The sequence below is a fragment of the Copadichromis virginalis genome, linkage group LG2 (genome assembly GCF_057382275.1).
Source record: "Copadichromis virginalis isolate Kocher_CV1m ecotype Utaka linkage group LG2, C_Virginalis_male_GT1.1, whole genome shotgun sequence".
Lineage (NCBI taxonomy): Eukaryota > Metazoa > Chordata > Actinopteri > Cichliformes > Cichlidae > Copadichromis > Copadichromis virginalis.
In genome coordinates this window covers 20,393,680-21,338,738 of record NC_140619.1, presented here as the reverse complement: position 1 = coordinate 21,338,738, position 945,059 = coordinate 20,393,680, and the positions used below count along the sequence as shown (strand labels likewise).

The following is a 945,059-nucleotide window of genomic DNA, read 5'->3' as shown; positions in this document are numbered from 1 at the left end:
ATTTGTGATGTTGTTTGAAGCCACAGTCAGTGCCAGTAATTTATATTTAAATGATGGCACGGGAGTTAGTCTTTCACACACACACACACACACACACACACACACACACACACACACACACACACACACACACACACACTGAGCTGGAAAAGAAATACAAACTGATAAAATAGTCAGGAAGAACCAAGTTCTGTGCTTTGAGCTCATTATACTTGCTGTGTATCTTGCAGAAGTTGAGAAGTGCATGTCATGAATTTTCAATATGAGCCCAGGCTCTTTTTTTTTTTTTTTAATCCTTTTGCCATGCGCCTCTCTCTCTTGCTCTCTGGTAGCAGGGAGGCAACACAGTGCTACAGCTCCCCCATGTGGCTCAAAGTAAGAATTGCAGAAGGAGGAAGCCGATAAAACACTGTTCATTCTCTCATAGCTCACACACAAGCTTTAAAGGCTTTGGAAAAAAACAAATTTTTAGAGACGATACAAATCAATATCATAATCAAGAGGTAGCTTTTCTCAATCAAGGAACCAGCTGGATCTAGCCTGCTGTGCACAGGTGGACAAATTAGATGAGAAAACAACTGGAGGTTTGAGCAGCTGACGAGTAACCTGCAGGTTGCTGAGATGATTGATTTGCACAAGAAAGTGCACCTTTTAAGGTGTCAGGACATAATAAAACAAGTCGCCTGGCCCATTTAAATGAGGTAAGTACATCTTCAGAACAGCGGAGGAGGAAAACCATCAGCAGTGATCTTAAAGAAACAATTGTCACTGCCCAACAATCTGGGAAAGGTTATAAGGTCGTTTCCAGACAATCTGAAGTCCATCAATCTTTTGTGAGAAAGATTATTCAGAAGTGGAAAATATTCACAACCACCAATCTTCACAGGAGTGGATGTTCCAGGAAATTCACCCCAATGTCAGGCTGTGCAAAAAACACTTTCTCTCTGAAAAGAAAACAGCAGCAAAACTTACTTGGAAAGCTGCATCGCAACAAACCACAGGACTGCTGGAATTTCCAAAGTGGAAATGTCTGACCATAATGGACAGCACCTGTTCTGTTTTCAATATGTTCATATGCTAATGACACAAATAAGTGTAAAGTGTATTTCTATTGTTATACATCGGAAAATTGTGAATCTTTTATTTTGACATCTGGATAGACAGGAAGGCTTTTATTTTGACATGTGTATAGACAGGAAGCAGGAAATGCAGAGAACAGTGGGAAAAGCATGGCTACAACTTTGTAATCATTCATGTGGAATCCAAAGCAATCCTTCAAAGGAGTCCTTCAGAAAGCAATAGTCTTTCACTCCAGTTCAATGATGTCAGTGCAAGATGATTGCTATGTTTGGAGTCATTAAAGGAGCAAGTACGCTCACCTTCCTGGCTCTTGAAAAGGAGTTTGGCTGGCTGTTTATCTATGTTCACACTCAGGGAGTTTAACACATAGAGAGAACAGTACAGCACCGAACCACACCCAAACGCCTCATGTCTACAAACCAAAGCATGGTGGTGGACGGGTCATAACTCAGGCTTGTTTTGCAGCCTCAGGCACCAGTGACCTGCTTTTAAGACAATAGTATTATATTTTGTATATATTCATTCTGTGTGTGAAAAGTGTTTTTGTTATTTGCCCCACTGAAACCCATTTTAATCTACTTTAGATCAGTTTGAGTACAATTATTTTAATTGTTTATTTTTGTGGACGTAATACATGTATGGATTTGTTTCATTGTTTATTTTATTAAATAATAAATACGTTTATCTTAATTTCCAAAAAGCAAACAAATATGTATGTATTTAAATACTTATAATTCAATTTGGCAAAGTTAATGAAATAATAACGCAAATTCCTTTTAACGTCTAGTAGTTCAGTATGTCGGTATTTACCTGAAGCTCAATGAACTGATTCAACAAAGTCAACAAACACAGACTCGATTCAAAGTTTCAGAACAAAAGGTAACATCGTGTCCAGATGCTTTTTAATAAATACTGCTGTGATTATTACTTTTACAGTGCGAGTGAAGTTAACATTCACTGAAACTAAAAGCAATCTCATCACTAATTTACATGTAAATATAATCTTTTTATAATCTTTTCAAATCTAAGGACACATCCAATAAGGAGTCTTTTCTAATGTTTGGCTGCTCTTCAGTGCAGTTCAGTTCTTTTATAAACAGGAATATTAGAAAAGTTCTAAAGCCTGAGAAGAAACAAGCAGTAACTCTCACACAGTCGACGCTCTCGGGATAAGTAAAACATAATCACCTTGTTAATAAGCAGTTATAAATGCTTAATCTGATTTTCTTTTATTTGCTTTCAGTGGATTTTCATGAGAAAGCTTCAGAGGACTATGGTGAGTGCTGATTGTAAGTATTTAGTCGTTTAGGACACTTATTCTAATTTCCACTTGAATTGTGTCTAAATGATTTTCGAGAGTTTGTCGTTGTCCAATTTTAGAGCCAGCAGCAGAGTAGAGCGGTTTGGCCTTGACTCTTGATTCACTTTCGTAACAGCCTCTTTTCATTCAGGCTGCATTTAAGTGGTCATTTCACCGAAGGCCTCAAAATGCTGATGATGTCTATACTCAACCTAATGCAATTTATGTTTAATATAGTACCAATTCACAACAACAGTCACCAACAGCTAAAGGTGCATTACGTTTTAAGGTAACGGCCCCACACTATTAGAGAGAAAACCCCAATAATCAGATGATCCCTATGGGCAGCACTTGACCACAGTGGGAAGGAAGGACGCACTTCTAACAGGAAGAAGCCTGTTGGAGAAGTAGGCTGAGTAGGGGACAGAGAATGCTTTGAAGCATTCAGGTATGTTTTAACACCACAATCTTCCAGGAGTGAATGTCCCAGCAAATCTGTCCAAAGATCAGACCACAAAAGTCCAAAGACATGTGTTTGTCAAGAGCCTGCCGATGGTCAAGGTGAGCAGCAATGGCTCTCCAGTTCAGGAAGTTCTGTTAAAAATTAATTTTCCCATTGATAAAGCTAAATTATCATCGTTATGGGATTCAGAATAAATTGAATCTGCTGTGCTATAGTTTCACGTTGGATCTCCACATACAACCGGTGAACACACACAGGTTCATGGCCCAACTTCTGTGTTGTTTTGAAATTAATGTGTGTATGGGGCAGTGAAAACAGGAGGGTATTTCTGACTGCTGTTGTTGCTTTTAAAATTTTTTTTAAATGCTACAGTTGAATGGGATTGTGTGTCCTTTTACATTGCATCCACAATTTTTTCCCACCTACCACCTACACTAGAGAAATGGTAGTAAGGCTTAGGTTTGCACGGTGGTGGAAGGATGATGATTTGGGCTTGTTTTGGAGGACACCTTGCAATAATGGAGTAAAGACTAACTCCTCTGCAAAACAAGGGACCAACAATCAAATGATCTTGGTTCTGTTATCAAACTGCCCGCATGCTAAGGTAAAATAAAAAAAACAGCCAGCACTAATTGAGGAAGATCGACCTTTATTTATTGAAACTGCTTGCATACAAAATATATTGCACTATAACCAGACATGTCAACCCAAACATCTTAAATGCTAGTAGTAGTATGTACAAAAGAAAAGAAAAATGCCCAAAAAGTGCACACAAGGTTTTACAGCGGGTTTTTTTTCTCTACCCTGGTTGAAGTATCTACAGATTCTCTGTGTGTCTTCACTTCCTGGCATAATATAGTTGAACAGCCAACAATGTGCCTAGATAGTATTTGCTTATGTATATACATTCTGCAAATAAATGTCTGCTGACATGTGCTGTGGAATAGCAACCAACAACAATGACAATTTTAGGTCTCATCTCTTTAGATGGTTCCCCGTAAACCATGCTGCAACCCCAACGTGACGGGTCCATACTTTGGTCACGTCATTGCCTTTGTACGTTAAACTGTTGCTGTAAGAGTAAGAATCCACACCAAATGCACATCAAATCATCCAGATCCCCTCTCTATCAAGAAAAAAAACAAGGTACCACCAGACAATCTGCCAGAAAACATCCTCAACACAGCAACGTTTCACAAGAAAAACTGTCCAATACTTGTATTGTTGTATTTATGTCAACTGACAGTAAACTTTCAATCATGCCGTTTCTTTGTTGTCCTGTAAGGCAGAAACCTCCAGTGAAAGTTATTTCTGCACTCAGTTATTAACAGTCTATTTGCAATGACAATGCTAAAAAGATTGAAAATGTCACAAGCAGACAAACCTCCATCCCAAACCCACTAGGCTCACATTTTGAAACTTCATGTGGGTTAACAGCTTTTTAGGGAGGCATTTTAAACCCCACCACTGAAATTTAAACTGGGGTGTCAAACAATGTACAGCGCATCTTTACAACCTATACGGTTCTTTTGATTAATCTCTAGGAATCAGTGCCACTGAGGTGGACACAGTGAAGAGTTTCTAGTCTTAAACGTTCTTTAGGGACTTCACATATCACGCAAATCTGTTTCTAGGGAAACATTTCTGATGCCTCATCCCTTGTGACCACATGTGCAGTGTTTCCCATGGCTAGATACCACGTATCAGGATACTCACAGTGAGTTGTTTCCAATGCAAGTCACTCAAAAACCACAGAACTGAATAACAAGGCCACAACCAGTAAGTTGTGGAAACTTGAACGTAAAGGCTTCCTTAGTACCATTTTTCCAATGACCCAAACTGGTCAGCATGCAACTGTCCTTTACTGCTTTTTTTTTTTTTTTTTTAAATGTACATTTTCCACAGTATATAAGCCTTGGTTTCAAACTATAGTTTGTTAGTAATGCCCCTAAAAAGGCAACCAAAGCATGAAAAAAAAAAAACTTCAGCTCTCCCAAATGTAGTTTTCGGTCTGGAAATTAAAAACTTCTACTCTGAACTTTGTGTTAGGAGGCACAATAAAATACACCAACAAGCAGGTTGTAGCTCACACAAAAATGCAAAGAATTTCATTGTCACTGGTGCGACGGTGTGAAAGTAGGACATTTGTAGACTCAATACAATTTTTTTTTTTTGTCATTTCAAAGAGAATCAGCTCTTGCAAGAAAAGTCTTACCTGTAAATTTATGAAAACATTACAGTATTTTAAAAGAAAAAGAGGTTAAGGGAATCCTAACAAAACTCTCATTAGTCATTTGGGTCTCTGTACATAAAAAGATGACAAGTCCAGGGTATAAGACACATTTACTGGCTTTAAATTAAAGGGAAAATCCACATTAAACATGAGTTACTTCAGTTACAGAAGGAGGCAAGCTTTTACCAAAGCTGGTACATGCTTGTAGGTAGACCAATGCATCCTTTATGGGAGAAAAATAAACAAAGAGGTGATTAGCTTAGCATGGCATTATGCTATGGGGTAAACAGCTAAGCAGACTTATGGTCACCCAATAACAAGCTGTACCTAATAAGTTAAATGAATGCTTTTTAATTACCAATTACAAGCTTAATTCACCACATTTTAACATTTCAGTGCATCTTCAGCAACCCTAAAGGCGCCTTTAAACTTTGGATAGAACCTGTGCTTAGCTAGGCTAACCACCTCTTAGCTGCATCTGTTAGCACATAGACATGAGCCTAATGTTGATGGTCTCATCATATTTGAGGACTAACTGTTGATATTGGTCAAGTTCTAGCTAGTTTAACCTCAACCCTTTAAAAAACTGGTGGCTCTTTGGAACACCCAAATAAAAGAAATCAATGGATTAACGCTGAAAATGTACGTATGGCTAAGACAAAACTCAGCCCTAACCTTACATGGTCCGTTGGTGGACTAGTGCAGTGGTCCCCAACCTTTTTTGCGCCACGGACCGGTTTGTGCCCGACAATACTTTCACGGACCGGCCTTTAAGGTGTCGCGGATAAATACAACAAAATAAAACTAGTACCGATACCAATAAAAATAAGATTTATTCATAACACAAGTGAAAAGACCCAGGAAAACCGAATTAACGAAAAAAAACGATAACAAAATAACGCTAAAAACCGATAAAAAACCCTGAAAACCATACATTTCACACCAGAGTCTCACTCTCCCGGCCCGGTACCAAATGACTCACGGACCGGTACCGGTCCGTGGCCTGGGGACCGCTGGACTAGTGGATAGTGGTAGCTAGTGGTAAACATGGCCAATCATTACCAAAGACCTGAGTTGAAAAATGTCACTGGACATTTTTTAAATTAAATTATGCCCAACCAGACAGGTATACTAAATAATATATTTTGGATGGAGTATCACTATGAACTTTGGTGCATTATTTGGATGGACTTAATTGCTGTTTCAGAAAATTAGTGGACGCATTATAAAAGTAACACAGTGCCACTGAATCAACTAAACACTGTACAGACTAGTCAAAATCAGTCTTAGCAAACCTTCTGTATGTGATTTCAACCATTCATTGTGGATTTTCCCCGTCTGGCAAAAACAAAAGAAAAAACAAAAAACTCTCTTTCAGTAAAGTTGTGCAAAATTATGGACATCTCATTATTAATGAAAGCTGAATGTGACTCAATCCTGCTTGGAGAACACTATTTTTTCCACACGTTAAGTTTATTATCAAGAGTTCTAGCAAACTAAAAAGAAAACAAAGAATATATCAGGATAAGTGCACATTTGAAACATCTTTTCTTAGACAAATAATGACATCATTATATACAGTATGCCATCCTCCCTTCTTTTTCTAACCGTTTTCTTTAAATACAGAAACTCCATAATATTGAAGCTCTACTGACAATAAATGGGTTACTTTCACTCGAGCAATCTGTCGATGCACTGCTGAGAACGCTTACAGAGGAAAAAAAAATGCAACATGGCTGCAGTAAAAGCAAAGGTCCTAACAGATTAATGATAAGTAAAGCCGACAGCCATAATACTTTTTTGTAAAAGGAAAAAATGAAATTCAAAGAAAGCCTGTTTCACGATTGGTTACTTCCTGTGACATTTCCTAAAAAAGGTGAAAGTGGTATCACTGTCTATTCACATACGATGTTATTCATCGCTGGCTTTGCTAGCCGAACTCAGGTCAAGAAGAACTGAGACAAAGCAACACTGATCCAAAAAAAAGAAAACAAACTTAAACTTATCTTTTGAATGTGTCCAAATCTACTGAATGTCTTTAAGATCCAAAATAAATAAATGCATGCACCGCAAGACTGAAAAAGTACACCGATGTCTGTTAAAGAGAAGACCTGGCTCAACCTCTGAAATCTCTTCAGCTGCTTTCTCGGTTCGGTGAGAGCAGCAGTGACGCTGCACTGGGTCGTCTTTACTGAAAACCCTTTAAAAGGTGTGAGTACAGAGAACATGCCTCTCTTTGGCATGAAAGTAGCCGCTCAGAGTTGATCTCTGCATGTTCCCACAGAAGTAACCGAATCCATTTCAGAAACAAGTCGAACCAGGTCCCGAGCTACAGGCTTACGTTTGTCAACTGCACAAGGTTACAACACCTTCAGTGTGTCCAGACCAGGTGGTTAAACAAGGCAGTTTCCTGAAGTGCCAAAAATCACCCATCTCATAAACGGCCCTTAGACTTTTAGAGGAAGCTCGAGATGCTCAGCATTGTCAGTGACGACCAAAGAGGATTTGCGCTACAGGAGCTGCCGTCTTTATTCATCTGGTCCGTTAGTAACATCTCATCATCCCTGATTTACAAGTCTACGCTGTGATGCTAGCCACAATTAAAGGCACATGTTACACAAAATATAGTTAAGGTTTCCCTGAGCATTCACAGCATTCACATGGATTTGCTCGCCATGACTTTTAACCTCTGGTCATCCCCCAGGTTATTGGTGACAAATGTAGGGTTAGGAACAGGATTCAAAATGTAACCGAGAACGGGTTACCAGTGAGCTGGTGATTACCAAGAGGAGAGAGCTCTTGTTTCTGACAGTCTGGAATTTAATTGAACATACTGTAAATTTATTTTCTGCAGTGCTTATTGATGGTGCTCTTAATAAAAGCAGTCTGTTGGGCAATACCATTACTGCTTTTCTCACCAATAAATCCAGGTCAGTACACCTTAATTCACAGTAAAGTTTCAATCGAAACAAGGCAAAAATGAGTTTAACAAAATCAGAAAAAGAAAGCCTAAATGAATGTGACTGGTTTGCTGGTCCTCCGACCGGCATTCGGAGGTGCTGGTCACCAGGTTTGGTTAGCTTTGGCTAACTGTTTAGAGCCCCTGCTAATCTAAATACGCAATGGCTCAAACGTCATTGTTTAGTAGAGATTGGCACCAATTTTCTTACTGAAATTTTCTCAGACCTTGGACAATTTGATTGCCAATACTTGTGGAACAATTTTTTAAAGGAACAAAAAAAGATTAGGGTATCGTGATCACCCATGATGACGTGGTTTCTTTTAACGCTGTGTGATCTAACTTTATATCCAGTGGATTCTTCCTGGGAAAGTCCTATGCTACTGTAACAACCAGTGGAATAATGTAACCTGGATAACCCACAGCGAACCTGCTACTCCAGATTCAGTGCTAGAAACTAGTGGCGAGATGTTCCAGTGAAATGTGCCTACAAATGCACAGAGAAACCTTAAGAACAGCTTTTTGTTGCTTGTCTTTTACACTGACCGTCACTTTATTCGAACTAATGAGTATTATTTTCATCATAATCACCCACAGGTCCACAGGTACTCTCTACACTAGCCTGTATACAGCACAGCAGTCGCTTTGACTTTAGGACAACTTGACGATGTCAATGACCAACAGCCTCGCTGCAGCCTACATTTGACTCTCGCTATTTAGATGTTTACGGTGAACCTAAGGATCCTTCTATTCAACATATTTACGAAGTCAGTGATCAACTGGGGTGTCAACCGAACAGCAGGTTGGAACACCTCAAGAGCTTGAAGCGATGTCCTGCTTAGTCTTGCTCCTTTGTTGTCTGAAAGCCTGCACTGGTAACACAAAGTTACTGAGCTGTTTGAAGACGAACCGTCTGCTGCTCCGGTTGTTTACGTCAGCGCCTCGAAGAGCTCTGACTCAAAGCAGAAAAGTATCGAGCAAGGTCAGAAAACTGGTCTCACCCTAGAATAAAATACCTCAGCAGGCTACACCGCTGTGCCTCCTCAAAACAATGGAAACCAATGTAAACAGGGTCACACAACCACTCACTCTACAAAACATCCATCTGCAGTATGTTTTAAATGAGGGGTGTAGCGCTGGGTTTGAACAGGCAGGATGAAAAGTTCTAATCTGTTCAGGCCAAATTCAGAGAAATGGAGGAGCATAAATCAAAGGCACAGAGATAAAGACTTTTCACACACTTCAGTGGGTGTGGATGGAAAAGGCTCTGTGATGGACCTCTGCCTCTCAAAGTCAGCTGGGATCAGCCCTAGTCCCCAAGACCCTGAATCAGAAAATCGATGGATCGAAAAATCGATGGATGGAAAATCAATGGATGGAGCATGACTGCTATCACACTGCTCTACTGTTCAAAAACAAGAAGAAAAAAAAACTAAAAGAAAACATATGTGAACTGAACGGGTCAGGAATAAGATCACCAAAAAGAATAAAACTTAGGCCAAATTTTTATTTTGTCAAGGAAAAACTCAACAGTCTGTCATGTCCTCTACAGTTACACTTCAAATAAGTTTGTCATGGCAAAGTTAAATACAAAGAGTTTCATAAATTAAGAAAAACAAAGTGGTGCGACAGGAGTTAGCTGCTCTAAACGCATCCTGCTTGTCTGAAAGCAAAAGAAATGACTTTAACGGGCATCAAGCCAGGTTTACGTGGACCTAACCAAAATACGCCTAGCTTCAGTCTGCACCCTTCACTGAAGAGGATGAAGAGTCTGGTATAGGATGGTGATTCCTGCTGACAGCTCTTTACAGATGAGATGAATGAGTTCAGGGAGCGTAGTCCCTCACTGTGGACTAACACCACTGCACACATGTGGAGTGTTTATGGTAGACTAATTGTAAACACGCAGGAATAATGCATTTCTGGTCATTGTACAGGAGTGTAACCTTCCTTTGGAAAGGAGAACAGTTCATAACAATATGTACCCTGACACAAACTCATGGGAGTCGCTGTGTTTAAGCAGTTTATGTGCATCAGTGTGCCTCAGATTTATGTCTCTCCATTTGTACATTTCGATAAGTTTTACTGAATCTGAATATCAAGGCAACGGGAAACAAAACACAGGTGACTTCAGAGCTCATGCCTCCCCGTTTGCATTTCATTCTGAAACATGGATGCTTTTAAATGTTGAAAAAAAAAGAAAAAGAAGAAAGAAACAATAACTACGTTAGAAAGAAAGAGAGAAAGAAAGAAAGTCCATAAAGTGCCCTCTACAAACATCATCTTCCAGTCTGAATCCCCATAGGATTGCATGTCATTTAGGTGACACCGAAACGTTTCTGCCCCTTATTGAAAAGATGTGTTTAAATTGATAGTTAACCTCAAAAGTCTCTGTGGAATAATAGAGCTGATTTCCCACAGAGACTCGCTTCTCTGGACAAAACAGTTCCATTATAAAGGATGTGTTGGAGATTTCACAAAACCAAAAATAAAATTTAGACCTGCTGAAAAAACTGAAGCCACCTCCTAAAAGTGTGCTTTTCAGGGAGCGAGGGCACATATTCCATCCTGCTTTCTCCAGTGGCTGCAAATCTTTGATTCCCAACGGCCAATGATTTCTTTTGCCTCATTTTTCTCTCTCACATTAGCAAGTCCAAATGGAGCATCAGTAAACAAACTATGTTGGTTTAGTGGGGCACGAGTATGTTTGGTGTTAATGGTTGTTTGTGAGATGAGCTTTAGTCTAATTCCTCCTCTTCTTTCATCCAGAGAATGCGCAGGAGATACAACACCAGTCAAGAACAGACCAGACCAGCAGATACAAGATCACCTCCAGCCTAAGACTTCACTACTGTAAACACTTCCATGCTGATGGAAATATGTGTATTCTTGTGTTAGACAGAGACAGAAAAGAAAAAGCAGAGACTGAGACTCTACGATGTTCTGTGATGAGTTGCCTGTGTGTGTGTGTCTAAGTGAGAAGGTCCTCCAGTGGGGTATCTACGACACTCCGTTCACCAGCGCGGGAGCGTCCTGTTTCTCCTTCTTCATCCCTCTGTCTCTAGTAGGTCTCTGATGATGATGGCGGGGCTGTCCCTCGCCGCTGCCACTGAGACTGCCCTGGGACGAGGACGGACCGCCTCGGCCACCTGAGGAGTGCTGCACGCTACGCTCGTTGTTCCCGTCCACACGAATCTGCGGGTAGAAAAATAAAGAAATCCATAAGAGTCTGGCCCCACACTACACAGCTAACTTTCCCTTTACCCTCGGTGCAGCCTGCTGCGTGCTTTTCATATGGCACCAAATAGCAACAGCAGTCACCTCAAGGTGCTTTATATTGTAACAGTATTATGAGAGAGAACCCCAACAATCCTATGAGCAAGCAGTAGAAACAGTGGGAAAGAAAAACTCCCTTTTAACAGGAAAAACCCATCAGCAGGACCAGACTTAGGGAGGGGCAGCACCTGCACCTGCCTCAGTCCTCCCTGCACCAGGTTATTTATCCGTTTGGTTTCAGCCTGGTTATTTTAGGTTTTTGTATGGCAATTCTGTTTTTTGTTTTATTTGGTTAATAAACTGTAGAAATGCATCGTTCACAAAAAGGTTATTATAAAATAAAAGTAATAGAAATTATATTTTGCCTGTCCTGTAAAATATTTTGCATCTCAGTAAATCCACTACTAGAAGCAGAGGAGGAGCATTCAGGAGGGTCAGACTAAAGAAAACGAGTTCTTCTCTGAGACAAAGCTGAGAAACGAACAGTGGTTTATACTCTGTTACTGTGTATGAGTCAATGCTAGCTGACCAGCTGTCAACACGAACTGTGTGATAGATAGAGGGCGGACTTCCACCTGTCTCTGCATACACTGATCATTCACACAGATGTCAGTGCTTATCTGAAGCATTTGGTACAGTCCGTTCACAGCTGTACTGAAAATCTGACTTTAATTAGCAGGAACAATGCTATACGCCACAATTTCAGCTGACGTGAAAAACAATGATCACCTTGTTATGATGCACAAATCTGCTAAAAGAGCTTTGGTCCTTGTGTTCATGCAGCTGTTATTTAACATGCACCACCAACCTAAAAACTGCTGCAGAACGGGCAAACCCTTATATAGCAGTAGCACCTGAAGGGCTGTAGTGTCCCAAACAGCACAGTATGGTGATGTCCACCATAGTGCAAAAACACTTGATGTAAACAACACAGCCTTCAAGTGTTTCATATCACAATTCATTATAGAACAAGTTTCCTCCAAAAAAAGACCACAAGTGTCCACTGCCAATGTTCCTTAGATCACCTCAGAGGTCCTGTGGGGCAAAAGGGACCACCAACGGCCACCTTAAAATCCCCAGTTAAGCTAACCCACATGTATTTGGACTTTGGGAAGAAGCTGGTGTTTCCGGAGAGAACCCACACAGACATGAGCAAGACATGCAAACACAGAAAGGCCCCAGGTGGATCAAATCCAGGAGATTCTTGCTGTAAGGCAGTGGTACTAACCATCACCCCACCGTGCTGTGCACCTTTACATATGTCAAACCTGCTGCAATCACGAATCAAGCAGAAAGTTAAGTTAGGACTAAATATAGCCCCATCTTAGAAAGTGTCCTACAGTGATGTTCAGTGAGAACAGGCAGGACTTTGAGTGTGTGACAACACAGAGAGTGTCTTGTTGACAGTTGAGGTTTGGAGTGTTAAACAGAGGGAACATTTGATATGCAGAAAATAGCACTGTTGACTGTGACAGTGGTGTAAGGATATTTGCAGAAGAAATGATTCAAAAATTAGTAGCAGTCTCATAATATTTGCCAGTATGCTGAAGTAGCTGGATTGTTTTTGCAAAGCACTGAGAATTCATTAAATAAGCATGGCTTAAAATAGAAACGTAAATAGTTACAGTCAGCCTCAAATATTATTCAGCTGTATTATCTTATCATCGTAAGTGATCTACATCATCTCACTGTAAACAATCATCACCTCCTTTAAATGTCTTGCTTGAAACAGAATTTCCAAACTTTGTAGCTGCAAAATAAAATTAGTGGTCAAAAACTGCAGTTCCTGTAATGGCCACTTGAGGGTGGCTCTAAAAGGGAGCCATGAAGAGTAGAAGGGTGTTTGCACACCTGCGGCGTGTTGTCAGTTCTAACTCTGTTCGTTTCCCCACATTTTGTGTGGTTTGTTTGTGCAGGTATGAACACAACATGAATCAGCTAACAGGAGTACGTTACAAGTTTGAGCTACAAAACATCCCATAACTATGTACGCTGATCTCGGGAAGGCACTATAGATGCGCAAAGGTCTGTTCAGCAGCTAGCTGTGAAATGAACGTAAACGCTCTGCGTTCTCCAGTAGTCCAGAGCAAAGCACCTTCTTCCTGTATTTACATTTTTTTATGCACCCGCTCCAGACACATCTGACCAATGAGACGACTGAATGGTCACATGGTTTGTAGTGACGCATTTTATTTCACTTTTTTCTGTGTGAAAACAAACCAAACATCTGATTTGAACCGGAGTAAACAAACTATAGGTGTAAAACTATAAAGACAGATGTAGTTTTTTTCCTTTTAATGACCACCAGGGGTGACAGATGTGCCTACAAAAAACCCTGGTCCTACAGATGTCTGAAAAATATCCTTGAACACTTTCCTGATGCTTTAATGGATTTAGTCACTCATTTCAGGTCATACTGAATTTAGAATACTTGAATTTTTTCTGCATTTTGGCCATTTTTTTAATGCCAGAAAGAAGGATCAATCAGGGCATGCTCACTGAAAAGCATGTTTACAGAATTTTGAGGAGCGTTTCAAAGATATTAGACTTTAAACAATGACATGAAAATAACTTGGCAGCAGCTGTTTGTGACTGTTACCTGCAGAGTGTCTTCTTGGCCTCTTGTCTTTGAGTCTCTGATGTGACGAGTTCTCGGCTCGTTCCACTGCATGTCTTCACCTAAACCAACATTAAAAACAACAAGTTAGCAATCAAAGTTAGCCACAGTCATGTAAACAATCTTCGCATGGCTCAGTAGACTCAGTCTTAGGTGACCTACCTTTTGCCAGGTAAAAATAGGGTGAAATTTGTGTACATCCTAATTAGATTAAAGTTGGGAGAAATAGTTTCTTTCAATATAAATATGGATCGTTTTGAAAAGAAAACTCATAATGAGAATTTATTTGCACAGGAGGTCTGCAGAGATCTCATGATGTGATTTATTTCCGTTCTTTAGGCCATAATTTGATGAAAAGCATCTCAAAATGTTATTTCTTTTGAGTCATTACACACCAACTTTTTTCTCTTTAATCGTTTTCATATTTTCATTTTTTCAAATGAAAATAAATTCCATTCATTATTATCTGATTAATAGAAACATTTAGCAAGCTTTTGCATTGATCATTTTTTAGACAAAGTGTAAATGCTCCAAAAATGGGCTGAGAAAAATCATGGAATGAGATAAGAGTCCTGTGAAAAGATCAAAGACCGCCAATGATAATTAACACTCACCTTTATATCCTCCCCCTCCTCTTCCTCTCCCTCCTCGTCCCCTCAGCCCACCGCCGCCTCCTCTCTTCCTCCCATCTGTCCGTCTGGGCAGGGTCCCACCTCCTGTCATTAGCTCCTCCGTGGGGGCCAGCGACCAATCGCTGAGCTCGTCTCTGTGGTCTGACTCTGTCTCTGAAGCGTTGGATGCCTCAGAGTTGGTGCCTGGGGGACCGAGGACAAAGTCCAACCTCATTTCGGCTGCCTCGGAAAGACAACACAGACTCAACCTTTGATTAATTGCCGTTTCATAATCAGATCATCGCCTGGGGAAACGTTTTTACTGAAATATCAGATGTCCAAACACTTTACTTCAATATGAAATGAAATCACAAGAACATAAATCTATGGCCGAGAATCTGCTCGTTTGCTTTGTCATTGTGCCTTTTACATCTAAACCAAACAATCACAGGAGACTTTCTCCTATACGTACTTCTGTTAAAAAAAAAAATCTGGTAAAAGGTGAAAAACTGATTACAATTTTTTATTTTAAAAAAGTAGAAGCTCTGACACTTTTATAAAAGTAAGTAGCTCTTTGGAGGATACTGTTACCAGCTGATGGGTGACTTTACCTCCATACCTAAACAGAAGAATTAGTGTAGTCAGCGGCTCAAGTGGGATTTGTCTGGTGAGGAAACCTAAGGTTGGTTGTAGTGGTGCAGCGTAGGGAGAAGAATCACTTAGAAATAAGTAACAATAGTCTTTGTTCAGAGCTCCAGTACATTTTCTTTGTGTGCAGGCTGCTCAGAGTCGATTTAAACAACTGAATTCATCAAGATATAAGCTGATGCTTGATTTAAATGTCCTGTCTATCAAATGGCAATGAGAAGTCCTCACCTTTAAATATAACCTCTGTTCATCTTCCTCTCCTGTCTTTCTCATCTTTCTCTGAGTGAAGTTAACTGTAATTCTTTTATCTACCTGTGAAATACAGCAGCTGGACCTGTAGCTAGCAACACACTGTGTGACAAACTGCATATAAACAGTTTATGCATTAGCTGATTGAAACGTTGCATCTGAAATCAGCTGCCACTTAAAAAAACATTACTCCTTTTAATGCAGACTATGTTTTATTGTTCCCTCCATTTAGGTTCAGATTGGTTGAATGTTTAAAGGTGCTCAGCAACATAAAGTAATTACTTCCCTCAAATGTGTTAGACCTAAAGTAATGAGCCAGTTTTCCAAATTCAAGGAGCAGAAAGTACAGATATTTATGCTAACATGTAGGGAGTAAAAAGTTGTGATAAAAATAAATACCCAAGTACAGATACCTGAAAATACTAAGTGCAGTAACAACGTAACAAATTTTACATGAAACATCTGCAGCTGACTGACTTGAGAGTACATCAGCTCTTGTAGTTTACCCGCAGTAATATAGATGCAGTAACTATCAAACCTGAGGCAAAAGCAGCTCCTCCTCCTCTCCGCCCTCGTCCACCTCTTCCCCCTCCTCCATAGGGCTTTCCTCCTCCCCCTCCTCGGCCCATCCCGAGCCCCATTCCATTATCGAACACGTAGGTTTTGTCTTTAGGGTTTCGGGGCCCTGTCCCCCCCCCTCCGCCTCCACCGCCTATCTGTCTCAGCTGCTCATCGATCTGTAGACGCTCCAGTCGCAACTGGTCCACCTCCTGTGGACATGAACGAAAACGTCACAGAAGGTCAACAATGAAAAGAAAGAAAGTATACTTTATTGATCCCTGTGGGGAAATTCCTCTCTGCATTTAACCCATTCACTCAGTGAAGCAGTGGGCAGCCATTGGGCACCCGGGGAGCAGCGTGTAGGGACGGTACCTTGCTCAGGGGTACCCCAGGGTAGCCGTTCAGTGGATTCGAACCACTCTACCTACTGGGGCCACCACTCTACCTACTGGGGCCACCACTCTACCTACTGGGGCCACCACTCTACCTACTGGGGCCACCACTCTACCTACTGGGGCCACCACTCTACCTACTGGGGCCACCACTCTACCTACTGGGGCCACCACTCTACCTACTGGGGCCACCACTCTATCCCTGCCTGACCACATCCTTTAGCTCCGTTTTGATGTTTGGTTGGTAGAAGATGACATCACTGAGGACACAAACCTTAAGGTAGTTGAGGTGATAGTCTAGTAGTACTGTTGCATTGGAGATGCTTTCCTTGGTTCCCACAAACACAAATGGCACCATTCCCTGTGACAGAGGAGGACCAGGAGAGTTTGAATCCTCTTAGTGATTGAGCTCTAACACTGCTGTATTTACTGTGATGATTTTTAATGCAGCAACACGACGCAACTTTCTCTCCCTACTGACCTCATCAGCAGCTGCTGCTGCTGCCGCTGATGGTTTTTTGTCGTTCTCAGGCTCAATACGAACCCGAACCACACCGGACTTGTCAACCACCTCCTGAATCAGCTTGCCGTTCTTGCCAATCACCTTCCCTGCATAAGAAAAAACATCAGTCTCACTCTGGCTGAACTTGAAACTGGATTAAATCAAGTAAAATAAAGGTACCCGATGATTCATTTCTTTGTCTCGGTTGAGCGACTTTCTCACCTACTAAGTTCCGGGGAACTTTGATGATATCTTCAGAAAACTCCAGGAAACTTCTGGCTATACGGACAGCATCCTGGTCCTTCCATGAAATACAAAACAGGCATACTTACTTTTGTTTGTGTTTTTTTACCCCATGCTGGTCTGTTAAATTTGTACCCACTTAACATTAATGAGGGCAAGCTCTACATATCTATGTCTCAGCTCATTTGTGTACAAGTAAAGCCCTCCTACCTCTCCGTATATGTGGAAGGTGCAGGTCTCTTCGTCCAGGTCTATGTTAGTGACTCCAGGAACTTTACGCGCCTGCTGAATGTTGGCCCCGTGAGTCCCAATGGCGAGACCCATTAAATCGTCCCGAACAGCAAACTGTTCATGAAACCGAGACGCCAGCTGTCTGGAGCTCTGAAGAAATGCACATCAAAAAAATTCATTAATTAACATTTAATAAATTCCACAAAAGAGCAAAGAGGGTGTGTAAGTTTACTGAAAAGAAACCCTTTAAAAACTCTCCATCCCAGGCTGCAAAATGATCCAAACAGTCACATACAGGCTGGAGCTGTGCGTAACCTACCTCCAGCTGTCGGCTGGCCTCTTCGTTCCTCAGCATTAGAGACAGCTTGGTGCGGAGGCTCCTGAAGTGCATGTCGCTCATCATATTGGCCCGCTTTGTTGTGACCTCATTCACCGACTGTAACAATCAAACATTACGCTCATTAATATCATACACGAGTGAGGTTCTGATGTTTTAAGTCACCTATGGATGCACTTCACTTCAAGGTGATGCTATGCAAGGGTCAATAGAGGATATGATTGTGTGAAAATGTAGCACATTAAGAAGAAAAACAACAGTTTGACCAACCAAAATGACCAGCTGCTTTTTCTCTGAGTCGTAGGTGACACTGAACCCTCCCACAGCCTTTTTGAAGTCTTTGTGTGCTGATTCCTTGGAGCACCTGGGAACACAAGAACACGTATACTTTATCATAGTGAAACCAGCAAACAAGTTGCTTAATAAATGAATTTGTCCTCAGTGATAACAGCTTATGGATACATGTACACATACAAACTCTTCTGGGAGTACAGGCTCATATACAAGCTGGAGTAAGTCAAGTTTTGACCGTACAGTTGTGGTCAAGAATGTAACAGTAATCTTAAGCTTTTAATTATTTCTTTGAACGATTAATATTCTAGAATGAAAAGATTGTGCAGCATACAACTTTAATGGCAAATGTGAAATTATTTTGGATTTTCTCTCATGCACACAGGGTCAAAAATATGTATATAGGATTAAATATACAGATGCACCCAGACGAATAGTCGGTTAATTGTCTCAATTCAAGTTGCAACTAAATGTTCGTTTGTCTTATCCATCCCAGAACTAGTTTTGATGTGTTTGGGGTCATTATCCTGTAGGAACACCCAACTATGTCTTTTGAAGTTGAAGAATTTCAGGTATTCCAGCTCTGTAAAACCACCCTACAGCATGATGACACCACCATGTCTGACAGCTGGTACAGGTCTTAGCCCTGAAAGCCTGATCTTTACTTCTCCAAATATACCTTGTCATTATGACCAAATAGCTCAGTCTTTGTCTCTTCTGACAATAAAACTTTAAAACAAAAGTTTAAAGAAGGCATCTGACTTGTCTACCTGCACAGGTGCAAATTTCCATCATGCTTGAAGGCGTCAATTATAGAGTAGGGGCTTCTTTCTTGGTGATGTAAAACTAGTTTCTCTGCTGATGTTCCAGCAGTCTCAATCTCAGGGCACAGCTGAGCCTTGGCTGTTTCTGAACAATGTAACCAAATTCCTCTCATCTGAGGGTGACGGTTGGGGTCTTCTCCTAGACCTCGTCAAAGTGGTAACATTAAATTGATGCTTCTGGAATTTTTAGTTATTTAGAAATGGCTCTGGAATGGACTTCCTAAACTTTACCAACAAATCAACCAATTTAAATGAACTTGACCAATTCTGCCAAGATGAGCAGTCCAGCTATAATTATGCTAGGAGCTTGGTGATGGCTACCAAAAGCTTCTGGTTGAGGCGCACCTTGCTAAGGGACATTTAAGCACAAGTTAGTGGGTAGCGTATGCATGCTTTTGGCCCCATGTGGATTACAGAAAATCCAAATAATTTCAAACTTGTGCACCAGTCTTTATTCATGCAAGTCAAACTCACATTTGCCGTAGATCTTCGGGTACATCCAGTCGGATCTTAATGAAGGTGTTTTTGGTGGCTGGTTTATTCGGGTTGACCGGTCGTAACCTCTCCAGCGTCACTATCTCATTTAATGTGGCTTCACATGCGGCGTACTCTATTACATAAAACTGGAAACAAAGACAGATCAAGTATGAGCGATCCAATAGAAAAACATCACTTTTTTTCAAAAGTTTAAATAAGTCCCATACAGGCTGGAGCTGTGCGTAAATATTATTAAAAATTTATTTTGAAGAAAGTACATCTGATGGTGGTAAGACAACAGGAGGACAAACAGAGGAAGAGCTTACGTGCACAAAAAATCCAGAGGAAAATGGAAATACAAGGATATAAAGAACATCTGGGGCATATAGTCTGAATTCAATCAGTCATTGAGTTAATGTGTTGTTCAGGATTGTAAAACTCAACCACACACTGACATCTGTCACCAGAGAAATGATGTTACACTGAAGTTAAATATCTGCAGTGAGCTTGATAAAAAGGATTTTTATGAGTACATAACATTTCATGAGTGTAAAATGTTGTTAGTAAACATGGCTGTATTTAGTATTAATAAAGGAAGTTGTGATATTAAAGCATTTAGGATGGAGCAAGTGTCTGGGCTGCGTTTTAGGCAAATTTATCAGAGCCATGTTGTTTCAGTGCTGCTTGGTGAGCCTTACAGATGAACTGGAGCATCTCTTACCTCCCCTTTGACCATGCGAACCTTGGCTAGCCACCATCCACATGGCTCTTTGTCATTCGCCCTAGAATACACCTGGCAGACACACACACACAGTTCATTTCAGAAATAATTCCCACCTTTAAACAAAGCTGATAAGAGTAAACTGGCACAGAAACAACTGGACACACTGATACAGGAAATCATTGTGAATAATATTATTAATAAAAATAACAAGTCAGACTAATTTACCAATGATAGAACAGAAAATCTAAGACTATCTAAGGAGCATCACCCTCTTTTTTTAAAATCTTATTTTACACTGAAAATTCAACTCTACTCACTCCGCTCCATGCTATTCCAAACTGCTCCCCAGCTATACCAACTTTGCTTTCCAAACCCACCATGTCTGATGGCAACAATCACTTTCTCACCTCGACCTCATCGCTCTCACTGATCTCCTTGCAGAACCCTGTTGGAGGAGGAAAGCGCACATCCTGGAATGGGATCTGCCGCTCCGGCTGCCAGCTGGGACAGAGGAACAAACACAAAAAGTTCATTTTATTGTTTGGCAAAGAAATGACATATTACACAATGTTATATTTTACTTTACTCACTTGTTTTCAAATGCTACCATGACAGATCCTTCGTGAACATCCTTTACAAAGCCCTGCAAGAGTCACAGAAGTAAATTCAGTTTTGAAATATCTTTGAAATAGTCAGTGTGCAAGTCAAACTGGCATCGACCATGTAAACAGGAACCAGTTCTACTGCTTAAGCCGGACCTTATCCTAATGCTCCTAGCAATGAAACAACCTAAATAATTTCCTTTTCTGGAGTTTGAGCTTTGGGCTCGAGCCAGGTTTGGCTCAGTCTCTCTCTCTCTCGCTGCTTCTACACACAGCTGATGTGTGTGTCATGTGTGTCAAACACTGCAAGTAGGCCATGCGATGCCTAGAAGGAAAAGAGAGCGCTAGAGAGCCTTGCCAATGGGTTGCATTAACCTGGCAAGCTAGCAGTCAGTGGTGGATGAAATGAAGCAAGAAGGAGAGATTCTCAAAACTCCCAAGGTTAAAAAAAAACCAAATAAACCAATTTTGACAGGACCTCACTGACCTGTGAGCATGTTTAGGATTGTGACTGACTGAACTGTCTCGCTCAGAAACGAAGTTCAGACTTTAGCAAGAACATTAATCTTGTTAAAACTGGAAAAATACCAAAACACAAAATATGAGGGCAACACAGAGGGTGCATTAGGAGATAATGTAGTTTAGTCTACTGGCAGTAAACTGCAATTGTTGTACTGCTGTTGAGATTACAATAAAAAAGAGGAATGACTTCTATGCTGAATAAGGTGCAATTTAAAAACCGCAAAATTAAGTTTCTCACTCAAGTGATTTATGGCAGAACCATTTTCTACAATTATTTCTTTAGTATTATTCTTACTTGGCAGATGAATGCACTCATTATTTCTCTTGGCTGTTCATTTCAGCCAAGAGCATATTTTAAGTTTTGCTATAATACCAGAGACAAGGGTGTCATTTTTCAGTTCAACTATCACCAAAAACATTATAAAAATTATTTGCCAACTACACATTTAGTTAATCAACATCCTCACAACAACTAACTAAAATGATTACGTTCAAAACTCTTGATTCATTAACCAAAATTTGAATGCTTATTAACATTGAAATCATGCAAGTGATCTGCAGTAAGATGCAACTCCCTGTGTTGGAGTTATGCTGCCATCTAGCAAAGGTAACTGCTCCGTAAATAAGTCTCCTTTAAAGTGGACCTATTACACTATTCCTTTTACTCGATTACAGTCTACTACACTAGCTTTGCATGATTCACAATTGAAAATAATCCACATTTATCTCTTGCTGGTGCAGCTCAATTCATCTTTAAACCATTTTAGCTCTACTCCTATTAGGCCAACTGTCTGCCAGTCAACCCCTGGCAAACAGAAGGTGTGAACAGCAGGTGGGTGGGGTTTCAGTCAGAACTGTGTACCTAAGATGACAATATTAGGGATATTTGCTCTCAGTGACATCATACTGGGCCAAGAGAAGAACAAACTGCCTAAGTTTTAAGCACTATGAATAAGCCTCTGTGAACACACTGGGCATTTTCTGATGAACAGAAAGACATTTGCCAAAGTCACCCTCTTGTTGTGTATCTGCTTATACTTGTAAGCAGTCACACCTACATCATCTTATTAGATTGATCTACATAAGGTAAAATACATTAAATATAATGGTGGTATACATGTAGGTTATGATAGATATACGGCTAATGAAAGTATTCTTAAGAGTTACCTGGTGGGACTGGATTTTTTCAAACCAGACTACTATCTAACAAAAATTAGCCTAACTTTTCTCATAGCTGTTTGACAGTAAAACTTATCATTCAAGCTATGGCACCAGTCAAATGTTCGGACACACCCACCCATTCATATGGTTCTGTACTTGCTAACAATATGATTGCAACTATTAAAAGAAAGGCTTCTGTTTAGTGCCACACCTAGCTAAAAGCCAAAGTACAGCTGACAGTGCCAACTTCAACTTTCCTACATTCAAAGGAAAAGCCTCTTGATTTGGGAAAGCATACAAGTTTTGAGCACAGCATGAAAGTCTATGGTTTACATGGCAACTGCTGAGCTTAATGAGAGTATGTGACCTGAATCAAGATTAATTCCAATTACTATTTACCCTGATTATACAGCATACTCACAGCATTCATGTACCTCGCATTAATGTGGCCACAACAAAACTATTAGCTTTAAAAAGACATCTGTCAGAACTTTACTTGAGATATATGTCATCCTATATTTACACTACAACAAACCTGACAGCTAAAATAAATAAATAATAAATGTATCATTTTATTTAGATTCTTCACCATTCATTGTATTCTTGTGTCCTTGAATTAAACAATATTCAAATGTAAGTAATTATTGCTAATTAGCGTGTTATCCCATTGTACTGCTTATGTTATCTCCCCCACCCCACCCCAGTGATACACGCAGGTCACGGGATCGGATTTATGATCTACTTGTTGCCTGACTGACCCCAAAATCTCTGCAGTCTTGACAAAACAAGAAAACACCTGGCAGCTACGGGCACAATAAAGGTTAGCCAAACCATCGCCCCTGTGTGCTGCTCTGAATTAACTTATTTGACAAAAGCAAAAAACAGCCAACCCATGATTGATTCTGATGTTTGTGAGTCTGCAACCAACCCTTGCACATCACTTTAGGGGTACCATCGTACAGCAGTCACATCAGCGTTACCGATACCGCTAAAACAGCTACCCTGGTTAAGCGTCATTATCACCAATAGTTCACCAATTTATCCACTACCGCTGATGTTAGAGCCCCACCGCAGCGTTAGCTTTGTTTACAGGTTTCAGGTCCCGGTAGACGTTGAGCAGAAGCACCGAGGCCCACATATAACACTGAGCTAGCCCCGTGACACAATTTCATGTTAGTTAGGCTTACTTGGTACATAGTGTGTGAACGGTGGTCACTAAACTCGACAAAAGTCAATAACTTACCTTATAAAAAGCCCCACTTGTCCCTCTTACTTCCACGACTAGTTCCTCCATGACGTAAGTTACTACAGCTCGCTAGCTAGCTAACTACCGATAGCGATGTTAGTAGCTAGCTAGCTAGCTGGCTAGCCTGACGCTAGCCAAGGCAGAGTCGCTAGCTAGCCTAAATACCCTGCCTACTGGATGCAAGAAGAGGCCACGGTAGCTGTGTGTGACCGTAATATTGTTTTCCGTTTTGCACCGTCTATGAATTTTGTTTCTTGCAAATTTGCAAATCCGACTGCATGAAGAAGACGAAACAATTAGCTAGCCAGGTTAGCTTTTAGTAGCTAGTTATGTTAATGTTGTGTGATTAGTGGTGTAGCAGCTACTGCTGTTGTATCTCCCCATGTGACGTCTCCGCTTTCTTCCTCTACTGAAAACTGAGGCTGCTTACTGTCATCCGAGCCTGTTGCTGCTCTCCACGGGTAATAAATAGGAATGCACTTTGATATAACAGGAAATATATCAAAATAAAAATGACCGCTGTGTTTATCCTATGGTGTACCATATTTGAGCTCTAAGAAAAAATGAAAAAATATATTATCCCAACAGCACGGCCCGCCAGTCCCTCCGGGAAAACAGCAAATTTATCCCTCTCCATATTTATCAAGCCACATTTCAACTATTCCACCTTGCTCTTTTTCCTCACTTGGTTTTACAATGTGCATTCACAAACATAATACTGACTATCTTTAACTAACTACTGGAATCTGTTGCAAAGAAGATAAGATAAGAGATAGGATAAGACTTTATTGATCCCACAACGGGGAAATTTTTGCGTCACCTCAGCTCAGGTACAGATATCAGAAGGAAATACAAAAATACAATAAGTACAATCAATGAAAAAAAGTAAGATAATACACCATATACAATGGTAGCATACACAGTATGTGATTATGGATATGGCTGGAAATATGGAAGACATAAACTATATAGCTTGATATAGCTATTGTACCACTACTATTCCTGTTTATAGACATGTACACACACACACGTACACACTAAATATACATATGTATACATATACATACATATATACCTGCACATGTCTATACACATGGAAGGTCCATTATGCATGAAGTGGTGACAGTGGATGTTCACAGTGTCCAGTGACTTATGACATTGTGATTGAGGAGTTATAGAGTCTAACTGCTGTTGGGATGAATGATCTGAGAAAGCGCTCCTTCCTGTAGCGAGGGTGTTTCAGTCTCTGACTAAAGGAGCTGCTCAGCCCACTCACATACTCATGCAGTGGGTGATGTGGGTTGTTCATGATGGATGTCACCTTTACTAACATCCTTCCCTCACCAACCACCTCCACAGACTCCAGGGGACATCCCAGCACGGAGCTAGACCTCCGCACCAGTTTGTCAATCCTGCTCCTGTCCCTGTCCATGCATCCACTCCCCCAGCAGGCCACTGCATAGAAAAGGGCAGATGCTACCACAGTGTCATAGAATGTCCTTAACAGAGTCCTGCAGACTCCGAAGGACCTCAGTCTCCTCAGCAGGTGGAGTCGGCTCTGGCCCTTCTTATACAGGACGTCTGTATTTGTAGTCCAGTCCAGTTTATTGTTGAGGTGAACACCCAGGTACTTATAAGAGTCCACTATCTCGATGTCTTTCCCTTGGATGTTCACCGGTGTTGCAGGGGGTGACTTCCTCCTGAAGTCTATGATCATCTCCTTTGTCTTGCCGGCGTTGATTTGGAGTACGTTGGTCCCACACCAGCCAGCAAAGTCACTGATGACCCCCCTGTATTCCTGATCATTCCCGTCTGATATGCATCCAATGATGGCTGTATCATCTGAGAACTTCTGTATATGGCAATCGTCCGAATTATAACAGAAGTCTGAAGTGTAAAGGCTGAACAGGAAAGGTGAGAGAACCGTGCCCTGTGGTGCCCCCGTGCTGCAGATTACCACCTCGGACACACAGTCATGGAGCCTCACATACTGTGGTCTGTTGGTAAGGTAGTTGATGGTCCATGCAGTCAGCTGTTTGCCTACTCCGGCTCCCTCCAGCTTCCCTCTCAGTAGTGCAGGTTGGATGGTGTTGAAAGCACTGGAGAAGTCAAAAAACATGATCCTCACAGTGCTCCCCGCCGGCTCTAAGTGAGAGAGGGATCGGTGTACCAGGTAGATGACAGCGTCATCCACCCCAATTCCAGAACGTAGGCAAAGAACTTTGGCTTCTCATGTGTTGTTTATTTGATGTTTATTGTACACTGTACTATTTTTATTCTTTATCACACTGTTGTAACAATAATTTCCCCCATGAGGTCAATAAAGTATCTATATATCTATCTAATATAATAAGAAATTAAAATGAGAGATTTCAAAACCTAGGACAGCAACCAAGGCGTTCTCATTAAATGTTCCATTAATATCCAATGAATCTAATCTAATGTAATATACAATATATATTTAGACTCAGACTTACTCATTACTGCTGGTTGTTTCTGAGGACTGTCTCTTGAAAGCTGACATGCCAAACCACATCATCCACTCCAAAATAGTTTTGCCTGGAAACCGAAAACATAACTATAATAACTATGTTATAAAGTCAGGGCACATGCCTTTTTATGCTTAAATACGTTTGTTACATTTAACTGCAAGGCATGGCATGAATAAATGTACAGATTTAGCCTCTTAAATATTTTAATGTTCCTTCAAACAGAGGCCTGCAGATTCAGTATTAAGGATCAGTGAAAACCTCATGTTTTTCCTCTATAAACCTCTCATTCTCTCAACACTCAGCAGCACTCATCTGCTACATCTATTTATGGACATGTGACCTTCTTGAGAATTATACTTTGTAGGCAAAAACAAGGAACTGCAACAGGCCACATGTTAAGAGAGGGAGAGAAAAAGAAGGGAAAGATGCAGACAGACTACACACAGAGGTAAATGAAGAAGTGCTGACAGTGACATATGAGAGGACCATAGAGTGACTTACAGGGATAATCTATAGCGAGATTAAGACAGAAATAGAATGAGAGTGCAGCAGAAACAGGGTCACACATGAAGGGTGAAATAGGATACAGGACAGAGAGCAAGAGAACGGATAAACAGATGTGAAATTCTGAGTTCTGCGTGTGAGGGAAACACTGAAAACTGAAGACACCATGCTGTTGGCACGGGCACATAAGTTCAAATCTACAAAGTAATAGGACGACAGCTTCCTTGCAAAGGAAACAGACTGGCAGCACTTTGCAATCAGTCGGAGTCAGTTTGGACTGATGAGTGTAAACTGTCTGCGATGCAGCTCAGCTAACGTAGTTGTATTCTGGTTATATCTGTGTGCAAAAGCATGGTTGCCAAGCACTCCTGTCATTTTGCATTTAAATATCTGTTTTGCAGCAACTACCTCACTTTTTGCAGATTAATTTTTGAAATTAGGTCTCAAAAATGAAGGTCTGACTGGACTCTGAATGTAAGTAATTAATGTGAATTAATGCCTAATGTGAATTTTTGCTGAGAGTTCATCAACATATTAGCAAAAATAGACTGATAAGAGACTGACTGTATCTTATTGCCTTTTCATCATGGTCTTGATGCATCAAAGTCACCAAAGGTTGCAGCTGACTGCGAGTGTTTGCATATCTGATCACTGTTTTTAAAGCAACCAATTCAAGGGCAGTGATACGAAAAAGGTTCAGAGTCAAGCGATGCTTCTTCAGCAGTTTTATCGTAAGTTTCTTGGTGAGATTGTAACAATACAGTGTTACATATGAAACATATGAACAGAAGAGGAGAATCACACACAGTCCAAAAAGCAGAGTTAACTGACAGGCAAAAACAAAAGTCACCACAGATTTACAGGATCTAACAAAATTACAATACCATAAAATCAGCCAACATGACTCTTCAGGCTTTTTCAAAAAGAGCGATTCATTATTCTCGGTTTTAGTCTGACGTTTTTGTAGTATTGATTAAATGGGGTGCATTGCATTCGAATCCCTGTCAGCAACATCCATCTGAAGAGTCATCAAACAAGGAACGCTGACTTCTATTAACTTACACTGAGCTCCAGTGGGTGTAAAGAAATTGAATTAGCCCTGTCCAGGGTGTACCTCTCCTCTTGCCCTGTTGCAACTGGGATAGGCTTTAGCCTCCACACTATGTAGAATGACAGAAGAACAGATGGAAGAAACATGGATTTGAGTCCCCAGGTCTGATTTGACCTTGTGTCAGTCAAAGATGCTGTAGATCAGCAGTTCCCATCCCCCGGGTCACGGACCGGAGTTGTTTGTTACCCGGCAGCAGGAGTTGAGGCTCAGGTGTGAAATTTATGGTTTTCAGGGTTTTTATCGTTTATTATTGTTAACTCAGTTTCCCTGGGCCTTTTTGCGTGTGTTTTTGGTACCGGTGTTGTGCCAAAAAGTGATTGTCTGTTAAAAACTGATTTCTGGTATTTGCCAAAAACTGATTGCTTGTATTTAAACTGCTATAAATAACTTGTTGGTCTATAATATGTGAAACATATGTCAAATGTATCCCTCATAAATGATATCACATCATCTTGAGCAACAAACAACATTCCTGTAGCAAGGTAGAAGCCGCAATCAGTTTTTGGCAGTGGCCTTTATGTATGCTTTATTTATGCAGTTAAAAAAATTATTGTTGACTTTAAAATATTCTCTTTTTTTTTTTTTTTTTAACTCTTTATTTTGTACTTTTTCCTTTGTATTACATACGGACAAGACAATAATAATAATAATAACACAACAACAAACACACAAAAAAAAAAAAAAAAAAAAAAAAAAAAAAAAAAAAACCCACGAGAGGTCCCGCCCTATAAGGCTGACTGAGACTTATAAATTATCCATTTTGTCCACTGTTTTCGGTGTTTGTCAGATTTCAGTCTCAGAGTGTAAGTCATTTTTTCCATTGTATATATGTCCTCGATTACGTCCATCCAGTCTTCCAGTTTTAAAGGATCGCTTTTCAGCCAATTCTTTGTTATCACCTTTTTGCTTGACAACAACATAATCTTAAACAAATACCAGTCCTCCTTTTTTACATTTTCCCATATTCCAAAATACATTACTCGTGCTTCACACAGTACTTCATACCCCAGCACCTTCGTCATTGTTGCCGCGATTCTTTCCCAATATGATTTAATATATTTACACTTCCAAAACACATGTGAGTGATTGGCGTTCCAGTCTCCACATAATCTCCAGCATTGTTGGGGTGTTTTCAACTGCTTGCTTTTGATATACGGAGTAATAAAAAACCTAATCACATTTTTCCAGCCATATTCTCTCCATCGTCTAGAGCTAGTGGAGTTATGCTGTGTGAGACATAAGGATCGCCAATCATAGTTCTGTAAAGATATTTTAAGTGGACAAAAGGGAGCTGATTGATTATAATGTAAGTACAATAACACAGTTACAAAGATACTTGAGAAACAGGTAATTTTTAAATTTTATATACAACCCATTTGTAATACCCATTCACCAAAGTCTATTTAGCAACATACATAACGATATTACACATAAAAAACACACGGAAACATTGGAAATCAGTTTTTGGCAGGCAATCACTTTTTGGCACAACACCGGCACTGGTTTTATTTTGTTGTATTTATCCGTGACACCTTAAAGACCAGTCCGTGAAAATATTGTCGGACACAAACCGTCCATGGCCCAAAAAAGGTTGGGGACCACTGCTGTAGATAGTAGATAGTACCAAAGACAAATGCTGTTTTAGATAATAAAGCGAAATAACAATTTGTATTATTGTATAAAACCAGAGAAATCCTAAATATTAAAAAATCATTAAAATATTCTTTAAATTAGTGAGAGTTTAGCTAATAATGAGCTGGCTAGCTAGCAAATAAGCTAGCGCTTTGATTTAAGCTACCACAGGCTAAGTTGTGTTAGCACTGCAAGTAGGTAATGTATAAAACCAATATCCTGATACTCTGTAGGACTGCAGCTAACTTTACTTTAGTTCTTAAGCGAAGAAAGACCACATTCATTTGACCATGATGCTAAAGCTAATACAGCTTCTTAAGGATTTAAAAGATAACAAAAACATGTTTTCTAAAAAAAAAAGAAAAAAAAAGAACCTAATTCACTTAAAACAGTAAATCAAATAATGAACTGTGATGATAAACTAACTTGTTTAATTTTGGCTTGTTCAAGCTGTCCATCGATGTTTGTGTGTTCTTATGGATATATATGAATGATATATGCTTCAAAGTGAATTCGATATTTATTATTTTCCACATACAGACGTTTTGCAGATAAACAATAATACCAGACTAAATATCAAAATGCAAAGGCAACCCTTCAAGAGCAAACATGGGTTATTACAAATGACACAAATCAACTGCAAAAAAGTACAAATATATTAGAAAACACACTGGAGATATAGAGAAAAGGGAACGCAAGCATATATTTGCAACTCTTCGACCTGGAAAAATGCACATTTTGCAGTTTTAAATGGTTAAATCTGCACGTTTGTTAAGCGATGTTACATTTTCTAGTAAATGACATAAACTGCTGAATAATTTCATAAACAGTGATATATATGTTTGGTTGATGACAGTGAAAACAACCTAACTATAGCTTCATTTCCTTTTCTATTCATATGAAACCATGTTAGTAAATCTGCTAACAGAAATGCAGACACATTTTTCTTTTTTCCACAATGTGTTTTTCTGCTCATTAGTCTAGTTCAGTCAATCCAATTGACAGTCAAACCCACTGATGGACAAAGCTGTCGATGTTAATGTATTAAAATTTAAAGGGTGAACAATTCCTTTTACATTTTATGTCCTGGGATACCGCTCCATCAATCCTGAACGTAGTGGTTTCCCCAGCTGTGGCTGAGGCGCACCTGTGGATGCCATTTATGGAGATTAAAAACAAATAAACAAACAAACAAAAGAAGTCACAGATTAGCCCATATAAGGAGAATGAACAGAGCTCTTCCTGATGTTTTACAGTAATGTCATTTGATTCACTTGTGACAGCTGTTCGATCCTGCTGTTAGAACTGTGCAAAAGTCTTGAGCCGGCCCTCATTTTTTTATATTTTGGTAGGAATATGGGTGTAGCAATTTCTTGAAAGGTGCACACATACACGGAAATACATTAACTAAGATGATCCCACACTGCTTCAGGAATGTTGAAGTCTGGGCTCTGGGGAGGCCAATCCACGACTGTGTGTTTTTCTAATCATTTCTAATTTTATGGCATTGACAGTGTGTTTGGATCATTGTCATGCTCAAACATGAAAAGGTCAGTTGCCAAGCAGCGTTTTCCAGATGGTCTTGCACGGTGGGCCCATTTCTCCTGGCCTCCGCTGTGCCTGCTGACAGAAATGTTACATTTGGATTCATTGGTCAATAAGACCTGTCTCTACTGATTTTTATTACAGCTTTTGTGTAATTTGGCACAGTTTAGTCCCTGTTTCCTTTCTTTAGGAAGCTTCTTGACAGCTGCCTTTCCACTGAAACCATTTCTGATGAGGCTTTGGCAAACAGTCAGTGGATCAACTGAAAATCCTGTGTTGGGTCTTTGGTCGATTTTGCCTATTTCTTAAGCAAATGACTTTCAGATATCTGCTGTAGAGCTTTTAAGGCCTGCCACTTCTCCTGTCCTCTATTCATCCATTTGCCTCATATTTTTTAAGGGCAGACTGCACACCATGCTGAAATAGCACTTTATTTTATTGCTATGAAATGACTAGGACTATTTTATAACTATTTGTGGCTGAAGACTTTTGCACCGTTCGTAAAATCTGTATGAAAGATCACCAAAACATGGCACACCTCAGGCAGAAGCTCTCTGGATTTGCACAGTGTTCAGATTCAGTCTGTGAATAATTTAATCAGGACATCAGACTGGCAGCTTGGAGGGAACGCCGCTCTTAAATGCTCGCTGATCTGATTTTTCTACATATGGCATCCAGATACATTAATAGAATCACACAAGAGTAGGCTACAGTGGTAAAATATGCTAAGTGTGCTACTATATCAAACTGACATACATCACAGTTGGGATGTTGGATGGTTTCTTGTGACACAGAGGCTTCATTGCTTAAACACTGATTTATGTACAGTGTGTTCCTTCACCCACAGCCTACATGGGAGCTTCCTCGGTGCAAAGCAAGCTGCCTCTCTGTGTGCAGGAAATATTAAATATGGCTTTCTACAGTGTCTCACGCTGCCAGTTTCACCAGTGACTCGAATAATCCAGGCTTAAGGGTTCAGCAGCACAAAGGCCTTTCCATCACCTACACAGGGTTCACAGTTTTCTCTCCTGCATTTTCAGAGACTGGAGGCAGTGAAGCTTCATCTAAGGCAGCTAGAAGGCCTCTAGCTTGAAAAATACCTATTAGAGCATTGATGCTGCATAACAGGAGAGAGCCGGGCAGCTATTTTAAAGACTTGATGTTTTTGAATTTACATCCAGTGGCAAAGCTGGCTTAGGCCACTGGGACAACATGGAGAAGATACATTTACATGAGGAGTGGATGAGAAACAAGAGCCTTGCCTCCCCTTTGTAGGAGAGTGCCTTTCACCTGCATAAGGGTAAAAGGATCTCACAGCTTCTAAATCAATAGCTGACATGCTCTCTGGCAACCTATAAATGGCCCATTTGCAGGAAACCTTCTCGTCAGGTCTTCCTCTGTAGATCCTGCAATCTGTCATCTTCTCCATTCATTTAAATCTCACAATGATTTTAAGTCCTTCATTTGAGGGCTTTTGATATCAGGCAACATAAATGTAAGGAGGGGGGAGACGATAAAAGTCTAATATTTCTCAACAAAAGAAGAATCTGTTGAATGCTTTTTCAAATCCTTGAAACATCTTTGCTGTTTTTGCCTCGGGTCATTAAAACTAATTTAGAGCCAGCTGTTTAGCTTTTAAGGCGGTAGAAATGGTGCAATCACAACAAGGGTGAAATGTGACAAATATGAAGCTCTGACAGCAAAAAACCGCCAGTAAAATAAGCTGCTGCGGTTAATAATGACCTTGGAAAACACCGAGCTAGGGCTGGTTTCAGATTACTCAGATTGTGTATATATGTGCAAATAAGTGGAAGAATTTCTAAACTATACTGTAGTTGAAAAGGCAGCTTCATCTTATTTCTGAATTGTTAACAGATGCATCACTCCCAGGATGTTGGTGATTTTTCAGTCCTTTGCACAAGCTTTAAGCCCCTCTACCGTCCACCTCGTAGTGTCAGCTTTAACACCCCCATCCTTCTCCTAAACTACAAATTTAAACGACTCTTGTCTTTCGCCCTATCATCCCTTTTCCTCTTCCTTCTTCAAATGTAGAGAAACTCTTCTCTCCTCCCTTCCATTATTCCTCCCGCTCCTCCTTTTCCTCAACAAGGACAAGTACTCTTTGTCTCAGTCTCTTGTGTGAGTCGCACTCGCCCATCCTCTCTCTCCACGTCTCTGTAGAGCAGAGACTTCTGAGCCTTCAGACGGCAGGCCAAGGACATAAAGATCGAGTTGACGTTCTGACTTTCTCTCGGGTCCTTTGCCGACGTCTCGAATAGCAGCATGTTGTGGGCGTCGGCGAACTTCAGCGCCATGTTGGAGGGCACCTGGGAAAGCACAAGTGATCGGTTGTTAAGTGGATGATGAATAAACCCTGAAGTCACGCTGCGATCCTCGGCGGTGCACACAAACCTGTATTTGGTCCACAAGGTCGCACTTGTTCCCCACCAGGACTCGAGGTACTGATGCCGACACCCGATGACCATTGCACTCCTGGAAAGTGAAAAGCATATCGCTTTATAAACTTTGGCTGTGTGTCTGTAAAACCATGTAGAGTACAACATAGACATTTGGTCTCTTGGCTGTGAAAACAAAAGAAGGACTTTTTCACATTTAAAATACATCCATGTCATCGCACTGGTGCCAGGATGTGCGAGAAGTCCCCGTTCCCACCATTCAGTGTAAATAAATGACACTATAGAATAATATATAAATAATCACGTGTAATTAAAAAACCTTATATATTAAATTATATTGAATAAGATATTACATTATATATAATTTACAAATTATTTTACTGCTGCTAAAAATTACCCACAGTATATCTACTGATAATACTTAGAATATCAGGACTTCACAGTGAGCTGTACTGAAGGGATAACAACAAGCTGGAAAGCATCTGTCATGCAAAACCACTGATATAAATATCGTGTATAAAAAAAAAAAACCACAATTTTTTTTCTAGCAAATGCTGACAGAACTACACTAAATTAAAAAGGGAGTGTTGGCTATAAATTATTTCCATTTTAGACATTCCAACAAATTGCTGTGGCAGGAAAACAGGTTACTGCACATTAACCATGACTCACTTTCACTGAGAGGAGACCCTGGAAGCTGTGCCAGTGAGACACAGAGCTAAACAGAGCTTGTATTAACACTTAGAAATGTCTTTGTCTTTACAACATCCCACAAAATTACTCTACTTGTGTGAATTTTACACTTGCAGTGCCGCCATGCCACTGCCACATTAGTCTTTAAAGGGCTGCAAATGCTAGTCAAAATGAGCTTAAACAGGAGCTTAGGTTCATTTTACTGTCCTTGTTCGGGGGTAGTAGGGGCCACATTGTCAGTAGTGCAAATAATGAACATTATTATAGCAGTGTCAGTTTGCTGTTACACATTGAAATGATTTTGGCCAGTGTGTATAACAACAGCAGTTGTAACATTGTCACACATGTAAACATAGATCTGTATTGTCACTGTTACTACTGTTTCAGATCTCCCCAGACTATAAGGCAAAAAGAAAGTGCAGCTTTATGGTTTCACACAGCAAAATCTCCAGTGTTAAATTAACACTGGAGAGTGTCTATATGAGTCCACACCTCTGAGTATTAAATACAACACTGTTGAGTGTTAAATTAACACTTTTGACAGTGTTATATGTTTAAAAGTAACCTAGTCAGTTTTGAAGATTAACAATGGCTAACACTGAGCAGTGCTGATTTTCTAACACTGGAATATTTCTAACATTTTGAGTTATTTTCCAGTGTTAGAAAATCAGCACTGCTCAGTGTTAGCCATTGTTAATCTTCAAAACTGACTAGGTTACTTTTAAACATATAACACTGTCAAAAGTGTTAATTTAACACTCAACAGTGTTGTATTTAACACTCAGAGGTGTGGACCCATATATACCCTCTCCAGTGTTAATTTAACACTGGAGATTTTGCTGTGTAGATTTTTACATTAAAATTACTAATAATAAAGAGAAAAGATACAAACATATATAAGCTGTAAGGTGCAATTTAAGGTGCAGTGTAATCAGTGGTAGTGCACATTGAGTAAGCACTGTTTATAATGGGTAATTAAGGGAAACCTGAAAAAAGAAGAGAAGGGAGAAACACCCTTCCACCATGTTGAGTGTTGACATTGTATATAGTTTGTCCACTAGAGGGCGCTCTGCAACTTATTGTCAAGAGGGAAAAATATTGGCCGACATATGGAATACTGGCTTTTGAAATCATCAAATATTGGTCTTAAAAATGCGATATTGGTTGGATGACCATCTCTAGTGACGTTATCACTGATTCTTGTGTTTACTTTCAGATGACTGTAGTTGCATTTCAGTTTTACAACTTATGTCTTGGTTCAAGTCTTGATTGTTATTAATAGTTGAGACTTAGACTCAGAGAAAGAGAACTGCTGTGTAGAAAATCTGACTGCACATGATTTGACTTTCCCATTTGTTTTTTTCCTTCTTCCCTTTTCAGATTTGGTGAATGGCTGGTAAAAGTACGCATTTTTGGATTCATCTGCCTCCTGTGTCGTCAAACTCCAGAGTCCAAACAGCACCAGACTCTGACAGCACCAAACCACATCTGGTGATGGAAACAGCACAGTGTCAAACGGTGACTAATAAACAGTCTTGGGGGTAGGAGGGAACACTGAACAATGCTCAGAGTCCTTATGGTACCAAAGGGGGATCATTACATAGCGGCTGTAAGTCAGCCTCCTCTGTTGTTCACTGACAAGTGATTTTTACAATGTAATGCCAACCTCTATCCAAGTCTGTAGGTTGCGGAAGGAAGCCATCTTGGTAACATCATATACAAAGACCACAGCATGAACATTGCGGTAGTAGTGCTCCACCATGGATTTACGAAAGCGCTCCTGGCCTGCTGTGTCCCATACCTGCACCTGTAGAGACAGACGACTTAGGTTTATATACAAATTACAGAGACAACCGATCATTACACATAGAGACAGCACTGACAGAAGTGGAAAATATAAATGGTATTCTCTTAGAATATCCAGCAGATCATGAAATATAAGACAATTTTAATATCAGAAGTAACAGCAACAGCTTTTTTGTTGCATACAATTACTTGAGATAAAATTGTACAAATGAAATAACAATGAATATGAATTAGGCTGCAATGAGTTGTCTAAGCTTGCAACTTTGCAAATCAGAACATTGCCACGTGAGCAGGAAACAGTGCAAATATATTCCTAGCTACAGGGTCTCAGGAGAGCATGGTTCTACAGTACAGTGCGTTTTTCTGCTTGATCATTAACAGCAGGTTCAGCCAATATCTACAGTATGTATCCTAAAATAATGTAATGTGGGTTAGAAGCAAGTGTCAATCTCTGGGCCTTGAAAAACAAAACTCGAAAAGCCCAGAATCTGCATTTCATCAAAACAAACACTTCCTGCTGGCTCCACAGGTGTGTCAAGACTAGATTTAAATGTCCAGCTTTACAGCAGACATAAGCATAATTACATAATTAAGTACAAAATATGGTTTTATTCTCTTTAGCGCAATTACTTTTCCATAATAAGTGTATATATGTTAAAATGCAAGACTTCACCCACTATTACCTAGACCTATAGACGTCTACAGAAAACAGCTTTCTGTAAACACTATCTTGAAGACTTTATGGGCTCAGTGACTTGTTTGAGTCATATTGAATAAAAAATTAAGTCTGTTTTGTAAATCCTGTTCATACTATCCTTCAAAGTGGAGTATTACCTGAGGTATGCAGGAATAAATGAGCACGCATTTTCGTAGTAAGACCCACCTTGGTTTTGTTTGAAAATGCTCAAGGCTTTAAAATGAGACTGCAAACAATGAGACAGCAAACAACAACATGAAGTCACAGTAGCTATGTCTAACTTTTGTACTACGTTTGTACTTAAAGACACTCCAATGAGTCAGCTCTTTATTTTTCCAGTTTGTTTATTTCTTTATTTCTTCTATTCATTTTAAACTTTTACCAAAATTAGCATCCTTTACCTTTCTAACCATGTGAGCTAGCTAGACTAGCTAGAATGCTATGTTAGTGCTAGCATTAGCTGAAAACTATTCTAGTTCCAGCTAGAACTAGAATATCATAAACAAAATGATTATGATAGATTTCAAAAATATAAAATATCTGCTGCCAATATACCAAATTTGAGGCTTCAAAAGAGAATTGATCAAATCATTAAGTGTTCTTTAACATATTATGTTTTCAAACAAAATTAGGGTATTCAAGCTAGTTAGCCAAGTTCATCAAATGTTTAGAATGTTGTTCCCAGTCAACAGGGGAGCAAAAGAGAAGTATTTAGCCCCAGCACTGTACCATACCACTGCTTAATGAAGTAATTTTTAATAATTACTGATTTCAGATTTAGCCTTACTAAGGCCATTAGGATGAATCGGAGGTCAGAATTTATTTTCACTAATGCACAAAAACGGTTTTGTTTTTTTTCTGTCTGATCAGTAGCACTTTGTATATCAGCAGGGAGTTCTCCCAACACTTAGCACAGGCCTGCAGTGTAAAAAGGGCCAGAGAATTATCTGCTATTACCATTTGAAAGGACTAGCGCAGCTATTTATCATTAGAGGCAGAACACTGCATCAGAGCCAACCATAACATCAAAGCTCAGCGTTTCGAACGCGTGGCCCTCTTGATTTGATAAGTTGAGAAAATTGCATCCTATTTAAACTGATTACAAATGGACATTATGAAAGTGAATATAAGAGATACGGCATTATGTATGCACTCAGAGGGAACGTCAGTTTAAAAAGAAACGTTGAATATGTAAATAGCATTGTTTTCATCAATTTGAAATGAGCGTCAAAAGCTACGAAACATATTTTTTCAGGTTATCTCATGCCCTCGTGAGAATCAATGACATTATTTTGACACATCAGTCTGCTTTTCTTTTTATAGTCCTACGCAGGTTTATGCCGTTTGAAGTTGTAAATTTGTATTTTACTTATATTTACCAGCCAGAGGAATAGAAAGCATGGGAGCTGCACAGTTTAATCCCTCTGTACTTAATCCTCTGAATTTTAATGATATATTAGTCTCTTATATCAAAGGTACAAGTGAAATTTTGACTTGTATGACAACATTTTTTCCCCACTTCTACAGAATGGCCTAGTTTTTACTTCAGAGTGGAAGAGTTCACTTTTACATAAAAAGGCAGGATTTTACATTGACATCTTGGCTCTGGTGCTGAAGGCAAACTTGTGGGGGGCTCACTGAAGGGCAAATTCTCTTTACAGCATCTTCTTTAAGATAAATGTTGGCAGCTTCCTGTCTTTGAATTATCCAATCAGAAACTGCTGCCATCTTGACAAGGTCTCTGTTGAAATAGAGCTCGTCAATATCAGTGGGATTACCAGTTGAACAGAAAAATGAATGTAAAAACAAAACAATAGATGGGCCTGTTTTGATCACTCTTTAAGTATTTTAAAGACATATAGATCCATCTTTAGGGGGAGTCATAGCTGTCTCCTCTTACAGCTGCTTATGCAAATGGAGTTAATTACCAATGAGGATTAATCTTAATTTAATGTCCCATTTCCATGTACTCCACCAGCAGTAACCAGCTCAGAGAGCAGCAACAAGAAAGCAGATATTTTCACAGTCTCACAACAATGACTGTACAGTGTGGCAGGTGTGTCTGGGGAGCATTTGGATGATTCAGATACAATGACCTAATACTACGTAATGCGACTGTGCAACTGTGTTTGTGAGTCAGCACTGGGGGAACCTGGAGTATGCACACAGAATAATCCACTGAGAGAAAGCAGGGAGGGGAGCACACAAAGGTAAGCTTCACTGACATCACAGCGTCTGGTCTGAGTGACCAGCCAAGGTGTGAGTCAGGAATCACAGTTAAAGAAACGACGAACCAGATGAGTAAGCAAATTATTAACCTTTCATATTCATGCTAAAATCTTGAACCTGTTTTTACACTGTGGTCTGATGTTGGTTTTGTTATGTCTGCCAGTACGCATTGCTCCAGAAATGATCTTCAAAGTCATTACATTTTAATTTCACAATCAGGGCACATGACAGTGTGGCCTACATTTACGATGCTGCTGTCTTTACTTTGTGACTACAATAACAGCCCAGCTAAGGGGCTTGCCTCACACGTGCAAACACGGGAATGTGGTTATTTTTGTTGATTGAACAGCTTAATTGTTGCAATCACCTTGTAGACCTGCTTTATATTATACATGTAAATGAATGGCTTGCACGTGCTGAAGGTGGACAAGCGCATATTTATAGATTCTGCAGCACCACAGTCAGATTTTGATGTTTTGTTTTTCATTTAGAGTTTTAATATTCTCTTAAGAAATGTTGCATTCATAGTCAGATTTGTAAAAATATATTCATTTCTGTTTATGTTTCAAACTCGAAATCCACAAAAAGCCTACTGAGCCATACAATAGAATTCATTAGAGGCTACCTTTATCTTCCTGTGGCCTGTTACTGACTACAGAGCATGTGGCGGCAAAGAAAAAAGGGAGTTGTAGTTCTTTAGAATGTACTAAAAATATGTTTTTTTAAATGTTACATTTCTCCAGAGATATTCTAAAATGTTGCCCATCCTTTGAGAGTGTGAGGATAAAATGAAAGAAACGGCCCCCTTTGTGTCCACTGGCAGCTGATCAGCTCAGCCGAGAGGAGGAGGAAGGGTGTAGGAGTGAGGGAACACCACTGATCAGCATCCAGCTCCTCTGCTGCCTGTTACCTTGATAGTCTCCCCTTCGATCTCCACCACCTTCTCCCTGAAATCCACGCCGATGGTGGCCTCGGTCTTATCGGGGAAGCTGCCCCCCGTGAAGCGGAAGGTGAGGCAGGTCTTCCCCACGTTGGAGTCCCCGATGACGATGATCTTAAAGATCCGCGTCTGGATGCTCAGCTCCAGGGAGGAGGTGCTCAGATCCACGGAGGACGTGATGCTCGGGGCGGCATCGTTGCTGCTGCTGCTGGCTCGGCTCCGGCTGGCTCTGTGTAAATCCATGGATGATGTTAGGATCGTCACATTGTCATCCGCTCGGTGTTTTCTACCGATTGCTCTTCCACAACCACCTCCTCCGCCGCCCGGAGCTCGGGTCTCCTCCTCCGGGCTATCGTTGGTCATTATACCGGAGGAGGCGATGCGGAAATCGGGGTGCGTGTGTCGAGAAGAGGATTGATAGACGGGAGAAGGGAGGGGAAAGGAGAAAAGAAGGAGGAGACGAGGGAGGCAACAATACCAACGATGCTCCTTTCAGCAGCTGACTGTGGCCTTAAAGGGAGAAGAATACAATAAAAAAAAAATCAATTGACTAATAATAATAATAATAATAATAATAATAATAATAATTTATGAATAATAAAAATAATTGACAATTCAATGAAATGCAGTTTAAAAAGTTGTAAATGAGCACTTGCCTCATGGTGCTTTATATTGCAATGTAAGACCCTACAGTAATACAGAGAAAACCCCAACAATCAGATGACCCCCTGTGAACAAGCGCTTTGGTGACAGTGGGAGGGAAAACTCCTTTAAAAGGAAGAAACCTCAGAACCAGGCTTGGGGAGCGGCAGCCCTGAGTGGTAATGACTAATGCACCATATTATAGAAACATAGGATATTTAAATTTAAATTTACTGAACTGCATCATTATAACCACAAAACATTGTAACATTGATGCCACAAAGGCCATTAAATATAATCAGCTGATAGCCTAAATTCAGCCAGCTCATGTTACCAGACCCAAAGAGCAATCTCACCTCCAGACTTCTAATTTTATCTCTTCTTTCTGAAATCTGTCGAGTACCTAAAAAATACCCAAACTGTTATAAAGACATGTGAAAAAAGACTCATGCCAAGCAGGGCACCTACACATCACTAGAAACACTATTTAGTCATAGTCAAACCTAATTATTGTGATATTATTTATTTATAACGTAATCATATTGTAATACTAGGATTGGAAGTTAATATAAATTACACCAGGGCCACAGGGCTTTGTCATGGTCAACAGTTCATCTCTTTACGTTCACCTTGTGTTTACAGTTCATGAGCAGAACTCTCTATTAGCTTGTTTTTCATCCACTGTCATTAGTCATAATTACTTCCTTCTAGATTCAAGATAGTATAAAGATTACAGTTTAAAATGTGATGCACTTAAAGTACTGAAGTAAACAGAAGGTTTTTCTATAATTCAAGCATTTCCTTTCAGGGTGTAACAGAGAAAGAAAGTGAAAGATTTTCTCACACTGTCTGTCGTCACATGAGCTGATCGGCTTGTCACACTGTCACATTCCATAAACCAAGAAGTTCATAATGCAAAGGATTGCAGTGTTCCCAGATTCCTCGCTCGATTTAAGTGAACAAAAAGAAAGAGCAATACAGAGAACAACCGTTTTAAGATAACATAAAGTTTTCTGTCTGCGAGTGAAACAGCTTAATGCTAATGAAGGCTGTCACAACATGAGATTGTCATGAGGCGATTCTCTAAGGCACTCCAATTCATGTTAACACAGCCACAGATGGTGACAGTCAGTACACTCCATGAGGAGTTAGCCACAGAAGGTAACTGCTGACAGGACTGGCTGTTCACAGAGTGCTAAATTGAAGAATATGAACTGAAAGTTGGCAGGAAGGGAAAATCAGGGTTGGAAAAGATGCAAAAGAAACAAAGATGACCGCAGCACAGGATTGTCGAGTCAAGGTGTTTCAAGAACTTTGGAGAGCTTCACAGGGAGTGGACAGAGGCTGGTGTCAGTGCATCAAGAGCCACCGTGCACAGATTTCTTCAGCAAATTCCTAAAACAAAGCCCTCTTGAAACAGCGACATCAGTAACATCTTACAGGGAATAAGCTGAACTGTTGTTCAGTGGTCCAGGGTCCTCTTTTCACATGAAAAGTAACTTTGCATTTCATTTAGAAATTTAGAAGGTGTTTGAAACCTGTCGTCACGTGTCTGCAGTCTCTGATAATTTGAGGTGCCACACCAGCCGCTGTCATCCACTGTGTTTTATCGAGTCCAAAGTCAATGCAACGATCATCCTGGAGATTTTACAGCATTTCATGGACCAAAGTTGTAGACCAACCAGTCATGCCACAGTACACAGCACAAGTTTTCCTCAGCTCCCAGTCTCCTGGATTATTATTATTATTATTTTAAAGTTTAGTTATTTTTGTTGCAGTTGAGATAAAAAAAAAGTATGATGCATAACAGCTGATGCTTTGAAACGAAGAAACAGAAGGAAGAGACAGAGTCTGTTTCACTCACCGTCTGAAACGATGCTGTACAAGAAGCTGCAGCACGTTTGAGCTGCTGTGTTTCCATCTTGACTCAACGCAGCAGAAGTGACAGCTGAGAAACACGCAGCCTTGTTCACGTGTATGCACACTCACTGTTTGCTGATATCAGACTGAAATGCAGACAGAATTACCAAACACTTGTTTTTCTTGCACAGACAAACAGGCGTGCCACTCTCTGTTTGAACAAATCCGTTAAGACACAGACGCAGTCTCTTCCTCACAGACGTGCACATTTTCTCTCTCTCAAAGAGACAAACATAATCCTTTTCTTACACGCACACGCACACACGCAAAAAAAAAAAAAAGTCACTCCCAGTGTCAAACAATCCCAACGTTTCTGTCTGACAAAGCTCCCCTTCATCCTCAGAAAAAGGCCTGTTTGTCTGAAAGCGATGCTCAGTGGGACATTCACATTCTAGTGAGCCCAGTGAAATATAGCACACATTTGGATACACGTATACAAACAAAATAATACCCCAGTGTTACAAAAATAACATGTAGTTATCCATAGATGACTTTTTATGATTACTCAGTCTAAGTTGTTTTCCTCTCTCACTAAAACTTCAGGAGGAAAAAAAAGAAGGAAAATAACAGTTAATACATGTGAAATTCTGTCCTCTGCAGCTTTGAAATTTCAGCCTCAGTTTCCACATCTATGGCATCAAATTAAGTTCAAACTTGAAGCTTTGTTACACATACCATTATTGTCCTATATGTGTCTTTAGGTGGCACAACCAGCCTTTAGCCGGACTCCAGTCCTCCATGTCCTCAAGTTTTGTCGTGTCACTCATGAGCAGCGCAGTTAGTGAGGGTGAGTGTGAATGCAGTGCTTACTCTGAGCTGTGACAGTTACATGTGATTTTATAATTCTCTGTCAGATCAATGACACCATAACACTAATCCCATTTTAACCCTACGCTGCATCCTTTGACTTAACCTGATGCACCTCGAGAAATGTAACTACACGTCTGGTCGACGGTTACCACGATGACTTGAATGTTGTGGAAGGTTGCAGTGTAGAAATTAAAGGAGTTTCTGGTTACAATGTCAGTTAGGACATAGATTTCTTTCCACAGAAGTCTAAATCAAGCTTTATTTTCAGAAGCGGAGGCCACTGGTTTGTTCGTCCACAGGTAAAGAGATCATTGGAGAGTGTGGGATTATAATATTATTCTATGCCATGTTAGACCCCTAATTAAAGATTGTAAATTATTATGTAGTTTTAGTTTGCATTATTCTCCTGAATTAGAAGAAGGTGATAACTATTACATTTGTTAAACTGATTTGCATTACATTAGACTGCTGATTTATTGTGAATGAATGATATTGTTTTATGATGCATTATACTGCTGAGTTATAAGAAATACTGTTCGTAGAAAGTCATCGCCTTATTTGTCTGACTAGAAGAGAGCAGAACATACCGGAGAGGTTTTCTGCCCCATCTCAGCAGGAGCAGATAAACAGGGAGCCAAGGTCGTAGCCTAGGCGCCGTGTGAGAGAAAGAATGTGAATGTTTAGGCTTTTATGATTAGGTGGGGGCCACTAGAGGCTATAAGAGTTTGATCAATGCTCCACCATTTTGAGATCTCATGCTGTCTGCGTACGGTGTCCATCTCCCACGCGTTTACATTAAAATCATCGTTTGACTCAACCCGGCCGGACCAGTGTTGTTATTTTGGTTTTCCTCTTGTATCCATCCCCAATATTTGAATCCATAACAAGAGTGACCCAGCAGGTCAGTAAGTGAGGGGAGTGTTCCAGAACGGGCCTTCAGACAAACTGGTGAAGACACTGGTAAACAGGAGACACAGACGTTAACAGAGAGAGTGATAACTTTCATAGGACTAACATAAAGGAACCTGAGGAGGCAGACAACCTGCTGTGTGCTTGCTGTGATGCACTGATTGTTTCTTCTTCAGTCACCTTTTTTCACTCATTATATGTTTATACACCTCCCTGCATTTAATCAATGGTTATTATTAGTCTCTGGCTCTTTTTGTGCTGGTTTCCTCCTCTCACCCCCAAACTGGTCATGGCAGATGACCGTCCCTCCCTGAGCCTGGTTCTGCTGGAGTTTCCTTTCTTCCCACCATCGCCCACACTTGCTGATTGTTCTGATTGTTCCGATTGTTGGGGTTTTCTCTGTGTTCTTTGTATTATTGTTGTATCTTTACTTTATAATATAAAGCACCTTTCAGCAGCTGTTGTTGTGATTTGGTGCTTCATAAATAAAATTGAATTGAATTGAATTTAAATTGAATGTGCTGTATGAAGTGCAAGGGATGAACATGACTGATGGTCAGAATGAGGCGGGGAAGGTCTGGGCTCAAACCCAAGGATGACATAAACATCTACTCTGCTCATCCTGGACTCAGAGAGTTTCACAGACTCCAAAAATAACAACCAACCAGTGCTGGACTATGGCATGTGTGGAGGTTGCCCACTAACTGCAAGTAGTAATGGTGGTCAGATGGTCATAAAGAGGATCAGCGTGCAACACCTGCAACCTCTGTGTGACCACTTTTGACTGCAAGGTAATTGCACAGGTTTTCTGGTGGGATGAAACCTGTCTCCAAACAACTAAGTCCCACTTGAACTGACTATAATCAATCTCACACAGATTGGCGACTCCCATAACTCCCACAACGCATGTCTTTGATAGAGGAGTAAATTGCTTGCAAACTGGCAATATTGTTATATAGAAGAAGGGCTCTGTCATTCTGCATTTAAATCACCATCTGCAGCAAGTTCAACGCACAATGCAAACCCACAAAAAACAAACAGAGAAGAAAAGAACAATAAAAACAACAAAAAACAATAAAAACCTGGATATTTTATTACTAACTTATAAATTATGTACTTACATATTTTGTTAATAGTTCACAACCAGCTATGAACTACTCCTTCCCACCATTATGAACATGAATAAATGATATTGATACATACACTAAATTATTTGCTCAAACACACTGTAGTAATAAGAGGTAATTGAATCCTCATAGAAAAGAGACATTGAAAGCTTATCATGTATGGTACTTAGCAAACAAGCAGTTTAAGATCGCTCCACAGCTACGACTTACAGATGTCTGCAGTAAGCTCTACTCTTCTGTACCATGAACTGTTGAATCTTTATAAAAACACTTTAATCTGCCAAAAACAAAAAACTGCAATACTGTATGCAGATGGTGGGTACAGAAAGTAAAGCATGAAGGTGTGTCAGCTGACAGAACTTGCTGTTAAGTGGCAACAATTTTTTTAGGGAAGTAAAATTTAATAAACTATAATGTTATAAGGGTAACGTGAGATCACATCTATGGGAGTAATGTCGAGAAGATGTGCTTGCAACAGGACAAAAGACCTGTAGGGTCAGTAGGTATACTGAACAAAACGTCTGCAAAAAACAAACAAACAATCAGAAAACGTGATTTACGCTTCACAAATAATAAATGTTCATTTTCAAACTGCAGTGCGTGAAATCTCAAGCGAAGCCATTAGTCAACCAGCTTTAAATCTGCCTCGTCACTGACGATATATTCAAATCCTAATGGAAAAAAATCCTATCCAGACCACTGCTGTGAGATATTCTGAGTACAAATGATTGTTAAAGTAATTCAAACAACTTGTAAGTACGTCGATTTGAAATCTGTTCCGAGGGCATTTTTTGCGTTGCATTTGTAAATACCAGAGTTCATGAGCACAGGGTTCTGTATGACCAGACTGCCCTCCTCTGTCATATGAATTCCTCCCTGTACTGTGTACCGGCTGTGGGGAGCCAGTGTGGTGCGCCCAGGTAATGTCCATGAAATGTCTGGCTTGGGAATACCAGTTGCGACACACTTTAACATGACGGGCGATCCCCTGTACGCTCTGGTGATGGAAGTCATTGTACTTGTGATTTGTGGAGGGAACACCATCACAGTGACTGGGTAGGATAGTGCTGACGACCCGAAAGAGTTGGAAGCTTTACAAATGTATGTTCCTTTGTCAAAGGTAGCCATCTGCCTGAGCTGGAGCGTACCATTGGGAAAGAAAGATATTCGGCCAATAGTTTGAGGTTTGTCCAAAACAACACCATTGGGCAGGATCCATGTGATTGATGCCTGCGGCCAGCCATCCACAGTGCAAGGCAAGTTCAGATTGAGGCCATAAGTGATCTTCATCCCACCTGGAAAAAGTCAAATTGTAACAGTAAGATAATCTCTTGCTAAAATGATAGACAATAAATACAATGATACGGTAGAACTGAGATAACACAAACATGCGTTGACTCTTTGGCAGAACCTCTGAACACAAAAATTATACTTGGGTGCAGACCAAAACAACTAAAACCTTTAAGACCTGCGGTCCCCAACCTTTTTTGCGCCACGGACCGGTTTAATGTCAGAAAATATTTTCATGGACCGGACTTTAAGATGCCGTGGATAAATAAAACAAAATAAATGATACGACCAAGACAAAAACTGTGGGATTTTGTAAATATAATAACTCTGCCCCTTAATACTCTCTGGTTGCTATGGTAACACGTAAATATTTCTTTCAAAATAAGACACAACTACAACACGAGAAAAGACCCAGGGAAACCGAGTTAACGATAAAAACCCTGAAAACCATAAATTGCACACCCGAGACTCTCGTGGCCCGGTACCAAACGACTCACGGTACCGGTCCATGGCCCGGGGGTTGGGGACCGCTGGGGTCCCAGGTTCACCCAAGGGTTAAGAGGAAGTGCTCTTGGTCAAACAGACACATTTTGCAGTCGCTATTAAAAAGTGGGAAAATAATTAAAACTGGTCTTGGTCCAAAGACAGCGGGCATTACACAAATATATTTCTTTCTTTTTCACATATGAATGACACATAACAAAAGACATTTCTGTTTCATTAATTTTGGATAAAAAAAGACAAACATACCTGTAGATCCTCTGATCACTGGCTTCCTCCCAGCTTCCAGGGCATAACGTTTCTCTGCTTGTCCTGCAACATTTTTTGCTAGGCACCGATACACTCCTTTATCAGCTGGAACTGGTCGAGAGATCCGCAGAGTTCCATTGCCTAAATAATGGGTGAACCGCTGGAGTCTAGCACCAGGCATCAACAATGTGCCATTGGGTAGTATCCATGAAAACTCTGGGTTTGGCTTGCCACGGGCAGAGCACTCAAGAATCAGTTCCCCTCCATCTGGCTTTATTGGTAAGATCTCAATATTGGGAACAGAAAAAGTGGGTTTCTCTGCTAATGATGCTACATCAAATTCAACCAAAAGTGAGGCTTCACCCATGTTGTTTTTTGCTAGACACATATACCTCCCTTCATCTGTTTTCCTTATCCCCCTCAGCTCCAAGGTACCATTTTGATGGACTTGAAAGCGACCTCCGAGGTAGGGTGCTGGGAGTGAGAGGCCATAAGGAGTAACCCACCAGACTCTTGGTTCGGGTTTTCCTTCCACTCTACAATGCAGATGTGCTGTTTGGTACGATACACCCAAAACCTTGGTGGTACTCCTCCCTTTCACACCATTGATAAAGGGTTCCTGGGGCTCAGCTTCAACTTTTATGTTCTTTACATCATCACCAGCTGAATTTCGTGCCAAACATGTGTATATTCCTTCACTAGACAGTGTCACTTTCTTTACGAGTAACATTCCACCATCCATAATCTGAAATTTGTCGGATGATGCTGGTATGACATCCTTTTGTGGTGAGATCCATGTGATTCTAGGTGTAGGTTCACCAGTTGCCTCACAACTCAGTTTGGCTGATTCTCCCAGTTTTATCGTCACTAGTGATTGTGACTTGAATCTAATTTTCGGAGCATTTGGTCCCACTTTGACGCTCACTTTTCTTTCATCTTTTCCCAGTTTGTTCTTGGCATAACAAGTGTAGTCACCCTCATCTTTTTTGCCCATCTGCTGGAGAAGTAAAGTTCCATTGCCAAACATAACATGTCGGCGGTTACGAAGGCCGCTATCATCTGACTGAAGGGCGTTGTTGATTATTGTTCCATCTGGAAGACTCCAGAAAACTTCTGGATCGGGTAGGCCAGTTGCCACACAGTCCACCTAGAATGAAGGTAGGGGAGAGGCAAGTATACCGATGAATCCAAACAGCTGATCTATACAACTGGGTATGAAGAATTATGTATTATGGAAGAATCATGGTTAAAAGAAACATGAAGTCTGCTGTTTGAGTCATCAACCCATCCTGACCCTGCTCAATAACAGCTTGATAATCTTTCCATTGGTTTTATAAGTAGAACTAAATCATATAAAGGAAAAACTAGCACATAGTAAAGTGAACTGTTAGGTCACATTGTGCCTCAAAAAACCAAAAATACCTCATGACATCGATTGATTGGTTGCTCTGCTATACAAAGATGTTTTAAGACCAACATGAAAGTTGGTCTTAATATACTTATTAGTATAGATTCTGCTATGAGAGAAATAATACATATAAATAATTATTCATAATTATGAATATAATCATGAATAATTATTAATAATTAAATATAAAATAGGGCTGCCCACACAGGAAGCAACTAGCAATGATAGGGTGAGCCCATAGAAAGTCAATGATGTTCACAAAGTTCACTAGCAACTTGAAGTTGTCAGTCCTGAGTTAAACATTTCTCAACCTTAAGGTGAGGATACTGGTGATTGGCATATTACAATGTGGAAAATATTTCAGGTATTATCTAGGTGTTTGCTAGTGACTAACAATTAGCTACAAAGCAATTTGCAATGCATCCTGTGTGAATGTCTCCTTAGACTTTTCCACCATAGAATTAATGTAACATTAGCTGATATTCATCTATATGTTGCTAACAATGATTTAGATGTAGATTTGCGGCGACTCTTCACACTTATGGGAGAAGAGGACTCAAAGCATAACAGAGCACCAGATGCCTTAACTTTAGGAATCAAGTGTTCAGGGTTCTTTCCAGGGCAAACGTCCTGAAATTACTGTTTTGTTTTGGGGTTTTTTTTTTTGGGGGGGGGGGGGTTGTTTGTCTTTTTGCCTGTCCCGTTTGGCTCTTTTGCCATCAGAATTATTGTCTAAAGGCGAAGAAAGATACCCAATGGATTTACTTTTTGTTTGTTTTTGTTTTTTGCCCTTTATCCCCGTCCCTCTTCCCCACTGTTTTTCTTTCCCTCTTTCTTTCTCCCCTTTCTTTCCCCCAGTCAAATCTGTCCCGTATTTAGCAAGTGAAAATGAAATAAAATAAACAATAAAAAAAGTGAATCAAATAGACCATTACGGCAAGGCTGGGATGGTCCATTTGGTAAAGTAAATTACTGTTTTTCTTGAGACAATGGACTCAATGACTTGGCATATACTAGAGTTATCACACACAGATACATACCTGGAAGTTTTCCCCAAAAGTGACCCTGGTCTGTGCCATCCTCACATGTTCGATTTTCGGAGGGGTCATTAACACCTCAACCTAATAAAACAAATGCATAAAGTATGTTATTGTAAATAACAGCAAACCTTGGTTCATATTTCTTATCAGTCAGCTACATATTGGTGAAAGTTATGAAAATCCACTTTTAGTATTCATCACTGACACAACAGCTGCTTTAGCTTTACTCAGCCCACATTAAAAAAACAAAACAGTGAGGACAGACCTCACCTTTAATGGAAGGCACAGTGTTTTCGAACATTAATAGTTATCAACAAGGAAGCGATACTAATGAGCTTCCAAGGAGTTGGCAACAAAATGAACTGGCCCCATATTGCTCTGACTTGTTATTACCTGGAAAAGCTCCATGTCCTCTCCATTGGGTCGCTGGAAGACACACAGATAACTTCCACCATCCAGCTCAGTTAACTGAAGAATCCTTAGGGTCCCATTACGGAAAACTTTAATTGGTCTCTCTGGACTGGAGGCAGATGGGGGAGAGAAAAGGCACTGAGATTAAAGCAGTCTGGTTTAAAGGCAACCCAAACATTTTGAGTAATCTCTTTGTTAGTGTTGTACTGGTTCACAAAATGGGACATTTCAGTTACCTGTATCGATGATCCAGGATCGTTTTGGATGGTAGTTGCCAGATGGTCCCTCTCGTGGAGTCAGTAGACTCCGGACAATGGAGGTAAACAGCAGAACCATACATAGCTGAGACGGTGTGTTGACGGGATGGGGTAGCATGCCGGTGTGTTGGAGGAATGGGAAGAGGAGGAGGAGGTTGGCGAGAGAAGGTAGATGAATCTGCTCTCACATCCAGCTGGATCGTTCTTTTGGCAATTCCCACAGTGTTACTGGCCAAACACTCATACCTGTGAGAGACTGATCACAGCTTAGTGACATCTTTTAAACAACTCAGCTGTCACAGAAGAACATAAGAACAACCATATTGGAATTTACTCATAAATCTGTGTTATTTTAAACAATCCTGTATGGAACATAAATAAGAAAACTGCATGCCAATCCCTATGTCACGGGAATTTAAAACAATTTATATGACTTATGAAAATAGGTAGAGCCAAGATAGCTGCATTCATACATACAATTATTTAATTATTTTGAAACTGTCTAAAAGAAATGGCCATCTCTTACCTCCCACCATCAGATGGCAGAACATTCTTGATGAACAGTGTCCCATTTGGGAAGACAAACAGCCTGCGTCCCAGAAACTGTGAGGGTTTGACTTGGACACCTGCTGAGAGCGTCCACTTGAGAGCAGGTGGTGGTTCACCCTTCACAGAGCAGTGAAGATAGACACTTCTGCCTGGTTGGATAGAGATTTATTGGTTTAGAAGGGTTGTGATTCTATGAACGTTTCAGCCATGTCTTTAAAAACACTTTCAATGTAGATGACAATATTTTTTTGTTGTGTGAATTCAAATTACTGGAAAATCTCTGCTTCTGTATCATACCTGGAGCAATGATCACATTATCCAGTGCTTCTTCGCTTATGCTTGGAGGCAGAGCTGCTACGTGCAGATGATAAGTAATTGTATCTGCACCTGCTGCATTGCTTGCGATACATTTATAGTTCCCTTTGCTGGAGAAATTAGCAGAATGAATGTGAAGGGTCCCATTCTGAAGCAGAGACATTGGAGAGAGGATAGTGGAAAGAGTCCCGGCATCACGAACAAATGTTTTGTCTGGGAGAATCCAGGAAATCTGGGCTGGTGGTTTGCCAGAGGCCAGGCAGTCCAGAAACACATTTTTTCCTAAGTAGACTGATATCTCTGTGGACTTGGGTGGTTGAATCTTGGGTGCTTCCGTTTGGACAGCTAAGGTGATGACCATCCGATCTGATCCAAACCTGTTCTGGGCTGTGCAAAGGTACTGTCCTCGATCCTGAAGCTGGATGTTTTTAATAACAAAAGTTCCATTTTTGAAGACTTCAAAGCGGGTACCGTGCTTGGTGTTAGCTGGGATAGTGGCACCTGAGGAGAAACCAAACCATAAAGACTTCAAAGAATTTCTGCTAGTAGAAAAAAAATAAATGGCAGACCTATTTAATACCAGACCAGAGCTGAAAGTCGAGCATATGGTAAATTGTGCCTTACCTGTTGAGACTTTCGTCCAAGCAACATTGGGTTCAGGATTCCCGGTTGCTTTGCACGGCAGGAGGACATCACTCTCTGCCAGCACTGACACGCTTGCTGTGGTAACTGTGGTAATGCGAGGTTTAGCCCCACCACCACCTTCAAACATCCATCGGAAAGGAGGTGCAGCTGTAGGACGGTGGGAGCTAATTCGTCCTGCTATTAAATTAATCAAAGCATCAGTATTATCAGAATTAATTTCTAAACAACATATAATATAATATAATATAATATAATATAATATAATATAATATAGCTCTTTCAAATGACCATACCTCCAACAGGCCACCAACCTTCATGCAAAGCCCCAGCAGTGGTGTGATGGTAGGGAAGAGGAGTCGGCATGAAACCAGAAAATGATGATGATGATGAAGGCTTAGCGGAGTTTGCAGGCTGAAGGTTGCTTGTGTAAGAAGCAGTAGGCACTGCTGGTTTGGGGGTGTAAGGTCTATGTTGGGATGGAAGGTTGGGTTTAGGCAGTAAGGGGGGTGGAGTATTGTAGTAACTAGGGAGGGGTTTGGGTGTAACCATTCTCCCCAGCTGAGCAATGCGATCAAGCTGTGCCTGGAAAAAACCAAGCATGATCCTTTGTTTTAATGTCAACATTTTTCAAATAAACATAATTTCTATTACAAGAAAGAAGCCAAACTGAGCTCAGATACTGAAAAAGTTTTTCATGAAACTTTATCATCCCACATGTGTGCTATTGGACTCAATACGCATTCAACTTCTAAATTAAATTTCCATTTAGCTTTGTTTTCAGTTTAAAAAAGTCAAATCTCGGATTTCAGTAGTTAATGCTTTATTTAAGAGCTAGTGCTAACTGTCTGTGTCTGTGGTGAATTTATTCACACAGATTTTATTTCCAACGGCCTGTTTGCTGCAGAAGACATTAGATTAAGCAATAGGAAGCATGAACCATACTCCCAGCCTACAAGCCTACGAGCCATATGATCATTACCCTGGGCTTAAAGAAGCAAAAAGCTCTTCAGCTTTGGAGTTTGGATGATCAAAGAAAAACCTCCTTAGACTGGTCAACAAAGGTAATCTCTGTAGGGAACGAACATTTTTCTTGATGGTAGATTATTTTATCTTGTGTAATACAACATAATGATGTGAAAAAAGACAATAGACCTGCAATACCTCACAACTTTGCAACAGATAGAGCATGGTACCATTTTTTGGTCTTCTAAGACAGTTATGCTATTTTTGTGAGGTTGTCCAATATGAGCATGTCTCTGCCAGACATTTTCTTATGAGTATTTACGTACAAAATTAGACAAAACAAACCATGTGAACTCTATACCAGCCCCAAGCCCCCCATTATACCTGTCTGTATCTGTTCCTCAGCCTGGTTAGAAACAGTTGGTCTTTTGTTTGGGTCGTGCCATCCACATGATGATTCTGACGATGATGCTGGGATAGGTGGGTGTTTGAGTAAGTCAGTCTGATATTCCCTGCTCCTGAAACAGTGGGTGTGGGTTTGACTGTTTCAGCTGTAATTTCTGGTCTGTTGGTGACAAATGCGCCATGAGCCCATGGGTGCGGGAGAGCTGCAAGGTGTGACCCTAGGATGAGAACCATGAATTGCAATAAGGCTTAAAATTACAGAAAATAACAGAAAACTAATATTGTTGTGTGTTCAACCCACACTTTTTAGAAAGGAAATTATAGCATGCTACTTTATTTACCTTGATTTTGATGAGGTAAAGATCTTTGTCCTGGCCAGGAAGGGTACAGGGGATAATGATGATGACGATGATGGTGTAAAGACCAGCTAGAGGTTGGAGGGACTCTGGGAGGCTGGAAATGCCTGCCTGGATTCACATTAGTGTGCCTTCCTGTGTTTCTGTCTTGGTTTCCATATGTAACCCTCTGGGTGGTAGTTTGTCTTCTTCCCTGGTTGGTTTGATGAAGCCAGGGGTGAAGGGGCTCCATTATGGGGAAATTGCTCATTTGAGGCTTTACAGTTGGTTTGTGTATCCATTTGTCTTCTCTCTGTGTGCCCTCATCTCTGGTTCCACCTTTTGCTGAATGTGATGTAAAGATGTTGGAGGATGAAGACTTTGCGTACATTAGTGTTTTCTTCTCTGGTGAAGGTCGAGTGTAAAATCTCGGTTGTGTTGTTGACCTCAAGATATCTCGTGTATTGTAGCTCTCTGTAACCAACTTTTCTGTGTCTTTCTTTCTCCCTTCTGTTTCTATTTGATATTTCTCTTGCTCCTCCAATGCTTTTAGAAGCAGGTTTTTATTGTTGATGCCATTTCCTTGAGTTTGTTTTGTCATCTCTACTTTATTTATCTCGGGTTTCTTTAAGTGTACAACATCCTTCGTCTTTTCTTCAACAGGCTGTAAAGCTGAATTATTTATTTTAGGAGTGACGATTGTCTTTGGATTAGGTAAATGGTTTCTACCTGGCAAATGACCTACGTGGGGATTAGTCTCCTTAACTGATGGAAAGGGGGTAATGCTAATTGCAAGCTGCTGAGCTGTAATAAGGATTTCACTATTTAAATCTTCCTTAGCATCCAAACTGTCACCAGTTTTGTAATTATATTCATCATAGTACTCATCTTCCTCTGTCTGATACTCAGCAGATAAGGTTTCATAGCTTTCCACTGTGGTTGGAACAGTTGTTGCAGTTGTAGTAGTTGTAGTAGTGGTAGTTGTAATGGGCGTTGTTGTCATTGGAGTGGTGGTTGTTGTTGGGGGAAGAGTTGTTTGGGGTTTGTTTGATGAATGGTAGAGGGGGTTAAGATGTGGGTGGATTCTTCTCACTGGGGGTTTTCTACGTCTGTAAGGGCGCCTTCTTCTGTTTGAACCAGCAGAAACAAAGTCAACGTTTCTTCCTCCCTCTCCTAAGTGCTTATTTTCTGACTGTTCGACTGGGTGACGAACTCCAGAAGGAACTGTAGTCCTGGGAGAAGCAGTCTGAAGAATCTGACTTTCTAATGTTTCAGAGTGTTTTTTCACATCCTCCTTCTGGCCTGTGTTTGAATGTACCTCAGGATTAAGTTTCGCATTGATAGGAAAATCTGTCTGAGGTGTAGTGGTGTGATGTAAGTTGTAAGCAGCAGTATTAACCATAGTGGCAACTGCAGTTGTAGGCTTGGCTGTACTTGGCTGGATGATTACTGTGCTTGGCTCCTCAAGTGTCTGCTCAGTGGGCAGAGCAGCACCTGGTTTCGCATTAGCTTTTGCCAGTATCTCTGCCCAACGATTTGGATCCAACTCCTTAATGGATTTATTAGGTTTTCTCTTTGAATCTTTCATTCGTATCCTTTTCGAAAAACCGTTAGGATTCCTTTGCCTCGATCCTACCTTCTCAGGGAGTTGTGTAGAAAAAGGACGCACAATTTCTTGAAAATCTCCCCCTGAGCCTTCTCGTTCTTCCAAAGCAACTGTCAAGATAGGATGCTCTTTCTCAGTTTGTACTTTAGTCTTTTCAGAAGCCTTTTCTCCCCTGACTTCCACTATGTGAGTCAGCATGTCAGCTCCATACAGATTGGAGGCCAAGCAGCTATATTCCCCTGCATCTTCTAGCGTCAGTCTTCTTACAACCAACGTCCCATTCTCCATCACTTCTGCTCTTCTTGTCTGTTGTGTGGGGAGAAGAACTTGATTTCTGGGTAGATACCATATAGTGTGACTGGGATGAGCCGAGGTCACCTCACAAGGAAGAGAGAAAGTGTTCCCTCTCTCAACTGTAATTTTCTCACCATTGAAAGCTGTTGGACTCAGTGAGCGCTCTTTGATGGTTAGTCTCAAGGGCATCAAGTCCACACCGGCTTTAGTTCTGACAATACAGTGGTAGACACCGGAGTCAGACAGTGTGGCATTCAAAATCACAAGCTGCCCATTTTCAGAAATGTGTATTTTATCAGTTACATCCTCCACAACGGACAAATCTGGAAGCATCCACTCCATTTTCACCTGTGGATCAGATGCAATGACACTGCACTCTAAGTTAACCTTTGATCCTTCAAGAGCAGTCTGAACGCGTCCTGCTGTCCCTCTGCGAATTAGTGCCCAGGAAGACGCAAAGTCACTGTCATCTTCAGCCCTGTGGATGTTGATGTCCTTTGTAATTAAAGTAGTGAAATCCATCACCAGTTTCTTGGTCGTTGTCTGCTTTCTATTAAGCCTCAAAGTGACTCTGGGTTGAAGCAGCCATGAGGGTTCTGCTACCAAATACCCTTTTAGTTCTGTGAAATATGGAGAGTTCTCATTCACAGCTTGTGTGTACTGATAGGTTACTCCACTTGCATTTCCCCTCTGATGACCTCTCTCCAAAATTGCAGGGCTTTCGTAGTAATACGCAACCAGTTGCCACAGATTTTGCAATTTCTCTCGATCAATCTCGCATTCAATAGCAGTCACCAGTGATACATTGACAGATAAGTCCCTAGGTGAACGTGGATTTGCCGCCCACGTCATAGGTGAACTGTCTCCAGGATGGCGAACATCACATGCCACATGAGCACTGTTTCCATGGCTATCTGAGAGAACAATGGTCAAATGACCTAAAGGTTTTTCAAAGTCCCGAGTGTATGGAGTGTCAGGCTCTGCTTCTGATTCAGCCCACACTGGATTGTCCCACTTTTTGAGAGGGGAACGAAGAGCCGGTCGTTCACATGTAAGCTTGTCTGGAGTTAACCCGAGAAAAAGGGTCCCATTCAGGTGCTGAGGTGAGGAACACTGTGGGCATATGTCTTTGGATCCACGTTCCTTCTTACACTTTATTACTCCTGGAAGGATGTGAGGGGAAAAAGTTTGGAGGGAAAAGTAAGGCATTGAGGTAAAATAAGGGAAAATATAAGAGATGATAGGAAAACAAGGTGAAATAGTGAAATTACAATGAATTAGAGAAAGTGCATGTACCATAAAAAATATTTAATGATAATATGTTTCCAGGCTTTCAAAGTGCTCATGTGATGAAATAGGGCTAGGGTTATGCTTTCATACCTTCATGTGTGGAGCTCCATTCCATCAACCAGTGGAGCTGACAGTTGCAGGTCCAAGGATTACCATGTAACGAGAGGAGCTCAAGTCTGGGAGCTGTCTGCAGAGCTCCGGCAGGTAACTGCTCCAACAGATTGTCTGATAGATGTAAGTGTCTGAGACAAAAACATTTACACGGTGTCTTTGTTAAAGGGTCTTCAGAGTGATGGGGACTGGAAAGATTGTTGAGTACATTGCACATATTGAAAGGAAACACATGTATTACATTACCTGTGTATCCAATCCTATCCTAGATCCACAATGCAAGAATTTTTGGAACTATCGAAACTCTTTAAACACTGTTTTCGGGGTCCTGTTTAGCTTCTGTTTGAAGGTTGCTACACTAAGAGAAATTTCTGAGCAACACATATGTGATTGGTCTGAGAGTAAGCATACATTAACTGAAACAATCATTTTGGGGGCTATTATCAGTTGCACTGGGAGCTAAAGGCCTCTAAAAAGTGTCTTCTTATATTCAACACATAAAAACACAGAAAATGTCACTTGTAATCAGACATTATGTTGCTTAAACTAAAACAGTACATCTCTCTGCCTACTTCAGGATTACGCAATCCAAAACACACGACAAAAACACAGCTCCAGTTTGTTAAGGCATGAGTCTGGGTTTGCTCTTACAACCATCAGCTGGCTAATATGGGACATTAACATTTCTATTGGCGGCACCATGCAAACCAAAAAAGAAATAAATAAAAAAATAGGATGGCAGTCTCCTTACAATCAGGTGAAATCTGCTGTTGCCTGGTGATTTCATTGGATTTTTTGATATTTAGCAGCCAGTTTTCAGTAGCTGTGGTGACCAACATGTCTGACCGACCACTTTTAATGGAAGGTGACTGCACGGGTCATCTGTTAGAAGCGACCTAACTCAAGATTTCTGAACACCTAAATCCTTTTACAGTTAAATGAAAGCAGCTATGTCACTACTTCTGGAAGAATTTCAGTTTTAGATCAATATGGTTCCAGTTCCAGCCTTTGAATTCAAGTTGATGTAAATTTCTGCAAATGCAGATGGTCATTTGTTTTTATTTATTTATTTTAAAATTATATTTACATCTAATCACTATATTATCAGAAACAGACTGCATGGAATTACAAACTCAAGTCCATTACAGTACAAACTGATAGCAGACCGACTCCATTAATTTTCATTTCATTGCCATCTTGAGGCATCATGATGACAGCAGCCGACTTAAACTGGTTACAGACCCGGTCTTCATGGCAACCATTTAATAGGCAACAAGATAGCAAATTCATTACACATGGTTGTAATAATTTCCTTTGTGCTGTGGTGCCTTGTAGCATAAGTATGCAGTGCTCAAAGGAGAACCGCACAGAGTTTACGTTTGTTTGTCAGGTTCTTTGAGCCATTCTAGTTTCTAAATGAATGCCAGGGCATAGTATAGAGCTACACTGTGAACCATATTTTGAACGGCTTGGCTTACTTGCGTATATTTACTTCCAATCAAAATAATGTAAATAGATAATTAGGTACAAACTCAATAACCTCAAGTTAGTTTCAGATAAATTTCTCGATGTCTTACTTGAGTCCTGAGGTCCAAAAGTGTCCTAGTACTGACACTGTTATGAAGGTATGCGGGTGGACCTCTTTGAGAAGGTTCCCCTCCAGCTGCAGGAGTTTTAGGGAGGTCAGGCCAGAAAAGGAGTATGGCTCTATAAAGTCTATAAGGTTGTGGTCCAAATGGAGACGAATCAAACCGACAAGACCCTCGAACAAACCAGGATTTATTGACGTTAGCTTGTTGTAACTCAGCTTCAAGATCTGTAAAATAGTGAATGACAGAACTATGAAAAGACAGAAAGAAGATAGCTGCAGTCTTTAGTTGGCCTGTGATGTTGCTACGGCACAAGAGTAATCAGGCAGTTGCAGTTGAGCCTCATTCCACCTGTCTAATGTGCAGTAATAAAGTCCAGAGTCTCTCATTTTTAATTCTGATGTAATTGCATGGATCACTGGTGTGTTTAAAAAGCTAATTTAGGCGTTGATCAGATCCATCTGGACCCAACAGGACTCATTGCAACTTTAGTCAAGCAATCAAAGAACAGCTAATTACTGGCTTATATGTGGTTTACACAGGAGAAGATTGAACTCTGTGCATACACTGTATGCCATTAGAGTTCGTTTCTTTTACACTTATCATTTCTTCATTGTAATCTGTGTTTCCATAAAAAACATTTAATGTCACTGGTAGAAAGAGAAAAACCATCTGATCTACAGAGTGTGATGCAGAAGTAAACTTGGCTGTTGAATGAAATTTCCACTTATGACCTAATCAAGTTTGAGTCCAGTGAGTTTTGACTTTTTATTTTGATAAAAGCAGCAGTTCCTTCTGTTTATACCAACTGTAATAAACAGGGTCAAGATATGAATGTGATGTATACAAAGAGACAAACTGTACCTGTAGTGATCTCAGGCTGTAAAAAGCTCCAGGATGAACCATGTTAATGTCGTTGCCATGCAACATGAGCATTTCTAGCTGCCGCAGTGACCTGAATTCAGACCCCTCCACCTCCGTCAGGCTGTTATATCTGTTAGAGAAAACAAACAGGACCAGGTACTGTTATGGCATAAGGCGAAGAAGGCAACAATATTCAGCAATCTATGTGTGTAAATGTGACCTTTCAGATAAAAGGAAAATGCTTGAAGGACTGACAAGTGGAAAGAATGAAGGGTGACAGAGAGTGTTCAGACAGACTTTGACCCACAATGGTTTTTTCCTCCTTAAAGCTTTCCTATTTTTAAATCAGAGGAAACGCATGTGCAGATTCAAGTGATTTATCTTCTTTACAAAGAAGATCTAAAACAGCACCAATGTGGAACAGGAAGTAGCCTAACATGTTCAGAAAGTAGGCGCAGTTTTCTAAGATATTATTTCTATTATTTCTAACAGTTCCAGAGTAAAAAAAAAAAAAAAGACAAAATGATCATGATATGTCAGCATTTCCAGTAACTGGTTATGAACTTTTCATATAGCTTTGCCATGCAAAACCACTCTGCAAACCTCCTCAAAACCTCTTCTGGCATCAACATCAACACAAAAACTGAGCTGGTGCTTCATGGCTCCTTTAAGTGTAGCGTGTATGTGGCCATGCACTTTTGTCCATACATTCATTCATGTCAACATTTATCAGAAACAGCTACATCCTCAGCCCCACATCGACTATACGAGTCTCAAGTATGTTAGACTACTTGGTGTTTAGAAGTCAGCCTCCATCTCCTTACAGCTTTAAATCCCCATGTGCTACAGCAGTCCCCTGTGCTGTAGGCGGTCCATTTACTGAACAGTTCCTTTGAAAGACAGTGGAAACCCGCAGTTTTCTTTTGAATTCAAACTGCATGTCTCTAAACCTACACTAAAGGAAACAGGCCCAAGAGTCTAAATAAAACACCCAAACATGTCTGGTGTGAACATTTAGAGTTAAAATCCCTCCACCCTATTTTCAGGGTGGTCCCGTCATCGGAAGTTTTAAATCTGTTTGTTCCCTAAAGGCTCATGGTCCCCTTCCAAATGTATTGTCTGTGCAGTGTCCTGCCGAAATTCCCTTTGTTCCTAATACTATAGACGCCGCCGCCACACACAAAGTCATCAGGAGTCAATATGGAATCGTAAGCCTTCGCTCTCGCATCGTAGCCCTGAGTGTTTCTTGGCTTCACTTTGGAGAGCTGTAGCTGTAGGAACACTCATGTCCGATTTAGTCTGAGTGAACGTTAAACAAACGCTGCCATGCAAGCGTCCGAGTACATCTTATAATGTCTGACTGAGCCCGTGTAAGAAAAGCACAAGTCATTTGTCCTCTGAACTTTTACAATCAACAAGTGAAAGACATGTGGCCTCTATGCTCTACCCAGGCAGCTCCCAAAATGGTCTCTTAAACTAAATGGAGTTTATTTTCCAATGGGACAGTTTGCATCTTTGTCCGATGGTGACAACAGTTCAGACAAATGACTGTAGACATTATTGTCAAGAGTTCAGGTGTAAGCATGGCTGCTGGTCGTACTAAGCTTCCTAGTGAAACATCAAACACGTAGTGGTTAAAGCCTTGATTAAACTACGAGTCCCCTAGGGTCCACTTTACTCTATGGAACATATATTTCATCATCAGACAGTAAACACCTGTGATGTAATCCAACGTGCACCGCCGTAGAAATGTAAGTACACATCAGTGCAGTCCAGAGCTGTTGAGATCAAGTCCACCTGGGCACAGGGACCTCGGGAGGAAAGGACTGTTGCAGAAACAACACACTCTTCACTAGCAGAGACAGTGCCAACGCTTTCAGGCAGAACGCACAACAATTTTTGGTCCGTTCGCTCCAGCTAGCGGTCAGCGCAGTGCATGCCGTTCCCTATGTGAAAGGGTCTTAAATCAGGCCTTCACATATGCATCAAGTATGCATATCCCACCCAGTGGCAGACTTCAAAGAAGTATAAGAGGAATGACTGAATGAATTAATCAACAGAGGAGAATAATTGAGGCATGACTAATAAAATAATCACCATTTAAAGAAGATAAACAGGATTTTTGGGAACTTCAGAAATGCTGGGTTCATTTCAGATGGACATACAGCAGATGAAAAAAGCCTTTTTAATTTTAGTTGTTGACTAGCAGCTTATAAAACTAAGCTAACATGAGCCTCAGAAGGTCCGATACTCTGTAGAAAACTGTTTTTATTCTTTCCAGCGTTTTTTTTCTTTTTAATGGCTTGATGGCTACGTACATGATGTAACCTTTGCTTTAAATTATAGGCAAACACAGGTGTTACCAATCACATTAACAAGGTTAAGTCCATTTCTAAGCCTTAATTAATGTGATTTATAATACCTGTGTTTACCTACGATTCTCTGTCAAAACAGAAAACATGGAAACCTACAAACTGCCTTGGTGTACATACAGCTCTTACACCCAGGAGTAGGGATGGGTACCGGTATGCGGTGCCATCATGGCACCGGTTCTGACATAAACGGTAGTAACCAGACCGAAAAACAGCGCACATTTCGGTGCTTTATTTCGGTGCTTTTTTTTTCCTGAGCTGTGATACACTTTAGATTCTAGCCAATCATTTTACATTTCCGAGGATAGTAGGCGGGTCCAGGTACGTACGTTCTTTTAGAGCAGAGCTACAGATTAAAAATGACCAAGGCAAATCAAAAGTCTGGCTGTACTTCACAGCAAAAGATGCAAACTCAGCAGCAACAAGTGCTTTAAGCTGATACTGTGATACTGTCAAAGGAGGTAACACCTCAAATCCGATGAAACACCTGGCGACGCATAGACCGTGCACATCTACTGTGGGTGTGGTGCCTGTTATCGGACCCGGAGTTAGCAACATCCCCCAAAAACCCGAAGACGAGAGTCCTGGCCCCTAGCCCTGCCAGTGTAGCAGAAATGATGACGGATGATGATGCAGCAGCAGCCGTTGCTTAATGTTGTTCGTGTGTAATTTATGCTGAGTAGGCTAACCACGTTATTACATTAATGCATGTAAGGTGAACTAGCAAACACCGTCATAGCTACATGCAGCTGTCTTCTTGTTTGATGGCAGATACTCCCTTCACCCTGGCCAAAAAGGCTAAAATGACCAAAGAAAAAGTGGAAAACAGCTAAACATGAGAGGTTTTTGGACAAAGTTTGTGTTTTTTTCCATTGTTTAAGCACTGCTTCCAGCCAAGAGTGATACCACATATGCCCCATAGCTGCAGAAAAGGCTAACATTGTTATCTTTTTACAAAAAAAGAGCTGAACATGAGAGGTTTTTGGACCAATTTTGTGTTCTCCATTCTTTAAGCACCGGTTTGAGCACCGTTTCAAAAGTACCGGTTTGGTACTGGTATCGGATAAAACCTAAATGATACCCATCCCTACCCAGGAGTGATTCACAGGAGCTGAAGTTTGCTCTCTGCTTGTTTAATTTCAGAGCAGATAAAGTACAGATGGTTCCAGCATCTCTGCTGTGCTACAGTTGAATCAGGTAAGATTTTCCTGGACACTTTTGATTGCACTTTGTACAACATTATATTATGTGCAATATTGTTGCAGATGTGAAAATGTTTTTGCTGAAGGGTGTAACTTCATGTTAATTTTTTATTTGTCTTGCTCTAATTCATTCAGTAACTGTCCCTGCAGAGTAAAACCTGCATTATGCTTTGATTCAGCTGCAGCGGCGTGATAGCTTTTCACACAGAACAGGAGCCCATATGGAAACTGTTTGCCTCCTGTGAACTGCAGGTTGGCACTGCATGGTGCTTAGTGGACCACATACCCCCTGAAGTACTTATATTAGGATGCATATAATGAGTTAAAGTATCATAAATAGAATAATCTATGAAAAAGTAAGTAAACTACACTCGTGAAATGCAGTGAAAGGTTTTTCCCAAAACAGAGCCTCACACCCAAACCCCTCCTGTGGACAGTAGTGTTGTTTGCCAAGCAGTTTGATAGATGGATATGTATTGTTTGGAGCCAAGATAATTAGACAAGGCTGTGTGTTACATACAAAACAGTGGCTGGTGATTTTTTTTCCTACTGTGCTGGAGGGCAGTGAAAGCTCTATCCATAATTCCCACATGGAAGCTATTAGGAGATTTACTCTAGTACCACATGCTGGTGCTAAGCCCTTATCTTCTGGGCTTAAGGCAAATGTTGTCATATTAAATGCACCAGGGCCACTTGCTGCCTGGGGTTTCTTTAGTTGATATGGCAGGTTGATAAGATGCATGGCAAGCAATAATCCTTCTTCTTGATTGTAATCTCTCTTTAAATTCAAATTCAAATTCAAATTCAAATTTTATTTGTCACACACACACAACCATACACAGTATGACATGGGGGTGAAATGCTTGTAGCTGTACAATGCCCGACCATTAAATGACAGAAGAAAAGTTTTACAATATTTACAATTTACTACAAAAATTTACAAATTAACTTAGGAATTTACAGTAAAGAATGTGAAAATAGCAGAAGAGATTATAAAGATAAGGATTATAAATTATAGGAATTATAGGATTATAGGAAATGTGTGGTGGTGCGTGTGGTGACGTGTGTGAGAGTTCAGTCTTATAGTGACGTGTTTGGGAGAGTCCAGTCCTACACCTGGTTCACGCCCCGAATAGCCTGGGGGAAGAAGCTCCTCTTCATTCTCTCTGTTTTGGCCTTAAGGGAGTGGAAGCGCTTCCCAGACCTCAACAGTGAGAAGAGTCCATTGTTGGGATGGGAGAGGTCCATCATAATCTTCCTAGCTTTGGACTTGCACCGCTTGGTGTAGATGGACAGCAGGTCAGGGAGCTCTGATTGAATGATGCGTTCTGCCGAGCGCACCACCCTTTGCAGATCTCGTCTGTCCTGCTTGGTGCTGTTCCCAAACCAGGTGCAGATGTTTGCCATCAGGATGCTCTCGATGGTGCAGGAGTAGAAGTTCTTGAGCACCTTCAGTGGTAGATGGAAGTCTCTAAGTCTTCTGAGGAAGAAGAGACGCTGACGGGCTTTCTTAACCAGGGTGTTGATGTGGCAGGACCATGACAGGTCCTGAGTGATGTGGACACCCAGGTATCGGAAACTGTCCACTCTCTCCACTGGCGTGCCACTGATGATGAGGGGTTTGTAATTCCTCGCCTGCTTTGTAGTGAAGTCTACGATCAGCTCCTTAGTCTTGCTGATGTTTAGGAGGAGGTTATTCTCCTGGCACCAGGTCTCCAGGTTCCTAATCTCCTCCAGGTAGGCCGTCTCGATGTTGTCGGAGATCAGGCCCACAACAGCAGTGTCGTCAGCAAACTTGACAATGGAGGTGGTGTCGGATGTGGCTACACAGTCATAAGTGTACAGTGAGTACAGCAGGGGGCTTAAAACACAGCCCTGAGGCACTCCAGTGCTGAGTGAGATGGAGGGGGAGACTTGTTTTCCCACCCTCACTGATTGGGGTCTGTCTGTGAGGAAGTTGAGGATCCACTGACACAGTGATGAGCTGAGTCCTAGATCCGTCAACTTGGTGAAAAGCTTAGAGGGAATTATTGTGTTGAATGCTGAACTGTAGTCCACGAACAGCATCCTAACATAATTCCCTCTGCCAGTGTCCAGGTGACTCAGGGATGTCTGGAGCAGGTGAGATATGGCATCGTCTGTGAAATGATTAGTCCGGTAAGCAAACTGAAGTGAGTCGATGGTGGGAGGAAGTGAAGAAGTGATGTGATCTCTCATCAGTCTTTCAAAACACTTCATCACAATTGAAGTCAGTGCTACTGGACGGTAGTCATTGTGGCAAGCGGGCTGTTGTTTCTTTGGAACAGGGACAATAATGGACCGTTTGAAGCACGTGGGAACCACAGCTTGGGCCAGGGAGAGGTTGAAGATCTCCGTGAACACCGGCGCTAGTTGATCAGCGCAGGCTCTAAGGACCCGGCCAGGGATTGCATCTGGTCCTGCTGCCTTCCTGGTGTTCACCCTCCTGAAGGTGTTCCTCACGGCATGCTCTGTGATGACGAATGCATTTTCTTCACTGGTGCACTCCGAGCGCGCGCAGCCGTTTGTTGTTTTAATTGCTGCGGCGTCGAAGTGAGCATAAAACGTGTTCAGCTCATCAGCCAGTGAAGCATCTGCATTCATCATTGAAGAAGCTGGTCGTTTATAGTCCGTTATAGTCCGCAGTCCTTTCCACAGGCTCCTAGAGTCGCACTGTCGTAGCTGTGACTCTAGTTTTTCCCCGTAGCTCCGCTTTGCCTTTCGGACCATATTACCGGAGACAAGCCCTTCATTGTAGGCAGCGGTGCGTGATCTCAGAGCGTCGCGGATGTTTTTATCCACCCACGGCTTCTGGTTGGGAAACGTTCGGATGATAGTTCTTTCTGCTGTGTCGTCCGCTAGTTTCCCGATAAATCCCACAACCGCTTCCGTAAACATGTTGATGTCATCAGAGCTGCGCCGAAACATGTCCCAGTCTGCGTCATCCAGTGCGTCCTGCAGCGCGGCCACCGATTGGTCCGTCCAGCGAGCGACCTCCCTCCTGATTGGTGGATGCTGCTTTATCCTTTGTTTGTAAGCAGGTATGAGGAAGATGGCGGAATGGTCCGATTTTCCAAATGCCGGCAGGGGCTGAGCCTTGTAACAGTTCTTGAACGGGGTGTAGCAGTGGTCTAATGTCCTCGTGCCCCGGGTGGGGCAGTTGATGTGCTGGTGAAGGTTGTGAAATGTCCGTTTGAGATTCACTCTGTTAAAATCTCCCATAACAATGAGTGCGGCATCTTGGTGAAGTGTTTGCTGATGTGTGAGAGCCTCATGTAGCTCACATAAGGCAGTGTCCGAGTCCGCGTGAGGCGGAATGTAAACAGCGCAGGCAATGACCGCAGTGAAAGGGCGACACTTAACGATCAATAGCTCCAGATTGGGCGAGCAAGAGCGTGTGAGTGGGGAGATGTTTGTGCTGTCGCACCATCTGTTGTTCACCATCAAACATACTCCACCACCTCTTTTCTTCCCCGACTCCATTGTCCTGTCCATGCGGTAAACCGAAAAGAACCCCGTCGGCTGCACGGCGTGGTCTGGTATCGCTGGGTTCAGCCAAGTCTCGGTAAAGCAGAGGAGGTTGCAGTCCCGAATGTCTCTCTGGAACTTGATTCTGGCTCTGAGGTCATCAAGCTTGTTCTCGATGGATTGAACATTGGCTAGCAGGATACTGGGCATGGGTGCGCGGTGTGCGCGAGCCCGTAGCCTGTTCCTGATGCCGGCTCTTTTACCTCGAGGCCGTCGCTTAGGGTCGCGTCCTTTGTTCTCTCTCAGGATCTCCTTTGGCCAGGTTGGGTCCGGAGTTAAACATGGTGAAATGTTCGTGTATTGCAAACCAATAGAAACCAAAGTGTCTCTACTGTAGCGGATTTGTGTGTTTTGCATGATGCCCATGCAAGATTATCGCAGATATAGCAAAAAGTGACGAAAAACTGCAAAAAGTGGAGAAGTTAGGACAGAGCATCCAGCACGGCAGCCGACCTCACTGGCGCCATTACACAAGAGAGGTTAAGATTTAAGATTAATGTCATTAAAACAATTGTAAATATTTATCATGACTTGGTTTGCGAGGCAGCTCGATCATTAGTTACAGAAAGAAAACAAGACCATGGCATTCCACACGGCTTCATGTGTTTAGTTTTCTTCCCCTTGGACTGACATTTGGTAATTGTGTCTTAGTGTGTGTGGGATCTTACCCCAGGTTCAGCCGCTCTGTGTCCTTAGGAAGAGTTTTTGGTATACTGGTGAGGTGTCTGAACGTACAGTGGACCTCTCTGACACCTGGACAGCTGCAGCTCCGGGGGCAGGATGGGACGGTGTGGACAGGAATGATCTAGAGGAAGTTTAAAGGAAGAAATCTATGGAGTGATATCAGGCAAATGTAGAAATTCAGAAGACAAATGGGCCTCTATACATTTTTTTACCATTTGCCACAGCAGTGATGAAAGGAGCAGGGAAAACCACGCTGTAGCCAGGCTGCGGGCGACCTTGGCGCACCACCACAGTGCCATGACTGGATGGCTGTTTGACTGATCACGTCATGAACACACCTGTTGGTGCAGATTTGTGTTAACAAAAAGATCTCTCGCAGTGCCGTGTACCTTACGAACATGATCACATAACACACTCTTTTCTTTATATTGATCCGTGTGCGGAGTAGATGATATTGTAGCGGAAACCATCAGACTACCACACTCTTGCTTAGCGCATGCTGGAATGGACTGCTGATAGAATAAGCTGTCAAACTATTAGGAAAGATGTAATGATAAAAACTTTTTTATTTCGTAGGTGTGTTCAGCTGCAGAGCAAAAATCCTTAAATAATGAAGGATGCAATACAGCAGATTCTTTTCTTTATATTGATCCGTGTGCGGAGTAGATGATATTGTAGCGGAAACCATCAGACTACCACACTCACCTGAAGGTCTGAGAAGTGCTCAGAGAAACTACAACAACTTCACCTCAGACTCTGCAGGCCTCTGCTAGCATGTTAAATGTTAAAGTTAATGACAGTGCCGTTTGAAGTTTTTAGTGCCTTCTAAGTTTTTGAATCCTTTCTCACCCTTTCTCGTTTTACATTTAGATTTCATTTGAGATTTAAGGAGCTATGATGAAAGTAAAAATGTAAATGACCATAATGTCTCTCAAATTAAATCGCATCAGTAACCGTTTCCACAAGCCCAAGGTGATGGAAGAGACAAAGCATGAGAAGCAGTGAGAAAGGAAATGAGAGTCGTGAGAAAAAGTCAACAGTAGTTCTTGTCGTGCCAAACTATTCAGCCTCAAGGTGGACGAAACATCCTGGAGAGGTTAGTGCACTTGGTTTAATCCTGTCCGTCACCACAGTAGCCTGTAAATCCTCTCATAACCAACATAGTCGTGTAAAAACAATGGCTGCACTTGGTTTTAATATTTTAATAAGTCACCTCAAATAAATAGAACAGGATAGAATGAAATACAATAAACAGTGGAATGGAAAATAACTACTTAACACTGGAAACTTGTCAGCCGTAGCTCGCTGCAGTGCCAGGGCGCTTGGCAGCCATTAGCCTAGTTTAAACATGCTCCTTTGAGAACAATACATGCCAATTACATACAACCAGGCACAATAAAAACACACACACACTGAATCCCACGTGCACGTGATATTGCTACATAGTTAGCCAAGATACAAATAAAGGAAGAGAACAGATAGAACCAAACATCACGAGCATATTTTAAGTCATTTGAGGCCATTTAAGGGTTTCTAGTTTCCTTGTGTGTCTCTGTGCTCTCGTCCCTCGAAGGCAGGCTGATTCATCTAACAGCTGGTTGTGTGTGCGTGTGTGTTTGACAGGAGGTCCTACAACGTGAAATTTGATTTTTTATTATCATTGCAACACAAATCTACAATCGTGCACTTCTCATTTTTCTTGCTACTACAGAGGTCAGGTCATCATCACCTGGATTTAGTCATGACAGTTTTAATCAAAATAAAGAATCTGTTCACACACAAGCGGGAAAAAGACCTAAATGGACCGTTCTGTGTCAAAAACAATATTTTTCCCCTTTTGTAGTTAAAATAAAACATTCTGCATGATTTTGACGTTCCAGGAATAGTTAAAATTTCATAATAACAAGACTAAACGACCCAGCAAAGTATATCACTCGTAGTGGGAAGAAGCTGTAGAGACCTACGTCTACATGTTGTAGCTGTGATGGGGCAGTCTCGCCTGATCATGGGGGCTACTCCTGTTTATGTCTGCGTAGCTGCTGGTCTCTCGGTTTAGCCCACGTGTCTAAGAATGCACAAGTCACTTTTTTATGACAAATTATTCTATGCCCTCCCTCTCATTTTTCAAATCTGTCCAGTGGGCCAGATTGGAGTCTTTGCTGAGCCAATTCTGGCCCCCAGACCTTATGTTTGACACCCCTGGTCTACAACCTTGCCATGAGGCTTTTGAGCCCTGAAATATCCTGCTCAGTCTTAGTATGATAGCAGCAGTTTGGGTTACAGGGAAAAATGTGTCCTCCACGAAGAGTTCAGGGGCTAAGGAAAATAATCTCTGGAGCTTTGGGGTCAAGGATGATATCACAGTATTCACAATAAATGTCCACGTAGCTTCAAACATCCATTCTGTGCTTTCAATGACATGTTAAAAGCAGTTTTGTTACAGTTTATTGGGTGTTACACATACCTGAGCAGCAACTTCACGTCATAAAACTTAAAAACTAGGAGCCAGTTTCATCGACAGCTCCTGCATAGATTTTATAGTCCAGTAAAGGTGTCCGTTTGGTCTCAGTCTCCAATGTGAATGGATATGCTGATCACAGAGGAAAAGAAGAAAGGGTAAAGAAGTGTTTTACCCTTTCTTTAACACCTTTAACATTTCTCTGCCAGAAAACGCTGGAAACAAAAAGTAAAAGCTGGAAATTAAAGTGTAAAGTGAGAGAGGGCAAGAGGTCGATGAAAGGAAAAAAATACAAAAGAGAAGAAGATTAAAAAACAGAGGCATGAGAAAACACACGAGGAGATGAGAAAAGGGTTTCCCTGAACTATGCAACCATAAAGCACCTGTTTCAGGCTTCCTCCCGACAGAGATTAAATGCATATACCTCCTGAAAGGGGCAGAGCACAAAACTCTGTTTCTTATCAATTTCACGTGTTTCCTGGAAAAAGGTTTTTTTCTTTATATCACTGCCAAAATACATCAATCTTTCCTTTATGTCTTTGTATATGGTCATGCTGTCTTATAGCCATTCAGTTCTTTTCATCTCCACTGCACTTTTAAACACCTTGAGTGAATGAAGCAAAGAAAACTATACTGTAACCTGTAAAGTTGGTTTTCTATTTAGGTCAATAGAAAACCAACTTTGCTAACACTTTACACTTCGGCACATGGATTATCCTTGTGTGGAGTGTGCAAAGAAACTCTATATAATACGCCACTTGGCTTCTTTTATGAGATGTTACTTTTCCCGAATCACAAAGTAGATCCTTGAAGGACAATTCTACCACATATTTTTATGCCAATCTAACTGAACCTTGTGCTACATTAATGCAATAATAAATAATATTAGTAGATGGGAATACAACTTTTATTTCAATCTAAATTTTATTCTAATAAAAGAATCACGTACAGGCTGTGATCAGCTGACCTGCTGCTCTTTGTGGGTGTACACGTCTGAATTCAACCAGATGTTAGCAGATGTTTTATGAGTCGTCCTGGCTGATTTCCATCCTCTACACTGACAGTCCTTGTTTATGCTGTCTTTATACTTTACACTATACAACCAACTTAACTTCAAGTTCATCTCTGCCCTTTATGTAACCTAACTCTGACCATGAACACCACAGCCACTCTGCACTCTCACACACACTTTAAACCCAGCACAGCACAGCAAACTAACCTATTTATCCTGCAGTAAGCTATAGAGTATTTTCATGAAACCTTTAAAAAAAACACAGTTACTCTGACACAGTTTGTTTTGTTTTGTAAATACTAAAACAAAACAAATGACTGTTTCTATTTTGTTAGACTTTAGATATTAACTGAACAGAATTCACATTCTTGTGTACAAACATCTTCTTCCCAGTAAGTACAGGATAGAGGTCCAGACAATATTCATAAAGAGCAGATGGTGAGCTAAGAAAGGGGACAATAGAATATTTCCTTATGGAGCAGAAAGGATGGTAAGCCAGCGGTCATTCAACATCAAAATATTTGCTAGCGACTTCTCCTGTGTACTGGTGGAATGTATCGAATCAAGGTATCAGCAACTCTCGACATCAACACTAAGCTTTAGTCAGTATTCAAAGTCAACACATTCCAAGGTAGTTACTATATATCCAAGATGTGCAATTGCAAAAGTACTTTGAGGTGCTTTTCTTATGGCGTGATAGGCTAGAGTTTTAGTTGAACAGATGTGGCGACAACAGTAACAGAGTCGGGTAGGCTCATTGCTTTTCAGTGCAAGTAAGCTACTGAATGTAGTTTACAGTTTCCTACTACAAGCAAGTCTTTAGAGCTTGTCATACTATATCTCCCAGCCTTAATTGTGTTGTTAGGGTAAAAGTACTGTTAGCCAATGATCCGCCACTGAAGACTGATCAAAAGTCAGATCCCTCTCACTTTGATTATTCTTTTAAGAATGCCGGAGTAGGGAAAAATACATCATGTGACGGAAGCTGCGGTGGAACAGTGGGACCATTTTTGCACCTACAAGTCTCCATGACTTGGACATTTGATCTTAATACAACATATGTTAAAACCTCACTGTTTTGTTTTTGTTTTGTTTTGTTGTTGTTTTTTGTTTTTTTTGTTTGTTTTTGTTTGTTTGCTTCTTGCTTTTGGTTGCTGCATCTTTGTATTTGCTGTTATAAAATGCAAAATCTAACAAATACTTGAATTATAAAAAAAAAAAAGAAGAATGTCGGAGTAAAGCCAATACATCTTTATGTCAAAAGCATTATGCTGACAGTCAGCCAAGTCACAGCTGCTTTATTCAAGATAACACATGTCAGGAGAGGACTACAATATGATTCCCACATGTTTTCCATGCACGTCTGTAGGCCTGCGATCATGTGCTGCCCATATATCCTCATTCAGAAATCTCTTTCAACATTATGTACCGAGTGTTGCCATTAGATACTAACCCTGTCTACATAAGGTCATCTAGCAATTACAATGGTTACATTTACTGATTGATGTTGCGGTTATGATTCTTTATTAACGCCTAATCAGCTCATAAGGGAAGAAATGGTAAATGGACTAGAACGTACGCAGCACTTTTCTGTTCTACCTGAGCGCTCAAAGAACTTTATGCAACTTGCCTCATTCACACAGGCACTGTTTGCTATGCTTTTTCTGTCTAACATTCACACAAGTTCACACCACGATGGATGCTTTGCCTCTTGAGCTACAGCAAAATGATAATTGAATGTGTGTATTGCACAAAAAGGCTCTATGTTGGTTTTGCTACTATGAAGGTTGAGAAGAAAGTTTTTGTTTTGGTTTCCCTCCAAGTACTAGGTGTAAATCTCTTATAGTTTTAGCTTAGCATGTGGATGAAGGGAAGCTTAGCTGACTTTACAGCTAATCTAAATGCTGTTGTTGCGTCTTTGTAGAGTGTAGAAGTCTTATTTCTGAAAGCTGGTCCTCATTAGTCATTAAAACAGAGCCGTTTCTAACAAATACTAAACTGTGTATTCATGTTGACCGTCTGTTTGCCTGAAGTGCTCATTTGTACCAGTATGATTAAAATGCATGTTGCCAAAGGACCCGGTTATAGTAAACAAAGATTTGGTCTCACATAAGTCTGTCTCGCACATAGTAAATCATGTATAAACGTTTGCTCTTTGGACACCTTGGTGGGCTGTGGGCATGCATGTCACATTATTTATGTGAGAGCTAATTCACAGCTTTATTAAGACTTGTGGACAAAAGAATGGCAAATTTAATTCTATACAAGCCAACAAACAGATGAATTACTGTGACACTGGTGGCCAAAGCGGCTCTAAAACGATCATGTTTACTGTCTTTGGACTCTTATTAGACAACGTCCAATTGTTAAACATAGAAATTAAGAGTCAACAGTCACATTTCAAACCTCTTAATTGGAGAAAATTACAGTCAGTGTTCTACGTAGAAAACGGCATCCTGAAACTTCAACTCAAACAACTGCATCTGGGAGCATTTAACAAGTTCTCATTAGGAAAAACCACCAGAGACTCACCTGAAAATTCCTCTAGAAGGTGGAAAACATAAACAGCTTTAGTACAAAATAGACAAAGTCCTTTGTTTTGGCTGCAGGATACAAAGCTTTACAAGAAAACCAGGTGTAGACAAGAAAAAAAGGATCCAGTTGATGTTCTAGTCCTGATGATGTTTGCTGATTTGTAAAGCCACCAATGTCCCGAGGTCTGAGAAGGAGGCAGTAAAAGAGGGGATGGAGCGCTCTGTCTGTGTGTGTGTGTGGATTAGTTTGACCCTCTGCTGGTCTCTGAGGCATCTGGATTTCAGTTTAACTGCTTTTCCATTTTCCCGTGCCTTTCTGTAACTGTGCAGTCAGGAATGCTGCTTCTCCATCCCCTTCTACACCTACGCTCCCTCCTTCACCTCCTTTATTCATCTCCTATTCCACTCTGTCTTTAACCATTCCTCGCTATTCCCTCTTTGAGGCTCGACTTCCACTTCATGCAGACTGTCCTGGTAGAAACAGATCACTTTCTTTTCCTTTTTGCTGTTTTCTGTCACTCCTCCATCTGTCTTAGTTTTTACTCGTCTCTCTATCGCAACATTCTTTCTCTGTTGTCTCTGCCTGTTTTTCTCGTTACACCCTTTCACCTTTCCAACGCTCCCTCTCTAGCTTCCTCCCCCGTCCTGAGGTATATTACAGTGTGTGAATGCATATTAGCCAATTATCATAACCTGTCCACAGATATCGAGCCTGCGGCTACACACGCCGACTCTCTCTTTGCAGAACTTGGCAGGTATTCAGTGTTATTCATTTGATCTGCCTACATAAGATTTACAATGAATTAAACAAGATGGGGACATTTGAGCTGTTCAATTGTGCCTTAAGCCCTGATGCTGTATGAAATACCTGCTGTTCTAACACTGTGGCACCGTACCTGCGCTCTGTTGACACAGCCGTTTTTACAGGCCTGAAGACAGAATTTTCTTTTTACCTCATAGAAACATGAAGTCTGGACTGCGGTACACCTTGGCTAAACATGAATATTAGATGTGTTATGTAAACTGTAATAGATTTGATCTTATTGTTACTATTTGGAAAGATCTAAGCAACTAACTAAACACGTCAATATGAATAGGCCTTTTGTTGCAGAGCTCTTTTGTTCTCCAGCCCCTCCTATCATTTCACTTTTATGTAGTTTACTTCACCTAGCTTAGGCCAATAATGTGAGGTTTAAAAGTGCAAGCTAAAGCTTGTAAAACACTCAGAGAAATATTTTGCTTTCTGTTCTCTCCACCCCACCTCCCTGCATTCCTCCATTGGGGAATATTATTCTTATTATACTCAAAATTTCTCCTGTCCATGAACTTAGAATCCAAAACTGAAGCCACACAGTACAAATAATTACATTTACGAGGGGGCTGGGTCTTGACTTTATATTTTGTGCAGTTTTTTCATCAGTTTTTTCTTCTTGGAAAAACTGAAAAACATTTCAAGAAGCAAACAAACAGGAACGCTGCTGGAACGATGAGCTTCTGAGGACATTAGTTTTATAATAGCAAAGACTTCTTCATCTCCGATGTACAACTTGTTTGTTTCATAGTATTAAGTTATTGTATGGGTACAGCCCGTTTGGGTACAAAGTTTTTTGGCAAGTTTGCAGCTTCGGGCTGGTAATTGACACCTAAGCCAAATCTAGTTACTAAGCTAGGCCTCCTTGGTTTTCTCTTAGTTTTAGTGCATTCTTATTATGTTTATGGCATTCTGTGCAATTAACTGTACTAACATGTTTCAGTGAGTAAAATTCTATAATTTATTTGCTTCTTTTATTGCATGCATTGCAGCGTGAATTAGCGGGTATTGAGTGCTAATGCTAGCAAGTTTGGTTAGCCGATGCACTCTGTTGTCTCATCTAATCAAGCTTATTTCTATTGCTAGAAATCCAAGATGGTGACAGCCAGTACATAATTTGGGCAATAAAGTTATTCTCAGAAATTTAATGTTGTCCTTGAAGCGTGTGTTGTTGCCAGGTAATGTTAACATTTAGCTGTGCACACGCAGACATACAACTGTAGGTCTACATATGTGTAGCTCTGCTCAGAGAGAAAAGTACAGGGACTTCCAGTATCAAGAGAACACAGTGAAAAAATGCTACATAAAATGGCCTTGAATGATTCAACCTACCTTAATTAGTTAACACGAGTGGATGGATATCAGCTACAGTAAACGGGTAAAATGTAAAATGTTAAGCTGTAATGTTTCCCCATTTCTTCTATAATTTTTTTAACCTTAGGTATTGTAACATATGTTAAAAAAAAACTAACAGGAAAATACTATATGTTAGCACATATTTATTCTCAGTCCCAGTTTCCATATTATATTATTTTAGCCATATTTGACAAACTATAGAGCATACCAAAATATGAAGTGAACTTTTTGTCTCTATTTGCAGTATTTTTAAATTATTACTATTAAATTAGTTGTTTGGGTTTTTTTCTATGCATCCCAGTGTAAGTACATTCATTTCTACTTTGCCAATCCTCGAGTATCTCTAATCAAGAAATAGCTATAATTTTGCATCACTCTTTAATTTCTTCATTTTTCTATCAACTGCACATGTGCGCACACATGCAAACACATATTTCACTCGTTAGCTTATCATACTAATGATAGTCTCTGGTGCCAGTTCCATTCCGCCAAGTCTCCCCATTATTGTTCTGTCACTTTCTTTAAAAGTAAAAAAACATAAAAAAACGTTTTTGACGTTCTATTTTTTCCCTCTTTCTTAATAATTTTTAGATGTGTGTGAGATTTTATTTTTTCCAGCTCATCTTCAGCCATTTAAAATCTTTTTTTTTCTTATTTACCAGTTGCGGGAATGTCCTAGGAGACACTTGTCTGACCATGTCTGAATGTGATGCGTCTCACACCCACACATAAAACGCTATGGAAAAAGACCTTCAGCAAAATGCTGTTTTCCCATCACTGGGAGCATTCTCTGCCTCGGTGTAGGATTTCACTTGTTTTCTTTGTCTATTGAGACTCTCGGCCAAAGACTTCAGATTAAAGCTTTGTTATTCTGTCTTAACTTTTGTATGATGTTCTGGTGATCTTCCTCTCTGTTCCTGGAGCAGTAATCCCGTAAGCTCTCAAGTTCTCTTTCTTTGTGCTTCACCTAAACACCTCTTATATGTCTATAAGCCATTTTCCCTTTCTCTTTGTCTCTTTGCCCTATAATACACTCCTGTAGACTAAGAAAGTGATTACACACATTTGAAAAGAAGTCTCTAGTGTATTTGTAATAGGTTTAGTGGAGGGGAGGCTCTGTTCTACATATTATCAGGTAGATTATTCACTTGTTGACTGTGGTTTAGCTGATGCTGTGATTCAGCTGCTGGGCTCCATACCAGTTTTTAAAAAATTTTTTTTTATTATCATTATTTTAATTTTACAGCTCCAGAGAAGGTGGAATTGTCCAATGACAGTGTCAGTAGGTGCTCTCAGATGCAATCTGGCTCTATAAGCATATATGGTGAGGCAAAGTGATATCAGTGTCATGGTCCGCGGCCCGGCGTCCGAGGTGCTGATGGGATGCCCACTCCCGTGGGCGTGGCTGCTAACTCCACACCTGCATCCCATCCCGGGCGATCACCAGGTGGACTATTTAATCCTGCCCAGCCTGCTGCTCCACGCCAGTCCGTAGTCGTCCTTCAGCGGTAACGTACACCTGCGGGAAAGCCCTTATGTAAACCTATCCGTGTGAACTAACACTAACTCTGCCTTGTATACTCAGATCACAGCTCGGCGTGTTTGAGCCACCAGTCTGTCCACCTGCCTGTCCGGAATTTGGATCACAATCAGGCCCAGCCGCCTCGACCTTTCTGAAGCTTCTCCCCACGGACCCTCACCCCTCCCTCCGGTTCCCTCGGCCCCGCTATCATCGTAAGACGCGTACTCTACTTCCCCTCGTATGCTGCCGTTTTCCCGCACCCCAATAATCCTTTTTTCCTTTTTTTGTTTCAGCCTCCCACAGTCCCGCTCTCGGCGTTCCTGCGCGATTCACCTCCCGGTCCCTCGGTTTTTCTGGTTCCGTGCGGTTTTTTTCCCTTCTACCCTCCCGGGACACCCTCAGTTATAATAAAGTTTATTTTTTGTTCTCTCGTACCGCTGTGTGTGTGTGTTCTGCTCCTGGGTCCAGCTTGTGCGTGGAACTTCGGTTCATGACAATCAGGTGTACAATAAAGTAGGTGAATGAGAATATTCAATTTTTAAACAAAAATATAAAACATAAACATAGTTTAGTAAGGCTGTAAAGTTGGAGCACACTCTGCGGTCCCCCTTCTTAAAGATTGGCAGATCGGGATGGTGGTTCCCATCCAGAGGTAACGCCCCTGATCTCCACGTAACATTGTAGAGGTGTGTCAACCAAGACAGCCCTACAATATCCAGAGCCTTCAGGAAGTCAGAGCGACCCAGGAGCCCTACCACCAGCGAGTTGTTCAGTGACCTCATTGCTGGAGATAGATGAGTCGTCCCCAGACTCTGCTTCCTCTATGGAAGACGACCCAGTGGGATTAAGGAGATCCCAATGGCAGTGGCCTGATGAAGTTCTCAGTCGAAGTCAGCAGGTAGAGCCATCATCTGGTTTGGGGGTTACCACCACCACAGGCCCCAACCACCTTGTGGTCACAGCTCAGCAGCTTCAGCACTGGAGATGCTGAACATGGTCCATTCAGACTCGATGTCCCCAGTCTCCTTTGGAATGCTGTTGAGGCTCTGCTGGTGGTGGTAGTGATGAAGCGCCTTGAGGCGACTTTTGTTGTGATTTGGCGCTATATAAATAAAATTGAATTGAATTAAATTGAATCGGTGGGAGTTGGAGATCTTGCGCACAGGGCCTCTGCCAGGCCTTCCCAGGGCACCCTCACTATACGTTTAGGTGCCCCACGTCTGTCCAGCATCCTCCTCTGCACCTGATTCAACTCATCAGCTAGTGATGATCAGATGACATATCAGCAGCACTCTTTGTCATGGTCCTGGGCCGTGTTGGCCCAGTATTCTTAGTTTCCATGTATTTTTGTATTTCGTTCCTTATTTAGACCATGTTTTCTGAGTTGCCCTGTTGTGGTGTTCCCTAAGTGTTTTCCCTTCATGGCTTTTACCCCCTGTGTGCCCCTCTGTGTATCTGTGAGCCCTCGTCTCTCCTTATGTTTTATTCCATGTTTCCCCTGCCCTTTATGTCTAAGTTCTCCCCGTGCTCTCTCTCCCCCCTGTGTGCCCTCTATGTATTTATGAGCCCTCGTCTCCCTTTGTGGTTTCATGTTTCCCCAGCCTGTTATGTCTGTGTTTTCCCCGTGCTCTCTCTCCTCCTGTCTGAACCTCTGTGCCTGTACCCGTCAGTGTTATGTTCACCCCGCCCTGTCTCGTTATGGTTATCTGTGTCACCTGTGTTCCCCGTGTGTTCCCACTTTCCTCGTTAACCCTCTGTGTATTTCTGTCTGCGTCTTCCTCTGTTCAGCGTCGCGTTCTCCCTCATGCCGTGTGTGGTTCTCCCCGTGTCTTCCAGTATATGTTACTTTAGCTTTTCCCAGTATAGCGTAGTTTTGTATTGCTTTTTGTATCATCGTTATTGTTTATCACTTATCAGCAATAAAGCTGCATTTTGAGTTTATCCCCCGTGTGTGTGAGTTTGCAATTTGGGTCCTCATCCTGCCTGCCACACGGCCGAAACATGACAGAAGAACGCGACCGCAACATGGACCCAGCAGTTCACAACCCCTCCGCGGACCTCCAGGACGACGCGAACATGTCGGACCCAGCGACACGGAGGAGGGGGATCGTCCGGACAGTGGAGTCTCTCTGCGACAAGTGGCTGCACTGTTCCAGTGAGGAGGAACGAGAGGAGTTCGCCCGCCAAGTAGGGGTGTGCGTATCTGTGTTCCCCTGGTTATGGGAGACGCTGCACCCCCTCGTCAGCGACTTTCTCGTCTCCACCCTCCAACTCCGTCCGCAGGAGCAGCGGCCCGGTGGGCGTGCACCTTCACCAGAGCCGTGCCGTTGCGCCGTTTCCCCGCTGTCTCATGAGCCAGTAGCGGTCAGAGTTGGAACGGTGAGGCTCGCCACAGACACACCTTCCGCCCGCACCCCGCCGGCTTCCGCGTCTTCACCGCGGTCTGGCCGCACGGCGTGGCGCACGGAGACAACGGAAGCCATAGACTTTGGCGAGGAAGAGCGGCAGCAGGTGTTACGGGCTTATCGGGAGGACGAGCTCCGGCGGAAACCCTGGCTCATCCCGGAGGAGGACCTCTCACCTGCTGCACAGCCTACCAGCCGCTCGCCGTCTCCGATCCGCTTAGGCTATTTTTCGCCTGCCTCATTTCTGGCAAGGATGGGGGCGGACGACGGGGAACTCACCACTACGTCACCCTCTGTGTTGGCGCCATCAGCGCCCATCGCGCCAGCTTCCTCTGCTCGAAGGAGGCGGCGCGCCCGCCGCCATAAACCGGACAATGCTAAGACTACAAAACATGAAGTGGACGGCGGGTTCATCTTTGATAGAGCTATTTTTGTCGACCCTGAGCCTGCCATTTCTCGGACAGTTTTTTCTGAGCCTGCTCCTTTTCCTGCTCGTGTTTCTCCTCCCAGGTCAGTTCAGTTAGCTCCCTCGCAGCCCCTCACAACTCAGTTAGCACCCTCGCAGCCACGCTCAGTTCAGTCAGCTCCCTCGCAGCCACGCTCAGTTCAGTCAGCTCCCTCGCAGCCACGCTCAGTTCAGTCAGCTCCCTCGCAGCCACGCTCAGTTCAGTCAGCTACCCTCCTGGAAGCCCCTGCTGCCTGCTATTTTCAGCATCGGCATCTTTTCCCGTCTAGGTTTATCGTTAAATCATTCGATCCTCCCTTAAGAGAGAGACTGCGTCCTCGCTGCCTTCACCCCAGTACACCAGTGTCACCTGGGTCTCCAGTAGCTCAGCTCCCAGTGTCACCTACCCCGCAGCCACTTTCAGCTCAGTTTCCAGAGCCACCTGTTTCAGTTCAGGCCCCAGTAGCTCTAGTGCCGCCTGTAGCAGTTCAGGCCCCAGTAGCTCCAGTGCCGCCTGTAGCAGTTCAGGCCCCAGTAGCTCCAGTGCCGCCTGTAGCAGTTCAGGCCCCAGTAGCTCCAGTGCCGCCTGTAGCAGTTCAGGCCTCAGTAGCTCCAGTGCCGCCTGTAGCAGTTCAGGCCCCAGTAGCTCCAGTGCCGCCTGTAGCAGTTCAGGCCCCAGTAGCTCCAGTGCCGCCTGTAGCAGTTCAGGCCCCAGTAGCTCCAGTGCCGCCTGTAGCAGTTCAGGCCCCAGTAGCTCCAGTGCCGCCTGTAGCAGTTCAGGCCCCAGTAGCTCCAGTGCCGCCTGTAGCGCAGGCCCCAGTAGCAGTATGGTCCGCTGGTCAGCTTCACATTCAGCCAGGGGTCTTAAATCTCTCTGGCTCTGCATCAACTCCTGCTGGGAGCTCGGATGAGCTCATCCAGGACTCCGCGGCTCCCACGCCGCCTTCTACCTCGTCAGCTGGAGGGTCCGAGGGGCCCGTTCAGCCTCCTGTCTCCGCTGGAGGGTCCGAGGGGCCCGTTCAGCCTCCTGTCTCCGCTGGAGGGTCCGAGGGGCCCGTTCAGCCTCCTGTCTCCGCTGGAGGGTCCGAGGGGCCCGTTCAGCAACCTTCCTCGTCAGCTGGGGGTTCGGGAGAACCGCACCAGCCTCATGCCACGTCAGCTGGAGGGTCCGAGGGGCCCGTTCAGCCTCCTGTCTCCGCTGGAGGGCCCGAGGGGCCCGTCCAGCACCATGCCACATCAGCTGGAGGGCCCGAGGAGCCCATCCAGCCACCTTCTGCTACGCCTGGTCCAGCCTGTGCTTCGCCAGCTGCAGCAGCCTCAGAGCCTTCGCCAGCTGCAGCAGCCTCAGAGCCTTCGCCAGCTGCAGCAGCCTCAGAGCCTTCGCCAGCTGCAGCAGCCTCAGAGCCTTCGCCAGCTGCAGCAGCCTCAGAGCCTTCGCCAGCTGCAGCAGCCTCAGAGCCTTCGTCAGCTGCAGCAGCCTCAGAGCCTTCGTCAGCTGCAGCAGCCTCAGAGCCTTCGTCAGCTGCAGCAGCCTCAGAGCCTTCGTCAGCTGCAGCAGCCTCAGAGCCTTCAGCCTGTGCTTCGTCTGGTCCTGTGCCCACCGGGCCATGGCCAGCACGCCTGACACTGGAGAGCCGCCGCTGCCTTCCGCGCGGCCGGCCCCCTGAACTGCTCCGTCGTCTCCTTCGCCGCCGCCGCTGCCTTCCGCGCGGCCGGCCCCCTGAACTGTTTCCACGTCGTCGCCGTTGCCTTCCGCGCGGCCGGCCCCCTGAACTGTTTCCACGTCTCCGCCGTTCCCGTCCGCACGGTCGGCCCCCTGAACTGCACTATGTTTTGGGTTGTTTTTCTTGGGCTCCGGTGTTTGCTGTGCTCCTTTGTTTTCTGTTCCGTGCCCTCCGTCCTGGGCCCCCGCCGCCCGCCCTGGGTCGTTTTCTGTTTGGTTTTTTGTTTTCCTGTGTTTGGGCTGTCTGGAGCCAGCCCTTAAGGGGGGGGTGATGTCATGGTCCTGGGCCGTGTTGGCCCAGTATTCTTAGTTTCCATGTATTTTTGTATTTCGTTCCTTATTTAGACCATGTTTTCTGAGTTGCCCTGTTGTGGTGTTCCCTAAGTGTTTTCCCTTCATGGCTTTTACCCCCTGTGTGCCCCTCTGTGTATCTGTGAGCCCTCGTCTCTCCTTATGTTTTATTCCATGTTTCCCCTGCCCTTTATGTCTAAGTTCTCCCCGTGCTCTCTCTCCCCCCTGTGTGCCCTCTATGTATTTATGAGCCCTCGTCTCCCTTTGTGGTTTCATGTTTCCCCAGCCTGTTATGTCTGTGTTTTCCCCGTGCTCTCTCTCCTCCTGTCTGAACCTCTGTGCCTGTACCCGTCAGTGTTATGTTCACCCCGCCCTGTCTCGTTATGGTTATCTGTGTCACCTGTGTTCCCCGTGTGTTCCCACTTTCCTCGTTAACCCTCTGTGTATTTCTGTCTGCGTCTTCCTCTGTTCAGCGTCGCGTTCTCCCTCATGCCGTGTGTGGTTCTCCCCGTGTCTTCCAGTATATGTTACTTTAGCTTTTCCCAGTATAGCGTAGTTTTGTATTGCTTTTTGTATCATCGTTATTGTTTATCACTTATCAGCAATAAAGCTGCATTTTGAGTTTATCCCCCGTGTGTGTGAGTTTGCAATTTGGGTCCTCATCCTGCCTGCCACACGGCCGAAACATGACACTCTTCACCTGAGTATCTAGAATATAAGACTGAAGATCTGATAATAAGATTACGAAATCAATCATCGACCTGCGGCCTGGAGTGTCCTGGTGCCACGTGCACTCATGGACACCCTTATTTTCGAACATGGTGTTTGTCATGGACAAACTGTGGTCAGAAGTCCAGTAACAGAACACCGCTCGGGTTCCTCCCAATCACACCCCTCCACGTCTCACTGCCATTGCCCACATGAGCGTTGAAGTCTCTCAGCGGATGACACAGTACTCTGAACTGTTGTTCAGTGCACAAGCGCAGAGGACAATCAGGACCTGTACCTGAAGGTGCAGGGAACAAACCCTCTGATCCACTGGGAAAAACCCCAATATAAAGGCAGCAAGCCGAGGGGATACTAAGATACCCACGCAAGGCCATCACCTCGACCAAGGGCAACTTCAGGCTGAGACGGAGTCCAGTCCCTCCCAGGAGACTGGTTTCTGAGTCCAAGCCGTGCGTTGAGGTGAGCACGACTGTATCGAGCCGGTATCTCTCAGCCTCACGCATTAACTCAGGCTCCTTCCCCACCAGAGACGTGACATTCCATGTCCCAGTTGCTATTCTCAGTAGCCGAGGATCAGTTAACTCGCTCTTTGTCTACTTCCTCACCCAGGTCCAATTTGCCATGGGAGACCCTAGCAGGAGACAAAAAGCCCCCAACAATAACCCCTGGGATTCCTGGGACACATTATTCTAACTATGTTTACCTTGTTCACACTGATATATTAGCAACTTAGTATGTTAGAATTTAAGCTTAACTGTGGGCTATCAGAAAAAACCTAAAGTGAACTGAGACCATGTAAAATATGTTACCTCATTACCATGGTCAGTTTAAAAAGTAAGTTATTTTACGTGTTTTTAGGGTTAAGGTAAAATTATCCAGCATAATTATTTTTACCCTAAACAAGTAGTGATACCTGATACTATAAACGCCGTAAATGAAAACAGTTTAAGCTGTCTCCTGCTTGTGACACCTCCACACCACTGACCATTTAACAGACGCTATTACAGTGAAAGCGCTGCAATATGTTACTTAAGAGTCAAACAGGTCTCAGACAGGTCAGTAACAATAAGTCTTGTTGAATTTAATCTAAAAGCAGACGAAGTTGCTTGTTCAAGGTTCAAGGTTCTTTATTTGTCACATGCATAGTTATACAAGTATAACACACAGTGAAATGTAGCCTGACACGCTCCTCGACATGTGCAAAAATTGGGGGGGGGGGGTGTAGAGGAAGAACTTTATGCGTGAATGTGCAGTAGTAGCAGCAAGCAGGTGAATTCTGTACATTAATATGAATAGACATCTGACTATTTTACAGGATAGACAATATAAACATATTTAAAATTAAAGGAATTTGAAATGTACATTGTTCCTTGGTTTAGAGTGTTTGGAAGAGAGTCCTGTCTCAGTCAATTATAGATGATGTGAGAGGGCGGGTGTGTGTGTTTAGGGCACGGATGGCTTGGGGATAGAAGCTCCTCTTGAGTCTCTCTGTCCTTGCCTGGAAGATGCGGAACCTTCTACCAGATTTCAGAAGTTGGAACAGTTTGTTGCCAGGATGGGACGGGTCCTTCAGTATCTGCGCTGCTCTAGTCCGGCATCTCCTGGTGTAGGTGTCCTGAAGCGGGGGGAGAGCAATCCTGCAGCAGCGTTCTGCTGTACGGATCACTCTCTGGAGAGCTTTTTGGTCCTTCACACAGCTGTTCCCAAACCACGATGTCTGGCATGTCTGGCATTTTCTAACATGCATTGCTTTTTTTTTTTTTTGCACTAGTCAGAGCTAAAGGGTTGTGATCAGCCTCAGCTCCACAAAGGTCAACCGTACAAAGGTGACAGTGACACAAAGAAGAACAGTAACAATTCTCTCAGACTTTGTTTGAAAGCTGCAAATACCTCGTCGTGCCTGTCAGGTGTCGATCTGTTTGTGAACATGTTTGTGTCTCATGGGTCTGGTTTCCTTCCTTCATTTCTCTTTATCATTCTGTATTTTTGGTACCAGTCCTGTCCACTCTCTTCTTTCAACTCTGCGCATTATTATCCAGCCCAGCTGTGTTGATGTATCTGCAGGAAGTGAAGCACCTGTATGTCTCCCATCTTTTCTCTCTTGTCACGCACTTTCTCTCTTCTCTTCATCGCCAGCTTTTTCACGGAGCCAAGATTCCATCAGCCAATGGGCTATAAAGCATTTACAGTGTGTTGCAAATGTCTTTTATTTTCAGCAGCTCAAGTTTCTGCTTTTTGAGAAAAATAATGATAATAATCATTTTTAGGAGGAATTTTGTAAGTTAAAATATTCTGCATTGTCAAATATTTGTATACCTTGTGATGGCTAACTCATTATTGATGACAAGTATCTTGCCCTAACCCTGAGCCATCAGCATATGTGATTGCTGCCCTTTAAAAATCCCAACCCTCTCCAAAGCTCATGATTCCAGGGCAGCAAGTGTATTTACACCTTAGAAAAATTAGAAAAAGTGTGGAGGTAAACACAGACGACACGAGAGCTCTCGATTAACACTCCTCGTTTATTCCTCATCACCACACAACTGAATACTTTTCCCTCCAAAACACAGCAACACTTCCTGAGAACTGGGTGTGAGTGGAGCCCTCCAGTGGTCCACCACAAAAGGACAAAAAAAAAGAAAAAAACTGCTCAGTGACAAGTCACCAACTTGAAGATGGATATGGTCTGCTGCACATCTAACCACATCCAGAAGTTGAAAACGTGTTGTAGGGTCTAATATATATAAAGCACCTTGAGGTGACTGTTGTTGTGATTTGGGGCTGTATAAATAAAACTGAATTGAATTGAAACACTGGAAGTCGACAGAAAGCATGAAATTGATCTTCAAACAAAATTACATGAACACGCTATCACGTAGCTTCCATTACATGAGGACAAAATGAAGTAAACATTACAAAACGCATTCACATCATTTCCTAATTGTTATTAGGAAACATGCTCCTGCCTCTGTTAGGTTTTATGAGCTGTGTTGAATTTACATAATTTCCAGGTGCATCAAAGGAATTATTATGAGTATTAAAGTTGTATCAATTACATAAAAGTAAAGGTCATGAGAAGAATTCATTTTCATAAAAATCTCCTGAGGGAAGTGGAGCTTCTCAACATTTGTGAACACTTGCGAACTGTAATTCAGCCGTGCCTGCTTCAACAGGTTTCTGTTTGTTTCATGAAGCTTGATGTTACTCAGTCTTGTGGTATTCCTAAAATTATTAGCAATTTAATGATCAGGAGAATTTTTTGGTGTGCCTCATAGAATATTTTCATAAGTCACATAAAGTGGGTTTTACTGCTCAGAGGTCACGTTTTCAGTGTTCTGGGAACTGCTGTTTACTTTTCACTTCCCTTTTTGGTTTACCAGACAAACCTGCAGCCTCCACAGCTACAACACAATTTTTTTTCTTTCTAATGTTTGTGATCTCTGCTGATTTTAATTAAAATATTTTATTGTTGCACAGCCAAACTTTAATTTAAGAGCATATTAACAAAGTTCTAAATCCCTTTTGTCAAAGCCACACAGCTGTAAAACACCATGTGCACATCTGTAATTGATTTTTTGGCTTTTGTTTGCACGGTGACTGTTGTCAGCATTTCACAGCTCATTTATCAGTCAGTAAAAATACACATATATGTGTGTTGTACTGTTACAGTGATTCAAGTTTTTATTGCTTGTATGCAGTGAGTGATTTACTGTCACTGGGATAGCCAGGTATTCATCATGTTGTGTCATAAGGAAATGGTTTATGTTTCTTGGAAAGGAAAATCTGATTGTTACAATTGAATCTTATTTATGTCGCATACTTGGCAATATTATTTCTGTAGTACAAGGAATATCCATGAGAGGCGGACTAGTATCCCCTCAGTTTGCTGCTTTTACATTGGGGTTTTTCCTGCTGGACAAGAGGGTTTGTTCCCTCTGGGTCAGGGAATAGATCCCGACTGTCATCTGTGCTTATGCGCCGCACGACGGTTCAGGGGCGGTACCTCTGGATTGGTAGACTGGGATGGTGCTTCCCATCTTTAAGAAGGGAGACCTGAGGGTGTGTTAAAACTACAGGGGATCATACTCCTCAGTCAATGTCCCTACTCTCACATATGGTCACGAGCTGTGGGCAGTGATCGAAAGAACGAGACTGTGGATACAAGCGGCATAAATGGGCTTCTTTCAAAGCATGGCTGGCCTGTCTCTTAGAGATAGGGTGAGCGGTTCAGCCATCCAGGAGGGGTTCAGAGTAGAGCCGCTGCTCCTCCACATTGAAAAGAGCCAGTTGAGGTGGTTCGGGCATCTGACAAGCATGCCTCCTGGGTGGCTCCTGGGTGAGGTGTTCTGGGCATGCCCCACTGGGAGGTTAGCCGGATAACTCGAAGCCAGTCAGTTAAATTAAACAACAGACCTTTATTCATTGTCAGCAACATAAGACCGCACAAGCCAGGTCTCCACAGCTCTGCTCTGTCCGTACATACATGTGCGGGGATCGGTAGTCGCCGGCGCCAGGCCGTTACAATGGTGAGCTCTATCCTGAGAACAGAACACGAGCAGCATGTAATGGCTGCCACGCTATACTCACACACCCACTAGGAGACTCCCCCAACTACTACAATAGTAGGGCAACCCCCCTAGTGGTGCTATAACACAATAAGGGTTGTTACAATATGCATCCGTAGATGAATCAGACTCAGGGGTGGAGGCAATACTTGCTCAGCGCTCTGGCCCACAAGGTAAGCTGCAGCCTTGGCCCTTCTTTTCACACTGACAAACACCACCCAAGAAAAACTATGATGTGGGAGACTGCGAGTTACTCGCAGTGAAACTGGCTCTAGAGGAGAGACAACATTAGTTGGAGGGGGCCGAACAGCCTTTTGTCATCTGGAGAGATCATAAAACTTTTAAGTTAGGATTCCTCAGAGACTCAATGATTGAGTGATGAGACTCAAGTTTCCTGCTGTCCAGGCTCCAGGAAGATCAAACCCGACCTTGTCAGCATTTTGCTTTGCTTTGTATTTTAAACATATCCTGTGTATATGTAGAAATAGTTATATCAGAGACATTAGAGTCACATTACTCAGTCTGCTTAATCCTTTGGTGAAGATATTAAATGAATGTCTCATAATTAATTCCAGTTTAATGTTCCTCATGGGCAACATTTTAATAAGCCCTTGATGACTAAGACTGTCTGAGGACTGTTTACTGCCAAAACTTGTTGACTCTTCTTAAGGCATTATTTGCCTTTCTCCGTGTAGCTTTGGTGATGGGCCTGTTCAAAGATGCTAACATATTTGCAGGAATACACACCCATCATTTCAAGCTTCAAAGCCAAACTTTGGTGAGACTGAAGTGTAATTGACACTGGGGGAGTTGGAGTTCTTCTTTCTCTTGTCCTGAGAAACAGAATGAGGATGCTCTGCGCAGTCCAGTGACTCAGCCTCCATGACAAAGTCAATCATCACCCTCTGAAAGCAGCACCGCTGACAAGTTTAAGGCAAAGCGTTGCACACTAAGCTGTCCTGGAGGCATTTGGTAACTGTCCTGGTGCAACTGATGAATGTTGTATGAGAATTAAAGAACAATAACACCTGATGCACAAGTTCAGGATGATGGCTACACCTGCAGGCATACACCCTTTCTAAGCCTCTCTCACTATGCATTCGCAGTTATATATAAAAGATATAAGACGATTTTGGGCACAAGACAAGATACACTAGACATGCAAACTGGAAGATCCACAGCCCACCAAACCACCAAATAGGCTATTATTATGTGCAAACTAAAAGGTTTTAAATATCAGGCTCTCAGATCGAACCCCCACGCAAGCGAAAGAGAGGCCGCCCAAGAAACACCCGGTGATGAGAACTTGAGGCAGAAGCAAAAATGATGGGCTACACCTGGTCCCATCTAGAAAGAATGGCCTAGGACAGAAATCTCTGGAGATCCATCTTTGGCGGCCCGGAGGGGAGATGGGCAGTAGTAGTAGTAATGAGATGACAATATGACATGGAAAATGCAGACATGAAACACAGAACAGACTGGGAAGATGGAATAATACACAAGGAGAGGAACAGGAAAACAGATAAGGGGAACGAGGCACAGTCATAATTACAAATCTTACATAGAGGACAAGAGACTCACACAGGAGAAAGAATATGACACATAAACAAGGAAGCATGGATGAAACTTTAACTAAACAAAACCTAACAAAGACACGCTAATAATAACACTAGAACTTACCATTACTCTAATACATCATAAAAAAATCAGACTTACAAAATGAACTCAAAATGCTGGCTCATAGACCCGGCGCCCTGACCCAACCATTTAGCAAGTAAATCCATTCAAACTACAGTCAACTGCAGCAATGCACGAGTGACCAAAACAATTGCAAAGAGGCTTTTAGTGCAGCATCATTCGACTCTTTGCAATCAGTTTCAAAGTCCTCACCGGTCAGGGTATTCATTTTTCATTAGTGATCACTGGTTGCAGGTAGTTGCCAGCCCGCCTCGGCCCGCATGACTGGGGCCTAAATAAGATACTTAAGCAACAGCATCATTCTTCAAATTTAACCTCAAAGTTTCTTTCTGGATTATGAAGAATCAAAAGCAAATGTGTGTGCATGTAGTGCATTAAATTTGTCCAGGCAATATGCACAACATTAGCGCATGTAACAGGAAGGTGCTGACAGCTGAGAATTACACAGCGCTTCTTCCATTCCAGCTTTTCAGTTCTGCTGGCAACCTTGAAACATGCTGGAGTTTGAAACACCTCCCCTGACATCCTTTGCGCACTAGAGGAAAACCAAAGGAAGAAAAAAACATTATGTACAAGCTGAAAGAAAAATCGTGGAAGAGAGATTTTCCTCCTGATTCGAAAAAAACATCTGGGATTTATTCATATTGACCTTAATATAATCCTGTCATTGTTGGATAAAATACAAGCAAACTTTTTATTGTTAGCTCACTTGCCATTTTTTTTCTGGCCTCAACTTTGACATAGATACTTTGATAGTAGGTAACTGCAAATATCAGTGTCAGTTTTTGTGGATTTCTGTCTCTTTGCAGTTAAACTCTGATGCACTTTAAAATGATACTTACTACTCATATATGTCACAGACAACACCTCTGTGTGTTGTCTATATTGCCATGGCGATAACACACAGGCATGAGTTGGAGAGGTCGCTTGTGTGAAGTGTGTGTGTGTGTGTGTGTGTGTGTGTGTGTGTGTGTGTGTGTGTGTGTGTGTGTGTGTGTGTGTGTGTGTGTGTGTGTCTTAACAAGCCGGCAGAGACAGATGCTTGACAGAACAGATTTGGACCCTGGGGCCAAAACAAGCCAGCTAAGGAGGAAGCCCACACACACACACACACACACACACACACACACACACACTTCATAGCTATACAAATAAAAATCTTGACAAGCCTCGAACTCTGACAAGTGTGATGCAGTTATTAAAGTTTAAAAGGTCCAAGGTTGACTGTTTTACAGGCTGCAGGATCAACAGTGTGTTATAACTGTGTTATAACTGAGTGTTATTTATATATTCAGCACTGGATATATCCAGAGAAGGCTGCTGTCACCAGTTGGTAATATTAGTAAAATGTATTTTAATTCAATTCCCGTGTGCCTCTTCCACCACACACTCAGGCCTTCCTTCAGTGATTTTGGTCTGTCTGCGATTGTGAGTCACATTTGTGTATTTATTTCTTAAGGCAAACCTCCCGTCCACTTCCTGTACTGTAGTAGTCACCACCACATCACATGTGACACAGCTACTGGAGGGACTGGGCTCTCCCACCTAAGGCCACAGATGAAAATATCTGTTGACCCTTTGCAGTTTGCATACAGACCTAATGTGGAAGTGGATGATCAAATCTGCAGAGAGCTTACTCCTTTCTAGAGCGTGACAACTGTACAGTGAGGATCTGTCAGTATCCACCGTGTGCATCATGGATTACTGACTACCAAACAGACAGGCTGCAGTGCGAGCAGTACTTGTTTTGATTTGCAGATGTGCAGTACAGGAGCTTCACAGGTGACTCTGCTGTTTCCATTCCAGTTCAATTGTACACCTTAAACTTTCAGTACAACTTTGGGTCATTCCACCTACAGAGAGACAATTCTGCAGTGGCTGGATGTGTCAGCAAGAGAAGAATAAAGAGCACTAACAGATGATTTATGGGACACCATCTGGACCCCCTGCAGTTTGATTATTGGGCAAACAAGTCGGTGGATGATGCAGTGAACATGGGACATCCTGCAACATCTCAACTGTCCGGGAACTTATGCCAGGATCCTATTTGTGGACTTTAGTTTGCCTTTAAATAGTATTGTGCAGATGACACCACTGTCATTGGCCTTATTTAGGATGGTGATGAGTCTGCGTACCAGCATGAAGTTGAGCAGCTGGTGCTCTGGTACAGTCAGCGCAATCTGGAGCTGAACATGCTTGAGACTGTAGAGATGACAGTGGACTTCAGGAGACAGCCCTCAACCATATCAGACAGCCCTGTGTCTACTGTGGAGATCTTCAAACTCCTGGGTACCACCACCTCCCAGGACCTGAAGTAGGAGACCAACAGCTCCTCCATCCGCAAAAAGACCCAGCAGAGGATGTACTTCCTAAGACAACCGGGGAAGTACAGGTTTCCACAGGAGCTGCTGATCCAGTTCTACACTGTAGTCATTGAGTCTGTCCTGTGGTCCTCCATCACAGCCACTAAACAGGACAAGTGCAGACAGCAGCGGACTGTACGGGCAGCAGAAAAGATCATCGCCACCCCCATGCCCTCCATCCAGGACCTGCACCTCTCAAGAACCAGGAAACGGGCAGGGAAAATCATCATAGACCCCTCACACCCTGGACACAGACTTTTTGACCTGCTGCCTTCTGGTAGACGGAAGAGCCTGCAGAACAGTTTCATTCCCCTCACCATCTCCCTTCTAAACAGTTGAACTGTCACATTGCTTCACACTGCCAGACTGCAGCTGCACTTTATGTACATTCTGTGGTATTAATTTTTGTAATCCTGTATTTTTTATATAAGGATTTAGACTGTTTATACTGTGGTTTATTTATAGTGTTCATTGTGTCGCTCATAAATTGTGTGTTTTACATTGCTGTGCTTGAGAGACACCAAGCACAGCAGGTCTGTGAGGAATTGTCTGAAAGATGGGGATCGACTTGAGAAGGACGAGGAAGGTTGTGTGACCAGCATCTATCCTGGGACAGGATATTGATGTGGAGGAGTACGAGTACCTGGGTGTCTGCATCGGCTGAACTGGGAGACCAAGACAGAGGCTACAGAAAAGAGATGAGCAGACTCCTGTTGCAGAACGATGCAGATTTTCTATTAGTCATTAGTCCATCGTGGGAAGTGCTGTCTGATGGGAGAACCTGTGACAGCAACAGACGGAACAAACTGATTAAAGTTGGCTCTGTGATTGAATGCAAACTGAACAAAAGGTTGTCCAACATGAATAGTGGTAATGACTGTGCACCTGTCATTAATATTTTATTATTAGTAGTATTAGTATTACTATGCATCTTGGTATTGGCTTCAGTCCTTTATACACATTAAATTATTATTGCAAATAAAAAGTTACATTTATACATTAATACATTTAAATCTATACATTGTGCTCTGCTGGGGGAGGGGGGCAGCAGCATCTCTGCCGGGGACAGGAAGACTCTGAACAGGCTGATCCGAAGGGCCAGCTCTGTTCTAGGATGCCCTCTGGACCCAGTGGAGGTGGTGAGTGACAGGAGAATGGTGGCTAAGCTGTCATCCCTGTCGGACAACATCTCCCAGCCCATGCAGGAGACTCTGACAGCACTGAGCAGCTCCTTCAGTGGCTGCAGCACCCACGATGTGGGACGGAGAGATTTCGCAGGTCTTTTCTCCCCACTGCTGTCAGACTCCACAACAAAGACTTCAACTGATCAAACACACACATCCACACATGTGCAATAACACTAAGTGCAATACTTTTCTGGCATCATTGTATTATACTCAATTGTATATTGCATTTGTATTCTATTTTATCCTATTGTACATAGTATTATATTTTATTCTATTCTATACAGTTGTGTTCAGTATCTTATTCTTATCTTATTCCAGTGTTTTTCTAATTTTTCTATGTAAATTTGCACTGTCCACTTTCTGCTGTAACAAAACTAATTTCCCACGTGTGGGACTAATAAAGGTTATCTTATCTTATTTTAAGTTTTCAAAATAGTTTTATTAATGATTTCTGTGTTAGTCGAGCTCTGGTAAGGACAGCTTGTTTACTGTAAATGTGATCTTCTAGCAAACATTTGTTTCCCCCACAAGACATGAAACCCCAGTACAAACAATTTGTGTTCAATATTATTTTGGGGAAATAAAAGGAGCTTTAAATAGTGCCTAAAGGTAAATTCTTATAATTCTTAATGATGGAGACAGATAGACATATAAATTATACACCTGTGCTAACCTGTGTTGAACTCTCTGTAACTTGCAACTTCAGCAATGAATAATACATAAACGATTCAATTCCAGAGCAGCACTGCCTTTTAGCTCCAGGCAGAAAAACACGGAGCAGGGAGGGAAACAGAGACAGGGTGAGAGGAAGCAAACAGGCGCAGATAGAAAAATCAAACATACCTCCAGAAATTCCAGCGCAAAACGACTGACAAGCCAACACACATACTGCAGAGTGAAGGCTTTAGTTGTGCCAGCCTCTCCAGCACACTCCTTAAAATTCATGGATGACCACCTGTCCTTCCCCTCCTGTACACCAGCCCAACATAGTGTGTTACTATAAACTTAACCACAATACTGCACAATAACCCATTTACCCTGCACTAAACTGTATCAACTCCCCTGGGATTTTCATATAACCTTTCATGCAGCAACACAGGCATAGATCCAGTCTCTCATTTAAAGTGATTGAATTTTACTCGTTGAACAGTCCTTGTCTTTTAATAATATCTCCCATCCTCCCCTCCTGCCCTCCCTTTTTCACACCTTTCTCCAAAATCCTTAGGGACCAAACTGTTTTTAGAACAGGTTGTAATGATGCTGTAAAGTTGCCTCTTTTATAATGACTGACTGGGATTTGGAGCCAGGTTTTTAAGCTTCCAGTGCCAGAAGTTGTTGCTTGGTCCTTACCAGTGTTTGTGGTGTGGTGTGGCATATTGCTGGGGCATAGCCCCTTAGCCCTAAACCTAACCATGAAAAAGGATTGCCTAACCTTAACCCTAACCATAACCCAATTGTAACCCTGACACTAAAACCACATTTTTAGTCTCTATAATGCCTTCAAACTCGTGGGGACCAGAAATTTGGTCATTTAGCCATCTAATTCAGCTGTGATGGATCAAGGACACATCTAAAACCTGCAGGACACTGACCTTTGAGGCCTGGAGTTCCCCATCCCTGCCATAAGGGCTGTTGGTCCCCACAAGTATAGTAAACTTCCAATTTTTTAGTCCTCACAAGGATATGAATACACACACACAGAGATTTTTTATTTTTTACTGCAGAAAAAAAGGAGGACACACGTGGACAAGACAAGAAGAATACAGACGGGCACGAAGAGGTGAAGGAAATGATGAAGAGGAAATTTCAGTGGGAGCATCTTTGAAAGACATTAAACTTTTAAAGCTTCACAGTGCGACCACATGTTTACTGACTTTTACTGATGCTGGATACAGTGGATAGACAGTAACATGGTTGCTTTGTTTCCTACCTCTGTTAGCGTCCTTTCATTGCCACGTGTATACAGTCTGCCCTTTTTTTCTTTAAAAAAAAAGCATTTTATGATGCAGAGAAGCTCCAGCAAGTTCCGCTTCATCATTTTTAAATGAGCAGGTGTTCAAGAATGAAACTGGTGCCACTGTTAGTGCTTTGGTGCTGTTCTGAATTCGTCCTCATCTAATTTGTCAGTAAGCTTGCAGAGACATGCTGTCTTGGATGAATAATAGATGCTGTCAAAATCACCTGAATAGCAAAATAATCCTCTAAAAATAGCTCAAAGGTAAACATGAACTACATTTAAACCTGACACTGCCAAGTGATAGCATGCAACAGATTTTAACCAGAAAAGTATTCTAACAGTGTCAGATCAGATTTATTGAACTGTTTGTCCAAGTTGTGGCTATTGGGGAGCAAAGAAAAATAATAATTGCATATGACATACATCAAAAAGAGGGTTAAAACTGATTAAAATTGGTTTGCAAATGGTTAGGATAAGCTTTGTTTTCTTTTCTTTTTCTCAGGTTTGTGTAACATTGGGTATACATAGGATTTATACAGGTAAACAGAAAGGAAAATAAATCCTTAGCAGGTCTTAGCAGGCAGTAAAGATGTGATGTGAACTATATGCTCAAAGCACTTCATAACGATGGAGGTGAATGCTACTGGGGGATAGTCATTGAGGCAGCTCAGATTCTTTGGGACAGGTATGATGGTGGTCCTCTTAAAGCATGAGGGCACTACAAGTTGAAGATTTCTGAGAAGACATCGTGAAGGCATGCTTTGAGAGCACGACCTGGGATGTTATCCGGTCCCGGAGCTTTCTGTGTGTGGTAGTTACACACGTCTGCTTGAGGGATCTAAAACAGACCGGATTATTCTACAATGTTTCTCACTGCAGAATAATGCACTTCAAATTCTTTTAAATGCCCTTTTAGCCAACTGCTAAAACTTTTTACACTCACACCAATCAAGTGTGTTACTCTCTCAATCACAGTTGAAACATTAAAAGTGCATTGGCTTTTCACACACTGCTTCTGTATTTTCTATTTAAAAATAAATAAATAAATAACACAGTGTATATCATATGCCGTGTTATGCTGTTCAGTCTGAGATTTTATTTTCCTAATTTTAAGACCCGACCAGGGGATTTGTATTTGCACTGATTTGTAAAAAATATAAGTTTTAATTATGTGTGGATGAGTTTATTAAAGTAAACTGTATATTATATGTACTGTATAACTTAAGCACATTGCTCAAGGTATCTTTCCACTCTTTTTTAATTGCACTTCTTTACCTTCATGTAATGAAAAATACAGAAAGCTAGTGTAACTTTCTCTCCATCTGTCGCGGCTGTTTTGTTGTTTTTCTTTCCGGCTCCGTGGCCCCACCCATCCCCTCCCCGTCGCTGCTGTCTCCGTGTGATGACGCAGACGCCTCGGTGTTTACTATGGCGGCTATCTGCTAATTGAAAGAAAAATGCGGGTTTTGTAGCTGCAAAGACGACAACAGTTTTTCGTAGAAAGTCGGGAGACATTGCTTTCAGAATGACCAATAGAACATCTTACTTTTACGACCCAGACGTGGGCAATTTCCACTACGGTAAGTTTAATTATTATAGTGAACCGCCCTACTCAGGGAGCTGATGCTAAGGAAAGCTAGCTACATGCTAATGTGTACGAGACTGTGCTTTATTCTTATTTTCTCAGTTCTTTTCTTTCTTTTTAACATTTAGTTTTGCGTCACTGCTACGCTTTAATATTTAATTTGATTTGTTTATATATTACAGTTGGGCTTTGCTTGCGCCTTTAACCTTAAGATGTAACGTTATTGACGCGTATTGTAGCCCTGTGTTCAGTATTTGCCTGTAAAGCTTTTATTAGGATGTCTCGGTGCTTCCTACGGTGTCCTGAATGGATAACGTGGCGGTTGTGTAACAGTAACGATAAATAAAGTAATATGTCTGTCTACGCTAATGCTGCTTTTACGAAATGATACACTGTACAAATTCAAACTTTAGTGCTGCAATACGCATGCTCACAGGATATACTTACCGTGCTTATTTTTTTTATTTTATTTTGCGAATTACCTCAAGTATTTTCGCTTTTGTAACAGCGCATGGATGGCTGTTTCAGTGTTCCAAATCTCTTTCGTCATAAATTGTACCAATTTCAACCGTGTTTCTCTTTTAGGTGATTAGCCATAATGTGTACACTTAATTCTTTTTTTTTTTTGACCTGATTAATGTCTGTGAGATGCAGATATAAGCCCTGTAATGCATGAACTGTGTGTTTCTGTTAGGTGCTGGCCACCCGATGAAGCCTCACCGGTTGTCTCTCACTCACAGTCTGGTGTTGCACTATGGACTTTACAAGAAAATGATGGTGAGCGAGCAGTAGTGACAGATACTGTCACGTGTTCACACCTGTTGATGCTTTTCACACTGAAAAAACATTTGATAAATCTTGTGTTTGTTTGTTTTTTATTAGAAACAACAAGTTCATGCTGCACTCTATCAAATGTTCTTATTCCCACCAGGTGTTTAAGCCCTACAAAGCGTCTCAGCATGACATGTGTCGCTTCCACTCTGAAGACTACATTGACTTCCTACAGAAGGTCAGCCCCAATAACATGCAGGGCTTCACAAAAAGTCTCAACGCGTTTAATGTGGGAGATGACTGGTGAGTGTCTCTTTCTCGTTAAATACGTTTTTATCGAGAAAAAGAATCTGAAGGATTTAATGAAGTTTTCACAAGACCTGTGAAAAACTAAGTACACCTTTACTGCTTCCATAGGAACTAAGGACTGTAGTTTTCAAGCAGCTAACTTCCTTTTCTTACATCTCATCTGTCAGGATTGTAAATGTTTCAGCATAAAAGCCTCTCTGATCATCATGGCTGACAAACCCATAACTTAAATATTTCATGTCTGTGTGTTTTAGTCCGGTGTTTCCAGGACTGTTTGAGTTCTGCTCAAGATACACGGGAGCATCCTTACAGGGGGCTACTCAGCTCAACCACAAGGTACCACGCACACATAAACCCAGCTGATGGTTTTGGTGCTACAGAGAAAAAACAAAACAAAACAAGACTGAGGTAGCCTAGGGTGGCATCTGTTGGTTTCATTTTGAATTACAACTTAAAGTGTCGTCAGAGACACTCATTTATGTGATATCCTTGAGGAGTAGGTTGAGTCATTGATTGTTCTATGTGGCCAAGGCTCTCTAGCTGAAGTAAGAAAGAAGAAGAAAGGCCTCTCTTCATGTTTGCTGGAGGGAACGTATCTCTCTCTCTCCCAGCAGCAGTAGACCTGCTGTTCAGTCTTTGGTCGTGACCAAATTCATGGGCTGTATCCTCACGTAGACCGTGAAGGCCGGGTCCTCAGAAGGATGCAGCCCATGAATTTGGACACCCCCTTTCTGTTTGTAAAGGGCAGCTAATCAGAAAAAAGTGAACTTAAAGGGAGGATAGGAGAAGCATTGAGGAGTTTTGTGAGAAAATTTTAGTTTGTGTTTAAAAACTAAAATCGTTACTCATCAAAGACATTTCTGATTTCTTGTTTTGCTTTCCATCCTTTAAAACTGTCATGGTCTTCAGCTTCGTGGTCAGTTAAAGGTGTGAGCTCTAACTGATGCTGACTCTGCTTTATTTTCCAGATTTGTGACATTGCTATAAACTGGGCCGGAGGTTTGCATCATGCCAAAAAGTTTGAGGTTAGAACAAAGCCACATGTATTGATGTGTGTCTTCTCTGTTCAGCTCATTTGAGTTAAATGTCTTTTTTGGTTCTTGTGTTGGTGTAGGCCTCTGGGTTTTGCTATGTCAATGACATCGTCATCAGTATACTGGAGCTCCTCAAGTAAGACGGCGCTCCGGAGTAACTCTCCTCGAATCTTTACCGTGTCTGTTTGTGACATAAATCTCCTGCTCTGTGCTTGTTCAAGGTACCACCCCAGGGTTCTTTACATTGACATAGACATTCACCATGGCGATGGCGTCCAGGAAGCCTTTTACCTCACAGACCGAGTTATGACCGTGTCCTTTCACAAATATGGAAACTACTTTTTCCCAGGGACAGGTAAATGCAGCTTTAATTATCTAACAAATGTTTGCTGTCCACATAGTGGTGTTTATATCATTTATTATTTTACTTGCGTGCATATTCAGCCCCAAAAGTCCAATTTAAAGACATAGAAATACTGAAGTAGTCCTCTGTCAGCTGTATAAGCAGATAAATGATAAGTGTATTCCAGGCGGGTTTCTATCCGTAGACTCGGGATGTATCTGACCCTGTTGTTATGAGCCGTTTGGTCCCTATTAAGTTTGTCTTGGACTCTGTCCGGGCTGCCCTTTGTCACTGAGTCAGCTGTTTAGCAGTGTTATTTATTTTATTTTTAAATAAGACTCTAAAGTAGTGTTTGTTTTTCTGACTGTGGAAACATTGAATGGAATTGAAAGTCCAGCAACAACAGAAGTTCGTCATCTGTTCTTCGCTCTGCTTCCTGTAGGTGACATGTACGAGGTCGGGGCAGAGAGCGGCCGGTACTACTGCCTCAATGTTCCTCTCAGAGACGGCATCGATGACCAGAGTGAGAGCAACAACACATGAGGTCACACTTTCTTATTGTTCTGCGACTATCACATGAGATTCGACCAACGTGTTTGCATGTTTTGTTTTCAGGCTACAGGCAGCTGTTCCAGCCTGTTATTAGACAGGTGGTGGATTATTACCAGCCGACCTGCATCGTCCTGCAGGTCAGTCAGTAGCTCCTATCATTTGCTTCTGTATGATTTAATCTGCGTGTGTGCGATTGCCTCACCTGGTGTGTGTCTGTCTGCAGTGTGGAGCGGACTCGCTGGGCTGTGACAGGCTGGGCTGCTTCAACCTCAGTATCCGAGGACACGGGTGAGACATAAAGTTTTTTCCAGCTGAACTCAAATATTTTTAAACAGCCAGCACATGAGTACTGATAGTTGCAACATAATCTGTGTGTGTGTGGTTTTCAGTGAGTGTGTGGAGTTTGTGAAGAGCTTTAAGATCCCTCTGCTGGTTCTGGGAGGAGGAGGATACACAGTGAGGAACGTGGCTCGCTGTTGGTCAGTCTGATGTGCACTTTCCATGAATACAGCTTTAAGATGATGATGATGATGATAATAATCTGTGCTGTGTTGTAGGACCTATGAGACGTCTCTGTTGTTGGATGAATCCATCAGTGATGAGCTGCCTTACAGCGGTGAGCTATGTTTCATGTTTCAGTGAGATTTTAATATCTTTGTTGGATTGTTTTTGTGCGTTCTTGTTGTCCAGGATGTCACAATGAGCCTGAAAAATGATTTATGCATAAACAACAAATTAAAAGCCAGTTAGTAGTTACTCTTAGAGTCGCTACACGTGACATTACAGAGGACTGCGGGTGAAACAAGAAGGAAAGTGAACAGAAATACTTGGAACATCCTGTTTGTCTGATTTGGTTTGTCTGCAGAGTATTTTGAGTACTTTGCTCCAGACTTCACGTTGCACCCTGATGTCAGCACCAGGATAGAAAACCAGAACTCCCGACAGGTAAAAGCATCATTCCTCTTTTCATTGGTGTAAAGTGCACAGTAGAGATCCTGACATGCAGTCGGCCGACCCTCTCGCTGTGTTCACGTGTTTGCAGTATTTGGAGCAAATCCGTCAGACGGTGTTTGAGAACTTGAAAATGCTGAACCACGCGCCCAGCGTTCAGATCCACGACGTCCCGTCCGACATGCTGAGCTACGAGCGCAACGACGAGCCCGACCCCGATGAGAGGGGAGCTGAGGAGAACTACACCAGGTCAGCACGAGTCAGCAACACGCGTGTATTTATAAAAGATTGGTGTGCACAATCCTCACTGTTCATGACGTGACTCCCACAGGCCGGAGGCAGCAAACGAGTTCTACGATGGTGACCACGACAACGACAAAGAGAGCGACGTAGAAATTTGACGGTATTTTCAAATCCCCTGTGGTGCAACAAAGAAAACATTTCTTGAAGGACTCGAAAGACTGAGAACAGACTCCTGTGCGTTCTGGTCTTTGTATACACACAGAAACGTGACATATATCAGACGTGCTGCTCTTTTTCTCGTTTGTGCTCCAGATGTTTTGTTTCATTTTTTTTCTGCTCATGATCTTCATGTTATCTTAATGAAATGTTTGGCTTCTGAAAGACTTCTGCTGCACACAGCCTACGATTTAGATTCACCAGTCAGTCCACAGGAGTTGTGAGCAGCTGGTTGGAGGGCAGAGCGCATTAGGCGAAAAAACTGCAACACCAAGTTAGCACCAGGTGGGAAGGAAAAGGCATAACAAGAAACAAACGTGGGAGTGCCTGCTCGGTGGCATTAGTCACACACAGGCCTGCTCAGATGGTTGCTGAAGTTTTCAAAGACACAATCTCAAATATACTCATTATTCATGTGCCTTACAGCTCTGAGAAGTCCAGCACTAGCACAGAGCAGGGCACTATTTCAACTCTCACTGATCTGGCAGCTTCTGTATGCAAGGCCACCGAGCAGAAGCTGATCCAAGAACTGCCCGTGCTCCAGTTTCTTCTGGTACCCGTTGCTGTTCTGCACAAAACTGAGGATAACTGCTGATGAAGCCTGTAAATTATCTGATCATGCTTTTGCAGATGAACAGTTGTCTGTGGTCTTGGCAGCCACAGTAGAAACACTTTGCCCTCTTTTAGTCATAAACAGCTTTGTCAATTTTGATATCGTCTTCAACTTGTTTTTAATAAACTGACTCACCCGTGTGTGTGTGTCACATTATCTGTACGTTTTCTCTGCTGCCACCTGAGGGCGACATCGTGACATTGAACTGAAGCTGATCAAAAAAAGAAAAATGCAGGAGGTCAAGGTCGTGTAGACTTTATTCCTCATTCATCCAGTGATATTTAGAAGTTCTTGTCACAACAAACAGTACAGGAGAGTACACACTGCAGTTTAAAATCTCTGAATTATGACTTAGTCCTGTGCTTTATAAAAGTTTAACCCCATTTGAGCCGCATGTCTTAGTGACCAACTGAAGATCAACTAGCTAAACCAGTGGATTAGACCAGTACAGGACACTGGTTAGTCCAACTACTTATTGTAACACCTGGGACTACATTAAGGCAGAAAATGTAGTTTATCCAGACCTCAGCAAACAACCGTCACTGCGAGGCCGTGGCCACACAGGGGTCAACACCAGATTTTCATGGCCACAGAACACACGTTTCCATCTTGGTTTTTGTGACGTGAGCTCCAGGCTGGTAATAGCAAGCAGTTTCAATGTAAGCACGCAAATTAAGCATATCTGATGAATCCATTTGGATAAAGTCACCAAAAGACAGACTGAGGCTGACATGCTGATACCTGCCTGTACGCTTAACAGGAAAAAACATTTTCTGTCTGGAGTTCAAACGTATCTGCACTGCAGATGTGACCAAGTGTAAACGTTTAAAGTTCAGAGCACGTTTTGGGTTCAGGTATCAGGATGGCAGCCTGTGTTTAGCAGCAAAAGGCTGCACACATGAAAAGTCTCAACACTGATAAAAAGCTTCAGTCACATAAACTGTATCAGAACATTTCAACCCGATTAAATTCATACAACAGCAGAGAATCTGATCATTTAAAAAGCGTTACAGACACACCACAGGCAGCATTAATGCAAGGACACACAAAATGATCCTTAGCAGTAATTCACAAGTACAGAACTCTTTCTCCTCACTGGCAACCTGTCCACGGCGTCCCCACCTCTCACCCTGTGACAGCACAGAAAAGATGGACGTAACTTTAAGCAGGTCTAAAAAGTGGAGCCGATGCTTTGCTTTGAAGCTGCATTGTTGTTAAATGGACAACAGGGGGCAACGTTGGTTGCAAAAAGACTTGATTGTATAGAAGCTATGGGGGAAAATAGCCCTAGGCTTTCTTCTTGTGTGACCTCTGTAAACACTTTCCTGATGACTCCGTGACTAGTTTCGGGTTACACTGAATAATGGAATTACGGTTATTATTAGAGCCAGAAAGGAGGAATGTCCAGGATATTCTCATTGGCTAACGACGCGTCAATCACAAGCATGCGGTGTTCTCAGTTTCACAGTCCGAGTCGCCCCTCCCCTATCACATCCTGTTTCAAAACACCAAAGACGGAAACGGCTCGAGGCTTCAGAGGGGACTTCACTAATCAGTGACGTCACAGTGGCTACGTCCATCTTTTTTTTTTTTTTTACTGTCTGTTCCCGTGACAGGTGGGATAGGTTCCAGCCCCCCCCCCCCGCAACCCCAAGTTGGATAAGTGGTTAAGAACATGGATGGATGGACAGAGGAGTGATAAGCAGACAGCTGTCAGGATTAAAGTGGAGTGAGTGTGATGTGTAGAGACAGTGTGGGATTGTGGGAAGACTTGGTTCTGTTTTCTACTCTCTACCATAGAAGAGTTTATCTGAAGGGTGCACTGCAACACATGCACTGCTGTGCAGAGGATGTTTGTCCTCCCCTGTGCAGCAGCATCCAGTTTGTCTGACTTGGCCTGCTCCAATCACAGATTTTACAATAAGACATGGGAAAAAAATTAAAATGTGCAAATGTTAAAGAACCTTTTAAATATTCAGTACATGTAGTAACATATGGCCGGTGTCCTGTCATCATTGCTTGAAATGTGCGTTTTGAAAATGGTTTCTGGACTGGAGGAGATTATGTTGCAGTAATGTGGCTGCCCACTGGGACCAAACCTGACAGCAGCGCAGCCTGTGCCACAACATACCCAGCTCTATTAATACATCCATGACCGAGGAGCCGCATTCTGCTGAGAGCAGCCAGGACGGGCACATGAAGAGACGGAGAGGAAAAAGCAGAGCAGACAGATGGGCAGAAACAGTGTGACAAACAGCAGCACATGGACGAGAACAAGTCCTAAACTCTCCCACAGTAAAAAGTCTCCAATGCTGCATCATAATCATTTTACCCAAGTGTTGTAAAGATGGCAGATGTGCTTTGCTGTTGCATGAAGCTTAGTGAATGTGTTACTACTGTGAGTTGTGCGCGCTGCGATGATTATTAGTCTGCACTCATGTTTCGGCCCTGACGCGACAGTCAGAGGCTCCTCTCTTTACAGTTCTGACATGGTGGTTAGTGGAGGGTGGGAGCATGTGGGTCTACAGCTCTTCGCTCTCGTACAACGGCGCCGTGTGCTGGGCGGGGCTCTCCACCGTCAGAGCAGGGACGTGGCTCAGAGAGGACAGCAGCTTCAGAGTCTTGGAGCCAGCAGGAGCAGTCTTCATGGCCGGAGTTGTGCGGGCTGGTAGGGGCGGAGAGACGATGGGTTAATATATTGTTTTGGGTTTTCAGATTGATTTATAATCAAAGTTTAAATAAATAAAGTTTTTAAAGAAAGCAGAGCAACACCTTTCCTGTCCCTGAGAGCAGCATCAAATCTTACTAACACTCAGGGGAGAAAAATTCCTCTCATGCCAGGTGTCTGAAAATAACTCTTCTACCCTGCATGCCACAGTACAGCATAGCTCAGAGGCAGATATGTGACCAGCACATATATGCAGGAACAGTGGATGCACAGTGTTCACCTCCACAAGCCTGAATGAGACAAACCCACAACACCAACTCATCATATCCACATACAATAATGTCACCATTAAAATTTGATAATTTAAAAAAAAAAAAAACAAAACAAACATCTTTAGTAAACATAGAAATTCACCACTTAATGTAATTTACCTTTTTATATTTTCAAAGCAAACGTTCTACTCTTTAATGACGAGGCTGCAGACTCTTGTCTGGTACAGAATTAGTTCAGCTAAACTTCACTGATATATGTTGTTATTAACCTTCTAGGACCTGCCGTCCACATATGTGGACGTCACATTTTGGGTTGTCTAGACCAAAATTTTGCTCTACGAGGGCCTGATATCCACTTACGAGGACGTTTTACTGCCACTGTTCCATTGAAATTTAAAGCAAATGTCATATGTGGATCTAATTTTTCTCAGAAAAAAAAAAATCAGGTAAAAACAAAAAGTAATTCTTTGTTTTTACATTAATCAGGTCCCAATCATCTCTGCTTTTCGCAAATGATGTGGTTCTGTTGGCTTCATCAGGTGAAGGCCTCCAGCTCGCACTAGAACAGTTCACAGCCGAGTGTGAAGCAGCGGGAATGAGGATCAGCACCTCCAAATCTGAGGCCATGGTTCTCAGCCGCAAAAGGGTGGAGTGCCCACTCCGGGTCGGGGATGAGTTCCTGCCCCAAGTGGAGGAGTTCAAGTATCTCGGGGTCTTGTTCGCGAGTGATGGGTGAAGGGAGCCGGAGATCGACAGACAGATTGGTGCAGCGGCCGCAGCGATGCGGATGCTGCATCGGTCCTTCCTCTGAAGGGTGGCTGGCCTCTCCCTTAGAGATAGGGTGAGAAATTCAGCCATCCAGGAGGGGCTTAGAGTAGAGCTGCTGCTCCTCCACATTGAAAAGAGCCAGTTGAGGTGGTTCGGGTATCTGACAAGGATGCCTCCTGGGTGAGGTTTTCCAGGCATGTCCCACCAGGAGGAGGCCCCGGGGCGGACCCAGGACACGCCGGAGACATATCTCTCAGCTGGCCTGGGAACACCTTTGTGTTCCCCCGGATAATCTAGAGGAGGTGGCTGGGGAGAGGGAGGTCTGGGCTTCTCTGCTTAGGCTGCTGCCCCCGCGACCCGGCCCCGGCTAAAGCGGAAGAAGATGGATGCTTGGATGGAGGTCCCAATCAGCCCAAATAGCAAAGAGAAATTAAAAATGCATGCCACGAAAGAGTTCGGGTCTTAGGAGGTTAAGCTAAAGTGCATTTAGCATTCCTTTCAGTTCACCATCAGCCTTCCCTGCTGCTGAGCCCTAACTGAATACTGTTTTAGTAAAGTTCTTGTAATAATGCATTGTATGAAGACACAACTATGGTATCTATTACTATTCCCTCCTTTTTAAAAACATTTTCAACACTGAAAGGCTATGATGTAAAAAACAAAAAAACAAAAAAAACCAAACAGGAACAATTTAAAAATGATTAAGCATAAAGGCCTAAAGTTAAGATCAGATAACCTCTACTCTTCTGGTCTAAGTCTGAAATGTTATCAACTGACTAAGGTGTCAGATTAAAAACGTTTGGACTAAACTCTGCACCATCAAATGTTTTTCATTTTAATTAAGATGAATAAACATGGAAAGAGTTAGGAGACGTATCCAGACGCTGTGCTTTTCAACTGCATTTTCACACACTGAACTCTGTCATCACTGAGTAACATCCTAACCCAGTGCAATCCACACTATTCAGTCACATAACCGACTTAACACCTCGGTGGGCAAAACATTACTCTATTGTGACAATCCGATAGAACGTTAGAGCACTTTTGCGAATATGTGATGTCTTGATAAATCGAGCAGGTATTTGAAGTTTACACAGCACCATTCTCGCATGAAAATATCTTAAAAGTTTATTTTGTGACCCAGAAAGAGTAATATTTCAAACTCCGCCCCTCTGTGTTCCTCCACCACTGCCTCGTTTGAGTTTTGGACGAAATGGATTCTGGGATATTGCATTTCGTCATTTCGAGCTGATTGGAGACCAAAACAGCCAATCACATTTTTTTTGCATCCAAGTCTGTGATTGGCGGGTTTTGTGGAACAAATATAACGGTGTACAGAAAGAGTTGAGCGCGCACGGGCAGAAATGTTGAGAGCACGTGCAACACATTGCGAGCGAGCGCAAATGCAAAAACTGAGCGAGAGGGGCTGCTGTTGTGTGTGTGGATAATAGCAAACACTGAAATACAGCAATTAATTTTGTTCACTCAAATTCAGTTTTTCTTTGCTCAAAATAAATTTCTCCTCAAAATGCAACACATGCACAATGTTTTTTTTAACGTGCGCTCAGAATAGTGGCACAAAAATAACGCCATAGTCTTCACTTCTAAAAACCTCCTGATGAGTTCCCGTTTCTGAGCTCTGGTTCAGACAAAGTGCTTTAAACTCACTTTCATGTTTGCTGTGTATGGAGGACCTCTCCACGGAGCAGATGGTGTTATGTGAGAAAGCAGAAACCTAATAGCCGTGTTGTATTTGCCTCACAGTTATCGCTCGGCGATTATACCGTATTCCTCGGCAGCTCGGAGCCTCGTGCGTTCATCGAGTTTCCGCTCGATCACATAACGCGCCATTTGTTTGATGAGCTCCCAGAGACAGAGCGGGATTCATGGAGACACCGGGCACACAGCGTTTTCCATCTGGTGTTTGATTTTACAGCCTGGGCTTCTATGGTAACGAGCAGCGTGTCGTATCTCATGCAGCAGATAGCTGAGGCGGCCTCTCAGAGCTTATTTGCATATAAAAATGAACAGACTTACTTCCTACATCCAGCCTGGCGTTGCATGTGGACATGCCAGCTTCGTTGATGGCAGACAGAGTGTACCAGCCAGCATCTGACTTCATCACCCTCTCTATCAACAAGCACTGGCGGCCTGACCCGTCCTGGTACAGACTGCAGTGAAACAGTGAGAGAGACTGCAAAGTTACACATACGGGCTAAAGTGTCACAATCACAGAGTCGATGCCAGGTATCATCACCTGAACAGTGGAGTCTGAACTTAAGCTGACGCACCTCATTCTGTTGGGGTCAATGCGCAGCATGTCTTTATCCTTCTTCCAGAAAAGCTGCGGTGGAGGGGAAGCATCCACTTTGCACTCTAACCTGATCGTGTCGCCCTCTAGAGCTCTGGAGTTCACCATCTTCTGGACAAAGGTAGGAGGACGGAGCGCTTCCTGAGCTGCAGAGACGAACGAGGATACATGTGATTAGGTCCTCTCCCACGGTGAAAGGCGGTATCGTTAAATCAGTCGCCATGACGAAGAGCACAGTATGCTAATATTTACCGATTACATTGAGCCTCATGGTAAATCTGCTCTCCCCGGCTCGGTTCCTGGCCACACACTCGTACACACCAGCATGATGCACCGTCACAATCTCTATGATGAATGAGTGCATCCCTTTCTCACACACCAGCATCTTATGGTAGTCATCTGGACGAATGGCTTTACCGTCCAGATACCAGGAGACATCGGGCGTTGGGAGGCCTCCCACCTGAAATTAACACATTTTTCATGATTCATCACTAGTGAAAAACAGCTTATTGAACCTAAGCTTGTTAGGCTTCTGGTAAAGTATTCAGTCTTAAGAGAGCCACCTTGAAGTCAAGCCTACAGAAGCGCCCCTCCTCCACTGTGAGGTCTGGGGGGACCTGCAGGAAGCGAGGCGCGTAACATTTCTCCTGGATAGCCAATCCTTCGTTACCCCTCTCATCTGTGCGTGAGTGGTGCCTCCCCCTGCAGAGGACATTATTTATTTATAACCTCACTTTCAATGACTGAACTTTACAGGAAACTAGTGACCACACACAGACGCACGCAAGCAAATGCACTAACACCGACTGCTTTTCCTTTTCTGTCCACTGACATCACAAATATGCTATGAAGAACTTAAGCCTCCTTACCAGCAGACAGCTGGGGTTGGTTTGCACAACGATTAATTGCTTGGCTTTTGTTTTAAATTGAGGCTTTAACTGAGGTAAAGTGTATAATTTCACAACTTTGTTTTCATTTTTCTCTTGCTTCAGTGATCTGCTATTAGAATGGTATACATTTGCATTTCATGCAGCACAGACTCTGCAGATATAAAGTCAGTTTTAGCCAATTCAAAAAAATAAACTAAGACAAAAAAAGGATGCTGAACAGGTTGAATGGTCAGCTACTGTTTGAGCCAGGAAGTCAGGACGTACTCTAAACTGTCTAAACTGAACCCTTGATGCCCCAACATCCTTCACTGTGCCTAAATGCATCACCTCTATGGAAGCATATGATATTATTAAAGGAGCAGGTCTTTGTGGAAAACTATAAGATTTAAACAGAAGTAATAGGAATTTAGCTTGGGCAACCAGGGTTTCTTTCCAGCAGGTTAATAACAACAGTGATAATGACACGGTGATCAGGGATGTTACACACCTACAGCAGCCGCAGAGAGGTGGAAATGCAGACAGTGAGCTCAGGTAAAGTGAAAGATAACTGCCAACTATAACAAGCATTAGCTACATTGCCTTCAAACTTGGGGGGGGGGGGGGGGGGGGGCAAAAATCTTGCACCAAACCTGCTGTTGAACAAGATTAAGCCTAAATAAAGCTGCATTTTCAGCTGCTCCCAGCACCAGAGGCATGTTTACAAAGTCATTTTAAAACAAGCTCAAACACAAGCTCCTTGTACTCAAACTGCTAGCTTAGATTAAATTACTACAACCTGCCAGCCTTCTCTGTTCTAGCAGTGCTACCTGCAGCATCAGACAGATTAAAAATATCAAATCTACTTATAAATAATTGCCATTTTGTTTTTTAGCCTGCAGATGAAGTGCACAAGTGCACAGATGCTGGATAAACATTAAATGAAACCTGGATTAATCATTCTGTGCAAATGTAGAAGTTGTATTTACCATAGTCCACCCGTGTGTCTTCCTTCTGGTGAATCTGGCTGTAACAGAAAGACTGAGATAAACTGACACAATCACACTGTAGGTTTCAGCTTTGAAAACTAGCTCATACAGGTCAACAGGAATGACAGCAACTGTGTGTGTGTGTGTGCTGACACAATGGTGCTGTTGTCACGACTGAGAGGTTCATTCCCAGAAACAAGCTAGAAAAAGCTGCTGACAACCTCGTTGGCTTGAGAGGATGATGTGTGTGTGAGAGAAATTAGATGGTGCAAAGCCCTGTGAGCAACAGGCTTTTTGACAGAACAATCCCGCGCGCGCACACACACACACACAGTGACGTGGTCAAAATGACAGTGTGAAGCCGCTCGCTGTGGCTGCTGATTATACTGCTGCACTTTCTCATCTTCAAGCTTGGGAGCCCATCAGGAGGCCCCGAGAGGGAAACTGGCTCCCTGCTCTGCTATTCAAACCCAAATGACTGTATTAATGCGAGGTCTTCACTTAACGACTAAATGAAAGCTAATGGGTTTTGGAACAGGGCCAGCATGAACGTCAGCCCTGCAGCACACTCTGAAACGCTCTCTTGAGATTGGAAATTTTTTCATAATAACGGAGAAAGTCAAAGCTGTACCTGGTCGAGTTGTGAGTCTGAAAGATTGTCTTGGTCAAACATGTAGGTAGTGTTGTCTGGACCCAACAGCCTACGAGCCATGCGCTCCTCGTAAGACAGCTTCTGTAAAAATGAAGCTTCATGTTGGTAAGTTTTAATTGATTACATCATTTTTAACCAACACACAGAATGGGTCACTGATATTTCTGGTAAACTACTGCACTGCATTCTCTTCAAACAGACATTGTGTGTGTGTGTGTGTGTGTGTGTGTGGTGGAGGAGGGGGGCACACCTGGCTGTTTCTCCTCCTGGCTTCCTTTGAGCGAAGCTTCTTTTCCAGATCCTGAATCAAAGCGTCTTTGGAACCTTGAATGTCTTCATCTGTGGAGCGGGCGGAGGACGGTCGAGGAGCTATAGCCTTCTTCAGTATGGGTTTGGGAAGGCTGTGAAGTAGAAAGGAAGGAGGGAGAGAACTGAACCCTTCTCCTTACTTCCTGTGTCCTACTTTATTTAGACGTTTCTTTTTTCTTATATATAAAAGAAAGCACAAATGTATGCACTGAAAGGATTATATGCATACTTACTACAACAAATATTACAATAATAAAGTACTGGTGGATGCTCATACTAAACATGACTAAAGCTAAAAGCTTAGGCTTCAGACTGCTGGGTTGTTTTTTCTTGAATCTCAACGTCGCGTAAGGGCGGATATTCTTCTTATGGTCGTCTTATGCACACAGCTCGGGCCGTGAGCAGCTCCAGCCTCCTGTTAGTAAAATCTTTTATTTGTACAGGCAGCCAATAACAGGAAAGCTGGATTATAGTTTGGGGAGAGAGAGAGCTAAATAGCTTTGAGACAATGGTTGGACTGAGTGCCTATTATAAAATAAAGATTACTTTGAGTTCAACACTTAAAAACACGGAGAAATAAGTAGAATCTCCTTTAACTCATTTCACAGGACTGTACAGAGTCCTGTCAAAGCTCCATGGCTGGTTAAAAGTTATTCTAAACTCTGAAGAACCTGACATCTGTTCAAAGTGTGTACACTCAGGCAGCCATCTATTAGGTACAGCTATCCATCCATCTTCTTCCGCTTGTCCAGGGCCGGGTTGCAGGGGCAGCAGCCTAAGCAGAGAAGCCCAGACCTCCCTCTCCCCGGCCACCTCCTCCAGCTTGTCCGGGGAAACAGCCAGGCGTTCCCAGGCCAGCTGAAAGATATTATTTCTCCAGCGTGTCCTGGGTCTGCCCCGGGGCCTCCTCCCGGTCGGACACCTCTCCCAGCAGGCATCCTTATCAGATGCCCGAACCACCTCAACTGGCACCTTTCGATGTGGAGGGGCAACGGCTCTACTCTGAGCCCCTCCTGGATGGCTGAATTTCTCACCCCATCTCTAAGGAAGCCCACAGCTTCAATGCGCGATCTCGTTCTTTTGGTCACTACCCACAGGAACGTAGATCGACCGGTACAGCCTGGGATAAATTCTTCCTTCATGAAGTTTTTGTTTAAACTTTCTGACAGAAATGTTTCAATTTTATCATCAGTTTGGAGGCTGCATGGAGTTATGCTGTGTTTTGGTTTATTTTCAATGTCAAAATATCAGAAACTGAATTTGTACCGACTGTAATAATGTGCATGCCAAATTGTAAACTGAGGTATCGAGCAACTCACGTGCTTGGCGTCCCCTTATAGCTGGCAGGTAAGGAGACCACAGCAGGCTGTACACTGTTCTGGGTGCTGGGAGTGAAAGGCTGCTGTGGGACACAGGAGGGTGAGGAAGAAGAAGAGAGAGGGGAGCATGGGAGGGAAGGAGACACTGGCGGAGGTTGTTGAGGGAGAGCAGATGAAGAAAAGGAGGTTCTCAGAGGGAGGAGAGGGCTTGAGGGTGCGAGTGGGGAGCGGGAGGGGGAGGTGGAGGAGAGGGGACGGTTGGTGTTAGGAGACAGTTTGGACGAGGACTGGGAGGGTAACACTGAGCAGAGGTAAGCAGCAGAGGCCGACATGCTGTCCTGGTTAGCAGGTAAGGTGGCGCTGCCAAGGCCAGTAGCACTGGGGACGCTAGGGGTGAGGGTGATGGTGGAGCGCATGGTGGTGCGGGGGAGAGATGAGGATGGGAGAGATGAGAAGGAGGTGGGAGAGTGACTGAGTATAGGGCCGGCGGAGGAAAGAGCAGGTACAGCAGAGGAGGCCGGGGTGGAGACAGGGGAGCTGAGGCTGGATGAAGACGGAGAACTCTTGGCTGTTCCGTTGGCCTGGATGTGGATCTGTGGCGGTGCGGCGGACTGGTATTGGTTGTGACTGAGGCTCAGTGACTGAAGCTGTGACTGGGTCTCTGACAAGGACTTTGACGCGGACTGAGAAAATGACTGACTTTGTGTGGACATGGCTTTAGTTTGAATCTGCGTCTCCAGGACATTTGGACTTTTCTGGGCACTGTTGAGGTTCTGCTGGGAGTTGTTTTGGTTTTCCTGGGCTTCCTTCAGCACGCTGTCGTAGCTGGGTGCCTGGAAGGCCGGCTGAGACTGAATAAAATGCCTCGGTCGCTCATAGTTGAAGGCGCTGGGAGGGAACGTGCTGGGAGTGAACGTAGGCAGGTCGGACAGGTTCATGTTGTTGCCTCCTGACTGGGAGGACTGGAATGAAGAGGAAAACCAAATTTGCACCATGGAATAAGACTGGATCATGCAACATCTCAGTGCAATGATTAAATAAAAAATTCTGAGCTTTTTACATTTGACAACAGAAATACTCTTACTGTGAAACTGAGCTTGCTTGGGGTGAACAGCTTGGGCGCCTGGGCTTTCTCCTTGACTTCTGGCGGTGGTGAGGGTGAGGGTGGTGGGGTTGGGCTAGACGTACAAGTTTGGGCAGTAACCTCTGGGGACCTCTGGCCCTCTGAGCTCAGGGCGATCTCGTCCTCGCTCCGCCCAAAGATTTCGTCAGAATACTGGTTGGCCAGCTGAGGTTCAGGGAAACTGCCATAAAGACAAGTGTGTTAGCTGTAGATTTAAAATATATTACTACAAGTCCCTCAAAGGTAAAGGATTTTTCTCTCAATAACCCCCAATGTGTCCACGTTCTTCGTTTACCAACTTCTGGTTCCAAAATGTGGAGTCTGGTGTTGTACACATTTTACGGGATACACAAGTTTCCCACAGCTATACAGTCATTTGAGGTGGGAGGGATGTCTTTGAAGTAGTGACTGAAATACTCATGTGTGCGATCCATATGATAAAAAGTGTATTTGTATTGTTTAAAATAAAAAAAAAAAAAAGATTACAGTATGTTTCAAAATAACTGAAACGGTACCAGTGAGGCTGTTTAATGAAAGTAACAGATATCTACTCCCATTTCAGCCCACTCGCTGGTTTTCCTCCTGTAATACCAAGCCTGGCTCGACCTCTATTTTTCTACTAGGAAAGAATGTTGTTCCCATGGCTACCACGAAGTCTGGGCTACGCAGGAGCAGTAATGACAATAGCAGTCTCCCTCTCTTTACGCGCTCTCACACACTTCCTTGCATCCACACACTTGTTCTGCACTTCTCCTGGGGGCACAAGATGACTAGCCAGCATCAGCTGACCCAGAGCCTAAAACCTTGGATCTGAATCAACGCCGTCTGATAGATGCTTATTGGGAGATTCTGAAGCATGTTAGACTTAGTGGTGTAAGCACAAAAGACAAGTGTAAAGTGTTCTGTAAGTGGAGGTGTGTGTAATCTCTGGCCTATTTTATATCTCCTTTTATATCCTCATTACAAAGAGTTTGTAATAAGGATATAAAACTGTCTTTGGAGAATGGTAAAGCTGGGAGTCTAATGAAAACAAACAAAAAGAGCTGCATGGCTTTCATTTTATTTATTTATTTTAAAGAAATGGGCCCCTAGATATATGTAATCAGGACTTTTTACAGGTGAAAACTTAATGTGTCGATGATCTTTGCTAGACATGCTAAGCAGGAGAAATGTTCTTGGTACTATATCTGTGATGTGTACATATTAGCAGAGAACTCTGAATACGCACATTTCAGTCATTTAACGGTTTCAGGTTAGCATGATTGGATTGAGGATTTAAAGATCAGTGATGTTCCTTCTACCCAAGCGGTTGGTTTATAGCTTTGGACAGTACTGTGTTATCTGAGGGGGTTTCAAAATTCTGACAGCATGAGTTTTAATCTATAAGTAAGAACCAAATTAACTACAGTTTGGGAATATTTGGCATGTTTTAACAGACATGAATGCATCTGTGTGGACTTTCTGCTTCTTGAAAGTAGAGTCCGACTGATCCAGGATTTTTAAGACAAGTACTGATATTTGGGGATTTAAAAATCTGATACAGACCAATCAGACATTTGTTATGTGTAGTTACTCTGCTCAGATCAGCTGGTTGTTTGTCTCATCACCAACTCTTACAAAGTGCCTTCTAATGAACAAACTCATAACACAGTTGAAGGTCGCTTCTCCCATTTCTTCCCATTTCCATTTATTGGCAGTTATAAATGCAAACACCAGCAGATCAGTAAATAGCGCACACTGGCTGCCTGAAAACTTCTGTCTGAAGAGTGTAACACTTTAAATTGCCAGTTTGCCAACATCTCTGCTCAGTACACTTATCGGTTTGTTTCCCTCGCTCTGTTTAACCTTTCTCAGTTTAATACACATACAGTTAAACAGAATTTTAAGTATAGACTGCTGTAAAAGCTTTAGTGTGTCTATCGTCCATGTAACATGCATATGAAATCCAGTCATGTAAAAAAAAAAAAAAAAAAAAAAAAAAAAGCAGTGTTAGGAGCTGTCAGGCCTTAAATGTGCAACAGTGTAGCTTACTGCTGCAAAAAACAAACAACTTCTATAATAAACTTCATAATAAACATTGTGAACTACCGGTACATTCATGAGTATTCCATCGAGCTCAGAAGAACTGAAATAGTCAGAACTCTGTTGAACAAAGTCATGATCCAGTCTTTAAATTATAGAATAGAATAGAATAGAATAGAATAATCCTTTAATTGTCCCACAAGGGGGAATTTGGTTGTAACAGCAGCCAAAAAGACAGATATACAAACAAACAGTGCACAGGACATGGAACAGAAACATACACAATTTTTACATATTTACATCAAGGACAGTGGTTACTATATACAGAGAGTATTGTACAGTTATTAAATTAAATAATATGGGGTGGCTGTAGCTCAGGTGGCAGAGCAGGTCAGCCACTAATCAGAAGGTCGGTGGTTCGATCCTAAGCTGCCTCCTGGCTGCATGCCAAATATCCTTGGGCAAGATACTAATCCCATGTTTGCCTACTGGTGGTGGTCAGAGGGCCCGGTGGCGCCAGTGTCCGGCAGCCTCACCTCTGTGAGTGTGCCCCAGGGCAGCTGTGGCTACAATGTAGCTTACCAACTCCAGTGTGTGAATGTGTGTGTGAATGGGTGGATGACTGAATGTAGTGTGAAGCGCTTTGGGGTCCTTAGGGACTAGAAAAGCGCTATACAAATGCAGGCCATTTAAATAAAAATAGCTACAGATAAGAGGCAAAGCAGGTTGTAGTGTGAATCGGTTGATTAACTTATTGCAGTTACAGCGCAGATGTAAACATCTATGTTTGTTGGGAGCAGTTCTGATTGTACAGTCTGACAGCTGCAGGGAGGAAGGACCTGTGGAAACGCTCCTTCATGCATCTAGGATGCAGCAGTCTGTCACTGAAGGAGCTCTGCAGTTCAGCAACATTTACATGCATGGGGTGGGAGACTGTCCATCAGAGATGTTATTTTGGCCAGGGTCCTTCTGTCTCCCACCACCTGCACTGGGTCCAGAGTGCATCCCAGAACAGAGCTGGCCTTCCTGATGAGTTTATCCAACCTCTTCCTCTCAGCTGCCGATAAACCGCTGCTCCAACATACAACACTGTAAAAAATGACAGATGCCACCACAGAGTCATAGAAGGTCTTTAAAAGCGCTCCCTGGACTCCAAATGACCTCAGCCGCCTCAGCAGGGAGAGTCTGCTCTGACCCTTCCTGTAAAGAGCATCAGTGTTGTGGCTCCAGTCCAGTTTATTATTCAGGTGAACACCCACCTATAAGAGTCCACTATCTCAATGTCCACTCCCTGGATGTTCACCGGTGTCAGTGTGGTGGGTCTGCGTCTCCGGAAGTCCACCACCAACTCCTTGGTTTTCCCGGCGTTGATCAGCAGGTGGTTCTGCTGACACCAGTCAACAAAGTCCAGAGTCCACTGTCTGTACTCTGAGTCTGTACCTGTGATGAGGCCGACTATGACAGAGTCGTCAGAGAACTTCTGTAGGTGGCAGCGTGGGGAGTTGATGGAGAAGTCTGCAGTGTAGAGGGTGAAGAGGAACGGTGCCAGCACAGTCCCTGTGGGGCCCCCGTACTGCAGACCAGCGTGTCAGAGACACAGCCCTGTGACCTCACATACTGTGGACGTTCTGTGAGGTAGTCCAGTATCCACTGGGACATGTGTTGGTCCACTCCCGATAGCTCCAGCTTGTCTCTCAGAAGTCGTGGCTGGATGGTGTTAAAAGCACTGGAAAAATCAAAGAACATGATCCTCACAGTGCTTCCAGGCTTCTCCAGGTGAGTCAGAGCTTGGTGCAGGAGGTAGATGATGGCGTCCTCCACCCCAATGCCAGTCTGGTAAGCAAACTGCAGCGGATCCAATGAAGACCTCACCAGGGGGCGCAGATGGTTTAGAACCAACCTCTCAAGGGTCTTCATCAGATGTGATGTCAGGGCTACCGGCCTGTAGCTGCTGAGGTCCTTGGGATGGGAGGTCTTTGGTACCAGTACCACGCTGTGGTACTTTCCCCAGTGACAGGCTCAGGTTGAACAGATATCCTAGGATGCCACACAGTTCATCTGCGCAGCATCTCAGGAGCCTGGAGCTGACGCCATCTGGACCTGCAGCCTTCCGTAACTTGATCTTGCGAAGCTCATTCCTCACTTGAAGTGCTGAGATAGAAAGAGTGGATTTTGGGGGAGGGGTGTGTATGTTGGAGTCCACAGAAGCCGGGGGTGGGTGTAATGACTGGGAGCTGGGAGGTGTGAAGCTGAGAGGTGTGAAGTCCTGAGATGAAGGACAGGCAGATTGCAGCAGGGGGGACGATGCTGTGGGAGGGGTGGGTGTTTGATCAAACCTATTAAAATATTTATTTAGGTCATTCACCCACCCCAAGTCTCCTGCAGCCTGTGGGGTTGGTTTTTGTCCTGAGATTGTCTTCAGGCTGTTCCAAACCCCTCTGATGTTGTCCTGTTGCAGCTGCTCTTCCATCTTCCTCCTGTAGTTTTCCTTTCCTTGCCTTATCTTCCATTTCAGCTTCTTCTGAACAACTCTCAGCTCCTGTTTGTCTCCAGATCTAAAGACTCTCTTCTTCTCCTTGAGGAGAGCCTTAATTTCAGGATTTATCCATGGCGTGTTGTTAGAAAAACACCGTACCTTTTAGATGGGTACGGTGTTGTCCACACAGAAGTTCATGTAATCCGTAATGCAGTCTTTGATGCTGTTAACGTCATCCTCCAGGGGGCTGCAGAGGTTGTCCCACACAGTAGAACGGAAACAGTCCCTCAGAGCCTCTTCAGTCTCTGCTGACCATTTCCTTACGGTGCGTTTCACTACTGGTTCTCTGTGTACTAGAGGTTTATACATAGACTGGAGATGGACAGGGAGATGTGATTAAAGTCCCCAGAGATCAGGAAAAGGGCCTGAGTTTGCTGTGTTTGGAGTCTGCTGGTTACAGTGTGCAGGACCTCACAGGCAGCTGCAGCGTTAGCAGAGGGCGGGACATACACAGCTATCATAATCACGTGTGTAAACTCTCGTGGTAGATAGTACGGTCTCATGCTAACCGCTAGCAGCTCAATGTCCTTACAGCATAGCGTCTCTTTGATAGATAAATGCCCAGAGTTACACCATCTATGGTTCACATACACAGCCAGACCCCCTCCTCTCTTCTTACCACTCTCCGTTGTTCTGTCGGCCCGGATCAGATGAAAACCATCCATGTTTACGTGTGAGTCCGGAGTTAGCGCAGTTAGCCACGACTCTGTGAAGCACATCAGGCTGCACTCCCTGTAGCTCCTCTGATGTCGAGTAAGGGCTGCCAGTTCGTCTACTTTATTGGGGAGAGATCTCACATTCCCCATAATAATAGATGGAATCGCTGGCCGGTACCTCCTAACTTTACTGCGACGCCCGATCCCGGCTCGAGTACCGCGTCTCTTCCTCCTCACCTCACGGGGGATGTTAGCTTGCTTGGCGGTAGGCAGGGCAGCGGAGGCTCCGAGGGCTAACAGCTGATCCCTGCTGTAAACAATGGGAGGTCGGACCTCCACGCGCTCTCCGGACAAAGACGCCGTAAAAAATGTAATAAAGAACACCATTGTCCATAGAATTCTGAGCTCCATTGTGGGGGACAGCAGTCCACAATAGAAAAACAAAAACAATAAACACAAAACAACAGAGGAACATATATTAAAGAGAAAAAAGGACTGTCAGGTTGGAGCTGCTGATACTGGCTGCCAGCTCGGAGTGGCGCCGGAAGTAGGGACTCGGGCATAAAGATGATTTCTTTGCAGCTTTTAACAGAGATTATATGTGTTTTTCAGCACCGACTGTCCCCCTATACACTTTTGTACACAGCTGAAATTTTCTGGGGGAAAAAAACAACACAATTTTTTTAAAAAGCTAATGCCTTTCAGCAAACGCCCATGTACTGCATTGCATGGTTTTGTTAAATATCCTAAAGTCACTGTACAAAGAAATCAGCTGATTCTGATTAATTTTTCTCAGATCTGATTGGTTAATTCCTCATATCCACACAAATAGTGTCATATACCTACAAGCCTGGTGAAATATGAGGAAGGCCTGAAAAAACAGACCCTGCTCAGGCCTACTGGTTAAACGCTCCTGCTTTGTGTAAGTGGATATTAACCTGCCAGAGGCTCAGTTAATTAATGACAGTGCATTCAATGTGTTGATCCATGTGTGGGATTTTTTTTGTGTGTGTTTTAAATGCTACTGTCTGAATACATGATATATGTGCCCGTGTGCGTCTGTGATCTAATCCTGTGAAAGTGTGTGTGTTTGTGTGATTAAGTGGGCAAAGCTATATTAATCTTGGTATTCGGACATCGGCTGGCAGGTGCAGACACTTTACTGGTGACCCAACCCGTTTAGCGCGCGCACGCACACACACACACACACACACACACACACACACACACAAAAAGACTTCCATGGAAGTTCACTGACTGCAACACAGTAACGATATAATATGAATCTATTCTTTGATTCTATCATTTCCCTTTATATCTTGGTAACAGCCATGGAACTTGGGGTGGGGGTGAGTGGTTGTGGGTACTTAATAAAAGAAAAAAGGAAGAAAATGGAAAACAAAGTCACTCCTATATGTGCCAGCTGGGTCACACAAAGTGCCTCAAAGAAAACGAACCCATTCATTTTCAGATTTTAAAGTGCTCTTTAACAGGTGTTCTGGGAATCAATCCTACCTAAAAAAAAAAAAACAAATAAATTAAAAAAAAAAACATCCTACCCAATGTTTCTGAGCAGACGCGGCGCAGGCGCACAACACCAACGCCGAATTAACTTCTTTTTCTCTCACCCATCCAGAATACTTCTTAAGGTTATGTTTAGGGTTAAGGTTATGGTTAGGTTTAGTCGCAAGTCACCGTCAAATTATAATACGGGTAGGACGTTTTGTCAGAGTAGGATGGTTTCTCAGAACACCGGCCATAATAGGTACACTGCACCATCATTTATCTGGGCTGTTATTTTTACTGTAGAAAAAACCAACAGATGCCTTGCCAGCCTCAGATAATTTCCTCTTCCTGATCAAATAATTTAATCGATAATCAGATAAACTTGATGGCGGCCAAAGAACCTCAACTTGACCTTAATTGCCAGACTGCTGCCAACAGTTTCTGAACAACTGTTGTTGTGTGTAACACAGAGGAAGACCGGGGAGAGGGGGGGTTTCTGAAGGACACCAACGCCATGTCTGCTCTTCACATTACAGATGAGATCATAGCTCTGAACGCTCATATAGGCTGGACAGCCAAACATACTTCACACCGCCAAACACTCGCTCTAGCTGAATGTGAACCGAAGAATGAGGACAATCACAGCATTTTGTTTCACCGCCGGTGGCTTGAAGGTAGAGTTGCCACTGTACTGATGAGCTCATAGCCCATTCTGAGGTACCACTTGGCCCGAGCGGGGACTGTGCTCACCAAACACAGCTAAACAGCTAAATAAAGCCACATATTTATGGTATACACAGAAAGGACAGCCTGAAAGCTACTCCAGAAAAGCGATGGATGACCGTTTCGCACCTGACGGCGTCGTAAATGTCTTAATTGGCTTAATTTCAGTTATGACGTCTACCCCACAGCCTGGGTCAAACAGCACCAACCAAATGACACCGACCCCCTAAATAGACCAAAGTTCACTTTCCAAGCGCTCTAAACATAGTTTGACCTTTTAAGGAGGACATAGCATATCAGGTTTCCACGATATAAACAAGGAAGGAAAATTATCCTGTTGGAAGATTAAAAAGCGGCGATAGTACGGAGTTAAACGAGCTGGAGTCCAAACAGCCAAAGTTAACAGCAGGTAGTAAAAACATGCGTATTGCCGCTACCGGTGCAGACACATGCGGGGGCTTTCTTACCTCGGTAAACGTTTCCACACCACTGTCCTTAAACCTGAGAGAGGACTCACTGAAGCGGGAAGAGCGCGACCCCCGAAACTCCACTGAGGAGAAGAAGCGCGAGGCAAGACTGCAACAGGTGACACCGCGCGCTCACGAGCAGCACGCGGAGTGACGTGACCGCGCACGTCTGGCAGATTGGTTTAGTTTTTCCGAAAGCTCAGCATCGTTACACGTAGTACACACATGTTATTTCTATTTACTGCGTAAATTTAAATATGTTTCCCCCGAAAGTAGAAATTGTTTTCTGATCAATTATCAAACATACTTCTGGCTCGTTCTTAGAAGTATGGAGTATCGACTGTACGGTGTCAGGTGAGAGAGATAATGCAATAATATAACAGCGACCTCATCTGGATAAAAGTAGAACTACAAATGCGTAAAGGAAATATCCAATACCATACAGTATAAAACAAACTAAAGTTCGTAAATAAAAAAGGGTATTTTTTATACAAAACAGGGATGTAGAGTCATACACATTGAATAGTGCCATAAAACCACAAATACATATCAGTGTGCATAAACAGTGACATCAGAGTTATGTAATATTTGTACTGTGCTGTGAAAAGTGTTTTTCCCCACTTCCTGATTTCTTAGGTTTTTGAATATTTGCCTGGAAATGGTTAAAAGGCCATTTCTAAGATTTTGGGACTGCAGCAGTAGAATGACATTTTGCAACAGTGTGAGTTCTGTTACATCTGGAATAAATCTAACAGAGCGTTTCATAAAATGATGATCCAACAGTCAAACATGGTGAGATGGTCTGGGGCTGCTCTGCTGCTTTTGAGACTTGCTGTAATCCTTCAGGATGTCAGTTTGTACCTTGAACTTCAAGATGAGCTTAAATAGTCCATTCATCATCAAACACCCTCCCATGAAGCCAAATGAAAACAACTCTGCATAGAAGAGTGGGCCAAAATGTATCCTCGGTGAGACTCATTGTGAGTTATCACAAAAGCTTGGTTGCAGTTTTTACTGTCAGTGGTGGCACAAGCTGTTATTAGCTTCAGGAGGCAATTATTTGTTCACACAGAAAAAGTAAGTGCATTTTGTATTTACTCAGGTCATCCTTGCCTAATATTTAAAATTCTTTGATGATCTGAAACATGTAAGTGTGATAAACATGCAAAAGCACTGCACTGCACTGTAGATACTGTTGGATGTTCATGAGACCATCATGCACTCACTCTGCAACAGGGATGTCATCTTCTACAGCGCTGTCAGGCCACTCAGGAGGAGGGAGGTTGATACTGTCTGACAGCCCTGGAGGAAAGTCTCTGCTGCTTGCTCTGCAGGACAAAGTCTCTTGTTGGGACATGGCCTCTTTATCTTGCCTGATAGAAACAGCTTCCTGATGAATGGCCTCGGCCTCCAACTGCTCGTCCAGGTCTGCGTGTGGGGTGTAAAGTAACAGAGTCACTATGTGAACTTTTAACTGGAAAACATTGTGGTATGTACAACTGGACTTCCCACCGTCATAAACTTCCAGCATGGCTGAGCAGGAGACAGTGCCGAAAGCGTTGTGGACCACACACTTAAACAGGCCAGAGTCTTCGGGAAAGGCCTCAGTGATCACCAGCGTACACAGCTCCTCTGCAGGGGTTAACACAGCATTGGTAATCAAGACGCCAGGGCTGCAGTTTCACACATGATCAAAGACGCACTGCTCCTGGTTGTTATAGAAACACACCCCTATTATCAAATCAAACGGACCATATCAATTAAAGATGGAGGCCTTTTACGGTCTTAGACCAGTAGCACTGTTGTATAACAACATGTAAAATTGTCAGTGTTTCACTTTCTTTTAGTGGAAAGAACTTTCCCCTCTCATCACAGAGAGCTACTGCGATCGCAAGACGCCTCTTTGGTTTAACTACCTCACTTCGATCAGTACAGGAAGCCCTGACTTTACCATTAAAGAGACTTAAAAACTGATGATTCAGACATGAGGCTCAAATTAATAGTTCAGTGACTCTGGTCATGTGATCCATGCTCCATCCTCTACAAGCTCGATACCATAAACCATCCAGGGCACATGTTTCTTCTCTGATCTTACAGGCTTTGGAAAGTTATTCACCTGCAGAGGGGAACATGGATTCTCTCAAAAACAAAACAAAACAAAGAAAATTTAAATAACAACACAGAAACATCACTTTTAGTAATTTCAGAGACTTTGTTTTTTTGTTTTTTGTATCTTACAATGTCGAGTAGGTTTGACACTTTGGGGAAATGGCTTCTCTTTGAGTTTGAATGTAATTAACATCAGGTACTCACCCGGCACTGATGCAGAACTGGCCTCTGGAAGAATAAGCAAAGAGATGAGATCATTTCTGGAGAATTTACACGGTAATAATATTTTCAGAGTTGTATATATTGAATTCTGTTTCTGGATAGAAAACATCTAAGCGCCTCTAATCTGACCCGTGTGAGCTCTTAACCGTGGGATAAAAAGATGTTTGAGTGCAGGGTGTGGATCTTTACACACTCTTCAGAGGTGAGATCGAGGAGTGTATTTCTGCTTAATCCTTCATCCAAACCAGCTATTATAGTTTAGTATTTTCTAATTAGCTTTGATTTTGATTTTTTTGTATCCAGTTTAGTTGCAGTTAGTTTCCAGAGTAGCTTTTCCTACGTCAGTTTAGTTTTTATTGTTTGAAAATGTTTAATTTTGTTTCTACTAGTTTCAGTCTTTTTTTTTTTTTTAATGATTATTAAGGTCGCCTATGCAGTAGCACACTTCTTATTATTTGTCGGATTTATTCTTCCCAGCCCCAGTCTGAAATTTCTTCTGCTGCGAAACATCTGATCATGTGAAATCTTGCTGCGAAACTCACCCCGCAGCTTTGAGACAACCCCAACATGTTATATCATTTTGTGCGGCTCGATTGGGAATGGTGAGCTATGACTTTGGGTACCGATTTGTCACACGGTTTCTGCAAAATTCCCAAAAAACTTCAGAATTTTTCCCCATTCATTTGAATGGGAAAGCACCCGAAAAAAAAGGCACCAACCCAGGTCACTGTGGGACCCTATCGCTTGGCCGTACTTCATTTAAACTTTATACGAGTTACAAGACTTTGGACTGAAATTCATTCAGGATCAGGAGGACTCATGATCTTCAGCAGCACCTCATCTTCAGAGCTCCACCGTAGGCCCGCCCCAGAAGATGGAGAAGCCCAGCATTTCATGAACAGTCACGGACATCCCCACAAAAGTTCATCTCACAGACAGACAGGGCCGTGGAGGAAGAGGATCAGGGGCGATGGATAACATTGCTCCGAGGTGCTGCCTTGCATTTTGCTCTTTCTCACTACAACTATGCCTATTACTGAAAGGCAGTTCACAGTAAGGCTCAGGCTGCTTGGGAACTGAGCATTTCTTCTCCACTCACATCTTTCGACTTCCCATTTGTATACACCACTGCAACTCTGTCCCCTCAACCCCCATAGACAGTATAGAATATAGACTGTATAAAACATTGATATAGCTACAGTAACATCATCCATTGGTCTCTGAAGTCCCATTTTGTAGCATCAAGATGAGCATTATTACCGTTGCCATCTTGATTGCAAAAACCAGCTAAGGTGGGAAGAAAGAAAGAAAGAAAGAAAGAAAGAAAGAAAGAAAGAAAGAAAGAAAGAAAGAAAGAAAGAAAGAAAGAAAGAAAGAAAGAAAGCTGTTTTCCTATAGATTTCTATAGGTTTCAATTAGGCTAGCTGTTGCCATCTGGTAGACTTCAGACCGAATGTACATTTAGGGTTCTTCTGTATTGGCTTCATGTTTCCAACAAACAATGCTGTCTATGCCCCAACCGGTCGCGGAAGATGACTGCCCCTTTTTGAGCCTGGTTCTTCTGAAGGTTTCTTCCTGTTAAAAGGGAGTTTTTCCTTCCCACTGTCGCCAAGTGCTTGCTCATAGGGGATCGTTAGATTGTTGGGGTTTTCTTTTACAGTGTAGGGTCTTTGCCATGCAATATAAAGTCCCTTGAGGCGACTGGCTATGAATTGGCCTTAATTAGCCAGTGGTCATATTCCATACCCAGCTATTTATCAACCATCATTTGCATTCTATATTCCAAAAGGTTGAATCTGTTCATCTGGACGTAGTGTTTTCAGTGGGACTCAAATAACTCAAAATGTTAGAAATATTCCAGTGTTAGAAAATCAGCACTGCTCAGTGTTAGTCTTTGTTAATCTTCAAAACTGACTAGGTTACTTTTAAACATATAACACTGTCAAAAGTGTTAATTTAACACTCAACAGTGTTGTATTTAACACTCAGAGGTGTGGACCCATATAGACCCTCTCTAGTGTTAATTTAACACTGGAGATTTTGCTGTGTGAAACCATAAAGCTGCACTTTCTTTTTGCCTTATAGTCTCATTTGTCATAACTTTTCCGTTTTGTGGTAAGCTTTTCTTTGGCTGTCACTTCTGCACCCTGACCTGTCTTATTTGGCTCAGCAGAACTAAAATATATATCCTGCTGCTTTTACACATGCACTCACATAACGCTCAGCGATTCTCTGTGCAAGCTTGCTGCGGGAGATTTCACTTGTCATGTTTGCATAGTAAGCTAACGATTGATAAGACGATGTCAGAGGAATTGGTGCGCAAATTATCATCACTCACCAATCAGTACTGTCGCTCTCTATACACAGTTCACGTGATTGCAAAGTGAAAGCAAAAAACAAGCGCAAATTCAAACGCGATTTCAATATGTCACATATTGACAGTGGCTCACCGATGCCAATAACTATTCAATTCAATTCAATTCAATTTTATTTATATAGCGCCAAATCACAACATAAGTCGCCTCAAGGCGCTTCATAGATACAGAGAAAAACCCAACAATCATATGACCCCCTATGAGCAAGCACTTTGGCAACAGTGGGAAGGAAAAACTCCCTTTTAACTACACTGACACACTGGTTTTGTCTTTGTTTTGTAACTTCCTTTCCCTCTTCCTCATATACATATATACATACATATACATATTGAACCTCCCCCACCCTCATTCAGATCTGGCGTTTGGAACTATTTTGGTTTTCATGTGACGTATGACCCTGAAGGTAAGCGAGTCATGGACTAAAGTAAAACAGTATGTTGGATGTGCCACGCAATGCTCAATTACATGGGTGGGAGCTAGTGTGTTAGCGCAGTTAGCTCGTTAACGTGTTGGCCATCCAGCCCCATGCACGGGGCGATCGGCGGTAGCTCGTTAACGGAGATTTGCCGTGTTGTGGCGTTAACGTCATTTCAACGAGATTAACCTGACAGCACTAGTGGGAACACAACGAATATGACTGAACATTTACACCGACATCATCCTAGTGCAAAGACAAGTGGAAGCAGACAAAAACAACAAGCACGCATGCTACAAACTTTACCCGAGTAATTTAGACAGCCGTTAGCACAGGATTCTCCTTATGGGGACCTGATATGTTTAATATGCTGCTGAGAATATAGCCCAGAAGAAGCGTATAGTATAGCTTTTATTTTGGAAAGAGCCATTTCTCTGTAATAAACTCTCTTTTCCAAAGATGAGTGATTCCTCAATCAGATACAGGGCTCGCAATATCGCTAGCCCGACGTCCCGGGGCTAGCGAGTTTTCCAGTCGGGCTACCAAAATCTATCTCTGCCCTGCCCATCGGGCTATCGTAGGAAGGACAAATATATGTCAATGCTTTTGCATTCTTTCGGAAATGTAGCTGGGTAATTATGTCATTGGCATCGGTGAGCCACTGTCAATATGTGACATATTGCAATCGCGTTTGAATTTGCGCTTGTTTTTTGCTTTCACTTTGCAATCGTGAGAACTGTGTATAGAGAGCGACAGCACTGATCTGTGAGTGATGATAATTTGCGCACCAATTCCTCTGACATCGTCTTATCAATCGTTAGCTTACTATGCAAACATGACAAGTGAAATCTCCCGCAGCTTAAACATGTGAGAGGTTGATCGCGCAGAGAATCGCTGAGCATTATGTGAGTGCGTGTGTAAAAGCAGCAGAATATATATTTTAGTTCTGCTGAGCCAAATAAGACAGGTCAGGGTGAAGAAGTGACAGCCAAAGAAAAGCTTACCACAAAACGGAGAAGTTATGACAAATCAGACTATAAGGCAAAAAGAAAGTGCAGCTTTATGGTTTCATGGACAAAAGAATTTCTGTGGCTGCAATATGACGAGCTAAATAACCAGGGCTGCACATAAGTGGTCCGCAGGTGCGCTTTCGCTGTCAAAATAAAAAACACGCACAAGATAAGAAGTTGCAACGCGTGTTTGCGTACATAAGATTTTCAGGAGGAGGACAGATATTTGTTTAGAACTCTGTCGAAGAAGCTCCTTTAAGCAATTACTTTGGTCTTCCTCCACCTCCAAACAAATATCAGAAGGAGTCCAAACCACAAAAGAAGCACGTATTCTCGGAAAAGTGGTTGCAGGAGGTGAGCTGGCTTCAAACAAATGATGAACGCACAGAGATGTGGTGCGGAATGTGCTGTGAAAATGTAATATATGACAAATTAAAAAGGCATGAACATTTTTTTTGTATCGAAAAAATATCGAACCGAACCAAACCGTGAATTTTGTGTATTGTTGCACCCCTAATATATATATATATATATATATATATATATATATATATATATATATATATATATATATATATATATATATATATATATATATATACATATACACGTAACTATCCTTGCCCTCTTTCATTCAGTGTCATCCTCAGTGACATAGGAGTAACGGTTTCCTCGCAAATGCCATCAAAGTGCAGCCTCCTCCCTGTTTGTTCCCCATAGAGGTCCATTTAAATCGGCTCCCAAATTTCAGCTCACTGAAATTCTTTACACTGTCACCACATCAATATAATAAACTCTACAGATATGAAAATTTAATATTTTGTAGACTGGAAGTGGCTTTCAGTCACGGTGAAGAAATCTTTGCGATACAAATTATAGTTTTCTCTAGGAAAACATTTTTTTCAGAGCTTAAATCCTGTTTGCCCTGTGTGTCTGACCCTAAGGTGCAGAAGGGTGTGTATTCCATCACCCCCTTCCGCTGTCTAGTTTTAATTACTGTCTCTTATAATGGTATGGAGGGCACATGTTAGAACCAAGATTTAGGAAAATCAGAGCAAGTATGAAAACACTCACTCTTGCGGAGTATCCTAAAATCATCGGAGTCCAGTATTTGCTCATCCTCTCTGTACCACATAACCTGCAGGGGCGGAGTCCCCCTCAGTCTGCACTCCAGGACCACCAGCTGACCCTTCACCGTAGACACGTCGTGGAGACACTGGCAGAGGGAGCAATGATGACCATGATCAAGAGAAGGTATGACAACAGGTTCATATGAGTATGGTTTCTGATTTTCTTTGTGCACTTTCATGAACAAATACAAGAGTGCACATTTATTTCACCTTAACAAATGTGGGAGCCACTGCGCTGCTTGAATGCTGCTGGTTGTAGATGGGACTCTGAGTCTGGGGAAATGGAATAATCACCTAATTTGTTTGAAAATCATTTGCCATGTCCATTTCTTTATTTACAAAAAGGTTGCTTTCAACATTACAGGACATTAAAATGACATTTAGCTATTTAACCAGTTTATCCCCTTAATGAAACATACTCGTGTGTTTTATCGAATGAGGTGAAATGACTCATTTTAAATGGCTGTAATTACCCTCTGAGGGCTGACACACAGCGGCTGCACCAGGCTGGAGTGTCTCTGACCGAGAAGAGTGGAGGAGGAGGAGGAGGAGGAGATGGTGGAGGAGCAGGAGGAGAGCTCACGAGTGGAGGATGCAGCAGCAGAGGAGGAGGAGATGGTCAGAGACATGGTGCTTGTCTTCTTCTGCACCTTCTGGACTCTAATCGCCAATAATGAAATGAATAAATCTGTGTTTGGATGCTTCCTCGGGTTGTGAGGACATAAGTCTGTATACAGAGTCACACTGTGGGGATTCTTTCCTTATTGTTAAGGACAAAAAGTAAGTCTCCATCTTACAATCATTAGAAATTTAAAGTAAAGATTTATGATAAAATTAGGTTAAATTGAGTCAAGTATTACTTATGGTTCATGAAAAGGAAACGTGTGTTTGTGTGCAGGTCTAACTTACTGTTCCATGTTCCAGGCTGCAGTGACAGAGGTCCTGCAAAGACAAAGGGACACTCTCAAACATGCTGTGCTACAGTGTTGTAGAAATGAGTGTCTGCAGGTATGACTGAACACATACATTTCATTTTACAAAGCACCAGCACAGACTTTTAGCAACTAATAAGATGTTAATCAAGAATTAGATTCCAACCCATTAAATCATATTAATTCAATGTTTTTTCCAACAGTTCGAAACACGGTTCAGTTTTTGTTTGCTTCTGCACACGAGTCACATGTGCAGTGGGGAAGTAATTATGTGATCTCCCGCTGAATTTGTGAGTTTACTCACAAAGATGTGAACAGTCTCTAATTTGAAGGTAGTTTCATTTCATTTAATAAACATGACTTAATACTTGGCTTAGAAACCCTTGCTGGCGAGCACAGTGGTGAGGCGTTTCATGTAGTTGTTTAGCAGGTTTGCACATGTCTCAGGACGGACTTTGGTCCACTCCTCTTTACAGAAACTCTCTAAATCCTTTAGATTTCTTGGCTGCTGCTCAGCAACTCAAAGCTTCACGTTCCTCCATAGATTTTCTGTCAGACTGAGCTCTGGAGACGGGCTCAGCCACTCCATGACATGGCGGTATGTTTTGGGTCAGTATCAGGCTGGAAGACCCATCCATGACCCATCTTCAATGTTCTGGCTGTTGGTTTTATGGTTCATTGCTCCATCCATTGGCCTCTTAATGGGGCTTAATGTTAGTCAAGCTGTCCTGTACCCCTAGCAGAAAAACAGGTTCAAACAGGTGTGCTGGAGTGTTGGGATGGTGTTCTTTGGGTCACACACATTCTCACATTTTTGATTTCTGCCAACCCTTCACTGAATCATTTATATGTTCACTGGCAAACTTAAAACGGGCCTGTATATGTGCCTTCTTGAGCAGGGTGACTTTGCATCGCAAGATTTCAATCCATTATAGCGCACTGATGGTCTTTTAGTCCAGTCCATCCTTGTGCAGGTCTACAGCCTTGTCCCTGACGTCCTTTGGCAGCTCTCTGGTGTTGCCCGTGGTGATGGAGAGGTTGGAATGGAAGAAACTGATCATGTGGACGGGTGTGCTTTATACATACGAGTTGAGATCAAGCGAATCTGTAACTGATCGACTGGTAGGTTGATTGAGCCAATCTGTGGGAGCTTGTTCTGACTGCATTTTAGGGGATGAAATACTTCTTTCTGTCTTTGGTCGATAACCTGTCTCTTTCCATTAAATTGCAACAAGCATAAAATTTAAAAACTATTCATTTCCTTGTACGTGAGCAGACTTAAAAATTCAGCCAGAGATCAAATAATTATTTCCTGGATTGTAAGCCTCCTTTCTGCTGTCTTTCTGTTTTGTGTAAACCATCAAATAAGTAACACATTTTTGGATTAATGCTGAACATGTGTAGGCCTATAAACAAAACTGATGTCGGCACTGGTATCAGTAAAATCTTCTGAGAGCATCCCTGGCCAGAAAACGCCTCAGACAAATGCTTGAGATTAAAGCTGGATGAGCCCCTGTTTAAAAAAGACACACAGTCGGGTGTTGATTAAAACAACATCTTGGCAGGACTGTACGTCACGTTTGGATCAATGAACGTGCACAAAGCCTATGTAATTATGAGATTTCACGTCTAGTGAAACTTTAGACAGGTTTAATTTATAGACTGTATAAAAAAAGATGTGCCTTAAATCTGCATTCTTCCAAATGGCCAGAATGGAGAGAACTATCTTACTGCAACAAGAAGAAGTTTTGTCCAAATGATAGTAAAACAGATAATAAGGCAGGACGGAGCTACTTTGTAACTGACAAGCTGTTCGTTTCACAGTCACTTCCACCCCTCATTTATAATACTGAACTCAAAGCTTCAAAACAGGATTTCACAACTAATTAACACACAACACTTTGTTTGCCTTGAATTAAATTTTACAGCCACATTTGCCTCAATGCAAATTATATTGTAAAGACCTTAGAGAGAAAACCCAACAATCAGACAATCCCCTCTGAGGAAGACCTTGGCAACAGTGGGAAGAAAAAACTCCCTTTTAACAGGAAGAAACCTCCAGCAGTTATATTTAATACAGCTAAATTCAAGCTTGATTACATGCATTTCTATTGATCTGTTGTTTCTTTCAGGTGGTGATATACAAACACAGTAATGTTTTGTATTACTATTTATCATCCCCAAACAAATGAATGGTCACGCACGCTTACGCAGACTCAAAGTTAGACGTGGAAACATATAAGCTTAAACGCTTGAGCTCACACACTGGATTCCTCAAACAGGGCACCAAATCACTCTTGTAACAGGTCACTGTTTCTCCATGACTTTGTTTGGCAACAGCATGGCCATATCTGAGCTAACTGAAGGCATAAGGAGACTCATACACCCAAAAGACTCCCTCAGATCTCAGCCTTCCGGCCTTGGGAGGTCTGTCTTGGTTTCAGAGAAGGAGCTGCCTGAGGTTCAGGTTTCTGGGCTAAATTAAACTTTGTCACCTCCTAAGCACTGCACAGACTGTCTGAGCTGTGATAAATCAACGCATCTACATGTCGAAGTCGCAGAGGTAAAGAAAAGTCTTTACTCTAGAATTATATACATTTAATCTACAACAGTACATCTTAGCTGGGTTACTATTTGTACTAGTTGTGCTACATGGGGTCACAGCAGTCAAATAAACACAGCCTAAACATTGTCTAAATGAGAGGATCACAGCTTAAGAAAGAAGAAACAACTAAGGCATGTATGACATCCGTGTGTAAATCCAGTTTTCCCCTCACATAATCACTCCAAACAGCTGTGTGTGCGCGTACTAAAGCCCACTGCTGATACAACAGCAACTGTTGCTAAACCCTTTGTATCAATTGTCTCTCTTATATAACTGCAGAATTTGTGGCAGCGACAACAGGACAGGACAAGTTCATGCAGTGCAACAAATCCACTACCTGGCAAGCAACAGATGGACAGAGGCACACAAGCAGTGACAGCCAAGTTCAGTGACGTCCCAAACAAGGATGTAACATTGATATTATCTGACGGCAGGCAAATCAAAGACACGGGTGACAGTGGCATCCTTTTTGCTTTAGTGTAGGTGAAGACTGAGCAGTATTAGACCCTACATTTCCCATAATGCAACTTGCTGGAGGCTTCTCAGTATGACCTCCCTCCCTGGGTGTCCGATGTAGACTGTCATGCCTTCAGATTATTAAGTTTTTCTAAGTGCCTAAAGTTTAAAGTGAGACGAAAGGACGTCCAGACTGACAGAAGATGTTAAAACATGAATCCAAAGGAGAACAAACATCATCACTAGATCGTCCAGAAGCTTATTGCCAGTTGGCCTTTAGCAGCCCTCAAAGAGGAAAGATGCTACCCATCTCAGACCTCCTGTTTCCCTGAAGCCATACCCAGTCAAACATGGCCAGGAGTTCGGTGGGCTCCTGCACCAGAGCTCTGAATACAGTGACTGGTCTGTGTGGTGAGAAGCATTAATACAGTATAATGCATATGTAAAATCACATAACTTTAGACCAATCGTAGGTCCCTATTACGGCAGACTGCTACTCTGAACATTTGCATGTAATTTGTCAATATGGCTTGCTAATGCGTATGGCACACGACTCCGTGTTGCTCACTGATGTGTCAATGAAGAATCATGGCTGGTATTTTTAACAGCATGTTGAGCCCACTGATTCTGTAACACGGGGAAAGAGGAAGATGGCTGCACTCTGTCTGAGTTCAGTATTCCAGTAAGTGCATTTCCAGTGCACCTGTTCTCACCTGACAGGAGAAAGCCAGCCTTTGGAGATGAGTCATGGTGATGACTGTTTGTCATTTGGTTTGCTATTACAAACGGTGAATGGTGATAGTTAACAGGTGCCACAAACGTATCCTCCAACCTGTGTTATTAGCATAAATGATCTATTTTATACACTAACAGCATGTATAGATGTGTCATTTACAGTTATCAAAGAAAACTGAGCTGTCCTGCAGTCGACGAGGAGATTCTGACAAACAGGAAGAAACAGCCAGCCTTGCTCATTTAAACAGATCCCTCTTTGGTGTACACAACACCATGAAGCTTTCAGCCACTAGCAGCTCTCAGCTGTGGACAGGAATGGCACATTAGAGCAGAAATCCAGAATGAAGTGGACCGTGTTAAAATTAGCTAACAAAGCAACCTTTATATAAACCTGTGGGCTTTGAAAAGTACCCTCCAAAAATCTAGAGTAATGTATTAACCACTGAATGTAGGAGGTTTATAACAGGCTAAGCAAAATGCACAAACACAAACATCATGTTAAACTTTTTCCATACATCTCTGTGACCAGACCAAGAGCACACCAGCAAAGAGAAAAGATACAAAAAGGCACACACTGTTGCTTTACTCAGTTGTAATAGTTGTGATAAAAGTAGCATTACATGATGCATACTGCACACAGCTATTATTAGTTATTTATGAAAAACTGAAACTATAAATCTAGTACTATTCATTGTTGTACATTAAGAAATATATTTAATACATGGGTCTTTCCAGGAAATATCTTTGTAATTAATAGAAGACTCTTAAGTAAGTGAATGTAGCATTAGTGTCAGTTTATACTGTATATGGTATGATGTTTTGTGATAGCAGCAGGATATGATAAGGAATTAAATTGTATCTTCTCTAACAGCATGAATCTTGGTTCACTCCAGCGTTTCTCTGAGACTGTTCAGATACAGTAGTAATTTAAGCTAAATGCTAATATTGGTAACAATGGTTGTTTTGGTGCGTTCCAAAATAAGTCAGAATTCGGAAATTTGACATTCCCAGTTGGAAATTTTTTGCGGAATTCAGAGCACAATGTCAGAGCAGACCAACATACCCAACATAGTTGTTGGGTATGTTGGTCTGTAATGTTGTGGGGATGGAGTTGGACTCCCTTAAAGTGGTGTTGGAGAGGCGGATGTTGTCCAAGATAAAGACAATGTTGGATAACACCAAATAATTACCAAAAATCACCACTGAACCACACAGGAAATCATTCCTGCCTGTTGCTCCCTGTACAACTCATCGACTTAACACACTGTATACTGCAATAGCTACACCCTTTTTGCACATGCTCTTCTTTCTTATTCAGCCATTTATCAATAAGTGACTTAATTTTTTAGTGAAGAGGTGATTTCAAAGGCCAACTCTTTGTAAAGGGACTACTGATAACAAAGAGAAATTACGTTTTGAATTTTCTCAGTTGCATCACTCCAGAAACCGTCCTAGTCCTCAACCTATGACTCTCCAATTCTCCTACCTCCTCAGCTTGGCTGTGCACAGGACCAATTTAGCGCAGACTGGGTCACCTGATCTCTCTTTTGGCCAACCAGAACCCAGTGGCTGAACACAGTGTCACACAGGCATGCCAGGCTTGTACACACACACAGCTCAAATTTGGCTGGTATGTCTTATGTTGCCTCACACTGCAGGACATGTAACTGACACAGTTCCTTTTTTTATTTATACCCTTTAAATTCCCCTCTTCATTTGCTGCACTCGATATCCTATGTGGATAGTTTGCACCAATGTCTTTGAGTGTGCCTATATATTTTTCAAAGACTATCATTGTGCTAATTTAAAGATGTGCATTGGGATGTTCTCTTTTGATATATGCCGTTTTGTAACAGTAACTACAAAGAATCTTTAGTGGTGTCACTAGAAGCTGAAGGCAGCCAGGGGAAAGTAAGTAGGTAGATCAACAGATGGATAGGCGAGTAGAAAGGTAGGTTATTAGATAAGCATGTAGGTAGGAAGTTACATAGCTACAAAGGTTGGTAGTTAAAATAATAGCGTGTCGAGGTAACTATTGTCAATGAAATATAGCTAGATAGCACATGACGCAGCATATAAATTATAAATAACTTTAGACAGATCATTCCAGCTGTCCTCTTCCTTCTGGCTGCAAACTCAGTCACTCCAGTACTGCCTGCAGTATCAGGATCTCATTGGCCATGGACCAAATGAATTACACCATTTGATAATCTGATTAACTTGACTTTTGCTTTCTCTTTTCTTTGAATCCTGACAAGGAGCAGGGCTTGAAGCATGCCACACATGCTGGACTTACACTTTTGCGAAACTTTCTGGATGTCTCTACCGAAAAGCTAATGATTTGAAATGCAAGCTGGGTTGCACAAGTTCCTCCATGCTGTAATTGTGTGTCATATGCTCCTAGCTTAATTTAGACAAGCAACAGGCAGCTCTGCATCCTCAACACAATCTTTAACCCATCTGAAGTGAACTTCCGCAAAAATATCCCCATCCTTACCTGTCTGCTTTATCCCCAGCAGGCCACAAAACCAAGAATAACAACAAATATATTGATCCAACAAGCAGAAAATCCAAATGTTAAAACCAAAACTGCTATATGACTGTGTGGCTGCCAGTCATGGCTTGGTTACTGGACGCTCCACAAGCAGGAGCTTGTGTGTGTGTTGAAGAGGTTGGGGTGTGGGACGGGGTTAGGGGGGAATCTGAGGCTGAGGAGGGGGGGTGAGAGGAAGCCACGTGGGGTTTGGTTAGAGGGGTACGGAAGGAGCAAATTTAGAGCAGAGTGAAGTGTTAATTAATGGTCAAAGAGAATAGGGAAGCTCAAGTCTGCCCCAGCCGGTGCCTCATGCCTTTGTGCTAATGTGCACAGCTAATGCCAAATCCAAATGACCATGGATAGCTGACACAGAGCTAGCTTGTTGCACGTTGCTGCACAAACTATAAAGATATATTGTTCCATCTGAAATTACAAAAAGTGGCGGAGGCGTCATGACCGGACCAAACTTCATCCAAGTGTGAGAGACAGGGGCCAGAAAACCTGCAACTGGTGCCAGTGAGTCTTTGGGTAGAAACCTGAGAACCAGAGAGAGTCGGACAGACGGAGGGAGACGTGAATACACAACCTTGGAAAACAGATCACACTCAAGCTCAGCTCATCAGGGCTTTATTCATCATATTTCACATAGATCTAACTGATGCAATATACTGAGTACATCAAACAGAATCATCTCATTCCAAAAGGCTTCACTTATTAAAGTAATGGACATAGAAGCTTCTGGGATAGTTTAAAATACATGCCTGAATATGCAAAACCTACATTGATCCATACAGGATCCCTACAGGTCCTCTGCGAGGGGTCTGGGAGCTCGCACGCCTTGTACAGCATCTTTGCTGTTTCTACGACTGCGCTCTTGCTCTTCTGGACAGAGATTTTCAATGTTGTTCCCTATCACTATCGCCCCCTGTCACTATAAGTTATCTGCACTGTTACCTTCACCCTCCACATCTTCTCGAGCTCTTCTCTGAGCCCTTGGTACTTCTCCAGCGTCTTGTGTTCCTTCTTCCTGATGTTGCTGTCATTCGGTATCACGCTCTTCCTTTGCTTGTCCACCACTACTATGTCCTGTTGGTTAGCCATGACCACTTTGCCCGTCTGAATTACGAAGTCCCACAGGATCGTAGCTCGGTTATTCTCCACCACCCTAGGTGGCGTCTTCCATTTTGACTTCAAGACTTCCAGGTTATACTTGGCACAGATGTTCCTGTACACTATGCTGGCCACTTGGTTATGGTGTTCCATGTATGCCCTGCCTGCTATCATCTTGCACCCTGCTGTTATGTGCTGGATTGTCTCAGGGGCATCTTTACACAGCCTGCACCTGGGGTCTTGCCTGCTGTGATAGACCCCAGCCTCTATGGATCTTGTGCTTAGAGCTTGTTCCTGTGCTGCCATGATTAGTGCCTCTGTGCTGTCAGTCCAGCTTTGTCCAGCCACTGGTAGGACTTCTGGATGTCAGCAACTTCCTCTATCTGCCAGTGGTACATACCGTGCAGGGGCCTGTCCTTCCACGATGGTTCTTCTCCTTGGTCCTCTTCTTTCTCAGGTTTCTGCTGCTTGAGATAAGCTCCAAGCACAAGGTCAGTTGTGGCCTGATGAAATCATGGATGTCTCAATGTTAGTGGCTTCTATCCCCACTTCAGTTTTGGCCAACAGGAATCTGAGTCTAATAAAATGATCCTTTCTAAATGGGAAATGCATTAAAAACATATATGTGATATTCTTTTTCTTTTCAGTATATTAGAGTCATCATTAGAAAATGAGTGACAGAATGTTTCTGTTGATGCCAACAAGGACAAACACAACATATTTTGTCACTTTGACAGATGCAGTGTGATCAGAAATATCAGCGTGCAAATCAACCCATCAGTGGATTAAATAAAGTCATCCTATCAGTGAAAACTAGAAAGAAACAGACGATACTTGATTCAACATATTTATTGTGGCCTCACCGTTTTACATGGAAACACGAGTTAGTGTGCGTTCGTATCAAAGCATGAGGGGTACAGTGTACAATGCATAAAACAAAGGTCCAGTGCAAAAATATACCAAAGTATCAAAAGAATTATCTTATAAATGACACAGGAGCAGACAGATATATTTTCAGATATTTAGCCATATAATATTTGGTCTTATATAATCTCAAAACAACGGTTCTGTGGGTCAAATAACACCAAAAACTTCCAACTAAAGAATAAAGTCAGACTACCATGTATGTAACATGTAATTAGTTGGATTTTGGAAAATATCACCACCCCCCCCCCCCAAAATTCACCAGGAAAATCATTTTGCTTATTGATGAATGACGCAATAAATGTCAATATTTAATCTTAAAAGGCCAATGTATGCAGTCAGCACCCCTTTCACATCCTCTTCCTCCTTCTCTTCATCACAACCAAAGCTATATAGATATCTAAACATATGTTCTAGGTATTATTTAAAGAAATTAAGCCTCTTGAAGCCTCTTCCTCGCTCCTCCTATTGACACTTGACTAAAACCTCCTAACTACCTCCTCCAACTTTGTCCTTCCTTTCCTTGAAGACTGAATTCTGCCTTTTTAAACACCAGTTTTCATCACACTCTCCCACACATCACATCCACAGGGTGGAAAACAACAGCTGACACTTAAGTGAATACTGCAAAAACGCAAGCTGCTTTGTATTCATTTTTTTTCCGTCCTGTATCACGCTTCATCCTACTTTGCAACACAATCCGGAGAAATAACGAGGTTGGGCTAAATGTTTGGGTCCATCTCCATCAATTAAACCTTACTTTTAATCTGAAAAGCTGTGCAAATCTACTTGGTGCAATAAAGATGTGCAATCTGATGCGACAGGTCTCCGTGAACCGAACTGAAATAAAAGGAAGCGGACGTGGGAAGCTAAAGAGACAGCCAGGGGTGGGAGCATGAAGCTGAAGATGGGGAAAAGATGCCGAGGGGATGAAAAGTGGCAGCAAGAGGAAACGAGTTGTGAAAAGTGAGAGAAAAAGAGTTTGTGGGAGAGTTAAGGATGTGAGTCACCACAGGCCTGATACAGAATCTATCACGTTTTTAACCAGTGGAAGGTGTAGGAGGAAGTGCGCTGTTCCCTCGCGCTCTCATTAGTGATACAGCGATCGTCCAGTGCTAAGCAACAGGGAGCAAAGAGTGGCAGCAGCAGGCACTTTGCTTCAAATAAACCAGAAAAATATCCTCATTCTCTAAAAGAGTAGCTTAAGATCATAAATGGATAAACCCTGATAAAAAGGAAACTGTTATTAGGTGTCAAACTGGTCAGCTTGCAGATGAGCTGATTTCATATGCTGTTACTTAAAGCAGTCCAGAGAGAAAGACAGATACTCTCAATCATTCCAATGTTAGACCATGTAAAAGAAAAGTGGTTATTGTAACAGAATTTCATAATGAACTCTGCAATTTAATCAGTTTTGAAGACAAATGAGAATTATGGAGTCAGAACTCATTTTAGAGCTGGTTTATTTCCCAGCATATACCCTAAAGGTGTATGACAGAGTGTGGAAGCAGGATGAGCAGATACAGGCTGTTCGATAACTGAAAGTTAGAGCTGAACAAAAACTATAAGAACTGTGGAGCACTAGGTTTTGGTCTGCTCTCCTGTCTAGTCTGGCCACGGTCCTGCTCAGGAACCTGACCAAAGCTGTCGGTTCTACACTGTCACCTTTCCCTGTAGGCCTGACAACAAGCTAGCACAGCAACAGTCTCTATGTACTTGTCCTATTCCATACTTAAAACAAAAACCCACATATACAGTAGCCTACAGGTTTTAAAAAATGTTAACATTATTGGTAAAAAAGTTAATTTAAAAAAAGCAAGCTAGGTAAGGTGTATTTACTCGTGACATGCTCGCCAGAATTTAATCTAACCAAATTTAATTTCAGTTGTTATCCACTTCAAACAAGGATAATCTATGTAAATATTAGCGCAAAGTATGCTACGTGTGTACAAGTCCTTTTGTTTATGAGACAAGTGACTCATTTCGGTACTGCTAGCCAAGCTTTGCTTTCATATAACAGCTAACAGCATTAGCTAGGAGCTGCAAGTTAGCTAATAGTTACGGCATATTTTGGCCCTGTTAGCGAGCACCTCTTAGCCTGGTAATATTAGGTCACAATCCACTATGTTAATGCACAATAGCCACGTTAAGCTATTTGTTAAGTACGTCAGACAATCAAACACCTTCTGTCCCCGAAAGAATCGTTGTAAGACGTGATTAAAACTTAGCAATAAGACAAAAATTTCATTTTCCAGTTCAAAATATTCTCACAGAACCAGCTGTAATATTTCTCACAAGTCATAAGTCTATAATAAAAGTAAAATTAAAGTATCAATGTATATAAAAACATTTGGCACAATTATGATAACGACAAAATTCAAGAGTGTGCAGGATAATGTAAAAAACATAAAGTTAGCCGTTTAAGCAAAATCTCGCAGAGGAGAAACAGAATAATAAAATGGATAAATACTCAGATTCACATTTGAAGGTAAGAAAACCGCAATGATTTCTTTACCTTTACCAAAGCAAATAATACTTAATGCATACATCTGTGATATTTAATACATAAACACTCGTAACATTGACTTGTGTGTATTTTGTTGCAACACTTTGGGCCTGGGTGAGTTTCCAAGGTGATCTAAGAGTTTATCAAATTAATAACTTGATTCATAAATGAGATCAGTTGTCACTTGTGAATAATCTGTTAGAATCAAGGAAGCAAATACATCAAAGCTTTCATCTTTGGTTTCTTGCTTTGAAGCTCATTGAATAAAAGACAAAGAGGCCCAACTCACTACATATCCTATATTTTATATTTTCAACATGTTGCCCCATCAAAAACTGGTCCGACAGTGGGTAGTGTAACAAATACTGATCCAAAGGTTAGCAGTGATCTCTTCAATACTGACGACAGGATGGCTTTTGATGTAACGCGTATAAGAGGGCAACTGTGCAAAACACCTTTCTTACACACGCAACAAGAAAATCAAACAAACAGAATTCACATTTGATTTTAGACGATTCAGCCAAGTTTGTGAGTCCTGTGAGCAGCTCACATTCACAATCAAAGACCGTGGGGGGCATGCACGACTCGGTTTTAAGATTGAATTTCACATTCGTAAGCCTGCAATTCTGTACATATATGTAAAGATGGCGTGTAATAAAATATTTAGAAAACAGTGCATCTTACAGGATTATATACAAGCTATACAAAAAAAGAGCGAGTTATACTTGCTTTATATCTCTATTTATCTACACTATTTATGCTGCACATTTAAATTGCTCCTTTTATGGTAAATGGCTTTTAAGGTCCTTTGCAAAAAGAAATGCGATTTAAATGACGTGGTCCAGTTCTGTGGTAGACTGACCTCTCACACTTAGAGCCGAGGGGAGGGGCTGTGCTAGCAACATATATTCAAACTAATTCAAACTATGCAACGCAGCAAATATACCCATCAGTATTTTTTTTTTCCTCACTTCATAACGAATTTGCAGACTAGTTGCGTGAGAAAATAATTCCTATCTAACATTTGATAGTGCTATATATTAAATAAAATAGTGATATGTATTTAATAAACTAGAACATGAGTCAGTACAGTAATATGATAGTTTGTTTGGGTTCTACCACTCTGATAAAAGCAATTCTATCAATTCAAGGACTTCATAAATACCGGAACAGTTTTGAGGTATTGCAGACAGGCAGCGAACACTGTGGATCTAAAACTGCTCCAAGGACGTAATCATGGCACGAGCAACAAAGATGGAATGATATGAAGCAGCCCACATTTCATTAAATGCCCAGGTGATGTACAGAGTGAACAAAGCTACTGACAGACAAACACAAATTAAGTGATGATTACTCTCTGGTGTGTGCAGCAACAACTGTGATCCAGGTGTGAGGATGCCGATGATCCAGAAAAGCATCAGAGCTGGGCATTTTAAAACGCACACAATCAAATACTTGTTAAGCACATAATTAAGTCATAATTGATTCTTGAAAAAAAGAAAAAAAAATCCAGGCGCTGAACAAACAGCCAGGTGTTCATGTGAAATCCCAGAACAACCGTCCACGTGAAGCCCTCTGTTTTGGTGAAGCGTCACGTAAAATAAAGGAAAAAAGACGCTGGCACAGCTGCTTGTACCTTTGAACATTTCTGTGGATGTGTGTTTGTGCTGCAAATCATGTCCAGGCGTCAGTGCTGTGATCCACGCGTCAGTAGTCGATGATGGAGCGATGAATTCAAGCTTTTTTCCTGCAGGCGGATTTTTGACCAGCTCAATCGTTGATCATAATGGTTTAACATGGCGACTGCACAAGGCTGAGGGACGGATGGAGGAATCGAGCAGACTCTTGCAATGGTATCCACCACTTCACGGAGGTCAACGCAGGTCAGCACAAAGCCAAAAAACACACAACAAAGCATCACCAGGATAACCCAGAACAATGAAGGCAGACGCCCACCAGTCGATCCCAGAGGTAACTGGTCTCAGTGTTACCAGTTGAACAGAGAGTTCTGTCCGAGAGTCATGAAGTAAATCTGACTGCTGCCGCCCGACTGCACCGACGCAAAGAAAACCTGCAACAAGACGGTGCTTTTAGGAACTGAAATCAAACAAACGGTGCATAAATAAAGCGAGTGAGGCTGTTTTTTGTCGTAGGTTCCTCCTACCTTGTCATTCCTTTCACACAGGAACTTCAGCTTTTGAGCCTTTTTATGCATGAACACTCCCTCCAGGTTCCCCGTGTTCGCTGACCTCAGCTCTATGGCCTTTTCTCCCCAACCCATCACCTGGTTAGACTGCAGGTAGGCTGGATTGGAGAGAAACAGACGAATATGAGAAAACAGTCTAAATATGTCTCCTACATTTTTACTCCTTATACTTGAATACTGCCTCATCTCCATGCCCCAAAAACACACACACACAGATTGACTACCATCTTATTTTTAGCCCACCATGTCCCTGATCTGTCTCCACTGAATGTGGTTCAGGTTAAGTTCTCAGTGGCAGGACAGCTGCTCATCCAGATCTAGTGAGTCGAACTGGAAAAAATCTACAGTGATGTTAAGCAGTGCCTGACTAATCATCGCAATTGGGTTGTTGTTAGTGGTACCTGCACAAAGATGCACTGTGTACAAAAATAGACCTTTATGGGTGTATATAGCATTTGCATAAAGATGTGTGCTCCAACATTACCGACAGATGTAGGCATTTCCCCCCACTGCAGCACTGTATCCTTGGTGATACGGCCATAGGTGTCAATGTAGACGCCCTCGTCTTCATAGCAAACCAGGACCTCTGTTCCAGCTTTGTTTGGCAAAATGATGATTGCATGGGGACGGATGGGACCCGGGATCTGCAGAGTAACGCACACACAAACACAACATGAACACTCGTTTTTTTTTTTTTTAATTATTGTTTGGAAAGAAAAACCCAAATTAAAAACCCCAGAAAATACTATCATCTATACGGATTGCAGAAAACATGAAGGCTGTTCCTTCATGCTATTTAAATGTTATCTTACAGTCACTGGTGATCCAAAGACTAAGGTTCAGGTCTAAATGCACAACCATTGCAACAATCAAACGTAACAAATCCATAGTCACAACTTTATTTCAAAGACTAGATTTCATGATGAAACTAAAGTCCTTGACTAAATATGGCGGCATTGTATCAGAACTGACCAGATACTCAGATTCTTAATTTAATAAAACATTTTAACAGAGATTGAACACAGCAGCCTGTATTTAAGATAAAATTCCAGGAGGAAGTAAAAAAACAAGTTAGAGATTCGATTTTATTCGAAGACGCATTTCACTGCTCAGTTAAGTTTATCTAACTTTAACTTTATTTAAATCCATTCAGAAAAGTGTTATTACATTATTTCACTGAGAACATCTTCAAAGTAGTGACCTAGGAATATATTTAACAGTTCAGACACATGTTCACAACAGCTCAGGATGTTTATCTAACCAGATAAGATCCATTTACTTATCCAGCTGAAGGATGAACCCAACGCTTCAGAAACAGGTTTCTAATAAATCAAAGGGTCCATCGGTGATTGGACAAATACATCGACTATCGACGATAGGCGGAGCCTTTCGCTGATCGTTTTTATTTTTTTTGCCCGTGAGTACATTTGTTAATAATGTTGGTTGAAGCTAAGAGAAGCAGTCAAAAATAACAGCGCCGTTTTAACAAACAACAAATTAAAAAAACCACAATGTTGGAAACAAAGAGGAACGAGCTTTTCCCCCACTGTAACGTGTTTACAGGCTGTTCCAGTGTTTATCTGTCTGACACACTCGACCGAACAACAAATACAAATTAAACAAGAAGTAAGTTAAAAATCAAAATGTCTCTTCCAGTGAACATAAAACCCTCTGATGTAAAGTTAAGTCTTTTGTTGGATTTGGCGCATCTCAAATAAATAAATGAATAATCCAAAAAGTATCTATAATAATACTGAAACAAACAAGAAAAGAAGCTAAAATATTCCCTCCAAACAAAACTTAGAAATTTAAAATGCGCAAATCAGTCCGTGCATGATTGCATTGCTCCGCCCATCAAAAAGTCTGCAGCTGCACGACTTTTCCTCCTATCATCGGTTATTGGACTGTCGATTGGAACATTTTTATATATCGCACAACCTTAAAGTCCATAAACGTGAAGGAGAGGTGTTTGTTTGTTGCAAGCCTCATTTAATCGCGAAACTCTGAAATATCTGTTCAGACACTTTTAGCAAACTAGTTATGAAATATTCCAACCAACCAAGCGTTCACTGCAGCAGGTCTGACAAGATTTAACTATGAAAATAAATCATTGCAACTTTCTAAACATGAATATCAGACAAACTACAGATATTAGGACAAACACTGCAACGTCAATGAATCCTTTAACAGATTCCACCGAAGCAAAAGTCCTACAATAAAAGAAGAAAATGTTGGGCTGAGCTCTGTGCCCGACACAAACACTGCGCTTCACACCGAACACCTTACCAGAGTGTGAGCCACCACAATCCTGAGCATGAGAACAGGCATCCACAGCCGCAACGCAATCTTAATCCTCTGCCTTGGAATCAGCATTGTTACATAGTTTGCAGGCAACAACAGGAGATGGCTGTACGCGTGTGTGTGCGCGTGTGTATACTTCTTTAAGTGGGTGGGCACATTGTGTGTGTGTGTGTGTGTGTGAGAGAGAAAACGTTTGAGGGTTAGGCTTTGCTTACAGGTGAACTGATTTTAACAGTAACAGAAATCACTGTTTTGACGTCTTTAACTGATTGTGTGTATGTGTGTGTGGGTATGCACCTAAGACAAGAATGAGTGTGTATCAGATAACAGCTACTGGGAAAAGCCCCAGCAGTGTGAAGGTTCCTCCAGCGTGCGTGAAGAAAGAGAAAGTGAGTGGGTTTAAAGGAGTGCTGCAGCTGAGTGTGTCTGGCAGAAAGCTCCAGTGTGTATGTAAGAGAGACAAGAAAAGAGGAAAACACGGGAAGGAGAGCAGAAATGATATCGAAGCAGCAGCAGCATAAGGCACCGGTGTAGTAGACAGCTGTGAGCAGGCTCGCTTAATATACACAGGAGGGAGGGGGGGGGGGAGCAGGTCAGGACACACACTCACTTTCTCTCTCTCTCTCTCTCTCTCTCTCTCTCTCTATCTCACACACACACACACACACACACACACACACACACACACACACACACACACAGTTAATGATGGTAAGAGAAGGAGGACAGAAGGGGTGTATTTTTAGAGCTAATTTCTCTCTTCATGTGTCTCCAACTCCTCCTTGCTTACAGAAAGTAGCACGTTTAGCGGTGGCAGGGGTGCTGTGTGTGTTTGGGTGTATAAAAAAAAAACAAAACAAAAAAACAACCTCACAGAAAGAAAGTTTATAATCGCTTTAACTCCACGCAGCAATTTGTGACCGAAAAATCGAATTGTGACACGAGTCCTTTCAGAATGACTCACAAAATGATTAAACGTTCCTCGTATGGATGCTAGGCGGACAAATATAAAGAACATCTTTAAATAAACCATTAAACTGGAACAACCAGCCACCCACTCACACTCCACACCACATGTAGTGCTGTATAGTTTGCACAGTAAATCAACTGATGGAATCAGATTACCTTCAGACTCTGGAAAGACTGATTAAATAAAGGCTCAAGCCAAAATGTTTCCAGCGTAAAGTTGAACCACTTTAATATAAACTGAGCCTCGGGCCTCTCCAGTTGTTGCTAAGAACATATTTAACAGGATGTGTCAGAATGTGAATATGACTCACTCAAGCTACAGCGAGCTTTACATGCCCACATACAGCAGAGGAAGAATAATAACTGCTCCAATTGTACCAGCAGTGGGCGATTGGTCACAGTTAAAGACACAAATACATTTACAGCGTAACCTTTCTAAATATTAAACACTAAACAAATCAGATTTACATGTTCCCAACAAGGACCAAACAAAGAAATACTGGCTGTGCTGACTCCAGCCACCAAATGCAGTCGTTTACTTTCACCAAAGAGATCATGCAGAGTTGTAGCCACAGGTGTTGAAAACACACCTAAGATGCTCCAGTTCATCAGTGCTGTGACTGTGTCGTTAACCGTGAATGTTTTCAGAGTGTACTTTAAGGTGAAAGTGAGGTTATTATGCAAAGTTTAACTGGGACAACCCACTTGAGATTAAATCGCTTTGTATGTGACCTATAAACTGAAATGAATCTGATGCAGATACTGAGGCTATAGCATATACAGTCACGGTTCCTCATTCAATTCTAAAGGTTTTACATATCAGGAAATAATGAAGACATCATTAGAAAAAATTAAGCCTGAATGCAGCAGTAGTGTGTAGTAAGGGTGTGCTTAGTTTGACATGGTGTACAATGTGTTATTGCCTAATTTAAAGGCCCTCTAAGGAGGGTGGTGACTTGACTGGACTGTGAGTCTCAGTTTATTAGGTTTATGTGGCAGGGTGTGGCTTGCGATGCCACTGCAGGTGAGATGGATGCGCCTGAGTGGCATCTACAATCACGCCTCGCCAGCTTATACCGGATCCTGTATTGGTTGTTGCTGTGCAGGTGTAAATAAAGCTGAAAAGCTTGAAAATGTCACCGGGTCTGCTGTGGTTCGTTACAGTTTGAGAACAGCACCTTCTACATGTAAATGGTAAACAGACGGCTTCAACATGGGCTTAGTATCTCGCCCAAGGATATTTGGCATGCAGACTGGAGCAGACTGGGATCGAACCACCAGCCACTGTTAGTAGTAGAGATGGCACGATACCACTTTTTTATGTCCGATACCGATACCGATATCATAAATTTGGATATCTGCCGATACCGATATGAATCCGATATAGTGTTTTTTAATCAACAAAACTGTTTTTTAAATATCTTGCTGCATTTTGTATAAGTTCATACTCAAGTTTAAAACAACAACTACACTAAAGCTATTCTGTTATACCTGTATGCAAAAAAAAATATTTCATAGTTCAGCAATACTGATCAATCTAATAAACTTAAACCTACACCATCCTCCCTATTCTGGTATTTTAAAGAGTATTTAGCATAAATATTAAGCAACCTAACTAATAGGGTTCCAACTCCCAGCAACAACAAAAATAAATAAATAAAAAATAGGGAACCACCCCTCACGCTCCACCTCATGATGCTTAATCCACGTAATCAACCTTAATTTGATGCAGTGTGAAAAAAAATGCACAGAAATCAATTATTTTTCAAGAAATATTAAATAGATTCAACATCTTTCTTCAACAAAATTGCAGACTGCACAGATGGTACCTTCCCAAAGGAAAAAGTACTATAGCTTACTAGGGTATATATATTAGACTTAATAGTTACTATATACAGTAATTGACTTCTATTCATTTTACATCAAATTAAAAGTTTGGGTGTCAGATAATTATTTATTAAAAGCTAGACATTTTAAATGAGAATAAGAAAGAAAAGTATGTCTTTGTGCCCCCTTTTCCCTGTTAATGCCCTATCGGCCCCCCTGGCTAAACTTTGCTAGATCCGCCCCTGCACAGTTACCAGCGTCAGCTACGTAGAAAAAGATCCTCGAGTAGAAACTAATATTAAATAAATTCTAACAATAGCTGATCAAGCTTAAACATGCTGCTGTTGTTCAGCCGCTGGTTTCCTCTTTCTGGTGCAAAGTGGGCCAAAAGCAAACTAGAGACACGGACTTGCAACAGAAAAGCCGATCAGCTGATCGTTAAGCAGTTTCATGATTGAAGTAGCAGCAGGAGAGGCAGTCGCTTGTTAAGCTTAACGCAGGAATGCTTTACAAACATTCAGAGATGGACTTACACACTTGCTTTACTTCTCTCGGGATAACTTTGTCGGAGATGAAATGCGGGTTGCTAGCGAAGCTCCAAATGCTATCCAGACCACTGACAGGTCCTGCATGCCACAGCCGCTCTATCACGTGATGCATACTGCTCCGACGTGCTAACGTTCTGAGGTGAGTTACGGCGTGTTGCAAGTTTTGTGAGGTGCTTTCGTGATATTTAATGGATCGGATTACATTTTTTATTTTTCTCCGATATCCGATCCAGTAATTTAGGTCAGTATCGGACCGATACCGATACGTAATATCGGATCGGTCCATCTCTAGTTAGTAGGTGACCTACTCTCCCACCTGAGCTACAGCCACCTGCATCAATGACACTAAAGCATGTGACTCCTTTAGTGTCATTGCTCGTGTCGGTCTCATTTTCAGGAGGCGGTGTCGAGTCTGTGATGAATCTGTTGGGTCAAGCTGTGCTAATTCTAGAGAACATCACAAATCAAACTCCTCCGCAGCCACACAGGAAATGATAAAACGCTCCAGTGCCTCGTCAAAACATCCACATTTCAACATCAGCTGAAAAATCAGCGTACACGCATAAAAGATCTGTGACAGCAGCTTCACTCAAGTCAGTGTCTGCAGATTTAATGAAAGTTCAAACACCACCTATGAACGTGAGTCACAACAGTTTGATATTAGTTCCCACAGACGGAGTGAGGGCGAGCAATGATATTTTGGTAAATGCAGAAAGAGAGACGATGAAATTAAGAGAAAATGAACAGTGGTACCTTGAATGATAGAGTGACAGTGGGAGGGAGAAAAGGAAGCGGATGGAAGAATAGTTTCTGACAGCCATCGACTGTGTTGGAGGAGAGTGGAGGGAACACAGCAGAAATGCAGGAAAGTAATGACTGACATGACTGTGAGTGGGAGGAGGGCTATACTGAGATGTATACTAAGAGATGAAGAGTGAGGTGATATGGTCGACTGGAGAGCTGATAAATGAAAGAAAATGACTTAATAAGCTGCTTTAACAGAAAGCTGCAGGTACAGAGATCAGACATCGGTTTAGTCTTTAAAGATGTAAAACTCTCACGATGACAACTACAGGTTGAGCCACAGTGATGGAGCAGAGCAGGGAAACCCTCAAACTATCCCACATCACAGACTCGACACACACCTTTATGGCAAAAACAGTGCCAACAAAACATGCAAACAGACACGCACAACCTCCTGAGTCGAAGTGATGACACAATCCTCAAAGAGTACGAAGAACGGAGCAGATGCTTACATGTGTCGGCAAGTAGAGGTCATATGGTGTCCCAGAGTCTACGTCAATGGCGTGGAAACCAGACACGGAGCCGTAGATGACCTTTAACCTTTGACCTTCCTCCACTGTCAGGTCAACAGAAAGGGGCTTTTGAGGCAGAGTTCTGAAGGACTGGGCAGACACACAGACACGATGATTAAGTTACATAAGTTTGCACATTAGCCTAATTACATAATCTAAAGTGAAACTGCTCCATTAATAATAATGCAGTGTCACAAAAGCTGCCATCCTAAGATAGTCCACCTAATTCTTCCATTTTTGGCCTGTGACACGGTATGGAAGAGAAAGTAGTTCAGGCCTCAGAGGACAAACAGAAATGGGACACATCTCTGCTGAGAGTCTGTGGTTATGAGACCCAGAACCTGATGTGTCCTGTCTGTGTACATGCAAGTGTTCGACTGTGGAAATAACACAGCAATAACCCACTTAATCAATGAATCGATCAATGGAAAGGAAAGCTGAGCAGGCTGATGTTCTTAGGTGTTACACCGCGATGTTAAACTTAGCTTCACCTTGTCTGTAGTGCTGTTAGTTAGCATGCTAAAACCAGCATGTCAGCCTGTTTACATGACTACACACACTGGTTAGTAAAAAGGAAGGTGCTTCAAGTTTTCAACTAGAAGAAAAGTCTGAGATAAACTACTGTGTGACTTTACGATTACTACAAACATCTAAAAAACCTTCTAATAAGTAGAATAAGTAGTACTTTCCATGATATTAGTATTTCACAGCTCCACAGACTGATGAACTTATATCTTCAGTATCTCTTATTTTTATTGCATTTCATTAATTTGTTACCAACCTTAAAGGCCATGAATTTGTGGTAGGGTTTTGGGGCCCAAGCGTACACCTCCACAGCATTCTTCAAGGCAATCACCAAGAACTTTATCTTCTCATAACGCACTAGAAAACAGAAAAACAGAAACAAAACAAGCGGTAAGGAGCGTGAAAAATCTGAGACCACATATTCTACACGTAGCTCCTAAAGATCACTACATACACAACATCTGTAACCTGCATTAGTTTGAAGCTCTGTAAAATATCATTCTGTTTTTATTTAGTGTACCTACCCACTTTATAGTGGACACAGCCCTCTAAATCACCCACTGACGTCCAGCCCTGTCTTTTCTCCACCTCCGGGTCATTACGCAGGATTTTATTCCTTAACCAGGACAAGTAGTAGAGACGCAGCTTGTTCTTTTTTCCTACAGACAGAGAGGGAAGGATGCAAACGACTCCTGCTTCAGTGTGACAAAGTTTCAATCAGTTTCTTTGAGGTGACGGAGCAAACCAGAACAGAGCACGAATATCGAGCAGTCATCCACACACAAGTGTCAGTTTTACCTGAAGAAACCTGTTAAACAGTTACAGTAATGTGGTCTCTTTGAACTACTGTGCAAAACTTATAAGCAGAGTTTAATCATTATGCAGGGCAGAGTGCTGCACTCTGTGTCACTGTTTCTGTAGCTCTGAACATTTGAACATGCAGCACATATACCTGATACAGTAATCAACACATTGAGTCCTTCAAGTACATCCATTTGTTGAAACCGTCGCCTGCTGATGAGCGGGTACACCTTTCCCTGACCACTTCGATCCAGCAGCCACAGACCGTTTTCTGTGCCCACCAGCAGATTCACACCTGCACGTCAAAACAGAAAATATCAACACTGACACAGTTTGTATCATTTTCTGAAAGAATCTACTTCATTTAAAAACACAAACAACATAAAACACATAAAAACTACATACCCCATAATCCAGCACACAGAACCTCCGCGTTGAACTTCTTTTTGTACTTTCGGATCTCTGGCGTGTCGCTCTGTGGTCGAATGTTGGTTGGGTTCACGTTAACCACGGAGCCCTTCCTGTGGTTCTCTCTCTTCAGTGGCTCGCCCTTAATGCCCGCTGAATGCAAAAATGATTCAAGATAAAAGTTTAAAAAATAAAACTAAACTGTGCTCACAAAGCAAACTGTAGCTCGGCTCTCTGGTAGAAAACTCACTCGGGCTCTGTGGTGGTGATGAGATGGGGATCAATCGTGGATCAATGAAGGGCAGGAAGGAGGAAGATGATGATGTCGGGCTTTTACCAGTAGGACTGCCGATATCCTGATGAGCACAATGACAAGGGAAGAGATTTTATACTTTAATAAAACACGAACAAAAAAAACAACACAACAGGCAGTTACAGTTATGAAACCATAAACCATTTATATAATCATTTACCAGTTACAAATTATGGTTTTCATACATCAGTAACAACAGTTCCGTTAACTCGAAATCCAAACTGAAACCCAGGAAGACTGAGCTCCCAGCCTGTGCCACTACCTCCCTCTGGTGGACATTTATAACTAATGCAGTCTGTCGCTTTATTTAAACCTTGGCTATGATAATGAGCCCAAAGGTTTATATCAAGTAGTCTGTTGACATTTATTAACACAAGGACATTAATACTGATACAACTGTAAGTCCATCTGAACTTAATCAGCACTTTGTCTTAAAAACAAACAAAAAACAAACAACTATTATTCTCATTTACAATCTAATTCTTTTGTTCTTGGATGCTACTAGAGTAGCTTTCATTCATAGTTCAAAATAATCCATATTTATGTTATACTGGGTTTTGATGCTGCCGATCAATTCATCCTCTGTCTTTCTTTAAGGCCCTCATCATATAAGATAACTTTTGAGTGATTGGTTGCCCCTCAAAAGCAATGCAATTTGATCTCAAGAGTAAAAAGACATCGAGTGTTTAGAGCTTTTGGCTCACAGCAGTTACTTTGACAGTGTTCAACGTGAACATCCACCACTGAAACAAACTGACAGTATGACAGCAACATAATAAAGAGCATGATATACTGTTTTCATTATAAACAACACTGCTGAACGTCGCTGTAGTGTACACTGAATGATAAACAGGGATGCTGATGATGACAATGACCAGAAGAAGTAAAGCTCTGAGAAATCTGTGCTGATTTTCTACTTACATGTAGATCCTGGTGTGTGGGGGATCCGGGAGATGTGGGCGATCTCAAATAGCCAAGTTCCCGTGCTCGCTGCTGCTGGATGAATGCATTGTGGGTAGGACTAGAGGAAGAAATTTTTTGCAGAAGGTCTGGTAGCAAGTAGGTGTCATCTGAACCCAACTGCGAAATCTATAGAGCAATACCAGGACAGGATGTAACTTGAGTAACTGTGAGGCGTCACATGAATGAATGTTAAAGCTTTAGGAAGTCAGCTTTTTTACACAACCGACCACAGAGCAGACAGTCACGTGTGCTCTGTGGTTGTGTTTGCTCAGTACCTGGTTGAGATTGTGGTGAGGCTGCAGGACGATGCCGTCGGGTATTCCTCTGAAGTATTTCCCTTTTCCATTGGACATGCCAGACCTTGAAACATACCGCTCGAGATTTTAGACTAGAGACCGACTGCAGATGTCATATTTCATAGTTAGAAACAAGACTGATGCATCCTTCAGCAATAAAAGCAACACACTGGATCCTAATGACACCTGCTGTTTCAGACTGTGACTAACTCACAAACAACACTATAGTAACACTAATTTGCTTTCAGGTCTGTTAAACCAAATGAGATACTTGGCTTCTCCCAGGTTTACTGCCACAGGAATTGAAATCACAATAAACAGACTTGGATTTCATTTCCTCTTCATACTTAGCAGAAATATTTCAGTGCTCATTTCTCCCAGTAGATGCAGCAGAATTACTAATTTTGTGACTTTTTACTAGATTCTAAATATCAGTTTATCAGTGCAACACATCATGTTTCGTCACAGTGCTGTTTGGAAACTAAAAGAGTTGCTTCACTCCTTCATGTGCAGCAGGACACTTAGTTTTTTTTGCTAAAAGAAACTGTCGAGCAGGTCAAACACATGATGAGCTTGATGGGAACATTTCTTAAACAATAACCTCTAACAATAAGAATACAGCATCATAAATACACTGAGGATGTGTTTGGTTACCCGCTTCGCTCCTCGTCATCACTGCTGCCGACTTCATCGCTAGAAGAAGAGTATTCTGCGGCCTTGTTAAGCCGACCCAGAGCGGGTTTTATTCCCTGCGAGAGGAAAAGGAAGTAGCCGGAAAAATGAGTTGGACAGAGAGAAAAATCATTGATGTTAATGTGATGAAGCAAGTTTCAAATCAATGAGGAAGAGGGATCTAGATGACATGTGCAAGCATGCTTTGTACTGATACTATGATATACTGAAACAATTTAACTCTATAAACCAGTGAGACTGCACACATGCTCCAACAACACTTACCTGTGTGTGTCCACTGCTTATGTTATCCAGCTTCCTGTGTGGGTGGTGCTGCAGGAGGGGACTTTCCAGCTTGAAGTAACCTAAGACACACACATATGTTAGCAGCAGTAATCAGTGTGAGAGTTACATGTGGAATCTCATGTGTAAATATACCTGTTTCTTGCCAGACTGCTTTAAAGACAGTAAATGGACCCAAGGCTGTGAGCTAGTTCAGGCAGGTTACTCGAGCTGTACTGTCCTCATTGTCTACAGCAACACTTCTGAATCTAAAAAATGCTCCCTTATTCACAAAGGGTCACCACAGCTCGGTATGTTTGATTTGACAGATTTTTTTAAATGTTGGATGCCCTCTCTGGGAAAAGACTGAAATGACTTGGATCTCCTCCCGGGATCGAACGGACAATCTTTAGCTCGTTAGGCAAATGTGTGAACCACAATCTCAGCTTCATGTCACTGCATTACTGTGTGCTGTTTAAACTCCAGCATCCACCTGCAGCTTCCAGGGGAATGTTTAATAATGACTCCCTAAACTGCCCAGGTGATTTAAAATAAAAATATATTTAAGTTTCCATAAGACAGAGGCATGTTGTTCATAGTGTATTTGAAGAAAAGTGATTTACAATCCACCTTTTAAAAGTCCAGCCCACAGTTTACTTAAACTTATACACTAGCATTTCAGCTGCGCTCTGTCCAAATGGGCTCTATTTTCTTTCTATTTTCTTTTATCTCCACATGACAGAAGTATCTGGCTCACCACTTGGTGTCTAACTGCTCTTGGTGCTGGTTGGTAGTTTACTGTTGGGTTTTAGAGCCATTTCCCTGAAAACTGCACAATACTGCAGCTCAAACTTTAACAATAGAAACTAAATCAATACAGTAAAGATTTAGCCTGTAAAACAAAAACAATGGACTAAAAATAAAGCCTTTGTCATGCTGTCACTTCAAACACTCCCTTTATATTTTCCACAGATTCATGTGATGCATTGTAATCATGAAGTAGAGACTTACAGGACAGTTACATTAGGGTTGGTTATCAAGTCGTTCAAGAAGGTAATTAAATACCCAAAGAACGACTGTTTATAAAGAGTTTGTTTTATGGAACAAAACAGGAAACAACTCCTGTTTGTTGTGTTTCCATCAAGCGTGAGAGAGAAGAAAGTCTTTCTGTGCTGCTGGAATCAAAAGTGTTCGTGGAAATAACATCATCGGGGCACCTAAGTAAGCCTAAGTATCACACATTCAATAAATCGAGACATCAAACGCTCCTTTTACTATTTACAAAGCAGTAAGCGGCTTTCTCTCAGTTGTAGCATGAGTAGATAAAGGTTTCGTCTAACCACAGAGGAGCTACACGACTGTCAAGAACAATGTCTGATCTGTGACTTCGAACAAAGGAGGCTGAGGCCAGCAGCCAAACTGAGTGGGAGGCATCAAACGGTGTTTCCTTTCAACTACACGCAGAGGGCAACTTTGAAATCCTAAACATATTCTCCCCTCTGTCTATCCCAGCAGAAGTGCAGCTTCCTTGCTGCCGACCACAGAGGACACACCAAGCAGAACTTTGAAAAAGATGACTTGGTTGTTTCTTTCTCGCCGGAGACGCGGGTGGAGAGGGCAGGCTTTGAATACATCGCTCTGTTGTTGTGCTTTCTGTTGTAGTGTACTCTGCATGCGTACACCCCTCCCCCAACCCACGCCAGGCACCCATGAGATCACACCCACATACGCTGTTCACACTAGTGTCACACACATGGGCAAGTAAGGTGTAAGTTTGAAGCGCTGCTGAGAACAGCAGTCAAAAACAAACACACTGCAAACACATGTCATTACTAAAATAACACGAGTGCTTTTAGCTGTTCAAAGATGGCAGAACCAAGATTATTAGTGCACAATATAAACTGAACCCTAAGGCAAGGACACTGTGCTCTGTTACTCCAACAGCACAGGACTGAGGTTAGTGAGGTGAGCTGTGTTTAGGCATCACACACCTGGATGGTTGCTGCTTAAAGAGGAGCCTCCATGGGACGCACACCTCCCACTCTTATCTGCTGCAGACACTGGACTGCCACTAGATGGCGAGAGAGACACACAGACAGCATTACAGACGCAGAGTTAAAGACAGTTAAAGACAGGAAGTGAGCTGAATTGTGATCAACACTATACATCTCTCCGTCCTGATCTGAGAACGTCCTTCACGCCGTCACTGCAGTGACAGTTTTTCCACCATTATTTTCATCTCATCAAAAATAATCATCCAGGCTAAATGAATCTGATCTGCTGTTCTCCCGAGTTGGATGCCGACATGCTGACTTAGAGCGCCACACAAACACCAACAATAAATCAGGCCCAACAACACTGTGGTAAAGAGACATTTTATTCTAATGAGGCATTAAAAGAAAAATGACTCGCCAGCTTAAAAGACAGTTTACTAGAGTTTACTACAACTAAAATAAAATGTTTAACTTCATATCAATTAATATTTTATACTAAATATGATATATACACCAGTAAAATAATGTGATAATGTGAAGCGCTGGTAGACAAATGAGGTGCTGAACAACGCTTTGCATCTGAAGCTAATTATTCTCACTGTGATTCTGGAAACTGCATTAAAACTCATTAATTATCGAGTTTGATTCCCGTGCATTGGCGTGTGCATTTTAAAAAACAAACACTGTGTCTGTGCTGACTGCTCCAAGAGTTCATTTCTCAACAGAAGAAGAACCCAGGTGAGGTTTATGGCTGCTTGCACCACAAACAATGAGTAACATGGTTGTTAAACCAACAGTCATCATGTAAGAGTCTCAAGTTTCCCTCTTTGTTTTTGTATTTGATCTTTTTTTGCTCTCTTCTGGGGTAAAGTTTAGTCATTTAGATGCTGCATGCTCCCATTCAGTCACTAGCTAGTTGCTATTGTCTAATACTTCAGATGTGGTGTGCAGTGGGTTTCTGTAAAACAAAAAACTGCACTTAAGACCGCTTCAAGAAAGAGGAAACTGAAGTGCTGCTAAAAGTTATTAGTGGGTTTGTCACTGCAAGTGACACTTGCTGAGTTTTTGATATTGTTATGTGTGAAAAATGAGCAACCTGTAACATTTAAACACACTTCTGCTCTGTCACAAACCCATGTGATGGTCTCTACTAATGGCAATCACATTACACACTTTAATACAAAAATTGATCCAAAAAAATGCCTCAGACAAATCAAATTTTGCACACACACCAGACTCGTTGTGTTGGTACAGACTGAACTGTAATGACAACCTGCTAACATTATGAACAGGACCTAGCTTAGTGTAGCCTACGCGTGTTAGCCCTCTAGCATTAGCAGCCACGTTTGGCACCGACTTGGTGAACCAAGTGCTGGTTCTTGTATGGACATCATGTATTAGTGCTCTACCTTGAGGCGGCCCTCTTGTGTCCCATCATCGGTTCCCTGCAGTAATACTTTGAGGTGGTGCGCTCTGGGACCTGAAAGATCAAAGCAAAATAGATTTAATAAAACCACGTGGACACAAAGCTCCCGCCTGATTATTTCATTTTTTGTTTTCAAACTAAATATTCTGTCGAGTCAAAGTATGTTAGAGCTAATTCTAAAAAAGGTTTATGTGGTTATGAAACCTTTACATTTACAATGCCTGAAAGGCTGCAGAGCAGAGTGCAATAAAATCTTTAATAACCCTCGAGGAGACATTTATTACTGAGAAACTAATGAGACCATTTGGCTTTGCTATTTCATAACATTTCAATGTTGCCCCTCTTAACACATCAAAGCCACATCCAAATCATAGAGTGTGGAAATATTATCTGACTCGGAGCAATTTCTCTTTTCAGATCTGTGTGTGTGTGTGTGTGTGTATTTTTCGGTCAAGCAGTTGGCAGCCTTTTAACCTCTCATCTCTTGGGTCAAGTGACAAAGTCACAGAGAGGAAGACACACCCAGGAATGCAGGAAGAGAGCTGTGGAAATACCTATCGTCCTTCTCACGAGTTGCCCACATCCTGCATCTGCACAAGCGCAGACACCCACAGAGACACTGAGCTGCACCAGTGTCTATCGCTTCCCGTCAACTGTGCTAGACACGTCAAATATAAGGCTTTTAAAACATTTTTTTAAGAGCATTTCAAAACCTTTATAAATTTAGGGATTTATAAAAATGCCCTCTAAGTTTCATCATAATACTATTCAGAGGGTAAGTTATGTGAATTCAGGCAACAGGAAAAGTCATTAATGTCTGCCTCATAACTCACACTGTAGTGTTGTTTAACCCAGTGTTTTCACAGCCACTCCTTTGTTTAAGTCACCACACTGCAAGAAAGTGTACTGACTTATTAGCTGCTCTCTCTATAAGCACCATATGGCCTCCTGTTAGATCAACAACATAACACAGCAAATAGACAGCTTTACTGCACCCCCCTGCTGTCTCTGTAGTACTTATAAGTTGTTTCATCAACCCCATATGGTGTTCTGTTGGTAAATACACCGACTCTGTACATCACTTAGCAGGGAGAGCCGCGATATTAGCAGGTGAGATGAGGTAAATGTGAGAAAGATGATTTTAGTTGGGGGCATTTCACAACAAACCTCGAGGTAAAACACAGTCCCTTCCTCCCCTCCTATCTGCTGCACACACAAAAGACTGACGACAAACACGCCAGCCGCATAACAACCTCGTGCTCAATGCACCACTTCCTTAGCTGGGCAACTGATCAGAATACAAGATGCCAAATACACACACACACACACACACACACACGCACACACTCTCTATCCTGTGCTCATGTGATGCAGGACACAACAAAGACTTCCTCTTTTGGTGGGAGCCAGAAGAACAAAATGCATCACTTGAACTTATGTCTCGTTCACGCCAATCATCAAATCTGCACCGTGACCCAGTAAGGAGCTGGAAACTAAAAACAGATGATACTCACTTTGGGTGGAGTCTCCACAGAGTCCCAGAAGACACTGTCAGTTGGGGACACGGGAGAAAATAGGGACAAAGGGGAGATGGCCATGTCTGACATAGAGCTGCTGTGTGGGGCATCCCGACTTGAACGAAGATTTTCATTCTGGGAAAAAAAAAAATGTAAAAAGTTATTAAATAGTACCTCGTGACAGCACTTAGCATTTATCCGAAATGAGCATATTAGGCTTCAGTCACACTGGAGTAAAAGCAGGACGGCAACCTCCGAGGGACCAAGAAACACCAGAGGTTTGTGAGTAAATAGGCCCTGTGACATTCTGGGGACCTGTTCGGGGTGTACCCCACATCTCGCCCCCTGGAAGCTGGGATAGGCTCCAACATCCCCCCAAGGAGAATGAATAGTTGGATGGTGATTTTGTTTTTGTTGTCTGGGGCTAATTGCAAGTAGTTGTGGCACGAGCGTGCAGCAGCCTCAACCTCTGGTTGACCACTTTTCAACATAAGGCAACAAATCTTGGTCTGACTTGGACTGAGGGTAGTCACTTTCTAGTAGGTTGGCAAAGGGTTGTGATTAATTGCTATGTCATTTATAAATGTAGACAGATTGTCAACATGTTGCAACTAGTGCAACTTATCTGCACCATCAAAACCCAAGTTACAAAGGTTTGTGGCAGGTTATTTACTGAACACTGCTGAAATTTAACAGTGAAAAGCATATCTTCATCCAACATGCACGATAGTTGCTGCTAGGAATGCTCATTTATTTGGAATTAGAGTTGCGATCAGAAAGAGTGCGTAATTGTCACGGCTGGATGTGTCAAAACTGTGTGCAGTGCCAAAACTTTGGCTTTGTCCTGTTGCTCCACATATTCCTCCTCTGCAATAAGACACATTTTATTGAAACGGAGCAGAACTGAAGTGTCAAAGTGAGGAGATGGAGAATCCAGATCCAGTCCATGTCGTTTCCTTCTTTCCAGCGAGCAGAGCAGCTTCCAATGTTTCAGGCATTTATTCACGTTACTAAATCGGTACACAATCTCCCTGTTGTTTCTCAGCAGTGCGCACACACAGAGGAGCGGCAACATTTATTTCTTAGCTTCTTCTTTCTTAAAATCCAGCTATTAATTGGACTTTGATATTTGACCGGCTATGCTATTATTAATAAGAAATAATGTCCAAATGCAACGGGACAAAACGCTGTTTTTAAAACTTCCATCTGTAAGTTATTATACACGTTAAATCCTTTGGCTCTGTATCATGTTTTACAGCATCATGATCCGCAGGTTCTGTGAATGACGCAATGAATGACAGTCAAGTTAGGGTTGATCTTATCACTCAGGAGTGTTCCTGTTCCTCTCTATCAGCTCATCACAGCTGCACCATCAGTAGCAAAGCCAACAAACTACGCACATAACATTTCTTCAGAGAGCAAGGCCCTGGTGCAAAGCTCAGTTTCACATACTGCAGAAAAACATAAATGCAAGCATTTATGCACACAGCACAATAACAGCATCTTCATTAAGCTGCTGGACACAGATTCGAGGTTTCATGGAGGAATAGTTTGTAACTTCGCTCCACCCGAGTCTCTCTTCTCAGGACCACGCACACATTCTGTTACAGCAACGTGTAACAGAAGAGTTCACCCTTATAAACATTTATTCTAAATGCCACGTTTCAGAGAGAAAAACAGAAACCCTGCACGCATTATTCATGCCCTCATTTTTGATGAGCAAACTTGCTCTTAATAAAATGCAGGTGATTAAAGAAATGAACAAGCTATGTCTGCTTGTTGGTACATTTGCCACGTTTAGATCTGGCCCAGTCTAAGACGGTCATGTTTGATCTGCAGATTGTGCATTGTTGGCTGTGTGAGTCCACCCTGGTTCAGATACAACAATACAAGTCTGATGGGAACAGACTTAATTAACTGCACTAATGCCCTTTCCTACTCAAAACTGAAAGCTGCCTTGTTGCCATTTCATCACTAACTTAATGCGCCAAAGTTTGAAGACAGCAACTGCCTGAGTGGTCCCCAGACTTGGTCCCCATCGTTGAAGTGATCCTTTCAAAGTTAACTGCAATAATTTTGGTCACACAGCGGTCTCCATTCATCGTTTTCTCTAGTGGGACTGTAGCCTTACCCAAAGTGTTAGAATTGCACAATTGCATGCATGAGCTATGTGACACATCTGTTGTATACCTGGATGAAGTGAGCTCTCTGCATGGCTGGGGTACAAGGACTAGAGCTGCTTCCGGAGCCCAGCCTCGAGTGCATCTGGCCAGGAAGACCAGCAGCTAAAAGCAATTTGGCTAAGTTTGATTCGTGGAAGTCCATCTAAAATATAAAACAAACCATTAAGTTTGTTTATGTCTGTTGTTAAATAGACATAAACAAACGGACACAGTCGTCTGGTTAGGAGCGAATCTAAATGAGGTTAGAATGAAGGTTGGAATGAGTTTTGAATTTTATCATCGAGGTGTATGACATTTTGAAAGATGCCATTTCTGAGACTGTGAAAATGTTTCTAATGAGAAGTGACTAAAGAGACAAAAATAGCCTGTGCAGGAAGAAGAAGGGCAAATTAAACCGATTCTGAAGTGTCGTGGGTGAAAAAAAAAGTCTTGATTTACTTCAAAGTTTATTTTCTTTAACAGTTTATACACTGAAATTGTCCACATAACTATCGGGGGGTCTAGTTTATGTAATAATGTGCCTTTAATCTCTCAACAAGCATGTAACAACATATGAAAATATAAAACCTCAAAGGGAACTTTTTATGCTGATCTTTGCACCATCTTTTCATTCTTGGACTCTAGAGTCGTCTTGTCAGGTTCTTGGTTCAAAATAATCCTCATCTATCTTATACCGGCGTCTTTGTTTAACATATACAGCTTTCCCTTTAAGCCAACCCTATTTTAATAAAACTTTCCTGTGATTCGCTGCCCCTCACAAGCAAAACATTTAAAGAGGAGATGGCAGGCGAGATGTGTTTCTGAGAAGAGCATATTATGAATAGTCTCTTATTACACGGAACCAAAGGCTAAAATAAAGGAAATCTAAACAGAGCTGCCATGAAACTGTGCATTTAGACTAGTCTGAAGACTGAGCTGAGCTGCCCTAATGTTTAATATAAACTATTGTACAGTATAGCTTTGAAAAATAACGAAAAGCATATTATATTTGTGACACAGCTCTGCTTCCCTGACATTAAAGTCCTAAAGGCAGACTCTGTGAAGCCCTGACTGTGTTTCAACCTGTTCTCCTTTCGAGGCGCTCAGGCTTAAATATTTTCAACATGTTCAGAAATTTGTGGTTTGGAGAGTGTCTAATATAACATCAGGAGCAGAAACAAATGTTTTTCAATCACCACGATCATGTGACTGTCTCAACATATTTCTGTAAATAACACCAGTGGGTCATGTTCATGTTCCTTGTGTGGTTTAGCTTCGATGATATGAATAGAGGCCAGAAACCACATGCATCCTCAGCCTCCACCCCCCACAGACAGTCTTTCATCTGTCATCATGCATTTACATGAAAAGCAACAAAGCCAAAGCTGATTAAATCATCACAGCGTTGCAAAAATGAAATGTTTGCACTTTGACAACAAATAAAAAAAGTGCATGATATTCGCACCGGTGAGCAAGAAGAGAAAGTACAAAAAGACCAGGTAGGGTGTAGAAGAAATGAAGATGTTAGCAGGCTGAGGGGGGCAGGGTTTACCGCTGAGCTCTGACTGACTGGAGAGCGCCTGGGAGAGGCGGCGGCGGCAGCAGCAGTGTTCCCGCTATTAGCTGTTAGCTTGTGGGGTGATGCCACAGGCATTTCTCTTTTCCTCTGCTGCTCTTTCTCCCTGTGTCTGTGGTCGTGTTGCAGGGACAGGAGTTGGGTTTGGTCCTTGGGCAGGGTGCGGTGGGATCTCCTGCCCGCTGAGGGCTGCTGATGCTGGGCCAGGGGCTGGGACTTGGCTTGCGACTGAAGCCGAGACTGCGAATGCTGGGCCTTACGCTGAAGCAGCTGGTTTGGAGCCACTGCTCTCTATGTAGCAAACATGAAGAGCAGAAATACAAACTGACAAAGCCTGGAAGTGTCCTTCTTAAACGGCGTGTATACTGTGTTACAAAGTAACACCCAAACAGTTTACAAAGCTACTCACAAGATTCAAATGTAACACAATCACATGAACAAAGACAAACTGAAACGTTTCCCACCATCTTTGCTCATTTAACTACTAGTAGTAGTGTCAAAGTGATTTAAGTGGCAGATGCCCCATGAACATGAAAATGTGATTTTACTCAAATGTCAATTATAGCGGGACAAATGGACTTCAGCTAAATGTACGTATAGTTTATGTGGAATAACCCTTTTTTTGATAGAGTGGTTTTTTAAATGGCCTAATGGCTTAATATGCACACTTAAAATAAGTGTTTTAACTGTACAACGGTCACTTTTAAGTCGTCAATTTAAATGGTCATGCTTAGCAATCAATTGTAGTAGAAAAAACTAAAGACGTGGCTATTGATTTTCTTTGCTAACAAAATTTCGTTTTAAGCTTTATTTTAGCAATCTAGTGCTGACACCCCATTTTATATGGCACCAAATTTGTCCTAACCAGTGCTACATGGTTTGGTCCACTCCAACTCATGTACAACTAACTCTGTACATCTGTATCAAATACAGTATATAACTATATGCCGACTATGAGGGTAACAAAGGTCATTTGTGTTAAATGTTAGCTGTACATCCCCAATGAAAAGGACACTCCCAGGCTCAGCCCACAGATATAGCACAGAAATATAACACACACTGGCCTATTAAGCTAGTTTCAACAACACAAACTGGTAAAGCAACAAACAGGGGAAACATTCATTAAACAGCAAACACTGACAGGAATGAAGCAGTAAATAAATCAGCCAATGGTGTCGTCTGCACATCAGTATTTAACTATAAATGTATTCATTTCTTAAACACATCCAACAGGAATTTTATATTGTCCGGAACATGATTTAAAATTATATTTTTTTTTACAAAAACATGGATGAATTTATGTATCCTGGCAATATTTAAAGCAGATCAGCCTTCAGCACACAGTATCAGATCTGTTAAAACTGCACGCTCTGCTTTATGGTCTGATTTGGCCAGAGTCACATTAGTCACATGACAATAAATATGACATATTAAAGCATGAACTGTTATAGTGGTTTATTAGAGAACAGAAACACGGGGAAAGTAAGTAGGTTAAAAAAAAATCGCTTCAGGATTTGTGAGAACAATTTAACAACGACGTCCAGTCTGTGCTTAAGACAACAACTACAGCAGCTCAGGTATTTGCTGCCATCGAGGGAAAACTGCTTTAAATCACTTTAATGCAGTTTTCTTGAGAATGAGGAAACAACATGGAAGCCGCAGTCAGAATGCACAGCATAGTTTCCTAATCCTGTTTAACTAAACTGCGCCTGAACACAAGGCCTACACACAGAAACATTACAAACACACCGTCTGCTGTCCAACACTGTGAGACGGAGACAAAATAGAGAATCACTATCACTAATTTCAGATCTATATATAATCTCAAACCAGAGCTTGTTTTTCTTCCAGCTAAAACATAAACCTCAATCAAGATAAACATCTGGGGCCTGTTCTTCGTACCGCGCTAAGTAAGTTAGCTGGATGAGATTGTTGACGATTTCGCGTGATCCTGGATCGTTCGGTTCCCCGAAGCTCATCCGGGACTTGCTGCCATAGCAACAGAGCCGTAAGCGTAAACCTGCTCGGGAGCAGGTTCACTTTATGTAAACAGGATTAGATCGCGGCCACGCAGGTATGTCCGCGTCATTCATACGAAAGCAACAGCGATATTCCACCACTGTTTCACCATAAATAAATAACATCAATGTAACTAAAGATAATGCAGCACTTGATCCTTTTATTGATTTCACACAGATACATACAGGTCATTTCCTAAAAAAGGGAAATGTACTATTAACATTCTATTACATGTATGTGATTATTACAGATGTAATTCATATTTCAGAGTAGTAATTGCAAATTACTTTGTGTAATCAAGATGAGAGACCACGGCTATAAAAGCGAAGGTGGATTTGGGAAGTCTGTCGCAGCCATGTCCTGTCCGTATACGCGAGCAGCCCATTGCGGAAGGTGCAAGATTGATAAGGAGAGTTTTCAGAATTCAGCGTATATTGCGGGACAGACAGGATCCTTTAGCTCAGCGCGACAGTGTGCTCATAGAGAGATATCGATTTTCCCGTGAGGGTATTATTTACTTAACCAACTTGTTGACGAGGGGGTGCAGGACCACCACCTGTCTTTTTTTTGCTCTGCCCTTTTCTTGGTTGCTGTTATGAACAAACAAACAGATTATTTCAGGGTCTCTTTCCAAGAGACGACAAGCAATATAAGTGATAAATATTACCATTCTGTAGCATATTCTTATATTCCACTTTTACTTGTTCCCATGTTCTAGTGGGTCCTGTTGTGGCTCTAATGTGTAAGGGGATATAATATAACATAATATAATGTAATATAATATTGGATAATATAGTGTAATACAATAAATTTACCCTACCGCCTACTGGTGTTGGCCAGAGGGGCCGATGGCGCGATATGGCAGCCTGGCTTCTGTCAGTCTGCCCCAGGGCAGCTGTGGCTACAACCGTAGCTGCCTCCACCAGTGTGTGAATGTGAGAGTGATTGAATAGTGGCATTGTAAAGCGCTTTGGGTGCCTTGAAAAGCGCTATATAAATCCACTCCATTATTATTGTTATTAATAAATTACTTACGAGTTTGATTTGTCAGCAACTTTCTGCCAGCCCTCTCTCCTTGCTTTTGCAGCCTTTGCAGTGTTCCCTTGCGTTCTGATTAAACTCTGAAACTCCTGAAATCCCTCAATCAAGAGTTCTTGCTCTGCTGCCGAAAAATACCGAGCACGCTCCTTCGACATTTTCGCCGACCAATCAGAGGGTTGCCGATCAATGTTTCTACTATCGATGCGTAGCCCCTGTTGGGCCACCCAGTGATCTCACATTACTTCATCCAGCTATACTAATCGTCAACAACAGGTGTGTTCGGGGAACCGGAATAGCGAGCTCAGAGTTAGCGCGATGATTTGATCTTGGATGTGTCATTTGATCTTGGATGTAGTAAGCGACGTACGAAGAACGGGCCCCTGAACAGAGAAAATAGAACCAAAACAGACAACAGAGGAAATCCATGTGTTCTGTTACAGTGATGGAAATGAGTAAAACTCAGACTGCCATACTCTGCTGCTGCCCTGTGCATATCGACATAATGGGAAAACCTTTGACTAATGTTCACCTGTAGTTTGAATGCTGAACATTTCCCAGTTTCAATCATAAGAACTGTCACTATACAGAGATGTGGACGAGGTGTCTTCTGCATGCAGTAATGCAGTTCTGCTCGTGTTGAGTGATGTAAACAACCAATCGATCTGCACTCTTCAAACGTCAAAATTGATCATTTGATTTTTTTATGACACAGCAGTGGTGAGTGTTCCCACCTCTGCTCTTTGTAACTTTACGCAATTTTGGGCATAATTTAGGAATCCATCTTCACAGTAGCGATTGACCTCAAAGTAAAGCTACCGGAAATGTACAACCCTACGTCCGGTCTTAAAACAGGAAGTTTTAACAGGAACAGGAAGCATTTTCTCGTGCACAGGGTCTGTATCAGGACAGTCAGCGCATGTGCAATACTGCCCCAGGGCAGCTGTGGCTACAACTGTAGCTGCCTCCACCAGTGTATGAATGTGAGAGTGAATGAATAGTGGTATTGTAAAGCGCTTTGGGTGCCTTGAAAAGCGCTATATAAATCCAATCCATTATTATTATTATTATTACTGGGGTTTGTGCAATATAATTGATGTGTTTCCGTTATCGAAATCTATACTGTCCTCTGTTGTCCACTCTTCTTGTCATTGTTTGTTCTAGTATAATGTGATCACTGTTTTTGTCCTTGTCACATGATCTGTAAATATTGTCTCTGTATGTTTTTACTAACTTGTGTTTAACACCAACCTGTCAGAGGGTCTGCAGATGGAAATTAGCCCAAGGCTATAATCTGGCATATTTACATTTGTTAAAATGTTCATTAATATGTATTGCCCCTCTTTCTAAATAAAATAAAATAATAAATAAATAATCAGATTTCTTCACTCAGATGAACATTTGGGGCTCAAAACTGCAATTAACTTAACTTAGTAGCTGCCCACTTTAGTCACCTTAGTGCTTCTAGTCTCTTATACTCAGTTGACTGCCAGCTCTTCACTTCTCTCGTGTGCCCAGCTCAGCCTCCACCCTCCTGCAGCACAAAAGCAGCCTTCACCTGCCTGCTCTCACTCTGCCTCCACCACCAGTCTGCGTTTCTATCTGCCTGCCCACAAGCACAGTTTGTCCACTCTTGCCTCGCCAACCTAACCATCTCACCCACACCCGACTCCACGATCACTCGAAACGCAGTCTTTCCTGACTCAGTGTCATGGTAAGGTCTGATATTCTGTTTGTAGTCTAAAAAGTCAGCGAACACCAAACCAGACTGAACTGTTGAAGAAGGAAAAATGATCGACTCAAACACACAATACATGTGTACTTCTCACATCAGAAAAGATCATGTATAATGTAATTATTCTGTCAGTCTGCCCCAGGGCAGCTGTGGCTACAACTGTAGCTTGCCTCCACCAGTGTGTGAATGTGTGTGTGAATGGGTGGATGACTGGGTGTGTAAAGCGCTTTGGGGTCCCTAGGGGGGACTAGTAAAAGCGCTATACAAATACAGGCCATTTACCATTTAACAGTCAGTGCAGGCGGTGGAGTACAAATTAAGAAGTCTAATCACACCACAAAATCATAACAATACAGAGATGTGCGTCTTTAGAACTAAAGAAGGAGATGAAGAGTATGAGCATTAGAAATATAACCATGTTTTGCAAATTTTTATGTTGAAACATCTACTGAGGTTATATAGTATCATCCCAAGACAAGTTAAAAGAGAGCTGCTGGAAGCGAAAGAGATCCCATGCTGCGAGCAGAGGGATGGATGGAAGGAGGACCCAACTGAGGATAGGAGGCGTGCTGGGATCAGTGGAGAGAGAGATGGAGAGGAAAGCCTTTTAAAACAAAAAGAGATGCCAAGCTGTGATAAGGTTTGGCTTTAAACTGAGAACTGATGCTATCGGTACAGTAAAGTGTAAGTCAGTGATTCCTCAGAGACTTCTCTGCATTCCTGCAGTAGTCTCACACTGAAAATTACAAACCTCTAATGTCTGACTGAGAACTTTAAATAATAAACTTCACCAGAACAAACAGGTCTGTCACCCTCCGTAAACTTCACTTCAAACATGAAACGCAGACGATCAATTACCACCACCTGCTTCACCTCTGACTCTTCATCTGCCTTCACTCGCACATCTTTTCATCTTCCATCCACCCGAGACGCAAACAACAGCCAGCTGCTGTCTCTCTGTCTGCATTTCAGTCTTTGGGTTAAACCTTATTCTCTTGTCAGCAACACATTTTTTTCTCACCTCACATGTCAGAAAATTTCTACTTAAGAAAGATTTAAACAAATACAAGTCTTTGAATAGTTTCAATTTTACTGTCAGGCTACAAGAAAAAAAAAAAAGCTGTAACTATAAGAAATAAGAGAAGTTAACAGTTTACACTGATGCTGTTCATGAAGTGTTAAAAATAAAAGAGAATCCAGGTTTATAACACATCTAACAACATGCAACACATTCATAAGAACATACAGAGATGGTGAAAGAAAGCAAGAGAAAAAGAGACACGAGGTGCAGTCTGGACACTCCCACGCTGTTTGCTTTCATCGACCACATGAAGGATCGGCTCACATTTGGAATATTTCAAGAGAAAATTCACCTGCTGTCACTCGTATATGAGTGACAGGTAAACAAGCAAATATATGAACAAATATGAAGTGAAGGATTGTTACCTGCTCCGCCACAGAGTCCAGAGGCCTCACTGACACATCGGCACTCCACTGTCTGCCTGCCTGATCCTGTTCAGGACACACACACACACTTTAATTAAGATGTTCTGAGGTTTTGAGGAGGTGGGAACTAAAATATTCAGAGTGTGCAAGATGGCACAAAGCTTTTAGCCGCCACACTCAACTTTAAATATTTCATTATAACCTCATTTGAATTTCTCTGAAAAAAGAGAAAAAACTAAGTAGCACAAACTGAATTTTTTTTGCATTTACACTGGTTAATCAAATCTAATCTATGTAAATATTTTCAGTGATTGCACCATTGGCTTCAAATTGTGTTCACTGGGCTTTGATGTGAAGGGTCACACTAAACAGGGTTTAAGCTGAAACGGCAGCTTAACCTGATTACAAATCAAATGTCTGCAGGACAAACGTAAGCGCCCTCTGAGCAGTGATCCAAGGTGAAGCTCACCTCATCTGCGAGCAATCGATGGTGCCACTGTGAGGACGCGCAAGGACAAAACTGTTGCAGGGTGAGAACCGAGGCCTTGAGTCTACAAACTAATTACAGCTTTGTTAACAAGGAAGCACTAACAATTACACCTGAGACAGGAATCATGCTACACTGAACTCTACAGTGATACACGTGACAACAGGAAAACAAGAACAAAGCCACAGTGACATTACATATGAGTTTGTATTTAGATTGAAAGGATGTGTTAAAAGTCCTCCAAAGCAACTAAAACCACAAACACGAGGTTCAGTTCTGAGGTGAACCCTCAGAGACAGCTCGCAGCTGTCACTCAAACTGGTCACAACCACAGTCACGCACATTTTAAACCTTAATCTGATTTAAACTGGTAAGTTACTGGTAATTTGCACAATAAAATCCTCTCCTGTTCAACTGATAGAAAGATAATTTTAGTTTTAGGCACCAACACAGTTTTGTAGCAGCCTACAGACAAGCTTACTGCTGTAAAAGTGATAGAAGATAAAACTGCGTGTGCACCGAATCACTTTTATAACCAGCTTCAAGTGACCGACTCGATGTATTGTTCACATGTGTCATCTGGACCGTGTGGTTTATGACCTTCTGGTGGTATTAGATGAAAGTCACCAATCAATAGAAATAAAGGATATTGTGCTGATTTGTTCTGCATTTTGCCAGAAAACCATTTTATACTCAGGTTTAAGCCATGAAAATGTGTGCCAGTCAGAACGATGATTTAAAATCCAGTCAAACACACTGGCCCAGTTTAGCTCAGTGTGTTGAGCAGGCGACCACATGGCATATGCGTCCGGCCCACAGCCCTTTGCCGTATGCCTTCTCCTGTCTCTCTCTCCCTCTGCTTTCCAGTCATTTCTTCACTGTATCTGTCAATAAAAGTTAAAAAAGGCCAAAAACAACTATGCCAAGTTTTTGTGACGATACAGGAGGATTCAAAGCATGACATCACGATTAAAGCAGAGCCATGCTGCAGCTGTAGCTCCTTTTAAGTGACCGTCACCACTAATCCAGTGAGAACTGGAACCCATCCTGACCACTACTGTAAGAAATGTCACATTGCAACTCTTTAAAGGGAAATCAGACCTTACTTGCTACAAATCATTTAGATTTGTAAAAAGTAAGGTTGTGTAATGAGTATTCCCTTTCCAGTTGGAGAGGCGACCTCTACAGTCTGAAGCCGCTGACAGTGAACTGAACTACATCACGCAATACTTGCTAAATCAATCGATGTGTGCGATGATTGGGAGCAGCAGACGTGTTATTCATCTGACATAATACAAGATCACATCATGTGCTCACTGAACCTGTCGCATAATTAAACACACATACAGTGAAAGTTAATGAAGCATCAGATAGATCCATTACACATGCTGACCTTAATGACTTTGAGGTAATCAGACTAACATGTACAGATACCTCCCTGACACACACACACACACACACACACACACACACACACACACACACACACACACACACACACACACACACAGTAAAATAAGACAGATATTAATAGCATTTAAATACAGCATCTTCAACAAGAAGAATCCCCAGTCACTAACCTGCTCTGCAGTGTTAATATAAACCTATTGAAACCCACTGGTGTATGGAATAGATTCATTAAGCATGTGTCAAAATTAATGAGTAAAAAATGAATTTCTAAAACAGTAAAAAGAGTGTCTTTGTGTCTTTGCTCAAAATGATTGAAACTGATACAGACAGTTCACCATCTCAGCATACTTTGTTAAATGTGTGCATACAGACACACACATAGCTACAGTTACTTTGTAACACTGCCTCACAGAAAAGGTCATTCTCATGGTCTCAGGTTTCTGTGATGCAATAAACGGAGTTTTAATGAAGTAAAACATATTCATGTTGTAGCTTTGTGGGGGGGGAAACAGTCTTGATGGGGGAAAAAAACTTATTCAAACTCCAAATAATTCAGAAAACTTTCAGCGGTACAGTGAAATGTGAAAAAATGTCCAAATACAGACCTCCTCTTTTACTTTATTCTTAACCTGCACCAGTTAAGTCCTCAAAAACTGAGAAGACTACACCAGGTCCTTCATCACTCTGTTACATTGAAGGTGTGTTTTTATCACCCAAGTGACAAAGCCTGACAGGTGCACCCGCTATCAGTGCCGTGCACATCATCATCATCACAGCTTTATTTTCTGAAGCTTGAACCAAATGTAGATAGCACATGCGCGCGCGCGCACACACGCACACACACACAGTGTTTCAGTCACCTGTCACAAAGTAACTCCTCTGACAGCTACTTCACAGACATTATATAACTTTGCTCAAACTATAATCTAAAGACATGAGATGTTTTAGGGATTAGCTGTTGGAGGTCAGAGCAGTTTTGGTACCCAGGTCAGACTCTCAGGGGCCTATCACTCCTATCACTCACATATACACGTTCAGCTGTTGTGTTGGCTTTTATGTCTCAAACACAGGGGTTAGTAAGGACATGCAGCAGTCAGCCTACTGGGAAGACATTTCAGCAAGAAGTAACTTATCACTATGCACGTCTTCACTTTTGTTCCATCCCGACAGTCCTCATCAGCATCAGTAGGCAGCTGTTTTTGGCAAAAAAGGCTCTGTTTAATGCACTGTAGACTACTTATCCAGCACCAGGCAGCAGACAAAGTTAGCAGCCAGGTGACGAACACAGTGGAGCATTAAGCAGCTATGGAGCCTGATCTTCCCCTCGGGAGCTTTTTTAAAATTAATTAAACAACCGAGCACGTGAATATGATAGAAACAAAGTGACAAAGTTGCTGTGTGTCTGCTTGATGCTTCTGATCATTTTTTTTAAAACTCATCTGAAACCCTGGGAAACCATCACAGGTGGAAAACTTGTCAGGTGAAGAAGGTGGTAAAGACATGAACACGGTGGGAGAGCCTGGGACACATGTTACAGCTCATCCAACAGCTGTTTGGTCAGCTAAGAATCAGTGCTTACATCTGATGTTTTTAAACCAATCACTGTCCACCTTCACGCAGTTCAGCTTTTGTCCTCTCCTCAAGCGACATCATATTAACAAACCAAACAAGCTTTTTTGGAAAGCACCAACAACAATGGTAACTGTTTAAGATAAATATATTAAGCAGTTTCATTAAGTTGTGGTTATCTACCATATTAGCTTTGCTAATATTATCTGCGCATAGAGAGAACTGAACCATCTTGAGCTCAGGACGTGACAAAAAGGGCTCGCTTCAGATAAAGTTGCAAATAAACGTAACAGGTCTCCTGTAAGGTTATCATAACACTGCTGTAAAACCTAAGCTTTGGAAATTCACCACTACACCTACAGTGGACTCAGTATGCATGTATAAAAAGATCCTCCAACTGCTACCAAGTCAAAAGTTCATCTGCACCTGTCTCCTGTCGCTCCTCTTGTTTCCCTCATCCACTAAGATCCTGCTGTCGTGGAGCTCAGACTCCTCCCCAAGGAAGACCTCCTGCAGCTCTCCCCACTGAAAGGCACAGTCTGTCAGCTGTCGCCTCTGCTGCAGGCAACAACAAAGGGAACTGTTTTAATCAACCTAACAAATGTAAGTATTAAACAAACATTAAGGCTTTATGCTGACATTGTTCCCTGCAGTAAAACTACATAAAGTCACAACGGTCGCAGTTTAAAGACTCGATATGAGGAAGGTGAAAGAGGAAGTTAAGCACACACAATAAAATATTATATTCGCTCTTAATATTTTATTATTAATGTGTCAATGCGGAGTGAATCCTATGGAAACCACTGTAAATAACAGCACTTACATCCTCTAACTTTTGCCGTTGCTCTTGCTGCTGCTGGATCCTCCTCTGTCTGTCAGCCAGGATCTGCTGCTTGTATCGCTCCTGTTCTTCCAGCTGCTGCCTGTGCTGCTGCAACGCCTGGATGTCAAATACAACATGACCACACTTAAAATGCAACTAAGAAAACCGATTCATGTTTGACTTCATCCACCGTTGAGCGGAGTGCTGTCTAACCCTGACACGATACTGAAAGCTAACTGCTAAATGTGAAATAGTTCAGTAAAATAACCTGCTGCTCATAATAAATGTATCACATGTAATTCTCTGCATCTTACTAAAATTTATATGCATGTAGACAAAACTGCACAGAACAAAACAAACTACCTGTTGTCCCCGCTGACCTCCACCACCTCCTCCGCGCCCTACGTCTCTGCCGCCTTCGTGATCTTCTGTCTGCAGTCGAAGAAACTCCCGCCTCAGCGTCCATTCGCCGGGAACATTGACTATGGAGCTGATGGAGAGAGACACGTGAGCGGCATTAAGTCAAGTGCGAGTGACGTGCTCGAGTTAACGTGAGGACGAAGGGAAAGTGGTCACAGCAACAAAAACACACACATTAATCTCACTCTAGGAGTGAGTGAGCTCTGTGCACGGCACCATCTGCTATTTGACATCCAGGGACAGCAACATCTGTCTGTGGACTTATAATAAAACATAACCTGTAGTGATTCAGTAGCAATGATCACTTAAGACCTAATAACAATTAAAAAAATCATTTATATGTTTATATGGCAGACGCATGATGTGTGCTTGACAGCTTGTTGCTTAGTGTGATTATTACTTCACAAAGGATCATGTAGTAACTGAGTCCTGCTTTAATTTCTGGTGAATAATATTTTGCCTGGCGTGACAAAGCTTTACCTGGGTTCTCCTTCCTCTTCTGTGACCTCATCATCCTCTTCCTCACTGCCACTGTATTCATACTCTGGGCCCTCTGAGAGAGTAAAAAGGAGAGAGAAGAGAAAGCGAGGAGGAGTGGATACAGTAAAAAGTTACTATGCAGCACCCAACATGGTGATATTTAAATACACGTACTCCTTTTCCCACATGGACACTGGTCCTGATACTTCACACTTTTTCAGAGTCAAACCCAAAATGATGCCGATGAAAAATAAGCTGAGACACAATCTCACCTTTAGGCAAACAGCTGATATCACAGAACATTTTGTCCTGTTTACAGAAGCGCACAGACGCACATCTGTATGAATATCTCCAGTTTAAGTCATCTGGCACATAATTTAATGGGTACTGAACCTCGTGAAACTTTTTCTTCTCTTTGGTAATTGTAGGTGCTTAAATAAATTGCTGTAGTAATAATCTGCCCTTTTGTGCTGTGAGTGGTTACACCATTTCTCCTTTTTGCCTTGCAGCACCAATGCTCTCGTTCTCTTTTTCTACAGATTATTCTTTTTATTATTCCAGAACTGAAACTCCAAAATAAAACAGTTTCTTTTCTCTACTTCGAGCGAGTGCATTTCTTTCACTTTTGCTTCTTCTTTGTCTTTCCTTTCACTGACATTTCAAATAACTTGATGCACAAACAGCCACTGTATGACGTCAGTCACCAGGCCTTCATGCATCTGGCCCCAGATGCAGAGAAAGTGAAGACTCTCTGACGAGTCGCACCATCCACACGCTGCACTGCACGCTCTACTGTAAATTGATGCGTTAGAAATGCGATGCGCTCACGGGTGGTGTCTTGGGTGAACGATTCTGATGTGTCAGCACCGCGGTGGGAATTCTCATCTGTGTTTCTGGCTTTGTGAGCAAGCCGCTATTTCATTAAAATTTCCTCCATGCCCTACCCTCTTCCCCCTTCATCGTCTGCTGCCAGTAGCAATTTTGTCATTATCAAAGCCACACAAAAGTCTAGTGTGGGCAAAGTTATTCAGCAAAAAATGAAAGAGGCTTCCTTTATGGAAGCCTAAAGGAGCAGAGTTTTATGCTGTAGTAGATTTCAGGACAGCAGTGCTTCCCCATCTAAAAGGTGTCTCTCGTTTCCACATACACCTTTTATCAAGGGACACACGGCAACACAATGCATGCAAGCATGTGTTAGCACAGGTAGGAAATGTTTAAAAATGCTACTATCCCAGTGTCATTTTTAACCAGGACCGCCTTCATGAACACTGCACTAAAATCAATCACTCTTCCAAGGGGGTACATGAAGATGGGTCCAGTCAGCTTCCTATAACAACATTTGGCCACCATATGGTGTGATAGGAGCTTGGGGTGAGTTGAACATCAACTTGACACACCATATGTTGCCATTAAGAAGCCAAAAAGGCAACGCAACACAGGTGGATTTGTTCGAAGCAGAAAAGAAGACTTTCGTTAACAAACAGGGCAAAAGCATATTTTATATGGTGGTGATGTCATGCTTGAAGGGCTCCAAAGGAGCTGAAAGACACGGGAAGGACTGGAGGGGACGGCCTAGTTTTTCCTGACTGAAAAGTGGGACTTTAATCATTTCTTTTTGGAGTGACTCATCTTCCAAAACACAGACATCTTTGTCCAAACTACACTCTTGGGTATGATGAATGACACATCCGTTTTTGCATCACATCCGGACGCACTGATTTTCTTTTTTTTCCCCCTTTCTTGCAGAACTTGCAAAGTTTTTTCTCTTCACAGTAACACTACCAACATTTCATTACTGTGGAGGGGCACAGGGGAACAGAAACACACACTAAATCACAAATATGGCCTTATACACACTGCATACACACAGCGCATACAGCAGAAAGCCTACCAGTCATTAGAGTGTTGTTATAAGCCAACAGAAGATTAGAACCAGATGGTGATTCGTTTCCTCCTTACTTCCCCTCAGCGTCTCTCTCTCTCACTTTTGCAAATGAAGAAAAATAAAGCTAATAGACATTATGAGGATTACTTACACTGTCTGAATACTGGCATGAGAATAAAGCAAAGAGAGTCATAAATATCTCCGTCCTGACTGTTTTTCTCACTGTCTGACTGCACATTTTGGCATCAGTGATTCAGCACATGCAGCTCATCCAGAGTAAGCGGAGGATAAATTACGTTCACACTATACGTCTCACAGCTTGCTTCCTCGTGTTACACATTCCTAATTTGTTGTTCTTTTGTCTGTTTCTATGCCTTTTGTTCCCTTCGTCCTCGCTTCGTTCGTCCATCTTTGTGAGCAAGACATTGTTATAAAAGAATGCAGCAGAAAAAGGAAAGCAAAGGTCAGCCCGAGACTTCCCTTCGGCCTGACCTAACATTCTCCCGCTGCTGCGCTCTCCTCGTCTGCCTCGCCGGCGCTGTTAGCATCAGAATATGTTTTCATAAGCTTTGACAAAATGAATGAAGATACAACAAAGCAGAATATATGCAAAAGTACCAAATGGCAACCAAATGAATCATTTCCATAAACAGCAGGCAAGAAATGAGGCAAAATGCTGTGTTTGTCTGAGCAGCCTGAGCGAAACAGCTGCTGCTGCCGTGAGAGCAGCTGGTCCACTCTCAGCTCAAGTGTGCGGCGTTATCCACCACGGCTGGGCTCAAAGCCAGAAGATACCGTCAATTTTTAAAACATGGTGATAAATTCAACCCTGACACTTAGACACACCTGAAAGGATTTTCAGATTCTAACAGCGTAGTGCAGATATGACAGCCTTTGTTTTACGTGGAATTAAACTGTGAACCCTGCAGAGAAGTGGTGTCAAACCCAAGGCCCAGGGGACACAAGTGGTCCAGCAAAGACTCTGATCTGGCTCGCTGGATGACTTTGGAAAATGTGAAGCAGCCTATGAGCAGAAAAATAGCCCTAGCTTCTGTCACTGTAAACCACCCTGTATACAGACAGCAGGAAAACAGCCAATAGCTTGTTTATGGTTTAAATTTACTGCCTTTATTTGCCCTGACCTTTCTCTCGCTTCTTCCTGGTTCGGTCCAGATGATCTTTAAGCATGATGCGAACTTGTCTCTCGTTAGCCAGGTCTTTGATGAAGGCGTGTCTCAGTAGGACATCTGTGGTGGGTCGATGTAGATGGTTCTTGATCAGGCAACTATCAACGAACGACAAGAACCGCTTCGACCTGCAGACAAAATACAGACAAATGTGAAAGCATTACAAGCAGGTTTAACAACAGACACACTAACGTAACAAAGTATCACTTAACCTCCTCCACATTTCTGTGAATACACTAAATTCTCTAAACTGAATCACTAATTTAAAGACTCATTTTTTAAAATCCACTTTTTTTTTTTGCTATATCATGTTGTTGATGATATATTTTTTGTATCACATTTGATCCATTCGGCGCTTTTGGCAACTTTTTGTTAGCAACAATGTTAATTTTAGACAAAAAACAAACAAGACTTTAAGGTTTTTTAGGCAAGTATTGATTATGTTGAGGAGATGGAGGTCTCAGAAACTCATGTAGCAAATATGATAAAAATGCTTTTGTAGGGTTAAAACCAGCAACAAATTGTAGTTCCAACCATAAAACTCAACAAATCAGAAGAGAAGACAACATTAAATAAATATTCAATTCACTGAACTGCATAACACTCCACATAATTCTTAAATAAGTATTTCCACTCACCCACAGTATAAAAGCTAGAATCGCCTCTCCCAGCGCTACTCTACCGAGGAAAAGCAAATCCAAAATAACGAGTCCAACTTTTACGATGATATCTACCTACAGAAGCACTCTACAATCAGTGACATGCGCCGTGTGTAAAGTCATAGAAAACTGGGAAGGAAAATGTGGGGCTGCTTTATTTTTCTGCCTCAAGGGGGCCTGGAGTGAAATGGGAAAGCAGTTCACCCCAAATCATTGACGCTATTAAAAGCACCAATAGAAAGCGTTTTTCAGATGACATTAATACTGAATGAAAGACAGCATGACAGTTCCACCATGAGTTCAACAAGTGCCTATCAATTATCCACAGAAAATATGGAGAGAGAAAGGAAAGAGGCTGATAATCAAACCCTAAATAGGATTCAATCCAGAACACACACACACCAGTGGGTTTTTAATCTGGATGACTGGACTTCTTTAAAAAAACAAAACAAAAAAAAAAAACAAGAAAAAAACTTTATCTTGATATATCTAGACATGCCCGTTACTTTCAACCTTTTCTTCTCAAGACGAGAGTGCTGGAAGATCTTTTATCAGATGCATGAAACCCACAACATAGACCCCTCAGAGGCCCTGTTTTTAGAAGAGAAATCCCAAACACTGCTGTTTGCATCCTGCTGCGTGTGTGTGTGTGTGTGTGTGTGTGTGTGTGTGTGTGTGTGTGTGTGTGTGTGTGTGTGTGTGTGTGTTTAGGGCTTACCATTTCTTTGACTTAAGTTTTGGTGGAGGGTTTCGAGGAATCAGAAACAGCGCTCTCATTGGATGCATGTCACACAGAGCTATGGAGGGCACAGGCCGAGAGCAGCAGAGTCACAGATGTGGAAAAAATAAAAATAAAAATAAATGAACAAATGAGAAGGGAAATACATACGATGTAGTGTAAAACACTTCAGCATATCAGTTAGTCATGTGCATGTGTGTAGATGCGTTTTTAACTTACGGGGGGCTCCTTCTGCCATCTCTAGGGCTGTGATGCCTAAAGACCAGAGGTCACTCTAAAAACAAGACAGGCGGGTTAAAGGTTATATTGTAGCTAATAACCTTGGATACCATTTTAAAATGACTGTATGTAATTAGTAAAAGCGGTGTAGTGCATCGAGGTCTGGGAATCACAGAAACAGTCTCCAGAGTTCACAGATCGTGGGTGTGAGATCTGATTAATATAAAATTTCTTCAAAAACAGTCTCAGGTTGTTTCTGCGAAATACGATAAAATGAATCAGTCACTCAGTAAACTCGAACTTTATCGTGAAGATTTTGGATGAGGTTTGCATCATAAAAAAAAGAACACAGCAAAAAGATTTTGGACTGTGTTTGAAAGATGTTGTCACTCTGGTGAATTTCTTATATTTATGGAAGCTGTCTGTTGAATATATGTTTATGCAGACTTATTTCTGAGTGCTGCTATGAGACCGGGGCTGTTTCTCAGCCCACATCTGACAGGCAGGAGAAGCGAGCGCTACACGACTTTACGTCACAGAAGTTGGCGTCGCTGGAATTAAATCATGGTCGACGCGATTTGCAAGCCATCTCACAGACAATGAACTTCTTGCGTGTGGTGATATGTGTTGAACTGGCTCAATATTGCGAATCGACACGTGTTGGTTAGTGACAGACATTACAGATGAAAACACAAGATAAAGTCTGACTAAGAATGATTTTTTCTGTGTTTCAGAACAATAATTAAAAGTGTCAGGCTGTCAGGACCAAACACAGCCATGGCAGACTAACATGGTTCAACAGTGTCAGCTGGAAAACATGAGGAAGGCAGCGAAGTAGCAATAACATCCAGAACCACGTGTTCCTCAGCAGCCAGTCAAACTGAAGGCGACGACTGGACTTTTTATCCCCTCAACGATGTTGAAGAAGAAACTGATCCTGGCTGTCAACACAACGTTGTTTCAGCTAAAAGGACTAAAGCAAACCTGTGACCTCCAAGTGAGTTTTGCCTTACACAGCAACAAACAGCTTAAAGTGCTTTACTGACACCCTCACGTAAAAGGTAATAGAGTTGATGAAACATAAACTCACATCTAAAACTTCTAAACAAGAAGAAAAAATAATATTGCGCACTTTCAAAAATAACTAAAACAGACAACACACAGGAAACGTCTGCAGACTTGCTCTTCGTCACGCTGGTCAAATTTGTCAACTCAGGAGGGTTTTCATGGCTGCAGTGTCTACATAACAGGAAGCTTTGTGTTTATTTTGTATTACCTATTTTGAACTTCCTCAATCATAAATGGATAAATCCAAAAACATTTTAGTAACTAAGACTGAAACTAATAAAAACTAGAGTGAAACACTGCAATGAGTTCTGGAAACCAAGTGAAACTAAACTGAGCTCGAAGCAAAAGCAATAATAAGAGCAGATGTTTGAATCTTGGTTGTGTGTCTCACATGCGTGTGGCACAACAGATATGACTTGTGGTTGGTGACCCACACTCAGCATAATGCCTCAGCATTACAGTACAAAACAACCACAGTTACACAAATGCTGCTTTCCCTGCATCTGGATTTCATGAGCTGTGAGATGACTGAAACTGTAAAAGTGTAAAGTAGTTCATCTTTATCAGTCATTTCCATGTATGTGTGGTTGAATAACTTCAATATTAAAATATAGCCACTTCCACTTTGTCCACAGCATAGTCTGCACCATGTTAGATAACAAATAAACCACCTTAAGCAGCTGGGAACTGCCTTAATTCTCACTTAAAAAAACAAAAATGAAACAAGGCTGTGTCTTTGAAATTAGGTACCCTGTAGTCATATGTAGCCTCAGGGTTCTCATCACAGGCAATGACCTCCGGGGCCATCCAATAAGGAGTACCGATGAAGGTGTTCCTCCGACCGATCGTCTTATCGAGCTGGGCTGACACGCCAAAGTCAACTGCAAAAAAAATAAAATCAAAAAAAATAAAAGGTTTCATGTGTGAAAAACAGCCACAACTGTTGCTACTTTCAGAAGCGTCTTTGTGGTCGTGAGATTTATGTGTTTGAATATGACTGTGTGATTGTTCCGTTGTTCTCCCAGGGGTTACGTCTGCTTGAGGAACCACAGCGCATGTGTCAGTGTGTCATACCCAGTTTGACTTCGGCATTCTCTGTGAGCAAAACATTTTGTCCCTTAATGTCTCGGTGAATCACATGGTGGGAGTGAAGATGGGAAAGGCCCTGGAAGACAAATATGAATACATATAAACACTCCCGTGCACACACGGTCAGATGACCGCCGCTATAAATACGAAGGGGCAAACGCTGCCCTCGGAGAGCATTTAGATCACGTGTCTGAAGGATTACTGAATGGAGAGCAGGATTTAGCTTTTAGCTTCAAGTCCATCAGTAGACATCCTTACTTTAGGCAGTTACTGAGTGGCCGAGTAACTCAAGCACAGTTTTAGTGTGTGTATTTGCATTCTCGCTTCTTCAAAGTGGGTTAAATAAACAGGAAGTAAGTCTTATTTCAGACAATGACTTCACCATGGTTTCTGTGTGTATTTGTGCGTGCGTGTGTTGTGATGTTAAAACAATGGGGAGACAGCATGGCTGACAGCAGTGGAGAAAACTCTGGCGACAGTCCAGAGCCCTTTGTCTCTCAAGTTTTTTTACAACTACAAAAACAACAAAATAAAAAAAATGAGCTCCGTTTCATTTTTGTTGCAGATAACGGCAACATCAAGGACACCGGGGGCTGATATAAGCTGATATGTTACTGTGTATGTCTCTGAGCCACAAACACCAGCACAGAAAGCGAAGCAAACATCCCGGAGCCTTTCTCAGGACCTCGTGATCTCTCATAATGATAACCATAACATTTTACAGAGATATATACTTAAAAGGCCAGTTTAAAGCACATAACTAAAAGAAGAAATCCCCCCGAGTCACAGTGGGAAACATACGAGAGAATAAATCCCTGAACATGAGGAAGTATCAGTGTCAGTTTGGCTGCTCTTTGATGTTTTGGCAAAGAATCACTAAAAGCAGCCATCGTGTTTCTTTACAACACCAGACACTGAACCACGCTTACATCCACAAACAAGTTACTACCTGCGTTTTTTTAACCAACACTAAAACAGCACCGCAGGCAGAGAGAGGTCCCTGCTGAGTGTTTGTTTGTGTTATTAGATCACACAGAGTTAGCTGACGATGGAGGGTTTGACACAAACAGCATCGTTGCATTACCCAGAAAGCTCACATCTTCTATACTTATTTAAAATGGTCACTTATAAAGGTAAAAAAAACTGTGTGCTTGATCTTACCCTGAGCACCTCCCGGCAGATGTAAGCAATCCAGTCTTCTTTCAAACAGTTTCCTTTGGTTTTCTTCACCAAGTCTGTCACAGAGCCAGCGCCACAGTACTCCATCACTAACTATATGGGAAATAAATAGCAGAAACATGTGGTGTTTGACACAGGTAACCCAAAAGAACAGCAGTTGTTTAATAAAAACTAAGATAATCCACAGTTTGTGCTGAAGAACAAACAAATGTGACGAGTTAACAAACCCAGAGTTGGTGGTCCTGTCCAGCAGGGCCTTTCTTAATGAAGGCACCGTAATAAGTAGCAATGTTTCTATGGTGGGAATAACTTTTTAACATGTTGATCTCCAGCTTTATCTCCTCTTCTTCCTCCTAAACACAAGAACAAAAACATAAGGAATCAAACAAGTGACAAAAATATTACTGCCATGTGGAATTTCATTATTAGTCATGGTCATCTGACCGTTCACAGGTGATTGAAAATGGCGCTGCCTGGTGTTTGTCTGAAGAGCAGGTGTTACGGCGCTGTGATGCTTCTGTGTTGGGTTCAAAAAGGTTTCAAGGCTTTTATAAAAGTGGCCCTTCTGCCTTGGACATGTGACCTGTTTATTTAAAGTTTTAAAGTGTCGCTCCAAATGTAAAATCACAAACACATCCAGGTAAATAGCCTCTTGAATCTGTTTTATAACCCTTAGATGATCTCTCACCCAGCTACTGGACCTTAACTCAACTACTCCCATCCCACAACAAAACCACTGGGGTTGGTCGACTTTACGTGACAGAGGACAAAAAGAAAGCAGAGGAAACTGTGTGCGGCACTTTTTGTTTTCCTAGTATAAATCCTGGAAATGACTTGTGACTTCTCCAATTCACTGGACTCCTAAATCTACTCAGGATCTGGAAACGAGAGCAGAAGAAAAGAGGAGAGCTGGAGAAGCTGGCTGTGGTTGTTAATCAGGAAAGTGGAAACAACAGAGAGCTTCTCACAGTCGCTGCCCTCCCTTAAATCTTCACAGGAGGGGAGAAAAATGACAAGGCAGAGTTTGAACTTTCACTTCCGTTTGAAACACACAGGCTTCTGCCTACGACGAGGTTGTGTGTGTGTGTGTGTGTGTGTGTGTGTGTGTGTGTGTGTGTGTGTGTGTGTGTGTCTGCAAGAAGGCAGATAATAGCCAAGCATTTCCTGCTGTCACATCCACACAAAGAAACTACGACGTTTAGATGTCAGAACAATCTGTAATATAATTTATTCAGGCACTCTATAATTTGTATTTGACTTCTTTTTCTGGGGGAGGCTCTAACGAGTTCTTAACACGTCATCTAGTTGTCTGATTATTCTCTCCATTAATCACGTAATTATCTGCTACATAAAATGTAAGAAACAGAGAAAAATGACAAAGTCTGTGCTAAACTCTCCAGTTTGGCTGCATTACTGAACAAGAAACCAAAACCCAAAGATATTCCCTCTTGATAAGATTTTATCAAGACAGAAGACTGAGCGTGTTGGATTTTGTGATCTTTTAACATTTTATTTTACTTCACACCGATATAAATCCAAAGCCGTGCAAGCCTGTCTGTGGAGCAGTACCTTGCTAAATGCTAAGATTGGAACTCACTCATTCTAACAGCAAACATAAGCTGTTTACAAAAAAAGCTCTAGCTGCTCGCTAGGCTTCACCTCTTGACTGCATTTGTTATATTGGTGCCCTTTTGAAGCATTTTCACAGCTCTGGTTAGTGAAATTCTGATCATTAGTCTGGTACTTTGCCTCCCCAAGTAGGTAACTGTGTGTTATACCCACACAGTTTAGAAATGCAGCTGGCTAACCTACACTCCTATTGTTACCTGACACCTTAAGATCAAGATGGCCACGAAGTTAAAGAGCAAACTCCAAAGCGAGGAATCTAGAAGCCAGTGGTTGACATCATAAACCATAAAAACAGTGTGTGGAGGTTATTACAGAGCCATACGTTCACACAACGCGTACTGCTATGGGTACTTAGGACTAGGATGTAGGCCGAGAGCAGGGTCTCTGGAGAGAAATACACCACCACAAACTGTCTCGTCTTTTCTTTCAATCCTGCATATTACATGTCTACCGGACATCATGCTTTAATAGTACAAGGGATTGTTTTTCTTTAGAGGGCACAACCATAGCGGTTAAAGTAAATATCGAACACATGGATTGGATGGGTTGTTGCCAACATCTGGTGATAATCTGGAACTATATTGGTCACGTGTTCAATGCTTATTTTATCAGCTGTATATTCAGCGATTCCTAGTACCGAGAAAACTCAACTGTATGTGTAATAAGTTGCAAGAAACTCTTGCACTACAGTATGTGTAAATTTAATCCAGGAGCTGAAGAAAAACAGGTCATCTCGATGCAAAACCCTCAAACAGGAGTCACGTATTAAAGGCTGTCATGTATGATTTATGTTAACAGGATGATTATCACGGTGGTGTTGAATTTAATTACACTAACGTTCCACTTTGGTCGTTACGCATCTTATGATGTTCTGTCAGTTATATACTGTGTAACGCAGTCTGCCATCCATCGCTTCAGCCTGCTCTCAATGGCTCATTAGCAGAGTTACCCTCATTTCTCCATCAAACTGTCGTCAGGTAGTTCATGCGATGGCACAAATAGTGTTTAGTGTTTATGGTGTTGCTCAGGCTGTTTGAACATGAAAGGATGCATTTGAGAAGTTGACATTCTAGGTAAAGAACAGGTGGAGCATAAAAAGGATGTCGAAATAAAATAGAGATAAATAAGGATTATTTTTGAGCAGGAGACAGCGTTGCCTCAAACACGACACATGATGACACAGGTACACTCTGAGAGTAGTGAGGTAATGAACCCTTACCTCTGTGACCTCCATGACTTTGATAGCTGCCAGCTGACCTGTCTTGACATGACGGCCCTGTTGGAAAACACACACAATGAGATACGATCACTGTAGAGATTCTGTTAAATATTCTGCACCAGTTCAAATTTCTTAAATCACAAGTGCAGCTGTGCATCTTGGAAAGACAGGCAGCAACTGGATCGTAATATAAAAGATTAGCCTCTAAATGTTTGACGAGGACTACAACAACTGTCCCACGCTGGAGTCTGTAAACAGATGAACGCTCACAAAGTGTTCCCGCTCTCCCTGTAACTCTTCTGAGTGAATACTTGGACTGTGATATAATTCTCAATATTCATGGACTCGGGCAAGTCCACCTAATTTCATTTTCTCTTGAAAGACGCAGACAGAAAGAACAGGACATGACACGAGAGAGAGAGCGCGAGAGACTAAGTCAGGATGGAGGAGCAGAGCTGTAAAGTGCAGTCAGGTGAAAAAGGGAAAATTGAAAACCATGTCATGACTCAGAAAGCTGACAAGATACTAGAGTAGCTACTCTATAAGCCTTTAAGCTGTGATGTATGACAGTTCTGTGGGAGTGTATAGTGTATGTGTCTGAAACAGACCACCAGACATGACAAACTCGCCATTATTCAATCAGTCAGCAGTCAGGATTCATACAGAGAGACAAAGTCAGACAAACACAGACACTGAAATGAGGGGCAAGTTTAAAAGTAACAAATATCTGCCTATTCATCTGTTTCCCCCTCAGCAGCCAATTCTTAGAAACGCTCGCGGCCATTTCCAAAGAAATATTGTTGATATGAACAATTGGTCCCGTAGCTATACAGGGAGTGCAGAATTATTAGGCAAATGAGTATTTTGTCCACATCATCCTCTTCATGCATGTTGTCTTACTCCAAGCTGTATAGGCTCGAAAGCCTACTACCAATTAAGCATATTAGGTGATGTGCATCTCTGTAATGAGAAGGGGTGTGGTCTAATGACATCAACACCCTATATCAGGTGTGCATAATTATTAGGCAACGTCCTTTCCTTTGGCAAAATGGGTCAAAAGAAGGACTTGACAGGCTCAGAAAAGTCAAAAATAGTGAGATATCTTGCAGAGGGATGCAGCAGTCTCAAAATTGCAAAGCTTCTGAAGCGTGATCATCGAACAATCAAGCGTTTCATTCAAAATAGTCAACAGGGTCGCAAGAAGCGTGTGGAAAAACCAAGGCGCAAAATAACTGCCCATGAACTGAGAAAAGTCAAGCGTGCAGCTGCCAAGGTGCCACTTGCCACCAGTTTGGCCATATTTCAGAGCTGCAACATCACTGGAGCGCCCAAAAGCACAAGGTGTGCAATACTCAGAGACATGGCCAAGGTAAGAAAGGCTGAAAGACGACCACCACTGAACAAGACACACAAGCTGAAACGCCAAGACTGGGCCAAGAAATATCTCAAGACTGGTTTTTCTAAGGTTTTATGGACTGATGAAATGAGAGTGAGTCTTGATGGGCCAGATGGATGGGCCCGTGGCTGGATTGGTAAAGGGCAGAGAGCTCCAGTCCGACTCAGACGCCAGCAAGGTGGAGGTGGAGTACTGGTTTGGGCTGGTATCATCAAAGATGAGCTTGTGGGGCCTTTTCGGGTTGAGGATGGAGTCAAGCTCAACTCCCAGTCCTACTGCCAGTTTCTGGAAGACACCTTCTTCAAGCAGTGGTACAGGAAGAAGTCTGCATCCTTCAAGAAAAACATGATTTTCATGCAGGACAATGCTCCATCACACGCGTCCAAGTACTCCACAGCGTGGCTGGCAAGAAAGGGTATAAAAGAGGAAAAACTAATGACATGGCCACCTTGTTCACCTGATCTGAACCCCATTGAGAACCTGTGGTCCATCATCAAATGTGAGATTTACAAGGAGGGAAAACAGTACACCTCTCTGAACAGTGTCTGGGAGGCTGTGGTTGCTGCTGCACGCAATGTTGATGGTGAACAGATCAAACACTGACAGAATCCATGGATGGCAGGCTTTTGAGTGTCCTTGCAAAGAAAGGTGGCTATATTGGTCGCTGATTTGTTTTGGTTTTGTTTTTGAATGTCAGAAATGTATATTTGTGAATGTGGAGATGTTATATTGGTGTCACTGGTAAAAATAAATAATTGAAATGGGTAAATATTTGTTTTTTGTTAAGTTGCCTAATAATTCTGCACAGTAATAGTCACCTGCACACACAGATATCCCCCTAAAATAGCTAAAACTAAAAACTACTTCCAAAAACATTCAGCTTTGATATTAATGAGTTTTTTGGGTTCATTGAGAACATGGTTGTTGTTCAATAATAAAATTATTCCTCAAAAATACAACTTGCCTAATAATTCTGCACTCCCTGTACAGCTTGGACTTGGAGGACAGCAGGGTGTCAAAACATGTGTGTCTACATCGACCATTTCCACATCTGAGGAGTTTTCAGGAGTTTGCAACAAGCTTGACGGCATAAACACGTCTGTCATAATCCAGCTGAATGGTGGGTGGCATATTTTGTAGCTCCGTGTCCTGTTATAGTTAGCCTGTTCCTCTTTATGAATAGAAGACAAGTCATTCAACTTCAGTGGCATGAATGGAAAGTCACCAAGTTAAACTGAACTAAAGATTTACAAAATGTGCAGTTTTTATGTGAAAGAGTGTTTTGTTTGTTTTTTTTTTACAACGAGCACCGAGGTTACTTTTACTGGCTAACAAAACCAGCATCCATCCTTTTGCGTCAACATGTTTTTTGATTATGTCTCAAGAAAACAGAATTCAATCATGGTACGAGGCGGGAGTTCTTGGCTGATCGTGGGAAATAACAAATGGGAAGTTTGGAGAATATTTATTATCACAGCAAATAGACTGTACTGTTCAAGAACAGAAAGATGGTGAGAAACAACTAACAATGTGCTGGCAAACCTGCTGTAGGCTTCAGGGATACTCAGCACAGACAATTTATTTTAGAAATAGATCCATGAAGATGTGACATCTTTAAAGAAAGTGTTGTCAAGAGAAAGAAGAGGAGCTGCCTGGTTAGTTAGAAATATACTGCAGTAGAATATTATCCAATGAGCTCAAGTTATTCATGTAAACATCATTCAACAAAACATCAAAGTAAACATCTGTCATGTAGCTCTGGTCTGATATTGATGGCACTTCAAACTCTTAAAAAGAAGAAACAAATCAAAAGATATTAAAAATAAAATAATCTTCCCTGAAAAGTGAACAGTGCCCAGAGAGTGAGCTGCAGCTGGAGCCTGAATCCTTGAAAAGTTTTATTTATCACGCCATGTGTTCTTTGATATAAAGCATGTCAGTGTTTTGGTCACTACAGTGAAACTAAACATCTTGACCAGTAGCATGCAGACTTGGTTCACAGTCGGTTGAAGTGTTCCTCGGCCAGTCCAAACCCTTTTCAGCTGGAATTCTTCACACACATTTCACTGAGCATGAGCTGTGATGTGAAGCCGTCTCTTCATCCTGGCCTTGATTGTGTCCTAAAGTAGAGGACAGTGTCTCCATAATTGCAAAGAATTGTGGCATGGAGTCATCCACTAGCCTGGCTATAATAAATAAGGAAATGGCCTTCCTGTCCCATCACACTTGATGGTGTGTGCTTGCTGCCACCACAGCAAACCAGTGTGAAATGTTCTCCACTCAGCTGATCTAGTTACTCATTAAAAATACGCCGCACTGACGCGCATGCACACACTAACAGGGGTCTGGTCTCTCCATCAGAATTAATTGGAGAAAAATGTTGCTCTTATTTTGCATCCTGAAGTCCATGAATATCTCTCACACACACACACACACACACACACACACACACACACACACACACACACACACACAATAAGGGAAGACTACAAATATCGTTTCAGTGAAAAGGTTACTATAATATATTCATGCATATGCTAATCAGATACAAGCGAGACATTTATAACACAGACAGCACGGAGACAAACGAGAGAAACAGTCTCACTGCATCTCTCTTTCTGTCCTGCTCTTGCTTCAGTGTCAGTCTCGCCACCCGCTGTATCTGTCCCCTTCAAGATCAATATGTTGGTTACATACGTGGATATGTGAAAGATTAATTCTCCTGAAGAAACTGAGTGTGGAAACTGTGCCACTTAAAGCCTATACGGTTGTAACCTTAGTCAGTATAAAAGATGGATGTAGCTTCCAGTTCACATAAAAGTGAAGCCGTTGCTGAAGTGCCTTTAACCTGCATTCTTTCACATGGCCAGCAGGGGGCGACTCCCGTGGTTAGCTTCAGGTGTCTCAGCTTCCTTGCTCTGAAACTTCAGCAGCTACTTTTCTAATTGTTATATCGGCTGAGCCATGAAAGGAGGTGTGACGAGGCAATTGGGGAAAAAAATGCTCAAGGCTCCATAACAGGACTTCACTAACAAAGGGGTGACATCATGGTGGTTACGTCTATCTGCTATACGGTCTGTGGCAGTAACTGCATGTGTTTGTGTTCATGTAGCTTTGTGAGAACAGATTGGGGACTGTGCGATATGACCAAAATCTCATATCCATATAAGACATTTCTGTAAATTCTGTGACTTTCGGGCAACTTGACTTTACCATTTACCATTTATGTTTTCAGCTGGGCGTGGTGCACCTGGAGTCGAGTGTTTTGACGGATGCATGAAACTATGTATTTTTAGACAGGAGGTGTAGCCCCGCCATTTTCTTTGTGAGTATTTATTACACGGCGTGCTGCGGGGGAGAGCCTGTTCTAACGTTTGAGTCTACGGTTTATTTTGAGCACTTGACGGCTGTTTTTGCTTCTCATCTGTAAACTCTCTCCACACGCTTTCAGGTGATTCTTGCGTCGGTGGTAGAGGTTTGTCAGGTTTGAGTCTGTGGTGGAGACCTGTTTCCTGCATAATTTGCATAGTACAGTTTTCTGGCCAGTATCAGACTTTTCAGAACCAAACCATGTCCATGCTGGTCCTCGATTTGTTTGGAGCTACCTGGTCCTGCCTCATCTTCACTGGCCATGCTGGGACTTATCTGTGCCTGCATCCATGTGCTGACCATCCAAACGATGAAAAAAAAAAATATTGCTGCAAACTGTTTATTTTGCGACACCACAAAACAAACAATATCATCCGATATGAAACGACAGATGTTTTAATTTCATCATCCGATACATGTCCTCATATCGCACAGCCCTAATGAGGACATTTTTCACTTCACCTTCAGTTTTGAAGACTTTGGGTCACGGTTGAAGTTAGGATGGGAGTAATATCTATTGACAGATATCTCCACATGAATATGCAGAATAGATTTTCGATACTGGCTCTGTGGGGTCTTTTGTTTGGAGTCTTTTGTGACGACACTGCAGTGCAGACCAGTCGTGTTTGAGGCGACTTTGACTTTTAGCAGTTGAAAACTCTGGGCGGAGAGAATAAGAACAAACTTGCTGAAAAGGTTTCTAGAAACCATCAGTTATCATCTGAAGTTCATTTAGCTTTTAGTTTGTTTGTTAACATGTCTCAGCATTAATAGTTAGTCTGTAATCAGTAACCACCGCTCAGAACCACAAGGAACCAGAACACTTGGCCTGCGATTTTCACTTGTCTGGAGCACTGCTGGCACACACTGATCATTTTCCACACCGATAGTCCAAGTCTTTTTCCCCTCATATGAGTCAATTTTAAGTTGCCACAGTTAAGTAACACTATTATTAACATGAACCTCCAGTGATAATATTACATGAATGGTTATTTCTTATTCAGTGATGTTGATAAGGTGCATGATAAAAAGTGTACACCCAAACAAAAGATTCACTTTATTTCAGCTTAGCTGTGCTTGCACATGTGGAGGCTGCATTACTAAAGTTCACCACATGAAATTCAGAGAGGCAGTTTCAATCCCGGGACACGTGAGCGTTCACTGAGAAATGAGAAACAGCAGCAGCAGAGAACAATTACTAAAATGATTAAATATGACAGCTCAGATCTGAAGGCTTTGGTTGGCCTACGAGTGAAAATGGTTTTGGTATCTCATACGAGGAAATCAGTCCCACATCCACTGGGCTTTAGCTGGGGTGGGACCTTCAGATGCATTTCACATGTTTGATCACAATGGGATGTGGGGAGTTTTTGACCAAAGTCAAAAAGTCAATCAAATGTCACAGTTTCAATAATGAGCTGTGTTGGTGGGAATGTTTGTGGTAGGAGCTGGGCTATGTCTATTACCAGGCCAGGTAATATCCTGTGAAGTGATGAGGGCTGAATTAGCATAATTATCTTTATTTTGCACATTAAAGCTTTTTTAAAACTTTTTTTCTACTTTTCCATTCACATGTAACCTTCATTAGCTGGAACTACAGTTTCAAAGCTGCAGTGTTTTCATTACATGGGTGTAAACTCCACAAAGGTAAACTCACCACACCGTCATCAGAGGAGAACTGGGAAAAATCAAGCAGCTCCTTTTTTGCTTTCTATGCATGTTACATGTACAAGCAGTCAGATGAATAGCAGCTTGGCCAATCTGTGGGCTCTCACCACATACTCTCTTATTTTATTACCACAAAAGAAATAAAAGGAATGCACAATAAAAACAAAGAGCTAATGAAAAAGAATCCTAATAATTTTTTACAGTCTGGGAAAACAGCCCTAACTGACAGCAATAGTCATTACACACTCAGAGCCTGCATCACAAACTTAGGAGGTGGGTGAAAGGTAATGACCAGGCAAGCCAAATGCATTATGGGAATTCTAAGATTGAGAAACTGTGAGGTTGGCTTCATACTGTCTGACTCTATCAGAGTGTCAAATACTGATTTCTCTGGTTTTTAAACAAGCTCTACTATTGTACCGAGTTCAGCGCTGAATCACTCGAGTACTTTTAATTATAGTTCTGGCATTTAGAAAGTAAAGTAAGGAGGCCAGATACTTTTATGAATGTTCTAACAATTGGACTCACAGCTCTGGGACACATGGGTAATCAGCACAAGCTGCAGCTCTAACCCTCATGGGGGGCCGCTTTCCTCTTCTCTCTCTTTAATAGGTCTCTCTCCCTCTTCCTTCCTCCACTCTGTCTCTCTGGCTTTCACCTCTGCCTTCCTTCCGTTGCCCTCACTCACTTTCCTCTCCATTTTTACCCTTTGTCTCGCTCTCTCTCTCTGCTCTCTCTGTTTCACTGTTAACAAACAGTATTTCTAATACTACCCATTCTGCTCCAGCTCACACCTTCCCCCACAAACACTTACCTAAGAAACTAAAACTTTAACTTTGAAAGCTATTACTCATTTCAGTTACATCTAATAAAGAAGCATTAGGTGACTACATTTTTAATGTAAGGAAGCTCTTAGTTGTGTGGCAGCAGAAAGTGTTGAGCTGGGGGAAGGAGTCAGTCTGTGCTGTCAACGCAGACTGACAGTTGATCAGTCTGTGATGTCAACGCAGACTGACAGTTGATCAGTCTGTGAATGTCCAAGTCCACATTTGGACATGATTTTGGTCAGCAGATCTCCTCATGAGCAACACAGGAATGATGATATGTGAATAACAGAAAGGGAAGCAATGCAACTGAAACTTGAAAGAGGAAGTGCAAGTGATTCAGTCAGAGTGGTACTACAGCCAGCTGTTGTATGGTTTCAACACCGAGTCAAAGTTTGCACAGATGCTCGAGTGAAACTTTCTTTGACCCATCACAAATGTAATTCACATTCATTTACGGATCAATTTACATTGATATTCTTGATTTTTGTTATTCATGTGATTACCACAACTCAGCCACACAGGTCAGTGACACACAAATAGTTAAAAAAAAAAATTCCAACTGCTGTAAATTAGTCACACTAATTATCATAGTGGCATCATTGTAAATTATAAAGCTACAATATTGTGCTTAAGATACTGCAGTCACTTTAGTCAGTGTTACTAAGGAAAATTGTGTTGCGTCAGCAGTGCTCAGAGGTCTGTGCTTTAGTAGAGTTTGGCTTTTTCACAGTGTGACACACACACATACCCACACACACACAGATGACTCTATAGCAGTGGCTCGCAGAAGGGAAGTTCCTTTTGCAAACAGGGAAACGCCCTGTGCGTGTGTGTGTGTGTGAATGATGTGTATATGGTGAATAAGACAAGCACGCACCATGCACTACGAATGTCCAACACAGCATTTTAATATATTTATGTGCATGTGTCACCCATTTCTTCTGTCGAGCACCTCCTTGCTTCTAAGCAATAAAACTTCTGCAGTCTCTTTACATTTTCTTTCGTTTTTTTATATTTTAAGACGGGGCAAATTATCAAAGATGTACAGTAAAATGTTTAAATCTGTATCTGCATTTATACTGTGGGAACTTGGGTCGCTGCAAGGTATTGTTCTTTGATGTGCCAAAAACTGTCAGGGTGCACTGTGCAGCACGGTGTCAGATTTAATTATATGGAATAACCACTCTTACTATTATTTGTATCGTGCAAATGGGTTTCATCTTTTAATTTTCAAACATCTCGAAATCTACACTTATAAGTGAACACACTGGACTTTTTATATTGGTGTACTGGTTTATTGAATCTGTTATCACTAAGTTCTCTAATTGTCACGTCCTTAGATGAGGTTGAACACAAAAGCACTAAAGCTTCTTTGATTCCCTGAGTAGTTCCTGGCGTCTGTTTCTGGGGTAATTTTGAAGAAAAGCCCTGATTGTCACCAGGCCTCTCTGCTCTCCATGCCGTCTAATTGTGTCTGTCTTTGCATGTCAGAAAATCCCATCTGCTGACCAGGAGGCTCTTCCACTCAATTAAGATGAAAATGAGGATAATTTGGGCACACTTTGCTCCGGTGTCTGTTCCAGTGGACACTGGGGTTTGATTGACACGGGATCAGATGTCTAACTGACAATTGCTGGATCAAAAATCAAATGTGTACATGAGTCATGGGAAAATTTCATAATCACTACAATCAATTCCTGATGCACATCAACTCTGAGGCCTCAATTTAGAGCAGAACTGATTGGGAACATAACCTAAGTTGGAATACAAACATTTTCACCAAGCAGAGGATCACTGTGACTGACAGCAACAGCAACCTGCACATAAAAAAAAACAAAAAACAAAACACCATCCTGGTGGATCCTGTTCCACCTTCATCTTCTGCCTCTCCCTTTTGGCAGTACTTATTGTAGGATTCTTCACATCCTATCACAGCTAACATGCCCTCATTTAGTTTTCCTTCTATACAGATCAACTGCTTCACTAGTTACATTTGTTCCAACACTGATTGCATTTCTGTCTCCAAAAACATTTCCTTTCAGGTAGACAGGAATGGTCTCTCAGATCACGTGAATACACGTAAATCAGTGAGTGTAAGTATGAGATTTCTTGACTTGAATCCACATGAGGATTGAGGAGGTATATTCACACTGGGTGAGGTGATGCAATATGCCTCCTGCATGCTCAGGTAGCACCTCGAATGGGGAATCTGCAGTTGCAAGCAGGCACCATCTCTTGCTGTGTGCTACGTGTAACAAAGGGCAACTTCAGGCAATGCTTGCACCAGATTCTCCTGCCACTGCTCAGTGTTCACGTGTGAAATTAGTAATGCACGACATTTGTCTTTTAAAAGTAAGAATCGCTGTATTGCAATAGCAGTTTCACTGTGGGTAACGGTAATTGCTGTATGATTATTGTACTCACAGATTTTCTTCCTATTAAATAGAAGAGACCTTCAGCACAACCATGTGCAGCTCATACGGCATTGTGTGATTGTTAGTTTTATACCTCTAATACTACCTTAAATGATCTGAATTAAAATTACCGGTATAATGGTGGCATTTTAATCCGTGGTGCTCACCTTTAGGTAATCAAAGTTTCTTATTCATCCAACAATACTACACACCTATCATTCAATGCAGAGGCATGAAGAAATAAACAAAGGAAGAGCCCAGATGCAATGTCAGCACTCACATCAATCCACAAGTGTTTTTGTACGGGGTGAGGAGAGCGTGTGTGCAGTGCCAGTTATTGTTCTCCAGGCCATGCTGCATTCATGGTTTCCCAGGTTGAGGCTCACTCTCATTATAAGACCGTGTACATGGGAAACCAGATTTGCTCAGCCTCATTAAGGTCTGATTGATTGCCTGTTAGAGCTACACACCATCATTATTACTTTACCTATAGCGAGGCTTTTAAACCACAGCAGAGTGCTGGCAGACTGCGGCTCCATTATTTGTACTGATGCAGGCAGAAAAATGCCCCAAATAACATTTCTTTAAGAAAGTTAAAAACACATAGAGGGCCAGCCAATTAACTTTTTAAACTATTCTACACAAGTAATTTTTCAAGCAGGGTCAAGCATCATTAGAGAATACAGTACACAGAAAGAAAAAGGTATCAGACATGGTACCGCCTTCAGTCATTAGAATCACTGCTGTGATTCAGCTCACAGTTTATCAGTTTTTGTTTTTCTTCCCTTGTTAATGCTCTACTAAATGTTACTCACATTTGTTAATGCTTTAGCCCTGAAAAAAAAAATCTTTACCAAGCATGAAATTTGTGATTTTCCTCCCCGGTTTGAAAGAACCCTGTAAGGCCTGACTGTCCTGTGCATCGCTTGCAACATATCCTCTTTCAGGAAATCAAATGGCACACACACCCTACTTTCTGTGTCACCTAATCCCACGAAGACATGGACAACTCTGAGAACGCATCATTGGCTATGTGCATCCTTCAGCCCTTAACTTTTAACCTCTTCCTTAAATAAACCTGTTACTTTAAAACTTTTGGGAGAACCTAAAGCCTGCTTCTTCCAAAACAGTTACACTTGTTGTACATGTATCCTGCCCTTCATGTACAACATTGTTCCTTTTCCATAATTCACAGTGGAATAAAAAAAAAAAAATGTTGTTTCAAACATCTGTCCACACAGTCTCTCGTCCCATATCCACACACCAACCCAGTGGTTCTGGATCACACCTGCTAGTTCTTGGCGAGCTCTGTGTAGTAGTCTCCGCCTGCTACAGGTTTTCTAACTCACAGTGGATCTTTAAAACTGGCAACTGCAGTTATTATTCTAGAGCAAGTAAGTGGAGCTGGAGTTCATCTTACCACTCTGGAGAAGCATCAGAATGATGCTGAGAACAGCCTCCACAATAATCTGTCAGCTAAGCTCACTGGTGAGGAAACAAGACATAGGACTGAAGTTGGAGCGAGCTGACTGGTGTTATTCTCCTAGATTGATGACAACAAAACAATAAAAATCTACCCAGCTCCTACCACACAAGGTCTAAGTAGTGGAAACACTGCTTATGTCTAATCTGAAATCATGCAAACATTTCTGTTTGTTATAGGGCAGGTAGATAGGCATTCATGACTTGACCCCTCCTAAACGGCCTCAACCACAATAATTTTTCACCCAGGAAGCTCTCAGTTGCTCAAAGATGAAACTAACCCACAAAGGTGTAGCAAACAGTGCAGCTGGTAAAGCATCAGCTTTAGTGGTTTAGCAAACTCGTGTGAAAATAGGGCACAACCAGCTGCAGGAGCCTAAATAACACTAAACACCTTCTACAACCACAAACCACTCACTCACACATATATAAACAGATACTGCGATAAGGAAGTGAGCCCCACCCAGGGCCTTTAAAAGATGCTCTAGTTGCACGTGTGTGTGTGTGTGTGTGTGTGTGTGCGCTAAAGGATATTTCAGTAAACAAAAGTATCTTTTTTCCCCTCCTAATTAACTGGAAGTAGCTGTTGCAACTTTTACCAGAAATGACGTTTTACAACCGTAACACCATGAGTCTGCATATGCCAACAGCTGCTACATGTTTAGCTTCGCATTAGCTTGTAAGGTAAAGACGACAACAGGAAGCTACTATTGCTGCCATTTAAACAATGTTTAGATTTAAAGCACTACATATGATACTTTCATGTGTCTGTTGATGTTACAATGTGCAGCAACGCATCACGGCAGTACTCACCTTGTACACCTGACCGTAGGTCCCATTGCCAACTACTTCAACTAGCTCAAAGATCCCAGCTGGATCCTAAAAAAATACAAATAAATAAATTGTTATTAAAAATAACAGCAACATGCTGAGAAATCCAAGCATGTTTGTTCTCGAGTGAAGCAACATAGTGTATAGGAAATGCGACATTGCAGCAAAGTCAAAATGCAACAGGCTAGTGCCAAGAAAAACTATGACAAACAGTTTCATTGCTCAGAGCTGAGGGTACAACTCAAAGTTATGCTTGGATGGGGACTGAAGAAGTGGGACTGCAAATGTAGATGAGAGTTTGAGCTGAAGATGAGACTGCACCAATTTGTATCAGAACAAAATCAGTTTGGCTGTTAGTGGAGGATGGTGCGTTAATTTTACAGTTTGATGAAAGCTGTAAAACACTTAAGTTACATTTCTTTGTTTCCCTACGCAAAAATGAGGAATAAATACAGAACAAAAACAGAACAGTGACACTGGCTAAATACGGCTTATGTTTAGGTCACGGCCTGAGTGGCTACAGAAACATCATCACACCTAATGTCATATCAAATATTTGTAGTCACACAGGCAAACGACTAAGCAGCATGAGGCCACAATAAAGTAGCAACTAAACATTACAGTTGGGGAAAAAAACACGCTGTGCGCTACTTGGACTGCATCTTAAACATTAAACAAACTCTGTTTATTTCAGTGGTCACTTGTTGCATTGTTGCACACTAACTTTTCGGCAAGTCTACACCGGGAGAAACCTTGTGTAAACAGTGCAGCTTGTAAAGTTGACACCAAACAGGACACAGAGCAGACAGGAGGCACCGTGGCACACGACACGCTATATTTACACGCCAAGTTAAAGCACACTGAGTTTGTGTAACAGTGAAGAATAGTAGCGAGTACCGACCGTTAGACGAGGCACAAAAACCAATCACTGTTTGATTACTCAGATGCAGCTTGAAAGCACCGTTAAATTTTCAAGCAACACCCACCACATCCCACACTGTTTAACATTACCTTTTATATGTATATACAGAAAAAAGAAGCAAGGTTTCTTTACTTACTCTCAAAGCAGCGAGGTCTATGCTGTCCAAACTTCGCGTGGTGTTTTCTCTCGACATTGCTGTCAGAAACTTTGTCAGTATGTTGATATGTGTAAACAAGACATGGACGGTCAGAGTTTGTCTCCCAACGCTACGCACTAACGGGCTTTTCTCTAGTCGGGTCCATTCTGAAGTTTAGCTTCACCAAGCTAGTCGCCGAAAAAACGCAACATCCGGCTGCACCTTTCAGAATAAGTGTCTTTCTTATTCTGTCTTTCCAGACTGCGATTTTTCTTTGTGTAAAGTCTTTATTGTTACTTTTTGAGACAGATAAAACATATCATAGATATGTTATGAATATATCTTATTTACAATATACTAAATTTATAGCAATTTATATTTCAGTATATGGCATAAATCTTACTCTGACAACCATGACGTTTTTGTGGTTATACACTGTCGCAATGTTGCCAGCACCATTTAGTTTTTCTACCGAGGAGGGTTTTTGTTTTTTGTGTGTTTTTTTGTTTTAATCTAAAGAACGGCAGAGTAAAAAAGTCACTCAACAAGACCTTGTCTGTGAGAAGGAACTTTTGCTTACACTCACAGTTTTTAAATAAATACATACATACCTACTCTATACTACTCTACTCTTTACTCTAAGGGACACGGTGAGTTTGCTGCATATTATTATTCATTTTGCTATACAGATTAGAATGTAATGCATTAGTAGGTTAACTCACACTTGAACCTTGAAAGTTTGATACAACTAGCAGTAGCTCTGTTGCTAGTAGCAACAGACCATTTCCATAGCACGTACTTTAAGATGTAATTATGAGAGTAGCACATTTGTAAGTAATAATTCTAATTAATACCAAGTAATTTGATTTCTTAATGCTGCTACAGAAATGGGAAAACTGGTAAGGAATGTGTCTTTAAAGTATATGCAGCAGGTTTTCCATGGATGAGGGTGGTGATCCTTATACACCTGAATGGCTGATTTACCACACAGTGTCATGACTAAAGACTCAACCTGTGATTAACAAATGCCGTTATAATAAAGCCTAAATTAACATGTAGTGTAATGTAATGTATCCACATTTCTATGTCAAGACCTACTGTCCAATTTAAGGTTCTAGTGAAAAAACCTAGGTTCATAATTGGTATAGGTAAAATAGGATTAAATAATATATCATAAAATATTCTTTTTAGTTCATTGCTATTCATACATAAGTGTATGAAATGCAAAAATCAAATTTGGGCTTTTGATTCAATTTCCCTTTAATAATACTAATGACAAACTAAAAAAAAAAAGGTAAATATGTGATGGGTGCATTTGCCTTAAAAGAAAATGATGAAAACAATTCGTCTGCTGTTGTTACACAATAAAAAATATTGTACAGTATCGCACAAACCTTTTGACCCAAACCTCATTTCTTTATATTTTTGTTTGGAAAATGAGCCATAAATGTAGTGTTTTATTAAAACGTGTGCAAAAAATGCACAAACAGGATATAAGTAACTCTAACAAGTAACTACAATTACTCTCTTAAGCTACTTCAGCACTGGCAGTGAATAAAAACCTCTAGCGTCTTCAAGGAATTACGTGCAACTGCTGCTAGGCAATGTGGGTAAACCTTCACCATGTGCAGGTAAGCAGCTGTCAGCTTCAAAGCCGCGGGTGAGGAGCGAATCGCTTCCAGTGTGGATTCAGCTTCATGCAAACTTGTCATTTCTTTAAAAAGTACAAATGAAGCTGTTGCAAATCAGACACTTTCCAGATGGAGTTGCACGGTGGATCAAAACGACATTTTTTGTAGTTTTCATCGGTTTTGACAAGATGCCCAACAACCACTGACTGAAATGCCACCCCAAACCATGAGAGCCAACACTGTGGTTTACAGATGGCTCCTGATCTCCTTCCATACATAAGAACAACAGTTTTACATAAATATTTCAAATTAGGAACCACCACTTAGTTAGCTGTTGATACATATTTTCAGTCATTACTTGTGTCATTTGGCATACCTTACTTTTCTGATGAGGCTTTGGTGAAGGTAGTGAGTTTCTTAGAGTTTGTGACACATCACGATGCTAAGCTCTCAGCTATCAGCAGTTCTTTGGAATCGCCTTGCTGCTACGTTACTACTATAACTGCTGCTATCAAACTGTGTCATCTTTGGTACTTTTCATAGTTTTAGCTAAAGAAATGGCTGTTGCACTTTTTATTACAGCTTAGTAACAATGTGACAATAGTGGCATAACAAAGAGGAAAAAGAGGCAAGAAAACAGTAACAATATAAAACAGCATTAGCTTCAAATATAAAGAAATTAAGGGTGGCTCAAGACTTGTGCACAGTTCTATATGCTTAAATATGAGTGCTGAGGATGATTCATCACAAAAAATGTATCCCTGAACTCTATTTAGTTAATTAACACACATAATTGTTTTTTAAGTGTAAAGTGTATTGGAGGAATTGTGCTTTACATTTTAGTCTCTTGACCGAAGCAGCGATTGAGTCAGGATGGTGAAATAAGGGTCATTACTTGGTGGGACACAGTCACTGTGTATGTGTATGTGCTGGGGAGAAACAGAAAGACTACGCTAGACTTCTGTGTAAAAGAATGAGAGATGGCAAGTGACTCTCTTGCTCCCTCTGTGCTGTGCGCTTGTGTGTTTCGGTGAATGTGACAAATTAAGGAGTTAGAGAAGGGGGAGGGAGTGGATGGCTGCGAGTGTGTAATGTGTGTGTCGCAGTGAAGAATGGTTTCTCTGTGGTTTCACACAGTGGCCCTCTTCATGCCAGGGTCAGCTGCCTGCACGGGCACACACACACACACACACACACACACACACACACACACACACGCACACACACACACACACACACACACAGATTTCTGGACGTGCATCCAACTTAAACAAGACATTCTGTGAAACAACTGAATAAGAAAATTCCTGAGTGATAGAGGCTGATTGTCTGTCTCTCTCTTCTGTGTGTGTCTGTGTTGCTGCATATTTGAAAACAGTTAACATATTTGCTATAATATGTCAACATACTGTGATCAGCGGCTATTTCTATCTATTTCTTATCTGCTCATGCAAGAACACATTCCAAGAAGGCAGAGTAAAGGCTTATTAAAGGTTTATTTTATGCCTTAGTTTGGGCTGTATCTATGACTTCTTTTTATTTGAGATTATTCTACTTGTGATAATTTATTTATTTTTGCATGTAAGAAAATGTTTTCTTTAAAAAAGTAAGATTTTTTTTAATGGCATGTAATTACAATGATATTTTATGCAGTTAATGATTAACAGCATTTCATTTTCAACCAAACGACAGTTCAGCTCAGGCTGTACACTGTGCACGTGGATAATCAATGACTGTCGGGATGGGAGCTACTGGCACACCACTGTGTCCTTTCTGTTTAGAACCAGTGAACATATTTTCATTGCTTTTTTCTTCTTTAGTTTCTGTTGCACGTTTGGATGAGCAATGGCAAAGGAATCAATCATATGAACTTATGGGCTTTATAAGACCTGGTCATTGGGAGCAAAAGTCTGCAATATATGATCAACTTTGTATCAATGCTTGTGTTCTCTCTTACATTACATTCTGATCTGAAGCTGTGGAGAATGATATAAAACCTTGCATGTATTCAGATAAATTAGTGCGATACACATCATTTCATTTTTTACCTTTTTCTTTAATACAATACCAGCTGTAAGATTTAAATGCACTTCCTGAAGCATGTAATATGTTACATTGCTTGTTACTTTACTTTATGTGTTACTGCTGAACACGACATGAGATTTCTGTTGCCTGGTCCTTTGAGGCAGAGCAGTTTGTCTCTCGAGAGACAAGAGTGTTATTAAAATATAAAGAAAAACTTTAAACAAATGTTTTCAAAGAAAAACAGAAATTTGAGTTTAAGTGACGCTTACATTTGTTACAGTGTTCCTGATTGAAATTCAGATTTCGGTGCCTCAGTTGCGACATCTGCAGGCAAAAGCAGGCAGAGCAGTCGTTGTGAGTGTGGGTGACAGAAACGTGTGTTGAGAGGACAGCAGCAAGTCGGCCCAATATCCTTAATGTTATTTTAATGCATCTCAGCTTTTTTCTACTTGTCTGATATTGCCCAGGACACGTACGATGATTCTTTAACCCTTATGCCCACCTCAGGCATGTGTGATAGCCTGAGGTGTGGATTTTTGCAGGAAATCTTTTTTTTTTTAAATTTTGAGATTTTTTAAATTTTGAGATATTTGAAAGAACGGCTGAGTAAAAACGATTTTTGAACAATTTTTGAAATTGTTTTCAGGATTTTAACCCTTTAAATGCCAGATTAAACATCTGAAGCATTTATTGAAATAAATCACAAAAAACTCAATATTTTCCCAATAAAATGATACGAATGATTCATAATGTTAAATATAGAGAACATACAAATAAATTATTTATAAAATCGAAATTATTAAAATTAGGAGATTTAGTGAAATTCCGGACACTATTAATTATGTTTAAGGCTAAAAATAATATTTTGCCCTTTAAGTTACAAAGAGTATTTTTATTGTGCTCAAGGGGAGAAGATAGCAGAAGGAAATTTTATTTTAAGCATCAGTTAGCTAGGACTACACAAAGATTAATGAGTCCAACGGTTAGGGGTATACGACTGTGGAACTCACTTCATTATAATTTAAAGAATTGTATAAATTTACATTGTTTTAAAAAGTGTTACATGCTTAAAACGATAACTCAATATGAAGAATGTGAATGAAATTGGAGTTCATTGAAAAAGGATCCATTATAATTTTTTGTTTTATTTATTTTAATTTTACTTTTCTCCTCGTTACTATGTGGAGCATTCTGATTGTACATTTGTCGTTTGGTTGGGTTAGGACCGGAGATAAATGTTAATGTTAGTTTGTTCCCTGATTTTTGGTGCCCACTTGTAATATAAATTGGATTGCAGATAGGGGGCAGGGTTTAATAAGAATATTTTCTTCTTCCTGCTCCTTTTCACACATGGTTGTAGTGCTTTTTGATAGAAAGTGTGGTTGGTTTGTTTGAATAGTTGTACCAAGTGTGAAATTAATAAACAAATGAAATGAAATAACAATAAATGCTGTGGGAGTGGGACATTGGTAGAGTCTTGGACAACAAAATTGATTTGATTGCATTATTATTTTTTGTGTAGTGCCTCTCGACAAATATTTTTATTGAAAAAAGAAAAGAACACAGTACTTGCATTTACTGAAATACAATTAACCTTTCTTCATTTTCCTAAGTAAATATACTTATGTATAAAAGAAACAACTAAACAAAAACACACTCTGAAACAAAGAACAACTCCATTACAAGTGGAAAACATGAAGACATTCCCCAGTCTTCCCTGGAGTGGATGTCTCGGCAAAGGTCAGACTGTTAGGAGCCGGGTTATGGCTGCCCGGTGTTTTTGTTTGTGTGTTTCCTTTTTTGGCATAGGTAGGCGGGGCGGTTGTTCAATGAACCTGGCACACCTGTTACCTGTCAAACGCTTTCTTCTGAAGCGTTCTTCAGGAGCTGCCTGACAGAGGACTACTGTCGGAGTATTGACTTTTCTGGAGTGCCTGAAGATCTGCCAGCCTGCCTACTGGAACCTGTAGATTATTTTCGCTGGTGACTGTACGGAGTTTTGTTTCCTCCCCTGGACTCTCATCTCTCGGTTTCTCCGGGTCGCCTTGTTTGGTTTGTTTCCCTTCTGGAGGTTTTTGGCAAACAGTACCAAGTAACCTCTCCAACTCTCGGTAAAGTCTCTTTTATGCTTTTCTCGGTTTTGGGCAAGACCCTCCTAATTCTCCTGCTCCTTCTCCCTTAGATCGAGTGCCCTACCAGTTTGCGTCTCCTTACCTGCACGTCCCAGGCTTGGCGTCTCCATTCACATTTTATTGTATATACACTGTCCTTGAAAATTCATCTCCTTCACTGTAAATAAATTGTTTCACCGCAACTCTGTGCCTCTGTGAGTTCTGCTTCCTGAGTCCACCGGTATTTTTCATAACACAGACGGTGCAATGCTCAGAGAAACTGCAGAAAACTCAAATGTGACATCTCAAACACCTCAGTTAGCATGTTACACGTTAACGTTCACGACTGTACAATTAGACAAAGAATGAACAAGTATGACATGTTTGGAAGGTTTCCCAGGCAGCACAGCTTAGCTTTGCAAAGTTGAATCTGAACAAAACACAAGGTATCTGGAACAATGTCCTGTGGACAGATGAAACCAAAGTGAAGGTGTTTGACCATAATGCACAACGCCACCTGACAACAACTAAACACAGAATATCAGCACTAACACCTCATATCAACTGTCAAACATGATGGTGGAGCTTGTACGGCAGCTGCAGGCCTTGCGGTCGACCCTGAACGTCTCTGTATACAAAAATATTCTAGAGTCAACTAAGAGGCTGTCTGTCCAGAACCTGGAGCTTGGTTGAAATTGGGTCAGGACAATTAACCCAAGCATACCACCAACAGAATGGCAGAAAAATTATATAATCAATGTGTTCCAATGAACCAGTCAAAGCTAATTATTAAAATACTGTGGAGGGACAATAAAAGAGCTGTGCATAATCAAATGCACACCAACCTCCAATAACCTGAAGCAATAACCTGACCTCTTCACTAAAGTCAAAAATAGGTGGATTAAGCTTCATTCAGACAGTAGTCTTTGTGCAGTGTAGTATCATTACTGTAGCATGGATGAGGAAGATTAAGAGTGCAAACTTTTCACAAAAGTGTCATTTTACAGAAGCAGCATTTCTGTCAAATATAACTTACACAGCGTTATCTCTACATCTGTGCTGTTTCAAAGGCACTTCCTTCATTTACCAATTATATACCGAGTATATGCTTTAGGCTCATTCCCTAAAACATACCCTACTTTAAAGCATGCCTAAAGCTTATGCTTAATTAAACCAGTCCATGACAGTTAAAATATAATGTGATTACAGTTGTCTGTTAGATACAAATGCAATACAATTACAGTAATGCCTTACTTTCCATTTGCCAGCCCTTAGATATATGTTAAGCAGCAGGCAAACAGAGGATGATTTGGTGAGGAAAAAAATGAAACCCGGTTTGTTTACCATCTATGGCGCAACCAAGCCACCGGGTCATCTCGGATTTTTTTACCAGGGACATGCAGTGTCTCAGATTTAGGGACTTGTGTATTAGTATAAATAGGAAGATAAAGGTCTAAATAACAGTAACACCCATGGAAACATGCATTTTTGATTGACACATCAGGTTTTAGCAGTTGAATCAGGACCAGGAGAGGAACTTTAGAAAGGCTCAGTCTTATTATATACCACTAAGGGCATCCTTTCATTGTTTATGTGCACTATTTGAGATGATTGGATGGTGAGAATTTCATGGAAATATGACTTTAACATGTGGAAAATTGGCAACGTGTTCAATACTTATTTTAAAAAGTGTTTTAAATAACAAATTTCCTGGTAACTGAAATCATTTTTATGTTTTTTATTTTGTTTTACTCATTATCCATTTTCCCTTTGGATGAAGAAAATATATTTTCATGGTAAAAAAAAAAAAAAGAACTAACCTGTAAAGTCCTGAGCTTTTCATATCAGCCAGCACAAAATTAATGTCAACAGTTGTTACTGTGTCAAAAGATGAGAGAAGTGAGGGAACTCCAGCCAGAGTGTGAGGACGTGGACATGTGGAGACATGCAGCCCTGGAAAGTGAGGATAAGTAACTCTGAGACCTGCAAGTCAGGTTGGCTTGCCTCTGTATTAACTTGGAATAATGCTTATTTTCCCTGCTGGATCTTCCTGATTGCAGCTACCTGTGCTGGTTTTTAGTCTATATATCGTTCTACCACCACAGCCTTATAATAATATACAAGCACACACAGATACACAAGTTATTTGCATTTTTCAAAGACAGGAGTCTTAAGCCTTTGTGTATAGGATAATTTACTTTTTTTTTTTGCCTGTCCTCTTTGGCTCTTTTGCCATCAGAATTGTTGTCTAAAGGCGAAGAAAGATGCCCAACGGATTTACTTTACCAAACTGACCATCCCAGCCTTGCCGTAATGGTCCATTTGATTCACCTTTTATTGTTTATTTTATTTTCACTTGCTGAATACGGGACAGACTTGACTGGGGGAAAGAAGGGGAGAAAGAAAGAGGGAAAGAGAAACAGCTGAGAAGAGGGACGGGGGAGAAGGGCAAAAGACAAAAACCAACAGAATGAGCAGAGAAATAAAATGCATCTATCGATCACCTGGATCACCTGTTGAGAAAGAAAAAAGAAAACAAGCAGAAGAAAACGAGAGCAATACAATAAACAACATCACGATGATATATGGGAATATGACAGTAAATACTAAATATTAAACATTATTGTGCAGCACATAAGATCAACAGAACACAGTGTGCTTTGAGGTAGGAGCCAAAAAGGGTGTAGTTTGTGGGTGTGAGCAGCCGTGTGTACACCTGTGAGCATGGACGCGCTTGTTTTTTGTTTTTTAAAAGGTTCCTTCATGTAATGATGTGCTAGAGGGTGTGGGGGGGCCACAGCCCCGTCCACCAGGGCATGAAGCAGGTATGGAGGAGATCAAGACTCCAGACATCCAGAGGCCCTCAGAACACAAGAGACCAAGGAAGACCAACAGAGGGGCAGCCGCGCCACTGTCCCAGAAAGAGCTGAGGAGAGTCCCAGATGAGGGGTCACTCAGTAGCCGCGGAGCAGAAGCCAGGGGGAGTTGCAGTGACGTGCCCGTGAGCTCCGCCGGCAGCCAGCTGCGCCAGAGTGACCGAGCCCCAGGCCGAGAGGCCGGGGGCACCCCACCTCCGAAGTGGCCCGAGCGAGCCCCAGGCTCCAGGCCCCGATAAGGAGCCACCAAGGAGTGAGCCGGTGTGTACCTGGACGCCCATCCCTGGACACAAAGAACCGCCAACGCACCGATGTCTGAGGGCGTTTGCCACCGGCAGGGGAAGTGGTGGTGGGGGGAGATAGGCCTCCAAACCTTGGAGGGCCTGAGATGTCTCCAGAGAGGTGGCGTCTGATACCCAACCTGACATATAGATACAGACATACAGGCACACACAGATACAAACATCCATTCCCACCCTCATGCTCTCATATGCACTTACTCCACACTCAACCAACGTGGAGACAGACATAAAGAGACGCTGTACACACAATCACACTCCCCAAGTGTACTCTACGAACCGGGTCTAGGTACCTTTGCCCTTGGAGGGGGGAACTGCACCCAGACCCAGGTGGTGTTACCCTTTTCCCTGCGGTGGGGGGAGGCAGACCGCCCCGACTCCGCAGCAGCAGGGAGGCCCCACACTCCAGACCGCAGTCCTCCTCCCAGCCCCCCCCGCTCCAGCAGGCCACAGAGAACGGGGGTGAGAGAAGACTCCAAACCTCCCTCCGCCAGGCTCATATGTAGTGTTGATGCATATGTGTTCTAAGGTGCAATTAAAACCCAGGAGGGCATGGAGCTACCTGCCAGAGAGCAGCAGGTAAGCGCATGGTCCCTCCTGCTAGCCCTCAATGTCTACGTGTATTTAAAATTGAGAGGTGGGCAACGACGCCAGGGGTGAGGTGTACACCCTGATGGTACTTTGGATTCCGTGTATCGTGCCCACCCCCAAGATCCTATATGTATGTGTTATGAGAGTGTGAGTAATGTGAATGTCTAAGTTGTGGGATAAAATTGTGGCAGAGGCAGCCAGAAGGGGACAGGGGGGGGGGGGGGGGTTGCCTCCTCTGCACCCTGGTGACCCTACTCCAAGGCCCTGCATGTGTGGGTGGTTGTGGTGGAGCGGGAAGAGGGAGGCAACTGGAGATGGGGAGGGAAGGAGGGGAGGGGCAAGTGACCCCTCCCTGGGGCCAGCTCCCCCGCTGACCCCAGTAGGCACCCCCATACTCCGCGACCCGCACTGGGCCAGCAGCGCCGCCTGGCCCCACAGAGCCCGGGACAGTCCACCCAACCCCACCACAAAGAAAACTGCACCCACCCCACCATCCACTCATCTTCCAGACTACATAAGACAATAGATAATTTACATTTTTAACCCTTCAAAATGTATGTTTTCATGTGTTTATTAAAAGTGAATCAATCAGTTAAACCAATCAAATACATTTTTTACTCCAAACTACATTTTGTTCACTCAATTACCACAAGAGAGCGCCGTTTCTTCAAGAAGCATGGCTAACCAAGAAAACAACCCTACCGAGTACTCTGTACTGAGTACACAATATACAGGACACATATTTTCAGTTCATTACAAAGTAATTTGTTTCTATACTTTATAATAATTACATAAATATAAATTTATGGATTCCCATTCATTTCAAATGGCCCTTTTGACAGGAACACCACAGATGTAACAAGGTTGATTAAAACACTCAAAATTCAATTCAGTTCAATTCAATTCAATTCAATTCAAAGTGTTTATTGTCATATGCACAAAGGAAAAAACGTAATTTCTTTGTGCAATGAAATTCTTTCTTTGCTGCTACACACCAATGCCCAGTTAGGGAAGTCGGCATTGAGCCGAGCAAGCAAACACGTTTGCCTCGAGGGCACCATGATGAATGAGAGAGGTGATCATCACTTTTATATGTTTGAGTGCATAGTGTGGAGGATGCCATAAGGCCTTGAGGCATATAGATGTAAAACACAATATTTATCAGCGTTTTAAATTGTAAATCAGTCAGATTTGACCTGAACATGACAGGAAGGTTGGAAAGAAGGAACTGACGGTCAGTCAGAAAATTGCTAAAACTTTAAATGTGTCCACCAATGCAGTCGCAAAAACCATCAAGTGCTATGAGGAAACTGGCTCACATGAGGACGACCCAGGAAAGGAAGACCAAGAGTCACCAAGAGGAAAAATTCATCTGAGTCACCAGCCTCAGAAATCTCAAGTTAACAGCAGCTCAGATTAGAGCCCAGATAAACAATGAGTCCGAATTTTGAGATCTTTGGTTCCACCTGCTGTGCCTTTGTGCAACACAGAAAAGGTGAAGATGGTCTCTACATGCATGGTTGCCACCATGAAGCACGGAGGAGGAGGTGTGATGCTGTGGGTGTGCTTCGCTGGTGACACTGTTGGAGATTTACTCCAAATTGAAAGCATCGTCATTCATTTTGGTCTTCATTTTGGGTGTCATGGTGTTATTAATAGGGGCAATCGTGGCTCAAGAGTTGGGAGGTTGCCTTGTAATCGAAAGGTTGCCGGTTCGAGCCCCGGCTCGGACAGTCTCGGTCGTTGTGTCCTTGGGCGAGACACACCTCACCCGTTGCCTGCTGGTGGTGGTCAGAGGGCCCGGTGGCGCCAGAGTCCGGCAGCCTCGCCTCTGTCAGTGCACCCCAGGGTGGCTGTGGCTACAATGTAGCTGCCATCACCAGTGTGTGAATGTGTGGGTGGATGACTGGATGTGTAAAGCGCTTTGGGGTCCTTATGGACAAATATAAAGTGCTATACAAATACAGACCATTTACCATTTATTTGCGTACAGACATACATACACACGTTCTCTCTCTCTCTCTCTCACACACACACCAGACAGAATGTGGTTGTGGTTTCCTGTACAGACATATGTCTAGTTGAAGAAGTCAGCAGATTGCCAAGCATATGAGGGGAAGTTGAAACTAACTCAAGTATTGTAATGATTAAGGAAAAAATAAAATTAATGTATTAGAACGGCAACATCAAAGTCTTGATTTCAATCCTGTAGTGAGGAAACTCACCACTCACACCAGCGTAACCATAGCTTGGCTCCTTGTAATAATCAACCAGACACACCCTTTTCTCCATGTTGTCAATTGGGATAAAGACTCTTTACCCCACCCGACAACAACTTTTTTGGCACTACTTTACATATTCTTAGAATTGAGATCTTTATGTCACTCCAAAGAACTAAACACTCCTACTGGTAAGTATTCATCGGTTGCACAATGAGGCTTTTTTTCTGCAGGAAACCTTACTAAATCATGAGTCAGTGATTCATTTAAATACTGTCCTCCTGAAATGTTGTACTCTAAAATGTAAACTGCTACAAATACACATGTTATAAGGCCCCCTGTAAAAAATATCTGCTAATTAAATTATTTTAGTATTTCAGTAGTCTGTCGATTATTCTATGAGATCTTTGAATCATCAGATATTTTTTAAATGCTCTTATTCATGAGCAACAGTAAATGTTCAACAGAAGGCAAAAGAGAAGTCTTTTAAAATGAACTGCTCGTCGTTTATTATTTTAGAGACTGCAGTATTTGTAATTGTTTAACTGCATACATTAGTCTAAGAGAAATAAGCGGTTTTAGTGAATTTATTAAATAGATGTAATGTCGAAAACATAACTTTAAAAAGAGCTGCGTACACGCTGGTCGCGGCAGTGAGCCCAGAGAAAGACTACAGGCGAATTAACGTCGGAGCAAGTGGGCAGGACCCGAGTCAAACTTTTTTCAGCTTCCAGGTGAGCGACTACTGCGAGGAATAACGGTGATTGACATGTGACCTGGCGGTAAATATGTTAGAGGATTACCTAGGTAACCAGACCTCGGAACGCCCGCGAGCGGCCAGTCGTCGGTCAGAGTAGTCACTTACTTTCCTATTTCGTCTGGTTTCTTATTCAACCTTTTCAAGACGTTGTTGCGCTAATGTTGTCTCCCAACGAGAGATTGTAATATGTGCATAAATTTAATTAAATTATGAAAAAAAAAAAAAGAGTAGTCACTTACAGCCGCTTACTCTGCGACACTGACGTGCAACGAGCAGTCGCTTTCAGTGCGCAGCTTAAGGCTTTAGTTGATATTAGTAGGAGGTTAAACAAATTCCGACAGCGTTATATCTACCGGATGAGTTCGATTTGGTGTGACAGTGGTCTGAGTGTGGGTGGGTGTGCGTGTGTTTAGAGGAGGATGTGGTAAATGCAAGAATCCTGAATTAATCAACTTTCTCAGATTTTAAGCTTTGACGCGATGTTTCCTGCTGCAGAAAACAGTCACTCTGATGGTGTAGATGTTAGTAATGAATGAATAATAATAAACAAATTCACTCTCCAACCCAAAGGCCCCAGGACAGCAGCTCGGGGGTTTGCCCCATGGATATATTTCAAATTTGCCGCAGCTGGCTTGAACACATTCTATTAGAATCTCTTATCAGGTTACCCCAACTTGACAGCCCTCGCAGCAAAACTGTTGTGCATGTTCGGAACCACGTATCTTTGTGAGCAAGTTTTCTCTGTAATGAGCATAAATAAAACAAAACTGCGCTCAAGGCTCACGCACAGGCACTCGAATCACATCCTGAATTTAGCTGCTGCTCAGGATGTGAAGCCTGATATTGATGAGCTGGTGAAAGCTAAAAGATGCCAGGTATCAGGAATCAAATAAACTATGCAACCCCACTGAAAGTGCTGCATGAGACACCCTGATGTAGTTCTGTGATCTGTGATATACTGCTGTGAATCACTAAAGCACTGTGTGTTTGTGTGTTCTTTGTCCTCAGAATTTTCAAATAACTTGAGATGTTTTATGATCAATAGCTATGTTGTGCCTGTACTATTTTGAACATACTGTCCACAGGCTCTAGATTTATTTTTATGTTGATCATATTAAAACAAAGAAAACAATCTGAAGTTGTTGTTTTTAAGTTATATATACAATGATTTTACCAGTCCGGCCCACTTGAGAATAGACTTTTCTCCATGTGGCCCCTGAACTAAAATGAATTTGACACCCCTGGTCGAGCACAATAGTGATGGGATTTCCGGCTCTTTTTAGAGAACCGGCTCTTTCGGCTCCGAACCGGCTCTTCAGGTTGTTTTGTTGCTTTAATTAATTTATTATTAACAAAAATATAAAATTATGCACAAAAGGAATTACTAATGCAAAAAAAAGTGGTTTCATTTATATATGTCTCTATATAAATATTTATGGTGGCCCTTAGAGACAAAACAAGTACAAACTCCAAAACACATTTCTAGCCTGAACTGAACTTCCAAAACAGAGCTACCTAGATCAGCGGTCCCCAACCCCCGGGCCTCGGACCGGTACCGGGCCGCAAGAGTAGAGGCTCAGGTGTGAAATGTATGGTTTTCAGGGTTTTTCATCGGTTTTCAGCGTCATTTTGTTATCGTTTTTATTGTTAACTCTGTTTTCCTGGGTCTTTTCATGTGTGTTATGAATAAATCTTCTTTTTTTCGGTACCGGTACTAGTTTTATTTTGTTGTATTTATCCGCGACACCTTAAAGGCCGGTCTGTGAAAATATTGTCGGGCATAAACCGGTTCATCGCGCAAAAACGGTCGGGGACCGCTGACCTAGATCACTTAAATTACACAATTGAAAGCATATGTGTGTTGTTTGTGTATTTATGCACAAGCACTCATATATATTCAAATAATAAAAAAAAAAAAGTTCATTTACCTGTTACGACACACCAAATCCGGTCGTTGGTACTTCCTGGCTTGTGTAGGCACTACGTAACAAAAGCTCAACACTGTCCCTAGCATCCTGGAGCACTTCTGTTGTCTTTTGTACGTGTTTTGGAGTTTTTACGTGCTTCTGAGTTTTTACGTGTTTTGAAATTTGTACGTGCTTTGTCTGTAGGGGCCATCGTAAATATACTTTTATTTATTCACTCCACATAAAATAATAAATAAATTATATAATACAAAAAACAACTATTCACATTTCAACTTTTAACTATTTAAATTTTCAGCTTTTTCCTTTTAAACAAATTTAAAGTGAAACAACACAAAACACTGCAAATCACAACACAATTAAATATAAATTAAAATATGAAAACAAAAAGAAGATGCACATTCTCTGTCATATGGGTCTGCATGAATAAACTTTCTGAATCTTTTATAATCCACAACTGATAATAGTTGTAGATGATTACTATACCTTTCTAATGTGACGTTGTTGTCTCTCTCTCCCTCCCGCTCTGTTCCTGTGCTACTGCCAGTGTAACTACCGCCCCTCCCCCCTCTTCACAGCGCAATGGCGTGCAGAGTGAAGCAGAAAAAACGTGCAACAGAGAGGGTGAGCGAAAGAAAAAAAAAACCCACAGCTTGCGATAAGGAGCTGGCTCACGTCATTCACGGCTCTAAGAGCCGTTTCGTTTGCGACCGACACATCACTATAGCACAACACCTGGAGCTAAGGGGGCAAAACAATCGCATGAGTGCTGCTGTTTGACTGAGGAAGAATAAAGTAGTCGTGGTAAGCCAATCACATGACCACTTAAAGACAAAGACACTGAAGGAAACGGTTTCCAAGGCCTAATCCGTGGATCGACTTCCTCCGAGGCGTGGACGTCTATCAGCAGAGATTGTCCCTTAGTCTGTAACACAGTCAAATATATTCTCAAGTAATATTCAAGCATGCCATTCAGCGTGTTAGTACGAGCTCGGGAGCAGCTTGGGAGAACAAGAAAACAGAGACTGCTTCAGATTGTCTTCCCAAATTGACTCAACTTTATTCACAAGTATAACAGTTTATATAGAGGGTAAAATTCATGAGACAGCAGATTATCAGTTTAAACCAGTACAGACCAAGATAAGGCAGCGTCTTCCTGCCCATGGGTGAAGAAGCATCCTTTGTGTAGTGTATCAGTTCAGCTACAATTGTGATTATCTCAGCGACATATTTTCAAGGCACAAAACAAAGAGTTCTTACATTAGTAAAGGGCAAGAGGGGTGAGGGGTGGATTCCCATTCATTTTCTATGGCAGTCACTTTTGACCGGGAACGCCACAGATGTAACAAAGCTGATTAAAACACTCAAAATTCAACGAAAGCGGTGCTCATCGCTTTTATATGTTCAAGTGCATAGTGTGGAGGATGTTGTAAGGCCTTGAGGCAACCAGATGTAAAACACAATATTTATCAGTCTTTAGTAAATCAATCAGATTTGACCTGAACACGACAATAAAACAAATACAAATGCAACAAACTGTGACAGCATCATCGTCACTGCCGCTTTATATAAATAAGACTTTATTTACAGATGTGCGCCTAAATAGGTTTCTATCCTTAGTTGGCGACAACTGAGTACTACGTAGTCATGGAACAAATGACACGTCAATGTAAAAAATTTGCCTTTTTTATAATGTGAGGTTAGCGTGTGTGACCTGAGTAAAAATCAATCAAATATTACGGGAGTGGCTTCGGTACCAGGACGGTCCTGCCTATACCAGGTTTAGTACCAATCGGACTGACTGTAATTTTGACCCATAAAGTGCCCATTCCAGAAACACAGATACAGTTTGTAATTCTGCGTCTGTACAGCACCACAGTGCATTTTAAATAAATCAGTCGAGGTGTGATTGAAGCACAAACTTTCAGCTTTAACTTAAGTTGAAGTGGGTACTTCAATCATATCAGGTTTCTCAGATTTAGAGTCTGCCGTGGTTGTGTGCACAGGCCAAATTGGAAAAATTTAATATGGTGTTTAGCGCTGCTGCCTGACAGCAACATTATCATTATTAATACTGTGTGAGTTGCCCTGCATATGACAAATTGTCTCAGGGTGTTTAATCCACTGAAACACAAACAGCATTGTTCTAATAATGTATATCCTACTACAGTAAACGTTTTTGGAAAAAGAATTATGAGGTGAATAAAACCTCAGCATGTATCAAAATGTGCAGAGTAATTGAATGGGGACAGTGTAAACATCTTAATCCCTCCCTGCGCTTTTGTAAAATTTACATTCTTCATTGTGGACCAGTAAGCTAACAGCGGACATAAAGATCATATTGAATCATTAAAATGATTAAAATAGAAAAACTCTTCATCGCACTGTAGTAAGAAGCAGGTGTTTAACATCCACTTTGTGCTTGAATTTGATAAGATTTCCATACGTCCAAAAGCTGGTTAGAGCTGTGCAGCAATGTTGTTATGACAGAAGTCCAGTAACAGTTGTCCGTGTCTGATGGCTTCCAAATCATAAACATATCATTACGAGGAGGATCTGTCAGTGGAATACCCAGATGTTTCATGCACAGTCCCACATACACATCTTCAATGTAAAGAGCTCTGACATGCTGAGCAGCCTCCAGTATCTTCCTGGTTAAATCCAGAGAGAACACATAGCCCAGTCCAATGGCATAAGTTGGATAGACTGACTCGGGGAAGGTGGAAAACGGCAAAAACCATTTAGAGTTTTGGTCTCGAAGAACAGGAGCAAACCTTACCACGTTTCCTGTCATGTAGAGATGTTGAGGGGCCTTTAAAAGCATCCCGACAAGGTTGTGCACATTGAGGAACGTGTCGCTATCAACCTTCATGGCATAGGAGGTCTGGGGGCAATGGGTGCTGAGCCATTCAAACATAAGCATTGTTTTGATGGTGAGGTTATGGTAGCTGTCCAAGAAGTCACTCTGGAGAATGTCACGATGGTCCCGGCTTTCACGTAACAGCTGAGAAAGTGAAATTGAAAGCATCATTTAATAAATTAATAATTAGTAATGATTCTTCAGTTAACTCACTCATTGATACAGCAAACATGATACATGTTTGGTAGAGTGGTCTGAAAAGACTAAATCAGATCAAGCCACATCGAAATCTTATAAGTAAAGGAAGTTGTGTTTGTACTGGATTTTCTTTGGCTGCTTGGAATCTGATCCTTCTTTCCTTCCTCTGCTTCGACTCTCTTGTGACTTTTCTAAATCATCTGGTGTAGCTCATTCACCCTGTACTATGTATTCCTGATAATAACAAGAAGGGAAATGTGTGGAAAGTTTACTACAATGGACTGAAGCCACTCACTTGTTCTTCAATGGTCTCTGCTCCATTTTCCTCTCTGGACTGTCCCAGTATGAAGTAGTGGCTGACCACTTTGCCCTGCACCGTTGTTACATTCCCCCACGTGCTGCGGATCATGTGACGAGCCTCTCTGTTGTGGGGTGCAACCGGGATCATTAGAACCAGGAATGGGCTTTCCTCCCGACATCTGTTCAGTTCATCCAATATGAAATGGTACTCGTGTGGGTACGCCACAGTGTACTGCAAGGAATAATGAGACTGAGATCTGTGCAAGCAGAGAAGGCTGGTGATTTTTGTGCATTGTACTTGATAACACTAGATTCATATTTTCTATTTGAATTTTGCATCTTTTCTAAAATGAGCTTCAGAATGAGAGATAAAATATGTATGTTTTTAAAAAAGAAAGAAAAAAATTAAAGTTAATCTTCTCTTGTCCAGATCTGACTTGGCTGTTTGTGCTGTCTGTGAAAACTAGTATAGCAAATGTACATAACACAGTCAGCGTTATTTAAGTTTTCTGTATTAGATGGGAGGAGCTGTTAAAATAGGTCATGTAAAGCAGGAAATCAAACCAAACCAGGGCCACAAACCAATACTGACAAAACCCACTCTATGTTGAAAATACAGAAACCAAGTCTCTGATGTTACAGCTGAATAAAATGACAACCCTTCATTACAAACTTCCCATATTTCTTCTCTGTTCTCTTGTTCAGCTTCAATTTTGTCACCTCAGTTCTTCTGAAGTGACGAGGAAACTAAGAAGTTGTGACTGAGGCGAGGCCGACCTCAGCATAGAGCTTGTACTTCTCAAACTCTAGTGCAGGATCCTTTCCTAGCAGACAGGTGCTCTTCCATCTTCCATGCTATAAATTTTGTTTGACCACCCCATTTCAGAAAATTAGAGAACCCTGAGCTGCCACTAATAAAACATATACTATGTGTTTAATTAGCTAAAAGAAATCGTTGATACGTCACAGTCATAATAATTATGAACATGTATTTCTTCAAATATTTTAAATATAAATGGATAAAATGAGATGAAGAACATCACGGTAACACGACTACATCATGATGACTTTAACTTAACTAGTTAACTAGTTTCAGTTCAGAAAAACATCGAACAACCAACTGATCACTTTTGTGACTAATTTGTGGAGATAATATTGTTAGTGTTGCCTTTGCACAGATTATATGGAGGCCAGTGAATATACTTACCTCGTCAACTAGAGGAGGTACACTGTCGTGAGAGGTACTTGAGTTTGGGGTGGATGTCCTTGGGTTTAAAGACCATGATTCTTGGAAAACGGAGCTGTAGATCACTAAAGTCCCGACCATGATCAAAGCCGCCACATACCACAAGCATCTTCTAAATTTTATCCACGGAGTCCTTTCACTGCAAAGAAGTTAAAGTGATTAGTATTTATCAGCACTGCAGAAGCACTTAAGAGTATCCAGGGCAGTTCATTTGTTCTGCATTTTGTCATGTTACAGCTGATTCCAAAATGAATTACATTCATTTATGTTTTTGATTTTTTAATAAATTTGCATGTACTTGGGGTACTGTGTGTACAATTTTGAGGTGAAACATGATTTCCATCCATTTTGGAATAAGGCTGACACAATGTGGAACAAGTGAAGGGCTGCGGTGAAGCTCACTGTTGCTGGGCTGAAATGAGAAAGCACTTTGACTTTTGCTTTCACATCAGACACATGCCACCACTCTAAGAGTCACAATGTTTTTCCACCCTGTGGCACTGCTGTGTGCGCTTTATTGTGGACTTAACACAAGTTAACTAAGAATTTCTGCTAAACTCTATCAAATTCTACAAATTACAATAATTGAACTGAATTGAGAAAAAAGCTTAAACATACCTTAAGTTTTTTTTTTCAGGTTATTTAACAGAGTGTGTGGTACTTAAAAAAAACCTCACTTCCTGTTCTCAAGTCAGGGCTCTAACACATGGAAATATGCATATGCATGTTTATCTATTCCCAATATTGTTACAACGACACAATTGTACACAATTCACATGTGACCCACCCGTCACCACACAGCTGACAACAAGCCACATAAACTAATTACACTATTTTGTTTTTTACTTGAATTTTATAGTTTCAGATTTAGAGATAAAATATTGATATATATATATTGTTAGGGATTTTTTTTAAAAAAAAATAAAGAAACAAACAAAAAAACAACAAAAAAAGAAAAGTTAATCCTTTCTCATGCAGATTTGACTTGGGTATTTATGCAGTTTGTGAAAATCGGTATACCAAATGTACATAATGCATAGTCATTTCACTTAATTAGGACCTGTAAAGGAAGAACCAAAACCAGACACAACAATAAATACTGACAAAACAGAGGTTTCTACATTGCTAAAGGCAGAACAGAAAAGAAACCCAACTTCTTAAGGCAGGAACCAAAACTTTCTCTGATGTTATAGCCTATAAAACGGCAACCCCAGAATCATAACTCCATTTTCATTCTCACAATTACTTTTTGTCAGCAGATTAGACATGTGACCAACCCATCTCCAGACTGGTGACAACAAGCCACCTAAATAATATCTGGTCGTAAGCTAACATTAATGCAGCTAATTTCAGTATTGAATGTCCTAAAAATGAGACTTCCCCTTCGACAAACATTTTAATTGTATTCTCATTTCATGAGAGTTTATTCACAAAGCGTCCAAGTCAGTTTAACAGACTCATTGACTTTGATGTTGTTTTACATCCTCCTCTAGAGTAGATAGACTTGGACACCCTGCATATTGACAGCTGAGGTAAACAGGTGATTGACAGCCTACACTCACAACAGGTCATAGGGCGATTTTGAGGTAAAAATATCAAAATATTATTTAACTGACACATATCCTGCTTTTACTCCTGATTTATTTCCAAATGTTGAAATCATTCAAATATGTTTAAATTTAGATGGCACCCCATAACAGTCAACGTGTATAAAGACAGTGTGTCTTGCAAACATCACATTTTATTTGTTTGATATCTGTTGGCTGACTAAACTGTGTTTCTCTTACAGTGGTCACCAAAGCTAAGATTATGCAATGCAGTTGGGAAGGCTAAGAAAACAGATCTGACTGCAATCTGTAATCCACTGACATCTGACAGTGAGATTTTACACACTGTAGCTTCAAGCACAATCAAATTGTGTCTAGATTCAGATGAATTTCTTTTGTGCAAATTAAAAAATATTGTAATTACATTTAAAAAAAACAAAAAAACTGTCTTATTTATTGGGACATCAATTTTAGGATGCTTCCTTTAATTGCATGATATAACTAAAAGTTATCCTTTAAGCACTGAGTGAAGTCCTTGTCATTTGTTAGTCTTTTCTGTGTATGGCAGTCAGACAACCACAACACTTGCAACTTCCTTGTAGACTTGCGTTTTGTGACCACAACTATTTTAAAGTTTCCTGTTTGTAATGTAGAACCAGATGACGCATCAACACATTTTCATTTGAAAGTTATCTATACATTTCTGAATATAATTCTTTAATGTTATATGAAGCCCCAGTGTGTCTCAAGAATAACTTATATTATTTGGGAGTTTGCAAGAAGTCATCAACAGCAGCTCAAACAGTCTTATGAGTCTTAGGCTATAAAATCTTGATAACTACCAGGTTTAGTGTACTAAATGGGGAACATCAACAAGCTTGCAATAGCAGAGTTACAACAACCAAAAATTGAGGAAGTTACTGTAAGTGCACAAAATATATAGGTATGTGCCACCTGCTAATGTCCCTAAAGGCATTTATTCAGTAGTTAATCAGCAGAATGAAAGCAATGTAAAAAGACTAATGTGACACCCTGACTACTCCTCACATTTAGCTCTGAAGTGGATAGAAACAAAAAGTCATCTGCAGATGTATTTTGGACTTTTCAGGCTAGTCATTTTTAGTTTATAACTGAAACTAAGGTTATGTGGTTTAGCAGTGTCTCACTGTCACACCTCATTGCTGACAAGTACTGGACGAGTACATATTTATGAAAACAAGAATTCATTCCTACATAGAACCACTGCTCAGTTAAAGAAAACGTATTTGCTAAAATCCAGAAAAGGTTAACAACTGTATATCGTTTATCATCTTTATCACTTATGTCTTTTCATATAACTAGCAACAAAAACAAACAAGTACACAGCAACAGACAATACAGCATTTCCGTTACATGTCGTGTGGCTCCTTCAAATGAGAAATTATAACAGCTAAACACAATTTGAAGGGATCGTTTTTAAACGCGTTCTAGCCTTTCCATTCGAATCATTAATCTGCATTTTATAAAGACAACCAGAGACATGGTACAGTGTTCTTTTACAATATTTGGTTTACAGTGTTTGTATTACAGTCTTTGGACAGCTTGTGCATGACAAAATTAACTGGGGAGCAAATGTTTAAAAACATGTTTAAATATATCACTTACAAAACAGGTAAAAAACATATTTTATATTTTTTTTATAAAAATAAAAAAGGTAACAAAATGAAAAAAAGACAAATTCGATAAATGTTAAAAGTAAATAAACATAATGCAGTAGTTTTAAATAACATTATTACTAGAATATTATTATAAAAAGAGTTTCAAGGCATTGAAGCAACAGCAGCTACAGAATGACTTTTGCCTTTGCTGCTGTTTGCTATCAAAGCCTCAGCAAAGATTACAGTCAGTAATTAAAAATGATATATTTATACATTGCTACTCAAGATGTAATAAGTCTAACTAATCCATGTCATAGCTGGACATAATTTCCTATAAGTAAAACATTTTCCATTTTAGGACCACAGTGTGCCTACAGTCTGTTTCACATTTTTATGTCAATATATTTGAAGTAAAACAAAGAATTAGACTTACCCTTTGGAAATGGGGAGCTCTGACATTTTCGGGAGGTGAAGAATGGATTATTTGATCAACTTCAGTAACTTATGTAAATGCAGAAGTTGGCAAATGAGCTCTTCGTGTTGATCTGCCTGTGTGGTTTGTGTTGCACAAATGGGTCATGACACGCTGTGAGCACCCTTAGACAGATTCTGCTCTGATGTCATGTCCTGACAACTCTTGATTATCTGTGGATATGCTTTTAGTGTTTGTGCGTGTTTAGGCACAACATGACTTAACATGCTGTGCATTCCTACCAGTTTGAGTACATATTGCCCCACTGCAAAAGCAAAACAAATGAGATCTCATATTTTTAAATAGGTTTCTCAAGCAAATGAAAGTTGATTTAAAAACAAAAATTATTCACAGGGACAGTGCCAGTCTACTTTAAACATACAATAGTAAGACAGATCCTTCAAAGCTCTGACTAATCTCTACCCTTCAATTTCTATCTAAAGGACTGGAGAAAGTGGTTTTCAGCATAGAAGTGTCATGATTGTTTGTATGAAACTGTTTGGCAAAACTAAATGCTAGACACTAAACACTAGGAGCATGGAACGCGAAAGCCGAAACATGAAACCTGAAACATCAGGCGGGAGAAGAACTGGTTAAAAAAGCTGCAGCACCTCTGTTAACAACAGAGGAACAAACAGCTCCTCCCCCATTGCATCTATTTCTCAGTTGACACAGCCACACACACGCCATCTGCTCTGTCAAGCCAACATTTTCACCTCCCCCGTCCATTTTTTTAGATGTCAAACAGAAAAATCAGAGACAGAGGCAGGTCAGGACAAAGCAAGGATAGCGGTGGAAACTGATACAACTGCAGCAGGGTTGCACACTGAGCGTGAGACTGCACTGAAAGGAAAAAAAAAAAACCCCAATAAAAACAAGGTGGTGTGTTTGCAGTTGTGCGCCATAAACCTCCTCAGGCAGGACTAAATGGCAAAATTGCAAATTGCTCCTGTACCTACAGAGACAGGAATGCATGCACCATGTATTATAAAACTCACTGGGGCCTGACACAATGTATGAAAGGCAAATTTTGACAAAAAAATCCACAACATTGCTGCTCAAACATTTTTATTGGGTTGAAACAGGTCATGCGGTCTCAACCTACAAACTTGGCGAACCTGATAAACCATTTTACAAAGGACTGGTCACCCCACATATGTCAGTGGCTAAACCACACACAGGGAAATGGGGGCCTTTGGGCAATTTGCAGTTAAGTGTGACACAGACTGGGAGCCATTCCCAGGCTGCACTGGTATACAGTGTTTACCATTGCTGGGGTCATATGTGTCTTTGCTAAACTGTACAACCCTGGCAACAAAAGCAGCACACTTAACGGGGCAAAACCAAAACTGACAACCTTTTAAAGTTACGCTAACCGGGGCAGAGGGTACTTGCTGAAATCCCAGAAATCCTCAGTAAATAAGGTGGTTCTTCCCTGAGCGTGTGTCAAACCAACACACCTTTATAAATGATTTGTCACCAAAAGTATTTTTCTGTAAATCTCTGTTATCTAACCCTGATAACAGTTCTGTTGCTCGCAATAAATCAATTTATGAAATAAAACATACTGAGAAAATATTGCTATGTTTATTGGAATAAGCAAACAGGTTTCCAGCTACTTCGGGCTCAGCTAGCTTTGGTTTTGCTCACTGCCCTAAAAATCGTTCGGTTAATTAAGTTCTCTAGGAGCTTGTGCCATCAGGTTTATTCTACACACTGTCAAGCAAAACTAGAAGCTAGTATAGAAGAAATTCCCCTCTCGCCCCTGGGAGCGGTCTTTAAGTTCAGATCCTCTTGTGACAACAATACTTTCAGAGGAAAACACAATGAGATGGATAACAACAAAATAATATCTATAAAATAACATCCGCACTCTTGGTCTTTATCCTTCAAGTTCAGGTCCTCTACCAGAGGCCTGGGAGCTCTGGTAGATGGTCCTGCGCAATATATTTGCTGTTCCTAGGACTGCACTCTTCTGGACAGAGATCTCGAGTGTTATTCCTGGGATCTGCTGGAGCCACTCGCCTAGCTTGGGGGTCACTGCACCGAGGGCTCCGATTACCACTGGGACCACTGTTACCTTCACCCTCCACATCTTCTCGAGCTCTTCTCTGAGCCCTTGGTACTTCTCTAGCTTCCCGTGTTCCTTCTTTCTGATATTGCTGTCATTCAGTATCGCTACATCTCTCACCACAACCGTCTTCCTCTGCTTGTCCACCACTACAATGTCTGGCTGGTTAGCCATCATCAGTTTGTCCGTCTGTATATGGAAGTCCCACAGTCCCACATTGAAAAACCCAGACAGATAAGAGATAAGCCTGATGTATTAGCAGAAAAATAAAGCATTTTGTAAACTACAATGTGGTAGTGTAGCATAAACAGGAGGGAAATTATAGAAAGGATCAATAAACACATTCTGAAATGTAAGCTATTCAGCACTTTTCAGTAATCTGAAGAAATCTCTCTCTCGCTCTAACCTGTCCTCATCTGTCCTCAGACCTTGTTGTGGCTCCTCTGCTATCCCATATGGAAAAGAAATAGAAAAAACTTATAAAAGACTTGCATCAGATGTGGCCTACTTCATATAGTGAATCATATAAGGCTCATATGATTTACTCATGGAAGTGGCCACTTTCATATATTGTTTTAGTATCCAAAACATACAAGTTTCATTTATATAATTTTTCTAGGGATCTTATATCTGTTTTCACTCTTGTATGCTTTTCACACAAGACAGATACAAACTTTATATCTTTATATAAGATTTATATAAGATTTATATATATCTTTTCCATATGGGATCAGTTATCCAAAGCACAGTTAAAATCATGTACTAACTAGTACATCATGTAGTTAACTGTTTCTCAGTAAGAGTATCACACACATATCTGTTTCAAGGATAACATTGGAAAAAGCGAAACTGGCAGTGTTGCCTCGGAAAGCACTCGCGCAGACGTTCAGTGTTTATGCCATTGCTTCCCTGAAAGTAAAATAAATGTTTATTAAGGCTGTTGTGTTTTTAACATGTTTTAATACTTTGTATCTTGTTCTATTTAATCTGAACAAGCCCCTAAAAACAGTCAGTGATCACTGTCGGCCTCTCTCGGTTTTTATCACCATTGTTCATTTTAAAGCTCAGTTTTTAAACCCTTACAAGGTGGAGATGAGCAGGGGAGAGTAGTGGTGGTGGAGGCAAATAGAGAACACGAGAAAGGAAAAAATGTGAAAGAGAAAATAAAAATATAACTGATAGCTGATACTACTGCTTATCTTTTCCCCCACTTTCTTCTATCCAAATCAGCAGAGAAGTGATAAAAAGAAAGATGATCTTTCAGTCTTGATGATTGCAGCACCCAGCAGCACAGCATAGGTGTTGTGGGGGAAAAAAGCAGTGATCATTTCGATGTAAACTATGTATCATTTATTGGATGTGACTGTTACTGATTATCTTGTTCAATATAGCGAACGGCTCTTGGGGGATTTGCACATGGCGTCACATGCAAAATCTTAACTGACTGTCAGACACTCAGACTGAGTGTCTTTTTATTTATTTATTTATTTTTTACTGCAAATGAGTTAAAGTGTTATTGATCTTCTAAATAGCACTTAGCTGTCCACTGCTGGATCAACTGAGAAACATTTTGCCTCTTCCTATCTCAGGATAATGTGGGCGTACTTGTAATAATGGAGTCATAAGATTACCAAGAAAATAAGCTTCTGTTAGGAATGTTACCACAAACTGAATAAGTATTACTGTAATGAGACAGAATATGTAGCCTTATTCAATAAAGTGAAACCCAAACTACTCTTCACATGTAACCCAGAATGGAAACGGATGCATATTATTTGTACCCTTAGGTCCATAAGTTGTTGTCACTTAATGTCAGATACTTACACAGTATTACATACATTTACATACAAACATTACATTAAAATACATTTAAAAAAATGTTATTACACAAATAGTTCACAACAAGAAAAAAAACATGAAGTAGATCTATTTGAAGTCAAAAATAAAGGCACATAAGTCAGTAGTTTTACTAATATTATTACTTTGTTGTAAAATGAAGGGTTTGTAGGCATCATAGCATATCCGAGTAAATATTACGGTCACTATATAAGGGGGTATTATATTTGTGCACTGCTACTCAACCCATTAACTGGCTGTAATATGCCCTGCTATGGAGTGAATCATCCAGACAAGCTTTCCATTTAAAAACCACAGTGAGCCTTCAGCCTGTGCTATACTTTCACATTAGCATGTTTGAAATTAAAGGAAAAATTAGACCTACCCTTTGGAAACTGTGTTCTCCGGCATTTTCAGCAGGTGAAGAATGATTTCTGGTATAAGCTTTGGTACAAGACAAGATCGGAATAATTCCTTTTTATTCTGTAGCATTGCGCTTGTAGAGGCTCAGACCAGACATACTTCCTCATTGAGACCAGAGGCTCAGACCAGCCACAGACCACTGTGAAGAAATATCAGTGGCATTGTAATGAGCTGTAAAGATCAACTTTACCAGATATGTCTGGATACGAGCTGGAGCATTTCTTTTTACATAGATTTACAGACACCTTGTCTTTTTTTAAATTTTGACTGATTGCTATCTAAAGCAAATATGGAAGATACATCATGAAGAAAAATACAAGAATAATAAAACCTTTAAAACTGCTTCATAAACAGTCACAAATAAAAGCTCTTAATTAAATAAACAGTGGAATCGATGGAATACCTACCTCCCAACCCTCCGACTTTTTTTTGTTCTGCAATTGCTGAATTGATGTAAGTTCAATCAGATAAATCCAAGGAAGGAAATCCCAGAAAGCTGATTCTGTTCATCTGGCTGTTGCATTTCAGTAGTAGTGACTTCTTCTGTTTTCTGGTGAGACGGAACAAATGAACAGAATCATCTTTCTGTGAGTTGAGCAGTGTTTCACAATAAGAGTTTGTCCCACTGATTAGACTCGACGAGACTTTTAATGTGAAAAAACTTTATTGCAAACAAAAGAAAAAGCTAGCTAGCTCATAAGATTAAGTGCACCCCCCACCCCCCATTTAAATCAACAATTAAACTAAAAGATAAAAAAACTTATAGTGCTTCACCATAGAATCCATATTTAGCTATACTTTCATGCAGCACTGTATTCTATGCACATACAATTGGCTCGTGCTCATGACTGATTTAGAACAACATTTTAATCTAACGTGCCATTCTGTGCATCTGGGGAGGAAGCTGAATACCTGAAGAAAGCCGCACAGGCACAACGATTAGTGTAAAGTACACACAGAAAGGCCACAGCTGGGTTTCAGCTTCAGTACATGAAAGGAACTAATGCGTGAGAAAAACTGATGCTCACATTTCTATTACAGTTTTTGCTCGTTGCTTGAACACTATAAACCCATGCTTATACTAAAGTAACACAACTTGAAGCTTTTGTTACCATACCTCAAACACATGTACCCATACCTTAAACAAAAGTGCTGCTTTGCACTCTGGTTGCACTTACTCCTTTATGCAACACACATGGTCCTGCATACTACACTCTATTTCATACATAAGACACTTCGTTCAAAAATGAAATTTCAGGGTGCCATTTGGAAAACCCATGTATCAAAAATACAAAACACATCGGGTAATTGCAACCACTCAAATACACACCTGAAGGCACTTACTTGCAAAACTGAACACCAATTAGCCAACTACAAAAAGCCCTCAGTTCAGCCAATTCAAGAACTCTGCAAGCATGGATGGAGGGAGAACAAGAGGAAGAGGAGGTCGTCATCGAGGCCATGCACGGACCCATATTTCTGATGATATAAGAGCAACTTTGGTGGACCTTGTCATCAACCATGGCCTGACTATGAGGGAAGCTGGGCAGAGAGTCCACCCACATCTAAGCCGCTTCACAGTGGCATCTGTAATACAGTTTTTTCTGAATGCTTAAACCCTAACTGTGATTCCTGTAGCACAATCTCTAAAACTATTCAGACTTATAGCAAAACCACTCACTGAGTTTGCAAAACTAAAAGCACAAAAACTGCTTTGCACTCGGTTTGCAATTTTGTAACACACACTTTGCAAAACTGTAGGCACAATTCACTGCACAACACTCAATTACCAAATTTCCAACACACTCCTAGCAAAGGTATACACATGTATGGCTATCATTAACACTAATTTGCCAACTGTCTGGCACACTTTCACATGTCAAAACTTTCTTAGATAATTAGTTCACTTTGCAATCAGCCTAAGCACTATAATACAGGGAAGCTCTGTGTGCGGAGTACAATGGAGGGAGCAGAAAGAGTGAGAAGTAGAGGAGGCCGAGGAAGAGGACGTGGAGGTGAAGAAGTAGGATGAAGAGGACGACAAGGACAAGGAGGAGCAAGAGGAAGACGAGGAGGGGGGAGAGGAAGATGAGGAGGGGGGAGAGGAAGGGTAGGAAGAGTAAGAAATAGAATTGCTGATGACATCAGAGCTACAATAGTGGACCATGTAATCAACTATGGAATGACCCTGAGGGTAGCTGGCCAACGGGTCCAGCCTAACTCGAGCCGCTACACTGTAGCAAGTACCATAGGGACATCTTGAAATGAGAATCGGTTAGTACAGTCACTTCGCACAAAGATTTGTAGCACTGCCATATGCCAATGAGAAACACACCAATACCACTGATGTAAAAATACTGAAATTGTTACTTTACAGAATTGCTAGATGACCGGATGCTGGGGGCAGAGGAAGCATGTTCACTGCAGACCAAGTAACCCATATAGTCATTATGGCGATTGCAAATAATCCTATACTTGGAAATAAACACTTGTGTTTGTTTTGATGTGTTTGAATAAACACCAGTACTTGAAGTTTGGATCCCTCTATGCTTATGGATCTATGACAGAAGTATGAGCTCAAACTGACATAGCCTACCTTGTGCACAGAGAAAGCAAAAGCCAGATGTGTTTTGTATTCATACCATCAGTGTGCAGTTGGTGCATTGTGTGCTTAGGAGATGATGGCTTGTGGGTACTGTTTGATACGGAAACACCATTTTTACGAAGGTGTGAAGAGTTAATCTAGCTGTGTTTGCTTTTGCAAGAGAACTACAATGTTTTGATGATTGGGTGACAGGTTTTCTTATTTGTGTGAAGAGTTTTGCAAAATTAGCCAATGGTTACAAAAAATGTGCTTAAGCAATCAGAAAAAACTGTAAGAAAATTCCGACTAGAAAACAGGTCTGTCTTCATCTCACTGCCTTCTACTCTACTCAGATGGTTTTTATAGTACTGTTCTACAGTTACCATATCAAGTGTACAGGGTATTGCAGGGTGCTAATGCTCCTTTTGCAGCCAAAGTGGTAGTTTCTGTGAAACATACCATGATTACTTATATTGAAGTACAGTGTTGTACAGTGGATGATACAGTATATACAGTAAAGTACTGTAAGAAAAATAAGCAAACCAATGACAATATGTGGTTGTATTTCTCTAGAATGACTCGAAGACCTTCTGGGGGAGGACGCCAACGCCTGTTCACACAACGGCAGGAACTTGCCGTTGTGGACCTAGTGAGGGCAGACAATGCTATCCGTCTCCACCAGCTACGAAAGCAAATACTTGCAGACAGGCAAGTGTTCAACAACATAAACCATGTGAGCATCACCACCATCAGACGCATCTTGGGAAAACACAGCATCACCATGAAGCAACTCTACAGAGTCCCATTTGAGAGGAACAGTGACAGGGTCAAAGGACTTCGAGCTGAATATGTACCATATCAGTACCACATGAATACATTCTGAGAGCTACACAGGTACCCGTGTGATGGGGTGAGGGTTCTGTATGTGTAGCACTGTAGTACAGTAATATGTTCTCTCTTTTTTTTTTTTTTTTTTTTTTTTACAGAGAATCTTGGCCATGGATGGAGCTGCACAGCCTCATGAATTCATTTTCATTGATGAAGCTGGATTCGACCTGTGCAAAACAAGACGACGGGGTCGTAATGTAATTGGCCAAAGGGCAATTGTGCACGTTCCAGGGCAGCGCGGGGGAAATATCACATTGTGTGCCGCCATAAGCCTTCGACGGCTTCTGCATCATCATGCAAAACTAGGTCCATACAATAGCCAACATATACTCACATTTCTAGATCTCCATGATATAGTTGTACAGAATAGACCAGATCAGCCCAGGTTTGTGGTGATATGGGATAATGTCAGTTTCCATCGGGCTGCTCTGGTCCAGGCCTGGTTCTCCAACCACAGTCAACTTGAAGTGGTATGCTTGCCCCCTTACTCACCATTTTTAAACCCTATAGAGGAATTTTTTTCGGCTTGGAGATGGCGTGTATATGACCGCCAACTACATGCCTGCATGCCTCTTCTGCAGGCAATGGAACAGGCCTGCGGCGACATTCAGGTGACAGCAATCCATGGATGGTTTTGACATGGAAGAGGATATTTTCCCCGGTGCCTAGCGGGAGAAGACATTGCTTGCGATGTTGATGAGGTCCTGTGGCCAGACCCCAACAGACGGCGGGATCCATGAGCCCACGTATGCACAATTGTCATGATTTTTTGTTTACAGTATAGTGTTTTTTCTATTACTGTATTATGGGTTGTTTTTTTTTTGCTTTATCTGAATTCTTGGTACTGCAATGTACAATATTGAGTAGGCCTATTTGCTTTTTTGGTTGTTTGCAAATGTGTCTCCTGAAAATATGCCTTCTGAATGAACAATGGAAATCAAAGACTGCAGTGCTTTATATAAAGTAGACTAGTGTGTTCCCCCTGCTCTGTAGGTGTTTGCATATGATGCAAGTATGTGTCATTTTGTCAACAGAGTTACATTTTGACAAAGGAATGTTAGGTTTTGATAGCAGAGTTTAGGTTTTGAGAGTAGAGTTTCAATTTGGTGCAGATGTGAATGGTATATTTCCCAGTGTTGTGTCATGTTTACTTGTGTTTAGGGTTTTGGCACAATGAGCAAAGTTTTGCAAAATGTGTTCAGGCAACGGGCAAAAACTGTAATTAGAAGCTGATAGCAGCTTCAAGTTTTAGACTGTAATTCTTTTTAAGTACGAGTATGAAGGAGGGTCACATATTTAATACTGCCTGGGATTTTAGCGGCATTATTAAAAGAGAATTGTCATGCTTTCTAATTCTGCAATCACACTGTCCGTTACAGTTTCAGTGATGTGTGCAGTCATGATAAAAAAAGTGCAACCTCTTTCAGTTCTAAGTTTTTATGTATCAGGACAAATAAATAGTAATGTCGTCTGTTTCTTGGCAATTACTAAAAACGGAACCTTAGCTGAACAACAACATAGAGTTTATACGCTGTGTCATTTATCAGACAGAAATGAAGCCAAAATTCAGAAGCAGTTTTACTGATATGCTAAAGCGTGGCCAAAATGCATTTCCTTTAACAGTGATGATAATGTCTGAGGTTGTCTGCCATGTGGGATGCTTGAGAAATAGATTTGTAACGCAGTCAGCTTGAAAAATAAGGAAGTATGTAAATTTGTCAGACAAGTTCTTGCCTATACTAAATAAAGCTGATACATTACTGCTCTTATGTACATTGAATTCCAGCAGTTCACGGTGCTGATTTCTGACTTACATAAGTAAGTTAGCTTTAGGTAGAAATTAAGAATATATACTTTTTACTAGCTTCGTTTGCTAGCATTTGCTAGCTTTTACTGTTGGTTACTACATGGAGAAAATAAAAGCTTAGTTATTGTCAGAGTGAAAGCAGGTGAATAACAACAAAGGAAACAATGGAATGTCACCAGTATGAAGAACAGTGCACCAAATTGTGCTGAGTCTGCTGAAAGAAGTAGCCACTTGTGTGTGAGCGTGCACTGTAGCCCACTTCAAACTTGAATCAAATTCGAATGCTCACCTAGATCAATGTTTTGAGTCTGGCTTGACAGTAAAGACTAGCTATCCTTACAGATACTCAGAGAGAGCTGTGAAACATATTGTTTGTGCCATTTTGAGTGAAAAGTCAATACATTTGAATCCTGTTTACAAGAGGTAAACTCCATGCATATAACTCCTCTGCACTCCAGCCGAAACTGTAAATAAAGTATCTAAATAAAGTAAAGTATGATAAATAAAGTATCATATTTGAAACTAAGGTTTGAATCCTGACTTAAATCTGACTTCTGAAACAATTTCTGTGTTGAACTTTATTGCTGTTGATAATAAATAATAACTGTGACTTCTTACTGTTAGCTGTCATGTCAAACAAGGTAGTATTTTTATTGTCTTTGTCTCTTAATATTGCATTTTATTTTGTTTGCATTGTTCCAGATGTGACAGGAATGTGCATCATTGTTCTGGGAGGCCTCCTTGTTCTTCGGAGTGATGACCTCCATAATGTCTCCAACACTGGTACGTTTTTACTGTTGCATTTCAAAGGGGAACAGAGTTGTGGTGAAATTTCCTTTTGATTTGCGGGTTTTATTCACTTCCAATTATGATACCTCTTAGCCCCCAAGTGATTATATGTATGCTAGACAACTTCAGGGCATGCTCCTAATGAGATGAAGGATGGTGTCCTGGGGGATTTCCTACCAGATCTGAAACAGTGCATCACTGAGCTTCTGGACAGTCTGAGGTGCTACCTGGTCGCACTGATGGAGCAAAACATAGCACCTCAGAGGTGTTGAAAATTGATCTTTCAGGCAAGAGGAACAGAGGAAGACCACAGAGAAGGTTCATGTTCATGTAGCGAAGGGGAATATGCTGGAGGTGGGTGTGAGAGGCAGTGATGACCTCTAAAGGGAAGAGCCAACTTGGCAGACTAAAATTGTTTTGTAGTATTTGGGCTTTATCTAATGATCTAATGATGTTACCAGAAAATGTCATGTGGAACTGTCATACTGATCTCACTGTGACTGCTACTGGTTTCAGTTGCATTTTGAGATGAGTAGTGTCAGCTGTTTGGAGAGAAACTGTACTTTGAACTGTGCTTTTACCTTTATTTTTATTTTTGCAGAAACTTGAGTGCAAGTAAACTACATAAAACAAAATGCTCTGTTATTACAACATCCGTTAGCATGCACTAGATTAATGTTACTGACTAAGGTCGATTGATTTTAACATAATTTTTAACGGCATCACATACTTTGTTTTTGGTTTTTTTTAAGTTGTTGTTTTTTTGTCTACCCTGTAACCACAGTCTTTAGCGGAAGTGTTTAATCTACCTTTTGAGTGTGTGAACATTGCAAAGATTCAAAAGTTCTTGCATTTTTAAACTCAGCTCGATTTGATAACACAGGAAGTGGAAACTTGTCAGCCGCAGTCGAGACGGACGACTGCCTGAGAAAACTATCATTTGTTTTGTCTCGTGGGATCTATTTCTGCTGTGGTAATTGACTGTAGTGTAGAAGTCATCAGTTTTTATGAAACTGTCTTTACAGATTTCCCAAGCTGCTTAAAAACTGGGAATGTATTCAGTATATTTGAAGTGTTTTTATTTTCTAACACACGGGCTCAGCTGATGACTCAGTCTTGCTGTATATGGTTTTGCAATAAGTGTTCACATTCAAGCTCAAGTAAAACCTGTAACATGCTGTTAATGCTGTTTGTATAAAAAAAAACAATGTATAAATGTCACATGTAACTGATGTAACTATTTAATAAGTGCTATAATGTTGTTTATCTATCCATTTTCTTCCTTATCCGGGGCCGAGTCGCGGGGGCAGCATCCCAAGCAGAGAAGCCCAGACCTCCCTCTCCCCAGCCACCCCCTCCAGCTTATCCGGGTGAACACCAAGGCGTTCCCAGGCCAGCCGAGACATATAATCTCTCCAGCGTGTCCTGGGTCTGCCCCGGGGCCTCCTCCCGGTGGGGCATGTCCGGAAAACCTCACCCAGGAGGCGCCCGGGGGGCATCCTTGTCAGATGCCCGAACCACCTCAGCTGGCTCCTTTTGATGTGGAGGAGCAGCGGCTCTACTCTGAGCCCCTCCCGGATGGCTGAACTTCTCACCCTATCACTAAGGGAGAGGCCAGTCACCCTTCGGAGGAAGCCCATTTCTGCCACTTGTATTCGCAATCTTGTTCCTTCGGTCACTACCCACAGCTCGTGGCCATAGGTGAGGATAGGGGATTGACCGGTAAATTGAGAGCTTCTGCATCACTGCAGCCGCTGCACCAATCCGTCTGTCAATCTCCCACTCCCTTCTCCAATCTCTCATGAACAAGACCCCAAGATACTTAAACTCCTCCACTTGGGGCAGGGTCTTGTCCCTGACCCGGAGTGGGCACTCCACCCTTTTCCGGCTGAGAACCATAAAAATTATGAACAGAATCAGTGACAAAGGGCAGCCCTGGCAGAGCCCATCACCCACCAGGAACGAGTCTGACTTATTGCCAGCTATGTGGACCGTAGCAATGGGCCAGACACCCCATACTCCCAGAGCACCCCCCACAGGATCCCCCTGAAGGACACGGACGAATGCCTTCTCCAAGTCCACAAAGCACATGTAGACTGGTTGGGCAAACTCCCATGCACCCTCAAGTATCCTTGGGGGGATAAAGAGCTGGTCAAGTGTTCCACGATCAGGATGAAAACCGCATTGTTCCTCCTGTATCCAGGGCTCTAGACTAACTTTTTGCCATGGGCGTACCGGTACGCCTAACTTTTTAAAGTTAGGCGTACCGGCACAAAAGTTAGGCGTACACAAATTTTATAATAATTTAAATAATATAATGTGTTTTTCTGGATACACTGTGCTTTTTCAGCATTCAAAGACTGATGACACCATGTCCGAGCACTGGCTATGAATTTCAGAAGGATCAGGCCTTAACTTAACAGAAAAGTTAGCAATGGTTCTTTTCCTATTACAGCTACATCCACTTCTGTGGTGCCTAGGCTGCTCACTAGGGCTGGGTATCATCACTGATTTCTATAATCCATTCGATTCCGGTTTTCAAAGTCCCGATTCGATTCAACTTAGCCTCAGACAGTCAGAAATATTATAATTCTGATCATTTATCAGTACTGACTTCTTCAGAATTGTGAACATCACAGCAGATGCCTTTGTGTGAAAGTAACTGAGAATAAAACACAGAAAAACATGAAGGAGATTTTCCCTGGTCTGGCTTTTTATAGCAGATAACCTTAAAAATATTCTACAATGTTCTGCATATAAAGTTTAAATTTCTTCAGTATTGAACAACAGAAAAAATAGGCTTTCTTGTCCGAGGTCATTTAAGTGAAAAAAAGAAAAGAAAAAGACAGCAGCCACAGCGCTGTAAACAACGGTAGACTGGTGGGTAATAAGCGAATTAATAATACAGAAAACAGAGATTGGAAACAGGAAACTGTTCTTGAAGTACAGAGAGAGATAGAGAGAGAGAGCTAGCTGTGCATGAAGTGTGATTTTAATAGTCGTGGAAGCAAAACAGCAAAATTCATGACGACATTGATCAAATGTGAAGCGCAGTTTGCTGCTTCTTTTGCTGCTGGCTCGGTGAATTTTGGTTGGAGAGAGACAAAACCTGCAGCTCAGAATCAGCGCAAAAAGATGTAAACACAGCGCGGACCGCACGCATCAGAATCGCTAAGCTCCGACAGCGTGTCCGTCTACGGGTCGTCGGGTGAGAAAGCCGAGAAAGACAAAGCTGATTCTGATGCGTCGGGTCCGTTCTGTGTTTACGTCTTTGTGTGGAATCCGTGTACCTGCTCTCATTTGCTGTTTGGTTGTTGTTGAAATGGTTTTGTGAGCTTTAATCTGAGAATCTGGCGTTTCTGGCAAAACACAGTTATATTTAAAAGTCGATTCAGGATTTAATGAATTGATATCGCTTTATTCAAGCTACTCACCTCCCACTTCCACCTGCACTTTCAACTGGATCACGGCCAATCAGAGAGGTCCCGCCCCTGACTATCTCTGATTGGTTTAGTCCACGATAGGGGCAAAATGTGTGTCTGTTGTTGACCACAGGGAAGGTTGCAGATTTTATTTTATTTTTTTTGCTACCTGAACAGTTGGTCGCACAGGTGCAACCAAATATTTTCTTTTAGTCGCACCACTGAAAAATTTGGTCGCATTTGCGACCAAATTGGTCGCACTCTAGAGCCCTGTCCTGTATCCGAGGTTCGACTAACGGACGGACTCTCCTCTCCAGCACCCTGGCATAGACTTTCCCAGGGAGGCTGAGGAGTGTGATTCCCCTGTAGTTGGAACACACCCTCCGGTCCCCTTTTTTAAAGATGGGGACCACCACCTCGGTCTACCAGTCCAGGGGTACCGCCCCTGATCTCCACGCAACATTGTAGAGGCGTGTCAACCAGGACAGCCTTACAACCTCCAGAGCCTTCAGGAACTCAGGGCGGACCTCATCAACACCAGGGGCTCTGCCACCAAGGAATTATTTAACTGCCTCAGTGACCTCGCCTCCGGAAATTGGCGGGTCATTCCCCTCATACCCAGACTCTGCTTCCTCCTCGGAAGATGTGTCAGTGGGATTAAGGAGGTCCTCGAAGTATTCCTTCCACCGCCTGACAATTTTCTCAGTCAACAGCACTCCACCCACACTACACACAGTGCAGGTTGAACACCGCTTTCCCCTCCTTAGTTGCCTGACCGTTTGCCAGAATCTCTTCGAGGTAGTCTGAAAGTCTTTTTCCATGGCCTCTCCGAACTCCTCCCACACCCGAGTTTTTGCTTCCGCCACCGCCTGCTTGGCCTATCTATCTACCTATCAGCTGCCGGAGTCCCACAGGCTAACCAAGCCCAGTAGGACTCCTTCTTCAGCTTGGTGGCTTGGTTACCACCACGACAGGCACCAACTACCTTGTGGCTGCAGCTCAGTGCTGCGGCTTCTGCAATGGAGGAGCTGAACAGGACTCAATGTCCCCAGTCTCCCTGGGAATGCTGTTGAAGCTCTGCTGGAGGTGTGAGTTGAAGATCTTGCGGACCGGGGCCTCTGCTAGATGTTCCCAGCACACCCTCACTGTACGTTTTGGTGCGCCAAATATGTGGTGTAGCCGTGGGTCCTTTGCAATACTCACTTGGTCCCTTGAAAAGGTGGGGAGCTACTGTTGATAGTGTTGATCCCGGTGAAGTGCCGCAATTGCAGCCTGAGGCTACGTCCACACTAGCCCGGATAGATTTGAAAACTGCGTTTCCGTCTGAAAACACTCCACATCCACACTAGTGTTTTCAGTCGTTTTCACAGAGTTGTGTGTCCACATTGAAATGGATGAAAACGCCTATGTCCCAGTACTGCGCATGTGTGAAACGCAAGAAGATTCGACCTGCCTCATTTCTGTCTGTCGTTTATTTACTTTCTGGCTCTTTGAACCGTTGCGGCAAAAGGTCGAGGAAAAGCACCGAGTTTTTTAAATGGACTAACAATGAGGTGGAGTTGTTGCTGCGAGTAACACAAAAGTACAAAGTTGCAAAAGCAAGTGAGAATTAAGGAATTTGAAGAAATGCTATCTGGAGCATGTACAGACTGATATTAATCTTTAACAGGGCTGTCAAAATTGAGAGCAAACAAAACAACTGCTGCCCTCCACTATCTTAGTATAATTGGTCACATGACGGCACCCAAATGTATGTGTTTTCGAGAGCGTTTTGAAAACGCTGCGTTTTCCTTCCGCGAAAACGCCATCTCAGTGCGTCTCAGGCGCTCTAAAAACCTGCTTGCTCCAGGCCTGTTGGACAGCTTCACTCCTTGTGGTCAACTCCATGCAGCGCATCTTGAAAATTTGGATAAGGCAAATGTTTTAGTTCATGCCTTTCGACACTGGGCAAAGAACTATGTGTCACTGAGTAAGCTAACAGCTTACAAGGAAATTTAAGTGACCATTGGAGAAGAGGATAAAGCCATGAGAAGTGCAATTCGAAGAAAAGGATTCGTGATAGGGGTGAAGCAAAGTAAGCTGACAGTTGGAGGAAATGCCAGACCGCTTGCGAAATCACATCTGGTTAAGCAATAAAAACAAAATGAGAAAAAAATAGTTGTCCGGGAAAAAAAAAAGAGAGGAAAAAAGTTGACCATGTCAGACAACAGTGAATCCAAAATCTATAAAACAACTCATATAAGTTTTATTTGCTCGCAGTTAAATTATTCAACCAATATATCCAAAGAATAGTCAAAGAAATAGTCAGAAATTAAAGGACAACCACTATACTGTATATTGCCATTGAATATAACAACTGAAATAATTAATTATTGTATCAAACAATCTCAAATATCCAGAATTCATTGGTTCTAATAAGACAATGACAGTAGCTCTGTGTAAATTCAAAACATTACCCACTTTGCTTAAATATTATCTTAATAATCTTGTTTTTCTTTTTTAAAGCTCACAAAGAAGAATGTGGTCTGATTCAGCTCGGAGTACAGCTTTTTATACAGTGAAGCCCCCTTTTGGCTGACTGGTAGTGGTAAGGTTCAAAATATCAGTCCGTTAGCAGGGTCGTACTGCCGTAAGACATCCATCCATCGATGAAAAGAGAAACACAACAAAGGCAACAAAAAAAGTGGCTGTGGAGCCATCAGAGAACACTTAATGTGAGTGTTAACAAAAACTGTAGGGAACAAATCACTGTCATGTATAGGTCTATACAGAGGTTATGGAAGCTGTACAAAGATTATTGTAACAAACAGACAGTAAAAACAAAGCCTGGTAAAAATTCTCAACAACCTTCTAAAAGGATAAAACCCTTAAATAAAACGTGACAAAATAAATAACCCAAATGTTTTTGGAGGGACACCTCCTTTTTTTCCTTTATCAGTTTTTATCATTGAATCATGGCCAGACAGAAAACAAATATACTGTATCAACATAGGATGTTTATACCCTCCATATTAAAAGAGGCTTCGACAAATGATTGTGTCATTTACTCTTTTATCTATGTTTGTTTGATTATTATTCTTTTTTTTAATCTAAATGGGTGGTCATGCAAATAGAAAAAAGCCAAGTCCTTTATGCTTTTAGCTTGGTGTTAAATCTGACAGTTCATCTGTTGGTGATGGACTGGCTGGTTTCCAGTCTTGCTGTGCCCTTAAACACACTTACCTCAAGTACTAGCTATTCTTTCAGCCAACTAGTCTATGCAACTAGCTAGTTTCTACCTAACTGTGCTTTCTCAGTCATTAAGCAGCTTCAGCCTTCGCTTTATGTGTCACCCCCTCTTGTTTTTCTTGCTGAAAAACATTTCTCAAGTCTAGTTCAGCTCCTGAGAGCCAAACCAGGTAGCTATATAGCTTGCTGTAGAGCAATATTTCAAGAGGTTGACTAGTTGATTTAAGGTGGTCTGGTATTCCAAAATCATTGCTTGATGTCTGCTTTGTCTGCCCGACAAGCCACCTAGTCAACAGGTAGATGAGAACTCGCATAAGTAGATCAATTGGCATTCTTAGATTACGCTACGTCTTGTTTGTCTGAGCTGACAAGTCAACTGGTTTTCACAGCAGCTGGTTTGTGAGCAGACTTAAAAGGTGCTGTTTTAGTGCTCCAAGATCCAACCTGCCTGCCTGTTGAACAAATAGAGTACTATAGACGGTGGATACCCACGATTGAAGTACTCAGGATGCCTTCGTTAACTTCTCTAGTTCTTAAGTTTCCTAATTCCTTTCCACAAACTCAGCATGACCAGTCAGGAACTTTTTGCCAGTGTGTCAAGGACACATGGTCATGCCAGCAGTGTACATTCCAGCTGGCATCAGCCTGTTACCAGGTAATAGGTCCAAAATCAGAGTGCAATCCTTTGTATAATCCCAGTCTTTCTGTAAACAGTTTACAACCACTCTCCTAATAAGTGTGACACCAAGCCTTCTGCGGTCTTTCGGTAGTCTTTTATTCACAGCTGGGAAGGAGTAGCCCAAAAGCAGTCGATGGGCAGTCCAACGCCAAGTCTGCACACAGTCCAAAAACCTGATGAAAACCAGACGACCCGCCAGTCTACACGAATCCAGTGAAAAGCAGTCTGTATTCCAGTATCAGCTGAGAAGTCCAACTACCAGATGTCAGAGCTTAGTTCTCTGCTGGTGAGGGGTACAAAGGTGCTGTTCAGGTGGAGTTCTGGCTTCTTCCCAAGGGTATTGCTCTGTTGCACCTGGGAAACACACAGCACCACCATGATTAGCACTAACCTTGCCATATAATGGTGCTTCATTTTATGGTATGACAAAATATTGCATGCCAATACTGTGCCTTGACTTAAACATAAGAACTGTACTGCATTTCGTTTCCCAGTCTGTTAGAATAAGCATGTTTTCAGGCTAGATGATATGAAGATATTGTTTTCTTTCTATATTCTCTTTTATTCAAACAGACCTCTTGTTCCCCAGTGAACTGCTCTGAACCCCTGGGGAGAAGAGAGGATTTATTTTTATTGTGTTTAAGCTCTGAGTACATGCAAACAGATAACAGCAAGCAAACTTTAGAAAAGGATACACTGTGCTGATGTTGGGTGCTGGGGACTAACTAAGAACATCATACGTATAAGTGGCTTAGTCTTTTCTCCCACCTGTCCATTCAGCAGTGTCATAGGGATATTGCAATAGACATGGCGCCCCCCGGGGCCCAGAGTGGAGAACTGCACTGTGGAGGGAGGTGGAAGTGGGGGTGAGGGCTGTGGGGGAAGTTGAAACTCATAGCTGCGGCAGAAATGCCGCATTTGAGCTGCTGTAGCACTGTGACCCCCTCCTAATGGCAAGGTCATCTGGTTGTAGTCAGGGATCTCTGTTGCCAAGGCGACCTGTGTGTAAAAGACATGACTTTCTAGTAACTTTCATTAGCTTCAGCATTATTGCAAGAGGCAACTAAATATGAAGCATTCATCATGAAAATGCTGTTTGTAGACTTCTGTTAGCTTCTGGGTGAACTATGAAAACAAGATAATTGTAAATTAATGAAATAAATGTAAATGAACTTAAGTGTAATGTGTTAAAATAATTCAAGCTCGAGTTTCACTTATTTTTCAAAATAGAGCTAAACACAGGAAAACGTGAAATCCCCGAATTCCGTCTGATGTGAATTCAAAGGCACGTTTTAAACAACTGAAACAAACTTTCTAGTCCAAACTGTACATTTGAAAACACAGCAGTGGAAACATAAGAAGTACAGAAACAGTTAGAACATAGTCACAAACATTAAAGAGAGATCCATGGCAGTCAAAGAATTCTGAACTGAACTGGTGGTAGAAAAACTTGTAAAACTTTATCATGGGACAAAGTCAGAAAACTTTTTATTCAGTTTTTATTAGAGTTGACCGGTGGTTATATACATGCAGTTTTAATGTCCTGGTGACCAAAGCCAAAGCCTCATCAGAAATGGTCTTAGTGGAAGAATGGCTCTAAGAAAGTCATTGGGGTAAGGGATGGAGACAGGGAGAAAAATTGAGGTATGGCAAATTACCCAAAATTGGACTACAAATCATTGGCAAGAGGACTTGAATTCAAATGTGAAATGGTTCGAATTGTAATCAGTATGTACAAAAGTGAGTGGCTACAGTCACCGGTAAACCTGGTGGAGGCTCCGTCATGGTTTGAGGCTGCATATCAGCCAGTGATGTTGGAGAGCTTTTTTAAAATTGATGGAATTACAAATGCAGAAAAGTACAGTCAGATTTTGATCCACCATGTAAAAACCATCTTGAAAGCATTTGACTGGCACTGGCTTTTTCAGTATGACACTGATCCCAAACACACTGTAAAAGTCCAGTAAAAGTGTACCTGGATAGAAAAATGCACAATGAAGCACTATCAGTCATTGCATGGCCTCCCCCAGATGCTGGAGCTCAACATTCCTTCTTTCCTGTCCTATCAAACAGGTAACAATGCATTGTTCCTGATCATCTGCTCTCACAAGGTAGCCCAAAGTTCAGGAAAAAATTAATTTACAGGTGTAACAACGATCAACTAAGTCTGTGTTTTTAAGATTAATGTTGTCATAGTGCAGTGCCAAGGTCACTGATTTGAGAAAAACCATCTACTAATTAATAAAAGTTCGAACTAAAAGACATGTGCTGACCTGATGGTGTCCATGCCGACTCTCATTAGGGGGCACCAGGGAGGCAGAAGTGGTTGTCATGGCAATAGTGGAGACTGTGGTCTGTAGGTCACCAAAGAGGCCCTGTTCACCAGAATCCATTACCTGTTAACACAGAGATTCCTCCAACAGTGAGTCAAAATTCGATCCATCGATTCCATCCATCCATCCTCCCTCCCTCTGTTGGAGGTTATGGGGTGCTGGAGTCTTTCTTTGCTAACAGTCTTTTGCAAGGTCAACGCAGAGAGACATACAATCATTCAACAACTTTATTCAGAGTTTCCACCTATGGGTGAGTAGCATAATCTAAGCCCTGGTGCATAAAATAATTTGACACACCTTTACACACTTAAACACCATCTAGATTCCATGACATCAATTATTAGAGTAGAAGAAGACATTAGAATGATATCACCACGCTGTTGCGGTTGTTGTTAATATTCTCTGTGTAGCATCATTCTTCAGGAAAGAAAGCAGCAGGAAACATTTATTTGCTAATCAGGGCATACACAACCTGAGGCATGGTAAACATCTACACATTTTGCTTTGCTGTGATTCCAATTTTAATACATTACCTGTGTTTTGCAGACATTTTAAAGGCCATCTGCCTGTTTGAATGCGCCCAAGGAAAGAGTACATCTCAGTAGAATTTTTTGGCTCCCATGCATGAAATGGACATTATTAATATAGGTATAGATCAAGATGTCTGAGTTTAAGGGTTTCTATAATGACACATGAACAAATTCACATGCTATCCAAAATGTTTTTATCACTTATAGTCGCACATGTATTGTAGACTTGCTTTTTTTATGAAATTTCTTTTCAGAGGTCATAAATCAGTCCCAGAGTGGAGGCTATACCACTGTAGAAAGATAAAGTATATCGAGAATACATGAAAAAAGACGCAGTGTACCTGACGTCTGGACAGTGTCTCTCTGCGTTTAGCGGGCATATCGTAGACCACCTGTTTCCAAAACTTAGATGACAGCTCATTGCTCTTAGGACCCCTCCACTTGATGATGGATAAAACCTGAAGAGAAGGAGACAAATTACAAAAAAAAAGATTTTGCCATTCTGGCCGGTGATAACTCTTCAGGTCACCCCATAAACTCTCCATCCTTTCATTCATCCGCTCTTTCTGTATACCTTGATGGTATGTTTAAGTGCCTCCACCTCTTGGTAGTTGATGACATTCTTCAGGTCTGCACACTCTATCATGATCACCTAGAACACGGAGAGATTTCTAAGCAGAAGACCTTCGCCAACAAAACTCTCCATATGTAATAATGCAATGTCCGGGTAGGTTCTCAGTAATCCAGGTTATGGTAGTAGTAAGAGCTTGAACACAGAAGGTGAATGAACTTCTTTAAATTTGTAAAGATATTTCACCTCTTATTCAAGCAGCTTCTTTAGTTCTAAAAACAAAAGGTGGGCAGCTCCAAGTATTTAACCCCTAGTAGAGGTCGTCTCTCAGTTATCAGCCACCTGCAATGAAGTTTTGAGATCCAGATGCTTAAACACCCAAATCATACTCAGACGACCTCAATAGGTCACATGATGGGGTGGGACAGTCCCACAGTGGTTTTATCCTTATTTTTGGCTTTAATTCATCTGATGACTCACATGATCAATAGTGGGCCAACAACCACAGCTAGCGTTTAAATACCTGGGACTCTCCACCTTAACTAAAGAAACCTCTTGTGAGGTCAAAGGTCTTCACAAACCTAAAGAAGTCTTCTTGCCTTCTTTTTTCAAACTGTTAAGAATAATAATGCAATCAAGTTGGAAAAATGTCTGTCCTCTAGATTTTTACCGTTGACCTCTGAATTCATACCTTGATCTCCCCAGTAACAAGCATGGAGTGGAGGCGTGTCTCTATCTGGAAGATGCTCCAGCCTCTTTTGGCGACAAACTCTGGCGTTAAAACGATGATCAGACGTCTGCTCTGCTCCACGCTACGAGCCAAGTCCTCAATGTAGGCTGGGAGAGACACATGGAGAGTAAGAATAATGAATAGAGAAGGGACAACTCGGCAGATGGCCCCACCCCCTCCTGAGCCTGGTTCTGCCCGAGGTTTCTTCCTGTTAAAAGGGAGTTTTTCCTTTCCACTGTCGCCAAAGTGCTTGCTCACAGGGGGTCATATGATTGTTGGGTTTTTCTCTGTATGCATTATTGTAGGGTCTACCTTACAATATAAAGGGCCTTGAGGCGACTGTTGCTGTGATTTGGCGCTGTACAAATAAAATTGAATTGAAATTGAAAAAGAAAACTTTTCCTTTCATTCTGTTATTACTAAAAAGTTTCCATGAATATCCACATGATGGTGTAATACCAAGTTTCCTGTGTCTCCAGATTTTGTTGTGAGCCAAAACAGAAGTGACAAAAAAGCAGGTTAATAAGCTTTTGCTCTTAATATTGTCAGTGCTGAACTAATCCTGTAACAGTCGTGCATTTCTTTCTCCAGAATTACTGAGAGGTTTTAATTCTTGTTGGATTACACGGAAAGCTCCAGCAGCTTTGACGAAGACAAAGCAGGAGGCAAGAAGTGAATTACCATCACAGTATGTAAGGGAAACATCTCGCACAGCAACACTTGCCCCCGCTTCCTGCATGTGTCAAGTTCATTCGTCCATACATGCCTGAGGTGAGTGACGGGCGGATATAACGGAGTGACAGAAATGCTTGTGCAAGAACTTTGGCTCTGACACAGCACGATGCAGTCAGCTCTTAAATGGGGATCAGAGTTGTGCTGAGCCACCATCGCCGGTTGTTACTTATAACTAAGTGAGGAATATGTGAAGTTGACGAGGAGAAGTGGCAGGTGATGGGATGTGGACGGTGAGTTAATATGAGGTGAAGCTACTATGCTTCAGCATTAGAGTAGCCTCCATGCCAAACCCAGTGAAAACCTGTCTTAACAAACAACCCAATTACTTTTTTGCAACAGTGTGTGTGTGTGTGTTTTCTTGGAACACATTGCTCATTATTTCTAAAATTTGTAGTTACAGAAAAAGTATGAAAACTTTGTGTTCATTGAACCACGGCTCCCCCCACCCCGTCTAAATACCTCTCTCTTTCTCCATCTCTGCTAACTAAATTAATGACAGACTCTCCAACAACACATTGCAATTTCACGCTCAATTTGAGGGGCACAAATAGTACAGTACATCCCCAAATTCATTCTCTTTCTTTTCTGTTTCTCTTGGTTTGCCTTTCTGCCTCTCTTTTTTTACATTTTCCCTCTCACATTAACACCTCCTTGCCTCTCTCTTGCCCTTGACTGCTTCCTGCTCCCCCATTTGTGAGGATTATGTAAATCAATTAATAAAATAACCAGTGACCCTGTACCCACTGCTTTCTGTTCCTTGTTATTTATTTCTCGCTCTCCTGTTCATTTCAGAGGGTTAAGTGGAGTGAATAATTGAATGGTGTGTTTTGGGTCGCATTGCTATGCTGCTCTTTCAGCAGCTTTGGTTACCAAAGAAAAGACTCTTGTTCAGTGTAGGCATATTTAAACCTGGAAAAAGTTACATGTTATATGCACAGGGGATATTTGTTTTTCGGATGTTTTCAGGGCAAACACAGGAAATATGACTTTTTCGTCTGCCGGGTGCGTCGGGAAGGGGCATAATTTTAGCTAAGGTCACGTAAAGTGTGGCTTTTCATTATGAACCATACTTAAGTAAACATATTTATGTATTTTAGGAGAAAATGTTAAATAATTCAAAGAGCACATATTAGCATGTGTCTTTTGTGCCACATTATACGGTTATTTCAGTCGGTGTATATTTTTTGGTTTGATGTTTTGAGGACAAGGAGACGTGGGATTTTGGTACCAAAATGCTAATACACAGGAAATGATAGCTGTATTACTTTATTTCACGCATTAGACCTCAGAGACCTCAGACATTACTAATTAGAATTAATATCCTATTTATTTAGATTTATTTATTTTTATACTACCTTTAATTGGACTGTCCAGTTTGCTTCCATACTGGTCTAGAGAGGCCTTTGCAGGATGTGCTCTTTTAGGTTTTTCTTTGAAAGCTACATATTCATTATATAAGACAAAGCAGTCAGTTTGAGGCAGTGTTAGGGACACTGCTTAATAAATACTTATTTAAAAACGTATTATTAAAATAATTAGAATGACACATTCCTCAAAGTACCACAGCAATAAAAATTATTTAGCATTAACAAACCACAGTGTACATGTTTAATGTTGATCAAAGGAGCTTGTAAAGAAAAGCGTCTGGACTTCTTTAAGTTGCTTGAAGACGTTTCACCTCTCGTCCGAGAAGCTTCTTCAGTTCTAAGGTCAAATGGTGGAGAGTCTCAGATATAAACCTAGTGGGAGTTTCCCCCCAAAGAGGGACAAAAGGACCCCCTGATGATCCTCTAATCGCCTGAGCCAAGATGTGAAACTGGGTGTGGGTCCCAATCAGCCAGAGTTTCGGGTGAGTTCATTGTGAAACCTGGCCCCACCTTATCATGCGAATTCATATCTGGGACTCTCCACCATTTGACCTTAGAACTGAAGAAGCTTCTCGGATGAGAGGTGAAACGTCTTCAAGCAACTTAAAGAAGTCCAGACGCTTTTCTTTACAAGCTTCTTTGACTACGATGACCTGGATGACTGAGAACCTTCACAGACATACGTTTAATGTTGATGTTTTTTTGAGATATCATTTGTATGAATTTGAGTGTTATATTGTTATATGTAACATTCTATGCATAAAAAAAATGTTGATAATATATTTTTAATTATCCAGATTACTTTAGGAGTCTAGGCGGAGATATAGAAGAGACATACGAACACAGACTATGATCGTAATATTTGTAACCATGTTTTTGGCCACTTGGTGAAGTCAATACTTACTCTGCTCTCCTTCTGACTTAGTACTCAGTTTCCTTGAATGACTGAGTGAACTTTCTGGGCTGAAAATGTCTAAGGACACATATTGAACACTTCTGGTTCATATGACCCACCCAGCACTACACATTGTTCATTTTTTGTTTTCGTGCCCCACTCGCCCTCTTCCTTTGAATGTATTCACTCTCCAAACCGCAGCCTCATTTCATGCTCAACCATCTACCATTATCTAATAAAAATGCTGTCAAACCTAAAATAAGGATGTTGTCCCAGCTAGTGAACTAGTGATTAAGTGCAGAGGGGTGTATAAACACAGAGGGGAAGCCCCCAGCAGCTTAGGCCTATTCCAACGTATCTAAGGGTCGATTCGGGGTCAGCTGATGCAGCCCTAACTACAAGCTAATATAAACATATTGGACAACTTCATGCTCTCAACTTTGATGAAACGGTTTGGTGATGCCCCCTTCCTGTTCCAACAAGACTGCACAACTCTGCACAAAGGAAGGTCCATAAAGACATGGATGAGTGAGTTTGGTGTGGAAGCCTTGACTAGCCTGCACAGAGTCCCAACCTCTGTGGTCAACCAGAAAAAACACCTTTGGGATGAGACTGCGAGCCAGGCCTTCTCGTCCAACACCAGTCTGACCTCCCAAATACAATTCTGGGAGAACAATCAGATAATCCCATAAACACACTCCTAAACCTTGTGGAAAGACTTCCCAGAGGAGGTGAAGCTGTTATATCTGCAAAGGCGGGCTGACATCTAGATTAACAATGGGATATCCCTCAAGTTCATAAGAGAGGTCAGAGTGTTGGAAGTGCAAGATTGGTTTCACACATGCTACCCAAAACGACACAAATGTTTTTATGGGCTTTGCACCAGATATTATTAACAATACCTGTGTGAGCACCACATCCTGGTTTGATGACAGTCACATCTTTGCTACAAAAGACGTCAGTTGTATTTAGTGCCATGTTACCACATTGTTTGAGGTGTCTATATCTATATCTCTATATATCTATCTCTATAAATATAGAGAGATATATATATTGTTGTGGAAATTTTCCACTTAAATAAAGCCTGCAAATGAGCGGTGAGCGGTATCTAACATTCTTTAATCCAAACACACAAAGACAGCAGACAATCAAGCCTGATGGAGCCCCTGCATGTCCGCGGGACAGACGGTCAGCAGAGTTCTCTGAGTCTAGCATGGCTCTCAGTTAAATACCTTCTTCAGGAACAAAAGGCAGTACACAGCTGTTTCACACCTTAAGGTTCACACTCCCTTGCTACTTCCCAGAGTCCTCGAAGAGACAAAAGACTCTGGTCTGCTTCCCCCAACTTCCTTACTACACCCCCACCATTTGTCTTACTGTATGGGTGTCAGACATGTTAAAATCCAGTGGCACCAAGGCATTATACAATAAAATAATGTGATTAATACATAAGTAAAAGAAATTCCTATACATATCTCTCTCTCTCTCTCTCTCTCTCTCTATGTGTATATATATATATATAAAAAAAACACCCAGCACGCCCCTGCGGGCGGTTTATCCTTCAAGCTCGGGTCCTCTACCAGAGGCCTGGGAGCTTGAGGGTCCTGCGCAGTATCTTAGCTGTTCCCAGGACTGCGCTCTTCTGGACAGAGATCTCCGATGTTATTCCCGGGATCTGCTGGAGCCACTCGCCTAGCTTGGGAGTCACCGCACCTAGTGCTCCGATTACCACGGGGACCACCGTTACCTTCACCCTCCACATCCTCTCGAGCTCTTCTCTGAGCCCTTGGTATTTCTCCAGCTTCTCGTGTTCCTTCTTCCTGATATTGCTGTCATTCGGAACCGCTACACATATATATATATATATATATATATATATATATATATATATATATATATATATATATATATATATATATATACACACACATACACAGAGATGGGCAGTAACGCGTTACTTGTAATCTGATTACTTTTTTCAAGTAACGAGTAAAGTAAGGGATTACTATTGCAAAAACGGTAATTGGTTTACCGTTACTTTCCCGTAGGAACGCTGCGTTACTGCGTTACTAAAACCGTGATTTTTTTGCGAGAATGTCTCACGACAGTGACGTAAGCGAGTGCGCCGTTAGTGACAACAGCTGTGTGCAGATCAACAATGGATCACATATCGATTGTGGGAGAGAGTATGAGCGTGCAGCGTTTAAAGCGTGGAAGTACTGACCTTACTTTGAGTTTGATTCCATAAAAAGTGACAAAAACATTAGCGTCCATTGTGCGTGGGAAGAAAACTTCTTTTTACAGCGAAAAAAACCCCTAAACTTCCAAACAAGCACCGAGTGCGCAACGACGTAATGGGAAACTCACAGAGAAACTCGCGGATTCTTCAACTGACCGCAGCACACCTGCACCAGGGTAAACCTCCGCCTACGCCAGTCCTGCTTTACAGGTGAAAACAGAGCAAAAGGACCGCTAGTCTTTGACTTTATTTATTTTCTGCTGTGTTTTACTTGCATCTATTTGAAAGAGTGAGTGTAAACACAAAAAATATTTTATTTTATGTGCTGGAATGTGCAGAAAATAGCTTTAAATGTTAAACTAATTCATTCAAGTCAGAGAATGTTGCATATAATTAAATTTTTGCTTGATGCATAAAGTTAAAAGATTAAAACTGACAAAACAAGTTAAAAAAAGAGACTTTTCCATTTGATTACATTTTGTATGATGGATTATGCAGAAAAAGTAGAATTGGGCTGAAAGATCTATCCTTTATCACCTATTCAGGTTGTAAATTGTGTTTTTAAAAAGTAACTAAGTAACTAAGTAATTACTTTTGAAAATAAGTAATCAGTAAAGTAACGGGATTACTTTTTTGGGGAAGTAATCAGTAATCAGTTACTGATTACTTTTTTCAAGTAACTTGACCAACACTGTGTGTATGTATATATATATATATATTAGGGGTGCAACGATATTCGTATCGATATTGAACCGTTCGATACAGTGCTTTCGGTTCGGTACGCATATGTATCGAACAATACAACATTTGTAATTTATTTTATCAATTTTCCTTCTGACGATGCTGTCTGTGTTGAGCGCTCAGTGAATCTGTGTTCGACTACTCCGCCTAGGCTGCACTGTCGAGCGCAGATCCACTGAGCGCTCAACACAGACAGCATAGTCAGAAGGAAGAGCGCAGGGCAAGCTAGCGAGACAGAAGTTAAGCTCTCCTTGCAACAGGCAAATTGAACCTCATTCAGATCTGGCGTTTGGAATTATTTTGGTTTTCATGTGACGTATGACCCTGAAGGTAAGCGAGTCATGGACTAAAGTAAAACAGTATGTTGGATGTGCCACGCAATGCTCAATTACATGGGTGTGAACTAGTGTGTTAGCGCAGTTAGCTCGTTAACGTGTTGGCCGTCTAGCCCCATGCACGGAGCGATCGGCGGTAGCTCGTTAACGGAGATTTGCCGTGTTGTGGCGTTAAGGTCATTTCAACGAGATTAACCTGAAAGCACTAGTGGGAACACAACGAATATGACTGCACATTTACACCGACATCATCCTAGTGCAAAGACAAGTGGAAGCAGACAAAAAAAAGCAAGCATGCTACTAACTTTAGCCGAGTCATTTAGACAGCTGTTAGCACATGATTCTCCTTATGCTGCTGAGAATATAGCCCAGAAGAAGCGGATAGTATAGCTTTTATTTTGGAAAGAGGCATTTCTCTGTAATAAACTCTCTTTTCCAAAGATGAGTGATTCCTCAATCAGATACAGGGCTTGCAATATCGCTAGCCCGACGATTTTTTTCAGTCGGGCTACCAAAATCTATCTCTTCCCTGCCCGTCGGGCTATTGTAGGAAAAATATATGTCAATGCTTTTGCATTCTTTCAGAAATGTAGCTGGGTAATTATGTCATTGGCATCGGTGAGCCACTGTCAATATGTGACATATTGAAGTCGCGTTTGAATTTGCGCTTGTTTTTTTGCTTTCACTTTGCAATCGTGCGAACTGTGTATAGAGAGCGACAGCACTGATCTGTGAGTGATGATAATTTGTGCACCAATTCCTCTGACATTGTCTTATTAATCGTTAGCTTACTATGCAAACATGACAAGTGAAATCTCCCGCAGCAAGCTTAAACATGTGAGAGGTTGATCGCGCAGAGAATCGCTGAGCTTATGTGAGTCCGTGTGTAAAAGCAGCAGGATATATATTTTAGTTCTGCTGAGCCAAATAAGACGGGTCAGGGTGAAGAAGTGACAGCCAAAGAAAAGCTTACCACAAAACGGAGAAGTTATGACAAATCAGACTATAAGGCAAAAAGAAAGTGCAGCTTTATGGTTTCATGGACAAAAGAATTTTTGTGGCTGCAATATGATGAGCTAAATAACCAGGGCTGCACATAAGTGGTCCGCAGGTGCACATTCGCTGTCAAAATAAAAAACACGCACAAGGGTTAGGGTTAAATTTAAAAACTGTACTTTTGAGTTAAAATATATATTTATAATTTTAATAAATGACAAATTAAAAAGGCATGAACATTTTTTTGTATCGAAAAAATATCAAACCGTGACACCAAAGTATCGAACCGAACCGTGAATTTTGTGTATCGTTGCACCCCTAATATATATATATATATATATATATATATATATATATATATATATATATATATATATATATATATATATATACTGTATATATAAATACAGTATATGTGTGTTTGTGAATGTGCCAGGTTTGACCAGCATATTTTCCCCTCCAGTTGGACAGAGTGACACAGGAGCCAAGAAATGATGACAAATTGTGAGAGGGTACAAGCATGCATGCACGTGTGTGCGTACGTGTGTGTTTGTGAACAAATAAATGAAATTGTGGTAAGGCATGTGGTACATGTGGCGTACATCTGAGAGCTGACATAGATACGTGTGTGGCTGTAAGTGTGTTATGATGAAGATCCACATATGTTCTTATTTATTCTGACAGAGAGATGAATTCTGGGTAGCGGGGATTGGAGTTACACAGAGAGAGAGTGTGTGTGTGCATGTGTGTAGGTAGATACACAGATTTATACTTACTACTGCTGGGTATTAAATCTCTGTCTGGTATAAACAGCTTGTATCCATAATGTTTCTCCAAAACATCCGGCAAGATCTCCAAAGCAAATGTTTCCTCGTCGCTGCTCGTCCTGCTGGGAGAGGGAATAACAAACATGGCTCCAAATTCAAAATCAGATAACAGACAAATCAATCAGCGAATGCACTTAACTACAAACGCCTGCACACAGGTGGAAAATTAGAGGGGAACCCATCGTAAAGATGTGGGCTGCCCTGCTCTGTTAAACTCCACAGGAGAGATGGAGCACTACATTCCAGAAGATATTCCCTCATTTGATGTGCAGACGAGCACGTGTTGCATCTTCGTAGCTGATCTTGTGAGTACAAAGACTGTAGCACGTGATTACATCATTTTCTTCTCAGCATGCAGATCACTGCATTGTCATCCAGGAAGGAGCCACTTCCATCAGGACAGAGATGTTTAATCAGAGTGTAAAGGTGAACGCTTTGAGCAAATTTGTATTGATTCACGGTGAGCCTTCCTTCTGAGGTGACAAGTAAACTGAAGCTATGCCAACAGAATGCTTTCCTCAAAGTAACAGAGCCTCTCAATCCCCTCACTGTAGGGCTGTCAGGTTTAGTTTTTTGCATTTAATTTGGTCAATATCAAACATCTGCACATTTTATGAATTTATTTATTCATTTTTTGATTTTTAACATGACCAGGCTTACTGCTAACAATACAACAAGTAGTATTTTAATAAACATGTCTGTAGCCCAGACAAAATTTTGGCTAGCAAGTCCTTTTCATGTGGCTGCCACGCTTCGATATAAAAGGGAGGTTTGTCTAAACCGTTTCAACCACAGAAGCAAAGAACTATGCTCACAGGAAGTGTGTGTGTATGTATATATATATATATATATATATATATGAAAGCTAGTTTGAGCCACCATGGCATCATCTAGGGGTTACTGAAGCCTTACCTGTGGCTTTTTCTTAGCTTTTTGAAACCAGAGAGGAAAGATTAGACTGAGAAATTGAGGACAGCTTATATGACAACAGTTCATCATCATCTTTGACTCCAAAAGAGAACATAATTTATGAAATGAATGTAATGTTTTAAATATGACTTATACAAAGGCACTGAGCCCATGAACTCCTCAGCAAAGGTAATCCCTTTGTTATGCGTCTTTTCACAGATCCCCCTGCAGGATAAAGGCGCTATTGCATCAGCTTCGCTTTCTCTATGTATCTCTACATCAGAGACAATCAGAGCTTTTCTGCAGGTCAAAGGGGGCAATGCTGATTTGATTTCAAGTATTTTGTGTTTGCTGCTATTTGAAGGAACTGAACATGATATTTGTTTCATTTGTATCAATCCTCACTTTAAGTTTAGCGCCTAATCTGTTTACACAGCACTGCACAAAAACATCCAAGAAACCTGACCTGCCCAATGAGTCGAGGTCCACTTTAGTATAGGACAGATAGGCATCATACTCCTTATTATCTGTGGAGAGAGACAGAGAGAGCATGGGACAGTAAATAAGAGTATTTGGAAGATTTGACAAATCAATCAACAAGGCTTCCCCGTCTTTCTGTGAGTACAGTGCTTCATACAGTATATATATGTTAGCAGTTTCTGTGTAATTATTGCACTAAAAGACAGCAGACAGCTCCTGATCATCAATACATGTAGACTTGATGAGAAAACCGTAATTCATGTTTTGGACTTGTGAATGCACGGCTAAGAAAATCCAGCTGCTTTAGGACCTAAACTTGAAATCAATACTTTAAATCAATACTACAAACTCACATCTTTATAATTTTCCTTTTGGCCGTTTCGCTGTTTTGTTCGGGGAGTGATCTTGCATTGCTTTGTCAGTGTAACTTTTTAAAAGTGCTGCACAAGTAGCTCCTTATTCCATCAATAGATGAAAAAAAGAAAAACACATTTTCATTTACTCTGCTGTTGTTTCTATTAATTGCCTTCTTTGACTTCACTACAGGCTTGTGCATCTTATGTGCTGTACAGTGTTGTACTGTGAGACTCATCCTGCAGTCTGTGTTATGCTATGTGTAGAAGCCCTACAGCAAAATCCTACTTCAATAGCATAATTCCTTTGCTTTACTTTGTTTCATTCGCAGCAACAGTCTAACTCTCATTTTGCTCCATGTTTGTAGTTCTCTGATCTTCCTATCAATGCTGATACCGCTCAGCGCTCTGATACCTGTCTGACCCCTTCTGCAGTGTGCTGAAGAAAAAGGGAGCACTCAAAATAGCTTACCATCTTCAGTTTCATCACTCCCAAAGTGTCTCCTGTAGCAGAGCATGATCTCCAGGTTGTAACATTTATAAAGTGCGGTTAGGACTCCCAGCAGCAGCAATATGACCCCGAGGCCTCCAGCTAACTCCAGACGGTACATATCTGCCAGAGATACACAGCAACAAATTTATATCAGTGATCAGTCTGCTTGGAGGAATACTAACTGATGTAAGAACAAAATTCCCCCCCAATAACTCAGAGCTTTTCAAAACATATTTAGATAATGCTTTTTTTTAAATAAACTGCTCACATCTGACTGCTTTGACAACAATCTTACTTCAATTATCTTCAGATTGGCACATTTTTCCAAATCGGCAGTGAAGCTGGAAACTCATTCACTCACACAAAATACACAAACACACACAAACATGCAGAATGCTGATATCAGCTTTTCATTTGAATGTGTTTTTTGATAACTCGCAGCTGCATTTAGAGGCGTTATTAACGGCCTGCAAAAAAAAAAGCGCAGAAAACCACACCAATGAAGCCCAGAAAAAGACAAATGCACACAGAAACACACTGGACCAGATGCGCTAACATGAGAGTCACAAAATCATCTGGCGGTCTATTTAATTAGAAGCTAATAAATTAACAAAGACCCTACAATAGAGAGAAAACTCCAACAATCAGATGACCCCTCGACGAGCAAGCACTTGGCCACAGTGGGAAGGAAAAACTCCCTTTTAACAGGAAGTAACCTCTAGCAGAACCAGGTACAGGGAGGGGCGGGGCCATCTGCTGCCACTGGTTGGTGTTGAAGGTAGGGCAAGGTTGTTGATATCTCTGGCTTTACATTTCTCAAAACAGAGTCGTCTACAGCACTTCAGTAGCTCATTCAATGCATTCATGCAGCTGTAGTAGGGACGAGGTAGACACATGCAGATGTTAACACTTATGTTAGCAGACAGACGTCAGCCTTTGAGTTTTATTTAATGCAGAAGTCCTTGCATTGGGTCAAAGTTAAGACTTTCACAACAATGACTTCCCCAGTTGAGTGGCACATTCTCTAAGCACTCAGTCTTTGACTTTTGGCAGGTTCATAGTGAATTATCATGTAACCACTTTACATCCACCCAGTGTTCCCAGCAACAGATGAAAAGTTGTGAAGCATTTTGCTCTTTGGAAATGGTATAAAAGCTGTGTGCAGCATGTAGTGATTCAAATATGGCTACTTTCAGGTGATGGAGATGTTAGCTACTACAATCCACTGTGTATAAACTTACACAGAAGTAGGAACTACTGCTGCTGCTTTCGTAGTTGTAGCTTAAAATAGTTTTTTTTTCACAACATGCATCGACTAGAGAAGCTTTTTTTCAGAAGGTCTTTTTCCTTTTTAGCTTTTATTTGCAGTTTGCTTACTTAAACCTGCTTGGTTATGTTTAAGAAAAGGTCGAGCTTTCCAAACACATGAACCACATTTGACAGTCTGACAGTGAAGGAAAAATATTGAATTTGTGAACGGCAAACTAAAAACACGTTTTCAGATAAAGATTTTCCCTTGTTTAAGAGTAAAGGCTCACAAGGCTAGAGAGACAATAATTCCACCTTCGGTACACACGAGAGAACACTCGCACTGCCACACTTTTGCAGGTTTGATAGTTGTAAGTAGTCATCAGTGCACGTTTTACAGTTTGCGTGCATGTTTTCACTGGTTGCAGTTAGTTAATTTTTTAGGGTCACCATATTGAACATGCAGTAATGCTGTGTTTCACCAAACTGCAGACTACAAAGTAAGTCCACCACTCAGATAAAGAGAAACAGGTGAAATTACAGCAGCGCGTCGGGCACACACCTGTGTGAGCTGAGACTGTGTTGTGTGAATGGATGTTAGTACTATCAAGGCAATATGAGTGCATGGAAGATTAATGGAACACGGCTGGTGAATGACACCATGGGAAATATGATCCATTAGTGTACCCGCCACACACACACACACACACACACACACACACACACACACACACACACACACACACACACACACACACACACACACACACACACACACACAGTTATTTGGATGGATTTATCAAGTCATGGTGAGGAATAGCACACACTATAGTAGAGGGTAAGTGAGTCCATTGTTAAAATTCAACATAAAGTACATTAACAATTGCACCCAATAATAACTGCAGTACACGTAGTTTTGTCTGAACTAAACTAAAGTCCCTAATTAATATTTTCTGGTGTCTCTCAGTAAGCGGCTCTCGGTTTTGACGATACAGTATTAGTCTGTCATTATAACTATTAAGCTAACATATCAGACACTGCCTGGCGACACAACACTACCTGTTTTTCCAAACTGTCAGATATAATTGGCTAAATGAAGAACAACACGACCCTGTGATCATATCTGTGATGCACATGCTCGACGTTTTATTCTTAACAACTCTACAACAAGAATATTTAAACAGAACATTTAACAGTTAATATGTTGTCGTCTTTGTCTTCTTCTCTGACCTTTTTGTGTTTGGGTTAATACAGTAATCAGGATATTAAACACAAACACAAACTAGGGACAAACTAGGGATAAACTAGCGTCGGTTGTTTCTGCACATAATATAAAACTTATCAAAAGAACCAATTTTAAATAGTATCTTTAGGCTGTTGCAAAAACCCAACTTTTGTTCAGCTGAATCTATAAAAAATATTGATGGTTTGACAAACCAGAGAGTTAAGTTAACAGATATAAAACAAAATCTTTTCACAAGCAACACGATTCCCAAAGAGCTCTCAGCTCTGGCACATCTCGACATGATGTGCAGTCAAAAAAATGAGGAAACTGGACAAGAGGAGGACAAAAGAAGATGTGGCAGGTCTGAAAAGCTATCCACAGCAGACAGACAGCATGCGAATGTCATGTTCTTAAAAAACAGGAAGAAATCCAGCAAAAACCTGACACAGGACCTGAGAGATGCATCTGACCCTTTAGCTGATCCATCTACTGTTCACTGAAGCTTCATCAGCAATGGTCTCAGTGGATGGGTGGCTGTCAAGGAGCGCTTCTTCAGGAAGGGAAACAGGGAGGAAACTCTGAGGCTGACTTACACAAGAACTGGACTGAAAATCAGACAGTAGGTATAATGTAGTGATGACTCCAAATGGGGAAATTTTTGATTAAAATGATTATGAGTACCGTATTTCCCGGACTACAAAGCGCACCTGAATATTAGCCGCACAAGCTAAAATCAGGGGAAAACCCTGTTTTGTACATACATTAGCCGCACCTGACTAAAAGCCGCAGGTGTTTCAATGTTGACTTATCATATGTAAGAGAATATGCACAAAGGGAATTGTCAGGAAAGAGATGGCTGTTTGGAGACACACCCCTTTTATTAATATTTTGAAAAACAAGTTATGGGTACATATTTGCACATGTGCTGTGCTTCATAAATGAGTAAAAAAAGTAGTACATAACAGTAACCTATAGCACACCAGAAAAATAGATTCAGACTACCTTTTAGGCTCAGGTGCAGTGACACGGCTTTAACAAGAAGAAAAGTCAGTCATTCACCACCATCTTTCTCATCTTCCTGCGCACTAAAACCACCAAAGTCCTCTTCTCCAATGTCGGAAACGAACAGGTTCAGGATGGCTTCGTCATCCACTCTCCGCTTCTCTCCTTCGTTGTCACTTTCAAAACCAAACAAATCCTCATTGTCAGTGTCAGAGTCGAACACCCTCTGAAGGGCCGTGGCGGTGTCCTCCTCTCCATCATGCAGCAGTCCAGCCCTTCAAAATCCGTTGGTGATCGTGGATGTTTTCACACTTTTCCACGCTGTCAGATTCCACCGGTGGAGTTGAGCATAACTTGCTTTTCGCAAGTTTATCGCCGCTCGTCATCCACGCCTCCCACTGAACGCGTAGCGCTACTTTGAAGTTTGTTTTTCGCGCTACTTCGTACGGCACTACGTTGCCTGGCGGACAACAGGCGTAGTGCCGTACAACAGCGGAACAAACAAAACAAATCGTCTTACGATATCACAAAAATCATGGACAATCTATAGAAAAGCCGCACCTGACTAAAAGCCGCAGGGTTCAAAGCTGGTGCAAAAAGTAGCGGCTTATAGCCCGACAATTACGGTATGTATGGAGATCAGGAAAGATGTACACCAGTGAATGCCTACAGCCATGGTGGAGACTGCCTTTGTCTTTCGGGCTGTATCTCAGTAAGTGGTGTTGGGGAGCTTCTTAAAACTGATGCAATTATGAATGCAGAAAAATACTGTCAGATTTTGATCCACCATGCAATGACACCAGCTTCATTTTTTCAACATGACAGTGATCCATAACACTGCCAATACAGTAAAAGCATAACTGGACAGAGAAACAGACCATGGAGCACTGTCACTCATGGATCGGCCTCCACAGAGCCCGGATCTCAACATGATTGAAGCAGTGTGGGATCCTTTGGACAGGGAACAGAGCAAAAAGCAGAAACATCCAAAGAAGAGCTTTGAATGTCCTTCAAGAAGCCTGGAGAACGATTCCTGAAGACTATCTAAGACTTAAGCTTGTTAGAACTGTCTCTGTGTTTGCACATGTTTTAATAACCTTAGTAAGACCTTTACAGGGTACTGTACTATTGTGCCTTTTGTAAACAATAGAGTAGTACATTTTTCTTAGTTATGTGATCAGAAATTGAGAACTTGATAAAAATCCTTGACTGTAATAAAAACACACTGAGGTCATTTATAATAGAAATGGAAGCAATGTGGGATCATGATAATGCAAAGATAAAGTGCCACGAGCAAAATGTACTTCATCAGTAAGTCGTCTAAACTTTCTACTTAATGTTCAATAAGATCTGTGTGACCCTGCAGGATGCATTCCTGTGCTGAACATCTGGGATACTGTATAATACTGACATGATTAAAATGTCAAGAAATAGCAGCGCTTGAGAATTTTCAAGAAGAAATAATAATTGTATAAAAAAAATACAACGTTCAAGATCTGTTGATTTCAGTTGTAAGCAGTGTCTTTGCAGGAAACCCTGGAAGCTTAATATAACCACACAATATCACATTTAACCCTTTCATGCATGAATTATGACAACCTCAATCAGGATGTTTTTCTTAAACATAAGAGGTTTTTTTACATGTCCACTGGCTGACCAGTGGGTGGCAGGTATGGAGTGACGCATCAGTGTCCAAGGTAGTGTTTTATGAGCAAGTATCCCATCAACACTGACCCCAATACAAGAAAACAGCCTTTGAATAGCTGTCCACTGTAGTGACCACTATGCTGAAAGGGTTAAAACTCTTATTAAGAGCATAAAATGAGAGCGCCTGTTTGTAGATGCTTTCTACACTGATTTGTAAGATGCATTAATCTTTAATGAATTTAATGTTATTTTGCATATAATTGTGATGCCTTTTTAGTCAAATTTACTAAACATGTCATCCTAGATGTGTTAATAATTTGCATAATTTCCCAGATTTCGAATAACTCTTTGCAAATGTTCGTTTGGATTCAGACGTTAAATTCCAGCTTTGGCAGTTCTGTATTTTCCTCACTAGCTGTAACTCGAATGTATTTATCGCACGATTTTCAGTTCTTTTTTCAATTTGAGTTCTTTTGCTTTCTTGATTTTATGGCCATGTCATGCTTTTTTGCAATTGCATGACAAAATAAAGGCTATTTTTAAGGATAAATTTATAAAACACAAGATCTGCTCTGAAATATTGTTGACATACTGGTGCAGTTCATCTCTAAAGTCTTCCACCATGCAGCTTTGTTTTTATTCACCACTACAGTTAATAAACCAGCTGAAGTTACCACATTTCACCAGTAGACGTCTCTCTAACCCTTCTGCTCCCATCAGCCAAACACTACCTTCACTAGATACGCCTAACAGCAGACAGAGCAGGGACAGCAGTGAGTGGGGGACGGAGTAGAGGGGTGGTGGTCTAAGAGCGGGAAGAAAAATAGTGAAATTCCAGTAATTGCCAAATATTTGCTCTACAGTAAAGTTAACTCACATTGCTTCATTGTAATGAGTCACATTTAGAAATCTCTGCTTCTGTCTCCTGCCTTCATCCATATCTATCCCTATCTCCTCGCTCTGTATTCCTCTCTCAGTTTGCACCCCCCACACCCACTCTGTCACCACTGGCTCCCCTTCATCTATCTTTCTCAGATATTTTCCATTAGTAATGAGTCACTTGCTGCCGTCTCCTGATATCAGCACACAGGAAAATGGGTGCAGAATTTTGAAGTTGGATTTTTAAGCATGCTTTTTACTTATTAGGCATAAAAAGAATTGGGAATTGTAATGGTGACAGTGTCTGCATGTAAAGGAAAGAATATGATAAAAGATTTTCTTTTTTTAACATAAGTTTTCAGACTCTCGTTCTCTTCTTCGGGCTTTACAGCCCAATGCTATTGCACTGAAAGCTCATTCATATCCACCGCCTTTGCTTTCTTTCTCCCCGTTTGTTTTTTATCTCATTCATCTGGCTTTGACAGGAATGCTTTTTGCATTTGCTGCTAAAGTATTATGTCTAAAACAACAATTATTAATAGCAAAAAATAATCTGAATGTTGGACTCCAAACACACCATCTGTCACACCATTGTTCAGTTTGGACCCATGAAGTGTTTAAAGACTCAAACCTTGTGTTGCCTCTGGAATTAGTACAGCCTATAGTAATATTCTATCTAGTAGGCAGGTTTTTAAAGGCTCTCTGTGCAGACAGGTCAGATACTGTATTCTGCCTCAGAAACAGTGGTCTATATACAGTCTATATACAGTGGTTCCAATGTATAAAGACTGCACAGACTGTATATAAAAGATAACAAAAAATAAGAAAAAAGGGGCTAACCAAATCAACAAAGGGCACATAGACAGAGATCAGCTACACCCCCATGTGCTACAATCGGTCTTTAAGTCTGACGTCGTTAGCCGTTTCCGGGTCCAAACTCCGCTTCAGGTCTTTAAGTCAAATGAACACTGCGGCATCACTGAGAGTTAAAACCTAAAATTCTTTCATCTTTAATAAAATGATCAGTGTTGCTGCTTTACCAGGTGTAACAATTAAGTTTAACGTCCAGGCATCCATGAAAACAGGATTATTACAGAATTAAATTAACAGAGTTAGAAGTTAGCTCACTAGCTTCCACCTAAACATGATATAGCATGTTCTGACAGAGATTTCTGAAAGAATTCAAACGTACAGCTCTGCTATCACTTCCAACATAAATGAAGACAGAAAACTAAACAGCAGTGACGTTTGTAGGGTTACTGAAGTTGGACTAGCTGGTATATAATGATGTGCTACGTGCTCTCTAGCGACACAGCTATGGTTAGCATAAACACAGTGAAGCTGGAGGATGAACACTAACTTTTTCCACTCGATAAAAGTTAACATGAGTGTTCTTGGTGGTCAGGGACAAATGCGATCGCATGGCAGGATGCTGTAAACGGACGAGACGGACGGAGTTACATCATAAGGTTTTAAAAACTGAGCTTTAAAATGAACAGCAGCAATAAAAACCAACAGAGGCTGACAGTGATCACTGACTGTTTTTAGGGGCTTGTTGAGATTAAATAGAACAAGATACAAAATATTAAAAACATGTTAAAAACCCAACAGCCTTAATAAACACAGTAGTTTGGACCCGGAAGCAGAATCCATCACATCATCACTTAAAGATCAGATAGAAATGCATGATCCAAACTCAAGTGGCCACTTCAGGAACTGCAATTTGTGTTTGTTCACTTTGGCTTCATTTTTTAAACCTGAGCGTTGCTGCTTTGACTGTTAGATTAAGACAACTTCAATTCTTGCTCATTAGTCATATTCATGGAGTTTGGCTACCATCCCAATGCAGCGTCAGTCTCATTCTGAGTTGAAATATCCTGACAATAGCCGTAAATAGCTAGAGCAGCTAGTGCACAGAACAAATAAAGATGTATAATGGCATGAAGGTGGAGTGGAAAGTATCTGATGAACACGTAAACAAGCTTCAGGATAAATGGGCCTACTGTAAAGAAAAAAGTGTGTTCTACAAAAGGAAAGGGACACAGTATGATATCAAATTTGGAAAGGCGATTGAAGGGAAAGTCTGGAGTTTGTTGCCCTTCCTCATCCATAAATCCATGTTCAATCCTGTCAAACCGGAGCCTGTGGTGAGCCCAAACTCAAAGCCTTACAACCCCCGAACAAACCCTTGAGTGACATTTGAGAAACTAAGTCCATGTCTTTCCCCATCTATCCTCCAGTTTGTCATTTCTCTCAATCCTCCTCCCGATCTTTCCGGCCATCTCCCTCCTTGCCTCCATTTTTTTCTTTCTAGTAAGACTCTCGTCACGGTGCTGAAGGCAGCTCTTTATGCTCTGTCAGTTGCAATAAGCAGATGTGGATGGTGTGTGTACTGTAGGTGCACGTGTCCATGTGAGTGCATGCGTGCAACATAGATGCATCAACCCATTACCTTGGGTCACTGCAGAGTGAGAGCACACCCTAATTCAATCACACACACTCAGTGCAGGAAATCAAGCTTTGATAACTTGCGCTAACTTAAGATAACTTGTGCTTTGTTTAGGCTGTCATGTCGAGTTCTGGCACCCAAATGTGACCTTATGAGCTCCGAGGCTTCGGGCAGGAGGCTTTGGAACAGTCAGCTCTGTTAGCGAACTTTTAAATAGCCCTGACTTGAAGTGGGAATTATAAATAAGTCTGCTTAGTCGGACTAAGGATGATAGTTACTGACTGTATAAACAGTTCTGTTTTTGTGGCTGTTTTTCTTCTTTTAACTGTAGTTCAGCTGAGCACATACGAATTGAATTTGTCAGGTCGCTCACTTACAATGGACTGAACAGTCTCTAATTTTTATGCTGGTTTTATTTTAATGGTGAGAGATGGAACATCATCATACTCCCCAAAAAACACATTACATAAAAGTTATAAACTGACAAAATAAGAATTTCCTACACTGTATCTAGTGCATCACTACACCTGTTTACTGCATTTGGTTAAACGTTTAGGGAAAAATATGACATCTTGATTGTGTCTGTGACCTTTGTAGTCTTTTAATAGGCTTTTAAGGCCCAGCAATGAGAGGTGTACCAATTCTAAAAGCAACTGAATCAATTTGTGACTCTGCTTCGAATTCTGTGTGCAACCTCTGTTCAGTCAGAGCCTGGCACCTTAGCCTCCTGTGTGCCTTTAAAAATGAGCATCCAAAGAAATTTTGTGCAAGCCAACAAAAATAAAAAAATTAAGCTGATGCAGTGCATGAATTTGTAAAACCAAACCAGGGAGTCTAAAGATGCTTCAGTGTTGCAGCAGATACAGTCCACAAAGATGTCTGCAAAAACATCCATGTCCAGCTAATCAGCAGGTTTCCTGATTATAATGGCTCAGTGTAATATAAGTGTTTTATGCATAAACACATATTATATATTCTTTGGGCAAACTGAAGTGATATTCGTGTTTTGTGCTGAACTTGGCATCTGATGTGCAGAGATGACCTCATCCAGTGTGACATGTTTCTTAAAAGACTGAGCGCTGTGATTTATTGCTAAAAGGCTTAAATATTCCCTTAGAGACCTTAATTTCATTTTAGTTATGATTAACCTTTGGTCAGCAGTTTCTCTATCTCTTATTATAATCAGAAAGTATAGTGCCTTTAGATGTAAAATCCAAAAACGGAATCAAGCAATTTATTATGTTATAACTTCCCCAAGTTAAATAAAATAATGACACTACAGATGGAGCTGTCTTTGAACTGGCACCAGTGAGTGAGTAAGTCACAGTGTGTGCAAAAGGAATATAGTTAATGTCAACAAATTTTCAGTACAAGAAAATCCCTAAGAGCTACTACTTATTTCATGCCTTTCATATGAGAAATGTCAAGTGCTTTACAGCAGAGGACAGTGTATGTAACAATGTAACATAGACCTGAAAACCTTTATTATAATAATTAAAATTAAGTCTGTGCCAGATGAAAATATTTAGTTCAATTCAATTTTATTCATACAGCACAAATCACAAACAAGCTTTTTACTGAGAGGTTAAGACCCTACAATACAGTCCCAATCAAAAGTTTAAGACCACTTGAAAAATGGCAAAAAAAAATTCCTGTTTTGAATGATTGGATCTTAACAAGGTTCCAAGTAGAGCTTCAACATGTAACAAGGAGAAATGGGAGCGAGACAAAACATTTTACTGAAAACAAACTAAAACAGGCTGTTTTACAGCTGATCCAAAGTTTAGGACCATATGCCTTAAAAAGGCCAAATCTGTGCAAAAATGTGGATTCATTGTCATTTTCTGTCAGTAGTCACACTGTCATGACGTTCTGATGGCAACGGGAAAAAAATGTTCCCTTTTTGAACGTGGTCGGGTTGCTGAACTACATGAGCAGGGTCTCTCACAGCACGTGATCACTGCTGAGGTCGGACGCAGTAAGACAGTCATTTGGAGTTTCTTAAATGATCCTGAGGGTTATGGAACAACAAACGTCAAGTGGAAGACCCCAAAAAAATTCACCAGCACTGAGCCGGAGGATCCAATTGGCTGTCCATCAAGACACTGGACGATCCTCGACCCAGATTAAGGCAGTTACTGGTGCCGACTGCAGCCCTATAACCATCAGATGGCATCGGAGACTGAAAGGTGTCAGGGTTTCTGGGTCTTTGACCCAGTATTCTTAGTTCATGTTCACTGTTTATATTCTGTCTGCTTCACCTCCTGTTTTATTGTGTTAGCCTTGGTCCATGTGCATTATGTTCCGTCCTCTTCCCGTTTATCATTAGGTCATTATGTTCAGCTGTGTACTCACCAGGTTCTAATCTCTCATCACTCAGCCTGTGTATTTATGTCCCTCAGTTCAACCAGTCCAATGTCGTGTCATTGATGTTATTGTGATGTTGTTCTCGCCGCTGTTAGGTTGTCCTCTGTTCAGTTCCGTCAGGTCAGCCGGTCAGTTGTCAGTCAGTCTTTCATTCATCCATTCAGTCAGTCGTCCAGCCGGCCAGCCGTTTCCTACTTCTGTTCTGTTTGTTCACTCCGTTGACAATAAAACACCAATCTTCACCTACCTGTGAGTCCAGCGTTTGGGTCCTCCTTCTTTCGTCCACGACCTCATCCTGACAAAAGGCTTCAAAAACAAACATCTTCAAAGGCCTCGTCTCCTTGGACACCACAGAATCAACCATTTGCACCAAACATGCAACACTGAAAGGTGGCAGAGAGTTTTCTTCTCTTATGTGACCCTCGTCTGTGTGGTAACGCCTGGGTTTTTCAACAGGACAACGCTACAGTACACAATGTTCTTTCAGGAGAGTAACATCACTCTTTTGGACCATCCTGTGTGTTCCTCTGATCTAAATCCAACTGAGAACCTTTGGGGATGGATGGCAAGTTTACAGAAACAGACGACAGTTCCAGACAGCAGACGCCCTTCATGCGGCCGTCTTCAACACTTGGAGAAACTTCGCTCACCTCATGGAAACGCTTACATCAAGCATGCCGCAACGAATTATTGAAGTGATCAACAATAACAGTGGAGCTCCTCATCACTGAGTTCATGTCTGAACTTTGATTTCTGTTTTGGGGGGTTTACGAAATTTTTTGGAGGTGTGGTCCTAAACTTTGGATCAGCTGTAAAACAGCCTGTTTCAGTTTAAGTGTTATTTTCAATAAAAAGTTTTGTCTCACTCCCAGTTCTTCTTGTTACAAGTTGAAGCTCGACTTGGAATCTTTTTAAGATCCAACCATGAAAATATGATTTTTTTTGCCATTTTCCAAGCTGTCTTAAACTTTTGATTGGGGATGTAATACAGCAAAAACCCCAACAATCAGAGGATACCCCCATGAGCAAGCACTTGGCGAAAGTGAGAAAGAATAACTCACTTTTACCAGGAAGAAAAAAAAGAATAAAGAGCAAACACAATTAATTTAGGTTAAAGCTATATTTGCTTAGAACTGAAACCAAATTCATTTTCACACAAACATCCAGCTGGTTACAACGTTCCAGTTCATAGTTTGTTACAATAAATGCTGAGGATACAGGACTGGTTCAGCACTAACCATTTATTGGCAAATCTCTGGTGGTTCTGGCTCAAACTAGTAACTATTTACTTATGCGCAGTTCGTCTTTATGACTCCAACAGGGGAATAAACGCAGGACTAGGGATGGGTATCGAAACCCGGTTCTTGTTGAGAACCGGTTCCCACTGTTTCAATTCCTTGGAATTGTTTGCCATTTTTGCAAACGATTCCCTTATCAATTCCAGTCGCCCCGAATGACGTCACCACGTTGCGGAGCGTCATTTACCTGGCAGGAAACACGGCGCCTAAGCGGCTCAAACGCTCAAAAGTTTGGTTATACTTTACGAGAACGGATGACAACAGGGCAACTTGGAATACTTGCAAAGTAGATATTTCATTTAAGGGAGGAAACGCTACGAATATGCAAAAGCATTTGCTCACAAAACACGCGATGACCTTAAATGAATGTCGTGTTTTTAATTCCGCTCCGGACTCGTGAATCTCAACCCAGCAGCAGCGGTAATGTTTGCACGTCCTCTCCCGTTAATGCGGCAGGTAAATAATCAACTAACAGTGCATATTATGTTAGCGCGAGCTGCCTTATTACAAAACCTGCCATTACTGTGCATTTAGGTGACCACGATGAGAGACACAGACAGAGTCTGGCTCAGATGCTGGCAGTTCTCGCTGCAGTCTACCGGTAGCGTCTCCTTTCAGGCCAGGATAGACGAATGTCACCGAGCAGTGACTAAGTTCTTGGTCAAAGGCTTGCACCCATTTGCCACAGCAGATGCCCTCGATTTCACTTTGGTAAGTGAATGTGTTTAATTGTAGGCAGGACATTACTGGATATTCTTGTGTAATTGCTACAGAATAATTTATGTTACACTTTGTTATTGCTACAGGAGAATATTTATTTTATTATTTTACATTTACAATTTTTTTCCTGGGGACCCTGTGACACCCCATCGAAGAGCCGTAGGCTGTGGATCTCTTAAGATCTCACTGTTGGGTTTGTAAGGCCATGTTACTCCTAAATTTCTATCTTGTTCAAAGAGAAGATATAAAACAAAGTTCTAAGCTAATCGACTTTAGTGTTCTCCTTTTTAAAAAATAAGAATCGATAAAGAATCGATAAAGAATCGAATCGTTAAACAGAATCGAAAATGGAATCGGAATCGTTAAAATCTTATCAATACCCATCCCTACGCAGGACGTTACCAAAGAATAGAAACCTCAACATTAATACTGATAAAAGTGGGCTAAAAACTAATTCGACCTCAAAGACCTCTGAGAGAGGATGTAATCAAACAGAGTTCTCATATTTAAATTCTTTTTTTAAAAGGTGGAATGAACCCAATAAATAATAACATTTTTTTAAAGTGCAACAGAGCGTACAAGAAGTTAAAAAAAGCTTTACTGTGGTTTCCTAAAAGATGGAAGTGTAAACAAGGGATGCTGTTGCTTTGCTGTAGGGGGTTTTGCATATAGGAGAAAATCCTCAAAATAAACCCAAAACCATACAGGAAGCCAACACAGAGCAGCAGAAAATAGACTAATGTTCTCTGTTTCTGGTTGTGGTTAATAGCTGAGCCGCAGAGTTTTAAATAAACTCAAATCTATAGTTGTTGTTGTTTTCGAGAGACCGAGAAAAAGAGCGCTGCAGTGATCTGTCTGCTCAAAGAAAGGCACTGGTCATTTTTAAACACTCTTTTTACTCAGAAGTGGTTATTAGTTTAATTGCTATACAAGTCAACCCCGAGACTCGGACTTAATTTCCGCATATTGTTAAACAGCAAGTCTCAGCTACTTTTGAGGCCAGCTGCTCGGGTTTCAGTGCTGTCCTCGTTTATCATGGAGCGGCACACGGACACGCAGTTTCATTTAAACAGTTATAACCTTCATAACCATTCTGCAATTAAATATGGAGAACTATCATGACAGAGGAGATGATGGAGGTCAGGAACTGAGACCTTATTTTAGCTGTTTGGGACATTGTCTAAAGCAGGGGAGTCAAACATAAGGCCCGGGGAACAGAAGTGGCCCAATAAAGACAATCCGGTCCACTTGATATCTTCGGAAAATGTGAAGGAGGACATAAATTTAGGACTTTTAACTGTATTTTCATACATTTCATAACTTGCCCTAGTTATAACAACCTCCCCAACAATAATTCATATTGTATGAACCAATGAAGTAATAGATAAAAAAATTTACGACAGAAAAAGTCCATTTTTTTCCCTCTGCTATAGAAATGTCTTTTTGCATATATAGTTTCCACTGTAAAATAAATAAAACAGGATATTTTCTGTGTATTCACAAAGACATTCTGGTCATTAAGTTCTTACAATTTAAGCCCAAAGAATTGTGCTGACAGATTTCTTTCATTACCTGCAGCTTTTCTTTATAATGCAGAGAAAAGCAAGAAGTGCTGTTTAAATTTCACTTCTTTTTCTTATATTAGGATATCCCAGGAATTAAATGTGCAAGTAAACTACTTCAGTAAAAGGTAAGTTTCTCTGGTCCAGCCCACTTCAGATCAAACTACATGTGGCCTGAGATGTAAAATGACTTTGACAAACCTGGTTTAAAGCCCGAGTTAAAAACTTCCCAACAGGTGATGAGCTATAAGGAAAAGCTTCTTTCTTGAAGTACGTAGTGAGCTAAATCCAGGTTAAACCTGTTATCTTTTGTTCATTTTCTTTCAGTCTAGATGATTACAGAGCGGGAGTTCTGAACGAGGAGAAGCTGAGAAAGAAAGAGTTTTGAGCTCTGGGACAACTAAGATGTGGAAAGTGCAAAAAATGGCTGCATACCATTTTTTGTGCCATACTGTTTGGAGCCAGGGGTTAAAGAGGAAATAAAGAAAACAAACAGACAAGACGGTGTGAGCGTGCTGTGGAACAGAGCACGCCAACATATCGAATACCTCGACTTCATTTGCAGCTGCTTGTGCGGTTGCTCCTGTAGGCAGAGCTGATAAGAACGCTTTCAACATGTACATACACCTACTTCAGGTTTCATGCTGTGCTGATGCACACGCCCGTGTGTGTGTGTGTTGGGAGAACACACACTGACAAAACAATCCCATTCAACTTAATGCCTCCCATGAGGGGAAAGTATATGTGTATACGTTTTTTGTATATGCACACACACACACACACACACACACACACACACACACACACACACACACACACACACACACACACACACACACACACACAGAGCTTCCTGTAGGTAATTACAGTGTTAAGTGATGAGGGCCCTACAGTTCTCATTCTGACCTCCTCTGGAGGTGTGTGTCTGTGTGATCCTGTGTGTGTGTGTGTGTGTGTGTGTGTGTGTGTGTGTCCGTCCCTGGGGTGCTAGTTAAGTATAGTAAGATAGATTTAACACCCAAGGCATCCAGCAGGAGTCAGACGGGGAGAGAGAAAGGCCTGTTTTTAGTCCACCCCCTCTCTGTGTGTCTCTCCTCTCTTCATCTCTCCCAATCCTCTCAGTCACCCCTCACCTTCCTAATCTTTATCTCTCTGTCTGCATCTATTACCTCGGCCCTATTCTCTATTTCCTTGCCCCGTTCGGCCTCCCGCTGCGTTTCCCTGCCTGTTTATCTCTTTTCACATTTCTCCAATTCTGCCTGTCCTTGCTTTCTTGCATTACATACATTGGTTTCATATAGTGGGCATTCAGGGAAACTAGTTTCTGCTGATAGCTGGGGTAAGACAGACAATTCATCTGCTCCTTCAGGGGTGCTTTACTATTCTGTCTTAATGTCTCTTTAGGTTCTTCCTTTTTTTTTCTCTGGGCTTTGGCCTCTGTCGCCAGAAAGAGGCGGGATGTTTCTCCTGTATTGGCTTCCCTTCATTGGCTTCCTGTTAAATCCAGAATTGAATTCAAAATCCTGCTCCTCACATACAAGGTCTTAAAAAAATCAGGCCCCATCTTATCTTAATGACCTTGTAGTACCATATCACCCTATTAGAGCACTTCGCTCTCACACTGCAGGCTTACTCATATGATTGTTGGGTTTTTCTCTGTGTATATTATTGTTAGGGATGGGTATCGAAAACCGGTTCTTGTTGAGAACCGGTTCCCACTGTTTCAATTCCTTGGAATCGTTTGCCACTTTTAAAAACGATTCCCTTATCGATTCCAGTCGCCCCGAATGACGTCATCACGTTGAGTAGCGTCTTTTACCCAGTAGGAAACACGGCGCCTGAGCGGCACAAACGCTCAAAAGTTTGGTTACACTTTATGAGAAAGGATGACAACAGGGCAACGTGCAATACTTGCAAAGTAGAGATTTCATCAAAGGGAGGAAACACTACGAATATGCAAAAGCATTTGCTCAAAAAACACGCGATTGCTTTCAACGAATGTCGTGTTTTTGATCCGCTCCGGACTAGCGAAGCTCAACCCAGCAGCAGCGGTAGCGTTTCCACGTCCTCTCCCGTTAATACTGCAGGTAACTAATCAATTAGCATTGCATATTATGTTAGCGCGATTTACCTTATTACAAAACCTGCTATTACTGTGCGTTGCATTTAGATAACCATGATGAGAGAGACAGAGTCTGGCTGGCTCAGATGCTGGCAGTTCTCGCTGCAGTCTACCGGTAGCGTCTCCTTTCAGGCCAGGATAGACGAATGTCACCGAGCAGTGACTAAGTTTGTGGTCAAAGGCTTGCACCCATTTGCCACAGCAGATGCCCCCGATTTCACTTTGGTAAGTGAATGTGTTTAATTGTAGGCAGGACATTACTGGATATTCTTGTGTAATTGCTACAGAATAATTTATGTTAAACTTTGTTATTGCTACAGGAGAATATTTATTTTATTATTTTACATATACATTTTTTTCCTGGGGACCCTGTGACACCCCATTGAAGAGCCGTAGGCTGTGGATCTCTTAAGATCTCACTGTTGGGTTTGTAAGGCCATGTTACTCCTAAATTTCTATCTTGTTCAAAGAGAAGATATAAAACACAGTTCTAAGCTAATCGACTTTAGTGTTCTCCTTTTTAAAAAAAAAGAATCGATAAGAGAATCGATAAGGAATCGAATCGTTAAACAGAATCGAAAATGGAATCGGAATCGTTAAAATCTTATCAATACCCATCCCTAATTATTGTAGGGTAGTCTAAGGAGCTTGGAAAGAAAAGCGTCTGGACTTCTTTGAGTTGCTTGAAGACGTTTCACCTCTCATCCGAGAAGCTTCTTCAGTTCTAAGGTCAAATGGTGGAGAGTCCCAGATTTAAACCCAGTGGGAGTTTCCCCCCCAAAGAGGGACAAAAGGACCCCCTGATGATCCTCTACCTAATCACATGAGCCAAGGTGTGAAAGCGGGTGTGGGTCACAATCAGCCAGGGTTTCGGGTGAGCTCATTGTGAAACCTGGCCCCACCCTATCATGTGATTTCCTGAGGTCAGATGGCCCAGGATGTGAGTGGGTGTTAAGGCGTCTGGGAAGGGATCTCAAAACTGACTTTATAAACGCCCAATTAGGATAACCGCATGTTTTGAATGCTTCCTTTACATGTGTGTGTTCCTTCTTTTTCCCTTCAGGCTTAGAGGGAACATGTTCTGCCCGGTGGTGTAGGGTCCTGATTACTCCAAGTTTGTGTTCTAGAGGGTGATGGGAGTCAAAGAGGAGGTACTGGTCCGTGTGTTTGGGCTTCTGGTAAACTTCAATGTTGAGGTTGCCGTTCTCTTCAATGTGCACAGCGCAGTCCAGGAAAGGCAAACAGTTGTCCTTTGTGTCTTCCCTGGTGAACTTGATGTTTTTATCCACAGAGTTAATGTGCGCAGTGAAAGATTCCACTTCATGTGTCTTGATTTTGACCCAGGTGTCGCCTACATATCTGTACCAGTGGCTGGGTACTCTTCCTTTGAAAGAGCCAAGAGCCTTCCTTTCCACTTCCTCCATGTAAAGGTTGGCTACAATAGGTGACACGGGGGAGCCCATGGACATATTTCAAATATGTCTCACCACAACGAGGGTTTCTACAGACAAAAACATGGCTGCGCCATGGGCTTAAATCTTAATTATCTCAGAAGCTGTTCACATCCACAAATATTTATTACCCAATGAAAACACTGAGCAGGATGGGTTTTCCTTGTTAACAGAATCATAACAAGAGACTGGAATAGTCCCAGGTAACTGGAGCAGACATGGTCTTATATTTAGCAAGCCAGAGTACAAAAAACAACGTAAAACTAACGTGGAAGCAAAAAATTATGCTTCTTTGAATGAATGCACCTCAGAAACCTGTCATTTAAAACAAACATTGCTTAAGGATTAAATGCACTTAATGAAATCTTCTGATCTTTAGAGAATCTGACATGTTTGTTTTCTTACTGACAGTTAAGGCCAATGTCATCCCATTCCTGTAATTATGGAAAATATTACCAACAGCTTGAAAATTTATTTCAATCAATTTAATTCATTTCGGTCGACCTCCTATGAGCAAGCACTCAGTGATGGTGGGAAGAAAAAACTCCCTTTTTAACAGGAAGAAGACTGGCAGAACCAGGCTCAGGGAGGGGTGACCATGTTTACTAATGTCACATGTAACATCCCAGAGAAGGAAATGTCAGATTTTAGCACTGACTGAAATGTTAAAGGTTTTTGCATTTCTGTTAACTAACAAACAATGAGTTGATGGGTATGTATGAGACGACAGAACTCGATTACCTCGCTCATTGTTGCACTCTGCTTCAATGCTGCTTCACTAACCTGACTTCATATTAAAATACATTTAAAATCCACAACCTTACTCTGGGTAAACTTGTTCTATTCAATAGAATCTATGTTTCCTCAGCATGTTTTGTAATCGAAAACATATTTTTGGGTGCCTCAAGGTTCCATCCTAAGCACCATCTAAGATGTCTGTGTCCTCCTTTGTGAAGCATTAATGTTACTTCAGAAATCTTGGTGTTACCAACAAAATCATCTGCATCGTAACGTGTTTTGTGACAGAAAGCTGGTTTCTGGTGGCTCAGCGCTCGGTCCGTGTCACCATCAAACATCCTATGTCCTCTTTCATATAACAAAAACTGTGTTGTTTTATAATGCAAGGTAATTATTTGTGTTACTTTTTAATAGTTTGATAGAAGGAAGCAGATTGTATAGATAACACATTTTTGCTTTGATAGTGAATGGACCAGCATGCACATGTGATCATTTGTCATTCTTAAAGACACTGGAGGCCAATATTTGTCGATTTCTTTTTTGCCTAACAAGTTTAACAGAAACCAGTAAATCAGGAGCGAAGAAAAGGGAAAGCTCTACCTTTCTTTTGCAGTATAGCGCTACCGCTGCGCCTCCCTATGTGGTTCTCCACGTAACAGGTATAGTTGGCCAAATCTCCGTCCTCCACGGCATCAAATGTTAGGGACAGCTGCACTTCCTTCTCTCCTAAATGCTCCCTCACCACCCTGGAAAAGAAACATGCGAGAAGTGGATTCACAAAGCAGTGATATTAAATCTTTTATTGTGATTTACTCTAATACACTCAAGACTTTAACTTGGAATTTCTACTTATGCAAATTGCATCAGGAGGGAAGTAAACACATGTAAATTTTAAAGATGAGAGAATCTCCTTGCCTCTTAATCTGTTCCATTAAAGATGAAGAAGCACAAGGAACATGGCGCTATAGAGCACAGTATATAGGGCAGATTTTAAAAGAAAGAGAGAGCGAAAAGAAAAGAAATGAGGGCAGAAGAAGCAAGGAGCCATGTCTGGAAAACACTGGCGACAGCTGGAAAAAGCTCTCTCCTTATGGTGAGGTCATACTCCTTTTAAGCCTGTGAGGCTGTGAGGAAGAGGGGCTGGAGGAGGAGACTGAACTGATGTCAGGGTCACAGAGTGCACCTTTAAACCTGGTGAGGTTCAGCCATAACCAGTGAGATCTTAGCTCAGGTGGCAGATTCAGAGCAGTGGCACAGATGGTTCAGCCACATAGGCTGGGTACATTTGAACATTTATTTAATAAAAGCTAGTTTCATGTAATTGACACCGTTATGCATTTGTTGCATTTATTTATTCTGTTCATTTCTGTTCACAGCTGTTGTATGTTATTGTGGGTATGCCTGTCTTTTGATTCCAAGACATTATGACGTTTACAGTCACAATTGTGGTAGAGTTAGCTCATTAAGAAGAACTGGCTGGCTGATATCTGTTTAATGTTTCTGCTGGAGTCGTTGGAAAAGACGGGAAAGAGGGTGAAAGGAGAAGGTGCAAATCAAAAAGTCAGCATCCTCAAAAATTTGAAGCAGAAGCTTTTATTCGAGTCACCACTAAATTCAGAGTGAGGAATCTAGCGATTCATTAGCTAGCTAATGTTGTTATGTGGAAAACCCCCAAAACAACATGTAGCTAACGACTGCTTATTCTTGGACTTGAAAGCAGAAAACTAATTATCCTGGCTTACTCACATTAATGGCTGACATCAAATAAACATGTTGTGCATAAATAGCTTATCATATTTTGGAAAGTCAATACAAGAAAACAAAGCAAAAACAAACAAACAAACAAACAAAGACCCTTCCAGATGCTTTGGCGTCCATGTGCACTTCTTCACCTCTTGATGTAGAAAAACCCAAAGCTTGATTGTCCAGTTGTTAAATCATAGACCCTAGAAAACTGTGGAAGCTGTGATTGAACAATTACTGTATGAATGAGGATTTTATCAAACTGACATTTTTACGTGCCCCAGCAGATCTATTAACGAAATCTTTCAGCGGTTCAGGAGGAAGATAATTATGTAACAAACATGCTGTGAACTGAACCCTCAGTCAGCTTTTAATACTTGAGTAATTGAACCTCAGAGCAAATTATCTGGGACTGGGACAGCACCAGAAGTGTTAAGTCGCACCTAAACAAGCTTTCAAAGTTTCACATGGGTAATGACACCAGAAGTCTTTAAAAAGTCATTATTTTTACATTAAGCTGTGATCACAGTCCAGGAACATCTTCACTATGTGGCGAGTTATACTTCATGAGTGTTATGAGCTCTTTTATATGAAAAATAAAGACAATACAACGTTAAGTGTAGAAAACAAATTTTACCGCAATGAAGCATCAGATTACTTAAAAAAATGAAAAATAAATTAAAAGTAATATTGTTGATGTTTAGCCTGTCTTGGTTTAGTTGCAGGTTGGGGTGGGTTGGTTTGGATCTCTAGTAATTGGTTCAACCACACAAGCAGGCAGCAGGATTTTGGAAATAATGAGCGTTTTCAGTGCAGAATCAGCACTCTTGTCAGAAACAGGCGAGATGGTCCACAGGATTTTGTTATCCTTCTTCTGTACAGTATGTGCTGCATTGACTCAGCGTACAGTACAGTAATCCAGACTGGCCACATTGTAATACACACAGGGGTTGAACCACATGGGAGTTGGCACAGTCCAACCATGACAAGCAGCGATGAGACACTGTGTAGTCATTTTCCTGCAGCTCTGTTTGTAATTCACCACAGAAATGCGCTGTATCTGTCACTTGAGGCTTGTATCCAAGTGGCTGCATGCAAAGAAAATTGACATGCAAACTTTCAGCACAGGCATTCCCATTGGGAATTGAACTTCTAACCTCCTAAATATTCATGCTTTCCTCTTCCCTCGTGGCACCAGAGGCACAGAAAGAGCAGTGAAGTCTCAATGCAGGTTAATAATGATGGATAACATTACAGAAAGGGTTATGAGACTCAAAATGTCAAATGTGCCGGAAGACATACAGCAAAATGACTACCACCATCTCTGCATGTACGTCTTTTTTTTCCTTGCTCCGTGTCAGAGATTTTCAGTGTGTGCATCACTTTGAAGTCTCCTAGGACAGTGCATCAGGGGTTGCTGTCAAAAGATGAGACTTGCTAAAATGCTTAGTTTAAAACACATCACTCCTCTCCCTTTTTCTCACCTTCTAGCCATTAGCTATCTATATCCTACATCTCCTTTCCTTCTCCTCTTTCTGTCCTCCGGTGATTAAATGGGTACATTTCAAAATAAAAGTCACTGTTAAAAGCACAAGTTTTTCTCCTCATAATCTGTACATCTTGGTGAACGTGACACCATCAGCCAAAGTATCCTTCCTCTCTGAGTTCAGCTACATGTATGTGCCAAGCTGTATCTCAAAGGTCAGCACTGTGTGCATGCTCATCATTTGTATCATCTTTGCCTCCACTTGTGTTGCTGTTCTGATGATATCAAGGCCTGCATCTCTTGTTGTGGCTTTCCAATCACCCACAGCCAGTCCCAGCAGATGGCTTCCCCTCCCCAGGTCTCTTCTTGCTGAAAGGGAGTTGTTCCTCCCTGCCAATGTGAAGTGCTTGCTCATGGGGCTGGTTGTCTGATCAGCTGGGTTCCCTCTCAAATATAAAGTGCCTTGCGATGACTGCTGTTGTGGATGTGACCACACAGCTCACTTCAACCAAATGAACTGACTCACCAAATGGAATCAGGCCAAGTTTGCTTAACTGAACTTAGATCTAAGAAGGTCATCGTCGCTGGTCCCAAAAGTCGAACAAAAATCACACACTGTGCTCTTCTATCATATCTATCATCTCTGCTCTTCTCTTTCTCCGCTCATGTCTGAAGGCTTTGATGGATGTGCAACTTTGATTTGAAAATAAAACACAACAATTGCACTTTTCTTTAAACAATAAATCAGTCTTTGTTATTGAAACTGATACCTTAGATACACCCAGACCCAAGCTGTATCTCAAAGGTCAGCACTGTGTGCGTGCATATATATATATATGTATATATATATATATATATATATATATATATATATATATATATATATATATGTGTGTGTGTGTGTGTGTGTGTGTGTGTGTGTGTTTTTTAGTAGTTTTTTAGCATTTTCTTTGACACAGATACTGAGGACAGCCAGAAGGATAGATGGGTGGGATGACATGCAGCAAAGGGCCTAGGGCAGAATTGAATCCAGGTAGCTGCAAGAAGGAATAAGCCCAGAGTAGAAGGTCTCACAGCTTATAAATCAAGAAATCAAGTCAGCTATGGAATATTATTGATAGCAGATCCACCAGAGGAATGGGCTGGCAATATTTGACAGTCTGTTTGTGGCCTTATCCTATTTTTCCACTATCCCAAAAGTCTGGTACTACTCTCCTCCTCAAACAGATTCCCAGGTTTCCAATCCTACAACTCTTCACTTCATGTCAACAGTGCCCTTCTCCTCCTTCTGTACCTCCCTGAACTTCTCCACTGGAGTGTAGCGATAACACAGGTCAGACCTCTGAAGGTACCCTGTTGTACAGTATGTAGTAGCAAGATGTTTGCAGTACATCATTCAGTCTTCTAAGCTGCGAGCTGGACCCATCGTGGATCAAACAACTCGTTTCTGTATTATTGATGCTTTGTCTCCTCAGACCGTTGTACTTGTCACTGCCGACAGGAAGCATACAATAAACCTTTCTGTTTCAAGGTGTTCCCAATTGCAATGCAGACCTCAACTTTTTAACATAAAAACCCTGCTTCCCTCCTACTTTAGCACCTAGAACGGGCTAACTACCATGCTTCATGACAAAGAAAATATAAGGTAAAATAATGGTTGATGATGAGGTTGTGAACAGTGAAGCAGTGAGGCTTTGACAGCAGTTGGACTGGACAACAGATGTGAATTTCAAGCAGGTAAAAGAAGGCCTCTCTGCATCAGTAGACATATGGGCTGCCTTCAAGTGAAAATATGAAGCAAGCACTGGCCCAAGTGGAAATACTGTAATTACCAATTCATTGCACATGAACGAGCTGCGGACTGTGATAGCAGAGTTGCAGAAACGTGAAGAAGCTGGACAGCGGTGAAGCTGAGCTCAGCCAACAGCTGGAGTAAAACTGATGATACTGCTCATATATATTGTCTCGCCTGCTATTTTAACCCAACATACTTAAACTACTTAGACTATGGATTTACATTTTCCAGAAAAAGAAGTAAGGTTTCACAAAGAGAGGCACTTGTTGGCAGGAGTTTTTTCTCCACAAACTCGCAGCTTTATCACATCCTCTTGGGTGCTGCAGGGTGTGAGTGTATCAGTAAGAGAGCAAGCCTTGGTAATTACAGGTATTCCCATTATCACAGAGGCTACGAGACTGTGTTTGACACTATGCAAACAGACATAGACAAAGTTCTCGGGCCAGTGCTGCAGGACGTGGGGAAGGGAGCTTAAAGTGGACAGATTAATGGGCATCACAGCGGGAGTCGACCTGCTGGAGTGCGATTGTGGAACTTGGAATAGCAGTATGATTGGATCAGAGGTGGCCAGAGGACTGGACTGAAAGATTGAGAACTCATCAGGCAAAGGTTAATTTAATACTATGGGGCATGATTAGTTTCAAGTTTAAACACTCCTACTCATGTACCGTGCTGCTCTCTACAACATCATTTTCCCGGGAGAGAACATTTTCAGAGGGCAGGAGGTGGATTAGCAGTCACAAATACATTCTTGGATTGGTAAACAGCTCTGCTGCTGGAGTGTCCTCCAGCAAGACACTGAAGGTCACCTGGCTTCAGAGCCACTGTTGCTATGCTGACTCTGACCTGTGACCTCCCCCATGAAGGGAGGAGGGCAAGAGGATTTCCCTTTAGGGGAGATAAACATTCATATCAGTATTGCTGTGCTCGGCTGATAACATGACCTGTGAAGGCTCTTTGAGCAGAAGTGAGCATTTTACTTTCTAATATTAAAGCTTTGATTACAGCTCTTAGTGTGTCAGTTAACCACACTAATGCCCACGTGCTGCAGTTTGAACATTTAGATTACATTACTACGTTGCACTTTTTCTTTAACGTGATGGTGCAGAAGTATTGCTCAAAAGGGAGCAGCATTAACCTGAATAGGGGAAAAACAGTGACACACACAGTGTAGATGGTACATTAATTATTGCCAGAATCTTTCCAACCTGCTATTAACTGAGTTTAAGTAGTGCGCTTAAAGAAAACCAAACAGGCTTTTGCTTCTCATACGACTGCTTATTATGTCTAAAATTAATAAGCTGATGTGATAATCTAAAGAGGCCATGATTGGCCAGGTCACAGTGCAGGATGAAAACCAAACCAAATATTTGTCAGTTTAAATCATTTTAAAGATATAATGAAGGGAGAAGCAAAACTACAGACCACCACAGCCCCACCTGTGTGAACTGAATGAAACTTTTGTCCATCTCAAATCACCACATGCACTCTGCCTGATCATCAAGTATACTCCTGCAAAGGCTCGGGTTTGAGTCCAACCCGTCACCCTTTTCTGTGTGTCTCCCCGCTTCTCCTTGCTTTCCTGTCTCTCCTGACTTTCACTATCCAATAAAGCCAAAAAATATTATTAAACACAAAAATTAAAATTTCAGCAGATTGTCCTCTTCGAATAAAACGAAATTCCAGATGGTACCCAAAAATATAACTCTGAAAATAATTTTGTTAAATATTTTCATATTTTTCATTTCCAGGACCTGTGAGTTACAGTTACAGTACCATCGTGAAAATCCAGCTTTCTTTTTGTATTACTGTAAAATTCAACAACACACCATTCAGAAATTGTTACTGGTTGTCTTTTGCAATGTAAAGTTTCTTTGTTAGTGTGTGATTTTTTTTTAAATTTAAAATTTTCAGACCATTTGAAATATATCTGGTCCACATTAAAGATCCTGATTTATTTTGATGTTAAGAAAGACCGGTGCAAACTTCAGGCTTTTATCTTTAATAGTCTTTGACATATTCATGTTCAAATGTTGACTCATATTTCAGTGCGTGGTAGTGGGCCGATGGACTATTTTTCAAAAAAGTGTATCTTAAAAACTATTTGATATATGAAGCTAAAACTTCTCAGCACTCAATATATATGTTCAAACTTTGGACCTTCAGATTGGAGTTGGCACGATGTGCGGTTGGAATGACCCATGGACTAAATGTTTTGCTCAGTTAAAACACAGGTGCTGAATTTGCAACAGCAGTCAGTAGCATTTAGTGCTCATCTACTAAACATTGAACCCCATCGGACCTAAACTTTGCAGTTACGTCTCCAACATGAACTCAGGTAGTAGCACATTATTTAGCTTGACTACTGTTGCTTAGAGGAGATGATGCAGCTGTAGCTATAACTGAAGTAGCTAAATCCATACACAAATTAAATATTATGATTCATGAGTCTGCAGCACTCATGCACATGAGTATTAACAGGTGAGTTAAGAGTCAGGCTGGATTTGTCTGGTCTAATCCTGCCTACCTTATCCCATCTTACTTTCAAAGACCACTTCCAGAGCCTTTCACGGGCTCATTTATTTACAGAAAAGATGACCACCATGCTGCAGGCTGTTTGAAATACTTTGCTGTCTTAGATGCGCTGGGAAAGTCTGTCTGAACTTCTTGGGATCTCCACTAAGATTTGAAATAACTTTCTAGCTTCTTCGCTTTGCAGAGTGAAAAAGGGCAAATGCTTTGAAATGAGGCGAGTTATACGAGATCACCCACTGAAAAAGAAAAAACACAGAAAAGCAGTGTGGTGTTTTATAGCACTCTAAATTTCAGGTATACTCAATAGATATCTGTGGTTGTCCTGGTCCCGCCCCTAAAGATCTAATCAGTAGCTGTAACTGTAACAGATTAACAAATCAAGTATTCGCACTGATGCGTGTGCATACTTCAGGTCCTGACGTCAGGCGTATTGCTCTACTTGTTATCTCAGTAAGTATAAAAACCAAAAATCTATGTCGGATAACTGTGATCATTTGTTCTCTGTGCTCTGGTGGGATATACTTGAAATATGAAGCCATATTAATGTATACAAATACAACATACAGGGAAAAAAGATTTTAAGCAAAGTCAGCAAACTTTACCTGAATTAAGCTAAAACATTTTCCCCCTGTACTGTGCACATGCACTGCAACGTGATTGGCTAATATGTCTCCGGTTTCAGTTGTTGATTGGTTCTTTTGGGACAGGTTTAGGACTCACAGACTTTCAGTGCAACACGCAGGGGTGTAGCAAGTCAAGTCTCTACCTCATTTTACACCTTTTGCATTGACCCACTGGAGAAAGCAACAAGACCGCCATCATTCCCGCCTCCCGACTGAACAACGGAGATTAATTAAATAAAATGTTTTGCTTTCAACTTCATCTTTTATAGATTTTGATGATAAACTGTTTTATGTGTAATTAATGGATGTTAGACATAATTCTCTTAACTCACATCGACTGTGTGTGTGTGTGTGTGCACATGTGTGAGACAATGTAAATTCTCTGATGGTTACCATAGCGATCCAGCAGGTTGTTCTAATGATATTTGATGCCCCGCAGACAATCAGGCTTTTCCCAATAGACTCCAATGTAATTGGTCCCAATAGGGGAGAAAATGAATTCAATTTAACTTTATTATTAGAATTCATAATTTTTTTTTTTTTAGAAAAGTTGAGAAGAAAGCTGTCAGAAAACCCTCAATGAGTCATAAATCACGAGAGACCAAATTAGATCCTGACAGTGTGAGGAGAGCAGCTGGAGTCGAGCCTATTCAGAAATTAATTAACAATAGAAACCTGTAAACTTGAGAGAATGTAATTGATACTGTCTTGCAGTAGATGTACTTAGAATTTACTTGCCCCCCACCCTCAGGACACTGATTTCAGGATCATTTTGAGTATGTTACTGAATCAGTGGTTCTCTAGAAAATAGTTTACTTACTTCATTTCAGTTTCCTTAATATGCCCTGCAAGTTCTTCAACAAATTTTTCTCCTTTCATCCAGTAGATGATGGGCTTTCTGTTTTCTCCACTGTAGCCAAAAAATGCCTTGCAGTCCAGACTGAGAGGCATACCTGCAACACACAGCACAGCAATGTTAGACGCCACACGGTGCCACACGGAGGATGAATTTGCACTGTTTTGCAGCTGAATCTTTAAACCAGCTGCAGTCCAGGCTGAAGGTAAAACACACATTAAAGATGACACCACACTGAAAGTTGAGCACAGATGGAGTCATTAAACAAATCTGGCACATTTTGGTTTATATCCTTTCTCATTTCTCCAAAGAGGTGTCCGGATGATAGGGAGCCACAGGGAGCCAGTGCAGAAAACTACTCGAGGTGTGTAGCTGGGTGCCTGCAGGGTCCCTTTGAAATGAGAACCTGAAATAATTGCTGCCTCCTCCTGGTGACAGTAATATCACTTTAAAGAGAAGTGTGCAAACACATTTCTGAAATCATGAGAGGAAACAAAATCACACTAGGTAAAATACTGCTGTGTATCATAAGCTGCAGCACTGCCAACCTTTCACCTGAGCAAATGAGTCTGTGGCAACAGGTGGCATACACAGGAAATGTAGTGTTAGTGAGGCAAACACGTGTCAGCACCAGTGGATTTCTTTTTATCTTACATGGTAAATATATGATTTTCCTAAGGATCTACAAATCTACTTCATAAGATCCTCCTGTACGGTCCCCTTGATTTTGCTAGCCCCAAAATATGAATGCAGGGTCCAAGACCTGGACCTTCAAGTGCTTATTTCCTGAAGTCAAAGGAAAAGCTGTGTGCTTAGTTTGTGGAGAGCAGATTGGTATGTTTAAGGGTTAAAATTTGAATCATCATTATGAAACTAAACAGAGAGAGAAATACGAGAAACTGACTGATGCAAAGTGGGATTGGACATCAGAACCTTTGCTAGCAAAGCTGCAAAAGCAATGAGGACTGTTTTCAAGCTTTACAAATTCAGGGATGATTTTCCTCCAAATCACAAAAACTGTGAAATTTTCTGTGATAGTGAGTAAGAAAGAATGTCGATGGACTCCTAATATGACCTGAGAAAAAAGAAGAATGTGCTTGAACTGTAAAACAGTCACTTTTCAAATGAATCTGGAGCTTTTGTTGAAAAGCAAAGTGAACAGTTTTCTTTTTCTCAGCAGCTCTGGAGGAGAGCGATGTGACACAGACCACTACATACCTGGCAGCTCTGTACTCAATGAAAGGGGCTATTACAAGAAGTTATTTGTTTATAGAGCTAACTGCATGCTTGGACAAGTTTTCTGACAAACTTGAACAGTTCACTGGATTTCAAGTGACTCAATTTGACTCTCAGACACAATTGTGTTTGTTTATGTAATTACTGTAAAAAACAACAACTATTGTTTATATTCACATTATGTGGCAGCACACCTCTTAACCGGCACTAGAAGGCATGAGCACATCACCCCTGTCCTCGCTAACTTATCCCATCAAATATCGCATTGATTGATCGCATTGATAACTTCATCATTTCAGGTTTATAGCGCCATGATATTAAAGTTTAAATTAGCCGCACATTTACTGACAGAACAGAAAATATTTCGAGCCGATTCATATTCACTAATATGCCGCTTGTGGCAGATGGCCCCCCCTCCCTGAGCCTCTGGTTTTCCTGTTAAAAGCGTGTTTTTCCGTCCCACTTTCACAGAGGGCTTGCTCAGAGGAGGCTGTCTGATTGTTGGGGTTTTCTCTGTATTGTATGATTTTTACATTCCAGTGTAAAGTGCCTTGAGGTGATGGTGATTTGGAGCTATATAAATAAAACCGAATTGTGACTGAAGTGCAAATTTTCAGCTTTAATTCAAGGGGTTTAACAAAAGTATTTCATTAAATTCAGTTGCATAGTGTACTTGCAGCTTAATTAGTTTGAGCCATGAAGCTTTGATTCTGCAGAGCTCCATATTCAACAGATGTGTACCTTTAATGTATTACTGCTGGAAGAATCAATCAGCAATACTGTGAAATCACATGTAAATACACATCTATGGCCAGACAGTATCCACACACACTCATGTAAGACCTTGAAACCCCAATCACTCTATGATTACAGCTATCAGTGGTGATGATGGAGTATTAATGAGCATTCTAATGAGCGCTACCTCGTTAGGCAGTCAATTAGCAGATAATTATGATAGACCTTGGTATTATCATAATGATAGCTCTGTCAGCACAGTCATGAACCAACAGTGAATGTTAACATTCGGTGTATGTCTGTGTGTTTGTTGTCAGTTTTGACTTAAAGTTAACACTTAAGGTGTTGTTTTTTCATGCGTGGGAAAAGCAGCTTCTTCCTTTCAAGCTTTGGGGGGTAATTATCTTTTTCAGAAGAAATTCAAAACATTTAGAGCAGCAAAAGTAAAAATCTTCACAAACTGGTTACAGGTTGAATAAACATGAGGTTTCCTTCAGTTGGTCAATGCCAAAACGCAACTGTTTTCATATGGAAATGTCTTTATGTTTGGTGTCACTGCGCTGCTTATTTTGATTGATGGAAAAGGACGAGGAGGCTTTGACTTCTGCCAGTCTCGAAATTAGAATTTCTAACAAACTCAGAGAAAAAGTGCCCACTGAAGCCTCACATGTCTTGTGTGTGTGTGTGTGTGTTGGTGGGCTTGCGTGGGATTTTTCTTTTTTTTACCTTTGAGCCTAGTCAGACATCATCCTGCAGTACAGGCGTATAAATACACACACACTTTAGAAATCACTTAAAAAAGAAAAAAAAAATCTGGCTTGGAGTGAAATTAGTTTAGCTTGATTGTGTGTGTGTGTGTGTGTGTGTGTTTGTGCGAGTAAGTAGGTGTGTGTATTTGAGCTCTGCAGTAATTGATTAGCACCCCGAGGGTGTGTTTGTGTTCTCAGCATGCTATGGTGATTAAAATCATCAACTTTGTTTGCACTTGTGTGGCGTGAGGGTGTGTGTCAGTGTGGGCGAGTGACTTTGTGTGTGTGTATCTCTCCAGTAAATAGAAACGCAGCCTGCATTTAATACAGCTGAGTCGAGTCATCGTTCCTATTTGTGGCTGTAGCGGCAGGATATTTGTGAGAAGCTGAGGAAAAATGAGGGCTGGTGCTGTATTGTTGTCATTAATAAGAAAGACTGACAGGAATTTTCTCAAGTTGGTGCATCACTGTTTCACACTGCTCCTCTGTGTGATCACAACTATGTTCTGTTTTCTTTGGTGTGACAAACAGAGGAAGGACTCACTCTCCCCGATCACAAGTGAGTTTGCAAACAGAAGTCATGTGACCACAAAGTCAAATTCAATCTGATTCCACCTCTTTGTATCGTTATTGTAGCCCGACAGCCTTGTCTGTACTCCTCAGTGTAGCATCGCTGGCATTTAGAGATGCACATAAAGAAGCAGCTGAATATGAGAATCGGTCCAGACTTTGCTTTGTCCTTGGTTTAGTTTTTTAAATTCATTTTTTATCCAAGCAAAAGGAGCTGCTGGTATCAGACATTGACATCTGTTTCCTTCGGCCCGTCTTGTGCGTTTTGAGGTCCTTTCCTGTCAAAGGCTCGTGCTGCATTCTAACAGTGAAAAGTTCTCATTGCTGTTCATTTATTACACTGGGTTTATTCATTTCAGATACATCTAAAGAAATGAACAAATCAATTTAATCTTGAACTGAAGGAAACCACTCTGAATTTGAAGGTTGTGGGAATGCACTTAGCATCCTCATCAGGATAGCGTCTGTGTGTGAAGTAAGCAGCACTGTAAACTGCTATCGAAGTGCAGGTTAATGAGTGTCCACAGTAAACTGTAGGCAACACAGAGAACTTTCACAAACTCAGAGGTGTTAATGCAAAACCTGGATTTTGTCCTGGGGGTTCACGCAGTGAGCAGTGCCGTTGTCCTTTGCAGTTTAGAGCACTTTGTTGCCTTTCACAGTTTCAGTTTCAGCTCCACATAATTTTGTTTTAGATCACTAAAACTACCAAAGCAGACAAATGTTTCTAGCAACACAAGCCATTAAAAATTTGCAAACAAGATGTGTAACTGTTGAACCTTAGTGTACAACCTGTGTGGACAAATTTGTATCCCAACCTCCTTGCAACTAGTAAACATCAACGGTTCCTCCATGATTGCATTGATTTATTTTTCTGTCCGAGACCCATTGCAAGTAGTTGACCAATCGCTGACCTCTTTCAAAGGCAGATGCACAAGTTGCTTGGTGGGAGGCAATCTGCCTGCAAACACTTGCACTGTGACTCAGACTGATTGCAGTTACTCTCAGCCAGATTGGTGAGAGTTTGCAAATAATTACCAACTAATTTATGAATGCTGACAGATTGCTAACACATTGTAATCAATGAAAGTCAGGTTGCACCAATCAGGACAACTCATCTGCTTTGTGTCAATATGCAACAAACGGCTCGACTCAGGTGGTTGTCAACTGGTTGTATTCTAGTTACATCGAGTGGACGAACTTTCAGTTTCAAATCTATGAGATTCTCGCTGAACTCTGAAAGTAAGAAGTTAATGTGAATCTCTGTGCATGTAAATGGCAACAGATTTGTTAATCACTAACCGACAAAAGACTGAATCTGTTTTGTTGCCGTTTTATTGCCTCCTCGATGCACCAAAGCTGTTCCGAAGACGGCAAGTGACTGCAGATTGGCTTTGCCAAAACATTAAACAGGCCGTCCACACTTAAACCCCTCAGTGTGGATGATGACAATCTGTCTTTAAAAAGAAAGAATTTTGCATTTACTCAGGATATCTTTGTCTAAAACCAGGTAGCAGTGGTGATATAGTGATATAACCCCAAAGGAGGTTTGCATCTCCTGCGGGAATTGAACTAGCGGGCTTTGGCTTGTCAAGTAAATGAGCTACACATAGGCACATAGTGGCATGCAATATTACATTTAATATGAATCTTACTGTTACCGAAATATTTGGTGGATGTACAAATCAGCTCTTGTTTGTTTTAAGTTGACATTTAAAATCGGTCTCAAATGAACAGCAGAGTCACTGAACACCCGCCGGTTCTGAATTATGTCATTTGTTTTGACAGCAATATCCCAAATTCCAGGATGAACTGAACTGCGATGCCAGCAATATTTCATATAGATGAAAAGTGAGGAAAAGGGACACGATAAGATGGGAAATTCATATAAATCTGGTGTCTGTCTTACTCACTTCCTGTAAATCTTATAGCTGGTATTCACATCATTAGTCTGTTTTACTTGTCACTCTTTGGGGTTCCCTGTTCTTTGCTTTTCACATTTTATCACTAAAATAGATCCTCGCTCAAATCTCCTCGCCTCCCAGCCTTTTCCCTCTGTGCGTCAAGATGTTTTTGTCGTCATGCTGTCCCTCGTCTGTCTTTTCATTTGCTTGCTCTCCCTCTTTCCTTTTATAGAAATCTTTCACCTGCAGTGTGCTTTCTATGTGCGGACAAATGCATATTTTATTATGCAAATCCAGGTGATTTTATGCACCTTACACGAGAACTGTTGTAAAGAGTACGACAGGCAGAATAATCAAAGTACTTCTGAAACAGTATATGTCAATGAGATTATTTTTCTGGACAGCATACCAAACGTGTGTGTGTGTGTGTGTGTGTGTGTGTGTGTGTGTGTGTGTGTGTGTGTGTGTGTGTGTGTGTGTGTGTGTGTGTGTGTGTGTGTGTGTGTCTAAAGGAAATGACAAAAGAGCAGAAAACATTCAGGTAAAGGATTGTAGGAGAGAAGTAGGACAACTCTTAACGAGGGAAATGAATCATTGAAAACTACCTTCACACACACACACACACACACACACACACACACACACACACACACACACACACTGAGAGAACCCTCCATCACTTGACTTGACAAGTATGGTTAAAAAAAGAAAAAAAAAAATCACTTAACAGACCCAGAATTACTTTGACTGTCATATATTTTTATATTCCCCCATCATCTGCGATTCACCCTTTTTATTAAACCTTGGCCTACTTAACACCGAGATTAATGTTAAATACATATTATTGGATTGAATTGTCCCTTCTCCCCTGGATATTTATGGTTGTCAGGGGAAACCTGGCTGTGTTTCAGAGCAGATACTTAAGTTTCAATTAAGTCATTCCACTGAATTACTGGATGGTTTTTATCCAATGATTGATTCAACTGTTTCTACTCTGGCAGGTTTCTAAGAGTGAAGACAGACCGAATGATTCAATAAAATTATATTGGACCAATACGAGTTCTGGTGGATATGAAGGACCGAACAGAACTCTGTGGGAGAACTGTGAAGCTCCTGTGAGCCAGTAAATAAAACCAACTTAGAACAGCAACTGTTCATATCTGTTTAAAAACCCTATTGCTATTGCTCTCTCCCTATTGAGGCTTTCAAAAAACTGCCTGGATTTGATCTGTTGTACCCTTGTGTCATCCTGTGTCACATAGCTAGCTTATTTGACCTCTGGGCTGTAAGGGGGTGCAATAATCTTCCCTTAGTTTCCTCAGTAGGTTAGAACAATCTTAAGGTGGCACATTTATTTGAGGAGTAAATACGCACAGTCCAGTTTGGCTTTTAGTTATTTTGACTGTGTTTAGACAGGTTGCGGTCATAGACTGTATCTAAAAGATGGAGGTGGCCTCTCAGTTTGTAAAGTGAAGTGCACACACAGGTGTCTTTGATATCATTGACTTTACTGTGTGATTACAGCCTCAGTCACTAATTTTCATGTCATATTGAATACGACATGACGATATTGACGATATTGTACTATTTATATGTCAGCTTGAAATATGGAGAGCCATTATATCTTATTCCAGGTAGACAGTAAACATATTCCTCTGCTTCTCTGTGCGCCCTCTGCATGCTGCAGAGCAAAGACCCTATCCACTTCTGACAGCTAGCCACAGTTAGACAAGGCTTGCATAAGCACATTGTTTAATTCTGGCAGCAGCATGCTTCAGTGACACTGATTTAACCAACGCACTGATCCTTTCCACATAAATCTTGCCTCTGTGCTAGAGAGTTAAAAAAAAAATCTGCAAGAACTGCACACGGCTGGAAAAACACTCATACTCTTAACAAGTCCAGACAGCTCCTCTGGAGCCAGATTGTACTCTGGCCTTAATTTAGGAGCACCAATTGTCAAATATTGCTAAAAACTCTTGTCACATACCACTGGTTCTCATCGTAGAGGTCTGGACCTTCAGGGGCTTGCTAAATAGCCTGGATTTGTGAAGCAGTGAAAAGACTCCAGTGACAGGAAGAACATAAATACTGGATTTACAAATAGTGTACTTGTATATTTGATGGGCACGTTGCATAATCTATAGGGATTATGCACTGTGGCTAAGAGGTTAATTATCATGTCTATTCCCAGGTTAGGGGCCCTGATAACACGCAGCATAAAATTAAATTATCTGTCTAAAGGAAAGAAGGGAAGTGCTGAAGGGAATGCAGTTAGGTGCATGGATGAATCGCGGCAGCTGAACCTTGGTGATAATATGTTCCAGAGCACAAGTCATTATTATAAGTTTATATATACTTTATGTTTCTCTTAACAGTTTATGGTACACTTAATGGTCTTGACATTACATGGGTACATCCGTGACTTTATATTCCAAGACACTTGCTCAGATTTTATGCACTTTGTTCAGAAAGGGGAGCTCTTTGTGCACACAGCCCTGCCGATGACTCAATATTCTCAAAGCAAAAGCTAATACGGGAACTTTCTAAATGCTCCGAGCAGAATAGACCTAACAAGCAGAAAAAGATGAACATGATGAAATTCTTTCCAAAACAAAAGTCTTGTATATATGTATTTTAGCGCAGACTAAGATCAGCCTCACATCACACATGTCGCACGTTCTCGAGTAAAAGAGAAAGTCATCCAGAACTGAAACATAGACTTCCCATCTGCTTGTCACTGCGTGTTTCTGTCTCCCTCTTAGACACGCGCACACACACTTTCTGAGGAATGATCCATCTCAGTCCATCTGTTCATTTAAAAGCACACACAGTGTAAGACCTTAAGGTGATTTTGAAATGCTGTGGGTGTGTGTACGTGTGTCTGTGTGTAGACCAGGTATGGGGTGTGTGGGGGTTGTCTTGGTAACAGCTGAGTTTCGGGTCTTGGGCTCCAAGGGAACGCAGCTGCACATGGCAACACAGATGGTACCTCAGACACAGGCGCGCACACACACACACACACACACACAAGCTGAATGCTCACATACAGAAATGCATGTTCACACACTTAGGCCAAGCGCACATACACACACAAACACACGCAAACACACACACACAGCCACGTGTAAGTAAGTGGGCAGCTCAGCTGTAACCTGGGAGGCTGTTCATGCTTTCATTTCTTCTATTTCCAGACATCCTGCCTCTAACAAATTATTCCATTTTAATTTTCAATCCTTTCTATTTTTAGGGAGGCTCTACACCGCACCGACTCTCCTCAGAAACGCCATCCTTTGTACCAGATACATTTTTAGGGGAAAGTCACTGTTGTTTGTTGCCAAGTGGTCAATGCTGTAATTTCTCTATTTCTTTTATTATATGCTGCATTTCCTTCTCCCTAACTTGAATTTCTATAAGTGTTTTCAGCTGTGTTTTGTGATGGCTAGTGTTTTGACCAATGCATTAAACCATATATTTTAGATATAAGTTTTAACAGCCCCCATTTTCTGAAATTTGATGTTTGAGAATAATGTATTTTGTCATAAATTCAGTTTATTTTGAAAACCTCAACAGGATCTTCAGCTTTATTGTGAAAGGAATATGTGGAAAATAAACAAGTGGATGGCGGAGCCACACGCTGGGTTTACTGTCGTTGTTGCTAACGACAAAAAACAGTTGCTTGTCCGACTGTAGTGTGGTTATATTAAATATATTAGATAAAGAGAGAACTAAGAAATTAATATAGCCACTACGGTGACCATCAACACGATGAAAAAAATATTGCCATAAACAGTTTATTTTACGACACCACGAAACAAACGACAGCGTAATATGACCCAATAGACGTTTTAATATCGTCATCCGATATAAATCGTTGTATCAAACAGCCCTATGTCTGTGCACTGGAGCAGGAGCTCTGTTTCGATTAGCTTAACAGTGGGAGCAGCTATGGTTGCTACAGCTATTGCTCGTCCAAAGTTAAAATACATTTCTGTCCATATCTTTAAACTCTGCACAAAATAGAATTTAAAATGAGTGTTTGTTGTTTTAGAATAGTTTGAGCTATCTGTATTTCCCAGTGCTTCCAGTCTTTTTGCTAAGCTAATTCACACTAAGCTAATCAACTCAACTCTTTCAGCAATCTGGTCCTTCTCCTTTGACTTCTGGGATCAAAAAGACATTTTTTACCCAGAGAGCTAGCTTACTGGATATGTTCTCTTTTTCAGAACATTCTCTCTAAACCCCAGAGAAGGTTGTGTGGGAAAAGTTTCTGAATACTCAAGACAGACCGGCCTAGCACCAACAACCATGCAGCATACAAAGCCACTAAAATCACCTTTCTTGACAGTTCTGGCTCACTCTTTGAACTTCAGACTGTCGTCAAGACCATGTCTACATGGCTAAATGCACTTAGTTGCTGCCAATGTGACTGGCTAATTAGACATTTGCATTAATGAGCTGACCACTTGAACTCTACAAGTTCTACAGTAACATTTTTCTAGCATCCCTGAACTTGAATAGTTACAATTTTATTGATTCTAAATTACAATAAAAGAAAAGAGACAGGAGTAAAATGCTATAATATGCAACGGTGTCGTTTTTAGATGTAAAATTTATGTTTAATTAACACATTAACATAGTATCTTCAACAGATGGTGTTAGAGTGCAGAAGCCAAGCTAATTTAGTTTTGATCAACCATACAGTTTTAGAACCCATAAACGAGGTTCCATCACTAACCATGATGAGGTGGTTCTGATGGAATTTGAGCCTATTAAACCCCTTTTATGTACTGAAATACTCATGCACATGTATACACACTCACACAGACAGTTCAATAAGGTAGCTGGCAATTCAATAACAAATGGTTTATTTTTAAATTATCATTGCAATTAAACATTTTTAATACTGATGGAAAATCAGAGAAAGTTGGATAAAAAAAAGAAAATGAATCGAAAAGTTCAAAAGTTAATGAAAGTATTGCCAGTAATTTCACAGAAGTCCATTTTTAACATGTTTCCAGTGATATGGAACTGTTTGAAAGCCTCCTGCAAATTTTCAATATAATTTGACATTACACTCCTTCGAGAGAAACTGCATATTATTTGATAAATATGAGATGGGGAATCATTCCTTGAAATGCAAAGGCCCAATTTCCTGTCTAACAGGAAATGAAGCTGCCACAAGTTGGAAAGAGTCATATTTGATTATTGTGAATAAACTAAATATTTCTTCATATCTGACTTTATCACTCTTCCTTCATCGTCCTCTTCGTCTCGATTCATCCCCACAAACAAACACTCCCAGTCACACAGTGACACCACGTGAGGTGATTCCCATGAAAATAATAACTCTCCCAGGAAAGTAATAAAGGGAAATCCAGCCTCCTTCTCTGTCCATATTTGGCCATTTTCTGACAGCTCTAATTAACTAAGTCCTTAATGCATCTATACCTGACACTTGATTAGCTGGGGGGCTGGCCTCGTTAAGAACGGTTTTAAATTAACAGATGAAATTAGATTGGAGATTACATCAGATATGCTTGACAAGGTTAATTAAATGACCAGCCACAAGGGGAGTGTGTTAAATCCAACATCTCCAACAGATTTAGAACTGATATAGTTTGGTTCCTGATTCTAAATTACAGCAAAATACAAAAAGTTAAGACACTGTCAAATATAAATAAAACAGCTATGCAGATTAATGATACCTTAGGACTGGAAAAGTTAATGCAAACAGCAAATGGTGGATAGTTTATAATATTGACAGACTCCAAGTATGTGGAAAGTGGTCCTAAAATGGACTGGGCTCAGTGGTATGGGCTGAGGAACACTTCTGAAAATTACTATCAGGAAACCGAAGTGGTCACTGTATCCAGCGTGAATTTCAAAGGGTAGCAACTTGATGGTATGAGTACACACAAGTGCACATGGGTGAAGGCATCATTGATGGTTAATGGTATGGTTTGTGAACTATATTAGTTGTAGTTTCAATAGGGCAAGACACGCCAAACTGGAATGGTAAATGGACTGGTTTGTATATAGTGTTTTTCTACTCTACTTTCTACTCAAAGAGATTTATACAACCCCATTTTCATATGTCTAAGTGTTTTCTATTCACATGAACGTACCAGGGGCATTGTGGGGTTCAGTGTCCTGCCTAAGGATACTTTGCCATGTAGACTGGAACAGCTAGCGATCGAACAGGCTAACTTTTGTTTAGCAGATGACCTTGTGACCTTGTCATTTTAAAGCTCAGTTTTTAAAACCTTACAATGTAACTACAGCCCAGCACATCCAGCAGTATATTAATGACTAACCTCGTATTGTGGATGGATGATCTCAGTTGTTCTCCTGACTGACCTTTGGTCTGTTTACAGCATCCTGCCATGCAATTGCATTTGTCCGTAACCATCGGCAACCCTCATGTTAACTTTTATTGAGTGGAAAAAAGTTAGCGTTCATCCTCCAGCTTCATTGTGTTTATGTTATGCTAACACAGCTATGTAGCTAGCCACCACGTAGCACATCATTATATACCAGCTAGTCCAACTTCAGTAACCCTACAAACATCACTGCTGTTTAGTTTTCTGTCTTCATTTATGTTGGAAGTGATAGCAGAGCTGTACGTTTGAATTTGTTCAGAAATCTCTCAGTCAGAACATGCTATATCATGTTTAGGTGGAAACTAGCGAGCTAACTTCCTGCTAACTTCTAACTCTGTTAATTGAATAAATTCTGTTTTCATGGATGCCTGGATGTTAAACTTAATTGTTACACCTGGTAAAGCAGCAACACTGACCATTTTATTAAAGATGAAAGAATTTAGACAGTTTTTAACTCTCAGTGAGGCCGCAGCGTTCGTTTGACTGAAGCGGAGTTTGGACCCGGAAACGGCTAATGACTTAAAGACTGAACTGCAACACTGTAACAAACATGTCCCATTTAAAATGATCAATTTTTTTTTTTTAAAAATCCCCCATGCTTTTCAGTTTCTTATCAATTGCTAACAAGGTTATGGAAGCAATAGCATTTTCTTGTAAGGCAGGAGGGATTTCTATACTGCTTCTGGGAGAGGTCTGTCTGGAAGTTGGGGGAGACACACTGAGGGGTTTTGAACAATTTGTGCATCTTAATAAATAAACATCAATGTCTAGAGTTTGGACAATTTTGCTTCACATTAAGCCAGAAGATGTGTGTAAGCCTGCAGTCCAACCCAGGTAGGTCCCAAGCCACCACTGGAAATAAGGACAGAAAAGATGAATAAAAATGATAATAGGAATGAACAGATGGTTTTAGCCTTTGGGGTGGTTGGCTGTGAGCTGAATAAAGAAACAGGAATCAGGAGGCGAAGTAAAATAAAGGATGAAGAAAAGAAAAATCAAGAAAACCCACATGAGGTTAGGAGTACTAATAGTTTTGGTCTCAGTGGTGAAACTGTGTGTGTGTTGAGGGGTTTTCATGACAGAACTGGGTGGGAGGTGATGGCTGACTGACAGCTGTTACCCGAGAGTCCCAAATCATCCAAGAGTGTTCTACTTCTCTAGCTTAGAGCCAATGGTGAACAAAGTAAACTAAAACAGGATAGCGCTGAAAATTAAATTTGGTCCCTGATTTGTGTGACTCATTTGTGGTTTGAACAGCTGTAGGCCTTCAAATGACTGGACAGATTTAATTTTGTAAATAGTTTTAGGCTGCAGCTATTGCAGCATTCCCAGTTGAGCAGATCCTCATAGACTAGAGAGAAAGTTTGGTTTGTCGTTTAAAGGAGACCTGTTCCTCCAGTCCAACTTTAATTCTCGAACTAAAGTAGATATACATGTAAAATATATATTACACATTATTTACTTCAAAATAATACACATTCATATCATACACAGCCTTGTTATGAATAATAACAAATAAACAAAAACTATTGAGTTCTTATCTCTTTTTGGCCAAACTTCAATTTCCTCGTATTACCTGGTTTCAAAAAGGTGTGAACAGCAGGGACTGCAGTGCAGGCAATACTATTACATTCAATGGTTTCAATATGTGAAATGTTCAATAAGGGCATGCTCAATATAAAAGTACATATATATATATATATATATATAGACACAGAGAGAGAGAGAGAGAGAGAGACAGAGAGAGACAGAGAGAGAGACAGAGAGAGACTGAGTAGTAGTAAACAAAGGTACTGAAGGTTCATTGTAATGGACTGGCAAAATGTCTATGGTATACCCTGCTTCTCACCCTATGATAGTCGGGTGGGGCTTCACCCTCCCTGAGGCCCCGAAATCCCAATTTAGACAAGGAGAAGAAGATGAACGGATGGATAACAGGTTCAGCTATCCTAGGTTAACTGGTGACTTTCAATTAGGTGCTGGTGTGTTTCTGTGAGTGTGTTGTTTTCTCTAAACACTCTAAAGCGTTCTTAGTTGACTTAATTTATCACTCATCAAGCCTCTAAAATGATTTATACATCTGTACTGAATATCCTCAGTTGAAACCTGAGCCACGGTTAAACATTTGTTAGTTTTAGCAAAAACAATCTTGGGTGATTTGGAAAAGGGCTGTTTGGATATTATTACCTACCACTAATTCTGGAATTATCTCTGCATCTCTAGATACACCTTGGCATCCTACAGCGAGGATGATGACACTACATAGTCTTAGGAACATGCTGTGCCGGTCTGAATGTCAATCAACCTGATTTGCTCCTGTTGAGAAGTAGGTTAGACACAAAGCAGTACAAAGAAAGCTAAACATTACACAAATAAATAAATGTTACATGAGTCAGATCAGACTCGTTAGCATTATCCCAACAAAGACAGTTTTATCATCAGCTCAGTGTCAAAGCAGTCTGCTGTGGCAGTGTCTGTACTGACCTAATGTTCACTCTTGTCACATTCTCTTATTGGCGGATGTTGGGCTCAAATGAACTGCCAGCACTATCTGAGAGCCAGATTCAGAGTACAAGCAGTGCAAAAAGAAAACAGTGTCATCTAAGCTCCAACTGTTGCCTTAGTCATTATTCAGCTGCAAACCAAATTATGAGAGTGCATGGTTGTCCGTTCACTTTTACTCCTCCCCCTTTGTGAGTGTGGACGCTTCATCTCTTTGCTCTCTAAATGCTTTGCTTCTTTTATTGATTTTTACCGATTTTTATGCTGATTTTTTCCCTTTTTTCCATATGAGCTTACCTGCGATAGCTTCTGGACACTTATAGATCATTAGGACTAAAGTGTTCTTAACAGAAACAGCAACATTTTTATAGTTACCTTATCCTCAGCGCTCCGTGTGTCTGTGGCCTAGACACAGCTGAAGCCTGATTACAGCGTCTGGGCACCGAGCAGCCTCGATAGCCTAGAAAGGTGCTAACCGCTAGGCTAACTAGCAACAAGATGCCTTCCCTCTCCACAGATGACTACCACAGCCTCCTGCAGAAGATTGCAGCACTGGAGACAAAAATTCATCGCTTAGAAGTAAACGTGGAGGTAAATGGACTGTGTGGAAATGAAACAACCTTGCCTTTGACTCAAAACAATGGCGATGAGCAAGCTAGCACACAGCTAAGGAGCACAGATAACATGACCAAGAAAGTAGACTCTGTGCACTATTATAAATCCTCAAGCGATAATCCCCCCTTGGACTGTCTTGGTGCAAAACCAAGACATAAATCATGTCTCCTGGAAGGGGGAGGACGTACCACAGGCAGGGCACAGCGAGCTGAAATCTCTGAAACCGACTGGCCTTCACTTCCTACGAGACAGAGAAGCTCTTCTACCCCTGTATACGAGAGGAAACAGGACTGGACAACCGTGAATAGGAAGGTTAACAACAAACCTTCAAAACAACTGAATGTGAAACTGCAGAACAGATTTGCTCCACTATCAAAGGACCCTGGATCTATATCGGATAACCATCCATCTAAAAGTAGCGAAGTAAGGCCTGAAAATCCACGGGGAAAGCTAAAGGCTAGGCCTGAAACGCTGATTGTGGGTGACTCTGCTGTAAAGGATGTACAAAGCATGTGCGGTAAGAACACTAAAGTCCTCTGCTTTCCTAACGATATGGTCAACAACCTGAAGGAGAGAATTCTTCAAATTGCAGATGAATATCCAACTGTGACAAACATTGTCCTGCATACAGGGTCAAACGATGTGTCCAAACAACAATCGGAGGTTCTGAAACGGGACTTTATTGGATTATTAAACACTGTAAACTCTCTGAATGCAGCTGTATTCATCAGTGGGCCTGTACCGCCGGTCAGAGGAGGAGACGAGAGATTCAGCAGGCTGTTTACACTGAATAAATGGCTTATATCAGCATGTGCTGACCACTCAGTGCATTTTATCAACAACTTTAATATTTTTTGGGAACGCACGCATCTGTTTAAAGCAAATGGATTTAATTTTAACAAGTCAGGGGTAAAACTGTTCACCTCCAACTTGTTTTATTCCATACGTCATCCATCTGTGCTTGGAGCCAAGGCTGAGATAAACGAGGAGTTATCTCATAAAGAGGAACAAACAGTACTCCAAGAACAGACAAAGCCCAGCAGAAACCTTGAGGAGGAGCTCCATCTGCCCCCACCCGGGAAGAGCCTCAGAAAGGAGAGACATCTGAGGCAAGAAGAGGCAAGAAGAGGGGTCCCTATTTGCCTCCAACTCTCTCAACAACACCAACGACCAGGACCAGGATCTTCCCCAGTCCCCCAAACCCCTGACAGGCCATCACCCCCATCACCCTCCTCCCCCTCCCTTTCTCCCTCCTCCCCACACCTGAAATTCACTGAAGAGATGATGGAGCGGGTCAATGCTGGGCTCAGATCTACCCCCCGGCCCAATCCCTCTTTGTCCCCCATAAACCCCCCACCAAAGCAGCCAAAGGTTCGCCACCGAGCCCCACCCTCAACAGAGCAATCGAAGTCACATTGCCCAGCCTCGCCCCCCTTAGTTCCTCCTTACCACCTTCATGCTTTGTCTCCGCAGTCTGATGTGTGATGTGTGGAGGGTCCGGGCTGCGAGGATTATGGCAGTGGTGACTTTTCCCAGGAGAAGCTGGGACCCTGTTTACTAGAAGGTTTTAAAATTTCTGTACTTTTAGGTGACAGAAGGAGACATGTGGCCTGGTCAAAACACAGAGAGCTGCATTCTAAAAGATCTTTAAATATAGTAAACATACCTTGTGTGCCACAGACTGCTCCCAAACACGAGGGGACAAGTAATGCCTCTAAAACACTTAAGTTGGCTTTATTAAACATTAGATCTCTAGCTGGGAAAACATTTTTAATTAATGATTTAATCACTGAGCACAGCCTTGATTTTATGTTTTTAACTGAAACTTGGTTGGACCAAAGTAACAGTGGAGCTGTTCTCATCGAGACGACCCCTCCTAACTACAGTTTTATCAGTGAGGTCAGGGCGAGCAGGAGAGGAGGAGGGGTTGCTGTCTTATTTAATGAATCATTTCAATGTAAGCAGCTATCTCCTGGAAGTTTTCAGTCTTTTGAATATGTGGCTTTACAGCTGAAGGCCCCATCCAAAGTTGTGTTTCTTAATGTTTACAGGCCTCCCAAATACTGCACAGACTTTTTTAATGACCTCAGTGAACTGCTGTCTGTGATCTGTGTTGATTTCGACTGTGTAATTATTGTTGGGGATTTTAACATCCATGTGGACAACCCTCAGGACAAAGGGACTAAAGACCTGAGTAACACTCTGGGCAACTTTGGGCTGACTCAGCATGTAACAGAGGCCACACATAATAGAGGACACACTCTTGACCTACTGATCTCCAAGAGCCTGAGCATTTCAAACATTACTGTGTCTGATGTGGGCTTATCTGATCATTACTGTGTTTTCTTTGAAAGTAAAATCTCAGCCCACACAAATATATCAACAGCAGTGATCACAAAACGGTGTATAACTGAAGACAGTAGTGAGATCTTTAACCAGGTCTTCCCATTAACACCTGACCTGTCCAAAGGTTCAGTCAATGAGCTCGTCAATAGCTTTAATGCAAAAATGTTAAATGTAATGGATACTATTGCCCCCATTAAGGTGAAGGTTATCTCTGGAAGGAAAAAGTCTCCATGGAGAAACTCCACACTAGTGAAAAATGAAAAAAGAGAGTGTAGGAAAGCTGAGCGCAGATGGAGAAAAACAAACCTCCAGGTTCATTATGACATCTATAAAGAGAAACTTCACAATTATAATTTACAACTGAGGAGTGCAAGAAGGTCCTACTTCTCTGACATCATCACTAAAAACAGCCATAATGCTCGGGTCTTATTTTCTACAGTTGACAGGCTAACAAACCCTCCTGTGCCAGTGGCAGCTGAACTTCATTCAACCATGGCCTGCAATGACTTTGCCAAATTCTTCACAGACAAAATCCAAAAGATTAGACAAGCAGTTGGTACATCAACAGCAGATCCAGGATATGTACTGTGTCCACCGAAAAACTGTTTAAACACCATCAAACAGTTTCACCCGATTAACAGCAAAGACCTGGAGGACATCTTAGGTCAACTGAACTCCTCCTCTTGCTGTTTAGATGTCCTGCCAACAAGTTTTTTCAAAAAGGTCTCAAAGACTTTGGAGTCAGACCTGTTAGAGATCGTCAACTTTTCCTTAATGTCAGGTGTGTTTCCAGAACCACTAAAAACTGCTGTAATCAAACCTATACTGAAAAAGGACAATCTTGACAAGACACAAATGAAAAACTACAGGCCGATCTCAAATCTCCCATTTTTAAGTAAGATCATTGAAAAAGCAGTTTCTCAACAGCTCAATTACTTCTTAAAACAGAATAACTGCTACGATGCCTTCCAGTCAGGTTTTAGACAGAACCACAGCACTGAAACCGCTCTGACAAAAGTGTTTAATGACATATGTCTGAACACAGACAGTGGAAAAATGTCAGTCCTAGTTTTACTGGATCTCAGTGCAGCATTTGATACAGTTGACCACAACATATTACTCAAACGACTGGAGAACTGGGCAGGTCTTTCAGGAACTGTACTAAACTGGTTCAAAACATACTTAGAAAACAGGAAATACTTTGTATCAATAGGTAACTTCACATCCAAATTCAAATTCAAATTTTATTTGTCACGTACACAGTCATACACAGTACGATATGTAGTGAAATGCTTGGACAACTGCTCGTGACCTAAAGAAAACAAAAAAGGAAAAGGCTATGAATAAGATAGGGGGTCTGGTAGTTCCTCTCCTGCTTAGTGCTGAAGTCCACTATCAGCTCCTTTGTCTTACTGACGTTTAGAAGGAGGTTGTTCCTCTGGCACCAGTTCTCCAGATTCCTAATCTCCTTCAGGTAGGCCGTCTCGTTGTTATCAGAGATCAGGCCCACCACGACGGTGTCGTCAGCAAACTTGATGATGGTGGTGGAGCTGGTAGTGGCCACACAGTCATATGTGTACAAAGAGTACAGCAGGGGGCTCAGGACACACCCCTGGGGGGCTCCAGTGCTGAGAGTGGTGGAGGCTGAGACATGTCCGCCCATCCTTACTGCCTGTGGTCTGCCAGTTAGGAAGTTGGAGATCCACTGACACATAGATGAGCTGAGTCCCAGATGCTCCAGCTTGGTGGTGAGTGTGGAGGGAATTATGGTGTTAAATGCAGAGCTGTAGTCTATGAAGAGCATTTTAACATAATTCCCCCTTCTAGTGTCCAAGTGAGTGAGTGATGTGTGGAGGAGATGAGAGATGGCATCGTCTGTGGAACGATTTGGACGGTAAGCGAACTGTAGTGGGTCCAGTGTGTCTGGTAGTGAAGAAATGATGAAGTCTCTGACCAGGCGTTCAAAGCACTTCATCACTACTGAGGTGAGGGCTACAGGGCGATAGTCATTGAGAGAAGCAGGGTGGGGTTTCTTCGGGACAGGAACAATGATGGACTCCTTGAAGCATGTGGGGATCACCGACTGAGATAAAGAGATGTTGAATATCTCAGTGAACACAGGAGCTAGCTGGTATGCGCAGTCTCTTAGGATACGACCTGGGATGCCGTCTGGCCCTGCTGCTTTCCTGGTGTTCACTCTCTTGAAGGCTCTCCTTACTTCATGCTCGGAGATGACGAGCACGTTTCCGGTGCTGGCAGTATCTTCTTGTCTGCAGCCGTTAGCGCCGCTAACACTAGCATCGTTGGAGTCCTTAGCTGCAGCCTCGAAGCGAGCATAGAAAGTGTTCAGCTCGTCTGCCAGAGTCACGGCCACGTTCGTCATACCGGTTGTTGGTGCTTTATAGTCCGTTATTGTCCTTAGTCCCCGCCACAGGCTCCTAGAGTCACTCTGTTGGAGTTGTGACTCTAGTTTCCTCCCGTAGCGCTGCTTCGCCTCTTTCACCGCCCTCTGCACGTTATATGACGCGGCTTTGTAGGGGTCCATGTCCCCCGTCGTGAGTCCCGTGTTGTAGGCAGCGGTGCGGGATCTCAGAGCGTCGCGGATGGTTTTATCCACCCACGGCTTCTGGTTGGGAAGCAACCAGAGCAGACAAGTATCACATGTGGAGTTCCCCAAGGTTCCATCTTGGGACCCCCTCTGTTTAACATTTACATGCTCCCACTGGCACAGATTATAAAGAACAACAAAATAAACTACCACAGCTATGCAGATGACACACAAATATAATAATAATAATAATGGATACTTTATTGATCCCCATGGGGAAATTACTTGTTTTTCTCTGCATTTGACCCATTCACTCAGTGAAGCAGTGGGCAGCCCACTAAGCAGGCGCCCGGGGAGCAGTGTGTAGGGACGGTACCTTGCTCAGGGGTACCTCAGGGTAGCCGTTAAGTGGATTCGAACCGCCGACCTTCCGATCATGGGGTGACCACTTTACCTACTGAGCTATTCCTGACATATATATCACAATGTCACCAGGAGACCGAGGCCCTGTACAGGCTCTTGGTAAATGCATTGAGGAAATTAATGACTGGTTGTGCCACAATTTTCTCCAACTAAACAAAAACAAAACTGAAGTAATAGTCTTTGGCGCCAAAGAAAAACGATTACAGGTCACCAGAGAACTTCAATCCATACATCTAAAAACCACAAACCAGGCGAGAAATTTGGGTGTAGTGATGGATGCAGACCTAAACTTAGAAAAACACATTAAGACAATAACAAAATCAGCTTACTATCACCTCAAGAATATTTCAAGGATAAAAGATCTGATGTCTCAACAGGACCTGGAAAAACTAGTCCATGCATTCATTTTTAGTAGGCTTGATTACTGTAACAGCATCTTTACAGGTCTACCTAAAAAATCAGTCAGACAACTACAGCTCATTCAGAACTCTGCTGCTCGAGTCCTCACTAAGACCAAAAAAGTGGACCACATCAGTCCAGCTCTGAGGTCTTTACACTGGCTGCCTGTCCGTCAGAGGATAGACTTTAAAGTTCTGATGCTGGCCTTTAAAGCTCTGAATGGTTTAGGACCAAAATACATCAGTGACCTCCTGACCCAGTATGAACCTTCCAGATCCCTCAGGTCATCTGGATCCGGTCTTTTATCAGTTCCCAGAGTCAGAACCAGACATGGAGAAGCTGCATTCAGCTTTTATGCTCCTTATATCTGGAGCAAACTCCCAGAAAGCCTCAGATCAGCTGAAACACTCAGTTTATTTAAATCCAGGCTGAAGACTCACCTATTCTCAGCTGCATTTGAATAAAGCACCAAATCCACACTTTTAAGCTTAAATTTCAAAACTTACACTAACTACTGATCTTATCTATTTCTGATTTTATCTGTTTTGATTTTATATACTGTTTTGTTTGTTTGTTTGTTTGTTAAGTGGGTTTAGAGCTCTGGGTAGCTCCCCAGCTGGGTCTAGACTGGGTCTAGAGAGTATTTTAAATTCAGGGAATTTAAAATAGAAAGTAGCTCGTCCACAGAAGGACTGGTAGCTCCCCTTACGATAAGGGTTCAGATCGCGCGAACAGGTGTGGGATTAGAGCTCTGGGTAGCTCCCCAACTGGGTCTAGACTGGGTCTAGAGAGTATTTTAAATTCAGGGAATTTAAAATAGAAAGTAGCTCGTCCACAGAAGGACTGGTAGCTCCCCTTACGATAAGGGTTCAGATCGCGCGAACAGGTGTGAAATGTGTGTGTTTAGTTAGTTAGTTTGTTTGCTTGTTTTAATCAATTTTAAATCATGCTTTTTATTTGTTTTTGTTTCTAATGTCTCTGTAAAGCACTTTGAATCACCTTGTTGTTGAATTGTGCTATACAAATAAATTTGCCTTGCCTTGCCTTGTGAGGCCAGCCCATTATTTGAATGAATAACAAAATTAAGACTCAAAGTAGCATGCAATAAATGTATGTATATGTACAGAACAATGTGACCATCTGCTTTTTGTTGCCAAAACCAAACAACTGTGATGCACCGTGTATTCTGACACCTCACATTCAGAATCGCCTGCAACCTCTGTTAAATTTTTGAGGACAATAACAAGCATGCAGTGGTTAAAAATGCTAAAACAGAATCTAAGCTATTTGTGAAACAATGTTTTCAGATTTGGCAGCCGCCATGAAAGTCAGTTGATGGTCTACCAGGAGAGCAGTCTTTACTGTATTCTCAAAGCAATTTTAACTCAATATCCAAGGGCATTTACACTCCTTGTAGGAGAAAATTGTAGGCATGTCATTTGGTTTTACTCATATTTATAACTAGCCACATTTGTGAGCTCTTTTATTCAACTTAATACATCAGCTACATCAGGAGAGGAGTGCAAAGAAAATAGTCGTAGGACTTTTGGAAATTACCTTCAAACTGCTTTCTCTTTTCTTATGGACAGAAATGCTGTGAATTCCCTCGGTCATTTTGACTAGAAATAAAAAGAAAAAACAAAAACAAAAGTAGAGTGCTCTGTATTTTTGTTTTTTTTAATTTGTTTAATGCTCTGGGCCAGTAGAAATTTGCAAGTTTTTAAATGACTGCTGTTGTAAGATTACAAATGGCAGAGAGAACCTCCAGAAGAGAGTCAGTCCTTATAGATTTACATGTTGAAAAGTTTTGTCATGTAAATAACACAGTTATTTACACAGATGGCCACACTGATTTGACAGTTATATATCAACACAGGTGGTTTTAGATGCTAGCGTTCTGGTATGTTGAGGCATAGCAGACAGCTAACGACAACGAGCCACTAGCCAACACAACCACTGTGGTAGTGGAAACAAGCTTGTTTTGGTGATTGAAAGATTGCAGTGTTATTTAGCAACAGTGTTGTTCAAATTACATGAAAAAAGTAATTAGTTACTTATTACTGATTACTTATTTTCAAAAGTAATTAGTTACTTATTATTTAGTTAAAAAAAACATGATACACACTTGAATACGTAATAAAGCAACAGACTTTTAGGCCCTATCTTATTTTTTATCCATAATCCATCATATAAAATTGAATCAAATGGAAAAGTCTCTTTTTAAAAATTGTTTTAATCGTTTTAATCTTTTAACTTTATGCACATTGTATCAAGCAAAAATTAAATTATATGCAAGATTCTCTGACATGAAGAAATTGTTTAACATTTAAATCTACTGTCTGCATATTCCAGCATATAAAATAATGTTTTGTGTTTACACTTTTTCAAATAGATGCAAGTAAAACACAGTGGAAAATAAATAAAATCAAAGACTCAGCAGCTCTTAAATCTATTGTCACCTGTTTATCAGGAGTGGGGCGGGTGGAGGTTTGCCCACAGCAGTCATGTCAGTGGGGGGATCCAGGGGGTTTCTCTGTGAATGTCACGTTCCCGTGGCAACGTGCTCGCTGCTCGCTCAGATTTGAAGTTTAATTTTTCGCTGTAGAAAGAAGTTTTCTTCCCACACAGAGTGAACAGCGGACGCTAATGTTTTTGTCACTTTTTACGGACTAAAAATTAAAGTAATGTGATTACTTCCACACTTTAAACGCTGCATGGTCGTGCTCTCTCTCACTCCATATTATCCACTTTTGATCTGCACACGTCTGTTGCTGCCACAGGCGTCGCACACGCTTACGTCATTGTCATAAGACACTCTCACAAACAAAATCACGACGGTTTAGTAATGCAGTTATGCAGCGTACATACGGGAAAGTAACAGTAATCTAATTACTTATTTTTCAATAGTAATCCCTTACATTACTCGTTACTTGAAAAAAGTAATCAGATTACGCGTTATTGCCCATCTCTGTTTAGCAATAAGTAGCAGGCATGTATGTTTTTATCGTTGCATCTATAGAGTTACAATGAATGTAGCTTGCTATCAAAGAATGTTATTGTTATAAAGTCTGGTACTATCCTCACCCATCTTTTTTCCACCCTCTTATCTTAATATTTTCATGTGTGGCTCCAAAAAAATGAAAAAGCACCACAGACAAAAATACTGAGGGTTTGAAATGCCTTGTTTTGAAATGCTATGAGCATTACTGTCCTTCAAAGTTGTCAAAAACATGCTGTGTATCACTATCTTGAGGTCATAAAAACCCATTTTACGGCTAGTGAGATGAGCAGCTGTGCCTATTGTGGCGGGAGAGTGAGCGTAAGAGACCCTTTGACCCCCATTACACATCTAAAAGTGATAGAACAAACTATTCCACTTAAGATTCCTCTATGATTTCTCTCCTCTTGCTCTTGCTCCCACAGCTGTTAAAGGTGTGAAAATGTTAAGAGGGATTAAAAAAAGGGAAAAAAGAGTGGTGCCCTGTGAGAGCATGCACACACACGGGCCAACAAAATGAAGCCACAGACATGCATGTAATGTAATAAATCAATGCACCAACATGGAGACTGAAGAATCCATGATTTTTTCTACAATAAAAGAGAAAACGCATATTTGTCATGTAAAACAAGCACTGCTGTCATCTTTCGTTCTACTCTCTGTGTCTAGCATACAATGATTTCTTTCCCTGTTGTAAAATTAGCTATAGGGAACACATCTTTCCCCCCCCCAGTAAGAACAACAACAAACCAAATTTAATTAGATAAGTGCGGGCTTTTGTTAGGGAATGAAAACTCATGTTGTAAACAAGTGCTTTTCCCTAAATTAACAAACAATTGTTTGAATGAATGGTCTTTCATGATCAGGACCTATGGGGTAAGAATTCACCCAGAACCAATGAAAGTCAATATATTTGAGAAACTCTCAAGGGGAAGTTGAAGATAATGCAAATAAGTAACAAATACACCACACGATATGTTTAAAGCTTTGTTTATACATTCATTGGACTGACTGACTTGCAATTGTTTTCTCTACAGCTGAATAAACATTGCAAAGAAATATCAGCTTTGGAGTCTACAGTCTAAAAACTGTAATCCAGAAGAGACCCACAGAAAGCCTGAAGCACATTTCAGGTCTGCAGAGCACTTTAGTTTAGTTTATGGCCGTCAGGCTACGTCTGTAAACACAATAAATTTGTAGAGGAATATGTAATGGTAACATGCATCAATTATTCTGTTAGGCAACATAAAGTGCACTGGTGGAATTTGTTATTTTAATACCTATATGTTGCAGTTTTAAAGATCCATTACTATCTTTGAGTAAAATAACCATCAAATGTTCAGCTCAGTAAATCAACAGCTTAAAAGTCTGTGGTAGAAATGGTAAGTACAGAGAGTATAGGTGCTGGTCCTTAGATTTGATTCTTCTGCTCATCATAGACCTGCTGCATCCTAAGAAAAGAGCTTGGGTGTCCGGTGGATAGAACAACATATATGACATAGAACATTAACATGTAATCTCAAAGACTATCTTTGATGTTGAGTGGACTGAAACTATGTAGACGAGATGTCACCCCTGAAACATTTGGGTTATAGTTTAAGTATCTCGGGGTCTTGTTCACGAGTGATGGGAGAAGGGAGTGGGAGATAGACAGACGGATTGGTGCTGCAGCTGTAGTGATGCCGACACTGTACCGGTCCGTCATTGTGAAGAGAGAGGTGAATGTAAAAGAGAAGCTCTCAATTTACCGGTCAATCCACGTCGCTACCCTCAACTATGGTTACGAGCTGTGGGCAGTGACCGAAAGAACGAGATCGCGGATACAAGTGTCGGAAATGGGATTCCTCCGAAGGGTGGCTGGCCTCTCCCTCAGAGATAGGGTGAGAAGTTCAGCCATCCAGGAGGGGCTCAGAGCAGAGCCGCTGCTCCTCCACATCGAAAGGAGCCAGTTGAGGTGGTTCGGGTATCTGACAAGGATGCCTCCTGGGCGCCTCCCGGGTGAGGTGTTCCAGGCATGTCCCAGAGGGAGGAGGCCCCGGGGCGGACCCAGGACATGCTGGAGAGATTATGTCTCTCGGCTGGCCTGGGAACGCCTTGGTGTTCCCTCGGACAAGCTGGAGGAGGTTATGGGGAGAGGGAGGTCTGGGCCTCTGCTTAGGCTGCTGCCCCTGCGACCCGGCCCAGGATAAGCGTAAGAAGATGGATGGATGGATATAATTATTATTTTCTATCAAATTAGACCAATAGAAGGAGGTCAGTTGTACTGATTGATTGTTGATTGATGCCAAAAAGAACCATTACCAAAAGAAATATAACCATCACTGCTAAACGTCCAAATTGTAGCTGTTTACTTCACAGCATCTGACAACCAGTACCAGCTATATAATGGTAAGTTCATTATGGGTGGACAGATCAGATACAGATAGAAGTTTATTGGTAATGTTTTTCAAATTGGCTAGCAAATAGAAATAACCTTTTACCCAGATTCTGTATGGTTTGTTACCATTAAATGTGGTAACATTTTGAACAATGACAGATATGAACCACAATTTGATACATTGGTTGCTTTAAGTTTAAAAAAAGAAACATCTTAAGTTCATGAAACCATATTATGTGTCAGCACACCTCTGATATTGTAAAGCAACAGACACTGTAGTTACTGCAGACACTGCATGGTGGAAATCCAGTCTCACTCCAGTCATTAATCCTTTCAGTTTCATTCACACATATCATGCACACACACTCAGTGGTGTACTTTATGTGGATTTTCAAAGGGGATTTGTTCTTAATAAAAATCCAATTCTGACTCCACAGGATCCTTATCCCGCTGAGAGAGTGGGGGTTTGAAGAAGACAGAGGAGGAGTGGGAATACTGCAGCAGAATTAAACGGACAGTGATGGAAACACAGAAAAGACTGTACAACAACAGCCAGGATCTCTCTCTCTCTCTCTCTTTTTTTTAAAGACAGCAGCTTCTTAACTATTGAGTTATAATTTAAGGCACTTTAATTAGCTTACTGTAAACTGTGTTGCATTAATCCATCCATCCCAGTTAAACATGTTTGAATCACCCGAAGTAGAAGGCACTCCGAGGACAACTGCACCTCCCGAACCTTGACTTAACCCACCCAGCTAATAAGATAAGGGTGGGCTTTTGTTACGGAATGAAAACTCATATTGTACCCAGCAGTGTAGCAAAGGTGGCTTAGACTTGTACCTAATCCGTTAAGGCTAACCTCAGACACCTTTAGGGGATGCTCATTTCTGCCTCTTGTTTTTTTTTTTTTTTTCTTTTCTTTTTTTTTTAAAATGACATCAGAAACAGCAGTATGCGACATTACGTGATGGCAGAGCTTCAGTTCATCCTTTGTCTTTTTTTTTTTCTTTTTTTTTAAATAAATAGGACAGGGGGAATGAATGAGAGAAAGAGGGGGAGAGAAAGAAAGAAAACCAAAGGGGAGAAGAGACGGTGAGAAGGGGGGGGAAGAGAGAGAGAAAAAAAAAAAAAAAAGAACTCCTGGGTCACCTGTATGGAGAAAAAAAACAAACAAACAAAAAAAACAAACAGAGGAGACAGCAAACAACAAAGAGCAACATAATAATAGAGAAAACAAAGCACCATCACAATAAACTAGCTAGTCATAGATATCAATATTTACTAAATAATAAACGATATTGTGCAGCACGCAAGATAGACAGCGCACAGTGTGCTTTGAGCGCATGCATGTCTTAAAGCCAAGAAAGCTTTAGTCCGCGTCTGTGAATACCCATGTGTGCATACCTGTGTGGATCAGCATGCTTGCATTCCAAAGGTTTCTCCATGTAATGACCTGCCTCTTGTATTGATGATACTACTCTTTCAGTCACTACACACAGCTTACCATAAATGAAAGTAGGAACACTGACCAATAAATCAATATTTTCAGCTCCATGCCCAAGTCTCTCCTCCCCACAACATCCCAGTACAATTTCTACATCTCTACAGACGCACCAATCAATCTGTCAAGCTCTCACTGCTTTCCTCCCTCACTCAGGAGCAATACCTCCAGATACTTAAACTCTTCCACTTGGGGAAGCAACGTAGCCCTAACCCAGAGTGGATGGCCCACCCTTTACTGAAATGGAAGGTTAATCTCAGACCTATGTGTGCGTTAATTCTCATATGTAGCCACCTAGCACCATCTTTCTCAGTGAGGGCTGAAGGTCACTGCCTGGTGAAACCAGAAAGGCAAAAATAGTCCATTTAACTAGAAAACTTCATCTTATTGGCTGTAAGAAACTCTGTACACAACCATTATACACATTATTCAGCAGATCAGCATGCATTGGATGATGGATAAAGTATAACACTGTGTGGTTATGGTAAAAATATGTCTGTGTGACAAAAAGTCAGACTTCAAGAAACAAAATTAACACTGGTGAAAATCTGGACTCACTAGAAAAAGGTACACACTCTCTACAAATCTAACTATGACAGAGGGAATCTGTATCTCCATAAACTTAGGCCCATCAGTATTTGGATACTGCCATCCATTCATCCGTTCTCTTCAACGTATCCACTTTAGAGTTGCAGGAATTTATCTCAGCTGTCACAGGGTGGGAGGCAGGATACGTCCCGGGCAGGTCGTCAAACTGTCACCAGATTAACACGTACACTGTAAAATGTAATTCTAGATGTTTGTTATTTCAACATATTATTCTATATCAGTTTGATGATAGATGACTGAAGTTGTTGTTATAACATAGAATTACAAGTTAAAAATGTCCCAATTACACCAAAAAAAGCTAACTTGAAAACTCATGTCCAGCTAAATCAGCAACTTATGTGAACTTGACAATGTAGGTAAGTTGAGCACAGCAGGATTCAAAACTGTCCCACGTGACTGCTATCGAGGGGAATTGGCGGTTAACGACATGCTCACTTTACTTGGACGTTTTCTAATCGTCTTCTTTGGAATATGCTTTCAAGGTGCGTAACATTGGTTATAACTATAAGGAAAGATAGCTACAAAAGTTGGAACATGTTTTGAATTTATGGCATGACGTGGGTTTTCTCTTTTACCGAAATGTTTGCTTTAGCTAATGTAACTTTAGCCGACAAGGTCCAACTTGTGTGTCAGGACCAAACTTGACCTAATAAACTGACATATGGCCTTTTTTTTATGGGTTTAATGTGGCACTGACCAAATCACAAGTATTGTGCCGCTAGCTTTAAAGGTTGTGCACTCAATCACTGTTGCGATATTAGCAAGCTAACTCAGCTAATTAATAAAGCTTATTTCATATTGTCTCTGTACTTGTAAATTTCTTTCAAGTTCACAGGCTGTTGTATTTTGGTGGAAGTTCATTTTGGCAATATTTCCAATAACTGACTGGGTTCAAAAAGAACTTTTTGGCATGCTTGTTGTCATCTGTTTACCCCTATGTAATCACTTAAGTTGTTATTAACTGCTGCATGCTAAGCTGCAAGAGTGCACTGAGGATTGAGACAAAATATGGTCTACAAACCAGCATTATATTAGATTTTATCAGATAGTCCTCCAGTTTTTGCTTTAATTATATTGTGCAGTTATTTGTTACCCTGAAATGCTTTATGCTTAACAACAGCTCACTATTTTAACTTATTTTTGAACTCTTGTGATCAGTATGACTAGATTGTGTGAGTTTCCATTCTAAAAGAGCTATAGTGATAAAATAATTGGCATAAGAGACACTGATTTTTGGCATGGTATACTGCAGAAGTTTTTTGGGTTTTTTTTTTTTTTGCATAATTTACCTTTTAATTGAACTGCATTACCTGTATTGTAACAAAACTAACATTGTTAATATATCAGAAAATTAGAAAACATGAATAAATGGCGAAAACAATATAATTATAACTTACATTTTTATTTTACTTATTTTAGGTCTGTGAAGCCAAACTTGATGCTGGGGATTTATTTTTGTCAGTGGAGTCAAATGGTAAGTTACAATTTGTGCATTTTGTCATATTGGAAACACCACAGATTATATTGTAACTTAATAGCTCTGTAGAACAAATGATATAAAGATTGTAGTGTCAGGGTACTTCTTAAGAAGTAATATTGCACTATTGATGATCGCATGCAGGTGGCATAAACTAAATATTCAGACGTGCTACCAACAAATGATTCATTAACAAAAGCAATGGAGCAGACCGTTTAGGTTCTTGTGGTTGTAATAACATCCATACCTGCTGTCATTAATTTATTTTCACAGGTCTAGATGATCACATCTGACTTTGTCATTTAAATGAGGTGGACTTGCAAACTTTGCACTCTTTTGGGTAAATTGCCGTCCACTACATATACGCAGAATGTGCACAGTATTTCAGATATAAAAAGGGAGTATATAATGGACTTGCTGGCTTTAATGTAAAAAGCCTGTTGTGTAACTTTAATGAGGCAGTTGGACTAAAACAGTATTGCTCATCAAGCTAAACATCTGAGGAATAAGGAAATTGTTACTTGTCCTTTTACTCAGTGTTCTTTTAATCGCACGTTTACTAAAGTTTTACATCACACAATCATTCTACTTTAAAAGATTTCAAGACAGAGCTTATTGTTCTCTGAACTTCCTTTCCTTTCAGGTAAAGTGCATCTTTTTGTTTGTTTGCTTTTGTGTGTTTGTGTTTTCTCTAATGGGCCTCAGATGACGGTTTGCTTACATTTGGGTCTCAAAGAATCTTTTTTATTCTGCCCTTTACTCTCCACCCCTCTTCTTCTGTTGCTCAGGTTGAAGCAGAATTTGCCCGTCTTACATCTGTTGACCTGAAAGGGTTTCTTTTTGCTGTTCTTGACCATTATGGAAAGGTTCGTGGAGCTGTACAAAATTAAGAGCGGCATAGGAAGGCTAACCAGCCTCATAAAATGCTTCGGTGATGATGTAAGTGTTCAACTGCGAAATCTAATCCTTTGTTTAAGTTTTAGGTTATCCAGTTCAACTGATGAACTCATTGAAAGAAAGCTGATAAGTAAAGTCTGTCATCATATTTCACAACTGGACATTTAGTGTGGTAACTTTTACTGTGTATATTGGTGGTAGGTTGGATATCATATTCTACTTGAATGTCCTGATAAGCCTGATTCAAAATCTCCAATGATAATCATTTATTGATGGAATTATGTATCAAAAAGCTGTGAATTTGGAGCTTCATAAACACTGTTTAAAAAGTGTTTTTGTTTTCTTTTTGACTTCTTTGACCAGATCCCTACACAAAGGAAGAGGACAGAGGACCTCATTTTCTAAAGGAAGATCCCTCACACACTTTCAAGACTGTGAAGGTTAGCATTGTTTCTTTTAGTAAATTTAATAATGACAGCACCACAGTGGATTTTAAATGAAACATGTGGCATATATGAAACAATAGATACCACATGATAACATGTGTACTTTTTCCTCACCAAATGTATTATTACAAAATCTTTGACACTGGATTTGGTCTAGGTTTCAGAGAAACTAACTGGCAAGCTAGCATTGATATTATTAGTGTCTTGTGTTTATTCATGTCTTCACCAGGGTCTTTGACATTTCGCTGCTGTACTGTTCACTTCAGCTTTACGTTTGATTTCTCACATTGTATATTGTAATGGCAGAGATATTAGGATATTTAAGGGCCTGCAGTGGCTGCTACAGCTGTGGGGGGCAATACTTTGGTGAAATGTCCTGGACCCTGGAAAAGAGACTGTGTAGACTGGGTAAGCAATTAAAGGTTACTGGCCCAGAGTCATTGGGCAGCTGGGTAAAGGTGGATGTTGATATTCAATGCCAATTATGCAACCTGTTCAGCCATGTCTATATGCTCTTTTTTTATGCTGTTAATATAGGGGGGGGGAATAAACTTTAATCAATAAACTGATTAAAGAAGCATTGTCGATCGAGCCACAATCTGATCCTGTAGTGTAGCTGCAGTTTGCACATTTCATGTATTCTCAGCCAGATTTGGTTCAGAGCACAGCCAATATTTGGCATAAGTAGATTTAAATTTACACACACTGATGATGGCAGCTACATTGTAACCACAGTCAACCTGGGGCGCACTGACAGAGGCGAGGTTGCCAGACACTGGCACCACCGGGCCCTCTGACCACCACCAGTAGGCAACAGGTGAAGTGTCTTTCCCAAGGACACAATGACTGAAACTGTCGGAGCCGAGGCTCAAACCGGCAACCTTCCGATTATAAGACGAACTGTCAACGCTTGAGCCACGATTCAGTCATCCACCCATGTGTGTGAATGACTGAATGTGTAAAGTGCTTTGGAGTCCTTAGGGTACTAATAAAGCGCTATACAAATACAGGCCATTTACCATTTAAATTGAAAATTTTGTTTGAATTCTGCAATTGAAGACATGCTCAGTTATTTATGAACATGGTCTTTGTTTAAAGCAAGAAATGGATTTGGGGGGGTGCATATCTCATTCTGAAAAAACTTTAACAACTAATAAGTGTTACTCAAAGCCAATCACCATCATCCAAGGTATCAGTATGGCTCTTCTTTGGAAAGACATGAATTCTTAAGCACGAGGGATATTGTGTAATTTTATTTTATTTTGTCTTTGAACCCTTTTATAGCTGACAGGTATTGAAGACACGTTTTCTAAGGGGATGAAAGTTGGCATTGTGATGGTGAAAGAAGAAGACATCATCGATGTGTTGGTTGTCCTTGAGGCGGCAGTAATCCTGTCTAATCTGAGGGATGTCTCAAGTGCCATTTCCATGCTGATGGGCCTTCTTTTTGCCCTCAGCATAGACTATCCAAAGGAAGTTAAGGGCATCTTTGAAGTTATTCAGAACGTCCTAATGAACATTGGTGGAAGGCAGTGCATCTCACTAGTGCATGGTCTAAGAAACAGACTCTTGCAGAACGCCAAGCAGAACTGTAATAGTATGCTCACAGCATACAATTGCCTTAGTGTTAAGGACAGTTTTTATTTTACTGTTTTTTTTTTTTATTCTTGCAAGTTCTCATTCTCACTTTTGTATGTCACTAAATGACTACACTTTACATTCCAGATTAGACAATTACTCATTTGTTCATGGTTTAAGAAACTTATGTGAACAACAATATAATGGTGGACTCTGCAGATGTTTATCTCATGCAAGTCAGTAGTTTTTCCTTTGTTTTGCAATTGAGCAGACTCAAACTAATGTTTCTGAAATATTCATATTATCAAATGTTTCAGAAGCATGCACTCATTTTCAGAGATATTGGTTCTGTGGAATTTGTTGCAATTGTAAACAAAGACAAATACAAGAGTTTGATGTCTTAGTTGTTATAAACTGATCTTTACTGTCACTTATCAAAGGTTTTGTACTATTTTAATATTTCAAGTTTTATGCTAACAGGTGTGACTGAGCACAGTGAAGTTTTAAAATTTTGCAAATGTAAAGAATAACTTTTCTAAAATAGCAAGTCTCCCGTTGATACATTACATTAATGCAGACTTTATGTAGTTACTTCACAAGAATCACTACTGCTCCTAGAGTATTGGTCAGAATTTAATCTTCACCCAAACTGGGCTCAAGACCAAGTTCAAATTTATTGTTTCACAGGGAGCAACTTTTGAGTTTTGATGGATTGTGAGCCTGATTTTTCTGTTTCTCAGATGACTAAGATGGCACAATAAATGGTGAATGTTGGGTGCTCATGAGTAATTGTCTTGTCATGTTCTTAAAACAAACCTTCTGCCTGAAATGATCAGATACACTTTAATGGAATCTGTGAGTTTTTATTTTTTTTTCTGTAAACAACAGAAAATTTATTTAAAGGAATGTAGATATTTAAACCTGAGATCTAAGATAAACCTAACAGGTAGTTTTGCTGAAATGGGTGTTAGAAAGCTTAAAAAAAACTTAAGATGTTCAATACACATTTTTCTTTACATCCAGTCAATCAACTCTGATAATTAAAATGAAACTGATTTAGTTCACTCAGCTACCGTAAGGAGCTCAGTTAATTAATAAACTTAAATCAATTTAGCTAACAGATTATGTTAGTTAAGCTAAAATAGATTCCTAAGTTAAAAGACCTACTAAAGTATTTGAATTAACTAAAAAACCCAAGTCAACTGAACTAGGACAAGAGTTTAATAAACAATAGATTGTTTTAATTTAGCTGAAAGGGTTTCCCCAAGTAAAAATGACAATTAAAGGAGTTGAACTGACTAACAAATCTCAGTCAACTAAACTAAGATGAAAGTTTAGACAACATGTGATTTTTCAACATAACATTTGGTTGTGTTACAAGAACAAACTTTATTTCTTGACTTAACTTAAAATTTTAAGGCAGCCCTTTACCTGATATTTTTAAGTTGAAACAACAAGTTATATTTTACAGTGTAGAGACAGAAAACCATTCACACCTACAGCCAATTTAGAATCACCAGTTAACCTAACCCCCATGTCTTTGGACTGTACCCAGAGAGAATCCACGAAGACACGAGCAGGACGCAGGACCAATTGCTGTGAGGAGACATTTCTAACCACTGCACCACCTGCTGCCCTTGGGCAACGACATAAGTTAAAAAAATAAAACATCCTCTGATTTACAATCCATTGTGGTTGTGTACAAAGAATCAAGACATAATTGAAGTGTCAACTTTATCAAATTAAAGCTGTGCTTCAATCACATCAAGATTGTTTTATTTAAAGTTCACTGTGATGCTGCACAGAGGCAAACTTACAAGGAAAACTGTGTCCCTCCAAATCCTCACTTGTATGCCTGCATGCTTGTTTTTGCATTGATTTTATTGACAACTTTTAGTCCATTTGATGGACAAACTACTGGACTACGTGTATTATTACCAGGTTGTTTGTCTTGACTCCAAAAACTAACTCACTGAGGTTTGAGTTTCAGTGGTAGGTTTTTGAAATCATAAAACCAAAGACATGTAAAATATGACTTTTTAACAAAAGCCAAATCTTTTCGGATTTTTCTGACACATCTGGCTTAAATAACAGAAGAAAAAAAAATAACCTACCAAATTCATGCTGTACATATGTTTTTCTATATAATCTTACCTCCTTGTAAAGTTATTTGCCTGCTAAAGGCATGAAGTGATATTTATGTAATTCACTAAACAGACAAACTAACTTGAAAGAATGAATGTTGTTGTGAATAATAAATATTTACAGCCTCCAGGCATCAAATTATGCAATAATTAATCGAGGTTAATGCCACACTGTTGCCTTTCTGTGTAATGATGTTAAATAACCAGTGCACTTGATTTTCAATCAATCAGAGTCTGTCTCACACCGGAGATCAAGGAACACACTTAAATGCTGAGCTACAGCTTCGGGGTCTGAGGCTTTAAGGTATTTGCTTTCTAAAATGCAGCTTTGAAGTCACATCAACTGACTCAAGTCAGTGTGCCAACCAAGAGGAAAAAAGGAAGATTCCGATGATGTCGTTTGGGTTTCAAATCCTCGTCCCTGAAGCTTGACAGGTGGTTCTTTAAAGTTGGAGGCTCTCCCCATTAGGGAAGACATGTGACTTCACAGCAATGTGATTTACCTTTCTGTCCTTAGAAATATTTTTAAACATCTCCGGCATGATCCACTTCTCAGCTGTATGTTGATGCTACATCAAACACACATAGTACTCACCCCAGCTTCAAAATTATGGAAGTACAACATCTGATGATTTGCAGATTTGGAGAACTACTTTAGCACCCAGTGTAATCTAGACTAATTAATAATTATACAAATGTCACCAGTTCAAAAACACTCCTCCCTCATATGTGCAAAATACAGCCTGCTTTTAACGTCCAAATCGTACTCTAAAGTTGCATTAAATACAATCCTAGTATTAACAGGTGTTCAAATGCCTATTTAAGGCCCCGACCACATAAGCCTAGAGACTGGTCAGTATCTGACAACCACAGGTGTTAGGGAAAACGTGTATTCTCCAGCTGGGTTTCAAGAGGTTGCTTGTAGGCACTGCATGAAATTAATCGAAAAGAGATATACAATGTTACACCAAAACACTTGTAATCGCCTTGATCGCAAAGAGGTTTGCATGTTTCCATGGTCAACCATAGTTTGTACAGATGATGTGCATACATGTGTGTGCATACAGTGACATGCAATCTGGAAAAGTTAGACAATTCACCTCCAAAGTATGAAGTGAGCCTTTTGATTGTTTGCAGTGGTAAAGCATAACCCTTTACTTTGAAGGTGTACAGTTTTCCTTACTGCCTGGATGAATGATTAAAAGTTAACTGTTTCCTAGAATGACTTCTACAACCACTTTAAAAGCTAATAATGTGGCATTATTGTGTGATAACTGATTCTTATACTGTCCAAATAAAAAAGAAAGAAAGAAATCTATTGTCAAACTGTGATGAAACATTCTGAGCATAGCCGGCATCGACTGGTGAAAAAACCTGTGAATGATATGTGGTTTCAATGTAAATTTCTTACCTCTTATATACAGTATCTAATGCTGTATTTTCATTGTCATTGCACTGAAAAACATCTAATTATTACCCAGTAATGGCCTCATTTCCTGCATCATATAATTATAATACTGCAGGCTTGCAGGTTGAAACCTGAGTCTTTCATTCATTTTTGAAACATGACATGGAAGATGATTTAATGCTTTTTTATCGTATTCTGTTCAAATGCAGTAATTTGCCTCGTACGCCCAACACAGTAAGCCTTACACACACACATAGACAGGCTTAACCACTATTTGACCTTGGGCTACAAATGGTTCACTTTTCTTCCTAACTATCCTCTCTCCCAGCGACATACACCTGTGACCTTGGAGCCCACTTCTTTCTTTTCTTGCCGTTATTTTTTTCCTGTAAAAACAGATGGATACAGGTGTTTTCACCATCTCAGCTCCACTGCAGACATTTCTCACCCTCTTTGTTTTCTATCTCTCTTTCTCTCTCTGCAAGTCCCTCCTTCTCTATCAAGGTAGCAAACAAAAGCAGATTACCATATTCATGAGCCCCCCGATGACAAATGAAAGCAGGAGTAAAAGAAAGAACAAAACCCATTCTTTATTGCACGTCCATCGCATATTGATCATCCTTTCAACTGCAATTATTTTCTCAATCCCTTTGATGCTCTTACTCCACCCTCACAACTTTGATTTTCACTCTATTTTCGCTCTCCTGTCTGTCAAAAGCCCGTTTAGATCGAGGGAGAGAACTGTCCGTGTGAACATTATGATGCTGATGGAAAGGCTAAACACCTTGTACTAGCTTATGTAATGCGATGTACCGTGTCTCCTACGTGTGATAGAGAGGGGGAAAAAAATCAATCAAACGTCCTTTTTTCCTCCTGCTTGCTAGCACTAACATTAGCTGTTTAGCTGCCAGAGGAGGACAATGGTGGAGCGGCGAGCAGTAGTGGAGATATTTTCATTAAAAAAACAATACAAGTACACTACAGTACAGAATAAAAACATTACTCCACATTATACTGCTTACAGAACTTTGGCTCTTTGGAAGCATCTGCACAGACAGCATGCTAACACAAAGCTAGCAAAAAACCCAGAGTGATGCTAAAGCCGACTGTATGCTGACCCCAGTCCAACAGTCAGAGCCTGAAGTGAGTGATGAGCAGTCAGGCTTGCACCCTTTGTTTCTATCTGTTCATGTTTCTAAAGTAGAATCGCTGTGACGATGGCTTTGAAGACTCTTAGAGCTGGTTTTCATTTTTGCTTCGTGTCCTCGGCTTTGTTTTCACACCTAAACAGTAAGAGATCACATTTGTCCTGATTAGGATTGGGATTTGTGTTGGTGTGTGGGACTGTAGCCTGTAGGTTTCTGTTGTTAACTGGTAATTATGAGACAGTGTGTTTCAGGTCATTTGTTGGAGTAATGAGAAAGTAATACAATGAGTAGTGTCCTGAATTACTTTCTCTGGTGAGTAATTAAGTAATGCACTGCATTACTTTAAGAAAAGCAATGCAGTGCATTACTTTAAGAAAAGTAATGGGTAATGTGTAACAACCCAAACACTGATTATCAAGCGAGTTCAACATATCCAGGAAATCCTTTTGATGCTCTGGCATTGCTTACAAGAACGTTGGCAATCAGGCAAGAGCAGCGCAGCTCCCTCAGTCGAGCCAGGGTTCTCCAAATTAGCTATGAGGCTTTCACATGACAAGAGTGGTGACCAATCAGAAACAGGAGGGGTTAACTGATATTACCAAAAAAAGAGGTCGAAATAACAGAGGTGTGGACTCGAGTCACATGACTTGGACTCGAGTCAGACTCGAGTCATTAATTTTATGACTTTAGACTTGACTTGAAAAAATGTTCTAAGACTTGTGACTTGACTTGGACTTTTACACCAATGACTTGGGACTTGAATTGGACTTGAACCGGTTTACTTGAAAAGACTTGATATTTTACCCCAAATATAAAATTTAACATGCATATTATATAGAGATTGAAAATGTGACGTCATTCACGGGTAGAACCGCAAAGGATTCTGGGAACTCGTGGCAAGCGGTACTAGCGCACCCAGGCTTTCAATTAAAATCAGTTATACAGCGATAAAAAGAAACACAAAAATGTCAAGAAGCCGTTGTATTATTAACTGCAATAGCCGGTCGCATGACAGCCACGGGAAGCCGACGGGTAAAGAGATCGGTTGTTATCGGATTACGTCGTTGAAGAGAAATTGTTCAAGCCATGTTTCCGAAGTAACAAAGACACGACGGATGGCCTGGGCCCTGTGCTTCGTACGTCGCTTACTACATCCAAGATCAAATGAAACATCCAAGACCAAATCATCGCGCTAACTCTGAGCTCGCTATTCCGGTTCCCCGAACACACCTGTTGTTGACGATTAGTATAGCTGGATGAAGTAATGTGAGATCACTGGGTGGCCCAACAGGGGCTACGCATCGATAGTAGAAACATTGATCGGCAACCCTTTGATTGGTCGGCGAAAATGTCGAAGGAGCGTGCTCGGTATTTTTCGGCAGCAGAGCAAGAACTCTTGAGTGAGGGATTTCAGGAGTTTCAGAGTTTAATTAAAACGCAAGGGAACACTGCAAAGGCTGCAAAAGCAAGGAGAGAGGGCTGGCAGAAAGTTGCTGACAAATCAAACTCGTAAGTAATTCAATAATAACAATAATAATGGAGTGGATTTATATAGCGCTTTTCAAGGCACCCAAAGCGCTTTACAATGCCACTATTCATTCACTCTCACATTCACACACTGGTGGAGGCAGCTACGGTTGTAGCCACAGCTGCCCTGGGGCAGACTGACAGAAGCCAGGCTGCCATATTGCGCCATCGGCCCCTCTGGCCAACACCAGTAGGCGGTAGGGTAGATTTATCATATCACACCATATTATCCAATATTATATTACATTATATTATATTATAATATGTTATATTATATCCCCTTTCACATTAGAGCCACAACAGGACCCACTAGAACATGGGAACAAGTAAAAGTGAAATATGAGAATATTCTACAGAATGGTAATATTTATCACTTATATTGCTTGTCGTCTCTTGGAAAGAGACCCTGGAATACTCTGTTTGTTTGTTCATAACAGCAACCAAGAAAAGGGCAGAGCAAAAAAAAAGACAGGTGGTGGTCCTGCACCCCCTCGTCAACAAGTTGGTTAAGTGAATAATACCCTCACGGGAAAATCGATATCTCTCTATGAGCACACTGTCGCGCTGAGCTAAAGGATCCTGTCTGTCCCGCAATATACACTGAATTCTGAGGACTCTCCTTATCAATCTTGCACCTTCCGCAATGGGTTGCTCGCGTAAACGGACAGGATATGACTGCGACAGGCTTCCCAAATCCACCTTCGCTTTTATAGCCGTGGTCTCTCATCTTGATTACACGAAGTAATTTACAATTACTACTCTGAAATATGAATTACATCTGTAATAATCACATACATGTAATAGAATGTTAATAGTACATTTCCCTTTTTTAGGGAATGACCTGTATGTATCTGTGTGTAATCAATAAAAGGATCAAGTGCTGCATTATCTTTAGTTACATTGATGTTATTTATTTATGGTGAAACAGTGGTGGAATATCGCTGTTGCTTTCGTATGAATGACGCGGACATACCTGCGTGGCCGCGATCTAATCCTGTTTACATAAAGTAAACCTGCTCCCCAGCAGGTTTACGCTTACGGCTCTGTTGCTATGACAGCAAGTCCCGGATGGGCTTCGGGGAACCGAACGATCCAGGATCACGCGAAATCGTCAACAATCTCATCCAGCTAACTCACTTAGCGCGGTACGAAGAACAGGCCCCTGGATTGCAGCCATTCAAAGATCAAATATAACGTCCCAGAACACTCCAGCTCACAGGTTAGTCTGCTCCAAGCATTTACACGAAGGTCAGTGTTTTTTAGTACTTAATACGTCATTTTCATAACATAATTGGTGATATAGGTTACAAGCAAGTCTGGCGCTGAACAGAAATTGTCGCGCTATGCTCCTTTATTTATTGTGCATAAATAGTGAATTGTCCTGACACAATATTGCGTTTCGCTTCTGTTATTATGGTACATTGACAAAAACATATACTTTTATTCACAGGATAAAACTGGTTTTTTGTATCACTAATTGCCCAGTACGATTACAGCATACAGTATTATTGTCACTGCTACATTTCTGTAACGCGTACCAGAAATTATTTCCACTACTAATTAATTACCGTTGAGCTCAAAGGTCCTATTAATAAACGGTTAAGGAATGTGTATTTATGACGACAATTTGTGAGACTGGTAAACTTATGATACGTACGATGGTCTTTCGTTCTACACGGTGCATTTCAAGGTCCTGTACCCATCCGTCGGTAAACTGTACCTGGGCTTGTTGCAGTGACCGGAAGTTACTAAACTTCATGAGTGTATGCACTCACTCCAAGAACCGTATGATTATAAATATGCATATAAATATGCTAAGATGAGATAGCTGACTTCATCTAACTAGCAAATGTTGTCCAGGCTACGTTGGTGATACAGTTTTTTTTAATGTGTATGATATTTTTGTCATGCGATTTTAAAGCGGGTCCTACAACCGCATCCAAGAATAACATGCAGCTTATCTCAGAACTGTCGGTGAAAATTATTCTTGGAGCTAGGTTTAATTGAGCTGCATTTTAAAGAGGTGCAATTTCACAATTTGTGTATATTTTCTAAGTTCACTATTTTGTCATGTGTTGAGAAAAACACAGATTTTAAAATTACATGGTCTAATATTTACATTTAGCATAACTGCAACATTATTTTTTCGTTTTTTTTTTTTTAAAGACTCGAAAGGACTTGAAATTCAAAGTTTCAGACTTGTGACTTGACTCGGACTTTTACACCAGTGACTTGAGACTCGACTCTGACTTGCCTGACATTACTTGAGACTTGACTTGAGACTTGAGGATAAAGACTTGAGACTTACTTGAGACTTGCAAAACAATGACTTGGTCCCACCTCTGCGAAATAATACAGAGAGATTAAAAACACAATGCAGTGCACAAGCACTTGCTATAGCTAAAGCGTGCGAGTGTGTGGAAAAGGATTAAAAAGATACATATATATGTGTGTGTGTACTGTTTATCAAAGTGGAAAAGTGCTTTGTAGGAAAGTGTAATTGACGCCAGGAGAGAAAGCCACTAAAAAATGCCAACTGTGTGTAATCAGCCTCAATCAGCATCGCAGTTAAATGGTGCGTGAGCAAATAACAAACAACAGAGTCTTTTGGAAATGGTGAGGCTCGTTTCTGAAGAATTGTGTGGTTATCAGTGGTTTTGTATAACTCCTCCTTAAGCACCGCCTCTGTGATACTGAAAACCCAGTTACCCCTAAATTATCTGCCAAATCCTGCTTTGGAGTACAGGCCACAAGTCTGACAAGTTCTGGATTTGTCCACATGTAGAGCCTGAATTCCTTCAACTAACTAGGCCACAGTATTCAGTTTGAGTGTGTTTTTTAATGTATTATTACCTTCTCCCATATTGGCCGTCAGCATCTTCCTCTCTGCATGAGCTTCTCTTGTTGTCCTCTTTTACTCTGGTTTTACAGTGGAACCCCGACTTACGCAATTAATTCGTTCCAGAGGGTCTTTTGTAAGTCAAAATTTTCGTAAGTCGAAGCACCTTTTTCCATCGTCTTTTGAGTGAGGCGATGCTGGCTGAAGATGAAGTTCTTGGTGGAGGAGGATGTGGCAGAGGTTGAAGAAAGCATGCGTATGCATACATACATACGTACGTGTACATGTGTATAACATTATGGAATTTAATTTTTTTAAATTTTCTATTTTATCTATTTACGTGGGCATTTTGCCGTACCACGGGCAGAAATATTGCCGTTAAGTGCCTTCGTAACTTGAAATTTTGGTTAAATGGGGACTTCGTAAGCCGGGTTTCCACTGTATTTCCTGCCTGCTTTTGTTCCTGCTCCCTCTCACCTTGTCTGCGTTCTGTCCCTCACTATAATTTACTGATTGTGTCCTCGTGCTCTCACTATTTTGTCATGTCTATACTAGAGATGGACCGATCCGATATTACGTATCGGTAAAAATAAAAAATGTAATCCGATCCATTAAATATCACGAAAGCACCTCACAAAACTTGCAACACGCCGTAACTCACCTCAGAACGTTAGCACGTCGGAGCAGTGTGCATCACGTGATAGAGCGGCTGTGGCATGCGGGACCTGTGGTGGTCTGGATAGCATGTGGAGCTTCGCTAGCAACCCGGCATTTCATCTCCGACAAAGTTATCCCGAGAGAAGTAAAGCAAGTGTGTAAGTCCATCTCTGAATGTTTGTAAAGCATTCCTGCGTTAAGCTTAACAAGCGACTGCCTCTTCTTGCTGCTACTTCAATCATGAAACTGCTTAACGATCAGCTGATCGGCTTTTCTGTCGTGAGTCCGTGTCTCTAGTTTGCTTTTGGCCCACTTTGCACCAGAAAGAGGAAACCAGCGACTGAACAACAGAAGCACGTTTAAGCTTGATCAGCTGTTGTTAGAATGTATTTATTATTACTTTCTACTCGAGGATCTTTTTCTACATAGCTGACGCTAGTAACTGTGCAGGGGCGGATCTAGCAAAGTTTAGCCAGGGGGGCCGATAGGGCATTAACTGGGAAAAGGGGGCACAAAGACATACTTTTCTTTCTTATTCTCATTTAAAATGTCTAGCTTTTAATAAATAATTATCTGACACCCAAAGTTTTAATTTGATGCAAAATGAATAGAAGTCCATTACTGTATATAGTAACTATTAAGTCTAATATACCCTAGTAAGCTATAGTACTTTTTCCTTTGGGAAGGTACCATCTGTGCAGTCTGCAATTTTGTTGAAGAAAGATGTTGAATCTATTTAATATTTCTTGAAAAATAATTGATTTCTGTGCATTTTTTTCACACTGCATCAAATTAAGGTTGATTACGTCGATTAAGCATCATGAGGTGGAGCGTGAGGGGTGGTTCCCTATTTTTTATTTATTTATTTTTGTTGTTGCTGGGAGTTGGAACCCTATTAGTTAGGTTGCTTAATATTTATGCTAAGTACTCTTTCAAATACCAGAATAGGGAGGATGGTGTAGGTTTAAGTTTATTAGATTGATCAGTATTGCTGAACTATGAAATAATTTTTTTTGCATACAGGTATAACAGAATAGCTTTAGTGTAGTTGTTGTTTTAAACTTGAGTATGAACTTATACAAAATGCGGCAAGATATTTAAAAAACAGTTTTGTTGATTAAAAAACGATTCATATCGGTATCGGCAGATATCCAAATTTATGATATCGGTATCTCTAGTCTATACAGAATTAAAAGCAATTCTTAGAATTGTTTAATTAAAATTGGGACTGTGTGTAAAGCTGTCTGTAATGTAACATTTATTGTTCATATTTTTTTTGTCATAACCTTTGAATTGAAGCTGAAACTTTGCACTTTAATCACATCTTAATTGTTTCATTTCAAATCCACTGTGATGCAGAAGAAATACAAAAACTGCATCTCCGTCCAAAAATCTTTGGACTCTATATTGTCGCATGTCTGCATTTTGAGTTTACTCTAGCAGCCTCCTGTTGTTCCTGTTTTTCTGTGTTTAAAGGACTTCTTTAGTATGTGTGTGTGTGTGTGTGTGTGTTTTGGACTTTAGTTCAACTCAGTCTACAAATTTCCTTCCGTTACTCTTCCACAGCTGTAACACCTTCTTTTTGGACCCTGCCTCTCAGCCTTGTTGTTATTGTACAGTTGTGTCCTCCCTTTGAACTGCCTGCAAAGACACTTTTATCTTTTTCTCAGCATCCATATGAAAAAGTCAGAACACGGCAAGGACACTTTGAGAAGGTCAGTCAAGCAAATACCTAATCAACAGGTCTAATCGATTAGCTTACATAATTGTTTTAATTTTAATGCAGTTCAACCTGAAGCACACTGATTATATTTAAGTAAACTGCACTGCACAAATAAACTTGACTCCCACTGATCTTACTGTGATCGGCTTCTTCTTCTTCTTCTGTAATGGAAACACGAGAGTCTTTTGAACATTCATAGAGTTACATTTCTCCTTTCCTTATTTCCTTTTCATCATTGTTTGCTCCTCACTTCTTCCCTTTGATTCTATCTACATACTGCACTTCTTATTTTATCACTTCCCATCTCCTCCGTTGTTGTTCCATTGTTTCTATCGCGTCCTCATTTTCTTTCCTTTTTTATATCTCGGCTGCCTTTTTTTTTCTTCTCTTGCCAATTTTTGCTTTACTTTTCTTTCATTTCTGAGCTGTTTTTATGCCCCTCTTTCCAACTTTTTTGTGCATCCATCCTGACAAGTTATCAACCCCCCATTTTTTCATAATTTGTTCAATCAACTATGCACTATTGCACATAAAACTGCTTTACGTATTGTTATTGTCAGTTGTCAGAAGCATTTACCCTCATTCCTATGTACTTTGTTTTTCCTTGCTTCCTTCTATCCTTCCTTTTCATGCATTTTTTCCTTCCTCACCTTCTGTCCTTTACTTTTTAGGTGGTACTACAGCAATAACATTCCTGTTTTGCCACTGTATGTTTCTGCTGCCGATCATTTGATGGAATTCGGTGCAGAATGATGCAGCACGGTGACTCCAGAGTCTCTCTGAAGGATGGATGTCGGAAACATTAAGACCTTTCTTGCATTCATTTTATCCCGCTCTTACCTCACATTATCTGTCTGTGACAGGTTGAAGGGGAATATTGATATAGCGCCTCACAGTTTTAAAGCATTTGAAGAAAAAATAAAAGGCTGAATGAGCCTTAAAGAGAAAGACAAAAGGACAGAGATATAGAGAGTGTGATGGAGGGAAGATATACAGATGGAAGGAAGGTGAGATAGAGGCAGACACGGCACAGAGGGAGACAGACGTAGAGAGATAAATACGAAAAAGACAGAGACAGACGGAGAAAGAGAAGAAAAGGGGGGAGGGGGGGGCAGTAAAGAGAAGAAAGCTTACCTCCTTATCTTCCCCTGCCTTTCACAGCAAACCTCACAGCAGCATCTCATACTGCTCTATGTGTGAAAGTATCAGAGAGCGTGACTTGTTTGTGTGGTGTCTAAACTCAGGCAGCAGCTAATGAAACTGAAATGAAAACATCAATCTGTGCAACGACTTCAAATGTTTATCAAAATCAAGAATAAATTTGGCGAATGTGCACCTGACGTCCACGTGGATAATTCATCTGCATAATTCTAAAAAGCACAGGTTGTGTGCCTGTGTGTGCTCAGGTGATTTCCATGAAGGCTATTTAATTTCCCAGAGTGCTTGGCGTGTCATTGGGAAATGAACATCAGCAGCTGAGGACTGGTTGAAGGATAATTTATGGAACAAAACACAGAGAGTGTCAGTAAAAAACACAAAAAACGCTGCCGGTCAGATCGGCCACCTTCGGGCTTGGACACGTTACTACTAAACACTGCTTTTTGGTCTCTGGGTCACAGCTGGAGACCCGACTCTCATCATCGGTGACGATCCCTGACATGAAGGTTGGGTGAGTCTAACACAAAGTGGGGATTTAAAAGCAGCAGCAGCACAGCTATGAAGGGGAGACGGACCAACTTTAAGCCAACTTTGGTTGTTTTATAATCTGGATGTTAGCAATATTTCTGTCTTAAAACAAAAAGTTTGGAAGCAAATTAATTTCGTTGTGTTATAAAATCTAAATATAAGGTCAGATGTACTTTATTTAGATATTATTTTGCCATTATGTTATTTATGTCTCACAGCAGCCAAAAACAAGAAAAACATCCATAAAACAGAGAATCACTTAAAAGAATCTCAATAAAGGAGAAAACTGAAAAAGAAGTGAAGCATTTAGATGCCTTAAAAAGCTTGCTCTGAATTTTATGAATGGCTGAGTTTGATTGTGTAGTAGACCTCTAGTGGTCGCGTGAATGAGTGCATGTTAAAAATCTCAGATGGGGCTGTTACTCAGGAAAAGTTCTAGAACTGCGACTACTTTCAAAATGACGTCCCAGTCACCAGCCCGCAGAGAGATTTTGAACTCTTTAGTTCTTCCTCTGCCCATTCAATGCAAATCAGGCAATAAATAACAGCCTTAAATCAATGAAATGGTTCCAAAGTATCCCAACAACAACTAATCCCAAACTGATGCCAAAGACATGAAGCACGACAGCGTTACAGCGGCACCCTCTGCACTGAATGAGTCACATGCGATAGATTTGAAATGAGCTGGCAGGTTGTGTTTGGATCATAGATCCAGCTTGGTCATCAGAATAGCAACACTTTGCTGTGAGGAGTTGACAGATAGATGGAAACAGAAATCAGAGTTGGAGGCCGTTAGGGTGGATGTCTGAGAAAGATGGATGGACAGACGTCAGAGGCGTGTGACAGTCCAACAATTAGCTGAGCTTCACCGGGTTTAAATATCGATCTGAGAACAATGATTATTGAATTAAATGATGAACCTTAATTTGTTGAGCCTGCGATGAGCAGAAAGCACATTTTACAGTGTTAAATTAAACTGCGAGTCATATCGCGGTGTTTCATAATTTCAGCAACACTGATCTTATACTCACATTGGTTCTCAATCTTTATGCTCCATTTGTCAGGCTGCGTTGTCACTTCCATTTCTCTGTTATGCTGGGAAAAATAATGGGAACTGATCGTTTCCTGAATACTCAGTTAAACATGCCCAGTTTTGGAAATGTTTGTTTTTGACTTCCAATTTGAATATATTTCTGACTGTGACAGTTTGGAAACAATCAAAGAGTTTAATTGGCAACAAAAATGTATTAAGAGATGGAAACTCTGAATGTGTTTAAAGAGGCAGAAAACATATTTTATTCTTTGGACTCCATCCAAAGTATTACTATTGATTAGATAAAAACACAGCAAGTCTTCCAATAACTCATTTATTCTCATCTCTTTCACATATTTAAGTTGCTCATCCTTAGCAGTAGTACTTAACATTTATTACAAAGCTGCACATTCAGAGTAAGGATGAATTTCCAGGATATCCGGGACGTGTGTAGAACTCCTCAAACACTGTTAGCTTTTCTGATTTTACTTTTGATTTCTTTTAACACAAATATCACAAATTTATGTTTAATAGTTATTTTTGTCTGTTTGTTGCCTCTAGACCATGTCGGCATAGTAACAGGAAATCGCATGTATAACCCAAGGCATTATGGAATAATGACAAAAGCGGTGGCGAGCAGGACGGCAGAGAGAAGGAAAAAGTAAATAAAACCGATATTAAAGGAAATAGAAAGTGAAGGTACCGAAGATGAAATGAGACAGAAAGAATAAAAGGATGGAAAGAAGAGAAAAAAATGAGTGAAAGTGTAAATATAAAGAAGAAGAGTGGAGCAGATGAGTGGAGGAGAGAGGGGGGTGGAGGAAAATGAAGAACATAACTGTGGTTGCTGATGTAAATCTCCCCCAGGTTAAAACAAGATGATAATTAAAAATGTACCACAGGGTCACACTGTGGCCGTGTGTGTGTGTGTTTGTGTGTTTGTGTTTGGTAGGGGTGAGAATGCAGTGCCCATTAAATGGTGTCCCTGCTGCAATCAGTGTACAGAGGCCTTAGGGCCTATTTGTTACTACATCAATCTGGAGTTAATGGAAACACACAAATGCGCAGACTTGTGCACACATCCAAACACATTTCTGCCTACAGTGCTAACATTGTCAGAAAGACCGCCAAACAGCAGGGCAGACACACACACACACACACACACGCGCATGCATGATGGGTTTATACACTTAAACACACACAACACACGTGCAGCTGGGAACGAAGGCAGCCAACTGGGCCATCCTCAGAGCACAGCGCACACTGATTGGTACACAAGCAAATCTTAATGAGATCCTTTCAGCGCTGAATTTTTCATGTTTCTCTCATAGATTCTTCACCTCACCTGTCTTGGTTTTTCATGAGCAGCTTATAGATTTTTTCTTCACCTTCCTGTTAGACGTCACGTTTCCTGTTGCTTTCGTTATATTGCTACGGCGACGGCACTTAAATGTCATTTTTTTGAGGCTGATATAAATTACCAATCCAAACAAACTTTTACTCTCATCTGAAAATCATCTACTGAAGATGAGTCGAAGTGAAAGGACGGGAATTTTTTAAATGTCACGGTTTTGACTCTCTGCCAGGTCGCATCAGTAGATAAGACAGCTCTGCGGCGAGTGCCGTGTGGGTGCTGCAAATATTTAAGCGCAGAGTAAATTGGTTTGAGAACATATCTGCACATAAGTCATTGTTAGTCGTTGACTGGGGGAAATAAAAGAACACAGACGCGACGGGACTGCAATGGATAAAGTGCACGGTGACAGGCTCAGCGAGCCACCGTCTCTGCATTATCTCACACGAGACTCTAAATCTCTGCCTCCTGTTCAGTGGTCAAAGCTGACCTCTAGCTTTCTAACCGAAGGAGCCAATGACCCTTCAGGGTTCAGTAAAGTATCCTTTTACAAAGCCCCAAGGAGCTATACCAGCTGATGTGATTATTTTTGGCCAATTGGCTTCAGTCTGATTCACAAACCAGGCTAAACTTAGAAGAAGTTTGCTCATATAAAAACACACTGACTGAAATGTATATGGGAAATTTCTCAAGTCATGATTTATGTCTTGAGTCTTTATGTCTTTAAGTCTTGAGCCACGGGGCGATCGTGGCTCAAGAGTTGGGAGTTCGCCTTGTAATCGGAAGGTTGCCGATTCGAGCCCCGGCTTGGACAGTCTCGGTCGTTGTGTCCTTGGGGAAGACACTTCACCCGTTGCCTACTGGTGGTGGTCAGAGGGCCCGGTGGCGCCAGTGTCCGGCAGCCTCGCCTCTGTCAGTGCGCCCCAGGGTGGCTGTGGCTACAATGTAGCTGCCATCACCAGTGTGTGAATGTGTGTGTGAATGGGTGAATGACTGGATATGTAAAGCGCTTTGGGGTCCTTAGGGACTAGTAAAGCGCTATATAAATACAGGCCATTTACGACAATGGAGAAATTCAAATGCTGAAGTAGTGTTCCCTTCACATACATGTACAGGAAGAAAGGGTAGAAGTCAAGGTCATGGATGTGGTTTTGGGCAGGATCCCATCACAGTACTGCCAATCATATCCAAATGCCAAATCACAACAACAGTCACCAGAAAGCACTTTGTATTGTAAGGTGAAGACCCCATAATAATACAGAGAAAACCCCAACGATAAATGGACCAACAATGGTGGCAGCTACTAAGTTTTAATATTCTTTCTGGGTCACAAAATAAAACTTTTAACATATTTTCAGGCGAGAATGTAGCTGTGTAAACTTCAAATATCTGCTCGGTTTATCAAGACACCACATATTTAAAAAAATGCTCCAACGTTTTCGGAGACGTCTGTTACCCACCAGAGTCACCAGAGCCGGCGAGAACACCGGACTCTCGCCACAAAATGTTTTCAGATCCCCGCGGTCTTTCACTAGTCAGGTTAATCAGTTAGATAACCTAAAAATCTTATTGTTTGGCTTTTTTCCGTATTTTATTTGTTTGTGAGTAAATCAGTTTGGCTGAGATTAAAATTATTAGATTAGATTCAATAAAACTTTATTAATCCATCGGGTGGGTTCCTCCGTTTTTTTCACACAGCTGAATAAACGTCAAACAAAAAACTGATTAAACAGAAGTGTGAGACATCGAGAATTTACACCGAGTTTATTAAAGTCCACTGAGACAGCAGTGACGCAAATCTGAAGGCTTCGGCCCACGTAGACCGCGAAGGCTGGGTCCTCAGAAGGATGCGGCCTAGGTTTTGGGACACAGCTAATAATCTCCACTAACTTAACTCCTGTGAGGCGACCCTAAATATTTTATTTGCAGTAGTTAAAAAAAGACAATGACTGCTAAATGTAAATGACAGATCTGCAGAATCGATCAATCAGCTGTTTGTACGCTTAGCTGCATCTTTCATCATCAAGATGCAGAACCGTTAACACATTCAAGTAGACTTCCATCGCTAAAGTTCACGCATGCCTGAAAGGCCACAGTAAAGTGAAACGGATCACATGCGCTGCCACATGCTGAAACCAAAGTGTTCGTGGAAACGCCCTGATGGAGCACGCCATTCCACGAAGAGACACCAAAGTGATGAGCACTTTGCACCCAGAATGGAGATGCCATTCTAAAAATAAGGACCTAGAGGATCATCACCCGAAACCAAGGATAAAGAAATAGAGAGGAATTGCTGTTCCTCACCAGGTGTGACTTCTATCACTGTGTCTTGTCTGTCTGGGGGGAAAAGGACCTTGGGAGGTTGTGTGGTCTGGAGAGCTGAAAGAGAGAAAAGAAAGGAAGGAGATCATCATTAAAAGTATGCTGGGCTTTGGACATAACATATATTATCACTTTACAGAGTTGCCATTTTTAGAAAGAAACATTCATTTTACAACATTACGCTGTTGATAGAAAAACAATGGAAAACCACAGCTGTACTGCAGGCATAGAGCCCGAAAGTGCAGTGTTTTGTCAGGAAGAGCCCCGAGGGAGAGCTGACCGTTGCCCCCATCAATTGATCAACGGCCTGCAGTATCACAAAGCCAAATATAAAGAGAATGGAGCTACCCAGCTGTCACACCAACTAGATGCTGCCTCAGTCACAGAGACAGCTCACAACACAACTTTTCTCACCTAATGATTCCTTCTTGTCCCTGTGCAGGTGAACCTGTTGATGAACTGCCTTTGTCCTCTGATGACCAGCAGCGCTCTCTGCTTCCACTCCTACCACCTTCCCATTTTACCTCACTGACTCTGAAAAGCCAGCGCGCCGTGCTGCCCGACACCTTCCCCCCCTCACCACCTCCCAGTGTCTAACAATCCTCAATACTGCTGTCCTCCCTTAAAAGCCTGTCCTATTCCACACGTAATTTGTGTCTGAGCACATGAAGGTGGTTTCCAGAGTTAACTAAGCACCAGCTGATTAACTCATATTGTGATCATTAAAAATGAGTTACTATTCAAAGTCTTGGCTTATACTGGAAACAATTCAGGGTTCAGTGTCTTGCATAAAATGCCCTGTCATACAGGAGGAGGTGAGAATTAACATCAACCATCAGTCAGCTGGGTTGTAGAGCTATTAAAGCTTCTTACATTTAAGAGCTGTTCAGCAGATTGTAATTCAAACAGCCTCAGAGGAGACCAGACTCCTGCACCACCTGTGAGCTCTGTTTTTAAGCTTTACAAAATCTAGGCCATGACAAGAGACTTTGGCCAATTACGTGTCTTTCAGACCAGATCTGGTGCTGCATAGGCGATTAGGCACAATGGTACAATATCACAAGCACATCACTGAACTTCTACCAGGAAGTGTGGGGTTACAATCCTGCATGAAGCCAAACAAACGTAGATTTTAATCCATATGATCATATGCACACGTGCATTACAGCAGAGCGATATATATTTTTTAGATTATAGTGGTTTGGTTCTTATCTAGCTTTATCCAACTTTATTTTATTGCCAAATGTTTGGTGGTGCGAGATTTGCTCGAGCATAAAAATAAAGATTGCAAGTGTTATGTGTGAAAATCAACACTTGGTTCATTTGATACATTTTTTTCAGCATCCATTAAACACAAACAAGCGCAAGAACAAAGCTGAGGCTTAATATCAGGAGTAAATATAGAGTCGAAAAGCACTCGCTCACCTACGACGCCTTAATTACTTTGACTTTTAGGAAACAGATAGTTTCCCACGTTGGATTAAATGCTCTTTATGTGACTTTTGCAGCATGGCAGAAGCACTCAACACAGGTTTCTCTTTCCATCTCTTTTTCTTCTTTCTTTTCTTTCTCTACTTCTTCCTTTCCCCTCAGTAACACTGTCAATCTCTCCATCGCTCCATCCTCGTGTTTCTGTGACAAGACTGATAGTTTCATTTGCATTCTGAAGGTGCCGCTGTGCCCTTTTAAGATTAATGAGACAACCCTTCACCTAGACCTACTCTTGTTCTCCTCTCTTCTGTGCTCCACTCCTCTTTTACTTTCCTCTCCTCTTTCACAATCTTCCCATAATTTCGCTATACACATCTATACGACCGCTGCACAGATCCTCCCCCATTTACAGTTGTAAGTCTTTCTGGCTTACTGTGTTTCAAATTTCATGGCTCACAATTTCATTTGGGAGCTCATGTGTCCCTTTGTGAAAAAACAATGGTGCTGTATCCATGTTTTAATCGTCTATATATCTTTATGTGCGGTAAACTGTCCTTTTGAATATAATATTTCCATAATCTCCCATTTTGAGTTTGGACTTTGCTTCCATGTGTCATGTGGTTAGAAAATCAACAGTACATGCATGTGTCAATTCTCTATGAAAAAGACTAAAAATTGTGTTTGTGAGTGTTCTGAGTCTGCGCTAACTTGAATTAAAATCAAAGGTCTGCTTCAAATAGATGTTAATGATGGGGTTGCTGTTTACGTGTATCAGCCAGGCTCATAGAAAGGCAGCAGCAGGAATTAGAGATCGCTGAACTTTTGAAAATGGTTGCTTGTGTCGAAAATTACAGGACACCAGTGATGCAGAGGGTGTGTTTTGTCGGTGCTTACGTGCGTGCTAGGACGGCGCCAACAGATGCGTCACATGATTAATTTCCACCCCGCAGCAGTGATTCACAATGGCTAATTTCAGTCTTTGTTTTTGTACTTCTTTACCATCTAAGAAGCGATGAACGCATAAAAAATTCATAGGACAGAACAACAACACTGTGTTTCCACAATTCATTGTAACTCGCTGCTTTTCGGTTGTGTTATTGTTTAAATCGATGATGAAATGGAGAGGTGTGAGGACACAAATGGAGACTGAAAATACCAGAAAATGAAAGCAAAGAGGACCTGCTGAATGAATATGCTTGGGATTTGTTTTTTTGGCTGTACTGTGTAGAAAATAAATGTAAATTTCAGTCATCAGCGAGAAGTAGTAGCAAACATTTGGTTTATCAAAACTAAAAACAGTTGCTGCTGGAAATGAGGTTGTTGAGAACAGGACTGGGGCTGAACTAAAACTAAACAACAATCAAAGATAGAAAATTGAATTCCAACACTTTTCAGTCTGAGTTTGACGATGGAGGACAGCAGCAATTTGATCTACTGGGTGAAAACTGATTGTGGAATAAGTGGCGTGAAATGGTTTGCCATCTACCTCACACTTACTGATAACTCAAAGAGCTTTTTAGCCACATTTGGTCTAATTTGACTCATGTATTCATAAAGCACTTTATTCTATACGCTTAATTGACCTTTTATTCACAACCATAACCAATTTAGACTCACCACTGAACCTGACACGCATCTGTTTGGGTTGTGGTAGGAAACAGAGGCAAGCCCTGCAGGCACTACCAATGGCCGGGGGGTTAGGAGGTTCAAACCCAGAGTCTGCATGCTGTGAGGTGACTCTGCTGATTGCACAAATTGCTGCCTGTTTTCATTAGGACTGCTCTAGAAGTTAGACACATGGTGTGGTTTAACTGCTGACATACCTACAACTAATTCTTCTTCTTTTTTCCTCCACCAAGGAGATTATGTTTGTGGTCATATTTGCATGTCCTTCTGTCTGTAAGCACGGGAAGTTGACAAGTTTTGACTGAACATCCTTTGAGGTTTTCAAGGCCGACTTAATGATTTATCAGTCAAAAACTGCCAAAAACCCTTAAACTTAGAAACCACGACTCTTACATGTGTGGTGTGTATTATCGACACGTTGAATGTACCATATAAAGATTCAAAATACCGCACTGCATCGCATTTGACCTCTGACCTCACTTTTACATCTGCCTTCCTTTCAACTTGACCCCAAAATGTGTTGTGACTTAAAGAAAGTAGGCAGCACGGTGGCATGGTGGTTAGCACTGTTGCCGCACAGCAAGAAGGTCCTGAGTTCAACTCCAACATCAGGCCGGGGTCTTTCTGTGTGGAGTTTGCTTGTTCTCCCCGTGTTTGTGTGGGTTCCCTCCGGGTACTCCGGCTTCCTCCCACCGTCCAAAGACATGCAGCTTGTGGGGATAGGTTAATTGGATAATCCAAATTGTCACTAGGTGCGAATGAATGTGAGCGCAAATGGTTGTCTGTCCCTGTGTGTTGGCCCTGCGACAGACTGGCGACCTGTCCAGGGTGTACCCTGCCTCTCGCCCTATGACAGCTGGGATGGGCTCCAGCACCCCCCGCGACCCTGAAAAGGATAAGCGGAAGCGAATGGATGGATGGATGGAAAATGTACTACTGACTGCTGGAGGTTTCTTCCTGTTAAAAGGGAGTTTTTCCTTCCCACTGTCACCAAAGAGCTTGCTCATAGGGGGTCATATGATTGTTGTTTTTCTCTGTATGTATTACTGTAGGGTCGACCTTACAATATGAAGCACCTCGAGGCGACTGTTGTTGTGATTTGGTGCTGTATAAATAAAATTGGACTGAATTGAAAATGATTCTTTACTTAGACCTTTTATAGTTACACAGTTCACTGCAGTGTGGCACATTCAGCAGGGCACAGTAATAATCACGTGCTAGACCCCACATAAAGTAGACAACGTTTATTTTAGTGCAGTTTTTACAGAGGATGCTGTATAAACTTTGGCATTTTTGTTCAATTCAAGGAAGCTGTAAATGCGTGCACATCCCTGTTGTCATATATTACTGTGCCTGAGGGTCAGAAACTTTAGAGCATTTCCAAGTAATTTGAGCAACATGTCTGTCAATAAGAATCACCCAGCTCTGATCATTTTAGCTCTGCAGGTGCTCACATAGATTAAACCATTGCTTTCCTTCAGCTTGAATCTTGGATGGAAGAAAAACTGTTTATGTCATCAAACCTAATGTGAACTTCTACTCGAATTTGAAATTTTTGAGACATAGCTCTCCTGTTAGCATTAAAAACAATATTACAAATCAGTGCCATTTTCTCAACATAATGATCATTATTCCTGCTGCCTCGCCCGTAATATTTGGGACTGCAAATGGAATGACTTCAGCATTTCAAGGGTTGCTTGATTTTTGACCTTTTGAATGTTCATGTCCACAGTAATGTTGTTTTTTTTCTTCTGCAAAGAAAAAGAATAAGAAAAAAACTGAAACCAACTGGTTGAAAAAAGGCACCCTGTTCTTGCATGCATACTAGGTTTACATTCGGTGATTCTCAAAACTAAAGATTTGAGATCCAATAAATGTGTGATTTTCATTCCTCATTAAATATTCTCTGGGCGGTAAATGCTCAGAAACATCAAATAATGAATTATCATATGTTCAGGCCAGAAGGTAGACAAAAGGAAGCTTTTGTCTACCTTTGGCCTGGTTGACTGTATATTAACTGGCTGTGAATGACTGTTAATGTAATCTCAGCCAAAGCGCTTGCTGTGGACCGATCCACTGTGTCATTCCTCCTCTTCTCAAAAGGCAACAGAAAAAAAGGCGCACATTTTGTGCTGTTAAGTGTGCATAATCAGATTCTACATTCTGTATATCAAATTGATTTGACCTTTTGGGAAATTGTAAAATGTCCAAGCAGGGAATGGGCAGAGACACGGGAGACATTTATGCTGGGTGTGGATACATCGAGGATGTATGTCATGCCCTATTCAAAGTAAAGTGAAACATTACTGGAATGTTTTTTAATCAAATGTTAGCAAAGCTTTACAAAGAGGGACACAGACATACTTCTTGTACTTCTCTTCCACTTCATTTCAAAAGCACGGTTGAGGATTAAATTATTAGCCCCTGTGAAATATAAAGCAGAAAAGGATTAAAGGCCAGTAGATGTTCTAAGGATGAGTTTTCTTTGGGGATCATCAATTATTTGTATACAAAGTTATCACAATGTTTCCAAATGCCAAGAAATGGAGTGAGAAGTATCATTAAGAAATTCAAAGAGAGACCCCCAGGACAGAACACGCCTGACTGAGGTAGGACGAGAAAGATTTCGAAGACCAATAGTTAGAGACGTTTCTAAAGAGCTTGGAACAACTGCTTAGACACAAGAGATTAACTTAGCCAAGTCAGGAAATGTAGTATCAAAGATAACAGTCACTAGAACTGTGCACAGGAATGACTGTGATGCTGCAGACCAAGAAAAATGTCTTAGAGCCAGACTGGAGTAGAGTACCATAAAAACAACAACAGGGATGAACAAGAGCTCTACAATCACAACAAACATGTGTGAAGTACACTAAGAACAACCTGGAGAAAGATTCTAATAATAATAATAATAATGGAGTGGATTTATATAGTGCTTTTCAAGGCACCCAAAGCGCTTTACAATACCACTATTCATTCACTCTCGCATTCACACACTGGTGGAGGCAGCTACAGTTGTAGCCACAGCTGCCCTGGGGCAGACTGACAGAAGCGAGGCTGCACAACGTCCTGACTTTAAAATCTGTCGGGTGAACCAAAGACCAGGGTCCTCGCTAGAAGGCAGTTAAATCTGGAGGATCTGGAGAGGTTTGCCAGAGAAGGACAGGCTGGGGTTGCTCCAGAGACGTGCGTGAAAATAATTATAAACCAAGTAAAAATAAAAGTGCCACCTGTGCACAACTGCAGCAAATGTATGCATGTTTATCTGTGAATTATCTGTGTTGTCTCAGTGGATGGAGTGAACACTTTCAGCGAGAAAGAGAGTGCGTGCACTTGTGTGTTCATATATGCGTGTAAGCTTTGCATTCAGCGTTACTGTTGTGAATGTAGGCCAGACACGAACGTACCCACTGATATGCAAATAAGCTTGTGTGGGTGTGTGAACATGTTAGTGAAAAATGAGTGTGAATTTCCATGCATGAGCATTTATTTATTTGCTAGTGTGTCTGTGTGTACATGAGTCACACATGCATATTCATTTTATGCTGGGATACTTTGAGAGCGACTTGTGAGTCAGCTGGTACCTTTCAGAAATGATGTCAATATACGTCAGCAATGTTTGCAAGTTTGTTCATTTGACAGAGATATTCAACACAAACAAAGACATCAGATTCATAATGACGTACTGACGCTGGTGTTTTCATTACGAGCTGCCAAAACTCGAGGTGACCGTACCAAAGAGAAAACGTACTTACTGGTGTTTAAAATCTTTAACTTTACAATCAGTTAGATTTGATAAAGAGTTGCCTTAGTCAGTCAGCAGAAACAGTTGATGTACAGTCACTGGACACTTCATTAGACAGACGTTGCTAGAAGTGGGTTGGACCCCTTTATCCTTTAGAACTCCCATAATACTTTGTTGCATAAATTAAACTACAAGTGTGGGTAACATTACTCAAAGATTTTGGTCTGAATTGACGTATCAGGATCACACAGTTGCTGTTGTTGTGTTATCCTGATAGAAAACACCTTAAAAATGGGCACACTGTCTCATAAAGGGATGGACATGATTAGCAACAATACCCGAGCAGGCTGTGCCATTAAAAAGATGTTCAGTTGGTACTAAGGAGCCAAGTGTACCAAGAAAATATCCCCCACACTATTACAAGCAGCAGCAGCGTGAACCATTGATACGAGGACGGATGGATCCAAGTCTGACCCTACCACAAGAATGTCTCAGTAGAAATTGAGACATCTGATGCGTGTCTGCATTCATTGGATGTAATCGGTGGTTATTTGAGTTAATGTCGCTTTCCTGTCAGTTCAAAGCAGTCTGGTTATTCTCTACTGACCTCTAAAATCATCAAGGCATTTTCTTTGCTGTTCACTTCTCTTTTCTATATCTGTTTCTCTCTTCCTCGAATCATTCTCTATAAACCCGAGAGATAGTTGTGTTGGAAAATCCCAGCAGATCAGCAGTTTGTGAAATACTCAGAGCAGCCTGACTGGTAGCATTCAGAGTTACTCAGATCAGTTTTTTTCGCGGCATCCGCAATCACGCCTCACCGGCTTAAAGGGTGAGCCAGCTCCTGAATGGTGGTTGTTGTTGGTGGTATGTGCCTGGCTGGGAGCTGCAAAGCTGCAGCCGAGTGTTTGTACAGCAACTGGAAAGAATAAAAGATCCTGGAAAGCATGGAAATGCCGCCGGGTCGGCCGTGGTTCTATGACAGGGTGTTCAGAAGCAGCAGGAATGAAGGAAAGCCAGGAAAGCAGAGGTGAGAGTAGGGACGTTAAATGTTAATGTAGGGCAATGACTGGTAAATTGAGAAAGCTGCAAGGATTAAATGGTGTTAGTTGAAGATGAAAGAATGCTGCACAGAGTTGAATCAGGCTCCTGGTGGTAGAGAAGAGATTCCAGATACCGGTAACTAGTTCATAGTTTGGTGAGGGACAGCGCCAAGAAGATGGGACTTGGTGGTGGAATGAGGAAGGATAGGCTTTTTTTCCAAATACAGAGGTTAGTAAAGAAAAATGAGATGAAGAAAGCAGACAGGAGTGCTGAGAGAGGTGGCTGAGACGAAGAGGACATATATCAATTGGTCAGTCAGAGGCTGGAGTTGGACAGCCCTGATCTAAAGCAACAGACTGACCAGGATGGACGGGATTTGAAATGACTACTGTAGTTTTCGGGTCATAAGCCGCTACTTCTTTCCCACACTGTGAACACTGCGGCTTATACTTGCGTGCGGCTAATGCATTTTTTTGTGCACGGTATATATTTTTACCGGTTGTTAAGAGTTGTAATGTTGTTTGTGCACTGTTACGTAAAAAAACCATAAGCAACGTAATTTGTGTGTTACTGATACGTACGTATACTTACAGGAAGCCGTGTTACAGCTGCTGTTCGAGGAAAAGAAGCATTTGCAGTATGTATTTTTGTATGTTACCATAACGTTTATGTTACCATGTTTATGTTACCTTACGGATTAAATTAAACGTTAAAAATCGTCACGTGTAATATTTCTGTGTAAATATCTCATATTACAAGTGAAACGCATACGGCTTAAAATCCGGTGCGGCCTTGTACAAGTACAAAATTGATTTTCTTTCTAAAATTAGAGCATGCGGCTTTTAATCAGGTGCGCTCTGTAGTCCGGGAATTACGGTATATCAGAGGGACGGATAAATAAAAAACATGTTTTTATAAACAAACTATCTGGTTTGCTTAAGTGTGTTGCACTGCTTTAAGTGTTGTTCCAAACATACACATTCTTAGACCTTTTTAAGATCTTCCAAGAAAATGTGAAGCGTGAATCATCATCAGGAGCAAGGGGGAAAAAAGCCTTGTAGTAACAGAAAACTGACTCTCAGGCAGTTTAGCTTTATTGTAATGTCAGTGTGATGATCTGCTGCTGTGTGAAATATGCCGAGGCCAATTTCTGACGCAACAAGCACTCTTTGGAACGGGCCCGAAGGTGGAGGACGCAGTGTAAAGCAAGTGTGTGTGTGAGATCGATGGGCTTTAATGTGACCCCGGTGCAAGTGCCGAGGTGAGGGATGCATATTCATTGTAGGTCCTTATCACAGATACCATCTGCTCAGGAGCAGTGCCACACTGGAGGGACACCCTGATGGAGGAAACAAACGCTCTCCCTTAACGCTGCACATTGAGCTGAATGATTAAAGGCATATATTAAAAATGAAGGGCTCTGGAGGGGAGAGAGAGGTTTGCAGATGAAAAGAAAAACACAGACGAGCTTGGATATGACAGGTACGAGGTGAACAGTTTTAACTGGCAGAAAGTGTAGAGAGTGTCACTTTACTTTTCTCCATCTTATAAAACCGACTGGTTAGGCGTTTTGTCTTTTGCATTTTGCAGAAAGGAAATTGAACATTTCATTTCAATTCCAGTTTATTCAAATAGTTTGTTTTGCAGTGTTAGAATTGCCACCCGACACAAAAACATACAGTGAACTGTAAAAACGACTTTTTACAAAACCTTTTCAGGGAACTTTAAAACTTATATTCACATTTTCACTAACACATCACAGAAATACCATGAAATACATCCTTTTATTTAAAATGTAATTGTAACAGGCGTTAATGCAGGAACTGTGACTGAAGCCTGCCGATGAGTCTCAGTCGAAGGTAAAATTCTCTTCTGAGGATCACAACGAAGACCCATTAGACTGTGACCCCCAGAGATTTTTGATCTCTTGTGGCTAGTTGCAAAAAATGATACCTAAGAACTGCGAGAGCAGGAAATATAAGACAATTATTGAAAGAGAAAGAATCGCGATGACTTAGAGCTGAACACTAAAACAGATAATAAGCGGCATATGAATAACGAGAAGCTATCGACGAGCACAGCTGGCTGCTGCAGCTCCAGTTTGAAACACAGACATGTGTATCTGTGTGTGATAGAGAGAGGGAGGGAGGAAGTGTAGTTAGTGATTCTAATTAGTTGATTCAAATCAGTTAAGGGACTGTTACCTAACTGCCGCTGGTCCCACCGACAGCATGGATGGGAACGCACACTATTTCCATCATAGTGGCTGAAGGGGACTCAGCCACCCATGGAGATTAAGCTAATTATCTTTCTGCTATCTGTACGCTAAAGTGCTTTCAATCTCTCACAATGGCTCGTATTAAACAGGTTGAATAACCGTCAAGATGCCGAAGTGGAAAGTAAAGCATCAGCTTTTTGAATTATTTTCACACAATAAAAGCAAGTCAAGTAGCAATCGATTAAGTAGAAGAAAATAAAAGAACATAATGACTGAACAGTTTATATAAGGAAATCAGAAATCGGTTGGTGGAAGGTAGCTCGATAAAATAAAGTTAAGGGAAGCATAAAAAGGGAGGATTTTACTATTTACTTTGCTATCAGTAACAAAGTTTTCCATTTCTTTAAAAACATGTGGCTGAACTCCTCAGCCTCTTTAAGGGAGGAGCAGCCACTGCCCAAAGCTCGTGATAGCAGGTGAGGGTGGGGATAAAGATTGAGCGGTAAGTCTAGTGCAGGCATCTCAAAGGGCCGGCGCCCTAAAGCTTTTCCATTTTCCATTATTATAAATTCTTACTTTTATATTCCTGTTTTCTGATTTCACTATAGAAATAGTTGTAGCATTAGCTAACAAAATGACAATCAGTAACATTACCATAGTTAAATAATGACACTAAAATGAACTTTAAGGATGTGCAAAATTGATCATCTGGTGTCTGGCTGGCAATATGTGTTTGCTGAAAACATTCAGGATGGTACAAATTAAAAAGAAAACTAATATATTATATTTTAGACATTTACATCGTACATCTTTGGTCCAATCTGGTTAATCGTGGTAAAAATTAAAAAAAAGGGAGGGGGGGGGGGGGAATAAATAGCACGATGAGCTAAAGTGACACCTTTGATGTATTTTCATTACTGTAACTGCTTCAAAATGTATTAAAAATGTAAAATTTTCTATTGCATTTTGGGTCAAGTCTAGCTTGGTCCCTCTGCTTGGTAAGAAAAAAAAAAAACAGACTAAGCTGCATTTGGATATATTTATTTATACTTTATGCGCATCATAATGAATGAGTCTGGCTAATACCATTACTGTTATGGAAGCAGTTCCCCCAGCTGTTATATATAATTACCAGTCAATACTGATTATTAATAATTGGAAAAACTATGTGAAGGTCTGAATTTAAATGGAGCAGAATTATTCTCATATCTGCTGCATTAGTGTTGTATCCATGCACCTTGTTAGACTGTGTCCATTTTCCTGGTAATTAGATAAATATCTAAATTGCCATTTTCTACATGACTCTGAGTTACCTACAGGTTATATAATCACAACATCATGAATGTTTAAGGGATATGAGGATGTAACCACCTTAAAAACAGATAAACAGCCTCTGACTATAAAGTTTGTCATGAAGGTTTGGTATGAGCTGGCAGATTCATCTTTCTGTAAACTGGGAAAGCATGATGGTGTTCGAAAATGTAACACCCTGAATGATGATTCTGATAATCGCAGATGAACGTATGATTGTTTGTTTGTTTGTATTACAGCTGATGAAAATACATCAAGCAGATTTATTTTTTCAACATTCAGTCATTAAGATGACTTCCTCGACTGTCTTTCCACGTCTTTTTCACTTAAACTAGCAGCGCCAACACTGCACCACTCGCACCATTATGTGTGTCTCTACGTGTTTACAGAGAAATCACATCTGAGCTTTTGTACTTTGGACAACACTGATCTACAAAAGGTCCTTTTAAAACTTTTCAAAAAGGTGATTTTAGGCCAAAGTGTTGATTATGATGACAAACGCATTCATGACATTGAACAACTGAGGTCTCTCTCTCACACTCTATGTGAGCGCATGTGTGTGTGTGCGCATGTGTGTAAGTGCATCTGCAGAGGGGTGATAAGACCTTTAATAATGAGCTTGTTCATTCCGTCATCAGTCAATGCACTGTCACTCTCTAGGCCGTATTCAGCCATTAATGCATTTTTCATTTTTATACACATAGACATTAACAGGAGGGGAGAGAGCCAATGAACAGTGAGAGTGGTGAGTGGGGTCCAGACAGTGACAAAATCTCCTTTTCTCTGTCTCTCACTCACATATTTTGTCAGCAGAGAGGTCATACCTAACCTTTAACTATACGTCTACGTACATCACGTGCACACATATGTCATCATTTACAAAAAATTATATAAATCTTCAGCTTGTGTCTTTCAAATGGAAAAATAAAAAACAAGCTTGATAAGCTCGTAAATGCAGAATCCTGATGACTCACAATGCATTTGTGATTTGAACACAAGTCATTTTAATCCAGCTCAGTTTAACGTCTTCCTCAGGTTTGGTACATAAGCTGCGAGCCCGAGAGGGCGACTGAGGCAGGAGGTGGACGAGCAGTTTGGGAGATAACATGTAGGTGCTGCCTAACAGAGACACATAGTCGCGGTTCTATCCCGTCAGAGGACTTTCTATGACTGGGAATCTGAACCCTGACATTTCTTGATTTATTCTAACTTATGTTTGTTCACCATCCAAAGTTATTACAGAGGGTTTTTTGTTCGCACCACACACAAGACTGGGTACCAAAGAACAATGTAAACACACTTAACACTTAGAATGTGTGTCCTACCCCAGTATCATGCCTCCCACATCCATACCAAGAAATGCTCATGTGTTGATCTGGTATAATCTTCTGTGTGTTCCACATGCACAGGGAAGAAATGGACAACAAACAGAAAGTGACAAGGGGCACATTTCACTGACATACATATTCAGCATGTAAAATCAATGTTGGGGATTAGGATGTATTGATCTGAATATAAAAGCTGAATATTGTTAAGTCACTATTGATGCCACCTGGGCAGACCAGGAGAATGAATACGATTATCTATGAAAATCAATGACACTAGTGTAGAGAGGATTTAAATAACTTTGTCTTTTAGTCTTTAGCTACAGCAACCAGGCAACTTTTATTGTGTATATAAATGTGTCTGTAGCATTTATTTTTATTCAAGCAGTGCTACACGTTATTCAGTTTTAATGAAAGTTGTGATGTATCAATATTGTATAGAGGGGTTAGTGCCACTGAAAAATGTTTTTAGGTCATGACTTTGTTTTTTCTTTCTACCAGAATTCTCTGGTGAGCCTGAGAGGTCAAACATGCTACAGCTTAAAAACATCACCAAATAGAAAAATGCAATATTTTAAACACAAAATCTAAGCAAATACATTAGCAATGACAACAGCTGCAGAAGTGATAGAAACCAAAGGATGTGAAGGATTGCACTGAGACAAGGATTCATCAGTGTTGTGACTTTTTTTCCCCCCACTCGATAAAAGTTAACGTGAGGGTTCCTGATGGTTAGGGACAAATGCAATTGCATGGCAGGATGCTGTAAACGGACCAAACTTCAGTCAGGAGAACAACTGAGATAATCCATCCACAATACGAGGTTAGTCATTAATATACTGCTGCAGGGGCTGGGCTGTAGTTAAAGACTGAGCTTTAAAATGAACAGTGATGATAAAAACTGAGAGAGGCCGACAGTGATCACTGACTGTTTTTAGGGGCTTGTTGAGATTAAATAGAACAAGATACAAAGCATTAAAACATGTTAAAAACACAACAGCCTTAATAAACACAGAGTAGTTCGGACCTGGAAGCAGGTTTCATACATCATCACTTAACAACTGGATAGTCAGACTACTGAGACAAATTCTGAGAACAAAAGTTAACACGTTTTCTCACTTTGACTGTTTGTTTTTAGTGACCACAGTTATCTGTAATACTGAGAAGGTCAAGTGGCGACTTGGGGGTTGTAGAGCAAGCTGTACACAAAATGTCAAACTTTTAGCAAGCCATGACGTGATAATGCTATTCATCTCAAGCTTTTCCCCCCCTTCCTTTGACTACATCCAGTCTTTCAGCCCTTTTTGTGCTCCACAAACTCCTACGAGGAACATGCTACATTTTAACAACTACGTTGCTCCAGTAAGTTCACTAACCTGAAGCTTGAAAAGTTTTTAGAAGAAGCTCAAAGGCTCTCAGGGGATGCTTGAATGGAAACTCCCCCACCCACACACGGATACCTTACAGGTCACAAAGGGCTTTTGCAGCGATGCGTTATGTCTGTTTAGAGAGCTCTTAGGCTGGCTAGGCTCCAAAATGTCAACACCCACAACTCCCGAGGTCATTTTATGAAGAGCACTGAGGAAGCACTGAGGACCTCCTACAACACACATATGTGGGCACAGCCGCACATACAACCTGCCGCTGTCCCCATCTGCTGATAGCACACACACATGCTCGGTACAGAGGGGGGTTTGAACTGTGTCCAAGTGGTTCTAGCTGTGTCTACTGCTGCTGATGTCTGAATACCTTTCATTAAAGGTTTGTGTGTTACCTTGTGCAAATTCATACCAGCACTGTGGCACCAACAGACCCTTTTTATTTAGCCTTGAGCTAACGCCAACAACAAATTGTTTAAATGAGTGGTTATGCCATCAAACGAGGAGATCCACGTGGGAGTCGCCACACTGACAAGCAAGGTTGAAGCCTGTGGCTTTGAAGGCTCGGGTAATCTAAAATGAGAAGTGTTACTAGCAGTGATCCTGTGCCATAAGGAAAAGATAAAAGAGCAGCCAAAAGACTCTCATGCAGTCAGATTTGCAGAGGGTGATATGAAATGCTAAATGAGCAGCAGAGATTTAACGGAAAACTGCCGGTTCATTCTTTTCATTGCGAGTTTGCCTTTCCTGGAAATTGTGTAAACACTGTTTGTGGATTGCTGTGTGTTTTTTGACACAACCATGCACTCATTGTGCTCGTCTCAGCCACTTAAGGGCCATGGAACACAGGGCATCACAGACCAACAACAATAACTGAGGCTACACCGTGTCTGCACAGTACAGATACTTCCTGAGTGGAGACCAGCTCCTCTTGGGTTTCATCTTCACATCATACAGCAGTTGAGTCACAGACACTCAAAGATACATCTCGAGGAGTGCTTACACAGGCATGAAATATTCAGGAAAGTGTCGTGTTCACACTCCAGAAGAACTGAGTGCCATGTAAGAGTCATACTTCTGCCTTATTTTCTCAGCACTATAAATGGTCTAATAAAACAAAGGCAACAACGTCTGTTGTTTCTCACAGGTGTGACAGTTGCGTTCATCTTGTATGGTAGCTGTTTCCACATGCACAAATTGGATAAGAGTTATAGGAGTGCCTTTCATTATGGTTGTCCGTGTATAAATTCTTTAAATTAATTGGTTCTGTCATTTCAGAGTCATTTAACCAGACCTGTAACCCATGAGAGGGACGTACAAAGAGAGACGTGTAGCCACAGTTTAACGTTTAGCAGCTCTTTGTAATATTGACCCAATTTATCCATGTCAAATAATATCAAATTAAATTACTTGTCACCATCATAACCTCTGCTTTAAAATCAAACCTTTTCCTGGGAATTATATTCATGCATCTCTTTTTTTCACTAAACTGTTTTTCCTGTTTTGCTGCTTCTAATTCTACTTAATCGTCTTCTTTTAACATTTATTTATGACTCATCTAAGAGAGACAAATTTAGAGAGGTTAAGAGATACAGGCGATAATATATACAAAATATTTTTTCACTATTGCAACACTACACCTTTTCAGGGTAAATAATAAAGCATGAGAAATTTCTTTGATTGTATTTATGGAACTCAAGCTTTTTTTTTGCCTGTCCAATTTGGTTCTTTAGCCATCAGAATTATTGTCTGAACTCGAGCTTTGCTTACTTTTTTAGTATTAAGTTTAGTCCTGCAATATTTATTAAGATTGAACTAAAACTACTGTAATGCTCCATACACTGCAAAAAATGCATTTGCACTCGTAAACATGAAGCAATAATTTGGAGTGAAATGTAAGTGAAATATATGAAAATTTATTTTATTTTCATTATTTCAAATAATTATTCATTAAGGAAATTTTGCTTGGTATAAACTGAATGTATATCAATCATGTATATGTTGTTCTGGCTCCTTAAGAGTCACCACTCATGTTATGTAGTGTTATACAAGTTCATGCAATCTTTATTCGTTTCTGGCACACTGTTCATTTTATTTTGACATTCTACCGGAAGTGCTACTTCTCATTACTTCCTGTCTAACGGGAGAAGGACAATTTGCTACTCCTGTGCCTGCCTATGCTACCTCTTAAGCCAGCACAGTCTGTAAGTTGGCAGTATTGTTGTGTTTTATGTTAGCACTAACTGCCGTGTGTTGTTTGTGATATTTTGAGAAAGCAAATTGACTCAATGATGTGCTTTATTAGTCATTAGCCTAAACGCTAATTAGCGCTAGCTAACCGCTAACGTTAGCTTGTTAGCTTGTTTCGTTCTGCTTTGCTTTGCATAGTAACAGGTCATAGCATCTTCTAATTGTAAGAATGTTTGCTTATATTAGCTCACATGGGATATTTTGTGTTTGTTTACAGTTTTACCATTCATCCATTCATGTATTTCGACAAAGCCATGCTATGCATCCAATCAAATAAATCCACCAGAAAGGAACAACGGTGTGGTTTTTCTACATGGGATGATGGTTGTCTGTCTGCCTAGTTAACACTTAGACCCCCGGAGAGCAGTCATTTTGGTTTTCTACCTTAGACCCCTGCGGAGTCATGATTTTGCGTTTCTACCTTTAAAAGCCGGAGAGCAGTCAGTCAAATGCTGGAGTCATTCATATGTATATTAGGTCGTTACCTAGGAATTCTGGAGGGAGGGGAGTGGGGGTGAGTGATTGAGGGGGTGGGGGAGTGGAGTGTTTCAGTTTGCCATCTTAGAGAGAAATCAACACATGTCCTTTGTTGCTGACATTTATTGATGAAAACAGTACAAAAAACCAACCATTTGTACACATATTTACAAATAATGATAAAAAGTGAGTGAGTACATTTCAACATTTTCAGCAATCACTCACAATCCTGGCACTGCCACGGTATCTGTCGTCTGCATTTACCACATGTGTACCTGTAGCAGTGAACACATCGCACAGTGGCCTGATTTTTTTTGCATCTGTGTACTTGGATTTTAGGTCGCAAGCCACCCAAAACTTGCTCCATGCACCACTCAGCAGGCCATTTGTAAATATGTGTACAAATGGTTGGTTTTTTGTACTGTTTTTATCAATAAATGTCAGCAACAAAGGACATACACCCATGTGTGTTGATTTCTCCCTAAGATGGCAAACTGAAACACTCCAAGTTGGTGACTTTTGGAGATTTGTTTCCCTGGATGATTGAGAATGCATCAAGATGAAACACAAAAGGAAGCTCACCGCTTTTAGCAGCTCCCCCACCCCCTCAATCACTCAGTGAGTGATTGAGGGGGTGGGGGAGTGGAGTGTTTCAGTGTTTCAGTTTGCCATCTTAGGGAGAAATCAACACATGTCCTTTGTATGTCCTTTGTTGCTGACATTTATTGATAAAAACAGTACAAAAAACCAACCATTTGTACACATATTTACAAATGGCCTGCTGAGTGGTGCATGGAGCATGTTCATTGGTTCATGGACCTCCCTGAACTAATGGCATTTACTGAAAATGTTGAAATGTACTCACTCACTTTTTATCATTATTTGTAAATATGTGTACAAATGGTTGGTTTTTTGTACTGTTTTCATCAATAAATGTCAGCAACAAAGGACATACACCCATGTGTGTTGATTTGATATGAATCTGGGACTTTGTGTGGCTCCAGTTCAGTTTAGCTAAGTCCATAATTTGCTATTGATGTATTATTACTGTATCTGCAGTTTGTTCGCTTGTATTCTAAACTAAGTAAAGTATCAGCACTGAAGTAACTTGCAGTATGTTTTTACTGTTTGGCTCTTATTTTCTCAGTTCTGTGAAACATGTTGTGAACACCCATTTGCTGATGATCAGTTAAAAAACCTTACCACACATACAGTGTGTGCTTATGCATGGTGCTCAATAGATGCGCGTCTACAAAAAGTCCTGCAGCATCAAAAGGATCAACACTGATGAAAACGACAGATACTTTACATGCATTTATTCACATGAGCACTGCTACGTAAGTGACAGTCCTTTTAACTTTGTTAAAAAAACAAGCAGTGTTTTTCTGTTCCAATGGCTCCAATGAATAGATTGTGAAAGTTGGCAGTTTGAGAATAGGCAGCTAAAACGTTCAGTCTTTCCTTCTTTCTTTCAGGTTACAGTTTGTCACAGGGCTGGAACAGAAAGACATCCAACCATTCGCACCTGTGGGCAATTTAGAATCACCAGCTTACCTAACCACACTAACTGCATGTGTTTGGACTGTGGAGTACCCAGAGGGAACCCACGCAAACACGGGGAGAACATGCAAACTCCACGTTGGAAGGCCGAGCGAGTTGATGGATTCAAACCCAGGATCTTGTTACTGTTACTGCTGTACTGCTGCCCATGTAATTATTGCTTCAGTATGCTCATGAAGTTTCACAAAGAACTCAGATCTCTCTGTTTAAAACCAGTAATTCTTCTCTTTTGGACCACGCAGGATCATGTTTCTTTGAATGGACAAGCATTAATTTGTGGGGGCAGGACCATGTGGTAATATTACTACCTGACATGCTGAGTGTTTATCTCCACGGCATACACTGGATTGAATGGCAGACTGGGGAAGCTCACCAGCAGAAATACTTCACAGATTATCACCTTAGCCCCTGGACATATGAATCAAATTTCAAGAAAGCTGATTAACTGGTTGAAATATTTAATAAAAAACATGTTTTGCCTTTAAAAAGAAATCTACTAGTTTGTCCAGTTTGTCAGTACTGACTGAAGAAAAATCCCTTGGAGAGTTTTGTGCAGCTCGGAAAAACAAACATGTTAAAGAGGAGGTCATGACTCAGAGTTGATTCACAGGAATTGCTAATAGAAATCTCTGGATAATTAGCATGTGTAGTCAGTAGCTAAGCCAGTGTGTGCTGACTACAGCACCTGTAATGTAAATGAGCTTGCACAGTACTTTCTACAAACTGTTTAACCTTAGAGTCATTACAGTACATCCCAGATCCTCCAGCATCTGCGTGGCAAAAAGTGCTAAACATGCTCCTAAAACAATATGAAGGAATCACTACTGCGAAAGTGAGAAACTGATGACAGTGCTCTTTGTAATGGAATTGAATAGTGCATGTGTGTGTGTGTGTGTGTGTGCGCGCGCGTAGATGTGTGTGTGTGTGTGCTCAAAAACAAGGAGTGTAAAACACAGAGAAAATATTCATTGCTTAGCCGAGGGGTGTAAGATTTGTGTTTGCAAAGGACTGGGAAATATAATGTCGTCTGTTTCATATTCACTTATCTGTATGCTCAGAGACAGAAAGAAATGGAGAAAGATGCTACAGGGAGAAAGAAAACAGTTATGTAAAAAAAAAAGAATAGACAGAGGCAAGACATGGGCAAATAATCTAACAATATTCATTACAAGCAGACAGAAATTATGAAAGAGTTTTATTAAAAGGCTCTAAGGTGGTGTAACATAGATTCTGGCAGCTTTATTGGATAGCTTTAACTCCATGAAAAGAGCACGAAGGACACAATGACAGGGGTCTTAGATCTGTCGTCACACTTTGCTAGTACCAGGTTGGACCTGCTTGTACCTCCAGAACTGGTTTCATTTTAATACTGTAGCTTCAACAAGCTGATAGAAACAGTCCTCAGAAGTTTTGGTTCATATTGAGATGATAGCACCACACAGGTTAGTCAGCTGCAAATCTACAATATGATGAAAATCTCCTGTCCCATCACATCCTCACGGTGTTCCATTGGATTGCACCAACACTTTGTTAGGCTGTAGCATAAAGATGATGCTAAGTTGGTACTAAGACCACCATTGCACCACCAACAGCAGTCTGAACCATTGATAGAAGCCACAATGAATGCAGTCTTTCATATTTACTTGCACCAAATTCAGACCCTACCATCTGAATGTAGCAGCAGAAAATCAGACCATGGGAATGTTTTTCCACTTATCTCATATTTTTCTGAGCACAAGTATCCTAAATTTCCTCCATTTAGGTCTCCTGCAGTTCTATCTCATCTGATCTTCTGCATACCTTGGGTATAATGAGTGGTTGTTTGAATAATTGGCTCCCTATCAGCTGGAAGCAGACGGGTCATTCTCCTCTGACCTCTGCATCAACATGTCATTTTCCCCCAGAGAAGTGCCGCTCACTCAGTGTTTTCTCAGTTTAAGACTGCTCTCTGTAAACTCTAAATATGGTTCTGCAGGAAAATCCCAGCAGATCAGCAGTTTCTGAAATACGCTGGTTCCAAAAACCAAATCATGTTCAAAATGGTCACCTTTCTTCCACATTCTGATGCTCACTTTGAACGTCAGCTGCTCATCCTGACATTTGTACATGCCTAACTGCATTGAGTCCATGTGATTGTTTAATTTGATAATTTATGTTAATTTGAAGCTGAACTTCTGACAGAAAACCCGATCACTGCAGTCGAGAACATGGTATCATAACCATCACCTGAACCTGAAGTTCCAACAGTGGGAGTTATTCCAGTTAAAAATATTCTAAGGGAGGCATATGACTGGTTAGCATATTATACTGGAAGTAATAGCGTCCCATCCTCACACTGTATCAGACACACATCTTTGCATACACATGTGTGACACTGTGAAAGCAGTTTTTGTAGTTTTTTGTAATTGTGATGCTGGAAGCAGCAGACACACAAAGAAGGAATCGCTGCACGGCACACACTTCAAAAAGATCTTCCACACGCTGTAACACAAAGGTTCTTGGACTCAGTACTGCTTTACTCTTTCTTTGTCCATTTGTTTGCGGGGCCCTGTTTCAGGAAGCCGGTTTAGAAAACTCAGAGTGAAAAACGATACGCAGGGTTGAGTAACCCCGAACTGTCCAACTCGGAATATTCGGTTTCAGAAAGGCTGATAACAATTAGTTCAGTCAACGCGGAGTTGCTTTAACCCCAAGTGAAGCGCGCGGACGAGGATACATAAAGCCCTGATAAGCGGAGCACAGATTAAGCGAGTCACCATGGAGACGGAGGGAAAGAAGGCGTGATCAATGTATTTTACAGCGCTTGAGGCCGAAATTCTGATGGCAGCATATGCCGATAACACGCAAATTCCGCGGAAAAAAGTAACACAGCCACAGCTGCGAAAGACAGGGAGCATGCATGGCAAAACATAGCCGACAGAGTCAATGCGTGAGTGTTAATATAAACATCGATCTAGGGATTTCCACCCATTTAACACGTTATTTTATCATATGTTATTTTATTTGTTATTTTATACATTTTATTTTGTGATGTGAGCGCAGGTGCAACCCAACAGGCCCCAAACGTTCCTGGCAGCAAGTAAAAATGAAATATAAAAATATAGTCCAAACAGGTAAGGTGTAATTGTATTATGAGCCATAGTGCTTGGTCTGTTTGTCCCATGTAAATCAATTGCAGTTAGAGGCTACATTAATTTTCCTTCTGTAAGCACTTATTGAAATTATCTGAGCACATTACAAGTACATATTTGCTTACTCTGTATGCTCAAATGTGGCCCGTTATAGCCAACAGAAAAAAAGCGGAGGCCCGAAAAACAGGTGGGGGTCCTCCACCACCACCACTCACAGAGGCTGAGCAGTTGGCCCTCAGCCAAAACAGTGGGCGCCCTGTGGCCGAAGGCATCTCTGCGGGGACATCCTCTGAGTCAATAACCCCGCAAGACACAAGTGCCTACATAAGGGGTAAATTCAAAATAATACATGATGTGCATACATCCTTTCTTCACAGTCACCTTTGCAGTGCGACACATTCATTTGATAAACTCTTTACCATAATGGATTATTTTGTAGTGAAGTTATTTTCCGACTGATCTTGCCTTCCCTCAGTCTTGGTTGTCTTTGAGAGCATAATGACAATGAAGTGTAAGGTGATTGGTATGTTTGTTAATTGCCATTTGGTCCCTTGTAAGTTATAAGTGACCTGTATAAACCTTATATTCTATCAGTTGATGGTGGTGGTGTACTGCATCTGGTGCAGCCTCCTGTTGAGCCAGACCAACATGCAGTTGTGAGTAATACTCCACAGATTATATGAGTTTACAGTAGAACAGCAATGTTGTTTATTTCTTTACTACAGGAAAATAATGAAGAAACATTGACAGCTGTTACAGAGGAGGAAGCAACAGAGACACTTTATGAGGTTTACATCTTTTAATACTTTGTGTACAGGAAATACAGGCGACCAATAAAGCCAGTTGAACAAAAAATCTGTTTATTCTTCTTTCAACATGTTGAGGTGATGGGTCAAAAGAAATGATTGTGACATATGGTGTCTCTGACTGCTCTTCCATCTTGTATGTCCGTGGGAGGGTCAGGATGTTCATGGTTTGGATCACTGCTGATGTTTGGTTCAGAAGGACAGTGTTCTCCTCTAATTGTGGCAATGTTGTGAAGAATCACACATGCCACAATAATGTCACATGCCCTTTCTGGGGTGACCCTGAGTCTTTGCAGGCACTGGAACCGGGCCTTAAGCATTCCGATAGTCATTTCAATTCTGGCTCTTGTCCTGCAATTAGCCAGATTATATCGCTGCTGTGGGCCCGGTTCAGGGTCAGGGTAAGGGGTAAGCAAATAGGGTAAACATGGATACCCCCTATCACCAAGCAAGTAGCCAGTGAACTCTCCTAAGACAGAAGGATACACTTCAGTTCAAATGTCCCTGAAGCAATTGGTCTTTATATATTTTAAAGTATTCTCAACTCACCATGTCCAAATTTTGTGCTCAGTGTACATTCACGGAATATTTGTGAGTCATGGACAGAGCCTGGCCACTTGGCTTCCACATTTGTGATAATGTTGGCAGCATCATATATGATCTTCACAGTGCAGAGAACACAAATTAGCATCCATTACTATAATGAAATAATTTGTTAGTTTGACATGCTACAGGGAACTATGTACCTGTACATTAATGCTGTGGAAAGACTTCCTGTTCACATAGTCTCCTTCATTTACTAAAGGAGCAATGACTGGAATGTGAGTGCCATCTATACAGCCAATCACGCCTGGGAACCCTGAAAATAAATGTGCAATTTAAGTAGTAGTTCAAGTATCACCACACCATAAATTACGTTTTGGTCATCCTGATACCTGCAATTTTGTGGCATCCCTCTTTGATGAATCTTGTGGGTCTATGACCGGGGAACACCACAAACGTGTACAGGAGACGTTTCAGTGCAACTGTAACATTCCTGACTGCCCGACAGACGGTAGCCTTGGAAACGTGCTCAGCGTCACCAATATTATACAGAAAGCTCCCGTTTGCAAAAAACCGAAGTGCAATACAAATAATATGTACAGAACTGAGAGCATGTCCGCGATGTGTCACATGCGTAATATATGGCCTGAGGATGTTATTCAAATAACTTATAGATTGTGCTGAGAAACGGTAACGTTCGCACAGGAAATCATCAGGAAATGATAAAATGTCCAAACGCGCTCTAATCACTCTCTCCCGGCGGAGAGCTCTGCGGAGAATTTGGGCTTCACGATCTACTGGCTCTTCAAGGAAGGGACACGCCATGTCTGACACTTCCTACTGTCAGGTTTCCGACAAAGGGGCGGAGACAGTCAGGGTTAGTTGTCGTAAACCTGCTAGGGGGCAGGTTAGCTTCACGGCGTGTGTCGTCATAGTGACTCACTCAGGCTGCAGCTGAACTCGCTTTGTGAAACCGAAAACCCAGAGTTTTCGTTAACTCAGCGTATACTTCCTCAGTTTTTCCACTAAACCGGCTTCCTGAAACAGGGCCCTGGTCAGTCCTAAACTGGCGAACCACAACGCCGTGATTGAAGTAAAACAAACAAACAACAAAAGCAAGATTGTCTGTTTAGGACTAATCTCAACTGCCTCTGAGGTAAAGACACTTGAGATTATGTTTTGCCCTTAAACAACACGAGAAGGACAAAAGATGGCTCTCTGTCAAGCTTTATATTCTGCCTTTAGGGTGCCAATTTTCACCATGCTCCAGTGAACACAGATGATGATTTTGCTGAGGAAATGAAGTGACAGGCAGCACGCTCATCATTCCAACATCCCATTAGCACCAGAGAAACCTCCCCACTGGATTTTGCCTCAGTGGATTAGCTCTAAAGTGAGCCTCTTCTCTAGGGCTCAGTCCCCGTATTGCTCCACAGCTCCAGGACAAGGAGGTCTGAAGACCACTGCGATGTCTGAGAGGGACGCTGGTACTTAGCAGGAGATGTAGGACTTGTTTGTTCAGGCTTTGTGTGGCTGCTGCCCTCAGGACTGCTGCAGTGTGTTTACTAGCTATGAAGACGTGAGCAAATAAACTTTTTGTAGGAGCCTAATGAAGCATCACTCTGACTGACACTCTGATTTCAGATATTTATGTGCAAAATAAATAATAATATTAAAATAATATCTCTCTCTCTCACGCTCCCTTTTCAGAGTGAAGATGCTTTCTCTCGGCATCCTTTCCCCCCAAAAAAACATATTTGTTCAATTTTTTTCAAATTTTACTGTCATGAACTTCAATATTAAGCATGCTAATTGAGGCAAAAGTTTTGCGAGATCTTGCAAATGTTTTGGCCGCATCCTTCAGAGGCCACCTGCTCGAAGCCAACTGGGAGGTCAAGGTACAATGTGCCGGGAGTGCGGTGTTCCCCCCGGGCTGTAGTGAGCCTGGACCTCCCGTGGCCAACTCCGTGACGCCCTCGGTTCCTTTAACAGTTTCCTCACCGACACCGTTAGTGACCTGGGTGTATTTTTGGATAGCTCTTTTAAATTCAACAAACAAGTGTCTTCTATTGTTAAATCTTGCTTCCATCAATTGCGTCTTATTAGCAAGGCCAGACATTATGTCCCGCATAGGCACCTTAAAAAGCTTATCAATGCCTTCGTGACATCTAGGTTGGATTATTGCAACTCCCTTTACTTCGGTCTTAACTCAACTCTTCTCCATAGACTCCAAATTGTTCAGAACGTGGCTGCTCGTCTCCTTACTGGTAGTGGGCGCCGTGTCTCTATTACCCCTGTCCTTGCTGATCTGCATTGGCTTCCCGTTAATTATCGCATTCAATTCAAAATCCTGCTGCTTACCTTCCGAATTATTAACAATATAGCGCCAAGCTACCTCATTGAGCTGCTTAGATCATACAGTCCTACTAGAGCATTAAGATCATCTTCCCAGTCACTCTTGGTACTGCCGAGATCTCGGCTGAAGACTAGAGGTGACCGCGCCTTTGCCTTGGCTGCACCGGATTTATGGAATAACCTCCCCATCGCTATACGCGAGTCCGACTCCATTCAATCCTTCAAATCGCAGTTAAAAACCCACTTATTTAGCCTCGCCTTTTCTAGCAGTTAACGCTTGCTTGTTAGTTAGCTTAATGCTTATTCTTATCTCGGATTAGTCCTAATTACTTTTAATCATTTTTTGGCTGTTTTATCCTTTACACTTAGTTTTATTTTATGCTTTTATATGCAATTCTTTTGCTTTTGTGTTTTAATGCCATTCAACCTGCTAGCATGTTTTGGTACCTTGCCATAGCCCTCATCCTTCCCTGTTACTTCATCCTACTCTCTTGCGTGTTAAGCACTTTGTTACACCACTGGTTTTTAAATCTGCTATATAAATAATGTTTGTTGTTGTTGTTGTTGTTGTTAGCTTCGAGATGGTGGGTAACAGACTTTTCAGAAAACGTCAGAGCACTTTTGCAAATATGTGATGTCTTGATAAACCAAGCAGATATTCGAAGTTTACACAGCTACATTCATGGCTGAAAATGTCTTAAAAGTTCATTTTGTGACCCAGAGAGAGTAATATTAAAATTAAGTCGCTGCCGCCATTGTTGGAAACGAATTGGCTGGGCTGCACTATGAATTCTGGGATAGGTTGCGTCACGAAGGATACACCGACTTGGCCTTCAAATTCGACCTGCGAAGGTTGCAGTCTATTTTGCGAGATCTCGCAAAAGTTCATCTTAATTTTTTTTTCTCCCATGTCCCTTGCGAGGCTCTGTACTCGGGCGCCCACTCCTGGAAATATTTTATCCACACACACTTCTTAATCTTCCGGAACAACAAGCCAGAAAAACTTCTATAAAATGCTTTCATAGAGGTCCTTACGCTCACTGATGATCAATTAATGAAGTGCATTTCAGCGGCCCTATGTGAAAAATAATTGCCCCCGAAACCTAATAACTGCTTGAGCCACCGTTGGCGGAAACTACTGCAATCAAGTGTTGGTGATTATTGCCAATGAGTCTTTCACATCACTGTGGAAGAACTTTGGATCACTCCTCTTTGCATGTAAGAGGGTTTCTGAGCATGGATGACTGGTTTAAGGTCATGCCAAAGCATTTGTTTTAGTTTTTTTAGCCTTTCAGTGGTGGACTTGCTGGTGTGTTTTTGATCATTGACTGATCATAACACAAGTGTGCTTGAGCTTCAGGGCATGAACTAATGAACTACTGTTGTCCTTCAGGATTTTCTCGTAGAGATCAGAATTAATGTTTACGTCAATTAAAGCTCATCCGGGTCACGAAGCGGCAAAGCAGCCCCAGACCATCGCACTACCACCATGTTGACTGCTGATATGATGTTCTTTATATGAAATCTAGTGTTAGTTTTACACCAGATGTAACGGGACAGAAACCATCCAAAAAGTTGTCAGTCCAGAGAACTTTTTCACAAAAGTCGTGGGGATCATCCAATCACTATTTTTGATTAGCTGGCCAATCCTGGGAAGGTTCACCACTGTTCCACTGCATACAATAAGGGAAAAACTTGCTTTTAAAAAAAGTCAGTGTATGGTTTTTTCACTACTTCAAGATAATCTATTTGAATAAGTTCTGCTGGGCTATTATATGAAAAAAATGCTATATTACTGTGCAGATTATATAAACAATTTTATGCAATGTAAGCGATAAAGGGCAAAGGAAGACACGGGGCTTAAATACACAAGGAAGTAATGAGGAAAAGGGAAACACAGCTGGAACTAATCAAGACATAATGAGATAAGGGAGGCAAAACTAGATACACTGGCACAGGGACCGTTGAAGTGAAACAGGAGACATTCACAAAGACGCAGACTTGACACTGAGACATGAGACACAACTGACTGGGGAGACAGAGGGAACATGGAGACAAGCGTGATTAGACGAGGAACACAGGGAAGGCAAAGTAACAGAAACCTAAACTAACTAAGAATAAACACGAGCAGAAACCCACGAATGACAACACTGCAAGAATATAAATTAACAAAGCAGGAACTCCAGCAACACTTGAGGGAAGATGAACAACTTTAATAATTGACCAACGCGTTTCGGCTTGTGGCCTTCATCAGGGCAATGAGAATTATTAAAGTTGTTCATCTTCCCTCAAGTGTTGCTGGAGTTCCTGCTTTGTGAATTCCTTCATCCCCTTCGTGCACCTTGGAAGCAGGTGAAGTTGTGACAGAATTTTTTTTTTGCTGAGAATATAAATTAACCAATAAACACAAAACACTGGGTCAAAGACTCAGAAGCATGACAATGGGAGGCAGTTTCTCTTTGTTGTTTAACTTTAAATGAATTAATTCATTTAAATAAAACATTGTGCAACATGTCAGATATCATATAGTTTGAATGATGATGTATTGCGAGACTAATCCAAATTACAGTGATTTGAATTTGAAACACCTTTGCTTATCTCAGCACGACTGAAAAGTCAAATCAGCGTTACAGGGTTTCTTTCTGCTTGTCTGTTCTTGTTGACCTCGTTTTGTTTTGGTTAACAAAAGCAGAGGAAGTGACATTTACAGCTACAGTGCAAAATACTTTTGCCTTATTCCACCACAGAGAGCGTGTCTACATCCTCATACTGAGGTTTGCCAGTTTCCAAAAGTTTGTGTGTTGTTGGTTTCAGGCGTCACATTGTGTCTCGCTTATCTGCCTTTTACAATGTTGACTTGTAATTGTGCCACACAAAGTTTGAGTTGACTTTACTGGCTGGAAAACAGGTAAAACTTTGCCATGGCCTAATATACAAGTGGCACTGAGACACAGTCTTTTGAGCTGCTGGCTTCCCACCAGTGTTTGTATTGTCTTTACACAGAGGCCAAACCTGGCTGAGTGTAACAGAGCCAAAGTCATGCACAGTCTGGTCAAAGCTAACCACAGCCTCATCAGATAATGAGGGGACCATTTCTCTCTTTAACAATTATGCAGGGCCCCATTCATGCCATGTCTGAATTCATATTTTCATCCTTATCAACTAAGCGCTGACAGTGTGGCTTTCACGTTCTATATATTCTGTGCCGTCTAGTATATTAAAACTAGTGCTGTGAGAAACTAAATACTGGAAAAATAATGTCACAGCGTTAGTGGTCTGGTTGACATCTTCTGCTTTTGCACAATATGGGCTCATTCTTTTCAGATCCTGCTGCTGGCTGGTTTGGATCGATGGGTATCCAAACCAAACCTGACCATCAAACAGCTAACCTGCCAGAGTGAACTCACCTAATGGGAGCCAAACACGTCCTGCCTGTTTTATTGCCTTCTCAAAAATATGAAAGTTACTTTGACAAAGGATATCGTGTAGCTGTGGATGCTTGTTGAATTCATTTAAAGATAATCAAAAAGAAAACCCGAGTTACACTGTTTTAATGTGTATGCGCTTGTGTGCATACTTGTCTACTCACCCAAAAGATGCAGCGTGTACTTATGTGTGTGTGTGTGTGTGTGTGTGTGTGTGTGTGTGTGCTGACTCAGCAGCAAAGTTGCACTTTACAGATCCTGTCAATGAGAAATACAACTCAGACTGCATCCCCGATGTTGCTTGCACGCTCTGTTTCCAGTCAGTCTTTCAGTGGTGATATGCAGCTAAACGCCTCCTGACACACATTGTGTTGATACAAATAATGTGTGTATTAATGTGTGTGAGAAACAGCAAGACTCTAAGAAAAATCTACCTGGATACTATAATGAGACCACAAGAGGGCTGCACTTTTAACCAAGTCAACATATGGCACATTACACCTGCCCGCCCGCCTGCCCGCCTGCCTGTGTCTCGCTCTGCCAAGCAGAAAGCCGGGGTGTTTGTGTCGATTGTGAGGGATCGCCTCTGTTCCCAAGATCAAATTTGAATGAAGCAAATTCTCATCAAAGCTCAGAAACGGAGTTTTGTTTTCCACCAATATAACGATCCTTACATGCTACTTCTTTTTTATGAATGAAATTCACAGCGTTCCTCATACACCTGTGTGTCTGCATTTGTTTGTGCGTACGAGCGACAAGTGCAAAAGGTACCAATTATGAGGCAATCTGCCAAATGGAGCATATTGCAGATCTGTGTGTACGTGTGTACGTGTGTGTGTCTTTGAGGTGCCCCAGAGGTATCAAATATTAGCAGACATGCCAAACTGAACATATTGCAGATTAGGGAGGTGGAGGGGGCCTAAGCGATCATTTGGCAACAATGTGCCTCCATCGCCACTGGGGGGACGGATAACAAAGACGTTCAGCTCACAAGAAAAGAAAGAAAAAGTAAAAGACTAACTCGTAGCTCAGAGTTTGACAGAGCAAGCATCTGAGTCTCGCTGTTCACCTTCAAATTCCTCATTCAGCGTTGTTGTGCTCATTATTTCAGATACGTTGTGTTTACATGTTGATTCTTGTGGATGTGTAATTTAGCTTCCAGTGTTTTTGGTCTAAGTAATAACACGCCTGAGATTCCTTTCACTATTATAATGACTATTGATCATAAATTTAGTGGAAATATTTAAGGTAATATGATAAATGAAAAAATGGCAGAACAGAAAAGAACTTCAGCAGTATCAGTAAAATATAAAGATCATATAAAGATTTTATTCTCAATTTTGATAATTAAAAACTGATATTGTGATTTATGATTAAAGATTAATCACTTATCTACATTCCTAATATATTACTTGGGGCAACGGCAATTCAGGCCATGCTTAGTCCACGCCAGAAGCAAGAAACATAATAAAATAAATAGAATATTGTGCAATTCAAACTTAACATTTCAATATGCAGATTCAAAGTTTGTGACACTGAATGAAATGTGACTTATTGACAGACAATATAAAAGTTGATATTCAAACATTAATTATATTAATAATCTGAGTAGGTGCCATTGTAGCTAATAATAAATAAATACCTAGGTAAAAATGTTACCGTGCCAACACACTATATATTGTCTATTTTTCATGTTTTTTGTGTCACTTTGACCTGGAGAGTGAAACACTGTTTCAGCACGCTGGCAAACAATGAAAACATGCTGGTAAATTATTACATGTACACGACACAAATACTGCACAATTTGTTGGGTTTCTGGTAATCTAAGAACAACCTCAATTTTTTGAATTAGGAGAAACCTAATAATTGCATTACTTTAAAAGCGAGATGGATTTTCCCAGATTGCAGGCATATTTTCACCCTGTAAAACTGGAAGGGTGACAAATGTATGCAACAAAATAAATAATAGGCATTTATTACTACTGTTATATATATAAAATGTATTGCCTAGTCAGTAAAGTGAGTCCCCATTAAGTATATTTAATGGCTGTAGCTGTAATTTTGTCTCTATGATAAACTGTAGTTTCTCTTTGTTTTCCTACAAAATGTGAAAAAGATTCAATTTAAAGGATTTATATTTTTACCTGGTTTGCAATAAAAATGTTATGCAAAAAAATCCCAAACCCTGCGGCTGCATGCTGCTCATCTACTGCACTGCTCAAAGTATAATGCTTCGAGAACACCTGCTCTTCATCAGACTATTAAACGCTGCATGTTCTGTGGTGCAATAAACACAGTATGTAATGCTGAAGTCTCATAGTCTGTGATCAATGACCTATTCCATGCCCCAGTTCTGGTTTGGATATAAATGTGTGTTTGTTGAATCTGCAGGTGTCGTATTTTGTATGTTCACTATCTTAACCTACTTTAGCATTCGCACCCGCCACATAATTAGGTACACGTGGCCAGTGCTGGGTTGATTCTTTTGCCTTTAGAACTGCCCCTCAATTATTCATGGTCCATACTGACATATATACATATACACATATACATATACACATATATATATATATATATATATATACACACACACACACACACACACACACACTCTAAAGGGTACTTTTTGTTCTTGTTCCGATCTTTGACAGCTTTGTAATAAGTTTCCACTGACATAATGAACCTGTCCAACCTGCAGAGGTGTTGGGTGTTTTGTAAAATGACATGTCTACTAGCTTCAGGTACAGGCTCAGTGTTTTTGCCTTTTTTCAAATAGAGGTAAAATAGCAGACCCTCTTCCATGGGTTAGCTGTGTATCAGTAAAAGCTGGTGATGTAAAACACGAGCAAATTTGTGTGATGCTTTATAATATACAGGAAACTTAAAGTAAAAACTTTCAAATGTTGGACCCAGAAGGTAACTCCATCTGCATAACAGCGTTACAGTGCAGGGTAATGAGAAAGAAAATGAATCACGAATTCTTGACAAGGAAATCTCCATTTCAGCCTGAAGCTAGCTCAGATAACCTTGCCTGTGCAAATGTGTACATATACACAAACATGCAGTCTTAATACAATATTATCTTGGCTATAAGTTCTTAGATTCTAATGCTGAACAGTTAGCTTGTCTATTAATACACTTTAATAGGGGTCAATGCTGCTGTGCCACAGGGAAGGTGCACACATAGATGCTCAGATTTTCGTGTCTTGGCTCTAATAGCTTGCAGGCACACACAAGCACACGCACTACTTCTTTAGGAGTGATTGATTTAGGTTAAGGAAAGTAATTAACTCATAATAGCCCTTATTGCACATGTGTGTTTCCATGCTCATATTGCTGTGTCTATGTGTATGTATAGAAGCGTTTATTCTCTGTTCATACACTGTTATGTTTGTGGGGGCGGGTCTTCCTCTGCGAGTTCTCTCTGTATGTGTGTTTGTGGGCAAATGAATTACCTTTTTTTTTAAGTCGGGGTGTTTGGGGAAATTAGTGTTACAATATTACGTGTGATAGCCCTAAAGGCCTTTTTCTACTATTACTTAACGCTGTTTGAGTATAGACAGCCTGGTTGTGTTTATGCAGGCCAGTAAGGCTAAATGTTGCTCAAAGAAAGAAAAAGAGAGCAAAGTAAAGAAAAGAAAGTTAAACGGTCACTCAGCCAATCTGTCAGCCAGTCAGTCAGTAAAGCTGTCACTCTCTGACAGTGTGAAACAGAGCACATTACAGCAGCAGAGGCAGAGTTTGTTGATCTCAGTGAATCAGATCTCAGCTGGTGTCTGGCTGTTTGCTGCCTGCTGTCACTCACTTTTCCCAAACACAACAGCTTATTTTTCTGTGCACTGCAGTGATGGCAGACATGGAGACAGGAAAAAGAGGCAGGCTTACACACTGTCCAGAGTTCATCAATCAAACAGCGGTGTTTTGCATTACCGGCAGAAACTCAAGGCTGTGTGAAGGCCATATAAAGATAGTGCTGGAATGAATTTCAAAAAGGTATTGATATTGCGGTGCATATTTTTGCAAGAAAATAGGCCTCTACCAGACTTTACTTCTAAAGAGGAGCTACTAGAAAATCACTAGAGAGAGCAAATTTAAAGTCGTTCTATCTCCAATTTTCTTTAACACAATCACATTTTATTATCAGGAAACAGGCGGAGGAAAAGAGATGTTTATAATTTCAGTACTGTCAAATCTAGCCATAAAATCATCATCATCTGCTTCATGAAGATGTGAAAACTAAACCTAATAAGAAGTAGACATGTTCAGCTTCTTACTCCTTCATGTAGTCATGCAGTGAGTCATATGCATCTTGCAATTCTGTGCAGTAACACCCAGTAATTTAACATGGTGATCAAAAACACCTGCAGAACTCAGAAGCCTCTGTCAGTGTGGGTAAAATCCCATGAAAATCCCAACAACATGCTTGTTCTTCTCCAAGTGTTGTCCCGATTTATTGGGGGGATGTGCTTAAACAGCTGAGAACCATGAGTAAACAATTAAACAGGGAACAACTGTGCATTTTCCGGGGACTGTTTTCACCCAGGGGTTAATGCAGACTGATGTGAAATGTATTCAAGAAAAGATACGATGTGAAGGAAATGATAAAACAGGCCAAAAGTGGGTGCATGAATAAGACCACCAGTCTAATATGGTGTTAGTCCCCCCTGACCCATCGAGGCTTGGACTCCACTAGACCCCTGCAGGTGTGCTGTGGTATCTGCCACTGAGATGTTAGCGACAGTCCTGTAAGTTCAGAGGTGGGGCCTCCATGGATTGGACTTGTTTATCCATCACATTTGACAGATGCTCCATTAGATTGAGATTTGGGGAATTCAGAGGCCAAGTCTGCACCTCAAATTTATTGTTACGCTCTTCAAAGCATTCCTGAAAGCGAGCACAGCTATCAGGGAATACTGTTTCCAAGAAAAGGTGTACATGGTCTGCAAAAAATGCTTAGGTAGGTGGTACGCATCAAAATAACATCCTTACACTTTCCAGTTCTTCTATCAGCCAATCATTTGCTTCAGTTCATAAATAATACAAAATAACAGCTCACTTATTCATTAAATACAATCAATCAACATAAAGCAAGACTGTCTCTCTGAATAGCAAACACAGAGGCTTCATCAACTAATTAGAAGGTGGGTCGACTTCATCGAGGTTCAAGGTAACTGGTAATTTAAATTTTTTTTAGTTTTAGAGTGATATGGATTTGGTGTGTTGTGTGTACATGTATTAATATTTTTGTATAGTAGTTCAGCGGTTGGTTTGTCGGTTTTTATCGTTTTTTTAAAATCATTTTTTATCGTTAACTCTGTTTCCCTGGGTCTTTTCCCGTGCGCTATGAATACATCTTCTTTTTTGGGGGGACCAGTACTGGTTTTGATTTGTTTTATTTATCTACGACACCTTAAAGGCCAGCCTGTGAAAATATCATCGGCCATAAACTGGTCCATGGCGCAAAAAAGGTTGGGGACTGCTGTAGTGGTTTACTATCCTTGCGGGGACCAACAGCCCTTATGCGGACCAAAATCCTGTTCCCCAGAAGTTTGAAGGCATTTCTGAGACTCAAAATGTGGTTTTAGTTATGGTTATGGTTAGGTTTAGGTTAGGCGTTCGTTTTTGATTAGGGTAAGCGGCTAGGGAAAGCATTATGTCGCTGAGATGTCCCCACAATAATATCAAGGCCAGTGTAACCCAAGCTTAAGTGTTCATTAAGGTGTTTGTCACATAGATATTAAATAAGCTCAGAGATTAAACGGGTGTTAAACACAGGGTGATTAGTTTATGTAAAAATGTAGTTTGTTGTTGTTTTGGTTTACGTGCTGAAAATGTTATTTATTAGTTTTCTTTGTGTATGTTCAGTGTGTTAAACCTGCACATAGTTAAACATATATGAAGCAAATAATGTTAAATTCTGGATATGGATTTGTAAGCAATGAAATTTGAAATAAGGTGGTAGGAACAGGAAAAATGTAAACTTCATCCTTTCGAGCACACACATGCTGTTGACATAGATATATACATGAAAACTTGATGATTTTTAAGTTTTGTTTTTTTCTCTTGTTATTTAAATTATATTTGCATGTTCGAAATAAAATTCTATATGAATAGTGTGTGTGTGTGTGTGTGTGTGTGTGTGTGTGTGTGTGTGTGTGTGTGTACAGAACTTCATATGTAATTAACTATTAGCTTTTTCAGAAAATAGAGCAAAAGGCTGAATGACAACTGCAGTGTAAAATTGATTGAAGTGCTCAGTAAGGTTAGAAAGGTGCTTGTGAATAACGATTTACTCTACTGTCAATAAGCGTGTGTCAATCCCAGACACTGAAATCTTCCCACGCTTCTTCAGCAGGCAGTGTTGGATGGAAGCTTAGTCAGTCTATCGGTTACTCAGCCTCTAAGTCAGTAAGTAAACAAACAGCTGGTCAGTGACTCAGTCATTTAGCAATTTACTCAATTAGTCAGTCTCTCATTTTCTCAGCTTGTCAGTCACTGACCGAGCCATTCAATCAGCCAGTCCACTTACCAAATCCATTTCCATTACTCTACACGGATGTTTGTCCTTAGCAATGCTAATCATACCAAAGTGGTAAATGTTGCTCTAACAGATAAAAAGAGAGCGTGAAAAGTTGACCACCAGCAGAGCTGGAGCAGGAAGGAAAACCCATCTTCCTCTTCATTCATTGTTTTTCTCTTTTTTTCTGTCCTGCTGTCCACGGGGGAAGAAACATAAAAAGTAAAAAGAAATCAAGTGAAGCAATCAAAGAAAGAAAAAACAAAACAAACCCCAAATGTTCCTGTTCCCAAATGTATGCAATGTCAGAAGAGCATCAGGAAATCTGTTGTGCACTCTGAAGGTAATGCTTTTTTTAAATCTGAGCATCACACCGCTAAAGACTAGAAAACAGCCTCTAAGTGTCACAGACACACAGCGCTGAGGCCGGCATGGGGCATGTACTGGAAACAACTTGAGGCATTTTTTTTCTCCTCTTATTTGGCTGAGGACAACCAAGGCGACACACACACACACACACACACACACACACACTCTCTTATTTAGTAAAGCCACCTAGGGCGAGACTTCTACATAACATCTGTCCAACATTTATCTGCCCTGACGCAGACTCTCAGCAAGAGACAGATGAGATGGAGGAGGAGGGGAGAGAGGAAGAGGAAGATGAGGCAGAATGAGAGAAAATGAGGATGGAGGAAAATACACAAAGGATGCGGGTGAGGAGAAAGGGTGAAGGAAATGATAGAAGAAGAGAGAGAAGGGTGGATGATAGGAAAAAAGAATAAAAAGAATGATAAGAGAGAAAAAGGAGGAAGTAAAAGTTCAGGACGTAAGATGGGAAACGGGAAAAAAGGCATAAAAATGAAAGAAATTGAGACTATTGTGAGATTTGGTTAAGAAACTATAAAACTGGCTGTACTCTTGGAGCCAATTTCTCCCTCAAATAATGAATTTCTTGCTCTGCTAGTTTGGAAACAAGCTTTTTATTTTTTATTTGAATTCCTGGATTCCTACATTTTCCGAGAGGTTTACTCCATTTTTTAACAAAAGAGTTTTTTTTCTTAGTTTTCCTCTGATTTGTCTCATTATTTGCAGTAGATTTTACAGTAACTTCACCTTGAAGGATTAAGGGAGGATGTTATAAAGTTATTTCTTTCAGGTCTGGTCTTTATAGAAAGGCTCAGTGAAAACAGTCAATCATCTGTGACACTTCGCACAGCTCGTTTGGACAGAAGGATTGTAGGATTGTTGGTAAACTGCCTCAAAACATGAAGGCCGCTGCGCTAGTGCCAAGGTTGGAAAAAGAAGTGAATATTATGACATTAACGTGATGAATTAATAATCTGCTTGTGGGGATGTTAAGCAGTCTGTGGGAAGGCTTGTTTGCTTATGGTCTTTAAAATCGAATGCTTCGGGAAAATCTTGGCTGTTAGTGAACTTCTTTGTGAGTTCATACACACATTCCTTAAACATGAACACAAGCATGTGATTGCTCAGATCTTCCAATTATGCTATATGAATGAATTAACATCTTTCCCTCTGGCTTCTAGGACAGGATGAGAGAAGAGTAGCCATGTGAAAGGAATAAAGCTAACACATACAACCCAAAGTCCAGACGTTGTCAGCTGAAACTGACAATTAAAAGAGACAAATCTATCCGTCCATTTTCTTTCTTGTGTCCGGGGCCGGGTCGCGGGGGCAGCAGCCCAAGCAGAGAAGCCCAGACCTCCCTTTCCCCAGCCACCTCCTCCAGCTTGTCTGGGGGAACCAATGCGTTCCCAGGCCAATCGAGAGATATAATCTCTCCAGCGTGTCCTGGGTCTGCCCCGGGGCCTCCTCCCGGGGGGGACATGCCTGGAACACCTCACCCAGGAGGCGCCCAGGGAGCATCCCTATCAGATGCCCAAACCACCTCAACTGGCTCCATTTGATGTGGAGGAGCAGCGGCTCTACTCTGAGCCCCTCCTGGATGGCTGAATTTCTCACCCTATCTCTAAGGGAGAGGCCAGCCACCCTTTGGAGGAAGCTCATTTCCGCTGCTTGTTTCCGCAGTTTCATTCTTTTGGTCAATACCCACATCTCGTGACCATAGGTGAGGGTAGGGACGTAGATCAACCAGTAAATTGAGAGCTTTACTTTTACACTCAGCTCTCTCTTCACCACAACAGACCGGTACAGCGTCTGCATCGCTGTGGCTGCAGCACCAATCTGTCTGTCAATCTCCTGCTCAAGACCCCGAGATACTTAAACTCCTCCACTTGAGGCAGGAACTCGTCCATGACCTAGAGTGGGGACAGTGCTGATTCTCATTCCCACTGCTTCACACTCCGCTGTGAACTGTTCCAGTGTAAACTGGAGGCCATCACCCAATGAAGCCAACAGAACCACATCATCCGTGAAAAGCAGAGATGAGATTCTGAGACCACCCAAGTGAAAGGCTTCTGCCACTTGGCTACGCATAGAAGTTTTGTCCATAAGTTCTGTGGCTGTGACTGATTAAAAGAGACAAACATAATCAATCTGCATCAATCTGACCCTATGAATATGACGTCACAGCATAAATCAAGATTCATCAGTTCAGGCAACTTTTTCTTAATCTTCCATTGCCCGATGTTGGTGAGTCTGTGTGAACTTTAGCCTCTGTTTCCTTTCTTATCTGACAGGATCAGCACTAGGTGTGCTCTTCTGCTGCTGTAGCCCATCTGCAGGATGTTTTGGATTCACAGAGGCTCACCTGCTCATCAAGTGGTTATTCGAGTTATTGCCTTCTGTCAGTGCCAAGCAGTATGGATATTCTTTGATCCATGATTAATATAAGCAGTTAAAGTGGTTGTGTAAATAAGTTTCTGTATGTGTTGAAGCATTCATGCACCTTTCCTCAAATAAAAACATGAGAAAGTTCTGTGCTGCCCACCCACATTCATAGAAATCCTCACAAATACAGCTGAAAATGCTGTAATAATGCTCATACGAGTTCAGCTGTCTGAGTGTAACCTTTGACGACTGTTTTCTCTTTCAGAACGAATAGTAAAACCAAGCCAGAGGCCCGACTAGCTCTTTATGCTGACACTTATTAATGCAATATGCTACCCTGGATTTAGCACACTCTTAAACACTCATGACACTTTGTATATCACACACGGTCAGAAAGGCCAGTCTCTGAAATGTCACAAGCTTGTGTGACTTTTTGTTTGCATTAGTGTGTGTATATCTGTAATGTGACACTATTTTCTCTCATCACTTACTCAATATGTCACGAGCGTTACTGTAATCCGATTACTTTTTTCAAGTAACGAGTAAAGTAAGGGATTACTATTGCGAAAACGGTAATTAGATCACCGTTACTTTCCCGTAGGAACGCTGCGTTACTGCGTTACTAAAACCGTGATTTTTTGCGAGAATGTCTCATGACAGTGACGTAAGCGAGTGCGACGTTCGTGACAACAGCTGTGTGCAGATCAACAATGGATCATATATTGAGTGCGGGAGAGAGTATGAGCGTGCAGCGTTTAAAGCGTGGAAGTACTGACCTTACTTTAAGTTTGTCTTTGACTTTATTTATTTTCTGCTCTGTTTTACTTGCATCTATTTGAAAGACTGAGTGTAAACACACACAAAAAATATATATATTTTATGTGCTGGAATGTGCAGAAAATAGGTTTAAATATTAAACAAATTTCTTCCAGTCAGAGAATGGTGCATATAATTACATTTTTGCTTGATGCATAAAGTTAAAAGATTAAAACTGATAAAACAAGTTTTAAAAAGGGACTTTTCCATTTGATTACATTTTGTATGATGGATTATGCAGAAAAAGTAGAATTGGGCTGAAAGATCTATCACTTTATCACCTATTCATGTTGTAAATCGTGTTTTTAAAAAGTAATTAAGTAACTAAGTAATTGATTACTTTTGAAAATAAGTAATCAGTAAAGTAACGGGATTACTTTTTGGGGGAAGTAATCAGTAATTAGTTACTTGACCAACACTGGCCACGAGCTTATTTTGTGTGTGGGATAGATTTATATAATTAACCAATAAATTGCCATATTTTCTTAATTATTTGTGTTACCAGCTGTTATTTAAAAGCCCGGACCTTCTGTGTAGCCACTCATTAAGTCCCTGACATATATTAAATGAACAAATCCTACCCATGCTTCTTAACATGAGTGAGAGATAGGTGAATCATACCGCTACTACACAGTGCCTATTACTGCTCAAACAACAATATGTGGCTGTGCAAGGATTTCCACACCTGGGAAGATTGTGGCATTGTGTGTACACACACCTGAACACTCCAGACCAGGAAACTGCCAAAACACAAGACTGCACATTTTCCTTTGAAACAAACTTTCTTTTTCACATGACTATAAGTCTGGTGGAGAGCAAGTCCTGTCCCATCTGCCTTTATCTTCACTTGTACATTTCAGGCTAATATACTGGGAAATACTTAGTGGTAGCTCATCCACTGAACCAAATCATGAAACACCTATCTATCACCTATGTCTAGATGCAGAGAAGCACAAGACAAATAAGATCTCAGTTTCAGCTTTTCGTTCGTTTTCTTTTTATTGTTTGAAGTGAAATGTAAGCTTTGGATCAGTCACAGACCATTGGATCCTCACTTCACACAGCAGGTTTGTACTTTATTCTTCCTGACTTCCAGATGGAAGAAAGATAGAATAAATGTGGTAAAACACTTCTGGTCATCCACAATTCATCAAACCACAGTTACAGACACAGGATTGGAATAAAGATGAAAAAAATATTTTTTACGAGAGAATCTGTGAAGGAGGCTGAGGTGCAGCTGCACTCAGTGAAAACTAGATGTGAAACTTATTCACGTTTAGAAGATGTTCATATGCAGGGGCGGAGCCAAGAGCTGGCCAGGGGTGGCCACAGCAACCACAGACAGAAGACTGAGCACTAATGGCAAAGTCTGTTAAAACTTTACTCGCTCTTCCACATTTTCTTTTTACATTTCACCTGAGAGTAAGTGAAAAGATCATTACACATGGGCCCTGAGGATGTGTTACAGCAATCCGTGATGTAGAAAAAAACCCTGAGACACCCAGGTATTAGCCATTGTCCAGGCCTGGTGATTGCAGTGAAAATGATCCAGCTCTGACGCTGATGGCAGAAGAGAAACAACAGTATGCAAAGCTACTGCCTCACTGTTTTTGTCAAGTTCACTGTTTTTGTATTTTTGATGTTTTCCTCATGTTTTTTCCTCAGCTCATGATTTTTTATTTTTATTTCATATTCCACTCAGTTTCTTTTATTCATATTCATATTTTTTTCCTTTAGTCTCAGTTTCACCATCTCTTGTCTGTTAGTTATAACTTGGTTTCTTGTTTCCTGTCACAATGCATTAATTGAAATTTATTCATCTTTAACTTTACTGATAAGGTTTATTTATAATTTATTTACCTTTGACTTGTGCATTTTTAATTTGATTGTTTTATTCTTATTATTATGTGTTTTATTCCTCTCCCGCTTGTTTTGTGTATTTTGTATCCTTGCATTGTTAAACTTTTTCCTTTACTGTTTAAAAACAAATAAATACCTTATTTACTAAAGATGCAACTTGATTTAGAAAGCCTGGCACTACTGAGCATAAGACATTCTGGAGACATGAACAAATATGCCAAATTTCTAAATGTGGACCCTTAACATTTTCACCACAGCTGAAATGATAACACAGGGAGGATGGATTTAGTCCCACATTAGTGTAGATTTAATTTGGTTTCCTTTCTCCTCTGTTCTCTAGTTTTTATAGATGCTGTCAACTCGAATTTAGTTATTTATAAGACTGATAAAGTCATGTTTGGGTTTATGCTGCAAGAGCATGGGACCAATTACACTCAATTACGTAGCTCATAGCAGTTACTTTGAATACACCTTGTGACTGCTCAATCTAAGCTTTAACGTTTATCCTCTGACCAAAAAAAGCATGCTGGGTAAGTAGAAAATGTACAGATTAATTGTATCTGACAAAGAAAAAGAGCACTGAGACTCCTAACTAATCTTTTTCCTTAATGTTAAATTACTAGAATAAAACAGAGTAAAGTTTGGTTCAGTATCAGATGATATGATTGATTAAAAAAAGAGAATAAGAAGAGGAGAAAAAAGAAACCTTGGAGAAATGAAACTGTCTGCAGGGAAAGCTGCAGCCAGTTCAGCGCTCTGTACACTGTAGTGGAATATTTCAGGGGTTGTGTCAGATAAACAGCTGCCTCTGTCTCTGCTTCTAACATCTGCTTCTAAAACTTCTAACATATCGATGCTGATTGTGCTGACAGTTTATTGAATAGATGTCAGAATTTCTCGCTGGCTGTGTCTGGGATAATGATGGGAAACAACACGTGGATGAGTGCAGGTGAAAAGACCGTCCACAGACACACACGTGGACTCGCTCTCTTTCAGTCTGTTTTTCAGTGTGGGCCTCTTGTTTTCTTCCACTCTTATTATTCTTTCTCTCTTGAATCTGAGCAGCACGGATCAATACATGCTGAGAAGTGACAAAGAGAAATAAGAAACACTGATAAGACACACACGCCCACATAAAACGTTTAAGTTGTATACATCAGTGGTGGGAGTCACAGTAAAATAACTAAAATAATAAATATTATCCTATAAATAGTTTACAGAGCAGCAGCAGATGTGACCACTAAAATCCTTTTAAAAATGCCGGGATGCAAGAAAGTTGTACTGTGGGCTGCTGCCAGCTGTTAAGCTGCAGGTGTTTCTCCGCAGACATGTTACATTGTTACCTTTTATGTAACAAAATGTTACCTTTTATGTAACCAGAGCACACCTTCAGAGGTGTGCTCTGGTATTTAGCACCAAGATGTTAACAACTGACTGGTAAGTTACAAGGTGGGGCCTCCATGGATCGGACTTGTTTGTCCAGTACATCCCACAGATGCTCAACTGGATTTAGATTTGGGGGACTTGAAGGCCAAGTCTACACATCAAACTTGTTGTGCTCCTCAAAGCATTCCTGAACCATTTCTGCTTTGTGGCAGGGCGCTTTATCCTTCTGGAATAGGCTACAGGCATCAGGGAATACTGTTTCTATGAAAGGGTGCACATGATCTGCAGCAATGGCAGGACCCAAGGTTTCTAAGCAGAACACTGCACAAAACAGACTGCTTCTACTGATTTGCCTTCTTCTCATAGTACCAAGTGTTCCCCAGGTAACCAAACCACATGCATCTGGTCACCCACGTGATCTAAAAGAAAAGGTGATTCATCAGACCAGGTAATCTTTTTCCATTGCTCCATGGTCCAGTTCTGATGCTCAAGTGCCCTTTGTTGGCAGTACAGAGGGGTCAGTATAGGCGACACAGTCCCACACAAAGCAAACTGTGATGCACTGTGTATTCTGACACCTTTCTCTCAGAAACTTTTTCAGCAGTTTACGCTGCAGCAACTCATCTGTTGGACTGAACCAAATTGGCCAACATTCGCTGTCCACGTGCATCAGTGAGTCTTCAGCAGTACTGCTGTTAAATGAAGACATTACCAGGCAAGCTTCATTTACATCAGTTTCATCAATTGCGTAAATCAACATGACTCCCTGATAAATTAACCGTGACTTTTCCTCCTAAGAAAGTATGCACGGAATACAGCATCAAACTTCTTCAGTTCAGTTAAAGCAGTTTGAAGGATCCAATCAGGTCTTTTGATTTTCTGATGATGTTCTGTTGCTGGAGACACCCTTAATTGCAACTCCATTCTCTTCCCAATATCCCATTCTGCTCATCTACTCTTCATTTACCCCTGCCTCTGATTAGGCTGGAGAGGAGAGAGGGATGGAAGGAAAGAAAAAGAAAACATGAATGTAGTGAAGCAGTGAGCAGCAAGAAAAGGAGAAGAAAGACAAGAGGTAGACACTGTGTCTGTGTCTCTTGGTTGAATGATTTATGCGGTGAGGAACCTCATCCTAGTAAAAAATAGCACCAGCCTTGTTGTAACAGTGTGCTCTGAGTCATGCAACAGCCTGTTAAATAACAAGCACTGGGGAGGGTGGAAAGGTAGATTGAAAAATAATAGAAAGAGAGAAGGAGAGAGATGGCCATGATGAAAACGAGTACCCTATTGAAATAACAGGGCCTGAGTCACGCACTGGCAAGTCAAATCACAACAGAAGTACAAACAGCGTTGTTATACAAAATCAAAGCAAGTATTAAAAGCATTTCACAGTCTGAGAGTGCTGACTGTAAATAGTCATAATAATTAGCGACCTTGTCCAATAAATTTACAGTATGTCTGCTTCATTCCAGATCCTGCCCGGGGACACAAAAATCACACGAGCAAATAAAAAGATAATATTTCCCTTCATTGAGTTTGATCAGCAGCCTTTTGTCTGTAATTTATACAGTATGTGAAGGAAATCAAGCACGTACGTGTGGTCAGTAAGTAATGGAAAAGACACACATGACGATATCCTTCAGCTGCACCTCCTCAAGCACATCTTTTATTGTCAGTGGAATAAATGCTACAAGAGTCAGTACGCTGAGTATTTTTCTATGAGACCAGAATATCTGGAATAATGTTGGTTTGTTAAGGTCACGTAGCTTTGTTGAACATAAAGAAAAGCAACCTGAGGCTCAAAAGAGAAAGACGAGGCAAAGGGAGTGAGAGCTACTTGTAATTGTCTCTAATTAATTGATGTCTCATTAATCACATTCTCATCTAACCCAATGTCTCACTCTGTGGTCCCAGACAATGGGCAGGCAGTGAGTGGAGGGTGTATGTCACGAGCAAACAGGGTGTTGTGTAGCAGCAGTTAATGAAAAGGGTGGTTATCAAGGCAAACAGGGTTCATTAAGTCCAGTGTAATGACCTGTGTCACATTTCATCTCATCCTCGCTCTCTCTCTGTGTCTCTTGGCTCTCTTTCTCTGTCCTTCCTTCCACTTAGCACACAGTACGTAAAGGAAAATTACACTGAAATTACATTTGGTGCAGTTCTCCCTCTGAGGAAACTGTCGTGGAAAAGACAATATACCGTCTTAAAATATTACAGCCTTTTTGTGTAAAAATGCTTTTTTTGTGAAGATATGTTTACATGATGTCAGTGGACTACTTCTGCTTTCAAACTGTGGAAACAGAAGACATCAAAAACATCTCATCAGCTCTCCAGAGCTGATTATACACTGATGAGTCAAAACATTATAACCACCTGCCTAATATGATGTCGGTCACCAAAAAAGCTCCAATTCAACGATGCGTAGGTGCTACAGGATACCTGCGAGGCTAGAGGGATGTTCTCCCAGCACATCCCTTAACACCTTGTTGCCAGTTTGTTGTTTGCCCGTGCTCGCACCACTGGTCCTCAACACTGCTGATCAGGAACATCTCCTGCCTTTTGGACATCTCTAAACCAATTCTCTGGTGAAGACAACACGGCCCTCATCAGAATTTGTTCAGAACTTTATATCTATGCTATTATCTATCTGTTGCTAATCATTTTCTCCTGCATCATACAAAATGACAGCAAGACACGGCAGTTGAATATATCTAAGATGCAGGCATGCACTGTTGGACAGTATTGATGAACCATTATCTGTTCATCATGGGACATGTTAGTGCATGGGATATATTAGGGAATAAGCGAACATTTTGTCCTCAAAGATGCTGGAAGTAGGAAAAGTGGGATTTGAGCTACTTTGACAAGGTCCATATTGCGATGGCTAGACGACTGTATCAGAGCATCTCCAAAACTGCAGCTCTTGTGGACTTTTCTCAGTGTGCAGAAGTCAGTATCTATCAAAAGTGGTCCAAGGAAGGAACGGCGGTGGGGCATGAAGCTCTGATCCAACAGATGAGCTACTTTAACTCAAACTGCTGAAAAGAGAAACGTGTAAGAACACACAGTGCCTGACATGTTGTTGTGTATCGGGCTGCATAGACTCAGACCAGTCGGGGTGCCCATGCTGGCCCCTCTAAATAACAGAAAGAGTCAATAAAGGGGACGTGAGCATCAGGAGGAGGTGGCCTGGTCAAATGAATCATGTTTTCCTTTACCACACGTGGCACGCATGGCTCGATGCGTGTGTGTTGCTTAGCCGGTGAACACCTGGCACCAGGATGCACTATGAGAACAAGCCAGTAGAGGCAGTGTGATGTTTTGGACAAGGGTCTGTGTGGATGTAAGCTGCAAATCATGTGGGCGCTTTCATAGAAACGGTATTCCATGATAGCTGTAGCCTCTTCCAAGAGGGTAAATGATCCTCCCACAAAGCTGGAATGGTTTAGGAATGGTTTGAGGATCGCATCAACGAATTTGAAGTGTAGACTTGACCTCCAAATTCCCCAGATCTCAATCCAGGCGAGCATCTGTGGGATGTACTGGACAAACAAGTCGGATCCATGGAGCCCCACCTTGCAGTTTGCAGGACTTAAAGGATCTGCTGTTAACATCAACATGGTGCCAAATACCAGAGAGCACCTTCAGCTGTGAAGTCCAAGCCTCGACTGGTCACGGCTGTTTTGTCAGCAAAAGAGGAACCAACACAATATTAGCAAGAATCATGTGTTTGAAATAGTAAAGATAATAAGTTGCAACCAAAATGCAAACTGTAATCTTCAGATAAACTTTTAATTGAAACTCCTATAAAGACATGTAAAATTATTCCACCTGAAACATTTGGAAGTACATTAGTAAATAAAGCAATTTTAGTGAATCACACAATGAGGGTGATGCAGAAGGATTTGTAGCCAAAGGACTACATTAATATTCACAGAAAGAGAAGTCACCGGAGGTCAGACTGTCTGGCCAAATCAGATCTGATGCTCACAATCATACAACAACGACAGGAAACACACAGAGGTGAGTGCGCGCTATGTGTGCATATCTCCAAAAAGGCAACCCACATACACAGAGCCAGAGCACACATGATGAATTTGTCTGTCTGAGGTGGAAATAACCTTCTCAGAGAGATTCTCCTGTCCTGTTTCCCTTGTTACAAAGATACAAATTACTCTGAGTCAGATTACATACAGCACAAAGGAAATTCAGGTCACTAAAAGGTTACGCTGACATGCTTTATAATAAATTTAGTTCCACTTTTCTTGCCATTACCTCGTCCTTTTCCAACCTTTATGCATCTTTCTCTCTTTTTATGACATCATTTATGAGAACTCTTTTTTGTCTTCTTCTCATTATTATTATGGTCATCAGATGTGCAGTGTGTACAAAATGGCACTACTAAAACAAAGCAAGGCATAGTGTTAAGTAGGGATGCAACGATACCAATTTTTTCAAACTGATACGATACCGATACTTGGATCTGAGTACTTGCTGATACAGAGTACAAAAACCGTTACTTCTACCACACACTAGGGCTGCCACGATTAGTCGACTAGTCACGATTATGTCGACTATTAAAATCGTCGACGACTAATTTAATAGTCGACGCATCGTTTGAAGCTTTGTAAGATCACAAAGGACGCAGGAATGAGTAGTAGGATTTAAGAGTGTAATAACGGACTGAAACAGAAGATGGCAGCACTGCATGTACAAGGATGCCAGCTGCCGTTAAACCCCGAAGAAGAAGAAGCTGTGTCCCAGAATTCATAGCGCAGCCCAGCGCAGTTGTCAACAATGGCGGCAGCTAGTTAGTTTTAACTTTACTCTTATTATTCTTTCTGGGTCACAAAATAAACGTTTAACATATTTTCAGGCGAGAATGTAGCTGTGTAAACCTCAAATATCTGCTCAGTTTATCAAGACACCGCATATTTTCAAAAGCGCTCCGACGTTTTCGGAGACGTCTGTTACCCACTAGCTCGTTAGCTAGGCGGGGGCTAGGCTCACTAGAGCCGTGAGAACACCGGACTCCCGGCAAATCGTTTTCAAACCCACCGCCGTCTTTCGCTAGTCAGGTTAAACATATATATAAGTCACTTAGATAACTTAAAAATGTTATTGTTTGGCTTTCTTTAGTATTTTATTTGTTCCTGAGTAAATCGGTTTGGCTGAGATTAAAGTTATAGTTTTTGCACAGCTAAAACTGTCAAGCAGACAGCTGATTATCAGAAGTGTGAGACGCTGGATAATATACTCCGGTGTCCTGTTATATTTTAGAAAGCAAGGAGTTTATTAAACTTCACCGAAACAATCTGCAAATTTCATTAAAAATTAATAAACTACCATCTTGTCTTTATTTTTAGTTAGCACAAACACTTCAAGCTGTAAGCTAATGATAGTTATATAAGACCAGATGCTGCTGGTGCAATAAGCTGTACGCTGTACGTCCAATGGATGATGATCTGATTAGTCAACTAATCGCAAAAATAATCGGTGACTAGTCGACTATCAAAATAATCGTTTGTGGCAGCCCTACCACACACACACACACACACACACACACACACACACACACACACACACACACACACACACACACAAACTGATATAATTTCATTAACATTATCTCTGTTTTAAATAAAGCAGAGAAGTAAGTGACCTGGAGCATCTAAACGAATGGACTGCAAATAATAAATGCTCTCCATTAGACCTGTCCTTTTTTCTGGTATGTGTGTCAAAGATGTGCAGCATAGAAGGCCCATATGCTCCTCATTTCTTCTTCCTATCTGAGGTCAGTGTACACCGGCTGCTATCACAGAGGAGCGGTACTGTAAAGTCAGCAGACAGTTTCAGACATCATTTTTTGACCAACTCACTTTGAAGACATATTCCTAAATGTCCTCTCCACTTTTCACTGTGTTCACTTTTCTCTGATGTACTGTGTGCTCATGCATTTACAGGGCGATCTTTCAATATGTTAATATTTAAATATTAACATATTAACATATTTATTAACATAAAATTCAAGGAAATGTGCTCATTTATTTATTTAAGTTTATGGTTAGCTCATATAAATAGTTAGACCCTCTTCAGTGTAAAAGCTGGCCACCATGTGTTAACCTGGATTCAGACGCCAGATTCAAATCATTAACGTTTAGCTACTAAGTTTGTTTTTTTGAAAGTAGTATCGACATGTGGATGGAAGATAAGCTAAGTTGTCAGCTACTGCTAGCTAGCTTAGTTAAGCTCATTATTGCTAAGTGACAAACTCATAAAAGTCTATAATTTTATCCCATATAGCAGATCACACACTTGCTGCAAGCTGTGTTTTTAGCAGTCCTGGAGGTTACCACTTTGTTGAACTTCACCTCCTTTATGGCTGAATCTTGCTAACAAAGTTAGCTAATCTTGGCTCATAACTTTGTCCTGGTCACTGATGAAAACTATGATGAAGTTTATTGGTCAGCAAAATTAACAGGAGCACCGACTTGACTCGCCAAAGTGCTTGCTCATAGAGGGTCATATGGCTGTTGGGTTTTTGTCTTATTGTAGGGTCTGCCTTACAATATAAAGCGCCTTGACGCGACTGTTGTTGTGATTTATGATTCTGTATAAATAAAACTGAAGTGAGTCTTAAAATATTTCATTTGCACTCTTATGCTAATGCTATACAGAAAACAAAACATGTTTACGCAGACATGTTCATCGCAGAATCACAGAGCAAAATCTCACAGAACAGGATCTACCTCAGTTGTAATACGTTGAGCCTACTTGATATAAGACTTGTTTTTAAAAGTAGTTTCAGAGAGCTCTCTGCTTGGTAAACAAATGTTAATAATCACAGATTTTATTTTAGCGCAGATTGCTTTTCTGAGAGAGGAAACAGATGAGATGCCGTTTTCCAAAGCTCACAGATAATAATGCAACGGATAATATTTGTCAAACCAACGGAGGCCAAACAAAGTTTGCTACAGATGTCCTGGAGTGGGTAACCTGGTGTAAACCAATTAGCATAATTGTTTCACTTGTTCCCTCTTCAAATAGGTTTTTTTTAATCTTCTTTTTTTTGCATTTTTCATGTGCTTTTTTCCCTGTTTTGTCCTTTTTGTTGTTTTGTTGTTTTCCTCTGTCAGAGGTATCGATGTGTGAGACACAGAAGGGTCTGCATCTTAAGGTGGTCTAATGCAATTAACTTGACCACTGGGTTTTCTTATGTGTGTTTGTGAGAGAGGGAAAAGCAGTACTCGGAGACAAAGTTAACATCCACGGTGTTTTGTGTCCTTTTTCCAAGGAACTGTGTGTGTAGGTAAAGAACATGTGTTTTTGCCTTCCTTCAGCAACAGTGGACAAATTAATCTTGTACGTGCAACTATATGTGTATACATGATAGAGCTCCCCACTCCCTTATTTTCCAGACCAGTGGTTGAATCATGTTGAATCTTGTTTCAAGTGGAAAAAAACAAAGGATATTAAATCACTAGAGCCAAATGCACACACATGCATTATTATGTACACACCAAAAGCAGGGTATAAAAAAATGTCTCCAAAAGATACATTTAAGTCTAACATCTGAATTAAATCACTACAAAAATAGAAATCACAAGTCAAAGTAAGTTTTTTCGGCTGAAATTAACTAATAAACTAATAACTAACTAAACAACATTATCAGGTTGACTTCTTACTGTTAGCAGGGCAAGGAGAGTGCAAGAGAAATATTATACCTAGTGATATAAACTGAAACGTGATCAAAAAATAGATCAAGAGTATACAGACACACCTACTCACTTGTCTCTTTGGGATGTTTGCAGTATGCACCTATCACAGGAAAGTTCCAGCTACAAATAAGCAGGTTAGCTGGCTAGCTTATGGTGCAGTATTTCAGTCATCAGTCAACATCTTTCAGATGGATTTGGAGGAAACTGACAATCTGTTATTCCTCTTTAATTAATTCTACTGACTGAAGGAATCCTCTGGCTTTTCTTCTCTAAACACTGCGTTTATGTTGTTGCATGAAAACTGTTCTGTCATAAAACCCCATCTGTGTAGCTAAGCTAACAGATCTTAATGATTAAAGTGAGACCATTTGATGTGAAAAACTATTATTCAACATAAAGTAAACATCAACTATGACAGTTGGTATTTTGATAGTTAATAGGGTAACACCAACCTCAAAAGACTAACCTAAAAAAGACCATAAAAGTAACAAAAAAAACCCAACCAAATATTAGTTGGTTTTACTTTTGGCTGCTTCCTTGGCACAAGGGGGCACTACAGCAGGTAGTCCACCGATGTTTGTTTGGGATTTGTGTCTTTTAACTTACCAAGCACATGCGTCAGTCGCCACACCACTGGAGCCTGAGATGTAAATAATTATCTACATGGTTTTATTTTTTAAAAGAAAATAGACATAAAAATATTTTTAATACGGTCTTGAAAAACAGTACTGAAAAAACAAGTTTGTTGAAGCCTGCTGGAATTTTGTTTACAATTTTATCATTAAGCTGTTTTTATGTAATAAAAGCACTCTGTGATTTTGGTATTGCTAGCATAAATTAGCATCATTATGGAATTAATATTGTAGGTAGTTTGAAGACAGTTTTTAAACACATTGACATTAATTACTACACAAATATGACACTATGTGTGTGTCTTTTCAACAAGGATTTTTCAGTTATAATAATATTTTTAAAGAGGGAACGAGAGTAAATCATATTTTATGCAGTTTGTGTAAAAAACCCACAGCTGCTCTGCATGTACTGAAGATGTGGGCTGTAACCCTGGCAGCAGATGCAAAACCCACAACTGAATGATTATGTTTTATAATAAAGCAATTGTCTAGGTAATATAAACCTACTGTGAAGAAAAACAGATACATTCAAGCATAACCACCGCTCTGCTTTTTATAAAAACATGAATTTGATGTAACACAGGGCCAAAATCTTGTTTACTTTTTTCAAACTAAGAAAGTCTTCCAAAGAAAAATAATTCAGTCTAGCACATGCCTTAAAATGGCCAATATTTGGACAGAAGTCATTTATCCCAGTAAAGCAGAAGGCACAGAGGGACAGACACACAAGTCAATAGGGAGCAGGCTGTAGCTGCATGTTCCAGATATTAAAGTGAGATGGTGTGCAGGAGCTCTGTTCTTATGAACTAACTTGGTCTGATGCATGCACCATCATCTTTAGTCCAACACTCTCTAATTGTCACCACAGACGAAACCTTCCCACCACTGTGCAGTTTAGATGGTTGAACAACAATTAAACACAGAAAAGGACAATTACGTACCAACATACAGCGTTTCCAGTCAGCACACACATCACAAAAACCAGAAGTGTTATATGTGCGTATTTTTGCTGAGCGACCTTCAATTATTTGCTGGATGCAAAGACCACTTCATTAAAAACTGAACCCTTCATTAAGAGGCAGTGGTTACGTTTTGTAGCTGACTCATTCCACATGTTTGATTTTTAAAAATTACTTGTCTGTACCCATCAAACTTCATTACAGTGTACAGCATTTCAGAATTTGTTTTCTCTAAAACTCAACTTTAACCGCCTTCGCACCTTCAGTGTGAATTTTCACACAGCCCTATTACCATTTTCCAATAATCACGATGACGTTTCCTGTGGAAAACATTCAATAGCTCTGTTTTCAACTTGTTAATTACACTAAAACAAATAGTTTTTCTAGTATCCACATGTCTGATATCTCCTAGTTAGATATTAGTGTTCTGATTTCCTCAAGCTGTGCAACTGCTGAAATTACCGCTCATCATGATATGTTTCTAAAACAAGACTTGGAATTAAATCAAAGGTATGTTAAATAAATTGTTTTTATAAAATGATCTCTCAAATTCCACAGAGTCATTTTTTTTATTGTGGAGAGTAGTTTCATTTACAGTAAGCAAGGCTCAGTCATCCACATCACTGGCTGGAGAGGAAAGCCAAAGGCACCTTGATGTAACAACATTTTGACAAATACAACTGTGCCCTGAGCCTAAATACTGTGAACTGGTGAACAGAAGATGGAGGCTCAAATTGGCTTCATCTATCTTTTTTAACATTACAGCAAACAAGCCGTGAGCTCTAACTTTTAAATAATGAATTCCCCCTCAAAATCAGCCCAAAAGAACAGTGGAATAACGTGTTCTTATGCCTTTTCCTTGTTGCTATTGCAGCCTGTCTCTACTTCAATTTCGCCTTCTGTCTTTGGAGAACACAGTCAATTTCACAATGAATTAGAAGGTGAGTATCTAAATAGGTCACGAGCCTGTTCGCCACACAGAGGAAAACAGACGTGCATGCATGAACAAAACGTTCACACAGTACATGTGTGTTATATGTGTAAGAGTAATAGATGTGCACAGAGTGGGTTTAACAGAAGATAAACTTTTAAAAGCATCTCTGTCTCTGTGAGTGTGTGTGGAAGAGAAAAACTGGGATGCAGGGGAAATAATTTTGCGTTAGTCTTGACATTATTCCAGTGAGGTTCCAAATATTTTTGCGCCACAATAAATTACCTCTCTGTCTCTGACTCTTTGTTTCTCTCGCTGCTTCTATCCTGCTCTCACACACACACCTCAATGGAGAAATCCTCTGCAGTTAAATTTAGCCTGAATGCTGTGTACTTTGCTAACACACATTTTACTTTGCCTCTGAAATATGGATGAGTTTTTTTCTTGAAAAATGGCTATGCATGGGAAGAGCGTGAGGAAAAGCCGAAAACAGTGAGAGGGCGGCTTAAAAATGTAGAAGTTGTTTATTTGAGCAAATGTTAACAGATTAGCTCAGAGCATGAAACAAAAAGAAAAGATGGGTTACAGAAATGCTACGGCCAGCACAATCAAATAATAAGAAACACTGTGATAGGCTGACCACAGTGTACCCCACCTCTCGTCCTGTGGCAGCTGGGATAGGAACCAGCCCGACAACACGGGATCAAAGTAAGTGTTGTGACATAAAGCGATGCTACGTCATCAACACTAAACTCAAACAAAATATTAGAGTCTGAGGTTTTCTTTTATGACGCCAATGAACGAGGAAAGATCAACAGGCCAGTTTACCCTGTCCAGAAAAGGGTTATCAGGGCCCTGAGGAGGGCGCTCATGGGAGGCCTGGTGCCTGGGCCTTAGCCCGTTGGGCCCAGCTGGGCACAGACCAAAGAGGAGTCATAGGCCCTCACTCCTGTGGGATCACCACCTGCAGGGGGTGTTGATTTGTGAGGTGTAGAGATACCAACTAGATATAGTCGGGCTTGCCTCAGTGAGCTCTGGAACGACGAGAGTCATTTCTTTGGAAGACTTTCTTAGTTTCATTTTCTGGACTCTGTTCCAAAAAGGAGACACCCTCGGTGAGACACAGTGGGCAGGCTGGTTTCTTATCTCTGCGTGGGCAGCTGCCAAAGTTACCCGACCCCACATAAGAGGTAAAAAAATAGATAGATGGTGATTTTTGTTTTTGTTTGGTTTTTGACCTTACACTGTACACCACAGCAATATTAATATGTCTTCACTTCTTTCTTTATTTTGACATCATGTAATACTAATGTGATTGTGGAGCTGTCAGCAAAATCCTATAATCTCTGTAATGGCAGTGTTCATTTCAAATCAGCAATGTGTAAACATTAAAGAAACACAGCGCTGGTAATTTTGTGATGGGAAATAGTTGTGATCTGTCACATATCTGATAATGTTTCCCTTGATTTTGCCAATTTCAGAGCAGGTGTCCACATTTATTGATTTTCTCTCCGTATCACACACATGAAAATAGAGCACAGGCTGCATCAGATATACTACTTTTCTTTGTTTGTGCTTACTCACAGGCCAGAACACACACACACACACACACACACACACACACACACACACACACACACACACACACACACACACAGAGCTATGCTGTGCTAGCTAGCAGATTGCCCTTGAAGGCAGCTCAGGGCTGTTGGAGCTCTTCACCGTGGGACTCGACAGATACAAAAACAAATTAGAGAGTTCAGCCTGCTATAGCTTTGCCTCTGTCTGCCTGCAGAAACATCCTTTCAAAAATGTGTTTCACTTCCTCCAAGAATCACTCACTTTGTCATTTCAGCAACTAACAAAAAATCCTTTGGATGATCATGTAGAGCGATTGAGTTGTAAACAGCTTTATGTCAGATGGTGCTCTAGATTGTGCGTAGTTGTGCTTTGAACTAAACGCCAACATCAGAATACTTAAATGCTCGAAATAACGAAAAAAATCCCAACAGAACAGAGGGCACAGCATGGCCAAGCTGTCACTCTACCAGAGGTGGGACCAAGTCATTGTTTTGCAAGTCTCAAGTAAGTCTCAAGTCTTTATCCTCAAGTCTCAAGTCAAGTCTCAAGTAATGTCAGGCAAGTCAGAGTCGAGTCTCAAGTCACTGGTGTAAAAGTCCGAGTCAAGTCACAAGTCTGAAACTTTGAATTTCAAGTCCTTTCGAGTCTTTAAAAAAAAAAAAATGAAAAAATAATGTTGCAGTTATGCTAAATGTAAATATTAGACCATGTAATTTTTAAATCTGTGTTTTTCTCAACACATGACAAAATAGTGAACTTAGAAAATATACACAAATTGTGAAATTGCACCTCTTTAAAATGCAGCTCAATTAAACCTAGCTCCAAGAATAATTTTCACCGACAGTTCTGAGATACGCTGCATGTTATTCTTGGATGCGGTTGTAGGACCGGCTTTAAAATCGCATGACAAAAATATCATACACATTAAAAAAACTGTATCACCAACGTAGCCTGGACAACATTTGCTAGTTAGATGAAGTCAGCTATCTCATCGTAGCATATTTATATGCATATTTATAATTATACGGTTCTTGGAGTGAGTGCACACACTCATGAAGTTTAGTAACTTCAGGTCACTGCAACAAGCCCAGGTACAGTTTACCGACAGATGGGTACAGGACCTTGAAATGCACCGTGTAGAACGAAAGACCATCGTAAGTATCATAAGTTTACCAGTCTCACAAATCGTCGTCATAAATACACATTCGTTAACCGTTTATTAATAGGACCTTTGAGCTCAATGGTAATTAATTAGCAGTGGAAAGAATTTCTGGTACGCATCACAGAAATGTAGCAGTGACAATAATATTGTATGCTGTAATCGTACTGGACAATTAGTGATACAAAACAACTGTTTTATCCTGTGAATAAAAGTATATGTTTTTGTCAATGTACCATAATAACAGAAGCAAAACGCAATATTGTGTCAGGACAATTCACTATTTATGCACAATAAACAAAGGAGCATAGCGCGACAATTTCTGTTCAGCGCCAGACTTGCTTGTAACCTATATCACCAATTATGTTATGAAAATGACGTATTAACTACTAAAAAACACTGACCTTCGTGTAAATGCTTGGAGCAGACTAACCTGTGAGCTGGAGTGTTCTGGGACGTTATAATTGGTCTTTGAATGGCTGCAATCCAGGCCATCCGTCGCGTCTTTGTTACTTCGGAAACATGGCTCGAACAATTTCTCTTCAACGACGTAATCCGATAACAACCGATCTCTTTACCCGTCGGCTTCCCGTGGCTGTCATGCGACCGGCTATTGCAGTTAATAATACAACAGCTTCTTGACATTTTTGTGTTTCTTTTTATCGCTGTATAACTGATTTTAATTGAAAGCCTGCGTGCGCTAGTACCGCTTGACCGCTTGCCACGAGTTCCCAGAATCCTTTGCGGTTCTACCCGTGAATGACGTCACATTTTCAATCTCTATATAATATGCATGTTAAATTTTATATTTGGGGTAAAATATCAAGTCTTTTCAAGTCCAATTCAAGTCCCAAGTCATTGGTGTAAAAGTCCAAGTCAAGTCACAAGTCTTAGAACATTTTTTCAAGTCAAGTCTAAAGTCATAAAATTAATGACTCGAGTCCAAGTCATGTGACTCGAGTCCACACCTCTGCACTCTACTTATATAAAATCCATCATGTCTTTATAACGAAAGTATAGTTTTGGCTGCATTTTACATCTTTATTAATAAATGTTTTTATTTTAGACATCACAGTGTGCTCTATTACACATTTATCCTGTGGTTTTACATCAAAGATGCTAATTTCAAGCGATTGAGTCTATTTTCTTGTTACAATTTGCTGCAATGACTGCATTGATCAGACAGGTCATTACTGTTATTATTTTTTTTTGCTCTTTCCCTCTTCTTGTAATTCACTTTCTCCTTGTTATTTATCTCTCCTCTCTCTGAATGCTCCATTGACCCTGAATTATCTCTGATGTGACCAGGTCAGATTTGTTCTACCCAGCGGACCGTGGATTTGCTTCATCTGTTTCTCTGTGGGTACATATTTCCTTAAGCATTTGTGTGTATGCAGGATCCTTAGACAACAATTGTAATGCTATATGACTCTGGACTCTGTGATATGTAGACAGACACACACATACACACACATGCACAATACTTTAGGAACACAGAACTAAAGGAACTAAAAACAAACCTTCATCCTCAGCCCCAAAGTGTAACCAGAGGCTACTGACATACAGCACACAGCTTCAGTATGTGCAGCAGATAGCACATGCATGCCATCATTAGTAATGCTATTCAGCTAACTGCCTGTGATGCCTGTTGTATTTAGGCAGGGTAAGAATATGCTTTGTATAAGCCACAATACATCTGCAGAAAATGCATATTAAGTAATGTATTTACACCAACTGTGCAAACTTTGCCGTTCAGCTGCTTGGATAGACCATATTAACAGCTTTTTGTCACATTTAGTTGTACACAAAATATGCTCTGCTATAGCATACCTGTTCTTCTTCCAACAATTATGATTATTATCCTGCACTTAAAGAAGAAGTGAAACTCTTAAGATGAAGAATCTCCCTCTGAAAGGGTGTCACAGGCACAGAGAGGCAATGTTTGCATTTGGATTTTTTTTCTCCTCAACTGCAGGCGCCGCTCATGTCAGAGCAGCAGTATATTCTGATATATTTCTCATGCTCACAGACAGTATTTCTTCATAATTGGGCCCTGCTTATGTAAGAAAAGTCTTATTTATATAGCCCACTGTCACAAAACCTAGAGTTCCTCAAAGGGTTTTATGTCTGTACACCATGCTGCACTTTCTGTTCATGGACAGTTTCTTTCTGCCTCCTCACCCACAATTTTCCATTCACTTCTTAACATCCAAATATGCACTTGTATAATAAACTGAAATATAAACATTAGTTGAGTTGATTTGAAGAAAACCGACCTACTCTTCTAAACATCTCCATGCAAAAAGCATTATTTCGAAGATCTTCCATCCAGCAATAACACTGTCCCCTGTTATTTCAATGTAATTCAATTCATTTCAGTTTTATTTATAATCTGTATATTGCAAGGTCGACCCTACAATAATACAGACAGAGTAAAACCCAACAACTTTGAGCAAGCACTTGGAAACAGTGGGAACAAAACACTAATTTTTAACGGGAAGAAACCTCTGACCGAACCAGGTTTAGGGGAGGGGCCACCATCGGCTGTGACTGGTTGGGGGCGATGAGTTGGGGTAGATAAACTGGGAAAACAATATGAATGTTTACAAACGTCATTTCTAGGAAACTGGATTGACAAGCAAGTAGTTGGTAACGGCTATAATGCAAAGTAATCCCAAATGTTACAGTCTGGAAAAATATTCCAGTTTCCAATAAGAGAATTGCGTCTTTAACACAAGGCATTCTCTTCCTTTATAAAGTGTACACTTTTCTTAGAGACAGCAATTAATCACACTATTTAAATATTTAAACGAGAGCTGTAACAGAAAGGCGCTTTAAACGAGTTGTTGAGAGTGTGACATTTAAAATGTTTCTTCTTATTGCATTTTTTTCCAATACCTGGATTCAACATCGAAGGGAAAAGTCGATCTGCCGGCTCTGCCCGACTCTTTACTTTAATCTCAATTTCATGTGAAAAGGATGATGAGAAAGCCTGTTGCCAAGAGACACAGACCCACCTACAGGATCAAGGACAGAGACGTTTAGATGAGGCCCGGGCACACATCAGCACACGTCTGAACATTAATGTAAGTGTCCACTGCAGATGCTGATTTCCAAGAATCCTCGAAAACCAGATCATTACAGTGTTTTTGAAGCACCCTTCTCAAATGTTGAATTTTCCATTACATAATACAAGATACAGTATGAATTTAAGTGCACAAACTTGCAGTAGGTCATGGGCATCGGCTTGGAAAGGCCAGAAATGTGTCCCTAAGCCCTGGAGGCAGTGAGAAATAGTCATAGATATAAGCAGATGAATAAAATGAAATAAGTGTCAAAGAATTACTCTAACCTCCTAAATGGGGCAAGATAAATTGGCCTGATAGCAGTTGGCATGTGCAGCATGCAGCTGACACATATATAAACCCACAAAGCTTCATGCTCACATTGCATCACTGAGTTTGTCTATCCCCATACGTTAGTCTGCCTCCCTGCTCATTTAGGTAACTTATCTGATGCAGGCAAAAATAAAACCAAACAGCTGGTAAAATCTAAACAGCATGCAGCCTTAGCTGGCATGAAACGTAATAAAGAAAAATTCTTTATGAACAATTCTTCCAGCAGGACCTGTCATATCTCTTATGAGAAATGTCACAGTTATTAAATAATAATAATGTACCTCACTATGTGCTTTCAGAATAATGAAATGACATGTTTTGCATATTTTTACACGAGCTGTAGCCTCATCCTCTTTTAGGAAACTGTGTTAAATTAGTGACACAAAACAACATATTTAAAGTGAGGAAACCGAGCCTGTTGCAGAGGAGAAAACAAAGTCTGTTGTATAAATGTGTAAACCAGGAATGTCCAACTCTTTTTACATCGTGGGCCACATAAAGCCCATTTTGACCTTTATTGTCCCAGAGCAGTGAAACTACATGATGTTACTTACAGCAAACGTTCTGGTAATTGTGTGGATGCTTTAAGCATCCACACTATTGAGTTCCTCTTGGGACTTCCGTACACTTTTTGGCACTTAACTACTTCCGCAATTTTCAGCCGATTTTCACCGTTCAAATTTTAAACTATTCTGCTATTTCTGCTAATGTGTGCTATGTCTTTTGGTATTTTTCACTATTATACTTTTTAAAATATTAAGCTTAATTTGTCCCATTGAAATGAATGGGAAACTTCTGCAATTCTGCTAAAATTTGCTCGTTTCTGAAACTTAACTACTTCCTCATATTTTCACGTAGAACAAGCATTCAAACTTTAAAATGTTCACAAATTATTGGGCTATTCATGTGTGATTCAGCTTTTTCAAATCTTTTACCGTTTTACTTTTATGCCTCTTAAAGTTTTGAGTTGCACAATTGTGATTTTTCACAAAATACATGCGTTGTTATGGTTGCTATGCTCTTGGCTTCCAGTGTGCCACTGAAGCTTTTGCAGTCTTCTCTTCATGTCCGAACAACTGTTTGCTACTTGCTCAATTTTCACTCAACTTCCACAAATTATACATCAAAACGTAGGTATTTTTGCTGGCTTTCAGGAAATGTCACTATCATTGTTGTGGGATTTATAGAATTTTGGCAAATCTCCTCAGACCAACACAAACTCTCAAAACTCTGCATAGAAAGTCAATGGAGAGCTTGTTCAAAATCATCGCTGGATTTCTGTAATGAGAGGCATATTTGAATCGTCATATCTCCTTAACGAAGCGACTTTAAGACATGAGGCTTGTCCCGGTATATCTTCAGACACTCCTGACGCTCACAATTCAAGAATTTCTTTCTCACCTATTACCGTTCTGAAATGAGTTGGACTTGTTTGAGGGTAGGAAATTCGTCCGTCGCACAGATTTCTTCAGATTTCAAACTCTGGAAATGAACCACTTTTTTCTCTCGTCATAACTTTTTGTTGGATTTCCACAGAGACCTGAAAATTTCCATGACTGTTCACCAAAGCCTGCTGTCTCTTACGGTGAAAGAATGATATCAATGCTCCAAATAGATTTCGAGTTACAAAGCGTTGTTTGAGGGCAAGTCAAGGCAGTTTTTGCTTCACTCTACTCAGTTATGGTGCATTACAAGTCAAATATCTTTAATAATTCATATTTTAATGATAAATTGTTAACACTGGAAGATTCCCCCATCTCTTCTGAACAAAACGGTGTAAGAATGACCGCTCTAGCCCCTACGGTTAGGAAATTATGGTCATTTGTTTGAGGGGAGTCGTCACTATGAGAAATAGACTGCAATAATCCTGTGCCTCTCTGTGCTGCCTGTGTAAACAGATGCACCTGTTTTGGCGGGAAAACGTAAACAGCCACTCTGATTGGTGGATTCAAATTCAGCAGCTCCCAGGCTGACCTAGAAACTTACTTCTCTCTCCCTGTGTGTGTGTGTGTGTGTGTGTGTGTGTGTGCGCGTGTGAGAGAGAGAGAGAGAAAGGCTTTTAATGGGATGATCTCATTCTAAGATTCAAATTCAATATATTTAGACTGGTTGACTGAATTGGATCTTGTGTGTGTGTCTCTCTGTGCATGTGTGTTTCCTTCTGTGTACATATTTCTGATTGTGTGGCTGTTATATATTTTTTTTGCTGATTTTTTTCATTTAACAAGTATATTTGAGGGACTCTCAGCATGTTCAGCATTTTTTCAGCTGTCCATTTTGCTTTTCCAATTTTTCTGTTTAACTTATTACTATTGTGCTAAATCAAACTATTTCTGCTATTTTATAAGATTTGTGCTTAATATACTATTTCTGCTTTTAATAGGATTTGTGCTTAATATAGTATTTCTGCTTTTTATAGGATTTGTGCTTAATATACTATTTCTGCTTTTTATAGGATTTGTGCTTAATATAGTATTTCTGCTAAATGTAGTATTTATGCTTAATCATACTATTTCTATATATTTCTGCCAGGCAGCCAATCCTCTGTGCGAACTCAGACACATATCACATATCAGAGCCTGCACGGCTTCCCAGCCAGCCAATCATGTCTGAGGTCTTCCGTTTCCTCTCTCGTCATATCTCAGCGACGGTTGTACAAAGCGCAATGAAAATCGCAGTCAAAGTACACCAAAGTCCGCTGATTCACCCAGCACAAGAAATATGCCTCTAGTCCACCTAGTTTTTGAGTTACACAACGTTTTGTAACTCCAAAAAACTGCGTTTTTCGCCTCTCACCGCGATCTAATTCTGACTCCTCATCACCCTGTTTTTCAAGACGGCTCCTCTCTTTCCCAGTGGCGCAGTTGGTAATGACACGGGTCTGCAAGCCAAAGATCGTGGGTTCGATTCCACCTTGGTCAACATGTTTTTTTCCCTACAAATTAATACACTGTCACAGACCAGTAATTCATATTCATCATTTATTACAATTCTGCAAACTGTTATGATTTTACCAGCTTTTCTAATATGGACCTCACATTCTTAACACTCCATGGCACAAATACTCTTCCCTTTAGGCTCTGTGTATGTGTGTGTGTATCAATATTTCTCCCATTTTAACGTATTACTCCTCTATAATTGTATTTCTGTTAAATCAAAGTACTTTTACTACATCTTAGTACTTCTGCTCAATCATAGTATTTCTGCTAAATCATAGTATTTCTGCTACTTTTTGGTACTTGTGCTAAATACAGTATTTCTGCTAAATCATACTATTTCTACTATATTATATTTTTCTTTCTAAATATAGCATTTCTGCTATATAATTGTATTTATGCTATGTTATAATATTTGTGCTAAACCAGAGTATTTGTGCTGAAACATAGTATTTCTGCCAAATGATAGTATTTCTGTCAAATTATAGTATTTGTGCTAAAACATAGTATTAATTTAAAATTACAATATTCATAGTTCATCACAGTGTCTCTGGTAAATCACAATATTTCTGCTAAGTTCTGCTATGCTATTGTATTTCTGCCAAGTATTATGTTTCCTCTAAGATATTGCAGTTCTGCTAAGTTATTACATTTTAGCAAACTTCTTTTGCTTCTGCAAAGTTTTTACAATTTCTGCAACTTTTCAGCTTTTTCAGCTAGTTTTTGCAGACAGCTTCAGCTTAAAGCATCCACACTGCATTTTCGCAGGAAATGCAAATTTTTCTAGTTTTTTTTGTTTTGCTCCTGTGGACTCACTGTTATTTGATTGTTTATATATTAGCTAATTAACTAAATCTCACCATTTATATTTAAAAAAAAATCCCTTGCAACAGTGGTAGGTCTCAATTTTCCTTTACACGTCGTTCATTCTAACTTCAGTCAAGCTGGAATTCTCTGATATTCTTCATAAACTGTGTTGTGTTAGCAATAGGTTTCTTTTTCAGAACTTACTTTACGTTTCCTTGAAATATTTGAAAACTTCACAGTAAGCTTTGTATTTACTTTCATCCATAGAGAAAACCTGAGCTGTCTTATGGTATATGTGGAGAAATGATCTCTCAGGCAGGGTTATAGAGGAATGGTGTAATGACTCAGCATCTGTCTGGAGACACCAAAGAGCCTGTTAGGAAAAAAAACCTGGCGTTAGCATGTCTTCTCTGCCACATAGCTGCTTCTGTGAGAGTGACAAAGGCAGAGAGGAATGAGCAATGCACCCAAATTTATTCCAATTTCAGGTTGCAGTTTGAAGAACTGGCCAGGGACAATGAAGTCGAGGTTATAGGACTACTAACTCATTTTTATTATATGTGATTTTTTTCAGTTTATCAGTGGGCACTGTCTGTGTCAAGAAGTGAATAAATAAAAATGAAAGTACATGCGCGCTTTTATCAGGATAGCTCCCACAGTGGACAGGTCCTTTACATCAACCCATAATACTGCATTCTGTTCTCCTCGGCTGAGCATGCTGCAATAAATGCTTCTACGCAAGATGTCTCCTGAATGCTCTTTCTGCATGAGTGAGCCTGCTTTTACCACAACAATATAGTAGTATATCTTATACAGGCCATCCCTGATTATGGCCACAGTCAGACCACTCTCACACGAGGCTGTCTCACGTCTGCTCGATCAGAATCTGGGGGAAATAATCAAAGCTGTTTTACCTTTCTGTCTACACTGTGTAACCAGGATATACGAGAACGCCTTTGGCCAACCCTCATTTATTTTTATGCTTTGCTAGAAAAATTTGCAAATAGATGCAGAGATTTACTGAAACATGTAAAAATATAGTTAAATACATTATATAAGCCAACAAGAGTTTTTCAGTTTTATCAATATTTTAAGTTATGACCAATTTTGAGAACATTAGATGGATCAACTGAAGTGCCAGATGCATCTCTCAGGTCCTGTGGCGGGTCTTTGCTGGATTCATTCTTATTTCTGAAGGACATGACCATCAGATGTTGTTCGTGAACTGTAGACAGTTTCTCTTTTGTCCAGTTTCATTAATTTTGTAATTACACACTGCACATCATAAAGACATGTTTCTAGCTAATAGCTCTTTGGTAATCATCTTGTTGATCCAAAACATAATATTTTATGTCAGACTGTGTTATCTTTGGAAATTTTCAAAGTTTCAACTGAAGAATTATTTTTCTAACAGGATGCTAATAACAAATTATCTAAATGTACAACCTAAAATTGGTTCTCTGACAGAGTGATTGGTTGTATGTTATGTGTAGACAAAACATTGGTTCATCCCTTAAGTTACCTTTTTATGCTTGAATTATTCATAGGATAGTGTTAAAAGGCTTAGCAAACAAATATCAAGTGCAGGAACTGGACTGAAAATGACAGTGAAAACAGCCAGTATACAAAGAAAGTCAGATTCCTTTGATGACTACTCTAATGTGTATCGGGGAACGCGAAATATCTTACCAATGTGCACCAAACTTCATTTACTGTGAGCTAATTAAAAAAAAGCATCATAATGTTTTGGGAAAGTATAGATAGTTTTGAAAGAAATCTTTAGCCATGGCTCTGTAAGTTTAATACAGTGATAAAATACTCACTAGCATCATTTTTAACATCCTTCTTCTTGTATGTTTTATTTGGGTTTCAGACAACACATCAAAAATATGAATTTTTAACTTCCTTTGTTTAACATATGTTGAGGTCTTGCAACACAGATATGACTCTTTTTCTTCAAGCTGGAGTAAAAGGCTCGTATCTGATTTCACCTTTAAACTCTGTTTGTCACAACCTAAGATATGGTCCAATGTGACAATTCAACAAGGGGGTGCAATAGAAACTAACCCGTTCAACAACACCAAACACAAGAAATGTAGTACTGCCTGTTCAGCCCTACACTGCAAGAGGAAGCTGTGGATCTGAACTATAGCAAGAAGTGCGAGTTGAGAAGGACACTGAATTTGGTTCTGGGATTCAAAATATGAGTAAAATGGAGCAGTAAGTGTTCTAGACTGTTTCCTTCGTGTGCATACGAGTGTCAGAATGCAAATAATATCACAATGTACGAAGCAAATCAAGGCGCACGTTTAAGAATGTGTGCTAGGACAAAAGTAGCACAGTGTGTCGCTCATAAAGACCGACTGCACATGGTACATGACACAACAGCAAAACACAAGCAGGACTGCAACCCTCCTCCCAAAACACTCGCTCACACACACACACACGCACACACACACACACGCACACACACACGCGCACACACACACACACACACACACACATAACAAAAGCACAGATGGAAGTAAGCTTAAAGACATAACAGCACGGAGCAGATGTTTCTGCTGAGTGAAAGTTAAGTCAAAAGCCACTGAAGCTTTAAATATTCAAAGTTTAATGCAAATATACAAAATGATACCAGGAATGTACCCCGTTGTTTTAGCGTAGATCTGAAATGTGCATTCAAAGAAACTTTAAAAGTGCTGTAGTAATGATGAATGATGTATTGCTGAGTCGAGGGATCTGTCAAAGTAATGGATGCTCTGGAGTCACTGAGGGATCCATTGTATATTAAAAGGAAGCAGAGTACATATTCTGACCATATTTTAAGTCCACTTGCTTTCTCTGATGGTAGTCAGCTGACCTCTAATCCATGGAACGGTAATTCATCAATTCTACAATTCTTAAAAAAAAATGCAATAGAAAATATGTCCAGTAGAATACCAAATACTATGTATTCCTGACCCAACGGGCACACGGTGCCTTTCCAGTCACATGCTGGCACTGCAAAGCAGTAGCTGGCAAAGCTTTAGTGATATAAATCCCTGCCCGTCCCATCCGTTATATTCTCTACAACCAAATTCAATAGTCCATATTGCTTTTGATTATTTCTCACCACTGTTGCTCATTTAATGTGTGATGCTCTATCACGCTCAGTTCTAGTAACAATTAAGTTTAACATCCAGGCATCCATGAAAACAGAATTTATTAAATTTAACGGAGTTAGACGTTAGCAGGAAGTTAGCTCGCTAGTTTCCACCTAAACATGATATAGCATGTTCTGACTGAGAGATTTCTGAATGGAATTCAAACGTACAGCTCTGCTATCACTTCCAACATTTGTAGGGTTACTGAAGTTGGGCTAGCTGGTATATAATGATGTGCTACGTGATCACTAGCGACACAGCTATGTCAGCACTACATAAACACATTGAAGCTGGAGGATGAACCCTCATCTTTTTACTCGATAAAAGTCAACGTGAGGGTTCCTGATGGTTAGGGACAAATGCAATCAATGGCAGGATGCTGTAAACGGACCAAATTCAGTCAGGAGAACATATTCAGGACGATACACTTAACAAATCGGCTGTATACTTGTTAGAGGTTGGAAAATGATTGTGATACCCAGTAGCTGCATTCTTGGCTCTTGTCCATTCTCTCATTGCAGTCCTTCCAGGCAGAAGTCTTCTTGACAGAATTTGATGCATATTCTTAACTCTATATGCCCAGGCCTTTAGATCTAGAGGCCTAACCCTAAAGCCTAGAGGCTAACTGGTGATTGCCAGACAGCCACTGGTCACAAGGGAAAAATGAGTGAATGTTGTGAGTGGATGCTGGAGGTTGTTGGCAGTGTCTCAGTTGCTAAAGCCCTAGCCAAGTACACCTGAGGTCAGTCAGTGACTCTCTTGTAATTACAAATCAGTTTATTTCCTGACCCATTGACAAGTACTTTCTGGGGGTCCATGGCTGCCATTGCCCCTAGTTGTAGTGAAACTATGAAAAGAGCAGTGCAAACCTGAAATGGGGACAGTGGCGTGTCTAGAAAATTTTTGTTGGGGGGGCCAGGTAGGGGCACAGATTTGGAGAAGGGTGGCAGATTTAATTGGCAGATAATGTTTAAAAAAAAAATTCTACCAACCCTTAACCATAATTCAATAATCCTATAAACCTAATAACCAAATGCACTTTTAACTCTTATTAGAATGAGATTTTAACCACTACGGTGCAAAGTTTTTAGATACTGCGTTGATAAAGTACAAGAGATACAATCAGTGCTTTGTCAGTGTTTACTCAGCATTCAAGGACATCAATATTTGCATAGTATTTTTACTGACATATAGTGCACATATGTTTTGGGCAAAAACATTTTTGAAAATTAAAATACGAACATTTGTAACAAACAATTGACAAATTAGCCAATGCCAATGCAAAACTTTATCTGCCTGTTAAAAAAAGAAGATAATCTTCTCACAAACTGGTGTTTGATTTTGAAACAGGAAAAAAGTGGGGAAACAAATGAAAAGACTAACATTTGAATAAAACCTGAAAGCAAGTAAATACTTTCTATGCTGCCTTATGGTAAACTTTGGTAATATTGATAAAGAACAACACTGGCTGATGATAAAATACAGTCAGCTGGCATGGTGACACTGCCAGTATAACCTGCAGGGCTGGACTGGGACAAAAAAAATTGGGCATTTTTACTACAGACCGACCCACCAGGTAGTAAAGCCATAAAGACTTTGAATGAAAACAAATGCTGTTGTGACAGTGATGTACAGTCTTGTTGGTATATGTATGATTTCTATACATTTTACGTCAGATAAAAACTTTGGTTGTAATTTAGATAATTATTTAATAAAAACTAGGTATTTTAAATGAGAATAAGAAAGAAAAGTATTTCTTTGTGCCCCCCTTTCCCTGTTAATGCCCTACCTGGCCCCCTGGCAAAACTTTGCTAGACCCGCCCCTGCACAGTTACCAGCTGTCAGCTACATAAAAAAGGATCCTGGTGTTATTTATCTCTCAGAAACAGTTGATAACTTCAACTCATTCATGTCACCTAAAAGGTAAACCTGTTTCTCCATCACCTGTTCAGCTCTGATGATTCAGTAAGGACATCTCCTGGTTTCATCTTCATGTTTCCCTCTCACCACATATCTAAACAGACATCATGACCAGCAGCTTTACAGCTGTGGCTCCAGCAAACATCAGCTGATACTAGAAATTAATATTAAATACATTCTAACAACAGCTGGTCAAGCTTAAACGTGCTGCTGTTGTTTAGCGCAATATCTGCTGGTTTCCTCTTTCTGGCGCAAAGTGGGCGATAAACAAGAGAGAAAAGCCGATCAGCTGATCATTGATCAGTTTCATGATTGAAGTAGCAACAGGAGAGGGAGGGGGAGAGAATGAGAGAAGAGGCAGCTGTGCAGCATAAAGACAGAATAAATCCAGCTTTGTGTCTTTTTTCCATTCTAGCTAAAGTCCGGGACAAACTGCGTCTCTTCTCAGCTCAATACGAAACGCGTAATATTTTCTCTGAATGAGGGACCATTCCATTTTTTTAAGGAGCCGTTGGCAACTCTACTAACTAACCTTATGAATAAAATAAAGTTCACTATCAGTAACATCATAGCACTCACCCAGCTGTATAAAAACTCCGTCAAACTGGCTAGAACGCAGTATGAGTTATTGCAACTGACAGTAAAAAGTCAGCAACATGAAAATAAACTCCACCTAAACTTGGTTTATATCTGACCCAGATAGACTGCAGGTCATAACTTCTTACCTGAAGTTCAGTTCACCTGACACTCGGACTGGCGGCTGCTTCGGGTCTCTCCTCCTGCCTCCCCTTCCCTCATCCACCTGTTGCCTCTGTGGAAGCCCCGTCATAGCCACCACCAAACAACGGAGTTATTTCTACACATCGACCTGCATCTGGCCAATCCACCACCTCTCATTGTTCATGCCATTACAAAAAAAATAAAAAATAAGTCACTGGGGATATGCCCGATGGCCAGTCCAGCTATGTTAACCTGCAACCAAATTTGCAGCTCCATACAGCAATGTTACGACTTAGATTATATCTTATAACTCATAACTCTTATGTTAGCTGCCCTCAGTAGCATACTGTCTGAAATATTCGACGGCTGCAATAATTCTTTAAGTGTTATTTTTTTTCCTTGGTATTCTAATTTCACCGAAGTTTACTAAACTCAACAAACTTGATATTACTTACCGGGACATTTATTCTGTCCTCATTTTCTTTCACCGAAAAATTGTTTCCTGCAGTGACGTCTTTCGCGCTTGGCTCTCCTACCTTTGCTAACGTGATGCGCATAGCGCAGAAGCGATGCTGCATTCACTTACACTCGGATATCTGAGCGTCACCGTGAAAACATAATCGGACATTTGATATTTGATTGAATTTTATTGTTTTGCCTTTGGGGTGGCACCTGGGGTGGCCAGTCTGGTTTGGGGGGTGGCCTGTATTGGACTGTATCCCATCTCCATCCATTCATTATGTCCTACCTGTGACTTTGAGTTGCGTTGTCCTTCGCACCAATCTGGATCCATACTGCAATTCACAGGTGTAATTTCCCCCGTCTCCCTCCTCTATCTCAGGTATCCAAATATGTGTGGTATTAACAATGATGGAGCTTCTCCATTCAACCAGCTCACACTCCTAACAGGAGACATAGGCAGAATAGATCAGTCGCAACCTTAAACAGAAGACTCATAAAAACTTTTCTGTGTTCATGCCATACCTTGTACCAGGTCATCTGCGGTTGTTTATATGGAGCCAAATAGTCTTCTATATCAGGACAGTGGATCATTTTGCTGTGGGTTATCTCAGCTTTCTCCAGATGGCGGATTTTGCTACTGAAGCATTTTCCCTCGTCGCTCTCTTCCACGGTCATCGACATGGACACTTTCATGCAGTATGTGGAGTTCCTAAACAGATTAAAAATATACATAAAAAAGTATTCTGTATCACTGCATGTTGACATCTTTCTCGGAGTTGTTGAGAAAAGAAACCACTTGACATCACAAATATAACCCATCTATGCAGTTGTTTCTAAGCCAATTCAAGCACCCTGAAATCAATCTGAGTGGGTTTGTTTTTAGCTGGTTTGTTTATCCATTCAAAAGTTAGCTACAACAGTGACATGAGTTATTCAACCATTTGTTCAACACCGAGACTCAAACTGTCAAAGTCTTATAATCTGTGTCAAACAGAGCTATTTTCTGGTGAAAATGCAGGGTGGACCCTTTGGCTCTGTTCTGGTTATTTCTGGTGAAATTATAGGCCCATTGACATCCCAGCTTTTCACTGACACCATTCAAGGAACTGGCAATAAATAAGAGGTTTTACAAACGCCATCATAAACAAAAGATTTCATAAAAAGCCTTGCTATACATTGGCTTCATTCTTGCAGATCGCAGTGAGCAAAGATAACTGTACTTGAGAACTGGTGCTCTAAAAATAAAATACACTTTGATTGAAATCAAACATTTTAAAGGAAAGAAATTAGAAAAATTTGACATAATTATATACACCAATTATGAGATTAAACTGTTAGGATCCATCCTTGACAACAAAGGGTAAATGGTAATGTTTAGTGCTGAATGACAAATAGAGTCACTAAGAAACAAAGTATCAGTCTTTGTGGTTACTGGCATTCTACTGTCAACCAAGGAGCAAAACAAGCGAACTGCAACAGCTTTGCTTTTAAAGAAAACTGTCACGTCAGTCACTTCACACAACAACTGATGAGTAGCGCAGAGACAGAGCTGCATTTAGAGCCCACAAGTGGATTATTGTTCAGAGGCCTGAAGCAGCACGATATTCACACCTGTAGCTGTTCTCCACATTAATATTTCAATAAGGTACGATAAGTGACCAGAGCCTGTGATATATGATGATTATGTTGAATTTCCTTCTCCTGACGTGGCATTTTACATGACTAATGAGTTTGAATTACATAAATCCTTTTTTAAAAAATTATTATTAACAAATAGCCCATAATACCACTGCACAGTGGACAAAACTGGCAATGAATATGTAAAAATGTACCACTGCGTGTATTTAGGAAACTGAATCAAAACTGACTGTTTGGGGTGTTTGTACAAAGATATTAATCGGATCCAGAGCACTCCTGCACATATTAACTTTTATCTTTATGGCAACAATATCAGGGAGCAGCCTCTCTAGAAGCAACATTTTGGTTAGCACGCAAAAGATGTTGTTTATAAAGCGAGCACAGAGAATAGCTATTAGCATTTAGCATTGCTGATACTCGTTTGGGGTTTTAAAACCTCGAATGCCTTCATTTCCAAAAGCAGCATGTTACTTGTTTCAATACAAAACACCTAAAGGACAAGTGAGGTCATACTGACACAGGCACAGAGACGAGTTGCTGACAATTTGGCACTGGTCATTTTTATAAGTATGATGTGATTAGTCGCTGGAGGTTGCTAGAAGCTAGTAGTTACTGTGAAATCAACTACTAAAGCCCTTTAATGTTGATCTAGAGAGTGAATTGTGTCAGCCTGATAAACACCGGTTGCTAGAGAAGAGTGTGCACTCTGTGACGTTCCAAAAGGTTAACAGTGTAAGAATAGTCACAGACAGTTATACAGTACTACACTAATAACCTCCTTGCAGTTGCTTTGGTTGTCACCAGATTGCCACAGTTTGCAAGTTAATGCCTTCGATGTAATCTCCGTTCACCTTCAAAGTAGAACTTGTGCCGGTACAACTAAAATTGACAGTCTACTAGTGCCTAAAGTAACTGTAAAGGAGTTTTAGAAGCAGGCTTTGTGGACATAGATAGTGCAAGCTTTATTAAAAAGCTGATAAACTAAAATCCAGATGGTCCACATTACTGAAGATTAAGATGAGAAACACTGAAGCACGTGGGAGGAAAATATACAATCTGCCAAGGACAAAGGGAAACGCAAGACTACACAGGGGCCTGGTTGGGTGGAGGTGAAAGCAGTCAAACACAGATGAAGCTAATAAGGACAGCAAACAATAACAAGGAGGGAAGGGAACTAAAACAAAAAGAAGATATGAGAAAACTAACTGTCAGAGTAAAACAGGAATTAACCAAAATAGAAGTAGGTTAGACAAAGAGATAAAGACCAGCGTTAGACTAGGATGTAAGATACAGGGGGACACAAAAGTAAGAGGAAGGGAAGAAGAGAATAACATTAGAAACAAGTGAAAAGTAATAGAAGCCAGAGGGACTGCAAAAGCTTGCTGCGCTGCCCCAAAGGGATAAACCTCAGCCCACTTCGTACAGTAGTTTCTAGACACATAAAATGTTTCTCAGCTCAGTCCAGAAGCCCGTCCACTAAATAAGGTTTACCCCTGCCCTGCCTTTTTGCACCTGCTGCAATTAGCATGCAGCTCCCTGTCGCAGCAGATGTGCAAAAACAGAGCCGAAGCAATTACCTCGAAGACAGGTAGGCTCTGTGGACTGTGTTGATAAAATGTGTGTTGTTATTTGTGCTAGCGAGACATCGGAGGTTACAGCTCACAGTTACATGCTGCCGTCATAACGCCATGTGTGACAGCGTGTCCTTGAGCCAAATTTTTCTAATGAAACAAAACAAGCGAACTTTGAAGTTTTCTTTCATGTGCGTGATGCAACACGCTTTCAACATCGTTTTCGATTTGAAGTCTTAATATCTGCTCAAGGTGATTGTAATTGTTGGTGTGTGTGTGTGGTTTTGTGGTTGTGTGTGGGCAGACTTTGCTATGTGTGCTCTCCCAAGTTCACCTCCAAACACAAAACAGCGCATTGATCTCTTAGTCTTACTCCCTCATGCACATACCCTGCCCAACACACACACACACACACACACACACACACACACACACACAGAGCATTGATGGGATAAGTGGTTTAGATCCACTTAGATGAGAGGTTAAGGGACAATGGGTGTGTGTGTGTGTGTGTGTGTGTGTGTGTGTGTCTGTCTTACAGGGGACCCTGGATTTTTGTCATTGACCTTACCAAGACCACTGAGCATTGAACTAGAGGCCTGGAAAGCTTTTTATCCATCCATCCCCCAGTTTTTTCTACTCCTCATCAATCTATCTCCAGCCTACAACAGCATCTTGTTTTCTCCTCCAGTGATTCGGTTACCTTATCCTATACGCTTCTCTGACTTTTCTGTCCCTCTCTGTCTTTTTCTCTCAATCAGATATAATTCAGTCTTTTACTAACCCTTCTTATTTTTTGGGATTTGTTTTCACGTTCATATTAGCTACTTAATCACCCTTTATGTATAAATAAAAAAAGACCAAATAGCTAAATAGAAAGAAAGATATGGACCGTATCAGCCCAAATGATTTCCACACCAGCACTGTGTCAACAGGTGCAAGACAGGAGCACGTCAGTAGGAGAGCAGCAGTAATCCCAGAGCTCCATATGTCCCTAAAAACGAATGCGTTTCCGGCAAGGCAAGCTCCAGGTCACCTGTATTTGAGCCCATAAATGACAGAAATAGACTTGAAGTGTAAACACATGTTTCAGACTGTCTTTACAGGAGTACAGCTTGAGAAAAATGTGAGCTGTTGACCAACTGTTTAGACAGCTGAACTGATTAAAGTGTTCTGTCAGATGGCCTTGAGACAACTTGCCTCTTTCACCTAATCCCTTTTTCTATGTAAGCACTTTCTATCTGCCATTCATAATTTAATGATCTCCTGATATTAGAGGGTTAAAGTACACCAAAAAATCTTCTTTAATTTAAGTTAAATTAGTTTGTTTTTCCTAAAGAAGAAAGGACAACAGTTGCAACAGGTAAGACGTCTTTTTTTAGACCAATAACAAGAATGTGCTTATTCCATCCTAATCAATACGACATTTTTAGTAAAGGCAATGGGCTTTTTTACTGTACAATGTAGCTAAGCTATTCTTTATAATTACATTAACCCTCGTTAGCTGTTATTATGTTTAAAGTGGTATCAAAGCAGGTTGACTAAAGAGGCTACATCAGCTTTTTAAATACATTTAGCCTAAATGTTTACAGTAAGTAGGTAAAGCTACTGTCAGTGAGTTCATTGTGTACCAGGTATTTTGCAGAAAAAAGGCAAGGTCTAACCAAAATGAAGAAATTACAGTTTTAGAGATGTGGGGTTAAAACTTCCGACAGAGGATAATCTGCCAAGAGTCAAAGAAGCAAAATACCGAGCTGGAAATGAGCATAACAGGTTCCCTTTAAAATACCCCCGTGCATTGTGGCTTAGAGTCATCAACACAAACGTTGATGTTGATGACTCTCAGTCACGATGCATAATGTTACTCAGTACATTTAAATATGATGTCATAGAGATCCCGAAAAGCGGGGCGAATATGGAGCTGGAATGTCACAGCACTGACATCAAAAAACACCTTGTACGTTTCTCTGTGTTGCCAGCTGCTGCTAGCAAAACGGCACTGTTTGCTGCCTTCTTGCATCATCGATAACTCTCTGTCGCTATGTCCCAGCTTGTGGTAGTGCGCACAAGCCGCAATCCTCATTTATTTTACATAATTGCACAACAAACGAGGATTGCAGCTCATGTGCACTACCAGGGCGACCGTGGTTCAGGGGGTTGGGAAGCTCATCTGTAACCGGAAGGTTGCCGGTTTGATTCCCAAGCTATCTCTGTCCTGGTCGTTGTGTCCTTGGGCAAGACACTTTACCCTACCGCCTACTGGTGTTGGCCAGAGGGGCCGATGGCAGCCTCGCTTCTGTCAGTCTTCCCCAGGGCAGCTGTGGCTACAACTGCGGTTTGTCTGCACCAGTGTGTGAATGAATAGTGGAATTGTAAAGCGCTTTGGGTGCCTAGAAAAGCGCTATATAAATGCAATCCATTATTACCACGGGCAATATCAATGTGTGGCAAAATACTTGAATTAAATATCTATATGTATATATATATTAGGGGTGCAACGATACACAAAATTCACGGTTCGGTTCGGTTCGATACTTTGGTGTCACGGTTCGATATTTTTTCGATACAAAAAAATGTTCATGCATTTTTAATTTGTCATTTATTAAAATTATAAATATATATTTTAACTCAAAAGTACAGTTTTTAAATTTAACCCTAACCCTTGTGCGTGTTTTTTATTTTGACAGCGAATGCGCACCTGCGGACCACTTATGTGCAGCCCTGGTTATTTAGCTCGTCATATTGCAGCCACAGAAATTCTTTTGTCCATGAAACCATAAAGCTGCACTTTCTTTTTGCCTCATAGTCTGATTTGTCATAACTTCTCCGTTTTGTGGTAAGCTTTTCTTTGGCTGTCACTTCTTCACCCTGACCTGTCTTATTTGGCTCAGCAGAACTGAAATGCTTTTACACACTCACTCACATAAGCTCAGCGATTCTCTGCGCGATCAACCTCTCACATGTTTAAGCTTGCTGCGGGAGATTTCACTTGTCATATTTGCATAGTAAGCTAACGATTAATAAGACGATGTCAGAGGAATTGGTGCACAAATTATCATCACTCACAGATCAGTGCTGTCGCTCTCTATACACAGTTCACACGATTGCAAAGTGAAAGCAAAAAAACAAGCGCAAATTCAAACGCGACTTCAATATGTCACATATTGACAGTGGCTCACCGATGCCAATGACATAATTACCCAGCTACATTTCCGAAAGAATGCAAAAGCATTGACATATATTTTTCCTACAATAGCCCGACGGGCAGGGAAGAGATAGATTTTGGTAGCCCGACTGAAAAAATCGCTAGCTCCGGGACGTCGGGCTAGCGATATTGCAAGCCCTGTATCTGATTGAGGAATCACTCATCTTTGGAAAAGAGAGTTTATTACAGAGAAATGTCTCTTTCCAAAATAAAAGCTATACTATCCGCTTCTTCTGGGCTATATTCTCAGCAGCATAAGGAGAATCATGTGCTAACAGCTGTCTAAATGACTCGGCTAAAGTTAGTAGCATGCTTGCTTTTTTTTGTCTGCTTCCACTTGTCTTTGCACTACGATGATGTCGGCGTAAATGTGCAGTCATATTCGTTGTGTTCCCGCTAGTGCTTTCAGGTTAATCTCGTTGAAATTACCTTAACGCCACAACACGGCAAATCTCCGTTAACGAGCTACCGCCGATCGCTCCGTGCATGGGGCTAGACGGCCAACACGTTAACGAGCTAACTGCACTAACTGCGCTAACACACGCGGAGTAGTCGAACACAGATTCACTGAGCGCTCAACACAGACAGCATCGTCAGAAGGAAAATTGATAAAATAAATTACAAATGTTGTATTGTTCGATACATATGCGTACCGAACCGAAAGCACTGTATCGAACGGTTCAATATCGATACGAATATCGTTGCACCCCTAATATATATATATATATATATATACACACACACACACACACACGCTCTTCCTCACATATATACTTTTATAAACACTTCCCACAAATTGATTTTATGTTAAAAACATGCTTTAACCTTGTAGCTTTGATGATTTGGTTCTATACATTCATGCCAGTAATGCATATTGGATTGAGATGAACTGAAGCAGAACTGTCCTCTCTCTCTCTTTGCTGTCTTTCCACATTTCCCTGTTTTTTGTTTTTCTATCGGGCTTTGTCAAAAGCTCTCCCCCATTCCCCTTTCAACCTGAACACTGGAAGCCTGGCACTAAACTGTGAAAACAACAACTATGTAAAGAAGAATGTATTATGCATATCGCACTGTAAACATGATGATTCAATTAGACCGCAATGCAAACGCTGTGTCAGAAGCATTTAGCACATGCTGTGCGCCTCTTATAAATACAAATTGTTGGTACGTGTGTGGGTGTGTGTTCATATCTGGCGCTATGTGAATACATTTAAATTGCTTTGTTAGTAAAAATGCCCCTGAAGTTAAAGACATTTGTCTATTTAATGTGATACAAGTTAGAGTCGTACACATTTTTGGTTTGCTGTACCAACGAAAAAAAAAGTCACTGCAGCTGGAATTATGAAGTTATCATAATTAGATATTCAGGGGGTAGGTTTTTTTTTTTCCATTGCCATTTACCTGCAGGGCAAATAAGTAATAACCAACCGTGAATATACTGTATTTGGGATTATTAGAGGAGAACGAACATGCTCTACTATATGAAATGAATATCCAACACGTTCAGGAAAACCTCATTATAATCCACATCTAATTAAAATGTGTCCATGGCCTTTGTTCAAGAAATTACAAGATGTCTAGGAAATTACAAATTAAAGCAGAAGGAGATGAAGCAGAAAAAAATAGAGAGATGAACCAAAAAAAGATAAAATAATAGCGTATATTCGTGAACAGGTATAGTCATTTCTTGTGTCAATTAATTGTATTCTTTCAAAAAGAATTCCAAGAACCTGGAAATCAAACATCCTTCAGATCAATTTAATACTTTTTCTTCCTAAATATACATACAGAACATAAGGGATATTATCAGCATCTGCTATTTGATTTTCCGGTTTCATCTGATTAAATTCTCAGTAATGATACTTTTACAAAGAAAAGACTACATCACTAGCTTCCCAGGAATGATCCGTTATTTCAGGTGATGGTAAAATAGTGTTATTGCCAAAATATCCAGTCTAGGACAAACTGTTCAAAGGCAGCTCCAAATTACCCAGATCGAAGAAGCCACACATATGCCTGCATTCTGTTTGAACATTGACATAAACTTTGCAAAGGTTTGCACATCACAGATCAGTGGCAAACAAAGCAAATCACCTAAAATTACTAAAACAAATTTCTTTATTAAGAATTTCCAGCAAATGTCATGCTACCTGTGTGTGAACATATCAGAACTTCATCCATTTTCTTAACTGGTTATCCAACGTGTGGTCACACAGGAATAAGGAAGACTGACCAGGAGGTCCAAACCCAAATCATCTTGCTGTAAGGTGAAAGTTCTTCTGCTTGAATGGTAAATGGACTCGTTCTTATATAGCGCTTTTCTACTCTGAGCACTCCAAGTGCTTTACACAACTCATTCATTCACCCAATCACACAAGCTATTTTTCTAAGTTTTTATTGTTATCTAACATTCATACACACATTCACACTCTGATGGATGCATCGGAGAGCAACCTTGGGGTTAGTATCTTGCCAAAGGATATTTGGCATGCAGACTGGAACAGACTAGGATTGAACCAACAACCTTCCGGTTAGTAGGTGACGTGCTCCACCTGAGATACAGCCACCCCTGTTGTTTGACAGATGACACTCAAGCAAGCAAGCAATTTATGTTAGAAGTGGTTTAATAGAGAAGGCATCTTTCTGCTTCAGAGGCAGATAAATCTGACATTCGTCAGCATAGCAGTGGAAGGATATTCTATGCTTTCTGAGGATGGTTCCCAGGGGCTGTAGATATAATGAAAAAGAGCAGAGGCCCTAAAATTGAGCCCTGCAGGACCCCAAACTGAAAAGCGGCAGAGGAGGACTCATACCCTAAAAAGTTAACACTAAAAGTTCTGTCAGAAACATAAGCTCTAAACCATTTCAAAGCAGTACCACGAATGCCTGCAAGATGGTGCAAGCGAGACAGTAAAATGTTATGGTCTACAAAAGCAGCTGTTAGGTCAAGGAGGACAAGAACAACATAATTACCATAATTACCACTCTCCATTTCCAGTTTGTGTTTCACTGTTTTAGTTTATTACAGTTAAGAGAATAGCTGGCAAGTGTTTGCAGAACAGTCAGTGTGTTCCTGGCAAACAACTAACCAAATCAGTCACAAGCAGGCTTTCACCACTGGCCAGAAATACATTTTTTAATGTATTTACAATTTTTTATCACATGACCAGTAGTTGATAGATAGATAGATCTCTCTTTCTTTTCTATCTAGCATTTCCTCCATAGCAGACCTTGCCATAGTGGGACAGAAAATATCCAAATAAATGCAAACACATTATAATAAAATATATTTCCTAGTGTACACTAAAGCTCTTTACCATTGTGTAGAAAGCTTCTTTCTACCCATTACACACACTAAATATTACTAAATAATTGATGTTAATGGCACATCTCAGCCCTATAGATAGCTGCTAATGTGAGTATGTGTCAAGAGTTAAGAACATTTCTGACTTTATTAAGGAGACAAGAAAATTGCTTTCAGACACAGAAATGAGAAAAGAATTTGAAACACTGAGTAACAGAGGCAATAGAGTGCTACAGATTAGATTCCAGAGATGGTATTTAAGGTTCATCTAGATCTTATTAGAGATATGTTTGCATTTCATAGCCTTAGGCCATTTCATTTTTATGAGATGTGCACATGCTCCAGGCCGACAAAGCAGCAATAAGACCACTGGTGTTTATTGGGACCATTTTCGGGAGGAGTGATCACGATGTTGGCAGCCCAATTTGTTTTTGACGTATTAACCATACCTGTGCTGTACGTGCTAGTCTCAGTGTGCAATTTGGCTATACTGACAGGTTTATTTTATCTAAACAAATAAAGACATTACTTCTTAGCCTGTAAGAATAGGAGACATTAAAGAGTCAGCAAAACAAAAATCGCTCAATAATTTGATGTGTTTTTAGTACAGTTTGCATTGTACTGTAATCAGGATGAAGTGTAATTAAACAAACTGTCTGACAATGTCGCTGATATCTTGGAATACTTAATTTTTCATGAAGGTGCTGTTTTTCCACCATTTCCAGGCTTAACACTAAGGTGAATGGTCTGCTTTCGCAAAACATTTTTCTGCATTAATCAACAAACAGCTTTATAATTTTAGCGTCGTTATTTCCATATTTACACACTTGTATTTCCAGAGCTGTCATAAATAGTCCTGCGTGGCTGGATCAGAGTTTATACTCAGAGGCACTTTTATATGTGGATATGGACCAAAAGTTCAAACCATAGCTGATAAGCTTAACATTCAGCATGTAGCACCTTCCCATGTCATTCTCAGTAAGATGGCAGTTAAGTCTATTCAATTTTTAAAATAAAAGTTAAATATTTTTAACCACAAGTTTGGTCCTGTTGGAAATATACATCAGGAGGGCAGGAAACACATCATCTCATTATCTTTTTATAGAATATATCTCTGGGTGACTTTATGACATACATGCTTTAAACCGTGAAATGAAAGGTGACCTGTTCTGCTCTTTTCCAATGCCATACATTTTAATCTTGGATTAACAGTTCAAAATCCTTATTATCTATCTTACAGGAACCCAGGAGCACTGAAGTTCATCATTTGTCCGTAAAACACCCCCTCTTTCCCTCTTAAAGCCAAACACAATTTGTATATAGAAGGATGTGTTACAGCCATAGTTGTGTGTGGCTGTGATGGCCATATTAGGGGGTACCCACTCTCTTTGTTATTCCAACCAACAAAAAACCCACCTATATTCACGGATCTCATTATTTAAAACATTCGCTCCTGAACTTTTACACTGGATTCCTGACACACCGCCCAAGTGATCCGAGTCTCTGGAGTGCACCGTGGAGTATTTTACATGCTAGGTGGATGTGCAAACCACTACACTATGCAGCCACTATACAGCATGCATATGACAGATAATAAGGAAACACATAATAGGTCCCTTTAACTACAGTTTCATCAAGTGTGTCCTTTGCTGCTCTGTGTAGGCCTTTTCGCAGCAAACATGGCTTACAAATAAATTAGGCTCGACCCGACAATTTAATGCCAGCAAAATCTGTCCAGCAAAGCTGCCTCTTGTCTTACTGGCACTGAATGAGGTGAAAAAAGAGATTTCAAAGGTGAAAGGAAAGATTTGTGGCTGCCATTTTGCATCTAATGTGATTAGCCAACATTCATAACACTTTGGTTATCAGCAATTTTTTGCATTAAGCTCACGTAACACACAGCATCTGCATATGTGCCTGCATGTGTGTGTATGTGTACGTGTTCACCGTCTGCTGAGTGCGGCTTGTTATTTTGTCACATGGCAAAGGAAAGTGTATGAATAAAGCATAGGATTTCACTTTTACACATGTGGGGATGTGTGGTTTTATGACTGCCTATGTGCATTTATTAAAGCAAATGAGGAATGTGCTGTCATGATGAAACAGATACCAGGTGTGAGCCGAAAACCTCTTTCAACTTGAAACACAGCTGACAAATCAGCTGCAAATAAAAGCACTTCAGACTGCTTGAAAAATGATCGTTCAAAATCAAAATTATGCACTGAAATCTATACTGCTTGTTTTTTCCTTTATTTTACAACACACTACCAAGTAGTAGAGTCACAGTTACAGTAAGACTTAATGTCCATGCTGGTTTGAGGCTATGATACTGGCAAAGAGACAGCACGTTCTTAGGCTACAATGATTTTTCTTTTTTTCTTAATTGTCACACTGATCTTAATTTGATGCGACTGCTGTACGTCTGTCAGAGGCTACATAATCGCTTCTAAAGTGTCCTCAAGCAAGGCAGCATCACTTCTACAACAATTGCAGGCATACTGCACTTTGGCTGACCGCTAATATTTCATATTTGTGCAGAATTTGTGTTTTGTTCTTGTTGTGGAGCAGTCTCGAAACCCCCCCAAAAAAGACACAAATTCCAGTTCCACAAAATGCTAAATGAGCCGTTAATGAATCTCCAAATCAAATTGTAATCCACCATATCCAACTCGTCAATAAATCAGGCGCACCCTTCCTGCAATTACCCTCCTATGATCAGGGCAGGCTGCTGGAGGGTGCTTTGAATTATGGAGCTAATAGAGGGGGATGTATCCTGGCCAGCAGGCAGCGTGTATATACCTGCACGGAGCTGCAGATTAATTTGACTATCAATCTAACGAACAGGCCGAGAGAGAGGAAGCGTGGACACTGCTGCACGCTGAGACAGTCACACATACACACGCATGGCCGACACATTTCTGTGCATCTCATATGGTTATATATGGATCCATACGCCACAACAAGCTATATTTTAATGAGGTCTTAAATACTGTGTGTAGAAAGTGTTTAACGCAGATTTTTTTAATGACACTGTAAGAAAATTATAATTTTTTAAGCCACAGCTTTTCATTAATAAGAATAGATGCAAATGTGAGTCATTTTTAACCATTACATGTTCTTAAGACCTTTTAGGACATTTTATGATTTTAAAAAAATCTGCAATGCATCAAAACAAACTGGAACCTCATTAAAAACTCATTTCACTCTGATAGCACTTGCTAAACAGAAGACACAAACACGCTGTCAGAGAGATGCGCAGCAGCCTCTGTCGGCTCGCTGACACACAGAAATTGTTTGAGGTACAGTGTTTGCTCCATGCTGGCTTTGTGTGTACCCGTGTCGGCTGCTGTGTGATTTGTAAAGTAAAGTAAAGCTGCACCTTTTTCACGCTCTCCATCATTTTTGTGTTAGCATGTGCGCATCTGTGTGTTTCACTGGAGCGCTAATATTCTTTGATATGAAAGGTCAGCAACCCCAACTTGTGAAGCACAGATCAATACCTGTCACTGCTGATAAGCAACAATCTTGCCTTTGTTCACACAATGTATATGAGAGGAAAAAATACTGATTGAAATCATCACTGCACTGTTTTCCAATCTAGATTAAAAAAAAAAACACATAATAAACAAGGTACATAATTGTAATGTTTCATTGTTTTGGGTTTTTTCCCCAGTGGATTTTTACACTTGCACTAACCCATGAAAAACATCTTTCGATTTTTGTATTCTGTAATGTTGCAATTTTTTTTATTACATATTTATTTTGCCAAATTCATCATAAACACAAGTCCACTGTGCGCTGAAATACCAATAAAGCTTTAACAACAACGTTGGATTATAGGTTCACATGTGCAACGTGTTCACTTACAAACAGAAAGGGAGGAAATTTTGTGTGCCTAAAAACAATTGTCTCCCTTTTTTCCCCTGAATGTTCCAAATGTTGCAGTTCTTTCATGTTATTAAATAAGTGAGGAAGTAAAAAGTACAACTACTATTACTGTAGTGTGGGGATTAGCTTGTGTTACAGACCCAGCATGAGAGCCGATGTGTGTTTGAACAGTGTCTGCAGTCTCCTAGGCAAGGTGACTCCACTGAGTGTGTGTGTGTGTGTGTGTGTCTCTCTGTGTGTGTGTGCTTATGTACATTATTTGTGTGCAGAACTAAGTCCTTTTATCCCTCGGCATGTTTGTGAAATGAGTTTGTTATGCAAGCATGATGTTCTAATTATTCATGTGATGTACTGATCCTGGTCACATTCAGGTTCATGTTCATGTTTATGTGAACATGATGTAAATACACAGTATCTGGATGTGTATACGCTTCCCCTGTCATTTACAGAATACTGCACTCGATTCTTATGTACGTGTAGTTTGTATGCATCTTTAAAAAGACGTTATTAACACGTTTTTTTACTTTGTTTTCAGTGATCAACAGGTGGCAGTAATGCATTCTTCATGATATACACAGTCACTCTTGCTGAACCAAACTTTACTGTGAGGCTTTACTTGCAGCAATGTCAGCCAATGAAATATAGTGTTAATTTAGGCCGGGTTAACGCTCATGATGGGTAAAGACTTTTTAGATTCCCAATAAATCAGCAAGCTGTTGGTTGTTGGACATCTCAGGGCAGCATATGTTGGTCTTTTGTGGGATTTAAATGGAAACAATGACTCAAATATTCAACCACACTATTTTTTTTTTGCCATGAGCTAAGAAAATATTTTTTCTTCATCTTCTCACCCAGTTAAATGTCAGGTGGGTCCGTCAAGGAGGTTGTGTTTCTGGTAGCGTTTGCATGACGTTCTGTCTGTAGACACGATAGCTTGAAAAGTTTTAAATGAATTGTCGTTCAGCTTTGTAGGGGTGCAGAGTGGCCTCATGTTAATGATCCATTCAAATCTGGCTTACATCCACTCAGGCGTTCAAGGTCAACTCAGTGATTTATTGGTTAAAAATGGGCTAAAAGTTTTAAAACTTACAAGTGCAGTCTGTGAACATATAGAAAGTAAATATGTCACATTTAACTTCTGACCTCACATTTGACCTCTGACCTCTCCTTCAAGGTCAATAGAGTAATGCTATATAGAGCTATTTAACTGCCATTGCTTGTAATAACATGTAAGCATATAGGGAATTCTAAATATCACATTATAGTTTGGATCCAAATATTATGTCACAGTTGACCTCTGACCTCACTTTTACACTTTTTACTTTTACATTGTTAAGAGAATGAGCTGCTTGGTTAGTTAGAAATATACTGTAGTATAATATTATGTAATAAGCTCAAGTTATTCATGTCTGTTGTTTACACATCAGTGCCTGTTATCCATGACCTACTCCTACATGTTGGTATAATCACAGTAAGCGTCTTTCACACTACTCTTCTCTTATTTTTACTGCACTACAAACTTAAAGCACACTTAAAAGAACAAAACTGAATATATGTAAATAAAAAACGATTCCTTCCAAATTAATTACCCGGAGGAGGTTTGGACTCTTGGAGTACTTATTGTTCCCATTTGTACAAAACACCTGCTGATCAAAGAGACTGCAGGGCTTTGGGCAAATATTTTAGGGAATTTTTGCTTTTAATACTGTACACTGGTGCACTTCATGTTGACAGTAATTAAATTGTGCCATACCATACGGACTTTGGTGTTCTGTAGGGTCTCAAAACTAGCTAAAGTACCATTAAATTTGTGTCCAGTGCTGATTTGAAGTGACTTATGCATGAAACTGTCCTTAACTGGGCTGAGCTCCAGAGGTCTGGAGGTAAATCATATGTATATATATATATATATATATATATATATATATATATATATATATATATATATATATATATATATATATATATATATATATATATATATATATATGGGTGATCGTGGCTCAAGAGTTGGGTGTTCGTCTTGTAATTGGCTCGGACAGTCTCGGTCGTTGTGTCCTTGGGCAAGACACTTCACCTACCGCCTACTGGTGATGGCCAGAGAGGCCGATGGTGCGATATGGCAGCCTCGCTTCTGTCAGTCTGCCCCAGGGCAGCTGTGGCTACAACTGTAGCTGCCTCCACCAGTGTGTGAATGTGAGAGTGAATGAATAGTGGAATTGTAAAGTGCTTTGAGGGCCTTGAAAAGCGCTATATAAATGCAATTCATTATTATTATTATTATTATTATTATTATATAACTAAATAGGAACATAAAAATACATAATAGATGGAATAAAAGGGTAGTTTACACACGTGCACTTCATGTGCAGTTTGTGCGAGGTAGTTCTGTGTGATCACATGAATAAGGCGAGGTCCTGATTGTGCTTCCTTTTTACTTTGCATGTTAAATTTAAACTCACACAGCACAATGGATAATTCAGATGTACCATCTTAGGAAAACTTCCACTTCCACGACCTGAAATCATTTCAATAAGGCTTAAACGAGTGACTTTGCAGATCACAGTCTAAGTGTACTTGAAGGACACTCAAGCAAGAGTTGTAGAAGCTGTGAGGATCAGACTTTACAGAGTTGTGTTGCTAACATTGGAGCGGTGGCTTGGTTTTCACAATTTCTCCTCTGCCCTTCCTTTCACCCTGCTTTAGCCCCTTCCTCTCTAAATCTACTGAGTCACATCATATTTCAGAGCATCCTTAAAACCCCTTGAACATCAAAGTGTCAAAACCAAGGCTTTACTTCGTTTTTTTCTTCTTTTTTTTCCCAAAAAACTGGCCAGGGCAGCAGGCATTGGCTCAACGTGGCATGCACTGGCACATGTTAGCCCATATTGGCAAATGACTGGTGCCGACTCAGTGGCTGCCAAGTCACTGAGGACTGCCAAAGAAACTTCAAATGACCGTTCTCTCCTTCTCTGCACCTATTTCACTCCCCACTCCTCTCTGTTTTACTTTGTTACTGCCATCGTTGTTTTACCTCCCTCTCGTCTCTCTCCATCTCTTTGTTTCTTCCTCTTCCACTCACTGTCTTTATCTCCTGCTTGGAGTCTGGTAATCTGATGAAGAGAAAGGTTAAACATTTGGCTGGCATTAGAAAACACCCTTGTGACAATGTTGTGTGTATTTCTTGTGTGTGTGCCTTACCACAGGGGAATAGCTGAGAGAGAAAGTGTGGCAGGGAGAGGTGCGCATAAAGACAGAAATTTAAAAATGAAATTGCAAATGAGAATCTGGTCTTTTATTTGACTTCACCAGCAACCGCAGATAGGTGAAAGCGCTTGATGGGATGTGAGGTAGGGTAATGGCGAAATAGGGAAATTTCAGCAGAAAAACAGCAATTTATTTTGTGCAGCCATTAACTATGGCATCAGGAAAAATATGTCAAAAAAGATACACAGAATTACTTACTGCCTTCCAAAATTACAAGCCTAAGTGTTTATTGATCTGCCACCTGTATTAAAGTTTGTTAAAGAGTTAAAGAAAGTTGCCATGGTTAAGAAAAACGTACACATTCGTTTGGTCACAGATGGGTTTCAGGCTGAGGGCTGCATTGTTAAAATCAAACAGATTGCATGCCCAGTTACTCACCCTGAACTCCTCTCTAAGGGTTTTGGGGTTGTTGGGTTGTTGTTTTTTTTGTTTTTTGGTTTGCAGACCACAAAAAGTCGTCTGTCAGGAGAAATGTCAACGTGGGCCCTTTTTGTCTCGATAGTTCAACCCTGCCTTCTTCAGATTATGCTCATATGATTTGAGCAAAATATTCGCTGACAACTTGAAATGTCAGTGTTATGTTTCACATTTCAACTGCTGTCCAAAAATATTCACTGTTGCGATGTATATCTAATCACCCGTGGCAATGAAAGTGGGATTTCATTAACAGCATTATTTGGTGCAATCATTCCGATGGCAGCTGTGATAGATGTCAGCCACACTGCAACTCTTGATTTGATGGATGGCAGTATTGGTAAAAACTAACCCAGAAACTATGGTCCTGGCAACTTGCACTTACATTTGCATGTAACCTGTGTCTGTTCCCCCTCTTGTGGCTGCACCTCCCTGAGTCTGGTCCTACCAGAGAGGTTACTCTGTATTATTCTAGGACCTTACAATATAAAGCACCTTGAGGCAACTGTTGTGATTTGGCACTATACAGTATAAATAAAACTGAACTGATTTGAATATAAATTTCTATCCACACAGCGATTTCACTATCTGTAGTCAGTCTTAGCAAAAAATACCCACTCTTCACTCTAAAGGGGAACCACTGTTGGCTTTTTGTGTGGTGGTACGTGGGCTCCAGTAACCTCGAGTTCTGTGTTTGATCAATTATCGATCTACAACATTGCAATCGTGCTAGTTTTTGAGTCATCAGGAAGTTCTACAGAATGGACTTCTGGACACCAAGAACAATGCCTGATCAGCAGACAGACAGACAGTTAACAGCCAAAGACAGCCAGCATGTTGGCCATCAAATCAAGTGTCCCTACAGCCAATCCAGCATTCAACCACGCAATCAGAAACTCAGAGCACCGGAAAGAGTTCTCAGTCAGTCGGCTAAAACACCAGCTAGCCGATCAGCCTGTCACTGTGCCACCCGACTGACCCACCAATGACCCTACCTAGCCAAATGGCCTGTCCTGCCAAGATGTCACCAATTGAAACAACCTTTCATCCGCCTAACTGCTCAGCTAGCCAACCACAATTCTCTTTTTTAACCTTAGAGAGCAGCCAGCCAGCATTTCAACCAGTCTAGTTACTCATTTTCCCAGAGAACACGTTGCATTTCCATCTAATGTGCCGTGTTGAAGTGAAGAATGGGAAAAGCCAGAGGCATGAAATCTTTCATCTCATGCTACCTCGTTCACTATCTAACACTTATTTTGTTCATTTGGAGTCGTCCTCTCCATCATTTTGTCCTCCGCCATTCTCATTCTTCACCTTCATCTGTGTGTGTGAGTGTGTGTGTCTCCATCTACTTTTTGATTCCTTTTCTGCTTCAGTCTGAGAGAAAACCGAGTGTTGCAGGATAGAGGTTTGGTGCAATGTCTTTCCTGCAGCGCTACAGCCTCAAAAGTAAAGTGAGACCTCTTGCTGGGTGTATCAATTTCTTTCTACATGATGTCTGTGTGTATATGTGTGTGTGTGTGCCATAGTCCTAATCATAGTGTGCGTATGGAGGGTCTTGGGCAGTCGCCGCATGCTCTCTCTCCCTACTGAGGTCCTTATACCTGCAGAGAAAATGGATTTTTGCTTTTCTTTTCTCCTCTACTCATTTCTCCATCTCTTCCAACTCTCTCCTTCATCTCTCTGTATAATTCCATCTTCTCTCTATCAACTGTCCTGTGTTTTTCTCTCCGTGTATTTGCCCTCTCTCCCCACCCCTCCAATTTAACTACTTTCTCCTTGACTCTTTTTTTTTTACCTTCTTTTCTCTCTCTCTCTCTCTCTCTCCCTCTCCTTCCCGCCCACCTGCCTCCATTTCTTCTGCTCCCTCCCTGTGCACATCTCTGTTTCTCTGCTTCACTTGGACAATGTTATTTTCCAGTTACGGTCTCCTGAGAAGGAATGTCACTCTACTTTTGTTCACCTAGACTTTTTTTAACAGTGTCTTTAGGCTGCACCCCTCTCGCAAACCCACCCACTACAACATACACAAGGGACTTTACTAAACCTTTAAAAGTGTGTAAACCCTTTGAGGTTTTCTAAATTTCTGTATAAATGTGACCAATAATAGCAGTTAATTCAGGGGTGAAATTACTCAGAATTTCTATCAGTGGGACGGAACGTGTAGTTGTAAATGTGAGCGTGGATGATTGCATGCCTGTGTGTGTTACTTGGGCATTCTGACCAGATGCCACTTCTTGCCCTATATATGACAACTGGGGCTCCAGCTTCCCACAACCTAGACTTGGATAATCGAATGATAGAACAGCTGGACGTATGTGATGACAACATTTCTGAGAGCTTCACAAAAAAGACTTGTCCAGGCTGGCAAAGGTTAGAGAACCATTTCTAAAGAGTGTTGACTTCATCAGTCAGTCAGACATATCGTGAAAGAAATTCATCACCCTTCACAGAGGAGGTCGACCAACAAAGATCACTCCAAGAGTAAAGCATGTAATATTGTGAGAGGCCACATACATCTGCCGATGTTTGTGTTCAGAAATTTGCCAAGAGGATGCTGACCAACAACCATTGCCCTCCTGAAGGAACACCACTACAATCCAGCATTAGCAGCTCATCCGATCTGTGAAATATGGGCCTGTTTTAAGAAATATCATGGATGTACTTGAAACAATGATAATAATTGGGACAGGCTCCAGTCCCCCCACAACCCTAATGAGTATAAGCGAAAGAGGATGGATGGAGTGACAGCTGTGTGAAAGTTGTTAAATATCCATTCAAGTTTTATGTTAACCCGACTCTAGACGTTGTTGAACACTCCAACAACTCTTTAAATGAAGTTAAAATAATCATGGAACAGATTTCCATATTAATAAATTACTTTCTGTTAGCATTAAGTAGCTGGACTATGTAATCATAGATCAACTCAATTAAATTAAGTTGGAATAAAAAACTTGCATAATGCTAAAGTAAAACAATTTAATCACATGGAAATCCTTCACACCGACTTCATGTTACTTACAGGATCCAATTTAAAATGTTACTTTTTGATTTTAAATCATTAAACGGTGGAGCCCCTTCCTACCCATCTGAGCTCTTATCTCTTCATTCTCCAGAAAAAAAACATGAAGTCTGGTTCAAAATGATTCATATCCGTTCCAAGGTCTAAGCTTAAATCTCACGGTGGCCTTGTCTGTTGCAGGTTCCAGACTCTGGATTAGTCTGCCTCTAAATATTAGACCTGCACAAACACTGGAACATTTTAAATCTTTACACATTTGACCTTTGACATGCTTAAATGACTCACGTAGCAGGCATCCAGGAGGCGTCCCAGTTAACCACCATCTCTGAAGGAGAGCCTTCAGAGGATGTTCAGCACAGTTTAGTTTAACTGAACTTGTTTAACTGGATTTCACAAAACTCAGTGGTGTTTAGGCCATATTTATGTATAAATGCAGAAATATTTTTCTGTAAGGTATAACCACGATAACCAGTCATCACATCAAAAGAAACTAATTTCATTTGTAATTGGATTTGTTTGGCTTGTCACTTGCAGCAGAGAGCAACACAAATTCAGGGAGACCTGAGTGAAACTGGTGTAATTACTCATGTACTTTGTTTCATTTATTGTAAGCAAAGTGAAAAAAAAGTTGCAAAATAATATATCAAATCCTTTTTATACTGACATATAGCCTTTTACATTCATATGGCAAGCTTATTAACGCAGACATCGAACAACAGTGCTCACAGAGCACAGCTTTCCCCAAAGGGCAGAGGCTGTACTAAAACTTGGATGCTTTATGATGTTTTTATTACAAAATGATGACGTCAGTGTGTTGTGTTGCTGCAGGGCATTGTATTGGAAAAATAAAAACGTATTGTAGAGCTCTCTCTATGCCCTTTCAAATGATATATCACTACATACGGTTTCTTGAAGATTATTTTTCAAGGTCCGATTTGACCTTGGGCACCAGCAGTGAATGTCAAGGTCAAATGCTTTGCCGACCAACGTACTCATGTCCTAAGAGTCACACGCATCGAAATAAAGGATTCTGCACTTAAATAATGAATTGTGCAATAAAATATGCATTTGTAAATTCATTTATGAATTCTCTTATAATTATTCGCTTATTTTTTTAATTACTAAAGTAATTTGTTATTTATTTAATTTAAGACAAAAACACTATTTATAAATCAATATTTCAAAATGAATTATTAATCCTTTAATAAATACTTCAAATTTAAAATGAATTTTACAAAAAAGAATTAAACTGTCAATAAAAACTAGTATACTGTATATTATTGTGAAGTTTGATGATCCATAGAATACGGCTAACATATAGTGTTTTGCAAATTTTTTCATTTGGTGTGACCTTGATTCGAATTTTTACCAAACTTAAGTAATAATCAAATTAACTTGATCTTTTATTTCTGTCTACCATCACACAACATTTGAAAATGATATCTGTGGATACTAGACCGCAAATAACCAAACAGAGCCAATGACATACTTCCTCCCTTTGGAGGGAGAATACAGCAGCACTTCAGTGTAGTTTTTCCCAATATTTCAGTATCAGGAAAATACTTACAGCAGATAAATCCTCCTCCCCATTCAATGTCACTGACTTGTACCTTGATGACGAGGTACTAAACAGTGGATTTTCCTCTTTTTGTGTTTTGTTTTTTTCTCTCTGCAGCAGCTGTGAGAATGAACCAAAGCATTAAAGCTGAAGCTGAGAGTCTGACTGTATTGAAAGTGAAGCTACAGAAGCAGCACACTTTGGTGACAGTTCACAACAGATGAATCATTCACACTGTCACATTGTTTCCTCGCATTCATTTAATAAATTGCTAAAATAATTTGAGGTCTTTCAACAACAAGTATGAACACATAATGCAGCCGGCTGTAAAGCGCAGCGCAGGCTCAGGACGTAGTCCATGAATTAAAGAAGGCCAGCCTCTTTGAAAAGGTTATCAAAAAGATCACTGTGGACTTTGAATCCCAATTATTTTGCCTTAGGCCAACAGAGTGTTATCTTGTATTTGAGAATTCAACTTAGTTTTCACTTTTTAAAACAAGACAGGACAAGTAGTTTGATTTTTTTCTTTTCTTGTAGCTTGTATTTGGACCAGCTCCCGTGTGAACTCATGAGAAGATCACATTACACCAGTGAGAATTGACTGGGAAAGAAGAGACACCCTTTTGCTACGAACAAGCACAACGCCATTAGGTCTGCTATTCGAAAACATATTTTCACAGCCCACAGGATCCCCCTCACTGTAGAGATTAAGAGTTCAGATTTTCTATTTCTTTCATTTGTTACCAGTCTGCATATACGGTGCACTGTGCCGCACCGCAGCAGCAGGGTTAGAATAGAGAAACCCAAAAGGAAAACAAAAAAGTTTCCTAGAAAAGCTCCCCATTTTCCCCTTGACCCTCTCTGTCACGGCTTGTTAATTCACTAAAGATGATATAGATATCTTATCACACACATCTATCACTGCTGACAAGCACAGGGTTTAGAAAGATTAATGGAGGGGTGGATTGTTGAGAGACGGGAGGGGTACAGATGAATGGTCAAATATGCAGGAGACAGAGACTAAACAGGTTTCTTATTTATATACGATACATTTCTAAAACATAGATGTTGTAATGCCATGGTCTCAGCTTAAATATGTTCTGTTTTCAAAGATTTTTTTAAACTGCTTGAAGCTAGTGATACGAGATTTTAATATTAAGATGATTAATGGTTTACTTTTGCATTTCTAAACCTTATATAATCCACTTGATACATTTGTCAGCTCTGACGAACAAGACGAATACGAAGCAGCAATTAGAAACTAATAAAGCCCACACAGACGTGCAAAGCAGAATATGCATGTTTAATTTTCTATAACATTTTTAAAACATAGAATATCTGCCACATTTTCGGTTAGTGTTCACACTAAATACTGATTAAATAGCTGTTAATTGTGTAATTATTATTTATCATCTGTACATTATCACAAAACATTTATGAGACTACCCAGAAGACTGAATTCAAATGTTCAAAGTTTCTGCAGACTCACATGTTTAAATGTTTAACTTCGAGTCAAGAAAGGCTTTGGCCTACGTCAGTTGGTTTCCCCTACAAAACGACATTAAGGTAGGTTAAAAAATTAAGGTAGGTGAAAAGTCGTGTGTATACAGGTTAGGGTTAGGCGATTTGTCAGCATGTCCAAATGTGGTGGGTGGCCAAAATACTAACACCAAGATGTTAAAATGCAGAGCACAAAACCTATACAGTGATCCCTCGCTATAACGCAGTTCACCTTTCGCTTTTTTTTTAACAGCGCATTATCTTCTGCGTCCTGTTTGGCTGTAGACCATTGTCAATTAATCTCCTCCGTGTCTCCTGTACAGTACAGAAAGCGTCCAGCTTTTCAAATTTACATAAATCTTCGATCGCTAGCAGAGTGACTCTGAAGTGCTGTACTGTTTGTTTGTAAGTTTTCTCCCCAACAAACACAACAATGTCGACGAAATGTTTTGCACCATCAAAGACACCTGTGGTAGCTCCCAGAAGGCAGAGGAAGATGCTAACCATCGCACAAAATGTTGGAATTCTGGACATGCTAAAGGAACATAGAAGTGACTGTATTTTTCGGATTAAAAGGCGCATTAAGTGAAACAAAACATTCAGATAAGTCAAACATTCCTCAGCTCATTCTTCTTGCTTCCTCTACTTCCGTACCATTGATTCACTAATGTTGAATTCTCTGGCAGTTGCTCTATTCCCATGTTGTGGACCTGAAAACAGGATTTGATCTTTGGTTTCATTCTATATGGACTTATTTTTCTATGAAGGTTTGAGAGTGTTTAAATGAGAGAAGTGTGAAAATGTTCATGCCTGTCTGAGAAGTGTTCAAAGCGTGTAGTGAGGGGTGTTACAGCCTTAAAACATCTATGAAAATTGTAAAAAATAAACCTATCACGGATTATTTTTAGAACATAACTCCCGCGATAAATGAGGCACCGCTGCATATACTCCTTTTACAAACAGTCCATGCTCTTACTGGATAATTAACAGCTTAACCTTTAGCTCTTAGCATTAGTTAACAGCTAACAGTATTTTGTGCTAACACTAAGATTTCTTTAACACATTAAATATTCTGCAAAGATTATTTTAAATGGGCACACATTACAGGAACACACTACATGAAAACTACACTGAAAACTGTTATATGTTCATATACTTATCCATATTTGTTCTAAATAAATAAATACATTCATGTTACCATGGCAAACAATGTGCAACCATCTGCAAAAGATATCCCAGTATCCTGAAATGCTGATATACTGCAAAGAGGATTCATGTTATCGTACGAAGATAGATCAGCTATTACACAGTTTTATTGGTTTTTTATGTCAATCCAGCTGAAAATAATCAAATGTCAAATCAAATTTAATTTCACTTTTGTAAACTGAACTGCACTTAATGCCAGGATTGAATTCCAAGAGTAAAATTTAAATTAATCATGAAAATGGTTTTTTTGACTGTATGCAACAGGCCACATGTCGCCTGTTCTTTATTATAGCAACAAAAACATGTGTACGAGGGCAATAAGCACATTTGAAAGTAGAATTTGTCTTGCTCCTGTGTTGCAGTTTCTGTACATGGTTACAAATTCTAGATACAACCTTCAGCAGTATAATAGGATCCAGTTGGTGGCTCACCATTAGGATAGGGGGGACTGTGCCTCTTTGTGTGTATGTGTCTATGTGTGTGAATGTGTGCGTGTATATGTGTGCTTGCTAATAAGAAACCCTGAGACAATGACAGACACCAAGCCCTAATTAGGTTGTCATGCTGAGAGAGCAAGGGAAAGACAGGAAGAGAGAGGGGGGGGGGGGGGGAGAGAGCTTATTAAGGAGGATAGGTGTCAAGTTCTGGCAGAAAAAAGAGGTGGGAGGAGAGCAAATAAGGGGGAGGATGAGGGCAATGAAGGGGTAGAAGGAATCGGACGCTGATGTGGGGAAAGAAAAGGAGTGGGAATGGGAAACAATGGAACATGGTATGTAGGAGTGAGGAAAGAGAAACAGGTGGTTCAGGTGTAGAGGACAGAAGCTGCTGGCAGGATGAAGGGAAGAGGAGGTGTAGGAGGGAATAAAAACAGCTAGGAAGAGGAAGGGGAAAAGATGGAAACAGAAAGGAGAAAGCTGAGGTAGAGAAGGTATCAGATGCAGAGAAGGAAGACAAACAGGATCAAGCACAAAGCAGGTCGAGTGATTTATGGAATAAAACAAGAGGAGAGCAGTGCTGCTGGTGCAACCAAAGCTTCCTTTTTTCCAAATGAAACACTGGCTAATTGTGGCTAACTGGGATACAAGCACGTGGCAAGTCAGATTTTTCAAAGGGTGGTAAAAAAAATCCATCACAGTGTAGCTTTTGGAGGTTAAACCAAACGTGACAGCATTTAACTAACCACCGTATGGTAACGTTAAATCTGAAATGGCAATGACAGTTGGTCAATATGTTACTGTTTACCTCAATTTCCACTTAGAAATGTAGAGTTTCTTTCATGTTGTCTGCCTGCTTCACTTTCTCACCTTGTCACCCTTCGTTTGCAACATTGTTGTGTTAAAAAATATGGAAGTAATAAAAAGCTGTTACAGAAAACCCCAAACATCTGAATGCATGTTTATGTAATCAATCCAGTTAATTCTTCTTTGTGGGAAAAGATAAAAAAATAAATACGACTACATCTCATGGTCCACATCGGCAGATTAAGTTCAGCTGTCATTATATACGATATGTGTTTCAAAGCTTTAGAATCTGTGGTTGCTCTCATCTTCTGCCAGATATGGTTGAAGTCATGATTTTCTTCCACTTCTGTTTTTCTCTGTCGCTTCCACTTTTCCACGCTGTCAAAGTCCCTATATCTGCAGCTCTGACGTCAGACCATCTTGTTGGTTCTCTACAAAAGCTTTAAGAGCTACCCTGTGATTGTGCCACTTTAAGGCCTCCAGGACATTCTCGCTGAAGAACCTTCTTCCGAGGCTACTTCCAACATTTAACTCTGCATGACATTCTGATATTGAAGTTCTGTGTTCACTGATGGAAGCCTGACTCCCATTAACCTTTTTACTGTTTTGTTTTTTTCCTCACTAATTTCAACAAATACTGTGATGCCATTCCAGTTGATCCGTCTTTACTTAAACAATGCTGCGTGTCACTTCCTCTCATTGTGAGCTACTTCCATAAGAATTCCAGCGTGCTCCAAGTTTGGTCTAATAAATGACATCAAGGAAGAAAAATCTTTTGTAATCTTTAGGTGTCATTCTGTGTTCATAAGTGTGTTTATTTTGGTTATCTGCGGTGTCGAGCTATCTTTGCACCACCTTGGGAAAAATATTGTAGGAAAAATAGATATTAGTGTAATATAATTAACTTTTTCCACAAGACATCTTTATAAATACATTTTACAGCTTATAAGTGTAATATATATATATATATATATATATATATATATATATATATATATATATATATATATATATATATATATGTATATATATATATATATATCCGATACCTGGGTGTCCACATCACTCAGGACCTGTCATGGTCCTGTCACATCAACACCCTGGTTAAGAAAGCCCGTCAGCGTCTTTTCTTCCTCAGAAGACTTAGAGACTTCCATCTGCCAATGAAGGTGCTCAAGAACTTTTACTCCTGCACCATCGAGAGCGTCCTGACGGCAAACATCTGCACCTGGTTTGGGAACAGCACCAAGCACGACAGACGAGATCTGCAAAGAGTGGTGCGCTCGGCCGAACGCATCATTCAATCAGAGCTCCCTGACCTGCTGTCCATCTACACCAAGCGGTGCAAGTCCAAAGCTAGGAAGATTATGATGGACCTCTCCCATCCCAACAATGGACTCTTCTCACTGTTGAGGTCTGGGAAGCGCGTCTGCTCCCTTAAGGCCAAAACAGAGAGGATGAGGAGGAGCTTCTTCCCCCAGGCTATTCGGGGCCTGAACCAGGTGTAGGACTGGACTCTCCCACACACGTCACTATAAGACTGGACTCTCACACACACATCACATCACCACACGCACGCTGGTTTTTCTTTATGCACACTTCCTATAATTTAAAATCTTTATAATCTCTTTCTACTATTTGCACATTTTTTTTTACTGTAAATTTCTAAGTTAATTTGTAAACTTTTGTAGTAACCTGTAAATTGTAAATACTGCAAAACCACTGTCATTTAATGGTTGGGCATTGCACAGCTACAAGCATTTCACCCCCATGTCATACTGTGTATGGTTGTGTGTGTGTGACAAATAAAAATTTGAATTTGAATTTATACTACAATAACTGAAGCAGTTGTGCAGATTTGTTTCTGTTTGTTTCCTCCCGCTCCACCACACTACGCTGTCATTACAAATTTACACATAAACACATATTTCTAGAGGGCCTTACAGGGCTCAGTTTCTGATGTAGTGCCAACTGTCATATTGTACATTTTCAATTGAATAAACTGGCAGGATGCCACTCAACTGGCAAGCACAGGTGCACCATCTCACACCAAATGTCCACACAGGCGCACACACTCACCTGCAAGGCATAAAACCAATGTTCTGATATTGCAAACACACCTCAAAAAATGCTAATTTCCTACTAATTGACTAATTGTCAAATAATAAAATAGCAGCTTAAGATATGATGAAACGTTTTGTAATCCATCGGTCATCTGTGTTTTGAATATTGATTGATTGATTAGTAAGAACAGGGGGCTTTTAATCATAAAATAAAATAGTGTTTATTTTTTTTCATTCAGACAGGAAACAGTGCTGCTTCTTGCCCTCGCTATGCAAATGGACCACATGTGTAGAGAGAGTCAGTCAGAAATTTATTCTCAGTTTGTTCCCATGAAATCCACAATGCAGCAGCAACCTCGTGAACCCTGCTGCAGGTCAGAGTCGGGCCAACGATATTTTGTTTGCATGCTGCTGAAATCCTTACTCTGTTTATTTAGTCTTATGAAGTAAATGTGCTGGGGCTGCAAGTGAAACTTCAAAATAAAGCCTGTGTTTTGTTGAGTGTGTTCACGTTGACCCAGCTCCCGTCTGGGGAGAAGAGCTGTGTTTATGTGATTCTCACAAACAATGCACCCATCTGAACCAGAAATAATTCTGAATCCTACTTTGTAAGAGAAACTAGGTTGTAGTTATTTTACTTCAGGGTTGATGCATTACAGTGCCAGGATACTGGTCAGAATGGAGTCAGACAGGCCTGTGCACTGACATGCATCCACATTACCTTAAAACGCATGTGTAGAATCCACTGTCTTCCAATTCAGCAGATCTGAACCAGATGGAGTCATCTTCTTTACTCAGCCTGTGACCCGAGAAGATGATGGGCTCCTAAAAGATACAATAAGTAGAAGATTATCCAATCTAATATAACAGGACTCTTATAATATGTATTAATGGAATCAACGATACAGAGCATGTATCTATAATCTGTAACGACTTCCTCTTGACCAAGAATTGACAACGGTAATGTGGTTGCTATGAAAAAATGTTATACATTTTAATAATATACCAAGTATTACCTTGCTACTCAGATATGCTGTTCATAATTTGAGACATTTTAATATACACAGGCTTATGGAAGTTAGTGATAAACACAAATGAGTGCACTTCTTTGATTTCTTCTTCACTCACATTTGTCCCTCACTACATGTTTATACACAACTCTGCATTTAATCATTAGTTGTTATTAATCTTTGTCCTGTCTCCTTCCCTCACTCCCAACTCGTCGCAGCAGATTGGCCGCCCCTCCCTGAACCTGTTTCTCCAGGAGGTTTGTACTTTCAAATTTATGCTTACATATACCTATACTTATATAATAATTACAGTTATTATAATAATTAGAGAAAGCAAATTATTCTTTAAAAATAATGCTTGAATGTTTTTGAGTTTTTTACAGCTTGAAGGACCTCTGTTACCTTTTTGGAAAGAAATTTAAACATGAAAAACTACACTCCAATTTGTGGAGCGTTTCCACTCAACCAGATGGTTAATCCAGCTTTTTTGGGGGGAAAACTTATCTTTTTATTTATTCCAGTTGGTGTAATAAAAAAAAAAATCATGGTCTTGGTTTGTTAACTTTGCAAATTCAGGTGCTGACTGAAAATCTGTTGCTGCGTGGTACAGACCAAACATGAAGGTTTGAAGTGTAAAATTCTTGTATGTAGCACTAATGAGCAGATATTTGTGTGAGCTGCACCAATAAGGTTTATGGCAACAGCACGCTAACCGAGTGGCATTATTTGATAACCCATGGCACGTGGTGTTAAAAAAACAAAAAATCGCTAATACCGAGGCTTCAAAATTGCAGACTCCAAAAGCTAACGGCGCAGAGGTCACATCCGTGTTCTAAGCAGTCTCAGGGCTGCTCAGGTTATGGTTAGGTTAAATTAATGCTTTTTGGTAATTAACTTTTTAAATTTCCATTTCATGGTGTCTTCCTTGAAATTCATGACTCTTCTTCCCTGCCTCATCTTTCCTTCCACATCAGTTGTAGTTCAGACCAGTGACGCTCACCTCTGCATCGCCTTTGTTCTTGTACCAGATGAGGCGCAGCTTGGCGTTTGTGGCCATGGTGTAGTTGGTTCGGATGTAGCTGTAGAACAAGGCACATTTAACTCGAACAGGCTCACCAGCCAATACGTGGTACTCCTTCAGATCCACAGACCAGTCAATGCATCCATCCACTGCGAGGGGGAACACAGAGAAGAGAAATATTGAGGACATACACCATTATACACCAAATACTGCAGGAGAGAGAAACACTGATTAAAACTCAAACAACACAGGAAGCGAAACACGAACATAAACAGCAAAAACAAAAATCCTCACTCAGCCAAGGGTTTATATAAGATATGTATAAGTAAAAACATAAAGAAAAATGCTTGACAGGAGAAAGAAACGAGGATGTGAGAGAGCCAGAGAGTGTGAGTGACAGGGATATTGTTTTATCTCATTTCTTTGGTAATATTATTCTTTACCTTCAAAGCAATAGAACATTGAATGTAAATTTTTTAACAGTTAGTCTGTTCTTTTGTTTCAGGGGAGGGAGGGGGGGCAACATAGTGGAAGATTAAACGAGTTACAAAAAAAAGTGTAGCATTTTTTTCTTAAATGTTGAAGGTACAAACACAGGAGGGTGTCAGAAATAAACTTCTTGTGAGAACAGACGAACAAAGTTCATTCTATTTTCTTTTGATTTCATCCCTACGACCAAATGTTTCTCTTCACTGTTATTTGTATAGAGTTTTTTTTCATGCACCAAGTATGAAAAAAAAAGTAAGGACTGCTTACTAAGTATTGCTTTAGTAATTGGAGAAAATGTGTGCGAGATAAAAAGACAGAAATTCAGAATATGAAACATGGAGGGAGAGGTCATGACCAAAGGAACAGATGAAAGAGGAAGTGTGCTGCGGCAGTGTTGGGGTGAGTCCAGGTCAACAAGAACGAACAGAAAACAACTTGTAGATGTGAGACAAGTTTGAGATGGCGAGATGTTAGAGGTCGAAAAAAAAGACAAAGAGCTTGCCCTTCTGTTTTTTTCCTTTCCTCTCTGTCCCTCATTCCTCTCACTTCTTTTAGTTTTCCTTGTGGTCTGAGCCTCAGATAGCTGTGCTCTGTTTTAACTGTCACCCTCAGGCACTTGCCACAAGGCCTTCCCTCTGAATTACAGCCTGTAGCAATAAAGCCTCTGGTTCTGTCATCCACTTCAAAATACCTCTTCTGTCTCTCATCTGTACTCTCCCCCTCTTGTTTATTAGTGTTGTCATAAATAGCGTATGTATGCTAGTTGGATTAGAACAGACCATAAGCTCTGAATGGCATCTAAAATTTGGCTGTGATATCATCTTTTTTCCCCCCAGCAGTGGAACGATACCGTTGACCACAATATCACAGCATGACTTAAGTAAGGAAAATGGAATCTGGAGGAAAGTTGTTCAGATGAACATGTCCTCTACCCACATACCAAGGAGGTCTGGCCCGGATCTAGTATCAAGCTGGCACTGCTGACTTCTGGCATGATAAGACGTATGCCATCCAGATATGGGCCAGGCCTGGCATAGATGGCACCGTTTATGTGATGGCATGCCATATCTGGCTCGATTGTGGTTTGCTTCATGGGCCCAGGCTCACAGAAAACAGGTCTGGCCCGGATCTGGCATCAAGCTGGCACTTCTGACTGACTGGTGTCATGGCAGGGTGTATGTCAACCATATGTGTACCAGGTCTGGCAATGACGTCACTTTTTATGGCATGCCATGCCATATCTGGCTCGATTGTGGTTTGATTTATGCAGCCCAGGCCCATAGAAAACAGGTCTTCCCTGGATCCGGCTGGTGCTTCTGACTGACTGGTGTCATGGCAGGGTGTATGTCAACCAGATGTGGATCAGGTCTGGCAATGAAGCACTATTTATGTTCCTGTTTTCCTATTTTAGCTAGAAGACCCAAATGCCATGTTGGAATACTATACTGCTATGGTAGCCAATGTTTCAAATGCAGGTTTGTGAGTGTACACTTTATCCAAAGCCTAGTGACGGTTTACTCATCGTTGCCAGTGGGTGGCTGTAGCTCAGGAGTTGGAGCAAGTCACCTACTGATCGCAAGGTTAGTAGTTCGATCCCTGGCTCTTCCAGTCTGCATGTCAAGAGTGTCAATGTGTATGAATGTAGCTAGGAAGCACTCAGTTTAGAGAAAGTGTGAGATATTGTGAATGTGTTGTGTATAGCACTTTAAGTAATCTGGGCGAGTAGAAAAGCGCTGTATAAGAGTCAGTCCATTCACTGTCTGAACAGAGTTTCGTCATGTTACTTTTGCACTATTATGTTGTTATTACATGGCTTGATTAAGGTACACATTAGGCTGACATCTGGGGCCAGAGCTGAAACTGTTCTGGGCCAGCACAGGGCCAGCAGTGTGTCTACAACTGGCCCGTGGCTGCACACAACTTACACATGGCCCACATACTGCAAAGAATGACGGCCCTTTGGTGGCCCAGATCAGGTTTGCCAGAGGTAATCCACACATGGGCCAGGACAGGACCACCAGTGTGTCTGCAACTTGCCTTGTGCTGGCCCATGTGTGGGCCACCTCTGGCAAACCAAATCTGGGCCACCAAAGGGTCATCATTCTTTGCGGTATGTGGGCCATGTGTAAGCACATTGAGTGGGCCTGATCCGAGTCTTACCAATTTTATTATGTGGGTATATTTTAATATGCACATCTGGGTTTAAGGTTTGGCTTTAGCTTAGCTAACACTGCTAGCATAATGGACAGGTTTTTGATGGGGCTCCCACCTCCCACACAAAAGCATAGTCAAATATGCTTCCAAACCAACTTCCTTCCAAGCCAAAGACTAGAAGATATGATATCTTGCCTTTGGCTTCACCTGCGAAGATTTTCTTGTAAAACAAAGGTAAGCCTAGCAAAAAAAGTTTGGGAACCACTGGTCTGGTCTAACTCCAAATTACTTGTGATACAAAGTATCCCACGTCAAAAATACAACTGAATCAAATACAAACACATGTCTGTCCCAGCAGCTTGTCATAACAGGAATATATATAATCATGGCTCAGTAGCATATTCACTGGCATTGGGCCATTGTTGGCAAAATTTGCTGGGTCTGTGCTTTTTGGACACAGGATACAGGTTGTGGATCGTTACATTGGCTAGCTCTATAAGTCAATGTAAACATGTTTTAGCACTCTGTATGATGTGTCAGGTGTAATTTGTGTTGAGTTAAGTCACTACCAAAGATTTAACGACTTTATTTGCACCAGTTTGCGGTTTAAAATTACAGCCACATACTTAACTGGTACATTTATAGATTTAGCAATATGCATTAAGTCATACTGTGGCAGGAGAGATTCAGCATCACTGCACACACACTCATGTACAGACACACGGCAGATTTATTACACACACGATCACTCATTCACCTTCTCAAATTAGTGCTCGTCCTCATCTCCCACTACACATGCACCAACAGCAGTCATTTAATCAGTGACAAGCTTGACAGATAGTCATAAAAACTGTGCCGATCTGTCATGAAACACACAGTTTCACAGACTAAAACAACATTTTTTTCATGAGAAAGGTAAAAAAGCCTGAAATTCTGTGCGAGTGTGTGTATGTGTCTGCGCAAATGTGTGTGTAAAAGAATTAAGTAATGAATTGGCCAGTCAGACTTGGTGGTTGTAAATTAATGAGCTGACACGAACTGAAGATGTTAGTGTAGTCCACTCAACACCTAACACACACACAGGATGCACCCAGGGCATCACATTAATAGAAAAATCACATTAGTTTGGTCGGCTGGACTAATGTGATTTGTTTGAGACAATGTTTAACACAGGTCAGACACACACACACACACACACACACACACACACACACACACGAGAAAGGTGAGACCTGTGTTTCAGGTCATAACCAAAGAAAAATTCCAATAATCCATTTATCTTAGCGTGTACATGTGCTTATGCATATGTGTTAATATGTGTTTGTGTGTATAAATATATTTATATATATATACGTATATATATATATATATATATATATATATATAAGCCAGAAGAGAGAGAGTGTGTGTGTGTGTGTATGGGGGAGTGCAGCTGTGTGTGTCTGTAGACATATTAAATGTGTGGGCGAGGTGTTAGCATAGGCAGATATATCATTCCCGTCAGTTGTATCTGCATACGGATGCTCCCAAATGGCAGAATGAAAATAACCCTGAATAAATGGCAAAGTTTCAGAGTCTGGAAAAGTGGAGAGAGTTTTGGGCAAATATACTCACATAGACACGCGCGCACACACACACACACGCATGGACAGAGTCCCAAACTGTCACGGCGAGTGAAGTGAGCCGTGTGGAGATAATGAAGTAGGATCCAAACGCAGGCACTTGTAAAGGTGTGAAGGTGGTTTATTGAAAGTAAAGTACAAAATAGAAAAACGGTAAACTGGACTGCAGACTATCTGAACTGGGAACAACTAAACTACAAAACACGAACCAGAACATGAACATGAAGAAGGATGGGCGGAGGTAAGTGATGACAGACAGCAGGAAGAACACACGGATGAAATACGATGGATACACAGACAGACCAGCGACTACAACAACAGACGACACGACTTAAATACACTCAGAGAAACACAGGGAGATTACATACAGGTGGGAGTAATTAACGAGAAGAGACAAGGGAGGTAAAACTGAATACACTCACATGAGACGCAGACCTTCACAATAAAACAGGAAACAAGAGCTCACTACACAAGGACGCAGACCCGACACTGAGAGACAGACAGAATATAACACACGGAACGCAATACTAAATATGAGACACAAATCCTGAAACACGAATAAACAGAAACATGGAACTCTAATAATAATAATAATAATAGCATCTGAAAAACACAACAATCATTCAAAAATAACCAAACATCAGAACTCAAAATACTGGATTGAACCGACCCAGAACTGTGACACAAACCTATATACAGGCTGCACTTTTTTCCCTTTGGCAGAAACAATCATGTTCAACAACAAAAATTACAAAACATCAAATGTATTTCCCACTGAACTAAACTGCAACAGGGTAATTTACCATAAATAACACATTTAGTTCTTCTGATGCTTCAAAATTGCTTTAGCTTTATTTAGTCTTATTCTGCCAGATTTGATCTTATCCTGTAAGATTTGAACAGTTTGATAGGATACTGGGAAATAAAATAAACTTGACATTTAAGCATCGTAAAAATGAGTTCCAAGCAGGAAAGCTGCAGACTTATTTGATTATTATAAGTGTTCTGTTATTAGCCAAAGATGTGTAGCAGCACTGGAGAGTGCAAGACTGCAGTCTATACTAATAGTGATCTTAAACTTGCACTTGCAGTATTTTGCACTCACTGATTTAAACTGCAAAGGCACCGAAGCAAACCCTGTAACAGTCTGATGTGGTGAACAGAGAGCTGAGTGTGAAGGCAAAGCTAGTCGATCAGTGTCTCCACCTCCACCTGTGACCACAAGCTCTGGCTACTGACCTAAAACTGCAGATATAATCCACAGAAATGAGCTTTTATAGATCCGAAATCCAATTATGGTTTGTCAAAAAGAAATGCTGTTGGTGAAAAACTGATGGATGTATGATTAGATGGACGGTTGTTATCAGTATTACTGTCAAAACCTTTGTCATCATTGTTTGACAAAAATAGCTGTAAAGGAGGAGGCAAAGAATCTTGCATAGATATCAGCTGGACTGCATGATTACTAGTTGCTATTAGGAAAAAACCTGTACTGGTCGGCCTGTTGGTCATTAATTTTGGGAGGTTGTTTGCTGTAGCTAGGTCAAATTGGTCGCAATTAGGTATGAAATTCTGGAGAAAGAACCTCATTGTGATTGCTTTGATTGCTTGCAAATTACACACACACACATTCACAAGGGATGTTTAAATTTATACCATAGGTGCTTCTGCTAGGAGGCTGAGGGTGGCGCTAATGAGTGGTAGTATTTTTGTAACATATTTCAGCCAGCAACAGCAGGCAACATCCAGTAACCATTCGTCAACCAGTCACATGTATTTCCCTGGAGATCAGAGGTTGCCCATAGATACCGGATTGGAAGATGTGTGACTGTCGTCTTGTCGACTTCCACAAGTGGGAATTGCTATCCACGGTGCTAAATTCTATAGTTTAGACAGGACTATAGGTGGTTATTTTGTGTTTGTGTTTTCTATTTTGTGACTATTGTTTGCATTACAGGTGGAAGGCTGTAGTATTTTTTTGACATGGCCATACCAAAGATCTTCTGCTTCATCTCTATAGCTTGGGGGCGACCGAGGCTCATGGGGTTGGGAAGCGCATCTGTAACCAGAAGGTCACCGGTTCGATCCCCGGGCTCTCTGTCCTGGCAGCTTCGCCTCTGTCAGTCTGCCCCAGGGCAGCTGTGGCTACAACTGTAGCTGCCTCCACCAGTGAGTGAATGAATAGTGGTACTGTAAAGCATTTTGGGTGCCTTGAAAAGCACTATATAAATCCATTCCATTATTATTATCTCTTTGAGCTAACGACTCTTTGCTGATGTGCCATGAGTACATAGTTTGGTGAGGCACGCTTCCTGGATAAATCTTTAAAAGATCCTTTTGTCTTGTTTTTGTTTTGAGGCCATTAGAGACCACCGTGTACTGCAAAGATTAATGATGGTGTTTTGCATGCCTATGAGATCTTGAGTTTTGACAATATCTGTCTACAGACAGATGGCGAAATATTGAAACACCTGCCAGATTTTTTTCACCATAACACACACACACAACACGAACACAATACCAGCTACACTATCACAGCCCATATAAATGTGTGCATGGAGGTACCTTTCACTCTGGCGGTTTTGAGCTATACCTGCAGTAGTCATCTTATACTGGTGATCCTGATGGGTTGTTTCTACTAGACACCAGAGAAGACTATAAAAGTGCTTCAATAAGCTGCCCGCAAGTTTAAACTTTAAATTTACTCCATAAGTTTCAGTCTTCCTTAGAGAGCACACATTAGACAACATGAATATAGTTTAACAATAACACTGACAATACTGGGCATGTATGCTTTATTTAATTTAAGAGCTATGCGAGTTATGTAGTTTGTGCTGGGAGCCGAATATTCAGTCCAGGCCTGTCACTCAAACGTAAAGCCCCTCAGAGCCTCCAGCCTGTCTGCACGCCTCCCACAATCCCCTGCAATACCACTACAGCTGCTGCCATAATAATAGCTTGACCTGACCCACCCACACACACGCACGCACGCACGCACGCACACACAGGTAATGATCCCCATATTCACAAACAGGGACAAACACACACACAAAAAAGCAGTATGAAGTCACACACACACACACACACACACACACACACACACACACACACACACACACACACACACACACACACACACGTACATGTACACACTGGAAAGACAAGACAAGTACACACATGAGTGCGCACACACACACACACACACACACACACACACACACACACACACACACACACACACACACACACACAACAGTCTATCACCACTGGAGGGCAATTTACACCATGGGTGAGAAAAGACAGAAAGAAAAAAGAGAAAAGAAAGGAGAGAGAGAGACAGAGAGAGAGAGAGAGAGAGAGAGAGAGAGAGAGAGAGCAAGATTAGAAGGCGAAAGAGCGAGGGGGAGAGAGACAGAGTGTACCTGCCATTTGGCCCAGTGGTTTGTGCTGATGTTCAATTTCAGCGCACGGCCAGCTTGATGGTTACTTATTTTCTCTGAACACATTTTATGAGAATAGGCTTTAGCCTAGATAGAGCTTTATGTGTACACCTCGAGGACATGCTGCATTTGTGTGCGGGCACCGCAGAGCGAGGAGAAGCGTGACATTGTGCGTGTTTGCCATTTTCAAAATGACTCTCAGAATAAGTTGCACTCCGGCTCAAATTGTGAATCTATGCCACACACACACACACACTCACATAGATTTATGTATGGGTGTAACTGTGAGGGCATTCACATACATAATCCATTCCTAGCCACTTACCTTCAACTCAGCCATCAAAACTAAGGGCCTAACAACAGCCCTCACCCGAGCTGTAACTTAAACCCAATTCAAATTTTAACCCTTTAAAGGTATCCTCAAAATCGTTCCCACTCCAGTGGACTAAGACTCAAACTGATTCTCACAGTGTTAGCTGGGCAACAACCCACACGCACATCCATACACACACAAACCAAAGCAATCTATTTTGTGAGCCATATGAATATGGTAATACATGTCTGGGTTATGGCCTTCATTCATTGCAACGGAGTTACAACAGCATCTATCAGCATACGAGGCTTGTAGTACTACAGCACACACACACGCACATACACGTACACACACATATTACAACCAAGACACACAGTAAAACACTCAACCTCATATTAACAGACACACACATTTTCACGCACATGCATTGGGCTGAATAAATGGAGTTGACCACAATCTGCCCTCTGTCTAATGCTACCAAACAGACTGAAATTTATTCACTCTCACAGGAGAAAACACACACAGAGATGCACATGCCCACAAAAAGCAAAGGGAAAAAAGTGACATGTACTGATAAGAAAACTGCAGCTGTGAAAACTGAAAGCATCATCTGAGTTAACCTGTGGATTCTACTGATGAATGAGAGTGCATGTTTGAGTGGACTGAGTTGAACTATCATTAATAAAGATAATAAGAAACCCTGATGTGACTGGCAGAATAACAGTGTCATAAAATATAAATAAATATTATATTTCTAAGATCTAGCTGGCTTATTTAGCTTGTAGGTAAAAAACCTCTTAAATTGTCTTTATAAATCTGTTTAAGCTCGTCTACATTCGCCTAGAAAGTGGATTAGTTATTCTGGCACTAGCAGAACAATTAATACTTGGAGCAGTACGTCTGCACACTGACACATTTATTTCTATATTACTTGAAGAAGATGTAAACAAATCACACACAAAAGTCTGCATTTAGTGTTATTTGACCTAAAGCAGACTGTAGTAGAGCACCGTCATCATTAATGTCACTGTTAATCAATAAAGCCATTATAAGCTGTGAATTTCAATGAAAATAAAATTCTATAAGAATACTCCTGTGTTTAGGCTAGTCTTATTGTTCAAAGACTAGCCTGTGATGAAAGTGCACGAGAAAAAGAGATAAAAATAGAAACTGCATATTTTGTTAAAATTGGTTTTCAGGTTAAACGTGGATCAGAAATGCGGGGTATGGAGTGCATTCAGAGATAATGTAGTCAGAGATCTATTATGACTGCACAAATTTGTCCACCTTGGATACAAAGTATGGCTGACACCTAAATTTACCCTAAATGGCTGGGTGGGTGATGATTGGAGGATGATTATATTTGATGTGCCTCTTAGTCTGATCTTATTATAACATACCATAATAGACCCATTTCTGTAATATACTCACATATCTATATTATTGCTAATATATATTGTAATATATCTATATCACTAAAGCACTTCTGGATGGATGCAAACTGCATTTCGTTGCCCTGTACCTGTGCATGTGCAATGACAATAAAGTTGAATTCTAATTCTAATTCTAATTCTAATTCTTATTTCAAAGTAAAGCCAGATTTCTGTGACTGCTTGGTGAACCCACGTCTAGTCAAAGTTTATTTCTATGGTACATTTTAAACAGCTGGCAAAGATGTTGTAGAAGTTACATGAAATATGCATAACACTGACTAAACCAACGAGAAGTACACACCAACAATCAAATAGAACAAGCGAACATGACTGTGTTTGCATATTAGAAGCCAGGGTACTCTACTGGGACAAATAGGATTTTAAAAATGTTGATTGGGGATGATCGAGAGACTGGGCAGCTCTTATGTGAAAAGGTAAGTTGTTCCAAAGATTAGCTGAGGCACCACTGAGAAGGCGCTATCGCCTCTGCTGAAATCAGGCTGAATGAAGATAAAAAATGACACTATTTAAACCTTCATGATCTGTATCCAGATAACTTTTTTTCTGAATGAGAGAAATGCATGTGTCCAACCAATGTCTAACAGGAAAAAACTCACTTGTGTATTTTTGTGCGAAAAGGCAGCATTGGACATGTCCAGACTGAATTTCCCACGTTGCCTCAAGTTTCTGTGCAATGTGGTAGATCTTACATATTGAGATCAGATCAGGCAGCATGGTTAGCACTATTGCCTCATAGCAAGAAGGTCCTGAGTTCAATTCCATTCAATTTCTGTGTGGAGTTTGCATGTTCTCCCTGTGTTTGCGTGGGTTCTCCCCAGGTACTCCGGCTTCCTCTCACAGTCCAAAGACATGCAGTTAGTGGGGATAGGTTAATTGGAAAACTTTTAATTGCCCGTAGGTGCGAACAGTTGTCTTTGTCTATGTGTTAGCCCTGCGACAGACTGGCGACCTGTCCAGGGGATCACATTGTTGTCACATGTTATTTTTCTACCAATGTGAATGCAAAGACCCATATCATCCAGGTAACATATTTACTGAAGGTACTGATCCAAGTGTTAGATCGCCCTGAATTGCTGTGGACGTCTTCCTTCCTTCCTTTTCCAGTTTGGTAATTTGGTTAACCAGAAACAGGTCAAACCACTTGAAAGTGTGTTTAGTTCTCTACACACACACACACACACACACGGACACACACTGTGCCCCACTTTGCTTTTTTTTTCCTGGATGAAAGCCTTCATAGGACAGTACAAGGTTTATAGGTACTAACAAAATACAGTGCTGTACACTTCTACTACAATTATAAACTGACTGGTTTATTAAACAGAAACGACTTTCCCATCTCAGTGAAAACGAGCCTTCCATTAGTAAACTGACAACATCTGTTTTCTCCCAGAAGGAGCTTTTGCTTTTGAACTGCTTTGGACTTTCCGATCACCAAATGGTCAGAGTGCCCTGTAACAGATTGCGCTATCTTGAAGAGGAGGGAAAATGTGATTTGATTGGTCAGGCTGGAGGCAAGACTCTTTAACATTTCCAGCTGAGTTACAGTTCTGCCACGGGCTTGTTGACTCAGCCACTGCTTGTGCTATGTGCAACTGATTCTTGGAAATAAAGCATAGCGCAGTCTGAAATATCTTCAAAATGTTGACTTGAGTTTTGCAAATCAGGTCATGAACCAGAAAGAGAAGTAGGCCCAAATAATTTGAGAAAATGCTGAAAAGAAAACAAAAAAAAAAAGGATGGGCGGCAGAGGGAAAGATTGAGGATGAAGGAGTAGTTTTGATAGGAAGTACTTAATGAGAAACAATGAGTCCCATTTCCCTGGGAAGTACAACACATTGGCCTTCCTATTAACTATAATGACTCTCAAAGAGGTATATATGGATAGATGAAGGAAAGGAGAGGTGGAAACATAGAGGGAAGATGGAGAGGAGACACAAAGGAAGCACCTGTGGATGACAGATAAAGGATCTTATCAGGAAAGATAATAAGAAGGTAGATAATGTTTCCCTATCAGGCTACTCCTCAATGAGTAATGACAGCAGAAACAAAAGGTAAAAAAAGAGGAAGATGAGAAACAGAAGATAGTTTGTAGCATCTGCAACATAGATAAATCAATGCCAAATTACACGTGGTAGCCTGGTATAATTACACCAATAAATGTGATCAGGGTTGGGATGATTGATGACATATCTCACACTAGAGCTAATGTTAGTGTTTGCTGAATACTAAGACCATATTTCCCACTCAACCAAACAGCCACTCACTCTTGATATCCTACAGTCAGCCACTCCATCTGCTATGCATGGAGGCTATTACCCAGGAAAATCATTACCCTCTTGTTGGTGTGTGTAGAAATCTACCCTTATAAAATGGAAAATCTGAAGAAAGGAACGTGCCAGGATGCCATAGTAGGAATTCCGGACTCAGTGTTCGATCTCATGCTTAGTGGAGTGGAAATTAGATTCCCAAATCATTAATGGTGAAAATGACAGGAAATCTTTTTTGGGGTGGGGAACATGTTGGGTAATTGAAAAAAGTCCTTCAAAGGATTAGACGGAGAACAGAGACAGAACGCAAAAACTAGAAAAACAGAAATGTAAACAGACCCAACCAACTGGACGACACCTTGGAGATCAGATCAATAGAAAATGATACAAAAGACTTTTTTGTGCAAGATGAAAAAAGGCAAAGTGGGGATGAAAAAGCGGGAGGTGATGTAAGAAGAGAAAAAAGGGGGCAATGAAAATAAAAGCAGCATGTTGGAAGCCATCAGCTACCTGCATCCAAGTTACAATGTTCAGATTTCATCTGCTTCCACTTTATGCATCTCTCTGTGTTTACCACAGTGTTGCTTGCATCACATTTCTGTTTGCTGTATCATTTCATTATTTGGTTCCACAACAGCCCACTTTCCCCTTGTTGATCATTAAAATCTAATCTCGCCTGGCTGTGCAGGCTCGTGAGCCTAAAACAGTGATATATTTCATGTTTATTCAGAAAATGATTGCTTTTATTACTTTTTGATCTCACTGGTGAATCTCAGGGTTAATGAAAAGTCCCCAGTGTCTTTATCGGGATTATTATCTTTTTAAAGCAGCGGGATGAAGGAGGTGATCTGTGTGCTTGTGCAGAGTCTTATTTTTACTTTTTACACTTATCCCCTTAATGTGCATTCTGGAATCAAGCTTTTAAATTCAGCCATACAATCTATTCCTAAAAGATACAGGTCAACGTGACCTTTGCTCTGACTACCTTTTAGTAAAACCACCCACACTTAAACCGATGCATACTCTGTTAATCATCTAATGCTTTCATTCATTATATAGGGATCTCTTTTTCCTCAATCTGGCAACCCACTCACTGCCAACAACTTAGCCTCTGGTGACTAGATAATAATGTGTGATTCCTAGTATAGCCAGTGGATATCAGTGTCAGTCACACAACATGCTTGGGCAGTGCGCTCCCTCTTTTAATCTCTACATGCACTCTTTAGCTTCATGCAACCAAAACCTCCAAAGTAACCCTTCAGTAAGATTCAGACTAAAGCAGACTACAAACAGAAACCAGAAATCTTCTGGATATCAAAAATCTCACCCTGCTTTGGGATTTAGCATATATACATGCAGATATCTCTTTCTACCAATATAGTGCCTTAAGAGGCAGATCTGCCTTCATTTCTACAGGTTTGAGAACCATTGGTTACTCTGCATTACAGAAAGGAAGGTGTGGTAATTACAATATGTGCTTGGATACAATTGTGATGCACAGAAACTGCAGGCTGCTCTGTGACTTAAAGCCACAGACTAATGTTGTTATAGTTAACTAAAACTAGATGTGTAAAACATTTAGTTTTTGTATTTTTTAGTTTGATAAAAATTTGATTGCAGCTTGCCTGATGAGGCATTGATTGACGTTTTTATTGAGACTGGATGCCAACAAGACTGTGAGTCAACTACTTTCAAAACCTTCTGTGATTCTATCGTTGTAATACCTGATTTACTGATTTCTTGAAGTCTTGCCTCAGACATATACCCTCGATACAATATTAATAATTAAAAAGATGGAAACTAATAAAAATGTAACATTTTCAAACAACAAGAAGCACTTATGTTTATAGACAGTAAGACTGACGGTGTTGGAGTAAAATTGTTAAATGTTGTCATTGTGTTACTTAAATTTGTAGGTCTTAGTTCAAGCAGCATGATCAAAGACATTCCTTTGTTTCTGATTACCCTCCCCAGCCTGTTGGTGGGGGAGGCTGTAGTGTTTTAGGCACATCCTATGTGAGGGTTCTGTTTAAAAAATGAGGATTTAAAAAGCAACGTTTCTTTAAGGAACTTTCCAGCATTACTTGCCAGGTTAACAAAGACACTGGAAAATTAAGCTTTCGGTGAATTTTTGTGAAGTGTGTGAACCAAACGACAAGAAGCTCTAAAAGCACTGTCCTCCATCAAATTGCTTCTTTGTGTTGTTATGTGAATTTATATATACACGTCTGCAGCCCGCCCAATTTATCACTGTGTCGATGGAGCATGCAGCACACTCACTCCCGTATTTGTCAGCTCTCTTGTGTGTTAACACACACCTCCACACACACAGGGTCCCCTTTGCTCTCCTCCTGCCCGTCATTAATAAAAAGAAGTAGCTGCACACCTGTTCACTGACAGCACCCCACAGAGTGACAGAGGGGGAGATGGGCTAAAGTGTGACAAGGATTTTAAAAAAGGGAAAGGAGGGTCGGTTTCAGTGAGTTTCAGACCTCTTCTTTTCTTTATTTAAAAGCACTTATTAAAACAATGAATCCATCGCACATTCAATAGTTCACTGCTTGACCACAGCTCAGGCGCTGCATGCTTGTCTTTAGCCCTGGCTTCCAAAGTCAGACCTAGCTTTGCTTTGAAAATTTTTCCCCGACTCTGTCTTTCTCAATGATGCACAGCTCTGCATTAGTCTTGAACTTGCTGGCTCCGACTCCATCAGTTTCAGACATTATTACTTGGGCTCCACGTTCACTGCACATGCATTTTCTCTCACAATGAAACCATCTGTCTTCAACCACTTTATTCTATGTTTTATTGGAGATTTCACACCAGTGGGAAGAAGTCATACATATTATTAACATTTTTTGATTATTTTTCTAGTATTTCTGAGTTGAGTAGAGCTCTCACTGTGTGCTTGGAAAGTTGACCTTTAGACCTTTTCCCTTGGTTTTGCCTCTCATACGAGCTGCACTTAGTCCTGCAGCTTCACAAATGAAATGTGCTCTGTACCTCTTCATTTTCACTGGTAATCCTTGATTCTGAAAACAACTAGCGTGTCCATTAAAAAAAAAAAAGTAAATACTCTTTTAGTCCAAATGCAACCAAGGAATGCAGTTACTAGGGAAATGGAATATGGGTTTAAGAGCTATTTGTGCATTAATTATGCAAGATTTTGTCCCCCCCTTTGGCTGACCTTTCATATTCAAACAATAATAGAAAATGTGAAAAGTCATTGTAAGCAGGTATGTTCTTGATATTTGATAGCTCATGAAAGGACCCAGGTCCACATCTTGCCCAAGCCCCTCTGTTATGCCCCTTATAACCCCTACCCCCTCTTTACATTGACATTGTAAGAGTCTCGGGGTGTTGCTTGGGCTTGATTGTGGATTATCTACATCTAATGAGGTGTGGAAAAAGGCACACCTGCGGTCAGCATGGGGAAAATGCCTTTTTTGCCAGACCTCATCGTGCTCCCACATCATTCCGCTCTTTAGGTTGTGACTTTTGAGCCAGGTCATAATACATAATACACTAGTTTAAAGGGTGACCTCAGCGTAAGCTATACAGTACGATACGATACTGCTATCTTCCCAGCAGCAGCCCAGTAGACAAATTAGCAGCTGTTGTTGGTGATCGTAGAGGCTAAAGAAGAGGATATTTCACTGTGGAGGTAGTGGAGACTAAAAGAGAGCAAAAAGCACAGCTGTGTAGTAGATATAATAAATACTGTTCTCCACAGATCATTGCATGCCACTATTCAATTTTATTTTATTTATATAGGGCCAAATCACAACAACAGTTGCACCACGGCGCTCACTATAGCAGTGGAACCTAAACTCTTTTTATTTTTACAGTATTCTAACTGTGTTCTTTCAGAGTCTGATCTCAGTGTGTTCATGATAATTTAGCTTTGTGGTATTCTACGTTATCATGGTGATGCTGGTGAACTGTGGTCATAAAGAGATGCAAATCAACTATACTCAGATATGTTCTGGCACTGGGACCACTGATTGATTTAAATTCAGTTTTGAAATTATTACTATTTTCTGTCATGCGTGTACTCAGTGGTGGATTTTCATGTTAAATATTGCCAAGTGTCAAACTGTTAGACCAGTCTAAAGTCAGTTTTGGGCTTCAAAGCTTGGCTTAGGCAGTTTTCTTCTATGCTCTGTTCTCAGTGCTTGCCTGCAGATATACAATCATGTCAGCCATACAGGTCTGACTGAGTACAGTAGCCCCACCCACCAGATGTTTGAACACCCTTTGCTTCTAAAGGGGAAACCAATCAGCTGACCTACAGGGGAACTGAAGGGGTGGACCAAGGACTAGTATAACATATGTAATTATGAAAAGCTACGTCAGTGCATTGTAAACTTAAAAAAAGCTGAAAATCACTATCACATTTCCCCCAATGTGCACTAAAAACAAAACAAACAAAGCTCCAGCTTTGTGGATACAAGTCAGACACAAATGAGCAGTTACAAATATTAAAAGCACTCTGCATGAAACCAACAATCATGTGAGATCCAAAATCAGCCCAAGGCAACATTTTCCCCATTCTGATCTTTAATATGAGTCTCATATGAAGCTTCTACACTGTGTCTGCAAGACTGTTTGCATTGCAGTCATAAATGATGTCTTAGGAGCGGACAGAGGTTATGGCTGAAAGGAGGAATTAGCAACCTTTAGCCAAAGAGAGAAAAAAGACTCACTAACACACGCATGACGGCACAACAAGTGGGCAGTGGGCCATGTGGAGAAAATGACACTTCATGAAAACCAGTACAGTAAAAAAACAACATCAAATAAAAAAATCTCTTTTCTGGCACTTCCCACCTCCCTCTACCTTTCTGTTCTTCTTTCAGTTTCCAAATCTGTTCACTGTATCTTCCCCGCACTCCACCTACTTTACCCACCTATCTCTCATTCTCCAAAATCACTTTGTATTCCCATCTCTCTGTGTGTCACCCAGCAACTGTGCTGAATATTTTAAACGAAGCACGGCGGAGCTGCGCAGTTTGATGGTGAAACTGCTGAACAGCAGCAGAAACAGGTTCAGTGCATATCTTAATCTGATGCAACAGTACAGCACATATCAGCTGTCAGCACCTTTAAATAAACATCTAAACAAAATCGGAGTCGAAGGAGGCAAATTGTTCTTGAAAGTGTGAGATCAAATTTAAGGTTGAAGAGACAAAACTCTGAAAACTGTGGAATAACCGCAGGGATGGTGTGTTGTGTCTGTAAAGGCCACAGGGTTTATTTTCCTGGACAGAAAGAGGTGAAGAGTGTAGGAAAGAGATATTGGATGGAAATATTGTGAGAAAGAGAAAGAGGAACAGAGGTTAGTTGAGCAGGACCTAAAACACATCAAGGTCTTTTTGTGAAGTTGGAAACGACTGCGGTGACTTCGGTGTGTGTGCTTCTAACCGAGTGTCTTTGCAAGGTACTGAAATTCTGCAAAACAAATTCTGTCAGTGAATTTAAAAATACTCATTTGAACAAGCTATTTGAAAACAGCAGAGAAAAAAAACAAAACATGAGTGCAGAAAACTTACTCTAAAGACAAATTTGGCAGCATCAGCTGACTGTGGGATTCCTGTGCAAGTATGTTTATGCCAGTCCTTCTGAAGAGAATGTACAGGAGTGGGATACTGTCACCAAACCTGGCACCCTAACCCTTGTCCAGGGTCACCTTGCTTACCTGCTGCTACCCCAACAGTCACCCCTTGTACTAAGAACCCACGCCCCACCCCCAACACACACACACACACACACACACACACACACACACACGCACACTGACAGATAGACGACATCGGTGTAAAAAAAATGAAATATGTACTCAAATAAGGTTCACATTATTGTACAACAGCTGTTATTACTGGTTACTTTGGGTAACATTTGACTTTAAAAGCATTGAGTACTGTGCAAAAATCTTGCACTGCTCTTTTCTTTATGTTTTGCTTCCAAGGAGCCAAACTTTTTTTTTTCTCTCTGAAGGTCTTTCAAAGTTTTTCTTTGAACAGTTTTTCACCAATTCTCAGTCCAGTTCCACCTGATCACTTTTAGAGGGTTTTTATTTTTTGTTGTTTTTTTAAACCACAATACTGACCTATGTATGATTCAAGAATTGTTGTATTGTGTCTATGCACAGTGTTGGGAAGGTTACTTTTAAAATGTATTCCATTACAGATTACAGAATACATGCCCCAAAATGTATTCTGTAACGTATTCCGTTACGTTACTCGATGAGAGTAACGTATTCTGAATACTTTGGATTACTTAATATATTATCATGCTGTTTACAACTACGTGGATGTACTATTGCTGTGATTTATTACTGTTACCGAACCGTAGTAAAGGGACCTCTGGCTAATACGTGTCGGGCTCGTAGCCGAAAAATAGCTTTACTTTGTTGTCTGGGTCAACTTTGCTTGCAAGAGACAGAGAGAGGCATTGAAAGGCTGCTCCAACGGAACTTATTGTTTCGGAGGAAAACACAAACACAGCGTACAGTCGAGTCTTAATAGCTTACTTACAGCTGGGCTCGTCAGGCACTCTTCTTGGTTGCAGTGGTTATTATTATATTTACATGCTTCCAGCTCCCGTTTTTGCTCGATGACAGCTCATACTTTTCCTTTTTCTCCTTCCCTCACTCACAGACACATAACGGGTATGACAGTCCATTCTCCCTGCAGCACGGACTACACTGCCTACACTGCCTATGATGCTACATTTTTTAGAGCATTCTGCCTATTAGCTTAGCATAACAACAACAACAACAAAAAGGCGCTCTCTCACCCAGGAAACACGCAGAGAGAGAGCGTCACCCTGTAACCATGGCAACCGTAACGCTGCCGCCTGGAACAACAGAACGTAGCTGTCAAACAAAACCCAAACAGTCCTGACCCGCCACAATATGAAACAGGAAAGTACTGCCGTGTAATCCATTTATTTCAACAAAGTAACTGTATTCTAAATACCACCATTTTAAACGGTAACTGTAACGGAATACAGTTACTCATATTTTGTATTTTAAATACGTAACGGCGGTACATGTATTCCATTACTCCGCAACACTGTCTATGCATAACAGGAAACTTAGCAAAGAACCAATTTTAAATGTAATATTTGGGCCTTTGTCTAAGGAGCTTGGAAAGAAAAGCGTCTGGACATCTTCAAGCAACTTAAGTCCAGTCTGGACTGGAATTAAGTTGCTTGAAGATGTTTCACCTCTCACCCGAGAAGCTTCTTCAGTTCTAAGGGTCAACTGGTGGAGAGTCCCAGATTTAAGCCCTGTGGGAGTATCCCCCTTAAGAGGGACAAAGGACCCACTGATGATCCTCTCCCTAATCACATGAACCAAGGTGTGAAAACGGTTGTAGGTCACAATCAAAGAGGGTCGTTCCAAGCTCCTTAGACTACGATGACCTGGATGACTGAGAACCTTCACAGACATTTGGGCCCTTTGTTACTAGCAGTATGTGAATAATGCATTTGGGCTTTTTTGTAGATTCAACTAAGGAAATGGGAGAAAGGATAATACAGTTTGACAGACATAAAATAGTATTTGCACCAACAAGGTGATTTAAGAAGAGCTATTAGCTGAAAGAAAACATGGCATATCTCTTTATACTCTGTCCCATGAGGAAAATGGACAACTGGAGACAAAAGAAGAGGTTGCAGACCGAAAAGCTATCAGCAACAGATGGACAGTATTTTGAAGTCTTTCCTTTAATTAGTGAAATAAAAATCTTGCAAAGACCTGGCAGGGGGCCTGCAAGATACATCTGGATTTTCAGTTGGGCCGTGTGCTGTTGGTCAGAGCTTCATAAGACAGGGTCTCAGTGGAAGGGTTACTGAAGGCCATCCTCAGGAAGAGGAAAAATACGCGGATGAACAACAAATTACCAAAAACCAGACTGAAGATATTAGGGAAGCAAACTACAGGCAATTTAAAAAAAAACTCCTAAAACACAACTTTTAAATCTGGCTTTTCAAATCAAATATAATTGAATTATTGAAGAAGTGTGGCCAAGTGTGGTCAGGCTGTTTTGAAGAATAAAGGTGATAGTACTCAATTTTCACCTAATATACTGTATTTCCATTTATGTTTGCAGATGCTTCAATAAATCGCGGCGCCTATTTCCCATTTTTCCAGCAAAATATAAAAACAGGAGGGGTAGCTCGAAAGCCCCCATTTCTTCAAAGTACTTTGAAATATGCAGTATTTTGTTTGCAGGTCTTTTGTGTTATAATGGAGTTCATATAAATGCATTTTTAGCCTAATTATGGAAACGATCTGTAATTACTTTCTACCACTGCTCACTGTCATGCCATCAAATGGGAAAATCACTCTGCATTCAGCACTGACAATTTATCCCACATTTAGATAAAATCATCAAACTGTTCCATAAATAGCAGAGTTGCTGTCACAAGCGTTTTGTTCAGTGAATTGTTGCACAAATTATCATTGTTAGTTAATGAGGTGCATGTAATTAACAGTGCAAATATTTAATAACTCATGTGCTCATTATAGACTGTGTTTGTTTGTCTGCATGTGTTTTTGATATAATTACTATGACAAGTGATGTAATTAAAGGTGTGTGTGTGAATGGGTGGATGACTGGATGTGTAAAGCGCTTAGGGGTCCTTAGCGACTAAGTAAAAGCACTATACAAATACAGACCATTTACCATTTAAAGGGGCTGGGTGAGGGATGTGTGATACAGCAGGAGCCATGAGTTCGATAATGTCTTAAGGATATCTCAATGAAACTACCTTGAATTTCTATGATAAAAGAACCAGGATTTGAGGAGCTTGCCAATAAATAAATAAAGTGTTAGACATAATTGCAGTCAGTCTGATTAATTTACTGGCCTTGGCTTTCTGGTCTCATCCCTATCTCTTTAAATCAAAACTTAACACTTCTTGTCAAAGTTAATAATCTTCTATGATTTCAAACTCTTAGGAGACATATCGACTAGCATGTGAGAGTACAGCTAATTTTGCTTAGGACCGTTTCAAATTATTTTTAAGGGAACACTTTCAGGACAGGTTATTAACTTGTATCATGTCCCCTGAAAACACCGTCTAACAAAAAAATATTTATTTAGAAGTTTCCTTAAAGATCAGGTCCTTCTTCCTACTTCCAGGCCATACTCGGCCCAGATTTTTCCATATATACTATGCCAGTTACTTGGAAATGGTGTTCCATGTATGCCCTGCCTGCTGTTACATGCTTGATTCTCTTTACACAGCCTGTACCTGGGGTCTTGCCTGGTCGCCGCTGCTATAGATATTGTACTCAGAGCTTGTTCCTGTGTTGCCATGATTAGTTCCTCTGTGCTGTCATTCTGTCCAGCTTTGTCCAGCTACTAGTATGATTTCTGGATGTCAGCCACTTCCTCTACATCTACCGGTGGTACATACATGCATGCAGGGGCCAGTCCTTCAATGTCCTTCCTCTTCTTTCTTGGGTTTCTGCTGACCTAAGACAAAGGATCATGGTGAAGCTGGAAACCTGGTCCCTCCGTGGCTGATTACCAAGATTACTTGAAGTACTCTCTGAAGGTCTACTAGAAGATTTGAATGCAGCATTACAGACAATCCCTACTGCGACTATCACCAAAACAAATGAGCTGATCTGAACCACAATTGCTGTAATGCTTGACTACAAGCTGAACAGCCACAAGGAGCAGTACCCTCCATGGAAAACGGGCCTAGAGGCCAAGATCAGCTGGCCAACTTCCCTCTGCACTATCAGAGCTGGTAGACAGAGCAGTTGCCCGAGACTGAAAGGTGCGATGAAGAATAGGGTGCCTAAGAACTACACCAAGCTTTCCATACCTGAGGCCTTATAAACTTAGAAAACCAAGCACAGATTCATAGCCTGGCCAGTCGATTGAAGAGGTACACGAGAGAGACAGAAGGCAGGAGAGCAAAACAGCTGTAATTCTCTTAACCACCCAAGGTGCACTCTCAGTGGCAGGGGGCAATATGAGGACTGCCCCACTAAGACTGGAAATGGGGCAATACTGGAAGAGCATCTGGAAGGAGGATGCAACCCATAACACCAATTCTCAGTAGTTACTGGATCTAAGAGCAGACCACAGCAACCTCCCTGAACAGGATTCAGTAACCATCACAGTGGCAGACATCCAAGAACAGGTCTGCAGTATAAAGAGATGGACAGCACCATGCCCGGACATGTTTCACGCATACTGGCTGAAGAAGTTGAGCGTCTGGCAGTGCAAATTACTACTATTACTATTACTACTATTAGATGAGATACACCCAGAATGGCTAGCTGAAGGCCGGACAGTCCTGACCCCCCAAAGATCCACAGCAGGGACTAGTCCCATGCAATCAGCTGCTCAGTATCAAATGGAAGTTCCTGCCAGAAGAGCAAAAAGAAGTTGTGAAGGATGAAGGTAACAGATATCCCAGTGGTAATCGGAGCACATAGTGCAGTGACCCCAAGCTGGACGAGTGGCTCTAGCAGATCCCAGGAATAACACTCGAGATCTCTGTCCAGAAGAGCGCAGTCCTAGGAACAGCTAAGATACTGACCAGGAGCCTCAAGCTCCCAGGCCTCTGGTAGAGGACCTGATCTTGAAGGATAAAAACCACCTACAGGGCAAGTGGGGATTTTATTTTATATATATTATTTTGTATTTTCCATCTCAGTGTGTTTTCCTCTGAAAGTATTGTTGTCACAATGTCAAAGTTTAGTCAAAGTTTCTTCCTGTTAAAAGGGAGTTTTTCCTTCCCACTGTGGCCAAAGTGCTTGGTCATAGGGGGTCATATGATTGTTGTTTTTTCTCTGTATTTATTATTGTTGACTTTGCTGTGATTTGGCGCTGTATAAATAAAACTGAATTGAACTGAATCGATTTTAGATTTATTCTATGATAATCTTATATTAAGTTGACTGAAACTAAAACACTTAAGATGACTAAATTATAAGTAAAACTAAATGATGTTTCAATCGGTGACTGTGACTAAAACTAAATCAAAATGTGCAGTTAAAATAAACAATGGGGGTAAAAAGCTTCAACACATCAATAAAAAGTGGGTGAGATTATAGAGAGATCCTATAGTTTCATCTGGAAAAAATGTCCCAAGTAGTTTAATGCTCTGTTTTAGCATTCCTCCAGCCTTTACATAGAAAACAGCAAAAAGGGAAAAAGAGCAGAGCAAATTTTGAGCACATTCTGTGTTCTGGCACTTACAAGGTGATGTGTTTGTGTTTCTGGTTGCAGGCAGAATTATTTCCTTGGAAAAGCAACACTGGTACTTTTTAGGTGTTCAGGGAAATGCATTAGCAGCAGTAAATGGACACATCTTACTGCGTCATCTAGCCCCTGTTTGTACTACAGGTCGGACCCATCACAGACCTTTCAGGAGCTGATGAACACCAAGAGGCTTCGTCCTGACCAATAAATGAATAAAGCTTTGTAAACATGGTCAGTGATGGACCTCAAGGCCGAACAAATCATCAAATACAGAAAAGAGTGCCAGAAATGCATGCCATACTGAGCTGTCCAAGGGAAAGTGTCTCTGTGGTGCACACACTGTTTGATTGACAGATGATTTGTGGGAAGCTGTGAAAAGGCATGTAATGAAATATCATAATTATGCTAATCAGGCTGAGGTCCAAAAAGCATTTAAAACCCACAATTACTTTGAGGTTTGAGCAGAAGTGTTCAGTGTCTGTGAAGGTTTTCAGTCATCCAGGTCATCGTAGTCAAAGGAGCTTGCAAAGAAAGGCGTCTGGACTTCTTTAAGTTGCTAGAAGACGTTTCACCTCTCATCCGAGAAGTGTTCAGTATTTTTCAGCAATTTTTGGCACCTTCAGCCTCGAATCTGGCTCCACAGCTGTAAATGGCTGTCACTGTGTGTGTGTCAATCTTAATAATGCAAAGAGGGAGGCGGAACTAGCCAGACAGCTGAGAGAGTTTATAATATTGTGTGTCACGCTGGTCAGAAATAGGCTTTTATAATGGCCAAGTGAATGGGTGTCCAATACGCTGCTGATTAACAGACAGCATGTATCAGAGACAGACAAAGTGTCCCGCACAGTAAGCAAAGAAAAAGAGACAGAAAGCAATGAAAATGGAGGGGGCTAAATAGAGGTTGAGAGATGTATGACTTCTCAGCAAAGAGGAGGGTGGGGAGTGAGGAGAGGAAATGGGAGATGACAGACAGGGGCGCTTGGTAGAAAGACAGATGAGAAGATAGAGAAGAGTGGCAGGAGGAAGAGGAGTGAGAAAGAAGCAAGACAGAGAGGGAGCGACAGCTTGTCTTAACGGTGAGCTGTGAAAAGTAGCAAGTTGTCCAAGGACATTTATACTCCAGAGCACAAAAAGGTTCACAGAGGCTGTTAAAAAATTGAAATCGTCTTCATCAAGTCTGTAATTAGCACTCATTTTATTTGTACTTGTATTTATTAGCTGTGATTCAACAAAAGCGCTTTCTATCATTCTTTCAGAATTTAACTTGCAGATAAAGTGAAAGTGATGAACAACAAAGCATTACCTTTGCATTTTGGTAAAATTTTAACCACAGAAATGATGCTCAGATTGCTCCTGAAATGATGCCTGTCAGGGGAAAACACATCGTCCTTTTCTTTTTTAGACAGCCACGGTGCTTTTAGACACCAGCAGTCTTAGCGAGACACTGAAAAAGCACTTTCCCCTACATTAAAATTGTGTTTTTCTCCATGTGACATGGTATAAGGTGCAATCAGAGTTTTTTGGTGCAGATTGTTTGCTGAAAACATGTTATTTTGCCAAGTTGTCGAGGGCCGATAGTTATATTTGAGGATCTCAGCTCTGAGCGACACGACAAAAAAAAAAGTGATTCGGGACACAAATGTCAAGCGGTCTCAGGAATGAATGCCTGTTTTGTGGTAATGTCATATAATTTAGGCACATTAAATTTAACCATCATGTGTGAGATGACATAGATCACATTATTATATCCTTATGTAAAAATCAAGATAATACCTTTGCGAGCACAGAGCTGTGATTTAATAGTGATATAGTAGTAAAAAACACATTAAAAGAAGAGCGAATTAAGCTATTAATATCTGTTACTGCTTTTAGGTAACTAATAGCTGTTCCCCATTTACACACATCAAACAGTTATGCAGTAACATTATCAGTAATTTGAAGTCCCTCTGCTGGATGTAAAGTGCAGATGTAAGGATGGAAAAATGTGATTTTCATGATTGGGATTTTAGCAGTTAATTTCACAGTGACTGGCAGTAAGCACTCACACCCAGTCACACAGGCCTAGAGATTAGCCAGTGACTCCCAGTAACCCCAGTCACTAGCAAATGGTGTTTATTCTGCAACCAGTTGGAGTGTGGCTGCTGGAGGTTGCTGCTACAGTATAGAGGTACATACAGTAGTGCTGCCAACCTAGCAGGTTTCTGGGTTAGTTTGCATGGAAGACTTGCAAACTGCTACTTTGAACTTTGTTGGTTGTACAACTCTGAGCCAACAACTTTTACTCTTAGTTTTTCCCTCTTCAACCTAGTGGACGTTTCTTGCTCTTTAATGGTTCCACCGTGTTCTGTGAATGTACAGAACTATGCAAAGAAAGAGAGTTTCCCCTTATTTTTTTATATTTTGCTATTTCCCAGTATCCACCGCCTTGACCCCCACCTTCCAGTAGGATCATTCGTGATGAGGCTTCAGTCTTCTGCAAACATCTGATGAATCAATTGAAGGACTAGAGGTGCCTCTTAGGTGCTGTGTCAGATCTTAGCTGGATTTTGTTTTCTTCTTAATTCCTTCTTAAGTACAGACTTTGAGATAATATCCAGCTTCTTGTCTAGTTTCCTCAAGTTTTTAGATACATACTGTACACTTTGTTGAAATATACCAAGTTGTAGGTCAATAGCTCATTGTTGCCTCTCAACTTGTTGTCATTTTTGTTCGACGAAGTGGGAAAAGAGATAATGTGTGGCCTTCATTTCTGCCTGTGCACGTTTGTGCAATAGCATTACTGTCTCTTTGGACCATTTTTGAATATTGCTTCAATGTTCAGTGTAGTGTTATTTTGTCAATTTTTCTAATTAAAAACTAGAAATTTGTGTGTTTTCATTAGGATGAAGATTTGTGTTGGTGTCTTAAACTGTAGTCTGAGGTTCATATTGTTTACTGCTATTTACACATGCGTTTCAGATCATTTCACAGAGTAACGCAAAAGTAACGTAATTAGTGTAACAAATTCCTTTCTCCAGTGAATAATAAAGTAACGTAATACATTCCTTCTAAAAAAAGTAACAAGTAAGGTGTTATTACACGAGGTACAGCAGCTTAACTAAAAATGAGTGAAAAGCATTTAATCCAAAGAAAAACCCTGAAAGACCTTCAAAAACCCTGTTTCTCAAGACCTCTGAAATATTTCAAGTCTGGCTTCTCCGAAGGAATATATAAAGAAAAGAGGGGTAGCTCAAAACTTTTGCACAGTAGGGCGTCCCTCCTCTCGTTAAGACTTCGACCTTTAACCTCACTTGTTCATTGTCACCTAAAAATTGCCTTCTTCTACCAAATTCACAGTAGTTCACTTTAGTAATGATGTGTTTTTGCACACATCATTAGGTGCCAGTATGATGCATCAGGGAAAAAACGCTTTCAGATGACAGAGTTCCTCACAAGCTACCAACTTCTATATTAAAGAGACAGCATGACATTTCAAGTAGAACTCTGCTACTTTTCCTTTGCCTGGCTCAGGTCTAAATATGGGGAAAAGTCACTGTTGGTGGAGGAAAATGCAGTGGAAATACGAGGCGTAAAAGAGCTGAAGAAAATATATCGAGAGAGAGAAAAGGAAGGAAAGGAGCAGGAGTGATTCTTTTTCTCTGCTTGTGAAGGACAGAGGAAGAGTTGCAGACACTGCACTTCCAATCAGATAGGAAAAGACCCAGTCATCAAGGTTTAGACTCAATGCATGTGTGTGTGTGTGTGTGTGTGTGTGTGTGTGTGTGTGTGTGTGTGTGTGTGTGTGTGTGTGCGCGCGCGCATTCACAAGGAAAGAAATGTGTGAGTATGTGTACGAGTACAGTCTGTGCAGGGCGGCCCTACTTCTGGATGTGTAGGATGTCATTCTGCTCCGATGTGGATGCTTTAGCACGTGTGCTATGTGTGTAAGATGGAAGCTGTCGAATCAGTGCTGACACACAGCGAGCATATTTTGAATAATTTATGAATGTGTAAGATCAGATCTGCAAAATGACGGATTCTGCAGCGAAATTAGAGAACAAACCAGGAGTCTGGAACATGTTCAACTCCGAGATGCTGTCAAGGTCAGGGGAAACATACTTGGATGAACTAATAGGATGCGAAGTGCAACCATGTCGGATGTCAGGTTAAAGTAAGTGCCATTATTATTTCAGGTATGAACAGGAAATGGGTGGAAGCGAGTGAAAAAGGCTCACTCTTCATTTATTTCTCATAGCTGTGATGAACTCACATCTTAAAAGCGCATGCACTGCTTTGTTCAGCATTTATGAGAGGCGGGCTCGTCTTGCTCAGTATTTCTAATAATCGTATTGAGGCAAATGATGGTATTAAAGTCAGTATTCTTCAACAGTTATGGCAGCGTTTCAGCAAGTAAACATCTTCAATCACAATTCTGAGTCATGAACATCCTGCACAGTGTCTGAAAAAGTTTCAGAGCTGTTGAGCAGCGAGATGGAGATGTTTGACTGAGTGTGTGTGTGTGTTTGTGTGTGTGAGAGAGAATATTTTAACCATCTCAACAGCAGACTGGATGCAGCAGAGCTGAACGGTGCCAAATTCTATGGCACAGCCCGTGGGACGAGCTCTCCACACACACATGCACGCACGCACATAAATGACACGCTGCCATATGGGATGTTGGTCCAACTTAAACATCCATCTTGACTGACATGTCTTCCCCAGCGTGTATGTCTGCGTGCGTGTTGACAGCGAGAGGAAAGAAACCAAGAATGAGCAGACTGAAACGGTGGGCTCAGGCCACAGAGAGAAAGCTGGGCATTAAGGGGATGTGAGTTCTGAGGTCAAAATATGATAACTTTTTTAAAAAACTCCCTCACTTTGGGAGCGCCTCATTTACTCCTTGCTGCACACCAGGTGGATGGAAAGACATTTGGGAACAAACCCACTGGTTCCAGGTGGCGGGGTGGGGGACACACAATCAAATGCAACTTAAGTAACTTAGGGATTATTTCTTGCAGCACATTAGAATTTAAGATTTTAGAAGACAAGAAACTTCTGCACCTGAGCACAGATTTATGCTTTTGTGCATAGGAAACACACAATCAAGAGGAGATGTATTAAAAATGCATCTTTACATCAGTAGTTTTTCAGTCAGCCTGGTTGTCACCCAGATATTTAGGTGAAGTTACATGAAGGGCATCAAAGACAAAGCAAGAAATCAGAATATTTAATCAGAAATAAAATTAGTATTAAAGATTTGAATAGAATACACTGGCCAATATTTTAGGCTCCTGTGCTGTCCTGAGGCATTTGGCCAATTTATTACATGAAAGGTGACTGTGCACAAAGTTCAAACTTCATATTGGAGTACATAATTCAAGTACATAATGCTAGCTATATTGGCTGCTGTAAGACAAACAAGTCTTTCTGCTGTTCACCTGTAGTGAGTGCAGGCTGATTTTTATCTTGCACTGTCAATATGTAGGGTGTCCACATCTTTGGAGATGGCTGTAAAACTTTTCGATACATCTCAATGAGTCAGTGAAGCTCACTTCTGTTGGATGACAGCATTACTGAGGTGAGTTGCTGAGGATATTCTGAACTTTATGTCAGTAAGTGCTGCTGTTCTTGCCACTATTAGCTTCTGTTAGCCGATGTTAGCTGGCGTTTGTGAAACTTTGAAATGGATCTAACAATGTTGGACTCTTATATGATGCAGGAAGGCCGTCAAAAAGTGAATCAGAAGGAAAGTGTGATTTTCAGGATGCTTAAGACTAGTATTAGCTGATGTAATGTTAGCTTTTTGCTTGTTATAGCTTGTTATTGTTTAGCTGGCTTGTCTGCTGTTTACAGATGTCTAATTGGTGGACACTAAGTAATTTCGATAATATCTGGAATAAATACAAATGGTAATGTGTGTTAGAGTCCTAACTTCAGTTTAGGAGATGAAGCTTAAGACAAGGAGGAAGAGGATGAGGTAAAAATGAAAGAGGAGAGAAAGCAAGTTTATGAGAATAAATCAATTTGTTGAAAAACATAATTAAACATTAGTCATGTATATCAATGTATATTTACGAATACAACATTATTTTTTCTATTGAATAAGAGCAAAAAACTACTTACTGTACCTTTGAGTAAAAAGTATAATCAAGGCTACTTATGTAGGACCAATCCGAGAACCCATCCCAGCTGCTACAAAGGCGTGGCACAGACTGGAGAGTGTATCTCAGAGAGACACACAAACACTTTCACACCATCATCACTCATGGTGATCGCCAAAACACTCAATGTGAGACAACTTTACATTTATTTCAAGATGGTATGCTATAGTACTTTTAGTGTGTTTTACTACAGTTTTTCAGTCTGCTCATTTCCAACTTCTTCATGCCAAAGTTTTGCATTAGTCCCCCCAAAAGTACACTATATTATACTTCTGTCAGAGGTGGGTTTACTTTTCCTCCCAGAGTTAATAAAAAGTGAAAAAGTCCTTAAAAATAAGCTGCAATCTCCGAGACACTGAGATTTTGAAATTGAACTTAAGGGGCCATGACAGAGGGCACAATAATGGCACCGCTGCACAATATTTCTGAAACTTGTTCTGTTTGGTTAAAGTTTGCTGTGCACTTTCTGTCTGTTCAGCCAACAGAAAAAAAGCTATCCAGTAAATACAGAAGACAAAACAAAGACTACGGTAGTATTGTGTATTTAAAATCCCTGAATTATACCACACACATCTGCATTTGTACTGAGAACTGGTGAGTTCTTTTATTCCTTTCTTGAAAACCAGTTTCTATCCAAGTTGAAATGTCAGCTTTGTATTTTAAGCTTGCTGTTGGCAGACGATATAGCTTGGTGGAGTTTTCTAATACATTTTTATTCATTCAGTTCATTTCTTTACTTCTTTACACCAAAGCTGTCTTTCCATTGGTCCCAAACAAAGTACACAATATTATACGTCTCTCAGAGGTGGCTTTATTTTTACACCACAGAGTTAACAAAAAGTGAAAAATGTTTTTTTTCCAGGTTTTTACAGATTCTTGATTACTTGAGAAACAAACATTTTTCTTGGGTTAGTTTTGAAAAACACTTTTTTTGCTCTGACCTTGGCAGATCTGTGAAGCTGCGCAGTGAAACACCACTCATGTTATATCCTGTGTAAAAGTCCATTTAGACAACGCGTGAGGCAAATATACACACGTGCCATTCGATTTTCAAGATAGTCTTTTGCAAGATAAGGACACTTTTCATTGAAAATATGAGATAACTTTATAGTAAAAGTCTTTAAACAAGACATGTCTTCTCCATCAACGAGTCAGGCTGTGCTTTGTAAAGCTTTGAGCTAAATGGCAACGCAACAGCTGCTTAGCTTATGTTGCTGACATATAAAAGGTGCTAATTACAAGGCTACTCCTCTCTTTCTGGGTCCTTGTGAATCCTTAAATATGCAATTCACTATACACTCATCTATATCCTGCCTGCCTTTTGGATTAACTTGATCACACTAGAAACTATTATAATCTTTATCTTTCCAACGTTAATGCATCCTGAGAGCTTTTGGTATGTGATCCACAAATAATTCAGAAAATGAAAACCCACTTGTAGTTTAAGTGTTTGAATTTTTTTGAACAAAGAGCCCTGAAGCATGTTTTAGTTGAAAGGAGCTTTTAATCCCCAAGTTGCCTAGTTAGATCAGGGATAAAAACCAAGACACACTCATCTTCAGAAAATATCTTCCCTTACAAAATATCAATAAACCATCTCATGGTTCAGCACCAGAGCAACAAGATATAATCGGACAGCTGAGATTACTATCGCACACACTCTCCCCTATGGCTACAACATAGTACAGAGAAGATCAAATTAATCTAAAACAGAGAGAAGAGGGAGGAAGTGAGGGATGGGGAGGGGTATAAAGTGGAGGGGAGAATAAAGGGGGATTCAAGGAGAGGTGGACAAAGGGAAGCAGGACAAAAGTGGAGAGGAAAGATGGAAAGCAGAAAAGAAATGAAGATAAAGACTGCTAGGTGATTAAAAAAAAAAGACAGTGAAACAAACAAGAAAGAGGGAGGAGAAGAGAAGACAAGAAAAGAGCAGAAGAAGAAGAACAGGAGGAAGAAGAAGACTTCCCATTTACACTCTTAATTGGTTTATGAGGAGCAGAAAATCTCCTCAGTCCCATGAAATGCTAAAGACTGACGACAACAGTGTACATCGAAAAAGTCACGTTTTTACACCGGTACCACATGTACTACACACACACACACACACGTTTGAACATAGACCTACAGCTTAAAACCAAATCTTGTTTCCTGGGAGCAAATGTAACTTTGCTGAGGGAGAGAATTAAATACCAGGTACCAACACACACACACACACACACACACACACACACACACACACACACACACACACACACACACACACACACACACACACACACACACACACACACACACACCTACATCTGTAAGTACAGCTATTGAGCAGCACATGTACAAATACATACACAGGAAGAGTTCCCCGAACTCTGAGTTACTGTAGCGCTCACTCACCCTGACCACAACAACACACTCACTGAATCCTCAGGTGCACTATAAACCCTCACTTGTCAGCAGGATTTGTTTTAATCAGGCAAACAGGTCGGCTGAGGACGCTTGTGTTCATGAATGAGCATGTACTTTGTGTGTCTTTGTTTGGATGTAAGGCCAAAAAATGAGTTATGTAAAGGATTGCAGACACGAGGAAATTCTAATACCGCAGGATGCTGCGTTACTGCAGCAGAGGTTTATCCTCCATAAGGAACACGGTTTTGATTCCTCTGCCCTGTTGATCTCACAGGGGAGCAGAGCACATTAGAGTTTGTATCAGAAAATCATTATATGAGGAATCATTGTAAAACAGTTGAAGAAATAGTGTTGACTTTAACTGGGTAAAGCCCACAAGTCTTCAGCCAACCTAGTCTGACTCACTGGATGTGATGTGCTTGTATAAGCTTCGCCATTGGCAACATGTTACCGTTTTCAAAATCCCCTTTGTTTCATTGTGGTCGTTTCCTGGATTTTAAAAATGGTAACAAATGTTTCAGTGAAAGTGTTGCATGAAAGAGCCAGTGGTAGGCTCAGACATAGTCTATATGTGGCGACTAGGTTCCCCTTACACAACTTTACAGGGACACTGCTGCTGTATCCAGGAATTTATGACTTTGTGACAAGAACATTGTGGTTTAAAAAAAAAAAGCAAATAAGCAAGAATGTTTTCCCCATATGCTAAAAGCGACAGTCGTCAGGAGCCAGCTTTGAGACTCAGCAGTTCTCCGAGCTCTGATGGTGCCAGTTTGTTAGTATTTGCTAAACAAATAAACTTTTACAGGTAACATTGTTACATGAAATGCCTGGGAAACATTAACGTCTGAGCCAAATGTTATCCAAATCCTAGTACTAGTGGATGATAAAGCCTAAATAAATGAGGCAAGACTGGACTCAATTGTTAACTTTAAAAACCTGGAGCGAACTTTACAAAAGGAAAATAGACTCTGATCGGACACCTTTACATCTGGACAATATCAGTTCTAGGCAGGTGTTCTTGTTCTTGTACCATGATGTGCCAGATGTTTTAAAATGGGTTGTCCTAACTTTTTGGGGAAACGTTTCTGTCATCAAATTGAAAATGAGCTAATATTTTTCATGAAATAGTAAAATGTCTCAGCTTAAACATTTGTTTAATTGTGAATAAAATTTGGGTTTGTGAGATTTGCAAGTTATTGCATTCTACTTTAGAAAGCTCCCTTTTCCTTCTGACTTGTTCTTAACTTTAAAAATAATCTCTAATCTGTCTGTCCTCTCTTTACATAATTCTCCATCTCTGAGTGCCACATATTAACGTGTTAAAGTTGATTTTCCTCTGCCTGGGAAGTACAGCAGCTGCATATTTACCCAGAAGACACAGCGACACTTTGTTTTTGCTGATGTTTGTTGAGCTGATTGAAAAGTTACATCTGAAATGACCTGCCATTTAGAAATCATTACACCATTTATGCTCACTCCTCTTCTGTGGCGCTAGCAAGATGCTAAAGTTCAGCGAATGCACATTTGAAACCTGCACCATGAATGCATTACAGGGAAGGAAAAAAAGGGACGCATTTAGGATGTAAGACAGACTTTGGGATGTTATTTCCTTATTGCTGAGGAAAGCATCTCCATGCTGTCGGCTGGAAGCAACTCCGGGATGCAGTGCACAAAACAAGAGCTCACACTGTATGATGGTATTAATCCACCAATCACATTTATTGGCGCTTCAGTGGATTTGGTGTTTCTTAAGGATTCCAAAGTCCAAGGTTTTTGGACTTTTTATTTAACTTTTTAAGAAAAAAGTGTGCTTTTATTTTGTAAAGCCACTCACTGACAGCAGCCCTTATTATTAGGCAAAATATGAGGACTAGCAGTTTCCACAGTGGATATAGATTGCAGTGTCGATTGGTGAAGTAGACACTTCAGTTTTATTGATAAAGGATTGTGTCAGCACATTATAAGAGGCACTTCTCAAAATCAATGATCATTAATGGATTTACTCAGGTTTTAGTGTCCCTTAAAATGTCACTGGTTATTTCAAAGCATTAATTTGTGATCTCGTCTCCCATTTCCTGTGTTCTTTTCTGTCTGCTCAAATAAAAAGTTTGAGGGAGAGATGCTTTAAGATACAGTAGCAAATCATTAGATTCTTTCTGCCTTTGTTTTCCTCTTTCCCCATCTCATCTCGTTTTCCTCCCATTTTCTCTCACTGGCCTCAGCTCTGTGTTGACATTATTGCCATCATTAATTGTAGCCCCGTCTGTGATTCTGCACGCACACGTGCACGCGCAAATGTGTATCGCTATCCCCACAGTCAGCTTGAGTCACTGCAGGAAACCCAGTTACAGCCACCAATTAGAGGCCACACACGAATGCACGCCACATACACACACGCGCTATTAGTGGGCTTTGCAACTAATGTCTGGCCAATATGACCATCAAAACAACATTTTTCATTCAACAATCTATTTCATGGCATTTCCTCTTTTTTTTAAAATCTATACTGTTTGTCCGTCTTGCACCCTTTGTTTCTTGATTTTCCAGACTGTGAGGATCCAATTACCATCCGGGGGTCTTCATGCTCCTTCCTTCCTGTCTGCTGCCTATAGGACCTGATCAATCTAAGGTCTCATGGGGGTCAAATTTATGGTCGCCCTGACAGGTCAAATGGACTACTTAAGAAAACGCCAGCAAGTAGAAAAACTCTGCAGAAGCACACAGAATCCAATGAAATCTGTATGAAACACAATGAAAGTAGAAATAAAACCCCAAAATCTCACAAAACACAATGAAAGTGAGTTTGGGGAGACGATAATGGGACGGACCAGCTGTGACTGTGACAGAAACCAAGACGTGTGAAGGTTTGCACTGAGAAACTGAGCTTTTGGGAGGTAGAAAAAGATGCAGGGTAATGTATGTTTTAATTGCATGAGTCATATAATACTGAAGATACATGCTTGCTTTTAGCCATTTACTTTAGTTTGTCAAATATTTTGTACAATTCAATTTGATTTATATATCCATTCTCCTCTGCTTATCTTTATTAGCCCTGCACCCCAAATTGATTCAGTCTTATTTATATAGCATGAAATGTTGCCTTTATATTGAAAGACAGCGACCCTGCAATAATACAGAGCAAACCCCAACAATCAGAGTACAGTACCTTTGTCACTCAGTGCCAAAATATCCTCCACACACTGAAGTACCCTCATCCAACTGCCACCACTAGAAAGAAAAAAATCCATGAACCTGTTTTTATTATAATGGCATGATCATGTTAAACCAGAGGTTCTACAACACTGTCGAAGTGTTTAACTGTTGAACTTTAGGGCGTATTTTATATAGTTTTTATTGCTGTGTTTGTAGCTTGGTCTGCTTTCTCCTAGTGGCCTTGAAAGAGTTGTTTTCCTTTAAGCACATGCCTCCTCAGCAGCGTTGCATGGTTCCTCCCTCTGAATGCTTTGTTGATGAACCCTTTGCATGCTTTTGAATTGTAACATTTAATCCCATATTTGATAACCATTTGTTGCTACAATGTTTTGCCCCCAGAGCAGCAGAAGAACTGATATCAATGGATGATTTCAGTTCTTCTAACATCTGGAGCTTCATACATGCCAAATTACGACTCGCCTCATGTCTCTAATAAGCTGAGAAGCACCAGGGAAGACCTTTTAGTTTTATGCGACCGACACATTCTTTGTGTCCAAGTATCTTCTTTGTATGCTAGAAGGAATCTTGCCTAACCAAGTGAAAACTGGATTCCAAGAGCCCTGCTGCTTTAAAAAGATGGATTCAGCTGTAGCCACATTTGTAAGTTAATATACCTGGCGTGTAGTCACAAAAGCATCTCCCCGTGAGTGCCCTAAATCTCCTCTGTGTATCCATGCACATTCATGTTATACCACAACAGAGTATGACTAACTGAGTGAAAAGTTCCATTTGGGCTCCATCCAGAGAGCCTGTACAGGAGTGTCTCATACATACTTCAAGCACAGAGAGATGTTCTCACCCACCCAGCGTCTCCAGCCAGAGACTGCAATCCTTTGCGGCACCGGGGCAGATCTGACTGAGTTAGAACAGAGGCATGTTCACATGGATACTGAGGCTTGAGGCCAAACTGAGTGGGAGGCATCAGAGTTTCTTCCTCCTAACTGCACACAGAGGCCAGCTTTGAAATATAAAACATCTTCCCTTACATCCTGCATATTTGTTCTGTGGTACCTCTTGCTGTCTCGCTTTCTTAATCTGTACACCTTTTCCCCCCCTTATTTGCGTCAGTACGCTATTTTTTTAAATACTCCTCTCTCTGAGCCGCCAAAGATACCTCCTCCCAGCAACCTGAAGGAGAAAGAGACGAGGGTCTGAAATAGAAGAAAACATTTCTGCACAACCTCCAGTCATGCCCTTTTCACCTCGTCTCCTCCTTTTCCAATTCATGCATTCTGTAGGAAGGTCCACACTGTCTGCATTTTTCATCGAACCTGGGACCTCTCTCTGCTCAGGCATTCTGGGAGGTGAAATATGTGAAGTATTCTACAGAGACACATTAAAGTGGTCTTTGCATAATCTGCATTTGTAGTGTTTCATAGCTTCTCAAAACTCTGTGCATGCACCAAGCTAAAGGTTCCTTCTTACATTAACCTCAACGTGATCTTTGAATAATTTAGGTACAATTCATTTAAAAACAGGCTTTTCTATATACTTGGAATTATGATTTAAAGTGGAATTTTACTTACTGTATAGATTTATTACACTGGAACATTTGAATAATAATCTGATTTCCTTGTTTGTAAATGTGAAGTTCACTGTTTATTTGCATTTCGTTGTATTTCCAGTAGACAGCGCTGTGCAAAAATCTGTTGTAAAATGCTTTCATGTCTTATCAGGGACACACACTCTACTGTATCAACAAATCCAGAAAATTCTGACACTCAGACTTCCAATAAGTTCTTTGTTCACCTCTCAAAGTTCTATATTTTGGAAGAGCTCTGAGCATTGCCAAGCCGTGTTAACCAAAACCCATTTTGCACAGTTCTGTTATTATATGTGAATCTCTAGTGAATTGTATTTATGTCACATGTTGTCTGTGCTCTTAATCCTTTATGCATCCATCATCGGCCTGTGATTGAATCCCATGCAAATCTTTGCAGGGCTTCTGTTATATCTGCACCTTTCTCGTGCTTCTTTCCTTCCGATTATAAATGAGCGTTGCGTGCATTTTGCTACACAGCACGGAGCTCCATCTGCAGAGAGCAAGGTGAAATCCACCACAAGATCGAAATCTCAAAGGATAGTGGGATGGATAAAGACCAGCATTCAGTACAGAACACTTTGCTATCTTTTAGCATGCTCAACAGTTGTGTCACAGTCTATAAATAGAAATGTTGGGTCTGTAGCCGGTGACTAGAAAGCTCAGCAAGCTAAACACAGACTTTGCTTTTGCCATTTGGATTCACCGCAGGAAACAGACATTTTTTTTTTTCATTAATGGAGTCAAACCTGATACGAGCTATATAAGCCCAGGAGGTTTGCCAAGTTTATTAAAGATAAAATCAAACTAACTTTGGGTACCTGATTTCTCCAATTTGGCTTCTTCTAATGGGAATGGCCTGAGTCTAAATTCCTACAAAGACTTTGAAATTCATCTAAATTGGCTCTATCCTTAAATCTCCTACCTTTCCTCTTAACTCTTACTTCAGTCATAGCTTCATCATTTCTCTGATAGAAAGACAAATAAAAGACCAACTATGATTGATGCGGAACGAAAGACTGAGATAAATTTCTAGTGATGGAGAGATACTAACAGCTAGAGAAAATGGTAGAAAAGGAGATTACAGGGAAGGAGAATGATGCTTCTACAATTGTAAGGAATGACGGGGGTAAGCTGCGGTATGTGTGTGGGTGTGTGTGCATGCATGCAGAGGTTATGTTAGGGCTATGGGCAGCATTGTGCAAAGGACGATTGGTGTTAAATTGGGGTGAAAAGAGGCTTAGGTAGCGCTATAGAGACTGAGTGAGAGAGAGAGAAAGCAAGGAGAGATGGTCACCCTTCACTCCACACATGGATTAGAGGCTATAGAGACATTGACAGCCTCAAAACCTGGCTTACACTGCTAAAGCACACGCAAAGCAGAAACTCAAGATTTGTCAGTCCCATAACAGCTCCAGTACATCCAGCTGTGGAAGAGAATGCTCCTCTGTTTGCCTGTCAACATTTCTCCATTGTGCTGAGATTTATCAACTGGATTTTTAGGTCCCAACACACCGGCGCACTTTGAGACTCGTCAGATGGGCAATATTCTCAGCATCTATCATACCAAAAGTTTTCATGGTACTTCTCTTCCTTTTATTATCCACGGTGGCTTTGCATACATACAGAATCATAATTCCTTTTGGAAGAGGATCCCAAAGTAGCCGTTAATCTAACAAAGAAGCAATTTCACGAAGCGCTGCGTGACTTTATTAGCTTGTTGTAAAAGTTTGTTGACTTGCCTCAACAAATACTAATATGTAGCAGTATTCTGTAAACATTAATAGCATACAGTAACTGATTTATTCACTGTGACATTGTGACAGTTTCACATTGAGCAGATATACGGTTTGCTGAGGTTACTACCTTTGGTGTGCTAGCATGCTAACTCTTGCTGTTCAACAGTAAATAAAGAGAACAGGAGAACAGGTTTTTGCACAAAACAAGGTCACAATTTACTTATGAAACAAAAAGCAAACCTTGAGATGGTGCCTCAAATGAGGAAACTGTTGTACTCAGTAAGTGGCTCAGAGGTTTAGCATGCTATCATTAACCGTTAAACATTGCAGTTGTAACGAAATATAACTGAAAACTCCATTAACATTGACAAATACTCATATCCTTCATAAAGCCACGAGCCAATGGATTTCTAAAAATAAAAAGCTGTTAGTATGACTTTGAAAACCCAAGAAGTGTTCATTTACAACAGGTCTGTACTTTGTGACTTCTACTAATGCAGGGGTCGGCAACTGCATGCGGCTCTTTAGTCCTTATAGTGCGGCTCCGCGTGGTTTGGGAAAATAAATTAGAAGTATTTAGTTGAAGTGTATTTTATTTATGTTAGTTCTTTTTTTAACTTGCAGTTCTAAGTTGGAAGATTATTGTGATATTGAAATATAAAAATAAAATTATATTCTATTATTTTTTCATCGCTCAAAATAAGCGTTATACTTGCGGAAGCCGGTGTACCCGCCAAAACGCCGTGCGAGACTTTTAACCCCAGGTATGCCAATTATGGATCTTCGGATCCACATTATGTCAGCAGCTGTTCTCCACCGTAAACTATGTTAAAAACAAACCCCGCTCACGCCTCACAGACGACAGCTTACAGTCCTGCGTGAAGATGAAAGTGACTTCGTACAGCCCCGATTTGCAGACGCTGTGCGCAGAGGTTCAGGAGCAGAAGTTCCATTGTAAACATATCACGGCAGACCCGACGATGTTTGTATGAAAACGCTTTTCAGCATCTCTTTATTGACCACTTTTCACACACGGTTGCTGTACGCATACAGCCGGCTGTAGCTTTTCAGCTCACAGCCCGACATAGACCAACACAACAGCATAGATAGCACAGACGTAAAGGTGGCGAGGTGTGATTGCGGGTCCCGCTCAGGTGCGCCCGCCTCCCCTGCAGTGGCGCTACAGACCACGCCCCGCCACACACCTTAACCAGGTAAAATACATATTTAGGCAGAATTTTGCAGATATCTGTTTTTCATTTTTTAGCAGCATAGTGCTTTTTTCCAGTTATTTTTTAAAAGTCAGGTCAAGGCTCCAAAACCCCAAAGGCAATATAAGGGTCGTGGCTCACAACAGTTTTTGTTTGTTGGATCATTTTAGTTCAGCTGGGTGTCTTTCCTTTTGTTATGTTTCATTAAGAGTTCAAAATGTGTTTATTACATAAATAAAAATGTAATTTTCTCTGTAGCACTTCATGGATTTCATAAGCAACACACCTTAGTTGTTCACACAAAGCATAAAGGAAAAAAATAATATATACAGTGTTATCTTCTTTTTAGATGTCAAAAAGTATTTGCGGCTCCCAGAGTTTTCTTTTGCGTGGAAACCGGGTCCAAATGGCTCTTTGGGTGTTAAAGGTTGCAGACCCCTGTACTAAAGCTTCATAGATGAATTAATAATCCATAAGAAAACACTGGTTTATCATTAAGAAGCCATGTCAAGAAGCATATATATTTCCTGTTTTGTGTAAAAGAGTATTGAAACTTATTTCCAAGGTAATATGTTATGTTTAACAGAATATTTAAAGCCAGTTCCTCCTGTGTTTGAGAAGATTTGTGTTCCATTCAAACTGTCTGAAAATTAAGAGTGTACCTGTACCTTAATATTACAGTCTTTTTTTTCAAATTCTTTCACTTTTTTCTTTTTGCTAGATCAGGAGTTAGTTTATGTTAAAAGTGTTAAAAGTCAGTTTAGTCCTTTCTTAAACGCACATCAAAAGTAGAGAGAGAAAGAGAAGCAAACAGAGCAGTGTTGTCAACTTAGCGACTTTGTCGCTATATTTAGTGAGTTTTCAGACCCCTTAGCGACTTTTTTTCTAAAAAAATTCGCCAAAAAAAGACGTGAAAGCGTGTATTGCTTTTACTCTCAACAAGCAGCAGGTGCTGTAACGCAGTCAGTTCTTTTACTCTTATGCTGTTTTGTGGCTCACACGGTTTAAAACTACTTATAAACACACACACACAAAGTAACTCCACCAGAGTGCCTATTTCGGGTCACTTTTGCCGGTCCAAGCCCGGGTAAAGGAGCAGGGTTGGAATTGTGACATTAAAAAAAAACAATAATTGCTAAAAGAAATTTAATTTGTAGTTCTAAATAAACTCTAAATGCATTTAGGACATTTTTTTACTCACTTTATGTCTCTTCCACGATGTTGTTTCTCTCTCCAACAACATAGGTTACAATTAGTTTAGCATGACCAATTATGCAAATTAGGCGATGACGTCATTTAGCGACTTCTAGCGACTTTTAGGACAGCCAATAGCGATTTTCGTTACTGAGGAGTTGGCAACACTGAAACAGAGAGGAGTGGAAGATTTCTTTCACTAAATGCATTTAGTTAATTAACATTGTCATTGTTAGAATGGACAAAGACAATTTCCAGAGAATTACATTATAATGTGCTGGTGATGTTTATCTCTTAAGCTAACCCTGGGGCAAATATAATGATTTTTTTTTCCTTTTCATTTTAGTTGATTTATTGCGACAGCCGTTTATTGATTTCAGAGCAGCTGCCTTGATTGATATTATTACTTACATAATCATGACATCTAACCCTTTTATAATAATATAATATATACAGAATAATAATGTATTATTGTGTTTCTAATTATTTGATAAATAACTAAAATAACTGTGTTAACATTCGTTTTCCGTTCATATATGGAACTATGAAAACAGCACCTATTTTACTGGAAACATAAAACATCAGTCCTCATCTGTATCTTTGAATTGTCAGAGCAGGTATTTCATACTTAAGTTACTCTTAGAGTGTAACTGTTAACGTTTCTACTGCTACTGCTTCATGAAACAAAGCACATATTTTTAGCTTTTGACCCCAAAGAAAAAACAGCGTTAAATATTTAAATTGAAAGGTATTTTCTATCTTGTGAAATTTACTTTTTATTTCCAGGAGTTTATCAATAATGAACATTATTGGTCTCTATTCCTTAACTGGACCTGCAAACACTTCAAAACCAACATACAAGTGCATTAGGTACACATGAAAAATTCGATTGATTATATTGAGTTTTTTGGGGAAATTGCAAATCAAGTGAAATTAAAAAGAGTTTTTGTGATTGAGGTTATGGAGCTGGAGGTAAAACAGTGGCAGAAGGGAAAATGTCATAAAAGTGACAATGATGCAGTTAACTCATTCACTGCCATTGACGTCTATAGCCGTCAATGGCAGTGAATGAGTTAATGGGTTTAACTCATTGACTGCCATTGACGTCTATAGCCGTCAATGGCAGTGAATGAGTCAATGGGTTTAACTCATTCACTGCCATTGACGTCTATATCCGTCAATGGCAGTGAATGAGTCAATGGGTTTAACTCATTCACTGCCAATGGCTGGCAGTGAATGAGTTAACTTTGACTTCACAACCCCAGTAACTGTTACATTTCACTTTTAAATTGACGATGATGAAAAAATAGCGATAACCCTACACTGGTCATAGAGCATATTGCCACAAGTAACTACCTTCACACACATATAACAATGAGTGATTTTCCATTCTTAATCTACAGGGTTTATTTAATATGATGTCATCATTTGCAGCTATAACAGCTTCAACTAAACAAGGTTCAGGAGTCTGTTTATGGGAATTTTTGACTGTTCTTTTAGAAGTGCGTTTTTTAGGTCAGACACTGATGTTGAATGAGAAGGCCTGACCAGTCAAGTTCTTCCACACCAAGCTGCTCATCCTTGTCTTAATAGACCTTGCATTGTGCCCTGTTGTGCAGTCATGTTAGAACAGGAAGGGGCCATCCCCAAAATGGTCCCACAAAGTTGGGAGCATGAAATTATCCAAAATGTCTTTGTATCTGAAGCAAAGTTGGAACTAAGAGGCAGAACTCAACAGTGTTGGGACTAACGCGTTGTTAAGTAACGCGTTACAGTAACTACGTTATTATTGTGGTAACGAGCACGGTAACTAGTTATTATGTCAAAATCAGGAACGCGTTACTCGTTACTGGGATTTAGATAGGCTCGTTACTTCGTGTGGTGGCTATCGCGGAGCTTCCACAGATTCAGTAACATTAGCAAGTGGTGGAGGCCAGCAGGTGGATGAGGGAAAGGGGAGGCAAGAGGAGAGACCCGAAGCGGTGAACTGAACTTCAGGTAAGAAGTTATAACCTGCAGTCCATCTGGGTCAGATATGAACCAAGTTTAGTTGGAGTTTATTTTCGTTGTGCTGACTTTTTCGTACTGCGTGCTAGCTAGCATGACGGGGTTTCTATACAGCTGGGTGGTGCTATGTTACTGATGTTGAACTTTATTTTGTTCATAAGGTTAATTATTAGAGTTGCCAACCGTCCCGTAAAAAACGCAATCGTCTCGTATTCAGAGAAATTATTACGCGTTTCGTATTTAGGTGAAAAGGAACAGTTTGTCCTGTACTTCAGCTACAATGAAAAAGACACAAAGCTGGAGTTATTCTGTGTCTTTGCTGCACAGCTGCCTCTTCTTCTCTCATTTTCTCTCCCTCCCTCTCCTGTTGCTACTTTAATCATGAAACTGATCAATGATCAGCTGATCGGCTTTTCTCTCTTGTTTATTTATCGCCCACTTTGCGCCAGAAAGAGGAACCCACCAGATGTCGCGTTAAACAAGCAGCATGTTTGATCAGCTGTTGTTAGAATTGATTTAATATTGCTTTCTAGTATCAGCTGATGTTTGCTGGAGCCACAGCTGTAAAGCTGCTGGTCATGATATCGGTTTGGTTATGTGGTGAGAGGGAAACATGAAGATGAAACCAGGAGATGTCCTTACTGAATCATCAGAGCTGAACAGGTGATGGAGAAACAGGTTTACCTTTTAGGTGACATGAATGAGTTGAAGGGAAGTTATGAACTGTTTCTGAGAGATAAATAACACCAGGATCCTTTTCTAAGTAGCTGACAGCTGGTAACTGTGCAGGGGCGGATCTAGCAAAGTGTTGCCAGGGGGCCAGGTAGGGCATTAACAGGGAAAGGGGGGTACAAAAAAATACTTTCTTCTTCTCATTTAAAATGTCTAGCTTTTAATAAATAATTATCTGAGTCTTACAACAAACGATTGATAGATTGATACATATATACCATCAGAACAGTGTACATCACTGTCACAACAGTGTTTGTTTTCATTCAAAGGCTTTATGATTTTTGCTACAATGGTGGGCCGGTCTCTAGTCAAAATGCCCGGGCTGATTTTTTGTCCCAGTCCAGTCCTGTAATCAGCTCATCTGCAGTCTGGTGTTACCTACATCTTCCTATTCGGAAGGCAGAATTTCTGAGTTCTGAGTACAATCAAAAGCACCACGACTGCAGTTTTTGTGTTGGATGTAAAAAGCGCACATGATGCTGTAACGTAGGCTAGAATCATGGCGGAAGTCAACAACGGTCCAGGCGTGGGATTTCTCTCGTGGAAATATACTGTCACGGCTGCCGAGGCGAGCCGTGTGTAGTTAGAAGAAGGACCCAAGATGCAGGCAGTGGATAAGATGCCGGTGAGTTTATTTATACAGGGGTGAGAAGGCAAACAGGCAAGAGGGAAGACAAAACTAAAGACCTGAACTGGGAAAGCTAAATGACAAACCTGAGATGATACAAAAGGGGATGAGAGGCAGAGAGACGAGCAGGACACCGAGTAACACAGACTGACACCGAGTAACACAGACGAAACAGGCAGGAGAACACACAGGGCTTAAATACACACACCAGTAATCAGGGGATGAGAGACAGGAGGGCAACACAGCTGGGAGGAATCTGAGCTGACGGGACAGGGGAAACGTAAACTGAGCACACTCACATATGACACAGACCTTCACAATAAAACAGGAAACTCAGACACATGGAACCAGACAAGACATTGAACTAAACAGACAGATTCACAAACAGATGGGGTGACACCATAGACAGACAGATACAGACGCGGACTCAGAGGCAGACTGAATATAACACATAGAACTTAAACAATCATCATCAAGAAAATGATAACGAACTAAAAGCGCTGGGTCACCGACCCAGGACCATGACATATACACATTATTTTTTCCTTTGGTAGGTGGCACAGTGCACTTGTGGCAAGTAAGCAAGCTAGAAGACTGGCAGTCTGGCTGGGTGTCCAGTTACGGAAGCAACAAGAGAAGTCTGAGTAAAACCAAAGTTACTTTCCCTAGTAACTAGTTACTTTGAAAGTAACGAGTAACTTGAAGTAACTGAATTACTTTTGATGGAAGTAACTAGTAATGTAACTAAGTTACTAATTTAAAGTAACTTACCCGACACTGGAACTCAACTCCTGAAAAACAACCACTGACTCTACTCGTATACATAAGCCATTCATCATCACTGATTTGAATTGAAGTAAGAAATAAATGTTCTTCAAAACTGTAGCATGGTGGTGTGAAGGCACTTTTGTAACCCATCTTTTCACCCAGCAATAGAGTCGCAGCTTAATGTTCATTTCAGGTCCTGATTCCAGCCTATTACTTCACATATTCCTCCTTTGAACTCAAAGATGGAACATTTTCTCCTCCATTACACTTTATGTTATTGTGTTTTTGGCTTCTGCTAATGTTCCTTCAAACCTTGTATTTTATCCCCATTCCAATCCATACACTACAAAATCAAAGATCCCACGGTGCTTAATCTGTAATGATTTCTCTCATAGTATCAAAATGTTGCATGTGCAAATACACTCCTCAGTATCTTAAGCTCAGCCCTCACACTTATCATTCCTCTCTTTTTTCCCCCTCATAATCTCACCCTCTCGTTATGCGACTACATGTTTATTCAGAAACGCAAATTGGTTCTTCAAAAACACAATCTCTCCTCTGAAAAATATTTAGGTCAGTCTTTAGAAAGCGCTGCTACCACAGCTGGCATGAAAGGAGTTTCTTCTGCACCCCTCGACACACGCTGTGCTGGTATTTTGCTACTTTATCTGTAGCATACAGTTCTGTAGATCAGACTGCAAATAAATCAGCCGAAAAGGCCTCAGTACACCAGTAAGAGGCACAGCAACATTTGCCCAGGCTTCACTGCAAAATATTTAGTTCTGGAAGCTTGGTGATAAAGACTTTTACTTAAGTACTAATAGTAAACTAACAGCAATTTGGGTAAGCACACTCTTTACATTCATTAAAAGAGGAGCTATGGTATACTTAACAGGAAAACATCCCCCATGAGGTCTCATAATGCACTAATATTCTCAATAAATAATTAACACTAATAGCTGCTGAATGTGTACCTGACAGCATATTTTAATTTATTTATATTTTTAAAATCTCACATTGAATAACAAATAACTATAACAACTTATGATTCCATAATTTTCCTGTTGTTGCTAGGCAACCTCTAGCCTTATTTTCATACTTTTGAAATTATTAGAGAGGTGATGTACTCATCCATCCCGAATACATCCATACACAAAATAATTTCATATTGTAAATCAACTTGCTGTGAGGTTGTAAACAGGAAAAATCTCTACGATAATACATTCAGTATAACAGATAAGTGGCTCCTGCTAAACAGAGATAGAAAAATATTTCAACGAAAACCGGACCGATACATTGGCCAATATTCACTATTTGCAGATATTTTGTTATTGCTGTTTATAATGGCCGATAAATCAAAACATTAAAATGTAAGAAACACCCTTTAGTAGTGTTGATATTGCATTTGTTTTCCACCACAGGGCATGCTGCGAGTTCCTTGTTGGCAACTCAGGTTTTGAGACAGCTGCATTGTCAGATTATCTTAATAAGTTATCATAAATAATTGCACATAACCAAAGTTCTGTTTATGTTTCATTTGTGAAAAAATAGAGGATACATCAGACTTTTAAATCACCAAATACTGGCATCCGTATGATACCAATGGCTGTGAATGTCACGGTCCTGGGTCGGTGACCCAGTGTTTTGATGTTGTTGTTGATGTTAATCTGTGAATTCATCGTGTTTATGACTTCTAGTGTTTTGGTTTGTGTTTATAGTGCTCAGGTTCTTCTCTGCTCTTTAAATTCTGTTCTTAGGTTTTGTTCCTTTGTCCTCGTGTTTAGGTTCAGGTTCATGTTTATGATTTTGTTCCCCAGTCAATCGTGTCTTATGTCACTACGGTCTCTGTGCTCCGTGTTCCCTTTGTTCAGTGTCAAGTCCACGTCTCTGTGTCACACTTCCTGTTTTACTTTGACGTTCCCTTGTCTCATGTCAGTGTTTTTAGTTTTGCTTCCCCTCGGTCCCGTCATGTTTGATTACTCCCAGCTGTGTTCTCCTCCCTTGTTTCATTCCCTCGTTATCCCTCAGTGTTTTTAAGCCCTGTGTTTTCCTTGTTGTTGTCGTACTCTCACCATGCTGTGTGTCCCCCCCCTCTGTGGTCATCGTACTTTTCTAGCTCTGTTCCCAGTTTAGTTGTCTCGCTTCCCAGTGTCCTAGTTCCTCGTCATTAGTTTCTAGTTTTCTGTTTTTGGGTTTTTGGTTCCTAGTATGTTTTTTTGCTACAGTGCAATAAAACTGCCTCTTTTAGTTCACCCTTCAGTTCTATATTTCACTGTTGAGGTGAAACGCAGGATGACAGACCCAAATGCAGGACTCACAGGACACAACTTGAGGATGGCTGATTTGTATGAACATTGCAGATGTGTAATAATTTCACTTCATTCATTTTTAATTAAACGTTTTAGGCAGTAAATGGGTACTAATAACGAATGGTCACAGGCTAAATTCATTATGGATGTATCTTTTTAATCTCATCTGTTGTGTGCAGTTGTGTTTTTAATACAAGAGATGTGTCACTCTTTCAGAGATGTCAAACTGTGGAGGAAAAGAAATGATGCAAAACTCTAGTGACAGAGTACTGAAAACAAATTTTGCATTGCCAAGTCTGTCAAGTAAAGTCACACAGGATGTGTCATGCTTGATTATATCCTATAAGCACAGAAAGCCTGTTTGATCCACATATTTTTTCTATCAAAGAAAGAGGGCCTTCTTCTGACTCGACATTATCTTTGCCTTTGTATGCCAACCTTTCCTCTTGAGTAATTCAACTGAGGAGGTTAAACAGTGAGCGGTGCTCCTTGTCATGGACTCTGTTTCCTTGGAGACAGCCTTTGTCAAAATTTATATGTCAAAATTAGCCAAAGTAAAAGTGATTTAGTCCCCCCTTCCAGGTAAAGCCTGTGATTGTTTTGATTCCATTGGAAATAAAGGATTTCCCTGTGAAATCTCTTAGATCTAAAGGACCAGCACATGGGATTTAATGGCTTCTAGTAGTTGAATATGCAAAAAAAATCTTGAAAGAAAAAAAGTTGAAAGAAGTGCTACATTTCAAAAAAGATATTTCTAAATAGGAGGACTTTAAAGAATTAGAACAGAAAAGAAGGTAATTTGTGTGCACTTGAAGAACAAATTAGGGGACAGTTGTGAAATGTCACTCTGCTAAACCGCAAGGGGAAGAGATTAACATTTGGACCTATGACATTTTAATGGAGTGAACAGGGGAGATAATTTGGGATGGAACATATTGTTGTTCATTACGGGACCTCCCTCTGTGAGACATGCACACACAAACACTGACCGGCAAGTCTGTGTGCAGGCCTGCATGTGTGTGTTCAGCAGTCACTCGCTGAGGTGTGCGCATCTGTAAGAAATGATTGATACATGTAACAGGCAGACCTCTCTTTCTCATTCCCCTCTGTTTACTGAGTGTGTGTGTCTTGGTGTATGTGTGATAGATACGTGTGAGTGCAGAGGTCTTAGTGTATTTGTCCAGACTCCATTAAACACCTGTTTGCTGGCCTAATGCGTATGGCCCTGTGGCCTCAGGCTGCTGCAGTAGTACAGCAGTAAACATCATGTACACACTAAAACTGTCATAAAAGCACCATTAAGATATTACTTTCAGTGATACAAGGTTTCACATACTGCAATAACAAAAATAAAACAAAAGAGAGTAAACCCCACTGGTGTTGACAGTGGCTTCAAGTAATGGTAAGATAATGAATTGTGACTGAGGAGCGATTGTTCTGTCTGCAGTTTGAAGTCGTGTCGTGTTAGACGCTCTGAGCATTTTCATAGCAACAAATGAGGCAGCCCGGTCATACTTGGGGACAGTCATATAATGTCTACTTGCTTCTTTGTACAATTCTCATCTCTGCACTGCAAACTGAACGGCTGTATAAAGGTACATTAGCCCATGCGTCAACAATTCCTTTTTAATGGCACTTGCATCGAAGAACGAGCCATTTCTAGTCTATGGTTGTAGGAAAATACCTGTTTGAAGGAGCTTGTGAAGGAGGCTCTTTGTTTCAACTGAATGTGACGTCACACGGGAGTTCAGATTGAGTCGTGGCAAAAGAGCCCTGTTGAATGACTATGTTGCTGTTGCTGTACGGACACTGTGTTCCCAATGTATTTCTGCTGGTTAACAATGGAACATAAAATGTCTGTAACAGTGATGTGGGAAACGAGAAGTACTCTGCGAGTGCAAACCTTCGCCATGGCAGCTCAGTATTTAGTTTGAAGGGAATAGTATTGTTTTTTCACAAGTAAAGATGATGTAGGTCTAGATCCTGGACAACAGGTGAGAAGCTGAATAACTTCAGCTCATTATATAACTGCATATTTCTTTTTTTTTCATGTTTAACAGAGTTTTTAATGAAGCCACCCCAATCCAAAAGCATAAAAAATAAAAGCACATCCTCTGTGAAAGAAGAACTGGGATTTTTTGGAATACATGTTAATGATTAAGTCCTGTTTGCTGCTTATGAATTGCCACAGGCTGACTCTGGGATACACCACTCCAAAACCCCCCCCCCCCCAAAAAAACAAAAGCAAAAAACGGAAGGAAATGCTGGATCAAGGTTTAACCTTCAGGGATCTCATCACTCTATCCAGTTCCTGAGTGAAGCCACAAGGAGCAGATGTAGTGAAGGTGGACGTGTTCAAATACCTGGTTAATGAAACTGAAACTACACGGGAGACGTGAAGAAGAGCGTGCAGGCAAGATAATTTGGAGACTGTGGGAATAACAAGAAGAGGTGGAAGACTTCAAGAGGTTAAGACAAGGTTGGTACAGGAGTAGGATGCTGGGGATATATTGATATGGAGGCCGATGATCCCTCATGGCGACACTAAAGAAGAAGACGACTGCTCCCTCTTCCTGGACTGCATTTCACTGACACACCACACACATCAGCATCAAGCATCAAAAATTGTAGTTTTTGTTTCCAAACCACACCCGAGAACTACAAACAGCATTCTGCTCTCTTAACGCCAACAAAACATTAAAGTACATTCATTGGAAATGTTCTGTATTCATGCAGCACTTTCAAAGAAGGGAGCATCATTCTTTCGCAAACAAGAAAAACACAACAACGACACATGAAAAGGCACGAGACTGAGCAAATTCACGCCCGTCTGATTTAACAAGGCAGCTTACAGCTCAGACTGCACGAGAAAAGCTTAAGAAAAATCCACTGGTGGTAAAATCTTTAACAATATTTCTTCTAGTCTAACAAAAAGTTTTTAAGCTGCATGCCATAAATCAATCAAATGGAAGCTTATATATGCATATTTCTAACTAACTAACACAATTTGGGGTCAACTTGAAAGAAAGGCAGATGTGAAATGTAAAAGCAATGTAAGAAGTTAAATGTGAGATGGTATTTGGATGCAAATTATAATTTTGATATTTATAATCCTCAAGCACATTTTGAAAGACATTTTATGAAAGACACATCCACATATAACTTACACCCATTTAAAATGTTGTCTGGACCTTGAAGAACACAAAACACATGTTGGTTTAGTTGTGGCCTTACAGGCTTTTCCCTGTTCTTTTGCACCTTGTGAGCAAATGCAAATGTGCTTAAAACCTCTGCTGTGGTTGAAGTGTCAGGTTACAGTGACTGAAATGACACAACTGTAACTCTGCATTACAAGTCCTTATTTGGTAGCCACATGAAACTAAAATGAATGAAAATTAAATTCCTAGCTGTCGTTTAGCAAGAGTCCGGGTACACTCTGGACAGATCGTCAGTCTGTAGTAACTCTAACACAGACAGATAACCATTCACACCTACAGCTGTTTCAGAATCACCATAACGCACACGTCTTTGGACAGTGGGAGGACGTCACAATGTTCACAACATACAGCTGTGAATTCAAGCTAAAGAGCCTCTTTCTGTGAGGTGACAGTGCTAACCACGGCACCACTCTGCTGCACACCCTATTTAATTATTTAATGTAAAAATAAATGAATAAATACGGTCAGCTTGACTGCTATATAAACTGCTGTGTATGGTATTTGTTGTAGCAATAACAGACGATAAATCCTGAAAGCTCCAAAGCTCTAAACACTAAATAACAACACAAATTCTACACTCATAGTACACATAGGCTACATTTGTGGGTTTACTTTCTAGTGCAAGTTAACTGTGGGAGCTCCATTTCACTCCACTCCATTATTGTAAGGTTAGGCCCTACTATTAAAAAAAAAAAAAAGCCAACAATCACATGACCCACTATGAGCAAACACTTGGTGACAGTGGGAAGGAAAAACTCCCTTTTAACAGGAAGAAACCTCCAGTAGATCCAGGCTCAGGGAAGGGCCAGCATGACTGGTTGGGGGTGAGGGGTGGGAGACAGGACAAAAGACACACTGCGGAAGAGAGCCAGAGTGAAGAAGAAACATGGGAACTTCTCCAGCAGCCTAGTCCCTTTGCAACATAACTAAGGTAGCAGGGTCACCTGATCCAGCCCTAACTATAAGATTTAGCAAAAAGGAAAGTTTTAAGCCTAATCTGTCAAGGTCTGTGCTGTGGCAGGCAGGATGAGGGACCCAAATGTAAGACCCATAGATGGAAAGGTAAACTTAGAGCGACGGCTTTATATGCTGGGAAAGACTTTAACACTGAATACAAAAAAACACCATTAGAAACATGGTACTCAAACTAGAAAAATAACCAGGATCAGGGAACTAGGAATTTGTCAGGAGCACAGAGGAAACCACACAGCATTGAGAGGGTACAATGGGCAGAGGAAAACACAGGGCTTAAATACACAAGGGAGTAACGAGGGAATGGGAAACAGGACGAAAACCCAGCTGGGACTGATCTGACATAACGAGACCAGGAGGAAGCAAAATTGAATACATTGAACACAGGAAAAGGCCCTATCAAAATAAAACAGGAAACACAAAGACCAAAACCCAGATTCAAGACACTCAAGCTTAACACAGTGACTGCAGAGACATCAGGAACATAGAGACATGAAACATGGGGGAAAGGCACAGAGTAGACATGGGAACAGAGACTAAAACACAGATTAACACTGAAGGAGGGAGAACTAAGATCACTGAGAGCTTAAAAGCCAAAACCATGAATAACAATAATCAAAGAATATTAATTCAAACCCTGAAACACAAATACCAGGTCGCAGACCCACCACTGTGACATAATCTCAGAAAGAGTGTCTGTTTCCTGAATCCAAACTGGGAGCTGGTTTCACAGAACAGATTATGGAAGGACACCAAAGCCTCTCTCGCCATCCTGGAGCAGGTGGGAGAAAAGTCTGTGTTCATCAGATCATCAATAATTAGATATTTTAGGTTCACCAGTCTTACTCAAACCAAGGTGAAATCAGTGCATAGTTTTGTTCTCATTTAATTGAAATGTACCGTTACTTTTTTTTTTTTGACTTTGGGTTGACATGTTGGATAAGCCAAAGATTTGAAACGCCCACTCTATCTGCACCTTTTCAGATGTCAATGTGTCAGTTTTTTCACTCTAAACATGAATAGTACCATAGCTCGCATCTCTTCCTCTTCGACCTGCTACAAGTGCCTGCGCTCACCGTAACAAGCAGCCTGTTGCATCTTCTAATTCTGTAAAGCACCGTCCTAATGGCCTCAGCATCAGCCACTGACATGACCATCGCGTTGATAACCTGCACGTTGCAGCACCACTTAACAGTAACATTATCGCTGACACTGGCTGTCTATGCAAACGACATGTATAACACTGATTGTCACAACCTTAATGAAACCGTGTGGCAGCCATGTTGGGGCTCTGCAGCAAATATCAACCTGCCATTCGCCGCCTATCGCTGCTAATTGTACGGGGAGCACTTTAATAAGCCCACAGGGTGTCAGCCAAGTCGGTTATCATATGGATAATGTTCTCTGCATCTGCGTCTCTGTCATGGCTGTCAGTGCAATCAAATTAGCATGACTGAAGCACTTAGAATTTACATCAGTATGGGTGATAGCCCACTAGTCTAACTGTAGTACTTTACATTTATGGAATCAGTAATGATCACTCAGCATCCATTATTTCTCTCTCTCTCTCTCTCTCTCTGGCTGTGACTGCTTCCTCACAAGCTTCTTTTGTTCTCCATCTTTCTTACTTGTATACCTGCCTGCCCTCTTCTTCTGTCCATTTTAATTATGTGTAATCATTGATTCTGTGCAGCTTTGCCATTATATTGTGATTACAGAGCCTGCAGTTGTCAGTCTCTCTCTCTCTCTCACAGCCAACCGCACACACACACACACACACACACACACACACACACACACACACACACACACACACACACACACACACACACACACACACACACTGTAGTGGAGACCTAATGAAATGTCAGCAGTCTGCTTGCAATGGAACCCAAACAAATGAAAAGCACACACACAGCCACATGTCAAAAGGCACTCCTCTTCCAGCTAATAACATGTCACTACTGCTGACACTGCACTATCTACTTAACAACCACTGCCTGAATGCACGTGTGTGTGTGTGTGTGTGTGTGTGTGTGTGTGTGTGTGTGCGCATGTGTGACATGACATAGAGTGACAAAGATATGTTGTGTTCATGTATGTTTTTGTGTGTTTGGACAGGTGTGAATCAAGTTGGCCATAGTGAGCACACTGAAATGACTTTTATTGTAATCATAAGGTGCTGATGTCTAAGCTCTAAGTAAGGTTTGGTAATTCATTCTTTCTTTTTCCCTCAGACACCAATTAGAGAAAAAAAACTCTTCTTTGAGAAACGCTGATGTGTTAAGTGACCCGTGTATTTGCAAAATTCAAGCCTGAAAGCATGAATTAGCTTAAGGTAATTACTCCCATCGTAGTTATTGATGCATAATTTAACTGAATGATTCTCAAGATGCACTCGGTAATTGTGAGCCGTGCAAAGCAAAAAAGAGGTTACTGAGATTAAAGCGAGTCCATAACTCATAAATCTTATAAGGCAGAGCTAGTAATTGCAGCAGTCTGTGTGAATCTGGCTGCACCAAACATTACAAAAAAGGCAAAACAGGACACTGTTTTCACATCACATGTCACCGCTTGACCCCCACATCACAACTGTATTCACAATGTGGAGCTCCCATTTTACACTAATGATTTCACCTCATTACATTGATCTGCAGGTGGTGGGAACTCACAAGGAAGCTCTGCAGTGTTCCTGAACAGGCAGAAGATAGCAAGCTGATGAACAGACATGTAAACATAGTTTCAAATGCTGATCAAAATGATACACACAATGTACTTAGGCAAATGCATGATGGATGTTTTTATGTGTTTATGTTGAAACTCCAGAAATTACCTTTTACTTTTTCTACTCTAACTTGCTTTCCTGTGTCCAAATCAAAAAACAATTTTTAGTGGACTGACATGAATCTGTTCACTGTGGAATTTTGAACAGACAGATGTAAACAGCATCTGTTTTGCATTGGCTTCATGTTTCAGTAAGCACACTGCCAAAACACTATTAGCCATAGGTCGGTCTCCCTGGATCTCTCATCGCAACCTTGAAGCAGTGCGGGATCATCTTGACAGAGAATAAAACAAAAAGCAGCAACATCCAATGAAAAGCTTTGAATGTTGTTCAAGAAGCCTGGAGAACTACTCCGGAAGACTACTTTGGAGTAAGAGAGTTCATGCTGTGTTGAAGAGTAAAGATACCATGCCTTACATGCTGTATTTCCATGTATGCTTGCACATATTCAATGAATCAGTGCATGTGTTTCCCATTTTCCTTGAAAAGCCATCCCTTCCTGGCAAAATGACTTTTTTGCACAGTCCTGGATCCTTCCTTGTCAATTACACTACTATTTCATAGTAAATAATATGTATAACATAGCATAGTACAGTTAAAGAGCTAAGACATTGTCTACACTAAATGGGTAATGAACGGGATCTTGCATAGCACTTTTCAACCCAACTTGTGCATGCAGAGCACTTTATACAACACACCTCATTCACCAGTTCATACAAGCCCTGTTTTCTAGTGTTTCCTGCCTACATTGACTCTGATGAACACACCAGAGAGTAACTTTGGGTTCATTATGTTGCTCTGGCATGTAAACTGTAGCACCAAGATGACCTTCTCTATCTCCTGAGCTACAGCCATTCCAAATGTATAAGCAAATGTATGTGTGGAACAAAAACTCACATCCTTGCAGCCTGAAATTCATGTGCTGCATGCTCTTACTCTGATAGTTCCTGATGCTTACTTCCAGCATTTTTTGCTGCATTGGACAGGAGATGTGTGCTAAAGAATTTTCTTCATTTTGGTGCCTAATGTGAAAAATAGCTAAAATTGTTTGCTAGTAAACCTCAAAGTGAGATACTGGTGATGTCTGAAGCATTTTGCTAGAGTTGTCTTTTAAAGTGTATGCAGGTCCAACCTGCAAATTTTATGCTATGAAAAAAAAGAGTCCTGTAAATAACAACTTAAAAGATTCACACTAGAATCAATAGCTGAGCTCCAGAGGCATTCATTACTGAGTGTGTTTCAAAACCAGAGCAAATAAAACTTATTTGGCTGCATTGCTGTGGTATTTTTGACACATATTTACAGTTCACAGGCTTTCACTTTGCTTCATGTGTCAATAAGAATCCGGCGGCAGGTGTTCATCACAAAAATACCTGTAAAAAACCTGGAATAAGATGAGCTGAGTTAATAATCCGTTGCTTGTTAGAGCTGGCTACACTTGTGAAATTAAATCACAGTAAAATTAAAATGCCTTCACCAAACAAATACAACGAAAATCTCTGTGTGTGTGTGTGTGTGTGTGTGTGTGTGTGTGTGTGTGTGTGTGTGTCTGTTCACAGCACATCAGAGTCATCATTAGCAAAGAATACTGAGTCACACAGGTGTATGTGTAGGACACAGATGCAAAAGAAAAAAAAACATTGTTGCCATCATTATCCAGGTACACACACACACACACGCGCATGCACGCGGCGTCTTTGAGGTGTTTGTGTCTGTGTGGCTGTGGCAGATGGCCTAAATTATACAGCTGAGGAGAGAGTGAAAATCACTCAGAGGCGGTGAGCTTTTTCGTCTCTTTAACTTCCTGTCTATCTTTTTGACTGCCTGTCTGTATCGTGTCTAAATCTGTCGCTTTTTTCTCCAACCGTAAGGCTACAACTGCTCGTCCACTGCAATGTTAACACTGGGAACTCATTGATTGTTTCACTGCAAAAAACATCACCAAGAACTTTAGATTGCACACCTGTACACCTTCTTATTCACGCAATTATCCAATCAGCAAATCACACGGCTGCAGTCCAATGCATAAAATCCTGCAGATGCAGGTGTGCAGCTCGACTGACTTTGATTGTGGCATGTTTGTTAATGCATTATCTGGGTATTCCTAAAACTGCTGGTGTCCTGACACGTGAATGCACAACTGTCTTTAGCTTAAAAAAATGATAACAAAATAGTTCAGCCCACAGAGACTAAGCAGCTGCAATAACTTATAGTTTCACCAATCTTTCCACCTGTGGTGACTAGGAATGCTAATGTCTTAATGTCCTAAAACATCTTAAACCAAAAGTAACAAATATGATTTAAAAGTAGAAAGTATTGATATTGGTTTAAAAATGTAGGGAGAAAAAGTAAAACCTTGTCAGAAAAATAACTGTAAAGTACAGTTACGTGAAAATTCTACTAAGCGCAGTAACAAAGTATTTGTACTTTGTTACTTCCCACCTCTGAGGTTTGCAAAACATATGCAATGTAGTAACCATGTCAACAACTTCAAAGGATTTACAGAACCAATTAATTCACCATTACTAAAGACGTCATCATCAGCCGTCAGATGACATATCTGATTTTGGATCCGATGCAGTTGCCCTGTTTTCAGCTGTCACCTATTCTTTAACTCTTTACAGCTTGACAGTCTACTAGGATCAACTCTTGAACTTTTTTTCTGAACTGAGTGATTTCTGTCATATTTCAGGCCTGCTTATAGAAGAAAAGGACCGGTTTGCACCACAAGTTAGTGAGGGTGGTCTCTGCCTAAGCAGTGATCTTTGGAAAGGATTGTGATGGTTGTCACACTGCATCTTTATTTAATATACACTCAGGTATCAAAATGTATCATTAAGGGTACAGGGGAGGTCATCACATGTCGTCTTCATGGGGAAAGAAGTTAAGGAAACACGTTTAACATCTAGAGGCTAACTTTGTCTTTCTCCCATTTGGGGCTGAGGCAGTGCAGAGTTGGCTCATCAGTGTGTTCTCACTGTAAATAGCTCCAGGACGCAGGCAGAAACGGTGCTGATGAAAACAGTTAGCTTGCGTTCTGGTTTTATGGGCCATGCCTTTGCTCTAAATGTTGAAAGCGCTACAATGCTAAGGTGATAATTATTTGCAGATTCATCACAACAAGCATCAGCCTCTTGGTTTTGATTTATTGTGAGTATAAAACATTCATTGTTTCAGGCCTTAATCAGGGAACCACACAATGCAAGCCAGCCCACCTTATCACCAGAGATGGGCAGTAACGCGTAACGTGTTACTGTAATCTGATTACTTTTTTCAAGTAACTAGTACAGTAAGGGATTACTATTGCAAAAACGTTACTTTCCTGTAGGAACGCTGCGTTACTGCGTTACTAAAACCGTGATTGTTTTGTGAGAATGTCTCATGACAGTGACGTAAGCAAGTGCGACGTTTGTGACAACAGCTGTGTGCAGATCAACAATGGATCATATATCGAGTGTGGGAGAGAGTATGAGCGTGCAGCGTTTAAAGCGTGGAAGTACTGACCTTACTTTGAGTTTGATTCCATAAAAAGTGACAAAAACATTAGTGTCCGTTATGCGTGGGAAGAAAACTTCTTTTTACAGCGAAAAAAACCCCTAAACTTCCGAGCAAGCACCGAGTAGCTACGACGTAATGGGAAACTCACAGAGAAACTCGCGGATTCTTCCACTGACCGCTGCGGCACACCTGCACCAGGGTAAACCTCCACCTACCCCACTCCTGCTTTACAGGTGATATTGGAGCAAAAGGACCGCTGAGTCTTTGACTTTATTTATTTTCTGCTGTGTTTTACTTGCATCTATTTGAAAGAGTGAGTGTAAACACAAAAAATATTTTATTTTATGTGCTGGAATGTGCAGAAAATAGGTTTCAATATTAAACAAATTTCTTCCAGTCAGAGAATGTTGCATATAATTTAATTTTTGCTTGATGCATAAAGTTAAAAGATTAAAACTAATAAAACAAGTTTTAAAAAGAGACTTTTCCATTTGATTACATTTTGTATGATGGATTATGTAGAAAAAGTAGAATTGGGCTGAAAGATCTATCGTTTTATTACCTCTTCAGGTTGTAAATCGTGTTTTTAAAAAGTAACTAAGTAACTAAGTAATTAATTACTTTTGAAAATAAGTAATCAGTAAAGTAACGGGATTACTTTTGGGGGGAAGTAATCAGTAATTAGTTACTGATTACTTTTTTCAAGTAACTTGAGCAACACTGCTTATCACAAAGGTCCCCAAAGTCCTGTGTTGTTTATGTGCTGATAACTGTTTGATTAGCTAGTTATGTTTAGTAATGTGCATCACTAAACACAGATATTAAAGAAATGAAATATATGTTTTAGAAGGGGACTCAGACATTTAGTGCGAACTTGTCAAAATGTAGTTTAAATACTCAGATCTACTGTGCCTTCAGTCCTTTAGATACACAAACTGATAATGCACTTCTATCTGCATGCCTAACACTCGATTATTATCCATCTTATAAGAAACGTCTGAAGTTGTGTAATGATACGCACAAACTTTTCACATCAGTATTTTTGCCGTCAGTCTTTTCTGGCTGCTTGTTTTCAGTCAAATATGGATTTCACATCAGCAGATGAATAAAAGGCAAAATAATAGATTTGATTAATTGCTCATTTCTTCATGTTTTCTTCTGTGCTGGTTCTGAAATTAAACGCACTAATCTCACATCAACGCAAACTCACAACTGCAGGGTTCAATGGTATGGAAAACTCATTAGAGCTCAGGGGGTTTGCTCTGAGCTTTGACACGCTTCTTCATCAATCTCTGGTTATCTTGACTGATGATGTAATGAATTCAATATCATGTATAAATTTCAACTAGAAATTGAAGACTGTTGGTCTGTCAGCATGTGTAGTTCATGCCAGCTGAAATATTTAAGGTGTACATAGACAAAAGAAAGCAGATCAGTCAGGTTGTCTCTTTTTTTACTTTGTTCACGTCCCAACGCCGAGTCTGAGCTAGAATGCCATTTTCAAAACTTTTATAAATCGCATTAATCATTTCTTAAATTTGAATTAGTCCATTTTTATATGAAAACACGTTTTGTAAATAGAAAACACTTTTTCCCCTCTGAGCTTAGCTAATTAAATTTGTGTTAAAAGACACAAAGAAACAAACTTTTCTGGAAATGAAGTTTCTGCAGTGAAACACACTGTGTCACAATCTGCTGCGTGGAGTGCGGTTCTTTTTTGACGACCGTTTAGCGTTTTCGGCTGGTTGTTGTCACAAAGTCCAATATTTGTCTCCTGAGGAAAGCACAATGAACAAAATACAGAAAGCACAAAATTAGGGACACATGGGCTACACCAGCAAGGAAACACATATATGAAATAATATCATAGGTATATAAGGAAATATGAAACAACACACAATCAGATATACCTGTTCAACTGTTAATGCAAATATCTAATCAATCGCATGGCAGCAACTCAATGCAGTCATGCAGCCATGGTCCAAAAGTGAATTTGAATTTGGAGGACAGGCTTGTATTTCAGAAACTGCTGATCTACTGGGATTTCCCCACACAATCATCTGTAGGACCAAGAGAATGGTCCAAAAAAGACAAAATATACAGTGAGCGGAGGGCAGACATGAATGACTGCTAAAAAGCTCAAAAAGCAGTTAAAATAAGCAGCCTCTCAATGAACAACACATAATCCTTCTAAGTGGATGGTTTATAGCAGCAGAAGATCCCAGTGAGTGTTACTCCTGTCAGCTTAGAATAGGAAACAGAAGATTTACACAGAATCACCAAAACTGGAGACTAGAAAAATCTCGATTTATGAACGAAAACATGAAAGCAGGGATCTGTCCTGCCTTGTGTGATTGGTTCATGCTGCAGGTGTTCAGGTAATAATAAGTGAACATTTTCTTGCACACTTTGGACCCCTTAGTACCAACTGAGCAACCTGTTTGAGTATTGTTGCTTACCAGGTTTCTTGGACATGACAGTTCATTGTACTGAAACCAGATTTCAATCCAACAGGGCACTTTTGGGATGTGGTAAAGCTTTTGGAATGTACAGCTGTGTGATGCTATCATGTCAATACAGACTAAAATCTCAGAGACATGTTTCAGCCACAAGAATTAATGTGGTTCTGAAGGGGCTCCAACCTTTAGAAAGATGTAGCCAATAAAATGCCCGGTAAGTATAAATACCAAACTCTATGAAACACTAACAGACTAAACGTCCAACATCTAACAAAGTTCAAAATCCTGGGACAAAATTGAGGCACCACAACACAAACAGGGTGTGTAATGCAACCAACTCTGTCTTCATCTGAGAGTAGACCAGGAAAAAACCAAATTGGAAATTTATGACAATAACTTGGATAATGGGGATTTTTAAGACTCAGTCATCCCATTTAAAGCCTTAAAGTGAGACTATTTCTGCCTTTTTAAGAACTCCATCCACTCTATAATGAATCTATGATGAATGTGTTTATATTTTACTGATATAAAGTCAACAAGCAAAGCACCATTTATACAACAGTCACTGTGTAATACTGACTGATTTATTGTCTGATTTTGCCATTACAGCAGGTGTCAAAGTTCAACAGAACACATTTGCACTGACGGTGAGAGCAGCGATTGTCGGGTTGATTACGGTCAGCAGTCGCCTCTCGCAGCAGATGAAGGTAGCATATCTGAATGTGGAAATCATTCACTTTCAGAGGGCAGGGGTGAAATTGGTTATGACACAGGCTTAAATATTTTTTTCTCAAACGTTTACAACAGGTTTTTGACAATGCTACTTTGTGAGCTTGCGGGAAATTCAAAATCCATAAATATTTCAGATTTTGGAGAGGAAACGTAGAAAGTGGAACAAAGACAGCAGAAACACTTGCTGATGATTTTGTTGTAGGAGGAAGAACATGAGCTAAGACTTGCAAGGCTTATAATTAAGGTGATTTTGATCATTTAAAGCTGTTTTAGATGATAATGTAACATCTTGCTAAAGGTTCTACACAATCTCCTGATCATAATGCTGCAAAATCATTTACATGCATTACAGTTTAATGTGCAGGCAGAGAATCACACTCTACACTCTCTCTCTGTGATGTGTCATTCAGCTCATTTGTATCTCCTGCTCTTTACTTCAATTGTTTCTTTTATTTAGCTTTTTTTCTTTTATGCATCATCCTTGACAATTTTCTCTGCCACAACATCGTTTATTCTCTCTTTATCTCCTTCCTACCTTTTATTTCTCTGTGTCTGTAATTACTTTCCACATAGTGGTTCTTTAAGTGCATAAGGACACTCACACAGACGCAGGTGAATAACCCTCACTTCCGACAATGGCAGGCTTCTTCAATACATGAGCAGATATCACTTATTTATGTCCTCAAAACTTCACAACTACACCTTTGCACTGCTAACATAAAAAGGATGTGGGGAGAGGATAGGATTCATTGGTTGGGGACATAAGGTGACCACCCCAAGTACTGGAAACAAGGAACAGTGGGCCCAGTTTCAATGGGCAACGCGTCTTGCCCAAGGACACAACGACTGAGACTGTCCAAGTCGGGGCTCGAACCGGCAACCTTCCAATTACAAGGCGAACTCCCAACTCTTGAGCCACGATCGCCCCGAGCTACTTCATATCTTTTTAAATGTGTTATCTTTAGGCACTGTAGCAGCAGGGTGCTTACATTACCGGATTCTATATTAAAAAGAAACGTCTCACAGAGTAAACTCTTATATCTATATTATTTGATGAGTTGAGTCACATTCTGGTATCCAAATATTTCAAAGTCTGCTCTTCAGTTCAGACTCATGTAAGTCTCACAAGAGTTTATGAAAGATGACGGTTTTTAGTTTATGTGAAAACAGTTTTCATGCATGAATCCTTTAATGTGCATGATTACCCTAAAATAATCCTACCTTCTGTCCTTTCGGAAGTGATACTGGATATGTGTGTGTGTGTGTATGCGTGCATATAATATGCAAACTGGGGATAAGAAATCGCCAAATTAATGGAATTTTTACTGGCAGGCCAGACAGGCAGAAGCTAACGCAGTATTATAAACACAAATGTTCACCTGGACCTTTAATTAAATTTCAGCTATTTCTGTGTGAAAGGGGGAACAGGGGGAGTGAGGGCAAGAAATGTAAACGTTTTTGGGTTTTTTTTGGATGGCAATTCGTTTTAGCTTCTTCCTAATGTGCAGCATAATTGCCAATCAACCCAAATGTAGTGAGAGAAGATCTCTAGCCTAAATGTTACATAACATTTTACAGTATTAGGCTTCAACAAATGGAATTTAAGCTTTAGTGTTATATAAGAGAGGTATTTAATCCGAAATATGTGTCGCCCCATGCAAAACATACAGAATACATGGGAGTTTAAACTGCACCAGACTGTGTGGCACAGATTTGATGAGCTTGGTCTTGTTTGTAGCAGCTTGATGTCCTCTGTGTGCGTTTTATCGACGATGAAGACAACAAATGGTGCAGATGTAAAATTTGTGGCTGCTTAAATTTCTGACTTGTTGCTTTGAATGTGCTGCAGTAATATTAGCAACAGTTTTGCACCTATTGCCATTTTTAACAACCAAAAACTTCAATTATATTACAGTTAATTACTATAGCTGCAAAACAGTGAAGTTTGAAAGTAGGACTTCACAAAGAAAGAAACCAGAAGAATAAACTATGCCTTTCCAATCACTTATAACAATTAATAGATCTAAATTGTATAAGAAATTACTGTTTGTGATCTTTAAAAATATGTCATATTGTATTGATTTCTAATCAGATTCACTGAATTGTTTTTTCCTATTAGATTTTATGGCTCTGAGAGACTGATTTGCTGGTGTTATTGCTTTGGCCACAAGAAAACTAGTTGATCATCATTTAAATTTGTAGCCGTGCATTTGAGAGCATTAATTTATCTCCCTAAGCATTGCTGTTATTACTGTGTACGAGCTTTTATGCATTCTGTTTGTTGAGGAAATTATTAGATGGCAGCAGATCGACACTGTGACAGAAACAAATGTGCTTCTGACATCTGTTCTCAGTGCAAATGCTGATTTATTATTATTCAAACAAAATACCAGCTATTTACCAGCTATGTTCATTCACTATATCTTGTGAATGAACATCCCACACTTCTTCATTGTGCATGATGCACTCTGCGTTTGGCATTTTGTGTCTCTGCAAAATAAAAACCAAAATAAACCCAACACATCGCTGATTATTTTGGCTTTGAAAATGCTTCAGTATTAATTGTTGCTGTCATTTTATTACTCTAGTAATCAACAAAAACTCTAAGCAGTGTGATAAACAAGTAAACTGTGCAATACTGTTTCTCCTCTGGAAAAAAGAACAGTTTGGAAATTTCTGGCTTCTGCCTTCAGATTTAATACAACATCATTATGTCATCCAGGAAGGGAAAATATTGCCTTCATTTCCTGCCTTTTTCTGACTGTGTTGCTACCTTTATTATATCCCTTTGCGTTACTATCTATTTATTTCCATCTCTCTTTTTCCAGTAATTCATTTGAAATGGTGTAATGGAGACTTTGCAGAGGTAAAACAACCAAGATTTAAATAATAAGAAAAAAGCAAACAAGATAACAGTTTTCATTTTTGCAAGTAAAGATAAAAAGTGTCTGTGTCCGACAGGCTGAACAATCTCTCCTTTTTTCCTCTTTCTCTGATCATTTCAGTTCATCAGGTTTATCCTGAAAAACCTCAAAAAAACCTTCAACCTAAATGTAACCAGATACTTGAGTATTCCCCATGGCATGTGAGTATTTCTCATCATGTTACAAATTATGCAGCTGTGACAATGTTTACCTGTTAACACCCACAAGTTTCATTCTTAAATTAAAACAGTGACATTTTGCACACCTGGCCTTTAACCGATGCTTCATTGTGTAGATCACAGATCTTCTGTTAAACTGAGCACAAAGTGTCTGTTTCAGCGGATCTACAGTATGTCTGAACAAAGCCTCGTTAGCAGAAGGAGCTCCGCAGGGATCCCCGTTATCTACAGCTTTATTTCCCCTGTAGCTTAATGAACTCTAGATTCAAAGTCTCAGTACAGTCTTTTTAAATATGCTGATGACACGGCTTCATTGGGCCTTTTACAAAAGGATTTGGGTAAAAATGGGATGAAACTAGGAGAGACCGGAGAAGAAATACAGAATACACTGGGGAAGACGGAGGAAGTCTTATTTGAAATGTTTTGAAATGATTGCATTAGAAACCTCAGGGTTAAAGGAATAGATTTAAAAATACATGCCAACTTTAAAAGTATGATAAACTAATGCTACATAATTTCTTGTTTTTATTATTTAAGAAATAAGACTTGTTGGGTAGATTCAGTCCGAAAGTTTAGGTGATCCAATGAATACGAGTGAGGGATATGACTTTGAATTTTACATACTGCATCCTTTTTAGTCATTATTGAGCTAACAGCATAATGTTTGCTTGTTCTGTTTAGTGCACAACCTAAATTAATTCAGGGGTGGACCACAATTTTTGCACTAAATGCAGAGTAGAAAAGTCGGTGACCAAAGTTAATGCTGTAACTCATGTGTGAAAATGAAAACAGAGTCTGCTTAAATCTGCTTTGGGTAGATTTTTGAGCAACTAAAAAAATGTTCTAATTGTCTCATTGAAGAAAAACATGACCAGTGACAACAGGGGGATCTCAGTAAATACAAAATTTGAGAAAAACCAGTTGCCACAAGCTTGGACTCAAAGGTACAGTGTGTAAAATCTCATGACTTTCATGTCAGTAGATTAGCCAACTTCTGTTTTCTTACCAGCTCAATTCATGCATAATTCAAGCCATGGTGGCTGCTGTAGGACAAACAACTGGCTGCTGTTCATATGCAGTAAATTTAGGCCGTTAGTCCGTTATTTACCTCTTCTGTCAATGTGTGCATGTCTATTTCCCTTTGTTGAAAACTGTAAAACTTAAAAGTAATCCAATACGAGTCGATGAGTCAATGAAACTAACTTCATCCAGAAAACTTCTGTAAAGCGGATCTAGCGTTGTTAGCAAATAAACTCTTATACCCTTAAATCTCTAGTACCATGTAGCTATCAGTTTTATGAATATCAAGTTTTAAAGTAGCAGTGTAAGCATGAAAAAATAGTTGGATATCGTAACTAATACTTTCACACCAAATGACTGGGAAAGAGCACCATCAGTACAATTCAGTCCTTATCAGTTAAAGAGGACTCACATCAGCTGGGATGTTGGGAGTTGTTTTGGATCAAGACAGATCCACAATGACTCCAACTTGCAACTTATAGAAGCTAAAATCTCTGCTGCCATCTCAGTGTTAACTAAATACTCTGAGGACTACGTGGCTATAAATAAGCTAACACAAACAAAGTCTAATTCAGTTTTAAAAAAAGGTTCCTAAAAACATCTTGACTGTGCTGTCAGCATGCATTTTACCATTGTCATTTACTCCTCAACCAAATGTCCCACCTTTACTGCTGAAAACATTTCCCCCATTATTTTGTCCTTCTTCTTGCCCTTGTGTATCAAAATCACCTTCAGGCAAATAGAAAGCAATTTGACTGATCTCCACCAATGCCAACCATCCTGCCACGGTGTTTTCACTTTACTATTTCACAGCCACACAATGACGGCCGCTTTAGTCACCCTGGGTTCAGGTGTTTGTACCCGCCTGAGTGCCACATGTGGACAAATCATAGTGTTTATTTCCCTGATGAGAAATTGATACACTTGTGGCTACCTGTCTGGATGAACTTACTGATGACGGGTGTCTGATAATAGGCCAGGATCAGGAGATGCCCAGAGAAATGTGGGGCCAGAGGCAAACGAGGGAGCGATGTAGGAAGATAGGGAATAAAGAGAAATGTGTGCAGTGCCTTGCTAATGAGCTATCCCTCTACCTCTTTAGTAGCCTGTTTTCTTTCATGGTGAAGGGCAGAGAGGGGACAGGGCTGCTGTCCTCGCACAGGTCAGGGCCTCACAGCCAGGGACAGCAGCCCACTAATCCCCCCCCCCTTTAGCCATTGCAGCAAACTGGCACAAAGCAAGTTTCCATCCAACTGCCAGGCAGACTTGAAGTGAACTCTGACACTGCTTACAGTCTAATGCACACAAGAAATACGATACAAGCAATGGTAGAGATGAACAGCCATCATCTTTAGAAGGTATGATGGGCAAGTGTTACAGTAGCCTATGTCTCTGACTTTATTTAACAAAAACACCAAACATTTGAAACTGAAGCAAATGTTTTTTGTTTTGCAGTTGAAATTTGTTTTTCATTCTGCCAATTCGTGGCATTTACATTAACACTTGGATGGAAGCCCCAACAGACTGTGCGGTGAGGTATCGTAGTACTGCTGAGAAATACGGCACAGATTAAATCATTACAATACCTGAGTAAACTCCTGTAGCAGGAAAGGCTTGACTGGAGGGAAATTATTTATCTTAAGCAAGCAAAAGAGAGCACATCAGCAAATAGAAAGGGAAATCACAGCACTTTGTAATTTGGCATTTACCTCTGTTCCTCTGTATGAAGCTGATGCACTACAGCATGTTTTTATTTGAACAGAAGTGATATTCTCCACTTTGTAGCTACTGCCAAGTACTATAAGTACTATACTATAAGAAGATTTTTCATTGAGAATCCTCTATGTAGACTGGAGGGTTGAGGTCTAATTTTTTAACCACGACTCCAGTAATTCCCATACCCTAGCTATATCATAACCATACTTTTCAGTCATTAGCCATTATGGCCGCATTAATGGTGACAATTAGGGGGCTGCTATAGCCAAGTACCCATTAACCACATGTCACGGGAACTTTATACAAAGATGCAGAATTCAGCCAGTATTCCAAACAATATTTTCCCTTTCTAACAGTATGTGCTATCGACACAGGTACAATGCATATCTTGTCATATAATCCCAAAATGAAGCCACAAGATTAGGTATTAAAATAAGAACCCTTTATATACGTGAGATTTCATAAAAAAACTGGTCACAGAGAGAGACTCCTGGGCTTTAAAGGCTTCTGTCTTTGATGCTCAGGTGATTCAGCTGATAATAGTAATCTTTTAACAATAACTTTACCATAAAAGTAATGCACCATTATTATAGAAACAATTATATTATAATGGGATTCAGGTGGGAATGGGAATGTTATAGCATGTAGAGACTGAACTTTATCCAACATGTTAATCAGTTTGATTGTTCAGTCTGAGGATTGGGTTCTAACGCAGCAACATCTGATGCTGAAATATGAGGCCACGGCTAAGTATGAAAAGCAGCTCCCCAAAGTCCCAGGTGAAGCTAGACCCACAAGTGAATCCTAATCAACCCCCATATTAAAAATGCCAACTTTACAGGTAACAAATAAATATAATATAAACAAATGATTTTGCTCCGTTAGACCCAAAGGCACTCTCAGGAGTTATGTGTTTTGGCTTTAACTTGTTTGAAAAAAATTACCACTTAATCTAATCAGGGAAAAAGGAAATTTGCCAGGATCCGCACTTTCTGAATTTAACACAATTTTAAAATCCTTGACTTGGTGAGTGAAAATCTATCTTATTTTATTTCATGGATGCAGCTTGCTAATCAACATGCTAGCAGCAGCTAAAATTAACATTAGCTAACATGCTAAGATGAACTAAATCAAAATGCTAACATTAAGGTCTTACAATATGAAGTGAAGAAACTGACTACTTCCATCTTTTTCATAGAGTTCATTGCATCAGTGAAACTGCTACAGAACAAAATTAGTATAGACCTTTAGCTGTTTAACTATTTAAACTGTCTGCATGGACAGTTAGATCAGTTAGATCAGAGTACTGTGACTGGAGCGAATTAGTGTAGGCAATGACTTTTGTGCTATTAAGAAAAGGTGTTACCTGAAAATATTACTGTTCATCCTTAATATCACTGGTGTGAAGGGTATTACAGATGAAGCTGTAGCAAATTAATGAGAGAAGTTTGTAATTGAATTAACACATAATGTTTATCTTTGACTAAACAAGAGACAAATTACAACTCTAGATGCTGGATGATGCTGGATATCAGCAGAGACTATCTGGTGATTCATTTATTGATGTGTGTTGACCTTATGCTAAATTCTTCATTAACCATTAATCTGTGCATCCCTGATTATTCATCAGTCTATCATCCATCATCATCATCCATCCACCCAGAATAAACTCATTCAGACACTGGATCGGTCATCCATTCATCAGTTAGCCAGTCAATTAGCCATCCATCCATCCAGTCAGCGAGTGCTGAGTCTGGTTGAAACAACCAGTCGGATCAGGTCATGTGAGTAATGAAGAGGAAGAGACAGATTCACAGAAAACCATGGAGTCATGACCCACATATCATCCATCTCTGACTCACGTTATGGCTCCACTCAAATTTCTTTCTCCACTTGCCGACCGCTCTTTTTTCACAGCCTCCACTGTTTAAACCCTTGACTCATCTTTTCACCGAGAAGACGCTGGCCTCTCAGGGGACAAAATTACTGTGGATGACTCTCATTTCTTTCCCTATTCTCTTTTTTTTATCTGAGATTCATTCACTGTTTTCCTGACATCACTCGTGAGGGATCATGATAGCAAAACTCCTCAGTTATAAATCTGGAATTATGCATTTGTGATGGCTAAAGATCATGTTGAATGTATTATTCTATTCTACTGAAGTTTTAATATTCACAAATTGAGACATAAAAACCATTGAATAAAGTGACACCTCTCACTTGTACCCTGTGGCCATCTGGTATCCTTTCGGAGTTCTACTTTGAATCTTACCCCAAGTGCAGCAAACAAAAGTTCTAGCATGGTGCATCCACCACAGTACATCATAATGCTCTTGAATTAGAAATGAGAAGAAAAACAAACCTGCATCTAAACATAAAGTGTGGACTTTTGTGTTTCCTGTAAGGACTGTTATAGTCCCTTGTGCTACAAAGTGTAGGTTGGTGAGAAGAAGAAGAGGGGAGAACAGTGGCCATGCAGGTGAAAAAGGCCCTTGACTTGGGTAGTTGCCTTATGGAGGTACAGTTGAGTGTGTATGTACACTAGAAATACACTTAAATAGTTGAAAAGGCCTAGCTGTGGTTATACAACAACACTGCTTCTCAAGTGAGCAGCAGACAAACTGGGTGCTAAATCTGGCAGCTGCTGCTTGTGTAACTGACAAAAAGAAACACCACTGGCCTGAAGAAAACCTTTGCTTCCAGTTCTCTTCAGCCCAAACGTCCACCATGAACAAAGACAGCAGATTTCTGAGAAGTTTATTTTTATTCTTTATTCAGACTTTCACGCTTTCACGCTCATTTTAGTTGTTCTTGCACAATCTTTGTCACTGTGCAGACACACATAATTTGAAACCTACTTAAATTCAGCTAATGCAGGTGGTGGACTATACTTCTGCGGTGAGTGGTCTCAGTCTTAAGTTGAAGATGTAACAGTCTAGTTCAGACAGGCATTTAATAACAGCAGGCCAGAGGAGACTGAAGAAAATGTTAGACAGCAGAGAGACATGTAAGTGGAATAAAAAAAACTAAGGTAGCTCAAAGTTAGTTCCCATGAAAAATATCTTCCAGTGTAGGAGCAGAGGCACTGAGTGGTCCTATAATAGAGGAGGACACCAGGAGCAATATGTTTTTGGGGGGATACGTGCCTACTTAGATGTCAGACTTAATTTCAGATGCTGCTGCACAAAGATACACACAAGGTGTCCTTTACTGTCAGTGGCTCGACACATCATCCAGTGCCTTATGCCAAGAGATATCCATTTTTAGAGAACTCTACATTAGGACACAGGTTGGATAAAGGCTTCATAAAGTACCAAACTAAAGTCTTGAGCCACTCCTCATTTCTTGGCTTCCTAGAAGACAAGAAATTAAGCTTCTAGGAGCCCTTTGTCATTTTAAGGTGTCTTCTTCAATGTCTTTGATCAAGGCTTTCTGAAGGTATTCTGCTTCATCACTCATCCAAAGTTTAGTCCACCAATCAGATCATTTTCACAGGAATGTGTGTTTTTTTTCCAGCTATGTATCATCATTAAAGCATTAAATAAAAAAGGCTAACTCAAGGGATAAACCGGTCTTCTATCAACACATAAGTGATACTAAAAACAAGCATTATCTGGTTGCTATTTGCTAGGTCTTCATCAGATCAGTGAAGATGCAAAGGAGAGAAAGTTAGACACCAAGGGAGAAACTTGTCAGAGAAACATGTCACATGACAGGGTGGGACGAGATCTCTCTGTGACTCCACATGAAATCTCTGGTGGTAATGATACATGCCCTAACTATTTAAAAAAAAAAAAACACTTTGTTTCAAGCCACATGATTAATAGTGGGTCAATGACCTTCTTAAGGGACAAATCCTACTATGTTTAAATACCCGACAATCTCCTCCAGCTTTAGGTTGAACAGAAGAAACCTCTTGGATGAGAGATGAAACATCTCCAATCGTTTTCTTTCCCAGCTCCTTATGAAGCAAAGTAGTCCTGACAAAGCTCTGTATGTAATGAACTGGGAGTGAAAGTCATTGTATTATTGCCATAAGCTGGTGTGTAACAGAAACTGATGCTAAAGGACACCTGGGCACGTTTGCACAGGCTGTTCAGTCCAGAAAAAATAAGATTATAAGATATATGTGTAAGGAAGGAGTTTCCTTCATTTACCCTCAAGGACAGGGTGAGAAGCTCAAGCAGTGAGGAGGAGATTAAAGTGGAACAGCCAATTAGTTACATCTAACTAGGATGCCCGTTGGCAGGACTGATATTCAGCTATGAAGAAACCATGATGAATTCTCCCAGCTTGTTGGTAGGAAATATATAATTTCCATTTGAGAGTGGAAACCTCTTAAGATACTCGGGATTGTTGTATTTTATTATTTAACATCCCCATTAATAGCATTTAAAAGTCAGTTTTTTTCTTATACCTTATAGCCATTTAACCCCATGTGCACAGATATTTTATGAAGTCTCACCACTATCTTCATTTCTTGTTTATTTAGATAAATGTTGTTATCGTTATGTTGGTTTCGCTGCTCAGAGGAAACCTCGTCTACTGGGACAAACCAGTTATTTTGCATAAACATCAATAATTAAATCATTCTCATTGATTTTAGAGTCTTAGTGCTGATAGAAAATCTTCCAAAAATAAAGAAATAATTATGCAACAGAAAAAGATTTCTGCAGATTTTAAAGGATTGGAGGGGTAAACATATTCACATAGTGGTATGACCCAAACACATACATATGCATTTGGAAGCTGTTTATATGTGTTGTGCTGAAACTGGTGTTTGGAAGCTTTTCACTTGGAACACAAAATATATTTTAAGATATGCACCACACACTCAAACAGTGTGTGTTTATTTTTACCCCAGCTGCAAAGATGTGCTCTTTATTGTTAAGAGCATATGTCAGTGCATATGTGTGTGGTTTTTGTGCCTGTGTGTCAGTATGTGAAAGTTAGCATATTTATTCTCACAAGCTTTGTGTGCGATCTGCCTTGTAATTGAATCCAATGGTGCTTAATTTTAAACTTGCTCTGGAAAAAGAGGGGCGAGCGGCATTTCTGGAGTTACTGTATGTCAAGAGCGTACTGCAATAACATGCTAAGAGATAACAAACACATTAAACTAAACATTTGTACATTTTTATAGGTGATAACACATATCGTATCCCCAGACACTGTAAGGACCAAAAAATGTCAAAGCAAGGGCACACAAATGCTGGGACACAAAAACTACCACACACACACACACACACACACACACACACACACACACACACACACACACACACACACACACACACACACACACACACACTTAGATAAATGACCTGCTGACAGATTGCGAGGCAAACGTGATGAAGGAGGTTGTTTGTTCTCAGACAGAAAGTGCTGCACATAACAGACAAAAGAAAGAAAGTAATGAGAAAGATGACAAGAGAAACTATCACATCGTCAAAATGGTCTGTTCTCACAAATCAAAAAGAAAATAGGCCCCAATTTTAAGTTAATGGTGAGTTATGAGAAATATTCAGAGAATGTAAATAGGTTTCATAAGATTTGATTGAATGTATGTTATTTGTCAGCCACATGACACAATCCAACGGCTGAAATTAAAACATAGACATCACATAGATCCTTCGTGTCTTACATGAGCAGCAATTTGAAGATGTCAGCTTAAAGATGCATGAAACAATATTTCAGCCTCAGCCAGGGTATCCAATGGTCAGCCATTGTTCATTCAGTGGTGCAGGTTTCAGACATTGTGCAAATGTACGGTTTATGAGGTTGGGGAAACCTGCAGTCAGCGGAGACTGAAGAAGTCACGACATGTTTCTCTCAGTGAAAGCGCCCAGATGAACAGAATCAACTTTTGGGATATGTTGTGTAAAGTATCAAATAAATCCTTCACATTTCATTTTTGTTTCTGAATGCTTACCCTACATTATCCATGTGTTTTACTGTAATCTTCCTAAAGTCAGTCAGTTTTGTTAAAAGTGGAAAATCATCTGGTCATTAACTCCTAAATCGATTAACACGTGACAGATGTTTTTGTATAATAGTAATGGTGAAGATTCAAAACCAATCTGTGATGCCATAGTGCTACTTTCCATATGATAGAAATAGAAAATGCTTAACTCCTTCAGAATGGCAGTCCCCAAACCAATGGGTGGTCAGAAGATACGCCCATCTTCTATATTGATATATCGATACTGAAACTCTGTCTGGTCTTTGCTGGGTGTTTTCCTGTTCCTTAAGGACAAACTTTCACACAATGTCCATCTGCTGTAGATGGTTTTTAGACTTACCAGTTCTTCTTGTGTCCTCCATTGTTGTGCATCCAAATAAAAACTTTATCCCTCAAAGAAGAGATGGTGGGAAAGAATTTGCAAACATGTATGACATATGAGAAACAGCTGAGAAATCTGTAATTATTTGATCTTTAGTATTTAACAAGGAAAGGTCTTTGTTTCTCTTCTGTATAATATTAACATTTCCTTAGAAGACTTCAGCTGTCTTAGCTGTGACCTGAAGGAAATGTTAACATAAGTACCGACATGGGCTGGATTTGGCTCTGAGTACAGAAAATATCTTATAGGCTGTCGGTTCTTTTCTAACATACTTTTCTCTGGCAATATGAGACAGACTGGCACAAGAAAAGCAAGAGAAAAGAAATACTTTATGTCTGTTGAGGGGGGAAAAAAAGAGGTGAGAAGGAAATGGGAAAAGCCTCTGGGGGACAAAAAGAAGAAAAAATGAAGATGAGAAAGAATGAACACTCACCAAAAAAAAGAAAGAAAAAAGATGGATTAAAAGCAAGGGGGAAGAAAATGGAAGTAAAAAAAAAACTAGAAAAGCGACCGTTTCACGGGCTGCTTTGCTGACTTTGACTGTGTGGAAGCGCTTGTGTGAGTGTTATCATGAAATTCTGCAACATTAAGGAAAGATGCACATGTTTAACCCATGTTTGGTAAATCTCTCCCTCCCTCCATCTCTCTCTCACACACACACACACACACACTCATGTCCTGTAACGTTCAACAGAAGTCCATCCTTCCCTAAGGATTAAATTATGACCTCTACTTCTCATCTTCACCATTCCTTTTTTAATTCTTCCGCTCTCTCCCCTCCATGCTTTATTGATCAGTCCTATGATTCTTTAATCAGTCGTGACCTTTTCTCTTCTCCCAGAACTATAAAACACATTAACCATTTAAACCAGTTATGAACCCTCAACTATCACAACTCCCATAGCTAAATTCAGGCTTTCCCATTTTCCTATGCAGTAACTGTGGCCTCTCAACTCTGTAACTTAGTAAGTCATGCAACTGTAATATTGTTTGAAAAAGGACAATTTACTACGCTTACTATAAACTGCGAGCAGGAACATAATTTAACACTTCTTTTTATGTTTTTTATATAAGAAAATGCCACTTTATATCAGCTGGGTGTTATTTTTGCAGACCAGCTGATCTCAGTTTCATATAGGGCATGCTTTTAAGTAGCTTTAGCTTGTTCTGCACTCGCTGCCTCCTCTGCAAGCTGCTTTGCAATCCACCTTCACCTCAGTCCTGTTGACGCATGAAGAATATATCTGCTGTCATGGATGATCTATTCACTTACACCCCTTTGCTATCATTCCCTGCTGCACACCTCAAGAGGAAAGCTATTATCCTTTTCATGGGCACACGTGTACATTCGTAGAGCTCCCTGAATATAAATATAACTCATGAGATTGCAATCTTCTTTTAGTTATGGAACGATGTGAAATGTGTCATTTGCTTTGCAGTGTTGCAAATAAAGATGATACATATTGAACAAGTTAGCTGTCCAGCAAAACTGTGGAGTTTCACGAGGGCAATTTGGGAAATTATTGCACAATTGTTTCATCATTATGATGAGTTCCTATTTCTCGCTTGGTGAACAAGGCAGGTGTAGGGAGGGTAAATGTGCTGTATACGTATTTGTGGCTTAAATAAAAAATTTAAAAATAAAGAACTGTGTGAGATCTGCCCACAACCAGCATCAGAAGAGGGATGAAAGGAAAGATATAGATTTGCTCATAGCTTGCACCCCCTCCTTCTTTCTTACCAAATCATATTTTACACTATCCTGCATATATATACATATATGTGTATACTCGAACCCCACTCAGTCACACATTAATTATAATCAGATTGGCCATTGATCGCACACACACTGTGAGCATTGATCCAGCTTTGCAGTCTGCTAGAGGGTCATGAAACACTTGCTCTGGAGGCACGGGAAAACAGAGGTGTAGAGAGAAGGAAAGCCTTTTTAGTTATTGCCTAGTATATGTTGTATAAATGATTCTACAACCATACATGAGGACCTTTAGCTGAGGAACCTGCAGTGGAATTTTAAATCCTGTGTACTGAAAAAACATCACCAAAAGAGAGACATTAACATAATTTTAAAATAACATAAGTTATCAGTTATTAGTTATTAGATATTAATAACATAGTTTAAGCATCATCAACAAGTAGTGATTCATTGACCTCGTGTAAGGTACCTAAAAATGTCCAATTTGACAACAGTGCATATTTGTAAAGATGGGATACATGTAACTGTGAAACTTATTATGGATTATACATATCATTTTTTTATTATATATTATCTTCTTAAAAATGTAACTAGATATGGATCTCCTGTCCTCCTAAACACCAAATAAATGCCTCATATAGTTCTTTCGAAATGTTTCAATCATCTCTGTGTTTTAACAGCTCCTGTTACCACTGAAGCTGGAAGCAGAGAACTAATCATTATGACTCACTTTGACAGGCACTAGTCATGTTGCTCACATAAGTAGCCATGGTGAGAACAGTGGGGGAGATGAGTCTGCAGTGTATAATTTCAAGAGTTTATACCTCAGAGGCTAGCCGTTTACAGTTTCTGTTTTTTTTACTCAGATAGCACAGTGGTAGTTGAAATTGACTGGCTGAAAGTTTTTTTTTTTTTTTGCTTTTTCTTGTTTTTTTGATTATTTATTTATTTACCTTGGCATTTAGCCTTTACTTGATTTACAGTGTGCGTGTTGCAGAAATTCTAAAAGGAATAAAGAGAAAAAATGGGCAGGCTGAAACAACACACATTTAGGCCCCACGTGCAAAATAACAGCAAGTCTACAGAGTATCATAATCTAAAACGTTTTGCTTGATTTTCCTTTTTGAATCATTCTTTTTCCTTATGCAAAAACAGACAAAAAAAACCTGCTCATACAGTTAAAAGCAGTGTTAATCTCCAACTTAAAGAAAAAGAGAAAACACAAGACACTATTGTCCTTGTAGTTTTATTGTATAGGGTTGGACTTTTATATAAACTTAGCATAATGAAGTAAGGAAATTTGTTCTTGGTCCATTACATGTAGCAATGCTTCTTGACAGTAAATCTTATATTGTTGGAAAGCCTGTAATTCCCCCTTGAATGGAACCACGTTTGTAAGAAAAATGCATTTGTGGGTTGAGCAGCAGAGTTGAGTATGTGGGTTGCACCCATGAAAAAACAAATCAGTTCTGCCATTGCCAAACAGCTTACTATGCTATTGACTCTTGTTGGGTGTTTTTTTTATTGGATTGGATGATTGAAGCATGAAGTTTGCAGGCCTCCTGGCAGCCCTATCAGACAAGAAATTGGTGTGTGCACTCTGTTCTGGATTGTCTAGGTGGAAAGCCATCGGCCATATTGTCCTGCAAATCTGTAGAAGACTACATACAGCTCCTAAGTTCTGAGAAGGTGAGGAAAACAGGCTGCAAAATGAGCCTCCCAAGAGGACGACACCACAAGAAGACTGTCTTTGACATCTGCTGTTATATATTATATGGAACCTGGCCTTCAATTTGGAGATAGTACAAGGGCTCACTCCACATAACACTGCAACTTGGTTGTGTGGAGCATCAGCTTGAAGTTGCTGCATTGCCGTATCCTGCTCGGTCAAATGTGGCATGCTTGGAACAGACGCCAACCATTTCCTGCTAATCATGCTCCTGATTGTCAGAGTCAATAGTGGAACAAGCAGTTCAGCCCACAAACTCAACTCTGCTGCTCAACCCACAAATGTCTTTTCTTTACAAATGTGGCACCATTTAAGGTGCAATAAACAGGCTTTCCACCAGTATAAGATTTATTGCCAAGAAGCATTGTTACAAAAAAGAATTAATTGACCAAACACAAATTTCCTTCCTTTTTGTGTTAAGTTTGTAATGTTTATGTAAATGTAATCAAATTTAGTGTAACCAGTATAGTTAGGCTATAATATTCACAGTAAAACAAAGTTTCTGTTTTCTGTACTTGTTGTATTATTATCAGTATAATTACATGGACCTCATTGTGCTGGTACTGGAGATGTTTTTTAAATGTAATTTATTCGTGTAGATTTGTTAGTATAATGATGAGTTTATATCATTAATACATTTAATATCCAGCACAGGACTCCATGTGATGGGTAGACTGCAAGTTCAAGCTTCACACTCTATCGATAGCTCAGATTGTCACAGCTCAGAATCATCACGGTCCTCCGTCACACCGATGTGCGATTCATTCAGTGTTGGAGCATAAACATGCTTATCCTCACAGCCTTTGTGGCTTCATGAGGTGCCTCTTTCTTCTTCATCTTTTCCTTGCCTGAGGATAGTGGAGCAACTCCTGCTTCACACACCCATGCTCCGTCCATATCCTTCCTATGGTATTCAAATAAAATTGTAATACCAGAAGAACCACATTGACTCAACGCCCCACTAGAGGGCCTACTCCACAGTTTGAGAACCACTGCTCTACAATTAGCTATTTCTTATGATGTGTTATGATGATGGCCACATATACAGCTCATCATTCATCCACGCTGCGAGACATTTTCACTGTTCACTCATCCTGTGGCTGAGAAATGTTCCCTTGTGCTTGCAGTATGGATTAAACTGACAGTTTCAGTCTCAATGGACAGGAAAGTTTCCAAAAGCTCATTTTCTGAGTGCAACCCAAAATGAAGAAATCCAAGTGGGAAATACTTCAATCCAAAGGCTCTCCAGATTGCGCCTTTAAAGACTAACAGCCATTTCACTGACAATACAGTCGTGTATATGTGAGTGGGATGAGACAGCAATAAACAGAACAGCTTGATGGCCTTCTAGTCTTGGCAAGGCCTCCATTCATCTACATCTTTTTTCATAAGTTCACAGCTTGACTCTGATTTCTGCCTCATTACACTGTGAACAGAGAGAATAGGCTTGTCTGTGTGTGCGTGCGTGTCTGTGTGTGTGTGTGTGTGTGTGCGAGTGATTACTGTCTCTGTTTCCAAGGAGTGATTCTCCCCAGCAATCGAAGCAGGCACACACATTTGCACACAGATTCAGATGTGCATACACCCACATAACAAGTGAAAGAATACACAGACACACACACACAGGGGAGCTAACACTTATGCAGAGTAACACACTTTCACTCTACCTCACGTGTGCATACTCAAAGAAGGGTGACTAAAAAAATCACAGAAGAGGTCAATATTTGTTCAGCATTTACACAAAAAAGAAATAGTTGCTGCTTTTCAAGAAGCTGCTTTCTTTTAAGCAGCACTGGACGGCAGCAGGGACACAAGAAGAGGAAACCTCGAGTGAAAGGGCATGAGACAAGGAGGGAAAAGATAATAAGAGAGGCAGCGAGGGATTTGTAGAGATACTATTAAAGGAGAGGAAAAACAACTAACAGATGGAGAAACGGAGAGAGGGAGGAAAGGCTTGGTCAATATGTTTTGCTCATTTGATGTCATTAAGCTTCAAAGGAATCTAACAACTAGCTGCTCTATTTTAAATAAATATATCAGCCCATCCAGCAGGACTGCGCACGCACGCACGCACACACACACACACACACACACACACACACACACACACACACACACACACACACGCACACACACACACACACACACAGAAATGTTATCCCTGCTCAACCCCAATCTATTTTCTCTATTCATTTCACTCTCCCCTCCACTGAGGCATTATGTTTTCTATTGTTTTACACAGCGTGAGTGTGTGTGTGTGTGTGGGTGCGCACACACACACACACACATTGGTGATCACTCAGAAATCTACGCTGGAACAATCTGTGTATGAAATCCTCGGATGAACCCGTTTCCACCGTCGAGGCAAAAAGCTGTGGAAACATTTGAACATTTTCACATCGTCATACACAAGTTCACACTTTCATGATGTAATAAGGTGTCGACTCGAGCATCGTCTCTTTAAAACACACAAAAGTATTTTTGTGTCATATTTACTTCCACTCTACCCTGCGCCAGCCTGCAGCTCTGCAGTGATTTTAAATCTGCAGAGATACCATATTGTGACTTGCAGAATTATTTTCTGGACACGTTTTAATAAACCGAACAATGTTTCAGCTTCTTAATATTGCATCTGCTTTGAGCACAGTCCTTAAGAAACGAACGAGAACCAAAATTCTCCTGTGGGTCATTTCATCCCAGCTTCTGTGGCTAATAATATTCAAGCTATAACATTTTTTTAGCTGGGAGGGTTATGCATGCTAACAAGCTAGTGGGTAATTTAGCAATGTGTCATGTCAGCAAAGTCAAGCTTGAAATGGAAAGCACTTACTGGGTTGTGTTCTGCTACAAACTGCAAGTCCAGTGACTGCTCTTCAATAACTTTAAGTAGATGCCTTCCAGGGAATCAAAATCCCCATCTGTCTATGCATCTTCAAACCAATAGGTGAGCTGTGCTGATATCATAGATGGCCTAGATTTGGACTTTATATATGTCCTTCAACACATATTTTAGTATACACTCAGTCCTAGTAAAAAAGATAGCTAAAGCTGAGATAATACAAGTGGTGTTATCTTTAAGGTTGCAGAGTCAGATGCAACTAAGTGTCGAATCTACTAGTCTAGAACTATGTTAGCATAGATAGCTCAACTTATCTGTCTTTAGCAGTGGATCCAATTGGTAACCAGTAAATATTCACTGAAACCCTCAGCTAAATGTCTGCAGTGTGCAGGTTATCGCCTCCTCCACAAGCTCTGTTCTGTTTAACTGCTGATCTACCGTAAGTTAGCAAACAACCAGTGAATGTAGTGAAGTATTTAGCAGCAGAAGATTGCACATGTACAGCATACTGTCTGAGAGAAACACACTTGAAGCTGGAAGCTACAAAAAAAAAAGGATAAGAAATGCAACTTTAGCTATTTAGACAATGCTTTCCAATGTGTTGCACCTCCAGGTTGGCTTGTCATGGTCAGAACGATGCCCCCCTTTAACCGACAGTGATGCAACAGCTGCCACAACCCAAAGTGCACTTGCACGTCACTAAAGAAAAAAGAGGAAATACGCTAAACAACTGGCACCCAGGAAAAAAGGAAGAAATACAGTGGGATTTCTTTTACTTTCTTCATTTTCTTAGCCGTCTTTCTCTGTGACCCAGTTAAATAGCTTTAGCTGTAAGGGTAAAGACTTTTCAATCATAACCCACTATCAAAATAAAAGGCAGATTAGAAAAGATAACCAGAGGCTGTGACGTGAGCTTATAGTTAAATATGGATCCATGCTTGAATAAATCCCAGATGTTTGTCATGTACAGCACTTGGTAAATGTTTCAGGCCCTTTAAATATCATGCAGTACCACTGGAGACCTTTTAGGAAGAATTACCTTTTTGAGTGTACATCACTCACATCACATCTTCAGGCTGAGTGGAGAGCTGACTGTGCATCTGGTCAGGTTTTCTGGGTCATCCGTTCACCTCAGGGTTGAGTTCATGAACGTTATGTCCAAGAAACAAATCTCAGTCGTGAATATTAAACTAAAACACAGACAGTCTAGTCTGTGTTTAAATGTCACTTGCCTGTGAGGCCTGCTATCTTCTCAGAGCTCAGTGAGGTACACGGCTGGTTTTCATTCACTTTGCCCTCTGTTTTTTAGTGAGCTCTTTAGGTAGAAAACAGCAAAAGTCAAAGCAAGTCTCTAGCTGAGCTCAGAGCTCTGTCATTTTTGTGATCACCCTGTTTCAAATAGTTCTTACAAAGTGTCCATATCAAAGATATGCTGTTATTTGAGAAATTGTCCTTCCCAGTTAATTGAAACTGACTTTAAGTCTACCTGTGCCTGAGTGGATTCCTGTGGTTCCTTTATTTTTCTGCTGTATTGTCATTCAAAAGAGATTTTGCCCTTGATGTGATTGGTTTATACAGAAATCTTGTCTCACACACATCATGACAGTTTGGTCCGTCATACATATTCTGACGTGCTGAATTACTTCAGCCATCCTGTATCGAGTTTCCCTCAACATCTAGAATTGATCATAAGTGTGTTCATCACATGATTCAGGTGAAAACATTCATCATTATGTCATTTAGAATCGCTTAAGCTCCACTAATTATAGAGATGTATCAATAGGGATCTGGTATATCACTCAGACTGGTTCAAGTGTTACGTGGTGTAAAAAGAAAATATCAGAGAGCAAAATCCTTTCAAGGAGCTCCGCTGCTTGTTGAGATTCAAGTGGAGAAACAAAGCTGTTTCTTAGAGGCTTCCCTCTCAATATTTAACCACTTTAGCATCACTCTCAGCTTTTCCACACATGTATGTAGGTGAGTATTCAAGTGCACCGTACTGACCCCTCTTCTGTTTTATTAAAGTGAACGCTGCATACATGTTTCATAGGTTCTGATAGATTTAATATTAACTAAGGTCATATGTAAACAGTATTCATCTCAACTCAAATTGTTCCTGTTTCCATGTCCAGCATGATACGGGACAATTTTAGAACTAGTTAAAACAAATCTTAGGAGGTGTTTTCTTATTTAAAAGAAATAAATAAATAAAATAAATCGAAATATAAAAATATATTTCTCCATAAAAAAAACTCAATGAGTACATTTATGGTTCAGATTGTACAAAAAAACAGCTAGTTAGCTAGAGCTAACATGATACAGGTTATAGCTTGCACGTTTCAGCTACGCACAGACTGTTCAGACAAGTGGTTTACTGAGTCACTATTCAGTTAAGATAAGCTTTTGTGTGGTTGTATTTGTGAGACTGGCGTGTCATACACACATTTCAAAGTGCCATAAAAGTGTGTGGTGCATTAAATGTTGTGGGCGTCTCTGTAAACCCACTGAAAATATCAATTTTCCCCTCAGAGTAAAACCCAGTTTCTAGAAAAGCTGAGATGCTGCGTGTGATACATGAAGAAACAGAATGTGGCAACAAAAAATACAAATAATTTAAAGAGTAATCAAACAAAGACGTGTAGCGCTTTTTGAAAAATGAATGCAGTAAGTTCAAATATTGCTAATTTAAACTTGCATTGCAATCAGAAAAACGTTATCTTTTTTATCTTTTTTTATCCTTTCAGGTTCTGTGATCACTTGGTCAGTGAACTGACGTTACAACTCTATATTAAATTACCAGACCTTGCTTAAAAATAGCAGCATGTTCTTTCTTTAGATTCACAACACAAAGCCAAGAGCTCCGGACACATTATGAATATTAAAGTTATGTAATACAGTGGATACAAAAAAGCAGCTGTTTTTATACCAAAGTTAGTGGAAGCAGTTTCAGTATGTCAGTACAGAAAGCAGGTGCATGTGTTACTGTGTGTACAAGTTTTCCGCCCTAACATCGTCCCTGCTCCTCTCATTTACAGAAACATGTGGTGGACGAGCAGCTACACCCCGGTAACAGAGTGGCGTTTGTGACCTAAGAATAAATATAAGAACACAGAGTGTTCGAGCCTGCACATGGCTCCACACACAAACAGCATCAGACACCGGTCTTGGTGTGTTCATTATTGAGAGAGGTTAACACACTGTACTTCCAGGGTTACTCTAACCTCCCACGTTAATTATAGAAACCACACTCTAGAAGTTTTCTCTGGTTCTACACTAGAAAAAATCACCGGGAATAAAAAGCACTGCCACATTGAGCCAGTGCTGTGTGGGACACTTCCCACACAGCTGCTTCGGTAAAAGAAGGATTTAAAAAATCGCTGAATATTTCACTCAAGCATAAACTATACCACCACTACACGCCGCGTTCTAACAGTTTTGCATTGTGCAGCATCTTTTTTCCTGTCCTGACATTTAACTCCTGTTATCCAGTCGAGCATATGGCTGTCATTGTTATGATTATTCTTCTCCTGAAATGCATTTACATGTCCATTTGGATTTCTTCAGCTCTGGTGCACATTTACAATTCTTTTTTTTCTGTATTTTTCAGTAGATTTGTTTTATATATGCAAATACATCTGGATCCACATCCACGAGTGGTTTATTTAAACAGTCGCATACACTGACTTTTTATTTTAATCTCTTCCAATAGACTGGTTAACCAAAAAGACTAAATGTGACACACTGTGGCCAAATATCATTTTATGCACCAGATTTTACTTCTTCTTATATCTTAGTTTGTACATCCTTGATTCCTTTCCTCACTTCCCACTCCTTGTCTCTTAATCCCTCCTTGTCTTATTTATGTCTTTCTGCAGGGATCCCAGCACTGGGCTGACGTAATGAAGATTTGGCACCTTCTGGTACCTCGTCCAACCACCGATGTTTCAGATGACGCACATACTTATATAATATATGAACACTTGAAAGGAATGGAGCAAAACATGTTTGTGGCCAATCAACCTGATTCTAATATAAAATAAAGTTAGTGCCGAAGCAACAGAGAGTTCCTGCAAAGAAAGCTGCAAAGTGATTCTATTTTGTGATTCTATTTTCATTTGCTTGTCAAGTTACCCCTGCTGTCGTAAGGCGAAAGGCGGGGAACACATAGAGCTGACACAGAGAGATAGACATTAGGGGTGCAACGATACACAAAATTCACGGTTCGGTTTGATACTTTGGTGTCACGGTTCGATATTTTTCCGATACAAAAAAATGTGCATGCCTTTTTAATTTGTCATTTATTAAAATTATAAATATCTATTTTAACTCAAAAGTACAGTTTTTAAATTTAATCTTGCTGAAACAATAAAGTAATAAAAAAAATTAAATCTATCTGATGGAGAAATCACTCATCTTTGGAAAAGAGAGTTTATTACAGAGAAATGGCTCTTTCCAAAATAAAAGCTATACTATACGCAAATCTCCGTTAACGAGCTACCGCGGATCGCCCCGTGTGTGGGGTTGGACGGCCAACACGTTAACGAGCTAACTGCGCTAACACACTAGTTCCCACCAATGTAATTGAGCATTGCGTGGCACATCCAACATACTGTTTTACTTTAGTCCATGACGCGCTTACCTTCAGGGTCATACGTCACATGAAAACCAAAATAATTCCAAACGCCACATCTGAATGAGGGTGGGGGAGGTTCAATTTGCCATGTTGCAAGGAGAGCTTAACTTCTGTCTCGCTAGCTTGCCCTGCGGTCAGTGAATCTGCGTTTGACTACTCCGCCTAGGCTGCACTGTCGAGCGCAGATCCACTGAGCTCTCAACACAGTCAACATCGTCAGAAGGAAAGTTGATAAAATAAATTAAAAATTTTGTATTGTTCGATACATATGCGTACCGAACCGAAAGCACTGTATCGAACGGTTCAATATCGATAGAGTATCGTTGCACCCCTAATAGACATGCATGTCTTTGGACTAAGGAAGAAAGTTGGAGTACTCAGAAAGAACCCATGAAAGCACAGGCAGGACAGAAGCAACAAGCTAGTGGACTCAAACCCAGGACCTTCTTGTTGTGAGGCAACAGTGTTAACCAATGCACAACCAAGCTGTCCTGTTCATGCAATTATTTTCTTTCTTTCTTTCATAATTAGGTTGTTGTACAATGCAGAAGTTGAAGCCCTGGTGCCTTTGAGACACCACAAGCTAAAATAGCCACAGTCACATCTGATCCATGATAGCTTCTGCAGGGATCTCACTAATTATAAGCACAGGAGGAGTTTGGCTTCAGTTATAACTGTGGATTAAAAAAAAGAGGTAGGCTAAAATCAAAAGGCATGTCTGCTTTCGTTCATGCAATCAAAAGTGTTTCTTTTTATTGGATGCTCCATTTGAAGCACCTGCGATTAGTTTATGTAAAAATGTTGCAACTCTACTGCCGTATTACAATGCCTACTCCAAATATGCAACCTGCTGAAGTAAATGTCTCTCAGAAGGGAAGCTCTGTTTCCAAGCACCTGTTTCGTTTGCTTAGCACAGCTGACATACTAGGTCTGCACAAACCCAAAATCTGGGTAGATTTTGTGTCGGTAGTAGTTGAAGAAAGTTCCCAGGGACTTCTGTCATATGTAAAGCTCTTCTAATTCAAACCATCCTGTATTAGCAAGAAGAAAATGAGGGACTGAAATCACCTCTTTGTGCAGTTGTACATCATAATGATATGTAAAAATGTCACATCTGGACTTGTTTCACAGCCCACCATTTAGGAACCACTGAGCTACAGAACAGCACCCTGGAGAGGTGAGAGACTGTTGCTCAAGGACACTTCAGCAAGTCAGATGTTTGCCAGCACCAGCGTTTGAACCGAGGTCCTTAATTACATGCTACGCTCCTGCGCTTCAGCAATCTCCCAGCATCTAACAGCTAACAGCTCTGCTCTGTTGTCTTCTGAAGTCATTCACATGGTGCTGCACATGCAGATACAGTTACAACACACATACGAGTCGGCTATGTTTTAGCTCCTTGATCAGCAACAGTGCAGGCAGTCAAAAGCTGGAAGGCCTGAGGTGACTGTGGTATGATCCTGTCAGAGCGTTTGCTTTTGTTCACTCCAGGTAACTCACTATTTTAACCCTTTCCATAAAAATCTCATTAAGTCGCTCTCATTTTCATCTTGTCTCTTCAGTTTTATTACATATTGTTCCATTTCATCTCTCTTCTCAAATCCTTCTCCTTTTCTTCCTTCTTTTTCTCTTTCCCTTCATTTTTCCTTATCACTCCACGTTTGTTTTGAAGTGAAATGAGTGTGTTTGATGGGAAGCTGAATAGAAGAGGTGGAGGAGGAGAGGATGTGGGGACTGTGGGAAGATGGCAGCTCCTATATATAGCGGTGAGCGTGGGTAGACAACGTATTGACAGGAAAGACACAACGATTTCTATCCAAAGCAAAGCAGAGAGAGAGAGAGAGTGATAATGAGCCAGAGAGCAGGGGGGTTGAAAAAGAGACAACCTCTGTTATTTGTGTCGTTTTGTGTGTGTCACAGTGACAAAAACAGCGAGAGCAGCAATATAAGATCAGTAACACAAGCCAATCCAAGTAAACATGTAAGTCCTAAAGTTCCAAGGCTACTGTCACGTACACTTCTCCAAACAGAGCTATGAGTCTATCTTTTAAGCATCCACAGAGCCCTGAGGTCTGGATATGCAGCAAAGCATTCTTAGATTCATAAAGGCAAACTTCAAATTCCAATCAAGATTGTTATTTTCCAAATAACATCGGCAATCAGAAACAGACAATTTCTGAGCCAGGACTGGCCAGGAGCAAGGTCAAATTAGCCCAGCTGGCCTTTTCCAGAGAGTCACTACTGTGCCCACTGACTGCAATAAAAGTGGTAAAAGGAAGGAAGATTGATGTTTGATGGCACTAACACACTTTAGAAAATTATAAACTACTTAACCAAATAAGGTAAATAAATATCAAACTAAGTTTGATGGGGGATGTAAACAACTTTATCTTGAACAATTTTCTTGTTACTTTACCTTTTGGTAATTCATGTATAGCATATAGCATTCAACATGCTTTTAGCTGAAAAGCATTTTGTTCACTGGATGTGAAACAAGTAGCTAGAACTATTGTTCCTGCTATTGTTGTTGTGGCTTTTGTGAATGCTATTTAAACTTGCCTCATTTGAATTGTTCAGTTTTATGTTTTTAAATTTGAAGACAAACTACAAGACAACAAATTTCACTGAGCCTGCATTCAGACCAGTAAGTGTTAATTAAGGAGGCGTGGCTGGGAGGACTAGGTCTTTTTTTTTACTGCTGAGCTTGAAAAAAAAGAAAAAAGAAGAAGATAGCTGAAGTTACACAGATGGACTTTACAAGGTGATCTGTGATTTTAACCAATCCAAGTTAAGAATTAAAATAATGTAAAAAACTAACTAATTAATTATGTACCTACTAACAAGGGTGTTAATCACACATAGGTGCAGTTAGCTAACGCTAAACCAGCAAAGACAAAGAGACACTAATTGCTATTTAACTTCAGCTAAAGGGCTATCCATGCTAGCATTTCTGGTATAATACTATATATTACAATATATACTGCAACTATATATAATATAAACAAAATATACTATAATACTATATAATACATTTTAACTATAACATACAGCTATGTTTTCAAATTTGCTAGACTTTTTTTCTTGATTAAAAGTACATATGGAGTCTTGCTAAAAGCATTTACATTGTTTTCGGTTCCATTAAATCAAATAATTTAATTAGGAATAGTGTGTTTGTGAGTTTTTGTAGTTTTTTTTTAAATAATAGTTTGATATTAGAGAGAAAGGGATCAGAGGAGTGTTCTCAGATGAGGGTCGTGACTGTGGTCCTCTGGCTCAAACACTATTTATGCCACATTTGGTTTAACTAGTTAGGGACTAAAGTTCTGTGGACGTGCATGTTACTCAACCAGTTCCAACGATTTATTTCATCTTGACTGCAGATGCTGACCAATACAAATCCAACTCAATTTTAAATGTCAAAAGCTTTTCAGAATGACCGACTAATTAGTTTTTTAGAAGAGCTTAAAGCACTTAGTCAGTTCTTCCTCTTATTTAGTTTTGTCTTTGGGAGTTGGTGTAATTTTATAGACAAGAATCAAACCGGCTGAATATATCTGCAGGAAACACAAAGAAAAGGTAACATTATTCATTTCAATTCAGTAGTAAAATAATAAAAAGTCTACAGCATGAAAAGGTGTGTAAAGCATCCTGATTAATTTAAGCTGTTAAGTGAAAGGAAAACGTTAAAGCTGAGGAAAGTTGGCATCTTCTCATTTCAGTTTAATACGTGCATTTCTCTTTTTTTTACGTCTCCACAGAAGTGCACGAGCTCACAGGGTGTGTCTGTCTGGATTCAAGCATTGCATCTTTTTTTCAATACCGTTTGCAATGAAGAGAAATCCTGAAGACGCCTGAAGGAAAAACTTGACCACCAACTTATATAAACAGAAGTCTTGCTGTAAGGTAAAAACATGATGTTCATGAAATGTTTGGACAATTATTGTTCTGTGGATTTGTTTAACGAATAGTAACATACTATTCTCACCCTGTGCTGCAGATAACCTTTACATAAACAAGTGTCATTGTTTGTATCACCCTTACTATTTTCTGACAATGCAACTGGGACTTTGCATTTGCACTGCAGCTGGCAATTGTCATCAAGGGCAAAGTGGACAGTTGTTGTTTATCCACATTATGGATACAGAAAATAAAATGAATAGAATAGTTATTGGAACAATCAGGAGACTTTTGTTTTGTTCTAACACCTTAACTGCCTAGCATACGCAGATACACCAGCTGTGTTAATTTTATAGTGTATTTCTAACAAACTAGCTGTGCAAGGAGTATTTGATGCTCCCCAAATTCTTGGCTTGACTCAATGTATGTTATTTAAAAGGATTTAACTATATCGACTGTATCGACAGCAGCTCCTCATTTACCTCCGTAACTCTCTGAAGTGCCGATCCTTCCTCTCCTCCCAGGGCCGGATAGATATAGACACCAATATTAAAACTTTTTTCTCTTCTTTTATACTTCATTTCCCATTTTCTCCTTTAAGCTTTCTTCCCTTACCCTTGTGTCTGTTGCCATACCCCATCTATTTCCTATTATGTCTCATTCAGCCTTGCCTTTCTCCTCTCTCAGTTTTCTTGCTTCCTTCATTTCACCTTGGTGTCATTCAAGGAAGCCTTTTTTCTACGGCAGAAGTAAATGTAATGGTATGTGTAATGTCAGTACTAGGAATGCAGAAGTAAAGCCAACAATAAGTAAGGTAGGACAGAAAAAAAGCTAAGAGAGCAAAGAGAAGAGATAAATGTCAAAGTAACAATAAACCAAAGAACAATAATACTTTAATGGCACGTTGAGCCTGTGTGTGTAAATTTCTGTCTGTCTGCTAGCTCACTGGGTATTGTTGTTTTGTTCTCTCAGGGGAGCAGAAGAGGTTCACAGCTCTTAACTTCCTTGACTTTAATTGCATTCGCAAAGTCCCGCTCCGCATTTCAGTGGCGCCCTGAAACAGCGCTAATGTGAAAGTCGAACATTAATTCACGCTAAAATGTTAGACCCCGTAAAACATCCCAGGTTTCATTCCTCACTCTCAGGCCCTGGCTTACTGTGGCTCATTTGGGGAAAGACCACGAGCTCCTGTGAGAGCTGCTTCGTTCAGCCTGTGTCGTGTTTCCTTTAGCTTTAACCCGCGTAATCGGTGGCACTAAAGACATTACTCGATCTGCAGAAATCAGCTGGATCAGGCATGCAAAACGGTGACATTCGTCTTCTTCTGTCCGGTGGCTGGAACACAGTGCTTCTTCCAATGTATGCACAATCAATGCATTCCTCCCGTGGGGACAGTCAGGGTTATTAAGTAATCAATAATGCTATTCCCATTAAAGTTATTTTGGAATCAATCCTGCATTCAGATTACAGCTATAAACTAATCTATACCATTAATAATCCAATCAACGAGTGTATGATCTCTGGAGATGAGACTCACCTCAGAGCAGTGTTGCATTAACCACAGCATTGACTAATAAAGTGAAGGTATGTGTATCATTTTGTCCCTAACGTGTCACTAACCACGCGAGGGGGGAGGGGGGGCAGACATCGTGTAGCTGTTCTTTATCTGGGACGATAAATGAAAGAATAAAGTGCCGTATGGAAGGAATTATGAGACAGTGTGAGGGGAAATGATGACCCACAGCCTGAACACGGGAGGAACAGTTTGGTGAGTGTTTCCTGTCTTGAACACCTGAACCAAACATCACTTCTAAGAGGAAACTTTGATCAAGTGTTGGATCTGAATCAGAGGCTGTGACAGTGTGCATTGCATTGTGTCTGATAAGGAAGGACAAACAGGTCTCATGCTCGGTCAAAGCTGTCTTCTTCCACAATACAAAAAAAAATGATAACATACCAGATAGCGATATCTCATTCTGCTTTTTCAGTGAAGCTCAGTGTTTAGTGCATATACGACTGGATCTCTGGCTGCTAGATTTTTGTACTTGAATGAAGATAACTGCAACTAGCACCACACCAAAGGATTTGAAGACATTGTGAATCAGTGTTAGGACCATGTGAGCACCGATGTGTTCACTGAAGTGCGTTTAAACAGTCCTGTAAAGGCTTAGCTCAGGGGAAGAAGTGAATGAACAACTTAATAAGCAATTATGAATCTTTGAAGAGAAGTGAATGAAGTGATTTTGAATAACCAAAATGATTCATGATTGCTTCCTCTGCTTTGCCCCTGCGGAAACGTTGGGATGCTTGACAGGTGAAGTAGCCATTGGAACACCGACTGTTTGTTAGGAGGCAACCCAATCTGTAAATTGAATTTGTCGCACAACACGACAGGAGCGACACAGGAATGACTTTTTGGTAACACGACTAAGGGCATAATGAATTGAGTGAAATTTCAGTATATTTTATTTGGAAGTACAACGTAAATATATGCAGATAAATGTATGTACAAATACTTAGGTCCACTAGAATTACAAGAATAACAAGAGGTAATAATTAAACTGTCAGTAAAGTTAAATAGCATCTAAGTAATTTTAGGTAGTTTATGAGTAATTTTAAGAAATGGATAACTTCATATATTTTAGATGAAAGGAAACACAAATTATACTATAAGTAATTTTATTTACTTGGTAATTTTACAGAAAAACAAAGATTTCCCCATCTTATACTGTAAGTACCTTTTGGGGCGTGGGCTACATTTTGGAGTCTATTAACCTTGCCTAATTTTCAGGCACTTTACAAGGAAGCAGACATTCTTTTCCTGTACAATAATTTTGAAAGTTATATTTAAACAGTGACTTTAAAAAGTAAAAAAAAAACAATTTAGGCTTGGCTCCATCACTATAAGGTATTTGGTATTTGGTTTCTTCTTCTTGTAAATTGGTAAGCGAGAACAGTCCTTATCACATCTATATTGGTAACATAAAAAGACAATTGAATAATAGAACATCTATTATGAAGATATACATATTGACTATTGAAGATGAAATGTGCAGCTTATTTACCATGTAAGATCCAGTGAACTCTGTAGACATATTAGGTTTAGAATCCCACGGGCAGCTGGCTGGAACCAGGAATTAGTCGCCATCCAAAACAGCAAAACTTCCCCCATGCCTGGCAGTTCATGTGAAAACCATTTGCATCAAAAGATCTAATCCGGCTTAGCACAGGCATTCAAAATGCCACAGATATGTAATCTAAAGATATTTACAGCTTGCCAAGATGCTAAAACTTCAAACAGCAAACACTTAAGTGACACAAGTGTATTCTATTGAGGATCTCTTTGCAGCTTTTCCTGCACAAAAGCTCCCAAAGCTGTTGCAATAAAAAAATAATAGCTGCTTGTTAAGAGCCTCCTGATAGCTGCAGCTACATTTAGTACGTGCATACACGAGCTGGAGGAACATGGAGGCAAAATACAACCTGTCCACCTTTGGCACCTTCGGCTAATCAGACTTACAGACATCTTTTAATCAGCTCATGTGTTCTCACCACAGTTAAACAACAGCATCAGAATCAAGAGGTTAAGAAAAGCTTTTAACTAGAGCAAGTTTCTCCGCTCTCAAAGCCACTTCACCAACAACAACACACACACACACACACACACACACACACACACACACACACACACACACACACACACACACACACACACACACACACACACACACACACACAGTGATGCTTCCCTTCAGGTACAGCATTTCTTTATCGAAACAGACAATTATCTAACCAGGAGAGGTGGGTCTGTGCATGTGCAGGAAGTAACAGTGCCTTATACCTTCAGATATGCTCCACTTGGGAAGCAGACCAAAGGAGACACACACACACACAAAAACAAAGTAGGTCTAGCCTGTGCTAGGTCAGTGCAGCAAAGCAAAGCTAATGGATGCAGACAATAGGTGTGTGTGTGTGCATGAGACAGACAATGTGTGTATTTCTGTGTGTATGCCATATGTAGACAGACTGAGTGTGTGCGCGTTTGAATTGCTTAAGGCCAAGTATGACCCTGACCTCAGCCACTTGCATGACCTCAGCATGTGCATAGCTACTGTGACCTAAGATGCAATAAGGTGTGTGTGTGTGTGTGTGTGTGTGTGTGTGTGTGTGTGTGTGTGTGTGTGTGTGTGTGTGTGTGCGCGTGTGTGGAAATACAGCAGGGCTTAAGACTTAGAGAACAGATATGTAATAGAAATCTTGAAGAAAAGCCAGCATGAATTCTCAGTCTTAGCTACACTGGACAGCATTGGGAGCTAAATACTGTGTCACAGCTTGGACAGAATTTGTCATACTTGGCAGTCTGGGCTACATCCACAGATTGGAGGGATTAGGATGCTGGCAGTGTATTATTTTGTACCATCTTGTTCCTATTAGATGCCCATAGTAAAGCAGCTGCATGTGGAATCTTAAGAAAATGTAGTTTTCTTAATGGTAAAGAGTATTTAGACCCTCAAAAGCGTGTTTGTATGTCACAAAAATAAAAGTGAGGAACGGGCAGTGGGTCAGATCAAATTCTATAGCCTCATAGATGGTTTCGACCCTGTGGATGAGCTGGGCTTTTTACAAGCAGCAGACAGAATAAAATACACTTCTGGCTCTGTAACAACAAAACATCTAGAGCTGCGTGAGTGTGTGTGTTGTGCTAAATTCTGTGAACCAGAAACAAATACTAATTGTGAATGCATATAAAGGCCTGTTGAAATCATGCAAGCTTTTAGGCTGAGCTAGAGCAGCTCCTCCTCTCCATCAGAGATTCCTGTAGAGATTTTAACTATTAAGTTTAATGTGAATGACTTCCAATATTTTTAAATTAAATTACAGATAATGGCATTAGGACATCTGTTTTTTTCATCTTCACAAGGATCAAGAAGTACAACACTCTGTTAGCGAATGTAGAAAAAGTGCAGCACAGCTGTACAAAGTGTGTAAGGGCTGCTGTCCAAGGTGCTGAACAAGAGGGAACTATCCATGGCACTTAGTTTTCTCAAGGCTCTTATAGGCAGAGCTCATTAGAATAATTCTTTGTAACTAAAACAGATGTTTCAAACTGCCAGTAAAATACAGCTGATGATGACTGACCAGTAAGCCCTCCAACTGAATAAGAGCTTGTTCATAGTTCCTGAAATTGCCCCTGTAAGTGTTCTTGAATTATTTTTTCAGTAGTCTCAGTATATTAAGAAATGCAAACTGCAAATCTCCTCAGCTTTAGATGATAAGACTGAATTTGATTTACATTCATATTAACTTCCTGAAAAGCTTGTGTATGTGTCTGTTAAGATTGTGATAGTGTCCACATGGATTAGCAAAAGAATGGAGAATATCAACATAACACAAGCCAGAATATCTGCATTTTTACCCTAACCTAATCTAGAATGACTTCCAAAGTGCCTGGATACTGCACTTCCCAAGATACAATTCAATATTTCAGAATTTTCCACAGGCTGTACATAAAAGATGTATGTAGCCTCTGGGTATGAAAAGTCCAGCTGATGCTTGTAGCTTAAAGCTGTATTCTTTTGAATAGCCAGCAGGGGGCAAATTGCAAAAAGACCTCAGACTGTATAGAGAACCAACCGAACATGAACAGAACTCATCGGGTGTTATGAGACTCATCTGTGAGTCCAACCAGAACCTGACGCTGGCTGAGAGCTGGTTCATGTGCTGCTCTTTTCCTCTTAAGACATTGGGGACTGGGTTGAGACAGTCACAGTCATGTGTCCTTCAGGGCGTGGTTATTTTGTAATTGAGACTGTGCATTGTCCTTGCTTCTTTAGTTTTGTCTTTTCCAGTTGTCAAGAACCAGAATGACACAAATGTGTCAGAACAACAAAAGCGATGCTTCAACAACGGAAGACAACAATCTGATGGCGTCACAGGGGATACATTTCTCTTTTACATACACTCTGTGGACTTTTGTTAAAACATCTCTGCCTCCAAATGTCCAAACTTTTCAAAATTTCATGCCCCTGCTTTTGTAAGGCAGGATTTTTTTTCTAAATGAATCCCAGAGTCATGATGGCATCTCTGTGATATCGTTGGAGTTCTTTTTTCAGGAAATCTCGACAGCTAACAAAAGTTATGACACAACTAATTTTGTTGCCTGTTTAGTACTTTCTACGATCAGTAAAATGATCCCGATGTTCGAAATTCTAAAAGTCGTCTTTATACCTGTTAATCTTCTTTCGCTTGGGTAAAAGCATTACTTTGTCATGATTGGGATTTGTTCCATGCAGTCTCTCTCCCTTGATGACAACATAATCCTAACCACAAAAAGCATCTCTCACTGCCCCGAGATGAAACACATCTGACAGCTTAAAAGCGACATCAGAGATGAGTGTTACGTATGTAATGTACGTAATTAGACCCTATCGAAGCTAAACAGACTGTCGTAACGATGCGGATCCTTTGGTGCATTATTCAATATGACAAGAGACCCACAGATGCAAAGAGAGGAGAAGCAGGGAAAACAAGAAAGCAGAGAGGACAGAAATAGAGGAACAGAAAATGGCTACTACATTGTGACTCATGAAAGGAAAAGACAGAGGAAACATCCAGATAGAGAGCGGAAAAAAAGGTCTCCAAATGCTGTTAAAATAAAACCAGCTAAATGAGCTGATTATATAAATAAGCTTTGAAATTTGAGAGGAAAACACAGAGTGAGGGGAAAGGGAGTAACTGAATGCCCAGAGGGAAGAAGACAGCCCCGGATAAAAGAAAGGAATGGAGAGGAGTGGGAAAATTCGTTTTGAGGTTTGAAATTAAAACAGCTAAATGATCCGATTAGCTAAACAAACCCTGCCTTTGGAATTGGACACCAGCAAATTCAAAAGCAGAAGTGGTAATGGAGGAGGAGGAAGAGGAAGATGAGGTGGGGAGGAAGGGGTAGAGAGCATGACACATCAAATTAAAAGCAACAAAATGAGCTGATTTTCCTAAACAAGCTCAGAGATTTGCAATGCTAATTAGTATGAGAGAGGTCCTGCACGCCACTACAATCAACTTAAAGTATTCTGACGCACAAAAATAAGCATCAACACAAAGACGGCCTAGACGCGCAAGAGCTTTTACACAGATTTTACATAGGTTCATGGGCCTTTGGGCAATGCAAAGGTCCAGACTAAAGCTAAAGTTTAAACACAACACAAGAGGTAAGGGCTTCACCTGAAAGCAAACATGAATCAATTAAAAGAACAGAGTCCCGTAAATTTAATCCTGACAGGCTCTGCATATAAACCCCAACCTTTTGACAGAGTACACCCCTTTTCCGCTTTCCTTAGACATATCCATGGCTCAGAATGCATGTATATACAGCAGATCCCCTCTGTAATTTGCACATACTCAATACCAAGCCCACAGACCAAAGGTCTAATTTGAATACATCATTAGGTTGTATTGGTCAGTATGTCCACAAGCGTCTGCTCGGCAAATACCTGCACGCATACTTTCTAAACCCTAATCCATTAGCAGAGGGATGCCTTGTCAGTTTGCCTCAGGAAAAGAATAGGAGTAATGAAGTGTGGCTTTGACGGGAAAGACAGCCTTAAATATTCAAAGTGTATGGTGCCTGTTTGTGCACGTGGAAGGTGGTGGTTTTAACAGGTGCTGCTCAAAGCAGTGAAAGAAGTGCTGAGAGGTACTCCATATAAACCTCGTGTGGCAAAAAATCAATTATTTCCTCAAGTACGCACACTTAAAGAAAAACATGTGTGAGACATAGGTCCACTGTTGTAGAAGTGAGGGATGCCCCCTGTTTGGTGTGTGAGTGAGAGCAACAGTAGCAGCATGTCGTCTGAGCCCTGTGGAAGTGTATGCCAACATGAGTAACTACAGCAGCTGAAAATGTGTCTGGATAGTCCAGTTATTACTGAGGCAGTTACTGACCACTTCTACAAAGGATCAACGATCAGGGATGTGTGCAGCTAGACAACTAATTGTCGCTATTCTCACTACTTGGTACCAGATGTATTAGTCGCTTAATCTAATTGTTGACTTCTAATTGATGCCCAATGCTGTTATACAGCCATCTGCCACCAGATGAAGCTACAAACCCAACATCAACAATTCTGTTAATCATGGCCTAAAATTGTTGCTAGGCCTATTATTGTTAGCTATTCTGAAGGCTAAAGAATGAGGCCATGAATACAAGCAGTGGAAATAAGAAGGGTGGTTGATATCTTGCTTGGAGAAATGGTGGAGGAGGACATCAGTGATTCAAGAGGGGCTCAGAGTAGAGCTCCTACTGCTCTACATTGAAAGAAGCCAGTTAGGGTGGTTCGGGCATCTGACAAGGAAGCCTGCTAGGTGATTTGCTCCGGGCATGTCCTACAGGGAGGAGGCCCCGGGGTAGAACCAGGACCATGGAGAGATAGATTGGGAACGCCACAGTGTTTCCCCAGATGAGCTGGAGAGTGGGAGGTCTGGGTCAGCCCCTGCCACACGGCCCCAGATAAGCAGTAGAAAATGTATGGGGTGGATACAACATGTTGCACCTCAGACTACTCAGCCATCCCATGTTTGCAACGAGAAAGCGTCCATATGTCCAGCTAGCGGATCAACATATTACCACTTCTACTGTTACTTTTCATTTTTAAATGACTGGGTTAGAATTTTTCAAGATTTTGTCACCAATAACATCCTTAAAATAAATGTCCTGTCTAATGCAACTGCAGCAATGTTTCTTTACATTTGGCCCGAACAGAAAAACTGGTTACCAGCTAAGAGCCACACTAAAGGTCATTTACCTTTATCTATAGGTCCCCACAAATCCAGTGAGACAACAAGCTGGTGATATTTTGAAAGGAAAACACAAAAAGCTAGTGCCTCAGGTAACGTTGGGAGGCTAGAAGAATATCCCCTAATATAATGCTGTAGAGGAAAAGTATGCACTTTGACTAAACTGAAGAAAAAAAAAATTCTGTGTCATATTTGATTTTTTTTAATCTCAGGTAGATTTTTGATTAAACCTAACAGAATAAAAGTTAGCTTTTTACACAACTGTATGTCCCCTGTAAGTCTGTATAAGTGATATTTCCATGATATGAGTGAAATGGGGATTCATCTATAATAGGAGCACACTCTTGAATCTTATACAAAGGCTGTCATCTAAATTGAATAAACACGTAACAAACAGTAAAAGAGCACCTTCATTAAATTCCATCAGTTACAATAAAGCTGCGATATCCTACCAAGCAACGTCCAACCAAAGGGCGGAGGAGGGTGATTAAGTTCAAATAAAACTTCTAGTCAGCTTTGGTTCCAATAAAGGAAGTGCTGAGCAAGCAATAAAGCAGGTTTTATTTACAGTGCCGCTGCTGAAATGGTTGATTCTGACAGAATGATCACAGCTGCAAAGATCCATTCCCCAGTGGCACAAAGCCACAGCACCTTATTCTAAGCTTATTGTCAGTGAGCCTTCCCAAATAATCCGTCCTCTAACACTGAAGTATATTCTTTGACATTTATGTTGCATCTTATTCAGACAGTGCAATGCACACAGAGGGGAAATGTGGCCAAAGAGAGCAGTCAAGTTAGAACTGAACCAGAGACCTAATGCTGTTAGACCACTGTTACAAACTATTTCCATCTGATTTTTGTTGCCAACTTTGCAACTACAAAGCTTTCTGAAAGCAAACAAGATCAGACTCCTATATGAAAACAGGCATTTATTCTAAATATGTTGCAACCAGAGTGGAATTCTCCTAAATCAGCTAATATTTACTTCTACATCACACATTTCCCTGACAGCCAAAAAACATCATGCTCTGCACTTGACTGTGAAGTTGTTCTCATGCTGCTGCTGCTTTTATGATTTGTGTGTACGTATGTGCGTTTGCTTCTTTCAACTTGGCATCCTCCGCTTTTCAGCTTGCTCCATTTGAAATGGGGTCCACTCGTCTCCTGCATTTTAAATGATTTTTAAAGTGATCGAGCAGCTTGTTCTCGTGTGTGTGTGTGTGTGTGTGTGTGTACTAATAATTTGATAAAGGTAAGAACATCTTGTCTACCTTTGTGGTTTTAAGTGTAGGCACGTAGATGTGTGTGACCTCCTCTCTCTGCCGTGTTTTCTCTGACAGCTAAAAACACCTTTAGTGAATAAAACATCCGGTATAAAAGACTCAGTACATAATGCTATCTGACGGCCCCAACAACCAGTAAGGCTTTAACTTCGGATGGCTGTGGGCCAGTTTGTGCAGGGGGGGGGGGGGGGGGGGGGGGGTTGGATTACATATAGTGATAGGCCAGAGGATATACAGCAGACTTCGTTATAGTCACTAAGGAAATGGCTTTTCCCACAACAACAAACGTCTGTAAAACATTAGCATGCAGTTAGTTTCAGCGAGCACACACTTTCACATAAAAGCTAATATTCCTCTAGAGTCCTGCACAAGCTAATCTGTTTACATATGAATTTCCATATCCCAGTTATGCATAAATACACTAAATATTATGCTACAATACAATGCTAACAAGGCTTAACCCGGTGGTGAGAACAAACAACAAATGGGAGGAGACGTAAGCAGCTCTTCCCACTCTCTTGTTCAGGTTCACAGGTTCATCAGAATTAGGAAGGTTGTTACGGGATGGGGGGATGTGTGCTAAGATGCATTTGGTAGAAATAATCTGTCTTGACTTTGGAAGCCGCCCTACAGTCAGTGAGGTCAACCACTGCAGACTGAAGCGTGTGCAGGTTATTTAAATAAAGAAGGCAACGTTTGCATGTGTGGTTTCCTCCTGACAGCTAAAAACACCTGAAATTAATAAAACAGCATTTGTGAAGCTTCACAACATAATCCCAACTGAAGGTCCCGGCCACCAGTAGAGCTTCTATTTATTCATTTATTTATTTTCTCTTCCTGTGATGGACATATGTGCAGGAAGCCATTATCCATTGGAAATCCAAATGCTCCGGAATGCTGTGATGGAGGATTCATGCAGAGGATGTTTCACTGTAAATTATTACACCCCATTATTCTTCAGTTTCATGTAATGCCTATGTAATTGTCACCTATCCCGCAGCACCTGAATGCAACGTGTGTGAGAGAGAGGTTTATGAGGCTTTGAGGTGAAATCATGTCAAACTAAGTGAAAGGCTTCTCATAAGTCCTGTTCCGGCACCACAATTGACTCGTGCTTGTGTGCGTGCTCTAAAAATACATGAGCTCAGCGAGGCACTTTTGTCTTGTGTCACTCTTCTGGAAATAGCTTGAAGGGTGGAGCGGGGAAGAGCGAGTTGATGTAGGGAGCGGATGGATATGTGAATGAGAAGTGGGAGGGAATACAGAAAGAGAGGGAAAGGGGGAGAGAGAGCAAGCATAAATAAAACATGGAAGAGAGGGACGGGGGAGAGCAAAGATAGAAACAAAGGATAGTGAGAGAGCCTCTGGCCTCTTCTAGTTCTTGTTTCAGAGTGGTCTAATGGCTGCCGCCAAAACACACACAAACACACACGGGCTGCTTGGACCAGACAACTCACTGTGAGGCTTTAACAAACCAACTGGACACAAACAGCACATGAGAAAAAAAAGACAATTCTGTGGTCTGGCATGATTTTATCATCAAGCCACAGCAGATAGTGTTAAATGTGCGAGCAACTCATATTAAGAAAATAAAATGTTCTTTGGTCCAGGGAACAAAAGTTTCATTCAGTGCCAAGATTGTTTGTTTTTGTTGGTGCCCAGGGAAGAGATTTTGTATTCTATTAATGAGAACAATACTGAATTTGAAATGTTGCTTAGAAACAGAAAAATCGTGATATTTCTGTAATGTTTCCTTTATTCATCTATGTCAACATTTGTACTGCTGTATACATTGCAGTTTGACCACTATTCATGCATTTGAACATATATTGTAATTTGTGATTTTATTGTGATGGATTGAGCAGCCACAGTGGTTACTGTTGTCTGTCCTACAACCATAACAAATATATTTGAAGCTGAAGACGCATCAAACATCTATTGCTGCTTATGATTGAAGAAGTCACTTGGATGAGTGACGAAATGTTTCTCCCACTGAAAACGTTACGTCCAGATGAACAGAATCAACTTTTGGAGATTCAGTTAGTGACAGACCACATGAAAAATTTTATTGTCACAAACTTTCCTCTGGATCCAGAGTCAATTTGAACCAAGCAGAGGAATATTGAGCCCTGCCACGAGCAACCACAACTATCATCATTTAAAGCCATAATTACATAATATGGTTATGACAGCAGTAAGTGCTGGAGGGGGAAAAAAAACCTCTTTGTTCATTCAACCTCTTTGAACATAATTCTGTGTTTGCACAGTTTCCCAATATTGACATTATCCTGTGAGTGGAGAGATGGATATTTGCACATCTCTCCACTCACAGGAGAGTAAATATGATACTTTGTAATTTGGACTCTTCCAGTGCAAGTTATAGAAGCATATGGATTTAGAACAACATGTGCACATATAATATGCTGACGAATGACTGTTTGCTACTGTTTAGGCTAAATTTCAGTTCATCACATCACAAGTTTTGAGAATTGCAAAGCGAGTAAATTCTACAATCAAATAAATGGCAGATGTGACGTTGAGAGTCAGCGTATCACACGCTAGCAGTAACTGCTCTGACAAAATCTCAGAATGGATTGTCCTCACTGTTCTGCTGCTCTCCTACTCAATAGTAGCAGGGCCACACTTTGCAAGAGTAATGCGTGATGAAGTAGTAAATTGTAACAACATACCAGTCTGACTGGCCTCTCTAACACCTCCACCCACTGGAAGTTAACTTCCTATCCATTCCTCACAGAGATGAGAGATGTAGAGTCTTTTATTGCCACTGGACAGACCAATAGATAGCTCCATAAAGACAGAGATTTTCAGCCCAGACCAATGTGTGTGTATTTGTTTGTGTGTATGTGTGCGTCTCAACTTGGCAGTTGGTGGGGTGAGGTGTGTGCGTGTTCACTTCACATGGTCGGACAGAGTTTATGAACCTATAAAGTCTTCGGGGATAAAAGTCACACAATACTGCGAGGTTAAATGGCAAACGGAAAGAAGGAGCGGAAGGAGAGGAAGGAGGGAGAGAAAAGCTACGAGGTTCATAAAGACAGGATGGAGTCTCACTCTCTCTCTCCCTTTCTCTCTCTCCCTCTCTGTCTCTCACTCTCTCTCTCTCCCTCTCTCTCTCTCCCTCTCTCTCTCTCTCTCTCTCTCTCTCTCACTCTCTCTCCATACTTTTTTTTGCTTTTCTTTCGACTTTGGTTAAAAGCCTGTTCCTCCATCTATTTCTTAAATGTTCTTATGTAATGACCAACTCCTGCTTATCTGTGAGGGATTTACTTTTCGGTTAAGGCAGTGTTTAGGCCAACTATATGCTGTAGTCACAATAATAATGTAAGCATTCAGCTTTTGGATTGATCATGGTGGCAACAGAGGCAATTGGTTTGAAGGCTCCTGTTCTAAATTCTTTGTTACCCCTACAGGCTTTAACATCACTCAGTAACCAACTATCTATCTTAGATTTTTTGTCTTAAGCCTGTCATGTCAAGGTTAGGGGTCCTCATGTTGTTAGATTGTGTTAAATGCAGGGAAATCCAAATTCACGTCATTCTCAAATAGGACAGTGTTGTCATCTAAACAGCCTGAGATTAGTAAACATTCAAGGGACTGAAATTGAAATGGTCACAACAAGCATATATATTTTTACACAACAAATGTCACTGTGGGTGGTACAGCATCATGTTTTAAGGGGGGGGGGGGGGGGGGGACCATAAAATCCATTCATCGTCTTCCACTTATCTTGAGAGGGCTGGAGCCTATCCCAGCTGCTGTGGGGCAAGAGGCGGGGCAGACCCTGGAAAGCTCACAGGGCTAATTAAAGAGAGGACCAGGACCTTCCTGTTATGAGTGTTGAATACCACTCCACTGTGCCCAGATCAAAAAACATGTATTTATTTCTGTGCTTATTCACCATGTCGATAATGATTTTTTATGTGCTGGCATATGAGAATTTTTTCTTTGTATGTTTGCAACAAACTACATTCCACAGGTATACATTTTTCTACATTAAAAAATGCTACAGCAGACCAGACTTGTGTAATACATTTCATGTAAATTAAAAAAAAAAGCCTCCTCATGTAGACTTCATGCTAAGCTGGACATTACTGCATAGACGCAGATATCAAAGGACTGCTTGTGCATATTTACATTTGGAAAGCAACCAAAAACCAGAGAATAAATAACAAATTTTTAGACATGTTTGAATAACATGTAACTAATTAAAAAAACATAAGCATGGTAGCATGAATGTTTGGTCAAATTACTTTCCAAATAGTGAAAGTGGATGTCTGCACGAATGAAACCTGAAAATAAAAAAATTGTCAGTCATTTAATTTGCCACTTGTATGAAATAGATTGTGTGGTTTTAGTTACTGATGACACGTTTCAACCATCACCTGGCTCCTGATTCAGTGTCTCAAACAAAAAAAAACTAGAAAGAACATCATTAAAAAAAAGAGCCAAATCAACAACCCAGACAGAGTCAGCGCTCAGCTTCTCATTTATATTCAGGACACAGGTGGAGGACAGAAGCCTGACACTGTGGGGGTGTAAAGCGCACACACACAGACACACACACACTATGACTCGCTTCCTCCTTGAACCGCATTTCTAAGTCTTGCTTTCATCAACACAACAGTAGCAGCTCTCATGGTTTTTCAGTACAGTATTCTGACTCTACTCTCTCTCTCTTTGAGCCACTCAGAGGTGGATTTGCTGACGTGTTTCGAATCATTGTTCTGCTGCATAAAACCCAAATGTGTTTGAGCTTCAAGACACGAATGACGGCCAGAGATTGTACTTCAAAATTCATGCCAGGCCGCCCAGGTCTTGAAGCACCAGCACACTCCCACCACCATGCCAGGCATCTTTCTTATTGTTGAATTATGAACTCTGACCTTAACTGAGTCATGTGAGTTCTTTAGATGTTGTTCTGGGTTCTTTTGTGACCACATGGATGAGTTGTTTTGGTTGAAGTACCCACTCATGGGAAGCTTCCCCCATTTTCCAAGTTTTCTCCATTTGTGGTTAATGGCTTTTTACTGTGGTTCACTGATCAAACCTTAGAAATGGCTTTTTAAACCTTTCCAGACTGGAACGTCTTTGACTGATAGATGTGTTTCTCATCTACTCTTAAGTTTCTTTAAATCATGGCATGATGTGTTTCTCCTTGAGATCTTTTAGCCTTTTTCACTTTGTCATTAAGGGGATTTTTGGGTCCTTCAGGTCTGCAGCAATCAGGTCTGGATGTGGTAAGTTAAACTGATGATGATGTTCTTTTTTTTAAATTCAAATATAAAAATAAATCTGATCTGTTTTAAAATGTGAATCTAACAGGAAAAGTATTTTTCACTGGTTCATTAATAAAATATAATCATAACTTCAGGCAGTGACGGTACAATAGTAGTGATTGTAAAACCTTGAGAACAAATAACATACCCAATATGTTTCATTCATTTTGGTAACTACTCCACACTTTGCCTCAAGGACTCTTTAACATTCGAAGTGTTCAGCTTGTTAAGTATGTTTCTGAACACGTGGTCCCAGACAAAAAATACAACACAGAACACTCGTCAATCAAATCATTTCCTGAGCTTTTGCTTGACGTAGTTCTGAAGACAAACAAGAGAATGTAACCATCGATCTTACGTGCTGCACAATAATGTTTAATATTTAGTATTTACTGTTATATTCCCATAGATCATCGTGATGTTGTTTATTGTATTGCTCTTGTTTTCTTGTGCTTGTTTTCTTTTGTCTTTCTCAACAGGTGATCTGCTTATTTAGTTGGTTTTTGGGGTTTTTTGCCTTTTATCCCCGTCCCTCTTCTCCGCTGTTTTTTTCCCCCTCTTGCTTTCTCCCTTTTCTTTTCCTCATTCAAGTCTGTCCCGTATCTAGCAAGTGAAAATAAAAAAATAAACAATAAAAGGTGAATCAAATAGACCATTACGGCAAGGCTGGGATGGTCAATTTGGTAAAGTAAATCCGTTCGGCATCTTTCCTCGCCTTTAGACAATAATTCTGATGGCAAAAGAGCCAAACGGGACAGGCAGAAAAAAAAAAAAAGAGAATGTAACCAACAGTACTGTTACACTGGGACAGAAACATGGTAAAAATCAAAAAAAAAAAAAATGCCCCTCTCTGGGTATGATGAAAATTTGCGTAAAACAGGGCAACTGTTTCACTGAGTCACTGTAACTCTCCTCTTAATTGTACAGCTTTCATCCTTTCACTTCCTGCTTCTCTGTCACTTTCTTTCCTTCATCGTTATCTTTCCCCCTCACCATCGCTTCCTCCCTCCGGACAGTGAAAGCTCTTCCATCTCCCTGAAGGTCTACTGTCAAATACCCGCTTACCTCGGCACTCCGGGTTGATGTGTGTGTGTGTGTGTGTGTGTGTGTGTGTGCGTACATATCCCTGGAGTGTCTACCATCCAGCCTGGCACAACACTGCATCTGTGGGATTTTTCAGTTTTACTCAACTCTGCCTTTTGGGAAACATGAGGATGAGAGGGTAGACACAGAGCTAACTGTATGTTATGTTTGTGTGTGCGTACACATACACATGCATGTGTACGTGACTGTGTAAGCAAGTGAAGTGAAGAATATATATAGCACAACTTTAAAAAGTTAGGTACAATCCCTTGTGCAGCGAGAAAGGTCATTAAAGAAAGGAAGCAAGTGTCAAGACTACCAGAATAGTTAATCTATAATGTATGAAGTCAGTGCTGTTGAATCTGAGTATCTTTGCAAAAGTGTAGACAAGATTCAAGTGCACTGTTTCCTTAAGGATTGATTATCCTCCACATCTGCGAGGTTCAGCTACGGCCTGAGCGTTGTAAATTGCGTCATAAGATGTTGAGTGTAATGTTCACATGGAAATGTGTGAGACAGCTATATGGGCTAGACCAGCGGTCCCCAACCTTTTTTGCGCCACAGACCAGTTTATGTCCGACAATATTTTCACGGACCAGCCTTTAAGGTGTCGCGGATAAATACAACAAAATAAAACCAGTACTGGTACCAAAGAATATAAGATTCATTAGTAACACACAGGAAAAGACCCAGGGAAACCGAGTTAACAATAAAAACGATTAAAAAAATAACGATAAAAACCCTGAAAACCATAAATTTCACACCCGAGCCTCAACTCATGTGGCCCGGTGCCAAACGACTACGTTTGGTACCCGGCTGTACCATGTACGAATTTCAGAAAAATATTTGTTAGACAAACAGATAGCTGAGTAAATACTTGCAATGTGTAACAAATAACTATAACTTCTGTCGGTGCTGTGCTTTTGGAAACCGAATTTCCCAGAGGAACCCACCCGAGGGATTAATAAAGTTTTATCTTATCTTATCTTATAAAAAGGTAAATTACTAAGACATTACTAATGTAAGGAAACCTAGCGACGTCTTCAGTCTCAGCTGACTGCAGGTTTCCAACCTTATAAACAGTACATTTGCACAATAACTGAAACCAGCCCACTGAATGAACAATTTCCTCACTTCCTTGATCATTAATATGCAAATTGTCATGACTATTGATCAGCAACCACTGATCAAAGCTCATCAAAGACCTGCAGTCAGCTGAGACGTCACTGGGATGAGTGACGAAACGTTTCTCCCACTGAAATCGTTCAGATGAACAAAATCAACCTTTTGGGGATTTACATACCTGGATGATTGAGCGTGCACCGAGACTTCAATCATATCGCTTCTGGTCAATGGTAAAATTGAGCAAGATAGGCAAACAGGTGCAGTACATACAGTCATTCCCACAGCCTGGACTGTGGTGTGTTTATGTGTTAGTATTCTGAGCAGGCTTCCTTTTACAGTGTAGGTCACTGATTTACCACAAAGTCTTTGACTTTCATTACAATCACAAATAAACACATCAATTAACTAATTACATCTAGTGGCTATTAAGATGAATAATAGGAGGTACAATGTTAAGCCGTGCAGATTTTTATATTAACGTCAAAATAAGATTACCTCTTAAATTAATCTTAAGTTAAGCATATAAAGAGTGTCTGGGTGTGATGCTGCTGTGTCCCCTGTGGCTTTCCGCTCCAAGACAAACTGTATCTAACAGGCCAGACGCTCTCTAGTGAACGTGGCAGGATTAACTCATGAGGGCATGGTAAGCCAGAAATGAACTACAGGCCCCTACTGAACACAGTCTTTTGTATGCACCATTTCACCTTCAAGAAACTCAGTACGTTCGGTACACTGAGTAGATTCCACGTGGCAGCTGGAGTATTACAGGCCAGCTTTGTCACTTGGTAATTTGATTTAACTCAGATCTGGTTGCTTGCCCATTTTGTTAAGCTGAGATAAAGCATTGCCAGCATCTAGAACTCATCTCCCTTGTCATAGCTGATCTCATACTAACCCCATCAGATTTCTTGGCATTCAAAGTAGAAATGGATTCAAATGGAATACCAAATACTCACTGCATCAAAACCCCTATCAAAGTAAAATTGACCCACACATCTATGGATTTCCACATTGCTATCAAAACTTTATTTTCCACCCAGCTTGCTCAAGAAAATGCCCCATATAGGTGATAAATACAGCATCCTGCCTCACAGTCATATGCATTAATTCATCCATGGGAGACAGTAAGTGGCTAGCTAGTCTTTTACTGTTGTCTAATCAAAGCTCCACAGTCACACTCCTCTGCTGTTGGCTACTGAGCAGTTTCATTGAACAGGATAAAACTGCCGGTGTAACAAGGCCTTTAGGGCTGTGATGCTTTTAGAAACTAGGTTGAAGGAGTTACTCATAATTTGGCCTTTGGAGCACTGAATTATGAAATAGGGTAGCTCATTTAACCTATCTGAAGACAAAGTGGAACAAAAGAAGGCTAAGATCACCACACATGACATGTTGTTTTCAATTGTTCTAACACCGTCAGGGTACATAAGAATTTGGCATGCTCGTTAAGCGCAACATTTAAAAGAAGCATGATGGTATTTGATGCAAAGATGTTTGGAGGAAGAAAAAAAAAAGGGCTCACACTGACTCAGAGTTTTTGCCTAGGGGGCTCAACAGAAAACCAGGCCCAGTTTTGTGTTTCTGTTTCATGCTAGCATTGAAAACACAGCTTGCTTTCCTGCCACACAAATATAAAGAGGGAGCATGCTAGCCCGTTAACATGAAACAACCAGTCAACAAGAGGCATAAGCACAGATTAACAGCATCACATTAGCTATTCATATGTAAAAAACTTAGTAGTGCTAAAAATACTGTAGGTCACATGGTGGTTCAAACACAGCTATCTGGCCTAAGGTTATTCAGAGTACACACGTGAGAGGACAATGTGATCTGCAATGGTGCCATCATGTATTTTAATAGGTGAGCTCAGAGCGATGTAGGAAATAATAAAAAAGGAGGCAAAAGACAAAATACAACAGATGCTTGATACCATCTTACAACAAAAAGAAGAAGATAGAAAATCGAATTTGAAGACAACAGGAGAAATGTACAAAGACAAAGAGAACAAAATACGCGGTGTTGCAAAAGTGCTGATTGCATAACATGACATGTCTGGGTAATGTAGTGCCAAAGCTCCCAGGAAATACAAGAAATACCCCTTTAATTATTGTTTTTCATATTAAGACAGAGATAGCAGTGGTGCACGGGGCCAATTCAAAGGTCACTCAGAGCCTGAGACCAACTTGACAACAACACGAGACAAATTATTTGCATTTTTTTTTTTTTTTTGCAAAACCTGAATGTTACTGGAACAGTTCTAAAGACTCACTGAAATACTGCAGTGAGGTACAGTAGGTCACAGAACTGAGGACAGCTACGGCACACATGTGTCAGGCAGCTTGGTTTTTTAATTATATAAGAAAATGCTCATCTTTTCAACATAAGTATCTCCTGATTCAGGGATAATCTTTGACTACCTGAAAACAAGAGAAGAGCAATTCTACTTTATGTTATTCTTATTCTACAGAAATTATTTCTACCTTATAGCCAAAAATTCCAGCACATTGTTTTCTCTTTGTCTTGTCGTTGATACAATAATGTATTCAAATTGTAATGAAATAGTGTTTTGCTAAAAAAAAAAAAAAAAAAAAAACTAGCATTCTGCCAATGTTTTCAAGTTAGACTGTTAAGAATTTACAACAGCACACTTGCCAATAAAAACTTGGATGGACACTGTGTGAGATTAATTTCCTGTAGAGCGACATACTTCAAATCAAGACAGGTTAAATGCTGAAATGACACGTTGATTAAACAAAACTAAAAAAAAAAACTTGAGTCCGAATGATTCATGATCACAAATTACATCACTGCAGTTCTTAAAACCATTTAGAGACAATACTGAGATAAATACATATATTTAGCTTTTTTCCTGGTTCACACTCATACTTTTATTCACACACACAAATACGCATAAATGCAAACACCCACACCCACAAGGTCCACGCCTCAGTAAAGTTGCTGTCTCAGCAGACTTGTCTGACAGCCCCGCGAAGATGATGAGGTCAGAGGTTTGGGGGCGGAGTTTGATCCTGATTGGTAAAGACAGCCCTGACAGAATCTCTACCAGTCAACCAGCCTCCCACTAGACTTAGTGGGTTCATATCTGTGTGTGTGTGTGTGTGTGTGTGTGTGTGTGTGTGTGTGTGCAGCAGAAACAAAAGAAAGATAATGTTTCAGAGTGGATGTATGTGTCTTTCAGTAGCCTTCTGGTTGTTGATGCGTGTGTGTCTGTGTGTATCTTGCATGCCTTGGTCATATCACAGTAATGGAGGTTAAACTGATGAACAGTGGAAAGATGTCTGACATGGAGCTCTTCATTTCTGTGCAGAAGCACACTCTGTGTTTGGGGGAGATAAACCAAAACTGACACAGAAGAGAGCCAGATATATTTTGACAAGAGATTGTGTCAATCTTTTAGGGAGACGCTATCTTCCCGTAAGATTGACACTGTCTCTCTGTGACAAAAGCACACACTCGCAAGATATTGGCTCAGTCCAGAAACCTCTACTGTTGTTGAGTTTTTTTGCCTTTATTTTTTTAACAGAGTGGAACAAGTAGACATTTCTAAATCACAACATTCACGCAATAAGTAACCAACGATCAAGTCTCTACTGTATCCAGATTGCTTGTTTTTAAGTTTTTACATTCATAAAGAATATATTATACATTAACAAGCAATTAAGGAGAAATTGAACCAAACAAAGAACAAAAGGAAAGGGACGCATTTATAAAGGAATTCTGTTACACGCATCGCCTTTAAACTGTAATAAAGACTGAATTACACATCTAAGCCATGCTTACCAGCCTGCGGCTGTCTTTTCAAGGTTCTCTTTTGTCTGTTTTTATTATTTTTGCACTGTGTGTCAACTTGTACAACATGTTCCAATCAGCCTTCACGCATGTTACGAACCCATGACTTCTCTGCTCAACAGAAGTTCACCCTGAATGTTGCAATGGTTATTTTTGCCCAGTTATAATTTTATATAACTGAGGATGTAGGCCCTATAGACGCTGCTGAATAATTACTTCCTAAAAAATGAATAACAAAAATGTTTTACATGTGTTTTTTGCTTTCACAGTTAAATTGAAATGGAACTTACAAAGAGACAGTCATCAAAAACGAATGATTGGATCCATCCGTGCATTTCCTTCTGCTTACTCAAGGCTGTGATGTGGGCTCAGTGGCCTAAACAGCGAAGCCAATCCCCCAGCCATCTCCTCCAGCTCACCGAGATGTTAACATCCGAAAGATGTCATCTTTCTAGTATCTCCTGGGTCTACCCGGGGCCTCGCACACACACATCCTAGTCCTAGCCTCCTCAGTGGCTGGATTACCCTGGCTTGGACGGGGCAACTGCAGTGCAATTCTTTGCTGGAGCTACTTTCGTAAACCAGCATTATGATGGCAGAATCTGTACTAATGTCATCAACATTCACAGCAAGAGGAAGATTTCTGTGTCAAAATTGAGACAATCCATCCAGTATTTATCCAGAGTACAGTCCAAACTACTTATCACATGTATTTATTTTTATTTTTATTTTTTAATAAAAAAAAAAATCCAAATAAATGAAACAATTGATCTGCTCATGGTGCGGGATTAAAAGTCACTGTAAGGATTTTGGGGGCCATGATTGTCTGCACATGTCATCCTGGTGCTTCTAATAGGTCTTGATGAATGAGCAGTAACACACAGTTACAAATACACTCCTCATTCCATCACACATGTGCTTCAAAACACAAACGCTGCCCTACATGTGCTTGTCGTGTCTGTGTGCCCCTGTCTAAATGCTGACACAGGTCTGTATCATTCATTAGATGGATATCAGTTTGCCCTGAGGCTGCCCTCTTCCTCTGGGGTCACACACAAACACACAAATACACTGCTGTGCTCATTGGTTTGACACGGCCACGAGTGCACTCCACTGATCACATCTGTCCTCCCGTGTAACTGTTTGTGTGTGTGTGTTCATATGAAGCTAACATAGGGGTGCTGTGGTCTCAGCAGATCAATGCTGTTATTTAAATAATGTGGAGCAGACAAGAAATCGTGCACGCTCCAATTTCCATTTCTCCTTCACTGTCCATCTTCATGCCCTTCTTCATTCCCCGTTCCCTCTATTCCATCTCCGTCTTTTAATCCCCGTACTCTTTTTACCTTTCTTCCCATTTACAATAGTTCTCTCCTCTTTTATTTGCCTTTTTCTCATATATTGCTTCCGCTTCTGCCACTTTTCCTCTATATGCTCGCTTAGCCAACAGCACATTTTTCTGCTTTCCTTCATCTTACCTTTTTTCCTCCTCTCTTCCCCAGTCTTCTTTTTTCTTCCTTTCCCAGTGACAGCTTGGTGGGTAATTGGTTCACGTATGAAACGGATTCATATGCATAATAACCTGATGATATGCTCCACACATGTATACGATATGTCAGATCACAGGGTAACCTCTTAGTGGGTTCCAGCCTGTGATCTGAGTGAGGAGCTGCCTTACAATGACTGCACATTAAACGAATGTGAAATGATTTGAGTCCTTGTTGTGAAACTGATGTAGGATAGAGTAGAATGTGTAGAAAGATCCTTTTTAAATGCAAACGCTACCGATGAGGGTAATATAAAAAATGTAATCAATTACTCATGAAGAATTACACATTGTAAAAATCAGGGATAACAATAACTGCACCACTTGTGAAACTTTCCCAGCTAAATAATCTCAATTCAGAGGTGTTACATCCACACAAAGAAGATATTTTTGTTCAGCCTGATTACTTGATACAGTAACTGTTAGCAGTGCTGACCACACATAGCATTCTAGTACTTTGATACATCCATTGTTTATCCCACAGCATTCTCACCCTGCATCCCCCCATTATAGGTCCAGTACAGTATCTCACTGAGGCTGCAGCAGTTGCAACATCAGCTGCCACAAGATAAAAGCTTCTTTTTAGAGACCCCAAAGTCTGCATTAGTAGGGATGGAGTGCCAGAGGCATAAACTACCAGTTTTTCAGGTGGGAGCAGGTGGGTTGCATGCAGTTGGGACGTTTGTGTTTCACAGTTTGTCTCTTTTTTTCCCCACTTGCTGATTTGTTTTGCTGTGAAATCAATTTTGAATTTCGCTTCAGCTGCTTTTTAGGTTGAGGTGCTGAAAACTAGGATACTCGGCTGGGTTTAGGAAAAGATTGTGGTTTGGGTTCAAACATCACAAGGATAACCCTGCTCAGTGACAAATGACACATTAGGAGTGATAGATTCATTTCACTGATACTGTACTCCAGTGCCTCTGGGCACAGACACCAAAAGACACCCGGCTTCAACAAAGTGTACTAATTGGTGCTTTTTTTATTTTTTTTATTTTATGTGTTATGCCAGAGTTATGGAAAGAGAGTAGCATCTTACAAATCACCTCCATTGAAAACCCTGGTGTCAAAACCATTCTCGTCTAACATGCACCCAATCAATCCGCTCTGATTCATTAACTTCCTGAATCAGAATCAAAATGCAGCCCCACCAACGTCTTCTTACTGTTCTCTCAAAACTTTGCAGTACAACAAGGCTTAAGAAAAATATGAACCAGCGTTTGGAAAATGACTTCAGTCAGACGTTTTCACAGCCTGACGGCAAATTTTATTATAGCCTCTCAGGAAGAAAAGCATATAGAGCTGCATAACATTACTGGGACGGCATTTTTTCCACTTCGAAGCATCTAAAGATCATAAGACATTTGATGAGCGTGAAAGACAAAATGACAAACTGTGGCAAAAATGACTGATACACCTTTTGTGCGTGTTTTACAATTGGAGGAAAAAAAAGTAATAACCCACTTCAGGAGACTGACGGACTAAACGATATTCACAGCACATATCATCAATCGAACACCCAGCGAACAATGAAAATAAAGTGAGAAATTGTTACTTTTATATGCTCTACTTTCTTCTACCTACAGTTTGTCTATTAAAAAAATCATCCTTATGCCAGTATGGAAGCTGTCATCAGCAAGTCAAACCTAAATTTCTTCCTTCAACTTTTCATTTCCTTTGGCCTTCAATAAAGGTTCAGCTAGCTATATAAGCAAGACAGTATAACTGAGAGCATTAGGTTTTAAAGCCATCACCTAGGTGTTCATTGTAAATGACTTCAACACATGCTATTATCCTGCAGGTAAGTGGATCTCCGGGTTTTTTTTCTTTTCCACGAAACCAGAAATCTAACAGCAAAAATAAACATTCCATCTTTTACTTTAGATTAAATAAAACATTACAGTGGATGTTAGGTGCATCAAAAGTTTAAACTAACAATTTGCTAAAAGTCCCTGGCGTCACAGAAACATCTGAAGTTGTTTTTTGGAGTTGGTACAACAGTGTGCTTTCTGTGGAAAAGTTGCATGTAGTTGCTAACTGTCCCTTTTTAAAGATCTGCATCTGCATATGAAGGCAGAAGCAGCAGGCAGAAATGACAAGTCAGAACATGGACTCATGTCCTGTCTAAACACCACCCATTAGTTTCTGGATTTTACATTTTGAAGTCTACACATTAACATATTGAACTCCATCCACCACACTGGTTTCTCGGTGGCAGAAGTTACTATATTTGGTTAATAGAGAAAGCAAAGGTTGGTTAGCAAGCTGCATTGAAAGGCTGAACAGGTGCAATGCACAGACATATAAACAGTATATCTGCTTGTTCATTCTGAGTAATGAACTACAATTGTAATGACTTGGTTGTGTTGTGTTATGAATGAGAAAACTATCTAAACATGCAATTGTTTTTTTGTTTTTGGTACCAGGCTGTAAACATGCTGTTAATTATTTGAAGTCGTTTGGACATTTGGACCCTATGGGGACTGCCTTGAGTTGCCTTTAATGGCATCAACTTGATGGCCAATCATTGGCTTCATTTTTTTAGCCCCAAATGTTGCTTGGTGGAAACTTGAGTTTTACACTCAGGTTTTTGGAGAAGACTGTGACTTGTGTTAAATACAGCCCCCTACACATTAGATTAAACAGACTCTGGAGTACCCGATGCTTTTAATTGCAAGTCAAAGTGACTGAAAGTGTGCGTGGCAAGTACACTGCTTTCAAGCTACCAGACTCCAAAAGCCAGGTGTCTAATTACTGATGAAGAAAAAAAAATATGAGTCAGCTGATAGCAGTGTTGCAAAATAATGACAAAAAGCCAGAAATCTCTTAATTAAGTGCCAATTATACAGTGAATGTTAAAAAACAGAGTGAACACAATTAGTGATTTGAAAAAGTCAGTGGTTCTGCTGCTATTCTTTTACATACGCAACAAGTAGGTTCATATATTACAGTGCTGTGAGTAAAACAGGGGCATGGTTATAATGTCATTAGGCATTCTGTCACGACGTTCGTCTGTACATGTGAGTTTATCCACGTACCAGTGCTAAATCCAAACCTACTCTCCCCTGGAGGAGCAGAGAGAGGAAAAGCTGAATGCTGAAGTGCACAGCCAGTCTGCTGTGATGTGACCGAAGCTGATAGGGGTCCATTAGCGAGGACGTCATGAGGTCTGGACAAGAGTCGCCCACAGACAGACAGCAGTCAATGCTACTCAGCGTCACACATGACAAAATAAACAACACAAACTGGACTTTGACACAACTCATCAGTTCACAGCGAAAACAAAAGAAGTGAAAGAGTGGAGAGCCACACTGTAACGCTTAGAGGTGCATTTCAGTGCTCGATATTCATGCTGCCAGGGTTCTGGGCTTGATTGCCACAGTCACCAACCCTCCTGTGTCACTTCTGATAAGCCTCTAGCAAACAACAGATAATCTGGGAAGACGTGTCAAATGGGGAATTTATTATATTCATGTAAACACATCATGAAATACAGCTAAGAGCTTTATTCGTAAATGACAGCCAAAAAGAAAAAGATCTCTTTCAGTCAGACGGAGGAGATGGGTAGGTAGGAAGGTCAATGCATTCTTCAAAAAGAACAAAGAAAGAAAAAATAAACATGAGACACAATAAAAATAGGTAAAGTAAAACCAGAGTAAGTGTTTAGTGATCGTTGTGTGTGTGTGTGTGTGTGTGTGTCTAAACTTGATCTAGATGTGTGCAGGTAAACATTAATCTCTCTGAAAGGGCATGGCATGGTGTGGGTCTGTGACAGTGTGAGTGCAAAGAAACTGTATGTGACCTCCGTGTCCTTATATTAGTAGGAAGGGCTCATCCAAAAAAAAAAACTCAATCTGGGACACACCTATGGAAACTTTCCCTTCTTTTTAGTTTGGTCTCCAAGGGTTATGAAAAAGTTGGGTTTTCAACCAATAAGACACAATGATGAATAAATATATGAACTTATAAAGTTCCTTAAACCTTTGAATGATATTGTACATTTTCTCTTTCCTATCTATTTCCAGTTGTCCAGTCACATAAGTGTTGTTTCTGCTGTCATATCAAAGAAGTGTGGTACCTGAACGTGTGCTTCATTCTGTATCTGCTGACCCTGCTTGGAGCAAATCAGATGAGAGCATAAATCACAGATCATACAGCAGCATGTGACTGCTCCTTATGATCAGCAACACTAAGGAACTTTTCACTGTATGTGTTGGTGTGTTGTCTGGTATTATGAGAAAGCATTAAGATTTCTGCAAAAGAGCCAAGCTGGCCTGCTGATGACAGTGTGACAGTGTTTTTTCTACCTCACCCACCTTCAGCCCACTTGCTCCCTGGTAGGTTATCAAACCACGGAACAACAGCTTTTAGATTTCTGCCTGAGGCTTAAAAGAGATGGGACGCAAGCCACGGGAGCTACTCTTGACCAAAATGGCTCCATTGTTGTGTCCATTTGTCAGAAACAGCACCACTGAAGATGAAAGCAAAAACTCACTCTGCAAATATAAAAAACCCAAGATATACACATAATTCAATCCAGTCTTATTCATATAGTGCCAAATTACAACAACAGCCACCTCACAGTCGTTATACTGCACTGTAAAACCCTACAATAATACAGACAACATCTGTATCAACTGCAGATGAGTGGACAGTTGGAATAAAAATACATGTTTGACATTCGTAAAACAAGTAGTCAGGGTTGTATGAAAAAAGAGCCATCTCTGTGATGCTTTGCCCTCACAATAACTTCTGTTTGTCTTTTGGTCCTGTCACACAACGCTTGAAAAATTACATGGTTCAATAGAGCGTTTGTGACCCTAATTAAATTCAAGTTTGGACGTACGTGTTGTTTGGTCTTTCAAAGTCTTTCAAAGTTTGCGGAAAACGGCAACAACTACAAAGTCATTAGAAAGAGGAACGTTGGCAGTGGTGCCTTGTCTCTGAAAATACCTCAGTGATGATGATGAGGAGTTATGAAGCTACATAAATAAAGAACGGCTAAAAGGTGATTCACTGTTACAGTGCAGGTCACTATTGGGAGTGTGTAGACATTTTGATACATAAAATATTGTAATGTTTTTTTTTTTATAAATGCAGGACAACAAAGACAACTGATTCAGCTCAGCTGCACATAGGAAAGGATTTTTATATTTTTATATTTCTTTTAAATAATAAAAATATGACTAAAATGGACAATCAACCACTGAAAAAAACATGTATACATTTTGCTGCACCAAGAGCATAGCCTCTGATATAGCCACTTTCAAGGTATAGTCACTTTGCACATTCAGATGCTTGCTCTACATTTGGTGCTTTTCAGTACAAACTCTGGGTGGCACTGTAGTAAACGGCTGTACCTACAGTATTACTCTTAGTGGTGAATCAAAATGTCGCTGTGACCCACTACTTTCTGCACATTGTTTGTGAGTATGTTATTAAATTCAGAAACAGTCACGATGCCATGCAAAAGTCCAAATCAGGTACAAATGATAGCTGAAATGACAAACTCTCCTGTAGTGGCAGATTGTGTAGCTCTCACGGGGTCAGCCTGAAATACAGATCATCTGCTTCCTGCTCTAATTTTAAGCCCCATACCTTCAGGTCAGGCTAGGTCACACACCCTCAGTGACATCAAAACATACTGTGTCACTTTGCTTAGAGTTTCCTCCCAGAGAAACCTTCTGTGTTTTGACAATTTCATCCAGCAAAATAGGAACTAGAAAGAAGACAGAGGCTTGATTTATTATTACAAGGTACTTTAGTCATTACAATATGGTACTCCATCTTTTTGGAACTTGAAAAATCAACCACATTTTGGCAGCTGTTGTATAAACAAAGTATAATTTGGTAGAATGCTTCACTTGTTATATTACAGCAATCAAGAAAACATTTTAGTGTTATTAAGACTCAAACCAGGATAAAAGTCTTTTGAAAATGGGTTGTATTGGTAGTGCGTTGAGCTTCCAGTCTTTCTTAAATAAATTCTCCTTAGCTTGACAGATTTTCTATAGGGAATCTCAGGACGCTGACAGTCCATACAAACTGACACATCAGGTCAGATAAAATTCACATTATCATGTGTTTAGTACCATTTTAGTGCAACTGCACCTTAGTCATTTCAGCAGGGTTCCTTCAACATCTGGGACATCTGCTGTGCTCGTGTGGGAGAAACCTTAATGTGCATTGTTCTTAAACATGGACAGGTCACCAGTTCATCAAAAAGTTTACACGGACAACATTAGATGTTCATATTCATGTCCATAACCAACTTAAAGTCAAATCACTCAAACAAACCTTTTGACTGTGTGAATGAACTGGAGAACCTGGAGGAAACCACGGCAGGTAATGGGGGAAGATGCAAACTCCCCCCCAAAAAGGACCAAACAAACCAGAAGGTTTGACTGAATAACATTCTTACTGTAAAGTGACAGTGCTAACCACTGAGCAGAGCCAGCTTATCATCAATATAAAAATAAACAAAACACTGCCCCAGTCATGTCTCAAACTATTGTCTTCAGGTCAAGTATCGTGAAGAGGGCTTAGTAGGTCAAACAGGTCATCTAGGTCGCTCTCACACTGCAGGCTTACTTGTTGTTCCTAGAGTATTTAAAAGTAGAATGGGAGGCAGAGCCTTCAGTTTTCAGGCCCCTCTTCTGTGGAACCAGCTTCCAGTTTGGACTCAGGAGACAGACACTATCTCTACTTTCAAGATTAGGCTTCAAACTTTCCTTTTTGCTAAAGCATATAGTTAGGGCTGGACCAGGTGACCCTGAATCCTCCCTTAGTTATGCTGCAATAGATGTAGGCTGCCGGGGGATTCCCATGATGCATTGAGTTTTTCCTTTCCAGTCACCTTTCTCACTCACTATGTGTTAACAGACCTCTCTGCATTGAATCATATCTGTTATTAACCTCTGTCTCTCTTCCACAGCATGTCTTTTATCCTGTCTTCCTTCTCTCACCCCAACTGGTCGCAGCAGATGGCCACGCCCCTCCCTGAGCCTGGTTCTGCTGGAGGTTTCTTCCTGTTAAAAGGGAGTTTTTCCTTCCCACTGTCACCAAAGTGCTTGCTCATAGGGGGTCATATGATTGTTGGGTTTTTCTCTGTACCTATGAAGCACCTTGAGGCAACTTTTGTTGTGATTTGGCACTATATAAATAAAATTGAATTGAATTGAATCTACTAATCAGACGGCTGGAGGTTCAATCCCTGGCTCCTCCAGAGTCTAAGTCCAAGTATATGTAGATAAGATATTGACCCTCGAGTTGCTCCTGATGCACTCATTGTACGGTGAATGGTAAATAGAAAGCACCGAGACATAGCCAAACTTGCTCATGTGAGCGGCTCTATGTCAGCGGTTCTAAACTTTAGTGTCTTATAGATAAATTACTTGGTCTTCATGCAAGGCCTTCATGTGAGGATGTTTGCTGTTATTATACTACGCTTTATCAGAGAGAAGATACTCTAACCCAGGGGTGTCAAACTCAAATACACAGTGGGCCAAAATTCAAAACTGGAACAAAGTCGCGGGCTAACGCTAATATTTATTGAAAAAAAAAACTTCCTCTAGATATAAGAATGAATCTTTTCTTATGGACTAAAACAAGTTTTGCTGAAAAACTGAATATGGAACAAGCAAAGCTTAATACTAAACAATATATATATTAGCTGTATAATACCAGTAGGCCAGCGCTAATAGTAATTTGGTATGGCTTCGCGGGCCAAATGTAATTAGGCTGCGGGCCAAATTTGGCCCACGGGCCAGAGTTTGGCACCTATGCTCTAACCCAAGCCTATTCAAATGGCGGCCCGCGGGCCAAATGCGGCCCAGAAGCAACCTGCGAGTGGCCCTGCCTGTGGTCCTGGCAGAAACACAGAGAAAACGCAAAAAATCAATTCATTAATTAATTTAAAAAAAATTAGTGTAGACTGTGAATGCAACACTCCTAGTAGTCTAGCAATATTTAACCCACAATGCACCGTGATGTACAGATATTAAACAATCATCGTAATATATGATGTGACAACAGCATGTCTTTCTCACTCCAAAAGCGCAAAATTGACAATGAAAACTGTCGGTTTAACCCTGCCTGGACTGACAAATACTTATTCATTTTACCGAGTTTAATAATCTTACAACCGGAGTTGTACTACCATGGTGAGGGTCCTGTACAGCCCAAGAGAGAGCTGCAGCATCTTTCCTTCGTGTTTGCTTCTTGGCGAAGAAGAAAAGGCCTTTCACAGATTCTGAAACAATGAAATACTGCATGCTGGCCGTGGTGGATGCGGTGAAAAGTGATGAAAAAATTAAAGTAAGTGTGACATCTGCTATTAAAAACGTACCCCTGTAGGACAGTTCAAATATTCGTAGAGTTGAAGTTCTGGCGTCAGACGAGTTTGAAATGCTGTTAGATGACCTGAAGAAAACTGATGTAATGTCTATAGCAGGAGATCACAGACAGAACTGATAATGCACAGTTATGCGTATATGTCCGTTTTTTGGATGGGAAATTGTTCGGTTTACTACCGTTAGAGGGACACACAGCTGGCGAAATAATGTTTGAGAAGATTTAAGCTCTTTTTGAGGAAAATGGTCTGGATATGAAGCGTGTCTGTGACGGATGGGGCTCCATCCATGGCAGGAAAAGTGAGTGGTCAGCAAAATATTTTAATTTGAAAGGGAATTATCAAAATGTTTTTTGTTATTATTATTATTATTTCAAATGTGCAAAAAATAGTTTAGTTATAGCTCCCTTTTTTTAAATGGACCTTTTGGTGTGCATTTGTGAGAGGTCACCAGATTTACAGGGGAAAATGAATAAAAAAATTACTTGTTTTTCAGTACAGTTGTGTGGGTTTGAAATTGATCATGATCTGCTGCTTACTGGCTTAAAAAAAAATATCTGGCCCAGATAAATTCCTCGGTTTGAAAATCTGGCCCAACTAACTTCGTAGTTGAATAGCCATGCTCTAACCCAGCATCCAACCAACTCATCTTGAAACAAATACCGAGTTAAAAATGAAAGTTCACCTTAGTCAAGTCAAGTCAAGTCAACTTTATTTGTCAATTCTGCCACATGTACAGGACATACACAGAATAGAAATTGCGTTACTCTCAAACCCTAGTGATTAGAAAAATGCAAATAAAATAATTAAAAAGTAAAAATTTAAATAAATACAATACAATTTTACGTATAACAAAAAAAAAAGCTATGCAATATACAATATTCAAGTAAGAAGGCATAGTGGTGCAAAATAGGCAAATAGTGCAAATGGGGATTTAGTAGTGTACGGTAAGAGATAGTGTAACAACAAAGTCTTATGAGGTCCAATGCTTAAGCAGTCCAATGCTCCACAAAGTGACTGGAGCAGGCCAGTGAGTGCGTCAGAGAGTGAGTGTGTGTGTGTGACAGAGTTCAGTGAGACCGTGGTGGAGAAGAGGGGAGAGGGGGGCAGAATCGGGAGGGAGTTTAGCTTCCTGACAGCCTGATGGATGAAGCTGTCCTTCAGTCTGCTGGTCCTGGCCTGGAGACTCCGCAGTCTCCTCCCTGACGGCAGCAGCTTGAAGAAGCTTTGCATTGGGTGCGTGGGATCAGCCGCTATGCAAAGGGCTTTTTTTTAGTGAGACGGGTGCTGTAAATGTCCTGGAGGGAGGGGAGAGAGACACCAATGATCCTCTCTGCAGCTCTCACTATGCGTTGGAGGGTTCTATGGCAGGACGCATTGCAGGCTCCAAACCACACAGTGATGCAGCTCGACAGGATGCTCTCGATGGTGCCTCTGTAGAAAGTGTACATGATGGGGGCTGGAGCTCCTGCTCTTCTTAGTTTGCGGAGAAAGAAGAGACGCTGCTGTGATTTCTTGGCCAGTGCTGTGGTGTTGTACGTCCAGGAGAGATCCTCTGTGATGTGCACACCCAAGAACTTGGTGCTGCTCACTCTCTCCACAGACGCTCCGTCAATGGTCAGAGGAGCATGTTGGGTGTGCATTCTCCTGAAGTCCACAACAATCTCCTTCGTCTTCTCCACATTCAGAGAGAGATTGTTGTCAGCACACCACGTGGCCAGGCGTCTCACCTCACTTCTGTAGTCGGTCTCATCCCTGTTGCTAATGAGACCCACCACCGTTGTGTCGTCCGCAAACTTGATGAAGAGGTTGGAGCTGTGTGATGGAGTGCAGTCATGGGTCAGCAGAGTGAAGAGGAGGGGGCTCAGCACACATCCCTGCGGGGCCCCCGTGTTTAAAATGATGGTGCTGGATGTATTACTGCCGACCCGTACTGCTTGAGGTCTTCCGGTGAGGAAATCCAACAGCCAGTTGCACAGTGAGGTGTTGAGCCCCAGCTGGACCAGTTTTTGAGTGAGCTGTTGGGGGATTATAGTGTTGAATGCTGAACTGAAGTCTATGAACAGCATTCGAACATATGAATCTTTTTTGTCCAGGTGTGTGAGTGCTGAGTGGAGTGCAGTGGAGATGGCATCATCGGTCATCATCATAGACAGCTTATTATCTGATTGACCTCATTGGACGTAGTCACAGTTTTGCAGTTCCCTACTGGAACAAAGCCTTTTAGGCTTCTAAGCATTGACAAATTAGAATTGATCTGTTAATGCCAATAACAAAACAAAAAAAACAGAACAAAAAAACCACACAACTCAAACTGGTGCTTTTATATTGAACCAGGATGTGTACTTCCAAATATTGTTGCAAATCTACCATTGCCTAAAAAACAGCATATGCTGCAGATTATCCTGCAGCATGTATTGACTATATGTATACAAGCTTTCAGTTTCTAGGAATAAGGCAGTGAAGCGTTGTCATAATTTTTGCTATCTGGGTATGTCACATGCATATCCTCCATCAACATCACTGCTTATCGGACAGACATATGGATTGGTTCTGACAGCTGACATTAACATAACCACTGACCCTAAGAGCTTTCTAGCTCTCGTGCATTTCTATTATCTAATCTGTTGGGATTTTTTAAAATCTTTTCCTTGTTTTGTGGAGCCTTGTCCATCGATAGCACTGACTTTTAACTTCTGTTTTATAACCAAGTGATGTGGAAAACGGGATCGTGCAGAGATTCTGGTGATGCTCAGTCATGTGTTCTAAGATTCAGAGTTTAAACTCATCTTTCGACTCTCTGAAAGTAATGAGATGTTTTTTGCAGCACAAAACAATGCTGAACATCACATGAGATCCTACCAGTGTTGAGCAGCTGTTTAGAAAAGATGTGTTGAAAGATGCCCATTTTCATAAAACTGTACAAGTATAGGAAGGAAATTTAGTCAGAAAGACGTCGTCAAAAAAGTTCAATATATGGATACATGCAAAGGACAATGTTTATCCAATGAACTGTGTGACAATTGTTGCTCTGTTGTATGCCTAAGGTTAGAAATTCTGACATTTCTTCTGTAGATGCTAATAGTCCATGTATAGGTCAGTGAACTCACTCGGTTAAAGACTGTAAATGGTGTGACTTCATAAAATATTGTAACATAAGACCGTAATGTTAACTTAGACATTTAACCTAGACATTTGGAGTGAGAGGAAGAACGCTAGCATCAACTAGCTAGCCGGTCGTCACGGCAAAGCTACAAGAGCGTCTCTCAGCATGGGCCCGAAAAAAGTTCTGTCAGCCGAGGAAGGAGACGATATTAAGAAGTCGCTGGAGTTTATGACAGAGGAGATTTCTACTGTCAAACTGCAGCAGAAAGCCATCCTGGACCTGGTCGAGGAAGTTAAGGCTCTCCGCATCCAGAACGCCGAGAAGGATCGGCGGCTGGCGTACCTGGAGAACAGAGTGGCGGATTTGGAGCAGTACACCCGGATGAACGATGTTATCATCACGGGGCTTCGCATCAAACCCCGGTCATACGCCCGTGCGGTCGCCACTGACAATGTAGGAGGGCCAGGAGAGGAAGATGTCAACTCCACGGAGCATCAAGTGGTTACCTTTCTACGGTCCAAAGGTGTGGAAGTGGATTATAACAACATTGAGGCTTGCCACCCTCTACCCCGAAAAAATGACAGTGACAAACCAGCCATCATTGTGAGATTTGCAAACAGAAAACAGAAAACAGCACTGTTAAAACAAGGAAAGAAACTGAAAGGATCCGATGTCTTCATGAACGAACATCTGATAAAAAGAAATGCGGACATTGCCAGGAAAGCACGTTACTTGAAGAAACAGGGAAAAATTCAAAATACATGGACCACCAACTGTAAAATATTCATTAAACTCAATGGAACACTGGAACAAGCCAAAGTGTTGGTCATCAGAAATATGGAAGAGCTGGACAAATACTGAGGTCAACTTACTCTGGAGGTATGAATACACATGTGACGTGACACACAACACAACACATGGCACAGTCGAAAAGAACTTCATCTGCATCCGGCAACAATATCAACATAACTCATTGGAATTCTCTTTATGATAATCTGGAACTGAGAACATTTCGATACACAGACCATAATGTTCTAGACTTAGAAAAGGATATAGATCCGGAAAATAATTTCTTCTACAACATCAGCTGTAACTGCTGCTACTTCACTGATGAACAGTTTAAGCACACCATCAACACGGAAAATAAAATATCAATAATCCATTTTAATAGCAGAAGTCTGTATGCCAACTTCAACAATATAAAGGAATATCTAAATGAGTTGACAAATCCATTTGGAATTATTGCCATTTCTGAAACATGGATCAATGCGGAGAAAGGAATGGACTTTGGACTGGAGGGATATGAAGTGAATTTTGTAAATAGAAGGAACAAGAGTGGAGGGGGAGTAGCTGTGTATGTGGATAAAAACCTAAACTACAAGGTGGTAGAAAGTATGACAACTGTAATTGATAATTTACTAGAATGTATAACAATTGAAATTTACAAGGAAAAAGAAAAAAATGTAATAATTAGCTGTATATATAGAACACCTGGCTCTAGTATTCAAGTATTTAATGACTTCATAGAGGAAATATTCTCTAAAACAAATCAAAAAGTTGTGTTTATCTGTGGTGATTTTAATATTGACCTGTTGAATCCAAAAAAGCATAAAATGACCGACGAATTCCTAAACACTATGTACAGTTTGAGTTTACATCCTAAAATAACCAGGCCTAGCAGAATTACACCACATTGTGCCACCTTACTTGACAATATTTTCACTAACAATATGGAAAACAACATTGTGAGCGGAATATTAATTAATGACATCAGTGATCACCTACCAGTTTTTGCAGTTTATGACACTAATTATAAGAAAAATCAGCATGAAGAACAACTGAGATACAGACGTGTAAGGACAGAAGAAACTATGACTGCATTTAAGAACGATCTATTAAATCAGGACTGGGACAAGGTGTACAAAGAAGCTGATATTGATATTGCATATGGCATATTTTTAAGAATATTCATGGAGTTGTACAATAAAAACTGTCCAACAATAAAATACAACAGAAAGCACAAATATTCAGATAGACCATGGCTCACTAAGGGTTTACAAAATGCATGTAAAAAGAAAAATACACTCTATAGGGAATACCTAAAACAAAGAACAAAAGATGCTGAAAATAAATATAAAAAATACAAAAATAAGTTGACCAATATTATACGTGTATGTAGAAAGGAGTATTATAGTAAAATATTGAACAACAATAAACATAATATGAAAGGAATATGGGATGTTTTAAACGGTATCATTAAAAATAATTCTGGACAACAAAGTTATCCACAATACTTTATCGATAATGGCAATATTATGGAAAACACTGCTGATAAGGTCAACAGCTTTAATCATTATTTTGTAAATACAAGACCAAAACTGGCAGAACAAATTCCTGAGTCACTGCCATCAGTAGAATGTAGTGAAAACCTGATTGATAGGAACCCTAACTCAATGTTCCTCACATCAGTGGAGGAAAAAGAAATAATTGACATTGTACACATGTGTAAATATAAAACATCTACTGATTGTAATGATATTGACATGAAAATCGTCAAGAAGGTCATTGAAGGAATTGTAGGACCTCTAACATATATTTGCAACTTATCATTTCAGACGGGAAAAGTGCCAAACAAAATGAAAATAGCTAAAGTTGTGCCGCCGTATAAAACCGGGGATAGACGCCACTTCACAAATTACAGGCCTGTTTCTTTACTACCACAATTCTCCAAAATCCTAGAAAACCTGTTTAATAAACGATTAGACAAATTCTTAGATAAATATAAATTACTCTCTGACAGTCAATATGGATTCAGATCAAAAAGATCAACATCTCTGGCATTAATCGAATCAATTGAGGAGATTACGAATGCTATAGATCAGAAACAGTATGCAGCTGGAGTATTTCTGGATCTCAAGAAAGCATTCGACACAATCAATCATGACATATTAATTAATAAACTGGAACGGTATGGGATTAGGGGGGTTGTACTGCAATGGGTGAAAAATTATTTAAGTGACCGGAAACAATTTGTGAAGCTGGGTGTCCATTCCTCATCATGCTTGGACATTGCTTGTGGTGTTCCACAAGGCTCTGTACTGGGTCCAAAATTATTTATTATTTATATAAATGATATTTGTAAGGCATCTGATATATTAAAATTAGTATTATTTGCAGATGACACAAATATTTTTTGTTCTGGGGGGAATCTAAAGGAGCTGCTGGATACAATTACTTCAGAAATGTGCAAAATTAAAAAATGGTTTAACAGGAACAAACTATCGCTAAATCTAAGTAAAACTAAAATTATCTTATTTGGGAATTCCCTTAGAAATGCACAAGTGCAGATTCATGTAGATGGTGTGGAAATTGAAAGAGTACTTGAACATAAGTTTCTTGGTGTGATTATAGATGATAAATTAAACTGGAAGTCTCATATAAAACATATACATAACAAAATTTCAAGAAGTGTCTCAATCTTGAGTAAAGTAAAACACATTCTGGACCACAAATCACTCCACATTCTCGATTGTTCCCTGATTGCACCGTATTTGAATTACTGTGCAGAGGTTTGGGGCAATACTTACAAATGTTCGCTATCATCAATCTTTATATTACAAAAAAGGGCCATAAGGATAATCCATAAAACTGGTTACAGAGATCATACAAATCCACTATTCTTAAAATCAAAAATTCTAAAATTCACAGATCTGGTTCATTTTCTCACAGCACAAATTATATATAAAGCAATAAATAACCTGCTTCCTGACAATATTCTAAAAATGTTTTCTAAAAGGGAACGGGGATACAATTTGAGGGGGGAATTAAATTTAAAACATCCTCGTATCCGTACAACATTAAAAAGTTTTTGCATCTCTGTGTGTGGAGTGAAGCTGTGGAACAGACTAAGTAAAGATATGAAGCAATGTCCAAGCATGGCGCAGTTTAAAAAGCGGTTTAAGGATATGGTTTTTACAGGGTACAGGGAAAAGGTAGAGATTTGATAGGGTGTTCTTGTCTAATATTTTCATGTGTGTGCGCATGCACGGGTTTGTTGGTATGGGTATATATATATATATATATATATATATATATATATATATATATATATATAATTGTAGGTTGTGTATCCTTGAGGTGTTAATGGGGTTATTGAAAATGTGTATATGTGCGTATGTGTGTATATACGTATGTATGGATAGATAGAAACATATATGTGTATATATTAAAAAAAAAAAATTACACATAACATATAATGTAATTGCAAGGAGGTATTTCTGTAGTCTATTGATACTAGATAGTGGAAAAGGGGTGGGATTAAATAAGCTTATGCTTCTTCCTGCTCCTTTTTGAACATGGACGTTATTTGGAGTTGTGGTTGCTCGTTTTCCTTTTGTTTGCTTTGTTCATTTGTCTCTTTTAATTCTATTTTTTTTTTATACTTTTTCAACATGTTCAAAATAAAGATTCAATCAATCAATCAAAGCATTTATTATTCCCATTTTTTTATTACTTCCATTTCCAGTCTAAACTCAATCGACCCTGAGCAAACGCCCAGACGTTGCATGACAAGATCCTGTTTTCTTGTCGAAAACTAAGGCTTCTGCTTCAAAATCACAACTGTGTGTATTGCAGTGCAGCAGTTGTTGCATGCCAAAGGCGTTGCATGTTGTGGCTAACAAAGCATGTATGAGTGAATGAGCTATTGTGCTGTGGCTTTTAGAGCCAGCCTCTAGAGTGGCCTGAATAATTTGAGTTTTTGCTTTGGAGTTTATAAAGAATCTGCCTCTGCCTGTAGCTGGATTTGTGTCCAGTTCTGTTCGGGATCCATATTAATATATCCATTATTCTCCAAAATGACAAAATAATATTGATTTGTGAGGCTATTATAGTTTTTTTTCTCATCTATATTTAAGGATAACACAACACAGCCTCTTCATTTGGAAATGAGAGGAGCATTGCTCAGCACTGAAGTAAAATAACAGCATAGTAAACAAAAAGACATTTTCTCCATCATGACGATTGCTTTTCTCTTGAGTTGCTCCACTTTCCTTCATTGCAGTGTGCTCAGCTTTGGCGGGGGGCTGGTAGACAGCAGCAGATGGTACAAGTCAGAGTGTATTACTCTTTCAGAGGGTTCTGAAGTAGCCCGCTTCCCTGTGTCAGCTATGGAGACGTCTCAGCTATGTTTACTTTGACTTGACCGTCGAACCAGAATCGCATTGAAATTCTGCACTGAGATGTTTAAGGCTTTTAGATAAGAATATTGTGTTATTGTTATATTGTGTTATTGTGTGCTATCTGGTATTATTCATTTGCCAGTTGTTGGTTAATAGCATCATGAAACTTGTACAGATAACAGTGCCTAGATCAGTTTCATGTAACACACGATACATGCCTTGGCTTGTGAAGACTAACTGCTGTCCAGGTTACTTTGAACCATCCGAACCATCCACACCTGTTTGCACTTAAGGGGCAAATGATTACAGACTCCCAGATTTAATCAAACCTGTTTTATTATATTTTGATATTTTAAAAGGCATTTATTTTCTAGCAGCAGATTATGTGTCAAATTTTCTTTTCCATTTTTAACTTCAATGATTAAAATATAAATTTTAAGTATGAACAAACGCAAAGTGAAAGGTTCAAGGTTTAAATGTTCAGATTATTTGTATTCAAGTAGAACGTGAAAGGTAACCTTCCGCGTTCCTATGATATGCGCCGGATTGTGGTTGGAATCCAATAGAATGACGCTCTCGGCAGTAACACACGTTCCAGACGTGTATTCCAGCCTCAAACTTAATCGTGTTAGTTAGTGTTTTCCAAAGCGATTCATGATAGTAAAATAAATGTACATGTGTAGATTAAGTCCAAAAGGTTCTCATGTTTCCGAATGCATAACATAGAGATGTGTGGAGTGGCTGAAAGCGTAACATACCGATGATTTGTCAAATAGCGTAATATGTTACGTTTTGGGATGAGAGCGTGTTGGAGACGGACTGGAGGAGCCAGGGATCAAACCACCAACCTTCCAATCAGTAGATGACCTGCTCCACCTCCTCAGCCTCTGTGTAGGTTTGCATCAATATCACAAACCTACAGAGACAGGCTATCTAGTTCTTCCAGCTATGGCACAAAGGTACTACAGTATAATAGCTTTTTTTAAAAAGACTAACCTGCAGAAAAAGAAAAAAAATACATCTTCTGTACTACATGTCAGCCATATACCATATATATGCAGCAGGTGTTTAAGCCATTTGCATTAGTCATCAGTTTCTTCACTTCAGCTCAAATGTATGTTCTTAGACCCAGATATGGCCTCATGAAAGTGTCCTGGCTGTGCTTTGTTGCAGTATGTGTCAGGTTCTGTGATGATAGCCAGCTGAGATCAATGACATCACTGTTAAACTGTCTCAAGAGACCTTGATATGATACATGGGCCTTGCTGTGTGTGTGCATACATGCGTGTATGCACATCTGCAGGAGTGTGTGCGTGCCGGTTTGTGCAAAGGCTAATTCATAATGATGACAGGAAATATTTCATCATATCTTCACACTCAGTCATCTTTACCAAACAGCAGGGATGAGAGAGAGGGGCTGAGAAGAAGTGATGGGAGTGAGGTAGAGTGGTGGTAAAATAAAGGGATGGAGGGAGGGAGAGACAAAAGCGGACATGAATGGAAACAGGAAGATGAAGCACACAGGGAGAGGTGAGATGCACATGCTAATTCAACTCTATCACAACTGTGTCTTGAGGAATAATAAGCACATTTATATTGTGCCAGTCATCTCACGCCAACAATTACAGTACATGTATTATTTGTCATATCTCATCATTTATTAAGTCACAGGCAGCCTGTCCAATCTGAAGGTAAGCAGATGTCTGACCCATAGTTTGTTTTATGCAATATGGTACGCATATTTCTTTCATTTCTTATGACAATGTCACCACAAATTATTGATCCTAAAGGTATAAAAGTAAAAGATTAGTCCCTCTTCATTTAAACTTTCATGAATTTGCCACTGTTAAGCTGTCATACTGCATACAGCTTTATGGTACACACCATATAGCAAATGAAATGTACTTTTCATCTGAATCAATCAAGTCAGCAGATAGCAGTCTCGATATCTATTTCCTTTTAGAAAATGTATGTTTTGTCCACTAGTGGGAGGGCAATATTCATATCACAGTATAATCAAAGCTGACAGACGTTACTGGCACCTGCAGCTCTTTGCAGGAACAATGAATAAGTGAACTACTTAGTAAGCTCTAAAGGCACTGGCAGGCACAGTTTGTAGTTTCTTGATAGAGTAAGTTTTTCCCTCTGAGCTCTAATCCTTCTGATCACCTCCAGAGTCAAGTTTCACCTAGCCCTCAGAAAATAAATCATGAACTTTTCTAAAGATTGAACTTTCTAAGCAAAGTGTGATGCTGATCGACTAAGAAACAAAAGCTAAACTTAAAGGTTCAAGTATAGCATTTTTCTTCTTTCATTGGTATTAAATGCTGCATAGCATGCACAGTGATGCAGTGATTAGCACTGCTGCTTCACATCAACAAGGTCCTATAGGTTCAAATCTGGCCAGGACCTTCCTGTGTGTAGTTTGCAGGTTCTCACCAGGTACTCTTAAGCACATGCAATTAGTGAGGTTAGCATAAGTGATAAAAAATGGGTGGATGGAATATTTACTGTAGCATCAGACACATCTTTGTCTTTGTGCACACAAAACACAAAAGGTAAGAGAGGATTTAGAATCTGTAGCTCCAACACTTTTCTGTGGAACACAGGATTTTAGTAATCATAAACAAATCAGATGGCAGAAACAAGCAGCAGGGATGAGGATACTCCATGGGGCAGCTGGTCACGCTCTGTGGAAAAGGCTGAATAGCTCAGCAATTTGGGAGAAGCTTAGTTATCGAGCCGCAGCTACATCATGTTGAGAGGAATCATATAGGTGGTTTTGTGTTACAGGCAGGAACGGCTGAGGGCAGACCCTGGATATGCTGGAGGGCTTGCGTCTCCTATCTCAGTTTTTATGCTCTGCTTGCTGTTTTCACACGGGCCAAGATAAGTGACTAGAAGACGGATGAATGAATGACTGAATGGGAGGAAAGAGGCATTAAGATTATGCCCGGTAAGTTCAATTAAATGGTCCAAACTTTATATTGCAGGTACAAATCTGATTGAGGAATCACTCATCTTTGGAAAAGAGTTTATTACAGAGAAATGGCTCTTTCCAAAATAAAAGCTATACTATACGCTTCTTCTGGGCTATATTCTCAGCAGCATATTAAACATATCAGGTCCCTATAAGGAGAATCATGTGCTAACGGCTGTCTAAATGACCTGGGTAAAGTTTGTAGCATGCGTGCTTGTTGTTTTTGTCTGCTTCCACTTGTCTTTGCACTAGGATGATGTCGGCGTAAATGTGCAGTCATATTAATTTTGTTCCCACTAGTGCTGTCAGCGTTAATCTGAAATGACGTTAACGCCACAAAACGGCAAATCTCCGTTAACAAACTACCGTGGATCGCCCCGTGCGTGGGGCTGGACGGCCAACACGTTAAGGAGCAAACTGCGCTAACACACTAGTTCCCACCAATGTAATTGAGCATTGCGTGGCAAATCCAACATACTGTTTTACTTTTGTCCATGACGCGCTTACCTTCAGGGTCATACGTCACATGAAAACCAAAATAGTTCCAAACGCCAGATCTGAATGAAGGTGGGGGAGGTTCAATTTGCCATGTTGCAAGGAGAGCTTAACTTCCGTCTTGCTAGATTGCCCTGCGGTCAGTGAATCTGCGTTTGACTACTCTGCCTAGGCTGCACTGTCGAGCGCAGATCCACTGAGTGCTCAACACAGACAGCATCGTCAGAAGGAAAGTTGATAAAATAAATTAAAAATTTTGTATTGTTCGATACATATGCGTACCGAACTGAAAGCACTGTATCGAACGGTTCAATATCGATACGAGTATTGTTGCACCCCTAGTAGGCGCATAATATCCCAATTGGTGAACATGTTATTTATTGCACTCAGTGATGGACTGGGTGTGTAATCCAGAAGAGTAAGAGGCGTAGCGGCCCTCTTTACTCAGTAATAGTTTAGCCAAGGCAGCTAACCATGTGCACATGTACACCTCACTGTGACTGATGTTGGCCGGTGTGTGCCGTTTGTGTCCATCTGTCCATGAGAGACAGTTTAAGAAGGTTCAGAGAGTTAAGCACGGCGCTTACATCAGAGTTATGTAATATGGCTCACGTGTGCTTTACTGATTTACAAATTGCAAATAATCCTCTAGTTATTACTATCTCTGCTGTTGGTACAACTATTAAAGTGCATTTATCCCACTCACAGTGAGCCCATTTATTCTCTGTGCTTATTTTGCTGCAGTTTAAAGGTCTGTGCTGATAAGTACCAGCTGAACTAAGCAGCATTACTAAGTTTCTTTTAAGGTTGAGTAATTGGCTCCTAAAGCCCAAAACCACTTCCACAAAGTTCCTGGTAGTAAATTTTGCCATCTATATATTTCAGATAAATATACATAAAAAATGTCAAATTAAAGGTATAAATTATAAATTAAGCATAATTATCTGCGATAATGCAGATATTTTATTTGCTCCTACACTGAAAGTTTCATAATTCTTTAGCAGCTGAACTTGATCAGCTGTAAGTGTTCTCTAGGAAGAGAATGACATCTTATTAAGATGTCGGTCGTGTTGTGTCTGTCCTTTCCATTGCATTGTTTTTTAGCACTCCTTCTCCGGTGATAAAACATAGGTATGAACCATCATACTGTGTCTTGCTTATGAAGGTGAAAGCATGAATTTCAATGTCCCTCCATGGACAAAAACACCTACAAAATCACCTCTCCTCCACATTTGGTGTACTACATATATGCCCGTATCTGGCTGCACATAGTGAGTAATATAAAACTACATTAGTCAGAAGGGAGACGTCCTTCTCAGTGATTGTATTGAAACATGGTGGGAGAACATGGCAGTTTTCAGAAACTCACGCCTGCTCCTATGTTTCTTTTAATAACTTGTTATTCATTTATGAGAATGCATACATTTTTGAAAGATGTAATCAAACACACTATTAAATAACATATGTATATTTATAAGTATAATATTTTTTTTCTATTAAATAACCTCAAAAACTAACTGACTGCCCTGATTGTTTGTTTTGGACTAAACTGCACTCTCCAATAGAAGAGAACATCAAGCTCTGCTGCAAAATCAGCTTGGAAATAAATCAGAAGTTGGTGCTCATCAAGAGCCCGAACTCCTTTAATTTACACGAGTTTTACTCTGTTTACTATGACTTTGTACTAATAGGGTGCATTTCAAACAAAACTGATGAGTAAATGTTCTTAAAAAGAGGAGTAAGCTGAATTAATTCCCACCACATTCATGTCACCGCTTATTAGGTTGAGATCTGAGTAGCAGCATGAGCTTAGCTTTGAAAGACCGTTTAAAATGTGTTCAAAGAAAGCATGAACTACATTCAAACTAATTTGGATCCACGTAAATAAGTGAGTCCAGTGCACAGTCAGATATATAGTAGATTAGAATGAAATCGAAATGCCCAACCATGGAGACGAGAAAATTCTCTTTTGGGTCACAAGCAGATAAAAAATAAATAGAGAAAGAATAAAATGACAAATAAAATTTGCAATTTGAATTTGAAATAGAGTCCAGCACCCTGGTTAGTGTCAGTGATGCAACAATTCTGATTCAAGCTTTTATATGGATATGATTTGGCCCAATTATCTGCTGTATTGACTGGATGTAATGACGGGGGATTTGTTAAGGCATGGCTCCAAACCAAAGACACACACACTTCTTTTCTATAGATAGGAGTAATGAAAACGTCCATTCAGCGATTCCTTCTTAGATATCAAATCTGCACTGTTACAATTTCCGTAGACTTAACAGGCACCTGATAAGCCTCAGCACTCTTGGACATATGGTCATCTGGTGGTCCACTCAGAGTAGACTGGTAAACTTGATAATCTCATCATGTTATCCCTACCCTTTCATTTATTCATTTCATGTGGGATTATCTTGTTCTGCTTTGGGATCAAGGCCAGAAACATGTTAGTGGTACTCACACATGGAGAATACCTGCTACATCTGCACAAAAACAACAAAACAAACAAAAAAATTGTTTCAACCCAACATTGACATTTGTCTGCCATATTTCAGCAGTCTGCTGGTCAAACTTGAAGGTTTGGCACTTATTATTCTACAATACGATATTTTAAAAACAGAGCACTTAGACCAAGCTATTCAGCAAGTGTGCTTATTATTTGGTTACCCAATGAAGTAATAATAATGATTTTTGCTTTTCAAATATACATTTTATCTCCTACCTTCCCTCTGCCTTCCCTCTTTTCTTAAGGGTTTATAGTCATAGGATTTGTGTATCCATTTTGGCCCCTTTAGATCTCTGTTCTTTCAGTCCGATAGAGCCTTTCCACTTCAAATGATTGAACTAAAATCTAATGGATTCCATTAAGGCCAGCAATCCTCGTTCCTGGCGTATGTTCACTTTCTGTTATGGCTCAGTGAGACATGTGATGGAATAGGGACATTGTTAAACTGAAATTTGATTCACCTGCGTTTGTCCCGCTGAAGACAAAGTGAAAAATTACAGTCCATTATGTCAACAATAAAGATTCCTACATTTACCACGACTAAAATTGAAATTCATGAACTTTACAGCTATTTCTACCCTCTATCATCCTTTTTAATATCTTTTCTTTTCAGGAAAGATTTATTCTTGTTACCGATCCCCGTCTCCATATAAAGATGATTTAACTTGTCTGTGTGTGCTGGAGAAGCACAAACCAGCATGGATGAAGGGGTCAGCAGGGCTGAGCTATCTCTGCAGCATGTCAAGCATGGTGGTGGGTACATAGAAGGTATTTCATAGGTGAATACACTCTCAAACAAACACACACACACACACACACACACACACACACACACTGAGCCTCGAGGGAAATGTGAAGCGTGAGCGAGAAAGGGAAGCGGGTGGAAGAATTTCGTCCGCATATAAAAATCAACAAACGCTTTCTTTGGGTAATCGACAGCTCGTTGGGTTGAGAATCTCCACACAGTTATGTGCCGGCTCTGCATGACTGCCCCCCAATTGGAAGACTATTACAGTCAACCTCACGCATGGAGGTACACACAACGACATCAGCCCATACACAGAAAATGACAAACATGTCTGTAATAACAGTAACAAGACTAAGCATGTGTGTCTCTGAGCTCTTCCTCTCTGTTAGTGTCAGCAGTCACGCTACACTCGACTCTCGCTGTCTGTCATTTGATCTCTCGTTCTGTCTTTTTAATGTCAGGCTCAACGACGGCCCAACTTTTTATTTTTTCCCTTCTCACACTTGGACAAGCGGCAGACGAGATGGGGTCACCGTGATTTGTTTCACCCGCCATCCCACTGACGGAGCTGCTTTGATTTGTAACGTGCACTGACCCTCTGTCCCCGCAATAGAGCGCGTTTGATTTGTGACCCGCTCTGTCGCTCCGTCTCGCCGCCGCTACAGGTTTGATTTGTGACGCTCTTTGGCCCTCCTGCTCCACGCCGGGTTTGGGAAGGGTTGGACATAAACATGAGGCTCGGTGTACTGCGGTAACCAAGCCCCTCATTTTCCTCCCTTCCCCACCCCCAGCTGGGAGTGGGACAGACCTTAAGAGACTTAAACTGCTTTCTGCCTTTCTGTCTATCTTCCGATCTTCAGAATTTGCATACTGCGTTCCAACAGCTGACATTTGGATGACAAACTAACATTGCTTGGCGTCGCACTCCAGTCCATGAATTAGATTTACTCTGCTTATAAAAGACAATGGCTGCTAAATGCCATATCTCTCTGTGACTCAGGGTGTGTGTGCGTCTGTGTGCACACACACACACGGTCTGGTTGTTGTCTGTAATTGCGTCTTTCTGTCCCTCGTATGTCTCTGCAAGAAAATGAAAATGGCAATCTTTTTTTTTATTTCATTACCACCCCCCCAAACAAACACACACACACACACACACACACACACACACACACACACACACACCACTTTTCTAATCCTTCTTTCTTCTTTTTGCAGAAAACATTCAGACTTATAAGCATTTGCCCGCAGTCAGCAAAGACTGAACTTATTTACCAACCGCTCTTATTCACCATGACCTTTAATGAGAGAAAAAGACAGTGATGATCTAATGAGGAGGACAAGGTGGCACCTCGGAGATGGAGGGAAAAGATGAAGAGGGCGAGAGGAGATGTTATGACTTGTGTGTGTTTTTGTATGTCATTCAACACATTTTCATTCGCTGACATTTAGCTTCCAAACTGACCGTCACATTCGGTTTAACTCTACCTACTTCAGAGATATCACACTCCTGGATCGCTGGTAGCACCCCGACTGGTGAAGTTTTTCTCTTTAAATTATTTTAGGGAATTAACTATTTGTTCCTCAGTTACAATGCATCCATCCACTCTCTTTCACTTATCCAAGATTCAATTCCCAGCTGTCTTAGGGAAAGAGAGAGTACAGCATGGACAGGTCTCCTGTTTGTCGCAGTGCTGACACATTTATTTATCAATTATTTCTCCTATGAGTCAAATCTAATCCCACAATACAAGAACTTTAATACTCTATTTTGTTGAATGAAATATACATCTCTTAAAAAAAGAATGATTTATTTATTGGTACTAACGGCGCAGCCCATATGGAAAAGAAATAGTAAAAACATATGATTTACTCATGAAAGTGGCCACTTTCATGAGTAAATCATATATGTTTTTAGTAAGTATACAAAACATGCAAGTTTCATCATATAATTTTTCAAGGGATCTTATATGTGTTTTCACTCTTATATGCTTTTCATACAAGTTTCATACAAGACAGATAAAAACTTTATAAGATTTATATATATCTTTTCCATATGGGAGCACAAGCAGCCTGTTAGCAGCCGTATCTGCACAGAGATGCTTTCAGGGACATTATTTTGCAGTACAGGCAACCTGCTGTACGACAGTGCTCAGAAATTAATTCAAAACCCTCTAATTATAATGCTGAAACTGCACTTGATAATGGGAGGAGGGTGGGGCTGTAAATGAATTCCCACCCAAAAGGAAGGACAACCTTTTGAGGGAAGGTGAACACCTGTACAGAAGCTCCAACCTATTGTCAGGATTTTTCGGGAGGCGGAGGTGGTGATGAATTAAAAGCCTTGCTTCAGCTTCAGATATGTGGCTATTTATAGTTGTAAAAAAGTGAAGGTGTAGGCACAGATAATACACAATATTTAACACGTCTAAAGGCCTTCAGCCATCACACAACGGTGCAAACACTTAATCATTAAAAATGGTGGTGCTGGTTAGTTTGTACACGCTCGCAGTCTGAGCACACAACTCTTTTGCTTGAGGTCTTGTAACTGTTTCCCCATTATCTGTATAAAAGGATAACAGTTTTGTTATCTTTAAATTACATTCATTGAGTAAGGGAGCAGCTGAAAGTAGCTTCTTCTGCGCCTCTCTACCTTACTTATCCAGCGCTTGTATTTAATTTGTCACCCACGTCCGTGTGCTCGATATTTCAAGTGTCTGAAAAAACACTAGTTGACTGTTCTGTTTGTCCATCTGCTCAGCTCGTGACAAAGTGAACAACATCAGATGGTGTTTTTCTGTTTCTCCGGCACAAAACACCCCACCATCAAGAATAACATATAGAGTGTGTGAACCTGACCCCAGCCACAACTGACAGAAAACACTAACCCATTGCAAAAACGAATGAATCAAGCCGCTCCTTTCTAGAGAACTCAAACAGGCTGTCTTTGATGTACTTCTTCACTGAGAGATGTTTGTCACTGTGGGGCGAGCGGTATGACCCTTTGCAGTGTTTTCTCTTGTTTAATTTGCAATGAATATGCTGGTAAATGTTTGTGCGCTGCAATCAGGAGGGTATGAGCTTCGAGCTACCAGTGGTGTAAAAACAGCTTTTCCTAATTAACATCTTGCATCGATCCTGCGGTGACACCAGAAGAATAAATGTATCTGGTATATGCACGCGTGCACGTGTGGATGTGGCAGCGGATATATTGTTACTGCTGGACCTAACAGGTTGCTTCAGCGGGAGGCAGAATGCCACGCATGTGCACATGCAAACGCACACATACCCATAGCTGTGCAGGGATAATTAGCAGGTGTGAATAGAGGGTATCGGGCAGGAAGCGGCAGAGGGAGAAAGCGAGAGAGGAAGACTGAGGAAGAGAAAGATAGTGAGATAATTGGTGCACCTGTCTGCAAAGGAAAAGACAGCTCTGCACACACACAGACACACACGCACACGCATATACAAACGTGTCTTTGTGTATGGTTTCACAGCAAAAGTTGGCTGCAGAAAACATATAGAACATTAGCAAAGCAGTTGGCTGCTACTAACAGCGCCGGCTCATTCTGCACGCACACAGACACATGTAGACCAAGACACTGACATGCTTGCCTGGATGTAGTGTGTTGTGTGTGGAAGACAGGAAAGGTTGTGTAGAGCCTGGCAACCACTGTGAAAGTCAGTGGACGGACCTGTTTTTCTTCAGACAGCATCATTACGATAGAACCTGTGGCCAACATGAGCAAAAAAAAAAAAAAAGCCACGATAATCCATTGTCATGGCATTAAAGGCATTAAAGACTCATTACAGTCATTTTATTGGGGATAAACATATGGACTAAAACTAACCCACACTGATCAGATATAACAGGAGAACCTGTCTAATATTGTGTTGGTCCCACAGCCCTGACCTGTCGAGGCATGGACTGGTGTAGATCCCTTAGTGGAAGTCGTGTTATGTCCCAATGAACTTGTGTCTTTGCAGTGTATCAAAATAGTGATCTTCTACTTGCAATGAGGCAAATCTGGCGAGTGGCTCAGATAGTGAGAAAAGATCTATACACTTTTTAAATTTTGTGGCACAAAACTCGTGCATTGTGATTGTGCTCTGAAAAGATGGTACACTGGCACTCAGTTCCTCTGAATGTTCTCTCCTAGACACATCTAAATGTTAATGCCTTAAATCAACTCACTGAAAGGAATACAGCAATGACAGTCATTCTTCCTGTGGAAAGTACTTTGTGCTTGAAAAAACTGAGACACTGCAGAGAACATGAGAACGTGGTTCCAACAGAACTTTTAGATAGTGATACAATAGTGTTGCCAAGACCATAACAATTAATGTGAGTTTGGCCAAATTTAAATCAGGTAAAGATTTTTTTTTAGGTGTTGCCCAAAACAACAGAAGTTTTAAAGAAAAACAGAAGTAAAAAAAGACCTGCACGTAAACTAATAGATGGGCTGACATTCCCTGGCACATTCCTGGCATGAAACTTTGACACAAAGATGGACGTTAGAGACCAATCTGTGAATTTTTCAGCGGAAATTTTCTCGGTACTAATGGGTTTTACTGAGGTGCATACTAATGCAATGCTGAAGCTTGTAGAAAACACTGTAGTGAACTGTTGGGACCACTATGGGAAAAACCACAAGTTCCCATCAATCACTGTTTTAAAAGACAGCAGCAGGAGTGTACCAGTCATTAGAGTACAGTGAGACTGAAATCAAAGGTATGCATGAAGATGCACATGCACCAGTATTTTCAAATAAACCCTCTTAATGTTTCAAAGCTTCATCCAAGTGGCAACCACACAGTCAGTCTTCAAAGACTAAGGCATCTAACACTTAAGGAGCTTAATTATCTGTTGATGTGGTCATTGAATAACCTCCTCCTACAGACACAGGCATGTGAAACCATTTTCCTCTCTCTGTCATGACCTTTCCAGGCATTTAACTGCAATGTTTGAATGCAGAATTTCCAGTTTATGTGTGGGTTAAATACAACATTTGTTTTCACCTAATGAGTGTGTATGCATTTTTCTGTCATTGATATTGAGGTTCTTTTTAATTGGATGCATACTCTGGGATATAAAAATGACCACTGGTAGTTTGTTAGTTCTTTAAATTGCTGTGTAGCCTGAGTCCTCATTTTAATTACTGTAACACAAAGGTTCCTTCTAATATTCTCAGATCGGCAAAGGATTTAGTTTTACAGATGTGCATGAAAAAGTAGAGTTAAATTGGAGACAAGGAAGGAAGGAAGGAAGGTAGGAAGGAAGGAAGAAAGGACAATGCTTTGCGGTATGAGTAGGAAAGGGTGAGACAAAGACAAAAGTGTTCCTCCCACACTGTTACATGTGCATGTGTGTAGTCTATGTGTGTTTGTGTGGGTGTGTCCTCATAGAATTGTTCTCACTCCCAGCGTGAGTGTGATCTGGATCCAAGGCTTCCGCTAAAATCTGCCAGGCCGTGGGCCAAACATTGTGTTTCACACCAGACATAATCAAACACACTCACATGCACACACACCTCACAAAAAATCTTCCATTCGGCTGTTAGATGTACTCAGCTCTGACCAAATGTAACCGAGGGTGACTGAGCGCACATTGTGCGTGTGTGAAAGTGTGAGAGGGAACGCACACCTGCCTGACTGTGCAATTCTCTCACTGCACGGTGTGTTACCTCCATATCCATGCTTTAACACACACGTGTGTAAGGGCTGAAAGAGATACAGCTAATTGAGCTGACGTCATTGTTTCCATGCTGCGTCCAAGCGTGCACGCACACTCATATGCTACACACCCAGCACTCAAATATGCAGCCACAGAAGCCTTTGAAAAAGTATTAAAGAACGCACAAACATGCACTCACACACACACAGATCCAAAAGTATCTCTGTGTTTGGTTTCACAGGAAAAGTTGGCTGCTGAAAACGTATAGAATGTTAGCAAAGCAGTTGGCTTCCACTAGCAGCGACGACTCACTGCACTCTTTATTCTGTGAAAAAGAAAAAAAACTTCCAAGAAAACTTGGAAAGGATCATTTTTTCACTTCTGTGACTTCAAGCAGAAACTAAATAGTAACTTTTAAATCAATTTTTTGAGATATTAGCAATGTTTTGACCTCCCCACCCAGATTGTTTTTGTAATGAAGTTCTTTTTTGGCAGGTTCCCTGTTTATGTTTACAACTTCAGATGCAATGAACACACGCACGCACACACACACACGCTTCACCTCTTGCTGCCACTAGATGTACATAAAGTGCATGCAATCATATCATTCCAGTTATGCCTTATTTATGATTTAAGGGAATTTTAAGGCAGAAGAACAAAACCACTGTGAAGAAAAAAGGTGGGTGATAGGGCTCTAACGTTGTATCACAATATCTCATGGAAATTTGGAAAATAACATTTCTGACAATATAGGAAAAAATAATACTAAACAACATGTTATCTGTGATTGCAGCGTGCAGACAGCAGCATTTATTAGTGCAAACAAAATCAAGAACATTTCCCAGCCTTCTTTTCCAATGAGCTACTGTCACTGATGACAGATCACCTAATTCAAAGTGTGGCTCTGTTGTCACAATGCTGCTGCCAGGCCAGCAGAAGTGGCAATACAGTGCAATAGTAGTGACACAGCAATGTATCCAGTGACAGCACAAGTCACAGCACACAAGTAACCTGGGCAGTATTTTCCCCAGGAATTTGAAGTGAAGCTATAACATAGCTGCGTAACACTTTAACAACAATAATGACTTCACCAGGAGCCTGCACAGTAAAAGTGAAACATATTTTCAAAATGGGATGTTGTAACTGGGGTTGAGCATTTTTAACCAGCTGCTTAAAGGCCTGCTTTTCCACCATGTAACTGCATCAGTAATTTTCATTTATCGCTTCCTCTTCCTGTCATATGGAGTTCAACTAACGAGTGTTCCAGCGATGCTCAGTGGAGTCATTTGTTTAGTTCTGCATCCCGCATCACCAGCTGCTAGTGTCCCCTCCTTCCACTGCCTTCATGGCCTGGCTATACTCGATGGTGTGCTTGTGCCTCAAGTTATAAAACAAGTTGGTATTTTCCATCTTTAGCAGGAAAATATTTTTTTCTTCTATATTTTACAAAGCATTGTAGGTAAATGACAGAGCTTTCTTTGTACTACTGTAAATGATCATCATTCCCTAACATGGCTATCGCTGGCTGTCTAACCCAATGCATGGCATCAGTATATCACTGATGTTTTGCCGTGACAATTTTATATCACATCATATTTAATACCAGTATTAATGCACATCATATGATAGAGATGAACGGATAGCCTTATTCAGAAAAGCAGCGGTCATGTTGTGTCTTGTTTTTCTCTTAATTTGTGACAAAAAGTAAATAACATTCAAATTCAAGTCTTGAGCCATGCTAGTGCTGCTGTTAAGTTGCACAGCAGTGCTTTGAGTTGGGTACTAGCAGGCTCACATTAACAGTTCTAACAAGCTGATAGTTCAGTTTACACTGTAAGGTTAATAATTATGGTCAGAATTCTTACCTACAGATTCTGGTGATGCTATAACTGAATGAAAAAAAAGTCCTACAAATATATAAATCTCAGTTTGAGTTATAAAGGCCTCATGAATAATGGAACAAAAGAGAAAAACTAGCATGATCACCTCACAGCAAGAAGACCCAGGGTTTGAATCCAGCCTGGGGCCTTTCTGTATGGAGCTTATCTGTGTGGGCTACTCTGAGTACTTCCAGTCTAAAGACATTCACAGGGTTTGGTTAACTTCTTATTCTAAATTGGATGTAGGTGTAAATATAAATATGAATGGTTGTCTGTCCCACTTTGTTAGCCTTTAGCCTCATAGACTTGACTAGGGTCTACCCCGCCTCTCACCCCATGGCAGCTGCGTCCCCGTGGCCCTGAATTAGATCATTTGAAAATATGGATGGACAGATAAACAGATGAAATGGTAAATGTCTGGTAACTACTGCTAGACAGAAAACTGACCAGAATTCATCACTAAGGTGAAATAAATAACTGTGACAGTCGCCATCTTTTTCCAATCTATCTACATGTTTAGACTTAAATTTGTCTTCCTTTTGCTAAATTGCCTGCTGGACAAAAGGACAAAGGCTTCAGCCATTAAGATAAATCATCCAGAGACCATGAATTTCTGTACAGGCCGTCATATTAATCCATCCAAGAGATGTTGAGATTTCTCAGGCTACTCCAAATTGGCAGAAAAGCCATCAGACGAGCTCATCCCTAAAGATAGCTGCTTAAATTTTACACCCTGAACTCTCTGGAGCTATTACTTCTTTATGAAATATGAGTAGAGCAGCTCACCAATGACCTCAATTTAAACATCTGCTTTGAGTGTTTGAATGCTTGGAACTACCATGGAAACATCTGATCAACAACTGAAAATTTAAAGAAAGTTAAATTTGCACAAAAACGTGCGTGACTCAAACGTCTGTTACAACGTGTTGGGCAGATGAGCCACTCTCTCATTTTTAGCTACACATCCTCTTATTCCTGATTATGTTTTGTGGAACGTGTTGATTTCTTTCCACTAGCTTGTCCATACACAGTTCCATGAAATTGCCATGGTAGCAAAGAGTAAATTAAATCCAACTTTAAAATGCTAGTAACAAGAGTTGTATTACTACTACTTTTAACTACTACTGTTAAAACACATGCAATTGCAGTTTTAATTTTGAAAAACACACGTTGCATGTGTGGGGAAGTTTGAGGTCAGAGGTTGCTTTGAAACGCATCCATCAAATGTTTAAATCAGACAAACACGCGCATTAGGGATCGGGATTTCCCTTGTAACAAATTAACTTTGAATGAGAATCTGGCAGTAGACAAATCATTCTGCGTACATGCGGATGTATATGTGTGTGTGTGTGTGTGTGTGTGTGTGTGTGTGTGTGTGTGTGTGTGTGTAAGCATCAGGGCTTTAATGCTGCTCTGTGGGTATTTGTGTGCATGTGTAGCCCATGCCAGAATATTGTGAAACAAAGACTTATTGTCTTCCCCATAAATTTATATGCATCCAATTTATCTCTTACTGGAGCTGTGTGCGTATGTGTGTGTGTGTGTGTGTGTGTGTGTGTGTGTGTGTGTGTGTGGCTGTGTGTGAGGGATAAGCTACTGGCATATGTTAAACTGCAGATGAATTAGGTTACCTCCACGCAGAGCACTTTGCTTCCCTAAGTGAAATAAAGTAGGGATACAAATTAGCTGTGGTGAGTGCATTGTACTGTGGTAAAATTGAACAGGATTTTTTAAATTATTAGCACAAAAACAGCCAAAGTTTCTTTTAGCCACTTGTTAGTGTGTTGCTACACTTTGAGTAGCAACATTGAATCTTGAGTAGTGTAATTTGTCCACCCACCTTCCACTCTCTGCCTGTGTGATCCAAGTTGAGGTTGTAAGATATGTAAAGCCATCAAAATACTGTTCAATACTTCCTAGCATATCTTCCCGTCTCTTAGCTGTGTCCATTAAGTGTCTGATTGTACCTTTGCATGGATGCCAACACATTCTGGCTTGCAGACAAGTTTTGATAATAATGACAAATTATCAGCCTTCTTCCTTTCAGTATCCGTATAGAAATATCAATATAAATCAGTTATTTTTGCAGGAGCTCCATCAGTCACTGGACTCCAAATAAAATACAATTCTCCCTCCAACCCTGTACACACTGCTGATAACTTACTTCCTACAGCTTGGTCTCTTAAAGGCATCGTATTGCACACAACACTGGCTGATACGCTGAAGCAGGCGGGGTATTAGAGGTTTTTCTGGAAGATGCTCAGAATAAATATCCACTGGCTGTAGTATAATTGAATGCCACAGACATGCAACATTAGCCCATGGCTGTGCTTTTGTCTAACTTCAATGCTTTATCAAGTGTTTTTCAGAAATCAATACAGTCTAGTCTTTTATTTAGAACAAACCAGCTGTCATTCAGAGAGTCTTCTGTTTCCAATACAATTATTACAGAGCACACATTTGTAAATTTGCTTGGCTGTTGATGCTCTTGTTGCTCTTGTCATGCTGTTGTTTGTTTCATATTTGCATTTTTGTGGGAGAAATATGAGCAGACAGACAAACACTATGAGACATAATCTGAAAACATATTAACATACACACATTTTTCAATTCAGCATTAACATAAAAAGCTTCTATGAAGTCCTAGACTCGACATCAAGAAAGATGCTAACTTCATCCAAAGATTACAGTAATGGATCTCTAAAATATGGACTTCAGTTGTTGGAATGTACTTGGATCATTCACCCCCAACATCAACTTCCGATAGATGGAACTAACACTACGATGCTTTTATTACTTGCCTATGAAGTGACTTTGATTAATTTTCTCCAAGGCCTCTTGGAGAGTTTATTAATACACCTCCAGCTGTTCACACGTCTCTCCAATACACTAGTCTTCTATTTCTGTCACCTACAGTACAGGAGCTTAGGAGGCAGTGTAGGAGAAGGTCAGCTGATGAGGTGTCAAAAGCATTTGTTGAAAGTGAAACATGTTACGACTCAAACTGATGCGAGTTCACTCTTCGAGGTGCATGGCACAACATTCTGCTGGTTTGCATAGACACTGTGTGTAATGGTGCTGTAGAAATACTTTGTATTTGTTCTGAACAGATTGTAAGGTAATGTTAGTTAAAATGCAATATGTCAATATTTTCATGAACACATTAACAATCAGTCAAGTTTGCCACGATGTCAGCCATTGTCAGTGATATCTGTTTGTAGCTTTAGAGTTAAAGTTGGCCTAACGTGTATGTAAGTTCGACTGCTGAGCTTTTGCCCCATTTTTTCTTTATTGATCCCAACATTTTCCACTCAAGTTTGTTTATCACATTGAATTATTATGTAATGTATTGTGTTTTATATCAGTGTTTTGGCTTGTGAAGGATGCTGTGTAAGAGCAGCAAGTAGGACTAGCTTGCAGCTGTAAGCGCACTCACTGATAACCTATATGTATATGTGTATACACTCTCAGTGCTGACCATATACTGTATGCAAGAGAGGTTGAAAATATACTCCTCAGTTCTCTAATGGATCTGTAGAGGTGTACTTCACACTGATACCGTGGATGACTACACGCACATACAGCATATGAGATCTCACAGGAATGAACAGCTTCCATTTTTAACTCAGAGTCTGCTCCGTCTCTGACTCTCTGTTAGGACTACTCATAGCACTACTCGTGCCTTCAAATGCAGCCCTCGCGCCCGAGAATTCGTATCTAGATTAACATTCTTCAGTTTTTAGTGATTACGTTGTTCACTCAAACATGCACGCTTAACTTTTTCACCAACAAACACAGACGTACAGTGACAGATACACTGTAGTCCTTCGAGCTCATGTCAAAGAGGGTTCTTCTGATAAAAGTTATTTTTAGCCTCAGCTTAAATTTAAGTTGAAATCTTATACAGTTTGATGTTTAAAAGCCATATCTGCAGATATAAACGATAAAGCTGTAAAAACATAAAACAAAAAACAATAACAACAGTTTTCCAAACAGCACATGTATATTTATCATGTTATTACATAATGGCGAACATTCATATGCGTTGTACTTATTCTCAACACAGAATATGTTGAACTAAAGTGCTTTATGTGTCTTATAATCAACATTATTGCTTCTGTTTATTGTTGTTTTCAATGACAAGCTACACAATACCTCCAGTAGTCAGACAACAGTTGCTTAGAGCAGATAAAGAGGCAGAGCTGGTGGAAGGATGGGAACTAAAAAACAAAGTGTAAAATAAAGGAAAAGAAAAAGTTTGTGCTGATCTTTCGCAGATTTGGATGATATGTAAAATGTGTCGCTCATGTAAGATCTGCAAAAAAGGAAAGAAAGGAAAAACACATGTCTCTAAACTGAAACAATATTATGCATATTTGTGATTACAGCCCTGATTTTATGTAGTAGCAGCCCTCCTTTTAACATGGTTTATGCTAATTTTACTTGTTATAACAAACAATGTGAATATATGAAAGCTGCTTAAAATGTAAAAATGCTACAGTGTTGTCACTTTTTCAGCCCTTCGGCTGTGATTTTGCCTCTTTCATTTGCTGCCACGCACCACCTCCCATATCATCTGTGGCTGCTGGCCTCTTAACTCCAACAATTTGTGGCCACAATCTGCCTCCAGTTTGACAATCTCATTTAGCCTCAGGCATACAGAAGCTAAACTGATGTAGTGGGTGTTGAGGCTGCCCTTTTAAATGGTTTAAATGGTTCTCTTAGTAATGACATTTCATATCAAAATAAATTTTCTGTTAAATTACACATCCCGGGAGTGATTCTGGCGAAAGAACAAAAGCATACATGTGAGTGCTTTGGTAGCTAGTGGTAACTGGTGATTTTCCTCCAGCTGGAGGAACTTGTTTGACCTGTTAAATCACAGCTGCATTCAGTGGGCGGATGTTATATTGTGAGCCTTAACATAAACCTGTCTTTGATCGTAGGTGCTTTTTCTTTAAAAACTCAAAACTACTGAATTTTCCAAGTGAATACTCTGATTAATGCATGTTGAAAAGAAGCTAAGATTGCAGTTAACTAAACTAAAACAATAGTTACAACATTTAGCATCTAAAAATTGTTGAGTTTTAAAACAAGTCAAACTGTTTTGCTCCATCATGGGGAGAAAATCTTATTAAAATCTTATATTAATTACAGATCTGGTTTTCAGGAATAGCTCTCACGGCTTCTTGAAGAACATTCAAAGCTCTTCTTTGGATGTTGCCTCCTTTTGCTCTCTTCCCTATCAACTTGATCCCACACAGCTTCAATAATGTTAAGTCCTGGGCTCTGGGGAGGCCAGTCCATCGTTTATAGTGTTCCACTGCATGCTCTTCTGTCCAAGTATGCTTTTACTGCATTGGAAGTATGTTTGGGAACATTTTCATCCCAAAAAATGGAGCTGCTGCCAATCAGATGCTTTCCAGATGATATCGTATGGTGGATCAAAATATGATTATATATGATACTGCATATATAAATCTGGAGGTATGACTGGAAAATTCCACCAGGCACCTGAGTTCCCTTGGTCTCCACCCCTGGGCGGAGCCATCATCTATCCTGCAGTCCTACACACCTGAAGCTGATCCTGGGTAAGCAGGTTGAGGATTTAATCTCCACTCAGACTCTCCTTTCCTGTACCACAGTTCCCTTGGACCTTCCTTGCCACTTACCTTCAACCTCAGCTCAGATTACCGCTACATTCTGGAAAATACAAATAACTCACCTGCCTGCCCTCCAGCTATCTCTCTCAAGGAGCTGTTGGTGGACTTCAGAAGGGGTCAGCACAGAGACTACAAGCCCATTATCATCAATGGAGCTCCAGTGGAGAGGGTGCAGTCCTTCAAGTATCTTGGTGTCCACATCTCCTCAGACCTGACATGGGCTGCCCACATTCAGGTCCAGACCAAAAAGGCTAGGCAGCGCCTGTATCACCTACGACAACTGAGGAAGTTCAGGGTCTCTCCAAAGATCCTCAGGATTTTCTATACAGGCGCTGTGGAGAGCATCCTCACACAGAACATGACATCGTGGTTTGGGAACAGCTGTGTGAAGGACCAAAAAGCTCTCCAGAGAGTGATCCGTACAGCAGAACGCTGCTGCAGGATTGCTCTCCCCCCGCTTCAGGACACCTACACCAGGAGATGCCGGACTAGAGCAGCGCAGATACTGAAGGACCCGTCCCATCCTGGCAACAAACTGTTCCAACTTCTGCAATCTGGTAGAAGGTTCCGCATCTTCCGGGCAAGGACAGAGAGACTCAAGAGGAGCTTCTATCCCCAAGCCATCCGTGCCCTAAACACACACACCCGCCTGCTCACATCATCTATAATTGACTGAGACAGGACTCTCTTCCAGACACTCTAAACCAAGGCACAATGTACATTCCAAATTCCTTTAATTTTAAATATGTTTATATTGTCTATCCTGTAAAATAGTCAGATGTATATTCATATTAATGTACAGAATTCACCTGCTTGCTGCTACTACTGCACATTCACCCAGTGTATATACTATATGTATGTATATATATATATAATGTTCTTCCTCTACACCCCCCCCCCCCCAATTGGAACTCAGGTCAGCCAGTCTTTGCCATTACTCACCCGGATCCTCTCCTTCAAAGCCAAGCTCATCCTGGCTACCAGTAAACAATATCAGTCATACTCACCCTTCCTAAGAGTCCTTCACCCACCACCTTGCTATTGGTAAACTGCTAAATGGACGTACTGTCTCTGTTGTGGGTCTTGAGTGTGTTTGAGTCCAGTTTTGTTATCGGTCTGTGGCCGCTGTGACAGTACATCAGTTTTGATGTACATATGAATGCAGGTGTTTTTCGAGCCAGAAAAATCACATTTGTATTGTTGATCCATAAGACTAGTCTCTGCTGGTTATCAGTTCAGTTTGTCTTTAACTTGGCATACTCTCTTATTGGTTCCCTTCCTTAATAATGGCTTCTTGATAGCCACAGAGAACATTTGCTGGATCAACTGAAGGGCGAGATGCATTTCTCACGCCCTGTGTGAGGTCCTTCTTTTCTATTTCTTAAGGACATGACTTTCAAATACTGTTTCTGTTACTAATGCTGCTGTTCATAGGCCTGCCACACTTCCCTTTTTTGTAGTCCATCTGTCCTGGTCAGAATTTATGAGATATGACAAGTTTTCAGCTAACACTTGACACCCCGTGTCCAAAGCAAAACTTTGAAAGACTTTCATAAAGACTTTTGCACAGTAGCTTGTATTAATTGGTCATTGATTTTAACAATTTGATGATAATGTGTAAATAATGATAATAATGATATCAGTGATATATAACATTTTGAAAACAGTTTTCAATCCCAGTTTGAGTCCCCAAATATTCAGTTTTTTGCTGCTGTTCTTGCCCTGTGACTGGGTTTAACCCAGATAGTAAGACTCCCAACCTGTCTTGTGAGGAAGCGTGATCAGGGTGCATTCAAACATGAAGGCGACACACTCAGATTTCCTCAGATTAACAGAATAGAATGCATGTCTGAATGGGTCTTACTGTAACTTTTCCCTCTAAAACACCTGAGGGAGGCACAAATGTGACCTTAATCTTTTTATCTCTTTTCTCTGACCAAGATTTAGATGCCAAAACAACACCTCGCTGGGTGTCAGAATGACCCAAGGTTTGTATGTGTCTTTAAGTGGTCTTGTGTGCATGTGTGTGTAGTGTGTGTGATCATGAGAAATATTTGCCGCCAAAAGAACACCTACTCTCTTTGGCCCTCTCTCTCTTTCTGTGCCTCTTCTTCTTTTTCCATTCATTTCTCTCAATCAATGACATCACACCTGTGAGACACTGCCTGCAACTTTCCTTCTTTCTAATTTTCTTCATTTTATTTCCCCTTCCCGGAGTTTGAGTTCTTGTCTCACTTTCTCACCTCTCCCAGCTTGGAGCAATGTTTCTATTTCTTTGGCTTTCTCTCTATTAACAGCAGGGGGTTAAACTCTGTCCACAGTTTTCAGCGATGTCTGACTCGTATTCCCGTCTCATAGCTGGAGGCTGCATTTCAAAACCCGCCATGCATCAGTGCCTGTGTGCAAGCATATGAATGACACGGTGGTGGTCATGTGGCGTAGCCAAAATGTAAATAGTTTTTAGGCATTTACATGTGTGCACCACTTTGCAGCATGTGTGTTAGTGGGAGTTTTCTGCACACACATTCCCCTGCCCTCATTATAACTTCCTCTCTCTGTGTGTGTGTGTGTGTGTGTGTGTGTGTGTGTGCGTGTGTGTGTGTGTGTGTGTGTGTGTGTGTGTGTGTGTGTGTGTGCGCGTGTGTGCACTCATCCCTCTGACACGGAACACGATTGCTCTTTTAATGACTTCTTGTACCTGTGTGGTGACTGTGTCACACAGCTCACTGCATGTTCTTCAGACTTCTGATCTTTCTTAGATTTTTGTAGATGGCACTATGTCCAAAGCTCTTTTGATGCCACAGTGTGACATTTCATTTTATAGCGACAAGCATTCCTGCTGCGCTCGGTTACCTCTGTAGCTTGAAAATGAAATAATACAGGTAAGAAAAAAACCCCTTTGAAATTCATTAAGGTCTATACCTGCACAGGGTTGTTGCTTTTTCCCAGAAAACTGTACAGTGATGGTACACTAATGTGGAGCGCCACTGAGATTCAAATAGGAAACTGTAAGAGAAGTGACAGCAGCCAAAATGATCAAGGCAGTGTCTTGAAAGGAAACAGGAGATGAAATAATCAGTCACTCAAAGCACCGACTCGACAGAACAACCCCAAACATGCAAGTGTTAATAATGGCAACCAGATAAAAGTTTATATGGTTTAGTCAGCCCATGTTTTGAAGATGTGAGAGGTGTGGAGGAACTATGATGACTCAGTTTCTCATTGAAACAATAATAATTCAGAGGATTCAAAATCCCGAAATTAATCGGGGAAGCTTTTCTAGTACCTTTTGCCTTTAGAACCATGTTAATCCTTTGTTCACAGCAATTTGTTAAATCTTTAACACAATCTTCAAATATTTTGACAGTATAACTTTTAGCTACTCCGGATTCCATGTTGAGAATCTCCATTTTCACCAAATCCAAGTGATCTGGTGGCTGTGGGGACCTATTGAGCACAATGAATCCATGGCCTTGTTCAAGAAACCGGTATGATTTGAGCTTTGTGACATGGTGTGTAAGGACAGGTTACATCCTTACAAAAATCCTTACAAAACCTCGGAGTAGTGGTGACCAAACTTCTACTGTCTACTTTTGGTGAGCCAATGCAAACTGGAGCCTCAGCTTCTTGTTTTCAGTGGACAGGAGTGACAGTTAATTCCATATGTACAAAGAAAAAGGCAGTTACAGTGTAACTCTTCTGGTAAATACAACAGCCCATTAAACAGTGAGAAACCAAGTAAATGTGTAGTCCTAGACTGATTATTGTGACTCCACTGTGAGAATCAGTCTCCTCTTACTTCTTTGTTGCTTCCATTTGTTTGTCTGAATCCTCACATCTTTATTTTGTTACATTGTGAGTCTTTGTTCATGCAGTTTTCTTTGATGTTCCTGAACTCTTTCTGTACTTTTCAGTCAATTGTCATTTCTTTTTATTTGTTTCCTTTTTGTTCTTGCGTTCTTGATATGTTCAGTGTTCCAGTTTTGACTTCCATGCCATGTTTAATGTAACTAAACTAACCAATTTAAACCCCAAGTTATTTATCCTTCTCTGTATTCTTTCATTAAAACATGTACAGTATTTCCCAGTGTGATGATAAAACAGCTCCCAGTTTATTGATAGTCCTTTCTTTTATTACTTTTTGGGTTGTGTTTTTTTTTTGTTTTGTTTTTTGATGTTATGTATTTTAAATTTTTGTTTTTGCATTTTGCCTTTAAGTTCTCCTGATTAGATTTTGGCCTTGGTTTATTTTTTTGTTCTTTTACTTTGGGCTCTATCAGTTAAAAGCACATTTTACTTCACTTTCAGTTTATGGTGGTAATATCAACTGATTTATAATTTTTTTTTCAAGTATTTTTGTTTTCTTTGTTTGTTCCTTTTGATTGTATTATTAGATGAACTCATTTAAATGATGCTCTACTTGTGCTTCCCTCCAGAGTTTTCTCACAGTTTCCTTGAAAACAATGACAATGAAATTTGCTCAAATCCCCCAAAACTGAACATACAGATGAAATATAAAACCTAACAGACTATCTGACAGCTGCTTTAGTGAAATAAGATTTATTTTACTTTAATAATCCAAACTTTTTGGAAAGCTTTCATTATTTAGCACAATTTACTGATGAACATATCTACAACGACTTAAAGCTGGGGAGGGCATAGCATTAGCACGAGTATTACAAAATCAAAGACTTCAACTTATTAGTTCAGTTAACCTCACTCCCCCAAACACTTAGCAGCTCATCCACATCTTGTTAATGGTGTCAGTTTATTATTAGTGTCAAAGCCATAAAACAAACGGCTGCACTGAGAGCTCGCTTTTTTCTTCTCAAATTCTGAATCAAAGTAGTTTCCAGTCATTATTTAACTTCTAAATATGTTTTCTCTTGCTATGTGTGATTGGTTCTCTTTGTGTGTGTGTATGTGCTCTGTTTTTATGTGGACTGTGCTTTTGTGTTGGATATTTGCATGCTGAGCAAAATCTAAACCAGCTCCAATTATGTGCACAGGTGTGTATCTTAACGACCCTCTGAGCAGACATAAAGACTTGCTGACTGTTCTTCTGTGTTGCCACGGCGGTCTGATTAATCAGATTAATTGAATGCTGTTGATCAATAGCCAACAGGGGTGTAGAAGCTAGTAAGTTAATATGTTTCCCATCAACCGGACTTACAGCAGGGGTGATTTAATGTGAGCTAAATAATGGGTGAATAAAAGGGGCTTAGAAAGGACTTTGATTTGATAAAACAGTAATCCAGCATGGTAATGAATCATCCCAGAAAATGCCTGCTCTCCTTTCTTCTCCTCCCCCGACACACCCAAAGCTACATCCAGGAGGACAAAATACAGCCCTATGAAAATGAAACTTTATACAAGACTGTATGCAGCCATGTGAACAACTAATTAAACCCCACGATTCAGTACCTTGTAGAACACCTTTAAGCAGCAATAACTTGGCATAAAGATTTTCTGTATGACTTTATCAGTTTCTCACGTTGGTGTGGAGAAGCGCTGAACATTTTTTCATGTAGAGCTCTTTTAAAGCCTGGACTCGGCTGAGGTCTGGACTTTGACTGGGTTGTTGCAGCGCTGTGATTCTTCCATAAATTTTCTGATCAATTTGGATCATTTTGGATGACAGATGGCCTCATATTTGACTTGGTATCCAGGTCCTGTGGCTGCAAAAAAAGCTCAAATCATTAGCCTTCCCCCACCGTGCTTGAAATTTAATGTGCAGTGTTTGTCCTGGTGCCATGGTTCTCTGCATTACGGTCATGCTTCTCCACTTTGGTCTTGTATGTCCAAAGGAAATTGTGTGGTGTGTTCAGATTCAACTGTATGAACCTAAGTTGCTCCACAATGTTCTTCTTAGAGGGAAGAGACGGGACATTTCAAACAAGACACGTTTGTTCAGTGTTGTGCTCGTTTAGATGGCTAACTCTAGCTTCTGTTTTTGTTTTGTTTTTGCACGGTCTGATGGTTGGTGTGAATTTTCTGAGACATCAACTGTTGGGTCTGTGTTTCCAAAAGCCCCGCTAATTCTAGAGACTTATTCATCATGAAGAAAACAAGACAGTCGATTGATCAATTATTTGCGCAAGGGAGGCCTCGTCTGTGTCCACCACGAAAATGACCCCCAGATCTGACCTCCTCTTGCTACCTTTTATTGAGAGACAGTTCACACAAAACACGTCAGAACAAAGCCACGTCCCCTTGGTTCTAAGACAAAGCATTTGATGTATATGTATATGTGTGAACGTGTGTGTGTGTGTGTGTGTGCGTGTGTGTCAGACCTCCTGCTGACTAAAGGGTCGTAAACCCAGGAAGCTTACGTCAAAAGAAACAGATCTTTCAGATAGGATGTATCTACAATAAAACCTCCCCCAGCACAGAGTGGTTGGAGAGGTGGTCAGGATCAAAGGAATGGCTTTGACCCTACTGCTTGAACTAAGACTGTACAAATTTAAGAAACACAATGGCAACATTCAACAATTAGACTTAACATCAACTACTGGGTAGATGGTGGCATTGTGTTAACACACACCAGGATGCTCCAACCCAGCAAACTGCCAACATCCCTGTTGTTACAGAGGTGCTCACACTTACTGGTGATCAGTTAATCAAGGGCATTTCTTGGTACCTTCTGATTATATTTCATTTTTAAAATAACACAGCAGCTATATTTTTTAAACAAAAGTGTTCCTTATAGAAAATATAATTTTAAAAATGAATTTTACTTGTTCACGAGTAGGGATGGGTATCGAAAACCGGTTCTTGTTGAGAATCGGTTCCCACTGTTTCAATTGCTTGGAATTGTTTGCCATTTTTGCAAACGATACCTGGCAGGAAACATGGCGGCTCAAACGCTCAAAAGTTTGGTTATACTTTACGAGAATGGATGACAACAGGGCAACTTGCAATACTTGCAAAGTAGATATTTCATTTAAGGGAGGAAACTTAAGGTGGTTCGGGCATCTGATAAGGATGCCTCCTGGGTGAGGTGTTCTGGGCATATCTTACCGGTAGCAGGCCCCAGGGCAGACCCAGGACACGGTGGAAAGATTATATCTCTCGGTTGGCCTGGGAACGCCTTGGCATTCACCCTAATCAAGCTAGAGGAGGTGGCTCTGAAGAGGGCAAGGTCTGGGCTTCTCTGCTTAGGCTGCTGCCCCTACGACCCGGCCCCTAATAAGATGAAGAAGATGGATGGATGGATTTTATTTAGGCAAAGATTAGAATATACCATGTTGCACTCACTGGTCATAATATATATGGCTGTTGAAGAGAAAATATTTTAAGAGATGATGATGATGATGATGATGATGATGATCATCATCATCATCATCATCATTTTCATGAAATTATTTCTACAATTTTATTCATAGTTTTATAGCTTTTTTCGCTGTGTCAGTGTTTAGTCTCACAAAACTTTTGTTTGTATAACCTTACAAAATGAAATCTAGACCAAATGTAGTATGGCTTCCAGAGTTTTTCTTGAAATTTGATGTGCTTATTTGGTAGCCGAGGACGGTGACGAGCAAATGGAGTCTGCTTTAGTGTCAGTTACTATTCAGAGGGGCCATAAGATGATACTAGAAAACAGTGGGAGGAGTGTTTGCCAGTAGAACAATTGGGGGTAAACAATGACCTTTGAGTGTCTAAGAGTTCGTGCGTGCGTGCGGGTCTGCTACAGTTATCCACACAGGACACTCAGTTTAGCAGGTGCCCGTGGCCAAGTCATAGCAAGAATGACATTCAAACCACGGTGCTACAAAAATCGCACATTCTCCTCAAACACTAAACATATGACTCTTTAGGATAGCTACACCAAAACACCCCAGGATTGTAAGATTGTGATCATAATTAAGATTTGAATTGTGCGTTTTTATAAACATACAGGTTTGCAATGAGGCATTTGAACCATTTTGAGTAAAAGACACTGCAGAGATATGAAGAGAGAAAAAGCAAAATGGTAACGCGTGACAATTTGATTTAAAGTAACTATGTAAGTCATTAAGATTATGAGCTATGGGTACAAAATTATATAGGGTACAAATACACACAATGGTATATTTGTATGGAAAGACAGACACACAAACACATACACCATGAAAATGATAGCCTCCAACCATCCCCCACTCACACAAACAAGCACACACCACTATTCTTTTAAAGGATAAGAGCTCCTTGAAAACTCAATTAGACTGGGGGGCAGAACCTACCAACACACACTCACAAAAGCACACAAATATACACAAACACACACATCTAAGCTCGTGTTTTAGCTCTGTAACCTGCAGCGTTTTCCAGTGTTAAATGGACTCTGGGGTTTCTGACGAAAAAGCTTGTACTATGGCATGTACCTAATTGCACTGCTTCTGTGCGCATGTGTGTATGCTTTTCATGGTGCAAACCCCCTCTCAATATACACAAACACACACATACATCAAGGTCCACGATAACATACAATACTGAATTCCCATGTTTAAAAAAAGTGGGGAAAAAAAAATCTCCTGGGACTGGAGATCGACAGACGGATTGGTGCAGCGGCCGCAGTGATGCAGACGCTGAGTGCAAAAGCGAAGCTCTCAATTTACCGGTCGACCACCTCCAGCTGAATATCGGCAAGACCAAGGAGCTGGTGGTGGACTTCAGAAGGAGTCAGCACAGAGACTACAAGCCCATTATCATCAATGGAGCTCCAGTGGAGAGGGTGCAGTCCTTAAAGTATCTTGGTGTCCACATCTCCTCAGACCTGACATGGGCTGCCCACATTCATGTCCAGACCAAAAAAGCTATGCAGCGCCTGTATCACCTACGACAACTGAGGAAGTTCAGGGTCTCTCCAAAGATCCTCAGGATTTTCTATACAGGCGCTGTGGAGAGCATCCTCACACAGAACATGACATCGTGGTTTGGGAACAGCTGTGTGAAGGACCAAAAAGCTCTCCAGAGAGTGATCCGTACAGCAGAACGCTGCTGCAGGATTGCTCTCCCCCCGCTTCACCTACACCAGGAGATGCCGGACTAGAGCAGCGCAGATACTGAAGGACCCGTCCCATCCTGGCAACAAACTGTTCCAACTTCTGCAATCTGGTAGAAGGTTCCGCATCATCCGGGCAAGGACAGAGAGACTCAAGAGGAGCTTCTATCCCCAAGCCATCCGTGCCCTAAACACACACACCCGCCCGCTCACATCATCTATAATTGACTGAGACAGGACTCTCTTCCAGACACTCTAAACCAAGGCACAATGTACATTCCAAATTCCTTTAATTTTAAATATGTTTATATTGTCCATTCTGTAAAATAGTCAGATGTATATTCATATTAATGTACAGAATTCACCTGCTTGCTGCTACTACTGCACATTCACCCATTGTGTGTGTGTGTGTGTGTGTGTGTGTGTGTGTGTGTGTGTGTATTTCTTCCTCTACCCCCCCGCCTCCCCCATTTTTGCACATGAGCGAGGAGCTACATTTCACTGTGTGTTATACTTGTATAACTATGCATGTGACAAATAAAGAACCTTGAACCTTGATCTACATCCCTACCCTCACCTATGGCCACAAGCTGTGGGTAGTGACCGAAAGAACGAGATCACGAATACAAGCGACAGAAATGAGCTTCCTCCCTTAGAGATAGGGTGAGAAGTTCAGCCATCCGGGAGGGGCTCAGAGTAGAGCCGCTGCTCCTCCACATCGAAAGGAGCCAGTTGAGGTGGTTCGGGCATCTGACATGGATGCCTCCTGGGTGAGGTGTTCTGGGCATGTCCCACCGGGAGGAGGCCCCGGGGCAGACCCAGGACACGCTGGAGAGATTATATCTCTCGGCTGGCCTGGGAATGCCTTGGTGTTCCCCCGGATAAGCTGGAGGAGGTGGCTGGGGAGAGGGAGGTCTGGGCTTCTCTGCTTAGGCTGCTGCCCCCGCGACCCGGCCCCGGATAAGAGGAAGAAGATGGATGGATGGAAAAAATCTCCTAAAACACTCTTGGTTTAAAAAAAAATAAAAAATAAAAAAATCTAAACCAGCTTTCATGATAACTTCATGATAACGCAGCTAAATAGAAGGAATACTTGGGCCACTGATTTGGGGCACTCTTCCAACCAGAAAACTTGCTAGTTGTATTGATTTAGTGATACAGACAGTGTTGGGAAGGTTACTTTTAAAATGTATTCCACTACAGATTACAGATTACATGCCCCAAAATGTATTTTTTAACTTATTCTGTTACATTACTCAATGAGTAACATATTCCGAATACTTTGGATTACTTGATATATTTTCATGCTATTTACAACTACATGAATGTACTATTGCAGTGTGATTTATTACTATTACTGAAGGCTACTCACCACCACACTAACATTAGCCGACATTAGCTGAGGTTCATAGACTGCAGACTGTTAGACTTGATGGCTAGCATTAACAACCCGCTAGCTGCAAATAACCATGTGCAGCTCTGAAAGCAATACCAACTAGATTTTTAAATCTTAATATAAATGAGTAACAGTGGGGTGGACATTAGGTAAGGCTGCACTTTTGGCAGTGATCTCATATAGAAAACTATTTCTCAACTCTGAGTTGTTGAGGACATTACTATCTTAATGCCGTACTGCAACTGCAAATTTTCCTTCTGGTTATCCTGCTCAGTGCATCTCAATGTAAATTCAACTAAATCCATTGAAAGCTCTTTTCCTAATTAATGGGTCAAGGAGTTCGTGCGGCTCACAGTCGCTTGATTTGACTGCTCACATTCCCTCGCTCCTGTATTTTGCAACAGTGAGCTTGAAACAAAGACCCACAACCCAGATTTCCTTCTGGTCCCACCCTGTGGACCCCATTTAACAAATCCACAAAACTTATTTGCTTTCATTGTGAAAGGTAATAAGGTCCTACTGGCAACAACTGGTCTCAAAGGAAAAATGTATTCCCAAACTGGTTGCGAATGGTTGTCAGAGGCTGCTGAGAGTAGCTGTGAAATCACCTCCTAAAGCCTGATGCGTGCAGGCCTAAACACCTGTTGGTGACCGATGGGCGAGTGGCCTCCGTTTGGTCTCTTCTCATATGTCAATCAGCAATATCTTTCACTGTTGTCTTTCACTTTAATCACTCAGGACAAGGTTGAGAAAAGTTTGACAGGTTGCCCACCCACATTATATTCCTTGTGGTTATTTCCCCCATCACCAGTTGTAGTTGCTGATTGCCACTGCCTTTCTATCATCTCTGGCCACCACACCACTTTCTGTGTTGATGCCCCTTAAATCACACACATCTGTGTTAATTCCTGGTGAGAATATTGTCAAGTCAATTTGGACAGGCCATGACGATACGACTGAGGAGAAACACAAAATACAGGAATTAAGCAAGACTTTCTGAGCGTGTGTATTTTAAGCCCCTCATTCTGGTCCCATCTATGGGTCAGTAGTTATTAACCCCCAGACATTCACCTTGACTCACTCCCTCTCGCAGACAAAGAAACACTGGCACACCCACACACACGGAAAAAGAAGTGACCCATTCGTATGCGTGCACACACGCTCACCTCCTCTACAAACGCTCTCAGACACACACACACCATATTTATCAGTCCACTGTGACCCAGGCCTCCACTTGAATTGGCACGAAGTGCTAATCCTAATATTGGATTATCAGACAGTCAGAGATTATCCCCTCATTTTAAGATTAGCAGCTTAGTTCAGATTAGTCCATTTAAAGTGACACTTAAAGGTTATCACATCATTGCCGAGGGAAAATTATTCTGTCTGTGATGTTTCTGTACGGTCCATTTCAAAGGAACAGGGAAGACACGCACATAGTGGGGATGGATTAAGAGCATAATTAAATCTAATTGGGCAAAATCGTCTCTTAATACTTGAAGAACGACAAGATAAAAGTGAAGAGTTTCTAAAGTGGAGAGTCACTTTATGAGATATGAGCTGGAGAAAAGTTTGTAGAGTTGGACAATTAAAAAGAAAAAGGGATTTTCAATTGATTTGTTTGTGTGCGTGGATATGAGACGATTTGATGCAGTTCATAGTTGTTATCATGAAGCTAATCAGCTAATCTGCTGAAAGAGACAGTAAGAGCCTGACGATGTTAATGTCTATGGACTATTGAGTGTCTTTATGTGGCATTTTTTCCCTTTTCCCTCCTTTTCATTTATTCTGTACCACCTATTATCCCCTTTCCTCTTCTCTTTAGTTGTTTGTCATTTATCTCAAATGAGCATTTATGTAGTCTTCTTCCTGATTTGTCACTTTTCCAACCCTTTCTCTCTCCTTTGGCAGATCGATACAGGCTAATTGCTACGGAGCATCGGAGACTTCTGTCTTCTTTTCCCTGGAGTCCCTAATTAAGACCATCAAACTTGCTCCTCCTACTTTGTGTGTGTGTGCGCGCGCGCATGTGTATGTATACACCCTTTGTTGTTTTTTTTGTTGTGGGTTTTTTAGGGGTTTTTTTGGACCAGAAATGCATCCATTTAATCACAACAGGCTGAAGTTTTCTCTTCTTAAAGGATAAACATGTTCAGTGTCTTTTCTTATTTAGCTTTTGCTCATAATCTTGTATGTATCGCACCACAGTTTCCCCCTGTTCCTACTATTGGTCTTCTTTTGCCTGACCATCACCCATAAACATGCAACTAAAAAAAAAAAGTTTAAGAATAAGTTAGAAAAACTGCTCCAGTGTGTGTGTGTTGGGACAAAGGGAGAGTCAGAAGATGCAGAATTTTAGTACTTACTGTACCTCCTAAGTACACCCATTTAGCATTTTATTGCCAAAAAATGTCCCAGTTATAAATGAATAGCAAAATCATCGACTGGGTGAAGTCTTGTTTATTTTATATTTTACTATGTGTCCGGGAAAATGGGTCATCCCCTATTACTGCTATTTTTTTACTTATGTATGGAGTTAGTCTCTAAATAAATTATGTAGAGACTAACTCCATACCACATTTGGTATTTTGAATTAAAAGTTCATTCACACTGACATAAAGAGCTCTACAATGATGGAGTATCCACAACAGTCAATGATTTTATGAAAGCTCTCACACCTGCTGGACAGCATCTCGGATAGGTTAAAAAAAACATCACCATCACCAAGAGTAATGTGAATTATAGCTAGCAACCAGCTGAAGGTTATTTTTAGGCTCTGGATTAAATGTTGGCTGGTTGACATGTGTGTTGAATTGCCAGGCAACTGTGGAAGAAAGTATTTCTGTACAAGTTAAAAATTTTCACAAAACAATGGATCAAGTGTGATAATCACAGTCAAATCCTGAAATCACCACTTCTGATAACTGCACAGTTTGCTGTGTTTGTTTTGAGACATCACAACCCTTTCAAAATTATATATATGGTTTATATACGGTACATAAGTCTTCTAATTTTCTCACCAGATAATTAGAGAGACAAGCCAGAAAGTCACTATTAATGAATGTACAGAAGTTGTAAATCAATATAAGTAAATAAGTAGGATAAAATAAAAACTTTCATGGGAGTCAAATTGGTTTCAGTTACTGAAAAGGATTTGAGTGCTTAGACTATATGCAGTTTTTGTTGGGGAGACACTCTGGTCCTTTCTTCAACTTGCCGCTGTATTCCTTGGTATTTTTCACTGTCTGTGTTCAATAAGAACAAACTCAAGAAGTCAGATGAGAAAGGTCAGACTAGTAGGAGCTGACATTAAAGGTTACAGTGTTACAGTTACACACATAATCATTTTTTGCAACTGTGGTGAGCACTTGTTGAACATAGGGATGGATTTGTTGCTACAGCAAAAGACCATATCCACACAGCAAATTCAAAAGTGTTAAATGTTTTGGTGTTAGTAGTCTTCTTGCAAAAGTAGAGTTAATTTTACTCTAAGTAGAGTCACATTCTTTTAATGTAACTCTGAGGTGTAAAATGATAGTAGTTAAAACCGAGTGTTAAAAATGTCAAATCTGGAGGTGTTACAATGGAAACATTAACTCTTGACCTCTTAACTCTGAACTCCTAGAGGGGCTAAGACACCAATAGAGTAAATTCACAGACTCCGCCCCCAGCACCATAGGCTCCAATCGAAGCTGAAGTGAAGCCGTTTCAGAACATTTTGCTCTACATATTTGAGTTGTTTGCCATGCTTGGTAAGTCATTTTTTCAAAGATTGTTTCAATTATTATTATGAGCTTTTACTTCTGTGGCTCTTTGGAGTTGAGACAAAGCTGTGTGAAAGGCATTAGCCATGTTGCTCCGTGATAGCATAATATTCTGTTTTAGCTAGCTGAAAGGTATTGTTTGTGGGCAAATACCACAGCCTTGAAAAAAAGCTTGCATGTGAATTTTCAGTCAAATTTTTGGTCAAATACACCTAAAACAATGTCTAGAATGTGAAATGTTGGTATAATGGTGCTACTTGAAGCCTGAAAATGATCTCCCATTAAAAAACAAACGAGCAAACAGCAGTAGCAGATGTCCTGACTGGGTTCTACGTTAGCATTTAGATCCCTCCAGAGTTTTGTGCACATGGTTTAAGTAAAAATGAAAAAGGTTGAGGTTTTACGTTCAGTATTACCTGTTGTCTGTGTCCTTGTCTTTTGGGAAAATACTTTACACAAGTAATGGCTCAAAAATGTTTCCTTTTTTTTTACTGTGCTGCAATTGATTACCAGATTATTTGTGCAATTAATTAGTGTCAACTAATTTTTATTCGATCTCCGCACAGGATATGCTTGTGAAGATGGAATATGGGGGAGAGCAGAAGTGCGTTGAAGTTCCACAAAGTGATGAATGAAGGACATGCATATTGTATTGAAGAAATAAGTGATGAGAATGCTGTTATTTGCATTTACCAGCTCACCTATGTCAGACCTTTTGATAAACAAAATTCTAATGAAAGTGAGAACATGTACACTGTTACATCTTTCAGAAAATGTTTTGAAATTGTGGTGCACAGTTCAGAATAAATGTTTTTCAAAAACCATTGCATCTTTTTAGTAAATGTTTATTTCCAAAAGAAATTTCTAGAAGTTCAGAACAGGAAAATTCCAACTTTTTAGAATTAATTAGAAGATAACTCTTACGTAGTTAAACTAAAATACTCTTTGAGAGTTAATATATAAACTCTTAACACCTAGTTAGCATTAGTAAGTGTTAAATTATCAACTCCAGACAGATTTGGTGTTTAACACTAAATCAGAGTTAACGTACCAACTCTCCAAAAAGAGTTAAATTAACACTCTAATACTTTAATAGTGTTGAAATCAAATCTGACAGTGTTAATTTGGACATGCTGGATTTGCTGTGCAGTTCAGCCAAAGGAAGGCCACTGGGATGTGGAAGGGTGAAAGCATAGCTGATACATGTTGTGATTTAATCATGTCCACGTGACTCACAATCTTAACTGGAATGGAAAAGCTCTTTATTGTTATTGTACATGTATAATGAAATTATGGGTCCTGCACACCAGCTGTGCACGAGTAAAAAAAATATAAATAGCAAATACATCAGCAATAAATAGCAAGCAAAAGAAATATATACATACTAGTGGAATATATTCAAAACAACAGAACACACTGGAGAGCAAAGTGCTTGGAAGCAGTGCAAAAGGACTTGGTCTCAATATAAAGCCTGTATGTGTGTGGCCTGACTGATGAAGGTACTCACATGCTGGCTCAAATTGGTGAGGTGGGTGGGCACGAGTGGAGTGGGTCGTGAAGGGCGATGATGGTATTCTAGAGACAAATATAAGGCCATCTTTCTGACAGCCAATGGTAAATTGGGTCATACAACAGGAAAATGATTATAACTCTAACCCTTTACAACGATGTGACTGATAAAACCATACAGAAAGCAATTAATTCAAGCTCTTGCTGCTAAAGGCGGTTCCACAAGCTACTGAATCATGGTATGAACTAGAGATGGCACGATACCACTTTTTTTATGTCCGATACCGATACCGATATCATAAATTTGGATATCTGCCGATACCGATATGAATCCGATATAGTGTTTTTTAATCAACAAAACTGTTTTTTAAATATCTTGCTGCATTTTGTATAAGTTCATACTCAAGTTTAAAACAACAACTACACTAAAGCTATTCTGTTATACCTGTATGCAAAAAAAAATATTTCATAGTTCAGCAATACTGATCAATCTAATAAACTTTAACCTACACCATCCTCCCTATTCTGGTATTTTAAAGAGTACTTAGCGTAAATATTAAGCAACCCAACTAATAGGGTTCCAACTCCCAGCAACAACAAAAATAAATAAATAAATAATAGGGAACCACATCTCACGCTCCACCTCATGATGCTTAATCGACGTAATCAACCTTAATTTGATGCAGTGTGAAAAAAAAATGCACAGAAATCAATTATTTTTCAAGAAATATTAAATAGATTCAACATCTTTCTTCAACAAAATTGCAGACTGCACAGATGGTACCTTCCCAAAGGAAAAAGTACTATAGCTTACTAGGGTATATATATTAGACTTAATAGTTACTATATACAGTAATGGACTTCTATACATTTTGCATCAAATTAAAACTTTGGCTGTCAGATAATTATTTATTAAAAGCTAGACATTTTAAATGAGAATAAGAAAGAAAAGTATGTCTTTGTGCCCCCTTTTCCCTGTTAATGCCCTATCGGCCCCCCTGGCTAAACTTTGCTAGATCCGCCCCTGCACAGTTACCAGCGTCAGCTACGTAGAAAAAGATCCTCGAGTAGAAAGTAATAATAAATAAATTCTAACAACAGCTGATCAAGCTTAAACATGCTGCTGTTGTTCAGCCGCTGGTTTCCTCTTTCTGGTGCAACGTGGGCCAAAAGCAAACTAGAGACACGGACTTGCGACAGAAAAGCCGATCAGCTGATCGTTAAGCAGTTTCATGATTGAAGTAGCAGCAAGAAGAGGCAGTCGCTCCATATATCGCTTGTTAAGCTTAACGCAGGAATGCTTTACAAACATTCAGAGATGGACTTACACACTTGCTTTACTTCTCTCGGGATAACTTTGTCGGAGATGAAATGCCAGGTTGCTAGCGAAGCTCCAAATGCTATCCAGACCACCGACAGGTCCCGCATGCCACAGCCGCTCTATCACGTGATGCATACTGCTCCGACGTGCTAACGTTCTGAGGTGAGTTACGGTGTGTTGCAAGTTTTGTGAGGTGCTTTCGTGATATTTAATGGATCGGATTACATTTTTTATTTTTCTCCGATATCCGATCCAGTAATTTAGGTCAGTATCGGACCGATACCAATACGTAATATCGGATCGGTCCATCTCTAGTATGAACAAGACAAAAGTCTTTCTTTCAAGGATCCAAACATAACCTTCAGTCACAATCTGCGACCTCTTGTTGTTCTCCCCAATCCTCCACTCTGTTCAGGTAGAAAACTAAGAGATAACCGACTGGAACATTAACAAGTCATCCATGTCAAGAGCTCAAGTCACTGCTAGGATGTCATCTGTTAAAACCATCAAAGCTTTTGACACATTTCATAAGGAGCAGTATTATTAGTGGTGTCAGTACAGCCTAAATGTCCAATTATTCACCAGTAGCCCGAGGAAACACTTACTAATGCTCGTGTATCAGGAATCCAAACTGTAGCTGATGCCCACAGTTTCTGAATATTCCCTCACTTCTTACATTCATCGAACACAGAGTTTGTGTGTGTCTGTCAGCAGTGGAGTGTTTAGGCCTTTCATTTTTTAACTCCACTAAATTGTATTGGAAAAATAATTAAATAGTTTCCAAAGAGCTTTTTTTAAAGACCTTTAAAATAATTAGTCTCTTTTTCACTCACCGTGCTTAGCTTATGAGTCACTCATTTGATCCAATTTTACCTTTGATTGTTGTTTTTTTCCCTCCCAATCAAATTAGCTTAGAGGATTTACTCATTCAGTATTTGAGACCCAATGCTGCTAAAACCTAATATCTTTTTGTTTATTCTAATGTAGTGTTTGTAGATAATATAAAAGTTAAAGAGTGTTTCCAAACACTTAGACTTTTAATCTGTCTGGATCTGAGTGTACAAACACAAAGTGACATCGAGCAAAGGCAGAGGTCAGCAAAGAAGCTGACAGAAGGTGGAGATGACTGAGCAAAGGGATGAAGAAGAGCGAGAGATGAAGGAGGAGCGAGGAGTGAGTGGAGATATAAACCAGCAGCAGCTGTTTCCAGCCCATTAAAATGTAATTAAGGAGAACCTCATTACTGAGAAAGACAGAGAGAGCGATGGGGAGATCGAGAAATAAACTGTTTTCTGCTGTCTACTTTATCACTCATCTGGACAGAAAACCATCAGTTTATTTCTCGTAAACACTTTGAAAGGCAGGGGAAAAAAAGAAATCCCAAGTGCTGTCTGGTTCTGTGATGCTAATTAGATTTGAGCAGATCGTTTGGCAGAAAAGACATAATGTTCTGAATCCAGTTTGGCACTTGAAAAGATTAATAATCCTCCTTCCCAGTCAATCAGTCTTTTTCAAAAGTGTGGGATTTTGTTTTCCTTTTCATCTGCCAAACAGCACCCGCTCAGACATGAAAACAGCAGGGGCAGACTTGGAGTTAGTTAGTTTCACTCAATCGGAATTTGTCACTTTACTCAATAAAAGAGGTTGTGACTCATATGTAGATGACTGTTGACTGATAGTGAATGGGACTGGGTTGGTGTTTGTAAGTGTCCTCGTATAAGCTTTGCATTAACCATTTATATTTTGCTCTTATCTTATTTTTTTCTGATACCTGACCAGGCAGCAGTACTGGGAGCGAAAAGGTGACAAGAACTTATTTGCTTTTCATTGCATGAATATTCTTTATACTTGATAAAGTTATTTTGTTTTACTATTTGTAACTTGTTCTAACTGTGGGGTTTCAGTTTTTGTTAAATTTCCTTTGAAAACAAACAAAAAGGGTTCAAGCCAATGGAACTTGGTGTTTTTAAGGACACCGTAAATGCTTTGTAATATTGCAGAGTAGAAGTAGGAGGCACTTTATGAAACTCTAACATCTTTAGAAAAAGGATGCTCCTACCACCGATTCTATGCATCCATCTTTATTCTTCTCATTATCAAGTACTACCTACAATTGAGCAATTGTTTCTAGAGATGGCACGATACCACTTTTTTATGTCCGATACCGATACCGATATCATAAATTTGGATATCTGCCGATACCGATATGAATCCGATATAGTGTTTTTTAATCAACAAAACTGTTTTTTTAAATATCTTGCTGCATTTTGTATAAGTTCATACTCAAGTTTAAAACAACAACTACACTAAAGCTATTCTGTTATACCTGTATGCAAAAAAAAATATTTCATAGTTCAGCAATACTGATCAATCTAATAAACTTAAACCTACACCATCCTCCCTATTCTGGTATTTTAAAGAGTACTTAGCATAAATATTAAGCAACCTAACTAATAGGGTTCCAACTCCCAGCAACAACAAAAATAAATAAATAAAAAATAGGGAACCACCCCTCACGTGCCACCTCATGATGCTTACTCGATGTAATCAACCTTAATTTGATGCAGTGTGAAAAAAAATGCACAGAAATCAATTATTTTTCAAGAAATATTAAATAGATTCAACATCTTTCTTCAACAAAATTGCAGACTGTACAGATGGTACCTTCCCAAAGGAAAAAGTATTATAGCTTACTAGGGTATATATATTAGACTTAATAGTTACTATATACAGTAATGGACTTCTATTCCTTTTGCATCAAATTAAAACTTTGGGTGTCAGATAATTATTTATTAAAAGCTAGACATTTTAAATGAGAATAAGAAAGAAAAGTATGTCTTTGTGCCCCCTTTTCCCTGTTAATGCCCTATCGGCCCCCCTGGCTAAACTTTGCTAGATCCGCCCCTGCACAGTTACCAGCGTCAGCTACGTAGAAAAAGATCCTCGAGTAGAAAGTAATATTAAATAAATTCTAACAACAGCTGATCAAGCTTAAACGTGCTGCTGTTGTTCAGCCGCTGGTTTCCTCTTTCTGGTGCAAAGTGGGCCAAAAGCAAACTAGAGACACGGACTCGCGACAGAAAAGCCGATCAGCTGATCGTTAAGCAGTTTCATGATTGAAGTAGCAGCAGGAGAGGCAGTCGCTTGTTAAGCTTAACGCAGGAATGCTTTACAAACATTCAGAGATGGACTTACACACTTGCTTTACTTCTCTCGGGATAACTTTGTCGGAGATGAAATGCCGGGTTGCTAGCGAAGCTCCACATGCTATCCAGACCACCGACAGGTCCCGCATGCCACAGCCGCTCTATCACGTGATGCATACTGCTCCGACGTGCTAACGTTCTGAGGTGAGTTACGGCGTGTTGCAAGTTTTGTGAGGTGCTTTCGTGATATTTAATGGATCGGATTACATTTTTTATTTTTCTCCGATATCCGATCCAGTAATTTAGGTCAGTATCGGACCGATACCGATACGTAATATCGGATCGGTCCATCTCTAATTGTTTCACTAAGTGTTCAAACACTATTTTCTTGGTATCTAGGTTATAGTGTAGAACTTAAATCAAACTATAAAGCAGTGATTTGGAAATCTCATAATCCATTTTTCCATAGAACATAGTAAACATATCAGATGTTATAACTAAACAATTCTACTATTTAAAATATTACCTGAATTTAAATATTGAAGGACAATAATATGTGCATTGAAGGACATGTCCTGGTCAAAAATGACTCCAAGGTTCCTCACAGTGTTACTGGAGGCCAAGGCAATGCCATCCAGAGTGAGAATCTGGTTAGATACCATATTTCTAAGATTTGTAGCACTGAGTACAATAACCTCAGTTTGATCTGAATTTAGAAGCAGAAAGTTAGCGGCCATCCAGGTCTTTATGTCTTTAAGACATTCCTGCAGTTTAACTAATTGGTGTGTGTTATCTGGCTTCATGGACAGATAGAGCTGGGTGTCATCTGCATATCAGTGAAAAAATGCTGAGGTTCAGTATATAGTTAAGATCTTTCATAGGGCCTTTCTCATTTAGAGAGCTACAATTTAAGAACAAGTCTGACTTCAGGGACATTTTGAGATTCGTGTCCCAGTAAATGCAAGGAACCTGCAATGAAACATATTCAGGCAACATACAGACATCGCTCTGTCTCTAGCTTTCTCTTGACGGGTAATGGGCTATCAAATACAACCAGAAAATTCTCAGTACACCATCCCTCATGGATGGAATAGACCATTCTATCAGGATAAAAACGTTTCATCATAGGATAAAGCTCATCGTAACAATTTTATTTGGATTTGCAGTGACCCTTATGTCTAAGGTAACAAGTGGATAAAAACCATGCAAGCAAAACCCTCCACACATGATACAAGAGCTACTAGATCCTGACTGCAGGGTTCAGGAGTTCAAAATCATCAAGTTACTATGTAGCAAATGCACACAGGTGGAAATATATCAAACAAAAAATGAAAACACACACACAGACAGGGACATACAAACACAGACTTAGTGCTCTTATACAATCAAGATGAGTGGGGGATGATGCTGTAGGCAGGACTCAGAAAAACTGGAAAGTGTGTGTGTGTGTGTGTGTGTGTGTGTGTGTGTGTGTGTGTGTGTGTGTGTGTGTGCGCGCGCATCTGTCTAATAACTAGGGCAGAGCAGTCTTGGGGATATTAGTGTTTTTTAATTGAAAAATGGTCAGAAGGGAAAAGCAAGACAGAGCATTTGCACACACCCACACACAAAGTACACAAAGGGGTAAACACTATTTATCCAGATATACAATTCAAATCAGGACATATATTAGATGTATTAACTGCAAGTATTAGGAGACAGAACAATTACACACATTGCACATGGCTACTGATAACATACTGAATCACAATGAAACTAAGTTCATGCCTCAGTTTTAATTTACTTTATCGATTGGCTGACAGTTTAGAGTCCTTGACAATGCATCTATCCTTCTGTTCATATGCATTCAAGAGGCTGACTTTACCATGTGCTGTGTTGCCTAAACTACATGAATGTCAATTATGCTTTAGTTGCCAGGCGTGGACACTGTAAAGAAAACAAAGAAAATATCTTAAGATTATTTGCTTTGCTGATTTGTTAACAAAGACACAGACACATGCTGCGAAGTGAAAGCAGTGCAGAAGCAGCAGCCCCTCTGTCAGTGTCAACACAATATGCATTCAGGAGCAGTATCGCTGCATAGGTCACCTGTGTTTTGGCAGCACTTAGATACCAAAACAAAATAATTAAAAGTGTATGCCTACAATGGAAGAAAATAGACTGGAGTGCTCTTGGATATGTTTATCCACATAAAGCAAGAGTGAAATATAAAACCGTCATGAGCACAAACACCACCTGTTTATACAAGCTGTTATGTTCAGTATATGATCTGAACAACATTACATTTATCACAAAATTTCATAAGCTAGTGGGAATATTACTGTATATCAATGTAATTTTCAGGACAAGGTTTCAACCTATGGTAAAACGTGAAGGTTTACTACGATTGTTCTTCTAAAGTTGTTGCACTTGTAAAGCTAGCATTTGTTGGTTTGCAGCAACCACAGGTTCGACATATGCCCACCTTAAATTTAAAAAAAGCTAAAGCTTGATCACCCCTATTATTTCCCACCTATGTGTCTATTCTATTCCATTGTTAATCTTACTATATTGATTTGTATGAATAAATGTCTTTATGTACTCGATTTCCTCTTTAACTCAATCTCAAATTAAATATCCTAGACTTATAGATGTTGTGAAGATCTCTCTCAATTAAGTACTAAGAAGTCAGCTGTTACCGCTGGTAAATTGGATCATTAGTCAAGATGTGAATCCAACTGGATACAATGTAAATCAAAATGTGTTATTAACCATAGAAATCACTACATGTACGATGTCCCTTAAATGTTCCTATCTCTCTTTTTAAAATGACAGCTTACACATGTACGTTTTTGGTGGTTATCACCGGCAACACCAGCATCGTGGCTCTGGTGGGGTCTTGCCAGTATAATATGTTCTATCAACATCATTTTGTGCGCATCTTTCATTTCTACATGGGAAATAGGAATGTGCGTTTTCTACTTTTCTCGTAAAGTGCAAGGTATCTAGCTAAAAATGGCCTCACCGACTGTTTGCCGATGAGTGTGTGATGCCCAAGGAGGAAAGAAGTGGTTCAAAGAGCATGTGAAGCCTTGATTAAAGAAGTGTGTAATCAGAACTGAAGACCAGCAACAGTCTGATGCTGCCTGACACAAAGAAGGAGAAAATAGCCAGGAAACAGCTTAATAAACACACACACACAGTGAAGCATAGCCACCTCAGAGCATCACCTCATAGCAATAATTCTTATAAACCTCTACTTGAGCGATCGTAGAAGATTTAACTGTGTAGTCATCAAAGTGTTTCCTCCTTTAACAGGACTGGACTGGTTGGACAACCAAAAGCCAAAATACAGACACCATATGCAAGTTTCAGCAGAAACATGGCTGCCTAGTCTTCTAATGATGCGAGTTTATTCCACTGTGTTTCCATATATAATAGAAGAGCAAAACAACTAAAAGATATTCAGCTCCGTGTGACCCATGGACCTTTAGGTCTTAAGAAGATAATGCTTCATCATCAAACAGATTGTTTTAAAACATTAACCAGAAAAAAAAGTAAAAACATATTAACAGAGGCTGACAGAGAGTCCTTACTGTTGTGTCACTGTCATGATATATTGCTGTGACATGTTCAACCACCAACTTGAAATGGACTAAAGGTTACTTACAAAGGTTTTTAAATATAAATGAATCTATCAGGCTTCTTGTTTGCTACACAAAACCAGGAGAACTTGATGAACTGAAAAACAAAACAGAATAACTGACCAATCTAATGGTAAGAAATCACTTTGAAAAACAATCCAAATTGATCACAAACTAATAATGACGTTCACTGTCTGTACATGCACATTTTACTTTATTAGTATTCCAAAGCTTGAGGTGAACATATTTAAAAATTCTGTTTGCAAGTTCAAACCTTCCAGCCTGATTTTACAGTCACAGTTTAAGTGTTAGCTAAAGTTCCCTTTTAGCCGTTGTTGCTAGCATTTCTCCCAAGATTGTTAATGAAGCTTTTCAACATAAACAGTGTTGGGGAGTAACGGAATACATGTACCGCCGTTACGTATTTAAAATACAAAATATGAGTAACTGTATTCCGTTACAGTTACCGTTTAAAAAGGTGGTATTCAGAATACAGTTACTTTGTTGAAATAAATGGATTACACTGCGGTACTTTCCTGTTTCATTTTGTCGCGGGTCAGGACTGTTTGGGTTTTGTTTGACAGCTACGTTCTGTTGTTCCAGGCGGCAGCGTTACGGTTGCCATGGTTACAGGGCGACGCTCTCTCTCTCTCTCTCTCTCTGTGTTTCCTGGGTGAGAGAGCGCCTTTTCGTTGTTGTTGTTGTTGTTGTGCTAAGCTAACAGGCAGAATGCTACAAGCATAGCTCTAAAGAATGTAGCATCATGGGCAGTGTAGTCCGTGCTGCAGGGAGAATGGACTGCCATACACGTTATGTGTCTGTGAGCGCGAGGAGGGAGAAAAAGGGGAGTGGAAAGGTACGAGTTGTCATCGAGGAAAAACGGCAGCTGGAAGCATGTAAATATAATAATAACCACTGCAGCCAAGAAGAGTGCCTGACGAGCCCAGTTGTAAGTAAGCTATTAAGACTCAACTGTACACCGTGTTCGTGTTTTCCTCCGAAAACAATAAGTTCCATTGGAGCAGCCTTTCAACGCCTCTCTCTGTCTCTCGCAAGAAAAGTTGACCCACACAACAAAGTAAAGCTATTTTTCGGCTACAAGCCGACAGGGACCCCGCCGTATTAGTCAGAGGTCCCTTTACTACAGTTCGGAGTCGCGGACCTTCAGTAATAGTAATAAATCACACAGCAACAGTACATTCACGTTGTTGTAAAAAGCATGATAATATTAAGTAATCCAAAGTATTCAGAATACGTTACTGTCATTGAGTAACGTAACGGAATACGTTACAGAATACATTTTGGGGCATGTATTCTGTATTCTGTAATGGAATACATTTTAAAAGTAACCTTCCCAACACTGAACATAAACATGTAAATTTATCGCAAAGTCGATATTTTGATTAAATGTTGATTTCCAAGAGGCAACGGTGAGGTAGCAACTATTTTGTTAGCTTTCAAGCTGTTGAAGCCCAGATGAATGAATGGCAGAGGAATTATCATTTTTACTCCAAAGTAATTTTTTTTTTATCTTGTAATACGATTATCAAATGAGACAAGATGACCCCAACTATGTTTAAAAAATTTCTCCAGTGCTTCTAAAATATGATGCCATTTCAGTGTGACCGAGTCAGCATGTGCAAAATAAGCTCACCCAAGAGGGATACAAAACAGCAATACGAGCTGACATAAACCCCTCTCCCATTCTAGCAAAGTGTGTTCATTCTCAATCTGTACTCGTGTAGCCATAAGGTTTAAACACAGCACGTACAACAATGCTTAGATAGCTTAAAATAGTTTCTGTTCGGTGCCACGTACACAGACTGATGCTGAGTCATCCTTGCATACACTCTAAAGGTAAGGAACACTGGTGAGTCACACTAGCAAGTGGCCTCTGTGGGACCATAGCACAGACCCCTTTAGATTCCATCTTACAAAAAGATCCTTCACAGTGCATTCGCTTGTGCAACATGGAAGAAAACCTGGGGCTAGAAAACTGTTTTGGCGCTCATATGCCAGATGGGCAACTTTTATTCAGGTAAGCCTGAGAAATTTTTAAGTTAGATATCCAGTCCTTCTCAACACATGCTTGCTCTGGAACACCGCTACATCCGTAGAAGGACAGTTTTCAGAAGCTGACGAGCTGGAAATGAGCATGGCCACTGGACGAAGCTGAGCTTGAACTGAGGGACCAGTGTAACGTGAATGTTGACATTTTTTTGAGCTGAAGAGGTTGAAAATTAAAAAAAATGCCCCAGTGTTCATTACAACCAAAATAATGTTAGCATTATCCTTTTGATACAACTTTCACTCAGTGCTTACCTAAAATTAGAGCACAATTCATTATTTTCTTGTAAATGTGAGGAGTGTGTAAACAACAAAAATGTAAATGTAACAACAAAACTTAACCATTTCAAACATCACCACTTCAAGGGGATATCTCTAATTTCGTCATTTTTGTTGCCAAAATAACAATTTTGAAAGGCAGAGAAAAATAGTGTCCTGCTAATATTTAAAACTGATCAGTAAACGTCTAAACTGCATAGAAACTTTTTGTTTGTTTGTCATTTATCCGACTTGTTTGACGGGTTCAAAGAGATGCTGATGTTAATGAAATCTTGAACTTTGACAGTATCCTGTTAGCTTTGAATGTTGTGCAAATATTATTACCACACCCTTATCCCTGTTATTGTAGGTTTTCATGAAGTTTGATCCACCTAGTTTAGTTTAGCTAGCCAAGTGCATCAAGGTTTGCCCAGTGCATGTGCTAAATTCAAAATTCCAACCTTCATTGTACATGCAAGCTAGAAAGCAACCTAACAATGATGATGATGCCTTTATGGATCATAAAGACAGGCCTGTGTATCCATTTGCACATGAGATGGTAATTGTCGTAAAGAAGTAATAATTCGCATCATAATTTTGAATCCACAAAACCATCAAAACTCTAAAACGACAGTGACAGGAAACAGAGACAGAAATATTTGTTTCTTTTTTTGTTTCATGTGATCAACTTTACACTGTCATTCATGCCACTGTGTTGTGATGTTGAGGGTGTAACACTGGTTATTTGAGACTCACGTGAGAAGAACAAACATGAGGATTTATTTTGCTCCTCACCAGTGTTGGGTAAGTTACTTTAAATTAGTAACTTAGTTAATTCAATTCAATTCAATTCAATTTTATTTATATAGCGCCAAATCACAACATAAGTCGCCTCAAGGCGCTTCATAGATACAGAGAAAAAAACCCAACAATCATATGACCCCTTATGAGCAAGCACTTTGGCAACAGTGGGAAGGAAAAACTCCCTTTTAACAGGAAGAAACCTCCGGCAGAACCAGGCTCAGGGAGGGGCGGCCATCTGCTGCGACCGGTTGGGGTGAGTTACATTACTAGTTACTTCTATCAAAAGTAACTCAGTTACTTCAAGTTACTCATTACTTTCAGAGTAACTAGTTACGAGGGAAAGTAACTTTGGTTTTACTCAGAATTCTCTTGTTAATGTGTTGCTTCCGTAACTGGATATCCAGCAAGAGTGCCAGTCTTCTAACTTGCTTACTTGCCACAAGTGCACTGTGCCACCTATAGAAAGGAAAAAATAATGTGCACATTTCCACGAGAGAAATCCCACACCTGATTCTATCCTAGCCTGCTTTTTACATCCAACACAAAAACTGCAGTCGTGGTGCTTTCGATTGTACTCAGAACTCGGAAATTCTGCCTTCTGAATAGGAAGATGTAGGTAACACCAGACTGCAGATGAGCTGCTTACAGGGCTGGACTGGGACAAAAAAACTCGTCCCGGGCATTTTGACTGGAGACCGGCCCACCATTATAGGAAAAATCATAAAGCCTTTGAATGAAAATAAACGCTGTTGTGACAGTGATGTACACTGTTCTGATGGTATATATGTATCAATCTATCAATTGTTTGTTGTAAGACTCAGATAATTATTTTTTTAAAAGTGAGACATTTTAAATGAGAATAACAAAGTATTTCCTTGTGCCCCCCTCTCCCTTTTAATGCCCTACATGGACCCCTGGCAACACTTTGCTAGACCGGCCCCTGCACAGTTACCAGCTGTCAGCTACTTAGAAAAGGATCCTGGTGTTATTTATCTCTCAGAAACAGTTCATAACTTCCCTTCAACTCATTCATGTCACCTAAAAGGTAAACCTGTTTCTCCATCACAGCTCTGATGATTCAGTAAGGACATCTCCTGGTTTCATCTTCATGCTTCCATCTCACCACATAACCAAACCGACATCATGACCAGCAGGTTTACAGCTGTGGCTCCAGCAAACATCAGCTGATACTAGAAATTAATATTAAATAAATTCTAACAACAGCTGATCAAGCTTAAACGTGCTGCTGTTGTTTAGGGCGACATCCGCTGGTTTCCTATTTCTGGCGCAAAGTTGGCGATAAATAAACAAGAGAGAAAAGCCAATCAGCTGATCATTGATCAGTTTCATGATTGAAGTAGAAACAGGAGAGGGAGGAGAGGATGAGAGGAGAAGAGGCAGCTGACAGCGTAAAGACGCAGAAAAACTCCAGCTTTGTGTCTTTTTCATTGTAGCTGAAGTCCGGGACAAACTGTGTTTCTTTTCACCTCAAAACGAAACCCGTAATATTTTCTCTGAATACGAGACGATTCCGTTTTTTATGGGACGGTTGGCAACTCTAATAATTAACCTTATGAACAAAATAAAGTTCAATATCAGTAACATAGCACCACCCAGTTGTATAGAAACTCCTTCATGCTAGCTAGCATGCAGTACGAAAATGTCAGCACAACGAAAATAAACTCCAACTAAACTTGGTTTATATCTGACCCAGATGGACTGCAGGTTATAACTTCTTACCTGAAGTTCAGTTCACCTGACACTCTCGGACCAGCGGCCGCTTCGGGTCTCTCCTCCTGCCTCCCTTTTCCTTCATCCACCTGCTGGCTTCCACCACTTGCTAATGTTATTGAATCTGTGGAAGCTCCGCGATAGCCACCACACGAAGCAACGAATAACGAGCCTATCTAAATCCCAGTAACGAGTAACGCGTTCCCGGTTTTGGCATAATAACTAGTTACCGTGCTCGTTACCACAATAATAATGTAGTTACTGTAACGCGTTACTTAATAACGCGTTAGTCCCAACACTGATCCTCACTACCTTTAGCTGTCAGCTGTTTGAATATGTGGCCTACGATGTTTTGAGCTGGCTGTATTGTAGGCCCAATTATACTTGACAAAGCTCTGAGAGGCATTTATTTTGCATTGCCATGCCACTACATAGTATAGGTTCTGATCCTTCATGTGACTCTCTTTTCCCAGTGTGGTCATCAGTGAAACTGAACGTGACACAGCTCAATCCAAAGTCCAAAGAAATGTGATTTACAGCAATGCCAATAATAATAATGGCTTTTCAGTAGCAAAGGCAGGAGTACAGCTGTTCTGTTATAGTATGACAAAAACTAAACAGAGACATCCTGTTACTTGGGTATTAAAATGTGTCACCGTAAAATGTTTAAAACCCTGTGGCACCTGGGTTCTAGGCAATATCTGATAATGGTCTCCTTTAACTGTATATCTGGGAATGTGTGTCTTAAAATGTTTTTTAACCCTCAGTCTGGACCCAGTGGTGAATGTGCTTAGCTTGGGTTTCTCAGAAATAATCAGCGCTCCAGCTCTACAAGCTAAACTTTTCAGATACATTTTTTGTTTAGATATTTCAAAGCTGCCATATGCAGACAGAGTTTTATACAAAACTATTTTTAGTCTATTACACAATGATGAGATTTCATAACAACCAAGTATGGAGGAGTGAAGAGTCTCACTTCCAGTTGCTCAAGCTGAATTTAGCTCTTAAACTTGACTCTTATACCTACCCCAAGAATAGTTCCCTCCATATAAGCCATAAACACTCTCTAAAGTGAATACCAAACACTCTACTGATGCCTCTTAGGATTTTTTTCCCCATGCAAAATGATTTTTCAGTGGCTGTTTCTGGAGCAACTGTGATTCCTGAGAAGTTATCGTCTATTGACCTGAGTCCTCAGCAAACAGATGGGTACATGTTGGCTGCTGTTTTCTGTTCCCAGGCCCTAGATGTAATGTTACATCTGTATGAAAGTCCCAAATCAAAAACCTGTCACACTCTGCTCTCTGTTAAATATGATCGCCACCTCTCTCAACCCACCAACCTCTCCAGTCTCACTTTCCCCAAGGCCATTGGCATCTCAATAGCAGCCCTATAATACGGGGATGTTCAGAGGAAGAAAAAAGAATTTGTTTGTGCACACGTGTGAGTGTGTATGTCAATGTGAACATATGTGTGCATGCAGAAAGATTGCAAGAGAACCACAGAGAAAAAGATTGCAATGTGTTTGGAGACACTAAAATCACATTTCAGCTAATAGTTTTTCAATCTTTCTTTCTCCGGCACCAGTTCAGTCCACTCAATGTGTATCTGCACACACACATGCAATATAGCAGTCCATGCATCTATGTGAATGTGTATTCCACTACAGTGAACATGATAGCTTTTGCTGATATCTCTATTACGTTTCCAATCTCCAACTGTTGTCAGCTGTGAAAAGTTATCTGTTCCTCCGTCCCCACTTTTCTGGGTCCAGTGTGTATCTTCTTCACACACATAGGCATCTGTACAAATAAGACTATATACACCAAGATCTTGACTACGGTTTGCATGTAAGGACATTTTTAGTTCTTTCTGGAGCTAATCAGGCACACATTTGGCTACATGTAACAACATGATCCTTTACATAATTCAAAGATGCTGTAAATGTACACAGTCTAAATCTTGAAAGAACAGTTGGTGGTGTGGGGCGTCCTAAATGCGCAAGTTTAATTTTAAACAATTGCTTTTTAAGTTAATCTGAACTTTGCCTTAAAGTTTTGTTCCAAGCAGAATTGGCAAGAAGATATAGACTCAGCAGGTGGAACTGGAAATACCGTGGGTGGTAAAAGCTGGTGGTTCTAACTTGGCTAACAGGCAAACATTGTTCTATAAGTAGAAAATCTGACTTCCTTTTAATAACTTCTACCCTTGTTTTTGCAGAATTCCTACCAGTAATCACATGACCTAGACTTGAGCCATGAATGTGGTGACTTTCGAAAACTGGACTCTAAATTCAGTACCAGCAGCTTGTGACTTTACTTGGAGCTTACCATTCACTCAGCCAAGGAAAAGTACAGATTGTACTCGGGTCTTTGAATTTTGGTTATGTTTCAATTTTGGTGAATTACTGAAGAATAAATCCAAATGGACACAGAAAGGGAAACAGTTTAATTTTTTTTAACGCAACTGGACCCATGCACACTAATATTATGCTAGAGATTGTGAAATTGTTTGGAGAGGAACATTTTGCACAAACAGACATTCGACTTAACCTGTGGCTTGTTATGTGACTTGTATTTTGATTGAGGACTTAAAGCTAAGATTTGAGGCTTCTTGGAGATTTTGTGTAACTGTCAGTGGATTTATGGTGCATGTGTCCCCTTATGTTTAGGTGCAAAAAGAACTGTGGTTCGCTTTTTTTCTGGTAGGATGAAAACAGTGTACTATGCAAATGAAAACACCCTGCTTGCCAGGCAAAGCATGCTTTCAAGATACAGCGCTGTTATCGTTCATTTTTACACATTATGGTATAAAATGTCACATGTTATTGCATCTTAGTGACAAAGAAAAATAAGCTTGTTTTCTTGTGTTTAACAATGCAGACTCCCAGACTGTTAAGTTAAAATGACCAGCTTTAGCAAATAAATGAGCATGTTTCCAGCTAAGTACAAAAATTAGGCATTAAAGCTGATTTGGATTATGTGAATACTTTTGGGAATGTTTTTAAGCTTAAACGTTTTAGGACACTTTTACTGACCAGTGTTTGTGGTGTTGGTCCTTTTGGTATTCATTAGCAGGTATTTATTTCTATGCATTGCACCCATATGGATGCATGTGCTAACAGAACCTCCCAACATTATCAAGCAAACACTGGGGACTTGTTTGGGAAGTTTTTGGAAAACTATAAAACAGCACAGGTTAAAAAAAAAATTCACATTTTGAGCTTTAGCTAAACAGGTTGAGAGTATTTCATTTATGTGAGCTTTGAAAAGGGACAAACTTAAGAGATTTGTACTTAAATTACTTAGATATTTAAAAGCTGGGTTGAAATAAAGTACACAGATCTATTTGATTGAATTTGTGATTAAATGAAGTGCTTTTACCTTAATAGAACTTTTTCCTTGACTCACCCAAACCTGCATTACCAATCCATTCATTAGTCTACAAAGGGGACAATAATTATTAAACCATTTTCAGGAGCCAGCACATTGCTGCATATATCACACAGCTTTTTCATCACTTTCTAGGCAACAACAATTACTGTCTGTGTTCCAATCTAAAAGCATTTCTGAGATACTTATACCTTCCACTCTGACTTTAAAAGACCATAATATAGCCTCATTAACAGTCAGGGTCTTTAGGCTAAGGAGGCTGTAATAGACAGTGACGGTATATATTACTGGTCTGCTGCTTTTCATTATGCAGCTAATGATTCCCTGTCAAGTTCTATTGAAAATGAACGAGGGGCAAAGAAAGAGAGTGGGAGGGCAGAGACGGGAAGACACAAAGGAGAGACAGAGAAAGAGGGTGCGAGAAGAAGATAACATCAAAAACATGAGCAAAAGTATTCAGCGCCCTTACAATCCAAGACTCACATCTATTTGGAAAAATGTTGAAATTAAAAGCAATATTGTCAGTTGTACCTGCATGCTTGGTTGTTTGCCAAAACATGAAGCAAAGATGCTTTGAGTCGAGTTGGATTCTTTTCATCTTTCCTGGACAAAATTAGAGAAGTGGTGATGTTTCAAAAATGTCATTCAGCTTTTATAAACAGAGATAAGTGCCATTAGGTATCAATGTGCGCAGCAAAAAAGAAAAACTATTGCAAAGCGTTATCAACATAAATGCTAGAGGACGACCCACAAACAGCCTGATGCTCCTTTCACCATAGTTGTTAACCTTATCAACAAGGTTAAAGTCCATGGGATCAAAGCCAACTCTGAACCAAGATTAAGAAGAAAGGTTCAAATAGTGGAAAGAGCAAATAAAAGGATACAGGCTCACTTCCGAGATGAAGGTGTAACTGTGTCCTGGTTAATCCATACAACTTTTCTGAATTAAAGAACCCAAAAGACCAGCATTTTCTTTTCCAAATTTGAATTTGAATTTCAAACAGAATGTTTCATTTTGTTGCCGATGAGTTTCAGTCAAAAGCTGCACAAGCTCAACAAAATCCTTATTTCACATTTCTAGGCATCTATAACCAACACTAAAGTCTCTCAGGGTCTCTGGTAACTTGCATTAGTAATTTGGATTTGGTTTTTGCATTGCATTTTCTTCCGTTTGGAACATAACCTGGGAGTTCATATCCAGATTTCTGTCGAAGAAGGCATAAGCATTTTACACATTATTTTGGCTGTGTGCAAGAAACTTCACTCCCATGACAGTGGCATAACGAGCACAGAAAATTTGCATGCAGTCCTGTGGCAACTACAACCCAAGTTCTCAAAAAGCTGGGATCCTGTATAAAATGCAAATAAAAACAAAATGGAATGATTTGCAAATTTCATAAACCCACACAAAATAATTTGGTGTGAACACAATTCACTGTAACCTCCACAAATGCATGAAGAAGAAGCCATGAGCATGATCCAAAAACATTTCTGTCTTCTCTGGGCCAAAGGAAAACTGTTCTATGGTCAGATGAATCAAAATTTGACATTCTTTTTTGGAAAACATGGACACCACATCCCCCAAACTTAAGGGAAGATCCAGCTTGTTATCAGCGCTCAGTTCAAAAACCTCCACCTCTGACGGTACGGGGGCTGATTAGTGCCTACAGAACTGGCAGTTTGCACATCTGGAAAAGCACTGAATGCTGAAAGATATGTGTCGCTTTTAGAGCGACATATTTTTCTGTCCTCCCATGCCTTTTTCAGGGAAGGCTTTGCATATTTCAGAAAGATGAGGCTAAAACTCATACTGCATGTATTAAAACGGTTGAGTCCGGGTGCTTAACTGGCCTGCCTTTTATGGACGGTAGTGAAAAGAAGACGGTAAACATGGGTCTATCCCAACTTCTCTGAGACAAGTTGCTGCCATCAAATTCAAAATTACCTTTCTTTTTCTTAAAAAGCTGCATTTTCACAGTTTAAACATTTGATATGTTTTCTATTTTCCACTGTGAATAAAATATGGATTTTTTTAATTGGCAAATTTTTGCTTTCTGTTTATATTTAAACAGAAATATGTTTATACCCATCCATTCATTTGCTTCCACTTATCCTTTTCAGGGTCGCGGAGGTTGCTGGAGCCTATCCCAGCTGGCATAGGGCGAGAGGCAGGGTACACCCTGGACAGGCCGCCAGTCTGTCGCAGGGCTAACACACAGAGACAGACAACCATTTGCGCTCACATTCACACCTATGGACAATTTAGATGAATCAATTAACCTAACCCAACAAACTGCATGTGTTTGGACGCTGGGAGGAAGCTGAAGTACCCGGAGAGAACCCACGCAAAGCGGGAGAACGTGCAAACTCCACACAGAAATACCTCGGCCTGATGGTGCAATTGCGGCAACTGCAGTGCTAACCAGACAGTGCTAACCACCATGCCGGTGGTTATATTTAAACATATTTGCTAAGTGTCCCATGTTTTTAATTGATGTTGCATTTAAGATACTGACACAACAAATGACATATCTGACTACCTGAAACATTTAAAAATTGTACATAATGGGTATCAAGTGCATTCATGATAAAGTGCAATAATAAAGTAAAGTGATAACTTAGAGTGAGAACGTTTCCCTTTTTTACAGTTCACTGCGAAAAAGAATTTGTAAAGGTATAAGAGTAGTTTACTCTTTTATATAATAATCCAGTAACAGCCATAGGCATTGCATTGGAACCAAATGGCTCTGCAATACAGCCTAACCAGCACTATCTACAGCTCTGCTTTGGTGTTAAGAGGGAGAGTATATCATTCAGTCTAATTAGAATGCCAATAGCAGGCTTCTCCAAGTGAATATACTTGATACACATGCTAACACACACATGCATTAATGCACACATAAGACCCACATTATTCACTGGTAATTACAATGTCAATACAGAGCTACACAGCAGTGTGGCCTCACACTACAGCCATCATTTAAACAGGGACTTTTACGCTATCCTTTAATTGCCCTTCATTCAAATGCTTTAGCACTTACTTTCACACACACAGTCCCACTTGTGCATTCGTCCATTCAGACTCCCTATGGAGTCAATCTGCCATACTCTTGCCACCCTCGTACTGTGTTTTTGAAACACACCAGCACACACACATGTACATATAGGCTTGCACGCAAGGTCACAGGCTTTGTTGAGAGTTCATTATTACCTCACATCGTTCTCTGTCTCGTCCTTGGAGACTCTCACATTGAAAAGTCATTTACTCGACCGTTTAACTACAGCTCTTACTCTGATCTTTATTCACGCTTTCTTGCTGGTTGCTGCTCTCTCCCTGCCTTCTGTTTATCATCTTCATTTTTCCTTATCCTTTGCTTTTTGATGGCATTTACCATGCTGGCTCTAATGTGCCATCTGACTTCACTCTCTGGACAGTCTATTACAGTAATCACTTCTCTGCGATTTAACCCATTAAAGAAACACGAGGACAATGAAATTAGCAATGGAATTGAGACAAATTGGACTAAAACCATGTCTCAGCTGTTTGGAGGTAAAATACGTCCGCACAATTACGCTCAGCCATTGTTGTGAGTGCGCGCGCCAAGGGGCTTCGAGACATTTATACAGCCGTATTTCGCACATGACTATGAAAGGCGGAATAATAACAGTGTGCAATACACATACACTTATTCTTCTTTTTTATACTAAGTTAATATACTGTGTTGTGTTGTTTGTTACGTTGTGATGTGTCATATCGTGTCGTGTTGTGTTATATGTAGTGCCGACGTAGGACAGTTTTTCCAATTTCATTGTACTACTGTACTATGTATGACTGTGCAATGACAATAAAGAGTTATCTTATCTTATCTTATCTAAGAGGAAGTAGTTCCTTTGAATGTAGACAATCCGAATGTTATAGTTTCTTTCCACTGTGTTGCTGTTAATGATAAACTACAAATTAACCCTAAATTACTAAAAATATTGATATTTTAATGTGAGAATCGATTCTAGAACATAAATAACTGGTATTGGAGGAATCGATATTTCAGGATTGATCCGCACATCACTAGTGCTGTGGTATCTGGCACCAAGATGTAAGCAACAGACCCTTTAAGTTCTGCAAGCTGCGAGGTGCGGCCTCCATGAATCGGACCTGTTTGTTCAGCACATCCCATAGGATACTCGATTGGATTGAGATCTGGAGAATTTGAAGAAGTCAACACCTCAAACTTGTTGTTGTGCTCCTCAAACCATTCCACTTTGTGGAATATCACATTATTTTGCTGAAAGAGGCCACAGCGATCAGTGAAAACTGTTTCCATTAAAAGGGTATATGTTGTCTGCAATGTTCTCCCAGAATAATATTGCCCAAAGCATCACACTGCTTGTGCCAGCGTGCCTTCTTCCCATAGTGCATTGTAGTGCCAGGTGCTCCCACGTAAGAAACGCAGACAATCTGGGCCACCTTTATCCCGTGCTTCATGGTCCACACTTTTGCCAGTGGGCAGGGTGCCATGGTACTAAACAGGTACCACGATGAGGACATAATCAGTGCTACTCACTTCACCTGTCAGTGGTCAGTATGTGATGCCTAATCGAAGTATATGTCACATGCACAGCCAGTACTTTGTCCAGTGGGGACGTATCAACATGGCAAACTAAAAACGTATTATAACTCAAATCATGATATTTATCTAAACCTGGAGTCTATCCCAGATGCCATAAGGCGAAAGGCAGGGTGTACCAGGGCTCACACATTCTGAAGTCATAAATCATCCATATCTTAAACTAAAGATGATTAAAGCCTTACAATTGAAGTGTAAAACTACAATATGTATGAGCACATTCAAGACAATTCAGAATTTTAAATGCAAGAGAACACAGAACTGTTTTTAAACTTGTTTTTAATTTAATTTTAATTTAACTTTCAATGTATGGAAAAACATTTGATTGTATCCCAACTTGTAGCTGGAAGATCTCTGCATTCACATATACATTAGACATCTTTGTGAGGACAGAAAATTGGCAGGCTACTATTCCTGTGGGGAACAGCAGTCACCTATGTGGACAAAATGCCCGTCCCCACGAGTTTTGGTGTCAGGGTTACAATTAGGTTTTGGTTAGGTTTAGGCTGAGGGTTAGGGTTAGCAGCTAGGGAAGGCATTATGTCAATGAGATGTCCTCACTAAGATATGAAAACGCGTGTGTGCATGTGCGTGTGTGTGTGTGTGCACTATGTGAACACTGTGTGTAATTCTTTCTCACAGGCTGATTATAGGCTGACATCATGATATAACGTACACGGGAATCTTTGTGTATTTATGTGCAGAACACACATAAAATCAGGATAAAGACTATTTTAGGAAACACTTGGAATGTATGTGTGTGTGTGTGTGTGTGTGTGTGTGTGTGTGTGTGTGTGTGTGTGTGTGTGTGTGTGTTTGACAATGATTAATTTTGACAGGATGCCCAAGGGAAACAGACTATACGCAGCCCCCATTAATTACCAGCATAACTCGCACAAGCAGCTAAGATGTGCAGAAAGATGCAAGTATGTCCAAAAAGACTCTCACAATGTCACACCCACAGATACCAGTACAAATACACAGAGAGAGAGAGAAAGATTATTAATTTCTCTCTCTCTATGTTTTCTAAAGTTAAAACATCGCTCTCCTATCCTTCAGCTTTTCTGATTGCTGATGTCTTTGGTTTCTTCTGTTTTGCTTTAAATCAGGCTGCTAACTATTCTATTCTTGAATTCTGATCGTGCTCATTGCACACTGTAATATTTGCATTAAAGTCTACATATAAGCAAATCTTGCCACTTGGCAGTCATCTTGGTATCTTTGGGCAGTTGTTTGGGAAGTTACCATGAAGGCTTTATTTAATTTCTCCATTACACTACAGTAAAAATAGGATGAGAATACCCTTTTCACTGATATAAACTGGTTAATGTCCAGTGACTGAATTTTTTTCCCATGTGGTGACCAGTTGCAAATTATTGCAATGATTACTACAACCAATCTGAGTTGCTCTGTCAGTGAGCACAACACAACTGCAGCAGAGCTCTTTGCAATAGGGAACTCCACTCTGTTAGTTTTATTGTGGCTGTATGCCTATATAAAACAAAGTGCCTATGTCTCCAAAAGACATGACGCAGTCCTGCAGCGACTACGTCACTATTGTGGAAGAATTTCTAAATTTTTGTTTATAATTAGTGACCTGACTGGACTCTGAATGTAAATGTTAATTTCTTTTTAATATGAATCTCTGTGCATGTAAATAGAAACATATTTGCAATAAACTACAGAGTTGTGAATTTTCCCAATTTTTCTAGTTTATAGCTTTATTCTCCCAAATAGATTACATGTAATTGCCAGCTTGACCACATTTTATGGCGATTGATAGCAGACTGACTTCCTCTTATTACTGTTTTATGACAATGCAGCCATATATGGTTGCATATGGTCGCAGCCTGTGAAGCAACCATTTCAAAGGCAACAAGTTCCTAAATCCATTGTGCACAGTTTGGTTATTCTGAGGTCTCCAAATGCAGTTTTCCTTAGTGTGACTGAATATGTAAGAGATGTTAATTCAGGTCATAAAAGTACATGTACGCAATCACCTTTAAGTTTATGTTGGATGACTTAAAAAATGTTCTTTAATATAATAATAGTTCTATTTGGTGAATAGATTGGTACTTATAGCACCTTTCACCTCTAATTTGAACACTCAAAGTGTTTTTTCTACCACACATTTCATTCCCCCAACAACACACACACACACACACACACACACACACACACACAGAGCTTTTATCTATACCTAAACACTTGTATCTAACATTCACACAGACACACACACGGATGCATTGGGGGGAAGTTAGAGGCTTCAGGCCTTTCTTTTGCGTTTGCATTGAGGAAAACTGATTTCATAGATACACTCATCTACATCTGTACTACAACAATGAGTTGCTGTGGCTGCAACCACACAGTTGAAACTGTGGTGAACATCTGCTGTGCACAAAGTAATGCAACAACGTGATTTGCTCATGGTTGTGACAATTTGCATATTAACAATCATGAAATGGAGCCCATGGCTCATTGTTAGTCAATGGTGGTAGTTTCAGTTGTTATGCAAATGAACAGTTTATAAGGCTGGGGAAGCCTGTAGTCAGCTGAGACTGAAGAAGTCACTTGGATGAGTGACAACGCTACATCCAGATGAACAGAATCAACTTTCTGGGATTTGCTCATATGTTTCGTGGTTGGCTTTATGGAGGCAGGCGTGGGGGTGACATCTGCCATCTCTGTTATCACGCAATTCTCCCTTGGATTTGTATTCAGGATTGTCACATATTCTTGTAAAGATGTTGGTTTATTTACCGCTGTCTTGCTGATGAACCAAAAACAGTGGTGGTTAACCATGAAAGGTCAGATGCTTCCAATTTTGGAAACACAGAAATTACTGTTTTGCTGATTGGCACTTCTCTACAGGCATGAAGAGCTTCAGCTGGTGCTGGTTGAGCGTGAAGCTGCAGCTGAAATTAGGCCTCATGATCTGGGTGATGTTAACGCCACGCCCAGGAGGAAGGTCTGCTTAAGAGCATCTGCAAATTCTTCCACCAAGTGAAAGTGATTGCTTCTTTCTTTAATTCTGAAAAAAATATGTGTGTTTCATATTAAAAAAAATTGGTGTCAAATTTTAAAGAGTAAAAAAACTCAAATAAAGCAACTTTTGTGTTTCAGCATTAAAATCTTAGGTAGAAACTTAGACTATTATCACGTATTACACTATTACTCACATATTCTAGATGCTGCTAGCTGGTTTCCCCCCAAAGGCTCTCACACAATAATAAGCACACTGAGACAACATGGAGCACAGTGCCTTAACCAGCAATTAATAAGCGGAAGAGACAAAAAAGAGTCAAGCAAAGAAAAAAAACAAGTATGGAAATAAAAAGGAAACACAAGACACAAAGAGAAAGGAAGAGATGAGGCAGTGGGGGTGGGGAAGAGCACAAAGGAGAGAAGAAGGAGACAGAGAAAATCTAACACGTAGTCCTTGCTGTCAGCCAGTGTGTAATTAAGTTCTGCACTCTGTCACCATCGCTCTGTAGAACTGGTAATTTAGCTGGGCCTGAGCCAGGAGAGCAGATCAGAGGAGGGGAGAGCAGGGACAGCAGGACAGAAGAGGGGAGGGAGAGAGTGATGGAAAAGCGGTGAGGGTGGAAGAAGAGGAGATGGGCTAGAAGTTTTATCGGGGGAGATGACTCAAGAGAAATTAGCAAGAAAAAGGTGAAGGAATGGGTGAGGAGGGGGAGTAGAAACAGAAAAACACTAAAATGTGAGCAGAGGTGACAGAAACAGAAGGGAGAGAGGAGAAGGAAAAGTATGGAGGAGACGAGAGGGGCGAAGAGTACAGAAGAGGCAGATAAGCTGAATAGAAAACTAGATTTTCCATCTGGCTTGCGTGATGATGCAAGTATGGCCAAACTGTCAGCTGGCTGTTAACATTCCTTTAACATTTACAGTGTTGCCAGGTCAGACTGTGTGGGGGCTTCAGGTTTGATATAAACCTTACATAAAGCGGTCGTCTAATAAATCTGTCATGAATTGTAGTAGCTTTATTTAACTGACCCACAAAATGAAAAAGGAAAATTATCATAACGTCATTCAAAGTTTAGTATTCTTGTCCCAGAAAAGGACAACATGGACAGCTGAAAGCTGTAAAACCATTGTTTCCCAACTAAAGAGTTCAGTAAACTACTGATCCAAATAACCTATACAGCACATATTCTACCTGCCCCAAGTCTCCATTCACTGACTGAATTCCCATACTTGTGATGTCACACTTGTTTATCCTTTAAAAGCTTCCATACGAACCTCATATCTTATTTAGAAATACTGGAACAAGATCAAAAGTTTTGTGAGTGTGGAACATGGGTCTGAAGACTTTGTAGACCAGACACATAAAGACTTCCATCTTCCAGTTATCCAGGGCTGGGTCGTGGGGGCAGGAGCCTAAGCCCTTAGACCTCCCTTTCCCCAGCTACCAAGGTGTTCCCAGGCCAGCCGAGAGACATAATCTCTCCAGAGTGTCCTCGGTCTGGCCTGGGACCTCCACCCTGTGGGACATGCCAGGAACACCTCACCCAGGTGTTATTCCATCCTTGTCAGATGCCCGAACCACCTCAACTGGCTCCTTTCGATGTGGAGGAGCAGCAGTTCTACTCTGAGCCCCTCCCGAATGGCCAAACTTCTCACCCTGTCTCTAAGGGAGAGGCCAGCCACCCTGCGGAGGAAGCTCATTTCTGCTGCTTGTATCCGTGATCTTGTTCTTTCGGTCACTACCCAAACCTTGTGACCATAGGTGAACATTGCTCAACCGGGAAATTGAGAGCTTCGCTTTTACACTCAGCTCTCTCTTGACCACAATGGACCAGTACAGCACTGGTTTCACTGCAGCAGCAGTACCAATCCGTCTATCGATCTCCCTTCTCCCATCACTCATGACCACGAGATACTTAAACTCCTGCACTTGGGGCAGGATCTGGTCCCTGACCTGGACTGGGCACTTCACTCTTAAGAAAGACTTGTAGAATGAAAATATGCTGAATTCAACTGCAGATGTGGTAGCAGAACACCACAATACAAATACAATATAGAGTTTTTGCAATATGCACTATTGCTAAAATTATTGTAGCATCATTGCACTTCATTTCTGGTGCCTTCAATTTGAGGATTTTGTTGATTTGCAAGGATTATGCTTTTTGCTTAAAAATGATTCTAAGAACAGCCTTTAAACTTGTGTCAGGTCAGTGTTATCAAGTTGTTCGATAATGTGTTGAGCCATTGCTCACGTTCGTCCTATTGTCTGACTGTTTGTTTGTATTTCTGCCCTACATTATAATGTGACATTATCCTCAAGTGTTTAGCCAATGTGGATAAGGTCTAAATGAAAGCATTTTATGATGCAGGAAATGGGCAAAATGGGTGTTAATGTATGACATATTCAGCAAAGGTTGGGGTATCACACTAGCCTCTCCTGTTTCAGTAGCAGTCATTTTGCTATTTGTGTGCCCTATAAGTACATTCAAGGCTGTGTGTGTCTGTATGTGCATACAAATATAGGTGTGCATGCAGAATGGGAACCCTTAGGTGTACAGAGTCAAAGTGGTGTCAGCCTTTATCAATATTTGACTGTGGATCCAGCGAATGGATGAATCTTTAATATGACCTTGGAGCACAACAAAGACATGGTGAAGATACGGAGGATGCAGTGGGGTCAGGTGGGGAGAAAAGCCACAAAGGCTCTCATCATTCTAACTGAACTTTATTCTCACAATTTTACTTATCAGTTACTAAATGACCTAAAGAAGCCAATCAGACAATAATGATAATATTTGTATAATAAATGAACAAAAAACAAGTAAAAGAGAACAAAAAAGTTGTAATTAGTGCAAATGTGATCATGAGCTTAGATTTGAAAAGTGACAGTGAATCAGTATTTCTGATATCAGACAGGTCATAGATGGTGTGGGGGGACGAGGTCATAGATGGTGTTGAAGTTAATTCGGAATTTAACTGGGAGTCAGTGAAGCTGTTGCAGAACAGGAGTGATGTGGCCTGTAGAAAGTATAATAGGGGCAGCTGAATCCTGGACCAGCTGAAGCTTGAGAAGGGAAGAAGGGATTTGTGAAGAAGACCAAAGAGGAGGCAGTTACAATAATCCATTGAGAAGTAACAAGGCTATGAACAAGGATAGCAGTGGCATGGGGAGTGAGGGGGAAGGTGGTTGATGTTATGTAGATGGAAATAGAAGATAGAGATAGAAACAGAAATATGCTGACCTGGAAATATTATTAAATTGGGAATGGAAGGATAGAGTACTACCGAGGATGATACCCAGAATCTTAACCTGTGAGCAGGAGCTGACAGAGGAACTGTCAATGACTAAGGAAAAACTTTCAATTTTGGATAGTGCTGGTTTTGTACCAATGAGGAGGACCTCATGTTTCTCACTGTGACAGTGACACAATGACAAAGAAAGAATAGAATCGAATAGAATCAAATAGCTCTATGTTGACATTGTACATGTACAACAAAATTGTGGGTGCTCCACACCAACTATGCTGGAATAAAATATAATAAACAGAGAGAGACAAAGATGACAGAAATCCTTAAGGTATAATTGGGAAGACTGGAAAAAATGTAAAGTTTCTGAATCTCTGGATTAGGATGTTATGATTGATAATTGACTGCACAGTATAATTTACCAGTCGCAGCAGATGGCCCCGCCCCTCCATGAGCCTGGTTCTGTTGGAGGTTTCTTCCTGTTAAAAGGGAGTTTTTCCTTCTCACTGTCGTCAATGTACTTGTTCATAGGGGGTCATATGATTGTTGGGTTTTTCTCTGTATGTATTTTTGTAGGGTCTACCATAAAGCACCTTGAGGCGACTGTTATTGTGATTTGGCGCTGTATAAATAAAAGTTAATTGAATTGTATTTAGTATTGTACCAACACTTAGTCAATGTACTTTCCACGAGTCTTAATATTTTCATTTTTTTTCACCAGTATCAAGATGTTAATTTTTTCTTAAATTAGCTATGTATATATAACCACTACTGTTATATCCAGAGAAGTTTTGACATCTAGTTTAGTGGTACGAAGTGTTACAGCAGGCTGTGGGGATGGCTTTTGGTTATATTTTGGGCTTTTTATACCTCTGGTACAAATAGAAAAAAGTTTGGAAACACATTATGTGTGGATGTGGAGGGGGTTAGAGTCAGTCACCAATCAAAGCAGCTTTTTTCCCTCTCCTGTGCTCCAGAGCACACAGGCAGACAGGCTTTGCAATAAAAGCTTCTCCTGAGAGAAAACCCATGCCCTTGTTCAGGAACAGTGTGAAAACAGCACCAGCTCCATTGTGGGAAGACAGAACACATTTGGTTATCATATTGCTCCGGTCTAAGAAGACCTGTTGTCAAACACATATGATGCAGTTAGAATTCAAGTACGGCAGAGAAACAAAACCGATGTTAGAAACAGAGACAGATGTTAAGTACAGTTCTTAATTGTTATATATTTGAGTTAAAATGAATGTAGACTGTAGACAGAGACACTACGACACACACGATGACACAAAAGCCACACAAAGAGTGTGATATCTTTAATTTAAGAAGGGCAACTATGAGGCAAATTTGTGTGAGTGTGTGTCTGTGTGCGTCTGAAACTGAGGGAGAGAAAGTAGTGAGAGCACATGAAGAGAGTACTGTGGTTATTGTGTGAGCAGAAACACACACACAGGCAGAGCTGAAAGCAAAGTGGAGAAAAGTCAAGTGGACGTGTTTCTCTGACAAAGCCACTCGTCTTAATTAGTCATGCTGTGGAGAGATGTTAGGTAGCAGTGTTGAGGTAAAAACATTTTATACTAAATATTGTGTTTTTAATCACATACAAGAAAATTATGTTCTGTTTCATATCTATACTTAACCAGTGGTAACTACACATATTTACATACACACTGCACTTATTTAACACTGCACACTTCAGTAATTCCACAGTAACAAGAGTAAAGGCCAAAGTAGTTACTAATACTTTTTGGGCTGTGTTCCCAAAATGTCCTGTTGCATTTCTATATGTAAAAGTTGAGATTTTTGTTTATTAACTAATGCGTTAATACTTGAGCCTTTTACTTCACATGAACCAAAGCTAAGGGAGCAATGTGAAAACTGAAGGCAGACTGTCGCAGGACCTCTTCTACCCATTTAACCCAGACCTTCCCAAAGTGTGGGGCCCGCCCACTAGGGGCGGCGCGGTATGAAAAGGGAAAAAACAAAACAACACTTGGACACTGCTAGCACAGGGCTCCCACACAAACGCAAAGCAGGAGATGAAGCATCGCTGAATATGTTTCCAAACCAACTTCGTTCTAAGCCAAAGACTAGAAAATATTGTGAAGCATATCTGCCCTTTGGTTTCACCTGCACAAGTGCCGAGGTAGGTCTCCCTGCAGAATTGCTTTTCCCTTCGTCGGGAGCATGCGCTGGACTCTTCAAATCACGGACAAACAGCATCCCACATTCTTGATTTTTAGTTCACAAACACTTGTTGTAATGACTAACTACTCCTGACATTTTGGAGATATTAGCTCTTTATACAGCAAAGTTACAGCGGGATACAAATAACATCAGGCTGATCCTGCCACGATTTGTTCCCCCGGTTCAAATCACGGACAAACAGGATCCCACAGCTGTTTGTTTTTAAACCCACTTTGCACAGAGAGACATTTTTTGAAAAATGTATTGACAGCAATGTTGAATATTATTACACAGTAAAAAAACAACTACATGTAAAATAATTACACCGTGATGCCTCTGCCTTTGTAAATGGAGGGACAGTAACTGCGTGTGTGTGTAAGCCTGTAAATACTGCACATAGTCAGATTAACAGTATTTTGTCTCTATCTGCCATTCTGCTATTCATCTCATGTAAACAATAACGTGGCGCACAGCGTAACGTGATAAAAGGCACATACCTTTGACATTGCGTGACGAACTCTGTATTCCTCGTCCACACATAAACGCAAAAAAGGAGTTTTAAAAAATCTCCATTTTCGGTGATTCGAAACGCCGTTTACGTGTGGATAAAAGGCCCAAACACATAGAAACAGCTGTGTTTTCAAAAATACCCGTGTAGGTGTGGACGTAGCATAAAAAAGTTAGTAGTTTATTTTCTTACTACCTGAAATTTATTGCAGATTACTTGTATTTGCCTAATTGTTTACTAAATGTTTGAGGTGTGAAATAAATGGAGCAAAATATGGGTGTGTGTGGTTGGAGGATGTGTTTGTGTGTGTGCGTGCGTTTGCGCGGGGAGTGGGGGGGGGGGGGGGGGGGGCAGCAAAAAAAGTTTAGGAACCACTGATTTAACCAAACAGATTTACACTTACAAAATATTTATACCCAAAATACTGATTTTAAATCATATGATTACATGTGCATATTCCATGTAATTTGCTACATGAGTATAATATAAAATATACAATTTAATGATGATTGCTATACATTCAGTTTTTCAGTAGCATTTTACTAAAAAATATTGCTTCATATTTATGAGGGCATAGAACTTCATCCATGATTTATACTTCATATTAAGAATGATGATTGAAAAACTGTTACTTGTATTTTTTTTCTTTTCTTTGTGTTTGTTGCCAGTTCTGCATTCTTCCAACAAAAATAAAAGAAAATAAAAATCTGCCCAATGTTAACTTTAACGAATTTATTTACATGTAAATTTTTCATATAATTTTGTTACATACAGTAAGTATAATGTAAAATGTTACTTTTGATGGAATCTGGTCAAGTGAAATTTACTTGGAAACACTTCCTTAGTTATTCATTAATTCAATACATAAACCTTACATTTTATATTTTTCACTTTATGTTTATTTAGGTTGAAGAGTTATTTGACATTTAAAAAAAAGATCCCAATCTCTGTGATTATTAAAAAGTACTGCATGCCCAATCAGCACATTGTAAGAGCCGATCTTACAAGTTTAAATATCACTAAAATCTTACACAGTCACTGTTTAAAGTGTTTCATATCCAGATGAGAACCTGCAGACTCTTCAGAATACTTGATTTGCACTTCAAGTCGCTTCAAGTCAACAGACTTAATAAACTGATCCGTAAGGCCAGCAATGTTGTGGGGATGGAGCTGGACTCCCTCAAGGTGGTGTCGGAGAGGCGGATGCTGTCCAAGATAAAGACAATGTTGGATAACACCTCCCACCCACTCCATGACATGTTGGTCAGTCACAGGAGCTCGTTCAGTGAGAGACTGAGATTACCGAAAAGCACCACTGAACGACACAGGAAATCATTCCTGCCTGTGGCCATCTCCCTGTACAACGCATCCACTTAACACACTGTTTGCTGCTACAACTACACATGTTTCTTTTCCAAATATTTATTTATAAGTGACTTATGTATGTATGTATGTATATATATGTATATATTGTACTATTCTTAGTTAGCGTATTGTCTGTCTTGTCTTAATGTTGGTTTAAAATGGAGCACTGTAACAAAAAATAATTTCCCCCAGGGATCAATAAAGTATTCTGATTCTGATTCTGATTCTGATTTACAGTGGGGCAAAAAAGTATTTAGTCAGCCACCGATTGTGCAAGTTCCCCCACTTAAAATGATGACAGAGGTCAGTAATTTGCACCAGAGGTACACTTCAACTGTGAGAGACAGAATGTGAAAAAAAAATCCATGAATCCACATGGTAGGATTTGTAAAGAATTTATTCGTAAATCAGGGTGGAAAATAAGTATTTGGTCACCTCAAACAAGGAAAACCTCTGGCTCTCACAGACCTGTAACGTCTTCTGTAAGAAGCTTTTCTGTCCCCCACTCGTTACCTGTATGAATGGCACCTGTTTGAACTCATCATCTGTATAAAAGACACCTGTCCACAGCCTCAAACAGTCAGACTCCAAACTCCGCCATGGCCAAGACCAAAGAGCTTTCGAAGGACACCAGGAAAAGTATTGTAGACCTGCACCAGACTGGGAAGAGTGAATCTACAATAGGCAAGCAGCTTGGTGTGAAAAAATCAACTGTGGGAGCAATCATCAGAAAATGGAAGACATACAAGACCACTGATAATCTCCCTCGATCTGGGGCTCCACGCAAGATCTCATCCCGTGGGGTCAAAATGATCATGAGAACGGTGAGCAAAGATCCCAGAACCACACGGGGGGACCTGGTGAATGACCTGCAGAGAGCTGGGACCAAAGTAACAAAGGTCACCATCAGTAACACACTACAACGGCAGGGAATCAAATCCCGCAGTGCCAGACGTGTTCCGCTGCTGAAGCCAGTGCATGTCCAGGCCCGTCTGAAGTTTGCCAGAGAGCACATGGATGATACAGCCGAGGATTGGGAGAATGTCATGTGGTCAGATGAAACCAAAGTAGAACTTTTTGGTATAAACTCAACTCGTCGTGTTTGGAGGAAGAAGAATACTGAGTTGCATCCCAAGAACACCATACCTACTGTGAAGCATGGGGGTGGAAACATCATGCTATGGGGCTGTTTTTCTGCCAAGGGGACAGGACGACTGATCCGTGTTAAGGACAGAATGAATGGGGCCATGTATCGTGAGATTTTGAGCCAAAACCTCCTTCCATCAGTGAGAACTTTGAAGATGAAACGAGGCTGGGTCTTCCAACATGACAATGATCCAAAACACACCGCCCGGGCAACAAAGGAGTGGCTCCGTAAGAAGCATTTGAAAGTCCTGGAGTGGCCTAGCCAGTCTCCAGACCTCAACCCCATAGAAAATCTGTGGCGGGAGTTGAAAGTCCGTGTTGCTCGGCGACAGCCCCAAAACATCACTGCTCTCGAGAAGATCTGCATGGAGGAATGGGCCAAAATACCAGCTACTGTGTGTGCAAACCTGGTAAAGACCTATAGTAAACGTTTGACCTCTGTTATTGCCAACAAAGGTTATGTTACAAAGTATTGAGTTGTATTTTTGTTATTGACCAAATACTTATTTTCCACCCTGATTTACGAATAAATTCTTTACAAATCCTACCATGTGGATTCATGGATTTTTTTTTTCACATTCTGTCTCTCACAGTTGACGTGTACCTCTGGTGCAAATTACTGACCTCTGTCATCATTTTAGGTGGGGGAACTTGCACAATCGGTGGCTGACTAAATACTTTTTTGCCCCACTGTATATGTAGCTTAGTCCATCTTCCTCGTCTCCGTTAAAGTTTGCATCTTCAAATTCTTTAGCTTTTACAGGATGCTGACTGACTTAGTTACACTTTGGAGAACTCATTTTCATATTACTTTTTTTTTTTGTTACATTTGGCAAGAAAGCATCAGGATCCATCTCCCAAAGGTGTTTGACCAATAGAATTTCAGTCCCTTTCTGGTGCTTCTTGAACGCCCAAGATGTACAGTTTATAAACTGAGCATGTGGCATTTAAGTCAGGGAAGGAAACTGGCCAACCAGTAATTACCTGTGTCTTTTGTGCTGCAGCTTGCCATGGCTGCACACGGTAACTGATGTTGCAGCGTTCTATAAAAACAGACAATTTCTACATATTCTGCTATATTATAATACCTGGCCTTCACTGACAGATCACAGTGGAAAATGAGCCGCTACTGTTCATTTTTCTCCTCATTAGATGTTTGCAGCGAGCTGTTATGTCATTTCTTTTCATTTAATCATTCCAAAATATGTGAAGCTGAAAAAGTCTGAACATTGAAATGCAGCCTTTTAAACCTTTATCCTGCTGTTGTCCACACTGTCAATACTTCAGATGATTAGTGAAACGCATTCATTTGTCTGCTAACTGAGATGAAGCTAAAACAGCAATGATATCACAATACTTTGTTACTCGTCTCATATTTGCGTCTCGAGCTAACAGCATTGTTTTTGGCTCTCTTCAGCTCTTATAGTAGAATATGCAATAAATGTTGAATATTGCTCCGTCTCCTGTTCTCTTTGTCTGTCTGCACTCTCCAGAGTGGTGAATAAGTCATTTGAATTTTTTCTGCCTACACAAGTGGCAATGACATTCACAGTGCTTCTTAAACAACCACACAGGAGAAGATTAGGCTTCTACCAGGCACTGTGATGTGGATGTTACACTCTCCACAACTTTCTGAGTTCTTTCTAAATTTTCTAAATTGTTTATGCATGTCTTCACAGCTCTTTCCCAGAACAGTCCATTGATGATCTCTATTCCACATTGTAACTGGCACACACACAAGACCGCATTTCACTGGTTCCTTTGCATTGACTCCCAGTTAGCCTTAACCTCCTAAGATTCAAACTCTTTCATGTCATGCATTTTAAAATTTTCTTTGCTATTTGGGTTGATTGGGACCTGAGGAATGTAAAAACAAAGAATTACCAGATTTTTTTTTTTTTTTTACCTAAGTTTTGTTTCTGAGACAAACAGTTAAAAGTCCAAAATTGATGCCTTCCTTCACCAACACTGGACACTTTCAGAAGCTGTCCAGTGGGCCAAATTGGAGTCTTTGGTGGTTTTTTCTGGCCACCAGGCCTTATGTTTGACACCTCTGGTATGATGTCACGTGAGCTGGACACCTCCTACTGTGCCTCGTGGGCCCTGCAGCATTTCCCCAGCTCACACATACTCCTGAGCTACACATACAGTAGCTGCTGTATAATAGTGGCCTGCCTCTTCACAACAAAGAAAGCTATTAGATGCCATTCATGTCATCCAATGGTTTGTGCCATTCCTGAAACAAGCCCAACGGATTTGTGTGACTGGCTGGAACTGAAACAACAACAATCACATCAACAGCTCACTGAACTTTTTTATTTTATTAAATGTAGGTGCACTAGAGGAGGACTTTTCTGATGAGCCAAAGCGAGTTCTTAATACTGCACAGCAGATGTTTAAAGCATCCATAAATGATTTATTTGCCACAAACAAACCCATTCATTTGAGCTAATAAAGCAAATGGGACAATATCAGTAAGTGGTATCGTTTTGTTTTTCTGGCAACGTCTCTTTTCATAGAAGTTGCTGTTTTACAGAGTTTGACATTCATCTTCATTGTGCAGCAAAGTCGATCACAGCCAAGTGTGAAAACCACGTGCGTCAACATTTCACTGTGGAAAAATTGTCTGCAGCAGAAGTTAAAACTCTGCTCAACTTCAGATGCTTCCAGTGCAAAATCAGCTGCAGTGCGCTCTCAGAGCAAAGGGCAGCATGTGTTTTGAATCTGTACAATGCAGATATGTTACACACCAAAGTGAAGTAAGCACCGTCTGTGTCACACACCAGCACACATCTAAAATGTCTTTGCTCTGCTTTGCATGCATGGGAGATGATTTGAGATTAGACCATTCTGAGATCTAATCGCTCTTTGATCTCAGCTTTTAGCTGCGTCAGGCGCACGCACACACACACACACACACACACACATGCAAGCACACAAGGGCATTCAGTCACCTCTACACACACAAACAAACATTCACTCACTGCAACACTGCAAAACATCTGTATCTGCACTTCATAAAGGGGCCAGCCATGAAGAGTCTTTAAAGAGTATCATGTAAATGAGAATGGATGTAGAATATAGAGTGTAAGGCATAAACAGTATAAGCAAGGTTTTTCTTTCTTTCCTGAATTTGACATATACATTCCATCTAATTCCAAAATAAGAAAGGTAGGATAAAAATATGTACAGAGTTGTAATCGTATTTCTGTTCGCCATCTGGGTTAATAGTTTACCCTTGGTTTGGTGGGGTTTTCCTAAAATAACATGTGGATGATGAAGATGTTAATGATCAGCGTTCAACTTAACACATTAAAGCACATAATGTGTGTTATTGTGTGAGTGTGTTATTGTCTAGACATTCCTGCTGTGTGTGTGTGTTCTGTGGTTTTGGCTCGTGCTATGTGCAAAATTCTGCTTGAATGAAAACAGTGCATGTGACTGCGTGTGTGTTTATGCAGCTGCCTTCATGACTTCCAGGCATTGTTTCCAGCATTGTCATGCCTGTGCAGCAACTGTCGAGCTCATTAGCACTTTCAGCAAAATGGGCTAATCTAAGAAGCACTTCTGCCTGTGTATAAATGCAGTTACTTCAACATCATTAGCTGCACTCTGATATTTCCCTTAACAATTCAGCATGTCTGCTGTGTAAAGGAAAGCTGTCCTGTACCTGAATATGTATTTTTAGAAATAAAAGTGCAGATAGATGAAAAAGCAAGGTCACTGAAAAGTTGAATATGAAAATGAATCATACATGCATGCGGTACTCCTGAGGCTCTGCCAGAATGAGCCCAGCAGAGAAAGAGCTTAGGAGTAAAAGTAAGGAACAGATCATTTAGAAAGGTAGACTTAAATATATATATTTTTAAAGTGTTACTAATGAAGGTATTAAAATGCAAAAACACTGGTAGCGTAGCTTTTAGGTGAGCTGGTAAAAAACGTAAAGCATACCGTTTTTAAAGATTTTGGATGATGACACATTTTTTTGTAAAGTTCCTTCATTTCACCACCACAATCAATATTTGATTGATTTTGAACTTTGCTTTCAACTTTACTTCACAGGTTTTCATTCTGAGATTATCCACATTTTTATACACACTCCTAATATTTAATGTATCCATGGATGCATAAACCCATCCATCTATGCATCTGTGCTTAGAGCATTAAATCATAAAATCCTTACATTTGCATTTGGTTCATTGTTGTTCTGTTTTGTTATTTTCATTCTTACAAATTATAAACAGTATTTATACAAATCTTTTTGTTCTCATTACTTTTTAGGGTTTTGTATTGTTTAATTTCCACTGATGTATACGATAAACTGGCTGTGACTCTATGAAAGGTGCTATATAAGTAACTACATAGCATCACATACTGTATGTAGTTAGCTTGTTTAGATATTCAGGTTTTGATAAGTAACTACATAGCATGACATACTGTATGTAGTTAGCTTGTTTAGATATTCAGGTTTTGATCCAACCATCTCTGAGTCACGAGGTGCTTATCTTATTAATAGAACGTGACATCACAGGCAAATTTAGTTTGGAACCTCTCAGTTTAATTTTAATTTCAGGTGCTCAGATGAAATCTAGAAAAAAATCGAATTAACAAAACATTAAACCTCTGAAAAGTAATAACTGCGCATGTAACATAATTAAAGCTTGAAACGACTGACTCACCAATTAATATAAACTAGATTTGACATTATAATTAAAAAATATATAAATTATAAAGTTTAATTTATACATAAAATATTTTTTGGGTCTAACTCTAACATATGAAATTATGTAAGATCTTTTTAGGTAACTTTGCGAGTGCATTTATCCCCCAGATTCAGTCATACAGAGCTTTGAAGATGTGCAGCTAATTCAAACTTTTCAAAGTGAACAGAGCTGTAGACAGAACTTTTATCAGATTTATAGATTTTCATAGCATAGCCTTTCAGATAAATAAGGAATGATTGAATTGTAAGATCAAATACTGAAATGACTGAGGAGCCAGAGCAAAGTGCTGAAATATTTCATCCAATGATATATTAAATGTACACCGCTTCACAACGTGCATACAGTCTGTACAGCACAATAAACAAGATTACAGAAAAGCTTACGAGGGAAGATTTGAATCTGCATGCACACCTCAAGCTGTTAGTAAGTGAAGAGCAGCCCTACAATTACCTTTTTGCCTCAAATATTCACTTAGCTTCCTTAAACTGTTTTGTAAACAGTCTCGTGGTGCGAAATTATTACTGTTTTTTGGTGATTTTATGATTAGATACTTGTAACAATGTTGCAGACGGCAATGTTGTCATTTTTATTTGACCGCATCGTGGCAGTGTTGTCTCAGTGTCTGTCTAAAATCAGACAGTTTTTCTGTTTAGCTGTTAGTTATAGTAGTTTTCATTCAGATCAGCATCTTCTTTGATGAGTAGTTCTCATCGATATTCATGAATCGGGTCATTTAAAAGCACAGAGGTCAAATACACTCAGCTGACAGCCATAGAAGTTACCGCTAGTAAGGGATTCACATTCCCTAGCCTGCATTGACTCAGCTCCAAAAAGTGCCCAAATGGTTTAGTTTCTTATTACCAAAAACTTCAAATCAACCTCCTTCATGGCGAACGTTGTCATTCAGCTGTGCAATAACCCAAAGAAGTGGCTGTAATTAGAAATTGCTGTTCTGACTCAGTGAAAACAAGTCTAGACTGAGAAAAAAAATATATGAATTCTAAATTTGTGTTATTTCTAAACAGGCTCTGTAACAGGTTACAAAGGACATTTTAAATCTTGGTAGAGCCAAAGTATGTCAGGTTTGTCCCTTCACATGAGGATTCCTTGTTTAGCTTCTCTGTATTTCAGTCTCATTTTCCTCATATTGTATTTCAGCTTATTTACTCCAAATTGTAATGATCATTCTTTAAAATGCAGCTTCCATTCAAAGAGTTGCCCATATGGATGGTTGCCAACGTGTTTGAGCTCTCTCGGCGGGCAGAAAGATGCCCATCAGTCTCTCCTGTACTTTTCTATTTATATAATATTGGAGTGAAAAATCTTCTTGTCAGCAAATATCAGACCCGCTGAAGCGTTCTCAGCCAAGGACCGAACCTGAGCACCTTGAGCGCTGATGATGCATATACTAGCTGACACCTGACCTCTGAGTGGCAGTCAGGTGTCAGCTTCTGTACATGAGGATTGAACTGCAGTTCAGTCAGGACCAATATAATCAAACGATGATTGTTATTTCCAGCTGTAGTGATTTATATTTGGCTTTTATGAGCCATCAGAACAGAGCAGGCAGTAACAACATGCATGACACTGGTTAAATTATTTACACGATGAAAGAGGAACTGCAGTGGACTGGGCTGCAGAGTGGCTTGCAGAATTGCAAGAACTTCGTGCAGGCTAAAGCAGTTTAAATGTGCACCCTGTGTGAGATTTACCAAGTCAGTGAGTAGAGATGAATCAGCGGCACCATCAGCTGATTCATGGGAATAATGAGGATGATTTAATGTCCTGTCATTATGCACAATTAGGCAAGGATTTCTGTGTAAGGATCATAAAGTCTCACACTGCCATTTTTACATGAATGTGTTGATTTGTATAAAAACAACCTTGATGTAGAGCTTTCTCCAATCACATTGTGTCTCTTCTAACTGCAGCAGGTGCTGCATCAGAGCAATGCAGAGACTGATACAAGGAAACGGTAGTTCCCATCCATATGGTGTCCAGTTACACACACACACACACACACACAACAAAAGAGAAACAAAATCTAACAGACTATCTTTGGCCAACTGTAGCGCTCGCCCACATAAATGTCCGCTTGGCTCTGCTCTGATCACATAATTGCTCTGTGCACACCTCTCCCACTCACACACATGCACAGAAGTAGAGCACACATACAGAGAGGATACACTGAAGCACACTCGGGGAGTTTGTACACACATACACTTAGAACCTGGATATATACAGCACACACACAGTCACAGTTTGGTATGTCAAGAAGTGGTCTATTCACCCGCACACGCTCACATACATGGCAAACACCAAACAAAGACTCCCACCAACTCACCTACCCACACACAGTCAGCAGGCTGAGGGGCGAGCGTGCCAAAGACAGACGTGGAGAGAAAACAATTTAACTAGTCTTAAAAACATCTTCACCAAGTTTGATTCTCATGAAGAAGCAAACGTTGAGAAACTGTGATATTTCTTTTGTTGCTGTTGTCAAAAAGTTTTTGATTATTTTTTTATTCCATAAAATTGTATCCAGGAAGAAGCACTTTATGCGGATCTCAGGGTGGGCCGGAAAGCATTTTGGCAAGCATCTTTTCAGGTTAACTCTCAGTGACTGGCTGCCAGCTGCAGGGTCTGTTCTGTGGGTGACCTCGACCTTTGAGCTCCTTTTAGAGAAAGTCAACTTCAGATGAAGAAAGTGGGTCAGGGTGGGGTTGGGGTTTCCCTGCAAGTTTTGTCATGTCCTGCATTTTTCTACCCATGATTTCATTTCAGCTTAATTATGTTAAACTATGCAACCAAGGCAAAAATAGCTATTTGATAGTCATATGATTTTTTTTGTTTATATAAGTAAATGTTGCATGCACAGTGTGTAATAATAGTAGTGTAACAGCACCTCATAAACCATATGCTTTCACCATGCAGTTCTGTCCTCCACCAGGTATGAAGTCTCCCAGGAAAATCAAGTATAGCAAGCAGACACAAACCACAATTGTGTTTTTCTTACAGTGGTTGGGTGAAGTGCTGTAATGCAATTCTCAGATGCTGAGTGTGTGTAATTACAAAGAATCTCTGAAGTATTGTTATGCTTGCCCTCGTATCCCCTCGATTAAAGCACCAGGACCAACACGCTCACTTATAAGCAAGCAAAACAGTGAGACAGGATTATATTAAAGGGGAATCAATTCTAACTGGATTGTTATAATTAGATGACCTGAGCTTGCTAAAAATCGCTGGGTAATTTTCTGTGTTTTTATCACTTTCAGGATCTGGGAGGAGCGTGTGAGAATAAAATTACAGATGCTGTAGGTAATATTTATAATGAAAGATTCCCTGAGTGTAACACCGCAGGTGAAATGCTCCATTCATGAAAATGAATCAAAATGCTAAACAGCTCACCTCTACGTCACACATACAATACTGCAAAAGTCTTGAGTTACTCCTCATTTCTTTATATGTTACTAGGAAACTTGGAAACATAAATAGAAACATAGTATGGAAGGCAAAAACAGAGTTTGTACAGTTAGTCTTTTATTCTTCAGCACAGTCTGAACTCTCTCAGGCCGCTTTCTTCTCTCTCAGGCTGCTTCAGGATTATTTCTCCAGACGTTCAAAGCTCTTCTTTGGCTGTTGTTGTTCTGTTCAAGATGATCCCACACAGTATCAATACATTTGAGGTCCGACTCTGAGGAGGCCAATCCATGACTGATAGTGTTCAACTGTGTGTTTTTCAGTCCAGGTGTGATTTTACTTTGGGATCATTGATGCTTTCCAGATGTTATGGATGCAAAATCTGACCTTACTTTTTTGCATTCAGTTATGACAAAATCTCAAACACCACCAGCTGATATGATTTTACAGATGCCTGCAGACACTCGCTGTTTTGACTGTCTCCTGAGCTCATCTGTAAATATTGATGATCATTTGAACCAAAATGTTCAAACTTGTTAGGACTGATTTTCAGTCCAGTTCCTGTGTAATGGGACATGCCTCAGCGTTTTCTCCCAGTTTTCCTTCCTTAAAAATGGCATTTGGCAGCCACTCTTCCACTGAGGCCATGTCTGATGAAGCTTTAGTGTACAGTAGATGGATCGGTTGAAGGATCAGATGCATGTCTTTCAGGATCGGGGTCAGGTATTTGCTGGATTTTTTTTTTCTTTACTTTCAGATACTGTTCATTTGCTTTAGATAGTTTTAAGACCTGCCACTTGTTTGTCCTCAACGTGTCCAGTTTCCTGAAATTGTTTTTAGGAACACACTGGAAAGTGAGATATGCCAAGTTTTAGGCATTTTTCTTTTATATTCAGCTCAAAAAATGGTAACAAATGCTGTCTAAGAAAAACTTTGAGAAAACCTGGAGAACTTTTGCTCCATTTTAAAAATGATAAGAGAGTCTGGCTCCTTGGGAGCAAAATATAAAGAAATGTGGCATTACTCAAGGCTTCTGCAAAGCACTGTACCAAGATCACCGAATAGTATCACACAAAACTATTGATGCCATACATCAATATCCCAATCAAGCTCCTTCTGTCAAGACGATTAGCGTGACACAACAAATCGATTATGAATAAAAGACTATCAGCAGATCTGTCATCACCGGGCCTGCCGATACACAAATGAGCACAGCAGCAGCAACAATGACAGCAGCAGTCAGACGGGCTGATCATTACACCCCCTCAGCAGAAAAAGGAGAGGGATAGAAATGGAGAGACAGCCATTCTGAGCTTTGAGATAGAGTTTGGAGAGGAGTGTTATCTAAGAAAGGCAGAGGTGGTGATTGTGGATGAGGGGGAAAAGCTGTGGGAGTGAGTGTCCGTTGCATCAACTTAAGAGATGTCAATACATCATAAAGGATGAGAGCAGAGCAGATTGCAGGGGAACATTGAGAGACACCCTATATTTGACAGCAAAAGGAGAATAAGAGTGAGGTGGAGTATAATGACAAAAGACAAGAGTTAGCATTATCGCGAGAAGACTGTAGAGTGCTGGCAGTGAAACAAAGCAAGAAAAACAAAGCAACAATAAGCTCCAAAAATAAAAAGCCTGAGAATGTTCAAGAGAGAAAGGCTCGTTTTCAACAAAGCAGAGTACGCCACATGACAACAAACACCGAGGCTCTTCATCCTACCTGAGTTCCTCTTGGAGATGTACTTGACGTCGTCACAGGCTCCCGAGGCGAGGAGGAGGAGGAAGAGGAGAGATAAAGTCTTCATCTCTCTGTTCTCCACTGGCACCTTTGGGAAACAGGACAGAGAGAAAGAGTAAGAGACAGCGCAGGAGGCAACATTGTCATTAAAACCCGGCACTAACAAGCACCCAGTGTAATTGCAAAGTCACGTGTTGTGTCCTGTGCTCTGCCACGATGTAGGACGTCTCAGTTCCTGAAATGCATGTGGAGGACAGCAGACATACTGAAACTGATTTCTGGTTCACAACCAGGAGTATGGAGAAAGACAAGGTGCGAAACAGTATGGAGTATGGAAATAAGAAACGCCTGTAGTTTTTACAAACAGCCTGCACAAGTGCAAAATCCTAATTTGAGGTTAGAAATAGACTGCTGGGATTCATCAAAGCGTTGCAGTGTCTAAAAGCGTGCACGCAGGTATTTCTGCAGCTGCCCTCGAGACATGTATTGGTGGGCATTTTCAAAGTGCAACATTTTGAGAGGAGAGTAATTAAATGCATCATACTAATTTACAGTAATTTACACCAAATTATGCAAAAATGTTGCTCCTGGTGTGCTGTACGACACTTGACACTAGGAGTGTTAATTTGTTTGGAATGTGAGAAAGAGAGGCCGTCAGAACAAGTTCATACTTTGTGCGGGAGTGAGCACCGTGCTGAGGTTTGGGTTACTGGTTAGTAACCTGCAGGCCAGCATGTTTCTCATCAATAATACTGGTGTTTTGATCAAAATCACACGCAACAATGAATTGAAATCAGCAAGGCCATTTACAAAAATACAAACATTTCCAGATTTTCAAAATGTTTCCCATTCCATCATCATCAAAAGCATGTTGGTCACAGGTCGATTCAAACAACGGTAAATAGTCAAATAGTCTTTTTAGATTTATCTGCCTCATCTATAGAGAGCAACAGTGAAAAGAAATGCTGTTTCTAGTCTACTCTTTCTTCTATAGGCTACATGACAACATTTTGAATGTATTTAAGATAAGATAAGATAGAACTTTATTAATCCCTTGGGTGGGTTCCTCTGGGAAATTCGGTATATTTAGGGTTAAAGTAACAACGAAAACGACGTGTGTGGACCAATCAACAGATGGCTGCCCCGGTTCTGCCAGAGGTTTCTTAAAAGTTTTTCCTTCATTGTCCCCAAGTGCATGCTCAAAGGGGCTCGTCTGGTTGTTGGAGTTTTCTCTGTATTATTGTAAGGTCTTTACATTACAATATAAAGAGTCAAATTGTTGTGACTGTGAGCTGGATGAATGAATTTCTTCATGAAATGTTCTATTGATGAAAAATGATAAAAAATCAATCAAAATATCAATTTCAAAATACTGAGACTGATTTAGATTTAAATATGGGCTCAGATCACTTCAATATTTAATTCTTACATTTTTTTTTTCTTTTCCCCCCCATAAACTGCAGTGCCTACCACATACAGAGTAAATGAGGGTAAGACTGAAATAGAAGATTAGCTAAACCAGCACTCATTCTGTTGTGCTTTTCATCCATTTGATGCTGGAATTAACTGAATCATGACTGTAGTTTGAAATCACCTGAACAATGAAGCAGCTGCTGAGGAGACACGTGAATATTGCTGATATGTGTGTGTCATATCATATGAGCTCTAAAACCATGGGAACAAATCCAAGTGAACACATATAAGATGAAGAGTGTGTCTGTGTGTGTGTGTGTGTGTGTGTGTGTGTGTGTGTGTGTAAATTAGAAATTCCTCAGCTCTACTTTATTTCAAGGAGTTATTATGATATTACAAAGTCTCTCTAGCATAATTTTGTTTTTTGACTTTAGAAAAGAAGAAGGTCTAAAAATGACACAACAACATACAATAATTGTTTCTCACAGCAAACATTTTGACACATTTGTCACACCAAGAAGAGCACAGGTGCATCTAATAATGCTAATGATGGCTACGTTATATGGAGTGTTCCAATAAGCCAGCACAAACAGTACCAGGGCAAGCTACTGAAACAGCTAATTGGAGTGGTACCATTATTATGAACACTGGGTGCACCTGTGCTGAACAAGTCAGAGTGGCTGCTTCTGTAACCATGTTGTCTGACTTCTAGTCCAACGCTGTACTGCTTGGGGGAACAAATTAATTCAGTTATTTATTTAAAAGCCCAAAATAAACTTAATGAACATTTTCAATTTATGCAAATATAAAGTGTGGTGCTAATAAATAATGAAAGCACCAATTCTCCTCACTCTGTACGAATGCAAACTTTTTCTTTATTTTAACATTTTATTTTTTTCTCAGCTAAAACTTTAGTGTCCAATTACACTGCATGTTTTAAATTCTTTAATTTTTTCCACTATGTGATATATGTTCTATTATGCTTTGGTCATGCTAGAGGTCCACAGCACAACCAAAACTACGGTGACCTTGCACAGAGAACTTCTCAAGTTCATGGTGACATTTTAAAGTGATTGATACTTGTTACTGCTATAGTAAAGGACACTGACATAGCATAGTCTCTGTAATACAACGTACACTGTTCACTATTATAGTCTGTTCAAAGCGCTACGCCTCCACTACTGTAGATATATTTATAGCACTCTGTAGATCTGTTTACCACACGTCGATACATCTGTATATGTGCAGCACATCTGTATATTTGCTGTCTGTATACCAATATAAACATCTGTATACTCAACTTACTTGTATATAATCTGTTCATAACTATTCTCACCTTTTATCCTACCCTTATCTGTTCCTTATCTGCTCCTACTGCACTTACTGCTCTTGTACTTCTGATGAGATGCAATCTGTATTTCATTACCCATATTTATACATGTGTAATGACAATAAAGTTGAATCCTTATTTGTGTTTTTTTTTTAATCAAAAGCATTCAACTCCATCCATCCATCCATTCGCTTCCGCTTATCCTTTTCAGGGTCGCGGGGGGCGCTGGAGCCTATCCCAGCTGTCATAGGGCGAGAGGCGGGGTACAACCTGGACAGGTCGCCAGTCTGTCGCAGGGCCAACACACAGGGACAGACAACCATTCGTGCTCACATTCACTCGCACATTCACACCTAATGGCAATTTGGATTTTCCAATTAACCTATCCCCACAAGTTGCATGTCTTTGGACGGTGGGAGGAAGCCGGAGTACCCGGAGGGAACCCACGCAAACACGGGGAGAGCATTCAACTCATAACGTTAAAATTTACATGCACACGTGAGGAACAGACCAAGCAGGATTTATGGAATAAATCTGTCTCTTCCTGACCCTGTTAGAGTGAAGAAGAGGCAACATAGCCTGAAGAAGATAGTTTGGAAGATTATGTTCTATTATAACAGAGAAGCTAAATTGAGCTGTTGTCTTCAGGTAAAGACAGAGAAAAGAAGGCATGCACTGACAAGTGAGACGTATTTGTGAGTTTTATCTGATAAAGAAAAAACATAAAAAGAAAGAGACGAGGAATCCCAATAGAGCCTGGCATCAAGGCATTACACTGATGAGACATAAACTTCAACAAATAGTTGTAGGATAGCTTTTACCTTTGCCTTCCAGAGGAGGAAGATTAGAGAATCAGCTACGCAAAAAACCTGAAGCTACTCAGTCCTGCTACAGGACAATTCAGCAGACAAAACTGTTGCCAAAGCCTAACTGAGAGTTTAAGACAACATTTCAAGAGTTTGTTATAATATTTAAAGATGACAAACCATAAAATATATTCTGAAATTCATGACCAATAGCACTCATTTTACATTTAGGCATTACATTATTATTGTTCACAATTTATGTTATTGCAACAAGATATGGATATAAAAGATGTTGAAGACTTTTACATCACCAACACGCCGACATCGTAGCATTAACAATATGGAAGAGTAAACTGTGACAGCTTTTTTACTTTGAAAAACAGAAGCGTGCTGCGTTTCCTCAGATGTTGGAACACCTACTTTTAATATGAAACAAATTAATTAATTAATTACTCATAGTTTAGGAATGCAAAATAGTCCCAGTGTTAAACCCACACTTTGGATTTTGTGTGTTTTTAGTCTTTGACAAGTTTAAACCTAAAAGGCAACATTCTGACAAATTGATTAGGCATTATTTTCTACGGTGTTATCTAGATTATAAACCTACATCAAAATCCACACAAACTTAGATAAGTCCTGTGAGTGCTGGGTGTAACGCTCGTGACTTAAAAAACCTAAGAAATCTAGCACTGAGTCCTAGAGGAGTATTGGAATAATGATGAATGTTGCTTAAAAATCAGAATCAGAATCAGAATACTTTATTCATGATGCTAGTCTTAAATTTTCAAAATATCTGGGCAATTCCTATTATATTTTGTGTTAATGCCACATTAAACTTCAGAGTAGGGAAGCTAATATCAATAACACCGTCTATACTGATAAATAAGTAAATACTGGAAAATAGATTTGTGCAATTAGATGAAAACTTTTTGTTTGTGTAGTCATTTATTTTTTATTTTGCATACGCTGCTTGCAAGCTCCACACCTCACCACTAGTTGCTTCACTTTACTTTGCAGTCACTACTTTCATTCTTTTTTCCATCACACCTTCCAGTGTTGGCGCGCACACATAATAACACTGCAAGGTCAAAGTTCTGTTTTATGTTATATGAATACATCTTTCTTTGTTTGAGTTACCTGGGGGTTGGCTTCTCCTTCCTGGTTGGCAAAAGGTGTGACAAAGGGCTGGGGGATCTGAAATACTGCTGACTACTACTGACAACCTCATTGGACTAAACCACATGCTTGATTAGCTGGGGGGTGGTTGAAGTTTGTTTAATTGTCCCCCTTGTGTGTCATTTGGTTTGGCTAAACCAGTTCCTCATGTGTCATTTCAGGGGGTCTGTTTGTCTGAGGTTTTTTTAGTTGTTATTTTGAATTTAGTTTATTGAGCTGACCTCTTTTGTTGGTCTGCCTGTTTAAGTATTTTGGATTTGTTAATTATCTTTCATATTTTTGGGTCAATAAAACCCAATTGTTGAATTACCATTGAGTCCTGGGACCTCATTAGGAAATCACGCAGGGGGCAAAATGTTTTCACACCATTGTATCTACGAGGTACCACTGTATTTATAAAGAATTACAAACAACAAATATTATCCAATTTATTTATTGATTGATTTCCAGTTTGTAGTCCATCAGGCTTTGATCAAGAAGTTCAAAATTTAGAAACAACTGTTTTAATCTTATCATGCATTTCATAATTTGATGCCTTGCTTACCCCAGAAGGTAGCGCGTCATTTTTCTTGTTTTCCCTTATGCGTTAAGCTAACCTTCTTTGACTCATAGAGGGTAAAGTCTTCTCCTAACACCCCTTTTCTCACATACCCAACGCCCCACCCCCAATCACCAAACACTCTCTCCATCTCACACACACACACACACACACACACACACACACACACACACACACACACACACACACACACTGCCTCACCAAGGTCAATTTCTGTCTCTCTGCTCTTTCACACATGAACCCTGACACATTTGTTCAGGCAGGAACGGCAGCAGCTCGTTTTCAGGTCTGATCCATCGTGAATGCAGGAAGGTGAATGCAAGCACATCACTGGAAGCTGATGCCATGCATGTGTGCACGGTAGCAAGGATAAGAAGGTAAGGATATTTAAACAAAGCCCCAATGATCAAGAAAACAATTAGACCATAAATAAGCAAATGAAAAGACAGAGAGGGAGAGAAAAAAAGAAATTGTTTAAAAAAAAAGTTGTCATCAGCGATGGGTTAAGTGAATGTGAGCTCTATCAATGCACAAACAGAGAGGAGAGGGTGCAGCGCAGAACAAACACTATTAAAGCATTACTCGTATCTTTCATCCTCTCTGTCGCTTTGCTTTTCTGTCTGTCTGTCTCTGATAATGATATCCGAACACGGGAGCCCGGGGAGCTCTCAGCAGGGTCAGTGTGTGTGTATAATGCAGAGGCACACATTGCACGGCACTCAGGCAGGTTGCATATTAAAGTGCTTTTGTGGGGATAAAACGTGTGCGATAGAAGTGTTTAACTTTCAACCCAGAGGTCCCAAAAACATACTGCTCTTAATGTAGAGCCCATATTCTGTTTGCTTAAACAGAATATGCAATAGGCATCAAACCCTCTTGGTTTTGATGCCTGCAAAACCAAGAGGGGTGTCATTATAATAATCTCATCCGGACAAGATTTTGTCCATTTTTTGTGTGTTTGTCTAATTGTAAACAACATGCAAATCCTAATTAACTTAAAAGTACTAGATGGACAGGCATGAAAATACACACAAACACACTGCAGACCACCACTGCTAAGCCCAGCCCACATACACACACACACACACACACACAGATAAGAGGTTATTCTTGTCCCAAACAGGCTAGTGTTAAGCCATTAGGCCGCTTCAGCCACACATCCAATATTAAAGACAGCCTGCAGCTCTATTCTGTCACACTATCTCTCTCTCCCAAAGTGCACGAGTCATGCTGTTTGGTTACAGAGGCAGTCTGTGTTTTACATGGAAACGTAAGCCGCCTCGTCATCATTATGAAAGATTTGATATCCGTCCTTTTAATCTCTGCTAGAGGAGGTGTAATTGGTTTCAGTCTGGTGTCGTGCACTCTTATTGGAGTCTGTTACACTTTTTTTCAGGGTTTTTCTTTCATACAGCTTCCAAAAAATTCTTATAATACGAGAAAATAATTGCATGTGTGAAAGAAAACATTCTACAGCAATCACACAAAACACACTAGAACATAATATATATATATATATATATATATATATATATATATATATATATATAATTTTATTTTTTTTTACATGTTCTTTGTCTTTGTGTCAAGTACCCATTTCACCAAAGTATTCTTGAGCAAAGCGGTTTATTCTGTGACACAAAAGCGTTTCAGCTGTTGAGTGTGACCTCAACTCAAATTTTGTGGCAGTCCTGAAATCACTGAAAACAGGAATGGCACAAAGAAACAAAAGGAATGTGAATAAATGTGAAGACAGAACAAGCCAATGACTCACCACTGTTATTGCATTCCAGCGATGAATGTTAGTATATGTCTGCAGATCAGATCTGGTTCTTTTAAAGCAACTGATGTTGTTGTTTTGTTTGAAACCGTGCACACTAAACCAGATTTGCACTGACTTTTAAAGCCATTTCCCATTTAATAACAACTGCAGCCACTCTGCCTGGAGTTTTAGTTCCTCCATTTAATAGAGCTTTTTTTAAGTCTAGTGAGAGCCCCATAAAAGCTAAGAGTAATAATGAATAATGCCTTTTTTTTTGGTGACAAACCCATAAAATACTGGATATGTGCAGTAAACCATTTAAAACGTATGTCCACAATCAGTACACATTATTGCAGCAGGAACATTGAGAGTGCCAGCACAGGTTTTGCTTTTCATTTGAAATTTCACTGCAGCGTATTTAAAACCTGTGTTTGAATGCAGAATAAACTTTTATATTTATTTTGTATAGCTGAAAGTTGCATTTTATGAGCACATCAGGTGTTGGTATCTTTTTTAGTCAGGATTCCCATGAAATGTACAGCTTTGGAACGACTTTCAGGTCCACCTAATTTGTGTCATGAAGGTAGAATCTTGGTGTATGAGACCAGGATGACCTAACCTTCATGCTAAGAACCATCACTGGTTACTGGAGTTGGACTGATGACTAACTATAGCCCTGAGAAAAAAAAACTAACTGCAGTGGAAGAGTTTGCAACTTCCAAGGAGGAAGAAGTCATTTAAGGTCAGGAGCAGGAAGCATTTTGGTCAATATGTGGAATGTGCGCCAATTCATTCCAACAACTCCAGATGTTAAAAACTGGGAGGCTATCTAGCACCCATTCAGAACTGGCACTAGGCCTGTAGCCAATCCCAGCTGTCATTTGTTGAGAGGTGGATCCGTCATAGAACCAACACATGGAGACAGACAATCATTCATGGTTACATTTATGGCCGAATTCCTGCCTACAGCCAAGTTAGGGTTAACAGCTAACCTAACAAGCCTGTATTTGGATTGATGGACTCTGATGTTTTTTATATTCTCCGAGAGAACACAAACTGGAGATCGAAAGGTCTCAGCCAGCCAGGTGAGGCCACAGTGATAACCACTGCAGCCTAAGTGCCACTCTCATCCACTGGAGCAAATTGTCTTGTCACTGTCTGTCACTACATGCTGTCATGGAAGGCAAATGAATACAAATTTGTTTCCTTTTAATTGCTATCGCCATTTCTTATCAACAATGTAACATTTGAAATACCAAAGATAAATCGATTTCCTAACAGAACAGAAACTCTGAGCGGTCTGAGGAAAAGAGCTGAGCAGAATAGATCTGAAATGATAAACATTAGCTTTTCATGATGACGCGTGCTTAGATGGTGCAAACTGAAGTTGTTGCAATATTTAAATGCATGTAAAAAACTATTTGATTATAATTAAAACTGTGATTAGAGCAGGGCCCATGAAAACACGATGCTGTCATTATGTTAATGTGATGAAAAGTTTAATTATATTACAACTGCTGCGTATCATAATTATAAACATATACTTCACACAAGTTTTTACATTCACTACGCTTCTCTATATACATACACTCACAGACTGCATTCATTTTCGAACGCTACATGGAGCTAGAAATGAACCACAGTCTCCACAGAACAAGCTCAGGTACTGCTTCTGACCACCATCTGCCACTCACAAATGCTTTTAGGATACATTCTAGTCGACAAACTCTCTACATCCATTCAACTGCAGCGGGATGAGGCGTGAAAGGTATGACCGTTCCATCTGCAGTCCCTAATTTGAGAGATGTGGTGCACAGTCATCAAGCCCCGTGCAATTATGCACGCCTCTTCTAATGTGAGTACCTTGATTAAATCTTGCACAAGCAGCACTAGGCTCTGACACACAAAAAGCACAGGAACATCTGTGGCTTGTGTGTGCTGCAAGCTGGTTGTTTATAACTCGGCAAGCTTTTTCTAAATTTAGAACAGGATAAAATTAACAGATGGACACTAAAGATTTTACGCACATAACTCACCATGCTGGTATGACATCAGTACTTCAGTACGCTTTTGACCAGCTAGTTTTAAAGACTAATCCGACTTATGTATTTACATAGTAGTTCAGAATATGTGGACCAGCTTTAAGTGTATAATCACACTACAGCAATCTGGTGATATTCTTTTAAATCAAAGAGAACATGACTTGAGGTTTAATAATTACGCTGAATGACTACATGAATCACTACCTTATTGTGGTGGAGGGGTTTGTGTGTCCCAGGGATCCCAGGGGCTATGTTGTCCGGGGGCTTTTGCCCTCTGGTAGGGTCTCCCATGGCAAATTGGTCCTGGGTGAGGGACCAGACAAAGAGCGATTCAGAAGACCCTTATGAGGAAAACATCGAGGGAAAAGTTTACCCTGCCAGTTTACCCTGCCACCCTCCCCGCCCTGGAACCAGGCCCGGGGAGGGTGCTCGAGGGCGAGGGTCTGGAAGGAAGGAATACTTGAGGACCTCCTTAATCCCACTGACACATCTTCCGAGGAGGAAGCCGAGTCTGCTTAGGCTGCTGCCCCCGTGACCCAGCCCCGGATAAACCAGAAGAAGATGAACGGATGGATGATGGACTTTTCTTTCAAATTAAACCATTTTTAAAAATTAAATACATTTTATAAATTCTTTCTTGAAGCCTGTAGCTTCCGGTGTATTACTGCCATCAAGTGAATCACAACAATGATGTTATGTTGGACAAATATCTATCAGTAATTGTGTGTAATACAAACAAAAATCCACTCATTACTCTACAGCACCACCAGTGGTCACAAACTCTGCAGGCTGCCTTTAAAAATGTAAACTCTACATCAGCTTCCTCCTTACCAGCCTCTGTAGACAGACCATAGATGGCATTTTGTCATCTATGGTCATCAATACCAAAAACTACGATAATATATACCATTGTCTTGAACTAAATGCAGTACATATCCAATGTTAGTGATGTAATGAACTACCTAAAAAATAGATCCACAATATTAACCTGTGCGTTTGACAGCAGGAAGGTTGGAATCATGTATGCAGTTTATGCCAGTTTCTAACCCCATCCTCAGCTGTAGCTACAGGAAGACCAGGCAGCCCATTCCAGTCTGTTCTCAATGGATGAGGATCATGTAGTCGTCTGTATCAAACTAACAGGACCAGAGGCCGGCATCATGTTTTACTGCTGGAACCTGTTCGCTTCGAGGTCCGACAGCTGTGGTTTTTGCTCATCACTGTTGGGTTGTTTTATTTGTACTCTCTCACTCTTGTCACTCGCTCTACTTTATCAGCATAGCAAGTTGTGCCCTCAGGCCTGCAAATGCTTATCACGCCAGTCCCTGGAAATTCCAAACATTACAGAGCAAGAACGGCAGCTATTTCTGATATCCTCACACTGGCGTGTCTGACACCAGAAATGGCCTTCAGAATCAGGGAAGTCAGATTCCTTAGTAAATTAAACTTCTCCCTCTGATGGAGGGGCAGAGGACGTAACCTGCCATCGATGGTTTATAGGAGAAAAAACCTGGTTTAAGTGTGGTTGATTTTATCACACGGGGAATTATGTAGATAAGGGTGAGGCTGCTGGGTGAATGCATTGGTAGATCTATGAAGAACCTTGCAGCACACCCTACCTGTCTGTGATTTCTGTCGCACCTGCTATCTGCCAAAAATCTGCCAGTTTTTGGCAGATTAGATTTGCCAGGATGATGCCGTTCTTTTACGGCGCACCTGCTGTAATCTGCGAGGACACTGTCTTGCTGTAAAATATGACAGTAAACTGTTACTCAGCTTATTTTTGGGGGGTGTTTTTTCTCTGATTCACCTGACATAAACATAAAATGAAAATGCTTTCAAAATGTCAGGTTTTTATTGGTCTGTTAAATAAAAGCCGCAGTAAACATCCTTTGAGAGCCCATTTGCATTCAAATCAGCAACCGTTATCTTTGGCTGTTTCAGGGTCTTCTCTCTGTTCATGTACGGTAACTTCAGCCTAAGTCCGTGATGGTGAAAGGCTCTGTGGGGGTAGGTCTCTTTGACTGTGACTGGGTGACTGAGCTGATTGTCCACCACTTAATGACCCTTCTCTGGATTCAGACCACAAAATTCTTCTGTATCTAAAATGCATCTGAAACCAAAGAGCTGAATGGTCAAAGTACGTCACATATAATGCAAAGGTGGAAAAGGTTAGATCATACAAATACTTTTTTTTTCTGTGATCACCTCTGATGAGAATTTAATGTGAAATCTGAGATTATTTTTTAAGCAGACGCAAAAGAGAATTCACTTCCTTGGCAAACTCCTTTTCTCTCAGTTCTGTCATCCTCTCTCACTTTTATCAATCTTTTATTAAGTCTCCCGAGCTTTTTTTTGTTGTTGTTGAGCTGCTGGTTCCACAACCTTACAGTTAAAAGCAGTCTGATCTGCATTGTTAAAGATCATCAGAGTAAAGCGAAAAGATATGAATTCTTTTTACAACCAACAAATCCCCCAGAAATCACCAAGTATTCTAACTTCCTGTTAGAATACTTGGTGTTGCCATTAGGATGTCACCGTGTCTTACCTTCTTTTTAACGATTTTTTATTTAGTTATTTTTAATTTAGTTTAATAATTCCCTCTCTACTTTGACTCCAGGCTGCATAAAAAGTTTTCAGTACTGAACTTTATCTTCTTAACAATAATAATAATAATAATAATACATTTTATTTAAAAGCACCTTTCAAAACACTCAAGGACACTTGACATGTTATTATTTGATCTTACCATTTGCCAATAAATGTGCATGAACAGACTGTTAGGGAGTTTATTCCACATTTAGATTTATTTTAAACTGAGCTTACTTGTTTGTTCCTTGTGTTCGCTGCTGTGTTTTGGGTACAAAAAGCTGCTTCAAAGAAATTGCCCCAAGTGAAAAGCGATGAAGTTCTTTGTTCTTCCGTACTGTATATCGTATTGTCATGATGCAGAATGAATTCGGGACTGATCAGAGACCTCTTTGATGGCATTGCATGCATATAAACTTCATAAGTGCAAAAAACTCACGTATCACAAAGCACCTCTGTGAAAAACCATGTCTCAAACATTCAAGTGTTAATAAAACAAAAACTGGGAGCTATTTTAAGTGTCAGTTTTAAATGTTCTAAACATCATCATCATTGCCATTGCTTTAAGTAGGCAACTGGGCAATACTAAAGCACTGATTTGACATTTTTGCAAAACATGTACTTCATATGCATGCAAAGCTTTTAAAACATGTGAAAACCATGCATCAGGCTGAATGACATCAACCATGTGAAAAGCTAAAGAGGAACTGCAGTCACACAGTTTTAAAATGTTTCACTAACAGTAAGATGTAGTTTAAAATCAACTTACTGTTATGCTTACTAATAAAATTACTGTTATTAGTAACAAGTGACTGGACACTGTACATGACAGCTATGTAGTCTATGTTCTTTCCCTTTGAAATAAAAATGCACATCTGCTTGCAAACTAATCCTTTTGAGACACATGAGTCTCATGAATGAATGAATGATACGATGAATAAACTCCACATTTGGATATTAGTTACTTTTTTGCATGTGTAACTACTACAGCACATTTTGTAATTTAAATTGGTGAATAAATTGCGTCGGGAGTAACTTGAGATCTTTATGAATCGATTCCAACTGACTTTTGCCTACAATTTATGTAAAGATGAGGCTCAATCCACTTCTCATGGTTATTAATACGATGCTGATGGTACCAGAGGAGGCAGCTGCCTTCTAGTCAACACACTGGGAACAAGAGTCTCTTGTGGCGGCCAGTTTTAGTGGGAAAGGGACACTTAATAATAAATTAGTATAAATATTTACAAATTATTTGAGTGGGGAAGTAGAGCAGAGTTTTTGGTTTGTCTGGAGGATTTTTAGAAATGCAAAAAAAAATAAAAATAAATCAATGTCTGTTGCGATGCCTGATCGTAAGGTTGCAGGACAGAAACACATACGCCTGAATGCACGCACCCACACATGCACAGCACAGGGTGTGTGCTAATGAATGCAGCACCACCTGTTCAGTGAATGATCTAATTGCTCTCAGCAGATCCCCATTTCCTCACTATTGCGCTGTTTAACAGCACCATTTAGCAGGTAAGAAAGGTTGCTGCAGAGAGGGACCCTCACCATTACACTACCGATTTGCCATTTAGCAGCACCTCCCATCGCATCAGAGGGCACCGGCTGCTCTTTCACATGGGGTAGCAAGTACGTGGATAAGAAATGTAGAAAAATGAAACTAAAAAGGTATGAGGGAAAATAAAATATATCAAAGAAAATAAGGCGAAGGTGGATGCACAGGCAAGCTACATGCAGCATGAGAACAAAGGTCCATAAATTACATTTTTAATTGAAAAATATTTCTATAATATTTTTCTTATCAATAAATCCCAAAAAAATCAGCATGACAAGAATTGTTGGTGTATTCAAACCTTGACTGATTTGCCATAGAGCTGCATTGTGTATAACTATGAGAAAAAAAAAATGATGTTAATGATGTAATGGAGATGAAGAATTTGGATACACAAAAACATACTTGTTAGTAAAATCTATAGGATAAAGAAACGTAAAGTTAATTGTGTCACTGCGCTATGTGAAGTCAAGTATAGTTCTTGTAGAGCTTGTAGCACCACATTTACAACAAAAACTTGAAGTAATCATTTTTGTATGATTTTAACAGTCTCTTGCATCACCAGTTCTTGGGGAGTAACGGAATACATGTACCACCGTTACGTATTTAAAATACAAAATATGAGTAACTGTATTCCGTTACAGTTACCGTTTAAAAAGGTGGTATTTAGAATACAGTTACTTTGTTGAAATAAATGGATTACACAGCGGTACTTTCCTGTTTCATATTGTGGCGGGTCAGGACTGTTTGGGTTTTGTTTGACAGCTACGTTCTGTTGTTGCAGGTGGCAGTGTTACGGTTGCCATGGTTACAGGGTGACGCTCTCTGAGACTGTGTGTTTCCTGGGTGAGAGAGCGCCATTTTGTTGTTGTTGTGCTAAGCTAATAGGCTGAATGCTACAAGCATAGCCCTAAAGAATGTAGCCTCATGGGCAGTGTAGTCCGTGCTGCAGGGAGAATTGCCATACCCGTTATGTGTCTGTGAGCGCGAGGAGGGAGAAAAAGGAGAGTGGAAAAGTATGAGTTGTCATTGAGCAGAAATGGGAGCTGGAAGCATGTAAATATAATAATAACCACTGCAGCCAAGAAGAGTGCCTGACGAGCCCAGTTGTAAGCTATTAAGACTCGACTGTACACCGTGTTCGTGTTTTCAATAAGTTCCGTTGGAGCAGCCTTTCAACGCCTCTCTCTGTCTCTCGCTAGCAAAGTCAACCCAGACAACCAAGTAAAGCTAGTTTTCAGCTACGAGCCCGACACGAACCGGACGTATTAGACAGAGGTCCCTTTACTACGGTTCGGAGCTGTGGACCTTCAGTAATAGTAATAAATCACACAGCAATAGTACATTCATGTAGTTGTAAAAAGCATGAAAATATATTAATTAATCCAAAGTATTCAGAATACGTTACTCTCATTGAGTAGCGTAACGGAATACGTTACAAAATACATTTTGGGGCATGTAATCTGTAATCTGTAGTAGAATACATTTTAAAAGTAACCTTCCCAACACTGTGCATCACTGTGGAAGAATTCTGTCCCAGTCTTCTTTAGGAAGTTGCTTTAGCTCATTCAGTTTTCTGGGCATTTATTTAAGCACAGCTCTCTATATTGGAGTTGCGTTGAAGTCTGGACTTTGACTAAGCAACTGCAACACGTTGTGTCTCTTTTTTTTTTTTTAGCCATTCTGCTGTAGATTTGCTGCTGTGCTTGGGATCATTTTCTTATCACAGAACTGAATTTGAGCCAAGCTTTAGCTGTGGGACAGATGGCCTCACATTTGTCTCCAGAATATTTTGGTATAAAGAGTAGTTCACGGTCGAGCCAATGACTCCAAGGTGTCCCGGTCCCGTGGCTGCAAAACAAGCCCAAATCATCGTCCATAAACCACTATGCTTGATAGCTGGTATGAAGTGCCACTGTGAATTATTGCTAAACATCTTGTCTGTCCAAAGGAGATTGTTCCAGAAGTCTTGCAGTTTGTTCAGAATCGTCTTTGCAAAACGAAGCTGTGCTGCCACGTTCTTTTTGGAATGAAAAGGCTTTTTTATCTGGCAACCCTTCCAAACTAGCCAAAGTTGTTAAACAAACCAGTCCTTTTCTAATTTTACTATCTTGAACTGTAACCGTTACCATGCTAACTGAGGCCTGTGGAGTCTGGGAGAGCTCCTGACCTAAATGCTCCAGATCAGCAAACTCCCAAAAGTTCTGCTTTTATAGAGGTGCTTGCATTTACTGATTACCAGTTAATTAAATGGTGTTTGATTGTCAGCACCTGACTGCTACTTACCATCTTAATTTCTTTGGAAGCAGTAAGGCTCTGCTGAGGCTGATCTAGGGTGTGAATACTTTCCTTTTCACATGCATGTGTGCTACCGCTGCTCTATACAGTGCTAAAATCAGTTGAACTTTGATTTGATTTGATATACCTTTATTAGTCCCACAAGGGGAAATGTCATAAGGCTGCCGAACTATTGCACCCAATGGCAGCGCCATCTTACCCTCCGACCATACAAACATGACACAAACATCACATGGGGAAGACAGGTCAGAGAGGTATAACAATGGAAAATGCACCACATGAGGAAAGATAAGGAGAAAAAAATAACTCCCCTCAGACTGAGCTCCAACAGGGAGATCAGTTTGAGTACAGAAAAAAACACCTCAGCAAAAACTCTTAATACACCAAAGAAACACATGACAAGCAACAGGGGTGGATAAAGGGTGAGAGTAGAGCTGGGCGATAGAACGATAACGATATGTATCGCGATATAACCTTTTCTCGATAGAAAAATTAAACTATCGCGATAGACCTCGCGGCTCTTGTCCTCTTTAAAAAAAAAAAAAAGGAAAAGCCAATCCAAATTACGTAGCGCAGAGCCGAACCAATCACAGCCGCAGCGTCACGTCACGTGACTTGTTATGTACAGCACAAGTGCCAAGCCGCACATGTGTATTTGTTTGGGAGGCAGCCAGCCACCGTACCGCCCGGGTAATGGAGGAAATGAGTGTGCCGACTAGAAAAATCAACCAAGCGTGACCGAAGGTTACCGAAGAGAAAACAGATGATGGTTCCAATGCCGGAGAGATTGTTGAATGGAAGAGCCATAGAAGTTCCGTAGTGTGAAGGTATTTCGGCTATTTCAAGTCTGACAAAAAACAGAGTAGCGTGCACTGTAAATTGTGCCGAAAGCAAGTCTGGAAATACAATAAACTGGTGCATGCGCTACGTCCACACGTACCTGGGTATTTTTGAAAACGCAGATTTTTCTATGTGTTTGCACCTTTCGTCCACACGTAAACGGCGTTTTTGGTCACTGAAAACAAAGATTTTTGAAAACTCCGTTTTTGCATTTACGTGTGGACTAGAAAAACGGAGAAAACGCAGCGTCAAAGGTGTGCACATTTTTTGACGTCACACTGTGCGCCACGTTATTGTTTCGGTGAAATGAATTTCTACAATACTGTTAATTCTACTCTCTGCAGTGTTTAAATGCTTACATATACACACAGTTACTGTCCCTCCACACATACGACTCTGTTCTGCTTCTATGCCCCAGCTTTGTTTACTTTTTCCCACCAAGGCTTCTAGACTTCTGATTGGCCAACATTTCTGCACGGTTAGAAATCTAGCGCCACCTGCTGTTTTGGCATGTTCATAGCAGCGTTTTCCTTCATTTCTGCCTTTACGTGTGGACGGGATTATTTTTTAAAACGAAAAAGGAAAATCTCCGTTTTCAAAAATACCCGTGTACGTGTGGACGTAGCCTCAGTCTCTGACTGGAAGCGCTAATTCGTCATTTGGCTTTTGTCAGACTAAAGTAACTGTTAAAACTGTTTGAAAAGCTAAGCTATACAACAAGGAGAGATCGAGAATTTCCTTTTAGCTCTCAGTTTATTTGATATTGACAAAAGTTAGTCAATTTTGTCTGTTCGTCTGTAAAACAAACTAAGATTTATTTGTAGAATTAATATTTTGTTTCTAAGTGGAATTGACAATTTAGTAGTCTGTTTCGTTTGTTCTATTTTGAAACTTAAACGCTTTAGCGGCTGCCTTTTGTGTAGTTTGCAATATTTGCCTTTATTTATCTGAAAAAGTCTCATGTTCCTTAAGTACATCTACCCTGTTGAACTTATTATGGGAAACAAATATTTAAATAAAAACAAGCTGCTGATTATTTCACATTTTACTTGTAAGCAACGGCACATTTAAATCTTACAAATATAGTTATTTGGCTTATATCGTGATAGATATCGTTATCGCCTGAAATGAAAAAAACATATCGTGATATGAAAAAATCTTATATCGCCCAGCTCTAGGTGAGAGACAGCCAATGTAGACAGTACATCCAGGCCTGCAGCCTGTGTGCTGGTCTCTTTGATCCACCGTCAGCATCAGAAGGGAATAAGCGTCGAGGGCGTTTGGAAAGGGAGGGGGGATGAGTATATGTCTGCATGTGTATATATGTCTGTGTGTGCGTGTGTGTCCAGAGTTCAGCTGAGACAGTGTCCTTCGCCCTGCCAGGCTAAGTAAACAGTCTTCCAGCCAACCCAGGTGGCCTTGCATGGAATGGGAAAAACAGTCTAAACACAGTCGTTATCAGAGTGTTGTTGTTCAGCTCCAGCCTTGAGACCGCAGCTGGCGCCAAACGGGGTATCAGCATGAAGTGATGGTGGTTTTTTACTTTAGTGCAAACAACTCATATGAATTTCAAAGCTGTTCTGACACTGGTCTCTCAATCTCCCGTTGGAGAGCAGTGAGCTTCTCCATGATGTTATCAAACTTGCGCTCATTGATGTTGTCCTTCTTGTGCTCAAAGAGCCGATTTCTGAGAACTCACGACCGCAGTGAGCTTCTCCAAGATGTCATCAATTTGCGCTCAAAGGTGTTATTCCGAGCGAGCCCCTCCAAGATGTATCCAGTTTGCACTCAGAGGTCTTATTCTTATTCACCACAGCCGTAAGCTTCTCCAAGATCTTCTCCTTGCTGCACTCAATGAGCCCATTTTGAGAAACTCACGCCTCATCCCATCATTTCAATCCCAGCAGGCAGCCTTGTGGGGGTTTGAACAGCCGGTTCTGCTTCCTTAAATCTTCGATAAGCCAGGGCCAAGCCAGCTGCGATCAGACAGAACCCTGTTATCATGGTTCCGAATAGGTAGATGTCTTCAGCACTCAGGCTCACCCAAGCCCAGACTTCTCGTTGAGAAAAGGGTGTCAATTACATTTAGGGACCAGTTGATCAAATCCATAATTCCTCTTTTAGGTTTTAGAGAACAGACTGTGAGAGAGTGTTCCAGGGAAAAGTAATACAAAAAACACGAGTCTAGACAAGGGCTAAGCAGGGAAGCTAAGGGAGGGGAGGAGGAGGAGAGGAGAAAAAGTGCGACCGCCTTTGTCAAGAGCAAGAGCAATTAACTTAATTAACATATCAGTGACATGGACATATAGGGACATGGACATATCAGTGTCCATGTCCCCAGTTTCTTGGGCAACTCAAAGCTCCTCATTAAGGCCAGGAGATGACAATATCTGCTGCCATTTCAGCTACCTGGGATACCGGATAAACACGCTGCTCTCTAGTGCCAGAGTATATTCTATATTCTTCAGCCTCCTGGCTGTTGGAGTTCAATATAGGGGCCTTAACACACATACATTTCCAGGTTTCAGCTCTAGTTGGAAGCAGCTAAGAAAGCATTTAAAAATGGATGGATGACTAAAGATGAGTAATTGGTAACATTTTACATTCCTGAAATATGATGAGTGATGCAACAGTGGGACAATTAGGGGCTATATTAGTCAGGTTCAGCAGCAGGGTGTTATTTTACGGACACATCAATTCCTTTTTCCTAATGTGTGACTCGGGAGGAAGGTCTGTAGAATGTAAAATGACAGAAATAAGTAGTTATTGTCATGGTACCGGTACCTTCCCTGAAATAGCACCGGGCCAAGACAGGCTTCTTCGTGTACACAAATACCACTGGACCTGTCCAAGACTGTAGGAATAACATGCTGCTGCTCCTTGCTAACCTTCCCTGATAACTCTGACATTTGGATATTTGACATTTTTCCCTTTATACTCAAACTGAAAGCACACAGCCCTTTGTATGCAGGGTGTCTTGTTATCATGGATCAAAAACAATTCATGGCGCGATTTCCAAAATGCACAGTTGTTCTAATATTTGGCATATAAACTTAGCATTTTCTGTCAGCATGTAGATATTTGCCAACACTTGTCATTACTGCCTGTCTGCTGCTTTTTTAAAGAAACATGTTAAAAGATATCAAGTTATAAAACAATATCCTCTCACTTTTAAGACATGAAAATGTTGCTTTGAGAAGGTGCTGCAGTATTTCCCCAGTGTGGCTATTACCAGATTCTTCCTTCAAAGCGAAAACCAGGTTGACACACTGACAGCATATAAAAACATACAAATCAGGATACCCAGCATCTTTCCATGTTTTGACATAAAACGTCTCAGCAAAATGCCAATGATCTTGGAAATGCCAAACAGTGTTGCCATGAAGTCAAGGAAAAATTCCATGTGTTTATCACATGTACACGTACTGTAGCGAGTATACAGGATCCTGTATACTCTCTTATACAGAAGCACAGCATATATTTTCAGTGGAAGTGTTTTGATGTTAACACGAAGTGCCTCTTTACAGCGTTCTTGTTCCGACAACATGGTTTATGTAGAGCTGTGGGGTCATGTGTTCAGCGAAAAGTATTTGGCTGTGAATAACTGTGGCTGCCTTATGTAAATATCTCATATCCATATTGTAATTATGTCATCAATCAGAGCCAAGCCGGGATCAGAGTGATACAATATGGGCTGTCAAAGCCGAATGCAGCCCCCCCTCTCTCTCTGGCTCGGTCTCTCATTTCATCTTTAATATTTTCATCGTCCATTTTTCCCTCCTACTGTCTTTCTCTCTCCAGGAAACCATGCACTCTCCTTTTATCCCTGTTTTTCTTCCACGGGTCACATCACCACATCCAGACAAAAAAAAAAAAATCACCAACAGTGTAAAAAGGCAGTATAATAGTAACAGTAAGCAATAACACAGAAGACCACTTCACTCTATTACTGACTATCAGTGCACTTTTCTTCCACCAGTTCAAAATGAGCTTTTAAACAATTATTTGAAAATCTGAACTTCACAATATTTACACTTTAAAAGTTATTAAATCAAACTCAAGCTAAAAAGTCTAATATAGTCTGGATTAAAATGCATATAATAAAATATATAAAATGTAACCATAACCGCTTTGGTAATATTACATCTATTCAATTCAGTTCAACTCAGTTTTATTTATACAGCGCCAAATCACAACAGCAGTCGCCTCAAGGCGCTTTATATTATAAGGTAGACCCTACAATAATACATACAGAGAAAAACCCAACAATCATATGACCCCCTATGAGCAAGCTCTTTGGCGACAGTTGGAAGGAAAAACTCCCTTTTAACAGGAAGAAACCTCCAACAGAACCAGGCTCAGGGAGGGGCGGGGCCATCTGCGGTGTCCAGCAGATGGCCATCTAATAATTTAATATTATAATAGTTGTTAGTTAGTAATAATAAATAGTTGTAGTTATTATTAATAGTTATAATAGTGATAATGCTCTCTCATGTGTGCATGAGTGACTATAATTTGCAGATGATATTGTATAAAAAGGTGTTTAATCCATTTGTAGTCTTCAGCTGTCACATTAAAAGCCTGGCCAATAAGGTGTCTTTATGTGTCAATGAGACTGTTATTGTGAAATAATTGTGCAAGGGAATGTTAAGTTTTCATGTAGTAGTAATTAAAGGTCGATTGCAAACACTTGTAATAAACACGATTAAGAGAAGAAGGAAAGAAAAATGATAAATATTGATTAGATTTACAGATTGATTTAGAATGAAACAATTTACACTACATTAAAGATTTTTTGTAGTATTTTGAGAACCTTTCTCCAACCCAACCTCCTCCATATCGCTCTCCTTCTGTCTCTAGATACTTGCTGTCAGGTTGGAAGTAGGGTGCTGTCTGCCTGTCCGCCCACACAAAGCACCAGCCACGCTGATTCGACCCACCACTGACAATCACACACACATGCATACACGCTACACACATCATACAAAGAAACAGGCAAGGAAACACACTTTAAGCACAGATACAGTCTTCTGAAAACACTGTATGAATATACAGAAGACGCATCCAGTGCTGTGTTTGTGTAGGCAGATGTGAAGCATCTGCCATAAAAGAAATCAGAGATCAAAGGGGTTTCTCTCTTAAAAGCTGAAAGCCTTGTATACTGTATGTGTGCCAATTGATTTTTCTCAGCCTCGGCTATAAGTTTAAGACATTCCAAAACTTGTACTGGAATGTTTTTTTTTTTTTCAAAAAACCTCCCACAACAGCTTTGCGTGGCTTTTACCATAGTTAGTTTACTCTTGAATCTATGTTGTTTGATATCAATGTGCAATTCGTTTTTTCTGTGTGTGTTTTTTTTGTTCCCTTTTAATTCCTGAGGGATATACATAAAGTGCCCCCATCCTTTTTTCAAATTTTGTCTCAGATCATTAAACAAATTTCAATATTAGACAAAGATAACCTGAGTAAATATAAAATATAACTTTAAATTAAGTTATTCCTAAACCAAATAACTGCTCCTGCCACACTTGGCAGAAAGAGGTGGAGGAATTTTTGACCAACTCTTCTTGCAAATTTATTGTAATTCAGCCATAGTGGAGAGTTTTCAAGCATCGCCGGCCTGTTTAAGGTCATGCCACAGCATCTCAATCAGCTTTAAGACCAGATTCTTCACAAAGAGTACGGCAGGTTTGGATCTCCTTTTGTATTTACTACAGTCATATTTGTTTAATATTAAAATCTGTTTATGATCTGAAACATTTAAGTGTGACAAATATGAAAAAGAAATGATCATCTGCCTTTAAAGTAGGTGTCCTTTGTAAATACACAAATTCCCACAATCTCAATCAGGACAACCGATACTGCAACAGCATTAAGTTACAATGTAATCCCACCAACTTTGATATTGGATCGTCACAGAGAACAGTTTCAGTTGAACTAAACTGCAACATAATCACTTTTTACAACTATTGTAAGAACAAAAGTGTCTCACGATGCAAAACATTTATAACAACCAAGTTGATGGTGTGTACCATCTTCCACTCCTTCCAAAGAAAAAGCAGAAACGTTTGAGGACAGCCTCAACAAAACTGGACACAGTAAACTAGAATAATATTTCCTAACAAATGAAATTTTCTGTAGATGGTAGGATCTTGGATTCAACAGCATGCATCCATGGACCTAACCTGCCTTATATTTAATATCTAGAGTGTAAGTAGTGGTGTAAAGCTGTAAAGTATGTTTCTGTTTTTTTATTGTGATCAATTTTGGGCTCTTAACAGTGCTTTGAATGCAGCAACATGAGAGTTGCTGCTGAGAATGTTCATGTCTTTATGGTCATTTAACATCTTATAATGACTCTGATGCTCAAACTGGTTCAGCTGAATCCATTAGAAGACCTTTGGGAAATGGTAAAACAGTCAATTGACAGCATTTAATCAGAAGAAATTATGTCATGTAATCATGTGAACACGGAGCAGAATCTCATGAGAGTGGTGTGAGTGTTGGTGGCTATACACCTGCTAATTGAGCTTTTACCTGGTGATGTATTCAAGTTGTACCCATCTATGGTAGAGTGTTGAACCTATTAATGCTCCACTGTCATTATTGCAATAGAATTAATGAACCATCGGTACATTTCTCTCAGCTTCTGCCTCTCTGAGTCTGCCTGTTGATGATTAGACATGTAAAACAAGTCACTGAAATGAAACCATACACAACAAATGAAAGCAACCCTCTTGACACAAAAATCTTCCCCTTTGTCTTCATACCAAGATGAAATAACAAAACAAATATGAATGAGAAACTTCACACTGACGCCAGGGGAAATTATTCATTACGAGTGTGTTTTTGTGCTTCAAATATTTGCATAAGCCAATATGATGTGATCAAAGAAACTGTGTGTTCAGTCTTCAACGTGACAAACTGACACACTCACACATTTCCGCACACGCTGTGTTAATGTGGTGAGAGTCATGCCAAAGACAGACATGCAATAACAGGATAATAACAGTATATATATGGTGTCCATATTCATTATGCTGCATTTACCTTTGTCTCAGACAGAGGATACAATAACCAGAAGCATCAATTACTCCCAAAGAAATGTCTGGATTTTTTGTGTTCTTACATTTGCTTCACTGTTCTCTTTTAAACAATCAGAAATTGATGCAGTTTGAGCTGAATGGCAGTCCTGGTTCTGCAGTAGCTTCTGTTCCAAGAAAATGGATGAAGATTGTGTGTATGAATCAATTTTATATTACACTATCAAAAACCTGCACCTGCAGTGGAGTGCCTTTTCCTTCAGGTCTTTAAAGGTGGTACAGTGTAGTTGTATAGAGGTCCATCATTAGACATGTCACTAGCATGTTTTGGCAATGCACCTCCACAAAATGCATTCTATATATGAACATGTTGTCATTTTCTTTCTACTTGGTTGTTACATTGTTAGAATTTATTCCTAAATTTGTGTTTGAATGTTGCTGCTGGTCACCAAAGCTCTAAAGTCTCTGATAATGTGTCTCACAGTCTCATAGGACCACTGTTTTGGGATGATGCCTAAAGATTTTACCATGTTTCAGTCATGACTGTTAACTTTCATCTCAGCCAAAAATCATGCAGTGTAAGATCCATCATCAGTGCAGTTTCTACCAGCATGAGAAGCTGATGTGCTGACATGTGTGCTGAGTAAAAGGTTACTGTTTTCAAAAAGAACATAAGAAACAAAGAAAACAGGCTCAAATCATAAAAAACTTTTTTTTTGTTTTTTTACTATCAGCATCTTTTTTTCAGAACTCATCAGATTTAGAAAGAATGATCAGACACAATATTATGAGCACTGAGGAGTTAAGTGAATAACAAGGATTATCTCTTCATCATGGCACCTGCAGGGGGTCGGATATATAAGGGAGCAAGAACATTTTGTTGTCAAAGTTTATATGTTAAAAGGAAGTAAAAAATGCAAGCATACGGATACGGACGTGTTTGACAAGGGCCAAACTGCAACGACCAGACAGCTGGGTCTGAACATTTCCAAGCTACAGCTTTTGTGTGGTATTCCCAGTCTGCAGCAGTTAGTATCTATCAAAAGTGGTCCAAGGAAGAAACATTGGTGAACCAGCCACTGTACCATCCTCACGGACAGCCAAGACACATGACGAACAAAGGCTGGCCTGTGTGGTTCAATCCAGACCAGCTACTGTAGCTCAAATTGCTGAAAAGGTTAATGCTGGTTCTGATAGACAGAATACACAGAGCATTACGGTTTGTTGTGTTCGGTGCTGCAGACCAGTCAGGGTCCCCATGGTGATCCATGTCCACCACCGAAAGCACCAACAGTGAACCCAGCAGCATCAGAACTGGACCATGGAGCAATGGAAGAAGGTGACCTGGTCTGAGGAATTATCTTTTCTTATACATCCTGTGGATGGCTGGGTGCCCATACGGAAAAGAAATAGTAAAAACTTATATGTGTAAATCATAGGCTTACATGATTTACTCATGAAAGTGGCCACTTTCGCATTACTTTCATACATTGTTTTAGTAAATATCCAAAACATACATGTTTCATTATATAATTTTTCAAGGGATCTTATATCTGTTTTCACTCTTATATGCTTTTCATACAAGTTTCACACAAGACAGATACAAACTTTATAAGATTTATATATATCTTTTCCATATGGGTGAGTCTGTGCCACTTGCCTGGGGAACAACTGCTACCAGGATGCATTATGGGGAAAAAAAGGCAAGCCGGCAGAGGCAGTGTGATGCTTTGGGAAATGTTCTGATGAAACTTTGGGTCTTTCCATCCATGTGGATGTTCCTTTGACACGTACCTTCTACATAAGCATTGTTGCTGACATGGACACCCTTTCTTGGAAACAGTACTCCCTCATGGCTGTGGTCTAGTGGAGTCCAAGCTTTGATGGGTCAGTGCTGTTTTGGCAGTAAAATATTAGGCAGGTGGTCATAATTTTATACCTGGTCGACATTAGGGCTGAACGATATATCGCATTTGCGATAATATCGCGACATGATCAAGTGCAATTTTCTAACCGCAAAGGCTGCGATTATACTCTGGACATGTCCAAATTCATGGGCTGCATCCTCCTGAGGCCGCATTTGTAGACCGATTACGTCACAGCGACGCGCCGAAGGCTGTCCAAATTACTACCATATCCCAGAATTCATAGCGCGGCCCAGCCAAACTCCAGTTTCCAGCAATGGCGGCCGCTACTAAGTTTTAAAATTACTCATACTAATCTTTCTGGGTCACAAAATAAACTTTTAACATATTTTCAGGCGAGAAAGTAGTTGTGTAAACATCAAATATCTGCTCGGTTTATTAAGATATCCCATATGTGCTTCGACGTTTTCAGAGGCGTCTGCTACCCACCAGCTCGACAGCTAGCCGGGAGCTCGAGGGTTACTGATGCGGCCGAGAACGGCACAACTCCCGGCACATCATTTAAATTTTAAAGGCGTGTTTGTGTGTGTTTATACAATTGCTATTATGTTTGCACTTTATGTGTAATGTTACTGACTGCAGAGATCAGTAAGATGTGTGTATTTTTTATTTATTAGTTTTATTTATTTAATATTATTTTTTAATTGAATGACTGTCTAGTAGTTCACAGATGTCGAAAAACTGAGTGTGGTAAAGCCACAGATTTTTTTAATGTATATTTCTGCAATCTGCACATTGTACTGACTTTCATTTTAATGTTTACACCAGGGTTCCTTGTCAGCACTTTATGCTCAGATGTTTGTAAGCTAAAAATAAACTATTGTGTATGTTCAAATATACTGTTGTGATTGAAGAAGTTAAATAAAAATGTCAGTCATCAATTCATGCATCACCTCATGTCATCATAACAGAGGTCTGTCTTCCAGGAAAGAACAGTTTAAAATTAATGTAATATAGTATTGGCCATACTATATGATGTATTGCTTGTCTTTGTTTAATAATACAGAAGACAAAGACCTTAAAAAATAATCGCATCGCAATCGCAATATTGGGGCAAAAAATCGCAATTAGATTATTTTCCATAATCGTTCAGCCCTAGTCGACATATACTGTTATAACTATGACCTAAGATCTTTTTTTTCTGTTGAAAAATCACAGTCTCAACAAATCTTTTGTTGGCTTAAACCCCGATATTTGCAGATACTTCTACTGGGCATCCTTGTAAACTGAGACAAGCAAGTCTCTACACTTGTTTTTTAGACATATCGCTGCTTAAGTCCAGCGTCAAAGCTGCCATAGTTGTACTTTGCACAGGGGAGAACTCAGAACAGCTGTACAATAATTCTCTCTTTGAGTGTTCCTATCCTGTCTGTTTTTATAGCTTCAGCTTTTTCCTCCTTTGCCTTTCAAATGTGCATACAGTTAAAGTGAATTAATGAGAGCAGAGAGAAAGCTTCATCATGCCTTTCTTTCACATTCTCCTGTCAACAGTGAAACAAACTTTTTGCTGGAAAAAGCCCTCTCTGTGAATACTGCAAAATTCAAAGGACAAAACAGAGTGTGTGACAATAAATAGAAGTGCTCGCATTTTCTTTCAAGTGCTCCGAAAGCTAAAACAGGAGTGTACTTTTAGGGGCAAGCCCCATTTACTGCTTTTAAATGGGGAAACAGAAACAACCCAAAATGCCACAGTTGCTTGTTTGAATACCCCTTTCCAATCATTTGAAGTTGTTGTGCTGATGTTTGCTCATCTAATATTTATCTGAGACATTTTTCAAACACCTGAGAGAAGAATGGAGAGTGAAATCACAACAGAGGAACACGCTACCTCTTGTGAACTGCTGAGTTTGACTTGTTGTGTAGGTACCAAGCAGACAAAAGTGTGCTCTGAAGCATTTCCAGGCGAGCCCGTTCTCCGTGTTCTCGTGCTTTCTTACTGATTCCTATGCAGACCTGCAGCTTTTATATTCAACACAATTTTGAGGCAGTCATTTTTTGTATGTATTTGGTCTTATTTAGGATGCAGCGTGGCCACAGGCAGAGATGCAATCACAACTAATACACACACCCACACACAGGCGCATTATGTTTCGAGTTACACAAATCAGAGGCTAACTCAGCAGTCAATATTCTTCCTTAGAGCGTTAAAAGACGATCAATAAAGAAATGATGGCAAAGGGCTGTTCATGCAGAACTCAAAAGGAGAATGCCACACAATTCCAGCTCTCTAATATGTCTTTCCTGTGCCTTAGAACAACTCAATTACTGTTATAGCTCTAAGCCACTCAGAGTTAGCTTTCCAAACTCCAAAACCACCCTCCGGAAAGTAGCTGAGAAGTCCCAAGTGAGACTTCACCACACATGAGCAACAGCGGAAACACAGAGCCAACCAGCCATTGAACCGTCCAGCCACAGGAAAGAGAAAGCAGCCATGTCCCAGCAGGCTCCAACAGTGAATTACAATCACATTAAAATAGCTTTGAGACTCTAGATAATGAAAATTAGTCAAGCACCAGTGTGGTTTTAAACAGTGAGGGGAACTAATTGATGCAAGGTATTCATTCACACATCTATTTTTTACTAAACACACAGACCTACTTTCCAAAATACTTGTGAACAGCTTGATAAATTATAAATTCACTCTTCTTTAAACTCACATTTAGGTCCATAGTTAGATAATTAAAGTTATGCATCACAGATTCGGGGAACACACATGCCGTAGTGAGCCAAGGTTTCCTGTTCTGTTAAATAAAGTTTAAGAAAAGCTCATGAAAAGTGAAGTCATTATCAAACTATTGCCGATGGTTAAAAGGCTGTATTTTGTCAGATTCAGTCCCTCCACTGCTCTTTGCACAAACCTTTTACCTGCATGCAACCAAGGTTTGTTGTTTAAAGATTCAACACATCCATCTAAGAGGAGGTGGCACTTTTTCCATCCCTGAGTGTTTTTAGCCTTAGTTAAGATGAAGTCCCGAGACTGGATATAGTAAAAACAGATGCAAACAATGTAAACAGAGATTTCAGTTCTGTTCATTACACTATTTGAAGGTGAACCTGATGAGTATATCAACAAATCCAGTAAAAATGTGTTCAGTCTCAGGTCATTTGGTTGTGAGTGATGGGTCATGGAAATGTGATTTCATTGAAATAAAAGGCCAAGTGATTTGCTGAAAGATGTGCATTTGCTGGTGGATTATTTTGGAGCACAGTTAAGGCTGTAGGGTGTAAAGGTGGTGGATGTCTTTCACTTGGTGTCTGTCTCCTTTCACCAGTACAGCCACATATAAGAAAATATTCATATGAATGGCTTAAGAAAAAAAAATGTGGAAGCCAATGATGACTCATCTATAGTGTTTTGTGTTTAATGTTACTATTATCCTGTAAAAAACAAAGTTATTCTAAACAGCAGTAGCACAAATAAACTGAATACCTAAAGGACCTGTGAAGGTGCCAAAGCTTAAGTTTGAGAATTAGCTCATTTAGACTAACAAAACAGCACAGGCTGAAAAGTTTTGACCAGCTGACGAATATTGTGACTAATTTTACTGCCAAAACACCCTGATCGGTCCAGGCTTGCACCTCTGAAGTTGTGCTGTGGTATCTGGGACCAAGATGTTAAAAACAGAGCCTCATTGGATTGAACTTTGGAGGCCAAGTCAGACTTACTCAAGTCCTTAAGCTTGCCTATTTTTCCTACTTCTAACACATCAATTTTAAGGACAAAATGTTCACTTGTATCCATTTGCCTCTTTATATCAATTCACTGCTATTGTGCATCCACCTATTCCCTCTCCCATCAGCCTAACCCCCAGTTATGGCATTAACATACAAATCAACAATGCAGTACGAGCTGTGCATTTAGCAGGTGTTTTACAGCCACTCGTTACATGACTGCAGCAGTCAGATTTGATAAAACTGAACATTTAACATTGTGTCCCCTGGCCACGAACAAAAGGAGAGTTTTGCCTCATCCCTTTATCTGTAATGTCACGTCAGTGTACAGCCTCCTAGTGACGGGACTGGAAAAGATGGTGGAGCCGACTGTATGGGGATTTAGGGGGGATCAGGGAACATTGTAATGACAGCTAGAGCCAAAAAAGACTAGCTTCTGCTCCCAGTGCCAAATCCGAGGTATCTACTACCGAAGGCTAAGAGGAAACTCACATTTGGTTTGAACAAGATTCAGGCCATCTAGGTTCCCTGAATTGAATTTTGCAAGCTGCGCACACAAATGCAAACATACAAGTAGTGCAAAAGAGACACAAACTCAGAAATCCACACACAAGGCTTCTATGTCAGATTCAGATTATTATGTTGTCTGGCTGCAGGTAGAAAGTGACCTTCTGGCTGACGATGAGAGGGATGGCGAGATTCTAGTTCAGCTGAAGGACAAAATATCATGTCCACATACAGAGCATTTGTGCAACCAGGTCGACAGAATATTGTTTTTCTTTTGGGTTTAGTAATTTGACTGGGCGGTGTTACCCAAAACATAGAAAACGTCTCATTTACAGTAGGGTGATAGCAGGAGAGGAGTCACTTCTGTTAACGAATTGAAGTGGACCTTCAATTCATACAGGGACATGGTTGTGGCTTGTTTTTCAAAGTTTACATAACCACCATTCATAATGTTGCAAGCATACTTATTTTATTATTTTGACAGCTATAAAGTGACCATATACTCACTGCATAGATCATAAAGTCTTTGTACCAAGTATTAATCCAAAATTAGATTGATTTCAGAACAGAAGAATGCCAGTGGATGGACAGTAAATATAATGCTACCGGATTATATCAGACACAGCGGTTGGATATTAAAATCTTGTTTTCCTAACACCTAAGTTGGACATTTGGACCAAATTAAGTTTACCTAACAAGAAGAAGTATCAAGAACTATTTGAAAACCAAATAAAATTCCCCAAATATCAGAATAAACTGACCACAATCTATTTGAACAGTAATGATGGATGTAAAAGAGCAAACAACAACAGACATGATAAGAAGCTCTTTGAAACAATCAGTTCACACTGGGATAACATGGGTTTTCCACAAAGTTGGAGTATACAAAAATATATAAGAATATTTAATACAAAGCTATATAATTTATAGTCCAATGTAGTTAATATAAATTTGGAATGGAAATACAGTTTATGATGTAAAAACAGAGATAGTAAAATTTTAACAAGCTTAAAAGTCAACGTTAAGTATGATCACTTTTAGTTTTCCACACAGCCTGAACTCTCTGGTGTTCCAGGCTTCTTGAAGGATATTCAAAGCTGTTCTTTGGATGTTGGCTGACTTTTCTTCCATTCTCTGTTGATATCTGATCGTGCTCCCACACTGTTGAGGTTCGGGCTCTGTCTATGGCTGATAGCATTTCACTGGTGTTTTTCTATTCAGTTATGCTTTTACAGCATTAACAGTATTTGGGATCATTTAAAACCACACTACTTGGCTAATTTTCATGCTGAATCCCACATAGCAAAATTGGTATGGCCCGGATCTGGCCCACACAATGTGCTTACACATGGCCCACATATCGCAAAGAATGACGGCCTTGTTCTGGCCCAGATCTGGTTTGCCAGAGGTGGCCCACACATGGGCCAGCACAAGGCCAGTTGCAGATACACTGCTGGTCCTGTGCTGGCCCAGAATAGTTTCAGCTCTGGCCCCAGATGTCAGCCTAATGTATACCCTAATCAAGCCATGTAATAACAACATGTGCCGGAACATAATAGTGCAAAACTAACATGACGAATCTCTGTTCAGACAGTGACTGGACAGATTCTTATAAAGCGCTTTTCTACTCTCCCAAATCACTCACAGTGCTCCCTAACTGCATTCATACCCATTCACACTCTTGACATGCAGACTAGAGGAGCCAGGGATCGAATCGCTAATCTTCCGATCAGTAGGTGACCTGCTCTACCTCCTGAGCTACAGCCACAGTGGTAAACATGATTAAACCGTCACTAGGCTTTGGATAAAGTGTACACTCACAAACCTGTCAAACCTGCATTTGAAACGTTGGCTACCATAGCAGTATAGTGTTGCAACGTGGCATTTGGGTCTTCTAACTAAAATAGGAAAACAGACAGTGCTGTCATTGCCAGACCTGGCCCACATCTGGTTGACATACACTCTGCCATGACACCAGTCAGTCAGAAGTGTCGGCTTGACACCAGATCCGGGCCAGACCTGTGTGCTATTAGGGATGATTCAAAGATCAATATTAATTGACGAAAGAAGCAAAACATTCCTCTGAAAACAGTCGGGTACAAGGACTAAACTGCTAGCGAGTGAAAAAGCAGCCAATGTCCAAAGACAGACTTTCTTGCTAGTGTTTATTTAAAGTAGTTTTGAGAAACAGTTGCTTGGGCATAGAGGGTCTTTCAAAGTCTAACTTCTTAAAACCAAAACATAAAGACATAAGATGTGGCTCAAGACTTTTTCACAGTGTACAGGGAGTGCAGAATTATTAGGCAAATGAGTATTTTGTCCACATCATCCTCTTCATGCATGTTGTCTTACTCCAAGCTGTATAGGCTCGAAAGCCTACTACCAATTAAGCATATTAGGTGATGTGCATCTCTGTAATGAGAAGGGGTGTGGTCTAATGACATCAACACCCTATATCAGGTGTGCATAATTATTAGGCAACGTCTTTTCCTTTGGCAAAATGGGTCAAAAGAAGGACTTGACAGGCTCAGAAAAGTCAAAAATAGTGAGATATCTTGCAGAGGGATGCAGAAGTCTCAAAATTGCAAAGCTTCTGAAGCGTGATCATCGAACAATCAAGCCTTTCATTCAAAATAGTCAACAGGGTTGCAAGAAGCGTGTGGAAAAACCAAGGCGCAAAATAACTGCCCATGAACTGAGAAAGGCCAAGCGTGCAGCTGCCAAGATGCCACTTGCCACCAGTTTGGCCATATTTCAGAGCTGCAACATCACTGGAGTGCCCAAAAGCACAAGGTGTGCAATACTCAGAGACATGGCCAAGGTAAGAAAGGCTGAAAGACGACCACCACTGAACAAGACACACAAGCTGAAACGTCAAGACTGGGCCAAAAAATATCTCAAGACTGGTTTTTCTAAGGTTTTATGGACTGATGAAATGAGAGTGAGTCTTGATGGGCCAGATGGATGGGCCCGTGGCTGGATTGGTAAAGGGCAGAGAGCTCCAGTCCGACTCAGACGCCAGCAAGGTGGAGGTGGAGTACTGGTTTGGGCTGGTATCATCAAAGATGAGCTTGTGGGGCCTTTTCGGGTTGAGGATGGAGTCAAGCTCAACTCCCAGTCCTACTGCCAGTTTCTGGAAGACACCTTCTTCGAGCAGTGGTACAGGAAGAAGTCTGCATCCTTCAAGAAAAACATGATTTTCATGCAGGACAATGCTCCATCACACGCGTCCAAGTACTCCACAGCGTGGCTGGCAAGAAAGGGTATAAAAGAAGAAAAACTAATGACATGGCCTCCTTGTTCACCTGATCTGAACCCCATTGAGAACCTGTGGTCCATCATCAAATGTGAGATTTACAAGGAGGGAAAACAGTACACCTCTCTGAACAGTGTCTGGGAGGCTGTGGTTGCTGCTGCACGCAATGTTGATGGTGAACAGATCAAAACACTGACAGAATCCATGGATGGCAGGCTTTTGAGTGTCCTTGCAAAGAAAGGTGGCTATATTGGTCGCTGATTTGTTTTTGTTTTGTTTTTGAATGTCAGAAATGTATATTTGTGAATGTGGAGATGTTATATTGGTGTCACTGGTAAAAATAAATAATTGAAATGGGTATATATTTGTTTTTTGTTAAGTTGCCTAATAATTATGCACAGTAATAGTCACCTGCACACACAGATATCCCCCTAAAATAGCTAAAACTGAAAACAAATTAAAAGCTACTTCCAAAAACATTCAGCTTTGATATTAATGAGTTTTTTGGGTTCATTGAGAACATGGTTGTTGTTCAATAATAAAATTATTCCTCAAAAATACAACTTGCCTAATAATTCTGCACTCCCTGTATATGAACAGACAACATAACCGACTGACTTAAGCCTTCATCATGGAAACACTCCACTGTTTCCTCAAGAAGACCCAGAGGTGTTTACCCACCAAATTCAGATAGTGGGTTTCTTTTACTATTGCTGCCAAGAGCTTGAGGACATTCAACTCACCATGCTAAAGAAATGAACTCTAAAAACACACAAGTACCGCTGAGTTCACAGTACTGATAAGCCTGGAGGTATTCCTGCTAGCATGACATGATCATATGACACATGCCGAACACAGCTGGTAAGCACACGCTTGAACACACTAAACGCACATGTATCAGATCAAATGCTATTTGATCAAACGGCATCCTCAAGTATTTCCTGGAGTCTGTTTAGTGGACTGGGGCCACGTTCAAATGTATAAAAAAGGTCACACGGGAGCAGTCGTGGATGCATGTTTACACAATCGAGTGTGGCTACGAGGTGATTCATAAACACACACACATACACGTACACTTAGAGGTTAAGTGCAGACTGTAATGAGATGAGTAATCAGTAGTGTCAGATAGCTTGTCTGCCAGGAGGAGATGAGAGGAGAGGGGGTGAGTGTGTGCCAAGACGGCACCTCCTCTTGCTCCTTCCCTTCATTTCTCTTCGTACTCCTGTTGCGTCAAAGGAGGAGAATAGAGCGGAACATTGGACCCCCCCCCCCCCTTCTCCCCCCACAAGGGTGAAAGAACAGAGAGAAGACTCTGCCTGCATATCACGCCTCCTCCTCACTCTCACCTCCTTATTCTGAGGTTCTATCTGAGAAGCAGTTGGCAAATCGCTTCTTCATCTGGATTCAGAAAAGATGAGGATAGGGCTCAGTGTGTATTTGATGCATAACAGTGTATAAGAGGCAACTGCACCTAGACTTTGGGTTAATGTGATATCCAAGATTGAGCTACAGATCCTGAATATAGCCTCAACATGACACTATGATAAAAAAAAAAATTGGTGACAGATGACAAAACCATTTGGAGGCTGGAAGTTTTGAGTGCTAGTACAAAATCTCTGGAGCTAATGTGTCTCAACTCTTCTTCTATTTTGTTTACTTAATATGACCTGATTTACAACAGCCTTTAAAAGAATCTCCTCTAACGCCTGTCATTTCTTCATTACATTGGTGAAAAACATTGTGAAGACAAATACATGTATGTAAATTAAAATGTGTTGCTACGGTCCCGTCTGACAGCAGTCGACTAAAATATACAAAGTGTCCTGATGCGTGTTCAATAATTCCCAGAAATCCCAGAAAGTTAATTCAGTTCTTCTGGATGTAATATTTTCAGTGGGAGAAACTTTGTCAGTCTTAGCTGACTGCAGGTTGCTGTCAGCTAAGTAGCCTGTTGTTATGCAATGCCACTGGTCGTTTTCACGAATCTGAGGTCTACTGATACTAAAGAAGTCACTTGGATGAGCGATAATCCATTTCTCTCAATGAGATGAACTGAATCATTTTAGCCAAATTTTTGGGCTTTCACGGACCTGAATGGTGCTGTTTTGGTTGTCTTAGAATGCAGCCATTTTAAAGGGTTTTTTAAAGCCCAATTCTACGCACTAAACACATAAGAGCAGGTGAAGTTAGCAACTAGCTGGTTAATGCAGTAAAGGATTTAGCCGATATAAAGCTAGAGGAGATGGTGGAGACCAAAGTAGAGCTAAAAAAGAATACTGGGTTTAAACAAAACAACATTATAGGGATAACATGGCAGCATCTCACTGGACATAATCCAGCATCTACAGATAGTGATCTATCATATCTAATTGTAGGGGCATGGGATACATATAAGTAGGATATAAGTTCCTACTACTTCTGTAGTCTTAAATTGAAGGTCATGATGAGTTCATGGGAACATCGAGCAGAATGAGTATACATATTCCCTGTAAAGACATAGCCTTTGGAAATGGGGGGTAACATGAGGGAACTCTGAGGAAACTAGTGTTTTTGACACGTTTCTTAGCTGCTATTTTAAGCTATAGGTCAGCAGTGAGTGTGAGATTCAGTTCACTCTTTACTACTCTGATTGTTTCTCAATAAACAGCTTAATGTGTCACTTAAACCTCTAAGACTGATGGTATTTGCATTTACTGTAAGTCAAACATTACAAAGGCCTGTAGCGTCCGTAGTAGTCAGCATTGAAGTTGTAGCTCTGAGCAGAAAAGGAGCATTTAGTTTTCACCCCTCCCTGTAAAATAGTTATTTTCTGTTTTCTAAAAAAGCCAGAGGTAAAATAAACTCTTTGATTTGTCTTCACTGTGGCCTTAGTGTAATATACATATTTAATCAGTGTTTTGTATCTCATGCTGCTTCCAGCTGCAGGTTGTGAACATTAATTAGGCTTTGTCTCAAAGTTCCAGGCTTCTTATCTCATGTGAACGATGAGCTTAGACTGCTGTTAGACAGAAAGCAAAAGCTGAAAACATTTAGTTAAGGAGTCAGAGTCAATAAAGATCTAATTAATTCAGACTATTAATATCATTATTATTATTTTTACCATTTTCAATATTTGGCCTCTTTGAGTGTCAGGCTCCTGCAGCTGTAGGATTTTTGCTAGATAGTGTTTATAGTGTTGATGTCCTATTAAACATTTTTAGGCAATTATCTGTCAATTATTATGAGCTGATGTTTGATTATTTGTACTAAAAGCCTGTCCAAGAAGTCTATGCTCCATTTTATTCAGTGATTACACTTTTATCATTTTATTCATATGTTAACTCTAATCAGCAGGGATCTGTATGTCTGTGATGGCCACACAAAGCCACCCTGTCAGCCAAATATGATCACCTCTGGCTCCAAAATAGCCACAGTGTTATCTATTGAACAGAATCAGCTTTCTGGGATTTCCTTACCTGGATGATCAAGAATGCATCAAGACACACCCTCTATTCAATTACCTGCCCTAAGGAGGTTCTGGTAGCGTTTAGTCTGGGTGTCATTCTGACTTTAAACAAAAAAGAACTTTGAAGCTATGATCCTACATGTGTGTTTTCAACATGTAGAAAGTACCGTATTAAGATTTACAATACATGTGGGATTTGACCTCTAACCTCTCCTTCAAGGTCAAATAAGGTCAAAATTTCATAAAATGTCTTTTATCTTTAAAACTTTGCTTAAAGTTCTGCTGCCTGTGTTTGTATTGGCAACATTTAGGAAAAGAAACTGGTATATGGGGATTTTTAAATATCACATTATAGTTTGATTCTAAATATGATGTCACATATCAGATCGACAAAGGAGGGGATGGCGTGAGAGAAGGTAAGAAAACTACAGCCTGACAGACACAGGAAGAGGAGCAGCAGGAAAGCAATGAGTGGTTTGTTTTTGGTCATGTGCACTTTCACTCTTGTGCCTGAAAATTCAATTCCCCTGCATGCATTTTTAATTTCTGCAGATAGCAACAAAATGGACCTAAAGGTTCAGAGAAAAAGCCGAAACAAATGGGAGTAATGGGAGGGAATGATGTCCAAAAAAAAAAGAGTACAAATAGTAAATGGTGCCGAAGGCGTGTTTAGAGGTGGACAGAAAGAGGTGTGCTTCCATTCCAAATAGTGCTGATATCTACCGCTGAATGAAAAAGAGAGAAGAAAAGACACACGGAGAAAGAAGCTGTAGGTATTATACAGGAATGTCGAAAGGACAAAGACAGAAAAAAGTTGGAGGGATAATGGAAAAGAGTGATGAGGGTAAAATAATGAAATAGAGGAAGGAGAAGAACGAGCTCTGACAGAGAGAAAGTCAAATAAAAAGAAAGAAGGTGAGTATTGATGGGAGAAGAAACAGAGAGATTTTTCTGTCGGTGTAATCAGCAGCTGCCGAGCTGGTCGGAAGTCCAGGGTAGGACACACACACACACACACACACACACACACACACACACACACACACACACACACACACACACACACACACACACACACCATCTGTGGCAAAACCAGGCAGACAGATGCCACATTTTTTGTGCTCTGTACCCCAGTCGGTGTCTCCCCTAGATGATTTTCAGCTACTTGTTTCCCAACATCTGGGGTACAGACACACCATGGCTGACATAAACTAAGGATAGAAGTCGCCAGCGAGCACAAAACAACTAAACATTCTCTCCATCTCCTTGCGAGAAGGACAAAAGTCTAAAAATGTGAAGAAAAACAGCTAAAAAGAAAAACAACAGTCCCCTGGCTAACGGGTTTACCACCGCCGAGAGGCGAGCAAAGATTTGTTGTGTAATAAACACTGCATTTAGCAAAATAGGTGTGAAAAAAAAAACTTGTCCAGTCAAGCAGCCAATTGCAGAAACAGCTATGACTTTGTTGTAAAACTCATGGCTGACTTTTACTATTTCTGCTGCAGTTTCACTTGGAACACGAGCGCTTTAACTTGTCACAGAGCTATTATTAAAACTCAGATTTGTGTTTTAGGAAAACAATGCATGCAAAATAATATGGCTTCTATAGCAGGGCCACACATTTCAGGCTAATTGAAGAGAAGGTAAAAGCTTAAACAGGCAAGAAAATCAGGGAAACTTGCCTTTGGAAAGTAATTACTTTCTATTGAGACTTTGTTTAAAGAAAATTGAGGAATGTTTCTTTTACTGCACAGGACAACACCGAGACAGTTTTAGTGGCTATCCGTGATCCACCCCTGCTCCATTCAGCAGGGTATTGTATTCCAATACAATCCTATTGACTAGGCAGGCTGGTTCTATTACTAAGAGGAGCAATGTGATAATCTGGGTAAAGAGAAATGGATTTTTCCTTAAAATGCTCATGGCTCTGTGAGGGGTGGTGAAAGACAGACGAGGAGGCAGAGCATCAGAAAAACGAAAGAAAAAGGATTTGTGCGTATGGGAGGTAACGCAAAAAGGACACAGAGATATGGAGGGAGAGAAATGGAAGAGAGGGAGTGGAGAAAAGACCTACAAGGCCAGAGACTGGGACATAGTTAGACCCACGCTGGGGGTGGGGGGCGTGGGGGGGGGGGGGGGGGGGGAGGCACAAATCAATGGCTATTTCTCAGCATTCACCACAGCATTAGTCACTTGATTGCTAGTCAGTACAGATTACAGGAACAAGTTTACAATTATTTCACTATAGACCAAACTGGATGCACACGTAAACACAAGTACACACACACACACACCGAGATGGTGAGTCACTCCTTGCAGTGTTGTTCCAATCCTTTTTTGACGTTAGGTTGTCTTATTAGCATCAAGTTAATCTACTCAGACACAGTCACCTGGAGTAGTAGCCATTTTAACATCAGCTATTTACCTGAAGCAAAGGCCAGGCAGTTACTGAGACAGCCATTCTGTCATCCAGGCTCACGTGTCTTTGGGTGTATTCACACTGGGCATTGCTGCTGTAACCGTGCCCAAACACGACCGTCCACCCTCCCCTACCGGCCTGTACTCTCGCTGTGTCTAATGATCCAAGCTCGAGAATGCTTAAGCATGTCTCAGCAGCATCTCAATGCCACTCTCACTGCTTAATTTTGCTTTCTTTATGCACAAACATGCATTTGAAAATCACAAGTATAATCATTTTCATGATTTCATGCATTTTGCGGCTTAATTGCAACAGTTTTTGGAAGCAGTCACACGCTGCCCTCTCACGTGCCTTATAGATTTGTTGGTTGTTTTAATGCTGCAATTTTCACGGAGGCAGCTGTAACTGAGCAAGCGTTGGAGTTCCTTGCTTGGCTGCTGCTCGCAATCACATGACTCTCTTGCTCATTTTATTTCTAGGCTTGCAGTGTAGCCTGGATATACAGATAATAGATAGAATCCTTTCTGTTCTTTGTGCTGAGGAACATGATTATAAATGCAAATAAAATTGAAAAACATGCTAATACAAGCTAAATCATTGTCATAGCCACTGGCTTTTAGATTGCATTGGAGGAATCGTTCATTTACAATCGACTCAGACTGTTTACTTGCAAGAAATCAAAGTCTGACCTTCCCGTGTGGAGTTCACATGCATGTTCTCTCCTGTTTGAGTGGGTTTGCTCCCGGTTCCTCCAGCTTCCTCATCGGTGCTTATTCTGTGTTAGCCCCTGTTTTAGGGTGAAACTCTTGCCCTACGGGAGCTGAGATAAGCTCCAGCCCCCCACCACCCTGATAAGGATAAGTGGAAGAGGATGGATACATGAATGTATAGAAATTACCCAACTAGTGACCTTGTTCTCCAGTCATTTGGTCACCTTGAGTCATCGTCACATGAACCGGTAACTTAAGACTCGTAGTCTTGTCAACAAGTCAGCCAACTATCCGCTAGTTAGATACTAAGTCACAGAGCTGACCTAGTCAGAGTTCTCTACTGTGTTACTTTGTAGTTCTGCTAGTTCATTCATTTGGTTTTAATTGACAGAGACCTGACTGTATCATACAGTCATTCTAGACATATACACTGATTTTCAACCACCAACTTAACTAAATAAATAGGGTCATTAGGACTCTGGGCAATATGACCATCTGTATGGGATGACAAAATGAAAAGTCTACTGTTTCACATTATACATGATCGTTTATTCCATGTTGTTACAAAACTGCATGCAATATTAAAAATATATTCATAAAAATGTAGATTTTTTTACAACATTTTTTAAAACTTCTTAGAGCTAAAGTAACCAGGAGCAGCAAATTAAAATGTAAAAACTGTGATGGGAGTACAGTTTACGTCATGATGCTTATGAACATGTATATCTATTGGGAAATATAGGAAAGTGTATGGTCTGTGTCTTGAGTCTGTGTGTGTGCATGCACATGTGTGTGTGAGTGGCTGCGAAGGGACACAATATGGCACCATTAAGCCACTTCTAATAACATCACATTCAGCATGGAGCCTCCAAGACCACAGTGGTCCCTGTGCATGCCTGGCTTAATGATTTTGTGTATGCAGCTTCATCTTGTAAATGCCTTTGTGTAGGTGTGTGTTGTAGCTGCGCCTTGCTGCAGGTCAATATGTACGGTATGTGATCCATGCCTGTATGTTAGTACACTTGGTTTTCCTTTATTCCATCATGTGTGTGAGTGGGTTTGTGGACATTATGCTGTGATTTACACAAGATTTATATGAAGTGTAAAGTTTCTGTATCGGTGCACTGAGTACAGATATACAGCATACCTGTATTAGTATAGCTTCTGTTCCTATTTAGTAGCATTAAAGTACCGAATAAGTTACAGGACTGTGATGGCATGCCACACATGGTAAGCTCCACACCTCACCACCCGTTGATTCACTTTAGTTTAATTTACAGTCACTACTTTAAAATATTCTATTTATTGTTCAATATCGTTTCTTTATTAAATGTATTCATTTTTCCATCACACCTTCCAATGTTTATATGGCGTGCACACATATTAACCTTGCAAGGTCAAAGTTCTGTTTTATGTTATATTAATACATCTTTCTTTGTTTGAGTTACCTGGGGGTTGGTGTCTACTCCTGTCTGGCAAAAGGTGTGGCAAAGGGCTGGGAGACCTAAAGTACTACTGACAGCCTAATTGGATTGCACCACATGCTTCATTGCCTGGGGGGTGTTTCATGTTTGTTTAAATGTTTTGTATTAGTTGGTTATATGGCAGCCATCTTGTTTTCCCCCGTGTGTGTCATTTGGTTTAGCTAAACCAGTATTTAAGTCCCCCTGTGTGTCATTTCAGCAGGTCAGTTTACCATATGTTTGTTTGAGGTTTTGTTAATTATTATCTTGAGTTTAGTCTATTGAGTTGACCTCTTTTATTGGTCTGCCTGTTTAAGTTTTGGCTTTGTTAAATATATTTTCATATTTTTGGGTCAATAAAACCCGTTTTGAATTAAAACCACCTGTGTCCTTTATGCTTTACTGCTTGGTCCCTGACAATTGGTGGCAGCAGTGGGATCATCCAGTATTGGACACAGGTTTTTTTTTCTCTTTTTTCCTTCTTCTGTTTTTCCCCATGAGGAAGAAGAATGCATCGTGGTGGCAAGAATGAAAAGAAAAAGGGATCTGCTCAGCAAACCTGCGAAGAGGAGGAAAATGGAGCCCCAGGAGTCACTGAAGTTGTGGAGAGAGTGGAAAAGGAGCCTACTTTGTCTGATCTAGTCAATATGCTACATGCTCACATGGAACAACAGGACATCCGGGATGCAAAACAGAGTGAGTTAAATACACGACAAGAACAGCGATTTAAAGCCTTTCAACATCAGTTTAGACTTCTGGGCCCTATTTCAGGAAGCCGGTTTAGAAAACTCAGATTGAAAAACGATACTCAGGGTTGAGTAACCCCGAACTGTCCAACTCGGAATATTCGGTTTCAGAAAGGCTGATAACAAGTAGTTCAGTCAACGCGGAGTTGCTTTAACCCCAAGTTAAACGCGCACACGAGGATACATAAAGCCCTGATTAGTGGAGCACAGATTAAGCGAGTCACCATGGAGACTGAGGGAAAGAAGGCGCGGTCAATGTATTTTACAGCGCTTGAGGCCGAAATTCTGATGGCAGCATATGCCGATAACATGCAAATTTTGCGGAAAAAAAGTAACACAGCCTCAGCTGCAAAAGAAAGGGAGCATGCATGGCAAAACATAGCCGACAGAGTCAATGCGTGAGTGTTAATTTAAACATTGATCTAGGGATTTCCACCCATTCAACACGTTATTTTATTATATTTTATTTTATTTTTTATTTCATACATTTTATTTTGTGACGTGATGTGAGCGCAGGTGCAACCCAACAGGCCCCAAACGTTCCTGGCAGCAAGTAAAAATGAAATATAAAAATATAGTCCAAACAGGTAAGGTGTAATTGTATTATGAGCCATAGTGCTTGGTCTGTTTGTCTGATGTAAATCAATTGCAGTTAGAGGCTACATTAATTTTCTTTCTGTAAGCACTAATTGGAATTATCTGAGCACATTACAAGTACATATTTGCTTACTCTGTATTCTCAAATGTGACCTGTTATAGCCAACAGAAAAAAAGCGGAGGCCTGAAAAACAGGTGGGGGTCCTCTACCACCACCACTCACAGAGGCTGAGCAGTTGGCTTCCACATTTGGAATGTTGGCAGCATCACATATGATCTTCACAGTGCAGAGAACACAAATTAGCATCCATTACTATAATGAAATAATTTGTTAGTTTGAAATGCTACAGGGAACTATGTACCTGTACATTAATGCTGTGGAAAGACTTCCTGTTATGTATTTAGTAAAATCAGTTTATAGTTTGTGGCACTACTTTCTGTTATTGAGTGTAGAACACAAAGTGTGGTGTATGCGCGCATTGATATGCCTGCGCCTTGTTTTCCTTAGACTGGTTATTAAAGTAAATTCCTACGACTAAAGAAGGCGTTGTTACTTACCAGTTAAGTTATAAGAGAACATAACAGACTGGCGACGAGGATTAAAACGGATCCCCGATGTGCATTGGACGACAGAGAGGGGGAAATCCTTGTGAAAGTGGCCAAAAAGACACGAAAAACGGTTAGGGCCAAAAACAACTAACCCTCCGTGTGGATGCTAGCTCACCTGCCTGGCTAAAGAGAGGACGTGAGTAACATCAATTATTTTAAGTGAAGGACGCTTATAAAAATACCGAAAAATGTCAGGAGGCGTTGGACAAATGGACGTTTTCGATAATGGCACAGAGGATTGGACAACATACGTAGAGAGAGTTGAACAGTATTGTCGAGCTAATAAAGTAGAGGACGAGAGGAAAGTTGCTGTGTTACTGAGTGTGATGGGAGCGAAAACATACAACTTGTTGCGCAGCCTCATCACACCGATCAAACCAGCTGACAAAAGTTTCAAGGAGATCACAGAAGTGCTCCAAAAACATTTCCAACCGAAGCCACTGGTTATAGCCGAACGTTTCCGATTTCATAAACGAAGTCAACTAAAGAATGAGTCCACATCGGAGTACATCGCGGAACTCCGGCGGCTGTCGGAACACTGTCAGTTCGGGGAGGGGCTGTCAGATGCGCTGAGAGACCGTTTCGTCTGCGGCATGAACAATGAAGGCACACAGAAACGACTTCTCACAGAGGATAACCTCACTTTGCACCGTGCATTAGAGATAGCGATATCGATGGAGACAGCAGCAAAAGATGCCGGAGAGCTTCAAGGAAAAGGCACGGAGCCGTGTTCTGTAAACAAAATATATCCGCAGCGCAATAACAAATTACCGATGTGCTTCAGATGCGGCAAGAAGTCACATGACGCTGCTAATTGCTGGTTTAAAGAGAAAGAATGCCTGCAATGTAACAAAAAGGGGCATATACAGAAAATGTGTAAATCAAAGCAGTATGATAAAAAGAAAAACAAAATGTGGAAAAGAGACAGAAAGCTGCATGAAGTAAACGAGTCAGAGCCAACTGATTCTGAGGAGGATTTGGCATGCCTGGAACTGTACACAGTGCAAGAGAAAGATAACGATGCAATATGGCTCACACCTAAAATACAAGGGATTGAGTTACAGATGGAACTGGACACCGGGTCTGCTCTCTCACTGATTTCATATGAAGATTATAGAAGCAAATTCCCCAATCTGAAACTGAAGCACACCTCGGTGAAACTGAAAACGTACACAGGTGAAAGAATAACTCCTCTGGGAAAACTAAAAGTGGAAGTGGAATATGAGAAAAAGAAATGCAACCTGGAACTTTATGTTCTGAAAAATGGAGGTGTGCCATTATTTGGGCGTGACTGGTTGAAACACATCCGCCTCAACTGGAAAGAAATAAAGTCAATGAGACTGGAACGAGGCCTGAGTGCAAATTCTGTGGATGAAAGACTGAAACAGATCCTTAATAACCATGCCCAGGTGTTCAAAGATGGAATCGGCACCCTGAAAAATATTAAAGCACAGATCATACTAGAGGACAATGCAAAACCAAGATTCCACAAGGCACGCCCTGTACCTTATGCTCTACGCCCTAAAGTTGAAGCAGAGCTTCAACGCTTGGAAGAGCAAGGAATACTCACCAAGGTGGAATGGTCAGATTGGGCTACACCAATAGTATCAGTAAGCAAGAAAGCAAGTGACAGTGTGCGGATCTGTGGTGATTTTAAGGTTTCAGTGAACCCAGTTCTCCGCATAGATCAATACCCACTTCCACGGATAGAAGACATATTCACAGCAGTAGCAGGTGGCAAACACTTTTCAAAAATTGACCTTGCCCAGGCTTATCTCCAGATGGAAGTAGAAGAGACATCCAGAAAATATCTGGTAATAAACACTCACAAAGGCCTATATCAGTACAACAGACTGGTATTTGGTATTGCCAGTGCCCCAGCAGTATGGCAACGTGCCATGGATCAGGTCCTACAAGACATTCCAGGAACACAGTGTTTTCTGGATGACATAATCGTCACTGGTGTTGATGAGGAGACTCATCTGGCTAACCTAACAGCAGTCCTGGCCAGGCTAGAAAAATATGGACTGAGAGCAAACAAAAACAAATGTGAGTTCTTTAAGGATGCCATTGAGTATTGTGGACACAAGATCGACAGACATGGGCTCCACAAAACCAAGGACAAAGTTGAAGCAGTCCTGAAGGCACCAGAACCTAAAAATGTGAGTCAGCTGCGCTCTTTCTTGGGCTTAATTAATTATTACCACAAGTTTCTACCAAACCTTTCAACAGTTCTGCACCCGCTGAACTCTCTGCTGCAACAAAATGTCAAATGGAAATGGACAAAAAACTGTGAAGAGGCATTTAATGGCGCTAAGCAGCTCATTACATCAGAGGAGGTTCTGACACACTTTGACTCCAATCTACCACTTCGCCTCGCCTGTGATGCCTCACCATATGGCATTGGTGCTGTGCTATCTCACAAAATGCCTGATGGATCGGAACGCCCAGTTGCCTTTGCTTCAAGGTCCCTAAATGCAGCCGAACGCAACTATGCGCAGATAGACAGAGAAGCACTCAGTCTAGTGTGGGGCGTGAAGAAGTTTAATCAGTATTTATATGGACGACACTTCACCCTGATCACAGACCACCGACCGCTGGTGTCCATCTTTAACCATCAGAAAGGTATTCCAACCATGGCTGCGGCACGCTTGCAGCGATGGGCCTTGTTCCTAGGTGCACACACCTACACCATTGAGTTCAAAGGGACAAAGTTACATGGAAATGCAGATGGACTTTCACGTCTTCCACACATGCAACCCACTGAAGAACTGACTGATCCAGCTACTGTGTTTCACGTTACACAAATGGAACCCCTACCTGTCACAAGTGCTCAGGTAAAAAGGGAAACGAGCCGAGACACAATCTTGTCCAAAGTATACGATTTTACTGTGAATGGTTGGCCGTCCTGCACTGACACTCAGTTCTCTGCGTACTCCACCCGCAAAGACCAACTATCCGTTTGCCAAGGATGTGTTATGTGGGGAACTCGTGTCATCCTGCCACCCAAACTACGTACAACGGTACTGGACTCACTGCACATTGGACATTTAGGTGTGGTTAAGATGAAATCTCTTGCTAGAAGCTATGTTTGGTGGCCAGGCCTTGACTGTGAAATAGAGAACATGGCAAAATCCTGCACTGGTTGTCAGCAGACGCTGCGTCAACCTCAAACAGCACCTGTACACGCGTGGGAGTGGCCATCCGCTCCATGGCAACGCATCCATATAGACTATGCTGGCCCATTTATGGACCAAATGTTCCTAGTTGTGGTTGATGCTCACTCAAAATGGCCAGAAATCTTCCCCGTAAAGCAAGCAACAGCTGCCAGCACGATCAATAGCCTTCGGTCACTGTTTGCACGCACAGGTCTGCCACAACAGCTCGTAAGTGACAATGGTCGTCAGTTTACTGGAGAGGAGTTCCAGTGTTTCCTTCGGAGTAACGGCATACGACATATCACTTCAGCTCCCCATCATCCTGCAACAAATGGACAAGCCGAACGGTTCATTCAGTCCTTCAAGCGGTCAATGAAAGCCAGTCGCACAGAGGGGAAGCCGCTACAACAGAAAATAGACAATTTCTTACTGGCTTACAGGAACGCCACCCATGCAACAACTGGACACACACCTGCAATGCTCTTCATGGGACGAAATCTGAGATCACGTCTAGATTTGCTGAAACCAGACATTCGCAAGAATGTCCAAGACAAACAGTCTTCCATGGTGGACGCAACAAGAAACAAAACTAGATTCTTCAATGCCGGACAAAAAGTTCTCGCCAGGGACTACAGAGACCCAAGTCAGAAATGGCAGCCTGGCACGATCCTGTCACGGACCGGACCACTGACATATACTGTAGATGTTGGAGCCAACTTAGTCTGGCGTAGACATGTTGATCAGATTGTAGATGCGGAAAGCCACATGGTTCCACAGCCACCTGAGAGCACATCTACACACCAAGATTCAGAAGAGTTTGCCCTCGCTCCACCACCTGAGGTTCAGGATTTACGTGAAGCTACCGATGCTCACACACCTGAACTTACCACACAGAGCACTATGGAGTCTGACCAAATAGGCAGACGGTACCCTGAGAGAAATCGCAGAGCACCTCAGAGACTGAACTTATAGGTTTCACGTTAATTCTGTAGGAAAGCAGTTCAAATGTTTAAGAGGAAACAACCTACCTACATGTTGTAAATCACTGAGTAGGTGTCATATTTCAGTTCAAGTTAAATTATTGGTTTACAACATTATCTGAAATATTTTGATTGTTTGGTACCTATTGTGTTCATCAAGGTTGGATGGGAGGAACTGTTATGTATTTAGTAAAATCAGTTTATAGTTTGTGGCACTACTTTCTGTTATTGAGTGTAGAACACAAAGTGTGGTGTATGCGCGCATTGATATGCCTGCGCCTTGTTTTCCTTAGACTGGTTATTAAAGTAAATTCCTACGACTAAAGAAGGCGTTGTTACTTACCAGTTAAGTTATAAGAGAACATAACACTTCCTGTTCACATAGTCTCCTTCATTTACTGAAGGAGCAATGATTGGAATGTGAGTGCCATCTGTACAGCCAATCACGCCTGGGAACCGTGAGAATAAATGTAAAATTTAAGTAGTAGTTCAAGTATCACCACATCATGAATTAAGTTTCGTTCATCCTGATACCTGCAATTTTGTGGCATCCCTCTTTGATAAATCTTGTGGGTCTATGACCGGGGAACACCACAAACGAGTACAGGAGACGTTTCAGTGCAACTGTAACATTCCTGACTGCCCGACAGACAGTAGCCTTGGAAACGTGCTCAGCGTCACCAATATTATACAGAAAGCTCCCGTTTGCAAAAAACCGAAGTGCAATACAAATAATATGTACAGAACTGAGAGGATGTCCGCGATGTGTCACATGAGCAATATTAGGCCTGAGGATGTTATTCAAATAAATTATAGATTGTGCTGAAAAACGGTAACGTTCACACAGAAAACCATCAGGAAATGATAAAATGTCCAAACGCGCTCTGATCACTCTCTCCCGGCGGAGAGCTCTGTGGAGAATTTGGGCTTCAACATCTACTGGCTCTTCAAGGAAGGGACACGCCATGTCTGACACTTCCTACAGTCAGGTTTCTGACAAAGAGGCGGAGAACGTCAGGGTTAGTTGAAGTAAACCTGCTAGGGGGCAGGTTAGCTTCACGGAGTGTGTCGTCATAGTAACTCACTCAGAATTAATCTAAACTCGCTTTGTGAAACCGAAAACCCAGAGTTTTCGTTAACTCAGGGTATACTTACTCAGAGTTTGCACTAAACCGGCTTCCTGAAATAGGGCCCTGCAGTCAGAAATCCAAGTCAGAACATCACCATCAGATTCTGCAGAAGCTCGCTCTGAATCATTAGAGTTTGATATTCATCCTTCTTCCTCTGTTCAGCAGGCCCAGGCTGAACCAGTTATGACTAATTCCAATCCAGCCATTTCACCAGCATTTCAGTTTCCCCTACAAATAGAGGGCAGATTGGAAAGATTAACTGAAGCTGATTATATTGAACATTTCCTGATTACATTTGAACGTATGGCTACAGCTTATCGATGGCAGAAGTCAGATTGGGTTTTTCATTTGATACCCTTGCTTACTGGTAAAGCTAGAGGTGCCTATGTTCACATGGACATTGATGATTCATTAGACTATGATAAAGTGAAATCAGCTATTCTGTCAAAATATGACATTAACCCTGAAACATATAGGCAAAGATTCAGATCCCTGGACGTTCAACCAGATGAAAGCCCTCGTGAGCTATATGCGAGACTGAAGGAGCTTTATGGGAAATGGATCCAGCCAAAGGGTAAAACTATTCATGACATTGGTGAAACTATAATCTTGGAGCAGTTTCTCAGAATGTTATCTCCTGAGCTTCAGGTTTGGATCAGAGAACACAACCCTGGTTCACCAATGGAAGCGGCTCGGTTAGCTGATGTTTTTGTTGCTGCCAGAAAGAAGGGGCAAGCATGGAGCCATAATGCATGGAAGGCATCGAGGGACACCCGGAAGATACCTCAGCAAAACCATCTGGATTCAGCAAATACAAGCACCAGTAAGAGCTCTCAGTCTACCACTAGACCACCAAAGGCCTCTGGTAAGAAGCTCATTTGTTATCTTTGTGGATTAGAGGGCCATACAAAACCTATGTGCCCAAGAAATTCTGCTAAAATGGTGCAAATGTGCTTTGCCCCTCGTTCTAATGCTGATCCTGAGCAGGGGAGTGACAAATCCATCAAAATGAGTCAGATTGAAGTGAATGGGCTTCTACTCAATGCCCTTCTTGACTCTGGCAGTTCTCGGTCTCTTATTCACTCAGATTTTGCCCCACCTAATATTGTTCGCACCAGTGATACAATTTCAATCTGTTGTGTCCATGGAGATGAGAAAAGATATCCGACAGCTGACATCTACATTAAAGTTCAGGACCAGATGTATCTGCTGAATGTGGGTGTTGTGAACAGTTTGCCTTACTCTGCCGTGTTAGGGCGTGACCTTCCTGTGCTTTTTGATTTGTTGGAGTCTGAGCAGACTGAGGAGTGCAATGTAGCTGTTACCAGAGCTCAGGCTAAGCAAGTCAGTACCCACTCTGAGACCCTGAGTGCCCTGCCTTTTTTTAATGAGGAGTTTGAGACAACTGTGGTGAAGCCACGGAAGACCCGCAGACAAAGAAGGCAGGAGAAATTCAAATTTTCACCTGTGGATACACTAACAGACACTGAGCCAACACCGTCACCCCTAGGGTTTAATATTCCAACTGAAATTGCTGAACTCCAAAAATCTGATCAATCTTTAATATCTCTTTTCCGGAAGGCCAAAGAAAAGGAACCTGGAGTGGAGCAGGTTCTTAACAGTGAGTACATCTTGCAAAATGACATTCTCTATCGTCAGCAGGGGTCGGTGCTGCAGCTGGTGGTTCCCCAGAAGGTTAGAAACGCCATTCTCACCTTAGGGCATTCTATTCCGTGGGCTGGCCACCTTGGTAAACACAAGACCACAGCTCGCATCAAACATCATTTCTACTGGCCTGGTCTTAGCAAAGATGTGGCTCAGTTTTGTAAAAGTTGCCCACAGTGTCAGATAACATCTGCTAAAATCCCCCATAGAGCTCCACTCCAACCTCTCCCTGTCATCGGCACTCCTTTTGAGCGTCTTGGAATGGATATTGTAGGGCCTGTTGAGAGGAGCAAAGCAGGAAATCGTTACATGCTTGTTGTAACAGATTATGCCACAAAATATCCTGAGGTGTTCCCTTTAAAATCTATAAAGGCCAAGCCCATTGCATTTTGTTTAGTGCAGTTCTTTGCAAGAGTTGGGTTTCCACGAGAAATACTAACTGATCAAGGCACTAACTTCATGTCTACTCTGTTAAAGCAAGTTTATCAGTTGTTGGGTATCCGGAGTCTGAGAACTTCACCATACCACCCTCAAACTGATGGGCTGACAGAACGGTTTAACCAGACATTGAAACAGATGCTCAGGAAGTTTGTCAACGACAGTGGTAACGATTGGGATCAATGGCTGCCATATCTACTCTTTGCTTATAGAGAAGTCCCCCAAGCCTCCACAGGTTTTTCACCTTTTGAGCTGGTGTATGGTTATGAGGTTCGCGGCCCTCTAACTCTGTTAAAGGAGATCTGGGAGGGAGACAAGGCGGAGGAGGGATCCAAGAACATTTTGTCTTATGTCATTCAGATGAGAGAACGGTTGGAGAAAATGAGTGAACTTGCTCAATCACATATGGTGGAGGCCCAGCAGCAGCAGAAGTCTTGGTATGATAAATCTGCTCGTCAGCGTGCGTTTGAGCCAGGACAAAAGGTGCTCGTGCTCCTCCCCAGTGACAACAACAAATTGTTGGCAAAGTGGCAGGGGCCATTTGAAGTCATGAGGAAGCTGGGACCCACCACATATGAGGTGTCTACCCCAGGGCAGTTGCGCTCCAGCAAGGTCTTGCATATAAACCTTCTGAAGGAGTGGGTGGAGCGTATTGAACACAAGGCGGATGCAATGCTCATACGGCGAGTGCCTGAAGAAGATGAAGCAGATGAGCAATATCTACCACCTGCTGGCTCTCTAGATTATGATCTCAGCCATCTCCCAGAGGACAAGCAGCAGCAGGTGAGAGAAATGTGTAAATCAGCAGTCTTTCAAGAGAATCCAGGGAGAACTGACATTGTCGAACATGATATTGTGGTACGAGAAGGTGCCTCTGTGAGACGATTAAGTTACAGGATCCCAGAATGTCTGCTGCCTTCATTGAAGAAGGAAATCTATTTGATGCCATCTCTAGGGATCATTGAAAGATCTAAGAGTGAATGGTGCAACCCTGTGGTCTTGGTACCCAAAAAGGATGAGAGTATGAGGTTCTGCATTGATTTCAGGTACCTGAACTCCATATCCATGTTTGACTCCTACCCGACACCAAGAATTGATGATTTACTTGAACGTCTGGGAAAAGCAAGGTACCTGACTATAATAGATCTGTGTAAGGGTTACTGGCAGGTCCCACTCACTCAACGGTCCAGAGAGTTCACAGCATTCAGAACACCATGGGGGCTTTTCAAATTTACAGTCTTGCCATTTGGACTACATGGAGCTCCAGCAACTTTCCAACGGCTGATGGATCAGGTATTGCATGACTGCTCTGACTTTGCTGCTGCTTACTTGGATGATATTGTTATCCACAGCAACACCTGGGAGGAGCATGTGGACCACCTGCGAACTGTTCTGGACCACCTGCACTCAGCTGGGTTGACGGTGAATCCGTCAAAGTGTGTTTTCGCCGCTGCTGAGACAGAATACCTGGGCCATGTCATCGGCAAGGGGGTTATCAGGCCACAAGTCAGCAAAATCGAGGCCATGGAATCATCCCCCCTGCCCCAAACAAGGAAGCAGCTGAGATCCTTTTTGGGCATGGCAGGTTTCTACCGTCGTTTCATCCCTCAGTTCTCCAACAGGGCAGCTCTGCTCACAGACCTGACGGGATCACGTTCCCCCAATTACATCCAGTGGACAGAGGAGGCAGTGGCAGCATTTCATGACATACAACAGTCACTAAGTAAGCAACCGGTTTTGTACAGTCCCAACTTTGATGAACCGTTCATATTACAGACTGATGCTTCAGATCGGGGCCTGGGAGCTGTCCTCCTTCAGGAAACCATGGAAGGCCGCCATCCAGTGGCTTACATCAGCCGGAAACTGTTTCCACGGGAAGTTCGGTATTCCACAGTAGAGAAGGAGACCTTAGCGATCAAGTGGGCCCTGGACTCCTTCCGCTACTATCTACTGGGAAGAGACTTCACCTTGGAAACTGATCACAAAGCACTACAGTGGCTTGAGCAGATGAAGGACACAAATGGGCGAATTACCCGCTGGTACCTGGCCTTACAGCCATTCCGATTCACTGTCCACCACGTACCAGGCAAGGAGAACCTTACTGCTGACTATCTCTCTCGCTGTTCCAGCGAGAACTCTGAAGAGGGGAGGTGTGTGATGGCATGCCACACATGGTAAGCTCCACACCTCACCACCCGTTGATTCACTTTAGTTTAATTTACAGTCACTACTTTAAAATATTCTATTTATTGTTCAATATCGTTTCTTTATTAAATGTATTCATTTTTCCATCACACCTTCCAATGTTTATATGGCGTGCACACATATTAACCTTGCAAGGTCAAAGTTCTGTTTTATGTTATATTAATACATCTTTGTTTGAGTTACCTGGGGGTTGGTGTCTCCTCCTGTCTGGCAAAAGGTGTGGCAAAGGGCTGGGAGACCTAAAGTACTACTGACAGCCTAATTGGATTGCACCACATGCTTCATTGCCTGGGGGGTGTTTCATGTTTGTTTAAATGTTTTGTATTAGTTGGTTATATGGCAGCCATCTTGTTTTCCCCCGTGTGTGTCATTTGGTTTAGCTAAACCAGTATTTAAGTCCCCCTGTGTGTCATTTCAGCAGGTCAGTTTACCATATGTTTGTTTGAGGTTTTGTTAATTATTATCTTGAGTTTAGTCTATTGAGTTGACCTCTTTTATTGGTCTGCCTGTTTAAGTTTTGGCTTTGTTAAATATATTTTCATATTTTTGGGTCAATAAAACCCGTTTTGAATTAAAACCACCTGTGTCCTTTATGCTTTACTGCTTGGTCCCTGACAAGGACATAAATCTCTAAGATATATACAAATGTATCAATTTGACATTTGGCCAGAACTGTGCTTTTATTCCCGAGTGCACACTGGCCACAAACTATTTCAAGATACTTCAAGAACCTTCATGGAATATTTGTCATTATGTTTCCTTCATGTTTATATCCTTTCTATCCATTATGTCCTATAACAGCACTCCTGTTTATGATTATGGCTTTGACAAGAATACCTGTTATTAAGAATTTAATTTCTAGGCCTGAACTTTCTTATCTTGAACTTTAGTTTAAGAGCATCAACTCGAGGGCTAAAAAAAAAAAAAAAAATCAAATTTAAAAAAAAAAAAAAAAAAAAAAAAAAAAGAATGAGCAGGTTTTGAAATTGAAGAAATGACTTTATTTCAGGTTGGTAACAAATCTGTTTTCTCCTTAAGGGTAGCACATAATAGGAGTTAATGAGGGTTAGGGTTAGCAAAATGAAATGTTCACTTTCTCATTAAAAGTCTGTTCTGGTCCTGCGGGTGTGAGCACGTCACAAAGCTGTGAAATGATAAAGAAATGTCTGAGCTGACAAAACAGTCAAATGAGTTTAACCTGATCCCAGAAATTAAAATTTAAAACTGGCATCAGGAAATTACCTTCAATAACAAGGGGAGTGATCTCATCAGTCACAAACCTGTTTTAGATATAATCTGCCAGAAGTTAGCTTTATAATGTTCTGTCTGTTTTCTTCCCAACTCCAGAAATAATGCAGAAAAAAATAAATGATTTAATGAAAGAAACACATGCAGCTGTATTTACAAGATTTCAAATGCACATGTTTAACCTTCTCTATCCTGTTCTCTTTCTATTCTTCTTTTAAGAACAAGGAATTGAAAAAAACTATACATCAAATAGGTAATGGAGCGGCACTGTGCATTTCATGTTTCATAAATATAAACCATATACATATTTTTTTAATATTTACATTGCAGGGCGTAAGACTCCTAGTTACACAGCATGTTTCTCACATTTTTAGGATGACGTGCATCCTTATTTGTGATGTCCACATGACTGTAGCTTCATAACTGACGACTTGTTTCAGGAAAATAAGAGGCTGATGAAACAGCTCGATCACCAGCAGCGTCAAAATGTTTGCAGCTGACAACTGAGTCATAAGAATTACTTATGACTCAGTACAATATGGAAACATCAAAAATAGAGTATATATTAAATAAAGTTTTTTCCCTCGTTAGTCCTTTGTACCTGTACCTAACTTTCTCCGACGGTCTAATGAAATACATGGGATTAGGTTAACTGGTGATTAAAATTGGTAGTGTGACCCTAATGTGATTGGTTGTCTGTCTCTCTGTATTAGCCCTCTGACTGACTGGTGACCTATACGGGGTGTCCATATGCAGATTTGGCCCCAAGTTCATCCGTGCAAGTTAGACAGTGTTTATCTTACAGTAGCAGTTTGCACATACTGTTCTCCCAGAGCTGATGAAGAGCTGTGAAAGGCAATCAAGGTCATCACTGTCTCCAAAGACAGCATCATAAATTTGTTTGAGTTTGTCCCTGTCAATATGAAAACCAGAGCATTAGCAGCTTATTAACTGAATCATATAGATTTTTTGAATTAAGTTCATATTTCCATTTGCATGGCCTTATCAGTCACCTTGTACGTCGCTTTCCTTTATCATATTCCATGAAGTCCCATCACGTGAGTGACTGCAGTATTGTTTCTCCCAGTCGGGTTAAAGGCTTTTCCTCTGTCGGACATCCGCCCATCTCCTCGCTGCAGCTTTATTAACGGTGACCTTTTCTTCAGTCTGTTGCCTTAAATAACGCCATCATTTTTTCTTTTTTTATTTCCTCACGTGAACGTGACTTACCTCGTATTGCATTAACTTTTTCCACAATAGCGTCCCTTTTCTTGGGACATTCTTCCACTAACACCTAGTGGAAGAATGTTAGAAGTAGTAGTTGCACTTCAGCATGGCAGACTTGTTGCACTATTCTCCTGATCAAAAGCAGTCACCACTCAGAAAAAAATTTTTTGTATCTGCACTGACATAAATGAAAAAAGATGAATAAGAAAGAAAACTGATCGCAGTTATTCTCAGATAACAAAGGTGAATTTAACGGTAAATTTAAGATCCTATTATCCTCTAAAGTAATAAGAAAACAACAATCTATGATGTGGAGTTTAATATAGACAGCAGATGAAACACACTGACTAGTGGTCACTCTGTACTATGACTTCATAAACCATCACATTTCCATATGGAAACACCATATGTTCTCATCAGTAACATACAAATTCATAATACATACGCAGACACTTTCTGCAAAATGACACAAGCAGCAGACAACTGTAACACACACACATACACACACAGACACATGCACTGCATGCACACATAAGCACACTCGCACACAGTTTAGTTGGTGTAATGACCCATTTGGCATTGAGCAGCATCTGTTTAGCAAATGAAGACTTGTAGTAGGGATGTTAGTAATTTTCTCCCTGACACAGTGAGCAAACAGGGGAGGCCAGATCCTCTTTAGCACTTACACCCTATCCTACGCCTATCCTGTTCCAGTGCAGTGTTGTCATGTCTCTCTCTCCTCCCATTCTCCTCTCTCGTCACTATCTGCTTAACACTGGCATACACAGAAGCAGCTTCGTTTATTTTTTTCAGTATCTGCCATTGTTGCATCAGTGTTTAAAGAAGTAAATTCTAATCAAAATAATAATAATAATAATAATAATAAGCACCTTTACAACAAGCGAAAACATCTTCCTGCATTATCTTTTCCCTTCTTGCTCTTCTTGAGGGATGATCAGGCGATGACAGCCTGTACTTTCTGCTGTGTCACTGTCAAACAGGAGCCAGTCTGAAGAGAATGATGGCGACTTCATGCTGAGAGATCAGGCTCCTGGTTTCATTTTCATCATTACAACAAATAAAAACGTAAAGAACATACTGTATGAGCAATGTGTATCCAGCAGGTGAGCAGGGAAAAGATACTTTTAATAAATGATAAAGCATGTGTAACTACTGCTAAGGCGAGAACATTATTATTACCACAAGTCTGCGCTGCCATTATAATTTACAGTTCTGTTTGTCTATCATAGTGAGTCATGTAGTTTCACCTGGAAAATGGAGTTGTAACCCGGAAATCAGGCACAAAAGTGTGTTGTTTTGTCTGGAATGACGTGCACATCGTATTTTAAAATGACATCGTGGTGATGTCAGTGTGAAAATACTGATTTTAATGTTCTTAAAATACTGAATGTTTTCAAAGGTATGGATATTAAAATAATAAGATAAGATAAGATAACCGTTATTAGCCCCACGCGTAGGAAATTTTTTTGTTACAGCAGTGGTCAGTGTAAAGTTGCATAGAAAAATTAGAGAAAAACACTGGAATAAGATACCAATACTAGATAGATACTGTAAACAATAGAATAGAATAAAATAAAATAAAATGGCTTAGTGTATCAAAATACGCCCACTGGCCACTTTATTATGTATAGTGTGCCTTGCTAGTACTGGATCCCACAGCCTTGAATTCATCTTGGCATAGATTCAAACGGGCGCTGGAAACATTCCTCAGAGATTCTGGTCCTTATTGACATAATAGCGTCACATAGTTGCTTCACACATCCGTCATGCCAATGTCCACTTCTGTCACATCCCAAATGTGCTCACATTGAGATCTGGTTGACTGAGGAGACCATCTGAGGATAATAAAGTCATTGTCATGTTCAAGAAACCAGTTTGAGCTGCCAGTGATGGTGCCTGTGTGCAGCAGTACTGCGTGAAGTTGCTGCACGTAATTTAAACTGCACTGAGGTCAAAAGGCAATGCTATACTAAATGCACTCTTAATTGGCATCATTGTGTAAGCTGTACTTTGACCCTGGCACGACACATTCAGACATACAGGGACTAAGAAGCTGGCAAGCAGTCAAGTTGTCAGCCTACAAATAAATGTGCACCTGTTTTCACACAAATACACACATGCACACAAACACACATGAGTAACTTTAAAGGTAACCCGCCAGAGCTTAACCCTCCTGCCATCCTTTAAAAAACTCACACCCATCACCCTAGGGACCATTCTCAGCCACGCCATAAAAAGACCATATATCCATATTTTATTCCACTTTAAATTAGCCAACCTTGTAAAACTACTTCTCCCTGAAATATTCATGTAAAGTTTTAATTATATTTTCGTTGTTTTAACCCTTCAAATCCCAGTGTTATTACATGAGCGCCCTGTGTTATAAGCCCCAAAAACCAAAAAACGAAACTAAATATTTCCACAAAAAACCAGTTGAAGTAATATGTGATTGTCATTATAAGTAGGCCTTTAGATGGACCAAAGATTGGCACCAACATACATTTTGACCTGCCATTATTTTTTTTGCATTTTTTTTGCAATTTAAAAATTAAAACTTCAAGGCCCTGAGTCTTCATTGACATCCAAGAAAAGAAGAAAAAATAAAATCATATGATGATAATTTGGGGTTGAAAAATAGCGTTTATAATGGAAGTCAATGGGCAGAAAATGGTCCCCAGGGTGATGGGTGTGGGGATTTCTGCTGCTCAGCCATTTTAGGCTGATTTAAGGAATTCACACTGGAATATTAACATTGACAGGTAAAAAGTATCCTGTGGCAAGTTTGGTTATATTCCACTGAACACAGTGGAAATGGCAGCCATTTAACACATAGCAGTGGCACAAAAAGGTCCCAAGAAGGCAGGAAGGTTAAGCAACGCTGAGTGTATGTGCTGATGTGGGATGGTGTGCCTGTGCTCTACCTTCTAGACCTTTGGACCTGCTTGAACTTTCAACTAGATGTCAGCTAAGGTCGCACACTGGCAATAATGAGAATGAGAAGGTAGGAGTGAAAAATAGGAGGTAAAGAATGGAAGACAGGGAAAAAAAAGTGGAAAAGATCGGGGTCAGGTAAGAGTGAACCGAAAGGAAAAGAGCAATGAAATAAGAGTTGGGTAAAAGAAGCTGAATGGTGATATGATTTATCGCCTGCACACACACAGTGGTAGTAGCACTGATCCTCTCTCAGTCTCTCTGACGGCATCACTACAAACAGTCCTGCTTCCTCCCTTCAAATATAGCTGAACTGTAAATGTTAAAACAAATCTTCACGAAAAAGTCGAAATTACCTTTAACAAGAGAAGAACACTCAACTCTTCGTGCATAACAATTCATTTAATCGGTGTTAAAGTTGTGCGAATTCATGATTCTCATTTTGCATTTTACAGTTCGCATACTTTAAAATCTACCTTGCCCTTTAAACCCTCATTTAAAACTCACAGCACTGAAGACTCAGAGTTTTAAATTTGCATTTGTTTCATATCCCTCCTTTTTGAGTAGTTTCTTCTACAGGGCTAAATATCCACAGTGGCTTGAGTAATGCCTTTGTCACGGATGCTATGTTCACTTCATCTCCTGTATAACGTTTACTTTGTCTCTTCTCCCATCGTGTCAGTCTTTATCTTAAAGCTGATGAGCCATTCGTGGGAAAAGTTGCTGCTCACAGTTCTCTCACTTTGTAATACAGTATGATACAGAGCAACCTTTTTTAATCAATTTACACCAGAATTTACAATGAAACACACAATAACTTTTATGAGTGGTAATGGTGGGAAAGTGGAACTCACTACCCAAGACCTGAGTGGTGGAATGGGTCCTAAAAGTTGCTTTTTATTTATTTATTAATTTTTATTATTGTTTTAATTGATGAGACACAAGGTAAGCTTATATCTGCTTCTTAAATCTGATGTCATTAGCCATTTCTGGATCCAAACTTATTTGGTTCCCAAACTCAAACAAAGACTGTGTCATCCCTGAGAGTTATAAACAAATGACGGGGGTGGATCGACCTGGCGGCTGCCTACATAGCTATGGTTTTTGATGATTATAAACACATCAGCACAGTGAAGATGGAGGATAAAGGTTAGCTTTTTCCCCCTCAGTAAAAGTTAATATGAGGGTCCCTGATGGGCAGAGACAAATGAAATCATATGGTAGGGAAAAGGCACTGAAAGAGGATCAAACTGAGAAGAAGACCTGAAATGACAGCACGAGGTTAGTCATTGATATGCTGCTGCATAGTTCGGATCATCATGTATCCATTCAAATCTTAGTTCGCTTTAGAGTGATTATTTTCTGAAGTATTTGGTGTCCGGCAAACTGGAAGTCTGTGGGTTGTAGTTACATTGAAAGGTTTTAAAAACTGAAACGTGTGCTGCACACGGATTGTGCTAATAAGAAGCCAGAGAGGCTCACAATGAGTGGCTATTATCTTGGGGGGCTTGTTTATAACAAAACAAGATAGAACACATTACAACTCGTTAAAAAGAAAAAAGCCTTTTTAAAGACAGCTTGGACCAGGAAGCAGGGTTTATACATAATCACATAATAGCTGCACAGTGGCAACTAAATGCAAGAAGCATTGACTTCCTATGATGACACTGCTTCTTAATTGTTAGAAAACAAAAAGAAAAGAAAAACATTTGTAGGCCATCACTTACATGGCAACGTATGTATTTTAACTTTTGCTAGTTCTAATGAAGCACCATCTGGCAACACACAAACACGTGTGCCTACACTCGCGAATGTTTTCATGTAACCACCCAGTACATCCGCAACATGTACTATATATGACATCTGTGTTTGATAACATCAAAAGAAACTGAGCAGTATGATCATTGCACATAGCATAAACCTATTTTTTCTAATGCATTATTATCATTTTAGTGTTAAACAGCTGGACACATATTTAAATTTTAACAAATATAAAGATATTTCATGATTTTAGCCTCTGATGTGGCTTGGCAACAGAAAGATTGAGAACTAGTATATTACAGGCTGCGTGCTTCATGCTTGTGGAGGAGCTTGTCTGTGTCACAGATAGTGAATGTGGTAGAAGATGATGGAAGCGAAGAGACAGGAAAATGAAGGTTGCCCTGAGGGTGGTGTGAAGGAGGAGGAGGAGGTAGAGAGAGTCGAAAATATGTTAGAAAACTCAGATTGCTTTTTAAGCTTTTTTTCTGAGGTAATTCGAAAATAATAAAATGAAGAAAGTAAAGCACCACAGAAAAGCATTTACAGGCAACCATAAATTAATGGCTCATCCTGCCGACTCCAGCAGTCTGAGGCTGTTGAGGTTCAAACTAGTCAGACTTATGATAATGTCATAGATCTTTGTTAAATATGACATATGAATAGTCCATTATTGGCCACCCTAAACCTAAACCTTCAAAGAAAGATGTGGATTCATTTCAATTTAATCCAGTTTCATTTTTATAGATAGAAATTACAGAAACTGTCACCGCCAGGCACGTGATATCCACCAGGGAAAGAACCTACAAGAAGAAAGAAAACCCCAACAGTCAGACGATTCCCTATAAGCAGGCACTTGGCAACAGTAGGAAGTAAAAACTCCCTTTTAGCAGGAAGAAACCTCCGGCAGGACCAGGCTCAGTGAGGGGCGGGGCCATCTGCCATGACCAGTTAGGGTGAGGTGATGACGAGAGGAGAGCAGGGGGAGATAGAACAAAAGGTCAACTATGGGACGGTGTGTTCCCAAGTCAAGGAGATCTAATGGAAATGTAAGCAGGTTGGAGGTGTACCAGGGGCTTCAGTTTCAGGCTACAGTCACCCAGGCGGTCTGGTTTTCTGGCTGCTTGGGAACATCTGCAGGGGGACAAATGGGGCTTAGCTACCTTTGCTGGGTGGCTAGCCCTCACTGACTACAGGGCCTGGCTAGCTTTGAGGTTATTTTCAATGGTACAAAGCGGGTTCTCCAATTTCTTGAGCCTGACTTCCAAAGCAAGAACAAGGCTCCATTTATCAAGAAAGTAAGAAGGGCCACAGAGGCTGTTTATGTGTAGGACTCAAAGTTCTGTGTTAGGCTCCTGTTTTAATCCAAAGTGTTAACTCAAAAGACACGACGTTGTACTCTCATTCACAGCGCTTTTATTAGTTCCGCCATTTTACATACGGACCACAACAACAACACTTCGCGGGCAACCGTACTCTCGCGATAAAACAGAAAATAACAAGTTAACAATCTCCCTCTTTCTTAAAAAAATAAAATAAGAGTATAAACACACCCCAGTAAACATTTGTATACACACCCCTGTAAACATTTGTATACATATATGTATATATTTATATAAACAAAAAAAACATTTCAAAAGTGCTTTGCTTTACTTAAAGCATACTATCATTGCACACAATAAACAATGGTACATTTGAATGCAAAGACAACTTTGTAGACAAAGGATTACAGTATCCAGAGTCCTTCATCTAGCGCCTTTAGAAGGGTTAAAGGTGAAACTCCCTTTTTCGTCAGACAATCAGCAAGTTGAGATTTTGAATCTGACCAACAAACCTGTCTGATTTTCTTGGCTTGTATGAGCTCTTTAATGCTGCTCATTTCTAGCCTCAGTCTCTTCTCTGTAACCTGCTTAGTAGACTTGAGTGCATCAAACAAGGAATGATTATCAGTTACACAGATCAAAGGAAGAGCGTTTAGACCAGTGTTACCAGTTGTAAGCTCAGAAAAAAGTGTTGCCAGGAAGACAGCACTGTCTATTCCATCTGACATGGCAAGAGTTTCTCCTGCCAGTGTACTTCTGACCACGCGCCTGATTTTTTTAGACTGCCAGAAGAGAGGACAAAACTTTCCTCCTTTACCCATAAGGACGATTAATGCCCCTCCTTGAGTACCGCCATCAGGAAGGTTGCCAAATGAAGCATCACTGAAAACAACCAATGCCAGATCCTCACTGTTACCCAAGTGCTGAAACTTAAGAGTCACTTTCTCTGCCTTAAGTTTACGGATAACTTTGTTCACTTCATGAATAGACTGTACAGTTGCATCTTTGATATTAGATCCAAGGCTACATGTGTCAAACATAACATCAGGCCTTGTTTGTTTGGCAACCCACAAAATCTGTCCTATTTTTGACCTGAGTTGCTCACGTTCTGTTTCACTTAAGGGAGCCTCCCTCTGTACAGCCCGTGCTGCTTGTAGCTGAACCGGTTGTAGGTTGTCAATGTAAAGTTGTTGATGCACCTCTATTACATCATTAACTGTACAAATGTCCATACCAACATAAGAAAAGCTGTCATGTTCTTCACGGCCCACAAGGAAGGTAGATTTCAGTACAGGAATGATATGAGTTGCAAAGTGACTTGAACCAGCCCAAAGGAAATCATCAACGTGACATGCAAGCACTCCTGTAACCTCAGATTGTTCATTCTGCCAATAGAACACTGCAGGATCAACCTGTGATATTTTACCACCAGTTTTGAGCATAATGTCTTTGACCTTATTGTACCAATAAAGTGAAGCATCTGCAAGTCCATAAACACACTTTTTCAGTTTCCATAGAACATTGTCCTTGCCAGCTTCAGGTGGGGGACGAAGATAGATGTCTCTTGACAGTTGCATTCCCTGCAAGAAGGCAGATTTAATGTCCATTGAATTTACTCTCCACTTGTTTTGACATATCACAGCTAGCACCAGTCTGAGGGACTCAGATGCACATGTTGGAGAGTCTTTCTGTAGTTCTTTAGTATTTACCTCTTCAAACCCCCGTGCCACAAGTCGAGCCTTTGGGACAACACCATTAGTAGTTTCTTTGAGTGTACAGACCCATCTAGTAGACACACATTTTTGACCCAGGTCTTTCACTTCATCAAACACACCATTACTTTGCCAGCTCTCAATCTCCTGCTGCTTAGCAGAATCAAAGGAAATATCTTTTGTTATGAGTACATCTGCATCTCTGTTTTCAGCTTCAGTGCAAAGACCATCAACAAGTGACATGTCTACAGCTTTCTTTTCACCTTCACTACCATCATGCTCAAGATATTGCACATTGTACCAGTTTTTGTATTGCCCTTTTGCTTTTCCCGCTCTGCCTAGCACTCTGGCTGTGTGTTGAACACCGTTGTCTCTGTTGGTAAAAGCAATCAGCTGTCCTGATCTTAACTTTACATTTGCAGAGACATGATCAGTGGGTGTAGAGGGCTCATTTGCAGTTTGTGTGACAGACATGTTTTCTGTAGTGTTAGTTTCTCTGTCAATAGTGATGTCTTCTTCCTCACTAATACTCTGTTCCCCATCGGGTGTGTCAGTGTCATCATTTTCAACTGCGTCTTTGTTGTCATCATCAGTAGTACTGTGTGATATTTGTTTATCTCCAGTCCGTGAATCCACTTTAGTCAATCTTGACTGGTGTACTCTTACAAGAGTCCCCCCATGTCTTACAAATACAACAGTTCCATCCTGCCCAATAACTACACCTGGACCCTTCCACTCTGTACAGTCGACTCGTTTGTAGTATACTTTATCTCCTGCCTCATATTTGTCATCTGTAGGCCTAAGTTGTTTGCGTAGTGCTCTCCTGATCCTTTCTGAACACTCTGCCTCAGTAAATGCTTTTCTGGAAGCATGTAATGCTGAGATATGTTCAGCTACTCTTGCACTTACAGTTGTGCCCTCTAAGGCAGGTGGCTTATCCATCAACACAGAAGGAAGGTTGGGGTTTTGGCCAAACACAAGTTGATGTGGACTATAACCATGTACATTAAGCATACTGTTTTTGGCCATAAGGGCCCAGTCTAGCGCAGTGTGCCAGTCACATCCTCGTTCCTTTTTTACCTTCAGGAGGATTTCTGTAAGTGTCATGTTATGTCTCTCCAGTAGTCCGTTGCTCCAGGGACTATACCCCGCCGTTGTTTTTACCTCAATGTTGAAGTTTTCAGCCATGTCCCGAATGTCTGTGTTGTTGAACTCTCCGCCGTTGTCTGTGTAGAGCCGTCTGGGGGCACCGTGAATGCTTATCCAGGTGTGAATGAAGGAGTTGACGATCTCTGCAGCTTTCTTTGTCTTTACGATGCTGCCGGCACTGAAGCGTGTGAAGTGGTCGATGATGTGAAGGTACCACACATTGGGCTCCAGCTCATGTAGATCCATCGCTACTGTCTCATTGTACTCAGAAGCCAGGGGTAGACCAACAGCAGGTCTCGGCTTGGTTTTGCAATATTTCTGACAAATGTCACAGTCACGAACTATCTCTTGTAGAATAACTGCACATTGTTTATCTGTATTGCCAGAGCTTTGGATGAGCCTCAATATCCTCTCTGCAGATGCATGACCAAACTGCTTATGAAGTTTCACAAGGACTTTCTGTTTCTCTTTTGTAGACATTTCAGCAGTTACCATGAGAACTTCATTTTCATTGCAGCTTTCTGTAGTATTTTCATCTCTAATGTCCACACAATAGTGTCCCGAACTAGTGAGCTCTAGGGGAACAGGCTGCTTGAACATGACAACACTGTCATTCTCCATGTCTAGAACAGTCCCTGCTTTCTTGAGAGACGTTTTGCTCAGTAGTAGTGGAATGTCAACAGGAACTACTTCACTTTCAATGTCACATTTTGTTTGTCCAATTTTTGCTGGAAGTTTCACTTTTCTGCTGGAATACACTACAATACCATCCCCAAAGCGAAATGGTCTAGAGCTGGGGGTTTCTGATTGCAACAGCTTGTTTACTTGGCCTTGGCTGAGGTCACGCATGTAACTATCTAGCCACTTCTGACCACAAACTGTACGTGTACATGCAGTATCAATAATGGCTGACCCCAGTGCCTCAGTCAGGAAGATTTCAGAGTCTGTCATTGAGGCTTTAGTGTACAAAGTAATGTTACACTCCTCCACTTTCCCATCTTCAGTTAGCTTTACTTGGTCACCATTACGATGAGGACAGTCTTTCGCCCAGTGGTAAGTGCTCTGACAAATAGCACATCTTGTTCGCTTGCCAAACTTGTCAAGTGGGTTGGTACCTTGTAGTGGTTGTCGCTGTCCACTCCGCGACGAAGTACCGTTGTTTCGTTTGTATTTGGGACCCTTTTGTTCCGTAAGGAAAACTGCTTCTTGGTTCAGTTGAATTCCGCTGAAAACTCCGGTTACTTTCCCTCCGAAAATCCGTTTCAGTGCAGACTTCATAGACGCAAACGTTAAGTCCGTGCACGCTGTCAGTGCAAGCTGTCGACTTTTCTCATCAAGACAAGCTGTATCTAGAAGCTTAAATGCTAGCACAGCGTCAGGCAGCGTCATGTTGTACTTTTTCATCCGGTTATAACGCTGTTCAAAGTCTATAATGTAGTCTGCCATGGACACGCTGTGGTTCTTTGCAATGGAGTCAAAACACGAGTAGGCTTCATAAGCGCGGTCTTTCTCTTCTCTCTGAAACACCGCGTCAAGTTTTGCAAGTAGTATTTCCATACCGTCATCTTTGTCTAAATCTTCCGCGGGTATCTCCATGGCCGTTTCTCTGGCTCTTCCCTCGAGGCCCAGCGCCACCGCGAGTGCCTGTTTCTTTTTATCCAGCTCCGTAACCCGTCTCCAGATATTGACTTCATTCTTCCAGCATTCGTATGGCCTGGCTTCATCAAGCTTTGGTGGTACTTTGTAATTGGAAACCATCCTCTGCTACCAATGTTAACTCAAAAGACACGACGTTGTACTCTCATTCACAGCGCTTTTATTCGTTCCGCCATTTTACATACGGACCACAACAACAACACTTCGCGGGCAACCGTACTCTCGCGATAAAACAGAAAATAACAAGTTAACACAAAGTAAATCATGAACACCATCTTCTGTTCATTTCCTGTTGCTAAAGTTCATCAGGGAACCTTATTAACTTCACAGATACAGACTTTTTAACCTAGATTGTCATAGTTTGACATGTGCACTTATATTCACATCACTGTTACTTTACTGTAAATGACCATTGCACTAAATTCTGTTTTGTAGTTTAAGAAAACAACTCCACGGCCTTTTTTCCCTTTATTTTTTTTGTGTCCTTTCCCCTGTTACCTTAACCTTTCTTTTTTGTTGTTCTTTCCGGGGCTTATAATGAATGCTATTTGTAATCACACTGATTTCAGCATGTCCCCCCAACTCGCTTCCCCACCCCTTACTCCCCTGTCATGTGCTCCCTTTGTCTCTTCCTCTGTTCTCGTACAATGTTAAGCTGTCGTAAATCAACGTCCCAGCATGTTTCTCTGATAACACAAGACATTTATGAATAATAAATGCATGTGCTCCCTCTCCCTATTACTTATTGACATCTTATGTCATACTGGAATAAATGAAGGGGATAAAAAGCCCTGGCAGGGTGTTTGGTGCAATCATATCGTATTCCCCTTTCGTAAGTGTGCGTTTGTTTTATTTTGAAAGCAAGCTGGGAGGTTTCTATTCCAGCACAAACTGTAGATTTTCTCTAGCTTGTTTTGTAGAAACAGGAATAAGTTCTTTTAAATAGCTGAGCGTGTATGAACAATATGGCATATTATGTTTCAATAGTAATAGCTGATTTGTCCCTTAAACTCTTCTTTCATTTAACAATATGCTTTTCAGCACAATTCAAAGAGAACAAACATACATTGTTCCAAGAACACAGACATGTGTAATGAAAGGAATGTTATGATAATATTATTTATTTTTATCATCATTGCAGTGAGGGTGTCAGATACTATATAAGGGCATGTGGGTTGTCATCAATGACTTATTACCTGTTAATATTCTCTTTTTCCAGTTTCTGACCCTCAGTAATCTATTTTTATCCACTGATCAAATTTTCATTTGTCAAATTGTCATTTAAAATTATGAGTACACTGAGTTTAATATTGAATGAATGACAATGAATGACCCTAGCTCGAGGTTTAAATGGTCACAGTATTTGTAGGTTTAGTAAATTACCGCATCATTCCAGTTTTGTACAAAGTGTATAAATGTCAGTTGCCACTTGGTATCCAGAAGCTGTGGAATAATAAAACAAATTGAGAGGAAATTATATTTTTCAGAAATTAATCAAATTACATTTAAAATGTGAAGCACATCGAACCTGTTTAAAAATTGTCTAGAACTAAAATGATTATTCAATAATTATGATTTTAGTAGCTTTAGTATTAAGATGTTTTAGACACAAAGACTTCTAATCTAATCTAATATAGTTTGATTTGACATGAATGGTTTATCTTTTCTTTTTTCCCCTGTGAGTGGCCAGCACGTCATTGAGTGGGTGGGAGGTGCTGTCCAGCATTGTGCTTAACTAAGGCAATGTCCGCCTCTCAAACACCACCTTTAGAGAGACCAGCTTCATCCCCACAGTGTCACTGGTCTTGCAGATCAGTTCATGGAGGCTGTTGCATCCACAACCTGCTGCCCCAGGATGAACATTGTCCAACAGACATCAAAAGACCTCAGCCGCCTCAGGAAATAAAGACGACTCTTCCTTTAGAGTGCATTGGTCTTTTTAACTCTAACTTATTGTTAAGGCAGGGTCCGAGTTAGTCATAGTCCTTCAGTATGTCCACGTTGACCCACTGGATTGAAACAGGGGTCACAGGTTTCCTGGTCCTCCTGAAGTCCAAAATCATTCCCTTGTCACGTTGAGCTGCAGATGATTCTGCTCGCACCACGTGACCAAAGCCTGATACTGTCTCATCACCCACATGGATGCATCCAACCACCACAGAGTCGTCATAAAACTTTCGATTCTGTATAGATCATTTTAGCCTCCTAAGACCCGAACTCTTCCACAGCATGCATTTTTAATTTCTCTTTGACATTTGGGCATATTGGGGCCCGATTAATGTAAAAACAAAGAATTACCAGATTTTTTTTTTTTTTTACCTTATTTTTGTTTTTAAGAAAAATAAGAGCCACATATGAGGATATTCGTTTAAAATTTTGATAGAACAGTAGCAGCATAATGTCCTCGTAAGTGGATATCAGGCCCTTGTAGAGCAGAATTGAGTATTTTGGTCTAAATAACCCAAAATGTGATGTCCACATATGGGGACGCCAGGTCCTAGGAGGTTAAAGAGCTCATTGAATTTAAGAGTAGTACTGACTTGTTGCGACTACTGTTTAAATTTGTGCATTTCATGCTATTACTGTACAGAGTCAAAGACTTTTGGAACTACAACAAGTTAGCTACAAAGTGGCCGACCACATAAAGCTACAAAGTGATGTCAGTGAGAGCTGACATCACTTTGTAATACCCTGCTGTGTATTTGTGACTCACTAAGGCCACGTCCACACGTCCACGAGTATTTTTGAAAACGGAGATTTTCCGTTTTCGTTTTAAAAAATAATCCCGTCCACACGTAAAGGCAGAAATGAAGGAAAACGCTGTTGAAGGAAATGAAGGAAAACGCTGTCATGTCTTCACAATGTTGTGCTGTGGACATTTATGTGCTTTTTTGTGCAGAGGAGTTTTTTTTGTTTCCTGTTCTCATGCTGTCCTACCATGGAAGCATAGCATGAGTAGGGGTCTCTTTTTTCCTCTTGTACTTTCCCCATTGTAGTGTACATTTCAATGTTTTTTCTCTGATTCTACCAATCTCCGACCTGTAACCCCATGTAATATTTGTGCTATAGGTGTAAGATCGGGGGGGGGGTCCCATTTCACTGCAGGGCAACCTGCATGTGACGAATAAAGCTTTGATTGATTGATTGATTGATTGATTGATTGAAATGCAAAAACTGTTTTCAAAAATATCCACCCTGGCCGGAGTTTTTAAAAATCTCGGTTTTTAGTGACCAAAAACGCCGTTTACGTGTGGATGAAAGGTGCAAACGCATAGAAAAATTTGCATTTTCAAAAATACCCGGGTACGTGTGAACGTAGCCTAAGTAAGCCTTGCGTAGGGCACTGACCAGGCTATGACTGAGCTGTTTTTAAGCACTGTGCTAGATTGCTAATGATGCGTGAATGGCTCTACCTTGCTAATGAGCAAACTTCTGTCTTTATCACTGGAACACGCTGAACCGGGGAGACACATCACCCCCATGTCTGACATCCCAACTTTAGAGGAACACGGCATCAGTCGAGACTCACAAGAGCTCATTTAGATCTGATCAGCTCTATCAGTGAACCTGCGGCACTCCAGTCATCACCTGTCAGCTGCTGCTAAATGTTGCTGAAAATGAACAGTGGTCAGTTTTCTGTGTGAGTGCATCTTAACCTGCAGCACAAAAAAAAAAAGAAAGAAAGAAAGAAAGAGAAAAGACTGTGAGGTTTTCTTCCATGATGCTGTTGATGATGGTGGTGCTACCTTTTAATGATGTGATGACACCTTTACAATGAGATGAAGGGTTGATTTTTGTTTTTTGAGCTAACCTGACATCACAGAGGGATTATTTATCATTTGGGAGACAATCTCCTGACGCCTCTCACACAGTGTCCTGTACTACAACCAACCAAGACCCAGTTTCATATGAAAAGCAGGGTTTTTTTTAATATCTAACTGACACCTCTGCTTGTTGACCACATTATGACGACATTATGTATCACAAATGTCATTCTACACTCGAGATCTGACAAATATTTCTTACTTTTTACTCTTCAGCTGTAAAAGGTTGATTCAGTATAGTCGTCACCCTTCTGGGCAGACAGGTGGACGCAACGCAGGAGTATTGGTGTATCTGATAATTGATAACATAGCTGTATCTACTAAAGGTTTTGACTCTGACTGACTTTGATCTTAAGATCAGAGTTCATACAATACCTGCATCTACTAGGAGGCTGAGGGGTACCACTGGCTGTTGCCAGTTGAAGTTACGATATCCAGACACTAATTTGACTGGTTGTGGGTAAAGTGGGTTTTTAAAAAAAGGTACTGTACAAAAAACAAAAAGAGAGGCTTGACAACAGGAGAGAGATTTGTTTAGTATCTAAATAAAACCTGTAACAAATGCACACAATGGCAGAGACCCAGTCAAGACAATAACTGGAGCAGGAAAGATGACAAGAAAAATATAGAAAGCTAAGGAAGGACCTAATCTTCAAAATAAAACAGGAAGTGACCTGAAAGTGATATGAAAAACAAATCCAGATGAAACAGTGGAGACTGAGGAAACACAGGAGGTAAAAAATAACAGAAGTCAAGAATCAACACAAAACTATAACAATACTAAATCAATTCATTTTAAGCAATAAAACATTGATATGTTGATGAACACTGCCCATGACAATCTAACACAAACAAAATGGGTCCTATGATTAAAAGACATTTCAGTGTTTGCAGAGTTGCTGGAGATACACTTACATGATACAAGAAAGTTCAGCTTTTACTTGGAGATGATTTTACTCAAGCAAATTCATATAACGTCTTTGATTCTAACAGACATTTTCAGAGTTTATTCTTTTTTTCTTTTTTAAGGATGACTTTATAGAGACGTCATCGGATGCTTTAGAAGCCAGTGAGTGGTGCTTCCACTGAGGTCATCATGCTGCAAAATAACATGGACTGTTCTGACTGCAATCCACTTTAAGAATATCCAACAGGACACGTTTAACTTTTTGACAAGACTAAGCACTGTGCAACAGTGTAAAACCCATTAAGTAATCCATTTCTAAAGCTCGCCCCTCTTCAGAAGGGAACGGTGCCAACTCATTTTGTGCTGCAGACTCAGTGAAATAAAGAGAGACAGAAGAAAATAGAACAACTGTTGCATTTCACAAGGCCAAATCCCTGAGCATGAGCAGACTAGATGAGCTTCAGGACACAACTTGACATTATGTTTTATTTCAATAACAATGCCTCTGCAAAGTCGACTGCCTTGGCAATATCTCCCAGTGGAAAACACACACACATACACGGTAAAACAAACAACACGATGGGTCTTTTTGCTTTTATGCATAGTTAATCAACAGGAATTAATTCCCCAACCGTAAATCATAAAACCCCTAGCATGAATTTAACATAAGCACGTAACCTTACAAAGATTTAATACACACGCAGTTAATTTCCTCTGATATTCCCACTACATGCCATTTAAAACCTGCTCTATTGACACTACAATGCTCCACTGGGACTGCTAGGAAATAATCTAAAGGCAAGATTTGCACACACACACACACACACACACACACACACACACACACACACACACACACACACACACACACATACCTAGCAGTGCTTATCATGCAGACAAAACCTCTCTCGATCATATGTACGCTCTTTCCCGTTTCCCGCAGGGACAAACACACACACACACACGCACACACAGGGAAATACAGTGTAGTGTAATATTAGTGTCGTATACACACACGTGCGTGTGTGTGTATGCACAGTTGCAGGGGCAAAGGAACCTATTTAAATGCTAAGTAAGTGGTCTCTCCCTTTTGGGGCGATGCGATTATACAGCCGATCTCATAAGCAATGCTTCACAACTGGATTTGCACATGTAGAACTTAATTACAAACGGCCTCGCTTCTTTCTGTGTGTTGTATTCACGGGAGTGTATCTACTGAGAAAGGTGGGATTGAAGCTATTACCTCGCACTGCTGTGCATGTGTTTGTAAAGCCAATCTATCTGCAGTTTAGCCAAGATGAATGTTTACATAAACAGGTTTGGGCTCAGTTGCCAGTTTCTCCTTCTTAAGTCTCTCGCTCTTTCTCCTTGTCATCACTTCCAGGATGCTTTTGTTTCAGTGTGTGTCAATCACACACACTCATAGGTATCTTGCTTCCTAGATGAGTTTGAGTGAGCAGGAAAAATAAAGTAAATGAATCTCCGATAGTGTAGAAGTGGTGTATTTAAACTCCTCAACTCCCTTTAATAGCCTGTGGGAAAAAAGCCCTTACAGATCCTGGCAGCACTGTATTGTTTGCTGAGGGCAGACGGGTGAATAGTCTGTGTGAGGGGTGTAAGGCCTCTCTGATAATGCTGGTGGCTCTGCTCAAGCAGAATTTCTGACAAAAAAAGTCCTGAAAGAGTGGCCTGTATTTATATAGCGCTTTTACTAGTCCCTAAGGACCCCAAACCGCTTTACATATCCAGTTATTCACCCATTGGTGATGGCAGCTACATTGTAGCCACAGCCACCCTGGGGCGCACTGACAGAGGCGAGGCTGCCGGACACTGGCGCCACCGGGCCCTCTGACCACCACCAGTAGGCAACGGGTGAAGTGTCTTGCCCAAGGACACAACGACCGAGACTGTCCGAGCCGGGGCTCGAACCGGCAACCTTCCGATTCTAAGGCGAACTCCCAACTCTTGAGCCACGATCGCCATGTGTTGCATTGATTTTTCTGCTATGCCCAGCTCTCTCTTTAGTTAAAATTTATTGCACACTTAGTTTGATTATATGGATGACTGAAGAAAAAAAAACATGCATGTGCTGTTATTTGTAAAACTTTGCTGTGTTTCCTCACAACAATTAACCAAGTCAGGTTCCTGAATCATTGTTTAAACACCCAGGTGAGAGATTACTGAAAACATATTTCTTTGTCCAAATACTTATGTTAAGTTTTACATGACTGCTTTAGTTCTACTAGAACAATGTTGCTCCATTGTTTGGGTTAAGGTCGGTACATCCTCTTTATTTATTCCACTTGACTTAGTTAACTTCATATCAAAATTCATTTAGAATTTACCGGCTTAATTTTAAAAACTAATTCATGTTTTATAATTATGTTTTTTGATAATAATTTAGAGGTGGCATCACATGGCGATCGTGGCTCAAGAGTTGGGAGTTCGCCTTGTAATCGGAAGGTTGCCCGTTCGAGCCCCGGCTTGGGCAGTCTTGGTCGTTGTGTCCTTGGGCAAGACACTTCACCCGTTACCTACTGGTGGTGGTCAGAGGGCTCGGTGGCGCCAGTGTTCGGCAGCCTTGCCTCTGTCAGTGCGCCCCAGGGTGGCTGTGGCTACAATGTAGCTGCCATCACCAGTGTGTGGATGACTGGATATGTAAAGCGCTTTGGGGTCCTTAGGGACTAGTAAAGCGCTATATAAATACAGGCCAGGCCATTTTTCAACCAGATTCTGAACATTAATTTGGTTAGTCTGGCCTTCAACACAGTATTCATTGTTTATTTATTGTTTCTTATTATTTTTATTGTTATCCAACATAATCACTTTCAGAAAACGTCCCTCTTTTTATACAGATAGCATAAAAAGTTCTACTTTTCTTCCTAGTTTCTGATGGCATCATATTAATACATTTCAACATTTTGTCCTCTGTGTCAGCACACAGGAATTTCGGTATAATGCAGCCAACTACACCACCCACAACATGACCTCATTAATAAAGATCTTCTCACAATACTGAGAACTTTTAGAAAGATTAGTCAAATTTATGGCAGCGCATTTCTGCATTAGTGTGCTACAACCTACACTTGCTTATCTTTTGCAGGGATGCTGGTGACTACAGGCTGTCCTACTGCATACTGCTCGCAGGGCTATACCACCTACATCGTTTACTAACCAAATCTTCTTGTCTGCACTGTGGGAGGAAAGTGGAGCTTTTACCCATGTAAACCTTACATAAAGGCCATGTGTGACATGCTCCTTTCTGTGAGTCGACTGTGGTTCTTAATGGATGAAGTTATCAGACCAAGAAATTCAGTCAGTTTCCTGCCTGCTGGAAACCAAAATGTTGACTGTATTAGCTTTAAAAGACTGTTTGTTTTAAAAGCCCTTTAATCGCATTTTGCATGGTACGAGGCGTACATTCAATTCTATAATCTGATCTGAGAAATGTTAACCCAAAAAATCCGAATCTACCAAAAAACAAAACGAAAAAGACAAAGAGCAGCTCTTGGCATAAAAAGAGACAATTTGAACTGTATAGCTTCATTCAGACCGTCTGACTCACCAGAGCTCATGCCAGTGTGGACCCACTGGCCAAGGAGGAGGTGCAGCTTAGCATTATAATGTTCCAGCTGCAGTCAACACAGTGTGGCCAAGCAGCTTTTTTCAAATCGTATCTCCCTCCAGACTGCCAGTTGCAGCTGCTTCTACCTAAACTTAAATTCAGAGATCCATATTTTTTGAAGTTGTCTAAAACCATAACACTCATAAATCCTTCTGATAGTCTGCAATCTAGCCAAGTGAAACTAGAAATGTGTTGCGTCTCCCTCCTTCTCTCCATTAATAAAGCCATGGCTGCTATGAAGAGAGGCTGACGGAGATAAATGGAGGGTGAGAAGAAGGAAAGTGCGAGGGAGGGAAAGAAAAGAGAGCTCAAGAGCAGGACACTTGGGGATGGAAGAAGAATCCATTGTTTGTTATTTTTGCTGGTGCACATACTCCGTTTCTATTTTCTGGTAAGCTGAGAGGAATGAAAACCAAGAGTCCCAGAGGACAGCAAGGTTAACCTGTCGTTTTAAAGTCTGCATGCACTCGTACACATTTATACTCAGGCTAGTACTCTACTGAACATCTTGTGAATCGTTGTGAGGATAAAATATGTAGGAATTTTAAAGATTTTCTATATATTTACAGTAGCTAATATGTAAATAAGCTGTCTAAACTAAATAAAAAATCTAATAAAACGCTGAGAACCTGCATCCAAATGCAATGATAAAGTTAAATGTGGGTCTTGATTTCTGAATAAGTAAATGTACCAACGCTGGCACTTAGCAGGCTGTGACTGTGTTGTGCCTGTTAGCTTCAATTGCTCCACTGTTGATTTGAAGCTTTTCAAATTGGCTGTGACATCTATAATCCCTGTTGATTTAAATTTAGTTGTAGCTCTCTTTGATCACAGCCAGGCCTTGACACTTTCGTTTGAAACTGCTAAGAAGTATATATTTAACCTTGTCTAAGGTTCACATGCTAACTTAGCCCGGTTCAATCCAGGTGATCATCATTATCAGCACATGAAAACCGCTGTTGGTGCAGGATGAGAAGACTGCTGAAGTTGTGCAGCCCATCATGCTTAAAGCAACCAGTTCAGCTGCTGAAAGATAAGAACACCAGAGGCCCGTCTTCATTTGGGATTTTTGAATGTACAGTGGTTTCTTTAGAAAACATGATTCATGTCAGATTCTAAAACGGGGTTGGCTTTGTATTCCAACCAGTGAAACCTGGGCGTAAAAACTCGGATAACTTACTGTCCTTCACTCACGAGGAAGCAGAGCCCACATCTGTGGTGCTGCACATTTTAGCCCATTTTACAACATTTTACATAAAATTATAGAAAAGCTCACAGTGAGAAAATCCACTTTCAAATAAATTTGGTTTGAGACACTTTCACAATTCAATCACCTCCACTCTCCCACTACATGACAGCATTAGTCACTGGGAAGAGTTCATCCCAAGGCTGTATTACTTCAGCACACTTTTAAAAAGCCCTCAAGTTAGTCCAGAAAACACAGGACTGTGCAGCCAGCATCTGCAGTGATTTATTCTGATGCTAGAAGCACAGATGGATGTCTTTTCTAGGGCAGTAAAACATTATATATAAATGATATTTCAAAGTTAGTTTGGTAAAAAACAAAAAAAAAGAAAAAAAGAAACCACTTTGATTCTTTTGCGTCCTTCCTGATACAAAGGAATCTAACCAGAGACATTTTGCTTGATGGGCAAATATGTAAATGACTGCACAACGAGCCACTGTAACAAATTACAAGGCAACATTGATTTGCTACATTGTAAGCTATTTTGTAACTTTTCAATATTTTACTTTTTTTTTTTTTAACATTTTTTCATATTATTTTTGGCTAAGTTATTTTTAACTGTCTGTGTTTGCTGTACATGTCCAGCAAGCACTGTATTTATTTCTATTTTTTACATTATCACAAAACTATGTGATTTTACTTATAGAAGCAGTAGTAGTAGGGGAATGATAAGGTTAAGGCTAAGAATTTGGGAAAGGATGAGATCTTCTTTAAATTCTTAAAATAACACATTTTCCTATATTTCATCTCACAGAGCCGTATGCAGTAGTAGCTATATCAACAAGTTGGAGCTCTCTTATGCCCGGACACCTTTGACTGCACCATTCACTTACAGCTGCATTAAGCTTAACACACCAGTTGAACAATTACACTTTCTGCATAAAAGCTCAGGCACCAATGAATTCTGCAAATTGTTGGAACATGAATGACAGCAGTGTCAAACATCTGAAGCACAGGTAAAATATGTAAAGTACAGTAATTGACTGGAGACCAAGAAAAGCTCTGCAGTGTGCTCAAACAGATGCCATGAGCCTAATAACAGCCTTTAAAATTGCGTGTGCAACAAAGTAGAATCAGCAGATAAACATGTCGAATCAGTTCTGCACGACGCTGATCTTTGCCATATTATGGCTGCTGCTTTAGCAGGCTGGAGTTGCACTGTTGCTGCTGTGTACACTATTCCTCTATTTGATCAGAATCCATAGGGATTGGCCTGTCAGACCATGTTAAGTCAACTAAGGGGAGGCTACACACACTAGTAGATGTGCTGAAGGCTGAACTGGAGAGTCACAGTGAGAAGAAGGAGGAGGAGGAGGAGTGAAGGTCTAGAGGATAAGGCAAATTAAATAACACATAAAGGGATGAAAGGGCTATGAAATAGTTCCATTTCCTATCCTTTATATTTTTAATATTATTTCACTTACATATGCAGCATTTACAACCCCTATACAGCATTCAGATTCAGCTGAACTCAGAGATTTTGCACGTACCAGGGTGCAGGCAAGTGAATGGTAGAAATACTGACTGAGGGGGAGAAGATGATGCTGACAGCAAAGATAAAATAGAGCAGAGGTAGGAGGGTGAGAAAAGCAGCAGTGAACACTTGTAGAATTGTGTCAACATAACCTCCAGTCTTCAAAGTGATCTTCGTAAAAGTGATGTGTTTTCCTTTAAAATAAGTTCATCTGTTTATTATGGCAGTCAGCTCACTCAAATACAGTTATACAGAAAGCTGTCACTAATTTTAACAAATGTGCAGGCATTTAAATGTACAAAAAAGGATTGGGTTAGGTCATCTTATTGCACAATAAAATCAATTATAAAATCAATTATAAAATCAATGCAGATCATTGACCTTAAAAACTACCAAATTAGCCAAACGCATTTAACTCACAAGATAAATTTACCAGTGCCGAATGTCCTTGTTTTTTTAACACCTTTTCAATCTTCAGCTCTCTGTATAATGCTCCTGTGAATGCTGTGATGGTGGCGTGCATCGCACCAACCATTCGTTATTGAGTGGAGCTCACTTTTACTATGGTTCTGGTAAGATTGTCATATTTGATCAACACCTCAGTGATATTTACCTTCCTTACGAAGTAAGTGAATTGACCCAGAATTATCTGAGAGGCAGCCTTGATAAGGGCTGTTTGAATCTAATTGAATTTAAATGCAAATTACCTCCTATAGCATACAGTATACAATAGATCATGCTTGGTGAAAGGAGGTAATGCTATAAATCAGAGCAGTGCACCATATTACTGGCCATGAAATTAAATGATCATCATAAGATAACTTGTGCACATCATCATAAATGATAAATTACAGAGTAAAATCACCACTATATGTCAGTAGATTGTAGACTGTGGTCAACTAAATTCTGTTTACCCCTCCCGATTCAGTCCTGGCTATGGTGGCTCCTGTAGGACAAACAGCTCTGGCTGCCGTTCCCCTGTAGTGACTGTAGGCTCCCAGTCTGCTGTTTAACTTGGGTGTCCATACACTGTGTGCACAATTATTTGTGCACACAGTGTAATCCTCAAAAATACTAATCAAGTTGTATTTTTGAGGATTATTTTTATTATTGAACAACTCCAGTGCTCTCGGTCAATCCAAAATGTTAATGAACCTAAACCTGAATGTTTAGGAAAGTAAAAGTGAGGTTTTGTCTTTCTTAAGAGAATATATATATGAGCACAATTATTAGGCAACTATTAATGTGCAGAAGTTTTATGCAACAAACTGAAAAAACAAACATTTTCCCATCTCACTAGTTTATTTTCATCTGTGAAAATGAGAATAATAAAAATACTCATAATGTACATATTAACATTTCTGACATCAGTGACCAATATAGCAAACCCTTCTTTTCAATAACATTTTGCCTGAGGAAGAGAGTATATATAGTGTTCATCTCCTTAGGCCACACCCTCATTCATCAGGCAAATACACATCACCTGATATGCTTAAATCCAATAAGCACTCAAGTTTATACAGCTTGAAGTTGGAAAATATGCATAAAAATGATGATATGGCCAAAATACTCTTTTGCCTAATAATTGTGCATACTGGGCGTCCACTTCTATTTACTCTCTAGGAGTAGGAGGAGTTTACAGGAGGCTGTAAAACTTTGGCACTGATAGCTGCTGTTAGCTGTCATTAATAAAATCATCTTCGAAATTTATCTAACACTGTGGGACACACAGCAAAAACAGCTCTCATGATGTGAGAATGTAATTTAACAGGGGATTTTTAGAACTTTCAAGCCTAACATTAGCTTGTAACCAGCTGTTGTTGCTGTTTAACTGATGTGTTGTCAGTTAAGTGCGACATAGTTGTAAATAAATAGGCATGTTTATGCACGTTTTCATGTGTTAGAGCCCTGACTTCATTTCAGGAGATGAGGTTTGAGGAGGATGGTGTGGAAATGAGAGCAGTGGTGGAGAAGGACAAAGACCTAATGAAAATGTACATGTAGAAATATCAGATAATCATACACAGTTTGAAAGAGCTATTTGTGATCTATAACTAAAAGTAACTTATGAGGTGTACTATGTACTCTAGCAACATACATAAAACGTGACTGGGTAGAATGCCGATGTCCATCCTGGCCACTGTCTTCAGGAGTAATCTTGCGCCCACTCTGGATTAATTAGGTTTATGACAATGTGCCTGTTTGTTGGAAAACGATATTACGCACTATCATCATCATCATGAGTGCTGAAAGCCTTCACCCTTTAAAACCAAGCATATCATATTCAATACATGACTTTTAGAGACTTCTACATCATCAGTGTGATTTTTAGTCTCCCTGAAAAATCTAAATAAATTCTAAATCACACATGTTTAAGAATAAAAAAATTGTCAGAAGGTTCAATAAAAACTATTTTTTTAAACTCTTTGAATTTTTTGGCAATTTTTTCATGGTTCAGGCTTTAAAAAAGAAAATATCTGGCTCCCATCAAAATGTTGGGAGAAAATATAACTAAACAGGTGGGTGAGCAATAATTTCACTAACAGTTTTTATTCTTTCATTAAATACTTCTGACATGGTTATCCACTTCTCCAGGGCAAATTATCTAAGTGCGGTTAGATTCCGTTGTGATTGTCGTTTCCTAACTCCTAATGAATTCTCCTTTAGTTCTTTCACTGACATTTGCTATAAGGTCAAGACTGTGTTTAAGAAGGATGTCGTGTTTTTGACTATTCAGCCAAAACCTGTGGCTTTATTTGTAGGGAGGGGCGTCTACAACCCAGACCGGCTAGCACTGAGGTTCAGCAGATTTACCTCTGGATGCTTTACCACTACAAGCCCACCAACATCATCACCATCATTCAGCGAACACACAGCAAACAAACATCGAATTAATTATTATTACAGATTAGGGTTTTGTGTAATCAGCTCTGTTTAACCCCAATGGATCTCTTTTCATTTACACAGAAGAGAAACATTAGAAATTCATGAAGTGAACACACACACTTTCTATTTCTACAGAAACCCTATTTAACCATATCCCTATTTCTTGGAGACAGGGAATGATGTAACGTGAATAAAAACAATCATTTGTGTCCCAGTTCTTTAGAGTAAATGCCTTTAAGCCATACATGGAGTTTCTTGGAATTCCCTACATTTATTTCATGATTTCTAAAGCACTTGCTGCTTGCTTGGGATTCGTACATTTAAGGCTTAACTATAAACTCGTCAACACGTACACACACAAAAAAATGGAAAACTTACACGGTACTCATTGTGACAACTAAATCTCCTTTATACTGATCATTTACGGTTAAAGTCTATTGCTTGTTTAGACAGAGGGGTTTAAATGCAGGATGTCGTTTATCTTCTACCAGAACAAATGTAACGTGAAACAGCCCAGCAGCAAAATAAAATACTCTGCTGTTGCTCTGGTGCCAAGGTGTCTTCAACTTTTTTTCTCCACTTAGGACAAAGAAGAAAAATGCAGTCTCACTCTGGGATCCAGTCTCATTAAAGCATAATGCCTCTTTTATCAAGTGACTCCGTGCCAGAAAGAGGCCGTTGACCAAAATGTCTTCCACAAAGAGAGTTAATAACTGTGTGTACTTTCTGGAAACACTCAACTTTCTACACCAGCAAATGGTATTTCTGCTTTCTAACCCTGATGGACAGAACGTACGTTGCCCCACAAATATCTATGTCAGTCTTTCTGCTGAGGTTAGTTAGTGAAAGTCAGCACTCTCACTTCAACAGCACTTTGAGGTCATCACGTAGAGCACACCAACATTCAACTGGATCATCTTGATTTAAACCTTCACGTCAGCAGGCCCCCACCCTGTCGATGATGAGTAAGACTCTGAGTCACCGAATCTTTATCAACTGTGGGGCGCCAGTCTGAGCTGAGGCTGACCTCCAGAGACATGTGAAATGACCTGCCGGCAACATAATAGTTTCATAACAATGTGCTTTACTATTATTCATAGTAGCAGAAGTGGATGTAGTGCTAGAGGTGGCCGCTTTGAGAGCTTAGTCTGAATGTTTTGCAGTTTGTCCCTATGGGCAGAGGTTGACTCCTCTCTGAAAGCCGGAATGAGGAGAAGTTCAATTTAACCTCACCCAAACCCTCCTCGCGTGGCACATGGGAAGTGACCCATCATGCATCATGCTGGCATCTGTGATTCTGTGCGCATGATATCTTAAAGTTACACCACGGGTGGAGAAATGATCTGATTAGATTTTGGAGGACCTCGCTGTATAAATTTACAAATTAATGAGGAAACACATAAAGTAGGTTTAAATTGATATTGCACATTTATTATTTAAAGACAAATGTGAAAAAAAATATGTCTAATGAACTAAAAGGCCTGATGAGCAGCAAATTGTTACATCTTAAATACAGCAGAAGTGTAGAGTAGTTTGCCAGCGCTTGCCTGGATCCACACTTGAAATCTACCCACTCCAATAATTCCTCTGAAACAGTGTGTTCGAACTTAAAAAGATGGTCTAATAAACACAGTGGGAAGACTAACAATTAGCCATTAGCACCATGAGTAGGATTAAAACAGCTGTCAAGCTGTTGTCGATTGCTATCAAGCTGTGCGCTGAAACAGGGATATTTCAAATGACCAGTGCTTGCTGGTTTCTGGCCTGCCCAAGGCTATGACCATGTTGTTCTGGGATAGTACTTTGGCATGGTATGAAAGTACTTCAGAGTCAGATGGATATGCTGGCTATTAGATATTTGTCTGATACAGGAAGAGTTTTTTACTTCTTTAAAACATTTGCTGAAATTTTCAGAATTAAACTCAACTTTGCTTAAAAAACTTGTTAAAGCAAATGTCTAATCAGCCAATCACATGGCAGCAACCCAATGCATGTAGTCATGTTAACATGGTCAAAGTGGCCTGCTGAAGCTCAACCCGAGCATTACGTTTGGGAAGAAAGAAAAAATAGGCAAATTTGAATGTGGCTGGTTGCTCCACAACCATTTCTAGGGTTTACAGAGAAAAACAGAGAATATCCAGAGAGCAGCAGTTCTCTGAGTTGATGTCAGAGGTTAGATAAGAATGGCCAGACTGTTTTGATCTAAAAGTAACTCAAATAACTACTAAGTAACCAGTCGAGGTATGCATTGTTAAACCTGGAGGCAGATGAGCTACAGCAGCAGAAGTAGGTAAAAACATTTGTAGGGGATACATAGATATATAGAGAAAGGATGGGTTATGTAAAATGCTCCTGCCTGGGGGTAAAAACTTTGAGGTGGCTAGTCTTAGCTCTGATGCTCTGTAGGTGTTTTCCTAAGAAAAGAAATGAGAACAGACCATGTGCTATGTAGCTGGAGTCCTCTTTAATACTTTAATACTTAGCGCCTTCCATCTCTGGTGGTGGGTGTAATAATCCTGAAGCTGTGACGTTCCTGTTTCTGAAGCAGATTTTACTGATAACTCGGTTTGCAGAAATGCATCATCATTCCTGCTGTAAGGATGGGCTCTGTGGTAGCTCATTAGAAACTGGGTTTACATAGGTTACATGCAAATAGACTTTAGAGTAGGGGACTATGGCAGAAACTCGGTGGTGCTATGTAAGTTGGTTTTTACTTGTGCAGTCTGAGATGAGATGTTTCTCCTACGTCTCACTGAAGAGCTGGTCCAAGCACTAAAGATTGCTGGCTAGCAAACTAGGCTAGCATAAATACACACCCACAGTTTGAACTTTTGAAGAACTATTCTAGTCTATCAGTTTTATTTAGCTGTTTGATTTGTATGATGTTTGCCACGGAAAAGGCAAAACCAGAGCAAACTAGCAACAGCAAAATTACAGCAGTGTCTCTCTCTTCTACCCGCTCATCACTGTAGAGTTGGCTAACATGCCAGGCCAGAGTAAAGACACAGAAACATTTTACATTTTTAAAGCTTTATATTTAGACATATGAGAGTAGCATTGATCTCCTTGTCTAACATTTCTGCAAATAGAATATTACTCAAATCTGTAAACCCTTCATTTCGGTTACCCTGAAATTTTTAATCACTCTTTTTATAAAGCAGAAAAATGTAACTCATATGTTGAAATGTTCTTTTAGGCTACATTCACACTGCAGGCGAAAGCGCATCTTTTCTGACCCTATGCGACCCATATCCGATCATGGTATGACAGTGTGAACAGCACAAATCCGATATTTTCAAATCCGATCTGGGTCACTTTCGTATGTGGTACTGAATCTGATACATATCTGATGTTTTAGAAAGCGACTGCTGTTTGAATGGTCATGTCGCATTAAATCCGTCTTTTATGTCACTGACACAAGACAGACGCCAATTATCAGCGCCGGAGAAGACATCACGAAAGCTTCCTGGACATCCAGTGAAACTGTTGGGAAGACAATGTTGGAGAAACGTGAACATTTTATTTGTACTGTATAATCTACAGATTCTGACAAATCTGCAACTATCCTTTGAAACACCGCTCCTCTCTAAAACAGCAATAAGGATCATTATTAGGCCAAATGTAAATAACAAAATAACTTTATAACTTAAAGCAAAATTGGGAAATGTAAAGTCCGAAACAAGTCTTTATATTAAGGCCTTCAGTCAAACAATACTGTTTGCTCTGAGTCTAAACAGAGCACGTTGTGTGTGACGTCGTCTTTTGTGCATGCGGCCGCTTGGAGCGTTTACACTAGAGCGCGTTTGCTGTCACATTTTATTTGTAGTGTGAACGAGCAGACAAAAAAATTGGATTTGATCAAAAAAATCGGAATTGAGCATTAACACCTGAAGAGTGAACGTAGCCTAAGTCTGATCATTCAGGCAGTGGAGCTGACCACTGCAGATTAAACACCCTGAGTTTTCTTGTAATACAATCCAAAAGCATTTTTATTTAGACAAGATGGCTGTCTCTGAAAAAACATTACAAAAACTAAGAAAAGGTGAGCTATTTTTAAGTAGAACTGCAATACACAGAATATGCAAGTATACACATGCTACATGGGAGTTTCCACTTCTTTTATCGCAAAAAAGTGTTCTAATGTTTTTCATATATTCAATAAAGAATTAACCACGAGTCTGATGTATAACTGCTTCTTGCCACTGAACGAGTTCTTTCATATGACACAAAATAGGCTCCTTGATCATTTTATCTTGCATGAGATTAAATTATGCCGGATTTTCACTGAAGAATAAGGATTCCCACATTGTATGACAATACTTTGATCAAAGCTGCTCTTTGAAATGTTGCAATACACAAGTCATAATAATATCGCACATGCCATGCGGCATACGACTGATCAGAGGGTTCGATGTAAAACACAAGAGACAAATCCAGAGCGGAGAAGAGCAGAGCTCCAAATAAATCAAGCTCCGTGAAGCGGGTAAAGAGAAAGAAGAGTTAAACAAATAATTCGATTTTAGATGAACCCTTTAAGTCTTTGACTGATTTTTAATTTCCCCCTGAAGAGGTTGAGCATCCTAAATTCACAACTTTAAGGTCAAAAGTGAACATTCGTAGGTGTAGCTGCGTTCCCACGAAAGGTGAGATCTAAACAACGAGTTTGCAACTTGATTAATCAACCTGATAACAAGTGTTTTTCAGAAGTTTCTAAACCTTCTTACCTCCAAGAAGCTTCTATACTATGCTATATGCTACAATGCTATACCTGTTCAAGTCACAGCCTTTTCAGTTAGTTGCATATTAGTAACTGATATAGCCTGGTTCTTGTACTGGGACCTTTCTGGATTAGAAGAGTTTGTCATTGCGTACATGTTACACATGAATAAACATCAACTTTTAATTGCTGAAATCTAAATTTCATTCTTCACACTGGAAACGTCGTCCGCAGCAGTAGGTCCAGCTCACCCACCCCAGCCAAGGCCCTGGCTCACACTCATTCTCATTTAAACACCATTCAGCTAGCGCTCCCTAATCCCACACTAGTTCTGAATACAGAAAAGAGTGGGTTCATGGTATCCTGCATATGTGCCTGTGCCTTTCCTGCAATTAAAGCTGACCAGCACACACAATGTCTTAGAAGTATATATGCAGCAGACTTTCATTTAACATTTATATTGTAAACTTAAGCTAGGCTTTGTGTAGAGAATGACTGAGTTATATGAAGGTTGCCCTGCATTGTGCACAAAACCCCCACAGTTCTCTATATGAACAGGCTTTACAGTCAAGAAGAACTCTAACAGTATTCATATATAAAACGTCTCTGCTTAAGCTTCTAAAGCATTGCATCTCCCATTTAAATCTTGAAAATGAAATTCAAGATCCAGTAAAACCCTAACTTTACATATTTCATATGTACATACAAAGCTTGCTAGAAGTGGCTTGATGTATTCTACACATACAAATGGTAAGGACTCCAAACTGTCCTAAAATGTTTTGTTTCTTGTTCTCGAGTCTCCCTCATAAAGGAGAATTTTACTTATTTGAAACTGCCTGATTAAGATGTAATAAATCCAGCATATACAATATGCTGTATACCAAGCTTGCCTGTACAAATAAAAGGCATTTCTATATAGTGGCTTTCCAAGTTATCTTTAAATGTTGTGTAATTGCAGAGGTAACACTTGTGAGCGGCTTCAAACTGCTCGGCTCACACCCAAGGCTGGGTTCACATGTAGGTTCAGGCAGCACAAGACCTTTGCTTAAGGTTGGGGAAAGATCACGTTTTCCAGTTTTAAATCAGACAATAAATGTTTCCACGTCCCCGGGTTAATGCTTAAACACAGACATAAAAACAGGCATGGAATCATCAGGTGTGTACAAATATTAAAATAAAGTGGATATTCTAGTATAAAAAATGTCTTAACCTTCAACGCATGTTGTGAGTTTTCATTTTTGCACTGTAGTGCTCCCACAGCAATAGCTTGAGGTGACTTTTGTTTGTGTTAGAGAATCTAATTCTTCACAGTGGGACAACAGGCCCAAAGCGATGGTAAGTAACACAGGCGAGTCTGTCTTTGTCTTAAAGGAAATCCTTCCTCACTGCTGTTTAGGAAAGTGCCTGGAAAGAAGTTGTGAAGTTTGAAATCAACATCTTTTCCAACTTAAATCTGAGAAGATAATGCATAAATGTATAGCATAGAATAGTGTCCTCAACATCATCCCCTGTATATCTGTCTCACACTCGCTCTCATTCATCCCGCTGTCGTTCCAGCCAATCTTCCTCCTCCCATATATTTCCAGCATCTCTTCGTACCTCATCATCCCCTCCACAATTTATGACTCTCTCTCTCTCTTCTCTTCTTGCTTCATGTCTTTAAATCTGTTCTCTCTTCTTATTTCACTTTATCTCCTCTTCCCTCCTTGTACGAGTCTCCTTCCTCCTCAGCTCTTTTGCAAATCATTTAGTCCCTTATGGCAAAATTTCTCTTTTTTTGTAAGTGCAGAGCTATTATAGCTCAATGTTGACATTAAAAGTCTTTTTTCAGTTTGTACAGTATATTGCATCGTTTTAACAAGGATTCAATATATAACAGGTGCTCAACTGAATTAGCTTTGCCTCGAAACAATTATAATGGAAGAAACAGCAGCAATTCCCTCTGCGCTATACTCCTCCTCTCCCCTTCTTCCTCATCGCCCCTCTTTTCTGCTCCTCTTCCAACTTTCCGTGGTTCCGCCTGCTGTGAGCGCGTTGTACTTCTTGCTACTGATCTTTAGTTTCATCCTTTTTTTCTCTTTTCTGTGTCTAAGTTTTCTCTCATTGCTGTCTCCAGAATCTGAGGGCAGCTAAACGCACTGACTGAAGCATCGCAGAAAAGTGCACTTTTCAGGTATCTTGATCATTTTTACGCATGTACATAGAAGTGTGCGGTTCAACATTTACATATTTCAAATGTATCCAGCATTGTTTGGTGTCAAACTTGGTAAAGTTGCAGTTTAATTGGACTCAACAGGTTCAAATAAATCAATTTCTGACTTATATTTTCTCCAGTATCTCGAGTTTGCAGTTATGGTGAGATGAAAACAAAGCAGAAAGTTTCTCTAATCGGGCTGTGACCTGCTGATGAGGATAAGGATACATGATGCTTTTGAAAATTCTCCCAAGTCTTTCTAATCCATATAGCCCACGGTCGTTCGGCTTTACAGCTGTGAAGCTGTTGCCAAATGTGGGAATGTTTTATTCAGACGGAAAATTTACATGTGATGAAAATCTTTATACAGTAAATACCTTCCAGCTTTGGGCATGTCTACACACTTCCAACTTTTTAAGGGTATTTTCTACGACAGGCCAACTAGACTGAGCACAGTCAGGCGTTGAGTGAGATGGAAAATATGGGACTTTTTATTATGTTTTCACCTTTCTCTGATGGAAACATAATACTCCAATCAGCATTTATTCTGCTACCATTGGATGGATCTATTAAGGCCAAGTTACGTCCACTTTATGCAAGATGGTTTGGAATACCACTTAATGTGTCAGAGGCTCCACACCAACACACAAACAGAGTGAAGGTGTGCAGGGACAGGTTAGTTGTTGTTGCAGCTGGAACAGTTTGAGGGTTACACGGCTCAAATAATCTAAAATATCACAAGAGAAAAGTCTCAATAACATTACTAACATTAATAATCACGAGGGCCATTTACTGCGTAATGAGTTCTTTTACTTTGACAGCTTCGCTTGCAGGACTGTTCTGACACATCGCTGTAATGGATCTGAACATTCTCACCACTGCTCTTCTGTTGCCCCGATGTTTCTCCAGTACCTTCAATCTCCCATCTCTGCGCCCCTGCTGTAAATTACTCCCACCCCCTTCTCCATCTTTGTAATAGATGGCTGATGCTGGTCAGTGTGACAGAGTCGCCCTGCCGCCGGTTCATCTACCTGCTGATCAGATCTATATGACATCAGCTTCACACAATAAATCAGCGCGCACACCCCTGCAGTTTCTGGTGGGTGCACGGCCTCCGTCCATTCGGACGATTGATGCGCACCTTATTGCTAAACGCCCAATATAATTAAACTCCCAACATCCCACCCCGTGTGTGCGCGCACGTGTGTGTGTGTGTGTGTGTGTGTGTGTGTGTGTGTGTGTGTGTGTGTGTGTATCCTGCTGGTGCATTGCAATGCACTCACATGCACAATTTGAATACACGTCTGTTCTTCCTTTTTCCTCTCACACAAAGTGTTAAAACTATAAACTCACACTTTCTGCCACTGCCTTCTGGCACTACACATCTTTTTTACATACACTTACACACGCACACGCACACAGTCTCTCTCTGTTCATCCTCACAGAGAGAGAGAGAGAGGGAATGGGGAGTGAGAGAGCACCTGCTTGTTTGTAAAGCACTCAGACAAACGGTCATCTGTGTTTGGGAAGACTTGAACAAATGGGAAAATTATACAGTGGAACCTAAACGACACTCTTTCACCCAAAGATGCATCGTCCCACGCAGCCGAGGAGACATTTTGGAGCATATCCAGTATTTTTTTGTTTGTTTGTTTTAATGCCTGTATTTGTTAAGAGCATATGATGAGTATACCTGAGCAGAAGGTAAATAAACTAGGACTTCAGAAATAAGTACTGGAGCTGCTAAAGAAGTGAAATAACCAGAGAGACACAATAAGATGCAAAACTTAAAGATCATAAGACCCCAAAGGGACCAGAGCGAGACAAACTGCCAGGTCACGCAAACATACAAAGAAAAGGACACAAATGACAAGCGCGTGTGCAACAAGACTGAGGTGGGAAGGAATAGCAAAGAAGGAGACAAGCGACGCAGAATAACGACCGCAAAGAGACCGCTGAGTCCTCTGCAACCTTAGAGACACGGATGTGAGTTCAGAATGAACAATATTTCCTGCTTGGATGCCGACTCTTTATATCGCACTACAACTCTGGCTGAGAGTCCCTGAGCTTCCCTGGAGGAAATGCGATTCACCCGCGATGTCCAGCTTTTAGCACACTCGTGTTATTTTATCCGCCCACGTGTACGCTGATGCATGAATAGCAGGCAGCCTGTTGGCCTTGCAGTGAGTTTAAAAACCAAAACTGTCCAATCAAAGTGTCAAAGCCTGAATTTGTATCCAATCAAAACGATTGTAACTAACGAATGGACGCACGTCCTAAATAAACGACACCCGTGTTCTCTCCCCCTTTCCTCGCGCGTAAAAATGCTCTTCTTCACCTGAGTCTCTCACCTCTGACAAACACACACACACGCGAGGATCAGGCGCACTCCCTGCTCTCTCGCTCTTTCTCTCTCTGTGACTCGCGCCCTCGCTATCTCGTATACTCGGCCAGCGCGCACACACACACACTCTCAGCACGAGAAGTAAACTCATCACCCGCACTCATTACGCGCACATAGGCGTTAAATCGGAGCGTGACATCCTCTTACCTGGTGTTTCAGAGGAACTAATCCTGAATCCAAGCAGATAACGGAATCTTGACCAGACACAAAGGTTAAAAAAATAATCCCAGCACTGGCTCTCTTTTCTTTCCTCCTCTCCAAAGTGACGGGACGATATAAGCGTAAATAAACAGCCGAAGAAGGTTGTTTTCTTCTCTCCTCTGCCCCCCAAAAATGAGATGTAGACCCTCAGACAGCCTCTCTGGCTATAAAAGGAATAAAATCCCTTTTCCTCTTCTCTCCTTCTTTCTCCGAGATGTTGGTAGGATAAAGTCTCCTCCAATTAACCGCAGTTAGGCATCTCCCCCGCTCTCCCTCTCTCTTTCTCTCTAGCTTTCCTTTCCTTTCCTCCGCCCTCCGTGTATCCCGCTCCTTTCTTCCAGGACAGGATGGAAGACAAAGAAAAAGCAGGTACAGACCTCTGTGTTCAGTCTTTTCTCTGACTCTGTCCGGGCAATGGTGTGGAAGAGTCGCTCTACTTTGCGCAGCCAAAAATAACTTCCAATCTCCAAACTGGAATCCCGAGAAGCGCTGGCACTCAAATAATCTCTATTAAATTCTTACAATATTCATACTGTGGCGCTGTAGTAGAAATGACGCCTTTATGTTCGTCCTTGTTGCACTTTGTGGAGGTTTTTCTCTGTCCCTATAATATCTCTACAGGGGATTTAACGCGCCAGCAGCAGTCAATGTGTGCCCACAGAAATGTTGAGGTACTTAATATTTTATGATTTATGATCTCTCTAAAAGTCATGTATAATTCCTTTATATAAGGTTCATTCCAAGTTTCACTGCTTGCAAGACAGCTGAAGGGAATGACAGGAAATGTGTCCTTAATGACCAAGTAATAATCTGCAGGTTCCAGCTTTGTGGGTTGATATCGTCAGTGTATCGATTCATCAATAAGTAGATCCAGAGGGGCTGCTGGAGAGGCATGAGAATCAAGCTGCAGTGCACCGTTCACCTTTCTCCTCACATCCACTCCAACAGCTCAAAGTTTGTCCGTTAAAAATCTCCAGAAGTCAGTCAGCCAATCTATCAGCTCATAAAAACAATGAGTCCATACTCAATCAGCGGTCGATTACTTACAGCGCAGTAATTCAGGAACAGGCTTCCGCTTTCCCCTAATTTTCCCCAAAAGACCTTTTTGGAAATAATAGCTTGCGCGTGTTCTCCATTTCTCTCTGCTGTCTCCTCTTTGCTCTCCCCCTTTTCTTACTTTTCTTCCTCTCCAGGAATGTGTCCCTTACAGGTCAGAGTGTTAAACCAACCTTTTTTCTTTCCTGGACACAATCCCGGAATGTGCTTTGCTGCCAAAATCACAAAAAAAGTCTACTTGAAATGACTTTTGGAAATCCTTCTCGTAGCGCTGGGAGAAAAGGGAGAGGAGGGGAGAGCGCGAAGCCTTCAGCCGCTTCTTCTGGGTCGTCCACCAACCCGATGAAGAGGAATGAGGAGATGGGGAGGAGGAACAGGGGGAGCAGTATCTCCTCCCTTTTTTAAGCTACAGAACGATGAAGGGACCAGAAGAAGAGGAGACTGGAAGGAGGAAAGTGTCTGCTCCTCTGATTAAACCACAAAGGAGGAACACCACTTTTGATTCGGTGGCTGAAACAGCGCCTCTTTTCCCCCTCTCTTCCAGAAATACTTACCCTGCTCATCCGTTTCCCTCAGATACTTTACTACCTGCCCACAGAAAGACAGATAAGAGACATGAAATCTGCCATTTCTCGCGGAGGCTTTTATCCAAAGTGCCTTAAGAGAGTCCACAAGAGAGCGCAGAGAAGCCAGAGAGAGAGAGAGAGAGAGAGAGAGAGAGAGAGAGCGAGCGCTTTGGGCAAAGAAAAAAAGAAAAAAAGAAAAAAGAAATTAAAGGAATATCATTTTTCTTGTTTCTGTGTTTTTGTGTGTGCTGATGTTTAAACCCGTGCCCATGTCAGCTGGTTTACTGTCGTGGGTAACACGGAGGGTTTGTGTTGTTGAGATGAGACATTGATAGAAATGACTGGGACAGACTGCACCGGGCTGCTCTCGCTCCCCACGCGAACGGCGCTGTTCCTTCAGCACTACACAGACACACAAACACACAACCACAGCCAGAGTGGCGAACAGAAAGAAACGAGGTGAAGGTGCACAGATACGATTTTCTTACATTAAACTGGACTTTTTATGTAGTTAGTTAGTTTTTGTTTTATTTTTCCCTCTTAGTGTTTGTGAGTTGGTGTGTTCATATCATCTTACCTGCATTTTAACGCTACAGATCTTTATTTTTAGAGGGAAAAACACAAAGGGGTAAAAAGAGAAAGTTTTAGAAGAAAAAATATATAAGGGAGGCTCGTAACAGAGGGAGTGCGTGCGAAGGAGACAGCGAGGATAGCCAAGTGTTGCTGCTGGGGTTTTGTTGCGTCAGGAGGGTGAACAGTGCCACATTGTTGCCCCCTTTTGGCCACTGAGGGAAATTATCTGAGGGGGCGAAATGGGAAAAAACATTTAATGGTGAAGGAAGGATGCTTAGTAGAATTATCAGGAATTAGATATTTGTTTCTTTTTTAAACAGGGTCTATAGGCTTTAATTTGAGGAGGGGAAACACTGTTGTTACACTTCTATTTTAAAATACGGGGGGTAGTGTTTTTCTTATCTGTAATGCTTTTCCAGAGAGTGCAGCACGAGTTCAATTATGAGAAACAATATCAGTTAAAACAGAAACTATATCATTAAGTTCATGCTTCAGTCACCAATGACCATTTTCCTCGGGTCAGGGACTGAAAGTTTCATGGCTAAATGAGAAACTGTGACTGCAGTTAAACCTCCACATGCTGCCTGGCTAATTGGCCTATGATCTAAGGCAGAAATTACAGAGGTGAGAGGGGAGGAGTCTCTGGATCCTTATGCCTCACCTGTTTAAGTTACTACTTACCAACACCTTTACTTTGAAAATATTTAGAAATTTAAAGCAAAGAATGTGTCAGCTGCTTATTTTTCTTAATTTCTGTCACTTACATACAGAAACAATGTGAACAGGATGTGGCAACAGAATGCACGTGAAACAGAGAGGAGACACATTCAAAAAGAAAACACGGGACAACATATACAATGAGAAACTGTTACAAATGTACATTTGGGAACTCTTACAAACAGTGCAGTTGTAGCTTTGAGAGCGAGTGGAATGAGAATGCATTATTTCAAGGTAAGTCCAGAATAAGTTACACTGAAGAGAGAGAGATATACGCAGTGAATTATCCCCATCGGAGACTATGAGGCTAAAATGTGCCATAGCATGCATTCACACCGGGTTATACAGACAGTAAATATTGTGATTATCATGCAAATTTAAAATGCTTAAATATTAATAGACATAAGAGAGACAATTCTTCCATTCACAGAGTTGAGTCTTGCTAAAACATGTTATGTTGACTGATAGCTTGTGCATAGAGGCTGGAGGTACGGACAGGTGAGTCAGGGTACTGTGGACTATCTCAGAATGCAAAGCTTTGGAACAGATGGTTAACTAGATGTTTAGGGTCACTGGCAATCCTAGCTGCCCTTTTCCTCACCCTAGTGTCATGCGGTTCCTAGATGGAGCGGAGCAGACAGCCAGCAAGGCACCTACCAGTGCGGAAAATATGCTGGACCTTGTCCCTGGAAAGGAGACTGCCTGTTTTAGCTTTGGTGTACGATGCGAGGATCTTGTCAACAAGGGATGCCTAAAATTGGCTAAAGAGACATCATATGTGGCCACAGTTAGGGATACAATCATGCTCTACCCTCCAGGAAAAATTCAAACCAGAATAAAAAAAAAATCATTTATGCACTTCTTTTTTTTTAATGCACTACACGTCTTAGTCTGTGTGGACTTTCTCTAAAAACTGCTAAAATTTATATGAGGCTGGGTTGATTACTGCTTTAGCCCTACTTTAGATATTTTATTGTGCTTTTGTAGTCTTTTGAAGATTTTAAATACACTTCATTCTCAGTAATATTTAAAGTAGAAAAGAGTACTTTCAATTTTGGATTGGCTAATAATCTGTAAAATATATTTTACCTGTTTTACGCCCCACTTAAAAACGAAGTGTTGACTGGGGTGAGGGGTAACACAAAGTGAAAGAGAAAACATGAACTACCGGAGAATACTGTAGATGTCATTAAACAAGATTTATTGCCCAAAACTACTACAGTAAAAATAAACACAGGGAAGCTCTTTTCTTCAGGGTCTCCAAGGCCAAAACAACAAACAAAACACCCCCTTTAGCTAAAAATCAAACCAAGTACTCTCTAACCAAAACAAAATACAATGGCTGAGCTCCCTGTCTAACCAAAACAGGAGAAAACTGTTGAAACAAAAATGGCAGAGAACCCCTACCTGCTTCCACAACGACGAACTAATTAACACAGTAAGGGCACACCTTTGCTTACAATAAAAGAAAGAAAACCAAAGTTTCACAGAGTTCAAGTTCTCACACACACACACACACACACACACACACACACACACACACACACACACACACACACACACACACACACACACACACACACACTCACTAAGGCCTGCTGCCCAAAACACTATAGCTCACAGCTCTGGCCAAAAATGAAATGGGGGACATGGAAGGGGTGTGGCAGTTTAGGATGGCAGACTATATGCTGTGGCTGACGAGCTGGAACACACCTCAATGGTGGAATAGTTGAGTTGATGAGGCTTGAACTTAGCTGAGAAGTAGGAAACCGGGTGACTGATGCCATCAACTCCATCCTGTAACAGTACTGCTCCAGCGCCAGTAGCGCTTGCGTCCACTTCCAGCTTGAAGGCCTTGCTGAAGTCCGGAGCAGCCAGTACAGGGGCACTGCAAAGGAGAGACTTGGCACAGTATTAGATTATTCTGTTATTATATGTTACCTTATATATGTAATCAAAGTAGTTGAATTAGAATACTGCTGTAGATCACATTATACCCTTTAATATAGAGTGTGTGAGCTGTATGTAGTGTAGTTCTCATTATACTTTTGAGTTAACAGAACATATTCACATATTAGTTCATTAGATAAATGTGCATCACTCTGTATCCTTGATCTGCTGGGAATGTGTTACACTGTTTTCTTGACATGCTTAATTGTTGAATCATGAAGAGAAGGTTGTAAGCAGGAGACTCTGTGTCTAAAGACAGGGGAGATAGATAGACCACATTCCACACCCCCACCTTACAGAAAGCAGAGAAACAACTGCCGAGGTCATAACTTAGGCGCTGTAACAGAGAAAAAATGTGATGTTTTGGCTTTTACGACTAGCTGGGGGCCACTAGAGACTATAAAAAGCTGAGCAACCCGTCACCATTTTGAGACATGTGCCTGACCCTCTGGTAGCATCTCTCCCGTCCGGACGTTGTAATGCTCTGACTGTTGAATTGTATGGAAATAAATGATTGTTGATTGAGCATTGATACACCGAGTATTGTCCCTCCTTCAGCCCAAAGATTCAAAGAATTGGGAGATTTCAACAACTTGGTGCCGTGACCCGGATCTTTGGTGTGCTGAGGAGGTGTAGATTTGGCCTTTGGTGAGATCGTGGGGCAAAGTGAACAGAAGGCCGGCCTAATACAGAAAGGTAAGCACAGCCTGTTGTATTATAAATACCAAATGTGCATATTGGGCTTTCCAAATTAATCTGTTCGCTGAGTCACATGTATTTTCACAGTAAATTTGTCGGTGTCTGGTTTTTGGCGCAAGATACTAACAACATAAGTTGAGGCTGAATTCCAGTGTGTTAAATAAACTGCTTCTACCGAGATACTAATAACATACTACGTTGGACTAGTTGCAGTAAACTGCTTCTACCGAGATACTAATAACATACTACGTTGGACTAGTTGCAGCCACTTTACCTTCCACATTTAATTTTGTCTAATACTGGCTTCTGTAGCAATAATACGTTAGAATTTCTTCTGAAGACGCGGCCATTAGTCCAGTACATTGAAGTCGAGGTTTGTTTATTTTGTTTATGGTGTCAGTGACGTCCTGGCTTTTGCCGGCTATGAAATAGAAGTTGATTTAAGGAAAAGCAGATGCTGGCTTCACGGTGCAGTTGAACGCTGGCAACGCGAGAGCGAAACACGTCCGTAGGTTTGGTTTATGATACGGCGTGTTCCGGTGGTGCGGCCGTGAAGTGCAGTAGTGGTTGGTGCTAATTTAGTACATTGGATAGAGGTTTGACGGTGGTTTGTGGCGTCAGTCGAGTTTTAAGGGCTGCGGTCATAATACAAAGTAAAATTTTACATAGAGCAAAACCTGGTTTATGATGTCAGGTATAACTTCGGGGATGCAAGCATCACTTTTATGATGCGACTTTGCCCCGTTGTGGCGGTCATAAGCGCAGAGAAAGGGGTATTTTGGTCTATGGTGCAGTGTGCTTTAAGAAGATCTAATAGTTGAGCTCAGAGGTTTCTGTGCAAATTTCTGCTGATGAGAGGCGCTCTCTGTGTGTCACACTGATGGTGTAACGCGCTGTGTGTGTAAGGCGCGCTCTGGCCGTGGGTGAGGCGCACTCTGAGTGTGCTTTTTGTGTGTGTGAAGTCTGAACACAGTGACAGTGACGGTTGATGTGTTTGATTAGGAGGACATTAGAGCAAATACACATTTTAGGATCAAAGGTTGATGCCTAGTGTACCTGTGGAACATTTTGCCCTAGGAGTGGCGACCCTCCTGTCCGTGGACGCGTGGCCAGGACCGGCGTCGTCCGGGTGCCGAGGTGGTGACTTGGGGAGGTGAGGGCCCCCGCATAGCTATGGAAATAACACTGGAACGGCCGTGTAATCACGGGTTCACATTTATTCCAGACTAGAACAAGACACATTTTGCGAACAAAGGTTGAGTCTAGATTAGTAAAGAAATATAAAAAGGTTGAATTCCTCGTTTCAGTGGTTGAAATTGTTGTGTGCCTGTCCCCTGACGAGTGTGAAATTAAAATAAAGAGGGAATTTGGAGCCACATAGAGATAGACGGGCATAATTGGGTGTATTACTCTGTGGTGTAATAAAAATAAAAAGGAGAGATAGTAAGAGGTGTGCAGTGGAGAATTATGGAGGAGTACAGAGAGGAATGTGTTGGGAGACTGGCGTACAGTTTACGCTGTCAAGGTAGGCGGGTTGCCTGCTTATCTGTTTAACAGTGATGAAAATGAAATTAAATAAATCTCTTAGTGTGTTAATACAGGAAGCTGCGGACCTGGACCAACTGCCCCCACAAGCACAGCGGCTGAAGCAAAATTATAGGTAATGGGAACCACACCCAGCACGAATCAGCAGCTGTGAAAAAGACAGCAGCGAGGAGAGAATTAGAGGAGAAATTAAGAGAAGTTTTAACACATAAAATTGGGGCCAACGGACTTGTGGAGGTTGGGAAGGCGTCCGGAGCATCACAACAAAAAGGTGAAACAAAAACACACACAAGCAGAGAAATCTGAGAGAAAGGCTCCTTTTAAGGTAACGCCTAGTTTGAGAAAAGATAAAATTAACCTGCTTTTATACAAATGCACATACACGCAATGAAGAAACAGCTTACACTCATGAACACGTGAAGATTTTCCAGCAAGGTTAAAGAAAAATTAACATACTTAAATGATGAAGTCTATACATTACTGACAAAGAAACCCTCTGGGTTGCAGGACAACAATTTAACTAAAAAAAAAAAAAGAAGGAACACTGGTCTAACCAACCAGGCAAGACGCAACAAATTTAGTGGTAAAAAGAGTCAAATTGTGACATGTTTTCTGTTGATTGATTAATAAAAGTGATTACTGAATGAAAGAAAATTCCTTTTTTGGGTTTTTAAACATGATCTTAAGAATTTTAATATGTACTTGTGTTGTCCTGTCAACTTGGTGGGTTAGGAGTTGATTATATCGGGAGAGAAAAAACAAAAAAAAGGGGGAGAGAAGGCTGACACAGGGCCTGGTCCCGGTGTGTCTCCCCTCTGAATAACACAGCCAACACAACATCATTTTCCTGTTCGTTTGTTTTTGTTTTGTTTTTGTTTTTTCTATACATATTTAATTACAGGCTGCTTTGCCGGCCCTGAAAGCCGAGGCTGACTGGACTCCTGCTCTCCCCCATACGTGACACTGACCAAATGCTGCAACAGCTGGACCCACAACAACGACCTGAGAATGTCAACAGACCTGCAGGAATGTGATCTCATGCAGCCGAGACGGAGAGCACTAAACCTAAGGCCCGTTTCACTACACGGGGGAAAATTCCCAGACTGCGTCAGCTGACAGAGCTCAGCTGTGACGAGACGCCCACCAAGCCCGAATGAAAAGTAAGGCCGAGCAAAAGAATGCTGACCTTGATAACTCTGCATTTACACTGTGCAGGACAGTGATGGACCAACACGGATGATCGGGCAGCAAAAAGGGCGTGACCGAGACAGGAGGAGTAACTGAGGACAGAAGGCACCTCAGAATGGACAAAAAACACAGAAGAAGATGCAGGTTTCACCTGCGGTGAACATCGACACTGGAGAAAGGACTGCCCCAATTGGGGTCAGAACCAGGACGGACAGAACTTTGGGCAGCAGCAGCAGCAATGGTCGCAAACAGACTGAAAAGGAGGGGGGCAGGACCCCAGGGCATGCTTCAGGCCGTGGTTTACCCAGAACACCAGAACAGGAAAGTGATGAACACAAACACCCACACAAACACACACATCTACATGCACTGACTCAGAATGAAGAGAAACAAACACACACACACACACACACACACACACACACACGTCTCCAAACACACAGATTCAGAATGAAGTGAAATACACACATGAACACGTGCACTCGTTGAGTGAGTGAGAAATGACACACACACACATATACACACACACACACACATACACACACACACACATTGGAATGCTGATTCACTGAGAAGTGATCCACATACACACACACACACACACACACGCTGATGCAATGAAGAATGCTTTGCTTATGCTGATATGCAAAATGCTGCACACAAACATCCCAATGCATAATTTTTATGAGGAGCCATTGATTACTTAGAATGTGTTATATGTCACCCAGAGGGCATTTATGTAGATTTTAGGAATAAGGTCTAAAAAAGTTTGGTTATGAAAACAATGTCTGTGCGTGATGTCTGTTTATGGCTCAAGGCCTTGACTGAATTCTTTGCTGTGCTTCACACAGCCCTGATGAGGAACAGTGGCACAGAGTGAAAATGATGAATTAATAGTGTAAGTTTAGGTTGGAGTACGGCATTTTCTGTGATTGAGTTTTAATTCAAGGAGGAACAAAAGGTGTTACGGCACCTGAGGTTCTCATTCCCACACAATATTGTCCCGGCAGGAAGCAAAATGTTCCTGTGAATTTCTGGTTGATTGTTTGGTTTTGTTTAGCGCTAGTTTGATGTTATCAGTGAGCTTTGGCTTGTGTTCTTTCTCGTAAGCGAGAGAGGGATAGTTTTATGCTTGGACATGTCTGCAACGGGCCCTAGTTTGTGTTATTTTAGTAGTATTTTGTTGGTTATGTCTGTTTTCGTTTTTGTTACAGTGCACTGAGATAAGAAAATCTGAGAGGTGTGATCCACCGGTGGTGATATGTTGATATTTTGTGAGTTTATGATTTAACAATCAGCTCTTTAAACCAGGCCTGAAAGATTGAAATTTAAAGCGCTATGAAATATTCTTACAAAAACAGTTGCAAAGTGTGCTTCTCCATGATTGTAACTGGCTTGGGAGAAATTCACTTATAGGGAACACTGAGAAGTTCTGAGTCTAAAAGGATTGCACCGAGTCAATCCGGCCCAAAAAACAACAAGGAATTGTTTTCCTTTAAAATGATGACGTCATCTTGCTGATGATGGATGCTCGAATAGGTTGCGCGTGAGACTCCATTATCAGCAACATCTGGTATGAATGTGTATGGAGGTATGCATGTGAATGGACTGTGATGGACTGACGACTAAAAGCTTTGACTGACTTGATACTGAGACAATGACTGCACCCACTTTAGGATTAGTAAATGCCAATAAACAATTCACCCAGCCGACAAGAGAAGGGTGGATGCTTCGCTTTGTTTTGTTTTGTCAGGAGCAGGGGGATAAGAGAGACTGGAGGAGGAGACTCTAGCTTCACATAAGTATGAACTGCAGACTTAACACTGTGGTTGCTGATTTTGAGTTACTGATGTTTGCATTAAGAAAACTGTGCTATATTAGCTGTGTTTTGATTAAGGTATCATGTTATATTATTGGGAATGCCAAATGCTACAGTGGAGATAACTATTGATATCACTCATGACTGGAATATGTTACTATTAACCACAGCAGGCCACTGTAAAAAAGTCAATTAAATTTTATAGAGGAAAATCGCCAAAATTTAACAATACCTATGAATGACTGGCCACATTCAGAATAGAGATATGCAATAATAAACATTGGTCCACGTGATTTAGGTTCTCACTTGAAATAGTAAGTTATTAAATGTAGAATATAATTGACAGGGACATTTGATAGGATGTGGTACTGAAAAAGAACAAGAGCAAAGTAAATAAAGAAAATATTGTGTTTAGTTTGGATAAATTCAAATTAAAATGTACCATTACACTCAGAGGATCAATATGGAATAAAACATATGCAAAATTTGTAGGAAGTACATGACTGATAACTGTTCTGTCCTGAGCGTTTGTTTCCAGAGCACCCACTTGACCACACCAACAGTTTCTCGCCACCGAGGAGGGGTACTTGCAAAAAGAATAAAATAAAAATCTGAGTTTAACAAAACATTTTAAATGTAAATATCAAGCTTACCTTTCTTTTTCCATGAAATGTGCTTGTGGGCACGCCAGCCATTTTGAAAAGGTGGGCAAAACAATTGGCAAGGCCACACCCCCACACATGTGATATAATTTTAAAGGTACTGTTGCCCTCTCTAAGAAACATCAGGACTTAGAGGAGTGGCAAGTAGAGTATGCGAGCTACAAGCAAAAACTAAAATGTGTACTACAGTGTGCAAAAATGAAATACTGGGTCATCAGGGGGTCATGAGGGACATTTATAAAACTAAAAGTCCCACTAACCTTAAAGTGCACTTGAAAAGCTCACACAAGAAGGTTAACCTAGCTTACCTAGAAGACCTCATCAGGGGGAGCACACTCCCCCTCCTTGAAGAGCTCACCCACTCAACCCGCATCCCCAGAAAACAGCTAACCCCAGATAAGGCAGCGTGATGTATCCCGAGACAACAGGACTGGGACATCTAAATAAAGGTGTGAAACAATCGCCTTCAAAAGGTTATCAATTCACTTCAACCAAAATTAGGACCACACGGTGCGGCAAGAGTTAATAGTTATTAGTCTCAACACCCAAGGATAACCAGAAGAGCATGACTGATATGATGGAACTGGGATTTTGTTACACTTAATTTTTGCAAAACACAAATAAAACTAAATTGAAACTAAGGATTTTCAGAAAATAAAAACTAAACTAAACTAGCAAACAATTGGTAAAAACTGATTAAAACTGATGAAAATTGCAAAACTATTACAACCCTGGTCCAGACTAAGATGGTGTTGGACATCTTCAGGGCAGAAAAGGGTTGGTGTGACCAAGGTGTGGTTTGGCTTGTTGTATGTACATTTCAAAATGTTACAGCTCTGGATGGACCAGTTACCAGGGCATGGAAGGATGACAGACTTTATTACATGAGGAGAAGGGACATTTTCGGGATCGAAGATCCTCAGGGATGACAAGGCTGGAGCAACGGTACTCGAGAGAAGAATTTCTGATACTTTCTGAGATATGATGTCACCAACCTTCTCTTTTAATTGTCTAGCTCCAATGAATTGACACATGGGAGTGTGTCAAAAAGGGGGAAGTTGAGTCCGAACATCAAACAATGGTGATATGAAAATTTCTATGAAGTTATTTCTGTGTTTAATAATTTAGCTATGGTAAAACTTAAGCTTATAATGTGTTAGACTTAGAAAGGGTTCACTAATTTTTGATTTCTTTTACACACACACATAGATTATGATTAGAATAGGTCCTGAACATAATATTTTAAACCAAATTTGAATCATTAGAACAACAATGGATAACAATATTAGATTATCAAGGCTAGGGAGAGAGGTGTTTTGGTTTTCTGTCTCTTGCAGAGAAAGGAAGAGACACCAGACGGGGACACGGAGATGTGAGGACCCTTCACAGCAGAGACAGATGTAGGGACAGCCGAGACAGCAACTGGGGTCAAGTGTCATGACGTTTGGGCTCCTGGAGAAGATGGATCCCACAAACACAGCAATAACCATGAAGGGGTTGGCGAAAACCAGGAACACCAGACCAACGAGGTTCGAGAGGCTCTTGGCAAAAAGGGGGACACGCCGGTGAACCCAAAACACACAGATCCTTGTTTGAAATCGGGGCAGAATAATCCCCAGAACTGTGCAATGACTAAAGGGTGGTCTAACCCCGGAGGTCGAAGAAAGAAGCTGAGAATCACCCAACTGGAAGACACTGGTAGCTGCAGCAATAAAAATAAAGGTTAAAAGCTCCTTAGACAGAGGTTCTAGTCTAAGTACATTTGAAAGGTATAAGGTGGCATTAAAATGGGAGTGGAAAACTGGAGCACCAAAATAAAGCTGTGGGAAAATTGGGAGTGATAGGAGAGTCATCTGTAACTGCTGTTATGGTTGTAAATCTAACTTTGCTTGCATCTGAACTGCGTGAACACAGAGGTCATCCCACATATGGTCCACCCGTTAAAGGGGGACAGAGGGCCTCAGGATCAAGAAAACCTGGACCTTGCGACCCTGGAGTGCATGTTGTAAGTGATCTCTTTCAGAGATCAAAAGGGGGAATTATTAGATTATTCTGTTATTATATGTTACCTTATATATGTAATCAAAGTAGTTGAATTAGAATACTGCTGTAGATCACATTATACCCTTTAATATAGAGTGTGTGCGCTGTATGTAGTGTAGTTCTCATTATACTTTTGAGTTAACAGAACATATTCACATATTAGTTCATTAGATAGATGTGCATCACTCTGTATCCTTGATCTGCTGGGAATGTGTTACACTGTTTTCTTGACATGCTTAATTGTTGAATCATGAAGAGAAGGTTGTAAGCAGGAGACTCTGTGTCTAAAGACAGGTGAGATAGATAGACCACATTCCACACCCCCACCTTACAGAAAGCAGAGAAACAACTGCCGAGGTCATAACTTAGGCGCTGTAACAGAGAAAAAATGTTGGCTTTTACGACTAGCTGGAGGCCACTAGAGACTATAAAAAGCTGAGCAACCCGTCACCATTTTGAGACATGTGCCTGACCCTCTGGTAGCATCTCTCCCGTCCGGACGTTGTAATGCTCTGACTGTTGAATTGTATGGAAATAAATGATTGTTGATTGAGCATTGATACACCGAGTATTGTCCCTCCTTCAGCCCAAAGATTCAAAGAATTGGGAGATTTCAACAACAGTCAAATGCATGTTGGCACTCAGCAGTCCATACGAAGGGTTCCTTTGGACTGCACAGATGAGTCAGGGGAGCCACTACTGTCGAAAAGTTCCGGCAGAAACATCTGTAGTAGCCCACTAGACCCAAGAAGCGCCTGAGCTTCCGTCTTGTGGTGGGAACCGGGTAGCTCAGTACGGCCTCCACTTTTGCATTCACGGGGCGCACCTGGGCATGTCCTACTTGTTTTCCGAGGTATGTCACTACCGCCTTGGCAAATTCACACTTTGCCAGGTTCAGAGTTAGGGAAGCCTGGGTTAAACGAGCAAAAACATCCCTCAGAGTACTCACATGATCGGTCCAGCAAGAAGAACCACAATGTCATCCAAATACACATTACAATTGTTAATGTCCGCTAACACAAAGTTCATAAGTCATTGGAAAGTGGCTGGTGCATTCCGGATGCCAAACGGCATCACTGTGTACTGCAAGAAATGGTCTGGAGTAACAAATGCTGAAATATCAGAGGCTCTGCTAGTTAGAGGAACCTGCCAGTACCCTTTTAACAGATCTAGCTTTGGTATGTAGGTGGCGGCTCCAATACTGTCTATGCAGTCTTCCATGCGAGGCAATGGGTATGAGTCAGGGACTGTGACTGCATTTACCCTCCTAAAATCAGTACAAAAACGAAGAGAATCATCCGACTTTGGTGTCAGCAGACATGGAGAGCTCCAAGAGCTACGGCTAGGTATCGCCAAACCATTTTCAAGCAGGTACTGTACCTCTTTTTTCATTAATTCCCTCTTGAGTGGGGGGCACCGGTATGTGTGTTGCTTAATAGCACATGCATCACCCACGTCAATGTCGTGCTTTAACACTGCGGTTCTAGATGGTACATCCCCAAACAGATTAGGGTGCGCTTGGATCAGATTTTTCACATCATCTTTCTCGTCATGAGGAAGATAGGAGAGGTACGTGTCTAAGGCACCAAGAACCTCTGAGTTTGCGAGCCTGCCACTCTGCTGACCTTCACTACCCTTCACCAAACCATCATCATGGTTTATGGGCACAGAAGTGAGTGAGATGGAGCCCTCACGATCGCCTTCCCTGGAGTGAAACAGTTTCAGCATACTTATATGGCAGAGCCGTGTTTTTCGCCTTCTATCCGGAGTGCGAACAATGTAGTCTGTGTCATTGACTTTGCTCTCTACCACATATGGTCCCGCAAATTGGGCTGACAGAGATGGACCAGATGTGGGCACCAACATGAGTACCTGATCACCAGGTTTAAAAGAATGCTGCACTGCCTTCCTGTCATACTGCCGCTTCATTTTCCCTTGGGCTGCTGACAGAGACTTCTTAGCTATTGCACAAGCATGGTACAAACGTTCCCGACACTGCGTGACAAACTCAAGCACATTTGATTGCGGCTGCACATCAGATAAAAACTGTTCTTTCAGAGTTTTTAGTGGCCCTCTCACGCTATGCCCAAAAACTAGTTCAGCAGGGCTGAAACCAAGGGACTCCTGGTTTGCTTCACGAGCTGCAAACAGTAGGAATGGCAGTCCCTCATCCTGTTCTTGTCAGTCACCAGACAATATTTTCGCATCATCAATTTTATGGTCTGGTGCCATCTTTCTAGTGCACCTTGTGACTGGGGATGGTAAGGGCTGGAAGGGAAGTGTTTGATACCAAGTGATTGTAAAGTCTGCTTGAACAGTTTTGACTGAAAATTGCTGCCTTGGTCAGTTTGAACGGCTCTAGGCAGACCAAATGTTGAAAAGAATTTAAGTAGAGCCTTAATTACAGTAGGAGCGGTGATTTTTCAAAGTGGTATGGCTTCAGGAAAACGGGTTGTGGCACACATGATTGTCAAGAGGAACTGATTACCCACTTTTGTTCTGGGTAGAGGACCCACACAGTCCACTAAAACACGCTCAAAAGGCTCCCCAACTACCGGGATGGGTTTAAGAGGAGCAGGTGGCACCATCTGATTAGTTTTACCCACAATTTGGCAAACCTGGCATGTTTTGCAGAACTTGGCAACGTCTTTCTTCAGACCTGGCCAGAAAAAGTGCTGAAGAATGCGGTCATAGGTTTTAGTGATTCCTAAATGACCTGACCATGGGTGTTCATGCGCAAGCTGCAATATGCCACCTCGGTAATCCCTAGGAATGACTATTTGGCGTACCACCCCCCAACCCTCATCACCTCCTTCCTGTTGTAATGCAGGTCTTGAGACCCATTTCCTTAGCAGTAACCCATCCTCAAGATAAAACCTGTGTGCCTTTTTATTGTTTGTTAACTCGCTTACCTCTTTAAAACACTTAGCGAGTGACTCATCCTTTTCCTGAGCATGGCTCAAACACTCACGTGAGACTGGCAAAGGAAGAACCTCAGACAGAGTAGGCAGACCCTGTTCATTGAGTGCTGGTTTAGAAGGGCTAGCAGCCAGCTCTCTGTCCCCAGTTAGAACAGATCCAAGAACAGTCTCACTCAGGTTCACTTCCTCCAGCTTACGAGCTTGCGACCTGGTAAGAACACTGACAGAAAACACATCAGGGTGGGATTTCAACAGCTCATCCTCTTCTGGGATACAGCTGGGTTTATCCACCACTTCAGGAACAGGGAGTACCTTGTCCCCAGTAATATCATTTCCCATTATAAACTCAACACCCTGAATAGGAAATGAGTTTCTCACTGCAACCTTGAAAAAACCAGAGGCTAACTTCGACTGCACATGAACACAATGTAATGGTGCAGGTATGTAGGCCATCCCAATACCTTGCACTTTTGTACTCGCGTTACAAGATGACTCATCACTGACTGGCAAAACGTCGGCCAATAGAAATGATTGTGAGCCACCCGTGTCCCTCAGTATTCTCACGGGCTTCTGATCTCCAGGAAACCCTGTTAGGGAGACAAAACCATCGAAAATGAAGGGTTTAAAACACTTATCAGGTTCACTCATGGTCACATGAGAGGGTGAGTTCAGCGACTTGACTAGGCCAACCCCTTTAGCTTGTTTTAATTGCTGGGGCACTTGTTTACGTTTAAGAGCCAAACACTCAGAAACTATATGCGACAGTAAAAACATTGTCTATCAGACTTGGAACCCGAGGAACCCCTAGGTTGTTGAGGGTGCGGCTTTGTGTCCTTTTTCATCTGTTCATGATAGAGTGATTCAGATTTACCCACAAACACGCTTTTGAGCGTCAAAGCAAATTCTTCTGCCAGGACAGCTGCCTCCTGCAAAGGGGCAACTTTTTGTTCATTCAGGTACAGCACTGTACGGTCAGGTACACAGTTTTTGAATTCCTCCAACAATACCAGTTCACGCAGTGCGTTAAACTCTGAAACTTTGCTTGCTTGACACCACCTATCAAATAGTATCCCTTTTTCCCTTGCAAACTCAAGGAATGTTTGAGCAGTGGATTTCCTCAGGGTCCTGAAACGCTGCCTGTAAGCTTCAGGCACCAACTCATAGGCTCTGAGTATAGCGCTTTTGACATTGTCATACACAAGACTGTCCTCGATAGTGAGAGCTGCCCATACTTCCTGTGCTTTACCAATTAATTGGTAAAGCACCGACACTTTAGCTTGAACTCAAGCTCATCCTTACGTTCCCTTTCTTTGGCCTCAAGTTCAAGACGAGCCAAACGTACCTTTACGCGTGCACTAACACTGGGATTACTGGATTCGACAGAGAAGGGCTCAAACCGTGGAAGAGAGGCTGGTGGCTTTCCCCCACCTGGTTTGACCACCGTAGGTGTCCCCGCCCCCTCCTCAGCACAAACCTCAGGCTGATCAGAGGTTTCGAGGACTGACGCGGCATCCCCATCCACGTCTAAAGGGAACACACCTTTCCCAACAAACCCACTGACAACAAGAGTCTTTAACACTCTCTTCTTCATGGACTTAGCAACAGGGATTTCATAATGCGCGGCAACAGCACATAAATCCTCCTTCCTACATGCATCAGGCTGGTCCAGTGCAGGCTTAGCTATAAAATCACCCAGGCTAAACTGTGCCATATCCAAAATAATCCCGGACGAGCCCCCACTTATGTTACGCCCCACTTAAAAACGAAGTGTTGACTGGGGTGAGGGGTAACACAAAGTGAAAGAGTGAAAGAGAAAACATGAACTACCGGAGAATAGAAGTCATTAAACAAGATTTATTGCCCAAAACTACTACAGTAAAAATAAACACAGGGAAGCTCTTTTCTTCAGGGTCTCCAAGGCCAAAACAACAAACAAAACACCCCCTTTAGCTAAAAATCAAACCAAGTACTCTCTAACCAAAACAAAATACAATGGCTGAGCTCCCTGTCTAACCAAAACAGGAGAAAACAGTTGAAACAAAAATGGCAGAGAACCCCTACCTGCTTCCACAACGACGAACTAATTAACACAGTAAGGGCACACCTTTGCTTACAATAAAAGAAAGAAAACCAAAGTTTCACAGAGTTCAAGTTCTCTCTCTCTCTCTCTCTCTCACACACACACACACACACACACAGGCCTGCTGCCCAAAACACTATAGCTCACAGCTCTGGCCAAAAATGGGGGACGTGGCAGGGGTGTGGCAGTTTAGGATGGCAGACTATATGCCGTGGCTGACGAGCTGGAACACACCTCAGCTGTGGCTCATGAGGCAGACCTGCAACACAAGAAAAAGGAGAAAAAAACCTCTTCCACAGAGGGAGAGCCACTAGAGGTCAGCGACCGTAACACCTGTGAAGCGTAAAAAAAGGGCTTTCCAGTGAATTCTCTTTTCTATTCACTTTTTATTCATTGCTTGGTGTTATAGGCACAGTTGTCCCAGTAAGTGAAGGCAACGGGCTCCAACCATTATTCACGTAGCTACAGGAAGAAAGCCCCGAGGATGAGACTTTTTTTTAAGTCAAGAACTGCACTTACTCAAGTCCCCCAAATACACTGTTTTTGAAGTAGATTAAAGCTAATCTAGGCAAGAACTAGGAGAACTCACACACATACAGAGATTCCTTATTAGTTTATTGAGATTTATAAGAATAGGTTAGTTTTAGCTGATTTCTTGCAGCCCCAAAAAGACACTACCCATTATGATTTAGAAAACTGGAGACAATCCTGTGCCGTGCAAACATCAGCAGATGTTTCTGGTAGCAAAAATCAAGAATTTAAATGGGGTGAAAATTAGAGATGGGAATTGAGTGGTCCAGTTTTTTGGATCATTAGCCTGCCTGCCTGTTGATCCTGATAATCGGTTCTTGCACTCTCACTATGATCAGCTGATTTCAGTTTGTGTGTCGGATTAGGAAAATAGTGGCACAGTCTCCAGTGTGGATATGAACATTACTTTTATTTGTATTCTGTTAAAGGATGAGAGCGCGATGGTAAAGTGGAGACTGCTCCAGGACAGAAACAACTCAGTTATACAGTTAACAGAACTTTGGGTTTTTGGCTAGCTTAGCGATAGCATACATTTGCATTAGCATGTTGAGCTTTATTATGGAATAAAGCTGAGTGGATGCTGACCCCAGACCAGCACCGTGTTAAAGTGAGCCACTGCTGAAATTCAACAGGTCACAAACTGACAAGCAGTCAGGCTGCGTGTTTCTACCTGCTCATGTTTCTGCAGTAGAATCAAAAAAGTCCCTTTGTGCTGGTTTTCATTTTTAATTTGTGCTGTCGGCTTTGTGTTCATATCTAAATACTAAGAGAAAAATCACTAGGATGTGATTTGTGCTGGTGTGTGGGGCTATAGTCTGCAGGTTTATATTGTTAACTGGTAATTATGAGACAGTTTATTTCAGATAATTTTACAGAGTAACATGAAAGTGATGTTATGAGTAATATAACGAATGTGTTTCTCCTGTGTGTAATTAAATAACCTACTTTGTTACTTTTAAGAAAAGTGTTGTGTGTAGTATGTGTAATACATTACTTTTTGTGAGTAATGATCCCAGAAATGATCACAACAAAGAGGAGAAAGACCTCTAACATACACAAACATTTGACCAGCAGCATGTAATAAATTTGCATGAATGTAATGTATTTGATATTCTGCTTAGAGATGGTGGTGAGTCTCAAAGTGGAGCCAATGAGAATCGATGAGGAATCGAATCGATAAGTGATGGTGCTTAATTCCTATCAGTTCCCATTCCTAGTGAAAATTCAACGAATGACTAAAAACACCACAATAAACTTACAAATAATGGAATGTTTATGTTTCATGGTTTGTTTGGGTTTTTTTTGTTTTTTGTTAATGTTTGTGTGAGGAAAATACAGAAAATACACACACACATTGAGTAAAATATTGCCTGGTACAATATGTGTTTAATGGCTCTATTGACTTCGAGGCACATTTGAGACAAAAGAAGTCATGAATACAGAGGTTCACTTAGAAGAATGACTCTGTGGGAAATGTTTTCATCCCACTTAAAGTTGTCAGTGAAGGCTTTCTTTGAAAATTGCTATGGCTCAATCGGCTCGACAGTTGAGCTCTTGGTCTCTCAGGGAATGTGAGCAGACCTGTGGCTTCACACACAAATCGGCTCCAAGATTTGAGTGCTTAGCAGTTGGGCTCCAAAGACAGTCTTTGGCAAATACCAAAGAGACACCCACTCTGTAGTGATGATGCAGTCACTGCACTCTCAGACAGTGTCTAGGGCCTACTTTCAAACTGAAGTGTAGATCTGTCTTCAGCATCAGTATGTTGCAACCATCTGGGCCTTGAATAAAAGCCATGAAGGGCTGCAACAAGTGAAGGGTCTGAACCTTTATTGGTTGAGTAAATGAGGCTCCTCTGTATTTTGAATCCTCTCCCGTAGAAGTGAGGGGAATTCATTCCTCCGCTTGCCACGAATCAAGACTGCAGAGTTGGCTTTCATTTTTATCATCTGTTCTGATAGAAGGCAGGCTGTGCCCTTTGCTTTGTGCCCAGAGGTAAAAACGACTGAAGCAAACTCAGAGAAGAAGGAGCGTTTCCTGTATGAGATAGCCGAGTCTTGATTTGAGGCACAACTGTTCACCACTTGTTTCTGATATTAAAACAGCATCTCCTCCTTTTTGTTTTGGTCCTGACTTGTGTACCACAGTTTGTCTGAATCAGCATAAACTTCCACAGCTCAGGCTTAAGGGAGAACCAGTTTTCCCCAAAACTAAACTGCTCAAGTGATGCTATTATTAGTCCCGGTCAGCACTGCTATTTTATCCATTTTGTGTGGAGAGCGTACTCGAGGAAAGACAGCACAGGAACCTTTATCTCCTTCAGCAGTGATGCACTTCACTATGTTTTCTCTTTCTCAAGGCTCCAATTATTCAGAGCTGGGGGAAGGAATCTCCATCTCATCAGCAGCTGTTGGTTAATATGTCCAAGGGAGAGCTCAGAAGTATGGATAAAAGCCACCAGGCAGAGTGTGAACTAGTATTCAGGAAGAAGAAAACTGTAACTCACAGGCAAGAAATCGGTAGACCAAGACCAAGATAGTGAAGTTAACGGAGGAAACAGACGAGAAAAGGTTTTGCATTCTTGGAACTAGTTGTGTTTCTTAAAAATGTTTAACCGTACAATGTGGTTTCAGTTCAGCTTAACTGTCTTTCTGGTACAGTTTTAAAGACTGGCACCACGCTCGTGTACATTTAATTGAACCCAAGCAGCAGTGATGGTTTCATTAACATGAAATTTTTGTGATCCCCAGTTGTTTTGCTTATACAGCGTACTTTGGTCTTTTAAAAGGATATATAACATATACTCAACAGACATTTTATTAGATACACCTCTTCAGTTTCTTGCTAATGGAAATATGTTATCAACCAATTGCAGGGCATGAAAAAGAGAAAATATCCAGTGAGCAGCAGTTCTCTGGGCAAAGATTCCTCATTGATGTTAGAGGTTAGATAGGAGGCCAACAGTAACTCAAAAACTGTTGTACTACTTGTAACAACCGTTCAACCTTGAAACAAATGGGCTGCAGCAGCAGAAGACCAAACTGTATGCCTCTCAGCTAATGACAGGAAACTGAGGATACATTTTGAAAAGTAAGATGGTAGAATATTGGAAAAATGTTGCTGCATCGATTTCTGCTGCATCATTCATATGGTAGGGTGACAATTTGGTTTAAACAACCAAACAGAGCCATCCTTTCTTATATCAACAGTTCAAGGTGATGGTGGTGCAAGAGCATTTTCTTGGCACATTTTGGGCCCAGTAGTACCAACTGAGTATTGTGTGAACAGCACAGCCTACCTGAGTATTGTTGCTGACCATGTCCATCTCTTTATAACCAGAGAATCGCAGACAACGAGCCACAATTGGAGATAAAGTATCAGAGTTTCAGGAGCGGGACCACGCCTCCAAACGCGCTCCTTCATCTACATATGTCCCCCCAGTTCTACAAGCTGTTCGTTCCTGTTTATGTGCCCCACCCTCCCTCCCTTTTCAGTTTTGGGCCCAGCGAGTGAAAAGTAGAATGACATGTACTGCTGGCCATGAATGTAAAAACATAATGACCCATTCACTTTTTATTAAAACACCAGAGAGAGACTGCATAGTTCACTGCTGTTCTCCTTAATCACCATTCATACATAACTATAATTTAAGCAAATAAAAGTGCATAAAGAATACTGCAAACTAATAAATAATTCTAATAAGGTTGTTAAAATAAGTCAGTAAACAAGTGATACTTGCTCTTTCATTATGTTTTCTACGCTCTACAGGACAGAGAACGAATAGTAGCAGTGTACGTGCAGCATACAGAACAGACACCTGAAGCCTAACCCAGTAAACGCAGCTCAAAATGTTAAATATTAAAAAAATGGTGTCCAGTTGTTGAATGTCTCAGAATGTCTCAGTCCACATTATTCTTTTGGAAAATTAGCTCTAGTAAGTCAAAACAATCTTTTTGTTGGCATTTGTTAATCATAAAGTATCCTGATACTTCAAAAATCTCAATCTACAGTTTTTGAGGCTGCTCAAAGACTGTAGGACTACAAATACTAAATATGCACACTTGCTGTCTATATTTTGAAAACATCGTAATTAGATTTCTAAAGATGGCTGTCCAATTAGTATTCAAAGAAACTGTTAAAAATGAAGGGGATTGGGGGTTTTAGGGGGAAGAGGAAGGAACATGACAAGAAAGATACACATTTTGAAAGACTTTAATTGCTCCCTTGAACAGTGATCCCCCGACCCTCCACCCCACACACACACAGACACACATGCACACTTTGAGATCTGTAAGATTTGTCACACAGATGGATCCAGTATGAAAAGTACAACATATGAGTTCATATGTTCACGACACTGACTGTTTTTTGCAGGCTGGTGTGGGGCTTAGAAGCATAAAAGCTGTGTATGCGCGTCTTTGTTTGCATCTATAAATACAATATAATATCGTGGGCATCATTTAAAACAAATGCTACAGTCAAACAGAAAAGTTCTGACAAATTCACTGTTAAACCGATCCACCCATCAGCACTGATGGCAGAACGTTCCCCTAACTTGGTCACAGACCATGACTGTCACAACAGATTTGAACGGTGCAGCAGATTCATGATCATTGTCTAATCATGTTGTCATGCTGTGCAGACAGCAGGCTAAGCAAGGAAGTCCAGATGTCCCTCTCCACAGTAACATCTTCCAGCTCCCAAGGTGTGGATTAGATATATAATCTCCCCAGTGTGCTAGGTCTGCTCAATCTCCTACCAGGTAGACGTACCAGGAGAACCTCCAGAGGAAGGCAGCTGGTGTTCATCCTCATGGGGTGTCTAAATCACCCTACAGGGGCAGTGGCTCTGGTTCCTTTGAGCTTCCCTGTTAAAGCAAGTTCACCAAGACTCAGTTTTTACCAGCCTTACCTCTTAAGATTCACCAGCTGCTCATCCATGGTTAGGGTCTGGATTTGTTTCAGCCTCATGTTACATTTCAACTTAAGTTATTACATTTTGGAATTACAGTCTTTTCTGTTTTCTTACATATTGATTAAAAAATAATGAATGCAGGTTGCTGTCAACCCATTATACTTTATAGAGTTATTTCATTGTTGGGCTTGTTGGTGCGAGATCATTTGCATCTGGTGACGACTTTAATTCACCCTTTAATCGCGCTACAATTGTAATGTGCAGATTCATAGATGGAAAGCAAGAATCTGTAAAAATGTTTAAATACACAAAATGAAATCCCAGTTTATGCAGACAAGATGTGTTTGAGTATTTATTATCAGTATTGTGAATGAGGAACTTCCTTTAAGGTAACCGTGATAGATTTGTCGTAATGCAAAACTGAAATTCTTCCTATTACGTTTGACTAACATCCTAACGCTGTGTTATATTTGACATATCCTGGACTGCTTCCATGTACTCCACCTTATAGGGCAATTAGATTGTGTAGGTCCTACACAATCCTATCCTACAGTGTAGGATATTAACCTGAGCGTCTTTGTGTCAGTGATCGTCAACTATTTGAAGCTCCTCCTCTGTTTGTGTTGATGATGATCATTTATGTGGCAGTGTGGGATCGCTGAGCATTCTTACCAACAGTGGTTTAACTGTAGAGTTTACCTAGGCATACTATGTTGTTTGTCATTGCTCTATCTTTATACGATAGATTTTTGGAAAAAGCAGTTTCAGCCAGGTTTAATTTGCCTTATAATTCTGCTGGCAAAAAAGAAAAGCCAAATAATGTTACTATAGAAGTTAAAGTTTATAAAACACTGAGCAAGAGAAGTTTTTTGTTATTTTCTTGTTCCACATATGATTTAATGGTGTTTTTTAAAACTTTACAAAGGTCCCATGGATATATTTTTAGCCCAAATTGATTTAGATGTTTTCTCTGTCTTAAAAAACTCTTATGGGGCTTTTCTGCATATATTTTATATATATTTTGAATTACGGTGGACGCTTATAATAAACTGATAGTGTGCACCAAGACCAGTATAATGTAAAGGAGCAAATATTTTTGAACTGTTAATTATGCAAATCTACTTTAGCAGAGCTTAAAAAAATGGAACTGAAAATGAGCATCATACATACTTACACACTAACTGCATTATTTAAAGAATAAATAACTAGAAATGGTCTGTTTAAAAAAAATCTTCCTGCTAATCTGATCAGAAAACACTTAATCTTGCCACTGGGAATATTTAACCAGACAGATCAATTAATTAATTAATTAATTAATTTATTAATGTTTTACCTCTTGATTATTTCCCTCCATGGAGTCTAGTATCAGAATCTACACACACACATACAAATATACACACAGTCTCCTGATCAAAGCAGAGCCATATGTCCGGAACCTGATGATGAATATGAGAACTGACAGACGATTAGACAGCTGATTAGCTCTACGCTGAACACTGTGTGTTTTTTGTCTGTGTGCGGGTTGTGTGTGTAGCTGCGTGTGTGCATGCGTAGGAAGGTGTGTGAATATCCATCTGTGTGCGCTCCCACTGTAGTCAGCAGCTGACGGAGCAAATTTCAGTAAATATCCCGCAAACACTAAAAATGTTCCTCTTTCTCTGTCGTTTAAGTATCAGCATGCAGACGATCTCTCTGATGCCCGACAAAGTCACTTCCATTTGGCTTTAGTTGTATAAAGGAAATATTTGCATATGGTTCCAGGTAATCATTCTGGTACATAACTGAGAGATTATCACACACTAGACACTAAAATTGTTGTAGAATACGTGAGTTTGTTGATTACAGAGCATCCTGTCCTCTGACTGTTCACCTGTACAATGAGTATGGACCCAGAGAGGTTACAGAAACCAGCCATCTTTCCAAACAACTTAAAGCTCCATCTTATTTATTCATCTATTTATTTATTTCAAACTTCTTCTAACTAGCGTCATGTGACAACTATTTCTCAGTGAACAACAGCTTGTCTAAAATAGGCTCACTGTCTGGAGTGTAGGGTTGTAAGATGCAGTTGGTTGGCACCATTTTTGTGAAGATCTTTGTGTTATTACTATGACAACAAGCCCATAATAATACACTGTTGCCAACTGTTTGCCAAGAAATTGCTATCATCATCATCTGTTTCTGTACTGATTAAACAAAGAAGATCAAACATACAGAAAGTGAAGCTTACACCATTGTTCTCAGGCTGATTTTGCCCCCTATTGTCCCGCCTCTTTTCTGAGTCAATAGACTTTTCCTACTCCAACTTGCTGCTGTTTTCTTTGTCTCTTCCTCCTTGCTCTTTCGTGAAAATCTAACTCATTTCAACATCACTATACATATTTAGATTCTATCTAAAAAGTCCTTGAGCCACCTTGGGTCACTTTTCTTTAAATACCACTGCACTGCTGTCAGTTTTGCTTAGATGAAACCGCGCAGGTGGATTTATCACAACTGTTTCATCAGTTAGATTTTTGGTGTAAAAGTCTGAATATTGCAACAGTCTTTGGCTCTCAAGATATTCTTTGTGGCTCCTTTGGAAACAACAGGTGAAGCTACTCTGATTAGCTCAACAGCTCTGTGTTGGTCTGTGATGCATTACGTATTCTGACATCTTTCTATCAGAGCAGTGTGACCACTGCAGACTGGGAACAGCCCACGAGAGCTGCAGTGTTGGAGATGCTCTGACCCAGTCATCCAGCCATCACAATTTGGCTTTTGTCAAACTCACTCAAATCCTTACCCTTGTACATTTTTCCTTTTTCAAACATCAGTTTTGAGGACAAAATGTTCAAGTTCTCCTAAAAGTATCCCACCTATTAACAGGTGGCACGATGAAGAAATAATCAGTGTTACCTACGTCTCCTCTCAGTGGTCATGATGTTATGCCTGATTGACACGTCATGTCCGACTGTAGAAACCCTCCAGAATCACAACCAGGTGAGGACTGAAAAGTCTACTCCAGCATGAGGTTAGCAGAAAGAAGCAAACTCATTTTCTCCTCTAGCAGTACTAGTTGTAGAAGTACCAGTTGTTTTACTAGTAATAGTAATAATAGTAGTAGTTGTAGTATCCTTCTAGCAGTGGGCACCATAGTAGATAAAAGCCATTCGGCTTTCACTTTTCCAGAGTAGTGGGCACTGCTGGAAAAGCTGAGACTGATCGTCTAGCATTGTTAGCCAGTCAGTAAGCGTTCACTTCCACACCGTTTACATCCTGCCACCATCGCCATTCTTATTTGCATTTCAGTGTTAAGTCTCATATCTGTGTTGATGGGTAACAAATAATTCAGCTGGATTTATTCTAGTCGTCATAAATCTAACCACACTGTAAGGCTCTTGGTTCCCTTAGACCCAAGGCCTCACGGTATATCTGAATGTAACAGAGGGCTTCTTGTTTTCAGCTGATTTTCCTAATAACTCTTTTTTAAGTCATCATTTTAGGATCTCTTTCTTTGGAGTAACTTGATGCAACTGCCCCATTAAATCTAATTGTGAAAATGTGCTTAGTCAAGTTGAGATTAAATCAGTGCATTTAGTTTTTTTACATTTTTATTCTCTTGCTATTCCTGATGATTATATTTCTCGTGTCTATGCAGGTGTATTTTTGAAATACTTTGACCGACGTTCACTCCTGTTCTGCAGGTAGCAATACGATATATTAGTCCACCATGAGCTGCTGGAAAGAAACAAAATGTTCCCTTCACTTTACCTGCATTAGGACTTTCATCTGAACAGCTATATCGTGAAGAAGCAATAGTGAGACATCATGAAGGCAATTTTTCAGTAAATGTATGTCTCTGAAATGGGTTTTGAGATGCTGAGATGCTAATACCTGCAGTGTTTTGAATATAGTGACACATTTATGACAAATCTGGAGATACCTGGACTCTCTCATAAAGCCTCCTGCAAAAACATTTTCCATGAAATGGAATGAAAAACTGCTGTTAAGCTGCAGGAACTCGAGCAATTTACTTGATGACAGCTATCTTCAGTTGGAATACATAGTGTTGCTTTACTAAATGGAAATTCAGCATTACCTGTTCGAGAAACAAAAACCCTTGTTCTTCTGAAAGCAAAATATATTACTGCTGTAGAGCCTTTCTAATTCAGCCTCGGCCTGTGTTTGATTTCTGATTAAACACGTATGACTGGCCCACAGGGAATGATGCTGGAGTGCTTTTGTCTGCTCGGGTTATTGCTTGAGGTAATTTTGACTCACTACAAAGCCACCTTATAGTTTCTACTACACCTAATAAGCAGTTAAGTAAAGCTTTGACTCACAGATAGTGACATTTAAGCCTGGGAGCTCCTAAAATTCCTCAGTGTTTATGCTACAGTTATTACTCATATTCCAGTTTCTTTATGCTTCAGTTAGCACTTCTTTTGAGGATGCATGAACAATGACACGATCGCCTGCGTGAACAAGCACATGCGAACGAAAACACAATCCGTGCAAGCCCGCTTTCCATGTATACACTCATTTCTTTTTAACAGTTAAAGATTGAAAAGTTGTCGTGGATTACATGAACGTGAGAATCTCCCTGAAATCTCCTCCCTTTGCTTCTCTGTTTCATTTTCTCTGATAATGACTTTTGTCAAATAAATGTGTAGTTCTGTCATTAAGATGATTTGTCTGCACGTTCTGTGTGCACTAACGCTCTCTTACACCTGTGAGAGCATCACTTGGTGTGTCGCAGTGGAAACACATGCACGTTTAATGCGAATAAATGCTCTATATCTTGCTCCAGTATCCCACTCACTTGGACTCGGTGCTGCTTGAATCCCATTTCTCTTTATGTGCTTTTGCGCTTGGGATTGGCACCATATGATCTTGGCATGCACTGGCAGGCATGTCACATTCTGTACAGACACAGTGTCTCTCTCCCAATCCTCCTCTCTCACTCTCCTGCGCACTCTCTGCATGTTCCTGGCATGCACAGGCGGAGGCGTCACTTCTGCTTTGCTAGGGAGCAGGATTGTCTGAGTGTGCATGTGTTGGGTGTTTTACGTGTTTTGTGTGGCTTTGTACACACAGTTCTCTCTTTGTTTGTGAGGCATTTAGGCATGTGAGAACACTGTCTGTTGTTTTCCCTGGCCCAGTCCGGCTCCTGACCATAACACATGTTGGAGAACATTAGAACATGCAGAAATGGTTCTATGGTGGGCAGTAAAGTAACTTAACCTTTTGTAAAATTTGTCTAATTGTCATGTGGTTGAGTCAAACTACAGCTAGCTCTCACATTATTTAAGTAGGCAGGATAGTTCCTCTGTTTGCATGAATACAATACATTCCATCTATGCATGTTATAGGTCAGCTGTTGGTTCCAGCTTGTCATTTAAGTCGTTATTCAGACTTCAGAATGAAGGCTGGGATAGGATCTTTACAATAACAGACAGGCATCACTCAAAAAGCACCGGACAGTGAACAAGAAATCATAATATATTATTATGGCATTGTTACAGGGTAAGCCGTGCCCTCTGGAGGACTAAGAGTTTATCTGACCCGCAGCACACTAGAATGGTCATTTCTATTGTTTTATTATATATTTATTATCTTAGTTGTGAATGTGAGGCTATTGTTGCTGTGGACCAATACTTCACTGGTTAGTTTTAGCTTAAATAAAATATATATTTCTGGTAATTGTCCTAAGTCATCATTTTCATACTATGCAATAAATGGTTTTGAATGTGTGGGTCTCCTGGGTAATTGTTTTAAAGTGAAATTATCAGTATTACCAGAATGTTTGAAAGTTGCGCTTTTCCATGTTGCCACAATTTTGGAAGTCCAGACTCCAAACAGGAAACAGTAAATTCCAAGCCTCTTTGGAGGGGTTTGATTCTAAGTTTCCTTTGTTTCCTTTTGTTTTGTTTTTTAACCATTTTGGGGAGTTTGCACAAGTTTCTTCTTTTGTTGTTCATTCCACCAACCTGAGCTGCCTGGTTATTGGTATTTTGGAAATGAACTGCACGTCTGGTGAAGAGAGCTCCTGCCTCCAAGTGTGTTTCCTCCATCACACCTGAACCCCCCTTACAGGTGTTATCAATGGGTCAGATCACTATTTGGTCCAAAGATGCCAAATACTTTGGGTTTTAGCAACATATTAGCAGCAGCACCCGATGCTGCTTTGTGTTGTAAATGGACTGGTTCTTGTATTGCACTTTTCTACTTTCTGCTTCAAAGAGCTTTAGATTCCATGTCTCATTCACACAAGAATGTTTTTCAACATCTAAATGGCATTAGCTTTGGATAGCAACAGCACAGAGGTATCAAATATATTTGCTGGTTATGAAGTGATCTGCACTTCATAATGTGCAGCAAATGTGCCAGCAATTTATAAGTAAGCATTTTCAAAAACTGAGATTCATTGTCTTCAAGAAGTCAGCTGAATACACCCCAACTTTGACTGTGTCTGAGAGATTTATACCACTTTCTGAAGAGTCCACATGAGAAAACACATGTGTCTGAGCTACAGAGGTTGCTGTAGAAGATGATCACAGCTTGAACATGATTCTTTTAAACTAAACTGAAGCAATGCTGTGACATAATCTCATTTTGGGAAAGTTTTGTGCTCATTTGAGTGGATGCCTTTGAGTGGAACTTGGCCATCTCCTGCATGCTACCATCTGTCACACACTCACAGGAATACCTTTGTGGTGATTTGCAGTGGCAGAAATTTCCTTTTTACTGTCAGAAGAGTTTTGCAGCTTCACCAACCGCTTGTTGAACTGAGGCGTTGGTGGGTTTCCAAGTAATTTCCTACTATTAAGTAACTGTCAGGTCAAACAACAACTCATCTGGCCCATTGCTTTCTGGAGAGACACCGAGCAGCTGGCTGTGCCCCAAAAGTACTGAAGAGCAGATGGCCAATCACTGACCTTTTAGTTAATATTGATCCACCTACATTTAGCTACATACAGTTTTAATGTATACACACATAGACACAAACACACAGACTGGTTTTTCTCTCTCTATTATCTCTATTATTTCTGAACCCAGAGAAGCACACACACACCTGCCTCTTTAAAATCTATTTAACACACTTGAAGTGGGCCAGTTTTGGAGCTGTTTAAGAGGAAACAGACAGACTAAAGCAGCTTGGAGCCAGAATGACCCCTGGATCCACAGAACATCTGGGATACAGCTAACTGATTAGCCACACTAGCAGTGCTAATGACTGTGAACATTAAGAAGTGATCAGGGCGTGTTCACGGTAACAAGTTAAATTATGATGGTCATACATGCAGGAGAGAGTGACCTTTGATGTGACATCTTCCAGACACCGCCACTGTTTTTCTTGTACTACCTTTACCACCTTGTAATCTTTTACAGTAGCAATGTTATGAAGCAGGAAATTAGCAAAATAAGACCCATTTAATATAATGCTTAGCCAGATATAGCACCACAAAGAAAGCAGAAGAGGGGATGCCGGTCGGGCTCAGACGGGCTCCACACCGGCCAGCACTTCCGAGCCTTTTCCTATCGAACGCCAGATCCATCACCCACAAACTTGACGAATTGGAGCTACAGATAGCCAACACAAGCTTTGCACGTAACTGCAGCATTATTCTTATTACGGAGACGTGGCTTCACCCGCTGATTCCCGACGCTGCAGTTGAGTTAGCAGGCCGCACGCTACACCGGCATGACAGAAACAGCAACTCAGGTAAAAGCAGAGGAGGGGGGCTATGTGTTTACGTGCATAACGAGTGGTGTTGTAACAGCAGGATCATTCACACACACTGTTCTCCTGATTTGGAGGTTCTGGCAGTCTCGTGCAGACCTTTTTACATCCCGAGGGAGTTTACAGTAGTTATTGTGATAGCTGTTTATATACCGCCGGATGCTAACGTTAGCACGGCTCTCAGCCTCTTGCTCAACACCATAAACAAACAACAGCTTGCCCACCCCGATGGGGTTTTTATTGTCGCCGGCGACTTTAACAAAGCGTGCCTAAAGACTGTGCTTCCTAAATTTGTCCAGTTCGTGGACTTTGCTACGAGAGGAGAACACACTTTGGACCATGTCTATTCAAACATCAGGCATGCTTTCAGAGCGACACCCCTCCCCCACCTGGCTGGATCTGACCACCTCTGCATGTCCCTCACCCCCACCTACTCCCCCCTGCTGAGAAAAACAAAGCCCCAGACAAAGACAATAAAAACCTGGCCTGAAGGAGCCCTTTCTCAACTGCAGGACTGCTTCTCAACAACTGTATGGGATTTATTCTCCAGCCACAACCTCCAGGAGTACACGGATAGGGCTGGGTATCGTCACTGATTTCTAGAATCGATTCAATTCCGATTCACAAGGTCCTGAATCGATTCGATCCACGATTCGATTTAATTCAATTTAATTCAATTTAATTCGATTCGATTCGATTTAAATCTGGGAAATTTTGACAGTCAGAAATATTATAATTCAGATCAGTACATTTACATATTTTTGTGTCAATAAAAAGGAAGCTGACAGACGCAAGACTTTATCACAGGTGTAAGCGTCACAGCAGATGCCTTTGTGTCAAAGTAGCTGAAGATAAAACACAGAAAAACATGAAGGTGATTTTCCTGGCCTGGGATTTTATAAAAATATTCTACAATACATCAAAAACGAAAGAAAACCATTAATCAACATATGAACATCACCTCTGAAGTTACAGCGGTTTTATTAGAGACACGGTTAAGCGTTTTGCATTTTGAATAATTTTAAAAAGTTTAAATTTGTTCAGTATTGAACAGCAGAAATGAGGTTTTCTTTTCGGAAGAATGTAAAAAGGAAAAAAACAGCGGCTGACAGCGCTGTAAACAACAGTAGACTGGTGCGTAACAAGCAAGCGAATAATGAAGAAAGGGAAACTGTTCTTGAAGTAGAGAGAGAGAGAGAGAGAGAGGGGGAGAGAGAGGGAGAGAGAGAGAGAGAGAGCTGTGCATCACGGTGGAAGCAAAACAGTAAAAGTCAGAGTGAATTCATGACGATTTTATGTGAATCTTCTTTTGCTGCTGGTTCGGTCAATATTGTTTGGAGAGAGATCAAACTAACAGCTTTAGAATCGGCTCATAAAGGGCGTGAACACAAAGTGCGGACCCGCCGACAGATCAGAATCAGCAAGCTGTCGGCTTTCAGCCCCGACCGTGTCCGTGCCGTCGGGTGAGAAAGGCGACATCTCACTGATTCTGATCCGCGGGTCGCGCTGTGTGTTTAAGTCTATGTGCAGAATCCGTGTACCTGCTCTCATTTACTGTCTTAACTGTTTGGTGGTTCTTGAAATTTTGTGAGATGTCACCAGAGATTCTGGCATTTCGGGCAAAATAAATTTATATTAAAAAAATCGATTCGGGATTTTAATGAATCGATTTTACGTTATCCAAGCCAGAATCGATTTTAATCGATGAATCGATTATAAAAACCCACCCCTATACACGGACACTGTACTCTCGTACATCAGGAACTGTGTTGACAATGTCACCGTCAACAAAAGGGTCAGGGTGTTTCCAAATCAAAAACCCTGGATGAATAGCGAAGTGCAATCCCTCCTAAAAAGCCGCAACACTGCCTTCAAGTCAGGGGACAGGGCTGCGTATAGGGCGGCCAGGGCAGACCTGAGTAGAGGCATCAGGAAAGCTAAGGCTGCCTATAGGAGGAGGATTGAAGATCACTTTGCTGACAACGACCCCAGAAAAATGTGGCAGGGGATCAATCACATTACCAACTACAGAAGCAATAACCAGGCAACATCTAGGACTGATGCCTCACTGGCTGAGGATCTAAACCGTTTCTTCGCCCCCTTGGGATGACCAAGCCCTCAGCTGCCACACCACTTCCACCCGCCCCCAGCACTGGCACACTAACACTTAGGGAGCACCAAGTGAGGTGTGTTCTAAGGTCAGTGAATCCCAGGAAGGCGGCAGGTCCTGATGGAATACATGGAAAGGTTCTCAGAGCATGTGCTGACGAACTGACCGGAGTCTTCACTAAAATCTTCAACCTTTCCTTGTCATCAAACACCGTCCCGCCCTGCCTCAAAACCTCCACCATCATCCCCATCGCCAAGAAGACAGCTGTGGCCAGCCCAAATGACTACAGGCCTGTTGCACTTACGCCTGTAGTGATGAAGTGCTTTGAGAGACTGGTCTGTCAGCACATCAGGGCCGGTCTGCCTCCCACTCTGGACCCCCACCAATTTGCCTACAGGACAAATCGTTCCACCGAGGACGCTATCACCATAGCGCTCCACACTGCGCTGAGTCACCTGGAGCACCGAGGAAGCTATGTGAGAATGCTCTTTCTGGACTTCAGCTCAGCATTCAATCATATCATCCCGGAGATCCTGGTCCAGAAACTGTCTCACCTGGGACTCTCCACCCCCATCTGCCTCTGGATCAAGGACTTCCTGACAAATAGACCACAGTCTGTCAGACTCGGCCCCCACCGGTCCAGCACCATCACACTCAGCACCGGGTCTCCACAAGGATGTGTTTTGAGTCCCCTCCTGTTTACGCTCTACACATCCGACTGCTCCCCTACCCATCTCTCAAACACCATCATAAAGTTCGCGGATGACACCACAGTGGTTGGACTCATCTCAAGGGGGGATGAGTCGGACTACAGAGATGAGGTCAACAGACTGACTGAGTGGTGTTCAGTTAACAACCTCCAACTGAACACCACGAAAACTAAAGAACTTATCTTGGACTTCAGGAAGGGCAGAGCAGACTTTACATTCACGGGAGCTGTGTGGAGAGGGTACACTCCATGAGGTTTCTGGGCGTGCAGATATCTGATGACCTCTCCTGGACTGCAAATACTACAGCGGTGGTTAAAAAGGCCCAGCAGCGTCTCCACTTTCTGAGAGTGCTCAGGAGGAACAACCTGGAGGAGAGGCTGCTGGTGACATTTTACAGAGCCACCATAGAGAGCATCCTAACGTACGGCATAACAACATGGTATGCAGGGTGCTCAGCTGCAGACAGGAAAGTACTGCAGAGGGTCATCAACACAGCCCAGAAGATCACTGGCTGCTCTCTGCCCAGCCTGGAGGTCACTGCAAACTCTCGGTACCTCAGCAGAGCTGGCAATATCATCAAGGACCACTCTCACCCCAGCAACCAACTGTTTGAACTATTACCGTCAGACCGACGGTACAGGTCACATAAAACCAGGACAAACAGATTCAGGGATAGCTTCTTTCCCAGAGCTATCACCGTAGTAAATAAGCACAAAAACAATTGAACCTATTCCATACCGTCACTGTCATTATATTATGCTGCTATTCATACTGTCATTATATTAATGCTGCTATCCTGTATATATTGTACATACTATTGTTTGAGTACTTACGATTGTTTTTTTTGTACTTTTTATATTTTACATTTATATTTATTATTGAAACTTGCACCAAGGGAGTGGCACTCCAATTTCGTTGTACTCTGTACAATGACAATAAAGGCTATTCTATTCTATTCTATTCTATTCTATTCTATTCTATTCTACATACTAGGAACTAGAAGAAAGCACAAGCTGTATCGAGAAGCTGCATCTACACAGAAAGTGTTAGAGATGCCCTTTGAAGCACCCTTGCTGTCTATCACTTGTTAAGGCTCACAGTGTGTTTTTCCCACTTCAAGTCTACTTTGATGTGCATAATCACAGTGACTGTGTACCTGACCACCTGTACCTGATGCACATGGACTTGATGTTCACGCTACATCTTCTTTATATACACAGTGTAGTACATGTGTAAGAGATGAGCTGCCTACAGTATCTAATGAGGAGTAAATACTGTCACTGTAGATGTTTAGAAAAGGCACAAGATCAGAAGTGAAACATCCTGCGTGGACTTCTGTATTCACTTAGGAAACTGACTCAATAGTCACACATTTTTTGCTTTTTAATAGTCCGCGTAAACACGCTGTGACTCCAAATGGCATCTTTAATACATGAGTCCACTACTGATGGACCTTTAGCTGAAATGTCAAACCACACACATCCCACTTTAATCTTCAGTGGGCTGGGCTAGTGGAACGCCCCTTTCTGTCAGTGTAAAGAAGTTTAACTACACGTATAATCCTTTTAAGAGATATTTTAAGAGAAGTAAAAGAGGTGTCTGTTTTTAGTATGTCTCAGTTTTTGTACATGATAAACAAATGCTGCTGTACTAAATGAAAGAAATCTGTGGCATGACTCTTTGGGCTTAAGTAGTAAGAAATAAATGTGTAAGATTCAAGAAAAAGTACTGGCATGCCACTGTCCAAAAAACAGGAACTTTCTGTCATTGAATTGTTAAAATGTAACTTAATTACTTTGGTACAGTAAGAACAGCCATCTTCAGCAGAGATCTTCAGCCGTAAAAAAAACAAAACAACAACTTTAAAATATTGTTAAATGCCCCAAATTTATGCTCCCTTCACATTTCCCAGAGCAGTTCAGTGGGTCAGATTGGAGTCTTTGTGGAGCTGATTGTAGGCATCGGGCCTCATGTTCAACACTCCTGATTTTAAAGGGTATTATGACATTAGTTTATACAGCGGTTGATTATGGACACTGGACAGATTGCTAGCATGCATAGAGGAGCATGTTTGTTTAAAGTGTAAAATAAAAAGCGAATTGGCCTTTAATTTATGATTCCAAAAGATCTGCTCTGCATTAAAGGATAAAAAATATGAGAAAGTCATTCAGATCAAAACACTCTGCAAAGCTTCTCACAGTCACCAACCACTGGGTGAACTTTCAAATGCCACTTTTAAAAATATTTACTACTGCGGCCATCTCACAGGGTTATTACATGTTTGAATTTTACTCACTGAAATGTTCAGACAGTCCGCTGTAGACCTAAACAGAGAAAACAGCTTCATATCAGGTTGCTCCATTACACGTAATAGACGGTCGACCTTCCACCCACACAATGAAACACGAGTGGTGTTTCAGGAGACAGAGCGGCAGAGGTGGCGTCTTAAGCTCACACCAAATTTCAGAGGTGGAGGGACATTAAATGGTAGATATCAGTCTGTTTTGAATAACACAGTCAGCGTCAAAACACCTTATTTTTGAGCATTTAACCATCTCCCTGTAGATATAAAGACACAGGAGCACATAGCAGAGAAGTGGTGGGTGACAGAACAAGCGATATAATTCAATTCAGTTCAATTCAATTTTATTTATATAGCGCCAAATCACAACATAAGTCGCCTCAAGTCGCTTCATAGATACAGAGCAGAGAAAAACCCAACAATCATATGACCCCCTATGAGCAAGCACTTTGGCAACAGTGGGAAGGAAAAACTCCCTTTTAACAGGAAGAAACCTCCGGCAGAACCAGGCTCAGGGAGGGGCGGCCATCTGGTGCGACCGGTTGGGGTGAGAGAAGGAAGACAGGATAAAAGACATGCTGTGGAAGAGAGACAGAGGTTAATAACAGATATGATTCAATGCAGACAGGTCTGTTAATACATAGTGAGTGAGAAAGGTGACTGGAAAGGAAAAACTCAATATAGAAGAGGATGGAAAAAAAAAGTGGAGAGGGAGGGTGAAATTGAGAAAGGATAGCAGGAGAGAGATGGACAGAGGGCGTAGAATAGGAGCAAGATAATAGAGAGTGGGACAGAATGATAGAGAGAAGAGATAGGCAGGGTACTGTGACCGAGAGGCAGAAAGGGCAAGTACAGTGAGTATCTCAAAAGCTTGTGCAGGGACAGATGACTTCAGGATGAGACAGCCTTTCCAAGTGGTTTCCCTCGATAGAAGATATGCCACCTAACGCTAGTTTGTCCTCCTGTTGTTGTTTTTTTCTAAAAAAGAAGAGAACATGCTTCACAGCATTGTTCCTAGAAACTATGGCGTTATTTTAGTGCCTCTATTCTGAGCGCACGTAAAAATATTTGCAAGTGCAAATGTTGCATTTTGAGGAGAAAGTTATTTTGAGCTAAGAAAAGTTTAATTTGAGCAAACAAAATTTATTGCTGCGCTCAGGAAGTCTATTTCAGTGTTTGCTAATATCCAAATACACACACAACAACAGCCCCTCTCACTCAGATCTCTGCTCTGTGCGCTCACAGACATCTGCAGACGTGCTCTCAGTGTGTCACTCGTGCTCTCAACATCTCTGCTCCGTGCACGCTCAACTCTTTCTGTACGCCGTTATAAGTGTGCCACAAAACCAACCAACCACAGACTTGGATGCAAAAATTCTGATTGGCTAATACGGTCTCCAATCAGCTCGCTAGCTACTGCATTCCAGAAACACGGTCCAGAATGTAGCTAAATCCAGTGGATTGGTTTGGTTTAAACTTGATTAAAACCAACAATGGTTTTTAAAAAATTACATATTTTAAAATAAAATAATTAAACATATTAACCAAAAAACCCTACAATACCCTACAATACCTACCTACCCTACAATAATAAAGGGAAACCCCAACTATCAGACGACCCCCCTATGAGCAAACACTTGGCAACAGTGGGAAGAAGAAACGTCCTTTTTTTGACAGGAAACAGAGAAACTTCCACAGACAAATTGTGGAAGAGAGCTGGATATTAATAACTAATGATAAAAATGAGAATGATGTAGACTATAAGCTTTATCAAAAAGAAAAGTTTGAAGCCTAATCTTAGAAGTAGAGAGGGTGTCTGCCTCCAGAATCCAAACTGGGACCTGGTTCCACAGAAGAGGGGCCTGAAAGCTGATTTGCCTTTTCAAATGGTGTTAATCTACCAAGTTGGATTACTTCATGTCTGCTTAGAAATAAACAATAAATATCAAATGTCTACACCGAACTACTGCAAATTCAACAAATCACATCTTTGTTTCCTGTGTTTTGTTACTTAGTTACTATTTGACAGAAAGCTAATCACCATGTGGGTGACTCAAATATCTCCATTAGTATTCAGGAAACCGGGCAGCCACACAGTTGTTCGCTCTGTGAGCCCGTCAGCTGGTATTCAGCCTCTTCCTGATGCTGATGGGATTTGAGCATCTCCAGTTCAGTCTTATCGTTGGCATCAACAGCCTCTCCTGTGGGTCCAGTCCTGCGCTGTTACCACCCCCCGCCTTTTACCTCTAAACTGACTTTATCTCATCTCTCCGTGTTGACATCAGCAGTCTGTCCTGTCCTCCCTGCTTCTTTCTGATTCCATTTAAAAACCCTCTTCAGCACTGCGCTAAAACCCATTACTGCACTATCAACACACAAGCATGCAAACCCAGCCACACAACCATACAAATACAACTAAATGCACAGATAGCACAGATATACTGAGGAGGCGAGATAACCTGGATATCACACACCATAAACTCGGGATATGGTTATATCACCATGTGGGTCTGCAGTGTTTGGTGACTCCTGTGCCTCCCTTTTGCCATACTGTCATTTCTTATTGCGCTCCCTTTCACTTCCTGTCTATCTTTGTCCTTGTATTCTCACGGGCAATAAGTCATGTGCAGGTGAGTGTTGTGCATGAGTGTGTTTGTGTGTCCTGCTAGGAGGTTATTCCGAGATGCCGGAGAATTGAGAGATAGTGATCTCAGTCAATCTAATGGAGGATAACATGCACGCCCGCGCACGCACACACACTGTCTCCAAACCGATGTAATCCGTTTAGGGAGCATACTCTGTATTTGAGGGACGTTCAAGTACCTTTGGGAAAGGATTTAGGAAATACCCTTATCTTACAGTGTGCGCGTGTGTCCTTGTGTCTTTACAGTAACCCTGTCTTTGTTCTGACTTCACTAACCTGGATGGCTGATTTCATCAACCCTGATAGCCCTCATATATCAAGAGATCTTGCTCTTGTTCATCTGCTGTGTGAGCTGTTTTCACATTGATGCTTCCATCTCAGCGGTCTGTGTATTAGTATGGAAGTCTTTATAAAAAGTAAAACACAGTATCGCTTTTTAAGAAACGGGCCAGCAGGGCAAAAGTATTACTTTTTCACTTTTCTTCTTTATGAGAGAAGCTTAAAGTAATAACCTGCAATTTCTGCTGCTTCTCTCTGTCTTTATACCATACAATAGTGATTTAACCTTTACCCACTTCATGAAAGCCATGTTTGTTGTTTAGACACCCATGAGGTGGTTCATTTTTCCTAGAAAATCCTCTGCAGCACAGTAAATGATTTATTTTACCTCTAGAAGAGTAACAACACCAGCCTGTTTGGAAGGAACATAATTTAGGAGAAAAAAGAAGCTACAGTACAACAAATGTTTTCAAATTTTATAATACTCTCCTGAATTTAAGAAATCTCTCAAAGAAATGGTTATATAGGATGTCAAAGGCCACAATACAGCAAGAAAGATAATAAGATATGTTACTGCATTGCTGTAACATGCTACATGTTCGGTCGTTATCCAATAAAATCGATGATCTGACAGTGCTGGTACGGAATACCGGGAGTGTAGCTTGATGTGTTTCATCGAATCATGGACTGGAGTAACCGTCCATCCACCTTCATCCGCTTTATCCGAGGCCGGGTCGCGGGGGCAGCAGCCTAAGCAAAGAGGCCCAGACCTCCCTCTCCCCAGCCACCTCCTCCAGCTTATCCGGGGAAACACCAAGGCGTTCCCAGGCCAGCCGAGAGATATAATCTCTCCAGCGTGTCCTGGGTCTGCCCCGGGGGAGTAACCGTAACCCACATAATTTCCCTATGTCATGAACTGGCTGTGTGGAGGCAGATGAGGACCCAAACGCAAAACTCACGGAGACAGGAACTGAACTCAAAATCACTGCTTTATTGCAGGTTTCACAACGAAACAGAACTAAACTGGGAATACTAACAGAAGACCGAGGGAACACAGAAAGACACACAGGTTCGGGGAGGAGACATTGACGACGTGACACTGACCTGAGGGAGACATGCACATAAATACACAGAGGGTCAACGAGGGAAGTGGGAGCACACGGGTAACACAGCTGACACAGATAATCATAACGAGACAGGGCAGGAGTGAACACAACATGACGCATACTGACGAGAGACTGTCAAAGTAAAACAGGAAGTACACAGAGGTTCAGACAGGAGGAGAGAGAGCACGGGTAGAACACAGACATAACAGGCTGGGGAAAACTTGGAATAAAACACAAGGAGAGACGAGGGCTCACAGATACACAGGGGCACACAGGAGGTAACCAAATAAGGAACATCTTAACTAAATAACCTAGGAACCAAGGCATAAATAGGGAACAAAATACAAAAAACACACAAAACTAAGAATACTGGGCCAACATGGCCCAGGACCATGACACCCTAGGGATTAATAAAGTATTCTGATTCTGGTGTTAATTTATTATGATTGTGGAACCCAGATTATAATCACTCAGTCAATTACAGATATACTTGTCCACAGAATCAGTTTACTCCAACCACTCCATCACCACGGGTGAGACCAAAGAGCTGTCAAAGTACATAAGGGACAGGACTGTAGACCTGCACAAGGCTAGAACGAGCTACAAGATCATCAGCAAGAAGTTTGGTGAGAAGCAAGATCTTGCCTCATGAGGCAAGAAGGAGCTTCTTATATGGAAGAAGTTTCCTAATGATCTGAAAGCAGTTTGGATCACAGGAATCAAGAACACCACTGGTAACACCCTACACTGTAATGGATTATCCTGCATCATTCCCACACTTAAGCAAGAAGGTGGAATCATTATGCTTTAAAGCTCTTTTTCTGCTAAGGGCACACTGACAGGCTAATGGGCGGAGCCATTTACTGTACAATCTTGGTTGAGAGCTTCCTTTTCTCAGCCATAACACTGAAGTCGGGTTGTGGATGGGTCTTCCAGCATGACAATGACCCAAAACCTACCAGCAAAGCAATGAAGGAGTGGCTAAAAGAAGAAGCACATTAAAGTCATGGATTGGCCGAGCCAGTCTCCAGACCTCAATCGTACAGAAAATCTATGATTCTGAATCTGAAGTTTTGAGTTTTCAGAAAACCTAAAGGAGTGTCTGTAATGAGGATTGGGCCAAAATCAGTCCTAAGATCTGTACAAACTTGTTGACTAACTAAAAGACAATTTAGAATGAAGGGAATTAGACCCTTAGAGATAGGGTGAGAAGTTCGGCCATCCGGGAGGGGCTCAGAGTAGAGCAGCTGCTGCTCCACATCGAAAGGAGCCAGCTGAGGTGGTTCGGGCATCTGACAAGGATGCCCCCTGGGCGCCTCCTGGGTGAGGTGTTCCAGGCATGTCCCACCGGAAGGAGGCCCCGGGGCAGACCCAGGACACGCTGGAGAGATTATATCTCTCGGCTGGCCTGGGAACGCCTTGGTATTCCCCCGGATAAGCTGGAGGAGGTGGCTGGGGAGAGGGAGGTCTGGGCCTCTTTGCTTAGGCTGCTGCCCCCGCGACCCGGCCCCGGACAAAGCGGATGAAGATGGATGGATGGATGGGAATTAGAGCAAAGCGCAAAGCTGAACTCAGTAACCTTGAAGATCTGAAATGTGACATTAATATTTGTGGTACAAATAAACATAAATCCATGAGATTTATAAGTAACATTTGATAAAAATCAAGAAAGACATGGAGCTAAAATCAATGTGATGAAAAAGGGTCTCTCCCTTAATTAGCCTGGTAACTAATGCGCTAATTTTGGCATAAAATCAACATTGTAAACAAGCCGAGTCAAGAATGTACACAAGAGTTTCCAGGACAGCTGTCTGAAATGACAATGACACAAACTGGGAGAAGACTACAGGGAGTGCAGAATTATTAGGCAAGTTGTATTTTTGAGGAATAATTTTATTATTGAACAACAACCATGTTCTCAATGAACCCAAAAAACTCATTAATATCAAAGCTGAATGTTTTTGGAAGTAGTCTCTAAACTAGAATGTTGTTTATCTGCAATTAAGGGCTGGTTATCAGATAATTTCTTGCTCCTAAATACTGATAAGACAGAGTTGATGGTCATTGGGCCACACAAATTTCATCTTGAAAATTGATGACAGTGCCATAAATTGCAGGAACAAGGTAAAAAACGTGGGTGTGTGGTTGGACATGGTGCTCTCCTTTGAATCTCATGTAAAAGAGATAACAAAGACCGCCTTTTATCATTTGAGGAACATCAGCCAGAATCAGACAAGTTTTATCAAGCGACACTGCAGAGGTTCTTGTCCATGCATTTGTGTCTTCCTGTATTGATTATTGCAATGCTCTTCTTTCTGGCCTACCAAAGAAAAGTTTTAGAGGTCTACAGATGGTGCAAAATGCAGCTGCTCGCATTTTAACAAGAACTGGGAAATTTGAGCACATTACCCCTGTTCTGAGATCTCTGCATTGGCTACCTTGTCAGGTTCGAGCAGATTTTAAGGCCCTGCTGCTCACCTACAAGGCTTTAAACGGATTGGCACCTACATACCTCTCCGACCTTTTACATCTTTACGTTCCATCTCGTGCTCTACAATCTCAGGACTCTGACCTTCTAAAAGTTCCTAGAGCCAGAACAAAGAGAATTGGAGAGCGTGCTTTTTCTTTTCGTGCCCCGTTTCTGTGGAACAACCTCCCTCAAGATATTCGGCAGGCATGCTCTGTGGAGGTTTTTAAAGCTAAGTTGAAGACACATTTGTTCACCTTATCCTACATGTCTTAATTCTATGGCTTTTAGTTTTTAAATTGTTATTATTTATAACTTGTATTGTGTCTCTTACCTGTATTGCTATGTATCACTTTTATTTTATTTATCCCTTTAGTTGTACAGCACTTTGTTTGAAAGCACTTTATAAATAAAGTTATTATTATTATTTTTCTTAGAGAAGTTTTCTAAGCATTGCATGGTCTGACCTTGGGATGAATTTGCAATTTTAGCTGTTTGCTAGTTTGCAGCATTCACGTGCAAACCAAGATGAAGCCGCGGATGGTCGCCCTGGTGCTTCAGTGCGTTACTTTTGTTTTGTTTTTGTGCATTTCTTCTGTGTCTGGGCACTCCTCTGGATACTCGTACACCAGAGAAGAGCTCCTTAACTACAGGACTACAACGCCTGTGGATTTATTTCCAATATTTGTCGCATCTGCGGCAGATTTACTGCTGACTCTGACCAGGAAAGCGAGACGCCGAAAGAGAGGGAAGCGAGCCGGCGCACTCGTGCGTCTGAGGAGACGCGGACTGCGAACTGCTCTTCCTGGGATCTTCCTTTCCAACGTATGCTCACTCGGGAATAAGATAGACGAACTGGCCCTGATGAGAAGCATGAACAGAGACTTTGCCTCCTCCTGTGTCTTATGTTTTACGGAGTCGTGGCTCAGTGAGAACATCCCAGACTGCGCGCTCAAGCTGGAGGGCTTCCATCTGCTGCGCGCGGACTGGCAGGCCGCTCTCTCCGGTAAGTCCAAAGGTGGAGGTCTCTGCTTCTACATCAATAGTGGCTGGTGCACAGATGTGACAGTGATTGCTCAGCACTGCTCTTCCTCTCTGGAATATCTTTTTATCCACTGCAAACCGTTTTATTCTCCGCGGGAGTTTGCTTCATTCATCCTGGCTGCTGTTTACATCCCGCCAGACGCAGATGCGCAGGCAGCTCAGTGCGCACTCGCGGAGCAGATTCTCCACACGGAGCGGACATTCCCGGACTCTCTCATCATTGCTCTTGGGGACTTTAACAAAGCCAATCTGAGCCATGAGCTTCCAAAATATAAGCAGTATATTAAATGCCCGACCAGAGAGGAGAGGACATCGGACCACTGTTACAGCACGATCAGCGGGGCCTATCGCGCGGTGCCCCGCGCTTCACTCGGACTTTCTGACCACGTCATGATCCACCTAATCCCCGTGTACAGACAGAGGCTGAAGCTCTCCAAACCTGTCGTGAGGACTAAAAAACTGTGGAGCAACGAGGCTGTGGAGGAGCTTCGCACGTGTTTGGAGACCACAGACTGGGACACATTGAAGGCTGCTTCTAACAGCTTGGACGAGTTTACGGACACTGTCACCTCCTATATCCACTTCTGTGAGGACAGCATTGTGCCATCACGCACCAGGGTGAGTTATAACAATGACAAACCCTGGTTTACTCCTAAACTCAAAAAGCTGTGGCTGGAAAAGAGAAAGGCGTTCAGAAGCGGAGACAGGGACTGCTACAGAGAGGCCAAGTACAGGTTCACTAAAGAAGTGGACATTGCTAAACATCAGCACTCTGAGGAGATGCAGCAGCAGATCTCAGAGAATGACTCGGCCTCTGTGTGGAAAGGTTTTAGGAATATCACAAACTACAAGACTAAAACCCCCCACTCCACTGATGACTTGCTCTTAGCCAACACCCTAAACGACTTCTACTGCCGTTTTGACGAGCCATCAGGCAGCCTTCACACCTCCAACGGCCCCAACAATAGAGACACTTTGGACACTAATTCCCCCACCTCTCCCCCCTCCATAGAGCCATCACCACCTTCAAACCGTTCACCTACAACACCCCCCTCCTCACCCCACACAAAAGAGGATTTCACACCACCTCCTCCCACCACAACTCTTCATATTCATGAAGCAGATGTGAGGAAGCAGTTTAAGAGTCTGAATGCTCGAAAAGCTCCCGGCCCAGACGGTGTGTCTCCTGCCACCCTCAGACACTGTGCAAACGAGCTGGCCCCAGTGTTTTCTGGCATTTTCAACTCCTCACTGCAGGCATGTCATGTGCCTGCCTGCTTCAAGTCCTCCACCATAATCCCTGTCCCCAAGAAACCTAGGATCACTGGACTAAATGACTACAGACCCGTGGCTCTGACATCTGTGGTCATGAAGTCTTTTGAGCGCCTAGTTCTCTCCCATCTCAGGACCCTCACGGCCCCCCTCCTGGACCCCCTGCAGTTTGCATATAGAGCCAACAGGTCTGTAGACGACGCCATCAACATGGCCCTACACTTCATCCTGCAGCATCTGGACTCCCCAGGAACCTACGCCAGGATCCTGTTTGTGGACTTCAGCTCTGCCTTCAACACCATCCTTCCAGACCATCTCCGAGACAAGCTTTCCCAGATGAATGTGCCTGATCCCATCTGCCGGTGGATCACTGACTTCCTGACGGACAGGAAGCAGCATGTGAGGCTGGGAAAGAATGTCTCGGACTCCCGGACCATCAGCACCGGCTCCCCTCAGGGCTGTGTTCTTTCTCCTCTGCTCTTCTCCCTGTACACCAACTGCTGCACCTCCACCCACCAGTCTGTCAAGCTAATCAAGTTTGCAGATGACACCACCGTTATTGGGCTCATCTCGGACGGGGACGAGTCTGCCTACAGGAGGGAGGTTGAACGTCTGGTGTCCTGGTGCAGCCACAACAACCTGGTGCTGAATGCCCAGAAGACAGTGGAGATTATTGTGGACTTCAGGAAGCACACAGCCCCACTCCCCCCCATCATCCTGACTGACACCCCCATCACCTCTGTGGACTCATTCCGCTTCCTGGGTACCACCATCACCCAGGACCTGAAGTGGGAGCCCACCATCACCTCCGTCATCAAGAAAGCCCAGCAGAGGATGTACTTCCTGAGGCAGCTGAAGAAATTCAACCTGCCAACACGGACGATGATGCAGTTCTACACTGCAATCATCGAGTCCATCCTCACCTCCTCCATCACCGTGTGGTACGCTGGAGCCACTATAAGGGACAAACAGAGACTGCAGCGTGTTGTGCGCTCTGCTGAGAAGGTGATTGGCTGCAGACTCCCATCTTTGCAGGACCTGTACACCTCCAGGACATTGCGGCGTGCAGCTCGGATCTCAGCTGACCCTTCTCACCCTGGACACAGTCTGTTTGACCTGCTCCCCTCAGGCAGGAGGCTCAGGTCCATTCGCACCAGAACCTCTCGCCATAAGAACAGTTTCTTCCCCTCTGCTGTTGGACACATGAACAATAACCGTACGACTGTTCCCACCACTAACACATGACCCTACGCTGTGTTGACTGCATCATTCCATGTTTGGCACTGATCACCACCTGCACTCATGTATATATCTTTCAACGTAGCACTCTTAATTCTTATTCTCATGTATATATCTCATGTATATCTCATGCACATATCTTCCCACGTAGCACTTTTAATTCTTATCCCTACTTTTATTTTTTTCCATGTCTATTTAAGTGCTATTTATGACACTATGTTTGCACTGAAGCACCTCAGCAATTTCCTAATGTTGTAAACCTGCTCAACATTTGGCAATAAACCCCATTCTGATTCTGATTCTGATTCTGAACAAAGCCACAATCTTCCCAGGAGTGGCTGCCAAAGCTGCAAATACATTTAATCAGCAACACATGACTGCTACTTACCCCTTTAGCTCCTATGGAAGCAGTAATGGCGTACTCCTGTGAAAACTACATAACTGTATATCAGCTCCAGCTTCACTATAACTATGAGAGACAAACTTGTGGTAGCTTACTAAAGCAAAGCAAAGCTGATGTTTTACAACCAGTTGAAGAAAGTCCCCTCACGTGACTGACTTCTTAGAACTTTTGAGTTTAAAGCTTATATGCTGGATATAGTATGTATTCACAATGAACATTTGTCCTGTGTCTTTGTTCACTGATCCATGGGACAATCAGTGTGCAGTCATTGAGATGATGCTGCCATTATGTCTGTGTGTTAGCTCTGTGAGTCTGAGGTTCATTCTTTTCCTTTGAAGGTTCAGTCTTCTGCACCAGAGCTTCCTATGACTCCACCAGGACTCACAAGCAGGTCACAAGAAGGTTAAGCTCAGTCATAGAATTACTCTGGAGGTAAGCACTGTAGTATTATAGTTATTCATATTTATTTGTATTTAGATCTGGTGCTGTGTAGAGTGTGATAAAGCAAAAACCAACTGCAGCTGTACTTTCCCACTCATCTGCTATCTCTTCCCCACCAGCCAGAGCCTGTCTCACCTCCTTCCTGAACTCTGTGCAACACTCTTCCTTTTTTAATTTCCACACCTTAATCCTTGCCTCTGCCTTTACTTCTTGTACTTTTTTCCAAAGTCATCCTACAGAATAACCCCCCCCCCCCCCCCAAAAGAACACTGTTTTGCAATCTCCTTGAGATTGCACTGTCTGCATAAAGTGTAGTCCACCTGTGTGCACCTTCCTACATTCTTATACGACATTCAGTGTCCCTGCGTCTTCCTGAAATTTGCGCTCATCACAGCCATTTCCATAAAATCTACCACCATCCATCCTCCATTTCTCTCTTTAACACCATACCCACCCAGTACCTCCTCATCACCCTGTGCTCTTCACCTACATGCCCAATAAAGTCCAATCACTACCATCTCCATCCTCGATACACTCTCTTCCACTTCATCCAACTTACTCCAGAATTCCTCTTTGTATCCTGACAGTCAACCTGTGGGGTGTATGCACTGACAACATTCAGTAACAGCCCTTTGATTACCAGCTTCAAAATCTTGTTCCTGTCTGATGCTCTCTTCACCTCAACAACACACATACTCTGCTGCTCCATTTCTCTTCCTTTCTGCACCTTCCTTTCTGGTAGAACAGTTTGAATCCACCTTCGGTGTTCCTGGCCTTGCTTCCCTTCAAATAGATATCTGCAGATATCTATTTGGTTTCATGCAAATAGATATCTGCCTTCCTTCCCTCCATCATATCAACCAGCTCTCTCTATTTCTCCACTGCCTCCTAGAGTGTCTTCAGCCAACAATAAGTTTCCATCAGCACCCTGTTCGCCAACAGCACCAGAAGGAGTCATTATTAACTGATTGATCAGATCTGAATGTTTGATTTAGCAAAAGATTTAACTCCTGATGCCCATCATGGTGCAATCTTCCCCGTATAAGTGGGCTTAGGACTGGCCCGAGGAGTACACTAGCCTGACTCAGCAGACAGATGCGTGGACACAGTGATTACAACACAAATCACAACTCTACTGATCCAAATTAATTTACAGTAATTTTCCTTTTTAGCTTTTATGTAACACAAGTTAATCTTCAATCTGACTTCAATCATGTGACTTGTTTCCTCTTGACAGTTTTTCAGTGTCATTAAATCAACCACTGTGGACTTGCATATTTGTAGCTTTTTGTAGATATATTTTGCTCATGTCTGCATTAGCTCTCCTAACCCTCTCATGTAGGAAAGTTGATGATTTGAGGATAGTTCCCCCTGCACCACTTACAGCTAAAAGCACACACTGCAAAAAGTGAAAACTTTGGAAATGTTTTTTACTTGCAGCACCATCCGCTCTAAGCCTTGCTGTTGTGATCATCATACTATCAGGTCTCAAGGTCCTGAAAGCAGAAATGTCAGTTTGAAGATAAAACATATTTGATTCAAAAACGTTTGAAAAGAAAAACAAGCTGCTTGAACGGTTTATAAGCGTTGTAAAACTCTGCATCAACACTATGTGGCATTCAGGTGGTTCGAGTGGTCCAGTGTTTGATCTAGATAGTTCTCTATCCCCATGAAGACTGTCAGGTTCAGTAGACAGCAGATTGTTGTAGAATACAAACAGATATATAGAATAGTACTATAATAATCTCAATCGCTCTAGACACAGGGCAAAACAGGCTGCTGTGTGTTACTTTTTACAGTGTGTGAGCCATGTTCTACTGAATAGTCAAGTACAGAAATCCACTTACCCATCAACTGGAGTTTTATTACATAGTCAGCATCTTTAGGTACACCTATTTCTGTTTCTCTGTCTCACACACACACACACACACACACACACACACACACACACACACACACACACACACACACACACACACACACACACACACACACACACTTCTGCTCTGACACACTCACTTGATTTTTCTCCCTACATCTCTCTCTCTCTCTCTCTGTTTCTTCCTTCCCCCTTTCATTCACCCGAAATCTTCCAATTCCATCTCTCTCTACAGAGTCTCGGTCTTTCTTTTCAGTGCTAGCTCAGCTGTCCAGTAGGGTGACTTGCCGTTTTAGCTACCGCCTCACTTTGCCTCGTCATCCATTTTCTAGTTTTCTCCCCTTTCATATTTATTAAGTCCCCTGACTGACCTTAAGCAAGCATTTAATCGCAGCGCTAACCAGCGAGGTTAGAGATAACTCTGTGTGTCCATCTTACAGCAAGCCATTAGAAGACTTAAATAAAAGGGGAAACTCCAGAAAGGAGCACAAAGTTCCAGTTTGTTCCAAAAGAGCACCAAAGTCATTAAAACCTCCATAATCATTTTTGCATGTTTTAAACTACTGGAGGGAGGGGGGAGGGGCGCGTTACGGGGATTTATGCAATGGGATGACATTACTATCCAGTGCTCTGTTGCACCCGTGAAGAACATGAACACGCTGCTATGTATGTATGTTTTTTTATAATGTTAAATACATATATAGCAAAAATACTACTGATGCTATCACAGCATTTACACCCTGAGACTCTGAGGTTAAGGATGTTTGGTGCAAGTGTTTTGAGACTTTGTTCGGCATGCTCAGACACACAGCACTTCCTGAAAGGTTATATAACTTTTGCAGGCATTTAATATTTGCCAGTAATTTCATGCAAGCACAAAACCACTTGGACATAAATTTGGACATAAAGATCTACCTGCTTCTAGGTTTGGAGCACACTTATCTTGGGGGAAGGGGGGGGGGGGGTCATAATACAAAATAACTGACAGTACTCAATAAATACTGAACTTATTTGGCTTTATTTTCTAAGCTATTCTTGGTGGACATCATACCTGGAATCAGAATTATAAGAATGATGAACTTATTTCGTAATGTTCTACTTGATGGCAAAAATCGCCTTCACTTCATAAGCTTGTATTTGCCTTTTTTTTTTCTGGCTGTCACACAGAAGGAGTTAAAACTTGCACAGGCCAGACCCATCATCAGATTCAGACAAATCCATTTAGACATGTGTTACTTTGAGGTTCCATAAGGGATTAAAGCTGACCTCAAAGAGAGCGTGATGAAAGCCATATTTGGTGACCCGTGTTGCATTCACTTTAGAACTGTAAATGAGTTTGAGATTTTTGGGGAAAAAAATCTTCAAAGAAAAATGCATGACATGCCACATAGTGTATAAGTCATTTGATGACCCTGCCATGCCTCAGCCCTTATATATAAAAACCAACTTACGTAGCACATGTATGCTTAATCTGAAGTGATTTAAAACAGAATACTCACTCACATGTTCACTAGCTCCATGTGCTGCACAGAAATGCAGTATTAGTTTAACACACACCTTTCTGAGTCCTATAGGTCTGGTTTTGCATTTATAATCAAGTGCCCGAGGAGGTACATCTGTAGATTAATGGCTCTTCTTTGGAAAGAGCTAACAGTATGCAGAATTTATACAATCAGACTTCCCTTTAAAGGGAAAGTGTATATATTTCACTTTAGCCAGACACTAAAGTGGCTTGGTGTACTAGAAAGCCAGAATAGGTGGATATTAAATAAGCAGACATTTCCCAAAGTTGAAAAAGTAATCATTAGTTTGCCAAGAAGTTATTGGTCTACTTTGGCTGGCTTTAAAAATCCCTGTGTGAAAATGCCTAATTTTATGGCAGAAATAATAATGTTTACAGTCTCCTGTAAGCGTTTCAGATAGCTGTGTGGTTGGCATCGCCACAGCTGATTCAACTCACTGAACTTCACCTCTTGACTGTGCTCCTAGCAGTCGAGAATTTTTTGTGGTTCGTTTTTTTCAGTTAGTAAAATGTTGGCGATTTAACAAAACATCTACAAATACAAACAGAAAGACAGGATGAAAAATAAAAACAGAGTTTGTACAAGTCTAATGAGCTTGAAAGTGAGTGTTTGCTGCGACAGCCTTTAAATTAAAAACAAGCGTTTGTGGTTCGGGCATCTGACGAGGATGCCTCCCGGGCCTCCTCCTGGGTGACGTTTTCCAGGCATGGGGAGGAGGCCCTGGGGCAGACCCAGGACATCCTGGAGAGATTATATCTCTCAGCTGGCCTGGGAACGCCTGGGTGTTTCCCCGGACAACCTGGAGGAGGTGGCTGGGGAGAAGGAGGTCTGGGCTTCTCTGCTTAGGCTGCTGCCCCCGCGACCCAGGCCCTGGAGAAGAAGATGGATGGATGGATGGATGGATGGATGGATGGATGGATGGATGGATGGATGGATGGATGGATGGATGGATGGACAAGTGTTGGTAATGTGGCACCCTGAGCTCTGGAGACATCATTTTGTGACTGATAGCATGGGCAGATGGATATGTGTTTGTGATAATGGTCGTGCTGAAAAGTGAACTGGTAAACTAAAGGACCAGATCCATGTCTCAGGTTCTGTATCAGGTGCTGGATTTTTTCTTTCTGGAATCTCTTGAGGAATGACTTTCAGATGCAGTTTATCCACAATGATCATATAGCACTTTGGGAATCACCTTCGTTGGTGTTACCATGTTATTGCTGTCAAACAAACTTTTGGCATTTTTCAGGAGCAGATAAGATCAAATAGTGTGTTTTGTTTTTTCAATAAGCTGCTAGTAACAAAGTGTCTAAGGTAACAATTTAAAATGGGTTGTTAGCTAAGTTGTGTAACATTACTTGGAAAATGGTCGGGTACAAGGACTGGACTGAAAATGAGCACCAAGTGAGGATGTGTTATACCAGTATAGATTTAAAATAATCCAAATCAAATGCAGCAGCCATGTTAGTAAATTAGTAATGGATCTATATTGTACTGAAACTTTGTGCTAACACACATCTTGCATGTGCAGATGAAGTTTACACAGCTACACTGGTCGGTGATTACAAATATATTCAAAGATATTGGGAAATAAAAGTATTAGCACGCCAACATTTTGGGATGAACACATAGTGTTTCACAAAAGCTTTCTCCTACTCATTTTCTCTCTCTCTCTCTCTCTCTCTCTCTCACACACACACACACACACACACACACACACACACACACACACACACACACACACACACACACACACACACACAGAGTGATATTTCACTTACAATAGTGAGCTGGGGCTCCTACTAAACCTCTCCCTTTAACTTCAACAGATAAGAAGCTGCTTTATTAAATTCCTTCCTATTCAGACTGCCATTGATTCATTTTCGGAGGCATTTCAAAAAATCTATTTCCCTACCCCACACACTCCTGCAGCTTGGTAAGACTTTGACTCCTGATCTGTTCTTTCTCTCATTTTTTTGATTGATTGTCCAGCACTTTCCTCATTTCCTCTGCCACGTTTGTCCAAGCAAAGCTTTTTGTAAAATGTGTAAAGAGAAGCATGCTATTAAGGGCTATGTGAGGAAATGTAATATGGTAATTCTGAAACTACATTTCATTTGTATAGCTGTATAACTCGGCCTCTTTGTGTGTGTCTGTCACTCTAATTTTCATGGTTCTATTATCAGATTCTCATCTCATTTCTTCTTCCTTTACGTGACATAGGCAGCTAGACGGAGTTTGCAGTGACCTTTCAATGTGCAGGGATATGAAAATCTGACATCATTTTATTTGCATTTAACTCCGTCTCATGTCTCATGTCTCCAAATGTCATGTTTTATATCATATACATCATCTTTCCCCACATGTTGGTGTCAAGGAAAAGAGCAGAAATCTCCTGAATGAACAGTCAGAATGACACCAATGCAATGTTGTCAAAGCTTTTTTATTATGTTTGTCTGTGAAGTCGCTCACCAGTACATGAAGCTGACGGTTTTATCTGTAACTATTACATCATCCTGAGTTTGCAGTTCACTCCACTGTGTGGAGTTCTTCTTGCTGTTTCACTGTCGTTCGCCCCCAGGTGCCATTGTCCATGGATTAAATCCACTGGACTTTTGAGCACACATCTATAAATCCCACAAAAATAAAGGTTATAATCCACAAAACCTTTTCACAAAATCTTATTCAGTTTGCTCTGAAAAAGCTCATCTACAAACCAGCGTTTCATTCCTAAATCTTCAGTATTTACTCTCCATGTTTCAAATACAAACCACTGCTACACACCAAGCAATCTGCTCAGATGGGACAGGGGTCTGTGGGTCACCCACACTTTTGAAAAATTACATTTTATATATACCTGGTTAAATAATACAGAAGAATATCTGTAAAAATACAGACAATATCTTAATGTATCTTCATCTAAAGCCGTACATTGTGTTGTGTTTTCATTGGATTTTTTTCAGTGTGCATGTGTTTTGAAATATAAAAAATATAAAAAATATAAAACATTTTATAGTACTGTGTGGTTCAGATTTTTATAAATGGTGCAAAAAAAACGGGTGTGTTCCTCCTCTATACTCACATTTGATCGGACCGGCAAAGCGTGTTTCTGGAATATTATGTTTTTGTTCCTGCAAGCGCTTTTTATGCAGTTTTTGCAAAGCTTTATGTGGAAGGAAACCGTGACCTAGGACAAGCTGATGGCACAATATGTAAGTACAACTCCTCCGGTTTCATATGCAAAAAAAATTTTTGCGCTAGCTTACGTGGTTGCAGTGCTACCGGGATTTAAAAATAGTTACGCATAACAGAGCGTTCCCGCTCCGATCGGCTCTAAAGGGTTAATATTTCAGCCATGTGAAGCTGTCAACGAGTGGATATTTGATCTATCAGTTCAGCATTATGGGCATTTCCTAATTATTATTAATATGAATTTAGTCTAGGTTTCTCAAAATCGAGATGCTCCACATTTTTTATGCATTTCCTATATTAATTAAATGTGCTATTTTATAGTTTCCCGTCGCCCACTCCCACCCCCTTTTTGTCTGTAAAATGCATTTTACATACTGTACTTATGTACTGTAGTTTCTTTATGCTGTAGGTATGAAGATGTTGGAGAGCTGGTGTGAACCATGAGATGGATAAGGAGGGTGAAGGGTGTACAACTTAATAATAATTATAAGTAATATCCATTCAGCCCATTTCTTATAGAAATAGACAGTGCACCTTAAAAAGAAAGATAATTTTTTTATTATTATTATTTTTGAAAAAGTTAAAAAGGTTCAAAGAGTTTATCATTAGGTTGTATTTACAAAAGTGTAATAACGGAAATTATTACAGATAAAGCTGACAGTTAAAGCAGGGGCAGATTTGGAAAATGTGAAGGAGGCTAAACTCTGTGACATTTTCTCTTGGCCATTCATACCACACCAAAGTAAATACATAATAGATAAACAATGGAATTACAGAATGTTCCTGTTTTTCAATGTGACTATAAAGATGTGCATTTATACTGTAGCTTCACAATAAATTAAAAAAACAGGTTTTGGTAATGACATACCAGAACCTTTTCTGTCATTTCACAAATGTATTTCTTACAATTTAAGTCCAAAGACTTTGGACAATTTAAGTGCCCTGCTCTGTTACTACAGCAGTGTCTCTTTATCATGCAGAAAAACTGACATGTATTGTTGAAATTGTGCTTTTTTCTCTTATTTACACTGACAAAAAGAAGAGTTTCGCTGGTCCAGTTTAAATTCAAAGTGAGCCATATGTGACCCACGATGTGAAATAATATCTCCGAGTTAAAACTTTAATAAAAGACATTTAGATCTTAACAACCCAGCCAACAAGCAAGTAAATAACAGGCACTATCAGCATAGTAGAGAACAGAACAGAGCTGAAAAGGAAGTTGGTCTGAGGCCAAAAATACCAAATGAATGAACATTGAAGAGGACAGGATGTCAATATCAGGGTTATGCAAGACACTTGAATACTTACAGCTATTTTAAATAGTGTGTCCCATTTTTTTCTGAATTGAAGAATTTTTTTATGAAAAAAAATCTGCAGATGATCTGCAGGAGATCACATAGAGAACCCACACGCAAACACCACACTTCATTACACTTCTGTAAATAATTTTTTCACGTTTGTGATTTTTGGTTTTTAGTTATTTTTTTTTTTGCTTTCCATAGTCCTAAATTTGACATCGGTATCTCTGTAAACGTTAGAAAGTTAATCTTGTGACCAAACAGGATCAAAGCAGATAATCAAAACCTGTTCAGTTTGTTGCCAGTCAACTTTTGTTGCTCTCTGCCTGCAGTGCTGAAACCCACATGTGCTCTCCACTGGCTTTGATCACAGGTGAAGAACAAGGAAGCACAAGCACTGTGTGGGCCACCGGTGATCTAAATGAAAGCAGCACAAAGGAGAGCTGAGAGACTTATTATACCTCAAGAATTATGAAACCAGTAACATGTTTCATAGTCCTTTTTTCAGAAAACAATTTTGTTAATAATTTTGCATTTATTACATTTGTTTTTTGTTTGTTTTTTTGGCTTATGTCTTAACTTTGAAGTCGAGCTGGTTCTTCAGTATAAAACATATCCACCCATCTGGGATGCCATGTATCTCCTCTGTCATCCTTTTATTCGCAGTGACAAGAGCATTTGGTAGAACACTAATTGCATCTCATTGGGATATGTGGGCGGATTAGAAGCAGGTGATTCCATTTTTCATACACCCAGAGATAAAGTTAATTGTGCTTTCTTGGTTTTATCATCAAGATTAAGTCCCATCACTGCTAAGCAATGTTCTAATCCAGCCCTGAACCAGCAGACTAAATGACTCCCTGTACTTGTAGCACAGCAGCATTCCTGCACAGCCTGAATGTGTGCATCTGTTAGTATCATTACAAAAGAAAAAGCTACTTGATTGCAAAGAAAATGTATACAAAGAAAACTTTAGAAAAAAACACACATGTAGCAAAAACATGTCTTGACTAAATAATGAACATCTCTGCATTTTGAGTCTTTCAGTTCGGTGGTTTGTGAACCTTTAACCTAACCTGCGCTGTGTTCCTTGTCCTCAGCTTACCAAGGGTAATTCATTGCATTAACCAACGTGCTCCACAATATAGCCTGGGGTCATTCCACAGGTCCTCCAAAGGTACAATTTACACTTAAGTACGTTTTGCATGTTCCGCTTTAACAGAATGAACCACCAGATTTTTTGTCAAATGAACATTAGAAGAAGATTTGAAATGAAATTGTGTTTTCGGGTACTATTAAAATCCATTCCATCTGCCACGAATGTAAGCCACTCAGACCTGTTTCTTTCTTTTAATTGTGTGACTACCAACCATTACAACCACCTTTAATGCAGGGGCGATGCTAATTAAGTGGCTTATAGCTTTACGCCCTTGACTTCAAATGGCACCTTTGATGACATATGCTACATACATTCACATACTCACAAACCTCCCAGGTGAGTAGATACTTTGAAGTGCAACATGCTTCTCCCACTCATTCGTCCTCCGTTGCTTAGCAAGGATCTCTTTGTAGCTCCCCTAACAACTCTTCTAAAGGCTTTTTCTTTCCCTCAAAAATCTAAACTCTGCCAACAGACTCTCCATGCATGCATCCCTCCATCCAACTCCAAATCCACTGCCTCTCTTATACAGCCTGTTTTCCCCCTTGTTTGTCCTCAGCTCGGCTCTTCTTTCGATTTGCATTTCTCTCGTCATCCTTCTTGTCCTATCTGTTTCATTTTCTAAAGGTTGGCAGTTCACACTATTCTTGTACCCCGTTTTTTTTAGTCTCTTCATATTTCATCGCTTTCATCGTTTATTTCCACATCCTTCCCATTCATTCCTAAATATCCATCTCCTGTTTTCTCTTCATTGCCCTCTTTCAAGTCCACTCATCCTCAATGTTCTCCTCAAGTCTGTCTAATCCTCATTTTCTTTTGAAGCATTCCTCTGTGGTTTCCATCTCCTGTCCTCACTTAAATTGATCTGTCTGATTTCCGCAAGCTTCATCTGAACATGAGGGCAGACTTGACATCTTTAAAACGTCCAGCAGACTGATCATAGGCTTTGGCTCTTTAAAGAAGCGCTCCAAAACTCTGAGTGCCAGTGTGACGGGTATTTGATTCATAGGTAGCAAAATCTCTTGTTAGCATTCATTAACAGTGTTGAAACAAGTCAACAGGGACCAAAACAAATTCTCATCACAACCAAATTGGATTGCGTGTAATTTCATCATGCGCTTTCCACTTTTGGGCGTCCTGGCGCAGGTCTCACCTTGCCATGTTAAACTTTGCATGCAGATGAGACTACCAGGTTTGCCTGTTCTTCATGAGACACAACTAAAGTGGTACTTGAATTAAATGAGTACGAGCAAGAGACTAACTTTTGAAAATGAAATGATACACTGTACTTGAATGAATTCCTCAGCAAAGAAACACTAAATTAATCAGTTGAATTCACTGAGGGATTTTACTGCAACAGCACCGGAGCGCAGAAAGTTGATTTGAAATGTCATTAGATACACTGATGATGATAATTTAGTCTCATAGCTTATTCTAGTCTGTTTATTACACCAGAAAATAGTTTGAATTTCGTGCCTAGGATGTGAGGACAACACTCCTTCCATACAAGTTACATATAGAATTTGGGGCTAGATCTGTTAAAATGTCCTGAGACCCTACATGTGGTTGCTGGGGCTGCAGACAGAAAATTCTGATATATGTCATATGCCATGAGAAGAATAAGCAGTGTGTGTGTGTGTGTGTGTGTGTGTGGGGGGGGGGGGGGGGGGGGGTCTTTTAATGCACAAAGTTACAGTTTAGAATTCTAACTGGAACATAATTTTCTCTTCCTGATGTTGTGGACAGCAATAAGCCTACAGGCATGTTCAAAGCTGGACTAAAGAATATGCAGTTAACATGTCTCAGACCTGTTATGGATGACATTAACGTGTTCTAGCACATGACCACCGTCTGTGATACGCAGGTGGCTTCTCTGCCTGGATAAATGCTTTTCTTGCGTTTTGCAAGGTCTTCTATTCCTGCTGTCTAATATCAGTCTGGTGAAACGTGCTTCTAAAATAAGCAAAAGGTTTTGGATTATAGAACTAAAGGAGCCATGGATGACTTGTTTAGGCCTTACGTAGCATATGTGTAAGGCATATGGGGAAATTCATATGTGCATCTGAATTTCCCCAAAACACCCTTTTTATTAAATATTTCATTTTGTGTTTTAATCTCCTGGCTATGTGTTGTGACTCTGGAGGGCCCCCAGGAGGGCAGGCCTAGCAGACGCACAACACACATAGCTCATGGTTCTGTATATGTATTATATATTGCAGATATTTAAGTGATTTACAGTAAAGAGTCCAGAGATCCAGTGCTGTCTCCTGCCTCTTATTTATATGCCAGAACACAATGCATCATCTGACATAACACACACAAACAGGTTACCCTTAGACTGAGTTTATGGTTGTTGTTTGATGCATTCTCAATCACCCAGGTAAGTAAATCTCCAAAAGTTGATTGTGTTCATGTGGACGTAGCGTTTTGTGTGAGAAACGTTTCGTCACTCATCCAAGTGACTTCTTCAGTCTCAGCTGACTGCAGGTTTCAATCTTATAAACAGGACATTTGCATAATGACGGAAACCAGCCCACTGAAGGAACAACGGGCTGGGAGGTCAGTTCCTTAATCGTAAATATGCAAATTCTCATGACTATTCATCAACAACCACTGACCAAAACCCACGTAAATAGCCTCCTTGACTCCGCCCTCAAACCAGCATTCCTCCCTGTCCAGGATGTGAACATCCTCATCATTGAAAGAGTGTCCACTGGCCTGTAGGTGTAAATAGATTGCAGAGTCCTGGCCTGACGAGGTAGCTCTTCTGTGTTGTGCCATCCTCTTAGCCAGCGGTTGTTTGGTTTCCCTGATGTATAAATCCTGCCAATCCTCCTGGCACTTCACAGCGTACACTATGTTACTCTGTTTGTGTCGGGGGACCCGATCCTTGGGGTGGACCAAGTTTTGGCGTAGCGTGTTTTGGGGTTTAAAAGTCACAGAGACCCGGTGTTTAGAAAAAATGCATCTCCACTGCTCCGATACTCCTGACACATATGGGATCACTACAGGTTTTCGCTTGGGCAGCGGTTGTCCTTCTCTCCTGGATCGACTGGAGCTTTCTTTAGGAGCCTTTCCCGCTTTGACAAAAGTCCAGCTGGGATAACCACATTTATTCAGGGCCTTCTTGATGTGCTGTTCTTCTGCCTCCCTGGCCACTGTGTCAGTGGGGATGGTGTTCGCTCCGTGTTGTAGCGTCCTGATGACACCCAGTTTGTGCTCCAGTGGATGATGAGAGCCAAACCTTAAATACTGATCCGTATGTGTAGGTTTACGGTACACATCAGCTTTTAGATGTCCCCCATTACTGATGGAAATCTCACAGTCTAAGAAGGCTAACCTGCCACTTTTCATATCCTCCCTGGTGAATTTGATGTGTCGGTCCACTGAGTTAATGTGATCTTTTAAAATACAAACGAGTGAGAACAGAAGAGTCAATAAACGCATTCAAAAGTGATTTACTCAAGCAAGAATGGGAGATGCTGTATAAGGAAAAAAATATTGATAAAGCTTATGAGATTTTTTTAGGAAAATTTAAACTGTTATATAATAGTCATTGCCCAGTAAAGAAATATGGTAAAAAACAAAAATATGCAGAGTGCCCATGGATTACAAAAGGATTGCAAAATGCATGTAAGAAGAAAAATACCTTATACAGAGAATTTATAATGAACAGAAGCACAGAAGCTGAAAATAAATACAAGAAATATAAAAATAAATTAACGAGTATTTTAAGGTCATGTAAAAAGGAATACTATGAAAAATTACTGATTATGAATAAAAATAATATTAAAGGGATCTGGAAAACATTAAATACCATCATCAAAAAGGGCTCGGGGCAGGCAGACTATCCTTCGTATTTCGCAAATAATGATAGAAATATTACTAATATGAGAGATGTGGTAAATGAGTTCAATAAATTCTTTGTAAGTGTTGGGCCAGACTTGGCTGAAACAATTCCTGATATAACAGATTCTGTAGAGAAAGAAACTAGACTCATTGACCGCAATCCTCATTCAATGTTCTTAACGGTGGTGGAAGAAATGGAAATCATTGATATTGTTGGGAAATCACAAACAAAAAACTCTACAGACTCTGACGACATTGATATGGAAATCGTTAAGAGAGTGATAGAGGGCATTTCCAAACCCTTAACACACATTTGCAATTTGTCCTTACAAACTGGTGCATTCCCAAAACAAATGAAAACAGCTAAAGTAACACCACTGTTTAAAAATGGTGACAGACACCAATTCACAAATTATAGGCCTGTCTCTCTACTTTCTCAATTTTCAAAAATACTGGAAAAAGTCTTTAGTAATAGACTTGACAAATTTATAGATAAACACAAAATAATAACGGATAGTCAGTATGGTTTCAGATCAAATAGATCAACATCATTGGCATTAATGGAACTGATCGAAAATATCACCAACAATATAGATAAAAGACAATGTATAGTTAGTGTATTCATTGACCTAAAAAAAGCTTTTGACACAATTAATCATGACATATTACTTGATAAACTGGAGTACTACGGCATTAGAGGAGTGGTGTTAGAATGGGTAAAGAGTTATTTGAGAGACAGGCAGCAATTTGTGAAAATTGGGGAATATCAATCAGAGTGTATGGACATTGTTTGTGGAGTTCCGCAGGGGTCAGTATTGGGACCAAAGCTGTTTATCCTCTATATCAATGATATATGCAGAACATCAGATATACTACAGTTTATTCTATTTGCAGATGATACAAATATTTTTTGTGCTGGAGAGAACTTACATCAGCTTTTGGAAATTGTCACACAAGAAATGATTAAACTGAAAACATGGTTTGATAGAAATAAGCTATCATTAAATTTGGAAAAAACTACATTTATGTTATTCGGCAATTGTAAAAAAGATGCAGGAGCAAAATTATTAGTAAACAATGTTGAAATAGAGCAAGTTTCGGATACAAAATTTCTGGGTGTGATAATAGATAACAAAATCTGCTGGAAACCTCACATAAAGCATATACAAGCCAAACTGTCAAGAAGCATCTCCGTACTAAGTAAAGTTAAATATTTTTTGCCTTCCAAATCACTCCGGGTACTTTATTGTTCACTTATATTGCCATATTTGGAATACTGTGTGGAAATTTGGGGAAACACATATAAAACTGCACTTCAACCAATATGTAAAATTAAAAAAAAAGCAATCAGGATGATTAATAAAGCAGGATTTAGAGACCATACTAACATCATGTTTTTGAAATTAAAAATACTGAAGTTTATGGATCTTATAAAATATAAAACTGCAAAAATTATGTACAAGGCCAGATACAATATGTTACCAGGAAATATACAGAGGATGTTCTATGACAGAGAAGGAGACTATGAATTGAGGGGGAAATTGAATCTAAGGATTCTTAAAGCACGGTCAAAGGTTAAAACCTTTTGTGTCACTATTTATGGGGTAAAACTGTGGAATAGTTTTACTATAGATCTACAGCAATGCTCAGGAATTAGTAAGTTCATGAAAATACTTCGAAAACTGATTTTGGAAGAATATGATACCGATAAAGATGATCACCCATTGTATGTATAAAAATATCAAATTATATCCAAATTATATCAGTCACGGTAGCCAAGTTTATATAGGTTCTCCTCGTGTATCGTGTGGAGTATGTGATGATGGGAATTAGGTGAATTATGTGGGATCCATAAGATGTTGAGCAGGGGTAGGAATTAATAAGTATGTTCATACTTCTTCCTACTCCTTTTCAGACCAAACATTGTTACATTATGTCAGACGATTTTGTTTTATTTCATTATATATTTTTTGTTTATCTGAACACATACGTGTGTGTGTGTGTATATCTACATATATATTCGTATCTGTAAATGAAAATATATGTAGTGTGTATATATTGTTTTTTGTTTTATATGTCTGAAACAAATAAAGATACAATACAATACAATACAATCTGTGAAATGTGGAACATCCTGAGATTTGATTTTCACCCAGGTGTCATCCACATGTCTGAACCAATGGCTTGGTGGCTTTGTTATCCAGGGTACGATAGCAAAGACACAGCTCAAACACACTTGGTCGGTGCTGAGAGTGGTCCTGTTGCTGAGGTTGGGGTCATCCTGTAATCTCTTACACACTACCTCCAATGCTTCCATGACTGGGATGCAAGTGAAGAGAGATGTAACGTCGTACGAGACCATGGTTTCATCTACCTCCATAATGACATCTCTCACCTTCTCAACAAAAGTGTTCTGGATGTGATGTTCAGACCAGCGGGTTGAGGATCGAAGCCAGAAACTTGGAGATGTTATAGGTCACCGAGTTGATCATGCAGACAATCGGTCTTAAAGGTGCACCCTGTTTATGTATCTTCATTAAACCATACAGACCTGGTGTAGGTTCCCTTGGGTACAGCCTGTGGTATGGGGTCAGACAAATTCTTCACCCACTTGTCCACATCCTCGGTGTTGCATCCTTCTGTCTCGAAAAGAGGGCTTTGTTATCCTACCCTGGAACACCACCAAGTCATTGGTTCAGGTATGTGGATGACACCTGGGTGAAAATCAAATCTCAGGACGTTCCACATTTCACGGATCACATTAACTCAGTGGACCGACACATCAAGTTCACCAGGGAGGATATGAAAAGTGGCAGGTTAGCCTTCTTAGACTGTGAGATTACCATCAGTAATGGGGGACATCTAAAAGCTGATGTGTACCGCAAACCTAAGTTAAGTGCCAGGAGGATTGGCAGGATTTATACATCGGGGAAACCAAACAACCTCTGACTAAGCGGATGGCACAACACAGAAGAGCTACCTTGTCAGGTCAGGACTCTGTAGTCTATTTACACCTACAGGCCAGTGGACACTCTTTCAAAGATGAGGATGTACACATCCTGGACAGGGAGGAAAGCTGGTTTGAGGGCGGAGTCAAGGAGGCCATTTACGTGAAAAGGGAAAGACCATCTCTGAATCGAGGAGGGGGCCTAAGAGTACATCTGTCACCATCTTACAATGCTGTGATTGCAGCCATTCCCCAACTCTCTGTAAATGGGACTCATGGACATTGATCAGTGGGTTTTGGTCAGTGGTTGTTGATCAATAGTCATGAGAATTTGCATAATTAAGATTAAGGAACCGACCTCCCAGCCCGTTGTTCCTTCAGTGGGCTGGTTTCAGTCATTATGCAAATGTACTGTTTATAAGATTGAAACCTGCAGTCAGCTGAGACTGAAGAAGTCACTTGGATGATGACGAAACGTTTCTCCCACAAAACGCTATGCTCACATGAACAGAATCAACTTTCAGAGATATGGTCGTTGTTGTCACCTTTGTGAAAGGAGGCGTATGCCAAAAGCGACATCAAAGCTGCGAGCCCACAGCACACTTTGGCATCATTTCGACTCTTCGTGCACCTCTGGACTTTTGTAACCTGGCGCATGCAGCCAGTGCAGCCAGGTTTGAGTGTACATGAGTGTATGAGTGGGTCAGTCTTTCCTGCCATTTCACTAATATATAAATCAATGTAGTAGCACAGAGATTCCTGGAGGAAGATTGCTGCATCAGCTGGAAAAGATGAGTCCTTCTATTTAAAAGGAAAAAAAAGACTGTAGATAGAAAAACCTCAGCAATCATTTAATTTCCTGTTTAAAATTCTTCCTGTACCGGTGCTGATGCTATGAGTTTTCTGAGTTGGGACACCTATCGTTTAGGAAAAGACTGCGGCGAGTCCAATGCGCCTCAAGTGAAAATGTAAATGGGTTGTGCTGACATCACAGTCCGTGCAAGCAATGACCAATGTTTCAACTATTACCGCAGCTTTTGGTTCAAATCTACTCTAAAACTACAAACGTAGCTGCTGAACAATGCTCTGATTACCTGTTGGCTCCAGTGCTGCACAGCTGTAACTCCTTCATGAAATAAGCACCGCAAAGTAAACTTGACTGGGAAAGATTTGAGGGCTCAGATGCAAAGTGTTCATACAAGAGTTCAAATCTCCCTTAGATTACGTTCACAACGCAGCTCTGACGCACTGCTCCTGACCGTCCCAGCTGTCATTAATAAACCAGCTAATGTAACACAACATTTCCTTCTTCCTATTTGACTCAGCAACAGTAGCTTATGTTTAATGCAGCGGAAAGAGATTAATAGGAACTGCTGCTATGCTCCACATAGTATACATTCCTATGTTGACTGGCTAAATATGGATGAAAGCTACGCATGTTAAACAGGTTTCTCATAAATGGAATATTCATATAGCTAAATTGTTTTGAGTATATAATTAGGCCTATGTATAAACACGCATATATACACTTCAAACCTGATTTCTTGTGCAATAAAAAGAGAAAATAAAGCCTGTGCAGCAAAATCACAGAGAGGAGAAAAGAGGAGAGGATATGGCGTGAAGAAGGGAAGAAAGAAAGTGAAGGAAATACTGGATATTGGAGGCGCAGGAGATCTCTCTCTGTGACTAATTCTCTACTGATCTCTTAGTCTCCCCCTCATTTAGAAAAGACCTGCTCGCCCCCCCCCTTTCTCTCTCTCTCTCTGACACACACCCACACATGCACATACACACTTGCAAAACACTGCATACACCCACTCCCAATTCCTCTTTTTCTCTTACATGCTCACTTTCTGTCTCTCACACACAGACACACACACACAAACACACACTCACACAAAAAAACGGAATCGCCCGGAGTGCATGCAGCCCACACTGTTTCCTGTGTGTGGATAAACCTACACGCACACACACACAGATCTGAGACAGAGGAGAAATTATATTTTGTATTTTGATCCAAAGCCGTTTGATTTTCTCCGCCTCGCTTGCACAGCCACTTAGCAGCTGTACACTTGTGTAACCAGTCTGTGCCATTTTGTACTTAGTGTTGGATTTCTTTTAATGTGCTTTATGTTCTCACAAGCCTTTTAGTTGTGAACATTTCTTAATGTCATGGATCTGAGCACTTGATTCTCAGTATTAGACCCGTGCTCGAGGAGATACTTTTCCCCAGGGGTGCACACAGACTGTCTGTGCTGTACACAGAGTGATAACAGTGCTGAGTTAAGCGTAAGATGACTTGCAGTGAGTAATTGGGCTCAAGGCCACGTTCTGGTTAAAGTGTTATTCTTTAGCTGTTTACATGACTTTTGATACCATGAATGCTTAAAAGTCAACCTGTTAAAAGGCTATTTTCTCCAGGGCTGAGAAATAGTAGACAGAAAGAGTTTGTAATGACCCCAACATTGACCTATCACTTAAGCATTGACAGTGACTGAATAACAGAAAATTAAAAAGGAAAGGAAAAAAGTGGTACTGTAAATTCAAAAGGATTATAATAACTGGGTGTACTTAATCATCTCTGAATGGCCAGAGAACCCAGGTTTCAAAAACAATGGCCTAACTGCTCCAGCCCCCAGACCTCCAAGGCTGACAGCCTCACTCTGCTGCTTTCTGATTTAATATTCCCTGGAAGACCATAGCTTCTGAGTTAAACTAATGGTGTAACTATTCAAGCCTAAAAAACCAAATCTTTAACACTACACTGGTTTGTGTTTGAAGTCAAAGAAGGATGTGTAAAACTAAAGTGAGATGGTGTTTCTGTAGTGTTTCCTCTGTTTCTAAAGGCTTGGCTCACAGCTGCCATTTGATGATCCCGAAGACTTTGGGGAAAATATTCTGTTGAATGATGAAACAAAGGCTGAAGATTTTGGAAGTTTTGAGTCCCGTTACATTTGGCATAAAACTAACACAGCATTTCATTTTTTAAAAAACAAAAAACTAAAACATCATAGAGTCAAACATGGTGGTGGTGACGGTCTGCTGCTTCTGGATCTGGATCTGGACAAATAGCTATAATTGATGTAACCATAAATTATTCTCCACCAGAAAATCCTGAAGGAGAATGTGCAGCCATCAGGTCACGTTCTGAAGCGGAAGCACACAAGGGTTATGTAGCAGGACAGTCGAGACAGCCAAGGGCAGAGGCTGTTAGAGGGCTGTTTTCCCTGCACCTTCCCTGACACCTTGGATGCCTAGCAAAAGACCCTGTCTGCAAGATCTTCAACTCACACCTTTGGCAGAACGTCTCCAACTGTCTGGGGGAGACTGAGGACACTGATTCCTAATGGACCATGTTCCACACCTCTATTGTTGAGGCTGCCGCACAAAGCTGCAGCTGCAAGATGGTTGGTGTCTGTCATAGTTGTAATTACTGAAGCAAATGGTGGAAACCGAGTGGTTAACCTGCAGGAGGCAGCTGAAGGCCAAGCAGAATGTGCTTTGGCAGGTTTGGTGATTTGAAACATGCAAGTGTGGAAAAAATAGGGAAAAAGAAGAAATAAGGAAGGGATCAAACAGCTTTCTACAAAACTGTAGACTTTATTGACTCATTAGAAATGTAGCTTACACGTTACCCCCCCCCCTGCACACACACACACACACAAAAAAACTAACACTATATCATCTGACAAGCCTGCTTGGAAGAAACACAAACTCAAACTTGTGTTAAATAAGTTAAATTCATTTGAACTCTGAACATAGACATGGGGTTTGCTGAGTAGAACACTTAGCTCAGTGCAGTGAGGAAGTGTTGCTGCATGACGCAACCCTTTGGAAATAATGGATTTCAGCATGCACTGCTGTTTTCGCATTGTGTCTGAGAGGTCTGACTCATGGATCTTTCATTTGGCTTTTTGGTTTTTACAAGATACAATCCATGACCCCGAACAATGGCTCAGAAATATCTGTAGCCTAATTGTGCTATGTATTGAAAAATCCATGGTGCTGTCCATGGTGCTGAAGTAGCAAACCCATCTTTGATTGCATCTTTTTTCCTCCAACCTGTTTCCTGTAACTTTCTATAATATTCTTTAATATTTTAATATTCTACAATCCTATAAATTTACTTAACTATACATTATAAGCTATATACTATAGTAGACTACATTATATTATGCTATATACAGTGGGGCAAATAAGTATTTAGTCAGCCACCGATTGTGCAAGTTCCCCCACTTAAAATGATGACAGAGGTCAGTAATTTGCACCAGAGGTACACTTCAACTGTGAGAGACAGAATGTGAAAAAAAAATCCATGAATCCACATGGTAGGATTTGTAAAGAATTTATTCGTAAATTAGGGTGGAAAATAAGTATTTGGTCACCTCGAACAAGGAAAATCTCTGACTCTCACAGACCTGTAACGTCTTCTGTAAGAAGCTTTTCTGTCCCCCACTCGTTACCTGTATGAATGGCACCTGTTTGAACTCATCATCTGTATAAAAGACACCTGTCCACAGCCTCAAACAGTCAGACTCCAAACTCCGCCATGGCCAAGACCAAAGAGCTTTCGAAGGACACCAGGAAAAGTATTGTAGACCTGCACCAGACTGGGAAGAGTGAATCTACAATAGGCAAGCAGCTTGGTGTGAAAAAATCAACTGTGGGAGCAATCATCAGAAAATGGAAGACATACAAGACCACTGATAATCTCCCACGATCTGGGGCTCCACGCAAGATCTCATCCCGTGGGGTCAAAATGATCATGAGAACGGTGAGCAAAGATCCCAGAACCACACGGGGGGACCTGGTGAATGACCTGCAGAGAGCTGGGACCAAAGTAACAAAGGTCACCATCAGTAACACACTACAACGGCAGGGAATCAAATCCCGCAGTGCCAGACGTGTTCCGCTGCTGAAGCCAGTGCATGTCCAGGCCCGTCTGAAGTTTGCCAGAGAGCACATGGATGATACAGCAGAGGATTGGAGAATGTCATGTGGTCAGATGAAACCAAAGTAGAACTTTTTGGTATAAACTCAACTCGTCGTGTTTGGAGGAAGGAGAATACTGAGTTGCATCCCAAGAACACCATACCTACTGTGAAGCATGGGGGTGGAAACATCATGCTATGGGGCTGTTTTTCTGCCAAGGGGACAGGACGACTGATCCGTGTTAAGGACAGAATGAATGGGGCCATGTATCGTGAGATTTTGAGCCAAAACCTCCTTCCATCAGTGAGATCTTTGAAGATGAAACGAGGCTGGGTCTTCCAACATGACAATGATCCAAAACACACCGCCCGGGCAACAAAGGAGTGGCTCCGTAAGAAGCATTTGAAAGTCCTGGAGTGGCCTAGCCAGTCTCCAGACCTCAACCCCATAGAAAATCTGTGGCGGGAGTTGAAAGTCCGTGTTGCTCGGCGACAGCCCCAAAACATCACTGCTCTCGAGAAGATCTGCATGGAGGAATGGGCCAAAATACCAGCTACTGTGTGTGCAAACCTGGTAAAGACCTATAGTAAACGTTTGACCTCTGTTATTGCCAACAAAGGTTATGTTACAAAGTATTGAGTTGTATTTTTGTTATTGACCAAATACTTATTTTCCACCCTGATTTACGAATAAATTCTTTACAAATCCTACCATGTGGATTCATGGATTTTTTTTTCACATTCTGTCTCTCACAGTTGAAGTGTACCTCTGGTGCAAATTACTGACCTCTGTCATCATTTTAGGTGGGGGAACTTGCACAATCGGTGGCTGACTAAATACTTTTTTGCCCCACTGTATCTATACTGTAGTATGGTGCCACATTCATGTGACAAGTAAAAAGCCCACAGTAATTCTGTATTATTTTTTAAATGTACATATCATGTAGCAATCTTGGTGTTTTCAAAGGTATCCAGGCCTGACCAAGTCATCACAAATGTAAAATATATCAGTGAGAACACAGACAGACAGATGGAGGTAATGTTCAAATGTTTGGTATAGCCGGGCAGATGATGTGAGTTAAGTAAGAAATTCTGAAGTAACACTGTCATGTCTTTTTGATTGTTAATAGAAGTCATTTTAAAATCCTCACTGTCCACACTGAGTAAAAAGGTACGCCTGAACCAATTATGGTTTTGGTAAAATAGAGGTTCTAGTAAATAAAAATGAATAATAAGAATAGCCAACAGCTTTCTGTTTGTTTGGGATTTCTCTCGAAGCTCTCCAATGACTCCTGTTTTCTAGGTACGTGTCCGTCCTTCTCTCTCTACACTCACAGGCTCTCAATCCTTTCCACTCCCGTTTCACTCTTCGTCTCGACCTCCTCCTTTAAATGAAGCTGTTTATGTAACAGTGGAACTGTAATGCCACAAGTAAACGCTTTACCAAATTTACATAATGTGATCAAACGCGCTCTGTTTTGGTGAAAGTGCATGAATGTGTTTGAGAGAGACAGACACTCTATTTGGTACTCCCAAGCAGAAGAAGACACATGTGTCAAAGCAGTCTTGATGACTTGATCAAAAGGCATTTTTAAAAGTCAGTAGTTATAATAAATAATGTCTTCTTCATTATATAATATAATGTGTTCTGAAGTCATGAAAACATGACTGCTTGTTTGTGCATGTGTAATTCATGCCTATAAAAAAATCCTCTGGCACAATTTTTCAACTACATTCAACCAGCTGTCCAGGGTTTCATGTGTTCTCCATGTGTGTGAGTATGCGTACATTTCACTGCTCTTATATATAGATGTTAATCACACTGTACAGCAGAACAAACAATGCCATGTGCAACAACAAAACCTGCGTATTCAGGTGAAAACCTGGATATTCTTACTTTTTACCAGGTAGTAGGAAAGTCTTTGTGAAATGTACACATTTGAGACATGATTAAAGTACAGTACAGTTTACAAGTTCATAAGAATTGCATCTAAAATATGAATATATATTTTAAGACTTTACAAATTGGTAATTTTTGAAACCTATATACTTCTTGTAAAAAAAAAACATGGAGGGCATTAAAAATGCATATTTCTGCATATGGTAATACATTTTTACTTTTTTTTTCATGGACTTAAAACATTAAAAATACAGTATTTAACAGTAATTGTGAAATATGCTTGTAAAGTATTAGTAGTTCATTAACTCATTACAGCAGGTCAGAAAATCCTCACCTCTTGACAGTTTCTGAGCTAAAATATTTATGTAGTAATCTCAGCAACTGGCTGAGGATTTAAATGAAGCTAATTTAGACCCAAAAACCAGAGCATAGCTCTAAAAAGATATCAAAGAGTTTTCAGTTCCCACATTGTGAAATAACATTAATAAATGGCAGTTAAAGGCAGCTATGGGAGTCGTGGCAAGAGCTTTAAAAGCAGGAAAAGCAGGCAGAAAGCCAAGCAAAGCCCAAATATGACTCCAGAGGATCTACTGGAAGGTTTATCAGAAATGTTGATGCACATTTCTGTGCAGCACTGATGCACAGCAGGGTCTACATTAGCCATCAGACATTGACACTGGTGAAGCGGTTGCAGGTGAAGTGTGCCTTTGAAGTCTGCAAAGCAACATCTGGAAAACCAAAGTCATTTTGGAAACAAGCGATGTGGGCAGATAAAGCCAGAATTGAGCTCTCTTACTCTGTCTTTTTTCTTTTTTGGGGGGGGGAGCAGTTGATTAAAAGAACACTTTTGCAATAGTGAAGCATATAGTTAGAAATTTGCAGGATTAATGAAATGAATAGCTGGGACTGGATTCCACTAAATACCAACAATTTCTGGATGCAAATGTCAAGCAGTCAGTCTAGAAATTGAAACTGAAAAGACGCTTTTGTCTTTGGAAAAGATCTGAATCTTAAGCAAACCTTAAAACCTTCTATAAACGACTAAACTGATGCTTCTGAAGTGGTGCAGCAGTCCCAAAGTTCCCTAAGATGATGTTTTGTTTTTGGTTTTTGTTGGGGTTTTTTTTTATCTTGGACACACAAATGCATATTATCCAATTAAACACAGAACAGCCATAAAAAGGGGAATAGATCAGTGGGCATTGTTGGTTTGTACATCAGTATTTCTCTCTTGTTTATGGAAAAAAAAAACATTTTTAGCCTTGCGGGCAGCAAAATGATGAGCAATGAATGCAAAGTGTCCCAGACTCAAAATCATTCATCTTTAGTGAGTACAGCACTCACACAGACACACAAACCATTTTCAGCACACAGTACCCATGGGAAATCCTTAATGGGGAACATTTATGATCCTATGGAGGCCAGTTTTTCCTGAATTGATGTGCTAGATATGTGAGCCAAATGTAATGTCATTTCATTCTGGAGTTCATCTAGCAGTTAACGTTGTGGCTGTTCAAGCCCACTCCCATAGTCTCAGAAAATCAAGTTCTTTCTAAAGAAACATAACAGCTTGTACCAGATGACTTATGTGTACCTTAATGTAATGTAATTATTTACCACAAGGGGTGAAATTAGAGCAAATTCTGCCTGAAGGTATGCACTTTTACTTTAGCCCCATGTCCAAGACTTTTGTGATAATAATTAACCTTTTCACATGCTACAAACTACAATATGTTGCCAGAAGTATTCACTCATGTATGCAAATCATTGAAATTAGGTGTTCCAATTGCTTACATGTTCACAGGTGTATAAAATCCAGCACCTAGACATGCAGACTGCTTCTACAAACATTTGTGAAAAGAATGGGTCCCTCTCAGGAGCTCAGTGGATTCAAGCATGGTAACGTGATAGGATAACTGATCAAGCACACACATCCATACATATGCAATAATACTAAGTGCAATAATCCTTTCTGTCATCGTTGTATTTTTACTCAATTGTATATAGTATTTGTATTTGTATTCTATTTTTATCTTATTGTATATTTATTTTATTTTATTCTACTGTATATAGTATTTTATTTTATTCTATTCTGTACAGTTGTGTACTGTATTTATTCTTATTGTATTCTAATTTTTGCCTCATAACTTTTGCACTGTCCACTTCCTGCTGTGACAAAACAAATTTCCCACGTGTGGGACTAATAAAGGTTATCTTATTTCTTATTTCTTATTTCTTATCGCCTGTGCAGAGAGTCTACTAAATATTCCAGAGTTAGCTGTTAGTGTAATTATAACAAAGTGGAAGCGATTGGAAATAAAAACAACTCAGACACCAAGTGGAAGGCCACATAAAATCACAGAGCAGGGTCAACAAGGTGCAAGTTTCACAGAGATCGTCCACTTTCTGCAGTCTATCTCTACAGAGTTACAAACTTTATGTGGCCTTCAAAAACTCAAGAACAGTGGGTTTGTTTTTCAGGAGCTGGGCTAACTCCCTTCGTTACAGTGAAAGGAACTTGATTTGATTTGATTTTCGGTTGTTACAGACAGGACAGACATGACTGGGGGATAGGACAGGGAGAAAGAATGAAGAAAGAGAGGGAGAGAAAGAAAAATAGAGGGGAGAAGAGATGGTGAGAAAAGGGGGGAAGAAAAAAGAAAAACAAACAAAACACCTGGATCACCTGTATGGAGATAAGAAAAAACAGAAGAGAAAACAAACAAAAAAAGAAAGAAAGAGCAACATAATAAATACAACACCATCACAATAAACTAGCTAACAGTAGATGACAGTTGATACTAAATATAACATGTTATTGTGCAGCACGCAAGATCGACAGCGCACAATGTGCTTTGAGGTAGCAGCCAAGAAAGGTGTAGTTGGTGTCTGTGAAGACCTGTGTGCACACCTGTGTGCATCAGCACGCTTGTATTCAAAAGGTTTCTCCATGTAACGATCTGCTAGAGCACATGTGTCAAACTCAAGGCCCGACATTTATATCTGGCCCGTGAGATCATTTTATATAGATTTATTATTTATTGTTATGAATGGCCTGGCGAAATGAGGCGCTAATAACACACAAACTAAAGATGCCAAAATGCAGCGCTGCAGCCTCCTTTCCGAATGCTAGGCTAGCTGAGAACATTCCCACGTCAATCAAGTCAAACTTCTGTTATTGAGAAGCTAGCTGCTCACAATGGTGGAGGGAAAAGTTGATTCTGAAAGCAGAGGCTTTCAGTACCAGTGGGAGACTGAATATATGTTTACAGACATTACTGGTAAACCCGTGTGTCTTATTAGTGGAGCTAATGTGGCTGTAATTAAGGAATTTAATTTAAGACGGCACTACGAGACAAAACATCAGGATAAGCTGAAAAACCTAAATGCAGATCAGAAACTACAGAAAGTAGAAGAGCTAAAGAAGAATCTGACATTTCAGCAGACGTTTTTCACCAGAGCAAAATCACAAAGTGAAGCTGTTGTGAAAGCAAGTTTTATTGTAGCAGAGGAGCCAAATCAGCCCGGTACCACTCTGAAGAGCTGCATGATGAAGGTGTGTGACGCCTTGTGTCCAGACAAAACTGATTTTGGCAATGTGAGCCTGAGCAGAAACGTATTCCAAAGTGTAACTGATATGAAACTGCCCTGGGACAAACTTGTTGGACTTACAACAGATGGAACACCGGTGTTGTGTTGTGAAAAAAAGTGGACTAGTCGGCAGGATGACAGTAAAGATGCAGGAGAATTGTACCGGTGAGTTAACAGCATACTGCATCTGGAAACGCTGTGTGTTAAAGTCCTAAAAATGGAGCATGTAATGATCACCGTGACGCAAACCGTAAATTTTATCTGAGCTAAAAGTTTAAATCACCGTCAATTTCAGTCTTTTATGTGGGAAATAGATTCAGAGTTTGCCGACATTCCTTATCATACAGAGGTCCGTTGTCTGGGTTGGGGAAAAAATGGTAAATGGCCTGTATTTGTACAGCGCTTTACTAGTCCCTAAGGACCCCAAAGCCCTTTACACATCCAGTTATCCACCCATTCACACACACACACACACAAAAATTCTCAATAGGGCTTTTGACCTCAGCAAGGAAATCTGTCAGTTCATGGACATGGCATGTATGATGCGGTGAATGCATTTCAAGTGAAGCTGTCACAAATGCACCAGTGCAACTTGCCTCACTTTCCCTGTTGCCAAGTAATGTTGAACCAAGTCAGCGCAACAGTGTTCCCAAATGCGCACTTTGCTGATAAACGGAGCGCACTGAGTTCGGCGCTTTGGTGACTTTGAAGCACAAAATGAGAATTTCGAGCTGCTTCACAACCCATTTACAGTTGACGTGGAAACTGCACCTGTGCAGATTCATACGGAGCTGCATTCTTATGGGACACTGAAGGGAAAGTACGACACTGAATGGCCCGCACAGTTTATTAGTTCCATTGCTGAAGCAACGCCCAGCTCCATCTACATGCGGCTCGAACCTTGTGTATGCTTTCATTTATTTTTTCTGGGGGTTTTGGCAGACATCCAGAGGCCCCAGAGTATGAGGACCCAAGGAGGACCACCACAGAGGCAACCGTGCCACCCTCCTGGGAAGGGCGGAGGAGAGCCCCAAACGAGAGGTCACCCAGCAACCACGGAGCAGAGGCCAGAGGGCTTTGCAGTGACGCGCCCGCGGGCTCTGCTGGCAGCCAGCTGTGCCAGAGAGGACCGAAACTCGGACCCAGAGGCCAGAGGCCTGAGGGCACCCCACCCCTCGGAAGGGGCCCAGTCGGGCCACAGGCGCCAGGCCCTGCCAATCGGCCACCAGGAGTGAGTCGGTACATACATGAGTGCCCAGTCCCAGACACCAAGAACCACCAACCCACCAACGTCTGAGGACATCAGCCACCGGCAGGGAGTGTGGTGAGGGGAGATATGCCTCCATACCTCGGAGAGCCTGAGATGTTCCCATAGAGGTGGAGCCTAAGACCCAACCTGACATATAGACACAGACGAACAGGTGCACACAGACACAAATGTGCATTCCCACTCCCATATACACAAACAAATACTCGGCACTCACCCGACGTGGAGACAGACACAAATAGACACTGCACAGACAATCACACTCCCCAAACATACTCTATATCCCAGGTTCAGGTACCCCTGACCCCAGAGGGGCAAACTGAACCCGGACCCAGGAGATGTAACCCTTCTCTCTGGGGTGGAGGAAAGCAGACCGCCTCCTTATCTGCAGTAGCAGGCAGGCCCCGCATCCCAGACCCCAATCTGACGGCCAGCACCTCCTCCCAGCCTCCCAGCCCCGACGGTTAACAGAACGGGGGTTAGTGAAGACCCCCAAACCTCCCTCCGCCTGCTCATACAGTGGGGCAAAAAAGTATTTAGTCAGCCACCGATTGTGCAAGTTCCCCCACCTAAAATGATGACAGAGGTCAGTAATTTGCACCAGAGGTACACTTCAACTGTGAGAGACAGAATGTGAAAAAAAAATCCATGAATCCACATGGTAGGATTTGTAAAGAATTTATTCGTAAATTAGGGTGGAAAATAAGTATTTGGTCAATAACAAAAATACAACTCAATACTTTGTAACATAACCTTTGTTGGCAATAACAGAGGTCAAACGTTTACTATAGGTCTTTACCAGGTTTGCACACACAGTAGCTGGTATTTTGGCCCATTCCTCCACACTGTAAACCCGAACAAGTTGACTGAACTTAAAACTTTTGTGGAAACTGATTACCTCAAAAGATTTAAGTACAAAAACTCATATCTTCTAAGTATGGGGTACTCAAAATTTGTATTTATTGTTAACCTAAAAATTTTAAATTATATTTTATATTTTATTAATTGAGCTTTACTCAAAGACTGTATACTTTAATTTCAATATTTTTGTGTTTCTTGTAGTTTATTATTTTGATGCAACACAATGCAATTATATTACAACCTAAACTCAAATTATCTGATTATTAATTAAAAGATATTTATGTTGTGAGTGTAGACTACTAAAAAAAAAAAAGTACGGAAATTCAGTTACTTTACATTTTGTTTATTTAACATTTTTTCATGAAAATTTAAAAACATCACAAATGTTTTTATAAAACAACTAACATGGACATTGGCACCATAAAGTGAGCATTATAAATTCTGTGTAGAACATTTATCTTTTTATAAACTCACAAAGGACGACATCAGTCCTAATTGCATCTTTCTCAAAATACACAAAAATGCAAAACAAAAAGTCAAATACTAATCACTTTTTTTTAAATAGAAATGAAAAACAATTTTTTAAAATGGGTACAAAGACGATCAGCTTCCAAATAACCAGATAAGGCAGTCAAGTATAGGAAAATTAGGTAAACTGATGGAGTTAAATCCACCCAAAGCCTGTAGTAAACTTAAAGTGCTTAAAGTGCTTCAAACAAAGTGCTCAGTAACAGAGTGCGTGTCCTAACAAACATTGCCTTATATTCCTTAAGAGCATGTAGGCAGGGGTTTCAGGGGTTTGCCGTCATCAAGCCCCATGAAGATATTTTGGACTAAGGCAAATGTGTGAACCAGCTTCCTGGGGTAGTCTAAATGCAGAGCATAGATCAAGCCAAACAATAAAGCAAATGCATTTGCAAATCTGGGAATATCACGCATCACCTAGTCGCCTTTCACCAAAACAGCCATGCTTGAGGAAGTAAAATGGACTGGACTGGGAAGCGCCGTCGGTAACCACTGTGAGAAGGGCAACTGGAGTGTCAATGAGGGTCGACTCATCCAATGCGTCCGCCTGGAATAGACACAGTATCAATGGTAAATGGCCTGTATTTGTATAGCGCTTTACACATTCAGTCATCCAGACATTCACACCCATTCACACACTGGTGATGGCAGCTACATTGTAGCCACAGCCACCCTGGGGCGCACTGACAGAGGCGAGGTTGCCGGACACTGGCACCAGCGGGCCCTCTGACCACCACCAGTAGGCAACGGGTGAAGTGTCTTGCCCAAGGACACAACGACCGAGACTGTCGGAGCCAGGGCTCGAACCGGCAACCTTCTGATTACAAGGCGAACTCCCAACTCTTGAGCCACGATCGCCCCAATTAAATAAGTAAGGTTGGTTTGAGAGAATGTGACAAGCATGACCTGTAATCTAGCAAAACATTCAGCAGTGTAGTGGGTTACTTTGTAACGAGTTAGGGTACTCTACTTTTTTTGAAACATGTACATTAACGTGTTAGCTTCTTGCATTACATAATTTGTATTTTTATTATTTTTCTAAAAAAAAAAAGTAATTTTTTATTTCATGATTTTATCTCAAAAAGAAACTAAATCTTGACTTCAGCCTGGTTTTTGGGCCACCTGCAGCATAGCCATAGTGCTGTGATACGCCTGTGCCCTGCTCCTGACCTGTGTGTGTGTGGGTTTTCTACAGAGAGGGTATTTTGTTTGTACAATTTGGTAGCTGCTAGGGTATTAAATTGTATTTAAAAAAATCCATAGCATTTTATCTTACTGGCAGAATTTAAGTAATGCAAAAATACACTTACATTACATGTCTAAAAGAATTATGGGTCCTCCTCCCGCAGGTATACAGGAAGGGCACGAAGTACTGCAGTGCGTTTCACGTTGATATCAGGCGCCTCCTAAAAAGGGAAAAGAAAAGTTCATTTAACGCAAAGTTTTCAGGTGTCATTCTTTGGGGAGAATACAGTGGGGCAAAAAAGTATTTAGTCAGCCACCGATTGTGCAAGTTCCCCCACTTAAAATGATGACAGAGGTCAGTAATTTGCACCAGAGGTACACTTCAACTGTGAGAGACAGAATGTGAAAAAAAAATCCATGAATCCACATGGTAGGATTTGTAAAGAATTTATTCGTAAATCAGGGTGGAAAATAAGTATTTGGTCACCTCAAACAAGGAAAATCTCTGGCTCTCACAGACCTGTAACGTCTTCTGTAAGAAGCTTTTCTGTCCCCCACTCGTTACCTGTATGAATGGCACCTGTTTGAACTCATCATCTGTATAAAAGACACCTGTCCACAGCCTCAAACAGTCAGACTCCAAACTCCGCCATGGCCAAGACCAAAGAGCTTTCGAAGGACACCAGGAAAAGTATTGTAGACCTGCACCAGACTGGGAAGAGTGAATCTACAATAGGCAAGCAGCTTGGTGTGAAAAAATCAACTGTGGGAGCAATCATCAGAAAATGGAAGACATACAAGACCACTGATAATCTCCCTCGATCTGGGGCTCCACGCAAGATCTCATCCCTTGGGGTCAAAATGATCATGAGAACGGTGAGCAAAGATCCCAGAACCACACGGGGGGACCTGGTGAATGACCTGCAGAGAGCTGGGACCAAAGTAACAAAGGTCACCATCAGTAGCACGCTACAACGGCAGGGAATCAAATCCCGCAGTGCCAGACGTGTTCCGCTGCTGAAGCCAGTGCATGTCCAGGCCCATCTGAAGTTTGCCAGAGAGCACATGGATGATACAGCAGAGGATTGGGAGAATGTCATGTGGTCAGATGAAACCAAAGTAGAACTTTTTGGTATAAACTCAACTCGTCGTGTTTGGAGGAAGAAGAATACTGAGTTGCATCCCAAGAACACCATACCTACTGTGAAGCATGGGGGTGGAAACATCATGCTATGGGGCTGTTTTTCTGCCAAGGGGACAGGACGACTGATCCGTGTTAAGGACAGAATGAATGGGGCCATGTATCGTGAGATTTTGAGCCAAAACCGCCTTCCATCAGTGAGAACTTTGAAGATGAAACGAGGCTGGGTCTTCCAACATGACAATGATCCAAAACACACGGCCCGGGCAACAAAGGAGTGGCTCCGTAAGAAGCATTTGAAAGTCCTGGAGTGGCCTAGCCAGTCTCCAGACCTCAACCCCATAGAAAATCTGTGGCGGGAGTTGAAAGTCCGTGTTGCTCGGTGACAGCCCCAAAACATCACTGCTCTCGAGAAGATCTGCATGGAGGAATGGGCCAAAATACCAGCTACTGTGTGTGCAAACCTGGTAAAGACCTATAGTAAACGTTTGACCTCTGTTATTGCCAACAAAGGTTATGTTACAAAGTATTGAGTTGTATTTTTGTTATTGACCAAATACTTATTTTCCACCCTGATTTACAAATAAATTCTTTACAAATCCTACCATGTGGATTCATGGATTTTTTTTTTCACATTCTGTCTCTCACAGTTGAAGTGTACCTCTGGTGCAAATTACTGACCTCTGTCATCATTTTAGGTGGGAGAACTTGCACAATCGGTGGCTGACTAAATACTTTTTTGCCCCACTGTACATGTTTATGAAACTGCATGACATCAGACTCTACTAAATTTTGGAGACTTTTCTTTTAAGATACAACCTTTCTGTCTCTTGTGACAGAGAGTATGTTTCTTAATCATTTGACAAAAACCCTACACAGTATTTTAAAATAGTGTTCTCCAGATCAGAGCTGTGATCTATATAGAACATGGGGTTCAAAGCAAGGAAAAATTGTGTGTTTATCAGTGAAACTTTTAATTTGTGTTAATTTTATCATTATCAATATATGAAATCTTCACCTTAAGGGACTTAATGAATGGTTTCTTCAATAGATCTTTCAACTCACCTGTGTTTACTGTCTCCACCTGAAATTAATTGCAGTCTGAATTTTTTTTTCTTCTGTCTTTTTGTCTTTGGCCTTCAGCCTTGGAAGAAAAAATAAAAATATTGAAAACCTTATCAGCACACTAAATATACAACACCTTGCTATATTTCAATTGTTTTAGATAGAAGTTGCCACTGCTAGCTAAGTCACTTTTGAATGATGCTAATGAGAAGAAAAAAAAAAAACCTGCCGAACAATGAGGCTGCTGTTGTAAAAACGCCAACTTTCTTGCGTTGGCAAGGGGTCGTTAAAATATCACTAAGACCCTTTCTTTATGTGTGATTCTTCGTAAAACTGTGTTTTAATCGGTTAAAACTGTAAAACTGACGACATAATCTATGTTTGAAAAAGAGCGCGAACAACCGCAAACAACTATTCACCACCTGGGTCTGTGCTTTTTAACACAACAGCGCATTCGAAAACAAGTTATTGGCTGCAACATATTAATATACTTGCTTTTTTACGGAAAAAATAAACATAACGAAGGTTCCGTTTTACTTACAAGTTTCTCCAAATGTGTTCTCCAGTCGCTCGAGAAGGGCAGCCATATTGAACAGAATTTTCTGTCAACGTTGTTCAGGTTAGAGAGAAGACGTCATGACGTCATGACGTCCACATGCGGAGCTCGGAAAAAAACATTTACTCAAAAATCATAATTAAGAAAGCAGTATTTACTCTTAACTTCTAAGCCATGTACAATTATAACTGTTTGAATCGTTAACCGAACAGAAAAGTTTTAAGTTGTTTCAACTTTGTGAGGAATTTTAATTGTTATATCCACAAACTTTATAAGTCAGGTAGACTGTTGGGGTTTACAGTGCATGCAGATCTTCTCGAGAGCAATGATGTTTTGGGGCTGTCGCCGAGCAACACGGACTTTCAACTCCTGCCACAGATTTTCTATGGGGTTGAGGTCTGGAGACTGGCTAGGCCACTCCAGGACTTTCAAATGCTTCTTACGGAGCCACTCCTTTGTTGCCCGGGCGGTGTGTTTTGGGTCATTGTCATGTTGGAAGACCCAGCCTCGTTTCATCTTCAAAGTTCACACTGATGGAAGGAGGTTTTGGCTCAAAATCTCACGATACATGGCCCCATTCATTCTGTCCTTAACACGGATCAGTCATCCTGTCCCCTTGGCAGAAAAACAGCCCCATAGCATGATGTTTCCACCCCCATGCTTCACAGTAGGTATGGTGTTCTTGGGATGCAACTCAGTATTCTCCTTCCTCCAAACACGATGAGTTGAGTTTATACCAAAAAGTTCTACTTTGGTTTCATCTGACCACATGACATTCTCCAATCCTCTGCTGTATCATCCATGTGCTCTCTGGCAAACTTCAGACGGGCCTGGACATGCACTGGCTTCAGCAGCGGAACACGTCTGGCACTGCGGGATTTGATTCCCTGCCGTTGTAGTGTGTTACTGATGGTGACCTTTGTTACTTTGGTCCCAGCTCTCTGCAGGTCATTCACCAGGTCCCCCCGTGTGGTTCTGGGATCTTTGCTCACCGTTCTCATGATCATTTTGACCCCACGGGATGAGATCTTGCGTGGAGCCCCAGATCGTGGGAGATTATCAGTGATCTTGTATGTCTTCCATTTTCTGGTGATTGCTCCCACAGTTGATTTTTTCACACCAAGCTGCTTGCCTATTGTAGATTCACTCTTCCCAGTCTGGTGCAGGTCTACAATACTTTTCCTGGTGTCCTTCGAAAGCTCTTTGGTCTTGGCCATGGCGGAGTTTGGAGTCTGACTGTTTGAGGCTGTGGACAGGTGTCTTTTATACAGATGATGAGTTCAAACAGGTGCCATTCATACAGGTAACGAGTGGGGGACAGAAAAGCTTCTTACAGAAGACGTTACAGGTCTGTGAGAGCCAGAGATTTTCCTTGTTTGAGGTGACCAAATACTTATTTTCCACCCTGATTTACGAATAAATTCTTTACAAATCCTACCATGTGAATTCATGGATTTTTTTTTCACATTCTGTCTCTCACAGTTGAAGTGTACCTCTGGTGCAAATTACTGACCTCTGTCATCATTTTGAGTGGGGGAACTTGCACAATCGGTGGCTGACTAAATACTTTTTTGCCCCACTGTATGTAGTGTTGCTGCATGCTGTTCTAAAGTGCATATAAAACACAGGAGGGCATGGTGCTTCCTGCCAGAGAGCAGCGCGGCTCCTCCCGAAAACCCTTAGTCTCTATATGCATTTAAAATTGAGGGTAGGGCACCAGCGCCAGAGGTGGGTTGAATACACAGACCATCCTCTGGATGCTGTGTAACGTGCCCACCCCCAAGGCCCTATATGTATCTGTTATGAGAGTGTGAGTAATGTGGATGTCTAGGTTGCGGCACAGGCGGCCCGAAGGGGACAGAGGGGGAGTGCCTCCCCTGCACCCTGGTGACACACCTGCACCCCAAGCCCTGCGTGAGTGTGTGTGGGTGTGGTGGAGCGGAAAGAGGGAGGCAGCTGAGGATGGGGAGGGAAGAAAGGGAGGGGCAAGCGGCCATTAAATTCAGCCGTAGTCCATAACAGCTGTTTGTTTAAAAAAACAAATGTGCAAACTACATTTTAACATATTTGAACAATATGAAAAAAATGCAATACACCAATAAAAAATTGATATATGTCAATTAAATATTTTGCAGTATTTTATGTTTTTATTCCCAAATTACCTTAAAAAGTCTTCTATCAGTAACAAGTTTACAGAGATAGCAAAGTGACTCCAGACATGATCTGCCCTGGAAATTTTTCACTATCTGAAAAGCGGTGAAAAGCATACTCATCTCTGGCCAAAGCTGTAAAACTCTGAGAAAGGAGTACAATACGAGTCAAAGAGTCAGCGAAGCTCCGTTCAGATGGATGACAGTGATACTGAGGTGAGTTGTCGACGATACCCGTAACTCTTCTGACAGTAAGCGGTGTAGTTTTGCTGGTGTTAGCTGCTGTTAGTTTCATTTAGCTGCTGTTAGTTTCATTTAGCTGCTGTTAGTCAGTATTAGTGAAATTTAAGTCGATGAAATTTAAGTCGATGAAACATTGTTGGCCTCTGATGCTTAGTGAATAAACTCATATGATGTGTCAGTATCCTAACACAGAGACACTTATCCACACTAAGACCTGGAAGCAAACCATTGTGACCACAAACAGATCTGCTAATTACTATCTCCAGCTCAGCTTAAGCATTTGGGGGTTTTCTCTAGGTGACTTAAGTGGTGCTAAGGTGGAGTTCCCCTATCATATTAATATACCAAAGATTGAATCGGCAGTGGCACAAAGCCCACTTTTCAAATATTACCTACTAAGTGTAACTAAGTATCAAGAAGTCCAGTTTTATGTCATAAGAGAAAAACAGGTTGAGAAACCGTGTACCTGGACATCATATTTAACACACAATTTAATCAAAGGTGAGGTTCTTTTTTCAGTTTTAGCCTTCACCTCATATCAGACCAAGGCTGACTGAATCTGTTCTGTTAAAGAGGTGAAATCAAACAGTGTTTAAGGTGCCTACAGACTGATGTTTCAACAACTGTATGAATTTATCGCAAGCCACTTTCAAAGGAACACTGAAGCAACAAGGCCTTTTGCAGATAGATGACCTCACCGAGCACCACCTAGCAAGCATGAAATTTTAAAAAACCTGAAGCTAAAATAAACCTTTTCCAGATTTAGTGTGCTTGACTGAAAGGTTTCTGTAGCATGCCAGTAGTCTCTCCTTTGCGGTATGAAAGTACTCATTGTGTATGACTAATTTCACAGACGTAAAGCTCTGCGGGTTAGTCTAGACTCTAAAAAGAACATGTCCTTAGCAACTCACATCTACAAGGAATGTGTTGTTAACCAAAGTGTCCTCATTTCGTTTTCTAGGGGTTGACCAAAGAGCGTGCTAATGAGAAAGCAGTTGGGAAGCTTTGGAAAGTAAACAGTTGGGTATACAGCAGTGGAGTATGTTTGATGTAGGTAGACTGAAATGTTTCTTCTCATGGTGAAAATAGCTCGAGAACATGCTGTACCAAACACTTCAACTGGGTCAACTCAGTTACACTTTTGCTTAGTGTACTACCAAACATTTCATTTTGAGCATTCTTGATTTATTCTGTTTTTTTGCACATTGCAAGATGGTCATCCAAAACTACGGCAGCCACAAATTACAAATCGTACACCCAAACTTTAGGCATTTAAGGAATAAAATTGATATTTTTTGTTTGCTGTTTTTTCAATTTTGTTCCTATTTATTTATTTATTTTGGGGGGGAAATCATGAGTTTTGAGATTATATATGATATAAGAAAGCCCTGGACACTGAAGCGAAAAAGAAAAACAGTGCACTATGCAGTTAGTGACTTCTCTTTTAATCACAGGTTTCAGTGCAGCTGAACACAAGTTCACCTGAAGTTTATTCACCTCTGACTCTGTCTGCAGTTCTGTGTTCTCGTAGCCCACGACATACCGCCCACCATTCCTCCCAAATTTGGCTCTCGTTTTCTTCATATTGTCCCTGAAAAGAGCCTAAATGAGAAAAGCAATTAGCCTTTTTTTGTTTGATCAACGTTACAATTTCTGTAAAGTCACAAGTAGGGAACGGGAACCTTTTTCATTTTAATTCAAGCGGTGATTTCTGAGATTAGGTAAATGCTGGGGGGGGAGGCACGAGGTCTGTAGAGAGACAAAGAGATGGACTTCTGTGGGCTTGTTGAAAACCTAAGCTAAGCTCCCTGCTCCTCTATGTTGGGTCCCTTCCAGGTAATAAAACATAGTGACAGATATACTGAACTACTCTCGCTCTCTCTCTCCCTTTACTCCTTCCTTAATTTACTATTTCCCCCAGTCAGTCTGTCTCTTCTACCTGCCTACACCCTCTCCTCCTTTCTCCACTCCCTCCATCACCTTCTTCCCTCGGTCCCTCTGCTCTCTCCCTCACTCCCCAAATCTCCCTCCATCCATCCATCCCTTTCTGCTTCCCTGCCTCCCTCTCATCTCTCTTTATCCCTCTCAAAGGGAAATATCATAGAGAATTTGGCAGGTACTCCAAAGATAGAGAGTGGGCAGAGAGAGAGAGAGAGAGAGAGAAATGCAGAGCAGAAGAGAGCGAGAGAGCGAAAGAGCGAGAGAGCATTAGAGTGAAAAAGAGAGGTAAAGAGAGGAGGAGAGCCAGAACAAAAACGCTCTCGCATCTAATTTTCGGATGGAGGTTTCTGTTTGCCGTGAATAATTTATCATTGCTGCTCTCTTCGGCATGTTCTGCATCTGATAGACATATTTATTTAATGCAGATGTCCATTAAATATGTAGAGAAAAAAGAAAAAGAACAGTGGTTGTTTAAAAATGATACATACAAATTATCACTGTTGAGAATACGTAAACCCTCCTGTCACAGTTGTTTGCAAGTCAGAAAAACAAACAGAGGAAAAAAACATTATATATCAGTGTTGCTCTTCAATGGTGACTGCAGGAGCCCTCCACGGTGAGGTCAGAGGTCATGGATGGCAGCACTGCAGGCTGTGTGAGTTATTTGACTTGCTGAATTAAATGCAAGCAAAAGGAGAATGCTCTCAGCTCCTTTGATTAAAAAATATCATATTTGTAAGCAGAATATTAGCCTAAGGCTAAATACAATGGTGTTTTTATCAAAAGGGTCGGGCGCTTCTATAATTGTGGATATTTGAAACAGTTCCAGCTGCAGTCAGCAACTGCAGTTTGGTGCCCCCTGTTGAAAAGCTATCATTCTTCTGTAATGACTGTTATCACCAGGGCCACGGGGATAAATGTTGTGAAGTGTGGCAAAATCCTGTTACAATAATAAGAAAAATGTGCTCAACTCTTTAACAATTTACCAGGTACATGGTCAAAGTGAATAGCAAAAGTATGCCACAGTGCAAATTCAGTTTCAGTTTGAGTCGGGTTTATTTATATGGCACCGAACCGCAAAAACAGTCACCTTAACGCCACTCACTGATGAATAGTCTCCTTTTTCTTCATGGTGGAACAAAAATGAACACGTTTCAGCTTCAAACACAGACATGTCAAAATGTGAATCTTCCATCCATCGGTCCAGATATCGGCATTATTGATGCCAACGCTGATATTATTATCAGATCGATTCTAGCGTGATAGGATCGATACGTAAGTATGTAACCTCCTGATTTGTGTTGAATTCATTCTGGGGGTTTTAACTAAACATATATACCTCAAGCATGCACTAACAAATCAGTTTGGCTGAGATTAAAGTTATAGTTTTCACACAGCTGAATAAACGTCACACAGAAAACCGATTAAACAGAAGTGTGAGATGGTCAAGAGTTTACTCCAGTGTCCTGTTATACATTAGCGAGCGAGGAGCAGATGGCTGAGTTTATTAAACTCCAACGAGACATCGGTGACGCAGATCTGAAGGCTAGACAGTCCCATTTCACAGCATCGCACTTCCAGCCTTCTCGGTCTTCGAAAGACCCAGCCCACGTAGACCACAAAGGCCTATGAATTGGGACATAGCTATTCTGTCTCTTTAGCAGTAACAGGCTAGCTAGCTAGCTGCACTCAAACGGGAAAATACAGGTGTTAGCCGTAATGTTCAGGTTTGTAAAGTACTTCCTAAATGAGGACTTTGTTTTTGAGAACAGGGCTTAATGGTGAAAATTAGCCTTTATATGTGTAGCGTTTCATGTCCCCTTTTACATAGAGTCCTGAAAAATGGTGACCCACCTTGAAGCAGTTTGAGGGCCTTTAACTCAAAAAATATGCGTAGTATAAAGGTTTTTGATAAATTATTGTAGAATAAAGAGAAACCCTTAGGGTGTCAGATAGGGAGAGACTTATTATTCTGAACAGAAGAAAACTAAAACACTGTTCCTGATGTAAACAACCATTAAGAAGCAGAAAGACCTGTGATTGTTTGTGTCAAATATCAGTCATTTAATGGCAGGTTTCAGATTTGTATCTTGAAATTCGATGGATTTAATTCTGCCTTGGAAAACTGTAAATAATACTTTTACAGTTTTTCTTCCTTCTCAGAATTTGTCCTCGTCTCTCTTGTGTCTTCAGCATTAATCAGCATCTGTCACTTTCTTTTGATTTGATTTATTGGGACCTTTTTTAACTTTCTCAGTGGTCTCCTGTTTATTATCCTCATTACTTTCGGTTCATTCCATGGAAATGTAAAAAAATAAAAGCTTCTTTAAGTGAATCACAGCAGGGTTTCACCGAATAAAGGGTTCACATATTTCAGATATTGTCTTCTTTGAAGCTTGATTCACTCGTCTACATCTTGACAGCCACACTCTTTCCTGCATGTGTAAACGCAGCTTTAAAATGAACACTGAGCTATCGCCAGGAAGTTTTCAACAATCCTATTAAGGCCTTCCTGGTAGTCACTGCTCAAATGTAAAAATGACTAGAATTAGATTTATTTCAAAGTTTATTCCATCCAGCTGAGAAACATTTTTAAACAGGTGACTGACTGTAAATGTAAATTATACACAAATAAGGATAATAGTGTCGAGTATTTAACAAAATGTTTTTAAGCTATAAAAAGTTTGATGCATTTGTAATGCATGCTGCATAAATGTGGGTGTTAAATTGTGTGGAAATCATAAACAATATCACAAAAAATGGAAAAGTTGCATTGACGTATTCTAAGAAGTGCACTGACTCGCTTTTTTAGCTTCTATATTTGGTTTTAATACAAAATAATGATTTTTCTCTAAAGTAATCAAACACTGCAGAACCTTGAGAAACACTGAAATTCACATTAAGCTGTCACATACTGTGCTCACATGGAAGCTTTAGGATATTTGAGAATGAATAAATGTCTCCATTTCACTAAGCCTGCAACATAAATTCAACAGTTTTAGTAGCAGTGTTTCCTCCAAAGTGGCTCCACTCCAGTACTAGAAATTGTATTCAGCTAGTCATTTCACTTCTGATGAAAGTGGATGTGTCGTGTTCCTTGGGTCTTGGGCTCTGGTTTGCAGCTTTCTGTTAGTTTCCTTTTGGGCTTTGAGAAGTGATTGAGGTTCATCTTCTGGATTATTTTATAGTTTCTGTTATTGTTTTATTTTGTATTTCCTTATAAATGTTGTTATCTTCTGATGCTGGGTTTTGGTTCCTTCTCATTTGGCCTCTAGTTCTTAGTTTAGTGACTTTGGGTTTATTGGTTTCATTTACCATTCTGTTGCCCTGTTTATTTGTGTGAAGTTTATTGTGCTTCTCAGTTCACTTGTGTCTCTCTTCCTGTTTTATTTTCTTAACGTCATAGAAAGCATTCCAAAGATACTAACCACAAGTTGCTCGTAGACACTTAAATGCATTAAAAAGTGTGAATAAGTGTTAGGTGACGGCTGTGTGCGGACAGGGATAGGACCCAAGCTGCAGACTCCGGAGACAGAACTTAAACCAAAACAGCTTTAATGCTGAACGCAAACATCACATAACTAGAAAAAACTCAAAATAAACTAACACCGGTGGATGGGCAAAACACACAGCAAAATAAATGGTAGATCGCGACACGGACACAGAGAAACACAGGGCTTAAATACACAGAAGGAGCAATCAGGGAATGAATAACAGGAGGGAAACACAGCTGGGGCAAATCAGAACTGACGAGACAAAAGGAAGCGTAAACTGAACACACTGAGATAAGACAGAAAACAAAACCAAACAAGGAGCCAGAAACAAAAAAAGAACAAACAATGGAGCCCGGAAAGCAACAGAACAAAACACAGGAACAATGTCCAAAACAACAGCACAAAGGCCCAGGCATCGTCCAAAAGCAAACAAACAAAAGAGCCCATGAAAGGCGCAGAGGCCCAGGCAACAGTCTCGAAAAAGTTCAGGGGGCCGGCCTGGAGGCTGACGGCACAACAGTCCAAACCCGGGCAGGTCAGGGGGGCGGCCCGGAGGCTGATGGTCCAAGAGCCCAGAAAACAGGTCAGGAGGCCGGCCAGGCGGGAGGCACCGGCGGCGACGGAGCAGAACAGGAGGCTGGCCGGGCGCGCTGACTGGGTCCTCCCGAACCCCCAGCTGACGAGGCAAGTGGCTTAACGGGCCTCTCGGACCCTCCAGCGGAGACGGGTGGCTGAACGGGCCCCTCGGACCCTCCAGCAGGAAGAGACAGCTGAAGCGGTTCCTCGGACCCTCCAGCGGAGACAGGTGGCTGAACGGGCCCCTCGGATCCTCCAGCAGAGACAGGAGGCTGAACTGGCCCCATGGATCCTCCAGCAGGAAGAGACGGCTGAAGCGGTTCCTCGGACCCTCCAGCGGAGACAGGTGGCTGAACGGGCCCCTCGGACCCTCCAGCGGAGACAGGAAGCTGAACGGGCCCCTCGGACCCTCCAGCGGAGTCAGGAGGCTGAACGGGCCCCTCGGACCCTCCAGCGGAGACAGGAAGCTGAACGGGCCCCTCAGATCCTCCAGCAGGAAGAGACGGCTGAAGCGGTTCCTCGGACCCTCCAGCAGAGACAGGTGGCTGAGCAAACAACTGAGGCGGTAACTGAGCAGGTGACTGAGCCGATAGGTGAGCTAATGTCTGAGCTATGGAGAGAAGTTTAATATGTATCGACTGTTGTAAAGATGGTAGTAATGGTGGGTAAGGCGGTGGATTAGCAGTAAGCTAAGCTAGTTCCCCTGAGCCTCCAGAACCTGAAGAAAACTGCTGGACGGGCTCACCTGAGCCTCCAGCGAGGTCAGAAACAGGTGCGGGTACCTGCCGAACACCAGCCACTCCCACCCGAGGAGAAGGTACGGGTGCCGGAGCTAACTGGTTCCCGGTCATCCTCACCCTGGGAGCCGGGACAGGCACCGTCAACGGCTGGGCAGCTGCTGTCCCCACCCGAGGAGCTGGTACGGGTGCAGCGACAGGCAGAGGCTCAGCCAGCCTAGACACCAGAGCAGGGACCAGCTGGACCTCAGCCTCCCTCACCTGAAACACTGAAACAGGTGCAGGGGGATGCTGGGCCCGAGCTGCCCTGGGAGCAGGAACACAATTGTGCGAAGGAGCAGGCTCAGTAAACCCAGACTCCTCTAAAATGTTTTTTAGCTTCCTACCACCACCACGTCTAACAGTCTTAATAGTCTCAGTCTTAGCAGTGTTCATATGATTGTTTTTTTCCAGCTCAGAGGAACGAAAGCAATCATAACTCACAACCGGGAGTTGCTCCGCAGAAAAAGAGTGGTGACGGTGTGAGCGTCGCCTCCTCCGGGAAGTGGGGGGTGGCAAACTGGGCTGTAAATCCTCCAACGGACCGGGCTGCGATGAGGAATCAGAGAGTTTATGAAGCTCAGAACGCTGCAGTCCCAAAAACAGAGCAAAGGACTGCAGTGGAGTGAGTCTAACGTCCGGCGTCACATAATCTGTCTTCCTCCGCCGCTTAACCCTCTTGTCGGACTGGTAATCCAGGGGTGAAGGCGGAGGTGTAGCGACTGGAGAGATTGAGCACGTGCTCAACCTGATCGCCCGAGGCATAGGCGCTGGCTCGGCCGTAGCCATGGCAGGTTGGAGGCTGCGGGGCGTTCCCAAAGCCAAACGTGACCCATAAAAAGGTGACTGGAGCTCCTGGGCATGCCCAGCCTCCTGCCTCACGCTCTCCTTGAGGAAGGCAGAAACTGCGGGTCGCCGATACCACACGGAGTCTGCTGGGTCCATGTTCTGGTCGCGATCTTCTGTTAGGTGACGGCTGTGTGCGGACAGGGATAGGACCCAAGGTGCAGACTCCGGAGACAGAACTTAAACCAAAACAGCTTTAATGCTGAACGCAAACATCACATAACTAGAAAAAACTCAAAATAAACTAACACCGGTGGATGGACAAAACACACAGCAAAATAAACGGTAGATCGCGACACGGACACAGAGAAACACAGGGCTTAAATACACAGAAGGAGCAATCAGGGAATGAATAACAGGAGGGAAACACAGCTGGGGCAAATCAGAACTGACGAGAAAAAAGGAAGCGTAAACTGAACACACTGAGATAAGACAGAGACCATCCATCCATCCATCCATCTTCATCCGCTTTGTCCGGGGCCGGGTCGCAGGGGCAGCAGCCTAAGCAAAGAGGCCCAGACCTCCCTCTCCCCAGCCACCTCCTCCAGCTTATCCGGGGGAATACCAAGGCGTTCCCAGGCCAGCCGAGAGATATAATCTCTCCAGCGTGTCCTGGGTCTGCCCCGGGGCCTCCTCCCGGTGGGACATGCCTGGAACACCTCACCCAGGAGGCGCCCAGGGGGCATCCTTGTCAGATGCCCGAACCACCTCAGCTGGCTCCTTTCGATGTGGAGCAGCAGCTGCTCTACTCTGAGCCCCTCCCGGATGGCCGAACTTCTCACCCTATCTCTAAGGGAGAGGCCAGCCACCCTTCGGAGGAAGCTCATTTCTGCCGCTTGTATCCGCGATCTCGTTCTTTCGGTCACTACCCACAGCTCGTGGCCATAGGTGAGGGTAGGGACGTAGATCGACCGGTAAATTGAGAGCTTCGCTTTTACACTCAGCTCCCTCTTCACCACGACGGACCGGTGCAGCGTCCGCATTACTGCAGCTGCAGCCCCAATCCGTCTGTCGATCTCGGGCTCCCTTCTCCCATCACTCGCGAATAAGACCCCGAGATACTTGAACTCCTCCACTTGGGGCAGGAACTCATCCCCGACCCGGAGTGGGCACTCCACCCTTTTCCGGCTGAGAACCATGGCCTCAGATTTGGAGGTGCTGATCCTCATTCCCGCTGCTTCACACTCGGCTGCGAACCGTTCCAGTGCGAGCTGGAGGCCCCCACCCGATGAAGCCAACAGAACCACATCATCTGCAAAAATCAGAGATGAGATTCTGAGGCCACCAAAGCGAAAGCCCTCCGCCACTTGGCTGCGCCTAGAAATCCTGTCCATAAAAATTATGAACAGAACCGGAGACAAAGGGCAGCCCTGGCGGAGCCCATCACCCACCGGGAACGAGTCCGACTTATTGCCGGCAATGCGAACCAAGCTCTTGCAACGGTTGTATAGGGATCGAATGGCCCGTAGCAATGGGCCAGACACCCCATATTCCCGCAACACCTCCCACAGGACACCCCGAGGGACACGGTCGAATGCCTTCTCCAAGTCCACAAAACACATGTAGACTGGTTGGGCAAACTCCCATGCACCCTCAAGTATCCTGGAGAGGATAAAGAGCTGGTCCAGTGTTCCGCGACCAGGACGAAAACCGCATTGTTCCTCCTGTATCCGAGGTTCGACTAACGGACGAACTCTCCTTTCCAGCACCCTGGCATAGACTTTCCCAGGGAGGCTGAGGAGTGTGATCCCCCTGTAGTTGGAACACACCCTCCGGTCCCCTTTCTTAAAGATGGGGACCACCACCCCGGTCTGCCAGTCCACAGGTACTGCCCCTGATCTCCACGCAACATTGCAGAGGCGTGTCAACCAGGACAGCCCTACAACGTCCAGAGCCTTCAGGAACTCGGGGCGGACCTCATCAACACCAGGGGCTCTGCCACCAAGGAGTTGTTTAACTGCCTCAGTGACCTCGCCCCCGGAAATTGGCGGGTCATTCCCCTCATCCCCAGACTCTGCTTCCTCCTCGGAAGACGTGTCAGTGGGATTAAGGAGGTCCTCGAAGTATTCCTTCCACCGCCTGACAATTTTCTCAGTCGACGTCAGCAGCGCTCCGCCAGCACTATACACAGTGCAGGTAGAGCACCGCTTTCCCCTCCTGAGACGTCTGACGGTTTGCCAGAATCTCTTCGAGGCAGTCCGAAAGTCTTTTTCCATGGCCTCTCCGAACTCCTCCCACACCCGTGTTTTTGCTTCAGCCACTGCCCGAGCCGCATTCCGCTTGGCCTGTCGATACCTGTCGGCTGCCTCCGGAGTCCCACAGGCTAACCAAGCCCGATAGGACTCCTTCTTCAGCCTAGTGGCTCCCTTCACCTCTGGTGTCCACCATTTGGTTCGGGGATTACCACCACGGCAGGCACCAACCACCTTGCGGCCGCAGCTCATTAGGACTCAATGTCCCCAGTCTCCCTCGGAATGCTGTTGAAGCTCTGCCGGAGGTGTGCGTTGAAGATCTCGCGGACTGGGGCCTCTGCTAGACGTTCCCAGCACACCCTCACTACGCGTTTAGGTGCACCAGGTCTGTCCAGCGTCTTCCCCCGCCACCTGATCCAACTCACCACCAGGTGGTGATCAGTTGACAGCTCAGCCCCTCTCTTTACCCGAGTGTCCAGAACATATGGTCGCAGATCTGCTGATACGATTACAAAATCGATCATCGACCTACGGCCTAGAGCGTCCTGGTGCCACGTGCACTTATGGACACTCTTATGTTCGAACAGGGTGTTTGATATGGCCAAACTGTGATTAGCACAGAAGTCCAATAACAGAGCACCGCTCGGGTTCAGATCAGGGAGGCCGTTCCTCCCAATCACGCCCCTCCAGGTCTCGCTGTCGTTACCCACGTGAGCATTGAAGTCTCCCAGCAGGACAACAGAGTCTCCAGGTGGAGCACCCTCCAGCAGCACCCCCCCCCCCAGGGACTCTAAGAAGGCTGGGTACTCTGAACTGCCACCCTAAGGCGCAGGGAACAAACCCTCTCGTCCACCGGGAAAAACCCCAACGTACCGGCAGCAAGCCGAGGGGATATTAGGATACCCACCCCAGCCCGCCGCCTCTCACCAAGGGCAACTCCAGACTGAGACAGAGTCCAGCCCCTCTCCGGGAGACTGGTTCCAGAGCCCAAGCCATGTGTAGAGGTGAGCCCGACTATATCTAGCCGGTACCTCTCAACCTCACGCACTAACTCAGGCTCCTTCCCCACCAGAGAGGTGACATTCCATGTCCCTATTGCCAGTCTTGGCAGCCGGGGGTCAGTCCGCCAGGGCCTCCGCTCCTGGCCGCCACCCGGCACACAATGCACCCGACCCCTATGGCGCCTCCTGCGGGTGGTGGGCCTGCGGGAGGATGGGCCCATGTCTCCTCTTCGGGCTGTGCCCGGCCGGGCCCCATGGACTAAGGCCCGGCCACCAGACGCTCACCCTCGGGCACCCTCCCCGGGCCTGGCTCCAGGGCGAGGCCCCGGTAACCCTATCCCGGGCAGGGTAAACTGTTCCCTCGGTGTCCTTTTCATAAGGGTCTTATGAATCGCTCTTTGTCTGGTCCCTCACCCAGGGCCAATTTGCCATGGGAGACCCTACCAGGGGGCAAAAGCCCCCAGACAACATAGCCCCTGGGATCCCTGTGACACACAAACCCCTCCACCACGATAAGGTAGCGATTCAAGGAGACCTTCAAAGTAAAACAGGAAACACAAAACACAGACTGAACAAAGACACAGACTCACATGCAGGCACCACAGAGGGAACAGAGACGTGGGACCAGGGCAGACACAAACACTGACTGAACACGGGGATATAGGAACTAAGGATACACAGAGACGTGAACTAGACAAGGGGATACAGGTGATAGGGGAGACAGAGCAACTAAAGAAGACAGAGACATAAACCATAAGACAGAACTCAAAGAAACCAAAGACTAGAAAGTATAAATAATATAAGAAACTCAAATACCCTGGGTCAACGACCCACGCATCCTAACAATAAGTGAATGGGGCATATTGTATAAAGTGTTTTTACTGCTCAGGTAGAAAAGTGCTAAATAAGAACCCGTTTAATTTACCATTTAATTGTCTCATTTGGTCAGCAGCTGTGTTCCCCACAGATGTGGTAGGGGAGCGATCCCCCCGGGTCGTTTGGTAGCAGGTCGCAAGAGTTCAGGCTCGGGTGTGAAATTTATGGTTGTCAGGCTTCTTATCGTTAACTCGGTTTCCCTGGGTCTTAGTTGTGTGTCTTATTTTTGAATTAAATATTTACGCCTTACTATAGCAATCAGACAGCATGAAGGAGCAGAGAGGAGGATGTTACTCTCAATGTTGTTGGTGCATTTCAGGAGGACGCTGCTAATAAAGTTTATTATTATGTTTACAAAATACCACCGTTTTTGTCTTGGTCATATCGTTTATTTTGTTGTGTTTATCTGCGACACCTTAAAGGCCGGTCTGTGAAATGATGAAATGATCGACTACTCCGCCTAGGCTGCATTGTCGAGCGCAGATCCACTGAGCAAGCTAGCGAGACAGAAGCTAAGCTCGTTGCAACATGGCAACTGCCTCAACGCTAGCCGAAATTGAACCTCCCCCACCCTCATTCAGATCTGTCGTTTGGAACTATCTTGGTTTTCATGTGACGTATGACCCTGAAGGTAAAGCTATGGGCTCAAAATGTGGTCATAAATATTTTGTACTTGTAAAAAAGATTTGTATGTGTAAAAAAGATTTGTATGTGTAAAAAAGATTTGTGTGTGCGTAAAAAAGATTTGTATGTGTAAAAAAGATTTGTGTGTGTGTAAAAAAGATTTGTATGTGTAAAAAAGATTTGTGTGTGCGTAAAAAAGATTTGTATGTGTAAAAAAGATTTGTGTGTGTGTAAAAAAGATTTGTGTATGCGTAAAAAAGATTTGTGTGTGCGTAAAAAAGATTTGTATGTGTAAAAAAGATTTGTGTGTGCGTAAAAAAGATTTGTGTGTGGACTTAGAAAAAAAACCCCTGCAAGTTACAAGTACGGATTTTGACCCTATTTTTCTTCCTTTCATCTGATTGGTCAATGTCATGTCAATCACAAATGTAACAATCCAATCAGAGAACAGATGGGTTTGGCTGTCGGAGGGGCGCTTTTTTGAACTGCAGGTCTTTGAAGGGAATAAATGCCCTTTTACATGCCAACCCAGCATTTTCCTTCATCACCACGAAGGAAAACAGTCTGTGGTCGTCCGAGTTTGGTGATTTTTGTGTCACAGGTCTACGTGTTTAATACAGGGACTTCCACAGCCTTTTCAACAGCGCTGCGGATCGCGGTTTATCCTTCAAGCTCGGGTCCTCTACCAGAGGCCTGGGAGCTTGAGGGTCCTGCACAGTATCTTAGCTGTTCCCAGGACTGCGCTCTTCTGGACAGAGATCTCCGATGTTATTCCCGGGATCTGCTGGAGCCACTCGCCTAGCTTGGGAGTCACCGCACCTAGTGCTCCGATTACCACGGGGACCACCGTTACCTTCACCCTCCACATCTTCTCGAGCTCTTCTCTGAGCCCTTGGTATTTCTCCAGCTTCTCGTGTTCCTTCTTCCTGATATTGCTGTCATTCGGAACCGCTACATCAATCACTACGGCCGTCTTCTTCTGTTTGTCTACCACCACTATGTCCGGTTGGTTAGCCACCACCATTTTGTCCGTCTGTATCTGGAAGTCCCACAGGATCTTAGCTCGGTCATTCTCCACCACCCTTGGGGGCATCTCCCATTTTGACCTCGGGACTTCCAGGTTATACTCGGCACAGATGTTCCTGTACACTATGCCGGCCACTTGGTTATGGCGTTCCATGTATGCCTTGCCTGCTAGTATCTTGCACCCTGCTGTTATGTGCTGGATTGTCTCTGGGGCATCTTTACACAGCCTGCACCTGGGGTCTTGCCTGGTGTGATAGAACCCAGCCTCTATGGATCTTGTACTCAGAGCTTGTTCTTGTGCTGCCATGATTAGTGCCTCTGTGCTGTCTTTCAGTCCAGCTTTGTCCAGCCACTGGTAGGATTTCTGGATATCAGCCACCTCCTCTATCTGCCGGTGGTACATACCGTGCAGGGGCCTGTCCTTCCATGATGGTTCCTCGTCTCCCTCCTCTTTCTTGGGTTTCTGCTGCCTGAGGTATTCACTGAGCACTCGGTCAGTTGGGGCCATCTTCCCAATGTATTCTTGGATGTTCATTGTCTCATCCTGGACTGTGGTGCTGACACTCACCAGTCCCCGGCCCCCTTCCTTCTGCTTAGCGTACAGCCTCAGGGTGCTGGACTTGGGGTGAAACCCTCCATGCATGGTAAGGAGCTTTCTTGTCTTTATGTCAGTGGCTTCTATCTCCTCCTTTGGCCAGCCTATTACCCCAGCAGGGTACCTGATCACGGGCAGGGCGTACGTGTTGATGGCCCGGATCTTGTTCTTACCATTCAGCTGACTCCTCAGGACTTGCCTGACCCTCTGCAGGTACTTGGTGGTTGCAGCTTTTCTAGCGGCCTCTTCATGGTTCCCATTCGCCTGCGGGATCCCCAGGTACTTGTAACTGTCCTCTATGTCTGCAATGTTGCCTTCTGGTAGTTCAATCCCCTCAGTTCTGACTACCTTCCCTCTCTTTATTACCATCCGACTACACTTCTCCAGTCCAAACGACATTCCAATGTCATTGCTGTATAGCCTGGTAGTGTGGATCAGTGAATCGATGTCTCGTTCACTCTTGGCATACAGCTTGATGTCATCCATGTACAGGAGGTGGCTCACAACTGCTCCGTTCCGTAGTCGGTATCCGTAGCCAGTCTTGTTAATGATCTCACTGAGGGGGTTCAGGCCTATGCAGAACAGCAGTGGGGACAGAGCATCTCCTTGGTAGATCCCACACTTGATGGTGACTTGTGCTATGGGCTTGGAGTTGGCCTCTAGTGTTGTACGCCACATCCCCATTGAGTTCCTGATGAAGGCTCTTAGGGTCCCATTGATCTTGTACAATTCTAGGCATTCCAGTATCCAGCTGTGGGGCATTGAGTCATAGGCCTTCTTGTAATCAATCCAGGCAGTGCACAGGTTGGTCAGTCTGGTCTTGCAGTCTCGGCTGACTGTTCTGTCTACCAGTAGCTGGTGTTTTGCGCCTCTGATATTCTTGCCAATTCCTTTCTGTGTCCCGCTCATGTATTGACCCATGTGCCTGTTCATCTTAGCCGATATGATGCCTGACAGGAGCTTCCATGTAGTACTGAGGCAGGTTATTGGTCGGTAGTTGGAGGGGACCGGTCCCTTCTTGGGGTCCTTGGGGATCAGGACCGTCCGACCTTCAGTTAGCCATTCCGGGTGTCTCTCGTTAACTAGCAGCTGGTTCATTTGTGCTGCCAGACGCTCGTGGAGTGCAGTCAGCTTCTTTAGCCAGTAGGCGTGAACCATGTCGGGCCCTGGTGCTGCCCAACTCTTCATACTGGAGACCCTTTCTTGGATATCTGCCACTGTGATGGTTACTGGACCCTGTTCAGGGAGGTCGCTGTGGTCTGCCCTCAGATCCACTAGCCACTGAGCATTGCCGTTATGGGTTGCGTCCTTCTCCCATACGCTCTTCCAGTATTGCTCCGTCTCCAGCCTTGGTGGTGCTGTTCTCTTATTATTATTGTCCCCTTGCCACTGAGAGTACACCTTTGCTGGTTCTGTGGAGAACAGCTGGTTTATTCTCCTGCCTTCTATCTCTCTGGTGTACCTCCTCAAGCGGCTGGCCAAGGCTGTGAGTCTTTGTTTGGCAGTTTCCAAGGCCTCAGGTATGGACAGCTTGCTGTATTTCTTATGCACCTTCTTTGTCGCACCTTTCTGCAACTCCGTTAGTTGGCTAACCTCCCTCCGTGCTACTTTGATCTTGCCCTCTAGCCTCCTTCTCCATGGAGGGTACTGCCCCTTGTGGCTGTTCAACTTGTAGCCAAGCATCTCACTGATCACTGCTGCCATATTGTAGATCAGCTTGTTAGTGTCGGTAATCGTGGTTGTAGGTATTGTCCGTAGTGCTGCATTAACATCATCCAGCAGACCTTCTGAGGGTACTTCACGTAATCTTGGTAACCGGCTACGGGGGATCCAGGTTTTTTCAAGCTACATATATATATATATTTACATACATATATATATACACACATATATATATATATACATATACATACACACACACACACACATATATATATATATATATATATATATACACACACACACACGAAGAAAAAAATTCCCCTTTCGCACCTGTGGGTGGTCTAGGAGCATTCATGTCTCAAAAAATTGTACATTTACTGACCCATAACTCCACTCATTTGAACTTATAAGTGAGAGAATTGTAAAATTTGTGTTGAGTGCGTCGGGGAATCTGAATCTGAATCCTTTTAGTGCTAAATTGTTTATTTTATAACTGGAGTGCAACAGTGAAATAAAGATTAAAAAACATCTGTTTTTGTGACTCTAAATTCAGCTCACTATCACTAATTGTTTGATAAACTCCAAAGGTTTCAGGCACATTTTAATAAGTGTAACATGAAAATTATGCAGACATTCAAAGGTCATGTCTGGATAGACCTGAAAATATAAACTGCAACTTAATGCTTGTCTGAATCAGTTATTTACAACAAACACTGCAGTGTTAATTTTATATATGACAGCAAGCACAAATATACAGGACATTTATGGCACTGTTTACTCGAGAAAATTGGCTTTATGTAAATATATAGCTGCAGACTGGATTCTCACGGAGCTGACCGTGCTGAATCTTGATCATTTTAGAAAGCATCAGTCTTTGCTTGAATTGCGTTCTGTAATGATGATGATGATGATTTTACTGTTATGGTCATTGTTCTCAATAATGGTATAGTGGTGGTTCTTTGAGTTGTTCTTTTTATTTGGTGCCCTTGTTGTTTGTGTTGTTTGCTTTGTGATATCCTGAACCGAAGGAGCAGTTAACAGAGAAAAAGAGACACATCCATCACACACACACGGGAAAAATATACTCTAGGTCTACTGGCTTAAAAGTTTTGGACACATTGATCACAGTCATAAACAACAACCTTACTATGAAAGAGCTGAACAATCACTTGACTGTGTTTATTCAAAAAGAAATATCCATCTGTGGTGTTTTTCACAAATCTGTGTCACTTCCATGCACATGATGCAAAGTGAGTATGTGTGTGTGAATATTGAGCACCATAAACAGTGTGTGTGTGTCTGTGCTTGTGATCATGTGTTTATGTGTACAGCTGCACTCTTGGCGTGATGTGTTGAGCACTGTAAGCCCATTTCCCAAAGCAGGATTTGATATACAAAAACGCCATCCAAACACTTCCTGGAGTTCATCCAATGAAATGGTCTGGGAGCGTGGAAACTGTCATCATTGGCTGTAAAGCAGGAAGAACTGGTTTATCAGGAGAGATTGACTTGTGACAGCTTTATTGTCCAAAGCATCCCTGGATGGCTGGATTATAGAGAGCATGAGAGGAGAGAGGGAGAAACTGAACAGACACAAAGAAGAGAGAATATAAGAGGCTGAAGGGAGATGTGGGAGTAAGTTGCAGAAGATGTATGTTTTTGTTTGTTTTCTTTTTTATTCTCGAGCGAAATCCAGATTATAATCAGGTATAGGTATTTCATAAGCACTGAGCATCTAGATCTCTGTAATCTATTCATCAAGACCCAATCATTTACAATCATTTACAAACATAATTCCAAAAATATTCAGATGCTGTGAAAAATGTAAAAAAAAAAAAAAAAAACCCAAAACAAAACAGAACTAAATGATTTATAAAATCACAGAAACCCATATTTCATTCACAACAGACCAGAGAAAACATATCAAATGTTTGAACAGAGGAAATGCATTATTTTAAGAGAAATATATTAGCTCATTTGGAATTTGATGGCAGCAACACATCTCAAAAAAGGGACAGGACCATGCTTACACCTGAGCAGCATTCGCTCTTCTTCTAGCAACAGTCCATAAATGTCTGGGAACAGGGGAGACCAGTTGCTGGACTCTTGGAAGAGCAATGTTGCCCAACATGGATGAAGTGAAGAATCTGGCATCGTGGTGCCAGGACAACCACCTCCAGCTGAACGTCAGCAAGACCAAGGAGCTGGTGGTGGACTTCAGAAGGGGTCAGCACAGAGACTACAAGCCCATTATCATCAATGGAGCTCCAGTGGAGAGGGTGCAGTCCTTCAAGTATCTTGGTGTTCACATCTCCTCAGACCTGACATGGGCTGCCCACATTCAGGTCCAGACCAAAAAGGCTAGGCAGCGCCTGTATCACCTACGACAACTGAGGAAGTTCAGGGTCTCTCCAAAGATCCTCAGGATTTTCTATACAGGCGCTGTGGAGAGCATCCTCACACAGAACATGACATCGTGGTTTGGGAACAGCTGTGTGAAGGACCAAAAAGCTCTCCAGAGAGTGATCCGTACAGCAGAACGCTGCTGCAGGATTGCTCTCCCCCCGCTTCAGGACACCTACACCAGGAGATGCCGGACTAGAGCAGCGCAGATACTGAAGGACCCGTCCCATCCTGGCAACAAACTGTTCCAACTTCTGCAATCTGGTAGAAGGTTCCGCATCTTCCAGGCAAGGACAGAGAGACTCAAGAGGAGCTTCTATCCCCAAGCCATCCGTGCCCTAAACACACACACCCGCCCGCTCACATCATCTATAATTGACTGAGACAGGACTCTCTTCCAGACACTAAACCAAGGCACAATGTACATTTCAATTCCTTTAACTTTAAATATGTTTATATTGTCTATCCTGTAAAATAGTCAGATGTCTATTCATATTAATGTACAGAATTCACCTGCTAGCTGCTACTACTGCACATTCACCCAGTGTATATACTATATGTATGTATATATATATATATATAATGTTCTTCCTCTACACCCCCCCCCCCACCCCCCCACCCCCAATTTTTGCACATGTCGAGGAGCGTGTCAGACTACATTTCACTGTGTGTTATACTTGTATAACTATGCATGTGACAAATAAAGAACCTTGAACTTTGAACCTTGAACCTTGAACCAACAGTCGTGGCTGACCAGTTCAGAAACCATCTCTTTACTATGAAGCCATGCATCCTGTTATAGTAAATCCAGTATGCAATTAAGCACACTTGCTGATATATGCAAGGCCTTTGCAGAAACCGATGTCCCCTGGATGGGCGCACATGTTGCTCTAAAACCTTTACAAAACCTTTGAGCATTGATGTTGCCCATTCCAGATGTGCTAGCTGTTAATTCTACAGCCATTGATGCACTATTAAACCATCACAGTCCTTTTGTAATTACCTCTGGCCTCAACACGGTTTCATCCCAACACATAACATTCCCACGCTATGTGAAAAGGCATGAGAGCCATTTGGAATGAATCTATACATGTAAATGTGTTTTACATTCTGTTCATGAATCACTTTGGAAAACACTGACAGGGTTAGGGCTGGAATGGACAGCTGGAGCCTCTTCTCTAAGCGTGTGTTACTGCCGCAAGTGGCATTCTATTGCAGGGGCGTCAAACTCAATTGCACAGGGGGCCAAAACTCAAGGCACACTTTAGGTCACGGGCCAAACAAGATAAATATTTATTGAACACACTAAAACAATGTTTTTTAAACAGAAATACGAATAAAAACAGACAGGAATATTATTCCAGATTAAATAAACTTAAAAAAAATAAAATGTAACTTTAAATATTTTGCTCTTCATAAAAACATATCCTGTCAAAATTATGCAAGTTAGAAATATGAACATGCTGCCAAAAACCCCAGAAAAAATAAATAAAAGCATACACATGGTTGGAGCCGCATGTAGACGGAGCTGGGCGTTGCTTCAGGAATGGAACTAATAAACTGTATCATCAAACTGTAACTGTATAATCAGTATCGTACTTTCCTTGAGTGCATCATTACACTGCAGCTCCATCTGAATCTGCACAGGTGCAGTTCAGCAGGTCCGCTGACTTGGTTCAACATTACTTGGCAACAGGGAAAGTGAGGCAGGTTGCACTGGTGCATTTGTGACAGCTTCACTTGAAATGCCTTCACCGCATCATACATGTCATGTCCATGAGCTGACAGATTTCCTTGCTGAGCTCAAAACCTCTATTGAGAATTTTTATCCCAACTCAGCCAACGGACCTCTGTATGATGAGGAATGTCGGCAAACTCTGAATCTATTTCCCACATAAAAGACTGAAATTGACGGTTAAACTTTTAGCTCAGATAAAATTTATGGCTTGCGTTACGGTGATCATTACATGCTCCATTTTTAGGACTTTACCACACAGCCTTTCCTGGTGTGTGATGCAGTGATATGCTGTTAACTCACCGGTACAGTTCTCCTCCTGCATCTTTACACGTATCCTGCTGACTAGTCCGCTTTTTTCACCGCACAACACCGGCGCTCCATCTGTTGTAAGGACAAACTTAAATTAAATTTCTTAATTACAGCCACATTAGCTCCACTAATAAGACACACGGGTTTACCAGCAATGTCTGTAAACATATATTCTACTACCATAAGGCTACCTTTCACGTTACTATGAGACGCCTCGGGTCGTGTGTTAAAAGCTGGGAAGGAAAATGCTCTGCTGGCCTAGAGAAGAGCGACAGAAAGATTTGCATAACAGAGCTTCAGCCTGCATTTCTGGATGGCACAGTACATTGTGTTCACATAATGATTTCTGGAAGTGTTCCTGAGCCCGTGCAGTGATTTCCAAGATAGAATCATTCCTGTTTTAATAGCAGGGCCACCTGAGGACCCAAAGATCACAGGCATCCAGAACTGATTTTTGATTCTCCAGATTTTCAGAACTTTTGATGACATCTACAGTATGTACTGTATAAAAGAATATTATTCTAAAATTGTCACAATTTGTAGACAGTTTTGTGCAGATTGGTGAACCTCTACCATCTTTACTTCTGAAAAACGACATCTCTAAGGTTCTCTTTTTATACCCAATCGTGGTCATCAGGTTGTATTTCTGTAAATATAAATAGGCTTCCATACATGAGAACAGTGAAATTCCTAGTTTCTACCACTCTTCATTCCAATCTTAGTTCCGTTTCTTAGTTTTACACGAGGCAGTTAGTTAAACATTGTTTTCTCTTGTTTAGTTGACTAAAAATTAGTTACCAGGAACATCCCCAGTTTATACAGTGACTGACTGTAAGTGTCTTTCACAAACTGATCTGCAGCAGCATAATTACTATCAGCACATTATCAGTCCATGCATTCATTTTTAGTAGGCTTGATTACTGTAACAGCATCTTTACAGGTCTACCTAAAAAAATCAGTCAGACAACTACAGCTCATTCAGAACTCTGCTGCTCGAGTCCTCACTAAGACCAAAAAAGTGGACCACATCAGTCCAGCTCTGAGGTCTTTACACTGGCTGCCTGTCCGTCAGAGGATAGACTTTAAAGTTCTGATGCTGGCCTATAAAGCTCTGAATGGTTTAGGACCAAAATACATCAGTGACCTCCTGACCCAGTATGAACCTTCCAGATCCCTCAGGTCATCTGGATCCGGTCTTTTATCAGTTCCCAGAGTCAGAACCAGACATGGAGAAGCTGCATTCAGCTTTTATGCTCCTTATATCTGGAACAAACTCCCAGAAAGCCTCAGATCAGCTGAAACACTCAGTTTATTTAAATCCAGGTTGAAGACTCACCTGTTCTCAGCTGCATTTGAATAAAGCACCAAATCCACACTTTTAAGCTTAAATTTCAAAACTTGCACTAACTACTGATCTTATCTATTTCTGATTTTATCTGTTTTGATTTTACTGTTTTGTGTGTTTAGTTCGTTTGTTTGCTTGTTTTAATCAATTTTAAATCATGCTTTTTATTTGTTTTTGTTTCTAATGTCTCTGTAAAGCACTTTGAATCACCTTGTTGTTGAATTGTGCTATACAAATAAATTCGCCTTGCCTTGCCACAATCCAGTAGTTTACTCAAGTACAAACAAAGTCTTTGAAGAGATCGTTGCAAGATATGACTTTTGATAGAAGCTGCATTCAAAACTTTCAGTTCACTGTTCGGTAGAGTGAGATACATCACATTGTATTAATCATATATATAATTTATTCCTCTGCTTTATAATTTTAACAGTTTACAGGAGAAATCTCAGTTAGAGATTACTGCAAAAAAAAAAGGTCATAAAGCATTTGGCACACGTGCACACTGGATCCAGAAATAAGATTTGAAATAACTCAGTAATAGAGCTTAAACTAATACACTGGCTGGATTTGGCTCTGTCTGAAAGGATGAAACAAACACAGGGTAATTTATAGCCACAACACGCATTACAACCTCTAATGAAATTCCTCCTTCTTCCTTCCTGCCAAAATATGAGGAAAATACAAGATTGATTGAAAATAGCATGACAGCAAAATAAATCCACCACGCTGCCAGGGTCTGTATAAGTATGATGTGTAACATCATTCTCAGCTCTTCACACAGTAACTGTTCTGGCAGCTTGTAGCCTGCTAATGCTTGTTTGTCTGGAACTCAGTCCAGGGGACAGCTGGGAGTTCACATCTGTCAATAAAACCACAACAATTATGGCTGCAGTGCACTCAGCCATTTCTTATGTTTGCATCCGGTCTTTGATGTTTTTATCCAAAACCACATAAACAAAGACTGTTTCTTTCTTTTCACATTCAGCTGTAATTGAGGAATGAGATTTTTCTTTGAATGCTTTTGGTGCAGTGATGAGTGCATACACAATGCCATCTCATTAGTTACGCCTAGCTCGTACCAGGTGTGACCCCCTTTGTCTTTAGAAGTGCCTTAATTCTTCATGGCACAGATTCAACAAGCTGCTGGAAACATGGGACTTGATGTGTGATGCTGCTGGAAATAAACATCAGGAGATGGGCAGACATTTGTCATAAAGGGAAGGACATAATCAGCATTTAAATGCCAGGTAAGCTGTGACACTTAAGGTGCTAAAGTATGACAAAGAAATACACCTCAAACCTTTATGTTACTGCTACCAGCCTGAATCATTAGTACAGGATCCAGCCTGTTGTTGTTTTAATGCAATTCTGACTCCACCATCCAAATATTACAGAAGAAATCAAGTCTCATGAAACCAGACGATGTTTTCCAGGCGTCTGTTACCCAGTGTTGGAGGGCTAATGCAAACTGTAGCCTCCGTTTCATCACTGACAGTGTGGCACTATTGTCTGATCTTTCACTACTGCAAACAATCAAAGCTTCAAGGTTCAATGTGTGTTCAGAGATGCTTTTCTGCATACTTTGGTTTTAATAAATTACTGTTGATTTATTGTTACTGTTGAGTTGCAGTTGTCTTTCTATTAGCTCAAAGAAAGTGATCCTCTTCTAACTTCTGATATTTTCCAGAGAACTTCAGCTGACAGTTTATTTTCTTTTTTTCTTTGCTTTTCTTATTTCAGACTATTCTCTCTAGAGAGGTTTGCTGTGTGGGAAAATCCCAGTAGATCATCTGTTTATGAACTGCTGAGACCAGCCTGTCTGATGCTAGCAACAATGCCACTTTCAAAGTCACTTTAATCACTTTTCTTCAACCATTTTGGGGCAGAGACAGCTCAGTAGGTAGAATGTTTGCCCCATGCCGGAAAGTCAGGGGTTCAAATCCACCGAACGGTTACCCTGAGGTACTCCTGAGCAAGGTACCGTCACACTGGATTGGTGGCTGCCCACTGCTTCACTGAATGAGTGGATGCAGAAAAAAAAATTCCTGCAGGATTCACAAAGTATATATTATTATTATTATTATTATTATTATTAGTCTGATACAAGTTGTCTTGACCAAGTCCTGGTCCTGGGTTCCTGTCTTTTGATTGGCTGGTGAAATAGTTGGACAGGTGTATCTAATAAAGCGGCCATCGAGTATTATTAAACTTTGGATCACCTGTTAATCAGGTCAAAAATGATGAGCAAAATGAGACCAGTGTGACCACATCTGAGGTCCCACTGATGGTGTCACAGGTGAGACAGTATGTGCATTAATATGTTTTCAGTTTTGTCAGCAGCAGGCACTTCACACGTGCAAAATATATAGTATAAAGGAGTAAACAGGGCCATTTGGTGACTGTGACTTGAGGATAAGCTGATAATGCTCACATTCAACACCAGCTGAAAGCAGCTTCCAGTTCAAAATAATTATTAGTCTTACACTGGTTATTAATGTAGGCCTTCAGGTTATCCACTGTCCTATTGCAGGGTGTTTAATCTCCTCTCTCTTCCAGGCCAGACTTCTTTTAATCTAACTTTTTCCTGATTGGATGGCCTTCACAAACACAAATGCTAATGAGTAGGTGGGTGGAGCATTTTTATTTTTACAGCCAGGTTTCTGTGCCAGATAATCAATTACACAATACATAAAGTATTGATGACCATATTTATCCTCTTTTTAAGTCAATATTCCAGGAGTAGAATTAAAAGGACCTGAATCTGAAAATTAAGAGCAGTTTGAAGCCTGAGTATATGCTCCAGGTCATATTTAACATAAGCACCCACGACTGTAACACTATATATTTGACATAAAAAAGGAAAAATATAAGAGGACCATTTGCAATGGGCATATTAACACGGGGTTATTTAATAATCCTATAAGTATAAAGCGCTCTGGGGATCGAAACAAAACAACATGCTCTTCAGTTAAGGCACAACATCTTATCAGCTCATTCAGGCAGACAGATGATCACACAAAGAACACCTGAGGAAAATAGGGGAGGGTTGCTCTGAAACTGCACAGCACGTGGCATTGAGCACATAATGTACCATGGACAATGGCAATGCATTACTAAGAATTAAAAAAGATTAAAGTTCAGTGCAGATCAAGGCAGGAACAAACCCCCAGCCAAGATGCACATGTGAGGGAGGGAATGGAGAAGAAACACTGTGGGGACAGATAACACAAAGAATTCTTTGGCAGAGAGGGCAGGAGCACAGTTGGGATGTTACGTTGCCCACACCTGAGATCTGGCTTCAAATAGTTGCCTGAAGATAAAACCAAAGCGAGACAGGAAAACGATGCCTCATTTAGATTTACATCAGAATCTATGAAAAATAATGTTTAGAACTTCTTTCACAGGGTTCCTGGACTCAGTATGAGTATAAACACATTTGGCTTTGCTGACCTTTCTTCTTATATTAGAGAACTAACCACATATCCCATTATTTAATCTTTCTGTTTATAATGTTTATATGTTATACCCAACGGCCTTCTACTTCTAGCCAGCGGGCACCTGAACTAAAGCACTTGGCAGTGAAATATGTGGCTCAAGGGTCCACAACAGTTATGATGGGAAATTCCACTTCCCTCTCTTCTCCCACATTTTCCTGTCAGGTCTGCCGTTTAAACCTGCAGGTCAAGACTCCTGCTGCCTCGATACGCTATTCGTACATTTAAAGCAGCAGTCAGAAGATGTTTTGTTTTTTTTCCCTCACTTATCTGTGATGTGTAAATGCAGAGCTAGCCCTGAGGTGATCAGTGGTTTTCTGCTAAGGAGCACACCTACTCACACGGTTGCATCATCATGCATTGTTATTATTCTTTGAGCAGTTTGCATCTCATATATGATACAGAGAGACCACACGGTAGGGGCAAAGCTGCTAATATCTCCCATCTAAGACGGTGCACGTCCAAAGGTTAAATGGCAGCACCAATGCACTGACTCATGCACAATATGCTATCAGCCACTGTTTGGCAACAAGAGAACAATGAAAGACATTAATGGTTACATCCTGCTGTACTGTAGCGCAGCAATATTGGCCTCAGGCTTTTGTGTGTTTGTGTGTGTGTGTGTGTGTGTGTGTGTGTGTGTGCGTGCGTGCGTGCGTGCGTGCGTGCGTGCGTGCGTGCGTGCGTGTGCACGTGTGTGCGTGTGTTGACCCTGTCAGAGATAGTGAGTGTGTGTACACTAATCCTATTTCCCCACAGTGGGAATGAAAGGTCTTGCTGGAGACATGGTTATTGTTGGGACAAGATAAAGATGTAAGTTACACACACAAACACTCACATGCACACACATACACAAATGCAAACTCAATCAGTACTTGATACAGGTGTGTGTGTGTGTGTGTGTGTGTGTGTGTGTGTGTGTGTGTGTGTGTGTGTGTGTGTGTGTGTGTGTATCTGACTTTGTACACGAAAAGCTGTCTTTCTCAGAGGTTATCAGCCCATTGAATTCCCAGTGTAAGTTCATATTACTCCCATATCAGTGTGTGTGTGTGTTCGAGCGCAACAAACACACACACACACACACACACTGCAGGTAGCTATGATTCTATTTGATGGTGATTATGACACCTTATTGAAATGAAACTATATGTGAATTTGTTTTAAAAGAGCGATGAAAATTTGCATGAGGCAGGTGTAAGCCAGTTTTAAGCATTAAATATGGTTTGGATTAAAGTACACATACCACCACAGGATTTAACATGTTACAGAGCACTATTTTACTGCTTACAAGGCTGACGCCTCCTCTGGTGATCTTACATTTGTTCATCACAAATGACTGATGATTTTAATATGCTTTAGGTGTTTATCCATGCTTTAGTTGTGAATCACATTCCAGGATATTTATAACCTTTATTACTTTTTATTCTCACCAGCTTTCTACCTCATAAAGTTTAGAAAGAACTGTTAGAGCCAGTCTCTTTAAACCTTTATGGAAATTACAGACTGCTGATGATGTCATACAGCTCTATTAATGCTATGAATTTTTGTCTCAGGTTTGACATTGTATAAAATTCTTGGTTTTAGACATCCGGATCTGATATCAAACTACTTACATCCTCTAAAGCCAGACGATCAAAGTTCCAACAGGAGACCAGGAGTTTTATCACTGTACAATGTGATTTTCTCAGTTTTCTGAAGTGTTTCATCCTCCAGATGGACACCCTAGTCATTTACATGTATATTGGAATGATTAAAACCAGCCTTTTAAACAGATAGTTACCTTTTAAGTAGATGATATACTAACACTATGCTAATGTTTAATCATGTTAGCATGCTAATATTTGCTAATTAGCACAGAATAAAACAAGGTGTGCAAGGCAGCTGAAGCTAACAGAAATGCCATTATGTGCGCATCAACCAAAATGTGAATTTCGAGTGGATGAAAAAAGGCAATTTCCAAAGTGCATATAATTCTGAAGGGAGCATTAAAGTTTCATCAGAGTCCATCTGTAAAGTTTTGGAAAAATTTGATGTAAAATCCAAACCAGGATGTTGCTGGAGGGAAACTCAAGGTATCACCAAAAGTCAGTAGATGATTCATCATGTGTGAAATATGAAATTCACAGCAACACATCAGATATTTTAGTTGACACTGTGGTAGTGGCCTGACCGCGTAACTAAGTCCGCTAACATATGGAGATGGGGTGTTCACTGTGACTGGGTTCGTTTGTAATTACCAGTCATAGCAGCAGCTTTATACTGGGACTTAGTAAATTCAGACATTCATATAAAAACATGTACCACAGTAAGACAGTTAATGCTTATTAATAGATTAGTAATTATGTACTTTTAAATGCTCTGAAATGTACCGGAGTGTTGAAACTTTTTTAATTACTTGGGCTTTTTATAAATTGTTAAAACGACATCCACAATCCACATAAGTAAGAGTGGGAATGCAGGAGAAAACTGAGACACGTGCATCTTTCACAGAAAGAGAAATTGGGCTGTTTGAGAGCAGTTGCTGACCCCTGACCACAAGTTCAAATAGTTACTGAAACACAGTGACACATAAAAAGAAAGGGCAGAGACAGAGATAAGGCTAAGAACATCCAACCGGAGAGTAAAGATACTGAGTTTTACTCCTTTCCTTGGTGATATTTCCCCAGAAAACCCTGAGAAAATACTCACTAACAAACCAACCAGATGCTTTTTTGTTTGTTTCGTTTTTATTGAAGCTGCACGCAGTAAAACAATTTTACCTGTTTACATATTTAATGGTTTATTCAAGACTCTTTATTGACATTATTGTCTGTCTGTGCCTGGTAGTTGGTGAGGTTTAGCGTAATCTGCGTCCTTCTCTGCATGCTTTTTAATTTTCCTTGTGAATTTTTAATAATGTTGCTTTCAGTTTCACTTATGCCTCTGCACACTTGCACAAACAGGTCACCTTTTAGTCACAGGAAAGTGGATAACAAGCAACAAGGTGCTATACTGCAGGGAGGGCTCGAGCTACGGGAAGCAAATGTACAGCATTTATTTCCTACTATGTGTGTGTGTGTGTGTGTGTGTGTGTGTGTGTGTGTGTGTGTGTGGCTGTAAAAGTGCTCACCATTACGCTGATGGCCACTGAAATAACAGGGCTGGAACCCACAGCATGAGGTCCACATACACACACCAAAAGTGAAATCTCCCATAAGATTTAGAAAGTTTTCAAAGTAAGTTTGTACCTTTGAAGTGACACAATGAAGTATGAGGTTTAAATGGGGGTTATTTGTAAACAAATACAAATCTGTAGAGAAATGGAGAAGTGTTACATTATGTCTGATTGGCTGGCTTTGGGTAGGTGCTGAATTACTTCTGGTCAGGTGACAGGTGTTAACTTGCATGGCTTACTGCCAGCAAAAAACAAGTCTACCACCTGTTATGACTGCTGGAATCTGATATAGTACACATATTTTGTTGCACAACAAATTAGAAGAGCGCATCCCTCAATAATGATAATGCTCTCGTAGTTGGTAAAGAAAGTAACTTGGACCAAATTCTTATTTTTGTTGTTGTTCTTTTAGCCACTTTCTACATTGGCTTGGTGTCTCTTTGATGTTTTGCTAAATTGTTGCATGTGTAACAGTGTAGACCTATGAGCAAAAAACCAATTCTTAAGAAAATACTCTGCAAATACAGCTCTCACTTCTGCTGCACTGTACTTGACGTACTCCATTCATACTACATGAAGTTTGCAGAGGCTGGAGCTGCCTGTCCTTTGAGTGCAGTATTTGTGATCAGTTCAAATGAATGCTTTGTAGTAGTACCTATGCATTTGCTCCTTTATCCCTATTACCAAAATGGATTTCATCAAGAGTGCAGTGGGGTGCAATAAGTGGCAAGCTATAATGGTAGGCTTTCAACCCCAACTCTGTGTCTGGTGTTGGAACTTTTAAATAGAGTCTTTTAGAGGTTGTCTAATGGGACATCATGGGCCAAGAACCTGTCATTATTATGGTTTCAGTGAGTGATGTCCTCTCTCCAGTGTCACTGAGACAGGTGCAGGTGAGCCGTGACAATTCTTTTCGACAACTACATGTTACTATTTGCTGCTGTGCTTAGGATTCTTGCCCCGTTTCACGAGCAAACTTTGGCCTAGCTGGTGGACAGTTGGTATGAGGAGTTTGGGCTGGTTTACACCGTTTTCACCAAACACGGTCCTGTGAATAAAGTCCAGATAAGTCTTGTGGTTTACTCAAAGGCAGCTTTGCAAAACTAAGCTGTGCTGCCTGGCAACAAGACATACTTGTTCAGTCTTTCTCTGATTGTAATGTCGTATGCACTTTAATATTTAACACGCTAACTGAGGCCTGCAGAGTCTGAGATGTAGCTCTTGGGTTTTAGCAGTTTCTTTGAGCATTGCATGGTCTGATCTCAGGGTCAACTTGCTGGAAGGATTATGGCCTTGTGCTAACACTCGAGCGAATGCTCCAGAACCTCTGGTTTTATAGAAGTTTTTAATTTTACTTATGATCTCTTAATTCTGATAAAAGAGGAAATTTGTGAAACAACACAAGTGGCTCATGTCTTCTGTTCTCTTACTCTTTCATGTTTTAAGGGATTCATAGGGCACTGAACCAGTATCATTTGTTATTGTGGTATGGATTCTGTTTTGGGACCCATAACACAAACATCCTTTCTGAGAGGAACTTGACCTCCTTCAAAATAGCACTGGATCTGATCCAGATACAGCTGTTTGTCAAAGCCTGTGTTTAGTAAGGCAACAAAGGCAAAGTATACACCTAAAAAACAACACTTGTCACACTAGATCCTAATGATTTTAATGTGCTGTCAAGAACACAATCAAAATTAGAACTAATGACATGGCAGATTCTGCACAGACATCAGTAGACTTGTTCCTTTCAATCGTTTGTCCTTTGTTGTGCCTTTGGCACAAAAGCCCTAAAGCCGCTGTTTTACCTCAACACATAGCAGCAGCCTTCCTGCAGATATTTTCCACTTACACTAAAATAATACAATTAAAAAATTAAAATTTGTCCCAAAAATTAAGCTCAGCTTTTTTTTCCAGTTTATAATTAGATGCAACATTTTGCTTGTTCTCCTAGTTTATCATAAAATATCTGTCAAGCCTAGGTTGAACTCAGTTTTAGCATTAGCATCAATTAGCAACTTGTAGCATGTTACAAACCTGATTGGGATCAGTGTCACACTTGCAAAACTGTCACTGTCACACTTGCAAAACAAATGAATGAACCACTGTAACAAGCACATACTAGTAACAGGACCATTAAAAGGCTGTTTTACTTTCAAGGTTGTCAACTGAGGAGTAGCCTCGATTGAAACTGCCCTGCAGGGCACTGGCTCCACCTTGTTGGAGACTTTTCCACATTCACTGATTGCACTCCTCTACACTGTCTGGCTTTCTCTATATAAATAAGACATTTTTATGTCATTTAATGAATTTTCTGTCACATTCTACAGCATTAGTTATTAAGAGCTTAGAATGTTTTGGGATATTTCTTTTCTACCAACAGTCTCTCGCTGATGAACCTGCCAAACTGTTCTGCTCATCAGTTTCTGTTTAGAGGAGTGTTAAATTGCCTGAATTTCGCAGCAGACATTAGTCGGGACAACACTTATTGAGGACAGAGTGTAACAAATGTTTTAATAATGGAAAACAACATTTGCTTTGCTCATTATGAAAATGGTGATACACTGTGGAGCCCTAAAGTCAAAAACTGTTTGTTTTGGCTTTTTTTATTTAATCCAGTTCTATGTTCCCTGGTTGCTGTTACAAAGCAGCACTGGCAAACACATATTTCCACAAAGTGATGCTTTAAAATCCCTTAATAAAAATAAACAGGATGAATCCAACGGCGATGAGTGCCTCCAGCTCCCAAATGGCAAACAAGGCATGTTTTATTATGTTGGTAAGTCAATATACTGATTATCACAAGCGCACATTACAGCAACAACAATAACAACACATCTTCACACAACCGCGTAACTCTGGACCAAGCGCTTCAATTTTATGGCTGGTTTTTAATGTTTTTTTGTTTTTTTGTGTTATTGTTTGAACATGTGTATGTGCATTAGTCAATAAGGACGAGTGTGTGTTTGTGAAGCTGAGGCTTTGTTTAATGTCACTGTCTGTGCTGTAAATTGACCAGCACCCAGAAACCACCCCCTCTCGAGCTTTTCTTGACTAATTAAAAATACTCTGCATTGGAGAATGGATTACTGCAAAGGGCACACAAACACACACATATTTTAGCACTTCCAGTTATGGCATCCACGTGCACTGGCGCTGACGCTTTCACACTGTGTCTTTGCACCAGGCAGGTTGGTGATGTTAAGGTAAATTACTGCTGGGGCTTGAATGCAGATTAGTACGTTAGCACGAGCGCCTTTTCCTCTCTAAAATATACACCCGCATGTGTAGGTGTGTTTTGGCATTACTGCATGATTAGCATAGAGTGAGAAAGGAGCGAAGAACAATATGATTGCACCGGTGCACACATGCGTGCATTTTCCTGTCAGCTGGCAGGGTTCCCTACCTCTGCCTCCCTCCATCAGTCGACCATTTGGACCAATAAATCTCTACAGATCCTCCGAGTGGAATCTTTTATTAAATGCCCGCCGCACCGCCAAAGGAAAACATCAGAAGCTAAGATGGAGACCCAAATCTGAGTCGGGCTACAGCTAAGTGGCGAGAAGAGTGCCGCAGACAAACTTTTCTCAAAGTACTGGTCAATATCCTGGAACGGTCTGCAGGGTTATTTCTTGGGGAGGCTCGACATGACAAGAGCGCCACTGCTGTGATTTAATGAGCCGGGGGAAAGGTTCCTTTTTCATCACTGGCCTCTCTGTTCAGCTATTGCGCTCCCGTCAAGCTTCTGCCAAGAATTAAACACTATTGGATTTAAACAGATTTACCAGACGCTATGAGTAGCACTTTAACACCAATAAATGACATTCATTTTGGGATGTTAGGATAATTACTGTAAACAAACAGATCCAAACTCCGGTGCCAAAGCCAGCTTTGATTGGTCTGCACTCTGATATATGGACCAAAGATTCACTGAGCTGTCAGAGTTAGATAGTTAGTTTAAATGTTACCAGCTCTGTAAACAGTAGGGTGGAAAGGGCAGTAAAGAAGTAAAGAAACAGGGCTCAATAAAAATAATGAGCTGTGTGGGCTGTCCCTATGAGTCAACATACTGTTCAGTGTTGACATAAATAACTATTGGCTTAAAAATAAAGCTTCTGATTTGTAATTATTCAATTCAATTCAATTCAATTCAATTTTATTTATATAGCGCCAAATCACAACAAAAGTCGCCTCAAGGCGCTTATAAATTGTATGTCATGAGACATCATCCTTTCTCAAACACAGCGTTTTGTGCAAATAGTACATTCTGTTTTGTTTTTTTATTTACATCCTCTACTAATATTAACATAATGAGCCAATCCTCAATGATAGTAAAGAGAATGCCACAGCACAGTGTGTGCCATTATTTATCCTTAGCATGTTCTTGTGTCACACCAGCCTCTCCTTCACTGCATCCATGAATCTTCTCTGAAGTCTTCCTCTTTTCCACCTTCAACATCCTTTGTCCACTTCATAGTTTATAACATGTCCAAACCATCTCCGCTTCTCTAACGTTGTCTCCAAAGCACTCGGTGTGAGCTGTCGCTCTCATGTACTCTACATGCAGTACAACAGAGTGTGTCTAATTAAATGCTGCGATACATAAACTCAAAGAGTACAAACTTATAAATGACTGTTTCTAGCTATGCTCTAAAACTCATTTAAATAAACAAAGTCATTAAAGGTGAAGTATAACAAATATAGAATGAAGTAATTAATCAAGCCTGAGCTGCAGTAAAACAGCAAATTGTTCAGTCAGCCGTTTGTCTGTCATTGATTATGGTGGCATAGATCACATACACTCTTCTGCCTCTGCTCTCTTCATCCAATGTATTTATATCATTCTGCACTCAGATTCATAACTAGGGACGGCTGTATGTCTGCTAGAAAGTTGGGTGGCAATCTTAGGCAGTGAAGGGAGAGCAGCAATGTTTTCATTATTGACAAAGCTCTCCTGCCTTTTTTAATAATACTATGAGACTATTTCATCCTCCAAAATGATAACTTTACCATTGAAATCAAAAAAGTGCCAAAACTTTCCTTAAACAGCTTACAAAGGATCAATTAAGATCTGTTACAGTCATTTATCAGGTTTATGATTTTTTTTAATGTAGATTAGTGGTGTTTAATTTTTTTTTTAAGTGGCCTATATTTTCCATATTTCTACTTTGTTTGTTTTGATTGGTCTTTTTCACCAGGGGATATGCAATGAAGCCCCCATCTGAGAGAAACAATATATCCTGTGAAAACAGAGCACAGGGTTAGAATAACATGTTGAGGAAAAGAAAGTAATTCAGTATTTACAGGATTATTACAAGAATACATTCAGCTTGAACCTTGTAAATGTCATAATTTTCAATTCAGTTTAATTTTATTTATATAGTGCAAAAGTACAACAACAGTTCCTTCAAAGCTCTTTGTATTGGAAGGAAATACAAAACAGAGAAAACTCACAATCATATGACCCCCTATGAGCAAGCACTTTGGCGACAGTGGGAAGGAAAAACTCCCTTTTAACAGGAAGAAACCGCCGGCAGAACCAGGCTCAGGGAGGGGCGGGGCCATCTGCTGCGACCAATTTTATTTATTTATTTTTTTGGGGGGGGCGTCTTCAAGGAGTAGTATATGATTTTACTTACATTTTACTGCTGAAGCTTTCAGTTAAGCTAAAAACCAATTTTTATTCAAGGAACTCTGTAAAGAATATTAGGTCTATTTTTTTTAATCAGAACAAGTAAAAAGTCACTTAAAGCAAAGTTGCTCCCTTTATTAATTTGATGTCACCACTTTGTCAACATTTCTAGAGTTAAGAGAATAAAACAAAGCAATCACTGCTCATTGTGTTTTCGCTTTCCTGCAGGTTCACTTTTCATTTGCTCTCTGGCACAGTGTTGCAAACAAAGTCAGGCCCCCACTGACTGCTTCTTTTTTTTTTTTTTTTTTTTTTTGGCCTGTCCCGTTTGGCTCTTTTGCCCTCAGAATTGTTGTCTAAAGGCAAAGAAAGATGCCCAACGGATTTACTTTACCAAACTGACCATCCCAGCCTTGCCGTCCATTTGATTCACCTTTTATTGTTTATTTTATTTTCACTTGCTGAATACGGGACAGACTTGACTGGGGGAAAGAAGGGGAGAAAGAAAGAGGGAAAGAGAAACAGCTGAGAAGAGGGACGGGGGAGAAGGGCAAAAGACAAAAACCAACAGAACGGGCAGAGAAAAAAAAATGCATATATCAATCACCTGGATCACCTGCTGAGAAAGAAAAAAGAAAGCAAGCAGAAGAGAACAAGAGTAATAGAATAAACAACATCACAATGATATATGGGAATATGACAGTAAATACTAAATGTTAAACGATATTGTGCAGCACATAAGATCAACAGAACACAGTGTGCTTTGAGGTAGGAGCCAAAAAGGGTGTAGTTTGTGGGTGTGATCACCCGTGTGTACACCTGTGAGCATGGACGCGCTTGTTTTTTGTTTTTTTAAAAGGTTCCTTCATGTAATAATCTGCTAGAGGGTGTGGGGGGGCCACAGCCCCGTCCTCCAGGGCTTGAAGCAGGTGTGGAGGAGATCAAAACTCCAGACATCCAGAGGCCCCCAGAACACAAGAGACCAAGGAAGACCAACAGAGGGGCAGCTGCGCCACTGTCCCGGAAAGAGCTGAGGAGAGTCCCAGATGAGGACTCACTCAGCAGCCGCGGAGCAGAAGCCAGGGGGAGTTGCAGTGACGCGCCCGTGAGCTCCGCCGGCAGCCAGCTGCGCCTGAGTGACCGAGCCCCAGGCCGAGAGGCCGGGGGCACCCCACCTCCGAAGTGGCCCGAGCGAGCCCCAGGCTCCAGGCCCCGATAAGCGGCCGCCAAGGAGTGAGCCGGTGTGTACCTGGACGCCCATCCCCGGACACAAAGAACCACCAACGCACCGATGTCTGAGGGGGTCCGCCACTGGCAGGGGAAGTGGTGGTAGGGGGAGATAGGCCTCCAAACCTTGGAGGGCCTGAGATGTCCCCAGAGAGGTGGCGCCTGACACCCAACCTGACATATAGACACAGACATACAGGCACACACAGATACAAACATCCATTCCCACCCTCATGCTCTCATATGCACTTACTCCACACTCAACCAACGTGGAGACAGACATAAAGAGACGTTGTACACACGATCACACTCCCCAAGCGTACTCTACAAACCGGGTCTAGGTACCCTTGCCCCTGGAGGGGGGAACTGCACCCAGACCCAGGTGGTGTTTCCCTTTTCCCTGCGGTGGGGGGAGGCAGACCGCCCCGACTCCGCAGCAGCAGGAAGGCTCCACACTCCAGACCGCAGTCGGACGGCCAACTCCTCCTCCTAGCCCCCCTGCTCCAGCAGGTTGCAGAGAACGGGGGTGAGAGAAGACTCCAAACCTCCCTCCACCCGCTCATTGTAATGTTGATGCATGTGTGTTCTAAGGTGCATTTAAAACCCAGGAGGGCATGGAGCTACCTGCCAGAGAGCAGCAGGTAAGCGCATGGTCCCTCCTGCTAGCCCTCAATGTCTACGTGTATTTAAAATTGAGAGGTGGGCAACGATGCCAGGGGTGGGGTGTACACCCTGATGGTACTTTGGACTCCGTGTATCGTGCCCACCCCCAAGATCCTATATGTATGTGTAATGAGAGTGTGAGTAATGTGAATGTCTAAGTTGTGGGATAAAATTGAGGCAGAGGCAGCCAGAAGGGGACAGAGGGGGGGGTAGCCTCCTCTGCACCCTGGTGACATACCCCTACTCCAAGGCCCTGCATGTGTGGGTGGTTGTGGTGGAGCGGGAAGAGGGAGGCAGCTGGAGATGGGGAGGGAAGGAAGGGAGGGGCAAGTGACCTCTCCCTGGGGCCAGCTCCCCCGCTGACCCCAGTAGGCACCCCCATACTCCGCGACCCGCCAGGGAAAGGGGGCCCAGGCCCATCCAGACCGGGCCCAGTGCAGCAGCGCCGCCCGGCCCCACAGAGCCCGGGACAGTCCACCCAACCCCACCACAGAGAAAACTGCACCCACCCCACCATCCACTCATCTTCCAGACTACATAAGACAATAAACACCCAGGCTGAGATCTTCCTCCACCTCTCCTGTATCTCCCCCTCCTGCAGAGGGAGCTGACTGCTTCTAGGTAATGGAAATGTAATGCACTGCCCCACCCATGCAAACCCTTGCTTCTTTTCCACATTACTGGGAGAATCGTGATTTAAGCTTGCAGATAGCTGCGGGGTTGACGGGCGCTGCTGGGCTATCAGGGCTTTCCTGCTGCTGTCGGCTCCCTGCAGTTTAGCCTGAAACTGCAAAGAGGCCATCTGTCGTCTGGGGCTGCCGGGAAGCGGTGTGCTGAGGAGGCTTTGGATGAGCTGAAAGCAGCCTAAACAATTCCTCGTCTCTCCTGCAGGGGACGAAGCAGCGGCAGCAGTGCATAGCAGAAAGTGACAAGGCAGCAGGCAGAAAGAAAGCGAGCACTGAGCTGCGTGCTGTCCAACTGCGCCACTGTGAGACCTCAGCCATCTCTGTGTGAGAGTGCGGTCCCTGAAATAGCCTCAGGGGGAGTCATAGGGTGACCAATCGTTTGACACTGTTCAACCTGTGTTCTCTGTGAAATGAGGTTGCGCACTAAACCTGAACACACCCTCTCTCTCTTCCACACACACTGACATGCACAACGCTGCAGGCTGATCCAGCTGAATTCCTCGTGGCTCGTTTTTCCTCTCTGATCATTCCAGAAATAACCAACATAGCCAAAAGAATTTCAATGTCTGTTCTCAAACTGAAGTACAGAATAATCAGCAGCTAACAGTTAAACAGCTAAGGTGAACACATACATAAACTGATTGCAGGATAAACTGCTTTTAGTTACATTATGTAAATTATACCAAATATGTTTATCATACATTCTGACTAAAGGAATAATTGTCTCCAAATTGCTCATTTAATTGAATTTGTTATTTTTATATTATGCTTGTTAAAATAAACAATTATTTATAAACACTAAAAGAGTCGTTTAAACATTGTTCACGTGGCTGATTGTCACTGTGATTATAATTAGCATAGAGAGGGGTTGTATATTTTTAGATATCTCAAATAATTAAACTTAACCAACAAAGATGAGTTGTAAATGGGCCGTGACACAACCGTTTCTGTTCCATTAAGGACATCAATTGGAAAAGACATCTTTGTTATCATTATTGTTGTTTGTCTTTAGCTCATGGGAAATTTTTAACCTGTATCATGCCACTCTTTTTGATACTGTGGGATGATGTCAAGGATATTAGTGTGTGGCTACAGCAGGGAAGCAGAGAATGACAGAGACAGCAGGAAGGCGAATGCAGTGTGCAGAAAAAAATACTTTGCTAAAGACATTTTCCGATCCACTTTTCCTGTAACCTCTCTACTCTTTGCCATAAATTAAAGAAATGATTTATTTAAAAACTTTAATTCTGTGCACATCTCAGAAATTTAGTTATATTTGAATTTCACACACACAGTTCAAATAAGACCTTTTAGGTTTGAATCTTTAGATGTTATCAGTTGACTTTGTTGCTTGCTTGTTCATGCTGTATAACATCATACAGAAATCCTCAAACGCAAACCCATTATATTCCCACAGTAATTTGAGCTACGAGGAATTTCTCTTTCCTTGGGCAAACCAACAGAGCTCAGCTGAAAGCTTTGATCTTCTATTAACCTATCGACTTCATTTCATTCATGAAAGTCCCAAAGAAACTGGCTGATATTAAGGATGCCTCAGGGAAACTGGAATAAGTTTGCTATCTCGAGCTCCTCTAAATCATGATGTCTTTCTTGCTGTTAAAAACGCAGAATCTGTGATGACCTCACAAAACATCTGCGGCGTCACCTTGGAGTGTTCATGTCAATGTGAGTTTTAATCATTTCCATCCTCAGTTTCTTTGTTTCAAAGCAAATTTCCAAAGACTTTGCAGTCAAGGCTCTCATCTGTTGATTCCAGCAAACAGTTTTTATCACTTTTCTGCTTAATCAGAAAAAAATGCTACCCTGTGTTCCAGCTTAGATGGAGAAAAAAAAAGGAACACTGGAACCATCTGAATTGGCAAAGTGTATGAGGTGAGCAGCACTTTACATCTGGTGTTCAATAGACCATTAAACATTATAAACTGGTTCATAAGACCAAATTATCCCACAGGCAGGCAGAAGTGCATAGAGTTTTTTGTTTTTTTTGTCTTTGTGCTCTTTAAACATTGCACATTTCTTTTCCACTTTTTTCCTCTAATGGGCAAGTCTCCATTCTGTGTTCAAATCTGGAAAAGAAAAGAATCTGTTACCCTCAACAAATCCGAATTTTTTTTAAACCTTCCAACCCACATGCTGCTTACACTGAACCTTGAGTTCCTCTTTGTGTGGTTAAGTGATCCAGACTAAAGGATGTTTGGAGTATCATGTGCAGTTATTCATGACTGAGAGAGAATTGGCCATTTTTCCTTTTTCGGTGCAGCCTTGGAAGTGTCTTCGAATGCTTCATTGACTGCTTATTGCAGCAGACAAAGGTTTGCCTCATGATTGTGTGTAATCTCCAAGATGCCGCCGACCCATGGTGACAGGCCGCAGGTTGCTCTCCCTCAAAGGAAATCACCTGTAGGGCTGGGTATCGTCACTGATTTCTAGAATCGATTCAATTCCGATTCACAAGGTCCTGAATCGATTCGATCCACGATTCGATTTAATTCAATTTAATTCAATTTAATTCGATTCGATTCGATTTAAATCTGGGAAATTTTGACAGTCAGAAATATTATAATTCAGATCAGTACATTTACATATTTTTGTGTCAATAAAAAGGAAGCTGACAGACGCAAGACTTTATCACAGGTGTAAGCGTCACAGCAGATGCCTTTGTGTCAAAGTAGCTGAAGATAAAACACAGAAAAACATGAAGGTGATTTTCCTGGCCTGGGATTTTATAAAAATATTCTACATCAAAAACGAAAGAAAACCATTAATCAACATATGAACATCACCTCTGAAGTTACAGCGGTTTTATTAGAGACACGGTTAAGCGTTTTGCATTTTGAATAATTTTAAAAAGTTTAAATTTGTTCAGTATTGAACAGCAGAAATGAGGTTTTCTTTTCGGAAGAATGTAAAAAGGAAAAAAACAGCGGCTGACAGCGCTGTAAACAACAGTAGACTGGTGCGTAACAAGCAAGCGAATAATGAAGAAAGGGAAACTGTTCTTGAAGTACAGAGAGAGAGAGAGAGAGAGAGAGAGAGGGGGAGAGAGAGGGAGAGAGAGAGAGAGAGCTGTGCATCACGGTGGAAGCAAAACAGTAAAAGTCAGAGTGAATTCATGACGATGTTTATGTGAATCTTCTTTTGCTGCTGGTTCGGTCAATATTGTTTGGAGAGAGATCAAACTAACAGCTTTAGAATCGGCTCATAAAGGGCGTGAACACAAAGTGCGGACCCGCCGACAGATCAGAATCAGCAAGCTGTCGGCTTTCAGCCCCGACCGTGTCCGTGCCGTCGGGTGAGAAAGGCGACATCTCACTGATTCTGATCCGCGGGTCGCGCTGTGTGTTTAAGTCTATGTGCAGAATCCGTGTACCTGCTCTCATTTACTGTCTTAACTGTTTGGTGGTTCTTGAAATTTTGTGAGATGTCACCAGAGATTCTGGCATTTCGGGCAAAATAAATTTATATTAAAAAAATCGATTCGGGATTTTAATGAATCGATTTTACGTTATCCAAGCCAGAATCGATTTTAATCGATGAATCGATTATAAAAACCCACCCCTAATCACCTGCCACTGCACATTTGCAGGTCCGCTGCAGGAGACAGTGAGCAGCTGGAAGTTTCTGGATGTCTGACCGACTCCCGCTACTGACAAATGAATTCCATTCATTTTCATTCGTATCGCACATATTCATGTCACAAGGCACCTTGAGATGGTTTATATTGTAAAGCAAAGATCGCACAATAATACAAAGAAAACTGCAACAACCAGCCAACCCTGTATAAGCAAGCACTTGGCAAAAGTGGGAAGGAAAAAGGCCCTTTTAACAGGAAGAAACCTAAAGGTTGTGTGTATATGCACAAAGAAAACGCAACAAAAGAAAGGTGGGCTGGGGAACATTAAAAAAATAACTTGTGGCAACAATAACAACATTTATCAACTAATAAACATTTAAGTGTGCGTGCTGAACTCTACTTTTCCTTTCCTATGTGGTTTGTGTTGCAATTTAAGTTTTACAGGCACTCAGTGGTTAGACAGCAACTCTTCCATGCAAATTAAGGGAAAGTTCCAAACTGTTAGCAACCAGAGGAGGTTTGTGATAGCACACTTTTTGCAACTTATTGCAACCACCAACCACTCGCCACGCACCTAAAGAATATTCCTGTTTCACGGTGCACAAGGTTATCGGCCCGTCCCTTGTGACCGCCCATATGGAAAAGATATATATAAATCTTATAAAGTTTGTATCTGTCTTGTGTGAAACTTGTATGAAAAGCATACAAGAGTGAAAACAGATATAAGATCCCTTGAAAAATTATATAATGAAACTTGTATGTTTTGGATACTTACTAAAACAATGTATGAAAGTAATGCGAAAGTGGCCACTTTCATGAGTAAATCATATAAGCCTTATATGATTTACTCATGAAAGTGGCCACTTTCATGAGTAATCACATATAAGTTTTTACTATTTCTTTTCTGTATGGGCGGGTCTTTAACTCTATCCCTCTTCTCTGGGAAACATTTGAATACTACAGAACTGAGATTTATACTCAACCAAACACACTCTGCAGTCAGTGAAGCGCCTGAAGTACAGGGTGGGCCATTTATATGGATACACCGTAATAACATGGGAATGGCTGGTGATATTAAAGGCCTCTTTGTGGCACATTAGTAGCCTATATGTGAGGGGGCAACCTCCTCAAGATGGGTGGTGACCATGGTGGCCATTTAGAAGTCGGCCATCTTGGATACAACTTTTGTTTTTTCAATAGGAAGAGGGCCATGTGACACATCAAATTTAGTGGTAATGTCACAAAAAAGCATTGGTGTGCTTGGTTTCAACGTAACTTTATTCTTTCATGAGTTATTTACAAGTTTCTCTGTGTTCACAGCCATTGACATGTCGAAGAGGTTAACACGTGAGGAGCGGATCGAAATTGTGTTGATATTTGGTGAACGCAGTAACTGGGTCATTGCAGCAGATTTCAATGCAAGACACCCTACGAGACCACCCATCTCCCATGCTACAGTTAGCAAACTGCTTGCTAAGTTTTGTGAAACTGGTTCAGTGTTGGATTTGCCAAAATGTGGTTGCAAGAAAACTGTCACTAATGAAGAAACATCAGTAGCTGTCCTAGCTTCATTCAGCAAGAGCCCACAGCATAGCACTCGCCGCATGTCACTGGAGAGTGGTATTAGCTACTCCAGCTACTGCAGCATGTCAACGAGGATGAATCCAGATCAGCGCACAGAATTTGCAGAATGGGCAAAACAAAAATTGGAACAGGACCCTCAGTTCACACAGAAGATTTTGTTCAGTGATGAGGCAAACTTTTATGTGAATGGTGAAGTTAACAAAGAAAACCACCGCTATTGGTCTGACACTAACCTACATCGGATGGATCCCTCCAAGACTGCTGGAACAACAAAAGTGATGGTTTGGTGTGGTATATGGGGTACAACGATAGTGGGTCCATTCTTCATCAATGGAAACCTCAAGGCCACTGGATATTTGAAATTGCTACATGATGATGTGTTTCCCTCTTTGTGCACTGAAGCTGGCACGTTCCCTGAGTTTTTCCAGCAAGATGGTGCACCACCACATTATGGGTGAAGGTCCGAGCATTTGATTGGTCGTTGTGGGCCAGTTGAATGGCCCCCAAGCAGTAGCGGTTTTTGATATGGGCGACACGGGCGGTTGCCCGGGGCGGCATCGTGGTGGGGCATCACGGGCATCAGCAAAAAAAAATTTTTTAAAAATGCTCGTACTCATGCTGCCCCGACGTCAGCCAGCGCATATTGGGAATGGCATAGGCACCGATCGGTTTTCTGTCGCCCATTTGCTGGGAGTAAGGGCGCCCTCCGTTTGCGAGGTGCGCCTGCTGCTTGCGGCGCAGAGAGGAGAGGGTGGGGCGGCGGGGGATTCTCTGATCGGCTGGAGCAGCATCTAATAACCAACTCGCAAAATAAAACAAAATAAAAACAAACCAACAAACACGAAAACACCAGACATTATAATACAGACTTATAATTTGCACTGATGTTTTTTCGAAATTCTATACACGAAAAGTGAGCGTGAGAGCCCTCGGTGCACCTGCTTGCTGCTGAAGTCAAAGTAAACTTTATTGTCATCTCCGCTACATACAGTCCAGTACATACATATTAAGGACTGTACATTAACACAAAGCTGTTGTACACACACACATATGAAGAGAGAGAGAGTATGCATAGTATGCAAACAGCTACGAACAGCCATCATAATTCGTCATACAATGATAACAGGTTTGGAGTTTAGTCTGTTACTGTTGCTATTTTTACCATTTCTTCTTGGAGCAACTGTAACACACATAATTTCCTTAGGGATTAATAAAGTCTTCTGATTCTGATTGTTTCAGGATGACCTGCCATTATCCAATGACACATCTGCTTACCTGTATCTGTTGCTCGTTTAGCTTCCTCTTCTTTTCTCTTTTTTCTAAACTGAGGACCTGATGGCTTTGAACTTTTCTTGACCATCTTCCATTGGTTTTAATTTTGCACTCCAGTATGAACACCCTGAGTTTTTACATGCTTTGGAGTTTGTACGTGTTTTGGAGTTTTTACGCATTTTGGAGTTTGTACGTGTTTTTACGTGTTTTGGAGTTTGTACGTGCTTCAGGGTTTGTACGTGCTTCAGAGTTCGTACGTGATTTGAAGTTTGTATGTGCTTTGTCTGTAGGGGCCACCGTAAATATACTTTTATTTATTCACTCCACATAAAATGTAATAAATAAATCATATAATACAAAAATCAACTAGTCACATTTCAACTTTTAACTATTTAAATTTTCACCTTTTTCCTTTTACAAATTTAAAGTGAAATAACACAAAACACTGCAAACCACAACACAATTAAATATAAATTAAAATATGAAAACAAAAAGAACATGCATATTCTCTGTCATATGGACCTGCATGAATAAACTTTCTGAATCCTTTATCATCTGCAACCGAAAATAGTTGTGGATGATTACTATACCTTTCTAATGTGACGTTGTTGTCCCTGGCTCTCTTTCTCTCTCTCTTCCTCTGGCTCTGTTCCTGTGCTAGTGAGTGTAACTACCGCCCCTCCCCCCTCTGCCCAGCGTAAAGCACAAGGCTCGCGTGCAGAGTGAAGCGGAAAAAAAATGCGAGAGAGAGGCTGAGAGAACCCACGTGACGGCTCGCGATAAGGAGCCGGCTCGCGTCGTTCACGTCAAAGAGCCGGCTCTAAGAGCCATTTCGTTCGCGAACGACCCATCACTAATTTGGTAGCAGCAGCCCCCTCCCCTTTTGACGGGTTGTGTGTGAGACTTTAAATCATCAAACTGTAAATTTTAAATTGTTATTGATCCCTTTACCCTGAGTCCTAAAGTGTATATTTATTTTCTTACTCTTCTTATATTTATTGTTTGTTTACTTGCACTGCTGTAACTGGAGCCTCGTCGTCTCGTCTCTCTATATACTGGACTGTATGTAGCGGAGATGACAATAAAGTTTACTTTGACTTCAGCAGCAAGCAGGTGCACCGAGGGCTCTCACGCTCACTTTTCGTGTATAGAATTTCGAAAAAACATCAGTGCAAATTATAAGTCTGTATTATAATGTCTGGTGTTTTCATGTTTGTTGGTTTGTTTTTATTTTGTTTTATTTTGCGAGTTGGTTATTAGATGCTGCTCCAGCCGATCAGAGAATCCCCCGCCGCCCCACCCTCTCCTCTCTGCGCCGCAAGCAGCAGGCGCACCTCGCAAACGGAGGGCGCCCTTACTCCCAGCAAATGGGCGACAGAAAACCGATCGGTGCCTATGCCATTCCCAATATGCGCTGGCTGACGTCGGGGCAGCATGAGTACGAGCATTTTTAAAAATTTTTTTTTTGCTGATGCCCGTGATGCCCCACCACGATGCCGCCCCGGGCAACCGCCCGTGTCGCCCGTATCAAAAACCGCTACTGCTTGGGGGCCATTCAACTGGCCCACAACGACCAATCAAATGCTCGGACCTTCACCCATAATGTGGTGGTGCACCATCTTGCTGGAAAAACTCAGGGAACGTGCCAGCTTCAGTGCACAAAGAGGGAAACACATCATCATGTAGCAATTTCAAATATCCAGTGGCCTTGAGGTTTCCATTGATGAAGAATGGACCCACTATCGTTGTACCCCATATACCACACCAAACCATCACTTTTGTTGTTCCAGCAGTCTTGGAGGGATCCATCCGATGTAGGTTAGTGTCAGACCAATAGCGGTGGTTTTCTTTGTTAACTTCACCATTCACATAAAAGTTTGCCTCATCACTGAACAAAATCTTCTGCGTGAACTGAGGGTCCTGTTCCAATTTTTGTTTTGCCCATTCTGCAAATTCTGTGCGCTGATCTGGATTCATCCTCGTTGACATGCTGCAGTAGCTGGAGTAGCTAATATCCCCCGAAGGGATGTTCGACTAATACCACTCTCCAGTGACATGCGGCGAGTGCTATGCTGTGGGCTCTTGCTGAATGAAGCTAGGACAGCTACTGATGTTTCTTCATTAGTGACAGTTTTCTTGCAACCACATTTTGGCAAATCCAACACTGAACCAGTTTCACAAAACTTAGCAAGCAGTTTGCTAACTGTAGCATGGGAGATGGGTGGTCTCGTAGGGTGTCTTGCATTGAAATCTGCTGCAATGACCCAGTTACTGCGTTCACCAAATATCAACACAATTTCGATCCGCTCCTCACGTGTTAACCTCTTCGACATGTCAATGGCTGTGAACACAGAGAAACTTGTAAATAACTCATGAAAGAATAAAGTTACGTTGAAACCAAGCACACCATTGCTTTTTTGTGACATTACCACTAAGTTTGATGTGTCACATGGCCCTCTTCCTATTGAAAAAACAAAAGTTGTATCCAAGATGGCTGACTTCTAAATGGCCACCATGGTCACCACCCATCTTGAGGAGTTTGCCCCCTCACATATATTAATGTGCCACAAACAGGACTTTAATATCACCAACCATTCCCATGTTATTACGGTGTATCCATATAAATGGCCCACCCTGTAGAACGCTGTGACAGCTATTAGATTTATTAATGGAGAGCAATGATAACGATCTCAGAGAGAATGGTTTACTCTGCTTTCCTGTTTTAGGGATTAAACACCTTTCTGCTCTGTTCCAGGGCTAAAGTATGGTACATGCTTTTGTAAGCCTCTGTAATTAATGCTTTGATTTGAAGAAAACAATGTTGGTACCATGAATGACTCATGACAATCAGCTCTGTTGTGCTGCTCTAAAAGCACATCCTATTGGGGCTGAGTGTGACTCACACCGTAGGCCCTTTGGTGCAGCTCCATCTCCAGGCCTACTGAGCTTTGGCATGAGTCACTACTGCATCACTGGAAATAGAAAAGCTTAACTGAACACTCGTATTGCACAAAACTCTAATCTCTAGTTTTATTATTTTCCGGCATATGAGAGGTGGATAATGTTTCCTCAAATGTTTCTTGATCCTAGTAACTATCTTAGTGGAATGTTGGAAATTCACAATCTTTTGTTTCCTTCCATTAAAAGATACTCATTCTTTTGGCAGTCAGTGGCTTTGAACACACAGTGTGTGATGCTTTACATTTTTTAATCTTTTAACAAAGAAGCTAAAAGCAGAAATCACAGCACAGATGAGATGGAAAAATAAGAGCTTGGTAGTATCTGTAAGAATAGCACAGTATTGCAATATATTTACATCTGATTGAACAACAGACTAATGGCAGAACAGTTCTCACAGGCTTCACGGTCACTTTGAGCTGACAGCTCTCTGAATCCACACATTTGACATGACTCTCACTTTTGCTACAGTCACCCTACTGTAACCTGGTGACAAAAATGATGTCATCATGTCTCTTAGTGACGCATATAGCAACTGTCTACCTGTTTCTCTACTGATAACACTGAGACGAGCTGCTTGGTGAAGTTTAAGGTCAGGAAAAAAGGTAAAAGTCGAACAGAGAAGGAGAAAAAAGCAAAATGCTGAAGCATGAGTTGAATATTTCCCAATAAGGGACACCAGCTCAGTGTATCGCTTTTTGTAGTAATTTATGCTTAATTTTAATAAATATTTGCAAAGTTCGTTGGTTCTTTGCATATCAGGGATGTCCAGCTCATTTTACTTTGTGGGTCAGATGCATCCACTTTGATTCTAAGCAGTACTGTGCATGAGTAATATACTATGATACAAAGCCATTTTTCACCTCCGTTTATATTTATTTTCTGTATTGTTTTCCTGTAGAACAGCTGTGCGTTACAATGAGTCACCGTGGAAAGAACCCAAACACAGGACACCAGACAGTATTGGAAAGCTCCTAATCCAAATCTTAAATTTCAGGCAGTGGTTATTTACAGGTGGTCATTTTAGACAAGAGCACATGCAAGTGGCAGGTAAATGCCAAAGTCCAAAAAACTGTCTACAAAGAGCTTTAACAAGCCTTATGGGGAAAGTCAGTCCACCTGTTTCCTTAACCACTTATCCTCGCTGTCATAGGGAACGATGTAGGGAACTCCCCGGACAAGTGAAATGTGTATCACAGGCCTAACACAGAGACAGGCAGACTCTGTTTGTGTCACCATTTTCTAATGACGTGTGCACATGTGCAAATTCCAGGTTAGTTGTGCATGATGAATGAATAATTCAAATGTTTAAAACCACATGAATTTTGAATCACAAAGCACATGTGAACAGAGCAAAGTAACATCTCCTACTGGCCCACATAAAAAAAACATTTAAAACTTTAAAAAGGATGTGCCATGTTCAAATTCTAACAACAGCTGTGGAATAAAATGCTGATATTCCAAGTGCATAAATTAGAAATGACACTCTGTACATAAATATGCAATAGTACAGAGTGCAGGACTTTTAAAAATCTATCCATAGGAGAGAAAATCAGGAGATGTGTGGACAAAAACAAAATCTAAGTCCACAGGAGAATATGTCACTATAAAAAAAAAAAAACTAAAAAAAAAAAACAGGAAACGAAACTAACTCACAAACTCTGTTTTTTAAACTCTAGAGTTTAGTGTAAGGGTTGGTTAGAGGTGCTATAATGCCAAGCGAGCACTTGTTGAAAGTGATTTGTTCCGTTTAAATTTCAGCTTGTTGAAGACACAGTATTTACAAACTGATGGAAATTTGCCAGTGGAAGTTATTTTGAGGTTGACGGCTGCTTAACAGCAACACTGTCGAATGAAACAGTCAAAGAAACATCTTATCCCCATCTCCCTGTCATAGGAAATACTAACGTTGAAAAATAGTTTACAGGATACTGTGTACAACATGATTAAAGCCAGGGTTTATCTTTGGGTTATTTTGATGTGCATTATTTTGGGTGTGAACATAGTAAGAGTGACAGGGTGATACCATAAGTAGCTGTATCTGGGAAGCATTCACAGTGCTTCCACATTTTGTCATGTTACAGCCATTTTCAGACCTCTCCAAAGCTGCTGAGGTGGATTCAAGTATGAGTTTTTACAGTCAAGGACCTTCACAGGGTGGCTACAAAGCCACGTCTTTGTTATCTTGGATGTGTGCTTGTTGTTGTCGTCGTCTTTTTGGAAGAAGAATGTCATGGTCCCGGGACTTCTACCGAGTGTTTTGTGTTTTACTGTATTTTTGTTATTTGATGTTATTGTAAATGGTAAATGGCCTGTATTTATATAGCGCTTTTACTAGTCCCTAAGGACCCCAAAGCGCTTTACATATCCAGTCATCCATCCACCCATTCACGCACACATTCACACACTGGTGATGGCAAGCTACATTGTAGCCACAGCCACCCTGGGGCGCACTGACAGAGGCGAGGCTGCCGGACACTGGCGCCACCGGGCCCTCTGACCACCACCAGTAGGCAACGGGTGAAGTGTCTTGCCCAAGGACACAACGACCGAGACTGTCCGAGCCGGGGCTCGAACCGGCAACCTTCCGATTACAAGGCGAACTCCCAACTCTTGAGCCACGATCGCCCCGAGAGTGTTTTAGTTTATCCAATGCCTTCCCAGTCTGTTATGTCTGTGCTCTCCCCGTGTTCTCCGTCGCTATCCGGTCTGCGTCTGTGTAATTCCTGTTGTACTTTGATGGTCTCCTGTTAGTGTACGTCACATTAGGTTTGCTCCTGCCCTGTCTTGTTATGATTATCAGTGTCAGCTGTGTTCCCCGTGTCCTCGCACGTCCCTCATTATCCTTCCTGTGTATTTATGTACGTGAATTTTGTTTCTCGTGGCCTGAGCATCCTGCAGGTGACTTTTGGCAAACTTCAGGCAGGCTGTCACGTGCCTTCCACTGAGGAATGGCTTCTGTCTAGCCAGTTTACCATACAGGCCTGATTGGTGATGCTGCAAAAATAGTCCTTCTGGAAGGTTCTTGTATGTCAAAGTTACCATCGGGTTCTTGATCACCTCTCTGACTAAGGCCCTTCTACCCCGATTGCTCAGATTGGCTGAGCAGCCAGTTCTAGGAAGAGTCCTGGTGACACCAAACTTCGTCCATTCTCAGAAGTCAGAATTTAATTAAGCATAACATTAAACACTTAATCATCAGCATCTTAATCAAAATAAAGAGCTTTAAAGATTTTTTCTGCTTTTTTGAAAACAGTAAATGTGAGAATATAATGAATAACAATAATTGTTTTTGATTAAAGAGTATTGCATATAATTATTGTTATTCATTCATTTTAACTGTTGTACTGTTTTAGAAAAAAGCAGAAAAAAAATAGTGGAGCACTTTGTTATTGTCTTAAGATGCCAAATTACATACTTGTGGATGAAGCATAAAAATAATTTGAGTTACTATCAGTTCTGCTGATATAAGGCATAAACCTTGCAGTGAGTGGTTGAGTTTAAAACGCTTTAGTTGAACTCTAAACAAGCTCTAAACAAAAGAAGCATAACCATCTGTAATGAATTATTTCACACATTAAAACAAGGGTTCAAATGTGTGGGTAACTAGCATCATGCTTATTCACAAATGGATGTCTCCTAAACATGATCCATACAAAAGATGATGTCTGTGAAGAAGGTGGTCTCAGGTCAGTACACCAACATGTCGCCCATCAGCACAGTCCTGTTCAAAAGTGTTGCACATCACCACATCACTTCAAAACAAACAGAACCTGTAGCAAAGCCTGGCCCAAAGCACCTCACTGAGGGATCGAGTTAGTTTAAGGGACGGTGGCTTGCATGTGCCCATGCATGCCTGCATGCTGTCTCATCTTTCCATCCAAAGGGTTGAGGGTCATGTGTGGAGCTGAGAGACAGAGCAGCCATCTCTTCTTCGCCAAATCTCACCTAGTCTTGCACTGTCTTTTTGTGGCACACACACACACACACAGAGCTCAGGTGTGATTAATCATTCAGTGGTGCTGCAATCGCACCAGTGGGTAGTTGAACATAACTGTGTGTGTTTGTGTGTGTGAGACAGAGAATAAGGGGATATGACAGCTCTGTGTCAAGAGGCTTTGCCTCTAAGGCCGGATTTATTTTATTCAGAAGCATGTTCACTGACTGGTTTGTAGCCTGCAGTGTGAATCAATATGAGACAAGATGCACGCACACGCAAACACACAAAACTGGAAAAGCCCAATACATAATATTGATGACTTCCATTTCTTCGATGGATTCTACAATGTATCTTAGAATAGGCTACAATGTGTAAACAAATCTATTTACATTTATGCATGGTGTGTGTGTGTGTGGATACACATCCACTTTGTATGCATGTGTGGGTGTATTTTGTTTATATTTCTTTCGTGTCTGTACTTCTAACTCTTTGTGTACAGCACACCTGTTTTCCTTTGTTGTTTGTACATCCTCAGAAAAAGTGTGTGTAGAGAACAGAAAGGTTCGCATAGCAAAAAAAGTCATCTTACAATTCTAATGGGTAACACTTCATAATACAACCTATGAATAAGGGCATAATTTATCTGCAATTAAATGAAAATTCATTGTATTTTATTTGAAACTAAATTGTAATTATATTTACATGCAAATGCAAATAAAGGTAGGTATACTAAAATAAGTAATTTTAAGTAAGTGCTGCATGATTTCCTGGTAATTTAGCAGAAAAACAAACAATATTATGTTTGTTGGTGCCGTAATATGACAAGACTTAACTTTGCCTTTTTTACATCTTTGGGGGTTTTTATGATTATTTAATACTCATTATGTTGATGTGCATAACTAACTATTGTTTTTACTGTTGCTTTTTACTTTTATTTTACTTCTTTACTCTGAACTTAAAATTACAGCATAATATGTAAGATACCCAGAATTTAGGCAAGGTTAAGCCATACCATAATATGTCCCCCGAAAAATACAATGTACATCAAAATACTACAATACTTTCCCATCCAATTAAACACTGAATGTCACATACTGTAGACGTGCAGATCATGTCTGTATTGGGTGTGACGTCCAGGATGGGTCATGGACCACCACCAACAAAGTTTGAACTTTGGACTGGTTTGGGGGGGGGGGGGGGGGGGGGGGGGGTTGGATGTAATGCGAACGCCTATGACAGGTGCAGGGAATTTACATGATTAATAAAAGTAATATTGTTTAATCATGTAATTTTACTGTTATTTTACATTTTCTTGTTTTTCTTTAACCTGGTTACAAACAAATAAGTTAAATAATTAAAAGGAATAAACCAGTTTTACTGTCATGTATTAAAATGTATTAAATATTAAAAACATTGAAATTTACATTAAAATGTAAACAGTAAATGGTAAAATTATTTAGAAAAAAAATGGGGAATTACAATGGTGGAGAGTCCCAGATTTAAGACGTGTGGGAGTGGCCCCCCGAGAGGGACATGGACCTCTACCTAATCACACAAGCCAAGAAAGGAAATCACATGACAGGGTGGGGCTAGGTTTCACAGCGGGTTCCGCCGACACCTTGGCTGATTGTGACCTACACCTATTTTCACACCTTGGCTCGTGTGATTAGGTAGAGGATCAATAGGGCGTCCATGTCCCTTTTGGGGGGACACACCCACATTAAAAACTGAAGAAGCTTCTCGGATGAGAGGTGAAACATCTTCAAGCAACTTAAAGAAGTCCAGACACTTTTCTTTCTAAGCTCCTTAGACTACGATGACCTGGATGACTAAGAACCTTCAGGCATCAACAAGTCAGGTGTTTACAGGAATCAAAGAAAAAATATACTATAGGTAATGTTAAGTACTGCATAAGTAATTTAAATACTGCAAAGTTCCCTGGTAATTTAGCAGAAAAAACAAACAATAGTTCCCTTTCTGAGATCAAATTTTTTATTATTAATCCTTTATTTATCCAGGTAAAAAATCTCATTGAGATTAAAAATCTCATTTCCAAGAGAGACCTGGCATCATGGCAACAAAAGTCACATACCACATAGGTATATAACATTTAAAACAAATACAATATCCCATACAAACATGTGTAAAATATACAATGATCCCACTGCACACAGTGACGTCGGAGTGATGTCTTTTGAGTCATTTTTTGAGATACAATTTTAGTCGACTGTTGGGGCATTTTTAAAGAAGTCCAGACGCTTTTCTTTCCAAGCTCCTTAGACTGACTTGTTGATCCCTTATTCTACTGTCCCCACCTTTAAATATCTCTATGTAAATACTATTACATTGTAATTTCCCTTTAATTAAATGGAATTCCATTTAATTAAAGGGAAATTACATCCTTAATTAAATTGTATTTATACAGCATCAAATCCCAACAACAGTTGCCTCATGGTATTATATTATAAGGCAGACCCTACAATAACACAACAGAGAAAACCCCAACAATTGTATGGGGCAGGCTGTATTATAAGGCATTACCTTTAATTGATATAATACAATTACATGAACTTGCATTGACAGCAATTTATTAAAAAGTACAGCAATACTTTAATAAGTACAGAAAAGACTACAGAGCATTTAATAATTCCATGCTTGTGTTTTTGCTTTCTTGTGGGAAGCTGAGGTTTGATTCCCTGCTGGAGAAGAGATCGTTGTTTTTATGCAGCATCCCCACAGGAACCGTTAAAGTGTCATCTCCCTCACCTCAGCACCCTCGCCCATACCTATAGTAAAAGTGTGGATGGTAAAATACATTCTGGACCGCAGCTCCACTGTGACAGTTTCAGGCTCTCCGGTGTGCAGCTATTGATGACAGGAGGGGAGGCGTCAAAAGGTGTATTTATGGCTTGACAGCCAGCTGGTGAGGTTTGAGCTTGTCCTTCCATGTCTTCTCATCATCTAAGAAAAGTGAAACACGTGGAGTAGCAAAAGAGCATTTCCCCTTAATGCCACAGCTAGGACATCCAGGTCTAATTTTATGCTCGAGTCCCTACCAGCAGGGAGAGTTGTACATAGAGGTTACAGCTTGTGCAGAGTTTGACCAATTAAACTTTATTTTTACACGGCTGTCACCCACAACAACCACAGTTCAAGTATGTGTGAGCACCAGGCGGCTGAATACTTCTAAACTTTCATATGTCTCTCATTGTTTGTGCAACAATGGAGAACAAAGATACAAATGCAGCAAAGTGAATTTAAATAAGACCTTTAAAGACACGGGAAAACAAATGTAAGATACAATGTATGCACACACACAAAGGACAAAGGCTGAATTGTGAAGAAAATCCTACTTATTGTATTATTTTTTTTTAAACCCAAATACCAACTAAATAAACAGACAAAAAAAAAAAAAAAAATACATATATCCATCACCTGGATCACCTGTTGAGAAAGAAAAAAGAAAACAATCAGAAGAAAACGAGAGCAATAGAATAAACAACATCACGATGATCTATGGGAATATAACAGTAAATACTAAATATTAAACATTATTGTGCAGCACGTAAAATCGACAGCGCACAGTGTGCTTTGAGGTAGGAGCCAAAAAGGGTGTAGTTTGTGTGTGTGAGGACCCGTGTGTACACCTGTGAGCATGGACGCGTTTGTTCTAAAAGGTTCCTTCATGTAATGATCTGCTAGAGGGTGTGGGGGGGCCACAGCCCCGTCCTCCAGGGCATGAAGCAGGTATGGAGGAGATCAAAACTCCAGACATCCAGAGGCCCTCAGAACACAAGAGACCAAGGAAGACCAACAGAGGGGCAGCCGCGCCACTGTCCCGGAAAGAGCTGAGGAGAGTCCCAGATGAGGGGTCACTCATCAGCCGCGGAGCAGAAGCCAGGGGGGGTTGCAGTGACGCGCCCGTGAGCTCCGCCAGCAGTCAGCTGTGCCAGAGTGACCGAGCCCCAGGGCGAGAGGCCGAGGGCACCCCACCCCCAAAGTGGCCCAAGCGAGCCCCAGGCTCCAGGCCCCGATAAGCAGCCACCAAGGAGTGAGCCGGTGTGTACCTGGGCGCCCATCCCCGGACACAAAGAACCACCAACGCACCGATGTCTGAGGGCGTTTGCCACCAGCAGGGGAAGTGGTGGGGGGAGATAGGCCTCCATACCTTAGAGGGCCTGAGATGTCCCCAGAGAGGTGGCGTCTGATATCCAACCTGACAGATAGACACAGACATACAGGCACACACAGATACAAACATCCATTCCCACCCTCATGCTCTCATATGCAATTACTCAACACTCAGCCAACGTGGAGACAGACATAGAGATACACTGTACACACAATCACACTCCCCAAGCGTACTCTAAGAACCGGGTCTAGGTACCCTTGCCCCTGGAGGGGGAAACTGCACCCAGACCCAGGTGGTCTTACCCTTTTTCCCTGCGGTGGGGAGAAGCAGACCGCCCCGACTCCGCAGCAGCAGGGAGGCCCCACACTCCAGACCCCAGTTGGATGGCCAACTCCTCCTCCCGGCCCCCCGCTCCAGCAGGTCACAGAGAACGGGGGTGTGAGAAGACTCCAAATCCTCCCTCTGCCCGCTCAGATGTAGTGTAGATGCATGAGTGTTCTAAGGTGCATTTAAAACCCAGGAGGGCATGGAGCTACCTGCCAGAGAGCAGCAGGTAAGCGCATAGCCCCTCCTGATAGCCCTCAGTGTCTACGTGTATTTAAAATTGAGAGGTGGGCAACGACGCCAGGGGTGAGGTGTACACCCTGATGGTCTTTTGGAGTCCGTGTAGCGTGCCCACCCCCAAGATCCTATATGTATGTGTTATGAGAGTGTGAGTAATGTGAATGTCTAAGTTGTGAGATATAATTGGGGCACAAGAAGCCAGAAGGGGACAGAGGGGGGGATGCCTCCCCTGCACCCTGGTGACACACCTTTACCCCAAGGCCCTGCATGTGTGGGTGATTGTGGTGGAGCGGGAAGAGGGAGGCAGCCGGAGATGGGGAGGGAAGGAAGGGAGGGGCAAGTGACCCCTTCCTGGGGCCAGCTCCCCCGCTGACCCCAGTAGGCACCCCCATACTCCGCAACCCGCCAGGAAAAGGGGGCCCAGGCCCATCCGGACCGGGGCCCAGAACAGCAGCGCCGCCCGGCCCCATAGAGCCCGGGACAGCCCACCCAACCCCACCACAGAGAAAACTGCACCCACCCCATCATCCACTCATGTTCCAGACTACACAAGACAATAGACGCCCAGGCTGAGATCTTCCTCCACCTCTCCACCTCTCCTGTATCTCCCCCTCCTGCAGAGTGAGTTCCTGAAGAGAGGAGAGCTCCTGCAAGGTGTAACAACCTCCCCCACCAGTTGAAGAGCCCCCCAGGTGGCTCGATGCACTGGTGGCACCCTGCGCCAGGGCCGGGCCCCCATACACCCACCCGCCCACAACCCCAGCAACATACCAATCAGGACCCAAGCCCCTGAGGCCCAGCCAGGGCCCCAGCCCAGAGACGGAGCGCCCCCAGAACCTCACGCCCGTCCCGGACCCACCCAGGGGCAGCCAGGCTACCAGGTCAGTAACCCACGTCCGTCAGCACAGACCCTCCCCTGGCCCCGCTACACGCAGCCACGAGCAAACCTCCACCTAAGAGCCAACAGAGCCCCTAATAGGCCATGACCGCTACCCCGGGTTGAGCCCCCCAAGGAAGATGCTCCTGGGGAACCCCCCGACGCCCTAAGCCTGTCCCTACCCCCACACCAATCACAACAGCGAAGGTGGGACCCCCCACCCCCACTAGGTGATGGAGCTAATCAAAGGAGCCTAGAGCAATTGATCTGATGTGGTGGCAGAGGCTGTATCGAGACTAATGAAATCTAATAGATAATTTCTATATTGGTTAGAATTAAGATTCTTTTTATTTTTCCAGTTCATGAGGACTGTTTTCTTGGCTATGCATAGGGCAGTGAAAACCATATGGGCTATATTCTTATCTGTAGTGACATTATCTAAGCTGCTCAACAAACACACTAAAGGGGAAGTTGGAATGTTACATTTCAGACACTTTGATAAGTCTTCACATATCTCGCGCCAAAACTTCTGAACTGGTGGACAGAACCAAAGAGCGTGGATATAATTGTCCGGTGTATTGGTTTGACAGTGTGAGCAGTTGTTGGTAGACGTAAAGCCCATCTTGAACATCCGATGACCTGTATAGTGCACTCTATGTAGTATTTTGTATTGAATTAATTGAAGACTGGGATTTCTAATTAGATGAAAGGTTTTTAAGCAAATCTGAGACCAGAAGTTTTGGTCTAAGTTAACTGATAAATCCGCTTCCCATTTTGCAATAGGAAGTGATATTGATTCATCTGTTTTAGAAAGCATTCTGTATATTTTGGATAGTAATTTGGGGGGTTTAAGAGTAAGAAATTGAACCACACTTGGTGGTGTTTGTAGTTCAACTTGACCCGGTTTAAATTTCTTTTTTACTATGGATTTAATTTGTTGATATTCTAAAAATCTTTTCTTGTTGATCCCATATTATGTAACTAGTCTGTCAAATGAAATAAATTCTGTTCCTTCTAGTATATGTTCTAAATATTTGATTCCTTTACCACTCCAATCTGAAAAGTTTATCATATTATTGTTTTGTAATATGTCAGGGTTGTTCCAGATAGGTGTACGTTTGCATGGGATTAATGAAGACTTCGTTATTTTTAGAAACTCCCACCATGCTGTCAGAGAAGAGCTGATGTTGATGCTTTTAAAGCATTCATGTCGTTGGATGTTTGAGCTGATAAATGGTAGATCTGAAATCTCTAGATTATTGCAAAGTGCTTGTACATCTAGCCAAGGTTCATCTAAGAGGGTATGTTTTAGCCATCCTGAGATAAACTGAAGCCTGTTGGCTAAGAAGTAGTGCTGAAAGTTAGGCAGTTCTAGTCCTCCTTTATCCTTGGTCTTTTGTAGTGTTTTTAAGCTTATACGTGGGGGTTTATTTTTCCAAAGGAATTTGGACATACATGAATCTAGAGATCTGAACCAATCTTGTGGCGGTTTAGTTGGGATCATTGAGAATAAATAATTTATTTTTGGTAAGACCATCATTTTTATAGCGGCAACCCTTCCCATGAGTGATATGGGTAGACATTTCCATCTAGCCAGATCATCTTCTACCTTCTTTAAAAGTGGGATATGGTTTAATTTAGTTAGATCTGCAAGCTTGGGAGAAACATTAATACCTAAATATTTTATATTTCCCGATTGCAGTGGTGTAGAAGAGGAATTATGGAGGGAGCAATTAATCGGTAGAACTGTAGATTTTGACCAGTTAATTGAGTAATCTGATATTCTTGCAAAAGAGTTTATCAATTCAATCACCCCAGAGATATTGGTTTGTGAATTTTGGAGAAAGAGTAACACATCATCCGCATAAAGGCTGATTTTATGTTCCACGTTCTTGCATTTTATGCCCTTAATTACTGAATTCTGTCTAATTGCTGCTGCTAGTGGTTCAATAAAAATTGCAAACAGTGAAGGGGAGAGTGGGCATCCCTGCCTGGTGCCCCTCAAGAGACAGAAGCTGGAGGATGTCTGGTCATTTGTTCTGACACAAGCTGTTGGGGAATTATATAATATTTTTAACCAGTTTATGAAAGAGGATCCAAAACCAAATTTGTGTAAAGTTGCAAATAGAAATTTCCAGTTAACTCTGTCAAATGCTTTTTCTGCATCTAAAGAGAATATTGTAGTTTCTAGGTTTTTACTGTATGAGTAGTCTATCAAATTAAGTAATCTACGTGTATTTGTTGATGAGTGCCTATGAAACCAGTTTGGTCAGGATGAATTAAAAGGGGGGGTTATTTTCTCCAGTCTCTTTGAGAGAGCTTTGCAGATTATTTTAAGGTCTACATTTATAAGGGATATTGGACGATAGCTTGAGGGATATACAGGGTCTTTGCCTGGTTTTAGCAGGAGATTAATGTTTGCAGAATTCATATTTGATGGAAGTCTGCCCTTTTCTTTGATTTCCAACAACGTTCGGTAGAAAACTGGTGCTAGAATCGTCCAGAATTCTTTGTAGAATTCTGCAGGAAAGCCATCTGGACCTGGAGCCTTATTATTGGGCATACTTATCAGGGCTTCCTGGAGTTCGCCTGGTGTCAGTGGTGAATCCAGTGCCATTGCTTGAGTGTCTAATAATTTTGGAAGAGTTATGTTGTCCAAAAACTGATCAATTTCTTTTTTAGATGGGTTTATTTGTGGTGAATACAACGTTTTATAGAAATCCCTGAAAATGTTGTTTATTTGTATCGGTTCATATATTGTGTTCCCAGATGAATCTTGAACATCACATATAGTTGTTTTTTCTTTATTTATTTTTAGCTGGTTTGCTAGATATTGACCGGATTTATTACCTGAATATTTTTGTTTTCTTTTTTCTTTTTATGTGATGAGAAAGAAATTATTTTACCCCTGCTTCCCATAGAACAGAAGCTGATGTTTCGGGAGTGTCATTATAGTCTAAATATGAAGTGCCACTCTTTTTTAAAATATTTAATAAAGTCTTCATCTTTAAGTAGTGATATATTAAATCTCCAGTTTTTACTTGGCGTAGTATTATTCTTGTGCATTAGTGTTAAAGATACAGGACCATGATCGCTGACAGCTATAGGGTGAATCTCAGTGTCTGAAATGTCGCTTAGCAGTGAGCTGCTGACCAAAAAATAATTCAGACGAGAGTAAGAGTGATGGACATGTGAGAAAAAAGTATATTCCTTACTGGTGGGGTGAAGGGAGCGCCATGCATCGCAAAGACCAAAGTCGCTCATATACTGTTTGATTATATTTGTGGATTGCCAATTACGCTGAGTTCCTGCTGTATTGTAAATGTGAATACATAAAGAAAATAATCCAACAGATGCATTTCTTGAATACAGTTTTTATCTGCATTGTTCATAGATGTTTAAATCAGCTTTATTTGAAGCACAATTGTATTTGCTGTAGAAGACCAGCATGATATAAAGGTAACAATCAGAATAATAACAGCTGAGGAATTATACAGTAAAAATATAACGAATATAATGATGTGCTGGCATCACAGAACCTCCACCCTCTTTACCTGCACTGAGACACTTAGTATTGGCCTCTGTACCGAGCTCTTTTAGCTGAAACTTGTGCTAATGTAACCATTGTTTCCAATCCTGTATTATAATCCTCTGTGGTCTACATTATCATAGGCGATAACCATAACCCTGCCCAGACACTGTACTTTGGACAAAAGATGGGAAAAATAGTTTTTGAAGTGTGTCATTTGCAATTATAATTTTTTGTTCTCTGATTGCCAAGACTGCCAAGTTATTAAGAAAAATACACATTCTGATTCTGATCTAATGACGGCCAAGATCTCATCTGCTGGTTTTGATGTTCAAAGTGGCATAGATTATGCTGCAAAATGATTAATAATTACAGCACATGAAACCATAGGTTTTTCTGTGTTTGTCTGTTATTTAAGTTCCCAGGTCAACTATGAAATTCCACCTACATGCACAATTCACACACTGCACACTAAAAAAGTTATTCTTGGCAGTTATGCTCGATATAAACTGCATGTAAATCAATCAGGTACATTTCATTTGACTGTACTGCATTAAATGTAAAATTTTACTCATGTAACAAATTTACATGTAAATTTTCCTTGTAATCAAATCAGCATTAATATTTTTTACAATTTCAACTGGCCAGAACCTGCCAACACAACATTATTCCAGGTCTGTGCTCACAGGTAATCTCTGCATAACCAGACTAATTTGATGAACTAGTTCACTAACTTAGCTGTGGTTTCACCACCTCAGCTCATTGAATTGCAAAGCATGACTGAGACTTTACACCATATGCAAAATGTCAAGTGAAATCATATCTGCCAGAGGCAGCAGGTGACTTTGGTAAAGTGAAAAAGCCATTCATCTGAGCTTCCTAAATCAATAATTCATAAGCAAATGATCCCTCCAAACATTTTAAATTAGACAAGAAATTGTAACTGTTTCCATCAAAACATGCCCGTACATGTCAGAGCCGCTGATACCTTCATTCTGATTTGTTCTGCTTCCTGCGCCAGCTTGTTCCTATTTTCTTATTGCTGCTTCTCTGGCTGTGTGTCCTCAGAGATACGGCAAAGTCGACCGTCATCCTTTTCTGGTCCAGTGAGGTTTATTAAACAAATTCATATGTCCTTTATCAAGCCTGAGACTGCAACACTGACCAGGAAGACCTCAAGTTAGTTGTTCTGCATATTTTTTGTACAAGTAGGGGACTGTAAAGTTTTTAATTGTGAGAAGGTGGAAAGCTACACAGTTGAAAAGAAGCACTGAAATTATATTGTAAGTCAGAACTGTAGACGCCCTCCACATTAAATCTGAATAGAATAAGATCTATTTACACTTACTGCACCCAGATCACAAGTATTATTAATGATTCGACATATAAGAGACTCGGATAATTGTTAAACTAATCGAAACTTGCTACAAAAAACCTTTAACCCCATTTCCTTTCTCTTTGATTGTTTTTACTGTCTAAAGGACAAGGAAAGACACGAGTTAAGGATCTAATTGGGAGAAATGGGATGCATGCAAGGTGTTCTAAATTAGTAAAATCTCAGGGATCAAAATAGCCACATTTATGGGAAAAATACCAGATGAAAAATTGAAATTTTCTTTAAGCGTCAAAAAAAAGAATCTTGTTAGCTTTTGGTGTGTCTCACCCGTGTAAATCTTTTCATTTACAAATGGAAGTTAAAACTCTGGAAGTGTCAAGCATTTGACAAGTATTCAGCCAAGAGCACCTTTTAAATAAAACAACACAACAGAGGGCAAAAACTACATAACACCAAATAAAGACAAGTGGTACTGTTCTCTGGACCTTAGCCAAAATGTCTATAAAGTATTAATGAAGACAGTAAACTTGCTCATCATGAGACCTTTTGTAGTCAGGACAAAACTTCAATTTTGCTACAAAAATATTTTAGTTGTACTGATTCTGAAGAGAAAATTAGATTCTTTCTTATAAAATTAAAAAGGATGGTAAGACTGTATTAGACAGCAAATACACGATCAGGTCTTTAAGTTGAGAAAGGTTAGGAGCAACTTTGATAAAGGCTACACGTCTTTGCAGGACCACCTCCTAAGGGGTAGGTCTTGCAGAGTGCTCATCGTATGTAGAAATTCATACATACTAAAAGTAATCCAAACATGAACAAAACTAAAACTAACGAAATAACGAAAACTAGAAGTGAAAAAACATTTTCATTAATGGAAATAAAAATAAAAACAAAAAAAGGAAAACTAACTAAAACTGTAATGAGTGTTCACAAAACTAACTAAAATTAACTGAATTTATAGCAAAAATGTGTTTAGTTTTCATTGATGTGTGCGTGTCATACAATAGTCAAGGGTGAAAATGAAGTTTAGTTTCCAGAGTTTTTTCTTGCTGTGTCTCATTATGCCAGCAGGTAGCAGTACGTTAGTCGAGTCGTCTGTGTTTCTGCTCCGTCCACGCGCAGAATCATGTCAGGAAAAGTCGGGAGAAAGCGCCAGAGTCCAATTTGGGATTACTTTGAATATGACTGTGTTTTGGATAAAGCAAGTGTCTTGTAGTGGAAAGAGACAAATTATGAGGGACATTTCTAAAGGGAAAAAAATCCCACAAACCTTAAAGTGCACTTGAAAAGCTCACACAAGAAGGCTAACCTAGCTTACCTTGAGAAGGTAAGGGAGCACACTCAACCCTCATCCCCAGAAACAGAAGCTAACCCCAGGCAAGGCAGCGTGATGCATCCCGAGACAACAGGACTGGAATATCTACATAACTGTGTGAGTCAATTGCCTTCAAAAAGTTTATCAATTCACTTGAACCAAAATTACGAACACCCAGTGCTGCAAGAGTTAATAGTCTCATTGGGGCCAAGATATACATTTTATCATTGCCTGGTATCAATGGTTGTTCATCTGCCTTTATTTATTTATTTATTTAAAGAACCCATAGGTGGGAATGTGAGTTGTCTGTCTCTGCGTGTTAGCCCTGCGACAGACAGGCGACCTGTCCAGGGTGCAGGGTATGGTAGCTGGAATAGCAACATACCCAAGGATAAGCAGAAGAGAATGACTGATATGATGAAACTGGGATTTTGTTACACTTAATTATTGCAAACACAACTAAAACTATAACTGAAACTAATCAAAACTAAACTGAAACTAAGGATTTTCAAAAAAAAATAAAAACTAAACTAAACTAGCAAACAATTGGTAAAAACTAATTAAAACTGATATAAAAAAGAAAATCTGAAGTCAAAACTAAATAAAAATAAAAACTAATGAAAATTGCAAAACTATTAAAACCCTGGATAGAGACATGAGTGTAAGATCGTGGTCCAATAGAAGACGGTGACAATGGTCAAGGAAAAGTTCTTTTGGGAAACTGGAACACTCGACTTAGCCATTGTTGCAATTCATGTACACCGCTTCATGCCAACAGTATGTACTGATGGCACAGAGAGAGTATGAGATATCTTCCAACACAGCAGAAGTTATTGAAGAATGGGTTATGGAACTTGACTTAACGTTGAAAGTCACCTGATTTCAACTGAACAATTCGATGAGATTATCTGAAATCAATGAGGGGATGTAATTTGATGAAAAAACAAGCTAATCTGCAGCTGTGTTGTAAAGCTGAGCAACAGTAACAGCAGGTTTAAAGTCTTTATTTAACTCAAAGGGCAGATTTGGGTTTGTTCACTGGCTCAGCGTTGTCAGTCTAAGCTGTGGGCTAGACTGTGAGGCAGACTGTGAGAGAATGGGAGGTGCCTGAGTCCGGGATGGAGGAAGACAGCTGTCTTACAGGCTGAGGAGTTCCAGGACGGCACGTAGTTAGCTGGTGAGAGCTCGGGATCCTAGGAAGCCTTTTCAAACAATAGAGACTGAATTTCTGGAAGGAGGCAAAAAGCTGGGGAGTGCGGTCTGTCCTTAAGCTCTGAATGGAATCGCTGGGAACAGGGAACAAACATGGGAAGAGGAAGATTGCAGGAGAAACATTTGTGAATGATTCACTATGACCTGAAGATCTGGTCCACATGGTAATGACTTCTGATAGAAAACAGGTGAAGCAATCTGCAGAGCAGGAACCCATGCTCTCCGTCAAAGCAAACAACCAACCAGAAAATTTTTCAGGCTCAAGTCTCTATTTTTGTCTGTCATTTTCACCCCTAATAAGATCTCATGAAACTGCCTATCGCTCCCCTTGGCACAATAACCTTAATATCTTGTCATGTGTTTAAAGTGCTACTTCCAGATATTGTGTGTGCATGTTTGAGATTTGACAGAAAAATTTAACACCAGTCCCGTTTAGCTCCTGTAGTGTCAGACCTACATTACAGGACAAACTGATGCAGTCTTGATAACTGTTACCACAGGACGGGTATCGTAGTGCTTCATTTGGTCATAACTGATATTGTGGGAACTGAGGGGCAAGTCATTTTTCAGAGTGTTAGGGTGTGTGGTGAACAAGCCCCTAAAATGCAGACACTGAGAGGAAGATGCAATTAAACAAAAGGGTTTGTTTTTGGTTTTTTGAGCTGATGAAGACTGCGAGAACAAAAAACAAAAATTCCAAAAAGCAAAAAAAGTCCAAAAGTAAAGTAACTAAAACCTCAGAGGAGCTAGGAGACACTAGGGGAGAGAAGACAAGGAAACTAAAATGTGAACAGTCCGCTCTGACAAAGACAAGAGGAACAACAGCACTTTAAATAAACAAGGGAGATGGAAACAGTTGGAAAACACAGCAGGAGCAAATCAGGAATAATCAGGAAGTTAGTCATTACAATAAAACAAGAAACAACGAATACTGAGACAGAAACATGCAAACTTGACACAAATGCATGGCCTTAGACACAGAGCAAAGCTAACAAACAGAAAGACATGGCTGATTAGACAGGAGAGAGGACATGAAAGGAACCTAACAACATTTAATAAACTAGTCTTAAACATCATTTTGATGTCAAAGCCAAAAATAACCAGGGACAAGTGTTTAATGTTGCTGTTCTCATTAGATTTTTCTCAGGTAGTGTCTATTTTTTCTTTTTCTGATTTCCTTTCTGAGAGACTGAGACTCAAAATAAATGCCTGATCACTTGTTATTTTTATATGAACAACTCTAGCAGGTGTGTTCTGCCAACGAACGTCTGAATTTGTGCTTTATTTAGATCATGTTGTGAATTATCTAGTGGCAGCGTTGTTGTTGGACATGCCTCCAATTGCAGAGGAGTTTATATTATTTACATTCTTGTCCTTCTTTTTTTGGCATACTGGTTATATATAAATGCCCAAATATCATATTGTATTATATCGAGAAACACCATTGACTGAAGAAGAGTAGACTCTTTTAAACATTTGACAACATAACACTGCATACAGTACCATATTTTGTGTAGAAAGAAAATTATTTTGAAGTTTTTAATTATCTCGTCGTTTTGGGAAGGTCCTGAGTAAAAGGTTACTGCACTACAGTTTAATCGATATATTCCCCCATGTTAACAACAACTCATCAAAAGAACAATTGAGCCATAGAGGTTGAAGCATTATTATATACATCCTCACTCAGTATTATCAGCTTTATCAGCATTATATATTTATTAGTGAGAAAAAGTTTTTCCAGCCAGAAAGTCTGCACCTCTACCACAGACACACTATGTTGGCTTACTGAAAACATTTCCACAGCCTGGCCGGGCCACGGAGGCATGAACTTTTGACCTTGCAGTTATAGAGCTGACACTCAGATTGCCTCAGGCCACCATGGTGCATCTGTGATTTCAAATTTACTGTATAGTACCAAAACCATCCATAACTTTCTGAGAACTCAGAATCCCAGAGTGTGTGTTTGCGTACAAACTGTAATGTGAACAATAACAGAGGCTGTTGCATGTCCTGAGATGACACATACAGTGGGGCAAAAAAGTATTTAGTCAGCCACCGATTGTGCAAGTTCCCCCACTTAAAATGATGACAGAGGTCAGTAATTTGCACCAGAGGTACACTTCAACTGTGAGAGACAGAATGTGAAAAAAAAATCCACGAATTCACATGGTAGGATTTGTAAAGAATTTATTCGTAAATTAGGGTGGAAAATAAGTATTTGGTCACCTCAAACAAGGAAAATCTCTGGCTCTCACAGACCTGTAACGTCTTCTGTAAGACGCTTTTCTGTCCCCCACTCGTTACCTGTATGAATGGCACCTGTTTGAACTCATCATCTGTATAAAAGACACCTGTCCACAGCCTCAAACAGTCAGACTCCAAACTCCGCCATGGCCAAGACCAAAGAGCTTTCGAAGGACACCAGGAAAAGTATTGTAGACCTGCACCAGACTGGGAAGAGTGAATCTACAATAGGCAAGCAGCTTGGTGTGAAAAAATCAACTGTGGGAGCAATCATCAGAAAATGGAAGACATACAAGACCACTGATAATCTCCCTCGATCTGGGGCTCCACGCAAGATCTCATCCCGTGGGGTCAAAATGATCATGAGAACGGTGAGCAAAGATCCCAGAACCACACGGGGGGACCTGGTGAATGACCTGCAGAGAGCTGGGACCAAAGTAACAAAGGTCACCATCAGTAACACACTACAACGGCAGGGAATCAAATCCCGCAGTGCCAGACGTGTTCCGCTGCTGAAGCCAGTGCATGTAAGATAAGATAAGATAAGATAGAACTTTATTAATCCCTCGGGTGGGTTCCTCTGGGAAATTCGACTTCCAAAAAAAGCACAGCAACGACTGAAGTTACAGTTACAGAACTGTTATATATATATACACACACACACACACACACACACACACACACACACACACACACACACACACACACACACACACACACACACACACACATACATATATAAATACAGAGACAAATATAAATAAAATATACAAAGGGGATAAATAGAATAAATAGGAATAAAAATACAAGTGAATTGCACATTTCAAGTATTGAGTCTATTGCACTGTTGACTATTTACAAAAAGTATTGCACAAGGTATTGTACAGTGAGGTGCAGAGGCACTGCAGCTTAGTTGTTCCCCCCTCCTTTGTCCTCCTGTTTCCCCTCCCTCTCCCCTCCAGAGAGGAGTTAAACAGTCTGATGGCGTGTGGGACAAAGGAGTTTTTAAGTCTGTTAGTTCTTGTCTTGGGGAGAAGCAACCTGTCACTGAACAGACTTCTGATTGTTTATGGCCGTGTGCAGAGGATGCCCAGCATTGTCCATAATGTCCATCAGTTTCTTTAATGTCCTTTTCTCTGCCACTGTCACCAGAGTGTCCAGCTTCATGCCGACCACAGAGCTAGCCTTCCTGATCAGTTTCTCCAGCCTGGATGAGTCCTTCTTTGCTGTGCTGCTCCCCCAGCACACCACAGCATAGAAAAGTACTCCAGCAACCACTGACTGGTAAAACATCCTCAGGAGGATGTCCAGGCCCGTCTGAAGTTTGCCAGAGAGCACATGGATGATACAGCAGAGGATTGGGAGAATGTCATGTGGTCAGATGAAACCAAAGTAGAACTTTTTGGTATAAACTCAACTCATCGTGTTTGGAGGAAGGAGAATACTGAGTTGCATCCCAAGAACACCATACCTACTGTGAAGCATGGGGGTGGAAACATCATGCTATGGGGCTGTTTTTCTGCCAAGGGGACAGGACAACTGATCCGTGTTAAGGACAGAATGAATGGGGCCATGTATCGTGAGATTTTGAGCCAAAACCTCCTTCCATCAGTGAGAACTTTGAAGATGAAACGCGGCTGGGTCTTCCAACATGACAATGATCCAAAACACACCGCCCGGGCAACAAAGGAGTGGCTCCGTAAGAAGCATTTGAAAGTCCTGGAGTGGCCTAGCCAGTCTCCAGACCTCAACCCCATAGAAAATCTGTGGCGGGAGTTGAAAGTCCGTGTTGCTCGGCGACAGCCCCAAAACATCACTGCTCTCGAGAAGATCTGCATGGAGGAATGGGCCAAAACACCAGCTACTGTGTGTGCAAACCTGGTAAAGACCTATAGTAAACGTTTGACCTCTGTTATTGCCAACAAAGGTTATGTTACAAAGTATTGAGTTGTATTTTTGTTATTGACCAAATACTTATTTTCCACCCTGATTTACGAATAAAGTCTTTACAAATCCTACCATGTGAATTCATGGATTTTTTTTTTTCACATTCTGTCTTTCACAGTTGAAGTGTACCTCTGGTGCAAATTACTGACCTCTGTCATCATTTTAAGTGGGGGAACTTGCACAATCGGTGGCTGACTAAATACTTTTTTGCCCCACTGTATGTATTCAGGTGGAGTTCAGATCCACCAGCATGGGTTAAATCAAGGAAAACTGTGGTTTTGGATCATTTTGTCATATCATGTTGCTCTGTTTCCTTACAGCAATACATTTTCTGGCCCTCCCATAATCTAAAGACATACATGCTAGGTTAATTGTTCATTCTAAATTGGCCATGGGTGGGAAGTAGGTAAAGTGTTTGAAGTGTATAAAATAAAGTTCTGTGTGAATGTCGAGTGAGTTAAAAGCACTTATAGTCAGTAACAATAGAAAAGCACTATATGAGTGCAAGTCCATTGCATTTGCAAGTTACGAATAGCTATTTCCCCTAGAGTATTTTCCACGCCACCAATCAGACAGTTCCTTATGAGCAAGTATTTGGCAACCGTGGGAAGAAAAAATTTCATTTTTTGGCAGAACTGAGTTCAGGGAGGGACAGTCATCTGCTCTGACTGGTTTAGGGTTTGGAAAGTTTGCATCTATGATTTTGCTGTTTTTGGTCTCAGACTGAATGTTGACCTCTTCATTGCTGTGCTTAAGCATAGGAGTTAGACAACTGGGTTTTGGATATTTAAATCGATGCCTTGCTGTGGAAAGACCACAAGGTTTTGGCCTTCTGTGCTCTTTATATCAATGTAGGTGTCTCTGGGGGAACTCTTAGAGAGGCCATCGTTGTGGTGTTCTGTTTTTATCTCCTTTAATTGATCAAGGTTATCAAGACACTTAAGCTTTCTGTGTGTCATTTCCTGTGGCTAGAATTCTTCTCCAGACTTAAATCTCCAGCTCTGTTAGCTGCGGTTTTCTAGTACATAATGATATGGAGTATCCATACCATCCAGGGCATAGTCTGATGGCTAGCCTTGAGTGTGTCTGATAAACACCAGAACATCATAGACGATATTCCAAATCTGTAATTTGTAGAATGACCTGTGGTGCCCTGTAACGAATCGTCTGCACACAGACACCAGAAACCACTGCAGACAATGCACTGTCTGCCAAACCAAAGTCAGTAACTTTGACATTGAGGGGACACTGAATGCCACCCACAACAATTACGCTGTCAAGTTTGAACTCAACATGTTGTATTTCCATGGAACTCAGGTGGGACAAGGCATTTTGGCAGCCCTGGATCTCTTATGGGAAGGCCCTGGTCCTGTGTGCAATGAAGCAGGCTTTGATCAAGGAGTTAAATTATAGTATATATGCTCCAGATGAGAAAAAAAAAAAAAAGCCATTCTATGTTGCAGGTTCAAAAATCGCAGCTGCTCCAGGATGAAAATTTACAGTTTTGCCTGTTACAAAACTTCAAAGTGGCTCTTGTTGACTTCGATTGGCACCGCTTTATTGGTTTCCATATTGCAACATTTGGTTACAAAACCAAAGCTGCCCCCTGTGAGGAAAGCCTCCACTTTGTATCCCCGTCACAGTATGGCCCCTTCAGCATGCCAATGACCACAACAGCCTTCTTTCCTTATGATCTTGAAGTGCCAGGAAATTTAACCAGGTTTTTGTTTTGTGTGTGTGTGTGTGTGTGTGTGTGTGTGTGTGTGTGTGTGTGTGTGTATAAATTATTGCTAAAAAAAAATCTATTTGTTTAAAGATTTGATATAAAGGAAAGAAAGCAGCAGGAATAATAACTTCTTTGTTTTTGCCACAGTGGGACTCTGAATGGAAAAACAACATGCACATGAGTATGCATACGCATCTACAGGAATGCATAAAGCCCCATGCTATGAACAAATACCATTGCTGCCTTTTATTTCAAATTGAAATAGCATGGTGACTGATGTGTAAATCACAATGGTTCTATAGACTATTCTGCATATAGACCCTATTTCAGGCGGTACGTTAATTTGCTCTGTAGGACACTATCTATGTTTTCTGTTTTTAGATCAAACCGTTTGTTTCCCCGATTACCTACACATGACCAACAAGACATTTATCAGATGAAACATATCACAGACCACTGACTCCTTACCCTATAGTACATGGACTATGGTACATGGTAATATTACCAGAATTTTGGAATATAGCATGATTGTGTACCAATACACTTCAGTCAAAATCAGGATGACAGCCAACAACAAGACATGATTATGTTTATATTTCCCAACTTTTCTCAGGTAACTGCATAATGGACACCAATAAGAAAGCTTGAGAGCACCCTGCTCACTTTCTCATCTCCTGCACATCTCCTCCACTTTCTGCTTGAAGTGGATGTCGGGCCACTGTGGGGGGTAACAAATGTAGAATAAAGTGAGATACCCAAAATAACTGAGTTCATCAGTATGTTTAGAGAGAAAGGTTACTGAAAGAACTGAGTTTAAATGCTGTGTTTATAATGGCTGTCATATTTGGAACATGACAGACTACAGCTGACAGAACTGCAGGAGAACATTGGACAAAAAAAGTTCAGGTAGCAGAGCTTCAGACATGAATCCACTCCTTGTTAACTTCAGTGACATTTCCACACTGGACTCAACTGCATGTAATTTCTTTGTTGATGTACCTTTAAAAAAAGCGGCATCCCTCTTCTATCTGCTGCTGTCAGTCTAATCACTGTGATCTTATTGTTACAAAAGTACTGCCTGGGCACTGAGACTGCTAAACCCTTTATTTTTGATTACTTGTAATTTCAGTGATGATTAACTTTAAGCTCCTTCCGTAGATTAGTCTTGATGGGAAATGTCTAAACTGTTTTTTTCCTTTTTCTTCCCCCTCATCTCGCCTGCATCAATCCCGTCTTCTCTCTCTTTTATTTTTTCTCTTATCCTTATCTTTCCATCCATACCTGAAGACTAATTATTGCTGCTCAGTGTCAGTATCTTTTTATAGTACTGGCCTTATCTTTTTCTCATCTCTTCCCCGTCTCCCCCTAACCTTTTGCCTTCCTTTCCCCTTTCCTCCTCTTAAGTCATTTGACTCTTTTTCTTTCACCTGATCTCCCCTCCTCTCTCGCCTTTTTGTGCCTCCCCAGCTCTGCATCTCTTTTCCTCTCCACTTCCATTCAAGGTGATTAATTATTTCTGCCCTATGTGCTGTCCCCTCTCCGTTCTTTAAAAATCATTATCCAATCTTTTATTAACACCGTTTGGGCTTATCTTTGCTAAGCCATTAATAGCTTGGCTTTTTCTTTGCTGGAAAAATTAGGGCAATTGCTCTCTAGGCTACGCTTGAGAATCACTTAACTTGAATGTAAAAGTTAGAGGGTTGAATTTGTGTTTCTTATGACCATCTAATCCCAAATGTTCTTGAAGTTATAAATGTAAGACATAAATGTACTTGGATATAGATTAAAGCACTTTTACCACGTGGAAAATAACAGAGGTGTTCAGTCACGGGGACAATAACTTTCTTATTAAAACTGCATTAAGGAGACAAACAGAAGAATCTATCTTGACAGCTCATTTTGGAATAAACTTTTATTTCTCTGTGAATAAATTTTCATTTTTTCCTCCTGTTTCTGTTGAAAGTCACTATTATGGATTTCATGCATGAAGGAAAACTAGGTATCAGTAATAATAATAATAATAATAAAGTTTATTTAGAAAGCACCTTTCAAGACATCCAAGGACACTGTACAACAGGATAAAACACATAATAGAACAATGACACAATGAAGAACAATAAAAACATGGCTTCCCATGGTGCTGAGGTGGAAAGAAGGCACAGCAAGCTGGATAAAAGAAGAAGATCGAAGTGAGCGGGCAGAAGAGATAGTGCTTAAAAGGTCAGTCAGGTAAGCAGGAGCAAGGTTATGAAGGGCCTTGAAGGTCAGCAGAAGAAGTTTGTATATTATCCGGAATTTCACTGGGAGCCAGTGAAGTTCCTGAAGAACAGGGGTGATGTGCTGGCAGGAGGGGTTCTGGTAATAATGCGAGCAGCAGAGTTCTGAACCAGTTGAAACTTATGGAGGGATTTATGAGGGAGACCATGCAAAAGAGAATTACAGTAATCACTGCGGGAGGTAACGAGACTGTGGACAAGAATGGACGTAGACTGGGTGGAAAGAGAAGGACGTAATCTGTTAATGTTGCGTAGATGGAAAAAGGCAGAACAGGTGAGATTATTGATGTGCGATTTATAGGAGAGTGAACTGTCTAGGATGACACCAAGGCTCTTAACCTGAGGAGAAGGGAAAACTGTGGAGTTATCGATGGTGAGTGAGAAATGGTTCACCTTCAAAAAGGTTGGATTTCGAGCCAATAAGGAAGATTTCAGTTTTATTCTCATTGAGCTTGAGAAAATTAGAGCTAAACCAGGATTTTAATTTGGATAGTAAGGGAAGGAGGAGGGAGGGTTGAATCAGGCCTGCAGGAGAGATATAACTGGGTGTCATCAGCAAAACAGTCAAAGTCAAGATCAAATTTGCAGAAAATGGTACCTAGAGGGAGGATGTATATTATGCAGAGAAGATTAGCATATTAGTATTAGACCAATGATTAGATTATGTTGAAACCTGCTGAAATGAAGCATTTCCATGAGGTATTTTTACTGTTACACTGACTGACACTTGCACTACCGTCCTGCGTGACCGCTGACAGCAGGGAACATCGTGTTTACTGGGTTCTTTACTGGGCCGTTTTTAGCAATGGGCTTGGCAGTGGTGCCCATGTTATTTTTAGAGATGGACCGATCCGATATTACGTATCAGTATCGGTCTGATACTGATGTAAATTACTGGATCGGATATCGGAGAAATTTTTTTTTTTTTTTAAATCCATTAAATATCAAAAAAGCACCCTACAAAACTTGGGATATGGCGTAACTCGGCTCATAACCGTAGCATGTAGGAGCAGTGTGCTCACGTGATAGAGCGGCTGTGTGTATTTGTAGCCTCGCTACCTAACCAGCATTTCATCTCCGAGAAGGTTATCCCAGAGAGAAGTAAAACAAATGTGCAAGTTCATCTCTGAATGTTTGTAAAGCATTCCCACGTTAAGCTTAACAACTGATATATGGAGCGACTGCCTCTCATTCTCTCCCTCCCTCTCCTGCTGCTACTTCAATCATGAAACTGATCAATGATCAGCTGATCGGCTTTTCTGTCGCGAGTCCTTCTCTCGTTTGTTTATTGCTCACCTCGTGCCAGAAAGAGGAAACCAGCGGATGAACAACAGCAGCACGTTTACGCTTGATAAGCTGTTGTTAGAATTTATTTAATATTACTTTCTACACCAGGATCTTTTTCTACATAGCTGACGGCTGTAACTGTGCAGGGGCGGATCTAGCAAAGTTTTGCCAGGGGGGCCGATAGGGCATTAACAGGGAAAAGGGGGCACAAAGACATACTTTTCTTTCTTATTCTCATTTAAAATGTCGAGCTTTTAATAAAAAATGATCTGAATCTTACACCCAAAGTTTTAATCTGATGTAAAATGTATAGAAGTCCATTACTGTATATAGTAACTGTTAAGTCTAATATACCCTAGTAAGCTATAGTACTTCTTCCTTTGGGAAGGTACCATCTGTGCAGTCTGCAGTTCTTTTGAAGAAAGATGTTGAATCTATTTAATTATTCTTGGAAAAAAATTATTTCTGTGCATTTTTTTTTTCCACACTGCATCAAATTAAAGTTGATTACGTCAATTAAGCATCACGAGGTGGAGGGTTGGATTGCATGTTACAGATTAAGGATATAAGGATTAAACATAAATATACCATATATACAAATATAAACACACAATATATAATATGGATAAATACTATTGCACATTTGAGTATATTGCACAGTGATTATTGGACAGTCGATGTTGAGGAGTACTTGGTGAGGGCTAGTTCTTTTAGGTTCAGCAGCTAACAAGATGGTGTATCGGTCAGGATACAGGAAGGAGGACAACAGGCTTCCACTTTGCTGGATTGTCACCGCCAGCTGTTTTATTGCCACCTAGATGCTCAGTGTTGCCAGCAGTCTGCAGTAACAAACAAGTTGCCATGAGTATATAAATATATACAGCAACAGCTTCACCAAGATAAACATAAAGAATTTAATGAAATAAACCAACACATCCATCTGAATATACACATAACACAACATATATGATTTGAACTATGCCAATCTTACATCTCTTGCTCCAAACACAGAAAGGACACAATAAGCACAGTGAGAATGTCATACATAGCCGAAACATCCACTCCTACTGTAAACAAAGGGACTTTGGCGCCATCGTGTGGCCGAATAAAATTACTACATAATGGCAGCGGCCAGCGGCACATGCCTCTAGTCACGAGATGGAAAAAAAAAATGGTGCTACAACGCGGTAGAATGTAACTAAAGCCGCGGCCAACATCAGAATCGGAAAATAAACACATTTAAGGAAACTTACTTCCAGTCATGAACTTAACACTTGGAGCATCACCGTGAAGGATGGCAACCAGGAACACAGCTTACGAGGTAAACAGAACTAACACGGAAAACAATCTCCCCTTCTCAAGTAGCATGGCGTTACACCCAACTTCTGCCTACGAGTCCACCCCACACATAGACATAAAATCCCAGAGCCTTTTATACAGTCGAATATAAGAAAAAAACAAAGATTGCAAATATTGCACAGTGTAAAAAAGCACTACAGCTCAGTTGTTCCCTCCCTTCCTTGTCCCCATTTCCTCTCCCCTCCAGTGAGGAGTTAAACAGTCTAATGGCATGTGGGGACAAAGGAGTTTTATATATCTTATATATCTTAACAGAATACATAACCAGAATAAACAAGAACATAGGATAATATTAATAAACACAAACCCTGAGTCATGACAGTGTTCATCTGTGACTTCTTGTTTTACTTTGATGGTTGTCATGTGTCTAGTTTGACTTCTCATCTCGTTGCATTGACTGTTTTCAGCTGTGTCTTGTTACCCAACTGTTTCCAGTTCCCCAGATTACCTCTTGGTGTGTCTGTGTATACTTATAACCTCGGTGTCCCTTTGTTTCTTGTCAGACCATCTATGATGTCTCTTTGTATTCCTGACCCTGTGTTGTTGTGGATTTAGTTTAGCTTTGCTTTGCTTTTGGACTTTATGTTTCACAGACTTTTCCCAAAACCCTCAATGAATAGGCTCATTTTTTTGTTTAATTCAGTCTGCCTGGATTGCATTTGGTTCCTAAACCTGCAAACAGAAACAGACAGAAAAAAAGGATTATTAATCTCAAACTGTGTCGCTTTTATATTCATCTCTCATGTGTGATAATGTATCCATTGCCTCTCCTATGTATAAATTCTTTTGCAGTCTCATAGTCAGAGGTATATAATCCACTATAATACATTTAAACACCATGGAGAACTTTCACATCTGATTTTACGCCACAGTACTCCTGTTAATGCTGCATCATGCATTTAATATGCTTTAATTTCAGTTTTGCTTCAGGCAAAATCAATATGAATAACTGCTCCCTCTCTTCAGCTGTATAACGTTTGTGATACTAATGACATAAATAACTATACACAAGCTGCCCTGTCTGATCAGAGTCATGGTCGCCGTTACATGGCCTCCTGGGGGAAAATAATGTAATTCAGCCTCAGCAGTCACACTTTAGGGCTCCTCATAACACACAGTCTCTCTCTTTGTTGGTCCATTCAAGGATTTGGAAATTGTTGATCTCAACGTTTTTTCAATTTAATCTTATCTATACAGCCATCCATCCATTTCAGACTGCTTATTTGTTTATGGGACTGGGGGCAACAAAGCCCAGACCTCAAGCTCTTCCAAGACTGAGGTTTTTGTGAGTTAGCTGAGAGCCCTGATCTATTCAGCATATCATGAGAGCTTCTCCTGGGTGGACCTGTAACTTACCCAAAATGCATCCAGTGCCTAGGCTAATGCCCCAAAAACTCATGTTTTTATTCTTGATACAGGCAACAAGTAGTTCTGTGAGATCCTCTCAAATGACTGAGCTCCTGAAGCTATCCCTAAAGGCGAGGTCTTTAAAGGAAACTCACTTCCACAGCTTCTAATTGCATTCCTGTTCTTTTTTTCCATAAATGTACTAGAGATGGCACGATACCACTTTTTTATGTCCGATACCGATATCATAAATTTGGATATCTGCCGATACCGATATGAATCCGATATAGTGTTTTTTAATCAACAAAACTGTTTTTTTAAATATCTTGCTGCATTTTGTATAAGTTCATACTCAAGTTTAAAACAACAACTACACTAAAGCTATTCTGTTATACCTGTATGCAAAAAAATTATTTCATAGTTCAGCAATACTGATCAAGCTAATAAACTTAAACCTACACCATCCTCCCTATTCTGGTATTTTAAAGAGTACTTAGCATAAATATTAAGCAACCTAACTAATAGGGTTCCAACTCCCAGCAACAACAAAAATAAATAAATAAAAAATAGGGAACCACCCCTCACGCTCCACCTCGTGATGCTTAATCGATGTAATCAACCTTAATTTGATGCAGTGTGAAAAAAAATGCACAGAAATTAATTATTTTTCAACAAATATTAAATAGATTCAACATCTTTCTTCAACAAAATTGCAGACTGCACAGATGGTACCTTCCCAAAGGAAAAAGTACTATAGCTTACTAGGGTATATATATTAGACTTAATAGTTACTATATACAGTAATTGACTTCTATTCATTTTACATCAAATTAAAACTTTGGGTGTCAGATAATTATTTATTAAAAGCTCGACATTTTAAATGAGAATAAGAAAGAAAAGTATGTCTTTGTGCCCCCTTTTCCCTGTTAATGCCCTATCGGCCCCCCTGGCTAAACGTTGCTAGATCCGCCCCTGCACAGTTACCAGCCGTCAGCTATGTAGAAAAAGATCCTGGTGTAGAAAGTAATATTAAATACATTCTAACAACAGCTGATCAAGCTTAAACGTGCTGCTGTTGTTCAGCTGCTGGTTTCCTCTTTCTGGTGCAAAGTGGGACAAAAGCAAACAAGAGACACGGACTCGCGACAGAAAAGCCGATCAGCTGATCATTAAGCAGTTTCATGATTGAAGTAGCAGCAAGAAGAGGCAGTCGCTCCATATATCGCTTGTTAAGCTTAACGCAGGAATGCTTTACAAACATTCAGAGATGGACTTACACACTTGCTTTACTTCTCTCGGGATAACTTTGTCGGAGATGAAATGCCGGGTTGCTAGCGAAGCTCCAAATGCTATCCAGACCACCACAGGTCCCGCATGCCACAGCCGCTCTATCACGTGATGCATACTGCTTCGACGTGCTAACGTTCTGAGGCGAGTTACGGCGTGTTGCAAGTTTTGTGAGGTGCTTTCGTGATATTTAATGGATCGGATTACATTTTTTATTTTTCTCCGATATCCGATCCAGTAATTTAGGTCAGTATCGGACCGATACGTAATATCAGATCGGTCCATCTCTAAAATGTACATCATCCAACAAATCAACAGCTTTGCCTCTCTACATTAAAATCTCAAAGCTGTCCAGAGGTGATCGTGCCTTTACTATTGTAGCACCCAGACTCTGGAATAACCTCCGTCCTTACATTCATTCCTCCAAGTCCATCCAGTCTTTTAAATTGCGTCTTCAAACGTATTGTTTTAGTCTGGCTTTTGATTCAAACTAGTTTGTTACTTTGTGGCTAGTTATGCTGTTTACCCATATTCTTTCTTGCCCTCCTTTTAACTGTTTTTATTCTAACTGTCTTATACTATTGATGTGCCCGACTGTGAAGCACTTTGGTCAAGTTTGTTGTATTATTATGTGCATTATTATGTGCTATAGAAATACATTTTGATTTGATTTGAAAACAAACCAGTAAATAGTCTGACAAGAATCAGGGTAGTTTCATTGATGCAGTCTCCATCCTCCCAAATTCAAAACCAATTCAGTGCTTGAATTCCTTCATTTGAGGCCATGCCTCATCTTCGTGCCCATAAGTCGTTATTTTATCAGCTTCTATGTCCTAAGGCTTGGAATTGCTCATTCTCAATCCTGCCCCTTTAGAATTGGTTGCAATTGAAATTGACAAGAAAGGGCAGTCCTAGAAATGTCCAGTATTGGGGTGCAACTATAGCTCACATGGTTGAGCAGGTGAGCTATATGCTAGAGGAATGACTGACTCAATGCCCAGAATCTGAACCACGCCATTACTATCCGGTCGTTAAGTCTGACGTCACTAGCTGTGTCTGGGCCTAAACTCCGCTGCAGGTCCATATATCAAATGATCACTATGGCATTACTGAAAGTTGAAACACTGTCTAAAGTCTTTCATCTTTAATAAAATGATCAGCGTTCTGCTCTACCAGGTGTAACAATTGAGTTTAACATCCAGGCATCCATGAAAACGGAATTTATGACATTTAACGGAGTTAGAAGTTAGCAGAAAGTTAACTCGCTAGCTTCCATCTAAATACAATATAGCATATCCTGACTGCGGGGTTTTGGAAACAAATTAAAACGTACAGCTCTGCTATCACTTCCAACATAAATGAAGACAGAAAACTAAACAGCAGTGACGTTTGTAGGGTTATGAAGTTTGAAGTTTGGCTAGCTGTAGCTAATGATGTGCTACATGACCGCTAGTGACACAGCTATGTTAGCATAATATAAACAAGCTAACTTTTTTTTTCCACTCGATAAAAGTTAACGTGAGTGTTCTCGGTGGTCAGGAACAAATGTAATCGCATGGCAGGATGCTGTAAAAGGACCAAACTTCAGCCAGTAGAACAACTGAGATAATCCATCCACAATACGAGGTTAGTCATTCATATACTGCTGCTGGCTGGGCTGTAGTTACATCCTAGGGTTTTAAAAACTGAGCTTAAATAAATGATTAGCGGTAATAAAAGCCGAGGGAGGTCAACAGTGATCACTGACTGTTTTAGGAGCTTTTTGAGATTAAATAGAAGAAAATACAAAACATTAAACATGTTAACAACACAAAAGCCATATTAAACGCAGACTACTCTAGGCCCGGAAGTAGGATTTGTCACGTCATCACTTAACAACCGGATTGTTATAAAAGAACTGAAAAGCCTGTACCAAGAGGCCGCATATACCATATTCCAGTTATTACAGGAGAGCATGTGACACAGTACTTCACCTACTCTGTGATAAAGTCAAGAGCTGGTTCGAGAGGGAAAAACCAATTCCATTAAACTTTATTTATAGCACCAAATCACAATAGCCCTACAGGCAAGGTAACCCTCAAGGCAATTTTATATTGGAAGGTAAAGACCCTACAATAATACAGAGAAAACAGAGAAAACCTCAATGTTAACAATGTTACTGGAGGCCAAGGTAATACCATCCAGAGGAAGCAGCTGGTCAGATATCACATTTCTAAGGTTTTTAGGGCCTAGTAGAATAAACCTCAGTTTTATTTGAAATTAGAAGCAGGAAATTAGTGGTCATCCAGGTGTTTATGTCTCTAAGACATTCCTGCAGTTTATCTAATCTGCAGGCCCAGACTAGTAATCTGGTATGCCGGGCATTTTCCCAGTGGGCCAAAGCACTTTTGGGTCGATGGGTGAATTGAAAGGTTGCTGAGCACCGGCCCTACAAACCCATTTGTTCATTTTCATTACCGACACTAGATTGCCTACTTAAATCTCTTAACTCCACTGGGACCTCCCCTACCATCACAGTGCACTCACACAGCTTGTAGAACAGAGTTTACTGTCTCAGCAGTACCAGAAACAACTAGTAACAACTCTTCACAGCACAGGAGGCTGTGACTGTAGAGAAGTACAGGAGGGACCGCAGTCTCAACAACAGAGTGAGGAAGAGACAGAGAGAGGTCAAATTAACGTGGTAAGAAAATAGATAAAGGGATGTAATCAGGAAGAGCGAGATTCAAGGATTCAAGTAAAATGAATGGCTACTTTTGACCATGAGTCACTCTCAATAGCTAAAGGGTGGCTTTTAATTGTCACATGCTGCAGTTTGTTTGTCCACCACCACTATGCCAGGTTAGTTAGCCATGACCAGTTTGTCTGCCTGTATTATGAAGTCCCACAGGATCTTAGCTCGGTCATTCTCAACCAAGTTAGGGGGCATTTCTGAGTTTGACCTGGAGACTTCCAGGTTATACTCAGCACAGATGTTTCTGTACACTATACCAGGCACTTGGTTATGGCGTTCCATGTATGCCCTGCCTGCTAGCATCTTGTCCCCTGCTGTAATATGCTGGATTGTCTCAGGGGCATCTTTATTAATTCTTCGATCTTAAATATGATCAACCTATCTCTAATGATCGGCTATGTATCACAGGCCTTCAAGCTAGCTGTAGTTAAACCTTTACTCAAAAAGCCATCTCTAGACCCAGCAGTCTTAGCTAATTACAGGCCAATCTCCAGCATTCCTTTCATATCAAAACTCCTTGAAAGAGTAGTTGTCAAACAGCTAACAGATCATCTGCAGAGGAATGGTTTATTTGAAGAGTTTCAGTCAGGTTTCAGAGCTCATCACAGCACAGAAACAGCTTTAGTGAAGGTTACAAATGATCTTCTTATGGCCTCTGACAGTGGACTCATCTCTGTGCTTGTCCTGCTAGACCTTAGTGCAGCATTCGATACTGTCGACCATAACATCCTATTAGAGCGATTAGAACATGCTGTAGGTATTACAGATACTGCACTGCAGTGGTTTGTATCATATCTATCTAATAGACTCCAATTTGTTCATGTAAATGGAGAGTCCTCTTCACACACTGAGGTTAATTATGGAGTTCCACAGGGTTCAGTGCTAGGACCAATTCTGTTTACATTATACATACTTCCCTTAGGCAGTATCATTAGAAGACATTTTCACTGCTATGCAGATGACACCCAGCTCTATCTGTCCATGAAGCCAGATAACACACACCAATTAGTTAAACTGCAGGAATGTCTTAAAGTCGTAAAGACCTGGATGGCCGCTAACTTTCTGCTTCTTAATTCAGATAAAACTGAGGTTATTGTACTCGGCTCTGAAAAGCCTAGAAATATGGTATCTAACCAGATTCTTACTCTGGATGGCATTACCTTGGCCTCCAGTAACGCTGTGTGGAACCTTGGAGTCATTTTTGACCAGGATATGTCCTTCAACGCACATATTAAACAAATATGTAAGACTGCATTCTTCCATTTGCGCAACATTTCTAAAATTAGAAATATCCTGTCTCAGAGTGACGCTGAAAAACTAGTTCATGCATTTATTACTTCCAGGCTGGACTACTGTAATTCATTATTATCAGGATGTCCAAAAAACTCACTGAAAAGCCTTCAGCTAATCCAAAATGCTGCAGCAAGAGTCCTGACAGGGACTAGAAGGAGAGAGCATATTTCTCCTGTTTTGGCTTCCCTTCATCGGCTTCCCCAGAATTGAATTCAAAATCCTGCTCCTCACATACAAGGTCTTAAATAATCAGGCCCCATCTTATCTTAATGACCTTGTAGTACCATATCACCCTATTAGAGCACTTCGCTCTCGCTCTGCAGGCCTACTTGTTGTCCCTAGAGTATTTAAAAGTAGAATGGGAGGGAGAGCCTTCAGTTTTCAGGCCCCTCTTCTGTGGAACCAGCTTCCAGTTTGGATTCAGGAGACAGACCCTATCTCTACTTTCAAGATTAGGCTTAAAACTTTCCTTTTTGCTAAAGCTTATAGTTAGGGCTGGACCAGGAGACCCTGAATCCTCCCTTAGTTATGCTGCAATAGACATAGGCTGCCGGGGGATTCACATGATGCATTGAGTTTTTCCTTTCCAGTCACCTTTCTCGCTCACTATGTATTAACAGACCTCTCTGTATTGAATCATATCTGTTATTAACCTCTGTCTCTCTTCCACAGCATGTCTTTTATCCTGTCTTCCTTCTCTCACCCCAACCGGTCGCAGCAGATGGCCCCGCCCCTCCCTGAGCCTGGTTCTGCCGGAGGTTTCTTCCTGTTAAAAGGGAGTTTTTCCTTCCCACTGTTGCCAAAGTGCTTGCTCATAGGGGGTCATATGATTGTTGGGTTTTTCTCTGTATCTATAAAGCGCCTTGAGGCGACTTATGTTGTGATTTGGCGCTATATAAATAAAATTGAATTGAATTGAATCTTTACACAGCCTGGGGTCTTGCCTGGTGTGATAGACCCCAGCCTCAATGGATCTTGTGCTCAGAGCTTGTTCCTGTGCTGCCATGATTAGTGCCTCTGTGCTGTCAGTCCAGCTTTGTCCAGCCACCGTGCAGGGGCCTGTCCTTCCATGGTGGTTCTTCTCCTTGCTCCTCTTCTTTCTTGGGTTTCTGCTGCCTGACATATTCACTAAGCACATGGACAGTAGTGGAAATCTTCCTGATGTACACATGGCTGTTTGTCTCATCTTGGACAGTGTGTCTGACAGCCACTAGTCCTTCTCCTTCCTTCCGCTTAGCATACGGTCTCAGGGTGCTGGATTTGGGGTGAAACTCTGCATGCATGGTGAAGAGCTTCCTTGTCTTGATATCAGTGGGTATTCCAGCAGGATATCTGATCACTGGCAGGGTGTAGGTGTTGATTTCCCGGATCTTATTCTTATTCATTGTTACATTCAGCTGACTCCTGAGGATTTGCCTTACTCTCTGTAGCCTCTTCATGGTTCCTATTTGCCTGTGGGATTATCAGGTGTAGTTGTCTGCAATGTTTCCTTCTGGTAGTACAGACCCCTCAGTTCTGACTACCTTCCTTCTCTTTGTTACCACCCAACTACAGTCCAAGTGACATTTCGATGTCGTTGCTGTAAATCCTAGTGGTGTGGATCACAGAATCGATGTGTCATTCACTCCTGGTATACAGCGTGATGTCATATAGAGGAGGTGGTTGCTCCATTCTGTAGTCGGTATCCGTGGCCAGTGTTATTAGCAAGCTCACTGAGGGGGGGTTCAGGCCTATGCAGAATAGCAGAGAGGAACACCATCACATGTGTAGTACTATATGTCACGTCATATCATCCCATCATATCTCCTACCTTTGATGGGAGGGATGAACAGGAATGAACAGTCTTTTGAAACATTTTTTTTGGAGGGGGGGACTATGGTGGATGATTTCAGGCAGAGTGAAACTGTACCAAGTTCCTCTCTTTAAGCACCTGCTGGACCTCCCTGGTCATCCAGGGTTTCTGGTTGGGGAAAACCCGGATGCTTTTTTTCACAGTAACAGTGTAGTGCAGGTTTTGATATTACACTGTACCCTGCCAGTGAATAATTCCAGGTCTGTATATTCAGAAATGCCCCAGTTAGTCCTTTTCCAACAACCCTGCAGCTGCAGAAACGGTATCATCAGGGCAAGTTGCCATAGTTCTGTATATGTGGGAATAATCAGTAACATGTAGTCACACTGGGTCAAATGTGGTAGCTGCTTAGCTCTGTAGCCCAGTTTGATGTTACAGTCGACCTTGTCCAGTGTGTTGAATCCTCTGGTATCGCACTTCACATGTTGATGGAATTTGGGGAGCACTGCCTTTAGATCCACATGATTGAAGTCCCCAGCAATAATGAAAACAGGATAGCGGCTGACCTTTCTGCTAAAGCTGCTATATAGTTGTCTTCAGAGCCGAGTTAGCATTAGCAGTAGGTGGAATCTAAACAACAGTGATCACTACAACAGTGAACTCCCTTGGTAGGTAGAAGGGTCTGCATTTCAGAGTCATATCCCATGGTAATCCATGGGGAGCTGAGTATCCTTACTTTGTCTGCCTGGATGTTATGCGAGGGTAGGAATTCAACCGTAACACAGTTCACAGCGAAACCCAGTCAAAGAAGAACAAGTCCACTGTAGTGGTGGTTCGCCCAGCAAAAAGTGAAGCGTGCTATATTGAATACACACAGCCAAGGGCGTAGATTTGGCATGGACATGTCCCCACCAATATCCAGCGATTATTGAATTGTCCCCGCGAATAATTTGATCTCTTCGAGTAAAGAAAAACTAACCCGATAGAAAGAAAAAAAAACATCTGTCAACGTCTCATTCACCCAGCAGTGCAGAACGAGTTAAATTATGTTCTCTACTGGAGTCCTACGTCATGTGACAAATATGGCCAATGTGATTAGCTGTGCCTTTCAGGGAGCTCTGTTTAGTTTTAGCAGTGGCAAACCTGCGCTGCGAGGAGGAGAGGAGGATGGCAGCAAAAAGGAAGAACCTGGATATAAGAAAGTATTTTTCAAAGAAACCTGTAAGTCACTTAAAGCCAAGTTCACTCATAAAATGTGTCCGTCATAATAACATTACAGGCTATGCTAGGCTTTGGCCCACATCAATCTAAAACTGTATGTAACCATGAATAACGTGTTTTGGAAACTAACTGCACAACATGCAGCACTATTAGTTATCTCAGTCCCAGAGTAGCATTTCTAATTTTGATTGAAACTGTCAGAGAAAACGGCAGCCTTGAGCAAGCCAGGATATTAGTTTACAGAGGCTGTTAAAATTATATGTCTAACGTTAAATGTTGGTGACACAATTTCGTCCTAATGGTACTGACATATTCATAGGGTTAATTTATGAGACAAAATATCATGAGGTAGTCATGATTTTGCAAATATTCCAACCAACACAAAGCTCAGAGAGTAATGGTGATACAAGATCAAGGTGAAATTGGATGATGACTTGATGGTTCATGACTGTATTTGAAGCACATGTGTGACTGCATGTATTTGGAATGTCTCACTGTTATTTATCAGGTGACAGAGGCAGCTCTGCCATGTTGTAGCTCAGACAGAGGTGAAGATGCGAGGTCACAGGTGACTGACTGATGATTTGGTGCTATAGATTAACTAGTATTTATTATCATGACAATTGTTAGGCTGCTGATGTAAATTGATTCATTAGTGTATAGTTGACAAAGAATCTGACATGTCTCACTTTTTATATAGCATGAATCAATGTGTTATTTTATCAGGTGGCAATATGTCCAAGTGCAGTCAGAGGGGAAGAGCCAGGGCCAAAGCTGAGGCACATCAAGCACACAATAATAATTTTAATCTGAGGATAAAACGCATGTACTGAGGCTGAAGAAGAAGCTTCAGTGCTCTCAGAAGACTAAAAAGATGGGTAAGGTTAACAGTGACTCGAATGAGATTAAACAATGCTGCTGTATGCCATGTCCACCAGGAGAGACTGGACAGTATTCAGGGGTGCCCAATCCCGGTCCTCGAGAGCTACCGTCCTGCAGCTTTTAGATGCATCCTTGTTCCCACACACCCGAATCAAATGAATGGCTTGTTATCAGGCCTTTGCCAAACATGATGGCATGCTGAAGAGGTAATCAAACCATTTGATTCAGCTGTGTTGGAGTAGGGATGCATCTAAAAGCTGCAGGATAGTAGCTCTTGAGGACTGGGATTGGGCAGCCCTGGTATACCGGTAGATGTAAAACCAATATGCCAGCAGTTTATCTCAGTTAACGAGAGGCGAAGGCATGTGTTTGGCTCCTTCACATAGTGGACATTGAGTTGTTGTGTGGGACACCAGTAGTCCTTGTCTGTTGCTGTAACAGTAGTTCATTTTTAGAATAAAAAAAATCCCAGCTCACTGATTTGATAGGGGCAATAGTGCCTAAAATGTTGCATAATTTTGCTGAGAGATCTTTTACTTTGTGGTAATCTTAGATGAGAAGTTTTATGGACAAAACCCACCAGGTCATTCAGTGTTCCCTTAGTGCTAATCAGAGATGGGCAATCCGATTACTTTTTTCAAGTAACGAGTAAAGTAAGGGATTACTATTGCAAAAACGGTAATTAGATTACCGTTACTTTCCCGTAGGAACGCTGCGTTACTGCGTTACTATAACCGTGATTTTTTGCGAGAATGTCTCATGACAGTGACGTAAGCAAGTGCGACGTTTGTGACAACAGCTGTGTGCAGAACAACAGTGGATCACATATCGATTGTGGGAGAGAGTATGAGCGTGCAGCGTGGAAGTACTGACCTTACTTTGAGTTTGATTCTATAAAAAGTGACAAAAACATTAGCGTCCATCGTGCGTGGGAAGAAAACTTCTTTTTACAGCGAAAAAAAACCCCTAAACTTCCAAGCAAGCACCGAGTAGCTATGACGTAATGGGAAACTCACAGAGAAACTCCCGGATTCTTCCACTGACCGCTGCGGCACACCTGCACCAGGGTAAACCTACGCCTACGCCACTCCTGCTTTACAGGTGAAAATAGAGCTAAAGGACCGCTAGTCTTTGACTTATTTTCTGCTGTGTTTTACTTGCATCTATTTGAAAGACTGAGTGTAAACACAAAAAATATTTTATTTTATGTGCTGGAATGTGCAGAAAATAGGTTTCAATATTAAACAAATTTCTTCCAGTCAGAGAATGTTGCATATAATTAAATTTTTGCTTGATGCATAAAGTTAAAAGATTAAAACTAATAAAACAAGTTTTAAAAAGGGACTTTTCCATTTGATTACATTTTGTATGATGGATTATGCAGAAAAAGTAGAATTGGGCTGAAAGATCTATCCTTTATCACCTATTCAGGTTGTAAATCGTGTTTTTAAAAACTAAGTAAGTAACTGAGTAATTACTTTTGAAAATAAGTAATCAGTAAAGTAACGGGATTACTTTTTGGGGGGAGTAATCAGTAATTAGTTACTGATTACTTTTTTCAAGTAACTTGACCAACACTGGTGCTAATGTACAGGGAGTGCAGAATTATTAGGCAAGTTGTATTTTTGAGGAATAATTTTATTATTGAACAACAACCATGTTCTCAATGAACCCAAAAAACTCATTAATATCAAAGCTGAATGTTTTTGGAAGTAGTTTTTAGTTTGTTTTTAGTTTTAGCTATTTTAGGGGGATATCTGTGTGTGCAGGTGACTATTACTGTGCAGAATTATTAGGCAACTTAACAAAAAACAAATATATACCCATTTCAATTATTTATTTTTACCAGTGACACCAATATAACATCTCCACATTCACAAATATACATTTCTGACATTCAAAAACAAAACAAAAACAAATCAGCGACCAATATAGCCACCTTTCTTTGCAAGGACACTCAAAAGTCTGCCATCCATGGATTCTGTCAGTGTTTTGATCTGTTCACCATCAACATTGCGTGCAGCAGCAACCACAGCCTCCCAGACACTGTTCAAAGAGGTGTACTGTTTTCCCTCCTTGTAAATCTCACATTTGATGATGGACCATAGGTTCTCAATGGGGTTCAGATCAGGTGAACAAGGAGGCCATGTCATTAGTTTTTCTTCTTTTATACCCTTTCTTGCCAGCCACGCTGTGGAGTACTTGGACGCGTGTGATGGAGCATTGTCCTGCATGAAAATCATGTTTTTCTTGAAGGATGCAGACTTCTTCCTGTACCACTGCTTGAAGAAGGTGTCTTCCAGAAACTGGCAGTAGGACTGGGAGTTGAGCTTGTCTCCATCCTCAACCCGAAAAAGCCCCACAAGCTCATCTTTGATGATACCAGCCCAAACCAGTACTCCACCTCCACCTTGCTGGCGTCTGAGTCGGACTGGAGCTCTCTGCCCTTTACCAATCCAGCCACGGGCCCATCCATCTGGCCCATCAAGACTCACTCTCATTTCATCAGTCCATAAAACCTTAGAAAAACCAGTCTTGAGATATTTCTTGGCCCAGTCTTGATGTTTCAGCTTGTGTGTCTTGTTCAGTGGTGGTCGTCTTTCAGCCTTTCTTACCTTGGCCATGTTTCTGAGTATTGCACACCTTGTGCTTTTGGGCACTCCAGTGATGTTGCAGCTCTGAAATATGGCCAAACTGGTGGCAAGTGGCATCTTGGCAGCTGCACGCTTGACTTTTCTCAGTTCATGGGCAGTTATTTTGCACCTTGGTTTTTCCACACGCTTCTTGCGACCCTGTTGACTATTTTGAATGAAAGGCTTGATTGTTCGATGATCACGCTTCAGAAGCTTTGCAATTTTGAGACTGCTGCATCCCTCTGCAAGATATCTCACTATTTTTGACTTTTCTGAGCCTGTCAAGTCCTTCTTTTGACCCATTTTGCCAAAGGAAAGGACGTTGCCTAATAATTATGCACACCTGATATAGGGTGTTGATGTCATTAGACCACACCCCTTCTCATTACAGAGATGCACATCACCTAATATGCTTAATTGGTAGTAGGCTTTCGAGCCTATACAGCTTGGAGTAAGACAACATGCAGGATGATGTGGACAAAATACTCATTTGCCTAATAATTCTGCACTCCCTGTATAAGAGATGTTGGTGTACTATAACTGAAGTAATGTTGTTAAGTCCTTAAAGTCATATTCTTTTATTGTCATGACTGTATTTGAAGCTATTTTTATCTTTGTATGATACCTGATTTATATGAAATATGGCTGAAGTAAACTAAACTCTAAAATACTTAGTCAGTCATTTGTTTAATAGTAATTTAACATTATATAACTCAAATGTAAAACTATGAATTGTAATTTTAAATGGTTTAAAAGCATGTAGAATAGTATATGTAGGCAAGTATGTTTCTCCTTTTTTATCAAGAAGCAAAGACAAAAAGGGGAAAAAAAGAAACAGGGCAGGGTTCAGTGGTTGAATCATCCGTCCCCACCAATGCCAAAACCAAATCTACGCCCTTGCACACAGCAGCAGCCAAACCAAACACCACAAAGGAAAGTACCGAACTGCTGCAACAGCATGCGTCTCCTAAACTATTAACATTAATATGGTAAATGGCCTGTATTTATATAGCGCTTTACTAGTCCCTAAGGACCCCAAAGCGCTTTACATATCCAGTCATCCACCCATTCACACACACATTCACACACTGGTGATGGCAAGCTACATTGTAGCCACAGCCACCCTGGGGCGCACTGACAGAGGTGATTTAAATGAACTTCATGTTAAAGATCCACTATTTATTATTTTTCTGTTTTCGTTTATTTTATGCTTGATTTGTTGCACATTGTACACGAGGGTATAGAAATAAGGTGTCTGAAAATGTCTCATGTGCTTGCAGTTTAGAGACATTGATTCAAACGAAGGTGCACAGGAAAGAGAGTCTTATTTCTAGAACCCAGAGTCCAAGCCTCTGTACTCATCATGTCCAGGATTGTAACAATTACATATATATACAGATACATTTTTTTTTTCATGAAGCATGTAGCGCTTTGTATTTTTGTGCCAATTAAAGAAAACCCTGGTGTATTCCCATTTCTTCTCTTTTTAGATTTTCTCCCTGTGTAAATCTTGTGTGCATCATACTGTACATTCCCATTGTCCCAGTGGATGACCTCTTACTTATGGAACGCCAGGACTGCCATAATGAATTAATTAAATACACCATTAAATGATTAATTAAATGTGTCAATAATTAATTAAAATTGGAATTAATTAATTAAATAAATAGTTATGACACATGTAATTAATTAATTATTGACACATTTAATTAATTATTTATGGTTTTCACATTTTAATTAATTATTGACACATTTAATTAATTAATTATTGACACATTTAATTAATTAATTATTGACACATTTAATTAATTATTTAATGATATATGTATTTATTTCATTATGGCAGTCCTGGCGCCTGGCTCTCATCATGAAATAATTTTATCTGTCAGCCTCACCCATCAAACTCAGGGGGCGGGGTTAACGCTGCCCATGCAGCTTCTCTAACATTTGATTGGTTGCCGTGCAAAGTAAGTCAAAACAGGTCGATCCTAGATAATCGATTGCTTGTGTAGACTTGGGGCAGCCAGGTATCCCAGAATGCAGATCAAATCACAGGCAGCAATGGTGGTGGTGTAGTTTTAAAATACCCCGTTTTTCTGTCACCAGCTACACTTTTAACAGTGTTTTAGCCGCGAATGTCACGACGTATGTCTGGTCAGGTTGTCAACATAGAACATGTTTGCAAAAGTGCTCAGATGTTTTCAGAGATTTCACTAGCTCTGCTAACAATTAGCATGCAGAGTGCACCGAGGGGGCTACGTTAACCGGTTTGTTTACATATTCCACTCTCCGTGTTCCACATGTACGGAGCCCCGCAGGGGACATGGGAGAAAAAAAAATTAGGGAGAAAAAAAAAAATTAGGGAGAAAAAAAAAATTAAGACGGACTTTTGCGAGATCTCGCAAAAGTATTGCGAGAGCTCGCAAAAGTTTTAGCCGCATTCTTCGGAGCCCGCCAGCTCGAAGCCGACCGGGAGGTCGAGGCACGATGTACCTGGAAAGCGGTGTTCCTCCCGGCTGTAGTAGGTCTCGACCGCCCGTTAGCTTCGAGCTAGTGGCTGCCAGCTCGAAGCCGACCGGGAGGTCGAGGCACGATGTGCCGGGAAAGCGGTGTTCCTCCCGGCTGTAGTAGGTCTCGACCTCCCATTAGCTTCGAGCTAGTGGGTGTCAGATCTCCAAAAACGTCGGAGCACTTTTGCAAATATGTGATGTCTTGTAAACCGAGCAGGTATCTGATGTTTACACAACTACATTCACGCCTCAAAATATCTTAAAAGTGTATTTTGTGACCCAGAAAGAGTAATATTACAACTAAGTAGCTGCCGCCATTGTTGGAGTTTTGCGAGATCTCGCAATACTTTTGCGAGAGCCCGAGTTTGTTTTGCGAGATCTCGCAAAAGTCCGTCTTAATTTTTTTTTTACTCCCTAATTTTTTTTTTCTCCCATGTCCCCTGCGGGGCTCCGTACACATGTTGCATTCGCAGATTCTCATTTTCACCGAACGATCGTCTCTTTCCGCCTGGTCTTGTGTCTCTGTGCTTCTGTAACATAAAGAACGAGCTGACATTTTTCTCACAAAACCAGCGATCAGCTCAACAGACCCTCAGTTTACCTGCATGCATTCTCCTCCTCATCTGTTAGCTGTTTAACACCTGCTGCTAATTCAAGAAACACGCCTACGTTACCTGGTGATAGTCACAGTTTAACTGGGCAGCCGGTACTCGATATAAAGCAATGTCAGCGCATTTTTCTGCACAAGATAAGTAAATATAGTGTTTTCCCCAAGCGCAGAGCTGCTGGAGCTTGTTTCCTTACAGAGCACTTTATAGGCGAACAGCTTCATCAGCGGCTGATGTCCAATCACCGGCACACAGCTTTGAAACCTCAGCTGAGTTTTAGCTCTCAGTGGTTAAACGCTGGACTTCATTCACTCAGGTTCTGTCTGTCGGGTCACGTTTACTTCGCTGTTTTATTTACAACTGAGCAAATCGGTTTGGCTGAGGTTAAAGTTACGTTTCATAACTGCATAGTTTCACAGACGTTTAATGGTTCACTGGCACATGTGTTAGACTGAACTATCATCTAAATATCATCTGTTTTTTAATAGTTATTCAACTGTATTCTAAGCACCAGCTGTCTGTTAGAATGTGATTTTTTTTTTTTCTCTCTCTGTTGGCAGAGGTATAAAAATGCGCAGGAAAATCTGACATGCATGGCGAACTTCACCGACGATATTTAGGGAGGAATAAACACACATCAAACATAAATGAACCATTTGCCTGTCTCCATAATTGAGAGCATTTTCTCTTCTTATGTCAACACTCTCTCTCTCTCTCTCTTTTTTTTTTTTTTTTTTTTTTTTTTTTTTTTTTTTTTTTGCTTTTTCGGTCATGTTATGTTTACCTGTCAAAGGCTTGTTACAAACTATGAAACACATCGTGCAGACTTCTGGATGTTAGAAGAAAACTAATACAAACATCTGCAAACACAGCATGCTAACACGAAGCTAGTGTTAAAGAAGCCAGAGTGATGTTAAAACTGAGTGTATGCCAGCCCCAGCACAGCAGCCAGAGCCCGAACCTGTTGAAGCAGAAATAAGCAATCATGCCCAGAAAGCTCATTCTGTTCATCTGGATGTTGCATTTTTGTGGGAGAAGTGGCTTTTTTTATAATAAAAAACATGCTCCTCACACAAAATATTGAAATGCATTACTTGAAAATTAGTGCTCAACTAGAAAAATTTTCATTTTCATGTGAAAATGCAGTGTGGATGCTTTAAAGCTGAAGCTGTATGCAAAAACTAGCTGAAAAAGCTGAAAAGTTGCAGAAATTGTAAAAACTTTGCAGAAGCAAAGGAACTTTGCTAAAATTTAATAACTTAGCAGAACTGCAATATCTTAGAGGAAACATAATACTTGGCAGAAATACAATAGCATAGCAGAACTTAGCAGAAATATTCTAACTTACCAGAAACATGATAACTTCTCAAAAATACAAGACTTTAGGAGAAATAGTATAAGATAACAGAAAGAATATATTTAGCCAGAAATACTTAAACATTATGGAAACACTATGATTTAGAAAAATAGTACAACATAGCAGAAATACTGTGATTTACCAGAGACACTGTGATGAACTATGAATATTGTAATTTTAAATTAATACTATGTTTTAGCACAAATACTATAAAATGGCAGAAATACTATAATTTAGCAGAAATACTATATTAAGCACGAATCCTTTAAAAAGCAGAAATACTATATTAAGCAATAATATATCCTATAAAAATCCTATAAAAAGCAAAAATACTGTACTATGATTTGGTAGAAAAACTATAATTTAACAGAAATACTATATTTGGCAGAAATACTATATTTAGCACAAATCTTATAAAATAGCAGAAATAGTATGATTTAGCACAATAGTAATAACTTAAAGAGAAAAATTGGAAAAGCAAAATGGACAACTGAAAAAATGCTGAACATGCTGAGGGTCCCTCAAATACACTTGTTAAATGAAAAAAATATATATATAACAGCCACACAATCACAAATATGGACACATATGGAAACACACATGCACAGAGAGACACACACACAAAATCCAATTCAGTCAAACAGTCTAAATATATTGAATTTGAATCTTACAATGAGATCATCCCATAAAAAGTCTCTCTCTCTCTCTCTCTCTCTCTGTCACAGACACACACACACAGACAGCAGCAGCAGCAAGTGAACTGGGGCTGTTAACACCATGTTTCTTAGTCAGTCAAGCAGCCTGGGAGCTGCTGAATTTGAATCCACCAATCAGAGAGGTTATGTACCTTTTTCCCGCCAAAACTGGTGCACCAAGTGCAGGGTTTTACAAACACACACACAACACAGAGAAACAGGATTTTTGCAGTCTTTTTCTTATATTGAGGATTCCCCTCCAACAAATGGCCATAATTACCTAACCGTAGGGGCTAGAGCGGTCATCTTAGAACGTTTTGTTCAGAAGAGATGGGGGAATCGTCAAGTGTTGTCTATTTAAAATAAAAATGTGAATTTTTAGAGATATATGACATGGATGACTGGTTGGCTTACAAGCCGTGAAGGCCTCAATATGCAAATTTGAATGCCTCAAACCTCAGATATGATTGGCTGGCTGGGAAGCCATGCAGGCCCTGATTTGTAAATTTAAATGTCTCAGTCCTCACAGAGGATTGGCTGCCTGGGGACCTGGCAGTAATATATGGAAATAGTTTGATTAAGAATAAATACTACATTTAGTAGAAATACTATGTTTTACAACAAATACTATAAAAAGCAGAAATACTATAATTTAGCAGAAATACTATATTAAGCACAAATCCTATAAAAAGCAGAAATACTATATTTAGCACAAATCCTATAAAAAGCAAAAATACTGTGCTATGATTTGTAGAAAAACTATAATTAATCAGAAATACTATATTTGGCAGAAATACTATATTTAGCACAAATCTTATAAAATAGCAGAAATAGTATGATTTAGCACAATAGTAATAACTTAAAGAGAAAAATTGGAAAAGCAAAATGGACAACTGAAAAAATGCTGAACATGCTGAGGGTCCCTCAAATATACTTGTTAAATGAAAAAAATCAGCAAAAAAATATATAACAGCCACACAATCACAAATATGTACACATAAGGAAACACACATGCACAGAGAGACACACACACACAAGATCCAATTCAGTCAACCAGTCTAAATATATTGAATTTAAATCTTACAATGAGATCATCCCATTAAAAGGCTTTCTCTCTCTCTCTCTCTCTCTCTCTCTCTCTCTCTCTCTCTCTCTCTCTCTCTCTCTCTCTCTGTCACACACACACACACACACAGGGATAGAGAAGTAAGTTTCTAGCTCAGTCAAGCAGCCTGGGAGCTGCTGAATTTGAATCCACCAATCAGAGAGGCTGTGTACTTTTTCCCGCCAAAACAGGTGCACGCAGCACAGAGACACAGGATTTTTGCAGTCTATTTCTCATAGTGAGGACACCCCTCAAACAAATGGCCATAATTTCCTAACCGTAGGGGCTAGAACGGTCATTCTTACAACGTTTTGTTCAGAAGAGATGGGGGAATCTTAAAGTGTTAACAATCTATCATTAAAATATGAATTATTAAAGATATTTGACTTGTAATGCACCATAACTGAGTAGAGCGAAGCAAAAACTGCCTTGACTTGCCCTCAAATAACGCTTTGTAACTCTAAATCTATTTGGAGCATTGATATCATTCTTTCACCGTAAGAGACAGCAGGCTTTGGTGAACAGTCATGGAAATTTTCAGGTCTCTGTGGAAATCCAACAAAAAGTTATGATGAGAGAAAAAAGTGGTTCATTTCCAGAGTTTGAAATCTGAAGAAATTTGAGCGAAGGACGAATTTCCTACCCTCAAACAAGTCTAACTCATTTCATAACGGTAATAGGTGAGAAAGAAATCCTTGAATTGTGAGCGTCAGGAGTTTCCCATTCATTTCAAATTAAAGGAAAAAAGCTTCATATTTTAAAAAGTATAATAGTGAAAAATACCAAAAGATATAGCCATCATTAGCAGAAATAGCAGAATGGTTTAAAATTTGAACAGTGAAAATAGCACATAAATTGTGGAAGTAGATCCACGGCGAAAAGTGTACGGAAACACCAAGAAGGAACTCAATAGTGTGGATGCTTTTAGTGTTATTGTGTGGATGCTTAAAGCATCCACACAATAACAATCAGTTACTGTACTTTAGGTGGAAAATGTTTTACCTTAACTGGAATTAGTGAGGCTGAGCCCGTAAAGCGAAACATTTATGTCTACAGAATGGCAAGAGTTGAAGTGCTGTGGTTTGCTACTTTTTTAACCTTTCCGAGAGTTCTCTTTGTTTCCTTTTGTTTTGTTTAAAATGCATTATGCAGACTGAGTAAATGCCCTCACGACAGTAAGACACACAAAGTTGTTGTAGAGTGTGTGTGTGTGTGTGTGTGTGTGTGTGTGTGTGTGTGTGTGTGTGTGTGTGTGTGTGTGTTTCCTTTTTCCAGTTTGCATCTTTTGTGCTGATTACTTTTTTATTTTCTCTTGTCTGCTTTTCTTTGTGGTTGATTTTTCTTTTAACTTTCCAAAAAGAAATAATAAGAGTCGCTTCAAATAACCTATGGACCGGCTCAGTAATCTTTCCGTGACTGCATTCTTGCAAAAATCCAATGACATACTTACAAAGTCAATCGAGTGCACGGTGATTTTACCAACGTGTGAATTAAACCAGTGTGCTGAAGGCAGCATCTTGTAGATCGAGGGGAATTACTTTCCTGCTATGGGTTAGAAAAACTTCAGAACATTGTTCAGTAACATTTACTGTATTTAGCAGAGCTTAGGGCTCAACAGATGGTTCATCATAGCTCAACAGCTTTTTCTTTTCTTTACAAAAAGGAGTATTTTTCCCAACATTTGGACCTCAAGTCTGTATGATGATATTATAATGATGCCTACCTCACCTACCTGTTTACACTGAAGTGCTTATTGTCTTAAGAATGCCTTATATTAGATCCACGCAGTCTACAGTTAGTACTAACAGAAGCAGTCAGTGTGCACTTTTGTTAACCTTTAGTGGAGGATCAGTGACTTAAGGACACCATAATTATTGATGATGATTTATAAAATGTTTAAAAATGCTAATGAGGATGTGCAAATGTACAGATTTCCATGTACAATAGAAAAATATAAGTGAGTAACCTTGAAGTGGTGAAGGTGTCTACATCTCAGTGACATTTCTAACTTTGGCAGACTGTTTAAGATAAAGTATATTAGCAGAAGCACCTGAAGCAGATTCACTTGCCGATTCTTTGCTGTGTATGTATGTGTGTCCTGAGTGACCTCTGTGCAGAACTTCCTCTTGTGTCCACAGCATAATTAGATGGAGCTTAGACCATCTGCAATGCATCCATCACTGACACACTGACACACACACACACACACACCTCTGCACCTACAATGAAGGCAGAGCAAGAGAGAGGGAGAGAGAGAGGCCACAGTCCAGTTCTAATCAAGTCAACTCAGACATATCCAGGTTAGAGGAAATTAATATTTCCCAGATGCTGCTTTCATAGATTCTAACTCAGCACCTCACCTGCCTGAAATTCTATGCCTCGAGACTTTTCTCAAATGTCAAGACAATCAATCTATAACCAACACATTGCATGGGTATAATGAAAGTATATGTTTTTTAATAATTCAGTGGGCAGGGCAAGATACAAATGCTGCCAGGGTAAAGGCTGTATTTCCCTTGGGTCTGCGGTAGGAAAACATGAGTACACACGGCACTGGCGGGCAGGTAAACATTCAAATGAAATTCTAAATGTTTCCTGAACAGCAAAAAGGAGAGCGGACTGTTAATATTAAAGGCTGCAACCAGCACATGTTGTTCTGTATTTGCTGCAGCAAATTTTCCCAAAAGCTGTGGATAAGTTTTCATCTTTGTGTACAAATCAACTCCTTTTTACCAGTAACGCAAAAAGGCTGACAAACAGAGTTCCTACTTGAGGCACTGTTGAGGCCAAAGCTAGATGCCAATATTGTCCAATTTTTGGTATTGATCAATACCAAGTATAGTAGATAAAGGTTTGTTATGCCCCTCTGCAGCCCCTAATCTCTTCAGTGTGTTCAGCTGTTGCTAATTGGCCACACCTAGTCAGGTGTAGATAAAAGCATACCCGAGGCAAGCTTTAAGGGGGGCTCACTAGTTTTTGCCTTGGTGGTGCCAGCCATTGTAGCCAACCTGCTATGCATTTTAAGTTAAAACCTCTTCTCACTGACATTCTGGTGTTCGTCTCCTTCTTTATGTTGTGGCTTTTGAGCCAGGTCGCAACAAGGCTAATATCCCCAATACCAATATTTTAAACTTAGAAAGTCAGGTGTAATGCCAGAAAGGAGCAGAGGGGGGGAGGTGAGCCTCACAAACAAGCCTGGCCACAGAATTTCTGATTTAGAGTTTCAGGCACTTCCAAAATCAAGGAGCTCAATGGTTCTGATGACCATTGTGAATGAATCTGTTTCTGCTAAAATGAAAAAAGATTCAGACATTCTCTACATCATTTTTGGAGGCCTGGCATATGATGCACATTACATTGCGCTACCATATGGATCCGTCTATGATACAATTGTGAGACAATATTAAAATAGGAGTGTATGTGAAATAGCTTCATTGCTCTTTGACCAACTTAACTTGCTATACTTCCTACATGAAGTTATATCTGTGCATATTTTGCACATTGCAATGTGATGAAAGAAAGGAGGGGGGAGACATTATATGTGAGGTGGAATTGGAAAGCACATACTTAATGTGTGGACAGAGCCGACCTGAAGAGCTATACCTCCTTTTGGTGTTGTTTTTATCTTTATGACAAGAATGTATTTCTCAACCTTATCAACTAATTTTCTGTACAATTTTTCTTTGACACAAATCAACTGCAAGGGGTGAAAAGATCGAGCTGCTGGTAGCAGAAAAGAAGAGTTCAAACAGGAGACTGTAAGGAGGGAAAGTCGAGATGGTGCATCAGCGCGACCTGGCCAGTGATAGATAGAAACTAATAGTCCTGGCAGATCTGACATATATCATTTGATGGATGTGTGAGAGGAAGAAATGAAAGAAAATGAGCAGCGAGCAGACAAGGCAAGTTAGGCAAGGGCTTAAAATAACAAGGATGACAGTTCAGCCAATCTTGCCCAAATGAAAACTGTGTACATTTAACCAGTTAATGGTCTCAGTGTATTAAAAGCTCCCAATCACATGACTGCAAACTGGAAGAAAAGAGATCCAAAAGAAAAACAACATTATAAGTGCAGTAAGTCATTGACATTTCTACAAGGCAACAGCTGGGATATTGTTGAAAATGACTAGCCTGCAGCTCCAGTGTAAAGAAGTTACTTTGCAGCCTTCGGTGACTTAAACATGATTTTCAACTGACAGAATGGCTGACAAGACTGGACACACCACACACTCCAGTGCAGTTACACACATGCCGTTTGCTTAATCACTCACATGCATACGCCTGCTGTGACACTAAGGCGAGGAGACGCGTTTGTAGCCTTAAGGACAAGATAGTGACAGGTGTCTCAGAAGGAGGACAGTATGAAAAGCAAAAATAAATTAAAGCTGCAAGCAGCGTTATGAGGGCCCTCGCACCCCCGGCGTGTCGAGCCACGCCCAACACCTACAACCAGCACGTCTGATCTGATGTCACATTGATGGAATTCATGCATTTAACCACCAGCTAACATTTCATCTCATTCAATCATGATTGTAATTGTCCCACTAGGTGGCGCTCTAACCATTACTGACAAATGGCATACCAAACATTTCCGTGCTCGAGTTTCATCATGCCTGCGACGTTTGGGAGAGATTGGACATTGTGTTTTTGAGTGACACCAGATTACTGCTTTTTGGCGAGCGATTCAAACTCTAAGTGCCGCCATGACCACCCCGTTTCCCTTAATGTAAAAAGCTTCGCAATTTAACATCACAAAGGTCTTTAGATGCCACGCACTGCAGATCGGTCCAATCTGACCAAATCCCTTGGAGGACTTCGTCAAAGTGCCTGAAAAGAGGGAAAAATGTCGACAAAATTACACATTAATTTTAAAATGGCTGAGTTCCTGTTGGATTTGGGATATTGCTCCAAGAGACTTTTTTGTACATCTTGACATCTTCTATAAGCTTACCAGGTTTCAGACTCATAGATAAAACACAGAGCAAGGGCTGATGTTTTGAAATTTTGTAGGGGGCGCTGTGGAGCCATTTCGCACTATTCAGTAAAAATGATCACATAACAACAAAGCCTTCATCACATTGGAGGGGTGCGCCAAATTTCAAGACTTTTTTAAAACTTTCCAAGCCCCTCAAAAGCCACTTCATCTTTCACGGTGAACCGCGTTGCCACCAGGGTGCGCCGTTCACTTTGAAGTCACAATTTTCGCACTGAAGCATCATGAAGGACTGATGGTGACATTCACCGCTTTTGAGGTGGCCGTGATGAACCTGAGAAAATCAGTACAACAAAGTGAAAGACATGACATTTCCTGTTGCCACTAGGTGGCGCTCTGCATATTCCTGACAATGGGCATATCAATCTGTTCATGGCCGGTGTGACATCATGCCTGTAAAGTCTGGTACTGATCAGACTGGATTTCATTGAGTTATACTTATTTGTTTCTTCATGGCGAGACATCAAAATTCGCCATGCTTTAGGGGTCACACCCTTTCGTGAAAACTCACAGTTTTCACTGTAACCCAAGACCAACTCCTTAAGGCTTTCCTGGAGAAATATGAGGCTGCAGATGTCACCCATCACAATACTATTCCCCAAAGTGTAAAACATGACATTTCCTGTTCCCACTAGGTGGCACTGTCGCTGATGTCAAATATGGCAGTTGAAATATGTTCAGGGGTGGAGCCTTATCATATGTGTGCTCTTTGGTCCAGATCGGACAATGTATGATAGAATGAGAAGCAATAAGATTTTCATGGCGAGTCATCGAAATTCGCCGTGGCGCCACCGGCTCACCGTATTGTAAAAACTCAAAAGCTCCACAATTTAACATGGCCCAGGTGTGTAGTTGACACTGACCAAAGATGAAGCTTATGCGACCAAATCCCAAGGAGGAATTTGAAAAAGTTCGAGGCATGGAAATGGCAAAATTAGAGCCAAAATGTCACATTCACTTCAAAATTGCAGACTTCCTGTTGGGTTTGCGTCAATGGGCCCACAGACTTTTTTGTTCATCTTGGCATGATACACATGTGTGCCAGATTTCATACATGTAGCTCAAACGATGTGGTAGTAGACCTGCATTTAACAACGCATAGGTGGCGCTCTAGAGCCATTTCCCAGTGATCATATGTAAAACCATTAAAATACAAAATTTTTCACCAGGCCTGGCATGTGTACAAAATTTCATGAGTTTTTGAGCATGTTAAAGCCCTCAAAAAGGCCCTTGTTTTGCAAGAAGAAGAAGAAGAAACAACGGAGCAGATACAATAGGGCCTTCGCACTCTCAGTGTTCGGGCCCTAATGAGATGGGCAGTGTAAATACAGACTGACTACGGCAGGGGGAAAGTATCAATGGGAAACAAAGAAAGTGACAGATGCCAAAGCAGTCACTAAACCGACAGTTGATCTACATGCCACGACACATTTCCATCCTGGCATCTTTACAGTACGGGCGTGTGCATGTCACCTCACATTTCTCTCTCTGTTAATGACTCTGGAGCAAGCAGGGCAGTTGTATGTCTCAGACAGTGACAGATCATTCTACCATAAGAATGAGCTTGCACGAAATGGGATGCAAAGTGGTTGATTTACCCCACATATCGAGAAAGGATGTGCAGTTAGGTTTGACGTAAAATTATGACTCAAGCTGCAGTTTTTGTGTAAATGTGTGCAGCTACTGTGCAGCAGGGTTGCCATAATATGAATTATCATAGAATTTACTGTCTTAAATCACAACCTCAATGTCACATCGCAAGATCTTGGATATTTGGTGCAAGGATGTGATGGAATTTAAAGTGAGGTTAGAAAATGTTAGAAAACTCTAAACTTGGATCAGAAGGGTCAAACATAGGCCAGACTGTACCAACAGCTGGCTCTTTCAATGGTATGCATTCTGTCTTTGATTTTTCATCGCAATTGTTTCTTTCTTCAGGAAGCCAAGCATTAAAGTAGGCGTGACGCCATGCACTCAACGCAGGTTTTTGTTTGGCAAGGCTTTGGTTGCTGTACTTGCTGAATTGGATTTCTGACCATGCCCAGTGGAGCATGAAGAGACACAACATCGATCAGCCATTTATTAACCCTCTGAGCTCTTAGGCATCATTTGGTGATGACCCCAACCCTAATCTTTGTATTTTACTAGTGTTTTTCCAAACCTTCAACAATAACAAAATTCATCTCTGTAACTGAAACACATCAATGAAAAAATTACACTTTTTCCATGAAAAAGTCACTTCTGCCTGATTGAGACATCAGAGAGTTATGCACTGATATACTGAATTATCTGTAAGTAATTGTGGAAAACAAAACAAAAAAAATATCCATCAGCTCTTAAAAGTCTTATTCCAAGCAAATCAGGCTGAAACATGAGTGTTGGGCTTTACAGTATCAGTACGTCAGCATATCACTATGTCATTTCAATAAGTGGTACTGCACAGTGCATTTAAAGCATGTCTTTCCATAACCTACATTACAGTATTCCCCAGTATTTTATGCTGTAATCTCCCTCAGGAATCATTTTTGCCGTTTTCCAAACCATTGAGCTAGCCATTCCTCACAGTGAGCAGAAATGCTGTTTTAAACACCCCAAAGCAATAAATATGCTCTGCAGCAACAAGGAGACATAGACTTTGTTGCTGTCCAGTACTCATGAGCATTTAAAATGGTCAACAGTTAAGTCCTATTTAAGGCCCACTTTTAAGGACACACACTGAAGTGTGTGTGTGTGTGTGTGTGTGTGTGTGTGTGTGTGTGTGTGTGTGTGTGTGTGTGTGTGTGTGTGTATAAACATTACCTCACGCAGAGTGAGTGTCAGCATCTATATGGAGCATGCAAATATTTTAGACAAATCCCACAATTGTATATATTTGCACCTTTTGACAGGTCAACTGAGCACCAATAGAATATCATAATATAGAATGGCCCAATGGAAAATATACATATACATATACATACATACATACATACATACATACATACATACATACATACATACATACCACAGGCAACGATTTTCCATTCATTACCAAAATCAGAAAAAAATTATACTGGTTTAATGTGAGAGTTAAAGAGCAGCTCGAATGTTTCTCACAGTACTACTGAAGACAATTGCAAAATATCTCGTAAGACACCTTGTTTTGTTTTTTAATGAAATACAACTTCAGGTTTTCTGAAGTTAGAATTAAAGAAATTAGACATCATGTCACATTGAATTCTTTAAGGCTGCCTCTAGGAAGCTTCTGTAGTGAGACAAGTATAGTTGGAAGCACAGAACCCTGTGATTGAACTGAAATAAATCCTTAATATTAAAGGTTTATTCCAGTCTATATATAGAATGCTGCAGTGTTAAATAGACATGTAGAAGCATTTCCCCTTTGGGATGTTTGACCACACTGGCTGGATTGGATGGTGAAAAGGTAATACAAGGCCTCTGACCATCATCCTGCTACTGAAAGTTAGTTTGAGGTATGAAAATCTATTCCAATTACTTTTAATTCCTAAGATATGATTGTTCAGGAAACACTGCATGAAACCTCTTAGATTCTGTGTACTGACATCAATTAAGGACATAATGACTGTGCTAATGACCTGAGGTGCGGTTGATTGCCCTGCCCTGTGTGATGCTGTATTGTAACTGTAATTTCTAAAACAATTCATTAATTTTTTCCAGGGTTAATGTCAACTTACCTGCAGTTCCATACATTCAGGACCTAAAGATAGCGTAATAAAACAGAAGTGCTTGTAAGTTATGCAAATCAGTCTGAGAAATGTTTGCATTGAACCACAGGAACTTTCAAATTGTGTTTCTGGCTGATAAACAACTAAAGACAACCAAGACTGTGATCATAAAGTATACAGAGGCTAAAAGTGCAGACATCAAGAACCGTGAGGGCGCAAATATCAGAGTTTGTTTTATGAAAAGTTTACTTTCACAAAGAATGTTTCAAACAAGTTATTAAGTCATCTTGTGCACGTCTGATGGAACAACAGTGATCAATAACTCTATCCACGACTTCACCCTGCATGTCACACATTGTGCATGTCTGAATGCCACACACTCAGCCACAGACAAAAGAGTCAATTAGGCAACAAACCCATTTTAACATGTGTCATTACAGTCATTGTGAATGGGACACGCAGCACTTGCAGAGTGTTAGTAACAAATCCAGTGGCCTGTGCTCAACAATTTACCTGTAGACCTGTGCAGACACATGGGCAGAATGCACGCTGCTGCTCATACTGCAGTCTCTCTATAGACATGCTATGAGACATCTATAGTGTCTCTCGAAGATGCAAAACTTTTATTCTAAAAATTGTATATTGCTTTTTTTGGTGATTATGGCTCATAGCTCATGAAAATCCAAAATCTAGTAAATCACTCTTTCATAGAAATAGCCTAATTAATTTATACCCTCAGTACAAGGCTGGAGCTCCTTTATCAGAATTACTGTATCAATGTCATGTGAGGTTCGCAATGGGTTACTTTGCTGGTCATTCAACAACGATAACAACATGGTCAGCAAGAGCATCCAAGCATCTCCATAAAGCTTGGATGGAAAGATGGAAGCACGTGCTGACAAGTTTGGCAGACAGCTGGCACCTTTAATTATTGTAAACTGTTGCACCTTCACACAGGACTCCAGATTCCTTGGTTTTTGTTCCTCTTCACTGTTCCTCTACACCAGGGGTCTCGAACTCCAGGCCTAGAGGGCCGTTGTCCTGCAGATTTTAGATCTCACCCTGGGTCAGCACACCTGATTCAAATGATTAGTTCATTACCAGGCCTCTGGAGAACTTCAAGACATGTTGAGGAGGTAATTTAACCATTTAAATCAGCTGTGTTGGATCAAGGACACATCTAAAACCTGCAGGACACCGGCCCTCGAGGCCTGGAGTTTGAGACCCCTGCTCTACACTTTAGGACATTTGGTTTACAAAATAAATCCAAAATTTACTTTCATTAGAAAAGAGGACTTTGGACCACTAAACAAAAGTTCAGTTCTTTTTTTCCAGGTAAGATGCTTCTGACAGGTGAAGATCTCCAAAATTCTTGAATCAACTTTCCTCTCAAGGTTGTGGTGATCTTGCTTGTGCACCTTCTCCAACCACACGTTTCCCTTCTTTGTATTAATAAGTGAGGAGATACCACTCTCCCAAAGATCTGTTGTTCAGGAATGACCTGTGGTGTCGTTACCCTCCTCATTCAGGCTGTCATCTGGACAACTGTCAAGCCCAGATATTTAAATTTTTTCAGATGAGCACATTGTGAAAGGCAGCTTGTTTTCCATACAATTTCTGTGACGCTCAACGTTGACAGTGCTCAAAGGCAAAAAGAATGCATAACAGTGAGTGCCAATAAGTTTGTTTTCAAAAAGCAAACTTTTTTTTATTCCTGACAGGAGGAGGTCCTGTATCCCAGTTTGCCCGGGTACCCAACACAACATATCCTACCCAGAACTAGCATACTGGAAACGTTATTCACAATATGGTGCTAGTCTCCCGCTTCTTTCCAGCTGTGCCCTTTGAACTCTGTATTCTGTACTTCTCTGATGAAGGAAAGGGTCGGCGCTTAAAAGAAGCTGAAGAGTTTGCATAACTGAAAAGCCAGAGCAACTGCAAACTTTGACTGTGATCGCCACATGACCACCGTGTAACTTGAACCTTGCAACCTTTTGGACCAATTAGTGTCACATCACTTCTGAAACCAAAGGTGTCCCCATGCCCAACACACACACACCAATGAGGACCGCCATGGGTAAGGACACATGCACATTCATTCTCAACCCACGGCCCCATCTGTTGCATGGCCCCTGTCAACTAAATGTCACCTGATGACATCATATGCTTGTCAACCTTTCCCCTCTTGTCTATCCCTCTCGCACACACACACACTGCTCACACATGGTCTGACACAAGCAAAATCCTGTATGTGACATCTCCTGCCTTGTCCTTTTTGTCTCCTCTACTCATCTTTCTTCCTTGCTCTTGTCATCCTCGCCCCTCCTTTCCCAATCCAGTTCATACTTTTCAACTTTATTTAGCTCATATTTTTCAGTTTTCATGTCATCTTCCTCACGTAATACCTTAGCACACTCATGTATTACTGCATAGAAACAGGCATATATGTTCAAGCTGTGGTGATGTTTTCATGTAAGCGCACACTCCTTTTTGCACATGTGAAAATAGGTAAATAACTTCAGGTCTATAGAGATGCATGGATATACCTTCATGGCCAGTAAGATGACATATATTATATTTATGCACACACTGGTCACTTCATGACTCTTCATTCACTTTGTGCTATAGATTCAACAACGTGCTGGAAACGTTCCTTTGAGATTCTGGGCAATGTTGACATGACAGGCTCATCCAGCTGCCTCAGAGGTGTGAATCTGTCATTCCACCACACACCAAAGTTGCTTTATTGGATGGGACTTTTTGATTGTGGAGGCCAGTAAAGACTAGGGATGGGTATCATTTAGGTTTTATCCGATACCAGTACCAAACCGGTACTTTTGAAACGGTGCCGGTGCTTAAACGGTGCTCGAACCGGTGCTTAAAGAATGGAGAACACAAAATTGGTCCAGAAACCTTTTCTGCAGCTATAGGGGATTTATGGTATCACTCTTGGCTGGAAGCAGTGCTTGAACAATGGAAAAAACAAAAACTTTGTCCAAAAACCTCTCATGTTTAACTGTTTTCCACTTTTTCTTTGGTCATTTTAGCCTTTTTGGCCAGGGTGAAGGGAGTATCTGCCATCAAACAAGAAGACAGCCGCATGTAACTACAACGGTGTTTGCTAGTTCACCTTACATGCGTTAATTTAATAACGTGGTTAGCCTACTCAACGTAAATTACACACGAACAACATTAAGCTACTCATGCAGAGAAGAACGGCTGCTGCTGCCATCATCATCCGTCATCATTTCTGCTACACTGGCAGGGCTAGGGGCCAGGACTCTTCTCTTCAGGTTCTTGGAGGATGTTGCTAACTCCGGGTCAGATAACAGGCACTACACCCACAGTAGATGTGCACGGTGTGAGGTCTCGCAGCAAGCTATCAAATACGGCGCATTTCTCGGCTTTTAACAAAATGCTATAAGTCACCAGGTGTTTCATCAGATTCGAGGTGTTACCTCCTTTGTACAGTATCAGCTTAAAGCACTTGTTGCAGGCTGCTGAGTTTGCATCTTTTTCTGTGAAGTACAGCCAGACTTTGACCGCTTTGCCTTGGGCATTTTTAATCTGTAGCTCTGCTCTAAAAGAACGTACGTACCTGGGCCCACCTACTACGCTCACAAAGGTAAAATGATTGGCTAGAATCCAAAGTGTATGACATCTCAGGAAAAAAAGGCACCGAAATGTGCGCTGCTTTTCGGTCTGGTTACTACCGTTTATGTCAGAACCGGTACCCATCCCTAGTAAAGACAGACTTAATTTGTCTTTGCTGCCATCAGCCTTATTTTTCTTCTTGATAAAGCTTATAGTTAGAGTTAGAGCTGGTTCAGGTGTTTATACTGTAGGCCCAGCCTCCTGGTGAAAACACAAAAATATACCGACAACCTCTCCTCCCTTTCATTCTCCATGCATTTAAATCCTTCTATTGTATATTATGAACCTTGTGACTTGTCTCTCCTGTTGTTGGTACTGTTTCTTCTCTGGCCTCTCTCTCTGCCTCTGCCTTCCTGCAGGTGTCTGCGGCTCGGTAATATTTTTTTCTCTCTTTGCTCTCCTCGACCCCAGACTGTCGCAGCGGACAGCCAGCCTCCCTCTTTTTCTCCTCATGGTGGCCAAAGGGAATGTTTCCCTTTTTTTTTCAGTAACACTGTAAGGACTTGACATTAGCATGTAAAGTGCCCGGAGATGGCATGCTATGATTTGGTGTTCTGTAAATAAAATAAAATTGAATGATATTGAATTGAAAAAACTGAAGGATCGTTGGAACAGCAGTTCCGAGACAAACCTCATTCAACTTCAAGCTTTGGGATGAACTGGAAAACTAACTCCTGGCCTTATCATCATCATCATCATCATCATCAGAGCCCTGGTGTTCACAAATTTATTAATGCAGCTTTAATATATAAGGGCTTTTGAAAGGTTGAAATCATGCAGAGAATATGAAACAAACACACCTACTGCAGTTCTCTTTGGCTACTGAACCTTAACTCTATATATCAGTCACTGATGCTAGTATCCTCACCGACTGCAAAAAAGAAACCACATCTTCCCTGAATCAAGCACTGTGTGGCACCGGGCTGTTTCCCTGATTGCATGTAGACTACGGTGTACAAATAAACTGGCTCGACTACCTGTATGTTCTAAGTATATGGAACTCTGTTCATTTTTACAAATTAAGAAAAGCTCTTATCGCTGGTTAATGATTATACACCGTGAGTGTGATCTGAAGAGAGGCTGCTCTAATCTGCAATAGCCAGTTGATAAATATATGATGACAAGCCTGTGCACAGTTGAGCAGAAATTTTTAAAGCCCTTTATTTTGTTCCCAGCTTTTCAAAGCTGAAAACCCGGCATTCAGGACTCTCGGGTGATTTTTATAAAGAGACAAATCCTGGTGCTAGCTCGTTAATATTGATTAGAGGGCTGATTTACAGACAGGGATATGAGTACAATTTTATTGGACAGTTTTTAGAAGCTTTATGAAACAAGCGATGAAAAAAATAAGCCTCTCTTTAACTGTCAGCAAAGAATATCATAACACTGTAGATCACAGATTAAAGGCCGTATCAATGTTCACAAAGTATGAATACAACTGTGACAACAGTCGTGCATTTTAAAATACGCTATCAAGATAATGTTACTCTTTTTGAACACTGGCAGACAAAAAATGACTCCAAAATAAGTGTGGCTTTTATAAAAGGGCGCCTATTATTGCTCATTTTCAGATCCTAATTTTTATTTTTGGACACTAAAGTAGCTTTGCATGATTCACTGCTCAGTTCTCTTATACCGGACCTCGGTGCTGCACTTCTCTTTAACCACTTTCTAAAATAAGCTGTTTCAGTTATGTGTGTGTATATATACACACAGATCAGGCATAACATTATAACCACCTGCATGATTTAGTGTTGGTCCACTTTGAGCTAACAGAACAGCCCTGATCCGTCCAGGCATGGACTCCACTGAAGCTGTGCTGTGATATCCTTTAAGATCCTGTAAGTTGCAAGGTGGATTTAACTTGGTTGTGCAGCACATCCCACAGAAGCTCGATTGAACTGAGCTGATGTCAGTTTGTGCAGAAGGACTGAGGAGTGGAGATATAGACACTGCTTTCATTTTAATTCCACAAAAGGACAAGAGTGTGATGATAAAGGGGAAACTACATCCAGGACAGAAACAACCACATTATAGTGCTAACAGAACTCTTTGCAAGCATGTGCAGTGCATCCAATCCCAACTTCTGGAACTTTGGGAAATTTTGCTGGTGTGTGGGACTGTGGTTTACATTTTTAATCTGTGACAATGTCTTTCAGGTCATTTTAGAGTGTAAAGAGGAAGTAATGCAACGAGCAGCATAACAGATTACTTAAGTAGTGACCCCAACACTCTTCATCACTGTTCCTTCACCTGACCACTCATATGAAAATAAGGGAAAGCGTGCATGTAATAGGTATACTGTCCATTTGTCTTATATGGTTTTCCTCTTTCACACCTGCTGTTATTCAGGCCTGAAAAACTAGAAATGATCTTCCAGAGCCTCAAACCAAAGTTGAAACGGCTCCAGTCACCTGCATTAGCTGAAGTGCACAGAGTCTGTAACCTCATACAAGGTTTAAGCTTTTAAATCACGCTGAATTCCACAGTACAGTACTGCAATGTGCTATAAATAAAATTTATAATATCACCATGTCTTGTAAAATCTGTTCATGCCAAGAGTAAAAATTCTTGCCTTTCCATCTCTGCTGCCATAGCAACCACTCCCCCCTTCCAGTAGGATAATGCACAAATAAAATAACAGAACAATGACAGAAAGGAGGATTTTACAAATGCAAAATGCTAATGCAACATGTTCTCCCAGTGATTAAATCTAAAGTGGGCAAAAGGAGGTACTATAATAATTCAGCCATTTACTGCATGAGTGAAGATCCCCGACAACGAGAGCTATTGACTAAAAACCAAAAAGGGAAAAGTGAGCACATGGCTCATCATTCCTAGTTTAACACTCTCATGGTTACATGCATCACAGCTGGCTGCAGTCACTAGCTGCTGCTGCTGGACTTTAAACAGCTTTGCAATCCCATTTATAGCAATTTATACTTTTAATATTATGGTTTAGGTTAAAAAATATAAGCTTGTTTTGTTTTTCAATTAAATTTTATTTGTATTGCACTACATCACAATGACAGTCACCTGGAGGTGTTTTATATTGTGAGGTAAACCCAACAATCACACGACCCCCCTGTGAGGAAGCACTTGGTGACAGTGGGAAGGAAAAAGCTGCTTTTTTACATATGAAAGACTTAAGGTGAAAGGAGGGAGGGAGGATAAAAGACACTCTGTGGAAGAGAGCCAGAGATTAAGTGAGAAACTCACGTTAATTAATCACAAACAATAAAACATACACAATATTCTGCACGGTGCGGTGCTCTGTGCTTTCTGTGCAAATGTGCAAACCCCTAATTGTTCATGTTAATAACTGTTTATGTCATAGCTGCTATAGTTTATTTTGCAGACAAAGCCTTATGTTTTTTGTGTTCCTTAGATTCTCCACTTATTCTTCAACCTTTACTTTTCTTTGTACTATATATTCAGTGATATAGAAATAACCAAATCAAGTCATTTTAAAAATATACTTTCCCATTATTTTTTCCACACTAGAACACTTGTAGATCTGGAGCTGAGTAGATAGGAGATCTCCTGTCAGACCAATTTATACAGCAGCAAGTGTAACAAGAAGTTTTTGTCTGACTTCACAAACTTTCGGGGCTCAGTTTTCATTGTACAACTTGAACCCAGATGTTGTAGAAAACCCGGGGACAGAAAATACATGTTGATGGCATCGTTCTTACACCCAAATCTGAGCTTAAACAAAGGCAACAGGTTAAAGTTCCATTGTAGCTTGCAGGGAAGCACAAAGAGCTCAGAATCGCTTCTTCTTCTTTGGCTCAATCAGCAGGGACACGGGCAGTAGACACATGGTGGAAAACTGAGGGAGTGAAGATGGAATGTAAGAAAATGCTTAAGAGACAACAAGAAGGACAGGTTAAGTGATAGATAATCATTGTTAAGAGGTTTGGTGAAGGAGTGGGAGTGGAGGATGGAAAGAAAATGAGCAGATACAGCGGTGCACAGACAGACATAATTATCACTTAGGAGACAGATGGGAGGAGCTGAGATTTGCAGAGGCCAGCTGCATGCTGATTCACGATCGGTCTCATTTACTTTTTCACTTTTCTCCATTTTACAGAAACTCTTGGCTCATCCTCATTTCTTCTGTTTTTCTATTTCACATTCTAAGGTAAAGGTTTGTACAATCCCTGCTCTCTCTCCATTCCGCTATCAGCGTGGTAGACACAAATTTATGAACGTCTAATATGTGCACTAATTTTCTTCGGTTTAAATAAAGGTTTAAAAAATACAGCAAATTTGAAAAGAAGGAGAGGAGCAGAGAGAGAAAGGAAGAGAGAAGGAAAATATCTGAGGGGAAACGAGGAAGGACACAACGCGGAAAGTCAAGGATATCATATCTTTCACTTCCATTAATTGGAGTGAAGTTATTGAAGGTTGTGGTCAAGGTCAAGGTTCTTTATTTGTCACATTCATAGTTATACAAGTATAACACCCAGTGAAATGTAGCCTGACACGCTCCTCAACATGTGCAAAAATGGGGGGGGGGGTAGAGGAAGAACATTACATATATATATATATATATATATATATATATACACACACACACACACACACACACACACACACACACACACACACACACACACACACACACACACATTGGGTGAATGTGCAGTAGTAGCAGCAAGCAGGTGAATTCTGTACATTAATATGAATAGACATCTGACTATTTTACAGAATGGACAATATAAACATATTTAAAATTAAAGGAATTTGGAATGCACATTGTGCCTTGGTTTAGCATCTGGAAGAGAGTCCTGTCTCAGTCAATTATAGATGATGTGAGAGGGTGGGTGTGTGTGTTTAGGGCCCATCCGGGCCCTAAACACTCAAGAGAGACTCAAGAGGAGCTTCTATCCCCAAGCCATCCGGCTTGGGGATAGAAGCTCCTCTTGAGTCTCTCTGTCCTTGCCCGGAAGATGCGGAACCTTCTACCAGATTGCAGAAGTTGGAACAGTTTGTTGCCAGGATGGGACGGGTCCTTCAGTATCTGCGCTGCTCTAGTCTGGCATCTCCTGGTGTAGGTGTCCTGAAGCGGGGGGAGAGCAATCCTGCAGCAGCGTTCTGCTGTACGGATCACTCTCTGGAGAGCTTTTTGGTCCTTCACACAGCTGTTCCCAAACCACGATGTCATGTTCTGTGTGAGGATGCTCTCCACAGCGCCTGTATAGAAAATCCTGAGGATCTTTGGAGAGACCCTGAACTTCCTCAGTTGTCGTAGGTGATACAGGCGCTGCCTAGCCTTTTTGGTCTGGACATGAATGTGGGCAGCCCATGTCAGGTCTGAGGAGATGTGGACACCAAGATACTTGAAGCACTGCACCCTCTCCACTGGAGCTCCATTGATGATAATGGGCTTGTAGTCTCTGTGCTGACCCCTTCTGAAGTCCACCACCAGCTCCTTGGTCTTGCTGACGTTCAGCTGGAGGTGGTTGTCCTGGCACCATGATGCCAGATTCTTCACTTCATCCATGTAGGCCGCCTCATCGTTGTTGGAGATGGCACCCAACATACACTGGTTTATTTATTAACTGGGCAAGCACAAATACCCACAATATATAAAAGTAAGTTATAAAAACATCTAACCTGCCATCTCAGTCAGTGTGGGAAAAGTTTTGTATTCAAAGAATTAATTGATATTGAATGAATACTTATAACGAACATTTATAAGTTTAAATAGTAATAAAATAATAGTATTAATGATCCTTTAATGATTTTTATGATAAAGTGTTTAACTGTGTTTACCTGTAACCAGACAAAAACATTAGTGTCCGTTGTGCGTGGGAAGAAAACTTCTTTTTACAGCGAAAAAAAACCCTAAACTTCCAAACAAGCACCGAGTAGCTACGACGTAATGGGAAACTCACAGAGAAACTCGCGGATTCTTCCACTGACCGCGGCACACCTGCACCAGGGTAAACCTCCGCCTACGCCACTCCTGCTTTACAGGTGAAAATAGAGCAAAAGGACCGCTAATCTTTGACTTTATTTATTTTCTGCTGTGTTTTACTTGCATCTATTTGAAAGACTGAGTGTTAACACAAAAAAAAAAAAATTATATTCTGGAATGTGCAGAAAATAGGTTTAAATATTAAACAAATTTCTTCCAGTCAGAGAATGTTGCGTATAATTACATTTTTGCTTGATGCATAAAGTTAAAAGATCAAAACTAATAAAACAAGTTTTAAAAAGAGACTTTTCCATTTGATTACATTTTGTATGATGGATTATGTAGAAAAAGTAGAATTGGGCTGAAAGATCTATCGCTTTATCACCTATTCAGGTTGTAAATCATGTTTTTAAAAAGTAACTAAGTAACTAAGTAATTAATTACTTTTTAAAATAAGTAATCAGTAAAGTAACGGGATTACTTTTTGGGGGAAGTAATCAGTAATTAGTTACTGATAACTTGACCAACACTGGTCCCAACACTGGTCCTATAAATCACATGTTCCCTCTGATAAACAGTTTCATTACATTCTCACATTGTATAAGTTTATTCACTAAGAATCAGAGAATCAAGTTTCCTCCACGTCAAAGGTAGTTTCACAAACTCCACTACAGCAGCTAACACTGGCTAACAGAGACTAACACTGGCTAACAGCATCAAAAAAGTTCAGCATATCCTCAACAACTCACCTCAGTATTGCTGTCATCAGTCAGAAGTGAGCTTCTCTGTGAAAGACGTACGACACTTGTCAGTGAGTCAAAGTTATAAAGCATCTTCCGGAGTAAATAAAGATGGACGCTTCTAAAGCTTGTCGGCATTGACAGCTGAGGTAAACTGTGGACAGAAAGCGGGTCCATCCAGACTATAGCAGAAACACACCACGAATTTAGGCATAAATCTATAGACAGTCTAAATTTAATGTTTTTGATCTCTCATGGCTGACTAAAACATGTACCGCAGGGTCACCAATGCTATGATTATGCACTCGAATTGGAGAGGTCAGAAAGCCAAAGTGCAATCTACTGACATCTAGTGGTGAAAATTTTACACACTGTAAATGGAATTAAGCATTAATCATCCATTTATTAATTTCAGATGTAATTGTATGTTATGAGGGAATTCTTGTTCAAAATGGACTCAGACCATACTTTGAAGGCCCAGACGATGAGCAGTATGTAAGGTTTTATAAATGAATAACTAAAGAATAATAAAATACTAGTTTAGAACCTGATGAGTAATGTCACAGTGTGATCTTTTTTTGTGCACTGTGCCACCCTCACCGTTAAATGATGACTCATGATTTATCTACAGGTTTTTATTTGAGAAAACAGCGTATGCATTTCCTAAGATGAACTTCTAAAATTAGATCTTCAATATGATGTACCAGCCTTTCATATTGTGCTGTTTCATCCAGGCTATGTAAAAGCGCACAACACTGTGGAAAATATATTTCATAACCAAGAAATATATGATGTCTGCCACAGTACTGATGAAAAAACAAGTATTTGACTGCAACTATGTATGAGTTCCTGTGGAGAGAGCTATAAATGCAATATAGACAGTAGTACACATTTCACATTTGTTTTGCTTTTTGTCTTTTATTTTAATAAAATGTTTAAAATCCCATCATCTTCGATTAATTTTGACTCCAGTATATAATATTAATTTTAACAATTTTTACTTTTACAAGGAAAAAAGAAATTTTATGTAACCTCCTAAATTCCTATTATTCTTTACGCTTGAAGTAACCAGAGAGCAATCAGAGTAACATTAACTATTACTACTGAATGCTGTTGTGACTCTTTAATGATTCCGTGTTCAAGCTAATATGGGGTGTTATGTTGGCCTCTGGGCAACTAAAATGAATGAGGGGGAAACATGGTCTTGATTAAATGTTAGATGGCACACAACATTCAATCTTTAGCGCCACAGTTATGTGCTGTGCGGCTGGGCTACAAGCCCAGTCATTAACCCCAGCCTCCTTCCAACTGCCAGTGCCAGTGAACATAGGCTGAGTGGCAGGTTTCCTCCAGAACATTTTTCAAAATGCAAAACAGGAATGTCTATGGGAGATGAGACAGCAAAATAGCAGAAAAGCACGGCCAACCCAAGAAAAATAGTGAGATAAAAAATGTTAATAAGTGTATGTTTAAAAAAAACAACTAATATCATGAGAATGTTGTTATATACAAAAGCAATATCAAGTAAGTTATGTAGAGGCATTATTTGGAGGGATTTTGCTTTCCTTTCAGGAAGAAACTGATGTCATTGTGTAGGAAGTGCAGACTTGTCAACGCTGAATATTTTGCAGCGCAAACAAGGCACCAAGGCAAAATGATGTTAAATCAGCTTGGAAGGAGGGAAACCAATGTGGTGAATAGCTGTTCTGGCTTCTCGGGAAATAGAGCCTAATGGGGGGAGATATTTAATGATAAGAAGAAGAGCCAAACAAAAGCTGGCAATAAACCGAAGAGACAGTTTGGGGACAGAAGGGGCCATCAACAGCCAGAACCCAGCCGGAGAAGATGCAGCTGCACCTCCTCTCCCGAGATGGCTAGATGGATAGTTTTTGGAGGAAAAAAATTCATTCTAAAAATGTCTTTCTTTTAGTAAAAAGTAATAGGTGCGCGAATTGCTACAAATATCAATAGTATTGATAGCAATGCTGGTATTGGTATCAGGTCAGTACTTTGTTTCTGTCCTTTGGAAATGAAAGAAAATACCTCAAATGCGCACTGGGAAAAATAGTAAAAAAAAAAAAAAAAAAACATACAATAGCTGGGAAAAATGTTATGTATCTGGAGTTCAGAACATTTGGGAAATTGATACAAGATCCCAAAAGCATCACACGTCCTGCAGTTCAGGGTGTGGCTACTACAGCTCATTTGCCAAACAAGAAGCACGGCACTCCCAAATATGCCTCCCTGTAGGAGCATTGGACAACCAGCCACAGAGCTGTAACCTCACCTGCCTAGTCTACCAAAGACTGACTCAGCTTGTAACTGTAACAGCCATATCTGTGTCCAAATGGCTCTTACACTTTGTAGTATTTTATAGAAATAAGAAGCATGCCACATCTGATAGATGATGTTTGTCAGGCAAACGGAGTATTCAAAGTGCAGAGTGTAGTGATGGGATTTCTGGCTGTTTTTAGAGAACCGGCTCTTTCGGCTCACAACCGGCTCTTCAGGTTGTTTTGTTGCTTTAATTAATTTATTATTAACAACAATATAAAATTATGCACAAAACGAATTACTAATGTAAAAAAACTGTGGTTTTATTTATATATGTTTATATATAAATATATACGGTGGCCCCTAAAGACAAAGCACGTACAAGATTTATATATATCTTTTCCATATGGAAAAGATATATATAAATGTTATAAAGTTTGTATCTGTCTTGTGTGAAACTTGTATGAAATTATATAAATCAATTATAAATTGAATTATATAAATGAAACTTGTATGTTTTGGATATTTACTAAAACAATATATGAAAGTAATGAGAAAGTGGCCACTTTCATGAGTAAATCTATACGCCTTATGCAATTCACTATATGAAGTAGGCCACATCTTATGCAAGTCTCTTATTAATTTTTTACTATTTCTTTTCCATATGGAAAGATTGTCATTGTCTGGATTTAGCCTCAAGGAGACTGGACCTCCCTACCACTCAGACCTTCTTGAACTGTGTTTCACTTTTATATTTCTTCTCTCTTCCAAGTGAATGCAGTGATTTTATTACAGTAAATAAAACTGCTTTTGACCAGTGTGAAGCGAATTGTTAGGGCTGCCACAAACGATTATTTTGATAGTCGACTAGTCACCGATTATTTTTGCGATTAGTCGACTAATCAGATCATCATCCATTGGACGTAAAACTACAGCTTATTGCACCAGCAGAATCTGCTCTTATAACTATCATTAGCTTACAGCTTGAAGTGTTTGTGCTAACTAAAAATAAAGACAAGATGATAGTTTATTAAATTTTAATGAAATTTGCAGATTGTTTCGGTGAAGTTTAATAAACTCCTTGCTATCTAAAATATAACAGGACACCGGAGTATATTCTCCAGCGTCTCACACTTCTGATAATCCGCTGTCTGCTTGATGTTTATTCAGCTGTGTAAAAACTATAACTTTAATCTCAGACAAACCGATTTACTCAGGAACAAATAAAATACTAAAAAAAAAGCCAAACAATAACATTTTAAGTTATCTAAGTGACTCATATATATATTTAACCTGAGTAGCGAAAGACGGCGGTGGGTTTGAAAACGATTTGCGGGGAGTCCGGTGTTCTCACGGCGCTAGTGAGCCTCGCCCCCGGCTCGCTAACGAGCTAGTGGGTAACAGATGTCTCCGAAAACGTCGGAGCGCTTTTGAAAATATGTGGTGTCCTGATAAACTGAGCAGATATTTGAGGTTTACACAGCTACATTCTCGCCTGAAAATATGTTAAACGTTTATTTTGTGACCCAGAAAGAATAATAAGAGTAACATTAAAACTAACTAGCTGCCGCCATTGTTGGAAACTGCGCTGGGCCGCGCTATGAATTCTGGGACACAGCTGCTTCTTCTTCTTCTTCTTCGGGGTTTAACGGTAGCTGACATCCTTGTACATGCAATGCTGCCATCTTCTGTTTCAGTCCGTTATTACACTCTTAAATCCTGCCACTTATTCCTGCGTCTTTTGTGATCTTACAAAGCTTCAAACGACGCGTCGACTATTAAATCAGTCGTCGACGATTTTGATAGTCGACGTAATCGTGACTAGTCGACAAATCGTGGCAGCCCTACGAATTGTGAAAACATAAGGGCTGTTTTTAATATTTGCATCATTGCACCTTAGGCAGGTCTCCAGCTCATGGACATCACCAAATGCTGCTTTTCCTCTCGCCGAAGGAAATGAGAAAAACGGGGGGACTGTGTATAGAAATGGCCATAATCACATCCTCACATTTGATTTCATATCCCCTGTTAGCGTTCTACTTGCACTAGCTCTAAACCCAGATAAATGGAGAGCGTAGTGTCAAGAAGGGCGTCCGTTGTAAAGTCTTTGCCAAAAACAAGTATGTGAATTGTAAAGAATAAGACTTCCATACTGGACATGGTACGGGACCAGGTTAACAACAGTTTCTGCCACTGTTGGCCAACAGGGTGCCGATGTTAACTGTGCTACTGTTTCTACAGACAAGGAAAAGAGTTGTTAGGAGACTGGTGTGTATAATAGAGAGAGCTGGCTGATACGATGTACAGATGGAAAGCAGTTGTCCACAGAGAAAATTTGTGGATGTAGTGAAGGAGGACACGCAGGATGATAGGGATAGGGTGAGATGGAGGCATATGACTACTGTGGAGAAACGTAAAGGGAGCATCTGAATGAAGTAGTGTAATGTACAGAGGTGAGAAAGTGACAAATCTCCTTGACAAAATACTCTTTCACCTCTGTATTAACAAAATCAAAGTATTGCTGCTAATTACACACAGCCCTGTGATAGACTGCCTCTCACCCTACAACAGCTGGGATTGGCTTACCCCCTCCTAATAACAATAACAATTGGGTAAGTGGATGGATGGATATTAATACAACATAAAATAGACAGAAACAGTACACCTCAAATAATAAAAAATATTTTTAAAAAAGAAGCAGGCAAAGCTGGACACACACACACACACTCTTCCTCTTCTACATCGGCTCTTGGTACTTTTAATTATCTTAAACTATGCGGGTCAGCCAGTTCAGCTGATGTCTGAAACAGGCTGTTCCAGCTCCAACTGCACCGCACGCAACCAAAGAAAAACAGACAGTAGACCGACTTCACCTCTCCTACTCATCATTTACATAAAATGTCAGTTTCTCAGATACTTTCACACATGTTGATGAATAAATCTGTGAAACAATGTGTATCAACATACAACAACCAGCTGTTTTCAGGGGCACCAGAATGTGTCATGCGCCGTGGTGCGCGGGCACGAAAGGATCCAGGCGCAGACTCCGAGCTAACGAAAAGACACTTTATTAAAACAACGAAAGGCGACCCGGGGAAAGTAGAGAGCAAAACAGAAACTAAAAATCCGGGGAAACAATGACACGAGGAAGCCGGGATCGGGACGGCGGGGGGCTGCAATAGAAAGGGGAGATGATTACTAGGGAGCCAGGAAGCGGGGAGAACATATCAGGACTGAGTTAGAGTAGGGGCTTACGATAGAACGGAACCGTGGGAGCTCGGGAGGGAAGTGTGGCAGTCCGTGGGGGCAGGAAGTCCGTGGAATGGCGAGTGGGCCAGGTGAGCGCCGCGAGATCCAGTTGAGCCGGAGGACAGGCAGGTAGCAGACGCCGAGTAGAAATCTGGACAGAAGTAGGCAGGTTAAACAAAGTTCCAAGCAGAAGAGAATGCACACTTTTCGTGGAAGTCTGGTTACCACTGTGGGGATGACTACGGACTGGCGTGGAGCATCCGTCAGCGCCGGATTAAGTGGATCTCCGTGTAATCACCGGGATGGAGAGCAGGTGTGCTAGTGATGGCCCAGCCCGGGGGTGTGGCTACCCGAGCATCACGCATTCCACAGACCATGACAGAATGAGCTGGTTCAGTCTGTTTTTTTGTTTGACACAAGGTTGCTTTGCTGCGTCTGTGAACTTCAACTTCTCTTCGACTATGTACAGACCTCTGGCATCACAACAGTAACTACTTTTTTATTTAAAAAAATCACAAAGCAATCACAAGTATGTTACATCTGCTTTAAAGTTTGGACAAAGTGAGCTCTAACAATTTAATATAGTCCTGTCAAAAATATGTTTGACAGTTGTTCCAATAGTATTTGTGGGTATAAAACAGCACAAAGAAATATAACTTCAGATCAATCCAGGAACGTCACTGTTTTCTGTTCTCTCAGAAATTACATTGAAAGAAGTCATGATTTTTTTTTTTGAGCATACAACAGAGAACTATAATTATCCACAAACAGCAATCTGGAGTGTTATGTGGTGTGTTGACACCACACTGGGAGCTAACACCCAGCTTACTGTATGAGAACACTGAGATAAAAAAAATTATAAAAGACTCATTTGATCATCTGTGACTGTGTATGAGGGTCACCCGCGGGATGGTGGTGGAGGTCCTTTAATGTAAGGTGCTGGAGTCCTTCATACTTCCCTGCTTCTCACTTTGGCTCCCTGTCTGAGCACATCTATGGCTCCTTATCTCTCCATGTTTATTCTATTTTGAGCAAGGTCTTCCCAGGTACAGGCATCTACTAAATATTTTGAGAATGACACTGACTTTGTCTGTAGTCTTTTTGTGAACTCTGCACCTTTCTTCCGCCTTGATCCTGCATTTGATCATGATCATAAGTTACAAAGATTGCAGTGGAAAATATAGAGGAAAGCGGGGATTGCATTTAGGTGCCAATTCAAAAAAGCTTTGAAGAACCATTGAAAAGAAAAGGCATAAAATCAAATGGTTAAATGATCAAACACACTCTTCCCCACAGAGCAGGAATAAGCGTCCACAATCATAAACCCACTACAAGGCCAAAGGCACTCTGGTGCCTCTCCTCTCCTCTCCCTGACCTCAACTCCTCCTGCCTTAGGTACCAACCTTTGCAGTTGACTCCACATATATATATATATACACATATATGTGTGTGTGTGTGTGTGTGTGTGTGTGTGTGTGTGTGTGTGTGTGTGTGTGTGTGTGTGTGTATGTATATGTAATATGGCAAAAACAGTGTTTCTACAATTCTAATGAGTGTGAAAGTCAAAATGTGGTGTGAACACCTTTATTCTTTAACACAGCCTGAGCTCTCTAAGGAAAGCCTTTTCATCATTTCTACAAGTAAGTCTCAACCAGAGATGGGCAGTAACGCATTACTTGTAATGTGTTACTGTAATCAGATTACTTTTTTCAAGTAACGAGTAAAGTAAGGGATTACTATTGCAAAAACGTAATTAGATTACCATTACTTTCCCGTAGGAACGCTGCGTTACTGCGTTACTAAAAGCGTGATTTTTTTGTGAGAATGTCTCATGACAGTGACGTAGGCGAGTGCGACGTTTGTGACAACAGCTGTGTGCAGATCAACAATGGATCATATATCGAGTGTGGGAGAGAGTATGAGCGTGCAGCGTTTAAAGCGTGGAAGTACTGACCTTACTTTGAGTTTGATTCCATAAAAAGTGACAAAAACATTAGCGTCCATTGTGCGTGGGAAGAAAACTTCTTTTTACAGCGAAAAAACCCCCTAAACTTCCAAACAAGTACCAAGTGCGCTACGACGTAATGGGAAACTCACAGAGAAACTCGCGGAATCTTCCACTGACCGCTGCGGCTCACCTGCTCCAGGGTAAACCTCCGCCTACACCACTCCTGCTTTACAGGTTAAAATAGAGCAAAAGGGCCGCTAGTCTTTGACTTTTCTGCTGTGTTTTACTTGCATCTATTTGAAAGAGTGAGTGTAAACACAAAAGAAAATTATTTTATGTGCTGGAATGTGCAGAAAATAGGTTTAAATGTTAAACAAATTTCTTCCAGTCAGAGAATGTTGCATATAATTACATTTTTGCTTGATGCATAAAGTTAAAAGATCAAAACTAATAAAACAAGTTTTAAAAGGGACTTTTCCATTTGATTACATTTTGTATGATGGATTATGCAGAAAAAGTAGAATTGGGCTGAAAGATCTATCACTTTATCACCTATTCAGGTTGTAAATCGTGTTTTTAAAAAGTAACTAAGTAACTAAGTAATTAATTACTTTTGAAAACGAGTAATCAGTAAAGTAACGGGATTGCTTTTTTGGGGAAGTAATCAGTAATTAGTTACTGATTACTTTTTTCAAGTAACTTGACCAACACTGGTCTCCAGGAATCGTTTTCTAGGCTTCTTTCAGAGCTCTTCTTTAGATGTTGCTGCTTTTTATTTTCTGTCAGCATTATCCCACACTGCTCCACTAGTGTCGAGGTCCGGCCTCTAGGGAGACCAATCTATGACTGTTGTGTTCCACTGTGTGCTTTTCTATCCACGTATGCTTTTACTGCATTGGCAGTGTGTTTGAGATCTCTGTCATTTTAAAAAAGCTGTTTCCAGTCAGATCCTTTTCAGATTATTTTTGACAGTAGATCAAACTCTGACAGCTTTTCAGCTTTCATAATTCCTCAGTTTTAAAGAGACCAATGCTAACACAAACATTGACAGAGCCTCCACCGTGCTTTACAGATGGCTATAGACACTCACTGTTGGACCTCCTGGCCACCTCCATAGATACTTATGGATTCGTCACTCCATCAGACCTCTTGGCGCTGACTTTCAGTCCAGTTCATCTGTCATTTGGCATTTGATTTTCCTAAGAATGGCTTAGGAAGCCTGTCTTAGCCTTCAGTGAACAGTAAACTGAAACTGATCAACTGGAGGACCAGATTCATCTCTCAGGTCCTCTGTCAGGTCTTTGCTGGATTTTTCTTTCCTATTCCTCAAGGACATGACTTACAGATACAGTTCATCTGCTGGGGGGTGTTTTCCTGGTGCAAAAAATGCTATTTTGTGTCTGTCAAGCTGTGTTATCTTTGGCATTTTTCATAGATTCAGCTAAAGAAATGAAAACAAATTGTGTTTTTGTGACACGTTTCTAGTAATAGAAGTTTGAAAACCTTTCAAAAAGTAATACTGCTCACTTTTAAAACGAGAAGAAAGTCTGGCTCTTTGGTTGCTGTATGTAAGTAACAGTAACCAAGTAAGTGTTTAATAAACCAACACTGGAAAGATTAACAGTCACATCATCTACACCACGAAAAATGCGACTTGCAGTTTATCCAGTTAAACGCTAGCTGTGAAGCATTTGCATGTGTAGCACTGATTCTTGGTGATTTCATATTCACAGCACAGATGTATGCACTGGAGAAGCATCATGTCAGCATCTCAGTTTCCTTCAGTACCCTTTTACCTACCTTTACCTATTCTGTATGTGCAGATATGTGTGTGCCCCGACCTGCTGTGTTCCCCAGAAGACTTGCGTCATAGCACAACAAGTCGAGCTACACCGATGCGCGATTGTGCGTCCTGACCCGTGTTGTTCGTCTGAGGTAGGCGTGTGACGACCAGTAGGATGACAATCTCTGCTACAGATCTCTTTTTTGGTGTATGTGTGTGCGAGTGTGTTGGGGAATAAGTAGGATATAGAGATGATAATTGGATTTTTCGATTCACCTCATTCTTTTGAGACACTTTTTTTAAAGCTGTCCAATTACCTCTTTCCGTCTGGTTTCCTGTTTTCTCTCCACACCAGGTAGTGCAACATCGTGGCATCCTTGTACAAAAAGTCCCTCCATTGCCTCAGCCACGAGCACATTTCTTATTCCCGCTTTCACGCCTGGCTGGGAATATTTTAGACCCTATTTGATCAGAGAGGAGTCAAGACAAGACAGTACCTCCACCAACACAATTGTCTCCCTCCCTGCTCCTCACATTTCCCCCATAGGTGTCAACCACTTTGTGAATCCACCGTTCTCCTAATCGGGTTGATTGCTCTCCTCGTTCCCCCTCCCCTTTGAGATGCTCCGGGAGTGCCGATGATTCGGATTGACGTCAGCTTGGAATCAAAAAGAATGGCTTTGTCTCTGTAATGAGGTGTGTGGGGGGTGAATGCATACATGCTTAGGTGGAGGACAGTGTACAGTTTATTCATTTGTTTGTGAATATGCTTTAGATTAACTAGATGAATCTAAGAGTTTAAATGTAAATGCATCTTTTATGCGTGTGGATGTTAAAGCTCCAGTGTAACGGTCACAGATTTCAACAGCAATAAAAAGGAACGTTTTTTTTTTCCTGTTGTTCATCAGGATGCACTCGAGTAAGCCCTGGATGCACAGTTAAAAAAACAGTTTAAAGCTAAAAAGGAAAAAACTCATGACTGAATTTAGAAATCCATTTTCTGATTTTATCAAACCAAGCTGTGAGTCAGCGTCAGTGTGTCATGTTTTTTTGGATTTAGTTGCTTGTAGGTGATGCATCATTGATTGCTCATTTCAGGAAACTCACAGAAGCCAATAATTATATAAAAGCAAACGCATTTACTACAGTTTACAAGATTTTCACCCCATCGTACCAGCATACTCGCATACAGATGATACATTTTAACGTGTGTGTGTGTTCTTTGATTGCAAAGCCATTGCTTATATGCCTGATTTGCAACCACACAAATAATTTTGTCAGCTTTAGGATTTAGATTAAAGTTATGCTTCAGAAAATTGCTTTCTCACATGATCTTGGTGCCTGTTCAACTTATGCAGCAACACACCTCAGTGATGTTGAACAGTTTAGCCTCAGACCTGTTCACAATCAGATGTCCTTTTAAAATACTTGTCAATCAGCCATGCAGGCTGGAGCAGCTCTAACAGACTACAGCAGGGGTCAGGAACATTTTGTGTCAGAGGCCACTAAAGCAAGCAAAGGGCTACACTGTGAACTTGGTAGACGTGGTCTAATCTGGTCTACATTATACAGTGGAGCTGCTTCTGCCTCAGACTGATTTCACCCTGCTAAAGAACACTTCAAGAAATCATTCCTACAGGTGAACAAATCTGTGGCACGTTAAATAGCTTCTCAACTAGTTCGCTTTGCATTATTGCCTTTACACTTCAAGTATCATGGCAGCACATTGTGACAGTAACAAGATCTTTCTGATTATCAAGAAGGGAAAGCAAGTTTTATGGCGTGAGAACACACACTAATTAGCATAAATAGTTAAATTGTAGATACAATACAACATTGTTACTGTGATCCTTCCTTACACCAAGAGAAAAACACAAATCGAGAAATGAAAATCAGCCATAATAGCATTTGCATGCATTTAATTATTTCCAGGTTAAATCTGTGTATTGATTAAAAATTAAGTAAAAAGACATTTTACCAATATATCATTATATGATATCTGCACTAGAGATGGCACGATACCACTTTTTTATGTCCGATACCGATACCGATATCATAAATTTGGATATCTGCCGATACCGATATGAATCCGATATAGTGTTTTTTAATCAACAAAACTGTTTTTTAAAATATCTTGCTGCATTTTGCAAGTCTGCAAGTTCATACTCAAGTTTAAAACAACAACTACACTAAAGCTATTCTGTTATACCTGTATACAAAAAAAATATTTCATAGTTCAGCAATACTGATCAATCTAATAAACTTAGACCTACACCATCCTCCCTATTCTGGTATTTTAAAGAGTACTTAGCGTAAATATTAAGCAACCTAACTAATAGGGTTCCAACTCCCAGCAACAACAAAAATAAATAAATAAAAAATAGGGAACCACCCCTCACGCTCCACCTCATGATGCTTAATCGACGTAATCAACCTTAATTTGATGCAGTGTGAAAAAAAATGCACAGAAATCAATTATTTTTCAAGAAATATTAAATAGATTCAACATCTTTCTTCAACAAAATTGCAGACTGCACAGATGGTACCTTCCCAAAGGAAAAAGTACTATAGCTTACTAGGGTATATATTAGACTTAATAGTCACTATATACAGTAATTGACTTCTATTCATTTTACATCAAATTAAAACTTTGGGTGTCAGATAATTATTTATTAAAAGCTCGACATTTTAAATGAGAATAAGAAAGAAAAGTATGTCTTTGTGCCCCCTTTTCCCTGTTAATGCCCTATCGGCCCCCCTGGCTAAACTTTGCTAGATCCGCCCCTGCACAGTTACCAGCGTCAGCTACATAAAAAAAGATCCTGGAGTAGAAAGAAATATTAAATAAATTCTAACAACAGCTTATCAAGCTTAAACGTTCTGCTGTTGTTCAGCCGCTGGTTTCCTCTTTCTGGTGCAAAGTGGGCCAAAAACAAACAAGAGAGACGGACTCGCGACAGAAAAGCCGATCAGCTGATCGTTAAGCAGTTTCATGATTGAAGTAGCAGCCGGAGAGCGAGAGGCAGTCGCGTGTTAAGCTTAACGTGGGAATGCTTTACAAACATTCAGAGATGGACTTACACACTTGCTTTACTTCTCTCGGGGATAACTTTGTCGGAGATGAAATGCCGGGTTGCTAGCGAAGCTCTGCATGCTATCCAGACCACCGACAGGTCCGGCATGCCACAGCCGCTCTATCACGTGATGCATACTGCTCCGACTGCTAACGTTCTGAGGTGAGTTACAGCGTGTTGCAAGTTTTGTGAGGTGCTTTCGTGATATTTAATGGATCGGATTACATTTTTTATTTTTCTCCGATATCCGATCCAGTAATTTAGGTCAGTATCGGACCGATACCGATACGTAATATCGGATCGGTCCATCTCTAATCTGCACATCATCTACAGAGACAATAGCAAAGTTCAACTTCAACTTTATTTATATTTCAATTTTGTGTAATTGGGATATTTATGTTTTAGGTCTATTTCCATTATTAGAGGTATTTTGTGATATCTTGTATAGTGCATTATCTTATATTGGGACTTTAATTTGTTACTGTTCTTACTGTCTTGGAGCGACTGTGACCACATAGTTTTCTCTGGGATTAATAAAATATTCTGATTCTGATATCTGCTTAAAGTCAATCAAGACTTCATTCTTTGTAATTTGGTTAAAAATAATTAAATCAAGATCAGAGAAAATGATCTTTGTATTTTCAAGTTGACAGAAGATTTATTCATGATAATACATTTATTTATCTCTAGCAAAATCCAGAAACTTTCCTTCCACGCTAAAGGTCATGCTCAGATCTGTCAGCCCAGCAAACACTTCAGGCGAGGCCCAGAAAATATTGCAAAAGGTCACACAAACAGAAATAAATTGGAAACTGAAAAGTACAAAAAGAGGTTCTAGACTTTCAGAATATTCTACTCCCTGAGGAGGGAATTTCCCCCGAAAAACTGTAAGAGGGAGCCTGGTCCCGATAATAGAAGCATAGTCCCCATAGGATACCGAACTCCTGAGAAGTCAGGAAAACCTGATTATCTGTTGGCTACAAAGAACTACGTTGCTTTCAGGGAGCTCACTTTTAATTTTGTGGTCAGAAAGAATTTTGATTTGAGTTGTCCAAGGAGCTTGGAAAGAAAAGTGTCTGGAATTGTTTAAGTTTTGTTGAAGACATTTCGTCCAGAAGCTTCTTCAGTTCTCAGAGCAATTGGTGCAGTCCCAGATTTAAGTCCTATGGGAGTGTCCTAAGAGGGTCATGGACCACCTATTGATCCTCTACATAATCACACAAGCCAAGGTGTGAAAATGGGTGTAGGTCACAATCAGCCAAGATTTTGGGTGAGCTCATTGTGAAACCTAACCCCACCCTATCATGTGATTTATTGAGGTCAAATGGCCCAGGATGTGAGTGGGGATTAAGGCATCTGGGAAGGGATGACTTGAGTTGAGTTGATTTAGCCCATCATTATTCTTGTGAATATGAATGACAAGAAAACAGGTAAAAGTAGCTCCAGTATCACCACATTCCTCTCTTCCACAGGGGAAAACCTGCTAACCACTGATGAAGCTTGTATGTAAGTTCAGTAAGAAAGATGTGTTAACACTCATCTGCCAGCTTTCCTGGTTTTTTGGATGCTGCTCTGTTCTTTACATCTCTACCACTTTCCCATTCTGTCATCACCATACTGACAAAAAACAAAAAACTGATTCATCCCAAAGACAAAACTCCTAAAGACAAACTTAACAATGTGGTGTATGCTGTACATTGCAGCGAGGAATGCCCAGATCGGAGAGACCAAACATTCATAAACGCACAACACAGAAGAGCCACCTTTACGGGACAAGACTCAGCTGTCCATCTGCATCTAAAGGTCAAAGGTCACTTTTTCGAGGATGCCAATGTTCACATTTTGGACAGAGAGGACAGATGGTTTGAAAGAGGAGTGAAAGAAGCCATTTATGTCCACTGTGAGTGACCACCTTTGAACAGAGGCGGTGGTTTACGACACCAACTGTCTGCCATCTATAATCCAGTTTTGAGATCCTTCCCAGACGCCTTAACGCCCACTCACATCCTGGGCCATCTGACCTCAGGAAATCACATGATAAGGTGGGGCCAGGTTTCACAATGAGCTCACCCGAAACCCTGGCTGATTGTGACCTACAACCGTTTCCACCACCACCAGCTGAAAATACAGAAGATCAGCTGTCGTGTTCATTCAGAAAACTCCTGCAGGGTAAATTTTGTTTATGCTTTAAGCAGACAGAAACGTCCTAGCATGACAACACAAGGATTATAACCACCCACAGTGCAACAACCATATAACTGGATTTTCTAAAGGGAAAAAAAATCAGATCAAGTCACCATCAGTAATAAAATGAAAACCCCGAGAGTTCAAACTGGAATCAACATTAATAAAGTCTGTTTGGGACATACAGAGCAGCACATGGTGACTGTCCACCAGCGAGAAAGAAACTGGTTGTAATGAAGTTAAAATGCCAAGCAAGTGTCAATAAGCTGAAATATCACAGGCGAAGCTGAATTTGAGTTCATTCTAAAAACAAACAGCCATGTGATCAAAGATGGCGTGTGATCTATTAGAGCGAGGGAAGCCATCGGTCCCAGGAGTGGGGCGGATGACCTGCAGTGTATTAATATGGATGAGGCTCTTTCACTGTGTGTAGTTCTAATTCAGTCTCATTTGCACACTTGCACACATAAACAGGCTCTCATCTATTTGTCAGTTCACTTCCTTTTAAAGATTATTTGCCTCCCTCGTCCTCTCTTTGTGTTTTCCCCTGAGGAGCATGAGAACAGCAGTACAACAGTTTATTATATCAGTGATCAAGATATTAATTTGTTCAAAGAGACAGAATGAGTGAGACGAGGGAAGGGGGGGTAGTGGGATTTTGATAATGATTATCTCATTCATCATCTCTTCCTCACTTCATCCTTTATCTTTCTGTTTCTGTCCTCGCTCGTCTACTTCATGTCTCCTTATCTTTTCAGTTTTATTCAGTTTGGAGAGAGAGAGAGAGAGAGCACAACCCAAAATGGTGACTAGTTAGGGAACAAAAACATATAAATAATTACAAATATGGAGTTATTATTTAAAATAAGCATTAAAGTTAAAGTTGTTATTCAAAGAAATATGGGATTAATGTTTCTACTCCTTTAAATGCTTTGGAAGAACAGCCACATACGTTACACCTGATAATGATTCTGATAGTGACTAATTACAATGACTTAATTAAGAAATGGAATATGCTTAAAACATGTAGAGTCCTAAAGCAGTTCAGTAAGTAAAATATATTTAAAGAAGCATTAAAGGGCCCATTTCACACCAGACATGACTTGTCCTCATTAACAATGTAAAAGAAAAGGCATGTTCACCTTCTTAGCTTCGAGGAAAGCAGAACGAGTCCTTAGCTGTTGAGCATTGATAACCCTCTATTCTAAAATATAGTATGACCTAGATTTTTATTTTTTTACCTAAAATGAGCGGCGTAGCCCGTAAACTCAAAGTGTTTGCAGATGTCAAGTAGATGGCCTTATATAGGACTGGACAGTGAATCTAAGAGATTAGATGCACTGCAAATTAAGATAGGACCAGCAACTAAAAAATGTTGCAAAAGTGCACAAAAGTTGTCTTTTGCTTGGTGCTTTCTTAACTGCAGTGCGTTTGACCTCTCATGGCCACCGTACAGAACTTGTTTACAACCACCACATTTTCTGAGCCTGAATTCATGAGCTTGTTATTAAAGGAAAACGACAGTTAGCATTAACAGTTAGCATTTAGCATTAACTACGGCTTACCATGATAAAACTGAAATAGTCACTTATAGTCTACTATATAAGCCTGCAGTAGCAAACATATTAACATAAAAACATTTGTTTGGAGCTCTTTTTGTCGTTCTGATAACACCATCATTTGAAGTTTTCCCTCTGGTTTTGTGTCCATTACCCGAGACAGTCAGCAGCCATGCTAGCACCTCTTTGAGGCTGCATTTACTTTGCGCTTACACGATCCTCAGTGGTCTCATTTCTAATTTGTGGAGTTGTTCTTCTGATTCACATATTCATCCCCTTTTAAAATAGAATGTGGAAGTAATATGAATACCTTTGTCCATAAAATAAATAATTTACCCAATTCGGAAATGAGTTTCTTCCGAAAGGTAGCTCAGCCTGAAAGAGGGTGATGATCTCACCCTCAGAGTAGAGCCGCTAATCCTCCACATGAAAAGGAACCAGTTAAGGTGTTTTGGGCATTTGATTAGGATGCCTCCGGGGCGGGTCCTAGATGAGGAGAAGGCCAAAGGCAGACATCTCCGGATTGGTTTAGGAACAGCTTGGTGTTTTATTTTAAGAATATATTGAGGGGTCAGCACACCTCCCCATATTTCATGGCCACCAGATTTTCAGTCACTATGTGCTGCCCAGTGTCCACCAAGAAAAAGCTGGATGAGGTTAAAAAAGTCCTTTTTTCTGCTTGCATAGTGCGAAGAGCTGCAGAGAGCTAAAGAGTTGAGCGATTACTGCCTGCAGCTTTGAAGTGACACCTTCGTCAATACACAAAGTCATTTAGTTGCCAGTTTAGAGGGCTGCAGCTGTCTAAAACGAATGCATTCAAGTGCTACAGCACTGCAATAAATGTTAATGTTCACATTTTATGAAACTGATTTTGGGAAGGGGGGATTCTGCTTTAAAGATTGCGCTGGGAGTGCTCAAACAGTGACAGCAGACTAGGTATTAGCCTCTCTGTAAAAGTGTTCCTTTTATGTAAGAGTTGTGCACTAAACTTAATTTTGCCCTGTGTGCACACTGCACAAGTGCATGTTTGTGTACAGCGGCACTCGCTGACACACAGAGCACGGTTGAGGGAGACAAATCACCTTTCTGGCCCTTCACGGTATGGGACAGCTCTTTGACAGAAGAACACAACACACAACAGTGCTGTGACACACACATATACATACCCTCGGTCCCTCACAAGATTCTTGGGTAGGGAGGCAAGCGACAAGCTGTCAGTGTGAGAGAATCTCTTCTTAATTAGCAACCTATTCTGATGACAACAGACTCGGGTCAAACTGTGCCGGGCTGCGTGTGTGTGGGCGCTAAGGAGCGTCGTTTGACTTCCCTCCTCCGTGACACGTCTGAGAGCTGAAAACACTCGCTAATCACTTCTGAGGCACACACCCCCACCGCCGTCACCAGCAAACTCACCCACGCACACACAGTTCATGATGTGTGCTGATGGATTGCACCCAGCGCGGGCACCGTATAGCTGCTCTTCCCTTTTGTTTCTTGTTTGCTGAACAGATGCTTCATAATGACGCACACGCAGGCAAAACCTGGAGCTGCTCCATTCAAAAGCAACAGGAAACAGCCTTTGTGGATTCACTGCTTGTTCTCCTAAATGATGATTTGTTGCGATGAGTCCTTTATCTGTACAAAAACTACTTCTTTTTTATTTTTTACTTTTTAAACCAATCAGTTTAAATGAAGGAATCGTTTTATGCCAGAAATAACCTTCTTTGCATTAATATTGTCCTGTCAGCAGTCTGACTCGCTGCTCTCTTCCCATCAACAGTGGCTACATGCTACATTCAGCCAGCTAAAGCTGAAGGCTGCACACTGGCACAGAGGCAGATCTTTGAATTAATGGCCATAAGGTTGAAGGTTGCACAGAAGGCAACTTTCCAGCTGTGTATGATGCTTTAAGTGGTTAAGTGCACATGATTTAATGATATCATTTTGTGTTTTCAATGATGTCAGAAGAGGTCCAGTTCTACGAGTGACTCGTCTGCAGCTGGGCTTTAATCCAAGCACTTGAATTGGACAGGCTTGATGCAATGGCTGCTTTGAATGGTGTCTCTTTAAAAAGTCACATTACGCTGGGCTACAAAGTGGTGTCTCAGTGCTTTCTCTCAGTAAAGGTTTCGTGAAAGGAGTAAGTCAGGGTGAGAGTTACAGTGAGGCGGTGGTGGGAAGACTGAATAAATGAATCCTGGACCTCAATCTGCATTTGCAGGGAAAATGACGCGAGCAGCAGAGGCAGAGTTGCTCATTTAAATGTACAGCAGCTTATGCTGAACGGAGGATGCTGTGCAGTTATTTTTAATCACGTTTGTGCATTTGCAATTGCATGTTCCTCACTGGTGAAGCTGAAGTTGAAGTTGGGGCCTGCTCCAAAAGTGAATCACCACAGACTCCCGTTTAAAAAAAGCCCAACTTTAGCCATGAAAATTACATATTTAAAGCCTTTAAACATTTTTTGATCTCTGTGGCTGATTTCATCCTTCTAGAACTAATCCAGGTGGATTTGGTTAAGGTTTAAAAGTAGAGATGTGACAACTTTAACTGATATGTGTGCCAACGTAGGCTGCTATAGCCAATGGCTGTTAGCTACATGTCAGTAAATTAGAGTCACTCTTCACTATGGATCATTTTAATGGTATTTCTGACAAACTGTGTTGCCTGCTGTTTGGTAAAGATCCAAAAACTTGGTTTTTCAGTTTTGGAAAGGAAACTACTCACTGTTCTAAAGTTTCTCTGTCTCTTGCTTAGCACTAATCAAGGTTACAGTTCAGAGATGTAGCTTGCTAGCCAAGCTTGTTAATGTCAGGTGATAACTTAGGACCACCCTCTAATCTAAATATGGCCACTCCTGGCTCCAAAAATAAAACCCAGTAAGGCAGAAACTAGAATAGGTATAAAACATAAACGTTGGTGCCTCGGTGGTAGTGCCCTGCTTTTTATATGCAGCCCGTGGCAAAGGAACGTCTTAAACCACTCTCAGCTATTGAACTCTAACTTAAGTGTATTCAGAGCTTAACTCTAAGCTCTTGCACAACAAAGCAGAAATGGAAAGTGCATTTTCTGAAGAAACTGCAGTGTGAATGCTTGAATCTGAACGTATGCACTGAAATGAATTAATTGTTGAATTTAAGTTAAAAATTTTGAATTACATGAAAAATACAGAAATTTTTGCCTGAAAACAAAAGTGCTGAACTGCTAAAATCTGACATTCACACAGAAGAAGTTGGAAAATAGCTGAAAATGTTTTAAATGTAAATTAGAAAAACCTAAGTAATGAGAAAATAAATTTTAGAGTCAGAAAACATCTGAATGAATATTAAAAGTTAATACTCTTTAAATCACTGAATGACTAAAATGTGATCCCTCCACTTGGATCCACACAGTTTAAAAAGTTTACATCTCTGAGCTTTGAAAGACACGGTGTTGGAAAGAGAACAATGATGGCGACGTTTTGAGGGTAAAATGATGGCTGTAGAGCAAACACTGTGGACACAGCAGCAGTTGAAAGAGAAGTGTTTAAGGCTACGTTCACACTGCAGGCGAAAGCGCATCAAATCCGATTTTTTTGACCCTATGCGACCCATATCCGATCATGGTATGACAGTGTGAACGGCACAAATCCGATATTTTCAAATCCGATCTGGGTCACTTTCGTATGTGGTACTGAATCCGATACATATCCGATGTTTCAGAAAGCGACTGCTGTTTGAATGGTCAAGTCGCATTAAATCCGTCTTTTACGTCACTGACACAAGACAGACGCCAATTATCAGCGCCGGAGAAGCGCCCGATAAGACATCGCGAACGCTTCCTGGCCATCCGGTGAAACTGCTGGGAAGACAACGTTGGAGAAACGTTAACATTTTATTTGTACTGCATAATCTGCAGATTCTGACAGAAATCTGCAACTATCCTTTGAAGCACCGCTCCTCTCTAAAACAGCAATAAGGATAATTATTAGGTTATCTACATTATTATGTAAATAACAAAATAACTTAAAGCAAAAATTGGGAAACATGAAGTCCGAAGTCTTTATATTAAGGGCCATCAGTCAAACAATATTGTTTGCTCTGTGTCTAAACAGAGCGCGTTGTGTGTGACATCTTCTTTTGCGCATGCGGGCCGCTTTGAGCGTTCACACTAGAGCACGTTTGCTGTCGCATTTTATTTGTATTGTGAACGAGAAGACAAAAAAATCGGATTTGATCAAAAAAATCAGAATTGAGCATTAAGACCTGCAGTGTGAACGTAGACTAAGATGAATCTTGGCACAGTGAGAGAGAGCTCGTTAGGCAGGCAGGTGTGAGCCTGGTTGCTATAGTGACTGCACCCAATGGCTCCATACACATGCATACAGACATGCACCTCACTTTTGCTGCTTAAAATGAATAGAAATGTCATTAATTCTGACTAATTCTGACCATTCTTTGCTCTCCCATTAAAAACTCTGTACTTGGAAAGGTTAGTGTACCCGACCTGTCGAGCAAAATCTCGTAAAAAATAAGTTGGTTGTCCATGTTAAGCCTCTGCTATGCATGGCTATTACAGGAGTGCAATATTAAAGTTTTGGGGGGAGGAGGGGGGGTCCTTCTCATCTCTAGACAGTTTGAAATATGCCTGACACTATTGTCACTAAAGAATAAAAACAATTTGACCAAAACCGCTCGGTTTTTATTTTCCGTCAGATGTGGCATATTTCAGGAGTTTTATTTATCAAATAAACGGAATGAGTAAAGTAATTCAGATATTTCAAAAATGTGAGGTTAGACAGCTGACAGTTGGGTGGGAATGCCGCTGAAGTGTTGCTGGCTGTCTCTCCTGCCAAAAGCTGCCTGCTAGCACTGCTGCCCCTTCTGCTGCCATTATTTAAATACTTAACGCCATAAAGAGATACAGAATAAAAAGAACAGAATGGGGCCATGAGGCAGCAGTAAAGAGCTTGTAATGGACTATAAAACAGCAGTAAAATCCTCACACTTACCTTTACAGTCCAAATAGGACACACACACACACAGAAAAGCCGTATCTCTATTTGTCACAAATTGCCTTAATCTGACACAGATCAAATGATGGTGATAAATAAACACACATGCACCTGGTGTCACGATCCTGGGTCTTATGACCCAGTGTTTTGAGTTTAGTTTATTTGGATGTTTATATGATTAAGCTCATGAGTTTTTCTAGTTCTTTGTTATTAGATTCCCCTTGTGTCTTCCAACCCCTGTTAAGTCTCCCTTGCCCTTCATGTGTTTCATGTCTGTTATGTTGTCAAGTTCATGTAGTCATGTCTGCGTTTCATTATGTTTCCTGTTTTATTTTCTAAGAGGTTCTGTGTTTTGTTTTACTCTTTCCCTGTGGCGTTGTTATGTCCACGTTGTGTCTACTGTGCCTTTCTGTCCCATGTTTCAGGTCCCTATGTTCTGTCTTCTCAGTTGCTGTTAAGTTTGCATGTCTAGAGTTCAGTCAGTGTGTTTCCTGTTTTACTTTGAAGGTCCATGTCTCATGTGAGTGATTCTAGTTTTGCTTCCCTTGTCTCGTCCAGCCTGATTACTCCCAGCTGTGCTCTCCTTCTGTGTCTCATTCCTTCGTTATCCCTCTGTGTATTTAAGCCCTGTGTTTCTCTTTGTCAGTGCCGTAGTCTTCCTCATGGCTGTGTTTCCGTGTGTGTCAGTTTATCCATGTTCCAGTTTAGTTTTCCATGCCATTCTGCAATAAAGCAGCTTTTTGAGTTTGGGTCCTTCTCCTGCCTGTACACAGCTGAAACATGACACCTGGACAATTGAATGATGACACAAAGGGAACTGTTGTCTATACAACACCTACCACTGTGTAAAATTTGCTTCAGAAGTGATTTTCGGTCTGCTGGAAAATGTCAATAACTGTAATAAAGGAAAATAGGATTGAGCAATACAAATAGGAATAGATATTGAAGCAGACAACGCACACAGGCCCGATGAAAGTCTTTGGCACGGCAGTTTGACGATTTGTGTTTCAACAACACCCTGTATGATATTCTCAGTCAAACTGGTCCAATGAAGCACACTGCCACCATCACCAGTCCTCTTGGGTACATCCACGACTCTATTTCTAAACAGAAACCAAAAGTTGTGAGGATTTCTGGACCAGATGCAAAGCAATTCTTCACCATAAAAAATGTTTTGTACAGTAAATGTTTGAGTGAAAGTCTAAGATCTGATTCATAGTGGTAGGAACCAAATATCCTAGTAGGCCACTGCATGACCTTAATGTGCTTCTTCTTCAGCCACTCCTTTGTGGCCATGGTGGAAGACCCATCCACAACCCCAAAAGGTTGATTCTGTTCATCTGGACATTTTCAGTGGGAGAAATCCATCCAAGTGACTTCTTCAGTCTCAGCTGAAACTAGAACCACTGCAGGAACAATGGGCTGGGAGGTCGGTTCCTTGATCATTAATATGCAAATTCTCATGACCATTGATCAACAACTACTGATCAAAGCCCAGAATCAAGAATCAACCTTTTGGGATTTACTTACCTGGATGACTGAGCATGCATCAAGACCCATCCATCCCCCATCTTCAGTGTTCTGCTGAGGGAATAAGGTTCTCGTTCAAGATTTTACATCCATTGTCCTCTCACTGTATCTTTGGGTCATACTCAGCACTTCTCTTCCTCCAAACATGATCAAGTTGGAGAGACGCTGATGCCAAAGAGCTCACTTTTGGTTTCATCTGACCAAAACACTTTCCCCCCAAGACTTCTCTGAATCATTTAGATGTTCACTGGCAAGCCCTGTACATATGCCTTATTGAGTACGAGGACGTTTATGCGGATTTATGAAGATTTCAGTCCATTACAGCGCAGTGCGTTACCAATGATGTTCTTGGTGACTATTCCCAACTACCATTAGATCATTAATAAGCTCCTCCCATGTAGTTTTGGGCTGATCCACCACCTCCAGACTGAATGTGACTGAGGGTCATTATATATCCTTTGACAGCTCTTTGGTATTCCCAATGGTGGTGAAGAGATTGGAATGGAAGAAGTAAATTCCATGGATAGGTGCTACATACACAGCAGGTTAACATCAGTGTATCTGTGAATGACTGGCTGTCACAGTTGTCTCAAATTCTGATTCACATATTGTGAACATTTAGCCACCATTTAAGAAACCAAAAAAACCCAAATAAATCCCCTCCTTCCACCCTTCTGTCACCTTCATTCCTCATCGCTTGTCTCCAGGCTACACGCTCAAACTCTGTTTCCTCTCGCCTAAATAATATTAAAACAACCCTAGCAGTGAAGTAGAAAGAGGGAAAAACATCCCTGTCTTCATTCAGGCCGCAGGCGAGACATCAGAAAGTAGACACCCCAGTTTCACAGTAATCTCTGTGCTGCTACCTGTAATCTGTACACTGAGACACAGGCTCGAAGCTAAAGCTCTCCCGTGTTTCTGGAGGGGAAAATTCAATTCTTAGACTTTCCAGCAACAACATGTGTGCGCCTGTGTGTGTCTTTGTGTGTGTAGCAAATAAAGTGGATAGCACTTTGAGCTATTGTTTGATTAAAGACATTTACTCCGTCTTCTTCTGTCTCTGCTCGCTCATTCTCATTCCGAGTCCAGCTCTCATTTCCTCTGTCCCTCTGTTACTTGGGGAGAAAGGGAAGGGAGGAGAGAAGAGGGTGGGTGGTTGTTAACCTTTATAGAGATGCCACTTTGTTGATTTTCCTCTGTGTTTCATCACACACTTCAACTAATTAAAGCCATCAAACACACTCACACACAGCTACAGGCATTTCTTAGTCTGCTAATTAAAGCATCTGTTTTTACCTGATCGCTACTTCAAATATTTCCATCTTTCTCTCCATCCCTCCATCACCACGTCCCCCGTTCAGCAGAAGCTGCTGTACATTTAAATGCATCGATGAACCTGAGGTTCAGGTTCATCGATGCATTGATTCAATCTTCCCACCGCTGCCTCACTGTAACTTTCAGCCTCACTTCCTCCAGTCGGTGAAGACGCTCTGTCATCATTATAGTAACCTCTGCGCAGTTCAGCAGGCCCTTCCGGGATTTCCCTCAAATTTGGACTCCTCACTTCCACGGACGGGAATTAGATTTCTGCGAGAAAGGTGAATCAGAGTTCAGCAGATGCTAGATTTTATCGATTTAAAACGCGAAAAAAAACGATAAGCACGTCAAACAAAGGAGCTAAATGCTCTTACAGATAAATTCTCACCAGTAAAAGCAGTAATTTCCCAGCTTTCGTTAAAGTGGCCGAGTGACTTGACAAGCCAGCTGCTACAAAACGTCCACCAGTTGTCTTTTCTCTTTTTTTCCAGTGGCTAATAAAAGGAGCAATATGATGAAAGAGGTTGTCAAATTTAAATGCTGACACTCAGAAAAAGACTCAGTCAAAATGCTTTTTCTTCTGGTTTTCAAATGGACTAAACAAGAATGGTATTTCTTTCATTTTACTTTTTTGTTGTTGTTGTTCTAGAAAGAGCTGAAAATGTTAAAATGTTAACGTCAACTGTGAGACGGGAGGTCTGGAATCTTAAACTTTAAACAGTGTTATGGGGAATGGTAAAGGATAGAGGCTCGCAGGGGGGTAACGTGTAGCGTGGACCAAAATCGCGTTTGTCAGCTCCTGTTGGGTGGTGGCGCTGAAACAGAAGAAAGAAGATGGAATCTACCATAGACTGTATATGAAAGATGAACGTAGCCCTGAACTAACCTTTAGCGTAGTGTGGATATCGTCTTTTTCTCATGCATTTCTTATTTTTTGTGCTTGATATTAAAATGAACTGACTGTGTCTATGTTTAGAAGCAACTTTTGTAAATCACCTGTGAAATTCACCACACCTATGAGCTCTATTCGAGGATTTTGCCTTGTTTAGTAAATTGGGCTTAAATCTGCTTTTGTTCAAACAGCCACCAGGGGGCAGCAGGGGTCACAAAATGAAGCCGGGTTGTGTTGAAGTCAGGCCGCTCCCTCCATCTAAACCCTCAATAAACACTTTTATGATGCATTTATCAATTTCTACTTATACAACTCACTGAATACAACGTGATGTATATTTTGTAAATTATAATCCCCATTAGTGTTCAGAAGAAGAACAAAGCAGAGAACTGCAAGGTTGGCCTGCCCTAACGCACTTATGGTAACTACAATATAAGCATGCAGTGTTCTTCCCTGTCACAGATCTTACTCATCTTTACACCAGGAAATGATTCTAATGTGCCAATGTTGAACCAAAAAAGGGAGAAAGAAAATAGTAAGTGTGTATCTGTACTACCAACTCCTGCAGAATCTTTTTGTTTCTTTTAAACACAAGAGTTTTAAATCTGGGAGCTGACCACCTACTCGCCGTGTGCATACAGTACATTGTGTAACGCCTACACAGTTCAAACAACAGGCAGCAAACGCCGGCTCTGGGGATGTGGACTGTGATGAGGTGAGGGTGGGACACAATGCGAGGATGACTTAAGAAGTGCACATTTCATCCGCTGATCTTTGTTACGAACCCTCCGCTGCGGTCGTGAAGGTTTAGGGGCGACTGTAAGACCGAGATCAGAAAAATGTGGATGTGCTCATAGAATAAGAATCCAGACAGAGCCGCTGCTCCTGAGTTTTAAAGACTGATAAGGACACATCCCAGGGCACGAATTTCAAAAGGACGAGACCCCGAGACAGATCCGAGCAACAAAGGAGGGACTACATGTCCCACCAGGCATCGGAAAGCCTTGGGAATCACACAAGAAGAACTGGGGGAATTAAAAGAATGGAACAAGCAACACAGGCCTTTTTGGCGCTACTTCCTCGTTGACTTAAACAGGTGATAAGAAGCGGGTGGATGAAATTCTGTAGCATCGGGCACAGATCAGAAGAACATTAAGATGTTTAACAAAACCTGGACTCAAACTAAGCATAGTTTGAATTCTGATGTGAAGGTTTTTGTCAATGACAGTTGAAAAATGTGTCCAACAGGCAAAACATGGTAAGGTTAAGCAGCAATCACACTACAGGCTGTATTTCCTCAAATGTTGCAGCCCTTTGCAGCTTTAAGCTCTCTTATCTTCCATTTTACATCCCTCGCTTCCTTTTTTATGGCCGCTGCTGTCCTCTGTGCAAAATAACAATATAGTAAAAAAAAAAAATTTGGTTTGGACTCAGATAGCAGGAAAATAACCTGATTTTCATAGTCTGCTGCGCAACATGGTCGAAGCAAACCATCTTTTCTGTCAAAAATCCATAACTCTGCAGGATGTTCACTTCAACCAATCACAAAGCAAGAGTCTTGCCAGTGCTCCCCTCCATCTCCCCATGTCCCTCAACGATTTTTTCCCCCCCCCTCCTGCAACACACAGACACACACACCCTGCCGAGCAAGAGACTCTAGGTTGGCAGATGAGTAGTGCTGTCATTTGTCAGCTACATCCCAGAGGTAACATAAGGGATAGGCCACACAAGTGTGTATCTGCACGGGCAAGTGTCTGCGTCTGTGTGTATGTCAGCTAAATTGGGCGTAGCGGTGATGTTGTAGGGAATGATCAAGTGATTGATCCAAAATTTAGTCCAATGCTTCCCGGCTTGAACTTTATGAGTGATGAGAGGGAGGAGGAGGCGGGGAAGAGGATGAAGAAGGAAGGAGTGGTGTAGAAAAAGGCAAACAAACAAAGAAGTGAGTTTTCCTCTAAGGCTGAAGGTGATACACCATGGCCAGAGTTCACAGTCTCAGTGTGCATACATTTAAATATGTTCTCATCTTTTTAATCATACTCGCTGCGCCCACTGAAATGAGCCCAGCCCGGCTCATGTGTGTGAATATGTTATTTCACAGTCTGAGATTTATTCTTGGGAGAGAGCCTCTTTAACTTACAGTACCATTAACTAGTCCAGTGTAATGCACTACTGCCATCCAGTGGTGGTGCAGTGGAGTCGCTCGCTTCCAGTAACAACTTTAAAAATACATCGAAAATCGTATGCAGAATCTTCAAAAAGCTTTTTTCCCCCTCTTTGTGTTCAGCTTGAACTATGGCAGCCCTGTTCCCCGAAACACTCAGATATAGATGTGCAGAGATCATTTATATCATTCATATCCACACATGCACGCAGTCCCACTCAAACTGCATTGGGCAGTGCAGCCCTGATATCATCCATTACACAGTGATCTCCACTAATAGGGCACTCCAGTGGCAGGCTAATTCAAGAGACTGATTAGCATAAGTGAGCAATGGCTTTCATTAGCCTTATCAAGGATTCATAACACTGACCAAAATGAATGGGATCCTCGGCACGCTGTCCGAGGCGAGCACCGAAGTCATTTACTCAGGCGGCATTTTCTCTGCACTGCTACTGACACACACACAGAGCACACGTGTAGTGTGTTCGTTTTTTTTTTTTAAGGAAGTGGAGGCCACAGTTGCCCACTGGATTTGATGATAGTGAGACGAGTTGTTGTTGTTGCCCCGTTCTTGACTGTTTCCAGCTGCTCAGCAGTCCCGGGTCTACTTCTTCTGCATTTTTTTTATTTTTTATTTCATGATGGGTTTATTCTACCACGAAACCGTGCTGTCGTAACAGATGTAGTATGCTGTTTAGTCTTGTTGAAATATGTAAGCCCTCCCCTGAAAGAGAGATAATGTGGCTGGGAGCATATGTTGCCTAAAACCTGGATATACCTTTCAGTGCTGATGGAGGCTTTGCCAAAGTCAGAGATGCAGGCTTTTGGACTGAGCACTGACAATAAGTCAGATGGTGCATCTCCTCTTCGGTCTGTGGACACAGTGTCCATGTTTTTACAAACAATTTAAAATTTTGATTCATTTGACCACAGAACTGCTTTCCACTTGTTCAGCTTCATCACGTTCCTCTTCACTTTGTGGATGTCAGGAGGTGTTCCTGAGCTAATGCACTGATTTCCATGACAGTTCTGCAGCCCAAATGCTACGAACATCCAAATTGACTCATTTTTGGCCTTGTCCCTTGCACACAGAGATTCCTCCAGATTCTCAGAATGTTTTGATGATATCATGAACTGCAGATTGTGAAAACTTTAAAAACTTACATTGAGGAATATTATCCTAAAACTGTTCCACAATTTTTAAACTTTTTTTTTTTTTTTGCAGATTGGCAAACCTCTGCCTGTGTTTACTGCTGAGGAACTGGCATCAGACCAAGAGAGGTGTTAAAAATTATGCAACAGAACTGCTGCAGACAGCTTAGCAGTATGTGTCTTTAAATCCAAGATAACAAAAAGAGCACTGTAGGAACTGTGTGCACAGGCTCTCAGTAAGACTGGAAAACATCCTCTATGGACTATTAATGACATTGGCCTGGAATGTAAACGTGTGAGAATGCTGACTGCATAAATGAACAGACCTATCAATATCACAGCTCTATCATATATTTACGTCTCTAACGTATTAATTCCTGATTTGCCACTCAGCATAGAGTGTGAATATAAAAGTGAAGGATTTCAGGAACTTAAGAAGTTAAGGCTTTTTTTTTTTTTAAATGATGCACATGCATTTCATTTTGTTATCAGTCTTAGGGGCAATTTTAAGGGGAAGATTTTTCTGTGAAGACGCGATCCAAATGATGGTTTTCTGCTGGACCTCATCTGCTTAACGCACACCCGTGGATTCAGTTTGAAATCGGCTAAAATCAGACATTTTTAGATAGGCCATGTAACAAAACAACCGAGTATAGATTTTATAGACGCCATATTGGACATTAATCCCAGCTGTCTCCATGCCAACAGGGGAGCGAAGGCCTTCCCGCTCTCGTGGTTTGGGTTGGGCCACTAAGTTAAAGACCATAAAATGTGTTCGGAGCAATAAATTGTTTCAACCAAGTGAAAGGATTTTTGCCTGGACAATCAATTTTTGGATGAAGTTGCAAGTTGTGCTATGTTGCTGTGGCCTTCCTGAGTCAGTGTAATGCTGAGTGGGATGCAGTGTGTGTATGCATTTATATTGACACTGGGGTGTCTGGTTGAGTAATGGGGGCATAGCAGAGTTTAGATGGCTTCTATCCTCCTTCCTATCCAATCCTGGAAAGGGTCATCACTCATACAGAGTGAGGGGGAGGCGGTGTGAGCGGGTGACAGTGTTAGTCCAGGAAGGAAGGAGTAAAAAGGTGAGGACGTGTGCAGTGGCGAGAGAACGTGGCACACAAGAAAGACACTTGCTCTTGTTTGGGATTGTACAACCTTGAACCGCACAGCTACCAGCAGAACCAGTACAAAGCCAAAAACACACTCCGATCTCTGCAATCAGTGCAGAGATCTAGTCTCCCACCACACACAGCAGTAACACTGTGTTCATCCCCCACTGCCACTGAGTTTGGTGGACAAATAAACAGAAATTGTCTCTTTTGGGCAGTAATCCATGTCTTGGATTCACACCAGCACTTGGTTTGTGCTTTGTGTGTTCTCTGCTACAAATTACGTCCTGGCAGATGAACGCCACATCCAGAACTTCAACGGTAAACAGCTCCGCTTTCATTTTGTCAGAAAATCAAACCCAGGAGACAAATGATAAACAAACAGCTACAGGCTGTGCAGCTTTTGTGCCGTTTTCTCTAGTTTTGGTCGGGGATACGATGTAGAGCACGGCTCTCGCGGGTCTATCGA

At 40.8% G+C, this 945,059-nt stretch overlaps 9 protein-coding genes, 4 long non-coding RNA genes and 1 pseudogene across 21 annotated transcripts; 5 read left to right on the top strand and 9 right to left on the bottom strand.

Annotated features, from left to right (window-relative positions):
- Positions 1 to 3,475: 3,475 nt before the first annotated feature.
- On the bottom strand, positions 3,476 to 24,222 carry fmr1 (fragile X messenger ribonucleoprotein 1). Of its 3 annotated transcripts, none has more exons than XM_085473132.1 (15): positions 23,980 to 24,222; positions 20,609 to 20,661; positions 20,426 to 20,519; positions 20,016 to 20,087; positions 19,292 to 19,440; positions 17,973 to 18,066; positions 17,685 to 17,801; positions 17,345 to 17,515; positions 17,114 to 17,192; positions 16,871 to 16,998; positions 16,664 to 16,750; positions 15,975 to 16,206; positions 14,543 to 14,779; positions 13,911 to 13,990; positions 3,476 to 11,230 (listed from the first exon to the last, which is right to left on the bottom strand). In XM_085473132.1, exons 1-15 carry the CDS (start codon positions 24,091 to 24,093, stop codon positions 11,036 to 11,038), a joined length of 1,902 nt encoding a protein of 633 aa, XP_085329258.1. In that variant the 5' UTR covers positions 24,094 to 24,222; the 3' UTR covers positions 3,476 to 11,035. The 3 variants fall into 3 exon arrangements, with proteins under 3 accessions (XP_085329258.1, XP_085329268.1, XP_085329277.1); XM_085473142.1 differs by lacking the exon at positions 23,980 to 24,222 and adding an exon at positions 23,547 to 23,969; XM_085473151.1 differs by lacking the exon at positions 23,980 to 24,222 and adding an exon at positions 23,547 to 23,968 and having other exon boundaries at positions 14,543 to 14,743.
- A 5,567-nt stretch (positions 24,223 to 29,789) lies between these two features.
- Positions 29,790 to 42,387, bottom strand: rab33a (RAB33A, member RAS oncogene family). The gene is made up of 5 exons (XM_085473121.1): positions 42,122 to 42,387; positions 39,586 to 40,125; positions 35,610 to 35,750; positions 33,246 to 33,326; positions 29,790 to 33,160 (listed from the first exon to the last, which is right to left on the bottom strand). Exons 2-5 carry the CDS (start codon positions 39,976 to 39,978, stop codon positions 32,936 to 32,938), a joined length of 840 nt encoding a protein of 279 aa, XP_085329247.1. The 5' UTR covers positions 39,979 to 40,125; positions 42,122 to 42,387; the 3' UTR covers positions 29,790 to 32,935.
- A 2,579-nt stretch (positions 42,388 to 44,966) lies between these two features.
- LOC146717220 (matrix-remodeling-associated protein 5) lies at positions 44,967 to 73,133 on the bottom strand. Its single transcript, XM_085473109.1, has 17 exons — positions 72,952 to 73,133; positions 67,162 to 67,287; positions 66,934 to 67,070; positions 59,146 to 59,275; positions 58,270 to 58,508; positions 56,672 to 56,823; positions 53,398 to 56,454; positions 53,036 to 53,274; positions 51,982 to 52,270; positions 51,668 to 51,865; positions 51,026 to 51,544; positions 50,706 to 50,877; positions 50,159 to 50,425; positions 49,905 to 50,031; positions 49,512 to 49,592; positions 47,064 to 48,210; positions 44,967 to 46,318 (listed from the first exon to the last, which is right to left on the bottom strand). Exons 2-17 carry the CDS (start codon positions 67,246 to 67,248, stop codon positions 45,765 to 45,767), a joined length of 7,395 nt encoding a protein of 2,464 aa, XP_085329235.1. The 5' UTR covers positions 67,249 to 67,287; positions 72,952 to 73,133; the 3' UTR covers positions 44,967 to 45,764.
- Positions 73,134 to 95,389: 22,256 nt separating this feature from the next.
- On the top strand, positions 95,390 to 102,115 carry hdac3 (histone deacetylase 3). Its single transcript, XM_085473096.1, has 15 exons — positions 95,390 to 95,585; positions 96,285 to 96,367; positions 96,522 to 96,664; positions 96,925 to 97,006; positions 97,639 to 97,695; positions 97,785 to 97,840; positions 97,926 to 98,059; positions 98,490 to 98,570; positions 98,663 to 98,736; positions 98,823 to 98,887; positions 98,989 to 99,078; positions 99,157 to 99,215; positions 99,465 to 99,544; positions 99,642 to 99,799; positions 99,882 to 102,115. Exons 1-15 carry the CDS (start codon positions 95,531 to 95,533, stop codon positions 99,949 to 99,951), a joined length of 1,287 nt encoding a protein of 428 aa, XP_085329222.1. The 5' UTR covers positions 95,390 to 95,530; the 3' UTR covers positions 99,952 to 102,115.
- Positions 102,116 to 102,851: 736 nt separating this feature from the next.
- On the bottom strand, positions 102,852 to 134,456 carry myot (myotilin). Its single transcript, XM_085473084.1, has 18 exons — positions 134,296 to 134,456; positions 127,980 to 128,012; positions 127,544 to 127,730; positions 127,281 to 127,343; positions 127,015 to 127,156; positions 122,123 to 122,146; positions 121,322 to 121,441; positions 121,036 to 121,237; positions 111,861 to 112,080; positions 110,777 to 111,738; positions 109,399 to 109,549; positions 109,128 to 109,229; positions 108,497 to 108,534; positions 107,205 to 107,343; positions 106,894 to 107,101; positions 106,622 to 106,787; positions 106,368 to 106,501; positions 102,852 to 103,287 (listed from the first exon to the last, which is right to left on the bottom strand). The coding sequence occupies exons 2-18, from the start codon at positions 127,985 to 127,987 to the stop codon at positions 103,145 to 103,147; spliced, it is 3,009 nt and encodes a 1,002-aa protein (XP_085329210.1). The 5' UTR covers positions 127,988 to 128,012; positions 134,296 to 134,456; the 3' UTR covers positions 102,852 to 103,144.
- Positions 134,457 to 136,278: 1,822 nt separating this feature from the next.
- LOC146717217 (mitogen-activated protein kinase kinase kinase kinase 4) lies at positions 136,279 to 196,863 on the bottom strand. 4 transcript variants are annotated; one of them, XM_085473050.1, is made up of 33 exons: positions 196,322 to 196,863; positions 195,246 to 195,311; positions 183,277 to 183,333; positions 180,656 to 180,781; positions 180,411 to 180,521; positions 179,235 to 179,325; positions 178,911 to 179,041; positions 177,093 to 177,147; positions 176,853 to 176,931; positions 175,431 to 175,603; positions 172,404 to 172,476; positions 171,867 to 171,993; positions 171,504 to 171,620; positions 171,107 to 171,238; positions 167,215 to 167,280; positions 160,953 to 161,267; positions 159,429 to 159,563; positions 157,236 to 157,373; positions 155,705 to 155,775; positions 154,293 to 154,372; positions 152,305 to 152,384; positions 152,002 to 152,096; positions 151,327 to 151,411; positions 151,010 to 151,177; positions 150,026 to 150,131; positions 149,773 to 149,928; positions 149,519 to 149,662; positions 149,091 to 149,225; positions 148,823 to 148,923; positions 147,982 to 148,131; positions 141,565 to 141,724; positions 141,039 to 141,178; positions 136,279 to 140,945 (listed from the first exon to the last, which is right to left on the bottom strand). In XM_085473050.1, the coding sequence occupies exons 1-33, from the start codon at positions 196,376 to 196,378 to the stop codon at positions 140,862 to 140,864; spliced, it is 3,804 nt and encodes a 1,267-aa protein (XP_085329176.1). In that variant the 5' UTR covers positions 196,379 to 196,863; the 3' UTR covers positions 136,279 to 140,861. The 4 variants fall into 4 exon arrangements, with proteins under 4 accessions (XP_085329176.1, XP_085329185.1, XP_085329193.1 ...); XM_085473059.1 differs by having other exon boundaries at positions 171,107 to 171,235; XM_085473067.1 differs by lacking the exon at positions 160,953 to 161,267 and having other exon boundaries at positions 196,322 to 196,597.
- A 14,930-nt stretch (positions 196,864 to 211,793) lies between these two features.
- Positions 211,794 to 223,859, bottom strand: LOC146717216 (beta-1,3-galactosyltransferase 2-like). Of its 2 annotated transcripts, XM_085473029.1 has the most exons (5): positions 223,756 to 223,859; positions 223,311 to 223,487; positions 215,324 to 215,501; positions 214,112 to 214,348; positions 211,794 to 213,762 (listed from the first exon to the last, which is right to left on the bottom strand). In XM_085473029.1, the coding sequence occupies exons 2-5, from the start codon at positions 223,415 to 223,417 to the stop codon at positions 213,163 to 213,165; spliced, it is 1,122 nt and encodes a 373-aa protein (XP_085329155.1). In that variant the 5' UTR covers positions 223,418 to 223,487; positions 223,756 to 223,859; the 3' UTR covers positions 211,794 to 213,162. The 2 variants fall into 2 exon arrangements, with proteins under 2 accessions (XP_085329155.1, XP_085329164.1); XM_085473038.1 differs by lacking the exons at positions 223,311 to 223,487; positions 223,756 to 223,859 and adding an exon at positions 218,980 to 219,164.
- An 11,202-nt stretch (positions 223,860 to 235,061) lies between these two features.
- il1rapl2 (interleukin 1 receptor accessory protein-like 2) lies at positions 235,062 to 722,923 on the bottom strand. Of its 3 annotated transcripts, XM_085472988.1 has the most exons (19): positions 721,164 to 722,923; positions 632,354 to 632,459; positions 427,375 to 427,544; positions 426,086 to 426,189; positions 398,010 to 398,196; positions 397,774 to 397,927; positions 329,142 to 329,216; positions 278,990 to 279,122; positions 270,588 to 270,733; positions 251,259 to 251,399; positions 250,420 to 250,480; positions 248,994 to 249,106; positions 240,871 to 241,016; positions 240,183 to 240,260; positions 239,950 to 240,066; positions 239,019 to 239,141; positions 237,514 to 237,744; positions 237,321 to 237,351; positions 235,062 to 237,099 (listed from the first exon to the last, which is right to left on the bottom strand). In XM_085472988.1, exons 2-19 carry the CDS (start codon positions 632,436 to 632,438, stop codon positions 237,011 to 237,013), a joined length of 2,184 nt encoding a protein of 727 aa, XP_085329114.1. In that variant the 5' UTR covers positions 632,439 to 632,459; positions 721,164 to 722,923; the 3' UTR covers positions 235,062 to 237,010. The 3 variants fall into 3 exon arrangements, with proteins under 3 accessions (XP_085329114.1, XP_085329122.1, XP_085329132.1); XM_085472996.1 differs by lacking the exon at positions 237,321 to 237,351 and having other exon boundaries at positions 721,164 to 722,922; XM_085473006.1 differs by lacking the exon at positions 237,321 to 237,351 and having other exon boundaries at positions 248,994 to 249,103; positions 721,164 to 722,922.
- Positions 304,113 to 312,066, top strand: LOC146717215 (uncharacterized; annotated as a pseudogene).
- Positions 345,248 to 348,008, top strand: LOC146717214 (uncharacterized). Its single transcript, XR_014922980.1, has 3 exons — positions 345,248 to 345,442; positions 347,441 to 347,675; positions 347,768 to 348,008. It is a non-coding gene; the product is annotated as an uncharacterized LOC146717214 (long non-coding RNA).
- LOC146717213 (uncharacterized) lies at positions 549,451 to 550,218 on the top strand. The gene has a single exon (XM_085465621.1). It carries the CDS (start codon positions 549,470 to 549,472, stop codon positions 550,163 to 550,165), a length of 696 nt encoding a protein of 231 aa, XP_085321747.1. The 5' UTR covers positions 549,451 to 549,469; the 3' UTR covers positions 550,166 to 550,218.
- On the top strand, positions 588,457 to 589,403 carry LOC146717212 (uncharacterized). Its single transcript, XR_014921883.1, has 2 exons — positions 588,457 to 588,567; positions 589,146 to 589,403. It is a non-coding gene; the product is annotated as an uncharacterized LOC146717212 (long non-coding RNA).
- Positions 722,924 to 796,945: 74,022 nt separating the features above from the next.
- LOC146717210 (uncharacterized) lies at positions 796,946 to 798,609 on the bottom strand. The gene is made up of 2 exons (XR_014921882.1): positions 798,454 to 798,609; positions 796,946 to 797,690 (listed from the first exon to the last, which is right to left on the bottom strand). It is a non-coding gene; the product is annotated as an uncharacterized LOC146717210 (long non-coding RNA).
- A 122,091-nt stretch (positions 798,610 to 920,700) lies between these two features.
- On the bottom strand, positions 920,701 to 921,256 carry LOC146717209 (uncharacterized). Its single transcript, XR_014921881.1, has 3 exons — positions 921,108 to 921,256; positions 920,889 to 921,033; positions 920,701 to 920,806 (listed from the first exon to the last, which is right to left on the bottom strand). It is a non-coding gene; the product is annotated as an uncharacterized LOC146717209 (long non-coding RNA).
- Positions 921,257 to 945,059: the final 23,803 nt, after the last annotated feature.

Bases quoted from the DNA above. Each gene is read 5' to 3' on its own strand.
- LOC146717216 (XM_085473029.1), bottom strand. From the start codon at position 223,417: ATGCTACAGAATAAAAAGGAATTATTCCGATCTTGTCTTGTACCAAAG. The intron at 215,502-223,310 runs GTAGGTCTAATT...ACTTCTTTGCAG, and splicing joins GAGAACACAGTTTCCAAAGG to TGAAAGGACTCCGTGGATAA. The intron at 214,349-215,323 runs GTAAGTATATTC...TATTCCTTGCAG, and splicing joins TACCTCCTCTAGTTGACGAG to TACACTGTGGCGTACCCACA.
- LOC146717220 (XM_085473109.1), bottom strand. From the start codon at position 67,248: ATGGCACTGTGGTGGTGCGCCAAGGTCGCCCGCAGCCTGGCTACAGCG. The intron at 58,509-59,145 runs GTACAGTTTGTC...ACTATTTTACAG, and splicing joins ACAGCCTGAGATCACTACAG to ATCTTGAAGCTGAGTTACAA. The intron at 50,426-50,705 runs GTAAGAGATGGC...AGTCTCTCACAG, and splicing joins CTGCCATCTGATGGTGGGAG to GTATGAGTGTTTGGCCAGTA.
- myot (XM_085473084.1), bottom strand. The intron at 127,157-127,280 runs GTGAAATAAATG...TCCCTCTGCCAG, and splicing joins TGGCTCCCACATTTGTTAAG to TGTCTCCACGACGTGTCTAC. The intron at 106,788-106,893 runs GTAAATATTAGC...TCGTCTCTGCAG, and splicing joins CATGAGGCTCAATGTAATCG to CTCAGGAAGCGCTCCGTCCT.
- il1rapl2 (XM_085472988.1), bottom strand. From the start codon at position 632,438: ATGAAGACTTTATCTCTCCTCTTCCTCCTCCTCCTCGCCTCGGGAGCC. The intron at 398,197-426,085 runs GTAATGTGGATG...TAATCTGTTTAG, and splicing joins TTCTACACATGCGTTTTAAG to GAACTCCACATACTGCATGA. The intron at 250,481-251,258 runs GTAAGCTATTTT...CTCTCTCCACAG, and splicing joins GAGTGATGAAACTGAAGATG to ATAATAAGGAGTATGATGCC.
- hdac3 (XM_085473096.1), top strand. From the start codon at position 95,531: ATGACCAATAGAACATCTTACTTTTACGACCCAGACGTGGGCAATTTC. The intron at 95,586-96,284 runs GTAAGTTTAATT...TGTTTCTGTTAG, and splicing joins CGTGGGCAATTTCCACTACG to GTGCTGGCCACCCGATGAAG. The intron at 97,007-97,638 runs GTACCACGCACA...TTTATTTTCCAG, and splicing joins CTACTCAGCTCAACCACAAG to ATTTGTGACATTGCTATAAA.
- fmr1 (XM_085473132.1), bottom strand. From the start codon at position 24,093: ATGGTACACCATAGGATAAACACAGCGGTCATTTTTATTTTGATATAT. The intron at 20,662-23,979 runs GTAAGCAGCCTC...TGACTCTTGCAG, and splicing joins AGCAACAGGCTCGGATGACA to GGCTTTGTAAAGGATGTTCA. The intron at 17,516-17,684 runs GTAGGTTACGCA...GCATTTCTTCAG, and splicing joins AGGCCAGCCGACAGCTGGAG to AGCTCCAGACAGCTGGCGTC.
- rab33a (XM_085473121.1), bottom strand. From the start codon at position 39,978: ATGACCAACGATAGCCCGGAGGAGGAGACCCGAGCTCCGGGCGGCGGA. The intron at 35,751-39,585 runs GTAACAGGCAGC...CTGTCTCTACAG, and splicing joins TCGAAGGGGAGACTATCAAG to GTGCAGGTATGGGACACAGC. The intron at 33,327-35,609 runs GTTGGCATTACA...TTCACTTTCCAG, and splicing joins ACCTACAGACTTGGATAGAG to GAGTGCAATGGTCATCGGGT.
- LOC146717213 (XM_085465621.1), top strand. From the start codon at position 549,470: ATGGGCCCGAAAAAAGTTCTGTCAGCCGAGGAAGGAGACGATATTAAG.
- LOC146717217 (XM_085473050.1), bottom strand. From the start codon at position 196,378: ATGTCGAGAGAAAACACCACGCGAAGTTTGGACAGCATAGACCTCGCT. The intron at 177,148-178,910 runs GTACCTAATTTC...TCTTGTTTTTAG, and splicing joins AGGCTACATATGACTACAGG to AGTGACCTCTGGTCTTTAGG. The intron at 176,932-177,092 runs GTAAGTTAAAAA...TGCCCTCCATAG, and splicing joins GATGGCAGAAGGAGCCCCCC to CTCTGTGTGACATGCATCCA.